Here is a 1,136,338-nt window from a genome sequence, read left to right on the forward strand (position 1 = left end):
GACTGGATGGCCCTTGTGGTCTCTTCCAACTCTATGATTCTATGATTCTATGAAGGCACACATTACATGCGCACACACACAGGAGGCAAAAGGCTGACAAGCAGCCAAAATGGGGAATTGGGATGACAGCAGAGGACTCTTCTTTTCTAACCGGTTTAAAGAGCTGCTATGGCTGCCGGGGCTCTGCCCTTGGCCCAGTCCCCTCCCTGGCAACTTGCTTTTCTTCGGCTTGAAGAGACCTGCATGGAGCTCCTCCTTCTTCCCAGCCTTGCAAAGGAGGTTTGGGATGTAACTTGCAAGGCTCATCTCTCCCCATTTCTCTTTCTCCCTGCCTTCCTCCCGATCCCTCCTTCTTCCCTCCCTTCCCTCCCTCCTCCTTTCCCCCCTCTCTCTCTCACACACACCCCTTCCCTCACTGCAGTCGCTCGCCTGCCTGCTTCACTGCCTCCCTGCCTGTCATTCTTTCAGCCAATCAGGAGACGGAGGCGGCCTTGGTGGAATATGTTCTCGGAACGGTTTCAGGAATCGCTGTGCGGTAAAATGCAGTTCTGATCACGTTCTGATCACGTTCTAGTTTACTAATGCAGTAATATCTGTTCCAGGAACGTTCTCATCACGTGATGATAGGAACGTTCTCAGAACACAGTGCGATAATCTCCATATTCATAACTGTATAAGTTAGAGAGAACCAGTGATTGCAAGAAACATTTTAATGGCATAAGGGCTTATATTAAGGAGCCCCCTCTATTTATTTATTTGTTTGTTTGTTTGTTTATTTTTGGTCTACTTATAAATTTTCTTTGTTTTAGTTAGGATGTGTAGCATGTCTCCTAGAAAGGAGAGAGAAATCCATGTTTTTCTGTTCTTTGCCTGCACCCAGAGGGACAGGATCTGTCATTTCACAGCTGAAACCCAGGATATGTGAGGCTAAGCCACATCATTAATGAGAAAAAACATACACATTAACGAGAAAAAAACATACAAGCTAGAACAGGCTGCAGCAGTTTGCTTTTGCCTGAGCCAACTGGAAAGAGAAAGATTTCACCCCCTGCTGTCCTCTCCCTCCTCCTGATTTAATTGCGTGCAAATTATTTTTGTATTTTGAACTCAGTTTACAGTAAGTGAAGAAAGTCAAGGAAAAGGAGGAAAGTGGAAAGGGGGGGGGAGAGAAAAAACTACAGCAACAGAAAAAAAATCAAAGTAGTTGAAACAGTGGGACAACAGTGGGATTACATGGGACTGTCCTTGCCAAATTGGGACAATTGAAGGATGTGCCATTGAGAGGCCTGAGTCTTCCTAAAGCTGTGATTCTACGTAAACTGTATTTTTCTATATTCTTTATTCTACCTAAGTCCTGTTTTATCAGAAAGTTTCTCTCAAACCCCACAGATACCTTGATTTTTCATCATCTGAACTGATTTTAGAACATAAGAACAGATATGTAGACCAGACCAAGGGCCCATCTACTCAAAATATTCTGTGCACACACTGGCCAATTAGTTGGCTATGGAAATCTCACAAGATGGACATAAATCTAACAGCACTCTCAGATTTCTTAGCAACTAATAAACAGAAGAATATTTTCTCTGATAGTGTAGGTGATATATAGCCATTTTAGGAGCCCCCGTTATCTATGAATTTACTCAATTCACTTTTAAAACTGTACAAGTTGGCAGCTCTCACTACATCTTATGGCAGTAAATGCCACAGTTTAACTGCACATTGTGTCCTGAATCTTTACCATTAACTTCAGTGAATGACTCTGGATTCTATGATTATGAGAAATGTACACTTTATATTCTCTATCACCCTTATTCATCCTTCCTAAGCTAAGAAGCCTTTTAGGCACATTGCTCCAACCCTTGATAATTTTTATTGCCCTCTTTCACGCCTTTTCTATCCTTCTCTCTGTGTATGTGCCTTCAAGTCACCTGCCCAGTTACGGTAACCCCCGGAGGGGTCATTAGGGAGATGCAGGGAATGAGAACTGCACTGGTTGATGCCTTAGAGGAGAGGTACACCTGGTTGGGCTCTCTATCTGCTGCAGGTGGTGGTAGTGTGCAGTATGCCTGCCAGTAACCGCCACTTCTCACATGGCTCTCTCTACTAATAGAGCTAAGGCAGTTGAGCAGGAAGTGCAGTACATGCCCTTTCCAGCTTCTCCATTGCCCTGGCTTTCTCTACTGAGGAAGCAAAAGCACCGGATAAGGAGGGGATAATGTGTGCCTCTTCCCTCCTGTTTGCCCTCCTGGCAGCACTTTCCAGGTCTGGCTGGATTGAGGGTGGTGAACAGCAGGTGGGCAAGCAAGTGAGACAGTGGGAGGGGGAACACCATCTAAGATTAGGAAACTCTATACCAGCATTTCACACAATGGTGGACTACAAGCAATCAAAAATACCATTCTGAACGAGGCTACAGCAGATGTAGTCACCATACGCTACAAATTTGTATGTACTCATAACTACTTCAATTTTGGGGGGAAGTCAGTGACACTGCCATGAGTACCTGCATAGCACCACAGTGTGCAAACATCTTCATGGATAAGCTATAACAACACACTGACTGCTAGACATATTTGCATGCCTCCATGCAAGTTGGTTACAGCATGACCCTCTGATACAACCACATCTGCTCAGGCACACAGGACTCAAAATTCTTGGATTTACAACAGGCATTTCGCAAACTACAATACTCACCTAAGAAGGTGAAAAAAACAAATTTACAAGACAAATTAATTTTTCTAGAAATCATTTACTACAAGACAGACTAAAAACACAAAATGACAGAACATTCCTAGTTGTCACCTATAGTTCCCAGCTAAGAGCAGTTAAAACACATCATCACTGAGCTCAAACCCATTCTGGAGAATAATACAGCCTTCTCACAAATTCTGGGAGACAGGCGTTTATTGGCTACAGACAGCCTTCAGAACTTCAACAACTACTCACTTACAACAGGATACAGGATGGTAATACAGGGACAAGACCCTGCCACAAAATCAGATGTTAACTTTGTTCCCACAAGCACTCTGGGAACAGTATTACAGGGGCCGATAACATAACTCACAATATCAGACTTATTCCGCAGTGTGATATATGTCATCCTATGCCAGCAGATGCTTGGTAATGCAGAAAACAGTAAGAAAAGAGGAAGACTGCAGTCCAGATGGATGGATTCAATTAAGGAAGCCATGACCCTGAGACCACAAGACCTGAGTAGGGCTGCTGATGATAGAGGTCTCACATTCATGGAGTCACCATAAGTCAAAGTTGTCTTGATAGCAGTTAACTACAAAAATATAAGCAATGCCCCTCTGTACTCTACAATGGGCAAACAGGACAGTCCCTATGCAGGCAGACTGACACAAACTGGCATTAGAAATATCAGTGCTTTAAAACCAGTTGCAGAACATTTCCATTTTCCTGGACACACAGTAAGGGACTTACAGGTTGTAGTCCTTGAACAAGGAAATTACAAAGGAAGACTGGAAAGAAAAACAGCTAAATTGAATTATATTCACAAATTACAATCCATTAGTAGAGGTATGAACTTCCGTCACACTAAATATACTAATGTAAGAATCCTCACTACTGCACATATAACTAAAGGAATCTTCTCAGAGTTTTGAACCCAGGGAAACTGACTTTTTGGTAAGCAGATGTATTGCTTTCATACATCAACACTAACTGAGCACTGTAAACGTCTGGAGGATCTGTATCACCTCACTGGGCCCTTGGAAAATTTAAGGCAATGATCATGATTTACATCTTTCTGGAGCCTGTTACATTATCAGTTTTGTGGAGGATTTCAGTCTTCTTTTGAGGATTGGGACAGAATTTTGCTTACACTGGATTAAAACAATGTGGTGAAGTAATACATGTTATTTTGTTTTTTATTCTGTGTGGGATGGAAACATGGTATCAAGACATGTGCTGGAGTGTCAAAACGGCGCATGTGCAAAACAATGAATTCCAATGTACTATTCATTAATGGATGTGAGAAGAACATAATCGTAATATTATATGGTAATGTCACAATAATTGCGTGATTGCGTGACTGTGTAAAAATGTTTAGTGCTATAGTGCTACTGTTGTGCTAGCTTTCATTACTGCGATTATTGCTGAATTGGCCCTGGTGGGATAACCTCCTAGGAAAGCTCCTACTACCAACTTCTTTCTTTGAGTCTCAATGGTGCCACAAGAGCCCTTAGCACACTGATTTTCCAGACTCACACAGCCAAGTTTTTGACGCTTAGTTACTGCAATGCTTGAAATTTGGGGGGGTGGAGGGGAGCGCTGAAGAACAATTTCATTCAGGGGGCAAAACCCTTACAAGGGATGAGCCCTGCTTCATTTTGCCACCCAGTTGTACCCATTTCGACCCCACCTGACTCTTCCTCTCCCAGGCTGCATCCATACTGCAGAAACAATCCAGTTTGACACTACTTTAACTGCCATGGCTCAGTGCTGTGGACTGGTAGTTTGTTGTGGCACCAGAGCTCCCTGACTAGGGTTGCCATAACCAGGCTGCAACCAGGATTTTCCCAGTTTTGGCAGCACCGGGCCCCTCCCGTCCCAGGTGATGCCAAAAACAGGGACAATCCCGGTTGCAGCCGGGTTGGCTGCGGCCCGCGGGGCCTCGCTGCCCTCCTCCTCCTCCACTGCGCATGGCCGCGCGGAGGAGGTGGAGGAAGAGGAGGGCAGCGAGGCCTGGGGCGGAGGAGGCGAGGTGGGGGCGGCACCTCCTGCGCGCGGCTGTGCCACCCTCCCTGCCTCCCCCTCCCTCCTTTCCAGCCTCTGAGGAGGCCTCGGCCCCCTTAGAGGCCAGGAAGGAGGAGGAGGCTGCCCGTGCGCGCCCCCTCGGGCTCCTTCTCGACTTCCTCAGAGGCAGGGAAGGAGGAGGAGGCCGCCCGTGTGTGCCCCTGCGGGCTCCTTCTCGGCCTCCTCAGAGGCAGGGAAGGAGGAGGAGGCTGCCTGTGTGTGCCCCTGCGGGCTCCTTCTCGGCCTCCTTGGAGGCCAGGAAGGAGGGATATGGCCACCCGCGATCGTGGCGATCGTGGGCGGCCCCGTGGGCTCCTTCCTGGCCTCTAAGGAGGCTTGGCCCCCTCAGAGGCCAGGAAGGAGTATGGGGGGGGGTGTCCTGCTTTTTTTTCTAAAAAAAAAAGCCCTACATTTTAAAATGTTGTCCTACATTTGTCCTGGTTTGGAGGTCCTGACTTATGGCAACCCTATCCCTGACAGAGAAGGCCAAATAGCTCCCAAAACTAAAAATGCCTGAACCCCACAGCACTGAGCAATGGCAGTTAAAGTGGTGTCAAAAAGTGGGCTATTTCTGCAGCCTCAAGGCAGCCCCAGAGGCTGACTCCTCAGCTGGTTTGCCTTCCCTTCCCTGCCATGAGGGGTCACAGGTCCTCCTTTTCCAGGACAGCAGGTCCTCCATTTCAATCCAGGAGGCACTCCCAAAGCTCCTCCTCCCTTTGGAGCATGAATTTGTATGTCTATGAGTTGTTGTTGAGCTTTTCTTGGGCCCCCATTTTGCAGCGCCTTGTCCTCCTGGACAGAAATGGAGGAGCCCTGGCTCAGCAGCAGCCTCCTGAGGAGGAAGAGGAGCAAGGAGGCCTTCCTCCCGCTAGGCGTCCCTCAGCAGCTCCTGGCCCCAAAGGAGCCCCGTTGCTCCAAAGAGTTAAACATATTACTGAAGCAGCTGCTGCTGCTGCTGCTGCTGCTGCAAGAACCGGGAACTGGGAGGGGTTTCTCTGGCCCTGGGAGGAGGAGATAGAAGCCAGAGCAGCCTTTTGCTTCGCAGCCTCTGCTTCTTAGCCTTGCCAGGCAGACCCCAAGCCCAGGAGGAGAAGGTAGGCACTGGGCACCTCAGGGGCACCCTGCCAGGGCTGGGGGAGCCCTGGGGGGCAGGCAGAGGAAGGATAGGGGGGCTCCCTGGAGGAGAGGCCACAAAGGAAGGCGGGAGATTTGGCTGGGAGCAGGTCCAGAGCCACCCTCCCTGGCCAGGACCCATCCTCCATTTCCCCCTTCTGCCCAGGAGAGGAACTCCCAAATGCCCTCCTCCCTTGGGTTTAGATTTCTATGAGTGTTTTGGACCTTTCCTTTGGTCATTCAGGAGGGTCCTCCATTTGGGGGCGGTGAGGACATCTCTGGGGCCCCTGCTCAAGTCTGACAAAGTGGGGTCTTTTTTGCCCCTTGGGGGAGGCAACAGTCGCTCCAAAGCACACTAATCCAGAGAAGGCGAAATGTCTCACAGAACTACCGTTCCCAGAACTCCCTAGCACTGAGCCAGAGCAGTTAAAGCGGCCTCAAACTGGATGATTTCTGCAGTGTGTTTTGGATTTTCATCAGGCGCCCCCCAGTTTAGGGAAAGTGTGTGTGTGTGTGTGTGTGTCTTTTGGAGTGGCAGTGTGGAGGAGCCTGGCAGGTTTTCCTCCTGGCCAAGGGCCCCAGAGGTCCCCATCACTGCAAAAGGAGGACAAGGCAAGGGCAAAGTGGAGGGCCCTCAAGGAAAAGGGAGGGCCTGACTAAAACAACCACAACAACTTAATATCACTCTGAATGCATGCTTCCTGCTCAAAATGGAAGGCATTTGGGAATTCCTCCTGGACAGAAAGTGGAAAAGGAGGACAAGTCTTGGAAAAGGAGGGCCTCTGGTCCCCCTGCCTATTACCAGAGTGCTTAGGAACTGGCCATGTGTATGTGTGCTGTGTGCCTTCATGTTGTTTTCCAACCAGTGGCAACCCTAAGGAGAAGCTAGAAATGTAAGACCTCAGATATATTAGTCTGTGGAATCGGTGTAGAGAGATCTTGGAGCACCTTTGAGACTACCTGAAAGACAAAAGCTGAAAGCATGAGCTTTCCTAGACTTGGGTCTACTTCCTCAGCCTCAAAGGTACTACAAGACCTCACTATAAATGTAAATTCATGCTTCTTAGCCCTTCATTAGTCAAAATGAAGGACTTTTGGGAATTTCTCCTGGGCAGAAGGTTGAAATGTAGGATGTGTCCTGGAAAAGAAGGATGGCTGGTCACCCTGTTCTTGGATTCCTCACCAAAGGCACTTGTGGGTTCATCCGGGCGGAGAGGTGACTGGAAGGTGCATAGAGGCACATCTGGGTACGTCAAGGTGGCTTTGTAAGGCCCAGGAGTGGGGGGCGGAGAGGGCAGTGGAAAGGAAGCCCCTTCGCTTTGAGTGTGCTTTAAAAGCTAGTGATGGGGAAGGCAAGACAGGTTGATGAGGGCTTCATCTGCACTCCAGAAATAATCCAGTTTGACACCACTTTTATTGCCATAGCTGAACATTATCGAATTCTTTGATTTGTAGCTTGTTACGACACCAGATCTCTCTGTCAGAGAAGGCTCACAAAACTAGACTTTCATAGCACTGAGCCATGGCAGTTAAAGTGATGTCAAACTGGAATATTTATGTAGTGCGGACACAGCAGTGGTTTTCATCACCATGGAGGAAATTGATTAGACTTGCACCATGTGGATGCAGAAAGCTTGATTTGAGAATCCACTGGGGTGCCTTTGGGGAACGTTTGGTAGGGTGTGCCTTTGGTAAAGTTTTTCTCCCCTCTCCTTGAAAAGTTATGGTTGGCTAACATATCTTGTTTTATTTTAAAATTTTCAAAGCCCATTTTTCTCTGTGAACAGCCAGGCAACTTTAATAAGTAGAAAAATATACTGTATATATAAACTTGGAGGTATCAATATTCAGTATAGTATTTTGCCCCATGATAAGAGTAGTCTCATCCTGCTTGTAGATGACATGGAAATGGTGGTGGTATAGTTTCTAAAATTACATAGACTCATGAGAGCCAGTGTTTGAGTGTTGGACTGCCATTCTGGAGAACAGGATTCAATTCTTAGCTCAGCCATGAAACCCACTGGGTGACCATGAGCAAGTCACATGCTCTCAGCCTAAGGGAAAGGCAGTGGCAATCCTCCTCTGTACAAATCTTGCCAAGAAAATCCCATGATAGGTTTGCCTTTCGGTTGGGATAAGTCAGAAAAAACTTGCAGGCATACAACAACTACAAACATAGAATCAAGGGAGTTTATCAAACGGGAGAAATTTCTCTTAAATTCGAATGAAAAGAAAGTGGGGCCAGAACGCATTCACTTAAAGTTGCTAATTTAGCGCAATTATGTGAATGTGCATTGCGTTCCAACTGGCTTCCCATTGCCCGAAAATAGCATGCCATTGCCCGAATTTGCGTGTGGCAGTCTATCATGCAATAATGTGAAACCACATGATTGCGTTCTGACTGACTTCCCATTGCCTGAATTTGCGTGTAGTGGGTTATCATGCAATAATGTTAAACCCCATTATTGCGTTCAGATTGCTATTGGATTATACTTACAGATTCCCTTGTTTGATAAACTCAATAGAAAGTTGAAGGCTTTCATGGCTGGCATCCATAGTTTTTTGTGGGTTTTTCGGGCTATGTGGCCATGTTCTAGCAGAGTTTCTTTCTGACATTTCGCCAGCATCTGTGGCTGGCATCTGTATTCTCTGAAGATGCCAGCCACAGATGCTGGCAAAACGTCAGAAAGAAACTCTGCTAGAACATGGCCACATAGCCCAAAAAACCCACAAAAAACTCAATAGAGTTGGAAGAGACCCCAAGAGTTATCCAGTTCAACCCCAATTGCCAGATCTGGTGCATATGACTGCACATGGACACCATTCAAATTCCCCCACCACTTCTAGTGTTGTTGAGCCAGTAAGAATCATAGAATCATAAAGTTGAAAGAGACCACAAGGGCCATCCAGTCCAACCCCCTGCCATGCAGGAATACACAGTCAAAGCACTCCTGACAGATGGCCATCCAGCCTCTGTTTAAAAACCTCCAAAGAAGGAGACTCCTCTACTCTGAGAGAGTGTGTTCCACTGTCTAACAGCTCTTAGGAGTTTATCACACGGTGAAAATGTGGTGTTTAAATAATGATTAACCCATGAAAATTGCGCAATTGACATTAAAATGTGATTAAAATGAGATTAACACAAGAGCCATTATCCCGGGAATAACCAGGCAATAAACAGCAAAAAGTCATTCATGGGAAAATCCTGTCAATTATTTTCTACTGTTTCTTGCCTGGTTATTCACGGATTAATGGCACTTTAATCACGTTTCACCTTGACATCATTCAAAAACCATTAGCACAATTGAGGGATTATCACAGGTTATTCACGGGATAATAGTGCTTTGAACAAGATGTCGTGTGAAAACCATTAGCACAATTGCAGGATTATCACAGTTAATGACCGTTTATACTTCAGTTGTCTCTCGTGTGATAAACTCCATACTGTCAGGAAGTTCTTCCTAATGATGAGGTGGGATCCCTTTTCCATGGACACTGTGTGGAGACATATTTCCTTATCCAGCTCTTAGGCTTGTCTTCATGGGCTGTTTTCCAGAAGTTAATTGCTTGCCTTCTTCTATTCATTCAGTGTTGGGATTAAGAGCTCAACCATCTGGGACCCAATTTTTAATTCAGAAAGGTTGAGGCAAAAAATTAGCTGTAAATGGGATTTGCTTAAGTGATATACAGCTGTATGTATATGATATGGCACCAGTTTGGCATAATGGGTTGAGTGTTGGACTATGACTCTGAAGACCAGGGTTCAAATCCCCACCTGTCCATGGAAATCACTAGGAGACCTTGGGCAAGTAACACATTCAGTCTCAGAAAACCTCTTGATAGGTTTGCCTTAAGGTCATCATAAATTGAAAATGGCGTGAAGGCACACAGCAACAACAAATGATACATTTCAAGAGACTTGAAGGTGGTGTGACAGAGACATTGTTATCCACAGTACATATATTTGGCAGCTTTTTAATAGTATTTCAAGTACTTATAGTATCTGTTGGACCAAAGTACATAGTGTAGAAGGTCAGGAGACAAAAAGGGCTTTAATAAGAGATGGACCTATTCTTGTTGTGTGTCTTCAAGTCATTTCCAACTTATGGCGACCTTAAGGCAAACCTATCATGAGGTTTTTTTGGCAAGATTTGTTGATAGGGGGTTTGCATTTGATTTCCTCTGAGGCTGAGAGAGTGTGACTTGCCCAAGGTCACCTAGTAGTTTCCATTGTTGAGCATGGATTTGAACCCTGGTCTCCAGAGTCCTAGTATCATATTTTCTCTCAAATTTTGATTGTGATCTATTTCATTATCAGTTATATTTATATCCCATGTTACTCCAAAGAGGTTCAAGGCAGACATGGGTCTGCTCTTGTTTTTCATCCTCAAAACAACCATTTGAGATAGCTTAAACTTAAGATAAGCTCCTCAACTGTAAAAAATATTATTAAGTGTTAAAGCCAGAATAATTTAGGCCATAGTATTCCTAATTTCTGTCTGTGGTTATGAAAGCAAGACAGCGAAGAAAACCAACAAGAAGAATATCAACTCATTTGAAATGTGTTGGAGAAGAGTTCTGTGGATACCATGGATTGCCAAAAAGACAAATAAATGGGTCATTGAAAGCCTTAATTTACACTAAAAGTGCAGGTGATTAAACTGAGGCTGTTACACTTTGGACATAACAGGAGAAGATGTAAAAAGTAATGCTTGGTAGTGTGGAAGGCAGTAGGAAAAGAGGGAGACCATGCTACTAATGGATTGATTCAATCAAGGAAGCTATGGGTCTTAGTTTGCAAGATCTGAGCAGGGCAGTATGACCAAGGATCTTGGAAGGCTCTCATTCATAATGTTGCCATGAGTCAAAATTGACTTGATGGCAAACAACAGCAGGAAAGGCTCAGAGATAGTTACTGGCCCAGTGAGCCTCATGACTAAGTATGCATTTGAAACTGAGGATGGATCCATACTGCAGAAATAAAGCAGTTTATGCCATTCTGTGGAATCCTGGGAGTTGTAGTTTGGTGAGGTATTTAGCCTAGTATGTTAGAGCTCTGGCACCTCATCAAACTACAAGTTCCAGGATTCTATGAAATAGTTATGGCAGTTAAAGCAGTGTCAAGACGCATTAATTCTGCAGTGTGGCCACACACTGGTCCTTTCTAGTCCTAGCTGAAGACTCTTAACCACTACACCACTTCAGCTTCCACTAGAACAGAGGTGGCTTCATTTGTTGATCTTTACTTTAGCTAATGGGGTTCACACTTCCTAATTTCTTTTTTAAAACATATGTTGACTTTTGAAATGTAAAATTGAAAACCAACATCTTTGACATATAGATGTTCCCAGTGCTGTTGTGCTTTGTTCATGTGAAAACAGCCTCAGTAAAGGTACTGTAATAAAAACTGTTGTACAAGCAGCATGGAGCCAGTGTGATGCAGTGGTTTGACGATGACTCTGGAGAACAGGCTCGATTCCCTGCTCAGCCATGAAAACCCATTGGATGACTTTGGGTGGGTCACACATTCTCAGCCCCAGAAAACCCCACGATAGGTTGCCATAAGTTGGAAATGACTTGAAGGCACACAATGGCTGCATTCCCACTTACAAATAAATCGCTCTGCAATCCGAATCAATGGATCAGTTCAACAGCAGAGCGTGGTTCAAAGTACATTTGCCCCAATCACATTTTCTTGCTGGAAAATAAAATAACCCACAGCTGGCCAAAGGGCAAATTTAAATTGATTCTGATCCACATCTGGTTCACATTTGTGCAGAATCGATTTATCCAAAAAGATGCAGAATAAATGGGTCTAGCGCATGGCCCCCCTCTCCAAATTGCTTTTGCGATTTGGTTTAGGTGCAAACCAGGGTCATTTAAAATGCTTCAAACTGATTTGTGAACCAGTTTAAAATGTAGGGGGAATATGTCCAACAAGAACTTACAATATTTCATTGCACAAGACTGTCAAGTTGGCTAATAAGATTGTAGCTAAGAAGTAGCACCTCTTTATTGTGTATCTCATGCAGACATCCTGAAAAGTGTGCTTTCCGGGTAGGTTAGGCACCAGCTTCCACATCTGTGAACACTGGGCGTGGTGGCTGGAGCTGATGAAAATTGTTTTCCAAAATATCTGGAGAGCATCATGTTGAAGAAGGCTGGTTTGATACAGTGTAAACATTTACACTGTTTCCAGTAAGGCACAGCTGTACTTTTTGCTGTTGTTTAATTTGTTTATATCCTCAGTTGAGGATGGAATGTTATTTTGGGTGTAGACGTGTGCGTGCATGCCAGGATGGAGAAAAGCAAAGGATGGTGGCCTAGCAAGAGAAGAGGAAAGTGAATCTGGTTTAAAGCATGAGGGGGAACTTCCCTGCACATGAAGAACTACAAAGGGCACTGAGACCTGTAGGCAGTTCTGGACAACTGTATCCTAGGATCTTGGGAACAAACAAAGCTGAAAGCAGGGTGCAGTGGAATTTGCTGGCACTGGTTGTAAAGGGCTGGAACCAAGACTTAAAGGAGCAAAGTCCATTTTTAACCTTGCAGACTATAGCAGAGTATCATTTACTAGTGTATAGTTTGAAGTAGTTATGAACATTTAGAAACTCAAATTTAATGAGGGTTTGATGGTGGGAAATATCTCCTGAACATGTTTGTTTCTAGGCTTCAATAAAAAACTTTTTGTGGTAGAGCTTTGAAGATGTGCTGCTTCTGTGAGTTGTGGGCAGTTATAGAGACATTGCTGTGCCTAAAGCATTAGATTGTATTAGATTAACTAGTCTTAAACTTGTCTAGGACAGTTTTAATGCACAAAATTTATGATTTTGTTTTAAAACTTAGAGGTAAGTATAATTTAAATGGGACTTTCCCCTAAACACATCTGTGTAAGATTGCAAAGGTTTACCCCTGACTGACCATTCTCCATCATAAATGTGGATTATGACACTTGGACAGGGCACTTTCATTGGATGGACCAAAACTAGCTGGAAGACTGTGCCACTGATATCAGATAGGAGGTTCAATTGAGGGAGATACTTTTTTTTCCAAATGTGCCATTCTCATGACCTTGCTTCTGTGGATTCAGCTTCTTCTAACAACAGCAGAAGATGGTTTGGTGGGGGGATACAAAATAGTGATTGCTGTACAGACTTCAAATATGTAAATAACCCCACAAAAAAGTTTGGGTCAGATATTTTTGCAAGATGAATACATACCTCTTTATATCTGTTGCTGCAGTGGCAGTTAGTGTCTGTGTGTGTGTGTGTGTGAAAATCTCATTTGTTTTAATCTTCATGTTTGATCACATGCAAGTGCTACTGAGTTGCAAGAGGTAAGTGGAAATTCAAAATGCTTCATACACCCTTTATGCTGATATTGGTCAAGATTCTGCATTGCCCACCTTAGTGTAAGGATTCTACAGGTGGAACTCTATTTTGGCTCCCCACTCCCAGGTATCATGGTTTTTCTGCAGTAACCACCCCGAGCAGCCATTGGTTGGTGGATGCTATGGGAGGAGTAGGTGAAGCATCTGGCTATATCTCATAGCCTGACACAGACCAGTGACATCATCCACTGAGTTCTGCTGGGCTCCTCTGCAGGATATCATCCATTGAGATCTCTAATCTTCTCAATCTCCTACACTCTGCACCTGCCACAGAATAACCATTCGGGGGGATACCTTACAAAACATGAGTACTGAGATGGGGCCTTTGGTTGTTGCAGAGAGTAGAAGAGCACACCAGTGTCTGCACTGAATTTTGCTCCTACCTAGAGGGACAGAAAATTGATCTCCAGGTTCATCAAAGATGGCCACCCTCTACTGTGTTATTCTGTTGCAGCCAAAAATAGGAAAAGGAGACTAGCAGTACCTTTAAGACTGACTAGTCAATTTTAGCATTGCATTTTTAATCCACTTCTTCAGATGTATTTGATGGAGTGATATTAAAGCCACAGAGTTTCAAGCATAGTTACACAAATTTGTGAGTGAGCTAGAACATGGTCGGATACAGAAAGATGCAGATTGTGGCTCTGGACGTATATATTCAAGGAGCTGTGTGAGATGGTACAGATCTTTCAAGTGGCTGGTAGTCAGTAATCTTTAAATGGTTATGATTAAATTATCAATCTTGATTAACAGATGAAAGCAATAGAGGCTTATCAGAAGTCAGTTCTCTTAGGGTCATAACCTTGTCTGAAGAGAATTCTTTTATGTGTGCAGCTGTTGGGACATTTTTAGGCAATTAAAAAAGAATCACAAATTTTTGTTTTGACCCGTGGGGGGGGGGGTCAAAGAAGCTTCAAACTTGGAAATGCCCTTTCTACCCTAAAGATAATTTTTGGGTATTTTTGAACCCCCAAATTTTGAGGGGCCCTGGGGAACCATAAAATTCATCCTGGGAGGTTGCATGCAGCCTACAAGTTGCTCTTTGTCCACCCCTGCCTTAAACTTTAGCTTAGATTCTGAGAGACACCTGTCATATCATAACTCATATCCTACAGAGGTTTTGTCAGCATTTCATCTGGTCTCATTTAAACATGCTGGAAAAATAATAGAGCAGCAGCATTACCTGGATGTAAATAGGGGGCATCTCTGTGGTGTTTCAAAATCTTCATCCACACCAAACTGAATGTGTTTTAACAAGAAAGAACTGCGTGCCATTTGGACATTCTAGCTGCCTTCACCTATAAATAAGCAATGAATAGATGGCATTTGGTGTTAAAAAAGTGAAGTGGTGAAAAGAAGTTCAGTTGTCTTAAACATTTCAGCCAGAAGACTGTGTACTTCTTTTAGTCTGAGGCCTGTAGTGTAGAAAAGAACTAGGCTTTGAAGTAAACACGTACCTGGTGCCAATGTTTCCAGGCTGCCATTGCCAAGTTGCATCCTTGAAATGTTTGGTGGTGGGGGAGGGAAGAGAAGGGAAAGTCTCGTGAGTTGAAGGCCTGTTTCTCATCTTTGTTTCCAAGACTAGCCTTATTTTTAGTTGGTCAGTTTACATATGGTAATGTCCTCCAATCCTTCTCTAAATGAAAATTTCCCCCCTTTTTAATGGTGCACAGTGGATGAGGCAGGAGAGGGAGAATATTAGAAGTAGGCAGGATAATTTGCTTTGTAGTCTGATACCTTACACTGTCTTTATCACATTCCTCAGTAATTAAAGCCAATGCTGCTCTGTGCAATAAGCCCCAGGAGGATTTGTTTTTCCATTCCACCCTTCCCAGACACCTTGTCCTCTCACCCATTAATTTTGTTCACCTTTGTTCCTCAAGGAAACATACTGCCTTAGAATTGTACAATCCAGCTCCCACAGACTTGCCTAAAATAGCATTTGGGCCTCCTACAATGAAAACAATGCCTCTATTAATTGTTGTTCGGGAGAGTCCCTCCTGTGGAGCAGAGCTGACTTTGCTGCAGCTGTGTTGTGTGAATTTCAAAAATCCCTTGCAAAGAGACAAAGGTAGGAGGTACCATTTGATTCCACTGTTTCCTGTAATAACCCCAGACATACAACCTGTTGTGAGACTCACACCTGCAGCATTTCTCCTTAGCGGTAGCTTGCTTTCCCTCCAGGGCATAAAAAAGGTTTTTTTTACTGCTCCTTCTGTGTTTTTTTTACACCAGTACTTATCTTACACTAGTACACTTTGTATGATCTGTCAAAGTTTATACCACTGTAGTTTGTTTCTGTGCCCCTCTCTTATCAGAATGACTGGTGCTCCTTTATTACACATACCCTCTTCTTACTCTGAGAGCCCAGAGGCATTGTTGGCTTTTACATCTGCTTTCACTAGACGCTTGTCCTTTCTGTGTTGAGCACATCTGCAATTCTTTTGCTGCACTTTGGATCCTGTTCCTTGATTTATAGCACTTAGAGTTAGTTGCTATTACAAAAGGAACAGCCACTGGTGATCTTACATGATTATACCAAGAAAATTCTCTTTGGTGCAAACAAGGGATTTTTTCTCTCCATTTCACCTCAACCACTAGAAATAAGCAAAAACTAAGAATTTTAAAGAAGTTATCAAACACATTGGGATTTTTCCTGTGACATAATTCTGTGGTATGACATAATTCTGTGTATTTCTTTAGTATGACATAATTTACAAACATAGCTTTCTCCAGCATTATCTTTCTAAGAAATTAATATCATTCCACCCACTTGTGCAGCCACAGGATTATTTAAACACAGTGGAAGAAAGCATGCTTGTATTCTTGGAGGATTTGTATTCAGTGATCCCTGGAAAGACTGAGTTTATTTTAAATTGTGTATTCAAGTGGCAGAGTTTTTTGACACTATATGATGAAACTGTCATAGTTCATTGAGTAATACTTTGCTTCTGTCATGAGAAAGTTACTCTTTGATATTAAAGAGAAGCAAAATATATTTAAAATCCAATTCAAAATATATTTTAATGTTACTAAATGTGAGAGAGCCAGAGTGCTGTGGTGGTTGAAGTACTAGCCCAGGACTCCAGGAGACCAGGTTTTAAATTCTTGCTCAGCAAGAGAAACCCATTGGGTGATTTTGGGAAAGTTACATACATGCTCAACCCCAGGGGAAGGCAAACCTCCTCTGAATAAATCTGCCAAGAAAGCCCTTGGAGAGGGTCATCATAAGTCAAAGTTGACTTGAAGGCCCACAACAACTACTAAATGTGACCAGGGAAAATCAGTGTTCTTACAAATGGAATGAACATGGGTGGGGGGAGGAATTGGCCAGGGTACCTCCCTATTTGCATTGGTCCCCTTGTAATTAATCTTAGTAGTTTTCAAAGAAGAAGCCCCATTAGCCTCTTGCAGCATAAAAAGGAGGAAAGACAAGAACAACAACAAAAAAAGTAATGTTGCAGCATCTTTAAGATTAATTATTTTTTATTTTTGCATAAGTTTTTGTGGATATAAACCCACTTCTTCAGATACTTACAGGTTCTCTGTAGGCAAAAATAAAATGATGCTAAAATAAAACCCAATTAATCTCAAAAGTGCTGCTACATTCCCGTTTTCCCTCCCTGTCTTTTCCTCCTTTTTGTTTTGTATTTAATCTGTCAGTCAAAAGGTGATATCTGGTGAAACTCCCCCTGATGGAATGGCTTCCAGTATTGCAAAAGAAGAAAGGACACTCCCACCACATAGACTGTGGCATAGACTGTTACAGCGTGAGGAGATGAGGAGAAAAGTCTTCTAACACAAACTTACACCTGTGACACTATTTTGCCCCCAGATATGAAACTTTACACTATGGAGTTTATCATACCTGAGTGGAACCGCCATGCTCCCGTCGCCCCAGCGTCATCCATCCGCGATGGGAGCCTCCTGTTGGAATCGCTCCTAGCGCTACTAAAGGGGTACGCTTCTGTTTTCATCATGGAAGCATTCTCTTAATTGTTTTAAAAGCGGAGCATTTTAAATAACGGACAAGAACACCCATGACAAAAATGGAAGCATTCCCCTTTCATAGCGCCAGGAGCAATCCCAACAGGAGGCTCCCATCGCGGATGGATGATGCTGGGGCGACGGGAGCATGGTGGTTCCGCTCAGATATGATAAACTCCTATGCCTCACTTGAAGGTTTTGAAGGGGAAATGAATTGCTTCTTAATGTCTTCCTAACAGATGTCAAGATAGATTATTTCTCCCCTTTTATCAATGTTTGTAAATCCCAAAGAAATTATTTTTCACAACAGTGGGACCATTTGAAGAAAATTTCTGATCATACCGTTGTTAGGAGTGGATTTATTTTCAAAGATATATAGGTCAAGGTACATCATTGTTGTACACCACACATCTCTGCATATTTATATAGAGTTATGCATTGACTATGCTGTGCAGCCCTTGCACTGAATGGCAGTGTTGTGCAAGCCAGTACCCATTTGCATGCACAGTGTTTTATGCACAGGTCCACTTGAATTGAATGTGGCTATTTTGCCAATGTCCAACTGTTTACATAGGAGAAATTACACACTTGTAAGATTACAACAGGACACTGTGCTATGTCTTATTATCGAGAGTCTTTTGAAGGCAGATAGCTCTAAAGAATGACCAGAAGGGATTTGAACAGAGACGTTATGGGAGAAGGCAATGAATGCATATTTTCCAGTCTTTGTGATCCTTTATCCATTCTTTGAGTTTGAGGGATATTCACTACTGGCCACTGTATACTATACTGTATATACTTGACTATAAGTCGACCTCACATATAACTCAAGGGCATGTTTTGGGCCAAAATTATGGATTTTGCTATGACCCATAGATAAGTCAAGGTTAAAACTTAGGGGTATATAGCAAAGGATCTGAAGCAAAGCAAAACAATGTCGAAGAACTTTCAAAATTCCAGCAGACATACTGTAACTCTTTGTGCTTAGTCTTAAGACTGGATGGAAGAGAGAGTAGAGGGGGTCAGTGCTTCCAGGACAGATTATACTCTTGCTTTTCACCAGGGGATGGTTTCTTCTATTAAATAAGAGTTGAGATACTTACATTGACTCATGGATAAGTCGACTCAGGTTTTCAGGGCCAATTTTTTTTACCGAATTTCTAGACTTATACATGAGTATATACAGTACAGTAAGCCTGCGCCATACGCGGGTTCATTATAGGCAGTTTCCAGTTTACATGGAAGCCACCAGGAGAACAGGAGAATGGCGACCACACCTGTGGTGCATGCCTACAACGAACATGAGCCCCATTATATGTAATGCATACACACTTTTTGCCTTACGTGGGAGGGTCCAGAACAGATTCCTGCATAAGGCAGGGGCGGACTGTATTTCAGTCTTTTCTAACATGGTTCCCTCACATTACAAGCCTACACTCCAAAGCCTACATTGCCCATGTTCACTATGTGATGGGTATTGTAGTCCAACATGTCTAGAAGGCAGCAGATTAAGGAAGATGCTGGATCCGACAGCACACTAGGGAAGAGACGGCTGTCTATGTTGCTTGATATGCCGGCTGAACTATGGCAGAACAAGTTTCATTTTCCCCCAGCTCAAGCTTTATTGCATTGTTTACTGTGGATACACTGCTACAACCCAGCAACTGAACATTTGTTTTTCTAGTACTGCATCAACCACCAAATGCTATTTAAAAACTTGCTGCAAATCAAGGATGAGGATGAAAAGAAGAGGTGCTGGCTCTGTGGAAATAGATTTTGTAAAAATGTAACTTTGTCAGAGGCTTTAACTGAGGTATGCTTGTATTGTGCACTACAGTCCTTATGCTGCAAAAACAGAATGTCAGACATAAGATTTTTATTAAGCTTTAATCACTTTGTGTAAGGATTTTGGTGGAGTGATAAATGTGCAATCCCCTTGTGTGTATGCTACCTCTTGGTTGCTGATTTGCCAGGGGGAAATATTTTGGAGAAATATATTTTTCATAGGGTCTGAATATGTATTCCCAGAGATAACACTGGATGTGTATTCTCAGAACTACTAAAAAGGTGGGAAGCTCCTGGTGTTTTTAGCAACAGGCCTGTTAATTTTGCTTCTCAGGAGAATTAGTTTTCAGGATCTGGTTTAGTTGGTAATGTTGCTGCTGTAGCAACAGAGCAAGGAAGTGAAGCTCAGGTGTTTTTGTGGGGGAGGAGACCACTAGCCTTGCATTCCTACATATCACAAGTCTTGCTGCATTCAGTACTGTTTACTCCCAAGTAACTGCAATGGAATGGCAACCATAGGATTAGGATAGTTATAATTCTGTTTTGTGTCTGAACACTTCCTTGCCCCCTTTGTCTGATCTGAAAGCAAGGAAACTTGAATGAAGGGGAGGTGAAGGAGCAGAAGTGTTAAGCTGAAGCTCTGAAAAAGGAAACCTGTAGCTGTCCTCACTGCAGTATGTGTTACAGTATATCTTAAAATTGTGTCTAAAACATTTTCTGGTGCACATAAATAATGGATAATCATATTCACTACTGTGGATAATGTCTCTACCTGGTATCTTTTAAAAAAATCTCTTTATTTATTATTGATTTATTTAATATCCTGGCTTTTTTGCCAGTACTGAGAGACAAAGTGGGTTACAAAAATTAAAATACTTACTGACAAAATATATGTCAGTAAAGATATGCAAAAAGTTTTTAAAAAAAACTATCAATAGCACTAAAAGCTATGTAAAATATCCTCATAAATAAAAACAGTACAGCACACTATTAAAAATAATCTTTATGGGATGTAACCAAGGCATGTGTCACTGTGAGCAATGCAGAACACTCTAGGAATCCACACAGAAATCCAGGTTTGGGATTGAATCAAGTAACCTAAACTGCAAAAGTGACTTCAGAGGAACTGTAACCCATTCCAGCATGGCTGAACCCATTCTCTGATCTGTCTTGCAACTGACCAGGAACCCCCCTGTCTTAACAATTGAATTTCATTTTAATTGCCACTTTTTAATTGTACAGTACCGTGTTTTTAGGCTAAGTCACTTTGAGTCCCAATTTTTTGGGGAAAGTGGGGTGATGATGATGATGATGATGATGATGATGATAGTCCAGGGGTGGAGCAATCTGTGGCTCATAGGTCACATGCTGTTTTTGTGACCCTCCACTAATGTGCAATTTTTTTTTGTTTCAAAATGCCAAACAATTATCTTTAGGGTGTGCAGAGGAGATTTCCATATGTTTAGATACCCCTGCTTGTCCAGGGGTCAAAATGAAATGTTGTAAAAATTTTCAAAAATTTTTTTTGCCTTAAAATGTCCCCAAATGCCCTCAAGGGGTGCAGGAAGGCCCCAGACAATGGCGGGCTACAGACGGGCAGGGGAAGACGTCTTGAAGGTGTCTTCCCCTGAATACGGAGCCTCCAGACCGCCCGCCCCGGGGGCGTGGCTAAGGTGGATGGGGCTTCCACACTGGGGGTAGTGAAGACGCCTCACCTGGGGCCGCTTCTTACCCGCAGCTTCCATACTGCCGCCTTGCAGGACGCTGCAAAGAGAGAGGCAGCTTCCGCACGGGCGGCCAAAAACGCGGCTTTTTTTTCTTTTGCCGGCTGGTGGATGCGCAGCTGCGCAGCTGTGGCGGTCAGCACCGGCGGCAGAAAGCGTATGTGCACATTTAAAGCGCCCAGGCCCCTTTAAACTTTTTCCCCCGCCCTACCCAAGAACAAAGGTGGCCTCCTGCCAGCTGGTGATGGCATCCTTGTCTGCTTGCACGTTGCCAGTCTCACTGGCATCATGGATGCCTCCTCTCCTTTGCTCCCCGTGCTCTTGCTGAATCTGCAATGCACAGCCACAGCTGTCGCCGCTGCCACCGCTGCCACTGCTGTCCCCCTGCCATCCCCCATCACCTCCCTTGTACATATGTAAATATTTAAAGCTTTAGTGTTTTTTTATTGTTAGGTGAAAATGGCGCAGGAATGTGTGTAGGGGTTCACTTTAAATTCCAAACTTTCCACAATTCTAGCAGCGCATGTGTACATGTTGCTCTAGGGCAGGGGTAGGCAACCTGCGGCCCGCGGGCCGGATGCGGCCCGGTGAGGCCTTGGGACTGGCCCCAGCCTGGTCCTGCCGCCGATTGCCGCCGGGGTCTTTGGGGGGCAATTGTCTATGAAGCCTCAGAAACATGCATTTATATTAACATTTTTTTAAAAAATCAGCAATTTTTTTTTGCGTGTCCTCCATTTTTTTAAAAAAGTGTCTTCCATTTGAAAATTTTGTCCTACATTTGTCCTGGTTTATTTATATATTTAATTTTTTAAAAAATTATTTAATTATTTATGTTTTGGCTTCAGCCCCCCAGTTGTCTGAGGGACAGCAACCCGGCCCCCGGCTCAAAAAGGTTGCCTACCCCTGCTCTAGGGTTAGGGTTACGAGCATTAAAATAGAGTGCAGCTGTGCCGCAGCTTCCACAGCTGCCTGGCATCTGACGCTACAATTAAAGCCTGACTGCAAACCGTGCATGTCCCGGGACCCCAACTCATTATGTGACGCAGCAGACATGGAGCTTTTAAATGGGCAACTTAAATTAGCAGCGTAACAATTCTGGCGTATCGGTGCAGCAGCTTACATACGGAGATGCGCACGTACACCGCTTATCAAAAAGAAGCGGGAAAAAGCAGCACCTTTTTAATGCCGCTTCTTCCCGCTTGGGGCGTGCGGGCGGCGCGTTCATGACGGCATTCAGGTAAGGGCCGTCTAAAGGCTACACCTTCATGACGTCATGAACACACCCCTTTTTGCCCGTCTGTAACCCGCCAATGTTTGGTGGGCATTTTTTTAAAAAGGTTTTTTCAGGGACAGGTACAAAGTCTTTTGCAGGGCTAATGCAGCCCCTTAGTCTTCCACAGTTGCCATTCTTGGTCTCGCCCATTAGTGTCAGCAGATTCTGGCGCAGAACTGAAACAGCTTTCTTGGATTTAGGTGGAAAGGAAAAATAGATTGGGATGTCATTAGCATGCAGATGATACTAATCTATCTCAATAAATATGTGGCTCTGTCACTGTCCTGTAGGACTTGGATGGGCCCAGAATTTCAAGATGTTTCTGCCACATTTATTTAGAATATTTTACATCCTGTCTTTCTGTCAGTTGATGCTTTATCTAAAAACACTGTGGCTTAAGCAAAATTATCCAATAGTTTAATTCATTTACTTTTTAAAAAAATATGTATTTAAATCAACTAGCATAATGATTAGAGTCAAACAGCTCAAAGAAAGGGCGCAATTAGATTTTAGTGATCAGAAAAGGCCCAAGAGAGAAAATGTATTTTTGTTTTCTTGGTTTCTAAATGGTACCAAATTTACCTAGGCAGGGCTTTTGAGAGCCTGCCAGAAACTAAACAGTTCTTGTTACCAACTTCTTCAGGTCTGAATGTGGAGCTACTTGGACCAAAAAGGCTTCTGTCAGTGACCTCCATGGATGGGAAAATTTGTATGAGAGAGAAGATACTCAGAGATTGTGGTCCTAAGCTATCTAGGGTTTGTCTTAAAAGACCAGGCTCCCTGTTCAGTGCTGTGTTTGTGAAGACTGAAGCTGTGTCCTTACGGATTATGGAAAGAATATCTCCAGCCTTGTCAAAGGAATCCCATTTGCACAACAAGTGTGGTCAGAAGCAAAACTGCAGTATCCTGTTCTTAAAATTTGAGTCACTTTCTAATTCATTATCCTTTTCTGTGCTCAACCACCAATCCTGTTTTCATTTCCAAGATATTCATTTTTCTTCTTCTCCATGTCTATGGCTGTCCATTTAACCCGGTGATCACCTACCTTTCCCTCTCTTCCTGTGATACCTCTCTCATTCTATTCATCAGTGTTTCCAGGAAGTGTTTAAAGACTTTTGCCAGGTGTGACTTTTGTGAATCGCACTCACACTCTCTATTCTTATCCTTTCTTGTGTGGTATAAATTCTTGGATTGCAGTCGGGTTTATAGTGTTTTAATGTGATTTTAAACTGTTTTTAAAACTTTTTTGTAAACATTTTTAATTTGTTGTTTTGGAAGCCTCCTGACCTGGGAGAAAGGCAACATATACATACACACAGCGGGCCTCCCACATTCTCTGGAGTTAGGGGCAAAGAACCCCTATAAAAGGGGGGAAAGCATAAATTTAAAAAATTTAAAACCTGAGAGAACACTTCTATAGGAATCTCTTGGTTCTCCAGGGCAACTCTGTGGTTAACATCTGCTGGAACCTGACCATAGAACTGAGCGGGAGGACCTACAAATGCCTAAAAAAGTGTTCTCTCTACGAATCTCTATGTCTTCCAGTGTGATATTTGGCAGACATTGGCCACAGAGTTGTGCTGGAGGATCTAGAGATGCCTAGATAGAACATATTAATCAAATCTGCAAAAGTCAAAGCAACTAATATGGAAGGCCGACTGTAAATAAATCTTGCTAGCAGCCATGTGAAGTGCTCTATAGTAGGCTAGTAGCAATGCATTAGCTTTATTTAATGAAAGTGACTGCAGTTGGATTGGGTTTGGCAAAGTTACCAGACTGAAAAGAATAACTGTTGTAGGTCTCTAGTCTTGATGCTTCAATGAAGGATGCTAGTTCAGTCTTATTGTTATATTAACCTTTATTTATATAGCGCTGTAAATTTACACAGCACTGTACATACAATCTGTCTTCTCTCTTTTTTCTGTTCACCCCATTCATCTTAGTAGCTGCTGTGAAGTGGTTCTGCATTTCACTGGTGTAAAGTGCTTTTAGAATGAAAAGGGCTTTATTTAATACGAGGATGTTCTGTGCAGTGAAGCTTCCACCATTCACCCTGTTAGAGCTGCCTCAGAGTCTGCCTTCCCAATATAAACACAACGGAGCTGACTATCTCTTTATGTTCTGCTGCTCTCACTGTAAGATGATATTATTTGAGTGTATTTGACTTACAGGCAAAGAGAGTACTGTGGGAGTGTATCTGGGAAGGCAGACTCTGCCTCGAATTTTATTGCTCTGCAGCACATAGAAAGCACATTTTAAAAGTGTTTTGTTTGAAATTCTCCTTAAAATTGTTTTCTTTTTGTTGGCTGAACAGTTCCTTAGAATGGTGCCTAGTTCAGAGGGAGATGTATGTCTAAAAGATATCTGTAGAATGTGAAATAAAATATTTGCTGTTTGCTGAATCATACTCTGAGCTATGTGTTTAAAATAGAGGTCAAACAACTGGAGTCTTCAGGACCAAATCTGTGGTGCTGAGGTGGCACATTACGGCTACATTGCCAGCCTAGTAGTGAGAGAGGAGATACTATATCTGCTAACAGGATTTGCTAGGTGGCCATATTTGGTGGCAGGGTTTGAGCTTTTGCTGATTTTATTAACCAAGGAGCTCTCCAAGAAATGTAGCTGCTTAGAACAAGAAGTGATGTCTGTACAACAAGATCCTATAATATGGAGGATGTCAAGTGGTAGCCCAAGTCCTCCTCCTCTTCTTCCTGAGGTGGGAAGAGATGTTTGATATTGAACCTGCCTTTGCAGCAGCCATTGCCATCATAACCATGGAGTCCATCGGCTGCCACCACTTCTGCCTTAATGTAAGGAAGAGGACCAGCTTCATGGTGGCTATCCATAAAGATAAGCTGTTTGTTTTGCATTGCTGGCGCCTTTCAAAAATAAAAACTAAAACCATAAATATAACCAATTATTAAAATTGCAAGAAGAAGACACTAAAGTTGTGGTAAAGAAAACAACTACAAAGTCCAATGACAGCACTAAACTTTTATTTTTTTGTGTAGAGACTTATTAAAACTGATAATATCTAGTGATCGTGGCTGTCCCGGTATAAGGCACAGATAGACAGAAGAGTGTTCCTCTTCTCTCTCCCTCTCTTTTTATTCCTCTGTTTTGTGACGGAGAGAGGAAAGGACCATTTCTCCATAGCAAAGCACATATTTTGCATGCAGAAGATTTCCAGTATAATCATCAGCACTGCCAAAGCTTGGAATTCCCTTTACTTGAGATCTTGGGATAGTTATGAATATACAGAAGTGGGCTAGATTGACAAATGATTTTTATTCTCTATATGACATATTTTATGTTCTAAGTTGAACAGATTATCTGTAACAATTTTCAGAGGGGTAGCCATCTTAGCCAGTTGCAGCAAAAACGACAGAGCTTTGTATCACATTAAGAACTAACATGTTTATTGTATAAGCTTTCACTCACAACATGTATCTGATGAAGAGGACTATAGTCTAAAAACCTATGCCTGAGTACCTCTGTGAATGATCATAAAATCATAGAATCATAGAGTTGGAAGAGACCACAAGGGCTATTCAATCCAACCCCCTGTGATGCAGGAACACAAATCAAATCACCCCTGACAGATGGCCATCCAGCCAATGTTTAAAGACCTCCAAAGAAGGAGAAACCACCACTTTCCAAGGCAGTGTGTTCCACTGTTGAACAGCTCTTACTGTCAGGAAGTTCTTCCTAATGTTGAGGTGGAATCTCTTTTTCTATAATTTTCTTATTATTTCGTTCTCTTGTGGTGTAATTTCTCTCCCTAGTCATTGTGAAATTGGAATGTTTGGGAGGGGCAAGCACAAGTGAAGAGCCATAAAGATAAGTGATCTAATTCCACACCCGGGCTTCAACCTGCAGATCTTTGCAGATACTATCTTCTAGGACAGTGCTTTTCAGGCTGTCTGGTTATTTTTTCCCTAGTATGTGCCAGGGATGGGTATCATATTCGTGCCCACCAACAACATTTTTTTTCTTTCTTCCTTGGAAATTTGCCAGGGACCAGCAGGCAATGCCTCAGGGACTGGCACCAGTCTAGGGACCATCTCTTTGAGAAGCACTGTTACAGAATTTTATCCAAATGAGAAACTCTCTGCATTTTGATCTGAGTCCAGCAAAAGAGAGAACATTGGAGTCCTTTGCAGATGTCAATCTGCTGTTTTGACCATATAGGCAATGTACTGAGACTGGAAGAACAAGACTTCCACCTCTTAGGAGCAGGAGATTAGAAGATACAGCTTTGACTTTTTAACAATATTTGGTTAGTAAAGTATGTGTTCTGTTTTTGTTCTGCCTTGTCTTCTGAATGCCCACTGAAACAAAATTTCCTTAGCCTTTGTTTCTTAAGCTTCTGATTCTTTGTGTTTAGATCTAACCTCAAGGTAGGTTAAGAAGAAATAGCTTTAGGACCTGCTTTCTTTGTTGCTGAACAAGTAGAGGCAAGTGTGCGAGGCAAGGTGTGTGTGTGATTAAACAAATGTATACAGTCTATAATTATATGATTATGTGAACATGTGAGCCTGCAGAGTAGGTGCATGCTTGCCAGTAATTGCCAACGGTCCTCAAAGTTGGCGCAACATGCGGCTCTCAAGTCTTCATGCAGTCCAACTGAGAGAGGACCAAGTCCAAAATTTGTCCTGCCTCTACAATGACCTCTTTATGGGTGGTTGTGGGCAAATCACTTGTTCTTTGCCTCTGCCCCCATTTCTCATGCTCAAGATAAATGACAGTATGTTTTGGAAAAGCCTGTACAAATATGCTGTGTAAAATACAAAACAATAAATAAATAAATTTTCACTGATACATTTAGAAGAGGAATGTGTGCTTTTGTGTTTCTCCTGTTAGCTAGTGTCTGGTCTATTACTTTTCACCTCTATAAGTTTAGGGATGCAATCCTCCCATTTTTTTCAACCTTTTTACTGCAACTTTATATGCTCTGCATCAAATTTTGATTACATTGTATCATTGCTTGGAAAGGTTATACAGTCAGCCCTCCTTAACTACAGATTCAACTATCCATGGTTTGAAACTATTTTTAAAATATATAAATTCCAAACAGCAAACCTTGATTTTGCCGTTTTATATCAGGGACACCATTTTGCTACACTGTTGTATTTAATGGGATTTAAGCATCCATGGATTTTAGTGTGTGTGTGTGTGTGTGTCCTAGAACCAAACTTGAGTGAATAACAAGGGCCCACTCTAATTTTTTTGAACTACAACTCCCAGAGCTCCTCAGCCACATTGTTTGCTTTCTAGCTGAGGCTGGCTGAAGTATGATAAAGGTGAGGAGGAACAAGCCTCTTATCTTCTGCAGCAAACAAAAAAGTAAAGTGGGGAAACCCTTTAGGTCTGTGGATGCTAGAAATGGGGTTGTTGCTTCCAAAAACCTGAAGAGCCTCACTTGGGGTGCTCTCTTCAGGCCTGCCATTTTCTCTTTTAGTCTTTGCTCAGTTGCTGATTGAAAAGCCCCAAAGACTTACATTTCTTTCTGGCAGGAGAGCTGTTCACGAGTAGCTGGAATTGGCTTAGTTAGTGATCTCTTCCATGACTTCTGTGAACATATTTCTCAATAACGCTGATGTTGCCTGCAGGTCTTTTATAGTCTTGCTAATAATGCACATCTTGTGATACATATAAACAGCTCGGGAGAATTCTGCATGTTGTGCTTTGCATAATCTTGTGCTGCTGAATTGATAACTCAGCCCTTGTACACCAAATGAGAACATAATGAAATACATGCTGAACAGGTGGGGCGCATTCCAGAACACCCAAAATCTTCAGGAACTTCATGAGCCATCTGGAGTTATTGGTATCTATTTTTTTTTCCACATGGAGGTAGTGTTGTGGTTTGGAATGAGTGTGTTGACTGGTTTGGTGGATGGCTGAGTCCTCAACCTCAGCATAGGGTTGAAGCAGCTGCCCATGGTGATCTGTCTCAGATCTGTGATTTCATTTCCTCCCTATTCCTAAAGCTGCGAGCAGAGAGAATTACTCAGTGTTGAGGCTATGCTGGGACTTGCTTGCTCAGGAAACTTGCATTCTATGTTCTTCTTTGTGGTCTAGAAAACATCCAGGGGTCATACAGCAAAGTATAGTAACAGTACAGTAACGAAATCTGCAAAACAGCCATACCTTTATGGGGCCAACAAAATGCACAAAATACATGATGCAAGCTTTTGAAGTTCCACTGGCTTCTTCATCAGGCATTGGGAATCAAAGAGTTGCTAATAAAGTTTAAATTTTATTTCCTGGACATTACAACTCTTTGTCTCCCAGACCATCTGAACTGAGTACAACAATAACAACATCTTGTCAAAATGTAGGCTTGTGGCTCCAACATCGGAATTTTTTTCTTCTATATGATTTTTAACACATTTGTCTGATGAAGAAGCCAGTGGAGCTTCAAAAGCTTGCATTATGTATTTTGTACATTTTGGTTGGCCCCATAAAGGTATTTCTGTTTTGTGGATTTTGGATGTTATTACACTTTGTGGTCTCTGTGACTTGCACATAGGACTAACTCACCCTGCATAAGATCAGAGGCCCTTATCCTGCTGTTGACAGCACCATTCTCAGTTTTTTCACCCTGTAAGCAAGCAGAGGGGCACTGGGAAAAGAGTTTTCTCCCTGTTCATTCTGACTTATATTTAAACCCTCTCCCCACCCTTTACATATGGAAAAGTATCTGTTGGTTGAAAGGATCTATGCAAAGTCCAACATGTGGTTTAAGAGCTATGTAATCATTTCATTTAACTTAACTGACAACTCAATCCACAAGTGAACCACTATTTATTCTTTCTTTCTACAGTCCCAACCTCTAGTAGTGAAGTCAGTGTAGGTTGAGTAGAGATTTGGGCCTAGACTCAGTGATCATACTCTTTCTGAGCCTAGTGCTGTGTGGGGATCCATTCTATGTACACTTTCAGCTTTCAATTTTGATATGTTAAGTGGGCATAATGGCCTTGATAAAAGGTATTTCATTTAAGAAGGAAAAATTGTCTTGGTGGTATTTAACATGTAGTTTGCTCTACTTGTGCTGTGGCAGTGTGCCTAAAGTGAAGAGCCTTCTTGCTATGTTTCTTTTGATATTCTGTAATTTGCAATATTTACTAATGTTTCCTCTATTTTGGGTCAGTAGTGAAAGTGTTACCCTACAGTAGAATTTCCTGTTGAGTGAAGTATTCAGCATCCCAAGAACCCCTTTCAAAGGGAAATTTCCAGTCCTCATGAATATGAAGACCAATTTAAGATTGTGTGTGAAATAACTTGCTGAATCTCAAAAACCTGAGGAGGCAAACATTAGGATTTCCATGAGACTAAGTGCAAGGCATTTCTGCTTTCTTCTCTTGTAGAAGCAGAGTGAAATATGCTAAACAAACAAAATAATATTTTCCTAAATTGTCATATAGGTTTTTTTAATTGAAGAACCCAGATTTCCTTGGCTGGTTTAAGTTTATTGTAAAATTTTAGCAGGTTGACCTTAGGCACTATGCTAGTTGGGGAATTTGTAGTCCAAAAAGTAACTTTTCCAAGCTTCTATACAGCTTTAGTGTTGGGCTGTGCATAAGAGAGGCACTTGCTCCTCCACAGTACTATGGGGAAAATCTTCCTTATCTTACTGATGGCAAAGAAGAAGAAGAAGAAGAAGAAGAAGAAGAAGAAGAGGAAGAAAGCAGTGAGACATTGTTGCTTACATAGTATGTTTATTTTCCAACAGCTCTCCTCTCATTTTGCCAATTTAAATGCAAGGGCAGCCTTGTTATACTAAGAGATGCTGTTTCTGTCTAGGACAGCTGGAGACAGCAGTGTTTGTTCTGTGATTCATTGGCTATCAGCCCTGCATAAATCAACATGGTTCATAAACCTCCTGCTGCTCTCTGTCTACAACTCTTAAACCAATGAGAGCTCTCTTTCTTCCTCCCCCTTTACTTTCTTTAACTACCTCTTCACTATTCTCCTTCTTTAACAAACAGAACTTCATTGAATGATCAGAAGATTCTAGTCTGATGTAGTCTGATGCTTTGGGAAACTGGTGTTAGAGAGGATGTCACACAATGGGGTTGTTCTCACTAGGTGAAACCCCGCGTTCTGAATCGAATCCAAGGAGTGGCGTTCCTATCAGGATCCGATTTAAACCTAGAACGGTTCTAGAGCAACCCGCAATCGTCCCCACTACAAATCGAATTGTAGAGCGGAATAACATTTTGAATCAAGTTTTCCTCATTTAACGCGTGTTAAAAAAACACTAGGGTCTGACCTACGTTTTTCCATTGATTCGATTTAGGAACCGGAGCATTTAAATAGGAACGACAGCCTTTGAAATTGCGTTAGATGAATGGGAGGAGCGGAGTGCGATGGGGCTGTCCTTGGGGGAGTTGCCCTTTCTGTCCCCATCCGTCTGGCTGTCGCCATTTTTGCTTCCCTCACCCCTTTGTCCGCTGTGGTCTTTCAATAAGAGATAAGGATTATTTTTATTTTTTATTTTAATGGTTTACAGGCGCTTAATCTCTTCAGCGCTTTAAACACCTGAAGTCCCGGCTGCTCAAGGCTTCCCCCGGTGGATTGCAACCTCCCCTCTGTGTGGGGAGAGCCCATTTCTAATGGAGGAGAGGCAGGAAGGGAAGGCTCCTCTCAAAGAGGCATTCCCTGCCCGCTTGGGCACTGATCTCACCCAGGCAGGGAAGGGAAGGCTCCTCGCGAGGAGGCATCTGATCTCACCCAGGCAGGGAAGGGAAGGCTCCTCGCGAGGAGGCATCTGATCTCGCCCAGGCAAGGAAGGGCTCTGATCAATGGGGGGGGGGGATAGAGCCTTTCTCTCTCCCTTTTTCAAATGGAATCTGCCTTCTCCTCCAACCCTGGAAAGAGAATCTTTGGGAAGAGTGCTCCCTCCCTGCTTTTCCAGCAGCCTCCTTCATTGATCTCTGGGCTCTCTGAAGGGATTCTCCCATAGTTCCTCTGGAAAGAGCTTCACTTTGCCAGAAGCCTCTCCCATTGATCTCTGTGCTCTCTGAAGGGATTCTCCCTGGCTGTCAATGAAATGGAAATGATGCCAAAAGATAAATCGCTTCCAAATATTCCGGATTAACGTTACGTCATTCTGACGTACTATTGATTGACAGCTCCAAATAAGGTATGGAGGAGAAGAATCGCTTTATTTAAACACCGATTTCATGCCAAGTAGGAACGCTTGCAGGTAAAAACTTCGATTTAAATAACCAGATGGGAACGATGAACAAAGCGATTCGGATAGCGGGATAAGAACAGTGTTATTTTGAATCGATTTTATTAAAAACGTTGTATTTTAAATCGTTTCAAATCTTAAGTGAGAACAACCCCAATATCCTGCATAGTTCTGAGACATTGTTAGGTGATTGCAGATCAAGGAAACTACCCAGTAAATTAATGTGCATTAGCTGGATGTAGCATCTTCAAAGTACAGCTACTATGTATCTGTGCATCTCAAGCTATCTGATGTGTGGGACAAAAGTCCCCACCCCACCCCACCCTGTCGTGTGCCAGGATCTGGTACCATATTTGTGGCCATTGGCTACAATTGTTTGTTTCTTTCCTTAAAACTTGCCAGGCATTGGCAGACAATGATTGTGGACTAGTATTGTTCTGTAGACCATGACTTTGATTATGAAGGTCTAGCCAATTTGTCTATGTCTGGTAAGCTATTTGGATTAGATCCATGTTTATCTAACACAGTTGGCCCTCTGTATCCATGATTCAACCATCAATGGCTTGAATTTTTTTTAAATTCACAAAAGCAAACCTTGCTGTTTGCCTTGTTATATAAGATACCATTTTACTACCCCATTGTATATAACAGAACTTGAGCATCCACAGATTTTGGTATCCATAGGGGGTCCTGAAACTCCAGCAGATACCAAGGACCCACTGTATAAGAGTGGCCATATACACCCTGTGGGCTACTTGTGTAACCCAATTTTGAACTCCTCTTGGATGCTGTATTGCTGTCTGTGGATGCTGTATCTCTGGAGGGGGGATTGTTTTTTTTTAAAATCCCATTGAATTTTTTACAGCAGAGTGCTCATCAATACAGTGAAAAATGTCATGCGGGGAGAGGGGAATTCTAATGTTAATTTCTTTTTTTTTAAAAAACTTGGAAGTTAACTTTTAAACACTTCTGGATTAAAGAAGATATGTTTATGGGGGTGGGATGCATCCTATCTTGGGTTTTGTGATAGCCAAAATTGGCTTCTGGACCCTCTTAAGTGGTGTCCATACCTGACTTAATAGTTGCCCCCAGAAGAAAAAATGACAGAACATTGTTAATTTGTTAGTTTTCTTAAATGGGTGAAGTTTTAAAATGATAATATAATGTAATATAATGGGGTGGCATATACCTTTGGGGATCCTTTATTATGAACTCTGCTAATTAGGATGCCCCCAGCCAACTTCTTCTGGTCCTAGGAAATCTAGTTAGTGGTGAAATATGATGAGTTGTACTCTTAAGGATTTGGAGAGAAACAAGTTCCTTGCCCTGTTGTACCCTATAGATGTAGCATCAACCCAGCTATTCACCTTCTTAGCATGGCACACAGGAGAGAAGAACTAGACTCAACTCATTATAGAAGAGGAGTGGTTAGCACCACTGGAAAACTGGATAGCAGACTTTTGTGAAAAATCTTTTCAGGTTTGCATAAAACGTTTTTTGATGTTACATCCGATATTAACAAGAAGGTAGCCACAAAAGTTCAATAATGTGACATATTTTATAGCAGAAATGCTCAAAAAGTTGATCTGGATCTCTTTAACTGTTTTGGACCAAGTATTTTTGATGTCCATTTATGTTATAATAGCAACTAAATTACCTTTCCCCAAATTATAATGCTGAATGGAGAAAGCTTGAAGAGTAGATTTAGTTTTGTTACTCAAAATTCCTAGGCTCAGAATCATTTAATTCTGAGTTTGTGTTTTGCACCTGGCTCAAGCAGGTGGATGCTGGAGTTCTTGAAAGAACAAGTCTGAAATCTTCCCACCATTCTTGTATGTAATGATGACACTCTGCCATAAGACAAGTCTTACCTCCCCAAGATAGTTCTGCATGTTCTTTTTTGTATCTTGATGTGGGGCATTGACAGAAGTTAATATTGGCATTACATATGATAAAAATCTGTTTACAGTTGAATTTTATAGTAGTCTTGCTGCAGGATTAATCTTGCAATTGCTTTTCTTGATAATGAAATATTGTTGAAATTGAGCCCTTTTAATTAAAAAGTAAGTTTTTCCTTATTAAGAAATGCTTGTCTTAGTGGAGTACATAAAACGAAGTTCTAGGGAAACTATCAGTATTTAAACTTGTTGTCTCTTCTGATTTTTTTGTGCCGCCTGAAGGTTATTTCAGACTTACTCTCACATGTTCTGACTGGCCTTATCTATTGGTTGCATATGTGTAGGAAACTATGCACAGTTCTCAGAGCAAGATTTCTGGCCTAGTTTCCACCATTCCTCCTGTAGCCCCTTGCAAGGGGTGGGTGCTGGGAATCTTCAGAGCTAAAGAAAGTTACTTGTTTGGTCTACAACTCCAAGAATCCACCCGACTCCAGACTCAGGTTCTGGGTATTAACAGAAAATGCTTAGAATCTTTAAAACAAATAAGAACCAAAAGCTATAATTCTCAGTTTTCTATGTAGCCATGAAAGTCAAATCAGTCTATTTTCTTAACACAGATGCCTCCTTTTAGTGGCTGATATGACTGAATTATCTGTTCTCTAGATAAACGTGTTTCTGTTCCAGGTACAGTAAATCTCTCATCTTTTATAGACAGTAAATCTATATGGGTAAAATAGATTGCAGACGGATGTTTGAGAGCACCAAGGCACCTGTGTACAATGGAAATTTTTCATGATGACTGGGTTGTCAGGAAGCCAAGAATGGAGCCTTGTTGTTTTCTCCCAGATACTATCTTAGATGTATGCTGTCAGTTCTGAGCCTCTCCCATTGCTTGTAGACACAGCCTGCTGCCAACTCTGCTATGTCAGTGTGTGTGTAATGGGCCACAGAGACAGACTGAGATGGACCAGCTCTGGCGATGGACAGAGCTTGGGAAAATGATCCTTTAGTCTACAACTCCCAGAATCACCTGGCCAACATGGCTACTGGCCATGCTGGCTGAGGAATTTTGGGAATTGTAGTCTAAAGGATTTTTACCAAGCTCTGGACTCATTCATCTCATGGCGTTTCTTCCAGTATAATGTTCCAGTCTCAGGAAGTTGGCATAACCTCCGGATGGGAGGAATGCAAAATAAAGTACTTGTGTGGAGCAGTCTCCTGATTTCATTGTAAATGCAGGGATCAATTGTTCTTTCTCATTGTCCATTACCAGTAGAAAACATTACCAGGGCACATTTTTACATATTAATTCTAGCTTTTAGGTCATAATTCAAAGTGCTGACAGGACTGGCCCAGAATTTTTTTTTTGCCTGAAGGAAAACACAAAATATCACCCTCCCTACTTCACTTATACAACTGGAAGGTGCTAGAACGCTATGCTTCACCTCAGCTCAGCACTGCAGGCTGGCATATGGCAAGTCATGAGAAATACACAGCTCTGTCTGTCAGCAAAAGGGAGCAGCCAGGCGATTGCCACTGCTGCGTTTTTCATAGTTCTTTTTAGGTGCCCTCCTCATTCTGCCTAATTGGTGGGGCTGGTGATAATTTATAAAACTTTACATCACCTCAGTCTAGTATACTCTGAGGAATTCGTTTGAAATCCCATACCCATTAATGCCAGTGGGGGAAGCTTCTCTTTGCCTACCATTAAGTTGGCATCATACTGTAAATACTGGAGAAGTAGATTAGACCCTTCCTATCATGGGGAACTTTTAAACCCAGAGCTTGGAAAAGTTACATTTTTTGCAGAATAACGTACACAACCCCACAGTTGGCATGACCAGGGAAGGGGTTTGAGGATTATAGTCCAAAAATGATGTTTCTAAGCTCTGATCAGACCTAGCCTGGATCTGATGCTTCCTATTTGTATCCATGTGGGCCTGTGGTATTACTATAATTTTCTTTGCAGATATTTTCTCCTCAGCAGTAACTATTCAGAGGCCACTTAATACAGGGGAAAGATAGCAAAAGAATGGGGGGATTGTTGCACTTTGGCTAACAAATGGGTGGTATTCTAATATAATTTCATCTTCTTTTCTCTGTCAATGTTAGTTTTCTCACAGTTTTGATCAGTTGTGACAATGCGTGAATACAGTGAAAACAAGGAAACATGTGGGACCATCTGTCTCAAATACCTGCTGTTCATCTTCAACTTCTTTTTCTGGGTAAGGAGCCACCTGCAATCATTTTGTGTACCTCGCTGTTTCATGCTATGAGTTTGGGGTATCCTGTATCTTGTAGCATGGGGGTAAGTAGAACAGATTTGTTGGTCTTCTATATTATTTTAAAGGCAACAATAAATCTCCCTACCATCTGCCTCAAAATAAGTAGATGTAAATTCAACATCATTCAGACCATTTAGAGCCAATTTATAATTTCATGAAATAAACAAACCTCCTAGTACACTTTGACTTTAGAGTGCAGGTTGGGAGTAGCATGTTTGAATGCTGTCTCCATAAGAGAAATTCCTTACACACATAAAACTATTGCAGTAACTTGGAACTCTACTTTCTAATATGCTGGCTTTCAGAGTTGTTGATTGACATAGACGATAATAGGGCAGTTTTCAAATACATTCTCAAGCGATAGAGTTCTGGAGGGCTTCCCCAATTTTTCTCATGGCTCCCTTTAGGAGTGACAAGCAAACTTTCCTGCTATAGCCTTTGAACATGTGTAGCACTTGCTAGAGGTGACGCAAAAACAAATAATCAATTGAAGGTGGGAGAAATTAGTTTCTGACCCTTCATTTTTACCTAAGAGTCTTTTTATAAGCTACCTGCTTGTTTCTCATTACTGCTTGTGTCAAATTACTTGTGATGCCTACTGCCAGTATTTGGAAGCCAATGGTTTGTGGACTGGCATCAGTCTAGGGACCACCATTTTGAGTAGCACTGATCTAAAGAACTTTCTGAGGTGATTAGAGATTCTGACACAGGAGCTGAAACAAATGTTGTTGTCATTCATTGCAAATGGATTGGACATCTTTTAAGAGATTCTAGAAACATGTAAAGTCAAAGGCTTTCATGGCCGGCATCCATAGTTTTTTGTGGGTTTTTTGGGCTATGCGGCCATGTTCTAGCAGAGTTTCTTTCTGACATTTCGCTAGCATCTGTGGCTGGCATCTTCAGAGAATTCTTTGCCTGGAAAAATTGGGTGCATATATACTTTGTGAACCTGGGAATGCAGGAGTGATTTGTATGTGTATTGTTCTGTGTTGATGGCTGGCCTCAGCCTGGGAGGCTAATGCAAAAGACCGCAGCTGCAGGAGTTTACCGCATACCATGCAGCTGCGGACAAGTCTACATAGGGACCACCAAATGCAGTGTGCAAACAAGAATCAAGGAACATGAGAGACACTGCAGACTGGGCCAGCCAGAAAAATCAGCAGTAGCAGAACATGCCACAAACCATCCTGGGCATAAAATACTGTTTGAAAACACCAAAGTTCTGGACCATGCCAACCACTACCATGTCAGGATGCACAGGGAAGCCATTGAAATCCACAAACATCTGGACAATTTCAACCGGAAAGAAGAAACCCTTAAAGTGAACAAAATTTGGCTACCAGTCCTGAGGAATAGCAAAATTAAGACTCAGCAGATGCAAATGCGAAGCCATTCAGAGTCAGGGGCTTTCCCAGCAGATAATGATCACCAATTAGCAGACATTAATCCTCGTTTGCATTAGCCTCCCAGGCTGAGGCCAGCCATCAACACAGAACAAAACACATGCAAATCACTCCTGCATTCCCAGGCTCACACTGTATATATGCACCCAATTTTTCCAGGCAAAGCATTCTCTGAAGATGCCAGCCACAGATGCTGGCGAAACATCAGAAAGAAACTGCTAGAACATGGCCACATAGCCTGAAAAACCCACAAAAACTATAGTCTAAAAACAGCTTGGCTAGACTATGGGCCCGAACAGACAGGCCAAAATAAAGCTGCTTTGGGCTACTTTGGAGGTATGCTGTTTAAATGATGCATTCATCCTAAGAGGCCAGAAGCTGCGCCAAAACCATGCTCCAATCCTAAGGAGCTGCACAGCTGCACAGCTTTGGTGCAGTTTCTGGCCTCTTAAGATGTGTGTGTCATTTAAACAGCATACCTCCAAAGTGACCCGAATTAGCTTTATTTTGGCCTGTCTGTTCAGGCCCTATGTACCACACAATACCAAATAATGCAGACGTGGTTCTGTCAGAGATCACATATCTTTCCATGTTGTTGTTCTGGTCCTAATAAAGACTTGTGTGGTAGTCAAGGATTAGGAGTGGAAATGCTACTTCACTTGGGTGTCACCAAAATCTGTAAGAGCCTCTTTATCATGGGATCCTATAGGGTAATGCTACTGAAAGTGGTGGTTCATGGACTAGTATCAGTCTGTGAATGATTAGCTGCTGGTCACTGGAGAGTTTCTAGGAAAGAAAGAGAACTCTAGCCAATAGGTTCAAATATGGTACTGTTTTTGTCATACTGGGGAAAAGGTTTCTAATCTCACACATCAGATCACTTAAAAAGCACTGCTACAGGAGAGCTTGGTGAATGCAATGAGTAAGCCTGAGGGCAGGGAACCGTCTAACTAAAAGTTTGTATGTACAGCGCTGTGTAAATTTACAGCGCTTTATAAATAAAGGTTAATAATAATAATAATAATAATAATAGTGATGTTTCATTTTTTTGTTTTTTAGGGAAATGTCTGTTCTATGAACTTGCATTCTACTCACATTTTCTTTCTGTCTTAGCTGGCAGGTGGAGCTGTAATGGCAGTGGGCATCTGGACTCTGGCTGAGAAGAGTGATTACATTAGCCTCCTGCAGTCCAATACATACATGGCAACAGCCTACATCTTGGTTGTGGCAGGTGTTGTTGTCATGATCACTGGCATCTTGGGTTGCTGTGCTACATTCAGAGAGCAGCGGAGCCTGCTGAGAGTGGTGGGTTTTCTTTGACTGTACAGAAAGGCTTTGGGCTTGGAATGGCAGAGTGAACATCATCACTGTGCCAACTAAATAGTTGAGGCTGTGGATGTCAGGGAAGAGCAGACTTTTCTGATGGAGAAAAGGGGGGGGGGGGGAAGCAGTGCTTGAAGTTTGGTTTTGCTGTGTGCATGACAAAGGCCACTATCCTGGAAGGACAAAGACATCTTGATGGTATTTCTGAAGTGCTTCTCATGGCTTGTGAGGATAGCAGAGCTGGCATAGCCTCTAGACCATACTGTTCCATTTTACATGCATACAATAGCCCACTGTACTAAAGAGTTCCCTCCTCCCCCCCCCCCCCCCCGGCCACCCTGACACACCCTTGCTTTTTTTAAATTTAAGTTCCTCCAAGGCAGAAATCACAAGTGAAAATTTTGGTACAGTGATTTTTGTTGTTTTGCCACAGAAAACTAATAATCATCTCTTGGGAACAAAAAGTCCTTTTGTTCCCATCTTCCCTTCTTTGAGTGGCTGGTTGTGACAGATCTATTGTCTGCTGTCAGTTGGCTTCCAGTTCAGTTGGCCTTAAGCAAATATGCACAACAAACACTTTGTGACCAGCCAGACTGTTAGCCAGAAGGTTTCTGCCAACACTGAGCTCAGTTCATTTCTCAAGTGTATTCACAGCAAGGGTGAAGGCCTATGTACCATCAAATCCCATTTTCTTGTTGTACTGAGCTATACTATGGCACAGAGTAGGTGAGAAAAGTTTGTGGATAATCATGATGAATGAAATGCAAAGAGGCTACATCTTCTTTGTATTTCTAGTCATTCAGAGAAAATGGCCTTATTTGAGTGGGTCGTTTAGTTCAAAAAGGGGGTGACTCTATCTCTCAGTGTACGATTTATTACATTCTCTCCACTTCTCTAAGAGCCTCCCCTCCACCATTGCTACCTCAGGTGCAAGAGAAAGGATATTAGACAGGGACATATTTCTGGGCACTACTGAACTTTTCCTTTACATGACTTTTGCTTCATACTGGAGATGCTTTTATTATACCTATCACCCTGACTCCATTATATAACTTAGCAGGGGGTCCAGATGATGTGATTTTCCATTTGCAGACTTCCCACATTTAGTTGCTATTACTTCTCCTCCACCTCTTCCAAAAGGAAAATTCTGTTAAGGAGGGAAAGACAGAACATCTACATAATATTTTTTTTACTACAATGCCAGAAGGCCTCTGTCCAGAATTGATCTTCCACAACAAAGAAGGAATACCACTCACCCAATTCCTTTTGGTTCATAGTAACTGAGGTGAATCCTTCCTCCTCCTCATCTCTAGTGTGGTGTGGCTTGATAATGTACTTGAGTCATCAGCACTCTGTTTTGAAGACACTTCAGTATGATGTATCTTTCCCCCCCTGCTTGTGTTTGAGTGATAAATGAGTTGTAGGCTTAGCTAGGTACCTAGTGGTTCTGTTACCTGAATCCTAAATGCAGCCAATTTTCTCTTGGATTGCAGAATTACAGATGGGGGGAAAATGAAAGGCTGTGGTGAGGGATATGTGACATGGTAGTTATTCAGTGTCCTAAAGCTGTGCTGATTCAAACTGGGACTTGTCTCTAAGTCCTGATAATTCTATTGGCGTGGAGTGTGGTGGTGTGAGATATAATCTCAAATGAGGTAATAACAGAACAGAAGCCAGAAAAGAAGAGCTTTCCATCTCAGTGGTTGCTTGCTTCCTCTCCTGTAATGTCTCAGACTGACAGAGGGATGATGTCAGTGGCAGCATTTATTAGCCTGTCTGTCCCAACAAAAGAAAATGTAATACTTTGGGTCTAAGACATGTTTCTGTTCTGTTTCAGACTCCCATTAATGTTGAGTCCAGCCTTTGGCTAGCCAGCTCACTATTAGGTTACTCATTCTGATGGTATGAAAGAATATCTTGTCCAAGCATGCAGATGAAGTGATGCTTCCATAGACATTGGGTGTAGGTGGGCATGGCTGAGGTTATCAGCCAGACTTTAGCCTAAGAGCACAAAAAATATTTCAAGTGTTATTGTTTAAATAACTAAACAGGATGTATTTGCAGAGGTAGTTAGCAAGAGTGTGTCTTTCTGTCTACCTCACCCCCTTCTCTTACTAAGTCACTCATACCCAAAGACACACACCCCTAAAATTTTGAAGGTTGAAACAAAAAGATAAACAGAACACTTAAAAAATTAATGAAATATGTTATAACTATTACAGAATACACTGAGGCCTGGGGAAATTAAAAGGGTTTAACCTGGTGCAGGAAAGTTATTGGGAAAGCTTGCTTAGAGGAGAGCATTCTGAAGACAGAACACCATAGCTGATAAGAGATTTGCCTCGGTCACCAACTGCTTTATGCTCAGGGTGGTGGTGGTGATATAGAAGAGGCCATATTGGAAGTGATCTTTGAATTCAGGCAGTGTGATTTGAAAGGAGGTTGTCTAATCTTGTAATGTGGACCAGTCCTAAAGTCTGTAGTTAATGGTGTGTGCAAATCTACAGTTCAGTACAGCTTATGTAAATTGACTGGCACAAGGCAGGGCACTGGAAAATCTGGAAGACTTAGACTACTGGTTGAGTTCCAGTACAGAGGTGTTTGTTGACTGAATTATCTGCTCTGAGAGATCTCTTAATAGGTTTCATTCATTGCCCCTGCCTCAGATGCAACTGCCTGACAATTCAGCTCAAAGTTCCTGAAGCAGTTCCTGTGCTGCTTCAGGCACTTTATGGACTTTTGTCTACTTGGTAGCTCCAAGAATCCCAACGATTCCAATATCCTTTCTGCCTCAAGTAATTAAGCATTCCAGGGCCGCCTAACAAGTGTGTGATGAGTTTCTAATGATGTCAGTTAGAAGGGTTGCATTTCAAGACAAGTGGCATTGGCAAGAGAGAAGCAGGAATCACAGCTGTGGAAATCATCAGGGAGGGGTCATAAGCTTAGTGGTAGAACACATGCTTTGCATGCAGAAGGTTCAGTCCCCAGGCTCTCCAGTTCTAAAAGGATCTTGGGCAGAATGACAGGGAAAGACATCTTGCCTCTCCTTCTGGAGACTCATCGCCACAGAGAATAGACAATATTTTGCTACATGAACCTGAATCAGCATCATGATAGGGAAGTAAATCTTTACTTGCTTCACTCTCACATGCAAAAATGAATTATTTCAAACCCTGCCCCAACTTCTGGGTAAGATTAGAAGAGTTTTTGTGTATTTTAATAATGCTTTTTCACTTCTTGGTACTTTTTAATGACAAGATGAAAGTTGCATAGAAAGTTTTTGCAATTTGCCTCTTATGCACAAACTTTTTTTTACACAAAAACCTAAGGGTTTGCAGTCATACATCAACAGAAAAGTTCTAAAATGTCACAGGGAGTTGGCAATTTTCTCAACACAGCATTGTAATGTGTTGAAACTCTTTCTTGTTGTGGGTGATAAAATTTGCAATCATTTTGCAAATCATTGTTTTTGTTGTTGTTGCTGTTATGCTCCAATGACATTTCTCTATTTTTAGTTAATGAAAGGCTGTATCTACAATAAGACCTGTTCTGTGCTGCTCAATAAATTAGGGCTTAGGGCACTAAGGTAAGTCCAGTGCAAAATGTTCCAGAGGAGAACTAGACTTTCAAGTCAAGGGGGAGACTACTTTGCATCATACATAAAATGAAATGGTTGTCGACTAATCAGGTTTCCTTGAGGTAATTTCAATATTGCAACAGTACCCCATATTTTATGAGAAGCCACAGTTTCTGTTTCTTCTTTTCCTCTTGGCTTCAGTTGCACTGCAGAAATAATGCAGTGCTTTAATTGCTATGGCTCCAATCATAGTCCTTTAATTGCCATGGCTCCATCTTATTGAATTTTGGGATTTGTAGTTTGTTCTGGTACCAGAGCTCTCTGACAGAAGGCTAAATATTTCACAAAACTAAAAATCGCAGAATTCTATAGCACTGACCCATGGCAGTTAAAGCAGTACCAAACTGCATTATTTCTGCAGTGCCGATTCAGCCTTAATATATGAACAAAACTAACATATCAAGTTGAGAAACAGAAAGAGAAATATCAATCAGTTCTTCCGAGCAAGACGAACAAAGAATTCCCACAATACCTCCTATATCATTTGCCAGTAATTTTCAGCAATATGGCAGCAACAACAAGAATAAAAACTAAGCATTATACAAAGCATTTGTTAAACCATTCAATGAGGCACTTCCTCATTAAAATGAAATGTGCAGGGAGTGTGCTCTAGTTTTTGAAGCCAGTTAGTATTCCTGGAAGCACTAACTGAGTGCAAAGGAAGGCTTGTGCTCCAAGTGTCTTGTTTTAAAATAGAAGTATCTTATTCAAATGAAGTATCTGTCTTCTGTACTACTCATAGCTGTAATTCTGTTTTATCAGTAGGATATTTTTATGGGAAAGGTGAGCCTAACTGTTAGAACTGAACATCTCCCTATAGTTCTATATAAAGATTCCAGGACTGTCTTTTACCTGTAACCTTATGCTCTACTTTTTATTTTGTTTTTGCAGTATTTTATATTGCTGCTGTGCATCTTCTTGCTGGAGATAATTGCTGGAATCTTAGCCTATATCTATTACCAGCAGGTAAGGAATTATTATTAACAACTGGCAGAGAGTTCATCAGTATGACAGGCTTAAAGCTCTTGGTTCTATATTGTATCACAATCCCCTTTCACTCTCTGCAGCCTTCTCCCAGTGCTCTCGGTTGTGGTCTGAGCACATTCTGGCCCAATATGTAATGCAAACCAGCACTACTGTTACTATGGAAGTGGCAGCAGTGTTGCAGGTGACTGGACGCTATAACAAGAGAAGGCTTTCCCTTACTAAACCTCACTGTCACTTTAATCATATGTGTTGCAGATGAAACCCCCTGTAGAGTAGAGTAGCACGTTACACCAGAAACCCACTTTGACCAAGAGGTTGAGATTATAAAGAAATTGTGTGTGTGTGTATGGCGCAGAGAGAGAGAGAGAATATTGAAGAGGGCAGAGTTGTTGAGTTGGAAGTAATTTTGGATGGAGTCGAAGTTGGTAGAAATGTACTGACTCTGACTCCAGCGCTGAAGTAAAAACATATATTGTAATATTAAATACCTAGTTTTGTTGCATATTTCTTTAAATAGGAATTTAGGAAAGGTTTTGTGTTCAGAATTTTAATCAATTAAATATATTTTATGTTCTAAGTAGACTGAAGGTCATGACATGCCTTGTGCTACCATTTTATGATGGTAAATTTGTTAATGTTATTTAATACAGCAGTAGCTATAGCATGTACATTTCTGTACTGCTTATCAGTGCACACAGCACTCCCTAAGCAGTTCACAATCTATAAGCTAATTGCTCCCAACAAGCTGGGTACAGGTTTTACCAATCTATGAAAGGATGGAAGGCTGCCTCATAATGTTCGGTGTTTGCCTGTTTTACTATAACATGTAATTGTTCATCACTGAGCTAATCCAGAACCAGTTTCATGATCTGTGAAAATACCAGCTAACAAAGCATCTGGCTAACATCATGTGTGCTTGGAATACAAAATTTTTCCTATGTTGCTTTTCTCTCTTTCTGCTTGACAAAGTAATATTATATGGAATGACTAGCCAATGCATTGCTTCTTCTACAGAATAGTAGCCTAACAATTCTTTTTTTTACTATTGTTAGTGCATACTTTGCACTATATAGATCTATATATCTATCTTCTACTGAGGACAGTAAGCATCCTGGGGCTGGAAAGGGGGAGTGGGGTGTTATCTAGAAAAGATGATACAGGCCCTTCTTTGGGGGTATTCAGTGTTTAATTTTGTGGTTGTGATCTCAGCGTGGAACTACAAGTATACCATATTTACACAGTGTCCATTGATCTAGTCAGTTTGCTCTTTTGCCTCTGCTGTCAATCATGTCACAATGTGATGGGTCTACTGCTTACTGTGTAAGCTATATATACAGGGGAACTGATTTGGGTATTGTGATAAATCATGATTACCAGGAGCCGGATAATGAATGATATATTGAAAGAGGGGATAGAGACAAGTGAGCCTGTAAAATGTTCCTGATAGCCAAGTAACGGTTTAGCTGTGACCTTTGAACTGACAGAGGAGTCAAGTGTATGCTGTACACACAGGGTACATCAGTGTTAGAGAGTGGTTGTATACTAGGGAGGTATACATGATATATATTAGTGGGATTAAACACAGTGCCATTATTATTTTAATGCCACAGGATTCTGCTTCTGAAAACTATGTGGTAGAATGTGATGCTTGATTTTTACCAGAGAATAGACCAACAAATTGAATCAAGGCTAAAGAAATGCATGGCATCAGTTTTAATGACTGGGGGGGGGGGGGACAGAAGGCATGTCATGCCGAAATATGTGGCTCTTAGGAGAGAGATGCATGACTGCATGGATCTAACTTGTGTTACTATGGCTCCATTTCTTTGCACGCTAACCATGACTTGCATGTCTCCTTTCCCCTGATTCCTAAGGCTCAAGGTGTTGTCTTTTGCTAAAATGCCTCTTTTATTTCTCCCTTTTGCTGCTATGTTACCCAGTATGCATTTATAAAACTGTGTGTGTTTTTGCTGCTTTTGTTCCATGCTGCAGTTCTTCCCTGTGAACCCACAGGTAATTCGTTTTTCTTTTTCCCTGTTGGGAACTTGCTAATTGAGAAGTCCTTTTCTAAACTTTACATTGGATACCAGCAAGGCCTCCCCTTTTGTGTATAGGCCAATGGTTCTTTGGGACTCAAACAAATGCTGTTTGAGTCACTCCTGTGACAGGTTACCTTTGTACATTTACTGCAAAATGTTGGCTTTGTTTTGCTGTGGCAGCTGTTCCTCCTTCTGTGAACCTCTGTGATAGAACATTTTCTTTAGATATGAAAGGTTCCAGGTGGATTCTGTGACTCCTGCAGAAGGTACAACTGAGACCTTGAGCGGGCAGAGCTCCACTGTAACCTATCCATGTTGGCAGCTAAATTTATATTTTTATATTTGTGTTTATATTTATTTAATTTAATTTAAATAGCATGTTGACCTTTCATTGAATGAGGCAACTTCTTGTTTCCACAGGCGTTTTAGTGGAAAGTGTATTCACTAATGCAATGATGCACTTAATTCAGTAGTGGTGAAGTATATACCTGGGAGCAAAGTTGTAGCTGATGGTGTCCACACAAGAACTTTATTTCCAAAAGCACCAGGGCTACTTAAAAACCTATGCCAGAAATCCAGTCATTCCAGAGTCTTTGCCCTGAAACATTTTAGGCAGACTCCAAGCACGCGTGAATTCAAGTACTTTGTCTTTCTGGTTTGCAAAATATACTACCTGTTTCTTATGTAAATTGATATGAAGGAGACCCAAGACAGTCTTGCCTTAGGTTTTTATAAAAAGGAGGGTGAGGTGGAGAAAATGCAGATAACCTCTGCTCAATTTATGTCTTACAAATTGGGCTAGGGATCTGTTGAACCACTATGTGTTTTTGTTTTTTGTTTTTTGCACTGAAGTAAAAGTCCTGTTGAGAAAAATTGGCAGCAGTCATTATAGAGGGAGCTTTGCTAAAGAAGAGTATCCCAGTATTTTCTTTCTATTCCTTTTATATGTAGCTGAATGCAGAGCTCAAGCAAAATCTGAAGGAGACAATGACTAAGAAGTACCAGAAGGAGGGAGAAGAGGGCGTGACCAGTGCAGTGGACAAACTGCAGCAGGAGGTATGTCTAGGAAATGAGAGATTTCAGTGGAGCACAAGATTTCTTTCTTTCTTCCTTTCTTTCTTTGGTTCATGGAACCACGCCACAGAAAATGCAGGAGTATTTCTCCATTTGACTACTATGGACAGTGACATCAGTGACTGCAATTCTTTGACCCATATTCGTCTTCACAGTGTTGCTTGACTTTCCAAATTGGACTGAAGAGATGCATGCTGGTAGAGAAAATGTACTCGGTCCCTTAAATCTTGCTTTAGTTTCTCAGAAGGTATAATACTGATGTTACCAATGTAGAGACTGGATGGCCATCTGTCGGGAGTGCTTTGATTATGTATTTCTGCATGGCAGGGAGTTGAACTGGATGGCCCTCATGATCTCTTCCAATTATATGATTCTGTGTTTGTTGTTGTGTCATGTCTATGATTCAGTCACACATTTTAGGAGAAAATGTATGTAGTATCCATTCTTGATACAGCAAGGGGGAGCCAGCCCCACAGAGGCCTTATGCATGAACAGAGAATTTGCCCTTGTGTATGGAGTGCATATGGACTCTGTGCACCCTTTCCCCCAATATAGTCCCTGTCTACAATCCCATCCTCCCTAGTTTGTGTATTTTCCTCTGAGCATGCTTAGAAGCCTCCATGTAATTAGGAATACAGTCAGCTCAATGTATGAAGAAGCTTTCTTCAGTCTTTCCTGTTAAATCTGGGAAGGTCTAGGTAAGAACAATGTGTGTTACTCTATGCATGTCAGAACTCCCAGCGTAGGCTTTTGTGTGCTGAAAAACTGAGGGAAAACACAGGAGCCAGTTTGTGCTGTGCTCTGGCATGTAAGTTTAAAAGATGAAGAGGAGAGGCTAAGGATGAATCTATACTACATAATTAGAACAGTTTGATACCCCTTTAAATCCCATGGCTCCATCCTGCAGATTCTTGGTTTTTGTTGTTGTTGTTGTTTAGTTTGGTGGCGGGATTAGACTTCTACTAGAGAAATCGACTATACTCTCCTGATCTGCAGTTCCAAAATACAGTGGTTTAATCTTGAGTTCCTCTCTTCTCATGGGAATTGTAGTTCTTGGGAGTGAAACCGTGGAGTGTAGATATAGAAGATTTTCACACGGCATCGTTATATCATTCCTTTATTGTCCCAAAGTGTAGTGGAATCGTCTCAACAGATAGACGATTCCAAAAGATTTTCACATGAGGCTGTTAATGTTCTTAAATCGTTGCTAAATCATTCTTAAATCATTGCTGTGTCCAGTGTGTGAATGTAACTGTTTTGAAATCGTTTTGTAATCATTTATTGCTGAATTCTGATATATCAATGATTTAAGAACACTAACAACCTCATGTGAAAATCTTCTGGAATCGTCTATCTGTTAAGACGATTCCACTACACTTTGGGACAATAAAGGAACGATATAATGATGCCGTTTGAAAAATCTTCATACTTTCACTCTCAAGTAGTTACCCCTGTTCTCCCTGTGAGGTGTACATGGGGACATTTTGTGTGCAACGAGGCTTCTCTGTTACTCTGTGTATAATAAAAACATGATAGGTCTATACTTATTTATTCCATCTGTCACTTTCTTTGGCAGGTGAATTATATAAACAACATCATTAAGAGATCTGAGTACCAGAGACAGCAATCTGAATTTATTTCCTGTTTACAGAACATTTAGCTTTACAGAAGAGTTCCATGGCTGCCCTGTTTGCACTGTTGATAGGTCAGGCAAATATAATTTTCCCATGCCTTCCACTTTGGTTTGACCTCCTTAGAATAGCAGTCAAGAGGCATTGGATAGGGCATGCATATTTTTAGCATTATTGGCCTCATTCCTGAAGCAGAAAATTCCAGAAGTGAAGCACAAGTGGAATCTGGTTAAAAGGAAGAGGCAGCCGTATTTGGTGACTGAGAAGCTGAAGCACCTTTCTGTTTTTCCCCTTCTCCCACCCCAGATACCATGACCTCCATGCAAGAGAAAAGTAGAGCAGAAGATGAATCTTTAGATGATAATGATATAAAAAATGTTTTTGCATTTTTTATGGCCAATAAGTAAACTTGATAATGTTTCTGAATGTGGAAGGTTACTTTCTTTAAGGCACTTGCATTTTTCTTGAAGCCGCTAGCAGCCAGCAACAGAGAAGCATGATAAGAAACATAATTTACAAAGTAGCATAGACCTTCAAGGGAGAAGCAGCTGGGTTTTTATCTTACTTCTTAGTTCTTTTATCTTACTTGAACTGCATTTCAAGTCTATCCATCATACAATACTTGGGCTAGGTCACCATGTAGGACTACCTAGATTTTTCAGTTTTGAAAAAAGGGAAAGACATGGTCTGGTTCTGGAGCATATGTAGGGTAATTCTTACAGAAGAGCAAGTGAGGAATAATGATTAGCTGTATTGCTCAAAGTTGAAACTTTTCTTATATCAGTAATAAAACAAGACTTTATAGCAGACAATGATAGGGGGAATTGTCAGTTTTTAAAATTTGTTTCTGTTTTTCTGTTAGTGCACCTTACAGCTGTGGCTTTTTAAAAAAATATATATGTTCAATGACTTTTGTAAAAGTCTTTGTAATAGTATTGGTAGTATGACTCTATAAATATACACCATCTTAAGAAAAGTGCTCCAACACAATTGGTCTTTGGAAGCCTTACGGCACTCCGTGTACACTGCCTGAATGGAATGCCTGCTGGACAACATGGCAGATGGTATGGAAATTAAGCGAGTCCCCTCTTACATGCAGGGAAAGAAGAAATGTAAGTCTGCTAATATTACTCCACTGATTTGTGTGTAGCGATAACCAGAATCCACATATCTTCACTCAGAAAATCAGTCCAGTTTGGGATTTGACTTCCAAGTGTGTGCATACAATTACAGGCTGATGGTACAGATTTTGTGCATGCTTATTAAGAATGTGTTCCATTGAAAATAGAGGATAAACATGCATAGATTTGGGTTGAATTAACTGGAAACAGGATAATTCTACACAGACATGACACAAGATGGAACAGAAGAGAGGAAGGGAGGAAACGTCTTTGGACTGCAATGGAGAGGAAGAATATGAGCGTGCAAGATCTTTACAACAAATGAGCTCACTGTAGCTATGACTGTTAAATTCTTCTGTGCTATGCAGCATATTTGATTGCTTCTAGAGAATGTGGATTCACAGAGTAAGAATGTCCAGAAGTGTCTTTTTTTATTTTGGAAAGAGTATAACCTAGCTGTCATACATCCTATGTATTTATAATAAATAGCAATGATGACTGTCTTCATTCAAATACTGCTTTAAGTCTATACAGTTGGCCTTCTGTTTTTGTGGGGGATTCGTTCTGCCCCACCATTGAAAATGGAGGCTCGCGCTTATTCAAGCCCCATAGGCTTGAATGGAGCACGCCCTGTACATGCAGCAAGGGCGCATGGGCCGGACGTGCATACCATCACAAATAGCAGAGGTTGCCCCTCCATATACATTCAAGGTCGCAGATCGGCGATCTGTGCATTAGGAGGGGTGACAGTACTTCCATTAACCGTTGGTCTCAATTATACCACTAGAGCATTGGAAAAAAATGGTCATAAACCTTTTGTGTTAGTATTCTGCAGCTCTGTAGTCAACATGTTCCTTAACTACAATGACATAGAAATTGGTCCCACCTAAGTTTAGAGATTTTGGGTTCAGTTCTGTCTCTGTTGGCGTGACTGTGGGAAGTGACTTTGCATAATGCTTTTTAAAATTTATCAGTTATAGTTGATGGATACAGATGCTTAGCCCAGAATCTGTTCTCTTCATATATTGTGAGAAAGGAACCTTGAAAGTGTTGAAACAATATAGTGCCTATTTAGAAAATCAATAAATTACTCATTGTTCTTAATATCATTATGAATGAGATAAGGAGTCATTATGTTTTTAAAAAATCCCTTTAAAAACATACTTTAAAACCTTTAAAACCTACATACTTCTAATTCTCCACTGTCCAATAGAATCTTCCCTATGTCACAGAAAAATTATCTTTTCATGATAGTTTGTGTTGAGAAGTACTGTACTTGCTCATTTCTGGGGGTCATTTTGAACTCGGTTGTATCTGAAAATATTTGCCTACAACTTCAGGAAGTGGTATAACTTTATGGTAACTCTCTGTTAACAATCCTTCTGTTTAAAGATTTCTGAAGGAAATTCATTTTTATGAAATGCATTTCATTCTCCCTACCCCCCCCCCCCCAATACTATACTGATATAGTACATGTTTCTCTTGACAGGATGAGGGAACACGTCCTAAAACCTTTGTTGTTGTTGTATGCCTTCAAGTCATTTTCAGTTTATGCGATCTGAAAGTGAACCTGTCATGGGGTTTTCTTGGCAAGATTTGTTAAGATTTGTTTGCCTTTGTCTTCCTCTGAGGTTGAGAGTGTGTGACTTGCCCAAGGTCACTGGTTTTCCATGGACAAGTGGGGATTGAAATCTGGTCTCTAGAGTTGTAATCCAATTCTCAAACCCTTACAATGCATTGGATAAAACCATAAACAGTCCTAATTCTTGCCTGATAGAAATTCCAGGAGAGCTTTGGGAAGTGATACTCTCAGTCCCCTAACCATATATGGCAGGTGCTGTTCTCTACCAGGCAGTCTTTGTTGTTCACTAGGCGGGTTATATTCTCCTTAGGGAAATGTGTCTCAGGTTGTGCAGGTGAGACATGCATGCACTCCAAAGTATGATTCAGTCATAGACATCTGAGTGCTGTAATTCCTTCTAGAAAAACTCTGTGCTAATGGCTCCCTCATATTATGTTTTTCTTTGTGTCTTTAGTTTAAATGCTGTGGCAGCCATAATTATACAGACTGGAGTGACAGCGATTGGATCAAATCTCCTGAAGGTAAAGGGAGGAAGGTCCCGGATAGCTGCTGCAAGACAATAACGAACAATTGTGGTGAAAGAGATCATCCTTCAAACATCTATAAAGAGGTAAAGATAAACCCAAATCCAAATATGAACCATCACCCTTGTTCACAGTCTAAACTGATTCCAGATGGTCTGAGACCACTTTTCTCAGTTGTAATTACACACAAGTCACCAGGTTAAAAAGTCATTTAGGAAAACAAAAACAAATTCCAGCAGATACCAAGGATCCACTGTACTTCATGATAAGGCTAGTGCAATCTTTTGAATGTAATTTATTCTGTTGTCTGCTTGTTCTTTTGGAGTTTTGAGTGTGCAGCAGAAGAAACACATCCTAGCATACAACATTTGGACCTCGTGTCCCTAGAGCATTTTAAAAGTTCTTCTTTCTACTCAAAATGCCTCAAAGTTTATTTAATCATGAAATCCAATTTCTGACCTATCAGTCTGTAGAGTGTTCTTCCAGAAGAGGATGATGACAAAGCAGTCATTTTTCAGTGGGGCTCACAGGGGGATTAAATGATATGAAGAGCATGAATAACTTCTGCAACTAAGCTTGTTTTGATCAGGCAGAGGCAGACTAAATCCTGTGCCTTAGGACATGACTGCTGGTTGCTGAGAACAAGTGATTTCCCTGCTCCCCTCTCCATCTGCTTTTCTAAAGTGTTTTGTTAAAGAAGAGTAGAAGAGGAAAAGGGGATATCTTGAAGGAAGCAAGAGTTCTCCACTTTTATTTTCCCACTCTGTTTTCCCTTTAGTTTTTATCCCCTTTCTCTCCATGGTCTCTTTTTAAATATGTAATCTCCTTGGGAATGGTTCTCCTAAAGTGGCATTTAGATGGAGGGTGCTGTAAAAATAAATATTTCCAGAGAGCTGGGATGAACTGTAAAGCATTTATCTGATGTGTTTTTTACTCTGCTTTTGTGACTGACCTCCTACGTATAACAGGTTGTAAAGGGTGCATAGTTCTAAGACATTGCGGATTGTGGATCAAGGAAACTGCCCAATAAATTAATGCACATTAGTTGGATGTAGCATCTTCAGAGTACAGCTACTATGTATCTGTGCATCTCAAGCTATATGATGTGTGGGACAAAAGTCCCCACCCCACCCCACCCTGTCATGTGCCAGGATCTGGTACCATATTTGTGGCCATTGGCTACAATTGTTTGTTTCTTTCCTGAAAACTTGCCAGACATTGGCAGACAATGATTGTGGACTAGTATTGTTCTGTAGACCATGGCTTTGATTATGAAGTCTAGCCAATTTGTCTATGCCTGGTAAGAATTTTGGATTAGATCCATGTTTATCTAGCATAGTTGGCCCTCTGTATCCATGATTCAACCATCCATGTGTTGTTTTTTTTAATTCCCAAAAGCAAACCTTGTTGTTTGCCTTGTTATATAAGGGATATCATTTTAGTGCCCCATTGTATATAATGGAACTTGAGCATCCACAAATTTTGGTATGTACAGGGGATCCTGGAACCAAACCTCAGTGGATACCAAGGACCCCCTGTATAAGAGTGGCCATACACAATCTGTGGACTACATGCATAACCCAATTTTGAACTTCTCTCTGATGCTGTATTGCTGTATGTGGATGCTATAAAAATCCCGTGGAATGTAGAATCTCCTTTACAGCACAGTGCTCATCAATACAGTAAAAAATGTCATGTGGGGGAGGAGGGGAGGGCTAATGTTAATTTCTTTTTTTAAAAACGTGGAAGTTAACACTTCTGGATTAAATAGGTTACAGTTTTGGGGGCTGGAGTACATCCCATTTTGGGTTTTGTGATGGTTAAAATTGGCTTCTGGACCCTCTTAAATTGTGTCTATACCTGACTTAACTTGTGTGGGGAAATACAGGGCTCCTGAAGACTATAAAACAAAATCCAAAGTACACGTTGCAGTGCTACCTTTATTAAGCCAACCAGAAGGCGTGCAGTGCATCTCACAAGCTTTCAAAGGCCACTGGTTCCTTTATCAGGCAAATGGGATGCCCCAAATACTGTATTTGAGAGTAGGTGCCAGTTGTGCTCTCACCAGACCAACCCCTGAGTATTTGGTATGCAATAGACTGGCCTGTTGTGCATCCAATGCCAGAGCTCGGTTGGATTCAGGCTTATTTGATGCCATGCTTCCTCCTCTCCTGTCTGGCCAGGCCAATCAACAAACTGAAATTGCTATCTTATAACGATAGATACTGTTTTTGGATTCCCATGAGATTTGATATCTCATCAGAGCCTGGAGATCTTATCAGAGATTTGAAGTCGTCTTATATAGACCTGCCTCGTGTGACATACCATTCTTCATCTGGCATCCAATTCTTTCCCATATGACAAGCAAACCTGTGGTTGCTTGAGATATTACAGAGAGAAGGTCTGTGCAGATGGAAAGTTCAGACCATTATAGTTTTAAATGTCTTCCAGAACAGTCATTCTCTCTCCCTAAGGAATCATGAGAGCTTTAGTGTAATTGCTCTACATTTGTGGAACTTCCTTCCTGAAACCCTGAGGAAAATTCCATCTCCAGTGCTTAAAAAAAAACGATTGGAGGGTGCACACACTTTTTCCATTAGGCTTTTTGGTCAACAGTGTTGCTTTTAGTTGCTGTTTTTGTAGCACTGTTTTTAAAGTTTATTTTCGTTGCAGCACTGAATTTTTCAGAAAAAGTAATATGCAAATATTTTAATAGATAAATCTGCTGTCAACAAGATGGTGTACCCCACAGTTCATCTAAAATTAGAGATGTATAAAAAATCTCTCAGGTGGCAAGATTTGGGTGAGACTGGCTATTTGGGCATGGCTAGACAGCCTCCAGTTCCATAAAGGTTCTTGCCTCTAGAACAGGAATGAAATACAGAATAGCATTTTCTTCCAGTTGAGTTTTCCACAATTTGGATAGAAAGTATCTGCAAAAAACCAATGTCTTCCCTTTATGTAGCTAAGCGCACACAGCAAGCACACAGGCACATACTTCATGGATCAAAAAGATGCCAATAATTCCCTCCAATTATATTTTTTTATAACTAGTCCTTACATTTATTGCAGTTTTGAATTTTGTGCCTTTACAGAAATGTCAAAAATTTATCTTGAAAATGTATAAAATGGTTCCCATATAACAATAAAATCACTGTGACATAATCATGGAGAATCCTTCCCCCCATTTTCTTGTTTACCTCACAAGAATAAACCAAGTCAGGATTTACATCTCTATCTAGAATGTATAGAATTCCACAGGGGCGATAGTGGTGTTCCTCTGCTTCAAAAGAAAGATTATAAAGCTGGCATATGATCTTTGCTTCTGCAGCCACTGTTTTTACAAAAAGATAAAGTGAGCAACGCAACATACTGAGAATCTGTAGGAGCTAGGAGGAGATTTCTGTGTTGTTGGAGAATCAAGGGTGGGTGGGAAGTGTGGGGATGCATCCATCTATTTTCCTGTAGCTGGAAATACTGCGAGAGGCAGCTACATGGTCTTCAGGAGGCCTGTGCAGATGACATCCTTGTATCACCTCCAACTATAGGAAAATAGCTGGATACATTCCCACTCATCTCCTCCATCCAACAACACAGAAATGCCTGAGGTGTGGGGTCTCTGATGCTTACAAAGTGAGTTGTGGAAGATTTTGATCAGTGCATGGGTGAAACAGAATTCTGACTTCTGCAGCACCTAAAAATGATTTGTGATGGCACACGTCTGACTTGCACCATCATAATTTACCAATAGGATGCCAGCCAAATGCTTCTATTCCCACTGTCACAAAGATATCACTCCTTATCAAGCAGCCTTCTCTTCCTGCCAGCATTTGCATCACTATCCAGCTAATCCTGTTACATCTTCTGTATCTGCAATAATTTGGCAGGGATGAGGAAGGAGCAGGCAGAAGGCCAAAGGCAACATGTTCAAGATGGAGCAGGCAGTAACTGATCTCCTGAGACCCTGGGTGTTGCTTCATCTCTTTGTGGTGCCAGCTGCTGTAGGTCTAAAGGCTGCTGGTGTTGTAGAGACTGAGGGTATTAAGCCTGGCCTTTTGCTCATTTACAGCCCAGTTTTTTGTTTGCTTGCTGTGTATCTTGAAAGATCTGACTATCAATACAGCTAAAAAGAAAAAAGACAAAAAAGAAAGAAATATAACATAAGAACACATTATTTAATTTTAAAATTATGTTATCCCTTTTTTCCAGGGTGGCTGCATCACTAAACTGGAAAATTTCATACAGGAACACCTGAAAATTATTGGAGCAGTGGGGCTTGGCATTGCATTTGTACAGGTATGAAAGATTAAATTAGGTGAACTCAAGGCTTGAGAGATATATAGTAAGGGAAGTACTTCCCTAAATTTACTCATATGGGAAAGCGATTGATCAAAAGATAACATTTGAACAAAATTTGGCTCTTGGATGTTCATCATTAAGTTTACCACTAAATTGAAAGATGTCAAATGACAACATTTGCAGAAGACATCTGGATAAGTAATCACAACATGGATGGTTAGCATCTCTTTTCTCCATAATATAGGAATACCCTGAAAGGTGCATATTTTCTCCAGAACTGGCTGGAGAGGAGGTTGTTCATATTCTTCTGCCTGGTAGTTGTCCTAGATTGACCTTATGCCAGTTAGTCTGCTGCTGGAGAAAAAAGAAGTCAGGTTTTTTAAAATACCATTAGAGGTACTGATAGGCCCCTGAGTGAACATTTTAGTCATGCAAAAGTTGTCCTATTTGAGTACCTGTGCAATATCCTAGAATTCTGAGCGCTTCAGGGGCTTTCTCTGAACATGGGTGAAAGCTATCTAAACAAGGAGATTTCACAGATTTGAGGGTTTTGAGGCTAGAATTGGTTTGTGTGGGGTTTCCCTCCTAATATTTTAGACCTTCTGAATTCAGATCTATCTGTATTTAAGTGAGACACTTAAGCACTTTTTGGCCTTACAAGTGAAGTTGACAGCCAAGATGTCTGAAGCCAACTCTACGACGGCTTACAGTAGTTGCATCCTGAACTACAGTACACTATTTATTTAATCAGCTTTGAAGGCAAGCTAATACTCCGTTTAGAACTGATCTCAAAAGCTTTTAAAACCAAATGCTGAGAAATTACAAAATAGAGAGCAGGTAAAATTTCTCTCGACTAGCCCAATACCTGTCATGAGACTACAGTATTAGTCATAGAGTATTTAATGACATGTGGTTCAATGTATAGACCAGCCTTCTGTAACACTGTAATGCAGAAAAAATGGAAAGGTAAACAAACAATGGTTGACAAAAATCACTATATCTCAATTAAAATGGACATAAATGCAATACATAGTTTACAACTACAAAAATCACACCTGATACTACCTTAGGGGAAATATTTAGAACTTTCACTTGTTCTTCTTTCAAGATCCCATAACCATTTCACTGAAGTTATTCTACAACTGTTAATTTGATAGAATCCAAATCAGCAAAAGAAAAAAAAGTATAATTTTTATGAGATATATTTTTGTGTGCAAAACTTTGTGCAAATAAGCATTGAAGCATTTGACTTAAAGCAGAATCCTGTAAAACTGGGGTATTTTGGCCATTTCTTAGCCATACTGTTAACATTTGGGCTATCATATGCCTTACAAAGAAAGCCTGTGTATGACAATTCAAAGGTATTAGCCCAATTCAGATAGTTCTTCCCCACCCACCCATTAACTTGCTGACAGGTTGGAAGAGGATGAGTCAAAAGGGACAACTTCATGAGGGTTCATCTCACATGGAGTGTGTCTATACATACCATAGCATATTTATTTATTCATTTATTTCATTTCTGTGCCACCTTTCTCCCAGGTATCCAAAGTGGCTCACAAATAAGCATACCTGTGGCAGAGAGGTGAAAGATTACCATATGCCCATCCTTCCATATTTAGTTAGCCTCAAAGACAATGTCTGAATAGAGCTATTGTCTTAGTTATAATTAGAACATTTGTTTATTTAAATATTTATATCTCAACCAATTATCACTTGATCTCAGAGGTAGCATAGAAGTAACATCAATTTTAGCAGTTTGGAACAAGTTGAAATTTAAAATAATAAATGATAGTTTAAACAGACTAAAACAAATTGAAAATTTACTAAAATAAATCAGATTAAAAGGTTAAAACTGTTTACCTTGATGTACACATGTGTTTTGGAAGAAATTAGTTGGGAACAAAGGTTTAATAAAGTCTTGTTTTTATTAATGAATGGAGCCAGCTTTAGCAGGAGTCAGGCCCCCATGTACAGACATTTCCCAGTTGCAGTTCCACAATAGAGAAGCCTCTCTCATTTTCTCCTGTAAAGTGTTGATCTCACTGATGAGAGATAAGAGCCCCCCTGCCCCCATCAGTCCTCCGTTCTTGGGTAGACATAAATAAGCAGAGGCACTCTTTTAGTGTCAAAGTCCCAAACTGTTTATGACTTTGAATGTCATCATCAGCACCTTGAATTTTGACCAGAAGTGTATTATCAGCCAGTGCAGTTCCTTTAAGATTTTAAAGATGTATAAGGCTATCTGTTTTGACAAGCAGTGGTATAAAACCCAGGATTCCACCAACTGAAGCTTAAATAGCAGAGAATTTTCCTTCAGAAAAGCATGTGGCCACTGCTTTCAAAAATCATGTTGTATTGATCTTACAAATCAAAATATCACAGAAGGCTGGTCTGTAGTTCAACAGCAATTGTTTTAATGTTCTGCAAATATTACATTTAATTTCATTACTTATTTTGTCTGGATTTGGTATTGCATATAATACATCTCAGTTGACCACCATTTTGTAATTTTATTTCAGCTTGGGTTTCCATAACCTTTGGGTTAAATTTAAGGCCTAATATGTTCCCTCACAGTGTTTTTTAAACTTTAGTTAATCATTGTGAGTAAGTAGGAGTCTAGATCATAGAAATAGGGATTAGCTCTGACCTTGTTTTTCCTGTGATGCACTAATAGTTGTAGCTTAAATCTCATCTCAAATTGCACCATACCTGTTTGAATATTCTGGCCGATAAATATTGCCTTTGGGAAATGGTATTTATGTATGCACATGGTATTTGTTATCTATTCCCAGAGTTAATATTTTGGTCCAGTGCAACAAAAATAGCAGCTTGCCTGCCTTCATTTGCTTTAATTAATCACTTGGGATACACACTGATGGCTTCAAAACTTGACTCTGTGTAAAACCTTCCCTACCTGGAGAGGGTTGCTACTTAGTAGATGCAACCATGTGAGGAATTGTGTATAAGTGTGATAGAAACCATAAAGTCATTAAAAAGCTATAATGTAAGCATATATTGTTGTTGCTTTTATATATAGGTCATTGTCTGCCCATAATTCTAGATTTCCCTATGAAATTGAGAGACTCTTGCTTCCCAGTTGCAGTAAGCATGTAAACAGAAGGCCCAATAACTCATGTGTTTCAAAGAAAAAAATTAAGGATTGGAGTGGGTGGAGACATGTCTGTGTTTTTATAATTGCCAAGATAGAGATGACTCAGGAAAATTACTGCACTGTTTATGGAGAGACGGGATGTGAACACAGATCTGTTTGTAGTGCAGTCAGAAAGCAGCCTCTAGTGGTGTTGCATTACAACAGCAGCTGGATTAAACACTGCCATTAGAAAGGGCTATTTTTAAATAGCTTTTTAAAAATTTCCCAGCAAAACTGATGTATTTTGTAGCAACTGTCACACCATGAGAGTTTGGACAATAATATATTAAGTTTCCTTAATTAGATGTGCCTCTCCCTTTGTTACCCATTTCAAATAATTTTAGAATGTTTCATTTCTTCTTCTGCCACAAATGAAATGTGATTTAGTCTTAATTCCAAAGAGGTAACTCCAGAGACAGAGCATACCTTCTATTCAGAACTTGTTGTAAAAGTCAGTTCCCTCAGGATTGGCTTTTTTCAATGTGTATTTATGCACAAGGAATCTTTCTCTTCTCTCTCTCTCTTTTTAATTGTGGAAAATCCCAAAATAAGAAGGAATGCCTTTACTGGTGTTGTCTCTTGTCTCTTACTTCAGACAAAATGCCGTCCTGCTCAAGTCTTCCTTTCATTCAAATGAATCAGGAGTAGGACACCTTTAATACCGCAGATGTGTTGGTCTATAATTCCAGCCAGCCTCTTCCATAATAACAAATTGTAAGGAATTCTGGGAATTGTGGTCACCAATATCTGGAGGGTAAACAGTGCTCCACCATCCAATCAGTTATGGGCCAAAAAGATTTTTCAAACTCTGCCTAGAATGCTCCACACTTCTGCCTATCAAACACTGTGTTATTCAAAATGCAGGGCAGGGGAAGCAGACATGAAGACATTGCAAGCAAAAGTTGGTTCCCTAGTGCACAAACCCTTTACCAATCTGTCCCAACAAATAAAATGACAGTTTTTGGAAATTGTCCAGGCATTTTATGAAGTATGGGCTCTTGTTTCTCCTTTGGCTTTGTAAAAGTGCAAGAGGTGAAAGTTCCTTTTTGTGTGTTCAGATCAGTATGTTGACTTGATGCAGAAACTCTTCCCATGTATTTCCTACCACTTACCCTTGTTGTATCTACCTTCCAGATATTTGGGATGATCTTCACTTGCTGTTTGTACAGGAGCTTGAAATCAGAACCTTACTAGGAGCTTAAAGTCCACCCACCTGCTCAACTCCAACACGTTCCATCCCATCACCCTACCCTTCATCCAGCAGCGTGGAAGAATCAACCTCACAAGGACTTTTGCTGCTTATTGAAACTTATTCTTGGATCACCCAGTGCCTCTGCCAGAGATAACAGCCCCCTTCCATTTTGCAGCAGTAAGGGGAGGTTAAGTGCTTCTTCATCCAGCTGTGTTTCTTTGTGGTCCAAAATAATGTTGTAAAATTTTGCCTGCAAGAAACTGTTACAAGTCAAGCTGAGTATACAATCTGAAAGAGACGTCATCCAAACCACCAAGGATCCAGTGCCACCTTGTTTCATCTTCAGTCTTTTTAATCAATATCTTGGATATTTCCTGAGGGATGAGAACTGGCCATGATGCAAAAAGCATACGCAGGTTGCAGGCTTCAATACTTTCTTCCTGTACTCAGATGAAATGCCATACAGAAGTCTGATGACAGCTTCATTTCATCCAAGGAAGACATTGCCCTTGCTAGCTGCCACCCCTGCTGGGCTATCTTTCACCTTGATTTTCTGGAGGATTTGCCCAAGAGATGGATGAACTAGCTTACCCAACCAAGCCAACAGTTCTTTTCTCAAGGACTCACTCCCTCCTGCTTGTGCAGAAGGTCCCTCTAAAAAGAGAGAGAAATGTTGTGCCTTTCAAACCATGTGTTGGAGGACATTCTTTTGTTCTCTTAATTAGAAGCCTTAGTCTATTTATAAAAGAAAGAAAAAAACCATACCGCTCTGGAGATTTCAGTTAAAGTGGTTTCATGCCATTACAAAACTGTCAAGGTGCTGTCAAGATAAGCCCACTTTGTGGAATAAAACATGCCCTGACTTAGATCCTTCCCCAGAATGACACTTCATTTAGTTAGAGAGAAAATGAATTAGAAGAAAATAGCATTACTAGCTTTTATATCAATCTTAAAGGTTTCATTAGCCAGCCAGGTATTATCTGACTGGACTTGAGATCCAGAACTCATCTCTCTTGTTCCCCTCTCATTAATTTACTAAGTGTGCTACATTTTTTTAAAAGTTGACTTGGGGTATCTTTTTTAAAAATGACAGTGACGCATGAACCAAATTGAATTACATGATACAAAGGAGAAGAGTGCCTGGTATCTTCTGTAACCATAGTGCCTACTTCCTCTTTCATGGGGGAAGTTGACTTAGGAATGACTTCCACCACTGGATTTGCTAGATTTCTCAAGAGTTCATCTGTACCAAAGGTTGTCACTAATAGTTGTTTTCTAAGTACCCTTTATATGTCCTGGTTCTATGGCCAATGCCACAATATTACCCATCCTTAGCTTTTCCTATTGTACTATTGCCTCATGCCTTGGTTTCAATACTGGAACATTTTGGTTATCCTCTGTTTCCACACTACATTTATGTGTCTAATTCTGCAGCAACAACATCCAAGAGAATATACTTCACATAACATTGAGAAGCTGCTAAGTAGATAATCGTGGCAGCTTGTGTATTGACATCATTAGCTTCTTTTCAAATAGTTGCATTGCAGGTCCACAGCAGATTTTCATCCCTGTCTTCCCAGGCATAGTAGCAAGAAAAATCAAATAGTCTAAAGGCATTTAGTTTTTCCTTTTGCAAGTTAATGACTTCAGACCTGGCCATCCTTCTTCCCTAACCAATGAGTTTCCTGTGTGAATTTCTTCCATGAATTCTAAGTGGCTGATGGCCATGTGTAGCCCTGGCAGGCCAGCACTTCACATAAGCATGCTTTCCTGTAACTAATTTTTTTGTAGCCTATTGCACCTTCACAGAGGAGTGTCCCCTTGACTTTGTCAAGAGATTCCAACCTGATAGAGTATTCAGTAGGCAGCTAGGGAGGTGAAAATGAATCTTTCCATCATCATTATGTGCAAATGTAACACAATGGACAGATTTTCTGCCATTCCCATTGTCAAAAAGAACAAATATCTATATTGTAGGATAAAATTACTAAATTATTTCTTGACATCTGCATAGTGTTTTTGCTTTGAGAAATTGATGACTAACTAAAATGGAAACTACTGACTACAGTTGCTTGAAACAGTATTTGACTACTGAAGTGTCTATGTATATTGCTAGCCTTCTTTTCCCCCATCCTCCTATGAACTGTATTGTGCTATAAGGAGAGAGCACCAGGTGTGTCAGTTGATAGTTTGTCTCTGGTCTTCTCTTTTCCTCATACAATAACCATGCTTTAAATGCAATTTTATGTTGCTGGTCAATAAAGCTAATGTGTTATATTTTGTCCTATTCAATGGTGGAATGAAAACACAAGCAACAATGGAGTAGCAGAACATATGCTCATTGGAAGGATGAACATTAGGGTACAGGGCAGATTGTCACCCATAAGTTAATTTTTCCCCAGCTTTCCCAACTCTTCCCGCTCTGCAGCTCAGATGCAATTACTGTAATGAGAGTGGGATATAGTGCCACCCAAGCATTAGAAATGCTTGCATTCTAGAAATCAACTTTCATGAATGAGCACAATCTCTCATCTTTGGATCAGCTAGGTATTGCTAAAAGTAGAGATACAGCCCAACACTATATTGACAATGCAATGAACAAGAAACACCCAAAGCTTTTATACATGTGCAGTCAAACCAACCAGGCCATAGTTTTCAATTATTATTTTATAATTTTATTAGATGGAGTTATTTGTCTCTTCCAAATTCATTGCAGTTCATACCCCAAAAGGTGATGAAATGGCAGAAAGACAAGATAGTGTAGTTATGCAAGGTGGATTGGAAGGTAACACTGACTATTGCACTACATTCATTCATTCATTTGATTTTTTTAACTTGTCAGATCAATCATAAAAGGCATCTGATATTCCTGAAGATACCTTTTTTTCCTTTTCTTCCCTCTCATAACTCACAAGTCTAGCATCTATTGTACCCAGCATTATATGGTTGGCCCTCTTTATCCATGGATTCTTTATCCACAAATTAAACCAGTCTTGGCTTAAAACATTCCAAAAAATTGTAAACTCCAAACAGCAAACCTTGTTTTTTGCTGTTTATATGAAAATCAAGTGAATTTTGCATGTCTGTGCAAAGAATAACTGTGGAGCAATACAAAAGCGGAATCCTCTCTCGCAATTAATTGCTATTTATTATAAGACCGCTGGGTGGTGTCTGGCTTTACAGCATGCTACAGGCAAAGAGGCAGGAGAAATGTTTCTGTCCTTAACAGCAAAATTGTATTTCTGCTTTGAGTTATATAGTGCAGGGTAACACAGCCACCTTGACCCAAGTAGAATTACTTTCTTTCCTCTAGTTCCCAAGCTAGGATCTCAGACGTTGGACTTCACCTCGACAAATTCCTGGGCATTTATGCTGCTGTTGAGAGCCTCTGAAAATTGGAAGTACGACAGCATATGATGACCTGAAGTTGGTAACCACAGTTCCAGCTGAAAGTGATTTGGTTACCCCTCTGCTTCTCCTCAGATGCTAAGATGTGTGTGTATGGTCAGGACAGTGATAAGTGAAAGGGTACATTTTCTTAAAGATCCCACTCCACCCTAGTAGATTGTCAACACAGAATGTCTCCATCCAGTTCAGCCCAGCTGCCATTACTAAATTAAACCATTGTAGTGTCACATGATATAGAAACACTGAACCTCTTCACCAAAATTAGATCCCTGGCTTTGGCTGAGTACATTGGGGTTTGTGAGCAAAGCAAATGTAATATATAGCTTTTTATTTTTATCTGGCATAGTAGAATTATAAAATGATCGAGTTGGAAGAGACCACAAGGGTCATCCAGTCCAAATCCCTGCCATGAAGGAATCAACAATCACAGCACTCCTAACAAATGACCATCCAGCCTCTGTGGATGTACTTAGCAGTCTATATCTTTGTCATGCACTAGGTCAGAATTGTTTTCATTTCACTGGGTTGAAGCTGGAAAAACAGCAGCAAGAACATTTGTTGCTGAAAAGACAAAATTGAGCTCTGTTTTTTTGCAGTCCAAAAGCTCCTCCCAGAGTTCCATGCTCTCACTGATTACAAATGTCAAGAGACAAATTTTCACTGAAAATCATGAAGAAGAGCTAAATCTATCCAAAGGAATCCTGCACATATTAAGTGGATGCTCCTACTCTGGTTCTAGTCAATCTTCATTACCTCTTCACTGGGTAGAGGCCATCTGCAGCAGCCTACAACCTTGAAAACCAGCATGGTGTGGTGGTTTGAGTGTTGAACTATGACTCTGAAGACCAGGGTTTGATTCCCAGCTTGGCCATGGAAACCCACTGGGTGATCATGGGCAAGTCACACTTTCAGCCTTAGAGGAAGGCAATGGCAAGCCAGATCTGAACAATCTTGCCAAGAAACCCCCATGAGGTCATCATAAGTCAGAAATGACTTGAAAGTACGCAGTAACAACAAAACCTGCAACCTTCATGACCTTCATCCTAGTATCAAAAGCCCACTGCAACTGATTAACTCCCAGTATATTACATGGTACTGGTAATGGGAGGAGTGCAGCTACAGTGGGGAAAATGAGCGTATTGCCCCCCAATAAAAATTCTGACCCCCCCCCCAGTGAAATTTTCCTGCAGTCTTCCTCCTGAAATGTCTAGCATTTCTGAATGAGACAGAAAATTGTTCACATACATGACTCATATAGTTGTTTAGTTCATATTCCTTTGGTCATTTTGCCTGCTCCTTTTCTCTGGATGCCTAAACTGTATTTCTAAATGCTCACCTGAAGTTTTAGGTTACTGCAATGCTACAAAATTGGGACACTGAAGAAAAACAATGGGGGGGGGGGGAACCAGAATTCTTATTTGAAGGGAGCAATGTCCCCATTTTGCCTCCCTGTATCTTTACCCTGGGCAGAAAGAGAGAAGGTGAAGTGCAGAAACCAAAGAGAGGTGGGCTCCCTTACTTTTGGCTCTAACCCCACCCATGGCCAACCCAACCCCATATTGATGTCACTCCTAAGAGTGAAAAAAGTTGTCCTTCCCTTAAATGCCCGTTGAATTTAATGCTGCCGTGGGCTCAATTGAACTCATGTTACAGTTGGCCCTCCACATTTGTGGCTTTGACTTTTATGGATTTGATTATTTGTGGTTTTGAATAATATGTTCTCTCTAGGACTCTCTAGATCCTCCAGTGCAGCTCTGTCAGAAGTTGATCATAGAGTTGTGTTGGAGAACCTAGAAGTTCCCAGAGAAAACACTTTTTCAGGCATTTGTAGGTTCTCTGGCATGATTCTATGATCAACCTATGGCAGATGCTGATCAGAGAGTTGCACTGGAGGACCTGGACACCTTTAATTAAGGTGTTCTCTTAAGTAAAAAGAATATTTTTTTCTTTGCATTTTTTGCACATCCAAGGAGGTCCTTCACCCCCTAACACCAGTGAATGTGGAGGGACCACTGTACTGCTTTCCCACAAGCATTAGAAGTTTTACAGATGACTTTCCCCTCAAAATGGCTTCCCGTTGTCTCCAGTTTTGAATTCGGGCCCCGTAAGTCTCTTCGACTGCCATTTTTTCCAAATCAGATGCTTCAGAATTGGAAAAAATGGCTGCTGAAGCAACTGACGAGGTCTGAATTCAACACTGGAGGCAATGGGAAGCCATTTTGAGAGGAAAGTCAGTGCAATAAAATCAGCCTAACTCCTGAATTTGGCTCAAATTCAGAAGAGGTAAGTCGAGCACCAGAGGTGGTGCAATAAAGTCCAAGATCTTAGGTGTTGTTACTGCTGTCATGGTGATGTATCATCCCTTATGCCACTCCTAATAAAGGAATAAGTCTCAGTGGTGGATTTCCCTTCCAGTTCCCAACTGATTGTAGAAACACTTTCAGCAACATTTTCCCTTCAATCAAGTGATAACTACCCTCCCATAATTCTGGTTAATTACTCCAATGCTCTTCCACTTGTAGTAATTAACAAAACTGACTGTCAAGACAACTCATTTTGTTGGATTTGCTGTTATTGGCTGTCCGAGGCCAGTGAAATATGACTGTTGCTCCCCCCACCCAACAGATGCACTGTTTCTTTTCTTTTCTTTTCAAAAACAGGCAGGTAGTCAACACTTGCAGCTCTACTTGGCATGGAGATTGTATTTATTTATTTCATTTCATTTCATTTCCACACTGCCTTTCTCCTGGAGTGGGATCCAAGGCAGACTGAAAGAAAAGAGTGTACAACAGCAACAGCTGCACAACAAAACAAGCCATGGGCTGCATGGGCTATTAGTGTGTTCCAGCACAATATTATCCCTGTATATTATCCCACAATGAGAGAGAGTCTGCTCCTCCAAATCCTCTGAGGCATAAAGGTTCCAAGAGACTGAAAGCAGACACAAGCATCTCTCACATGACTATACATTAGTGAGTGCCAAGCACAAATTGAAAAGATGGGGAGTAGACACAGTGGGCTGGATGCTGCGCTCTGAGGAGGATCTAGGCCCTGCTCAAAGAAAGACCATGTTGATGGGGAGCCTTCAAAGATCTTCAGTACAAGTGCATCAGCCTCCACACCTTAGCAATTGATCTGATCTAGGGGTAGCGTACGCTTCCAAGGCCTATTTCTTAGCAAGCATGGCTATGGTAGTCAGGAAGCCTCTCACTTCCAAGCAAGGTATAATTGGCCCCCAGAATTTAAGAGGAAAGAAGATAGCTGTCTGTCTAGTTTCAGGAAGGACCATCTTAAACCCATAGGTGTATTGTTCCAACTTTATCAGCATGAGCTCAATCAGCCCCGTAAGTTTCTCTGTATAAAAATACCCTCATTGGAAATTATCTATCCACCTACATTATGGCTTTTATCAGGTTGCTTGTACTCACATAAAACATTAGCATAATCACTGGAAAACAAAGTACTAAAATTATACTCTCTCATATATTCACTCAGACACCTCTATCTACATCCACACCTCCACCTCTGGTGGTGGCTTGTCCTTTTAACACTGGAGAGTCAGAACTGTAAAATGGTCTGTTTTTCAAATGCAAAAAGGTTGTTAGGAAGGATCAAATTAGGGGAATTTTAATTAGCTCAAATATTACGAGAGGTGAGTCCTAACAACGCACGCAGCGGGGTCGTGTCCCTACGTGTATACCAGAGGTCATCTAGTCCAACCCCAAGAAACAGAGACTCGGATGCCAAACGAGGTGCAATTAAAATATGAACATTTATTAAAGCCACACAACAAACGCACACACACATTCAATGCTAAAGCAAGGGAGGGGTGAGTTCGGGAGTGAAGGAAAAGGATAGAGGCACCGTTGGGATATTTACGTTCGAAGTCTTCTCCAAGGCGACGGATTGAGGGATGGTGGATGGTGAGACACGGCCGCGGGAAAAGAAAGCGGCGGCTGTGGTGGCTAGGAGCTGAGTTCCAGCGGGCAAAGCTAACTAGAGGCCCGGTGAAAGTGAGCTTGGCATTGCTCAAGTGATTTCAGCAGAGCAAAATGCTCAGGGAATGCAAGCTCAGAGCAGGATGCTCTACAAGCAAGGAACTCAGGCTCGGAACTGAATTGACAAGCCCAAGGAAGGGCTGGAAACGAGTTCCTTATATACTGCTAAACATAACCTCAGGCTATGGCAGCCTGGCGGACAAAAGGCTTGATGACTTATCTTTGTCTAAGCTGAAACTTACACAATGGATACACAAAGCATAGGTCTTCCATTTATTCAGGAGGGGACAAATATCTAGATGGCTGAGCTGTTAAGTCAATCACTGGCTCATTAAGGAGGGAGCCATGGTTACTGTCCTCCTTGTCTCAGGTAGCTTGCGAATCTGGTATAGCAACTCCCAGAACTGCTGCTGAAAGGTTTAAATCTACCTTTTTCCTGTGACCATGCCTAGCAAGGCCTGCTGGCTACATGGTCTGCTCGCTTTTGGGATAATGGCAGCTAGCGATAGGGTCAGTCAGGGGTCATGGCTTCAGACCACATGGCACCCAAAATTTATATAAAACCATACTTGATAACAAGGTGCAATAATTTTACTGCCCTTTACATTCAACAGATCTTATCTAGCACAGTATAAGAAAACTACCTTCCTGTCTCCCTTCCTTGAAGCCCAGACCCAAAACTGATCAGCCACAAGTTCAAGAACTTCTCGTTACAATCTTTTAAGAACAGCTTATAGCTTCTGGAGAAATTTGCCATTTGTGGCAGTTTTTCATCACCTTTACCTCTTGAGGAGAGTGGAACTTTCTCATATTAATGAGTCCTTGGGTTGCATTGGAAACCTTAGTGTCTTGTTTCCTGACCAAGGCTTTTCTATTTTCTATTTCCAAACTGTCCGAGTTGTCACTGAACAGTCAAGGCTGTTAATGCAATCTGAAATAAAATGAAGGCTGATAGAACACTCTAGAAATCAAGAAAAAAATCAGACCAACACAGTTCCTTCTCCTTGCTTCTACTAAGGTCAGAACAACTGCCAATCTTTAAATCAATATCAATATCAATCATATGTACCACATCCAACTCCTTGTAATTAAAATAGCTTAACAGGAATTATCTCTTTTAAAAATGTAATCATGGTTAAGCATTTGAATGTTACATTACAATAATCAGATCCTATTATCTCATGGGCTCAACTGTCTGCAGAGGAACAGCTCCAGGACATCACTGACAATATATATTCAGAAGACATTTTTCTTTTGGGAGGTCTTTCAAATAGACCAGGAGGCTTGGACTACAGTAGGCCCTTAATATCCTCTGGGGTTTGGTTCTAGAACCCCCCATGGGTAACTGTGGATGTTCAAGTCCTATTAAATAAAATCTGTGGATGTTCAAGTCCTATTAAATACAATGGATAGTAAAATGACGTCCCTTGTATAAAATGGACAAATCAAGGCTTACTTTTTGGAATATATATATATATAGTGTGTGTGTGTGTGTGTGTGTGTGTATTGAATATTTACAAGCCATGGATGCATGAATCCATGCATCAGGAATCTATGGCTACAGACTGCTGACTGTATATGATGCCACTGTATAGATAGTCAGCCCTCTGTATCCACGAATTCTTCATGCACAGATTCAGCTACCCATGGCTTGAAAAAAAAAAAAAATTAAATCCAAAAGCAAACTTTGATGTTGCCATTTGATGTAAGGGGCAGCATTTTACTACACTATTGTATTTGATGGAACTTGAACATCCTCAGATTTTGATATACAAGAGAGGGCCTGGAACCAAACACCAGTGGATACCATGGGCCAGTAGGCAAAATTCCTCCACTCAGTATCTCCAGGGACATGGTGGGTTTTTCCAGTTAATTCTGTTTTCAAATTGTGGTGTGTAGGAGTGGGGCACACTGGGGACCCCAAGAAGTCGGACGTGGCCCATAGGCAACTCATCCCCCAGCCCTGGTCTGAGGTGGAAGGAAGTGAAGCTCTATAAGAAATGAAAGTAGCATAAGCAGAGGAAGTTGTTCCTGATAGCCAAAGATACTCCTGGGAGGCTAGTTTCCTGGAGAACCATTGGCTCTAAGGAACAACTAGTTTTCCTCCTCTACTTGTCCTCAGTCTTATGGCACAGGCTAATTTCCATCCCAGCCTTCCCAGAATGCCTTTAGCTTTGAGTACCCATCTGCTTGATGCTGGCAGCCTCCTTCTCTCAGTAATGATGGAAACATAGGCTGAGATCCTCTGGCTGGGCCAGCATAGTTATGCAGATGTCTGAGATGAAGGCAGCAGTGGTGGCAGGAAGAAGAAAACACTTGCCAGCAGAAAGGAAAAGTAAAAACACTCAGTAGCAATGGCAATAAGATGGGATGAGGCATTGTGGAGGAGTAGCTTGGAAAGTCACCTGTGCCATATATTGCTCACTCCTCTATTAGGGTAATATCAACAAAACTGACATGTGAAAGCACCATGACTTTGCTTTTCAAAAGTCCATTTTTTAAACAAGAGCAACCTGACTGGGAAGGATTTTGGCAGCCTTCCTAGGCATCTACTCTAGCTGTATGTGGCTGTCAGCTGTACTCCTGCAATTCGGTGCAATCACTCAGCGGTGCTCCAAAGAGGCCATGCATGAATTTGGTCCTATTCATTTCTTTCCTTGGAAGAAGGCCAAGGCACTGAGCATTTTACTGAAGTGTAGCTGCTCTTTAATAGCCATGTCATGAAGAGAAGGCAGGGATGTGTTGGTGGCATCTTGTGACTTAACAGTGGGGTGGAGGAATAAGCAAAGATAGATAGAGTATCCATGAAGTCCAAAAGGAAAGGTCATTTGGGAGGGGACAGGCGGAAAGGTCATTTTCTCAAATTCACTAAAATCATACAAATAACAGGGACGGCCAGTCCCCAGCACAGAAATTCACTTAATCATATTGTTACACAGGCCTGTGTAGCCAGCACAGAGTTTAAATCACACACCTCTTTCCCCTAATTTGTTGAAAAAGAAACACATTCCCCTTAATCTTGCTGTAGTTTCCCCCACACATACACACAGAGGCCATTAGGGCCTGCAGCTTTCATTCCCTGGCTTTTATAATCACTCCTATTGCAGACAAAAAGGCTTTTTGAGAGCAGGGCACTTTGGAGCAGCAAGAAGCACATTCTTAGCAATAAAAGAATCTTGCTTGGCTGAGATAATGATCTCTCCAATTTAAAGAATCTCCCCAGCATTGCCACCACAACCAGCTACCACCATTCTGCCAGGTCTCCATAGGAGAGGAACATTTCCCCTGTGCCTTGAGAAAAACAAGTCATCCCTCGCCCCTTCTTTTCAGTGGAAAATGTTAAGTGAGAAAACTAACACTGCCACCTGCTCCTGCTGACATGATGTGCTATTAAAGGAAGTTTAAAATGAGGAGCTCCTAGAAGCACATTTATGGAGTCATTTGGCTTTCCCAAGATCAACAGGAGCTTTACTTTGAGTTTCATAACTCCATGGCCTTCTGCTGTGTGCAGCTCATGTTTTGTTTCATGCAACTGAACTTTACAATGCCCATTGGTTTGTTTGTGAGGAAGGTTTGTATCCACAAGCATTCAAAAGTCTGTGTGGCCCTTTAGATACTGTTGGGCAGCAGCTCCCAACAGTCAGATCAGAATGCACAGGGAAGACATTGAAATCCTTCTCCCATATCCTCCCACCCTGAGTCCTTGCCATTCAACAACAGACCTACACACAGATTAACATGTAAATCACTTCCACTCAACCAAGGGTCACACAGTATATATACCCCACTCTCTTCCATGCCAGCATTCTCTGATGATGCCAGCCACAGATACTCATGAAACACCAGAAATAAACTCTTACAGAACATGGCCACAAGCCCGAAAAACCTACAAAAAACTATGCTGCAACTTCTCTTAGCTTGCATGTTCTTCTTCCTTAATAATTTTTGCCATTTTGACCATATTCTGATATTGCTCGGCCATATGTATCCTGGTTTTCATCTGTAAAATGTTGGAAGATTTGATGCATACCAGATCTGATGGGGAAAAGATCTGTGATTCCCACCAGCAAATTGTTGAGTGAAAATGTTGTTGTTGTTGTTATGTGCCTTCCTGTTTAAAGCCTTAGCTTAGAAGAGCATTCACTCCAATAGCACCTCAAGTAGAGGCAAGTTTTTACACTTGCCCAGTTTTCCCTCCCTTTATGTCTTTTTGAGGAGTCAGTTAACATCAACATTTCAGCAAATCACTTAAGACTTTGCTTCACAACAGGCTTCATCTGCACCAAGTCATTTCATTCCATTTAAGCTATACGATATACCTGAAGCTGCACTGTTATATTCACATGCCACAGAGGTTTGTAAATAGTTGTCAATGAAAGCATAATCATATTAGAAATGAGTCAGAAAGGTAGGTAGGGTGAATGTAAAAATAAGAAATGCTTAACGTACAGCATCTCTATTACAAAAAGGATGCAGAGTTTACATACTCAGTTCCCATATTTTCGCCCAGCCACCTGTAGTGAAGGGGCTGAGGTGCGCTCTTTGCTATAGGTAGAAATACTAAACAGCTTTTTATGCTCTGTCAAACTTTTTGGGTTCTGCTTTTTGTGTGGGGAAAATGCAGTGTGTGGGTCACATATGCTCCCCTTTCCCTGCATTTAGTGGCCTCCTCACCCCTCTAATATATGTGTGTGTGTGTGTGTGAAAAAAATCACCCTGCAATAGCCAAACTGCAGGAAAATGGCTTTAACATAGAGCAATTCTATCTTGTTTGCCACCTCAAACCTCCCAAACACACATACACACCCTTCTCAATATGGCTTTCAGTTGAAAATGGAACTGGAATAAAACAAGCAAGAAACTAGAAATGAGGTCACTGGAAATGTCTGGAAGTAACATGATGTCAATTCTGGTCCACCAGAGAGATGCCATGTAGTATGCCACAGGAGATATGTTTCCAAATTCTCTGTATAAGGTTTTCATTTTTTACTTTGATACAAGCCCATTAATTTTTTTTTTATTTTGATACAGGGGCTTGTATCCAAATAAAAAATAAACACCATCTATAGAACACTTTGAGATATATCTCACCTTTTCTTTTCTTGTGGGTTCCATTGTGTGCTCTTCAGTATTTGTCTCTTCCATCCATCTTCGATGTCCTACGATACTGCTGGGCCCTGTCCTTTGCAGCTATCAGCATGTTGTCTTCCATTCCCACCCAATCCTTTTTCTGTTCTTTTCTAAAGAGAAGGTAATGCTCTTTCATTATGCATCCCCATGCTGGGTGCTATTATAGAGTACTTTACATTTACTGTATCTAAATTAAATCTCATCCCATTTCAACTCATCCATTTGGCTGAGGTCTCTCCGTCACTAAGTGATTCCATTTATCTGCTGTTTTTGCAAGCCCTCCTTGTTTGATCCGCAAATGTAATCAATATTGCAATGTGTTTTCACCTCCAAAACCACTAATGAAGATTTCAGAGAGTAGCCAGCTTCAGACTGACTGTGTGCTTCCTGCCCCTAATATATCATGCTTGGTTTCAGAAGTGTTCTGCATAATTGATTGTGGATGAATTGTCAGCTCACTCTCTAGTTGCACCCAACGATAGTCCCAAAGGGAACACTTCAGTAATGTGTCACAATTTCAGAGTTGCCAATCTTGAGTAAAGCAGAATTAAGTCTTTAAAAAACAAACAAATAAAATTATAATCATATCTAAGTCTGAATCCTATCAGTTACAGCTAGAGTAGAACCAAAGAATCAAGGGGATTTACCTGTATGTTGAGTCACAGTTCAACAGTTTGTTAAATGGGTCTATTGTGGTTGACACTTAACAAAGGACCGACATCCTTTGATTGCCCAACATACACAGCAGGTGTCCTTTCACACTGTATATTTATAGCCCTATGATTCCACTATAACTGCCATGCCAACATCCTATGGAATCTTAGGATTTGAAGTTCTGAGAGGTATATTGAGAATTCTCTACCTGAGGGCTCTAGTGCCTCCCCAAACTACAAGTCCCAAACTACAAGCCCCAGGACACTATAAAATGAAGTTAAGGTGGCAGTTAAGGTGGAATCATTGTGTTGTGATTGTGTAAAGGGCCCCAGCTATTATCGGTGGTAAATATTATGAAGATTAGCAGATACAGTTTTTGTCACATGATTACTTTTTATGGCATTTTCAGGTTGGTTTGCGTTAAGCTAATGAGTTCTGTCTTCAAAAGAAGTGCTGGACCGAAGTTTGGAAAATAAGTAATCATGCTGCCTGGGAGATTCTAGGCAACTATACTGCTGTAACTCCATTTTAATGGCCACGGCTGTAGCCTATGGAATACTGGGCTTTGTAGTTTAGTGTGGCACCAAAGGAGATCTCTGCCTGAGAAACGAACATAGCCCTCCCTAAACTACAAAATCCACAATTTTGTATGATGTTGTCATGATGGTTAAAGTGCAATCATAGCACTATAACTGAGCAGTAGGAAAGGACTCCAGGAGTTACAGTCCGCAACAACATCATTTCAAAGCTGTGGGTCAGACAAAATGCCCATACAGCTGAGGCCCTGTGAATTGAAAAGAACTGTCACAAGCTATAGTGAAAGAGAATAGGAGACCACAGCAATTTTTTTCATTTAGCTGTTTCCTCGAAAGTGTTACATTCCCTTTGGAAGACTTTTTATAAGACCTGCTCTTATAAAATGGTAAACCTTGCATTTGAAGTTTTTCAACTCCATGTGTGTGTTGCATTAATATTTATCTTCATGACACTTTGGTAAGGAAAACTTAGGTACTTTCTGATTAGAAAAAGATGTTCTGTGAGAAATGCTGCCTAAAGCCATTCGGTATCTAGCAATATTAAATTCCCTTTGTCAGCTAAATCTGCAATTTTCTCAGAGGAGGCTGTTGGGTCTAGCTGGCACTATCTGTTCTTTATGAACACAAGTTGCTTATCACTCACTGTGTTGTTCTTTCATAAGGGCTGCTGACATATTGATTCCCATTCTACATTAGCCTGCCTTGGAAATTGTGGCTTACCACGAGTGAGTAGAATTGACAATATGCGGGAGCAGAAGCCCAGTTTTTCCAAGCAGATTAAAGGAAAGGCTCTTATTGCTGAACCCACCTTCCCCAGAAGGGCCTTCTTAGTGACCTAGGCCTTCCAGAGCAAATTAATATCAGCTATCTCTGTATATGTGGTGGGTTCACATGCAAATGTGTATATACTGTAGTAAAGATGGAGACAGTGTAGTCCACAGATAATCCTAAAATCATTTTTGTGGCCTTGACCCTACAGTGATATATAGGAATTACGATGAATGGGTAACATTAGTACAAAAAATGACTAAGGATTCTGTATGGTGTGGTATGGGAGGAGATCAATGGGGTAAAACAGGGGCAATTCTTACAAAAAGCAAGAATTCTGACACACAACTGAAACGTTCTTTCAGTCCTCAAATTTATAGCATTGCAGAGAGTGAGACATGGAAAATTATTAACAGCTACAACTCATATATTTGCTATGTTCACATTACCTTGGTAGCTTTGCTTGCCACTTTTCTTTTGACACCTAAACTGTATTTCTAAATGCTCAACTGAAGTTATAAGTCACTGCAGTGCCAGAAATTTGGGCCTGAAAGAACATTTCATTGAGGAGCAGAAATCTTATTGAATGAGGAAATGCTCTTCTTTTGCCCACCTCTGTGCCCATCCCTGCTTATATGGCAATTAAGATGAGAAGAAGCTATTCTGTTGGCATCAATGGACACTCAGTGCTGTGGAGAATAAATCCATTGCTCTGGAGAAAATCCATTGCTCAGTTAGAACAGAAGAGTCAACTGTATACTGAGGTAGATGAGTGCTCTATCTGCACCAGTATTTTCTACATTGGTGGGCAGTGGTTTTCCAGGATTCAGGCAAGGATCTGACTCTTCGCCAGCCCTACCCGAAGATGCTTGAAGAACCCCTACCTGGGGTTCTTGGGATGAGATTCTACATAATCTCATCATTGTTGACTTATCCACCAGCAAAACTATGCTATGCTAGCACTACCCAATACACATTGTACTAGGTACCACCATAGTGCAATGTATGAGAAACAGTGAATATGCCTAGCTGTCACCTCACTGCACAAGGCAAAGAGATGTTGTGCAAGGCACAGTGCACAATGCACATTGACACACTACTCTAGGTGAATTGTTGTGCATATGCAATGGTTCTGCATGCTTAACATAATGAAAACATAGGCTAGTTGGAATTTGGATCCATGATTTTAACTTTACAATATGTAAGTATAATTTATTTTTGTTGTAAGTTTTCATCATTATGGATTCTGGCAGATTTAAAGAGTTTTGTATGTTATGTAGCATATAATTCAACAGAGGTTTGCATTGGTGAAACGGATAGAATAACTCCTGGGATCTGCACATTGAACATTACTCCCAACACCATCAACTGGCTATGTTCATTCCACATTGTTGTTGTTTTTAAATCATTCCACATGCCTAGCAGAACTTACACTTATGTATGCCACCAACAAGATTCTGGTTAAGGTGTGCAAAGTTATGGCCCATTTCTAGCAATGTCTCAGATTGCCCCAGTCATCCATGTGCTGGCAATTGTTATGAGATGAATGAGACCTCTTTGCCAAACTAAACACCATTTGCCTCATGGCATGCCTTGTGGAAAACATGTGCAGCTTGATGCCAACTTTCTATCTTCTGTTAGAGCCGAGGGATCTGTACATCATCTGCACAGTATTCTTTAAACCCCATTTTCCTTTTGCAGTCTTCCAAATGACTGTGGAACAGTGATTAAGTTTCTGAAGGATTTCCCACATAATTCCCATAATGCCCAAGAAAGCAGAGAGCAAGCTATTTCTTTATCTGTCAGCAAACCAACAACAGAGCTTTGAAAGGTTCCTTTTTTGGATTATAGTTCCCCGAACCTCCCAGACTGGGAGGAATCTAAAATCTGTAGTCCAACAAAGTAACTTTTCCTGAATTCTGACAAGCAGAATATTAAAAGAAAATGCCAATAGATCACTGGACAGTTTTTCAGCAACACCACAGGGAGCTTTTTGCTGCTGGTTTGAGACGATGAGCTTAAACAAGATTGCCGAAAACAACTTTAGACTGATTGTGTCTTCCGCAGTTAAGCTTTGGCTCAGCATGATGCACACTGCAAAACTATGTGATTTCCCCCTTTTAAGTCACCACATCTAATGTCCAACTAAATCTATGCCTTTGGATTAAAGCACTTTGGGGAAAACCCTAAATCTCTGTGTCTGGAGCTCCTGGAACCTTCTTGACTGTCTTGCTTTTCAAATACACATACACATTTTCTGTTAGACAACCCTGAGCTATGGTTTACAGTTGAGTTGTGGCTCCACAAACAGGGTGATAATGTAAGTGGCCTGTCTAGGACCCATTATACATCATTCCCTACTAGGTTCCTTTGTTGCCTTTATGGTTTATATGAGGATGTCAACAGCTAATCCTCTCCCTTTGTCTCTTTTCCCCATTCTCTAGCCCTTTGGTGCTGACTCTGTCATTGTTTCTGTATCCCATTTCCAGTATAAATGCTTCTGATGTAGAAGACTCATTTTCCTTCCTTGTATCTCCTCTGCTATGTTGAACAACAACTTTACGAAAACTCACAGGCAATTACGTTAAATTGAGAGCTATAACAGTTACACTAGACTGGTCCCACTTCTCAAGAAATACAGAGCAAATACATACATATGTCTTTAGCTGAATATCTCATGTTCACAAGGCTGAAAGCAATATTATACATGTATGTGTTTCACAAAATGATCAACTTTTTCAGAATGGCAGAGGAGGGGGAACTGTGCAGGTGCTGAGCCTTGTAATGTTTTATCAGGGCTTCGTGAGGACATCAGCAGAGGCACTGCAGAGCAATCATTCAACCTCTAAAAGGTTTTTAAATGTTAAGGTTATAAGAGAACATAGTACAAAGAGCAGAAATCTCTTGTTTATCAACAGTGATGTCACAAACACTATCCAATAGGTACTAAGAGGTACCTTATTCTAAGGAGATTTATTAGTAATGGTCCCCTTCATTCTAAGGAGCTTTACTAATCAAAATAATCAGTGTTTTTCTTCACAGAACTGGTCAGGCCCAAATGCCTGGCTCCATGGAGAAATAATGCAGTTAGACACCACATTAAGTGTCGCAGCTCCTGGGATTTGTAGTTTATCAAGGTATTTAGCCTTTTTTGCCAAATAGTGCTGGTGCCTCACAAAACTACAAAACCCAGGATTCTGTAAGATGGAGCCATGGCAGTTAAATTGGTATCAAACTGCATTATTTATATGGTAGAGATGCACCCTCAGGTCCCTGCATTTGGACCTGGTGAGTTCTCTGAGAAGCAGTGCCAGCCACCACTTATTATCTATTTCACTCTTCTAAATGCAAGGCCAAAGGAATGTGGACTCTGTGTGTGGCTGGTGTTGCTTGCCATGGAGCCCACATTCCTTCTGTCTTGTATTCAGAAGAGTGAGATGTAGAACAGGGGGTGGCAAGAGCCACTTCCCCTCTTGCTTCAGGTGACAGGAGGGCCCAAAATGCCTCTGTCCAGATCTCTAAAAGGCAACACGAAACCCAATTTTGATAAAGAGCAACATCTGGAGTTTTGAGTTCCAAGCAAATGATCCATTCCTGTAACAGCTGGGCTATTTCTGGGAAAGAGTCCTGGATCTGTCACAAGGTTGGATGAATAACAATATTGAGTCAACTGTGCAATAATAACACTTATCTGAGGAAACTGTAACCCATAATAGTCAGGACACCATATCATTCCATGCTTCCTAGCATCACAAGCCAGATTTTCAAGAACAAATCACCTTCTGCCCAAATTCCTGAGTGTGTGTGTCTACCAAAATTTGGCAGCGCTTGCAGAATTCCTGTAGGAAACGTGTGTCCTCAAGCCATGCTGTGTGTCCTCAAGGCGTGCATAAACAAATTACATTTTAAATTTCCCAGGTCTCTCCAGGTCTCTCATATTGTCCCCACAATATGCATGTCCAATTGTTTAATTTTTCTCATGATCTCTGTAATGTGCATAGCCTTATTTTCTAGCTCTGTGTGGGTGTGGGTGTGTGCATGCATAGAGCCTACTCTCCCATCGGCCCTGAAGAGAAGCAAGAGGAACTGTTTACTGCAAGAGGAGCAATGGTTAGCATGCATCTCTGAGTGTGTTTATTCCAAGGAAGTGGGAAATGAGTGACCCCTAGATCATTCCAATTAAATAGTCTCTTTTCTAAGGAGCATAATTCAAATTAAAAACAAAAAAGAAAACAGCTGCCTTTTTCATTGTGCACCATCTCAATCACATTAAGAAGTTTTTGAGTTGTTTTGCAGAGATATTTGAAATATCTTGTTGCCAAAAAGAAAAAGAAAAGAGAAAGATCAGGCTAGGAACAACAAATGCATTTTTTTTGCATTACTTGTGAAGGCAAGCTGAAGCTCAGCAGATGTTAACAATCAGGAAGATCAATTAGGCATAAACCCCACATCTGCCTCTAGACTTCCATAACTATCTGCAACCAGGGTTGCGATGCTGCTGCTGCTGCTAAACAGGTCCCCCCGTCTAGTTGATGTTTTGCTAGTGATGCAGATTTGTAGTGCAGTGTCCCTAAGGAGTGATGGTGATTTTCTATCATTGCTTGCTTCTCCCAAGGTTATGCTTATTTTTATTTAAATGTGAGGTGAGAAACTTAATTTAGGTAGTTGCACAAACCAAGGTTGATGAAGCAGCAAAAGAAATCATTCCACTCTGGAAGAACTGCAGTGATGGCTGAGAACTTGGTCTTCCTTCTGCTGTACAGTGAAGTAAGTTATGTCACTAGTTATCTCCATCTATATGTACAGTGGGTTCTCCACATTCACTGGGGTTAGGGGCACAGGACCCTGTGAAAGTGAAAAAAACCACACAAATAAAAACCACATTTTTTTAACCTGAGAGACCACTTCTTTAAGAATCTTTAGGTCCTCAAGTGCAACTTTATGATCAACATCTGCCAGGAGGTGACTATGGCACTGGAGGACCTATAAATGCCTAGATAAGTTTTTCTCTAAAAATGTCTAAGTCCTTCAGCATGACTGTATGTTAAACGTTGGGCAGAGTCACCCTGGAGAAACTAGAGAGTCGTAGAGAACATATTAATCAATTTTGTAAATAATCAAAGCCACAAAACTCAAAGCCACCAACATGGAAGGCTAACTAGTTGCTACACCCACTTTCACCAAGGAATAGTTCTTAACGCAGTTTATTACAAGTTAGTAAAACTGTTTATTGTAAAGTTAAAGATCGCCTCACAACACAACATTCTAAAGTTGGCTGATAATAACAACACAGTAGTAAAATGCTTTACAAAGTATAATGACACTCACTCATTTTCTTCCCCCCCCCGACTTTTTAAAAATTTTATTTCATATTTTAAACATATACAATCCACTATATATATATATATATATATATATATATATATATATATATTCTATATATATATTCTTACATTCTAATACATTATATCTAAATATATTTTATTTACAACCTCAGTGTTCCCCTTCCCCGGAGCCATTGCCATCGTTTTATTTCATCTTGTGAAGGTAATTTTCCATCTTCTTTCCTTAATGCTTTTTCAATAAATTTTCTCCATATCTCATCAAAATCATTTCTTTTCCTTATTCCTTTCCTTACTTTCAATTTGCATGTTAGTTTGTCATTAATTGCTAATTTCAATACTTCTTTATACTAGTCCTCCAGTTCTACCTTTATTTTTGTATTTCAAAGTCTTGCAATGATTAATCTTGCAGCAGTAAGTAAATTTGTTACCAATTCCTTTTCCTCTTTTTTCCATTCTTCAACATTATGTAACGATAACAAAACTATATTGCATTTTCTATCTATTTTTATATTCGTAATATTTTCTATTTCTAAAATCTCATTTCCCTCCATTTCTCTTCCTTTCTGAATTATTTGTTCAAATTGTGTGTATTTTTTCTTTTCTACATTTCTTTTCTTCAAATGTTTAAACCATTGTTCTATTTGCATATAGTGAAACCAAGACATTTTTATTCCCTTAAGTTTTTCTTTTATATTTTCTTTATCTACCTTTATATGTATCCAATTTTCTATTCTATCTATTTTCCTTTCCTTTAATTCCTCATCTAGCAAACCTCTCAAATTCTTTGGGGATTTTCTTTCCATTATTATTGGTATTATCATTGAATCTTCATTGATTAATACTTTTTTACATTTACTCCATATGACTAGTATATTTTTCATAAGTGGGTTTCCAATTTCCTTAATTTCTTTCCTAGTAAACTCCCTATTAAAAATATTCTGTATTTTCATATCTATTATCTTTCTATTTAATTCGAGCCATTCCAAATCTGATATTTCTGACACAGCTTCAACCACATACCTCAATTTATTAGCTACGTAATATCCTCTTAAATTGGGAAGGCCTAACCCTCCCTTTTTTGTGATGTATAGCAAAATTGTTCATTTAATCTATTTCTTTATCCTCCATTACAATATATCTTAAGTGATTGTTGCCATTTGTTTAATTTGTTTTCTGACACTTTTAATGGTATCATTCTAAATAAAAAATTTAATTTTGGTAATATTTTCATCTTAATCAATGCTATTCTTCCGAACCATGATAACTGGATTTTCCTATATTCTATCAGTTTTTTCTCTACTTCCTTTCTTAATACTGCTAAATTTTTCTCTTCCAAATCTTTTAAATCTTTCATTATATTTATTCCTAAGTATTTTATACTACTTTTTATTCTTATCTCTAAATCTCTTTGTTTAGCAAATTCCAATTCCTCTTTTTTTGTAATTAAATAACATCATTTCTGATTTATTCCAATTAATTTGAAGTCCTGCTATTTCTCCAAATATTTTTAAATGTTCTTTCATTCTTCTCTTTATCCATTAAATCTTTAATAGTTAATAATGTATCATCTGCAAATAAACTAATTTTATGTTTTTCCCTCAATCCTATTCCTTCTATACTATTATCTTTCCTTATAACATTTGCTAACATCTCTATAACCATTGTGAATAATATCAGTGATAATGGCATACTTGTCTTATACCTCTCGTTACTTTTATTTCATTTGTTATTCCATCATTTATTATTACTCTTATTGAATTATTAGAATATAATTGATCTATTAATCCCCTTATTCCCCCCCCCATTCCAAACCTTTTCATAACTATTTTTAATGTTGGCCATTCCACACAATCAAATGCTTTGAATATATCTAATGCCAATATCCCTGCTTTTAAATTTGTTTTCCCCATCACATATATTTTATTCAAAACTCTTCCTACCAAATTAGACATTTGTCTTCCTTTCACAAATCCACATTGATCTTTTCCCTATATATTTATACATACATTTATTCATTCTATTTGCTATTATTGCTGTTAAAATCTTTGCATCTTGATTTATTAGTGATATAGGTCTATATGACCCTGGATCCGTTAAGTCTTTATCTGTCTTTGGTATTAATATTACTAATGATTGATGCCATGATGCTGGAATCTTCTCCCCATTTATTATTCCATTATATATAACTCTAACCATTTTGGAATTAGTATCTTTTCAAACACTTCATAATATTCAGTTCCCAATCCATCCATTCCTGGAGTTTCCCCATTTTTCAATTTCTTAATTACCTCTGCTATCTCTACTTTCTCAATGGGTTGTTCCAGTAGTTCTTTATCTTCTTCCTTCATTTTTTGTCCCCAGTTTTCTTCCACATACTTCTCTATTTTGTCCAATGAGTTTTCTCCTGCTTTATATAATTCCTTATAAAGTTCTTCAAAATTTTTTATTTTTTCTTTCATCAATCTACATATTCTACCAGACTTATCTTTGACCATTTTTATCATACTTTCCATTTTCCTTTTCTGTGTGGATCTTGCCAACATTTTTGAATTTTTATTACTACACTCAAAAAAATTCCCTTCTTAAATAGATCAAATTTTCTTGTACCTCATTTATTTCCATTTTATCCAATTCTTCCCTTTTTGCCCTTAGTTCCACATATACCTGTTTATCTCTATTTAGTATATATCTATTTTCCAATTGTTCTATATCATTTTCTAGTAGAACTGTTTATTGTAAAGTTAAAGATCGCCTCACAACTATAACACACATTCTAAAGTTGGCTGATAATAACAGCACAGTAGTAAAGTGCTTTACAAAGTATAATGACACTCATTCATTTTCACAATGCTGGAGTCACTCCTGATAAGACTTTGCTCTTAGTTCTCAGCTACTTCCCCACAACAGTAGAGACAACCTCAGGCATATTTCCAACCTTCCTGGACTTTAAATATCAAACCAAGTGTCACAACTTTCCATGCAAACACATTGATCCCTAAAGTAGATCAAAATCCGTCACTTTCATTATATACATTGCGCATGCTAGATTGTCACACTTTAAATCAGCTGAAGGTTATGAATTGTACTCAAGAGAAGACCTGTTTTATAGTAGTCAAATTAAGAAGTTGCTGGAACACATATATCACCAGTCACCATACTATTTTTTAATCTATTTTTAACCTGTTCTGCAGTGCCGTGATAATGAGCAGAAAAAAATTACAACAAAAACCCTGAAGTGAAGATTTGCATTAAATCCAGCAGCACTAACCTGTTGCAAATCTATCATGCAGCCACAACCAGAGTGCCAGAAACCAAACTCTAGAAAGTAGCACCTGCCCTCAGACCCTTCCATTCTAGAGAACATTCAGTATTTTAATCTTGGTCCTGTGAACACCTTTGTGCAAACAGTAAATCTACAGTTTCACAATAAAGTAATACAAAGTACTACGCAATAAAGTAACAGTAAGGCATCAAGCATTAGAAAAGACAATAATGTTAGGAAAGGTGGAGGGATGTAGAAAGAAAGGAAGGAAGACCACATGCTAGATGGATGGACTCAGTTAAGGAGGTCATGGATATGAATTTTGGAGAATAGGGAGCCTTGGAGATGTCCCATCCACAGGGTTGCCATGAGTCAAGATCAAGTAGAGGGTGGTTAACAACAACAACAAACCCTGCATGCTAAACGCACCAGAGCCTGTCTGATCTTGGAAGCTAAACGGGGTCAACCCTGGTTAGTACTTTGATAGGAGATTGCCAACAAATACCAGGCTATATTTTGGAGGAAGGAACTGGTCCCTGAGTATTCGTTGCTTAAGAAAACCCTATGAATCTATGAAGTCACCATGAGTCAACAGGTGACTTGAAGACACACACACACACTTACATAGGCCTGTTACAGACTGCCAAAATAAAGCTGCTTCAGGTCTCTTTGGAGGTATGCTATTTAAATGATGCATGGGTCCTAAGAGTCCGGAGGTCGCGCCAAAGCCACACTCCATTCCTAAGCACTGGAGTGCAGCTTTGCTACAGCTTCTGGATTCTTAGGATGCATGCATCATTTAAACAGCATACCTCCAAAGAGACCCGAAGCAGCTTTATTTTGGCAGTCTGTAACAGGCCATAGACTAATGAAATAAAGGCTTTTTTGGCATAATATATTCTGTTCTCAGTTTTGACTGGCTGATTGTTGAATTAGATAGTTTAGTTCAGCGGTTCCCAACCTTTGTTGGGCCGCGACCCCCATTGGGGATGAAAGTCCCACCCGTGGCCCCCCCTGATAGGTTGGGAGGCCAGGAAGGGGCAGGGTTTTCGGCTGCATACAAGCCCCAGCAGGCTTTGCGGCTGGAGGTCCCACCCCTTCCCAGCCTCCCAACCAATTAGGGAGGCCACCAGGGGAGAAGGGGAGGGACTTCCAGCTGCCAAGGCCTCTGGGGCTTGTAGTCCTGTCCCCTTTTCCCCGTGGTTGCCTGGCAGCCGCGGGGAGAAGAGGAAGAGGCAGCCCCCACTGTCCCTTCCTCCCCGCAGCTGTCTGGCAGCCACGGGAAGGGAGGTAAAGAGGAGGAGGGACCCCCGCCCCTTCCCTGCCTCCCCGTGGGTGCCTGCACCCGCAGGAAGGCAGGGAGAGGAGGAAGCAGCCCTGCCTCCATTCCCTTCCTCCTTGCATGTGCCTGTGCCTGTGCCAGCGCGGGCACTCGCAGGGAGAAGGGAAAGGAGGGAGCCCTGTCCCCTTCCCCTTCTCCCCGCGCAATGCTTGCTCCAGCGCCGGCACCCGCGGAGAGAAGGGGAGGAATTCCCAACCTGGCAACCCCCCAGAAAGGGTCGTGACCCCCAGGTTGGGAACCCCTGGTTTAGTTGTATAAGGCAGCTGCACAATGCTAAAAAAAATTCCACAGTGACGGGAGGACAACTGGGTTTGTGTGTGAAATGTTAGTTAATCATGTTTTTTTTTAATCCTTAGAAACTGAGAAATCTCTTCAATAACTGAATTCTATCAATGTCCCATGGGGCAGGTGAAATATAACCATCATTCACTGATGTGGAATCTCTGCTGGAAATAAATTGCATGGCTTCCCTAAGGACAAGGGACACTTGGAAAGCAAAACCTGGCTTATAGGGGGAAATCCAGTGCTTAAAATATTTTGCCTCTTCTCATGGTCAACTTGACAGCTGGCAACACAAACATCTATTTAAAGCTGTAAAGGACTGTGAGAAAATGTACAGAGGTTCCATCTACTTGGTTTTAGGGAGCTGGACCAGAGTTTTAATCTCAAAGGAGGTGGAATAGAAGGATAAGCCAAGAGCAGTGGAGAACCCCCAAATGTATTATGTCTGTGTCTTCTGTAACTGCTTTGGATTTTCTGCTAGGCATGAACTCTTTGAGGACACCTTGCAATTAGACCCCATTTTGTTATTTTACCCTATGTTGTCCTAATAGTTTATCAATGCTGTATTTTTCATATATTGGATTCTCTTGAGTCTTCCCTTAGCTAGCAACCAACACAGGCCTAAATATTCTGAAGACATCAGCTCCCATTTACCTTGTAAGCAACATAAGGTCAGGCCTAGTTAGTACCTAGGTGGGGATTGCCACTACATACTAGGTGTTGTAGACTATATTCAAAGGTGGACAATGTCAAGCCATCTCTCAGTAATTCTTGCTCACAAAAACCTTATGAAATTAATGAGATCACCATAAATCAACAGGTGACTTGAAGGCGCGCACACACCCACACACACACACACACACACACACACACAGAGCGCTAGCAATTCTTCGAAGGGAGGCATCTTACTTTCTTGTCACCTGGCCCAGACATTCTCAAGGATTAACTCCCATCACTATTTCATTCTCCCATCTGTGATGGAAGGATGCAGGGATCAGCTTATTTTCAGAGTAGTGTCTCCTACTGACACTGTAATTTGGTCAATGACATGACTTTAATACGACTCTTTTAAGTATGCATTTGTTTCTTGTAAGCTCTTGAGTATGGCGGAGTCCTTTTTATATTGAAATTCAAGAACTTCAATAACATTTTATTATGAGGTTTGCTATTTTTGGGCCCACTGTCACTTTGTTATGAGCAAAGTACATAACATTTCATGATATGAAATCATTATGGGTACTACCGAGTTCATTATGAGGGCATTTCACTGTATTAAGAAGAAATCAATAGCACATACTAATATGGCAGTGTGATACCAAGCTGGAGGTATGAATAGCAATCTAGAAATAGACTCAGTACTCCCTGGGCCTTTCTCTCCTTCTTTTTTCCAATATGTCATGGCATTGTTTTCTCCCCAATGCTGGGATGGGCTTATGTCTCACTGTGATATAATGATTTGTTTCATGTTATATGAACCTTGTATCTTGATGTTATTTTCTTTTTCCACTACTTGTGCTGGCTGGGGAATTCTAAGAGTTGTAGTCCAAAATGGCATCTTTTTCAATCTCTAACCAAAATTATGTGTTTAGGATGAAATCTCAATACTACAAATACATTTTGCCCCAGCCTTCTCTCCAGCTGTGTTTGACTACAACTTCTATAATTGGTAAAGATGATGGGAGTTGTATTACAACACATCTGAAGGGCATGACATTGGGGAAGGTTGTTCTACACAGAGTTTAATTGCTGTGCAGGTGTCCAAACCTATTCTACTTGTTGTTGTTGTGTGCCTTCTAGTTGTTTCTGACTTCTGAATCTTTCATGGGGGATTTGGGGGTTGAGTGTGTGTAACTCATACAACGTCACCCAGTGGATTTCCATAGCTTAGCAGAGATTCAGACCCTGATTTCCAGAGTTGTAACCCAGTGCTCATGCGGCTACACTGTGCAAGCTCTTGTCTACTCTAGTATGTGTCATTAAATACAATATATTAAAAATATATTAAATGAAAGTATTTCTTGGAAATTTCTTATACCAAGGTTAGATTGAGTGACTGCAATTTTGTAGCACTTTTCAGTCAGTAATAGTTTCTGAGTAGTGTTACCAGGTCAACAGCCTCCCATGGCCAGGAAGCATAACAGTTCTGTGAGAATTCAGTCAATATCCTGTGAGCTGGGTTCAATTCAAAGGTTTGAGGTCTAGCTTCCCCAAAACTAGAAAGACAATCAGCACCAATGAAATTAAAGGAGGGAGTTAAGCAGTTTAAAAATTCATAAAAATTTTGAGTGAACAAAAGGACGTGTCTCTGCTACAAAAAAGATGGTACATTAGGTATGAGATGAGCTTCCAGGCCTGGGGAAGGATTTCCACAAACAGGGAACTACCACTTAAGAGGCCTTTCCCCATCATCCACAACATTTAAGATGGCAGAAACACTTGGAGTAGAGTTTCTACTGAATATCAGAGCTTGTGGACAGGTTGATGTGGAAATAAGCTTTCCTTCAGGTTCAGTTCTTTCCTTCAGTTCTTGGCCATGCAGGCATTTTAATGTAAAGATCAAATTGCGCTCAGAAGTCAACATAAAAACAGCATGGCAATTTTCAAAGATTTATTTATTTATTTATTTATTTATTTATTTATTTAAAGGATTTATATCCCGCCTTTCTCCCACAATGGGATTCAAGGCAGGTTACAATGCAATGTGCCCGCATCATATGTGGGCATGCGATATGCGGATTTGAGCATACGCTGAAACCTGTGTAGAGCCATGCAGGAGCATGCGGGGTACAAGGGGCAGGACGTCCCATTGGAATGAATGGGGTCCGCGCCGCCACATGCACGAGCCCCATTCATTCCAATGGGGCTTGAGCATGCACGGAATTTGGCTTACATGGGGGGGGGGCAGAATGAATCCCCCGCGTAAGTTGAGGGCATGCTGTAATTTAAAAAGACAGAAGTAAAAGCGTTAATTTACAAAAGTTAAAAAATTATTTAAACATTACTAATATTAAAACATATGTTAAAACCAGCACAAATAAAATTCAGCCACCAAACACCTGCCTAAATAAACATATCTTCAGCTGCCAGCAAAAAGAAAGCAGGGAGGAGGCTGACCTGACCTCCCATGGCAGGGAGTTCCACAGTCTGGGGGCAGCCACTGAGAAGGCTCTCTCCCAAGTCCTCATCAAGCACACCTGCAAAGGTGGTGGGACTGAGAGAAAGCCCTCTCCTGCTGATCTTAGTGCTTGAACTGGCTTGTATATACAGTCATTCAGATAGTCTGGACCCAAGCCAGTCAAAACCAGCACCTTAAAGGTCAAAACCAGCACTTTGAATTCTGCCCGGAAATGGACCATCAGTCAGTGCAGCTGTTTCAATAAGGGAGTGACATGATCCCTGTAGCCAGCTACAGTAAACAGCCCGGCCTTAGCATTTTGCATTTGCTGCAGTTTCCAAACAGTTTCCAAGGGCAGCCCCACGTAGAGCACATTATAATAGGAATGGGCACAACTGGGACACTAGTTTTAACTATGCACTCCTGGCCACAGCTGAAACCTGGGCATCCAGATTCAGGCTGTCCAGTTCCTGCATAGACCATCCACCAAGGCAACCAAAGCTGTCTCCATCCCATAGCCAGGTCTGAAGCCAAATTGAAATGAATCTAGACAATCCATTTCATCCAGAAACCCTAGGAGCTGGGAGGTCACCACTTGCTTCAGAACCTTGCCCATGAAAGGGACATTAAAAGCAATAATAAAAAATAACAATTAAAACAAATAAGATATTTTGTAGCAGGGTCCAAATAGGATAGAGATGAGGACGGAAAAAAGAGGGAAAAGGTGTGTGGGGAGGGGCAGGTAAGCAGGGGTAGTCTAGTCTGGAAAGGTCTAAGAGCAACAGCAGGGTCACACTTCCCCTATCGATGCCCAGACGGAGATCATCGACTAAGGCGACCAAGGCCATCTCAACTCTGTAGCCTGCCCTAAATCCGGTTTCTTGAACTGCACTGCCGAGAACTGGACATAGTTTAGAGAGGGGCATTTCAAATTCTCATCCAGAGAGGTCCTTGGATGTCTCTGACCAAATTAGAAACCCTAGGAATACATGACATATTGCCATGCCAGTTAAACTAGAATCATACTACAGTTGACCCTCTGTTTTCACGGGGGATCCATTCTGCCCCCTCCCCCGTGCAAATGAAGGCTTGTGCATATTCAAGCCTCATAGGCTTGAATGGGGTGCTCCCATGTGGCCTGGGTGTGCGCCAAGCACACACACCATTGGAGATAGCAGAAGTTGTCCCTCCACTGGTATTCAGGGGTGCGGATCCCAGATCTGCAAGTTAGGAAGCATGATTATACTTCAGCTTTGTACTATGAAAGGACTCCAGTATTCACTGTAAACTGCAATCTCTCCATTGTGCACCTCATTGACAGGGCCAAGATGAACACTTACATGGGGTGTTGTGGTTACATGCAAACACATGTGTGTTGATGTAACATGTGCTGTAGAGCCAGAACATGTATACTGTATTTATAGTTATATATTGAGTTAAAAAGGTGCTCTTACATTCACTCTGCGTCATGTGACTTTGGTAGAAGTCTTTTCTTGAGCACCTTACCTGTTCAGTTCTAAAGCCTGTGTTTCTGTTCTTATTGGCAAAGTGGGTTTTTAAGAGCCTTTGACCTATGTTTTGGTTTGCATGGGATGCTGCATAAGGAAGTTGCATGACAGGGAGAGCTGTTTGGGACTGAAACATTGGAGATTATCAGACAGGGGGAAATCAGGGAAGAAAAAGGCATACTCCTGGGATAATTCTGCAATCACATTGAAGATTTTCAGATGACATTGGGCTTATCCAGGACTTATCCCAGGAAGAACCAGGTATGCTCCAGCAACAAACCATTTCTGGGACTTCCCCTTGAATGATTTGTTGCTGGAGCATTCCTGGATCTTCATGGAAGAAGTTCTAGATAATAATAATTATAATTATAATAATTATTTATATCCTGCCTCTCTACAAAAAGCAATCAGGGCAGCTTACAAAGTTAGATAAGTGCAATGTGTGTGAAAATCTCTTCAGCACGATTGCTCAACTTTGGTGGGAGTATGCTTTTTACTCCTGGCTTTTTTTCCAGGTCTGAAAATCTGCACAGTTTAACATCTTATAAAAAGGGGTCTTGGGTTTAAAATGTGTCAAAGAAAGCTGATTTTGGCCTGGTACAATCAGGCCAAAAGCGATGTGGTGCCAATTCTAGGGTTTAGGAGCACGCAGCAACCGCATGCTCCCAAACCCTAGTATGTACAGGTGCCACCATTTTGGTGCGTGTGCGTTTAAACAGTGGACCAGTGCCGGGGGTCCATGGTTGTCATCTGCTTGGGCCTTACAGTGCTACTGTTATTCTGGGAGGAAAGAAATGTTCCTTGTGTTGGAAGCAAAGAGACATCAACACTTATATAAAATGAATAGTGGGAGAGGGCAGTCTAGATAGCACCACTTTTTTAACCTTTATCTTTTTTTTTGGTATATGTACTTAAGCCTTTTGCTATCTTCTTACTTGCTGAAGTCATTTTTTCTTTTTTCAAGAAGTTAGTCTCTATGGGCCCAAAGATGCTCCCTTCCCAGACAAAGGAAACAAAGGGCCCGAACAGACAGGCCAAAATAAAGCTGCTTCGGGTCACTTTGGAGGTATGCTGTTTAAATGACATGCACATCTTAACAAGCCAGAAGCTGCGCCAAAGCCGCGCTCCAGTCCTGCTTTGGCACAGCTTCCGACCTCTTAGGATGTAAGCATGATTTAAACAGCATACCGCCAAAGTGACCCGAAGCAGCTTTATTTTAGCTTTGTTTCCTTTGTCTGGGAAGGGAGCATCTTTGGGGATCCAACCCCAATAAGTTGCTAGCTTACACCCACACATGAGAGCCATCTTTTAGGGGTTATTATTGTGGTTTGAGTGTTGGACTATGACTCTTGAGGCCAGGGTTCAATTCTCCACTTGGCTGTGAAACCCACTGAGTGATCTTGAGCAAATCACATGCTTTCAGCCTCGAGGGAAGGCAATGGCAAACCTCCTCTGAACAAATCTTGCCAAGAAACCCCATGATAGGGTCACCTTAGGGTTGCCATAAGTCAGAAACAACTTGAAGGCATACATCACCAACAACAATAGCCAAGAATAGGTCAACATTTTTTGCCTATCTTCTTTCCTGTCCAAAGATGGTCTTCTTGAGGCAATAAATGTTAAAAAAAAATTACCCTACAACAGCATCCAGAGTACAGTTGGTCCTCTGTTTGTGTGGGGGATCTGTTCACCCATCCTGTGAAAATGGAGGCTCATGCGTATTCAAGTCTCATAGGCTTGAATAGAATGCGCCCCCGTGTATGTGGCTCGGGCGCAAACACCAGGTGCATACGCCATTAGAAATAACGGAGATCACCCCTCCACGCATAATCGAGGTTGTGGATCTCAGATCCACCATTTAGGAAGGGCAACTGTTTCTACCACAAACTCATATTGCACTAGCCCTGGTGTATTCTGCCTCCAAAGTGACCTGAAGCAGCTTTATTTTGGCCTGTCTGTTTGGGCCCATAGATACCAAATATTTCTACATCTTCCACCCCCGCATCTACTCAGGGGCACTTTAGTTGAATAGCACATTGTATTAAAAGGTGTGACCCATGGAGAGCTGTGTTAGCGGTCTTTTTGGAAGCCTGCCCTACATCATGGTGGAGGGTTGGGGTGGACTTGGATTGAGATCACAGCCCCCATGGTTGCCTATTCTTAGTTTATGGAAATTGTGCCTAAGTTGAACTTTTCTTTATTTAAAAGATAGTCTACACTTCTATTCCTTCCTCAAGTCCTAGTTTTGTTGCAAACAATATTGGGGAATATGAAGATCTTAAAATGGGCTTCTGGTATTGAAGATGCCAGTTTGTGTTATTACTGCCTGGCATATTCTCATTAGTTAAGTTCTATGTGACATAAGTAAGAAGCCATTTACTTGCACAACTCCTTTCAGAGGTAATATCCACCCTTCTAACCAACTGGGTGGAACAATCTCAGAGATGTAGGTAAAAGCATTATTACAGGTATACTTTATTTTTCCACCTTTCACTTCAGGAATCACAGCAGAGCAGTCCTCTTAGGGCTTAGGCTATAGTCCTATACCTATTTATCAAACCTATTGAACTCAATGGCATCTACTTCTGAGGAGACAGACATAGGATCATATTGTGAGTCTAGTCCAGACCAATCCAGAAATTACTATTCCTTGATATACATGCTGTTTATTCTGGAAACTAAAGTTGAGCATAACTTACAAATTCAGAACGCTTTCTTTTCCCATGAATCTCATTGATGTGTGTTTTGAGATAGATTTCTCACTGGTATTGTGGCTTGAAACACAAACACACATACCTTCTATCAAACATATTTTTTCTCATCCCTCCATTTCTTTTCTTTTCACATGCTTGAATTCAGTTTTCTATCAGCAGTAATGTTGATACCATAAGAAAACAAGCCCACAAGATTATTTTATTGTTTGTTCATTTTGCTTTGCTTGGTTTTGTTCAAAGAACAATAATTTAGCACTAGAAGTTAATTATGATAGTCCTGGAATTTATGCACTGTGACGGAGAGGATCCATTTATCAAGGTTGCATTTACTGAAGCTATGGTGTGTGCATGTGTGTGTGTGTTTTTCTTACTCAGCTGACAATAAGAAAAAATAAAGTTAGTGATGACCTGAGCCGTGGGCCTTTTCTGGTAATAATGTGAAGCACTCAAGCCATTATTAGCTTAATGGTTTAATTTAATAGATCTTTCCTGGAGGTAGAATTTATAGTGCACACAGACAGAGTTAGAAAAAGTATAGTTAATAATAGCTTGAACTGCACAGATCTTTATGGGAATTGGCCTTCAGCACTAATTACGTTTTGATTTTTTGAATTTTAAGCAACACCTTGCGCTTGATGATTTCATATTGCCAACTTGGATGTTTGGTATTTCATTATCATTTGTTACACTCTCTGAAATGTATTAAAGTGGTATGGAGCTTCAGGCCCCTCAGGTTAGAATTTACCTGTTTCCCAATTATGTTTGAGGCCCATTGTGTAATGTGCCGTCATGGTAACCAGTCAGGGAAGAAATAAAAGTCATGATAATTTTATTAGAGCTCACTTATGACTTATTCATATAAAGAAGGGGGGAAAAACTTGTCCTAGATTTTTCTGGTCAATAAAGCTACCAACTTTTTCAATAGTTTTGCACATCTTGCTACTATGCCTTCCTAAAGGATTCATAAGAAGTTGTATATAAGCTTGGCTATGATGGCAACTAGATATCCAGCGTGGTGTCATAATTTGAACATTGGACTGCGATTCTGGAGAACAGGTCATGGAAACCCACTGAGTGACCTTGGGTGAGTCACACATTTTCAGCCCCAGAAAACCCTGTACTGTAATAGGTTCATCTTAGGGTCACCATAAGTTGAAAACAACTTGAAGGCACACAATGACACGATAGCAACAAAGAGGATTTGATCTTTCTTTGAAAGAAACTGATCCCGCACATACCTTCAGGCACAGCCCAATGCAGAGACATATATTACCAAAAGCTGGGATACAGAGCCCTCTGGGTGTTGCTAGATTGAAAGACCAAGCAACCCCAAACTGTATACAGTTGGCTCTCCATATCCATGGATTCCTCATCCACAGATTCAACCATCCATACCTTGAAAATATTTTTAAAAATATATAAATTCTCCAAAGCAAACCTTGATCTTGCCATTTTATATAATGAACACCATTTTACTACACTATTGTATATAATAGGACTTGAGCATCTATGGATTTTAGTATCCATAGTGTGTGTGTGTGTGTGTGTGTGTGTGTGTGTGTGTGTGTGTGTGTGTGTTCTGGAACCAAACCCCAGCAGAGACCAAGGGGCCACTGTAGTGTGGTGAGGAATATAGGAGTTGCTGTCCAACAAAATCTGAAGTGTGTGCTTTGCCCATTGCTCACCTAAAGCTTCATCTAATTAGCATCAGTGACTAGGGGAGCATTCACACTAGTGTTTTTGTGCCAAGTAGATCTGGGGAGATTCGATGATGCAATACCAAATCAAAGTTCCCTCTGCATTTACTCCAATCTAGTCTCTCTGTGGCAATTTAACCCTATTGATGTTCACATTATCATTTATATTGATTTAAAATGGAGCCAACATTTTGCTCATTCTTGCTTTTTAAAAAAACTGTCAATCAAATGATGTACATCTACGTCACCCCTGTCAGACTTGGAGGATGGCAATGGTAAGCTTCTCTGAACACCTTTCCCAAGAATCCCCCTTGATAGGTTCACCTTGGGGGGATTCACACTCTCTCAGACTCAAAGGATGGTGATGGCAAGCCCCTCTGAACAACCCTTGCCATGAATCCCGCTCAATAGGTTTGTTTTGGGGGAAATCACACTCTCTTAGCCAAGAAACCCTAGTTGGTTTAAATGTGGAGTATGAATGCAATATAATATGTGTGCAAGAGCTTTGTTTGCACCAGCTTGGGAGCAGAGTCTGTTGTGATTTTATTTCTTGGGAAAGAGGAAAAAACGACCCCTAAACCCCAGCTCCACTGATAGTTTTTTTTTAAAATGTCAATCAAATCATGTGCATCTTTCTAAACAGTATTTAAAGGTACTATCTACTGCGGCCATGCAATAGCAAAGATTTGCATAAGCTGTCAAATTTTACTTTTTAAAAAAGTACACTATCTAATGATGTTCCCAGGAGAAACCCCTCCCTGGCTTTGGCTTTGGCTGGCAAGGAGAGAACAAAAGGGTGGGCGTGATCCGCTCCTGCACATTAACTCCTCCTTTCCTGTGCTCCGAATTGAATCAACACTAAGTTCCCATTAGCAGCTGGTAAAAAAAAGACTTTTAAAAAAAAGACATGCTAAAATCTCCGGTTCCAATAGAACTGGGTTAAATGGGTTTTTTTGCCAGCCCCCCCTCCCCCCCACTGCATCGAGTCTATTCAGTGCCAGTGTGACCAACTCTGAAATAACCCAGTTCCCACATTGGGTTATTTTGTAGTGTGAAGGTGCCCTAGGTAAATTTAATAGTCTCAGGGTGTTGCACTTGGGAGCAGAGCACAGGGGGAGGACAACTGACCTACTGGTTAGTATGTATGGTAGTCACATGAAAAAGAGGACAGAGGAAAGGGAATATTATCAGATGAGTTTCCAGGTCAAAGTGTACCAGATGAGAGGTCCTATCACAGGCAAGGTACAAAAATTGTGTCCTCTTTGTCACGTGGCCACTGTATTATTATCCTAGTCACACCTGTCTGTCTCACTGTTCTGTTTCTCTGTATTGTCAGTCAAGTTTTAATTTTTGGAGGAGACTCTGGGGAAAGTTATAATGTCAAAAGGAGTATGTCCACACTGCAGCATACAGTACGTCACTGGGCATATTAGCTCTTAACCAGAAGTGCAGAACAGAAATTTCCTCGCTGAAGTAGATTCCTTAGGGAGTAGACCTTTACACTGGCAAACAAACAGAGGAAAATGTATACAGACTCTGAACCAATTTCAGAACAGAGTGGCCACCTACTTATTTATCACCAAAAAGAGAGACGAAAAACAAGGATTTAAATTTGCACAAAATGTGCATATCTTAATTAATATGTATGGATGTAAGTTCAAAATAATTGTTACTAATAAACGTCTCTCCATAGTACAGGAAAAAATGTCACCTGGCATTGTGTGTCTGCTCAGTAGGACACATGGCCATTCTTCCTAGAACTGTTGCCTGAGTTTATGACCATCCACAGGCTGAAGCACCCAAGGAAATAAATATATTTAGTAAGGGAGCAAGGGGGACAGAAAGTGCACATTTGACCCTTCACCTTCTAGGCTTTATCCTGAGATGAGAGCCTAGCTGTAGTGAAGCCAAAAGGGGTGCACTAACTCCTTCTCCTTTGCCGCTGCTGTGACTTCATCCTAAGGAGGAAGCCTGGTGGCAGGGAAGCCAGGAGGGGTGCACTTGCCCCTTCTCCTTCTCCACTGCCAGGCTTCCCCCTTCTGCTCCTCTCGTCTGCCCCCCAGAAAGGGCTGCTGGGTGTCCATGGCCTACTTTGCCCTCACTCCATCCTCTCACTTTGCCTTACATGCTCACCTGGCTGTTAGAGTACCATGGCCATGTGAGACAGCAGGAGGGAACATAAATGGCACACACTATCCTTCCTCCTCTTTCATTGCCTTGGCTTTCTCCTCTTGGAAAGGGCAAGAGCATTGGAGAAGAAGGAGCAGGTGCAGCAGAAGCACCGCATCCCACAGCAGGAAGGTCCAACTGGGTGTCACACCTCTTCTGAGGTATCATCCAGTGCAGGCTGCCCCGTTGCGCAGGCCACAACATAGTGACACCATTGAATGCTGCCATTACTGGCATAGCACCAGCTCCCCAACATGGTAGCTTCTAACTGGAACTAATAAGAAATAATGACTTAAGAGGCAAGCAAGTGCAACTAGTCTTGATTTCCTAAATTTATATTATGCTTTTTCTCCAATGAGCCCAAGATGGCATACATGGCTCTCATCCTCTCCCCCTTTAAGACAAATCACAATGAGAAAGAGTGACTGGCTAAAGGGCACCTTGTGAATTTCATGGCTTGATCAGGATTATAACCTGGATTTCTCAAGTCCCTTTCCAGCAACACTCTAACCATGACACTATCCCACTAAATTGTTGTTTATACTTTGTTATGAAATAATGTTAGTTGTATAAGTGGTGCTGCCAGTAGATGCTGCCTATATGGGTCACTCCAATGTGAATTGTTTCCTTCCAACATTTTGAACATTTGGGAACTTCTGGTTTTTGTCTTAAAAGGCCACCTCCCAACCACCTGTAGAAGCTATACTCACTGAAACAGAATCATGCCATTCCAGTCAAAAGCCCCCCTCCCATTTCATTCCCAAAAGAATCTACTTCTGGGAGTGCAAGTGCTTGCCGTCTGTAAAATTACTGCTATTGAAAGCCCACCCCAGGCTAGAATGGCCTTGAATGAGTTCATCCAGTCCGGTAAATGAAAGCCTCTTGCAGACACTTCAGCAGAGTCAAGAGGAGGATTAATGAAGCTGGCTGCTGTGCACTTGCTGGTTGATGATGACCCACAGTTCTTTGACTCCCTCATGTGCTGCTGACCTTGCATACATTCCTTCATTGTCAGGGAAATCCTACTTTTGTTTCCATTTTTAAACCTTATCCTGCTCTCCTTTGTTGACTTTGCTGATCAGGGACAGGGTAGTGGCTGGGCTCTGCTTTGCTAAAAATGGGCTATTTGGAAGGTTTAGGCATGCACTACCCTCCTGAAACTTAACCTGAATTTCTTGTCTTACCTGGACCTGTCAGTTTGCATCAGTGTTTGAGGGCTGGAAGAACGTTGGAGCAATGATTGCATGGGGCTTGGGAAGTGAAATTTCTAAAAGTAATTAATTTTGTTACTCAATGCAAATTTTATCCTCCCTTTATCACTTGTTACTGTTAAGATTACAAAGACATTTTAGCAACATATTACATTGCTCCTGGCATGCTTGTTACATTTTTCATTAAGGGAAGGCATACTTTAAGACTAAGAAGACAACAGCACAGAATTTGAGAAATCCCACTTAAGATTTCTCTTAATGTCCATAAAAAGTAGCTATACAATATCCTCTCTCCTTCAGTCTCCTTCCTCTCTAATGGTCACTTACTCATTCACTTTGTTCCCACTCATCATGTGACTTTTAGAATGTAAATTGGTTACACTCTCACATAGTAAAAAGCAACTTGCTACATTTAGCTACACCACCTGTCACCCATTCCTTTCAATTCTGTGAAGGCAACCATTTAGCTTATTGCAAGCCACTTCCCTAGCCAGAGGGCACTGTGGTTTTGTCGAAATCTACGTCCTCAGAAGCACAGTTTAGCACATTATCACAAACATAACCCAAATTGGTTGAATTGTTGTGCAAAGTCAGCCCAAGCAGTTGAACATTGTGTAATATTGGTGGACAAATAACTCGCTAGATACTGACTGGCCATATGGTTGCCAAATGCTTGGCTCTGACCCTACTCCCCTGTCTGTTACATAGCATCCACCGAGGAAGTGGACAAGATCCTTGGAAGTGTTAGGAAGACAACTTGCTCTCTCGATCCCTGTCCCTCGTGGCTAGCGGCTCAGGGGGGAACGGTTGTGACTTCTATGTTACACCGTATAATTAATACATCATTGAGGGATGGGCAATTTCCATCTAGCTTAAAATTGGCCACTGTAAAACCATTGCTAAAAAAGCCCTCCCTCGACCCCCTGATGCATAATAATTATCAGCCAGTTTCGCTATTGCCATTTTTAGGGAAGGTGATTGAGAGGGCGGTTGCAATCCAGCTTCAATCGATCTTGGATGAGACGGATTATCTAGATCCATTTCAAACCGGCTTTCGGGCGGGCTACGGGGTTGAGACTGCCATGGTCTCCTTGGTCGATGATCTCCATCTGAGCATTGACGGGGGTAGCGTGTCTCTGTTGGTGCTCTTGGACATCTCGGCGGCTTTCGATACCATTGACCATGGTATCCTTCTGGAGCGCCTGAGAGAGTTAGGAATTGGGGGCACTGCGCTCCAGTGGTTCCGTTCCTACCTCTCGGGAAGATTCCAGATGGTGTAGCTGGGTGATGTCTGCTCCGATAAGAGGGCCCTTACATCTGGTGTCCCTCAAGGAGCCATCCTGTCCCCCATGCTTTTTAACATTTACATGAAACCGCTGGGAGAGATCATCCGGAGACATGGGGCGCGGGGTTATCAGTACGCTGATGACACTCAAATAATCTTCTCTATGTCCCCGACTGATTCAGTGCCTAAGGATGGCATCTCTCCTCTCGTTGCCTGTCTGGAGTCGGTAATGGACTGGATGAGGGAAAACAGACTCAGTTTGAATCCAGAGAAAACGGAAGTGCTAGTGATAGGTTCTCCAGGCCCAGGGATGGCGGTGTTTCCACCTGTCCTGAACGGGATCACGCTTCCCGTGAAGGACTCCGTACGCAGTCTGGGGGTGCTCCTCGACTCGTCGCTCCACCTTACATCTCAGGTGGATGTGACGGTCAGGAGCACATGTTATCAGCTTCGGTTGATACGCCAGCTGCATCCCTACCTGGGCCGGGAGGACCTTGAAACGGTAGTACATGCTCTGGTAACCTCTCGTTTGGATTTCTGCAACGCGCTCTACATGGGGCAACCCTTGTACCATACCCGGAAGCTGCAATTGGTGCAGAATATGGCAGCAAGACTGGTCACTGGTACTTCCAGGACCAATCATATAACACCGGTCCTTAAAGATGTTCATTGGCTGCCTATTCGCTTCCGGGCGCAATACAAGGTGTTGGTTATTACCTATAAAGCCCTAAATGGCTTGGGCCCAGGGTACTTGGAGGACCGCCTCTCTCCATACAATCCGCCTCGCACGCTCAGGTCAGCCGGGAAGCAATTGTTAAGGGTTCCAGAAGCTAGATATACCACTACCACCCAGAGGGCCTTTTCTATCTCGGCCCCTAAGCTCTGGAACTCGCTTCCCAGCAAGCTCCGCTCGGTCGCCTCACTAGACCAATTCAAAAAGGGGTTGAAGACATATTTATTCCAGCAGGCATACCCCTGACCCCTGAAGTACTCCCCCCCACCTCTCAACAGCATTGGAAGCTGGTTTGAGATTTTTATTTCTTGGGGGGAAATGTAATCTTTTGTTTCACCCTGTTTTTATTGTTGGGTTTTTATTGTATTATGGATGTTTTTAATGATGTTGTAAAACCGCCTTAATCTTTGGAAAGGCGGTATATAAATAAAATTTTATTATTATTATTATTATTATTATTATTATTATTATTATGCATGGCAAGGATGCTTTGCATGGCAGCAGGATCAGGTAGTAATGTGGAAAAATTGTTGTTGTTAACTGCTATCAAATCGACTTTGACTTACAGTGACCCTTTGAATGAGAGACCTCCAAGTCACCCTATTATCAACTGTTCTGCTCAGTTCTTGCAGACTCAGGGCCATGGCTTCCTTGATTGCATCTTGTTGTTAACTGCTGTCAAGTCAACTTTGACTTATGGTGACCCCATGAATGAAAGACCTTTAAGTCACCTCATCCTCAACAGCCCTGGGGTATGTTTGCTCAAGTCTTGCAGACTCAAGGCCATGGCTTCCTTGACTGAGTCTATCCACTCAGAGTACAGCCTTCCTCTTTTCCTACTGTCTTCTACTTTGCACTATTGTGTTTTCAAGGTAGTCATTATATATACAACAATCATAGAATCATAGAGTTGGAAGAGACTACTAGGGCCATCCAGTCCAACCCCCTGCCATGCAGGAAATCCAAATCAAAGCATCCCCGACAGATGGTCATCCAGCCTCTGTTTAAAGACCTCCAAGGAAGGAGACTCTATCACCCTCTGAGGGAGTGTGTTCCACTGTCGAACAGCCCTTACTGTCAGGAAGTTCCTCCTAATGTTGAGGTGGAATCTCTTTTCCTGGAGCTTGCATCCATTGTTCCGGGTTCTGTTCTCTGGAGCAGCAGAAAATAAGTTTGCTCCCTCCTCCTCCTAAACAATCTCGGTTTAGTCATCTTGGTTTCTAGAGACAGTGACCTTTTTAGCAGTCCACGGTATCCGTAGAATTATTCTTCAGCACCACATTTCAGATAAGCTAATTTTCTTCCTATCAGTTTTCTTCACTGTTCAGCTTTCATAACCATACATAGAAAATGGAAATATGATGGTATGAACAATCCTTAGAATTCAATTATAAATATTTACACTTCAGAATCTTGCCTAGTTCCTTCCCAGCTGCCTTCCCAGCCCTAGTCTTCTGATTTCTGGATTGCAGTCTCCATCCTGATTAAGCTATGGAATATCTTGAATTATTTCAATGTGTTTCTCATCTCCTTTAAAGTTATGTAAGCCATCTGTGGTCCAAGTTTATTCTATATGTTAGGCCCGTTAAAGGTACAAAAGCAAGAAAAGATTGACATCTGTATGCATAGGGACTCTGGACGTTATCAGACAAGGGAAATTGGAAGTATAATCCAATGGCAACCCGAACGCAATCATGGGGTTTAACATTATTGCTTGATAGACTACCACACGCAATTTCGGGCAATGGGAAGTCAGTCCGAACGCAATCATGGGGTTTCATGTTATTGCGTGATAGACTACCACACACAATTTCGGGCAATGGGAAGTGATTCCAAATGCAATCATGTGGTTTCATGTTATTGCATGAGAGGTGATCACATGCACTTTGCGGCGATGGTAAGCTATTTTCAGGCAATAGGAAGTCAGTCTGAACGCAATTCGAATTAACCTAAATTTGATGAACTAGTGAAATAATAATAATAATAATAATAATAATAATAATAATAGAGTATATTTATATCTTCCCACCTCTCCCAATTGGATCAAGGCGGGATCACAGCAGAGTTTAGAAAATACAACTAAAACATTACAATATTATTACCACACGTTAAAACCACAGTTAAAAACATAAAATCAACAATGATGGGGTCAGATGCTCTCGTTCCATACAGAAACAGTCTGTAATTCATAGAAGGTCAGGTGGGTATGCATGTCGAAAAAGCTCTGTCTTAACTGCCTTCCTGAAAGTTTCCAGGGATGTAGCAAGGCGGATCTCCTCTGGGAGTCCATTCCATAGTCTGGGGGCAACTATACTAAATGTTTTTTGGGAAGTAGAAGCATATTTAGATGCTGGTACCTCTAACAATTTCTTCCCATTTGTTCTAAGAGTGTGGACAGATTGTATAGGGAGATGTGTTCCCGTAAGTAACTCAGGCCCAAGCCATGTAGGGCTTTAAAGGTAATAACCAACACCTTGTATTGTGCCCGGAAGCTAATTGGAAGCCAGAGTAGATCTTTCAGAATAGGTGTTATGTGGTCAAATCTCGAGGATCCGGTGACAAACCTGGCTGGCACATTTTGCACTAATTGGAGCTTCCAAACTTGATACAAGGGTAGCCCCATGTAGAGCGCATTGCAGAAAAGACAAGAGATTACCAGAGCATGTACTACAGCTTCAAGGTCCTTTCAGTCGAGGTAATTGATACCAAGCACTTTTGGCCGTTGCATCTACCTGAGATGACAAACATAGAGACGGATCCAGAAGTACTCCCAAACTGCGAACTTGGTCCTTCAGGGGAAGTGTGACCCTGTCTAGGAGTGGTTGACAAATTTCTTTCCCTGGGCCTAAGGAGCCTATGGCAAGTACCTCCGTTTTCTCTGGATTCAGCCTGAGTTTGTTTTTCCTCATCCAGCCCATTACCAACTCAAGGCAGGGATTCAGAGGAGAGATGTCATCCTTAGTCACTGTAACAGTCGGGGACACAGAGAAGCACATTTGGGTGTCATCAGCGTACTGATAACCCCGCCCCATGTCTCCGGATGATCTTTCCCAGCAGTTTCATGTAAATGTTGAACAGCATGGGGGACAAGATGGCGCCTTGGGGGACACCAGATGTTAGCTCTTTTCTAGAAGAGCAACTGTCCCCCAGCTTCACCATCTAGAACCTGCCTGAGAGGTAGGATGGGCACCACTGTAGCGCAGTGCCCTCTATACCCAACTCCCTCAGGCGTTCCAGAAGGATACCATGGTAGATGGTATTGAAAGCCACTGAGATGTCCAAGAGCACTAACAGGGTCACACTTCCCCTGTCTGTGCCCAGACGGAGATCATCGATTAAGGCGACCATGGCTGTCTCCACTCCGCATCCCGCCCCAAAGCCAGTTTGAAATGGGTCCAGATAATCGGTTTCATCCAAGACAGCTTGGAGTTGGAAGGCCACTGCTCTCTCGATCACCTTGCCCAAGAATGGTAATAGGGAGACCGATCTGTAGTTATTTCTCTCCAGGGGATCTAGGGAGGGATTTTTTTAGAAGTGGTTTAACCACTGCCAATTTTAACTGAGATGGAAATTTGCCCTCCCTAAAGGATGCATTAATTATGGATTGCAATAGTGCAATCATAGCATTCCCTCTCTGGGCGGTCAACCAAGATGGGCAAGGATTGAGAGCGCATGTTGTCTTCCTTACAGTTCCAAGGAGCTTGTCCACTTCATTGGTACTTACAAACTCAAAGTGATCCAGTATAACATGGTCCACGGAGTCTCTGGACACCTCTCTTATTGTTTCTGTTATAATGCTGGCATCAAGATCAGCTCTTATCTGAGAGATTTTGTCTGCGAAAAAGCAGGCTCTGATTGGTTGAAGTAAAGGGTTCAGGGTGGGAGGCAGTTGGGTTAGCTCTCTAACCACCCTGAACAGCTCTACTGGATGGGACTCTGCGGACGCGATACGTGCAGCATAGAAAGAATTCTTTGCTGCACTAATCGCCACTCCATAAGACTTCAATAAGTTCTCAAGGAGTGTCTTGTTGGATAAACGCTGATGTTTCTGCCAGCAGAGCTCTAGTTGTTGCGCAACCCGCTTCATCCGTCGAAGATCTTCCATATACCAGGGTTTTTTATTCGAAGCGGGCCGGAAAGGACACTCGGGAGCGATACTGTCTATAGCCCTGGTAATGTCGTTGTTCCAGGTATCGACCAGGGTGTCGACAGAGTTGCCGTCAGTCCCAATCATAAACCCTCTAGAGCTTCTTGGAACCTTTTGGGTTCCATCAGCTTTCGAGGCTGGACCATTTTAATAGGTCCTCCACCCCCGGGGAGGATCTGGGTAATCGCCTTCAGTCCCACCTTGACTAGAAAATGGTCCGTCCATGACAGAGCAGAGGTTTGAGTTACCTCTGCCCACGACTGTTCCTGCTCCATACTAAAAACCACATCAAGTGTATTACCAGCGCAATGTGTCGGACCCGAGACTAGTTGGGACAGGCCCATGGCTGTCATGGAAGCCATGAACTCCCGTGCTGCACCTGATAGATTGTTAAGCCGGCCTCAAAGGGGATGTTGAGGTCCCCCAGAATAAGGAGTCTTGGGGACTCCAGCACCAGCTCCGAGACCAGTTGTGTCAGTTCAGTCAGGGAGTCTGTTAGGCTATGGGGTGGACGGTAGACCAACAGAATCCCCAGACTGTCCCTGGCCTTCAGGGTCAGGTAAATACACTCGATGTGGCTAGTTTTCCGGACAGGTCTTCTAGCCAAGAATTCACGTGAATGCATTCTGGCCTCACTTTCTTTTCATTCAAAATTAAGAGAAATTCCTCCCGTGTGATAAACTCCCCTGACATAACTGATGGGGCATCTGTGGATAAGAATTTCTAGCCTTGAAACTGAGGAGTCACAATTCTCCATCCCTCCCTCTCCAACTGTCCTTCTAATTCAAGCTGCCTCTATGGTTGCTTCCCTGAGAGATGATTAACTGTCTAGGAGAACTGCTTGGAAGCAAGAAAGCAGCTCGTATAGCCTGCAAGGGAGTTGTTGGCTGTTGTGTCAAGGTGACTGATAATGCAATAAAAATAATCCTGAGGAAAGATACTGGAAGAATGTCTGGCATGAACAACATGGGCTCAAGCCTTTCAGGTGGGAGAATGTTGCACCTATAGTTTGTACAGTGTCAGGAGATGGATAAACAAGTGTTCCATGAGGGGAAACACTTGGTACATTTTCCTGCTTACACGTAAGGAAAAGATGGGATTGGTTAAGTGACAAGCTCCCTCAGCAGAGATGCTGCTGTCAGAAGTGAGCCTGGTTCAGTTACCGCAATAGACAGCTGTGAAGTAAGGCTGAGGAAAGCAGGTCCAGAGTATGGATAAATTATATTTGTGGGATTATATATTCCAGAATCACTCAATCTGGATGACCAGTGCTGTTCAAAACCCTAAATTTTCCAAGCTCTGAGAGTACCACTTCCCTCTTAAATGTGAATAAGGCAGGTATATGAATAAATTTTGTAGGGTAATGCCTGGTCTTTTTTTCCAGTTTCAGAATTGTAGACAGATTCTGCCCAAGTACCCCATCCTCTTCTGTTGCTGTGGCTGCATATGCTGGCTCTGTGACACTGACCACTATGTGCCTCTGGAAAGGCAGGGATTGCAAAAGGAGGTACTGAATACTTTCTTGCAAAATAAATATAAGAGTGCATATGCTCATGTAAACCCAAGTTATGCAAGGGTACATCACCAACAATATTCCAGGCTCACACAGTATATATACACCCAACTTTTTCCAGGCAAAGCATTCTCTGAAGATGCCAGCCACAGATGCTGGCGAAACGTCAGGAAGAAACTTTTCCGGAATATGGCCACATAGCCCGAAAAGCCCACAAAAATATTCCAGTCACTAAAGTAAAAGGGACAGACATCTTTTTAAAAATTATTCTGTCTCAAAATCTATCACAGCAGGTATCAAAAACAGTATGTATTTGTTAACTGTGTATGTTGGTATTCAGAATTTAAGAGCAACACAAATCTATGAATTACCAGTCATTGTGACCTGCCAAATGCTGCTGGGTTTCAGAAACATTGTGAGGGGCCACTGCCCTGAAGCCCGGCACACAATAAAGTCATGGACAGCCATGGCACTGGTTCTGATCTAAATGGAGGCTGGTAATTTTTGACCCACCAGATATTGTTGAACTGCAACTCCGATCTGCACTCATTTGTGTGGGTAATAGTGAGGGATGATGGAAGTTGTAATGCAACTACATTTGGAAGGCTGCATGTTCCCCATCTCTGGTTTAGTGTAATGAAATTGACAAGTAATTTCATAGAATCATAGAATCATAGAGTTGGAAGAGACCACAAGGACCATCCAGTCCAACTCCCTGCCATGCAGGAACTCTCAATCAAAGCACCCCCAACAGATGGCCATCCTGCCTCTGCTTAAAGACCTCCAAGGAAGGAGACTCCACCGCACTCCGAGGGAGTTTGTTCCATTGTCGAACAGCCCTTACTGTCAGGAAGTTCCTCCTAATGTTGAGGTGGAATCTCTTTTCCTGGAGCTTGCATCCATTGTTCAGGGTCCTGTTCTCTGGAGCAGCCGAAAACAAGCTTGCTCCCTCCTCAATATGACATCCCTTCAAATATTTAAACAGGGCTATTATCTCACCTCTTAACCTTCTCTTCTCCAGACTAAACATACCCAGCTCCCTAAGGTGTTACTCATAGGGCATGGCTTCCAGACCCTTCACCATTTTAGTTGTCCTCCTTTGGACACACTCCAGTTTCTCGATGTCGTTTTTGAATTGTGGTGCCCAGAACTGGACACAATATTCCAGGTGAGGCCTGACCAAAGCAGAATAGAGTGGCACTATTACTTCCTTTGATCTAGACACTATACTTCTATTGATGCAGCCTAAAAGCGCATTGGCCTTGTTAGCTGCCGCTGGCACTGTTGATTCATGTTCAATTTGTGGTCTACTTGGACTCCCAGATCCCTTTCACATGTAGTTTCATTCAGCCAGGTGTCACCCATCCTATATCTGTGCATTTCATTTTTGCGCCCTAAGTGCAGTGCCTTACATTTCTCCCTGTTGAATTTCATTTTTTTAGCTTTGGCCCACCTTTCTAGTCTATTCGGGTCATTTTGAATTTTGATCCTGTCCTCTGGAGTATTAGCTACTCCCCCTAATTTGGTGTCATCGGCAAATTTGATAAGTATGCCCCCAATTCTGTCATCCAAGTCATTGATAAAGATGTTGAACAGCACTGGGCCCAGGACAGAGCCCTGTGGGACCCCAATGGTCACTTCTCTCCAGGATGAAAAGGAGCCATTGTTGAGCACCCTTTGGGTTCGGCCGGTCAACCAATTACAGATCCATTTAACAGTTACTTTGTCTAGCCCACATTTTACAAGCTTGCTTGCAAGAATATCATGGGGAACTTTGTCAAAGACTTTACTGAAATCAAGATATACTATATCCACAGCATTCCCTTCATCTAACAAGCTGGTAATTTTATCAAAAAAAAAAAAAAAAAAAAAGAGATCAGGCTTAGGTTTTCACAGTAAAAGGCGGGGGGAAGGTCTGCTATTTCCACTTGTGAAATTACTTCTTCCTATTCTCAAACCTATACATATTTGCTAGTATGATGATCAAGGCCATGCATTAGTGCATGCTATAGATCCATGCTATCTTTGCAATATTCACTGAGTCAGCATGTCAACCTAATTTTCAGAGACATAGCCCCATTAGTCTATCTGAGTATTAAAAAGAGGATTCTTATGATATCTTAAAGACAAATTGATTGATTTCAGCATATGCTTTTGTGGATTGTAACCCAGAAACCTAAGGCGCTGCATGTGCTCTTTTGTAAATGTACATATGTAGGTAGAACCATGACAATACTTGTTCAACCTCCATAGCTAAATTGGAGAAATTAAAAATAAATAGGAGAAATATGGCTGGCGAGGCAATTGATCTGCAATGGATACCCAAGGAAATGCTGCAGTCCACTGGCAGAAGATGCTTAGCTGAGTTGTTCTTTTCCAAAAGGGAAAGCTGGCTACTTTACTAAAATACTTGTCCTTGCTTTTGGGGTGGGGATAAACACAGGATTTGTTTGCATATATATCTCTAATTCAGCTTTGAGAAAGCATTATGATGATATCCAACACTTTGCTAGTGAGAGTGGGTGGAGGAAAAATGGGTCAGGCAGTGGAAATCTGTGTGCTTCTGTGCTAAGACAGAATGAGACTTTACCAGGACACTATTACACAGTACCTGTTGTTAAAAGAGGCTTCTGATCACCTGACAGAAGCTCTTGCTGATTTAGTATTGGTGGGGATGAAGGGAAGGACTGCATGGTATTTAGCAAAGGTGATTCTGTGTAGGCTTAATGCCCATGTAAATATGTTAAAAAATTAGAAAACCTGTTTATGTTAAATGGAGATCTGGTTCTTTTTCCATATATTGGAGCTAACATATAAATAATTCTGCTTAGTGCTTGCAGTTCTGGTAGAAATCATGTGGCCCTCCAGATAGTGTTGGGTTGCAAATCCCAGCAGCCCTAACCAGCACAGGCAAGAGTGGAGCATATTTGGAGCTGCAATCCAACATCATCTGGGGGGCACATAATTCCCACCTCTTGTCTACTACCTTGTGCCACATTTCGTTACATCAGTATTTTGTGACTGAAAATTTCCACTCTGTTGCTTTTTTCCTCGGGGGGTGGGGGTGGAGTGGTATGGGAAGGGGAAAGACTTGAATGAGGTCTAATCCTTTCCCCCCATACCAGAGCCCTGATCAAAATCACCCTCAGCTCCAAATTGCTAGTTGGTGTAGATGGAGAAACCATCTGTCAGGTCTGGTAATCCCCTTAGATCACAAATCCAAGCTTCAGTAGTAAAACTTAGAAAACCTTTATTCAGTAACTAGAGATGTACACCAGAGATGGTTGCTGACAGAACTAGCAAGTGTTAGTAAAGTATAATTAAAGTACATGCAGTTTCAAATCTTTGGTGAACTACGTTGCCATTTGTTACAAAAGCAAAACAGTATTTTTCCTTTCTATTCCCATGAAGCCCTCCCCCCTTCTTTTACTTCTTCTGCCTGACTTCCCAGGAAAGTGACCTTAGGGATTCTGAAGCCAATCTCAACTCCCCTCTGCCCATTCACCACAAAGGAATGTGATCAACAATCCCTAGCAATAAACACCCCACTGAATGATTTGCATAGAATCACAGTTCCATTATTCCTCACCCCATTACTGTAGAATACAGTAACACAATTTAACATCAAGAATATGAAGCTATCCCTTTCTAGGTTAACACTTCAAACCATGGCAGGGAAACTGCAACTCCTGAAAAAACGGCAGGTATTCTGTGATGTGACTTGGATCAGGGCAAAGGTTCGGGGGGGGGGGGGAGATCCAGCCCCCCCCACACTTTTCTTCTGAGTCATACTGGCCACTCTGGTATGTTTTATAAAAACAATTCTGATCTAAACATCTAATTTGGCCCTTATCCCCCTAGATAAGGGCAGAAGCTCAAATAAAATGGATACAACTGATTTATTTGTACTTATTTGACATAGAGTGAGCCTGTGTAATGAACTGTGGCTTGTTTCAAACCTTTTGGCACACATTACTTCAAGCTTTCTCTGACTCTCCAGGGGCTGCAGGGAACTGAAACAGAACTGGTTGGTAACTTGCTCAATAGGCATGTATTTTAAATGAGCTAAGGGTGCTATGTGGCAATTATTTTGGGAACAGCCTACCTTCAACAATATAATCCCTCACCTGTTATCAAGCAGCAAAAATCCCTTTTGAGGCTACAGTAGGTTGCTGGGGTTTGGTTCCAGCACCCCATGGATATCAAAATCTGTGGATATTCAAGTTCCATTAAATACCATGACATAATAAAATGACATCCCTTATGTAAAATGGCAAAATCATGGTTTGCTTTTTAGATTTATCTTATTTTATTTACATTTTGAAGCCATGGGTGGCTGAATCCATGAATAAAGAATCTGTGGATACAGACGACCAACTGTATATGGAAAAAATATGCCTCAACATAGAAGCATGGAAATCATTGTTGTCATAATACTGATGAGTCTAGTGCAATGGTTCTCAACTTTTCTAATGCCACGACCCTTTAATACAGTTCCTCATGTTGTGGTGACCTCCAATCATAACATTGTGGTGTCTCAGTTCCTAAGCATCAGAAACATGTGTTTTCCAATGGTCTTAGGTGACCCCTGTTGTTCGACCCCCAAAAGGGTCATGAGCCACAGGTTTAGAACCATTGTAAGGAAGAAGCCCTCCCTGAAAAAGTATGTGAAAAGGCAATTAGTTCTTTGAGTCTTTTGCCTGTCACTAGGAACAGCACAGGTAAGTTTTAAGTTAATATTTCTCAGCCTAGCTGATGGTGGGAAACCATCAATTTTCCATCCTAATGTGCCAGGGACTGGTACCATATTTCTGCCCATTGGCTACAATTGCTTCTTTGCTGGAAACTCCCCAGGTACTGTGGACCACCAGTCCATGGATTACCAATTCGAGCAGCGTTGATCTAGATAACACAAGAACAGTGTGAAGAAAACGCAATATCTAAAAGCAGAAATTGCTCTGGATCAGGTGCTGTTAGTTTGCTTCTGTAAGGAAGGGAAGAATGATTTGCATAGCTATAGAACCACAAAGCTGAAAGATATTTTGGAGGTCACCTATTCCAACCCCCTGCTCATTGCAAGGGGAAAATAGAGAAGTTGTGACAGAGAGCTATCCAAGCTCTGTTCTCCGGCAAAGGATAGCCCACCACCTCCTGGAGCAGGCTGTTCCAATGTTGAAGTTTCTTCTCATGTTAAAATGAAATCCTTCCCTACAATTGCTACCCACTGGTTTTTGTCCTGTACTACAGGGCTTCATTGACCTAGTCTGTTGCATCTTCTGCATGATAACACTTCAGCTATTACATCTCTCTTTCATCTTTTCTTCAGGATAAACATAATCAGCTCTTCTAAATCTGTTGCTGCTATAGGACTCAGGAATTTGGTAGATGTGATGAACTGAGTAGCTTGCTCCCATCAAATCTAGGCTAAGGTGATTCTCAGTAGAAGTGATTGGTTGGGATACAATGAATTCAGGTATCTCTCCTAGTTCATCAGGAAGATGTTGTTCCTTCCCTTGGTTCAACAATAAATTAGTACATTGAGAATCTTAAAATGAGGTCCCATGTGGATTTCCCCTAAAGGACAAACTAGACAGGAGTTAGTCTACTTATTGTATCTCTTGCAGTCTTTTTAAATGTTATAGCAGCTTCATATGACCAATCTTATCTACCACAGATTTATATCAAAAGAGGGTAATGGATTGTTAATTGTGGCTGTATGGTATTGGGCCTGATTTGGTTTGGAGCCATGAGGCAGCCTTTCACTCACCATCCAAAACTATTTGAGTGTGTAGGGCAAAACACACAAGTCTTATATTGGTAGATAGTTCAGTGTGAAAGGGCTAACAGTTGTGCTATTGCAGCCCCCAGTCTGATCCCCCTTCAACTATATTTAACACATTTTAACCGTGAGAGATTCATGCAGTCTCCTGCATCATCATAGAAAACATCTACAGTTTACCATATATAATATCCCAGATTCACAGTAATCACAGGTCTGGTCTGAAGAAAGTGTCTGATGTCTTGATCTAGATTATGATTCAATTATATATAGGGTTGCCATAATTGTCCACTTTTACCAGGGACAAAATGTGGAACAAATTCAAGACCAAACTGTAGGACAACTGCAGGACAAAACTCAGCCCAAAATGTAGGACATTGAAGAAAAATGGTGGACCTTAAATGTCCTACATTTTGAGCTGAGTTTTGTCCTGCAGTTGCCCTACAGTTTGGTCTTGAATTTGTCCTACATTTTGTCCCTGGTAAAAGTGGACAATTATGGCAGCCCTAAATATATTTAAAAACAAAACTCTACCAACAACCTACCATCATAAAGCCCAGATTAAAGCTATATCATGTTGGTAGCATCAGGTAACATATCAGAGGCTAAGATGATGGCTTAACAGATTCCCTTATGATCTGGGATGATGTTGTATAATGTTCCCAAAATTTTCCTGGTCTTTTAAGCAACAATCCATATTCCCAAACTTTTCCTGGTCTTGTAAACAATAAAAGGAGCCCAGTGGCACAGTGGTTAAATGCTGGTACTGCAGCCACAACATTGTACATTTGATCCTACAGGAGGTCTCCAAGGTCCACTCAGCCTTCCATCCTTTCGTAGGTTGGTAAAATAAGTACCCAGCTTGTTGGGGGCAGTTGGCTTACATGTTGTAAACTGCTTAGGGAGTGCTAGTTCACTGATAAGCAGTATAGAAATGTACTTGCTATTGCTATTACAATCCAGATCAGGAGGACAAAGTACTTGAGAGCAATAAAGATGCCCCAGCTTGTCCTCATCCTGTGTTGCCTTATGAAGCATGGAGATTTATTTACTGTATAGCTAGCGGAACCCTTTGGTGTGTAGTGTAGTTATCTATTTTTTAAAAAATCATTCCCTCATCAAATACACTACCACAGAATTTTGAAAGCTGAATAAAATTCCTAATGGAAGCTGGTCTTTCAAGCTGTTTCTGACTTATGGCCACCCTATGGTGAATCTATAACTGGATTTTTTTGACTAGATTAATTCAATGGGGTGGGGTGGGGTTGCCCTTGCCTTCCTTTGAGGCTGAGACAGTATGACTAGCCTAAGGTCACCTAGTGGGTTTCCATGGTCAAGCAGGGATTTGAACCCTGGTCTCCAGAGTCTTGGTTTCCAGAGTCCAACCCTCAAACTATTACACTGTGCTGGCTCTCTTCAATGAGAGTTACATGCATTTATTTAACAAGGGTATAGAAAAAGGGAAGGACACTAGAGAAAAAATAGGGTTTCTTCTTTCAGGTTAAAGAGTCCTGGGCTAGGAGGCAACTGTAGGACCCAAATTGTCAATCTCTGATTTCAAAGTGCTGCCAGTTGAATGCTGTGTGAGAGCATTTGGCTGCAGTTCTCTCCTTTACGACACTGATGCTTTCACTTACTCCCCCAGTGGTAAAGTTCCTCTCTCAGATTTTCCATCCTTTCTTAGAATGAGAAGCAGACATTGGACAGAATGCACTAGATTGCAACATAAAATCCCTCAGAAAACATTGCGATACTGGGAGCATTTCACTTCCAGATGAAATTGAGCAGCTGCAGCCATCGACGTTAATGGGGCAGGAAGAACTTAATAACTTCTGAACTGCTTCTCAGAACTGAAGGACTGCCTTCCTCAAGAAGCCTGGATATCCTTGGAATCCTTAGTTTTCAAAATTAGAAAGAAATACTTGGAGAACCTTTTGGAACTACAAATTCTGGGCATTGTAGTCTGACCAAAATCTAGGATGTGTGGCAATTGTCAGCATAAACTTCCTGGTCTGTGGCAGTTTTTATCTGCTCGCTTTGAAATTCAACACAATAGGCTGCATTATCAATTTGTAACTTGACACAAATATAGACCTTGTCAAGTAGATCATGGATGTTTCCTTTTATCTAGTCAATAGGGATAATTTTATATTTGCCTTCACTAATGGAGTATCACTGAGCAACCTTGGGCAAGTCACACTCTCTCAGACAGAGGCAGGCAATGGCAACCCGCCTCTGAACAAACCTTGCCAAGAATACCATATTATAGGTTTGCCTTAGGGTTGTCATAAGTTGGGAACAACTTGAAGGGAGCCAACAACAAAAGGGCATGCTGCCATCCCCTTAAATTTGTTTCTGAGAAAGCTTCAAAACATATATTTTATTTTACGACAAAGAATTGGTTGTGGTATTAGATGTTGCATTGCATCTTCCTCTAGCGGTGGTTCCCAACCTTTGGTCTTCCATTTGTTTTGGACTTCATCTCCCAGAAGCCCCAGTGAACTTGGCCAACAGTCAGGAATTATGGGACCTGAAATGCAAATCATCTGGAGGACCAAAGGTTGCAAAATACTGATTGTGTTTTCCAGCAAGGCAGGAGGGGGTTGGACTGGATGGCCCTTGTGGTCTCTTCCAACCGTATGATTCTGTGATTCTATGCAGAATTATTTCTGGGCATTTGTAGCAGACATACAGTTAGCTGAAGACTGGCTGCTTGAAAAAGAGTGTTGTTGATAAAGAACCATATCCCAAGACCTTCATAAAGCATCAGATTACACTAGTAATCCTCAGGATAATCTCTCTCAAATCTTTAGAAAGTTTAACCATAAAGAACACCTTTGATCATAGACCTCCAAGATGTGAGGCTGAAGAATTTCATCAGATCAGAGATGCTTGCTTTTATATAAGTGGTTTGCAAGCTTCTCAATATATCTAATCACCTTCTGACCTTCCCATTGAAAAGCATCAAAGGATGGGTGGAGAAGTTCAATACGGTCATCTCTGCACAGTACTTCCCTTGATGCACATCAGTGGGGTGCATGCGTGTGTGCGTTTGTGTTAAAAACCACTGCCTTGATTATATGGCTAAAGTGTTCAGGAAAGCATTTATCAGGAGGTGGCCTTGGTTGCTTTATTGTGAGCTGTCAACAGTATGTCAGAGAGCATCTTATGAGTATGAGCTGGGTAATCGTAACCTAGGAACAACTCAGAAGGAGTTTATTTTGTATAGGTTTTTTTCTGCACTGTTATTAAATAGTATTAATCCTTTGAAAAGGGCTCCCAGTGTTCCTATGGTCTTTGTGAGACAGGTCTGTTCCCTCTGAGAGAAAAAATGCATTCTAAGGACTGAATCCTATTGTTAGTCCCAACTAGGTCAGATCCATTAAATCAAGGTAAGTTTCATAAGTATTGATTTAACAAGTTACTATTGATTTAGTGATTCTAATTGAGAAAGGGAGCCAATGTGGTTTAGTAGTCTGTTGGATTATGATTCCCCGCTCATGAAAACCCATTGGGTGACCTTGAGCAAGTCACATGCTCTTAGCTTTAGAGGATGGCAATGGCAACTTCCTCTGAAGAAACTTGCCAAGAAAACCCTATGATAGTTTCTCGTTAGGGTCGCTATAGTTGTGAAACCCCATGTCTTTGAGTACATTCCATAGCTTTTCATGATCTATACAGTCAAATGCTTTGCTGTAGTCTCTGCAATATCTAGTAATTATTACCTCTGTAATAACTAGTGAAAATTAAGGACATTGGTATGTAGTGCTGTTTCCCTTATTCCAAAGCCTTTATGTTGCAAGAAACAAAAGATTTCTGGTAAAATGGCACCCCCATGTTAACCTTTCTTCCTCCTCCACTACCATCCCCCTAATATTATTTCAAATTTAATTTTTTTCAAGGATTTATATACCACCTTTCTCCCACGATGGGATTTAAGGCAGGACATATATAGTACCTTATGCCCAAAGCCTCCCAGAGAAATTTTGCAAGGTGGAATAAGACTGTTTTCAGGCCCCGTGGAGGGGGTGTGGTTCCCTCAAAATTGAAGATTTAAGTATTTTCAATAAAGATAATGGTTTAGCATTAAATTTTAATGCTGTAGTTATTCATTCTTTGTAGAAAAATATTGTTATGATAAAACATGAACCAAGTAGGAAGCTTTTTGGTGTATGATTATGAAAGTATAATTGAACATGACGGCCAATCTCGGGCTATCTGAGTATGACCCTTGGTAAACCTTTGTAAATGCTTTTATTCCCTATGCACAAGAAAGACTGGATAACAATATATGTTATATATTGCTTTAGACAAAACAACAGTAAGCCTAATCAGCTAATGAAATGAGCTTTTCTGGCTTATTTGTCTGCAAAATTTCTAACACTATCAAAACCAATTTCTCTGGCAATGCTTGATTCAAAACTCCATCTTGCTAAATCAACAAGTTGAGTTTGAGACATGGTAAACCTTAAAATATTTTTGATATGCTTGAGTTGGCTAAAGGATATTTTTTATTAAGGGAGGGGGCTGTCAGATATTCGCAGGCTTCTCTTTGGCTCTCTGGGCTCTGGACCATCGTTCTGGCTGCCCCCTGCCCATCCCCTGCCCTGCTTATGTCCCAAATCATTAGGATGTGAAATTCCCTGTGCTCCAGATGGCAGCAGCCGGAGGAATAGCACTTCCAACCCTTGGGCTCCTGTCACTCAACTTGCTCTTCCTCTCTGTTCCTTGGGCCTCAAGGTGGTCAGTGGCTGTGTTGATCAGTGGGTTCAGTGCAGTAAAGCATGGCCAGGTGTCCTTGTTAATTATTAAATTAAAACATTCAGGCATGTAGAAAATAAAAATAGTAAAGATTTATTATGTAACAAATAAAATAAACTTCCAGCTTGTAGGCTAGTTCCACTTGGTGTACACAGCAACACCTGAGTTTCTCCCTGAACTCTCTTCACATTCTCAGTTCCCATCAAACCCTGTTCAAATCTCCTCCACCCCCTCTTTCTAAGTGGCCCTCAACTATTTCTAACTAGCCTTACCTTTATCTCCCACTGGTGCCATCTAATCCTTCAACAGACAAGCCTCTAGTTTTTTGTGGGTTTTTCAGGCTATGTGGCCATGTTCTAGAAGAGTTTATTCCTGACATTTCGCTAGCATCTGTGGCTGGCATCTTCAGAGACAAGCCTCTGTTTTTCCTGTTTATCCCTCCCTCCCCACATCATTTCATGAACTGTGATTGACTGAATCTAGTCTTGCCTAGCTGCTAGCTTCACATATGAATATATATGAAATGTGTCATGGCTGTGAAGACTGGGGAGGATGGATTAGGCCCCATCCTAATCTCAAACCCCAAAGGTTTTGGGATTTAGGATTGCTCCATAAAACATGAGTAGCCTAAAGTGGTTTCAGATTAGACTTTATTCTGCATCATTCTGTCTCATTCACTGCGGATTCACAGGATGTCCTTTCCCACTCACAATCCTCTCCTGTTATTCCACTGTTGTCATGTCTTTTTCCTTAACACACACACACACACACACCTCTTAGGAATTTAAGAAACAGAATAGCTGCATAGTGCCTTCCAATTGCTGGCACGAAGAGTCATCCATCTGGATGGTTCTACTCCATAGGTTTCTGTGTGTGCATGTTTTCATTCATGTTTGGAGGGTCTTCTTGTTGTTTTTATGTGCCTGAAAGTCATGATTTATGGCGAACCTATCATGGGCAAAATTTGTTCAGAGAAGGTTTGCCATTGCCCTCCCCTGAGGTTGAGAGCATGCGACTTTCCCAAGGTCACCCAGTGGGTTTCATGGCCGAATGGGAGCAGAAGGAGTGAAATTGCCAGAAGCTTCGAATTTTGAAAAAAGGTAGTAATGGCTGTCCAGGAGGAAGAGCAGAATCCATAAACTTGTCATAGTTTCCATAGTACTAAGAAAAGGAATATTTGATATAGACAGCAAAAATGTAGATGATCAGATAACAAAGCTGGCAGGAAGGGCAAACTCATACTATGAAATGTTCCCAACTGTCAGCTAAAAAAGTAGTCCTCATAAAATATTACCTACCATTGTACTGAGTATTTCCTGCATTTCATCTGACCAGCCTCTCCCACCTACTCTATCAAGACTATTCAGGCTCTAGATCCTTAATTTAAATTGGTAATTTTAAGGTAGATAACTTTTTATTCTATTTATACATTGTATAATGAGTTTCCATGGTTATTGGCTTTCTGATATTTTCTGGAGCTAATTTTGGGATATACAGACAGCTGTCAGACTATATGTCCAGTATCTTTTCAAACTGGAATTTGCAACCAATATCATTGGGCTGAATCCAAAAATTGTTTGGCTTTGGTTGTTTGCCCAATTAGTAATAGAATCCTTCTGCGGCAACATGTTTCTTCAAGATATTCAGAGGAGGAGAATAGTGGGTGCTTCCATACAGTGGTTATAGGGCTACAAACTGGAAAGCATTGTGGACTTGCTCCATACTTTTCTGCTTAATATATTTTACCATATTTTTCTGCTTAATAGAATTAATGCATTAAGGCAAACATATGAAAGTGTGGTGGAAAAGCAAGGGAGGGCTTAATTGTCTACTCCTCCCTCCAAAGAAATGTTGTGAGGGAAGGAAGATTAAAGTACAATAAAAGTCTTCACTGGCATTCAGTATCACCGTTACAGATACACAACCTGGTGTTTCACATCCATAAATGATGTATTCATGGTTCCTACATAGTAGTGATTGTGGAATTGCTGCCATGATCGTAACTGTTTCCCCAAGCCTACTTTTTCAGGCATCAGTCTCAGAGAAGAAGGTCCATTCTGCTGGCAATTGGGGCATAGGTGGATATTTTTCACCCCATGTCCACCAGTGAGCAAGGCTGCAACAATCAGAAGCAGGCCCCTTGCTACACTTCCATGTTGCAGCCTCACTGGATAGTGAGGTGCACTTGATGGAAACGTCATTCACCTGCCCCCCAATTCCCAGCACGATGGACCATCTTCTCTCAGTGCAGTTGATGTCCAGTACAGTAGGTTAGGATGGTTAGGAACATCCATAATTAAGTAGTCTAGGGTAGAATTCTGGCCAATCTCTGAAAGGATCTGGAGTCCTGAGTGAGAAATATTCCTTTCATTGTTGCATTTTGTCCTCTCTTCCCTCTAGTGACCAAGAGAAAGACTTGGATACAGGGGGGAAATTAGGATCCTTCCTCTTCATATTGAACTCTAGCTCCTCGTTTCAATAAATATGACTGGACAGTGGCGTAAGGTGATACTGGCAGAAATTGGCAGGACACTTGTAGATCTCTCCATCCAATCACCTCATTCAAATGAGACCATATGTCCTTTTGTGCTGTTTAAAGTTTCATAAATCTGGTTTCTTAGAAAAGGTTTTCTTGTTTCACTTCTTACTGATTTCCTTTATTCATATGTAGTATTTTATCTTACCTACCCATGTACTATTGGGGTGATGTAGTTAGGTAGCTCAGAGCAATGTATCCTATTTTATTTTCTCAACAACATGGTGAAGGCCCAATAAACTGAGAACAATTGACTTGCCCAAGGCTACAGTCTGGGCGCATGGAGGGATTTCATGTGGTTGCCCGTAAGCTTTAGAAGTCTTTCCATTAACATTCTGTTTCCAGACTTTGTATTGGATAGTTGTGCCTTCAGCCCAGACACAATGTCAAAGCTGCTTGATACACTAAAAACTGAACACTTATCTGGTAGCAGTACAGTCTCTGCAATTTGGAAGAGCTGCACTCACAGTTTCTATGCTGTGTACACATGGTAGAGAGCCCTGACAATGCAGAGTACACACAATGTGGTGAGCTTTTATTTGCTTGGTCAACTACTCCCCTGAAAAGGCAGGGAACTGTAGAGAGGATGACATTTCTTGAATGTGTGAAGGCAGCAGCCCTTCATCATGGTATGAAAAGGCTGCCTATGGTGGGAGATACAGATAAGATTTTTTTTCCTTTTAAGAGAGGGGTGAAATTTCATTTTACACTAATTTTTTCACTTACCAGATAACATTCACTCTCTGGAAGAAAAGCACCTTCATTTTGAAGTATTTTGAAGTAAAATATTAACTCGAGATGTATCTTTATACATTTTAGTGGTTTACAATTTAAAATCCTAACATCCTATATAAGTGGGCGAGTAAACAGCTGCTGCACATGCTTAATGACAATTCTTGTTCCCCTTTAAAAAGAAACAAGAGCATGTCCTCCACACTAATTACTTTCTGAGCATAACTGCTGGAATGGAAGCACTTTTCTATTCCTATTAACATATTTAAAATGCACAGGGTCAAATTCTCAGAAGGGAATTATAACTAAACGTGGAAGGATTTATCACACTTCATTTCTCAGGTGCCCACTATTAGATGTGTTAATTTTACAGCCCACACATATACACAGAAAAGTCTATTTCACCACCCTGGAGGCCAGTTCCCTCCTGTTGCTATAAAACAGGTTTAGTTCTATTGACTTCAATAAAAATGTAAATGCCAGCAGAGATGGTGATGCCGTTGTCAGTGGCTCACGTTCAAAAGCTATTGCTTCCTGTCCTCTGATGTCTCGGAATTTGTTTGCTGTTTGCATTCCCAGCTCTCTGTCTTTTGTTAGGACACTTCAATTTTACCCTAGCTCTCTCAAAGCTAGAGCAGAGGACAACTATAAGTAGCACAGTGGCTAATGATGTAACTTGTCTCAAGCTGAAATGACATTCAGCTGTTGACGCACTCAGAGGTGAAAGGAAAATCCAAGGCTGCACAAGACATATTACAGGAACACGGAATGTGACAAGCATGAACCAGGGGAAGCTAGACATAGTAAAACAAGAAATGGAACATATAAACATTGCAATAGTTGTGATGAGTGAGCTAGAGTGGACAGGAATGGGACATTTTGAGTCAAATAATCACATAGCTTTAGTCGAAGGCTTTCATGGCCGGCATCCATAGTTTTTTGTGTTTTTTTGGGGTTATGTGGTCATGTTCTAGAAGAGTTTCTTCCTGACGTTTCACCAGCATCTGTGGCTGGCATCTTCAGAGAATGCTTGCCTGGAAAAAGTTGTGTGTGTGTGTGTATGCAGGAGTGATTTGCATGTGTATTGTTCTGTGCTGATGGCCGGCCTGGGAGGCTAATGCAAAAGAGGATTAGTGTCTGCTAACTGGTGATCATTATCTGCTGGGAAAGCCCCGACTCTGAGTGGTTTCCCATTTGCATTTGCTGAGTCCTCATTTTGCTATTCCTCAGGACTAGTAGCCAAATTTGTGGATTTCAATGGCTTCCCGACATGGTAGTGGTTGGCATGGTCAGAATTTCAGTGTTTTCAAACAGTATCCACAAACATCTGGATAATTTCAACCAGAAAGAAGAAACCCTTAAAGTGAACAAAGAAACCCCAGACTCACACAGTGTGTGTGTGTGTGTGTGTGTGTGTGTGTGTATACATACACACACACACATACACCCAACTTTTTCCAGGCAAGCATTCTCTGAAGATGCCAGCCACAGATGCTGGCGAAACGTCAGGAAGAAACTCTTCTTGAACATGTCCACATAACCCAAAAAACCCACAAAAAACTATACATAGCTTTACTCAGGAAATGAAAATCTAAGAAAAAATGGGGTGGCATTAATAGAAAGAAGAGATGTAGCAAGAGCAGTCAAAAGATATAATGCAAAGTCTGAAAGAATAATATAAATAAGAATTCAGGGAAACCACATGAAGCTTTATGCTCCAACTATAGAGGCAAAAGAAGAAATTGAATGATTCTGTGCTGGAGCCCAGAAGGAAGTTGATCACACATCAAAACAGGCCTTGTTGTTAATCATAGGTGACTGGAATGCAAAAGAAGGAAGCATATAATAGAAGATTATAGGAAAATTTGGCCCAGGATGAAGAAATGAAGCAGGAGAGCAAATGAAGCAAGGCCAACAATTTGTTCATCGCAAAAACAGTCTTCAAGCAAACCAAGACACAGTTGTATATTGTATATGGACATCACCTGACAACCAATATAGAAATAAAAAAGACTGCATAATTGGAAACAGAAGATGGACAAGCTCCATTGTTTCTGCAAAAACAAGACCAGGAGCAAATTGTGGCAGAGACCACGAACTGCTAAGATAAAAAATTAGAGTAAAACTAAAGAATATTAAACCAACCATTGTGCCAAAACAGAACTTGAAGAAAATTCTTATAGAATTCAAAGATAATATAAAAAACAGATTTGCACTATTAATTGACTGAAGAGCTGTGGACTGAAGCCAGGGACATTGTCAGGGAAGTATGCAAAAAGACACTCTCTGCAGTCAAAAGGAAAGAGAAATCTCAATGAATGACAAATGAAACTCTTCAAGCAATGAAGGACAAATGAGAAGCAAAAGTAAAAGGTGGCAGAATCCTGGATGAAATTGTTTAATAACTTGTGTGCAAGGGACAAGGTGAACTACTATAATAATCACTGCAGAAAAAGAGAAGATGACAACAAATGAGGGATAACAGGAGACTCCCTCCCAAAAGATTCAAGAATAAAGGGAATTTTCAAGAGTGGGGATGCCCTATGATTAGCAGGGTAACACATTACTTGACCAGTTGGAAATAAATAGCCAATGGAAATGATACACTGAAGAACTATATAAGAGATAAACGGATGAGAGATTAATTTGAGGAAGAACCATATGAAGATGAACCTACAATTTTAGACAGTGAAGTGGAAGTTGAACTTGGGGCACTGGGGAGAAATAAATCACCAGGAACAAATGGTATACCAATAGAGGTGTTTCAAGATGCAGAGACAGAATCTACTCTAGTTCTAACTAAAATATGTCAACAACTAAGGAAAAGAAAAGAATGGTCCACAGATTGGAAACGTTCAATAATGCTCAATATGTATACCACTCCTCAAGAAAGGTGACACCAGGTATTGCAGCAACCACAGGACCATTGCATTAATTTCTGATGCAAGCAAAGTGATACTCAAAATGCTACAACAAAGGCTTTTATCATGTAGAGAGTGAGAAATGCCAGATGTCCAAGAGGAAGAGGCAGTAGGGATCATATTGCAAGCCTATGTTGGATAATGGAGTGCACCAAAGTATTTCAGAAAAAAATCATCCTGTGCTTTATAGCAAAGCTTTTGATTGTGTAGATCATGTAAAAGTATGGCTCACTCTTAATGAAATGGGTGTGCCACAACATTTAATTGTCCTGATGAGTAACCAGTACTCAGGACCAGATGCAGTCAGAGAAGCCATGGTCCTATGTCTGCAAGACATGATCAGGGCAATTAATAGGGTGACTTGGAAGCCTCTCATTCATAGATCAGTCTAGCATGACTTGTTTCTCAGAAACCCATGTTGCCATTATCACAAAAAGTCAACATGGGTTTCTCAGAAACACATCATGCTTGTCATGACCACCAACGAGGAGGACTCGGAGGACAACAAGGAGGAACCTGAGAGAGTGCTAGACCCCAGCCCTGCCTTGCCAGGTCCTAGTTCTGCCCTACCAGATCCTGGGGTTGTTGAGTCTCCTTCAGGGGACACTGGATCAGCCTTGTTTCAGCAGAGCTGCCAGGCCTGGGAGATGAAGAACAACAGCCAGGTATTGAAGTTCCCAACTTCAGCCAAAGGAGGGCAGAAAGGGAGGGCTTGCGAAGGTCGAGAAGGATAGCTGAGAGGCGCGCATTAATCACTCAACAGCTGCGATAAGGAAGCGGCTCAAGACAAATGTGAGAAGCTGACTCCCTTTATCAGAGATTATTGCGCTTTTCATTTAGTGAATGCTGCTGGCTCTGGTTTTCCTGGACTCTTGGCTCTCTAGACCTTTGGCTGCTCTTGAACCTACGACCTTGGAACGGACTCAGCAACCAAACTCTCTGGCATCCTCAACCTTGGACTGAACTGGTATTTGTGACTTCTGAATTTGGACTGGCTTGTGGCTCACCCTATTTGGACAGAGGACAGGGCTGTTGTTCATAAACTGTCTGTTGGCTGCCCAGCCTTGCTTCCTTTGCTGAGCTGCTTATCAATGTGTGTGTGTGTGCTTTCCCGGACAATGCCAGATTAATCTGATTTTTTCTGATAAAATTACCAGCTTGGTAGACAAAGGGAATGCTGTAGATATAGCATATCTCGATTTCAGTAAGGCTTTTGACAAGGTTCCCCATGACATTCTTGCAAACAAGCTTCTAAAATGTGGGCTAGACAAAGTAACTGTTGCATGGATTTGTAACTGGTTGACCGTCCGAACCCAAATACGCATTCCGTGTATTCATGCTGACCACACGATTGGCTCCTTTTCATCCTGGAAAGAGGTGACCAGTGGAGTCCCCCAGGGCTCTGTTTTGGGCCCAGTGCTATTCAACATCTTTATCAATGACTTGGATGACAGAATTGGAGGCATCCTCGTCAAATTTGTAGATGACACCAAACTAGGAGGAGGAGCTAATACCCCAGAAGACAGGATTAAAATTCAAAATGACCTGAATAGACTAGAAAACTGGGCCAAAGCTAACAAAATGAAATTCAATATGGAGAAATGTTAAGGCACTGCACTTAGGGCAGAAAAATGAAATACATGGATATAGGATGGGGGACACCTGGCTGAACGAGACTACGAGCGAAAGGGATCTGGGAGTCCAAGTAGACCACAAATTGAATATGAGTCAGCAGTGTGAGGTGGCAGCTAAAAAGGCCAGTGTGATTGTAGGCTTAAACAGGGTGGGGTTAAACCATTGCAAAAAAAGCCTTCCCTTTACCCCCTGGACAGAAACAATTACAGGCCGGTCTCCATTTTACCATTCTTAGATAAGGTAATTAAGAGGGCAGCTGTCATTCAACTCCAAGCAGTCTTGGAAGAAACGGATTTTCTAGATCCATTTCAAACCGGATTTGGGATGGGATACGGAGTTGAGACCACCATGGTCACCTTAGTCAATGATCTCCGTCTGGGCATCGACAGGGGAAATGTGACCCTGCTGGTGCTCTTGGACCTCTCAGCAGCCCTCAATGACCATGGTATCCTTCTGGAACGTCTAAGAGTTGGGAATTGGGGGTACTTTACTCCAGTGGCTCCGGTCCTACCTCTTGGGCAGATTCCAGATGGTGTTGTTTGGGGATAGTTGTTCAGCCAAGAGGGAGCTCAAGTCGGGCATCCAAGGCGCAATTCTGTCCCCAATGCTGTTCAACATTTACATGAAGCTGCTGGGTGAGATCATCCAGAGACATGGGGCGAGGTGTTATCAGTATGCTGATGACATCCAAATATATTTCTCTATGTCTCAGACTGATGCAGTGACTAAGGCTGGCATCTCTCCTCTGAATGCCTGTCTTAATTTGGTAATGGACTGGATGAGGGAAAACAAACTCAAGTTGAATCTAGGTAAGATGTAGGTACTTACAATAGAGACCCATAATCCGGGAATGGAGTTATGTCAGCCAGTTCTGGATGGGGTCACACTTCCCCTGAAGGGCTCTGTCCGCAGCTTGGGGTGCTCCTAGACTCGTCATGTCAACTGACGGCTCAGTCAATGATGGCGAATCTATGGCACGTGTGCCAGAGGTGGCACTCAGAGTCCTCTCTGTGGGCACACATGCTGTCGCCCTAGCACAGAGTTTGCCAGAGGTTCTTACTAGAAAGCTAGAGGGACGTGGTACTTTGCAATAAATAAGTGGGGTGTGGGTTGCAGTTTGGGCACTCGGTCTGTAAAAGGTTCACCATCACTGGCTCAGGTGGATGCAACGTACTTGCTATAAGCTTTGGCTGATACGCCAGTTGCACCCCATCCTGGAGCAGGGAGACCTTGAAACATTAGTACATGTGCTGGTAACCTCTCAACTCGACTTCTGCAACACACACTACGTAGGGCTACCATTGTTCCAAGTTCAGAAATTCTAACTGGTACAAAACATGGCAGTCAGGATGGTTACAGGCACATCTAGAACTGCCCATATTACACCTGTTCTAAAATCTCTCCATTGGCTGCTTATCAGTTTCCGGGCAAGGTACATGGTGCTGGTTCTAACCTTTAAAGCCCTATATGACTTGGGTCCTGACTACTTGCGGGAGCACCTCCTTCCATACAATCCTCCCCGCACACTTCGGTCCACTGGGAAGAATCTGCTACAACCTAAGAAGACCAGACTCTCTGCAATGACCCAGAGGACCTTCTCATCAGCTGCTCCCAGGTTCTGGAATGACCTGCCAGATGAGATCTGCCATATTACCACCCTGTAGGCCTTTAAAAACGCTATTAAGACGGATCTCTTCCGGCAGGCCTTCCCAGACTAGGTTAGATCCATTAGACTTGCCTCCCCCCTCTATTGATACTGACACCAAAATTGATTGAAACTATCACCCCCCCCCCCCCGATTCCTCCAGAGGAAGAATAATTTCTCATGCTAATCTGCCCAAAATTTTTAATGTATTCCTATTGGATAGTTTTAAATTTTTTGATGTTTAATCTTTTTTTATAGCTTGATTACTGTTTTTATCACTGGTGGGAGGGTTGGGGTTTTGGGATTTTAAACTGTAATTTTTAATTGTTTGATGTTTTATTTATACTGTTGGAATCTGCTTTGATTCCTTCTGAAAGAGCGGAATACAAATAAATATTATTATTATTATTTGCTGAGTATGATTACTTCATGGTATGATCATGGTGAAATACAGTCCCCCTCTAAATCTACCTAAATTTTTGTGAGTTCTGTCACTGAAGAATAATTGCTAGCTCAATATGTTCATGCAGTATAGTTTTTGTTATCTTCTTACTTTTTTACAAATATGGAATATTACATGACCTCATCCTGTTTTTGCCATCCCAATTCCCATTTTTGTCTCAAGGATATATGATCAACCTAGCAACACTGGAGCTGTGGCCACTGAGCAACCACATGAGAATGAAAGACTCCCATTCCATTGTGATCCTTGTTCTGGGCTCAATACTGGAACATGGTCAGCAATATTGACGGGCAGATGTAACACCTCTGCTGTGCCAGGGTAGAGGCATGAGAGGGTACAATCTGAGACATGGGCCATACCTATTATGGGCAGAGAGACTTAAGTTTGCTGTATCTTACACAATCTCCATAATTTTGTCTCTGTTCCTCTTCCCTGTGTTGTATTTATGCTGCTTGCCCATTTTTCGGGATTTTCCACTACCGTGGTGCTATTCCTTTTCTTTCTCATGAATCTTATGTTCACCAGCCTTAGAGTGGGTGTGGCAGCCACAATGCTTGTAGTTGTTAACAGTGGTGTCCTCTTGTGTTACTTCCATGGACTCACATAGAAATGAGACTGACTGGCTTGAGGAGGTGCACGTTGTGATCCATCGGGGGCCATCTTAGTGGTTGGCTGGGGGGGGGGGGAAGTAATAACCAGTGTAGCTACTAAACATAAGTGAACAAAAGGATGAAAATGTTATAAAAGCTTCTTGCTTCAACTAAGCTGGCATCTACAAGTTGTCACATTATTCCCAAAAGATGTGACTTTGACTAGACCAAAAAGCAAATAAGGTAACTTCAGAAACATATAGGCTGAAACAGAATGTTGTTTTTCCAAGCATTTTCCTAGATAATGTGGCAGGCGTACAAAACATAAGCTCTCCAACCAACTGTGAAACACAAATGCCAGAATTAATCACTTAATGCCCTTTGCATTAGGATAAAGCATGCAGTTTAAAATACAACAGAGCACTTTTAAATGAGGAACTGCTGAATGCTGGGGGGAAAAATAGCAATCTCCTACATCCCAGCAATAAACGAAAAAGAACGCTTAACTTGTAAAGATTTGTAGATCTGATGAGAATAATAATGGCTAGCAGTTTAATAATGTTCTGAGATCAGGATTTTTTTTAAAAGAAGCAAATTGATAAAAACTCCATTAAAAGAGTCTTGGCAAATGTGGGCCCCTATAAGAGAGAAACTCTGTACAGCTAGCAGTACCAGTAACTAAAACTTACCTTGTCATCCCTATGATTTCTCTTCACCTTCACTGTGCAGAGACAAACATAATAAAATTACTTACAATGACAGTGAACAAAAGTATTTTTGAGAGTAAAATTGAGAGTAAAATACATTCTCCCCCAGTTTAGGGGAGAATGCCCATGTATTATGTTATAGCATTTACAATTATAACCACTTTTCTTGCACAAGATAGAATAAGGTGACATATAGGGCATCCCCAAGTCTCTTATTCAGACACTGCTCAAAGCCCAGATGCTTCCATTTCATTTAAAGATTTATTTTCCAACTTGACCCAGATGAAAATCAACTGAACCCAATACTAGCAGTGGAGCATACCAAATAGATAATACCTTTTATTAGATGCAAGATTTTTGAGTTTGTGTGGAGATTTAAACGACAGCAAACAATTGACATAGGAAGATATTACTTGAAAGCATGAACTTATTTTTGTCTCTTATTCACCACATGGTTCTGAGTGATATGGCACAAGAACAAAGCATTTAAGGAACTCATCTCTTGATGGACATAAGGATTCCTAGAAAGTGCAGAGACAAGAAGGCAGTTCTCTCAACTGCTCTGAATTTCTAAAGCTGCTCTCTGCTTTTGGAGTTTATACCACAACTCAGGCAAATGGACTGCCAGTTTTGCAATATGACATTTGAGAGAAATGGAAGAAGATTGTATTGGCAATATACACTGCTAGCTTTGAGGATGTTTCTTCCATGTGAGCATGAGAGATTCAGTGTGATTGATAATGCCCTTTCCCCCATTTTTAAAACCCACAGATATTTTTCTTAGCAAGCAAAATCCATCTTCCATTTTTATTATTAGTTTTTCACATCACAACCCATGGCACTTGACACTCAGCTGAAATCTCCAGTATTTAAGATAATGTCATATCATGCAACAGTGTGGAACAATATTGCAAAGGTGATTCCCAGCCCTCCACCCTCACCCCTTAATACTATCAGATGCCAAAAGTGAACAATCTGAAATTCAGAGGTTAGTATGCAATTAGCTTTCTCCAGTTTTTTGTATGAGATGTTGAGTAGCAGGAGCAACACAAGGAAAGAAAGAAGGGGGAGGGGAAGACAATCATTACATCATAAGCAGACTATATTTAAACGTATGATTAAAACAGCTGCCAGTAACTAAAAGTACAATTTTTAAAAAATTCACCAGTTTCAAAATCCATGGGATTCTGATGAACTTCCATCCCTCTTTTAATTAAAACTACAGTCCCCAACTGTGTGTAAATGGATTTCAGCTTTCAGCAATTTCATTTGAAGAGGTTAGTGGCTGGGGCAGCAGTGTGCCCAGAAAGTAAAATCCTTCACTGAACACAATCTGCATTTGTAACCCCAGAAGGTTGGCTTTAGGATTTCTAACAGCACTCTGGTCCATGTGTGAGTCTGGGAACATGTGTACAAGTTTATTATCACACATTTCTCCTGCCATTTATTTCTCCAGAGGAGCATAATTCAGGAGCTTCTCAATCAGATCAACATGGGCAAGCAGCATTCGCCGGCAGCAGTATCTCTTCAGGCCCAGAGCATCCAAAGCATCACTAAAAACAAACAGAAACAGGAGAGGTTTTTTTTTTTAAAAAAAGGACAGCAGCACACTAAAACCAGACCTTATCCATGGACAAGGACAAAATGCAAGGTCTTGTTCATGAAGTAGAAAGAAGAAACATAGAATTGATGCTAGGGGAAGAGGGCTCTATATGGACCTTCAGTGGAAGGTGCCTATGATTTCCCCTCCACCTCCCCCACCCCCAGGTTATGTCCTGAGAACCAAATGAATAAAGTTATTTTCTCTGGAGAGCTCTCATGAGAAAAGCATAAGCCTTAAGAAAAAGGATATGAGGCTGAAAATACTCAGGGGATGAAGTGGTACCCAAAAGTACACACATGCTGGTGTGATAGTGACAGTGGTAAAGTCTTAAAATACAACAAGATTACAAAGCACTCTAAAGCAGTGGCTTTCCCTATGGGAAAAGAAAGATGCCATCTTCCTTCTGAAGCCTGGCATAGGGAGGAGCTATGTTCTGTTTATATGGTGTTTCTTTAATGTGGCTAATATATGAATCAATCTAATGATGCAGTGATTCTGACCTAATGCGCTCAGTATGGCAAAGGGGCTCAACTGATGGGCAGCTCCGCGCCGCCAATCTTTGCCCTGAGTCAGTGCTGCAACAGCCTCACGCTGCAGCACTGACATGCTGCCAAAAAAGAAGCTGCCTAGAGCAGCTTCTTTTTTGCGGCGCCGCAAACAGGAAAGGGCGCTGCCATGATGCCACTTCCTGCCAGTGATGCCTAGACGCTACGTGGCGCTTGCATCATCATGGTGGCCCCCGTGTGGACAGGAGGCCACCATGATGGTGCAAGTATTCCATATTAGGGTTCGAGATTCCATATTAGGGTTCGGAAGTGTGTGGTTGCTGTGTGCTCCCAAACCCTAATTTTGGCCCAAGGACAGCGCTTTCCACCCGTCTGTACAGGGCCAAACCTAGGGCTACTACCCCAAAGTTAGGGTTGTGATGTAATGCCATGACCGGTGGATAAGTCGAGGGAGGCTCCTTCAGTGTGTGTGCGTGTGCGCGTATAGCAAGAGGGATTCTAATTGAGGCTTTTTGCTTCAGTGTTTCAACTTTGGTTTCACCCTTGACTCCCCAGACAGCAGCAGCCAGTGCCTTCGCCAGTGGGAGAAGGACTCTGCTTGTTGTTTAACATCTATCAGCCACCAAGGACTCATTCTGCTTGGCTCAAGAGAAAAAGAAACTCTCTCCCGACTGCATGGGGAAATCTGAAAGAGCTGCTATGACATCACCATACTGACTCATAAAGAAGTTGACCTGGAATTCTCAGGTCAGTTTTTGGGCATACATTTTTAGACTTAACTCTCTCCTAAGATTTGATTTCTAGCAGTTAAGAGCTTTAAGTTAAAGTATATTGTTGGATCTACCCTTTTGCCTTCAGTCCCACCATCACTGGAATACTGTCTCCAAGAATTTTTCTGAAACTGAATTTGGACCTTGGGCTAAAAGAGGTTCTTTGCCCTTGCTGTAAGTGAACCCTACACTACAGATCCTGCATAACAGAGGGTTGGAGTAGATGGCCTCCCAAATCCTTGAAAACCCTGATTCTGTTTCATGCCTACTTTACAGCCTCTTTCAAGACTCAGTACTTCAAATAAATAGATATAATCTCATTTTATAACATAAAAAGAGGATAAAACAAACACATCTCTGACCCAAAGCAGCTTGCAGTCTAAAAATAGAGAAGAGACCAAAGGAATCTGCAAATGAAACAAGAATATGCAACTGATATACAAATCAAGAACAGAATTGCAGAAACTAAGGCTAAAAAGAGAATTGGAAGGATGCATGAGTATCCAGAACAAACAGCAGAAACACAGAATAAAGATCTTGGTTCTTTAATACAAGAAAATCATAAGACATTTTAATTCAGGGTAGTTGCTGTAGAACAATGGGAACAAATACCAAATTCAAAAGGTCAGGATGAATTAGCACTAAATATGCACAATAGCAGGAAAGAACATAACTTATCAGGAATCTAGAAGTAAAGCAAAGAAAAGAAAGTAGTTGATAACTAAAATGACAAAATATAGAATCACAGAATTGGAAGACACCACAAGGGCCATCCAGTCCAACCCCTGCCATATAGGAACTCTCAGTCAAAGCATCCCCGACAGATGACCATCCAGCCTCTGCTTAAAGACCTCCAAGGAAAGAGACTCCACTACACTCCAAGGGAGTTTGTTCCACTGTTGAACAGCCCTTACTGTCAGGAAGTTCCTCCTAATGTTGAGGTGGAATCTCTTTTCCTGCTGTTTGCATCCATTGTTCCGGGTCCTGTTTTCTGGAGCAGCAGAAAACAAGCTTGCTCCCTCCTCAATATGACATCCCTTCAAGTATTTAAACAGGGCTATCATATCACCTCTTAACCTTCTCTTCTCCAGACTAAACATCCCCAGCTCCTTGAGTCTTTCCTCATAGGGTATGGTTTCAAGACCCTTCATCATTATAGTCACCCTCCTTTGAATAATAATAATAATAATAATAAATAATATTTTATTTATATACTGCTTTTCCAAAAGATCAAAGCGGTTTACATAGAGTTTAAAACCAATTACAAAACACATCATAAAACAGATAAAACCAAGAGCACTAAATACAATATACAAATCTAAAAACAATCAATCAATCAATCAATCAATCAATCAATAGGGTGAGGTAAAGAGTCAATGGGATCAGAGTACATGACTTCATTTTCCAGGGGGGAAGCCCACTGGGTAGCTTTGGGCAAGTCACACTTTCTCAGCCCCAAAGGAAGCAATGACAAACCCGCCCTGAAGAAACTTGCCAAGAAAACCCCATGCCTTAGGATCACCATAAGATGGAAATGACTTGAAAGCACACAACAACAAAAGAAGCAATAGAAGCAATGGTTTCTTGTACCACTACAGGAAGTGGACATTAACATATCAAAACTGCAATACTGTCATGGTCCCAATTGCTTATCTTAATCCTCACAGAGAACCACAGGACATGCTCCAAAAGTGGTAACAGCTTCTTTGTAATGCATTCGCTGTCCCTTACCAGCTGACCTTATCCTCTTTTCCAAAAGCCATTCAGTTCACAGTGGCCACAGAGCATGCAATTGTGCGGTCTTTCTCCACCTGCTATCTTTAGGAGTTTGGGTTGGGGGGAATGTTTGTTTATTCCTTTGGCTTGGTACTTCTGCAAACTCTGGTGTTGCTCCAAGCCCCCTCATGCTTTTTTTGGACATGGAAGCTGTCATATGTGAAGAATGGACTCAGAAAATGAGTTTTCTATTAGTATTCAAAGACACAGCGGTGTTAGCCTGTTTCAGCATTTAAAAAGATACAGAGGAACTGTGTGGCATCTTTCAGACTAAGCAAAAGACATTTCTGGCATGAGTTTTCCAAAACTCCAATCCACTTGCATCTGTCGAGGTGGACGGAAGTCCACAAAAGCATATGCTAGAAATTTATTTTTCTCAGTTACTACACGATTCTTTTGATAGTGAGTCTGGTCATGCTTACCATAGCAAACCCACAACACATCCGCTGGTCCATATAAGGATGCCCTTGAGGTCCAAGTAGCAGATCCATGGAGGGCTCTTGCAGGGGCAAAGGGAGTGACAGGAGGCCTAGCGTTGGAACTGCAGGGCCAGCCTGGAGAGGGGATCCAGCACAGTAAGACCATCACAGTACGTATCACACTTTTGTAATATGTAAGACTATCACGGGATTTGGGTGTTGCCTATTGAATACTGTTGAGCCTCATTTTTCCCTTTCCTGTGGCCACATATATTTATATATCTGAACACGCTTCAGTTTCTCCACATCCTTTTTGAATTGTGGTGCCCAGAACTTGACGCAATATTCCAAGTGGGGCCTGACCAAAGCAGAATAGAATGGCACTATTACTTCCCTTGATCTAGACACTATACTTCTATTGATGCAGCCTAAAATCGCATTTGGCTTTTTAGCTGCCGCATCGCACTGTTGACTCATGTTCAACTTCTGGTCTACTTGGACTCCTAGATCCCTTTCACACGTAGTTTCATTCAGCCAGGTGTCCCACATCCTATATCTATGCATTTTGTTCTTCCACCCTAAGATGGGTCTAAATTTACTGCTTGCTCCTGGAGTTTGCTCTTACATGTCTATGTCAGCCTGCAGTCTGCTTCTTGGTCACTCTAGAGTAGGGGTGAGCAATGATAGGAACTAGGGGGTTGCCAACAAATATGGAAAACACAAGAATAGCCCACAGATTTGAAAGGAGGTCAGGGATAGTAGTAAGTATTGGACTATTTCATTATTTTCTCAATGCTCATGATCTACAAGATCATGAATGTGTGGAGTGAGAAATAGCAGCTGTGTAAGCTGGGTTCAGAAAAAGAAGGGCCACTAGGGATCATAGTGAAAACACACTGAACAATGGAATGTACCAAAGGCTTTCTGGAGAAAATCAACCTGTACTTTATAGATTACTGCAAAATGTTTGACTGTGTAGATCATGAGAAAATAAAGTTTCTAAAAGAAATGGGAGTGCCATAACATCTGACGGTCCTGATACTTAACCTATACTGTGGAAACAGACCAATGTCAGGACACAATATGGAGAAAAAAGATGGCAGCTGATTGATGAGGTATCAAACAAGGCTGCATTTTATCAGCCTGTTTAATTTATATGTAGAACATATCACATGGAAAGCAGGATTAGACTCGGAGGAAGCAGGTGTAAAAACTGGGGGAAGGAATATTAATAAGTTTAAGATATGCAGATGACACCATATTACTCACAGAAAATAGAGTTGGAACGACTACTGATGAAAGTTAAGGAAGAATGTGCAAAAGCAGGGTTATAGCTGAACGTTAAGAAAAAAACATGACTAAATGTTAAATAATGACTAAAGTTACATAACTTTAAAGTAAGTATGGAAGACACTGAAATAGTTCAAGATTTCCTATACCCTGGCTCAGTCATTAACCAAAACTGATACCGTAGTCAAGAAATCAGAAGAAGAATAAGACTTAAAAAGGCACCTATGGAGGAACTAAAAGACAAACAGGCTTTAGAACAAATCAAGCCTGAACTCTCACTAGAAGTGAAGACTATAAAGAAGTGAAGTGACTAAAATGATTTTGGACATATCATGTGATGATGTGATCAATTATGACAATTAATGCTTGGTAAAGTGGAAAGTAGCAGGAAAAGAGGGAGACTGAACTGCAAGTAGATCGATTCAAACAAGAAAGCTACAGTCATGACTCTGCAAGATCTAGGTTGCGAAGCTGATGACCCAGGATCTTGGGGGTCTATAGTTCATAGGATCACCATAGGTTGATGTTGACGTGACTGTGAACAACAACAAAGGATGCTGCATTGGCTTCCCAGGGGATATGGGAAGGCTATACCCCATAAAAAAATTCAAGTTTTTTTGCACTATGAGGAGCTTGTTGTTGTTGTGTGCCTCCAAGTCATTTATGACTTGTAGTGACCCCAAGATGTTTTCATAGGGTTTTCTTGGCAAGTTTCTTCAGAAGGGGTTTGCCATTGCCATCCTCTGAATTTGAGAGTATGTGACTTGCCCAAAGTCATCCAGTGAGTTTTTATGCTTGAGCACAGACTTGAACCCTGATCTCCAGAATCACAGTCCAACATTCAGATCACTACACCATGCTGGCTCTCTCCTGTGAGGAGCATGGGTGGCCAATATCACCATGTCTTTGGACTGCTGGGGGCCATTTTAGCCTGAAGAATTTTCTTTTTTTTTTTCAATAAGAAGTTGGGAAAGGACATTCTTTCTGTCTAAAAGGGCCTTTGGATGGGAAATGTGTCAAAACTGTCTCTTATATCCCATGGGGGACACTCTTGGACAAAAATATTTTTGAAAGATTTTTTAAAAAATTCTTTGGCCCCTGGGAACCACAAAAGTAGTTCTGTGGGTTGCATTTCCCCTGATCTATAACAGTTAGGTTGGGTGATGGTTTTGGAGAGATTCTCTCATAAGGACACAATCATTTCCAAGATCAGGCCTTGCTATTCACCCTCTAGCTGAGACAAGCAGCTTCTCTGGCCTCAGCTCTGACCTTTTGGGTCAGAATTCCATTAGTTTCTGTCCCCTGGATTTCAGCTGGGATTAATTAGATAGAATTCATACCGCTGGGTTGCTGGCCTGTTCGAGCAGATGACATTTAAAATAAGGCAAGATTTTCCAAAGTTGATTAAAGTCTACTTTGACACATAAGAAAAGAATACATTCCACATCTGAAAATTCTGCTCATGATCTCTTCCACAATGGTAGACATGGGGAGAGTGGGTTTCAATGTTCATGATGAGTCTAAAATAATTAACATTCAGTCTGAGATGTGAACCTCTTATAGATCAAGTAGCCAAAATTATAAAACAGAAATAGTGAGATGATGAATGTATGATAGTGCCTCTTGACTAAGAGGACTCTAGCATAAGAACTCGATTCCCAAACAGTATGTATGACCTCACAGGTCATTCAAATGGTTTTATATATGTTAAAGGCTGTAAGAACAGCTCATTTTTTATTAATTTTCCAAATATATATTTCACAGGTTGTAATCCTATATATACTTGCATAGGAGTAAATTCCATAGAAATCCAAGAAGCTTACTTCTGAGTCCACATACCACTGCACTATTCATCTCCACAAAAATGGCAAAAAAGGTTTAACAATGAAACAGGTTTAAAAATAAAATCCTCAAACACTGATTTTCAACAGGTCGTTTTTAAAACCTCACAGGAGGTACATATATAGCTCACATAGGCTCTTAAGCAGAAACAAACGCCTGTTACAGACAGCCAAAATAAAGCTGCTTTGAGTCACTTTGGAGGCATGGTATTTCAATGATACATGCGTCCTAAGAGTCCAAAGGCCGCACCAAAGCCACGCTCCAGTCCTAAGGACTGGAGTGCAGCTTTGGTGAAGCTTCCAGACTCTTAGGACTCATGCATCATTGAAATACCATACCTCCAAAGTGACTCGAAGCAGCTTTATTTTGGCTGTCTGTAACAGGCCAAAGGTACTGCTGAATAGTTTCTCCTCCTCAAATATTCTAAATAGTAGTCTGAAGAAACTCAATCTATGTGAGAAGCAGTATTTCCAAATGCTGCAGAAGCTCTGCATACACAGACAAGCAGATTATTCAGTTTACCTACCCCATTTTTTTTTTTTTTTGCTACAAATGATTTTAACAATACCTGACATATGAATCTACCCTAAAAATTGTCACAAGGCAGTTAGCTAACGCAGTCAGCTTTGCTGCTAGGAAGAACTCAAATATGTATTTGTCTGCCCACTTGGTTAATGTAAAAATAATAATAATAATCATACTATAAACTAGTATCAGATTTATGTCAAAAACATGCATGCATCCAGGTACATTTTTTCATGCAACTAATACTAAAATACCGCTTCATCTCTCAATTTAGATTCATAAACCCCAATTCTGTATCTGCAGTTAAAAATCAACAAAGCCATGAAAATCCACTGGGTGACCTTGGGCAAGTCACACACTCTCAACTCCAGAAAACTCCATGCTAGGGTTGCCTTAGGGTTGCCATAATTCAGAAATGACTTGAAGACACCCAACAACATTACCATATCAACTACAAAGGCTAGGGAAAATGTGGAAACTGGAATACACATTAGAGTCTAACTGTTCTTACAATACTCTAACTTTGTTTGATATTTACATTTCACTTTTGTCTGTATGTCTCATTTGTGAAAAGGCACCTGAAGTTCAGCAATGTGAGACTGAGGGCCCATACAGACAGGCCAAAATAAAGCTACATCGGGTCACATTGGAGGTTTGCTATTTAAATGATACATGCGTCCTAAGAGTCCGGAAGCCGTGCCAAAGCCATGCTCAAGTCCTTAGGATTAGAGTGTGGCTTTGGCGTGGCTTCCGGCCTCTTAGGGCGCATGCATCATTTAAACAGGATACCTCCAAAGTGACCCGAAGCAGCTTTATTTTGGCCTGTCTGTATGGGGCTTGAGATAAAAAAAATCTCTCTGTCATCCTACGAACTGCAAGTTGAATAATATGGGAAAATAAATGATTCTCCTGAATAAGCTATATGTAGAATATGGCAACCAAGGCACTGTTTCAGTTATAACTACCTCACAAATCTTGGTTTCCAATCTTGGATCCCCTGATTCTACAACTCCCAGAATTCCTGAATATGCTGGCTGGGGCTTCTGGGAATTTAAGTAAAATAAGGCTTGATGGTCATCTGTCAGCAGTGCTGCACGGTAAGGGATTGGAGTGGATGTCCCTTGTCAGCTCTTCCAGCTCTATGATCTGGGAACCCAGTGTTGGGAACTATTGTTCTAGAAAGGCCGTGATGATGACAGAGACTTTATCAATAACTACACCCTTACTGTAGATCTATGTCTCAAAAGACTAATCAAGCAATGTGTTTTTAGATGGAAAACACAATCTTTTTATTCCAAAGAGATATCTGACATTCTTGCCTCCTGTTGTTTTAATCACATGGTGATTTAGAGGTGGGTGTGCAATACATTTCTTGAACTGTATCTTTTCTCATGGATGGTGTTATGTTGATAGTTTTGTAATTTATATAATTTTCTAAGCTGTTTTGCACTTAACACTGGTCTCAAAAGATAGGATTAAAACTAAAACACCACATAAAGCATTGTTCTAATCTAATATTAACAAACAAAAACGAGTGCAGGATAAAAGTACATACCTTTTCAGGAATGAGCCTTTGGCTTTCCCTGCAGCAAAAATGTTAATGGATACTTAAGAAAACAACTATGAAAATGCAAGAGTAAGAAAGGAAAGGTTCCTACCCTTCAGTATATTCTGCTTGCAGAAGGCCAAGATATGCTTCCCATTTGTTTCCAACTATTTTGCCACAAGTGAAGCATCTCACAGGAATAATCATTTTACACCTAAGGAAACAATAAAAACAGAAAGATTAAATAGCACATAAAAATCAAGCGATCCAGCATGCCATAGTGGTTTGAGCATTGGACTAGGACCCTGGAGACCAGGGTCTGATTCCCAGCTCATCCATGAAACTCACTAGGTGATTTTGGGCAAGTCACACTCTCTCAGCCTCAGGGGAAAGCAAAGGGAAACCTCCTCAGGCCAATTTTTGCCAACAAAAGCCCTGTGATAGGGTTGCCGTAAGATGGAAATGACTTGAAGGCTAACAACAACAAAGAAATTTAGAATTTAGTTTACCAAGCACCCAAAGGTAAGTATTTATGTCATCTTCATTTCAGAGGAATTCAGAAGCACAACTGTGTTACTCTGAGTTATCAGTAGGCAAAGGGATTGGGCAGCCCCTTTGATACTAACTGTGTGAAAGATGTTTTAGCATAAGCTATTGCAGACTTGGTCTAGTTCTTCAGATGTATCCACACACAGCCATGAACTTTTCCAATTTCCCCTGATCTCCATCAGCTATGGAATGACAGTGGGGAAAAATGTCTGTTTAACTGTTACTCCAGGTTATTGAATGGCCAACTGTAGCTTATTTCCACATGCGGAAGTATTGTGTTGTGTGGTGCCACAAAAGATGCTAGCCTACATTTGTTAATGGGCTTACCTAGTGCCAAGATGTTTGTGTCAGGAACTATTTTGTGAACAGCCACTGTAGAAAAATATAACTGTCGTGGTCAGTACTTCTTCCAGCATTTAGGTGTCCAATTACCTGTATTCTCCAGCTGTAGCTATAACTGAAATTCTGAATAATACTTCCTGCCCCTGATGATGAGGGCTACAGTTCACAAAAGCTTATTCCATTATAAATTTGTTTGTCTTAAGGTGCCACAGGACTGTTGTCGATAACCGAGATGAGGTCACATTACAAATAAAATCACCAAAGACGTGAAGAAAGCCAGCACTGGCTTAATGACAGATGTTCAAAATACTGATAAAACATCTCACCCTTTTAGGAGAGTTCAGATTTCAATGGAAGTTCAGTAGTTTTGTTTACTTTGGGCTGGGTTGTAAAATGATAATTTATACCACCAGGATGTCTGTGTACTCTTTAACAAGTGAGTATTACTAAAATTATGAAACACGCAGCATTCTTTAAGAGTACTCATTGCCATTTTACATAGGGACACACCATTTTACCATGCCACTGTATTTAATGGGATTTGAGCATACAAGGATTTTGATATCCAAGAACCAAAGCCCAGTAGGGCCCACTGTACAACAACATGGGTTCTCACTCTTTGCACATTAACCTGTGTGCGAGTGTTGCCTTCAAGTCACTTCTGACTAAAGCGAACTTATCATCTGGTTTCCTTGGCAAGATTTGTTCAGAGGGGGTTTGCCATGGCCATCCTTTGAGGCTGAGAGAGTGTGACTCCATGGGTTTCATGGCTCAGCTGGGAATCAAACCCTGGTCTCCAGAGCTGTAGTCCAACACTCAAACCACTACGCCACACTGGCGACAGTTCACAAAAGATGACAAATTCTAGCAGGTTAGCTTCATTTTTCTCTTACAGAAAACACACAGAAGAACTTGGTGGCAAATCTCTTGATCTTTTGAGGTGCCACAAAGCTCTTGCTTTTCAAAAACTAAGAGGCGCTAACATAGGAGCCAGTGTAGTGTGGTGGTTTGCGCAATGGACTACAACTCTGGAGACCAGGGCTCAAATCCCACTCAGTCTGGGAAACCCGCTGGGTGAATCTGTCCAAGTCACACACTCTCAGCCTCAGAAAACCCTGCAACCTGTTTGTGTTCAGAGGAGGTTTGCCATTGCCTTCCTCTGAGGAGGCTGAGAGAGTGTGACTTGCCCCAAGGTCGCCCACTGGGGTTTCTATGGCAGAGCAGGGATTCCAACCCTGGTCTCCAGAGTCATAGAGTCCAGCACTCAAACACCCCTATGGCTTTGAGATGAGCATTTTCTTCAGAGAGAAAATTCAGGGTTGCCCTTGCCTTCCTCTGACGAGGCTGAGAGAGTGTGGCTCCCTTAAGGCCGGCCAGTGGATTAACACGACCGAGACCGGGATTCGAACCCGGCTCCCCAGAGTCCTAGCCCAGCGCTCTAACCACTACGCCACGCGGGCTCCCTTTGCATACCTTCGCTGTGGAACCTTCCGAACCGAACTCTCAAGCCTTTCGAACAATGCCGCCGCCAACGTTCCACGCTTTGCATACGCCACGCCCCCTCTCTTTCCCTCTCCCCCTCCCCTCCGGGCTCTACCACTCTAACCCCAAAATAGGGGCGGATGTATAAAGAAAGCAAGAATTGTCTCCCTTCCGGATCTTGCCTGTTGTTTAGGAGGCAACGACGAGAAGTCTTCACGCGATGAGAAACTCTTGTTCTTCCTTTCGGGGTGTGTGGGTGGTTTTTTAAAATAGAGAGTGGTACATCCCAAAGGCTACGGCAAGGGGGTTGGCTCAAAAGAGTTGGGCGTCCCGGGGAAAAAAGGCTTTCGCTATCCTCGTGCCTCCTTGAGTGGCAGGCAGCCGGGCTGTGTGAGCGCGAGGCAGAGCGCGCGCGCTGCAGAAGAACCCTGGCGGCAGGCGGTTCCTTGGAAGCAGCCTCTCAGGTTAGGAAAGCGCTGCTGCTGTTTGCTTTCTTTGCACGCAGCGCTTGCAACTCTGGAGTTTCATTGCATGGAGAGGGGCTTCCCTTTGCAGTTTGTGCTTCCCTCCAAGGCTGGGGTCTGCTTGCTGGGCTGGAAAGTGAGCAACTGGTGGGCTTTATTGTTATGGTGATTATGATGATTATTCTGGGCAGGGGAGAAGTTTCTTTCCCTCGTCCCTAGTTGCTCTGCGAAGGGGCCCAGGCAGAATGAATGAAAGTGGGGATGACATAATACAATTAAATATATTTAAACAAAGTGATACCGCTTTGGAAGGAAAAGGTGCTGCGCGGAGCCTCTCTGTCCTGAGGATGCTAACACCCATCATCCACAAAAAGATCCCCTTGGATTTTGGGGTAGGGCTTTGCTGTTATTGTGGTGGTTTTTGTTGTTGTTTGCCTTCAAGTCGTGTTCTTGAAGCGGGGATTTGTCCAGAGAGGCTGAGAGAGTGTGGCTGCTTCCAGGGCTGAGCGCAGGATTCGAACCCAAGTCTCCAGAGCCAGGAATCTCAGTTCGATGCTCTGTCGATGGATAGGTTTCCATTTCGAGGAGGAGAAGCAGACTGTTAGCCCCCATTGAATGCCTTCCTTCCTTCCTTCCTTTTTTCTCTACCCCAATCCTTCCCTCCCAGCTTTCCCCAATTTGGATCCGGTGGTTGCTGTCACGCCAAAACTTGCCCCGCAGAATCCCCCAAGAGCTGGAAGGGACCCCAAAGGCCATCCAGCCCCACCCTCCCTTCTGCCATGTTGCAGGAATACAGAGACCCCCAGAGCTGAAAGGGCCATTCAGTCTAACCTTCCTCCTGCCATGCAGGGATGTGGGCGGGGGGGGGCATCCTAGGGTGAGGCGTCCTCCTTTTCCAGGACATGCCCTTCATTCCCACCTTCTGCCCAGGAAGAATCCCAGAACGTCCTCCATTTGGAGCAGGACGGAGATTTGCCAATTTATATGAGTGTTTTGAGCTTTGGTTTGGGCATGTCTTCTTTCTTTCTGGAGTGTCCAACATTTTTTGTCCTCCTTTGGGCTGCTCCCTCCATCCCTGCCTCCTTCTCCCCACAGGTTTCGGAGCCTGATCCCTTTTGGTGTGTTTGGAGGGCGATCCTCAAGGGAGGCGTTGGAGAGAAATCAGCAGCCCAGTCTTCGGATCCTTCTCTAAACAGGCGAAACCCATCTGCCTTAAGCCCTTTGGGCTCACCCTCTGAACACATCAGACAGTCCAAAACCTGGGCACATTTTTGGAGAGGTTTGGCTCCATTCTTTGCTTTGAGCGTTGGACTGTGACTCTGGAGACCAGGGTTCCAATCCTGACTCAGCCATGGAAACCCATAGGGTGACACTCTCTCAGCCTCAGGGGAAGGCAATGGCAAACCCCCTCTGAACAAACCTTGCCAAGAACCCCCATGATAAGTTTGCCATAAGTCAAAAATGACTTGAAGATGCACAACAACAATACCAGTAAATAAGATAAGCAGTCCAAGTTTTTGTCTATTAAAGTTGTTGTTGTGTGCCTTCAAGTCATTTCCGACATCTGGCAACCCCAAGGAAAACCCATCACAGCCTCAGGGGAAAGCAAAGACCAAACCTCCTCTGAACCAACCTTGCCAAAAAAACCCAAGATAGGTTCACCTTAGGATGACTTGAAGGTACACTACAACAGGGAGTATAGGGTTGTTTCCCCTTTTAAACAATGTGCCCAACAGTCTTGTGAGGTTGATCGTTTTTAGGAGACGCAGAGTGGCCCATTCTCAACCAATGGAAATCTCAGATGGGGACTGGGTCAGCTCCCTAAAATGGTATGCCCACATCCTGGACCCTATGCATTCCTGCATGGCAGAAAGAGGGTTAGATTGAATGGCCGGGGGGGGGGGGGTCCTTTCCAGGTCTGGGATTCTCTGTATTCCTGCATGGCAGAAGGGCAGGTTGGACTGGATGACCTTTGGGGGTGCCTTCCATCTCTTGTAGGATTCTGTGGAGGTCAGCTCCTTAAAATGATATGCCCAAGTACATCTCTGTGTTTTTGGAAGTGGAATGAATGCAGGTTGAGCAGATGTCCTAACCACAAAGGAGGACAAAGCACCACAAAATGTGGGGCATTTGAGAAAAAGGGAGGACATGACCACATCAAAGCTCAAAACACTCATAGAAATGTAAATCCATGCTTCTTAGCCATGTGCAAAATGGAGGGGATGTTGGAATTCCTCCTGGACAGAAAGTGGAAATGGGGGAGATGTCTTGGAAAAGGAGGATTTCCGGTCACCCTGGGTGAATGGCCCACTAGGGAAAATAGACATGTGGGAGGAAAGATATGCAGCTTGTGTTTCTAGGACTCATTGGTGGAGTGTAACGTGAGGATTGTCGTCTCCTTGTTCCCTCTGGGGACATAGCAGGACTTTTCCAGCCATTTGGCCGAAGCGCATGGGTGTGTCCAGTTGGACTCCTCCAGTGACTGATCTCTGGCCACATCTGTAGACTCAACTTTGGAGCCTCCTTTCAGAGCGGTGAGATTTATTGGTAAGCAGACTTCAGAGGGACAAAATGTTCCCGCTTCAGTCAGGATTAGCATGTAAGGTCTGCAGGATTGTGTCCAATGGCCACATTTTTTGGGGGTGTGGGGTGTGTGGGGGAGTTGTAAATCATGGGAAGGAGAAGGGGGGGGACAGAAAGAAGCAGCAAAACAAATGAAGCTGTGAGGCTCTGTCCTTCAGCAAGTTATTTCTGTGCCTTGAGGCAAAGACTAAAAGAAAGGCTATCGTGTTTCTCGATCTCTTCCTGTTGCGTCTCATGAGTGCGCTTTATATATTTGCAACCAGTGGGATTGTTGTTGGTGGTGGTGTGCATTCGGCAAATGTTTATTTGAGGCTGCAGTCATGCCGACATTTGCTTTGGGAGTAATTCCCCTTGTATTCAAGGGGGGCTGCTTTTGAGTAAGAGAGCCAGTGTGGTGTAGTGATTTGAGCATTGAACTATAACTCAGGAGACCAGGGTTTGGATCCTCGCTCGGCTATGGAAACCCACTGGATGGCCTTAGGCAAGTCACACACTCTCAGCCTCAGAAACCCCTGTGATAGAGTCTCTACAGCCTCGGGAAGGCAAGGACAAACCTCCTCTGAACAAATGTTGCCAAGAAAACCCTGTGATGGGCTTTCCTTAGGCTTGCCATAAGGCAGAAATGACTTAAAGGCACACAACTTTAATAGGGAAAGACTTGGACTGCTCATCTTATTTACTGTTAGTGTTGTTGTGCATCTTCAAGTCGTTTCTGATTTATGGCAAACTTATCATGGGGTTTCCTTGGCAAGATTTGTTCAGAGGGGGTTTGCCATTGCCTTCCCCTGTGGCTGAAAGATTGTGACTTGCCCAAGGTCACCCTGTGGGTTTCATGGCTGAGTCAGGATTGGAACCCAGGTCTCCACAGTCCAGCATCAAACCACTATGCCACAGTATCCTCCTTGTGAACTGTAGACTTCATTAAAGTGGAGTAATGTTGGACTAGGAGCCTGGGAGATCAGGGTTTGAATCTTCACTCAAGCCATGGAAACCCACTGAATGACTTTGGACAAGTCATGCTCTCTCAGCCTCAGAGGAAGGCTTGTTGATGCCTGTTGATTAGTTCAAAATGTAGGGTGCCTTTGAGGAAGGCAAAAGGAAATTTTCTCTGTATAAATCTTGCCAAGAAAAACCTAAGAATTGAAGGATAACAACAACAGTCATTTTCTGAAAGGGAAGGTTGGGTGAGAGGAGCTATGTGTATAGAGGGGGTGGTGGCTCAACAATATTTCTGTATAATCACACCCCCCCCCCCAAATGCTCTAGGAAACAACTACTGAAGTTTGTTTGCCACTTTGGTCTCTGTTACATTAAATGTCTGGTGTAGCTAGAGAACTTGGGAGCTTGCATGGGAGCTATTCCCTGCCAGCTGCCTGATGTGTGTCTCTAGGAGGCATTGTGAAGAAGGTTTTGGATGAAAGCATGAGTGAGAGCCTTTCACCTTAGAGCAGGGGTGGAAAACCTGTGTCTTGTAGAAGTTACTGGACTCCACTGTTCATCAGCCCCCATGGTGATGGATTGGGGTGATTAGATTTGCAGTCCAGCAACATCTGGAAGCCAACAGGTTCTTCACTCCTACCTTATAGCCTAACGTGGGCCAAATTTGATCCTCCAGATGTCATTGGACTGCAGTTTCCAGCAGCCCCAGCCATAATAACTGATGTGAGGATGGCTGGCAGTTGCAAACCAACAAGATCTATGGGATTCTACTTTGCATATGCCTGCTATGACTCATTTGTCAGTCTGTCAGGAAACAAGACTTCCTTCAGTTTTCCATCCAGTGCAGTGGAGGCCACTTACATAGGAGAAAGAGGATGGAGTCTCTCTCAACATCTCCCTCTTGAGATTGTGAGCACCATTCCTTGTGTGGACAGATACAGGATCGAAGGCAGTGATTTTCATGAGGCCTTCCGCCCTGACTGTTTCCCCTTTCCAATCCTGTTTAAGGGACATTGTACTAGTTATGCATCCTTGGTGGACAGGGAATCCCAAGAGAATATATGCAATCATACCTCAGTTAACAAAGCCTTTGACAAAGAAGCTCCGTTTCACAAAGTTTTGATATGCCCACCCAACTTCCCCTTTCATTCACTGTGTTGCAGGACTATGTCTGTGGTAAACAATTCAGTAATGCTTAAGCTGGGAAAGTTTGGGATTTTTCTCTAGCCAGTCTCACTGTAGCTTTATGTGTCTGCCTACACCAGATGTAGTAAACAGCAGCTGCCTCCAGATCCCTTACTGAACATATATGAACAACAAAACAGAAAGACAAAGAGAAAGTGACCCACAGCATGTTAAAAAAAACACAACAACCTAGAAGTTTAGCCATCAAAATGGAAATCATAAGAAAAGTGGAGGCTGGTGGAAGAAAAGGTCATCCCTGGATTCATTTTGGAAGAAGTCTTCACCTCTCTAGAAGGTTCAGAATGTTTCCATTTACTTATGCAAGGCTTCCCTGACTCATTTGTTCCATTTTACATGTGCGTATTGTTAATTTTGAATAAAAGACTTGCTGAAACATGTTGAACTGCTCTTCTTTTTTGTGATGTAGGAATTTCCCCCTCTCATTCTATGTCATTTCTGCCTGTAGTACAAAATTTTCTTTTAAAGAAGTAATGCCCAGGAACAAATAGACTTTGTTAAATAAGATATACCTGCACCTTCTTTTTTCTATAGTAGTAACAATATCTGGTGACTTTTAAGCTGGCCACTTTGAGAGAGAGGAAGTTGGATTTGATAGATCATTGATCCTGGTAGGATTCTTATTTTCTTACCTAGAAAAGTCTGGCTTGTTTGACCAAAATCTTCAATATTAACCCATCTGTTGCCATCTGTTTTTGTGGACTAGTCAAATACATGAACATTTATTTGTCTTAGTAACCAGGTATATAAATATATGTGGGCACAGGAAAGGGAAAAATGAGGCTCAACAGTATTCAATAGGCAACACCCAAAGCCCATGATAGTCTTACATATTACAAAAGTGTGATACGTACTGTGATGGTCTTACTGTGCTGGATCCCCTCTCCAGGCTGGCCCTGCGTTTCCAACGCTAGGCCTCCTGTCACTCCCTTTGCCCCTGCAAGAGCCCTCCATGGATCTGCTACTTGGACATCAAGGGCATCCTTATATGGACCAGCGGATGTGTTGTGGGTTTGCTATGGTAAGCATGACCAGACTCACTATCAAAAGAATCGTGTAGTAACTGAGAAAAATAAATTTCTAGCATATGCTTTTGTGGACTTCCGTCCACCTCGACAGATGCAAGTGGATTGGAGTTTTGGAAAACTCATGCCAGAAATGTCTTTTGCTTAGTCTGAAAGATGCCACACAGTTCCTCTGTATCTTTTTAAATGCTGAAACAGGCTAACACCGCTGTGTCTTTGAATACTAACAGAAAACTCATTTTCTGAGTCCATTCTTCACATATGACAGCTTCCATGTCCAAAAAAAGCATGAGGGGGCTTGGAGCAACACCAGAGTTTGCAGAAGTACCAAGCCAAAGGAATAAACAAACATTCCCCCCAACCCAAACTCCTAAAGATAGCAGGTGGAGAAAGACCGCAAAATAGCATGCTCTGTGGCCACTGTGAACTGAATGGCTTTTGGAAAAGAGGATAAGGTCAGCTGGTAAGGGACAGCGAATGCACTACAAAGAAGCTGTTACCACTTTTGGAGCATGTCCTGTGGTTCTCTGTGAGGATTAAGATAAGCAATTGGGACCATGACAGTATTGAAGTTTTGATATGTTAATGTCCACTTCCTGTAGTGGTACAAGAAACCATTGCTCCTTTTGTTGTTGTGTGCTTTCAAGTCATTTCCACCTTATGGTGATCCTAAAGCATGGGGTTTTCTTGGCAAATTTCTTCAGGGCGGGTTTGTCACTGCTTCCCTTGGGGCTGAGAAAGTGTGACTTGCCCAAAGCTACCCAATGGGCTTCCCCCCTGGAAAATGAAGTCATGTACTCTGATCTCATTGACTCTTTACCTCACCCTATTGTTTGATTGATTGATTGAATGATTGTTTTTAGATTTGTATATTGTATTTAGTGATCTTGGTTTTATCTGTTTTATGATGTGTTTTGTAATTGGTTTTAAACTCTATGTAAACCGCTTTGATCTTTTGGAAAAGCAGTATATAAATAAATTATTATTATTATTATTATTATTATTATTATTAATGACCAAGGTGGGAATTGAACCCAGAGCCATAGGCTCTGGGTTCATACCCCTATGCCATGCTCTATTCAATTCTAAAAACTCGTAACAAAAAAATAAATAAATCTAATTTTGCTGTTTCACACTTGTGTCTTCCCTTTAAAAGCCATTTGTTGAAGAATGGCAAGATTTGGGACAGAAGCAAAATATGCCAGAAGATGAAATGCTCTTCCTCTGGTTTCCAAATACTGATATTGTGGATTATTTTGAAGTTTCTGCAAATAACTAAACTCTAAGTCAGCAGTTCTTAAATATTTTTTCCAGACCATTTGAGAATTGCTGGGGTTGGAAGACCACTTAATAATATTTTTCTTTGGTTGTATGGAGGGAAGTATACATATCACTCACGTTTTAAAAATATTTTTTTCAGCACCAACTTTCTTGACAAAACTAATGCCTTGACTGGCATTGTAAACTGAGCAGTAATATGTTTGGCCACTATTGACTGGATCACAGCATTGCTTCATTTTTGTCCCTGTTCTTTCATCGCAGAGACTGCCTCTGCACTTGACTGTCTTTTGCTGTTGGGTCAGGCTTAGTTTCTATTGGCAATGGCAAAAATTGTTCATGAATTCAAAGACAAGTCGGCATTAAAATGACAGTGCACCTGGCTGTAGATTTCAGTAGCTATTTCTATTGTCCTGAACAGAAAGAGTTAGGTACTGAGGCTTTTCTTGTTTTCTAAAATACAGCCTTTTTGTAATCCCTTATTCATAGGATAGCTGCAATGTTTATCTCAGCATGAAGTATGCATTAGGAACAAACCAGGGGGAAAATAAGAGAAGTTAAAAGGAAGATGTGTGAGGAGTACTGCTGATGTCCAGTAGTTTGCTGAAATTTACTGAAGGAACAAAAACTGAAGTAAAGAAAGACATGTAAACACCATCCTGTCTAGCCCAATTTATCTGTTGATCTGATTTGTTAAAACAATGTTAAATGTTATATGTTGTACATGAAAGTTGCCCATACACAATTATGTTTGAGTAAATCCACAGAACTTCAAGAGATTTGCTTCTGAGTAGACAACACTAGGATTGTATATCAGCTCAGTGAAGCGATTTGTAGAAGCCTATCTATATACGTATGTTAATGAGAGGAAGCCAGCAGTTCTCAATTTTACAAACACTTTTCTGTCTGGATTCTTTGCAAGTCAGGAATGTAGCTATTTAGAACACTGCATGGAGCTCCTTTAAAAGCAGTATTGGCTAGTTATTCACATGGGCCAGAGCTGGTGTTCACCTTCATTTTCTTTGTCTTCTCCCAAACTCTGTCAAGTTTTGATCAAGTATGGTAAAACCTGAATATAAAGGGAATAAAATGGCTGGAGAAACAGATCTCCCATGGTTTCTGCATGTCTCCTTCATAACTGTCAAACCTTTCTTGTCAGACGATGTTGAAATTACATGTATTTATTAACATTATTTATTAATATTTTTCTTTTCCTTTTTGTTCACCAGGCCCTCCAAAGGGATGTGAAATAAAATACTTTAAAAACTTCAAATGCAAGATATAATAGTGTAGTTTTGCTCACCTGCCTGATATCTGGGAGGGATGGAGCCACCCTGACTTTGCTTGGGAGGGATTTCTGCAGCTGAGGTGATGCTCCAGTGAAAGTCCTCTCTCATGTACTCACCAACCTAGCCTCTCAGGATGATGGGACATGCATGGGGGAACATCTCAAATTCTGGCTAGGTTCCTGACCCCCCATGCTGGTCAGAGCTTTACAAGTGAAAACAAACGCTTTTCAGACAAATTCCCAAATTTGCCCTGCTTTTGTGCTTTTAATCCCAGAAATTTAGGAAAGGATGCCTTGGTCAGTACACTCAGCACTCAGTATCCATGAACTCTGCATCCACCAATTCATTCATGTATGGTATGAAAATATTCAGTAAAATAAAATTCTAAAAAGCAAAGTTTGATTTTGCCATTTTCTGTAAGGGACACCATTTTAATATGCCACTGTGTATAATGAGACTTGAGCCTTCATAGATTTTGTTGGAGCCAAACCTTACTGGATACCAAGGGCCCACTGTAATGTCTTTCCTTCCATGATGCTGATTATGCAGTTTTCTGCATTTTGAGCTGCTACAGACATAACTGAGAGAAGGAGGCTCCCCCTCCCCTTTTTTTTTAAAGTTGAAGGTTGACATCCATACTGGAAAAGTGGGTAGGTTATTCTGCAAACTATACTTCAGTTCTTTGGATCACTGTCTAGAGCAGCTCCTAGAATACAAACGCTGATTATCCCTATTTTGAAGTGGCAGGATTGTGTAAATGAGCTGGGTAAAAATTTTGATCCCCCCCTCCCAGTGGGTGCATTAGTTACACATTCTAAAGTTAGCTGCATATTCAATCTGAGTGCCTTTTTAAGGTCACCTCCTAACAATTATTCATGTTTGTTCTCAAGTAAAGCACCCAGCCATTAACATTCAAGACTTGCACACACAAGTCTTGATTCATTTCCTTGTGTCTAGTCAGTCTAGTTAATGTTGGGCTATTGTATTGATAAAAAGGTCCTGCAGCACCTAGGGCAAATGTCTAGGAATAAAGATTTCTCATCTCACTGTTTTTTAAGGAGTTGGAATAAAGCAAGGCAAGAAACTCCTTCTCGTCAGGGTGGTGTTTGTTGTGTTCCTGCAAAAAAATGCTTGGGCACAGATTCATCTTTGCTATCAGATTTCCTCTGGGATGGAGAGAGGAAGAGAGCGGCCACATCCACTCAAAATGCAAATACACTGATATATGTGGAGTAAAGCATGGGAAACTTTTTTTCCGCACCAAATCCCAGAATCCCTCAGCCAGGATGGTCTGAGGAATTCTGCTAGTTATCAGAAGACAAAAAGAGAGAGAGAGAATAAAAAGGAAACCTTTCCCAAGCTCAGGTCTTGAGATATAGCTGGATAGATGACTAGCATCAGAGTTAAGCAAAACTAGGCCCCAGCAGTTTGGAAAGGTTTAATGTTGTGCTTGCCACCATTCGGCTGTCTGTGTGGCACTGCTGTTATTTGATGCCACCACGGTATACCATTAGTATAGTGTAGTGAATCCAGGGTTCTCAAGCTCCAAGGCCCAGACTTTTTAATTAGCAGACTTCATATAGAGCCAGCCTGGCATAGTGGCTTGAGTGTTAGACTACAACTCTGGAGACCAGGGTTCAAATCCAACCTTGGCTATGAAACCCAAGGTGACCTTGGGCAAGTCACACTCTCAGCAGGAAGGCAAACCACCTTGGAATAACTTGCCAAGAAAACCTTATTATAGGTTTATGTTAGGGTCAGCATAAGTTGGAAACAACTTGAAAGCACACACCACCACCAAAATGGTATCATATACCACTCTGCCCCACCCTGACCTCCTTGTTTCCACTCAGCAAAATTGCAATACTCACACTAACTGGAGAGGAAAATAGATTTTCCTAGCAATGATGTATTGTTAGTGACTATCCTTGTCAGAATCTAAAGCAGTTGGGGTTGGCTTTAGAAAAAACTAAACAAAACAAAAAACAAGAAGGGATTAAAAAATCCTTGGGCCATCAAAGCAAGGCAGATCATGACATCCACATCTTTACATTGTTGTTTATGAAAGAGAATTTCAGGTGCAGTGGTTCTTTCACCTGACAAAGAAATTCCTTTTCAGATTCCAAATTACTTGTGTATTCTACTGACTTAAGTGGGATTTCTCTGAATTCCAGTCCTGTGGAAAGTTATATGCAAAACAGACTTCTGGTGTTTGTAGATAAAAAATATGCCTGGAAAACAGAACTCTTGCAGTGCCATGTTATTCTATATTGTTGCTAGCTAAACTTGTTGACCAGTGTATTTCTTATTGTTGTACAATCTGTATTGGCATCAGAAAAAGAATGTGTTCTTTGGTTATCCTTGTTGCTATGTCTATTAGTATTATATATCTTTCGAATGCTAGTTTTTCTGAAAATAGAATTTCACGAGAACTAAGACAAGCCATTACTGCCCTGTGTATAAATAATTGTGCCTTAATGCACAGCTTATGTTAATGCGTCTTTCGTGACTATTTTTTGAAAACATGGATTATTGACCTGATGTGGTGAAACTCCAGCCTCAACATGAACTGTAGAGGAGTACACGCTCCTAATATAGTCAATGGGTTTTTGAGATAGCTGAAAGATTATTTTTATGACTTTTGGAGCTAATGAAGATAGAAGGTCCTTTTCTTAGCCTTTTCAGGAGAGTGATTATCTTATGATGTGAACAGGGCACATGGAATTGGCTCTGAGCCTAGAAGCAACTGTTGTGTTCTTGTAGAAATTAATGTTATTTCTTTTTGAAGTTTTCACAAACTTAAATTTTGAACTGTGACATGTGTCAAACCTGTACCTCTCTTTAAAGCAAATATTGGCGCATTATAGACGGGCCCTTAATACGCCCTGTCACGTGCTAGGGGTTGGCCGAGGATCTAGCGTCCATACTGGCCTCACCCCTAGCACGTAACGGGGGCATAAAGATGGCGGTGCCCTATACACATGGGCGCCGCCATCTTTACGTGCTAGATGTGTTGCGTCCGCACGTGTCGTCCCAGAAATGACGCCGCAAATGTGCCCCTTGTGCTTTGCGGCGCCTCTTCCGGGGCCTGAGAAGGAGCGCGATTTCCGCGCTCCTTCTTGGCAGCGTCTGGGAGCTGCGCCGTTTAAAGGCTGCGGCTCCCGGACAGTGCAAGCGGCGGCGGCAGCAGACCGCTGCAATCCGGCGGTCTGCAACGTGCCATTGTCCTGCAATGCTATTTGAAGGCAGTGTAAAAAAGGGAGACATCACTCAAGGCTGCAGTCCTAAACACACTAAATGGAAATTCAGTTTCATTGAGTATACAGAAGGATTAGGTAGTTCCAAGTTGGCAAGTATAGAATTGGGCTGTAAGACAGCATTGTGCACTCCTTCTTTTCTAAATGGTGTAAAATTGAGAGCAACACTATAGGATTTATTTAACTATATATAGCAAGTGCGCTCATGGCACGCTTGTAATAAGTGTTTGCTTACAGGTGTACAAACAGAACTGGTGGAAGTAAATTGACTCCTACTAATCATGCATCAGGTGCCAAAGAGCACAAGATGTTTTTACCTTCTGCCAGCTTGCAGCTCACATTCCATGTGTCCACATTCAAACTATAAAAACTCCTTCTGATTTCCCTTCCTAAAACTCAACTTAATAGAAATTTAGAGATAGTTGCTTGAAAGAAATAATAACCTAAAGTCATAATGCTGTGAGGTCTAGATGTGGCTACAAGTTGCAGACTTTAATATGGAGAGAGGGAGCCCTTGACTTTGGGAGGGGTTTTTCGGACTTTGACTCCAGTCATCTCTACCCACCATGGACAAGGATGAAGGATTAAGGGAGTTGAATTCCAAACTGTCTAGAAAACAAAAAACAGTCCATACCTATCAATTTCCCCCACGGTCTGGTTCATATTATATTCTAAGTCTAGAATCATTGAAGAACATTCAGCCTTTCTTGTAAAGTTCCCAATCACTTAACAGGTTTGTTAGGCAAAACTATATACTTCTTTGCCTTGATCAATGTATTTAAAAACAACAGTTCTGACCTGTCCTAGTAATGTAGTGCAGCCATGCCACTTGAGATTGGTCAGGATTTTACTTATTATCAGAACCATGTAGATACTTACTGTTATAGTCTGGCTCAGTTGAAAGTAAATCCTACTGAATTCACTGGAACTAAAACGAAAAATTCATAGAAAAGTGAGATCATTAAAAAGTATCTTTACCACAAATAATGAGTGTTCCTGGTATACACACATTTTAAACATCAAATCAGAAGCTCTACACATGGCCTGAGGTGAACAACGATAAGTTTTAGCTTGTGTGATCTTGGAAATGTACCTGCTCTTACAATGTATGAAATGGCAAGATGGTAAAATGTGATTATATGTTGAGTCCCTTGTTATTAGGGTATCTGTTCCTCTGTCTTGTAGTCTTGTAGGACTTGAGTCAAGATGACTCTGTTGACTGCTCTCTGTTGCCCTAGTAATGTAGGTGCAGCTAGATGGTGCTGGGAAGTGTCCACAAATTTTCCTCTGTGAATACTGACCCCCATCTAAGTTGCTGAAAATGTAGAACCCCTGACAATCTCTTGAAGAACCCTAGGAGTCCCTGGAACACAGCTTGCAAACAATGATCTTAAAAGTTATCACCAAGAGCCCAAAGGTTTACCTGCAGCATTCCTATTGTTCAAAGTTATCTGACCTACCCAAAAAACTATGACTGCATCTCCAGTGTCTGGATTCCATTTTTTTCTCTTTCATTGTAGTCAGTCCCTTACTAAATTGGGAAGTAGCCCTGCATTTTCATGCCAAGTTGTTTTTCTGAAACCTAACACCTAGGTTTCAGAAAAACAACTTGGCGTGAAAATTAAATAAAAGTGGTGGATGGAGGCTTCTGCAAGGATCAAGGAATAATTATTTATTTAATAATGAACCATCCAGGGTGTTCAACTTCTTGTCAGCAGACAAAGTTATCAAGGTGTTCAGTTGTGGGGTTTGTGGACTTCAGTTGTGCAGGAAGTGGGACAGACTAATGATCAGGAAGATGGACAATGTGAACCCTGGAGTCACACTGGCAGTGTAAAGTGCCCATCCTTTTAAAATGAGTACATGGCTTGAACTCCCATTTGTCAATTTCCTGTCCTCAAATAGTTGACACATTAGGGCATCTGTTCAGATCCAGGAGATGGGCACTCAGAACTCATGGAGTTCCACCAGTCATTTGTTTAACTACACTGTCCACTCAATGAGGCAGGAGGGAAATTGGGAAGGGAAAACTAATAGCTAAAATGATCCACTGCAGAACAGACTCAAACCATCAGCAGACAGAAAATCATTGGTTGTCCCTTGCAGTGCCCAGTTGAGACCACACAAAAGCATCATCAGTAAGCTGCAACCCATTCTAGAGAAATATACTATTTTCTCATGGAAGTCCATATGCCAGTTGGCGTGACTCAGTCAGGAAGGTCACAGGCCTGAATAGCAGGACCTAAGCATAACAGTGCAAGGTAGCGGGGTTGGAGGTACCTCATCCACAGACTTGCCATGAGTTGAGGCCAACTCGAACACAGGTAACAACAAACAGCTCATGGGCTTTGGGTGGCAGACTTATTCTTGCTTACAGACTACTCCCCAGCTTTAAACAGCTACTTAACTACAACAGACGACATAACTTGGATAGAAACATAGGCTTTAAAAGACAGATGCCAACCCACTTTCCTCATTTTCTTCTCTGTCCCTGGCTTATCTCTGTCCTAGTAATTCCATCCACAACATCAGGGGTATATTTACCTTTGTCTTTCAGTATCATATATCTTGTCTTTTGCCAGCAGTTCCATTCTGCATTCTTCATAGTACAAAGAGTAAAGGGTCACAAATTTGATATAAGTGGCAATACACAAAAACAGTATCCTCACGTTTCAATCTCTGAGGGTTGTTCCAATCTCAAAGTAGCTGTTGTGGAACAAAGGAATTTGAAGGGAAAGGGAATTTCACTGGAAAGTGAGACAACTGAATTGGGATATATTTGTGAATTTCAGTCTTTTAGCAGAGTTTTGAACAGAGGCAGTGACATCTTAGCACATTACACAGACTGATCCTCTGGTGTTAATTACAATTCTGTGAACAACATAAAATATTCTTCAAAAAAGATCTCTATATTTTCTAAAAGCAGTATCTACATGCTGATATCACACTTCAGAGACAGAGCATAGCAGTTTAGCAGACCTGCCATTTGTCTACAGAAGCCAGATTGTTATGTTGAACCAACCCTTTCAAGGTTGATGACAGTGTTAGCAAGTGTCTTTTCCCTGTATCTCATTACCATCACAGTTGCATGTTTTATGTTACTATTTGGATAATTTCCCCCCTAATTGTAACTTTTGTATCCATCTGCAGCTTTGTATACATCTGTATATATATATATATCTGTCCCCCCCCCCCCCCCCGGTTTTAAACAAATGCTTTTCAGTACCATATGTTTTATACGCTTATTTGTACTTGGATGTACTTGTGACCATCTCTTAGCAGCTCTTAAGCGCCACCATTAAAATGTGAACTTGGCACCCCTTCACCAAGCTGTCATGGTTTGCACTTTTATTTAGGTTTCACACACTGGCCCTGCATATGTATGAATGAACGTGTCTCTGTCTGCTGAGGCTGTTCTCCGTGCATCTGAAGAGGTGGTCCATGAAACCTGTGCTATAATTAATTGGTTTGTTTTAAAGGTACAACAAAAGTGCAAGTAAGGAGCAGTGGTTTGAATGTTGGACTAGGATGCCAGGAGGCCAGTGTTTGAATCTTTGCACCATTTCTAGTGGCAAGTCACACACTCTCAGCCTTAAGCAAAGGTAGTGGCAAACCACCTCTGAATAAATCCTGCTGATAAAAGCCTTGGAGTAGTGGTGCACAAGTCAGAGGTAACTTGAAGACAGACAACAAAAATGCCGCAAGACTGCTTTTTCTTTTTATACTGAAACAGATTAACATAGCTCTCTCAAAATCGCTGGATTATGGTGCATTTTACACCCAAACTGTTGACCCAATACAGACCACTTTTAGAGGGAGAGATCAGGCAGACCCAGCAACATCAGGGACTGCCTGAAAGAAGAGGCCCCTCCCTCCTCAACTGTCATCTTGGCCTCAGAGGGAGTCATCAGGCAGACCCAGCAACATCAGGGACTGCCTGAAGGAAGAGGCCCCTCCCTCCTAAACTGACATCTTGGCCTCAGAGGGAGCGATCAGGCAGACCCAGCAACATCAGGGACTGCCTGAAGGAAGAGGCCCCTCCCTCCTCAACTGTCATCTTGGCCTCAGAGGGAGAGATCAGGCAGACCCAGCAACATCAGGGACTGCCTGAAGGAAGAGGCCCCTCCCTCCTCAACTGTCATCTTGGCCTCAGAGGGAGTCATCAGGCAGACCCAGCAACATCAGGGACTGCCTGAAGGAAGAGGCCCCTCCCTCCTCAACTGTCATCTTGGCCTCAGAGGGAGCGATCAGGCAGACCCAGTAACATCAGGGACTGCCTGAAGGACGAGACTTCTCCCTCCTTTGTCACCTTGTATTTTGTATTGCATTATGATTTTTACTGTACACCGCTATGATCATTGTGGAATAGCGGTCTATAAATAAAACATATTATTATTATTATTATTATTATTATTATTATTATTATTATCCTATGTAGTAGCAAATCACTTAACAAAGCCTCTGAGAAAGAAGCTCCTTTTTACACCTACCCAGCCCCCTCTTTCTTCCTTCTCTTCTGTTTCTCTGGACGTTTGTTAGTAGCATTAGCAATGGGAAGATAGTGAAGAAGGGCCGGAGAAACAGATACTTTCAGTGTCGGGCCACAGTAGTGTCTCTGCAATAAACAGTGCAGTCACGCTTGAGATGGAAAGGGTGGGATTCTGCTGTTGTCTTGTGTGATTGTCTACAATGGGCAAGGTAAACAGCTGCTTTTTTCAGAATCGTTTACCAAACAATGTGAACAGCAAAACAGAGAGAAAAGGGAGAGCGGACAAGCCTTCCTCACCATTCCCAGAGCACATTTAAAAAACATAGGTCTATGCATTTGGCCACTGAAATGGTTACTGTAAGAAAACCAGATGCTGGTGAAGGAAAAAGGCAACCTGGATGCATTTTGGAAGAAGTTTTCAAAGTGGCCACTAGAAGGTTCAAAATGTTTTTGTCTTCTTATTCATAGAATCAGATAAATTGAAGGAGACCCTAAGGGCAATCCAGTCCAACCCCCTACCATGCAGGAGGACACAAAGCACTCCTGACAAATGACAATCCAGCCTCTAGTTTAAAACCTCCAAAGAAGTTGACTCCGCTACTCTCCAACGGAGTGTGTTTGACTGGCAAACAGCTCTTACTGTCAGGAAATTTCTCCTAATGTTAGGTGGAATCTCTTTTCCTGTAGCTTGCATCTATTGCTCTGAGCCTCTGGAGCAGCAGAAAACAACTTTGCTCCTTCTTCACTATGACATCCTTTCAAATATTTAAACATGGCTATCATGTTCAAGGCTTACCTGACATGGTTGTTTACTTTCACATGTGCATGTTGTTCATTTTGAAACAAGTTTGCTGAAGCATGTTGCCCTTCTCTTCTTTTTTGTAGTTTAGGAACCTATCTCTGTTCTTTCTATGTCATTCTGCATGTTGTATCAAATCTTCTGTTAAAGAAGTCATGCCCATGAACACAATGATTTGGTTGATGAGGTATATCTGTATTTTCCATGATATGTGAGAGACTAGTCTCCTCCATAGTGGGTAACAGTCGGTAGCATATATGCTCCCCCTGCTGGCAGTTAGCAGTGGGGCTGCTTTCCACATTCCACTTCACCTTCCTTAGATTGCAATGAGGACTCATCTACAACATAAAATTAATGCAGTTTGACATTGCTTTAACTACCACGGCTCAATACTGTGAAATTCTGTGATTTGTAGTTTTGTGAGATATTTCACCTTCTCTGTCAGAGAGCTCTGGTGCCACAACAAACTACAAATCCCACGATTCCATAAGATGGAGCCATGACAGTTAAAGTGGGGTCAAGCTGTATTAGCCAGGAATATATGTTTGTATGTTCAGTACAGCTGTAAACCTCTTATTGAACCCCACCCCCCGTTTACCTATTTACTATCCATTTACTACTATTTAAGTCACCAGCCATAACATTGGTGTGTGTGTTCTTTCACTTGTGGGGAAAGAGCACTGATGAGTAGAAGTTCAAAATCGTCTTCTCCTTGTTTAGGCTATCTGACTTTACTGTCCCTTGTATTTTCACACACGATGGCTTTCTATCTTAGCCCTCCAAGGGAAAGCAGGCAATCACTTGAGGATTTGAGACCATCTTTATAGCACTTAGGTTGGGTGCAAGTGAAGACAAGTGGGCTATTTTCAAACCTGGCTCTCTGTGCTCACTACTGCATCTTTAATTAACTAGAAAGGTGGAAGGGAGTAGGGAGAGAAAAAGAATCCCCTATGGATCCATGCATGCCAGAGAAGAATCCCCCCATGGCACCCATGGATCCATGCATGCCAGAGAAGAATCCCTCCATGGCACCCATGGATCCATGCATGCCAGGGAAAAATCCCCCAATTGCACCCATGCTCCTCATGCAAACCCACACAAATGCAACAGTGCACAGAAGCTGTCAAAGTTAAAAAAAATGCTGCACCATGCCCCACCAAGGAACTCTCTCCCGACTTCCCTGATCTCTGGCCAACAGGGAAAAGGGAACCAATTTACCGGCAGAAGTGGAAAACAGTTGCATGGTGATTTAAAGGGACCCCTTGACAGTGTGAGAAATTTGAATCAAAAAGAGCCCCAGAAAACCATGAGTGCTGAGAGGAGAAAAAGAATAGTGGTTTGGCAAGACTTATGGGATGGGTATGTTCCACCCCTCTGCCCATTACCTCTCCCTCCTGGGTACTGACTCCGTTCACCATTTTCATTTGGTTAGAAATTTAAATGTGAGATTTAATGTGAAAACAGACAGCTTCAGTCGTGGCAAGCATAGTGTGAACATCTATTCGGTGTCGAATTGATCATGTGATCCGAACTGATCCAGCGCAAAAACGTGAGTGTGAAGGAGGCCTGAATGTCTGTTTGTCTCCCAGCATACCTGCTGATATTTCTCCTGAGAAAAGGCATAAAAGCTTAAAGTGAAGCTCCTTCTGCCTTTCTTAGATGAATCTTGCTTTGCATTATCCTTTAATATCCAAGCAGGTAAAAATCAGAACAAAAGAATGAGCTGAAGGAGGATGGCATGAATAACCTGTACTGCTGAGATGGCAAATGCATTTTAAAAAGAGCTGAACAATGTGGGTGTTCCCTTTCTCCCTCTTACTTTTTAGGTACCTTAGTTCAAGCTGGAGACGGAGAGTTTTTGCTTTTGTTTAAGAGACTTTTACTGTAGGCTTTGCTACTTGTGGTATGCATGTTCACCGCATTCTCATATCTCTGGGAAAGCTTTTTTTAAAATGTTTTTAAGAACTGCCTGATCAGTGGTGACAGTGGGACAAAAATTAAATGGCAAAAGTAGTTAACTCCCATTTTCTTAAGTTAACTCCCATTTTCTTAAAAATGAATGCCCCAGCTCTTAAAATATCAGTGGGACAGAATTCTACTTATGAGATATTCTCACTTGTGGGGATGTGAGTTTTGCTGAATCCGTCTGCAGAAGAGCAACTCAGGAGCCAAAAGAATTTCTAATGGAGAGATGGAAAAGGGCAAAATCGAAATAATCAAGGAGAAAAGAGCAACCCTCATATGGAACATGAGATTATAGTGTCTGGGCCTTTTTAGGTTAGAAAAATACCAAGTTGAAGGAGACATAATAGAAGTATATAAAAATATTCATGGGGTAGAGAAAGTGAAAGGGAGCAGCTTTCCCCCCTCTGTCAAAATATTGCAGTTCCCATAGCTGAAACTGAGTGGTGGGTGATTTATCTGTCATGAAAAGAACAACTTCTTCACACACCACATAGATGAACTATGGAATTTGCTGCCACAGGATTTGTGATGGCTGCCAGCTTTGGACAGCTTTAAAAGTTGACTGAACAGATTCATGGAGGGTTGTGCTGTCTGTGGCAGTTAGGCACCATCAGAGATGTGGGGTGGAAAGTTTTCCAAAACTGAGGGAACCTCCCTCCCTCCCCCATTTATCCACAGGTGTCTGACTGTTGTACTGAAACAAGTCCTTCAGTGAAATAAAATTCAAGGACCTAGTGGTGTTAATCTGGAAAATGTGCAAAGGAATCTTGTAGCACCTTTGAGACTAACTAGAAGAGAGAAGCTGATAGCATGAACTTTTGTAGACATCAGTCTACTTCATTAGAGGCATGGTAGACTCAGGGGCTCTGCACACCTGCCATAAAGGCCGGCCTGGGGGCAGAGTCAGGGCGTGATATCCACATGACGCATGGCCCGATTCTGCCCCCAGGGTGGTGTGATGCTGTGCACCATTCCAAATGGCGCGTGGCAACACAGCACTCCTCTGGCACTGCATCCACATGACGCAGCACCAAAGGAGCATCTTAAAGCCATGGTGACACAGCTATCATGCCCTTTCCAGGACACAAAAAGAAACCGCTTTTTGTGTCTTCTTTTTGCGCCCTGGAAAAGCCAGATTGGGGCCGCAGCATGTGGTTGCTGTGGCCCCGATCAGCTCACAGAGATGTTCTGCACAGCCTCTCACTCTATGAAAGCTTATGCTACCAGCATCTTTCTTTCAATTAGTCTCAAAGATGCTACAAGATCCCAGTGAAATAAAATGTTAAACTAGTTGTACTGAAGCCGATTTTTCTCAATTTTAAATGGAACTAATAAGGTGACCAGAGAGAGAGAGAGAGAGAGAGAGAGAGAGAGAGAGAGAGAGAGAGAGAGTTAGATTGCAGGTACTATAGTTATACCTCACCAAAAGAAAGTGAAACTGTTGGCATTACATATATCAGATATGGTTCTCTTTACGTGTATATCCTAAAACAAATACAGCTGGCTATCAATGGATGGTCCTGCCCCATTACCACCAGTGGTGGCACATGCACACAGCCGTGCTGCTGCAGCCATGTACACATCATTGTCCATTGATGGTAATGGGACTTCAGGTCTTGTGGTCTTTTTTGGTATTTGCAGAGGTGGTGGTGGTCCAGAATCAAACCTCCACCAATACAGAAGACCGGCTGTAGTATTCTTTCAAATTTAGCTTTTTTTGTTGTTAAATATAAATGATGCATATGCTATTCTCTTTACATTATTAAAATATTCCAATAAAATTGTCTAAGTGCCCCTTATATGTGTTTTCCTGTTAACTCATAGCCTAAGCAGGTTTGAACATTTTGTTGTTGTTGTTGATTTAGTACTCTTTGTGGAACTGAAATAAATAAAAGTTTTAAAAAATAGTTCCCACAGATAACTTTAAACATGCTGGAACTAAACATGTTAAATAAGATAACATTATTTTAGAGCACTGGAAAAATTTCAGGTTCTATTTTTTCAGGAAAATTTTCCATACTTGTGACAACTGATTTATATTCCTGTCAATAACACCAGAAGCAATGTGCCCCTTTCTGCAAGTTGCTAAGGGGTACAGCTAGAGGATGTGTGTTATTGCACTCATGTTCTCTTTGTATGCTTCTTGTTGGCCACTGCTTGGCTGCTTGGTCAACCGAATGCTAGACTAGGGGCACTTTCACACTACACAGTCAAAGCACTACGATTCCACCTGTATCCTGTTGAATCCTGGGATTTGTAAGTTTGCTAAGGCACCATAGGAAGTCCTCTGTCTGAAAACTCTAAATGCCCTTTGCTAAACTCCAAATCCCAGGATTCCATGGGATGTTACTATGGCAGTTCAAGTGGAACCATAGTGCTATAATTGTGTTGTGTGAAAGGACTCCAGATAAACCTTCAATCTCATCCGGAAGTGTTGTTTTTATATGTCACTCTGTGGAAAATAGCTGAAACATTGCAAATTAAGCTGGAGTGTGGCTGGAGATGTCACAGTTAATACTTGCTAACTTCATACCACTGATTTCATTAAAGGCAGTGCTTGCAATTTGCTCCTGGAGAAAAAAAAGTGAAGTTTTTGGTAAGCTTGTTATGTTGGGTGCAATGAAGAACAGCTGTGGAATAAATGCATACATAATATCCATTGCCAATTTGGAAAGCTGTGCCAAGACCTTGACTTGTTTGAAAGCGGGAAGGGGGACTGTTAAGGCAGGTGGCAGGCTGTTTATTTTACACCTTTTTAATTGCTGGTGATAATTTAGTTTCAGTGTTAGGCTAGATAATAAGGAAAGAATCACCTCAAGTTTTTACTTGCACCAGCTTTATTAGTGAGGTCCAACAGAAGCTCTTGGCATATTTCCACTGGGCTTTAAGAGCTTCTTCCTGCAAAGTTAATTTGCTTCTGCCACCATTACAAAAACCATTGAGGGTGGTAGAATTTGATATAAACCTGCCATGTTCCTCAGTTTGCTTTTTCTTGCCAGAATACATACAAAGTGAAGAAGAAGAAGAAGAAGAAGAAGAAGAAGAAGAAGAAGAAGAAGAAGAAGATCAGAACTTTAGTTTTAGTTCTACTTTGGTACACATTGACAAAGAATCCCCCCCCTCCATGGAAGTAAAGATGTGTCCTGGACACTGAACACTGTATCAACATTTGCAAGCAAAATGTCTAAATTCCTTTTTAATGTTGTTCAAAACACCCACAGTCATATTTAACAGTGGTCAAGAACTGTACTGCTTTTCATCCAGAAGTTGATTGAGTGTTGTTCTGCCTGCAAAGTCATGGTGATTCTTCTTGACTTTATTGTTGCTTTCTTGAACAGAGATTCTAAACTGAGTTGTAGCCCACACTCAAAGGTGCTTGAGTATGTGTCCTTGTTATATAAAAACCTGTTTTCACAAAGTTTTCTTAATATGTGCACTGCAACCCAGTTTAGGGTCTCCACTTTTGCATCTGGAGTGTTCAGGTAGTCAGAGAATGCTTTGGTACCATTTTTTTCCTTCAGTTGTGGCAGCTGATGCTTCAATTTCAGCCAGAGATAGGACTACAAATTCACATTTGGGGTCCAGTGCCATTACAAAAAAACCATTAAGGTGGTGGCTTTTTCAGCCCTGTTGAACGGCAGCATGTTCAAGGAACAAGTAAGAATACAGGTCACTGTGGACCCACTTTGCAGCACTAGGGTGATCACTGCAACTTGGGTCTATCTATCAGGATGGCATAAATCAGCTGCCTCTAGGGATGTATATCATCATAAATTCCATTTTAGTGGGCAAAAATGAATAACTTTACCATTTTTCTCTTCACTGAGAGACAGTTGATGGAAGCTGTACAGTTTTCAACACCTATTAGCACTTTGGGACTTATTTAGTGGGGGAAAAGAGCACTTATTTATGGAATATTCTTTCCATCCTAGCCTGGAGTTTTGGGTAGCACGATTAGCATTCCAGCATATGACTATGAAGATGGATGTGTTAGTTCTCACATACAACATTGGCACAAACAGTCACATCCCTTATGTCATAACTCACCTGCTAGAGTCAGACGGTGAGGAGGAGGCAGATTGCCAGGAATCTGTAGGTCCTGGTAATGATGCTCTATCTGAGGAACTGGGGATGAAGGCAGAGAGGTATCTTACTCCCCAGCAGGAGGCTACAGATGTTGAAGATCAATTGCTGTCATTCATCAAGTGGCAACTAGACAAAGAAAGATTGCACCACACCCAAAGGTTATCAAGTAGGAGACACTGACCTAATTAGGCACCTGGGATCTTGAAACAGCTGCCTATAAATCTTCCAGCCACTCCCTGGCAGCTTGCTACTTTGAACCCTCCTTTCTTGGCAGCTAGCACTTTCTGGTGGTCTTGTTTTTGACCTTGTACTTGCTGCAATGTATGACCTTGTTTCACTTCTTGCTGGCTTTATCTGAACTACCACCTTGGTGTACCATCTCTGAACTGACTGACAACCACCCTCTTATTTCTTCCTTCATCCTGCTGGATACTCTGTGACTGTTCTGGACTGAATTACTTGCTCAACTGCTTTTGTATTCTAACCACCTGACTCCTGGGACACTTGTGGACTGGAGCATTGGACACTTTGCCAGAGTGGGACTTCATCTTGATCCTTAGTGAAGGCAGCAGTCTTGCTATTCTCATGGGCAGTGATGGACCTTCAGATTGAAAAGTCCCAGATTTTGTTTCTGTTGTTTCTTATTTTATACTGGACTAAAATAAACTGATTTGGGGAGTTGGTATAAAAAATCTCTGAGCATATTTGGAGCTGACAGAAAATATTGCATATAAACAGAACATGTGTGGATCTCTAAAATAAAATCAGAAGGAACAGAAAATCTGGGACTTTCTGGTCTTTTAAATCAATCTAGATATGTCTTTTACAGCCCAGTATGTGAGAGGTTTGTTCAACCCACCATTGTATTGACTCAGCAGGGAGAATATGGACCTGGAGAAGGGGACCTTTATTCTTAAGTGCTTGAACTAGTGAGGAAGGAAATGGTTCAGCCTGTTGGCCTGTTTGCCTCTCTAGTCAACTGTGAGTTGCTAAGATTCATGTCAATATTCCAGAGCCAGGCTGATATTAGATTGGACCCAGGGGCTGCATTAAACAGCAAAGGGTTAAAACAGCAAGGAGAAACTCCAGTGCACTGTTACTTTCTTTATTTTACATAAAAACCAGATTGGACTGGAAGCTTTAAACTTCTCGCAGTCATATTGGTTTCAACCCATATCAGGGTACATGTGCTTTGTATAAAAAAAGTTGGAAAACTGAATAATAATAATAACAACAATAATAATAGTAATAATAACTAAGAGACCCCCTTAGGAATAAGAAAGATAGAAAACCCAGACATGTTCTGGAAAGTCTTACATCTTTGTGGTTCTGTTCAGGCAAACAGCAAAGTACTCCCTCCCTGATTTTCCCCCTGAAAATGTTCTTCATCATAGTCACCAGAAGACTGGAAGTAAATTAGTCTGCAATCTGGATCTCCTCTATGACCAAGGCATGGATGTATCATATGCAGTGCAGAGCAATTTTGTCTTATCTTGTTTAAAAGCAACACTCCAGTCCCAGGAATACTATAATGTTCTGTGTGGAGCTGCTTTTGATAAGTGTTCAGGATCTTCTGTTGGTCCAAAGAGCTGTAGCCAGATTGTTAACTGGCTAAAACCAGGAAAACACAACTCTCTTGTTGTGGCAGCTGAACTGCTGCCCATTTGTTTCTGAATACTATTAAAAATGCTGGTGAGGAAAGGCCCTATACAGCTCAAGTCGAAGTTATCTTCTGTCTTCTGTGGCTGCCTTTCTCTCGGTCCTTCCTCCCACAAAGTTACTTTGAAACCAAATGCCAGTGAATACAAAGTTTTTAAAGAAGGGATGAGGGTGCGGTACTGTTTTCTATTGAATTGTATTTAATTTTAAAAATCTTTTGAATAGTATGTTTCTCTATTTACATGTAGTTTTAAATCATATTGATAGTAGTTTAATTCTATTTTAATGTTCACCCTTTTATATGTTTTAGTAGTATTGCTTTTTAAAACTGAAAGCTGCCTTGAGTCAGAATTTTGGGAGGAAAATATAAGAGTAAGTGGATGCTCCACTGGGACAGTTGCAAAGTGGCTGAAATGTAGATGTCCTAATTCCATGACATTTGTGTGCTCTACTTTGTCCAGTCCACATAATGCGGAGATGGGCAAAGGTATGGAGCGTCTGAGTGTGACTTTTCTGCCCCTCAGACCCTCCAGGGCCTGCATGGCTTCCCCGACAAAGAAAAACAAAACAATACTGGAGGTAGCTGGAAGTTCAGTTCTTGATTTGAAAACGTGTAATTTTTTTTTAATGTTGAAGAGTGGAGGGACACACTGAAGTCACTTAAAAAACTGAGTTGCCCCTCATAGAGGCTTTTAAGAGAGGTAATTTTCTCCTTTTTGTCAAAAAAAGAAAGAAAAAAGAGTAGTCCATGGAGTCTGGAGAGACTTACAGTTGCAAACACATCTATCTGGGGGCTCATAGATCCTCCAGCATAATAGATGGGGGTGAGGATGGGGACAACAGGGAACCTTTCTATAGGCATAGTTTTACTGCTGTCTCTTGTCATACTGCTCTAAAAGAGATGAAGAATTCTGAACAGGGTGATATTTCCATGCTGCATAAATCCTGAAGATCTTTGCAAACAAAACCATAAATGTACAAAACAATCAAATAAAATGCAATAATCCAGCATGTAAAAGTCCCATCTAATGGCTGGGAGAAACCCAAGGGGGGAAAATAATAGTTTTCAATAAATGCCTGAAACATATCAGCATTGGGGTGTTATGTGCTACAGAAGGGAAATCATATGAGCCTCATCACAGACAAGATTTTCTCCATTGTGCTGTTTCATAGAAATCCATGGGCTGCAGCAGCACAAACAACAAGCCCTCCCTCAATGCTTGTAGTGGCCTGGGAGGTTGGTCTACTAGGAGAACATGATGCTAATGTTTTCTCTATATGGTCTTTGTCCAGTGTGCTTATGCTGGTATGGTGTAGTGAGGGAATGGTCAGCTTCTAAATTAGTTTTAAATAAAGAATAATAAAAAGAAAAATAGGAAGGACCTGAGTTTTCCCACTTGTCATAGCTGCAGTGCTGTTTGAGCATTTTGAAAAAGGCAGCATCCTGCCTATAGAAGTGCAATAGTGAAAGAAGATGTATTGGTGCAGTAGTGCCATTATTTCAGGGCAGTTCTCTAGCACAACACTACTCAAAGTGGTTGTCCAGGTGCTGGTGTTGGTCCCTGAGCCTTTGGTTACTGGTCTCTGGTGAGTTTCCAGGAGAGAATCAATTGTAGCCAGTGAGTATGAATATAGTACCAGTTCTTGGCACATAGTGGTGGGGGATTTCTAGTCCATGCACATCACATAGCATGAGATGCACTGCTTTAGACGTTTTTGGCAGAAAATTCTAAGTAATGTACTCTGCCAAACTATAAATTCCAGGGTTCCATAGGATGGAAACTATGGCGCTTTCCAGATGGGCAAGAAGTACATACCAGATATATACTAGGGTTAGGAAAGGGCGTCCTTTCCGGACGCCCTAACCCTAGTATGTACCTAGTACGTACAAAATAGCGGTGCCCATTCTACATGATCTACATTCTAGATGTCATGATCGCACCACCTCCAAACGGAGCGGTGCAGAAGTGACGTCCTGGTGCCGCGCAAGGGGCCCTTTCCGTGGTGCCGGAAGGAGCTCCAAAATGGAGCCCCTTCCAGGTTTGTGTCACTGGCACAGCCTTTACATGGCTGCGCCAGCAACACAAATGAGTGGCCCTTTTCTCTTCGTCCCTGCTGCTGTCGGGTGTCCTTGGGGCATGAAGCCCCACGGACACCCCTTTCCAGACCATGGGGAAGCGGCCTTTTGCCACTTCCCCGCGCCTGTAAAGTGGCGGATCGGGGCTTCCGAGGCTGCCGCTGTGGCAGCTGAGGCCCCGATCCGGCAGAGAAAGGGGCGGGAACAGGCCGCCCCAAAAGGGCGGTCTGTAAACCGCCATAGAGAGTTAAAGAAGTATCAAAATGCTGTAACTGTGTAGTACAGTGATGGCAAACATTTTAGAGACTGAATGCCCAAACTGCAACCCAAAACCCACTTATTTATTGCAAAGTGCCATGTCCCTCTGACTTTCTAGTAACAAACTCTGGCAAACTCTGTGCTGAAGTGATGGTGTGTGTGCCCACAAAGAGGGCTCTGAGTGCCAATTCTGGCACTCGTGCCATAGGTTCGCCACCACTGGTGTAGTACATACATGTTGTTGTTGTTGTTGTTGTTGTTGTTGTTGTTGTTGTTGTGTGTCTTCAAGTCACACTCTCAGCCCCAGAAGACCACATGATAGGTTCACTGATGGTCACCATAAGGTCTCCCAGTGGGTTTCCATGGCTGAGTGGGAAATCAAATCCTGGTCTCCAAGGTCATAGTCCAAAACTCAAACCACTACATCATGCTGGCTCTCAATACACGCACACGCACACGCACACACGCACACACACACTCTTATGCCTTATAGATACAATTCAGATATGCTGAGTGGGTTGATGTTATAGGGGCTGCAGTGACCTTCAAGCTGTTTGAATGAGAAATCTATCTCCCTGAAGCTTCTGGTTTTTATTTTGGGCCTTCTCCTGAATCTAGCTTCGTAAACAGAGGCTCCAATAGATGCAGTAATATGGAATGCCTTGTGCCAAGTTTTGCTATTTTGTTGGTTGTCCCTACTTTGAACAGGTTAATCTGTGGTCACAGTTATTCCTACTTATTCTCTAGGGTGATGTACAGTATGTAGCCCTCTTACCTCTCATTGTATCATCACATTGGAGCCCCTGCTGAGAAAAAGGTGGGATACAAATAAAATAAACAAATATATGAATAAAATCACAACAGTCCTATGTGTGAGACATTGTGACTGGCCCAAGATCACTCTGTGATTTGATGTCTTGGTGGAGATTTGAACTTGAATCTCCCAAGTCCCAGTCCAGTGCTATAACGATTACACTGCACTGATTCTTAGTCATGTCCTTATAATCTCTGAAGGGTGTTTACATGTGGAGTTGCCTTTAAAGCCAATTTGTAACTTTCAGATGGTTCAGAATACATCTTGGCACATCTCTTAGGAATTATAGTGGGCCCCTTGGTATCTGCTGGTATTTGGTTCTCCAGGGGATCCCACTGTATATCAAAATCTATGGATGCTCAATTTCCATCAAATACAGCAGTAGCAATAGCACTTACATTTCTATACTGCTTTACAGTGCTAAGCACTTTCTAAGTGGTTTAGAATCTGTAAGCCAATTGCCCCCAACAAACTAGGTACTCCTTTTACCAACCTATGAAAGGATGGAAAGCTGAGTCAGTCTTGGAGCCCTGCATAATTGAACTCACAACCGTTTGTCTGCAGTGGCATAGTAAAATGGTGTCCCTTTATAAAAAATGGCAAAATCAAGGTTTGCTTTGGGGGATTTATATTTTTTAAAAAATATATATTCTCAACCCATGGATGTTTGAATCAATGGATGAAGAACTCATGTATACATGTAACTGTATCTTATTTAAAAAAGCTCCACCAGCTCCTTATCCACTTCCAGCGCCCGTTCAGAGTACTAGAATGGATGTAGAGCCCTAAACAACTTGAGACACAGCAGCTTAAAGGAATATTTCTTCAAGCCTCTGATTAGGGTGAAGAAGAGAGAATGCCTTCTCAGCTGTGCTCCCATCTGTGGAACTTCATCCTCAAGGAAGTTTCCATGACATCAACAGTGCTTTCTTTTACGCTTCAGGCACCACCCTCCTTTTAATTTTTCCCTATTTTATTAGACATTTTAATGGGTTGATTATTTGCTGTTTGATTCTGCTGGTTTAAAAACATACAGATATAGTATGAAGTAATCTTATTGTTTTGATGTTTTAATTGTTATCCCTTAATTGTTACCCCCTGGTCCCTTCCCTAATTGTTCCCCTTTCTCTCATAAGCCTGGTGATTCATTCTACTCTTGTAACTGAAGCTGGCATGTATTGCCTAAGCACCTAATGTCTGTGGTTTGTTTGTTTCAGCTTACCTATTAAATCTTTTTGTTGCTCATTAGCTGGTCTGCTGGTTATTTTAATTGTGAAAACTGCCCTGGAACCAATAACAGTGAAGGGTGTCATATAAATATTTTACATAAATAAGCCTCTCCTGCAGAGTTAGAGAAATCTTTTGTTTGTTTTTTTGAAAATAGGAAAACTGCATCTTTGATACATGCATACCTTCTGGCAAAATTTGCTAAGCCAACAGCAGAGAACCAGTGTCCTTCCCTCATGGAACAACTGCCAATGACCCAAAGCTTTGTGTAATCTCTTTCATGTTCTGCCCTTCTGCAAAGGAATGTAGAGTGGGGAACATGCCTTGCCATTAGGTTTAGTTTTGTGTTTAGGCTCCATTGGTGCTATCCAGTTCAAATTGGCAAGGGGAGGTGGTAAGGGAGGAACATATGGGTTGTAGGGTTGGCACCAAACTTGGCTGTCCTCAGCATAAATTGTTGGGGTCCTCCTGGACAGAACTTGAAAATGTTACTTCTTTGGACTATGTGGCCAATGGCTTTGCTGGCTATGGGAATCTAGAAGTTATAACCCCAGTATGTAACTTTTCGAAGCAGTGCTCCTGCAGTTTTGGTCAGCTTGGCTCTGGCAGTAATGGCATTTCAGTCAGCTGCGCAGGAACTGAATAGTCTCTCCTCTCCTTTTAGAATTGGGCTGCTACCTTTTAAAAATACTGTGCACTGCACCATGCCACCTATGTAAAACATGGCGCTGTGGATTATAAAAAATGGCAGCTATCCACCTCTGGTTAGAGCTAAGCAGCTACTTACACTGTCAGCTCCCATTTGACCATTATGTTGATGCACTGATATTTGCCCAGAAGATGGGGAGGATGGTGACAACTACAGCAGTGTTGTGGCTGGAGGGCCAAGTGGTAACAACCCAGTCATATTCAGAAACATTCATGTTGTCTTAAGTCACAGATGGGGAACAAAAAATTGCAGGATGAGTTCACATGTTCTGGGGTTGAATTGAAACGTGAGGTGCACACACAGCTGATGGCTTCCATTTTGGTGAGGCTCTGAATCTGTGCTGGATTTTGTTCCAGATTTGGAAGGAGCACCTTGGATAGCTCCTTGAAAGTCCAGACTAAACCCCAGAGCAGACTCACCTTACCCTTCATGTGGGAACCACTGGCTGTCATTGGTGAGGTGGCAGTGACAACATCACATCTGCCCTGTTTCCCACTCTGTACTCTTAGAAGGGAAAAGAAGAGGGGGCATTGGTGAAATGGAGCCCACCCAGTCATTTAATCTAGTGATAATTTAGGAGCCCAGGGAGATTGGCAGCCCAAAAGCTTAAGGCTATGTGTTAAAATGCACATGTTGGAAGTGTGTTGGCAATTGTATTTGTACAGCTTGATTTGTTTTGATGCGGGGGAGAAGATATAATCTTCACAAGAGCGCTGAAGACTGCCTAATGACAGCTTTTACAGATATGTTTGATCTTTGTTTTAAATCAAAGCTGCCATTCTGACTTGTCTTTGGCTAAATTATAATTTGCTGTCTGACATGCCCTTTGTAGCTAAAAGGCTGCTATTACGCCAATATGTTGCAGGCTAATTGTGGCCATAGTGTGGGGACACACAAATTCTTGAAGAAGAAGACAAGGAGGCCCTCTGAGGCACCCTTTGAATCAATAATCAAGAGCCCTGGACTGCTGCCTCTTTCCTACTTTATGTTGTTGTACCTCTGCTAGATCCTCCTAGGAGTTAGCTAAAAAGAAGATAGCTAAGCATCCCTGTTGTATTGTTCCATGCAAAGGGGGATAAATATGCTCAGGAAAATCTATCCTCTTTCCTGTTGTTTGATGAATGTGCAAAATGTTGTCTTCAAAGCTCGAGGCAACTCCTTAACTTCTGTGTGGATCGGAAAGCATTTGTTAGGTCTAAATGGGGGGAAATGTGGTGTGAAGAGGTTACAACCAAATCTGTCTTTAGGAATTCTTACAGACAGAGAAAGCTTTCTCTGAATTTCTTAAACAGACTGGATCACTAATCATCCTGCTTCATGCCAATGTTCCCCTCCCCAAAATCCGAGAACTGTTGTTCAGTGATAAGGCTCTCTAGCAGGGTTTCCCCCCCCTCTAGCACCCTCCCCAGATGACAGCTCCCAAGAGGGAGACCATGACAGGTAAACTTGTAAACAGTTGTCTACAGTTATGCCTAGAAAATGCACAGAGAAATGGAGAGGATATCCTGTTAATGCTGTGGGAATAATTTTTCCTCTTTCAGAACTATAGTAGACATTGAAAATACAATGAAGAGCTCAATCCTCCACGCTCCATCCCTTGTTTTACTCTAGGACTGGGAAGGAACTCAAGCTACCCTGCAGTGTTGTTGGATTGCAGCTCCCAGCATTCCTCACTGTTGGCTAATGGGAGTTGCAGTCGGACATCATGAATGCTACCCTGCTGTAAGATAACATCAGTCTTTCTGGTCTGGACTGGGATCCTTATGGGGTAGGTAAGGGGGATTTAATATGACTCTTTTAGCCTACTGTGATTACAAATTATATTGCAAAATAGTGATCCAAATGGATAGCTGGTGTCAATATAAACTGCAGGCACAGTGTACCTAGTCTGAATCATGGCCATAGCCTACACCATCACTCTCACTAGGATTCTAGTATGAATTGGGTCCCTTTAAGAAAAGGAATAAAAACCTTCACCTTACAGAACTGTAGCATCCTAAAGGTTTTCAGTCAAGAGAATCAGGCTAGGGAATATGTAGCCCTTGAGATATTGTTGGACTTATTACCATCATCATCCTGAGCTAGCACATGGATGATGAGCATTGCAATCTACCCACAAGTTCTTCAGCTCTGTTGAGAGAGAAAGTAAAAAGCCAATGGGAAAGAGTAGAGGATCTCTGAAATAGACCCATAAACCTTTCATGGATTGCTGAACATCTCTCTCCTGCTACATTTCTCAGAATAAGAGAGATGCTGGGAGTTACTTTTGTCCTGAGCCATCTTCTGAGGTGGACTGTGTTTTGGTACTATCTTTTGGCAAGGGTAGTTGTGCCTGATCCTTTGGCATGCCACTGTGACAAGAGCAAAGCCCTGAAAGGAACAAGACTGCCTGGTTTCTTTCTGTGATAAATGAGTTGACTGGTTCTGATCTGCAAGTTATAGTCTTGTCTTTCCTTAGTAATAGACAAGTCTTTCCTTAGTAATAAACAAGATTTTTCCTGGACATGTTCCAAGCATCTCACTCAAATGTTACAACACCACTTGCCCCCCTTTCATCTGGGGAAGGATTTCATTTTCCTGCCCACCATATGAATGTACTGGGTCTACCTGGTTCATACTTTGCATGAAGGAATGTACAGTTGGCCCTCCACATTTGTGGCTTCGACTTTTCCGGATTTGATTATTCCTGGATTTGATTAAGATGTTCTCTCTAGTTATCTATAGGTCCTCCAGCATGACTCTCTTTTCAACTCCTGCCAAAAGTTACACTGAAGAACCTAAAAATTCCTAGAAAGAACACTTTTCAAGGCATTTCTAGGTCCTCCAGCACAATTTCATGGTCAAGATCTGGCAGATCTTGAAAACAGAATTGCCCTAGAGATTCTTAGAGAGTTGTTGTCTCAGGTAAAAAAAATAGTGTTTTTTTATTTCTGTTTTTTTCACTTTCATGGGGTTCCTGTGCCCCTAACCACAGCGAATGTGGAGGGTCCACTGTATAAACAGTTGAACTAATAGACAGGTTTGAACTTAACCTTGGTCTGTGTTATTGTTGTGCCTTCAGGTTGTTTGCTGCAACATATGGTGACTTAAAGCCGATCCTATCATGGATTTTCTTGGCAATTATTTTTTGTTCAGAGGGGGTTGCCTTTGCCCTCCTTCTGAGGTGGAGAGTGTGTGACTTGCCTAAGGTCACTCAGTACTTTCCATGGCCGAGCAGGAATTCGTACCCTGTTCTCTAGTCCAACACCCAAGCCACTACAACATACTGGTTCACAGACCTGCTGTCTGTCTGTGCATGGGCGGAAACTGTGCTTGAAACTCTACTAGCTTTGATCCTTCTAATGGCTGGTTTTTGTTTTTGTTTTCATTCAAGAACTACAGTAATAAACAAAATGCAAAAACCTAAATATTTCATGCAGTATTAATGGCCATGGCATTGGATTCTCTTGACAAATTAAGCGTGTCACTTTGAGTGCCCTTAGGGTGACAGGCACTGCTCAGCATGGTGTTTCTCTCACCTTAGGTGCACATTAAGGCGACATGCTCAGCCTCACAAGCCATAGTGAAGCTATTGCTCTGCAAATCCTGTAACCATAGGGGTCCTATGCTTAAAGCTGTAGTCTTAAAATTACCCTTTCTCACTTCTCCCTTCTCTATTTTGCAGTGGGGGCACTCTGTTGAATAGCAAATTGCTTTTTGTTGTGTTCTATTTAAAATGAACTTTTCAGGTCTTAAAGCATCTACTATGCCTGCACAGTAACTGAATGGAAAAGGTTTTTTATTACAGTGTTTAGGCATGAGTAGAAATGATTATGTTCTGATGGGCAAATAGGAGAGAAGCCCTTAAGCCTGTCCATTGCCTTTATATAAATATGGATTTCAGTTCTTTTGTTCTCTTGCATATGTATTTCATGAATGTAACATTGCTGTAATTTACTGATGCTCTACTGAAAGAGCAGATGTGTACAAGTAAGAAAGGAAGTATGCTAGGAAGATTGGTGTTATGTCATGTACATACACTCCAAAGCTATTAGTGAAACAGGTTTGTGAGGTACAGTATCTAGAAATATTGGGATGTTTGGGACCTGGGCATATTTTACCATGGGGTGATATTCATTGCCAAAGGTTTTATAAAGATTTTGACAATTGAAAGAATTACTGACAAGCACCACAGACACTAAAATTTAAAACTAGGCTGTATAGGGAGTTCGGCAAAATTATAGACTTTAACATGGCTACTTCACTTAACCCCATCCCGCTGCTGCCTGCATCACACTTCCCTCACCTATCTCAAGAAGAGGGAGGGAAAGTGCCTCGTTGGGGGGGGGGGGGGGCTGACATAAAATGACAAATCTTGAAAGCTGGGGTGGGTAAAGATAGACTTCCGGATACTCTTCTAGATACTTTTAATGTGGTTGCCTTTGAAAAGTGTTCAGAAATGTCAGTTAGCCCAAAGAGCTGCGATCATGTTAACTGGGGCTGACTACAAGGAGCACACAACTCCCTTGTTGCAACATCTCCATTCGCTGCCAGTCTGTTTCCAGGAACAATTCTGGTGTTGACATATAAAGCCCTACATGTCTTGGGTCTAAATTGTTTGAAGGACCATACTTCCATTTATGAGCCAATTCGAGCTCTAAGATCATCCAGAGAGGCCTTCCTCTATGTCTCACCACCCTCTCAGGTGCATTTGTGGGAACAAGGAAGAGTTCCTTCTTAGTGGCTACTCCAAGACTTTGGTACCCCTTCTCTAGGGAGGGCAGGATGGCTCTGTCCTTGCTCTCCTTCTATCAGCAAGTCAAAACATTTTCATGCCATCAGGTTTTTACAAACTGACTAGGGTTAAGCTTTTAATGGCCTGTTACAGACAGCCAAAATAAAGCTGCTTCGAGTCACAGTGGAGGTATGGTATTTCAATGATGCATGCGTCCTAAGAATCCAGAAGTCGTACCAAAGCCACGCTCCAGCCTGGAGCGTGGCTTTGGTGCGGCTTCTGGACTCTTAGGACATATGCATCATTGAAATACCATACCTCCACTATGACTCGAAGCAGCTTTATTTTGGCTGTCTGTAACAGGCCAATGCTATGTGGTGCTAGTTTAAAGGTTTATGTCCAGTATAATCTTTTAATTAATTGTAATAACTTTAATGTTTAATTTTTTCCACTTTTCCCACAATGGATCTCACACAGATACGAAGGTCCAACTGTATTAGTACTGTATTAGTTGTATTATTATTGGCTTACAGCACCCATAGACCTAGCCAGTAGTGAGGGATTGGTGGGGGGGGAGTTAAGTAACATCTGGAGTATCATAGCTGCCCACTCCTCCCAAAATGATATCCTCTATGAGTTCTGGACTACAAATCCCACCATAGCACATAATGTCCAAGACATTTTACTCCTTGTCACATGTCTAGGTGCATGGTATCCCAAATATCAGTTTATTTAGTGCATGAGATAGAAAAACCCTTAAGTTCCTTTCCCCATTTCCAGTACTAGAAATACATAAATAATACAGTAACTAACAATTTGTGTTTTATGGACCCCTAAATTTGCTACCTAAAGCAGCTGCTTCAGTTTGTTTACTGATAGGGTCAACCTTGTCCTAACTTATCTCAGGGACACCACAGTTAGGAAACAGGACAAGATTTACTTAAAGCATTGTGGCTTGTTCTGTGTAGTACAGCAGGCTGTCCAATAGCTGGCAACTAAATCTATGTGTCTTTCAGTTTAACACACTGGAGAGGGAAGGTAAGAAGTCAAAAGGGCTGTGTATGAAATCTTACTTGGATGATAACACTGGACACTGGATGGACAAAAACATGAAGGCTACATTGCTAAGCTTACTTGCTTAGACTCATGGCTCATGGAACTTAATAAATCTTGCTTCCAAGTGAGTATACCTAGGAGCAGCCATTTTAAAGCCCTTTGTGTTACCTACTGCTAGTAAAGTTTAACATGTAATTTCTTCTCTTTTGACAGGGTGTGCCATCCCTCTAAGCACAGTTAAATAGTGGTATGTGTGGTGTGTTAGAACTGTGGTGCTCCTGGGGTGAATGATTAAATCACATTGCCTCGCACATCAGGGAATAGTTATTTAGGCATTTGTTCTGAAGGGCAGCGGCTCTTTTTCCTGATCTGATAGGCAGCTGTGGTGAGGCTTTTCTGTGGAGAGTGGGAATAATAAAATAATGTTCTGATCAGGAGGTCATATGATAAAAAGTTTTGCAATGATTGAGAACTCCTTTGATAGATTGATGGTTATGAACAGCTATGCACAGGAAAATGATTATTTTGCAATCATTGCTTTTTCTTTTTTGTGTGGCTGTGAAAGGTGTGTGTGTTTATGGGTTTCTTTTTTTAAAAAATTACTAAAATTTTTATTTAATCATTAAAGTCATTACAAAAAAGAAAAAAACCCCTCACACATCAGTGTGTATGGGTTTCTGTGTAAAAAATCCATTTGATCAGAGTTTTCAATTCTGCATACCTGCCTTCCTTGTCATGGACTGCCTGGATTGGTACCCAAGCTTTCTCCCTCTTTGCCACCACAAGTACCTTCCCAGTCATTTAGGGGTGTACATATGAGATGAAAAATTTCTTCCAGTTTTATGGCAGCACAAAAGTAGCACTTTTAATGGTTTCCAGAATTTCTTCAATGTCTTACAAATGTATTCATACCCTATGGGATATTTGCATGCTGATTGGTGTTATCACTTAATAACCTGAATTTGTGAAATTGGTATCATCAGTCATCCCATGATAAGTCTGTCATTGGAGCCCAGGCCATGGAGGAGAGACGCCGCAAGTGGTGTTGAGGAGACGTGGAGAGCAGAGAGAGTTTGACAGGTGATGCCATCCCCTTCCTTTTCACATCATTATTCTGCAGATGGTTTAAGAGACAGGCCAGGACATTGTGTTGTCCCTTGCAGTCCCCACCACCTCTCTTTCAGTTTGCCACTTCCTTTTCTTAACCAGTGAGCGGTCTGAGTTGTCATTGCTGCTGACAGGGCATCAACCTCACCCTGTCAGTGGGAGTCTGTGTCAGCTTTGCGTCAGTCACTGTGCAGAGTGAGCCTTCTCTTTAGCCACAGCTTGCAAATTCTTCTTTCTCCCTGTGAATTCTCTGGATCATATTATGAGTCTCTTATTTTAGGGATCATGCACTGGAGAAGAAGAATCATCTCTGGCCAAACGATTAGGCATAGTGAACTGCTCACCTCAAGTAGTAGATTTGGGGTGTCCTGAAAAGGTGGTTGTTTTCATTGCTGTTGTGTGCATTCAAGTCATTTCCAACTTGTGACCCTAAGATGACATTGGCATGGAGTTTCCTTGGCACTATTTGTTCAGAGCAGGGAGTTGCCATTACCTTCCTCTGAGGCAGAGAGAGTATTTCTTGCCCCAGGTCACCTTGTGTCTGAGTGGGGATTCAAACCTTGGTTTCCCAGAGTCCTAGTTCAGCACTCAGATCACCGCACCATATTGATTCTACCCGGAAAGGAAAGGAAGTAGTTATTTAATTGACTAGGGGGCTGTACAGAAAGGGCAAAATAAAGCCGCTTCGGGCCACTTTGAAGGTCTGCTGTTTAAATGATGCATACGTCCTAAGAGGCCAGAAGCCGTGCCAAAGCCATGCTCCAGTCCTAAGGACTGGAGCGCTGCTTTGGTGCAGGTTCTGGGCTCTTAAGATGCATGTGTCATTTAAACAGCATACCCCCAAAGTGACTTGAAGCAGCTTTATTTTGGCCTGTCTGTATGGGCCCTAGGACTGTATTTCCAAGATGGGAGGGAGGCACTTGCAAGGTTGTCAGCCTCAGCAGCTACTATGACTTGACTGGCCCAGGGTACTTGATTGGGGGTGGGGAGAAGACGTCAGCAGTCACCGCTTTGTTTCAGGCAGCAAAATGCCTTGAATCAGCCATGAGGAACAGTCCTGAGGAGAACAATGAGGAACAGTGCTGTGATGGTGGAGAGAAAGACATTGAAAGTGTGGTAATTGTATCTTAGGCCATGTCTACATGGAGGAAAAGAAACATTCCCAGTCTGTTCCTACACTGATGCACAGAGCCAAAATGTGCGAAACATGTGTCCACCTTGCACACCAGGGTGATTCTCTGGAGTAAAAAGAGAATCACCTCTTTGCTCTGAATTAGGCCAGAAACTCTGGGGAATCCCCTGAGCATATGGACTGTGTGGTGGTGCAGGGATGAGGGACGTAGGGATCTGGGCCAGGTGACCCACTGATTTCTTCCTGCCTGAAAATTCATGCTACAACACTATCACTAGTTTGCATGGTTCCTCTGACACATACTGCGTTTTAACAGGACTGAGACCAGAACAGAAGAGGAATGGTGCAGAAAGGGTTGCTGGTATCAGCTGATTGTGAGTGCCAGTTATTCAGGCAGCTTTTCCTCCCTGCGAATACGGAAGCCCTTATGGTAAGCCAGGTTTTCCATCATTGTGGACACATCCCTAGAATATGTCACCTCCCTGACTTCCCAAGTCTTGGGAAGTTTTAGGATGGTTTACCCCTGGGAGAGTTTCCATTGTAAGGAGGGATCACCAGGTAATTATGATGCTTTGGGGAGAGAAAGGATGCATTTACAAATATAGGACTTTAGCTGAGGCCATTTAACTAATGCTTCACATCACTTCTCCTGAGAGACAGCCTAGCATTTCCAAGGGGGCCCTTTCCACTCGAGTTTGGAAATAATTTGTTAAACATTAATTAATCAACCCTAATTTGTTAAAAAAATTCAACAATAATAAAAATCATTTTTTGGTCACTAAACTCGAACTACATTACAGTACTATTTTTAAAAAGTACTGATTAATCATTCTTGTCACTTTCATTTGTTATTGGCCAATTGTAGTCATTTTAAAGATTTCCTAATTTAATGAAATATCAAAGTAATGAACTTGCCAATTTCATTTCCTCATATTTTAACATTAACAGATTATATACCTTTGGTGGTTTAACACTAAAGTAAGGAGGTGCCATGATTTTTGGGGATTGTAGTGAAACCTCCAAATGTCCACATGTGGCCCAGAGGCCACATGATTACTACCCCTGTTTTAAATAAATTTAAAAAACCCCACACATGCCTTTTTTCTGTTCTGGCAAAGATCTTGTTTATCTCTTCTTTAGTTGCATGGGAGTCACTTATTTCAAACTTGCCCATTTAGAAGAGAAGAGAACTCCTATCACTGGAATCCAATTAGGTGCAGCTGCACCTAATTTTAAGAACCAAAGGCCAATTGAAATAACAACATCTTAGCTGTCTTCAGAAACTCAAGAGGAGATGGAGCCAGACTAATCTTCTTCAGGTGGGACTTATACAGTCAGGGTTCTGCTACAGAAGTCTTGTCATGTTTCTATCGACCATCAGCTCTAGTATTGCTAGGTTTTCAAAACAGCAGTTAGGGACAATAGAATTATATGACATGCAGTATTGACAGTCAGGAAGCTGCCATTAATAAGTTTGCATTCTGCTCAAAAACCAGATAAAAGTATTGATTTCCATTAACTTAGCCATATGTTTACCTGTAAAATTAACATATTGTCCACATTCATAAATTGCACAATGCACACATTTCTGTCTTTGTGAAGGGCCCATACCTCAAAATACAGGAGTGTTTTGGCATCTTCATCAGATCTATGTAAAAGGGAAAGCTTTCCAACCCTCAAATAGGGGACATAACTTATCAGAAGGCATATCTGCCAGTCCCCTAAGGTACAGGCTTCCTGACCTTCAGATAAGGGCTAACCTTTATAATAAGGGACATCTGGCAGCTCTAATCAGTTTCCATTTTGTTGGCCATTTGGTGTTAATACCCAGACACCTATTGAAACGGTCTGTCTGGGCTAATTTTATTTTATTCTCTCTCTCTCTCTCTCTCTCTCTCTCACACACACACACACACGTCGTGTGCTTTCAAGTCATTTCCAAAGTATGGCGACCCTAAGGCAAATCTGTCATGTGGGTTTATTGCAAAATTTGTTCAGAGGAGTCTTCCTTTGAGGCTGACTTGTCCAAAGTCACTTGGTGGGTTTCTATGGACGAGGAGAGATTTGAACACCGTCCTAGTCTAACAGGCAAACCAATGCTAGCTTTCAGAGAGAGAAAGATATTTCACAACTGGCAACGACAGCCATCCCTCCACAAGCTTGACCTCTCTCCTTCCTCTCGCTCTCCCAGGATTAGGTTCTTTATAAACCTAATGGATCTTCATTGCTGATTTAAGATCAAGCCACTGCCCAGTTTGGATTAGCTGATAACAAAATACACTCTTGCTGAGAAAATCTATTTCCTCTCCAGCTACTCTGCAGACTTCAGGAAAACTGAGTGAGGTGCAGGGAGTTTGAGAGGGATGAGTGGCAGACGTGGTTGGCATCTCTGCTAATCAAAAAGGCCTCGGACTAATAACCTAGGAGCCCTAACTTCACTACACAACTGAACATAATATATGTTTCCAGCCCAGTTCATCTAAAGGCTGTGATTCTCCCATATGAATCTGCCCTTTTTTCAGATGTTCTGGGGAGGCCCTGCTCTCTATCCCACCATCTTCTGGTAGGAACATGGAAGAGGGCCTTCACCATGGTTGCTTCCAGTTCTGGAACTTCCTTCTCAGAAAATTTAGATGGGTATCTTCCTTGCTCTCCTTCCACAGGCAGGTGGAAACCTTTTTGTTTTGGCAGGCGTTTTGCTCATTGGTTGCTTTGGGGGAATTTGTTGTTGCATGTCTTCAAATCATTTCTGACTTATGGCAACCCTAAGGCCATGGTGTTGTCATGGCGTTTTCTTACCAAATTTCTTCAGAGGAGGTTTGACATTGCCCTCCTCTGAAGCCGAGAGAGCGTGACTTGTCCAAGGTCACTCAATGGGTTGCATGGCTGAGCTGGGAATTGAACCCTGGTCTCCAGAGGCAGAGTCCAACATTCAAACCACTATGCCTCACTGGCCTTGTATAATATGCTAGATCAGGGATCGGCAACCCCTGGCCCGCGGGCCGGAGGCGGCAGGACCGGCCCCAGCCCGGTCCTGCCGCCTCCTCCTCCACCTCCTCCTCTGCCTCAGGCCGCGCGGCCCTCCTCCTCCTCCACCGCGTGGTGGAAGCTTCGTCCCCGGTGTGCGGCTCCGCCCCCAGAGGGTGGAAGCTCCGCCCCCGGCATGCGCCCCCGCCCCCGGAGGGTGGAAGCTCCACCCCTGGCTTCGGCCCCCCGAGTTGTCTGAGGGACAGCAACCCGGCCCCCGGCTCAAAAAGGTTGCCTACCCCTGTGCTAGATTTTTCAATCCCCCCTTTCTTTTTATTAGTTTATAGTTTTTATATAGTTAAACGTTTGTATGCCGTACATTTTTAATTATGATGTTTATCACACTATACTCTTAAAGTGCTACTATTCCACTTTGACTGCTCTAGCTGCCTCCTGCTGCATTCTGGGATTGACAGTTTTAAGGAGGGGTATTTAGAATTCTCAGGCAGAGAACTTCTGTGCCTGAGAATTCTAAATACCCCTCCTTAAAACTGCAAATCCCAGAATGCAACAGGAGGCAGCTAGAGGAGTCAAAGTGGAATAGTAGCACTTTAAGAGCATAGTGTGATAAACATCTATGTTTGTTTTAAAAATTCTAAGCTGGTTTGAATCTTGAACCAATAAGAAGGTGGTATATAAATAAATTGTTATGGGAAGACAGGAGGGAAAACACATTGTCTTTTTCCAGACATGAACAAAGGTGGAAGATAAGAGGATGCATTCATGTTCTTAGTGGGGTTTTTCATATAGTTAGCCATATTGAGTGTACAGTGTCTTTATTAGGTGGCCATTTTGTGTGTCTTAAATAAGTGGCTATTTTTTCTCATAATTAACTGGTGGTCTACCCATGGCTCCTAATAAGGGTAAGAGAGGTGCTAAAGGCAAGAGGCCAGCACCACCACCTAAAAGGCCTTCTGTGGTGGTTATTCATCTAGTGAGGAATCGGATGATTCCCATCTTGATATAATGGAGGCAAGGGTTAGGGCCTGAGAAGAGTCTTATGGTGTTGTGGCCTCAGTGCCTCAGGCTACCCCTTTCCAATGACTGCCTAAACGTGAGAATAAGGCCAGATGATATGATGCCATTAATGCTAGTCTTTTTGCTCTAGAACAGGCTAAGGTGAGACCAGATATCGGATCAACACAGCCAGTCCAGAGGGTTAAGGGCCAGGTTTCAGAAACGATACCAGACGCTGAAGAGGCAGTTCAACTTGTTAATGTTCCTGCAGCTTCAGGTGGGTTGTTTGCGCAGTTCAGTGACCCTTCGCCTGGTTATCCTTGGCCCTGGGGGTTCCTTATACAGCCTCAGCCTTCAGGTTGTCAAAGGACTAGTGTGTGTGGGGGGGGGTCTGATAAAAAGGTTGATGCCCAGGTTACTTTTCCCAGAGGACATGGGTGTTGTCCTAGACAACAACTTCAATGGGGCCAGTGGGATGGTTCTGGATGCCCACAGCCCCTTCTTGTTGGCTGGGCTTCAACCCTCGTTGGCTTGGGCCTGTTCCTATGGTTGGATTTACGGGGGTGGCCCCTTTTGGGGACATATCTTTGCCCCTTGGGGATCATTTACCCTAGTCCACTTTGGATAAAATTTATAGGGATAATGTTTAGATATCTTTTCCCTCCTCTATCATGAATTCACAAAGACAAAAGAAGAGGAGCTGGATGATAAATAAAAGGAGAAGTGCGGAAACGTAAATTTGATCATAATTTCACCAACTGGCTTAATAGTTTCCTGATTTATGACAGCATTATTGTAAGGCACAGCCTGTTCGGGGTGGGGCATTGTTTCAGTATATTGATATAATTCATAAGCCCTATACAGATTATTCTGGGCCAGCCTGGCTGTTATATGATGAGGCTTTTAGGATGGGAGCTTCCCTCTATCCTACAATGCGATGGAACATGTTGCATTCGCAGTTGTGGATGCAGCTGATACCCTAGCTTGGCTTATGCGGGGTGAGTGCACTCACAGTGGTCACCTGGTTAAGAAGTCTCCCAATCGAAATCTATCTCAGACACAGGCTCAGTCTACTTCCTCCCAACCGGACCCCATTCCTTTCAGAACTGTAACAAGGGGAGGCCCCAGTCCAGACCAGGCAAGGACAGACACAACAAGCAATCAGGGCCAGCTCCCCAAGCTGGAAAGGGGTTCCACCCCTGTCAAGCTTAAAGCTGTGGATGAGTTTAGAATGAGCTATCACTTGTCTTATCCCCATGGCCAGTCTAATGAATTATGTACTGTACACTATGCTTCCTTTGACACAGCTGTTAAGTGGGACAGGACTTTTGGTTTTGGGGCTGAACTGGCTAAATGTTCAGCCTAAGTCAGTCTTCCAGCTGTTGCCTCTTCACCCCTTTAGATTTTGAACTGTTGGTTTTCAAGTACAAGGGTAAGTTTTACATGGATCATGCAATCATAGAATTAAAAAAGACCACAAGGGCCATCCAGTCCAACTCTCCTGCCATGTAGGAACTCTCATAACCCTTCACTATTCCTTTTCTGTTTCTGTCGACGACACTTCTATTCAACCGGTTCATCAAGCCTGCAGTCTTGGCTTCATTTTTGAAGCTATTCTTCTCTGTCATTTATTTCCCAGATCCAGGCCACCGCCAAGACCTGTAGATTCTTTCTCCACAACATTGCCATTCCTCTCAGCCTCTACTGCCAAGACTCTGGTCCATGCCCTAGTGGTTTCGCGACTAGATTATTGTAACCTCCTTCTGACAGGGCTTCCTCTTTCACACCTCCATCCTTTAATCTCTGTCCAGTATTCAGCTGCCCGTATTGTCTGAATGGGTATAAACTTGCAGTGAAAAGGTGTGGCTGGAAGTTTTGGATTATTCTCTTTGGTTGGATAAATGCTCTATTTAGTTGCAAATTGTTGAGCTTTAATCGTTAACAACCAGTTGGCAGACATGCTTTTTCAGGAAATCCATGCATTTATAAATGGAAAAAAAGATGATGTGTTTTCAATCAGTTATTTAAATCTGTCTCTTTTCTTGATTATTTAAATTGCCTTGATTTTAAATGAGTCTGCACTTAACTCTTGAACATATGGAAAATCAAGACCATTTTCTATAGATCCAGCAGAACTGAAGGGCACCAAGATGGGGAAGCCTGCTCTAGAAAAGAGATGGAGAACTTTGGGTCTATGGCAGAGGGCAGTCCTGTTGGTAAACATTTGCTATTATCTCTTATCGGTGATGGGAGACAACAAATAAAAATATATTGAAACTTGGGAAGGTTTTACATGGAACTTAGCTCTGCTTTGCATGCCTAAAAGTTCTCACAGCCCCCAAGCATAAAACTGAGTTGTACTTTGTATGTTTACTTGGAAAATGCCTTAGTCGGTAAGAGTTGGAACTGGCCTTAACCATTTTCTTTGGCTTTTCCCTTTGGCCTCATGCTCCATGTGCAGTGGAAGGCAGTCTCCAAGGCTCTTTTCCAATAAGAATTCAAGAGGCATTAGCTCCTCATAACATCACTGATCATTGCCACTCATGCCATTAATATGCCCTCCAACTGTCCCAGTTAAGTACAGTTTATGCTAGCACTTTAAGATTTTGGGAATACTATACTTTAAAAAGAGAAGACATACTTATCTGAGGCCCGTTACAGACGGGCTCTTGAGGCGCCCCCGTCACGTGCTAGGGGTTGGCCGGGGACCTAGCGTCCACACTGGCCTCACCCCTAGCACGTGATGGGGGCGTAATAATGGCGGCGCCCTATACACACAGGCGCTGCCATTACATTCCGGACGCATAGCGTCCGCACGTTGTGCAGCGCTTATGATGTCGCAAGTGCGCCATTGGCACCTCGCGGCGTCATAACCGCACCGTGGGAAGAAGCGCCATTTTGGGGCTTCTTTCTTGCTCCGCGCGGGAACCGTGCGGTTTGGCTGTTGCGGCTCCCGCACGGAGCAACCAGCAGCGCCGGCAGACCGCCGCTTTTAGGTGGTCTGTAACGCGCCTAGGTCTCCAGAGCTGATGCAAAAGGATCTTGTAGCACCATTGAGACCAGCTGTGTGAAAGTAGTTGTAGTGTAAGCTTTTGGAATCCCCCTCTTCAGTCTCAAAGGTGCTACAAGGTCCTTTTGCATATTGATATTTCAGACTAACGTGGCTTTGTATCTACATCCAGAGCCAATGGTGAGTGTAGACATAGAAGAGATCTATGACTGGCCAATTGTCTATAGCATTATGAAATTTGAACGTTTATTGACCAAATTTCCTACCCAGCTTCCTTCATCCTCCCTCCCCTGCTGTCTGCAAAGGTCTGTGTGGATTCAAAAACACTATCCAGGAAATCCTAACTAGCAATAAATGAGGCTTTCTGTTGTGAAAAATCTCTCTCTCTCTCTTTCTCTTTTGCAATAGTTTGGACAGGCCCCAAGGAGGATAATTCATTCTTAGCACTGGGACAAAAATCCTGGCCACCACCATCTGTTCTAGCAAGTTTCTTTTGATCCATGCAGCATGGCAGGATCACAGTTGCCTTCAGTTAAAGAAGGTACTGCTGTTTCCCAGCACTATTAATGGCAAATGATGGAAAATTCTGCACATATGCTTCTCTGGCCCAGAGACATTTTGAATCCTGCCAACTCTGTCTCTTTAAATCTGTTTTTGATCACTTTGGTTTCAAAGAAAATATCTATTTCTCTGATTTAACGAGGAATTAAAAAATAATAATAAAACAATTTTTTTTACCAAGGTTGTTCTGCCAAATACATACATATTTTAAAAACAGGTTTGCTGACGTGATATTGAAAGCAGCTTTTGCTGCATACCCTTTTCCTGTTCCTATTGAATTATATTAGTAGTCATGGAAAAGAGCAGTGAGCAGTAAATCTCTTAATTAATGTGCAGGACTTCTAGGAGAAGGCTTTAGAGGTGATAGTGGGTCATATTTTAGATACTGCAGCATGAAACCGCAGGATCTCTTAAGTTGCCCTGCAAAGAACTCTGGCTAAAATTGCACACACATTCTGAAGCATTTAATTAATGATGGAGGATATTTTTCCTCCATTTCATTTAGCGTGCATTCTCAAGCTGTTCATAAGTGATACTTTCCCCTGTGTGTGTCACTACATTTTTCACATACCCCCTCCAACTACTGTGGAAGTTGGTACTTGCCTACCCAAAATGCAAAACATGGAAGAGTTTATTTTTTGGTGAAATTTGTGCCCATGCTGGTTGGGGTATGTGTGTGGAAGTTGCAGTCTTAACAACAATAAGTGGTGCTTAAATGCTGATTTCTGCTTCATTACAACCTGAAGTCACACAGTATCAGTCTAGCTTGCTTTGCTGCTGTGTTTTTTCACACCACCATTTTGCTTTCCAGGCTAAAGAAAGCCTTTGTCAGTTTTTCTTTTTCTCTCCGCTCTTTCAGAAGCAGAAATGGCTGAAGCAGCAGGAGGGGAAAGAAAATGGTGGGTTAAGTAAAGTTAGTTCCTGATCATTTTGGTTTTTATGAGAGCGCAGGGAGGGAGAAAATGAAGAGAAAATGAATCACTGAAATAGCTGAGGTGGTTTCAGGTGGAAAGGAAGCAAAAACTTTGAAAGCCAGGATTGTGCTATCACTGGTATAATCTTCCTTTCAAAATTGTATCAGGAAGCAGAGAGAAGACCATCCCATAGCTGGACACTGTGGATGGAAGAAATGAATGTGTGTGTGTGTAGGATATATCTGTTTGAAGGAGGGAGGAGACTTGGCCTAAATTTCTTGCCCTGTGTTGCCTTCCTCTTGATACGATAGGGCTCTATTCTCTGGAAGAGTTTTAGGCAGAGGCTTAAATATACATGTGTGTGTGTGTGTGTGTGTGTTGTATGCCTTCAAGTCATTTCTGACTTATAGTGACCCTAAGGTGAGCCTATCATGGGGTTTTCTTGGCAAGATTTATTCAGAAGATGTTTCCCATCACCTTCTGAGGCTGAGAGAGTGTGACTTGCCCAGTGGGTTTCATGGCTGAGCTGGGAATTGATTCCTGGTCTCTAGAGTTGCAGTCGAGTTTTGTGATAGGCTTGTCTTGGGTTCGACATAAGTCAGAAATGACTTGAAGCCACACAACTTAGATCATGCATACTTAAACCTGAACTGTGATGATTAGTCTGAACTATAGTTGACATACTGAATCCATTGCTGACTGGTGAGTCACTGTGTAGGTAAATCTTATTGATCCAATAGTTCTACTCTAATAGCTCTATTTTAATTGGAAAGATTAAAATGCTGTGTTTGTGTTCAGTAAGTTGACACCATTCAACCATTAGCACTACAACAACACAGCTGGTCGGGAGATTTTAACAGTTTTGAAAAGGATCTGGCATGTGCAGCACCAGCACATTCTCTTATGGACAGAGGTAGCATGTATAGCAGGGATGAAAGTACAGTATGAAATTCTTTATTATGGTCAAAGACCAGCAGGTATACAGCAGGTATAGCAGGGATGGCCAAGAGCAGCACTCCAGATGTGTTTGGACTATAATGACTGTCAACACTAGCCACTGTACCGGTAGAGAAGAATGCTGAGAGTTGCAGTCCAACAATATCTGTGAGGATACACTTTGGTAAGCCCTGCTTTAGTATCTATAACACCTTCTTCAGTTGAAACAAGTTTTGCAAGATGTGAAGTTACCCATTGTGTTTATAGCACTGCCTCCACCCTTTGGTGGACTTCTGCTGTTTCTTGGTATGTGGAGTCCTTCTTTCCAGGACTGTATTTTCCAAGGAAAGAAATGAGTACCCAGTGGAAGAGAACCTTGCCAGGGTCAGGCTCTGACCTGCCAAAATAGACAATGAGAAACTTTCCCCATCTATATCTAATATTGCAAAAATATATATTTTTTTAAAAGTTGAATGCACTTTGCAAGCTCATGATTTACACTTAACAAGCAACAAGGGGGTCATTCCTACTATGAAAAATATGAATTGGCAAATGAGTTATATGACCCTTGTCCCCAATTGAAACCGTTTCAACCCTGGTGTGGTTGGTTGCAATTGTGATGATGCAAGGCAAATGGGAAAAAAAACCCTTCATTATTCAAAGGGCAGTGCCCTGGCAGTCTTTTTTTAGAAAAAACAATTCTGCAACGGGTATAACAAGGGGGAACAATGGATCAGAATCACATCATTTGGGGAGTGGGAGGTACAAATGACAGAGGGGTGGTAAATGTCACACACCCCCAGTGCTGCCTTTTTACTTTAAAAAAACAAGAAAAGAAATTAATCGATTAATTGATCGTGATTTCACAACTGTGGAATTGGTACAGTGTGAAATCGTTCTATCAGTTTCACAATCAATTAAAAAAAACCAACGGTTTGCCTTGCCTTCAATTCCTCCTCCTCCTTAATGATAGCCTGGCACCATCCTGCTTCCCCTGCCTCTGCCTGTCTCTCCTGGCCCCTCTCCGACCGGACCCCTCTCCTCCTTCTTCCCGCTTCATGCTGTGGGCCCCACCAAGGGTTGGGGACGGCGGAGGAGAAGGGCACCTTGACAAGCGTGGGAGTGTTTTCCTTCTGCCTCCTCTGCCTCTTTTTGGTTGAGGCTCCTTTCTCACTCCCAGCCACCAGGAGGTGAGCTTGGGGGGGGGGTCACACTCTCTCAGCCACAGGGGAAGAGAAGGGCAAACCTCCTCTGAGGATATCCCCCTCCCATTAGTCCCAAGCCGGGCTGCTGTTTGCATCACTGATGATTGTTGGGCAGAATGAAGCGGCACAGTTCTAGTGGGGACGACAGCCAGGGCAGAAATAAAATGATTGCAAGGGGGCTTATAAAAGATCCGTTTTCATAGTGGGTATTACGCCAGAGGCAAATAGATTCCCCAAAGCAAAGCAGAAGCACATCACTGATCAAATTATAAGGTGAGTGGGAATGACCCCCAAGACTGTTGTGGCCACAAGCTTTCTTGGACCCCACCTCACTTCATCAGATCTTATCTGACACACTGAAGCAAGGAGCAACCACTTATACCTCATGTACTCCCTTTCCTTTCCCTCAAATTGTGAAAGATAGCCTGAAACATGACAATGTGAGCCTTAAGGAACATCTGTTTTCTAGCTGCAATGAAAGTTTATGCAAGCATAACAAATACATAGAGAGTTTGTATTCAGCTACATTCTTCCATTCATCTTACATCTAGTTGCAAATTAGAAGTACTGTATTTGCAACTCTCCTCCTCCTCCTCCTCTTTTCTCTCTCTCTCTCTCTCACACTATTCCAAAGGAAATTGGAATATAAATATAAGCACAGGTACATTTTAAGTTCATTGTTATAAATAAGGCAAAGAGTTACTTTAAAATAGTTCATTAGGAATAGTAACAAACTAGTCATTTTCCCAATACAGGTCTCTGAATGGATGCTAATAACTATCCTGCATGGCAGGGGGTTAGTCTGGAGGGCCCAACTCTATGATTCTGTGCATATTTAAAAAGATTTAAACTGCCATCCAAAGTATTTTAGGCTCTCTTTTGTTACTGATAAAGCTGTGCAAAGGACAAAGTATAGCCTTCAATGCACTTGACCAGATTTCTAGAGGCCTGTTATTGCTATTAGCCATTAAAGAAGATAGAATTACAATTACAAGCCAGCCTTTGTTCATTTAGAGAAGGTCATTTAGAAAGAAATTTATTCTCACTCAAGCCCATTTTCATACCCTCCAGCATTTCAAAGAATTGTAGACTTGGAAGAGGCCTCAAGGGCCATCTAGTCCAACCCTCTGCCATGAAGGAAGACAATATCAAAACACTCCCAACAGATGGCCATCAAGTCTCTGTTTAAAAACCTCCAAAGAAGGAGACTCCACCACACTTGGAGGCAGCGTATTCTACTGTCAAACAGCTCTTATGTCAGGAAGTTTTAGGTACTGTGGGTGTTCAAAAGGACTTCCTAAAGTTTGCTCACTGCATCAACACCAAAAGATTACTTTGTATACTCATGAATAAGTCTAGACATTTTAATTTAAAAAAATGAACCCAGTCAATCAGTCAAACAATATTCCCACATATTCCCACATATACATATATGAGAACCATCTCCTGGTGAAAGGCAAGAGAATAATCTATCCTGGAAGCACTGACCCCCCCCCCCCCACTCCCTCATCCATCCAGCCTTTAGTATGAAAACAAATAGTGATGCCTTCTGGAATTTCGTAAGTTCTTTGACATTGTTTTCCTTTGCTTCATCGTTTAGATCTTTTGTTGTATGCCCTTAAGTCGTATCCTCAACTTATCCAAGGATCATATAAAAATCCATAAATATCGCCCCTGAACCTACTCTCGATTTATAATCAAGTATATAATCTCATGCAGCACACTGGGACTCTATGGAAGAAGGGTTATGTGTGCGTGGTAGAAGTTGGCCAGCTTCTTGTGGAACAGGTTTGCTGATTATGGGTTCTTTGAGTAGAAAGGAAAGAGAGAGTCCAAACAGAGAGGCCAAGATAAAGCTGCTTCAGTCCTAAGGACTGGAGCACAACTTTGGTGCAGCTTCTGGCCTCTTAAGATGCATGTGTCATTTAAAAAGCATACCTCCAAAGTGACTCGAAGCAGCTTTATTTTGGCCTGTCTGTATGGGCCCAGAGTTGTAAACATGAATGAGAGAATCTGGGGCTTTCTTTAAGTGAAATGAGAAAAAGGGAGCATCAATTTTTGCAGAAACTGGGGGGAAGCAGAAGAGGGATCTAGAAGGGGGGGGGGATGAGTTTTTGAAATGAGAAATGAATAAAAGGGAGAGGCCAGGAAGAGAAATAAATGGGGAAAGAAGGAAAATATTTTCAGTGGGCAATGATTTATTTAAAGCTTTCCTGTGCGGCCTTTCTGTCCTAAAAAAGGTCCCCCAAAGTGGATTCCAAGACATGTATATGTTTCAAAATTACAAAAATACAGTCAACCATTTCAAACAAATAATAGTAGAAAGTGTTAAATAACATCAATTAAAACAGCAGCAAGTGGAGAACATAAAACTGGGTGAGTTACAAACGAAATCAACCAACAGCAGGAGGATAAAAACTCGAGGCAAATTAATAGCTTGGCAAAATAAAAAATGTTTCTGTAGCCTGCCCACAACACAGAAGAGAGAAGGAGCCAGCAGAATCTTTCATACCAGGGCAGAGGAATGTAATTAGGCTCAGAGACGATTCCAGTTCAATCATCATGAAGGACCCCATGGCCTGTTACAGACAGTCAAAATAAAGCTGCTTCGAGTCACAGTGGAGGTATGGTGTTTCAATGATGCATGCGTCCTAAGAGTCCAGAACCCACACCAAAGCCATGCTCCAGTCCTTAGGGCTGGTTCATGGCTTTGGTGCGACTTCTGGACTCTTAGGACACATGCATCATTGAAACACCATACCTCCACTGTGACTCGAAGCAGCTTTATTTTGGCTGTCTGTAACAGGCCCTAGTTTAGTTTGGAACCACACTGTCACACACTTGTAGAAGCTCATGTGAAGACGGCAGCCTAATACAAGGGCAGAGAACATGTGGCCTTCTGATGTATTAGACTGCAGCTTCCATCATCCCTCACTATTGGCTATGCTACCTAGATCGGGTGGGAATTGCAGTCCAATTACATCTACACTACCACACATGTTCCCCAATCCTGGTCTAGCATCTGATATTTTAGAGGCAGTGTTATCTTCCGTTTTGTTCTCAAGATTGACAAATTTTCTACCAGAGCCTATGAGGCTGCCTTATACAAATGCATTTTATTGGTCTGTCTAACTCAGTGCTTCTCAATTATTTTCTGTCATGCCCCCCCTAGGAAGAAGAAAACATTTCGCGCCCCCCGTGCGACTGTAAATAGTATCATTTGTCTATAAAATTGTTATAAGTACACCTCTGCATAACAGAGCCTCGCGCCCCCCCTGGGGGGCCCGCCCCACTATTTGAGAAAGCCTGGTCTAACTCAGCATTAACTACTCCACCCCTTGGCAACCTTGGTACTTGCTGAAGTTTTGTCTTGCATGTCCCATCAGCTCCAGCCAGCATGGTCAGTAGTCAAGGATTATGAGAGCAGTAGGTCAAAACTTCTGGAAGTATCCAGGTTGGGGAAGGCAAGTCTGTGTTGGCTAGCAGCAGATCTCCAGAGTTTCACACAGAAATCTTTCCTAGCCTTACCAGGAGATGCAAGGAATTGAATTTAGGACTGTTTGCACTCAGAACCTGATGGCACAGTGGTTAAATGCCTGTACTGCAGCCATAAGGTTGTGAGTACAGTACCAGCCAGAGGCTCCAGCTTGACTCAGGCTTGCATCCTTCCCATGTCACTAAAATGAACACCCAGCTTGTTGGAGGCAGTTAGCTTACATGTTGTAAACTGCTTAGGGGGTGCTAAAGTGCACTGATAAGCAGTACAGAAATGTACTTGCTATTGCTATTGTTGTTACTATTGCTATTAATAAACTCCATAAATATAATTATTGGCTATGTGAAGAAGTATTGTACCATTGTAGGGATTGCCCAGATCTGGATTCCCACCCTCCAATTAGCCTCCATCGTTATCTTTTACGCTACCGGGACTCTGCTTGAAATTTTTTTACTTCATTTTAATTTTTATTGTACACTAATTTTTTTTTAACTTTTCTTCTTGGTTTAATCTCGTTTTAGTGTTTAATTGTGTTTTTATGATGAGGGGAGGGATGGGGACCTTGGAATTTTTAATGCATTTCTCTTTTAACTATATCTTGTTTTACTGCTGCAATCCACTTGGATTCCTTGAGATTAAGCAGAATACAAATTATTATTATTATTATTATTATTATTATTATTATTTCATCTTGGTAGACACAAGGAGTGATGAGGGAAAACTGTTCAGAACATAGAATTTGCAACATGATGAAGATGGTGTTTCATAGAATCATAGAATTGTAGAGTTGGAAGAGACTGCAAGGGCCATCCAGTCCAACCCCCTGCCATGCAGGAAATCTAAATCAAAGCATCCCCGACAGATGGCCATCCAGCCTCTGTTTGAAGACCTCTAAGGAAGGAGACTCCACCACACTTCGAGGGAGTTTGTTCCACTTTTGAACATCCCTTACTGTCAGGAAGTTCCTCCTAATGTTGAGGTGGAATCTCTTTTCCTGCAGCTTGCATCCAATGCTCCGGGTCCTAGTCTCTGGAGCAGCAGAAAACAAGCTTGCTCCCTCCTAAACATACCCAGTTCCCTAAGTCATTTCTCATAGGACATGGTTTCCAGACCCTTCACCATTTTAGTCGCCCTCTTTTGGACACGCTCCAGTTTCTCAATGTCCTTTTTGAATTGTGGCACCCAGAACTGGACACAATATTCCATGTGGGGCCTGACCAGAGCAGAATATAGTGGCACTATTACTTCCTTTGATCTAGACACTATACTTCTATTGATGCAGCCTAAAATCGCATTGGCCTTGTTAGCTGCCGCATCGCACTGTTGACTCATGTTCAACTTGTGGTCTACTTAGACTCCTAGATCCCTTTCACATGTTATCTCCTTAAGCCAAGTGTCCCCCATCCTATATCTGTGCATTTCATTTTTTCGCCCTAAGTGCAGTACCTTACATTTACATTACAATCAGCCAAAAGTCAGCTCAAATGGCACAGTAAGGGACAACATATCATTTCCTGTGCAATGAAATCTCTTTTTGTGCTCCCTGGGCAGATGCAGGGGAAAGGAAAACAAAATGCCTCCCTCCCACACACATACAGTTGCTCACCCTTGGACTAAGAGGGTAGTCTTTGGAAGCTAACAAGCTGAGTGTGTGGTATATCTCTTCCCTATTCTTTGTCCCGAGCAGAACTTGGAAAAATTACTTGGGTGGATGACAACTCCCAGAATCTCCTATCTATTATGGCCAGTGAAAGGTATGCTGTACCTGAACATGGGGGTTCCATTTGGCTCTTGTGGCTGAACATGAGTGATGAAGGTACGAGGAAATTGGGATAGATGGGTAGCTTTGGGTTCTCTTTTAACCCCATCTTCCACATACTAGACTTGTTTTCTGCGAGGCTGTTGTGTCCTCCCCCCCGGCCAATTCATTTGCTTGCATTTAGAGCAGGGGTAGGCAACCTTTTTGAGCCGGGGGCCGGGTTGCTGTCCCTCAGACAACTGGGGGGGGGGGGGGGGCGAAGCCAAAAAATAAATAAGTAAATATATTTTTTTAAAAAATAATTAAATAAATAAACCGGGATAAATCTAGGACAAAATTTTCAAATGGAGGACATTTTTATAAAGACTGGAGGACACGCAAAAAAATTTGCTGATTTTAAAAAAAATGTTAATATAAATGCATGTTTTGGTGGCTTCTATAGACAATTGCCTCCCTTGCCCGCCACTTGCCCCCCCCTTGCCCCCCTCCTCCTGATAGGCCAAAGGCCCCACGCACTCACATGAGAGGCCAAAGGCTCCGGCGGCAGTCGGCGGCAGGACCAGGCTGGGGCCGGTCCCAAGGCCTTGCCGGGCCGCATCTGGCCCGCGGGCCGCAGGTTGCCTACCCCTGATTTAGAGGAATAAGTTAATTGATCTTGGAACACTGTTCTGAAATCGTTGGCTGGATGTGCAGTTCTTCAAAACGTAAACATGCTTACTTTGGACTATGGAAACATTCTTGCCCGCTTAGTTTCTTATTCTTTTGTATTGCAAACTTAACTGTGCTATAGATGTGATGTGGTGATTTGAGGTCTACTGCCTTACTTAGTTTAACATAAGTGGAACGTAAATGGAAACACCTCTATCAGAGAGGACTACAACAAGGCCACATTTTTACAACCTCTTTTGCTTGTTTGTTTTGTTTATTCAGATGTTAGTCATTTGCTGCTCTGTAGTTGTGGTTTCTGAAAAGGCTCCTTCCTTGGGGAACTGATGGTCTCTTGTGACAAAATGCTGACCTGCTTGTTTTCAGGTTTGTTTGCTTTCGCCTCTGGGTACATAGCATTGTTTTAAATCGGAAGAAAAGTGTCATGGAAATGCTCAAACTTAAGAATTAATGGTGTACTTTCTTTTGTCTGAAATATTTGTGTGTGTGTGTAACTTGAAAGCTGGTATGTTATATATATATATATAAATCACGCAATGGCCCTTTCAAGAAAATGTATTTTATATTACTGCATATGCCTAGTCTACATTTACATATCTCTTCTCTTTTTCTTCTTATTTTCTTCTCTTTTGCTATGTGTATTTTCTTTGTCATCATATTTTAAAAAGCCATTTAAAAACACCTACTAGTTGACCCAATAAAATATCTCTTCACACTGTTTGGGCATCTCTCAATGTGGTTTTATTTTCTATGTAGACGAAGAAAGCAGAAAATAGCTACTCCACTGTGTTTGGATGTTAGCATTTCCATGTTTCCAAACACATTTTATTCTTGATTGTATGTGCCCTGTGATGGGCAAACTGATATTTGAAACATAAAAAAGAGTAAACAAAGCAATGATACTTAATTTGCATAATTAGCCTCCAATCTTTTGGAATGAGCTAGTTTACAGAGGAATGAGAAAGCATGGAATTACAAGACTGGCTGGTTACTGGGGATAAAAGGAACAGCATCAGGTGACTGAAACCTTTCTTTCTTAGTGCTGGAGACCTCACACAGAGCCAACCCCTGAACATTCATGTTTCAAATCTTCACTAGCTACCATCTGTACATTTTCTCTTTAAGAAAGAAAAGGGGAAAGAAAGAAGAAACACCTTCTTGCTTCTTAAAAAGGATGACTTCAGATGCTAAATCTTATATACCAAATACTTTAGTCATGCTGTGCACAGAGCTGTTTAGAGTACCAATAACCTCTGTTTTGTTTCCAAAGCATCTGCTTTTTTCATTGTCCCTTCAATCTGTGAAATTCTCTTTCTAAAATTAAGGCTTGGATCAGAGATTTTCTTCTGTAAGGAATGACGTTTGAAGGGATGATGATGATGGAGAGAGACCTGTGGGGATCATTCCTTTGGCAGAGGACTGGTTGCTTCCGTTAGGCAGAGTGAGGTAGGGAACACTGGTAGCAGATGTTCAGAGGGCAGCACCTGGCAGCAAAAATGGATCTCTCTCTCTGTGTGACATAACCTGCCCTGTGCCCCCTAAGTCTGCCTATTGATGTAGTGAGTTTGCCACCCTCTTGGCAGTGTTGAAATAAGACTGAGTTGCCAGGTTGGTTGTGGAACGTGGGGGGAAGATGCCATTTTGTCCTTTGCCTGAGCCATCAGATTGTGTTGGCTTGCCTTGCTTTAGACTCATGTGAATTTCTCAGGAAAGGGCCCTGAACAGTACATCAGATTCCTGCTGGCTGATGTTTGCACTTCTTTTTCAGGAAAAAAAAAACCCCTCCACCCCCTTGCTTGCTCTTCTGTGCAGCTCCAGACTGAGAAGGACAGTTGCAGGGATATATCCTGACACATGGTTCAGCTGACTTCATTGGATTTTCTTGATCACCAGGAAGAGAATGTGGTTGGTTCATTTTACCGCTGGCGGAGTGGCCTGGTGTGCAGGCATCTTATCCTCTTCCTTTTAAAAGCATCACAGTGGAGGGTAATGCTTTCATTTGACAATGCCTCACTGAGTTCTGTGCATTTAAGGCCAAAGCTCCCGTGTACTGGACTGTGTCTAATGTCTAATTAAAGAAGAAAGGGCCAAACCGCAGAGGATAGAAGTTCTGGCTTCTAACCTGTCCTGTTTTGTACCTCCTGAAATATTTTCACAAGGAGGTGTGAATCTCTGACACCTAACGGTTTTTGATTTCTGTTTAGAGAGGCCAATTTTGGAGGCAGGTGTTCATTTTGGCATTATATGTTCATAGAAGAAGCAGTGTGGTTTCTACTGGCTCCTGTACAATGGTTCTTTTCACCCAAAAGAAACAGTTCCCCAGGGCTGTGCTAGTAAATCCTGTGTTTCTGTACTGCAGGTGCTACTACAATAAAGCTGCTACACAGGTATAGTGTATGCATGGTGTGGGTGGGTGGGAATAGGGGCATGGGAGTTACATAAGGGAATATGTAAAACAACAGTGACAAGGGTAGGAATGGCATTGAAAGACTTAAGAAATTTATTGTGGTGCAGATTTAAAGAAATATTTTGGTTTAAAGCATTTTATACTGTAAAACTACATATAAAGGAATATATAATACAAAAAGAAAAGAATAGAAACATTGCTATTGTTAACTGTCTTCAACTTTGACCTATGGCGATCCTATGAATGAGAGACCTCCAGCACAGTATCCTCATCTGCCCTGCTCAGGTCTTGCAGACTCAGGGATGGGGTTTCTCTGATTCAGTCTATTCATCTGGAATGTGGTCTTCCTCTTTTCCTATTAACCCCCCCCCCCCCCACACACACACACTTTATCAAGCATTATTGTCTTTTCCAGTGAGTCATGTCTTCTCATGATATGAGCAAAGTACAACAGTCTCAGTTTAGTCATCTTGGCATTTAGGGAGAGTTCAGGCTTGCTTTTCTCTAGCACCTAATATTTTGTCCTGTTAGCAGCCCTTGGCATCCATAGGAACTCTTCTCCAGTACCACATATCAAATGAGTTGATTTTCTTCCTATCAGCTTTTCTCACTGTCCAGCTTTCAGAACCATACATAGATAGAGATGGGGAATATTATGGTGTGGGCCATTCTAACCTTAGGGCTCAGTTATATGTCTCAACACTACAGGATCTGTCTAGTTCCTTCATAGCTGCCCTTCCAAGTCCAACTCTTCTTCTGATTTCTTGACTACAATCTCTGCTCCGATTGATTATTGGACCCAAGTATGGAAAATCTTGAACTATTTCCATGTCTTCATCAACTGTTTTAAAATTATATCTATCATCTGTGGTCATTATTTTAGTTTCCTTAATGTTTGCTGTAAACTTGCCTTTGCACTTTCTTCATTGACTTTCTTCACTAATCTTTCTAAATCTTTGCTATTTTCTTCTAGTAGTATAGTATCATCTGCATATCTTAGATACTTGATGTTCCTTCTTCCAATTTTTATGCCTCCTTCTTCCAAGTCTGGTCCTGCTTTATATATGATGTTTTTGACACACAAGTGATAAAATCTAGCCTTGCCTGACCCCCTTCCCATTTGGAAACCATTCCGTTTCTCCACATTCTGTCCTAACAGTAGCCTCTTGTCCTGAGAACAGGTTATGCATCAGGACAATCAAATGTTGTATCAAACCCATTTCTTTAAGAGTAAGCCATAGCTTTTAATGATTTATACAATTAAATGTTTTGCTTTAGTCTATAAAGCATAAGCTGATTTTCTTTTGACATTCCTTAATATGTTCCATTATGCATTGTATGTTTGCAATATGATCCTTAGTGTCTTTTCCTCTCCTGAGCACAACTTGGGCATCTGGCATACTTTGCTCCATAAATGGCAAGAGTCTTTATTGTAGAATTTTGAGCATCATTTTGCTTGCATGGAAAATTAGTGCAGTGGTCCCGTGGTTGCTGCAATCCCAGCTGTCCTTTTTCTTGGGGATTGAAATGTATATTGAGCATTTTCAATGTGTAGGGCATTCCCCCCCCCCCAATTTTGTTGAAAGATTTTAGTGAGAACTAGTGGGTTCTCGCACTGTAGCTTGAGGAAAGCCCTCTTGCTAGACTGTCTATTCTTGGTGGTATTTCTCTCAAGTACTTTGAGTGGAGCTCTCACTTTACTTTTTAAAAATAGGGGTACACATCATATGGTTCTTTAAATAAATCTGTCATCCATCCATCACTTTTATATATGGTCATTTGTAAGTGTATTGTTTCCTTTTAACAAAAAAATTCTATTTGGTTATGTAATGTGTTCCCCTGCTGGTTGTAGAGCATCCCCTCTTGGTTTAAGACTTCCTTTGATTTCTTGGATGTTGTTGAAGAGGTCTCTTGTTCTTCCTTTTTGTTGCCAATATTTCACAGGTGAAAACTGAGGCAGGTATGGCCCAGTAATATCAGTGTGGTCAAGATGTCAAGTTATTAAAGAGGAAGATCATACAAGATAGAAGATCACACAAGATTGCTGGCATCAGTTTGCTGGCTGAGTCTACAGAAAACAGCAAGATTCTGCCTTGCCTCTCCTTTCTCCCTGCTGTGCTAATTGGGTGCAAATGAATTCAGTTTGTAGCAAGTGAAGTAAACCAGGAACAAAGGGCGAAAGGGGGATGTGGAGAGAGAAACTGAGACATTTTAAAAACGACTGAAACAATGGCGCAACAGACGAATAATAAAGACTGTCCCTGCCAATTTGGGACAGTTGTAAGGTACTGTATGGATATACTCCAGCTTTGTCTTCTTTCTTGCTCTTGCTGTGACCAGCCCTATATTTTGGTCCATCAGGTGCTTGCCAATACTCTGATTTTTCCTGCTATCCTGGGGCTACAAAATCTGGAAGAAGTTCATTCATTATTTGACCTTGACACATTGCGGGACTATCATAGAAATGCAACTCTGGTATCAGTGGGTTGTTCTTGCAGGAAAAAACCCAATTAACATGGTGTAGAAACATTATATATATTTCCAGTTGCATTTCAGGTTTATTCCTCTAGCAAACCATTTTGGATGAAGATATATTTCAGATTTGGCTATGCTTGCCTTCCTTTATAGGCACTCAAGTCATGCAGTTGCATGGAGCAATAGTACTAGAAGCAAGAACAGCAACAGCAACCTGTTCCTATTCAGTTTCAGCACTCAAGATTACTTCCACTATTCATTCTCAATTTGTACTTATTATTTCCTTCCCCTTGGTGGAACACTTTATTTTGATTAGTGTTATGTTCACTGATGTTGAGCCAATGTGTCTTGTTAGACAAACCTTTCCCCAACTAATAACATTATTTGTTCATACAAAAGCATGAGGGTAAGCTCATTAAAATGTTTGGTTAATAGATGGTAACACTGTAATGTAGAAATCCAGCAATCTGTTTCTGCCTGTTATTCTGCCAGGGTCTTATAGAGATGGCAAAGTATTGCAGGTGATCACATGAATGCAAATCTATACAGACATTATTTTGTTGCATGGCCTTCAAGTTACAGAAAAAAGAAGGTGAATGGTTATATATTTAGAGATCTATAGATAGCCAGCATGGTGTAGTGGTCTGTGTTGTACTAGATTACTGGAAGACCAGGGTTTAAATCCCTGCTCATTTGACATCTGATGTATAAGAGCATTTTGTTTTATAGTAAATATTGAGTATTATACAGCTGGCATGCAATTTTATGTTTAGTAGCTGGCACAGTTCAATAGGAAATGTGCCCCCAAATGATCATAGTTTGATGCCTGACATCAAATTTTGAATCCTAATTTGACTAATTAGGTTTATTTAAAAAACCTAATAGATTTCAAAACTTTTTATGGTAGAATGCTTCTGGAAGAAGTTGGAAGCAGGCAGAAGAACAAAATCTTATGTGAGAAGATACCATGCGTCTTCCCACTATGGCACTATCTTTCCATGATGGTGGAATTACATTCTCCTGTCAGGCAAGAGGCTATGCTGACAGCAGCAGTGTTGTTGGTAGGGTCTCTTATGTCAAACAGTTTTTTCCTCCTGAGGAGCTCCCCTGAGGAGCCAGAATAAATGTGCCAAACATCTACTGGATAGCAGCAGTAGTAGTGGGGGTGGCATTTATGGAAGATCTCTCAGTGACAACAGCAGTTAGTACTGCACACAAGGAGGCACGTTAAACCCCTTTTGAATATCTTTTACAATGAAAATCCTATGATGAGACAGTCCAATATGAAAAAAGTGTTAGTGCGTGATGATGAGACTCCCAGGTCGGAAGGCACTCAACAAGCTTCTGGGGTACAGCAGAGGGCAACCTCAAATAGCTTTGTGGTCAGTGAGGCAATTGGACTCATACTAAAGGGCATTCAGCAGCTGACATGCTCAGCGGTGAAAGGAAAGTCTGAAGCTACACAATACATATTATAGGAAAGTGGAATGTGAGAAGCTTGAAATGAGCCGTTATAAAACAAGAAACAGAACATATAAACATTGCAAGATTTGGGGTGAGTGAGCTAAAGTGGAAAAAATGGGACCTTTTGAGTCAGAAAATTACACAGTGTTTTACTCAGGAAATTAAAATCTAAGCAGCAATAGGGTGGGATTAATAGTGAGGACGGTTGTAGCAAAAGGGTCAAAGGATATAATGCAAACTCTGGATAATATAAATTAGACTTCTGGGAAAACCCATCAGTATAAACATAATTCAAGTTTATTTTCCAACTACAGAGGTAGAAGAAGAAAAAATGGAAAAATTCTGTGCTGGAGTCCAGGAGGAAATTGATCACACACCAAAACAGGACTTGTTAATAGTAGATGAATGGAATACAAAAGTAGGAAACAGAGCAATATCAAAGATTACAGGAGCATTTGGGCAAGGAACAAGAAATGAACCAGGAGAGCAACTTGAATTTTGTGAGGCCAACAGTTTGTTTATCACCAACACATTTTTCAAATATTGGACATCATCTGATGGCCAATATAGAAATAGGGGAAAAAAACACTACATAATTGGGAGCAGAAGATGGAGAAGCCCCATTCTCTCTAAAAACAAGACCAGGACCAGGTTGTGGCACAGAGAATGATGAACTAATAGACAATATCTATATCCAAAAAGAAAGAGAGGTTTCAGTGGGTGAAGCTAAAACTCTACAAGTAGTCAAGGACAGAAGAGATGCAAAATTTAAAGGTGACAGAAATAGAATCGGAACTATTAATGCAACTATTCAGCTACTTGTGTGTGGAATAAAGAGAACTACTGTAATAATCAATGTAGTGAAATAGAAGCTGACAGCAAACAACAAGAGATCTCTTCCACAGGATCTCAAGATCTGAGAAATCGAAGGGACATGTAAACCAAGAGTGGGGATAATATACGACCAAGAGAGGAACACATTATTTGACCAAGTAGAAATAAAAATATGATGAAAACAGTACTTTGAAGAACAGTATCAAAGAGATGAAAGGATGACAGATTCATTCAAGGAAGAACCATTTAAAAGTGAACCTACAGTTGTTAGAAATTGAAGTGGAAGCAGAACTTGGAAGAAATAAACCAGGAACAGGTGATGTACCAAAACAGCTGCTTCAGGTGACAGAGACATAATCTATTCTGGTTTTAATTAAAACCCTTCAACAAATAGGGAAACAAAAGAAGGCCCAGATTGGAAATGCTTGATTTTTGTTACATTTTGCCCTAAAGGGGATACCAGGGATTGCATTAAAGTCTGAAGCAAACAAGGTTGTTGTTGTTGTTGTTGTTGTTATGCTTTATTTATATACCGCTGTACATTTACACAGCACTGTACATACAAACAATAAAATAGATAAAGTAAATCTGCCCATGGCGTACAATCTAAGAAATAATAGCATAATACATAACAATACAGGAAAGAGTTCAATAAAGTAAAGCAGACAACAAATTAAAAAAGTCAAATAACAAATAATAGTCACACAATGTCTGGGAATGCTTCCCTGAATAATACAGTCTTCACTTCAGTTTTGAAACTGGTTAACGAAGTGATGAGCTGTGTTCATGGGGGAAGGAGATTCTAGGAGTCAGGGGCAGCAAGTGAAAAGGGACAAATCCGGGATGGGGCAGTGGAAATCCTAGGCTGAGACAGCAGACCTTGACTACTAGAATGGAGGGCATGAGTGAGAAGGTGAGGAGAAAGAAGGTTAGATAAATATGGAGGGGCCAGCCCATGCAGGGCTTTAAAAGTCAACAACAGGAGCTTATACTGAATACGGAAGGGGAGGGGGAGCCAGTGAAGGGATAAAGGAGAGATATGGTTGGAGTGGTGGGCGGCTGTAATAATGCGTGCAGCTGAATGTTGGACAGAAATTAAAGGACGGAGGTGAGAAAGAGGAAGCCCTGCCAGAAGGATGTTACAGAAATCAAGTCGCAACACCACTAGGGCATAGACCAGAATCTTGGCAGTAGAGACAGAGAGAAATGGCTGGATTTTGGCAATATTGTAAAAAAAAAAGAATCTACATGCCTTAGCTATGGTCTGGATCTGAGGGATACACGACAGAGAAGAGTCAAAAATAAAACCAAGACTACATGGTGCTCAAAATTTTACAACAAAGACTTTTACCATATATGGAGCAAGAAATGCTAGATGCCCAGGCTTCAGGAAAGGAAGAAGAACCAGGGATCATATTGGTTGCATATGATTGCAAATGCATGTTGGATAGTGGAGCACCAAAAAATTCAGAAGAAAATTGGCCCATTCTTTATAAATTATAGCAAAGCCTTTGATTTTGTCGATTGTGAAAAATGATGCATTGCTCTTAAAGAAATGAGTGTGCCCCAACACTGATTTGCACTATTATGCCTAATTGACCTGGAACCAGAAGGTGTGTGACCCTGATGTATAACCTGCGCTCAGGACAGGAGGCTATTCATAGAACAAAAACCAGAAACAGAATGCTTCCAATTGGGAAGTGGGTGAGGCAAGGATGCATTATATTACCCTATCTGTTTAACCTGTTTGCCAAAAATATCATGCATAAAGCAGGATTAAACTCAGAAGAAAGATTCATGATGTCATGGCCAGCCAAGATCAGCTCTCAGAGGATGAGGAGGAGGAGCCTCCTCCAGAGCAAGAGCTAATTGAGGCTACACCAGGTGATAATCCTGCTCTGCCAGGTCCCAGCTGTGCTCTCCCAGCCCCAGAGGAGGAGGCCCAACCAGGTCCTAGTGCTAGGGAGATGCCTCCTGTGGTGCAACAGCCTAGTGGTGACTCTGGGGAGGAATCATGCCTGGATGTGCCTACCTATAAACAAAGAAGGGCTGAAAGTGTTTGCAGGCGCAGATCCAGGAGAATTGCGGAGAGGCAATTAGCAAACCAGCCTCAGGTGGCACGGGGGAGAGTTTCCCTTACTTAAGCTGTAGGGAGGCCTCCACTCAGTGTCAGAGTTTATTGCATGATCGTTTGGTGTGATTGCTGCCGGCACTGGCTCCTTGTATCTTGACTCCTTGTTGCTTTGACCTCGGAACGAACTGGATCCTTGTTATCTTCTGGCTGCTTTGACCCTGGACTGATTTGACTACTCTGACTCCCGGTATCTTGACTTCGGCTTGGCTTTTGGACTGCTCTGACTTCTGGTATCCTGATTTCGGTTTGGCTGTTTGGACTGCTCTCATGCTTACTCCTTGCAAGATCTGTGTTCTGCTTTCACTTGCTGTGCTAAGCCATTCTTATTGGTGTATGTCTGTGTGTGCTGGCTGCAGTCCAGGTCACATGAAAATTGGAGGAAGAAATATCAACCATCTAAGATATGCAGATGTCACCATACCTCTAGCAGAAAATAGCAGAGTTTTGGAATGAAAGTCAAGAAAGTTGAGGTAAAAAGTGCAAAGGGAGGTTTAGAGCTGAATATTAAAAAAACAAAAATAGTGACCACAGATGATTTACATAACTTTAAACTATGCAGACCACATTGTAGTTGGATAGACTCAATCAAGGAAGCCACAGCCCTACGTTAGGTAGGACCTCAGCAGCGCTGTTCAAGGTCTCTCATTTATAGAGTGGACATCTTGAAGTTAACCAGACAGTAGATAATAACACATTTATTTATATCCTGCCCTTTCCCCAATATATAAGACACAAGATGGTTCTCAATATAGGTTAAAACAAAAGATAAGGCCATTCATAATAGTAACAAATAGGTTTAAAACCATTGACGAAATGATTCTATTAAAAACAACAGTAATTTAAATTAATCTGAAATCCTTTCAAGCCTAATAACATGTGCAAATGCCCAGGACTCTGGCAAAAGACCCTTAAAAGACCCTTCCACAGCCACCACTTAAAGGTCTTTGTCTTTTGGCAGAAGGAAAATAAAGAGGAGGCCAGGCTGGACTCCTATAGGAGGGCATTCCAAAGTGCAGGAACAGCCAGTGTGGGAGAATGTAAAGTTGAAGGCTTTCATGGCCCGCATCCATAGCTTTTTGTGGGTTTTTCGGGCTATGTGGCCATGTTCTAGAAGAGTTTATTCACGTTTTGCCAGCATCTGTGGCTGGCATCTTCAGACATGCTTCTCTGAAGATGCCAGCCACAGATGCTGGTGAAATGTCAGGAATAAATTCTTCTAGAACATGGCCACATAGCCTGAAAAAACCACAAAAAATTATAGTGTGGTAGAAGGTTCCCATGTCCATACCAAATGTGCTGGTGATCATGATCAGATGATGGGATGGCTTGAACTGGCCTAGTGTTGGCTTCTAAGGCATATCAGTTAATGCTGGAATAAAAGCAATGGCTTTACATACAGCAGGTTCCTTTTTGCTTCTGCTCAAGTCTTTCCATGCTTCCTAGATCAAATAAATAATGTGTCTAAACAGCACGGAAATAAATCGACAGCTTTCAACCACAGGCTTATGTAAAGTGCACTGCAGATTTTGGACCTAGACCTCTTGACTTGAAGACTGTTGAATCAACAAAGCTTGGATCAGCCTCAAGGCATCTGCTCTTTAAAGTTCCCAGAGGGCTGGCCTTTCTTGTTGAAACCATCTATGGCAGATGAAGGAAATACTCTGGTAATGGTTAGCAAATACAACATTGAAGCACAGAATGGAGCCATTCTGGTGTTTTAGTTTAATTGGATGGTGTTAACAGATGCCACCCTGAAGTCAAGAACTGTTTGTTTCATCATCACACACTCCAGGAGCAGGGAAAATCTCCAAAAAGGATACCTTAGGGCTCCTCCAAATGAACCAATAATATCCGGCTGTTCTATTCTTGGTTTCCCATTTTGTAACGCCTGGTAACAGCTGTTCTTGCTTCTATATCTAGTCATGTTCTGAGTATACTGAGGTTTTGCCACTTTTGTTTTTCTGCTGGAAGTGTGCTTAACTATGGTATGGGCAGGGTGTTCATCCCTCTCAGTCCTTCCCCTTCCCCATCATCATTGGGACACCCAGAAGTGCAGAAACTCCTGGGGCAGGGAAAAAACACCCCATTACCTTTGTATTAAGTCATGGCCTGTTCCAGAAATTAACATGAAATAGATGGGGGCAGAAGATGTATCGTCTGGATATTGAAAAAAAATCCTAAAACATACCTCTGCTTCTGCCAGATCTAAGGCTTTTGCCCAACCTGGTTGATTCCTGAGATAGAAAGGAACTCTTTTTTTTTTTTTTAAAGAACATAGTCCCTGTTATAGAGTTCCTGTTTTATTTAGACAACTAAGCATTTTATTTTCATCCTTTATATGAAGGACCAAAAAAGAGAGACTTTTTAGCATTATGAGTGGTGTTTGGTTTATCTCTGGTAGCTGTGGTTTATGCTTTCAGCGATTGTTGTATCCAAGAAAAGGTTATTACAGTAAGCAAAATAAAGAATGGAATTTGCCCATGTTATCTAGCTAGATAAGACACACTGAGGATAGAACTCTGCCTGACTGCAGTTCTTAGATTTGTTATTTACCCACTGGTTTATACAGCATCCCAGAAAGACATATAAGGTTGTGGTACGAGGGATAACAGTAAAATGAACAGCTCTTCTCTCGTGGGGGAATGACTGGCTAGTTAGCTTGTTGCTTGTGGATAATCCTTGCCCAGTTGTGACAGTCTGCTTGCATAGCAGAATGATCCATGAAAATGTCAGAGAATTTATGATGTAGAACAGAGTGAAAATAAATAAGACTATAAAGTAGTCTTTGCTTGCCTTTTCACAATCTGGGATTTCATCCATCAAACTTGATGACATTCCTTGTGAGGAAAGCTGGGAAGAGCAGTGTTTATAAATGTCCTGTGATGTCCTCAACAAGAGAAAGCTGTAAGATTAGCTGAGGTTAAAGGAGGTCTTTGTAGCCTTATTTTTTATGCATTGTGGGACCTTATTAATCTTGACTTTTGAAAGAGCATGTGGATGTTAGCATACACCTTACTTAGATGGAGAAAATGGTGGTCAGTGTATATTTATGTGTAAATATCTAGCCTACATATCATGTCTATTTCTCTTCACCCCCTTTCCTCTTTATTTTAACCCCTTTTCTTCTTTTATCATTTATATTTATAAGAGTCCTAATAACATTGTAAATTTAGGAAAAAAAGATAGAGAAACTAGGATAAACCAACAAAGACTTTTTCTCGTTTGTTTAATTATGGCCATTTTCTCTGAAAAAATAACAGACTTGAAATGTGTCATGCATTGAGCCACTCAGTCCAATTTGACCAGTGGCGTAGCATGTGAGTTTTCATGTGGTTTAGCTCCCTGCAAGATTTTGTTTTATGAATAGATTGTGTCCTGAATTCATCGTCAACTAGCTTTCAATATGTGGCTTAAAAAATAAATCCATATAATTGAAGAAAGGGTGCTGTGCTATAACATCCTAAGCTGTGCTTGTGCTATTTTTGTTTGCACGGCATTATAAAATCCACATGTGATAAAATGGAGGGAATTTGTTACTTTCCCCCCTCTTGTCAAGTTTTCAGAGTGAGCAAGCATTAGCATAGTGGTTTGAGTGTTGGACTACGACTCTGGAGACCAAGGTTTGATTTCCACTCGGCCATGAAACCCACTAGGTGACTCTGGGCAAGTCACATGCTCTCAGCCTCAGGGTAAGGTAGTGGGAAAGCGCTTAACAAATCTTGCCAAGAAAACCCCTTAGGTTCACCATAAATTGAAAATGCACATAACACCCACACATGGAAAGTTTTCAGAAGCAGTGGCTTTCTATTACTTAGACTTTCCTCACACTAACAATGTTTTTCACAAAAAAGTTTTGGTTTTTTTTAGCTTTAGGGATATATAACCCAGACAATGCCAATTGGAAGTTGCATTTCTAATCTGTGCTGCCTTGAACCAGGTAAAGGTTTCTTGCTGCAAGCTGCCAGGCATTGCCTTCCTATTTTCAGAGATTGTTTTCACGCTTTCTAGATGAGAAACTGATGCATATTCAGGTGAGTTCTTGGGTCAAGTAGGATTTTAAATAGAACTTTAGGATTCAATCATGTAGAGATCATAAAGCCCTTTTTCTCTCTTTGAGAGGGACTGGGAGCCAAGTTTTGAAAAGAGCTTTGCTTCCTAACAAGGCATCTGGCTGGGTGGCTGGATTTCAGAATAACCAATTAGGCAATATTTTTTAAAAATCTGGTGCATTTTTAAAATGCAGTGGCTTATTGGTGGTGTATCACTTAGGCCTTTTTCAACGGGATCCTTCCCAATGTGTTAGATCACATCTTCTGTTGTCCCTAGTTAAGATGGACATTGGTACAAGGAAGGGAAAGGCTGCTTTAGTATATATACATTTTTATCTCTAACTACTAAAGAAAAGAGGGAGACAGAAGAGATACTTTTAAATTACTAAGATGTTTGTGTTTTGAGGAGGAGACATTGCAAGTGCTGCTAAGTAGGGGGGTGGTAATTTTTAGGAACATGCTACCTAGGTTCTATATGATATGACTGTAAATTATAAAAAGCTTTTATAATTTTCTGTGTCCTCACTGAATGTTCCGGTGGTGGTGGTGGGACCAAGAGAGGGCCCTCCTCCAAGGATCTTAAAACTTAGGCAGGCTTATACAGGGAGATAAGTATTTCAAAGAGTCTGAGGTCTGTTTCACTTTACTTAATTATAGCATTTTATAGCATACCAGTTTAATTCCCATGGCTGCAATCTGTGGAATCCTTGGATTTGTAGTTTGGTGAAGCACTAGAGCTCTCTTGCAGAAAATTCCAAATATTTTAAGAAAACTACAAATTTCAAAATTCCATAGAATGGGGCTATGGCAGTTAAAGTGGCATCAAAATGCTATCATTGTGTAGTGTGAACAAGGACGTAGCCAAGGGGGGGTTCTTGGGGTCCGGACCCCCCCTTCCATTAGAAAAACAAATGGTGCGTGCTGCTGTGCCGCTGCGCCCAAGCCCCATTATAATGGTGGCACTTAGTCTTAGTCCCCCCCCCCCCCCCCCCTTTCATAAAATCCTGGCTACATCCCTGGTGTGAAAGAGGCCTAATTTGGAAGATTCTTTAGAATTATTTTCAATGAGATGTCTCTAAACCTGTTGGGTGGTGGTGGTGGTAAAGTCTGTTTTGGACAGCCTTAGAAATGAGTTTACTAACATTCCCATTACTCCCACCTGCCCATACTAGCACATTATACTTATATAATTCAGGGGTGGAAATCATGGGGCCCTCCTAGGGGTGCCATAACCCGGTGGCCCCCGTGACAATCCCGCTTTTGGGGGGGCCCCTCCCCGTCCCGGTACGGTTTGGGGCCCCCCATGCCTTGTTCCCGGTTCGGGGCCGCTCCTCCTGCGGCCATTGCCGCTGCCGCGGCGCCAACCCACCTCCTCCTCCTTGTGGTGGGCAGCGCCAACCCAACTCCTCCTCCGGCTCCACCTTCCTCCTCCTCCTCCTCGGAGGCAGAAGCGCCGCTGCCACCGCGTCAGGGCTTGCCCACCCGCATGGGATCATGCCGCCAAAAACCAGGCGGAAACAGCCATCCCTGCATGGCATAGCCTAAAGAGCAGGTCTTCAGGACACCTGCCACTCAGAGCTTTTGCCCGCCCACGTTGGTATATATGCCCTGCAAGAGGCATTACTTTCCAGGTTACAGTGAGAAAAAAAAGGCCACAAATGGTTCCTGTTTCCCTGGGAGTCTAAATGCCTCATCTTTTAAATGTATACCGTGTCAGTATTCTTGTAATTCTTTATCACAGGATCGTTTTTGAGGCCCTAAACACCTTTACTTGTAATATGCAAATTTCTCCCGAAGCTGACCAATGGGAAAGAAGCAATCAGCCCTCTATTTGGGTTGGTTTTCAATGGCTTGGTGAAGGAAGAGATTTTGCCTTGCAAGTTGCTGGTAAATAATAGAAGGCTTTGGGGTAGCAAAAGGCTGCAGAAATTGTTTGACCCCTCCTTAAATATCCATGGCTCAGTGCTATGGGATTCTGGGAATTGTAGTTTCTTGTGGCACCAGAGCTCTCTTGACAAAAGGAGGCTGGATGGTCCACAGAGCTACAGTTCCCAGGATTCCATAGCCTTGAGGAGGAGGAGGAGGAGGAGGAAGGAGCCGGAGGAAGGGTGCCTTGAAGGGCAGAATTGGGGAGGAGGAGGAGGAGGAGGAGGAGGAAAGCTGAGTCAGTGGTCATTAGGTCTGCCTTGGTTTTTTGGGGTTTTTAAATTATTTTTAAAAATATAAAATACTTATTAATTTTTATTATTGCTTTTTATTTTTTATTTTATTAATTTTTATTATTGCTTTTTATTTTTTATTTTATTAATTTTTATTATTGCTTGTTTTATTTTATTTTATTAATTTTTATTATTGCTTGATTTTATTTTATTTTATTAATTTTTATTATTGCTTGTTTTTATTTTATTACATTAATTTTTATTATTAAATATATGCACCCCTGCCTTGTTTTTTATTTTTTTTCCATTATTTTTTATTATTAAATATATGCAAGTGCATTTTCTGTGTATTTATGGCGCTTTGAATGCTAACAAGTCTGCCTTTCCTGGACAATTAAAGTGATGATGATGATGGTGGTGATATTGATATCAACAAGCCTCTGAAGCACGGCCAATGTAACTTGCTGTGATTTTTACAAACTCATGCGCAGTGAAGAAAAACCACAGTCCCTTGACCAAGTACACACTTCTGAGAAGTAAAGTTGAGCCCGAGGGCAAGTACATTTCTGCCATCTGTCTAGGAATAATGCCAAAATGTCCTCCATTTTGATCATGCCTAAAAAACATGCATTTATATTAACATTTTGAAAAAACCCTCAATTTTTTGCGTGTCCTCCATTTTAAAAAAAATGTGTCCTACATTTGAAAATCTTGCCCTACATTTGTCCCGGTTTCGAGGTCCTGACTTATGGCAACCCTAGGCCCTCCAGATATTGTTGAACTAGCAGTTCCCAGCAACTTAGTCCACATAGTGGACAGTGATGAGGAATTCTGGAAGTTGCAATCAAATAAACATCTGGAGGATCATGTGACATCCCCTTGCCCCCACCCCCATCATTTAAAATTGCATTGAAATTCTAAACGCAAAAGTATGTGTGCTTTCTCCCTCTACCTCTGAGGCTACTTGCCTTGATTGTTTTGGAGGCAATTCAAGCCACCAGTGACCATGTGAGTAGCTATTTAAAAAATGAATTTAGGAACAGACTTGTTTAGAAGGTAGACTTCCCTCTCTTCCCCCAGATCTCTCATCTATTATCTGGACTGGTTTTTTGGGTCCAGGATGGTACTCCGTTTCAATAAAATAAAATAATGCAACTGAACAATTTTCCATTACATTAATTGAATGCAGGGACAACAACAGACAACTTCATGGGTCCTTTCTACCTGGTTCTGGGGTGGTGGGGAACAACTGTGGCTGTAATGGAAAGCCTACAGGACCAGAAGGAAGCATGTATTCACTGATATTAGGAGAATGCCACTGGAACTCAGTTGCTCAGGTTGCAGGAACTGGATGAAGAAAGAAGAATCTCTGTTCTGTTGCTCACTGGAAAGGCAAACAGGATGTGATATGTTCAAGACTATTTAAGGACACACAAAATAAACTTGTGCCTCTAGGTATCCCTTTGAAAGTTAACCAGCTATAATGGTTGCAATTCTGAAAGGGAAAAAAGCAAAACAAAATTGGAAATATATAAGTTGAGTTATAGCCAAATGTGTAGAATATGCTGATTTGCTATTCCTGCCTCATGCATGAGAGCCAGAGTGATATCACAAAGACATGCTTACTCCTCTGTGACTTGAGAGTGTGTTAATCAGCCATTGGAGACCAAATGTTACAGAATTTGCTCCACCTCATAAGGAATATTTATAGTGAAAACTGTGCGCATCTGATTTCATGGAACAATGGGAAATGTTAAGTAATGCACTGACACATGTGAATCAGACCTCAGTTTTGTTCAGGACATTTTCATAAACTGAATTTGGAAGAGTAATGTTCATTAAAACATAAACAAACAAAAAAACAAAAATAACAAAAAAGGAAAATGACATACATGATCAACCAGGGAAAGGAAAATGCATGACGGATAATCATAATCAAGTGGCAGATGTACCCCAAGTACCTGGGAGGTAGTGCCAAAACACACTGCTAGTCCCACAGCATCTTTACAGGCAATGATGTGCATCCTCTCATTTCTGACAAACCACTCCTTTGGATGCACAGAAAGAGAGAGAGCAGGAAAGAAGAGGGAGTGGTACCATCTGTGTTAGGCCTAAATATCCTAAAGCACCAGATCCCATCTGATCTTGGAAGCCAAGCAGGGTCAGTCCTGGTTAGTATTTAGATGGGAGATCACCAATGAATGCCAGATGCAGTAGGCTATAATTCAAAGGAAGGAACTGGCAAAACCACCTCTGAACATTTCTTGCCCTGGAAAACCCAATGAAATTCATGGAGTGGCCATAAGCCGACAGGTGTGTGTGTCTGTATATACACACTCACACACACTATCTGAGTGCTTACATGAGCCAGTGTTTACACCTTAGCCTCTCTTTCTTCCCAGTGAAGAGAAGAGGAAGGCAGCAGTTCCCTCTTACCAAGAAGCTAACATACCAAGAAAATAGGGTTTCAGCCTGAGGAGTCTTAGCATTCTTCTGGAAACCAGAACAGAGACAGGAAACAGTTGGAAATGCTCGCATTTTGTACAGTGTGCTTTCTTTTTATTTCCAGCACTCTTCTCATGAGCTGTGCATCACCATGGTATTGGGGGGGGGGGCAGAGACACATACACACAGGTCATGCACTCAAGTATTGGTCATCTGGTCTTTCTGTCTCTTGATTATATACTGGAAGTGCACTATGTGTATCTGTGCTTTCACTTTGCCTGTCCACTTATAGTGACCCCATGGATTTCACAGGGTTTTCTTAGACAAGGAATGCTCATGGGTGGTTTTGCCAGGTCCTTCCCTTGAAACATAGCCCACATCACCTAATATTCATTGGTAGTCTCCCACCAAGTACTAACCTGAGATGACCCTGCTTAGCTTCCAAGATCAGAGCTAAATATCTAAATAGTGGTACATTTTGAAAGAGTAGAGCTCATGATGACGCCTCCAAGTACAGTCCAAAAACCAGCAACTGTATTAGTCCTGCTGTTTGCATGTGCATATTTCTCTCTGAAAGCAGCAGCACATGGTATAATACCCAATATATTAGGGCAAGCTTTAAAAAGTGGCAGCGCTCCACTTCTCCATGGTCCTGCTCCACTCTACCACTGATTACTCTGTACTGGGCCTTGTTGATGTAGGTGGGACTGCTGTCAGTGCAGGGTTTGGTTTGGCTGTTTTAATTTTCCCCCCCTTCCTCTGAAGTCTGTGGATGGCAAAACCCTTTCATCAGAACCAGGGCCGGCAGCAGTGCAGGTGTCACTGTGGAGTATCCAATACAGTGCAGGTATGCTACTTCCACCATGCTCAGGCCCTGCCTTGCTTCAACCATTTTGGCAGGATATTTTGTGAGGTATTTCCCCACCTTTATTTGTCACATTGACAAAAATAACCTGCATACTGACAGGACAGTGAGGCCAAACCTTATAGCCCTTCTGCCACTGGGTTTTGGATTTTGAATTAATATATATGTGTCTATATCTATTTATCTGAGAGAGAGATGGCAAATGAGGACACATACATGGAATTTGAATAGCCTAATCCCCCATGATGCCTGTTGACTTTGCATCTGTATGGAGTAGTGTGGCCATCTTAATCTAGTGCTGTCTGGCATCAATTGCAGTTCCTGAACAGGAAGATTATTCAAGACATAAGAGGAACCTGTTACCTTTGAGGCTTAAGGAGATGGTGACATGCAGAGAAGGAACTGAGGATGCTTAAAATTTTTGTCATGCATCAAACTGTCTACTTTTAAGACTGGTAGAAAATCAATGGTATATGATACTCAATTGAATCATGATTGGCTTACTTATTGAGTTTCAGTAGCAGGAAAGCAAGGCGTTGGCATCTGACCTGCACACTATGAGGAAGGAAAGGAATTATTGTTTTATTTATGTTAGTAAACTTTGCGGTGCATGTTTTTGCAACATTCTTGTCACTCTGGGTAATACTTGTCATATTCCTGTTCAGTTTCACCAACTGTAGTCCTCTTCCTCTACCTCTTCCTCCTCCTCTTATTGAAAGTACAAAATTCAGCAGAACAAGGTAAAATTTACAACCTGATAGCATTCCTGAGCAAAACACATCATGCACAAATACATACACATGTTTTTCTAGCTTTCAAGTTAAGATGCTGTTCCAAAGAGTGACAGGAAAACTGAGTGGATCAAGATGATCACTGTTTCTATTAAGGAAAGAAATGAATAGAAACCAATCTGTAATAAAGGAGTCATCATGGTGTCCATTTGTGGAGTTGCAAACCTGTTTTGTCCATTTTCCCTGCTCGTTCTTAGCCAATTACAATTGAGTTAAGGGCGTGCAAATCTGTAATAGACCTCATGAGCATAACTGTGTGCAATTATAGTCTGAGTCATGGAAACGGGAGCTCCTCTTCAACAATGTGTCTGCATGTATGATACTCATTTTTTGCTGTTGTGTCTATGTCTCTATATGTTAATCATTTTTCCCCCGGCTGATGTCCTCCCCCTCCATCAGCTAATTTGTTAGTTGGTCAGGTACCATAAGAGCTTTCTGTTTTTGCTGCAAGAAACTAACACAGCTCCCCTTCTGGCAATTATAACCTGTGGCAAATTACCAACTGATTTGTTCTTTCTGCTGAATGCTTTCCCCCCTTGATCTGCAGGCTTACCATAACAGCTCAAATCAGCCTGCGGTAATGGAGCTACTCCTTGATTAAGTGAACTGTTGTCTGATGTGCACGGAGGGGGTAGTTAAATCTTGTAAGAAGGTAGGCGTCTTTCCCCCTCCTTAATGCAGGTGCCATGTCCTTGCCCTCTGTTTTATCATCTGGCTTTTTAAAAACAGCCCTAACCTTGCAGGACATGGAAGTCAATTTTTCATGGTGCTGGCAGGCCCGCTACATTCCCCACCCCACATTTCCTCCCACACTCACACTTTCAATTCCCTACAAAACTGCAAAGGTGGGTTAAAAGGCTTGTTTTCTAAAGCCCTGGTCACACTGGGAAGATTTCAAAACTGTCTTTCTCTTTCCGTCTCCCTGACAGTTTGCCTTGAAACTCTTAGCTTGTTGGCCTCAGCTGGTGCTTGAGCTTTGTGTGTCTTGTATTATTATTATTATTATTATTTAAAAAAACAGTTTTCAAGGCTGCTCAAATGAGAAATTTAGTGTCTCACAGCTGGCAGATAAAAAGCTTGGAGGAAAGATGATCAGTAACTATTTGTCTTTAGAATGTCTGGCAATGGGATATCCTCACTGGGGCATATGCTCTTCTTAAAACAATATGTCAGGTTCCGCAATATCAGATTTAAAAAATGTATGTTTTTCAATCGTGTTTGTTCCCAGAGTGATTCTGAAGATGGCAGAAAATAAAACTGTTGGGATACTGAAAGCTTTCTTCCATTTCAAATGAAACTTGTTCTTTCACTGCTTTTGTTTAAGATGCTTTTGTTGTTGTTACTGGGTTGTTAGATGCCTTTAAGTCTCCAATTTACGGTGACCCGGGCCTAAAACAAACCTGTTATGGGATTTTCTTGATAAGATTTATTTAGAGGAGGTTTCTCACTGCCTTCTTCCAAGGCTGGGAGAGTATGACTTCCCCAGGGTCACCCAGTGGATTTCTATGGCTGAATGGGATTCAAACACTGGCTGCTGTAGTCCCAGTCCAGCACTTAAACCACTATACTACACAGGTTCTCATTTAGGTTATATTTGTTCTTAATGCAGCTCAACAGGGCATGTACTTAGAGTATACCATTCTTACATTGAAAATCTACAAGTCCTCACAATCCCCCCACACACTATTGCCAGAGACCATGAATCCATAGAATGTTGCAATGGTGGTTAAAGTAGAATCATTGTGCTACAACTGAGTAGTGTGAAAGAGCCCATGGTCTCAAGTTTAGTGGCTATGATGAGAATGATTGTATCTCTGATTAAATTACATCAATTATTTCTGTGTTTGTATGTCTACCAATTAGCAAATGGAAGTATATCTGAATGTTAGGGATATTTGAATCTGGAAATACAGTGGTCCCTCTACATTCCCTGGGGTTAGGGGTGAAGGACCCCCATGGATGTGGAAAACCCACAAATAAAAAACACTTCTTTTTACTTAAGAGAACACCTCTCTAGAATCTCCAGGTCCACCAGTTCAAATCTATGGTCAACAATTGCTAGAAGCTGCCCACAGAATCATGTTAGAGGGCCTACAAATGCCTAGGGAAGTGTTTTCTCTAGGAACCTTTAGGTTCTCCAGCATAACTCTATGGTCAACTTCCAGCAGAATTACGCTCGAGGACTTAGAGATTCCCAAAGAGATTCCTTATTAACCAAAACTGCAAATAATCAAATCTGCAAAAGTCAAAGCTGCAAATGTGGAGAGCCAACTGTACTTCATCTAGGGATAGTTCTGTATTATTTCATCAAGGATCCACAAAAGTGATGGGCGATGGTTATTGTGAATTTATTTCTGGCACTCAAGTCTTGCATGGGCAACAGAAAACCCAGGACTACTTCCTTCTCTTCAGTTCCATCCTTATCACTAAAGGGGGATGTGGCATCTCTCCCAAATCTCTTCCCAGTCCTCTGTTTATCTGAGAGAATTCAAGGGTCAGTTAAGGTCACTAGCGACTACAAATATTAGCTGTCTACTATAAAATGCCAGTATTTACAGACTGCAGTCCTCCATACTTCTGTGTGTATGTGTGTGTTGTGTGTCATTTCTGACTTACAGAAACCTTGAGGAGACCATATAATGAAGTTTTCTTGACAATATTTGCTCAGAGCAGATTTGCCATTGCCTTTTCCTGAGGCTGAGAGCATGTAACTTGCCCAAGGTCACCTAGTGGATTTAATGGCCAAGTGGGGGGAAATGAACTCCGGTCTCCAGAGTTGACGTCCAACACTCTAACCACTACGCCACGCTGGCTCACTGTGAAATTTATTGTAGGAGCATTATGGCAACGAATTGTGATGTGTATGTCTGTTCAAGGGACTTGTGTACATAGCCACAGTTTTCCCCTGCTTACTTTGTAAAGGACCAGCTGCTAAAGGACCAACTGGTTTAAAACAATGGTGGGTTTTTGGTTCTGAAACGGATAGTGTTGAAAAAGGTGGACAAAACATCAGTGACCATCCCAATACATTGAGTAGGCAGACTGGTGCCTTGTTATATAACCCCTTAAACCCTAGCCAGCACAACCAGTTATCATGAGTTACAGAAGTCATAGTCCCAAAGATCTGGATGGCATCAAGTTAGTTCTCTGTGTCTTATGCTGAGCTGGTTGCAGTGATACTGTTGATGGTGTGGATATAGGGTGACCAATTTAATCTTCTGAACAAGAGGTGATGGATTAGGCAGGGAATTGATGTTTGTGAAGGCCCATCATGATTATTCTCCGTGATCTTTAAGCCTTCCATGAAATGATAGAAAGATCTGTTGAGCAAATCCATTGTGTGACTTTCTCCTGTAGTACTTGGCTACCATAAGGAAATGGCTTGCTCAGTAATAACAGCTTTTCCCTTACAAGACAATTAATTCTTTATAGAAGTAGCTGCTGCTGTCACCACAGATTTTTTAAATAGTAGGACATAATGTTATGTTTAAACATTTTTAATAATCTTAAAAGTCTATTTTGGATGAAAAAATGAATGTCATCTGCATTGCATCAATGGGGAACAGAGGCTCATAGAAGCAAAGTGGCTCAGAGCAATACAGGTGATGAGACTCAGAGCTAATGTATATATTTTAGCCTGTATCTTATGCCAGCATCCCTGGAATGACTTTCCTATGCTCACAACCTCCCACTGTGCAAATTGCCTGTGTCACAGTGCAAAAAAGTCCCCAGTCCCATTATGTGTTTTTGGTGACCACTTGTAGGGGGTACAAGTTGTCTAAAAAAGATAACAGACACACACATGATAACAGCTTCTATCTAAATGGAGGTGGCGATTGTATAAAGAGTACTGTAGGATGCTGCTTTCAGATGCAAGAGTAGCCTGTGCAGCAGCTGCTCTGAAAACAAGAACTAGTAAAAGCTAATAAAATATACATTGCTTTCTGGAAGTGTATATACATGTCCCTGGCTTCACTGGAATTTTTTTCCCAGAGATCTGAGGGTCCAGTGGAACTCCCATCTCCCAGAGTGAATGTGCAAATCCACAGGCTAGCTGTGCCCACTAGATGCAATCCTTCCATCAGCATAAATCTGAAGGGGATTGCATGCACACCACTAAATCGGGGCGAGGATCATGTGGCCTTCCAGATGAAGTTGGATGGCAAATATCAGTGGTTCTAGCCAGCCTAACCAATCGTGAGGAATGTTGGATATTGCAGTTCAGTAGCATTTCGAAGACTGTATGATTCCTACCCTTGCTCTAAATCCTGATGTCAGTCACATGTGGACCATATAACTGCAATGTCATATGTGCATCTTGGAGTGCTCTGTGATGAGGTTCTGGCTTCTAATATGAGTTATAATCTCAACTATTGTATAGTTTCCTAATATTACCAGTTGGATGGGTAGATCTCTCTCTGTGTGTCTCCCCCAACCTTTCCTCTCCAATATGAGGACCATAGGATAAGTTATAAGACTTTGTTGTAATAATCATTATCCTGGGCTGCATGTGTACCAGATCTCATGGGTCTAGATTGAAGGGGAATAACCTAACAATCTTTGAGAAACTTCTAATGAATGCAGATGAGTCTTCAAGACTGCTCATTGACCTGTACCCCAAGCAGAGATGCTCACTCTCTCTTGTATATCCACACTTAAATACTATATTTGTTTGACTGAATGGTCTTGCAAACCTGCCTGTGGAAATCATGTAATGCTCCTAAATGTGGGGAGGATTGTAAGTACATTCAAGCCAAAGTGCTTACATTCTCCGCTCCAAAGATCTAAGAGCAGCTGGATGAACTGAGAGTTTGTGGCCAGTGCTTTTGCATTTGGCCAAACACTCTTCGAATTTCTAACCCTCACATGGTACAAACATAAACATACATAGATCTCCAACTTTGTATAAAAGTGGCAAACTGTAGTTTGCACCCATCATTGTTTACCTCAAACCAGAATTCCTTGCTAAGGTTTGAGATGGTGGCTTGATGCCAAAATAGGGTTTGCTTCATGTTAGCAATGGAAGTGTTCCATCAGTTCTGCCTGACATGAAGGAAGCATGTGGGTCTGAGGCTTGTTTCTTGCTCTTCCAAAAGGCAACACACCATGCTATGTTGTTACATTAGAACCAAGCCTAAGGTTGAACTGTGCTGAATTCTTTTGGGTTGAGATTCAAGTTGCATATAATGGCTGCCCATCCATTTACTTAAAGCAGGATCTGCTCCAATAAAAACATAGGGAAAACAATGTTTGTCTCATTTGTTTATTTATTTATTTGAATGAATGGTTAGTGCTTCCAAAAGCTTATAATTTTTTTTAAAGACATATAAAGCACTGGGAAGCTTTTCTGCCAGGTTATTTCAATTTAGTTTGATGCCTTTTGTTGAAACAGGTAAGAAATAATATTTACTGGCTGTGATCTCCAAAGGTGTCATTTGGGAGTTGCATGTATGACAGATTTTCTTTCTGCTTCCATTGTTGGGCTGTTTATCATCTGTCCCACTTATTTTCTTAAAGATGGCAAGGCACCAGCTTTATTCTAAAGTTTCACTGGTCCATTAATTCATTTCGTGCTTTTCTAAATTGTAAATGAATTGAAGTTTTGAATGGCATTAGAATTACATCCCTCAAGAGATTCTATTTTCCAGTTCCATAGTAGAAGCTTAGCATGGGCAAGAGCCATGTCAATTCTCTAGTGTGGCTCTTTTGGAAATCTTTGTAAACTAACTGAATGCGTATTTGCTTTGGTGCCAGCTCCAGATATCTTGTGCTCCCACTTCGCTTGTTGAAATTGAAGGGGGAGAATTTTTTTTAAAAAGAGAAACAACCAGACTCAAATGAACCCTATGGGTTTAGGCCTGAATTTGAACTTTGAGGACCTCACAGAGGAAGCAAGCGTGCTAAGACTGCCCCCAGCAACATGGGAGCAACCAACTGCCATTGGTTATTTATTTGTTACATTTGTGTCCTTCATTCTACCTTTTTTGAATTCTGAGCAAGGGATTTTCATGCAGCTTTGCAGCCCAGCTCAAAGCTGATTCAGACCTACTTAGTGTCTGAGATGTGGTTCCGTCAGATACGTTCCTTCCATCTTCTGGGCTCTTGACAGAGGTGAACACCCTTGGCTGTTGTGGCTGGAGGGGGCTTCCTTTGTGCCTAATGGGAGAGACCATCATTTTGCTAACCCAAATCCTTGTGCAGGCAGATTCCGAGGTAAAATGGTGGCTCCTTCACCTCTCAAACATCAACTGAAAGACCTGGAAGTTGATTTATCTAATTTCCTTCTCTTTCTAAGTTGTCAGTGTTGAAATGACATTTCCATTTAAGTTGAGATTGTGTCAGTCTTGACAAAGGAAAAGTACTTTCAGAGAGAGAGAGAGAGTTAATGCAGTACCGCAGGCTAGAGAAAAGAAAATATTCTTTGTTCTAAATGAACTCCCAAGCAAATCTGTCTTCTTTAATGTATGCAGAGGAAAGGAAATATTCTTTGTTCTAAGTAAACTCCCAAGTGAAGCTGTCCCATCCTAATGTATTGCATTCAAAGGCTACTTTGATCAATGACAATGGCTTGTTTTGATTTAACCCCAATGACTAAATACTCTTCTGGTAGTTAATTTTCTTTAGACTGGTCTTTTCCAGCAATGGTTGAAGAAAACTTTCCTCTTCCTTGACCTTCCAGCATAGCAGCTACTGTATGATCACTGTGTGTTTGTGCATGTGTCTGGGATCTCTCCATTGTTCCACATGACAGCTGGGAATGATGCAAGGGGTTCATCCATTTCTCAGTGTTTTACCATGTGGAAAGGACCATTCTTTCAATGTAACAGTAGTTCCAAATTTTTAAAAAAAGCTGTGGTGTTTGGAGAACATTGCCTAATTCTACTGGAAGCCAGTGCTCATGAAGAGCTAAGAACAGAAGAAAATTCCATATACACATCCAGACTGTTGGATCATTTAGTTTGGCATTGTCTTCACTGACTGGCAATGATGGAGTTTCAAACTAAGCCTCCCCTCCCCACCATGCACAGCCTTGCTTTAAGATGCTGGGGACTGAATTTAGGAATTTCTACATGCAAAACATGTATTCTGTTTCCTTCCCCTCCAAGGGATGATGATGTGGAATGTCTGAGAGAACAGTGTGTGCATGTGGCAGTTGTAATGTGTAAAATATCCTAGCTGTGTGAGACATGTGAAGTCAGGTCTAGCAACACTATACATACCCTAGTAAAATCAAGATTGGATTATAGCAGCAGAGATTTCTGAAACTGTACTTGATCCAGAATCGTGCAGCAGTGGTGTTGTTGAGTATGTACTTATGGGACTGTGGCCCCTTTCACACTGCAGTTATGGCACTATGATTCCACTTTAACTGTGATGGTTCAATTTTATGGAATTTGCAGGTCTGCAGGATAGGGATGGGTATTTAGAATTTTCTCCCAGAGAGTCATCTGTTGCCTCCACAAACTACAAATCCCAGGATTCCATAGGATAGGTTCATGGTGGAATATAATGCTATAATATAATATAAAGCTATAATTGTGTAGTGTGAATGGTCCCTGTGTCAAACTCAGCCTGCACAACTGGCAGAGCTTGAAAAGTTACTTTCAAAATCAGTTAATTATTGTAACTATAGTTATTGCTATAGTTTTGTTTTTATATTTTTTATATTTTTTTTAAAAACTTCTAATTTCCCTGTTTTTTAAAAGAATAATCAAAATACTTCATGTTTAACTACATCCTCCCTTTTTGAATTCTTTTCCCTACTGGCTGGTGTCACAAACACATTCCCTCCCTACCACTTTTTCGACACACAAAAAAGAGCACAAGGATTCACCATAAGACACAGTACAAACTAGCTCTTGAACTATCTAACAATATTCTTCCTCCAGCATTTAGTGAGGCCACACCCCTATAACTGTAAAAGTAATTGAAAGTTATGGAGCAAAGAAAGGGAAACCTCATCCCTCATGAGGTTATAATAGTAATGTTGTAGCCCTGGCAAAATGCTCATTTGCCAACATTCTAGAACATCTTTCCCCCTGTACCATGTATGGCTCCTCTCTAGGTGAATATGTTTTTATTTGGAAAGGCATTGGGCTTGCAAAATACCTGCAGCTTTCTCTTAAGGTTGTGTTTCATCCATTTTCACTGAAAGTACTGTATTGTTTCGTGATGTAATGATTTTGAATGAGTGTAAGTTGCCATGGAAGTACATAGCTACCAGAAGGGCAAAACAGAAATGTCTATATTAAACAAACTAATAAATATGAAGACTTGACTCTGTTGGACATGTAACCACATATATATAACCTGACAGATTAGGAATATATGGTGGTACAAGCTGGTTATATCTTGCTTTGTTTTTGCATCTGGTTTGAAATGTCCTGAATATACTTAATGAAATTTTCTATTTTTATTACACACACACACACACGCACACGCACGCACACGCACGCACACTCCAGTTTGGGAATCAACACAGGGGTGTCATTGGGAGGTGCAGTGGGTGACACAACCAGTGGGGTGGTTGCTCCCATCCATCTCAAGATCTCCTCTGATCCCCTGCACATGCCAGGGCTCTTCTGCCATCCATTGGCTGTGGCTGTTGGTGGCTGTTGGGTGCCTGGCAGCTCCTTCCAGGTCTGGTGGGACTGCTGCCAAGTGGGGAAAAAGACTGCTATTGATAGTAGTAGCAGCCCACCCCCACCAGCAACTCTGAGTTGCCTCCCTTTCCTGCTTGCCCAGCTGCCCTGCCATATCTGAAAAAGGCTGCTGGGTGGCAGCATCACCCAACCCTCACCATGGCAGAGGTGTCCTGGTTATTGGAGGGGGCAGTTGGGGCATGTGCAATCAAACAATTAAGCTATCAAAAATTGCACCCAGTTAAAAACATTAACTGGTTTTTATATAGGGCATGTGTTTTATTTACATTTTTAAAAAACTTTTGTATGTTTTATACAACTTTACATGGCTATTATTGAAATTACTTTAATTGTTTTTTAAAAAAATATTGTAAAGCATTTAACCTGTGTTTTTATCTGTGAGCAGCCTTGTGCCCATTTCTGGGAGAAAGGTGGCATATAAATGACATAAATAACATAACGTAAACCGTTACATACAACAGGAACGAATAAAAGTCCAATGTATTCATTTTTAACCCCCCCCCCCCCCTTGCATGATGTGTTTTGTGCATTTTGGTTGGCCAATCAAGGTATTGTTCTTTTGTGCATTTTGTATTTTGTTTTATTTTACTGTATGGCCAACATGGCTACAATTGCAGTTTCTGAAGGCTGTTATTTGACTCCATAATGACTGTGGCAAATTCTCTTCCCAGTTGTTTGCTATGGATGCTTTCCAGCGGGATTTTCACAGATGTAAGAAGTCATGACAGGATGATAGTAGAGGAGGAGGAAGAAAGGGGCATTATCTGTTTTCTCTCTATTAACAGCTTGGAGTTTTTAAAATCCCTTTGCTCCTGTTTGCTTATGTTCAGCCTCCCACAATCAGGATTGCAGAATCATAACCTGCAACTCATAAGGTGGATGGTGATATTCCTCTTTTAAAGCAACAATTTTAAACTCCCTTGCCCTCCTCAGCAGTTATGAATGGTATACTTTACTATGTAGTTATGTCTTTCTTCCTCCTAAATATTTGTTTAGTAAATGGCCATAGAAGAGATCTGTGTGGTCCATTGCACTGAACCACACTACGCACCTCATCAAACTATAAATACCAGGATTCCATAGAATGGACCTATACTTTTTATGACACTAGACTTCTTTCCAACAAAAAATGTACATGGAGGAAATAACACAATTTTACAGTTTCTGAGTTCTTGCTAGAATTTTGTGCATCACTTGATAACTTTTGGCCATCTCATAAATGTTAACTTCTATTTTTATTATTAACACTTATTAAAATACTATTTATTTCTGAATCTGCGCTGCTATTCCAGAAAAGATTTCTGATATACTAATCACTGCAAACCAAAGAGTAAATAGCTTTACTTTTTCTCTTTCTACTTCTCTTATAGTGAGGTTGGTGATTTTACTTAATTTAAGAGAGCTGTGGAATCTGTTTCTTCTTGGCCTTAGACCTTGTTTTTCAAGGCATCATTTTTGTGGAGAAGTTCTTGCTTTCAGAGTAGGCCTTCAAAGAAAGGAAAGCCTTCACAGGGGTGCTGAAAGCGGGCTTCCTTGGGACAGGTTCCCTTTGCCCCTGTCTTAAGATATCTTTGACGCTATCCAGTGCATAGAAGCTACATTTCAGATGTGTACAAAAAACATACCTTGGTTCAAATATTGATCCGAATGGAAACTGCAGTCAAGAAACCAGAAGAAGACTAGGAATGGTAAGGGCAACCATGAAAGAAATTAGATGGGATCCTAAAGTCAGAATTGTCCAAGCCATTGTATCCCCCATTACCATGTATGGATGTGAGGGTTGGACAGTAAAGAAAGCCGATAGAAAGAAAATCAACTCATTTGAGATGTGGTGCATGAGCAGAGTGTTGAGGATAATGTGTATGGCCAAGAAGACAAATTAATGGATTCTAGAACAAGTCAAGCCTTAACTCTCCCTGGAAGCCAGGATGACTAAATTTGAGATTGATATTATTTTGGCCATAGCATGAGATGGCATGATTCATTGGAAATCTGTGAAAGGGAGGAGGTAATGGAAAGAGGAAGACCACACGGCAGATGGCTGGACTCAGTCAGGGAGTTCACAGGTCTGAACCGGCAGGTCCTGAGCAGAGACTGAGGACATGGGGGTTTTGGAGATATTTTGTCCACAAGATCTCCATGAATCAGGGTTGACTCGAAGGCAGTTATCAACAACAACAATGACAAAATAAGCATTTCCAACAACATCACAAACCTTGAAAGTGCATAGCCTACATTTGAATAACGTGAATGCATTTGCACATTCCTACTTTATGTAATTTATCTTTTTGATTTTGAGATGATTTGTTATGAAACATTTGGAGAAAGAGCCCTGAGTGTTACGCCAATGAAACTGTCCAAGGTGCTGAAGCCTAAACCGTTCAGTTCTTGGACAGTTCCATTACACTTAAACCCAGTTAAAGACCAACTAACACCCAGAGCAGATTCACTGCCCTCTGACATGGAAGCCTCCAGCTGCCTCTACTAATCTAGGTAGGTGTATTGTAGGGGAAAGAATAAGGACTGCCATGGGGTGGGTGGGACACCTCTTTGGGGCACTGAAGACACATCCTGACTACAAGAAGCTTCCATTTCTCTCTCCCTTAAAAAAAATGTTCTGCCCCCATACTTTAGAGATTTTCTCTTTACCCATAAGAACTAGAAGCAACACTCCCAGTTCTTCACAAGGATGCTCAGCATCTCTAGTGCTGAATTTGATCACCTGCCAGTTAGGAAGCATTGTGTGTGCATGCTGGGCTCTGCACTGTTGCTCCTGGAGCAGGAAGGGAGCAAAGGCAGCCAGAAATAGATGCAGCTTCTCAGCATTCAGGAGGCAAATTGGTGCAGATGTCGCTTCTCCCTTAAGGGTGACAAAAGAGGTGTATGGCCTGTCAGACTGACACCACTGTGCAGGTGATATAGTATGGTTTTGGGAATATGAGCTTTCTCGGGGCAGCATGAAGATGCATAGTGTTGGCTGCATAGTTAAAAACGGTTGCTGCATGTACTTATACTGAAGGGTTATCTCCTGTTTTCCTCAGCTACTGATGGATTCTGCTTGGTCAAGTGCAGCCAAGGAAACAAAGACAGTTAAATGTAGTGCTATTTTAGAATGTGTGTGTGTGTGTGTGTGTGTTGATTTACAAGCAACCCATGAAAGCTACAAAAGAAGTATTAACTACAAGGCCAGCCCTACTATTAGGCAGAGTAAGGTGGCTTCCTTGGGCAGTAGTTTTGATTGTCACCAAAGGAAAACAAATTCTTGGCTATCTCCTCTGTTATTACTGCAAGAGATGAGGGATTGTTTGGCTCACATATGAAAATAACTTGGCTGGCTTTAGGTACTGTGTATCTGGATTGCTCTCAGTCTCACTCTCTTCCCCTTCTCTTTCTGTGATTTGATGTTCTCCCCCTAAATGTAAAATATATGCCCTGCTTGCATACCTGCAAAATTGTTGGGACTATTTTTTTAATATGTTTTTTTTTTTTGGGGGGGGGGTGAAATGTTATTTTGAGCCAGGGATCATCATTATCACAGGATATAATTTAGTGTTCTGGTAAGCTGCTTATTAAAGACTGGATCACATCTTGGAGCTGTGTGGTCTGCCACTTTGGTTTATTTCCCTGAAGACAATGTGGCCACTTTTTTCTCTTGTAGACCATTAGTGAGGCAAACTGGCACATGAGTTGGGCATAAATGGCAGGTTTTGCCAAAGATAAGTGTGTCTTATCAGTATTTGATGAAAAGCTGATTTGGAAGAAGTTATTTTCATGGCCTGCCATGCAAACACATATCACAAGGCTGGAGTTCAGCATAGGGAGATGCTGCAATCTTGTGTGTATGTGTGTGTGTGTGTGTGTGTGTGTGTGTGGGGAATTCTCCAGAAAAGTAATGTTTCTTCCTTTCTTGCATTATTTTTGTTTCTCTTTTCCCAGCCTTCACCACCAGTGCCACTTTGCTTCCATCTTGTCAGAGAACACACCTATTCTCTCTCTTTCTCACTCATCCTGTGCAAACAGGCATATGGTAGTGTATCTGAAAGGTCATTGTTTTATCACTGGTACAGAACCCAAGGCTGGGAGGTCAAAAGCTTATATTGCTAGCTTTATAACTGTGATCTCTCTAGACAGGCTGCTGACAAAATAACCCATGAATACATCACATACATGGTGTGTGTGTGACATAAAAGTAGAAAAAATGTGCCACTAGCATGTAACTGTGCATAGTGGGGATGTCTGGTATATTAGGTTTAGCACATTCAGTGATGTTTGTGTTGGTGTGTGTGTGGCAAAGGGTAGAATCAGATGAGTTCTACAAAAATATTTTCCAACCCACCAGGGATTCTAGTCCAGGCCATGTCATTTAAAAATAAAGTGCCCCCGCACCATGCACGGAAGCATTTTACATGGCTTCCAGCTTACATGGAAGCCGCTTGGGGAGGGAAGCAATGGCACGCCGCTCTGCCACATGCACAAGCCCCATTATTTCCAATGGGGCTTGAGCATAGGTGGATTTTCCCTTATGCAGGGGGATCTGGAATGGATCCCCCACGTAAGGAGAGGGCCCACTGTAACAACAACCAGAAGCGGCTGATGAGAGGCCCTCTGTCCATGTTCCGACTGCCACTGCCATAGACTGTGAGGCACAGAAGAGCAGCTCAGCCCAGCTCCATCATGCCTGGGCCCCAATGACTGGTGAGAGTTTCTCTCCCCATCTTCCATCACTGTGGCTTCTGAGGAGGAAGCAGAGGACAACTTAATTCTCACCCCACCATCCATTTTTCCTTATTTAGTTTGTAAGCTTGAGGGCAAGGAACTGTTAAACTTAAATTATAAGCTGTTTTGGATGCCTTTGTGATTGAAAGATGGGGTATAAATACTCAAATTAATACATAAATAGTGTACCCCAAGGTGAGAACCAGTGTGATGTAGTGGTTTAAGCATTGGACTGCTTCTCTGGAGGACAGGGTTTGAATCCTCACTAACTCATAGAAACTCATTGGGTGACCTTGGGCAAGTCACATACACTCAGCCTTAGGGGAAGGCAATGGCAAACTTCCTTTGAACAAACCTTGTCAAGAAACACCACAATAGGTTCTCCTTTGGGTCAGCGTAATATGGAAATGACTTGATGGCACACAACAACAACAAACTCCAAGATGATTCAGAATGGTGACCCAGGAAGGGCTCAGTTTGTTCACCTGTGGAGGTGGGGAAGACATTAGTGTGTGTGTGTGTGTGTGTGTGTGTGTGTGTGTGTATATATATATATATATATATATATATATTCTGCTAAATTGCTAAACCTGAATAGGAGGAGCAAGAAAGCTCTGCCTGTTGTTACTGGAAATCCTGCTATTGTGTCTTTCATCTTCTTTCTGTTACCTTACTAAAGATGATATTGGCATTCAAATATACTTTCAGAGGTTCCTTCACAAGTGCAATTGCTAGAAACATTTCCCCCCACAAATGTGGACTGAAGAGTCTCAAGGTGCCAAGGTCCCTGCTTATGTGACTCAATTCCAGTAGCACACTATCTTGCTTTAAACGTAGGATGCCTGCAAGCAGCAAGGCTTTTTATCATTCTACCATCACCCTGTCCCCTGCCAAGGCTCTTTCCCAACAGTATCTATTAGACTGATATTTTAAAAAACCCTTGATAAAACTTAAGTTTGTCCTTCCTTCCTTCCTTTCCTCCCTATTTTCTGAATTAGACCTCGTCATGTTAATCTGTTTAGTCATAAAGAGCTACATAAAAAGAGGAACTGTGCTTGATATTTTAGAAAGTTTGCAGGGGGTAGCTGTGTTGGCCATTTAGTAAATTCAAACAAAAATCCACCAAAAAGTGATACCTTTATTGGCCAACTGAAATGCACAATATACTGTTGCAAGCTTTCGAAGCTCCACTGGCTTCTTCATCAGGCAAGATGTTACACACCAAACAGGAGAAAAATTAGAGATGTTAGAAAGATGCCTGAATTTTGTTGCTTCTGACCTTAGTTAAGATGGTATGGGAAGGGCATCTTTAGCAGGCTGGCCCCTCCTCCTCTGGCCATGTAGCAATTGGGCAATGTCCAGAAAATTTGCATATCAACCAGGACTCCTCTTTTGAAATCCAATATGTCTCTATTCCTGTGAGGCCATAGGCCTCTTTATAGGCAGAAGACAATGGATTCCTCAAGAAGCCACCATGTTTTTGCATCAGGAACATTTTGGTAGGTGTAGAGGTAAAACATGCCAATCCGGTCCAAATGTGAAAAGAAAAAAATTGTTTTACCTTGGCTGAAGGTCCCAGTCCACTGGTTCTCGTCAAGGTTCTCCTGTTCCAGCTACAATGTGGTATCTCACAATCCAGAAAACAGGGGGGCAGCTGTGTTGGCCATTTAGTAAATTCAAACAAAATCCACCAAACAGTAATACCTTCATTGGCCAAATTCTCAATTTATTTTGATATTTTCAATGCTTTTTCGTCAATATGAAGACTGTCACCTACATCATCTCCAACGATGTAGAAACTGAGATACTGAAGGCCTTTTCTGAACTTTACTTACTCAAAACAGCAGTGGCCAGTTTGGCATGGATAATACAACTAGACTGGAGGAGTGAAAGAGGAGGAAGAGGCCACACACAATCACAGTCTGGTTCTGAAACAATGGGCCCCTTGACCCAGTGCTAGAAACCAATAGGTTCCTCATGTTAATTGGAAAAGTCCAACAGAAAATATCCAGTGAGGTGGATTCCGTCCTTCCCTTCAGATATGCTGTGAACCATCAATATTTGGTCTGGAATGCTGGTAAATCAGGGATGGGCAAAGTATGGCCCACAAGGTGCATGCAGCCTGTGGGAGTATAAAGTGTGACCCTTGAACCCCCACAAAGCCCCCATTCCCATTTCTTTAAAAAACTGCTCCAGTTTCTAGATAATTTCTCACCACAAATTTGATTGTTTCCTCTCCCTCAAATTAAAACAAAATGGCCAAAGATTGGCTAAAATGGCAGCCAGAAATGACATGACATGACTCTGATGTGCTGAAACGTGAAAGTGTGGTGATAGTGGGGAAACTACCACTCACACAGTAATCCCCCCTCCCCCTGAAGCAGTTTTTCAAATGATGAGGTAGGTTGGAAGGGAAGGACATTGCCTCTTCCAAGATCTGCTGATGGCCCTCTTCCATCCATGGGTAAGCAGAAGAACCCTGGTTCCCTCCAGGAACCCACTTAAAAGAATAAAGAACCAACAAGGCAAATAAATAAGGAATGGATTAGAAATTTAAAAAATATCTACTTCATACACGGTTTTGGGACCAAAATTATGGATTTTGATATGACCCATGGATAAGTCGAGGGTAAAATTTAGGGGCATCTAACAAATGATGTAAAGGATGAAGCAAGGGAAAACAATGCCAAAGAACTTACAAAATTCTAGCTATCATTACTGTTTGTGCTCATACTAAAGGCTGGATGAATGAGACAATAGAGGGGGGGTCAGTGCTTCCAGTACAAATTATATTCTTGTCTTTCACCAGCAGATGGTTCATTTTTTAAAATAAGAGTTAAAGTACAGTACTCACATTGACCCGTGGATAAGTTGATTCAAGTTTTTTGGATCAATTTTTTGACTTAAATTTCTAGACATATACAGCGCGCCCGTGCCATACGCGGGCGCGCCATACGCGGCCTTGAGCATATGCGCTCAAGCCGCGGGGCGCGCGCGGGGCGGCGCGTCCCATTCAATTGAATGGGCGCATGCGCCCGTTGGGCCCTGCACGCGCCCACACCGCCGCGCACGAGCCCCATTGTTTCCAATGGGGCTCGAGCATAGGCGGAATTTGCCTTACGCGTAGGGATTCGGAATGGATCCCCCGCGTAAGGCGAGGACGGACTGTACATGAGTATATACAGTAGGTAAGTCTTAGAGTTCTTTAACAAGAAAACCTTAACAGACAAATATGGTAACATATTTAATAATGGATATTTAATAAATAACACATTTAATAATATATTAGAAGCACTGTTGCTGTGTGCCTAGAGATTGTTTCTGACTTACAGTAACCCTAAGGCAAAGCTATTATGGGGTTTTCTTGGCTGAATTTGTTCTGAGGGTTTTTTTCTATTGCTTTCCTATGAGGCTGAGAGACTGTGTGACTTCATGAAGGTCACCCAGGGGTTTTCCATGGCAGAGAGGGGATTTGAACCTTTGTCTCTAGAGTCGTAGTGTAGTGCTCAAATACTACCTGGCACGTACAAATCGTTAAAAGTTTAAAAGTAATACTAATTATTATAATATCATAAATATAATATTTATAATAGGTTAAATACAATATCTTCAACGATGCCAGCATGAACAGTACTAATCAAGAGATAATAGCTGAAAGTACACACACAGCCTCTGAGTTATTATTCAGCAAGCAATATATGTTTTGACCCTAAGGTCTTTGCATTGGCTGTTATAGCAGCTGTAACATAGCAGTTCATCAGCAATAGGTCAGTAAATACTGTATATATCTTGACTGCTCTTCTTTATTTAGCACTATTTTGAACCATAAGTCTCACTTGCAAATTTTAAAAATGTATTTCAATAATACAGTACTAACAAACCAACCACTGTCTCTGTCCCCACAAGAGAACAAAGATAACACATAATATTTATAAAAAGCCTCTCAGGCCCTGGACAGATGGGCCCTTTAGCACGTCCTGGCAACACTCTAGGGTTGCCTTGGGGCGCCATTTCCAGACGCCCCGCAACCCTGGCATGTCACCAGGATGTCATTGCTGCGTGGCGCCATATACACGGCGCGCGTAGTGATGATGTCACTGCTGCACAGGGCCCAGATGGACCCGCATAGCAGTGATGTGCTTGCGCCGCCACAGGCAGTTTGTGGTGACGCTAACAGGAGCCGCTTTTTAGCGCTCCTTTGCTTTCCCGTGTAGCCGCACCGCACAATTTGGTTGCTACGGTGCAGCTACGTGGAAAAGACCACCTCTTTCTGGCGGTCTGTACCCCGCCTTAATTTCAGTATTCCTTCTAAGCAGCCCTGCTTTCATTGCCTTTTGCAACCCATGACTATGCTTACCACTTACTTATGTGCTTAATGCAAGTCTGGTAGATGCTTCTTTGAGTCTCTCAAAATTGTTGGTAACTGCCCTCAAGTTGTCCCTGACTCAAGGCAACCCTGTGGATGAGACATCTGCAAGACTCCCCCTATCCTGTACTGCTCTGCGCAGGTCTTGTAGATTCAGGCCCGTGACCATCTGGCATGTGGTCTTCCCTTCTTTCTATTGCCTTCTACCTTTTTAGCATTATCGCCTTTTCTGATGAATCATGCCTTCTCAAGATGTTGCCAAATATGACAGCCTCAATTTGATAATCTTGGCTTCTAGGGAGATTTCTAGGTTTATCTGCTCAAGGGCCCATTTGTTTGTTTGTTTTGGTTGCCCAGCCTGTCACTCTTTTCCAGCACCACATCTCAGATGAGTTGAATTTCTTCTTATCTGCTTTCTTCACTGTATGTATATGGTGTTGGGGAATAAAATGATCTTGTCTAGTTCCTTCATAGCTGCCCTTCCCATGCCCAGTCTTCATCCGCATTCTCCATTCTGATCAATGTTTGATCCAAGTTATGGGAACTCTTTAACTATTTCAGTTTCCACAATGCCAAATATAATGTAATAAAAGTTGATCTTTTTCAGGCTTACCACAGTCAAAAGTATTTTGTTCATTCAAGTTAATACAATGAACTAAACACAATTACTAAAAACAATAGCAAGGAATTATGCTTAATACACCCTCCTTGTAACAACCTCCTTATCTACTATCACCCAATCAGTGTCCCCATTGAGTCTGTAGAGGGTGAAAGATTTCAAACTATGAATACAATAGATCTCCTCCCATTAAATATAGTTTGTAATTCCTTTCTGTTTGTATGCACTTTTAAAATGCTTCAATAGCTCTGAACCTGCTCAATGCATCATGGCTCCAAAAAGTTTAACATCTCCCTGGAAGGAGGTAAACCCTCCCTGATATAACATTTATATTTGCAAATCTTCATCTGTACTTTTCTTGTAATTCCCACATATATCAACCAGCTTGGACATCCTGTCACATATAACACCCACCCTATTATTGTATAGAACTGCTTCAAATCACAAGATACCATCTCATCTGAACTTGTAAAATTTCTGTTAGCCTTCTAACAATTAACACAAATGTTGCCTTGACCACAAGGGAACTGCTTTGTTTTCCTGACATCTCTAATGCATTATTCTAGATACTTGTGTTTTCCTTCAGCTTACTATTCACCAGCAGGTCTTTAATATTCTGCTGTCATTAACAGGAGAACATGGGGTTCTCCATACACATATGGATGTCTTCTACTAAATATCAATAATTACACGCAGTGTCTTTGACATGGTGATTGGAATAATTATTTTATTGCACTATTTGTTTAACACGTTAGCTTCCAGTATTGTTTCAATACCTTTAGACAAAAACCTCTTTCTTTAAATTGCTGAGGGAATGTAACAGCATGTATTTTAAAGTTAGACATTTTGCTACAGTTCCTACATACTGTCAAAAACTGAGTGTACAGGATGGAAGTTAATGTAAAAAGAATTAGCATCTGTAAATGAAATATGCAGGAACTAAGCAGGCCACTGAGGATAGGGTGTCTTGGAAATGCCTCATTCACGAGGTTGCCAGAGGTTGAAGTTGACTTGAGGGAAGTTAACAACAACAAATCTACACCTCTGTAGTCAACTCACTATTAATGTGTCTAATCTTTTTATCTGAAAAGTAAATGCTGTTTCTATCATATTTATGTTCAGATTTAATAGTTTCATGTTTCTCATTTAGAAATATACTAAACAGGTTGAGGGACTTTTATTCCATATTGAAAATATATATTCATATGCATACAATATGAGAGAGTGCTGAACACTTCTTGACCAAACCCACGTCCCAAAATCTGAGAGCAATTTTGTCATTGTAGCTTGAAAGTGTGTTTGTATTATAAACTACAAATTTGCAGGATTGTAGCTCTAATTTCTGAATTTTTTCAGATCATTAATAGAATGACATCAACGAAAGCGTGGAATTTTCAAGTGCTGAACTCCAAGCTTTCATGATGTTCTTGTTCCTGCAAAAAAAAAACTCCAAAGGAAATCCATAAGTATATGAATCAAACATGGAATGACAAGTGCACGTCATACTCAACTATGAGGAAGTGGTGTGCCAATTTCAGCATGAAGATTTTGAGACTGAAGATGCAGCAAGGTCTGGGAGTCCATCAACACTGTCAACACCTGAAATGGTTGAGCATTAAGAATTTCAGGGGATCAGCAGATCAGCGAATCTCAGCTAAAACAATTGCTGAGCCACTATAGATATATTGGGAAAGTGCTGGGTTTATAATTCATGAGCAGGTGGCTCTGCAGAAGCTGTCAGCCAAGTAGATGTGAAAATGTTTGAATGCTGACCAGAAACAAAATGGAGTGGATACCTCTAAGCTGATTTAGCTGCATTTTGAGTGATCTAGTGATATGTTTTTGGAACAACTCACCACTGTTGATGAAACATGTTCCTCACACTGTCGGCACTTCAGTTCTCCACAGCTGAAGAAATTCAAGTCTCAAAGCTCAGCAGGAAACATCATGGCCACAGTTTATTGGAATAAAGAAGGTATTTTGATGATTGACTATCTTCAGAAGAACCAAGCAGCTAATGCAGAATACTACTCTAACTTGCTGTGCCAATTAAAGGAGACATTGATGGGAAAGGCAGAGGGAAGTTGCAGAAAGGTGTTGTCTTCTTACAGGACAATATAACTGCTCACAGGGCAGGTAAGACGATGGACCTTTGGAAGAATTTTGGGTTTGAGTGCGTAGACTAGCTACCCCATTCAACAGATCTTGCTCCATCTATTTCCTGTTTCCAAACCTTAAAAAAAGGTTGAAAGGAATGAAATTTTTGAAATTTCAGTGACCAGACTTCAGAAGTTTTTTGAGAAGAGTAAAAGAAACTATGTGCCAAGTGCATGGAATTTTGAAGTGAATATGTGGAATATTATGCATGTTTCCTGGCTCTGGGTCATTTTCTCTTTGGTCAGGCTGATACCTTTTCAGCACGCCCTCATAGAAATGTATATTCACATGTACCCATAAAAATATTGGTCAATTTTAGAGTGAATCTGCATCTCATAGCTCTTTCTAAAATCCTACAGAAGAATTAACCTTGAAATTGGGGCACAAAATCCAGCTCGTTAATGCTAATTCAGTTAAGGCATGTAGAAAATGAATCAGGGGACAATATGTTGATCCAAGGCAACAGATTCAATCTGTAGTTATGCTGATGTACAACAATGTCCCGTCCATGGCCACTTACCAATTACAATGAAAATCCATGCAGAGGTTTAAGAACAAGCAGGTAGTGGCTCCCAAACAAATCCACAGCCAGAAATTGGTTGACTTGGTCCTGGGCATTTTCTTTTTGTAGTTTGGGAGGGACATGAAATTGTGGAATTCTTTCATACGTCTATGTTCAAAAGAGGTTTAGAAATGTCTGCGAATCCATTCCCTATACACATGTTAAAAACACCTAATGTACTGTCTGAAGGGCATACTTGCTAATATTCAGTATTATTTAACTGTCAGTGTGTGTCCATAATATATTCCATCTTATCCTGAATAACGAATTCTCCATCCATATCCAACATCCTTCCTTAGCCTCAGGGTATCTATGGTGTATTTCTCTCAGGTTCTTAAATTGGATCAAATCCACACACTATCCTGCTGTGGTTTCTGAATCTCCATGGTGATCAGTTTCTGGAAAACTTTCAACAGTTGGTTACTAGAGGGGTGATTAAATATAGGCTTGTTGTTGTGGTGGGCTATCATGACTCCAAGGTGAACCTATCATAGGTTTTCTTGGCACAATTTGTTCAGTGAGTATTTGCCTATGCCCTGCAGTTTAGGATGAAACAATTTAACACCTGTGATGGGCACCATTGTTGCTGCTGCTGTTAAGTGCCTTCAAAACAACTCTGATTTATGGTGGCTCTTTCCTTGGGCTTTGTCAGCAAGATTTATTCAGAGGGGCTTACCGTTGCCTTCCTTTGAAGTGGAGAGTGTGTGACTTTTCTAGGTTACACAGTTAGGTTCCCTGGTTGAATGGGGATTTGAATGCCAGTATCCAAAGTCCTTGTCCAGCACTCAAACCACTACCCACACTGGCACTGTGTCTGCCCACCATATCTCCAACTTAAAACTTAAAATTGATCTTGGATGATACTGATTATCTAGACCCATTTCAAACTGGGTTCCGGGCGGGCTATGGGGTTGAGACTGCCATGGTCGCCTTGGTCGATGATCTTCGTCTGGGCATGGACAGGGGTAGCGTGTCCCTGTTAGTGCTCTTGGACATCTCGGCAGCTTTCGATACCATCGACCATGGTATCCTTCTGGACCGCCTGAGAGAGTTAGGAATTGGGCCACTGAGCTCCAGTGGTTCCGTTCCTACCTCTCGGGCAGGTTCCAGATGGTGCAGCTGGGAGACGTGTGCTCCGATAAGAGGGCACTTACATCTGGTGTCCCTCAAGGAGCCATTCTGTTTCCCATGCTATTCAACATTTACATGAAACCGCTGGGAGAGATCATCCGGAGACACGGGGCGCGGTGTTATCAGTACGCTGATGACACCCAAATAGTCTTCTCTGTGTCACCGATTGATGCAGTGACCAGGGAAGGCATCTCTCCTCTAGATGCCTGTCTGGAGTCAGTAATGGGCTGGATGAGGGAAAACAGACTCAGACTGAATCCAGAGAAAATGGAAGTACTTGTGATAGGTTCCCCAGGTCCGGGTTTGGAGATTTGTCCACCTGTCCTAGACGGGGTCACTCTTCCCCTGAAGGACTCTGTTCGCAGTCTGGGAGTGCTCCTGGACTCGTCACTCCACCTCACATCTCTGGTGGATGCGACGGTCAGGAGCGCCTGTTATCAGCTTCGGTTGATACGCCAGCTGCGACCCTTCCTTGTCCGGGGGGACCTTGAAACAGTGGTACATGCTCTGGTAACCTCTCGTTTGGATTTCTGTAATGCGCTTTACATGGGGCAACCCTTGTACCAAACCTGGAAGCTGCAATTGGTTCAGAATATGGCAGCAAGACTGGTCACTGGATCCTCCAGGGCCAGCCATATAACACCGGTACTTAAAGATCTATACTGGCTGCCTATTCGCTTCCAGGCGCAATACAAGGTGTTGGTTGTTACCTATAAAGCCCTAAATGGCTTGGGCCCAGGGTACTTAGAGGACCGCCTCTCTCCATATAATCCGCCCCGCACTCTCAGATCGGGTGAAAGACATCTTTTAAGAGTTCCAGATGCAAGACGAGCCATCACTACACAAAGGGCCTTTTCCACCTCGGCCCCTAAGCTCTGGAACTCGCTCCCCGACGAGCTCCGCTTGACCCCCTCCCTAGACCAATTTAAAAGAAGGTTGAAAACACATCTTTTCCAACAGGCATACCCCCAATAGCCTTGTTGTGATTCCTCTCCCCCTCACCGTTGTTATAACTGTTGTTATATTGATATTACATCCGGCTAGCTTGGAATTGTTATTGTTATAGTCATTTTTATACTGTGTATTTGTGATTTAGTGATTAATGTTTTTATTGTAATTGTGTGTTGTTGGATTGTAAAATTCACCACTGTAACCCGCCTTGATCTCTGGAAAGGCGGGCTAGAAATAAAGCTTTTATTATTTATTTATTAAAACAAACATGTCCAAAATTCTGCTTTAATCCAGTATAAATTTGTAAAGAGTTATTTTGGGAAACTAATATACGTTCTAGTCTGTGGTCTAAAATACAGTTGGCCCTCCTTATCCATGGATTCCTTATCCACGAATTCAACTATCCATGGCTTGAAATATTTTAAAAATACATAAATTACAAATGGCAAACCTTGATTTTGTCATTTTATATCAGAGATACCATTTTACCACACCATTACATTTAATGGGATTTGAGTATCTGCAGATTTCAGTATCCATGGAGAGTGCCCAGTGGACACCAAGGGCCCACTGTATTAGAATAAACTGCTCCCTCCACATTTGCTGGGGTTAGGGGCATAGGACCCCATGAAAGTGAAAGAAAACACAAATAAATAAACAGTACTTTTTAACCTCACAGAACACCTCTCTAGGAATTTCTAGGTCCTCCGGCAGAACTTTCTGGTCAACATCTGCCATAATTTGACCATAGAATCATGTTGCAGGACCTAGAAATGCCCAGGCAAGTGTTTTCTTTAGGAATCTTTAGATCCTCCAGTGCAACTCTGTGGTCAACCTCCAGCAGAATTTCTCTGCAGGACCTAAAGATTCCTAGGGAGAGAGCACATTAATCAAATCTGCAAATAATTAAATCCACAAAAGTCAGAGCTGCAAGTGTGGAGGGACAAGTGTAATTAATTAAAACAAATTTAATTTTAATTTGGTAAATGTATACTGAGAAAAATTTACTACTAATTTCTTTGGGATATTTTTCTTCTATGGATCATCTGAGACTCCTTAGGATTCTCCCTTTTGCCAAGTCCTCTTGAGTTGATCCTAAAAAAAAAAAAAATCTGCCTATACTGATTAAGGAAGCCTGTCTTGCAGTCCTTGTCTCAATGTGAATTATCACTTGTATAACCAGAATATGTAAAGAACAGAATCTATTCTCTATCTTAACTATTATTGCAGTAAGATTAATGAATATGGAGCAAAGAGACTTTCACTCTTAACCCATGGCTTTTCAATTATACACTTGTGTATCTTATTTTCTTTATAACCTTTAATGTCTCTTTGAAATTTGTATTCTTTCAGTTCATATGCACTGTCCCAAAAGCTTTATTCATCCAATGAGGTCTTCATTGCAGGACTCTTCTGCTTGTACTGCCCAGTAGTACAGGCTGAATTTCTCTCATCTGAAATTCTGGGGATCAGAAGTGCTTTAGATTTCAGATTTATTTAGATTTTTGAATATATTTACATATATGTGTATAATGAGATATCTTGGAGATGGGACACAAGTGAATGCTTTCTCTCTTAATTTCTTTTTTGGCCACATGAAAATGGAAGATTTGGAGAGAGAGCGAGAGATAGAGAGAGAGAGAGAGAAACACAGACAAACAAGACAGACAGATAGACAGACAGACAGCATTAGACTTCTGTAGAATATACAGTAGTCCTGTCCTTGTGAAGTGTTGTTTCAGACTTCCCTTTTGGTTTGAAACCTGTACCAAAAACTGTGCAGGGCTTCCCACTAATTCTCTGTGGTTCCATGCCTAAAAATATGTTTCTCATTATTAAATGGAATTGTCAGGTTGTGCCTTTAAGGTAGGGATGTTGATCATATAGTATAACATCTCCCAATATTTCAAAACATTGGTGGTTTTGGCTAGGACTGATGGGAGTTAGAGTCTAAAAGTGTATGGTGGCCTGCATGATTCCCACTCCTGCTTTATGGTCACATTTTACGTTACAGCAATTTGAAATGTGTCAGCTAGCAAGAAAAGATTTCATTCTGATGTGCATCAAACAGTCTTATTTAAACAAAGATATCCTGAAGGGTTTTGGCCACAGCAACTTCATGGAGTGCTGATTCACTTGGGCTGGTAACTTAATTACATACTTGCTGTCCTGTGGCAGTAAACCTCAGTGAACACAATAGGGGGTAATAAATATGCACAGGATTGCAGCATGTGCCAATTAGCCAGCTAGCTTCTTAGTTATTACCATAATGCATAAAATAAAAATAGCAAAGAAATTATTAATTATTATCAGCTTATCATGCACTCATTTCATATGCCAGTCAGAAATTCTAGGAAGGAAGGGTTTTGTCTCATTCAACAAGTACATTATCAGCCAGTGTTAGCATTTAGTGCTTGGAACTGTTGTTTCTTTATACTGCAGTTCTTAAAATGGATGGATCTACATGCACTACAAAAAAATGAATTTTATTTCCTTTACATTCCACTCCTGCAGTGGCACATTTCTCATTTTAATAACATTTTAAAACTGCCTGGCTTAAGGATTTTCACTTGAAAGATCAGCTGAAAATCCTGGCTTACATGGAAAATCTATTACAAGAAGATATGATCTAAAATTTCATCAAACTCTTAAGATTTATTGTATCTCATCTGACTCAAAGCATGGCTGCGAAGGTAAGAATGATGAGACATGGAGTCCTGAAGCAAGTTGGATTTTTTTTAAAAGAGTGTATGTGTGGAGATTTGTGAGCAAGAAAAATATCTATGTTTACTGGTACAAGAACTCTTTTTTTTAAAGTTCTTAATATCCTATTGACCAAATTGTTTGCCTAAGGGAATGTACAAAACAGAGAATCCAAAGGATTTCCTTCTATTTTCCCATCTTTGCAGTCAATTAAAGTGCTCAGGATGAGAAATTATTCCTTTTGGGCAAGCAGATTGCCAGATTTGCAGCCTTGTTAGGCAGGTGGGTGGGTAAAACCTGTGGGCAGAATTGCAAGTGTTATCACTATTTTTTTTTTTTACTGGTTGGTTGTGCTTCTATTAAGGAAGTGAAGCTTTTTTGGGGGGGGGGGCATGTAAATAAAGTGTTGGGAGGGGGGAACCTGCCAGCTTAAATTCTGTGTGACTGCGTACTGTTTAAAGGTACAGAACAAGAACAAGAAAAACAACAATACCTGGGCCGGGGTGTGTGTGTTAAGATCTAGCAACCTTATTGGCTTGCTGGTCAGTTTTTGCACTTCCTTGTACAATTGCATTATATGTACAGTTTCAAAAACACACATCCAGAGTACAGTGTGGGAGGATGTTCTTAAGAGTTCTGGCAAAGTTGAGTAACTGTTTCTGTTCTGTCGTGCTTTGGGTTGGCATGAGACAGCGAGATAAAGTCTGATTGCAATTAATCATACTGTACAGTTCTGTCAGTGATATTTTATGTGTTGCCATTCAGTTGACATTAATATACCCTCCAACATTTCCAGACAGAAGCAGAGACACTTGTATACTTGGAGTGTTTCGTGCTTGAAATTCAACTGTTCCTGGTGGGAGAAAACGGGATACTAGGAGCAGTCAAGTCTTCCTGACCAGTCCATTGCTATCTTCTCCTGTCTTGGCCCTGGTCCAGAGGACAAGTGTTTCTGGAAAGGTGGGTTGTTTGTTATCTCACTGCCAAAGGCAAAGACAATCAGAACTGATGCTAGAATTCAGAGACAGACGAATTTGTCTGAAATAACAGTATACAAAATAATCTTGTAGCAATGTTTGAGGCGAACTGGATGAAAGAGGTTGTAGCATAAACTTTCATAAACCTGGTCTAGTTCCTCAGAAGCTGACATTGGCAAGGAAGGAGAGTAGCATGATTAAGGAGATTATCACAGAACCCCCCTCTTGCTGTGATCAAATTAATGGAAGGAAGTGCATACATACCAGTTTGGGAGCACTCCCTACCACACATCTCTTCAGTAGTGTGACTAAGCTGTTGTTGATCACACATGCACTGTTCTACCCTTGACCCTTCTACCCTTAACCTTGCCTCCCTGCCCGATGTCCGACACAGCGTGTCTTTAATTTTTGTGCATGTGTGTGTGTTTTTTTTTAAAAAATACAATTCTGGAGTTATGCTAATATGTTTTAAGAAACAGACAAACAAACAAGTTTTTTTTTTTTTTTTAAAAACAGGCTGTTCTTTAAAAAAAACAGACTTGCTATCTGCTTTGGCTGATATGCCAACTGCATCCTTTCCTGGAACCAGGGAACCCAGAAATCATGGTACATGCATTGGTAACCTCATGGCTCGACTTCTGCAATGCGCTCTACATGGGGCTACCCTTGTGCCTAGTCTGGAAACTTCAGTTAGTTCAAAATATGGTGGCCAGATTAGACACCGGAAAAACTAGAGTTGACCACATAATACCTATCTTAAAATCTCTCCACTGGCTGCCCATTAGTTTTCGGGAACAGTACAGGATGTTGGTAATGACCTTTAAAGCCCTTCATGGCCTGGGTCCAACTTATTTGCGGGATCGCCTTCTTCTGTATAATCCACCCCGCGCACTGGGAAAAATTTACTGCAGCCTACAAAGACCAGGCTGGCTGCAGTTACCTGGAGGACCTTTTCATTGGCTGCTCCCAGATTATGGAATGGCCTGTTGGAGGAGATCCATCATATCACCAATCTTGACAACTTTAAAAAGGCTGTCCAGACAGATCTCTTCCGACAGGCCTTCCCCTGAGTAACTAACTTGATCACCCACTAAAATGAACCATCATATTGAATATCGTGAAGAAACCCGTATTCCTGTCTCTAATTATTTTAATGATTATTTTAATGTTTTAAATATTAATTATTATTGTTTTGTAGGGATTATGTGTTTAAGGGAGGGAGGGGATAATGGGATTATTTTGAAATATGTGAATTTCTGTTTGTAAGACGCCTCGATCCTGATGGAAAGGTGGGATAAAAATGACAATTAATTAATTAATTAATTAATTATGATCTGGACTAGCAAAGGGTCTGTCTTCAATTATTAATTTAAATAATACATTTGTATTTTTTAAACAAAATATTTATTGTTTTTTTTGTGGGGTTTTCGGGCTATGTCGCCATGTTGTAGAAGAGTTTATTCCTGACGTTTCGCCAGCATCTGTGGCTGACATCTTCAGAGAATGTCAGCCTAGAAAAGAGTGGGTGCGCACACACACACACACACACACACACACACACACACACACACACTGTGTGACCCTGTGTAAGGAAGAGGGATCACACAGTATATACAGTATATACCCACTCTTTTCTAGGTAGGCATTCTCTGAAGATGCAAGCCACAGATCCTGGCAAAACGCCAGGAATAAACTCTTCTAGAACATGGCCACATAGCTTGAAAAACCCACAAAAAACCATGGATACCAGCCATAAAAGCCTTCGACTTCACAAAACTTTTATTTTTAAATACATGGGCTATTTTTCTTGGCAGCCCCTTCCCACTTGTTTCTCATGATGGTGATTGAGAAGATATTTAGTGTGGCCTGGATTTTCAAGACACAAAACTTCTTCCACTGTGAAACTGACAAGTAAATCCAAGATAGTACATAGTCCACAGGACTTAAAGAGGGCAAAAGTGTAGTTATCTTCTTAAAATGAATTGAGAAGTGGAGCATAGGTAATCCTTTATAACCTAATAAAATATCAGAGCTGGCCAAAATTACACTGTCAGTCTTCCTGTGCTTCTATCTAAATTGGCATCTAATCTTAGTCACTGGGAGAACGAACAGTCAGGGATGTTGTTTATAGTGATGTTTTTGTCTTTATTGTTCAAGCAAAAGGTGATATTTGAAAATCTTCATGATCTCTAATCAAAGAAGGCAATTTGGGATGTAAAATTTGTTTGTAGATGTCCAACTGTTGTGGCTATTTCTTTTAAAAGACAAAAGTTATTTATGCATTGGACAGGAGATGGAAAAGCAATGGTGCCACATGGTGGTATCCACACAGGTTTAACTTATCCAGCAGAAATGCAAGGAACGGGCAGCTTGCTTTTAATCTGGCTCTGGAAGCATGAAGGCTGATCTTTAGCCATTTTCTAGAACAAGGTTGTTGCTTGCAGCAGTAAGGGTGGCTTGCCCTCAGGCTGTACACTTCTCAGTGCTTTTCAAGCTTATGTAAACATAAACACATTACGAAATAGTATGGTCCCCTTCCAAAAACAGTAGTTTTGTGGTGTATTTTCTTTCACATACACAAGGTGTAGAAAGACTTCCTGCACCCTTTTACACAGTAAATCTTGCTATTGGGCTGTGGATGTTTGAATCCATGGATTCAGAATCAATGGATATGGTGGGCTGACTGTAAAATCATTTAAAAGACATAACAATAAAGATTAAAATGTGGTGCACATACTGCGGTAACAAACTGTTCTATGTCAGCACTCTAATCATAGCATTTGGGATCCGTTGAAATTTCCAGACAGTTTCCAAAGTCAATACCACTTAGGGTGCTATACCATAATCAAAACAGGATGTAATAAGGGTATGTGACATTGTAGCTACATTTCACATTTCCATGAATAGGTCCATGTTACACTCTCCTTTTACCTCTGCAAATGCACATGTGGCTGCAGCTGATATCTGGACATACAGGGATATACCCAAGCTATGAACTTGAAGTTTGAGTGAGAGTATTACCCCATCCAGCACAGGCTAAATCCCCTGATCTGCCTCTTGATTGATCAGAAGCACCTCTGTCTTTTCTGGATTGTGGTAAGCTTCAATTTGTTTGTCTGCATCCAATCTATTACTGGCACTAGACACTGGCTTAGTCCTCATATAGACTCTGGAATTAGATGGAAAGGGTAAATAGAGTTTGGTGTCATCAGCATACTAATGACACTGAATTCCCAAATTCTGCATAGCTTTTCCATTTATGTATAGCTAGAAAAACTTGCAGACCAGAACTGAGCTCTCAGGGCCTTAGGAGGCAACTGCCAGGATAATGAACAGTATGTCTAAGTCCCATTTCAGAGAGGTGACCAAGAAATATACTATAGGCAATGATATGAAGGCCACTCAGAAGTCCAGCAGAACCAATAGGGGCACAATTGTCATGCTCAGTTCCTGGTCTAGATCATCCATCAAGGAATGTACAGCTGTCTCCAGTCCATAACCAGGCCTGAATCCAATGGAGCTAGAGAATGTGTACATCCAGGAATCTCTGGAGCTGGGAGGCCAGCAGAAGCTCTAGAATTTTGTTCAAGAATGGGATATTGGACACTGACCACTCATTCTCTAATAGGATGGAGTTCAGGGAGTGTTTTTGCAGTAATAGCCACATAGCCTCTTTTAGACATGACTTGAACCTGTCTTGCCACTATGAGGCATTAACCACTGCCTGTATCTTAGTTGCCTTCTGGTTGTTTTACTAAGCTTGGAAAGATCTGGACCCACTTCTCCAAGGATTCTGTCTACCTCCTCAGGCTGCAGAAACTGAAACATGTTCAGTAACACAGGCAAGCAGGAGCCAAGATTACATCTACTGTGCCTATTTCAACTAGAGTAGAGCCTCCAAGTCAGAATACATCTGAGGGATTTCACCTGTGAAGTGCTGTGCAAATTCTTCACAGTGGGATGTTGAGTTCACAGCATTCCCTTCTTGTTGGGTAGAGCATAGAAGGCTCCTAACCACACAGGACATTGTTGTTATGATCTTTATCTGTAGAAACATGTACTATACTTGTGATTAAATGTATCACTTAAAAAGCAAAAGGAAGGTGTTGTCCAGGCTCAGGTAATGATTGATCATGGTGTCTTTATTAGTATCTGTTGTGGGGAGAAAAGCACCACCTGCACATATGTCAGTGTCCTCACATTGTAAAACATGACTCCCTTCTCAAGTGTTTTTCAGGCCTTTGTTCATACCAAATACCTTGCTTTGAGTGTAGTCTCAGTATGCATCCATATTGATTAATAGGGGTTATTACAGTTGCTGAAATCTATTGGCTGTCTTTTATTTTCTTTAAAAGACTGCTTGAATTATTGGAAGCAAGTCATTGATGAAAGAATGTTCTTGTTTTTGCAAAAAGGCTAGTGGACAGCTCAATATGTCCTAGCTGCCGCTCTGCTGCAAGCTACAATACTTTTGTGTTTACCTTTCTTGATCAGTGGCTGTTCAAGTTTAGGTAAATATATTTGAATGATTATTAATCTTAAAATACAGTAATGCATAATGAAATTAAGCTCAATATGAACAAGCCTTAGTAGTTACTTAGTGATGCTAGAATCTGTGTAATTGAGTTGGTTCCTAGTCCCTTCCCTTCTCATTTCTTGCACTTGGTCTAAATTGACTGGACAGGCAAAATGCACTCTTTTACCATATATATATATATATATATATATATATACACACACTCATTTAGTCTGAGAAAAAGCTTTTAGCATGACTTGAAAGATCGCATAGTATTTCATGAATATTCATGTGCTCTAAATAAAGGTGGGGGTTTATTGCCCCCTTGGCTCATTGTGCTGAATATGTAAGGAAGCAATGCAAAAAATAATGTACATGAGCATTATCTGTGCTGATCATTTTTCTTGTTATTATTTCATGTAAGAAAGGCTGGTCCTTTTGCTTTACAAGTCAGATCCATCATCTTTTGTTTTTTTGTTGCATAAGCAGCCTATGACTTTGTTTAACTGGAGCTGTTATACCAGAAATGGTAGTAATTTCCTAATAAGTTAAATGGAACTGATAGAATGTTAGTAGAGTGATAACATAAGAGAGCCTTTGTTTATGGGCATGTAGATGGCATGCTGACAAACCAAAGGAAGATCCTATGAAAGTCAAAGTTGGAGAAGAGCTATGTTAAAAACTACTTTTTCTTTTCTTTGATGGAAAATGTCATGGGCCAGGATCTGAACCTAGAGGAGGTTCTTGCCACAGAGGATGCTGAAGAAGGGACTCAGGAGAGTTTGTGTATCTTTTAAATGTTTTTTCCACACACTTTGTAACTTTTTGGTGAAACTTCCACCATGCTTTTTTTGTTTGAAAGAGTTATAATTTACGTGGTGGAAAAAAAACTTTTTTGTTGTTGTTGCTGCATGAAAAACAAAACAAAGTGCTGGCCTTTTGGGTGTTAACACAGGCATGAGAAATCTTATGGTGGTTGACAGTCTTTCTGCAGGGCTTACTTGCTGGAGGATGAGAAAAATGTGTGATTTAATGTCCCTAACACACACACACACACACAGAGAGAGAGAGAGAGAGAGAGAGAGAGAGAGAGAGAGCGCAAGCAGTGATCATCTTTTTTCTTGGAAGGAATTAAAGAGCCTTCAAACTCCACTCCTCAAGCAGGAAAAGAGCAATTTGTATGAAGATCTCTCCATGAAGGAATGAAAAACCTCATCTCTACCACCTCCTCTAGCAATCCTGATAAAATAATAATTTTCTCACTGCTAGCAGCCTAAACATCCTAAAGGTGCCAGATCCTGTCTGATCTTGGAAGGTAAGCAGGGTTAGCTCCAGTAAGTACTTGGATGCGAGACCACCAATGAATACCAGGTGTGGTTGACTATATTTCAGAGGAGGGAACTGCCTAAGAAAACCCTGTGAAATTCATGGGGTCATCATAAGTTGACTGGTGACTTGAAGGCACACACACACAGCAGCCTCAGGGAAAGAAGGGGTGAGTAGGAACTGGAAGTGTGCTTGCTCTAAGGAGCTGCAGACTGTCCACTCCCATTGAAGATAAAATGATGTCAGCAAAGCTGCATAGTTTTGAATCCTGATCTTATTGTTCAGCAGACCTTTTACCTCCCTCAAACAGAGGGCCCATTCACATTACAAAAAAAATCGGTTCTGAAACCGATTCAATCACGTGAAGTTCCTACTCACCCCGAATCTCACACAAGCGAATCCGGGGCTTGCACACCCGTTCCGTGTTAAATGGCCCCTAGCGCGGTGTTTTTGAAATCGGCGCAAATACCGTTTCTTTTGGAAAACCCCGGGTCCTGGGAATGAGAACTTGGCCTCGATCACGATCGAGGCAAATTGAGGGAGGGATTTAGGTCAGAGGGTGGGCAAAGGGCAAGGCATTTCCTCCCCTCATCGGAGGGGAGGGGGAGGAGGAAAGAGCCCTGGGAAGAAGGGAGCAAGGGAAGGCATTCTTTAGGAGCCTCTTTTCCCTGCATCCCCTGCCCAAAGCCCTCTGTCACTGGGCATTCCTTCCCTTGCAGGAGGAAAAAATTCAGGTCACGAACGGAGCTCATGTCAGGCAAACCCCCCCCCCTTTTCAAATTCAAACAATTTTTTGGAGCAAATATGCGCATTGTTTGTATTCCAGAGGCAGATGGAGCCGGGCTTGCACTTTATATCCTTGGATCTCCTTGCCTTCTGCAGAGGGGGAAGCTACAAATGTTGCAAACAATCAATGTTACATTTTTAACAATTTTTTTGGAGCAAATATGCGCATTGAATACATTATGTTTGTATTCCAGAGGCAGATGGAGCTGGGCTTGCACTTTATATCCTTGGATCTCCTTGCCTTCTGCAGAGGGGGAAGCTACAAATGTTGCAAACAATCAATGTTACATTTTTAACAATTTTTTTTGGAGCAAATATGCGCATTGAATACATTATGTTTGTATTCCAGAGGCAGATGGAGCTGGGCTTGCACTTTATATCCTTGGATCTCCTTGCCTTCTGCAGAGGGGGAAGCTACAAATGTTGCAAACAATCAATGTTACATTTTTAACAATTTTTTTGGAGCAAATATGCGCATTGAATACATTATGTTTGTATTCCAGAGGCAGATGGAGCTGGGCTTGCACTTTATATCCTTGGATCTCCTTGCTTCTGCAGAGGGGGAAGCTACAAATGTTGCAAACAATCAATGTTACATTTTTAACAATTTTTTTGGAGCGAATATGCGCATGGTTTGTCTTCTTGAGCAGATACAGCAAGGGAAGCAAAGGGAACGCTAATGTTGCTTTTAAAAGCATAAAAAAAATGCATGGCAATCCCATCCTTTGCCTGGGACAGGGGCAGATCTGACCCAAAAGCCCACAGGTTTATAAAAAGAGAGAGAGAGAGAGAGGCATCTCTCTCCCTGCTTCAGCCGCTGAAACCCCTGTGCCTGGCTCTTTAAAAAGGGAGGACACTTTCCCCGATGCCCTGCAAACGTCACCATGACGATAGCTTGATTGGCAGCAGCCACCTCGCCAGCAGACACAGAATGCATTCGATTTCTAATTTGCAGGTCAAAATGCATTCGATTTCAAATTTGTAGTGGGCACTTGCTAACGGAGCGATTCGGGGGAGGGGCATCCGGATCAGCCCAGTTCCTTCCAGGTCTTTTAGACCAGTATGAATGGGGCCAGAGACTACTCATCTTGTGAGTAAATTTGCATGATTACATTTTTATTGGTAACAAACCCATCCAACTTGGGATATCCATCTAATGTAGCTTTCCAAAGAAGCTTTGCAGGACTGGCTAGCCAAATCCCATCACCAATAATATTATTTTCACAGCCATTGCATATGGCACTGTGGAATCTCTTCAAATATAGCATGTCCAAGTAGCAAAAACTTTAAAAAAAACAAGTGTTTTTTAAAGATGAGATTTCCCCCCCCCCCCCATTGATAGCTCCTACAGAAGTGAGAAGCTTAAACAGATTTTAAGAAACATTTTTTTTAAAAAAAACCCTTGGACTGTGTATACATATTATAATTAAGCAACTCCTACCCTTAGGTTATTGCTCCTGATCAAACTTGTATAAGGTTGTATTTTAGAACTTCAGTCTGGAGATGTCATAAGACCAAAAGTGCTGGCCAAATAGGATCCCAGGCATTTCTGTTTCCAGCATTCTGTTAATGTTATGTTTAGTTATGTTTTTAACTTTTGTTATGTTTATGTGTTAACTTTATACTGTTTTAAACTAGATGGTTTGTTTTTAAATTTTTATTGTAAAGTTTTAAAAAATGTTTTTATCTTGTGAGCCACCTTGGGTTCCTTTCCGGGAGAAAGGCGGCATAGAAATGAAACAGACAAACAGGCTTGGCATTTTCTTTGGCCTAATGGCTAGGGGAAAGGGTGGGTCTTCAGCCATGTGTGGCTTTCAGATTAAAAATTATGTGCAGTTGACCCTCCATATCTACAGATTCTTTTATCTACAGATTCACCATCAATGGTTTGAAAATATTAAAGAAATACATAAATTCTAAAAAGCAAGCCTTGTTTTTATGTAAGGGGCACCATTTTACCATGCCATTATATTTAATGGGACAAACATCCATGGATTTTGGTATCCATGGGGAGTCCTGGAACCAAACCCCAGTGGATGCCAAGGGCCCACTGTATGTACACACCTCCTAGTTACTGTTGGTCCCAGGTAGGAAACTATTTACAGTCCCTCCTCGTTTCAAAACAAACAGTGTATGGGATATGTCAATGTGTGCATGATATTGATGAGAAAATATCACAGGAAAAGGATTAAAGACCCCTTTCCCCACCACTGCTCTGCTGAAATTACCACTAATTCCTGCCCCTTTTCACATATTTCAGTTAAAAAGTGTTAGTAGACATTATCAGTGCTGTCCTATATAATATATAGTTTGCTTCTGAACTTCCATCCTTAAATGTGTGATTGTTGTTGGAGTGTTTTCAAATAGACAGTGAATCTTTTTTAACCAGTTGAAGTAGAGTCAGGAAGACAGTTTATACATTTCCAACCCTCTTTCTCTGTCTGATAAATTCCAAGGACATCCTGTCCTGTAGCCTTTTCTGTTTGTAGTATCTTGCCATTTTGATGTGGAACAGTAACCCTATTTATGTGTCCAGTTTGTTGGCCAAAATAGTGCTGGCTCTGAGGCTCATTGGATGTCACAGCCATCTTATTATTATTATTATTATTATTACGCTTTATTTATATAGCGCTGTAAATTTACACAGCACTGTGCATACAATCTTTTGATTAGACGGTTCCCTGCCCTCAGGCTTACAATCTAAGAAGACAAAACATAAAAGGAGAAGGGAATGATTGTGGGGAAGGGGATCAGGTTCTGGAGTTCATATTTCCCTCTGAGGCCATCTTACACATGGATTCATTGTTTTTCGTACATGAAACTGCTTACCATGTTGAGAAAACGTGTAATATGTGAAAAGACAAAATATATGGCCACCCAAATGCTTTAAAATGTCAATTTATCCAAATGATTTATCTCTTTTAGCACACCACACTGTTTATGGCTTTCTATAAATACGGTTCCTTTTTCTAGCTGTCTGAATATACAAATGTTTTTGTGCTCCCTTTCTATCTAGTTGCCTTAGCAGTGTGAGAGGAACTTGGGTTTAGCAAAGAATTGTCTCTCTTTTGCTGTTTGTTTTTCAACTCACCTGAGAAAGCTGGGTCTCTCTCTGTGTTTATGTCTGATGAAGATTTAGATCAATAGATGTCCAGATCTTTCCACTTACTATGCTTACCAGTTGTTAGAAAGCTTATTTCCATTCTCTCGTGGGCAGCAAATTGTACCACAGCCGGAGTCAACTGTCGACTCTGTTTTTTTCCTCGAGAGACCTGTTACTAATGTGTGTTTGTTTTCAAGCCTCCTTCAGTTTGATTAATAACACTCACAAAGCTCTTTTTTCTCAAAAGCCTGCATGAGAAATAATAAGTTATACACATTTCTAATACTACCCTTCGAACCCATGAGAGAAATGAAGTGAGAACTATCGAGCTGTTGGGGAAAATGAGACTATGAGAGATCGTAGGAGGGTGGTCTGGGAGGTGGAGAATAATTCATTCACTGACCCTCAAGGTATACTAAACTGGCAGGGATCATGGCACTTTTAAAGAAGTTTAACATTTGGAATATGACGTACACTTGTGGTCACCCCATATTAGCATAGTTATTGTGACACCCAATCCTCCTGGTGCTTTTGACTTATAAAGCTGGAAACAAATTGGATATGGAATATCTGAATATGTACTTCCTCCATAGCATTGCTCCATGACCCAGTTAGCTGGTGTGTATGTGTGTTTTATAAGTTCTAGCCATGATTTCATGGCTTGCTTTGCCATCATTGTTTTTTATTTAAAAAAGGAAGTCCATAACCTAGTGAAACTGAGATGTGTTGCAAAATGTGCAAGCCATGTTCTTCTGTCCAATCATTTTTGTAAGAAATGACCTGACCTGCCTTTTTCCATTGCCAGTAACCAATGAAGGAAATCACAGCAAGAAAGAGAAAAAAGTGGTATATCCAGGAGCAAAACAGCAAATAAATAAATAAAAGGTGAAAGTAACATACCCGTTGTCTGAAAAAGAGTCTTCATGGTTCAATTTGAAGCCAAGCTTTTGATCTTACCTGGGGGCTTGGTGCTAAAGTTGTATCTGCCCTTAGAAAATAGTAAAGAAGTCCAGGTTGTTAGTGGTGGTGTAGGAAGGACAAGAATCCCTGTGGTCTTTCTAGCCTGCATTTTTCTTTTATGTGGAAAATGTGGTTTGTTTTATATTTTCTGATTTTCTAAATATTAAGAAAATTTTCTGGCAATAGCAATAAAAATAAACAGTGTGATGCAGCAGCTTAAAAAGCAAATGCAATTCTAGGCTGCAGCAATAGGAGTATTATGTTGAGCTCGAGGGAAGTAATGGTGCCACTCGATTTTGTTTTGGTCAGACCTCACCTGGAATATTGTGTCCAGTTCTGGGCACCACAATTCAAGAAGGATGTTGACAAACTGGAACATATCCAGGGGATGGAGACCAAAATGATAAAAGCTCTGGAAACCATGCCTTATGGAGGGCAGCTTAGGGAGTTGGGTAGGTTTAGCCTGGAGAAGGGGAGGTTAAGAGGTGATATGATCACCATGTTTAAATATTTGAAAGTATGTCATATTGAAGAAGGAATAAAGTTGTTTTCTGCTGCTTCAGAGAGTAGGATGTGGAGCAATGGATTCAAACTACAGGAAGTGTAGCGGAGGTCTTTAAACAGAAGCTGGATGGCCATCAGTTTGAAGGCTGTTCCCAACTCGGTATTCAGAAAGACTGGCCTGGCATGTATGGAGTTGCCAAATGGAAAGCATGGCAAGGATTATTGCATTACCTTTTGTTTTGGGAAGCTTTTTTGTTCACCATGATTTCTAATATAACTGGCCTGAAACAAAACATTCATTGGCTTCTGTAAAGTGCTGGTGCAGTTCACTGCTGTGAGTCTGCTTATCACTCCGTCTTTGTCTACTACTCCTTGGAAAGTCTCTCTGGTTGTCATGACAACAAGAGATAGGAACAGAGGAAGTTGTAAGCTAGTTTTTGCTCCAGTGTGATGTTGCCAGTAGATTGAAGAGCTTCCCAGTCCAGTCTTCTCACATGGACAGGAGGTTTTTAATAATTTGGTCTTGGGGTTGCTAGGAAGCAGCATCCATTTACTGTAATTGATGTTAGAAGAACTTGATGAACATGCTTGGGGGTATTGGAGAAGAACAATGGTCTGAGAAGATCCACGTGGACCATCTGTGGTTGCCCTTCTGTGGGACAGGACCACAGTTCAGTCAAAATCACATGTGCTGATGTCCTACATAGAATGCTCTTCCCAGGACTGGAATCAGAAGTTGACAAGCTGAGAGCTCAGATGCTCAAAAGGGATTGCTGCCATACCCTCCAACATTTCTCAGATGAAAACCAGAACACACATGGCCAAGCTACATTGGAGTGTGGTCAGGATAGCAGAAGTTATTAGTGAGGAAAAACACACAAGTTGAGAGAGGCTGCAGCAGTTTGTTTTTGCTTGAGTCTACAGGAAAGGCAAAGATTCCACCCTTTCTTCTCCCCTTGCAGAATTAATTGATTGCAAAGAACATGTACACTTGGAACTCAGTTTGCAGTAACTGAAATAAGTTGAGAACAAAGGAGGGAAGTGGGAGGAGGAGGAATGAATCAGGGTCATTTAAAAGCAGCTGAAAAAGTGGGAGGACAGAGGATTAATTGGAATTGTTCTTGCAAAATCAGGACAGCTGAATGGTATGTGCTGTTAATCTTGCTGACATAGCCCTGTTACCTTGATATCTTCAAAACTATGATGGTTTCTGCTTGCCAACACCAGTCACTCATTTTCCTGGCCACTGGATGTGTTTATTTATTTGTATAATTAAAAGTATTTCCATCTGCCTGAATAAATGTTTTACCCGTTACTTAAATGAGTCAGGCGTTCGAAGACAGAATTCCCCTGTGAAGTCGAAGGCTTTCATGGCTGGCATCCATAGTTTGTTCTGGGTTTTTTGGGCCATGTGGCCATGTTCTAGAAGAGTTTATTCCTGCTGTTTCGCCAGCATCTGTGGCTGGCATCTGTAGAGAATGTTGGCATAGAAGAGAGCTGGATATATATATACTATGTGACTCTGGGTAGGGAGAAATTTCATGTTAATCTGTGTATTGTTCTGTTGTTGATGGCAGGGCCTCAGGGTGGGAGGATATGCAAAGAGGATTAGTGTCTGCTAATTGGTGATTAATATCTGAACCTATCTGGTTTCTCATTTGCATTTGCTGAGTCTTCACTGCTGTTTTTCAGGACTGGTAGCCAAACTTTGTTCACTTTAAGGGTTTCTTCTTTCTGGTTGAAATTATCCAGATGTTTATGGATTTCAATGGCTTTCCTGTGTATTCTGACCTGATAGTTGTTGGCATGGTCCAGAATTTCAGTGTTATCAAACAGTATTTTATGCCCAGGATGGTTAGGTTTATAACATGTTCTGCTACTGCTGATTTTTCTGGCTGACTCAGTCTGCAGCATCTCCCATGTTCCTTGATTCATGTTTGTACACTGCGTTTGGTGGTCCCAATGTAGACTTGTCCACAGCTGCATGGTATGCAGTAAACTCCTGCGGCTGTGAGAGGGTCTCTTTTGTCCTTCGCTGAGTGAAGCATTTGCTGGATTTTCTTGGTTGGTTTGTAAACCATTTGGAGGTTGTGTTTCCTCACCAGTTTCCCTATTCTGTCTGTGACTCCTTTGATGTATGGCAAAAATACCTTCCCTTTGGGTGGTTGCTTGTCTTCACTCCTCTGTGTTTTTCTGGGTCTGGCAGCCCTTCTGATGTCTGAGCTGGAATAAACCATTAGCCTGTAGAACCCAGTCTAGGTGGTTCAATTCATCTTCCAAGAAGTTGGGTTCACAGATTTGTTTTGCCCAGTCTACCAGTGTTTTGACTGTGCTTCTTTTTTGTCCTGGGTGATGGTTGGAGTTCTTATGCAGGTATTTGTCTGTGTGTGTAGGTTTTCTGTACAGTGTGTGGCCCAAACATTGATTCGGTTTGTGGATGACTAAGACATCCAAGAATGGCAGTGTTCCTCCTTTTTCTTTTTCTATTGTGAATTAACAGACACTAATCCTCTTTGCATATCCTCGCACCCTGAGGCCCTGCCATCAACAACAGAATAATATACAGATTAACATGAAATTTCTCTCTATTCAGGGTCACACACACACACACACACACTATATATATATATATATATATATATATATATATATATATATCTCCAGTTCTCTTCTATGCCAACATTCTCTGCAGATACCAGCCATAGATGCTGGCGAAACATCAGGAATAAACTCTTCTAGAACATGACCACATAGCCCGAAAAACCCACAAGAAACTATAGAAAATCCCCCTGCAGGTAGTCCTACCTGCCCTTTCCCATCTCTCCACATGATGTTCTATTCCTAGTAATGTGACACAGAGCTCTCCTTTTGTGACAGGTCTTCATGATTAAACAGCTGTTTGCAAGGAGAGGTGATCCCTCAATTATCCAAGTCCAAAAGCTGGGCCGAAGTTTACTTAGTTATTTACTTAGTCATTTATGGGGTTGGAGTCTCCACAAAGATGAGCTTATATCTGAAGCAGTGTTTTAACCTAGTGCCAGAATGGGACCAGTGCTGATGCTACTTGGGCCTGCAATGTGTAATACAGCCCCAGAGATTAGGTTTCCCCCATGTATAATGCCCAGTAATACTAGTGTGCTATATCTTGGAGAAGCTAATGTGCTATCCAGCCACTATGAAGCTGAGCAAATGTTTCACACCCAGAATAAACACATCTAGTGGTGGAGGCAGCAAGTGACTGAGAGCAGCAACCTTACTCCAGACCAGACATGTTCATTGGATGATTTATGATTCTGTTCTTTTATTGGCATCCCACTTGCTATTAATCCAGGTGTTGCACTTTAGGTCATATAACTTATTGGGAGATGAGCATCTGCTTGGCTTTCAATGTGAAATGATGTCATGGGAGACTACATATTGTGCATTATGTGTTGGAGATGAGTGATGGGTGAAAGTGCACAGGAGTAAAGTAGGCAGGAGAATGAGGACCAGGAAGGAGAGACCCAGTGTTCACCAACTGACTGTAAGCTTTTGAAGGGCCATTTTGAACCATCGGGCCCTCAGCAGTTGCCCAACCATGCTGACCACTGGTGCCAGGCCTGGGAAAATGGCATGGTGTATAGAAGTTGCCAGATGCTACTAATAGTGAAAGGTTTCATACCACAGCCCAAGTATATTAACATTTAGGAAATGCTGCAAAGCATTTCTGCTTACCCAGCTAGTTGACATTTAATTGATTTTTATGAACCATTTGACTGGCGTTATGGGCTTTTATAGTATAGGTATGTTTTTATATTGAACTGGGCTGTTAACTTTGTTATAAACCACCACGAGCTCATGTAGAATGGGTCATAAAAACATTAATGAATTTGCATTGCTTGCTCACTTTGCCTCTCTTCTGTTCGCTTTGTTACCTCATTTCTCTCCATACCTTTTAGTGGTGTGGCGGCTGCTGCATTTAAGACCATAGACCTTTTAGGTAAGTGCATGCCATGTTTTCAGAAGGCTGCCACTTAAGTCTCTGGTTCTTTCTTTGAGCTAGACTGGGGATTGTCTCTAGAATGTTAATCCTTCACTGAGCTCAGGGAAATGAACTTTGAGTACATGTACACTGACCTGGACTTTGAAGGCATTAAGGGGAATAACTCAGTGGTATAGGCAGTGCATGCTTTGCATGCAGAAGGCTTTAAGTTCAATCACTAGCATCACCAAACAAGGCTGGAAAATGCCCCTGTCTTAAGCGCTGGGGAGTCACTGTAAGTCAGCATTGATAACAGCAAACCAGGTGAACTAAAGGCCACTGGCCAGGAAAGACAGCAGTTTCTACACCATGCCAGGGGCTGGTGGAGTAGACACAGACTTCCCATATCACACTATGAAGACTGCAGTCCCAAGGAGTGAATCAGAACTTGGAAAAGGTATTTTTGGACTGAAGCTCCCAGAATCCTCCAGCCTAGTTGAAGGAGTCTGGGAGCTGTAGCCCAAAACTACAACTTTTCCAAAATAAAATAAGAGTACCCTTGCCTTACTACCTTTAAGAAACTGGAAAAATTCCCATGGTCAAAGACACAGGTGGCATGAATTGAATTTATTTAAAAACCAGCTGCAGGAGGAGGATGACATCAATGTCTCTTATGACCAACTGCTCATGCTTTCCAGTGCTATTAAAGGATGTTTTCTGCAATGTGGTCACTCATGTGTGACACTCATGTTCCACATCAGGGGCAAAAAGCAGAGATGCTATAAAATTGATAGATCCTGTTGTGGTGGCAGAGTAGCTGAAGTGTAAGTTCTGAAACCTTTACACAGCATCCTGTATTGACAGATTTGATTTAAACATTACCTAAAAGACATGGTGGCCAGTGTTCCATGGTTGTTCTATAATGTGCAAAGCTTTTAAAAATGCTTACACTTTCTTCTGTCTTGAGGATATAAGGATAGGCAGCCTGGTGCCCTCCAGCCATTGTACTCATCAGTTTCCATAAGCTCAACCAGGGGCCAGAGATAATAGTTATTATACTTCAAAATATCTGGAGGGGATCAGGTCTCCTATTTTGATTTTCTAGACTAAAGCATTGTGGGGCAACATGCAAGATCTCTGTCTCTGTGTGTGTGTGTGTAAATAGGCCCTCATAAGATAATATATGATATTGTCAATAATTCTTTTTCAATTTGGCTTTCAAAGAGCAACCAACAGACAAGAGCTCCCATGATATGGATGGCTCCTCCCCTCAAAATATTTAATGTGCTCCATAAGTAAGCCTTTCGTTGTAAACTGATATTATATTTTCAAGCATACAAAGACTAAAATAGAATTAAATAACATAGCTGCAAGCAAGAGTCATTTCCCAACCACTCCCTGTCTCCTACAATTTACAGCATTCATCTGTGCTTTCTTGCCATAGGAGACTCTGTGTTTAGAACTGTGCTGTGAACCTGAATTTATTGTAATAATCAGCTTGTATAAAATAACAGGAACCATAGAAATCAAACATAAGAAGTTAGGAAGTTTCTGTGTTTCTTACTGCATCTTTTCCTCAGTTTTTGAGATGATTATTTTCTTTTAAGTAACTGTTTTGTTGGTTTATGATGCAGAATTATTAGCTTTTATGAAATAATAATTAAATATTGATTTTTAAACCAACAACTAGTCCTTTTCCTTTCAATTGAATTACTTCCAGCTTCTAGAGTAGGAAAAGAAATCTTTATTATTTCCATTAACATTTTTTGAAGCATAAAACAAACACCTTATAGTGAATGGTGATATTTTAGTATACAGTATTTGTTAATAGGATTGGTTCATTGCCAAAGGCCTGTTAGTTTTGTTAGCGATATCTTACATTTTATGAGACTAAAAAGTACTGCAATAGAAACATGCAGTAGATTTGTTTGGACAATATTTGAGCCAACTGTTTTTTGCTGTTCAAAAAAAGCAACAACAAAACGCTATGGTGGGTGGCTGAAACTTTGAGACGTTGTTTAAAACTCTTTAGGTGACAAGCACTTACATTGCAGATCTCTGTGTGGATTCTGCAGCCAAAACTGCCTCTACAGTAATAAAGTCTTCTGTCTGGTAGGATGAGTTGTTAAATATAAGATCAAAAAGTCCTGTGAATTAGATCTTGAAGTAAATTAAGGAAGTTCATGTGGAATATTGGCCATCCTGTTATCCTGCCTCAATGCCTCCTGTGCCTCTAAAATGATTTTCAGAGGGCTAGCCACCATCCCTATAAAAATATGAGTGGTGATAGTAATCTGTTTTCCTTCCTCAAACCTTCCTTAGTTAATTTTCTATACAATCCAGGCTTTCAAACTCATTTTGAGAATCACTGTAGACCTCATCAGGTGGCCCTCCAGATGGTGTTGGGCTGCATCTCCCAACATCTGATTCTGCTGGCTAGGGCTTCTGGGAATTGCAGTGCAAGTATATGTGGGGTGCTGGTGGGCAATCAAGGCAAGAAATATGCTTATTCTTATTTTGTGGTGATGAATTTTATACCAATGTGTTTAGTTTGGTGTATTGGGAAGAGCTGGAAGATTATAAGAACTATAATATTTGCCACTGAAGAAGACAATAAAGGTTGAAATGGGCTGGCCTTTGGTTTATTGAAAGCTTGTTAAGACCATGATCATCTGTCTTCCTCCAGTTACAGATTCATGCCTAACCAACCATCACATCTATTGCTACTGTTTTATGTATGGACTACAGGTATACCTCAGTTAACTATTAGATCTGTTCCTGGGAATTACTTCTTTAATAGAAAGTTTGGTACTAGAGACAGAAATAACATGGGAAGAATAGGGATAGCTTCCTACACCACAAGAAAAGAAGAGCAGATTAATAAGTGTTAAACAACTCTTTTACACAAAATTAACACTATGGGCTCCTAATAGGCAAAAGGGTCAGGCAAGGCTGCATCCCATTAACCTAAATGTTTAACCTATATGCTGAAGAATTAAAATCAGAAAAAGGAGGAGTGAAGATAGAAGGAAGCACCATTAACAACTGAAGATATGCGGATGACACCATAATATTAGTAGAAGACATTCAGGAACTGGAACAGTTAATAAGGAAGGTCAAAGATGAAAGTGCAAAGGCAGGTCTGATGCTGAACATAAAGAAAACAAAGATAATGACCATGGAGGAAATACACAACTTCCATCTAGACAATGAGAAAATTGAAATAGTTAAAGAATTCCCATATCTAGGATCAAACATTGACCAGAATGGAGACTGCAGTCAAGAAATAAGAAGAAGACTATTGAGAATGGGAAGGGCAGCCATGAAATAACTGGAAAGATACTGGAGAGCAAAGACATACAGCTGAGCACTAAAGTCAGAATCATTCAGGCCATTATATTCCCAATTACCATGTATGGATGCGAGAGCTGGACAGTGAAGGAAGCAGACAGAAAGAAAATCAACTCCTTCAGAGTGTGGTGCTAGAGAAGAAGACAACCAAGAAGACAAATGGGTTGTTGAATAGACCAGGCCAGAGCTCTCCTTGGAAGCTAAGTTGACCAAGTTGAGACTATTATACTTTAGCTACATAATGAGAAGGAATGGATCACTAAAAAAACAATAATGCTAGAGGGTAAGGAAAGAGAGGAAGACCACAAACCAGATGGATAGACTCAATCATGGGGGTTATGGGCAAGGGCTTGCAGGATCTGGGCAAGGCAGTAGAAGATAGGGATTTTTGGAGATGTCTCATCTATAGGGTCGCTATGAGTCAGAGCTGTCTCAAGGGCAGTTAACAACAACAACAACAAACATGTGAAATGAAACAGCCAGGTCATGTAAGCTTTGCGTAAGTAAAAACAATTAAAGTCTGTTTAGAGACCACTTGAAAGCTTTTTCCCAAATGCAATTTTTTTCCATTTTAGGGCAATTTTTTTCCACCAGCCTCTGCCTTTTTATGATTTCTATTTTGATGGCCAGACTTATAGATACTATACTCTTTTAAAAATATACCAGGGAGAGCTGGTACGGCAAGCTTATCTCTTCTCCCCTTTTTGCTTTTCAGGCATGCTCAGTAAGACATTCTCAAGAGAGCTGCTCTTTACCTTCTCTGTTGTAGGCAGGCACACACAGCCATGTTAGAATTGGCTACAATACTATCTCTTCTCACTCTACTTTAAGCTTCATTACATATTGTTTACTACAGACACATTGCAGTAACTGGATAATGAAAAGCTGTGTTTCTCTAGGCCTCTTTCAAGGACCCCCAATGCCTATGCTGCTACAAATCTTTCAGATAGATAGAGGGTAAGGAAAAAAGGAGATGGGCATGTGGGGAAAACAGACTTTGTAGGAACTTCTTTGTCAGAGGCTTTGTTAACTGAGGTGCCCCGTGTTATTTGATTATGGCTGTCTAATATTTGTTTATTTAAGATATTTTTATTTCCTTGCTCTCTCTGTTTGGGTTTGTTTTGGGTACTGTATCACTTTCTTTCTTTTGTTGTGTAGCAGAAAACTTTGCACATTTTGTTAATTGTGTTACACAGCCCTTGCTCTAAAATGAGTAGCTGGGCAAGCCTGGGAAGAGCCAAACTGTCATAGACTTCATAATGCTGTGAGGGGGATCTTATGGAGGAAAGGATATAACTTCTAGAGCAGGGGGTCCCAGTCTGTGGTGCCTACACTCCCAGGGGATGCCACATAGAATTTCAGGGAGTATGACAAAGAGTAGCTTGTGTCCTTGAGTGATGAGCCATTCAGTTTTTTTTTCCTGACTAAATTAGAATCTAACTGCTCAATTTTGATTTGCATTTTATGCACTAAGTTAAAAGCTTTTTTAAAAAGTTCAATTTGTTCAGCCGCAGTATTGCATGTGGTTCAGTTTGTGGTGCAAAAATTAGAGATTAGACTTCTCCAGCTTCAAATGTGATATTACTTTTGTAAGGGATGCAAACATTAATCAAACATTTCCTATGGGTTTGGGGCAGAGAAAAGGTTGGTAACCACTGCCCTGGATAATTGTCTGATGAGCAGTTAGTTAGGGCAGGCAGGAAGAGAGTTAAGGCTCTTAGGAAGAGAGGAATTGATAAGATCTGAAAATAATTTTGGGAGCTGAGAGTATGGAAAGAGTTCAGGGTGAAGTATTACATACTTGCTTTAAAACTGAAGTGTTACTGCGTATTGTGTATGGAACCAGCCTGGAGATAGAGACTAGTTTTATTTGTTATGTGATAAATCCTTAATGTTTTTTGTTTTTGTTTTTGCATTCTACATCTGTCTGCATGTTTTAATTTAATAATTGACAACAACAACTGGTCACTACTGAACCCACTGATGAACACAGCCACTTGGCCAGGGCTGCATCTGCACTGCATAAACAATGCAGTTTGACACTGGTTTTACTGTCGTAACTCAATGCTATGAGATTCTGGGAGTTGCAGTTTTGTGAGATATTTAATCTCTGTCAAAGAGCTCTGGTGCTACAACAAACTACAAATTCCAGGATTCCATAGCATTGAGCCATGACAGTTAAAGTGCAATGCAGCTTCAGCCCAGGCCTGAGCATAAGACCCAGGGTGATATTCTAAAAGAGCACGATGAGTGACAAGGACCCAAGGGTTGGAACTGTGGAATCAATATGGAAGAGGGGTTCCATCCCACTGTTGCTGAATGGCAATATTGAACAACTGAATGCACAACTGAAGGGGTACTGCAACTGGTTTCATCAGGGGCAGAGGGATATCCTTTGGCTGAGAATGCACATCTGAATGCACAGTGGTGCAGTATGTGGTTGAACTGAATGTGGACATGGCACATGGCAGAAAAGTGTCCATCTACTCCTGTAAGGGAACTTACACATACCTAAGACACTAACAGAATTCCAGCCAACTGATTTGTTCTAGTAGAACTCCCTGTTGAATTCAGGCCATCATTTGGCAAAATTTGTCTTTTCTTTAACATTTTCAATTTCATGTACAGCTGACATGAGAATTGGGACCATGGCATTTGGGGGAGAAAGGGTAACTCTTCCATTTATGTGGTGATCCCAACAGATCATAGAATCATAGAATTGTAGAGTTGGAAGAGATCACAAGGGCCATCCAGTCCAACCCTCTGCCATGCAGGAAATCTCAATCAAAGCATCCCCGACAGATGGCCATACAGCCGCTGCTTAAAGAAAAGTAGGAGACTCCACTACACTCTGAGGAAGGAGTGTGTTCCACTGTTGAACAGCCCTCACTGTCAGGAAGTTCCTCCTAATGTTCACCTGCAAATTTGATGTATGACACACAAGATAAGATACACTATATGGCCGCAGAAGAAATGTGAGACAAAAAGCACAAAGTGCCTCTTCTGGTTTGTTTTTTGTGGCCTAATGAGCCTAACATTTTTAAAGCCTCGTTTTTCTTCCAGAGTCACTAGCACTGGTACAAATGATCTATCTCTGCACCCACACTACTGCTGCTTCTGCAACTCCTTAACACTGTTCTCTTCTGAGTGGCCCCCAATATGCTTTCTAAGGCTTTAAAAACAAGCAGACATCACCAGGCTGTATGTTTAACGTCTTGAGTACTGCAGTGGTATCACTAAGGTTGGTATCACTCAGTGCGGTAACTCATGGTGCCATCCCCTCTTGACCTCCTCCCATTTCATACCATATTATAGAATCCTTAGTAATGAAATGTTGTACTCGTAAATCGTAATTCCCATATACCACTGAATGTAATGCTAATAGTTCTGACATAAATAACTAGCAAAATTAAAATTATACCTTCAAATTACAGTATCATATGCACAACTTAAATGTATTTACATATACACAGTGAAGATTTGGTTAAAATGTGATGTTGTTAAAGAAAATGTAAAAAGAATAAACATTTCAAAAATTTCAATTTTGTTTAAAAAATTAAAAATTTTAAAATTAAAAATTAATTTTTGGGGGGCACTCCTTTCTCCTTACACTGAGATCCCCCCACTCCCACCATCCCTTAAAGCATTTAAAGGGAAGCAGATGAATGCCACAACCTGTTTCTGCCAAAAGGTAGGTGTTTCAGGAGCAGTGGTGTCACCCCCCCCTTAGGGTGTCACCTGGTGCAGTCCGCAACCCCCCCCCCCCCAGTGGGGGGTACTGTCTCTTCTCATTGACCCGTCATGCAAATAGGAGCTCAGAAGTGCTCTTGGGCTTTTCCACAGTCTCAGTGCTGCAGCTCCTGGTTTGATCATCCCTTTATTCCTCCCCCTCTAATTTCCAACCTTTTGTTATATTTCTGTGATGTTTATTTTAATTGAATGCTTCCTCCCTTCTGAATTCTTGAATGACTGACTGGTTACTTTTTTCTTCCATCTTGAGAGTGCAAGATCGGTAATATTGTTTCTGTAGTGTGTCCGTCTTTGAAAGATTGCTTGACAGCACATTATGATTATCAGTTAATGTTTCCCCACTGAGCTGTCATTCTGCCTTCTTCCACACTTCGGTGCGTTGCCTTATCCAGCTTCTTTCATATATTTATTTCATTCAGATGGCTGGATAAAATTGATCTAGACATCTTGTTCACAGAGGAAGCATTGTACCTGTGGAAAATGCAGGGTTTCTCCACATTTTGGCTTTCAATATATAATAATTCAATGTATTATAGAATAATATAATAATTGGCTATATCTGCATTTCTGCCTATTTATCCGAACACGTCTGTGTATGTTATGTCTGCCAGTATTGATTTATAATATGCTACAGAGATTCTGTATAGTGTCTTCCACATCCTCCTTTTTGGCATCCTATCCTCATGCAGATGCAGATATCACCACTGGTGTATGGTGTCACAGATGAGTTCACAAAGCTTCACAAAATTCCACATGCAAACTCTCATTTTCCTGAGTGTAAGATAGATATACAGATGTGTACAAATGAGGTATGTGAGCACCCGTCCCCCTAATGTTTTTCCCCATTTTTAAAACTCAAAATAAAGAACGCTAAAGAGGATTTTAAAAAAATGTGGCATGAGCCCATTTCAGGTACCATAAAGGTGTGCATTTGCTACATCTGGAAGTCTGAGGGCTTCAGAGTTCTGCAGAGAGACCTGAAAAGAACAAGAGGAGAAGCAGTGGTAGAAAAGTTGTAGAGCTTTATCTTTCTCATCTTACCTTGGTACAAGAGACTTCCAGAGTGAGAAATTAAAACAACAACAACAACACTGAAGCCTTTGTTTGCAGGGTATCCAGTGGGGGAGTTGGGGCTGTAGTTAGGTCAGGTACAATTATTAGGATACTGTCTCTTTAACCTGTTTTGGATGGGGTTACATTCCCACCCCACAAAGATTGGGAAGTTATCTTTAGTTTGAGGGCTCCGTTTTCTCTTCCAGGGGACCAGGGCAAACTAAGGATGTGGTGAAAGCCACAAGCACACATGTCCCATTCACATATATCTGTATATGCTAGCCCCTCCACCCTCATTTTTCTGTGAGGAGGAAAACATTCAGTGTGACTAGAACTTTTGTTAACTGGATCTTAAAGGTGCTATAATCTCCCACCCTTCTTTTTAAAGAACTGCACAAGGCACCCTTGCTTATCCCCCACTTCATAAAACTTTTTCAAGGCAAATTTGACACCTGGCCTTGAACAAATCTAGGGAAAATTGTTTTCCCCTTGGATTATTGTTCCTGGGATGCTTTACTAGTATGATATATAGGAGGTTGAGAATTTTAGTCCCCCAAACAAACAAACAAACAAACAAACAGTGATTGAGAGATGTTTACTTTATGTGTATATGTGTACAAGGGCAGAGTTCAGAAAAATTACCTTTTCCATTTTATTTGAACAGGGCTATTTGGGGTGTCCATACATTGTTCAGTTTTTAGAAAAGATGTCCAAAGAAAATGAACTGTTGCAGGGTAGAATGAAAGGGGAGTTTTTCAAATCTCAGAAAGATATTGGAAGGGAATTCATACATGGCATGGAGACCAGGATTCAATTCCCTGCTCAGCCATGAAATCCTTGGACAAGTCACATGCTCTCAGCCTCAGAAGAAGGCAATGGCAAACCTCCTCTGAACAAATCTTGCCAGGAAAACCCCACAATAGGTTCACTTTAGAGTTGCCATAAGTCAGAAATGATTTGAAGGCATACAACAACAACAACTGGGTCTCTGATGCCTTCATGTCGGGTACATTACTTGCAAAGAGAGGAAAGGTTTTATTCAGCAGTTTTATGCTGTTTTATTTATTTATTTATTAAAACAGTCTTATTTCAGTGCCTCCTGAACACTTCTCAGTATGAACACTGAAGGACCTGCTGCAGTCACCTGCAATACTTGTGGGATGTTTGTCTTCTTAGCTAGGGATGTGGGGAACTTCATCTGCACCAAGTGCAGGTTGGTAACCCTCCTAGAAGAGAAAGTACAGCAGCTGGAGGCCCAGGTAGCTACACTTCAGCATCATGTCAGCTGTGCCCTTGATAGAACAGACCAAAGGATCTTGGATGGGAAACACACAGAGGAGGTTGATGGGGAGGAGGAAGTCATTTCACATACAACAGAAGTAGATGATTGGAGGAATGTCAAACACAGAAGTAGGGAAACCAGGGAATGTTCTGTGAGCTTGCAGCTACAGAATCAATTTGAATCTTTCTCTCTATTATCAAGGATGATGGGGAACAGCAGCAGGGACAGGCTTCAGGGACAGAGCAGGGGACCCTGGGAGTACCACCAAAGGGAACAGTCGCTGCTAAGTCTTGGAGGAGGCGTATGGTGGTCATGGGGGACTCCTTGCTGAGAGGCACTGAACCAGTGATTTGCAGGCCTGACAAGATGTCTCGGGGGGTGCTGTCTCCCTGGGGTAAAGATCTGAGATGTGACAGAGAGGCTGACAAGACTTGCTGAGCCTACTGACCGTTATCATTTTCTTTTGGTTCATGTGGGAACTAATGACACTGCAAGGCACAGCCTTCAGAATATCATAAGGGATTATGAGGCTTTGGGTAGGAAGTTGAAAGAGATGGATGCACAGGTTGTCATCTCATCTCTTCTCCCAGTCAAAGGGCATGGTCCAGGAAGGGAGAGGAAAATAGTAGAGGTGAATAACTGGCTCCGCAGATGGTGCCGCCAAGAACAATTTGGATTTTTGGATCATGGTCTGAGGTTCCATGAGGAGGGACTTCTGGCAAGGGATGGGTTGCATCTCACGCCAGTTGGCAAAAATGTTTTTTCCAATAGTCTCAAAAATTTGATCAGGAGGGCTTTAAACTGAATTATGAGGAGGAGGGAGACAGTATTCTGGAAGGCAAAAGTGCTGGAGAAAATAGTCATTGAGGGAACAAGGCAAAGAGTACAAGGACCCAACAGTGGGAGGCAAAAAAACTTGCACAGGCAGCAAGTAGGGGGGACCCATGGTCTAAGATGTCTCTACACTAATGCACAGAGAATGGGGAATAAGCAAGATGAACTTCAACTCCTAGCACTACAAAGCAAATATGATATAACAGGCATTACTGAAACCTGGTGGGATGAGTCTCATGATTGGAATGTAGGAATATAGGGGTATAACCTTTTCAAGAGAAATAGGCCAAACAGGAAAGGAGGAAGAATAGGATTATATGTCAGGGATATTTACACCTGTGAAAAGATCCATGACATTGATCCTGGAAGCCGGGTGCAGAGCATCTGGATAAAAATTAAAGGGGGGAGGGACAACAGGGATGTTACTGTGGGAGTCTGCTACAGACCCTCAACTCAGATGGAGGAATTGGATGATATCTTTCTAGAACAGATGACCACACACTCAGAAAGAAGAGATGTAGTAGTGATGAGTGATTCCAACCATCCTGATATTTGCTGGAAGTTAAACTCAGCCAAATCCTCAAGGTCTAGCAAATTCCTCATTTGCCTTGGAGACAATTTCATTGTCCAAAAGGTGGAAGAGGCAACAAGGGGATCAGCTATTTTGAATCTGATCCTAACCAACAGGGATGACCTAATTAATGGAGGGCAAGTGGTAAGATCCTTAGGTGGGAGTGATCATGCACTCCTGGACTTTGTTATACAATGGAAAGGAGAAGCCAGGCATAGTCAGACACGCATTCTAGACTTTAGGAAAGCTGATTTTAGTCAACTTAAGGAAATACTGGGGGTGATCCCATGGTCAGGAATACTAAAAGATAAGGGAGTTCAAGCTGGATGGGAGTTTCTTAAAAGGGAGATACTGAAGGCACAATTTCAAACAGTTCCAATGAGGTAGAAAAATAGGAGATGTCTCAAGAAACCAGGATGGATGACTAAGGTGGGATACAGACTGCCCATTTAGGGTGACCTGCAGCTGCCCCTTTGTGCCACATATTGGGGCCAGGGCAGCCACAGCGGCAGCCCAGAGGCCCCAATCTGGTGCTTTTCGGGACCAGGGAGAAGTGCAAAATGCCACTTCTTCCTGGTCCCGAAAAGGGGTGTCCTTGGGGCTTCATGCCCCAGGACAACCCGGGGAGCCACTCTCAGGAGAGAAAGGGGCTGCTTGGACTCTTTCCCCCAGCTTCATTCCTGCAGCTGTTTGTGGCTGTGGGAACGAGGTGCTCCCCAAGAAGCTCCACTTCAGAGCTCCTTCCGGTGCCGCTGAAAGGGCGTCCCAAGCACCCTGCAGCGTTGCGGGGACATCATGCCCACGCTGCGCTGTTTGGCTGCAGCGCGGCTGTGACATCATAATGGTGGCACCGTGTATACAGGATGCTGCCATTATCATGCTGCCGCGACGACCTTGGGCAGCCTCAGGAGTTTACCGCATACCATGCAGCTGCGGACAAGTCTACATAGGGACCACCAAACGCAGTGTGCAAACAAGAATCAAGGAACACGAGAGGCACTGCAGACTGGGCCAGCCAGAAAAAATCAGAAGTAGCAGAACATGCCACAAACCATCCTGGGCATAAAATATTGTTTGATAACACTGAAGTTCTGGACCATGCTAACCACTACCATGTCAGGATGCACAGGGAAGCCACTGTAATCCACAAACACCTGGACAATTTCAACCAGAAAGAAGAAACCCTTAAAGTCAACAAAATTTGGCTACCACTCCTGAGGAATAGCAAAATAAGGACTCAGAAAATGCAAATGGAAAACCATTCAGAGTCAGGGGCTTTCTCAGCAGATAATGATCACCAGTTAGCAGACATTAATCCTCTTTTGCATTAGCCTCCCAGCCTGAGGCCGGCCATCAGCACAGAACAATACACATGCAAATCACTCCTGCATTCCCAGGCTCACACAGTATATATGCACCCAACTTTTTCCAGGCAAAGCATTCTCTGAAGATGTCAGCCACAGATGCTGGCAAAACGTCAGGAAGAAACTTTTCTGGAACATGGCCACATAGCCTGAAAAACCCACAAAAAACTATGGATGCCAGCCATGAAAGCCTTCGACTTTACAATCAAATGGAGTTTGTCTCTAATTTCAGGGGAAAATATGGGGAAAAAGAGAAAAGAATTGGTCCAATGAGGGTGAATTATAAAATATGGGAGAAGTGGAGTAAAAACCTGGGTATAAAAAATAGGAAGTGGCTACCAATTGAATATTTAAATAAAAGTAACAATGAAGATCTTGGAAATATAATTAAAAAATAAGGGATTTAAAATAATTGGAGATTTGTATGAACAGGGGCACGATTACAGGAAGAAAAATTAACTATTTAAATAGGTAAGCAATATTGGATTCAAATAAAAGGGATAATAAAATTACTAGATGAAACACAATTAAATATTGATGACCAAAATGAATTATTAGAAGAAATAATTAAAAAAAAATTAGAAGGGGGTAAAGGACTAATAGGAAAAAATATAAGAATATGTTAATAACCCAATTTAGAATGATAGAGGGATTGATAATGAACTGGGAAAAAGATTTATTGATTGATATAGATAAAATTAAAATTTGACTACAATAAATTGTTAAAATTAAAAACACATGTAAAAGAACAACAAATGAAAATTATCAGAAAATGGTATAGGACACCACACCAATTAGCATTTACAAATGACAAATTTCAATTCAAATGTTGGCATGGATGTGGCGTTAAAGGAATATATATACATATGTGGTGGGAATGTCCATTTGTACAAAAATTTTGGACTGAGGTTAAGCAACAGATAAATACAATTATAGGGATAAAAATACAATTAAGTAAAGAAAATGGCTTGACTCTCAATTTAGGGGAATTAGGATTGAATAATAATCAAAAATATGTAACAAAACAATTTCTAAAAACTGCTCATGCAGTGATTGCTGATGGATGGAGAAACAAACTAAATTGGAACAAGGCTTACTTATTTAAATATATAAAAGTATATATACTATTCGACTTCCTTAGGGAAAGAAGATTAAAATATATTGGGGAAAGCAATAAAGAACCATGGGAAGACAAATGGGAAATAGTAATTAAGAACGTGAAAGGTAAAATGGGGTATGAAGAAGTTAATAATATAATCAATAATATTTCCATATCTCCAAAACCGATTGTTAATTTGATTGGATTGTAAATTTCTCTATGCTGTTTTCTTATTATTATTTTTTTTTGGGGGGGGGAGAAAATTATAATATGAAACATGATTGTATAATATGTATTATATACAGTCTAATAAAAAAAATTGGAAAAATTAAAATATTTAAAAAAAAACATAGCCTGAAAAACCCACAAAAAACTCTAGACCTAGGTTTAATGCATTGTAACCAGCATTTTCAGTTGTGCCCAGAAATGAACCAGTAGCCAGTTGTAGTTATTTTGGCAAGAGAGTTAGAAATCTTTTGACCTCTTTCAACTCTGCTGTATGTATTACAAACAGATCTTGGAAAATTCCTTTTCTGGATGATAGCTCCCAGAACCCATGATCAGTCATGCTGGTTGGGGGATTCTGAAAGTTATAGTCCCAAAAGTAACTTTGAAAGCGCTATTATAAACTTATTAAGAGCCTCTGAGGATTCTTTGAAGACTGAAGAATGAAGTACCAAATAATACGCTCAATAAATGTAAGATGCTCTGTGTTGAGTTTCTACAGCTGCCAGGTCTTAAGTTCACAAAGTAACATAAAATACCAGGAGAGAATGTATTCAGTGTTCATTGTTTTGCTCAAGATGCATGTACCATGGTTTGAAGTATTGTGCACTTGGCATTCTGAAAGGTCATCCTTTCAGATGAAAATGGTGGATGGGTAATTACCCAATTGAGCACTCTGGTTTAATGACATCTAAAATAAAAAGCCAGCCTTTTTTCAAAGAGCATTTTGAAGAACCGGTAAGAGTAGATACCTTGGGTCCTAGATTTTGCAGGATGGTGAAATGTAGACCTCAATTGTTCTCTGACAAGTAATAAAAAACTAACACATACAGGTTTGTTGGTAATTGTATTTGTTTGTAAAGGCATTTTTGTACCACCTTTTGGGCCTGAAAAAGCACCCATTTGGAGAATGTACAAACTAAAAATACCACAGAACCAAACAATGACAATGTTAAAATAGAACTAAAACACATTTTGGTTTAGCAAGAGACCATGCATTTCTTTCAGTGGAAGAAGGCTATTTCTCCGTGTATTAATTTACATGAATATAAATATTTCCATTAGTGGGCAATTGAAGACAATTTGACAAGTGCAGTCTATGAATCACTCAACCACCTCATGACATTCAAAATCACATGTCATAAGAGGAAGGTTGGGAGGAACTCATTTTCCCTCCAGTAACAGCATAACGTTACTTGGCTGGAGAAGCTATCTAGCAGCAGCAGCAGACCTCTGTCTCTTTAAGACAGAGCGGTGGGAATTCTGTGGCTGTCGAGATTATGTTGGACAGCAACTCCCAGCATTTTTCACCACTAATCAAGCTATTCTGGGGCTGTTGAGAGTTGCATTCCAACATCATCTAGAGCAGTGGTTCTCAAAACTAGGTCCTCCAGATACTTTGGACTCAGGGTAACCAGATGTCCAAACTGCAAAGGAGGACAAGGCACTGCAAAATGTAGGGCATTCAAAGCAAATGCAGTACTAAAATAAAAGCTAAAATCCCTCATAGAAATATAAATGTATGCTTCTTAGTCATGCTCAAAATGAAGGGCATTTTGAAATTCCTCCTGTACAGAACTCTGAAATGTGGGACATGTCCTGGAAAAGGAGGATGCCTGTTTACACTGTTTGGACTTCCGTTTCCCTAGGTCCTGGCCAAGATGGCCAACACTCAGGAATTCTGGGAGCTGATATCTGGGAGCTGATGTCTCAAACATCTGAAGGATTTAGAGGGCCACAAAATTTCCACCTCTGCTTTTACAAGATTTAAAACGGGTAAAGTATAGTGGGCCCTTGGTATCTGCCAGAGTTTGGTTCCAGAACACTCCCATGGATACCAAAATCCATGGATGCTCAAGTCCCAATGGCATGGTAAAATGGTGTCTCATAAAATGGCAAAGTCAAGGTTTGCTTTTTGGAATAATATATATTCAGTATTTTCAAACTGTGGATGTTTGAATCCATGTGAATGAAGAATCTGTGGATATAGAGGTCCAACTGTATTGAGCATGTGTGGCTTTTCTCAGTGTGATGTTAATTTTATACTGTTTTAATTAGATGATTTTACCTTATTTTAAATTGTTATTATAAAGTTTTTAAAAATGTTTTTATCTTTTGAGACGCCTTGGGTACTTTTGGGAGAAAGGCAGAAATAAAATTACATAAATACTGAAAATAAAAAAAAATTAGGTCAAGAGAAGCAACATCTGTGGTATTTGTCTTCCTCAGACCTCATAGGACATAAGCCCTGAACAGGCTCACATCAGTTTTCAGACATTTTATTAAGGTATATGTCTGTTTTTAAATAGAGATAATAGAAAAGCAAGTAAGAATTTGAGTTTTTAGAGGGGGCGACACATGAGTGAATACACTAAGCTTGCATTCACAAGCTCCCTTTCAAACTGGTTTTTCATTCTATATTTCCCAAACTTGCACAATGATTGCCTGTATTATGCATGTTAAAATGTCAGTGTTTTAATGCTCTTAGACATCGTGCAGCCATTAAATTTTAATACGTGTGAAGCCATATCTTCAGCTGAAGGCTCTGGAAATGGCTTTCTCTGTATTAAAAACTGGCCCATGCTATTGCTCATTAAGGTCCAGGTTCACTCTTACGAACAAGGAAACATATCTGTTGTATCCTTCTGGTTAAATAGCCATGCTTTCAGGGAGTATCCTTTGAATTAAATGTGACTCTTGTTGGTTTCAATTGGCAAGCAAGCCTTTCTCCAGACACATGTTACATGGAAAGCCTCAGTCTAATTCTGAGGGTTTGACTAGTAGAAGTTGTAGTCCTGTGTTCACTTGTCTGAGACTGAAGCTGCTTTGAACTTGTGAAATGTGCAGTGGAGTCAATAGGGGCGTGCAAAGAGTGGACCAGGTGACATGCTAAGGTAGGGTGACACCACTGTTCCTTAAACATCTGCCTTTGGGCAGAAATGGGCTGTGGCTTTTGCCAGTATCCCATTAAAATGCTGAAGAGATGGATTGCATGGGGGTGAGGCCTAGTGGGAGGAGAAAGGAGAGAAAGAAAAAAGTTCTTTCAAGACATCATGTTTTACCAAATTTTCACTTCAGCCACATGAAACGATGCATATGTAAACACACTGAGGCTGCGCATATTATATTGTAATTTAAAGATATAATTTTAATTTTCTTAGATGTTTATTACCAACTATTACCAAGACATTCAGTAATTTATGGGAATTACGATTAATGAGAAACATGAGTACAAAAAACATGACTAAGGATTCTGTAGGGTGTGTTAGGGGAGGAGATCAATGAAGAGGGGTGACACCCCATGAGTTACTGCACTGGGTGATGCCAGACCTAGTGACACAACTGAATTTGTGTAGGATTGTGTTGTGTGTTGGTGAAACTGGTTTATTTCAAACGGTTGGTGGAACCAGACCTATGAGCAGCAGATACCTCTAGATTCTTAAAAGATGTCAGGGCAATTGCCTCTGAAGTGATGTTTACTGTCAGTCCAGAGTTATAATGTACGTAAAGATGGCTGTGTTGCTGGGCTTGTTCCTTGTGTTAGGGTAGCTTGCTACACTGTTGGCTGTGCTGTTTGGCAGCTAAACAGGAAGTAACATGACAAGGAAATGGAATATGATTGTGTGTGATAATCCTTCTACACTCTGTAGTTCTGGCTCTGCCTCCTAGCTTGATGTTTAAAATCCCAAATGCCACTGTTTTAGAGTACCTTAAGGAAGGGCACAGCCCACTGGCAAGGAGTGGACTGCTATGGAGGATCCTGCTTTAGGGTTGCTATCAAAAACAGCTTGAAGGTACACCACAACAAACAACAGTATCCTCAAGGGCCTTTGACTTTGGACAATATCCAAAGTGATGGGGAAAGTCACATTGGTATGTGATTTCTTTAACATATTTTTAGACCTATGATTCCACTGTACCTGCTATTGCTCCAAACTGTGGGCTCCTGGAATTACAGATGAGGGAGGGATATACAGAATTCTTAGCCAGAGAGCTCTAGTGCCTCTCCAAACTACAAATCCTAGCTGCCATGACAGTTAAAGTGGAATCAGAACACTAGAACTGTTTAGGGTGAAAGAGGCCTTTCTGAACAATGCTGGTGATCAGTAAAATAAGATGTAGCCCCAACCTCCTTACTTTAGCCATGAGTTGTGTCCCTGGGGGCCTTTAGAGGCATAACACTGTTCATTTCTTAAATATGTATTCATATGATAGGAGAGATTTGGGGGCTTCTGCACCGGTAGTGTGTTCTGGGGCCAAAGAAAAGTTTCTTGTGGGATGCATGGCCCCCAGCCACAGTTATATGAAAAGTGCTTGACTTGTTCTGTACATGATATGACAGGACACTTTAGTCTAACACAATTGAATACTACACACACACACACACACTTTTAGATTGTCTGTTAATATGTCCTACTTCCCCACCGTATTTACACATGTGTACATTCTGGTGTAAGATATTCAGTTGTGAAGGTAGAAAGGTGTGTGGAATGGCCCATATGATGCACTGGATTGTGTTGATTGTGTTGTGATAATATGTGAGATATCCTTGATCTATAAGTAACTGTAGAATTGATACCTCTCTCTCTCTCTCTCTCTCTCTGTGTGTGTGTGTGTGTAGGGAGAAACTGCACAGCCTTGCCTTTCTTCTAAGTGGATGTGTTATTGTTAGTAATGTGTATATAATAATAACAACAATAATGCAATATTAATTTCATTATCAGTTAATAGAATAATCATAGTAAACTGGCTGTAAAGAATTACATTGGATTTGTTTGTTCTGAAGTAGTATTATTAGAAGCCACACATACTGCAGTTAAATTAATTGGCTGTAGAAAATAACACACCATTTGCTATCTTTTGGGTTTTGGCATAGCTTTGACAACAATATCTTTTAAAAAATCCTTTTGGTACTTACAAGCTTGATGGCCATATATAAAGAAAACAGTTATTGGACCTGTCCATTGAGACCTTGCAAAAGATAAAGCGACTGAAAGGAAATAATTTCCGTTGAAATTTGTACCATTAGTTAGTGATATTGTTCCTGACATTTTCTCTATCGTATCGTTCTTGTCAGAGTGAAATTAAAATCTTTCTGCCAACAACTAAAAATGAATACTTGGCTTGTCCAGAGTATGCATCACATAATTAAAGGAAGACAAGTCTTTTGTGGGAGCTGAATTCAGTGACATTCTAATCTTTGTGTGTATTGAGAGGTTTTTTTTCTTCTTCATTTATTTACTCAGTTTTAAGCAAGGCACCATTGCACTTTCTGTTGCCAACATCCTCTTAGACATACACTTTTTCAATTAATAGACAGACACAGTAATATCTTTCTATATCTTCCTAAATGAATGCTACATGGGTTTGGATGTTTAAGGCTATCCTTCAGCCATAATGAAAACAGGTGGAGTGTGCTTGATCCGGAGTAATCCCAAACATACCTTATTTGACCCAGGTAGTTGTTTGAGGATCCAGAATGCTGTTAGTTTTACAAATTCAAACCAATACTTACTTGGTCATTGATTGTATGGGTTGGAGACTGCTTGAGATCCCTCTTAGTACCATAACAAACTGGGGAGAAATGTAAATTATATATGTGCAAGAGCCAGCATGGTGTAGTAGTCTGAGCATTGGGCTACAACTCTGTAGATCAGGGTTCAAATTCCCACTCAGACATGGAAACCCACTGGATGGCCTTTGGTAAGTGATACTCTCTCAACCTCAGAAGAAGGCCAGGACAAAGCTCCCTCTGAGCAAGTCTTGCCAAGAAATCCTTGTGATAGGTTTGCCTTAGGGTCACCGTACATCGGAAATAACTGGAAGGCATATAACAACATACAGTGGGCCCTTGATATCCGCTGCGCTTTGGTTACAGGACCCTCCATGGATACCAAAATCCATTGATGCTTAAGTCCATGGATAAGGAAGATTGACTGTATATATTTGTACCTCACTAAGTCACTTTAGTTAAATTGTTAAGAATATTCTTATGCTAGCAGCCTTCTTTAGATTTGGTAGTCTTTCTAGGCTCAGTGTCTACTGTGAGGATTATTTAAATAGGGAAAGCAAAACCCATATATAGCACTTAGAGCATCTTTTTAAACACAGAACCCAATGGGAGTAATGACCTGCTCAGTACAACCCTGAACCAGGTTTGTATTAAATCACAGGCCTGATCTTCCTCAACCCAGTAACTCTGACTGGGTTTTTGTTCTAATTCCTAGTCCTATCTGCTGTTGCCAGCATTTGGTAACCTTTTCGGTGTTCTGTTTAGTATAAAGATATAAAGTTAATTTCCTCATCACAACTCAACAAGGCTTTGTATTTTGTAGGCAGGGACAATTTCCTCAGAAAGAGGTCTTTTAAAATGAAGGTTTTCTGACCAGCCCTATCCATTGAGATAACAGCCTGACTCAATGGTGATTGCTACTTTTCTTGTTAGTGGGGCACTGAATCAGAGGCTGGATAGCCATCTGTCAGGGATGCTTTGATTTGGATTTCCTGCATGGCAGGGGCTTGGACTGGATGGCTCTTGCGGTCTCTTCCAACTCTATGATTCTATGAATCCACTCCAGATTTTAGCCTCAAACTTTAAGGTGCTATCCTAAGTGCTGAACTTGAGGGTCCTTTAAATGCACTAGCTTGGAAGCTACCAGCTGACACTGAAGTAGGCCCAGTGCTACCAGCAGATTGCCTTCTTATCATGGCACACATGGGCAAAGTTTTAAGAAAGAAAAGAAATGAAAAATGCTTAGTTGAACTATAGCTCCCAGAATCCTACAGCCAGCCTGGTGACTATATACCTTGTAGGATGCTGGGAGTAGCAGTCAGAGAGAGTAATTTTTATACAGTCAGGTGGGAGGTGGGAATGAATGTGTCAGGGCCATTATGTGCTTGCAAAGAGCCATTATGGTGTAGTGGTTTGCCATTGGACAAGGACTCTGGAGATCAGGGTTCAAATCCCTGCTTAGCCACTGGATGACCTTGGGCAAGTCACATACTCTCAACCTCAGAGGAAGAAAAAGATATCAGCGCAACTGCTGGGGTCCAACAACACTTGTCAGCAACTCAAACGAGTCCTGGGGTTAAATCAGACCCTTGGAGCAGAGCTGGCAAATTTCCAGAAGCCGAAGCGTGGCTCCCAGAGTCCAATTGGGATGACAGCAAACTGGATGTCTTCCAGGAACTGCAGCAATGCAGGAACCTCCAGGGACACACAGCAAACCGATGCTGTAGCTTCTTCTGATAAACCACCAGAGAAACAAAAGTCCCCAAAGTGCTCTTTATTAGTGCTATAATACAAAACTAGATCTCTCAAACTCCACAACATACCAATCCAAACTCCTACTTCAAACCTACACCACACCCGTGCAACCCCTGGGTTTATATAGACTCCAGACCATGTGGTCTCCCAAACCCAGTGAGTTCAGGTGTGTAGCCATGTCATGTGTCTCCTGTGCAATCCAGACACATGTTTCATCATCCATGGCTACGTGCACTTGGACATTGAAGTGTCCTTGGCCCAATGAGCATCAGCTGTGGATGATCAACCTTGCCACTGTGCTGAATGCTCATGGCCAAACACACACACATCAAGCATTTCCCTGTGTGCTGTGTTTTAACCCTTCAAATCCTGACAAAAGACACACACACACCCCTTCAGCGAAGAAATTCTGCAAGGAAAACCCATGCTAGGTTCACCTTAGGGTTGCCAATATTGCAATGTCTTCATCATCTATTTTTATGTTATGTAAAACATCTGTGTTCATTATTTTGCTTTCTTCAGTAATTGTTCCAAGCCTTTGCTATTTTCTGCTAGTAGTATGCTGTCATCAGCATATCTTCAGCTGTTGGTGTTTATTCCTCCAATGTTTATGCCTCCTTCTTTCAAGTCTAATCCTGCTTTATGTATGATATGTTCAGCATACAAGTTAAACAGAGAGTGATAACATGCAGCATTATCTGAGCCCCTTTCCAATTGGAAAACATTCTGTTTCTCCACATTCATTCTTAACCCCTGTCCTGAGTACAGGTTACACATGAGAATGATCAAATGTTGTGGCACACCCATTTCTCTAAAAGCAATCCATAGTTTTTCATGATATATACAATCAGTTTAAGTTTTTATATTAGCAGATCATGGTATGTGCCATGATCTTGTTTTTGCAGAGAGAATGGAAGTTCTCCATCTTCTGCTTCCAATTATGTAGTCTGTTTGATTTCTACATTGGGCATCAAGTGATGTCCATATATATAGTTGCCTCTGAAGTGACTAGAAGAATGTGTTTGCAATGAACAAACTATTGGCCTTGCAAAATTCAGTCACTTGCTCTCCTGCTTCATTTTCTTATACTAGGCCAAATTTTACCACAATCTTAGATTCTGCTCTGTTTCCTATTTTTTTGTATTCTAATTCCCTATGATTAACAAGAAGTCCTGTTTTAGTGTGTGATCCATTTTGTCCTGGATTCCAGCACAGAATATTTCAATTTCTTCTGTTTCTGCCTCTATAGTTGGAGCATAAACTTGGATTATAGTTATATTGATGGGTTTTCCTGAAGTCTTATTGACATGATTTGCTTGGCGTTTGCAATATATCCTTTGACTTGTTACATCTCTTCTCACTATTAATGCCACTTAATTTCTTCTTAGATTTTCATTTCCTGAGTAAAACACTGCGTAATTATCTGACTCATAATGTCCCATTGCTGTCCACTTCAGCTCACTCACTCCAATTATTGCAGTATTTACACATTCTATTTCTTGTTTTACGATATCTAGCTTCTGTTGATTCACACTTTTTGCATCCATGTTACTATAATATGTGTTGTTTAGCTTCGGATTTTCCTTTTGTCTCTGAGCATTTCAACACCTGCATGTCCTTTTGGCTTGAGTTCAATTGCATCATTGCTACTTGTAACTGACCTCTATTCTACCCCAATAGCAATGCAATCTGACCTGGGAGTCTCACCTTCTGGCACTTGTTTTGTTTTGGATTGTCTCATCATAGGATTTTTATGGTAAAAGATCTTCAATAGGAGGTTGCCATGCCTCCCTCTGTGGAGTACTTATAAATGTTAGCTATTTTGCCACTGCTGTTGTCTCTAAAGGATCCTTCACCAGTTTCACTGTCCATTACTACTGCTGCCCAGTACCTTTTTGGCATGTTTAGTTTGGCTCCTCAGCAAAAACCTGTGTGACATGGGAGACCCTATCAGCCAGGACTACTATCAGCATAGCCTCTTGCCTCACAGGAACACACAATCCTACCATTGCAGAAAGTGCCATTGGTGGGAAATCTGATACAGTGCACCCGCATCATACGCAGGCGCACTATACGTGGCTTCCAGCATACAGAGGAAGCCGCGCTGGAAAGGCTTCTCCCACGCCCTGGAAGAAACAATGGGGTGCGTGCCCATGACATATGCCGCAGGAACAAGCCCTATTGTTTTGAATGGGGCTTTAGTTTATGTGGTATTTCCCTTACGCGGTGGAGTCCGGAATGGATCCCCTGCATAAGGGAAGGTCCAACTTCCCAAAGATGTCTAAATGCTTTACTAAAGTTTGTGCTCACTCTGGTGACTACAAAACCTTTATTGGCATTAGAACATGTATATACTGCCAGAATTCACTGCCATGTGGAAGAATTAGGCTTAAGCAGTCAAGTCTACTTTCTCTGCCAATGTACGTCAATTATGTGTGACTCAGTTAACTTCACATCTGGTGCTACATACTTCCAAGACAGGAGAATCTTATTCTGTGAAGGATGTGCAAGAAGAGCTAAGGAATGTGAGTCTTTGTATGCTTGGCTATGCTACACTTTGGAAGAGGGCCTTGCTCTTCTTCCTAGAATTTATCCTTGGAGGACTAAACTTGGATGTACTTCATTCAGGCAGGTGACATCTGCTATTGATAATCAAGCAAAAAGGTACTGCATTCCACTGCCATTTCTTTTTTTAAAGTGATGTTCTGTTTGAGGTTTTCTTTTGTGAAGCTTTCTGTTTACAGGCATTGTTTTTCCTGAGACTGAACATAAAAACATAAGAGTCCTGCTGTATTAGACCGAGCATCTGTCTGGTCTGGCATTTTCTTCCCACACAGGCCATCTCCGTAGATGCCTTTGAAAGCCCACAAGCCAGATAGGTTAGGGTAATGTTTTCCCCCTTGTATTCCCCAGCAACTGGTACTGAGAGGATATTACTGTATAATTTAACTGTGTGCTGTGTAGAGACGTACTAGTTAAAATCTGAATTGCTGGATTCAGAAACAGGAGTCACTGAATCTTTGCATATGAATCAGTTATTGCTCTGAATCAGTATTACCCCACTCCTTCTGGTTGCGTTTTGCTCCTTATTTAGTACCAATCCTATTCCTCTCTTGCTTTTTGTCACAGCACAGAGGAGGAGGGAGCATGACAAATTGCTTCTAATGTTTACTAAGACAGTTTATAAAAGTATAAGATTTGTTTATTTCTGGTGGCTGAAGTTAAAGAAAACCACACAGCACTTTAAGGCCCCCGAGGCTCGGTACCCCAGTCTCATCTCAGATTTCTCCCTCTGCACACTTTTAGTGCTCTAATGCGGCTAATTTAGTGTTTTTGGGGGTAGAAGGGGGGAATGTCTTACGAAGGGAAAATGTGCAAATCTAATACCCATTCACTAAGTTACAAAAGTGAAATTAAATTATATATTATAAAAATTCTTGTCTGGTCAAAACTTTAGTTATTGCTGTAATACAGATAATGAATAGTGATAAGCTAGCTGGGTAAGCATCATTCAGAAAAGTAGACAATGCCAGTTTTATCCCGGGGTAGTATTCTCAAATCTTATCTATAAACTAACAGAAAGGAGAAGACTAATAATAAGATTCAGCTGTGTTCCTGAACTGTTATAAAATTTTATATTAATTCTCAAAACCCTATGTAAAAGCATTAAATAATTTTGTTGTTGTTGCATGCTTTCAAGTTGTTTCCAACTTACAAAGCCCCTAAGGCAACCTTATCACTGGGGCTTCTTGGCGGCATTAGTTCACAAGAGGTTTGCCTTTGCCTTCTTCCTATAAGGCTATAGCTTGCTCAAGGCCACCCAGTAGGTTTCCACAGCTGATCTGGGATTCAAACCCTGGTCTCCACAGTTGTAACCAAATGCTCAAACTACTATATGATGCTGGCTCTTCCTCGCATATTTTTGCCTGTCTTTTTGTGTGGTTTTGTTCTTGTTTACTGTAAGATACAGCTGAACACATAATATCCAAATCATGCTTTATTAGGGCTGCTGAACAGTTGTATTTATATTTCCTTCTGAGCTGTTAGATCTCCAAAACAATTGAGAAACATGTGGAGCTTATTAAAGATTTCTCAATAGGTCAGCACCATGAGGGGCTTCAAGGATAGGGAATACATCAAGATGACTTCCAGAACTGAACAGCTGGCAACATGGGAGTTGGCCACCTCTGGATTAATACTTTAAGGTTTGCTTTTATAAAAGGAAAGAATACTCAGTGTAGTGCCTTTAAAAGCATTTTTATAGTGATTTAGTGAATAAAATAATTGAATTTTCCACAACCAAATGGGATATAATAATTGTATAACAAAATGTTTTAAAGCTCTGATTCATGGTGTTTATTTCACTTGGTTATGAATGCTGAATCTCAGATATACTCCTTTCCTAAAATACTTTCAGCTTTAGCTTAGCAGTGTGGAAGAGTGCATGGATAAGGAAATAGCTGAAGAAATGTCTAAATTAATTTTTGAAAGTACCAGAGAAATATGTAGTTTAGGCAGTTGCTGTAGCCCCAGTCTTGGAGGGGGAGTTAGAGTTGGCCAAGTCTAAGGCTGCTATCTGGCTGTGGTACTGTGCTGGGCTTCCACCATAAATCCTAAGGCTGATGGTCATGAGTCCACAGAAAATGAGGCTGACAAGCAGGTGACTACAGAACTGGAGCCAGGACTCTCACAAGGGCCTTCTTTAGAGTCTGAAACTGTATCTGCACTGCAGAAATAATCCGGTTTGACGCCACTCTAACTGCCATGGCTCAATGCTATAGAATTCTGTAGTTTGTTGTGGCAACAAAGTGGAGCTGTGGTTCCCAGAATTCCACAGCATTGAGCCATGGCAGTTAAAGTGGTGTCAAACCAGATTATTTCTGCAGTGTGGATGCAGCCTAAAAAGCATAGTGTCTCTTGCAGAACCATGGCTGCTCAAAGGATTTGGGAGGATGTTGTGTGGAAGGCCATAGCGGACAGAGAAGAAATGTCTGTTACTTTCAGACTAAAAGGGATTGGCACTTTAAGAATCTGTATTTGATTTCAGTATGGGTACGGCTATAAAGGTCTTCACAGACTTGCTCTGATAATCATCTCATATATCTGGAGTTGATCCAGTATTTTTTACCCTGCGTGAAAAGAAATAGCATCAAGTGTCTCTATTGTAGGGGATATATAACATTGGTTTGGTTGAACCTTACAACAGAAATATTAACATGTTGCACAGACAGTTTTTAACTTGCCTGATGTAAACCTGGAAAGATTTTGAATGAGCAAGAAATGGAACTGAAATCTCTTGACACATTCTGTGAGAGATTAGAAATATGACAGACACCAGCTTTCTCTGACCAATGTGCAAAGAGGATTTGTGATGAAGAGACCAACACATCTATCTTCTTTGCAAGATGAGATAGATGAGAGGTGCCTTTTGTGTTTACTTGTGAGTAGGGCTGCTACCCCATGTTGTTACTGTTTGTTTGAACATAAATGAATTCATGCCTGATGGATCTTTGAGGGGAGGAGACCAACTTGAATCATCTCCCTTCAGAGATAGTTTAGACCATGTAGGCAGCCTGTAGGTGAGATTATGTGTGAGTCAAGTCTTTAGTCAACTTCAGCCTTCAAATTAAAAATATGTATTAAATGATTCAGTTTTAAAAAGTAAAAGAGATCAGAGCTTGCATTAAAAAAGAAAGAAAAATCAGTGATTTCTAGCTAATTATTATACTGGCACAGCTCCTCGTTTTCAGTTTCAACATAAAGGAAGAAAAAAACAATACAAACTCTTGTGATACCATAAAAGTTACAACTTCTTTCTAACATGAGCTTTCTTTTTGGGGCGATAGCTCACTTCAGATATATGAAGCTTTATCCAGAGGTTCTGGCATAAAAACAGTACATGTTTCAAGGTGGGCATGTTGACAGTTAAATTCTTTGCAATAAAGAAAGCACAGCATCATGCCAAGGTACCTGCCTTGTTTTAGACGGGAGCACAGCAGATATTCCTCAAATGGAGATGTCAAGGAAAGGAAAATGAAAACAAAGGAAAATAGAAATGCTGTTTGCTTTACAGGAGTGGCAATGATTGACAAGGGGAGAACAAATATCCAATCAAAAGTTGAAAAGGGGTGCACAACAAGCTTGTTTTCTAAGCTGTACATTTCAGAGATTGGTGCTTAACATTTGTAGGAAATTGAGAAGGAGGCAAGAATTGAGGTACTCTTTGCCTTGATCATAGCTAGATGGGACATCTGATGTTGATCAGGCCTACATGTGTGGTTGGTTTCTCTCTTGATGGAAAAGAGATTCTGAAGGGGACAGAAGATTGTTATCTGTTGTTGTGGTTGCTGGTGGTGTTATGTGCCATCAAATCAACCCTCAGAGAAAGGTTACAATTCCCTTCCTCTGAATACCTCCCTCCTTTTGAAACAGGGGTGAGGCATTTTGTTTAATGGATGTTTTTCTTTGTCAAAAGGGAAGGATGGTAACCAACACAAACATATTCCTCTCCAGAGGTTTGTAACACACCTCTCAATAGTTATTAGTTGGTACATTAATGTTTCATTCCATAGGGAAATCCTATACAAGAATTAATGGCTGGCATCAATATTAATGTCCCATGAGACATCCAAGACTAACATTATTACGATATAGGCTTGAAGAATTAATCATGATTAAAATGTTATTTTATAATCATCACTGAATATAAGCAAATTATTGATGCTGATAATGAGCAGACTGTGAAAAGCCAGAATTCCACCTGCTTATTTAAGCATCACAAAGTTGTTCAGGTTGTTGTACTAATCCCCATTTTTTTTTATATGAAACTTTTTTCTTGAAAACTCTTTTTAAAAGTGGGTACAAGATTGAGTTACTTGCCATTTAAAACGTGGGTACAAGATTGAGTTACTTGCCAAAGATCACTATTCCCTCCCCCCCAATTAATGCATAATTTTAGAATGTCATTCACAATGTTGAGTTTAATCCAGGAAAGTATGAGGATTTCTAGCCGTAGAGATGAAATACAGATCCAATTTGCTAGCAGTGTGGGCAGCCAGCATCCAGACACATTCAAATGTGTAGAAACCAGATATAATTTAGCACATATGGTTAAAAAAATGGTGTGGTGTTCTAGTGCACACTATCAGAGAAAAATAAATAGGTTGGAAAGCTGAAACAAAAGCATGGCATACTTGCATCATTTTTGAAACTGATTACAGAAATTGTGCACAAACATTTGGGAGGCAATTAAAACAACACTAGATACAACCATTTTGCATAAAGACAAACAGAAATGCAATTCCCACCCCTTCCAGATTTTGATTTGGCCATAATAACAGTTGCAATTGAGGTCCAAAACATACTGCCGAAATAATCCAGTTTGAGACCAAACCTGGCTCAGTGCTTTGGAATTCTGGGAATTGTAGTTAATTGTGGCACCAGAGCTCTATGACGGAGAAGGCTAAATGTCTCCCAAACCTACAGATCTTAGAATTCCCTAGCAGTGAGCCAGGGCAGTTAATGTGGTCTCAAACTGGAGTATTTCTGCAGTGTGTTTTGGATTTGAGATTATTATCCCACCGATTTTCTTGGTATTTGCTCCTCTTCTCAGCAGTGCCACCTTAAATTTTGCCAGTTAACACAATTTTTATTCACTATGCATGATGGCATGTGTCAGTGGTGCTCCATCATTTCACTTCTTTTAACAGGATAAACAAAAGTTCAGTAGAATTAAGTATTATGAACACAACCCTGTTAAAAATGTTAGGAGTTTCCCAATTTTTCCAAGAGTATTCCAGGATTTTAATTATATAAACATGAGTATATGTAAATGCATAATGTAAAGTCTTAAATGCTACATAAGTACACAACACCATGCAGATGCCCTAAGTATTTAGCCAACAAGCTTGAAATTGACAAAAACCACACAGGACACATCTTTTCTCTGCAACCCATTTGAACATCTCCTGGGAAATAGAGACTGCTGGCTTTTTACACATTTTGCTGCTGATGACCAACAGATTTATATTGTAATACAGTAGAAATCTGAGAACCACCTGTGCTTCTAAAATGGCTTCTAAAGATAAAATCTATTATGCCTCTTGAAAGGCCATTTTGGTCTCCAGAGGAAAAAAGGCAATTTTGACTTGACTGGGACCTCATGTATTGATCTTGCACAGGAGGTCTTAAAGAGCAGAAAGAGATTAATCTGAGAAAGGCGATGTTCTCTCTGTTTCATGGAAGATGCCCCAGAATGGTTCCAAAGAAGTGAAAAAGCTGAATACAATACTAATTCTGTGTATGTGTGTGAAAAAAAAAAAAGACAGAGGAAGCAGCCAGTGGTTGGTGGGTGGGAGGAATGTGCACTTCATTTTTAAACCTTTCAACACTTCAGGTATTAGACTTTTGCAGGTCACAAAGCATTTGGCTGGCAGTGTTAAAATAGTTTAAAACAAATGTGGGCAGCTTGTATATCACCAGTGGCCTTCAGCCTCCTTTTATGTAGGCTGAAATAGCAAAATAGTGGTGGAGTTTGAGTGGTCCAGGTTTTGTAATCCACATCTAAGGTTTTTAAAATAGACTGAGCTAAGTGGCAGCAAAAACAGGCCTATTCCAGGGGAGAACCTAAGCACCATAACCGTTTGGTACATAGGGTACCTTTGATCCCTGCAGCCCCCAACACATTCAGAATCATATTTGTTCCAGTCCAACAGCACCCCTTTTCTGATTTGCTTGACTAGGAGGAGAGCTAGGGTTTGGGGAGTGAAGGAGTCAATCCCCAAATCTATCTGTATGAAGTTTTTGGATGTTTGGAGGGAGAGATACATGGCGCTCCCATATAAAATGAGATGATCAAAATTGTCAGCCACAGTGCTCTGCTGAAAGGGCCATAAACTGTAATAAACATTAGTTGTTGCATACAGAATACTGATACCTGTGCATCCTAGAGGTTGGTTGATAATCAAGTATTGAATGTGGGACCTTGGCAATTACAAATGTGCTTTGTCACTGAAGTCTATTCCTCCCCTTAGATCATGGCTTTCTGCATTCCACAGAGAGACTGATAGGGCTTTTCTGACAGGGTTGTGCTGCCAGAAAGCTGGGTATGAGTAAATATGCCCATTATGTCCTAGGCAGTCTGGGTCTGTGGGTTCTATAAACTGATCTGGTGCCAGGTAATTTCCTGAGTGCCAAGGTGTGAACATGTATGTTAGATCATGGGCTTAGAACCTCACCCTCTGTAGGTGATGTATGATATAAGGTTTGTGTGATAGCCATCTTGTCACAGTTCTTAAATATGATTATATTGCATCAGTCCGCAGTATGGTTTACAGTCTACAATCCTTCCCATTTTATGATTATGTGAAATCCTTGTTCTTTCGAATGCTCTGTTTTGGCTTTTGTTCTCTCTACCCCATTATGGCAATCTTGCTCCCCAGTTTTTCTTTATTATCATATCCTTTTGTTTTTTTCCTGTGCTTGTTGATGAATTGGTGATTACATTTTTCACTATATGATGTAAGCAGAATATCATAGAGAGAAGTAGCTGAAAGGTATTATTCCTCTCCTCTCACTGCAATACTTGAATTTGTATCGTGATAAAAATACAAAATTGCCAGCTACTACAATCTTTGATACATCGGATCCAACTATTGTTTACTGCGAATTAAATTTCAGAATTTACCAGGTCTCAATAACATGCATAACATTGTCGGCTTGCTGTTTGCATGCATGACACATTTCTAAAAGTGGCTTTGAGCCACCTCCTTGCTATTTACGTTGCTTCACTTTCTTTGTTCAGACAGAAAGCAAAAGAGTGATTGTGAAACCTACATCACAGTCAATCTCATTAAAGAATGTAGGAATGCAAATAGCAATTCAGTGTCATTTTAAAAGATAAAGGGAGCTATCCATCTTAACAATATCCCCCCATGTTCCTTTGCTGAAACATTCTTAAGGCAAAAATTGTACACTTGTGTCCTAGTGCTTGATGTAACAAGCATTTTCCAGCCAAAAATGTGCCAATGATTACCATCATCTACTTTGGTCATTCTTAAACTTTGGACCTTCAGACATTTTGGACTTCAACTCCCAGAACCTCTAGTCAGTAGGGCCAATAGTCTCAAATTCTGCAAACTGAAGTCCAAAACATCTGAAAGGACTGAAATTGACAACCACTGAGCCTAGTCCATTGCTGAGGAATACCATCATCCCCAGGCTTACTCAGTTCTGCCTCTCCTGATATGAATGAAATCACCTGCCAAGTGTGGAAAGGACTATATCCAAAAAGAGACCGCTGAGAAGCAAGAAGGAGCTATCAATATGTTTGAGGGAACTCCACCATTTGCAGAAGTACTGCTGTAGATAGTCAACCAAAAGTGGACCTCATGTATAAGTGGAGGGTACTTTTGAGGGCCAAAATTATGAATTTTGTTATGATCTGTGGATAGATCAAGGGTAAATTTTAGGGGCATGTAACAAAGGATGTGAAGGACCAAACAAATAAAAACGACACCAAAGAACTTACAAAATTCCAGCAAATAGTAATTTTTTGTGCTCACTCTAAAGGCTGTATAGATGAGGAAGGAAGTACAGTAATTCATGGTCGCGTGACGTGTGTGGGAGATAACCAGGTACAGGCAGGGCTAAGACCACACACACACACACACACACATGATGAAAAGGCAAGGCAAAGAAAATGATGGCCCAGTACAGAACGCGGAAAAAGGGCGGTAAGCAGATGTCCCTTTCCACACCGGGTTGGGGGCAGGGCAGCCTCACCAGCAGCCCAGAGAAGCGGCAAAATTCGAAGAGGAGAAAGGGGCTGCCTGGCCCCTTTCTCCTTTGCATCATTGGCGTGGCCATGTAGAAGCTGCACCAGTGATGCGTGCACGCAAAAGGACCTCCATTTTGGAGTTCCTTCCCACAACACTGAAAGGGTGCCCCAAATGCCCTGCAGCGTTGCGGTGACATCACACATGCACTGGTCCGTGTGGAGGCAATACATGCGTGATGCCATTGTCCTGTGCTTTGTAAGGACGGCACACTTCTAAAATGGCACCGTCCATACGAACTAGGGCTGGGGAGCGTGTGGTTGCTGTGTGCTCCCCAGCCCTAGTTTTGGCCCAAGGATGGCGCTTCTGTGCCATCTGTATTGGGCCTATGTTAGCAGTGTGATTATAGCCTTCAGCTTTACTGTGATAACTTTGCCTGATTTTAACTCAAAAAATCTGACAAACATACACAAATGTCTTATTCAAATCCTTCAGAGCCCAATTGCTCTTGGTGAGGGGAAGCACCAAAGAGCTTCCACAACTGCCATTTTCCATCCCAGGCATTTAGAAAGCAAGATATGGCACTGGGTCAAAGAGGGCAGAGGGTGCTTCTTTTAGGTGCTCCCAGGAGTACATCACTATGTACGGATGCGAGAGCTGAAAAAAGTGGATATAAAGAAGACCAACTTAAATTTGAGATGCAGTGCTGGAGAACAGTGCTGAGGATACCATGTATGGCCAAAAAGACAAACAAATTGGTTCTTGAACAGATCAGGCCTGAAATAACCATCTATGATCAAATTGAGGCTGTCATACTTTGGCCACATCATGAGAAGGCACTACTGATTAGAAAAAACAATCATGGCCTCAAGCAGATGGGTGGCTCTGGCTGCTCCAGCAGTGAGCCTGTCCTGAGCAGAGTGGGACTGTGGTGACCTGACACCATGGTTCCAAGGCCAGCTGCTGCTGCAGTCTGCAATGGACCGCCAGCAATGAGAACTTTTTTGCACTCCTTTTGTGGCTGGGTTTAGTCCAACCTAGGTGGCCATGGTGCTGCTTTGGCCTGATCCAGGGGCATGTGTCATCTGAATGCCATGCCCCTGGATCAGCCTGAAGGCAGCACTTCTGGCTTGTCTGTTTTGAGCCAATACTAGGAAAGGTGGAGGGTAGTAGAGAGGAAGACTACATGTCAGATGGCTAGACTCAATTAAGGCAGTCATGGGCATGATCTGCAGGGCTAAAGAAGAGCAGTGGAAGACAGGATGGAAATGTCTGATTGGCAGAGTTGCCCAGAGTCTAGGTCAACTTGAGGGCAGTTAATAAACCAGCTACAGAAGGCAGACAACCTGATGCCTTGCAGAGGTTTTGAACCAAACAACTAAAATCAGGAATACAAAACTGGGTCAACATACAAAAAAAAATCTTGTTTAGAAGCATATTCTTTTATTCAACAACTATTTCCATTGCACACAACAGAAAAGTAAATCAACAATTAATATAGAAATAATTTGTCCAAGGAGTTAGTTTTACTGCAAAAGCAGTGGGAATATTTTTCATTAGGTTACAATACTTAGGCAGTGTACTTATACATTTGTTGCTAAAAGTAATTCAGTAAAATAACTAATTCTTTGTAGTTGCTTGTAATCTACGAGGTACCAAACGTGAAGTGATTAGTTCTCTATTTCACAGTTTATTTTGCTATTTCTTTTACTGTTCCTTAGCAATACAGTACTTCTATTTTAGTGCCCCAGCATGGGGAAATTTTTAAAAACGTTCTTACTTCCAAATTAGTAGGAGTTCAGAATGGACTTAATATCAAGTTATGCCAGTCTAGGGTGACATAAGTAGAATCAAAGGCACTTGATTCTTTAAGTGGAATTTCCTATATAAAAATGGCTTCATATGTTCTGGAGTTTAATTATATGCTGATTTTTCTCTCTCTCTAGATTTTGTGACAGATACCGAGCAATGCAGAGCCACATGACATTATGCTTTTTATGGTCATTTTGAAAAGCACACCCTGTCCTTGTAAAAGACTGAATGGCATTTTGTTTTCATTAGCCTTGTGTAAGTAGGTTTTAACAGGCAAGTATTAACCAAGCAATTTGTAGATAGGTTTGAAATGCAGAAGACTAGTTGAATTGCACATTTAATAGCAGCAGTTGTCTCCCCCACCCCCGCAAAAAAATCTTGGAGATGTTTCAGTATGCAAAAGGAGAAATAAAAGTGACTATGACAGAACAGGAGAAGTGCTTCTGTGAAAAGTTAAGATGTGCTGCTGCTGTTCCATCTTACCATAGGGAAGTGGAGGAAGAGGGGAGATGATTCAGACCACGAAGATCCAGCTGCTCTGAGCTGCTGGGGGAAGGGCAAATATACTAAACTGAAAGTATATTCTCATTTCATTCCCCCCAACCAAGCTGAGACCAATAGCTTCTCTATAGTCTGAATTGCTTCCTTTCTTTCTACACTATAGCAGAGACCCCTCCTGGGACTTGATAGGTGCCAGCTGGCGAGAGGAAGCATAGCACACATATGTAGAATCTCGACCAGTATCTGTTTTTCCTTGTGCACCATTTCTTGACCAAAACCTTTCACTATGAATGATATGTTTTCATCCTGGTGTGCTTTAAGTAAACCTTGTTGACCTTGAGTAGTGCCAACTCATTAGCCAAGTATTGCCTTTCAAGCTCATTATAAAATGTTTTGTGTCTTCCCTAAAGAATCAATGCCCTCATTATTCCTTCATTCACTTACATTTTCTAATTCTTAGTTACAGTATTTATCACAAATTATTTCCATCTTCTTTCAACTTGGTATTTCATTCCATTTTTTGTCTCTGTGAATGAGGTAAATTAGTAATTCCCTGAGCCACTTTCCCCATCCATAACTCAGAATATTTTCTCCATAATTTGTAGCAAAAGCAGCAACAACCAAAAGCCAGTTGCTACTCCCTACTAAATTAGATCTATTATTGGTGGGAGGCTGATAAATCAACAATTATGGATTCAGGTCAGTTTGGGGAGTCTGAGATGGTAGTCCAAGGATCTCACCCAAGCATGATACCATATCTAATCTTTAAAGAGATTTCCTATTAATTTAGATCATAGAATCATAGAATCATAGAGTTGGAAGAGACTGCAGGGGCCATCCAGTCCAACCCCCTGCCATGCAGGAAATCCAATCAAAGCATCCCCAATAGATGGCCATTCAGCCTCTGCTTAAAGACCTCCAAGGAAGGAGACTCCACTACACTCCGAGGGAGTGTGTTCCACTATCGAATAGCCCTTACTGTCAGGAAGTTCCTCCTAATGTTGAGGTGGAATCTCTTTTCCTGGAGCTTGCATCCATTGTTCCGGGTTCTGTTTTCTGGAGCAGCAGAAAACAAGCTTGCTCCCTCCTCAATATGACATCCCTTCAAGTATTTAAACAGGGCTGTCATATCACCTCTTAACCTTCTTTTCTCCAAGCTAAACATCCCCAGCTCCCTGAGTCGTTCCTCATAGGGCAAGGTTTCCAGACCTTTCACCATTTTAGTCGCCCTCCTTTGGACACGCTCCAGTTTCTCAATGTCCTTTTTGAATTGTGGTGCCCAGAACTGGACACAATATTCCAGGTGGGGCCTGACCAGAGCAGAATATAGTGGCACTATTTCTTCTCTTGATCTAGACCAGGGGTAGGCAACCTTTTTGAGCTGGGGACCTGGTTGCTGTCCCTCAGACAACTGGGGGGCTGAAGCCCGGGGGGTGGAGATTCCACCCCCAGGGGCGGGGCTGAGTGCCAGGGTGGAGCCTCCACCCTCGGGGGTGGAGCTTCCACCACCCAGGGGCCAGGCCACCTCCTCTTTGCTGCCCCTGACGGGGCCCCAGGCCCTGTCAGAGGCCGGGAAAGAGCCGGCGGGGACCGCCAGTGCTGGAGGCCTCCCCTTCTTTGCCAGCCCCTGACTCCAGAGGCCCGCTGTCGCCGCCGGAGCCCTCCTGGAGGACCCCAGCGAAGGCAACGGGCCTCCGGGAGGCCCGCTGCTGTCGCAGGAGCCCTCCTGGAGGGCCCCTGTGATGGCAACTGGCCTCCCAGGGGCCCACTGCCGTTGCCGGAGCCCTCCTGGAGGACCCCAGCGAAGGCAACGGGCCTCTGGGAGGCTCGCTGCAGTCGCAAGAGCCCTCCTGGAGGGCCCCAGCAATGGCAACTGGCCTCCCAGGGGCCCGCTGCCTCTGTCAGAGCCCTCCTGGAGGGCCCCTGCGATGGCAACTGGCCTCCCAGGGGCCTGCTGCCGCCGTCAGAGCCCTCCTGGAGGGCCCCTGCGATGGCAACTGGCCTCCCAGGGGCCCGCTGCAGCCTTCAGAGCCCTCCTGGAGGGCTCCTGCGACGGCAACTGGCCTCTGGGAGGGTCGCTGCAGTCGCAAGAGCCCTCCTGGAGGGCCCCTGCGATGGCAATTGGCCTCCCAGTGGCCCGCTGCCGCCGTCAGAGCCCTCCTGAAGGGCCCCTGCGACGGCCACTGGCCTCCCAGGGGCCCGCTGCCACCGTCGAAGCCCTCCTGGAGGACCCCAACGAAGGAAACGGGCCTCTGGGAGGCTCGCTGCAGTCGCAGGAGCCCTCCTGGAGGGCCCCTGTGATGGCAACTGGCCTCCTAGGGGCCCGCTGCCGCCGTCAGAGCCCTCCTGGAGGACCCCAACAAAGGCAACGGGCCTCCGGGAGGCTCTCTGCAGTCGCAGGAGCCCTCCTGGAGGGCCCCTGCAACGGCAACTGGCCTCCCAGGGGCCCGCTGCTGCTGTCGGAGCCCTCCTGGAGGGCCCCTGCGATGGCAACTGGCCTCCCAGGGGCCCGCTGCAGCTGTCAGAGCCCTCCTGGAGGGCTCCTGCAATGGCAACTGGCCTCTGGGAGGGTCGCTGCAGTCGCAAGAGCCCTCCTGGAGGGCCCCTGCAATGGCAATTGGCCTCCCAGGGACCCGCTGCCTCCGTCGGAGCCCTCCTGGAGGGCCCTTGCGACGGCAACTGGCCTCCCAGTGGCCCGCTGCCGCCGTCGGAGCCCTCCTGAAGGGCCCCTGCGACGGCCACTGGCCTCCCAGGGGCCCGCTGCCACCATCGAAGCCCTCCTGGAGGACCCCAACGAAGGAAACGGGCCTCTGGGAGGCTCGCTGCAGTCGCAGGAGCCCTCCTGGAGGGCCCCTGTGATGGCAACTGGCCTCCCAGGGGCCCGCTGCCGCCGTCGGAGCCCTCCTGGAGGACCCCAACAAAGGCAACGGGCCTCCGGGAGGCTCTCTGCAGTCGCAGGAGCCCTCCTGGAGGGCCCCTGCAACGGCAACTGGCCTCCCAGGGGCCCACTGCCGCCATCGGAGCCCTCCCGGAGGGTGCCAGCGACGGCAACTGGCCTCCCAGGGGCCCGCTGCCGTTGCCGGAGCCCTCCTGGAGGACCCCAGCGAATGCAACGGGCCTCTGGGAGGCTCGCTGCAGTCGCAAGAGCCCTCCTGGAGGACCCCAGCGAAGGCAACGGGCCTCTGGGAGGCTCGCTGCAGTCGCAAGAGCCCTCCTGGAGGGCCCCAGCGACGGCAACTGGCCTCCCAGGGGCCCGCTGCTGCTGTCGGAGCCCTCCTGGAGGGCCCCTGCGACGGCAACTGGCCTCCCAGGGGCCCGCCGCCGCCGTCGGAGCCCTCCTAGAGGGCCCCTGCAATGGCAACTGGCCTCCCAGGAGGTCGCGCGAGACTTCGCCGCCATTTTTTCGCCCAAAATGGCGGCGCCCAGAGCGGCAAAAAGCCACAACCATCGGCGACGGTTTCGGCGGCAGGAGCAGCCAGGGGCCAGCTGAAAGGCCTCCGCGAGCAGCCTCCGGCCTGCGGGCCGGAGGTTGCCAACCCCTGATCTAGACACTATACTTTTATTGATGCAGCCTAAAATTGCATTGGCCTTTTTAGGTGCCGCATCGCACTGTTGACTCATGTTCAACTTGTGGTCTACTTGGACTCCCAGATCCCTTTCACATGTAGTTTCATTCAGCCAGGTGTCCCCCATCCTATATCTGTGCATTTCATTTTTCTGCCCTAAGTGCAGTACCTTACATTTCTCTGTGTTGAATTTCATTTTGTTAGCTTTGGCCCAGCTTTCTAGTCTATTCAGATCATTTTGAATGTTGATCCTGTCCTCTGGAGTATTAGCTATTCCTCCTAATTTGGTGTCATCTGCAAATTTGATAAGTATGCTCCCAATTCTGTCATCCTCAAAGAGCCAGATTAAAAAAGTAGGCTGCTTCTGTAGAAGCAATCCCTCACTGTCTGATACCTCTATCATTGTTGCTCTTGACTGTGGCTGCATTGACATTGCAGAATTAATGCAGTTCGATACCACTTTAACTGCCATGACTCAGTGCTATGGAATTTTGAAATTTATAGTTTTGTGAGAAATTTAGCCTTCTCTGTCAGAGAGTGCTGGTGCCACAACAAACTACAAATACCAAGATTCATAGAATTAATCCATGACAGTTAAAGCAGTGTCTTTCAGTCTACAGTGTGCCTTTACTTTGGTCCCTCTGTTATTTTACCCAGTGTCAAAAATCAGATTGCAAGTCTCAGAATAGGGATCCTTTTTTTGCTTATTTTACCCCATAAAGTGTTCACTGATCTGTAAAATAATGACACCAGCAGTTTTTATGTAACACAACCACATTGTTATCATTCAAATATTCTCCCATAGGCCATAGATGGGAAGAGCTTGGGATGTGATTTTTTTAAACAGTAATTTCCAACTTGCTCCACTTTACTTTTCCAAGGTTCAAGAGGACTAATTACTTGTTATTAAAAGAGGAACATATATTAATACATTACTTTTTAGTTATTTTGGTTTTCTTTTAAAGTACTCTTTAAAATGGCACCACTTCACACAATGATCCCCCAAGCAGCAAATTTTGAAAGAGTCATTGAGTAAACATTAATTTAAAAATAATGCTACTACTAGTAATTTTGTTATTTTTGCAAGAAGACCCTTATTATGTCCTTGTTACCTCCCTTTCAATAATGTGTTAAGGCAATGGCATTAATTATATTACAATACAATACTTCCAAGTTCAATTGTTGACTATAGACTAGGTAATACATACTAGGGCAATTTGCTTTGTAAATATTCATGGAAAGGTTAAAATTAGTAATGCCTCCAGTATATACACAAATGACCAAATCATTTGCTAAATTGTGGCTGAATATATTAGTTGGGTTTTTTTGTTTTGTTTTGTTTTGTTTTTGCTTAAAATTTATAATATGATCCCCTTTTTACTCTTAGTATCTTATCTCTTTGGCTTGGGCTTTGCGTAGCTGTAAAGTGTGTTCAGCAAGCTTTGGAAATTAAAAAGCAAATGGAAAAAGAAATCCAATATGTTATTTACTTGTTAAACTGAATTGTTTGAAAGGGAAAGGCTGCTTTCCTTCCACAGGCATTTTGCTTTCATTATTGTTGATGCTTTTTTGCACTTTGGAATTCCCCAAGAAGAACCCTTCTTGTCAACATATCCACTTAAAACAGAGAGGGTTTTCCCCCATTTCCTTGCCACTACTAATTTTTCACTACTGTAATAGTAATGGAACACACCAGATTAAATCAGTATGTTTGCTCAGAGCTGTCCTTAAATGTAATATGACAGTTCTCTTTACCAGTAGCCTAAAAGGCAAGCTCCTTCTCTTACTTTGTGAACTTCCTGGTATTAATACAAGCAGAGAATAGTGATTTGTTAGTCCTTAACTAGAACTTGGCCCTTCAAGAGAAAATGTTTTTCCTACTTATTTTGCAAACCGTACTGTATTTCAATACTGGCAACAGCAATGTCTGTAAGTACACCATGTTGCAGGCAGCCCTCGAGTACCATATTTCAAGTAAGCCTTTGGATCAACAAATGTACTTTTAACTATTTCGACTATATAAAATGCACAGTAAGTGACATTGTAATAGTGAAGTGGAAGTAAAAGAGTATGTTTTTGTGAACTTCAAAAGAGAGAAAAAGTAATTTAAAGAACAATTGTGTGCCAGATTTTCCACATTTTCATTCTCCATACTTATCAAGGTGGTTTGCCATTGCCCCTCTGGGCCGCAACTGCTGGGAGTATCCTCACCCATCTCTGCAGCTCCAAGATTCAAGAAGAGGCTGAGAGGAATTTGGAGTTTCAGCTTTCAGCTGGAATGTGAGATAATGACATAGTAATTTACTGTGGCAGGAGGTATTTCAACATTTGCATAGCCACCCATCATGACTGAGATGTTGAGTGAGAAAGGTTCTTCTTTGGTATTAACAGAAATAGGGATGTTAGAGGGGAAAGTGCTACTAAAGTGCATTTAGGATAAAATGTTTTTAAAATATGTTTTAATTTGTTTTAATTTGCTATTTAAACATTTGTTTGTTGTTAACTTCTGTCAAACTGAGTTCAGTGTATGGTGACCCTGTGAATAAGAGACCTCTAAATCACTCTATCATCAACCGCCCTGCTCAAGTCTTGCAGATTCAGGGCCATGGTTTCCTTTATTGAGTGTATCCATCTGGAATTTGATCTTCCTCTTCTCCTACTGGCTTCTACTTTTCCAAGCATTATTGTCTTTTCTATAGAGTCATCTGTTCTCATAATATGGCCAAAGTATGACAGCTTCACTTTAGCCATCTTGGCTTCTAGGAAGAGTTCAAGCTTGATTTGCTCTGTTGTTGTTGTTGTTGTTGTTGTTGTTGTGTGCCTAGGTGACCCTAAGTCAAACCTGTCATAGGGTTTTCTTGGCAAGTTCCTCCAGAGGGGGCTTTTCATTGCCATCCACTAAGGCTGAGAGAGTGTGATTGTCTCAAGGTCACTCAGTGGGTTTTTATGTTCGACTGGGGATTTGAATCTTGTTCTCCAGAGTCATAGTCCTACATTTATTTGTCTTTTCAGCAATCCATGGTATCTGCAGAACTCCAGCACCACATTTCAAATGAATTGCTTTCCCCCGCATCACTTTTCATCACTGCTCAGCTTTCACAACCATACATAGGAATCGGAAATACATTGGCACGGACAGTGCTAACTTTAATATTCAATTATATTTTTTTACACTTCAGGCTCTTGTCTAGTTCCTTCATAGGTGCTCTCCTAAGTCCTATTCTTCTTCTGATTTCTTGACTGCTGCTTCCCTTTTGATTAATGACCAAGGGTTTGTCTACACTGACCAAAAAACCTGGCCTCATCTCACATTTTCCTGGTCTTCCACGACTTCACATCAACCTGTTAACATCACACACTGAAAGTTACAGAGAGGTGACATTAGACTTAACTGGCCACACATTTCCCCTGGTGAACTCCCTTCACTTCACTGTTGTTTGCCTTTTCAGTCTGCATCAACCTATCAATCAATAGCTATTATGGTTGGCCTGTCAGTCTGGACCATCTTGCACTCTGGTTCAATGCCTCCCCATCCAATTCCCTTTCTCCCTTTGCTACCCCAGTGAGTGAATGAGTGAATTTTAAATGTACACACACAGACATATGACACACACAGATAAAAACTGCATTGTATTTATATTTTATTTATTAAATATTTAGGATTGAGATCAGCAGTGAGATCAGACTATTTCCCTCCCTCTTCCTTCCTCTGCCTGAATGTCACATTTATTTGAATTGTTACTACTCTCCTCCCCTCTGGTCCCCCAGACCCTGAACAGTGTTATGTTGTCCCCTTGCTCAGTGTCTGAACAGCAATATCAAGAACATAACCTGGAAGAAGATAGATAAGCCAATTAATTTTTCAGTTAAAATCCATGTATTTCTAACAATTCTAGCTATGTATTAAAATAAACAGATTTTTCTACCCCATTGCATTTATTAAAATCACCAGTGCTGAAATCCTGTTGCTGACATTTAGAGTTATACCTCTTCTTTTGGGTAGAATGAAAGCCTCCCTCCTCCTAAATGGTTTTCAAGCTCTGTAGGGATGTTGCTGTATTTGTATGTTGAAGTATTTGTTGGCACTCTTCCATCAAACTATTAACCATAGCTGACCCTGCTTAGCTTCCAAGATCAGACAGGATCTGGTGGGTTGCTGTTGTTGTTGTTATTGTGTGCCTTGAAGCTTATGGTGACCCTAAGACAAACCTATCATGGGGTTTTCTTGGCATGATTTGTTCAGCAGAGGTTTGTCATTGCCTTCCTCTCAGGCTGAGAGCACGTGACTTCCGCAAGGTCACCCAGTGAGTTTCATGGCCAAGCTGGGTATTAAACCCTGGTCTCTAGAGTAATAGTTTAACACTCAAAGCACTACACCATGCTGGCTTGTGTATCTGGTGCCCAAATATATTTATTTAAAATTTTTTCCTTCTGTCTCCTTCTCTCAGTCTTACCAAGTGACTCTGATCTCTTTGTCTCTGAATTCCCCCATCCTCATCTGTTGTTTCACTCTTTTGTCTCCAGTCCATTCCCCACCTCTTCTCTGCCTTTCATTCTGCAGCATCTTTCCTATGTACACAAGTTGTACCAAGTGCCATGAGCTTCCATTTCTTACTTCTTTGCTTTTAGGCACACCACTCCTGCTTGCCATCAAAACTGTGGTGAGGGAAGAAAATTAGGTGGGCTTTAAGGAAAAAACAAACCCCCCCCCCCCCAATTTGTCAAGCAAATATCCTTCAAGGAAAATGCCCTCAACATTGCATTGAATCTCACTGTAAAAACAAGATAGTGTGTATTTTAGTGTTAGTTTTGTAAGAAGTAATTAACACAGTTGATGCCAATACATTTGCTACAGTGTCTTGAATATTAGTAAGTAGAGATGCTCTGAATAGCCTGATTTTCACTGTGACCTTGAATAACTTGCTTGCTATCAGGCAGATCCACCTGGAACCAAAGTAATTTCTCTAATCATAAGAAGCAATGTTAGCTGCTGGCTTCCATCTCCTGGTATGTATGTGTGTTTGAATCTTCTCTGGGTTTTGGTCTGAGCTTAAGGGGGTATCTTCAGTGCTGAGTTCTCTCTCCAAAATAGATTCAGCACCTTGGATAATTCCCTCACAGATTCAGCACCTTGGATAATTCCCTCACAGTTCAACCAGGGACTAGGCTACACATAAATGTACAATGTGAATTTGTGTTGATTTTCACACATTCACATTGATAATTTATTGTCTTTACTTTCCTGCACAAATTTGTGTCTATTTGCATTATTCACTTTCCCTCTGCTGAAAATGCACAGCGAATACATGCAAAGCAGACGGATAGCTACATGTGCGATAGTGCACATTTCTGCAGATTTCAACTGATACTCCAGTAAAAACCATGAAGTCTTTTTCAGTGAAGTTTAAGGAGTTTGTCAGGGGAACCCTCACAGAAAGGCCAACCTTCTGCAAATTGTGGATGGATGGATCACATTTATTTGACTGGAATGAAGAGTATTTTAATCATGTCCTAGATCCAAGAGTGGATTAGTTATCCCGCTGACATGGAAGCTATCCGGCACCTCTGTTTGGAAGTTTTGGCAAAAGCAATCTGAGTGCTAGAATATCATAAGGTGAACCTGGAAAAATCTATCCCTTTCTCCACAAAGCAAACTAAAAATGGGATGTTTAAAAAAATCATCTTCAGTAAAAATGAAGAGTGTCTCTAGCTCTTGCTTGGTAGCGGTGATTCCTAGGGATAAATAGCATTTCTGGCATTTCTAGCTAAATTTTGATAAAATCTGTCCCCCTGTGATGCAGAAGAAAATTTCCAAAATTCCCAACACCTTGCAAATAATGCACCACAAACAAAGTTTAAGTTTGAAAATTATGCTCATATTTTATGAGATAGAGGTACAACATGGAGCTGTTAATTAAAATAGCAAGATTTAAGGCAAACAAGAGGGTTATAACTATGTGGTACAGTGCAAGCTCAAGATTTTTGACATTTCTATTTACAGAGTTGTTGACAAGAGGTCCAGGGGAGGCCTTAGCTGAACAAACCCTGCAGAGTTGGTTTTGATATCTACTGGCATTTTGGGTTTGTAACTGTTCAAGTTTTTTCCCTAGGAAAAACACAATCTAATTATTGTCAGTACTCTGTTCTACAGCAGTGTATTACAAGCCTAGAAACACATCAAGTTGGACTTTAAGTGAGTGTCTCAGCAGCATGATGTAAAATCATCCTTGAAAAATTACCATGGAAATGTACAAGTTAGTATAAGTAATCTACTTATTTATCCTTGCAGTTCTCCTCAAACCATATAGCCTCAAATAGGGGAAAACTTCTTGTAGCAAATGGGCTTTAGATAAGTCCTGTTGAAAGTGATTGACTGTGAGGCATGTGAAGTCGCAGAGTGTTCAGAGTGAATAAAATCAGGAGATATGAAGCTGTTTTGAAGTGTGTGGATGTGCTGGACATGCATGATTCCCTTTGTATATTTCTCCCCTGATCTGTAAGGTGTATTCATCCTTCTGGGCCTAAATACCATAAAGACACAGATCTTGTCTAAATCTTGGACACTAAGCAGGGTCAGCTCAGTTTGGACTAGACCACCAACACCAGGTACTGCAGACTATATTTCAGAGGTCAGAACTGGGAAAATCACCTCTTGAGTATCCCTTGCCTAAGAAAACCCTATGAAATTCATAGGATTGTAATAAGTTGACAGGCAATTTGAAGGCATATATACATGCAAACTGATATTCTTTCTACCTTGCATCCTTCCATTAATCAGTGAAAGTGTCCTTTGCTGATTTTTCCCCCAGGTTCTCTATTCTGTTACAAATTAGTATTTGAAAAAAATCCAGATTTTGAGTAGTTTCTTCCTTTCTGCAGAGAAAAATGGGTGGTGTTGTGGGTGGAGGAATCCTCTCTCTCTCTCATTCAGTTCCAAAGGAAGAAAGCAGGAGTAGTGCTCTTTTCCAGTTGTGCAATTACTGATTAGTCTTTGATAGAAAGAACTAGTCCAAAGGTATGTAGCACTTCTGTAATCATGGCTTGTTCACAGGGGAAAAAAGGGATAGATATTCTGTCTGGATAGTAGCTTTTATGGTAAATCATAGGCATACACTTTGGCCACTGAAGGGGGTCACACTTGATAGAGTGTGTGCAGCGGTTAGATATTCTGATTTAAGGAGCAAAGACATGAGTAACTTAGAGAAACAAATTGAAGACTGCATTATAGGAAGTCAATTCTAACGATAGGAAAGTTACTCAGGGGGCTAATCTAATCTATCTGTATTCTAGGGAAGAGCTGAGAGGGATCTGGGGAGGCAAAGAGGTGGTACCACTCCTAAAAGTATTAGTTTACATCACAGAGGAAGTAGGATAGGTAGGCAAGGAGGAGGACTGGATCACTCAGACTAACCCTATTACTATTGCCAGCTGTGAGACACTCTTGATTCTTCAGTGCTGAGTGTTTAGGGTTGCCATAAGTCTGGACCTCCAAACCAGGACAAATGTAGGACAACATTTTCAAATGTAGGGCACATTTTTTAAAAATGGAGGACACACAAAAATTGATGATTTTTAAAAAATGTAAATATAAATGCATGTTTCTTAGGCATGATCAAAATACACTTTAAAAATACACTTAATAAAAATAAATATTGCAAAAAATACACTTTAAAAATACACTTAATAAAAATACATACTGGAAAAAATACACTTTAAAAATACACTTAATAAAATAAATACTGGAAAAAATACACTTTAAAAATACATTTAATTAAAATAAATACTGGAAAAATACACTTTAAAAACAGCACACTTAACCAAAATAAATACTGTAAATGGGCACCCACCTCCTCCTCTCCTCTTCCTCCTCCTCCTCGGTGCCAAAAAAGGGCAAAGGAAATGGCCCTTTCCTTCCCCTCTGGCTGCAGCCTGGCCCAACAGAGGTGGAGCGCTCACAGGCTCTGGCCTGGAGAAGGGGCAGGCTGTGCAGCCCCAGATTCAGAGGAGGAAGTCCTCCTCATTAACCCTGCAAATGCAGAAGGCTCGTCTTGAAGGGAGGGTAGGGCAAGAGAAAGAGCCCTTTCCCCTCCCTCTGGCCCAGAGTCCTCCTCCGTTCTGCCTCCTCCTCCTCCTCCTCCTTTTCTGAGGCTCTGCCTCCTTTAGGGGCCAGCTCCTATTTTAGGCCGGCGCGCGGCCAGGGCCAGGGTCGCCGAGGAGGAAGAGGAGGCAGAGGAGGAGGAGGCAGAGGAGGAGGAGGAGGAGGGTGGCCAGCCAGCCATGCGTGGCCCTGAAAGGCAGGGCGGAGGCGGGTGGCTGGCTGGCTGGCCGGCCGGCCGGCTGGCTGGCTGCATGGGCGGCCGCAGCCAGAGGGAGCACGCAGGGGGCGGAGGAGAAGGAGGAGGCAGAGGAGGAGGAGGCGGACGCGGAAGTGGGTGGCCAGCCGGCTGCATGAGCAGCTGCGGCCATAAAGAAGATGTGCATGGGGGTGGAGGTGGCCGCAGGCGGGGCAGTCCCGGTTTTGGCACGAAACCGGACCGTGACCGTGCCAGCACCCCCAAAAGTGTGATTGCCCTGCCTACAGCCGGGTTATGGCATCCCTATGAGTGTTGTTGCACTTCCAACAATGTAAGAAGCTGATATGACATAATGGTGTAAAACTGAAATTAGGTAGCAAGACGATTGCTGAAGAAGTATGTGAGTGCCTGTGAAAGCTGTAGTGAATCTTGCTGTAAAACTGCTTGTGAGCTGTGAGCCTTCCCTTTGGAAAATATTAATCATACCTTGGTGGCTATGCTGTATGTTTTTAAATGTACTTTTGTCCTATGTGCTGTACCATTGCCAGCAGTTTGCTGGAAATTAATAAAGGCCTAGTACTTGGCTCTAACAAAATGTGGGAGCAGCTGTCGACAGACACAATACTCTTGTGGGTTCTGGCTGTCAGTAGGCTTATTTTCCTGAACACAGATGCTAACAAAGCAAAGACAAAGAAAATGTCAGTTCTGAGTACTGGTTTATGCACAAGCCTGAGCACAGCCACCACTGAGCTAAAGGTTTTATATGGTAACAACAGTGGGTAGAAATGCACAACATCCAAGACTGTGATGTGGATATATTTTTCAGTCTAGATAGCAGTAATGTTGTTATTGTTACGTGCCTTCAAATAATTTCTGATTTATGGGGAACCTATCATGGTGTTTTCTTGGCAAGATTTGTTCAGAGAAGGATGCCTTTGCCTCCCCCTGAGGCTGAGAGTATGCAACTTGCTGAAGGTCCCCCAGTGGGTTTCCATGGTGGGGATCCTTGTGCAATGCTCAAACCACTGTACTGCACTGGCTTTCAGAAGCAGCAGTATTAAAAAAGTTGTAAATAACATCTTGAAAGACAAATGATTTGTTATGCCACTCCTAGTACAGATTGAAGCTATGCGGTGCATTCCGACTTCCATGTACACACACACACACACAGAGAGAGAGAGAGAGAGAGAGAGATTCAACTGCAAGTTCTGAATCGGTACACCCACTTACACAATTATGAGTTTGTCTCAGAATCTTCTTGAGCTATCATGTACTCAAGTGGTTCCCAAATTTGGAGTCGAAGGCGTTCATGGCCGGCATCCATAGTTTTTTGTGGGGTTTTCGGGCTGTGTGGCCATGTTCTAGAAGAGTTTTCTTCCTGACGTTTCCCCAGCATCTGTGGCTGGCATCTTCAGAGAACATATACCCAACTCCTTTCCAGGTAAGTATTCTCTGAAGATGCCAAAGCCACATCATCCTTGTGTGTTTGTTGTCACAAGAATTGATGTGAGACATCTGCCCAATGCAGTTGTTCTCCAAATGTGTTATTTTACTGTATAAAGATGGGACCACACTCTGTCTTTGGTTTTGTTTCTCTCCATATGTGGAGAGTCAGGAGTCTGAAAGGGAGTGCTTCCTGTGAACATTTTGTATGTGGCTATTACCCATGTGACGGGTTGGGCAAAAGAACTGGACCAGGATTCCCAGTTGCATGGAGAGTATCCACGCATAAGAGAAAACTCTCCTTTTCAGACTCATATGAAGTGGGAATGGAGGAAGATAGAGCTAATCCCTTCCTTTCATTGTGTTTTGACTGAACACACCTAATCACTGCATTGGGCTATCTTCTATATGTAATGACAAAATCTTGTACAATCTTCATCAAACTGTGGTTGTAGAAGAACAGAAAACCTAAACAGATGTTTATATTGTAGTCATTACACCATGCCAATATAGACTGTTACCGCTCAGTGTTGTCATCAGAATATTCTAGGACATTAAATCTAATGTGAATAGGCCCTTGGAGCTGAATCTCCAAGACATACTGCTAGTGAAGAGATAAATAGAACTGAGAGATTCTCTGGTTCCTGTTGTGAGTGTGAAATGAATAAGAAAAAGGGTATTGGAAGGGACCAGTTCTAGAAGGCAAGTTCATAGCCAGCATCACAAACAGAAGGTAGAACACATAGATAATTTATGAACTTATAGAGCTAGCTGTCTGTAAGTTTAGACATGTTGCTTTATTTGTAGTCAAAGTCAATAGTGAAGTCTCCTCTGTTCGCAATGATGCAGCACATATTGATGGGTTATATTAAAGCCCCAGACATACTGAATGTTTTAACCTTTTGCCGTAAGATGAAATGGGAGACTGCTGGAGATGATCACACTTGCACTCATTGAATGGCCACTTCATAGTAGTTTATTTTAATAAGGATAGACCTGGTCTAGATGAGTACGATAGGGCGCCCTCATCATGTGCAAGGGTGCTTCTAGAAGCCCCTTGCATGTGATGAGGGCATCAAAATGGCAACACCCTGTAGAGATGGACGCCACTATCATTACGTGATGGACGCCTAGTGTCTGCATGTCACAGCGCCATTGTGATGTCGCAAGTGCGCCATTGGCGCTCTGCTGCGTCATAATGGCACCACAAGAAGAACCCGCTTTTTGTGGGATCTTTTTGGTCCGTGGGCAAGTCCCGCGGTCTGGAGGCTGTGGCTTCCCCATGGACCAAAGCTGGGCGCTGGAAGACCGTCCTTTTTAGACAGTGTGTCCTGCGCCATTGATAGGTAGAAAGGGAGTATATGTTCACTGGACGTGAGTGCATGCCTGTGTATTCACTCTGTCTCCAGGGCAGAGGGCAACCTGGCAAATTTAACACTGGCACTTGCATTCTAGGTCTGATCTGATCAAGGAGTCTTTTAGGGAGACTTCCTAGTTAGATGGTAGTGTGTGAATTATTCAGTACTTTCCTGAGTGTTCTCCAAATACTAGAAGGAATTTCCTTCATTATTGCTTTTTCTGAAACATGTACAGTGAAGGAGTAGTAGGCAGAGTCTGGAAAAGCTACTTTTGGGGGCAACAATGCCCAATACATGTTGTAGTGGCAAATTTTGGGAGATATGGTCCCCAAAAATAACTTTCGCAAGTTTTAGCAATAAGCTAATATGTGCACCTCACAGTCTATTCTGCTTTCACGTACATGAATGGATATCTGTTAGAAGTGGACTGAGATCAACAAGCTGGGGGGGGGGGGGCACAGGGTTATTTCCTCATCTAGTCTTGAGACAACATCCTGCCATGGCATCATAGAATCATAGAGCTGGAAAAGACCATCCATCTGGAAGAGACCATCCAGTCCAAACCCAATCTGCCATGCAGAAACACACAAAACACGATCAACAGATTGAAAGAAACTAGGATAAGCCAGTCATGACCCTTTAGAGACCATTTTTCATAACTTTGTGCTCTTCTATAAGAGAATGAGTAGTAATGACAATGAAATTATGGATTGGCGGGGACCCTGTAGGTTGTACTGGAGAAGGAAAAAGAGATAGCTCAAATATAGGCAGTGCTAAAGGTTGTGCTAAGAGGCTATGCTAATATTTTTAGAGGAAGAAAAAAAACCAGGCAAGATTTAGCAGTTTCTTATTCCCCCCCCCCCTCCCCTAATCTATGGAGATCTGTGTTGCCAGTGACAACTCTGTAATTAGGCTTCTAAAATTCAAGGGCCAATCAGCCAGTTGTTTTCCTGGACAGACACCAAGAATGAATTAGTGTGTTGGCTGAAATAACAATCATCACCAGATAGCGAGATAAGTTGCAGTAATTTGCCTAAAATTGTTGAGGCTAAAGGTTTCCTCATTATGTTAGAGAGAAAATAAGAAACATAATTTTATTGGAGAATGACAGGGAAGAGGAGGACATGGTGGCAGTTGTGCTCAGTCTTTCTAACACCATAGGAAGAGGAAAAGGAGGAAGGCCATGATAGCATAGACCTCTGCATTCAGCGCCACCACAGAAAGATGAAAAGGTACCAGTGGCAGTGTCCATGGAGCTTCATCAGTGTAGAAAAAAGAAGGCAGTCCTGCAGAAAGGACAGACATTACCATTTTATCCCACATCTGTAACAGGGGCTAGCTATACTACCAGGTAGTCAGTTTTCCAGGTCTGGCTTAGAGGAACCCCTCAGAACCAGGTACTCATGAAATAGGTGGCTGTGTAGCTGAACCAGCCTCTGGTGTGGTGCAGGTACATGGCAGCCATGGTTGTGTCCTAAAATTCAGGGGCCAATCACCCAGTTGTTTTAATGGGCAGACACTAAGAATTCTTTGGAGAAGGTACTTTCATGGACTCTAGACAGGGGCATGGGGATGGTAGAACCCCCTCTAAGACTAGATTGGAGGTGGGTGGGGACTGAACCCACCTTGAATGATATCCCAAAATGAGACCACCAAGATTAGACATCCTCTGCTATTGACCCTCCTCGGGAAATATCAGAGGTATAAATGACCAAGCAGTAAGAAATATTAAGATAGTCTTGGAGTTTCCTGCCTGATAGACAAACAGTATCTATTGTTGGTGATGATGATAAAATATTTTTGAGGTGGGAGGCAGGAATACATTCTAAAAATAGTTTTATACAGGAAATTTACTACTGAAATGCCAGCTGTGATAGAATTATGTAAATATTTATGTGGGTAAGTTAATAGGACCATAACCATTACCGTTTCAAAATAAAATAATATTTTGTTTCAGGCTGAGTTGCATGGTGAAGTAAACCAGTGGCCAAAATTTGGAATAAACATATTACAAGTAATGATGTTACCTCTGTTCTGTTGCTTTTGAGGACAAGGGTATAATGAGTATTACTAAAAAGTTACAATTTGTTGGTGACTTTTTCCTTATACTTTTGGAGGCATTTTGAGTCTTTCCTTACTGAAGTTTTAAGCTGTTTTCTTACTTGTTAGAATGGACCCCCCCCCCAAAAAAAAAAACAACGAATTCACTAAAAGTCAATGGAAATGTAAAGAATAATGGTAGTGGTTAAGTAACAAGTAATGATCCCTTTGACAAAGTAATTTACTTAACTCTGCCAGTGGTTTTACATTGGACACTTGTCCATTCATTGCCCGTGTCAGCTATACACAAATTTATTGCAGCACGAGCTTTGATGAGAGACTCCAGTGGGACAAGAAAATATGAATATCTTATTTCCAGGTAATAATGATAACTCTATAACTCCAAGTACAGGAGTCCGGAAGGTTATTGTCTATGCATATGTTAAAAGAAACCGGAAAAAGGCTGTTTTATCCATTGTGGTGGTGGTAAGATTGATTAATTGTGTATGCACATCCTACTTTTCAACTGGAATCCTCAAAGCAGCTCACAATGGATACAATGGATTACATTAAAAGGCTTACATTAAAAGCTATATAAAACCAGGAGCTTGAAAAGGTTCTGCTATGTTCTTTTGGCTGGCTTGTCCCCCTCCCCTGGGTTTGCCATTACAGAGCTCTTGGTGTTAGATCAGGATGGCCCTATGGTGTGGGAGGAGGTGGCATCTTATGTTCTGGGTAGATGGAAGAGATTAAAGATGCAAAGATAAATTCACTTAAGTATATTCAGTAACTGAGAGAACATTCATTGTGTTCCCTGGCACCCGATAGATTTAAAAAAATACATCAAATCAAACGTCACTTGGCACTTTACATCCAATTCTTTTTCTTTACACAGCATCCATTGCAGGTATGTGGAAATCAAAGCTTGTAGAGAACAAGGGGGCTGTGGTACTTCTAGTAGTCATTCTTGGGATGACTTGGGCTGTTCAGCCTCCTCTTTATTATGTGTGTGTATTTGCCCCGTGCTGTTCATTGTATATTTTTACTGGGCTGTTCAGTCTCCTCTCTTCAGTACCAGGGAAGTCAGGTTTTGGAAGGAGGTGAGCGTTTTTGTCCTGTTGCATTTCAAAACAAACCATGTGGCTTTTACCTCCTGTTGGCCTCGACAACAATGAGCATCTTCACTGTCCATACAATTTCCCTTGGAACAGGGATTTTAGTGTGTGGCAGCAGCAGTATGAGCAAGCCTGGCTTGGCATGGACCAACGCCTTTTCCTATGTGAAATCGTTATGTGAATAAACCCCTAACATCTGTTCAGTTGGCTTCAGCATGCATTTATTACAGAATTTACATTAATACACGAGAAGAATAATCTGTTCTTGGGCCTAACAGGGCTTTAATAGGGCAGGGTGAGACCACCTCTCAGTTCTCTAGTGCCAGAGCTTTTTCAGTCTGGTCTGCTTTTGATCCAAATCAGCTGTTTACACTAGCAAGCTGCCGTTGGTGGCATTGGGATGTGTCTGTGTGTGGCAGCAGAAAGGTCTGCTTGTGTTTCCATCACCTGAATATTTCTCCTTCCTTCAGCCAATTTGTTTTCACAATGTTACTTCTGTGTTATGATGAGTCACATGTATTTAAAACTGAGCTTTGGTTTCAGTGGACTCTTGCCTTAAAAGGTGATTCTGTTCATAGTATTTGACTGTAAGATTGCCCTTTCTTCCCAAAGGGGCTTTAAAATTTCTGAGACAAGTATGTCCTCCCAGGGAACACTTCATGTTTACTTCATTAATTTTCTACCTAAAATAAGAGGCTTTATGAGACATTTTACCAAATTTCCTTATTACTAGTTTGATTGGTGGGCTGGCAAAATATCAGAGAGGAAAAACACAGATTCACATAATTGAGGTCTGGAAACCTTCTGTTTCCTGATTCCTGTCATGGTTTTCTGAAAAAGGTTATAGTTTTAACACCTGAAATGACTATTACCAAAATAAGGCCCAACTAGAATGTAGAGTTATCTGTGAGGTTTTTCAGAGCTGTATTTTTAAGTGTATTTCTTTATTTAATAGAATTTTTTTAAAATGCAGCTCAACATAGGAAAGTGAATTACAATTTCAAACATGACAAATTCTGCATTGGGATTCCAAAATAAAATAGCAATAAATAATTAAAATAGGAGCAGCAGATAACCAATTGCTCTAGTTGCACACACCCAATTTTTTTTTTTTTGAGTCTGTAAAGCACTCTGAAAAGACAGTTTTATAATTTCAGCATATCACTGAAAATGATGTTGGTGGAATTTTTACAAGCAAAAGAATATAAACTCCTGAACATTTGGAAAAACATCTAGTCAGTGTGTGTGTTATAAAGCAACACATCTCTATAGTAATTCGAACTGTTGCATCATTATAAAACTCTTTCCCCACCCGTGACTTGTTGCTGGTTTAGAGACTAGTCTTGAAGCACTTGATGAGACAGGGATTACATCTGTATTATTTTTTATAACTGGGTACCAGCGATATTACCCCAACATGTTTGGTTGTGCCCATGGTGTGCAAGAACCATTTGGCTTGATTTCTAGCATAAGAGATTCCAAAGCAGAAGGTTATTTTCAGTGCTAGGCCATAAACAGCCAAGCACGCAGCCTGTTAGAAGCACATGAATTGGCAAGGTTTTGTTCTGAGTTAGAATGAAGAGCTGGGTGTATATTCCACAGGAAGGAGCAGGGATAAATGTAGCTCAGGAGGGCCAGGGGCACTGCAACAGCCATTTGGAAGAATGGCAAGCAGGAGTACAGGCTGGCAGACAAGGAAACTAGAAATCTGCAAGGGTAGCAGGCCGGGAGATTGCAGTGTATCATATTTTGCAGGTCCCCTTTCTTTAAGACAAAAATAACACCCAATGCTTGTGTTCCTACTTGTATGCTATGAGCAGACTTTCCTACAAGAAGAGGCTTTTATCCTGAGGGATGGTGTCAATAGTTTGGTTGTATTTTGAAACTACAGCAGTTTAGGCTGTCTTTATACATTCTGTAGTTGTGAAAGTGGTGAGTTTATCTGCATTTCATTCTTTTGAAGTAATGATGATTTCCTATCCAAAAAATACAAACAAATAATAATGCCTAAAGTAGGTGCAAAAATTGCATGTGCATGTATTGCCTGTAATGTGTACAGCCATCCTTCCTTTGCAATTTTTCCCCAGCACACATATTGGAATTTCAATTAGGGTATAGATGCAGAATGGGAAAAAAGATTGGGAGATGTGTGAAATGCTGAATGCATTAAATTGTTGTATTAGAGAAGTGGCTGCATTACAAATTTTAATCAATTTCCATGACCCTCCCCCATCTCACCCCTTCTCTCTTTTAAACAGTTGCAGAAGAAAGAACCATTACTGTTTTTAATGACAGAGAGCTGTGTCCAACAACATCAGCAAACAAACTTGTCCCAGTAAGTTTATTTCTCTTATTAATCAACAAGGCAGCTGGATTATTTTTAAAAGGGGTTTTTTTGCTCTTTTTTGCTCATTTCTTATTTGTTCTCCAAAACCCACCCACTTAAGCTTTAATCAAACTGTCTGGAAGGATCAGTCTTGAAAATTCAGTTTTCTGCCTTGAATGTCCTAGTTGTGGTCTGTTCTTTTGGGTTTTAAATTGGGACCATTTATGTATGGATGTGTTTGATCTTTCTTTGAACAAAGCCTGTGTTCATAATGATACCTTTAATCTGAGATGCTGCTGTCATTCTTCACATGTGATTATTATTCATCTGCATAATATGGGGGGGGGGGGAACTAAAGAGGTGGAACCTGTGTGTGCATTGTAAGAAATCTTATCTGTAGTAGATGTTACAACAAAACTGGGCAAAGCAAAAAGAGCAAAACAGTGGGGGAGTAGTTATGTGATGACCCTTAGTATAGTAGACACTTAACAGATTTTTCTGTCTATCATTCTGTTCTATGAAATTGTCTTCAAAAATGTAATACTTTGAATCCTGCCCCACCTTTCAAAGCCACTTACAGAGTCCGTAGGTTTAGACATCCAATTTATCTTATTTGCCATCTTTGAAAATGCTAAGGAAATACTGGTGCTTTCTTCAGCCCTTATGAAGTCATTTACTGACCTCTGTCAGTCTTCTGATCTCTCCCAACCAATAAATCAATGGAACATGCACAGCTATTGTAAAGTATTAAACCTTTGAAATACTGTTTAATGGTGATATTTTCCTCTAGTGTGCCTATCACAAACCTGTCCTCTACATTATGTTTCCTTCCATCCTTTGGTCAGTTTTCAAAAACTTATATGAGTTATCATGTTCTTGAATCTAAACCCACTATACATTCATCTTCCTAACATCCCTATAAAGAAAAGATGAGGCATTTTCATCTTATCTCTCGGATTAGAACCATGGGATGTCAACTTCATAAGATCAGCTACCAATTCTGGAGGAATGAGCACATTAATCTGTGGAGCCTAAATGGGTACCTTAGGTATGGTGTTTGGTGTTACCCTGCAATGTTTGCAACACAGTGATTTCTGTTTGTACATGAAAATGCTTGTGGGCTATAAATACATGAGGTGGCATATAACTTACATACCTATTCCCATCTAACAACAATATCATAGTAATATATATTTTTTCTGCACTGGTAGCAGTTTGAAATCAATTATAGGTATAATCAGCTTTTCATTTGTTAACCGAGTTTGGACAGATGTTTAGAAGTTGTATATGGCTGTGGCTCCTATATAAATAGTGGCTCTCTGTATTTTACATATTCTTTATCCACAGATTCAACTATCCAAGGCTTGAAAATATTCAAAACAAATAAAAGTTCCAAGAAGCAAACTTTGATTTTACCTTTTTGTACAAGGGACATTATTTTATTATGCCATTGTATTTAATGGGACATGAGCATCCACAGATATTTGCTTCCATAGAGGGTCCTGGAATCAAATGCCAGCAGATACCACAGGCCCACTTTAATCCCAGGTGGTTGAGGACTGTACATAATCTTGAGAATAGATGTTTATTGATTTGGGGGAATGTCCATAATTTAATATGTGCAGACTTTACTGACAACAGTTGTGTACAAACTTGCTTAGACCAATTGTTTCTAATTGTAATTCAGCATTAATAGTAGCCTCTCTTGAATATGATATTATATCTCTAATCCAGAAAATGTAATTTTGAGGCATAAAACACAAAATTGGTTGGTCTAAGGGAATACGTTCCAAAATCCACATTAATTAGTACCTTTGTTAGGCAAAAATGTAAAAGAAATTGTGCAAGACCCTTAGGCCTTTTCATCAGGCAAATATGTTACAAAAACGGGGGAAAGAATGGCATGTGAATATTCAGAGCTAAGGAAATGCTTTTGTCGTGTGAACATTTCTTTTCATCAGTTAATAGCACTCTGTATATAGACTAGAACAGTCACATCGATTGTTTGATTTAGACATGCTCTTCCATCTTCAGAAATTATGAGCCACTTGTAGAAGTTTTCCAGCCAATTTCTGCTCTCTTCAACTTAGAGAGCTCGATTCTTTTACCTTCAACAATATGTTTGCATAATGGTGTCCAGAAAACATTCTTTGGGATTTGGTCAGATTGGTCATAGCTGGTGTGGGATGTTTCTTCATTTATTTGTGCATGGTGTATGCATTGCATGCACTTTCTCCCTTGCCATTGGTAAGCTGCTTTAATACTTGGCAGAGCAATGCTTGCCATGGTGGTCTAAAGGGCGTAGGGTATGACCTGGCACTGGAAGTAAAACTGTGGTTTCCCATTGCAGAAAAGAACAATATATATGCTTCTATCCACATCTGTCTGTCTTATCTCGGGGAGAGGGGCATTAACAGTGGAAGCGAAAGGACAAAGGATATAATTTTCAATGTCATGTAGAAAGACGTCAAATAAGACCAAAAGTTCAAAATGTACATTTGACTCAATCATTGTTAAGTGTTAAATTGCAAGTCCTATTTGGAATAAGGAAACAATGCAAAAGAAATGAATCACTTCACATTTGAGGAAGACAACATTGTACTTCTTATGAAATTTATAGGAATGGAAACCAGAAGAAGGCAAACTGAATACAGCTCTATTGCTGGCAGGATCCTTTAAAATGCCCAGGCAAGAAACCTCAAAATACTGAATTATAAAGCTTTCTTGGAACACAAAGAGCCAAAAAATATGGATGGCTCATTTTCTGTTTCATTTGAAGTGAGACAGTTGTGCTTTCCTTGAGCATGTATTGAACAGAAATTAATTGCCTTGATTCAGGAGAAATGTGAAAAGGCACCTGCCTTTTCAGGCAGAAAAAAACAAAGGTTAGAGCCTTTTGTTACACATGCTCTTCTAGTTGGCTTTGCCTGTGTGGAATCTTGTGTGAATCACACTTTTCATGCTTTCCTATTAATCTCTTCCAAACTGTCTTTTTTGTTGTTGTTGCAGAGATATCATTCCTTAAAGTACAGAAATTACCTGATCCCATGATCTACAGAGCTGGTCCCTGTTATATATAGCACCATATATATATATATATATATATATATATATATATATATATATATATATTTTTTTTTTGCAGGATACCATTTTCAATATTCTTATTCAATATTCAACTCTCCTTCCTAAGTTGCTCTGGGTAAAGGCTTATGATCACAGCTTGTTTAATTTATATGTACATGAGACTCTCATCCATAAATCCATAAAGAGGATGTATTTTCTCAATATACTTTGCATGCAAACTTTTTTTTTTAATTTCCCACATTTCAGTTATGGAAATTTGGTAACTTTATCTAAATCAGCTTAAAGATCAAGCTTTTCCTATTCTTGTGGTTAGAATATTTAATGCAAAGCTGAAATTGAAAACATTGATAATGGTAGCAAGCAGGGTAGTTGTGCACCTTTTTTATGTTTTGTGCTGCATGTAACATGTATCCTGTTATGCGCTGTAGAAGTTTACTAACGTCCTGATGCCATGATTTCCTCTCATTTGCCAAATGTTGAGAATTTGCCCATCACTTGTGCATCTCAGAAAATGAGGTCAGTTTTAGAATCCCAAACAGAATTTTATACAAAGGTGCCAAGGCCATCTGGGGGTTATCAAAACTGTTGCAACACTTCAGTGCATGTAAAGTAGAAATTTAGTGTTAATATAATCCAAGGCAGGCTAACTGACAACTTGTTTACTATAAAAATATTGAGAGAGAAAAAAATATTGAGAGAGAAGAGAGAGATTTTTTAATGCCTCTGACTCAAAACACCCTAGCAATGAGAAAGAAAAACCACATGGACTGGAGGAGTCTACACTTTTACTGTTCGTTCAAGATTGTGGGAAGAGGTACTTCAGGTGGCATCCAGGAGTTACTTTGGGGCCATTCACATTACAATTTACCCCAGTTCTGAAATCGATTCTTGCACGTGAAGTTCATATTCACCCCGAATCCCCCACAAGCGAATCAGAGGCTTGCACACCAGTTCCATGGCAAATGCCTCTTAGAGCGGGTTAAAAGAAATCGGCGCAAATAGCATTTCTTTTGAGAAACCCCGGGTTCTGTGGAATATGAACTTGTCCCCGATCATGACCGGGGCAAATTGAGGGAGGGATTTAGGTCAGAGGGTGGGCAAAGGGCAGGGCATTCCCTCCCATCATCAGAGGGGAGGGGGGAGGATGAGGAGGAGGAGGAAAGAGCCGAAAAAAGGGGAATCTGGATGCAAAGGAGTGACTTTTGGGCTGCAGAGAGCTGTCAGAGAGATGTGGGCGGGGGTGGAGAAAGTGATGAAGGAGGAGGAGGAAGAGGAGGAGGAGGATGAAGGAGTTGGGGGGAAAGAGTCAGTGGGCATCCCCGAGGAAGGAGAGGGTCTGAAGGAAGGAGGAGGAGGAGGAGGATTTCCAGGGGGAATTGGGTTGCGGGGCTACACTGGGGCATGTAGGGAAATCCAGCTTCAGCAGAAGCAGCCTCTTCTATTTCTGATAATTTCCCTTTGATGTGTATTTTTAAAATTATTTTTGGCAAAAAATGTGCATGTTCTTGGCAATATATAGATATATAGATAGATGGTGAGCAGGAGCAAGGGTCATTTCAGGGCAGGTGGGGGGGGGACAGAGTAAGACAAGCCTCTCCTATCCATTAGGGACCTTTTCCCTTTGATGTGTATTCTTTTAAATGTATTTTTCTCTGTCTATTCTATGCGCATAGTCTTTCCTTTGGAATGACAGCTGGATTGTGAATGAATGTTAGAAACCGAATGTAATGTTGCAACTTGGCAAATTGATACAGGTTTTGCTAGGGCAGGCTATTATTTCCTTTGGAATGACTGCTGGATGAATGTTACCAATTGAATGTAATGCTTCTCTTTCCAATTATGTAAATTGACAAATTGATACAGCTTTTGCTAGGAATTCAGGGGTAGCCTAGGGAGAGCCAAAAAAAGCATCCCTTTCTGGCATTCCGAGGTGAGGAATTAGTATTATTGATATTATTATTATTATTATTATTATTATTATTACCTGTGTATGAGGCATTCTGGAGTGGCAAGGAATGGGGGATACTGGATGCATTAACTCGCATTTTGGAGAAAATGGGGCCAGGGGGAGATCATAACCTGCACCCCCCCACACACACAAAGAGGTTTATTTGACAAAAGGTGCGCACTTTGGGGCATTTTGTGCCTGGCTCTTTAAAAAAAAGGAGGGGGGGAGGACACTTCTGATGCCCCTGCAAACTGTCACCTATGACGATTGCTTGATTGACAGCAGGCGCCCTCAAGTTAAACCCGATAAGGCATTCAGGTTAAAATGCCCCTCAATCATAGTGGGCACTTGCTAATGGAGAGATTCGGGGGAGGGGCATCCGGATCTACCCAGTTCCTCCCACGTTAACTGGGCCAGTGGGAATGGGGCCTTAGTTGTCAAATGAAAGAATGTGTATTCTAGTGTTCCACAGAATTGCAGGATATGCTTCCCAGTCCTGCTTACCTAGGAACCAAGGAGTCCTCATCAAAGCAATACACTTTCAAATAAATATATAAAGCTAATGTTTTAAAACAGCCAAACTATTTTCCCTACTTTAGTCCCATAAATGTCTTCTTGTTCTTGACTCTGCCCTATTACTTAATGTAGTTCCTTTTTGTAACCATTCCTCCTTTTGTGCTGGCTGAGGCAATTTTTATATTCAGCAAACTTTCCTTTGTCATAGCCAGTATAGTCAGCCCACTGTAGTACTGCTTTGTAATGTTAACCTTCTTGAAACTCACTAGTTTGTATTTTCTTTCTATCATTTATTGTAGCAGAATGATAGCCTTTTTTGTTCAGTCCCCTTATCTGTACACATACTTCAAATTAATTTCTCTTAATTTTGGATTTTATGGCAAGATAAAATCCAAAAGGGTACATCATTGGTGTACCCTTTTTTTGCCCCTCTACATTTCAGTTAAAAATATGGTTACAGAAAGAGAGAAAGATCATTAGCAACAAAAGAATGAAATAATATGGATACATTGGGGGGTTGGGGTTGAAAACTCCGTGATCTTATTCATAAATGTGTGTACACAATATATTGGTCAAGCAGTAATATTCTAAAAACATAACAATACAGTAGATGTTCTGGGAAGCATCTGATCAAAGGATGCATAACTGTACTGTTTTGTTATTATCAGATCCATCCCCTGAGGTGCTCTGTAAGAGGAGGCTATTTCTGTCTTACAACAGAAATCAATTGTTTATAGGTAGGTTTCTCCTATGCTTATTTGAAACAACAGTAGCGACAAAAGAAAGTGAATGGTAAAGAGGAAACAACAAGAAGGGAAGCATGGCCTTCCAGCTCATTCTGGCATTCCTCACCAGCCTTACACAAGTATCCATGTGCCATATTATCACAACATCTAAGTTGAGTCAGCATGAGCAGAGTTTTTTTTAGGATGTGTGTGCATTTGTGGGTGCGGTTGGATAAAAAAATGCAACTGAAAATAAAAATTGTGCAGATTGGAAACAAATATTGTGCAGTTGGAAAAATGGGAGAAAACTAGGCACATTAAACATTTATTGTGCATTTAAATGACAGTATTAAGCAATCTTGGTGAAAACAGGAAAAGCCCAGTTTTGGAGAGGAACTGATTCTGGCCATACATATTTAATGAGGCAGCAGGAATGGCTCTTCCACTGGTTTAAGTGTCATTGAGTTGGGATTTATGTTGGAGAATTGAGACATTGGGTTATCCAGTTAGGTAATAAACTCAGACAGATACATATAAATGACTTGTTTCTTTAAGAGAGGATAAGAACTACTGAATTTGTGGGGAAATCTGCTATGGATATAGAGTTGTGATAATGGGTCCTCCCATTATCTGTGTAGCACATCTGAGGGGGTATAGTCTCCCCTCCAGGTAAATTAATGATGTGTTAATGATTATTATTAATAATGATTATTATTGGGATCAACATAATGGAGGAGTCACAGAGAACATGAGAGATGATGAAGATGATCAGTGCCAAACTTTGAAATCCTTCCAGAAAAGGTTATAAAAACCTGAGGGGGACCACAAGGCTGTCATGCCCAGCCTGGAGGATGGCTTGGAGGACTCAGAGGATGAGCTAGAGCCCCTGGGACCTGAACCTGTAATGGAGGAGCCAGAGCCCCTGGGGCTTGAACCTGTAACGGAGGAGCCAGAGGCTGGCCCTAGTTCTGCTGGAGCAGAGTCTATGGCCCCTCCAGAGATTCAGCAGTCAAGTTTGCCTGGTGCCGAGGCTGTGGACACGGAGGAGGATCTGGGCAGTGTGCCTACCTTCAATGAGCGTCGAGCAGAAAGAGAGGGCCTTCGAAGATCTCGGAGGCTTTATCAGAAGCGTCTTCGTAATCAGACACAGCTGAAGGCCGGCTCCTTGCCTTCTTAAGCACCTAGAGCATGTGTGGTTCTTTGCCAGTGGATATCTGACTCTTTTAGAGGAAAGACTCTGTCTCTGGCTCCTTTGGCTTCTTGTCTTGACTACCCGGAAACCTTGACCTTGGACTGCTTTATCGACCTGCCTATCTGTTGCCCTGAACCTCGGACCGTCTGACAATTCTCTTGGTAATCCCTTTTGGTAGAACTACTGTGAATCTCCAGGACTGTGTAGCTTACACTGACTTTGCTGTGCTGGGAGGGGGTTTGTTTGTTTGGGAACTAGCTGCCTTATCAGCCCTTTGGCTGCTTTCCCGGACAAAGGCAGAGAGAAGAACAAAGATGGACAAAGGAGCTGGGTACCTGCCACACATATGAACACTTGGTTGAGGCTGAACCATATGGTTCAGATTTCCAGCTTGTCCCAGGGACATCCAAGACCCCAGAATATCTGTTCTATTCCTAGAATAGGAAAATGTGTAGCTAGACACATTAGGGCTTATGTTTATTTTTGTGATATTGTCTGAATATGACCTAGACTATTCCGTAACTTTGTAACTTCTTCTAAGTATGTCTCAAGGGAGGTACCTTTCATGTCTGGAATACCCTTTTGCTAATGTACTGTACCTTGTTTCTTAGAATAAAGCTTCCTTGAGCTTTATTCTAAAGGAGGTGGAAAGTGCAGGTTTAACCCACAGTAACTTCCCATTGGGTTAGTGGGAGATGTGGGCTAACATCAGTGGGTTGTAGTAGCTTAGATGATGTCTAGAGATCCCATCCTACTCAGCAGTAGCAGGTGGGGACCCTTGACTTTATGGCAAGATTTTAAGCAAGGAAAGTAGCCTGTTTATGTTTGTTTATTGTTGTTTTTAATCCACTGGGAAGTTTGTGCAGTTGGAATATCTACTTTAAAAACAATCTGCTGCTGAGAATGTCTCTGAAGGGATGAACCCTAGATGTAGTGAGTACATGGATTTTCCTATCTATTATGTTTTGGCCATTCAAACGTTGCTAATTATCACATACCAACCATCACTTTGGGAAGCAATTATGTATACAGAAACAAAACCTTAATTGTCATATTTAACAAAATTTCACTTGGATTAGGTCTTCTAAGTGTGAATACAGATATGCGAAAGTGGTCAAAGCATAATAAACATCCATAAAACGTTCTATATCAGAAGTAACAAAATATTTTATGAACATTTTCCTAATGTTTGCAATCTGAAACCCCTTTCAGCTTTTTATCACATAACATTAGCTACATGTATATCCAAAGTATACAAGTGTACTCATGCACCTCACCATGTATGTACTGAAGGTTGCTGTGTTTGGTGCCTTCAACTCATTTCCAGTGTACTGCAACCCTAAGGTGAACCTATCATGGATTTTTCTTAGCAGGATTTTTTCAGAGGGAGCTTGCCTTCCTCTGAGGCTGAGAGAGTGTGACTTGCCTAGGGTCACCCAGTGGGTTACCATGGCAGAGTGGATATTCAGAGTGATCTCCAGAGTAATATTCCAGTGCTTAAACCACTACACCAGGCTGGCTCTCATGCTGAATGTAGGCGGCCTGTTCCCGCCCCTTTCCCTGCCAGATCAGCTCCTCAGCTGCCACAGTGGCAGCCTCTGAGGCCCCGATCCGCCGCTTTCCAGGCCGCGGGGAATCGGCAAAAGGCCACTTCCCCATGCCCTAGAAAGGGGTGTCCTTGGGGCTTCATGCCCCAAGGACACCTGACAGTGGCGGGGACCAAGAGAAAGGGGCCACTTGGCCCCTTTCTCTTTTGTGTTGCTAGCACAGCCGTCTAAAGGCTGCGCTAGCAACACAAATTAAGGAAGGAGCTCCGTTTCAGAGCTCCTTCCGGCACTGCGGAAAGGGCGCCCCAGGCACCCTCGTGCAGTGCCAGGACATCACTTCCGTGCCGCTCCGTTTGGAGATGGTGCAGTTGTGACGTCCCAATCGCGGCACCCATGTAGAATGGGTGACGCCATTTTGTACATACTAGGTACGAACTAGGGTTAGGGCGTCCGGAAAGGACGCCCTTTCCTAACCCTAGTACGTACCTAGTACGTACTTTTTGTGCATCTGGAACGTGCCGTAGATTGCCTAAATTGCTGACAAAATGATAAATGTGGATGTAGAGACAGAGACTGAGGAATGATGTTAGGAAATACAGAAGGGGGTGGGATGGAAGAAAGCAAAGCTAACTGCAGGAAGAGTGCTGTGAGATCAAGGCACAACTCCAGATTTGCCAAGACATTTTGGTACCTGATGCAGAAGAGCAGTTGGTACCTCCTCCCTAATTGAGATACACAGTAGTCAGAGCTGACCATGTTATTTGGCAGCTGAGGCACAAATCCCCACCGCCTTGTATGTCAGTAAAAGTACACTAGTGATAAATTACTCTGAAACCAATGCATACTAAGTGTACTAAGGGCTCTACCAGTCTTTCCTGTAGTTCTGGTAAATGTTGAGGTATTCTCTTTTGGGATTTCACACTTTATAATGGCTTACTGTCAAGAATCTCTCCCCACCCCCACCAAGTTTAGTGAGCCAGCCTTCTGTATGTAAAACAGCAAGAACTTTTTCCATTAACAGTCAATGTTAGCAGGAAGACATTTGCAGGCAGAACTACCATCATCCACAAACATTGGCATAAAATTAACAGTGTCCTTTCCTAACATTTTGTGAGCTTTATTTTGATTTGGTAACAAATTAAAACATACCTGCCCTTCCCACCATGTTTATCCAACCCACCCACCCCCTTATACTCTTTCAGTCTTGTCTCTGCTTTCCATTTCCCACAAGAAGGTCCTGATGAAAGAAAACCTCTCCCAGACAGCTACACATTCTTGTGCTAGGCAACAATCTTCCCTTTGAACTGCTGCTAAATGTTTACACCACCTTTTTGCCTCCCATCATTTCCTAGCAACATAAGTTATACACCAGTGATAGCGAACCTATGGCATGCATGCCAGAGGTGGCACTCAGAGCCCTCTCTGTGGGCACACGCACCATCGTCCCAACACAGACTTCACTAGAGTTTGTCATTAGAAATCCAGAGGGACGTGGCACTTTGCAATAAATAAGTGGGGTTTGGGTTGCAGTTTGGGCACTCGGTCTCTAAAAGGTTCTCCACCGCTGTTATACACTCTAATACTCCTACAATAATATATTAACCAATATAACAAATTAACACAGTACATACAATGTATGGCAGATTCAATTGGATTCTGACACTTACAATGGTTGTTTCTGTTACCATATTTATTTTTTGTTTCATTTTTTTAAAAAAGTGTCTGTTACCATATCTAGTCATGCCCTAAATATATTGGAAGGGGCTTGTCCCTGACTTGTTGCTGTTCGCAGAGGATTTTCTTGATCAGTGCATTTCTTTTCAACTGCACTTTCCTCCCACTGGAGATGTGGTTAAGTGGTGTGGGCATGGTTTTCCTCCATCCCTACCATCCTTTCCATGAACCCAACAAACTACCTGCCCACATGCTCCTCACCTGTATTTTTCCCACACATGGTGTTATGGACTGCCCTGGGCCTGACTTACTGCTTTTTCACACTAAGGGGCAAACAGGAATTAAATGAGAGTTAAACAGAAAATGTTGTATGAAGTATGATAAACATCAGGCATTTCCTGTTTAACTCTCATTTAACTCTTGTTTAAATCCTGTTTGCCCCCTAGTGTGATAAAGCAGTCAGAGGCACAGTCAGATTCTCAAGAAATGGAGGCAGATGAGATAGAGGCAGATCTGGGGCTGCCTGGATCAGCAGTCCCAGAGCAGGCTCAGGAAGCTGCAGAGGTATAAACAGACTCTATGGACTCTAGGCTGCAAGTGCTAGGACCTGTGGAGAGAAGTCAGGTCAAGGAGTCCTTGAGGAGGTCTTCCAGGCTAGAAGCCAAGAGGAGAGCTAATAGGTTTCAGCTGAGAACAGCAGAGGCCTTTTAATAGAGATTCTTTGCAGCCAACAACCAGTCTTGCAGCCTTGTTCCTGTATTTCTTTCTCTTGGATTCAAGTTATTTGACCTCTGGGCTTGCCTTGTGTCTATATCTGTGATGGTGAACCTATGGCACACATGCCACGGTTGGCATGCGATGCCATTTTGCCAGGCACGGGGTAAGGGAGAAGGCGTAAGAGGCATGTGCATGACCGTTCCACCTCCTAACTGCCTTTTTCAGGCCTCCCACTGTTGCGGTGTAACAGAAATTTCAGGAAACTTAAAGATCTAGGCCTGGCATAACAATGATTGACAAGAGGACCTAGTAAATTGAAAATCCATAAGTTTATTTCCAGTTGTCGACAAAGGAAAACATTGAACTCAGTGGAATTCAAGTTCCAAAAAGTTGAGATCCCGAACAAGACAAAATGGCTCTTTTTATATTATTGAAGACAAAGAAGCTTCTTCAATACACCTGCTTGGCTAATTACAATTTAAACATACAGAATTCTTACAATCAGAACAGAAATACATGCATACATTAAAACTGCATCATCACTCCTTATCCCCTCCTTTAGGAATTTAGTAGCTTTCCTCCTAACCTTGCTCCTGAACATCAACAATGTATCCTTATCTTAAATTGTGTATATTATGTCTAATTTTGTTGGTGCCAGCTTCTTACGGGTCATGATGCTCTTTTTACTCCTTTGCTCTAATTTTCTCTAAATTCCAAGCCTCTATTTTAAAAACCTATTTTTCTTTAACCAAAGCGACTCCATGTTTCTATGGCTTTTTATTTCAACAAGGAATTTCCACCACATTGGGAAGCCAGAAAATGGCACTCGGAAGAAGGAGCCAGAGTTGTGGGCGTCTGGCTCCTTGTCCCAGCCCTCTTCCCTCCCGGCTTCCCTTTCCTCTGTTCGCTCGGAGGAAAGGGCTGAGGAGAAGGGGCCTGGGACGCGTGCCCAGTCCCTTTCTCCTCGGACTCCCTTTCCTCAGAGCGAAAGGGTCCCTTGGAGCCCGTTCGCTCCAAGGAAAGGGCCGAGGAGGAGAGGGTGGGCGGATGCCTCCTCCTCCCCTTGGGGCTTTGCTAGACCTGAGGTGTCCTTCGGAGGACACCTCAGGTCTGACGAAGCCCCTCATAGAGGAGCAGGGACCGCATGCCTCTTCCTCCTTCTCCCCCCCACGGGCCCTTCCTGGTCCCCAGCTGTCTCTGAGAGGGGCTGTCAGCCTCCCCCAATCCCCCCGACTTCTAGCTGTCTCTCAAAGACAGCTGGAGGCCATGAAAGGGTGTGGGGGAAAGCCCCGCCCCAGAGGCCCCACCCCCAGAAGGTGGAAGCCCCACCTCTGGAATCCAGCCCCACCCCCGGAGCATGAAAAGCCCGCCCCCAGCATGACAAACCAAAAAGGTTCACCATCACTGGTCTATACTCTTGCCTCTGCCCTTTGCTGTGACTGACTGGTATTGTGTGACCTTTGGACTGGACTACTCCTTGGCATATTCCCCTGCTGTGCTGCCCTCAGTAGAGGTAAGCAGGACACATCCCCCCCTATAGTCATAGTGCTATATAAAGAGAATGCTATACAGTCTGCTCTTGCTTTACGTGGGGGATCCGTTGTGGACACCCCTCTGTGTAAAGCAAAAAGCACATATGCTCAAGCCTCATTGGATAGAATGGGGCTTGGGCTTGCTGCGTTGCCGTGCATGCGCGCCATTGCTTTTAATGACAGGTGGCTTCAGCGTAAGCTGAAAGCCATCTATAATGAGCCCACATATAGCTTGGGCTCACTGTACCACTTTTGAGGGGTAGGGAGAAGATGTTTAGTCTGGTAACAAAAAAAGCAACGAGAGAAGGTCAGTGTTGTATACCACTGATCTTGACAATCTACTGTGAAGAATTTGCATGGCACTTTGCAGATAATGTTGGTCAGATCATATTGTATTTGATACAGTGGATATAAGTTTGGGTCTTGCATGTCTTCTGTTATTGGATACCTTTCAGTCAGTTTGTGCAGCCTGAGGATGTGGACAGGATCTTTGGAGAAGTGAGAGCCACCACATCTGTTTTGCTCTTCCTGGATAATGAAACATTAAAAACACAAAAACCTGAAACAGTGATAAAGCAGGTTGCAAGAAAAGCAGGATAAAATCAGTGGCATGGAGTAAGAATGATGTGACCCATAAACACCAAAATAAAATCACTACTAAAACCAGAACAAAACAAATCAGTGCAAAGATCTGAAAGCCCCAAGTGAATTTCCCCCAGTCTCTTCTGCCTTCTCCTGGGGCTATAGAACTAGCCAAGTGTTTTGGACTAGCTTCCTCAGTTTCAGAGGGAGACTGAAATTGACAGCTGCTTTTTGCATATCCCAGTCTAGTCAGGTACCTGAGAAAGCACCATTCCACTTCTGTGATCACATTGGGCTTATATGTTGTGCATGCCAGTGGAACTTAATGAAGCTCTTGCAATTGATCAGAATTCAGCTGGCTTCAGGGTTGTCAAGTGTATTGATCCTCCAAGTGAGGAGGAAGTGCTGTGAGAAAGCAGGGTTGGGGAAATGTGAAAAAGTTTATTTATTTGGTGCCATTTTAGACTACCCAATATCTGGAGTTCTCTGGGTAAATTAAAAACTCAAATACAAAACTGAAATAGTGATAAGGCAGGGTTGACAAAATGTGAAAAGATTTGTTAACTTGGTAAAATCTTTAGGCATTTGAGATCTTTACACTTTGGTTTTTGTGAGTGGATCTACTTTGGTTTTATGGGTGACATTGTCCATACTTCTTGCTGCTGCTTTTATATAGCTATTATTATGACTTTTTATCATTGATTTAGTTATTGGGATAACTAGAGTTATGTAGGTAAATTAAAAACAAATACATCACTGAATCAGTGACAAAACAAGTCACAATAATAGCTAGATAAAAGCAGCAGCAAGAAGTATGAACAATGCCAACCATAAAACCAAAGTGGCTCTGAGTGTTTGGAGCTAGCTTTCTACCAGCCATTGCCTTTCCTAGATACGGATAACTGCCACAGTAGTCCATGCACCTGTAACTTCCCAAATAGACTACTGCAATGCACTCTATTAATACTATTATTACTATTACTATTATTATTAATCTACATGGAACTCTCCTTGAAGACAACTTGGAAACTGAAGCTGGTACAAAATGTAGCGGCTAGGTGTTATATTCCGAAACCTGTTTTGAAACCATGTTAAATGGAACTAGAAAATTAGCTTCATCCAAGAGTGCCTGACATTAATCAAGTTAATTTTATCAGGCACCTTTTTAAAAAATACCCATTAATTGAAAAACAACAACAAGGAGAAGAGTCAGAAGTTTTGAAAACTTCTTGATATGGCAGCCAGAGAAGAGTGGTATTCAATATGACTAGCAAAATAATCCCTATGAACAAATTCCATTTAAATGTAAATTACATAAAGTGATGGTTTCTGGAGGTGTTGTCTAGAAAAGCAGAATCATTTCCCCTTTTCTGCTCAGATGTGTGATTCATGCACCTGCATACAGCTAAAACTGTCTCCCCAGTTCCCTACTACCTACTATGAAGATCTTTGCACTGGACTTCTCCAGGATCTTCCCTGCAGCAATGCCTCCAGGTGCTGACAGTAGCGACGTGTGCTTCAGTTGCCAGAGCCCTGTTGGTGCCAATTAGAATCTCAATGACTGGCATATACCATATTGACAGTGCTCTGTGCTTTCTCACTGGGCACCCAGCTGCTTGGAGCCCTTCTCATCCCCCCTCCCCAATGTGACCTCCCTCAGTTCTCTAAACGTCACAAAAAGGTGTCAGGACACAGAGGAAAGCATTAGATTTCCTGCATTTCATTTTCTATAAAAATCCCACACAGAAATGAGCTTCCTTCAGCCTGAGTAACCAAAAGAGAGCTGTACGGGGAAGAGCGGAGAAAAAAATTCTTACATAGTTTGAGTGATAGTTAATAATGATTCAGTTGGTTACTTATTCTGTTTGTGAGAATGGGTGCAATTCCATTTCATTTCAGTGCCAATCACCTCATGTGTAACATTTTACTCACACAATTTGTGATGGTCTCATTGTAATGAGAAATCTACACCTCCCTATTAGTTGCTTTAAAATATAATTTACGCTCTTAATTGCTGCTTGTTGTTTCTGGTTGTGTGCCTTCAAGTCATTTCCGACTTATGGTGACCCTAAGGCACCCTATCATAGGGTTTTCTTGGTAAGATTTGTTCATAGCTGTTCATTTCTCTGAAGATGACAGTCACAGATGCTGGTGAAATGTCAGGAATAAACTCTTCCAGAACACGGTCACATATCCCGAAAAACCCACAAAAACTGTTCATAGGTGGCTTGCCATTGGCTTCCTCTGAGGCTGAGAGCATGGTGGAGCCTCCTCCTTTGGAGGTTTTAAAACAGACTAGATGACATCTGTTGGGGATGCTTTGATTGTGTGTTCCTGCATAGCAGATTGGGGTTGGATTGGATGACCCTTGTGATATCTTCCAACTCTTGTGATTCTATGTAACTTGCCCAAAGTCACCCAACGGTTTCATGGCAAAGCTGGAAATTAAACCCTGGCCTCCGGCATCGTAGCCCAACCCTCAAACCACCACACCACAGTGGCTACTATTTGGGGTTTTAAAATATATTTAGTTGGATCCAAACTAAATTAGTTTTGTTTTAATTCAGTGAGAATTAGGTTAGTCCTTCCTAACTTGGATGATTGATTTGAATTTTTCTAAAGCATAACCAATTTACTCTGCTTCCATCCCATTAATCTGTAGTTAATTTCTTAGAAGTCACAACTATCTTGCTGGCATTTTCAAATATTATTCACTAAGTTGTTGTGACTGGAATTTGCATCCAAGCATACACGTGATCAATGCATGATCCTTTCTTTTCCTTAACATTGCAAGAAGCTATATAACTGCAACATGGCCTTACTCAGTTAACAGCTTGATGTATTTTAAGTAAACAAATACCCTCTTGTTAAATTTTCATTTTAACTTTGCTTGATCGAATCAATTTGCTTGTTGAATTTACATCTCCAGTTGTTCACCCACATAACTCACTCATTAAAGTAGCTGGCGTCTAGCACATTTAAATGATTTTCTGTTGCTTTTGTTAAATGATACCATTTCGTGGAGGATAACATTCTAGGTAGGATGTTAGAGAGAATCATTTTTTGTATGTGGTGAATTTCCTTTGTTAAAGTGTATACTGTTTGTTTTCTGCAAATTTTCCACTTTGAGTATGTTTCTTTAAACATATACCTGGAGAAAGGAAATTTGGGTTTTATTTCAGAGGTTAAATCCAGTTTTCTTTGTTTGTAGATCCTGAAGCATAAAGATCTTACATTAGCTGAGAGCTAGGAGGGAGTTATTGAAAAGTGACATGATACATTCACTACCTGCAGAAAAGCCCTAATAACTATAAAACAACAATTGATTGAGAAATGGAAGCTCTTAAAGGTTCCTGCTATAGTTTCCTAAACTTGTCCATCATAAGTAATGTTCTTGGTAGGTCTGATGGTTGAACCTGAGGCAGATCAAAGATATGGTGAAGTGTTAAGAATATTAAGCACAAATTATTTAAAAACAACCACAAATCTTGTAGTACCACAAGGCCTAACCATTTATAACAGCACAACATCTTATGGATTATAGCTTACTTCATAAATGTATTAGCCTTTAATAGGGCAGCCTTATCCTTGTCTACTGTAAAGCAAGACATAGAAAAATAGTATAAGGAAATTACCTTATACTGGGTCATCTCATTGGCTATCTATGCCAGTATTGTCAACTCTGACTGGCAGCAACAGTGCTTCAAGGTTTCAGGCAGAATGGTTTCTTAGCCTTATTTGGGGGCCATGGTATTCCCTGGTGATGTTCATCAAAGTACTAATTGGATCAGACCCAGTGTAGCTTCTGAAATCTGATGAAATCAGTTATTTTGAAGAAGTATGTTGAACACACCAGAATGAGACACCGTGAAGTCACATTGACGTAGATGGGGCTTACTCCAGGGAAAATATAGGTGATCCAGTGTGGTGTAGTGGTTTGCACATTGGACTAGAACTCTGGAGATGAAGGTTCAAATCCCCATTCAGCCATGGAAACCCACTTTCTGTCTAAGAGGAAGGCAAAGGCAAAAACTCCTCTGAACAAATCTTGCCAATAAAACCCCATGGTAGAGTCACCTTAGGGTCAGCATAGGTGAGAATTGATTTTGAGACACACAACAAGAAAGCTTGTGAAGCCAAAAGACTACCCTCATTCTTTTTTAAAGCAACCAGCTAGCACATCTTCCCCAATTGGATATTATTGAAGAAGACACTAATTGTACAGGATAATTTTGCTTCTTTTTTGATATTAAATATAAATGTAAGTGAATAGCTCTCAGTTTGTCCAAAATGACAAACAAAAATAAAACAAAGTTAAAGGGTTGTAAAAACACCAAGCTATCTTACAAAGCACACTACAGAGATAAAGAGACCCATCTTGTTGATATTCAAACTCTCAAGATATTTTGACTAGCCATAAGATAAATCTCTTTATGTCTGTAATTTTTCTCAAAAGATAGCTTGATGTTCTTTCAACCCCTTAACTTTCATTTGCTGAGACTAAGTGTGCCAGCTCAATGATATAGTGGAATAATTATTCTTGCCTTTCATCATTCAGTTCCTAAGTATGCTTTTACTGATAAAAGATTTTGGTTAGATGGTTGTAAAAATTCTTGGTATTTCTTGATAGAGTATCAAAAGCTGAATTACTCTTTAAGCACACAAGTAATCCCCCCCCCCCCAATTACTTGGTCCTCAAATGCCTCCTTTGTATAAAAAGAATCTTGGGAAGCTAAGTTCTCATTGATGTCAGATCAGCTCTCAGCTTTAACACAGGAGATTCTGACTTGGAAGTACAAATTTGAGTGTCTCCACAAATAATTAAATACTATAATTATACTAGCTAGCCAGTGACTTGGTCAAGGATCCTGACAGCATTCTCCTCATGTCCTGGCTATGCATAGAATTCTAGAGGAGTAGACCTGGGGTGTGTGTGTGTGGTTGTAATTCCATTGGATATGATCTAGCACATCCCTGTGCTCTTTTGTAGTGATGATATCTTGCAGTCTCTTCTATTATGCAGTGGTTGGAAATTGGGTGGAGTCTGAAACTGGATCAAGACAAAATTGAAGAATTTATGTTTGCTTCATTTTGTGGACCTGCAGTAGTCTGTTTTAGACTTTGCTGACCACTGAAGAACACATCTTTCAATCAATGCTGGGTTCCAAATGTGGCAGGGACTTTTATAATCAAGTCCTTCTAGAGAAACTGTGCCTCTGTCTTTTGGCTAAATGTGGGTGTTTCCAGAAAAGGCTGTTGTTTTCCATTGGTCTGTCTCTTTCACATACTCTTATAGATTATAAAATATTGTTATCTCCCACTAGTAACTCTCTAATGTTTTCTCACGTATCTACCTTCCCAGTTCCCACCATACCAGCATTGCACAGATGGAGGCAGGGACGTATATGTACCATTGTAAAAGTGCGACCTAGCATAGGAGGGAAGGGAGATCACCACCAAGTTTTGATTTGTTTTTATTGAGGGGAAGTTCTTACAGGGCAACCCCAGCCATGAGAGGGAAGGGGGACCCAGCACTCTCCTCTGCCTCCTGCCCAATTTCCAACAAGGACCAGCTGGAGGAACTTGGACCCCTTTAGAGTTTGTTTTAATTATTTAATTTATCTCAATCTGTAATGAATGTTTATTGTTAGTTTTTTTACTTGTGTTGCTTTGTTAATTGCTATGTACAGTGAGCCTGTGCCATATGCAGACTCGTTATAGGCAATTTTCAGCTTATGCTGGGAAAGGGGAGAATGTGTGGTGCGCATGCATAGTTGTGCGACGAGCATGAGCCCCATTATATCCAATGGGGCTTGTGAGAGGCACATGTGGCCGTAGGGTGGGTACACGGGCATGGGGCGAGGGCTAGCCCCATTGGATATAATGGGGCTTAAGCATATGTGCATTTTGCTTTACGTGGGGGGGGGGGGTCCAGAACGGATCCCTGCATAAAGCAGGGGCCCACTGTATTTGCTTTGTTAATTTTTTTACTGCTGTTGACTTGCTATGTTGTATATTTTTGGTTTTGTTATTTACTGCTATTGTTAATTGTTATGCTATTTTATTGCTATTGTTTAATATACTGCTATGTTACATCTGTTTTTTTTATTTCATGTTTATTGTTATTGCTTTGTATTATCCCTTCTGTTGTAAGCCGCCTGGATTCCCAGTGATTGGGCGGCATATAAATAAATCTTCTTCTTCTTCTTCTTCTTCTTCTTCTTCTTATTATTATTATTATTATTATTATTATTATTATTTTAAAGCAAAACCCTTCTAATAATTTTTCCTCATGTTTTCTGCAACTTTCAAGCTATAAGATAACTTTGCATTCCTCTGATGGCAGGGATTTGTGTGTAATCCTTGCCTAAGAAAGCTATATGAAATTTATGTGGTCACTGTGAAAATCTACAGCGCTATATAAATAAACTATAATGATAATGATAATAATAATAATAATAATAGACAACTTGAAAGCACATACATATGCATATAGATTCAAATGATGACATTGTGTGGTCACGAGGAGCCAATTGCACCCTCTCTATCTGCTTCATAGGATAGTTATTATGATAAAAATTAAGATGGGGAAAAATAATGTGAAACATCTTCATCTCCAGTAAATGAATGGAATGAAATTAGTAAAAATATAAATAGTTACAAAACACAAGAAATGTGTATTTCCAGCAGCCTTCAAAGAAGTCTCAGTTAGGCTACCTGGGAGGAAATCCCACTGATATGTATGTAGCTGCACCATTAAGTTAAATGAAAAATTGTTCTTGTAGAGGCAAACTCCGGTTCCGCTCACCACAGATATGCAGACATTCCTGTATTTCTTTGAGTCTCACATAGATACTCCCCATTTCTCTCTCTCTAAATCTGTGCTCATACAGACGGATGCTTCATGCTTCTCTCTCACATGTGCACGCGCGTGCACGCACACGCACACGCACACGCACACGCACACACACACACACACCACTTCTTTCATCTCTGTCTCTTCTCAGTTTCATGCATACATCCCCCCCTCCTCACATACACACAGAGGCACCTATGCACAGATAAACAAAAACTCACCATCTTCCATCTACATCTGGGCTCTCAGAGATCCTCCAGTGAGTGCCTGGCTTGGCTGGCTCCTGCAACCAAGGTGACCAGATGTCCTCCTTTTTCAGGACATATCCTACATTTCAACCTTCTATCCAGAAGGAATCCTGAAGTGTCCTCCACTTTGAACACAACTAAGAAGCCCATCGAATAACACCACATTTGCTGCTCCCCTTTGAGAAGATCATCTACTTGGCAGCTGGTCCTTCCTGCAAATAGGGGGATAGGATGGATCCTTCTAAAGTTCTTTTTCCTCCTAGAAGCAGCAGCAGATAAGACTCACACCCAGAGCTTGGGGTGTGTTTATTTCTAGGAGGGGAAAATGACAGCTAGTGTGTTAAACTTGAGGGGACAATGCAAATGTTGAAAGGCTTTCCCTCCTTAATTTCAGCACAAAGGACAAATGAAAGGAATAATTTAAATGTAGATTCAGTCAAGGGATGTTGCTAGTAAAGTAGAATTTTAAACATTTGCCATGCTCAGAGTTCTAGAAGTATATTGCAAGCCAGCAAAGCATTTTAACAAAGTTTGTCAGAAAAATACAGTTGAGTACATAATAAAATACAGACTATCTAATATAGCTGTAAATAAACCATATGAAATGAATGTATATTTATATTAGTATTTTTAGGTTTTATTTTTATTGAAGGTCCTACATTTTGTGGTCCCTTTTTCTCCTTTCCGTTTAGGACATTGGGTCACCCTGCCTGCAACTCGACCTCTTAAAGGGATACAGTGGGTTTCTTATTACATGTCCCACTTATCACGTGTCCCAATTTGCTCTGAATTAGTGTTCTTTTTCTATTTTGACAGATAAATGTTTATTGCTGATTGAAAGACCCTTACGGCATCTTACTTCTCCATATCTGACTGGGATTTGCAAAGGTGACAGAACCCCATTGGTACAATTACAAATTCCTAAGCATATACCTAAATAATTAATGTGGTTATTCCACTCACTTCAAAACATATTGAAGCACTTCTTAAAGGTTTAATTTGACCTGCCATTATCATTTGAATCAGACTATTGGAAAGTTACTTCAGTTCGCACAATCTTTTACTTGTATTTTAATATCTCCCAACTCCCCTCCCTCCCGAAAAAAAATATGGTTCTGAATGCTGCATGGTTTGAGTGTTCTAGTTGTTCAAATAAATGAATGAATTGGTAGTGTCAGCACTCTGATAACTTTGTATAGCTAATGGCAGGAAGCCTAAATTATATACATTGCTGTTCAATAAATCAAACACAGTATAGTTATTGTTAAGATTTAGTACACTGCATAATCTATTCTTCTATGCTGCTCTGGAGGTTCTGAATATGGAAAGCAAAGGGAATTTTTGCCCAATGTGAAAAAGTTTTATGCCTTCTTAGGGCACATTGGCATTGCAAATGATTATGCAAAAGACTGTAAATAAATATTTTTGGAGTATATTTTTCATGCAGCACAGATTTTTAGTTAAATGATAAATTGCCTGAAACTGGAAAGTGAACTGTGTCTCAGTGTCAAGATGGATTATAATCTTAAAGGTGACCTGCTAAAGATAAAGTGTATTGGGTGTATGCCTTTCTTCTCATATTTTGTGTTGTATAAGCACAGTCTATTAATTTATTTGCCTAAAAAATACGAATCATTCCATATCTTCAGAGCTCTGCAGAAGGCTAATTCAAGTGAAAGCAAACTTGAACATGTGGTAAGGATAATTCAAATATTCCTGAAATGTTGGTCCCAAATATATTTTTTCCTCCTCTTTGCAGAGGTTTGTTAGCTGTTCTTGGAGTGTGTGCATGAGAGTTGTATCCTTTCCAAATCATTTCTGACTGATGATGACCCTAAGACAAAACCTATTGGTTTTTTTTTTTTTTTAAAGCAAGATTTGTTCAGAGGAAGTTTGCCCTTGCCTTCCTCTGAGGCGGAGAACGTTTGACTTGCCCAGGGTCACTCACTAAGTTTCATGGCTGAGCTATGAACTGAACCCTGAGTTGTAGTCTCCAGAGTTATAGTCCAACACACAAACCATTATGCCACACTGAGACTCACAATATTTTGAGAGAGATAAAACGGAGGACAAATGACCATGATGTATGAGTTCATTTGTTTGAAACCCACCTCGGCTATCTTTGGTCAATTTAGTTTACAGATTTTTGGACCACTACCTAGCTGCCTTTAACATGTCCTAGATTCTCTCTCTCCCTCTTCCTTTTTCTCCCTTTGTCCTCAGCTTATTTCATTTCCTGCAAACTGAGCTCAAGGTACAAAAGGAGTTTCAAATTAACTCAGGGCAGAATCTTACTTTTCCCAGTAGGCTCAGGTAAAGCAAACTACTGCAGTCTCTCCTAGCTCATTGGTTCATTGCCATTAATGCTTTTGCCATTTTGATCATGCTGTGATGTTGCATGGCTCCACCTGCTCTGGTTTTTGTCTGTGAAATCTTGCAAACTATGCATAATTCCTTTGCAACAAATGGCACTATTTAAGCTGGAGGAGGGGCTAATGGTACCAGATCTCATGCGCTCTTGGAAGTTAAGCAAGCCTGGTTACTACTTGGATGCAAGGGCATCTCTAGTGGGGTGTGTGCACAGGGATGGGGATTGCTCCAGGTGACACCCCAGAGTCTGTTGCCCCCCATGCATTCCTTTGCAGGCACTTGCACTGGGTGACACCAACCCTAGTGACACCACTGCTTGGATGGAGGACCACCGAGGAATATCAGATGGTCTAGGCTCTGTTTCAGAGGAAGGCACTGGCAGATGTGAATATTTGGATATGCACACACAGATACACACACACACAAAGCATGAAACTATCTTCACTTGAATGGATATGTATGTTTTCATAAGTCCTCAATCTTGGAGGCTGGGTTTGGGCATGGGAGTGATGCTTGCATCCTAAAAGAGCATTTATTACACCCCTAAACCGAACTATTATTTTTGAGGTATTTATTTTTATAATATACAGTGGACCCTTGCTTTATGCGGGGGATCCATTCCGGAACCCCTGCGTAAAGCAAATTCTGCGCATGCTGAAGCCCCATTTAGATTGATAGGGCACACTCCTGTGGGCAGCACTGCCACTGATTTAAAAGGGGCTTCCCATCCACGTGACCTCAAGTCCACGTATGGGAAGCCTGTGTATGGGCGAGTCGACTGTATATAAATCACTTTAGAATAAATCTCATATACTAAAAATTGTCATTCAGAGGAAGCTTGTTGCAAACTCTGTTTATTCAATAAGCACCTACTTAAATTGTACAAATACAGGGTTCCAGAAAGTGGGCACTTGGATATAATGGCCTATATTATCAGCCACTACAAGCCAGGATAGTTCTGATACCTTTGGTATCACCAGAAAGCATTACACTAATTAGGCAAATAGGGATTAGGCGATCTCTTAAATATTTCACCTTGCACAAACTGCAAGTCAGGAATATTAGTTTTGTCCCAGAAAGCTGGCACAAAATGAGCATGAAGTAGAAAAACTACAATTTACTTAAATATACAAGTTAGTATACAAAGAATGGGTCAACTCTGGAGCCTGATTGGGTTGCCATAATTCTCTACTATAAACCAGGATAAAATGTAGGACAAAATTTAGACCAAAATATAGGACATTTAAGAAAAATGGAGGACCTTAAATGTCCTACATTTTAGGCTACATTTTATCCTATATTTTGGTCTAAATTTTGTCCTTCATTTTGTCCTGGTTTATAGTAGAGAATTATGGCAACCCTACGCAAATGATTGCTGAGCCACAACTCCATATCCTCCAATTGTCCCAGTTTGGAAGGGACAGTCCCAGACTCCAGTTCATCCTTTGTTATTCCCTCTCCCTTTTCAGCTGCTTTCAAATTGTCTTGGTTTCTCTTTCCTTCTCTCAGTTTCCCCCTTTGCCTTAAGTTTACTTCAGTTGCTGAAAACTGACCTCAAACTGCAAAAGTTGTTTATATTCAATTTGAGGGAGGGGAGAGAACAGAAGGGACAGAATCTTGCCCTTCCCTGCCACACAGGCAAAAGCAAACTGTTGCAACCTCTCCAAGCTTGTCCATTCATCCTCATTAATAACTTTAAAAATGGTCTGTAAAGGGTGGGGGGGGGGAAGGAGGGAGAGAGAGAGAGAGAGAGAGAGAGAGAGAGAGGCCAATTCCACTGTTCTGGTTAACCATTTCCTTTTCCCAGCATTAATTGCATGTGGTCATTTTTTCCATATTTTGCTTACAAAGCATTTTCTCAGGTTCTCATTATTTTTGGTAAGGTCTCTGTTGACATAAATAGTCGTTGGATTGGGTCCAGAAATGATTATATGTAGGTGTATAATTACACAACAGACACAGTATAGGTGCTTGAGGCCCTCTAGTGTTTGGATTGTGTCAGAAGCATCATTTCCTAGAGAAGATAGTCTCCTGTCCTGTCCTGAGACTTAGAGTGAGTGACAGCACTGTGAGGCATGATTGCTTGCAACTGAGCAAGAAATTACTTCCTAATAAAAATATGTCCCTGCCTTAATGGGTTAGTTGTGCTTGCCTTTCTTTGTAGGCATGTATGTATTATGAGCACGCCCTAAAAATTCAAAGTAACCTTCCCATGCTGTAGCTAGTTTTCTTCGCAAAGCACATGTTACTCATTTCATGTTTCTGTCAGAGACTTCATGATGAAGGATAAGAGGAGTATTTTCTAGTGTTTTTGGTAGAGGAGAATGACTTCAGGTCTGTAAATATTCATATACAGTATACAGCTCAGCTTTAATTTCTTTAGCTGAGTGGTTGATGAAAAAAAGCGTAATACCTTCAGAGAAGCAAAGCATTTATTGGAAATGAACATTAAAAAGCAATGTTGTGGACAATGCATAAAACTTCATTTGTACGTCCGAGGCAGAAGAAGCTGGAGGAGATCCCTGCATTTGATATAAGCTGCAAAATTGAAGGAATTGAAATTGAAGACTTTGTTTGGTGTTATCTACCTGTCTCTTTGTTTAGTCATGTGATAATATAGTGGTTTATGTTGCTTGTCTTCAACGTATTACAGTCAGCCCTTCTTATACACAGATTTGTTTATACATGGTTTGAAAATTTTCAAAAAAAGTATAAATTTCAAATATCAAACCTTGATTTTCCATTTTTTGTAAGGGACACCATTTTGCTGTGTCATTCTATTTCTTGGGACTTGCACATACACAGATTTGTTATACTTGGGGGATCTTGGAACCAAACCCCAGCGTATAACAAGGATCCACTGTACTTCTTTTGTTTTGTTTTTTGGACGAGAAGGTAAGCATTCTGGGAATGCCATGTTTTCTCTGTAGGAAATTAGGCCATTAGGGAAGCTGCACTTTTCACAGATCTGACTAATAGAATTTAGAGTCTAGAAAAACTAATGGGAATGTCACTACTTACTTAATTTGACTTTCATCAGGTCCTTTCCACTGGGTATTTTGCCAAGGGATTCTTTTTGCTTAGGTAGTGTGCGCATTGTGAAATTTCTAAGTTTATCTTGCACATGTTTAAACATGTGGTAACTATCCCTTACCACGTGGAAGTAGCAACATGTTGCATTTCCATTTAACTTCTTGCCTTTTAAATGTAGGCAAATTGGATAGCAATTATGTCTGTAATTTCACAACTTAGTACTTTAAGCATATTTATGGATGTGTTTGAAAAAGGAAAATTCATAAAGCTGTTCTGAGGAGAAGATTGAGTTCTCCACAGCATCATAATTGTACAGTATATACAAGACCGGTCTCCCTACTACCATTCTTGGGCAAGGTGATTGAGAGGACAGTCGCCTTTCAACTCCAAGCAGTTTTGGATGAAGCCGATTATCTAGACCCATTTCAAACTGGCTTCAGAGTGGGACACGGAGTGGAGACTGCCATGGTCGCCTTAGTTGATGATCTCCGTCTGAGCATTGACAGGGGACAAGTGACCCTGTTAGTGCTCTTGGGCATCTCAGCGGCCTTCAATACCATCGACCATGGTATCCTTCTGGAACTCCTGGGAGAGTTGGGTATTGGGGGCACTGCGCTCCAGTGGTTCCGATCCTACCTCTTGGGAAGGTTCCAGTCGGTGGGGCTGGGGGATAGTTGCTCTTGTAAAAGGGAGCTGACATCTGGCGTTCCTCAGGGCTCCATTCTATCCCCCACGCTGTTTAACATTTACATGAAGCCGCTGGGAGAGATCATCCGGAAGCATGGAGCATGGTGTTATCAGTATGCTGATGACACCCAGATCTATCTCTCCATGTCTCCGACTAATACAGTGACTAAGGATGGCACCTCCCCTCTGGATGCCTGCCTGGGGTCAGTAATGGGCTGGATGAGGGAAAACAAACTCAGGTTGAATCCAGAGAAAACAGAGGTACTTGTGATAGGTACCCCAAGCCCAGACAGAGATATTTGCCACCCTATCCTGGATGGGGTTACACTTCCCCTAAAGGATAAAGTTCGCAGTTTGGGGATACTCCTGGACTCATCTCTACAATAATCATCTCAAGTAGATGCGATGGCCAAGAGTGCTTGGTACCAGCTGCGGCTGATATGCCAACTGCGTCCCTGTCTGGACAGAAAGGACCTAGAAACTATAGTACATGCACTGGTAACCTCTCGCTTGGATTTCTGTAATGCGCTCTACATGGGGCTACCTTTGTACCAGGTTCGGAAGCCACAACTAGTTCAGAATGCTGCAGCCAGATTGATTATAGGTACCTCAAGATCGGACCATATAACACCTATATTAAAATCTCTCCACTGGCTACCTATCAGCTTCCGGGCGCAATACAAAGTGTTGGTCGTCACCTATAAAGCCCTATATGGTTTGGGCCCGAGTTACTTAAGGGAGCACCTCTCCCTACATAATCCGCCCCGCACCCTCAGAACAACTGGTAAACTTTTACTTGATTGCTCCAAGGTAAAACTAGCAGCTACCCATCGGAGGGCCTATATGGCGACAGGCCCCACCCTCTGGAATGCACTCCCAGAAAAGATCCGACTCTGTTCCACAGTAGAAGCCTTTAAGAGGGCATTAAAAACCCACCTCTTTCAAGCAGCTTTTCCTTCCGACTCTGATTAGATGAGGAAGTCCCCCCCCCCCCCCATAACTGATGGTTTTAATGGTCTGCACATGGCTCAGGTTTTTATGCAATCTGTATGAAATTGTGATTTGTAATTAACGGAATTTTTACTGTCTTGTACTGTGACATGTGTCACATAACTGTTGTACTGTAAACAGCTTTGATCTACAGGAAAGGCAGTATATAAATAAAGTTTTTATTATTATTATTATTATTATTATTATTATTAAGTGCTTCTTAAACCTGTTTTGAAGGAAACTTTCCCATATTATCGTATCTCCTATGGCACCCTTGCAGAAGATTCTGGTCATGTGGGACTAATCCAGTTGTTAGTCCCATTTGAAACATTGGTAACTTGGAATATCAGCATGTATCCATTTTCTCTCCTTATGATTAACCATTGGGCCATTCCTCATTGGGATTGACTATTAGGGAAGAGAAAGAAAGGCCGGACTTGTTGATCCTTATGCCTTCCTGCTGTGTAATTAATATTTGGTAGTCCTAGAGTTATAGAACTTAATTCCATCTAGACCCTACAGTATGGGTGGCTAGGAGGGCATGAAGACGTTCCCTTCACAGCTGCTTATAAGACCGTAATTGGTCAGTGTGAGTCACAACCGCTGTGCCATAGTTATATATGTTTCTCATGTGCTTGCTGTAATACCTGTTATTCTACTTGTATACATTGCTTTGAAACAGAGGAATAATAGTGTGTCTAACACTGTACTGTGACTGTAGATTGCAGAAGCAGAGTAGTATCAGTGAGCAAGTTTCCTTTCCTGAATGTATTGAAGAGGGCCATTTAGCTTTCAACAACTCCAGTAGTTTTTTCAGTGTTTTTGAAATAGAGCTGGTACCCACCTGGAAAAATAGTTCCATTTCTCAAATGCCTCTGCGCACCCATTTCTTCTTTCTGCCTGTTTTGCTTTTTGTTCTTTGGCCTCTTTCCTTCCAATTCATAAATCTGCCAAATGCATTGTATTATCATGACTACCTTTCTCCAATGAATAAATGGTTAATTGCTTAAAATTCATAACTGGGAATCTGCATCTTCCAGTCCCCCCCCCCCCCCCCCGGCAGTTTAAAACTATTTTGTCATATCTTTTCCTTTGATGAAAACTAACCTCAAAGTTAAGTCTGAAAGGTTTCTGCCTTTTCTTATACTAATGACAGTTTCACAAATTTGAACTCTGTGTTTAAAACAAACAGCTCCCCAAAACTAGCACGCAAGTCTTTATTAGAATGTTTACCAAGAGAGAAAAAGCGCCAATTCTCATGAGCATGTTATGCCTGGCCAACTTTTCCTCTCCCCAGTCCTATAATTTTTTCATGTAACAAACATGTTGCTAAATCAACATAAACACATGTTCCAATTTGGTATGTTGCCATAAGCCTCTGTAATGTGCGCTGAGCCAGTGCGATGCCAAATGATGATTGTTTTGCTTGTGATGAATGAGTCAAATTGCCACATGCATGCTGCAAGACCAAGCTGGAGTGGAGAGGGAAGTGTAATGGACGTCTCACAGAATAATCAAGCTTTAAAATTTCTAGAATCATAACAAATTTTCTTTATGTAAAATGGTTAGCTTCTGCTTCAGTTCCTTAGTTAAAACCAGAGTCACAATGCTGTGGGAAACCAATGCAGATGAATACAGTAGTGGCAGTAGTAGTACCCACAGCTGCTGCTTTTTATTTGTCTTGTAAATTGTGAACATGTGTTATATTAATAGTAAGTTGATTTGAAGCTTCTTTACTCTGGTCATCTTCCTGCAGGGCTCTCATAGTTTTTGAAGCAGTGTGTTCAGCTTTCCAAGAGAGCAGAGCATCCTTATACATAAAACTGCAAATATTACATAGCCTGTGCAGATTTATGGAGACTAACCAACTGAAAGTGAAAGAGAGAGAATCTGATGGTACACTACATATTTTTGACTCCTGTTGTTATGCTATTTTGAAAAAATATTGCATTTTGAACTTAGTATGCAGAATATTCAATACTTTATGATAATCTTTTAAGTGAAGATGTGGAAAGGGATGTAAGTGCTTCAGGGGAAGAATGAACACACATACACACACATGTACATTTTGACATGAATTCTGTTGGCAGCCCCAGTTAGAGTAAATGGGTTGGATTCGTGGAATTTACCTATATGTTGACTTTTACCATTCAACAGCTGTTTACTATCCAACAGTGGGTTGCTATAGTTGGGAATAATCAATAGGTTTCACACACGATGCACTCACACATATACACTCACGGCTCCCTACAACTATTGTAGACAGTTTTCTGTTCACAGCAGAATTTTTTTTAAAAAATTATTTGGTTGGACTAAAACTCCAATGTGTTCTTTAAAAGCAGCTCTTGCAAAGGTATTAAGAACAGAGCTGGAAAAAGAGTGTTTTTCCCCTCATAATTCAAAGGAGAGCTCGGAAAACTGAATTTCCTACTGAGAAATATTTTCTCATTTGCTAGATTTTGTGTTGCCTGTTTGGATGACATTCTCTGGACAAGAGTGGTCGATGCTTAATGAAATCCCCAAGGCCTGCCACTTTTTCTATCACCAGGGAATTCACAGCTGGCCAACTCTAGTATGCATCCTCCAACCATCCCAATTTGGTAGGAACGTTCCTGATTAATCCTTTGTTATCCCACCTTTTCAGCTGCTTTTAAAATGCCCCCTCCCCAATATTGTCAGTTTCCTTCAGTTGCTTCAAACTGAGTTCAAGGTGCAAAAGTAAAGAAGAGGAGGTGTAGAGTCAAGCAAAAGCAAACTACTGCAGCAGCTTCTGGCTTGTCTGTTCTTCCTCTTTAATAATGTCTTCCATCTTGAACACACTCTGATGTTGAAGGTTACCGCACTGGGGATAAAACGTTCCCTGATGCGTTACAAAGGGCACGAGCGGGGCCATGCACGGAACGTGATGGGAACCCGATGGGGCCCAGAACGCTAGTTTACCGCACAGGGAACGCTGCTGCCGCCGCGCATTCCCATCGCGTTCCCATCGGGTTCCAGAGGATGCCATTTCTGGGGATGGTTTCGAAACAGTTCCCAGAAATGGCGTACCCTGGAACCTGATGGGAACGTGATGGGAATGTGCGGCAGCGGCAGCGGCATTCCCTGTGCGGTAAACTAGCGTTCTGGGCCCCATCGGGTTCCCATCACACTCCGTGTGTGGCCCTGCTCGTGCCCGTTGTAACACATCAGGGAATGTTTTATCCCCAGTGCGGTAACCTTTGTTGTTTGGCCATATACATGTCCTGATTTTCATCTGTGAAATGTTGGAATATATGCTAAGATTGGTTGCTTTCTTGCTGTTAGGCCAGATTTAGTTAGTATATAAAGCCCTAAACAATTTGGAAGCTGGTTAGCTGAGAGACCACCTTCTTCCTTATGAGCCTATGGACTTTTCTGGTGGTGTTACATATTCTTGGGACTCTCTCGACAATAATTCAGAGCAGGGCATTCAGCATATAGAGCCCACTGCATAAAATGTTTTTCCTTAGAAAATGATATGCTTCCAACAGTTTTTATTTTTAGATGTTGAGTACTTACCTATTTTTCCTAGCCTCCTCTGTGTAGTCCAGTCTATCATTTGCTTACTGGACAATGCAAATAGTTTATTTTACTTCTCTGTAACATTTGATGTATTTCATTCATTTCAGGATTGACAGGGTAGACATTCTATTGGTCCACTGGTGAACGAATGGTCTGCTTTCAGTGGAACATCTCATCCCTGCTGGTTTTCAGCATATTTACAGCAAATGCTGGATTAGTTAGAACTTATTGTGACAGGCTAATGAGGAGGAGCAAGAATGTATAACTGAGACCACTTAACAGAGTGATGTTTGCTTAAGGGACAACATATGTACCAAGCAAACTCTGTCAGAAATGAGATAGAAGTAGTCCCGGTCATGTACTGGAGCTTAACAACCAGTTACAGTTCTCAGAGTCCAGGCAGTCCAGGTCAGTAAGGTACAGCAATAAACCCAAGGCATGAGTCCAAGGGCATGCCCAGTAGCATTATGATGCAGGGTCCAATGTTTTTTGGAAACATGAGTTACAAATCAAGAGACAAAAGTGTTGCTTCCTCAGGAATGGTTAGTTGTTAGCAACAACCTGTTGAGGGAGTTGTTGGAATATTGATTGTTGTTTTAAAATGTTTTAAATACTTTTATCTTTTTAAACTGTATTTTATTCTTTTAACATACAATCTGTTTTAATATAGTAAGAATTTAATTCTATTTTAATGAAGTACTTTTGCATGTTTTTAGTTGTACTGTTTTTTTAATATAGTAAGCTGCTCTAAGTCCCACTTTTGGGAAAAGGCAGGATGATGATGATGATGATGATGATGATGATGATGATGATGATGATGATGATTTATGGCCTGGCAGCCTCCCACATCTCTTGCCTGATTAATGAGCATTTCATGTCCTGAGTATCGCAGGCCCTTCCTTTCTTTGGCTGAGGTAGATACTGTTGCATCCATGAAGATTTTCACACGACATCGTTATATCATTCCTTTATCGTCCCAAAGTGTAGTGGAATCGTCATAACAGACAGACGATTCCAAAAGATTTTCACATGAGGCTGTTAAGTGTTCTTAAAACGTTGATATATCAGAATTCAGCAATTCAATTGTTTTGAAATCGTTTTGTAATCATTTATTGCTGAATTCTGATATATCAATGTTTTAAGAACACTAACAGCCTCATGTGAAAATCTTTTGGAATTGTCTATCTGTTATGATAATTCCACTACACTTTGGGATGATAAAGGAATGATATAACGATGTCGTGTGAAAATATTCTATGTGCTGTGACTGCTGGGGAGTGCCACTGCCTGTCTCAAACCTTAACATATCCCCTTTTCCTTCTGCTTCCCTGTCTGTGTCATAGTTTGAACCTGGGTCACAGATTCTAGACAGGAACTAGCCATGACACCGTGTCCTCCTCCTTCATTGTGTCATAATCCCAATAGGTCCTGGGAATGAGGTATGACAAAATGTCTTAGTTTACAATCTTGTTTTTCAAACTGAAAATTTATCACCATGAGGTTGCTAGTGCTCTTTTTTTTTTTTCTTTTAATGATATTGGTCATTTAAGGCTGATCTGCATAATCCTGCATCAGAAGAAATTTATTGTGAAACAGAAAGTTTTTCTGTTTGGGGTTCTTTGTACAACTTTACTGTGTTTGGTCAGATCTTTCTAATGCACATAGAAGGCTTGGGTTTGGACTTTCCCCTTCCTGCTTGTTATTTTGACAAAATTTTTCCTCAGTAGGTCCACTTTGCCTTGGTATGAAGTAAACCAAGATGCAGAAAAGGGAATTGCCACTAGTTGTCGCTCAGCTACCATTTAAAAGATGAAATACCTTTGAGAAAGAGTGCAGGCAGCGACATTTGCCAGCAGCATCAACCAGCTTTTCATGTTCAGAATTTATAATGATGTGTGTCTGGAATCAATGTCAATGAGGTTGACGTACATTGATAAATGTGTGGAAAAGTCCTCTACTCTTTTTGTTAATGTAGGTAGCATTGTGGCTATGATACTTATGATACATTGCTGTTGTGTGCCTTCAAGTTGTTTCTGGCTTATGGCAACCTTAAGGCAAATCTATAATGGGGTTTTCTTGGCAAGATATGTTCAGAAGAAGTTTGCCATTGCCTTCCCCTGTTGCTGAGAGTACGTGACTTGCCCAAGATCACCCAGTGGGTTTCATGACCAAGCTGGAAATCAAACCCTGGTCTTCAGAGGTGTAGTCCAATACTCAAACCACTATGCCAAGCGGCCTCTCATGATACATATGGCATATCAGAAAACCTAGATACAGATTCTTATGGGCAAGTTCAAAATTGTTCAGCATATTTTTTTTAAAAAAAATATTTTGAATTGATATGGTTATGTTATAAGAATCATATAGAGGATGAACAAAAGGATGAGGATGATGGTGAAATGTAAGGGTTAAGTGATGACAGAGAGCCAGACAATATAGGACTTTGAAGATGGATTTGAGACACGTTTGAAAGGAAGCTTGACTTAAGGAAATACGTTTGAAATGGTAAATGTGTTAAGAAAAATATAATAGGATGCTGCTCAAGCTTCAGCATGTTAAGCTTATGATCCCAGCCAGCTGCTATAGTGGATCTTTTTCAGCTCTGTGAAAGGCATAACATTGAAATCTTGATGAAGGCTTCATTACTTAAATCACGGGTTCTCAATCTTTGGTTCTCCAGATGTTTTGGATTTCAGCTCCCAGAATCTCTCACCATGGGCCATGCTGTCTAGTATTTCTGGGAACTGAAATCCAAAGCAGCTGGGGGAGCAGAGAGTGAGAACTGCTGACTTAAATGCTCAGTATGAAATGCTCAGTGTAACTTTTATTTCAGCAGCTGCTTGAGGGAAGGTGTTTAAGTGTACACCAGGGGGGCCAAAGTGCAGCTTTGTGGCGCCTGTCCCAAATGTCTGACCACCATTTTCTGCTAAGAAAGGGGGAATTTCCATTTCTGCAAAATTCAGTTAGCAGTGATTCACCTTCTAAATGCATTGGGTGAAGGGCTACACTGTTTAATGTTTAAAAACACACAACCTTGCTTGAAAACAGCAGTGTGAAAAATTGAGCAGTTTGAAAAATTAACCATATAAATAAACCAGGGAAAGAAAGACACACACACGCACACACCCTTTGTGTGTATGCTAGAGATATTGCTTAAGGCAGTCCAACGGTGATGAGAGTCCCTGAACAGTTTTTTAGAAATGAAGTACCATTCATCTCGAGGCAAGGAAACTGGGTTGCAGAGTTAGCCTTGATGTGCTTGCTAAAGTGTGTGCTAATGGAAGCGACTGTCAGATCATTACATTGGGTGGACAGTATTTATTATTAGTGTTATATATTTCTAGAGTGTTTACATTACCAAGTCACCGTATATAAATCAAGTAAGAGTTACAAGCCTTGTCCTTAAGGCTGTAATCTGAAGATAAGAGGACATGTAAGGAAAGGGGAAATGGAAGGAAGGGTTGAAAAGAGGAAAGGTATCATTTTGACAGTGCTGAAAACAAAAGTAAAGTTTAAAAATGTTACTTTTTTGGGATGGCAATTCATAGAGGCCCAGTGGACATTCTGGATGGAGGATGCTGGGAGATAGAATCCAAAAATTTAACTTTTCCAAGCTCTAAAATAGGGTGCATCTACACTGTAGAAATGATACAGTTTAGAATCATAGAATATTCATAGAGTTGGAAGAGACCGCAAGGGCCATCCAGTCCAACCCCCTGCCATGCAGGAATTTTCAATCAAAGCATCCCTGACAGATGTCCATCCAGCCTCTGTTTAAAGACCTCCAAGGAAGGAGACTCCACTACACTCCGAGGGAGTTTGTTCCACTGTCGAACGGCCCTTACTGTCAGGAAGTTCCTCTTAATGTTGAGATGGAATCCCTTTTCCTGTAGCTTGCATCCATTGTTCCAGGTCCTGTTCTCTGGAGCAGCAGAAAACAAGCTTGCTTCCTCCTCAATATGACATCATTTCAAATATTTAAACAGGGCTATCGTATCACCTCTTAGCCTTCTCTTTTCCAGGCTAAACATCCCCAGCTCCCAGTTGACACCACTATAAGTGCTTCAGCTCCAGCCTATACATTCTCAGGATTTGTAGTTTCACTTTAGCCTTCTCTGCCAAGGTGTACTCATGCCTGACAAAACTAGAAATACCAGGATTATGTGGGATGGAGCCCACAGTGTCAAACTGCATTATTTCTACAGTGTAGATGGACCCTGAGAGGTGAGCTGTTAAGTGGTATTTGCACCTAACTAAAGCCCTTATGATATTGGTAGTGGGATTATTATTATTATTATTATTATTATTATTATTATTATTAAGCTTTATTTATAAAGCGCTGTAAATTTACACAGCACTGTACATACAATCTTTTTAATTGGACGGTTCCCTGCCCTCGGGCTTACAATCTACAATGCTCGTCACACAGTTATTCAATGACTTTTGTACTTCTGTCCAGAGCGAGGAGCCAGAATGTGCTTCCTCTGCATGTGGAGGCATTGATTGCAGGTATAATAATCCTTGCAGTGAGTGAACAGGAGTGCTGAGCTCAGAGGGGAAAAACGTCCTGCTATGGTATGATGGTCAGATCATTGGGCTGGAATGGGGGACAATTGGCATTCAGATTGCTGCTCAGCCACCATTCAGGTCTCCAGTGAATTATCAGGTGCTGCTTGTGTCAGTCTATGACTGACACCTCTCAGGTAGGCTGTGAGGAGAGAAGGAGGTGGCAAAATATGTACACCAGGTAAAGTTCTTCAGAGAAAGAATAGATTAAAAAGTGTATAATAATAAAAAGAGTGTTTATGGGTATATCTAGGCCAGTGGTACTCAAGACATTTTACCATTGCGACCTCCCTCCCCCTTTAGTATATGTAGTATATGAATAAAAATTTATTTATTTAGTATATATATTTTCATTAGCACATTCCTGTACATTGATATTTTACCATTTTATAAGGAAATAGTGCTGTTCAAATTAGAACTGTTTTATTTAAAGAAATTCAATATATAACTAAACATATTTGTAAATTTTACACATTAAAAATTTAGGAAGAGGAGGAGGATGGGGGATCATAGCCTCTAAATCTCACCCCTCCCCTTGAGCAACTCTCATGCCCCCCCCCCCTTGGGGTCCTGTCCCACCATTTGAGAACCACTAATCTAGGTGATAGGACGTTTGAGACCAACTGAGAGAAAGAACTTTGTTGAATAAGCTTTTTTAGACTAAGCCTACTTCATTAGATACAACTGATGAAGTAGATTCAGTCTGCAAAAGCTTATGCTGCCAAATTATTTCTCTTTGTTAGTATCAGAACTTGTCTATAACACCCAGAAAACTCTCGGCTGCTCCTGGAGTATTCTGGCCCTGGATTCTCCCCATTTCCTCTGCATTCTGGAGCAATATTGGGCAGCTTTGTATCCACACATCCCACTGTGCCAGTCGGTGGTGCTGGTGGTGGTAGTCATAGCTTAGTCCTATGGAATCTTAGGATCTGGAGTTAGGGGCATTTTGAAATCTCAGCCAGAGCACTCAAACTACATATCACAGGATTCTATAGGAAGTTGCCATGTCAATTAAAGTGGAATATAATGCCATAATCATGCAGTGTGAATGAGCCTGGAATATTGTGCCAGGTACCTCAAAAAGTAGGGGGAGGGGAGGGATCTTGAAAAACAATAGATCTCATTAATTCCTTTTTTCGTATTAGCTACTAACCGACTATGTACAAAAGAAGATATTTCTCTGAGACAGTGCTGCTAACATTTCTGAAAGCAGGAAATGGCTAAAGCATTGCTTGGTAAGATCCCTCAAGTTTAAAATGCCCAGGAAAAAAATGTGGAGGCTCTGAGGTACTCCTGGAAAGATTCCTGAGCTTTTTTTTTTAAAGGTGGAGTATCATGAACCCCTTTGTGGTTTTAAGTGCAGATCTAGGCAGTGCTGGATACTCTTTGGATAATCACATAAATAAAAAGAAACGTAGTGCAAGGCAAAGCAAGGCAAGAGCAAAGTGAAACAAAACAGAATATAAAGTGAAAGGGCTGTGTGGGTGTTGTGTATAAAGTGTGTGTATGTATGAAAGACAGAAGAGGAACATGTAAGCTCATGGAGTAAGCTGCAAAATGGAAATGTGGTCCCTTTGATCAGTTCAAAGGGCTTGGCTGACACAGCAAGTGGTTGTAGGGCTAAAAGGAGATTATAAAGCCAATTTGAGCAAATCTGTCATAAGGACATGCTCTGGAAGAGTCTGGCTTCCTACTTACTCATCAGGTGCCAGTACCTTTGCACAGGCTCACGAAGGCTGAGGATGCTGACAACCTTGAAGTGGCTCACAACAAATAAAATGCAATGGATATGACAAAAGCTATACGCTTAGAACCAGACTAGCAGAGGAAGAGGCCTGAAATTGTATCCCCTGACATCTTGTTCCTTTTCACAGGGCAGGTGGTATAAGATAGTCTGCAGTGCAGACTATCTTATAGTACACAGCTGCTTTAAAAGATTTTTAGTACATGATTTGGCTCATATACATATGCATCTTTGTGTCTGGCCCTTGCTTTATTGCATGCAAAGTATCCTTTACAGTGCAGGATAGCTAAGAGCTTTTTGATGGTACTCCCCACAGAAGATGGCCATCTGAATATATTCCTGGTTCAAAAATTGTTGTATGTATAGGGCAGGAGTGAGTGCCACCCTCCAGAAGACCATACCAACTTGCCTGACATGGTTTTATTTTTGGTAAATTTTGGGGCATGTTTTGTTTTTCATGGTTCTAACATATTTGTGTGGGATTGTGGGGGCCAAACTGCTACTTTTTGTCATTGGTTGATGAGTGGATAATAAAATGACTGGAAATTTAAATAAGGGGCATCTTTGAGGGGCCAGAAATTGGAGCGTTGTAGCCTACATATGGCCCACAGACCACAATTCCCCTTCCCATAGTCTGCCGTGTGCCAGCTTCTCAGTCTTCTGTTTCTTTCCTGAGTAAAGACTGCTATTGTGCGAAACTTCATTGGCTCTGGAAACTTGATAGCTAAGGCACGGGACAGACCATCCAAAAAGGATGGTCTCCCAGCGCCCAGCTTTGGTCCGCGGGGAAGCCACAGCCTCCAGACCGCAGGACTTCCCCGCAGACCAAGAAGAACCTGCAAGTGATGAGGGTGCCCTATCGCGCCTGTCTGGACCAGGCCTAACTCAGTTAAGAGTCCCGGATTTTTTTGTTTATTTGTTTTATTAATTTATGTACTGCCCTTTTCCCATAATGGTACTCAAAGTGGCTTACAACTTTTTTTAAAAAAACACAGATTAAAAACTACACAAAAATGTCATTAAAAAGTATAAAGGTTTTCTTTTAAAAACGCAAGCAAACATTAAACTTTATCAAAAGATTGTATACAAATCAAGAGAACAGTGTAGCACACCCTTAAAGGCCCATTCTAGTCAGTCTCTAAGGCTGATGCTGTATCCTGGCTCTGCTGTGTGGAATCTGCTTTGACCCCTTTACTGCCACACACACTTGCTTTAATCCAAACATTTTGGAAAGCCATACCTCACCATCATGTGTGGGGTGTTTCTACTGTGTGCACATGTTCCCTGTTATCGGTTTATGTGCATTCATATGACTGCAGCAACAGTTGTTGGATTTGTGTTCTTACCATGCATGCGCATATTCGCATAATCAAGAGACTTTCTCTGTTTTCTGTACTCCCATTGGATGTGGTACATAACTGACATCTGTTGCCTTTGCCCCCTCTAATTTGCTACCTCATTTAAAGAAATAAAGATTCCTGGGAAATTGGGCATAGGATTGATGGCATATGGTACAAACATATACAAGTCTACTCAGACATAAGTCCTACTGAATTCAGAAAAGTGTTTTATAGTGCTTGCCCCATGAGTCTTCCCTTTTATCACCTACTCAAAAGAAGATCTAAAGGCAAGCAGATATTCAAAAATCAAACATTCAAAGTTTCTCATATGTTTAGATTGGAAAGAAGAAAAAAGGAAAAGAAAAAAAATTGTGCTGACTTTTTCCACCCTTTGTAGGTGAGGAAGAGCCCAGGAAACACATCTGTGGGGACTCTGGTGTGCCCACCACCCACTACCAACCTGGCACTCCCCCCACTTCCCCACCCCTCAATTCCAACCAAATCCCAATTTGGAGATCAAACGACACATTTTTTTTTTTAAACGGTTCATTCTCATTTCTAAAAATTGCCTTAAAGCCATTATTTTCACATCAGAATGAGGGGGACCCTATGTGTTCCAACAGAACTGAGGTTAAAGTAAGGGCATTTTAATTCACCTGTGTAGATCCAGACCCAAAGCCTAATGGATTAAGAATGTTTTTATTTACTGGCAGAAAGAGAACAAGAAGAGAGGCATCTCAAACTCCCTATAGAACAAGGAAGGAGCAGTCACCGAGAAGGCCTTCTCCTTTGTTCCCACTGAGCAAGCCCAAGAAGGTAGTAGAACAAAGAGAAGGCCACTCCTGAAGCTCTTAGAACTCTAATGGGTTTTATAAAGGGAGGTATGATTTTTAACTAGTCAGGTCCTTGAAATTATGTTTCTCCAGCAGGAGTGAGAAACTGTAGTGGGTCCAAGGGTCACATTTCTGCTACTAGGACCTACTAGGGGCCACATGTACTGCTAAAATTGGACCACTTCTGGTTTTGAAAAATTGATACAGGTATTATTTTGTTGATGTTAGGTAGTGTGGACTCCTGCAACCTATTTAAAAGCTGAATGAAAAGCTGCTCCTTTGATAGTGGTGGGAGAAAAGGGAAATCTGCAGTCTAGAGGGGCCAATGGCTTCCAAAAAGTAAAAGCTTGGAGGGGCACATTTCACCCTCTTCTGTTACAAGCTGAATCTATTTTTCTGTACATAGTTATTTGCTTGGCTGTACATACATTGATTTTCTGAGCTCAGCTGTGGAAAGGAGGAGCACTGAGGCAGATGGCTTTCTCATGGTTCATACAGCTTGTCTTCCACATTGGTGTGAAAAAATGTGTGTTTGCAAAGCTAAGCACTTAACAGAATTCAGCTGAAAACCAATGAGAAGGGAGTTTTCTTCTGCTCTTTTAAGGTTTGTTTTGTGTTTAAAATGTGTGCTTCCTCACTCACTCATAAATCTGTCATAGCATTCCTTTGTTTGCTCTCTCCAATGGCAGTTTTTATTGCATGCCATTTATGGCTCAAGCACTGTTTTTTGTTTTGTTTTTGCAGTTTCAGAGAAAATTAGAGTGAAGAGTCCCAATGGGAAATTAAAGGAACATAAAAATCTAAAATAACTTTTAAGAAAAGAAAAAGCTAGAGGCTCTGACTCTTAATTGTCTTTAAATGTTGAGCACATAATTAAACCCATATATATATATATATATATATATATATATATATATATATGAGAGAGAGAGAGAGAGCTTGTTCCACCAGGGATTTTGATTTGCAAATAGTATCCACTGCTCTGATAAAGCAGTTTTGCTGGATAAGTGAATGTTGTTTGCAGCAATGTGTCCTGGGGCTAGTGATTGTCTGTGTATGTATGCGTTTTTAAGTTGCTTGTCAACTTAGGCCACCCCATGAATTTCACAGCAATTTTCTTACACAAAGAATACTCAGAGGTGGTTTTGCCAGTTCCTTCCTAAAATATAGCCTACAGCACCTGGTATTCCCTAGAGGTCTCCCATCCAAGTCCTAATCAGGGCTGACCCTGCTTAGCTCACACGATCAGACAGTGTCTGGTGCCATTAGGATATTTACGCCCACCAGTGGTTGTACTAGGCCTCTATTGCTGGTGCTATCACTGGAAATGCTTTATAGTACATTTTGTACTGTTTTATGGTAACATTATGTCAAAACTGCCTTCCCTATTAAATCTCCACCTGTTTTTAATAAATACTGTAATAGATGTTTATCCCACCATTCAAATAAATTTATCAAGGTGGCTCTCATCTATGATAAATACCATAGATGCTATGAAATCTAAGAATAATGTAATAACAAAAAATATAAATAGCAGGTAAACGTAATGTAAAAGCAATACGTAAGACTAAGTCTTGAAGAGACAGAAAGTTCTACATCTGGTATTGAAAAGCTGCACAAGCAACAGGTGAATTGGGCAGAGCATTCAAATGGCATGGTGCTGCCACTGAGAAGTCTGTCCCTTCAACTATCACCAGTGCCTTTTGTTTGGTGATGCCCTCTGGTGATGCCTTCCTGATGTTTTGAACAGCAACTCCTGTGAGCCTCAGCCAATATGACCAATAGTGAGGGTTCATGGGTTTTCAAGTCCAAACTACCTGGAGGGCACCAGGATGGGGACCACCTACTTAGCAGAACAAGTACATTGATAGGCTGTCTCTCTGATGGTATTGACAATTTAGGGGAAAGAACTTTATGCAAAATGATCCACTTTCTGTTTAGACATCCCTTTGTCAGTACATTTCATGATTTGTTCTTCTGCCAGAAATCCTCTTTTCTTTTTAAACATTATCTGAAGGAAACAAATTATCTTAAATAGTGCATAGTTTCTCATCAGGTTCCAGTAAATGCTGTGTAGTGCTATGTTTACCCTCAGGAATTAGCAAATGATTGATTATGTCTCATAATTATGTTTGCAACCATCTTAAAGCACAGGGAATTATTTGGAGTCTATGACTGGAGTTATTTAAAGCAACTGTGTTTAAAACACCAAGCCTTTAGGGACTGTGTTGATTAAGAGAGGGATGCCAGATGTCTCAGGTACACTAGGTGTCAAGAAAGGATTAATTAATATTTTGAATAAATATGTAATTTTCTTTACACAAGCTCAAGACTTTGCCTAACATAAATGTGAGAAGCCATTGCCAACATTTTTTACAAGCCACCAGCAGGAAAAAAATGACCTTTCTTTTATTTATTTTTTGCTCCTTATGTGAACATTTCATAATCCTGCAGTTCAAATGGGACTGCCAAACACATTCTTTAACCTGTTACATGGAAATGTTTTTCTTAGCAACCCTCTTGCATCTACAAATCATATCACCTGCACACATGTATGCCTACCTACCTATATATATATAAGTGTGCATGCATGCAATTTTTGAAATAATCCACAATTCTAGTCTCCATATCACAGCTGTTGGATAGAATGTTGAATATGAGAGTTAATCTTCTTGCCTAAACTATCAAATGCAAAGACAACATTTTACTCAGTGATGCTTCTTTTGAAGTCCCCCCTATTTTTTCTATTTTTTTTTTTTTTAAAAATGTAAATCACATTAGCAGAACTCTGGAATTGCACTAAAAAGTAAAAAAAAAAAATAAACCTGAAAAGCATGCTGGGGAGGGCACAAGTCAGGGAGGCACAAGGAAGAAAGTGCAATGGCAAAAGTACCCCCAGTTACATGATTATGAAGACATGTGACAATGGCTGCTCTCAAATTGGCGTGTTTCTTTTTTCATTCATTAGCACAATTGTAGTGAGAATGGGACCCATGTGATAATAATGTCCATACTGCTGCTTTCAGGTTTCAGACTGGGACAGACAATGAACTTTTGGCAAGGAACAGTTGCTCAACCATTTGCACTAATTTTCCATGCAAGCAAAGTCATGCTCAAAATTCTGCATCTAAGACTCCTACTATATATGGAGCCTGAAATCCCAGAGGATCAAGCTGGATTCAGGAAAGAAAAAGGCACTAGGGATCACATTGCAAACAAACATTGGATACTGGAGCTAACCAGGGAATTCGAGAAGAAAATCTTTCTGTGCTTTATTGACTGCATAGGTAATGAAAATCTATGACACACTTAAAGGAATGGGAGTGCCACAATGTCTGATTGTCCTACTGTGTAATCTGTATTCAGAATGAGAGGTTGCTATCAGAGGAATATACGGAGAAACATAATGGGGATCCTATGTATTCAGCCTGTATGCAGAAAATAATGTATGCAGGGCAGGCTAAAACTCAGAGGAAGGAGGAATGAAGATAGGAGGAAAGGTCATTAACAATTTAAAATATGCAGATGACACAATACTACTAGCAGAAACAAAGAACTGGAATAATGAATAAGGAAGGTGAAGGAGGAAAGTGCCAAGAATAGATTCATGCTGTATATTAAAAAACACAAAAATAATGACCATGTCACATCTTGCAAGAATTCACACTAGACAATGAGACAATTCAAATAATTGAAGAGTTCTCATATCTTGGGTCAAATATTGATCAGAACAGAAACTGCAGCCAAGAAATCAGAAGAAGACTAGGACTGGGAAGGGCAGCTATGAAAGAAATGGACAAGATCATAAAGTGTAAAAGCATAACTCTGAACACAAAAGTAAGGATAGTCCAAGCCTGTACTCCCCATCACAATGTATGGATGTGAGATCTGGACAGTGAAAAAAGCCAATAGAAAGAAAATACAGTCGTCACTTAGTTTTTGCAGGGGATCCACCTCCCCCCTGCAAAAATGGAAACTCGCATATATTTAAGTCCCATTGGCTTGAATGGCCGTGCACTCCTGCATGTGCCACTTTAGCCAATGGGGCTCAGCCCTCTGTGAATAATTGAGACCATGGACTTCAAGGGGCAACTGTAAACTTATTTGAGACATGGTGCTGGAGAAGAGTACTGAGCATATTGTGGATGGTCAAGAATACAAACAAATAGATGCTAGAAGAGATCAAGCCCAAATTATCCCTTTAAGCCAGAATGATTAAACTGAGGCTGTTGTACTTTAGCCACATCATAAGGAAAAATGAATCATTAGAAAAGGCAATGATGCTAGGAAAGGTGGAAGGCTGTAGAAAGAGAGGAAGATCACATGTCAAATGGCTCAACTCGATCCGGGAAGCATGGGCCTGGGCCTACAGGACCTGAGCAGAGAGGTTGAGAACAGAAGGTCTCAGAGATGTCTCATCCACAGGGTCTCCATGAGTCGAAGTCAACTCAAGGGCAATTAACAACAAGAGTTGCTGAGCAAGGAGAAATAGACAGGCAGGACAATACAGTGAGACTGGCTGCATATTGCATGTAAGGACTGCAAGGCAGAGAATAGCAGAAGGCAGTCTAGGTGGCATAGGTCACACTCCCTGATCTTGGAGATTTGGGTATGAGACTTTGCTAAGATGCTGATGATATATGTCCAAAGTTATCTGCAGGTGTAAAAGTGGAAATAGTTAGGTAATTATTTGGATGTGTGGCCTCAGGCCCTGCTAATGAGAGTTGTACATGGAGCGCACAGAATTTCTTTCTGTTGCATTATATTTTGTGTTGGAGTCTAGGGATAAAGGAAACTAATAAGGTAAAGCAAATACTCCCCCATTTTAAATCACTCTTTTTGTATAGAGAAGCAGTTCATTACCCATATTTTAAATGAGTCTGTGTAGACTATCGTAACATGTTTCACACATATATATAATTGTTGACACTACTTTTAACACATCATCAAAGGAACTCAACCATTCAGGTCTCTCATTTTTTTCTAGTTGTGCTTTTGCAGTCTACCACCATGAAGCTCAACAGGCTGAATACAGGTACATCAAAAGCTGCAACAACAAACTCACAATGAAGAAACAAGGATTACATATATGAGTATGCTGTCTCTACCACTAATCTGGTGGTTCAGTTTATAGACTTGTCTTTCTTTTAAGTTTTTAAAAATCATATTTTCGGCAGTGCATCTTGGGTTTAATTCATTTGAAAAAGTCTATAGTTGACTAGATATGCTAAATCCTGGGAGGAGAGAGTATGTTAAATCAAAATAGGCTGAAGAGTGTATCAGGGAAATAGAGTATCACAGGGAGATAATTTCCCTGTTGATAAATAAAGGCTGTAATAAATTCTCAAAAGCTTTTATATTATATTGGGCGTGTTGAGCCTGTGGAAATGTTTTTACCAAGGTTTTATTTCTATTATACTAAACGACAGGTTACGTTTTTATTCAATTCATCTCATGAATAGGAGTGCTCACCAGGAGGCTGCAAGAGATATCTGATTTGCTGTATCTTGGCGAATGCTGAAAACAAACTTTTTCACAGAGTTGCAGACTAATCTTGTAAAAGTTCATTTATCAGCACTTGTTTGAAATACTGCCAGATGGGAACGCAACCAGTCATGACAGGAATGGTTTATAACTAGTGTTGTTCACATATATTACCTTATGAATAGCAAGGGAATAGTACAATACATGCATCCAGTTACTGTTGGCATTTCACTGTCTCTTGCATTAGTTAGGAAAGTGCACACTGGTTCAGCTAAAACAATAACAGCCCTGATCTAGGGTGTATTCACAATGCAGAAATAAAGCAATTTGACACTATTTTAACTGTCATGGCTCTATCCTGTCAAAATCCTGGGATTAGTAGTTTGGTGAGACACCAGTGCTCTCTGACAGACCAGGTTGTACAATATATCTCACCAAACTAAAAATCCCAGGATTCCACAGGATGGAGCCATCATAGTTAAAGCTGTGTCAAACTGCTTTATTTCTGCAGAGTGGCAAAAGGCCTAACCTCTAAATTCAATGTCTAGAGTCAGCAAACTTTGTAAGCTCCTTGAGCAAAGAATGTCAAAGAACTGGGCCCATCCCTAGGAAGCTCTTGCTATGGACCATATATAGATTGGACACTATGCACAGATGGGCACCAGGACCCTCAGCCAGGGCAAGACTTTCACTAGTGGCCAGTATTTGTAACTGGTGCACAGTGGATAAATATTTTCACTCCAGCCATATAAGAAAATGTGGCATCATATATTACATCTTCTTCTGCTTCTAACTACACTGTGATGAAAGAATGGTCCAAAAAGGTAGTACGCACTGTCATAGGGTTACAAGAAGATGTGTTGTTAATTGTTGCTAAGCTACCTTCCACTTATGATGACTTTGTGAAAGAGGGATCTCCAAGAACTCTAGTCATCAACAGCTCAGCTCAGATCCTACAAATTCAGGGCGGTGGCATTCTTGATTGAGTCTACCCATCTGTAATGCAGTGTTCCTCTTTTCCTATTTCCTCCCACTTTACCAAGCATTATTGTCTTTGTAAATTAGTCATATAAGTCTTAATGTAAGAAACAGATTTGTGCTATTAAGCATAATTGACTGGGAGCCAGAGGAACTATGATCAGAAGCAAAGGACATAGTCAAGTAAGAATGCAGAAAGTGACTAACAGTGGCCAAAAGAAAGAGAAGAAACAACGGATAACTGAGGAAATGCTTTAAGCAGGAAAGGAAAGAAGAGAAGCAAAATAAAAGGGCGATACGAACAAAATCAGAACCATGAACACAACTGTACAATGACCAGTGCACAAGGGTAAAGAAACTACTATAATAACCACTGCAAATAAATAAAAGTGAACAACAAAAAAGGAAGAACAAGAGACGTCTTCCTCAAGATCCAGTTCAAACCAAAGTTGGGGATGCTCTATGATCAGAAGAGGGACATACTACTAGATCAAGAAGAAATAAAAAGGCAATAGAAGTAATACACAGGAAAGCTAGCTAAAAGAGAAGAAAAAATGAACAACACATGAAAATAACCATACAAAGATGACCCCCAAATTCTTCAGATCAAGGTGAAAGCTGAAATAAGAGATATTGGGAAGAATAAATAATCAGGAACAGATGATATTCCACTAGAATTGCTACAATCCACACAGACAGAATCAGCTCTAGTGATAACTAAAATATGCCAACAAATATGGAAAACAAAATAGTGGCCATAAGACTGGAAATGATCAATATACATAACACTCCACAAAAAAAGGAGACATAAAAGACTGAAGCAACTATAATAATAAATAAATAATACAGTTTATATTTCCTGCCTCTTCCAGTTGGATCATATATAGGACCATAGTGTTAATTTCCCACACAAGCAAAATATGCTGAAAATTCTGCAGCATAGACTCCCACCATATATGGAGAGATAAATCCCAGAGGTGCAAGTGGGGTTCAGAAAACGAAAAGGCACTAGGGATCACATTGCAACCATACAATGGATAATAGAGCAAGCCAAGGAATTCCAGGAAAAACAATCAGCATTGTGTTTCATAGACTATAGCAAAGCCTTTGACTGCATAGATCACAAAAACAAACAAAAAGTACAACTATGGAACACTCTCAATGACATGGGAGTCCCACTACATTTGACAGTCCTGATGAGAAAAGTGTACTTAAGGCAAGAGGCTACTGTTTGAACAGAATATGGAAAAACAGAATGGTTCCCGATTGGCAAAGGGGTTGGGCAAGGGGGCATTCTGTCACCCTGCTTGTTCAACATGTACACAGGAAATATCACATGAAGAACAAGTTTAGACCCTGAAGAAGGAAGAGTGAACATAGGAGGAAGGAACATCAATAATCTAAGATATGCAGATGACACCACACTACTTGTGGAAAACATCATATATTTGGAACAATTACAAAGGAAAGTCAAGGAAGAAAGTGCAAAATCATGATTACTGCTGAACATAAAGAAAACAAAAATGACCACAGAGAATGTACATAAATTGAATGTAGATAATGAAAAAACTGAAACAGTTAAATATTTCCCTTACATTGGATCAAACACTGAACAGAACAGAGACTGCCATCAAGAAATCAGAAGAAGACTAGGAATGGCAAGGGCAGCTATGAAAGAACTAGACAAAATCCTAAGGAGTAAATATAGATAACTGAGCACTAAAGTTCTAATCATAGAAGGCATTGTATTCCCCATTACCATTTATGGATGTGGGAGCTGCACAGTGAAGAAAGCTGACAGAGAGAAAAGTAACTCATTTGAGATGTCATGGTGGAGAAGAGTGCTGAGGATCCTTGGAACAGATTAAGCCTGAAGTCTCCCTGGAATCCAAGATGTTGAAACTCAGGCTGTCGTACTTTGGCCACATCATGAGAAGGCAAAAAAAGAAAAAAGAAAAGAAAAAAAAGATAAAAATGCTGGGAAAGGTAGAAGACAGTAGAAAGATGGGAAGACTGCACACTAGATGGATAGACTCAATAGGGGAGGTCATGGTCCTGAATTTACAAGACCTAAGCAAAGCAGTGGAAGATAGGGGGGTCCTGTAGATGTCTTATCTACAGGGTCGTCATGAGTCGAGGCTAACTTGAGGGAAGTTAACAACAACATAGTCTTATGATATGTCTGAAGATTGGTCATTTTGGCATCTAGGGAGAGTTCAGGCTTGATTTACTCTAGAATCCATTTATTGGTGATTTTGCCAGTCCGTGGTATTTTCAGAGCTCTCCTCCAGCACCACATGTCAGATGTTCCTGACAGTTTTCTTCACTGGACAAAAACATAGGTGATTATTAATAAGATAGTTGTATTCAGAGCAGGCACTGGATAGTGACAAGATGCAATTGAGAGGAGGCATGCCTACATGCAGATGCTACTTGCATGCCTGGGTGTATTTGGTAGTCTAAATGTGTTTTACCAGAGTTGGGAAACCGCTCATTAGATAATCCAGGGTCCCTGAACCATAAGGGTCTTTCCACCTTGTTTAGATTCTGGGCCTTACCACATGAGAAATGAAAGCTGAAACAGAGTGGGAGAGTAGTGGCTTTTTCTGCGCCTCTCCACATGCTGTTGTAGCACTTCTGTTCTCTATCAGAGGGTGATGATCATAAAAGCATGCCTTTTGTTGTGTTGGAAAAATCTGTTTGGCAAAAGGCACACCTTTAAAACTATCTTCTTCAAGAAGGAGAACAGACGAGTTACACTGTCATGTGGAGAGGCACGAAGAAAGCTGCTATTCTCCCACTCCAATTCCAACTTCTTTCTTCATGCCATGAGGCCGTGTCTTTTCAAGCCATTAATCTCCAGCCATTTTATGAAATTGATGAAACACTGGTTAAGTAAAGTTCACTAATAAAGGGGGGGGGGGGAATAGAGCTAAATGTCAATGCTGTGCAGATAATATTGCATGACAAAGCCCCAGTTCCAACAATCTCATACCAAAGATTAAAGAGAATGCAAGAGGGAAAACTTTGTAGGACATTGCAAAGTAAGACATTTTAAGTTAGAACATGCCCAAAACTTTATAGTAAATTATCCTTGATGCTGTTCTTTTTACTTATATCATCTTTATTTAAGAAGGTACTTGCCTATTTATATCAGCTTTTCTGCTAGAAGCCTCAAATTTGTATCTGTCTGATTACTTTCCTCACTAAATCAAGCAGAGGTAACATTGAATATGATTTATATGTAAATTACAAGTCAGGTGATGTATATATTAAGGGAAGTCCTTACTGGCTTTTTTTCCTATTCTGGAACATATTATATATTTTTGTTACTGATTTTAATCCCACTTTAAAATTCAGTTTTGAACTTCACCTTTTAAAACTCTTCTCATCAAGTACACCTTCCATTCCCACATTCTCTACTCCACATCCCTGTATTTTTCCCAATCAGTGTATGCTTTTTCCCCCTGCCAAATTTGATAGTCATTTTCTACACTTTTGATTTGTTTGGTTCAAAATCTAATAAGGGGGTGTAAAATGGTGATCAGAAATTATTATAGGAAAAGTATAATAATAAAGTCCTGTAGCACCTGAAAGACCTGTACTACAAGGTTTCTTTGGACTAGTTTCATCGGCTGCATTAAATGCTTTCCTCAACTGGCAGCTACGGTATGTAACTATACACATGGTTGTGGGGCAGGTTTGGAGCAGAAGTAAACAGTGGAGAAACAAAAAGTATAGTCTGTGACCACTCTACTAAAATTGAAATGTTCTCAAAATATTGTGGTAATTCACAATATTATTTGATGATAACACAACCATCTTCACTTTGCTGAACTAATTGACACCTGTAGTGGTACTGGAAACCATACTTCTTACATATCCTCAAATGAATAAAATAAAATTAAATACCCACATAAATTCTAATTCTATAATTTATTCTTGAATTTACTTTGGTAGGGCAATTGGAGCTCTGGAAATAAGCTTGCAGTGGACAGTTAGATCTTGATGGTTGCAGAACTGTTCAGTATAAGACATTTTACTGCAACACGAGTATACAGTAATGTTTCTGTTTGTCTATTTCCTGCTCGTTTGCTGAAAATTTGTATTCATTGCCTTTTAAATAACTGGAAATGACACTGTAGGTTGAACATTCCTGACACAAATATTTTAGAGTTAATTTGATATAAACTAGTAAAAATATGTATAAAATAACTTTCTCTGTCACATTTCCTTCATAACCTTGAATGAAGTCCTTGAGGCAACTTTCCATAAAATAATTAATCTGGGTATATTCATGCTGAAGGTGGTTTTAATCACACTGATTTTTATTTTATTTTTTTAATGTTTGGCCCTTTGCTTTGTGAATCAGGCCAAGTATTGCTCAGTGTCTCATTTTCCCATCCATGAAGTGGTAGAGATGTTTTTTAACAGGTGTATTGTGAGGATTAATGAATGTATGTGAAGCGCTTGGACGCTGTCATGTGGTGGCCATCTGTGCATCTAGATGGTTGGAGTGAAGCTCTCATATCAATAATCCAGGCTTGGCAGGAAAAACAGCAACCCTATATTGGTTGTTGCCAAAGAGTAAGAGAAATAGCTCCCCAAGTCAAGGAAGTTAAAAGGTGCAGCACTTGATCCATCATCATTTTTGAGTTCACACATGCACTCTTTGATATTGTACTGAAATTTGAAACACGTTATGTTTCAGTGCCTGACAAGAATGGGTGCCTCACCTGATATTAGGCTGAGAAATTAGCTAAACCTGACCCTGACCCCAGCAAGAAAGGTCAAACAGAATGTTGGTGGAATGAGGCCAACAAAATCACCATTGTCAGTGCAGTCTTGCGATACCCAGGCCAGCTAAACATCCCTTTACAGCATGGTTGGGCAACTGCCAGGGGTTGAGGGGCCATGTTGTGCCCCATGTTGGACTTGGAAAGCCAGAGTCAACACACATCATTCCTCATCATAAAAATAAAACATCTTTTAAACTAAACATGTTTGTGGCTTTCCTTGGGATGTTTTAATTCCAGAATGAAGCCTGCCCCCCCCCCCCCGCCGTTGGTAAAGAGAGGGCAAAAACATGGCACAATTGCCTCCAACCTCATTAGGGGCAATGAGGGCATTTGAAATCCAGAAACCTGGGGAAGAGGAAGGCCAAGGTTTTTTGGGGGGATATCAAAAATGGCTTTGGGGGCCTTAAACAAACTGGGTGCCTCACAGTGCCCACCCCTGCTTCACAAGCTGTATCTAACGTGCCTCAAAGGAAAGCAATCCAGTATTTAATTTCAAGGAAAAGAGTTGGAACTACTGCATGTATATCATGCCACCAGTGTATATGGTGCTTTATGAACTAGTGTAGAAATGTGTGTGTGGGGGGGTGGGGGGTGGGAATCTCTGCTTTTGCCCTGGGAAACTTACAGTATGAATTTTGGCAATGTAAGAGCCAACAGAATGCAAGGAAAGAAAATTAAATTTGGTTCACAATGTAGAGAAATGCCTTATAGGAGATCACACATGTGAGGACTCTGAAGTCTTAAGGTATATATATATATATATATATATATATATCTTTTCTCAAGAGAAATGACATTACAAGTTTGAGGCACATAATCTCATTGCAACAGTATATTGGTGTCAAAAGCATTTCATAAGTAGTAGTGTTTCCTCACAAGCATGCCCAGTTACACACACAGAACTTTCTCACTTTTTTAACTTGGTGGGTGGAGAATTAATTGACTTTTCCCCTCAACAAGTAATCTCATGCACCCATTAATGGCCATAGTTGCACAACAGTGGAGTCTGGTTTACTATGTTGGCATATATGTATGCACTGTAAAGGTGTATAGGATGTTGACCTAATCCTTAGGCCAGGGCTAGTGTACACCTATTTGGGGGGGGGGGGGATACCTAGTAGGACTGGCATACAGTTTACCTTATCTGTTTAAGTTGTATGCTGAACATATCATACGCCAAGCAGGATTAGACTCAGAGGAAGGAGGACTGAAAATTGGAGGAACATCAGCAGTTGAAGATATGCATATTACATCATACTACTAGCAGAAAATAGCAAAGACTTGGGAAGATTACTGAGAGTACAGGTTTGCAGCTGAACATGAAGAAAACAAAAATAAGGACCATGGATTACTTACATAACTTTAAGTAGATCATGAAGGTATTGAAATCGTTCAAGACTTTCCATACTTGGGCTCAATCATCAATCAGAGCAGAGACTGGAAATCAGAAGATGGATATACAGTGGTACCCCGGGTTACGAAATTAATTCGTTCCGCCGCCGCTTTCGTAACCCGGAAACTTTCGCTAGCCGAAAAGCCCATAGGCGCTAATAGCGAAAGCCGCGATTCCGTGTGAAATCGCGCCGAAAAGCACCAAATTTTTGTTCGTAACCTGAAATAACCTTCGTAACCCGGAAATGTTTTTTTCAATGGATTTTTTTCGTAACCCGGAAATTTCGTAAGGCAGCGCATTCGTATCCCGGGGTACCACTGTAATCTGAAAACAGAAGAAGGATAGAACCTGAAAGTTGGCTTGCTGGCTGTTGACAACAAACTACACCAAATAAGATTTTAGTCCTTACTTTTAAATCTGGAAGTGCACTCATTACAGGGTTTGCCTATTACTGTATATACTCATGTATAAATCTAGAAATTTTAGTCAAAAAATTGACCCAGCAAACCTGAGTTGATTTATCCACGGGTAAATGTAATACTGCATTTTAACCCATAAAAAAGGGAACCACTCCCTGGTGAAAGGCAAGCGTGTAATCTGCCCTGGAAGCACTGATCCTCTCTCTACTCTCATCCACCCAGGCTTTCGTGTGCTGGAATTTTAAATTTCTTTTGCATGGTTTTCTTTGCTTCATCCTTTAGGTCCTTTGTTACATGCCCCTAGGTTTTACCCCTTGACTTATCTATGAGTCATATCAAAATCCATAATTTTGGCCCCCAAACCTGCTCTCAATTTATACATGAGGTCAACTTATAGTCAAGTATATGCAGCAGCTTCCTTGTTATCTCACTGCTGTTTGAGGTATAACCTTCCTTGTCTGCCACTTCCTCCTCCGGTTTCTTTTTTATTAAATCATACTACCAGACTGGATGGCTATTGCTTATTCATCAGCAGTCTTGGGCTGTGCTGACTAGTGAATCAACAGTGACCCTTGGTGGTTAAATGTGTTCAGTGCTGCTTCTTAGCTGGCACAGACTTGCTTTTCTTTGGCCTCTTCCTCCTGTTGTATGACTTGGGTTTTTTTTTTTGGGGGGGGGGGGGTTGGTTCTGAAAACAAAAATATTTTCTCAAATTGGCCAGCATCTCATTTTAAGAAGGGCATAGACAGGTTTGATCATGTTCAGAGAAAAGCAACTAGGATAATAAGAGTTATGGAGAATATAACATATGAGGAAAGGTTGAAGGAGCCAGACTTGCTTAGCCTGGTGAAGAAAAGACTGACATGTTACAAGATCACACTTTTTAAGTATCTCAAGGACTGTCATAGAGAAGAGGGTAGGGCCAGGTCTAATGATTTAAAGTTATAGGAGAGTAGATTTTGACTGAACATTAGAACGAATTTCTTAACAGTAATAACAGTTTGGTAATGAAACCAATTACCTAGAAAGATGGTGTGGTCTCCTTCTCTGAATGTCTTCAAAAAGAGTCTGGACAGCTACCTGCCTGGGATGCTTTAGCAGGTTGGACTCAATGCACCATGAGACCCCTCCCAATTCTATTATTATGAACGAAACACGAGAAGGCCCCTTTTCAGTAAAATATAAAGGTACAGTTTGGTCTTCTTTGCTTTGTCTGCAACTCACATTACTACCTAAAATCATTGTTTTATTATTATTATTATTTGGTTGCAAATTATCTTGTGAATCCATAGGATTGAAAAAAATAGATTAAAAATAGGGTGGGAATTGTACAGTTATAGAAGCCCTAGTTAGCATAACAGTGGTGAGTTGCAGTTCAGTGACATCTGGAGCACTGTGCAATTACCAATCCATCTATTTTTAAAAAAAATGTACAGATCTTTCTGTCCTGTAATCGATTATCCCATTCTGCCTTCTCCCATCTTCACAGGCTTCCTTGCCTTCTTTTATCTCATTAGAACCTGATCCTTAAATAAACTCCAATGCATCGTTTCCATTAGAGCGCGCATTCGACCCACATTGCTCCGCTATCGTTTTCATTAAGATTCAAATCTGAAACGAATTATCCTGAAAACTCCAAATTTTAGGTCAATAAACCAGTTTAAAAAAATAGTGGTTTTTCAGTGAATTTTCCTGTTCCTCTGGAGTCTGATTCGGGACAAATGAATGGGAACAGAAGGGTGTCTGATTCGGGAACCTGGGGAAGGAGGAGCAGTGCTCAAGGGGCTGGCCTGGGGGTGTCACCCTCTTTGTTCTCTTTCTGCATCGCCGGCGCCATTTTCTTCCGTTCGCATAGCCTTTCCCCCAGTGGATTGGAAAGCAGGGTAAGGCAATCGCGCTACATTGAGCTCCAAACGCAGTTAACACATTACTCCCCCTGCAACCTCCCCTCTGCTCCACATTCATAGACCGATGTGTGAGGAGACCCATTGAAACAATTTTAAACTATTATTTTTTATTTTTTATTTTTTTGCTTCTGCCTGAGCGCCTGAGCAGCAGATGGGCTTTGCAGTACATGCCCTTGATCCAATTTGCCAAGCCTGGGCTTTGGATGCAGAGTCTCTCCCCACTGAAGCCCACTGCATTCTCCCTCTTGATCTGATTTGGCAATCTCTCTCTCTATACACACACACACACACACGTTTATATATGAATACTCACACACACATATGCATACACACACACACACACACACACACAAACATATAGGTATATACACACATACATATTTGTGTGTGTGTGCACACATGTATAAAGACACATATGAATGTATATTTGTGTGTGTGTGTGTGTGTGTATTTCTAAAGTAAATTATAAAGTAACAACTTTTTTAATTTATGAAAAAAACTCATCTGTAGTTCAAAACTCACTGTAGAAATAATACAGTTTGAGACCCCTTAATCTGCCCTGGCTCAGTACTAAGCAATTATGGGAACTGTTGTATTTGTGAGACATTTATCCTCCTCTGCCAGAGAGTGCTGGTACCATAATAAACTACCATTCCCAGGATTCTCTAGCACTGAGTTATGGCAGTTAATATGGGGAGACACAGAAGAGCCTCGGATGCAAGGGGTTTAGGAAGAATAGAGGCTCCTTCTAGTCTGGGGAGACACAACAGAAGAGCCTCGGATGCAGCCGATTTTCATTGGCTGCCCCCCCCCCCAAAAAAAAAACCCTCAAGACTTGTGACGTCTGAAGCCTACGCACTTGATTGACAGCTTGCAGACACAAATGGGACTGGGGAGCAAATTACTCTGCTTTAAAATACAGCGATTCAAAATAAATGGGAACGAAAACAGGGTCTAAATAAATCAAGGTAATTTGCCCCCTTTCGTAATGGAAACAATGGAAAAAATTCGAATTAGACTCAGAAAATAATCTGAATCATATTCGCGCCAATATAATCTGTTTTATCTGCCAAGTGGGAATGGGGCCCAACTATCATAGAGAGCACACAACTATAGAGATTAGAATATGACAAAATTTGAGCAGTTGTAATCTCCCACTTCATGTTTTTAGTTGTTATTAAGAGCTTCAGGGTGTATCTAACATATTTATGTGTAAATAAAGGATGCTTTACATACTACTTTCAGTTTCATAAGCATTAGCATTTGTGTTAGAAAAAGCATATACCTAGGAACTGGTGAATGACAAAAAAAAAGTACCTCTTTAAGGCAGATTCTTCAGAAAGCTGACAAAGCTTCAAGGACTGCATTGAAACTGAAATCCTGTGATTTAAGTGGCACTTGCTGAGCTTATCATTGGCATGTCCCACACCTATGTCACATGTTGTCTTTTTAGACTTATGTTCCTGGCTCACAAATAACTATAAATAACCTGCCCACAAATCAAAGTGTGGAAGTATTGCAGCCTAACTGGGCACCATTATAAATGATATTGGGAACTCAGTAATAGATAGACCAGGCCCAGATGCCTGACAACTTGTTCATCTAAGTAGTTTTTCTCCAGAAGTGATATGAGCATTATTATACATGCAAATTATCACTTCAGTTAATATCAGTTGAGGAGTATGCATGTATGAATATGCCTTTTACCTAACATGCAGTCAAATATAATATCCATAGTAGAAATAGGTATGTCATGACCTCACCTTAAATTGACAAATGAATTGAAGGCACATAAACACGTACATTGTTAGGCTGATACTCAAGGTTTGACAACAAGGACTTTAACCATACATAGAGTAAGAAATACCTTGTGTCCAAATGGGGTTCAAAACAATGAAAGCCTGAACGATCCCAAGAAGTCAAATTGATTATTGTTCTTTATCATACTTCAGAAATATCATGAGATAACATGCTTATTGAGAAGATGTTAGTGCAAGGCAAAGTGGAAGGAAAAGTAGGAAAAAATGAAGAACACATTACATATGGTTAAACTCAATCAAGGAAGCTATGTCCACAAGTTTGCAAGATCAGAGCAAGGCTGTTAATGACAGAGTGTTTTTAGGTCTCCACAAGTCAAAGCTAATCTGACTGCAATTAATAACAACAACAGATTGTTAGAATGGATATAGGAGTCAGCTGTCCATTGATTTGTCACTAACTCTGTAATTACCAATCTATTTAATTAGTGATCCATGGGGACAGCCAGGTAAAACAATATCATTATTATTATTTGAATGCAGTATAAGTGGTCATTTATTAGTTAAAAACTACGAGTAAGCTAAAAACATCAGAAACATTTTTCTTTCACTAAAAAGACATGCATCTTGAGATCTTGGAATGATTCTGTGTTTGACTGTTTCAGTGGAGCTAAGTACATCACCTCCTGTGCCACATTTAGGTGATATGTAGCTTTTTTCTCCCACCTTTCCCCAGTTTGATATTCAGGCAGAAGCACCAACATCTAGTGCTCCATTGTGAGCCTGTCTCCAGCATGGATCTGCTGCAGCCACTGCACCAATAATGTAATCGCACAGTTAGTCAGATTTGGCTGTGTGACCTCACTAAGAGCAAATGAACAACAATGCTAGTTTAACAGTGCTGGTAGCTCCTGCTCAGGAAAAGGCAACTGCTCTCGCTGTGAGTTAGCTTTGTTTGTACTCAGTGACATGATGTGTAGCCAGATTTGATGGACTGTGTGATAACATCACTGTTACAAAGAAGGAGCACTGTCTCACACCTTTTTCATATCAAAAATATTTCAAGAGTATTTGGCTTGGTCTTAGCAAAACCAGAGAGAAGCAAGTCTTGCTTCATGTTTTACTTCTAAACAGTGACAAAGCACAGAACATTTCTGAAGATTAAATCCACAGCATGGTCGTGCAACATAAAACCTAACTGATTTCAGTGATTTTTAGTGGCAAGTGTGTGTGTAGGGGGGACTTTTGGATTATGTTCTGAATGGAAAAAGCCCTTGTTTCAGCTTTGTTGTTTGAGGAATTGTTATATCTACATAATCACTGGCAGAAAGTTTCTTTTGTGTTTGCTAGTTTTTTGTCTTGATCCCTGGCTTTAAAAAAACCCTGAAAGAAGGGATTTCAGAAGTCATGGAAGGTTGCACAGCATTTAATTCATGTGAATTCCCTACAGTAGCATTAGATTTATTGTTGCTGGATTCTCACGGAGCGGGTGTAAGTCAGAGCAAGGTTGCAGAAGACAAATAAATCAACTGCTGATGCTAGAATTTATGGTCCACTACAGAAAACAGAATGGGAACCATGATTTATATATTTATTTACTTTAATAAATTTTAAAAAATAAAATGTGAAGTTATTTATGGTGGGAGGGGGAGGCTATGGCAGTGAACAATGACAGTTCAATTTGTTTTTGTCTGTGTAGTAGATAAGTCTTTCTCTGGGAGAAGGTCCTGAGCAGTGAGTGGGCAGTAGTTTATGAATACAAAGGATTTGTAGACCCTGAGTATTCTGTCTGTGAAAGCTCAGGAACAGCATACCAAGACTGAGATTTGTATACAGGATCAGACTCTATCCAAAAGCATAGATTAGATAAGCAAATTTGTATTCTTTCTGTCCCCCAATGTTTCCCACCACAAATATTCACATCTAAATCTATATCCACATCTATGTGAATATAGATTTAGGAGGGTCTAATATGTGTTATGTATCCTTCTCTTTTCAAAAATTGATGCTTCCATGTAGGAACCATATTCAGGCTGCTGCAATTTGTGTATATTTAAATTTGAAATTCATTTTTTCAATTTAAAATTCATAATTTCCATTGTTTATCTCTTTCTACATTTTCATCTCCCAGTATTAAACTGAGACTGTACGACCTTCGAAGTAGAGACCTGTCTTCTTGTACCTGGGTAGAACACCATGCACATTAATAGACTACAGATAGATAATGGTGAAAAGTGTCAGCCAGGTGTTTAAATTAAAGGCGACAGTTATTTTTCTTTGAGCGCACTGTACTCAGATGTACTAAAAAGAGAAAATCCCTTCCTGAGGTTGTTCTGTATTTCTTTTCATTACCTGTTATAGGCATTTCTCCTTGGAGTGCCTTTATGGAAGGATTATAAAGTGCAACACATGTAGAGACCTTGCAAGCCTCCAAATGCTAATACTAGCTCAGTTGACATGGTTCAGTGGTTAGTAGTGCTGATATAATTTTAAGGCTTGCCTTTCATTGAGAAGATGCAACAGGGGAACCATAGCTGTTAATTAGCAATCAAAAGAGCAGGATTAATGCCTGGAGACTATGCAAGGTTTCTGGAAGTGCCTTACTTTGAATGTGACTCAAGTTTAATGCCTATGATTTGGACCTCTTTTCATACATTTTGGGCAATTCTGTGCTGCCTATGTTCTCATGGCCATTTTCTACAAGAATAAAAGTGTTTAAAAATGCACACAATAAAACAATTCAAACAGTAAATATTTGCTGTCCACACAGAGTGCCTCTGCCGTTTTCTGCAAGCCTTCCTTCCTTTCTCCTATCATACTTCATTTTATTTCAGTGACTCTGGCCAGAAAGTGAGTCCTGCTTTTCTTGGCAAAGTTTTGATGACAGAAACATAACCAGCAGATATATTTATTTATTCATTAAAATATTTATATCCACCCTCTATCAGGAGATCTCAAGACAGCATTCAATGAACCCAAAGCTGAGAAATTTGAAACAGTATAGATGAATAACAATAAAGGCTGTAAAAGGCTAAAACACATTAAACAATGTACAAGTTAAAAACAAATAAAAGCCAGTTGAACTAGTTAAAATGTTGTTGTTGTGTGCCTTTAAGTAGTTTCTGACATATGGCAACCCTAAGGTAATCTAGCATGGAAATTTCTTGGCAAGATTTATTCAGAGGGTTTTTTGTGTTTCCCTTACTCTGAGTTGGAGAGAGTGTTAATTTGCGCAAAGTCACCTAGAGGATTTCCATGGCTGAATGGGAATTCAAACCCTGGTTTCCAGCATCCTAGTCCAGTGCTCAAACCACTACACCACACTGGCTCTTTTAAATAATAAAAAGCTATTCAAAAGCGAGGGTTTGTGTAAGACCATTTTGGTCCCAAAGTTTCAGTGAATAACCATGTTTTCACTTTCTATTTGAATGACAACATTATTGATGCCATTTGGGCCTCCAAGGGGTGGATGTTTCATAATTGGGGTGCCACTGCACAGCAGGTCCTTTTTCACATCATCACACAGTGTATTGTCCTGACTGATGAGAAACAGAAGAGGGTCCCTGCAGAAGGAGTTAAACCTTAGGCAGGTTTAAGATGAAGAAAGCTGATGGAAAGAAAACCACAAATTTGACATACATTTCTTGCAATATAGTTGAGTAATAAAGGAGAAACTTGCTGTATTTTTTTTGTTGTTGTTGTTAAATCCATTTGGCAAAGCTTTCCCGGTTGCAATCTAATTTTGTCTTCAGAGTATATATGCAATAATTGTGCTCATATAATACAGCAAGCTTGGGTTATTCCTGCTGTGGATCAACTAGACTATAAAAGCATGCAGGTGAATATTACATGTCAAGTGAAACTTTGTTTTTTTTCCTCCTTTCATCCTAATCCTGTGTATTTTAAGTGGGAAACAAGCCCCAAGGAATCCAGTGTAAACTTTTCCCAAATAAGTTTATCCAGAATTGCCAGCTCACTTCCATGTAATGTGTTAATCTGGCAGTTTATTCAGTTTGTTCTACTTCTTGAGAGGTGTCATGTCAAAGTTCAGTGCTGCTCAAATACTTTGAAGCTATATTTCCCCCATGTAGAACATTTGCTGCTGGAGTAGTTTTCCTTTCACTTCCTAAGATGATCTGTTATCAGTGCAACTTTTGTCTTTGTAAAGTGATGCCAGTGACAACTGAACACACACTGGAGTGACATTCTGTTAATCTTTCTTCTGGAGGCAGATACTCCTTTGAGTAAAGAAAAAATGATAATAGCATTTGTCTGGCAGGAAAAAAAACCCAGAATTTCATGCTTGTTCAGGTTTCTTCTGGTAATCTGTTTCCCTGCCTGTTTGGACTATGAATCTGAACAAATCCTCAAGAAGGGGTTGGATTCAAACCCTCCCTTATTTCATTTCTTCCCAAAATGTTTAAGTAGTGGTTGACATCTCAGATGCACATCTTGACCATATCAAGAAACAGAGTAATAGCATCAAGAGAGTAGACACGGTCAACACTAGGGTCTAGGTTACCCAAGGCAGAATGTACAAAGTACAGAAACCAGATTAAGATACATCCATCTTCTTCAGGGTGTAGCAAACACAACAGCATAAGAAAATTGACTAGTCTGCTAGTGAGGGTGCTGGAGAAGCTCCTGGAGGGCAGCCAGTGGGCAGCAGCAATAGTGGGATGTGATGCTAGTAGACCTCTTAAAGACAACACCAGCGGCACTTTAGCTAATTCTTATTAGTACTGTGCAGAGGAATGTACCGGAAAACCACTTCTATATGCCTTTTACTTTGAAAGTGCTATGATGAGACAATCTACAGTGAAACAAGAGATATGAAGTTGAAGGAATTTACAGCATAAGGCATATAAAAAAGATAAAAGTTGTGTCCGATTGTAGGGGGCAGTGCTCATCTCCATTACTAAGCCAAGGGAGCCAGTGTTGTCGAAGACAATTTCTGTGGTCATGTGGCCAGCATGACTGCACAGAATGCTATTACCTTCCCACCAAAGCGGTATCTATTTATCTACTTGCACTTTTACATGCTTTTGAATTGCAAGATTGGCAGAAGCTGGGACTAGTGATGGGAGCTCATTGGCACGTGGCGTTTGGGTCTTGAATTGCCAACCTGCTTGTGATCATCAAAGTCAGCATTTATCCACTAGGCCACCAGGTCCCCCAATATACAGTGTGAGAAACTTCAAACTTGATTTGAAAAAAGGAAGAGGCACCAGCAATCATATTGCAAATATATGTTGGGCAATGGAATGTTCCAAACAATTTCAGGAGAAACCTAGAAAGCATATTCAGGGGTAGCTGTATTGGCCATACAGTAAAATAAATCAGAATCCAAAATCCATAAAAGAGTGATACATTTATTGGCCAACTAAAAAGCACAAACTAGCTCTTGCAAGCTTTTAAAGCTCCCCTGGCTTCTTCATCAGGCAAAAGATGTTTAAACAATCATACAGGAGGAAAAAAGTGATAGACTGAAACACAATTGATACAAAATGTAGGTCTGTGACACTTACAACCATCACTTTTCTTTTTCTGTGTGATTTTTAAAGATATTTTGCCTGATGAAGAAGCCCAAGAAGAAACTCAGACTGTGTTTTAAAGATTATAGCAAAGCTGTTGATTGTGTGGACCATGAAAATCTATGCATTGCTCTAAGAATATGGTAGTGCTCCACAGTCTATTCTGCATACAAGAGGCTACTATCAGGACAGAATATGGAGAAACAGAATGGTTTTTAGTTGTCAAGGATGTCAGACAAAGGTGCATTTTATCACTTTAGTTTTAAAAATTTACACACAGAACATATATGGAAAAGTGGGATTAGATTTGAAGGGTGGAATGTGCAAAATGGGGGAAGGAATATCAATAACTGAAGATAGCAAATGATGCCATATTACTTGCAGAAAACAGGAAAGACTTCAAAAAATCATTGATGAAATTTAAGAAAGAAAGTGGAAAACCAGGGTTACAGTTGAATACAGTGGGCCTGCCATATCATCAGATTAACCATCTACAGCAGCAGTTCCCAACCTTTGTTGGGCCACGCCCCCCATTGGCGATGAAAGTCCCACCTGTGGCCTCCCTGATTGGTTGGGAGGCCGGGAAGGGGCGGGACCTTTGGCCGGCTACAAGCCCCAGCGGCCTTTGCAGCCGGAAGTCCCGCCCCTTCCCAGCCTCCCAGCCAATTAGGGAGGCCACTGGGGGGAGGGGCGGGACTTCCGGTGCAAAGGCCACTGGGGCTTGCAGTCCTGTCCCCTTTCCCCTCTCCCCACGGTTGCCTGGCAGCCACGGGGAGGAGGAGGGAGGCCCGTCCCCTTCTCTCCGCGGCTGCCAGGCAGCTACGGAGAGAAGGGGAGGAGGAGGGAGGCCCGACCCGTGCCCTTCTCTCTGTGGCTGCCAGGCAGCTAAGGAGAGAAGGGGAGGAGGAAGGGGCCCCGACCCCGTCCCCCTCTCCCCATGGGCGCCTGGCAGTTGTGGAGAGAAGGGGACGGGGTTGGGCCTCCCTCCTCCTCCCCTTCTCCCTGCGAGTGCCTGCGCCAGCACCAGCACCTGCGGGGAGAAGGGGAACAGAAGGCAGACACGTCCCCGTCCCCTTTTCTCTGCGCGGTGCCTGCGCCAGCACCCACACCTGCAGGGAGAAGGGGAGGGGGAGGGATTCCCAACCTGGTGACCCCTGAGAAAGGGTCAAGCAACCCCCAGGTTGGGAACCCCTGATCTACAGACTGGAGCTCCTGCAGATCACCCTGCCCCATATTAGCCAATGACAGTGTGCCCATTGACTATGTGGGCTTGAGTTCCCACATTTTTCCCCATTTGTGGGTGGAGGGGGCTGAACTGAACCACTGTGGATGGAAAGGGCACAGTGTATTAAGAAAACAAAAATAACGAGCACAAGAGATATACATTAAAAGTGGATGATGGAGAAACTGAAATATTAAAGTTTTTCTATACCTTGCTCAGTCATTAACTGAAAAGGAGACCGAAGTCAAGAAATCAGAAAATGACTAAGGGGTGAAACAAACTAAAACAGCTTCCAGCCTCTTTGAGGGTGGGATGTTTATATGACACAAGCCCTGTGCTCCAGCGCTAAAAACAAGCAAAAATAAGCCAGGATACTCTGGCTTAGCAGAGAAAATGTGCATGCCTGCATATAAACATCTTGATGGCAGTGTGGGGCTGTGGCAGAGCAAAAAAAGAAAAAAGAAAAAAAAAAGAAAGAAAGAAAGAAGAAAGAAAGAAAGTGCAGCAACTCCAGTGGATGTAATGACAACATACACAAACCAGACAATCCAACAGGAGGGCATGGAATGAAAGGAGGATGTATGGTGGGCCTTCGTGATGGTGATTTTCCAGTGTATCACTTGCACTCTGATGTCCTGATGCTCTGTACTGATGGAGCATTGCATGTGAGACTGTGTGGCCTATTGAAGGGGCAGCTTTGCAGTGGGATGGCATCTGGGGAGATGAGGGTGATACTTGGAGGCTGCAGGAGGTATGTTTGTGCAATGGTGTGCATCCATAGTGGGGAGGCAACAACAACAAAATTACCCAGCTGTGTGGCTTGATGCCACACTCTGTGATCAGGTCATGCTTATTTGGCCCACTTTGGGAGTGGGCAGCAGAGTTTTGACCCTTTTTTTGGAAAAAGCAGAATTGAGCCACTTTTTCCTGCCCATCTATTCTGGCCCTAAGACTTGGGAGGTCAGCAATGAAGGAACTAGAGGAACTCCTTAAGAGTAAAGGTACATTATCAAATACCAAAATTAGGGTCATCCATGCCATAGTATTTTCTGATATATGTGTTGTGCAGTTGTGAAAACTGAACAGTGAAGAAACCTGAGAGGAAGAAAATCAACTCATTTGAAATGTGTTGTTGCAAGATACCTCTACAGATACGATGGAATACCAAAAAGACAAATAAATGACTTTGAGAGCAAGTTAATCCTGAGCTCTAACTAGAAGAGAATGACTAAACTGAAGCTATTATATTTTGGAGATATAACGAGAAAACACAATTAACTGGAAAAGGCACTAAGCCCATGTTACAGATCAATTTAGTCAATAAAGGAAGGCACACCTCTGAGTTTGTAAGACCTGAGCAGGGCTGCTGATGATTTGGACTCTTGGTGGTCTCTCATTCATAGGGTCACCATAAGATCAAGCAGCTTTGATAGGAAATAACAACAAGAGACACTGGTTGGATAACCGATAATTGCTCCTGCTAATGTTTTCCTGAGTTGTTGCTCCATGTAAGGTCTATTTTTAAATTGTAACAAAGCTGCTTCCTGTGCTTTATAACCCAATGTGAAAATGGTTTATTCTATGTAAGCTTGCATGCTCACTAGAGAGTATCTAGTAACAGAAGAATTGGATCAAAGCGTGTGGACATAATGAACAACATTGAGAAGACAGATCAGAAATGTCGATTGCAGGGCCAGTGAAACGGAAAGGTTATATTTGAAATGGATAAGAACTTGTTTCCCTGCGTACTGGAAAGTCAGTCCTGCAGTGGGGAAATTATTGTGTAATTGCTTAATTGGATTTTAAGAATACAAATCTTTAAGACTGGCTAGAATCATAATTATAATCACTAATTACTGCCTGTTGTTCATGTGATGAATTCAGTTTCTTTGTGTTTTGTGTTGCATATAAATTTGGTACAAAAGTTTTCTTTAATTTTTACTTGTGATACATCAGTGCTTCTATCTGGGAGATTTATTTTCTGGTTTACAAGCCAGTCTTAACCACTCTTGGCTGGTTACCTTGATGTCAGTGAAATTACATACAAACATACACACACACACACACACACACACACACACACACACACACACACACTTCTTTACTTTTCTTTGCACATATTTCTTTACTTTTTAAAAATCCATTGTGTCATTTTAATCACATCCAGTTTTACTTTAGATTTCTCATAGAGACTTCTAAAAAATATTACTTACTTGATTTTCTAAATGTGAACCAGCATGGTGTAATGGTTTGAATATTGACCTAGACTCTGAAGATCAGGGTTTGATTCCCAAGTTAGCCATAGAAAGCCACTGTATTGAGTCACCCATTATCAGCCCTAGAAAAAACCATGATAGGTCCACCTTAGGGTTGCAGTGAGTTGGGAAACAACTTGAAGGACAGGACAACAACACCAGTTTTATAAATAAACTTTTTTAAAAATTGAGTATCAACATTTATGTGATAGTTTTTCAGTTGGCTGAAGAGAACCATTAGTGTCATTTATGTTTAACGTAAATTGTTATTGATATCATATAGTCTTAGTAACTTGACACCTTATTCACTCATCCATCTTACACATTTAATACTGCTAAGGAACTCTATTTATTTCCCCAGAAATTTATTATATATTTCCAATCATTTCTGTGTTGATTTAGTGTTTTATTACTTAATAAGTCCATTTCATCTTGAACTTTAGGGGAGCTGTCCACAGTGCTGACTCCTACGTCACAAATAGGTTCAGGATCTTAGATTAATCCTCAAGCCTGAGATTAAAATTCTCTTGTCATTCAGCAATAAGAATTGGCCAAGGGCTTACTTGACTTTCAAGTTCAATAATCATGATCTTTCCCCAGCTACTCTCTTAGCTCTACTCTGGTGCCTAGACTATTTTCTGGGTCGAGTGTTTAAAACACCTGACCCCCATTATTTATTTTACTTTGAAATAAAGTTGTTTAAAAAAAAACGACCACCACATATAACAATGCCCCAAAAACATCACAGAAATTATCTTTGCTGGATATAATTAGTCCCAAACACATAGCATTCCTTCATTTCTCTTCATGACAGACAGCTTTTCCTTTGGCTATTTTACTCTAAGGAGTTTATCACACTAGGGGGATTCTGAAGAAAAATGGGATTTAAACTAGATATAAATTTTAAAAAATCCCACAAATGCCTGAAGTTTATCAGATGACGTCACTGTTAAAGTGAAATAATGCAAAGTCAAATTGAACGTAAAGTGGAGAAAACTGGCAGTGTTTTACTTTTGGAACTTCCTGAAAGTAAAAAGCTGCCGTTTTTTTCTGCTTTACATTCAATTTAACTTCGTGTTATTTCACTTTGGGGGTAATTTCATGTGATAAACTTCCCACATTTGCAAGTTTTCTTTAAATCTAAATCTCTTTTAAATCCCATTTTTCTTCAGGATCTCCCTAGTATGATAAACTTCTAAGTGTTACATAGACATATCTATGGTCCAAAACACACTGCAGAAATACCACTTTAACTGCTCTGACTCAGGGCTAGGGAATTCTGGGAACTGTAGTTTTGTGAGACATTTAGCCTTCTCTGTCAGAAAGCCCCAGTGCCACAATAAACTACAATTCCCAGGGTTTCCTAGCCCTGAGCGGGGGCAGTTAAAGTGATCTCAAACTGGATTATTTGTGCAGTATGTTTTGGACCATAGATATGTGTATGGAACACTTAGAGTAAAATAGCCAAAGGAAAAGCTGTCTGCCATTAAGAGAAATGAATGAATGAAGTCACTGTCGCTTATGACTTAAGGTGACCCCATTAATTTCATAGCATTTTCCTAAGCAAGCAATACTCAGAGGCAGTTTTGCCCGTTCCTTCCTCTGAAATATAGTCTGCAGCACCTGGTATTTGTTGGCAGTTACCCATCCAAGTACTGACCAGGTTCCTGCTTAGATTCCAAGATCATATGGAATTTGATGCCTTTTGGGTATTTAAGACCATACAAATTAATGTATCAGACCATGTGATAGTGGCTGGTTATACTAATGAAGCAGCCTTCCTTTCAGTAGAGTGTTTATGGGTTAAAATAAAATTGGCATTGTTCATTCTTAATAATTGCCCTCAAGCTAATTTTGCTCCAGTTCTGAAGAAGCTATTTCCCCAATGCACAATCTGCTATATACATGCTGTGTCTCCAGTGTATGTGTGTGGTGGGGGCTCTTCATTTCTTTGTTTATCGTGATATACATGTACACATATGATGTTGTATATATGTAAACATATCCAGGGGTAAGTACAATAGTAGCAAAGTACAATAATGTCCAAAATCCCCCAAACAGTGATATCTTTAAGTGCACAAAATACATAATGCAAATTTTCAAAGCTCCACTGGCTTCTTCATTAGGCAAAGGTGTTAAGCATCATCGAGGAGAAAAATAAAATAAAATAAAAGGATGATGTTAGTGACAAGCTTCTATTTTTTTAAGGAGTGGTTGGTGTTCTTTGCAGGGATATCTGTGCAAGCAGGTCCCTCTGGCCTTGTGGCACTGGGAACAAAGCATTCCAAAGCCCAGGAGATAAAATGTGAATTCCTTAGTGATATGAAAAGGGATTTCTGTTTTGTGGATTTTGGATAATAATAATAATAATAATAATAATAATAATAATAATGATTTATGTATATACCGCCCAATCACTGGGAATCTGAGCAGTTTACAACAAAGGGATAACAGATAGTTCCCTGCCCTCAGGCTAACAATCTAAAAGTCATGACACAAAAGGAGAAGGGAATGGTGATGGGGGGGGGGGGGATCAGGTCCAGCAGTTCTTCTCTCCCTCTGAGGCCTGGACCAAGGCAGATGGACCGGAGGGAGGGCTCTCTATCTTCAGGCTGGCCCTGATGGAGCTGAGCCAGCCTATTCTCTCCCTCACAGGCCGAAAGATGACAGTTATGGAGGGAGGGCGCTTTATCTTCAGGCTGGCCCTTGATGGAGTTGAGCCAGCCTATTCTCTCCCTCACAGGCCAAAGGATGAGTTATGGAGGGAGGGTGCTCAATAATAATAATAATAATAATAATAATAATAATAATAATATATTAATTATGTTATTATTAATTATATTAAATTAATTATATAAATAATAATATATACATAATAAGGTATGATGTTATTGCACTTTGTATCTATGTGTGAATGAGGGAATACTGTTTACACAGAATTCAGCTCCTTTGTGTTCAGTAAGGCTTGCGCAGCAGATTGCAGGCTTTAATCTGACTTTTCAGGCTCTGTAAAATGATTTCAATTTCAATTCTGAAAGATGGGCATTGTTTTTTCCTTCACTAAAATGTGGGTAATAGTACAACTTGCTGCTATTAATGAGGTTGTGATGGTAGTCCACTTTGTATTTGTAACAGTGCCATCTCTTTTCTAAAGCAGCAGGGATAGCTCCCACTGCAGACAAATCTGGTCTGTTTCAAAAAATGTTAATTAATGTGGCAACATACCAATAAAAGTTGAATTTTTTTGGCCATTATTTTGCATTGTAGTGCATAAAATAATAAAAAAAGATCTGTCTGCTTTGTATAATACAGTGAAATCTTTGACAGTATAAATACATCTTGGTCAATATGTGTGTGTGTGTGTGTGTGTGTATCCTGCCTTTCTCCCCATATAGGAACTCAAGACAGCTTCATTCACTCCATGACAGAACATTTAATGGTGATCCATGTAATTAGTTTTACAACACATTGCCCTCCTCTAGTGAGCTGCTAGGACGATTTCTGTGGAGATGGAGAAGGGCAAGATTTATATCACTTCAGGAGTATGTATAATGATTGCAGACCCAGCAGTGAAGAGGAAGGCACAGGGCAAGGGGGAACATAAAGCAAAACACACAGGCCCATTTCTGGAGCTAAAATGGCTATGGCTTTTATTGCTAACAACTGTTAGAGACTTGATGTGGGGCAGAACAAACTCTGTCCCATGTTGGAGCCCTACCCCTGGGACTGCTTGCAAAGAGGAACCTTGAGGATGAGACTGCATGTTTCTGCCTACCACCAGGACTGAAGTGAGACAAACAGTCTCCAAACAACATATCCTTGAAGGCTTTCATCCCTAAGATGAAATCTCCAAAGATCAGAAGATTCCCACAAAGTGGGGGAGATGGGCCTGCAGGTTGCATTTCATTCCAAATAGACTAAGGTGAGTGCAAGGGTCCCTTTCACATTGCAAAATTACAGTGCTATGATTCTGTGTTAATTGGTATGCTATGTATATGTGTGTGCACGTAAATGTATGCATGCATTTTCTCATGCCAGGGAATGGTGGGCGCCTGTTGCGCATTGGAATTCCAAACCAGCCACCCAACTGCTGCAAATGGATGATCCTGTTCTGACTATGCTGGCAGTGATGAATTGAAGCCCTTGAGATAGAAGGCTGAGTAGATGCAAGTGACCTTAACTGACATAAAAACTAAGCCTTATCTATTTGAGATGAGACACTCAGCTTGTCAACCTCCATTGTGTGGTACAAGAAAATGACAGTATGAACAGTTTGCTCAGGCGCAAGTTTGCATGCTGAAAAACAGCTATGAAAATACCCAGCCAAGCATCTATTTATAATCTGCAGCCTTAAAAAAAAAAATAGGGGAAATAATCTATAGCTTCTAGATGAAGGCATTATTAGTTGCCTCTCCAGGTCTAGTTACTTTTCTGTGGACAGTATTTACATGTATAGCTAATGTCTGACTGCTGTTTTACCACTAAATTTCTGTGCAGAAATTGGAAATCTATTTGTAAATCACGAAATCAAAACTGGCTTGTTTTAGGAGAGAGTTAAATAGCAAAATCCATCTTGCTGAGGGTTTTGGTAGTGCCATTTATGGTTCCCATGTTCCCAGAGAAATTATGGCAATGTACATTGCTTAGCTAATTTTGACTCCACATTTTTGTGTGTCTGTGTGGATTAAAAAAAAACCTCATGAAGTTTGCAGGACATCTACTAAGGATGTACAATATATATCAAAATTTCTCTTTAAAAAGCTCAGTGTACATAAAAGAAAGTATTGCAGGACATATTCAAAATTATGTCCCATAATAACCTTAGATTCCTTCAGGGCAGATAGCACATTTAGTCTGATGTGCAGGGATGGTGTTCCAGAAATCACATGATGATGTCATGGTCAAATCTAGCCATTGATAGGCAGTTTCAGATTGCGTATTGATCTTTAGATGGGCCATTTAGTGGTGCACTGAGTAGGCTGCAGTTTGATTTCTATGAGTAAAATGATTTTCTAGCTTCATCGTAGAGATTCTTAAATCAGAATTAGTGTATATCCTGCTTCCATATCTGTTAGTCAGTGACACTCAGCTCTTTTCTCCTTGAGACATCTCCTTTACATCTACATGCATGGAATGGAGGGGTTCCATGTAGTATATGATTTTTTTTGTTTATTTAGTGTGTGTATGTTCATTCACACTTTCATGTATATTCATATTTTAACATTTTATAAGGAAATAACATTCAAATTGGAAGAGTTTTATTTATGGAAATTCAGTATTAAACTCAACATATGTGTTCATTTTATACTTTAAAAGGTTTTGGAAGAAGTGGAGGAGAGGAATCAGAGCCTCCTAGTCTTGTAGCCCTACCTGGGGTCCTACTCTATTGAGAACCACTGATCTAGCCGACATTGTAGCTCCTTTGAGACCAACTGAGAGAAAGATGTTTGTAGAATAAGCTTGTAGTTTGTAACAAATTTGTAGAATGGTGGCAGGGGAAGGGTGAATGCTTGCCCCTCAAGGCTCCTCCACTGCCTGGCTTTCTCTCAAGGAAGAAACTGGGCAGTGGAGGAGGAGGAGGGGTGATTGTGTCCCTTCCATCCCCTCCCGCTGACTCACTTGCCCGGATATTCTTTGACCACCCTGGGTAGGCTGCCAGGCAAGTGAAAGAGTGACTGAGACAGAGGGAGGGGAGAAGAGGGAGGGGAACCCACTGTTGTTGCTGCCAGCAACCCTTACAAGATCTGGTTGGATGATGGGCAGTCAGGGAGGGGGCAAAGCAGCGAGATGGGGAGATAGGCCACTGGCATCCCCCAGCAGGCTCCTCGCACCAGGTGACACCAAGGGTAGTGAGGCCACTGGCATATAGTACCATTTTTCATTGGTATGGATGAGTGCATGTTCCTGTGAAAGGGTTTGGAGTCCTATGCCTTCTGTTCACTGGGTACTGTGTCCTCAGCTGACATCTGTGACTGCCTTAATTGGTTTGTAGGAGGAATAAGAAATTGAGGGCAATAAAAGTGTCACTATGCTGTGTCACAGAGGATTGCTGGATAATTTGGACTAAAAGGACAGCATATCTCTGTGATTTGTTTTGGACATACTACTGAAGACTTACCTTTTTTCTTCTCTTCTTACTTATTCTACCTACAGAACTTTATTCCAATTAAGTAAAGGTCAAGTGATCATACAACTCATGGCAACTAGAGCAAAGTGTATGGAATGTAGAGCCATGCAACAGAAAAAAAAATCAAATTTGTAGAACTCACTAGAATTTCTGTTTAAAATTATTGCCCCCCTCCCATGCTGTAAATTCCATGCATGCAGTTGTTATCCAGGAATAAACTATTTTTTCATCAGGACTAGATGCAATGTGTTCCCATGTGCTAAAAACAGAATGTAGTCATCTCCCCCTTATTGTCTGCTCCTAGTGAATTGCCCCTAGCCAGTGATTAAATACGAGCTTGCAATAAACTACATAAATTGAGCATTTCCCTCTCTGTAAATAAAACTAAGATACATAAAACATCATATCAATTTTGGGATATATAGATGTAGAACACAAGTGAGAATTGTGTGGCCTGCCAGATGTGATTGAATTGCAACTCCCAGCAGTCCTATCTAGTACAGTGGGCCCTTGGTATCCACTGGGGCTTATTTTCAGGACACCCTATGTATACCAAAATCTGTGGATGCTCTAGACCCATTAAATTCAATGGCACAATAAAATTGTCGCTTATGTAAAATGGCAAAATCAAGGTTTGTTTTTTGGAATTTATATTTTTTCGAATATCTTCGAGCCATGGATGGTTGAATCCATGGATAAAGAATCTGTAGATATGGAAGGCCAACTATATAGCCAATAGTGAAGAATGCTGGGAGTTGCATTTCAACATTTGGAGAGCACATGATTTCTTCCCCTGCCCTAGATTGAAAAATCACTATGCCTTCCCAAGGCTTTGGTATGTTAATGATTTATTTTTAGAGGTGTCAGTTATTTGAATGTTAGATCACTTAACTGTGATTTATATAGGTACTGAGTTGGTTGATTTAATTGATTTAAAAACTCAATGGTAATTTAAAATACTACACAAACACAGCTAGCTTTCACTAGATTATGTGCACTTGAAGCAGTGCAAAAATACTGGGAATGGTCTGTGATGGTAAAACTAAAAGCATTCTTTAAATTCTATAGAAATATGCTTACTAAAATGACTTTTCAAAGTGGCTCACAAGATTATATTAACACACAAGATAGTAAGATTAATAACATGTTATTTATGCCTAACTGGTTCATGTGTTTGTGCATTACCAGGGAATTCCCTAAAATATTCTGCAAATGCATGATAATCTTTTTTGTGAGTTATTCAACTTTGTATCATTCTGTATTCAGTATATTTATATCAGGTTACACAGTGATGTAATTTTGGATTTTATTCTTCTAGATTGTTTGCTTGCAATCTGTAGACTAGTTCATCTCCTTTTATATGTTAAGATACTAAATGGAGGCATGAAGAATTGTTGGTTAACAAATAGCCATTATATCCTGCAGCGGAAATACCCAGATGGCAGTTTATGATTAATAAATGCACTAATTATAATGTCTGATTGAGCTCTTTATCTGCTTGTTCTGTCTATTAATTGGGTGAATGGTGTCAGCTTTACTTGATTTATTTTCTGAGAATGACTTGCTTTTAATGCAGAGGAAATGCACCAAGTATTTATTTATTTAAAATATTTTTTATTGCCTCCCAGCCGAAAAAAGATTCTGGAGGTGATGAACAAATAAAAACTGATTAAAACAATACAGAGATATTTTTTCTAAAAAAATAAAAAATAAAATACTCATTTAAAACCCAGTTTTAAAACAGTTTAAACATCAATTTCAGACAGTGGATGCTATGCAGAACATTATACTCCCCCCCCCCCCCCCCCCAAATAACCCAAGTGGCATTGCAAGAACAACTTTTGTTTCTATCACTGGATCACAATATAGTGGAAAGCAGTATAGAGTGGACTTTTGACAGGACAAGCCTTTTCAAAAGAAGTACTGGTCAGAAGGTGAAAAAACAATTCACAAAGTGATATTTATTTCTGAAAAGAGCATTGGTTTTTATGTAATACATATCACTCCATAGCACTTGGAGACTTGTGTCTTTCATACATGGAGTACACTGCCCTGATGGCAGGAGCTTATGGGAGATGCAATAAGAATGAATATTCCCTGCTTTTGTGCAGGTTCTTGAAAAAACAGAGATCTAGTGTGGTAAAAAGTATGTGTGCAGTTTTATGGCAGAATTGTTCAGTAGTCACACTTAGCTTCTGTTAAAAGGAATTAGTGAATAACAAATGGGGACAATGATGCTGGTTTTGCATAAAAAGGGAATCCAGTTTAAAGTGAAAAGGGACAATGACAGGCTTGCCCAGACAGTCAGGGTGAGGATTATTTGTCCCTTTAGTTTTATTGTAAGAGGACCCACAAATGATATGCTGAATAGTGACCAATTTCAGGATTCAATCACTTAGTCGTGTGACATTTTGTAGCAGATAATGCAAAAGGCAACCAATTTTTATACAATTACAGTATCTGGGAGCACAAATGAGGTGGCTATAGGTTAATTGGTAATGACTTTATCAATCAAGTCAAAATTTGTATTAAGTGCTTATGGTCAAGAAGAAGATAATGTGAGGAAAAAGAATTCAGCTTGTGTAGGATGGGATAGTAATGTCCTTGAAGAATGCGGTTCTTACTTAGCGGTGCTGATGCATTGAGCTTAGTACTTAGCTGTTCACATGGCAGTTGTAGCTAGAACTGCCTTTGTCGAGCTGAGGCTTTGTGTGCTGACTGTAGCTGTACCTGATGCAGCCAGATGTAGACATAACAGAATGTGGTTAAGACCTCATTCTGACAATTGCAAGATCAGCAAGTCAGCAGTTTGAGGCCCAGGCACCATGGGATGGAGTGAACTTCTGCCACCAGTCTCAGCTTCTGTGAATCTAGCAGTTTGAAAGCATGTAAAAGTGGAAGTAGATAAATAGGTACCACTTTGGTGGGAAGGTAATAGCATTCTGTGCAGTCATGTTGGCCACATAATCACAGAGCTGTATTTGGCAATGCTGGTTCTTAGTAGCAGAGATGAGCACCACCCCTAAATTTCAATACGACTAGACAATCTTGTCAAAGGAAAACCTTTACATTGACCTATACTTTCCCCCCCTCCCAAATAACTTAAAATCTTCCAGAACTCCCTAACAAGGTAACAGTTTTCTGCCCCAATTGCCCGGATACCTAAACCACTCCAAAACAGAGCAAAAGAAGGAAAATAAGGAGAAAGAAAGTGCACAAAAGTCATCTAAAATGTGGCCAGAAGTGACATTGCATCCCTTCAGGAATGCTGAAATACACTGCTGCAGCCTACCAGGCAGGCACTGGAAGGAAGAATGGTCCATGCCATGTTTGCAGTTGCCCAACCCTGTTTTACACTTTATTCAACAATTTCTTTGCTGCTGGGTAGACTGTTATTTCAGTCAAAGTGATTGCACCATGCCAGTAGTGTGTGTATTCTCAACAAGATGGAAAAGTTTTGTTTTGTTTTATTTTGTTTGCAATTTCTTTATCAACCAAGCAGTTTTTTTATCAGGATTCTTTTGCTGTAGTGTGCTGGTTTTTGCTGCTAACCCATATTATTCGTGTTTGTGGATAATCAATACCTTTTGTTATAGGCCTTTCTTTTTTGCTGGTGGGTCTTTCTGACATGGACAATAAAGCTGGAACAGTTGTATCAGTTGGTTTTGAAATGTTAGAGAGTGTTAATGACCCTGAATGTGGTGACGGGCTGCAACAAATTATTCTAGAATTGTCAGCCATGGTTTTAATCTGGAAAGCAAATTCCAGTCCTATCCCAAACACAGAAAAATATCCCTTCCAGGAACTTCTGACTAGAGTTTTCATTCCTCACATGCCTGCACTTTAACAAAAAAATGGCCAATATAATACTATTGGTGAGAGGAAAAGCCAACTACAGGTACAGTCTGGGGACAAACCAGCCCAGATGCAGCCAAACAATATTGTAGCAGTGGAAAAAGCAGAAACCACAAAAGTAAAACACCAGCTGTCAATATAGGCAATGCTGTGACACACTTTTCACACACCAAATAAGACTCACAGGTGTAGTGGCTCATCCAAAGTTCTGGAGGCTTTACCTTCAGTTATGATGTACAGTACATCATATATACACACTCCAAGTTCTCTCCATCAACTTCCAACCAACTACTATACAATGTTATTCTAACCACAACTCCAACTATAATGCCGCATGATCAGTCTCTTGGCCCACTTTTATAGGAGGGTGGTTCTGAGTCATTACTCTGCATTACATAGCATGATTCAAGCTTGCTGCAACTTTTCCTCATGCCACGAGCCAGTGACTCAGTTCTCTGTGTCTGTCACATAGAATACATGCCACTCCATGTCACCTGCCACTCAAAATATTTTTCCTTTGTTGAAGACACAATTACTCCAACACATACTCGCATGCAAAAGTGTTTGCGTTGCAGACAGATGAGAGGAGAACTGAATCTGTATAATGTAATTCTAAATTTGAAGTGTAGTGTTGTGGAACACTGGCTCCACAGCTTAAACAGAATATGAGAACCAAAATGTTAAAATACAAAGTGTGTGTGTGTGTGGGGGGGGTGTCAATTGGGCTGAGGTGCTTGAAATACCATCGGTCTAATGCTGCTATTTCATATTGTATTGTTTTTTTCAAGGAACTCTCAACAAGAGCACATATGGAGGAGAATAACCTAAGGGATCTCTAAATAGGATGGATTTTGCCAAAGCCTTTCAACCAAATATAAGAATTCAGATGGTGAAGGGCGCTACTCCAAAGCTATGGTCAAGACAGTCCCTGAGAAAAACAAAATGATAAAATACACAACATTTCTGGATATTCAGGCATACTCCCTTCACTTTTCATAATAATGAGGTTTCATTTGGGCAACAAGCCTTTGCATTTCTTTGTTGTACTGTTTACATTTTGTGCACATGCCTGTTTTACCCACTGCAGGTACAGAAATAAAATATTTATGATATGTATTTTAGACATGATTGCCTGTATGGAGATTTTTGGTTGTAATCCCGCTTCGATCTGTTGGGAGAAGTGGGAAAATACAAATAAACATTATTATTATTACTAACTTATTATTTCCAAATAGAGTCTTTTTAAAAATAACCTGATGTTGCTGTAATAAGTCTTCCCCTTGTACCACACATGCAGCAGAAGTTTCCTTTGGTGCCAAGACTGCAGCAATATGTTCTATTCAGTGTTTCACTTTGTCTTTGTCCTAAATTATGGTGGAGGCAAAATTATGGGGACAAGAAAAAAACCTTCTCTATTGCTGCACCTGAGCTGGAGTTCCTTGTCCAAAGAAGCTAGTCTGACATTCTGTTTGGCTATGTTTTGTCAGATTTCAAAAAACCTTTCTGTTCAGTCCAAGTGCTTGCTTCATGACTTTTATCAGTGGTTCAGTTTGGATTACTAATCTGTTTTATTATTTTGCAACTTCATTATATTTTATGGTTGTTGTTGTTGTTGTGTGCCTTTAAGTAGTTTCTGACTTACAGTGATCCTAAGGCAAACCTGTCACGGGTTTTCTTGGCAAGATATATTCAGAGAGGGTTTGCCCTTGTCTTCCTCTGAGGATTTTCCTGTAAATGATTTGTTGCCTGCTTATTTCTGGGATAATGGCACTTTAATCGCAACGTCATGTGAAAATGTTAATCGCAATTCTGTGATTTTTGCTGTTTAAACCCCCAATTTTCCCCATGTGATATATTGAGAGTGTATGACTTGCCCAAGGACACCCAGTGGGTTTTCATGGCTGAGTAGGGATTTAACCCCAGTCTCTAGAATCATAGTCCAGTATTCAAACCACTATACAGTATTACAATGGCTCTTTCATAGCATTTACTGTTTGTTTTAAACTTCTTTTAGCCACTCCAAATGATACATAAACTCTAGAAGGGTGCGATATGAGTTTTTGTATGAATAAGTAAATAAATACTGGTTCAGCCCTAAACACAATAGAATCTTCCTGTCACTCATGGTTTCCAGACAAAGTCTTTTGAAATACTCCCTATTGTTATGGACGCCCTAATTCTTTTTCTTGAAAGGATAAAATGTCTCTGTTTCCAAGCAGAAAATAAATGAAACAAACAAACTCTGGCAGTTCTAAAAATCAGTTTGCTGTAGTTATTCAGTTGTGCACAGAAAGGCTGTAGGAGCTCATTTATATATCCATACACTCCAAATTTTAGACATTTCATTATTTCTCTGTGTGCACAGGTAATGCTGTGATAGACACATGAAAATAATATGAGATGTGGGCCGCAAAAGAAAGAAAAAAACCTCTCCCTGTTGAAAATCCATGCCTTAAACATTTTATACACTGTTTATTCAGAACAAAGTGAATCCATTGCCTTTAGGTGTGTTGTTTACTTTTTTAAAAAAAGGGCCAAAAAAACCCAACCCTTCTCCAAAGGCCATTGTACCTCTCTAAAGTATATCTGATCTGGACTACACATTCCAGTTCTGGAAAAGAAATAGTTTGACTTGAAATGCTAGGGTAATCAGCATGGGGCTGACTTATTCTGAGAGAGTGTTTGGCAGTGGAGTAAAATTGTACTAGGTTCCTTTTGACCTCTTTGTCCCATCTGCCAAGGTTGCTAAGTGTGTGTTGAAGTGTGCTGTCATTCTAACTAATCCTATGGGCTGATGTCAGCTGGAAAAGACAGCAAGGGTTGGCTAATATAGTTGGTCCTTGAGGTCAGGGGCTGGGGATGGCCAAAATTTTGTGAATTTGTTTTTGTCCCCAGAAGCCCCCCAAACACCCCCTACTATTTGTGGGAGTCAATTTTGGCATGTTTTAGTCCCCCAGAGAAGCCTTTTTTGGCACAGAAAGTGATTCAAAAGTTCTAGGTTATTTCCTATACAAAAAAGCACCCTCTCCTGGATTTAAAATAGCAAAGAGAAGACCAAAAGAGTATTGCATTTGCTCCCGCACCCTCCAGGATGCAGGAAGGAAGGACAGTCAACCAAAAAAGTGGTTCTCTTAATGTCTCAAAGTAGCTTACTTACTAGTAAGGACCTTTTCACATGGAGGGACTTACGTTGCCAAAACGTTGCCGAACTGTTGCAGAAGCACAAATGTGGGATCGTCCGTTGTGCCTCTAAAACGTAATTGAGGCTTCCTGCTTTCCTTCCGTCGACGAAGCATTCATGGAGAAGCCATTTTTTAAAATAATGGGATATCCCATTATTAAAAAATGGCTTCTCCATACGCGCTTTGTTGATGGAAGGAAAGCGGGAAGCCTCAATTATGTTTTAGAAGTGCAATGGATGATCCCACCTTCGGCACTTCTGCAACAGTTCAGCAACATTTGGCAACATAAGTCCCTCTGTGTGATAAGGGCCTATGTGTCCATAAAATTTGGAAAAAAACTTCTGAAAATGTATAAAGCTTGCTATCATTTAATATGTTGTCATACCTCTGTCTAAAACTGATTAGGAACCAGTGGCTGCTTGGGCATAATAATAATAATAATAATAATAATAATAATAATAATAATAATAATAATAATAAATTTTATTTATATACCGCCCTGTGGCGAACCAATCTGGGTGGTTTACAACATTAAAATAAGATACAGCGTAAAAACAATATATTTCCCTCCAACCTTAAAAAGTTATTAACTGCATATCAAAATTAAAACCACAATAACTAGTTAGAACAACAATAAATTAAACAAAATAATACCAACCGATAAACCACTGCAAAATATCAAACACCCTCTATAGAAATCTTGCCAAGAAAAGCTTCACTTTAGGATTGCCATAAAGTGGAAACAACTTGAAGGCACACAACAATACAACTGAAGTCTCATCTTTAGATAAAACCTTGGCCCTACAAGGCAATTAAATGTATTAAATGTTCTTTGCTGGTTCAGAATAAACAGTGTGCAGTTTTGCCTTGAATTGTTTGTTTGTTTGGGGGCACAATATGCATTGTATTGTTTCGGCTATCTCAGAGCATCAGTGTGGAACCCTTGCTTTAATTCAGTTTCCAGATACTAAGGCCCGTTACAGACAGGCCTAAAAGTACGCGCTCCACGCATACTAGGGTTAGAAAGGAGCGTCCTTTCCGGATGCTCCCAACCCTAGCACGCGTGGAGCGCGCACAAAATGGCGGCGGCTGTTCCACACGGCTGCCGCCATTACAATGTCACGACCGTGCCGCCTCTATACGGGGCGGCGCGGATGTGACGTCTTCATGCCGTGCCAGGGCACATAGTGCTCCCTTTCCCCGGCCGCAGAAGGAGCTCCAAAACGGAGCTCCTTTTGCCGTTTGCATTGCTGGGCGCAGCCTTTACATGGCTGCGCCCAGTGACGCAGAGGAGAAAGGGGCCAAGCGGCCCCTTTCTCCTCCTCCCTGCCATTGCCAGGTGTCCTTGGGGCTTGAAGCCCCAAGGACACCCCTTTCCAGGCCATGGGGAAGCGGCCTTTTGCCGTTTCCCCGCGGCCTGAAAAGCGGCGGATTGGGGCCTCAGAGGCTGCCGTTCTGGCAGCTGAGGCCCCGATACACCGGGGAAAGGGGAGGGTGCAGGCCACCCCAAATGGGCGGTCTGTAACCCGCCTTAGTTCCTTGAACATTAATTGCCACTTAGAACAAATGCTTAACACAGATATGCTAAGTGCTTAACACAGATTAAATGTATTAAATATGTGAAAGTATATTCAGTAGAAAACATATGACATTTTTATTTTGTTGCTGGTGTATTGGGCATTGAGGTAGTATATTGCTTCTTACATTGCCTCGTAGGGCCAAGGTTTTATCTAAAGTTGATTAGGAACTTCTTGGCAAGATTTCTATAGGTGTTTGCCAGTGCTTTCTTCTTGGGCTAGGAGAATATAACTTCCTCATGGTCACTAGGCAGGATTCCATAGCAGTGCAGGGATTTGGATCTTGGCTTCCCGAAGTCCTTGTACAAAACTCAAACCACTACACAACGCTGGCTCTGATATTTCAGATATCAGCTATGAATGTTGTATTATACTGTGTATATGTCACTTCCAATATGTCCTGGTTCCCAAGAACATCACTGTTTAAAACATGGGTGAGACAACAAAGGGAAGGGAAGACTAAGAAGAATAGCGAGAGTGGGTAAATGCTGTTAAAAGCATTTAATGCTTAGCTACATCTGGAGATGTAGGATTAATCTGATCTTAGAAACGTTGTTGAAAGGCATGTGACACGTTGTGTCAAGTGGAGTGAAATATTAGTGAATGCAGAAAGCCACTCCTGTTCTCAGAAAGATTGACATCTCAGAAAGACTTTGTTTCCATTTGTCAGGAGTTGCTCAGGCATCTTTCCTGCCATGATGTATTTAGTAGCTGGAGTGATGGATTATGTAGTAGTTTAGCATTATAGAACAATGGTGATCTTATTTGCAGATAGTCAGATAACAACGAAAAGGAGACTAGCTTCTAGCTGGAATATTTCAAGTCGTTCCACTGTGAGAATGGAACAGTAACAAGAATGCAAAGAGATGGTGTGGGAATGAAAATAGAAAACCTGTTTATTCATTGGGAATGAATGAAGAATATTCCCACCATGATTTTGAAATTGTGTCTGGTTTAAGTAGTCTGATGTAAATGGTTGCTGGTCAGTTCTAACAATAAAAGTCACGAGACTGGATCTATAGTTTCTTAATAAAGGTTTCTCAATTTTTACTACTGAGTTTCAGTTTCTGAACTTTGGTTTTCTTGTTGGACTTCACACTATTGTTCTATGCTAGAAAGGCATCTTAGAGCCTTATTGAATGAAAAAGGAAAGCTAAAACAGAGTAGGAGAGTAGCAGCTTTTTATGTGCCTCTCAGCATGTCATTGTAACACTTCTTTTCTCTTCCCAAGGGAGATGAGTGTAAAAGCGTGTCTTTTGTCAAACTGGAAAAATCCATTTGACAAAAGGCACACTTTTATGATTGTCTCCTCTGGGAAGAGAATGGAAGTGCTCCAATGACATGTGGAGAGGCACAGAGAAAGCTGCTACTCTATACCGCTGTGTTTCAGCTTTCTTTTTTCATGCAATAAAGCTCTTAGACCTTACTGTATGAGAAAATATAATGGTTTGTGGCCTTTTGAATAGCTGTGTGTTGAAGCTATAAGAAATATAGATGTGATGCATAAAAATGGATTTATGCACATTTATTTAATATGAATTGCAAAGGGGAACTGTATGGGAAACTCACTCTAACTCTGGGTGGAAGCTTGTATGAAACCACAGGGCAAGGCCTCTCCATCCAAACTGAGCAGTGACTCTATATATCATTACATTTCTGGGCTACACTGCTCATAGTGTAAGACAGCTGTATGTGACTGTGCAAGTTTGAGGTATGTATTATCCCCAGGGCACGTCAAAGAGCTGCTCTCATGCATTTCCTGACTCTGAATTTCCCCCCCAGTATATCTTGCCTGCAATTGTTTTAAAACCCAGATTCCAAGATGCAAACATCCTATGTTACTATCTATTGAAAAAGGCCTCTCCTAGACTTTATAAAATTACTACTGTAGACCCAAAATGTGGCAAAATTTCTCTCATGCACTCATGGGCAAAAATTATTTCCCTAAAAATTGTGAGTGAAGTGGGGACTCAAAATGGCCTGTGGGCCAAATGTAGACAATAGGTTACTCTTTCTCCTCCCCTAGTTTAGGGGAACCTTCCCATCTCACTGCCTCCAAGGGCTTCACAACTCCAATTAGATGAGTAAAATGAATCCTCAAAATGATCCCTCTTCTGCCCATAGATTCAGGTTCTTTAACTGCAAGATTTGGAAGCCACTAGTTACCACAGAAGTGCCTATGAGTGCTTATCAACCCTGTTCTTCAACATAATTCTCACAGAAGCCTGCTGTGGCTGAGCAAATGTGACCAAATTAATCTGAAAACTATCCAAACTAGATTGTAAAATAATAGACCAGATGTGACCAAATTAACTTGTAAATCAGCAAAACTATATTAGAAATAATTACAAATAAAACCAAATCACCCTGAATGGCATATACCCTCCAGCAACACAACTAGCTCCCTAATAGCTCACTATGGGGTATAGAAACAGAACCTCCACAACAATTGGGCAAGGCAAAAATGACTGTTTGGTCCTGAAGTGGCCAGCAGAGTCTTCACTCAATACATGGAGAATGGTTGGGTGCTTGGGGGGGGGGGGGGGAATCAAACTGACTAAGGCAGGGTCTGGCAGACCTATAATCTTGTTGGTCACATTCCTGCCAGTGGGGGAGAGAATGCACCTGCACAAAGGTGTGACTCCTCCCCCCCTCTCTCCAGCAGTTAGTTCAGATGTGTGCTGGACAGTGGAGGCTGATTCATAAGAACAAGATGGCCATGACTCTTTCCTGCCTTCTCACTAGAAAAGATGGTAGAGGCCGTGCCCCGCTCCACCATAGAGAAGCAAGTACTGTACAGCTGGCCCTCTGTATCCACAGATTATTTTTCAATGGATTCAAGCATCCACAGCTTGAAAGTATTCAGAAAATATATAAATTCCAAAAATTTTATATAAGGGACCCCATTCTACTATACCATTGTATTTAATGTGTCTTGAACACACATAGATTTTGGTGTCCATGGTGGGACCTGGAACCAAACCCCAGTAGATAAGGGCCCACTGTATAGTCTGAAACCAAGATTAAAAAGAGTATTCTTCGGTTCAGTTAGAGATTAACTGTTAAGGATGTCCACTGCAGTGTCATTGCAAGGGACGAGGAAGGGGATAAAACCAAAATTGTAAAGTTGAAAGTTTTCATGGCCAGTATCCATAGTTTTCAGGCTATGTGGCCATGTTCTGGAAGAATTTATTCCTGACATTTTGCCTGCATCTGTGGCTGGTATCTTTAGAGGTTAAAATTAATTAGTCCCACCTAATCTTTACTTTGCAGAGAGTCAGAGTGGCATAGCAGTTTAAGTGTTAGACTATGACTCTGAGATCAGGGTTCAAATCCTGCTTGGTCAAGGAAAAACACTGGGTGACCTTGGGCAAGTTATACTCTCTCCGCCTCTGAGGAAGGCAAATGCAAAACCCTCTGAACAAATTTTGCCATGAAAGCCCTGTGATATATCAGCTTTAAGGTTGATATAAGTTGGAAATGACTTGAAGGCACACAACAACAACATCAATAACAAAAGCAACAAAAGGACCTTAGTATGGCCTTCATTCCATTGGCCATCTTACCATTTCAGTCTGTGTGGGCACCAGTGGCTACTGGTGCCAGAAGAATCTGGCATCAGGCCTTCCTTCCTAAATAATGTGGGCCTGAAAAACCAGTGTGACAGAACATATCTCCCTCTATGAGTCTGTCTGGACCCTGAGATCCACAGGAGATCTATCCCTCCACCTTCACAGGTATGATTGATAGGTAGTAGGTTCGACTTGGTTGGTCTTGATGGTTGGTGGTTGTCCCTAGACTTTGGCACTCCCTCCCTATGGAGTCTACAATGGCCCCTTCTCTGCAGTCCTTCCATCAGCTGGCAAATACTTTTTTTTCCAGACAGACTTTTAGAATGGAAAGCTTTTAATGAAAGAGCTGTAAGAGAGTGTTGTATTGTTTTAAATTATGTTTAAATGGTTTCTTTTTTTAAAAAAATATGTTTAAAAGTGTTATGTTATAAATTGTTTTGCTATCCTTAATAGTTTAACTGTATTTTAATGTAGACTTTTTTGTATGTTTTAATTATATTGTAATGGTTTTAACTTGTAAGGTGCCTTGAGTCCAAATTGTGGGGCAAAGGTGATCTATAAATAAAGATGATGATAATGATAATGAGCATAATAATAATGTGTCAGCTTAGCTGGAAACTACAGAAACATTGTATGTGAGAGCTACCCATTTTTAAAAACATTTAGACTTTATGTGAACAGGAAGGTTGCACACATACCTAAACCGTGCTCCTGATAAATTAGTGAGACTGAAAAGTGTTTTACTCTGGCTGGATTGTGCTGTGAACACACACACACACACACACACACACACACACACACACACACACAGAGAGAGAGAGAGAGAGAGAGAGAGAGAGAGAGAGAGAGAGAGAGCAGTGTTGATCAGTGAGTAATTACAGGTAACCACTTTACTGTGTATTCTATGGTAAACCCTTTCTTGAAAACATACAGAGGAGTGAACCACCCAGAGTAATTGAACTCTTTCACAAGTACCGAATGTACTGGATGCAGGATTAGGAACTAATAGCAGAAAAACAAATGTAGTGCTTTTTTTCTATTATAAGCAAGCCCTTGGTGCCAACAGGTCTTTCAGTGAGAAATATCCCTTGTGTAGCAGATTTTCGTTTCGATTTTCTAGAACTGCTCCTGCCACATGCTTCAGAGAGAGAGAGAATTAATATATTTGCTATATCAACTGGCACAGATTATTTTAAGTGGTTACGGCTTCTTAAAGCCCTTGGTTAACTGAATGTCAGGAAGAGTTACAGAGGTTGATCAGTCACATGCAAGCAATTTAATAGTTTATATTTATTTCACTGGTTCAAATGTCAGTATTCAGGCCAAGTTTACCAGTATAGTAGCTAGTATAATTTTAAACTTCCTGTTGTTTTCCTTCACTACTCTTGATTATGAAGGAGACAGATGCAATTTTTAAATGAGTTACCCTTTTACTGCCTCCCTCCTTCACTATAAAGCTTTTTAGTCACAGTGACAGAGAGTGCTGCAGAGAGCATGTATGATATAGAAGACTACAGCTGCCTCTCTTAGGTTTCAGACTCCAGGATCCCAAGAGATTTAGAAGAACATCCCAGTAGTTTTTAACATAACTCTTTCTAAACACGTAAGCTGGTCATTATGCCCCCCCAGCCACAAAAAACATCCAGCATCTGGAATGTATTTCTGTACTTGGTTAGGTACAGGCTTGTAATTCATAATGGTCTGACATTTGAGCAAGAAAACCTATGTATGTGTATGTGTTCCTGCTCTTGTACTTCCATTTAATACTGAAATGATGTTGGGAAATATGGCAACTTTTTTTTGTTTGTTTTTTTAGTGCTCAGTGGAGACCGACAAAGAATAGTGGGAATTCATTGTAACGCGGTACTCCGCATCCATCATTCATGGCTTGACTTGAAATTTCATACATAATGTAAAAAGTACATGTAAGAGAACAAACTCCAATAGTAACATCAGCTTTTTCTCATGATAAATCATCCCATCTCACATTCCTGTTTGAGACCCAGGTTCTTCATGCTGGGTTATACAGGTGAGGTTTTTTTCTGGTTATATTTGTAGGGATGGGGAAACAAGTCTACCTGTACAGAAAAGCACATGGAAAGGTTAGCATTTGGCAGGCCCAGAAAGCTTATTGAAGATGTTGCGTTTGAGTGATTGGGTTGTCCCTTGGGACATGTAATGCATGCTTTTTCTGACAACGTTCTGGGTCTACCCATTCTCTGATCAAATTGTACAGTTCAGAAAAAAAGCAAAGGGTGATCCTCTTGCTGTTGTTTTAGAATAGGATTGGAGGGAAGCAGAACCAAAGAAATATATGACTATTTTGCTGGGCATAAATGTAACTTCATTTTGCATTATTTAACATATATGTGGTTTAAAATTTTGAAGATATTCTGTGTTTTTTTTTTTATATAAAGGATTCTGTGCTTTGCATGATAAGCAGAAATTCAGCAGGGAAAACCTTTTCTATCACTGCATCCCATTCCTGGGAAAAGCTTTACTTACTGAATTTATTCCTAGTTTGCAACTACTAAAGGCAGCTCTTAGTCCTTTAATAACTCTAATCAGATATGTGGAGGAGCAGATGGCCAAGAATGGGGGAGAAGGGAGGCAGAAGAGATATATAGGTATTTACTGTCCAGGATTATTGTTGGGGAGGGGCAGAGGTACACACATTACTGTGTGTGCGCAGCGTGTGAGAGAGGGAGAAAGAGACAGAGAATGTATGTAGATTTGCTTCCTAGAAGCTGTGCATGAACTCTGTCCAGCAAGACTAATGTGCAAAAGGAAAGATAAAAATGAAAGATAAAAATGAGAATAATTTTTAAAAACAATATCTGTCAATATATTTCACTCTAGACAGCTACCAAGCAAACAACATATGAAGCCTTACTTGAAAGGGAGTTGCAAAATCTGCCCTCATTTGGGATGGCAATTAAGAGATCAGTATTTAGCTATAGGGAGTTGGATTTGAGGGCTGATCTCCATCTGGGATCCTTATGTTAGGTCCCAGTGCTTCAAAATACCCAGCAGGGGAGTGCCACTAAATGTATGGGGAGGGACGTGTTACATGGCAGGGTCCAGCTGTTGAATCAGGGCACAGCTTCTTTGGTGTCTTTTTCTTAGGCCTCAGAGGGCAAGTGAAGGTGATCTTGCAGGGAAAGGATGCTCAAGGACTTTAGAATTCTCACTGTCCCTATTAAATGCCATGTTTAACTTCATTTATGTGAATTTCATTTATAGCCTGCAGTGTGAAGGATGTTGATAGTTTATTTAGTTCTGCTGAATGAGTTCTTTATGAGGTTGACAATCCCTGTCAGTGTGTAATTGCAGATTAATGGGATGTAGTATATCTTTATGCCATTCAGTTTTACTAGGAGGAGAAGCTGCACACACATGTAAGGATGTGTTTGTCAGTCGGATGCATTTCTTGTCCCACTCAATTGTTTATGAGTAAACCAACAAACAATTATTGGTCATCACAATGCAAATTGTTCAAACATATAAGATAAAGATATCTTCCATAAGAATACTTTAAAAATAAAAAAATTGTATAAACAATTCTCTCATGAAAACAAATATAATTATCTTAAATTAATTAATCAGCTTTACTGTTACACTTTGAAGAAATGTATACCGTAATGATATTTTTCCTAACTGTTGTTGTGGAAGGGTCATAATTTCTGTAGATAGTGAACATATTGGACAATACATTATTCAGCCCCTGTAAAGAAAAAACACAGAAAAAGGAGACCGATAAAAAAGGATCAGTATTAAACAAAGGGTATTGTACCCAAGGAACATGTACTACAACACAGAAGAGATTTGTGATAGCTGGATATGCTGTCTGAATTTAAAACAGTATTAAAAACCAATCTCTTCTGGCAGGCTCATCCAGATGGTTTTCAAATTATGAATTTATTGTCGTTAATATGTATGATTTTTAGCTGATGTTAATGCTCTTTTAACTGATTATGTATTTTTAATTGGTATTCATATTTTAGCTATGTTACGTTTTTATTTGTTGCTGCATTTTAATCTGTGTTCGCTGTCTTGATCCATAGGGAGATGCAGTTATGGATGATGATGATGATGATGATGATGATGATGATGATAATCTGCTTTTGAATGCTTTAACATCTATCATCATCAGTTGGAATTTGGAAACTTAAGCTTGAGGGAGGGGAAGGTTTTTTTAAATAAATAAATAAAACAAAATAGGAAAACACCTGACAGTGATGGTCACATCTGAAAGCAGGATACCATTTTGAAGCCTACAAAGATCCAGGTCTAGACTACCAATGTCATATTGTGCGATATTCCCTGGCTGAACATCATGTTACCATATTCTGCAAAACACAACTTTAGAGAACAACTGTCAAACAGATTATACATTAGTTGTATATAACTGGCAAAAAACCTAAACACCCTGAAGGTACCAGATCTCATCTGATCTTGGAAGCTAAGCAGGGTAGGCCTGGTTAGTACTGGAAAGGGTGACTACCAAGGAATACCAGATGCTACAGGCTATATTACAGATTAAGACAGTGGCACTTCATTCCTTGCCTGAAAAAACCCTGTGAAATTCATGGGGTTACCGTGGGTCAGCATGTGATTTGAAGATGTGAAGACCCATCTACCTACTCAGCATATATGACTGGCCATTTCTGGATTTTGATCATACCTTAGGGGGTCCCCCAACTGTCCTCCATATGGATGCAGTACCTTGAGACAAAATCAATAAGACTAACAATGATTTTTTGTAGAGTCTCCAATATCTGAGTGCCTTCTACCTCCTAAAGTCTGCCACCATTTAATATTTATACCTGTTATTACTGAGTTCACAAAGTTTTCTGTCCTCTCCTTTGTAGAATCCAGAGGAAATCAAATAAGGCCAGTGAGAATTTTTGCTAGTAGTAGTTTTGTTAGGGAAACATTCCCAACAGTTTAACAGAAAAGAGATAGATTTCCAGAAGCTGGGTTGATGAAAATGTACAAGTGTGTAACTGAAAAAATCTACTTGTTCCATTTGATGGCCATTCTTTGACCATTTTCAAGTTCCCAAGTGCCTATGAAAAATCACTACTTTAGTTTGGAGTAATTAATACTAAGATGCTCTTGAGAGCAATAAGCCCCAAACTTTCAAAATTACCTTTGGAGACCAACCTAGATACCTGAAAGTAGTGCTATATTGGTATGTAGGACAGTTTATTGCTTTATAATTTTGAAGGGAAAAGGAGGATTGGGGACTAAGGCATTATTATACCATAGAACTGGCATAGATGTTTAAAAAGAAAGGGAGCCAAAAGTTGGACAGGCTTAATAATGTTTAATGAATCATTAATGCTGCTTTTAATTTTTCCCCCTATCTGTTTTTGGATTTTTTGGCGTGGGGGCCAGAGAGTGGCTTTATCAGTGTTTTTAAATTGCCTTGAGAAATAAGATTGAGATGCAGAATATGAATATAAAATATAAATATGTTTTTAATGTAACCATATATGCAATACTGTCAGACTTGTACTGAAATATAAAACAGGTATTAAAATCAGTAAATCTGCATCATTGTTGGGCTGCAGTACTATATATGCTAGGAACTAGTCCCACTAAACACCATGGAACTTATTTTCAAGTTAAGTCTCACTGTGATTTGGCTTGCACTATGTATTGCAGTTTGTTCCTATCTATAAGATCAGAGAGGCTGGTGCATAATCAACAAATGCAAAGAACAAGTTCTTTCAAAAGCTTTTGGAGATTTTGGTTATAGAATGGGCCACAATAAAGTGGAGTGTCTCCTGTTCTGAAAACCACTCTTTTTGGTAATAAATATTTCATTGTAGTTAACAAATAAGCCCAGATTTTAATTGAGATGTCCAGTAGACTAATGGTCCTTCACTTCTTGAGATTTAATATGTTTCCATTGTTTTGTATTGGAATTGTTATGTTAGATGTTTATCCATTAGTGAGCAAGACCATAGAACTAATAGTTTGCAAATAATTTCATCCAGAGGATACCATGCACATTTCCATGTGTTATTCTTTATAATCTCTGAATTTGCCCCTGCAGACTTATTTAGCTAACAACCTATTTCAACTTGTCAACCAGTGCTCAGTGAAGACATATGGAGGTTAAAGTGAGAGCAAAGGATAACAGCAGCATAATAAAAAGACTTTGAGGTTCGAGGCGAGGATTATCTCCCTCTCTTTTCATGGAGGGAATTTAAAACAAAATGGAAGAAAATGAAACCAGTCTTCTTGACATTAGCTGTGTAGTTACTGTTTTGAAGAGAAAGTTCTATAATACTTCTGACACTTTGATGTAGGTTCTTAGTATTTTTTCTTCCTCATTTATTTCCAGGTGGTGACAGTATATAGAAATAGTTTAGGGTGCTAAAATATGCAAATCCTGGATTGGGGCGTTTTGCTCATTGGGTAACCCAACAAATCTTGTTCATTTGTTTGTTTGATATCCTGTGTTTCTTACAACATGAGACTCAAAGTGTCTTACAACAGGTTAAAATAAGATACAGTGGAAACCCAATAACAAAAATGATTTTAAAAAGCAATTAAATTAGTGACCATATTAAAATACCAATATTTTAAAAAGTATAAAAATCTTTTTAAAACATTACAAAACCCAGTAAGGATAAAAGTTTTTTTTTTTTTAAAAAAAACCCTTTTGTCCAACACATTTCTCACCAAATGTCTGTTTAGAAGGCTCTTTGTCTTCCAGCCTAGCCTCCCATCATGGAAAGAAATTCCATAGCCTGGGAACAGTCACTGAAAATGTCCTTTTTCATGGACTTACCATATAGGCTTGTGACAATTTTAGGACTGAGAGAAAGCCTTCCCCTGAGGATCTTTAGGGCGGGACCATATAGGGAGATACAGCCTTTCAGTCAGATTGGACTAAGCCATTGATGTGAAGATAAAATGAAGGCTGGGGCAGAACTGTCCATACTGTTCCAAGATCTTTTGATGAGAAAGAATTATATAAATATAAGCGACACCAGTTGCTCCTGATTTTGTACCATCTGTAATTGTTTTGTTCTTTTAAAAAATATGTATAGTTTGTGAATTAGCACCAGAGTTTGTTTTTGATAATTAAATCTATTATAAACAGCTCCATGTTTTGTTTTGCCATTTTGCTCCTTTCTTATTCTTCTGCTTTTTTTTTTGGGGGGGGGGGATCTTCTTATGACAGAATAGAAAACAAATGCTACAGAACATGCTGGTCCATTTCTGAAAATGTGTATGTTCCATCTTGTGTTTTATTTCCTTAGGATTAAAATGGTGTAATACACTGCACTGTCAAAACTGTCACCTTATCATCCTTTCAATGAAAGTGTGCAGTCTCCTGTCTTCAAACTATTGATCCTTGGCTGATTTGTGTTGTCTGCCTTCAAGTCATTTCTGACTTATGGTGACTCTGGCAAAACCTACCAGGGGTTTTCTTGGCAAGATTTCTTCAGAGGGAGTTTGCCTTTGTCTTCCTCTGAGGTGACTTACTCAAGGTCAGCCCATGGGTTTCCATGGCCAAGCAGTGATTCTAACCCTGGTCTCCAGAGTTGTAGTCTAGTGTTCAAATCACTACACTGTACTAGCTCTCAGGTACAGTAAATGCATTCAATTAATTGTTGAATGGTGAATCCACCACCATCCACCCACCATGATCCAGCTTCAGAGGGAGAGAAAGGCAGGCCAGCTCCATTGTGCCAAGCCAGAGTAAAAACAAAGGCCCTCCCTCCAGTCCATCTGCCGTGGTCCAGGCCCCAGAGGGAGAGAAGATCTGCTGGACCTATTCCCCTTCCCTATTGCCATTCCCTTCTCCTTTTGTGTCTTGTCTTTTTGGATTGTAGGCCTGAGGGCAGGAATATGTCTAATTAACAATCTGTAAGCCAATCTGAGAGCCTTTATACTGTAAATAAATAAAATAAACAAACTTGTAGTCTGAATAGTTTTACTATGGTTGGGACTAAGAACAGAATTTAGCCTCATATCTCCATACGTTATCATAGTCTATCCCCCCATTTTTTGTGGGGGAGATAATGTTTACAGTTAGTTTACATATTCTCTGCAGTTATACCATTTGTCATTATTTGAAAATTTTATGTTCTGACTGAAGGAAACTGATGTTTCAAGGGAGTATGACTGTGCTGCACTGCTTTCTCATTTTCCTGGCTTGAAATAATGTTGGCTAAGTGTAGGTAATGGTCAGTAGGACAAAATAACAACAGAATTCATGCCGGAGAATTATGTCAATCCAATGTATCAGAAATAAAGAATGGGAGTATAAGAATGCCTTTATCATTGCTATCTTCATGCAGTAAGCTGCCAGTTGGAATTGAAAAAGATGTATTGATAAAATAGATTTGCAATCAAAGCAGCATTTTTAATGCTGTAGTGTTGGGAAAAAACCCTGTAGCAATAACAGATGGAATACAGAAAGTATTTTTGCAACAAAGGCTGCTGCTGCTATCATCACCCACCATGTTTTTCTTGAGAACAGAAATTTGAGTTCTATGGGATTCGAAGGCATTTTGAATGGTTCTTATGAGGAAATGCTTATTAAGAAAGCAAACACTTGTGCTTGTGGTTGTTTTTCAGTGCTACTGCTACCACCAAACTTTGTTGCAACCACTTTTCGAACCATATCTCTGTTTGTCACATTTTGCTGCTGTTATGGTTAATTTCACCTAAAGTTCTGCAGACTGTATTTTTCAGCTTCTCCTAAATATACAACATTATTGGCCACAATTAAAACCAACAAGAAAGGTTTGTAAGAAATATGCAATTAGAGCAAAGCAAAATTTCTGGCACATGTTCAAGCGTTTCGCATGTTAAGTGAAGATAAATGTGACAGTTTAATCATGATGCATGCAACATTGCTTGTTTATGTAATACTGTTACACAGTGCATAATATGCTATAATAGACTGTTCAAAGATTTAGGTAAAATTATAGTTCTTGCTCAGTCAGGGTGAATTTACTAAATAAAGTATAGTAAACTGGCTAGATTGCTAACTTAGATTTCTTCAGCCACTAGCATGTATCGCCAAAATTAGCATTAGAGGCAGGTATGGAAACATGTTGGCCGGTTACAGACCGGCACTTTAGTGTGTGCTCGTCACGCACTAAACGGCGGCGGCCCTTCCATACGGCCGCCGCCGTGAGGACGTCATGGCCGTGCCGCCTCTAGACGGGGCGGCGCGGACGTGACGCCCTTGCTCCGCGCCAGGGCGCTTAGTGCGCCCTGAACATGGAGCAGGAAGGAGCTCCGTTTCGGAGCTTCTTCCTGGTTTAGTCCGCTGGGCGCAGCCTTCAGACGGCTGCGCCCAGCAGACTAAAAGAGAAAGGGGCCAAGTGGCCCCTTTCTCTTCTCCCCGCCATCGCGGGGTGTCCTTGGGGCTTGAAGCCCCAGGGACACCCCTTTTCAGGCTGCGGGGAAGCGGCGTTTTGCTGCTTCCTCGCAGCCTGAAAAGCGGCGGATCGGGGCCTCAGCGGCTGCCGCTCTACACGCTGAGGCCCCGATACACTGGGGAAAGGGGCGGGTGCAGCCCGCCCCAAATTGGCAGTCTATAACCCGCCATAGTTTTTGGTGGATTGTTGTTGTTAACTGCTGTCAAATCAACCCGAATTTATGTGAGACCTTCAAGTCACTGTTTCATCAACCACCCTGCTCTGGGCTTGCAGACTGAGGCCATGGCTTCGTTGAATGAGTCTATCCATCTGGAATTCAGTCTTCCTCTTTTCCTATTGTCTACTACTTTACCAAGCATTATGGTCTTTGGTAGGGAGTCATGTCTTCTCATGATATGTACAAAGTACAATGGCTTCCGTTCAGTCATCTTGGCATTTAAGAGAAGTTATGTCTAATGATTTCTTGTTTCACCTGTTTCATGCTTCTTGCATTCCATGTCTCCATAATATGTGTTGTGAAGCTTTGGAGTTTCCTTTTACCTCTGAACAAGTCAACAGTCGAACTTCCTTTCAGCTTGAGTCCAGTTGTGTCATTAGCCACAGTGCTACTCACAGTTTTCTCTACCCTATATCTTGTTTCATTTTGGATTTTCTGCATGATAGTTTTCATGGTATAAGACTTTCAAAAGGGGTTTATTGTGCCTCCTTTTGCACAGTACCAACAAGTGTAGGCTATGTTAGTTGTCCCAGAGAGATCCTCTGCCATTGTCACCTATCATTATCCTTGCTGCCCAGTAGCTGTTTGACATATTTAGTCTGGCTCCTCAGCAAAAACCTGTCTGACATGGGAGACCCAACTAGGAGTACTGCTGCTGTTAACATAGTGTCTTATCTCACAGGAGCAGACAATCCCACTACTGCAGAAAGGTAGTGCCATTGGTCAGTTTTACTGGATACCCCTGTACTAATAACAAGTGTTGCTATATGGCCTGGATAGGCATGATAACTGGAGCTAGTTTAGGCATCACTTCTTCAGATTTTAATTCCAGCCAAATGAACAACTTCCCTTACTCTCATAAAGGCTGGTGCATAAACAGTTCTAAGATCCCTGAACAACTGAACAGTTATAGTTATTGTTCCTAGATGAGCCAGTCAGTGAAGGTTTTCCACTGTTACAAACCTAATGAACAACAATACTCTGTAGCTGCAAACTGGGATGCAAAGAGAAAACCATGTGTAGAATGATTTCATACCCCCAACTGCTCTGATTTTGCAGGAACAGTCCAATTAATCCTCTGTCATCCCAGTTTTTCAGCAGCTTAAAAAATGTCCCAGGTTCCCCTTTGTTCTCAGCTTGTTTGGTTGCAGCAAAGTGAGTTCCATGTACAGTGTTTGTACTCAGTTAAATAATCAGTTTGGAATTTTTTGTTTTTTGTTTAAACATTTTCAGAGAAGAAAAAACAGATGGGACAGGCAAAAAGAAAAACTCTTTAATGGTAACCATGATGGTCATATGAGAGAAAAGCTGTTTTGCTCCTTGTTCCCCAGCTTATTGTGATCCTTCAGAGGAACACACAGAAAAGCAATTGATGAGTAGGCTTCATTTTCATACTCATAAATTAAGTTGTACCATACACCACCTGGATTTGAGGGAGCTGAGACATCACAGCTTTTATGCTTCATAGGCTGTATCTGTACTACAGAAATAATCCAGTTTGACACTACTTTAAGTGTCATGGCTCTGTGCTATGGAACTCTGGGAATTGTAGTTTTGGGAGGTGTTTAGTCTTCTCTGTCAGAGATATCTGGCACCACAACAAACTACAATTCCAAGTATTCTGTGGCATGGAGCCATGGCAGTTAAAATGGTGTCAAATTGGATTATGTCTGCAGTTTGGATGCAACCTGAGTAGCGTAATACACATAAATTTAGTAGGTGTTGCATTTTCCTGGCTCATGAAGATAAGCTGTAGTAAAAAAAAAATACCTTCTTGACTTTGGTATGTCCAGGAATCGTTTAAAGCCAAGGAGGAAGGACCATAATAATGGCAACCCTACTTATGACTGCAGTGCAATCACAAACCAAACAAAGTCCCTGTAACAAAAGAACCACAAAACAGACAACCAACCAAAACCAAAGGTTCTGAAGAAAATATGACCCCGAGAACGAAAATGTTGTCTATAAGGGTAGTTTTACCCCACAAAGATATGTAAAAATTTAATCAAATGAACTAGCACAGTAAAATTCTCCTAATCAGGGGAAATAGCCCTGGTTCAATATCAAATAGACAATACAAGGGTGAGAAATAACCCAGTAGTATATATGGGCAATTATAAAAAGGTTTAAAAATGGGAAAATCGAGGCCAAATGCGTTTCGGCCGAAGCCTTCCTCAGTGGCCTATCAATGTAAATAAAAATTATTAGTATAAACTATTCCTCAGCCCACAAAATGTGCTCTCTCTAAATGCAAAAGCTGCAATCACATTTATATACAATAGAATTTGAAGCATGTATGTGGCAGGGGAAGCAGCTTCTAAAATAACACCCTCTGCAAACTTTAGCACACTCTCCAGAGAATCTATTGTTAAAATTATTCTTTTTTATACAAATTTTGATAATTAATCATGCTTTGGCAGTGTGGTGCAGATGATGTTTCTAATGGCTTTGTTTATATTTACATTCATCCCCTCATGGGTTTCTTGTTCATCCTCATTTCTACATTAGAGAAATGTCAATTCGAGTTAACAGTAGTATTTTGCTTTGCTGTTACAGTAGTACCATCTTTGCATGGAAGAAAGTCCCTTTGCATTCAATGAGGCTTATTTCCTAGTAATGGTGTGTGTACGATCATTGCTTTGATGATAGAAGCCAGGACAGTTTTAGCTTGACCCTTTTAATTGAAGAAGGCACTTGGAATTGACAGTGTCAGTGTGTCTTTGGTGTTTACTGCCCTATTTGAAAAGCACAGCTGTCTTGTCTTCCAGTATCAGTGCTCCATGGCTGTCACTGCTGTTGTCTTTCTCAGAGCAGTATCTAATAGCCAAGGCCTTGGGATCAGCTTCCATATGAATGGAAATCAATATGTAGTGTGCACATTAGAAATGTTGTTTCTAATGATTGCCTTTCTTTAACACTTTTGTTTCTGGCTCAGTGTACTGAAACAGGCGTGGTTCCTCACTTCTGTCTGTTTAGAATGAGGGACTGAGAATCTGTTGCCATTTGTCAGCTAATCTGGATTTTGTCTGGGATGCTGTTATCACCTTCTGGCCACCTAGGTGTCCATCTCATGGCGGTGGTGAAAACCAGATGGGCAGAGTTAACATCAACACTACACATAAACACTCTTATTAGAATCTCAGCATATTTACATGGGAAAATGACTAGGCTCTTTAGTAATCTTTTAGTCCATTTAGGTAATCATACATAGTCCCCTTAGGGACTATGTAGGAAGAAATGTCTTATGTCATTAGGGAGAAACACAGACATATCAATGTCTGGATGTTTTGCTTACCTTCCTTTCCATTGCACGTAAGCCATTATACATATGTTTATGTTATCCAATCAGAACAGAGATCTTACTCCAGGTCTAGTTGGAGTCTTGGGCTGCCTGCCATCCTGATTATATCAACTAGTGCACTTGCTAGGAGGGTTTATTAGTAGTCCCATTTATTCATAACTCAGTATTGATAGAAATGTAGGTATTCGCATCTCTTTGTTCACCTTTCAGTAGGTGTTCTGCTTGACATTAGCCTGTCTTTGTTCCCAATAACACACACTATTATTAATGCACACACCGCATTATATATTATACTCTGTATGTTATACTTTCTATGTATGTTTACAGGCAATCAAAATAACCCTGGCCTATAACACTATGTGCCTGAAAACATTTGAAAATTGACAGAACATATCTCCCTTTATGCACCCACTAGAGTTCCGAGATCTTCACGACAGGCTCTTCTTTCCGTCCTACCACCTTTTGAGGCTCATTTGGAGGGAACAAGGGAGAGGGAGACCAGGATGGTCCCCTCCTTGCCGTCTTCCACTGGCAAATCAAATATTCTTATGTCATTAGGCTTCTTGAAACTTTAGCCCAAAATGCACAGGCCAAATAAGGCGGCATCTGGCTGCTTTGGGGGTGTGGCATTCAAACAGTGCACAACCCCAAAGTGGCTGGAAGTTGCTCTGGTGCTGCAATCTGGTTCTTTGGTCTGATCTGGTCCTGAGCAGATTAAATCTGACTCCTGGCAGTGCTGCTTTGGGACCACAATGGCAGCCTGCTTTGGGAGTGGGCCATGCAGTCTGCACAGTCCCAGCCTGATCGTGACTGATCCTTCCAGGCCGTCTGTTTTGGGTCTAACTTGAATGGGTTTTTAATGATGTAGTGTGCCATTTTGTAGTTTGCATATTGGCTTTTAATGAATTTTAATGGTTTTAATGTTATAAATTATTTAATTGTTCTTAAAGAATGTTTATGTTTATACTTTCCCACCACATTCCTATAACCATTTTGTTTGTACTGTAAATCCCAAACATCATATTATTTCACAAAGACTGTTTCCCCTGTTCTCACCTCCCTGAGTCAGACTAGTCTCCAGATGTCTAGAACTATGAACAGATCCCTCTTCTCACAGCAATAGCATCCCACCTGGCTGGTTCACAAATGATTCCCCCCTTTCCCAGGGTTTTGCCTGGGTTAACTGTCATATTGGCTTAGGACACATCATCCCTTTATTTAGACTCTATAACACACTCTAACATTGATCTGCTAATAACTATTATCATAACATATATCCAATCAACTTCTCTTATATATAACCAGGCATCCTAATGGATAAATATCATAACAACAAATAATCTATAACAAGTATAACAGCAGTTTAACATGTGAGCATTTATAAAAGAAATAACCACTTGTCCCAACTACAATTCTTTGTCAATATATAGATTCCATATACTCCCAATTATATTCCCAGAGTTCTCTTAACTCTGACTCATGGCATGGACCATAACAATATGGGATCAGCAATCCTAACATCTACAACCACATATAACTACCTTTCATATCAATGGCAGGGGACCTTTAAGGACACCTGACACTATTAATCTTATGTTGTCTCCCCTTTTCAGCTACTTTAAAAATATTCCAGTTTCTCTCTCCTCCTTCCACTTTCTCCTTTTATCTTCATTTGATATACACTGAGTTCCAAGTGCAAAAGTAGTTTGCTCGCAACTCAGTAGTGAAGAAAGGAGAAGAGGGGTTGGAGTAATGCTCTAACCAGTAGCATCAGGCAAAAGCAGACTGCTGCAGTCTCTCCTACTGATGTGTTCTTCCTCAGTGATGATTTTTGTCATGTTACCCACAGACTGATGTTACATGGCCATCTGTGTCCTGGCTTTCATCTGTGAAATATCGGAGCAGGTGCAGTACTGCTGGTGGTGATAACTTAGGTCTTATCTGCACAAGCCGGGATACACTCAAGGGCAGCCCAGAGTATCCTGGCTCTATCGCTGCCCCAACCTGCTTCTGTTACCTGGCCTTTTGTTCCTGTGCCATGGCAGATTTTTGCATGGATGTCTCCACTGGGCCACCTGGAGCATCTGCCACTGCCATAGGCAGGTTAAAACGCACCCAGCATGTGACCCTCACTGGGTACCTCATTCTGACTGCAGAAGTGAGTGACCCATGGCAGTGGCAGATACAGTATGCTGGGTGTGAAGCTCACATGCAGACAATGGTGTGGGAACGGAGGATTCTGGATCTTTCCCGAAGATCTGGGGCAACAAGTATGTCATTTAATTTATTTTAACATAGTTATATCCTTGTTCTGGTGTGGAAAATATCCCTGTTCTGGTGTGGAACATGCTGGATATAATCTGGATTGCTCATTCCAGAACTGGGATTTGGGCCATGCGTTGTCCAAATAGGACAATGCCAGAAGGGGAGGGAGGCTTTAGCCCGTGCAGCCAAAGCCTTAGTGTTCAAAGTGGATCCTCATTCTTTTCAGGCAGACCTCAGATTGATTTGCTCCTTTGAGCCTGTAACTGAGAGTCAAACAACACAATCATTTCAAGAAGTTGCTAGCAGCTGCAGCATTTTTCTTGTTTATACTAGAGCAAGCCAGGGAAGGGCTCTAGCATAAAACTGAGACCCCAACCACGGGACTTTGTGGGCTTTAATCCTTTGTCTCCACTATTGTCCCAATTCATATGGGGCACACCCCAGTTTCTGTTGGGGAAAAGTATAGAATTGAACTTCTTTACTTGTTTAGCACAGTGGAAGACAAAGATTTAAAGCTTGCCAAGTCTAGGGTCTTAATCTGAACTGGTCCTGTAATATGGGAGGGAAAAAACATAATTGAATTTGACCCTGAATCTGAACTAATACAGAGCACATTCATTTCACTTTCTTTTTTTCTATCACTAGATAAATGAACATCGATTCAGGTTGTTTTTTTTAATGCTTTCATTTGCTCACCACATTTTCAAATTAAGTTTGCCCCCTGGATGTCTGCATTTTTGTGCATATGGAATTTATAGATTTTATGGAAAAGTCACAACTGTGGGGGACTTGAGACCTACTGGTATTTGGTTTTTATGGTACAACAGATCAAATACTGCCTTTTGCAAGCTTCTTTTGCTAGTTGCCATTTCAGTCCTCTCATCTCACAGTCAAATTTAACTTCTTGACTATTTTGGTTTAAAAGCTGAATGGATATTTTACTTCTAGTTTGGGGAAAGTGAACTCAGAGGGCTGTAATTTTTCTTCTCCTGGAAACTATGGCTCAATCTACATGAGGGCTATTCCCAGCTCTACTGCATAGTATCCCTGCTCCCATTTGACCTCTTTCCTGCCACATACCTGTTTTAATCCAAAATGAAATCAGTTTGGAAAGCCACATAGGAGCCCCATTTCATAGCCACATTAGTGCAAGTGTGTGCTTTTACTGTGTGCTTATGTTGCTAAATTGGTTTATGTCTAGTCACATAACCACAGCAGCTGTGTTTTTTTGGGGGGGATTCCCACCATGGTTGCACATATTCGCATATTCACTTAATCAAATACCCTTTGTCTGTTTTCCTGTCATTCTGATTGTCTGCCTGGGCTTCTTAAAAAATTAAGCTGATAGAGCAAGGGGAGGTGAAATACAGGCCTGTGAATATGTGTGACATTGCGAACATTCACATCCAAACACCAAATCCAAATAAATACAAAATAAAATGCCATTGCCTTTTCCAGACACCAATACAAACTAGAGAGCTATTATTCTGGCAGGAAAAATCAGGGGGCCTAGGTGACCCCTTTAGTCCTCTTGGTCCTCCACTATGGATGGTATCTAATCCATGTTGATGTGATAAAAAGAGAATAGTTGGGAGAAAGACACAAGAGACTGAAATTTGACTTCTGTGCTTGTAAAGGCCAGGGCCACAGTTGGCCCTCCATATCCATGGATTCTTTATCCATGGATTAAACTGTCCACAGCTTGAAAATATTTTTAAAAATATATAAATTCCAAAAAGAAAGCCTTGATTTTGCCATTTCATATAAGGGACACCATTTTGCTATGCCATTGTATATAATGGGACTTGAGCATCCACGGATGTTGGTATCTGTGTGTGTGTATGTGTGTGTCCTGGAACCAACCCCCCACGGCCTGAGGCATGTGCCTTGAATTTAGCAACAGACATTATATTCATTTTCTGGACTGCAGAGATACCAACTTTATTTTTGTAGTAATTTCCCCCTCCCATTCTCTAGACTGGAACAGATATGGTTTCCCCACTCCATCTATTAGTTCAGGGTTTAAAGGTTCTTTGCCATTTGTTTACCATTTTGTTCACCTACAGAGCTTGTAAACAGCACTTTTGTTCTTCAGCACTCCTCTTAAGACTCCCTTGAGTTTTGGAATTTCCAGATATTTAATGGTGGGAAAATAGTGAGGCAGAGTTATAATCTTTCAGAATACCTATTAAAGCAAAATGATTAAGTTTATACATATACCTGCTCCCTTTGGTAAGATTCATCACTTCATGACTCTACATTGTCTAGGCACAGTCTTATAATGATATAACTTTGTTTAAACACAATCTAATTTAGATGTTACATAGTCTAGATATTCTTATATTGGTGTTGCATTCTTATAAAGATTATAAAGCAGTGTATTTGACACCGAATCTCTTAGCGGTTCTTTTTTCAAGAACTGCAACGATATAAATCTCCGATAGTGGGAATACACTATCGGATCGATTCAGATCACATGGAATCCCCAAGTACAGTCCTCTCTTCTCCTCCCTCCACCGCCACCGTCCCCTTCCTTCCTCCTTCTCCTTCTCCTCTTCTCCCCTTCACTGCTTCTGCGCTGCCACCCATTCCCCCCCCTCCACCTATTCTTCCTTCTCTTCCTCTCCCATTGCTACCACTGCCCCCTACCACCTCCTCCTCTTCTTCCTGTTCCTCTCCTGCCACCACCCACCTCCTCCTCCTTCTTTAGGAACCACACATCCTCCTTTTCTAGGGAGTGTCGTCCATTTCCAGCCTCTGGTCCAGGAGGGATGCCAAAACATGCTCCCTTTTGAGCATCCCTCAGAAGCGCCCCCCCCCCCCCCCATCATTGTGAACGAGAAAGAGGAGCAAATGGCCATGGAGAGATTCAATCACCAAAATAACCTGGTTTCTACATCAGGTTATTTAGTACTGTGAATGAGTCCACTCACGCCCACACACACTGTTTTCCAGCATTTCAGAGTATGGTAGAGGATGAGTCTCCAAAATCCTTGGGACCAGAAGTGTTTCAGATTTCTGATTTTGGAATATTTGCATATATATAATGATATATCTTGGAAATATGACCCACGTCTAAACGTGAAATTCATTTATGTGTCATATACAACTTATACACATAGCCTGAATGTAATTTTATACATAATATTTTAAAAGGCGAAAGATTTATATGTTCTGATTTATACATAATATTTTCAGTAATTTTGTGCATGAAACAAAGTTTGTGTACACTGAACCATCAGAAAGCAAAGGTATCACTGTCTCAGCCACCCATGTGGTCAGTTTTAGATTTTGGAGTATTGCAGATTTTAGAATTCCTGCTATGGGATATTCAACCTGTACTCAGCCTAGCAACAGCATAAGAAGCAGACATATTAAAAAGCTGTTAGAAGCAGTCATGGAACTGTTTGTCGCTATCTGATCTGTGGTTACATTTATAGCCATGTTTGCTCTCTCTATCTGATCATCAACTACTAAACAGATAAGGTTATTGCTTGTCAAAACAGCTAGGAATTAAAAATCACTAACTCTTAATCTGGCTACCTGCCATCACACTTGACTAAGCCTCATTACAATGATGGGTTACTCTGGCTGGGTTCTCACTTTTCCCCCATATAATATTGAGCTGCTTTTGTTGATATTTATGGGTATAGTGCCCAAACAGCTGTGCTACATACTTTTCCCAATTAGAATTAACTCGCCTAACCCTATACATTCACAATTCATTAAATGCACAATTAATTCTAACTTTAACACATTTTAATGTTAATATCTAATCTACGGGGCCTTAAATTGGCTACATATACCAGCTGGCTACATACCAGCAAGCTATAACAAGGCCTAGATCCTGGGGATTTCACACACAACGGCGGGATACAAACCGCCGCTTTGCGGCGCTTCCCCGCCGCCGCCGTTTGCTCTGCGTGGGAGCTGCAGCAGCCAAACCGCGCGGATCGCGCGCGGAGCAAAAAAGAAGCTCCAAAATGGAGCTTCTTATGCAGTCGCGTTTGCGACGTAGCGAGGCGCCAGGGGCGCACTCGCTACGTCACAAAGGACGCGACACGTCTGGACGCTATGCGTCCAGTACGTAAAGATGGCGGCGCCCATGTGGAAGGGGCGCCGCCATCTTGTACGTATAGGATACATACTAGGGTTGGGGTGCGGAAGCACTGCCCCTTCCTAACCCTAGTACGTATCCTATACGTACTATATGGCGGTTTGTATCCCGCCAGCCTTCTGCTTTTCTTCAGCCCTGTTAAAGGCATCTTGTGAATTGTTTGATTTGTCTCTTAGGGAGATCAGATGTGAGACCAGCAAGTTTGCTTGTCGTAAGAGTACAAGGTGTGTGTGTTCCCTTTATGCTTAACATCCATACACACTCACACACACACACACACACACACACATGCAGCCTTAATTGAATCAGGTATTACAAAATGCTTTAAGTCTGCAGTGATTCCATTGGAAACCAAACTTGTTAAGTTGTTATCTCTGGAGCTGTTTGTCACTTCAGAAACTGAGCAGTTTGCAACAATGCTTTTATTAATACATTCATCTTCTTTTTTACACTGGTTTTCATTCAGGTTATGCATATAATACTTTTCTCTTCTAAAACAGAGAAGAAACAGCAAATAGTTCTGAATCAGGAAGCAAAACAAATATATTAGAGTTAGAGAGACACAACTGTTTTAAGTGCAGGAACAAGCTGTGAACTGAATTTATGCCTACGGCATGAAGAACAAGCATAGAAAAGGTGGCACTTGGTTGCTTCCCCAGGCTTCACATAAATTTCAAAGTGGTGTCTACCCTTTTTTAGTATCCTGTAAAATGCAACTTTGGGACCATTAGATGTTGTGCTGCTAAAGGTGATAGGAAATGAGAGAAGAAATTTCTGGGAGCTGGATGTTTAATGATTTGTCAGTCAATTAACTGGAGGTCAAATGCACACTATTAGTGTTACACTCCAGTGGACCATGTTATCAAATCCTTCCAGTTTGTATTATAGGAGATGCAGATAGTAGGATATTTTGTGTGCATGAATAGTGCTGCATTTGAATAATTAACTTCCAGCTTGCATCTCCATCCAGTGCTACCTTGGCACTTTTTTTCAATATAAGAATAAATAGAGATTTGGTGTAGCTTTTCTTAAATATGCTGTGTGATTGTAGAGTGTCTCTTGAGAGGTGTGTGTGTATGTGTTTAAGGAGCTGGTTTAGCACTGAGTACTGTATAACCATTGACTGCCCAGCTAGTGAGCCATGAAAAGTGCTTATTTTGCTAATCACAATGTTCTTATTGCCATAGTGTTCTTATTGCACTGATTGCTGTCCCATTTTTCTTACTCTACACATTGAGAATCCTGCTTATTGTAGCACATAGAAGAGAAGAGCAGTCAAATGGACTACTGAGCACCAGAGTGAAAGCTGCTTCTGGACTTTCTTGCCACTTTGAAGCAATTAAAACTACACACATAATACTAACAGCCAATCCTACACCAGCAAACTTTATCTCTGAGTGTTTCAGTTATCATTAATTCTACAACATGGGGTTAGAAAGGGTACAATTAGGGACTCATCAAGTCAAATGTAGCCCTATAGCCCACTAGGGGCTCTCTTCACATTTTACATGCTTTGTCAGACAGCAGAAATTGGGGAGAAGAATTATCAAGAATTGGCAGACCAGAATACATGACTAATGGTATACATTCAATTTGGTGGGCTGTTAGTATTGCAAGCCCAGTTTGTATTTTTACTGCTTAGTTTAAGGAGACAATTACATGTGGAAGACATGTTCAAGAGTTGTGAGTAATTGTGTACAGTAGATAGGTAGGTTTTGCTGATGCTTGCAGTTCAAAAGGGGGCTGCTTAGAAGCTGCTAGAACTCTTCTTCTGGACTGGTACTAATTTAAGCATACAGCCTCTGTACTAAATACACTGATATCAAAAGAAAAAAAACATTAACAAAAAGAGACAGTTATAGGGATTAATTACTTTTGCATTGGACAAAGAGCTGCCTCATTAAGCTGACATGCAATCATCTCAATGCAACTACTGAAGTTTGGTTGAAGTATTCATTCTCCAAACAAGCAATTCCAAATCATGGTTTTAAGACCTTAACTTGTTTAGGTAAGTAATAGTTTAAAACAAAGGTGGGCAAAATACTGGCCTTGAACCACATGTGGTCTGCTTGGCTATTTCTGCATGCTTTCCCCACAGGATTGTTGCCAGAAATAATTTCACAAGGATATATAGCACATAGAGAGGGCAAACTTCATTTTGTAACACAATTACACTTCCAACAGGCTGTCAGAAGGTGAAGGGGTTTGGCTTCCCATGTGCCATGTTTTCCAATAGAAATACTTTTGAGATTTTGGTGGTGGCAAAAATGACAGTGGTGATATGTTTTTGATGGAAACATTGGAAGGATTCGCAAAAGTTGATGTGGGAGGGCATTGTGCTCCTCCAACACTGGAAAATTGCCCATCCTTGGTATAACTGCAGTTTTTGGTATGGATGTTAAAATACACTGCCTGATGTGGTTGAAAATGGAAGTAAGTGCTTCAGATCCGTTCCTTGCAGCCACTCTGAAGAAGAATAATGGAGGGGGAAGCAGGCTCATACATATAAAGCTACACTGTTGTTAAACCTTGTATCCAAACTTGGTCAAGGGCAGATGAAACTGAAATACTATGGACAGCAAACTACACCAGTTTGGGATAGCAGCAGCTTGCTGGGGGGAGGGGGGAAGCACTATAAGAAATCGTTAAACCGATTGTGGAAAAGCCTTTAGTCTGTACAATCCACTTCCTGGCCTTCAATCTGTTTCTGATCTGTGGATTTCCCCTAGCAAAAATCCCAGTTGACACTTTCCATCATGTCATGTTTGTTCTTAAGTATAATCTCTTCTAATTTGCTTAATAATGAAATGTGGATTATTAACTCATATCACTGAAGGTCATCCATTGGATTCTTTTAAAAGTTATGATATAATTTTATGGTACTCTATAGTTTACCACAACAAAATGCTTGTTTTTTATTGAGATTTCTATATACTATAATAAATGTTAATGATGTCTGTTGAAATATGAGTGCCTCAGCATTTCATCCAGCTCATTTAATGTAGGCCTGATTAGTCTCTTCTGATTACTCTCTAGTGGTGTAAACTCTATAGCTTTGGCTAGTGGTTTTGTGTTTAGATTCTTAATAGTTTAGTAATTAGGTTTTGCAAAATTCATCAGGCAATTTATCAAGTTACAACTCAAAATGTCTTTACCAAAGTATACTGGTGAGCAGCAATCATTACTAATTACATTATGGCTTCCATTAAGCTCAGTGTAATTAATGAGACTTTTGAAATTGCTTCAGAGAGGAAAGTCTACAGTTTAATATTTTTGCAGGCATGAATGAATTTTTCAGTTTGATTGCTGGATGAAAATTTAAAATGTGTTTGATTTCTCAGATACTTTTCAAAGTAGCGGTGATTGTCTTATCTCTGATAGCTTGTATCACTCATAAACAGTACAGCTTGTGTTATTGCCAATGAGAATATATTGATTCATTGCCAAAATGTGTGCAACTTCTAAAGTTGGTCTGTGACATGACTTCAGTGGACAATATTAAGGTGTACTTCTACTATAAGTGTCTTTTATAGTTTTACAGGGAGGGAAATGTTCACAGCTGTCTTCAGACTCATCCATGTGGTTCCACCATGGATGCTTTATATTAATGAATTAATTTGCACAAATGGTGAAATGAGCATTCAACAATCCACTATTAAAAGTTATTTATAAATGATACTGATATCCATTTAAACCAGTGGTCCCCAAACTCTCCCCCACCTCTTTTCTCTTGGAAGACAACCCTAGCAGCCCTCCAATGACTATTCCTTGATATTAAGTCTACTGTTCTACTGGAAATTTAAAACAACTACTTTTGGGTGCTCCTGGCTTTGCACCCAGATACCTTGGTGTGCCGAACACTTGCATTTGTAATGCTTGGGAACAGCAACTGAGCAGCTGGCTGAGTAACAACCAAGACACTTGCCTGTGCCAGCCTTACGGTAAAGGCTGGTACAGGCAAGAGGCTTCTTAGTCACTGCTAGATTGGCTTCTTGGCCGCTACTCCCTTTGCTGCTAGTCACTCTCGTAGCAGCAACCGTGCAGCTGGTGGAACAGTGAAAGAGAAGCCTCTCACCCATTCTGGCCTTGTGGCAAAGGCCACTGTGGGCCAGTTTTTGGTCCCTGCTCAGCCAGCTGCTTGATTGCTGCTCCCAAGATGACTAAGGGGCAAAACAGATGGCCCCTTTGCGGCAGCTTCCTGGAGGCTCAGGGGGATGTAGTTTAGACAATGAACGCCCCCAAGCTGGCAGGAAGCTGCCATGAAGGTACCCACACAACCACATGGTGGGTAGCTTTGCAGTGCTCCAGCAGTGCGGTGTTCATACGCTGCATGCCACAGGAGCGTTGCAAAGCTGCTGTGGCAGCAGAAAAGCCAGCTTTTTACCAGCTCAAAAAGAAGTGGCTTTATGCCACTTCTTTTTGCACTGGCAAAAAGCTGGATTGGGGCTGTGATGTGTGGTTGTCGGGCCCCCAATCTGGCGATCAAAGGGGAGGCATCAAGCTGCCCCTTCCGGGCTGTCTGTTTTCACCCTAAGCCAAAAGGAAAAGCTTCTTCCTAGTGAGGAAGGACTCTCAATCCTTCTTTATTGGGGCAAAGAGAGGAGCAGCCAGTGTGTGTATAGTGGGTTTACAGAGGCTACATGCTCTAAATTGGAGAGCTCTTCTCTCAGTCTGTCCCACGAAAGAATGTAAGAGCAGGCTGGAACATGCAAAGCTTAAGCAGGATCTCAAACTTGATAGCTTCTTTTTGTTGCTGCTGTTTCCCCACTGCCGCAAACTCTAACTCCTTGCTCCAATCAGTCAGTCTGTCCCAAAATGGTGCTGCTCCAAGCAACAGAAATGATGCCTTGAACCCAATCTTCATAACAGTTTCCCAAAATTACTAGTGAAAGATGTGGCTAAAAGAGTGAGCTTGCATGGGCAGGTGAAGAGCAGCAGATATCATTACATGGAGAGAGACTTCATGATGGTTTTAAGGGACTTTGAAAAGAAAGAAGTTTCATGGAACTTTCATCCCTACCATGCTCCTAAAGACCACTGGTTCCCCTTGTCTTTCTTGCACATCAATACTTTAACTGAAGGCCCACAGCACCCCCTTTTTCCTTCACCGTCCCCTTATTGCTCCTTTTCCCCTTCACTGCCCCCCTGGATCTTTCTATCACCGCCGGGATATGTGTGTGTTGCCCACTTTTGGAACCACTGATTTAAACTGACATAAAATTAAAAAGGATGTTTCAAAGCTATGCTGGAAAGGATCCTAGTAACACATGTGGCTAATGAGTGTTCAAATTGCAAATTTGCAGGAGAAAATATTAAATTTTATAAGTATAATATTAGCTCAAACAATATACTATAGAGGGGCTTTATTGCTCATACTGTATTCAAAAATTGAAATGAAAGGGCCTGAACAGACAGGCCAAAATAAAGCTGCTTTGGGTCACATTTAAGATATGCTGTTTAAATGACACACACATCTTAAGAGGCCAGAATCTGGACCAAAGCAGCACTCCAGTCCTTAGGACTGGAGTGTGGCTTTGGCGCAGCTTCCAGCCTCTTAGGATGCATGTATCATTTAAGCAGCATACATCCAAAGTGACCCGAAGCAGTTTGATTTTGGCCTGTCTGTTCAGGCCCAAAGATTGCCAAAGAAAGACCTTCCTTATAGTACTTTTATTAAGTGCTGTAAGGTTTGATATGGTGAAATTATGGAAAATACTTGAATGTCTAGGACAACTCGAGTATGGTCCACTGTTAGAAAAGTTATCATACACAGTTTGATTAGCAAGAGGAGAAATCAAGGAGGACATACATGAAGAAATTTGGAAGGCTTTTATTATCAGTGTTAGTCATGTAAACTCGACTCAAACTATACTTTGGTCTCTCAATTCAAAAGCATACTTTTAGAAAACTGTATTTTGAATGTAACCCACTAGTCAGTACTTTGAAGAAGATTTATGCATATAGTGACTCATAGTGATCTAGATTCAAGTTCATTATTTAAGATGCAGGATTGAAAGGGAGAGGGGGAGAGAAAGAAGGAGTTGACTTATTTTATCTCATATTTATAAGGTAAGGAAAATTGTAATTGAAAAATCAAATAAAAATAAAAATTAAACAACCAGTATTCCCTCAACATTTAAGGAGAATACAATCTTTAATCTTAAAAAAGGCCAGGATTTGCAGTTATGTGTGCAGCATCTGCAACACACTTGTTTCCTGTCACTTTGAGAGTGTTTAGATAGATAGTATGTTGCAGCTCTTTGAACCACTGAAAAGATCAAGAGTGCCTGGACGATTTGTATACCAGGTCCCTAAGTTACAATGAGGAGTGAGTGTGGTGTAGTTGTTTCAGTGTTGGACTATGACTCTGGAGACCAGGGTTCGAATCCCCAGTTGGCCATGGAAACCCAATATGTGATGTTGGGCAAGTCACACTCTCTCAGCCTCATGGGAAGGCAAGGGCAACCCTCTGAATAAATCTTGCCAAGAAAAACCCATGATAGGTTTTCCTTATGGTCACCATAAGATTTCAAGACACACAACAACAAACTGAGGTTGAAATGTCAAGAGAGATTTTGTACTGACAAGATGTGCTAGTCAAAGGAATCTTGAAACATTTTGGGGGCATCCCTTGGACAGGAACATTATTCCCACACTCCTTTTGAGAGATACATCTCTCAGGTCTGTGTATCTGTGATCGATATGCTCCTTGCTGGCATGGCTCTCTTTTGACAGAAGGGCATATCTGCCCTAAATTGACTTTGGACAGTTTTCAGGGTAGTTGTGGTAAAGAGTTGTACTCTCATTTCCCCCAGAAACAAGCCCTCTCAAAGGAGTTTGTAACTGACAGTGTATTCTCTAAAAGTGAGCTTGTGTTTCCTTTTGTGGTGCTTCTGAGACACTGTGAATTCCTTACATGGTTACAATGTGAAGGAAATTATTCAGTGTGATTTCCTCCATGCTTTGTAAAGATCTCTTCAGTCTATTAGTCTTCCTTTCATATCAATCATCTCCCTAATGGATTTCTTCCTCTGTCTTCATTCATCCTAATCTGAGAATATTCATAGCTGCCATTATTTCTTGATCTAATACTATTATTGAGACCTTCATAGGACCAGCTCAGTAGGAACTCTTTTGCAAAAGGTAGAAATGACAGCACTTCTGGAATATTTTCTTTGTTGTGTCGAGGTTATGGATTTGAATGCAACACACTGCAAGCAATCTAAATTTATTGGTTGAAACTCAGATTTGAAGTTATCCTTTTAGACTGCTTTTTGAGCTGAATTCTGTGAAGTTTGAAGCAACACAATGTTTTGTTGAGGCACTCTGTCCTGAAAGAGTTAAGCCACTTTAGTGGAGCTTCAGACAGGCCCTTAGCCTTTAAGTATCTTGTCTTTGAGGATTAGATGGAACTCTAATAGTCCATTATTGATGACTTCAATCACACTAGCTTAATTCTCTAAACAGCAATGTGAATGCTAGCATACAATGTACTGGACAGTGTACCAGATTATTTTTATATATATTTGGTTAAAATGTATTTCCTATCTGCATTAGCAATGTATTCAGGTAGATAGGCCAGGAGATACCTCACTTATTCTGCTGCGATTAAAGGAAATGTTTCCATGGTATCATGGCATTTTTTTTTACAGTACAATGATCCATATTATTCAATTTTCTTATGATTTAATTCCTAAACAAGATTGGTACATCTTTCTAAGATGCACTGGCAATACCACCACCACCACCACCAGCACTACTACTATATGTCTTTTGTATTGCTGAATTATCAGTATGATTGTCTTTGCATCATCTTATGAGGTAGGTGCCCAGGACTTTCATGAGATAGTTGAGCAAGTGAAGCTGAGCAATTACCTCTTGCATATGGCCATGCAAATAATCTGTGGCAGAGGTAAGGCAAACTCATATCAATCACAGGCATGACCCTCTGGCATTAAGGACTCTGGAGCACTTCAAACAAAACACAGTTTGGAGTCCTATAGTCCTTTCTGCCTTCTGCAGTTCCTTCAGCAGAACATATATAGCTGCTCAAAGAATGAGTGTATTTTCTGAACTCTGAAGAAATGAGAGCACCTTAAATCTCCTCCAGGCTGTGGCACTATTTCCAAACCAATGCACAACTAATCTGCACATGAGACTCCTTGGTAAATGTTTGGTTCCAAATGCTTGGAGGTGTGGTATCCAGTTGCTCATCCCCAACCTCCCAGGACTGAGGGTGCATCTACACTATAGAAATAATGCAGGTTGACACCACTTTAACTGCCATGGCTCCATCCTACAGAACCCTGGGATTTGTAGTTTTGTCAGGCATCAGTACTCTTTGGCAGAGAAGGCTAAAAACACTTTTAAAATCCACAATTCCATAGCATGGAGCTACAGCCCTAAAAGTGGTGTCAAACTGAATTGTTTCAACAGTGTAGATACACTCTGACATTCAACTGGAATGCTTGCATGTCTCCTAGATGTGCTTTGGGGTCAGATAGAGAATGGTCTAAGATCCTCCTTTGGTGCACCCCCAGCCCCAGTCATTTAGGAAGAGTGAAAGCTCCTCAGTGGATGACTGGGTTTGGTGAAATAGGTAATAATGAAGGGGGAAGAGTTTAGCCTCCTGTGCTACCAAAGATCTGGGTGCTCAGCTTGGCAGGATTCCCTACTTTGTAGCTGAGCATCAGGTTCTGTCTTTGCCTATGCACATTTTTAATTGAACCACACACAATACTGTGGGTGAACAAAACTAAACTTACAAGATTCTAATTTATTCAGAAACAACTGAGTGATGACTCGTGAGTTGACATACAAGGACACAAGGCACTCTTTGTTGTGCATCCTGAAATTCCATCTCACATCCCATGGGGGGGCACCCCAGGTTGGGAACCCCTGTTCTAGAAGAATCAAAGTAACACCCTTCTACTTAGAAATGCCTGTAGTGTCTCAGTAGTTGCTTTCTCTCCAACATTAGTTTGTTTTCATAGGCACTTGCTTTGCCCCTTTCTTGTGCTTGAAAGGAACTCTACAGAGTCACTCTCTCTTTTTTATTGTCATTTCCCAACTTAGTACAACGTTTATATGATTCTACTCAGTTGATTTTATTCATTTTTTTAAAAAAGCCTAGTGCAAAGCTAAAAGTTCATAAATGTTATTGAAGGGGGCAACAGTGACAACAGTAGTCAGTGGTGGCTGGGGAATTTTGAAGAATGTGAGATTTGTAACAGATCTCAATAAATGTTATATATGTCTTGTTTTATTGATGTGCATAGCATTAAGCATGAAATAACACTTGTGGAACTTGCTTATACTTTCATTTCCCTCATGCCTTTGAATACACAATTTTCCAAATAGTGAAAAAATCACACTCATCCATTCCCACTACCAAATTCTTAGCTACATTTGAATTGTCAGAAATTTTGAAGGCAAAAAGTGTAATCAAAATACATTTCCTTTAACTATTGCACAACCAAGACATGTGCACTTCACCCCCAACAGTGTAGCATTTATATATTGTTGATGCAAATGAGCAGAATTATTTCTCTTTAACTCTTCCATCTGTAAGTTGAAAATGTGGTTAACTGATAAACTTCTACCACTAATACAAAATGGATCAGAGGTCTCAAGAACAGCACAACCTCCCTCCTCCCCAAAAGAAAACCTCATCAAGGACAAGGATAGTAAAATAATAACTTTAACAGGATAAAAGTTCACAGCATGAAATGTGGGGCTTTGAGATACAGAGAATTATTTTTCCTCAGACTGGACATAATTAAAAAGAGGGAAATGTATGTTTCTGAGAGAGAGGGCACAACCTTTAAGCCAGTGGCAATCTGTTCCAATTTTAAGATGACAGCAGAAAAAATTATTTCAGAATAATTAGGAACTGTGTCTTATTTATTTATTTATTTATTTATTTATTTATTTATTTATGGAAAATCTCTACAGCTCTTTGTCAGAGTCTCTCTCCAAAGGTGTGCAATAACATTGTAAGCGTAGCTAGTATGTTATTCACTTAACATGGTTGGAGCAGGCTCAGAGAAGGGCAACAAGGATGGTAAGAAGCATATGAGAAAGGGTTCAGGGAGATGGACATGAACAGCCTAGTGAAGAGAAGACTGAGGAGAGGTAGAGTTGTATTCCTTAAATATCTCAAGGGCTGTCACAGAGAGGAGGGTGCAGGTTTTCTATTGCCCTAGAGGGTAGGATCAGGTCTAATGGTATGAAGTTAAAGGAAGATAGGTGTGTTACAGACCGCCTGAAAGCGGCGGTCTGCCGCTGGTGTCATTAACGGTGCCGAGGAGCCCCAGCGGCCAAACTGTGAGGCTCCCCGGTGCCGCAAAAAAGAAGCGCCAAAATGGTGCTTCTTTTTGCGCCTGGAAATGGCACCGTGAGTCGCTAGTCGCGCACTCGCGGTGTCACTTCCGCTGCATGACGTCAAGATGGCAGCGCCCGTGGAGAACAGGCACCGACATTTTGTATGTCCTCAGGACGTACTAGGGTTAGGGCCGTGCGTAAAGCACGCCCTTTCCTAACCCTAGTACATCCTGAGGATGTCCTTTACGCCCGTTTGTAACGGGCCATATATTTCAAGTTTGGCAATGGAAACCAATTACCTAAAGAGGTGGTGGGGCCTCTTTCTCTGGATATCTTTAAAAAGAGGCTGGACAACTACCTGCTGGGGGATAATCCAGTTCTTGCACTGAGCAGGGAGTCGAACTCAGTGGCCTATGTGGTTCCTTCCAACTCTATGAATCTAAATTCAAGTTCTAATCCCTGGCTCAGATTAAAGATCCCTTGATTTATTCAGAAAAATCAATGGTGATAACTTTTAGGTGTTTATATTTGGAATTATGAATCTCAGAATACACTTACCTAGAAATAAATGTTAATGAGATTACTGAAATTTATATTTGAGTTGTCTGGCATATGGTCACATGGAAGATGTTCTTTGGGTTAACATACCTCAGTGTCATAACAATTTGAAGTATGAGTGAATAACATTCTTGTTATGCTGATAGACATACTTTCTAATTAGCAGGTCAATGAATTTGGATTCTATTTTCTTTTTCAGACTTCTTGAACCCAGCAGACTCTGTCAGCTCCTGAGTAGCATTGATCTAGTTTGGCATAACCACAAATCAGGTATTTACTTAATTATTAAAGTTATATCAATGCTATAAAAAAGCTTTATTATATTATTTTGCCGCCATAACAGTGTTTCTTAAGAAGGTGGAGAAAGCTATTCTCTGTCTGTGTGATGTTCTGGTATGGGCTTCTGTTATGAATTCTTTGGGAATTGTTGAGGAATCACTAGAGACAAGCCAGATACTTTTCCTGTATGTTTCCAGTGGGAGTTTGTTGTCCAGATCTACTCATAAAAGAAGTGCAAAGCTATTCTAACATGTGATTTTAGGTCATAGCCTGGAAACAGAATATGGTAGAGTAGTTGTTTAAAAGAAAGGGACTTTTGTCATCATCACTGGAAAAGAAAGTCAAGCAAGGAAATAGGCTGCAGGAAGAAATGTTATCATTATTTTATTTACTGTTCACTATGAAAAGAAGTGAGAAAAAGCATGGAAGAAAAACAGCTGGACAGCATTTTCCTGGACAGGGTAGAACTTTTTTGTAGTATGCATAACTTAGAAATACAGCTGTGCTCTTATATCACTTATATCACTTGTAAGAGCGCTAGTAAATTCACTGCGACAAATGCTCAAATACCACATTTCATAGAATCATAGAATCATAGAATTGGAAGAGACCACGAGGACCATGCAGTTTCCAGGGGTCCTCTCAATTTTGTAAGGAGTTTGATTTTCTTTTACTATCTTATGAGTTAAGACCACCTTACAGGTTGTTCAAGGCAGGAATTGTTAGGTTGTTTTTTTTAAAAAAATAGTTCCTTGGCTTTTTAGTGTTTAAAGTGTTTAAATGTTATATTTCAAATTTATGCCTCAACATTACACTTAATAGAGGCTTATTTTGGTTTTGTCTTTTAAAATAACAATGCTTTTGCCTTCCACAAAAGTGTGAGATCCAAGGACCAAAATGCTTAAACAGCTGATCACCACTCTATTAAATAGGGGGAAAGAAGAAGGTGCCTTGGTTCTCACCAAGTTACAGGATGCAAGAAAGCCTAGCTCAGTGGGTCTCAAACTGTGGAGCAGAACCTCCAGGAAGGGGGAGGCATGAGAGTTGCTCAAGGGGGAGTTGGAGACCCTGATCCCTCTTCTGCCTCCACACTTTTTAATGTGTAAAATTTATGCATACATGTTAAATGAACCAGCCTGAGCTCTAAGGTCTTCAGGAGAGGCCCTTTTCTCAGTTCCATCACCATAGCAAGCTTGGCTGGTGGAGACATGAGAGAGGGCCTTCTTGGTGGCTGCCCCTAGACTCTGGAACTCTAGTCCTAAGGAGGTGAGAATGGTCTCCTCTTCGTTATCCTTCCACCGGCAGGCTAAGGCTTTTTTTTAGATAGGCATTTAAAAGAGAAAGTTTTTAAAGAACATCATGGGGGTGGTGTATAGTTTTAATGTGTATGGTTTTGAATAATAATAATAATAATAATAATAATAATAATAAATTTTCTTAAATAAACCTGTTCTAATTTGAATGATATAATTTCATTATAAAATGTTAAAACATGAATATAGATGAATGTGTGAATGAAAATACATACTAAGTAAACAAAATGTTTGTATTCATATACTATGACCAGTGGTGGCATGTGATGTACTCAGGTAAATGTAAAGCATGGGCAGGGGGTCCCAAGAGTAAAAAATATGAGTACCACTGATCTAGCTCATGTCATGACACCTTTCTCAAGGGTCCCAAACAGACAGCTTGGGTCACTCCAAACCCACTCAAAGGTAACATCCTTCTCCTTCTATTTGATCAAGGCCTCTGGTCCTCACCATTGCTCAGTAGTAACATGGTACAGTATGTCTCTCAATTCCAAGTCTTGGAGGATTTATTCTTTTGTGGGTATAACGTGGTAAATTTGTCATAATAGTCAAATAGAGGAGGGTACCTTATTTGGGAACAGAAGATTTTCCTTTACCTCAACTTTGGATTGGATGTTTTTCCTCCTTACATTATCTTGTCCCACTCCTTTGTTAGGTGTTCTTGTTATCACTCTCTAGATCTTGTGCCAGCCTCTGCAGTATAGATTAAACACTTGGCAGTGATTCAACCATTGCTTTATGTCTTCCATGTATCCTTCCTGTCACAAAAAAAGAAGCCTTCCTGAATGGCTGTGTCTGCTTGCATTGGTGCTTTGTAACCTTGTATAAATTGTGCTTCCAGACTTGCTGCTAACACAGCAAATCTTTCCTATAGCCCAGGTTGTACATAACCCCTGAGAGAGTATCCACTGCTGCAGTCAAGCAGTTTGCCTTTTACATACCTTTCCAGGGGGCGACATGGATGAATTAGCTAATGTTTGTAAAGTACACAAAAGAAGAAAGGTCTCTGCAAGTGCTAAGCATGCTTATTACATAACACACACTTTAAATCTGGCTGTGTCTTACAAAGTCCACTTCATGTGAAGTGCTATGTATTTCAAATTAATGCAATCCAGAAGAGCCGCATTACATTCAGTATGTTGTAAAGCAGTCTGTGTTTGGGAGTAGAAAATCTCCTGTGTTTTCCCTTGTTGCATTGAATTGCTGTTAATTGCCATATTTGCAATTTAAATTCTTAGTTATTAGAAAGCCAGCGCTGCTAGGTAGGACACAGACATTGTGTCAAACACTCAGCTCATAAACATATTAACATCTCATGAAGATTTGATCACTTCTGAGGAATTTTTTGTGGGTGCAACTTACAAAAGGTGAGAAGGTGAAAGGAGCTGCAGATGAAAAACCAAGAGTTAGCTTTATATTTTGTGTGTGCCAGGTCACAGCCTGGAAAATGCTTCTTTACTAGCCCTGTGGCTGCCAAGGTTGATACAATCACACCATTTTCTGCATAGCTTCTTCCCTGATCACACTACTCTCCCTCTCCTCCAGCCTATGTGGATGAAATGGGAATCCCATGCTGTTTCATAGCATGCAAGGGAAGAGATTGGGTGAAGGCATCAACAGGAGTGGAGCAACTATAATGCCTCTCTTGGCTGACAAAGGTTGTAGGGAAAATCCATCTAGATGATGAAAATTCCCAGCCTTGCCTTAGAGGCTATTGTTTCAATGAGTACTTGAGTATGTGTGATAAATATATGGGTTAAATATTTGATGCCTGCAGAATCATTCCTATATAGGGATGAATTCAAGGGATGCAGAGGATTCAAGGATGCAAAGTCAAATATGTGGCTGAGAAAGCCTATGTCCAATAATAGATTGCTGCTTGCAGATTTTGGTGTCCTCTCTATTCAGTATTTCACCTTCAGAACTGAGGTTTCTGTTGCTTATGTAGCCAGGAAGAAAAGCAACTTTCTGGTGAGGATTTCACTACTTATTGATCGCTGCTGTCAAGTGAGATTGTAGATCCCTCCATCCTGTCATTCATTACATGCTTAGTGTACAGAATGTGAACTGGGCTGTCAACAAGAAAGGGAGAAGAGACACATGGGGGTGGGGATGGTTATAGGCATGCATGCTGAAGGAATCCATGGGGAGGATTGTGTGTGTGTGTGTGTGTGCGCGCACACACACACACACACACACACAAAGAGTCACCATTATATCTCTGTTCCTGTATAGGGTCTCTGATATTTTCAGGAAGATGGATCTGCAAGGTGAAATAAGTTTGATGCTGTTTTATGGATCACTTCTGTCATGAGTATCTCTGGGACTTCCATTCCTGGGGCAAGGGGAAATTGTCTAATGGTCAAGGGAAGAAACCACAATGTTATCTGAGTGTTGGTTAATCACTGTGTTGGAATGAAAAATGGTAGAAAGCTTCAGGCTTTTACTATACTTGTGCTGTGCTGGGTGCAAACACGTTTGCTACTATATTATGGTGATGATGGTAATAATTAGTATTTCTACCTGCACCCAGTGAGTGCCTACCCTGTCATCCCTGTCCATTCATAACTTGACAGCTCAACCAGAAGATTGCTGGGGTAATAGTGGTTGTGACCAGACCCTACTGGTAGCTACTTCTGGAAACGGTTACCTAAGGGACTACTAAATGATGTACTCTTTAGGGCTAATCATCACTGTAGTGTTGTGCCACTGACCTTCTGGCACAAGTCCATAGAGCTACTTTGAAGAAGAATGAGATGGTGCTGCTGGTAAGTGTAATGGCTCAACCCTAGGAACCTCCAAGGCTAAGGGTGGAGGAGCATGATTCTGAGATCCTGTCATGAGCAGAGTCCATGGTACCAGCTCACAAGAAGAACAGTTGAGGAAAACAAGTCAGAAATATCCTGCAAGGAAATGGGAGAGGAGAAACATTCTGCCTTCTGCAGCTATTTGAATAAGGCTTTAGCTAGCAGGTGGTATGATGGGTTGAAGTTTCACCTGCAACTTATCTCTAGGATTTCTGAGAACAATAAGTGCCAAATAAAATAAAAGTTTTATTCCTCCATATTTGAAAATGTGAAACCCAGCACTTACTCAGAAATTTGTTCCATCCATGTGCACAATAACTTCATTAGTGGTAAGATATTATTATTGTCAGGGCTAATTTAAAGTCCGGTATTTTTTCACAGAAGATAGGAATAATAGCTTTGATTATGAGAAGGATGGAGTTAAAATTTCCCTTGCTCCTGTTTAATCAAGAGCAGAGGCTTTCCATGTAGAACTGGAATTTGTTCCACTTTATGATAAAAACAGTGCATTATTTACAAAAGCCAGTAAAAGATTTTAACATTAGAACTAATGGTTTTGTGTTAAGAATGCATTGCTTCATGCTTTCCTGTTTTGCATTATAATAAATGCACTATTGGTTGTTTAATAAAGGGCCAGTTCAGTTGGTTTGCCACTGCTTGTGCAGTGGGCTGTGACTAGGTTTACACCTGTTACTGAGTATATGATTCAATTTGTGCTGTGACTCTACAGGCATATGTCCAATTTGGGTGGATATACCACCCATTAATCACCTATTAAGGGTGATTCCATGCTGAAGGTTTCCTGTGCAATCCATTTGTCACTATGCCAGTTTCAAATGCTGTGCACAGATGGTTCCCTGCCCAACCATAGTAGCGCCTTTCCTCTTCTCCACCTCCTTTTTCTATCTTCTTTACACTCTGTAAGTAAGCCACATGCCAAAGCCCAATCAAAGATGCTGCCCAGTTCAGCCCAGTTTGCAATTTTAAAACAAAAACTGGAAATACTGCATTCTGGAAAGTGATTTCACAAACATGTAAAATATGTCAGGTATACAAGCTGATATGTAGATTAAATAATGGAACTGCAGCCCTGAGTTTGTGACATCTTAGTTAATAGTAGGACCTTTTTTAGGTCTGTCATTCATACAGTTGCTACACGGTGAAGTCAGCTTTATGGCATGTGGCAACAACAGCAACAATTTATTATTATTATTATTATTATTATTATTAACCTTTATTTATAAAGCGCTGTAAATTTACACAGCGCTGTACATACAATCTTTATAATTAGACAGTTCCCTGCCCTCAGGCTTACAATCTAAAAAGACATGATACAAAAGGAGAAGGGAGTGGTGGTGGGGAAGGGGATGAGGGCCAGCAGTTCTACTCTACCTTCGAGGTCTGGACCAAGGGAGATGGACTGGAGGGAAGACTTGGCTTCTTAATGGATGGTTAATCTTCTACCAGGGAGGCCTGATGGAGCTAGCCTGCCTCTCTAGTAGGATAATACATATAAATACATAGCAATACAGGAAATGATTAAAAAAAAACAGAAAACAAAAGAACATCAAATAGCAAGTGACAATTATGCAATGCCTGGGAACGCTTCTCTGAACAGGATGGTCTTCAACTCCGTTTTGAAGCTGGTTAAAGAAGTGATGGCCCTTGCTCGCAGGGGAAGAAGGTTCCAGGAGTGAGGGGCAGCGAGTGAAAAGGGACGAATCTGAGATGGGGCAGAGGAAACCCTGGGCTGGGACAGCAGACCTTGACTACCAGAACGGAGGGCCCTAGTGGGAAGGTGAGGAGAAATAAGGTCTGATAAGTAAGGAGGGGCCAGCCCATGGAAGGCTTTAAACATCGACAGCAGGAGCTTATACTGAATGCGGAAAGGGAGAGGGAGCCAGTGAAGAGATGCCAACACAGGAGAGAGGTGGTCAGAGTGGTGGGCGGATGTGATAATGCAAGCAGCTGAATGCTGGACAGAAATTAAAGGACGGAGGTGAGAAAGAGGAAGCCCAGTCAGGAGGACGTTACAGTAATCAAGTCGTGAGATCACTAGGGCATGGACCAGGATCTTGGCAGTAGAGGTGGAAAGATATGGTTGGATTTTTGCAATATTGTACAAAAAGAATCTACAAGCCTTGGCTGTGGTCTGGATCTGAGGGATACACAACAGAGAAGAATCAAAGATAAAACCAAGACTGCGGGCTTGCTGGACTGGTTGAATAGAAATGTTGTCCACAGAGATAGAAAAGGAGTGTTGAAGGGTGGACTTAGGAGGAAAGACAAGAAGCTCCGTCTTGGACATGTTGAGCCTCAAAGCCGATGGCACATCCACTGCCAGATAGCTGTGAGGCAAAACGAAACTTGCTGTTCAAGCCTTGGAGAAAGGTCAGGGGCGGAAAGATACAACTGGATGTCATCGACATACAGATGGTAGGAAAAACCAAAAGAGCTAATGAGTTTTCCTAAGGACAGTGTGTAGAGAGAAAACAGAAGGGGGCCCAGAACAGAGCCCTGGGGAACTCCAACAGATAAGGGAACAGAGGATGAAGTCTGACCACCTGTGACCACTGCAAAAGATCTGCCTGACAAATAAGATCTAAACCAGTAGAGAACAGAGTCTGAAAACCCAAGGTCAGAAAGTATATCAATTAGAAGGCAATGATCAACGGTGTCAAAGGCTGCAGACAGATCTAGAAGGATGAGAACAGAGTAAAGGCCATTAGCCTTGGCCTGTAAAAGGTCATTCGAGATCTCAGTGAGAGCTGTCTCTGTAGAATGCCTTGGGCGGAAACCAGACTGAAAGGGATCGAGGATGGAGTTGGCTTCAAGAAACTCAAGACAGCGAGAATAAATACTTTAGAAAGAAAGGGAAGAAGATAAATCGGGCGATAGCTAGACAAAGGGGAGGGGTTAAGAGAAGTTTTTTTCAGAATTGGGGAAATGAGAGCATGTTTGAAGTCCGACGGGAAGGAGCCTGTAGAGAGAGAGAGATTGAAGATATGGAGAAGCGAGGGCAGAAGAGAGGGAGCTATGGAAATTAGAAGACAAGTAGGAATTGGATCAAGAGAACAAGTTGCAAGTTTGGAAGAGTTCAGAAGTGTAGAGTTCATCCAGAAAAGCAGGAGGAAACACAGAAAATTGTTTAGGTGAGGGCGATAGAAGATTATGAGCAGAAGAAGAATCAGGAGGGACTATCTCAGAATGAATAGTGATGATCTTTGAGACGAAATAATTAGTAAAGTAATTTGGAGAGAATGAAGAAGAGACAGGAGGAGAGGGAGGTTTAAGCAAAGTGTTGAAGGTGGAGAACAAATGCTGAGGGCACTTCTCATTGGCGGAGATCAGTGATTTGTAGTAATTTGCAAGGTGATGGTAATATCTTGTGTAAACTGGGTGCAAAAAAGAACAAAATAATAGCAGCCATAAAATTTTCTTCCTCTGTAAAAGAACTACAAAAACCAAAGTTGTACATCTACCATGTTATGTTGTACTTTCAGCAGATGGTCTTACTGTGATCTGTGTCATGTTTCACATGCAGGCTGGCATTCTGTTAGTAACATATGCATGCAAAAGTTGGGCTGTGCACATAGGGTGAATTATTTGCCATTGTGCAACAAAAATATTCTGCTGAGAGTGGCAGAAGTGGAGTTGTGCATAGAGCAGCATTGCACATTGTGTTTATGAATTGCATTTTGTACATTGTGGGTGCATATTACACAATGCTCGTTTCACAACAGCACCCAGTCATTGACATGTGTTGTGTAGTGTTGCTATTCTGCCTGGGGTTTGCCTAGTGCTCATGCAGCATATCTCTATTTGCAGATATTTACATTATGCTGAAGGAAGACTGGATTGTAGTCATAGTGCTTCTAAACACTATGATGTATCTGTCCATCTAATGTCCCATCTTTCTCCCAGTATGAAGCCCAAGGCACCTTACATCACTGGTTTAAACAAATACAGCTAGCATAAAATATGAATGGCTAAAAAACAAAATCTGGTCTAGTCCTACCTGCCCCATCTATCTGTCATAAATTCCCTGTGACTTTAGGTAATCCCCTCTATCTGAGCTCTGGGCCACTTGTTGTGTATATGTAATAACATTAATTTGTCTATAAGTATACAAATACTGCTGTTGGCTTCCTGAACAGGTGAACTTATTCTCATGTCATCTATATTTAGCATTTGTTTTAAGTGGTTAACTGAATGTATATGAGATCTGTGCCAATATAAGAACGTAAAGGGGGCCATATTCATTTCATGATTGTTGATTTTATGCTTTTAATTCTGGTTTTTAACTTGTGTGGTAATAATATTGTAATGCTGTAATTGTATTTTTAAACTCTACTGTGATCCCGCCTCGATCCAATCGGGAGAGGCGGGAAGATACAAATAAATTTGTTGTTGTTGTTGTTGTTGTTGTTGTTGTTATTATTCTATTTATTCAGGCTAAAAGCTTGTCTGCTCCAGGATTCCATTCACCCCATGTCCATCCAGGTGCCCATAGGGGACCAACAAACAGAGTTATAAGTGCAATGCCACCCTCACTAGTTTATTCTGTGAAAACTGTTGTTCCAAATAATTAAGCTTCTAGCATTGGAAATAGTAAAACAACCATCTTGGTAAGTAACTATTAGACATCCTTCATGAATTTGTTTAATCCATCTTAAAACTATCCAACTGGTGATCATCACTACATTTTGTGTTAATGAATTTCATATTGAAACTACAGTATGTGTACTGTGGGGTGGGGTGGGGAGGCTCTAATTCAGCTTTATACACATTATACACATAAGGCCTTTACTTGACTTTCTCTTCTACACCAAAGAGTTCTAGACATTATAATACTTCCGCCAATCTCTTCATCACCTTTTCTATACCTTTCCAATTCAACAGTATCTCTTTTGAGGCTCAGTGACCAGAACTGTCCATGCAGAATATTCCAACTTGTCAACATCATACATTTTTATAAAGGTCTTATGATACTGATAGCTTATTTCAATTTCTTTCCTTAATGACTTCTAATAAGAAATTGATGTGCACTTGATCAGCATTGCAACTCTGCACATAGATTCAACCAATAGGAATGAATGGTTGTCTTATGTTTTGTACATGCTAGATTGATTCCAAATACAAAATACAAAAAGTATTTGTATAGTTGCCTCATCCTTAGAGCAGTTGTACCAGATACTAGGCAAGTAATCATACCAGGTGCTAGGGCTGTCCAGTGTATATGTGCATTCATCCATGTTTAATCTGCCCACTTCCATGCTTGAAGTAAGAAGTGAGCCCCTCTAGTGTGCTTCATATTGCAGACCAAGTAGCAAAGACCCATGAGATTTATGTTTGTTTCCACAAGGAGCTTATTATTAGTGTGCTACATTATTATTGGATTTATCTGCTTTGGTATACAGGCTTTGTTTTACTGCTGCCCTAAAGAGTGAAATATTATAAGTGAGAAGTACTGTTGGGTCTTGTCATTTGATTTGTTTCAATTAACTACGAATAACTTGTAAAATCTCCATTAGAGAAAAAAAAAATATGTTGGACAGGAATAGGTCTTGGCTATGGTAGGCTTCATGCTTTGCAGTTCTCAACACAGAATACCAGAGGACCAGCTAATCTTGAGGTATTTAGATTGTAATTCTAAATTCCTTGGAGGGGACTCCACTGAGCATGCTGAGTCAAACATCCAATTAAATATGCATAAGATTGTGCTCTTGAAATGCTGGGAGACAGCAACTCTCTAACAGTCAAGTTTCCTGTCCCATTTTGAGCAAAGAAGTATACTCTTGTACTTCTAGCATTTTAAAATGTTGCCAATACTTGTGATGACAATATATAGGGAAAGAAAGAATCAGATTAAGTAAGACTTGTCAGGTTAACACATGTATCTAATGTGCATTTGCCACCATGGAGCAATCAAAGTTGAGAGAGATGAAAGTTCTAAAATAGTAACAGCTTTTCTTGTTTGCTTTTTATTTTCCCTGCATAGGTGACTAAAAAAAATCTATGAAAAAACAGCAAGATCCATGCATCATGCCTAAGGATGTATGAGAAAAAGTTGTTGAGTTCACATTTCAAGCCAAATTTACCAATTTGTACTTTACAAACTTAAGCCCAAACTGGAACACAGTTTACCCTTGAGAGAGCCTTAACGTTGCTGAAGTTTTGTGATGAAGTTTGCAGAAAAGTTCACACAATAATACTTTAGCCAGCGATGGAATGGAGAAAATGTACATGTCTTAAAAATGCACATGAAAATGTGTGCATGCAGACCCTCCCCTCTCCAAGTCCTCAGCCTAGCAATGGATAAATTAGAAACTGAGTGAATCTGAGCTCTGCAGAATTGTTCATCTTTGGGCATGAACAGTTTGTATAAAGGCATTATGACACTGGCGGTTTATTTTCAGTTTACATTGGCACAGGTACTCCTACTTTATGGTCATTCCCTGACTGATTTGGATTCATGTAATAGATTCCACACCAGTGGAATCCTAGGGGCGTAAGCTTTTTCATATATCCAGAATAGATCATACAGGAACAATCCTAGAAACAGCCATAACCAAATCAGTTCAGAAACATGCAAAAGGAGTCTCATATTTATATATTACTTTCCAGACCTGATTATCACATATTTGACAATTTTCACTTAGTTATACATTCAGGTCTTAAAACTTTTGGGGGGATTTCTGGATATCCCTCCTCCTAGTCTTACCTTTACTTATTGCAGGTTAACAAACTGATTGGCTTTTTGTAGTGCCATCAGATCCTAAGGCATCAAGGAAATGGGAAAAAGTTGCTACTGTTTTTACCATCATCTGGAAATATATTTTCCACTCATCTGTGCTATAAAACAAAATAAGAAAGCAAATTACATTGACCTGACCTATGTGAGGGACATCCAGGGAAAAGCTGTTACGCCAGTGGTTTTTAACTTTCATTTTAGACAAGTGAAGATACAGCTAGCACTGCCTTGAATGCATGCCTGAGCCTTGGAAGTTTCATCCTGCCTTCTGTGTCAGGATGAAGATACATTGGCATAGGAGAGTTCATGTTGAAACAATCTTATTGCAGAATGGGTAAGCAGAACAGTGTTTTTTTTTAAAATGAAGTTTTAAACAAACACAGCCAGGATCTCCTTCAGAAATATTTTTGTCATGTATGTGGATACAGCATAAACAAGAAGAACAAAAAGTAATGGTACTGTATATACACCATTGCCCCAGAGGGAAAAACACCTGGTTTTGCATAGATATGTCTGAAAAAGTATTGGGTCATGGACCAGATTGTGTAGCTATATGAATGACATTTTTCGACTGACCGCATGTTATGGCTGTGGGGTGGGTCAAGTGCCATTTTCCTTGCCATTGACTGTCTTCTTTTCTGGAATATCTGTACAGTTTCACTGGCTAAGGGAAAGAGAAGGAGAGGCAGCCAATCTGGAGTGTCTGAATGGCTGGTGGGTAGGACCAGAGGCAACCTGTGCATAGGCTTCACTTTGGTCCACTCCCAGAACTGTTCCACATCATTCACAGAGCCAGATTTCTTTTGGACTTCACCCATACACACCTGATCTATTATGTGAATGTTTACTGTGTAAACATTTATTAAAGAATTTCCAAACTTTGTCACAGCTGTGGGTGGTTTTAACATGGTACCCAGATCCAGTTGGAAGGAGGATGGGCAGATGTGCCTTGTCATATGCTTTTGGGAGTTCCCTTATGGGGGTGAGACCTACAGAGTCATGCCCAGCTAGGGGGCAGGTTGCTCCATCCACTCCTAGGTGATAGCAGAACCATGCAGTGACTTCTGCCCATGTGGCACCCCACACATGTCATTCCAGGTATCTCAAGTTAGGTTTTATCAGTTGGCCGACAAATCAACTGATGCTTGGCTCCAGACTCATGCTGGAGCAAAGACTTTTCAACTGTATCCAATAAAGTTGTGGCTTTATTTATTCCAACACATTGCTGTCAATGTGATTATTTGATAAAGCAAGTCCCCAGTCCCTACTGATCGTTCATGTTCTCATAAAAGAACTGGCTCCATTCATTGTTATGCATTTTTGTGTGTAAGATTTTACCCTATTTCAACATCTATTCCTTTTCTGTTTTGGAGTTTTATACCACCAGGCATTTCTCCTCCTAAAATAGCATTGATTCTAAAAACACTGTACGATCAGGATTGCTCTCTTTCCTTTCATACCTTTCCCAAAATACAAGCTTCATTTATACTAAATGCTTGTCACACACAAGACTTGAAATTGCCCACCCAGTACTTCCTCCAAGGCATTATCCCTGTTCCTTTTTCTAGTTTTGCAGTCACACACACACTCATGCCCTGCCTGTGATATAAATGAAAAGAGTCTTACATTTTAAAATGACCTGCTTTCTTGTTTTTCCTCTCTCTCTCTCTCTCTCTCTCTCTCTCTCTCTGTGTGTGTGTGTGTGTGTGTGTGTGTGTGTGTGTGTGTGAGCTTTCTGATTCAAGACAGTTCAGACTAAATTAGCTGCTGGTTTTCATCTGTGAGTGATTAATCAAGTCTGAAGTTCTAAACAACAAAAAGTAATAGTTCCACTCTGTTCTGCTTTGGTCAGACCTCATCTGAAATACTGTATTCAGTTCTGGCACCACAATTTAAGAAGGATATTGACAAGCTGTCACATGTCCAGAGGAGGGGGACCAAAATGGTAAAAGAAACCATTCCCTATGAAGAGCGGATTAGGGACTTGGGTATGTTTAGCTTGGAGAAGAGACGGTTAAGAGGTGATATGATAGCCCTGTTTAAGTATTTGAAGAGGGTCACATTGAGGATGGAGCAAGCTTGTTTTCTGCTGCTCCAGAGAATAGGACCTTGAACAGTGGATGCAAGCCACAAGAAAAGAGATTCCACCTCAACATTAGGAAGAAGTTTCTGGCAATAAGAGCTCTTTGACAGTGGAACACACTTCCTCGGAGAGTGGTGGAGTCTCCTTCTTTGGAGTTTTTTAAACAGAGGCTGGATGGCCATATGTTGGAAGTGCTTTGATAATGTATTCCTGTATGGCAAAAGAGGATTTGGACTGGATATTCTTTTGGATCTTCCAATTCTTTGGAATTGGAATCTATGAAATACAGGTAGAATAGGGCTAATGAAATAAATGTGGTTTTTTTAACTGTAAAACTTTTTTCTCTTTTTCACTTACATTTCCAGGTGTGTGTGTGTGTGTGTGTGTGTGTGTGAGAGAGAGAGAGAGAGAGAGAGAGAGAGAGAGAGAGAGAGAGAGACTCTGGAACTGAGCTATTCTATTGGGGGCAGTGATCAAAATTTTGCCTTCTCAGCTTCTTTCACAAGCCCCAATTGGAAGGGGCAATCATTTGCCATTTTTTTTCTACAGAGAAAAAAAGTCTAAAAAATTCTCAGTTACTTTGCCAATTGAAAGGAAATCAAATTGAAATTTCTGCCCCTTCTCCTTCTTAGCTGATCGCCAGGGCACCTAAGCCATTCCCAAAGCATGCCCACTGATTGCCCAAAATCAGCATTAAAACAGAATTGAATTATCGCACTGAAAGTGTTAGCAGAACAGTAGCGAGAAAGGAGGTCATTTTAATGGATTTTTGCATTAATGAAAAGAAACACTTTCCAAACTGTCTCCCACCAGGTGAACAACAGAAGAGGACAACATCATGTGATAAGCCCCACCTGAAGATACTATTATCCAGATGTAATTGCTATTTACCTGTTGAGCTTGATAAAGCCCTTGGGCTATTACATTTTCCCCCCTCCTAATTTCTGTTGCTGTCTTCCTCCTCCTCTTTTCCACTGGATATATGTTAGCATATTAAATGTTTCTTCAAGTAACAATGTGCTTTTTCTCTTCTGTTTACGAAACCTACAATTTCTTGTCTGATTCTGTATTTTGATTCTGAATCGTGAAAGAAATACAGGTTGAGTCCGCCTTATCTGGAATTCTAAAATCAAAAATATTCCAAAAAACAAAACTTTTAAAATGAGTGACTGAGATTCTGACACCATTGCTTCCTTATGGTTTGAATGTACACAAACTTTGTTTCATGCATAAAATTATTTTAAAATATTGTAAAAAAATTACCTTTAGACTGTGTGTAGATGTATATGAAATATAAATTGGTTTTGTGTTTAGACTTGGGTCCCATCTGCAAGATCTCCTTATAAATGCAAATACAGGTATTCCAAAATCCATGATGATGATGATGATGATGATGATGATCCAAAATCTAAAACACCTCTAGTCCCAAGCATTTTGGATAAGGGAGACCCAACCTATACAAAAAATGGATGTAGTAGAAATGGATTTGTGTTCAATTATTTGTTAATTTTGAAGGTGAAGACTTTCATGGCCAGCATCCATAGTTTTTTGTGGGTTTTTCGGACTATGCGGCCACATAGCCCGAAAAACCCACAAAAAACCATTTGTTAGTTCTTTCCAATATAGATAAAGGTATAGATATAGATGCAGATACATACACATCTTTTAGGGTCTAAACAGCCCTCTTAAGGTGGATCATAGCATAAATATATCACAGAACAGGTTAAATGTAAATAAACAAAAAAGCAAAATAGTAGCTATCTAGAAAGAGTTCATTCTCAACAGTAAAGTAACTGTCAGTTAAAATCACAATTACTGTTTAAGAGTAAAGATCAAAATCATGATCAGTTGAAAATGGGTGTAAACGAACAGTTCTGTAGATCCCATTTTAAAATAAGTCAGTCAGGGAGCCAAATGCACATTGTATGAGAGGCAGTGCCATAGTAACAGACATCACCAAGAAAGAACCGGTCTTGTATTTTATAAAAATAAAAATAGTTTTCATGTATACAGCAAGCAAGCATGCAAACTAAAACTCCTCAGTTGTTGGAGTGAAACTAGTAGTAGAAGTAACTTATTCTTGCAGTGTCTGCATGCATATGTGTGGGCAAGGGGAGAGGCTGACCTTTTGCTACATTACCTTCCTTGCCTCCTTCTTTGGATTTGTCTATGAAACCAGAAGGTTTTTGGGAACTGGTCTATGTCTTCATTTTTAAATGGCATAGACTGAGGTTTGTTGGGTTTTATGGCTGAGTAAAATTTCAGGGAATACAGCATAGGAAAAACTATAAAGGTATCTGATGAGATGGAATGTGCATTTTATTATTTGCTTAATACGAAAGTACAGAGAGAGAAGAGAATCTCCACAGGAATTGGAGCACAAGGAGTAACAAGGGAAATAAATAACAGAGCTTTAGGAACAGACTTGTTATGGCTTGAAAAGAAAAGAGTGTATTTGGAAGCTTGGCCCCATAAGCTAGGAGGCCTGTGTTATACACAGAGGTGAACAGGGCTAGCTGGATTTTCTCAGCAGAATGGGAAATATCATACATACTCGTGTATAAGTTGAGACATTTTAGTCAGAAAATCAACCCCCAAAACCTGGGTCAGGTTATCCATGGGTCAATGTAAGTACTTTATCATAATTCTTATTTTAAAAAGGAACCATCCCCTTCTCTAAGTAGAGTGGTGATAGGTGAGAGTTTAGTCGGCCCCAGAAGAGCGTAAAAGAAGTACTGACACCCCCCCCTTTTTTTTTTTTTAACTGCAGCACTAATTCTGACCTTTTGAATGTTTGGGCTGGAAAATGGTGGCGACTGTGGCTCTTTGACACTTCTTCTCAAAAGAATACTAAATGAGTAGAGGGGCTTGGTGCTTCTTTTATATTCTCCCAGGATTGACCGCTTTGAATAAGACATTTGTGTCTGTTGGTCAGCTTTTCTGGGTTAAAATCAGTCAGACTTACCACGTTAATTTAAAGGCTGTAAACACTGCTAATGTAATCACTTGGCTTTGTCTTTACATCCCTTTTGACATGTGTACATGTTTTTAGCCTCACCCATGGCTGGTCACCTCTCCATACATCATACAGCCACCATTTACCAAAGGTCCTTCCTCATCCATCCAGCCTGCCAGAATTTGTAAGTTCCTTGGCATTGTTTTCCTTTGCTTCATCTTTTAAATCCTTTCCCCCATGCCCTTAAATTTTACCCTCAACCTATCCATGGGTCATATCAAAATCCACAATTTTGGCTCCCTAACCTGCCTTTATACATGAGATCGACTTATATGTGAATATAAATTGTACCTGTCTCATGGAAGTGGCTTAAATTTAGCCATAGAATCTGTGCTGCTGATTTGAAGGGAAACCTTTTCCTTTCTTTTTAATAGTAACGTTCCAGTTTTAAATCTGAAAAATGGAGAGCTTTGAGAGATACACCATAGAAACTAAGCTTTTGGAGTCTGAAAGCCTGAGGTTATCTGCCTAATTTAAGGGTAAACTGACTGACTGGACTAACTCCCTTCTTCCACACCTTCTCATTTCCTATGACAGTCTTCCTCAGTGTGATGAAAACTTTTTTCTCTTTCTTTCCCCCTGGGCTTTCACTTATACACAACTTTAATAGATTACTTTTACATCAAAATAACTAATGATGCAAGAATATCTTCCCCATCACCATGGAAATTCAATTCCCAGTTTTCTAATGAGTTCTCCAAATGAACTTGAAATTTGTTCTACAGTGATGTTAGATGGAATAGAGAGTGTACTGACCAAAGTTTCTGATGCAGAAGTCTCCCGAGGGCTTTGTAGAAGAAACATCTGATCTGCCCTTGTTGTCAATATGTCAGTTCTTCCTCAGTTCTTTCTGCTTCACTGCTTCACTAAATTTAAGAGCCACAAAAGGCTGCCATAACGTCTCTATGTAGCCAGAAGTGTAGAAAAGCAAAGGCCAGGTTTGGTGATACCAGCTTTATGACTTCTTTTGATGCTATTCCACCACATTAGCTGTTGAACTTTCTGTTGGGTGTACGCACATCCATCACAATGTGTCTGAAACATCCGACTTTATCAACTTGCCTGTCAAGGAAGTCCTGCATGCTTACCTCAAGGAGTCCCTGGTATAGACTTTGATAAGCAAAGATCTAGTGAGATGAAGAAGCATTAATATTAAGCACAGTGGGTGTTTGAAAATGGCTTGTAAACCAGGTAGCCAGTATTGACCTCTAAGAGTGAATCGTGTATTGAAAACCTCAATCTTTTCTGAGAAGCACAAAAATCAGGATTTTTTTAAAAAGTATTTTTAAAAAAAACATTTGATTAGTAGGTACACCCCACCAAAAAAACTCCCTTCAAGATTAGAGTTACAGTTTAAATCAAAACATCTTGTTATCACCTGGTTTCAATACATCTAAACCCTAAATGTAGTAGACACTATGCCACTCCATAGTCAAGTGACCCTGACTTATAATAGTTCTAAAAAGATTTTTTCTAGCCATGTATCACATTTTAAAGAACTTATGCTTTTCCCACTTTAATCTATTAAATTCAGAGGTCAGATAAAAAGGTTTTTCCGATGCTAGCAGATGGGGAAAAGATATGGGCCTCAAGGTGTTATAGCACAATGTGGAGTAAGAATCAGCAATCTTCTCCCTTCACCAGCTTCTCATTTAATGTCAAAGAACTCAAAGAACCTAAAGGTTCAGCAACCAGGCACTTAGACATTCCCTACTGTCTGAATTTTAACTACTTTCCAATCTGCTAGCATTAATCTGAGGCTGAAGGACAGCTTCTCCATATCTGGTGACTGCCCTTAAATCTTCTCATTTGAGTCTTGGATTTTAGAGTGTATCAAATCCATTACAGGCTGTGCTATTATGTTATGATGTCTGAGAGTTCTGTTAGATTACTTTTAACCATCTATATTTACCAGCTCTAAACAGGGAGCTGCCAGTTTATGTACTTATAGTGGCAACAGTTTTGATCAGTACAAAATGGAATACTATTAACCCTGTCTCTTCAGTAGCCTTGGTCTCTTTTACCCTATACAATTATAGCACTTTGATGCTTCTTTAACTGCCATGGTTCCATCCTGTGGAATCCTGGGATTTGTAAATTTGTGGGGGTATTTAGAATGGCAGTTACAGTGGTATGGAAGTACTTTACTTGCACGTATGAAGGAGACCTAACTAGTTCAAAAGGGTGTGGGAAGTTCTTTTATTTGACTGAATTTATTTAATTAAGGGCAGCATGGATTCAAATTACATGGACACCATTTTAGAAATACTACAGCCTTTCATTACCTATCTTGAAACAAAGAGAATAGACATACCACGCCTGAAAAGTTTAGTAGTATCTTTATGATGTTTAGTTGACAGAACATATTTATGTTTTTAATGCTCTCACTTTGTAACATGCTTGACATCTGGTGTTGATTTCCCCTGAACTGGATTTCTTGTACAAGTTGATTTTGATACCTTCACTTGTGTTCTCCACATCCGTCAAGAATATAGTAAGTCTACAGCGCTATATAAAAAAAGTATTATAATAATAATAATAATAATAATAATAAGTGTTCAGGTAATATATTTCTGTCATTTTTGCCTCTATGCTGTATATTACTCTAACCAAGGACACATTTGCACACCCTGCATATGCTCTTTTTTGTTGTTGTTCAAGAAGGAAAGAGAAAAGAGGAGAAAGATACTTGTTTGCAGTTAGCATAATGAAAATGAAGACACAAGGCAGTCTTTGCCAGCCTAGTGCACTCCTGGTAGTTATAGAATTAGAGGAGTTGTAGAAGAAAGCGGAGAGAAAGAAAATAAACTAATTTGAGATGTGGTGCTGGAGAAAAGTGTTGAGGATACCCTGGACAGCCAAAAAGACAAACAAATGGATCCTAGAAAAGCTCGAGTCTGAACTCTCCCTGGAAGCCAAGATGATGAAACTGAGGCTGTTGTATTTTGGCCACATTATGAGATGAGCACACACCAGATGGATAGACCAAATCAAGGAGGTCATGGCCTGAAATTACACAACCTAAGCAGAGCAGTGGAGGATCTTGGAGATGTCTTATCCACAGGGTCTCAATACGTCAGTGCCAACTCAAAGGCAGTTAATACAAAAATTCAGGGCATCAAGAGGCTCCCTGTTGGGAAGGTTATGAAAGAGCTATAATCTCATGCATTGTCTTTTATAGTTACGTTGTATGTATATGTGTGTATATGTATTTATGATGACCCCATGAATTACGTAGTGTCTTCTTAGGCAAGGAATACTCAGAGCTGGTTTTGCCAGTTGCTTCCTCTGAAATATAGCCTACAGCACCTCATATTTGTTGGTGGTCTCCCATCCAAGTACAGACAGGGCTGTTCCTGCTTAGCTTTCAAGATCAGATGGGATCTGGCCCCTTTAGATTTTTTAGGCCATACAGACAAACAATCAAAGAGATGAGGTGATGTATATGGATGTGCTCATATGGAACAAGGAACTTTAGATAGTTTCTCCAAAATGGTTGTTGATATATTGAGTCTACATTTTGCACTATCCAGCATAAAATGGCTTTTGTTTGTTTTTGTTTTTGTTTCAGATCAAGGACAAATAACATTTCACCCCAGTATCTGTGGGCTTAAAATGATTGTATTAAACAAGCTTCATCATCTAAAGTCTCTAGCTGTTTTTGAAGATTTAGGCCTCACTGACTTTAATGAAAGATAGCATCAGCTTTCATTACCAGGGCAATCAATCCAAGTTCAGCTCTTGGTTGAGTTAATGAAGATATAAACCGTCTGAATTTATAAAATAGAGACCATCACCCATGACTATTATTGCAGTGCTATAATTCTTGTTTGCATACCTTTCTTGAAAACTAAAGGGAACATTTGACACATCTACAACTTAAAATACTTGTGAAAGAAAGAGTTCTTAATCAGATATCCAATTATTCTCACTTTCATCTGTGCTTGAAATTGTATTTCTTTTCAGATGTCTCAAAATTTACATTTGAAGGGTCTAAATGTTCTGTTTTGTATCCACATTTGTGCAACTACACAAGGTTAAAATAACAATTTGTCAAATTAATGACTTGACTGAATAACATTGGCATTTTAAAGAACTATTTCTCCTGTTAATATTTACTTGGTTTTGTATCCCATCATATCTAGATTAGCTCAGGTCACATTGTTGTTGTTCTGTGCCTTCAAGTAGTTTCAGACTTATAATGACTCAAAAGGAAACCTATCAGGGTTTTCTTGGCAAGTTTTGTTCAGAGGGGTTTTGTCTTTCCTTTCTTCTAAATCTGAGAAAGTGTGACTTGCTCAAGGTTCCCCAGTGTGTTTCCATGGCTGAGCAGGAATTTAAATCCTGGTCTCCTGAGTTGTAGCCTAGTACTCAAACCACTATACCACATTGACTCTCTCCTCAGTTCATATTACCTGTCCTGTGTTCTCATAGCATCAGAAGCAGTAACTGCATGATGCACTCTCTTTGTTGTCAACCCAGTATAGTGAAACCTGCAGGCTCTGTATAACCATGGTGGGTAATAAAAACAAACTAATATAGATTGATCTGGTGAGGCCAAATGAGTAGAAGTGGGAGATATATGTTTTAAAAAAAAGGAGGGGGAAGACACCCTAGTTAAAATCTCAGCTGAAGCACAAACCCATTTAGTGGACGTAGATGGACAACTGTCAGCCCACTCCCCTCTGGCCCCATATAAACTATGTTGGTATCAATTATGTTAGCATACCTGAAAGATATAGTATAGTGTGATGAAGTCTGAGATAATATTTTCAAGAAGATAGCTATGTTGATCTGTTTCAGTGTAAAAAAGAAATGGGAGAGTACAAGAAAGGAACAGCACCTTCAAGACTAGTTGATTTATTTCAGCATGATCTTTCATGGGTTTTAATCCACTTTTCAAGACATGCTGATATAATATTAAGCCACAGATTTTAAACAGTCATTATATAGTGGTGGGGTAAGATCAGAGTGTCATGGGATTTAGAATTATGCAAATTGTGTCACTCAGCAAATAATACAGATCTGTCAAGTGGTTGGCCCTTTAGACCTGAGTTGTGAAAGTAAAGAAAGATCTACCTATTCTTTTTAACAGGTTCTTAAATCCATCTGCTTCGATTATTCTGTCAGAAGAACTATCCTTTTCTACATCTAGTTCTGGGGAAACATCCACATCGCTGTCCATTTCTGAGTTCCCTAATATTTTATCTAGATGTAGTATGCCAAGAAACCATTGTCTCTGTTCATATCTCTGCTAATGGACTGGAACTTGTGAATATATCTTTCTCTTTCCAATTCTCCTTTGAAATGTCTTTGTTCCAGAATAAATGTCATTTGTTGCTTGAAGGTCATTTACTGTATGCCCAAAAAGATTAAAATGTTCTGCCTTTGGTTTGGGAGGGACTATTGCTATTTCTGTTAGTAAATTTGTGCCCATTTATTCTCTTGCATAGAGATTGTCCTATTTGTCCAATGAAGAGTGCAGAGGTGCTTTGCTGATAGAGAGTGGCATATATCATATTTAAGGATGAGCAAGTAAAATCAACTTCGATGTTAGGGGGATCTGTAATGTTGCTGCCAGAGTAGATACAGGGACAGATGCTACATCAGGGTCTGTAGCAGGATCTTGTCCCTATAATTCTATCCATGTTATGTGTCTTGTTGTAGTAAATAGTTGCTTAAAGTTTGGACGTTGTCTATAAGCAGGTAAGGTCTGCCACCCAGCTCCTATGAGAAGGCAGTATTATTCTCTAGTACTGTTTGCATCTTGTTGGTGATGCATTTGAATGATCTCAGTTGCAAAGTGCATAGGACAATCAGTGGTGTTCTTTTCTCTCATTTCCTTTTTTTAAAAAAAATAATCTGTCTTGTAATTAGGGTGCGGGACAGACCGTCCAAAAAAGATGGTCTCCCGGCACCTTGCTTTGCTCCATGGGGAAGCCGCAGCCTCCAGACCGTGGAACTTCCCTGCGGAGCAAAAAGAACCTGCAAAAGGGCATCACCATTTTGACACCCTCATCATGTGTGAAGGGCGAGGGGTGTCTGGAAGCGCCGCCCCTCGCAAGTGATGAGGGCGCACTATAGCGCCTGTCTGTATAGCGCCAAGGATTCCCAATTCAAACTCATTCCAAGCTTAAAGGTTTCTGGGTCTGATGCCCAAAGATGGCTCTTGTTGATGTTATTAAGTTTTGTGCATCACGTACCAACTACAGTTGATCACAGCTTCTCTCTCTCTCTCTCTCTCTCTCTCTCTCTCTTTTACACACACACACTCACACAGTAAAAACATATTTTTCTGTTTAGAAATTAAGACTCAGCCGAAGGCTTAGTCTCAATCTGTATATCTCAATAATCTAAGAAATGCAGACAATGCTATACTACTAGCAGAAAATACCACAGACCTAGAACAACTACTAAGAAAATCAAAGAAGAAAGTGTAAAGGCAGGCTTATTGCTTAACATAAAGAAAACAAAAATTCAGCCTAGACAATGAGGAAACTGAAATAGTAAAAGAGTTCCTGTACCTTGGGTCAAACATTGATCAGAATGGGGACTGCAGTCAAGAAATAAGAAGACTAGGAATGTGGAAGGCAGCTATGAAAGAATTAGAAAACATCCTAAAATGTAAAGATGTACAACAAAGCACAAAAGTTAGACTTGTAGAAGCCATTGTTTACCCTATTACCATGTACAGTTGCAAGAGTGGACAGTGAGGAAAGCGGATAGGAGGAAAATGAATCCATTTGTGGTGCTGCAGAAGAGTTCTGACCATGGACAGCCAAAAAGACAAACAAATGGATCCTAGAACAAATCTGATTCTGAATTGGGAAAGTGGTAATGGACTGGATAAGAAAAAACAGACTGAAACTGAATTCAGATAAAATGGAGGTACTTGCTATAGGGACTCCTAATGAGAAGGTGATGCAGAGTGGAGTGGAAGCCCTGGTATCATGACAACTGGGAGGGGAGGAAGAAGCTGACTAAGTAAGTACACAGACTGTCTGTAGATTCTTATGCAAGTTGAAGCTAAAAATCAATTAAGACTTAGAAAGAAGACTTGCACACAATACTATCCTCTTGCCCGGAACTGAGTCCACCAAAACTTTGCAGCCTTGTTTCCCACCTGGAGTTAAGCCATGAAAACTTGAAACTGAGGGCTAGGTCCTGAGGTCTGGCAAATATGCTTGTAAATTGATCTTGAGTATCAGTTTTGTCTTTTGATTTTTGTGCTCACCACTAGAATTTACATTTACATAACACGAATCAACAAAGGCATACATTAAAAAACCCTAGACTGAAAAAAGCCATGGGACATATTTATCTAAATTCTTGATGGGGAACCCTGCATGAAAACCCCTTTAATTTATAATATTGTCATGTTTATTATCTTTCGATACTTCATCATATAACACTGGTGGAACCAAAGGAACAAAAACAATATGAATGGCACAGGAATATCAAGTTGTTTTGTGGTGGTTAATTGTGCCTAAACCTTACTCACTGGTATTAACCACTACAAAACAACTTGATATTCCTGTGCCATTCATATTGTTTTGGTTCTTTTTTTTATGAAAGTTACTACCGAGCAACAGCTGCTAGATGAAAATTTAAAAAGTCACAGAAAACTAATACCAGTGGGAGTGAATGTTATCTGTCATTGCAACTTCACAATTCTGTTGACTGAGTTTGTTTGTTGGAAGCTAATTCTGATAATGGTATAGCTGGATGGCAGAATCAATATTCCCCATGGACTATAGCTACACATTATTGTTGTCCTGACACTGTTTGGATTAAGTCAAGTGAAACATGGCAAGTAAAAAAAAAGACATTAATAGCCTTAGAGAACCTCTATGGGAATATCATCACCTCCAGACTCTTAAGGTCTTTCTTTCAGGTAGCTGCTAAGATATAAAGCTCCACAAATTGTTTTCTATTTTTTTTAGGGGGGTTGTGCAAACTTGTCCATTAAGAATTTTGATAAATTTGTTCCAGGGCTTTTTCAGTCTAATGGTGAATACAAAAACAAAACAAAACACTATACCAAAACAAATACAAACAATAATTGTAGTTATGTTAGTCTTTATTATGTCTAATTCCCCCCACCCCAATAATCCTTTATATATTACATCAAAGTTCATATAAGCTAGACCAGATACTTCATAATTTTCTAATTTTGTTGTTTTCTAGTGTTTTTGAGATGGGTTCTGGGGTTTATCCCTTCTGGAAACCACTACCTTTCTGTGATGCTGAGATTGTGTGTCCCAGTGAGGAAAGAGGCTATGCTGCTGATAGCATGGCTGCTGGTAGGTTCAAAGCTGCACAATGTATGCAGTAGGAACATGTGCAAAGCATGAATCAGGAAAAGCTAGAAATCATACAACAAGAAATGGAACACATAGAGCCATACTTGACAAATGTAATGGTCCTTGAGCAAATCAGATGTAACTGCCCTTAGGTGCCAAGATAACTGAACTGAGGCAGTCATATTTTGGATATATCATGAGATGATGGGACTCATTGGAAAAGACAATAATACTTGGCAAAGTGGAAGCCTGTAGGAAAAGATGAAGACCACATTCGAGATGGATAGACTCAATCAATAAAGCTACGGCCCTGAGTTAGCATGTCGTGATGACAGGGTGACTTGGAGGTTACCATAAGTTAAAGATGACTTGAGAGCAAATAACAACAATAAATTGTTTTCTGGATGGAAGCTGGAGGCATGTAATTATGTGTGAGCAGAAGCTTAAGGTAGAAGGAAAAGAAATCTGGAATTGGGTGGCCTTATGTGTTTGTTTGCAACAAAACATGGTTAAAACAAATCTTGAATTAGTGTTATGTATACTTATAACACTGTATTTGTATTGGGATTTTACCTGAGTTTAGATCATGCCCTATGAATGAACAGGAACTTTGCAGGAAATACTATATTTACAATTCAAATAGCTATGTTAGAAGAAATCAAGTTGCATAAGCACATATCACCTTCATAGGATTGTGATTGGACAACGAAAAAGGGACAGACCAGACAGAGTGTAAGGAAAGGATATTCAGTGCAGATAAGAGATTTTTTTTTTAATATAAGTGTTCTGAATGTTATATTTAAATTGCTTTTTCAAAGCTCTTTCAATTGTGGAAATGTTCCACCTTACAAGATGTATCTCTGTGCTTGTCTGTTAAAGGGTAGCTTTTTACATTTATCACTGATGTAATCTGTAGGTTATAATGATAGAATTCTTTAGTTACAGTAAAGTATTGGCAATTTTAGTGTCTTGGTGTTGTATTCTCCTCATGTCCTGTAGTGCTCAATACACTCGATGGTATAGAAACTGCAGTATAAATCCTTGATTTGGCAAGAGAAATTCCATCCAATTATCTTACTGACTGGTCTTTATTACACTTCATCTGGTTTTCTGATTTCATTTCAGATCTGCTGACATCTGGTCTGCAAGCGACAGTGGCAGGCATAGGTATTTAAAGATACACAGATAAATGCACATGTATGTATGCATAATAAATTATACACCAGTATGATCAAATGTGACTTACAATACCACCTATTATTGCATGAGAAATAAGCTGCCATGGTTGCTCCCCTTGTAGCATCAACTCTTTAAGATGGCTAAAATAAATGAGAGAAAGTGAAACAAATTAATCCAGAGAGCATGCTTTCCTGCAGTAATTCAAAAGTAAACGGGTTGACTTGACAAGCTCAATTTTGAAAGCAATCTCTCTCAAGGTACAGAAAGGTAAGAAGTGAGGAATCCTACAAGAAGACTCAATTTACCACATGTCAGGCAGGCCATGTTAATTTTTAGCAAGGAGATTGCATTTTCCAGCACTAGAGGAAGGAACTGGCAAAATCATCTGCATGTATTGCTTGTCTAAGAAAGCCCTATGAAATTCATGGGGTCACCATAAATCAACAGTAGACTTGAAGCCCTTCTTCTACTGAGAGAGAGAGGGACTGAAATTTCATGGAAGCTGTGACTTGACTTACATGTGTTGTGAAGATAGAAGGGAGACGTTCTGTGAATTGTGGCCTGTGTCTCTTTTTCCCTTTCTGGACATGTTTCTTCATAAAATGATTAGCCTCTCAGTAGTAATTCAACCTGGAGGAACACCAACAAGATTGTTCCAAATTGATGTGATTTTAATGCAACTTGCTGCTTTTCTAGAGGTGAGGAACTATGGTTCAGCTTTGATGTAAATGTAATGCTGTGGTTTTGAAAGTGGCATCTTAGCTCCAGTCCAGTTTGGATGAATGAAAAATATATTTTTGGCAGATGACATAATCTGGTTTTGCATTTGAAACTCAGTTCTAATATAACTTCTTTTGTTCACAGGATAGTGAGAGAATTTTCTCAGAATTACTCATTTAGAAATAACCACTTAAAATATTGGAAACAGCCATTATTTAATTTTATTTCTTTTTAAAATGAAAAGAAACCCTCTTAGTGTAAATGGATGCCTCTGGTTTCCATTCTCTCTACTTGTAGAAGAAGCTTGTATCTCAAAACCTCTGTTGTTGGTTAGGAGATTCGGATTACTGATGAGGCAAATTCCAAAAGAGTGTGCGTGTGTATGCGCGTGCATGCATGCACATTAGAAACTAGATGTGAATGGAACCAAGGGGTACTGCGGGTCAAACCATGATATGATAACTGGCCACTGTCATGTCAGAATTTGACCAGTGTGTTCACTCTCATTGTTCTTTCCAACTTTCGGTAAGGTGTCAGAGCTTTCAGGCTACAGGAATATAGTTATATCAAATAAATATTTAGGGACTTCTGTGAGACAGTTATATATTACTGTACTGGCCACATATCACTATTCCAATGGAAACTACAGAAAGAGGAGCAAAAACAAATTACTAGTAAATTTATTCCGTTAAAGAAAGCAGTGGCTAAAATATTCATTCCATCATCATCATCATCATCATCATCATCATCATCTTCTTCTTCTTCTTCTTCCAATAACCCTAAGCAGAACATAAGCAATAATGTTTGCTCACTGTGTTGCTTTAAGATGAGTGGGTGAGCTTCTAGTGCAAGTCTAAAATGGAATATGAAGAAGGACTGAACAGATTTAGGTAAAAATAATTCAGAGCACCTTTTGTTACCATAGCTAAAGTAGTTGAATTTCAGGTCAGAGCAGTTCACAATTGCAAAGAAGAAAATTTAATTATCAGATTATTAAATAAAGCTAGTCAAGACCCACATTCAGAATAAATTCAGAGAAAAAGCATGATGATTTTCTAACAAGGAAGATGTCTCTGTGCCTTCTAAATACCAAGGACCCTTGTTATACACTGGGGTTTGGTTCCAAGATCCCCCGTGGATAACAAAATCCATGGAAGCTGAAGTCCCATTAAATATAATGACATAGCAAAATGGCATCTCTTATAAAAAATGGAAAATCAAGGTTTGATATTTAAAATTTATACTTTTTTGAACATCTTCAAACCGTGGATGCTTGAATCCATGTATAAAAAAATCAATGTATAAGAAGGACCGACTGTAACTATGGAAAATATTCATGGGGGAAACCCAATTGGAACAAAAGATAAGGCGATTATATGGTTGTGGAGGAGTTATACAGGCTGAATCTCCCTTATCCAAAATGCTTAAAGACCAGATTTTGGATTTTTTCAGATTTTTGAATATTTGCCATACGCAGGATTCTCTTCCACAGCTTTCCTCATACGCTGAAGCCATGGTACAATGTTATGAATGGCGCAAGCACCCACACCCTATTATTTTCAATGGGGTGTGAGCATACACGATTTCCCCCTTATGCCGGGGGGGGGGCATCTGGAACAGATCCCATAAAGTTCAATCTGAAACCTGGAATGGACTGACCACTCCACTGACATGGCGGCTACTCACCATTGCTGGCTTTTTGTACATCCCATCCCTACATTAGCTGTACTAGTGGTACAGGTCAAACTCTACATAGTCCTCCAGTTCTTCTGAGACATGCCCACTTGTACCTGTACTGCTGCACACCAAAATGATGATGATGATCATAGAATCATAGAGTTGGAAGAGACCACAATGGCCATCCAGTCCAACCCCCTGCCATACAGGAAATTTCAATCAAAGCATCCCTGACAGATGGCCATCCAGCCTCTACTTAAAGACCTCCAAAGAAGGAGACTCAACCACACTCCAAGGGAGTGTGTTCCACGGTCGAACAGCCCTTACTGTCCGGAAGTTCCTCCTAATGTTGAGGTGGAATCTCTTTCCCTGCAGCTTGCATCCATTGCTCTGGGTCCTAGTCTCTGGAGCAGCAGAAAATGTTGATGATGATGATGATGATGATTTCTTATCAGCCTCTCCCCATGGATCAAGGTGGGAAACAAAAACAATGTTTATTTATATTTTCCCACCTCTCCCAGGTGGATCAAGGCAGGATTACAACCATTAAAATGTATACAAACATATTGATAAAATATAATACAATGATAATTCCATTAAAACTTACAATATCACCTATTTACAATAACAATACAATAGTCAAGGAGGTGGAACAGCAGTAGTCAAAGAGGTGGAACAATATACCTTAGGCAAGGTCAGGTGAAGAAGCTCGTTGAAAGAGATCCGTCTTAACCGCCCTCTTAAATGCCTCCAAGGAGGCAATAAGATATATCTTCTCTGGAAGACTGTTCCACAATATAGGAACAGCTAGAGTGAAGGCTCTTTGGGAAGTTGTTGCCAATCTAGACATTTGTTGTTCTGACAAATTCTTCCCGGATGCTCTGAGAGTGCAGGGCAGATTGTGTAGGGAAAGTCATTCCCGCAGGTAACTTGGACCCAAGCCATGTAGGGCTTTAAAGGTAATAACCAACACCTTGTATTGCGCCTGGAAGCTGATAGACAGCCAGTGAAGTGATTTTAAAACTTGTATTATGTGGTCAAACCTGAAAGAACCGGCGACCAATGTGGCTGCCACATTTTGAACCAATTGAAGCTTCCGAACTTGGTACAAAGGTAGCCCCATGTAGATGCAATCAGTTAAAATACACATCATTTTAAAAGGACAAATACCAAAACACTTGTTAAAACAGTTCACATTTAAAAATCATCTGGATAATCCTGTTGGAAGAGACTGGTCTTTAATGCTGTTTTAAATTCAGACAGCATATTCAGCTATCTAATATTTTCCAGCAGGACGTTCCGTAGTCTAAGGGCAGCTGAAGAAAAAAGTAATTTTAGAGACTGCATGTTAGGATTGTTTCCTCTAGTTAATATTTAAGCACAGAGGGGCCTTGGCTGATGGAGATGGTGAGGGCTTTTCTTAATTGTATCTCAAGGCTGTAGTATAAGACCTAGCACCAGATTCAGAAAGCAGACCCATCCTGGTGAGCTACCTGTAATATAATCAATTCCATTTGTACTACTTTCATCAGATTCTTCAGTTAAAGTCTGAAGTAAGCTGTTGTGCCCTGTCGTTCCCGTTCTCTATATTTTAATATCCTTTCCCAGCTTACAGCCCATTGCTTGCTCAGGCCTTATACCACAGCTCTCCATAAAAACAAATGATTTAATGTGGCAGGAGAGGTGAAGGAAGAGCTGCATAAGCTGACAGAGCTAGGCGGATATATAAAAACACCTCTATGCCTCATAAACTTAAGCTTATTATTAGCAGGCTGAGTTAGATCACATGGAGTCAGGTGGTGAATTTGACAGTCATTACACTTTAATTCCTCTCTTCTTTTCACACAGGACAAAATGCTCTGAAAGCAAGTTTTTAATTGTAAAAAAGAGGGGGAGAACTTCATCTTTTTAGGATTGTTGATGAAAGCAAATATTAATTTACACATTTTAAGCACCTACAGGCAAGGAGACTTCCAGCACAGAATTCAAAATAGTTTAGTAAAAGAGGGTTGTAAAAAGAGTTTCCATTTCTTCTCCCATCCCCAGCTGGGGTATGTGTGCTTTTAATAGTTGTGTCAGGAATAGGGTTGCCATAATTTGCTACCACCAAACCGGGACAAAACGTAGAAAAAATGTAGGACACAATTTGCCCCAAAGTGTAGGACATTCAAGAAAAATGGAGGACACAACCAACTAAAAGCCAGAAACATTAATATTTTTTTTAAAAAAATTAAATCATTATTTACAAAAAAATATCAAGGAGACTTTAACACTGGACAGAAGGTACACAACAAGAGATATAATGAAAAATACATCTGTACCAACCTGTGAGATGCGTCTGCTGCTGCTGGAGGAGGCTGCTGGAGGACTAGGCATCCTTCTCTGGGGCCTAGCTGGCCGGCTAAATCCCTCGGCTCCATCGCGGGCGGCAGAGCCGCTGAACTCTGAAGGAGGCCTTGGGTTTTGGCTGCCGCTGTTGCCCACCACCTCCTGCAAGGGAACTGCAGCAAGACCTCCTTCTTTGGGACTAGCCGGCTGGCTAGGCCCCTCTCTGTGGCTTCCTTGTGGGTGGCAGCAGGGGTGGCCAAAACCCAGGAGATTTCAAAAACTGGGATGGGACCTTCCCAAATGCCGAAAAAACCAGGTAAGTCCCACCCAAAAGCGGAAAATGGCAACCCTAGTCAGGAAGGAGAAATGAAAGAAATAGGGGCGGGTTACAGATGGCCCTCTAGGGGCCGTTTTCCCGCCGCCGCCATTCGCTGCGGAGGGAAGCCCCAGCAGCCAGACCACGAGGCTTACCTCCGCAGCGAAAAAGGAGCACCGAAATGGCGCTCCTTTTTAAAACGCGGAAGTGGCGCCACGAGGGGAGGAGCGCACCCTCGCGGCGTCACTTCCGCCGCAACACATCTGGATGCACAGCGTCCAAGACGTCAAAATGGCGGCACCCATGTGGATGGGTGCCGCCATTTACGACGCGCTCCGCGCATGTTGGAACCAGGGCGGGTTAGGAAGGGGCAACTCTTCCTAACCCTAGGAGTGTGTCGGAAGTGGCGGTGTGTAACCCGCTATTGTTTTTAAAGCACTAATTGGAGAGAGCTTCATCTGTTGAAGTTTGGCCTGTCAGACAGCTGGTAAACTGTGCCAGAAGAAAACTCTGCTAGAAGAAAACCTGGAAATCTTTGATGCTACTATATACAAACCTACTTTGTTTATATTAGCAGTGGGAAAAGTGCAACTCTCCAGATGTGCTGGATTGCAGCTCTCAGTAGTGATGGTGCTGGATTGCAGATCCCAGCAGCAACTCATGGTGCTGGATTGCAGCTCCCAGCAGCACCATTGGCTATGTTGGTTTAGTGTGCTGGGAGTCCAACAGCATCCGAAGGAGTGACACTTTGCTCACTTTAGCTTGCAAAATTTAAGATGAAGAAGTTTTCAAACTTTTCAGGTAGTGCTGGTGATGCATTACAATTTTGACATAGCATCATGAAATAAACCTTATAAGCCTCCAACCTTGATTCAACATAGAGGGAAAGAGCTTCCCTGATTTATTGAAGGAAAAGCCTTAAGCTGTTGGTGACATTAGCAGTGAAAATGTCAAGCTCTGTAGTATGTAGTACATAAGCGTGCTGCAATTTCTCTGTACTTAATGTTATGGAACAATAACCAAGGCTTGTACGCTGCTTCTCAGTTATTTTATAACACTGAGGGCTGGCCTACATGTCATGTTTGCCATACAGAGCCATCTTGAAACAGCCTCTGCATATTGAGCTAGACTGCTGCTGTGATGCGTACAGCCCAAAATCATCCAATGGATTTCAGTGATGGGGCGGGGGGATTCAAACCCTGGTCTCCATAGTTCTTGTCCAACACCCAAACCAGTCTGGGGATGGCCTAAACCATTTGTGATGTTATCCCATACACTACTGGCTTGCCACTGCAGTGTGCTTGCCTTGAGACAACACAAGCAACAATGACAACAATAGGTTTCCTTCCTTTGCAATATAACAGCAGCAGCGTAAAGTATAAGAATTCAAGGAGAATTAATGCTAGAGAGCATGTCTCTCCCAAAACTTCCCAGTATCTTGAATGTCCACATAGGCCCTATACAGACTGGCCTGAAAGGGCAGCCTGGGGGCAGAGTCAAGGCATCGCGTCCAGATGACTCATGCCCTGACTCTGCACCCATGGTGCCATGATGCCGCATGCCACTCCACATGGCATGCGACATCATGATGCTCCTCCTGCACTGCATCCATACGACGCAGTGCCACAGCAGTGCCATATAGCCACGCTGCCTTGACTATGCTGCCCCTCCAATGGCGCAAAAAGGAGCTGCAAAAAAGTGGCCCTTGAGAGGCCAGATCAGGGCCACGGCATGGGGTTGCTGTGGCCCTGATCCGGCTATGAAAGGGGTGGAATCCTGTTGCCCCTTTGGGGCGGCCTGTTGAACCCTTAAATCACTGTAACTCCAACTTCCCTTGCATTCTCTCTCCTCCCTGAAAGTGAGCCACATTTGCTACTACTCTTCTACTCCCTCTTTCCTGGCCATTCTCACATAATGTTCACTATAAAATCCAAACATGGAATTGTTTTAAGCACATTTAGGGAAAGGCCTTATGATATCTACAGCCTAAAATATACTGCCCATTTTCTAATCAGTCTTTTGAACCATTTCTAAACTGAAGTGCATTCCCTTTCCTCCTCTCGTCTTTGTAGTATAATGGTATAATGTAACTCATCCAACAGGGCCATTCCTGAGGCCCGATAATGAGCCATGAAAAGTGATCTGAGAAAGATAATTGCATAGCTGGGTTCTAACTGAAATTCCACCTGGCTGTAGTTTATGTGCATATGTATGTGTGCACACACACATGTACACACACACACAATGATAGAGAGATGACATTGGAGAGAGAGAGAGAGAGAGAGTGATGTGAGACTAGCACAGTAATGTCCTCTCCAGTTTCAAAAAATGTCTACAAGAGTAATTGCCCCTTCCCCAGATGCTTACTAGAAGAGAAAGAAGAGGGATGGGGAAGAGAGAGAGAGATGGGCGCGGAGTGAGGGAGGCAGGGAGGAGTGGGATTTGCCTGCTTCTGGTCCACTCCACTACCATGTTGATCCCCCTACAGATTACCCTTGAGAGAGTGTTGGAGGGAATTACTCTTGAATGTTATCCTCAACACCAAATTCTGTTCTCATCTTGGTACAGAATAACATTGGATTAATTGAATGTATATTGAATTTGTGTCTCAGTCCAATCGCAATAGATTTCCAGTCATTACTCATTCATATGAATCGTATAGGGACATGTAGAACCAAATTATATCAAACTGTGTGAAAAACCCAAATGGAGGGATCTGTGGATTAATCTGCATAGCCTGCATTAATCTTCCAGGAAGAGTAAAAACCCATCCCCAGAGTGGTAATTCTCCCTTCCTGTCATGTTTGCTATTACCTGTCTCACCTTTGGAAATAATCCCTAGAAGTACCACAATTGAGGCTGCCTCTGTCCCCCTGCCATCTGTATATTGAGCTACATTGCAACATGCCAAGGCAATTCATGTGGCTGTGTTTAGTTAATACCAAAAGATGTTTTCATCTTTTCTGTTTGTATTTGTATATTCTCCTTCAAACTGGCTGGCAAAATCTTATCTTCCCTATCTTAATTATGATATACATGGTTGCAAGAAACTTTTATCAGTTACAGCTGTTAATTACTTGTAGTTAATTGAAGTTAGTTAAAAGGGGACCTTTTATTTTTTTTTTAAACTGATGGATGTTGTCCCTTCCCTCCCATTGGAAGAAGCCAGTATGCTGAAAAGAATCCCAAAACAGTTCCTTTGGTCACTTCAATTTTTTAAAAAAGGAACATTTTTAATAGCAGTTCTGATAAATGTGGCAGCTTCAGACAAACACAGTGGTATGTGGAGGTTGCAGACTGCAAAGGAAAGAGATTGCATCACTATATTTCTGCCTACTGACAATGGGCTTAGAACCAAATGTAAGACACGTGCAGGATATAAATAAAATGATTAATTGGTTCAAATAAAAACCATGAAGTCTGACAAAGGAGAAAATATTTCTCTGTAGGGAAATGTAAATTTGCCAAGCTCTATACTGGATAGACAAAACAAATAAACAAATCTGAGTATAGGAAAACAAATGAGCAGCTGCATTCACGTGAAACCATCCTGGCTTACATATATACCTCATATATTATTATTATATGAGGTATATATATGTGTATGTGTGTGTGTGAGCAAGCTATTTGTTGGCGTGCACTTGTCCACCCCTGCTTGACCCCTTATGCTGGTGTGGCTGGATAACCAAACCAGGAGAGGTTTGCTTAACATGTAATTTGAACCCAGAGTCTTGCTTTCCTAGCCAGGATCACAAACCAGATAGTTCGCTTAACTTAAGAATCCTTATTTCTTTCAGCAAGCAGGCAGAGAGAACAGAGTAACCAGATGTCCTCCTTTTCCAGGACATGTTCTACATTTCAACCTTCTGTCCAGGAGACATTTCCAAATATTCTCTGTTTTGAGCATCACTAAGAAGCCCATTGAGAAGCACCATGTTTGCTGTTTACCTTTGAGAAATTTGTCTACTTGGCAGCCTGTCCTTGCTGCCAATAGGTGGGTAGGATGCAAAGGTATACAACTGAACACAAAAGTCAGAATCGTACAAGCCATTGTTTTCCCTATTATCATGTATGTATTTGAGAGCCACACATTTATGAAAGAAGCAGGGAAACCAATTCATTTGAGATGTAGTGCTAGAGAAAGGTGCTGAGGATACCATGGACAGCCAGAAAGATGAACAAATGGGTCCTTGAACAGATCAAGTCTGAACTCTTCCTAGAAGCTAAGATTACAAAACTGAGGCTGTCATACTTCGGATACATCACGAGGAGGCACGACTCATTGGAAAAAACAATAACGCTAGGAAAGGTGGAGGGAAGTAGGAAGAGAGGAAGGCTGCATGCTAGATGGATGGACTCTATTAAGGGTCATGGGTATGAGTTTGTGGGCACTAAGCAGAACAGTGGAGAACAGGGAAACTTGGAGATGTTTCTGACCATGGGTCAAGATCAACTCAAGGGCAGTTAACAACAACAAATGGGTTTTTCTAAAGTTCTTTTTTCCTAGGAATAGCAGCAGACCAGACTTGGCCCCAGAGCTGGGACACATTTATTTCTTGGAGGGGAAAAGGACTGCAAAGGCATTAGGCTGCTTGAGGACATGATGCAAATATTGAAAGGGCTCCCCCCCCCATCATTTCAGTACAATTGACTGATGAAAGGAATGATTTAAATGTAGATTAAATAATAGGTTTGTTGCTAGTAAAGTACAATTCTAAGCATTTGTCTTGCTCAGAGTTCTATATGTATATTGCAAGCCAACAAGGCATTTTAACAAAGATACGTTTATCAGAAAAATACAGCTGAATATATAATAAAATACATTATGTGCAATATAGCTGTCAATAAACCATATGAAATGAAGCTATATTTATATTAGTGTTTTGGTTCATATTTTGTAATATCCTCCGTTTTTTTGAATGTCCTACATTTTGTGGTTCTCCTTTCTGGTTATGACATCTGGTCACCTGGAGAGAGAGGCATCCTGCTGGACTATGACTGCATCTGCACTGCAGAAATAATCCATTTTGACGCCACTTTAACTGCTATGGCTCAATGCTGTGGAATTCTGGGCACTGTAGTTAGAAACAACAAACTACAAAGCCCAGAATTTCATAGCATTGAGCCATGGCAATTAAAGTGGTGTCAAACTGGATTATTTCTGCAGTGCGGATGCAGCCATAGTCCAGCAAGTGTGCCTAGGCAGTATGTTGGTCTGCCCTCCTGCATCACATTTCTCTGACTGGACAGTGGGAACCTGCCAGGTGAAGTAGCAGCTGAGTAGCAGCATGGTTTTGGTGGACACCTTAAAACATGCGATGCAACCTTCTCTTTGCCTGCAAAACTAGCCTACTTCCCTTCTGTGCAGTGATGAATATTGTCCTGTCAGCACTCTTACACTGAGTTTCAGCTGCCCGTCCAGCAGTACTGGAGAGCAATCCTCATTTTGTCATTTGCCTCAGGCAGGTAAATGTCTTGGGCTGGCTCGGGATGAGCTTGACTGGAATTGAGATGTTGCAGTGGCCCACACTACTCAGATGCATGAATTGTTCATTATGTGAAATGAAGTGTGTCTGTTCACCCCAGCGAAACTGGGTTTGTAGAAGGATAAAGGCCTTTCTGGCTGAACTGCTATATCCTTTCTCATATGAGGAGGCAGCCTGAATTATCTGATTTCAAAGTGTACAGAGGAGAGAGCTATTTTTTCCCTTAGCCTCTTTGCTTGGTCCAGATTATGCAGTACAGCCTGTAAAAATATGTAGAACAACAGAAGCCCTGTTTGGAGGCTGGTGGGAGGTGGGTTGAAGAGAAAGATTTGGAAGATTTTGTGGCAAATGAAATACACTATTTTCAGCCAGCTCTGCATAAGCTGTAAAAGAAGACATAAAGAAGTTTTCAGTGTGAGGCAGGATCATAATATAAAAACAAACCATCAAATTTTAGTGGCAGCTAAAATAAAGACTGCAGTATTGGAGGTGAGGGGAGAGGAGGACAGATTCATGGAAGCAGCTTTAACGAAAGCATCTTCAATACACATATGAGTGCATATGTGTTGAAGATGTTTTTGTTATAGAAAACTCAAACTTTAGCTGAATATGAATAGCATGCTTTTCCCCCTGAAATAGTGTTATTAAATTACAGGTGAGTATGACACCGAAGTAAATGATTAAACAAGAGCTCTGTAATATTGGCGTTGATCAGGAGCAAAGTGTGGCTCTTGGGCCATGTGTGGCCCCTAGGACTCTTAGTTGTGACCCCTGAAAACACCAAGGACCTCAGCCCCTGTAATTTAAAAAAAACTGGGCTGATTTACAAACAGTTTTTCCCCAAGAGCCACCCCAAGTCTGCCAAAGCTCTTTGAAAATGTGGTTGTTTGCTCCTTCTAATGAACAAGAGTCCTCCCATCACCCTGCAAAAAATCAATTAAAAAGGCCATTAATAATAAACATCATCATCATCATCATCATCATCATCATCATCATCATCATCATCATCATCATCATCATCCAAAATAGCAGCCAGAAATGATGACACATCACTTCAGGCATCCTGAAACACATTGATATGGTGGGCCAGACAAGGATAGGGGACAGACACACACAGTTTGGAGTAAGGAGATAAAAATAAATAAATAAATATTGATATTACATTTCTGGAAACATAATACATTCCCATTAAAATGTTGAAAAAAAGAGTAAAAGTGTAAATGGTTCCAAATGGCAGCTGCCCCAAACAATGAAATAAATCAACACCAAACATTGACAGTTACTTATAAAATAATGCCATGGGTATTTCATTATTGTGATAACAAATCTTAATTGGATAATCTTGAAATCACTTCTGAATATTTTATTCAATGATCTGTTGTCGATTAAAGCAGAAAACAAGTGATGAATAAACATTTTATAAAACAGATAACTGTTGTAATAGATGAGAAAATGGAAGAATTTTTTAGTTTAAAGATTAGTAAATGTTACCTACAACCCCCCCCCCAATTGTGTACATATTTTAATTATGAAAAAATGTATATATAGTAATGTTTTTGAAAATAATAAAAGAACATTTTATTGAATAGGGTTAATACATTTATTTTAAAAGAATTGTTTTCATGATTTAGATAAAATTCCCAATCATGGCCCCAATCTGACTCATACTTTTATCTTTTAAAACAAATGTATGACTGTATATTTTCTTGTTTTCTTGTGAAGTTTTCTTGTAGAACCATAGAGTTGGAATGGGTTGGATAGAGTTGATTGAATCCAACCTCCTGCTCAGTGTGGGATCTCCAGCTAAAGCATCCTCAGCATACAGCCCTTTTTTTTCAATGATCTTTATTTAGAATAAACAACAGATACAAACACAGAATACACCTTATAAACAAGCAAACAAAAATATTTTACCATCCAAAATAACATAAAAGTCCCATAAATCAGTGGTTCTACCTACATTTACAATCTAATCATAATTAAAATAGTTATAATAAAATCATAATGATTATAGTAACTGCTATGAAAGTGGAGTGACTTCACATTCATCCAACCAATTTATACAGAGAGAGAATAACCTCCTTTATATCTGCTCCCTATTTCCATATTTCATTCTTCTTTTACCCCCTTCTTCCCTTCTCTTCCATTCAGTTCCTCTTACCCTCTATTATACATCTTCTCATTCCCTCATTTCCATACATCCTTCCCTTCCCTTCGTAGCCAGCCTGCTCTTTCTTCATCTCTCCACCCTTTTCTCCACCCTTGAGTACATACTCATACCCTCACTCACTTCCCCTAGATCAACCGTACATCTACCATTCATACACTGACTTCCTCCCTTGCCTTCTCCGGTTATTCCTTATATGTAACATCCAGCCTTTTGTTGTTGTTGTTGTTGTTGTTTGTATAGTATAGGCAATTGTGTACATTGCCAAACTGCTCTCACTGTCAAGCAATTCCTTCTAATGCTTAGTTGAAATCTAGCTTTCTCTAACTTCAAACCATCAGACTTGGTCCTGTCCTCTGGGGCAGCAAAGGACAGGCCTGCTTCCTCCTCTCTGTGATAATTCTTGAGGTATTTAAAGAATGCAGTCATATCATCTCTCGATCTTTTCTTCACCAAGCTGTACAAACCTAGTTCCTTAAACCTATCCTCATATGTTTTGTTCTCTATACCTATCATTATCCTTATTGCCCTTCTCTGAACTCGCTCCAGCTTGTCAACAAGTATGTCCTTCTTAAAATGAGGCTCCCAGAACTGAATGCAGTACTCCCAATGAGAACTGACCAGCACAGAACATAATACTGTCCTTGTATTAATGCAAGTTAAGATAGCATTTGCCTTCTTTGCTGCAGCACCACAGTGCTGGCTGATGTTCAGTTTACAATCAACAATAAACCCAAAGTCCTTTTCACATGCAGCAGTACTACATGTTGAAGTGGCCTAAATGTAGAAGTTTGCATTTGTCTCTGTATAATTTCATTTGATTAATTTCAGCTCAGTTTTCTAGTTTATCAAAATCCTTTTGAATTCTGTTTCTATCTTCCAATGTGTTAACTACCCCTCCCAGTTTTGTATCATATGCAAATTGGATAAGGATCAGATTTTATATCATCTGCAAATCTGATGAGGTTCTCCCAACACTGGATTGAGTTTGGCAATGACACTTGCATAGTGAAAGATAACTATAAAATAAAATAAAATAAAAACATGGGATATGAAAATTAGAAGCCAGTGCTTTTTTACCCACTGTTTCACACATTATGTGGCCACAAGCCTGGGCTTGCCTCAGAAAGCAGATCTGATAGTTAGTCACCATTCTGAGATGTCTGAACCCGTATGGGTTTGTATCATATTCATACTTTTCAAGTTTTGCACTTAAAAATCATATTGAACACCTTTGAAAAAAACATGTCACCACTCTATAAAAGGGCTTGACTTGGCCTTGTAGCAATTTTTTTTATTTAATGGTGAATATTGAAAAGACAATATTGCTTGTCAATGAAGAAGACAGTAGTGAAAGAGGAAAGCCACATTACAGGTGAATAGGCTCACCTAGGAAGCCAAGGCCTTGAATTTGCAAGACCTGACCAAGTAGGTCTGTTGAAGGTAGGGTGACTTGGAGGTCTCTCATTCATAGGGTCGCCATAAATTGAAGCTGACTGGATGGCAGTTAACAACAACAACAACAAGCTGTAGCATGTTAACACTGCTAAATGAAGAGGCTGATGAAATTAATGAGAGCAGAGTTCCTGGCCATGGAAAATAGATTGTTTACCGTTTCTCCCCGGTGTAATTTTTCTCTCAGGTTGTTTACAGACTGAAGGGTTGTTCATACATTATCTGTGACTGCTGCTACATGCATTTTAATAGCTGGTATGAGGTCTCAAGATGGCCAACAACAGCTTATGAAACAAATTATTATGATCCCTAAAAACATGGAGAAACAGCAGAAAAAAGCAATAAACAGGCAGCCACAACAAAGCAGGATTTCCATTTTAGAAGGGAACTATATATGTGTATGAAGTGGCATTCAAAATTAGAGAGAGCAGCACAGACATCCCCTTGAATCTAAAGTATAGTAAGGAAGGAGTGAGGCAAACATGGGTCAGGATGCTTCTGAAATGGTTCATGAAATAGTATGTCACGCTGGCACCAAAGAGCAGGCTAATCATTCCAACTTCTAGAGAGAGGGGTGGGGGAGACAAGCTATATGCCACCAGCCTAAGCATGAGCATTATGCTTTTGAGCTGCTACTTTACACCTCCCCATGGCTTCTCAATTTTAATTAAGTAAAGGTTCCGGCTGTTTTAATTGCAACTTGGAGATGACAGTTGTCTTCCCCAGCTGGCAGCAGAGTCCATCAATTGGAAATCAAATGCAATTTGATCTCAGTCTCACCTGTAACTTTTGAAAAAACGTAAAGTATGGGATGGCATCTCATGCTTATTCTTTCCCCACCCCCACTCCCCACCCAGGCAGCCTGGATTCAGAATGTGGGGATGGCATATTTTTTAAATAGGTCTTATTTTGAGATATGTAGGTAAGAATTTGCTGTGAATAAAAAGCACCACGCCCATATATTCTGTACACTTTGACTGATTGCAGAATACATACTTTGGTTGCAGAAAACACCTTTGGGTTGGTTGTAGAAACCTGCTATGGCTATGTTAATTCATTTCATTTGTCTTTGACCAGAAAATGGATGTGTTCGTATGTCACACTAATTCAAGAGAATTATAATATGTTGTGGCCAAGCAATTATGTTAGTACTTGTTGGCTAACTGATCCTTCTTGCAGTGGAAGCAGCAAAACAGTCTCAAACATTTCCCCCTCTTTTAAATGACATGCAAACAATTGGCTTTCTAGATTTTTTTTCTTTCCCAACAAACTAGAGAAATAACTGTGGATTTGACTAGACCTATATTGCAATATAGGTCAAAAGACAAAGTTGTGCCTCTTCCTTCCATATAAAGCCAACCTCACTGATATTTAATCTTATTTCAGCATTGGCAATGGAGAGGCAGCAGACAAGCAAGTCTGTTAGTCCTTGTTGGCTAATTGATCTTTCTTGTAGTAATTCATGGGTTGGCATACACAGTTTGGTCCTTCAAGAAACATGGGTGAGGAACTAAGGAAGAGATAAAGGAAAGTCCCTTGTGCTGTTGATGGAGTTATTAGAAGGAAGCGCATACTCAGAGTCCATTTTGTTGAGAGTGCAGACTTCAACTCCTGAAATCTCTGGTAATAGCCCCTGAAGAAGGCCAATTTGTGACAAGGCCAAAACATGTTGGTCTCTTTAAGGTAATAAAGTTCATGGACCATCAACAGCACATGGAACTTCGTTTCCTTTATCTCTATGTTGTGCTTTTCAAACAAAACCAAGGCGGGATACAGACGGGCAAAAAGGGGTGTGTTCATGACGTCATGAAGGTAGAGCCTTCAGACAGCCCTTACCTGAATGCCGCCATGAACACGCCTCCCGCACGCCCCAAGCGGGAAGAAGCGGCATTAAAAAGGTGCTGCTTTTCCCCGCTTCTTTTCTGTATGATGCGCAGCAGCGCAGCTCCGTATGTAAGCTGCTGCACCGGTACGCCAGAATTGTTACGCTGCTAATTTAAGTTGCCCATTTAAAAGCTCCGTGTCTGCTGCGTCACATAATGAGTCGGGGTCCTGGAACATGCGCAGTTTGCAGTCAGGCTTTAATTGCAGCATCAGCTGCCATGCAGGTGTGGAAGATGCAGCACAGCTGCAGCGCATTTTAAGACTCGTAACCCTAACCCTAACCCTAGAGCAACATGTACGCATGCGCTGCTAGAATCAGGGAAAGTTTGGAATTTAAAGTGAACCCCTACACACATTCCTGTGCCATTTTCACCTAACAATAAAAACCCCTAAAACTTTAAATATTTACATATGTACAAGGGAGGTGATGGGGGATGGCAGGGGGACAGCGGTGGCAGCGGCGACAGCTGTGGCTGTGCATTGCAGATTCAGCAAGAGCGCGGGGACCAAAGGAGAGGAGGCATCCATGATGCTGGTGACATTGGCAAAGTGCAAGCGGACAAGGATGCCAACACCAGCTGATCACCAGCTGGAAGGAGACCACTATTGTTCTTGGGCAGGGCGAGGGAAAAAGTTTTAAAGGGGCTTGGGCGCTTTAAATGTGCACATAGGCTTTCTGCCGCCGCTGCTGAGCGCTGCAGCTGCGCATCCGCCAGCCGGCAAAAGAAAAAAAAAGCCCCGTTTTTGGCCGCCCGTGAGGAAGCTGCCTCTCTCTTTGCAGCGTCCTCCGAGGCGGCGGTTTGGAAACTGCGGGTCAGAAACGGCCCCAGGTGAGGCGTCTTCACTGCCCCCCATGTGGAAGCCCCATCACCTGAGCCACGCCCCCGGGGCGGGCGGTCTGGAGGCTCCGTATTCAGCAGAATACACCTCCAAGACATCTTCCCCTGCCCGTCTGTATCCCGCCCAAGCTTCATTTATTAACTGCTTTATACCGCCTAAGCAGTATCTAAGCGGTTTACAAGTGTTTTTTACAATTTTTTGTTCTGTTCCTGTCTAACATACAAAGAACTAAGGAACAATACGAAGAGAGTTCACATTGCTGGTTCCCAGTGTCTGTAAACTGAGGCAACTTCCCCTTACCCTAGATTAATTCTCCAACTTGTCAGGGCCCTCTGTTTTTGCTGCCTTTCCTTATTGTCTTTTCTATTGAGTCATGCCTTCTCATGATGTGGCCAAAATATGACAGCCTCAATTTTGTCATCCTGGCTTCCAGGAGAAGTTTGGGTGTCATTTCTTCTAGAACCCATTTGTCTCTCTTCTTGGCTGTCCAGGGCAGGGGTCGGCAACCTCCGGCCCGTGGGCCGGATCCGGCCCGCGGGCGCCTTTCCGCCGGCCCCTGGTCCCTCCCGCCGCCGAAATCGCCGCCAATTTCGGCGGCTTCAGCCGCCATTTTGAAGGGCAAAATGGCGGCCCCCATTCCGAGGCCCGCTGCGGCCTCCGGAGCCCCGAAACGGGGCTCCAGCAGCCGCAACGGGCCTCTTGGAGGCCCGCTGCGACCTCTGGAGCCTCGAAACGGGGCTCCAGCAGCCGCAACGGGCCTCTGGGAGGCCCGCTGCGTCCTCCGGAGTTCCGAAATGGGGCTCCAGCAGCCGCAACGGGTCCCTGGGAGGCCTGTTGCCGCCGCTGGGGCCCTCCAGGAGGGCTCCTGCGGCGGCAGCGGGCCCCTGGGAGGCCAGTTGCCGCCGCTGGGGCCCTCCAGGAGGGCTCCTGCGACGGCAGCGTGCCCCTGGGAGGCCAGTTGCCGCCGCTGGGGCCCTCCAGGAGGGCTCCTGCGACGGCAGCGTGCCCCTGGGAGGCCAGTTGCCGTCGCTGGGGCCCTCCAGGAGGGCTCCTGCGACGGCAGCGGGCCCCTGGGAGGCCGGTTGCTGTCCCTTGGGCCCTCCAGGAGGGCTCCTGCGATGGCAGAGGGCCTCCCAGAGGCCCGTTGCCTGCACCGGGGTCCTCCAGGAGGGCTCCAATGGTGGCAGCGGGCCCCTGGGAGGCCCATTGCCGTCGCAAGTTCCCTGCAGGAGGGCTCCTGTGACTTTGGGGTCGACGCCAGCCGTTGCTGGTTCCTTGGCCCAGAGCTCCACTACCGAGCCAGTTGCCACCAATGTTGATACAGATAGGAGTACCGCTGCTCCAAAGGGCTCAGTTCTACTGACGTGAACCCTAAGAGGTCCAATGAATCTGAAGAGTCGCACCGCACCGTTCCACTTCGAGGTCCAAATCCTCTAAGGGGACCAAGGCTAAGTCCAAGGATTTGGCCTCCACCAAGGTTCCGGTACAGGCCAAGGAGGGCACCTCCCATGTGGACCTGGTTCCTGAACCCTCCTCTAAGAAGAGGTCTAAGTCCTCGGAGCCAAGGGAGACATCTCCACAGGCCACTAAGAAACAGAAGACCCTTGACCCCATAGAGGCTTCTGTGAGTGGTTCCTTATATAAGAAGTCCCATTCTAAGGCTTCGGAAGGCTCTTATCACAAAAAGACCCATCCCAAGACCACAGAGGCCCTTGGCTCTTCTTCAAAGGATCGTTCCACACCAGCCGTACCGATGCTTGATGACTCCATGGTTACTGAATCCAGCTGTCCTCGGGCCCGACCCGTACTGCGTCTTCTCTGCCGGCCACTTTGCCCTTCCATCAACTTTCTGACGACGATGGCGCCCTCACCTCTCAGTCACCTCGTCGCCGATCGCCAACTCCGGTTCCTCAAGTTCAAGTCCACGATTTTGGGATCCACCACGGTGACGACTGGTTATTTTTATGACAGGTACTATCATACTACACTCGGGACGTCGTCCAGGATCGCTTTGGGCCGGCGTCCATTGTGTCTTCAAAGTTCAACCCAGCCTTGTCTTCCCATGCTCAGTCGGCTCCGCTCACCACTGTCTCACTGACGCACAGGACCACTTTTCCACCAACGGAATCATCCTCGGTCCCAACCACTAAACCCTGTTCGGTTGTAGCGACTGCCACACAGACCTGGCACTCCTCCCAAATTCTCTTGCATTCCAACTCTGAATCCGATGTCATCGGCTCCCACCATGGCGAACCCCAGTTGTCCCAAGCTGATTTGAGTTCCTTGAATGAGGTGGCTCCACAATCACCACAGGAACTGTTTCAGCAAGGTTCGTCTTCGCCCACGGATGATGTCCGAACCTTTGCCGAACATGTCATCAAAATGGCCAATACCCTTGATCTTCAGATCACCCATACTGAAGATGACTCAGCTGACCCCGTGGAGAGGAGAGTTCATGACAAAGTCCCCACACCACCAACTATTTCTTTGTTGCTGTCGTTGGAGAGGATTGTCCGGTTCACCTGGGATTCACCTGCATCCCTGGCTTCAACGTCCCGAAAAATAGAGTCCCTCTACAGAGTTTCTCCCTCCAATGCTTCTTGGTTGTTAGCACACCCGATACAAAATTCTGCGATTGTTGAGGGCTCTCAGCAATCGTTTACCCGCAAAATGCCCACTTCAACTGACTGATGGCCTTGCTAGGAAGACTTATTCTTCATCGGTCCTAGGCCTTCAGGTGGCTAATTACAACGCCTGCATGGGGGCGTATGTGCAGTGTCTAATGGAGAAGATTTCACCTATAATTCCAGACATGCCGGACGACTGCCAGCATGTCCTGACCGAGATTCATGACGAGGCCCACTCCATTGGGAGCTGGATTATCACCTCCGCTTGCTACGCTACCGACTGTTCCGCGAGGTCGATGGCGGCTGCCATCACCCTCAGGAGGCATGCCTTGCTTCGATCCTCGGACCTCAACCAGGGCATGAAGGCAGCTGTTGAAGACATGCCATTTGATTGTTGATATTTAAGTGATGAACCTTGCCTGCGATTCCGGTCTGGTGCCAACTGGATGAAGATGGCAATTATCTCTCCAACACAGGAACAGAACAGAACTCTATATACAAGCTTTCAGCTTGCTGGAACAATGCCTGGAGAAAAAGCTGCTAAATCAAAGAATCACTCTCCAGTAGTTCACTCCTAAGAAGGCTTTATTACTTTGTTTCAAATAAACACGAGCTAGTCACTACTATACAAAAACTCTTACCGACACACCATACTATCTCCAAACTCCCACAATCCACCAGAACAGCGTTTTCCTTATATACAGAATTACCATGAGGAGACCACTAAGTCCAGCCTCTGCATATACAAGTTGCTATGCACCACAGACACCAATCCCTCTTGAGACTGAAGACATAACATATTTACATTTAGTTCTGTTCAGTTGACCTTGAACATCTGGCTGCTGCTCTGGACTCCAGCTGTAGCCAATTTAGGCTTCTGCAGCCATTGCCACATCTGAACATTTTCACCTTCAATATACTAACATTGATGAGGCTGGCCTCTTCAATAAAGAAACCGATGAACGGCTGAACTTGAAATACAGGATGAAGGCGGCAGCCAAGAAACATGGTATGTCAGCCCCTTCCCAGACTCCATTTAAGAAGTGCCAATGCCAGTGGTATGGACAGGGCCAGGGACAACGGTTCTTCTAGCAGGACCGTCCCTACCATCAGGAGCACCCATGCCAACACTACCCCTCTCAGTCTTCTTCTGGCTGTTGCCAGGCCCCTGCTCAGAACCGCCGACAGGATACCAACCAGGGAAAGAAGAGATCCTGAAGGGTTCCAGCGTGCTCCGTCGGGCCGGCCTCCTCCTCCTCCTCCTCCTCCTCCACTTTTTTTTTTTTTGACATCCTGAGGCCTTTCTTTAACACCTGGGCCTTGGTGACTTCCGACTCATGGGTCCTTGACATTGTCTGTAGGGGTTATGCCCTTGAGTTTGAAGAGCTCCCCCCAACTAGAGCTGTTCTTCCTACCCCCCCCCCCCGACACCCTTCTTGACGAAGTGTGCATTCTGCTGTCTAAAGGTGTGATCTCGCCCGTTGACCCTTCTGAAGTTCCCAGATGCTTCTTCTCCAGATATTTCACCGTACCCAAGCTGATGGGGGTATTAGGCCTATCCTAGTCTTGAGGTCCCTCAACTTCTATTTGGCCTATCACCGATTTTGCATGCTAACCCTTGCCTCTATTTTGCCCTTGTTGCACCAGGGCCTGTGGTTTGCGACAACTGACTTGAAAGACACCTACTTTGACGTGGGGATCTGAGAGACTCATCGGAGGTTCCTCGCCTTTGCCGTCAGTCCCGACATGTACCATTACAATGTTCTCCCCTTCGGCCTCTCCACAGCTCCGAGGGTCTTCACCAAGTGCATGGCTCCGATCGTGGCCTTTCTCCACCAGTGAGGTTCCAGAGTCTTCCCATACCTGGACGACTGGCTCCTTGCAGCCCCCTCAGTGGAGGAACTCCAGAAGGATGTTGAATTCACCCTGTCTCTCCTGGCATCCCTCGGGCTCGTAGTGAACTTGGAAAAGTCTCACCTGGTCCCATCCAGACAAATCAAATTCATAGGCACCACCCTTGACTCTGAAGATTGCGTCTTCTATCTGGCTCAGGGTGGTTTCTGTGCTCTCTGTTCCTCTGTCCGCACCTGCCTCGCACACAGACGAGTAAAAGCCAGAGATGTTAGTGGCCTTGGGACACACGGCGTCCATGACGTACGTGACCCCGTGGGCAAGACTTCATTTTTGACTCTTCCAGTCTTGGTTCCTGTTGGCCTTCAACCCGCTGACAGACCTGCCATCCAGGTAGCTCACCTTTCCAAGGCCAGTAGCCCTCTTGCTTCAATGGTGGCTCGACTCCCACAACGTCTGCGTCAGTATGCCTTTTTCTCCTCCTCCTCCATCTCAGGCCACACTGACCACGGACGCTTCTATGGAAGGATGAGGCGCCCACATGTCAGGACTGTTAGTCATGGACGAATGGTCCCCATCCGAGGGAAACCTCCACATCAACGCCCTTGAGATGCTTGCTGAGGAAAAGGCCCTGAGAGCGTTTGAGACGAGCCTCTCCGACAAGGTAGTGCTGCTGTTGACAGACAACACCAATGTCACGTACTACCTCAACCAACAAGGCAGCACCAAATCACAGACTCTCCTGGACATCACCCTCCGGTCTGGAACTGGTGCATCCCAAGCAATTCTGCTCCAAGCAATCCACTTGCCAGGAGAAGAAAACAACTTGGCCGACCGGCTCAACAGGTCTTCCACCGCCTGCCACGAATGGAGGCTCCGCCCTGCGACCTCTTCAGTCGGTGGGGAACACCCCGGATAGACTTCTTCATGACCGCTCGCAACAGCCACTGTCCCCAGTTCTGCTCCCGGGTGCATAGCGAGAACTCCTTCAGAGATGCGTTCGGCTTCACTTGGTCAGGAGAAATGCTCTACGCTTTTCCTCCATTCCCATAGATCACCAGGGTGGTGTCCAGGATGACAGAGGACCGCTTGAATGCGATCCTGATCACTCCTTGGTGGCCAAGACAGCCGTGGTTCCCGTCCCTATTTCCCCTTTCCAAGAGAGACTTCCTCCGGCTCGAGTTCCATCCCAATCTCCTCACCCTCCAGAATGGCCAGGTTCGGCATCCAGACATCGAGAGCTTGCCGATGGTATGTTCCCATTTCCAATTTGATGGCAAACCTTCTTTTTTCAGGGACCCTCTTGTGAAGAGTTTCCTGAAAGGTTGTTGCAACCTTCACCCTCCTGTCTTGGTTCTGGCACCGACTTGGAGCTTGAACGCTGTGCTGTCTGCTCTTCAGTCCAAGCCCTTTGAACTTATGGCCACAATGGACTTGAGACTATTAACTTGGAAGACTGCCTTCCTTGTGGTCATCACCTCTGCCCGCCGTGCGGGTGAACTCTGTGCCCTGCGGAGGGACCAGCCTTTCTTTAGGTTCCATAAGGACAAAGTTTTCCTCCGAACCGACATTACCTTCTTGCCTAAGGTGGTGTCTGCCTTTCACAGGTGTCAGGACATTGTTTTGCTGACCCTGGCCTCGAACCTGACCACTGAGGTCGAACGCAGTTTGCACACCTTGGACGTTTGGAGGGCTTTGGCCTTCTATTTGAACAGAACTGCGGGCTCGAGCCGTTCCGAGAGACTTTTCCAATGCTACTCGGAACCGAAAAAGGGACTGCCTGTGACTGCACAGAGTCTTTCCAAATGGGTAGCTGGTACCATTCACCTCTGCTATGAACTGTTGGGCAGACCTCTCCCGGCCAGGGTACAGTCCCATGCAACTAGAGCGGTAACAGCATCCTCCGCATTCTTGACTGGAGTCCCCTTGGAGGATGTCTGTAAAGCTGCTGTTTGGTCCCAGCCCTTGACTTTCATCAAACATTACAGGCTGGATATCAGGGCCAAACGGGAGGCAGCCTTTGGGAGGGCAGTGTTGGTCTCAGGTTTATATTGATTGCACTGTACCATTTGTTTACATGTTTTAAAGAATGTCTTCGCCAGAATTGGCTTGTTTACCACATTCTTATGGTTTACATAGGTCTTGCATGACCTAAGGTGCCTTTGCTTCAACAGGTTTAAGTACTGAATTTAGGTACAAAATGCACTTGAAACATTTTTTGGGTTCAATGTTTATTGTATAATAAACACAGCTTTATTTTAACCTTACTTTGGTGTCAGGACACTCCCTCCACCACTGACCTAAGCTCGTCAGTCTCAACCCATTTGTATGATTCGCAGAGACCATGAAGAAGGAGGACAGGTTGCATACCTGTAATGGTATTTCTTCGAGTGGTCATCTGTGAATACATACAAATCCCGCCCGTTCTCCCCTCAGTATCCTGCTCTTCATTGGCTCATTCTCATGTCGCTCATGCGGCATAAATTTTGGAACGGGGGAAAGAGCAGGAATGCAGGGGGCTTATAAGGGATGGGTGTAGCTACTGCCAAAAAGTTGCTAAAAGTTGCAAAGTTAACTTTGCCCAGTGATTCCAGAAGTTTCCAAGCAGCACTGCGCAGGCGCATTACAACCCATTTGTATGTATTTGCAGATTACCACTCGAAGAAATACCATTACAGGTATGCAACCTGTCCTTCAGCCTGATACTGTTTCTGGAAGCAAGACTAGTCTATCATTTAAAGTAATACAACAAAGGGAAAGTGCCTGTTAGAGTGTTTTTATTATACAGTGGCAGGCTCAGCCATAGTTACATCAATTTGCTTACCTAGCATATCATCATCATTACAGAGACTGAAAGTTCACTTTATCATAAACAATGCTTCTGGTTGTGCATAAAACATTGCTGTATGTGGTTGTATATAATGTTTGGCGCAAAACCTTTGTGGTGAGTGCTACAATCTGAGCAAATCTGATGTTCTGATAAGTCTGAACAATGGCTTGATTGTTTTGATTCATTGGATTTCCTTCCTTAAAAATACCAAGGTAATTCTAGGTTACAAATGTCAGGGATGATGGGAGTTGTAGCTCTTCACCTCTGGCTCGAACTCACCACCTTGTTACGCACCGGCGCTGACCAGTTTTGGCCAGTGGTTAAAGCTTTGGTCTAAAGCAGCAGAGTTACAGAGAACAGGCTGAAGACCCTGACAAACTCTCCAAGCCTTCTCACTCTTGCTTCCACAGAAGTCTTCACACTTCTTCAGGATCCAGCTGGCTCTTGTATCTTCACCCAAGACACCAGACAACTCAGTAGTCTTATATAAAAGATCTACTTTATTCTACTATATACAGCTCCAAAACTATCCAATACTCCACTACTACCCACAAAATACATTGGGATTCATAGCCATTATTATAGCCCTTGGAAAACACCACCCACTCTTGTCAATTTCCACCCAATGGGCGTGTACATACACTCTCATTGGTTCTCTTGTTTCTACCCAGAATTAATGATTTCATCATCTCAGCCTTGACCACTTAACAATTCTCAGGTGTGTTCAATTATCCACTTTGCATTTTTGTCCTTGGCATTCAGGACTTGTTAATTCCATTACCTTCTACACCTGTGTGGCTCTTAATTTGCTTCTGCTGAGTCACCCTGACTCTCACATACATGTTTTATTTCTTTCACTGTATATCCCATGTTGCATTTTCCTTAACAACAAAACCTTCAGTTTAGATATTAAAGCAATTACACATTCACTGGTATGCCAAAAAAATATCTAATTTCTCTGCCAGGCAGACAGTAGATATGGTGGGAGCTCTATGGCCTTCTATATGTTCTTAGACCATAACTCCCGGCAAACTGACCCAGTATAATGTGGAGCTGTTGTACTGTTGTACTGGGGATGTCATACTGTTTTAAAGTGTGTGGTTTTTAAGTGCTTTTATCTTTTTTAACTGTATTCTGTTTTTAAACAAATGATTGCTTTAATATAGTGATAGTTTAATTCCAATTTATTGTCACTTTGGTAAGTCTTTAGTTGTGCTATGCTTTTAGACTGTAAGACACTTTGAGTCCCAGTTTTGGGAAGAAAGTGGGATTCAAATAATAATAATAATAATAATGATAATACTTCCAGATGCCCTTTTTTTCCAGGACATGTCCTCCATTTCTCCCTCCTGTCCAGGAGGAATGCCAAAATGTCCTCTCTCTGCCATCTCCCAGCAGCTGATCCCTTAATTAGAAGCTGCAGGAGGAAGGAGAAGTGTGTGTGTGTCCCTTTAAGAACAAGGCTTACTCCCTCTCCCTGGCACAGCAAGGGACCCTGGGAAATCTGGAAACATGAGGCATCTGGAAGCTTGGTTTTCAGACAGCTGCCATTATGTGAAGAAAGTGAATTTGCAAGCAAAATGGAAATGTAAATATGGTAGTTTTGCGAATTTGCTTATTACCTGATTCACCTCACATTATGTTTGGAGTCTGCCCTGATTGCGTTCAGTGTCATGTGAAAAGCAGCTGTGAACCTGTCCCTAAAGCCATGGATGATCCTACATTGGCACCAGTACATTGGGACCTTGTTATCCGCTGGGGTTTGGTTCCAGGATCCCCCGTGGATAACAAAATCTGTGGATGCTCAAGTCCCATTAAATATAATAGTAGAGCAAAATGGTGCCCCTTAAATAAAATGGAAAATCAAGGTTTGCTATTTGGAAATTTACTTTTTTTGAATATTTTCAAGCCGTGAATGCTTGAATCCATGGATAAAAAATCCGTAGATAAGGAGGGCCAACTGTATATCCTTCCAATTTTCCCCGTGTGAAAAAGTCGTATGATTATTCATTACAGTTTAGCATATCAGCTAAGGTGAAAACAGGCACAGTATGTGAAACTGCACAATTTGTTTATTGTTCACGTAGTGTGAAAAAGAAGGCAAATGCTTTAATTTGCAATTTCCATGGTTTTTAATGTGTGAGTAAATCTGTAAATTCCTTACTACCTCTTCTAAATCAAAGGGTATATATTTTTAATGCACAATACTTTTACAATGTGTTTGACTCTTAGCGTGGAGATTACTAATATGAATGATATTATGCTAGATTGTAAGGTCTATCATATTACATCTGAAACCATCCCAGCATCCTTTCCATTAAAGATGTGTCAGAGCACAGTCCATTAATATATTTTTCATGTTGCCTGGAAGGCTTTGAGTTATTGTTGTGTTCTGCATCTCCTACTGTGTTGTACAATGGGCTTCTGGATGACTTTCCAATGGCTTTTCAGAGACTATGCATTTTAAAGCAAGAAATGGTGTCTTCATACATTGCCTAATGGAGGCTGAGTATGATAATGTAATACATCTAAGTGGGGCTACTTCAGAGTTTCTCAGCAAAGTTTTATTTGAGTACTCTGGGATTTAAAATGTAAATGGGACATCTTTTCATAAAGTGTTGTATGCTATTATTAAGTGATGCTGCTTTACATCAGGAGATGGAGGATTGATTTGGCCCTTTTACAGTGGTACTGGAATAAGCCTAATGCAAGTGTGTGGTGCCTTCTGCCTCGCAGTTCAACTGTGCAACATTAGCCATATACTGATAGATGGAATGTGGGGCTGGAAATGTACACATGAGTCCTGGGGTTAACGAAGGGTGAGCCTGGAGTATTGCTGATGTCACCCTTCAAGTATCATGCACAGTGCCTTCTGAATTGCTGTGAATGTCACATGCAGCTAACCCAGCTGGGAGCAATTCCATCCCTTTCTGGTAGCTGAGGCATGTGTTACTCCCTGAAGAGAGAATGCTTGCTGTGCATCCCTGGTGGAGAACATATGCTCTTGATATTTTCCACAGTCAGCCTTCAGCTTTCCTCTTTATAATTCCTCTCTTCAATGCAAGTTTCTTCACTTAACCGAAAGTTTCCCTTCTCTCTCTCTCTCTCTCTCTCTCATTTTTCCTGGTTTTCATTTTAGCTCTTATCCTAGGTTGTCCACCGGCATTGCAGTTTCCTAATAGATTCAACCACATTTGTGTATTAGAACCAACTGAAGAATCAGCACACAGTGCTACTGCTGAGAGCCTGTTGAAATTATATTAAAATAAGAACGCCTTTAGCTAATTGGCATTTCTCTTTTACCAAATGGACAATGGTAATGGACTGTCCTCAAAAGGTGCTGGATGAAAATGAAACAAGTGCTTCCTTTACCCAAAAGTTGGTGCAAAAGCACATTCACTGAATTCTCTTGTTGTGCATCCTATTAGCTTGGATGGGAATAAGCTGCTCTCACACATACCTCTCCTAGGCAAGTGATTGGAACACAACGTGCTCTCTAGCTTCTGGGTGTTACAGACCCTTATCTTCAATTTCCATATTGATGGTGCAGAAAGAAAAGCAAGCTGTAGAGACAAATCCATGTCTCTTCCTTCCCTCCTCCCTGTTTCAGCTTGATGCAGCTCCTGTCCCCTCCTTTATAATAAGGGAATAATGGAAATGCTATATTTTTCAGCCTACTGAGAAGGGAGAATATATTGCTGCAGAGTGATATGGGTGCATCCTACGTTTTATTATCTGATGTGGAAGGTCTGTTGGATCAAACACCCTGGAAATACCAGATATCGCCTGCCATCTCTTTTGGGCTGGAATATGACCCCTGCTATACAGGAGACTTGGAGGAATTAGGCTGTGTTTTAAAAATACTGTATATTCTAGAGTTCTCAATAAATTAGAGACACATAGAACAAAAACTGTAGCTCAGTATTTAAATCTACTAAAAAGAGTTCTAACGACACTCAAAATTATGGTCTTTTTACTATTGCTGAGGTGTTGGGTAGTGTTTTTTTTTTTTTTTTTTTAAAGATGGTGATTTAAAAGTGAGCCTGTGTCAGAATTTTCATTTGGTCCATATTACAGATTAATTCATTTTTTGAGAAGAAAAGTAATCCTTATGCAAAGTTCTGGGTTCTGAAAGATCCTAACCCAGTTTCTTCAAATTCTGAAACTAAACTGCCCTTCTAATTTATAAACTTCAGTGTTCCACAACTTTGAAGACTGTCTGTCAGACTGTTTTGTTTTTGGTTTTTTGGTTTTCATCCACATCTTGCCTCTCTCATTCTTAAAGTGTTGTATGTATTGTGAAGCCCTGCACTAAACATTTTGCTTCTTCATCTGCAATCATTCCCACTGGCCTCGCTTTCTTCCTACTGACATTGCTACTGTCATCATGACGATGATTTCCTCAAATATTATTGGCTGCCCAGCATTGGCCTATCTCATTCAGCACACAGTGCGCAGCACTGTAGTGTCCCTGCTGTGCCAAGATCAGTAATGATGCAATGATAGTTGGATCGAGTTTTAGTGATATTTTATAAAAGGAGTGAAGTTAGCTTTAAAGGGGGGGGGGGGAATGAAATAAATATTCCTAAGTATTTGATATTCCTTCACTAGTCAATCTTTAAAATATTGCTCATAGGCCAGTTGGTTGTCGCTATAACATGAAGGAGGAGTTTTATATTATTGGTTTGTTGATGTAGCATGATGTAGTGGCTTGAGCATTGGATTAGGACTCTGGGAGCCCTGGGTTTGAATCTTCACTCAGCCATCGAAACCTCTAGGTGACCTAGGGCAAGTCACACTCTCTCACTCTCAGTGGAGGGTGATGGCAAACCTCCTTTGAACAAGAAACCCCCATGATGGATTCATTTTAGGATTGCCATAGGTGAGAAACGGCTTAATAGCTCACAACAACAGTTGTTTTATATATTGTTATGTATCATTTTAGTGTTGTTGTTGTTTGAAATAAAACTTCTGTATATTTTAATGGTAAAATGTCTTCGCTCTTTCTTAGAAGAAATAATTTAAGAAATTTAAAACAACAAGAAAAATTGTTCCTGTTTCAAGGGTTCTAGATTTTTAGATTTGTGGATAATATCCAAATCATTGATGATCAAAAACTCCAGTCAGCAACATCTGGTAGACTGTAAAACCAAATGTAAAACAAACAAACAAACACAACTGGAGCTTACTTCATCACAGCCTAATGCAGGCTCCTATTCTCAACCTCTCTGATACTGATACTATTTCAGTTTTGGATGTGTGCTGACATAACTTGAATATTTCAGTGTTTTGCAAATGTTCCTCTGACACCATCATATTCTAATTCAGTGCTAGAGCAGGACAGACTCTGGTATTCTGTCCAGTGTTGCAGAGTGCTTGCAGCTCTCAGTGACAGACTTCCCAATTACAGCCTCTCTTTCTCATGTGCTAGTGTTTGGTGACAAGGTGAGGTGTTTTCTCCTCAACTCCGCAGCATTTCAGAGCGTTTCCAAGGCTCCCCATTTGCAGCTCTTTGAATCTTCCTTGTCCGTTTCCCTAAAGTTAAGGCTCAAGCCCACCCACAATTATACATCTGTCCATTTTCACAAGTGTTGTGTTTATCCAAATTAGAAATTTTAAAAGCATCTTTTAACTTCCGTAGCCCTTCTGCCAGTCTTTGTGGAAAATAGCAATATTGTCAGTTATACATTGCCAACGATATCCACAGTTCATTATTTTGGGTTCATGGTATCAAAGTAAATATTATTACAGTATATCATTATCTGGATCTCTCCCCAAAACAGCTGTAGGATAGATGCATCACAAGATGAAGATCCACAGAATCTGTTCTCTTCTTTTCCAGGAGTCCTGTATTATTTTCAGCTTGTTTGAAATTTCTGTTTTGAGAAGCCCATTTCAATATCCATTTGCAAGGGTGAGTCTCTGAAGTAAATCTTCAGTTGTGATTTTATAGAAAATATAACAAGACTTGAAATTCAGAATTCAGAGACATAGCAATGTCAGTATGCAAAAGGATCTTGTAACAAATTTGAGACTAATTGAGCAAAAGAAGTTGTAGCATAAGCTTTTGTAGACCTGTAAGCTTATCGCACGGCATTTGCAGGAATGGGAATGGAATGGAACAGGGGGAAATGGGTGTTAACGCATGGCAGAATGCTGCCAATGCTGCCGAGAGTCCCCAAGCTGTTCCCCAGCCATTCCTGGCAGCCAATTTTGAAGGACGATTTTGAACTGTTCTTCAAAATCTGCTGTCATGGAACAGCTGTGGAAGGGCTTGGGAACTCCTGGCTGCATTAGTGGCATTCTGCCATGCGGTAACACCCGTTTCCCCCGTTCTGTTCCCATTCCCGCAAGTGTAGTGCAATAAGCTTATTGGTCTACTTGTATTTGAGGAAGTAAACCAAGTGTACGAATGCTTATGCTACAGCTTCTTTCATTCAGTTAGTATCAAAGATGCTGTAATATTTGGAGTACCTTGATGAGATTGCAGGATGCATTTGGAAACCAAGAAACTTCTTCTCTGCCTAAGATTGCTCCAGGTCTTCATATTTCCCCTGTTAGCCTACATCTTTCCTGTTTTCTTTCACTGCTTGAAGAAATTATGAATCTCCCTCCCACCCACCCCCAAAAGGTTGTAATATGCTACAGGTCAGTTTCTGCAAGGACCAGGATGTGTATGCTTTCTAGGAAAGGTAAAGCCAGATCTTGCAAGAGGTCAAAATGGCTATGGTAGCAGGTGTGTTCTGTCATGAATGATTAGAACAGGTGGCCTAGTAAATCAGAAAGCAGACAGATAGAATTTGAAAGCCAGAATGATAGGAGTGTTCACTTGGCCAATGTGACTTTCTCCTTCTTTTCTATCCCGGCCCTTTCTCTTACATCCCTGAGTGCTGACAAGGATTGGGTCCCCAGTGTTTGCAGAGAAAGGCCAGACCTCTGGCCTAAAAATGGTTACATTTCAAATCTTTCTTTCATATCTGAGGCCAGCTTTTTCACCTGAGGCTATTTTTACCCCAGCCCACCTGGCAGGCTATGCCGATGCATTTTGGCACATAGGAAGTAACATAAATTTTGCTGCTGGCTACCAATTTGATTTTCAGCTGGGTTGTTTTTTCTTGAGGGACTTTTGGGGGCCTCAGGGGCCACATTTTGGGATACCAAGAGATATGTGTGGCCTGGGGACCGCAATTTCCTCACTTCTGGTTTGTAAGCTACCTCTCCAAAGTTATTTTGCAGTGGTTACAAGAGTTGTGTGTGTTTCTTGAAAATAATCATATCCAATCTGAAAAGCAATAGAGTACATAGCCTTCCTAAGCTCCCTAAATGGCACTCTTGGTGAAAACTCTCTCAGAGGCAGTTCACATGCTTTTATGGATCAGTTTTAAACATTAATTGCATTAGATTTAAATTCAAGACTAGCAGGAACGCATCCCCTGTGTTTCTGTGCCCACTGCATCATGATTTTTTAAAATGCTTATCTGTCTGTAGGATATATTATTATTGTTTGTAGGATAGCAATAGTTTTTAATAATTTTAGTTTCTGACTTCTAAAATGCTGATCTTTTAAATTTGGGCTGGATGTGACCTTTTTTATACATCAAGCAATTTTCAGAATGATTAGCATAGTGAAGATGCTAGAGACATTTACTCTCCCAGGAACCTGATACCAGTGGATATTTTTAGGCATATCAAACAAATTATAGATTACAACCTTCTTCCCTCTTGAGGAAAACTCCTTTTATGGCCAGTTGCCAAGGTGTGGGTCCACACTACAGCTGGTCAGTGCTGATCTAATCATTTCTTTTGCCCTTGGCCAGCTCAAATGTTAAACATTTTTACCATCTGCTTTGTAAGTTTTGCCACCCCGTGCTAAATATCTATGCTTTTCACTTTATTTAGTTGACTGAAGCTCAATAAAATATTTCTCCACTCAGCCCTCCATGGTTTCTCCTACAGCATCTTAATGAATGTCTCTGAATTATGATTACTCACAATGCAAGCAAGGAGAGGTGCGACCCTATATGTGGCTGCTAAAAGACATGCACATGACTTTACTTATACAGAAATCAGCAAGGGAGAAACCTTTGGAGGCAAACAATACCACCCAGAGGTATGTGTAAAATGGATGTCACAACAGAGCAGGACATATCACTGGCCAATTAAAAGCCCATTAATGTGTTAATTTCCCCTTTCCCTAGTTCCTTCTATATCTGAAAAGGGCCATGAGTGTTCTAATTAAAAGTTCTTCAAAATTTGCATTACATTTCCACGTTTTTCTTGGGGAAAATGATTGGATCACCATGAGCAAATCAGGTGCTTTTGGACAGACAAGATTAATGAACCAATAATTACTGAGGACCAAAGATTCATCTCTTTGGCGGGTTATAGACCGCCATTTCGGACGTCCTTAGGACATCCCATTTTTAAAAAGGGGCGTCTCTTCTAGACGCCCCTTTCCCTATCATGGACTCAGTCCGTGACAAATGGCAGCGGCCGTTCCACACGGCCATCGCCATGTTTACGTCTTGGATGCATAGCGTCCAGACGGGTCGCAGCGGTTATGACGTCGCGGGTGCGCTATGGGTGCCTCGCGACATCATAATGGCGCCGCAGGAAGAAGCTCCATTTTGGAGCTTCGTTTTTGCTCCGCAAAGGAGTCGCGCGGTTTGTATGCTGCGACTCCCTCGTGGAGCAAAGAGCAGCGCCGGCAGACCACTGCAAAGCGGCGGTTTGTAACGCCTCTTTAATTGCTTTTACTGTTCTTTATGACCTTATCACAAACAAGAATGATATGTACATGGAAAGATGCTGGGAATCTGAATCATCTTTCCCAAAAGGAAAACTTTCCCACTACGTGGGGAATGTGTACCAGGATTAATATCATTTTACAGAATTAATTAAGTAGCAAGGATGGCTTAACTGAAAACATTTGTCCTTACTGAAGGTTATAGGCTTCAATAAAACCGGTCCCAATGATTTAACAAAATTGGCTGTTAAGAAAGGACTGTTCTAAGCTTTTTCAGAGATGACACTTTTCCTAATGGCTAAGCACTGATGATGAGCATGCAGAGCTTAGTCATTCACGAGCTGCATACACAGTTCATGATGTCTTGGATGGGAGTTCTCAGTTAGCAAACATTGTACACCTGAGGAAGCATCTCATTTGTCTAAGCAAAAAGAATTATTTATCGGACCATACCTCTTGCTGACATGTGCTGCCTAGAGAAAAACTGCTAGTCTAATAAAGAATGAAATCTTGGTACCAGGATATACATCTATTCATCTTGGAAACATATGTTGCATCTGTGATCCCACTATGGGATGATTGTTCTTTCATCTGCAGTTCTTTTAAACAATGAGCTTTAGAGATTTCTTCAAAACTCTGACTGACACTTTAAACCAGGAGTGTGGAAAGTGTGAGCCAGCGTGGTGCAGTAGTGTTTTGAGTGTTGGACTACGGCTCTGGAAAACAGGGTTTAAAAACAGGTTCCCCAGTGGGAACCCACTGGGTGACCTTGGAGAAGTCATACTCTCAGCCTCAGGAAGACAAAGCAAACCTCCCTCTGAACAAATCCTGCCAAGAAATCCTGTAATAGGTTTGCCTTAGGGTTGCCATAGGTCAGAAGCAACTTGAAAGCATGCAGCAGCAACAGGGCAGAGTGTAGCTCATGCAGCATGCAATTCCCAACCCCTTTTTGTGCCCTCCAAGCCCTGTCTGAACCTTCCCAATTTTAAAGAGATTCAAGTGAAAAGTCAACCCAACATGCCTCATGTTGCATCAAAAGATCCTTACAATTTAGTAAAACGGCAAAACTGGAAGTGACCTCTGGGATCCTTTCACATGACAAGTTTAGCAGCATGATCCTGCTTTAACTGCCAAGGCTACACCCCATGGAAACCTGGGGTTTTGTAGTTTTCTCAGAGGCACTAGAGGAGCTCAGGCTAAGACTTTTAATGTCCCTCAACTGTAAATTCCAGCAGTCATGGCTGTTAGAGTAGAAACATAGTGCTATAATTGTGTAATGTGACTGGCCCTTGGTCACATTTTAGTCTTGGAGTTGTAGTTTTTTAAAAAAAATTCTTCAGTCTTTTAAAGTTTAATTTTATTTATTTAGTTTATATCCTGTCTTTCCTCCAATTTGAAACCCAGAAGGACTTACAACAAGGTAACCCTTTCCTACCATGCAAATAAAAATGGTGTGTTGCATTATTTCATTGTTACAGAAATTGGTAGTTAATACTGAAGTCAAATCTATGGATCATAGGAAGATGGGTTGGTCAGTTCTGACTTGTGTTTCTTCAAGGGATGGACAGATCTGTAAAATAATGACAGAAGTGGAAGGCAGAGAAGGTCTTAGAAAAAAATTGTGTGGCAACTACCATACATGCATTCGAACATTTAACAGAAAGCAGGAACATATGTGGTCAAACAACATCAGATTGTGGTTAAGATGACAACAGTTATTAATGAGGAGGAACACACAAGCTAGGTAAGGCTGCAGCAGTTTGCTTTTGCCTGAGCCTACTGGGAAGGGCAAGATTACACCTCCTCTTCTTCCCCTTTGTGAGTTAACTGAGGGCCTAAACAGACAGGCCAAAATAAAGCTGCTTTGTATCACTTTGGAGGTATGCTGTTTAAATGATGCATGAGTCTTAAGAGTCCAAAAGCCACGTGAAAGCCACGCTCCAGTCCTAAGGATTTGGTGCAGCCTCTGGCCTCTTAAGATGCATTAGTTATTTAAACAGCATACCTCCAAAGTGACCCAAAGCAGCTTTATTTTGACCTGTCTGTTTGGGCCCTGAGTGGAACTACTTTTGTATTTTGAACTTACTTTTCAGCAGTATAAGGAAGTTGAGGACGGAAGGGGAAATCAGGCAAAGGACAGAGAAATTGGGATATTTTAAAAGCAGGCAAAAAAGTGGAAGATAAAAGGTTAATTGGGCTGTCTCTACCAAATTGGAAGACAATTGGAGGGAATGCTCATAGTCTTCGATTTGCTCGTCCTCATTGTATAATTTAAAGTTAAACAATTTCATGGCCTCAGACTTTTATAAAAGTAGAATTAACTTGCAGAGAAGTTGTATCTTCAGTTGTTTGTGTTCTTGTTCTTCTTTTATGCAGAATCTCTTCAAAGTTTAGACAAAGTTTGAGTTTTCTTCTGTGACTGTAACTTTTTGCATTTGATAAATAATTGTAAACTGATAAATAAGTCAATTTCTGGGAAGAAATGACAAAGAAAAGCCACACAACACAGCAACACAATACATGTCTTCTCCATGAGACAAATAGTTTGCCAAATATAAAGAAACAGAATCAGCAGGGAAATGTGGCTTTTGTTCTACTCTATTGAGAAAGTAATAAAATGAAACTTTAAAAAATAATTGAGAATGTCCCTTTAGTATTTGTGCAGTAGGAAGTTAACAGGCAGGGATGAGAATCTTTCTGTAGTGTGCTTTTGTGTGTTTGTGAAAGAAGAAGATGCTCATGATAAAATTGAGAAGATGATGATGGATGAATGTATGTAGCATAAAAAGAGATAGATGAACGTTAGCAGACTACACAGGCAATAGTGGTATATTCTCTTTTCATTATGTTGGTTCTGAGATGATAAGTGTAATCTCTTCTACTTTACTGATGCTCTTCTCCCTGGAGTTCCATAATGAAACTCATTTCATTTCTTTCTTTCTTTTTTCCTTTTTCTTTATACAAGGCTGTGAAAGAAGAGATGTGGATTAATGTGGATTACTGCTGGTTTAATGTGGCTGAATGTGTTACATGTGCAAGTGAGGTTGAGATGTATGCTGTATTGTATAATGTTTTTTTGAAAACTTGTGCTGTATATAAAGTGTTTTACAGTATTGTTTGGGCTAGCCTATGATGGGATGCTGGTGCTAATAACAACCTCTGAATCTTATTTCAGCCACTGAAATTTTAAATCCAAGTCGAAATGAGTCAAAAAGAAGGTAAAAAGAAGGAAGGTAAAGAGCCCATGACAAGATCAAGTCTTCTTGATTCACTTATCTTTCATCCTAAGAATAAGTCATCTTGTAAACAATAGCAGTGTTTATTCAGTGTCCTGTAAAATGGTGGAACATATACCACAATAGGGTGAAATTATTTCTTTATATAGGAATAACAACTGTGGGTTGGTGAGGTTGTCTTTTAAGCACAATCTCAAGACCCTTCTATTTTCCCAGGCTTTTTTTTAAAGTGAAGACATTTTAGTCTAATCAGTTTAGTTTATCAGATTTATGTGTTGCTTCTCACAATAAAAGGAAGCCTAAAAGCAATACTCCCCTCAAAATTAAATAAAATCCCAAATACAAAACCCACATATACAACCCATACAAATTGACTAGGAGGGTCCTTCAGTAGACCACTTTAAATAATTTGATGAAGTCTGAACAAATACAGCAATAATGGAGTGTACTTTATATTTTAGAGAGCTACTGTGGTACAGTGGGTCCTTGTTATCCATTGTGGTTTGGTTCCAGGGCCACACATGGATATTAAAATCTGTGGATGTTCATATCCCATTAACTACAATGGCATAGTCAACTGATGTCTCTTATATAAAATTGCAAAATCAGGGTTTGCTTATTGGAATTTATATATTTTTTTGGGAATATTTTCAAGCCATGGATGTTTGAATCCATGGGTACAAAATCCGTGGATATGGAGGACTAACTATATAGTGGTTTGTGTGTTGGACTATGGCTCTGGAGACCAGTGTTCAAATTTCCACTCAGCCATGGAAACCCACTGAGTGACCATGGGCAAGTTATATTCTGTTAGCCTCACAGGAAGGCAAGGGCAACAGCCCTCTGAACAAACCTTGCTGACAAAATGCCATGATAGGTTCCCCTTAGGGTCACTATAAGTCAGAAATGACTTAAAGACGCACAATAATAACAACAAACTCTATATTTTGTTGCTTTCCATTTGTGTGTGTGTGATTCATTTGTGGTAGGCTGTGGCAAGAAAGGTGGTATATCAAGAAATAAATATCCCCAAGGCTAGGTCATTGCATTATGTAAATAGTATAAGAAGAACATAAAAATGATGTCAAGGATAGGGCTCGGAGAGCTTTGCTGGGGAGAACAATACATTACGATATTGGTGGAGAGATCAGCTTTAGTGCTGATCTGATATGAGTGCTGAGCTTTGCTGTATTCACGTTGTATTCCCATTGTTTTCATGTTGTATTCATGCTGTATTCATGTTTGCCATATTCATGTTGTGTTGATGGCAGTTCTATTTGTTTTAATTTACGTTGTGGTTTTTTGTTCTATTTAGTGTATTCAGTTGTTTAAACCTTTATGTATTTCAATCCTGTAAACTAACTACTTAAAGAACAGCATCTCCTGCTACTGGAGTAAGCCAAAGGCCTCTCTGGTTCAGCACTCTTTCCCCCCCACAGTGTCCAAGTAGAGGGCTGTGGGAAGCACTCACCTCACCCTTTGCTCAGGATGACCCAATGTCATAACCGCAAAGGAGGACAAGACACAGCAAAATGTAAAACATTTAATAAAAATGTAGGGCATTACTAAATAAAAGTGAAAAACACTAATATAAATATAAATTCATTTATTATGTACTGAACCAGATTTTTCTGATGAACTTATCTTCATTAAAATGCCTTATTGAGGAGAAACCAGCCTTTGCCAAGTATTTCACAGAAACTAATACAGTGGTGCCTCGGGTTACGAAATTAATTCGTTCCGCTGTCAATTTCGTAACCCGAAAGGCTTTCGCAAGCCGAATTCCCATAGGCGCTAATGGGGAAAAGCCGCGATTCCGTGTGAAATCGCACAGAAAAGCACCAAAAGTTTTTTCGTAACCCGAAAAAACTTTCGCAACCCGGAACAATAATTTCCTATGGGTTTTTTTCGTATCCTGAAAATTTCGTAACCTGGGTATTTCGTATCCCGAGGTACCACTGTATACAGAGGCATTTCTTCTGATACTGGAGGAGATATATGCACTAATAATCAAGTGCTCTTGATTAGTAACTGCTGCTAGTCATAATTTATAGAACTTGGAGCAAAACAAATGCTTAAAATTGTACTTTACTAGCAACAAATCCTTAACTCAGGCAGGATACAGACCATCCCTTTGGGGTGGCCTGCACCCACCCCTTTCCCCGATGGATCGGGGCCTGAGCTGCCACAGCGGCAGCGCCGGAGGCTCCAATCAGCTGCTTTTACAGGCCTCGGGGAAGCGGCAAAATACTGCTTTCCCGCAGCTTGGAAAGGGGTGTCCTTGGGGCTTCATTCCCCAAGGACACCCCAACAGCAGCGGGGAGACAGAGAAAGGGGCCGCTTGGCCCCTTTCTCTTCAGTGATACGCAGTGTGAAAGGAGCTCCATTTCGGAGCGCCTTTTGGTGCCGCTGAAAGGGCGCCCTGTAGCGGCGCCAGTATGTAATGGCTGCACCTCGACTTGGATGCGACGTGGCCATCACATCAAAATGGCGGCGCTCATGTAGACAGGGCACCACCATTTTGACGTACGGAATATGTGCTAGGGTTAGGGAGAGTCTGTAAAGGACACTCCCAGGCAACCCTAGCACGTACTCAGTATGTGCAAAAAGGCCCATCTGTACAGGGCCTCAGTGATTCCCAAATTCTGGTCTTCCAGATGTTTTGGACTTCAGCGCCCAGAATCCCAGACTATTGGTTGAAGCTCCTGGGAACTGAAGTCAAAAACACCTGGAGATCCAGGGCTTGGAAATCACTGCTTAACTCAATCTACATTTAAATTACTACTTTTATTTTTCCATTGGCTATCTCAGCCTTCTACTTCATCCTCATCCCAAATTTCACACTTTTGGCACACTTCATCCTAAACACAAATTGCATGCTTTCCCTCTTCCCCTTAGTGCTTCTTATCTGCTTCAACAACCCAGATCCTCCTTTCCTTTCCACACTTCCATCAGAAAAAACAAGCAAAACCACCATATGGTTAGCGACAGTCTTCTCTGCAGCCTTTTGCAGCAGCTGGGTAGTAATAAATCTGTTGAGCTAGAGATTTTAGTGCTTAGAATAGAGGATGTTTTGCAGTTCTTCCCGGACCCCAGACATAAGGTTGCAATATAGAACAAGTCTCAGAAAAGGAGGATCCCTGTTCACCCTTCCTTTGCCAAGTGTTTCATAGGAATTAATATTTATATAATTATTATTATTATTATTATTATTATTATTTATATGCCGCCCAATCACTGGGAATCCGGGCGGCTTACAACAGAGGGGATAATAGAAGGGTTCCCTGCCCTCAGGCTTACAATCTAAAAAGACACAACACAAAAGGAGAAGGGAATGGTGGGGGGAAGGGGATCAGGTCCAGCATTCTTCTCTCCCTCTGAGGCCTGGACCAAGGCAGATGGACTGGAGGGAGGGCTCTTCTTCTTCAGGCTAGCCCTGGTGGAGCTGTGCCAGCCTATTCTCTCCCTCATAGGCCGAAGGATGGCAGTTATGGAGGGAGGAGTCTCTTCTTCCAGGCTAGCCCTGATGGAGCTGGGCCTGCCTGGTCAACTCCCTCATAGGCCGGAGGATGGCAGTTATGGAGGGAGGAGTCTCTTCTTCCAGGCTAGCCCTGATGGAGCTGGGCCTACCTAGTCAACTCCCTCATAGGCCGGAGGATGGCAGTTATGGAGGGAGGAGTCTCTTCTTCCAGGCTAGCCCTGATGGAGCTGGGCCTGCCTGGTCAACTCCATCATGGGCCGGAGAATGGCAGTTATGAAGGGAGGAGTCTCTTCTTCCAGGCTAGCCCTGATGAAGCTGAGCCTGCCTGGTCAACTCCCTCATAGGCCAGAGGATGGCAGTTATGGAGGGAGGAGTCTCTTCTTCCAGGCTAGCCCTGATGGAGCTGGGTCTGCCTGGTCAACTCCCTCATAGGCCAGAAGATGACAGTTATGGAGGGAGGAGTGTCTTCTTACTGGATAGCCCTGGTGGATCTGGGCCTGCCTGGTCAACTCCCTCATAGGCCGGAAGATGACAGTTATGGAGGGAGGTTTCTATGCCTCCTTTCTCCCTAGAATAGAACCCAAGGTGACTCACAAATAATATACTGAGACACTGTATACAGAGATACTATAGGAAATATATAGTCCTCTTGATTAGTAACTGCCGATAGTCATAACCTCCATTATGTTATCAAATCCCCATTGGAATCTGTCCAAGATGATACCCATCACCACATTTGATTGCATTGTATTATGAAATACTCCTTTTTTAGCTACCCTGAATATCCCACTATTTAGGTCCAATGGATAACGCAAGTTTCTAGTATAAAAAGGGGTAAAGCTTTTTTCTGCAGATTTTTCCCAGACTATCCACAATTTTATATACTATTACTTACTTTATCCCTCGTGGCCTGATAAATTAAGGTATTTAAAATGTATTAATCATAGCAGAGAATCAAGGTTAGGTCTTCAGGTATATTGGCATACTGTTGTCCTTTGATCCCAGATCATTTTGCCTTTCCTGAACAGTAGCAAAAGAACACCTCTTGAGCTGCTGTATTGGCAAAAGTTGACTAATGTATTGGTGCAGACTAGTCAATGACTGCTGGCTTGGCAACCTACAGTTAGCTTTTGGGATTGCACAGTACATCAGCTGCCAATTTCTGAATACTTTATCATGTCTTCTTTTGAATTTCTTTCTTAGGGCCCGTACAGACAGGCCAAAATAAAGCTGCTTCAGGTCACTTTGGAGGTATGCTGTTTAAATGATGCATGCCTCCTAAGAGTCCGGAAGTTGCGCCAAAGCTGTGCTCCAGTCCTTAGGACTCTCTGTGCCCCAGGATGCCTCGTTTTAACTATCTATTAAGAAGCGAAGCCCTCCCTCCAATCCATCTCCCTTGGTCCAGGCGTCGGAGGTAGAGAAGAACTGCTGGACCTGATCCCCTTCCCCACCACCATTCCCTTCTCCTTTTGTGTTGTGTCTTCTTAGATTGTAAGCCTGAGGGCAGGGAACCACCTAATTAAAAAGATTGTATGTACAGCACTGTATAAATTTACAGTACTTTATAAATAAGGTTAATAATGATAATGATAATAATAATAATAATAATAATAATACTTAACTGAGAGGAACAACTACAATAACAACATCTTGACAGAATACAGGCCTGACTAATAAATGCAAGCAAGACTAATATCATCATATTTTTCTTTCTTTGGTATGATTTTCAACACCCTTGATTGGTGAAGAAGCCAGTGGATTGTTGAAAGCTTGCAACATGTATTTTGTACATTTTGATTGGTACAATAATACTATCACTGTTTGGTAGATTTCGAATGTTATTGTAGTATAATTTCATATTAATTTCCTCTACTAACCATGTTACAGATAACAAATACAAATATAGACACTTATTCATCAGTCATCTATGTGCAGTTGTGTAATTTTTAGCTAAGGCCTTTAAAATGATAGCTAAACCCATACTAAAAGTTAATTGTCATATCAGGAAGGCAGCTATACAAGGGAGCTACACTAAATCCTTCCAGATGAGAAGGCTATCCTGTTAATGTGGGAGAACTGGCAGATACAAGCAGCATTAGAAGTCAGCATTGGACAAAAATAAATTGCAAGTTACCCCAAATGAATACAGGAGCTGTAAGCATGTACCCATTGTATGGTTGTCATTTGCTGCCTGGCATCCAGGCTTAGTCTGAATGATTTGGGAAACTGAAGCTTTTCAGAAATATTCAGGTTAGCAGTCCATACACAATAATAGGATTGAGGAACATAAGGAGCAACCTCTATTTCATGGAAAAATTGAAGTGATTTTTTTCCCCCATAAAACTGTTGAAAGTCCAGGAGCAAAGGAGGTCTGCCACCAAAACAGAACAAAAATGAGATTCCATGTTACCTACTAAAAGCTCTTTTTGTGCCTAAGATAAATGTTGCATGTCACAAACTCTTATAGAGCTCTTCCCTTTCAATTTGCTTTGGAAGTCTTATTTATCCTCCTAGTTTCCATTTGTATCTGAAGTCATCTGTAGGTATGCTTTGCGCTGCACTATTTGGGACTGAAGGCATGAGTGGATATGTCACTCCTGATAACCTTACCACTAAATCAATGTGCAGAAACTCTAAAAGCTGTCCTGAAATTTAGGGGTTCCCAAAGGGTGAAAAAAAATCTGTCAATATTGCCTTCTCAGAATGGGCACTGTTTAGACAATAGAGACTATTGCATGGCAAAAACCTGACTTACCACTGCCGAAATACAGTCGCTTATGGGATACAGTCAGGAACTATCTCATTAAAAATGCTACCGATGCCTCCAGGCGACTGCATCCCACCTGCATCTTGGCTGCCAGCCATACTCAATTGGCAGATTTGCAAACATGGGAGCTTCCTGTGTTTAAAAATTGGCTGGGTAAGTGCGGCTGGGAGCCGGGATGCAGTCACCTGGTGGCATCAGCGGCACTTATAATTTGATAATTCCTGACTGCATTCCGTAAGCGACTGTTTCCCGGCAGGGGTAAGTCGCTTTTTTTTGCCATGTGACAATCTCCAATGTAAGATTACATAAAATTAATGATGGTTTGATGTAATGTGTGAATTAATAAGGCCTAAATGCCACTGCTGTTTCAAAACTTGAAGCAAGTCTCCATGATGCTAAAAGATAGAAGAAGAAAACAAATAAGTTGCTTTAAGTTATGGTGTGGTTTCTAAGCTATAGTTAGCAAAGACCATGTTTGAAAAGATGAACAATTAATGCCATTGTCTCCACTGGTCTTGGTTTGATAAGAAATATTTTGGGGTAATCTGTCACAAATTGTAGCAATAATCTTGTTTCATCATGTTAAATAGTCTGTGTAGTAGGATAGCCAACATGATGTAGTGGTTTGAGCATTTGACTGTGACTCTGGAGAGAATGGTTTGATTCCTCACTTGGCCATGAAAATCCACTGGGCAACCTTGAGCAAATCACACAGTTTCAGTCCAGAAAACCCTGCAATAAGTTCACCTTAGGTTCACCATTAGTTGAACACAACTTGAAGGCATGCAACAACAGGATAAAGTGCATATAATGTAGTAAATATCTCATAAAGTAAAAACAGCTAACCACAAAAGGCACTTAACTTTCCTTGTTCCTTTATTCCAGTATGTGAAATCTACTTTGATCAATTTGATGTCCCATCACTCAGATTAATATTTTGGCTTTCTTTCCTTCTGTGTTCCAAGGCCTTATATTATATAGATGTGTATCTGATTTTGTCATCTTAGTAGCTTCAGGAGAAAATCATGAAAATGATCACCCTCTTCACTCTTATGTCACTGGGATTGTTTACCCTTCAGCAGATAGAGGAGCTGCCCTGCCATTGTTCATAAATTCATATGGTTCATGGAAGTGAAGACATTAATATGTCAGCTTCTTTACGTTGCAGAATTTAAGCCATCAGTTCTGAAGCCAGTTTTCCCCCAAAAAAATCAAGTGTAAAAGAAAACAAAATTAAGTGTTATCATGTAGAATTTCTTAACAAAATGCTGTAATTCTGTAAATAAGGTGGTGCAGATTGGTAAACAATCCTTTCATTTGTCTAAAATCTCCCAACTGGAACAAAGCAGAACCACTGAGATGTTTTCTTCAGCTAAATGGTATTTCAGCTGGTTTGAGATCCTGATTAAAACAGATCCAGTCTACAGATGCTATAATATTAATTACTGTGGCAGCTTCTGTGAAAATAGCTGTTAAATGGGAAGGAAAAAGCTTTCTACATTGCCAAAAGTATAATAAAAACAGAACTGTCAAGTATATAATGTTGCTGGCCAGAATGATTGTGACTGTACAATTTTCCAATGCATTGAGTTTACTTGATGCACGAGATAAGAGTGTTGTAAGAGGTTAATGTGGAGCCTTGACTGGGAGAATTAGAAAGTGATAGAGCACAAGATGGAAGGTTTTTACTCATTCTATAAACAAGATATTTCTTGAGTCAGTGTGGGTCCGCAACTTAAACTTTGGCCTTGTAGTGTGATAATAGTGATCCTTTTGTATACAAATATCTGTGGGGATAATTGGCACCTGATGAACATATGTATGTTGATATGCATAAATGAAAAATCTGTACTGTTAGCTTGTCAAGTATGAATTAGTCCTTACCTTAGGTTAGCTGAATCATTTATGTACCTTTAAAAAATGTGATACAGTAGACAGTGCACCCACGTTATACGTGGGCACGCTTTATGCGGACTTGAGCGTACATGCTGTTCCTGCGCCGCCACGCCACCACGCATGAGCCCCATTCAAATGAATGGGGCTTGAGCATAAGTGGCATTTGCCTTACGCGGGGGGGGGGGTCCGGAATGGATCCCCCGTGTAAGGCAAGGGCCCACTGTATATGTGTGTGTGTGTGTGTATAGTATTATGTTGTATTATTTTAATAACTATCTGTTTTAATATTGTAATAATTGTATTCCCTTTTAATGTCCCTTTTCCATATTTTTAAATGTACTGTTTTGAATGTTGTGAAGTTGCTCTGAGTCCCAGTTCTGGGAAAAGAGCAGGATACTAATACTAATTGTTATTATCATTTATGTAATAATGTGAAAAATAGTAGATGTTAACCTTATCAGTTAAAGTCTGGCCCACAACAAACTGTGATCATACCATAAAATAAAAATAGGTTTCTGGGGTTTCAAAGTGATGCTTGTGATCACTTGAAAGGGATCCACATATGTGGACAAATTATTAGTGTGAACATTTCTCTGCATGATATTCTACCTTTGGGCACAAGCACTGGTAAGAGTACATGCTTACTCAGTCTGAGAGTACTGTCAGTTCAAAAACTTTGGATTGTTTCTGGAAACTAAATTATGAATTAATTTATAAGCTAGAGCTTTGAGGTAATATGCATCTGTTTTGATAATTCTTCCTTTTAGATGTGGTAGGAATGTCCATGAGACACAATTTAGCCCTTAAGGACCCAGAATTGATATTTAAAATCTTATTGAAAGACATCAGTAACAGAAAAATGAAAAATGAAAATGGTGCTCACTCTTGTGTTATAATGACTTGGAGGATGACTTGGATGATAATGATGATGTTGATGGTGCCTTTCCCCCAGATTGGGACTCTAAGTGGCTTAAAATGATTAAAAACATTTTTACAATTCACAAGATAAAAAAGTTAAAACACAATTAAACAATCAGAAAAATTAAATCCAGGTTAAAACATGTCATTAAAACACACCCACCCACACATTAGCACAACAATTAGCAATATCCAGTGCATTGTGTAAGATGGGCATTATATAATCACTCCTCCAGTGCCAGTTGGAATAGAAAGGTATTTGCTTGTCTGTAAAAAGAAAGTAGAAAGGATTCCAGTATAATATCTCTGGGAAGGGAAGGTAGTTGGGTAAGGCACTGAGAAGTTCCCCTTGCATGTTCCCACCAGATGTACCTGTGAGGGTGGTAAGACAGAGCACAGTCTGGTTCGTAAGGGAGAATACGTTCCTTCAAATAACCTAGATCTGAGCCCTATAGTGTTTCAGAGGGGTCGTTTACACTATATGTTTTAAACCGTTTTGCAAGCTGGCTTAAATTGGGGTAATTCACACTTGCGCCCAGTTTTCCTGCCCCAAGTTCAAGGGATCCTGATGCAAACCCGTCTTAAATTGGGGTTTTGTTTTTTTTGAAACGGGGATTTTAGTGGTTCTTTTGAAAAGAACCGGTCTTTTTCTACCAGCCACAAATGGGAACTTGCTGGCGATTCAATTTGGTGCCAAGAAAGAGAGGGGTTAATGCACAGGGGGCAGATCATGGCCACACATTTGTTCTGTCCCTGCCAGCCAAAGCCGAAGTCTCAGAGGCTGCTTCTCCCCCCCCCCCCCCATTCTTTCAGGTGGAGGGACTTATGTCCATCAGGTCCTTGTCTTCCAGGCCTCGGTGGGCTGGGGGAGATCCCCCCCCTTGGGCTGCCCAGGAGGTCTGAAGGAAGAATTTTGGGGAACCAATACTTTCTGGTACTGGAGCCTGGCTACCCAGCAGCTTTCTATGATGACTGTGCAACAATTTCTGCCAACTGAACAATGATGCTGCACACATCATTTTAATATCCCACCCTATCTCCCTGCTCATCTATGGAAATTAGTTGTTTTACTTTGTGTCAGATTGTAAGAAGTGTTAAAAGAGCTGATTTTTTTTAAAAAAATCACCAAATATCTTTTGGTGTAAATAACCTTAGGGATATTTGTAAAATTAATTGAAGTGGGTGAAGGGTATTATGGTGGCAATCCTGCCCATATGCACGTGGGACTGTCCCACTAAATTCAATAAGGTTTATTTCCAAGTTTAAAAATACTCAGAACTATGTCAGAATGTTACTGCTGAATTTAAATAAAAGGCCTTAATATTGATGTCATTTTGGCTGACACTTTAATTTTTGCTGACAGAACATCTGTTTGAGGTGTCCATCTTCTCACATTGTACCTGGACATGTTTTCATTAGCAGCTAATGTGACAAGACAGAGGTTAAGACCAGGTGTCCTTTAAATGTACAGTGGAGATGCAAATAGAAATTTCCTAATTCTGGCATATATCCAGGGAGGTACTTAAGGGACTATCCATTAAAGAATATTATGCATTCAAGGAGTAGGAAGGGTTGTAGCAAAGTAATAACAGAGGAATTATATGATTGATTTAAAATTGGCAAGGGGGTAGTTAAACAAAAGTCCCTAAAGAATGACACAATTTATAGATAACTCCATAAGCAGACTCTCAGATTGGCATTTCTGCAAACATAGAATTGACTTTGGCTACTTCTGCAGAACACCCTTTAAGCACTTGATGAGGCACTGATGTTCCACAATCACCAGAAGAGCAGTAAAATTGAGGTTACCCAAAAGTACATAATATAGTGCTATACAGTCAGTTCTCAGTTTCCATGGATTTTTTTTTATCCATGGATTCAAACACCTACTGTTTGAAAATATTTTAAAACTATGTAAATTCCAAAAAGCAAACCTTTATTCTGCAATTTTATATAAGGGACACAATTTTACTACCAAATTGTATATAATGGGACTTGAACATCCGTGGAGTTTGGCATCCACAGCAGGTCCTGGAACCAAACCCCAATGGATACCAAGGGCCTACTGTATTCTCAAGCAATGCCTTCCACCTGACTAGCAAGAACACAGAAAATTTTGTTTCTAATGTGGGTGTGGGTGCCTTCAAGTGACCTGTTGGCTTATGGCAATCCCATGAATTTTATAGGGGTTTTCTTAGGCAAGGAGTAGTCAGAGATGGTTTTGCTAGTTCCTTCTTCAAAAATATAGTCCACAGTTCCTGGCATTCATTGGTGGTCTCCTCGCCAAGTAGCAACCAGGGCTGACCCTGCTTAGCTTCCAAGATCAGATGGGATCTGGTGCCTTTAGTGATAAATGAAAAAAGTTCCTATTGATAGGGTCAGGTTGTTTTATTGCTGCCTTGCTCAACTCAGTTGCAGGATTAATCCTGAATTGCTCCTGACTGGTCCCATATTTAGGGCCTTATCACATGGGGCCCTCTCCCGCTGCAACTCCATTGCCTGCAAAAACTGGAATGGCATTTTTATCAGACATAAGCTGCCATATTTTATTAGTTTGTATGTCCATCTTATAGGGTCTTCCTGATTTCTTTTCAATTCCTTAAATGGACAACTTGTTTGAAATTACTTTTTATTTGAATGTTAAGTGTTATAATAAGAAAGATGCATGATACAGTGTAAGAGTCAAAAAGCTTTGCTTTTAAATACACCTCTCAACACGTAATTGAAAGGTCTGTGGAAGTGAAGGAGATTTGTTTTACTAGCCTGCTTGGCACTTCCATTTTAGAGAAGGTAAAACCTTGAAACATCTATATTACAGACTAGTGGAGACAGGCAGCAACCCCCACACTGCAGTTCCCCTGTTTCTACCAGTTTATCAACTGTTGGGAATTTGCACATTAATAGACGGGGATGTGGGAGACTGCTTCCTTCAATAGCTACCATTGTATGATTTATTTATTCTCCTTGGTGGAGGCTGAGGCTGCTGCCATTTTTAACTACCCACACTACAGGCAGAAATAAATTTCCACTTTGCACTAGTGGCACAGGAGTGATTCTCAGAAGGAAGGATTAAGGATGGACCCCTTTGAAATACACCACACAGAAGATTGAATAGGAGTGATTCATTTCCAAGCATGTAGCACGGAACACTGCACAACTAGAAGACAAAAAGGGAAGGTGCACCCCAGAGACTTAACTAAGTTAGTTCCAGTGTAGAATTTTGTAGGCAGCAGCCTGCTTTGCCAAATGTGGGAAACAAGACTGCTGCTGGGGTAGGAAGTGCCTGTGACCCACACAAAGCATGACTAGCCTCTCCCTTCTCATGTGAAAAGGAATCAAGGTTTTAGTTTGTGAGTGAAAACCATGTGGCCTCCACCAGTAGCATCACTGGGGGTGGCACTGCACTGGGTACACTCCAGAAGGGGGCGTGACACCCGGTCATCTCTCTGCCCCCTGTGGGCTCCCCCCAGGTTCACGTTGATGTTGATTGTGGCTACAGGGGTGTGGCTGTGGCCCTCGCGGACGTCCTTCCGGCCCTGGATTTTTGGAAACCACACCGGAAATCTGGGGCCAGAAACCACCCCAGAAGTCCTGCCCCCTGCACCAGGTGTCACCACTGTCACCCACACACCAGTTTTGCATCCTCAGTCCCTCCCGCTGAACCAAAATGGTGAAAAGACAGATTACTGTTCCTGGATGCCTCCAGGAGCAGTCATTTTTCTTTCTGAATAAAGTTCACTATCCCACACACTTTCAGAAAGTTTTTTGTTTTAAGTACTTTTTTTTAGAAATGCAGTAGTTTAGTGGTTTAGACACCAAATCTGGTTATTGGAAGATCAGAAGTTTGGCAGCTTGAGGCCCAAGTGCTGCATGATGGGGTGAGCTCCTGTCACTAGTCCCAGTTTCTGCCAACCTAGCAGTTCGAAAGCATATAAAAGTGCAAGTAGAAAAAAAGGTACAGTACTTCTTTGGTGGTAAGGTAACAGTGTTTGGTGCAGTCATGCTGGCTTCATGATCACAGATTTGTCTTCGGACTCTTTGGCTTAGGAAATTATCGCACAGCTAAATAAAGCTTCTTAACATTGCCAAATTCAATCCTCATTTGCGCTGTACATTGATGTTATAGCATGGCTTTTCTCCTCAAAACTGCCGTCCAGGTACAGCCCGGCTCCAATGCTGGTCCCTGAAATGAGTTCGGTGGCCATTTTTCAAAGTCGGGAGCTTTTCACCTTTGAAAAATAGCCGCCAAAGTGAGTTCAGGGACCAGCATTGGAGCTGGGCTGTACATTGATGGCGGGTTTGAGGAGAAAAGCCATGTGATAACACCGGTGTGCAGCCCAAATAAAGATGGAATTTGGCAGTGATAAGAAGCTTTATTGAGTTGTGCGATAATCTCCTTAGTAACAGAGATGAGCACTGCCCCTTACAGTCGGTTATGACTTCTTTTACCTTTACCTTTATTACTTTTTACCAGAGTGGAAATAAGCTTTGGACACTTCCATTTTCATTTTTCCATTTCCTTTTCCATTTCCCCATCAGCTGTTTTATTTGTGCTTGTAAATGATATATGTCTTTTAAATAATTTTATATTGTTTTATATGATAATTTTAATTCTTTTAAAAATCATTGTTCTGGTTTTTAGTGACTTTCTGGGAGCTACTTTGGGTCCCACTTTGAGAAAAGTGACATACAAATGAAATAAAAATAAATAGTATAAACATGTGTCTGTGTGAATTGGGGTGCGATGTTGGCTCCTAGACCCTGGAGCTTGCCTATAAGGGCTTAAGTAATGCCCTCCTCTTGTTGACTAGAGTTGTGTTCCTGAGAATCTCTACCATGATGGCATTAATTCATGATTTTTCTGACACATTCCTAGCTGAAATAGCCACTTTAGATGGCATTACCTTAGCCAAAGAATCCATTTGGTTCTGGATGATTATGGGATAAAGATGCTTTCAGGCAAGGGTGGCAGAAATAAGAATCTTGGGATAGTAATATATCTGATGTATTTAGCACCGAAATGTATTTAATGTTTGTGACTTTTGTGTCCTCTTCTTTAACTGGAAATATAGGGGTTGTCCTCATGCAGCATCAGGAATTCTAAATAAATGCAAACGCCTTCCTGAACTTTTAGTCGTTTCACTTTAGTCAAAGAACAGTTGTCCTGTCTAAAGTCCTGCCAGCATATATTGAACAATCTTCAATGTAACTTAAATAATGGTGGACAGTGTTTGGAATGAAAGTATATACCGGAGATACAGGAGATAGTTGGAAGGTACCTAGATAAAATCCCTGGGAGACCAGTTGCCTGTTGGTAGTGTGGGCAATCATAGATCATGCACAGATCTTGGAAAGATAGTTTTTGGATTACAACTTCTAGAAACCGTGGGACAGCATAGCTGAGGATTCTGGTAGTGGTAGTCCATAAAGACTATGGTTATGTAGTGCTAATTGCATCACCTCCAACTTCCCCATTTTGGAAAGGACAGCCCTATTTAGCCTACTGTCCATCTACCTTTTCATCTGCTTTTAAAACATCCCAATTTATGTTTCCATCTCCCCCTTTCCCCCTTTGTCCTCAGCTTGTTTCTGAATATTTTGCACTCATTTAACTCAGCAGCGTGGAGAGGAGAGGAAGAGATGGGACCTTGTCTTTCTCAGTGTGTACATATATGTTGAGTGCCTTCAAGCATTTCTGAATTATAAAGACCCCAAGGTGAACCTATCATGGGGTTTTCTTGGCAGATTTGTTCAGAGGAGGTTTGCCATTGTCTTCCCCTGAGGATTAGAGCATGTGACTTACCCAAGGTCAACCACCTGGAATCGAACCCTGGTCTCCAGAGTTGCAGTCCAACACTCAAATCACTATGCCACTCTAGGTTCTGGCAAATGCAGACTGCTGCAGCCTCTCCTAGCTTATGTGTTCATCCTCATTAATAATTTTTATCATCTTGACCATACTCTGATGTTTGGCTACATGTGCCCCTGTTTTCATCTCTGTAATGTTGAAAGGTAGAGAGCCAGCACAGTGTAGTGGTTTGAGTGCTGGACTACAACTTTGAAGATCTGGATTCAAATCTCCACTAGGCCATGGAACCCCAATGGATGAAGTCACACTCTCCCAGCCTAAGAGGAAGGCAAAGGCAAAACGCCTCTGAACAAATTTTGCCAAGAAAACCCTGTGATAGAATTTAGTGCTGCCATAGGTCGGAAAGGACTTGAAGGCACACAACAACAACAGCAACAACAACAACATGGTAGGTTATGTAATTAAAGGCCAGGAAACAAGTAAAAAAAAATTAAGAAGAAAAATAATCTAGTTTATAGAAAAACTTTCCTGTCTGAGACTGTGGGAGTATCAAGCAAGATCACTAAGCAGGGGTGTCTACATTTGTATATAAAATTCCATTAAGTATTGAATATTTTTGTCCCTGGAAAGTGTGGTGTAGTGGTTTGAGCATTGGACTACAACCCTGGAGGTCAGGATTTGAATCCTGAGTTGACCATGTAAACTCACTGGGTGATCTTGGGCAAATCACTCTCTCTCTCAACTTCAGAGGATGGCAGTGGCAACCCTCCTCTGAAGAAACCTGTCAGAAAAAAAGCCCATGATGGGTTTGCTTTATGATCACCATAAGTCAGAAATGTCTCGAAGGCACACAAAAACAGCAATGACATTATAATTTTAGTGATTTGATATAGAACGCTTAAAAATAGCATTCTACAATGTAAGCATTTTGGATTTCCCATGATACAAGAGATGTTTGGCATTAGCTTTCTGGCATTTAGTGTTATTGAATATTTCCTACTGAAAGAGAATTACTGGGGATGTTGCCAGCTTGTTCAGTAGCAGCAAACATTTTGGTATATGTGGAGGGAAATACTATCATCTTTTTGCTTGGTTGCACAAGGCTATTAGGAGCACTCATAAACTTTTGCTGCTTTTGTTTCCACTGATAGTATGTCCAGGTTAGATATCTGTGGTCATTGACCAGTCTTGCTGGGAATGATGAAAGCAACAAACTACAGCTGCTTTGATCCCATAGAGAATTCTAGCTGAATCAGATGAATTTTATGTTCAGTGAAGACAACCCGAGTTTCTGTTTTGTTATCATCAAGGTAGCAAAAATGCATCTTTGGTATAGCATACATTTTCTGTTTTCTTGGTGATACTATACACACGGCCTCTTCAAATAATACATTGAAGCAGAGGATTTGAATATTTTGATACATTTCTTCACAATTTGCACCTGTTATTTTTTGTTTGTAAATAAAACAAATATTTTAGGATTATATTTCACCCTTAAGGACTGTGGGAATCAGGGAGCTAATTGTAGATATTGGGCTGGGGAACTACCTTCTTATGAAAAAGTGGGGCAGGGACTGTTAAGTGATGAGGGCTCTGTGTTTCTGCATATGTGCAAAAGGAAAGTAGAAAACAATTAACTGGAAGAAGCAAAAATAACTTTACTGCTTTGGAATGTGCTCCTTTTTTGCTCTCTATCCCTTTTTTATTTATTCCCGAGACAGTGGGGATGGATGCAATTAAATATTCCTAACAGCTATATTGTAAATAGGTTTATTCACGCTGCATCTGCGCAGCAGAAATAGCACAGTTTGACATTGCTTTAATCATGGCTCAATGTGATAGAATTCTGGGTTCTGTAGTTTTGTGAGTGATTTAGTTTTCTCTGTCAGAGAGCTTTGGTGGCACAACAAACTACAAATACTGTATCAGGATTCCACAGCACTGGGCCAGGACAGTTAGAATAGTGTCAAACTGCACTATTTCTGTAGTGCAGATACAGCCTCAGTTTTCACAGTGGTCCCATGAGGATGTATAGGCTGCATTTTTTATTATGTCTGTGCAGAATCTCACTGTCATCCTAAAATTGTCTCAGGCTGCATCATGCCTGCTTATTGAATATGCCCACTTTTCTTATTGTTAATATTTTATTGAGAGATTTTCCTAGGAACCAATAAAACGGAACTGCTAGACTGCAACTAACGTTATAATTTTTATATACTGTGATTAATACAAATTAAAAAAACAAAACAAAAATAAATAGGCCTAAATGGGCGGGGGGTGATGGGTGTAAGGGCTTATAAGGGAAATATCACATACTAGTAAAACTGAATTACTACTAATAAATGATATCATTTGAGCCAACACAATTTTGACTCATCTAAATAAATAAGGGGGAGAAACAGTAGGGTGTGATGGAGAAATTATTGGGAAAAGATGATAGAACATTGGGCACAGACAGAATGAAAGAAGGAAAAAGAGAAGCAGATTTATTTGTTAATTTATTTAATATGCCACCTTGCTCCCAATACAGTGATTTACAAAAGCAAGTTAAGTTAAATATGTACCTGATAATAAAAAAGTTAAAACATAGCTAAACCATCACGCCTGCTTATCATCATGTTGAAACACCTGTAAATTGCAGAAAATATAAAATCATTTTTTAAAAAACAACAACAATGAAGTTAAAAATACAGCAACCTCCCCCCAAGGCTCACTGTAACCCAATCTTTAAAGCCTGTTTAAGAAGATATTTCTGTACCAGTGAAAGGAGAGCGGGGGGGGGGGGGACAATCTAGTTTCACATGAAAGGGAAGTCTACCGTCTGGGAGCAACCACTGAGAAGGTTCTCGCCCATGTCCTCACCAGATTAGCCTAGGAGGGTAGTGGGATGGAGACAAAGCCCGCCATTGGGGATCTTAATAATAATAATAATAATAATAATAATAATAATAGAGATTCAAATAGATTCTGCAGCTGCAAGCTCACAGAACGTTCCCTGGTTTCCCTACTTCTGTGTGTGACCTTCCTCCAACTATCTATTAAGGAGGCACTGAACAAGACTGTGGGCTTCCTTGTTAAACACCTGTGTAAAGAACCCCTGTGGGCCTGGCTTTTGTCCCCAAACTCTGTTAGCGAGCTCAATCAACTGGGACTCTAGTTATGTACAGAGCTCTTGGCTACTAGTTCCTTCCAGAGGCAAGTCTATGACTCACTTCCTCTGAGGAGGTCATTTCACACACAACAGAAGTAGATAGTTGGAGGAATGCCCCCTCCCCCTCATAGCAGTCCCTCAAATAATCATCTCCTTCTCTGTGTTCTCTCTAAGCATTTTAAAAAAGAGAGGAAAACATTTGCTTATTACATGCAACTAAGTTATCCATGGGTCATAGCAAAATCCATAATTTTGGTCTCAAAACCTGCCATCGATTAATGCATGTGGGTGACTTATACACCAGTATATATGATGAGTAATCCACATTTTTCAGCCTTGAAGTCTTCATTTCTGGCACCTCTGTTAAAATGGACAGTATTTGGTTCTCGTTTTATTTTTATTTTTTTTTAAAAAGGGCAATGTTTTGCCAACAATTTAAACAGAACTGTCTTGTCAACTGTAATTTGACCTGTATGTTCATGCCAAATTGACTTGATGAGGAAATCCAGATCTGAAAATGGGTAATGAGCCACTTTTATGGAAGGTACGGGTTGACAATGGTGTCATTACCTAAAATCAAATACTTGGTACTGATGATGGGTTTTTGCCTTTGTCAATTTTACAAGATCAGTTTTAATTACCTTGATCAGCTAAATGGCAATATCTACAACTGAAACATTTATTACAATCCAAATTTATCTTTAAGTGCATCCAAGGTTCCCTTAATAATAAAGACATTAACTGAGGCCAGCTATGTATCCAAACGAACAATGTGTGTGTGTGTGCATGCGTGCGTATTCTGTTATGTATAAATAAATATGACATACAAGGTTTACAGAAAGAATGGAATAGAGAATTAGAATATTGCAACGTCCTTTTTTTCTGCTATTGAAACTTATAGCGTTATGATACAGAATTGATAACAATACTGGGAGCCACTGACGGACTTAAAATATTTGAACCCTAAATAAAATACAATTTTTTGAGACTGGGCCAATTTCAGTAGCTTGCTTATATAGCATTGATTATATTCTACTCTTAAGATGTTGCTAATTGCTTGCATACTACATTTTGTATATTTATATTGTAAATTCACTGTATACAGTGGACCCTTTTATATACGTAGGGGATCTGTTCCAGAGCCTTCTCCTGCACGCACTCCATTTTAAGGGCCAGGGCTTACTGTCCGTGTGAGCTTGAATCTGCGGATGGCAAGCCTGCATATGGGGTGGATGCACTGTATTTACATGCCATTTTGTACTGTTTTTTATTGACGTTTTTGATTTGTTCTTTGCCTCTTGGTCTGTTGATTGTAATAAAGGCAGTGACCGAATTGGAATGTCCAGTTCTGACTAATCAGTGGCCACTGGTTTTAACATCTGTAGTATTGCTATAGAGCTCTCTCTACATCTCATACTGCAGAAATAGCTCTTTTGTTTATACTGGTCACTATAATGTCTTTTTGGGAAAGGGCTTTCTAAATCAGCAATTTGTTGGAGATATAATACTGCTAAGGCATCCTTAATGCATATGTTTTAAAGTTGTCCCAAAGTTGCTACATTTTCAGAGGAAGTAATCACAAAAGTAAATTCAGTTTTGGAAAGTTCCTTGACATTTGTGCATGCTCTTTTGAATAATTTGCCTGTTTCTTCAAAATTAACAAATGGTAATGGAAGTGGATTTTGGCACCCTTTTGACTGCTAAAAAGATGGATACTTCATTACTGGAAAGATCATTTTTCTTCACCTGTGATCCAAAGGATAGAAGATGTAATATGCTTGTAGCGTTTGAAAGAATGATGTGCAGATGAAATTTACAAATGACTTATTTGTATGTTTAGACAACATTTATAGAAACTTACGACTAATGTGGTTATTTTTCTATTTTCCTGCTTTTGTTATACCAGAACATAGTTGTATGTAACTGAGATCCCTTTTAAGGGGGAAAAAGGGAAGAAAAAAATTGCACTGGGAGTCCAGATGGGCAGAAAAGCAATTAATAAAGGCTCTAAGCAATTTAATATAATTTAATAATAGCCAGCTGAGCATAAGGGAGTAGGAGTGAGTCAATAAATAGAGTTCATCATCTTTTACCTGAAGCGCATTGATTGGAGATGATTCTTGATTTGGATTGGAAGCTGGAACCATCAATAAACAACCTAAGTTATCTTTCTCCTCTTCTCTTCTTCTAGGGTGCTTTTAAGAGACATAATATCTGCCTTTTTATTAAAATGAAGAGAGCTGTCTGAATTGGCCCATTAGTCTAACTCACTTCAGATCAGGCTGATTGGTCCCAATCTGCATTGGATTAATATGGTCTGATCTGGGTAGTTTGTTAGGGAGCTGGGCTTAATGTGTTTGCATATCCCTAGTTTTTATAATTTCATAATTGTAAGCATGCAAATAAAGAGTGAAAATTAGAGTATGGTGGGAGAGGAGAAGAATAGGGTACAGCATACCCCTGGGGGATTCCCTTGAGCAGGTTTTAAATCTATATATGAAATATATAAAGAATCTTGAACCATCTTAAAGACTATCAAGTTTATAGTCTTTGAAGGTCAACTAGATTCCCTTGTTTTTGTTGCAACAGACTAACACAGCTACCTCTTTCTCTGTCTGTCTGTCCTAAATTGAATTTCAGAAGTTGTTTAAATACTGTACATCCATTTATAATTTATTATTATTATTATTATTATTATTATTATTATTATTATTATTTGCGAAGGGGCCCTGACACTATGGAACCTTGAGGATCTTGCATAAATCTTTCTTTTAACAAATGCTACTGCTGCAGAGTTCACTTCCACTGTACAACTGCAAAGTCATGAATATTTGCTGGGTCCCTTGGATTTGGATACAGTCTGCTGCACAGAATGTGTGTATCTGGCTGATAAGAATTCATTATATTGGCTTTTCAGAAATGACAGTGCATTCTGAGGAGATTGCTTTGTTTCATGCCCTGTGCATTTTGTGAGCATGTCTTGTTCAAGGGTTGCAACATCCCACTTAGTTGTTCCTTTGTAAAATAGAAAGCTGCTGACTCTTTATTTGTTAAACTAATAGCCCAGGATGGCTTGCTAATGAATCATCACTGGAAATTAATGAGAAGCAGTGGTTTCCTGAGAGTTGAGGAAAGGTATAGGGTTCAGCTGGTTTTCATCAGACAATTAAAGGCCGCTGACATAACATGAATCTGCCTTTTCTTAAAAAAAGTGATATTTTCCATTTTTGGATGATTCTAGAGCTTGTATATTTGGTGCGTCCCTTCCAGTACACCATTCTATTTATCATAAATAAAGCTATTTTGGTCAGACAGCCAAGATCTTCAGTATCTGGAAATCAAGGGCATGATTTACACATAATGATCCTGGTTAATTCAACTATGGTATATAAGACCAAGAACAAGCATTGTACCCACAAACGTCCCTCTCTCCTTTTCCCCATAAGCCATAATATAAAGAAAGACCTCCAGGGTTTGTTAAACAACAATTTATAGCTGGACCATTAAACACTGGTTTAATCTCTGTTTGCAATCAGTGACAGAATCATAATAAAAGTGTTTAAACAAGGCATAAGTGAATGTAGGCACAAGGCTTCTCTCTGTCTAGTAAACCATGTTTCAGGAGGCATAAATCTCAATCTAATAAACCATGGTTTGGCCATGTTCTTCCCACTTGATACTGCATTTGTTGTTCCCCTCCCTTTTTCATGTCAATGAGGAAAAAGGTATCCCCCACACCCACCCACACACCAATGTGAACATGAAATGGATTTTCTTCTTAAAATGTGTCAAACATGTAAGTAAAATGGAAGAAATGTATTCCCTTTGTCTTTCTTCCTCCCCCCCCTTTTTTTTTTTTTTTGATAAGCATGAGTCAAACACCTGACTTTTGATTTCTTCTGATCATGCCAAAGGGTCAGGTCATTTTTTCCTGTAAGCAGCTGTGCATGATAAAAGCTACAGGGAATGCCAAAGGGACCATACATCCTTAAAACACACCCTTAACTAGCCTGGGATGGTTTTATCTTTAGAAGTCTTTATAGAACAGAGAGGCTGCGGCTGGTCAAGAGTAAAAATAGTTCAGAGTTTTCAATGGCTGCATTCCTGGCTGGAGACTGAAACCATGAATCAGGACTCAGTGCTCAGACTGTGCAAGACTTGAGCGAGGAAGCTGTGCTACAGAAGCCAGGAAGCGAACAAACGGCTAGCTGAGATGAGTCTCCCCAGAGCTTCACTAATTCTTTGGGATGGACCTGTCTTGGTCGTGCGGCCCCAACAAGGTACCGTAACTGTGATGTTATCTTGGGTCTGGTTGGCTCTTTCTTGTGCCATAGTGCTACAAAAATAATACTGCTGGGTTTTGAATTGTGTAAAAATGTTTCATTATGTTTTCCCACTTCATCCCACTCAGGGTCTTCATGGGCTCTGTAGGTGCACATGATAAGGCAGCCAGAACTTTAGAGCACGATGTAATGGCTGACATTTTAGATAAATCTCTTGCTCTGCTGGAGTAATAGTTTTGCATCCATTTGTGCGTCTGGTTCTACGCAGATTTTCCCATGCTACCACAACATTGTGTGTGTGTGTGTGTGTGTGTGTGTGTGTGTGTGTTTATGCATAGGAAGGTCCAGCTACTAGAATATAAAGATCCTGAGCAGTTCTCAAGATTAAAATTGGCAAAGGTCAGGTCAGAACAACAGAAGTTGCTGAAGATGTACAGTCCAGTTTTCACTATGTATCAGCAGAGTATAGAGGGTCAGTTTCAGTTTCCAAATTATGAGAAATGCTTCATGTACAAATTTAAGGTAGGAGATAAATGACCAAGTACTAAAATGACCAAGATAAATGAGAGAAGTACTGTCAAGAATGATTTGGTGGGATAAGAAAGGTGAACAGCATTTTAAGTTTCAGCATTGTAGCACAGACTGGGCCTCTCATATTTACTGTGCACTTAGGTCTGATAAGACCTGTTCTCGGTATTGTGTTGCCAAGTTGGGAAGAATCGGAAAAGTATAAGGAAAAGGGCAGTAGCAAAGAGTTACGGTGGAAGAGTAGTTATAGAAAACTTTCCTTTTATTGTTGGCCTTTAGCCAGGGAGAAAGAACCTGAATATGAATGCATATGTAACAGGCCCATAGAGGCTGGTGAAAAAAGACTTCTAAGTGACAGCATTTCTCTGTAGGCAAAGCAGTTCTATTTATTGTGTGGTTCATCTGGGTCATGCTAAGAGTCTCAGTGCTGATCCCCAACTGCTGCCAAGCCACGAGACGAGTGGTGTTCCCAATTCTGGTGTCACCCAGTCACAAGGAGACCGTCAGGACCATGGGGAAATAGGGCCAGGTATCCTCGGTCTTGTCCTGCTTTGTGGCAGCAACAGCCTCTCCATGAGGAGACCACTGCCACCATAGGGAAACAGGGCCAGGTGCCCTTGGTCTTCTGTTTTCCTGTGGTAGTAGGAGCCTCCTTATGAGGAGACCACTACCACCGCAGGGAAGCAGGGCCGGGTGCCCTCAGCCTTGTCCTTCCCTGCAGTGGGGACAGCTCCTTGTGAGGAACCACCATCAGTAAGGGGAAATGGTTGGGTGCACTTGTCTTTCTCCTTTGATGCAATAGCAATGGCTCTTCTTGAGGAGCTGCCACTGCCATGGGGAAGCAGGGCTGGGACCCTTGACCCTCCCCCCCAGCAGGAAGAGGGCCCAATTGGGTGTCACTCCTCTTCTGAGGTGTTACCCGGTGTGTGCCGCCTCCCCCCTGTCCCCCAGTGACAACATTGCCAGAGATAAAACTCTTGTAGAATAATCACTGCCCTTCACCAACCCAGTAAGGCTTCCCTTCTCATAAGTTGATAATTGCATACCCTGCCCATCTGACAATATGAACCATCAACAACCCACACAATATTTCACAGGTTGCCTCTGTCACTTGAGACCAAAGGCTACCAGATTGCCAAGGTTCTTTTAGAACATACCATTTGATGTTTTTGACTCTGCCCTTGCTGCGTTCCCTATCTGTTGGGAACGTAGGTTGAGCTCAGATTAAAAGGGATTGTGTGGTATGGATGAATGCATGATGCTATGCGCTGCTTGAATGATTTGGGAGTCCAAACAAACAAACACATTCCTTAGTTGTGAAGAGGGTAGCATTGAAGCAACCAAAATCAGAGAAGACTGATGGCCTACCCTAAAGATGGCACCTTCTTCATAAGAGTAGATATCTAATATGGGGTTCAGAGGGTCAGGTGCTTGGTGTTTCATGCATTTTTATTGTGAGTCATCATCTAGAGATAGTGCAGTCATAGCAACCATCTATGTTAGCATAGACCCACTGACACAAGATATTTCCATCACCGCCTTCTTTTAGAAGTAGGAATGTTACAGAGCATTAAAAAAATTAGGTCAAGCATTTCTAGTGAAGGGTGTGGGTTATAATGTGCTTTTCTCCCTGTTCCCCATAACACTCTGTGGTGATTTCAAAGAGTTTGCCCCCAGAATCTTGAAATAGTCTACTGTAGGACAGGCAAAATATTGGCGGTGACAGTATGTGTGTTTTCCTAGAGTAGTCCCAGAGTTTTCCTATTAATATCTAAAATGTAAAGAGGGCTCAGGGGTTGTGAGAGCCTTTGATAGTTTTCTATAGACAGTCAGTACTGTGTGCCATTAGTCTCTGTAGAAGCATGATCAGGCACCATCAACCTCATACTCTACTTATAAGACTGTGGTACTTCTAATCACCTCTTCAACTGATTGGAATCCTGCAGCTTACTGCCATTTATGCAAAATGCTGAAAACCAGCTTATCTTGAAGCACATGAGTGTGTTTTTATAATTATTTCACTTTGCATCCCCAGCATAAAAAAGATGTTTGAGATGCTTTGAATGATCAGCACACCTTGCTGGATCAGGGCTTAAGTAAAAGTACCAAGTTCTGTGGTACTGACAGCGCCAGAAGTACAACATTCAGCTGGATTTCTCTCCTGACCTATTATTGTCTAAAAATTTGTTAGCTTTTTCATTACACTCTGTTTTTTTTAATGTGTTAATAGCATTCTTTATGCATTGTAATTGCAAAAAGAAGAGGTTTTTCAGGTATGCTGTTGGTATGATTGCCAACAGCAGCAATAGAGAAGCAAATAGTTCATCAAAAGAAAGCTGAAATATGACACAACAAAGCTCACTGAAATCCATAGGTGTAAGTGCATTTAATTCCATGTTGCATGTTGGACAATATGTATAAAGCAAATTCTTTGGAAAATCTTTAGAGTGTGTACAAATGTTACATTATCAAGTTGTTGGAGATGTACAACAAGTAGGACATTATCTCCACATGTGGTGGGCTTGTTCAGTTGAGAAATTTTGGACAGAAGTAATGTTCCAGACAATCAGACAAATGCTATAATTAGAGATAACCAGAGAACCTGCTAAGTACCTTATTCGGTTTTTCTAAACATTTTGTCTCATATAAATATGATCAATTGGCACTTAATATTCTGATGGCACTTAAACTGCAAAATATTTGTGCTTATTGCACTGCTTCATGAACAAACCAATTTAGAACACTGTGAATATGTAATGATATGCTAATTACATTAAACTGCAAAAAGGTTAATAAAAAGTGATTTAGTGCAAAACAAACTGAAGTACTTCAATGAATATCTTTTGCAATTATGATGATTGCTATTCTAAGCAAATACTTTAAATCAGGTGTTAGTTTATTAATGTTGTGATATAGGTCCAAAGAGTTTCTCCTTAAATCTTTTAACATTTCTTTGAAAAGAAATGAAAAAATTATACATAACTTGTAAAACAGCAGTGCCAAAAAGAATCAGAAATCTTGGCCTTTTGAGCATCTCAAATGCTGGCATTATCTGGGCTAAGGTAGACCTGACAGAAGGGGTTACGTAGCCCTGGTGGCGCAAAGGAGCCCTGGTGGCGGAGTGGTTAAATTTTGGTACTGCAGTCAGAAGGTTATGAGTTTGATCCCAGGGCTCCAGCTTGGCCCATCCTTCCATTCTTTCATAGGTTGGTAAAACGAGTATCCAGCTTGTTGGGGGCAATTGGTTTACAGATTGTAAACCATTTGGAAAACGCTCAGCACTATAAAGCGGTATAGAACTGTAAATGCTAAAAAATGCTATAGCAACACCCACATTGTCCCTTCTATGGCTCATAGCTTCATTGGCAGTAAATGCTGTGACTTGAGTCGTGGTTATGGCACAGAGCAAATCATTAATGCTAATCCAGATCATTCAGTCATAGCTGTTTTTAACCAATCTCTCTGTACTTCCCTTGTTTTTCTCACATACACCTAAAGTTGCACTTAAAGGGTACAGGTATTATTGGACCAAAAAGGAGATTTCTTCCAGAACTTCAGCTATTAGAGGCTTTTTGCCCTGCATGAATCTTTGACCTCACATACTACGATTTCAGTAACTATGCTAAGGAGGGCTCTTTGTACTTCTTGCCTCTGTGACTCAAGATATCCCCTGAATAGCTTTATGCCTCTCAAAACCATATCTAGTCCTACACACTGCTTAGAAATATATTTAGAACAAGTTTGTTTAGCTTTGTAACATTTAATATTTGTAGTTTTAATGTCTAGTGTTGTTGCAGCCATATACGTTGGCAATCAGGACAAGCCTCTTCAGCTGTAGTCCAGAACATTCCACCCTCTTTTGGGTTTTTGATGATCTTGTATGTGCTGGTGAACCATAAAGATTTTGGGAGTCTGGGTACCTTTAGGCGCCGGGGGGGGGGGGGCAACACAGAGGCATATAAACACAATTGTTTGAAGTTGGAACTTATTGGGATAGATTTCTGTGAGGTTTTTTTCATTTTGACTGACAGAAGCTGCTTCTTAACATCTTGCTTTTCACCTTGTATGTGCCTTCAAATCACCTGTCAGTTTATGGCAACCTCATGAATTTCATAGGGTTTTCCTAGGCAAGGAATACACAGAGATGGCTTTGCCAGTTCCTTCCTCTGAAATGTAGCCTGCAGGTATTCATTGGTGGTCTCCCATCCAAGTACTAACAATAGCTGACCGTGTTTAGCTTCCCAGGTAAGACAGGATCTGGTCGATTTAGGGTATTTAGACCTCTACTAGTATACCTTGTTTGCTCCTCATCAAACAGCTGATCATAAAATGCACTAGATAAGCCTCTTGTTCTCTTATCGGAAAGAAACTAGGTTGTAATTTATCACCATTTAGGGTGAGACTGCATGTTAATGACAGAGGGTTAACTCCTTCTTCTTGGACTCCCTCCCTCATTCCCAGGAGCTATTTTCTCTAGTAGCAAAAACATACAGGCAGAAGGCAGAATGGTGGGGGGAAGCAACTGACACCCTTTCCCAGACTGTTGTTCCAGCCTGATCCAATGCAACTCCTATGGCTGCAGTTTGAGTGAAGAACACATGTGAATGCACTGATGCCTTAAACTTTATAATCCTTCAGCAGTGTGAAAAAATATAGAGCCTGATCAATCAGTTTTTATGAAATCCCTTGAACACCGGTCTCACCCCATCTTTGTAAAAGCAGGAAGGCGAAATCTTTTTTTAAGGTTACTGATGAGAGGTCTTAATGCAGAAAACTTTCAGAGGAAGGAAATGGCAAAACCACCCTTGAATATTCCTTGCCTAAGAAAACCTTAAAAATAATGGTGTAGGCAACTTGAAAGCACACACACATATACACACACATTGCTGGAGGGACCTATTTGGGAGCCAAGAGCATTATGAGACTTCATGTTTGCTAATGTATGCTGAGTACTTGCTTTTGGCATGCTTCAAACAAGAAAATAACCAAATGGGAGATAAGTTGTTTAACTAGCTTTAAGCATCGTCTGGGTCACTTTGGATTGGCCCTGACACTGTATTCCGAGACTAAATAAAGTTTTGTTTTATCTAAATTAGTGCACTTATTGTTAATGTTTGCTTTAATAAGAATGCAAAGAAGTACAGTTGCTCAGCACTTTCCCCACTTTGTCCTTGGATACTCACATGCCTTGCCAACATTGATTTAGTCTCGTAGGAGCCATTTCAGATAACATTCTGCTTCAACATGCAAAGTGCCCTTATATTCTTATCTTGTCTGAAACAAATTTGCAAGGTAGGTCTCTGGTATTTATAGAGAAGGATGGAGGGGTCCCTGGCTGACCAATTAGTGCTTATGGTAATCACTATCTTGATTAGTGCTTACAGCTAATGCTCTCTTGTAAGGCTGTGCCTCCTAACATTTCACAGATGAAAACAAGGTCACACACTTGTGTTTTGTAAGACCCATCTTCTTACAAAATCATCCCTCTTACACTCTGCTGATGGATTTCTCTACCTGATCTTCATTTACTGTGCCATAGCCTGCCCTATGGATCAGATATTTTAGGTGACTAGATGTAACATTTACCTTAATTTTTTAATATTCAGTATCTCTCCTCTCTTGCTTTCTATCTGCATTGTGGTCCTCTATGCTGTAGGAAGGAACAACTTGTGCGGCACAAGTTGTTGCTGGCAGCTGGACAGCAGAGAGTTCTCCTGTATGCTCTCAAGTATTGTCTCCTCTAGTTTGAACATATGTCACTTTGAACAAAGCATCTAACAATCTCTTACTCCAATTCACAGTTCTGTGCCATGTACTCTCCCATCTATTTCCAGCTAACATTTTCACCACAGAGTGTAAGACTCTGTTATGGATCATGAGCTAAGAAACCCATCATGTGAGATCTGTGTGCTCATCATTTCATTTTCTGCCTGTGAGGCTGTGTCACAGCTAATAGCTGAAGAGTTTTATTTTGGCAATGGGTAGAGTTGTTGTTGGGCTTTTTTTTAAAGCACTAAAATGTTCATTCTCATCATGGGCAGCTTTATCTGCTAGAGGGTAAGTTAATGGAATATTAAGCGTATAAGATGAGCTTTCCTTGAGAGTGAATAATGAGTGGGAATTGTGACAAAAAGTCTTATTTCATACCTAAAGTTGTAAGCACAACTGAAAGTTAATGCCATTTTGAGAAAAGTTCAGTTGGGAACCTATCAGACAGAGATGCTTGGTAATCATTTTAGCTTCAATTATAGAAGACCACATAAAGTATTTGCTCGGAAATCCTTGTGTCATAAATACAGATGGCAGGTACTAAAATAAATGGTCTTGTAAAGAAATGCTGTAAGGCAAAGAAATGAAACACAAAGCCCTGCACTTTGTGCTCCAATTGTGGGACTAGGGAAGGAGTAGTTACATCTCCCCAATTCCTTTCCCCACATTTTTCCCCAGTCGTATATAGCTTGCCTGGGGAAACCGCTAGTAGGAGGTAAAGCAGGAGAGATTGATGAAGCAGAATAATATTGTGAATATGCTGTCCAGTCACTGTGACAGTGTATTGTGATGCATCACTTCAATATCATATTGCAAAATGTGCATAAATTAGATATGGCGATTACACCAGCCCTAAAACTTTTTCTTTTTTCTGCCTCTACTCCTCCATTAAATGAGGCAAAATGAAAGTCATGAAGGAACACTATTTTTTTTTTTTTTGGGGGGGGGGGGAGGTGCATTTGCTGCCTGGTTCTGATGCACAGTCCAAGCCATTAGCACTTCAAGAAACAAAATCTGGTCATATTCCCACCTCCCAATAGTTTCATGACTGGCTTAGACTGCTTTTTACTACTTAAGCCCACTTACCTGGGCCTGGGTAAAAGCATTTACTCCAGCATGAAATCTGAACTGTCACCCTTTCAGATTTATATTTAGCTACGTGGAGGGTGGGCTTCTTTTATGCCAAATGTACTGAAGCCAGGAATTAGACTAATTGAAAGGGAGTACAAGTGGAACCTATGCAAGAAGCTCTTGCATCTTGTGGCTTGTGCACTCTGATCTTGGCCCCATGCTCTTTCCTCAACCCTTTACAGCAGAAAGCAGAAGGGCTTTGTTTTTTCTGAGCCTTTCTTTTTCACAGTAAGACTGTTGCTGCCATATGAATGGCTGGGCGGGAGGGGAGGGATCAAGCAATGGTTTATGCAATGGCAGGTTGGTCCGTGTGTGTGTGTGCCTTCAAGTTGCATTCCTGTCAACATATGGTGATCCCATGAATTTCATTGGGTTTTCTTAGGCAAGACATCTTCAGAGGTGGTTTTGCCAGTTCCTTCCTCTGAAATATAGCCTATAGCACCTGATGTTCATCAGCAGTCTCCCATCTGAGCCCTAACCAGAGCTTACCCTGCTTAGCTTCCAAGATCAGAGGGGATCTGGTGGTGCCTTCAGCGTACAGTAGAATATATTATTGCACCCCAGTGGTGGCTGGTGGCTTCCATGTCAATGGGCAAAGAATCTGTCCCAGATTACATTCTACATGCTAAGGGAACTGTCCAAGGTACTGAACCTGTTTTGGGACTAGGGTATGGCATCTTGAATAGCTCTTTTATTCAGACAAAAACCTGACATATATTCACTGCTGCTAGTGGCTGACTCTTTCATCAGATAGGCCTCATAGTTGATAAAACTCTGAAGCAGAATGAGTCATACAGAGATGGGTTAATGTTCAGCTTGCCTCCTTGTTACATAAGCCTGGTTGTGCAGCCATGTGGACTTCAACACATGGTGACTCTGTGAATGAGAGATCTCCAACACACATTGTCACCAACAGCCCTGCTCAGGTTTTGCAACTCAGGCTGTGGCTTCCTTTATTCAGTCTATCCATCTGAAATGCAGTCATTCTTTTTTTCCTACACCATCAATTTTACTAAACATTATTGTCTGTCCCAGTTTGTCCTCTCTTTGTGGCTACAGACCTGCATGGGTCAGTGTAGTGCAGTAGTTCCATAGTGCCTCTCTATTCTGCTTTGGCCAGACATTACCTGGAATATTGTATCCAGTTCTGGGCTTCACAATTCAAAAAGGATGTTGACAAGCTGGAGCATATCCAGAAGAGGGCAACCAAAAATGGTGAAAGATCTGGAGACCATGCACTATGAGGAGAATCTTAGAAAGCTGGGTATGTCTAGCCTGGAGAAAAAAAGATGAAGGGGCACCACAAAACTAGAGTTTTGCACCCCAAAATTAAAGAAGGATGTTGACAAGCTAGCGTATCCAGATGAGGGTCCCCAAAAGGTCTGGAAACCATGCCGTATGAGGAGTGGATTAGAGAACTGGGTGTGATTAGCCTTGAGAAGAGGAGGTTAAGAGGTGGCATGATAGCCATGCTTAAGTATCTGAAGGGATATCATGTTGAGGATGAAGCAAGATTGTTTTCTACTGCTCCTGAGACTAGAACACAGAGCAATGGATTTAAACTATTGGAAGAAAGAATCCACTTAAGCATTAGGAAGACATTCCTGAGGGTAAGAGCCATTTGACAGTGGAATACATTGCCTCAGAGTGTAGGAGGTTTTTAAGCAGAGGCTGGATGGCCATCTGTTGAGAATCCTTTGATTGTGTGTTCTTTTATGGCAGGAGGTTGAGCTGGATTGCCCTTGTGGTCTCCTCCAATTCCATGATTCTGTTCTTTTCTATGATACACACCTTATACACATAGCCTGGAGGGAAATTTTATGCAGTATTTTAATAACTTTTGCATAATGAACCATCAAAAAGCAAAACTGTAACTTTTTCAGCCAATCATGAAATAAAGTTTTGGAGTTTGGGGCATTTTGGATTTTGGATTTTCAGATAAGATACTCAACCTGTATTCTGTGTGTAAGATAGACATGTTCACTTCTTTCTACATCTTTAATTTTATTAAGCAGCTGGCAGATGGTTCCCTCATTCAGAAGTGAACCTCTGCTCCTGTCAGTCTATACCAGTGGCAGGGAAGACACCTTCCTATTCATATTTATTTCTCTCCAAGCAGAGTTCAAGGGTTCATCTTCTCTCTTCTTGTCAGGATGTTCTCTTCTTTTCTGACCTCCTCTACTCCATAGACACAGATGCATACATACACATTTGCTTCAGGCTCCATCTCCCCCATTCAAACTCACTTATGGCAACAATATAACAAGATGTCCTCTGTGCTCCTCAGAAATCACTCCAGCATTGTTCAGCTGTCTGGAAGTGGCACCTGGTGCTAAGGCTACAGATGTACAAGGTGAACTAAAAGGCATCTGTCTATGTAACAGACGGTACGGCCACAGATATACACTATAACAAGTCTTCTGCACTTCTCTTTCCATCTGTTAGCCTTTTTTCTGTAGAAGTTTTGTACTTTCAAGAAGTCTAGTGAAACTATCTTACCAAAATCTCATCTCATGATGAAATGGGAGCAGAAAAAGAAAATTTGCCTGTTTACTTAACATAAAAGTCAGCTTCCGTTATTAGGATTTGGATGGAAATTTACCACATGGCAAACAATATATTTTAACGCACATGAAAGACAAGTCATTTCACATCTCCCTGTTGCTTTTCAAAAAATGATGAGTAATTTCATATCTCCCTTTCTCTTTACAGACAGAAACCTTTTTTCCTCCTCAAAATAAGAAAGAGAAAGATGCCCCTGCAAGTATTAGGTATCAGTTTTTTTCTGTGTTACTTCTTTAGAGCAGAAGTCTTCAAAAGATCTGTACAGTGGAATACAGCATGTCCAGGGTTCACTGGGATACTCCAGCTGATCAATGTAATTGTGTCAGGGAAATCCACAAGCAGGCCTATCCTCCATGGATTTGTCCAATCCCACCATAAAGCTGTCCAAGCTTTAATGGAAGAGGATGCTTGTGGTAAGCTGTTTTGTCCCCAAGTCTCACCAAATGCCTTCCCAAACCTGAGCATCCTGCTACATCCATGAGGCTAGTATTATGTAAACCAATAGCTGGCAAAGATGTGTGTGTGTTTTTTTTTTTTTTAAAAACAACCTTGTCATGGCCCCGATCCAGCCGTAGCTTCTCTCTCCAAGTACATGTACGGCCTCTGATACTAAATGGGATATATCCATTATGATTAGTGGTAGCCTTGTCCTCCATAAATCTGTCCAATCCCACTTTAAACCATCATTACATTTTGTGGTAGCAAATTTCAGTTTCATTATGCATCCTGTGAAGAAGTACTTCCTTTTATCTCCCCTAAATGATCCACCATTATTAATCTTCAGCATATGACCAAAGTTCTGGTATTGTGAAAGAGAAAGAAAAGCATCTCCCTATCCACACCTCCACCTCCACAATTCAAAATTCCTTTCTTGCTCAGTCACTGCCAGCCAAGATGCCATTACTGTGGACTTTTTCACATGGAGGAGGCAAGCATCATTAAATCGTGATTAAATTCACAATTTAACGATGCTTGCCTACCATGTGAAAAAGTCCTGTTTGCATAAAGTTACAGTACCTTTTTTGCTTCAATATGCATCACCTCATATTGAAACACTTTTGCTTTCACTACAGATTTGTAGAAACTCCCTCTATACATCTCTCCATTATGTCATTTTATTCCTATCCTCAGTTCCTTTTTCTTTAACCAGTTTCCAATCTGTAAGAGGACATCCTCTCTTTTCCCCTGATTGCCAGATGTACTCTGGGGCATTTGGTCAGGAACTGAAACTTCCAGTTTTGTCCACTAAATTACCATTGTTTATGTGGTCATTTTCTCTGGTGTTTCCAAATGGACTGCTATTGGTGCCATTGATCGAAAGCTATGTGCATCTACTGAGAATGATTTCAGAGCAAGCTTTTATCATGTCACCCCCACATCAAATTGGGCTTCATGTGATTTTTTTTCTTCCTTTGTATTCCTTCCTACAGAACATTTGTTAAGAAGGAAAACGCACAATAATTACACAGTTTCTTCTGATTGCTAGCATGATGAATGGCCTGTCTGAAGATATCCTTACTATTTCCCATTTTAATTGATTTTGCAGTAAGAAAAAAAAGAAAAAGAAAGAAAAAGCAATAGGAAATACAGGAGGGCATATAAATAGACACCTCTCTCCAAACTTCAGTGAGTAAGTTTGTGTGATTGTTCAGTAAATGGCTTGTTTGGAAGCATACACTACCAAAAAACATCAAGAAAGCCATATTACCTTTTTAGGTTCTCTGTTTTATAATGCTTTGTTTAATGATGTTGCAGTATTCATTATCTGAGTTTGGGTTTGATGGCCTTAGAAATGAGCCAGTGGCTCATGAAAAAGGGGAGGAGAAACTGATTGTTGTGGGGGAGAAGGTAGAAAGCATTGTCTTCAGGATAATCTATCCTTAAGTGTGATACACAGGGTTACTTCCTAGGTTATGGACTGACAGTTATCTTAAACTGCCACAAATCACATCCTGTATTACCCTGTATACTCTAGCTACCTTTTTCTACTGTTTCTTAGATCAACTACCTCAAGCTGAAAAGCAGACCCATGTCCCTGGAAAGCAAGGCATGGGAGAGAATAACCATCTTTTGTTGTTTTATATAAGAATGTGGTAAACAGAAACATATTTTCTCACAAAATAGATTTTCCATTCTTAGCTTTCCTAGCTAAGAGCCCTTGGTGCATTTGTTCTCCATACATTTGTCTAATCTTTCTCTAAAGCCCATCTAAGCTAGCGACCATCATCACATCTTATAGCAACAAATTCCATAAATTCATTATGCATTGTGTAATGGAATGCTTCCTTTTGGTGTCATGAACCTGTTGGCTATCCATTTGTTGGATGAACAAAAGCCCTGGTGTTCTGAAAGAGAGGAGGTGTGTGTGTGTGTGTGTGTGTGTGTGTGTGTGTACAATTCCTTCTTCCACACAAAATTCCTTTTGGGGTGTTGGGGAGGGGAGAAGACAGATAGTATCTCAGTAATAGAGCCAGAGTTTGAAAAAGTTTCCTTTTGGTTACCAGAACCCAGTGCTTAGCACTACCGGTTGTTCTGCTGCATTTTCCAAACTTCCAAACTTTCAAAAAAGTCTATCCTGCTCCCACAAAGGGAGAGCCAGTGTGGTGGAGTGGTTTGAGAACTAGACTACTACTCTGGAAACCAGGGTTTGAATCCCCATGGAAACCTACTCAGTGACCTTGTGCAAGTCACACTCTCTCAGCCTCAGGGGAAGGCAAAGGCAAACTCCCTCTGAACAAATCTTCTCAATAAGCCCCTATAATAACCTTAGGGTTGCCATACATTTGAAATGACTTGAAGGCACACAACAGCAACAACAAAATGGAATTATCTTTCTAGAGGCCTCCAGAAGAGGTGAGTATCACCCTTCTTCTGTTTAATCAGGAAATTGCACCCTATGTGGCTATCCGCTAAGAGCCTTTCTGGAAGGCAGCAATTCCATTTCATCCACTCTAAACACATTCCCTCTTGTTACTAGAAAGTAAGAATTACTAAAGAAGCTATATGGAAGCAGTTTTTAATTTCTGATATATTCAGTTAGAACAACTGGGTTTTGTTTTTGTTTTTTTGCCATGCTGGGGAGAGAGGCTGAACAAAACAAGGGCAGCTAAGAGAGACACACACACTTAAAGAAGAGCTACAGAGTACTAAACTTAATTTTTGTGTAGGTCCACAAATAGCAAGAGCCAGAATGAGGTAGTGGTTTTGAGTGTTTCACTATGACTCTGTGGATGAGGGTTCAAATACCAGCTTGGCCATGTAAACCCACTTGGGAGTTTATCACACTAGTGAGATCCCACAGGGAAATGAGAATTAAACACAATATAATGCAAAGATAACCAGAAGATGCCCGAAGTTTATCACACGACGTCGCAGTTAACGTGAATTAATGCAAAGTCAATCCGCAGTTAAAGTGTAGGAAGCCTGCTTTTTAAATTAAGAACAAACCAATTTTAAAAAGCTGTTGGTTTCCTCAACTTTAACTGCGGATTAACTTCGTGTTATTTCGCTTTAGCAGCAATTACTGTGTTAAACTTTCTGAATTTGAAGGTCTGTTTAAATTCTCGTTTAACTCCTGTTTTCCTGAATGATCTCACTAGTGTGATAAACTCCTGGGTGACCTGGGGTAAGTCATACTCTTCAAGCCTCAGCGGAGGGCAATGGCAAACCCCCTCTGAAGAAACCTGCCAAGGAAACCCCAGTATGGGGGTCGCCTTAGGGTTGCCATAAGTCAGAAATGACTTGAAAGCACAGAGCAGCCAGAACCACAAACAGCACTGAAACCCAATGTGGTGCTGCAGAGAAACTGCTGAACTCAAACAAGTGATGCTGAGTTCAAATCCTTGCTCAAGCCATCATGTTCTTTGGATGAATCAATGTGATTCACTGTAAACCACCTCAAATACCAATTTTAATCATTTTAAAAATTATTATTAATGCAATTTTTATCTGGTTACGCTCTGTACCTAAGGGGTTTGTAAAAATAGGTCTTTGCCTTCTGTAGAGACTGGAGACCTCAGCAAAGGGGAAGGAAAGGGTAGATGATGAACTCAATGCAGAATGCAAGGATGAAGAAGGGAGTTTGTAATAAATGTTTAAAATTAGAAACCAAGGAAGCCATCCAGAGTTCAAGAGCTATAACATTCCAACAGCAGGGCATTGCAACAGGGAAAGGGCGCTATTGGAATGCTACGAATGTAATCTTCAATACAATGGGGGGACCCTGAAGGAAGAGCAAGGTATAAAGGATGAAATGAAAGCACTTCAATTGTACAGTAGTTTCTGTTTGTAAATAAAACACAGCTTGTGGGCTTGTCAGGATCTGTAAGACTGGCCTCTCTTTTGTTGAGAGATACTGTTGCATTATTCAGTTGTGAATAGTTGTGAAGGCCTGTCCATTTTGCCTGCATGCACACTCTTCAGCATTGCGCTTTGGATTTTGCAATAACAGTGACTGGCCTTTTATGAGAGCGTGGGTGCTGAGCCTGGCTATAGTGATATGAAGGTAGCAGATATTACTGTGAATTAAATCCAGTATTTAAATAACATGATTGAGGGAAGAGTAAAAAAAATTGACATGACAAATTATGTTGCAAAAGGGGTTGAGAAGAGGAGGAATAGGCAGCCATTAAAATGCCAATCTCTTCTCAGCCACTTGAAATTGCAGCTTAAATTTAGGGCCATTTCAGAGCTCAGAATAATCTTTTCTATGACTCTGAGCAGAAGCTAAGTTTTCTCTGTGGTTTTGGAGAGAATATTGCCATTTAAAGAGATGTCAGCATTTTTGAGCAACTGCAAATTGAGTTGTTTGGAAAGTATGGAGCCCAAGACGATAAAGGCTCTGTACATCACAAAGGTATAAAAAAGGGGGAAAGACGTTTTCCTCTTTTTTCTTCAAAGTTCTCTTTCCACTCGTTTCACTGAGTAATTCTTCAAAGGAACTTGTTGAATGATAGAGTTTGGGGGGCAATAAATTTGCTGTGATACAGTAGACTTAATCTACCAGTTGTCTTTCTCTTTTGCAAATGTTCTTCATTTAGTGAATATGTTTGGGGGGAGGATGTACCAGCTTGATCAGAACATATCACTCTCTAACTAAATTTGAACTACTTAAATTTAAGCTTCCTCTTAAATAACTTCAATGTCTTATGAAGTAAATGCACAAATTTGGGGCACTTCATTCAATTCATTGGGGTTAAAGTGGATTAAGCCCTGGTATTTCAGTTTAATTAAGTTGTAGCTCAGGGCTTATGTATTTTAAATTGAATGGACACTGAGGCTGAAAGCTGCACATGGCAGCCATCTTTCTTGTTCAAATCCTTAATAACCTTACACTGATGCTTTGCCATGTCTCAGAAGCATTTGGTTTTTTCCCCCTTCTTCTTTACATCTTAATTCCTCATATCTTAAACTTCTCAAAGTTTAAGGGCTGTGTCTGTATTTTGTGACTAAAAAAGATAGATAGAATCAAAATAGTAGAAGGTCTAAAACCCAAGTCTTGTTGAGAATTATTGAGAGATCTGGGTATGTGCAGCCTGAGAAAAGAAGATGGAGAATGCTATGACAGCTTTCATTTGTTTGCTGCTGCTACTGCAGAGGACAAGACCCAAGCAATGAATTCAAATGGCAAGAAAAGAGGTTCTGACCAAACATTAAGGAGAATTTCCTAATGGCAGAGGGTGTTGAACAATGAAATAGACCACCTTGGAAGGTAGTGGACTCCTCTTCATTGGAGGTTTTTAAACAGGTGCTGACCTGTTTAAAGTAAAGCTTTACTGATGGGTTCCTGCACTGGCAGGAGGTTAGACTGGATGAGCCGTGAGGTCTCTTCAGTTCTATTATTCTATGACACCAGTATAGCGAACTTGTGACAGTAGTTTTACTGAAGTGGGTAATTTCAGTAGTTTTACCGAAGCTGGGGATTCCAGCTGCGATGTGGCATCAAATAGTGTTTTCTATAGGGGAGCTAGAGGATAACAGTGTTAATAACTTCTGGCATACAGCAGGGATATAGATACCCTTGGATCCCCACCCTTCTGACTGCTTGTGGGACAATGATGCCAAGTGTTGTCCTGATAATCTCAGATGTCACTAGCTTCTTAGATGACTCATTGGCTGAGCCTTTTAGGAAACAGGCCATGGGTTACGAAGGATGGAACAAAGCTTGTAAAGCCAACTGACTCTCACCTTCAGGACTCTGGCAGCTCTCCAAATGCAGCCTGAGTGTTTTGTTTCCCCCTTGCTTTTCCTGCTTGGGAAACAAACTGGGAGTAAATGTGGGCTCCTTCAGCTGTCTTTGAGCCAGGAGAGTCCTGACCTTGGAATTCAGCCAGGTCTCTAATCACCAGCTGAGTAGGTCCCCTTTTCACTTGCTTTCTTGTCCCGAGGAAGGTGGGAAAAGAGTAAAAGCAGGCTGTCTCAGCTGGTGATTACTGTAATTCCTGAAATGATGGCTGAGAGCCAGAGAAGGAGCTCCCACTAATCTTGATCTCAAGTGACAGGGTTTCCTTTTCTCTAAATATCACATGGGAGAGGTGGGGCTTTGGGGAGAGGGCACAGTGGGTGCAGAACCTCTAGTGAGCCAAATTAGGCCTACAAGTAAGTGATTGCCTTCCCTGGAAGTTCAAGATATTTATATTAAATTGAAAGGGGTCTTGTACAGTTTTCATAGACTTCAGCCTACTTCCTCAGATGGATGGGGTAGAGTGGAAAGACCAAGGACAGACCTATAGGAATAAGTTGCTCCATTCTGCTAGATTGGGGGTGGGAATTGTGCAGCCTGATAGATATTGTTGGAATGCAGCTCCTAGTATCTCTGTTTTCAATAGGCTGGAAGGAAAATATGGGCAATACTGTATAGTCCAAAAACATTCAGAGGACCACACAATTCCTACCACCCTTACTAGATCTACCCTAAGCAGTGGAAACAGAAATTTATTTGTAAATTCCACTTTCCAACAGAGCTACCCCATTTAAAGAACAAATCAACTTGTTTCCCCCAAATGAGTGCCCTCCAATCTATTGGACTATAATCCCCCTCATCCTCAGCCAGCATAACCTTCTGGAGGGTAGCCATATTGTAAAGGCTAAAATGTTACACCCCATTGAATTCCTCCTTTAGAAGAGATATGCCTAAGATTGTATAGGTAGCTTTTTATATGTGTCTGAAGACAGCCCTATTATCAGTGAGCTCATTTGACATATTCAACTGAGAGCCACAAAATTATGCAAAGCTGCCTAAAAGGTGTGCTTTTAGTTTGGATTTTGCAAATTAAAAATTGCTTCTCTTTGCCATGCTTCCTCTACATCAAACCTAGTATCTTACTATATGGAATGAAAAAGACATGACCCATACCTTTGTCTCATATTTTTTCTCTCCATGCCTTCCACTTTTTTTAAAAAAAAAACCTTCCCCTTACAGCTCTATCTCTGCCCTTAGCAGCTGGTAGAGATCATAAAGCTTTGGAATGCAGGGGATATCACTCAGCTGATGAGCTGTCAAGATGCCTCTAAAATTCAGGCAGGGTCTTTCTCTCAAAGACAGAGACATGGATGAGGCAGCTGCCCCAGAATTTTGCCACACCATGTGATTGCCTGCGTCCCCTCCTTCGGTTGTACAAGCCCTGAAGAAATGTGTCTGCATCGGTGAACCAGCTCTGCTTGGGTAGTTTTCTCCCTGTGTATCTGCATCTGGGATGTTAAGTGCCCTTTCTGATACCACTGAGGCCCACTTCAGTCTCTGCAAATTCTGGGAATGTCATATACAAGTCTGAGGAATTCATCTTGTGGATCTTTCCAGTGAGGCAGTGCTTCAGCAATTTGTTTTAAAAAGATTCTTTGTGTGGGAACTGGCTCCGAGGTATTGCAGAACAAATGTACTGGAAAGTTTTTAATTCCTGCTATGCAGATTGGCAGTTTTCTTCAAAGCTTGGTGCTCAGTGGTTTTCAGCCAGTATCTGACAGACGTACAGCCTTTGTTTTAGGTATAAATGCCAGGAGATAGCAAAAAAGCAGAGACAAGGTGAGAAGGTTCCCCCTCCCTTGCTCTTCTCCTGCCAGCCTCCTGTTGCACATTTCCTTTGCTTGTCACATATATTTATGTTGGTGGCAGATGGGCTACTGCTCAAATGAGTTTGTTCCCCTTCCAGGATGAGGTGATCTCATTTGGAGTCTCCTGTGAAATGTTGCTGGTTGCATATGGCCAGATTGGTCTCTTGGCAGCAGACATCCAAGAACAGATTACTCTCTCCTTGTTCATCGTTCTGCTTGCCAAGACTCTTTCGGATTGTCAGGATGACATTGCATGAGGGAGATAACCTATCTTTACCTAGCCACAATTCAGAGTGCCATTGAGTGGGAAATACTCCAATGGAATTAGGAACCATGAGTACACCAATCTGGAAATGGTTCTAGTCTCTCTTTTTCTCATTTTCTTGCAGGTACTCTATACTGGATGTGGTCCCTCACCCATTCTTTCCTTTTCCTCTCCCATTCCTGGAACTTGGTGTCCTTGGGATTGGCAACCCATAATGACTCAACTTGCTGGGCTGTGTAACTTATTGGGGTTTAGTAGAGACTAAGAAAGAAACACCAAGAAATCAGAAGTCCACATAAAACAAGGTGTAGTCTTGGTGCCCCATGCTGTCCCCAACCTGTCCAGATTGCCTGGACTAACATTAATCCATCAAAACAAAAAAGAAGATGAATTGCTATCCCAGTAGTCTCCAAGAACAGCAATTTACTGCGAAGACAACACTCCTTCACCTTATTTCTTGTCCTTAAGATGGCAGTCCTATGGGGTTTTCTAATCCCACTGCTGCCACCAAATTATATGTGAGAGGCACAGCAAAGGCTTTAAAATAAACGTAGCATTGCTGGTTTTAAAATCACCACGAGCCAAGTGATGTTTGAAATAAAAACAAAGGTTTATTGTATAACAGAACGGAATAAATATAACTTGTTGTCAAAGCTTGCTATTGTAGTCTTTCTTGGTTACATCAATGCAATGGCTGTATTTAACTCCCCTTTTAATATTTAAGCCACCCAGGCTAACAATATCATTCAAGATTTTACACAACAGCAGCTCTCTCTCCTCTAGAGTTATATTTGTTATCTGAGTCCCTTCCTCTGGACTCCTAATGACCAAATTCCAGTCCCCTCAGGCCTATATTTCCATATAGACATTTATAGTCTTCCCAATCTAACTGTTGTACAGGCACCCTGACCCTATTGTTCTCCCAGAATTATGCTGTTTGAACCTCCTGGAGCTTTTCTGGGCAGACCCACTTAGAACTAAGGATAATGGATGCTTTGGTTTCCCCTTGCCTGTTTTTTGTTTACTTCTTTCACCAACAAGATTCAGGCAGATAATAAAGCTATTATAAGTTTAATCTAGAACACCAACTGGGGCCATTTCTGGACCAAAGTTAAGCCATGCTGTGATAATATATCTAGGACTGAGTACTGGGATGTGCCTTTGAAGACTGCTTGCAAATGGTGCTTGGTTCAACCAAACTGTCAGGCTGTCAGCTGGAACATATTTCAGTGGTATTGAAAGAACGTCAGTGGTTTCTGGTGTCTGAGTAGTGTTCAAAGTGCTTGTGATTACTTTTAGGTATCTGAAAGAAATGCCACTTCCAATATCAACCAGTGTATGGGTAAAATGCAATTTTTCTCATTCTCAACAAGAAAGCACTTTAAAAAAAAATCAGCAAAACCAAATTGTGGTTCTAAAAAGTCAAGGGGAAGGTCTTTTAATTTCACTCAATGAGGAGAAAATTTTTTGAAAAATTTCATTCTCGTATACATAACCAAATAAGTGAAAATTAACTTTTCTAGTGTTGAAGTAAACATTCAAACTTCTCCTGGTGCCTCAGGCAATTGGATAAAATGGATAGTATCTAGACAGAAAACTGTCTCAATGAGGTCACTCTGTTTATGGCATTCTTCTCCAGGAGTGGAGTGGTCTTCCTGGTGCCAACATTGTTCCCCTTTTTTTTCACCAAAGACATTCCTACTCAGTCAATTTACTCCATCATCCCACATATTGACATATATTATACATTTGTCTTAGTTTTGTATTTTATACCATATTTGTACATTGGCCCTGGGAGCTCTGCTAAAGGATGGTGAATAATTTTTGTGAATACCGAGTATCCTCATAAAGGTAGCACAGAACAGAACTGGTGCTGGATTTCTTAGAGAGCCTGGAGCAAGACACCCAAGGAGAAAGAGCAGCCTGCTTCCCTTCCAGTATGCTTGCCAGAAAGTGAAAAACACAGTCCCTTCTACTTTTATTTTGGAAAAAAAAAACCTTTTCTGGGGGTGGTGGGTGGGTGCATGGTTAAACACCAGCCAACACTGCATCTGCTTGACAACATCTTTGCCCAGCATGAAAGGGGTTCTAGGAAAATATAGAGAGTGGGCAGATGCAGACTCAGGCAGTGCTCCACAGCACAGCCACCCCCTATTAAAAATACCTAAAAAGTGATGGGATGTTCCCCCTTGCCTCCAAGGACTGCTGACTGTGAGCTGCGTTTGTTTGCCGGGCGGCTTCTGGGTTGTTAGAGGTGCGCAGTTGCACACCGGCCCAGGAGCCGCCTTCGGACTGCTTTTCTCCATCTGCTCTGGACTCCACCACCAGCATTTCCAGCCAGCGGACCAAGGGAGAAGCAGCAACATCTGGGGGAAGGCGGAGGGAGGAGCACGCCGGTGGCAGAGGCGTGTACAAAAGCCAGCTTGCTTGGCCCCCTCCTCCGTCCCGCCCCCCTTGCCTCCAAGGACTGCTGACTGAGCTGCGGCTCAGGGGGGGACGGTGGTAACTTCAATGTTACACCGTATAATTAATACATCCCTGAGGGATGGGCAATTTCCATCTAGCTTAAAATTGGCCATTGTAAAACCACTGCTAAAAAAGCCCTCCCTCGATCCCCTGATGCATAATAATTATCGGCCAGTATCGCTATTGCCATTTCTGGGGAAGGTGATCGAGAGGGCGGTTGCAATCCAGCTTCAATCGATCTTGGATGAAACGGATTATCTAGACCCATTTCAAACCGGCTTTCGGGCGGGCTACGGGGTTGAGACTGCCATGGTCTCCTTGGTCGATAATCTTCGTCTGGGCATGGACAGGGGTAGCGTGTCCTTGTTAGTGCTCTTGGACATCTCAGCGGCTTTCGATACCATTGACCATGGTATCCTTCTGGGGCGCCTGGGGGAGTTAGGAATCGGGGGCACTGAGCTCCAGTGGTTCCGATCCTACCTCTCGGGAAGGTTCCAGATGGTGCAGCTGGGGGACGTGTGCTCCGACAAGAGGGCGCTTACATCTGGTGTCCCTCAAGGAGCCATTCTGTCCCCCATGCTTTTCAACATTTACATGAAACCGCTGGGAGAGATCATCCAGAGGCACGGGGCTCGGGGTTATCAGTACGCTGATGACACCCAGATAGTCTTCTCTATGTCTCCGACTGATTCAGTGACCAAGGATGGCATCTCTCCTCTCGTTGCCTGTCTGGAGTTGGTAATGGGCTGGATGAGGAAAAACAGACTCAGCCTGAATCCAGAAAAAACGGAAGTGCTTGTGATAGGTTCTCCGGGCCTGGGAATGGTTGTGTCTCCACCTGTCCTGAATGGGGTCACGCTTCCCGTGAAGGACTCAGTGCGCAGTCTGGGGGTGCTCCTTGACTCGTCGCTCCACCTTACATCTCAGGTGGATGCGACAGTCAGGAGTACCTGTTATCAACTTCGGTTGATATGCCAGCTGCGCCCCTACCTGGGCCGGGGGGACCTTGAAACGGTAGTACATGCTCTGGTAACCTCTCGATTGGATTTCTGCAATGCGCTCTACATGGGGCAACCCTTGTACCATACCCGGAAGCTGCAGTTGGTGCAGAATATGGCGGCAAGACTGGTCACTGGTATTTCCAGGACCAGTCATATAACACCGGTCCTTAAAGACCTCCATTGGTTGCCTATTCGCTTCCGGGCGCAATACAAGGTGTTGGTTTTCACCTATAAAGCCCTAAATGGCTTGGGCCCAGGGTACTTGGAGGACCGCCTCTCTCCATACAATCTGCCTCGCACACTCAGATCTGCCGGGAAGCAATTGTTAAGGGTTCCAGAGGCTAGATATGTCACCACCACGCAGAGGGCCTTTTCCACCTCAGCCCCCAAGCTCTGGAACTCGCTTCCCGGCGAGCTCCGCTCGGCCGCCTCGCTGGAACAATTTAAAAAGGGGCTAAAACCACACCTATTCCAGCAGGCATATCCCTGACCCCTGATGACCCCTGATGTACCCCCTTCTTCTTCTCCCTCTTAGCAGCATTGTTGAGCTAGCGTGAGATTGTTTACTGTATGTTGTTATGATGTTTTTAATGGTTTTTATTGTTGATATGTGCTATGTTGTGAAACCGCCTTGATCCTTGGAAAGGCGGTATATAAATAAATTATTATTATTATTATTATTATTATTATTATTATTATTATGTTGGTGCATGGTGTCAGCCCCACTATAGTGAGGTCTTGGGATATAGGGTGAGAGAGAATTTTTTAAAAATAAACAGTGCCCCCATATGCCAGGATTTCTTCAAATTTGGGGAGCTTAGCTTGCCTCAGGGTGTTGTTAGGTATATATCATGCCAGATTTCATACCCTGTCATCATTTCCCCAATTCTTGCATGGTTGCATTCAAGTAGTAAGATGGGAGAATTTGGTTCCACTGCAGCAGTGTTAGGGATTGATTGTGATTGAAGGGATTTAAGTTTCCAATTTATGGTGACACTATCACTACCTGAGGTAATACTATCATGGGGTTTTCTTGGCAAGGTTTGTTCAGAGGAGGTTTGCCTATGCTTTCCTCAGAGGCTGGAACAATCACCAAGAGGATTTCCATGACTGAGCAGGGATTTAGACCCTGGTCCTCGGAGTTGTAGTCCAAGCATCAAACCACTACACCACACTGGCTCTCTCTAAAGGCATAGCAGTTGGCAATTCAGTGTTTGTTACTTTACATACAAGTTGTGGTGGTGGTGTGCATGAATATTGTTAAGAAATATGTCATTCAGACTGAAAGGCCAGAAGACATAAAAACAGAGCTGCCATTGCTAATTCTTGATAGAAACAGATGCAGTGGCAGCAAGCAAGGAGACAAAACAGTAGGAATACTGCAAGATAACAAAGGTCTGCCTTGTAGAACTTGCACATGCTGACAAATCCAAGCTGTCTTTGGGGTTCTGATCAATATCATATCAAAGAGTAATGTTTCAGTTCTCTTTTGAACATACTGAACTGACACATGCTAATGGCTGTTTGCCCCTTGTAAAGAAGTGAGCAGCGTATTGCTCTTGCCAAAAGGTCCTCTCCCCCACTTTCCAGATAGCACTTAAAAGAAAGCTATAATCAAATGGCAGATAACAATAGTGCAGGTTGGCTGAAATGCCAAATGCTGAGGCTCCCAAATGGCATATTTCTTACCATTTGCCAGGCTCCATCTGTGTTCTTTGTGAGCCCTTTCATCTCAGCTTCCGATCTCTTGGGTCAAGCAATCACTTTACAAGGAGCATGGCTCTGGAATCAACACTGAAAGACATTGAAAATGATACACCAATCCCATGGCAATGCTAAAGCATATAAAATAGCACAAGACATTTTCTGCCACTGCCTGGGTTGACATCAGCTGCGGATTGTACTCTCTATCTGATATTGTTCAAATAGCCCCCAATCGAGTCATGTATTACGCTGGATTAGTCATGAAGAGCCTCTGAAAGATTGTGAGGCCTGATATTCTGAAACACCTTAGCTTTAAAATCAGTATTCAGCTTGCATTTGATGTTAGAAACTCATTTGATTTCTGAGTGCTTCTGAAAAGTCAAACTTTCAAGTATTGTGAAATTGAAAGCTGAAGGACAGAGGCTTACAGAATGAGTCAGTTCTTTTCAGATGCTTGGACACAGGCCTCTTTCAACCCACCACACACCCACCATTGCACATTAGGTGTCGGAAGGAAAGTTTCTTGTTAGATTTGTAGGGACCATTTTCTATAGGAGAAGCAGTGGGTGGGAGCGAGGCCTATAGTTCAATGGTAGATCTTTTGCAGGCTTTGGAGATGCTCTGGGACTGAATGGTAATGTGAAGCCCTCTTCCTTCTTGCTGTACTATGTGTCAGTGATTTTTTGTTTGTTTGTTTCCACTGGGGGGGAAAAGAAATATAGACATGGACAAACATGTTGGGAGCTCATTACAGTTCTCAGCCTTTTTTTTTTTAGTTAACTATCCAACTAATGCTTCTGTTGTCCTACACTGTTTTCTTGCAACTGCTGGCATGAGCTGCAGTTTTATTCCTGCCATTTAGGTGAGTTTCTACAGAATATGGAAGGACTGTTGCAGGAATAATTATGTAACACAGCTGGAGATGTAAGCAACGTTCAGAATTTTTTTCTTGTCCTTGGTGAGAAAGGATGTCTTGACACATTGAGATACCCTGTCAGGGAAATGGCGATCCACCACAATTTTTCTCACATTTCAGGACAATTCTTTTTTAAAAAAGAAGTACAAAATATATTGTTGCCTGCACAAAATTAGTTTTTTCTCCCCACAAGATCCATTAAAAATCTCAAAACTGTGAAAAATCATCAAAATACGTACAGTTTCACTTAGTAGGGGGAAAAGCTTTTAAATTTATTTGTTCTTTCATGGAAGAATGAAACTAGTGAGGATATTCAGGAAAACTGACCACAGATTCCATCACAGTTTTTCGGTGTGTCCTATACACACTCTGGAATGAATCTACACAGGTGAAATAATGTGTCCTTAGACTGATCTTAGTCCCATTGAAACACAACATGTTCTCTCATTCTGACATGAAGACACTTCTTTTTGATGTCTGAAGGCTTTAAAGCATTTAAAAAAGAAAACCTCTAGTTTACTTTGCAGTTTTGGGGAAGACCTAGTTTTTAAAATGTGTGGTTTGACCCTCCAGTTGGGACAAGGGTGGAATCAGGTGGGGCCAGGTTAGTAGGTGCTGACTGGCTGGTGGGTGGGCAGCATAGAGTCTCCAGAGATGTGTTGCCTGGGCTATTGTTTGCCTACAAAAGGCCGGAAAGCTCTCTACAACATATTTTCTTTGTTTTTTCTTTGTATTCTGGATATATGTAAAGTTTTGAAGCTTTCAACTTTGAATATTTGGTTGCCTTTAGATGTCCTTTTGAGAATCAGAAGCATGGATTTGGAAAAGACAACAAGGGCCATCCAGTCCAACCCCCTGCCATGCAGGAACTCACAATCAAAGCACTTCCGACAGATGGCCATCAGCCTCTGTTTAAAAAAGTCCAAAAGGTTTTTAAACCTCTGAGTAAGGTGATTGGGGAGAGGTCTCATGGAGCAACCATTATAAGACACTGTCCAGTCCTATTGAATTAAGAAGGTGTTACTTTTGAGTAGATCTGTATAAGATTGTATTGTGTGTAGGCCATTCTGTACCCATTTTCCCAGGAATTAATTTTTTTTTAAAATGAGGCAGCATGTTAGAGGATGTGGAGGTAACTACCCAGGTATCTGATGGGAGTGCATGTGGGCAGTCTGAATGACAAAAAAAGAAAAGAAAAGAAAAGATAAAGGCTATTTGATTATGTGAATATGCACATGCATGGCAGAAGCAAAAAACAAAGCAAAGCAAAACAAAAAACCCTACAGCTTCTCCAGTCATGTGACCAGACATAAAGTGATATGGGGAACATGTGCACACAGCTGACACACAAAGATGGGCGTCCCATGTGGCTTTCCAAAGTAATTTCAGTTTGGATTAAAACAAGCGTGTGTGGCCATAAAGAGATCACACCAGGGCAAGATGCTACTCCGTATTTCTGCAATACAGCCCTTCTGTAGATTCAGTTCTGGATTTAGACTGAGTAATGCCTCCTCGGTTGCTTCTCTTCAGGTACTTGGGACCTAAACTCACAGACAGAGGCATATCCTCCAACTGTCTTGAATCTGGCAGGGATGGTCCTGATTAATCCTCTGTTGTTCTATTTTTTCAGCTGCTTTTAAAATGTCCTAGTTTATGGCTCCTCCTCCCACTTTTCTGCTTTGCCCTCAGCTTACTTTAGTTGTGGCAAACTGAATTAAAAGTGAAAAATAGTTTGCACTCATTTAATTCATTTGCAGTTGTCTTTCTCTGGAGATGCCAGCAAAAGCAATCTGCTGTAGTCTTTTTTAGCTTGTGTGTTCTTTCTCATTGATAACTCTCCTTCTTTTGTTGCCTGGCCTTTTGACCCCACACTCATGTTGCTTGGCCACTTGTGTCTCAATTTTCATTTGTGAAATGTTGGAGTGTATGCAGAGGCAACTAATAATGGCCGAGAGAATTCCAACCAGGAACCCAGCCAGCCAAAAGAAATTCATGCCAGAGTATATTAGGAGTGAAATTTCTTCAGTGAGCCATCTGGCCTGGGTACTGGCAAGAAGGGAAACAAGAGATGGAAGCATAGCTGATTCTCCTCCTGAAGATATATATTTTCCTGTGGTATGTTTAATTGAGCTAGCTTATGGCAATTAAACATTACCATGAGCATTTCAAACAAGAGTTTGATTGTTTCTTGCTATTTAATTTTATATGACTGCTGTATTGAGGTCTTTTCATTTTTGTCATTGTTGATCCCTTTTTTTGTAAGTGATTTTGAATCTGGGGGGCAAAAATAGGTTATAAAATAAAATGCCACAGTTTGGTTTGTATTTTCCCCTGTTAGGGTTATGGAGCAATAGTTAGTGGGCTTCTAGGACGGGGGTGAAGGTTGACCAGAGTCCAGCAGTGCCTCTCCAATGGGATTGGTTATGACTGTTGACATCCCTCCCCCCAATGGGTGAGACCTGGGACTTAATGTTCTTTTACAATTTTAGATTACTATACTTAATAATTTTAACCTATCCTTGTGTTCTCCTTTGGTTCCACTGGACTACAGACCGTGCCTTCCAATCATCATCATCATCATCATCATCATCATCATCATGATGGTGAGGCAGTTTTCTAGCTGTTGTTTCACTTGTGTGGTTTGCTACATGGAATTTTGAAGAAGATATTCTCCTGTTTCACTGAACACTTCTCGGCATGTTGCCAAAGTGGTACCCAAGTCCCTTAAGGTGCACAGATTCCAATGTTTGATGGTGCCAATTTCCTCCTCTTATTTTCTTGTCAGAAAGCACATGCCTTCCTACTGTTATGTTAATGGACACTGATTATAGGTCCTAAGTGATGTAATGATGAAGGTCAAGTTAATTTTCCTCAGCAAACAAGGTATGGTGTAAGTTTCCAGGGCAACCAACACTATCCCCACCATGCTGTGCAGAACACACTTTGAAATATAAATAAAAGGCACTTCATAAAAGATGTCAAAGCCTGTAGGATAAAAATGCAAATATCCCACATGTTTTTGACTGTTGCATGCAGGTGGGAATAAACTTATGCAGGGACTCTCAAACATGGCTACAGGAAGTCTAAAAAATAATAGTGTAAGTCTCCTCCAGTGGTAACCACAACAAAGCAAAGATGAATCATCTGACTGTGCATACTTTCATTTCAAGTGGAGGAGGGAGTAATAGGAATGCATGCATGGTCATTCAGTTGCAATTATGTTAACTGAACATGATTTAATGCCTTTATATATAGGGGCATAATGCAGGGTGTGTGGGCCACACAAGGTGACACTCTAAGGGGGGTTATACCACTGGTGCCCATACATCTCCCTTTAGGCAGAAACAGCCTGTGATGTTTGCCTGTGTCCCTTTAAATGGCTGACGAGATGGAGTAAGTGGGATGAGGATCAAGGGGAGGAGAAAAGAGAGGAGCCATGTTTAAAAACAAATAAATTATTAAAAAATATATTTTAAAAAATAATTTATTTTTAAAATTCTTTTAAAATTTTCTTTAAAGCCATCACATCTTAACAATCTGTCACTTTAAGCAAGTGAAACTGTTTAGATGTAAATACATTTAGGCTGTGCATATGATATTGTAATATAAAGGTATAATTTTAATTGTTTTATGTCACAGCTATCACCATTACATTCAGTGATATATGGTAATTAAGATTTATGAGTAACAATCATACAACAAACATTACTAAATATCCTGCATGGTGTGCTATGGTATGGTATGGAAGGAGGTCAATAGTTGTGTGACATAACGATTTACTGCACTGGATGACACCAACCCAAGTGACACCACTGCTCATATAAGACAGCAGGGGAAGCTGTAAAGCAGAGGTAGGCAACTGCAGAGGTGGCCGTTTACACTGCTGTGCCACTTCCAACAGGTTGATCAGCATCCTCCCTAACATAAATTTAAAAAATATTTTGTCAGCTATTTTTTCCTGTTCAAGACACCGAAAGTGGCTCAAAATCACTGCAAACTTCTGAAGATCACCACATGTCTCGAACCCACAATTCAGAAGCAAAACAGACAAACAAAAGCAGTGGCTGAAAACCAGCCAAATGGAAAGTATTGATGTTGGCACTATTTGACCTATTATGTGTGTGGCTTCTGGGTCCTGCCCTTGCCCCAGAGTATGGGGAGGGCATGTAGGGGTGGGAGTGCACATCCTCTGCATGTTGCAGTGGTTTTGAGTAGTTGGGGAGGATGTTAAAAAAAAAACCAGGATAAAATGAGGAGAGCTTATGCGGGTAGTTTACATGGCCACAAGTGCACCCCTACTCTAAAGGCTGACAAAAATGGTGTCTCGGTTACTCTGCTCCTAAACAACCAACACAAGGGAGGCAATGAGAAATAGCACTGGTTGGAAGGAGCATTGTGAAGACAGAAGGAGACTTTCCTCCCCGCCCTCACGCAATGCATGCTTGCACGCAATGCTTTCCTTAATTTACTGTTTGCTTATACTTAAGTTTTCTTGGCCCTTGTGGATGATGGAAGGAGATGAATCTTGCAAGGTAGAAGAAGGGCCAAGAAAATTTTGCTTGGACAAGGGGATTGGCCAGGCTCAGACATCTGTGGCTGATCAGAACTGTTTCATGGCAAACTCTCACTTTATAATTTCAGCCATCTTGAATCCCATTTTGGGAGAAAGGTGGGATAGAAATCCAATAAGTAAATAAATAAAAATGTTTGAAACATCTTGGTGTACTCACATATGTTATAATCATTGCTAACATAGGAATGTATGCAGTGGGTGCTTGTCTGCTCTGGGAATAGTAAAAGACAATTTATAATAAAAAAAGGGTAATAAACTCCATAGTTGGACTGCATCTTGCATTGAGGGGGGTTTGTGTGGTGATAGTAGCTGTTGAATGGTTCAGCTTCTGCACCTGGGCAAAAGTGTGTCTCTATATTTGCAGACTCTGCACTACAAAACTAAAATTCTCTCACTTGTTTATATAGGTTTATATAGTTGTGCTTACCATAATTCTGTGTTGCTACTTTTTAAAAAATCATTTGTTCAATATTGCATATGTGTATGTACTGTAATTCTGTGTCATAATGGGTTTTTGTGTCCATGATCCTTCTCTGTTGACCATAATTATCATATTTTACTGGCAAAGTAGAAAGCTGAGTATGTGTGGAAAGTAAGGGACAGGGTGTAAATCGTCTCACAGATGAGAGTTTTAAAAAAACAGAGATAAAGTAGCAGTTACTGTCACTACTGTTAACTGTCCTGATGGAAATCCATTTTCATCCACTAAACACAGTCAAATCTTGTGCCCTTTTGAACACTTTTAACACCTCATGTGAAAATAGACTCATATACGGAACTTGGGATACTACTTTTAAAACGGCACCATTACATTTTACAATTTTAACAACTTGTTACTATTCTTCATTTATTTTAAAAAGTTACTTGTTGATTTACTTGTTGCATTACTCCTTACTTTCCATTACATTTCCTGTATAAAAAACAACCAATAATTATGTAAAAAAATGATCTAAAACTCCCCCCAAAGTACTTTTTTGCCACCAAGCAAGAAATGGTGTAAATACTCATTATAATGTTTTTCTGTTGCATTCTTGTTACTTCAAAAAGTAATATTTTACAGATAATGCTATTACTTGTAATACGGTCAACCCTCCATATCCACTGATTCAATCGTCCATGGCTTGAAAATAATTTTTAAAAATTCCAAGAAGCAAACCTTGATTTTGTCAATTTTGCATAAGGGAAATTACACTTTGCCATTGTATATAATGAGATTTGAGCATTCATGAATTTTGTTATCCACGGGGGGTCCTGGAACCAAACCCCAATGAATACCAAGGGTCCACTCTATAGTTCTTTCAACCTCTAAATGTATAGGCCAAGAGTTTAAAAATATTTTAAAATAAAGCAGTTCTCTCCAACAAAAACTAAGAAAGAATAGCATCATTCCCTTTGTAGATACAAGTCATTCAATGAAACTTTAAAGACAGAAAAGGTACTATTGCTTTGTAGAATTTTGTGTTCTCTCACAGGAAGTTAGAAGGTCCTACTTTGTGTGTGTATTCTTTCAGGCTGACTTAATTGTTACGGCTGATTTTTAGATCTAGTTAGTTCTGCTCCAATACTTTAAAAATTGTACTCAGGAGAGCCAGAATTCCATTTACCTTTAGCACTGGGACTGGATTGATATGCCAAAAGGGAATAGTTATATTTAATGCAATAAGCATCTTTTTACGTGCATACCTAGCACATATGAACAACCTTTATGCCAAGGTATCTCTTGAGAGTGTTTGTACCGTGTGCCCCTACACCAGTAATTGCTACAGTGCTCTTTTCCTAACAGCTTTGGATTGATTTTTAGTGTATCATCCCCTTAGGGATACTTGATTTCTTTCCCCCAAAGTGCATTTATAAATATATTAGTGGAATTTTTTAAAAAGTGATCTCATCCTGCCTCTTCTTTGGTTTGTTACATGAAGAAGAGATCATTTTGTATAACCAAGCGCTATGATAGTTACTTAATGGGTAGCATTGGTATCCATGTGTAAAATGCCCATAGTCTCTTCCTAAGCTGCACATTTTGAGTTGCATTATTGATTGTCCACTGCCAGAAACGTAAGCATTGTAAAAACACAAACATCCTCCTTCCTCTCTGCTACCAAACACCATGGGGATCAGAGATTCTGGTTTGAGATATTGCTTGTTTTGAAGAGGCAGCTTGATTATATTCCCCCTGGAGATATACTGTGGCACAGACAAAGTCTTTGCTAGAAGCATCCAGTACACAACCCTACACACACCCACCTAAGATTGCCATCACTTCTCTACATACACATACCACTTAAGAATGCCACCACTTTTCAATTTACCCTATCCCCTGAGCAAGAGCAAGAGTGGCATCAAAATTTCCCATTGACTAGACCAATGTCAGCTAGCTCTCCAGTCACCGCTGAGCAAATTCAACCTATTTCACCTCCCCTTAATCAAAACCTATAGGGAGAAAAATACAGTCTGTCTTGTTAGGGAAGGATTCTTGGGTTGCCAAAAATATGTGCTCGAACCACAGTCTCCAAATTAAGAAACTCTATAACGATTAGGGATTAAGAGGCAAACGATGGGATAGAGGAAAACAGATAGGTAGCATACAAAGAACCAAAACAGTTTATTTTCTCAACAGCATAGATAAAGAATAGTCCCAAACTAGCCTTGCTAGAGCAAAGATAATTCTTAATGTTCATTAGGTGACTGATGTTTACAATGAATAGTCCCATTTTCTGAGCCTGTGGAACCAGAAGGGGATTGGTGGAGAGAAGGAAGAGGATCCTTCAGTCAGTTATAGCCATTGGGCTTGAACCCACCCCTGGAGTATAGTTTGGTATGTGAGACATGACATGTCCAACATAGGCCTGGTGAGAGGGGCCACTTTCAGCAACCCACACAGTAACAAGCGAGAACCCAAAAGGTTCAAAGAAGCTCTAGAGGGGCTTATGATTGGGAATAATAATAATAATAATAATATTTTATTTATATACCGCCTTTCCAAAGATCAAGGCGGTTTAACAACATGGTTAAAAACATCCACAATACAATAAAAACCAACAATAAAAACAGGATAAAACAGTTACATTTTCCCCCCCAAAATAAAAAATCTCAAGCCAGCTTCCAATGCTGTCGAGAGGGGAGGGGGGAGTACTTCAGGGGTCAGGGGTATGCCTGATGGAACAAGTATGTCTTCAACCCCTTCTTGAATTGGTCCAGCGAGGCGGCCTAGCGGAGCTCGCCGGGGAGCGAGTTCCAGAGCTTGGGGGCCGAGGTAGAAAAGGCCCTCTGGGTGGTGGTAGTGTATCTAGCTTCTGGAACCCTTAACAATTGCTTCCCGGCTGACCTGAGTGTGCGAGGCGGATTGTATGGAGAGAGGCGGTCCTCCAAGTACCCTGGGCCCAAACCATTTAGGGCTGTATAGGTAATAACCAACACCTTGTATTGCGCCCGGAAGCGAATAGGCAGCCAATAGAGGTCTTTAAGGACTGGTGTTATTTGACTGGTCCTGGAAGTACCAGTGACCAGTCTTGCTGCCATATTCTGCACCAATTGCAGCTTCCGGGTATGGTACAAGGGTTGCCCCATGTAGAGCGCATTGCAGAAATCCAAACGAGAGGTTACCAGAGCATGTACTACCGTTTCAAGGACCTCCTGGCCCAGGTAGGGAAGCAGCTGGCGTATCAACCGAAGCTGATAACATGTGCTCCTGACCGTCGCATCCACCTGTGGTGTAAGGTGGAGCGACGAGTCAAGGAGCACCCCCAGACTGCGAACAGAGTCTTTCACGGGAAGTGTGATCCCGTTCAGGACAGGTGGAAACACCGCCATCCCCGGGCCTGGAGAACCTATCACAAGCACTTCCGTTTTCTCTGGATTCAAACTGAGTCTGCTTTCCCTCATCCAGCCCATTACCGACTCCAGACAGGCAACGAGAGGAGAGATGCCATCTCTGATGGCGACTCTGTCGACGCCTTGGTTGATACCTGGAACAACGACATTACCAAGGCTATAGACAGTATCGCTCCCAAGCATCTTTTCCAAACCTCTTAAAAAAATATCTTGGTATACGGAAGATCTTCAACAGATGAAGTGGGCCGCGCAACAACTAGAGCACTGCTGGCGGAAACATCAGTGCTTATCCAACAAGACACTCCTTGAGAACTTATTGAAGTCTTACGGAGTGGCGATAGGTGCAGCAAAGAATTCCTCCTATGCTGCACATATAGTGTCTGCAGAGTCTCGTCCAGCAGTGCTGTTCAGGGTGGTTAGAGAGCTGACCCAACCGCCTCCCTCCCTGAACCCTTTGTTGCAACCAACTAAAACCTACTGTGACACTTTTAATTACTTCTATGCAGACAAAATCTCTCAGATAAGGGCTGATCTTGACGCCAGCATTATCACAGAAACAGTAAGAGAGGTGTCCAGAGATTCCGTGGACCATGTTAGACTGGATCACCTTGAGTTTGTAAGTACCGATGAAGTGGACAAGCTCCTTGGAAGTGTAAGGAAGACGACATGAGCTCTCGATCCCTGCCCATCGTGGCTGACTGTCCAGGGAGGGAATGCTATGATTACATTATTGCAATCTTTAATCAATGCATCCTTTAAGGAGGGCAAATTTCCATTGCAGTTAAAATTGGCAGCGGTCAAACTGCTCTTAAAAAAGCCCTCCCTAGATCCATAGACTCCTTAGGTTTGGGAAGGAAATTTGTCCACCACTCCTAGACGGGGTTACACTTCCCCTGAAGGATGGAGTTCGCGGTTTGGGAGCATTTCTGGATCCATCTCTACATTTGTCATCTCAAGTGGATGTGATGGCCAGAAGTGCCTGGTATCAACTTCGGTTGATATGCCAACTGTGACCCTACCTCAACCAAAAGGACCTTGAGGCTATAGTACATTCTCTGGTAATCTCTCGTCTTGATTTCTGTAATGCGCTCTACATGGGGCTTACCCTTGTACCAAGTTCGAAAGCTTCAACTAGTGCAAAATGCGGCAGCCAGGTTGGTCACTAGCTCTTCGAGACTTGACCATATAACACCTATCTTGAAAGATCTACACTGGCTCCCAATCAGCTTCCGGGCACAGTACAAGCTGTTGGTTATCACCTTTAAAGCCCTACATGGCTTGGGCCCGGGTTACTTACGGGAACGCATCTCCCTATACAATCTGCCCCGCACTCTTAGAACAAGTGGGAAGAACTTGCTAGAGATATCAGCATCCAGACAAGTTTCCACTTCTCAAAGAGCATTCAGTATAGCTGCCCCTATACTATGGAACGGACTCCCAGAGGAGATTCGCCTTGTCACATCTTTGGAAATTTTCAAGAAGGCAGTAAAGACAGAGCTCTTTCACTACGCATACCCTCCTGACCTCCTATGAAGACCATTGGAATGGAACAAGAGCATCTGACCCCGCAATTGACTGACGATGTTTGATGCCTGGAACATTTGATGTTTTATGTTTTTAGCTGTGGTTTTAATTGTGCGGTAACTAATGTTGGAAAACTGTAACTGTTTTTTAATTCTGTTGTGATCCCGCCTCGATCCATTGGGAGAGACGGGAAGATATAAATAAAAACTATTATTATTATTATTATTATTATTATTATTATTATTATTTCCCAACCATTCTTGGCAGATAAGAAAAAGGAGGAGGGGATTCTAGCTTTTGTGCATGAAGATTGCTTGAAACTACTATCTACTGTAGATATCTACTATCTACTGGGCAAGCTAGGCTACTGTGTACAATGGCACAGGTACACTGGATTTTGTTTTTTGTTTTTTAAAAAGATGGTCATTGAATTCTGAATCCTTTCTATACAGGCTGCTCCAACCTGTCAGATTCAGTGAGGAAAAAGAAAACGTACTTTAACTGCTTGACAGCGTAAGGCTGGGCCAACCTTGCAAAGTTTAGAGTGTCTTACAAGAAGGCAATGGCTTATGGGGTCTTCTTGTTTGTGTAGAAACCTATGGCTTCTGCTCTGGTGTAGACAATTGGGCCAGTAGCAGGAACCATGTTCCTGTTGGCTTAGCAACTCACTGCTGTTTATTGTGGCACTGTAGTGGTACTCTGGAGACAAGTGTTCTTCAAATCCCTGTTCAGCCATGGAAATCTACTGGGTGACCTTAGGCAGGCCACACTCTTTCAGCCTCAAAGGCAAGGACAAACTTCCTCTGAACAAATCTTCCCAAGAAAACCCTGTGATAGGTTCACCTTAGGATCGGCATAAGTCAGAAATTACATGAAGGCACACAACAGCAACAACTGTTCCTTGATGTATGTGTAAGAGCATATAGGGTGAGGCCCTATGTGTATGAGGAAAGGGTCTTCTACAAGAATTAGTAATACACAATACTGATTTGTTATTTACAAAAGATCAATAGGGTTCCTTTGTGAATAAGTGTTGAAAAGCTGCCCTTTAGTAAAACAATTTGCTAAAATGCTAGACATTTTCTAATCATCCGAGAATCGCCTGAAAACTGCAATATTGAAGGATTAAGAATATTAATGAAAAGAAGTCAAAATCTTACATTGATTGGGTACACTTTATGCTGTGCTTTGTAGATAAATAAAATATCTGAGAAATACACAGAGTGAAAGAGATAGCATGGGAACAACAGCAGCAGCAGCACTGTTAAACTTTGGGGATCTGCTTCCAGAATGGTGGTCATGCTCAAATATTTACACAAAAAACAACAGCAAGTTTTGCAACACCTTTGAAAGCTAGTGGATTTATTATACCTAAGTTTTCATGGACACGTGGCCAGTTCATCAGCTGCATGAGTTTAGGGTGGAAGTAATGCAAGGATTGGGTCCCAAATTTTGTATTCTAATATTCAGGACCAGGATTTTTGTGTTTAGAGAGAAATGGATAAAAAGGGAGATATGAATCTTAGTACAGTTCATCCAATGTACATTTCCATGGCAAGGCTCTTCCCTCATTTGTCCTTCATTACTAGCAAGTTGGGACACATTAAATTATAATTTTTTTTAGACTTCTTAAAATTTCATCCAAAGTTGAAATTTTCCATTATACTCAAGTCAAGAAATAGTGAACAAAAATGCTGTATTGTGATTTGTGAAGGCTTGGAGGAAGGTTCATCTGCAGTTCTGACCTGCTCTTGATTGAGAAACTAGAACTCTGGTATCTCTTGGAGACTGTGCTGTGTGTGTTTGTGTGTGTATAAATTAAAAAAGAAATAGAATCTGGGCAGTATGAACTATAGACAGCATCCTCAAAAATTCTTTTTATCATCACTGCACCCTAATATCAAGTTTGCACAGAAACTGCCTATTTGCTTTTAGTGCTTAATGTTTGTTGGAAAAAGGCTTTTGGAAAACTGCTCTTTTGCCTTCAAGGATACACTCTGAAGCCATATGCACACAGTAATTATTGTGAAATGGTGACAGCAGCCAAGCTCTTATTGCCTGAGTCAATTGTGAAAAAAAGAATCCTTCAATCAAACCTTTTGAATGGCATAGGAGACTGAACTGGGTCTCCCCTCCCCCCCTTGCCAGCCAGGACTCAGTTTGAATAAGTGCTAGACAGGCAAATGTTGTGAAAGTCCACTGGAATTCTATTTAAACTGAACTTTACTTTGAGGAATAAAGTCATAAAGGTGTCTGATGAGTGGCTTTCTTCTCATTTCTTCAGCCTTATGCTTTTAATTCTTCCTTGTTCAGGTGTCTAGCTCTATCTGATCTCAGAAGCAGCAAGGTTACATTGAGATTCAGTCCAAAAACCAGTAACCTGAAACCAATATTGTAAATATTTGTTTGTTTTCAAGATGTTCCCCCTGTTTCAATACTGGAGGTCTTCCCCAATCAGCGTTTAAAGGATACATATGTAAATTCAACAAAAAATTCATTACAATTACAATTAGGAAATCTGAAAGACTGTATAAGCCTGCCTGGAAATTGAGGTCCTTAAAGTAAGCCCTCTGTGTCTCACTTCCCAAAGAGGGCAAGCTGGTACATGAGAGAGAGCTGCCAGAATGCTATATGACTTGTTATGCTAAATAACTGTATGTAGCGGAGCTGCTAAGAATCCCCTCAACTGAATTGCAAAGATGCATAACAGGACATAAGCATGAGTGCCCAATGCACAACAGGACTGATTCACTGCACATCAAGACCAATGTGATATGCATCAGAATTGATGCACATCGGTCCTGTTGTACATCAGGCTATTTCACTTTGCTGGATTTGCTACATAGTAATGTAACAGCAGCCCTCTACTGGATACAGACATTATACAACTTCACAATTCTAATTTCTGCATATGCAAGTCCACTCAAGATGTAAACCTCCAACAGGATTCTGTCTTTCTTTGTAATAGCAGCTTGATTGTGGAACTGCCCCCAAGGGGATGCCAGGTTGGTTCTGTTCCTGTTAAAATGTTGGTGGACTGCCAAAGCTGTATTGTTCCATATGGTCTTTGTTCTTTGAAGCTGGTTTTACAATTGGCAGTTGGCATTCTTTCTAATTTGTACTTGAATCATAGAACTATAGGGCCAGAAAGGACTGCAAGGGACATCCAGACCAAACCCCTACCAAGTAGGAATATACAACTAAAGCATTTCTAAGAGATGAATAATGTTTCATTTTTTAAATGGCTTTTTATTTTTTTTTTAAAAAATGTTTTAATCTGTTTTATTTCGTGTTGATCTGGGAGCCCCCACAAGCAGAAAACCAGTGAATAAATACTTCTAATGCATAGTATTTTTTTAAAAAAAATCTCTGAAACCTTTATATGACACTGAAAGACAACCAGCATAAAATCATAATTATTGTAAGAGCAAACTGAGCAACAGCAGTAATAAATTAAAGTATTTCAGTTTCCAAACTAATGGAAGTTTGGAGGTGCCAACTAAAAGAGAAAGGGGAAGAGGAAAACTGATAAGCTTTCTGAAATGAAGAATAAAGTGGAATCTCCTGTTCTACATACAGATGCCAAACAGGAGTGATAGTTAAATCTTACTTCAAGCTTGGTAATGGGACAGCATTCCCTGTTAACTTCTGAGGATAGCAGACTAGCTTAAGGGGCTTCAAAGCAGACTGTGTAGCACCCAGGACTCCTGTCCTGCAACACCTCACTTCCGTTTTCACCAGGATCTGTCAACTATGGATTTGCCTCATGCTGTCTAATGGTAGGGCTGGGCCTAGGAACGAGCCAAATGTCACTTTTAAGGGAGAAGAATTTAGAGGGTCACTGCTAGGAAGACCTTACAGTATCTTGTGTTCTGACTGCTATGATTGGTGAGTCCATGAGCAGCACCTCTGTAGCAAACCACAAGTCCTGGGCAGGCTCATATAAGTTCAGTGGGCCCTTGGTGTCTACTAGGGTTTGGTTCCAGGACCCCCTGTGGATACCCAAATCCATGGATGCACAAGCCCCATTCTATACAGTGACATTGTAAAATGGTGCCCCTATATTTGGCAAAATTGAGGTTTGCTTTTTGAATTATTTTTTTTTTAAATATTTTCAGGCTTTAATGATTGAACCCATGGATACAGAATCCATGGATAAGAAGGACTGACTATATAGGCAGCCCTGTATATAACCTTACCTGAAGGGTAAGGAACGTATGAACCAAGTGCTGTTTGTTGTGTGCCTTCAGGTTGCTTTTGACTTATGGCAACTCAACTTTCTATAATGTTGGATCAGTGTTTTGCATAGCTGGTGCATTTTTGCTAATGAAAAATGAATTGACTGATGTTTGACAGAAGGTGAGCTATTAGATCAAATTTCTGTGAATTCAGTATAGAAGGTGGGGCAAAGAAGAAGAAGATCTGCTGGACTTTCAAGAAACTATTGAAAGTTACAGCATGGTGACAATGTGATCTGTTCTAACACGATTAATCTTTACTTTGCCCAAGATTTTAAGAACCATTCACAGACTTGGGGTATATTTGCATTTAGAAAAACTGAGTTTCATTAATAACTTCTGGGCTAAATATCCAAAAATGATTAAAAGACTCCTAGAAATGCTGATAATCAATTTATTTCTAAGTCACCAAAGTATTCAATAGGTCATTAAATCTTGTGCTTTTCAGAAAGGAGTTATTTCTGAGATGGATTTCTTGTGAAAATATATTGTGTGAGTTATGCAAACATAGGAGATGGACTTCTTTGGTCAGGGGAATGGAGTGAGGTGACAAATTTCCTTCCCAGGATTGTTAGTGGACCGTTCCTATATCTGCCATGATTTGCACAATACATTATGATGGTACACCATAACAGCACAATTCTGCTCATATCATTATTGCAGAAAAGGTCTGTCGTGAACAATATGGTGAAGGACTCCTCACTGAAAAAGATGTCATCCCTTCCCAGGTGTCCATAATGAAATATGAGATTATTAAAACTTTTTCATATTTATTTCTATTGCCAAAGCCTTGCTGAGAAGTCATGACACAGTTCTATATTTTTGTAAGTAGGTTGCCTAGAGATATTGACAAGTCAGCTATGGCTATACTGCTGGGTATACTAAATATCTTTTGTGGGAATTGTATATAAGCTGTGGCCACCTGTACATACTAACTGGCTCCATGTGGGCCCTAGTTCTTGCATTGCCTTCCTATATAAATAATATTTGTGGCCTAGTGTGATTTGTGCTGTCATATGTGATTTGTGAATATGGTTTGACATACTAGAGGGAACAAAATGTTTCTAAAAGCCAGCTATTGATTTATAAATATCAGAAGCACACAAAATGCTGAAGGATGCAATTTAGTGGCTTCTCTTTTGTGCATACTTGATCTGCCATAACATCTACTGATGTAATCTGCTTTGCATCTGCGTTATAATTCACTCCATCCCTGTGGTGATTCACTGCTTTGAGTTTGTTGAAATGTGGAAGCCTTGTTAGTGAATATTGAACTACGTGGCCTCTTTCTGCTTTTTTTCTAACTTTGTGATAGGCAATACAGACCCTCTTAACTGAATCCAACTTGCCAATGCTTTCTCCACTAAAATAATTGGTTCTCAGGTATTTCTTCACAGAACAGCAACATAAAGATGTCAGGGCCAGGGAAAGAGCCTTGGCAAATTGGAGATGTCAGGAATAACTCTTCTGTTCTTCCCTGCCATGGAATAAAAGTTTGAAAAGAAATTTTAATTTCTTGATAAGTTTGCCAGATTTCTGGGCCTGTTCCCTCTTCTGCATCCCTCAAGACAAGGGGAAAGAATCTCAGGGTGAGGATGCTATCTGGAAAGTGCATTCATCTACATATATTGTTCATTTGTTAGACTTGGTGTTTTTTATTTGCATGGTCTTGATAGGTTTGCCAGATTTCTGGGCCTGTTCTCTCTCCTGCATTCGTCAGGACAAGAATGCAGGGGAAAGAATTTCAGGGTAAGAATGTTGCCTGTAATTGTGTGTTTATCAATATATATTGTTCATCTGTCTGACTTTATGTTTTTTTTTATTTGCATAGTGTATTCTGTGCAATTGCAGTTGATGCTTATAATTGTCAGGGCCTGCTTCCTGTGACATCACAAGATGCTATCTCCAGCTCTCAGGATTTGGCCTGCAATAGTCTCCCTGCCCTCATCCAGTTTTAAAAAATGGCTTTTTTTCCCTAGTGGAAAAAGGCCCATTGACCTAGGGGCCACTGGGGCAAATTTGCCATTCCCCACTTCTTTGAACTATTTGAGTCTGGGTAGGGGGGCATTTTTGAAATCATAATGATTTTAGGTAAAGTTTTAGGAATGATTGCAGATGTTAAGCCTCTTTTAATACTATTTTTAAACTTGATTTTAACTTGTATTTTTTACATAGAAATTTAGTTTGTGTTTTAGGCCCTGGACAGATGGGTCCTTTGTGGTGTCATGGCGACGTGCTAGGGTTGCCTTGGGGTGGCGCGTGCACATGCCTTGCAACCCTAGCACATCACCATAATGCCATAGCTGTGCGGCACTGTCCAGATGGCGTGCACCGCTATGACGTCACTGCTGCGCGCCTTCCAGATGGACCTGCGCAGCAGCAACGTGCTTGCACCGTGGCCAGAAATTTGCGGTGGCGCTAAAAGGAGCCGCTTTTCAGTGCTCCTTTGTTTTCTGTGTAGCTGCACCACACAATTTGGTTGCTGCAGCGTGGCTACGCAGAAAAGAGAGGTGGCTCCCAGCAGGCTCTTTCTGGTGGTCTGTGCCCCACCTTAGTTTCCATATTAGTTTTTTAATTGTATTGCACTTTTAAAATGTTTTAAGTCTAAATGCCCAAAGGCACCAGATCCCATCTGATTTTGGAAACCAAGCAGGGTCAGCCCTGGTTAGTTCTTGGATGGGAGACTGCCAATGAAAATCAGGTGCTGTGGGCTATATTTTAGAGGAAGAAAAAAAGGAAGAGAGAAAAATTGAATAAAATAACTGAAGAAATCAAAAGGAAAGAATTGGACTTGCAGGAGAGTAAAGAAAAAGAAAAGGAAAATAATTCTACAAGAAATCCAAATACTGCAAAGACAATACTCGCTAGAAAACATAGATGAAATGATTAAGACGATGAAGAAAGCAAAAGTTAAATATTTTCAAAATGCGAATAAAGTAGGTAAGTGGTTGTCTTGAAGAATTAGGAAGGAAAGGGACAAAAATCTGATTACAAAATTGGTGAAGGGAGATAAAGTGTTTACGGAGCAGAAAAAAATCAAAGAGATTTTTTTAATCACTTTAAAAAGATATATAAAGCAAATGTAGAGTTTGATGGATTGAAGGATTTTCTAGACAACTATCCTATTCCAAAAATTGATGAAGAAGCAAAACAAGAATTAGATCAACCAACCACAAAAGAAGAACTTTGTAAAGCAATAAACAACATGAAAAATGATAAAAGCCCGGGGCCTGATGGCTTTATAGCCAAATTTTATAAGATCTTTAGAGAAGAGATATGCAATCCTCTACTAGAAACAATGAATAATATTAAGAAAGGAAGTTTGCCCCCATCTTGGAGGGAAGCAAATGTGACTTTAATACTAAAAGAAGGGAAAAATAGAGAGGATCCCCATAGCTATAGACCGATTGCTCTTCTTAACGAAGACTATAAACTTTTTGCTAGCATTCTGTCGAATAGATTAAAAAACATTCTTCCTAAAATCATTTCGGAAGAACAATGTGGGTTCACTCCAGGCCGGAAATTAAGTGAAAACATAAGATATATTGTTAATTCAATCGAATACTTTGAGGCTCACAATGAAAAAGAGATGGCTTTACTCCTACTTGATCTGGAAAAAGCTTTTGACAGCTTGAATTGGTCTTTTATGAAAAATGCATTAAAATTGTTTGGAATAGGGGAGGAATTTATTGCATGGATAAATGAAATTTATAGTAAGCAGATGATAAAAATTATAATCAATGGCAGCAAAACAAAATCGGTAGATGTCAAAAAAGGAACCCAACAGGGATGTCCCTTATCCCCAATCTTATTTGTAATCTCTATGGACCTGTTGTTAAGAAAAATAAAAGAGAATGAAAGCATCTCAGGTATAAAAATAAAGAAAGAAAAATACAAAGTACGCGCTTTTGCAGATGACATTGCTGTAACTTTAGAGGACCCTATTGAGAGTGTTCCAATACTTCTACATTTACTAAAAGATTTTGAAAAAATCTCTGGTTTAAAATTAAATATTGAGAAAACAAAGGTCATTACAAAAATATGATAAAGGAAAGAGATAACCAATTTGAAAAAAAAAACAGGTTTAAAGATTACAAAGAAAGCCAGATATCTGGGAATTACTATAACAAATAAGAACTCTGACTTAATTAAAAATAATTATGATGTTAAATGGAAAGAAATTTTAAAGGATCTACAAAAATGGAAAGTACTTAATCTGTCTTTACTGGGTCGTATTGCAGCTATTAAAATGTATGTAATTCCTAAAATCCTATTTGTATTTCAAGCACTACCAATTATTTGTAAGGATAAAACATTGCATGATTGGCAGAAAAAACTAGCAGAATTCATATGGTTGGGGAAAAAACCAAGAATAAAACAACTTTATTTATTTGACAGTGTAGAAAGAGGAGGATTTGCAGTCCCCAACATCAAATTATATTTTGATGCAAGTGCCTTGTTGTGGTTGAAAGATTGGTTAAATCTTGAAAACAAAAAAACTATTAAAACTAGAAGGGCATGACCTTCGGTTCGGGTTTCATGCGTATTTATATTACAAAAAAATAAAAGCCCACCAGGGGTTTAAAAACCACTATATTAGAGCATCAATTTATAGAATCTGGACCAAGTATAGGAGATGGATTAGTATGAAAACCCCCTTATGGCTTTCCTCCCATGAAGCGATATTTGACCCTTTGAAAAATCTACCGGATGAACAGAAATGGATGACATATGAAGATATACTAGTTAAGAAAAAGGATGATTTTGTTTTAAAACCTTTGGAACAATTAAGGGAGGAGGGCCATAACTGTAATTGGTTTCTGTATCATCAAATCAAATCCAAATTTAGAGAAGATAAAAAAAACTCTAGGATTTACAGGGGAAACAACGGAATTAGAGAAAATTATGTTAAAGGGGAAAAAGTCGGGTGCTTTATCGGCTATATACAAGAAATTGTTAGAATACTGGTTGGAAAAGGAAATCATAAAAGATAATATGATAAAATGGGCGGTAGACTGTAAAAAAGCTTTGGACTTGTCACAGTGGGAAAAATCTTGGAAAGTAAGACTTAAATATTCTACCTGTCAAGATATTAGAGAAAACTATTATAAGATTATTTACAGATGGCATTTATCACCAGATAAATTGGTAAGAATATACGGAAATGGATCAAATTGGTGTTGGAAATGTAAAAATGAAAAGGGAACCTTCTTTCACATGTTGTGGGAGTGTGAAGAAGCTAAGAGATTTTGGATAATGATTAGAAATGGAATACAGGAAATTGGCAAGTTAAACTTAAGTCTCAAACCAGAAATCCTTCTGTTAAATATGATACCAGATGAAACCGAAAGGAAACACGGAAGAATAATTTTCTATATGTTGACTGCAGCACGATTAGTATATGCCAGATACTGGAAAGTTAGTAAAGAAATTGGTATGGAAGAATGGGTTTTAAAACTATTGGATTTGATGGAAACGGATTTGGCATCAAAAAAATTGGAGGACAGAGGAAACACTCGATATCACTCAGATCAGGGAAGGAAGGAAGGCAATATAGAAAAAGAAGATTGGGAAAGTATTATTGATTATGTTTCTGAGAAATGGCCAAATATCCAAAACAAAATTGACAAGGGCTTCTTGAAAGAGAATTGATTATGTATATCCAATTAAATTGATATAATAATTTCCTTAAAGGAAAATAAAATAAAATAAGAAAAGACAGTTTAGGTAAATATCACAATTAAGCTATTGGGCATTACGGATATACAAGTTATTGCGTCAAATAGATAATTGGAAATTACAGATATTTAAAATAAATAAAGAAGGAAAAGTAGAAATGAAACGGTTTGGGTTTGCTTTGGAAGTCTTTTTAATTTGTCGAATGATTGAAGGTATGGAAGGAAGAAGGAAGGTATGATTATGAGAATGATGGGGGCTGGTTATGGGGGGTGGGGGGATTGAATTGTTATTTGTTATATGTAATGCGAGTTGTTGTATAAATGTTGTATGTGTTTATATTGTTTGCTTAATAAAATAATTAATAATAAAAAGGAAGCTTTTTTTACTGCTCGTCCAGAAAGCACCAGCAAGACCAAATTAGAATCATAGAATCATAGAACCGTAGAGTTAGAAGAGACCACAAGGGTTATCCAGTACAACCCACTGCCATGCGGGAACTTACAATCAAAGCACCCCCCAACAGATGACCATCCAGCCTCTGTTTAAAGACCCCAAAGAAGGAGACTCTTTCACTCTCCAAGGGAGTGTGTTCCACTGTCAAACAGCTCTTACTGTCAGGAAGTTCCTCCTAATGTTGAGATGTAGATATAGATGTTTGGGGCTGCTTTAATAATGTCTTTACCAGTTCCCTGGACCCTTTCCAGTACTTCCCAAACCTTTGCTGGAAACATTTTCAAAGGGGCCATTCACATTACCTTTTACACCGGTTTTGAAATCGATTCTTCCACATGAAGTTCATATTGGGTCCGATTCTGTCACAATCCATGTCAAGGCTTGCACAAGGAAATGCCCCTTACCCCGGGGTATCCAAAATCGGGCTAAAGTCCGTCTTTTCTCAAAAGACCCGGGTTCTGCGAAATATGAACTTGCCCTCGATCATGATCGGGGCAAATTCTGGGAGGGATTAAGGTCTGAGGGAGGGCAGAGGGCAGAGCATTCCCTCCCCTCATCGGAGGGGAGGGGGAGGAGGAGGAGGAAAAAAGGGGAATCTGGAGGCAAAGGGTGACAGGAGGCAAAAAGGGGGTGACTGATGGGGTCAATTCAGGGCAGGTCGGGGGGGCAGAAGAGGCCAAGCTTCTGCTATCCATCAGGGACCATTTCCCTTTGATTTTTATTTTTTAAATTATTTTTGGCAAAAAATGTACATGTTTGTAGGTAAAGATATATAGATATATAGATAGATCGTGAGCAGGAGCAAGGGTCAATTCAGGGCAAGTCAGGGCACTACAGCAAGGGAAGCCTCTGCTATTCAGCAGAGACCTTTTTCCTTTGGATTTTTTTTTTTTTCTTAAATTATTTTTGGCAAAAAATGTGCATATTTTTTCCTTTGGAATGACTGCTGCAATGAGAATGAATGGCAATGAGAATGAATGGCCCCTTAGAATTCGAATGTATTGTTGCAACTTGACAAATTGATACAGCTGTTGCTACTGGCTTCAGGGGTAGCCTATTTTTTCTTTTGGAATGACTGCTGCAAAGCGAATGAATGTTAGAAATCGAATGTAATGCTTCTCTTTCCAATTAGGCAAACTGGCAAATTGATACAGCTTTTGCTACTGTCTCTAAGGAATTCAGGGGCAGCCTAGGGAAAGCCAAAAAATAAATAAAAATGCATCCTTTTCTGGCATTCCGAGGTGAGGAATTAATGTTGTTGTTGTTGTTGTTACCTGTGTATGAGGCATTCTGGGGTGCCAAGGGAGTAGGATACAGGCTACAGAGATGGCACTAGCTTTCATTTTGGGGTTGAAAATGGGGCCAAGGGCAGATCATAATCTACAACACTGACCCAAATGCCCACAACACACACCCCCCCCAGAGGTTTTTAAATTTGCCTGGTCCTTTAAAAAAAAGGGAGGGGTGGAAAGCACACTTCTGATGCCCCTATCAGTGCTGGAAACGTCACCCATGACCATCGCAGAACTAACTTTGATTGACAGCCAGGCACCTTCACCTTAAACCCAAATTCTCCAAGAGGGCATTCGTGTTAAAATGCCACTGATTGGTAGTCAGCACTTGCTTCTGGAGAGATTCGGGAGGGAGCCCCCCGAATTTGACCAGTTCGTTCCAGAGCAATGCCACCAGTGTGAATGAGGCCTAAATGTCACATGAAACGCAGACAACAAAATGAATGAGTGAAAAATCACTAATATTTTGCAATGTTACAAAATTTAAACAAACAAGTATTAAGATAGGATGGGTGCAAATAACAATGGGGTTGTTAGATGTTTGATACTTTAAAATGGTAATGGTATAGATTGAACTTGGGATCCCTGGTTCCTGCATACCAAACGCATTCTCTGTCACTAATCTTTGCAAAACATTTTTGTTGTTGTTGTTGTTAGTGGAGAGGTAGAAAGGATAAAGGAATTCAATGCACTGTTTGCTTTTTGCTCTCATTGTACAGAAAAGTCACTTTTCTGTTAAGTCACTCAAAATATTTCTGGTTAAGAGTTCTTGACCCTTGATTCACCGACTCATTTTTGTAGGCATCCACTTATCACTTCACTTCCAGTGACTCAATATCCAACCAAAATGAACACATCATTCCTTACTAATCTTTAACATAATTCTTTATTAACTTTTAGCAAACAGGGTTTAAGGCTGAATGTACATTTTGGGAAGGGGGAATGGATGGGTAAGGTGGCTGGAGATGGACAGGAGAGAAGACATAAACAGATAAGTGAAAAAAAATTAAATAGGTTGGAAGATGAGATCAAATACAATAGGACAGCCATTCACAATTTCCAGACATGGCAGATTTCCACCATCCCCAGCAACAATTTTTTCATGAGCATTCTTATCAATCTGAAAAAATTGCCAGATGCCATCTCCAAAATGACAAAAAGAGTGCTTTTGAAGGACCCAGTAACAAAATGGCCCCTGAGGGGGTTAACAGAGACAGTCTCCTTGCCATTTTATTATCCTGTGGTTCTCTTTGAAAACTAGTAATTCAAGCAACGAATCAGTCAGCATTAACTCAGCAGATTAAACAACTTCAATTATTGATTTTAATAGGAGCTAATTAATCGCATCTCTTGTCTTTGACATTAATTTTGAAGCCTAATGTTCCAAGCAAATAGCTGGGTTGTACAAAGGCATTTCTGCAACTTTGCAGATACTGTCTATGTATTCTACAACTTTGTTGATAGTTTTTTCCTATCATCAACCAGCACTGGTTTAGTAATCCAGTCAAACTTGGTAGGAAGGCTATTGATAGAAACCACAATCTTTCCAGGGGAGTAGCTCTATTAGTCTGCTTTGCCAAAAGCAGGCTTACTTTCAGCAACTAAGGATGGGACAGTAAATTTGATTTAGATTGAGTATTCAAGCAAGATAGTCTAATCCATACTTTCCCAGGACAATATGCTAATTAGAATGTAGCTGTCCTTGAAGTGCTCTTCTCTGAATGTTGTGGCACAGTTCTTACTTGTAACATGGTATACAGAAACAGGTATATTGGAAAAGGCTGCACACAAAAATATGTACAGTATATAGGGGGAAGTTGCATGCATAAATATGAACATGTCTCTCTCTCTCTCTCTCTCTCTCTCTCTATATATATATATATATATATATATAGAGAGAGAGAGAGAGAGAGAGAGAGAGAGAGAGAGATAATGTTTTATTATTAAAAATACTGTCTATATATTTTTTAAACTCAGATTGATATGGAAATTGGGCAGGAAAGTCTTAAATAAATAAATGTGAAACTGAAAAAAACAGATGTAGACAGATTTATCGCCAGTGACCATATTCCATGGCTGCCACAACCTCTCTGCACTGGGATATGCTATGTACTGTATGTATGTTGTTGTTGTTCACCTTCAAATTGTTTCTAATTTACAGTGGCCCTAAGACGAACCTATCATAGGGTTTCTTGGGAACGTTTATTCAGACGATGTTTACTTTTGTCTTCCTCTGAGACTGAGATATTGTGACTTGCCCGAGGTCACCCAGTGGGTTTCTTTGACCAAGTGGGGATTCAAACAATGATCTCCCCAGAGTTGTACATGTTGGCTGGCTCTCAACATGTCTGCTTGTGTGGGCATGTTTACTCTCCATACATGCATACATATTTACTGTCCATACTTCATACATATATGTACTGTATATACATACATGCAAACACATTAGTACATAATGATGTTACTATATGATAATTGGATTCTGACCCACCAGAGTTTCTGTCACAGTGAACTGATGCATCTTTAAGGTGTCACAAGACACTCTGTTTTTATTACTACATTTGACTCTTGGATCGAACAGATATACAGCAGCATGAATTGGCTGTAACAATATTCTTTTAAAACACTCTTTTAGAAGCTATTTCACTTACTGTTCTGACAAAGAAAATAATTCATAAGAGAATTTTTTCTGCTTCAGTTCCTTCAAGGTTTTCTGCTCATAAACCTTGCTTTTTTGATACTATTCACTTAGATTTAACAGGTGTTTTATTGTCTCTGAACCTGGCCACTTTGTACACATATTGTTCTATGTTGTTCACACTTGAAAGTATCTTACATATATCATATTTCTGGCAGTGTCTTTTCTGTGTGGGCAGATGTTTGTGAGTAATGCATGTACTCTTCCATAGAGGTGCATTTATTTTCACTGCTGTTAGAACTATCATAAAACTTGTGCAAATAGCTAACCAAGGCTGTAAAATGAGCTCTTTGTACAAAAAATTTGAAATCAAAGTCAACAAATGAACTTTGTGCAGTGCATGTGTGTGTAGGTGCTCCTGAACGAACAAGTGAAAAACCTTGGCATAGTGACTATGTACATTTTCTTGAAGATGAATGCAACATTTACCTTTTGCTATAGCAGTCAAGGACTAACAAGTACAAAGAAATGAAGGGACTGTTCTTTATTGGCTAACCAAAATGCACAAAATACATCATACCAGTTTTCAAAGCTTCACTGGCTTTTTCATCAGGCAAAGGTGTTTAAAATCATACAGAAGAGGAACAGTGATGATGTTAGAGTTACAGACTTCCCCTTCCTCTCAGCTGTTACGTCTGTTGTCAATTGAGATGGTCTGGAGGGATCTCGATGCAGGTAGAGACCTTCTTGGCCATGTGGGTACTAGGAACAGAGGGCAATGACAGACAGGTAATAACATTTCAACTTCATTAGCAACAGAAAAGTAACTTCTGTTATTGTTCTATGCAAAGCTGTCTGCCCCCCTTTTTACACAGAGAATATTGAATTTCTCAAAAAGTTCCTGTACTGTTACATTTGGAAAAACCTTTAGATGCTGTATAGGTAAAACTTGCCAATTGTAATCCAAATGAAAGAATTCTGGTTTTATTGGAGGTAAAAAAACTCAGAGTTAAGTCCCAGCCATTAGCTCCCTCTTGATCATATTTCCGCTGTTGTGGCAAAAATTGCTATCTAGGTGTGTTGGCCATGCAGCCAAGCACAACAAAATCCAAAATCTCTCATCCCTGTTATCTCTGTGACTCAATCAGAGAGAATTTAGGCTGGGATATTTCTTCTGCCTTGGCCAGTGCCCTGGCCAAATAGAAAATAATCAATGTTAAGGATGACTGTCAATATATAATTGCTGTTATAGTAAAGCCATAAAACACTGTAATTAAAGCAGTTAGTTGTTACAAGAGCAATTAACAGTAAAGCTGACCTTCCACTATGGAAAGCCATTTGTTGGCACCAGTTACTACAGTTGAAATGTGGCCAAGTGCCAGTCTCACATGGCAATTTGCCTTTTTTGAAGTTATGCTTATTCTACTCTGAAAATACTGAAATACTGGGCTCCTTTTTTGACATATTGGTTGTCTCTCTATTGTGGTAGCAGTTGGAGGCTTCGGTTGAGATCTGAACACTATTGTTATGTCTCCACAAGGTGCCTCTACATAGTGAGTGATGGAAGCTTCTTGCCCTGAAGGGTTTCAGCTGAAATTGGCCAAACACGATGGTGCAATTATTTCCTAAAGCCACGCTCAAGCTTGTTGATGGCAGATTGGAGCTGCCTGGGAATAGCAGCCAAATGCCTAGACTTGCAGCCCTGTAGGCTCTCTGTTTTTTCCTGCCTTGTGTAAACTTGGCAAGCAACTTTCATCTATTATAATCTAGTTTATCCAGTTGGCCTCAGAGAAATCTGAATGAGTAGGGCAAAGGCTATTTTTTCTATTCTATTCTTTCTTTCTTTCTGAATGTATTTTTTCAATGTATATTATTGTAGTTTTGATTGAAAATGAGATTGTTAGTGTTAAAGGAATAAATGCATACATTTTTAAAAATAGGGTAAAGGCTTAGCATAAATGAATTTCTTTTTGCAAAGAGATAGAGTGAGAATCATGCCACCTTCCAGTTGATGTGGGACTGCAACCCCCCCCCCCCCCCAATTCCTTGTTGGCAGAACCCATGGTGAGGAATGCTAGATTTGTAGTCCAACAACATCTGAAGAGCCAGCAGCATCTGGCATAGAGTTTTATGGACAGTACAAATAGATACACTAGTGTTTTTTAAAAAAAATTAGTGAATGAAAATGCCCATCCTCCTTGCCACTTCTTTCAGAAAGAGTGAAATTAGGGAGACAGTCACAAGTAGTGACTTTGAGGGGTAGCGTTTAGAAGCAGTATTAAGACTCAGCATGTTGAAGTGTGAAAGCTATTTGTGCTCCCTCCAACCTCCTCCTCTTTCAGACAGTAGCAAAGATCCTTTCAGTGCAAATGACCTTTCTTTAACATGCTTTTTTGTTAACTGCCATCAAGTCAACCTCAACCTCTGGCGACCCTATGAAGGATAGACCTCCAAGGCACTTTGTCATCAACAGCTCTACCCAGGTTTTGCAGACTCAGAGTTTGTAACTTCCTTGATTAGGTCTATCCACCTGTAATGCAATCTTCTTTTTTTTTCTACTGGCTTCTGCATTGCCAAACATAATTGCCTTTTCTAGTGAGTCATGTCTTCTCACTAGATTGCCAAAGTACAACAGTCTCAGTTTAGTTATCTTTGCTTCTAGGGAGAGATTGGGCTTGATTTGCTTTAGGACCCAAAGTGTGGTATGTGCACCACATTATGAATGAGTTGATTTTCTTCCTATCAGTTTTCTTTACTGTCCAGCTTTCACAACCATAGACAGAAATGGGAAATATGATTCTATGGGCAGTCCTAACTTTGGTATTTAATGGTATATTTTTATATTTGAGGATCTTTTATACTTTAGGATCTTGCGTCATAGCTGCCCTTCCCATTCTTAGCCTTCTTTTGATTTCGACCTGAACTATTTCAATGTCTTCATCATCTACTTTAAAATAATGTAAATCATTCTGTGGTCATTATTATTGTTCAGCTGAAAACCTGCTTTGAAACTTCCTTCCTTGACTTTCTTCATTAGGCATTCCAAGTCTTTTCTAATTTCTCCTAGTAGTGTGGTGTCATCTGCATATCTTACATTATTGATGTTCCTTCCTCCAGTTTTCATGCCTCCTTCCTCTGAGTCTAATATGATTTACATATGTTCAGCATACAAGTTAAACACATAGGGTGACAGAATACAGCCATGCCTGACCACCTTTCCAATTGAAAATCATTCTGTTTCTCTGTACTCTGTACTGATGAGACCCTTAAGAATCAGGACAATCAAATTCATTTCTTTAAGAGCAATCCAAAGTATTTTAATCAAAGGCTTTGGAATATTTTATAGAGCACAGGATGTTTTCTTCTGAAATCCAGTGTATGTTTTTAACACGATCTCTAGTGCCTCTTCCTGTCCTTAACCCATCTTGCCCTAACCATCTCATATTGCCTGTTTAGAATGATCCTACATAATACTGCAAGATCTGAAGGAGAAAGCTGGCAGGACGCAGTCACTGAAAGGAGATAGCTGCCCTGCAATATATGTAAGAAAGTGAGAGGGAATGAAGCTACTGTTGTAGATTCCCAGTAATCCCAGTAATCCCCCATCTCTGAAATGGATAGGCAGTAATTCACCATCTGAAACTGTTTACATACTTCTCCACCCTTACATTTTGAGCTGGAAGTTTTCAGAAGGACAAAATTTGGCTGTTCCAATTTATTTTTACTAATATATATATTAGCAACGGAAGCTGTAAGTGACTTACAGAAATACAAAGTATGTGTATTACTTTTGTATTGGTTGCTATAGTTATTATTTTCACTCACTATGTAAAAATAATGTCTACTAAAAGTGTATCAAATTTAAAAAAAATAGCTGCATGACATCTCAGCATGTAAAAGGTCAGAACACAAAATTGTACATTCAACACAAAAGTATCCCCATATGCAATGTATGGTATAGTCAGTATGAACGTAAAATAAAGTATAAGCATGATATTAATAAGTCCAGGTTTGCACAAAAAGAAAGAAAGAAAGAAAGAAGCACTTTTCAGTTACCAAACTTAGAAATGACCTGATTTCTAAACATTGTACTTACATATAGTTGAAGGACAGAGAAAACATATATCACAAGCTGTTACAAATGATGAACACTTTGAGTTCCCCAGAACAATTTCATAAAAAGTGTACATGTCATTTGCCAGACACTTTCCAGCTATGTAGCACTTCCACAAAGTTAAATTGGCTACTTCAGAATAGATCAAGAAGACACAGTATTTCCCTTGTTTATATTAGAGCATATGCACATACAGAACTCAAAATGTCAAACTGGACAGTGTTCAATAAATGCTCCCCAGTGTGTTTGTTAGTATAGTAGGTAGTTACAGTTATATCCCACCTTTCCTCCAATGAGCTCGCAGTAACATAGATTCCTTTCCTCCTTTCTGCTCTATCTGCTCACTACCTTTTGAAGTAGATCAGGCTGAGAAGAGTTGTTAGGATGTTGAAACAGGAATAATTAATTAAAATATCCTTCCACTTTCACGAAAATATATCCACTGCCCTAGGAAAGGATGGCAATACAGGCATATTTTTCTGTCGCTGGATGGCTCTTGACAAAATAGTTGAAGTCAGGTATCCATCTACAGTCTCTTCAGTTACAATAATATGCAGATTTTTTTATTATTTGGCCAGCTCTGGTAATTATTATATTTTATATATATCAGGATAATTTTTGCAGCAGACTTCAAATTTCAGAGATTATAGCCTGTAATTCTGCATCAGAGATCTGCCTTTATCCCAGTTTTTTTTCCAGCTATACAGATCTAGACATCTCCAGTCTTCTCACTGTGAACCACACTGCAGCCATAAAGCTTCAAGCAGATCTTTCCTACTGAGCTTTGATTAGCTAGGTGAGTGTTTATGCACCTCGGCATCCATTCAGTTATTCCATGTGTCTACTTGTTGTCCAGTAGATGTGCTACATGACCAACTTGGCTTTTACTCTAGGTACCTTGAACAATATGATGTATTGTTGCAATGTAAACAAAATACTTATCAAACTATCTGTTTCCAGGTGCTAGGAATTCTGCAGCAAGGAGAATACTAAATTGAACAACACTTTTCTCCCCCTCTTTCTTAAATTCCTTTATTACTTATCATGATAATTGTCCTTTGCTCGAGTCAGCAAGTGGCCCAGGAAGCAGGTGTGTAGTTGTTGGGTACCTGGAGTGCAGTTGTTGGGTAATTCAGTCCAGGTCAGTCACAGGTTAGCTAAACAAAATGAATGCAGAAGCAAGAGGGTGGTTGTCAGCTGGTCCTGAAGTTGCTACAGCAAGTCACTAATCGTGACACACAAAGCCCAACAAGGTTTAAATAGAGTCATCAATCATAACTAATCCAAGTTCAAGAAATCACAAATGAAGAAGAGTACTGCCAGTTATCTAGATAAGACAATTGCAAGCAACAAATATGCCAGGGAGCTGCTGGGAGATTTATGGGCAGCTCTCTCAAGACACCAGGTGTCTAATGGGAGTCAGTACCTCCCATTTAACATGGGAGTTATGTGAATCAGTGCCTCCCATTTAACAGTTGCTGGGATCATCATAATCATTCTTTCTCCCTTTGAGGATTTGCAAAGGATGGCAGTGTGTTTTCGGCATCTTTCACCTCCTGCTAGGTAGCATGAGCTGCCTTAGCCCTCAGCTCCTTGAACTTGGAGACACCACTGTCATAAGGAGCTGTAAATTCCTGGAAATCTGACTCCCATGAGTCTGAATTGTCTGACTCCAGAGCACGAGTTATGACAATAATTACTTACTTCAATATTCAATCATTACTTTTTCTGCTAGCAGTCTCAATATGATGCCCTCCCCTGCTTTATACTCATAACAGTGCTGCATGCTTGATTAAGCTGAGAGACACTGAGAAACTCAAGGTCACACAGTGAATTTCATAACTTAGTAAGGATTAGAACTCAGACCTCCTAGGTTCCATTTTCACACCCTCATCTGTCTGTAGATGTATCTGCTATAGGGAATGGTTGGGCCACATCAGATTTATTTGATGCAAGTTTCCTGCTACTTATTTTTTTGTAGCTCTCACTTCTATTTAAGGTTTATTTTCTACTACTGGAAAAGGGATTTGAGCAGGAATGTGAAAAACTGTCAGTTTCATTTTTTAAATTATATTTCTCCAAATCCCTTGAGCATTCTTACCTAGACCAAGTTTCATATCAGGCTGTGAGACCTGTAAACATTCTCACATGGAAATTCATGTGTGTTTTTGTGTGCTTTCTCTAATTTGAACAATTTCTGCATTTTTCTTAATATCCTTACACATTTCCCTCACTCAGTAAGGTGTAGTTCTGTGCATTAAAAAAAAGGAAAAGAAAGAAAGGGGGAATCTCATCTGACAATCACAGTTTCTTTCTGATGATAGAAAATCCAGTGATACCAGCAGCCTTTTGTTAATAGTTTCACAGGTTGAATGAATTCATTAAAAATACACCCTCAGTTTATATTGATTCCTTATATTGATTGCAGGGTACTCTTTTTTAAAAAAACATGCTCAGGTTTCATTCTTTTCTATAGCAGTGACCTACTTGCCTTGTTCTGAAGAGTCCTTTGCTACAAATTTGCAGGAAACTCTGCCCCCTTTTTGAGTGGGAATGGGGCAGAGATGGGAAGAACCGTGTCCCAATGTTATGCGGGATTCCTTCTATCCCTTGTCACAGAAAATATGAGGAACTGAAAACCAGCTTATAATGAAAAAGTCCTGACACAGTTCACAGTTGTGTTCAATGCACAATGAAGATGGTAATAAAACTGGCTTTGGCAGTAGTAGCCATTTAGTAACTGTTACTGCTCAGGAAGAAATAGTAAAACATAAAAGCACCTTTTCTTTCCCTAATGCAGTGAGCATGCACTCTGTGTATGGATTATAAACTGAAGATAACAGTGTGAGGTGACCTTTGAAACACCTTGGCTCCTTGCCTTCAGGAAGGAAGGGCCTGAACTTGGCTAGAGATGCTGCTGGGGAGGAGGAGAATAATTCACAGTCCAACTGTGGACCACCTGATATTATTTGGTATCCACTGTACCAGAATAATATGAGCTGCTGCTTTGAGGCTGGCCCAGAGCCAAAACCTGCTAGGCCAATAGACTGAGAGCCAGAATAACTTTGTCTGTTCCATCATAGTAACAGTTCAAGCGGCAGGATTCAGGCTTTAGCATAATGAAGCAAAACCTGCAGGAAGCTATGATCTGCAGTTAGTTGGTTGCTAATTTTTTTGGTAGAATGAAGGGTCAGAGTGGACTTGCATGTTTATGTGAGCAACCAAAATATTCATGTGTGCTTGTGCATGCAGTAAGAAGAGAGACTATCCAGTGCTGCCCACTGTATATACATGTATGTGTCATCAAATTACCTGTCAATTTATGGTAACCCCATGAATTTCATAAGATTGTCTTAGGCAAGAAATATTCAAGAAAAAATATTCAGGGGGAAAAAAGACATGGTTTTGCCGGTTACATACAGACAAGCAAAATTTGTCAGAGTTAGCTCTCATATTTGACATGGTTTCTTCATGTTTTATGTAGATTCTCTAGAGCAGTTAATGGAAAGAAACAACATTAATTTCTGTACACGTGTACTTGCATGCATGATGAAGAGGACCACACAAAGAAAATAATGAACACTTGTGAAAGCTACGGTTTCTGCAAGATTCTGTAAGATGTTGTAGTGCAAGCAAGGATGTACAATAAAGTATCAAAGCTCAGAATGCTGGAAATGAGCCCCCAGTATATGCAGTGGAGGCAGAGGTCCTGCTCGGGTTGTTCTCATTCTGGTCCATCTTGATTTATCTATTCCACCCCACCCTACCTCCACAGAGTGATGTTTGGTATTAACAGGGGGAGTCCCACCTCTGACCACAAACTGGAATGCTCTGGAGAGGTTTTGCTGCTGTGAAGTAGGATGGGGGCCATTATTCTTCATCCAGAATTAATCCAGCCTCCACATAAGGGTTGCTTGTCATGTTATTAGATTACAGCTCTGCACCTTTTTCTTGCAGACCAGTTTTTTTCTTTTGCTTGCAATTCCTGTTTCAGGAAAATGGCTCTCCACAGTCGATTTCTATTGAGGCGACCCCCCTCCCCTCAGGAAGGGGAATTTATCTCTTTAAAAAAAAGGCAACTCTCTGTTTATTATCCCAGCTGAAATGTTGGAATGTAATCCCAATCCTCGCCTGTTCTGATGTGGCCTGATACTCATAGGGTCAAATACAGCCCAGAAGCACTAGTCAGCTAAATAAAAAATCAGGACCATGGACAGTTACCAGTGGGCCCTGCTGACAATGCTGTCGCATCTGGAAGCTAAAGCTATATGAAGTGACTCCTGAAATAGTAAGGTGCTATGTTCCTTGAGGGGCATTTAGGGTCATTATTCCAAACACAATAAGGGGCATTATTCCAGATTCTTGGGCTTTTGTGGAATCTAGGATATGGATAGACTTCTGGACGCCCATCCTCTGCTGAGGATAGGAATAAGGCCTGATCTTTTGATCAGGAGGGTGTGGGAGATGACATGGAAGGTTTTTCCCCAGGAAAATTGATCTGCACTTCAGTGCTCCTTTCAGGACTTGGACCCCAAAATCAGATGCCAGGATAAGCCCTCAAGAGAAGGAATGTTGGTGGAGCTGGGAGTGCCTATTTTTGCTGTAACTTGTCTGAAGCATGTGTCTCCACTTTTGAACTGTGGGAAGTGGAGAATACAATGCTTCTGGAGTGACTTGGGAGACCTATGCATAGTGAGAATAGCAACTTCTTGAATGAATTCTCAAAGCCACAGTAGCACTGAATAATTTACAAGCTGGCTATGGGAAGGAATATTTGCGTTAAGCATTAATTAGATTGGTGGACATTTTCAAAGCACAAAGGACAAAGTGGTTTGTTACTCTGACTGAAAGCACTCAGAGTCTTGTGCTTAATTTCCATTTGAGGATTTGATGGAATTCCCCATTTGGTTAATCTAGATTTGTGTGACTCAGATATCATTTGCAGAGTTTTGAATATTGCAAAATGAACTAAAGAAACTGAAAAAAAATGATTGTGGAACTCAACCAATTGATAATATATGAAATGACACACTCTTTGTGGAAAGAAGTTAAATAACTGTTAAAGTACATACAATATGGTGATGATTTATCTAAATTGCTTATGTTTTGTTCAACTGCCAAAGAAATGTTACATCACAGATTTGCTGTGGTTGAGGAGATATGTGAAAAGGAGTTGGATTGAAGCTTTTGCATTTGGGATTTTATATGATTTCCTGAAACTAGAGTCACCTTTTGTTTGTTTTTAATTGCTTATGTGTTTTGTGGGTGGCTGTGTTGTATTAACAGTAAAGCAGAATCAGTACACACCAGCTTGAAGTATAAGTTTAGCCAGATGTTAGAAGATTTGCTATCATCCTCCTACTCTTGGGTAATGACTTCACTTCATCTCATTTTCATCACTCCTCTTCCCAAATGATTATACTGCTACTCAAATAATTCATGCTAAAATTTTGTTTGAAATATCCAGGCTGCCTGATCTTTCCCTTAATGTGTGACACCATGTACATGTAAAAATATTGTGACTATATAAATGTGGTTCTTCAAGAACTGTGAGTCAGAATACTGGGGGCAAAGAATATAATTAATACCAAAAAATCAGAAGATACTGAGCAAAATTCAGATAAGGAAAAAAATAATACATTTCCAAAGATCTGAGTTCTGAATATAGTATTGCTACAATATAAAGTTAGGTAATACCTTTACATATCTCTACAAATTCATTGCATGATTAGAAAAAGTTAGTGCCTAACATGCTGGAAAAGAATCACCTTTCATTAGTTTTCCTCCTCTGCTTTACCAAAGTGGGGTAAGTAGGGTGTGGAAAAGTTTGGTGGAGGTGATTGGAGAGCAAGGTCTCCATGTGCATAAATTAATAAAATAAAATATACTTTGGTTATTGCTAAAGATATTTGCCCAAAGTCCATTAGCTGCACCGTGAAAATTGTATCCCTGGTAGCAATTGCTGCTAATAGATATTGAGCAAAACAGCACAATCTAGTTTCTAGCAATGTGCTGGCTAGGGATTTTGGGTGTTGTATGAAACACAACTGTAGTTTAGTTGTGAGGGCATCAGGTTGAAGAAGGCTGTTCCCAGATAGCCTTTTGGCTGAAGAGCAGGATATAAGTAAATAATAATAATAATAATAATAATAATATTCCAATGAAATGACAGAAAGAAATGTTAGTGTGGTACCAACACAATCTTTAAAAAAAAGATTAGTGACCGAAAGGAGGATAAAATATTTTGCCATGCCAAAAGCCGAATCTATATAAACGTGTAAGCAAGATTAAGCTGTAGTAAAGAGAAACCCCATTGATATTAATGTGTGTAACCCAGAGTGAAATGGAGCTAAGCTTGCTGAAGGAATGCTTCTATTAATTTTGATTCAGTTGTGCATGTGAAGATTTAATTTGACCTTGTGAGAGAATTGCAGCTTCCTAAAGGGGAGGAAGGCTTGAGTGGTTTTATTAATTTCATCTCCCCTGGGATAGATTTTTATATGGCAAGTATCTGCAGTTTCCCCCCTTGAATTATATCCATTCACTACTCCATGCAGCATCTTTGAAGAAAGTTTATTCTCCACTATTTCAAGACTGAGTAAGACTACACCCACCCACCTCCCAAATAACAGATGTATGGTGTTTGCTCAGATGGGGTATGTTATGGATCATTCACCTTTTTGTGTGCTGTTGCCAACATTTTTTTCCTTATATGCTTGAGAAAGATAGAGTGCACAAGTGGCCATGTTCTACATTTTCTGTTTCTATTTTTTAAATAATAATAATGATAATACTGGTACCAGATGTGCATTCTTTGTAAAGTGATAATAGTCAGATGATTCCACTTTCCTTAATATGTTGAGATTTGATTTCATGAGGCATGGTTTTCTTGTCTTCTCATGTTTAGAGTGAGGAATAAATGTGCCAAATAAATAAATGTCCAGGAATAGCCTGTGGAACTAGTATGAAACTGTGATGTTGGGGGTTGATTTTAAAAAATACTTTTAATACACCAGTTGGCCCCGAATATCAAGGAGAGCCACAACTCTGGGTGGTATTTGGATGAGCGTGGCTTGGATGTGCTTTTTGAAAGCGTTAATGGAATCCTTATAATACCTTAAAGGAGATTTATATCCATTTTCCTTGGGTGGGGTTCTTCAAGACTGACTGACATCTTCAATATCAACTTCCATGTTATAGGTTGGAGTGATATTCAGCAAGAGGCTAGGTAATTCACATGTATTACAAATTTAACCAGAGGTGGCTCTTTTGAGGTGTGTGTGTGTGTGTGTGTGTTGAAACTGAGTTTGCAAATGTTAGATATGTCTAGATAAGACCTCAATATGCACTGGGTCAACAAAGTTGTCAGGTATCTAGTACACTGTGTTGTGGATGTGTATCAAAACACTCAGAGATCCATTCAATGTGGAAAAATCAGTCTGAAACTATCACCTAAGGAAAATGGGACATGAACCATAAGAACAATCATAGTAATTTGCAGCTCATATTTCCTCCCTACACATCTGCTCATTATCGCAGGCCACAACTAGTACACAATGTTTTCTTTTCCCAGCATCATCACTAGGATAACATACCCCATCATTCCCTTTTTACACACGTTCCCAAAAAACAGCAGTTAAGCATGGCAGGACTATGTCTGAATCCTGACCCTGACACTTACCTTAATTTACCAGGCCCAGAAAGGGTACTCATCAGTCTTAGATATGAGCCTAAATGTCCTGCACCACATTTTAGCACAATCTAACATCTTTAAAGTTGATGGATCATAAATTTCCAGCAGTATACTTACATGGAGGTTAGATTGCCAAAGAGGGAAGATGAAGACAGCCAGCCTGGTAGTAGTGTAAGATAGCTTTCTCAGCACATCTCAATACCCACTTAGTGGGCATTTGGATAGGGAGGAGAACTCCACCTGGCCTCTGTCCAGCAATTATTGCACTGCTGAGCTGAACTGTTCTCTAAGGAGGTACTGGGTAGCTCCCTATGTAACGTTGAAAGAAAGAAACCTGCTAGTGTCAACCCCAAGAAGATTCTGCCCTGGATCACTTGTACGACTTATGACTTGTCTTTGTGGGTGAGGAACAGAAGCACTCAAAAGAATTTCTTACATTCGGGAGAGAATAAAAGTGGGTTTTTGACCTCATGGAACAACATAAACACATTACTTCTAATTCCAGAGCTGTTGCCATCCAGGGTGCAGCCTTTCAAATTACATTTTTGTTGTTAAAGCTGTGTTATAGGGAATTAATGTTGACATGGAGTATATTTTATTTAATTTGTGATAAAAAGTAGTCTTTCAGGCCTCCTAAATGTTTGGCCACTATTGCTGCAGAGTGCTTTGCTTTTAGTGCCTGCTTACAGGCTAGCAGTATTTCAGTCTCTCCAGGGAACTGGATGCAACATTCCAATGAATGTATTTTTTTCACTATGGTTTTGTTTGCTGGACAAGAGCTTTAATGAGACAGATAAATAAAATAAAATGGTGTTTAGTGTGGCTTTTGTTGGTTTCCATTTGTGCCTGGCCTAAACAAATAAGAAGCAAATATTGAAGGCAAGATGTATTTTCCTTTCTTGGGAAGGAGAGTGCATGAGATGGAAGGTAAATAGAAGTAAAAAAAACATAGTTCACTTACTGTTTTACCTTATCATAATACCCAAGAGTATGCTCATTCCAAGAAATAGCTAAGACACTGTTTTGTTAATACACACACACACACACACACACCCCTTTTTAGTTAGAATAGCTCCCAAAGTGAAGCTTCTTTTAGTCAACCCTCCCTCAAACTCCTTCCATGGGCCCTGCCCCCTATATGCTATGAGGACAGGTGAAAGGAAACTGCAATGTAATCTCTACTCAGTGGCCAAGGGTATCACTTGGATGCCACTTTCCCTCCCAGGTGTAGAGGGGGAAGGAGTGGCACTCTGCAGCCAGCAGACAATACACTGAACCCTGTCCCTGGGGTTTGAATGCTGGCTTTGCTCCTGTTCCCAACAGGAAAAAGAGCGGGAAAGGTGGAGGACTCCCACATGCTGTCGTAGCACATGCAGAAACTGGATGGATTATGAAACTAGGGTTCAGTTGGCATATGCTAGCTGAGAATATAGCTGGCTTCACTTTATGTTCTCCTTCTTCTCTCACTAGCTGCAAGGAAGCACCAACTGAGAGCATGGAAGAGCATCCCAGCTATCTCCAGTGAATGACTGGGAGATAATGGGGCAACTGAGGGGGAGCCTGCAGGAGCTTGATGGGGAACCTCTATGGGTCAGATGAAGTCCATGGGATGGAGGTTGTGGTGGCTATAGTGGTTGCTATTGTTGTAGTTGCTTCTGTCCCCATTTATATCCAAATCCTGAAGGGCAATCCTGACATGGCTTTGCATGTGCTACCCCCCCCCCCCCAATACTTATATTTCTGTTTCTTATATATCCTAGTGCTAGGGAAATTCTTCCAAAAGAACAAGATGACACTGTAAAGGGTATATAGCATATTTTGTTCTCTACAAGAAATGTCAAGAAAATAGGTTAAGTGGGAAGGACTGAGAGAAGGTTGCTTGCCATCATATGACCAACTGATGCCAGAAAGTCAAAATTTGGTTAGCTTGATGGAATTTTTCCAGTGCATGCACTTTGCAGTAGTGACTTGGTAAATATACTAAACTATATTCAGGTGTAAGAACTCAGGGCTCCCATCCTTTTCATATTATGGGCGGTCGGGATGGAGCACAGAAATGCATTTCTTTCTTTGAATAAAGCTGGATCCTTGATTCAACAGCATGGCTGGGAAAAACAATGTTGTTGGGAGAAGCAGTTCCACTTCAGGAGTCAAACTGGCTAACTGTAGTTTTAAAAAAACACAGTTTAAAAGAATTTACAAAGACTATAAGTAAAAAACATAAAGTGTTGTTTTTAAAAAGCAATGAAACTATCCATAGAATTAAAACCATTTAAAAAAATATCAATTGAAGTAGAGATGATAAAAAATCAGCAAAGAAACACACCCTTAAAAGCTCCAGTAGTCAGTTCCTAAAAGTTTGTCAGAATAGAAAAGTTTTCACTTGCTATTGGAAGAACAGCAAGGAGGGAGCCAGTCTACAAGGGGGGCGGGGGGCTTTATAGGCCATAACAAGCCCCTTCAGTTGTGCTTCCAAACAGACTGCCAGCCAATGGAGTTGTAGCATCAAGCAAATGGTATGGCCCTGGCAGTCAGCCCAGGTTAATAATCTGGCAGCACCTCTATGGACACTGAAATATCTGAGCAATTTTCAAAGGCAGTAGCATATAAAGCACACTACGGTAATCCAAACAGGATGTAACCAAGAAATATGCCAAGTGTAAGCACTTGGTGACACTTTGGCCAGTCTAGGTGTTTCCAGGAATAAACACAGGCAACATAGTATCTTTAACTGTACAAATGTACTTCTGGCCACCGCAGAAGCCTGTGTCTCCAGGACTGAATCCAGGAGTATACTCAAACTATGAACCTGCATTTTCTGGGGAAGCGTGAAGCATTTTGAGCTTCGTTGGAGTTCTCTTCATTCTTGGAGATTCCTTGAAGTTCTCCTCTCAAGATTTATGCCTTTAAAGGCCAAAACTGGAATCTTTAATTGAGTGAAGAGATATATGGGTAGTCAGGGAAGATGGTTTAGGCCCCTCATGTCTTATATGGTTGTGGCCCACTAACAGTTTAGCAGCCAAATTTTGATACACACAGAATGTGTATAAGGTCAGCTTTTTGTAAAGCTAATTTTGGTAAAGCTGCTTCGAGTCATTTTGGAGGTATGCTGTTTAAATGATAAATGTGTCCTAAGAGTCCAGAAGCTGCACCAAAGGCGCACTCCAGTCCTAAGGACTGGAATGCAGCTTTGGTACAGCTTCCAGACTCTTAGGACGCATGCATCATTGAAACACCATACCTCCAAAGTGACTCGAAGCAGCTTTATTTTGGCTGTCTGTATAGGGCCATAGTCTAGAAATGACCAGCATCTAAATAACCCTAGTCAGATCTTTGTCTTTAAATAGTGGGTATAGCTAGCATTATCAGCCTAAATTATTGAAAATCATTCTGAGCCATAACCACAACTTTAAGCATTCAAGAGGAATGCAAGCCTGATCCCTAAAGTGGAATGTAACCCCATGAGGAGCAGCTAAACAGATGAAACTCATACCACCATTATCTCTACTTTGGCTTGATTGAACTTCAGATTGGTCACCCTTGTCCAGTCCACCAGTAACTCCAGGCACTGATTAGATGAGACCTATTACTTGGATCTTGATGAAAAGGAGAATAAAGCTTGGGGCATCACACTCCAAAGTCCAAGATAATTTTATCCAGCACTTCCACATAGGTGTTAAAGCAATATCAAGAACAATGCTGAATGAAAGTCAACAGGCTAGTTCTCATAGTCTACAATAATAGTCTTCCAGTGCCACATTTATTTACATATCATATTGAACATCTTTCTCTGTTAAAACATATAAAGCAGTTTACAATATTATGCTCAAACGTACCTTATTTTCATACAAACCTCATTTCCCTGATTTGCCTGCAGCCATGCATTCTGTATTTGGTACCCAGTGTTAGTCTGCTCCTGCATTCTTTGGCCTGTTACAGACTGCCAAAATAAAGCTGCTTCGGGTCTCTTTGGAAGTATGCTGTTTAAATGATGCATGCATCCAAAGAATCCTGAAGCTGCACCAAAGCTGCACTCCAGTGCTTAGGAATGGAGTGTGGCTTTGGCATGACCTACGGACTCTTAGGACGCATGCATCATTTAAATAGCATACCTCCAAAGAGATCCGAAGCAGCTTTATTTTGGCAGTCTGTAACAGGCCCTAGTTTACCATCATTCAACTCCCTCTGGAGTTTCTTACTGTGAGCATCTTTGATTTCAGTTTTGATGGATTATGTTTTATGCTGGGATTAGAGAGAATAAATTTGAGACTGCAGACACTTATGAATATCTGTCTAATGCTTTAAAAACCTTTTCTGTGCCTGGGGATATAGAGCCTGGGATATAAGGGCCAAAGTTCATACCTAGTCTATAATGAGCTGTTGGGAGATATCTCTTTTGAAGATATTAGGCAACAGGAGAGGGTCCAAAAATGTCTTTCTCTGTTTTTCAGGGACTATCTTTAAATACGGAGAATACAGAGAAACAGAATGTTTCCCAATTGACAAAAGGGTCAAGTAAGGCCCTGTTTATGCAATCTGTCTGCAGGAAATACCATATGCAAAGCAGGTTTGGACTCAAAGGCAGGAGATGATAGGTGAAAGGAATATTAAAAACCTAAAATATGCAGATGACACAATACTACTAGCAGAAATCAATAAAGACCTGGAACAATTATTGAAGAAAGTCAATAAGAAAAAAGTAGCAAAGAACAAAGAAAACAAACAAACAAACAAACAGACCACAGAAGAGCTACAAGAATTCAGTCTAGACAATGGAAAATGGAAATAATCAAAGAGTTCCTGGACATTGGTTCAAATATTGATCAGAACAGAGACTGCAGTCAAGAAATCAGAAGAAGATTAGGCTTGGGAAAGGCTGCTATGAAAGAACTGGACAAGATCATAAACTGTAAAGACATAACTCTGAACACTAAAGTGAGGGTCATCCAAGCAGTTGTATTGCACATCACAATGTACAGATGCAAGAGCTAGACAGTAAAAAATGCTGATAGGAAGAAAATCAACTCATTTGAGAGGTGGTGCTGGAGAAGAGTACTGAAAAAACCATGAATGGCCAAGAAGACAAATGGGTTGTAGAACAGGTCAAACTAGAACTCACTCTGGAAGCCAAGATGACTAAATTGAGGTGTTCATATTTTGGTCACAGCATGAAGAAAAATGAATAATTAGAAAATACAAAAGTGCTAGGAAAGGTGGAATATAGCTGGAAAAAAGGAAGACCACATGCTAGGTGGATCAATCAGGGAAGACACAGGCCTGAGCTTGCAGACCCTGAGCAGAGCAGTGGGGGACAGGGGGTCACGGAGATGTGTTATCCAGAGGGTTGCCATGAGTCAAGGTTGACCCAAGGGCAACTGACAACAGCAACCATCTTTTAAAAATGAGATTCAGTCTTTGCCTACCTATAGTTCTTTGCTTTTGTCCAGCATATGATTCCATGCTCCTTCCTGATAGATTTTCCACAGGTGGGCATTTTCATGATATAAAACTTTTTTGGATGCAAAAGGTATGCTTTTCTTGTTGTATGCATTCTTTTTGGCTATCCTATGCCAAGCAAAGGAATGATTCAGCTGCCACTTTAGTTACTGTAGTGCTTTTAACTGAAGCAGGCTGAAGTGCTGCATGACTCTCTTGGGGCTGCTGTCAGTTCCACATGGTTAGCAGACCAATAAACAGGACTCAAAACTCAGCTGCCATTGGAGCCATGCCTCTTCCTTCAGCTACTGAAAACAGCCATATCTGTCACAGGTGAGCTTAATCTTCTTCAAGTCCTGGGGAGGTCCTAGCTCCATGCACACTTTTATATGCACAAGAAATTGGATTACTATTTCTAACCAACCTTTTTGCAACAAAAGTGACCCACAGTGTGGCTTTGAACAGTTGAACTTGTTAGCTTAAAACTAAAAACTGCTGCAACCCATTGAACACTGTTTTTCTGTAATGGCCATTCATCTTGTTAGAAATTTTTTTCTTTATGTTTCACATCGATCTTTTTGAAAGAAGATATTTGCTGAGTTCTAGAGTATTTATGATTCAACATTTGTACTGAAGTAGTTACTCTTTGGAGACAGAAAAAAGACTATGAAATAGACTAGATAGATAGGTTAGGTAGGTAGGTAGATATCAAACTTACATATATGTATATATGTCTCTGTGTATTGAACATGTGTATTGTTAATTGTCTTAAAGACATATGTTAATTCGCAAAATGTTCTTTATGGAGATTATTAATCAAATGCATGAAGCTAATAAATTCTGTGATCTTCCTATCTGTGTTGCTGTGTCAGGGGGAAAATGCAGATGCCTCCCTTTATGCATGACATTTAAAACAAAATACACAGGAGACTGGATAAATACTTCTTTCTACTCAGACATTAATCCAAATTAATTCCCCTCTCTGGTGCCCTTTATACAGCAGGGCAGGGCATTTTAGTCTACCAGAGATGCATTTTGTTTCGGAATTCACATAAAACAAGACCTACAATGTACTATATTATACCACCTTATACCCATGAAGAGTTGCCGTGTTTACAACTTTCAGACACTTATCTTGTAGAGTGTTTGAACAGATAAATCCCAGTTGGTACAATCACTGTGAGAGCCAACATGGCATAGTGGTTTGAGTGTTGGCCTAGGATTCTTGAGACCAGAGTTCAAATCCCTACTCAGCCATGGAGATTCACTGGGTGACTTGGAGTAGTCACATTCTCTCAAACTCAGAGGAAGGCCAAAGCAAATCCCCTCCAAACAAATCTTACCAAGAAAACCCTGTGATAGATTCATCTTAGGGTCACCATAAGTTGGAAACAACTTGATAGAATGAGCAGCAGCAGCAGCAACAACAACAACAAAAACCAAATAACTGCCCTAACACATTGACAGGTTTATTGCACTCAAGGTCCTTTTTTGTTCAGACAGTGCAATGCCCTGGGATCAAAAAATAAAAGTCCCATGGCATTTGTTTTTTTAAAAAAGAGGAATCATGATGCCAAGGAGGAGAAGTAGCATATTTTGGTTGTTAGTAAATTGGTCTCATTAGAGTGGGGTGGCATTGGAATTATCATTGGTTTAGGAAATAGAACAAATCTATGTTAAACCATACCCCTACCTCTGACCCTAACTAAATTATACTCTCAGTACATTTGAACTCCAGTGGGGTTAGAAATAACCTACAGCTCCCTCAAGGCATTTAAAAGAAGATGATCTTGGTACATGTATTAATAAAAGTAATGTTCTGTATAGGTAACCAGCAGGCCAGAGATTGACCTGACCTAATATATACCTTACCATTTAAATTTCCAGTTTAAGAGTTTTAAAGGAAACCTTTTCTCATGCCACCAAACTGGTGGCAGTTAATGAGGTTCAGATATCATTTTACAGTGGGGCCTCCACATACGCGGACATTTTATAAGCAGCTTTGAGAGTACGCGCTCAAGCCGCTGGGCGCGCACGGGGTGGAAGGGGTGGCGCGTCCCATTCAGTTGAATGGGCGCACGCGCCTGTTGCGCCGTGCGCGTGCCCGTTGCGCACCTCCGCGCCGCCGTGCATGAGCCCCATTGTTTACAATGGGGCTCGAGCATAGGTGGAAATCGCCATACGCGGCAGGATCCAGAACGGATCCCCCGCGTATGGCGAGGTTCCACTGTACTTTATTCGCTTTTGTATTTCATTAGGAAGTGTTCCATGGTTTTTCATCTAATAGTGACCTCTCCTTTTGACTGGAAGATGCAGGAGCCAACAGCCGTATGATACCTTGCCATTAGCCCATACAAAATGAAGGGTTATTAATAAATAATTATTGAAAATAAGTGTATCTCAATCCAAGCACATGATGAAGTATTTCCTCAAACAAACCATCAGGTATTCTAATTAAAGATTAATAGGCTTACAATTATAAAACACTTTAGGACCATTTCAGAAGTAGTACAAGACTGATTTAATCTCATTTTTATAAAGTAGCATAGAGTGATTGTATGGCATATTTTATCCTATATAGATACAGTACCTGCTTCTTTCTTACAGAATAGCAGGGGAGCTGAATGAAGCTGCTATCCTTGAATTCTAATAATCTTCCAGATAACCGAGGACAGTCCTTCCCTTTACAACTTGTCACCCACCAAGTCTACAAGGTATCAGCAGCCTGTAAGATGAATGACCATCTTTTTCTGCTGCCTGCCTGGAGCTTAATGAACAGAGGGCCTGTTAAGCATGTAACTGATGGACAACATTAGTGTTGATCAGAGATAGGAAAGTTAGTGAAAAATTGCCACTGTGTTATATTTACACTACCACCCTGTTTACTTCAAAAATTGTTGTTGTTCTGTGCCTTCAAGTCATTTTTGATTTATGGCAACCCTAAAGCAAACCTATCATGCGGGTTTCTTTGCAAGATGTGTTTAGAGGAGGTTTGCCTTTGTTTTCCACCTGAGGCTGAGAGAGTGTTACTTCCCTAAGGTCACCCAGTGGGTTTCCATGGCTGAGTGAGATTCAAACCCTGATCTCCAGAGTAGTGGTGTCACTAGGGTTGGTGTCACCCAGTGCAGTAAATCATGGTGTCACCCCTTCATTGACCACTTTCCCTACCACACCATACAGAATCTTTTGTAATGTTATTTATATTTTATACTAATGTTACTCATAAATCTTAGTTGTCACATATCGTTGAATGTAATGGTAATAGTTGTGACATAACAAAAAGTAAAATTATACTTTTAAATTACAATATCAAACACACAACCTAAATGTATTGACAAGTTTGTTTATAGTTTCTTGTTGTCAATTTATATTTTCTTGTGGTTAAAGTGAAAATTTGGTAAGATGTGATGGTTTTAAAGAAAATTTTAAAAGAATATATTTAAAATAAATAAATAATTAAAAAAAAAAAAAAAACCTGGGGCCTCTCCTTTCTTCTCCCACTAAGACTAACCCCACTCACCCCATCTCTTCAGTGTTTTAAAGGGTACACAGACAAAAAACACAGCTTGTTTCTGCCCAAAGGCAGGTGTTTGAGGAGCAGTGGTGTCACTCCCCTTTAGGGTGTCACCTGGTGCAGCCTAAACCCTCTGTACCCCTAGTGACACCCCTTCTCCAGAGTCATAGGCCAGTGCTCAAACCATTACATCATGATGGTTCAAAAAGAGGACACTTATTTTAAATATATTAATTCGAACCTTCTGTTTTAATTTGCATTAAATCCTTACCCAAATGCTAGGGGAAACCCCACCTATGATTTTATGCACACAGGCACCCTGTTCCTGTTCTGAGTTCGATGGACAAGGATATAGCTGAAGGAAACAGAGTTTTTGTTTTGGAAACGACATTTCTCACCCACCCACTCATTGAAAGGGAATGAGAGAAGGTAACAAGAAACGATCTTCAGGAAGGATGCAGGAAACAATAAAAACTTTATATATAAAAATAAACTGTAAGCCATACTAACCACACTCTTCACCTCTATCATCAATATTCAGATCCATCGTTCACCAACAAGCCAGAAGTGGGTTGTTTTTTGTTGTTTTTTTTAAAAACTGGAAATGGATAATTATGAAACCTGATGCTCCTCCAGCTCTCCATGTTATTCTTTAATGGCAGTGATGTAATGGCGGTAGCAGCTAAATAGCAAGAGATAACTTATTTTTCAACTTAAATCTATTTTTAAAAATGAATCCATGACAATCAAAACTTAAGCAATACTTTAATAAGTAATGCTTATTAAATGCAGTAGCTTCATACCACTTTAACTGGGATGACTATTCTATGGAATTCTGGGACTTGTAGTTTAGTGAGATGCTTAGCCTTCTTGTGGGGGATCTAATCCACTCCCTTGGACTACAGCAAATAATTCTAGGTCCTCATCAAATTACAAATTTGTAGGATGGAGACAAGACATTTAAAGTGGGATCAAACTGCTGGAAATATATATGGGTATACTATATATCCAGTCTGTCTAAAAAGTTGTATCTCCCTATATGTGAGAGATCTTCTGGGGAGTGCTTTCTCTCAGTCCCGCCACCATCACAGGCACATTTGATAAGGACAGGGGAGAAAGCCTTCTCACTGGCTTCTCCCAGGCTGTGAGATTCCCTTCCATGAGAGGCTCAGTTGCCCTGTTTGCACCAGCAGGCAAAGACGTTTTTATTTAGGCAGAATAAATTATTTCAAATTATCTATCAGAAGGGTATTTTGAATGTGTGGTTAGCTTTTATCTTTTAATTATGTTTTAAATGTGTTGTTTTAACAATGTGCTTTGTTTAATTGGTTTTTAACTTTTTACAAATAAGATGTTTAGACTTTTTTTAGTTTTTGTAAGTTGCTTTGATTTTCTTGTTGGGAATTCCTCAGTGTGTGTGTGAGAGAGAGAGAGAGAGAGAGAGGGAGGGAGAGAAAGAGAGAGAGAGAGAGATTTAAAAAATAATGTAGATATATTGGGGGAGCAGCTTGGAGGAGGCTGCTATGAAAACAGAAGGTGAAATTGAAGTCCCACAATAACAGAGCTACTGCCCATGTTTGATCCAACCACTCAGTTTTATATTTTTCCTCTTCTGAGTGGAAAATTGTCCTCTCCCTCTCCATTCTTCCATGTGTTTCTCGTCTTCTGAGACTTTCTGCTTTCTCTTTTTATGCGTATTTCTCTCTTTCTCCCTCCCTTCTGTCTCTCTCTGCTATTATCTTACCATCCACTCCCTCCATGCTCCTCTTTTTTCTCAGTCATCAGCTTCCTTTCATACCTCTGCCTCTGCATCATGAGGCATTGCCTCCTTTTTCCTTGCTGCTCCTTGCTCAGTCCATTGAACTTGCCACCTCCCTGTTGTAGCTGCCACTTACCACAGAAAGAAAAACTCAGATGAGGAGGGCAGGGACATCAGTAGAGATGGGGGAACAGACAGGGTAGTTAAGAAACCACAATCACCGAGCCATATAGTTCCCTCAAAAAGCCCTTAAAATTGCACAAAGTTTGTTTGGAGGAAAGATATTTCAGATGCCACAGCATGAGATTTTTGCTTTCAACCTGAGATACATCTGTGAACAAGTGAAAAACTATCTAGAGTGATCTGAGAGATGAAGGATGAATAGGGAAAACAAGAATTAAAAGAATTCAGTTGACAGGTCTACTCAAGCTGGAAGTAACAATTGGATTTTGCCTGGAGTGGGCATGCAAGGAGAAAAGCTGAGGTAGGGATGGCTTCAGAAAGGAAAAGGAGGAATCTTGGTTGCCAAAGCAAACCATTTGGAGAAGATATGAAACCTGTTATACTCTGCTCTGTTATGCAGAAAACGAAGATCAATTCCAGCAGAGGAAAGGGTTGGAGATGAGAAAGAGTAGTGTGTGTGTTTCGTTTAACTGTTTCCCCACCACCTCTCTGTTCTGACCATTTCTATGTTCCAGATTTTAGTGCTCAGGCCTCTTGCAAGTTCTATTTGCATATTCACACTTTTTCTGCTTGGGACCCAAGCAATAATTCTCCCCCATCTAGCCAGGCCTGCTTAACTGTTTCTAGCTACCATATATACTCGGCTATAAGTCGACCTCACCAATAAGTTAAGGGCAAGTTTTGGGGCCAAACTTAGGGATTTTGATATGACTCATGGATAAGTCAAGTGTTAAACTTAGGGGCATTTAGAAAAGGGTCTAAAGGATGAAGCAAAGCAGAACAATGTCAAAAACTTACAAAATTACAGCAGACATAGATCTTTGTGCTCACGCTCAAGGCTGGATGGATGATAGAGTAGAGGGGATCAATGTTTCCAAGACACATTATACTCTTCCTTTTCACCAGAGAATGTTTCCTTCCTTTTAATAAGAGTTAAGATGCAATACTTTGACCTGTGGATAAGTTGACTCAAGTTTTTTTGGGGTCAATTTTGTAACCTAAATTTCTAAACTCATACATGAGTATATACAGTACTCCTTTTTTATATTTTTGAAGAAAATACAAAACAGTCAAACTAGAAGTAAAGTTAGCATGGGTTGAAATACTTACTTGTGCATTTCAGATGAAATGCTTTCTTATAAAGCATTTTTATAAGCAAACAAAAAAAAAACATGTTTGTTCCATGCAAATAGAGCACTTATAATGTGATTTGTGCTGTAATATAACAAATGAGATTTACCAGAGTAGTGGTGGTGGTGGTGACCAATTTATGCATAGCCTTTCTTGAACTAAATCTTCTAGAAAGAGTGAACCTTGGCACTGTCTTCTGAAACCATATATACCCATAACAGCATGAAAAACCAAAGAAGGCCTGCATATAGAGGCTTGTGCCCCTTATTCCACCAAAACAAATAAGCAAAGAAAAATGTTCTTCCAGAGGAGAACTTCATTTCTTTCATATGAGCAGCTTCAGTGATGTCAGGGAAAAACAGAACTCCTGCTGTGTTCTGAAGGTGTTTTGGATGAGAGATAAGCTACCTCCAGAAGAGAAATTGCTGACTGTATTCTAGGAGACTGGTTTTGTTTTGTTTTTATTCTCCAGTTCTTTGATTCAGATGCATTTCTGCGTTAATCTTTAATGATAATTTTATTGACCCCCCACTTTATTCTTACTAAAACACTGGATTGTTACATATTTCCATTAAAAATGATCTGCTGATGTTTATTTAGAACTATTAACCTAGATTTATTTAGTTTGGCACACTTACAATAGGATGGTATGCTTTACCATCAAAATCAGATTTTATTTTTTTATTTTTTTAGTTTACTGTCAAAGGGTCTCTACTGCTCAGTGGAATAACATATCAAAAGACAGAAAAGAATGCACAGGGAGGGCGAAACCATGTGTTAATGAGAGCTAATTTTAAAAAGGTTATTTCCCAGACTAGGATCTTCTACAAGGAAGCTAAAAGGCTATTCAGCTTAACCACAATTCTGTTCAATGGAATGTCATTATATACCATGATCAAGATCGATCAATCCCTGTGGGATCTGGTGTGTTTTTGCTGTCATTGTTAACTTTTCCTTTTGGGGTTTATGCCCCATTTGATTTAGGCATTTTGCAGACAGCATTAAACTTCGGGCTGCAATCTTATGTGCAGGTACACAGAACTATGCTCTGCTGAACACAGTACTTGAAACTAAACTTACCGATTTATTTTTTGTTTATTTATTAAAATATGTGTCTATTGTTTCCCAGAACCCCAGAAGCAATGTACATTAGGGATTTTTTTTTCTTTAAGTACTATCAAAACAGTGATTTTAAAATCTGCTTTAAAACACACATAACTAAAACAGTACAAAAAAATAAACCTGATTTTGGGGACAAAAGATTATACAAAACACTGTGTTTTTGGCTGTCTGCCTAAAGCTCTGTAGGGATAGAGGCACCCTGACATTCATTGGGAGGGAGTTCTACAACTGATGTGGTTCCAGAGAGGAAATCCTGTGTCCTGTATTTGTCAACCTAACCTCTCAAGGTGGTGTGACACACAACAGGGCATAGGATTGCTCTGTATGTGTTACATATGCATACACACAGACACATATACACATTGAGGATCAGTCTGGAGCCAGGTTACCTTTCCATACATCCAAGCTGTCTCTTTCACTTCATAGCAGAGTTTGGAGAGCTCTTTTAAAAAAAATAATAATAATTTTGACAGTTTTCTGGTTGCTTATCTTTTTGATGTTATTTTATCAATTTGAAGGCAGGCAAGCATTTCTTTTAATGTCATTTGTGAAAATATCCTACATTGGCTTAAAATAACCGCCTTCTCGTCTTTTAAACACACTCCACTTGAAATCTAAGCACTGTGTTAGCTTTCTTTCATATCTCCCTCACACCTTAGTTTATAAGAGACAGAGTTCAATTTGAATCAAACTGTTTTAAAGGCAAACTGAGATATTCAGTAAAAAATAGTAGCAATGACACTATAGTGCCATTACTTTTACTGACTACCATAGTATTGTTTGAATTGCACGCTTTCCTCCCCCTGTTCTCTGCTTTTTCAGTTGTCTTGAAAATGGCTGCCATCTCAAGATACCATACCTGTAGGGAGCTAATACTGATGTTTGTGCTCGATTGAATGCTTTGTATGAGAGATGGGGAACATTGTATTGTACATGTGTATGTGAATGGCTGATTCTTTGAACCTCAGCTGGCTACTGTGTTAAAAGATATACCAGCATGCGTGGTAAAACAGCATATAAATTGCATTGGTGTTGTAACTGGTTACTGAAGAAATGTAGAAATATCTAACAAAGGGGCTCACTTGAGCAGAAATTGGTTTTTACAATATGTTAAGTGTGATGTGCATTTCAAAATGCTTTGCTGTTTTAATGATTGAAATTTCAAAGAGGACAAGATCTTTATGTCTTAAAGGGATAATTTACAAGGGCTAAATATTACTCGTTAGAAATAATAATTCTCTCTGTCCATGACTTAAACAATATTTGTGAAGAAAACAGTAAGTACTGTCAGCTTAAATATGTAATATCAGAGTAACCAGATGACTGAAATGTGCAAGGAGTGATTCTCTGTAAGTGAAAATATCCAAACAGTGGGGAACCTTTTCAGTATTTAATTTACAGTCTAATACTAGTGTGAATTGATTTTATGGTGATGGCATATAATGGCATAGAAAAGGGCCTGCTCTGATATGACACCCCCCTCAAATTGCGGTTGGCATTGGTTTCATTCCAGTGCCAAGTTTATTTCATTAAATCCTTTGTGGCATTACTGATTTTTTTCCTAAGTGGAACTGTACATAGTTGTAAACTGTTTTAATCTTTTAAGACATTTTAGCTTACTGTTTTGTTTAGTGTGCTTTTTATCTGTTTACATTATTTTTATTGTTGTAAGCTATTTACAGTTTTTTTTCTCCATCCTGAAGTTTCATTATTTAGGGTGGTGTGTGTGTGTGTGTGTGTGTGTGTGTATACACACACAACATTAAGCCCATATAGAAGCAGAGCAGTTACTGCCCTACAAAAATGGTTAATCTGCTATATTATGATTTTAAACTACCAATCTACACTTGCCACATATTGCGTAGACAAGTATAAATGGCCATTTGCTTGAGTCTATCTTTCTGTTGAGAACCTATGTGATTTCCTCATCCTTTACTTCTACTGCCTCCTGATTTTACAACTGTTGTCATCAGTCTTGATTTTGCTTCTCTGTTTCTATTCCAGAATTGATTCTTGGAAAACTGATTGTCCACTGCTGAGGCACCACTAGCCTCTGCTTCTTCCAGCTTGTTTCTTGGTTTTTCCATTGTTTTTCCCCCTTATAAGTCCTTATTTTCATAGAATTTCCATATCCCTTCCAGAGAACCTCATTTTTCCCAATCTATATGCTACAGTCCTATGTCCACTTACCTAAAAGAAAGTCCTACTGAACTCACTGGACTTACTTCTCTATGCTGTCATTGTGGTGGTAAGGGGAGAATATTGTGAATATGTGTTTCCCTCCACCTTTGCCACTTTGACTTTTGCGGATTTGATTCTTCACGGATGTTATTAATATGTTCTCTCTAGCAATATCTAGGTCCTCCAATTAAACTCTGTGGTCAACTTTAACTAAAAGTCACACTGAAGGACCTAGAGATTCCTAAAGTGAACATTCCACTAGGCATTTGTAGCTCCTCCAGCTCAATTCTATGGTCAATGTCTGGCAGATGCTGACCACAGAGTTGCACTGGAGGACCCAGAAATTCCTAGAGAGGTGTTATCTCAGGTAAAGGCATAGTGGTTTTATTATTTACAATTTTTCCACATTCACGGGGGTCCTGTGCCCCTAACCCTAGTGAATGTGGAGGGATGAGTGTATTTACAGGTTAAATTTTTAAACTGTATTGTATTTAATCCTGTTTTAATAATAATAATAATAATAATAATAATAATAATAATAAAAGTTTTATTTATATTGCCCCACCTCTCCCTTCGGATCGAGGTGGGTTTACAACCTGATAAAACCATAAATGCAATCATAAAATGCAATACTGTAAAATACAATCACAATCCAGGAACAGTAAAAATTCAAAACATGCTACAGTGGTCAATTACAGGGAATCAATCTGACAGATAACATGGTGTCTTAATCAGGATCAGGAGGGTATGCCCGCCGGAAGAGTTTTAAAGTGGGGGGGGGGTCAATTTATTTATTGAGAGCATATATTATTCCAATATATTCCAGTCATGTAAACCGCCTTGATTGCTGCAGCAGAAAGGCGGGGTATAAGAATAAAGTTTATTATTATTTATTTTTATTATATGTTACAAAACAAAAGTGGACAACCACATAGGACTGGAGTGGGGGACATGTGTAGCTGGATTCCTGCAGGCTGCACCTTCCCCATTTACTGAATGCAGAGGTAACTGGAAATTACCAGAAGGCCATTTCTGATATGCTGCATAATTCCTACCTTGATTATAAAAGGATGTTCAATATGGAAAATGGGATATACATCAGAAAGGGGCTAAGACATGTGTGGAATTTCTGTTGTAATGTTAAGATAGCCTACCAGTAATTAAGCATCAGGTGTAGACAAAGTGTTTTTGAGTCTATGAAACCAAATGTATGCAATGCTATCATTTAGCTGTCATGATAAAGCAGAGCTTATCACAGCAGTAGGCAACTTTGCCCAGTGTTTTCTTCCTCCCTCTCTGTGTGTGCCACACAGAGCATAAAAAAATGAACAAAGTTATGTGATATCACTTCCAGTTCAATGTTTCAGCCACGTTTGGGCTGATGGGGGCTTTTGAGGTACTAGGATAGTAAAATACCTCAGGTCTGTGGCCATTTTAACTATAGTAGTGCAGTTTGAGGGCAAAAAAAATCTAGACTTTTTATTTTTTTTTAAAGTGGGTGACCTGTGGCTTAGAGATGATCCTGGGTTCATATGCCACAAAAAGAGACTGGGGGGCACATACATCCCACATGCTACACTTTCTGCATCACTTATTTATCAGGACAGGAGCAAGCTGAAGTAAACCTCCCCCTCCCATTGCTTTTCTCTCCCTGTGTAACTATGAGAACATCCAAAGATCCCCCTCATTTTCTTTTTTTATTAGCGAGAGATAGTGTTCTGTCTGCATCCTGAATTATGGCTGATCAACTGTGGTTTGCTTGAAACAAGTTGCTTCATAATCAATGCTCTGAAGCTGCACTGTTTTGTCAAAACATGGGATAAGATTGACCCCCGCTTGTTGGATACAAACAAAATGAGAAGCCACAGTTAATCCAAACCAGAAAGGAAAGTTTATGAGCTTATATCTTCCCAGGAGGAAGACAGAGAGTCTGAAGCTCACTGTACTTCATTCCTGTCATGGTAAACGGTATTTATCAAGTGAGTGGGCACCAAAAATAATATATAAAAATGAGCGCACACACGCACACATTATTTTTGTGCCAGGGACGTAGCCAAGGGGGGGTTCTTGGGGTCCTGACCACCCTTCCATTAGAAAAATGAATGGTGTGTGCTGCTGCGCCGCCGCACCCAAGCCCCATTATAATGGTGGCACTTAGTCTGGACCCCCCCTTCCTAAAATCCTAGCTACATCCCTGTTTGTGCCTCCTGCAGACCCTCATTGATCAACACAACTGTTGATACCAGCACACGTTAGATATTTGTACTGCAAAGAACCTTTTCCTGTCCCTCCAAGATACTCTTCCCTGCCAGATTGGAGGGCTCTGTGGTATGGAAGACTGCAGTTGCATCCTCCTACAGCATAGTAAGCCAATGCAAGAACTTATGCTTTTTGAAAAATCTGAGCTGTCAAAGTCACAGTGCAGAATATTGTGCGCAAACTGGGCCTGGATTCCTTTGTAGGGCAATGTTTTGCTTAGAGATTGGTGAACAAACTATAGAAACTTTGGGACTTTGTGAACCTTCCTTAACTCAGGGGCCAGACTCCTGTGGGTGCACTTCTAGAGTTGCACAATGATGGGAAAACAGCCAAATTCTGCCAGCTCCAGGCAGCCAGTTTCTCCAATGCCTGAGTTCCTTTGTGCTGCATCCACAACCTGTATACTCCTGCTACTACCACCTCTGCAGCTGCAGTTTGCACTAGTTTAGTGCATCAACAGGAATCTGGCCCCAACTCATAGAACCAAGCTAAACCCAGCCATGTCAGAGGGCAGGTTTTTTTACCCTTAGGGAAACAGATATGTCTAATCAGTAACTTTCTCTTTGCTCTACAAGATATTTCTATCTAGAATAGTCATCACAGGATAGCATAAGTACTGGAATCACTATGTAGTAGTGTGTGTCTGCTTCCCCATATGCATTCAAGAAAGAGAGAGCAGATGATTGCCTGTCATTTTTATAACATTTTTGCAGTTCAAGAGAGTGGATGGTTTATTGGGATGACCTTGAAACAGTGGTTTGTAATAACATCCATTCTACTTTCTCAATTTTGCTGTTCAACTGAATAGAGTTCTCTGAGTAGGTTTCCCCAAGAAAGATGATTCAGGCAAGAGATCTGCTCTCATCTTGTGTATTTTCTTTCTCCTGCAAGGTGTTTAAATTGCTAACTCATTACTTGTTCCTTCTGCCTCATGATATATTTCATGTACTGGGTATACTATGAAAGTGATTCCTTATCCTAAGGAATATTGGTGTGCCACTGGACTATGAGCTGTGCCAATCACTGGCAGATCCCTACATTTGAAATCCAACCCAGGGCACTCTCTTGCAGGAACAAGCGGGTCTCTGCCAAGCATAGAGTCATTGCTTCCCTTATGAAGGTAATGGGCTTGCATAAACTTGGGTAGAAAAATACTACTCAAGGTGCACATGCACACAGCATTAGTGAAATGTCCTGAAGTGAACAGTTTGACTTTAAACTAGGCAAAGCCAGGCTTGGGGAGTGGGGAATATTGATCACCATTCTGTCCATATTGTTAAGATGGGAAGTCCTCACAGAACATTGCTTTAGCATAGCAACCTCCAGAAATTTAAGAAGAAAAAGAGATCTTGCATAGCTTTAGAGAAATTAGTGTTTGTGGGTTTCCCTGTTCATAATGGTATATCCATATCCACAAACCCCCAAATATTGCTTCCTAACAATCTTCCCTACAAATAAAACAATTCTGAATGTGCATTACATTCTGAATGGAGATCCAAAGGGTGAGCAAACTGGCCCACAGGCTGCATGCAGTCCTTGGAGCTCCCTCATGCAGCTCTGAAGCCCCCACAAAGCCTCCCAAAGCCTGCAGACCCCCCCCCCCAATTTGAGGCTGAGTTTTTGGGTGTTCCCCCAGCCCTAAAATTATCTTTAATTTGTCCAAACTACCTAAAACTGTATGCAAAGGGATCTTGTAGCACCTTTGAGACTGCCTGAAAGAAAGAAGCTGGTAGCATGAGCTTTCGTAGTCTACAAAAGCTCATGCTATCAGCTTCTTTCTTTCAGGCAGTCTCAAAGATGCTACAAGTTCCTTATGCATACTGATTTTCCAGACTGACATGACTACTATGTCTTTGAAGTCTACCCAAACCTGTATTGGTTTAGTTCCCCTAACTGCTTAGAGCCTCTCAAATCTTGAGAGCCTTGAAACAAACAAACAAAAATGGCCCCAAAGAAGTAAAAAATTGTAGCTGAAAGTAATGTTGCATTACTTTGAGTACAGCAAAATAGCATTTAACGACAACATTTGCATTCCTATATTGCTAATCAGTGAACTCAGCACTCTCTAAGCAGTTTACAATCTGTAAACCAATTGCAAACACAGTGGTGTGACCTGTAGGGCTGGTGTGGGGCGGGGGGTGGCCCTGCAGTTGCCCACCCTGTCCTAAGGAATATAACCAACAGTAGCAATGTTTGCTATGAAATGAAAGATAATCTGCAATACATGGTGCCATGCTGTGCTGTGGAACATTTTCCAATCTGCTGCCCAGAGATGTTTTCTTGCTCTGGTCCCAGTCAGCATAAAACACATTCTGGGTGCTGAGTCTGGTGGTAGATGAGACCTCTCTCATAGACCCATGTTCAGTTTGACTGTATGGATGGCAGTTCCTTGATCTGGAAGTTAGAAGGCTTCACATGTAGTCTCAAGTAGCAACATCCCCTCTTAGGTCTTCAAGAGAGGGACTATATCCACATCTTAGTTTGTCAGCCCTTCACAATGCATTCGCTGGAAATAAGCACAACCCATTCATGAGCCCAGTAAGGATCAACTTGATTGCATGGATCGTACTTAGATCTCAGCTTTCATCCAAGGAGGTCAAGGTGGCCCCCATAGTTCTCTCCCTGTTATCTTACTACTATACATTTTATCCTTACACGTACATTAGTTGGTTACCAGCCCAAGGTCATCCAGTGAGGATGATGGGTGGATCCACATCCAAACATTTAACCCTTGTGCTCTCCCATGCCCAACACCTATACACCATCTTTCAGCAAGGGGTGTCCCAGGTGAGAAGAGGACAAAAGTAATTTTCTTCACCCTTGATAATGTCCTATGCCACTGAATTGGGAAGGCTAGGAACATGCTGTCTGGGGTTCAGAGACTGGGGGGGAGAGGGCAGAGTGGTCAAAATAGTTAAGGGAATGACATGTCAGATTAGTAAAATGAAAAAGTGATCTACTGTATAGGAGACTCCCATAGCAGGGGATCACAGCAAGAGCATCCCAGAGATGTTAGATGAGATGAGTGGGGAAGCAGCATCTCAAAACTCTGCAGAAAGAATGCAGTTTGACACTGCTTTAACTGTTGTGGCTCAATGCTATAGAATCCTGGGAATTGTAGCTTTGTGAGATATTTAGCCTCTTCAGTCAGAGAGCTTTGGTGCCACAACAAACTACAAGTCCCAGAATTCCATACCATGGAGCCATGGCAGTTAAAACAGTGTCAAATTGCATTATTTCTTTAGTGCAGATGAGACCAAAGAGAGCTTAGGGGTTTTTGTTTCGCCATCAGCAAACATACAAGTGTAATACACTCTTGCTTGTTTGTTTTTAAGAGCGATTACACTTGAAACATCTGTAAATCCCACGGCTCCTCCCAAAGGGATGATAACTCCAAGGACCATTTGGGATGCTTTAAAAAATGCAAATAAAAACTCAAACCTTGCCTGTGGAAAATGAAAGAGGATGACAGTGACCTGGAGAAACAACTCTGGTGATACCTCCTGCAAAGGGATCTTGTAGCACCTTTGAGGCTAACTGAAAGGGAGATGTGGGGAGCGTGAGCTTTCGTAGACTTGAGCCTGAATCCTCAGATGCAAGGGCTCAAGTGGAAAGTTCAGGGACAGACTTATAGCAGGGACTTTCCTAGCATGAGCCTCCTTCCTCAGATGTATGGTGCAGAGTGGCAAGTTCAGGGAGAGCTCTATAGCAGGAGCTTTCATAGACTTGAGTCTACTTCCTCAGACCTAAGTCTGAGTCCAGGGTCAGACTTATAGCAAGAGTGGAAAGTCCAAGGACAAACCTATAGGTTCAGCTCTCCCAAAACTCCTGCTATAGAGCTCTCCCTGGACTTTCCAATTGTGCAATAGGTCTGTCCCTGGACTCAGACCTAAGTCTGAGGAAGTTGGTAGCTTGAGCTTTCTTAGACCTGAGCCTCCTTCCTCAGATGCATGGGGCAGAGGGGAAAGTCCAGGGACAGACCTATAGGTTCAGGTCTCCCTGCTATAGGCTTGTCCCTGGACTTTTCCTTCTGCCCAAAGACCTCGTTCTTGAGCTTCCCTAGATCTGAGCCTCCTTCCTCAGATGCATGGGGCAGAGGGGAAAGCCTAGGGGCAGACCTATAGCAGGAGCCTGCAGAGGGATCTTGGACTCGGAAAGTGATCTTGCAGCAGCAGCACCTTGGAGCCTCATGGAGAGGCAGAAGTTGGCAGCAGGAGCTTTCCTAGACATGAGTCTCCCATAGGGCTAGATCTGGGCTCCTCAGCATCAGGGGAAGCAGCAAACTCATCCTAGGACCGAGAAGGCAGCCAGGCACTGCTGCACCTGGAGGCGGAGGGCTTCCCAGCATCAGCATCCTCCGCCTCGGCTCCTCTTGGCTCGGAGGGCGGGCAGGAGGAGGAGGAGGAGGAGGAGGGGGCTGCCATTGGCTGCGGCCGGGGCTGAGTGCTGAGCCTCCGCTGGTCCAGGGCTCCAGTCCGCGGCGGCGAGCGGAGAGGGCTGGGGATGAAGCCTCGGCGGAGCAGCCTCTTCCTCCTCCTCCTTCCTGCTGCTGGTTGCCTTGGGCATCCTCTGGGCAAAGGAGCCGCGGGAAGGATCGCATGCACTTGAGCCGAGAGCGCCATGTGGGCAAGGCAGGGCGCCTGGCAGGGGGGCACCCTGGCCCCTCGTTTCCCCCTCCTGGCTCTGAAGCACCAGCCCTAAGCGATTGGCACACTACTACTATTTTGGGGGGAAGGGTTGCAATGTGGAGTCAAGGCTTCCTAGGGCACTTGGGATGACAAGCAGAGCCCCAGTCCTAGCCATCCAAAGAAAGAAAGAAGGCACCTTGCAAAATAAAGAAGCAGGCTCTTGAACGAAAAGGAAAAGGAACATCGTTTTGGGGGGCAGAGTAGCAGCAGCAGCAGCAGCAATATCTACTTTTTTGTGTTCTTTGCCCTCTTCTTTTTTCTCTCTCTTCCTCAGTTTCTCCTCCTCCTCCTCCTTTTTTTAGGACCAAGGGGAGGGAGAGAGTGGGGCACCAAAGGGCATGTGTTTCTGGGCAGCCTTGACGTTTCAACAAGTGAGCCCCTAGTGTTGGCCAACTCTAAGCCTGGCAGGCTCCTGCTCCTAGGTCCCCTGGCAGCCTTGGCACCCCACTGCATCCCTTGACAGGATGGCAGGCCAAAGAACCAAGCAATAGTTGGGGGAAGCCGCAACCTCCCAGGCAAAGAAAGCCACCCCTTTTGTTGTCGGTCATAACTGTGGAAGGCTTTTTTATGGACATCACGATGCGCAGGTCCAGCACGGATGAATCGACGTACCACAGGAGCCCGTCTCTGGACAGCAAGGATTACAGTTTCCCCAATGGCGCCTTCCCACGCTACAGCAGCATGTATGGCGGCCAGTTTGGGGCGGCCAGCAACTCTTTCTTTGGATTCCACACCAACCCAGGCCCTAAGGCCACCAAGGCCAAGTACACCTCTCCCAAGGGGAACAAGTATGTGGTCTTTTACTTGGATCTCTCCTTTATCTTCCTTCTAGAACTGAAGCGGTGCAGTATGGCTCACAACTGCCTCCAGTGCATTAAGTACCTCATGTTTGTCTTCAACCTTCTCTTCTGGGTGAGTAGTTCTATCCGTCCGGGGGTTTCCCCCTTCTCTGTTCTCTCAAAAAGTTTTTTTTTAAAGTATTCTTTTTCCCCCTTCTTTCAAACTTTGGGCCTGTGAGTAGTGGTACAAATGGAAAACTGGCATTGGATCCATACTGCAGAAGTAATCCAGTTTGACACCACTTCAACTGCCATGGCTTAAGGCTATGGGATACTGGGAATAGTAGTTTGTTGTGGCACCTCAAACAACAAACTACCATTTCCAGTATTCAATAGCCTTGAGCTGTGGCAGTTGAAGTGATGTCAAACTGGATTACTTCTGCAGTATGGATGCAGCCTGGGAGTGTTTTACACATGCTGCAGAGTAACATGTTATACTTGAGGTGACACCACTTGAGGCTGCACCACTTTGTGCTGTAGAGTGGGAGGGCATGTACTATGTATTTCATTACTCCACCAGATTTGGGGGCAAAAGACCTCTCTCTACATAGAATCACAATATGAGAGAAGAGTTTAACATACTCCACTCTCTAGTCTGGTAGTTTACTACACGCTTTTTCTGCAAGGGAAGGGATTACACATGTGGAAGTGCCACCCTCCAATTCATATGCTACAATCCAGAGAGTTGCTGCCTCCGTCTGCCACCTCATTATGCATAATTCTGAGTTAGTCTTTTACTGCCTAACCTACTTGATGAGTTACTGTGGAGCAATCTGCTTCCCCCTCTTCTTCCTCTGTTTTGTTAAAATGCATGCCTGTTTAAATGTTATCACAGAAACTGGGAACTCGTTGTTTTGCCCAAACGTGTGCATGGGTAATTTATTAAAGTATGTCTTGGCATGGATAGTTGCTATTTGTCCGTGGGTAATTTATTAAATTACCTCATGGCATGGCTATTTGTTCCATGGGATCTCAAACCAGATGAATTCTGTTTGAAAGGTGTTTCTTCAGTGCTAATGGACTTGTTTGTTCTGTGACCTGGAATTAGCTGATCAATGTGTGTGTTGTTGACACGCACGTGATGAAGTGGCCACCTATGCTGGGCAGTGCCATCAATAATGGTGATACTGCAGCCGAAATAAAGTAGGTTAGCAGGCTAGCACTGGGTTGTCTGCAGCGAGGAGAGCCGTAACAGTGAAGAGCATCGCTTGTACATCCCACGTGGGAGCTCCTTGCCCTGTCATAAGCAGTCTTACCACTTTCAGTCCTCTATGAGTATCTGCAAATCTTGAATGAAACAGAATATTGCTTCTGTTTAAAGTGGACCCACGCAAGTCCTTTTGGGGAAAAGCGGTGTAGCTGGATAATCATTGCATTGTCTCGAGAAGCATTTGTCTTGAAAGAACATTGCAAGTTTTCAAGAGGAAGTGGATTGGTCTTGTTCTTGCTTCAGGATTTTGTTAGCACATTGTGGCTGAGGGAAGCATGGTTCAGTTTGTTCATTACTTTCCTGTAGAATGTTTGCTTTTGCCTAGATGGGCGTTGTGGCAGGTGCAACTGCATGTAACATTCTTACCTGCAGTATCTTTTGGGGGCAGTGATCACTAAGATAAAATACATTCACTTGCTTCTGCTTCTCCTTACAAAAATAACCAGAATGTAAGTTTTCTTTTTAAACAAACTGAAAAGTTGGGCACAGCAACTGGCACTGTCTGGATGCAATCTGCCGTGGCGTCTGGGTGGCATTTCAGTTATCAACCCAAACTCTCTTAAACCTTTCTCTCCCATGGACACAAACAGACATTTCAGACAGAGAGGCGTGAGATTAAGGATAATGATGGGAACAAAGCAACAGCTGTGGCTCTGTTGGCTGGGGAGGTGAGGAGGATTGGGAGCACTTTAAAATGGCCTGAATTGGCTTGACCCACTAACTCTTCCTTCTCAAAATTCTTCCTGCTTCTATTTTTTAGCCATTTCTGACTAAGGCTGTGTGTATTTGAGACCAGCTGGTCTTCTGAGGGAAGTTCTGAAACTCAAGGAGGGGAACTCCACTTAAGCTCTGGATAAGCTGATAGAAAATATCAGACTAGTCTGCCTTCTAGCTCCTGATTCTCTCCCACTGCTGGGGTCCCCTGGTGTTTATCCCAGCTTACCTCAAAGCTTCCTGAAAAGACAAGCACCATGGTTGGCTTGTCCTTTTAAGCTGCCCACTTCTCTTAGGCTTATGCTCATCCCAGTTTATAGCTCAGTCAGCAGTAGCAGTTAGTGGCTTCCCTGTCACCAGGGTAGTGAACTGGCTCTGGGCTTGAATCTGAATGTTAAAGGAACAGAACCTATTTTGGGAATACAGTTCAGCACCTGGAATAGTTGATTTAATGTTCAGACCAAACACCAGATTCACCACCCCCAGTAATATGGAAGCCACCAGCTGCTGGTTTCATTCAACTGAACAGTATATGTAGAAGAATATCTAGAGGGCTGGCATGAAAAGTCTTCCTTTAAAAATGATGCACACAAGAGCTGTAAAGGACATTTTCTCTGCAAACTATTTCAGTTCATCCGGCAGTGTCACATGTGCATATCTTTAAAATGGAATTGCATCTTGTAACATGCATGTACTTACAATGGGAATATACCTTGGCATATTCACAGTGGAAGTTGCTGCATTCTTTCTGAAAGTGAGGTTTGCTGTGTCCTTTTCCCCCTCAAGGTCTTAGCTAGTAGGTGCAGGGATTCTGAACTGCTTATGTCCCAAGAGTATATCAAGAGAATGGAAACATTGTGCATGTTTCTACTAAATGATTGAAGTATATAATGTACCTGAAATGATAAAACATATTGATTTACTTTTGTTGGTATAAATATATCTGGCCTTTTGCTGTTCAGTGTTGAAAAGGTGAATTATCATGTTTAACAATCAAGATATGTCCTGTATTCTTAACTGTAATTGATGAGTTAATGAATTTTTCATGTTAGCCAAAACCAACTTAAATTTCCATAAAATTTTCTTGCACTCAACCAAACAGGTCATCTAGGTTCGAAAAGAAATGGCTCCAGTCTGACAGGCTGCTTCCTCCCGATACATGATATGTATTCTTTTGGTCATTGCCTTCATTTAGAGGAGGGGCTACATTAGTGATGGGAAACTTTAGAGGCTCTGGTGCCCAGTTCTCTGGCCCCTCCACTGAAAACCACATCAGATCCTGTTATTAGCCATATACTGGAAGTGAGCATAAGTCCACTTCTGATTTTGGGAGTTATGGGGAAGGGCTTAGAATGGCTGAGTTGGGAGGGGGGCTGTGACCTGTTTAAGTGCTAAGCTTAAACTAGAGGCTTCTAGTGGAAAACCTTTTTTTTTTTTTTTTTTTTGCAAAATGCTTCCAAGAGAGCACTGGGGAAGGAGATTCAGGGGTGCAAAAATGCCCTTAAAGGGTAGGCATCTGCCCTCCAGGCTATCTTTCATTCATGCATGGGCCACATCTTCCATATTTCATCTGACATTGTTGTTATTATTATTGTTTTTGTTTTTGTTAGTTGTTGTTGTGGAGCTTCAATCTGTTTCTGTTTTATGGTTACTCTAAGGCAGTGGTCCCCAAACTGTGCTCTTTAAGGGATTTTGGATTTCAGCTACCAAAATACCAGACTATTGGCCAACGTGGCTGATGCTTTTGGGAGCTGAAGTCCAGAATTTCTTAAAGGGCACAGTTTGGGGACCACTGCCCTAAGGCAACTCTGTTATGGGGTTTTCTTGGCAAGATTTGTTCAGAGGAGGCTTGCCATTGCCTTCCTGTTACATTGAGAGACTGTGACGTACCTAAGGTGAACCATTGGTTTTCCATGGCCAAGCAGGGATTTGAACTCTGGTCTCCAAGATTCCTTGTCCAACACTCAAACCACTACACCACTGTGGTTCTCAAGCAGATTATTGCTTAAGAACATGTGTATGGTGGTGCAGAAGTGAGCCCTGGTGGCACAGTGGTTAAATGTTGTTACTGCAGCCACAAGGTTGTGAGTTTGATTCCAGGGGCTTCAAGGTTGACTCAGCCTTCCATTCCTTTGTAGGTCGGTATAATGAGTACCCAGCTTTTGGGGGGCAATTTACAGACTGTAAACCACTTAGAGATTGCTGAGTTCACTGATAAGTGTTATAGAAATGTACATGCTATTGCTATTGCTATTGCCATGTATTTAACTAGCATGCTAGTTCTGTCCACTGTGATAAAATTAACTTATTCTTAAAATGTGCATACCAAAAGAAGAATTTTTTTTGCTTTTTTTTAAAAAGATGATTTAGGATTATTTGTTAAATATAGAAAAGCAGTCTCAACATGTGAGAGAATGAGAGGAAAGTTTTACTGTAGGAACAGCATACTGATGGCAGCCAAAGACAATACAGCTTTTTCAAAACAAAAGTTTTTTAACAAGATAGTGATGGTGACTAATTTTTTACAGCAAATATTCAGCACATACACACACAAAAATGCGAAATCTGGAAAATGACAGCCACCTCAGAAGGGGAGCAAGTTGCTGAAGAGCGATTTTCCTTAAATATCCCAATAGCTTGGCTGTAGGAACACCAACAATACACTGTCCTGACTAAGATGCTTCTCTTTCAAAGGTTATGTGACTAAGGAATAGGACCATAGTTGGAAATGGTCCTGATTTGCCATTTAGTGTCTAGGTCCTCTCCAGCTTCTTTCCTTAATACTGTACTGTTTGACAGCATTTGGCAAACATTCAACTTTCCAGTCTTAGTTTTACCTGTCTTGAATTTCCCTTGAGAAATCCACAAGAACATTTCAGTAGTATTTGCATCAGAATTAGTACTGCTTTGTTTTAGTGATGCATTGTTCTGTGGGATTTATAGTGTTTATGATGTGGAATGGATTACTTGGTTATATATGCATATACTGAAATAGATATAGATATCTCTGAGCTACATGGGATTGGTAGACTCTTTTGGATTTCCAGCTGGGGAGGCATCGAGTCTCCAAACAGTAAGGAACATTGGTGAAATAAAATAAAATATGTATACTATGCTTTGTTAATGTTGGTTTGTGGGTATCTCAAGGACAGAGTTATAATAAAGAGCTTCAGCAGCAGCTGGCATGAAGGTCAATGCATCTTCTGCTAAGAGAAATTGTAAGCAAAGGTCTTTGCTGGCCCACGCCAGTGTGCATATTGACTCCATGGTGTTGGCAGAAGACTAGAAAACAACTAAGCTAAAATTAATTTGGACTGCTAACTTTCAGATTTCACCACCCAGCATGCCTTTCCCCAAGTACCCTTTCCAAGCTGTGAGTAAAATGCAGCACTAGAAGATGGAGCCAGTCAGGCAAGGCCAAATAAATTTTGCTCCAAGGAGGGGAATAAAAAGAACTACTTTAATCTAGAAGTATTCAAAGCTACACTGATTCAAAGAAGACTAACAGTGGTGGGTGGATGTTTGAAGCTGGAGAGGCTCTTTTTACTCAGTTTCCCAACTCAGGAGTAACTTACTACCACCAGATATATCTTTACTTTTTATTACAAAGGTTTGTTTCCTCATGCTTAAGTCTAAGAGACTTTGAGTTGCTGAATCTTGCTGGTTTTGTCTCACCCACACAACAGTACAAAGATGTGGTATTGCACTGTGATATAATACAGGAATTGTTGTGTGTCTTCAAATCATTTCTGATTTATGGCAAACCTAGCATTGGTGGTTTCTTGGCACATTTCTTCAGAGCGGGTTTGTCATTGGCATCCTCTGAGGCTGAGAGAGTGTGACTTGCCCCAGCTCCCCCACTGGGTTTCATGGCCGAGCTGGAATTTGAACCCTGGTCTCCAGAGTCATAGTCTAGCACTCAAACCACTACACCATGCTGGCCCTTAGTGCACCATTACAGCAGATTGATAACCACATAAACTGTAAAGGCTCCATTCTACAGATACCTGGGATTTGTAGTCTGCTGAAGTATTTCTCTGCTAGAAGATTCTAATAGTGCAATAGTTCAGGGGAGTGAACTTATGTTAGATAATTGTTAACAGAGACATTTCACCTGTGTCGAGGGGAATTACAGCGATGTGCATCATTCAGATGAGGGACAGGCAAATATTTTGCTTGGTTGTCATACCTCATACTGAACACTGATATCTTTAGCCCTTTGCATTTTAAAAACTTGATAATTTAAGATGATGCCACTCTCCTCAGGGCAGGAGGATATGGAAGTGTGATCTTTATTACCAATCCCAAATTCTTTCAGCACCTGAACTGAACAGTGGCACATCCTAGAGCTGTAAAAATGGTTTTATCTTTTATTTTCGGGTGCTCACTCTTTGAAACAGCCATTTGGACCAGTGAAATGTGTTACTTTGTATATTTGCTACTTATATAACAGATACCACATCTGAACCACTCCATATGGATTATGGAAAAGATCCAAACAACTAGGCTGTAGATCTGCAAGGCATTAATATAACCCTGTTCACAATGAAGTGAGCAAGACTAAATACACTGTTTTTAGTATCTGTGGTATCTTTCCTCAAGAATATAGCAATATAAAAGTAAAGGAAAATTATCATAAATACTTGACTATAAATTGGGGCCAAAATTATAGATTTTGATATGACCTGTGGATAAGTCAAGGGTAAAAAGTAGAGCATTTAACAAAGGATATAAAGGATGAAGCAAAGGAGAATAATACTAAAGATATTTAAAATTTTTGTCAGGCATAACTATTTGTGCTCACCCTGAAGGCTGGATGGATGATATAGTAGAGGGGCTGATGTTTCTTTTAGGTGCTCCAAAAGAGATTAAGCTCTCGCCTTGCACCAGGGCATGGTTCCCTTTTTGGTAAGAGTTAAAGTGTAGTACTTACATTGACTTCTGGATAAGTTGACCCAATTTTTTGGGTCAATTTTTGGACTAAAATTTCTAGACTTACACATGAGTACATACAGTAGATATCTGTCTAAATCTCAGGCTGCATTTTCACTTCAGATGTAATGCAGATCCACACTGCTTTAACAGCCATCCCTTCATGCTGTGAAATTCTGGGGTTTATAAGGATTTTTTTTTTGTTAGGTTTAGGGTTTTTTAATTTAACCGTCTCTGTCAAAGAACTCTGGTACCATAGCAAAGTGCAGATCCCAAAAATACAAAGCATTGAGCCACGGTTGTTAAAGTGTTGTTAAACTACATGAATTCTGCAGTGCAGATACAGTCTGAGGGAGAACATCCGTAAATAGAGGAGACACTTTGGTTTTCTGTTGCAGACATATAGATGGCAACAAGAATGTTGAATGTAGGAGTCAGGGAGCTAGTTTTTATCTCAGCATTTTATTTAAATATAAATATAGGACAGGTGAAAACTTTAAAGTATGTTTCAAGAAGAGATATTTAAAAATGTAAGTGTTGTGTATTTTTACTGACAGGACAATCAGGTTTGACAGCAGCTTTTTGGTCAGTGAATACTTGGTGGCAAAGCTGATTTGGGTATTATGTCAAACATGAAAGTGCTCTGGACCATAAGTTTGAGAATCTGAATCCTCTTCTCCCTGATTCAGTATAGTGCCTATGATGTTCTGAATCTTACATAGCACCACCTGCTGTCCATTTAAAGGTTGTGGTGAGCAAGTGAGAAGCCTTGCTTTTGACCCATTGCTTTTCAGAAAAAATCATTTTAGTTGTACATAAATCTCCCTCTGCCCCTCTTAATTTTGTGGTGAAAATAGTGTTTAATTCCAACAACATGTTATACAATAATATATTAACTACAACAATATTTACATTTTAAGCAGCATGAAATGCTTAAAATGCACACTGCTATTTTTCTGATTCCCAGAAGGAACAGTGTAGCAGTTTTTATAGTCTAACTCAGCAAATATGAATGATAAGCCCTAAACAATGATGTGCAACACCACTGAATAATGCATTGCTGAATTGGGAGGAAGAGATTATATCTTTAATGAAAACAATCAAAATCTTTCAGCTGATACCATGAAACAAGCTGCAATAATAAACAGTACAGCTTTACTTTTGGTAAATAGGATTACCTCTGATTGATATATCTTTTTTTTTAATCCTCTCCACCCAGCCCTGATTATTCATTCTAGAGCTGGGATGAGCAACTTGATGGTTTGGGAACCATTTTCACATTTCCTTCAGGCTTCAATGGGGCCATAGCTGCTCATTTATTCCCCAGAATGGACCTCTGTATATTCCCATGCCCGTGTAGAAAACAGCTATTTTCATTTTAAAAGTGAATTTGGGGTTAAACAGACTTCAGAAATAATCTCGCTTGAGACCACTTTAACTGCTCTGGCTCAGTGCTAAGGAATTTCGGGAACTGTAGTTTGTTGTGGTAACAGATCTCTCTAACAGAGAGGGATCAATGTCTCACAAAATGACACTTCCCAGAATTCTAGCATTGAGCCAAGGCAAATAGGTGGTGTCAAAATGGATTATTTCTTCAGTCTGTTTTGGCCCTTTGAGTCTAAACTAGTCTTAGAGAGCTGAAATAACCTTAAACGGCAAGTCAGAATCCCCCTGAAGGCTTCTGGAACAGTCATTGGACATTTTTTACACTAGATTTCTTTCTTTTTCTTCGCCACATGTGCAGGTGTCTGAAGTGTTGGAAGGCCACATTGGGGCTGGGTGCAGGGACCCACAGACCAGACTTTCCCCACACATTTGTACTGTATTGTGACAGAGAAACCAAAAGAACCAAGGGGTATAACTACAGAAATGAGGAAGCCTTGACTTCTTAACAGCTTTGAAACATTGTGGGTATGGAACAGGTTCAGCACCCTCCCCTGTGGTATATAGAAGGCATCCCTTGACTTTCTTCCACATCTACATCTATGAGGAGAATAATGTGCTGCACTTAGAAATCCACTTGCAGTGAAATCACAACTTAGCACTGACACCTAACACTGCCTAGTCTCACTTGCCAGGCAACCCACAAAGAAGGTGGGATGGGATGAGTTTCCATAGTTTGAGTGCAAATAGGTTGCACAAGGATGCCTGTAGAAGTGCATTGCTTCTCTCTGACATAGACAGGGGAGCAAATAACCTTCCTAACTGTGATTAGCAGGTACATTTAAAAAGGATGCCTTGGACATGCCAAGCTATAATGTACAGGCTTCCCTTACATATGTAACTGGCCACCACAATAATTACTTGCTCCTGTATCCTGGCTCTCAGTGGATACTGATTTATGCCACACCAGTTTATTAGTGAAGCTGACAATTGTAGTATTGACTTTGTAGCTTCCCAGAAAAGGAAACAATATAAACTTCACTACCTGAAAGCTGCTATACACAGCCAGCAATGTAATGGCACCACACAAATGTTGCCTTACCTTTCCCCTAGAAGAAATGCATGAGATTGTGCAGACAACTCATATCTAGATCTCTGTGCCTTAAGAAGTGCAGCTTGTTTCATCTGTCTCCCCCCCAAACCCCCCCCCCCCCGTTTCTAGTGACAGTGGGATTTCTTCTTCTTCTTCTTCTTCTTCTTCTTCTTCTTCTTCTTCTTCTTCTTCTTCTTCTTGCATCTCTAAAGATGGCATGCCAGTCTGCAGCCCTTATTAGGATTTGTGTTGAAATGTCACAGTCGAGCTCTTTAATCCCTGGAAGAGGAAAAGCCTTCAAAAGTAGAGGCAATCCAATGTGTGCTGAACTGTAGGGGCAGTTTTATCCTAAAACCAATAACTGGTTGGCTGCTGAAAGGGTAAAGAATTCCGTTGTTGATGTGCTCAGTCTCCACCCCCTGAACATAACCGCTGGGTGGTAGTAGAGAGACATCATTTATGTCCTGAGAGACCTCCAGTGGGAGGAAAACCAGTTGTCAATATTTAATTAGAGGAAAAATTTCTCTAGAGAGCCTGTTGCTGCTATATGCATTTGGAGGTATTTCACTTTATATGTATAGATGCATGCCTGTGTTAGGGATGGAAATAATTTTCAAAGACATTCATAACACAGTCAAAAACCGTGTTTCCTGAGTGTCTTAAAGTCCTGAAGAGTAGAATTCTGGAAAAAGGGGAATTTACACAGTTTCGGACTTATTATTCACACTCCACAGAAAAAGAAGTATGACTTTTGCACAGACTAAGCCCCAGAAAGCAGCATTTTTTTTCTGTGCAGAAAACAATGTCTGCACAGAAATATTATTTTATGTGCAGACAAATGCTGTTCTGTGCAGAAAAAGGCCATATGCAATTTTGGGTCAGAAAACGTCCTGCATTGTAAATAGTTTTCAGAATTGTGCAATTTTCAATATCCTTCTTGCATTAGCAAGAAAACTGCTAAAATTACTCACTGTGTCATTCATGAGTGAAATTAGTGAAGAAGTACATTATCTCTATGTGTAAGGTGCATGTGTTTTTAAAAATCTGATAAAAATAATACTGACACAAATGCCCACAGAGCTTCAGGGCTCATGGAGGTCCTTCATCCATATGGCTGACATAAGTCAAAGCCAACTTGATAGCAAATAGTAACATAATGCACACAGCACTACAAATTATTTTCTAAGGTGTGATGCATCAAACCCAAAAGTAATAAACAGTTGTCACGGGGAAAATTGCTGGGACCTTTAGTCATATAAAGTTCCATGCCCCTTGTGACATGATTTTCAGTTAAGTTTATTTACTTTCCAAGGATACAGGGAGCAATAACAAAGAATGGGGAGAAAGCTTTGAAATTCCTTATGAATCATTATTTCAGTACCACCACTGCCCCAGAATGAATCAGTCTCTGGGGCCCAAGTTGAGAGAAAGCGATTTGGCCATGAGACTGAGAAATGGGAAATGATATGTCTCTTTACTGAAAAGGAGATATTAATGTATCTCTCTTCCAAACAGTCAAAGTACTTCTTCATCTGCTGACTGCTAGCAAAGTTTGGAAATGGGACATTATGCTTTAGAGTACAAATTCTGCTTCAGAACCCAGAGCTGCGGATAAGGGAGATTTCTCAGGATCTATACTTTGAAAGGCAAAGAAATGTGAAAATATTGTTCTGAGATTAAATACTGGAAATGATTGTACAGTATGAGCGTTGCTGGTTTTTGTCTGACTGTCTGTTTGTTTTGAAAATTTATCCTGCTTCAAATGAGTGATTACAGTACAAGTTTGTATTCAGTTCACACAAGGGCTTGCTTCTATATGTGGGTAAACCTGATCTGGCTTTAAAAATCCTCAAAAGACCCTTATATGAGTACTGGTGATGATGATGGTAATGGTAATGGTTGTGGTGGAGATGATGGATGGTTGCTGTTGATGATAACAGAAAAACTAAGGTGGTAAATGGTAAATATTCAAATATATCCAGTGCAATTCCTCAAACTTTGGTCCCACAACCAAAACTTGGAAATTTTCTTTTTAAAAGTATCCCCCTCCCCCATTACTTGTTATGCTGTTTAAAATGTAATTTGTCCTTATTGTGTGTTATAGTGTTTAGCAAGTAACTTGCTGCTTAATTCATTCTACTGGTTTGCTGTTAAAAAGGTAAAGGTAAACCCTTGACATGAATGTCTAGTCCTAACCAACTGTAGGGGGCTTTGCTCATTTCCATTACTAAGCCAAAGAGGCAGCGTTGTCTGAGGACTGCGCTGGTGATCATGTGGCCAGCATGACTTCCCACCAAAGTGGTACCTATCTATCTACTTCATTTGCATGCTTTCGAACTGCCAGGTTGGCAGAAGATGGGACATGTGACAGGAGCTCACCCCATCATGCCGCACTCAGGCCTCAAACTGCCAACCTTCAGATCTTACAATCATCACAATTGGCATCTTAACCACTAAGCGGCTGCATCCCGCTTTGCTGTTACTCTGTTAATGTGTGTATGCAGAAAACATTAGAATAGATGCAAATGAAGCCATGAGAAATCTCTGTCAAAATGACTCTAAATATAAGGTTGAAAACTAATTAGAAAACATGACTTATTAAACCAGTGAAATAATTGCATCCTTGGCATCACAGTGGAACCTTGGTATACATTGGGGTTTGGTTCCAGGACCCCACGTTGACACCAACATCTGTAGATGCCCAAGTCCCATTATATAATAGAGGCATTATAAAATGGAATCCCTTATATAAAATAGCAAAATCAAGATTTGCTTTTTGGAATTTATGTACTGTATTTTTGGAATATTTTCAAACTGTGAACAGTTGAATCCATGGATAAAGGATCTGTGGATATGGAAGGCCAACTATACTTTTGAAATGCATTTTTGTTCCATCCTTGTGCCAACTATATCTTTCCATTGCCCCATTCATATTTTGCATTCCTTTGTTGAAGTTACCTATGTCAGACTGTGACTACTTTCATATAGAAAAAATTGCTTGTATGCACTGGGTTGGATATCTCTTCTCCTTTTATTCATAAAGCTTTCCAAAAGGGAGGGAGTTAATTCCGGTGTCCTGCATATTATTTATTCAGCAGCAGTAGATGGCACCGTGAACTGAGGCAGTGGTACATAAGCATTTCCAAGCCAGTGTCTGAAAAGCAGGCCGTCTTTTCTCCTGGGGAAGATAGTGGTTGACAACCAAGGCAAAATAAGGTAACAGTTCTAAAAACAGCCAAAAAAGTTTCTTTTTAATGCTAGGGACATGTCAGTAAGATAGAAATGAGCTGGAGGAAAAGCAATGTTATTTTACAATGTTGTTTTACATGGCATGGAAGAGATAATGCCTAAAATGGCTCCAGGCAGATCCATTGCACAAAACCAATTTGCATTGTTGGCTAAACCACAAAACATCCCAAGTATTCTACCTTGGGGGCTAAATGTGAAAATTACTGACATTTCCTGAACAAGCACTTTCTGTTTTTGAATATTCTGTTAAAAATTTTTTACTGGAACAAATGTAGTGGTTTCTTTTTTAAACTGATAAGATTTTTTAAAAAATCAAAAATGACGCATCACAGTCTGAGAGAAAGGGGGCATATAAATAAAATAAAATTTAAAATAAATGAGATAACTGTAGATAAATAGGTCAGAAAGACCTGCAGCCAAGCAAATGTGACATTTGCCCTCAAGCAAAGAGATCTTGTTTGTTGCCTTGAGGAGTACTTTCTCCCCTGTTGGTTTTATGGTACTTACTTCTATGACTTGTACTTGGCAATGACCCAGGGGGGGAGATGACTTACTGACAGAAACAGTTATTAAAAATAGCAGTCTAGCTACCTTTGCCAATGTAAATGCTATTTTCTATAAAGAGGACATACCTGATTCATATTTTCCCAGCAGTTTAGTTAATGGATGAACTGATGAATGCAAACTCAATACATAAGCAACTGCCTGTGTAAAAATGCTACCACGGCATTTGCAAGAACATGGCATATTTTCAAGGTCTGCTGCTTTTTAAGAATCTGACCCTAATTTTCTGAAAATCTTTAGAAGAGCTATTGAGCTCATAATCATGGGCTTGTAATTGTGGAGGCTGGTGTGGGGTGTGAGCTTTTCTTGTCCTGCAGCCTTGGAGGATTTGAAGATGGGATGTAGCTTAGAATATCCTTTCTGCATTTAAAATATGTACTTCAGATGCAGAAGGGGATATTCTTTAATTCAAAACATGTGCTCTTCCTCTGGATAACAGTCCTTCTCCAAATTCACAGCAACTTATTACTCTTACTGTACAGGTTCAGTCTGTCTCTAGTTTATAAATAAAAGATAAGATAGCAGGTGGTCTGAAAGACTGCTGACCATGGCTCTGAAAAGATGCTGCCAGGCAGAGCAGGCAACATTGAATTAGATGCACAAATAGTTCAACTTAGTATAACCATAATGTACAAATGTGAAGGTCCACTGCTCCCTTAATGGAGGCTTCCTTTGCACCTAAGGGATGGTGTTTACCCATGATAGTTAATAATAGGCAGTTATAAAAAGGCTGGATGTGTGTTTCTGCCTAGTTATGCAAAAATGATAATAAATACAGTAGGCCCTCGGTATACGCAGTGGATCCGTTCTGGGCATACCCCCGAGCATACCCAAATCCGAATATGCTCAAGTCTCATTGTTCCCAGTGATGGCGTGCATGGACACGTGCCGCCATTGGGGGCAAAAGTCCCTAGCCTCCCCTCCTCTCCTCCCTTCCTCTTTCCCTCCCTTCTTCCTTCCTTTCCTCCCTGGCTCCTTCCTTCCCTCCCTCGCCCCTCCTTATGTCCTGCTGCTGCTGCCACGGAAGAGACATAACACATGGGATATGGCACAGGGAAGAATATCCACATGGTTTCTTCCTCTCTGAACTGTTTCAGTGCAATGCTAGGAACTACTGTCTGTGTTTGCTTGTTTTTCTTATCCCTTCTCATTCCATTTCCCCCTTTTTTGTGGTCTTTGAGAGCTTAAGCCCGAGGGTAGGGACTGTCTTGTTGACTAGTAATCTTATGTGAACCACTCTTGGGAACAGCAGGATAAAAATGCTTAAAATAATAAAGAAATACATTAAAATATGAAAATGGCAGTACATTCTTGCAAGGCTACAGCCTTGTGGCTGGACACATATGCCTTACTCTTTGAAACCAACCAGACTCACACAGTATATGCCAAACTAGGCACAGAACAACTGCAAAGGCATTTTGATTGCCATGTTGATCCATCAGTCCATAAGCTGATCTCACCTAAACTATAAAGTACTAACCTGAACATACAGATCACTATTCAATGCTCTGTTAGCTTTAGCTGACATTTCCACTTCAGGTTGTCTGTTGATTTATACTGACCCCATGAATTTCTTAGTGTTTTCTTAGACGAGGAATACTCAGAGGTAGTTTGCCATTGATCTCCTCTGAAATGTAACCTGCAGCACTGAGATTCCTTAGTGGTCTCCTACTCAAGTAGTAGCCAGGCTTGACCCTGCTTAGCTTCCAGGTTCAGATGGGATTTGGTACCCTCAAGGTTGTTAGGATCTATGTACTGCACTGTGGCATTTTTGGGACATGCACAGTTGAACAAATGCCACACATGTCTTATTCAGTCATCCCCCTCTCACGTCTGTTCAGGATATCTTTTGGTCTCTTGCTCAAAGCCAGGTTAAACAGTGGAGGCTGCGCCCAGTGGTGATGCTGAGGTTGCAAAGAACATTGGTGTGATTAGAGCAGGAGGAGGAGAGATAGATACACAGCTCTGGGGCTTGTCTCAGGGCAGGAGCAATGACCTCTGCCAACATACTGGGTTGAATAGGCATATGATTTGATTGACTTCAGTAGCAGAAAGCTAAGCATTTGCTTAAGTTTTTCATTGCACGGTGTACAGCTTAAAGTTAAAAAAAATACTAAATTTTGTCAAAAGAACACACTCATAGAGTCTGAAAAAAGACCATCGGGGGTTTAAAAACATGAATTTCTTTGAACAAGAAGAGAAGAATACATTTTGCATAGAAGAAGCTGCTCCAAAGCTGCACTCCAGTCCTAAGGACTGAAGTGTGGCTTTGGCATGGCTTCCAGCCTCTTAGGATGCATGCATCATTTAAACAGCATATCTCCAAAGTGACCTGAAGCAGCTATATTTTGGCCTGTCTGTTCAGGCCTTTTGTCTCTGAGCATTGATTGTGAAATACCAGATGGCTAAAATGATATTTGTGGTACTAAATACTGGAACTCCTTATGACAGGAGAATATAGATTTTTTCATGGTGAGGTAACTTTCTGCAGAAAGTGCTTTACTCTATCTGGGGTAAATTCCACAGTCTCAGCCAAAATTACTGTTAGTGTTCCATTGTTCATGTAATGACTGTAAAGACAAGAGAGGGAGAGAGAATAATCTCCTGCATTATGAGCACTAGTTATTACAACTCTGTGACACGCTCTTGCTTAATGCAGTCTCTCACCTCTGAAATGAGACGCTCTACTGCTTTGAGGAGCCAGAGCTAGGATTTGAGAGAAGTGGGAAAGGATGTCATTATAGAGATGTGAGAAGACTTTATAATCTTTAAGCAGCCTCCAGAAGGGTCAGAGACAACTCATTATCATATATACCACTTCCAAGATATCATTTCAGCACTATATACATGGATTTACTAAATACATTAAATTGGGATGGGAGTGGTGTGGCCCTCCAGATGTTATTGAACTATGACTCCCAACAATCCTACCCAGGATTGCAAATGTTGAAGCATACTAGGAGTTGTAATTAAACAACTTCCAAAGGGCCACACAATTCCACCTCTGAATTAAATAAATATACTAAGAGAGAATTCAGATATTGAGTAATGATAGGTATGTAATCAGAAACAGAAATGAGAGATGAGGGCTAAATCTACACTTCAAGATTAATACAGTTTGACACTGATTTAACTGCCATGGCTCAATGCCTTGGATTCTGGGATTTGTAGTTTTGTGAGATATTTAGCCTTCACTGTTAGAGCTCTACTTCCACAACAAACTACATATCCCAGGATTCCTTGGCACTGAGCTATGGCAGTTAAAGTAATGTCAAACTGCATTAATTCTGCAGTACAGATTCAGCCCTCAGCCTGCTTGGGTGAAGCTGGGATTTTCAGGAGAAAAATAATTTGGAGGAGGAGCACTTTAAAGTGGTCCAGTTAACACTAAGCATGAACAGTGGCTGCTGAATTCTGGGTGTGGATGATATGAGAAAGCAGTGAAAAAAGAAAAAAAGCCCAAGGAAAAAGTCTCTTCTTCATACCCCAAAGCACTCATTGCTTTACAATCTATATGGACATCTATAGTTTTTCAGTCTTCATCTCCTCCGCTATTTTTTTCCTACTCCCCTGGCTGTATTTTCTTTAGGTTCATATCTCTCATTTTATGACCTGATTTGTCCACTTTTTTCAGATGTCCTGCCTCTGGGCAAGCTGTCCTTGCTTTGCTTTGCAATCTTTGTGGGTTTCTTCTTTCTTAATTCTCACTTGGTTGTGATGAGTGGTTTTCATGACAGCAGGGTAGTAAAACTACGCTGGCTTTTAGTCCTGACATTAAAAAAAAAACTATATACAATGTCTTGAGACCTATTCTTAAAATATTTCCAGCACTTGGATACTTCTCTGAAGTTCAGAGTGAATTTCAGAATGGATTCACTGCTCTGCTGATATGAAAGCCACCAGCCAGAGTTGTCATATGCATCTCTTTCAGTCTGTGGATCTACATGAAAATTCAGCACTAACAGCACTGAATTGTTGCTACTGCTGCTGCTGTTGCTAATATTATATATCCCATTCAGGACTCAAAGAAGTTTGTAATTAAAAAAAATCACATAGTTAAAAATTCACAAAATACAAAAGTTAAAAAGAGATTAAATGAACAAAAATTAAAACCAGATTAAAACATACACTATTAAACACACACACCGCACGCAGCACAGCTATTACAAAACCTGAGAACATTGTTGTGCTGGGACAGGCCTTATTCAGTGAGTCACCAAATGCCTCTCTTAACTTGTGTGCAAAAGGAAAGTAGAGAGCGTGCCATTCTAGTTCTCTGGGAATCCACTGAGAAGACCCTCTCCCATCAGGGACGTAGCCAAGGGGGGTCCATGGGGTCCGTACCCCCCCTTCCGTTAGATACAATGAATGGTGTGCACTGCTGTGCCGCCGCATCCAAGCCCCATTATAATGGTGGCACTTAGTATGTGTGACCCCCCTCCCAAAATCGTAGCTACGTCCCTGCTCCCATGTTTTCAACAGATGTACCTGTGAAGATTGTGGGACAGAAAAAAGGGCCTCCCCAGCAGATCTCAGGTGATGGGCTGGTTTGTAAGAGAATACGGCTCTTCAAGTAATTTTGACCTGAGCAGTGTAGGGCTTACTAGCACTTTGAAATGTGCTGAGAAACAAACCAGCAGCTAGTAGAGCTGTTGCAGCAAGGAGGTTGTATACTCCCTGTACCCACCCCAGTTAGCAATCTGTCTGCAGTGAAGCAGTTGAAGTTTCCAAACACTTTTCAAAGGTAGAATTCAAAGATATAGCTGTGTTAGTCTGTAGAATCAATATCTAGAGAGATCTTGTTGCACCTTTGAGACTAAATGAAAGAAAGAAATTGGTAGCATGAGCTTTCGTAGACTTTAGTCTACTTCCTCAGATGCCAGTGGTGGAGTGGAAGCCGGGGACATATATATGCCATAGGTATGTGAGAATGTCAATTCAAATTCACTTTTCAAACATATACAGCATGTTACAGTAATCCAGCTGGAATGTAACTAAAGCATGTGTCACCACGGACAGATCTAAAAAACTTCTTACATCCACATTGTTAAGTAGGACTAATAAAGCTTAATTTACTTACTGGTTGGAATGTTCATGAATATTCATTGACATCACATCTGTTCAAGCATCACATGCTTACAGTTTTATATAGCAGCAGTTTTATATAGCAACTTTATATCACACTTAGAATAAATTTTAAAACTTTTTTTGTTTTGGGATGTGTGTGTGTGTGCCTTCAAATTGCCTGTTGATTCATGGTGACCCCATGAATTTCATTGGGTCCATGGGCACGGAATACTTAAAGGTGGCTTGGCCAGTTTTTTCCTCTGAAATAAAGTCTTCCCTAAATTGCATCTTTCTTTGGCAATGTTTCATAGTCTGAAATCCAGTGCACTCAAGTGAGGCTTATTCTATGCACAGGATTGCACAGTTAGTGTTGCACGAGGAGTAAACTACTCAGTCTTCCAAGTAAGACAAGGATTGGTGACACTTACACACTAGTTACTGTATCTATAAAAACTGAACTTGACTGTGTCCTCTGTCATGACACAGGGAAAGTAATGTAATCAAGGCATGAACATCTAGTTTTAGGAGATTATTCCATGCCAAATCTGTGCCAGGATAGATGTGGGTTGTAACTGTCACTGACGGATCTTATTGCACTGCCCTGTACCCAGGCAGTAAGAGTCTGTATCCAACTTGGGCTTCTCCGGCAGCTTTTCAAGAACAGGAAAATCCATGGGAGGGAATTCCATAGCCTGGAAGTAGCTGGTGCGGAAAGCCCTTTCATATCCTCACTAAAGGAGGCTCATAGCACTCAGACTTTCAAATAGTTTGGATCCAAACGTTTGTACATCAGCCATTGGATTTGTACATGGAAACAGACCAGTGGCCAGGAAGCTTCTTAGATCTCAAGGCCTGGATTCTTTCCTTTAGTTCTCAGGACAAAGAGGAAGACTGTCAGGGGAAAGGTGCTGCCTAGAAAAATGTGTGTTTACATGCACATACCTCATTTGTTTTTTGTTTGTTTGTTTGTTTGTTTCAGTGGCATATTCTGTGCAGTTGTGGCCAGTGTTCAATATATTATACTTAATAATCTCATCAGGGCCCATGGCAAGGGGTCATCCCTAGGACTCATGTTTTGGTGCTGTATCTCAGGACCTGTGATGGTCCTGACCTGACAACTCTAGAAGTCATTGAGGCTGTTGTAACCCACAGACATTTCCAAACCATTTCCAAAGGCAGCCTTCCATGGGGTGCATCACAGTGATCCAAAGAGAGTGGAGTCAAGGCAAACATCACTGTGGTCAGATCACACATTTCCAGGTACAGGCATAACTGGCACACTAGTTTAACTCTGCAAATTCACTCTTGGTTACTACAGAAATCTGGGCATTCAGGCGCAGGGTGGAATGCAATAACCCAAGAGCTGAATCCAAGAATATGTAAACCTGAGATTTCAGCAGGATTGTAACCTCATCCACAACAGGTTGAATTCCCATTCCCTGATCCACTTTTCAATTGACCAGGAGCTCATCTGCCTTACTTGGATTAAGCTCAGATTTGTTCACTCTCATCTCATCTAGCACCAGACACCGGTTAAGCACTGAAACAGCTTCCCTTGAATTAAATGGAAAGGGGAAAAATAGTGTCATTAGCTTACTGGTGACATTGAACCTCAGTAAGTAAGCCATTTTGTTTGCATTTCCCAGAATGTTGCAATACAGTGCTCCATAGGAGAGATATGTCTGTGTGCATATTATTAGAAAGCAGACATGAAAAGTGTGTATTACAAAAAATATTATACAAAAAGCATGATATAGTGAAAAATGTCTTGTAAATACTGGATATATTAAGAGAAATGAATACAAACTTTTGTGGGGTCTTTTTATTTTAAGTTGATGCAAAAATAGACACAAGAAATGGAAAAATGAAAAATGTAGTGAAACAAATTGACAGGATCTTTCATCTCCAGTCTTGATCAGACCTATTGCATTCCTTTATTGCTACTTTGCTATATCTTTTAGGTCCAAAACACACTGAAAAATAATCCAGTTGGAGACCACTTTAACTGCTCTGGCTCAGTGCTAGGGAATCCTGGAAATTGTAGTTTATTGTGGCACCAGAGCTCTCTGACAGAGAAGGTTAAATGTCTCAAAAATGGCAGTTCCCAGAATTCCCTACCATTGAGCCAAGACAATTAAAGCAGTCTCAGACTGGATTATTTCTGCAGTGTGTTTTGAACCTTAGAATCATAGAAACAGAGTTGGAAGGGACTGCAAGGGCCATCCAGTCCAACTTCATGCCATGCAGGAAATCTCAATTAAAGCATCCCCGACAGATGGCCATTCAGCCTCTGTTAAAAGGAAGGAGACTCCACCACCCTCCGAGGGAGTGTGTTCCACTGTCGAACAGCCCTTACTGTCAGGAAGTTCCTCCTAATGTTGTGGTGGAATCTCTTTTGCTGTAGCTTGCATCCATTGCTCCGGGTCCTAGTCTCTGGCGCAGCAGAAAACAAGCTTGCTCCCTCCTCAATATGGCATCCCTTCAAGTATTTAAACAGTGCTATCATATCACCTTAATTATCTTAATCTATGTTTGTGTTGAAAATTATGTTTCTTAATGAATTCTGGTAGTTTCATGCGAGAGTTCGCAGTTCACAATTCTCATTTAACCAAGAGTTTAATTTCTCTGTCAAGTGTTTCTAAGCAAGCAGGTAAAACAGCTTTCTCATTTCAGTTGATCTAGTTTAAAGACACTGAATTACTGAGTCCATTCTTGGCATCTCTCTCCCACCCCCATTTGTTTCTTGTGCCATGGTGGGTCGCTCTCTGTATCCTGGCTTCATGGCTTATAGGTTGCTTGTTAAAATTCAGAGGACCACAATTTGCCAGCTTTAATTGGTACAGAGATTATATGGCAGCAGAATATTCTAAAGGCTGGAGAACCAGAAAGCAGATAAACAGAACACCAGTTTTATTATGCTTTAAAATGTAATGTTCTTTAAAGCACTCTCTTGAGGGACAGCTTTATGACTTGAACCTGGAGAGGTAGTAGTTGCAGTGCTTTTCAGTTACCCATCTGGATTAGAAGAATTTTGAAGTGGGGGGTGGGGTGGGGAGGAAGTGGGTTTGTTAAACTTTGTACCAGTGTAAGAACTTTTTGTAGTAGTCACAAGTACAATTACAAACTAGTTGTGAGTTCCTCCCTCTATCTTCAGATGTAGAATTGTAAATAGATTGTTGTTGACCCAGCTTCCAGCAGAAAAATAAAACAGTGGAATTTTTTTATCTTGCTGAAAAGTCAGCAATGCCCTTGTTATCAGGAAGAGATTAGAGTGTCATTGAAAGAGAAGTCATGCCTCCAGACATTTGGTCTCTTGCAGGCTGCCCACCTGAAACAGGTTATGTCAACCCTCAATTTCACCTTGACAAGTTCAAACTGCTTAGCTTTCTCTGGTTACTTGTTACAGGTAATCTTACTAAATTCAAGTGGGACATTGCCTTTATGAGTGGTAAAGTAACTGACATTTTAGATGCCTGTGAATATTCTGATTTGATTCCCTCTCCCCTTTTTTGGACTTCTGATATTATCTTTTTCTCAACACAACACACACACACACACACACACACAGTGGAATGTTGCAGTCAGGTTGCAGTATAACAGCCTAAGGAGCTGTAATGATGCTTTCACATTAAATATGATTTTGGTTCTTTTGTAAATTGATTGCACACTAAGCGCTAATAATTATTCTCTGATAGTGTGGAAAAAAGCTTCCAGGCTGATCTAGTAGAAGTTTTTCTCAACTTTCCCCAGAAGAATAATAGTCTGTTTCTGTCATCTCAGAAAATTTCATTATTTCCTCACTGCAAGTATAGAGAGATTTCTGAGATTGATTATCTTTCTACACTTTTTTGCAGCATCATATAACACCTATAACTTTATATATGATTGCTTCTCACTGGAAGGGGGGGACATATATACAGAGGAGTTTATAATACGAATAAGTAGGGTAGAGTAAGAGAATGCATATATATATATATATATATATATATATATATATATATATATCCACCTTACATTTTAATGGAAACATCCCTAAATTGCATGTCCTGAACCAATATGCAACCCAAAATACAATTATACTTCAATAGTCACATTTTTCCTAAGTTTGTGATGCAGTCTCACAAATATCTCACAAAACTACAATTCTGAGAATTACATATCATTGATCATGGCAGTTAAAGCAGTATCAATCTGGAGTAATTCTGAAGTACAGATGCAGCCTTACACAACATTCACATGGAACTGGAACAAAATGAACTTAAGTCTGAAAGAATTAGAAACTAAATGAAACTGATACACTCCTCCCCCCACCTTGCCAAATTTTCAAACTTTGGAAATTTTGGAAATAAACATTGCCATGTGATAGGTATTTGTTTTGCTTTCCCAGTTGACTATTGACCTCTCTCAGAACCTTCAAGTTCTATAATGGTGTATTAGGAAGTCTTGATTAATAGACACATGAAATATTTCATCTGCCACATGTTAAAGAAGTAAGATCCACTGCTCAAATATGTGAAACATGACCTGAGAATATCTCAACAGATGCCTTCTGTGTTAAATAAGGAGCTTGCACCATGCATTTCAATCCTGGATCACGCTCAGTCTTTTATGGTCTATGGTGCATTATGTTCATCTTATGTTTTGTAATTAGAAGGTGGAACAGATGGGGAAGTCTCTTTGCAATGTTATGCACCATTAAAGTAAACTACAGTATTCTTGCTATGTACATTGCAGCACAGGGTGGTTGTGACGTTGAGAATAGTGGCGCTGCTGTGGTGATCATTGTAGTCAGTGGTGTTACTGTTTCCCCACACAGAGGGTTTCCATAAATATGTAGTTCTGATCTATAAGAATCAACAAAGCATTATCTAGATCAGTGATGGGATGTATGTGACTTGTAGGCCAAATGTGACTCACCAGGCCCTTTTTTCTAGCTGCTCCTGTCTTTGTCAGTGTCCCCCAAAAACTTCAGTTCAAAAGGAGCAATTAGATTCCAGACAATGGGTGCCAAAGGTAATTATCCAAAGCTCTGCTTAAGCCACCTCTACCATGTTTTTCCTGATCCCTCTGGTACCTACTGCTGCTTCCCCCTTACTCTATGCATCAAAGGCTGATTGAATAAATAACTTATATGTATGTATTTTAAATGCTTTTATGGTTATCATGGCTTACAGCAACAACTATAACAATAAGAGAAAAATGATATCAGAATTAACTAGTAAGAGGCAAAATTAAAAATCACTTCCCCAAATCCTATTAAGTTCAACAACAAGCTGTGAAAGGATGTGATTTGGCTCAAAAGATCTGTAAGACATAACCACTAAGAATGAATATGTTTTGAGAACTCAAAGGAGTGAAACAGCTCTAGCAGGTGGGCAAAGGTCAGCATTCATGTAAATGTTTGTAGCACTAAAAATGTTTGAACTCCACCTTTCATTTTATGTATTGTGAGGATCATGTGGGAACCTGTCCCAAAGATCAGAAGGAGTTGGACCTTTGTGGAAGGGAGGAATATCATACTTGCACAAGATGACAAGATAGTCTGAGAGCTTCTCTCCCCCCCCCCCCTTCTCCTTGTTTAGGTAGTGTAAGAATGGTCCTCTGGCTTTCTCACGGAAGGAAAATGAAAGCAGGAAGGAGTATTTCCACAATCCTCTTTCCAACTCTAAAGGAGATTAAGTTTTTTGGAGGTTCCACAACTCCTCTTTTTTTACACTTTCATTAGCCAGTGAAGGAGGCATGTGTTGTGCATATTTATCAAAACAATTCCTCTCCAAATTCCTGGAGAACTTCCTTTTCCCCTTCCCTCAATTGGAAAGCAATGGTACTTAGGCAAAGCATGGGACAAGGTTTTTTCCCCCCTATATAAAGCATGAGGATAGTTCATTTATTACTCAAACATGGTAAAGTTACAGTAACATCCTTGGAAATGTTATGGCACTGGAGCCACTTCTTGGGATATTTAGCTTAAGTTAGCAATCAGCAATTGCCAGTGTCTTATCAGTTACAGTGAGAACAAAATATGGCTTCGAAAAATTCCCAATGGGCTAAATACATTTTTGAATGCACCCACCATAGCTTCAAGACACAGGGGACACAGTTCCCTGTAAGCTTCTCCTCTGAGATCTGAAAGGAATGACTCTTACTTTCTACCAAGGTGCCAGATTGGACTCCTCAGTGCTTGTTATTGTAGTTCTTTTTGGTGAGTGATCTCATATCTGTTGACTCTCTGTCCCATTGTGCTAACCCTTTTCTTGTTCTGCTATCTGGCCAATTTGTAATGAAGGATGTGTAAGGTTGTAACTTAGGATGTAACATCAATTCTGGCATAATGCTACTGTGTGAGCCATCTTGGGCCCCACTCTGGGAGAAAGGCAGCATATAAAATGAAATATAAATAAATATCTAAATACTAGCTGCTAGTATCACAAATAATTTGAAATCAAAGCTGTAAAGCTTGATAATTAAAAATTCTAAAGCAGGGGTAGGCAACCTTTTTGAGACGGGGGCCGGGTTGCTGTCCTTCAGACAACTGGGGGGCCGAAGCCAAAAAAAAAGTAATTAAATAATTTAAAAAATAAATAAATAAATAAATAAACCGGGACAAATGTAGGACAAAATTTTCAAATGGAGGACACTTTTTAAAAAATGTAGGACGTGTGAAAAAAATTTCTGATTTTTAAAAAAATGTTAATATAAATGCATGTTTCTGAGGCTTCTATAGACAATTGCCCCCCTTGCCCACCGCTTGCCCGCCTCCTCCTGATAGGCCAAAGGCCCCAGTGGCAATCAGCAGCAGGACCAGGCTGGGGCTGGTCCCAAGGCCTCGCCGGGCCGGATCTGGCCCTCGGGCCGTAGGTTGCCTACCCCTGATCAAAAGTTTGAAATGAAGGCTTAGTTGGAACAGAATGCCCACTAGTGCCACTACTATCACCACACACTACACCACACCACACTGTCTGAAATAAGGAGCATGGCACTAATGCTCCTTGGAAGATGGGACAGTTATCAACCCCCCCCCCCCCACACACACACACACCACAATATCCCTGGAGAGGTGTCACTTTGAAAATTAGACTATGCTGTTGGAAGACACAAAGAGCCAGGCAAAATTCTTCTTCCCGAACACACACACACACACACCACGTACATTTCTCTGTATAGCCTTTTTAAGGGAGTAAGTTCATACAAAAGTGAGCAAAGAACTTCATGTCACTCGTGTCATTCCTTCTGTTCCTCCTGTTCTCTTACTGTGAAGCTGAGTTCATTGCATGAGGGTGAAATTAGCCCTGATGTTGAATACAATTTTCACACATGTTTTTGTTGGGAAAATACAGCCACAGGCGAGCCTAAACAGTTTCTGTAACCAGTCAAAATGTAGGACTAAAGCTGGGAGTGGAACTATCTTGCTATTCTTTCTATGATGCCAACAAAAATTGCCCCCTGAAGCTGTGATGTTGTGGAAGCTTCAAGCAACAAGAGGCTTTTCCCAAAATATGAATAGCCACTTGAAGAGGACAATATTTTCTGGCTGTTATTTAGATAAATAATGAGCACTCAGGGGCATTCACACGCATTTTTAGGTCCTGAGGAGATGCAGATCACTGTGCTGATAGCAATAGCAAGTACATTACCATGTATGCTTACTGATGTACTAAGCAGGGTACAAAGTGTTAGCTAATTGCCCCCAACAAGCTGGGTACTATTTTAGCAATCTATGGCCCGTTACAGACGGGCTTAAAAGTACGCGCGGAGCGCGTACTAGGGTTAAGATGGGGCGGTGCTTCTGCACCGCCCTAACCCTAGTGTGCGCTGCGCGTGCACAAAATGACGGCAGCCGTTCCACACGGCCGCCATCATCGATACATGACGACCGCGCTGCCTCCAAACGAGGCGACGCGGTTGTGACGTATTGGGGTCGCAGCAGGGCGCCTAGGGCGCCCTTTCCGCAACCCCGGAAGGAGCTCCGTTTCGGAGCTCCTTCCTGGTTTGGTCCGCTGGGCGCAGCATTCAGACGGCTGCGCCCAGTGGAACAAAGGAGAAAGGGGCCAAACGGCCCCTTTCTCCTTCTCCCTGCCACCGCGGGGTGTCCTTGGGGCTTGAAGCCCCAAGGACACCCCTTTCCAGGCTGCGGGGAAGGGGCCTTTTGCCGCTTCCCCGCAGCCCGGAAAGCGGCGGATCAGGGCTTCAGCGGCTGCCGCTCTGGCCACTGAGGCCCCGATCCGGCGGGGAAAGGTGCGCCTACAGGCCGCCCCAAAGGGGCGGTCTGTAACGCGCCTATGGAAGAATGCCAGGCTGAGTTACACCAGAGCCCCTGGCTGATATTGAACTCACAACCTTGTGGTTTGTGAGTGAGTGGCTGCAGTACAGGCATTTGACCACTGCACCACCTGAGCTCCTATGAGCTCTTAACGCATATTGGGTGTGTTGTCCCCATTTTGCTTTGTGTTCATGAATCTCTCAGAGTCATTTTAACCTTAGTGTTATTCACACATGCCATTGTTTCAGGTTAAAATGGAGCAGCCTCCCTTCGAAGGAACGAAGCAATCTGTTCTTTGCTCATTTTTTAAAAAAGAGTGCTTTCCCCCATTCTGTTGCACTCTAGACCAAAAAAAAAACCCCAACTCACCTTTGACAATATATAGAGAGGGCAGTTCACGACTGGTACTTTATACATACCGAGAGCTTATTTTCTGATTTTTCAATCCATCTGCTAAGTCTTGGAAAGCCAATAGCTTATAACCAGTCTCATTGTTGGCTGCTTCTCAAGTATAAAACACTCCCACCTTCTTCAATATGTTAAGGAGCCTAATGCTGGGTGCTAATTGTCCCAGAATGATCTCAGTCATATGTACTTTCAAAGTAGTACCCTACTTGGGTTTATCTTCTTTATCACTTTTCATCCATTGATTAGGAATTGATCTTCCCAAATTCAATCAATGTTCTGGCTTCTTTCTTTTTATCCTTGCACTACAAGAAGAAAGTCTTCATTTATATGTCATCATCTGTCTTTACGTACTAATTGGGTTTATCAAGAGACTGCTATTATGACTAGATTTTAATGCTGCAATAATTGAAGATTGAGTCTCTCATTCCCTTTATGTAAATTTAAGTGTTTGGATGGTGAGAAGTCCAGTACTCTAACTCTCTTTGTATGTGTGTATGTGTGTAAAGGAGTTCTATACACCAAGGAGAAAGGAAATAACCTGTGACTTACCCAGTGTGAGTTCTGTGCATAGCACAGGCTCTTGGTATAAATTGGATTTGTTGAAAAGAAATGTATATGCCTGTGCCTGCAGAAGCAATTTAAGACAGGTGTGGGTAGGAACTGACAAATTTAGAAACTAAGATGCAGCACTGGGTGTTTATATGAATGTGTATGGGAGATAAGCACCACTGTAACATGAGGAAAACATCAGACTGTAGCATTCAACCATTTTGGTGAACTGCATTACTATCCCTATGCAGTGCTCAATTTCTAAAAAGGATATCATAGGACCAGCTGGCATGGAAGACCTATTTCTTTGCTTTGCTTAAGCATTTGGGTACAGGCTGCAGATACTCAGTAGAAAGAGGAAGGTACTCCTGCGTCCTTTTATTATTTCATGTATTCCAGGCTGCTGGCCATGGTGCTGAAAACAGATTCCAGACTTGAGCATTAACAGAAATGAAAGGGCTGTTCAGTGGCATCACTAGGGTTGGCATCACCCAGTGGGGTAACTCATGATGTCACCCTCCCATTGATTTCTTCCCATATCACACCATACAAAAACCTTTGTAATGTTTTTGTACTAATGTTACTCATAAATTGTAATTCCCATACATCACTGGGTGTGGTGACATAAACAGCTAACAAAATTTAAATTATACCTTTAAATGCCAATATCATGTGCAGATACTAAATATATTTACATGTACATAGTTCCATGTAGTTAAAGTGAACATTTGGCAGTTAAAGTGAACGTTTGGTAAGATTTTATGTTTTTAAAGAAAATTTAAAAGGAATAAAAAATTTCAATTTTGAAAACTTTTTAAAAATACAATTTAAAAATTTTTAATTTTTTTTTTAAAAAAATCCTAGCACTTCTCCTTTCTTCTCCCACTGAGCTTTATTGCACTCACACCATCTCTTCAGTGTTGTAAAGGGACACAGGTGAATGCCACAGCCCATTTCTGCCCAAAGGCAGATGTTTGAGGAACAGTGGGGTATGACCCACATACCCCTGTTATGCCACTGGGCCTGTTTCAGGGGCTAGAGAATTCTGTCTCTTTCCTACATAATGAAAAGTACATAGTGTGTCCATGAGGGAAGAAAATCATTCCTTGCCAGTCGTTGTCAGGCAATTTGATGGCAGACACAGAAGCATATTTTGTTTTATGCTTCCCTGTTCTTCTGAATAACATGCATTAAACATGAATGACAAGTATGAAATGCTATTGAAATATTATTAATGACCATGTTCACACTTGTCTTTTCAATCTGCAATAGTTTGCTTCTGCAGTAGGAGTAACTCTGTTTCTATGCTATTCACACTATTGCTTCAGGAAGGAATAAGTTTCTGCCATTTCTCCCTGCTTTGGCCTGAGATGAAAAATAGTGAGTGACAACTCCATACTTCTCCTTTGCACAGAATAAAGGGATCCAAAAGCTGTTATGGGGAACACTCCTGTTTCTGGCAGAAATAAAAAAAGTAGTTACCATCCCAGTTTACCTTTTCTCTTTCAGTCATCCTTGGAATCATAAGAATAAGCATAATAACCATAAAGGGGGAAATGCCATTTTCTTCACTGTGGGTTCCCCTCTGATTTTTTTTTAAACACACATACAAAAACAAAGGTACTTTATATGTGTTAGTTAGAGCATAACACATAATTAGCCCCATACTGACCAAACAAAAGATGAAACAAAGGAGTAGGGCTCAGGGGAGCTATTAGGAAAATCAGTGGGAAGGGTTGGTAGCTGTTGCCCAGGGATAGAAATGTTAGATCCTATTAAAAGGTTGCAAAATTCTTGGAAGGGATGAGAAGCTGTGATAAGGAGAAGTGATGCCTATTCTATTCTATACTGGGTTTTGTTTTTCTCTGGACCTTTTGTTTTATAGAAACTGCTAGAAGAGGTGCTGCTGTAATTCCTCCTTGCTTGGTTATTTTGCAATAGAGTGGTTTTATATTATTTCATTTGCCCCATTGGTGTCTGTATCTTCTCCCAAGTAAACTCTGGGGGCAACTTGTTCATTTTATTTTTGCTTTGAACTTGTGAGGTAGTTTAGCTTGAAAGAGTGTCTGACTCAAGGCCACCAAATGAATTTCATGATTGATTGGGGACTACAACTCAAGTCTCGCTTGTCTAAGATTAACACTAAATCCACAACCTCACATTTGCTAGCTAGCTAGTTGATATGACTGGATCGCTGGCTGGTCAAAATAGGGCTTCATCAAATGGGAGAAGTGAATTGTTATAGCCCTTGTTGTTGTAAGAAAATAAGCAGTCCTGAGTTGGAAACTATTATTGGATCAGGGCACATGAGCTTGCTTTAATTGTGGGATAGGGAGGTATATTGGTCTCAAGGGCCAGATTGTTCCTTGGGCTCAGTGGTGGTGTGGATGATGTCAAGGCTGGGGCCCTGCCCAAGTACCCTCTGCCGATGTCATCAAGCCCTTCACCTCTCAGCTAACCATTTTCCTTCCTCTTGTTCTTAATTGGAAACTTGAGTGTGTTTATGGGGTCTTGATGGAATCCAGGGGTTATCTCAGGTTGAAGATAGCAGTAGGATTTTCACAAGCTCAATGGGATTTCCTATCACCCTATTTATATTCCCTGTTTGAAAGGAATCAGAAATCTCTAGTCTTAAACTGAAAACTGCAGTGATATTCCAAATGCACCCTAGTTGCATCCCCATTGTGAATGTGAATGAAATACCGTGTGGAATCCCATTGTCATCTCTGACCTGCATTTCCTAGCACATGCAGGGGCTGTCTTCAGACTCTTTGTGGGGCAAAGATCCACCGACAGGCTCGATAAATTGGCTCAATAGCCCTTTGATGGTTGTATTAGTCTGCTTGTCTTCCCCTTTGGTCATTTGGCCAAAATTAGTGGTGGCACATAGATGACACATAGTCCTTACTGACATCTACCATGTCCTAGGACCTACTACAGGCTTGAGTTCTGACTATGTGTTGTCTAAAGATGGCTTTTGCATAGTCTTCCATTCATGTTCTCTCCTATTGAAATGCAACAGCATCCCTGTGGTGGGCCCATTGCTATTAAAATTGTTGTGTAACCCTCTGTGTCCTTGCTGGTAAGCTGCATGCTTCACAGGGTGATACTGCTGCTCTAACATCAGAATTATTAGAGAGGGTGAGATTGATGGTTGACAGCAAGCCTGCTTGAAGATAAGCTCAGATTGTTCCAGAAAGCTACTCTCTGTGATGTCCATGTTTGATCTTTATTTTTAACAGAAGTCATCCCTGTTTCCAAAATTCCTCACAACAGGGCTTGCACACATAGAAGGGATTGAAGATGTGATCTTAATTAATTCATTTGATCTGGGTAGGCTGTGACCATCTAGGTTTCTCTGTTTTTTCTTTTTGTTCCTGCATGAAACCAGTTCATGGGCATAGCAATCAAAACAGCCTGCTATGCAAGGTTTGCATGTACCCAAATGCAGTCTATTTGGCTGCGTTAAAAGATACAGTTCTGTGCCTCATTAATTCATTAAATTCCTCTGCAGGCCACTAGCGGCTATGGTAATGCTAGAATCAATACTCCTCTGTACTTCCTTTGCCAAGATTCATTTTCTTTGGCTCCAGTTCAAGCAAAGTGTAATGTTGACCTAGTCTGAAGGGGAAAGATATATAATTAATCTTCAAGTGTGCTTCCCCACCTTGCAGCCTCTTGTGATGTTCTGAGCTTTTCATGAAAGCAAACTGCATCTGGGTTAAGAATCAAATGTAAAAGCTATTTCACTTGGGAGCTCTATCTGCTGGAAACTTGGAAAGGGGAGATGGATTTTGTTTAATGACAGCACCCATCTTGAATAGAACAAGGGTCCCCCATGAACTGACAGCAGTGTTAATACCTCATTAATTGCAATACTCTCCTACCCTCTGCCTTCTTAATTGGAAACTTCCTTGCTGCTGCCATTAAAAAGACTGGCCAGAGGTGCCCACTCCCTAATCTCTTAGTGCTGCTGACAGAATCACTGCCCTCAAAATCCATGGTTGGTATTCTCAGCTTTCTCCCAGTGGAAGTACTATGGAATACCAGTGGTATGGGATAATGGTAGGATTATTCTGAGTGGGGGGAGCTTCAACAGATTTGTAGAAATGGTTGTGTATTGAGTTCAGTGCTCACCTAGAAAGGAATGGAATTGGAAAAAGTGAGTGCATGGAACTTCAAGTTTTAATGTCCATGATATCAAATTTTAAAGTAATTCATCTAGTATGAATTTGCACATAGCATTCTATGTGAAAGAAGATTTCTGAAGAAATTCTATTGCTGGCAAGAGTTTAAAGGCCAGTTCTCCATGTTAAAAGTAAATAATGCATTCTAAAATATTTACATTCTTCCCCACCAGACTACTGAAAACATAAATATCAAAACACTCTAAGTAGTCAATGAATTTCTCTTTGACAAAAGCTTCTCTTTTCCTGTTAACAACATTTGTGTTACCAGAAAAGGAAAACCACCACAATGTCTTAATCTCAATATGTAGTGCTAGATATAATTTGATATCTGCACACTTATTTGTGATTCATGCATCCTGTAACCTCCACTTTGGGACTTAATTATACTGTGCACCTCATGAAAAAACATGTAATCTCCTTTTTGGACTTTTCTTTCCTCCCTCAATCCCCAAATTTTTAGGTCACCCAACCTGATGAAGGTTTCTGAAGAACTTGTAAGCTTGCACGCTTTATTAGGACTAACAAAAACTGCATGATTGTGTTCCTTAGGTTCTGTTACTCTAATTGTCCTGCAGGCTGGCTCACAATGAATGAGGGAGTGTAATCAAAACTTCTTGTCTTGTTGTGCATGTTTTGGGCTGTTGTTTGCAAATTTAAACTTTGTTTTAAAATACTGTATAATGTTTTAAAGAAAAATTTTAAGGAGAGTCTGAATCATTTGTTGTTGTTGTTGTGTACCTTCAAGTCATTTTTCATTTATGGTGACCTGAAAGTGATCCTATCATGAGGTTTACATGGCAAGATTTGTTTAGAAGAGGTCATTACTTTTTTCTTTGGCTGAGAGAATATGATTTGCCTAAGGTCACCCAGTGGGTTTCCATGGCTCAGCATGGGATCCCAACACTGGTCTTCCAGAGTCCTAGTCCAACATTCAGACCATTACACCATGGTGGCTCTTGCTTAAAGCATTTATGTAGGCCACTATGGTGTAGTGGTTTGGGTTCTGGATTAGGACCCTGGATACCAGGGTTCAAATCCGTACTCAGCCATGGAAACCCACTGGGTGACTTTGAGCAAGTCACACTGTCTCAGCCTGAGAAGAAGGCAAAACCCTGCTCTAAATGAATCTTGCCAAGAAAACTCCATGATATGTTCTAGGGTCACCATAAGTTAGAAATGACTTGACAACATATAATAACAGTTAAGCACTTTGAAGATGTTGGTGTTTTCTCAGTACTGTTAATTTAAAAAAAAGAAACACTGACCTTTCTCAGCTATCAGACATTTTAAACAAACAAACAAACAATGCCATATAAACACCCAGATATTCATCCTACTTTGTGTGCCAACTGTGAATGAGTCAATATGCCCATTTTCTAGGTAATCTCTTAAGTTGCTGCTTCATTCTTCCCATCTTCAACTCTAAATAGATGATCTTCCCATGCCCTTTGGCTATACGTAGACCTTACTATAAGGTCTATTTATATGCACTAAGAGATTGCATATAGATTAATTATTTGGTACATGCTGAGCATTATTAGCATTATTTGATATATCTTTACAACTGTCCTTTTGGTTCACAGACCCTTTAGTCTCCTCTGACACACAGAAACAAACATGAATTCATAGACCTTATGAATTCATAGACACACCAGAAACAATATTGTGGCCTTTATTTGTTTCCAGGAAGATGCATAATGTATATTCTGCTTTCTTTGGAACGAAGGCTGATTTACCTTTCACTTGTCTATTAAACCCAAGCTTGACTTTGCAAATAACCTTATTACTTGTAACTTTGCGTGCTTTTCTGCCTGCATAAAAATACATAACTAGGACATTATTCCACAATGATGTGTGGCATACTGTTCTGTGCTTTTTGATTCAAAGTAATTTTCTGCAAGTTCAGGTAAGCAGTATGGTATAGTATGAACCTCTAGGTTGAAAGGAAATGAGAATGCCCTGTTGTAACATAAGGCTTGGTACAAAAATAAAGAATTCCACTTCAATTGTGAAGTCTCTGTTTCTACTGCTCCCTTATTCTGGGAGTGAATCAAAACATGTGAATGTTTATATTTAACTTTCAAGAAACCATTGTTCGTATGACCTGATCACAGGGCTAGTATAGATCAATGTTTTGGGCTGGTGCTGAAGAAAGTTCCTCCAAGGATGAATATGTTAGCTTCAGGGTTAGGTAACTCGGGTGCTAATTTTTGCTGCCTACCACTGCTTGGTATTTGGCCAAAACAGTTAGCCGTTCTACATGTATCCTTCCTCTGAGATCATGTGTGGTATAGTGAGAATGGAAAGACCTGTGTTCATATCATACTCTCTGTGTTGAGTTTGGGCTGGTCATTCTCTCTCAGATTAATGTATCATACAGAGTCCTTCTGAGGAAATAAAGGAGGTGTTGCTGGACTTTGCACTCCTTAGAAAGAGGATGGGATAAAAAATGGCTTAATAAATCTATAAGTAAAAAGCAGCTCAGGTTTCAAATATTATTCAGTTGTCCTGCTAATGGGGGAACACTGACTTCTGTTAATAAGTGTTTTCAGTTCAAAAGCTGAACAAGAGGATCAGGCAACGGTAGGTGGTAAGGAAATTATATTCAGCCTTGGTAGTCAGAGCTTTTCTGGTTAATGGCCTTCCAAGTGCAGTACTGTTCCTTGAGAAATTTTCTTTGAAAGCTACAATTTAGTGTGAAGGAAGCCAATTGCTTGTTATCCTATTGCTATTCCTATTCCAGAGGGAAGCCTAGCCTCACTTAAAAATTCCATCTCCCATTCTGCTTTGGTTGACAGAAATTTACTCTATTATCCTGCCACCTCAAATAATAATAATAATAATAATAATAATAATAATAATAATATCCCCAACATCTTGTCAGCTCTGCAAAGGCCATTTGTAGGTAGGCTGCTAAATGAAAAGAAGCAAAGGGGGGTGGGGGACAAAACCCACTAAGCCATACATACGTTGAGGGAAAATCAAGACTGCAACTTCATTACCAAATCCGAAGATTATCTGTTATAATAAATTCATTCAAAAAGGAAAGCAGAGTCCATCCCTTCCAAGCTTCTGTCATTTTCAAAGGAAATTAGAACTGGAGATGATGGACCTATTTGAGCTGATGGGCCTGTCAGCTCCAGCTGATACCCTAGCAGCCTCACTGTCTTATAAAGGGAACCCTTTGGGGCAATGGAACTAGATGCTCACCTTAAGTTCTGTTAACTACAAAGGTAAAGGTAAAGGTTTCCCCTTGACAAGATTGTCTAGTCATAACCGACTGTAGGGGGCAGTGCTCATCTCTGTTACTAAGCCGAAGAGCCAGCATTGTCTGAAGATGATTGTGGTGGTCATGTGGCAAGCATGACTGCACTGAATGCTGTTACCTTCCTACCAAAGTAGTGCCTATTTATCTACTTGCATTTGCATGTTCTTGAACTGATAGGTTGGCAGAAGCTGGGATTAGTGATGGGAGCTCATCCCATCTTGTAGCACTTGGGCCTCGAACTGCCAACCTTCTGACCTTATGATCATCAGAATTGGCATCTTAACCACTAAGGCACCACACCGCTGTTAGTTTTGTGAGACATTTTGCCTTCTCTGTCAGAGAGCTCTGGTGTCACTGGAAACTGCAATTCCCAGAATTGTACTATGGACAATTGTACCAAGTAGACAAATAAATGGATTCTAGAACAGATTAAGCCTCAACTATCCTTCAAAGCCAGGATGACTAAACTGAGGCTCCCATCCTTTGGCCACATCATAGCAATAGCAGCTTCATTTATATACAGCTTCATACCACCTAAGCAGTCTCTAAGTGGTTTACAACTATAAGCTAATTGCCCCCAACAAGCTGGGTACTCATTTTAGTGACCTCGGAAGGATGCAAGTCTGAGTCGAGCCTGAGCCCTGGCTGGCATTGAACTCACAACCTTATATTTCATGAGAAGGCATGGATTGTCAGAAAAGACAATGATGCTAGGAAAGGTAGAGACCAGCAGAAAGAAAGGAAGATCTCATGCCAAATGGTTAGACTCAATCAGGGAGGCCACAGGTCTGAAACTGCGGAAACTGAGCAGAGCAGTTGAGGTTAGGGAGACCTGGAGGTGTCTCATCCAGAAGGTCATTATGAGTCAAAGAACTTTCCCACACGGGCCCAGGAACAGGCCCGTTGCATTCCAAAAAGGTTGTGTTCTGGGAATGTAATGGTTCAAAGATGACTCAAGGGCAGTTAACAACAACAACAACCACCACAACCACCAACTTGAGATTTTAAATATGGGAGAATATTTGTGGAAAAGATCAGACCCCCAGTTTGAATTGTGCTGTCTAATTTTGAAGACTTCCCAGGCTAATTGTAAGTGAAAGGCATAAATAAGAGCGTGTATATGAAAAATGCAGTCTAGTCTCCTAATAGAATACACTTCCTACCAAAAGTAAATGAAACAGATGTTGTGGGTAGGCAGGATATTTTTCATTTAAAGGAAGCTCCTTTGAGAGAGAACAAACTCAATGATAGAATCTAATTAACTAAGGCATGAGAGAGAAGTGCAAACTCTTCTTAAGTGGAATCATTTACTGGCAATTTGATTTGAAATCATGTTATTGGCAACTGCTGATTGGTTTTTTAATATATATATATATATATATATATATATATATATATTCCTGCTGTCTTAAAAAATTGCTGAACAACAAAATGCATTTTGTAGTTTTTCCAGGATCATTAGCAATTCTCTTGGATTTGTTTTCCCTGTCACTCTATAATGAGCAATGAACTAGACTGATATTAAGCTGGGTTTAATGAGTGTTGCTTTTAAAACTGCACTTGCCTTCGACTTTCAGAACTCTTGCTATTACCTTTCCTTTTCATGTGAGAGTTGTTGTAGGCAGGAGGAATGCCCATATAGGTATGAAGTAATCCACAAAAACAAAATACAACAGTAATACAGTGTGTGTGTGTGTGCGTGCGTGCGTGCGCGCTAAAAGTACTTTACACATATGTATATATGTGTATGTAAAAAATATCAGATGACATTCATAACCTGCACAGATATAAAACTACTTTACAAACCTGTATTTCCCTTCCTCCCTTCAGTTCTCTTTGTTTCACCAATAATCAATATGGAATCACAATATAAAAATATAATAGTTTCAGATTTAGATCTAGAGACTATTTTTAAAGTGTTTATTACAGGCTGAGTCTCCTTATGCAACATGATTGGGATCGGAAATGTTAGGATTTTGGAGTTTTGGGGGATTTTGGAATATTTTCATATGCGTAATGTGATATCTTGGAGATGGGGCCGAAGCTTCAATATGAAATTCATTTATGGTTCATATACACCTTATAAACCTGAAGGTAATTTTATACACAATATTTTTAATAATTTTGTGCATGAAACTATGGACCTAAACAGACTGGCTTGAAGCGGCAGTGTGGGGGTGTGGTGTTTGAACGATGCATGCCCCAACGCCACCTCACACTGACTGCATGGTGGGTGACATCATGGTGCTCCTTTGGCACAGTGTTTATAAGCCGCATCAAAAAAGTTCCGCTGTGGCGGCAAAGGCATCTTTTTACTGATGCTAAAAGGAGCAGCATTTTGCTGCCTCTTTTTGAGCCAGGAAACTGCCTGATCAGGGCAGTGTTGTGCGGTTGCCGTGGCCCTGATCTGGCGCTGAAAGGGGTGGCGGGACGCTGCTCTATCGGGATCTTGTGTTTTGCCCCTAAGTCTTGTGTACACTGAACCATCAGAAAGCAAAGGTGTCATTATCTCAGCCACTCATGGATTTTGGAATATTTTGGATTTTGGAATTCCAGATAAGTGAAACTCAAGCTGTACCATAAATTCTGCCCAACTTGGCTCCCAAAATGATGTTCAATAAAATGTATTTTAAATGTACTTGAACACTTTTTTAAAAAAACAAAACCCTATAGCACTTGTATTCATGTACCTCTTATGGCAGGGGTGAGAACAGTGTAGTCTGCAGGCTTCATGCAGGCTGTGAATCCCCACAAGTCCCTCAAAGCCCTGAACCCATCCATTTTTTTTAAACAATGGGAAGGGTGTGATTTTGGGGTGAAAAGTATCCTCAAAAATACCCAATGCCTTGAAGAAATGCAACCACATAAGAAACCCTCCCTCATTGAGTCAACTGCCCTCAGAATCCTCTGTCCCTCCAAATAATTTCTCTTCTCTCCATTTCCCCTTCAAAACTGTGATGGGAAATGATGTTTGAACAGGAATGAGTGTAAGATACTACATCTGGGCAAGGAAAATGAAATGCACAGATTTGACACCTTGCGTGAAAGCAATACATGTGAAAAGGATTTAGGAGTCTTAATAGAGCATAAACTAAGCCTCAGTCAACAGTGTGATGTAGTGGTCAAAAAAGCAGTTCTGGGCTGCATTAACAGAAATATAGTATCCAAATCAAGGGAAGTAATAGTGCCACTGTATTCTGCTTTGGTCAGAGCTCACTTGAAACGTTTTGCCCACTTCTGGGCACCACAGCTGAAGAAGGATTTTAACATTCTGGGACATGTTCAGAGAAGAGCAACCAAAACTATCAAAAGTCTGGAAGCAAGCCATATAGACGATGGAGCATACTTGTTGTCTGCTGCTGCAGAGACTAGGACATGAACAAATGGATTCAAATTAGAAGAAATTCTGTACATTTGCAGCCCCTTCCAACTGGTTGCCTTCACCATTTTATGGGTTTCAGTGTGTATTTTATTATTTCTACTTATTTACTTATTTCTACTAGTTTAGGATTATGCTCCTAAACCAGGACAGCTAGAGGTGACCACATTACCCCTATATTAAAAGCTCTTCACTGGTTGCCTATTAGTTTCCGGGCACAGTACAAAGTGTTGGTGATGACCTTTAAAGCCCTATATGCCTTGGATCCAACCTATTTGTGGGATTGCCTTCTTCCATACAATCCGCCCTGCACGCTCAGGTCCTCTGGAAAGAACCTCCTTCAACCAATAAAGACCTTTTTATCGGCTGCTCCCAAATTGTGGAATGGCCTGTCAGAAGCGATCCAGAACATTACCAATTGTGACAGCATTAAAAGGGCTGTCAAGAAGGAGCTCTTTCAATAGGCCTTCCCTGAATAACCCACTCGGTCTCCCATGGACACAGATCATCACAGAGAACACCCAAACTGCCCGTCCCCTTGTCTTTGACTGGCTTGATTGTTGATTATTGTAATTCTTTTAAGCCTTAATTCTTTTAATTCTTGGATTGTTTAATGATGTTTTATTGTAGTATGGATGGGGGGAGGGAATTAATGACGTGTATTTTAATTGAATGTTGTATTTTATACTGTGTTTTACCCAATGTTGTAACCCGCCTTGATCCTACGGGGACAGGTAGCATATAAATTATTATTATTATTATTATTATTATTATTATTCTCAGTTGGTGCTGCTAATCTGAGGAACAGAACATTTCTGCAATTAAGGAAATAGAAGGAAGATTATTGATTTGGCCTAGGTTTTGAAGGTATCTTTTCTGTTGCTGAATAACCAAAGCCTAGACAAGGACATAGATGTCACTGAGTGGGGGAATATCTCCATCTGCTTTTTTGAGTCGGCTCTTGATTTTCCGCCTCCCTCCCCATTTCTTGAGGGGCCAATTATGGTGACAGGTATTCCTGCAGTCAAATTGGTTCTTGAGCACTGACTGTGAAAGGCTAAATGGCAGCAGCAACAGGTCACTGAATAAGGTGCAGTCTGCATGACAACACTGAGTGTGACGAAAGTACATTATCATCGTAATGGCACACAATTCAGACACTAGAATTTGTTGCCCTGCTGTGTTGTTGTTTGCTCTTAGATTCTACAGTGGTTGTTGATCAGTATGTTTGGTACTGATTATATTTTATTAAAATACCTTGCTTCAAGTGAGGAAATTGAATGCGAGGACATGAATCTCAATAACACTTAGTGGGTGGTGGGGATTTATTTCATGTACATCCATAGCCAAGCTGGATTTCTATACCAGTTTTCAAATTATGGAGCCTCTAACACTTATTGTACAATGTGTTATCTTTCTTGACATAATTAAAATTCAGTGTTGGTGTTTATTTATTCAAGACAGAAAGCTGCACTGGAAGTGTATCAACAAAGTGAGGATCACAACTAACTTGCATTTTCTATTTGTACAAAGTGGGCATAATGTCCAGTTTAAATTAAGGTTTCCTCCTGTCTAGGATTCAGATTTGTATGCATACCAATTAACAATCAAGTTCAGATGTTCATTTTGAGGATATGTATTTTAGAACTCAGAAATTGTGAACTTTTTATATACTTGCTGGTTCCTACTGGATTGTTAAAGATTGGACATTGAGAAGCGCTATAACTCAGTGGTAGAGCACTCATGCTTTCAAAACAAAAAGTTGCTGATTCACTTCTTAGCACCTCTGCTTGAAAGGATCTCCAAGGACTAGGACAAAAAGCAACTAGCATAGATTGCTGGACTCAGAAGAGTAACCTTTGTTGGCTAAGAGTTCCCAGAATCCCTTGGCCAGCCAATGGCCATTCTGCCAAGGGGATCTGGGCAGTTGTAGTCCATAAAGTGATTTTTCCAAGCTCTGGTACATAATAGAAACTTCATAGTTTTTATATAGCGTTATTCACTGTTCACCTCCCAACCTGTACATGAGTTACAAAATAATTGTACACAATAGACCATTCTTTTTACAATTTTACAATTTAGTTCAGTCAGCTAAAAAAAAACATGCAAAATACACATGTTAAGGAATGTTGGACACAAAAATGAAGAGAAAATAGGCAAGCAAAGATGTGCATTCAGGGGACATTCCTTGCAAAAACAAGGAACAGTACATACAAAAATGTGAAAAGTAGAAGAGATGCACAAATTAATACATTTTGATTTTTGGGTAGACTTTTTTTAAAACAGAATTTACAAACTGACGTTGAAGCAGGCCAAAACAAATGTGTGGCTGGAAGAATGAGAAATTGAATAAAACCAAGTGTCAGAGTAATCCTTTAAAAATATATTAATAGTTTTCAAAGTAAACATTTGCACATGTAGACTTTGACATAAACATAATAAAAAACAGAAGAAACATAAAACCTACTGACATATACTACATTTCCTACCCCTACTCCTACTTTAAAAATGATTTCTCAATCTTTCCCCACTTCCATTTAACCATATGTTCTAGTAGTTTCTCCTCTCTTCATTGTCTTATCGTTATCTACTCTTCACTAATTATCTATCATATATCAACTTCTCTTTCCTGAGTCTGGTCATTTTAATTTTACTCCCTAGATATTGAATCCCATAATACAGTCAGCCTATCTGTGATACCCCCTCCCCACGCAGATGCCAAAAATTGTGGGATCTCAAGTCTCATGATTTTTAATGGCAGTGGAAGTGCTGCCATGGCCATGTGCACACACCAGCATTAAGGATAATGCTGTGGATGGCAAGCCTTACAGTTAGTGTGGGCAGACTGTAATAATGTTCCCCCTTTTGTTTTTGTACATGTTTTCCATCTTTTTAAAAAGACCTCATCTGAATTCCCACTTACATAGTTAATTTACTGAATTCCTCCATGGCCATTACCTTCTCTAACTGTTCCATATTATTTAGTATTTTTTAACTTACCAATATCTTGTGTACACTAATCTTGCCACAGTAAACATTTAACTGATTAAATCACTATTCTCTCTCCCTCTCTCTCGTATTCCTTAAATTTCTCATATTTAACAAATATAACTCCATTTACTTATTTTAAGCCAATATCCAATTACTTATTTTAAGCCAAGATTACTTTACTGTTTTGTACTTCTACTATACACAACTGAAAGATTCAAATTGTTTGTTATATTTTAACAAATATTTTCATATTCCAACAAATGTTGTCAAGAATATTTCTTGATCATATTTGAGAGTAACATGTCTATTGTAGACGGTACTAAATAAATGCCCAGACTATCTGCATTTCTTTTCAACCCTTCTGTGGTCTAGTGTATTACAATGACAGAGTGCTTGTTTGGCCTGTAAAAAATCCAAGCTCAAATCCCTAAGGAGCCTAGAAGTCCACATTCATAGTCCTGGGGGGGGGGGGGAGGAATTGTCAGCACCCCACTTATATTACATTGCACAAATGAATGCTACATTGACTATGTTTTAGATATACAGTACTTAATACCTTTTTTAAAAAAGAAATGAAAAGCAACATATTAATGGATCCACCAAGAACCTCTAGGCCATATTTACCCATCTACTGTATGTTTGGTGGTTAAAATTTCTTGTTTGTGTCCTTTAGAAACCTAAGGCTTTTGAAGCTATTGTCTATATCTGGCTTAAATCTGTTTAGCTCCAGTTGTGGGTCTGTCATGAAGTTCTTATTATCTTTCACAAACTCCCAACTGTTTAATTGGATTTTACCAGTTCTGTTTTGGGTTAGTTTGGTTTTCTAATTTGAGATAAAGGCTGCACAGTTGTTATGCATATGCTTTTGGGATCTCTACTAATCATACGAATTTCATACTTCAACAGAAGTATAAACACTGTTGTTTTTCATCTTCATGGAATTTGACCTGTAACCAAATTCTAATCATTGTTAGGGTTACCAGATCTCAGGTCACCAAGTGAGGCCTCAGAGAATTGTGTTTTGTTTTTTTCAGGTTTTCAAGCAGGGAGAGAAATCACAGAACTAGTGGCACTGGGGGAATGAAGTTTTATTTTTGTGTATGAAGTGGATTTAAAAACTAGGTACACATCTCCACACTTTCCCTGTTGGCAGCAGGACTCTCTGGGTCAGTACAAAGGTGTTTGTGAGTGTTTTGTACTAATGCAATGGAAGGGCACCAGGAGGTCAAAGGAAAGGAAGTGGGAGGTAGGAGATGCTGAGTATATAGATGCATGGCTATTATTAGGGACCCCAGAACTGTTTGGGGAGGGTACAATACTGACAGGTTTTTAATAATTTTGACTACTTGAAGGTGTGCAGGAAAAGGGTAAATTACTTTTGCCATCTATTATAATGGAAGCATCCTTAAATCTTTAAGGGTACTTAAAGAATTTGCAGTGTAATTTCAGTACCCCTGTCGGTAAACTTTGAGGATTTTTGGAGAACAGGGGAGGTTCCAACAAACTGGAGGATGGCAAATGTTGTCTCATTTTTCAAAAGGTATTGGGGGGGGGGGGGCACAAACAATTATTGTCCAATGAGCCTGATGTCCATACTAGGAAAGATTCCAGAGCAGATCACTAAACAGACAGTCTGTGAGCAGTTAGAAAGGTATGTTGTGATGATTAAAAGTCAGCATGGATTGTTCAAAAACAAGTCATGCCAGACTAATCTTAATTCTTTTCTTTTGATAAGAATTACAAGCTTGGTTGATCAGGAGAATGCCATGGATGTAGCATATCTTGGTTTCAGTAAAGCTTTGACAAAGTCTCAAATGATAGACAAGCTGGTCAAATGTGGGCTACCCAGTGCTATTGTTAGGTCAATTTGTAACTGATTGAAGGACCAAATCCAAAGAGTATTCCTGAATGGTTCATCTTCATTCTGGAAAGAAGTGATTAGAGGTATGTCACAGGACCTGGTCCTGGGCCCACTGTTGTTTAACATATTCATTAATTAATTCAATGATGGAATGAAGGGCATACTTATTAAATTTGCAGATGACACCAAGTTCAGTGGGATAGCTAATACCCTAGAGGACAGGATCAGAATTCGAATAGACCTTAATAGATTGGAGAACTGTGCAAAACCTAAGAGAATCAATTTCAACAAGGAAAAATGTTAGGCAGGAAAAATGAAATGCAGAAACATACGATGCATTGTATGTGGCTTGACAACAGTATATGTTAAAAGGATCTAGGGTCTTAGTAGACCACAAGCTTAACATAGGTCAACAGTGTTACCTATGTTAGGTAACAGCTGTTAAAAAGGCCAGTGAAGTTCTGGGGTACTTTAACAGAAATATAGGTCCAAAACACATTGCAGAAAAAAAATCTAGTTCGAGACCACTTTAACTGCCCTGGCTCAATTCTAGGGAATTCTGGGAAGTGTTGTTTTCTGAGACATTTAGCCTTCTCTGTCAAAGAGCTCTGGTGCCACAATTAAATACAGTTCCTAGGATTCCCTAGCATTGAGCCAGGGCAGTTAAAGTGGTCTCAAACTGGATTATTTCTGCAGTGTGTTTGGACCATAGTGTCAAAATCAAGGAATGTAATAGTACTACTCTATTCAGCTTTGGTCAGACCTAATATTGAGTACTTTGCCCAGTTATGGGCACTACAGTTCAAAAAAGATGTTGACAAGCTGGAACATGCTCAGAGGAGAGAAGTCAAGATGGTAAGGTGCCTGGAAACCGTGTCCTGTGCAGAACAGCTTAGAGAACTGGGACTGTTTAGCTTGGAGAAGAGAAGACTGAGTGGTGGCATGATAGCCATTTTAAAATATTTGAAGAGATACCATGTGGAAGCTTGTTTTCAGCTGCGTTGGAGACTAAACATGAACCAATGGATTCAAATGGCAAAAAGGAGATGCCACCTAAACATTAAGAATAACTTTCTGACAGGAACCTGTTCCTCAGTGGAACAGACAGTCTCAGAGGGTAGTAGATTCTCTTTCTTTGGAGATCTTTAAAAAAGAGGCTGGATGACTGACTATCTCTCAGGAATTCTTTGACAGTGTGCCTGCATGGCAAGGGTTAGATTAGATGGCCCTTGGGATCCCTACCAACCGTATGATTCTGTGATTTTATGAAATAGGAATACTCTTATGAACATAGTGTGTACAGAGAAGTGCTCTCCATTTGCTCAATGAAACCCAAGTAAATGTGCATAGGATAGATTATAGGCAGCCTTTATTATTCCCAGCAGGGCTGAGCAACAATGCCTATCTTAGTTTTTCTTAGTGCTTGATCATTTAGCACACTTCTGGTTGATGATTCCTGAGATAGTTCATCTTCATAGGAGTCTTGCTGTTCCATTTGGAGGGATGGATTTTCATTTGGCAGTGGAGATGCCAGGTGAGGGGATGCCAGCAGCAGCATAGAGCCTGGGGAAGAAACTCCATATTTGTCATGTCTGCTGACTAGGTATTATCACATATACTTGACTATAAGTCAATCTCATGTCTACGACAGGTTTTGGAGCCAAAATTATGGATTTTGATATGGCCTGTGGATAAGTCAAGATAAAATTTAGGGACCTGTAATAAAGGATGTAAAGGATGCTGCAAAAGAAAATGATGCCAAGGAACTTAGAAAATCCCTACAGGCCTAACTGTTTGTGTTCATCCTAAAGGCTGGATGGATGAGGAGGGAATTACAATGGTTGTATGGGAGAATCGACCAGGCACAGGCAGGACTAAGAACACATGCACATGTCAAAAAGGATGAAAAGGAAAAGCAAAGCAAATGGTGAAAACATTATTAGTGATGATAGGTCTTTAACTTTAATGTGGTAACTTTGCCTGATTTTTAACCAGAAAAGTTGATAAAAACACACAAATGTCTTATTCACATTCTTGAAAGCCAGATTCCTCTCAGTACTCCTTTGAGGGGACGTGCCAAAGAGCTGCCACCACTGTCATTTTCCTGCTGAGATATTCAAAAAGGTCAGAAGCAGTGCCACGATGGAGAGAGTAGAGGGGGCCAGTGCTTCATTTAGATGCTCCCAGAATGGACTAAGCTCTTGCCTTTCACCATTCTACTCGGAGAAGGGGATGGTTATTTTTTCATACAACAAAGTACCATACTTACATTGGCTTGTGGATAAATCCACCCAGGTTTTTTCAGACATGTTTTTGACTAAAATTTCAAGACTAATGTATGTATACATGCAGTACTTATAAAGGCTTTAGTAGCTATGGATTGCACGTTCAAAGCACTGTCTCCTCTCATGCAAGTCTCATTATCCATTCAGATCTTCAAGAGAGACCAACTTGTATCTCACCACCATCATAAGTACTATCGGTGAGAAGAGTGGAGATAATTGTTTTAGTTTTGATGTTTTCCTGTTTTCCATCAGTATTCCTGTTTCTAAATATTCTTCTTGCCCTTCCTTTTGCTTTTTTTTAGTGTTGAGCCCACACTTACCTGTTCTGCCAGATCTTAGGCCTAGCTAGCCTACAAATTGTCATTCCCTGAGCTTTTCACTGTTGCATAAAAACAAGCAAACTCTGTTATACTGCCTGCAGTTTGCTTTTAAAGAGAATCTCTGAATTTGCTGAAACCGTTTTGGGCATCTCTGAAATAAGACAGAAAGGTTGAAAAGAAATGTTAAATAAATAAATAAATTATATTAATATGTAAGTCTGAGTTCATTAAGCTATTCTGTTTTACCAGGTGTACCTTCTGTTAATACCAAGATAAGTTCAAAGCTGTCTTTTCCCTTGACTCTCCACTGTATGGAATCAAAATGCAAAATTATAATTGCAGTTGTTTAAGCTACATCCATTTTACATGTGAAGTTTTAAATTACGTTCCCTTTACAGATTTCTGAAATTATCTGAAGGGGCATTAGACTTAAAGAGCAGGCACATAAAGAAAGTGATAAGTCAGCCAAATTCTGTACTTATAGATATGCTACCTACTATGTTCAGGCATTCTCCCCTGCTTTGCACTGAATGCCACTTACAATTGGGTGTTTCATCTTCCTCTCTATTTAGTTCTCTGGCTTTTACCTCAGGCATTCACTAGGAATAGATACACATGAAGTAACTTTATAGAAAACTCATAAAATAAAAGAGTGTGAGAAAAATCCAGTTCTATTCCCACATAAAATAGACCAACTGGATCAGTAAGATTTACATAATGGTTAATGTGTTGTTATTGTTATGTACTTTCAAGTCATTTTCAATTTATGGTGACTTTAAAGCAAACCTGTCATGGGGTTTTCTGGGGCTGAAAGTATCAGACTTGCCCAGAGTCACCCACTCAGTTTCCATGGCTGAATAGTGAATCGAACCCTGATCTCCAGAGTTGTAGTCCAAACAGTCACCTACCTTGTAGTTGCTGTTTTGTTTCTCAGGTCTGTGTTACCTGAGAATGGATTCCTAAAAAAATTATTAATTGTCACCTAGTCAGCCTCAACATTTGGTGACCCTATGAATGAGAGACCTCCAAGTCACCCTATCATCCACTGCCATGCCTTGGTCCTGCAAACTCAGGACTGTGGCTTCCTTGATTGGGTCTATCCACCTATTTCTATTTCCTGTTGCCTTCCACTTTAACAAGGACTTTATCATATGTGGATTTTAAACCACAATATTAGCAAGAGAGTAGCATCTTTGGCAGTACGTACCACACAACATCAGCTCTCTCCTGTTGCTGCTGTACCCCTGAAGCGTTGTTAGAGTGCATCTTTTCACTGAGGGAAAAACCCATCAATAAGCAGCCAATCGTGATGCCACCCCATTATTTCACAGATGCAATAACAATAGCAAGTACATTTCCATACCACTTATCGGTGAACTAGCACTCTTTAAGCGGTTTATACTGATTGCCCCCAACAAGCAGGATAATCATTTTACTGACTTATGAAAGGATGGACAGCTGAGTGGATCTTAGAGCCCTCTTCTAGGATCAAATTAACAACATTGTGGCTGCAGTACTGGCATTTAACTACTGCACCACAAGGGTGATACGTTGCTCCTGGCAATCCCAATATTGGGCACTCATGTGGTATCAGTCTCCTCATTTCCCCCTCTCCCCCTCGCTATTCCCAAGCAGCCTGTTTTCTTTTTCTCTCCACTTTTTCCATTTTGTTTTCTTTCTTTTTTTTCTTTTCTTTTTGAAAAAAACTAAATTGCATTCCCATAATTCCAGAACTGGGTTACAAATAAAATACAAATAAATAAATAAAAGGCTTGCTGTGCAGGGCGAAGGGGGAGTTAAGGAGGAATATGAAAGAGACAGCACAGGACAATCAATGTCACAAAAAGCCTCAGCTGCACTATTGAACAAACATGTGATAATAAAAGCTCCAAACCTGGTATGTTTCCATTCTCTTTAAATAACACAATAGCATGAAACAGAGGTGAGACTGAAGCTCATGCCATAAAAGTTCCAAGCCTTTGTGTCCAAAGTATAATAGCCTCAGGCCTGTTACAGACAGCCAAAATAAAGCTGCTTCGAGTCACAGTGGAGGTATGGTGTTTCAATGATGCATGCGTCCTAAGAGTCCAGAAGCCACACCAAAGCCACGCCCCAGTCCTTAGGGCTGGAACGTGCCTTTGGTGCGATTTCTGGACTCTTAGGATGCATGCATCATTGAAACATCATACCTCCACTGTGACTCGAAGCAGCTTTATTTTGGCTGTCTGTAACAGGCCTCAGTTTGATCATTTTTAATTCCAGAGAGTTTACAGATTTGCTTTCCTTAGGGCTCATTCATTGGTCATTTTGGCAGTCCATGGTATTTTTTTGATAGCCAGCATGGTATTGTGGTTTAAACATTAGACTATGACTCTGGAAACTAGGATTTGAATCTCTATTTGGTCATGGAAACCCACTGGATAAGCTTGGACAAAGTCACACTCTTTCATCTTCACAGGCAAGTGAAAGCAAACCACCTCTGAACAAATCTTGTCAAGAAACCCCCATGATAGATTTGCTTTACGGTCATAATAAGTTGACTTGAAAGCACACAACAACAATTGCATTTGTGAAACTTTGTTCCCACATCACATTTTAAATTAGTTGATTCTCTTCCAGTTATGAAGTCAAAGGCTTTCATGGCCGGCATCCATAGAACATGGCCACATAGCCCGAAAAACCCACAAAAAACTCTTCCAGTTAGCTTTCTACATTACCCAACATTGCCAATCATATATAGAAATCAGAAGTATTATGGTATTCTAAAAAATACAAATATATGAATCTCCTGTGTGCATTTAAGTGTAAAACCCATTTAATGCAGTAAGGCATATTCCTGAGTAAACCATTCAAAGGGTCATACCATATAATCTAAGCCAAGGAAATGTGGAAATAACCCATTTCCAAGGGATTTTATTATCTCTTATTTGAAAATGCTTTGTGGAAATCTAAGATCCACAGTAAATATTTGTCTACCTCAAGAAGCTTTTATCTGTTTATCTGTTTATGCATCTATCCTTGCCTTTCCCCAACTCTCCTTTTCCTCTTGATAGTATCCAGCTAGCCTGCAGGGGAAGCCGGTGGAAGATAAATTGGAACTTGCACATTTCAGGAAGCCTAGTAAAGATGAATAATGCTACCAGATCAGGTCTTTTGCGCGGGGGGGGGGGGGGGGGATCCATGGCATCTTAAATATTAAGAACTTATGGCATTACAGCATTACAGCATTTTACCCTGTTTTGCCCTGTTACTTTGTTTCCTTGCATTTTCTTATTATTAATTTCTATGGCTCTGTGCCTTTGCTTTCTTTACCATCTATTGGAAAAACAAAACAGACCTCCGCTCTCTGCAAACAGACTATACCTCCTTCTCCCAGCTGAAAAAATTACTTGCCAGACTGGGAGAGTATACATCTTTATGAAGCAAGGCATGACACTTTACTCGTTCACTAAACACTGTAAGGAGCACTATAGTTTAGTGGTTTGAGTGGTGGATTATGACTCTGGAGATTGGGGTTTGAATCTCCACTCAGTCATGGAAACCCATTGGCTGACCTTGTGCAAGTCACTTCTCTCAGCCTTAAAAGGAGGCTATAGCAAACTCCCTCTGAACTAACCTTGCCAAAAAAACTCTGTGATAGGGCCACCATAAGTCAGAAAATATTTGATGGCACAAAGCAACATTTTCTCTGCTAAAATGTGCTAGTGCCTCACAAAACTACAAACCCAGGATTCTGTGGGATGGAACTTTGGCAGTTAAGATGGTGCCATTAATTTTGTATAGGTGTTGATACTGAACACTGAATTTTTTTTAGGTTGTTCAATCAATTTAGCTTTTGAGTTATTATTTGTTATTGAACATTTGATCAGAAATGTTCACAGAAAGTTACCATGTGATGCTTAAGCAACTAGAAGTATGTTTGTCTCTGTTTTTAGAAGTAAGGACATTTTAAGTTTCCTTTTTTTAAAAAAAAAATATTGTAACTGTTGAGTTTGCAGACTGAGGTAGCTTAATCAACATAGATCATGGGTTTTGTTTTTGACAGGAAAATGAGCCTAATAATTTTCTTGTGGCTGCTGAAAGGTTTTTTTACAGGCATTAAGTAATAGTAAATGTTACAGCTATGCGCTTTTGGACACGTTAGCTCTTATATCCTGAGAAGGGGTTCAGGCAGTCTGGGATTTAGTTACTTACAACTTGATTATGATATGAGTCCAAAGGGTTCATAAGAACTTCAGCCTGAAAAACATTGTCTGTTTATATCCCTGTTTAGAAAGACATTTGGTTAAGCAACTAGGGGTGCATATGCATTATAGAATTAACAGTACAGTTTGGGACCACTTCAACTGCCATGGTTCCATCCTACGGAATCCTGAGATTTGTAGTTTTGTAAAGCAATAGCACTCTTCGGCAGAGAAGGCTAAAGACGTTATAAAACTACAAATCCCAGCATTCCATAGGATGGTGCTGCAGCACTTAAAGCGGTTTCAAACTACATTAATTCTATAGTGTAGATGTGCCCTAAGTATGGACTTAGACTACTACTCTTCTGCCACTGTGTAGAATAATTTTGGAATGACCCATTGATTATCTTTTTAAAGTCTGAACTTGTAAAATTTGTAAAAACTGGTCCAACATACACACGCTTCCAAACAACACAGAAATAGCAATCATAACAAATATTGAATTTTAACTTGTTTCATATGATTGTGTTTTTTTTTACTCTTATGCCATCTTGTATTTTCTGACTTTCATTGTTTGAGTGGAACACACTTGATTCTGTAAACACAAATATTTCTTTGGACAGGGGACATTTTTTGAACCCTGAGATGCATTAGCATCAGAAAATATTGATAGTAAACACAAATATTCCTTTGGATAAGGGCATTTTTGAACTCTGATATACATTATTAGGATCAGAAAATATTTCACAACTTATGCAGTGCCAGTTGTTTCACTCTAGTGAGTGAATGTTAAGATGTGTTTCCAGATTATGTGCCTTCATTCCACAGCCTTTCATGCCCTCAGACCAGTAAACACAAGACTTGGTCAATAAAAGTCCTTGGCTGGGTTTCCACACATGTCCCCAGTCATGTGTTTTTTCTTTCGAATCTGTGCTGTTTGCCACAGGGACATGTGATAGACGTGTTACAGACACTATTATTTCCCCATCTTGATTGTGAAATAACCTTTAGTTGCTGTTCATGAGACATTCTTCAATCATAATTGCTCTGGTGTGCATCTGTTATAAATTGAATTCATCTTTCTTCAGCATGAATAAGGAAAATTGGTATCCTAGTATAGTGTTCAGTAGCAATCATAGCTTGCGGTAGTTTGTAATGAGCCGCCTTTACACAATCAACTTGAGCACACAAAACTACAGCAGTCCTTGATCATCAACTTTCCTCTCTAGCTGCTATATAGACAGGGAAAAAAAGTAAAAAGATGAAACTTAGCACATGTCTAAATACAATAGGCTGCATTAACATGTTAAATGGTGGAAGGCATATCCTACCCCCATATGTAGCAAATAAAGGTGTATGCTTTGGGTTTAGTCTTCTCTTTCTTGTTTAAATATCACACTCCAAGGTCATTTTTGCCTGCGAGCTGAGACATTATTAAAAACCAGTCAGATATAAATAAATCACAGTGAGCCAAGGATTTCCTGGTTCAGCTAACAATGTGCCCTGGTTCTTGCTCTTACCAACAGCTGTCCTTTTCATTTTTAATTAAAATTCCTACCCACCCCATCCCCTTTGTAGATTTCATTTAATTTCAACACCACATTGCCACACTTTCTGGGCTGGGAAAGGAAAAGAGTGTCATTTGTTGACTCTTTGTGAATCCCAGTGGCCTCAATGAACTGCTGTCAAGGTCTTCTATGTACTCTACAAAGTTTTCCAAGTTTTGTGCATCCTGAAACTATTGCATCATTGTAAAGATCAAGAAATAGCTAGTGAAATTGCTTGTAACTTAAAGGTAACATTTGAGAATTAAAATGATGCTTTGTGGTTTGCTCTTTCTACCTAAATGAGTGCTAATGTTTGTGTGTGTGTTTTAAGGGGCTATACAGACCACCCCTAAGGGGCAGCATGCAGCCACCCCTTTCCAGGCCGGATCGGGGTCACGGCAACTTCACGCCATGCCCCTGATCCAGCCTCTGGAGGGCACAAAAAGCAGCCACAAAAAGGTTCCTTTTTTGTGCCCTCCAAAGGGTCCCATAGCTGTGGCAGCACGTCTGGAATGGCATGCAGTATCATGATGCCCTGGGGTAGAGTTAAGGTGTCCAGCATCAGGACATTGCACCCTGACTCCGCCCACAGGCCAGCACAAAATGCCAGTCTGTACAGGGCCTAAATTAAAAACGCTGTCATCACCCGCTGCTAAATCATATATACTATGAGTTTGAATTAGTGTAGCTCTAGTGTTTGGATAAACTTTTGTCTGTCCTAAAATCAGAGCCATATAATGAATGGATGGATTATTTTAGCAACAACTGTGTGTTGTAGTACAAAGACTTGTGACAGAATGCTTTTTCTGTGGGTATTTCACACTGCGACATTGCACAGTGAAAATGACTTTTTAAATGCTATATTGAGATTCTGCACTACTTAGAAGTAAATCTGAGTGAAATTCAGGGTTATGGACTATTTTACCACTTTGTGATCTGATTATTAGCCATGTGATGATGTACTGTTTCCTTAGCTCTTAAGCATAGTTAAGATATTGGGAGTATGATTCAGTTCTTGCCTCATCCTCCTCACTCAAGCTTTCATATTGTTCTCCTTCACCTCTCAAATTTCTCTTCCCTTGTCTTCCAAGTTTAGATTATGGATTATATTAGGTTTGCCATGAGCTGAAGACCAATCATGGTTAGCTTTAACCAAATGGCATTGGTGTAGCACAATTTCCATGAAATGAGCTGTAGGACATTTTCGTACTTCAGCGAGAATCACATTGTATTTAGGAGCATTAACACTAGGTTTAGCATTGTGGTTACAGTACGTGGAATAGGACTTTAAAAAGAGTTTTATGTGTACAGTTGGCCCTCCGTATTTGTGGTGGATCCGTTCTTGACCCCCCCCCCCCGGTAAAAATGGAGGTTTGTGCATATCCAAGCCCCATAGGCTTGAATGGGGTGTGTGCTGCAGGGGCATGCCCCATTGGAAACAACAGAGATTGCCTCTCTGTGAGTATTCAAGACTGCAGGTCCCAGATCCACATGTTAGGAGGGACGAATGTATTTCTTGAATTGCCTGATCCTAAGGAGAATTGTATTGTTCACCCTTCCCTGAACGGGACCAATTGATGAAATCTACTGAATAACCAGTGTATGTCATCTCTGCTTCTCAGGAGTATGGTGTGCAAAAATAAACAAGGCATTACTTGGCTCAAAGAAAAAAGTACCTTTGTGGCCAGAATCACTAGATTTTGTATATGGCAGGTGGATGATACTTTGGAGTGTTGTTTATAGTTCTTCATATAGCAGTGGTGTAAAATTCTTGCCTTACAGGTCTAGTTTCATGTGTATTCTGCAACAAAATGTGGGTCCAGGAAAATAACATATTACATTCTGGTGTATGGAAGGTTGAGACAGAATCTGAAACTTATTTTTAACTTTATTGTTCAAATTACAATGTAAAGACAATTATGGTTGCTACTTCAGCTTAGAACTATGGTAATGCTATCAGATGTAGCAAGTAGGTATATAGATTGGGTTCAACATTTATTTACTGAGCATATATACTCGACTATAAGTCGATCTCATGTGGAGGTCGAGGACACGTTTTGGGGCCAAAGTTATGGATTTTTGTATGACCCTTGGTTAAGTTGAAGGTAAAACTTTGAGGCTCCTCAGGTCCATGGTGGCTCTTCAACATTTCCCTGGCAGTGGACAGAGGCTGTTTCTCTACTGCAGCGAGGAAGCACCAAAGAGTCCCAGTTGCAGCCATTTTTTCCTTGGAGTGGGGTTTAACAGTTACAGGTGCCCTCTGCCCCTTCAATCCCATCAAGAACCTACTTTTACAGTAGGCTCCCCCCAGAATGGAAGCTCTTTACTGCTGGCCCATCCACAGTTGTCTGGAGCGGCTGGTATGCCTTTTCATAGAAAGTAAGGAAGAGGCGGGGATGAAGAGTCAGTTGGGGGGGAGCCAAACACTGGATTAGGACTCTGGGAGACCAGGGTTCAAATCCCCACTCGGACATGGAAACCTATTGGGTGACCTTGAACAAATCATGTTCTCTTCGCGTCAGAGATAGGTATTGGCAAACCTTCCCTGAATAAATCTGTCCAAGAAATCTGTATGAAAAAGTTGTCATAAAATGGAGTCAGTCCAAAGGCATGTAACAGCAAGACCAACAACAAATTTCTATCCAGCTCCTCAGCCAGAAAGCCTTCCAAAGTGGCATACATATAACCAACAAACAATAGTCCTTTTCCATCCTCAGACTTGCATTTAAAACACTGTGGAGGAATGAGGGGGAAAATGGGCAGGTTTCTTTCTGTGGGACCAGTGGCATAGTGAAGCTTCCCATCACCTCCTCCTGCTGCAGTGTACAGGAATGGCTGTTGGTGGTAACAGTGTAGCATGGGGATCAAAATATGAATTGACCCCCCCCCCCCCACACACACACACACAAACTAATGTGCAATGTGCTTTATTTATGTTGAGAAACAAAAGAAAATTCAGTCTGGAAAAATTTTGTAATGTTTAATTGTTTCAACTATAGAATAGTTATTTCCTTGCATGTAGGGAAGAGGAAATGGATATCTGAGTGAATTTTCACAAACTTAGAGAGTATAGGGCTTGGGAAGTCCCAGGTGCATTGTAAGGGATTATGGATAAACTGGATTTCAATGTATAATCTGAAATTACCAGATATATGATTGTCTGCACATCTCCAGTATATCAGCATATATTTTCTTGTTCAGTATTTATTTTCCTGTCCTTTTAAAAAGGTTTTTCCTCAGCCTGTGTAGTGATGTATATTAATCCTTGGTGTGAAATACACAATGTATTCAAACACAATGCCATTCTTTTGCTGCTCTGCAAATGAAAAAAACAGCAGTGTGGGCAGAGTAACTTCCTCTGAAATCATTTCTGCAAGTCTAATGAGCAGAGAATGACTTTGCTTCCTCTCATCATGCTTCTGTTATAAACAAGTAGTAACAAGTTGGCTATGAGGCATATGGAAATGTCAGAATATTATTACCTTAAATAGTTTTCTTCGCAGTGAAATGATCTTTCTCTTCCACATCATTTGAGAGGAAGGAAGGTTCACATTATGTTGACAGTCCATATTTTCTTGTTCTCATATATTTGAGAGTTGAGGCAATGATGTGAAAGGCCTGGAGAGAAAGAACTGGATGTCACTTTTGAACCAGCACCAATATGTTCTCAGCCAGTTTGTTTAATGTGTCTATGCCTTAGTGTCCCTAGGAGAGAACTATCGGTAGGAAATAATGATTTCCAATTCTATTGTCATGGGACAACCACTTTTAAAAAAATAATCCCTCACAAACTGATGAATGTTTCTCCTCCTTAACCCAAATTTAATAGAAACACTTGCTTTGATCTCTGGTTGGATTGTTTGCGTATATTTCATTCTGCCTTCTCCGTTCCTTCAATGAGGTATAGTTGTGGCTCTTAGATCATCAGTCTTCTGGGCCAAAAAATTTCTTCCCAACTTTTGAAGATAACTGTTGCTGGCTAACACTTGATATATGTCATCAGTTGATACCTTAAATAGATATGAGAATTTGAAAAGACTGATTAGATAACAGCCGCTAGACTAGATGAAGGAAACCCCCAAAGAAGCTCCAATGTGGCAGCAATTAATGGGTAGAGTCAGAAGAGTGCAACTTGGATGCAACAGACCAAGGCTGTCATATGTGTGTGTGTGTGTGTGTGTGTGTGTGTGTGTGTATAATTTCAGGGCTCTTAATGAATACATGGCTATGGCCATTTACCTTATTGCTCTTGGGGAAAAAACTTCTGAAATAACCCAGTCAAACTACATGTATGTATTCCTAACTGGAGTCTTGAGCCCTATGTCCCAGCATAGAAACAGAAAAAAATGAGATACTTAGAAATTGGAAGTCATTTGCCTTTCAATTTCTGAGCCTTGGACATGTTTTGCCCTGATTTTTAAAAACTTGTCTTGAAAACTATTATTTCTAATTCATTAAAGTACACACACGTTGTTGTGTGCCTTCAAGTTGTTTTTGATTTATGGCTATCCTAATGCAAACCTATTGCAGGGATTTCTTGGCATGATTTGTTCAGAGGGGGGTTGTCTTCGCCTTGCTCTGAGACTGCCACACTGCAGAAATAAAACAGTTTGAACACCATTTAACTGTTATGACTCAATGATACAGAAAACTGGGATTTGTAGCTTTGTGAGATATTTAGCCTTTCCTGGCAGTGAACTCTGGCTCCACCAAACTAGTCGCTCATCAACTAAAATTCAACCCATATGCTGCAACTAAAATAACTTTTTGAGATAATCCACATTTGAAAATGCAGAGACAGGTTTTTTTTAATGGAAGGAGTGGGTTGAGTGTGGGCTTTATATGGTAGACAAGCTAATAGAGCCAGATGGAGAATGTCTACTATTACCAATATTTGAAACTTAAATATAATTTACCTGTTAATGCTGAATGGCAGTATTTGCAATTATAATACCTTTTTGGTACCTATCTATGGACCATCGACTTTGAATGCTTTGACATCTTACATTCTTAGGGGAATTAATTGGATTTTCACAGAAACCTAAACCATCGATAGCTATTTATAAATACTTATTGGAAAGAAATAACACTGACATTTAAGAGCTTAGAGCTAAGTGGAAGAAGGAGCTAAAATGTCTCTGCAATATAATCAGTAGAAAAGCTGTTTTAGCCTCTATTTCCCTAGATTTAAAACTAAGTTGTTCAGGAAAAAAATAGTTTTTTTGGCAGAGCAACTTTTTAGGAAGAAGTTGGCTAGCTCAGGTAGATGTTAGTAATATAGTACAGGTAATGCCTATTCAAGGCGTATTATGTGATGGTGGTTGTCTGTGGTGGTTTGTTTCCATTTGGAAGTTACAGCTCAGGTTAATCCTGTTTTGGGGAAAAAACGTATCATATTTCCAAATGCTGAAATGCATGGATCAGGATAGCATGGGCCAAAAAGCCTCTACTGACATTGTAGCCTCTGACATGGAAACGGGATGCCTGGCCATGTGGGTGTAGCTAGGGGCCCCCTTTCCACATCAGGTCTACTGAATATTGTTGCAGAGTTTCATAGAAATTCCATGGCAAACAGTGGGATTTTTGGACTACACTACGGCCCTTTTGAGCTGGGATCAGACCAGAACCACCGAATCAGCATCTGGTATGCTCCATCTCAGCCCAGGGATATTGGCCTATGTCAGCAGAACAGGACAACACAAGACTATGGGGGAACACTTGCCTTTTGGCCTGTGCATACAGCCCCTATGAAATGGATAGCTTAAGTGGATCTTTCAAATCTTTATACTTGCAAAGGTGTCTCAGACATGGAAATGTGCATTTAAACTTTAGTTGGTAGTCAGAAGTACTTAGTGTTCTATATACATTTGAATGTGAATCATAGATTTGGAAATAAATGACAAGCTTTTAATGACCACTCACTAGCATTTCAGATATTTAAAGTGCCATCCCCTTGCTGCTGAGTGAATGAAGGAAAACCTGGTGAATGATGAATCTTCACTTCAAAACAAACAGAAAAAAAACTGAATAATCCCTGGTTAAATCTGTTATTATTCTGTTTGAATAATAATGAGATGAGAGACAGAGTTCTCCCAGAATTTCCTTGTTGCTTTTGTCATCCAGGGGGAAAATGCATATTAAATAAAAAAAATTTCCTACATGCTTGCAGAGTGGGAAAATATTTAATTTTATTTAATGGGGCCGATATAAGGGCTCCATAGGGCTGGGCATCCATATGCAACCAGCCCTTCTAGCAGAGCCTGTGCCCCACACGGGGCATGCAACGATAACGCACAGGCGCCTGTGTGCCCAAATGTCTCTGGAAAGAAGAGGTGCGATAATGACACACAAGCGTCATTATCACACCCCTTCCAGGAAGCTGCTTTTGGCAGCTTCTTTTTCCTCCCGAGAGGGAGCACATCGTTGCCTCGCCATTTGGTTGCTGTGGCAATGATGCAGGGCAAAAACGGGCGGCACGGAGCTGCCCGTCCGTCGAGCCCCTTTCTTCCCACAGCAAGAAAACTTCAAAAACCATGCAGTTTTTGAAGACTATTCATAATAGTCTGGGACGTATTCTGCACAAAATTCACACATGGTGGTTTTACACAGAAAACCTTTTCCTATTTTCTGTGCAAATCACATACATGTGAATTTTGTGCAGAATAAACCCACAAGGACAGCATTTTTCTGTGCAGAAAACAGCATATTCTGCACAGAAAATAATATTTCTGCATATAAGTACGATTTTCTTTGCAGAAAATGCTTCTTCCTGTGCAGGAAATGTTGTTTTCTGATCAAAACAACTACCCACTGTATAAGTCCAGAACTGCTAAAAATAACAGCAGTCGAGGATTCTTCTCATCACGGTTTCTCATCACTTGAAAAACATATTTTTTGATAATTTTTGAACAGTTCTCTAATATTCTTTCCATTCCTTCTTTTCTCACAAGTTAATCTGATGGCGGGTCTCCTTCTAACCTTACCCTCTGAACTGTCAGACTACCGTGCCCCCCCCCCCATGGCCCATTGCTCTTGCATTCTTGATTATCACAATAAACATTCCACATAAACTTCCCACATCAATCTACTTTGGAATATAAGAAATGGAAATACTTGTACTGTTGTTTAACTTTCAGATCTAGTTCCTCTGAAAAATACCAGTCTTTCCTGTTGATGCAATGCATATGTGTATCCATGTTCCAGCATTCTAATAGATGAGTTCCTCATGCCTTCCTTTCCAAATTATGTTTTATTTTAAATTAGCCTTTAAACAACAAAAGATCCCTGTTTTTATCTCTTTGAACTCCTCTTTCATGTTTGTGTATGTACTCTTTATCATATAGCAAATTCTGAATCTAGCTATCTTCTCATAAAACAAAGTTGTTTTCTTAACAGTGATGTTTCCAGTGTACTTCCCCTCCAATCTGGTATGCCCAGGTTGTTTTAGAGTTGCTCTTGATCCCCAGCAGAATGGCTAAATCCCTGAAATTCATTAAAGCAAATTAATCCTTCAGATTAACAACATGCCTCATTGCTTTTTGTCCTGCCCTGACTAACAACTTTTGACAAGCAAATTATTGAGTCGGTAGCCCTTGCAAGAGGGAATGAATGTAGGAAATTGGCAACAGCTTCAAAGCGCAAACAGCTTATTGTCATGAGAAACATGGCAGATTTGCAGGGATGCTGAACCCAATTATCCGTACCCTCCATGGGTAATGCCAAGCTGTTGGAGGCTAATTGCATAAAGTTTGGGCCAATTTATCAAGACATTTTGTGTATTTCTAAACAAAGCTCCTCCCCAATGGCTTTTCTCTCCTCAAATGCTGTTCTGTGTTTGAAATTACAGTGTGGCTTATTGTTCTAATCACTCTATTCCAAAAGAATTGGCTGGCTTGGGACTGAGGAATTAATAGCTTTGGTATTGCATATTAGCACTTTCATTTAATTGAGGGAGATGATATTTAATTGAGGGAGATGGTATGAAGATGTGCCAAATAGCTGGCTTCCACATTGTTCTCCCAAGAGAGATGTCATCTGTACTGATCCATTGCTTTAGCCACAACACGTTGACAAGATGCAGATTCAGTGTACAATTCCTATTGCTCTAATAATGGTGACCTTGTTTAGACTATTGCTATATTGAGATCTCTAGAGAAAGTCTCATAATCTGAGGCTAAAGCAGAGCCTCATGACCTACCAAGCGCTGAATGTGGCCAGACCTCAGAGACTTCTTCAGGACTACAAGAAGACTAGGATGTCAAACATGAAATGGCTGCATTTATCAATCAGTACGAAGCAGATTCATCAACCAGGCCTCGTAGGAATCTATCCATTGCCCTTGCTTGGCAAACAGATCACTGCCTTGCCTTCTGCTGTTCTTCAGGTTACCTTTTCTGAGGTAAGGTATCAGAATTGGGAGGATGTATTCAGCAACCAATTCAGTTCATATTACTATATATACACTCGTGTATAAGTCTAGAAATCTAGCTCAAAATTTGACCCAAAAAACCTGAGTCGATTTATCCACAGGTCAGTGTAAGCACTGTACTTTAACTCTTTTTTAAAAAAGGAACCATTCCCTGATAAAAGGCAAGAATATAATCTGTCCTGGAAAAATTGACCCTGCTCTATTCTCACATCCATCAACCCTTTAGGGTGAGAAGCAGTTATCCCTGCTTCAATTTTTTAAGTTCTTTGGCATTGTTTTCCTTTGCTTCATTCTTTACATCTTTTGTAATGTTCCCCAAAGTTATACTCTTGCATGAATTGTATCAAAATCCATATAATTTTGGCCCCAAAAACCTGACCTCGATTTATACATGAGGTTGACTTTATTGTAGAGTACAGTTGCCCCTCCATTTGTGCGGACTTCAGATCCACGACCCTTGCTTACTCACGAGGAGCAAACAGAGGGGTGAAACAGAATGGGGTGCGTGCCTGAGGCATGCATCTGCAGCAGGTCACGGGCATGTGCCCCCATTCAAGCCTATGGGGCTTGAATATCTGTGAGTTTCGGTTTTCATCGAGGAGGGTCAGGAACGGAGGCTGAGTGTATATATGTTAAGTCCTAAACTCAGGCATTCTGCTGGAGTCTTACAATTTGTCTATTAAGAGTAGAAACCTCAGGCATATATTTAGATGCTATTTCAGGACACTTGATATTCTGTGGGCCTTCTGTATCCACTCTGGTTTGGTTCCAGACCGGGGGGGGGGGGAGGGGCTCTGGAGGGGGGGTCCTTGAATACCAAAATCCATGGATGCTTAAGTCTCATTACAGTGGGCCCTTGGTTTCTGCTGGAGTTTGTTCCAGGTGGACAGTTACCAGCAGCTGGGTTGCTGCATTAACCCCCTCCCCATGGGACCTGAGCGGGTTCCACCCCCACCCCATTTTTTTTTGTCTGATCAAAAAATCATTACAAGTCCTGCACACTCCTAATGGGTGGTTATTCAGCAATTTTACCTAGTTATGGCTTGACATTAAAAGAAATAATTTTCATGTTCATCACATAGTCCTGTTTTTAATTAAGACTGACCCAAAAGTACCCTACAAATTTACCAAAAATGCATCCAGTCATTTTTGTTTGATATTGTAAGAAATGTACGCACAGAATCTTACTTTTATATATAGACATATTGGAATTATGTGGTGTCTGATTCATTTTAATGTAATCACTTGGATATTTTTCATTTGTTCCCATCTCTTTGATCACTCAGAAAACTTCCTTCAATGTTTGCAGGTCTCCACTAATTAAGTAATCCTTAGAAAAAGGCTTCCTTAAACAAAATCTTGCTTAAACCCCTTCTCGTATAATTGTGTGTAGATGCTATTTCATATGTGTTTTTATATGCATGTGAGTTTCATGCACACATTGCCTTTTTTATACTTGTAAACCATAAATCACCTATCCATAATACAAAGTGCAGAAAAAATCATAGTGTTGGAAGCAGTCCAACAGGCCATTGAGTCCAGTCCCCTGATCAGTGTAGGAACTCCAGCTGAAACATCTCCAGCAAGTAGCTGTCCAGAGACCCCACCTCCTCTCTAGGCTATTGGTTTCATTGCCAAACCACTCTTACTGTCAAAAAGTTCCTTCTGATCAATCAAAATCTACCCTCCTGTAACTTAAAACTTTTAGACCTGGTCCTACTCTCTAAGATAGCAGAGGACAAACCTCCACCCTCCTCCCTATAACAGCCCTTTAGATATTTAGAGTTCAGTCATGTCACCCCTCAGTTTTCTCTACATCAAGTTGAACATGCCCAACTCATTCAACTGTTTTTCATATGTCTTGTTTTCCACATCTCTTGTCATCCATATTGTCCGTCTCTGAATCCACTCTAACCTGTATATGTCCTTCTTAAAATGAAACACCTAGAATTGAATGCAATACTCAAAATGAGGCCTGACTAACTCAGAATATATTGCAATTATTATTTCCCTTGACTTGGAAATTGTTCCATTAATGCAGTCTAAAATTGTGTTTGCCTTCTTTGCTGTACCCTCACAGTGCAGGGTCATGTTCAATTTATGATCAACAACAATCCTGAGGTCCTTTTCACATGTATTGCTGCTAAGACAAATAGTTCCCCATCCTTTAAGTCTGCATTTGGTTTTTGTGGCCTAAATGTAGAAATTTGCATTTGTCTCTGTTGAATTTCATTCTGTTAGTTTCATGTTTTTTCCCCCCAAATTTGGAAGTGAATCAACCTTACCAAACTAGTATGCAGATGGCATACTCCTTGCAACCTCACACTCCTCTGAAATTTGCAATGTCGTTTTCAACTTTTAAAACTGTACCACATGCATTTTAAAACATTTATTTTATGTTGAATGGCATGTAAAATGTGTATTTTACAATAAAATGTGCTGAAATGTATGTTTCACAATAAAATATGTTCAAATTTTTCTATCATTTTTTAAAAATTTTTGGGATTAAGAAGAGCCCTAGCAATGACAGATGTGAAAATAGAATTGAACCAAAAATGGAACAATTTGTGCATCCCTTAAGAGGGCTGTTGAACTTGTAGACTATTGACTTGTGTTATTTATGACTCCTAGAAAAAACAAACCAAAACAGGATAAGATTAAAATACTTTCTAGCGTGCCAAAATGGAACCATCACAGTTTTCACATCATGTCAGCTGTCACATCATTTCAAACTCAGTGTGTTTCAGTGGAGTTCATCAATTCAGGTACCAGTCAGCATGTGTTCAATCACTGAATAAAGTCAAGTTGTACACTTGTATGAGTAAATTGTCACCAGTCCCTTATCTTGGCATTTTACTGATGTGTTAATTCCAAAAGTGAATAGTTGAAGATTGATGTTATCTCTTGTAAGTGATTCTCCTATTGAGCTTTTCCCTTTGCTTTTCATTTACCAGTAATCTATAAATGTTAATAATCCACTTCCATCAGATCAGGCTAGGTAAGATAAAGATAAAGGTTTCCCCTTGACATGAATGTCTAGTCATAACCAGCTACAATACATTAAAAAGCAAGTATAAAATACTGCATTAACATTCCATTTTATGTACTCAGAATCATAGGAGATACCAACATCATCACTCAAATTGCTATAACTGCATCCATCAAGCTAAGCAGGATATTTGAAAGTGAGTTTCACAACTGAAAATAGAAGATAGATTAATGTTAATCAAAAACTAATCCAATGCTTCAGTTTTAGTTGTGTATAACAAGCTTGCCCAGTCATATTTTACAGAACATTTCATGTTATTTCTTTTTCCATTTTATATTAGAAATAATCTCATTTCTGTGAATTACTGTATGTAGTTTTACACTCTTGATTGTGTTTAAGAACCACAATAGAGACTCTGATGCACTTGTTTTTGGTTAAGAACACTTTCAGTGAATGACCCTACAATACAGGTCTTTTCAATTACACCTTTTCTCAGCCCGCAGTTTTGTTTGCTCCAATAATTATCTTCATGGTTTTTCTGCTGAGTTCTTGAACCATGGGAAGAATTTTTGGAGGGAGACTGTTCCCCCTCCCCCCCCCCCCCCCCAGTAATGGCAAATAACAGCAACACAATTGTCTTCATCTGAAATGAAGACTAAGGCCTGTTACAGACAGGCCAAAATAAAGCTGCTTCGAGTCACTTTGGAGGTATGGTATTTCAATGATACATGAGTCCTAAGAGTCCGGAAGCCGCACCAAAGCTGCACTCCAGTCTTTAGGACTGGAGCGTGGCTTTGGTGCGGCTTTTGGACTCTTAGGACGCATGCATCATTGAAATACCATACCTCCAAAGTGACTCGAAGCAGCTTTATTTTGGCCTGTCTGTAACAGGCCAATGAGAACCTAAAATGGTATGACAATAGGTTTTACAATGTAAGTGAGTTGGAAAATATGATCAAGAGCAAAGATGGAGTCATTTTTTTAAGTCAATCTCATGGGGAACACACATCAATAAACCTTTGAATAGAATATTAAAACAGGGTTGCTTTAAAGGACAGCATTCCACTCCTGGCACATCAAAGTCCCATGTTGTTGCTATAACTGTAACCAAGAAGTATCTTTTTGTAGTAGATAGTATTCTGAAACATCAAAGAAGTCACTTAAAAGGGTGAACTACAGGAAGTCCCATTAACACTAGGCTCCTTTTACAGCCTTAATGTGTTACAATCCACATTCTTGCTTAAGGACAAGTTCATAAATTGAACCATGAATCAATAATATTGGAAGGGAGCCTGACTGGCACTCTGAGCTCAGCCTCTGATAGGGAGTCACATGCACCTACCATGCCAGAAATTGACAACTTCTCAACTACAGTTTTTTCCTCTTCCAATTTAATAGGTGTCTGGTGGGAGTATTCTCTTTCCCTTTCCGTTTTCTTGACATAAATCCTATGGTTGGATTGATTACTTGTTTATATCTTGATACTCACTACTTAATGTAAAAGAAATATAGATAGACACCTTCACATTCTCAGGTCGTGTGCTGATATCTATTGTCTGTGGCTCTAGGTGAGCCTCAAAGATACACTCACACATGACATAGATCAGTGATTAAACAACACACTGATATTGGTTTATATTGAAACACTGAACAAGTTACTCTTTGGCATTATAAGTGGAGTACTAAATTGAAGCAGTCTTAAAAGAAGTCCTGAAAAGAAATTTCTGTTTAAAGAAATAATGCTCCAAAAATGGCAATGGCAACCCTCCTCTGAACAATCTGAATAAGAAAATCCCATGACCCTTAAGGCCGCCATAAGTTGTAAATGACTTGAAGGCACACAACAACAAGTTTCTATAAAAACAACACACAAAATTTAATAATAAAAAGATTAACTGGGAATTTAAAGGAAAACAGTTGACTTTAAAGTCCATATAAGGGGGGGGGGCACACTTCTTTGGCATATTTTAAGAGATGATGTTACAGATTTGGAAAATATAAGCCATTGCCTAGAAAAAAAATACTATTTTAAATGTTGCAAAGTGTTATTCAAAGTAGTGTAAAAGTATAAATATGCCATTTGTCTATTTCTGCCTCAAGTGAAACAGAGTATAAACAATTTATTTTAACAAATTAAGTAAATTGGCCTAATTTCAATTGTGAATCCCATCTGGAGTAGATCCACTAAATCAGTTGGAACCTGTTAAGCTTTATGCAAGTTCTGTTGATTCAGTGCATCTGCTCTAGTTGGGAGTAACATTTGGATCTAGGCCTTTGATACAAGATCCCAGTCACTGAGTCCCATTAAATCAAATCAAATTATTAAATAAATTCAAGCACTGAGATAAAAGAAATAATCATAAAACTTCAATAAGGTAAAATGCCTGGTATTGGTGGTTGTACCATTGAATTTGATAAATGCTTTTGAAGACACAGTGATTTTGTATCTCAGTATATTGTTTACAATATATACTAGGAGGCAGAGTCCTGAAACAAAACAAGCCTAGTGCTTATTAAGATTTGCTTAAGGAGAACTGCCGTGCTAGAGGTGCTAAATCTGTGCTATACTAGCAAACAGAAAAGGGTAGCTATGAACTCCCCAGTATGAGCCTGTATCATTCTAACAAAGCAATTAAAGCCCATTATTGTTATTTTTCTAAAACCATGAGTCCTTAGAGCAAACTAACTGTGGGACAACTCCCATTCCACACTCACAAATTCACTGTTCCTGACTCTGACAATCCTTCTGAAATGGCCAAAGATGACAACAGTTTTATGAAGACACTAGGAGGATGTTGAGGCCTTCAAGCCATAGTGGTGTAACAGCTGCTAGCCAGGATTCCATGGGTGCTGGCCACTATTGCAATAGCCAGAGGTCTTAGCAGATGTACATTTAACAGGCTTGCATATGAAGGTCTTTTTATGCAAGCAATTCCCCATAGCTCTTTGTTGGCAAACAGTCTACAGAACTCCTGATTGGATGTTTAGGCACTGCTTTTCCCTTATCCCCCCTAGCAGCCACCTCCATCTTGCTTGCAGTCTTGCGGAGTTATGCCACTGGTATCTCTCAAAATAGTTTTCAGCCTTTAGATCAGGGATGGCAAAGTTCACCCAGTTCCTAGGGCTGTTTTCTGGCCCTCAGGGAGTCAAAATATAATTTTGCAAAAAAATATAAAAAATTGTTCCAAAATGTCCTCCAAAGCAATCTGGTGTGTGTGTGTGTGTGTGTGTGTGTGTGTGTGTGTGTGTGTAGAAGGCATTTCAACGAGGTTTGGGTGGCCTCTTGCCTTCCCCCCCCCCCCCGAGTCAAACAAACATGTTACATTTTTTGGCAAAAATGTTCAAAAATGTTTTGCTCTAAAATGCCTAGAGATAGAAGGGGCATTTCCACCACATTTTGGACCCAACCTGAGCCCATTTAAGGGAGGCCTTTTTTGAAGCAAGAAGTGAACAGCCCACTCTTTTCCTATTGTTAAAAAAAGGCCTCTTCCAAATCTGTGGTCCAACACAGTGAAAATGTTGCCTTCTCTCTTCATAGAAGGCATTTGGGGCAAAAAGTTGATGTTTTGTGTGAGAGCAGGTGTATCAGGAAGCTGCAGCCCTCCAAGATCTCTTGCAAAGTTGCCCACTACTGCTCTAGACCTTCCTTGCAGTCACTTCCCTTCAGTGGTTTCCCTCCTTGTGCCTTGTTTTGCCAAGTACATTAAAGGTCACATGTATCAAATGCATTAGGCTTTGTGTAAGAAAGCCATGAGAGGGTAACATCCCACACTGCACAGTCATTCATTCCTTTTTGACCTGCATCTTCCTCTTTCTGTGTAAGTAGGGCAGTTCTTTGTTTAAAGACGTTACATCAGGCTTGGTCCAAATATTACTCATAACATGTCAAGCCTCAGTTTTAGGTATGGGTAGTTTGTTACCGGAAAAAATAAGACTATATCAGCTGGCCCCAAGCTCTTATGAGTCACCTTGAATCTCACTTTGAGAGAAAGGCAGGATATAAATCCTTTAAATAAATAAATAAAATAAATATGGGATAAGCAGTGTCTGAATATACCAAAAAGCTGCTGGAGGTTACCTGTTGCTAGTGTTAGCTGTATGAGAAAATGAGCTCTTTTCTTACTCAGAGGAAGGGTGCGTCTGCAGTGTAGAAATAATGCAGGCTGGCACCACTTTAGCTGCTGTGGCTCCATCCTACAGAATTTTGGGATCTGTAGTTTTGTGAGGCACCAGCACTCTTTGGCAGAGAAGGCTAAAGACCTTGCAAAACTCTAAATCCCAGGATTCCATAGGAGGGAGCTACAGCACTGTCAAACTGCATTATTTCTGTAGTGGAGATGCATCCAAGGTGTGTGCGTCTACACAGTAGCCAAGGTCACATTTTGTAGAAGTTATCCTATTCCTGAAGTATATATCAAAATTAGATCTTAACCAATCATATTGTCAGTAATGGTGACAAAAGAGAAGCTACTTTTTCATAGCTTTGTGACCCGAGTAAAAAATTCTAGGAAAGAGTGTGAACCTTTTAATTTTCAAAGTGATGTTTGGAGCTAGACTACTTGACATTTTCCTTCACATATCATAATTATAACACTGTGAATGAGTAACGGCGCTTGATGGCACTAACAATCTAATCATCTAAGTTTTGGCACAGGATGCTGTTACAGTACAATAATGACTTTGCACTGGCTTGCTTTGTGTGACATTGATTGAATGTTGCAGATGACAATTTAGCATTTATATTGATTTTCCCCACAAACATGATTTAATGCTGCATAGCAGAATCATTTCAAATCGGAACTATGAAAGAACCTAGAATTTAAAAGTGGTACAAAGAGGCAGTGGTCTCGGAGAACGTCTTGATAAGAAATTGTCTGTTCGGAATGAAAAGTTTCTATACTAGAATAGTTATCAGTTTATTTTTAATTTAATGAATACTTACAATAATTCTGAAGTAGTGGTCAACAGAATGGGACTGACTGCTTAGTCAGAGGATCTGTCCTTATTGGAAACAGAGTAACTGGGGTTCTGACATATTTGTAAATGAAGGAAGTTGTTGAGCAGAAAAGGGTGAAACTGCCATGTTGCCAGGGACCTAGGCAATTAATACACTGCTTGACCATATGGATGCAAAAATCTATAGCCTCAGTTTTAATTATAGGGATGCTTAAGATGTATGGTCTTTGTGAATTCCAGTGTAAACTTGACTTGACTAATGTGCAGATCGAAAACTCAGCTATTGCATTTTCCAAATGTTCTGGTTTTATTTTATTTATTTATATATAGAGAGTATTTATATTTCACCCTTTGGTCAAAAAAGCTCCCCGCATGGCTTACAAATTAATTTAACAGTTTCCTTTTTCTGGTCTTACAGACTAAAGATGGGACATGCAAGGAAAAGGGGCAGTGAGGGAAATGGATTAAGTCAAGCAGGTGTGGGCTGCTCTTCTCTCCCCAGAAGCCAAAGCAATGGCAGGTGGAACATGGAACTTCTTACCATCCACTGGGGCAAAATCACAATAGGGCTATGCCTGGCTGCTGTTCTCTGTCTAGAGGCAAGAGCAATGACAGTTGGAATATGGGCGAAGTGCCTCTCACCATCCATTGGGGCCAAAACACAATCGGGCTGTGCCTGGTTGCTTGTCTCTCTCTCAGGACTTTATCTCATGAGAAAAGAAAGGAGAAATCAATTTGGCAAAGTGTACCTTTTGATGAATAGATTTTTCCATTCAGCAAAAGGCATGCTTTGATTAGCATCTCTCCTTGGGAAGAGAATGGAAGGGCATGCAGGGTGGCATGGAGAAGGCACTACTCTCCTGATCGGTTCCACCTTTTTTTTCTTGTGCAGTAAAGTCTTGAGAGGCCAGAACAATGGATATTGGAACATGGAGGAAGAGCCTCTCAGTAGCCAGTGGGACAAAGGCATGGTGGAGGTTTGCTCTTCTATTCCACAGAGGCTATGACAATGACAGTTGGAATGGAAAGAGGGCCTTTTGGACTGTAAAATATATAATGTCCTGAATCTTTTTGATAATGTCCACTAGTGCAAACCCATTGAATCAGTTGTTGATTATGAGTCAACACTTATGTGCATCCCATTGATTCAATGGATCCACTCTAGTTAGGACTACAATGACAGTTGGAATCCAGAGGGGACGACCTCTTACCAGCCTTTGGCACAACATGATGGAGCTATGCTAGGCTGATCTGTCCCTCAAAAGGAGAAAGAAGTGGCAGTTCTTGATGCATTTCTTGGCTACAAAAATAACAAGATGTTTTCAAGCACTCACATGTTGAAAGAGAATACATTTAGAAACGTGAGTTTTGAAAGAAAGCTCACTCAGAAATGCAAGTTTTTGGTAGGGGGGATAGTTTTAAAAATTGCATTTAAATTGATATATGAGTGTATATTTAAATGCCTATTTTGCTTGGAGTTTGAAAAGAATAATGTAGAAATGGGATGGAATGGAATTGTAAGTGAATATAGAATGTCTCCTCAGAGAGGAGACTGCCTTAGTACCTAATGTATAGTCCTCTTGGTGCTAAGTGAAATCCCTTTTATTTCCTAAGACATCTTAATATTGAGAGAGTTTTTTTGAGAGCTTTTAGTTATGCTGTATTAATTTGCTACTACTGCAGTCGGTTTCATTGATTTTACTTTTCTAATGTTTGGTTTGGTTTTTATCTTCTTTGATTTTTTTTTTTTGTTTCATTTTACTTTTTTATGGTTTCTTTTAATTGTACAGAGAACATTTATTACTGGGCAGTTTGCAAATATTGCGAATAGATTAATATAGTCACACAGCCTGGAAAGAGGCCGATTTGGCCATCTCTAAGGATAAAGACATTTCCATTCCCATTGTAAATTGTCTGAGTTTTGTCTTAGTTTCAAAAGGACATAACTAATTGGTGCAGGTGCCCAGACCTTTTCATTCCTTCTGCTCAGATGCTGAAAGCTGATTTTTTTTAAATTGCTCTTGACATGTTTTCATGCACCATTTTAAAAGGCAGGGTCATACTGCTGGAGGACTACACTCTTCGGTAAATGCAAGAGGAGGAAGAGGAAGGAAATGCAAATTCTCTTGCATTTATGAGTAGTAAAATAGCACAGAGCACAAGGTCAGTTCTGAAGCTGTACAGAGACTATTCACTTTTTAAAAGACTTTACATTTAATTTGTGGGTCTATTGGAACTTGGTATTTGAGCATTTGAGCCAAATAACAGTAGGAACCAGAAGAAATGTAACACAAGAACTTTAAGTTTATAGTTTGAATTTGAATTAATTTGTGGAACAGCTTCAGTGAGAAGACATTACTGTCACCTCTGCCAGATAAAATATATATATGGAATATGGATTGTGTGCCTTTGAAGGAAGTACTTTGTCTTGATTCATGGAAGTTGGTGAGGGTAGTTTTTGGTTTATATCATTGGCATTTGTCTGAAGATCCTGGAACTGGATTCAACACTGACTGGATTTTTATTTTTATTCTATTTCAGGAAACTTTGGGAGATTAATATCAATCTTCCTTCATCAATAGGTCACACTTGTTCAAGGTTACACAAGATAACAAAATGATGTTGAAATCCATTGAATTACCTGCCTAGTGGTCTTTTGATAAAGGTTAAGAATGATAAGAAGAATAATGGAATTTAGTAGAGAAGCAACCTGAAGTGGATTATTTCTGTCAGAACTGTCTTTACAAAACAACTAGTTGAACTGCTCTTTTCTATTTAACCATGCATATTTGTGTCTGTGTGGGGCATTGTAAAAATTTACAAACTGAAATAAGTTTGTTGTTTGTTCCTGTGTGTGTTCAGGTCATTTCTGACTTAAAAGGACCCTAAGGCAAACCTATTTGGGGTTTTCTTGGCAAGTTTCTTCACAGGAAGTTTGTCATTGCCATCCTCTGAGTCTGAGAGAGTGTGACTTGCCCAAGGTCACCCAGTGGGTTTACATGACCAAGATGAGATTCGAACCCTGTATTCAGAATTGTAGTCCAACATTCAAACCACTACACCAAAAAATATAAAACTAATATAGGGCTGCACCTTACTGCTCCAAAATATGTTCATAATTGTGGGATCCTTGAAATAACATTAAAACAGGCATGGAAGACTACAGGAAAAGGAGAGAATTTGTAAAATTGTCTCTTTAGGGGAGCCTCTTTTAGATAATTTATCTGAAAACCATTCCCTAACATAGACATATTTCCCTCAAGAAATGCATCATTATTGGTAAATTGGTACACCCGTTTGGTAAAACCTCATTACATATTTTAGAACCAACTTTAAAATAGTCAGAGAGATAACTGGTCAGACAAAATGCAAAGTGCTTTTTTTTCTCTGGTGAGTCCATGAACATTGGAACAACCATTAAGAAACTTCATCTAGTGTCAGATGTCACAGTGTGAGTTTTCAACAGAGCTAATTATCCCTCCTTTTTGTTATTGTTGTAAAATGTAGAAGCTAAGTATTAGACATTCAGGAAGTACTTTGGTATCTTCTAGCTGAATTCTAAACTTGGAAAACATCCCACCACAGCCAATGAGTCTAACATCCAAATAATGTTTTAAGCATTGTAGGACTAAGGTTACCAACAAGCCATCAACAAAATTGCTTGCTCTTGGCTGATCCCTTGAGTAAATAGTTGAGAAGTGCTTCAAACTGCCCGTAAGATATTCTCTCCAGTTCTTTCAGTGGCTTCACTAAGAGATAGTTAAACTCAGAAATGAGTAATAGGATGTAACTTTCCATGGCACCTTTTCAAGAGCTGCTGTAATATATAATTAATTAGATTCATTAAGTAATGGAGTGCTGCTGATGCATCCGGGACTAAAAAAAAAATCTTTCCAGCTTTTTTTGTTTTGTTTTTTGAGACCTGAAATACAACTAGAGCAGAACCAAAAGATTCCCCCCATTCCAGTAGAACTTCTTTTCAACTCTCAAAACTAAGATGCTACAATGCCATAATGTGAAATTTGTTTACTATGTTCCTGCTGATTTCTATGAGTTATACTCTCAATCAATTGCAATTTGTGTTTAGGTCTAAGAGTATATCCATACTGCACATTTATATAGTAGATTGAAACTGCTTTAACTGCTATGCCTCCATTCTCTTTAATGAATCTGTAGTTTGGTGAGGCATCAGAATTGTTTGCTAGAGAGTTCAAGTCCATTTTCCTGGATTACAGCACTGGAACCAAACTACAAAACCCAGGATTCCATAGCATGGAGCCATGGCATTTAAAGAGGCAACAAACAGCAGTGGGGCCTTGGTATCCACTGGGCTTTGGTTCCAGGAACCCCCGTAGATACAAAAAACTGCAGATGTTCAAGTCCCATTAAATACAGTGGCATAGTAAAATGGCGCCACTTATATAAAATGGTAAAATTATCAAGGCTTGCTTTTTGGAATATATACATATATGTATATATAATATTTTCAAGCCATGGCTGCTTGAATCCATGGTTGGAAGATAAGATAAGGAGGTCCAATTGTACTTACTGTAAGTAAGTGATCATCTTTTGATAGTGCTTTCAAAAATGTCAATAATGGTTGTTTAAAATACCAGTGTTTTTCTCTGATAAGTGAGATATAGCAAAAATGTTGAAATACCACAGGATTTTATGGTACATTGTTTCCCTTTTTCATGCATAGCTGCCCTTGAATCCAGAGGACTTTGGTACTTTAAAATATCCACCTCCAGATTCTGTTTTGCAGTGGAAGGGACTTCTCTGTTTTGAAACAGGATTTCAAGAGCTTTGGAAGGTCATGTCTGAGCAAGGCTTAGATGAACTTCCCAGAAATCCCTAAGAAGAACACAAGCCCTGCTGAATCAGAAGAAGGCTCCCTCTAATTTAGCATCCTGTTTCCATGTGTCCAAGGAAACTGTTCTGATATGACCAGGGCATTAAGATTCTGCTACTAGCCAGAAACTGGAAATCTGCACTATGTAGAGAAAGTAGACTGGGAAAAGTTATTCTCCTTCTCTCCTAATGCTAGAACTCAAGGCCATCCCCTGAAGAGATTCAGTACTGATAAAAGGAAGTACGTTTTTCACACAGTGTATGGTTATACTGTATAATTCATTTCCACCTGATGTAGTGGTGGCTCCCAACTTGACTGACCTTCAAAAAAGTTTGCTTAAAGTCATGGAGGATGGGTCCATCAATGGTTACTGATCTTGATGGTAACTGATCTTACATCCAATACTGGAGACAATAGGCATGGAAAGAATATTCTCTGTTATTCATTTCCTAATTCTCCAAAGTAATTTTTTTTTAAAAAAAAAATGAAAGACTGATAAAGCAGCAAAAGATTTTCATGTAGTTTCTCCTCCAGGATTTAAAAAAATCCCAAAATTTTCTGTGCAGGAAGATACTCCTCTTCTCTCTCTCTCTCTCTCTCTCTCTCTCTGCACAAATAACATGTTTTCTAGACATAAAATGTTGGCTTTGCACCAAAAACATGGTGCTGAATGTTTTGCACCAAAAACGCTTTTCTTTCTGAACAGAAAGAAACTTCTGAAGCACTTCAGGACAACCTAATATGGAGCAATTGCTATACAAAAATATTTGGGTTTCTTCCACAACAAGGAGAAAACACTGATTATTTATCTTTGCATGCAAGGAGGAGACAGTCAAGGATTCATATTCCTAGGAAGCAATATATCTCTGTCTGTCAATTGCTGGAGGACACAAGAAGAAAGGTGCTGTTTGCATCTGTCCCATGCTGATAGAATCATAGAATCGTAGAATCATAGAGTTGGAAGAGACCACAAGGGCCATCCAGTCCAACCCCTGCCATGCAGGAACAAATTATAATTATTATTATTATTATTATTATTATTATTATTATTAGGCCATCCAGCCTCTGTTTAAAAACCACCAAAGAAGGAGACTCCACCACTATCCAAGGGAGTATGTTATACTGTCAAACAGCTTTCACTGTCAGGAAGTTCCTCCTAATATTTAGGTGGAATCTCTTTTTCAGTAGCTTGCATCCATTGTTCCATGCCCTATCCTCTGGAGCAGCACAAAACGAATTTGCTCCACTCTTAATATGACACCCTTTTAAATATTTAAACAGGGTTATCAGCTCCCTAAGTCTCTTCTCATGAAGAGTGCATCCCATAAGGAGATGTTGGGCCACTAGGTGAACAGAATACTGGGTTAGGTAGGTTTTTGGCCTCAGCTAGCATAGCTGCCCATAATGTTCATATATCATGACCAGGCCAGCTCAAGACATTTTGCTGGTTAAATAAAAGGTGGTGGCTCAGCCATACCATGTGCTGAAACCAACTGGTCTAGCATTTAAATCTTACCAGTACTAACAACAGGATAGCATCTTCCACTGTACTGAAGGCCAACAGGTTACCTAGGAGGCTCAGAGCAAGTCTACATAGTGCACAAACTACAATACCTTAGTACTGTGCAATCCCTACTCTGCCTGCTCTGTGCCCACCCAAACAAGTGCTGCGGGATATCAGTAGTAATGTTAGTGTAGTTTGTATTAGCAGAGCAGTACACACATATGCATGGTGCCTGGCCTGGGATGATTGTTTCTATTTGCCTGCTTGCTTGGTCAGGATCTTTTTCTGATGTGTAGTACCTAACTGCTATACACTGCCCAAGAGTACAGCTGGCTCTGAACCATTGGTAAGGCCATTAATTGGTCGAATTCTTATCTAGAGTCATTCAGCTGATGGTTATTGTTATACTTTATGACAGAAAATTCTGAAAATTAATTATATTAAGAAAGTGGCCTAATACCCCAAAGGCGAAGCAGGGTCAACAATTGTGAAGTCGAAGGCTTTCATGGCTGGCATCCAAAGTTTTTTGTGGGTTTTTCGGGCTATGTGGCTATGTTCTAAAATATTTTCTTCCTGATGTTTCGCTAGCATCTGTGGCTGGCATCTTCAGAGAATGCTTGCCTGGAAAAAAAGTGTGTGTGTGTATACACACACACACACACACACTATGTGAGCCTGGGAATGCAGGAGTGATTTTCATGTGTATTGTTCTGTTGCTGATGGCAGGCCTCAGGCTGGGAGGCTAATACAAAAGAGGATTAGTGCCTGCTAATTGGTGATTATTATCTGCTGGGAAAGCCCCTGACTCTGAATGGTTTCCCATTTGTATTTGCTGAGTCCTTATTTTGCTATTCCTCAGGACTGGTAGCCAAATTTTGTTCACTTGAAGGGTTTCTTCTTTCTGGCTGAAATTATCCAGATGTTTATGGATTTCAATGGCTTCCCTGTGCATCCTGACATGGTAGTGGTTGGCATGGTACAGAATTTCATTGTTTTCAAACAGTATTTTATGCCCAGGATGGTTGTGGCATGTTCTGCTACTGCTCATTTTTCTGGCTGGCCCAGTCTGCAATGTCTCTCATGTTCCTTGATTCTTGTTTGCACACTGCGTTTGGTGGTCCCTATGTAGACTTGTCCACAGCTGCATGGTATGTGGTAAACTCCTGCGGCTGTGAGAGGGTCTCTCTGGTCCTTGGCTGTGGGTCAACCATGTTTGGTACTTGGATAAGAGACTACCAACAAATACCAGGCGATGTAGGCTATATTTCAGAGGAAGGAGACCAGGGTTCAATTCCCATCTCAGCCATGGAAGCCCACTGGGTGATCTTAGGCAAGTCTTGCTCTTTTAGCCTCAGGGGATGGCAAAGGCAAGCCTGCTCTGAACAAATCTTGCCAAGAAAACCCCATGATAGGTTTGCCTTAGGGTCTCCATAATTTCGAAGTGACTTGAAGGCACACAACTACAACTGACAGAACCACCTTTGAGTACTCCTTGCCTAAGAAAACCCTATGAAATTCATGGGGTCACCATAAGTTGACAGGCAGTTCGAAGGGGCATACACAGAGAGAGAGATTAAGAAGTGTTCCTTTAATATCAGGAAGCATTTGCTTACATTTAGAATTCCATGAAAAGTCCAAGAGTTGTTCTAAAAATGAGGGAGGGGAACTGTTTTCAATGGATTCAACTTCAAAATCAAATTAGTCTGGGGCTACAAAATGGGGTGAGGTGAAGATAACAAATGATTTTGAAGTAAGAAAAAGTTAATAGTATTAACTTGAACACTATTAGAAGGCTAGTCAGAGAAATGTCAGCGCACCTAGAAAAGTATTTAGGAGGCGAGAACATGAGGAATATTGTCCAGTTGAGACCTATGGCCCTCATTGGAAAGAAAAATCATAGTCTCCCTTTAGAAATACTGGAACCTAGCTGGCTTGCTCTTACTGCTGGAAACTTGAATTTTACGCTGAAGAGGTTTGTGCTATTAGTGGTGTGAAGAGTGGAAAAGATACATTGGTGACTTTTGGGAGCTGCCGTCTCCTCTTCACTCAGCTGTGAGGAACACATAATGTCATTTTCATCCCTGCAATCAGCATTTAAATGTTTCATTAGGAACAGACAAGGCTTGTCATGTGCTCAGCAGCTCCTCAGCAACTACTTTCCATTCCCTAACCATTTGGGCTTTACTGCTTGCCACTGTGAAAGACGTATTCAGACATGGACAGGGTGGCTGGCTGACTATGGTAATGCGGAATGAAATTACATTGGCAGGTGATATATAGGGCAATAATAGCAATAGCATGCACATTTCTATGCTGCTTATCAGTGTACTCAGCACTCCCTAAGTGGTTTACAATCTGTAAGCTAATTGCCCCCAACAAGCTGGGCACTTATTTTACCAACCTGTGAAAGGATGGAAAACTGTCAACCGTGGAACCTCTGGGATTAAACTCAAAGCCTTGTGGCTGCAATAGCAGCATTTAACCACTGCCCCACCAGGGCTCCTAATAAGATAAGAGCCACCGGGCATTAATGTGCCAATTGGCTATCAACTATACCCTTTAACTGTAAATCAATATGCAAAGGGATCTTGTAGCACCTTTGAGACTAACTGAAAAATACAAGTTGGTAGCATGCGTTGCCCCTCCTCCTCTTCCACTGCCCTGCCTTCCTTCTCATGGAGAGAGCCAGGGCAGTGCAGAAGAAGAGGCAGGTACAGCAGCAGTGCACCCTCCAGTGGAAAGAAGGCCTGACTGGGTGTCACCCCTCTTCTGAGGTGTCACCTGGTGCAGACCACACCCCACACTCACTAGTGACGCCACTGCTTAAGCTGTTCGGAAAAGGCTTGGATATATGGTTTGACCTTCAGTCTCATTTATTTATACAAGGGAAAGGTTTATCTTGCCCTGCAGCAAAATATGAAGTAAATTATGAAGTAAACTTTAAATGTATCTGCCAAGAGGTAGCTGACTCAGTCAATATTCAGTAATTACTGTATATACTAGACTGTAAATCGAGAAATTTATGCCCCAAAATGGACTCCACAGGTCAATATGGTAATATGGTAATGCAATAGGGATCTGCTGGGGATCTGTTAGGATCCCCGCCATCCCCCGATACCCCAAACAGTGAGACCTCAAATCCCATTGTTTTTAATGGCCACATGGAGGCTCAAAGAGGCTCACAGTTAAAAATACCGATTGGAGGGTTTGAAGGAATTGGGAGGGGAGGGTAAGCAAAATACTCACAACAAGTAAAATAAGCCCTGAACAGACCACTGCTTTGCGGTGGCCTGGGGCCAAAATTAGAGTTCGGGAGAACGGAGCAACTGCACACTCCTGATCCCTAGCGCATGGCGGCAGCACCATCATGGTGGCTTCCCATCCACACAGGGACCGTCATGATAATGCAAGCGTGGTGCAGCGGCCACATGTCATGGTGCTGTACTTGCAGCATCAACGCGCCACAGTGCGCCAATAGTGCACTCATGGTGTTCGCCACGGGAACCAAAAAGAACCCGCTTTTAGCAGGTTCTTTTTGGTGCAGAGGGACACTGCGCCGTTTTGCTGCTGCAGCTTCTCTCAGCAGGAAAAATGGGTGCCTCCAGCCCGCCCTATTGAGCCCCATAGACTCACAGCAGGCGAGTGGAGTCCTCCTTCGTTCCCGGGCTCCACGTGCAAGCCCCAGGCCCATTGGACTTGGATCCCCACAGGTCTCCGAAAGTATGCTGCTGCTGCCCCCACCTGTGGAGGCTTCCTTGGGGCTGAGTTTACATGAGTCTGGGAGGGGCCTGTTTCCAGGCCGAGCTATAATCTCAGCACGGCACCAGTGAGCATGCAGTGGAGCTGCATAGCCTCTCATCCTCTGCCACGTTATTCACTTCCAAGTGGCCAAGGGAATGCGGGCAGCTGGGCGGCCGTCCTCATCTCTCCTGCATTGTTCACTTTCTAGCAGCCTGGGGGCTTTGCTGCTCGAAAGTGAAGGACATGGCAGAGGGGTTTCACTCTTTCGCCTGTCCTCCTCCTTGCAGTGTTGTCCACCTGGCAAACCTCCAGGCTCCTTGAAGGTGAACGATGTGAAAGAGTATGAGGACAGCACGGTGGGTGGGTTGTCTTGTCTCTTTCGCCCATCCTCCTCCTCCTCCTCCTCCTCTGCTGCTTTGTTCACTTTCAAGCAGCCTAGGGACTGCCATTGTCCCAATGACTGAGGTGATGGAGGAGGAAGAGGAGGACACAGCAAAGAGACACGGCTGCCCACCCACCTGACCAAACCTCCCCGGCTGCTTGGAAGTGAACAATGCAGTGGAGAAGGAGAGGCTATGCTTGCTAGCACCGGCTGCATGCTTGCTAGCACTCAACTGAGATTGTAGCCTGGCCCGGGAATAGGCCCAGGCCCCTTCCAACTCCTGTAAACTCAGGCCTGAGGAGGCCTCCACAGGCGGTGGCGATGGCGCGCTCTGGAGGACTTGTGGTGGGCCAGGAGCAATGGGACCAGGGCTCACACGTGGAGCCACGGAATGAAGGAGGACTTTGTGGGGGGACTCCACTTGCCTGTTGTGAGTCTATTTTACTTATTTTACTTGTTGTATTTTGCTTATCTTCCCCTCTCAATTCCTCCAAGACCTCATATTTGATTTCCATTGGTATTTTAAATTGTGAGCTGCTTTGAGCCTGTTGCAGCTGCCATATTTTACCCTCAATGTATCCACTAAAATCCCCAATTTTGGCCCCAAAATGTATACATGAGGTTGACTTGTAGTCAAGTATGTGTGGTAGTCAGACTAATTTTCATAACAGTGGAAATCATTAGCTGGGTTCAGCAGCTCCAGCAGTCATACTTGGAATCTGTAGATGTTTGATCCTTTGAGGATAGACAGATAACTTTATATGTTCGTATATGTGTTTGTGTGTGTGTTTTATACTGTGAATAATTAGAGTAACTCTGCAGACTAAGCCATCCCAGCATGGGTGTGTGTTGCTAGTAGGATTGCACTACCAGAATAGGAAGTGAGAACAAAGGTAGAGGCCTGCAATTTAAATCCCAGTACTAACAATTAGAAAGAATGAGGTCCAGTTTATTCAATGGGGTTTATTTTCAAACAAATGTTCTTAGAGCTGCTTTGAACGTTAAATCTTTGTAATGACAAAGCTAGTTGCAAAATGGCTCTTTCAGCATACTACTCATACATTGCCACACTTCTTGCCTCCAGAAGAAGAATACAATGCATCTTTTCCCTTTCCGAACATTGTCTTAGTTTCCTAGAGGGACAGAAGTGGTTGTTCAGGTGCTGGGTTTGTTACTCCAACACAATTCAGCACTTTGGTGGGTCTGTAACTCTGACACAATTCAGTCCTTTGAGCTTGGTACAGGAATGATCTCCACTTCAGTGCCTCTCATACTATAAAGGTAACATCAGAAGGTACTTCTAATTTCATCTCTCTGTTAAGTGCCAATACCTGATGTTCACATTACACTCCAGGTCTAAAAATCTCTAATCTTTAACAATATTGTAATTGTGTCATGGCAGAACTTCAGAACAACGTAGGAATGCTCTGTAGTCACTATTACATTAATGAGTGGCCTAAGATATGAAATACATATTTAAAAAAAAAAAGAGACACAAAGCATAGCCAATTGAGAAGCTGTGGGCATTGAAAACATACTAGAATATAACACAAACAGATAAACTGAACCCATCAACTTGATATTAAGGGTTTGGAAACTTTTAAATTAGAGTGTCATTTAACATTTTTCAAAGTAAGGAAACATAAGCCTCAAGGGGCTCTCTGTATCATGGTCCAAGTCATTAGTGAAAATGATAAATAGCACTACAGCCAAGTCCTACCCCTGTGGAACCCCATTAGGAATTCAGTTCAGTCTGGCTTGATTTGTTGTTAATGAATCCATGCCAGCCAATGCTAATCATTATGTTTTCCTGTAAAAGTTTACAAATTTGTGCAAAGAACTTCCCTGGCACTGAATTTAAACAAACCATTCTTTTTTCTTTCTTTTTTTTTACTTTCATAAATGAGAATTACAATTTGCTCTCCAAATTCTCCCCTCCCCTTCTTAGAACTGTTTTCATCATGAGCTCCCCCATGATGATGATTTTTCAAATGTGTCATCTTAGCGCATTCAAGATAGTGGGTGAATTCCATACTCATTATGCCCATCAGTCCCATAGTCCAAATTCAGCAGGGGTTTTACTCCAAAGTCAGCATCCATAAAGTACATCCATGGACAAACAGTAAAATGTGTGGAGAACAATGTGTGATCATACTTCTATATGTCAGGCATTTGGGGAGAGAATTTCTATTTAAGGCATTTTAAAAGTCTGCTGTCTTTAAAAATCTGAATTGGCCTGCTTTCTCTCTCTGTACAAATCTTCTAGTACTGTCTTTATGAGTACACTAGTGTAAATATTTCAGGTAGCTGTATAACATTCAGATGTTGGGCTTCAGTTACAGCTACGTACACACACTAAATCTCAAGAACACTAAGGGAAAGCAGTAGAGTCTAAGAGGTGGAACAAATGGGCCAAAAAAGCATTTCCAACAGCTTTGAAGGTGGGGCATTTAGACGACAGAAACAAAAAACTAAACCGAAGCCATGCTCCGGGACTAAAAGCTGGAGTAAACAGAATCTGGGATAGTACAGCCTAGCAGAAGATGCACTTCTTCACTCCTGCACATAAATGCCCCAACATGAGTGCGGGGCTACAGGCAAGCAAAGAAATGAAAGTGCCCCAACTTCAATGGATGTAATTACAATACACACAAACCAGACAGTCCAACGGGGGGGGGGGGGGTGGAGTGAAGGGGGGTGAAGGGGGTATGTATGGGGAGCATTCATGATTGTGCTTTCATAGAATCATAGAATCGTAGAGTTGGAAGAGACCACTAGGGCCATCCAGTCCAACCCCCTGCCATGCAGGAAATCCAAATCAAAGCATCCCTGACAGATGGCCATCCAGCCTCTGTTTAAAGACCTCCAAGGAAGGAGACTCTATCACCCTCCGAGGGAGTGCATTCCATTGTCGAACAGCCCTTACTGTCAGGAAGTTCCTCCTAATGTTCAGGTGGAATCTCTTTTCCTGTAGCTTGCATCCATTGTTCCGGGTCCTGTTTTCTGGAGCAGCAGAAAACAAGCTTGCTCCCTCTTCATATGACATCCTTTCAAATATTTAAACAGGGCTATCATATCACCTCTTAACCTTCTTTTCTCCAGGCTAAACATCCCCAGCTCCCCAAGTCGTTCCTCATAGGGCATGGTTTCCAGACCCTTCACCATTTTTGTCGCCCTCCTTTGGACACGCTCCAGTTTCTCAATGTCCTTTCTGAATTGTGGTGCCCAGAACTGGACACAATATTCTAGGTGGGGCCTGACCAGAGCAGAATACAGTGGCACTATTACTTCTCTTGATCTAGACACTATACTTCTATTGATGCAGCCTAAAATAGCATTGGCCTTTTTAGCTGCCGCATCACACTGTTCACTCATGTTCAACTTGTGGTCTACTTGGACTCCTAGATCCCTTTCACACGTAGTTTCATTCAGCCAGGTGTCACCCATCCTATATCTGTGCATTTTATTTTTCCGCCCTAAGTGCAATACCTTACATTTTTCTCTGTTGAATTTCATTTTGTTAGCTTTGGCCCAGCTTTCTAGTCTATTGAGGTCATTTTGAATCTTGATCCTGTCCTCTGGGGTATTAGCTATTCCCCCTAATTTGGTGCCATCTGCAAATTTGATAAGTATGCTCCCAATTCTGTCATCCAGGTCATTGATAAAGATGTTGAATAGCACTGGGCCCAGGACAGAGCCCTGTGGGACCCCACTGGTCACTTCTCTCCAGGATGAAAAGGAGCCATTGTTGAGCACCCTTTGGGTTCGGCCGGTTAACCAATTACAGATCCATGTAACAGTTCCTTTGTCTAGCCCACATTTTACAAGCTTGTTTGCAAGTATGTCATGGGAAACCTTGTCAAAGGCCTTACTGAAATCAAGATATACTATATCCACAGCATTCCCTTCATCTACCAAGCTGGTAATTTTATCAAAGAAAGAGATTAGGTTTGCCCATGTATCACTTGCATACTAATGAGTTGATGCCCTGTATAGGCAGAGCATAGCACATGCAACTGTGTGGCCAATCAAAGGGGTAGCCATGCAATGCCATGGCATCTAGGTGCGTAGTGGGAGGTATTTGGGGGTCACCATCAGCATGTTTTTGCAACAGTGTGCATGGTGGGGAGGCAACAAAAAATTATCTAGTGGCGTGGCTTGATGTTGCACCATGCAGTCAAGCCATGCACATTAGGCTTGCCTTGGGAGTGGGCTGTTTGGACGATGGGATTTCAACTCACTTTGAGAAAAAGCAGGATCAAGCCATTTTTTTCTTGCCCATTTGCTCCAGCCCATAGATATATTTCTAGGAAGTCTTGACCTTTTCATGAGATAATTGCAACTCTTCCATGATCCTGTGATTCTGTGCTATCAGAGACCTTTCATTGTAAAAGCAACAATATAATAAAACAATTTGTTCTGTTTGGTTGGTTGATTACTGTTTTCTAGCGGGCTCATGGTGCTGAAAAGAATTAAGACCACCATGTTGGTTGTTGATGACAGAGGTTGTTTGGCTTTGCTTTTTCTATGAGTACCTGTATCTCTGTGTGTTTGGTATTTATTGGCCCTAATCTTATTCTTTAATACTGTATTTCACTGTGAACCAGTGTAGATGTATTGCTTCCAATCTCATAACATGATTTAAAAAGCAGGACAGATTTTATGCTTCCCTTCCTGCTCATATTTGGCTGCTCTCCATACTTCCTTCACAACTTTTAGCGATGGTTAATGCCAAGCAGGAGTCATTCTTAATCAGAGATTAAAACTGATTTAAAATTCATTAAAAAAAAGAAATCATTTTAAATGTAAATATCTATTGGGGAGGCTTTGGGAACAGGATGGAACAGATGGCGTTGGAGGTGCTTTGTCAGGGAATGCCTCACAGGTCAAGCCCGAACTCTTCCTGGAAGCCAAGATGACAAAACTGAGGCCATCATACAATGGCCGCATCATGAGAAGGCATAGCTTATTAGAAAAGACAACAATGCTAGGAAAGATAGAAGGTAGTAGAAAGAGGGGAAGACTGCACACCAGTTGGCTAGATGCAATTAGGGAGATCAATGACCTGAATCAGCAAAACCTAAAGAGAGCAGAGGATGGTTAGGGATGTTCAGAGAAGTCTCAAACACAGGGTGATCATGAATTGGGGCTGGCTTGAGGGCAGTTAAAAACAAGAAGCCAAAGCAATCAGGAGGTCTACACACATTAATGTAAAAATACAGAGATTTAAAGTGTGTTGAAAACTGCATCAGTCTGCAACAGGTTCACATTTATAAGCTTTCATGGAAGTGAGTAGTTCTACTGTTTTTACAAGATTAGGAGCTTGTGATATAATATGGCAGTGTTGATGATGAAAGTAGGCCATGAGCTCTACTTTCTCAGCCAATTTGTTCTTTTCTTTTTTCATTTTTCAAAAGTTGAGCATTGAGTTACTTGCTCTGAGCTTCCCTGATGTGGTATAATCCGAAATAAACAAATATATTTAACATCTGACTGCTGAAATCAGGGGAGATCTATATATTGCCAGAAATGTTGTGAACAAGGAAATAGGAGGCCAGCCATGTACCAGGTTTTCACATCCCTACCCCACAATGTGCTATTTCATTTCCTTTTGTAGTTCTGCAGATATCACAACCTCTGTGTTTTCCTGTCACAGGAAGCTACTGGTGTGAAGCAAGGGAATCCTACCCTCCAGCTTTTTCAATTTGTCCATGACAGTCCTGGTTAATTCTCTGTTGTCCTAGGCCCAGTACAGACTGGTGCTTTGAGCCGGCCTGGGGCCAATTTTAGGGCTCGGGAGAACGAAGCATCTGCGCACTCCTGAGCCCTACCGCAAGCCATGGATGCCATCATGGCTCGTCCCCGTCCACATGGGGGCCACCGTGATAATGTATGCACGGCGCAGCATCCAAATGACGCTGCACCATGCAGACATCATCAGCATGCATGAGGGCAACAATGGCACCCTGCATGCCCTAAAAAGGACCCACCGGGAGTGGGTTCTTTTTAGGGCTACCGGAGGCCACGCCATTTGGTTGTTGCAGCCTCCATTGGGGGCAGAAAGGGGCTGCCCCTTTCTCCCCATTTGTCAAGCACCCTGGTTTTTCATTGCATTAAAAATGTCCTGGTTTTTCTCTCCTCCTCCTGCTTTCCCTCTTTCTCCTAAGCTTACTTCAGTTGCTGCAAATTGAATTCAAAACCCAGCAGTGAGAAGAGGAGGGGGTCCAATAAGCTCAGGCAAAAGCAAACTGCTGGTGCCTTTCCTGGCTTTTATGTTGTGCCTTATTAATAATTTTGGGTATCTTGATCACATGTTGATGTTGCTTGACCATATGTGTCCCAATTTTCATCTGTGAAATGTTGGAGGGTATAATGATGTCAGAATATAGGCTGAATTTTACTGTATATTATGGAGGGGAAGAAGATTGCTTAGCACAAGACCCCATGTTTGGTGTGGTCTCCTTGTGGTACTGTATAATTCTCCCCTGAGAAGCAGTGTTCCAGTGACCATTTATAGTGCCTTCTTCTTTTGCTCTTATGTAGTGAAGGTTCAATTTTCATCTCCCTTACTGTATTAGTGCTCCAAACCACAACTGCTTAAAGAGGAACATTTTGTTGGGAGATTCAGTTGAGGAATATAATGTCAAGTTTATGGTCTTTGCGGGACCCAGGGTCCCACGCCTATAGAAGCAGGAATGACCAAAGGAGAAACAAGTAGGTAATGAGTCATGACAGTACTCATTAACCACAGGTTAATTAGAAAATACAAAAGTTCTAGAATTATTAATTTAAATGGTATAGATATCTGGCATTTAATGCCTTATGTTAATTTATCATTGCTACCAAGACAATTGTACACTGAATTTAAATATGTAATTTTGTAGTTTTCCCATGCATTTCTCATCTCATAGGAAGATAAAAATCTTTTTGTTCTGCTAGAGAATTCTGACCTTGCATCATGAAATATTTGTAGATTATATTGGGAACATAGGCACCAGAAAATCTCATTGGGACTCCAATCCTATCTTGTTTTGCTCCATCCCCTCTATCAAGCATGAGTAACTTATCACAAGTCAATATATAGTTGTCACGGATGCAGTCCCTTTGCAGTTTAAATGATGTATTATGGCTTGCAAGTATATTATCAGACAATGGGGCTGAGAATATTTCTGACTGTTTTCTTGTCTTGCCCTGTGTGCAATTATATGTGCATGAGAGAAGAGCATTACATCCTGGAAAGGTGTTCCACACTATAGGCTGACTGAATGAAGCACTTTCAGCTTGAAACAAGTATGCCTATCATGCAGATTACTTGTAATTTATATAATAGTATACCCTAATTATAATTCCTCCGAAGGTGGAATTTAAAAGAAGCTGTCTATTGTTATGATGCAGAGTAACCCTCAACCATTTGGTAGAAATGATTTCTCATTCACTTTCCATATTTATCAGTCTTCTTATTTTGAGAATATTCTTCTTCTGAAATCAGGTTTGAATGGATTGGAATTCCTTGGCGATTTATCACTTACCTGTACATTAAATTTGTCAGCACTGGGCTCACACTTTAGAAACAGTTCAGTACACTTACTGTACATCTTGGACCAGGTCCTGGGTGCCATTATGTTCAGAGTTGTTTCCATCTAGTTGGTCTCATGACTTGCTGATTCAGGGCACAAAGGTTTATGGTAGAGGTGGACAGTTGTGTCTGTCTGCCCTTGAGTCCCTCTAGGAACCACTTGGATTGCCAGAAATGCTAAAAAGCAAAAACAGCAAAGTTGGGAGTAGCCAGAAAAACACTTCTGGGTCCAAAAAAGGAGGTTTTTAAATATGTTAAACAGTTCAGGTGGGGGCCTGTATCCATTTTAGCATATGATTTTCCCTTCCTAGGACCTTATCGGTCACATTTCCCCCCCGTTATGGGCATGGGAAGGGGCAGCTTGGGGCCGTGTGACTCATTTGGAAGACTTCCGTTCAAGCCAAAGGATGTGCCTCAGTCCTGAATGGGAACGGCTTGGCGCTGGGTGACAGAACGGGGCCATTTTGAGGACACTTTGGTGTGCGGTAAAATGCATTTTTTTCTCGGTCTCGTGTGGCCCTGAGTGGCCCCTTCCCGTGCCTATAATGAGGGGAAAATGTGTTCGATACGGTCCCTGGAGGCTTCCAGGAGAGCAGTTCAGTCTTTTAGGAGGGGCAGTTTGGAGAATCTGGTTAGGCTGAAATACATGGTGACCATCCATGATTTAAAATATGTAGAGATTTGTTGTGATTTTAACTTGCATTTATCCATTCTGTGTGACTGAAGGCAACAATTAGTACTACACTTTCTCCTTTGGATAGCTCCCTGATTTCATTCTCCACTTCAAGATCAACCAGGTCAGTGCAGCAGGATGAGAACAGCTGGGATGCTGTTAGCCACTTTATGTCAATGTGGCTGCGTCCACACTGCAGAAATAACCCAGTTTACAATTCCCAGAATTCCATGGTGAAGATGAAGTGTGCTTGGCATCATTGTAGATGGTTGAGGTTGTTTTCCCTTACACAGGCTTCTACTAGGAGGGAGCAGGAAAACCAAACTATAGGAAGCAGCATAATCAACTGTTGGGTGAGACAGGAGATTGTTGCAAGCCACAGTTTTCACTCAGGTCAGAGCTTTGCCTATATATGCAATCCTGCAACCCTCTCCTTTCCAGTTTTCATTGGGGATTCATCCCAACCTTCCCTCCATCTATTACATTCACAGTCATTTGCTTCTCTCCCTTTCCGTTCTTGAGGAGGCATTTAGATAGGAGGCTCAAGTTTAAATAAGAAGATACGACAAGAAAAAAGTAAAACAACAAACAGTAACCCCAAAAGAGTGAATTTAGAAGTATAAGTTCAGCAAAAAAGGCAGCTTGGTTTAGTTAGTTTGTTTATTTGATTGTTTTGTAAAATATTTTTTATTAAACCAACCACAAACATACAAACAAGTACAAACTAGTTTTCCACATCTAAAAAACATACAAGGAAAAATACATCTAACTACAAAAATAAAAATCTAAAATTAAAAACACATAAATACACTAAACTGGGAAACAATGCTTTCCAGCATATCTGACTTTGGTTCTTCTACATTACTTATCAAACTCCCCTTAGTTTCTTCAAAAATCGATATAATGATTAAAATAATCTTTAAATATGTTGTGTATGTGTATGTTGTGTATGTGTGTGTGTATTGCTTGCCTTGAAGTTGTTTCCATAATAGGCAAACCTATTATGGGGTTTTCTTGGCAAGAATCGTTCAGAGGAGGTTTGCCTTTGCTGAGCTGGGAATCGAACCATAGTCCCTAGAGTCATAGTGCAACCCTCAGACATAGCCTACTACAAATAAAAGTACTTACCAAGGACTTAATAGAAGTATAAAGCAATTTTTATTTTTTTAATTTTTATTTTTAACAAATTCTCTACTTGTGTATCACTCTTCTAAAAGCCCAAGTTTGTGGTAGGTTTCAGTCTGACTTCATCATAACCTTTGGAGCAGGTTTGGCATGGGACCTAAATCCAGGCAGAGGTAGAAAGAAGGGTAACTGAGTCCCTGTATGGGACCTTGGGAATATGGGTAGCAAGGGTCATGCTCACTTTCTGGATGTCTCGCTTTGCCCCGCTTCCAGATGGCATGGGAACAACACATTGCTTTTGCCCATGTAGAATCTCATATCTATCATCTCAGATGGATGCCTGGCAAGTGTGCTTAGCTATATAGTTCATAGGCCAGCAGGCAGGTTGGCTCTGGACTCATGCAAGTACCAAGCCTATTTCAGCTGTAACCCATCCAATAAAGTAGTGGCCTGTTTTACCCCAAGCAGAGCAGAGTAGTGATTATCACTAAACACACTAAACACACGATTGAAAATTAATTCACCCCCCCCCCCGCTTTGTTGGTAAAGGCAGAATTTCTGTGCCTAAATGAATTTCATTTTGTGACCTACAGCTTGAAAACTGTGTTTGCAAGGTGGGGGGGGGGGGCTTTTGAGGTGTCAAAAACACATCACATGCCCATTACCTTTTCTTTTTAAAAAATAACCTAATGAAGTTCTTTGTTTTATAGAAACAAAATTTGTCAATGCTGTAACTTTTTAAAGTTACAAAGCGAGATAATAAGGAATTTTGGACAGCCATTAGTCGGACAGGCATTAGTCATTTTATCCAGCTCTATTCTGAATGTAATGTGGATGGACACCTCTGATTATAACTGCTGCTGCAAAGAGCCCCAGGTACCTGCTTATATTTCCCATGGACACCATTGTGGCTGGACTGTCTGCAATTTGCAGTGTTAAAAGGCTGTAACCCTGCCCCAGTTCATGGAGAAACAGATGCATAATGCATGCATGAAACACAAAGGTAATAACGAAAGGGGAAAATACTTGCATGTAGGGATCAAGCCTCTGAGTTAAGGCAATGACCTTCACCTCGCCCTTGCCAGATTATGATAATAAACATAAAGATCACATGTGCCTTGAACTTTGTTGTAAAATTCAATCGGTCTTGGAATTAGTCATTTTATATTGAAGGACTCCCGAGGAGTAGAAGCGCATTTAAAATTAATGACGTAGTTCAGCACATTAATTCTCAGTTTTATGAGAAATACATTTTCTAGTTTTGCCTTTGCTGTCTCTTACTAGAGTGCTATGAAAGTACCATTTGCTTTCTGGTTTACTTTTTACTGTTAAAATAACACCTGCTTGGTCAGATGAAACTGCCATTTCCATGGTTCCCGAAGTGCTTGATCTGTAGTGGCTTACTAATAGGAAAGACCTCTGGACCCACTCATCCCATTATTGACCTTCATTTCAGTGGTTTAGGAAACAGAAACAAGTGCCAGAGAGTACTTCAGTGAGTACAGGGAGCCAAAATGCATCCATTCAGGATCTGTCAAGACTCTGGCGAAATAGAGATATGTACCATTCGAATGGATCTCAGGAATAAACCAATGATGTTCGGTATAATAAACCTTCAGGGTTTTAAAATGTAATTACTTGTTGCTCCAATTACAAGGCAAACTTCCCTCAGTGAATTACTATCATAGTTGCAATTTCTGAAATTTGAAATTGATAAGTAATTCATTCATGTTTTGCAAAAGTGAATAAATAGTTACCTTTAGTGTTGTTTTTTTTAAAACTGAAATGCTAAAAGTTGATGGTACAAAACATGCTCTCCTCCCAACCATCTTGTTTCCTCAAAACCTAGAACAGAACATCAGGCACAGTACAAACCAGTGCTTGAACCATGTGACACTTTTGTTCTTCACTGCTGAGTGAAGCTATAATCCTGTAACTATAAAAGCAAATAGACACCATATTCTGTCAAAGATGTGAAATTTTAATTACAATTGTAATTAATGTAATATAGTTATTGGGGAAAGCAACTAATATAATTTAGCTATATCATCAAAGTTGGGAAAGGAACTAATTACAAGCAACTTGTTATTTATAACAAGCTTATTCCAAGCTCAGTAAACTTTGAATTTTTGTTTTTATTATGTGTTTTTACTGCTCATATGCTTTTTCTCCACTTTTCCAAGGTGGTTGACTTGCTATTCTGAGCAGTGCTAGCATTTTGTTTGTTGTTAATGTTGTGTGCCTTCAAGTCATTTCCAACTGATGGTGACCCTAAGGCAAAGGTGACCCTAAGCCGTTGCTTTCCTCAGGGAATGAGAGAGTGGGACTTGCCCAAGATCACCCAGTGGGTTTTATGGCTGAGCACAATTTTGATCCATGGTCTCCCAGAGTCCTGGTCGAACCCTCAAACCACTACACCACGCTGGCTCTCATTTTCTTTGTGGATAATACTAAAATATTTGTCATTATTACTATAAAACACAAACAAGTCCTTTATGGAAAGAGCCAGTTTGATCTGAGGAAGTATTCCCATCATTGATCTGAGGAAGTATTCCCATCATGGGAATATTGTGAGGCCTGATTTCATATATGTACATCATACACTGTGTCATCACTTGCCCTAGAATATGTGTATATATGAACTGCCTCATAGGTAAGTATTGCCTTTGTTTTTACCTTCTTGCCTGTTTTAAAAAAAGGTTCATATGCTGCCAAACATGGTGAAACAGTCTGTAGTGCTTGCAGAGGCTTGAGGGGAGTGCTGTCTATTTTAAAACAGTATCTCTCTTTGTGCACATAGGCACCTCCATTTTGGGGGTTTGGAGCATGGGACTGGGGAATGAGGGGGGGGGGGGAATTGGCCTTGGAGGATCCATGCTAGGAGAGAAAGAGGGGGAGTTATGTCATTTTTCATTCATGACATCTACTGATCAATCAGAGGCTCAGTCTCCCCCATTTCAAAAGCTCAAAAGTAACATCTAAGAGCAATCTTAGCTAATAATAGCCAGAATTATAAATAGTGACAATAATGGCTTTTAATGATGATTATTAATTCATCTACTTCTTGGCAGCTCCTTGTTCTCCATCAATTAGCTTATTGTTAATGTGTTTTTATTCTGTTTAATGAAATGAGCTTTTTTTTCTAATGAAGGTAATTTAAATTGCCTCATATTAAAACTACTGCTTCAAACTTTCCAGATTGTTTCGCTTTCAGTGCATGGACTGGATTGTTGAGACTTTCTAGAATGGCTTGTGTCACTGTGTACTGTTTTTCAAAAGCACACACATTTACATTTAGTGTTTCTAAAATACAGTCAGCCCTTCTTATACACGGATTTTTTATACATGGATTTAAGCATACACGGTTTGAAAATGTTCCAAAAAAGTATAAATTCACTTTGATTTTCCATTTTTTATAAGGGACACCATTTTGCTATGTCATTATATGTAATGGGACTTGAGCATACACGGATTTTGTTATACACGGGGGATCTTGGAACCAAACCCCATCGTATAACAAGGGTCCACTGTAACTCTATTACAACTTATGTCTAAGAGAAGTATTGAGTTTAACAGGATTTGCTTCGTCTCTTTGAACACATATTCTATGGCCCTATACAGACAGCCAAAATAAAGCTGCTTCGAGTCACTTTGGAGGTATGGTGTTTCAATGATGCATGAGTCCTAAGAGTCTGGAAGCTGCACAAAAGCTGCACTCCAGTCCTTAGGACTGGAGCATGGCTTTGGTGCAGCTTCTGGACTCTTAGGATGCATGTAACATTGAAACAGCATACCTCCAAAGTGACTTGCAGCAGCTTTATTTTGGCTGTCTCTATCAGGCCTATGATTCTATGATTTCAAATATGTTAATGGGGAAAGGGCAGTTTAATGTCTTGCCAGTAAGGGTTCTTTCCTTTTAGATTACTCCGAAGGTATTCTTGAAAGGCAGTCAGGAGTACAGAGACATGGCTTTTCACAAGGCTTAAGCAAAAGGAAATAGCATCTAATTCAACATTTGCGGTTGGAGATGTTTTTTAAAATTTCCTTTTATTCTCTACTCCACCTTGTCTAGAGAATAGCCAGTCCCCCCTCCAATCATTGGCCAAATTGATAGGATGTTGCTAGATGTTGAAGAGGGATTTCACATAGGGCATAGCTGGATGCTGTTGGTAGGAGGGGATGTTGAGTTTGGACTATAAATTGTACCCATGGCAGCTTATATTATTAGGAGAGGACACCAGACTGGTTTCTGTTTGGAGGGAGGCTTTAGCTATTCCCACTATTGAATAAGGCTATACAGTTGCTTTTTCTTGTTAGAAGTTAATATAATTGGTAGTTTATATATTAAGCAGAACAGCACCGTGCCCCCAAAGGTAGATATAGTTGAGCTTTTGGTAATAAACAGAATACTCTTGTAAGGTTAAAAAAAATATGACTTACTTTACTGTTACAAAGAATCCATCTAGCATCTAAGAAAATAGGCAGCCGGTAGAAAAAATATCTATACTTTGGTATAAGAGTCCCTAAAACTGACTCTCATGAATGGAAATAAGAAGAAAGAAAGGCATCCTTGAGGCAAAGCCAGCTGCATCCATCTCGGACTTAGGGCAGAATAGAGTCATAGACAACTCTTAAGCTTTAGTAGAGAAAGGAAGGGGATAGTCACACTTACCAAAGGAGCATAGAAAGATAAACAAGACAGGCAACAAGGAAGTTAATGCTCTGCTCCCAGTTCCATAGAGACAAGCATTGATGCAAATCTCCACTTCAACATTTCTTGTGTTGAGGTTGTGTGATACCTAAAATGATATTTAGACCTGACTGCTGTGAGTTCTTTTGCTTAATTTGTTTTCAAAATTCAGAGTAGAACATGGATATTTTATGATGTGTATGTAATCAGTGTAGAGCAGTGGTGAGGCACTTGTAATCCTCCAGGTTATAGCTCCCATCATTCCTCACCTTTGGCCAGGTTGCTAGGCCTGATAGAAATGACAGTCCAGCCATATCTGAGAGGGCCATAGGTTCCCCGGCTATAGTGTAAGGACTTGGCTGCCAGGAAGGGAGAAGAGGCAAGTCCCAGTGGATCAGATGCTAACCAGCAAGAGTCTTGTAGCCTGCATCTTCTCTAGATAATTCAAACATTTCAATTTTTGTATTATTTTATTTTAAAAATGTGAACAGAGATGGTTTGTAACATTTCATGTTATGAGATTAAAATATTCATTTTAAAAGAGGCAAGTACTGTAATACATTTGTGCAGCAAAAAGAACATTTAATATACCTTTTTAAATCTTGATAGCTCCTTTAGCAGGTGAGAAGCTTTTGTGTTAAGTGGGGATTTTTTTTTTTTTTGGTTGAGTCACTTTAATGATAAAATGACTTTTCAACAAAGAAAGAAGAACTAAGTGCCTCAACTCTGAAAATCAATAGCAAATCTTGAATCCCATCAGCAAACACGCAAGGGTCTTCTGTAGCTCAAATCCCTTTTATTTTCACCTTTAATGAGGTAGAAAGGTTTTCATTTGACATACTGTGCCCTGGCCTTTTCACAATAATTGACCCAGACCACTGGGCCATGCCTTAATATATCTCTTGTTTAAGAGGATGGGAAGAGAAAGAATAATTTATTTGTTCTAGAACTTGTTAAATTTGATTCTCTTGTTAAAATTTCACAGTTCTCATTTTGCATTTTTGCTTCTTTGCCTGAGTTGGATTGCCAGTACAGTACAAAAACATGACCAAGATATGTGTGTGTATGAATGTGCATGCACCTACCTCTATATGTGTGTATCTTCAATGTGTCACTTGGCTTTCATTCTCTCAAAGGATTGAGCATTTATTGTGTACATAAAAGAAAGGATAAATAAATCTGTCAATTTTATGTTTCTCTATATTTCTCTCCCCCCTCATTTCATTTCATTACATGCTGTTTCAGTATCACTTTGTTTTATTTTTCAAGATTCACATGAAAAGTGAGATGCATTTTGTTTACATTTTTCTATTATATGCAATATTGTAATTAAGTATACCAAATAAACATTCTTTTATATGCTGGTTTGCCTGTTATGCACATATTTGCATGTACTTTCCGTTACTATGCTCTTTTCTGCGTACATTTCTTTATTTGGAGATCTACATAAAAATCCTGAAGAGTGTGAACCCCAAAGGATAAGTGCATTCTGGTTTGTATATTTGCCCAGGAACAGCAATTTGGTAAGTAGTTACTCTACTGCAAAATGAATGAAAGTATCTTCCATTTCTGCCTTGAAGCTTGAAACCAAGAAAACCAAATTAATTTCAGGAACGATTTAGATTTTTAAAATCTTCAACCACCTCGGTGCCTGCTACAGTCTTCATTGGAATATTTGGGCTTTCCCCCAAACCTCTCAACTTGAAGGAAGCTACCACTGTGTCAGGTATGACACTAATGAAGAAGTAAAAGCCAGGTGGGAGATGCATTCACTTGGGATTTCACATTTTATCTCGTGCCAAAAAAGCAAAGCAAAGAACAAGGACAGTTCTAACACAACAGCCATACATTGTCAGAAAGAAAGAAAAAAATACATCATCTGCAGGACACTGAATTACCTGTTACACAAGACGTCTCTCTTTCATCTTGAAGACTGGTGTCTATTGAAACTATTGAATCATTTCACACACACACACACACACACACACTATAAAATGCAGTTGCAGTATTTTTTTATTGTCTGCAGGTATGATTCTCTTTAGCACTCATAGCCTTCTCATCAGATGTAGGTGTAAAATGGTAGGCAAGGATGTTGGGTATTGCAGTTGGACCCAAGAAGATATAGAGGGAGACTAGGTACCTTGTAAAGTTACCTTGTAAAGAGCTATGTGGACAAAGGTGCTTTATCATTAAAACAAGTCTGTTTCAGCTTTGATAATAGTCCTGTTCATGTGTGGTGGTCAAAGTGAACACATGAAGAAGAGGAACACTTTAGTCCTGCCTGCTCTGTCATTGTCTTCCGTGTAAAGAGTGAATCTGTGAACAGCAGAGTGTCCTCATCATGAAAAGGCTTTCCACAGAAATAGAAACCCTAGAAAACCAGTCTTACTTTTGTAGACTGCCATGTTCTGTATGCTGACAGAGTAGGTAGGTCTAGTATATCCCTTTCCTACAGTCACTCATGGTTGTGGTTTTGTCCTACTTGGGAAAACTGGAGCAGTTTTATTTGCACTATTCTGAACTTTACACCACATTAACCAGAGAAAATAGAGATATATCAGTGAACATTGTATTGCCTTTCAAGCTTTAGTCAAGCATTTATTATTTATTTATTTATTTGCAAAGTAGAAAGGATGAGAATATAATCATGGCTTAAGGCCCAAGCTTTATGTTGACCTCTGTTGGGGCAGTGCACTTTATCCCTGATCTACAATAAATGTATAGTAGAGTAATAAGAAGTTAGAACTGTCCTAGAAGGGAAATTAAGCTAGTGATTCATGGACTAGATAGAACTTGGAAAGGCAGCTATGATGGAACTAGGTAAGATCCTCAAGTCAGAATCATCCATGATATAGTATTTGCTATTTCTGAATATGGTTGTGAAAGCTGAACACTGAAGAAAGCTGACAGGAAGATGAACTCATTTGAAATCTGGTGCTGGAGGGGGATTCTGTGGTTGTCATTGACCACTAAAAAGACAAATAAATTGGTCTGGGAGAAAATCAACCCTGAAGTCTCACTAGAAGCCAAAATGATCAAATAGAGTTTATACTTTGGCCACATAGTGGGACAGCAACACTCACTGGAAAAGACAATGCTCAGTAAAGTGGAAGGCAGTAATAAAGAAGGAAGACTGTATTACACATGAGTTGATTCAATCAAGGAAGCCACAACCCTGCATTTGTAAGACCTACACTGGGCTCATGAAGGGCTCTCATTCATAGGGTCACTGGCCCAAAATACGCAGGCAGATGGGGGCAGCTTCTGGCTGCTCCGGAGGCATGGTGTTTACATCATACACTTTCCTGGAGTGTCCATAAGCCACCCTGGGGCTGTCTAAGGTGGCCCAAAACCAGTACAAGAAGGTACGGATCTTTTCTACTCCTTTTGAGACTGCGGCAGGAGGTGCGTGTGTTCTCTGCAACCCTGGCGATCAGGCTGGGAGCAGCTTTTGGCTGTTCCTTCCTGCTCACTTGCTTCATCCCTGTTAGTCAAAGACTTAACAGCAAATAACTAGACAATTTGGCACAGAAAGAAGGTGAAGGAGAAAGGGGTTAAGGAAGATGAGGTATGGTGATGATATGTTTGAATAGTGTTACACAATAAAAGCCACTTTCCCTTTTAACTTTGTAGCTTGATATAGCATAGTTGGTCTTGAGCATGCCATCTACAAATCTGTTTTCAGCATTGGTTCCTTGGGTTCATTGACTTGGTGAGACAAGACAGGTTTTAGGTAAAGGACAAGTCTGTCCATTTCTAAGGCTAAGTATCACATTGCCCTTTTACAGAAAGTCATCATTTTAGCTTTAGTTATTTCTTTGTTTCCAGAGAAATCAGCTGTTAGTCTGAAAGACTGAAGGTCTCACAGAGGGCATGTGAAGTCTGTCCTGAATTAAAAGACAATACTTTGACCTAAGCGTGCTATTCACAGTGAAGTTAGAGGGACTGCAGCAGAAAGTAAAACAACAGGGGGGAAATTATAACTTTCTTTTTTTTTAAAAAAAAAAACCTTCAAGTATTTTTCTTCCCTGCTCTGATAAAAGCAGGGTCTCTCTCTCTCTCCCCACACACACACACACACACTCACACACACACACGTATATATATTGAAAATATATTTTCTCTATATAAGTAATATATATAGAAAACCTTGTAAATGTTGTTTTCCTTATTTTTTTTTTGGTGTCTGCATCTTTTCAGACACCAGCAGTGACTTGTCTCAGTACATTGGGACAATCCACTCGGGGAAAAAGTGAACCATTATGAGATTTTCCAAGTTTTCTTTGAGAGTGAAAAGCAACATCAGCAGCAAAAGGGGGGGAAGAGGGGCTGGGGGACAAAAATGTATTTTGCACCCAGCCCTGTCTTTTGTGCAAACAATTCACACTTTACTATGAATTTTTCACACAGATGTCCCAAATGCAAAACAATAATTGGAAATGTATAATAATTTTAATAATCTTGTCCAGCAAGGAGAAGACTTTAATTCTTTTGTATGTACATGCAATCATTTTTTAAAAGTAAAATCAGTAGGACATTTTTATTTGCTGCTGAGTGTCCATTCTGCCATTCAAAAGGTTCATGCCTAGAAGATTCTTCACTACATACAAGGCTGACATTTAGATTGTGTTGTAAGTGATTTTTAAAAAAGAAAAAAGGAAAGAAAAAAGAAATAGAGCAAGTCAATACAGAGGTTCAGAATCATTTACACACATATCCTAGCAATTTTCATTATCCTGTCTACCACCAGGAAATATTTGAATTAAAAAGAAAAATCCCTAAAACTCTTACCAATACTTAGGGAAAAAATGGCTTTAAAACTACAACTGATCTTTGATTGCAAAAGATGTGTGTTTGCAGATTATTTTTATTCTTTGCTTGCAGTTATTTGCAAAAGGCTTTGCAACAAGGGTAGGGAGCATGCAGATCGCTGGTTAAATTGTATGTATCCACTGGGTGTCTAGAATCCAGAACTGGTAATCTATTCAGAAACATAATTGCAGTTGTAAAAACGTCTTGCTGATCAGCAATGTCTGCAATAGAAAGGCCATGCTCCATTAATTCATATGTGTAAGAATCAACCATTTGTTGATTACTGACAAACATAAATTCTTCCTGATCCCTAGGACTTTAAAAACATCTTCCAAGCCTTGACACAGAAAGTGACATGATGCCTCCAACCAGATATGCCAAAAACAGCTTGGGACTTGTTTTGACTCTTATTCTTTGTAAAAATGCAGCAGGCAAAAATTGAACTCAAGAGCAAAATTTCCCTCTAATGAGGCCACAGTGGCACTTTGCAATGCATATTTTAAAGCATATAATTTGGAAAAGCCTCAAAATGAACCCATGCCTACCATATTTCCAATTTAACACTGCAAATGATGCATAGTTCAGATGCTCTTATAGTCCCCTGAAAGTTACTCAATGGCATTTTTATACTGCTTTGGAAATAACTTTGTGAACATTTAATCTCTTTTGCAAACTTTCAGAGCCCCTTGGGTACTCGGAAAAGGTTGTCCATGAGAAAGGGAGGGAGTTCCATATTTAGAAATCTGATAACATGCATTCAAAAAGAAACACAAAAATATTGCTGCCTGGAGCTCTTGATATATTTGCTGAGTATAGTGTTAGTCCTTCTGAATCTGATTTTTAGTTTTGGATTTGCTTTCTTTCCATTTTTAATAAGAGACTGAGCATTTTTCTCCTTGCCTGTACTCAAGATTGCTCAAACCTAAAGAAGAAGCAAAATGAAAAAGAGGAAAAATAATTTACCAGCATTCATTAAAAATAATCAGTCCCCTGAGTCAAAAGAATGCTGAATTCAGATTCACATTGCATACTGCTGTTTGAAATGACTTCCATCTACATTGAGTTTAAAATTTAGGTGTTTAGTATTTAATCAGAAATCTTCCCTACTTTTTAGTAGTTGGTTTTGATGTGCTTGCTCTGTGTCTTAGGGGTTCTGTGTCTTTCCATTTTGTAGTCTAGATATTTGGGAAGCAGTTGGGCAAGGAAAGAGGGCCAGATTCTCTGTGTATTGCTTCTGGGCTCCCATCCAGTTGGAAGTGCCTTGCAGGGATTATTGCAATGCTGAATAATGGCATTTAGACTGTGAGGAGAACGGAAGGTGGTTTTATTGGTCCTGGCTCCCGTGAAGGTTGTGCCTCTGCATTTTAGACAGGTCATTAACATCTTGTGTGCTTAGTTTTGTTCTTTGTAGTAAATATATTGTTTGTGTGTATTTCAACAACCTTGACATGTTGGGAAATGAATATGTAGTGGCAGTGTCACTGAGGTGAACGTGAAAAGGCTGCATCCCCTGAGGCAAGAATTGACTGGGCTCTGGCAGTATTGAGAAGGGAGATGAAGGATCATGGTGCATTGTAATCAACGTCGCAAAAAGCTGCCAGATGCTATGTAGGCATAATGCTAGGATGGGGCAGAGGAGAGGGAAACAGTTGATCCAAGCATAATTTCCAGTTGCTTTCACAAAAGCATTGCTTGTAGTACATGAGAGGCCATTCTAGCTATTACTACTGGCCAGGTCTTGGCTTAACCTGGACTACTTTGTTTAGTTCTGGTCAAGAACAATAAAAATAGAAGATTCGCCAGAAGGATATAAAATTTCATTTATTTTATTCTTGCACCTGAAAATGAAGCATTTAAATTGTTTTCTCTGCAGGATGAGAAGAGTACATATGAATTTTTGCATTTTTAAAAATGGTACATTGCCATTTTATTTAAAGCATTGCTGAAAACTGCTTATGAAAAAAAAGTTTTATACAAAATGCAACATTTTTGCACTAAATACTGTTTTTTGCAATTTCTGAATTGCAATTTCTGAATTGCAAAACATCACAGGAAAACATCTTTGTTGCTGCAGATGATAATAGCTGTGAATGGTGACACAGTAGTTAAATGCTTGTACTGCAGCCACTCAGGTTTGTGAGTTCAATACCAGCCCAGGGGCTCATGCTCGACTCAGGTTTGAATCTTTCCAAGGTTGCTAAAATGAATACCCAGGTTGTTGGGGGCAATTAGCTCACACTTTGAAGTTTATCACACGCCCCTAAAATGGGCCCAGTGTGTTCTAAATGTCAACGTGCACACGCGTGCACAGAACAGGATGGGGCAAAAAACCCATTTTATCGCACACTGGAACGCCGCCTTTGCTGCCAGGCATTACAGTTGCGTCCTCGTTCTGTTCCAGAGGGCGCCATTTCTGGGAACTGTTTCTAAGCATCCCCAGAAATGGCACCCTCTGGAATGGAAGGGTGAGGGAGCTGTGCGGTTTGTCCGCTGCAGCTTCCTGGCAGAGCAAACCAGGGCGCCAGCAGGCCACCCTTTTTGGGTGCTGTGTTGAGTAGGTGAAATGGTCTCTTGCCATTCTCAGGGAAAAAGAACATGAAATACAGTAAGTTTATAGATAAGAAAGATGTTTCCTGGCTTCTTCCTAAACTAGCCACTGTATAATGAAGCCATTTACCCACCAATGCTTTGGTATATCCCTCACTAAAATAATTTTCAAAGTGCAGAGCTGTTGCATATGCTTAGCTGTCCCCTGCCATTAAGCAACACCCATTTACCCACAGTAGCTAAAAGGAGCTCTGGTAATGCAGTGGTCAAATGCTGGTACTGCAGGCACAAGGTTGTGAGTTCAATCCCTGGGCTCTAAGGTTGACTCAGCCTTCCGTCCTTTTGTAGGTCAGTAAAATGAGTACTTAGCTTGTTGGGAACAATTGGCTTACAGATTGTAAACTGCCTAGAGAGTGCTGAGTTCACTGATAAGCAGTATAGAAATGTAAATGCTATTACTATATGGCATCCTCTGAGTAAGGTACTTTTATTTATAAATAATGGGGAATGATTTACTATGTACCAGCCAATTTTTTAAAGGGTGTTGTTATGGGTGTTTTGAGATACATTATTACCAGTGGGGTGTTTCCCAAAGCAATTAGTTCATGTGCTTTGCTTGCCCTTTGCCTTTTCATTAGCCCTAATATTGATTAGATGCAATACAGACCTTAAGAGTAAATTACTACTTTGAAAGCTTTGCTGATTGTGGCTTGTTTATTAAAAAACAACAGTCCTGCTCTCTTAGATTAGAAGTAATTTTCTCCATTTAGGTTGACTCTGAAAGTGAATTAATTAAATAGAAAAATTAATTAAATTTTAGCCATGATCATGTAGCATTATGAGTGAAAAATGCAGCATTAGTTATAACAAGGATACTGCAGTGACATTTAACTTGAATAGTACTGTGTGAGAAAGCAAATAAATAGCCATTTTGGAGCCAGGTGTTTCCCTTTTTTGACTCTTAACATTATTGGGATGCATGCCAGTTTTAAAAACTGCCCTGAGCCATCTCTTTGAGAAGAGTTTCTGGTCTCAGCAGATTAACATATCAGTGTCTTATTTAGGCTGATGATACCTTCTCTCAGGCCTCTTTTGGCTCTGCACACCATCCCTTAAATTATCATAAACACTTAAAACATAATTAAAAATATAAAAACATTGTGCATCCCAGAAAGATAGAGGCCAGAAGAAGATGCCAAAACTTCACATATGCTAATTTATATGAGTAGATGCCAATTTATAAATGATTACTAGTTTAGGAATATAATACAACTCATCATAGCGGGGATGACTTTGAAATGGAAACACATGAACTGCTAACACAAATACATATGCTGTGTACACACATACAAACACACAGACAGCACTTTCACCAGCCAACAGAAGCAAGCAAGGAAGAAAAATCTTGCTTAGAGGGATAATAAGAATAGAGGTGGGAAAGCAATAGAGAGTCATGTGTTTTAATTACCTCTGCAATATTGTTCCCTTTATATATTTTAAATATTAATATATATTTAGTAAAATAGCACAATAATTCTGCAGTGCTAATTTTAAGAAAATAAATCCCTCTCCATTCCCTGTCATTTTAGTAATGTACAGTTCACCCACTGCATTGATGGGCTTGTGATCCACAGGTTGGATTGTTCACAGATCACCATGCCCCATGTTATCCATTGGTGGTGCACACCCGCAGTCATACTAACACAAGCACACACACATCACCACTCATTAAATAATATAAGGCTTAGGTGTCATTTTTTTCTCCATTCAGCCTGGAGGGGGCTGAAACCAAACCCCTGTGGATGGGAAGGGTCCAGTGTATTTCTAAATAGTTCCCACTTATACTTCCAAGCCATTAAAAATCATAATAAATATTAGCATAATATTTAAATAAAAATATTGCTAAGCTGTAGTGTTAATGAAAAGACCAACATATCACCCCTGCCCCCGCCCCTTTTGATGAATACTATTGGGCAATCACGCTTAATTGATTAAGTACCTAACACAAAATAAAATATTTTGTTATTTTAAAAATCTCAAAATTGTTGTTCTTTTTGTTGTAGTTAAATGGCCACGCAAGTGACTTGTACCTTCTTCTTCCTTACTCATAGCAGCTACTCTCATCCTCACTAAAAATAGTGAAAACATACACATCTTGACAATGTGGAAAGCTCTTGCTTTGTAATTATATGTTAATGCTAGGAGCTATCTGTCTTGAAGTAGCTAAAGAGAATCTCTGGACCCTTTAGCCCATTTGGGTTAAGGAGCATAATCACATAAGCTTACTCACTTCACCTCTGATTCAAAGGTCTTCAAATGAAGGGTGTTCACATGGAATATATCCACAATACACCATTATAGCTGTTGGGCACTAATTTAATGACCATGATTCTATTCTGGAATATGTGGCCAAGAGAGATACTTAATGTTCTCTCCTGAACTTCCACATTAGAGTTATCTGGCACATAATTTTTAGTAAGTCCCTAAACTATAAATTTCAGGAGTCCACAGGAAGGGACCATGGCAGTTAGTGGTATCAAACTACATAATGTGAATATAACCACAGTTAGGCAAAAACTGACATTCAGTGACACCAAATGAGCTTTCTATGGTTATGAATTAGCCAGTAACTTCTTAAACTGTTTTTTAAATTTCCATTTTTTGAGAGAGGGCAATGTGCAGGAAGTTCTGAAGAGAATGTGTTTCCATTTCAAAGCATAACCATTCTACACCTAAACTGTTCCTGATTTATTTCTTTGATCGACTTATATTACTGTGGCAGACTGTCAAAATGACATTCAGGAAGAAACTCATATCCTTTTCCGAGGTTGAAACGTGCTTTGCTTAGGACTGAGGGTGAATTTCTGCTCCTCAACACTTTCTAGCTCCACCCAGAACTTCAAGAAGTGCTGTTGTGAAAGAAACCCCAAATGCCTCTGTGGGAAAGGGATGGCACATTAATAGAACCAGATCAGCAGTTTAAGTGCATTAGTATTTTATTGGTCTGTATCACAAAGTAAGTGCATTAGTACCTATCAGCACTTCTAGTTTATACTGGAATTTTATAGGGGTTATCAACTATGCAAGGTGTTAAAAGCCCTGTTGGTCAGGATCAGCATGTTAGTGCATTAGTGGTTCATGTAAATGCTCAGATGATGTAAATGCTTAGATGGAAGATTTCAACTATCCTGATATTTGTTGGAAGTCCAACTCTGCCAAGAATATAAAGTCCAAAAATTTGTCACTTGCCTTGCAGACAATTTCATTGTCCAAAATGTGGAAGAAGCAACAAGGGGACCAGCTCTTTTAGATCTGATTGTAACCAGTGGCAGGAGGCTTAGGTGGGAGTGATTATGTTCTCCTGGAGTTTGTTATACAGTGGAAAGAGGAAGCCAAGCATAGGTCCAAAACACACTGCAGAGTCAGTCATATATCCTAGACTTTAAGAAAGCTGATTTCAGTAAACTTAGGGAAATATTGAAGCTGATTCTGTAGTCAAAAATACTTAAACAGAAGGAAGTTCATGGAAGTGGCTGACATAATATCATAATCACTGGTAATAATCTTTGAGAATTCCCGAAGAAGAGTAGAAGTCCCAGCAGATTGGAGGAGGGCCAATGCTGTTCCGATCTTTAAAAAGGAGGGGGAGAGGACCCAAACAATCACCACCCAGTGAGGCTGACATTAGTATCAAGAAAGATTCTAGAGCAGATCATTAGAGAAACAATGTGAAGTCGAAGGCTTTCTCCAGGCAAGCATTCTCTGAAGATGCCAGCCACAGATGTTGGTGAAACATCAGGAAGAAACTCTTGTAAAACATGGCCACATAGCCCAAAAAATCCACAAAAAAGTATTAGAGAAACAGTCTCTAAGTAAACACTTAGAAAGGAATGCTGTAATCACTAACAGTCAGCATGGGTTTCACAAAAACAAGTTGTGCCATACTAATCTTATCTCTCTCTCTCTTTTATACACAATCTTGGTAGATGTGGGGAATGCTGTGAATGCGGTGTATCTTGATTCCATTGAGGCCTTTGACAAGGTCGCCCTTGATACTCTTGCAAAAAAGCTAGTAAAATGTGGGCTAGACAATGATACTGTTAAGTGGATCTGTAGTAGGTTGACAGAATGAACCCAATGAGTAATCACCACTGGCTACTCTTCATCCTGGAGAGAAGTAACTAGTGAGGTGCCACCAAACTCAGTCTTGGGTTCACTGTTGATTAACATATTTGTTTATGATGTGGATGATGGAATCGAGGAAATACTAAATTTGCAGATTACACTAAATTAGTGGGGTAACTACCAACCTAGAGGACGGGTCTCCTCCTTTGTTGGGTTTTAAACAGAGGCTGGATGGTTATCCATCTGGAATGCTTTGATTATGTATTCCTGCACAGCAGGGTTCTTGTGGTCTTTTCCAGATCTATGATTCTACAAATCTACAATAGAATCATGTAAGACTCTTGAAGTGTTCCTATGTTTCATTAATCTCTAACCCCCTTTTCCCTTTAGCTTTGAAGTGGATATGTAAACCTGATGCATCTTTTCAAAGGCATTGCTCTTCTGTGTACTTGAAGAGTACCACAGAAAGTAGGGACTAAGTTCTATTCTCCTTCTCCCTTTGTTTACATAAAATGTGAATGTAACATTTTTATTTTTAAAATCATTTAAGTATTTCACAGTTATTGATAAATACGTTTAATAAAAAAAAGGCTGTTAGGGCAGCTTCACTAGCTTTCAGTTATAGGGTGAAACCTCACATTGCATCAACAAACATAGGACCATCGAGTACTATTGCTTTGCTATTCGGAAAGTTCCCCACAAGTGTTGGCTGACCACATTTATTTTGTTATTGTTGTTTCCTGAAAAAAACCTTTTTTTTTGCAAGGAGGTGTTATTGGAGCAAATCTAACAACAGGAGAAATATTCACATTTTAAAACCTTCATTAATTTCTTAGGCCTTGTTCCCACTTACTGGAAAATCTGTTTCCTGAACTGATTCTCGAAACCAATTCTGAAAAAACGTGGTTCCCACTATGTTTGCGTTGGTTTCAGGAATCAGTTCAGCTTGATGGCCCGTCCTATCTCTGGCCTCTCCTGGTCCCCAAATCCCCGGCCCAGCCTCCTTATCAGCTTCTTTGGCTGTTGACTGGGTTCTCTGGGCTTTTTTAAAAAAATTCCCACAGCCGGGGAGGCCGGAAGGAGGTCGCAGAAAAGCCAGGGGAAAGGCAGGAAGGAGGTTGCAAGGCTTCCAGCATCTCTGCGACCTCTTTCCAGGCTCCCTGGCTACGGGAATTTTTTTAAAAAGCCCAGGGAACCTGGTCAGCGGCCAAAGAAGCCAGTAAGGAGGCTGGGCTGGGGATTTTGGGGTCAGGAGAGGCCGATCCATACCAGCTGCCCCCTGGGCTGGGCTGCCATTGGGAACCAGGGTAGATTTGATTCTGATTTGAATCCTCCTGGTTCCCACCTGGGCTGAATCAATTTATTTCTAAAAAAAATTGATTCAGCCCAAAAAACAGCCCAGTTTCCCAGTATTGACATGGGTTAAATGAGCAAAAATGGGCAAAAAACATGCCCCCCTTTCTGAATCAGTTTCTGAAATCGGATTCAATGGGAACCATGGCCGTTTAACCTGGATCCCGATTTAAACATAGTAGGAACAAGGCCCCAGTATTAAAAACTGAAGTGCCCCCCATACCACGTTACTGACAGTTAGTCAATTTTTTTTGTTTCTTTTCAACTTGTTATTTCTTAGTATTAAAACCAACCCCAATCCCACTCAGATTTATTATAATTAAATTTGTTATTATTAAAAAAGTAAAATCTCCATAACTATATAACATTCATTGCAGATTACATGACTTAATTACAAGCTGAAGCTGCCTTATCTGAAATGCTTGAGACCAGAAGTCTTTTAGACTTTCTTTTTGAATTTGTATATTTGCGCATTCATAATGATATATCTTGGTGATAGCACCCAAGTGTAAATATGGCATTCCTGTAAGGCACTATATATACACCTGAAAGTAATTTTATACACATTTTAAAAAAATAATCTTGTACATAAAACAATATGCAGTGAGATCTTGTAGCATCTTTGAGACGAACTGAAATAAAGAGGTTGGCAGCATGAGCTTTTGTAGACTTCAGTCTACTTCCTCAATTGCATATACTATATGCATATAGTATATGCAACCGAGGTAGTGGACTGAAGTCTACGAAAGCTTATGCTGCCAACTTTTTTATTAAGGTGCTACAAGATCTCTCTACATACTGATTCTACAGACTAACATGGCTATATCTTCGAATTCCAAATGAAACAATGTTTGTGTACACTGAACAATCACAAAACAAAGATCTCACTATCTCAGCCAAAACTCTTTGAGAAGATTCCTTCAATTATAAGTGCAGTAGCAAAGATTCTTATATTAATATATGCAGTGTGCATGTAAAGCTATTGTCTTCATACCTCTGCTAATGGATTGGAATTTGTGGATATAGTTCAGTTCAGCTGTTTCTTTTTCAAGTTTTCCTTTTCTTATTCAAGGACTGTGACCTGTAAACCTCTTACTGTGTGTCCAGGAAGGTTGAAATGCTCTTAAACTGGTTTTGGGGTATTGCTACTTCTAATGTCCAATTTGTGTCCATTTATCCTTTTGCATAGAAACTGTCCTGTTTTTCCAATCCAGAGTACAGAGGGGCATTGCTGGCAGAGGATGGCATATATCATATTGGAAGAAGAGCAAATAAATGCACCTCTGATGTTGTGAGAGATGTTATTGGCCCCTGTAATAGTGTTCCCATTTACCTTTCATAGGCTACTGATGCTAAAAATCTTTCCCAGAAGTTGGCACTATGTATATCCTGTATGTGCACTGCTCCAAAATGCATCATTACTGAGAATATTAAAGATTTTTGCACTTGCTGTCTTGTTGTATCCTCTCACACCACCTTCGTAAAAGATGTATTTGCATGCTTTACTGGCCTGTGGTGATCGTTGCATTATGCTTTTGAAGAGGGTTGCCTATTGTATTTTAAAATTGCATTTTAACATAAGCCTGGAAGGATTTCCACCCTCATAGAAAATGAAATCCTTATGTACAAGCAGAGAAATATAAAAATACTGTTGCTTTGGGCTGATTTTCTTTCCCAACATTTTCAATTCTGTCACTTTAAAAACAACAACACAAAAGCAAAATACAAAAGAGAATGTGCATCCACCTGTAGAAGCTGTTTGTCTCTTTTGTTTTGTTTTTGCCTACTTGTGCTTCCTCCATCCTTTTTAAAATAAGATACATATATTTCCCTTAAAGTTTTTATTTTAAACCATGGAATCTGTATGATTTTCATCTTGAAACACTGAAGTTCTGGACTGCCAGCCTCCAGGGAATGAACCTGAATCTTTTCTAATCACACACTTCCTGCATCCCAAACAATTGTTAGAGGCTGCATGTCTTGAGAGAAACTGTTGTCTGGTTTCCTTATTGTCATTTCTCAGTAAATTGACCTTTAGAACCAGAGCAGGCAGGCAGAGACATTGTTATATGGCTTTTAAAGAATTGAGCTTTAGCACCAGGTTGCCTCTGAATTTCTCCAAGTCTCTTCACTTGAAAGAAATCTACTTTGAGATAGAAGCTTTTTTAAAATCATATTATAAAGAAAGGATTTTATTAAGCAGATTAAATAAGATGTGAAAGAATCAAGAGACTGCTGTTATATGGAATATTCTGTTGATATCTATGTATGTGTTTTCTTTAATTACCATTAGTTAAAATTAGGAGGTAAAAAACAAAAAAAGTATGAATGGGTCCTTCAAACAAATTTGCATCTGTGTACTGATTACAGATATATTTTTTCAAGATTAAAATGAGTGTAGATATTGAAAATGCACTTTTCATTTGTGCCAACATTTAGATTTTAAAGTTTAAGTTTCCTCCAGTATAATTTTGTGTAACTGATGTGTATGCTCAGCCAGAATGATTGAAGTTCATATTCCAATTCAGCTTTGAATCTTACATATGGTAAGATATGGCTCTTGCAAAGCTTGTCCACAGCGAACAAGCACATAAACTCCCAGTTGCTCAAACCAGTGTGTAAACCAGATCCTAAAAGTTTCATATGTCTCAAAAAAAAAAAAAAAGTTATTTAGGGTTTCCTGGTTAGGATCATCCCAGGCCATCAGGTGTCCAGGCCAAAACCTGCAACCTAGGATTGCCCCTTGATAATGTCATGGGTGTGGGCCCTGGTGATGTTGTTAAGCATTATGCATTAAGCAATAGCCACAGTGGTTCATAGCTTGTCATTCAAGCACACAGAGAAGATTTTCATACCAGTGTTCACTGTGGGTTAATCGCTGATAAATCAGCTCTCAAACGTTGAGGAAGCATGCATGTGTGAAAGCCTGGCATGCTTCCTCATCGACAGGGAATTGTCGGCTCACCTCTAGTGTCACCGAATCATTTGGGGAGAAGGAATTTTCTGAAACTTTGTGTTCAGAGCAAATCGCCTCTCCCCAAACGATTCAGTGACGCTAGAGGGGAGCCAACGATTCCCTGTCAATGAGGAAGCATGCCAGGCTTTTACACACACGTGCTTCCTCAACGTTTGAGAGCCGATTTACCAGTGCTTAAGAGCTGGTATGAAAATCTTCAGATATATATATAGAGAGAACGTACTTTCCTGCTTGGACATCAAGACAGAAATCCTATCTAAAGAAGCTATCCCTTGATCAAATTGAAGTGAGGGTATTCTTTCTTGCCCTCATAGGGAGATTAGATAAGGATCACTTTATTTTTATCACTACAGCAATGATTCCCAAACTTTGATTTTCCAGATGTTTTTCACTTCAGCATCTAGAATTCCTGACTTTTGATCAAGATGGCTGGGCCTTCTAGGAGCTGTTGTTCAAAACAGCTGGAGGACCAAAGTTCACTCCTGTCTATTCCTAGCCCCATCCAATTGATGCATCTTTGAGTTAAGGTTGCACGGAAAGAGTCAGTGTGTTTACAGTGCATTGAGTTCCTTGGAGGTAGGTGAACAAATTCCTTTTGAACGTAATAATAGGCAATCAGAATTCTGTTTGGCTTCAACATTCACCTTTCTGGCAGGAAATGATGAATGTAAACAAGCAGTCTGAGTTGTGACCGAGTTAGTTTTTCCTAGCTGTGCAGAAGAAATGACTCATAAAGTATAGCACAGGTGTATACTGAATCTGTGGGGGAATTGTGCTTATTCAAAATACATGAATGCAATAATAAACACGGAATCTATTTCTGCATTTTATGCTTCCAACTTTTAAAGCTTCAGTCAGACAAACTAGTCCAGTGTTATAAAAATAAATGACTGTTTGTGGAATCTTTCAGCCGTAAAACTTATATTTGTAGGGCTTTTAATTTTGCAACTCCAGTAGGAAAATCTCTGCTGGATTACTCAGTATCAAAAAATTACACAAGGGACACATATCTACTAAATGGGATATTTCTAAAAACAGTAATGCAAGGTAGAAATATTCCCTCAGTGTTTTAGATTAGTCTCTCTTCTCCCCACGTTAAAAGCCATATAACATGAAATCTTATAAGAAGAGGGTTTAATTTTTTTTCACTACCAGGACACATAGGTCTCAAGAAAGTTTGAATTTTGTTCATATTAATTAAGCAAATCTTTGAGTTCCAGATTGCAGACAGAACTGATAGCATTTTTATATGCCAGTCCAAAATTCTTATTACTCTGCCCTACAGTTTTGCAGGCTTTTAAACCATTTGTCCATAAATCAATATAACTTTGTGTACCACCCTTCTTAACCAAGTTGTGCAGCCCCCCTTTATTATTTTTGATTTATGCCCAATAGTACTCTTCTGTGGGAAACAGCCTCTCCCACACATGGGTACATTCCTCAGTCAGACAATTATCTGTAACAAGGTACCAACCAGGGTCTGGGTTATTATCACGACACCTCCCATCATTCAGATGCACATGTATATCCAGCAACATGATATTTATAACTATTACAATTACTTATCCACATTAACCATTAAAAATTAACCAAAATCAATAATACATGACAGAGTCAATGAGATTCTAACAGGTTGCAGCAGTCTTAACAGCACAGTTCTACAGTATATATGCCTACTCAAAAATAAGCCCCTAGAGAAGTCAACAAGGCTGATAACTGTATATAGGCTTACAAGTGAAAGGTCAGATTAGACATGATGGGAAGATCAAAACCTCCTGCTGGCTGTTTGTTTACTAACAAGCAACTCGACATGGCTTTTTTGACATTTGGAGAAATGAGGTGGCAGGAGAGCCAGTGTGGTGTAATGATTTGAGTATTGGACTATGACTTTGGAAATCACAGTTCAAATCCCCTCTCAGCTATGGAAACCCATTGAGTGACCTTGGGCAAGTCACAGCCTCTTAGCCTCAGATGATGGCAGAGGCAATCCCCCACCAGAACAAGCCTTCTCAAGAAAACTCCATGATAGGTTCACCTTAGGGGTGCTATAAGTTGGAAATTACTAGAAGGCACACAAAAAAAACAACACAAAAGCAAGAACAAGAAGGCACACAACAAGAAAAAGAATAACAACAAGAAGAATAACAAAAACAAGAACAAAAAAAAAAACAAGAGAGAGGGATAGGGCATTAGTTATTTCTAACATAATACTGCCACAGTTAAGTCCCAAAATTTCTATTAGTTCTGTTGCAAAAAGAAACAACAACAAAAAGTGCCACACATGCATCCATCATCATGAGGTTGGTAATAGTGGGATTTTAGTTGCATAAGAAAACTCATTTTAATCTTTCTTCTGATGTCTTTTCCGCCTACCTGTTCCTCAAGGCACTGCACTGTGATGTCAAATGGCACATCATCCCAGAATCATTCCAGTGGTTTAAGAGTATTTTTGTGGTGGTGTTGATTTGGTCCAATATTTGGAGATTTTTTGTACCTGTAAAAATGAGATAGCATTTCTTTCTTTTACAATTGTCTTAAGAAGCTAAATAACGTTGCATTGCAAGCTGATAACAGAGCAGCAACAGCAAAACTGTTTCCATAGAAGGCAGAACAAAAGCATGTCTCATAAACAACTTAGATGAAGAAGCTGATGTTAATCTATGCCAGCCATACTATCTCTCTTTTTAAAAGTTTGCCCTCCAACTCAATATTTGCATTGTGTGAATAACAGTACATTGAGAATTCAGTGCTTTGGAAGTAGAACAGTGTAGTCCTTTGGGGTAATAATTATAGAAAACAATGCAAACACCTGTTTGCCATTATATAAATGCCCTGTGAAGTTCATTCTGTTGTCTCATTTGCACATAATTGTAAACAGCATTTGTATGCTTTTGGCAACCAAATTGCCCTTTCTGATCAAGCATCCCAATAATGTTAGGACTGTTCACCAGGAGAAATAATTAGCAAAAAATAATTTGCTGTAAGTAGCAGGATAGGTGAGAGAGTTGATTTCATTTAAAGAGTCTTCCATGGCTTGACCTCCCAAGAAGACACGTACTTTTCTTTGAACCCAATCATCGGATGCCTTTTCAAGTTAAATTGGAGAATTAGAAACCTGCCTTTCTGTGGCTAGCAGCATCTGGATGCCAATATACAACAGAAGGGTTGAACCAGACTGTCATTCAGTGCATCCCAGTTTGCATAGCAGATGGAAATATTTAGCCATTTTGTACTACCTCATTTTGTACCTACCATTGCCAAGTGATCAATTTTTCCCTTCCCTTTAGCATGATTTTTTCCCAGAGTTACACCTTACTTGGAGAGATATGCTGCGGAATGTTATAAACATGAGCAAAAAGCAATAATGTGATGTATCTGTACTACATTGTAGTCATTAGCCATCTGTGGATACAGTGCTAATTGGGAATAGCAGAATGAACAGGCACAAGACTGTACTTGCTGTCCTAGAGGGTTGCCAAGGATCCATAAGTGCAACAATTACTCTAAATCTTTATGACCTTTCACTATCTCAGTTTTACACATACATTTTTTGGCCACGTAACAGTAGCAGTAGTAATATTGCTAACATTTCTAAACACTGTTGAAAGATTTTATAATTAAATAGTCTATCTATTAAGGAGCCCTGGTGGCGCAATGGTTAAATGCTGGTACTGCAGCCACAGCGTTGCAAGTTCAGTCCTAGAGGAGGGCCCCAAGGTTCACTCAGCCTTCCTTCTTTTCGTAGGTCGGTAAAATGAGTGCCCACTTTTTGGGGGGCATTTGCCTTACATATTGTAAACTGCTTGGGGAGTGCTAGTTCACTGACAAGCTGTATAGAAACGTACTTGCTATTGTTATATATCTATTAAGGTTTACGGTCAAAGATACCCAATACAAAAAGAAAAGAAATATGGGGAGAAAAGAGGGAAGACAAGGAAATGCAGCTATCAAGATATTCCACATACCTTGTGAAATACAAGGTTAGGTCTGCATCCTCACTACAGAAATAATCCAGTTTGACACCACTTCATCTGCCACAGCTCAGTGCTATGGAATTCTGGGAACTGTAGTTTTGTGAGACATTTAGCCACCACTGTCAGAGAGCTCTGGTGCCACAACAAACCAAAATTCCATAGAGTTCCCAGAATTCCATAGGATGAAGTCATAGCAGTTAAAGTGGTGTCCTACTGGATTAATTCTGCAGTGCAGATGCAGCCTGAGTAGACCATTCTGGGAATGGAGCTAAGCTGGAAAAGTAGTTTTTTTATCTCTCTCATCTTCTGAACTACAGCCAGAGAGATTGGCTTCTGGGAGAGTTTGGAGATAGGAGGAGTCAAATGCAGCTGATCCCAGTGTTTGATCCATCCTTTTTTAATAACTATATTAATATTTAATTTTATTCTCATTATAGAAAGGTTAAGTTCTGTGCCAATTGACAGAATGATAGTAAAGGGCTTTACTGGTGCGAGCTTTGATTCAGAACTTGCAAATGCTGTCACAAAAGCCAACACATGGAAGAACAGGGTCTAAGGTCAGTTACCTTTGTTGTGACTGGAAAAGAGGCAAGCTTTTAATATGGGATGGGGAGAAACACCCACCCTTTGAAGGGAGTGGTGTTCTCAAAAGTCAGTTGAATATCAAAGGTTTTGGCGACACTGCATGATGTACAGTATTTGTTTCTAATGGGCTGACTGATTATTTGTCTGTCTGTCTGTCTATCTATCTATCCATCCATCCATCCATCCATCCATCCCTTCCCGGAATAAATGCTCGGCCACAAATAAGACTTCCCATCCAGTGAACTCTGCCCATGATGATTTTTATTTAGCTTAGTCGGTTTTAATATGTAGTTTTTAATCTTACATTGTTTAATCTTGTTTTAAGGGGGGCATTATGTATATATGGCTATATTTTAACCTGTTGTAAGCCGCTTTGATTGCCTAGCAAAAAACAGGATAGAAATAAAAATATTATCTATCTATCTATCTATCTATCTATCTATCTATCTATCTATCATCTATCTATCTATTTATTTATTTGATTTATATCCGCCTTTTCTCCTGAATGGGACTCAAAGCAATATTGTTCAGATGAACATGCCAGAGTCAAGCCAAGGGAGCCAAAATCAAAAGACATTTTCAGCAAGTTATTTGGAGTTATATACCATCTGTACATCATCTTATACATGTTTTCTATTAAAGTAGTACACAAAGAGAATTTTATATCTTTGTCTTCAAAACTATTTTCATTCATATCACTTGTATCATAATTCTGCCTTCTTTGCTGTTGGAATATATATGAATTTACTGGTTGGTGTTGGACCAAAAACCTTAAGGTTTGTGACATGCAACGAGTGTAGAGAGACAACAGGAAAGTGGGACGGAGGGAGGGAGAGAGGGAGAAGCTGGAAGCACCAGTAGATTTCTTCACTTGCTACAGATTTCCCAGCTCTTGGTTCTGTGCATAACCTGTTTTGGTGCCTTTTTGTCTTGTTCCGTACCACACAAGTAGTTCGAAGCATGTAAGCTTTTGTTTTTGTTTGTTTTTGTGTGCATTCTCTTCATTCATTTGAAATATTGATTGTTGCAGGGGTTTAATGAAGCAAATGGCTCAGTATCAAAGGAGATCCTTTTTTGCATGTTGTATCCAGAAAATCAAATGTAACCTACTCAAGGCCCTTGGTTCCTTACAGTTACTTTACAAACAAGAAGCAATTTGCAAATAAGGGGTATTAAGAACAGAAATGTTGAGATAATCATAGTCATCATGTAACTTTTCAGCATGGATGACTATACATTAGTAAGTGGTTATGCTACCAATAACTTTATTACCTTTCATGAGAGAGAGAGAGAGAGAGAGAGAGAGAGAGAGAACATTGCTTTAGAAGCAATGCTAATATTGTCAAAGCTGCCTGCTCCTGATTGTTTGTTTTAGGGATCCATACCATGTTCTTCAATACAATTCTGAGTGTTGCTTGCAAAATATAAGGTCATAATAAAGCAGACCAAGAATAGAACAACCATCATAGCCTTTCAGAATATTTTCATTCTACAGTTGCTACATAGTGCTCTAGAGCAGGTATTCCCCACCTTGGTTGCCTAAGATGTTGCTCCTCTACAATTATCCTTCTTAATATTACCAGTGGTAAAGAACACTGGACACTGCAGTCCATTGTAGTCTTAGGGCTCTTGGTTAGGAAGCACTTCTCTAGAGACGAGATGGCAGATGTGCACTGATAGTCTCAGTTCATCCATTTAAAGGAAGCTGAAGAATGTAATGCTTCTTGAATGATCCACCCAAGAAGTCAATTATCTGTGGTTTGGTTTTGTTTTCGCCATTCACTGGCGAATAGGGGCAATTATATAGCTCTGAGCACAGTTTTGCCATAAGATAACGTCATGTCAATTTACCTTGAGACTATGTGTATGAAGTACATGTGCAAGTTTGGTCTTTTCATTACAAGTAAAACTTTGGGCATTTTAATGACTTTTTAAAATAAAACAAAACTGGGTCTTCATTTGGCTGTCCCTGTTCTAGAGGAATAAGTCTAAGCTAACACTTTGAAAAAAGCATTTGAGGGCTGCCTTATTTGATTATTATTATTATTATTATTATTATTATTTATATAGTGCTATAGATTTACACAGCGCTGGACATACAAACAATAAAATCGATAAAAATGAAACCCGCCAATGGCATACATTCTACAAAATACATATAAAACAACAGATAATATAAGATAGAATTAGATAAATAAGCAAGTTTGATGAAGGCTATATGATTATGCAGTGACCTGGAGGAGAGATTTGACAACATACTGCCCAGACATTCTATAATATAATATTTTATTTATAAGGCTGAGTGTTTTCCCCCCCTTAGCAATGTATTGAAATATTTTAAAACAGTCTAGAATAGAAACAAACTGTTGGCAACATTAAGGCAATTCATTATAACATTATGGAAAGAGTTGCATACCTTTTCAGTTGTGACTTAAATATATAAATTCAACTGTTACTGTAAATTACTTCAGCAAACATTACCATAAAAAGTGAGCAACACTCAGTGCTACTACTGTTGACAAACACAGTTTGATGAAGTGCAGAATTTCAAAACATAGAAACATATTATTCAAATACAATCAAAATGGCAGACTCTGTGCCACCTGTCCATAGACATTCCTGCCACTTTGTTTGACTCTTGTAAGCATAGGCCCAGGCCTGTGTTATTGCTGAATGTGGCAGGAGGAAAGGTCTTGAACTAGTGGAAGGTAGTGAACAGGAAAAGGTGGCAAAGCTGTCTACATAAGGAAGCCCAGCTTCTCTCTCTTATCCAAAAAATGCAAAGCAGAAAATCCTAGGTATCTTACAGTCTGAAGCATCAATACTATGTTGGAGGCATCTGGCAGTATGAACTCAATTTTAGATCAAATGCTACCAGTGTTCCAAGTTGCGTAGGGGATGCCATTGACGTTCTGAGGAAACTACAGCCCATTAACCATCTTCCAGAGAATAATGTACTTGTCACTGTCAACTATTTTTTGCATTTATTGTTTGTCTGATCTTGTTGTATGTATGCTATATGCTTTATTTGATGGTGTCCAGATAATAGTGTTTGGAATGAGAATATTTAGTCAACAATGCATGTTTTGAATCCCTGTCTTTTGTATAGCATCCACTTGTTCATTCACTGCCACATTAGAGACAAGGAGCTGGTGCAGATTTAGCCGTTGACATTCATAATGGGAATCTTGTCCACTTCCACAGGTGTGCAGTGTTGAAATACCCATAAATATTTAGGTCATGGTTAAAGTATTTCTTTCATTTGGGGCTTGTAACTCAGTTGACAGTAAATTACTCCTGTTTTAAACCTTGAGTGTTAAAGGGAGCTATCCAGGGAACTAAGGCCTGTTACAGACAGCCAAAATAAAGCTGCTTCAAGTCACAGTGGAGGTATGGTGTTTCAATGATGCATGCGTCCTAAGAGTCCAGAAGCCACACAAAAGCCACACTCCAGTCCTTAGGGCTGGAGCGTGGCTTTGGTACGAGTTCTGAACTCTTAGGACGCATGCATCATTGAAACACCATACCTCCACTTTGACGCGAAGCAGCTTTATTTTGGCTGTCTGTGACAGGCCTAAATTTATTTCTATGAATAGGGTTCAACAGCTTGGATACCTCTTAGGGCTAAAAGTTAGGACTAAAACCCATTGTGGATTCTCTGCCTTATTAGCATCAAAGCTACCAGCCTTCACTGCAATCTGAAATAATTATGAGTAGTTTAAAACTATCCTCAACCAAGGAAAAAATTATAAGGTACTGAATTATTAGCTATTAGGAATATAGAATCATAGAAACTTAGAGTTAGAAGAGACCACAAGGGCAATTAGTCCATTATCCGCAATGCTAGAGTGCACAGCTACAGCACTCCTGAAAGATGCCCAACTGACCTCTGTTTAAAAACCTCCAAAGATGGAGAGTCTACCACACTCTGAGGAACGGTCAAAGAGCTCTTCCTTTAAAAAAAAAAAAAAAAGTTCTTACTAATGTTTAGGTGGAATCTCTTTTCATGTCATTTGAAACCACTGGTTTGTGGTCTAGTCTCTGGAATAGCAGAAAACAGGAAAAGCAAAGAAAAATCTCAAGGGAAAGTGGGTTAAGTATTTCCAGAGCACTCTGGCCAACTATCAATTAACTAGCACTTTCTACCAGTAACAATAATAATCAGGAATGTAAAGGAAGTGTTCTAAAGGATTAGTTTTCACTTTATGCTTGCTCAGTAATTTTCCATTATGGCTTAATGACTGTTGTTTAGTGATGGCTAAAGCACATCTTGTGTACTCAGTTGTTTTGCTATATGTTGTGTGGTCTTGCTGGATAGATAAATAGAAAAGTGCATGTTTGCTTTGGTGTCAGATTTCTCAGTTTGAATACCGACATCTGTACCATCATATTGCTAAACAAACCGTCTTTAATGCCTCAGTTTTTGAACTCATCTTTACAGCTGCCACTTCTAGCATCCTCTGCAACAGTGAAATGGATCGTGCAGCATACATTTTCCTTTATTTGCTGCCTGTGCCCTACTTAAAAGAGTACCATTCTCAGGGTGACCAGATGTCCTAACCGCAAAGGTGGATGAGGAACCAGTATAACCATTTAAAAAAGGACACTCAAGAAAATGTAGGACATTGCCAAATAAAAGCTAAAAACACTCATAGAAATGTAGATTCATGTTTCTTCATCATGTGCAAAATGGAGGACTTTTTGGAATTCCTCCTAGACAGAAGAGTGAAATGTAGGACATATTTGGGGAAAAGGAGGGCATCTGGTCACTCTGACCATTCCAGACACCTGACTAGAACTCTTGTGTGGTTGTACTGATTCTGGAAAAGTCAATATTCCTACCCACCCCACAATAAATTACAAGGTCTAGCTCTGAGAGAATTAAATGGTTATACTGGTTACGTGGGGAAAACATTCAGAATTGGGCAGATCATTAAAAGCTGTGCTTCTTAATTCATTAGGATAGGTAATGTGTCCATTGCAGCCTTCAACTTGTACATGCCAGCACACTAGGAAGAAATAATTTGAACATTCTGTGATAGATAACCAGGTAGTAATAGCTTTGATACCCTGCTTAATAAAAATTGAGATACACTTTCAATATCCTCTTGATTAGCAACCCACTCTTCCATTTTGCTTAATGTATTGGGTGCTGTCCTTTGAAAATGGAAACACAATGTCTTTAATAGCTCCATAGATGGCTGAAATGAAGTGTGCAATAGGTTCTTATAATAATGTGAAGTCAGTCTTCTTCCCCCTAAAGCAAAAATAATTAAAATAATGCACAAGGCTGTGAGTGACTTTGCAGTGGCAGAGTACTCTGTAAGAATAATAGAAGGACAAAAATGATACTTAGCAGAGGCAATTGACTGGAGCAACACTTGACTTAAAACAACAGCATGGTAGATTTTATTAATACATGCACACCCAGAGCTGCAACCTATTTACACAATAGCAATAAAAATAAATAAATTGGTGATAGTGAAGAATAAACTGCCATGTGTAACCAATATGTGGATAAAAATAGACACATGCACCCAACTGTGGCCATAAGAAGGTTATCTTGAAAATTCTGTGGATGTATTCTATTTGAAAAGTATGAAAATTATTGCCATAAACTGCAAGTTGTAAATGTGTAGTCCAGTTGGAGTTCAAATATAAATATACAGTCAATCCTCTTTATCCATGGATTCTGCATCCAAAGATTCAACCATACACAGCTTAAATTAAAAAAAAAAATCCCAAAAGCAAACCTTAATTTTACCATTTTATACAAGAGACAACATTTTACTATTCCGTTGTATATTATGGGACTTGAGCATCCATGAATTTTGGTATCCATGGGTGGGGAGGGGTCCTCAATTCCAAGGGCCCACTGCATATTTCTCAGCCTGAAAAATGGTACAAGCAGTTATATTGGAATAAAATGGTTCTTGCAGATTAATTATCAGTATATTAGTCATCAGTAAGAAAGTAAATTGGCCTAATACCCTAAATGCACCAGATGCTGTCTGATTATGAAAGCTAAGCAGGGTCACATCTGGTTAGTATTTGGATGGGAGACTGCCAAGGCATACAGAATTACTGTTGTTGCTGTGTGTCCTCAAGTCATTTCTGACTTGTGGCAAGCCTAAGGTGCACCTATCACAGTGTTTTCTTGGCAAGATTCGTCCAGAGGTGGGGTTGCCTTTGTCTTCCTTTGAGGCTGAGAGAATGTGACTTGCAGAAGATCACCCAGGTTTCCATGGCTGAGTGGAGATTTGAACTGTTGTTTCCAGAGTGCCTACAGCACTCAGAATAAAGATGCTGTAGACGATATTTCAGAAGAAGGAACAGGCAGAACTACCTCTGAGTATTCCTTGTCTAAGAAAACCCTATGAAAGTCATGGGGTCACTATAAACTGACCGACAACTTGAAAGCACAAATACATATTTATTGCTGTTGTTTCAAATAGTTCAACGTCTCTGATGGAGATTTTGTTTATTTAAAATGAATTATCCTTTGTTTCTCCCAAGACTGGAATACACGGTTGCTCAGAATAAGGTTAAAATAAACAGGGATAAAAAGAAGAGAAAGTGGGTACTGTATATATCAAAATAAGTCATTCTGCTTCTTTACTGTAAGACAGTGGCTCATATCACCCTTAAGCAAATTTTACAACAGTGGTGGAAGTAATATTGGATCCAGTGGAAAAAAAAGAGGTAAAGCTTGGAAACTTCCTCAGGTGGTTTCCATCTAAATTAATCTGCAACAGAACAAGGTTTTGCAAATATGTTGGTTATTGAACAATAAAGAAAAGTTAATTTACTGCAGCCATCTTGGAAACCAGGATGGCAGACATCATGAAATTATTACCATCAACAATCCCAACATTTTAAGACAGAGATGTGCAAAGGTTTGTATGACTTGTGGGGACCTGGTGCCCCCCTGCTGATCCAACCCTTCACATATTTTCAGCTTCTGAAAGCCTTCAGGAGCAGCAGTTGTGCGTTATTAAAGGATGCCCCCAGCCACATTAGTTTTTTTAAAAGGAAACCAGAAGAGACTTCTGATCTTACTCATCTTTGTTTTCTTTTTGTGATTTCATACCCTTTAACATTTCACAGATAAAAGTTGGGACACACATGGCCAAGAAGAATATGGTCACGATGGCAAAAGTTATTAATAAAAGAGAACATTTCCCATTACTCCCCAATTTTTCATTCTATTTCTTGCCTAGTGTTTTCCTTTTACACTAGAAAAGCAAAGTGTTTTTTATTCAGAATATAATCTTCCTCATTATATTATTATTTGCCTAATAAACTTACACAAACCTTTCCTTATTGTATATTGAGGAAGGATACCCAGTTACTTATGATGAATGACTTGCAGTTCAAATGCTTTGTTGTACAACGGAATTGTATAACCTCCAGTCACAATCCTAGTCCTCCATTTTTAAAATGGGGATAATAGCTATTCCTTGTTTTATGTAATTGTGCAAAAAGTACAGATTGTAAAGTGATGAAAATCTGTGGAAATGGCTCCAAAGTCAGTTGCTTTAAAGTAATACCACTGAAAGCAACCAGCCTACTTCAGATAATGCAATCTTCTAGTTTATGATTCATCTTTTTATAGAGGCCATATGAATAACACTTCATAGAATTACAGACCAGTTGCAATCATTGAAGTTGAAAGTAAATGCACAAAGTGAAGTGGATTTTGAATTGCATGTCTTGGAAGGTAACATAAATAAATGGAATGCCATAGAGGTTTACGCACTGAGTTGACATTGAAAAGTATTTTGTTTTTAACATGTCCATTTTCTGAGGTTCTAAATCTTTGCTACCTTTGTTGAACTACATTTTTTATTTGACTGGAGACTGAAACTAACTTTAGCCAATATGCTATGTTTTTCAATTTATTTATTTTTTTACCCTGCAGAACAGAACCAAATAAACTGTTCCTAGAATGGTAATGTTGCTCTAACACTGTTAAATAAGATCTAATTCTTATAAGAATATGGGTTTCTCTTTACATTTATTATGTTTCTATGCTGATTTTTTAAACAGTTCTCAAATCATCTTAATGGATTTAAAATACAATTTTAACTCAATTGTATTGTATATACAGCACTGTTTGTATGTACAGTGCTGTATAGATTACAGCACTATATAAATAAAGTATAGTAATAATAAAAACACATATAGACATATCCGTCTTTTAATTAACCCTCTATATTATAATTATCTTATAATTATCCCTTATAATTATAGCCAGTTAAAGAAAGCCCACTATTATTCACTCATTTCTTAACTAATCATAAATCAGAAGTAGTTAGCTGGCTGGTGGGCCACATCAGTGAGTTTTTTCACACCTGAAGTGACATGAAGGCTGTGTCCACAATCCAAAAATAATCTGATTTGACATGACTTTAACTGCCCTGGCTCAATGCTATGGACTTCTGGGAAAGGTAATTTGGCACCAGAGCTTTATCAATGTTTTATCAATGACTTGGATGAAAGAATAGAGAGCATACTTACACAAATTGCATTTTATCAATTACTTGGATATATAGAGGGCATGCTTATAAAATTTGCAGATGACACCAAATTAGGATGAGTAGCTGATACCCCAGGGGAGAGGATCAAAATTCAAAATGACCTTAATAGATTAGAAAGCTGGGCCAAAACTAACAAAGGATCCGAACAGACAAGCCAAAATAAAGCTGCTTTGGGTCACTTTGGAGGTATGCTTTTTAAATGACACATGCATCTTAAGAGGCCAGAAGCTGCACCAAAGCTGCACCGTAGTCCTTAAGAATGGAGCATGGCTTTGGCACAGCTTCTGACCTCTTAGGGCACATGCAGCATTTAAACAGCATATCTCCCAAGAGACCTGAAGCAGCTTTATTTTAGCCTGTCTGTTTCGGCCCAAAATGAATTTCACCAGGGAGAAATGTAAGCTACTACACACAAAAAAATGAAACCCATAGATGTAGTATGGGGGATGCCTGGCTTGACAGCAGTACATACCAGTGAAGTAGACAAGCTTCTTGGAAGTGTAAGGAGGACAACGTGCCCTCTCGATTCTTGCCCATCATGGCTGACCGTCCAGGGAGGGGATGTAATAAAAATATTGTTACAACTCATAATCAATGCATCCTTCAGGGAGGGAATATTTCCATCAAAACTAAAACAAGCAATAGTTAGACCGCTTTTGAAAAAACCCTCCATAGACCCCCGGTGAGAAATAATTATAGACCGGTCTCCCTTCTATCATTCTTGGGCAAAGTGATTGAGAGGGCAGTTGCCTTCCAACTCTAAGCTGTCTTGGATGAAGCTGATTATCTGGACCCATTTCAAACTGGCTTCAGGGTGGGATACGGAGTTGAGACGGTCGCCTTAGTCGATGATCTCCATCTGGGTATTGACAGGGGAAGTGTGACCCTGCTGGTGCTCTTAGATGTCTCAACAGCCTTCGATACCATGGTATCCTTCTGGAATGCCTGAGGGAGTTAGGGATTGTGGGTACTGCGCTCCAATGGCTCTGTTCCTACCTCTCGGAGAGATTCCAGATGGTGATGCTGGGGGACAGCTGCTCTTCTAAGAGAGAGCTGACATTCTGTCCCCCATGATGTTTAACATTTACATGAAGCCGCTGGGAGAGATAATTCGGAGACATGGGACATGGTGTTATCAGTACGCTGATGACACCCAAATCTATTTCTCTATTTCTCTATGTCTCCAACTGCTGCAGTGACTAAGGATGGCATCTCTCCTCTGGATGCCTGCCTTGGGTTGGTAATGGGATGGATGAGGGAAAACAAATTCAAGCTTAATCCAGAGAAAACAGAAGTACTTGCGATATGTTCCCCAAGTCCAGGAATGGAGATTTGTCAACCAGTCCTGGATGGGGACACACTTCCCCTAAAGGATGAAGTTCACAATTTGGGATTACTCCTGGATTCATCTCTACAGTTATCATCTCAAATGGATGAGATGGCCAGGAGTGCTTGGCAGACCTTGAAGCAGTGGTACTAGCACTGGTAATCTCTCATTTAGATTTCAGTAATGTGCTCTAGATGGGGCTACCTTTGTACCAAGTTTGGAAGCTTCAATTGGTTCAAAATACGACAGCCAGACTGGTCATTGGAACACCTAGATTGAATCACATAACACCTATGTTGAAATCTGTTCACTGGCTGCCAATTAGCTTCCGGGCACAGTACAAAGTGTTGGTTATTACCTTTAAACCCTACATGGCTTGGGCCCAAGTTGCTTGAGGGAATGCCTCTTCCTACACAATCCATCCCACAGTCTCAGAACATCTGGGAAGAATTTAATAGAGTATCCAAAGACCAGGTTAATAACAACCCCACAGAGAATTCACTGCCGCAGCCCCCAGATTGTGGAACAGTTAACCGGAGGAAATCTGTCTTATTGCCACCTTAGATGCCTTTAAGAATGCACTTAAGACGGATCTCTTCCAGTGGGCCTATCCACTCAATCTTTCATAAGAGATCTTAAGAAAATACTCCACTTCTGATTATGAGTGTATGAATTTTAGATGATGACTTAGCCATTTTATTGAATTAATAGTAATGTCACTATTTTATTTATTGTATTCTTATATGATATTGTATTTTTTACTGATGTAATCCCGCCTCGATCTGCAGGGAGAGGCGGGAAATATAAATAAAAATTGTTGTTGTTGTTGTTGTTGTTGTTATTATTATTATATGTGAAAGGGATCTAGGAGTCCTAGTAGACCACAAGTTGAACATGAATCAACAGTGATGCTGCAGCTAAAAAGACCGATACGATTCTAGGCTGCATCAATACAAGTATAGTGTCTAGATCAAGGGAAGTAATAATGCCACTCTGGCTCAGGACATACCACTCCCAAAGAGTGGCCTGGAGGCCAGTTTCCCTCCAGAGGAACATTGCAGCCGCCAAACCACGCAGCGTCCCTCCAGAGTAAAAAGAACCCAGAGTAAAAAGAACTGGGTTCTTTTTCTGTTGCCAGGCGGACATCATAAATGCGCCATTGGCTAATATTTAACAGATTTCTTGTGCTTGCCATGGCCCCAATCTGGTTTTGGCAGGGGTGGCTTGAAGCCGCCCCTTTAGGGTGGTCTGTTTCAACCCAGTATTTCTGAAAAAGAAATACCAGGGCTGCAAATGTGTAGTCTGTCATGAGCAGGGTGTGACAGCGGAATGATCAATAACACACTAGCTCAGACACCATGTCCCTCTCCCCCATGGGAAGAATTCCTTTCCAAGTGTATCAACAACACAGCCTCTCAAGAGAAACTTCTGTATTGGAGTATCCTCAACAGTGGTTTCAATGACATTACACTGAAGTTCTTCAGTTGTCAGAGGGAGTAAGGCAAGTGCCTCGTAAGAATCTTGGTAAGATGATCAGGGTGCGTCTATGATTATTGACTCAAGTACCTCTTACTACAAAAATTAATGTAGCAAAGGCATTCAGCCAGCAAAACAGAAACAACTGAAAAGGCTACTTTGTAAATACATATTTGTATTTCTTCTCAGGGCACATCTGCACTGCAGAAGAAATGCAGTTTGACACCACTTTAAATACTATAGCGCTATCCTATGGAATCCTTGGATTTGTAGTTTTACATCACTGTTAGCTTTCTCTGCCAAAGCATGCTGGTGCTTCACAAAACTACAACTCCTAGGATTCTGTAGGATGGAGCCATGGCAATTGTGAGGTGAAACTGCATTATTTCTACAGTGTAGCTGCACCTGGAGTGATCCAATATGTACGTGAATATGCTAATATTTACTAGATCTGTTGAACATTCTTATACAGATCTTCTTGCTTCTGAAAAAGAGGAAAACTTTCACTAGTTAAAGAATAAAACTTTTTGTAACTAAACTTAAGCTGACTTGTTCTCCATCATCCTTTTCGCCTTTCCTGACACCACAGCTACAGATTGTCTTGGGAGCGATAGAAGAGAACAAATGCATCTGCTATATTATATTGTTCTCTAGTGCTGGACAGGTACAAGGAGAGGCAGAAAGAAACTAGAGACTTCTGTGGAAGAGCTGTTATTCTGGTTTTATAAACTCACAAATATCAGCATTGTGTGAACCTCTTTGTCTATTGTGTCTGTAAATATAGATCTGTTTTGACTGAATGCTTAAGCTTTTTCCTCCATCCATAGATACCTGCAACCGGTCTTTTTTGTGTGTGCATATATATGAGAGTTGTTCCTCTCACTGGGAGGGGGAGTCTTTTCTTTATTGCTAATTTGGCCCTCTGAGAATGGCAGAGGCATTATCTATGTGCCTTCAAAGATTTGCAAAAAGGGATTTCCCTCCCCTACTTTAGTGAACTGTGACATGATTAAGAAAAAAGAGGCAACTTTTAAACTGTCACTAAGACAGATTTCAGCTGTACAGCAACTCCAACTAAGCATTTCACACTAAAGGAATTTTTAGAGCTTATTGAAGATGAGAGAGGCACCTCAGAAATAGGAATCACAAAATGGCTAGCATACAATATGTTATGGTCCCTCTTGGCAGCCCCTTTGTAGCATATTTCATTCTCACTGCAGAGTTTCTTGCTACTAAATCTTTTAAAAACCTGTACTGGCTGCTGGAAATTAGTGCTTGCCTGAATACAATTAGGCAAATGAGAATTCATTTCTGAATGAGAAACAAGGTGAATTTTAAAGGCATCGCTAAGTGAAAGCAGCATCTTAACTTTGATCTGGCAGCTTTGGTGCATTTATGTGAGCTCTGATGTATACAAAAGTTTTGTGTCAGGAGGCTTCACTGATTCCAAAGAGTGGCAGGGGGAGTGTTACCAATGCCCCAAAGCCCAGCAGAGAGCCCACTGCTTGTCTTGGTGCTACTATTTTCTGAGCATTCAAGATGAGATGCAGTGTAAGATAATTCTCACATGCACATCTCATCTTCCTGAGTGCCTTATGGGGGAGAGGGTCTTCCAAAACTCGTCCTCCCAGTTGTTCTAATTTTGCCGGAACAGTCCTGATTAAACCTCTGTCATCCTACTTTTTCAGCTTATTTTAAAATGTCCCAGTTTCTCTCTTCTCCTCCCACCTTCCTTGTTGTCCTCAGCTTACTTCCATTGCTGTGCACAGAGTTGAAAGTGCAAAATTAGTTTGCACTCAACTCAGTGGGGGGGGGGGGGCAGGAAAAGAGGAGCTGAATGTTAACCTTCCTAGTAGGCTTGTGCAAAAGCTAACTACTGCAGTCTCTCCTGGCTTGTTTGTTATTCCTTGTTAATAGCTTTTGCTATCTTGACCACACTCTGATGTTGGCTGGCTACATATGACCTGCTTTTCATCTGTGACTTGTTGGAGGGTATGGAAATCCTGGAGCCCTCACTCACAGAAATCCTGTGCACATCACAAGAATTCATGTACAGTATAGTTAGTCTCCATAACAGAAGGCAAAAAGGTACCTCCTATTTGTTTGCTTTTGAGTGGAATTTTAGATCTGAATGAATGCATTATTTTGGTGGGTTGATACACGATGAATTTCCTCTGGATAAGCATAGAGCTGAATAACCTTTTGAATTACTTTGCCCTTCAGTATTGCCAGGAATGATCCCTGTGTGATCATTTTTGAGTGAAGTGTAGCGAACCCATGCTTATCTTGCTACATTTGTTGGCACACATTGCTGATAATATATATTATATTAAAAAAAGTATACAGACTGTTTGGCACTAAAGTGGGAGAGATTAGGATTGTCTATAAATTTATAAATTCAAGGACAAAAAATTCACTAATGAAAAAGTAAGGTCATAGTACTTCTTCCCTTCATAAGTTACAAAGCTTGGAATCAAGAAATTCACCTAACTCATACATTAAGACTCAGGTGCCACACAGACCACTGCAGCTCCATCCTGTGAAATAAACTAGGAAAGGGCTTCATAAATGTCTACATGTGTCTGGTCATTATTTGACAGGGATGTCAGGGATGATGGGAGTTGTTGCTCTACACCTCAGGCTGTAACTCACCACCTTGTTAATGAAGCTGAGCTGACCAGCTTTGGTCAGTGGTTATTGCTTTCTCCCAAAGCAGCAGAGTTTTCTGAGAATAGGCTGAAGACCCTGACAATCTTCTCCAAGCCTTCTCACTCTTCTTCTTCAGATGTCTCCAAACACCATCAGGATTCTGCTGGTTCTTGTATCTTCACTCAAGACACCAACACAACTCAGTAGTCTTAGATAAAAGATCTACTTTATTCTACTATATACAGTTACTATCTCTATATGCCCAACAATTCACAATATCTCTACACTCTACCAATACTCCACAACTACCCACAAGTTACATTAGCAAAACCGGCAATTATTATAGCAAATGTTTGTTACCACCCACTAGACAATTACCACCCAGTGGGTGTGTACATTCACAATGATTGGTTGACTTTTGTTCATCCCATACTCAAGTCCAACCCATGAACACCATCTGATCACCTTGTACAAGTAACAAATCTCAGGTGTTACCAATGTACATTCCTTAATTTTGTCCTTGGCTCCCAAGACTTCTAAATTATATCATCCTTTACACCTGTGTGATTTCTTAATTGTTCATGCTTAGTCATTCTGACTCTCACATACATATTTTATTTCTATAACTGCATGTCCCATGTTGCATTTCCTTGACACTTATTAGGTATTTGTGTTATTACAGGTATATCTGTAAATGAAGTGGGTGTATTCCTGCACATTACTTCTTCAATTGAAAATTTGGTACTAGAGGCAGAAATAATGTGGAGAGAATGGGGATAGCAGCACAAAAAGAAAAATTATTTCAGTATGTTACAGCAACATTTCTATCCAAATCTAACTAAGCCCGTGTGAAATGAAACATGCAAGTCAAGTAATACTTGTGTAATGAACAAAAACCTTTTGAATGTTTTGGAGAGCACTTAAGTCTTTCACGAGATTCCACTTTTCTTATGATTTTCATTTTGACAGCCAAACTTATCTGAAAGATCTAATTTTTTAAAACATGTTGGGGGTAGCTGGTAGCAGTTTTATCTGCTCTCCTCTTTTCTCTTTGGCCCTAAGCAGATAGGCAGGATAGCACAGCCCAAGCCTGTACCATCCTGACCTAGGCCCTGACCTGGATTAGTTCCTGCACCGGTGCATTGACAGGTATGGGTTTACACCTCTGCCCATTACTGTGCTATCAACTCACTGCCACCATGCACCCCATATGTGCCTTCACCATCACATCTGGTGAGAAGAACCCCATCACCACCGGCAAGGGTGGAAGCAAGGCACCTAGCTATACCTATGCAGCCAGACACGCCCTTTCCATGTCAGAGATGTTGCAAACATGGATATGCAAGTGGATAAATAGGTTCCAGGTGTGAATGCCCCTACCTTAAGATAGCTACAGGAGGCTTTACTGACCAAAGATATCCACCTGAGCTTTGGGTTAGACTCTCTAAATTCACACACTTAAAAGGTTTTGGTGGAGATAATTGGATGTGAAGTCCTCATACTATCACAGCCTTGCTTGAACATAGAAAGTCTTCAAAAGAGGGGAACTGTTAATAGCATTGGGGCCTTAAAATCCTTAGTGTGGATGGCATTTCTTCTCATGACCCTATGCAGAGTGCCTGATGGGATAGATGATGTTGGAGTCCTCCATAGATGCAAGGCTAAGGCATCACGTACACTATTGGAACATAGATCAAAAGGCCAAGATAGGAGTTGCCATCAGGGGAGTCATTCACACCTTTGGGCAGATTTATGGCCTGGGATGTTTTGCCAGGCCAGAACCATCGGTTTGGAGACTGTCTATATAGCAAACAATCTTTAATATGTAGGTTGGTTTTTGCTTTGAAATAGGATAAACAACTCTGCTTGAGGCTATATTTTGCTTTATTTAAGGTCCCTCAAATCCTTTGTTCAGTGTTCTGTGTTAAAATCCCATCAAACTCCTCGTCTGTCTGGGTTCTGATATAGTTCCAGTCCTCTAACCGCTTCCCCCCTTCCCCTCCATGCGGCAGAGTCTTCATCAATCCAGACCCTGGAGCATCGTGCCACACAGGTGAATATTACCATCAGAAGGCCTCTTGTCCTCTGTCCAATGCTAACTTACTATATTCTTGAAATCTTGGGTGATTGGATGAGTGTATGATTGTTTTAAGTGTGTATGAATAATAAACAGTAGTCAGTTTTCATAAAACTTGTCTCTGTTGACCTAATATTACCTTGGCTACCTTCGTAAACATAGGACTAGAGACTGCTCCTCTCTTTGAGCTAAGGACAATTCCCCAGATTGGGCATGTATTGTGCTATAACCACATGGCCCAGGGCTAATAACCTATGCCATCTAGATAGGTTTAAGCAAGGCTGGGGGGAGCATGGGCCTTTTGACCCATGAGTTCTGGCTCTTTGTCTTCCTGTTTACACATGGTGGATAAGGGACTCTGGAGACAGTTGCTGTTTCCATTGCCTGTGGTAGGCAGCCACACACAGCTAGAGTAGGATCAGCTAGACTAAAGTTCCATTATTTTTCATCTCAAGCCTTATTGTATTATTTACAGCAGACAAGTCATTAGAATCTGACACCAGAAATCTGTACTTCCTCACAGTGTTGATGCTACTAAAAATATCCAGCTAGGTGGAGGACAAGGAAGGATCGGGGGGGGGGGGGGGGGGCTGAGTTAAAAAATACTTTGTAAAAAGAGCTTCATTGTCAGAGATTTTTTTAAGCCTGTATTTTCCTACATTTACATTAAAGATTAGAGTTAAGGATGCCTAGGTAGCTGTTTAGTGGAGCTATCAACGTCTCCTAGCCATGATTCAAAATTACTGCTTCATATATTTGTTTATTAAGATAATGTACATCATGTCCTTCCACTAAAAATATATATACAGCTGAAGGCAACTAAAAATAAATTCATAAAAAATAATTCAAACATAAAAAACATAAAAGTGACACTGTGGCAGGTAATTAAAATGGCATAAAAAGAATATTTTTGCTTTAGTTCCACATGAATAAAGCATTTTACCACCAAATGGCTTAGATTCAAATGTTTTCTTGCAACTAGCATAGACCCACTGAATGAGGAATCAATGGGAATTTGGTAAATCAATGTTTACTTTCTAAATTAGCTGTTGCTAGGCATAAACTTTGAAGCACTCTTTTTAAAGTCCCTGCAGGTTAATTTTGAAGTCGTAATCCCCTGATGTAATACCACAACATTTCCAGGCCAAACATATTGGGCTGTTTTCAGTAATAAAATTATTTTTCTTTTCAACTTTCTAAGGCTTTAACTCTTTTTGACATCATGCCATTTTAAAGGAGCAAGATTTTAGCTTTACTGATAACCTTAGCAGTGATATGGGAAGAGAAGGTCTTAAAGCCTATTTTCACAACAGCCTCTCTGCTTACTGAGACCTGCTTGTACCATGGACAGAGCTGGTTATATGATGGCCAGTAATGTGTGCAGAACTGCATGTATTGCATCTGCAAAACACACCACTGATGAATGGCACCACCAATCAAATTAGTGTAAACCATAAGAAGTAGTATGTTAAGGAAACAACTGTGTTATATGCATGCCATGTGTATAGTTCTTCAGTTACTATCTGAAGACCATCAGGGCTTAAACTCTTGTCTTTTCTGAAAGTGCTTATAATCTGTGTGTGTGTGTGGGGGGGGGTGTTCATAATCAGTAAAGTACTGAGTCCACTCTGGATTTTAGTCCAGACATTAAAGGATCTATCACTGAACTCTCCTCCAAATAATCTAGCACATTGGGATTCACCATCTCACTAACACTGGAACCATTCAGCTCTACTGCTTATGATCATCAGTTCCTCTATACTTTCTATGTGATTTTCTCATCTTATCAATAGCCTGATTTCTAAACTCTTTCCTCATAGGCTGTAATCCTGAATATTAAGTAGGCAGGGACGTAGCCAAGGGGGGGGGGGTTCTTCCATTAGAAAAATTATTGGTGCATGCTGCTGCGCTGCTGCGCCCAAGCCCCATTATAATGGTGGCACTTAGTCTGGACCCCCCCCCCCCCTTCCTAAAATCCTGGCTAGGCATGTATAGCATTGTGTTGTAGATGGTTCATTCAGGATTTATTACATGTCTGGGGAACTTGTGGTCTTCCACATGTGTTGAATTGAAGTTTCCTTTAGCTGTAGCCAGCATAGCCAATGGTGGAGCATCACGGGAGTGACAATCTGGCAACATTGGGTGTGTGTGTCAGGAGTTGAACATTAGAAGACTGAAGTTGGATGAGAATAAAGGTCAATCTAATCCAGTATTCTGTTCCCACAGTGCTAACCAGATGCCTACAGAAAACCCACAAGTAAGGCATAAGTGGAATGTCATCCAAATCCCCCAGTGACTGGTATAAAGAGGCATTTTGCCTCTGATATTGATGATAATATATAGCCATTGTGACTATTGAATAGCCTAATCATCCATGAATTTATCCAGTCCTCTTTTGAAAGCAATGAAGTTTGTGGCCAAGGTATTTGTGGCCAACTATGGCCTGAATGAAGAAGTAGTTACTTTATCCTGGAACCACCTACCATGCAGTTTTAGTAGATGACCCAGGTTCTAGTATTATGAGAAAGGCTTTCCTCCCACGCAATGCACATCTTTATACACTTCTGTTTTGTCTCACCTTCAGGGTTGCCAGGTAATCAGCATCCCTTTCCCTGAGATTTCAGGACCAAACCTAGATGAGGGGTGAGTCCTCAGGATATCATGGGGCTGGGTCCTTGTGATGTCTTAGAATTGGGTCCTTGCGATGTCAAGCAAGGGTTAGGAGGCAGCTGGAACTATTTCTCAATCAGCTGGCTATGGAAGTAGGCAACAGGACAGTGAACTGAGAATCTGGAAAAGCCCAGCTAAATAGGAGATGTGGCAACACAGAGCTGGGGGGGGCATTTTTTGACAGGTGAACAGATGATAAAATCCATCTGGTGGCTTCAGCAGGTGCCATCATTCCCGCAACATCTCACACTGCCTTATTTACAGCACACATGACGCAAGGGAGGGGTTCCCAGGCTCCATGCTGCTGCTGAGACTTGGGGAAAGCTTGGATGTAGCCCTGAAGGACTTTTTCCCCCCTCCCAAGACTTGCACCACTGCTGCCAGGGCTTGCACAGCAAAAAGGCTTGGGAGATGCAATACTGGCACGTCACTCCTCACCTTCCTCCAAATGGCATGATAGGCCCAAATGCATGCAGCCACCATCTTCTCACCCACCCCCATTTCCTTCTCCTTGTGCTCCTCCTAGCTTGTTGGTGCAGTGACATTGCATTAGTACATCTCATACACAAAACACATTTGCACCAAACAAGAGCATGCTAAAATAAGCTGGAAACAGATGGAGATGGGTACCCAGCTTAATAACTACTAACATGTTACTTTGGGGGGTGGGTGGGGTGTTATTCAAATTTAGGCCATTTTTAGAAGATTTGTTTAAATGAAAAAGTAGTGAACAATAACAAGTAATGTGGTAATTTAACAAAGCATCAAAATGTTTTATGGAATGCAAATAGGAATGAATTGCTTTGAAGAGTTCTTAAACAACTTCCATAACAAATTTGTATAAAATAGTTTTGAAGCTCTGGCCATATTTCATTAGGCCTTTGGTGTCTTTGCAACTTGTCATGTTTGCAGTTTATCCTGTTAAGGACACCTCTGTTTAAGGTGAAAGGCCTTTGGAAACGGGAGAGGATGCACTGAAATTAGCTTGGTTTTTCAAAGACCTTCTCACCATGTGACCTATTGTACATTTAAAGGAGCACAAACGTTGGATTGGTTACCAGATAGAAGAAAGTGCTTGTCTTCTAAAAGTTGTGCTGTCTTAATTTGTGAAGGCAAAAAGCCAATTCAAATTGACAAGTTAAGTACCTACAGAATAACAAATGAAATTTGGGGGTTTGGGTGTGGTGTGTGTGTGTGTGTGTGTGTGTGACTAGTTGCTCTTTTCCTTTCAGTCCCTGTTGGGCATAACATTCAAACGTCCTTGTTGCATTTGACTTTCTTGTAAAATGTTGGAGAGTGTCCAACTTTTTAAATTACCTCGGCATTAATTAATTCAACTTTTTGATGTTCTTTCCCAGCATATATCTTATGCTCTTTGGGGTTTTTTTTTTCCTCCCTTTGCTCTTTGCATCTGTAATTTACCTAGCAAAATATTTTAAAAGCAACCCAAACTTCCCTTTAAAATTAGTTGTCATTTTATTATCCATATGAATAAAGTATGATGTGTGGTAATTTATGGAGAGGAGGTCGGCAGGGGAAAGTGACTCATTTCACAAGCATTTCCAGTAATTTAAAATTGTTACAGAAGCAATTTTTCCCCCATCTGTGTTCAGAACAATTTAAATTGAAAGACAGACTGTCAGAAGGGCACCAACGATTTATTGGATCATAACAAATGGCAAAAATGAATTACAAAAATATCTACAGTTCCAGCATGATTTGAAATAAGATGGTAATGGTGAAAATGGCCATTGGCTAGGGACCTCAGACTCTTCTGAAATTTAGCCACTTTTCAGAGCAATTACATCAGGGTTGATCATGGTTACAAGTTAGCTGCACCCTTCTTCAAACTCCAGGTGTGTTTAGAATTTGGTTGGGTTTAGCTTCATGTGATTGCATGAAGCACGTGATCGCATACAGTAGCTTGGTCTTGAAGCTGGTTGCTTTTGGTTAATCTTGCAGCTAGTTGATCTTGCCTTTTCAGCTAGTTCCTAGAATCCTATAGTTGTAAGAGACCATAAGGGCCATCCAGTTCAGTCCCCTGACATACAGGAATACATAATCAAAGCATTTACAGATAGCCATCCAATCTCTGTTTAAAAACTATCCACAGATGGAGACTCCACCACAAGGCAGCGTGTTACACTGTTGGACAGCACTTACTGTCACGAAGTTCTTCCTAATGTGCAGGTGGAATTTCTTTTCTTTTTGTTTCACTCCATTGCTCTGTGCCCTAGTCTCTGGAGGAGCAGAAAATAATCTTGCTCCATCTTCAATATGACTTCCTTTCAAATATTTAAATATGGCTATCATGTTTCTCCTTAAACCTCTTAAGGCTGAAATACCCAGCTCCCTAAGTCATGCTTCATAGAGCATGGCTTTCAAACCTTTCACCATTTTGGTTGCCCTCCTCTGGACACACTCCAGCTTATCCACATACTTCTTGAATTATGGTGCCCAGACCTGTATACAATATTCCAAGTGAGGTCTAGCCAACACAGAATAGAGTGGTACTATTATTTCCCTCTATCTAGATACTATATTCCTATTGATTTAGCCTAGAACTGCATTGGCTTTCTTAGCTGCTGCATCACATTTCTGACTCATGTTCAGCCTGTGGTCCACTAAGACTCCTAGATCCCTTACACATGTACTGTTGTGAAGCCATATTTCACCCACCTGTGTAATCTGTGCATTTTTATTTTTACTGTCTGAGTATGGTACCCTACATTTCTCCCTGATGAAATTCATTTTGTTAGTTTTGATAGTTTAGTCAGTTGGGCCCTGTCCAGACTAGCCCTTCAGGCTGGTCTAGGGGCAGAGTCGGGGCATAGCATCCTGACAACTCCACCCACCCCCCACACCTGGACACCCTGACACCACATGCTGCTCCAGATGGCGATGATCTATATGACGCAGCACTGAAGGGGTGCCATATAGCTGTGCTGCCATGGCTATGGAGCCCTTTCAACCTCGGAAGGGCAGATTGGGGCTGTGACATGAGGTTGCCATGGCCCTGATTCGGCTGAAGAAGGGGTGGCTGGAGGCCACCCCTTCAGGATTGTTTGTATAGCCCCTTGGTTAATTTGATTTTAGTTCAGGTTTGGATCATCCATGGACATGCTTTGCTGTGGAATCATTTTTAGGCTGGCAGAAGACTTAATAAGAGACAGCAAATATATTGTTTTTGTGGGTTTTTGGGGCTATGTAGCCATGTTCTAGAAGTGTTTGTTCCCGACGTTTTGCCAGCATCTGTGGCTGGCATCTTCAGTAAAGATGCCAGCTCACATTCTCTGAAGATGCCAGCCACAGATGCTGGCAAAACGTCAGGAACAAACTTTTCTAGAACACGGCCACATAGCCCAAAAAAACCACCAAAAACTATGGATGCCGGCCATGAAAGCCTTAGACTTCACATAGCAAATGTATTCTTAGGAGTCCTAATATTTGACTCTACTTCTCTGTATTTCTTTCCATGCACTTTTTTTCTAGTCTAGGACAGCTGCACTCCAATGCTAGGCATGCCTTAGCCTGTTGATGGCTTGGCTTCTCTCTCTCTCTCTCTGGTTTATTGTGGTACATTGAGGCATCCAGTTCTGCCCCTCTTTATCCTACAAAAAAATCAGGTGTCATATTCATTTTTCACGAGAAGCCTGATTTTTATGGCTAAATTTTATGTTGTGAAATGGACTGTAGAGAGGAGCTGTGCACGTTAAGGAGCACAATGAATTATGCATGAGGCACAGCAGTCAGGCATCAGCCCTGCCTTTTTACGAGGGGAAGAGAGCACTATTAACAATTTACACCATGCTCTGGCTCTTCTTTTTGCAGAGGGAAGCAATAGTGGCTGTAGTGCTGGAAATGAGCACTGTGTGGCTCCTCCTTCCCCTCCTCCTCCAGGCCTCCAGGGACTCTCCAGAGAGATTCAGCAGTAGGAAACAGAAGACCGCTTTGAGCATCACACATGGGTGGAGTACAGCAGGAGGGGAAGGATACCACCGTTTTGTAAGCCATTTGGCAGCACTCCATGAGAGTGCTGGGCCTGAAGCCAGGCTGACAGATCTGTGCATTTATGCAATCTGTATAATGGGGCTATAAGGTCACTGCACAAATCAGCACATAGATGTGGTTAGTTCAGGACTGCCTATCAGACCCATGAGAGAAAACACTGAGAGTAGGACATGAAGAGCAGGAGTGTGCAGTGCTGCTGGTAATCAGCCTCATTGAGCTGATTGTGATGCTTAAAGCAGAAAAGAGAGTGGCAAAGAACTCCCAAACAGTTTCCTTTCATGTAGGAGTGTGTGTCCATTTGCCAACTGCTCCTGGCCACTTAATTTTACGCTGAGGGAAAGGTAGCATGCTGTTCTCTCCCAGCAATAGAGAAAAGATGAAAGGTTGTGAAATCTATTACTAGAATAAGTGACCCAAGAGGTCTCTGGCGGTCATGAAATTTCAGTGTGTTTACTTCTCATCTATTCACTGATATATTGCTTGGTGTTTCCTACTTATGCAACAGTTCTGGCACAACAAAGGGTTTTTGCCATGCCAATCAATAAAAGATTTAGGGCAAGTGTCCTCCAGATGACTGAGAGGGAGTTCTGCAATCATTTGGGCAATTTTAGTCCCAGGAATGACATTTCTTCCACTCAGAAATTGATATTTGTGGCATTTAAGGAGGGGATTAAAATTATGACATCTGATCATCTGGAACACTTGGAAATAATTGTGGTGTGGTAAAGCCAGTGTCATGTAGTGGTTTGAGCATTGACTCTGGAAACCAGGGTTCAAATTCTTGTTTGGTCATGGAAACTGACTGTATAGTTATACACTTTCAGCCACAGATGAAGGCTTCATCTGAAGCTGAGAGAGTGTGGCTACTCAGTGGGTTCCCATGGCAGTCCCCCTCTGACTGAATCTTGCCAAGAAAACCCTGTGATGGGGTTGCCTTAGGGTCACAACTTGAAGGCACACAACAACAAGAACATGGATAACAATTCTAAATTCGCCTTTTCTCCATTTCTTTACAATTTACTTTTCTTCAGGAAAAAAGTATTTGGCTAGATGTGCATCTGAATACACAGCTGTGCTTTAAGCTAGGTTTGAGTTTGTGGTAGTGTAGTAATTTGTGTTTAGATGGGGTGGACATCTGGAAGTACTTCCCATTTAAAGCTTTTGGATACTTGTTCCATAGAAAGTAAGGCGGGTTATAGACCGCTGCTTTGAGGCGGTCTGCCGCCGCCGCCGTTTGCTCCGTGCGGGAGCCGTAGCAGCCACACCGCGCGGCTCCCGCGCGGAGTAAAAAAAGGAGCTCCAAAATGGAGCTCCTTCTTGCGGCGCCTCTGTGACATCGCGAGGCGCCGCTGGCGCATTCGCGACATCATAGGCGCCGCGACACGTCTGACGCTATGCATCCGATATGTAAACATGGCGGCCCCCATGTGGAAGGGGCGCCGCCATGTTGTACGTATGGAATATGTACTAGGGTTAGGGGGTGCGGAAGCACCGCCCCTTCCTAACCCTAATACGTATTCCATACGTATTTTTTGGCGGTCTGTAACCCGCCTAAGAGACAGTGCTTACATTTGAATGTACATTCAGATGCAGTCGCTTCATGTTTTTAGTATAACCATATCTGACACAGACTGTGACATTTCTGTTGATATTTACAATAATGAGGCCAGAAAAATGGAATACTCTTCAGAAATGCAGTAGACAGATTTCCATCGATTGCCAGTTCAGGGTCATCCCATGGCATGAGGTTTTCAGGGCAAAATCTGAGGCCTGGGGATATCCCCTGATGATATCTATTAAGTGTTACACATTAAGTACCAGCCACAGTTGCTCACAGCTTGTCATTCAAACTCTCTCTCTCTCTCTCTCTCTCTCTCTCTCTCACTCACTCACTCACACACACCACAAATGAAACATATTTTCCTGTTTGGAAATCAAGAAAGAAATATTATTTAAAGTGGCTGTCCTCAAATCAATATGAAATGAGAGGATTCTTCCTTCTTATTTACACAATTAAAATATTCCTCATTTCAGTTAAATTGAATTTGATCTCGCAACACATGATGTGCAGGAGTTAGGGCTTTTTCCTGGGGAGGGACTGAAAAACTCCTTAAACTCAGTAGAAAACGATATTGTGGTTTTTACCAGAGTAGCTGCTGATATCTGCAGAAATACACATTATCGCACATGTTGCCATCTGTCTGCTTTGCATACATTTGTAAGGCTACACATTTTCTGCAGAGGGAAGGTGAATAGATACAAATAAATGTGAATTTTTACAGGAAAACAAAGACAACTTTTGATGTGAATGTGCAAAATTTCAGCAATTTGCATAATACATTCACGTGTAAACAAGCGCTTAGTTGAGGTGACAAGTTAAGGAACATTTAGTGTAACCTACTTGCTCCTGGCAGGAGGTGGACACAGAGCAAAGCAGAAGGAGAGTCTGAGTTCCACAAAGGCTGGATGCAAAGAAGGAAGTAAAGTAAATACATAAACCCACTCTTCTGGAGTGTCTTTGCAAGTTGTAGCAAAGAATCAGGTGTCCCTCACAGATTGCACCAAGCTGCTACTCTGCTAGCAGAGCTGGAGATTTGCACAAAGTCCTTTACTCTTAACCTGGAGCTGAGTGGAGAATTTGCATCAGTGTCTTGATGCCCCATAAAAACCAGAGAGTAATGACTGAGTCCTGAGATCTGGAAACCCCAGATTTATGCCTAGAATTCATGCTTCTCCTCTTTAAGGTCTTTCCTTTCAAAATTTCAAAGAAGAGTGATTTTTGCAGTACAAAATATTAATATATTTATGGGTGTGGGATTAGAGGCTGTTGTCTTATTTTGGAGGACTCATTCATGAAATCTTTTCTTTCCCATTCCCCATTAAGATCTAAGCTCTATTGAGAATAGATGTAGGTAACAGCATCTATGCATTCTCCATTGTACTACTCTCCAGATATTACCATAACACTTTCCATTTCTGGCTGAGGTTGATACTACAGTGCACCTGCGGTTTATGCGGGCATGTTTTACATGGCTTCAGCATGTGCTGGAACCTGCACCAGAAGGATGGGAGCCACACGCCAGAGGAAAACAATGGCGTGTGCTCCCATGGTGTGCACCCTGTGCGCCGCTGCCACACCGCCGCAGGCACGAGCCCCATTCATTTGTATGGGACTTGAGCATCTGCGTATTTTCCCTTACGCGGGGGGAGGTCCGGAAGAGATCCCCACGTAAGGGAAGGGACGACTGTATTTGTGCAGGAACCATGAAACAGAACCTTTGTTGTGATGGCTCCAAGACAGCTAGTACCGGTACATCTACACTGTAAAACAATGCAGTTTGACACCACTTTAAGTGTTGTAACTCCATCCTATAGAATCCTGGGATTTGTAGGTTTACAATGTCATTAGCCTTCTCTGTTAAAGAGTGCTGGTGCTTCACAAAACTACAAATCCCAGGATTCTGTAGGATGGAGCCATTACAGTTAAAGCTGTGTCAAACTGCATTATTTCTACAGTGTAGATGCACCCAGCTAAGCAATATTCCAGAGGAAATGTGTTTAACTCCTGTTCTCGCTTTCAGCAAGGATTGAAAACTCTCTGTAAATTATTTGACTTAGTTTTCAGCAGCTAGGTTAATGAGTGGATTTTCTGTTGTAATGTATTTAAAATTTAAAAAACATTTTGAAAGGATTTGTTTTAAAATGTTTATCTGGATTTGTTGACTAGATACCTTATAAATATTTTAAATAATAAAAACCATTATTTTTAGGCCCAATATATAGAAATGCTATGGACACAGTTTCATTTCACAGAAATAGTGAGGAGTTTAGAAGGGGAGGTGAAAGCATGAAGACAACCCATTTCCATCATCTCCTTGTACTTATATTGGACCTGCTCTCTGGTCTCTTGGCAAAACAGGAAATGGGAGAATGAACCTTATTCTCATTAAGTAATCTTATACCTGTACCAAAAACACCGCAAACACAAACTGTATTTTTCAGGCTCAGATTATTTATATGTGCCTGGCATTTGCATCTGTTCTGAGTTTTCCCCGTTTTAACATTTTATATTACTATAAATTTTTGCAATTGCTTTAATGCTTGTGGTGTTTTCTTTGGTATAAAAGCTACTTTGATGGGAATTTATTTTAAATGCAGTGTATAATTTGAGGGGGGAAATGTATAAAAACAACTCCTACACACATTAGCTATCTCTGCCATATTACTTACAATTTGGATTTTTGGAAATGTTATTCTGCCCTGTCTTTAATTCCTTGGTCATAAAGAAAAAGTTGTCAACAATTCTGTAAATACAGAAATACATCTACGAAATCAGAAAGAATATATATGCTGAAGTTGGCTTACATGTACATGATCAGTTGTCTCTGGTATTACAAATAGATGAAGCATCGGTTTCTTTCCAAGATGTTCCCAAATGTCCCCATGTATATTCCCCCAGGATTACAATCTGAAGAAGACAGAACACCCAAGAAAAAGGGGATGGCACTGGGCAAGAGGATAAAGTCAAGCAGATATTGTTTCTTCTCCCCCTGCCTGGCCTGCCTCTTCTTCTGTCCCTGGGAGGCCAGGGCAGTGGCTGTTGGGATAGAAGGAGACTTTTCATCTTCTCCTGGGCTCAGGCACGATGGAGCTGTGTCTCTTTCTTCTCTCCCTATGAGACTAGAGTAGTGGCAGTTGAGATGGAGGGAGGACGTTTCATCTGTTCTTGGGCCTAGACATGGTGGAGCTATGCCAGCCTCTTCTGCTCTCTCTGCGAGGCCAAGGCAGGGGAAGCTGGGAAGGAGAGAGGGTCTTTGATCTTCTAGGGCCATCCAGTCCAACCCCCGGCTATGTAGAAACACACAAGGCACATGGCAATCCATCCTCTGTTTAAAAACTTCCAAAGAAGGAGACTCCACTACTATCCGAGGGAGTATGTTCCACTGTCGAACAGCTTTTACTATCAGGAAGTTCCTCCTAATATTTCAGTGGAATCTCTTTTTCAGTACCTTGCCTCCATTGTTCCAGAAACCAAGCTTGCTCCACCCTCAATATGACATCCCTTCAAATATTTAAACAAGGCTATGAAATAACCTCTTAATTGTCTCTTCTCCAAGCTAAACATACCCAGCTCCCTAAGCCTCTCCTTGTAGGGCATGCTTTCCCATTTTGGTCACCCTCTTCTGGACACTCTGCAGCTTCTCAACATACTTTTTAAATTGTGGTGCCCAGAACTGGACACAGTATTCTACGTGAGGCATGACCAAGGCAGAATACTGTGGCACTATTACTTTCCTTGATCTAGACACTATACTTGTATTGATGCAACCTAGAATCCCATTGGCCTTTTTAGCTGCATCACACTGTTGACATATGTTCAACTTGTGTTCTACTAGGACTCCTAGGCCTGTTACAGACTGCCAAAATAAAGCTGCTTCGGGTCTCTTTGGAGGTATACTATTTAAATGATGCATGGGTCCTAAGAGTCTGGAGGTCGCGCCAAAGCCACACTCCATTCCTAGCACCGGAGTGCAGCTTTTGGTGCAGCTTCCGGATTCTTGGGACGCATGCATCATTTAAATAGCATACCTTCAAAGAGACCCGAAGCAGCTTTATTTTGGTAGTCTATAACAGGCCCCTGATCCCTTTCACACATAGTCACATTCAGCCAGGTGTCCCCCATCCTATATCTCTGCATTTCACTTTTTAGCCCTAAGTGCAGTACACTGCCCCCCCCCCCACACACACACATAAGGAGAATTCCTTATATTCTCGAGCCCCATTAAAAATAATTGGGCTTGTGCCTGCGGCGCAGCACGAGTGCCATGGGTGCATGTGCCATTAGCCCTTCCAGGGCACACTGAGACTTCTTCCAGCGTGGTTTTCAGTGTATGCTGAAAGTCGCGTGTATTGCATGATACGGGTGCACTGTACCTTACATTTCTCTGTGTTGAAATTCATTTTGTTAGGCTCAGCAATCTAATCTATTAAGGTCATTTTGAATTTTGATTCTGTCCTCTAGGATATTAGCTATTCCTCCTAATTTGGTGTCATCTGCAAATTTGATAAGCATACCCCCTATTCTTTCATCTAAGCCATTGATAAAAATGTTGAATAGCACTGGGCCCAGGACAGAACCCTGTGGCACCCTGCCACTTCTCTCCAGGATGAAGAGGAGCCATTGGTGAGCACACTTTGGGGTCAGCAGGTCAGCCAATTACAAATCCATTTAACAGTTGTATTGTCTAACCCACATTTTACTAGCTTGTTTGCAAGAATGTCATAGGGGACCTTGTCAAAGGCCTAATTGAAATGAATATATGCTATATCTACAGTGTTCCTGTCATCTACCAAACTGGTGATTTTATTTTATTTTTTTTTATAAAGAGTGATCAGATTAGTTTGGTATGACTTGTTTTTCAGAAACCCATGTTGACTTTTTGTGATTATGGTATTCTAAATGATCACAGACTCTCTGTTTAATGATCTGCTCTAGAACTTTCCTGGTATTGATGTCAGGAGGCATGGAGTCATGCCTACCATTTCTTCTTTCCTCTGAGTCCAGGGCAGTAGCAGCTGGAATAGACTGAGGGCCTTTCATCTGTTCCTGGCCTAGTCATGCCTATTTGCTGTTTAGGAGGGGAAATGAACCAAGTGCTATGTATACATCAAGACGTTCAGTTTTATTAATCTCTCCTGCACATCTAGCATGGCACCCTATTAAAACACTTAGAATTATTGTCAAACCTTTATGAATCTTCACCTAATTACAGTGCTTTATTGACTGTGCATTGCAAAACCATTGGCTGAGGAGATAAAACACCCCCTACACACTTAACATAAAAGTATATCATCACTATATTTCTATCACAAATGCAGTGGAATGTTCCAGTTTATGTTTATTGCAGCCTGTATGTGAAGAATTAAGTCACCCTTCATATATGCAAACAATAAATCACAGATTTGTTTCCTAATTGTTTTCTTTTTGGTAAAATGTATTCACAGTGTAGTTACACTTGTGCCCGGGGGCAAATGGAAATGAATTACCAAGTCTGCCCTCAGTTTTCACTTCTTCTCAAGTGACTCATAACTCAGTTACACATATTTCTCTGGGGATAATGCAATTGCATAAGTAAGGCAGCAAGAGAGCTACCTCCAGAGTTTACACCATTTGCAAGGCTGCTTAATTCCATTTCTTAAGTATTTTTATATTCCCTTTGATCTCGCATGGATTTGAAGAAAGTTCAAATGCTGTAAACTTTAAAAATAAAGACAGATATATTAACCAACCACTTGTCAAATGCCCAGGTCAAATGGTGGAAGAAATGTTAGAATTCCCTGTAATCTTAACTCATTTATCTTCCAGTGGCAAGTGTGCTCCTGGTTCTGCTGTGCTGCTTTTTTGGCATCTTCATTGTCCAGCATTCTGGAATTGTAGCTACATGTGCTGCATGTAAGGATAAAGCCAGTGTAGAAAAAAGATACACTGCTGTCTCCTCACTTCTGGCCTTTTGGTGTCTGGTGTTGTTAGGAAAGAGATGTCTTCTCATCATTTTCCCCCACTGACTTTGCCAACTACTTCATCACAAAAGTCACTACTATTCGATCTGAAATAGTTCCTCCCGACTTGCCCCATACCACTAACCTCCTGGTACCTTCTACTAATAAACTCTCTGGGTTTCCCCCTGTTTCTCTGGATGAACTCTCTAAGCTGCTAAATTCTTCCAAACCTACTACCTGTTCTCTTGATCCTATTCCCTCCCATCTCCTAATCTCTATAGCCCCTTCTCTTCTGCCCTCGCTCCTCTATATCTTTAATCTCTCTCTCTCTCTCTATGGGTTCCTTCCCTTCTGACTTCAAACATGCTCTCGTTTCCCCAATTCTGAAGAAACCCTCTCTCGACCCCTCTTCTTTGTCTAGCTATCGTCCAATTTCTCTTCTTCCTTTTCTTTCTAAGGTCCTAGAACGGGTCATTTATTCTCGCTGTATTAAGTTTCTTGAAGCCAACTCCATCCTGGACCCTTTCCAGTCTGGCTTCCGCCCACGGCACTCTACAGAGACAGCCCTCACCAAGATCTCAAACGATCTCTTGCGGGCCAAGGCAAACGGCCTCTACTCTATTCTTATTCTTCTTGATTTGTCTGCGGCCTTTGACATTGTTGATCACTGGCTCCTGGTTGATTTACTTTCTGACCTTCGGTTCTCCGGCTCTGCTCTCGACTGGTTTAAATCTTACTTGTCAGACAGATCTTTTGCAGTGGTCATGGGTGGTCAGACTTCATCCTCTGTTCCCCTATCTGTTGGAGTTCCCCAGGGATCTGTCTTGGGTCCCCTTCTGTTCTCTCTATATACACTGTCCCTAGGTAAACTCATCAGTTCTTTTGGTTTCTCCTATCATCTGTACGCCAACGACACTCAGCTGTATCTGTCCACCCCTGACCTTTCGACGGGGCTTGAACAGCAAGTTTCTTCTTCTCTGACTGCCATCTCTCAGTGGATGCGGCTTCAGCGCTTGAAGCTCAACATGTCTAAGACTGAGCTTCTTGTCTTTCCACCTAAACCCACCCTTCACTATTCCTTTTCTGTTTCTGTCGATGACACTTCTATTCAACCGGTTCATCAAGCCCACAGTCTTGGCTTCATTTTTTACTCTTCTCTGTCATTTATTCCCCAGATCCAGGCCACCGCCAAGGCCTGTAGATTCTTTCTCCACAACATTGCCAAGATCCGTCCATTCCTCTCAGCCTCTACTGCCAAGACTCTGGTCCATGCCCTAGTGGTTTCGAGACTAGATTATTGTAACCTCCTTCTGACAGGGCTTCCTCTTTCACACCCCCATCCTTTAATCTCTGTCCAGTATTCAGCTGCCCGTATTGTCACAGTTGCTCGCCGCTTTGACGATGTTTCTCCTCTTTTATCCTCCCTTCATTGGCTCCCCTTCCCCTTCCGCATCCGGTACAAGCTTTTGTTATTGACTTTCAAAGCCCTCCATGGATTGGCCCCTCCTTACTTATCTGACCTTCTTTCTCCTTACATTCCTATTCGCACCCTCCGCTCTGGTAGTCAAGGTCTCCTGTCACAGTGTAGGACTACCACTGCCCCCTCCCAAATTCGTCCCTTCTCGCTTGCTGCCCCTTACTCCTTGAACCTTCTTCCCCCACATGCACACCTCATCATTTCTCTACCCAGTTTCAAAACTGAGTTAAAAACTATATTGTTTAGAGAAACATTCCCAGAGGTGAGCCCCTCTCTGATCCAGGAAGCCTCCTTTTAAGCATCCATTAAGAAGCCAAGCCCTTCCTCCAGTCGATCTGCCTTGGTCTAGGCCTCAGAGGTGGAGAAGATCTGCTGGACCTGATCCCATTCCCCACCACCACTCCCTTCTCCTTTTGTGTGTGTCTTCCTAGATTGTAAGCCTGAGGGCAGGGAACCGTCTAACTAAAAGATTGTATGTACAGCGCTGTGTAAATTTACGGCGCTATATAAATAAAGGATGATGATGATGATAATAATAATAATAATAATAATAATAATAATGCAGTAGCTTTGCAATAGCTGCAGGGATACTGGAATTCCTGGGATCTACAGCTAATAAAACAACTTGAATGATGGCTAGACAATAAATGGTGTAAGACTGTGAAGCTGACTGAATAAGTGCTAAGAGCACATAATTGTACCAATTAAGTGGCAGTGAGGGCAGCAAAAGGACCTTATTTTTCTGTTCTACATTGCATCCTCAAGTAGTTGTCCAGTAGAGCTGTTCAGTAGAATGTAGAGAACTATTAACAGCTACTCTATAGGGAAAGAGTCCTGGATCTTTTAGAGGCCCACTGTGACCTGGATCCTTTTTGAGGATAAAATCACTTGCCCCCATGATGTGTTTGACAGTTTTCTGGCACATACAGACAAAGGCATCCAAAGCTGCATTTAGCCTAGTTGTTCTGGATCAGTTTCAGCTAATAGTGAAGAATGCTGGTAGTTGGAGTCCAACAATACCTGGAGGGCCACATATTTCCTTCTTCTACATTAAAAATATGGTCACAATATGCCAGGATTTCAATAAGTAAAGATTTCGAAGGCCACGCACATCTAATACTCAAAACACCTTGTGTTCCTTTTTGTTTTTTGTAGGCCACTCACTAATGCTCAAAACATGTTGTGTTTTTTTATTGTTTACCATCTCTTATTCAATTTTAAACTCCATTACCCTTTAATAACAAGTTAATAACATATAATACTCCCCCAGTACCTCTGATATCCAAGCCCCTTTTGTTACTTATATATTTAATAATAATACTATAACATCTTATTTTATATTTGGGTTTTCTACCCAGCTCCCTCAGGCCCAACCCCCAAATACTGATTTTTTTAATGCTTTTTAAAAATCATGTCAAATTCTCCTCTCCTCTTTATTATCTACCCCTTAACTCCATCTTGATTGACAAAATTCCTTGACCAGGAACCAATCTTCCTCTACAGTTTGAACATCCCTCTGATTTAATCTGCTTGTTAACTTGTCCATTTTCATCATTTCAGCCAGTTTCAGCAACCATTCATCAGATGATGGCACTTCCTTATTTTTCCAAAATTGGGCTAATAGTAACCTTGCCGCTGATACCATGTACAGCAAAGTTTGCACAAAAATACTCAAAAACACCTAGTGTTCTTCTTTTGAAGGTGAAAACTTCTTAAGCACCAAAGGAAAAGAAAAGATTTTTATTTTTCATAGTTTAGGGCATAGTGATGTGGTGTGCAGATGATCATATATAGACCTATACATCACTGTAAGAGCTGCTTTCTAGAGCCATTAGCAAAAAGCACTTTCAATACATGGGGTAACACAACGTTTGCATGCAGAAGTTTCTTCTCTTTCTCTCAATTTCTCCCTCTCTTGGCCTCTCCTGGCTTCCCATCTGAGTGCTAATTACCATCAGTAGTCGTCCCCCCCCCCCCCCCGGAAAAGCACATTCAGACAAGAGATCATCTTCCCACATTAATAAGCACTATCTCTAATTCCTCAATTGCTACTTAATTAAATTCCAACCTCTTGTTTTCTTTCTGATTTAGATTGATAGCTGCTTTGCTGTACACTCAGGCAAGTAATAAAGCATTTTACACTGCAGGCCATACTAAAAATACCAAACAGAACATGAAAATTACAGTAGTTTCCTAAGTCAGCCAAAGTGAACTAATATTATATTCCATATCAAAAAGAAATTTTTCTTAATGAAGTTCATTTTCATCACTTTAGGCAAAGCATAATCTCTGCTTTGAGGGGGTATTTCACAGGACAGAAGAACTATCCAACCTTTCACAGTTGCCATAGAATTAAGGCTCAGTCCTAAGATTTATCAGGCATCTTCCAATGACTTTCACTGGTGCAGGATTAGATCCTTAATCTCCACTAACAGTGCCAAGCAGTCTTACAATGAAATGAAGAGAGAGCCAAGCTGCCATCTGCCCATTATTTTGCCTGTCTGGGTCTGGGCAAATTGTCATTCCAATCCAGAGTCTTACTCCTGTCAGTAGTCTATTATATATGCCACAGTGGAGGTTTATCATGGAAGAGGGCAGTAATGAACAATAGCATACTTTTCAGTAACATGTTTTCCATGCTTCTGGCAGGCTTAGATTTAAAGTTTACAGCTGTACAATAGAGTATTATATTACTTTTCAGCACCAAATATCATGGAAATTGGTGGCACTGCTAAACTTTTCTAAAAATTCTATTGCATTTCTTGCATAATATCTGGAATAGTATAGATGAGAAGTCCTAAAATAAAATAAATAGTTTGTGGAATGCTCTCTGCAGCTAGTATTACAGGAAAATAGAGGGGAATTCACATTCATGCTTAAGAATTGCAGATCCTGGCTTGTGAGGGAAGGTGTGTCCAAATGAAGACAATAGCGGGACTGCACCACAAAAATTTGTACCTGTATGGATTCTTCCCTTTTGCCAAGTGGTAAAGAGGCTGCTTGTAGGAAAGGAGAATGGGGAAAATAAAAAGAATTGCAGATCCCAATTTGAATTTGTGAAAGTTTTTGTGCATTTACTGTATCTTTGTGCATTTATTGTGAGCTTCCTGAAGCTGAATTGAAGAGTGTCCATGGAGCACTTGGAAAGAAATGCTAAATTATTCCCTTTTCTCATCACTAATCATATTGGGCTGACTGAACGCATGGGGAGAGCTTCATAGTTTTGGCAGCTTCTCCCTCCCCCCCCCCCCACCACCACTACCACACACCTCTTGGTTTTTCATGATGTATGTTCCATTTTAATTTCATTTTATATATATCCTACCCTTTTTCAGAAGACTTCAGGGTGTCTAGTTAAAATTATTGTTTGAATCAGTAACATTACACTGTTTAAGGTAATTAAGACTGATACTCTATACCTAGCTTATCCCAGTGGCATCACAGTTGTAAGGGTACATCTTGGTTTCAAAAGGTCATGGTGGCCTAGCTTGCTGAGGCCAAGATCTTATTTGAAGCTGGTAGAGCATCAAGCTTAACCAATGTATTTAAGTGGAGATCTGGGAAAGTGAAGGCACTTCAGCAGTGTGAAGCAGTGGCATCAATAGGGGAGTGTGGGGTGTGTGGATCGCACAGGTGACACCCTAAGGGGTGGGGGGGAACAGTACTGCTCTTCAAACATCTGACTTTTGGCTGAAAGTGGCATTCACCTGTGTCCTGTTAAAATGCTGAAGAGATGGTGTGAGTAGAGTGAGGTTCAGTGGGAGGAGAATGAAGAGGACCTATTTTAAAAAAAATAAATTGAATTGTTTTAAAAAATATTTAAAACATTATATATATTATATATACCAAATTTTCACTTTAAGCAGATGAAACTATGTATATGTAAATACATTTAGGCTGTGTGTATAATATTGTAATTTAAAGGTATATTTCTAATTGTGCTAGTTGTTTATGTCAAAACTATTACCATTACATTCAGTGATATATGGGAATTACCATTTATGAGTAACATTAGTACAAACACACATTTTCCTACCTGACAAAACAGTTGTACATAGAGGTGCTGTTACCTCCTGGGACAGTATTTGAAAAAGTAGTTATAGTAGCGTAACCAGTTGTATGCTTGCATAAACCTATAAGAGGCTTCTGGCCAGCATCTGCCACCACAACCTATGCTTATCAAGTGTCAGGATAGATTAGGATTTGAAGGGTACCAAGACGGACTGGTCAACACAACAGGTTACTTGAAGTGGGTGCTGGACTTGGTAGCCTGACAAATGCTACTATGGTGCTCCTACAAATAACAGCTTTCCATATGCAGAAATGAAGCAGTTTGACACTATTTTAACTGTCATGGCTCCATCTTGCAGAATCCTGGGATTTTTAGTTTGGTGAGATATTCTGCCTGGTCTGTCAGAGAGCTCGAGTGCCTGATCAAACTACAAATGCCCATATTCTGTAGGATAAAGTCATGGCAGTTAAAGTTGTGTCAGACTGCCTTATTTCTGCAGTGTGGATATGCCCGAAGCCTTCAACAGAAATTTGTCCTCTTTGAGTCTGGTTGTCCTAATGACTTGTGTTGCTAAAGGTTTTGTCTCTTAAAGGGAAACTAACTGTTCTATCTCTGGCAAGGGTGGCTGGAGCAGATCACAGAACTCCTCAGCAATAACTTCTAGGCTCTGGAAATCTGGCCTCATTTCTTAGATAACTGGATCAAAGGGAGTCTCACAAGGTTACTCCAGAATTGGATCTTCTGGAATGCTGCGATTCCTTCTCTGAGGATCAAAAATAAGGAAAACATCATGTTGTAGTGGTCTCAGTTTTGGACTATGATTCCAGGAGACCAGACTTCGAATCCCTCCTCAGTCATGTAAACCCACTGGGTGAGCAAACTCTTTCAGCCTAAGAGCAAAACAGCAACAAACCTTCTCTGAATATTGCCAAGAAAACCCCATTATAATGGCTGCCAAAAACTGGAGTTGACTTGAAGGCACATAGGAATAGCAGAGATAACAAATGCAGATATAACTATGAAGTATCTTCTGGATTCATAATGAATAATTCACTTGCAGAAATATCTGCAAAGTGTATGCATGTACCACCAGCTCACCCCAAAATTTTCTGTGTGACAGTGGATGTGACACCATAGTGAGGGCATAGGAAGAGTGAAAATGATTATGCGAACTGATCCCCAGTGAGCAGATATTATACATGGGATGTTGCTAGATGGAAAATAGAAAGGAGATAAGCTCCACATGCTAATAGATGATTAACTGTTTATTCTTTTAAAAAGACCTACGTGTTTTGGCCTGTATAGAAATCTTCTTCATAGTCATTCAATAGAAATTATTAGTTATCAACAACATTCTTCAAAGGGCTGGGTCATTAAACATTAGGCTAATACATGCTTTTTAGTATTTTCTTTCCACAACTGTTGTTAGACAACAAGACTTACTTCTTGGGCCTGCTACTGTTAATTTTTGACATATCCCAAAAAGGTGCAGCACTTACAGAAATCTCTGCTGCTTGATCCCAGACTCATCCCCAGAAAGTATGATCTCTCTAAAACTTAAGAGGCCTGATTTGTAGATAAGTTTTATAGATCGGTGAATTATTGTTTTAGCATACAGTCATCTTCCTTCATCTTATTATCATCATCCATGAAGCAGAAACCTTTGTGCTGTCTTGCCATTTTCTAACCTTGCATGGTTTTTTTCTTCTGATAAGGCACTCCGAGGTCTTCAGAGAAAGCTTGCCTCATAAGTGTTCAGTACACAAACTTGGCATAAGCCTAAAAAGTTATTCTTTGGGCTCTTTAGTGCATGGGCAAGAGCAGAATCCTGTTCCTTTTACTTTAGCATTTTGTTTACGTGATGTTCTGACACAACACAGAAGCTTCCTAATAAGTATGGAATCATTCATATTTGTATCCTCTAGATCACTGAGTGCCTTAAACATCTTGTTGTCATTGCCGTGCCTTCTACTGCTGTGCTGACATTATGATTTTGGCAGCAGGGTTGGCTCCTTGAGCAACTGAGGTTTGCAAAACTTGGAATCAGGTCACAGAGCTCTAGCTTTCTGGCTTTTATATGCTGAAATATTAAGGTAACAGAAAAATGCTATAAGCATTTCAGAGACTTTTTATTGTGAACAGACACACACACATACTGTGCATCTAAACAAACACATCTGTCTCTCCCTCTCCTTACTCATGAATATCCCTAACTCAGAAGAAAAAGAATACTGCCTTCTTGGGAGGAATGATTGTGTTGATCTGTTATGATGTTCTCCTAACTATAAAAAGGTCTTCTGAACAAATACATCCTGCAACTCTGTGCTGGATATCTAACTGAATGGCTGTGGAGCAATAACAACATTATATTTAGAAATAAGAGCATTGCAAATAGGTTTGAAAATAGTACCCTAGGGCAGCAGCCCTGAGATAATTAAGGCAAGCCTACTTTTGACTTCGGAAGTTGCTTAAATTATTTGCTTCAGCTGAATACGTTGTGCACAGAACACACTTTTGCTTTCTGGAATCTTTTGGTATGAGACATAAGATTGCATCCACTCTGCATAAATAATCAAGGTTGATACCACTTTAATGCATTTAGCCTTCTCTGCCAGAGAGCTCTAGTGCCACAACAAACTACAATTTCTAGAATTCCATAGCACTGAGCCATGGCACTTAAGGTGGTGTCAACCTGGATTATTTCCGCAATGCAGATGCATCTGGGAGAATGTTGAAATGGTCTTCCCACCCCACCCCCACCAACCCTAGGCCCCATATTCCACATTAAACCTGGCTCCCAAAAAGCTAAAAACTGACCTGCTATGAAAATTGGATGGAGGGATCTGGACATAGTTAACAAAGTTATACAGATAACAGATAACAAACATCAATGCTGAACACTGGAAGTTGATCTCTCCTGCTTCCTATTCCCCACAGTGAGTTTTTATTAGCCTTTGCACTGGGTATGAATGGGCTACTTTTCCCCCTATCTCTCCAGAACTTTGTGAAAGTTACATTTTTGGACTATAAGTAACTTTTCTAGACTGCATCTCCTTTGCACTGTCATGGCAAATTCATTACCACCACTTTGAAAGGCAAGGATACCAGAAGCATTCTTGGTATTTTCTTTTCTTCACTGTGAAAATGTGAAAACTACATTATAGATTCAAAGAATCATAAGGTTGATCTCTACACTCACGGGACGATTGTCTCTGTGTGATGTGTAATCTGCTCCATCATGCATATCAGGTAATTTCTAGCTCAGATAGTCTATGCATACATTTGAATCACTATATTTTTACTTCTTTTTTATCTTTCTTTTAATCTCTTCTTTAAGTGGGTGGATTCTACAAACAGGGTGCTAAGACTCATCTTTGCATAGCTTTTCTGTGTCAGACCTGGGATGAAGTAAGAAAATATTTGAATCTCCTTGGAGCAGTTCAGTGTGCTTTTTTCCTCATGCAGACCCCTGTGTCATGTATTATTTGTGGCGGCAGATAGCACACACTGAGCCAGTGTGGTATAGTCCTTTGAGCATTGGGCCATGACTCTGGTGACCAGGGTTTCAATCCCCGCTCAGCAATGGAAACCCACTGGGTGACCTTGAGAAAGTCACTCTCTCTCAGAGCATATCCAAAAACCCCTCTGAACAAAACCTGCCAAGAAAACACTGTGATAGGTCACCTTAGGATCACCATAAGTCAGAAACAACATGAAGACACTCAATAACAACAGCAACAAAGGTACACACCTGCTTCAATTTGGCTATGTAAACGTATGAGTGGGTGTATTTTTTCCCATTTCTCTAATTGCAGCTTTCACCTCCGTTTTTAGAATTTGGGGTTCATCGTCATATGACTCTTCAATCCATATGTCCTTCATTTTGTTATCCCTTTTATATAGCTCTTCTGTGTTACACCATTAAATCAGGACAGTCAAGCCATCAAAGGAAATCAAGGCTAACTTTGAAAATGTAAGCCAGGAAGCCAGGTTTCACCATCCACAAATCTCTTAAAAGTATGCCATGATTTTTAATTTCCTTCCACCAGGTAGGGTACTGTCAAATACTAACATATGAGAGGGAGCATCTCCAGCTGTGCATCATACTCTTGCAGAGAATGAGACTGCAGTCTGTTCAGCTAGTGATCTGCAGTCCTTATCCAATTATCATTGTCAGCACTGCTGTTGTTTTGATTTCCACTTGAGTGAGATGCACCTGTTGCAGTCTTAATTTCCATTGGGCCAAAATTATTGAGACCCTTAGGTGTGAGATTAACCTTTGCCTTCTCTATAATTATATGAGCAAATGGAAGGATCCCCCTCCTCCTTAGAAGAGCATTGGCATGAAACTGAAAACAGCCAGCCTGTCTCACAGAGGAGAGAGCACACATTTCCTTGCAAGCAAGCAAGCTGGTCTTCAATAAAGCAATCAAGCAAATAAGGCCATTTGCTCACAAACAGCAGGCATGCACCCCAGGTGGGAAAAGATGGCTGTGGCATGGAATGGCATGTTGAGCTTGATGTGCATACCTTCCATGCTCAGCTATTTGAGCAGCAGTCACAGTTCTCCTTGGAATGCTGCTTTAATGTATTGACTTTTAGCTGCCTCATACAGCCATTAACTAGGAAACAGGAATAGGAGGAAATGAAGAGTTGGGATATGTGGAGGTGCTGTGTGCCTTCAAATCATTTCTGACCTATGGTAACCCTAAGGTGAACCTATCATGGGGTTTTTTTTTGGGGGGGGGGATGCCATTGCCTTCTGCCAAGGTTGAGAGAGTGTGACTTGCCCAAGGTCACCCACTGGGTTTCATGGCCAAACAGGGAATTAAACCACACAAACTTTCAGTCCAAAGCAGTCTAGCCTTCCAAATTTAAATCCAATTGTCAGCCCCAAGGAAAGTAGATCCAGTAAATCAGCTGTTGAATGGCAAATCAAACTTGGGTAGATCCCATTGACTTAATGGGTCTACTCTGGTTATGATTAACAACTGGGTTTAAATATTTGTGATTGAACAGCAAAGCTTGTTTATTTATTTATTTCCTCCCAAGGTTAAATAGCAGGTAGCTCACAATATATTTAAAGCTAGCTCACAATATATTTAAACCATAACAAGTTATAAGAATAGGAATTAATTTAAAACATCCATTAAAACTATTTTAATGGATTAATGTGCAGCACATTCTTTCAAACCTGAATTGTACGTATACAGAGGTCTGAAGGAAAGCATATAGGGTTGTCTCATTTTGCAGTGGGGCTGCATGTCATGCCAATCCATCTTGGAGTAAGCCTGGAGCATTAATGCTGTGGTTAGAGAACCTGCACTATTTCTGGTTTCTGCCACCATTTCCTCACTTTCCATGTCCTCAGGCACAGAGAGGTAGAAGAATGTTGCAAGCAAATAAGCCAAAAGAAATGTGGCACAGGAGATGGTGGAGTGGGGAGTTTGAAGAGAGGAGGATTTAAACTCAGGCTGAGCTCACCAGTATTTACCTAGGCAGGTTTTAATGCTAGGATGCAGGCCTATAACACGGAAGATTTAAAAAAGAAGGGAGGACCTGTTGTGTGTGCATGTGTATGGTACACATGCAGCATTTAAATTAAGGAAGCTGGGTTCCAAGCTCAAGGAATGTAGCTTCTGTGTGCACTTGAGCCCTGGAAGTTCTCTCCCTGGAAGCAAATAAGCAAGAAGAGCTTTCAGTGAATAAATACTACAGGCTGGATAATGGCCATGTGGTATGTCTGTACTGTGTTTATATCTCTGTATAAATGTCACAGTGTTGGCAGTTTATTGCTTAATTTTATCAGAAAATATTGTATGGTTCCCAAAAAAATCCAGTGGAAAAAATTGTCTGTGAAAAATCAAAGGAAGGGAGGAAGAATGAGCCTTCTCCTCAAATATAACATGAAACTACTGCAGTATGAATGACACTCATGTAAATACTATACAATTACAATATACATACACCTGATTGAAGGAAGTTTGTATGCTAGCACTTCTTTTCTCATCCCTGCCAACAAGTCAGTTGGATTTCATGTCAGAAAACTGGTTTCTGTCTTCTTTGGAGAAAGTGTGTGTGTGTATCTTTTTTACAATTTTTGAACACTTCTAAAAGTCAGCATAATAATAATAATAATTAATTAATAATTTGTTTTATTTATATACCGCTATTCCAAAGATCAAAGCGGTGAACAGCAAGTAAGCTAATTAGCAAGTAAGCTAATTTGCCCCCAACAGTCTGGGTACTCATTTTAGCGACCTCGGAAGGATGCAAGCCTGAGTCGAGCTTGGGCCCTTTTGCTGGTCTTGAACTCGCAACCTTGTGGTTTCGAGTGAATGGCTGCAGTACAAGCATTTAACCACTGCGCCACCAGGGATAACTTTGATAACTTTTTGCTGAAAAGATTTTCTGAAATAAAATTTATTCCCACAGCATGCTTTAGAGTTTATTAAAGAAACATTTGAGAAATGAAGAGTGGCTGTGAATGCATCCAAGTGAAGAATTTTTGTGATGCATAAATTTACTTTTATTTATTTATTTATTTTAGAGTTGAGGCCCACAACACATAATGTAATTTCTGCCTTTCTTCCTTTGAACTGGATGACTTTTTCCCTTTAAAAAGAATTTTTAAAAAAGAATCAAAGACTGGAATGTACTGCTTAAGTTGCTCCAGAGACTAGGACCCGGAGCAATGGATGCAAACCGCAGTAAAAGAGATTCCACCTCAATATTAGGAGGAACTTCCTGACAGTAAGGGCTGTTCGACAGTGGAACAAACTCCCTCAGAATGTAGTGGAATCTCCTTCCTTAGAGGTCTTTAAACAGAGGCTGGATGGCCATCTGTCAGGGATGCTTTGATTTGGATTTCCTGCATGGCAAGGGTTGGGCTGGATGGCCCTTGCAGTCTCTTCCAACTCTATGATTCTATGACTTAGGACAAGAAAGACCTGTTAATGTGCTTATGCTTAGCAAGGCGGGAAGGTAATTTATGTCCAAATTTAAGGAACCTCTGTGATGTAAGTGACTGACTCAACTCAGGAACACCCGAGACTGCCTTCTACTATGGTAACAGGGAAACTACACAGTAGAATTCACCCATTTTTCTTGCTTCATGTCCTCACAGCAAGCAGGCTGTGTGAACATGTTAGTATCAGTTTATCGTTCCTGGATCAGGGCCCAAACTGTTCCAAGCCTCTTCAGCTGTAACAAATAAAACTGTGACCTTTTTCTTTGCACGTATGTTTGCGTTTTTTCACTGACCAGAAATGTTCCTTCTCTTTTCTTGGATCACAAATTTATCATCACCCATAGGGTTCATATATATTCTTTTTTCTTCTTTGGCAAGATGATCTTTAACCAGCACACCCTTTCACTGAATACTTACTTGTCAAAGCAATAGGTTAGCTTTTAATCACTTGGGAGAGATTGGAGGACAAATACTAAAGGTCAAAAGGTAAGGAAATTATAAAATATCTTGCTTGGAGTGCAGTGTTGAAGGAGATAATAGATATGTAAGAAAAGCAGTTCTCTTGGGGTGAAAATGTATCAAGCAATAGAGAAATGGCTTGTGGGCTGAGAGTAAATCAAACAACAGAAGAAGTATAAATTAAAACCATATTTTGCTCTAATATGCATGACAAATCATTACAAGATAATTTAATGTGTTTGGATTTACCTTGATCTTACATTTGTCATTGTAGTAGGCAATAAATAAAAGGTAATTTTGCAAAAACTTGTTATCTTGCTGTCTACTTTCTTGTAGACAAAAGACATTAGTCAATTTAAACATGTCTGCAGGTTCCAAACCATGTAGTGCCACTCTCCCCCCCCCCCCCCCGTGGTAAGTTAATGATACCTATGCTGCTATTGATACCATTTGTGATATTTTCTTATGTAAATAAGAACCAGCTATATATGTAATCTATTCATTTATACATGGAGTATAAACTTCTGAGATGATTATTTGGTGTTCTTGATAAACAGGAAAGTGCTTGGTCTCAAGACAAGTCAAATAATAATAATAATAATAATAGTACAATTTATTTGTATCCTGCCTCTCTGTGCAACTCTACTAGGGTGGCTTACACGTTAAAACAATACAATCCCATCTCAAAATCCCACCCACCCCTAAAATACAATTAAACAACATACAATTTAAAACATACCTTAAGATAATAAACAAAGCAAACACTGGCTGTAGCAGAATTCAGGGGCATAACAGATTTGAATTGTTGATGGCGAGTTATGTACTGCCAGAAAAGATCCATCTTAACAGCTTTTTTAAAGCTGTTTAAAATGGTAATGTCCTCCGGCAGTCTGTTCCATAATCCATAAAAAGGCCCTCTTTGCAGTTGCAGACAACCTAGTTTTCATAGGTTGCAATAAATTCCTCCCAGAGGACCTGAGTGGATTATACGGGAGGATGTGGTCCCAAAGATAGGTTGGACCCAATCCATTTAGGGCTTTAAAGGTGATAACTAACACCTTGTACTGTGCCCGGAAACTAATGGGCAGCCAGTGGAGCGATCTTAAAATCGGTGTTATGTGCTCTCTTCTGGTTTTATCTGAGACCAGCCTGGCTGCCATGTTCTGCACTAATTGAAGTTTCCGAACTAAGCACAAGGGTAGTTCCATGTAGAGTGCATGACAGAAATTGAGACGAGAGGTTACCAGCGCATGCAACACAGTTTCTAGGAAAGGACTCAGCTGGCGTATCAGCTGAGGCTGGTAACAGGCGCTCCTGAACATCACATTTACTCGATTAGTTATCTGGAGTGATGGATCTAGGAGCACCCTCACACTGCAAACACAGTTCTTGGAGGAGAATGTGAACCCATCTAGGACTAGAAGTTGTATCACAGTACCTAGATTAGGGGTCCCTACTGTAAGTACTTCCATTTTGTCTGGATTCAGTTTCAATCTGTTTTTCCTCATCTAGTCCATTACTGCTTTAAGATATTCATTGAGAGGAGAGATGCCATTTGAAGTCAGAGTTGAAGACTGAGACATGGAGAAATATATCTGGGTGTCATCAGTGTACTGATAACAGCCCGCCCCATGCCCCCAAATAATCTCTCCCAGTGGCTTCATATATATATATATATATATATATATATATATATATATAATTAACATCGGAGACAGGATGGCGCCTTGAGGAATGCCACAAATAAGCTCCTTTTTTGCTGAGCAACTGTTCCCAAGCATCACCCTCTGGAATCTGCCCGAGAGGAAGGAATGGAACCATTGCAATACAATGCCTCCAATTCCTAACTCTCTCAGGCATTCCAAGAGGATGTCGTGGTTATAAATAATAATAAATAAAACTTTAATTTTTATCCGCTTTTTGTTACCACAATCAAAGTGGCGTACAACCTTTAAAAAATACAATATATACAATTTCCACACACACCCTTAAAAAGGATTAAACAATTCTATCCATTGATTGCGTCGAAAGCCGCTGAGAGGTCCAGCAACACCAGCAGGGTCACACTATCCCTGTTGATGCCCAGATGAAGGTCATCAGCTAAGGCAATCATGGCAGTCTGAACTCCATATCCTGTCCTAAAGCCACTTTAAAATAAATATTTCACAGTGATGGCTAAGGTTAACAATGGTATTTGATCTATTCCATTAAATATACAGTGGGCCCTTCCCTTATGCGGGGATCCGTAATGCCTGCCCCCTGTGTGTAAGAGGAATTCCACGTACACTCAAGCCCCATTAAAAAGAATGGGACTTCTGCGTGTGGTGTGGTGTGCACGCCACAGGCGCACATGCCATTATCCCTTCCAGGATGTGCCAAACCTTCTTCTGCTGTGACTTTCAGCGTATGCTGAAAGCTGTGTATGTCACGCCCACGTATGATGTGGGCACACTATAATATATTGTCCACAACAAACCTTTATATATTTGTACACCAGAGGTGGAAGACCTTTTGCTTTTCTTTTTTTGCAGGCCAGATCTGGCCCATAGTTGTTTATCACACAGACCACCAGCCTCTCTCCCAGTGTTTTCCCTGTCAGTTCTAGACAAGAGATCACTAGTCTTGACAATGTTTCTCTAGCCCTAACAAGGGGAACTGCAACTGGAAATAAGAGTAAATTTCACCTTGTTGGTGGTAGTCTTTTCTCTAGTGTTGAGAAGGGAGACTTGCTCTTATCTCTGACTCAGAGAGTTAGCAGTAGGATCGGGTGACTTTTCTCTCGCACGAAGGTAGGTCTGTGGTCTGGGCAAAGAGAATGCTTTATCCTGGAATGGTGGTATAAAACCCCTCCTCCTTCAACCACAAAACACGAACGTCAAACACAAGGGAAAGCCTATTCTTATCTATGATTAGTGATCGGAAATAAGAGCTGTGTTTCCCTTGGGGTGAAACAGATGGGCAGGAAAAAATGGCTTGAAGCTGCCTTTTCTGAAGCCACATTGAAACCCCACCAACTGCACCGCCGACTCCCAAGGCAACTGGAATGCTCATGTCATGACCACATGATGTGGCTTCAAGCCAGGAAGAAGTGGAAAAAAGCTCCTCCTTTTTGAAACGGCTTTTCTCTCCATAAGACGTCTAGAGGGCACTTTCCTGCTGGCTTCCTTAGTCCCCTTGTCAACTTTAGAGAAGGCAACTTTTCCTTACCGCTGATGGACAAATGAAAGAGAGCTCTGCACTCCTCTTTCTCCTGGAGGAAGAATGCCCTGAATTGGCTTGAGTTCATGAGGCAAGGCCTGGGGAAAGGGAAAGACACTTGAGGAGATGGGTTTTCCCCTGGCATCATCTGGCCTTTGGAGCTGGAACGGTTGTCTGTAGCTATTGTACCCTGTTTGCAATTTGCATTTTAATGTCAAATATGCAAACATCTGTTCTTGATCTTCATCTCTTGTTATAGCTTTAACAGAGTATTGTTATATCATTAACAAACTGGTGGTAATAATAGTTTCCTATTTCTTTTCTTGTCTCCTATTTCCCTCCTCCTCAGTCATGGAGTAACTTTGGGCTGGATGGATTATTGCTATTTACACTATTGAAAATGTGATGAATTTTAATTAATTCTTTATGCACACACACACACACACACACACACACACACACACACACCTGTGCTTAAAATAGCACTCACATATTGAGTAATATGATCACTGAAGGTAATTCTAAATATTACAGCAGAGATGGCAGTGTGATTGAAAACTCCCCAAAGTGATTTCACTTTTGGTATTGTCCTCATGGAAAATTGATTGGTGCATTGGATCTGTCATCTCATCCTTCATATACATATGTAAAGGCAAAATACATTTGTGTTCCCTGAAGCATACATTGCTACGGCCTCAGGTTAGCACTCAAAAGTGTCATCATTCAAGTTAATAGTAATAACCGTCAAAGATAAACATTCTGCCAACCACTGAAACTATCTTGTTATATCCTGGAGTGGTCCAAATTAATTTGTAGGGTGGGAAGATTCCTGGGTATTGGTCTTGACATGGATATTCATCAAGATCTGGTTATCTCTGCCTTTAAAAGAGCAATTCTTCACCAAGCCTCAGGTGGGATTAGAGAATGGCATTGCCTAAGTGCCAATACTTTCAGTACCAGAGTTTAGAAAAGGTACTGTTACTCTTTTGGATGAAACCACCCAGAGTACTGGATATGTAATCCAAAAAAGTAACCTTTCCAATAACTGATTTGGTTGGAAAGTCTCTCTTACTTTTTGCTACTTGCCCTGTGAGGAAGATGCAGAAATTGAGTGATGATCTTATAAAATCCATGCTCAGATGGCTTTTCAGATGTTGTTGCTTGCTTGGTTGTTGGTTCAGAAAATATACTAGCTACAAAGTGAGTAGTAGCCAAATTGGATAGTATTATCTAGAAGGTGGAGGGCTGGATATTATTCTTCCTTGGATGTTTTATTACTAACATGGATTAGTAACTTTAAATAAATATTGACATTTTGACATTTGCTGTTATTTTTCTTTCTAATTTCTTCCTCTTTCTGTCTACCTCTCTGCTTCTGTCTGTCTTTAAATTTTGATTTTGCTTCCCTTTTGGATCATTTCCATTAATGCCTTTAAAACTATTTTATCAGTTATCTGTAACTGCTGAATTAATTAAATTTTCTACAGTGTATTATTGTTTTTAATATGCATTTATGTAATATTACCAAAGGCTGCACTGTTTGATACAGGTATTATAGAACAATGATAAATTTATCTTGAGGAAAAATCATGAATAACAAATAAAGAAAACTAACTAGAAAGGGCTTAAAAATCCCAGAAATCTGGCTAAATGGATTGACTAAGAAAGGTATTCTATGATAATGGTTTAGGGGAAAGATGGGATTTTGTTGTTAACTGCCCTCAAGTCGATTTTGACCCATTGCGAGGCGACCCTCTAGATGAGGCATCTCCAAGACTCCCTATCTTCCACTGTTCTGCTTAGTTCAAACACATACCCATGATCTCCCTAATAGTCCATCCATCTAGAATGCAGCCTTTCTTTCTTTCTGCTTTCCTCCACCTTTCCAATGAGTTGTGCCTTCTCATCATGTGTCTGAAGTATGACAGCCTCAGTTTTTTCATCTTGGCTTCCATGGAGATTTCTGGCTTGATCTGCTCCAGGACCCATCTGTTTGTCTCTTTGGCTGTCTATGGGATCCTCAGTCCTCTTCTCCATCACCATATCTCAGATGATTTTCTTCCTATATTCTTTCTTCACTGTCCAGCTCTCGCATCCATGCATAGTAGTAGGGAAAACAGTGGCTTGTATGATTCTAAGCTTTGTGTTCAGTTGTATATCTTTGCATTTTAGAATATTTTCTGATTCTTTCAAAGCCACCATCCCCATTCTTAATTTCCTTCTGATTTCCTGACTGCAGTGCCTGTTTCTATCAATGTTCAATCTCAAGTATTTTACTTCTTCTATTTCTTAATTGTCTAGGTTGAGTTTGTCTAGAATCTCCTTGGTCATTATTGTTATTTTCTTTATGTTCAATGGTAGTCGTGCCTTTGCACTTTCTTCCTTGATTTTCCTTTGTTGTTGTTCCAGATCTGAGAGGTTTTCTGCTAGTATTATGGTGTTGTCTGTGTATCTTAGATTATTGATATTCCTTCCTCCTATTTTCATTCCTCTTAATTAATATTATATCAATATAATATTAATTAAGATATTAATTAATTAATCCCTTGATGAAATTGATGACCCAGTCTTCAGCTGATGTTACAAAAGAAAATTCTGTTTTTATTTTCATTCCATTTCTTTCATTTGTATGCTACCTTTCTTCCAGAGTAGGACGCAAGGCAGCTCCTAGAGAATCAGTTGAAAATCCTTAACAATAATTTTTAAAAACAATTTAAAATCCCCACATGAAACAATATATAATCATTGAAAAGAACACTAAGTAATATAAAATAAAAATAAAGCACACATCCCACTAAGAAACTCCCCTGCTAACACATTAAAAGCTTTCTTAAATAAAAGTATATTTATTTGCTAGAGAAAGGAAAGCAAGGAGGAGGCCATGTATCCTCTTGCATTCTCATCAAGTGAGCCTGAGGTGGTGGCAAGTCCAAGAGAAAGACTTCTCCTGTAGATCTTAGAACTCTGGCAGGTTCATAAGTCTTGCATAACACCCCTTCTTTCTGTTTACATGGTTAACAACACTCAATATCTTTTCTGTTAGGATATAACAGTGTTCACTGTTCTCCAGATCTGCTTGTCGGAATTAAATTTTTTCTTATTTGTTTCCTCTGTGGTAGTTATGAACTTTTTTTGTCAGTTTACCGGTGGAAGAAGTAAGATTCTTTGTAAAACAATGGATGAACCAATACCAGGAATCCTAGGAAACCTCACGTTGAGAAAATAAGTATGCAAAGAGATCTTGCAGCACCTTTGAGACTTAGGACCCGAGCAGGCCAAAATAAAGCTTCAGGTCACTTTGGAGGTATGCTGTTTAAATGATGCATGTGTCCTAAGAGGCCAGAAGCCACGCTCCATTCCTAAGGACTGGAGCGCAGCTTTGGCACAGCTTCTGGCCTCTTAGGATGCATGCATCATTTAAACAGCATACCTCCAAAGTGACCCAAAGCAGCTTTTTTTGGCCTGTCTGTTCGGGCTTTGTGTAAAAAAAAAAGTTGTAACATGAGCTTTCCTAGGCTCAGTTTACTTCCTCAGGTGCAAGTACATCATGTCTACAAACACTTATGCTACAACCTCTTTTGCTTAGTTAGTCTCAAATGTGCTACAAGGTCCCTTTGCATACCACTATTTCAGATTAACATGGCTGTCGCTGAATTCTACCCCTGTGAGAAAGTAAATTACCAACGGTGGCTGCTGGCTCTCATATCAGTAGGGCAATGGATTTTTAGTCTGAACATGAAAGGAACTATCCAAGATACTAGACCCTGACCCCAAAACAGTTCCTTTAAAGTCCATCCTAAAACTCAGAGCAGATTCATTCAGTGTACTACTGACATAGGAGACCACAAGCTGCCACTGGCTTTTACATCACTAACATTTTTGGATCCTTTTTATTTTTCGACATATTATTCCCTACTGAATGTTAGTGCATGGTCATTAAGAAACAACCAGCAAAACAGGGTAGTGGTGAGATTTCAAACAGCATAGCATGCTGTAAGGAAATGTTCCAGCAGGTATTGAGATGCTAAATTCTCTCTTTTTTCTGTCGTCTAAACTAGTCCCACTTCAGGCATACCACAGCTTTATAAAACTGCCCACGTTTTACAAGTCATGGCAATTCTGCTTCTGGCATATGTCTTTCACATTTTCCAACACTCTGAGGAGGATCCTGTAATCATTTATACTGAAAGCTTGGGAAGAAATTGGCTTTGAGGGAGGCTAAATGTTATGTTGACTTTTGATCAGTGTTCCTCAGAGGTCCCTTTCAGGAATGTTGATCTTTCATTGACCATATTTTCAGTTATGTAACTTTAAAGATGTCGGTTTGTATTGCCTTATAGTGTATTTATTTTGTTATAAAGTTATTTCTGAGTCACCTTGCCAGCCAAAAAAGGGCCCCCAAGGAGACTTACTGTTAAAACCTTTAAAACAACAAGATAACAAAGCAGATTAAGAAAAGGCAACCAGTCTAAACAGACTTTTAAAAGCAGGGAGTGGAATAATGCATTTAAAACTACTCACAGAACAAAAAAGCCTTCTTGTGGAGAGCTAGCTTTGTGCTCTAAAGATTATTAGTTGTGGTTACTCATTCCATTGTTTTGGAAAGTAACTTGTTGCATTGCTTGGTATTTTCCCCTAGTTTCTATTATTTTAAAAACAAAACCATGGCTTAAATCCAGTGGCTACTTCTAATTAGAATAGGCTCATTAAATCCATTTCTTACTTTAAGTCAGCACTTAATTCAGTGAGTGGGGAATAGATTTAAGCTCTTAGGAATATGAGAATCAAACAAAACTTGAACCGTCTTTGAAAAATGTCTTTTAAATACCCTTGACAAGTAACCATTAAAGTGACTTCATTCCCACTTATTATCTTGATTTGAAAAGTGATTCTTGGTAGTGAGATGCACAGAAAGGCCTCTGAAGAAGAACATTGATTCTGTGATCAGCCCCACATGAGACAAATTTGGCCCCAGATTCATAGAACTTTATAGGTAAGAACATTATAGGTAAGAATAAGCCATTGAGAGAGCCAAAGAATTTGCCTGTTGTGCACCATAGTCCATTGGGTAAAGGGCAGAGTTTGAATTGGTCATACACCCCTTTTAAAGGAGGGGATGTAGAAAATGTACTGCGGAAACAGACATTTCTGTCAAATCTTAAAAGTGATGTGGACTCAATAAAACTAGGTCAATTTGTGTTATTTGATGGAGTTGTCCACTCAGGACTTGCTCATCTTTTTTCAGAAAGATTTAACTTTTGAATAGTATTGAGCTTGAAAAATCAGGTCAGGATGAGCATTAAGGAATTGGTTGTGCAGAACTGAGCAAAGCTGGTGAGGCTTCTCCAGGCTGAATGTACACCATACTTTCCTTTGTCAACAGAGAGGAGTTGGCCATCTGTAAGACCCAAACCAATGTGCACCGGATATATTACTGTGCCAGTTCACTGGGAGGTCTTTTTGCTTCAGTACAGTAGGGTCTCTTTTAGGTTAACAAACAACAAAGGCATTCTGCGAAGCAGTAAAAAAAAAATCCCTTACGATTTTTCATGTCAAAATTAGCATAGTGGTGGAGGTAAGCTGTCAGAGCAGTGAAACAGGAAAATGTAATATGCCCTTTGTGTAATGTGGCATTTCCACCCATTCTCTTTGCTTGTGTGTGATTTGCATTTTGCATTTAAAGTTCTATTACTCCCACCTTGTAAAAGAACTAACCTCTATTTTGAATAGATTTTGTGCACTATCCTTTCTTTTTTAAAATGGTAAGGGGTCAGTGAAAGCTGGATGGTTACATGCTTGTGTAAAATTATCCTTTTACCTTACAGCACTGTGTTTAGCTTTGCAGTGCCAAGCATTCTTTCCTGGGTGCAAGGCTTGCTTCTGGGACTCATTCTTTACTCAGCCTGAAGACAGCTGGTCTGTAAGAACTTACATTACGTTGACAAGGCCTGAACTAATCAATTTCCTCTAGGCATTTTTCCTGCAGTTCGTGGTAGATTTGCTATGCTGGCAGGTAACACTAGTACACAACATGATGCAGATGTCATTGTATCAAGCTCTTAGATACATAGAGAGAGAGGAGAGAAAGACAGAGAGAGAGAAGGGGGGAGGGGCTTAAAAAGCAACTTGGGACCAACTTGTCTAAAAAACATCCTAAAACTATTTGATGCAGTGCCCCTGATGATGCAGCATTCATGCATCTTGCTAAAATAACCTTGCTCCACATGTCTTAAACGTGGTTCCATTTGCAGTTGTGGTGGTGCATACCAATGGCTCAGTATACTAAATGTTGAGGTTGTATGATCCCTTGTTACCCAGGATGTCTTGAGCATACAAAGGAGCATCAAAGATCTGTCTACAACTTTAAGTATAATATAGTCCCTCTCTGTTAAATCCCCCAACTCCTCCAGTGCAAAAGAGAATAGAGAGAGATTGAGTCTTGCCAGGAATAGAACTGGGAGCCTGCTAGGTTTCATCAAGCATTTGGTGATACTGTGCATACAAGGAGCCTAAAGATCTGAATTTAATTAATCCAGAATAAATTAGATTACTTTGGACACTACCAGCAGACATCTGGGGTACCTTGGGGTGTGTGTGCTTATTTTAGCAATTGATTGCCAAGAATAAAAATGAGATTGTGGACAATATTTGCCCATTACTATTGCAGATATACAGATGCAGGGTTTTTTTTAATCTACAATTCATGTAGTTTGTACTGTCAAAACAAAAACAAAAGCCCCAAGCTATATAAGCTAATTCACACATAAGGCAGTGATTGCATCAGAAATGCAACAGTGTTTGCAAACATGCAAGCTGGGGAGCTGGATAGTGGAACCTGGTGGCTCCCATGCCAGTGGAATAGTGAATCTGCTTTCAGTTTAATCTGAATGTTAAAGGAGCAATCCAAGGTATAAAAGAGGGTTTTCAACCGCTGGGATAGTTCCTTTAACCTCAGATTAAAACCAGGAATAGATTTTCCACGCCATTGGTATGTAATACACCAGCTTCCACAGAAATAGGAGCTTGGCCGCAACTGTGTAATGTATATCCAGTGGGTATTGAAAGGTGCCCATCTCCTTTCCCCACTTTACATGTCACGTTGGTATAACCCTGGCAGATATAATTTCTGTGTGAAGACTTGAGAATCAGCCTATGGTGCTTACAAATGCAAGTCCAGGCACATAATATGTTTGAAAGCTTGGAAGTGAGTATCTGGAGAATTGGGCTTCTTGTTTTTGATGGGCAGGTGGATCAGAATAATTAGGATGGGGAAAGCCAGTGTATGGGCCCGTACAGAAAAGCCAAAATAAAGCTGCTTCGGATCACTTTGGAGGTATGCTATTTAAATTACACATGCATCATAAGAGGTCAGAAGCTGCACCAAAGCTGTGCTTTGGCACGACTTCTGGCGTCTTAGGACTCACGCATCATTTAAACAGCATACCCTCAAAGTGACCCGAAGCAACTTTATTTTGGCCTATCTGTATAGGCTCCATATTTCCTAATGGAGGCACACTGTTTTTTGCTCCTGCCATGCTAGCAAGCTTTTTCTTTTATCCCTCAATATGTTTTGGAATGCCTGCTAACAGTTGTATAGCCTTTACCCAGGGTCATCAAAAAAATTTCTCCTTCTACCCTCTGATAGACCTAGACAAAATATCGAAACAGTTACCCCTCAGGGGACTCCAAGTCATCTAAAGGTGAGCTATTAGAAGGAGGTTGGGGTAGTAACAGCTTTCTAGGCCCTTTGCAGTCTTTCACCTGTTAAATAGTTAATGTGCTCAGAACGGAGCTCTCAAATGATTCCTCCTCTCTCCAATATCCTCTTGCTCCAGGCACTTACCATTCACTTTCACTGCGCATTAGGTTCTTAAGGGGTCATTAATTAGAAGCAGTTTTTTTATGGCGAGGTTACAGATTTAACGTTGCCTCAAGGAGCACATATTGTTGAATTAAGAGGGATGCCTGGCTTACTTTTTCATGGAGTCTTTGTTCCTATGTTGATTGTGGAAAAGGGATTCCTGCAGGCTCACTTGAGGATTCTGTGTGAATTTCATAATCATTGGTGGCCATGCAGTAGTAACTGTTGTGAGGCCTCTAATACAGTGTTTTGGGGGATAGCATGTATGCAAACATCTTAGCCAGTGAGGAAGTCTCTAATTCATTATCACACCAGAGACCTAGAACAAATGAGGGAAAGGCAGTGACTGACAAGGAACATCTGTCTCTGTTGCTGTTGTCGTGTGCCTTCTAATAATTCCATTTGAAATGTGTTGGTGGAATTCTATGAATATCATGGATTGCTAAAAAGATAAACAGGTATTAGAGCATATCAAGCCTGAACTATCCCTAGAAGCCAAGATGAAACTATCATACTTTGGCCATAGCATGAGAAGACATGACTCACTAGAAAAGACAATAATGCTTGGTGAGGTGGTAGACAGTGGAAAAAGAGGAAGATGACATTATATATGGATAGACTCAATCAAGGAAGTCATGGCCCTAAGTCTGCAAGACCCAAACAGGGCCATTGATGACAAGGTGACTTGGCAGTCCTCCATAAATAAATAAATCTATATTATTATTATTATTATTATTATTATTATTATTATTCATAGAGTCACCATATGTCATAGTCAACTTGGTGGCAGTTAACAACAACAACAACAAATTCGCTGTCTCTCTCCCTCACACACACACACTATCCTCCCTAGGTCCAAACAAGACCAGAGGCAGAAGAAAGACCATTACCTCTGCTTCACACAGAGAACAGAGCTTTCCATTAGTTAGTACATCTGGCATTCAAACTGACTGAAGCAGGTAATGATTCGGTTCTCTCTGCATCCCGCTGTGGTTATTCAAATTTATTTTATTTATTATATTAATTTGTATCCTGCTTTTCTCCCAAAATTGGGACCCAAATGAGACAGGATCAGCCAAAGTTAGTAGAAACAGGAGATAGTGATGGTGGCGGTGGTGATTATCCCTCATACATACATCATTTCCCATCACTACACCAGCATAATAGAAATAACATTATGAGTAGACCTTAGAAAAGGATTGTGTTGACTACAGCCTCTGACATCTGCCAGAGAGAATGACCACCAACTGTAGTGGCTAAGGACCTCTTGCAGTCATAGTCCAGAAAAATGCCTTTTCTGAATGTTGCTTATGAACTAGGTGTTTCATGTAGATCTATGTGAATGTGGCTTTCATGCAGTCTTCCATATTTTTGCAGAGAAAAACCATGAGGGCCTTCACGTGTTCATGTGTCTAGGTACAGTTAAATGGATTTCCTAGTTCCTAACTTGCTTATTCACTTCTTGTGGTAATGTTTGCATCATGTAAGAGGATTTGAATTATACAACCAGAACATTAACTCATCCACATCTTCCCTATTCTTTTTTTCTGATGACATCAGCAATTCATTGTAGAATCAAACAATTTGGAACTAAGATAATTCTAAATTGCTTTGAATCATAAAATCATAGAGTTGGAAGAGACCGCAAGGGCCATCCAGTCCAACCCCCTGCCATGCAGGAAATCTAAATCAAAGCATCCCCGACAAATGGCCATCCAGCCTCTGCTTAAAGACCTCCAAGGAAGGAGAGTCCACTACACTCCAAGGGAGTTTGTTCCACTGTCGAAAAGCCCTTACTGTCAGGAAGTTCCTCCTAGTGTTGAGGTGGAATCTCTTTTCCTGTAGCTTGCATCCATTGTTCCAGGTCCTGTTCTCTGGAGCAGCAGAAAACAAGTTAGCTCCCTCCTCAATATGACATCCCTTCAAGTATTTAAACAGGGCTATCATATCATCTCTTAACCTTCTCTTCTCCAGGCTAAACATCCCCAGCTCTCTAAGTCATTCCTCATAGGGCATGATTTCCAGACCCTTCAACATTTTAGTCGCCCTCCTTTGGACACACTCTGGTTTTTCAAAACCAAAGACTAGTGCATTAGAGATTCAATATTATTTCCAGGAATTATAGCAATATCAATAGCAAGTACATTTCTATACTGCCTATCACTATACTTAAGCACTCCCAAAGCGGTTTACACTGTGTAAGCTAATTGCCCCCAACAAACTGGGTACTCATTTTAGCAACCTCAGAAAGATGCCAGTCTGAGTTGACCCTGAGCTCCTGGCTGCTATTGAACTCAGGACCTTGTGGTTTATGAGTGAGTGGCTGCAGTACAGGCATTTAACCACTGTACCACCATGGCTCTGATACAGCTCTATAAATAATACAACATATTTATTCATTATACTTGAATCCCTCCTGGATACTCAGTAACAATGACTACAAAAAAGTATTCTATAAGAAGGGCCACATCTGCGCTTCTGCCTTCATCATCTGGGAAATATGTTTATTTATTTTAAAAAGACATACTTATTTAAAGGTGCTTTATCAAGGAATAAATTATTCTGAAGAAACCCTGAAAAGTTTATATAATATTTATTTCTCCTAAGGATACTATTTCCAACAGGGAAATATCACTCCATGTTAGAGAAGAAGCATCTCTCAATATTGAAATCTGTAGAAACCCAGCTTTCCTTCTACCTTTCTACCTCCTCCAACAGCAACTGAGAGTATGTAAATAAAATTGGCAGGCATAAAACTGCAAAAAGTGCAGCTACTCCATGAATTTGTAATATCAAGAAGTAATAAAAATGTATAAATTTATTATCAGTCATGGCTGTTTATCAGTATGTATATGCAGTGTGTACATCAAGCAACGTAAGCAAAGGCATCATGTAAAGTCACTGCATGGAGAATATGGTGAAGTTTCCTCTCAGAAGTTCATGTAATAAGACCAGAATCAAGATTTACTAACTCATAAAAATCATACAGTAGTAGCCAGTAGGGACATGGTGGCTTAGTGGTTAAGACACTGACTCTGACGATCACAAGGCAACAGGTTGAGATCCAAGTGCCACACGAGGGAGTGAGCTCCTGTTGCTAGTCCCAACTTTTGGCAGCCTAGCAGTTTGAAAGCATGTAAATGTGCAAGTAGAGAAACAGGTACCTCTTCAGTGGGAAGATAACAGGGTTCCATGAAGTCATGCTACCCACATCACCACAGAGTCATCTTTAAGGAGCCCTGGTGGCCCAGTAGTTAAATGCCTGTACTGCAGCCACTCACTCAAAAAGCATAAGGTTGTGAGTTCAAGACCAGCAAAAGGGCTCAAGCTTGACTCAGGCTTGCATCCTTCCAAGGAGGTGGCTAAAATGAGTACCCAGACTGTTGGGCGTAAATTAGCTTACAGTTGTAAACTGCTTAGACACTGCTTAGGCGGTATGAAGTGGTATATAAATGAAGCTGTTTTAACAATGCTGGCTCCCTTGGCTTAGTAACGGAGATGAGCACCGTCCTCTACAGTTGGTAACAACTAGACGACCACATCTAAGGGGAAACCTTTACCTTTTTAGTAGCCATGGTAGCAGTAGTAGTAGTAGCCAATCTAGCCACTCTAGATTTTTCTGGGTCTCAGGGCAGATAATGTCATTAGATCTCTGGTATTCATACTCCACAATTCCCTTTGACAGTGGTGATGTGGTATATTCTGAGACTAGATCTCATTTTAAAGGGTCCTTACCCTCACATAAAAGAAAAGTATACTTCATAATTTACTGTGGTTTCACTTTCGTGAGACCACAAGTTAAACAGGGTCATGGTAAACATAATAAAACGAGAGTCAAACTAGATGCTAATGGAAATGCATATTCCCTATGATATACCTTTTTCCCTCCAAATTAGACATGTGTTGGAGTTTCCTCAAACATAGGCGCGTTACAGACGGGCCTAAGAGGCGCCGTCCTCATGCCGTGATTACGCGTGAGGGGCGGCGCTTCCAGACACGCCTTGCCCCTCGCACGTAACCTATACGTCAAGATAGCAGCGCCCTATACATAAGGGCGTCGCCATCTTGACGTAGCGGACACTCTGCGTCCGCACGTCCAAACCCAGAAGAGACGTCGCGAGTGCGCGCTTTGGCACTCGCGGCGTCTCTTCCGGGTTCCTGGAAGGAGCGCAATTTGCACGCTCCTTTTTTGCTCTGTGAGGGAGTCACGCAGTTTGGCTGCTGCGGCTCCCTCACGGAGCAAACAGCTGTGGCCCAAGACCGCCCCTTTTGGGCGGTCTGTAACGGGCCATAATCCAGTAGACAGACTGGCAAAATAAGTCTGATTTTTACCTTCCAGTGACCATTCACAAAAGAAAACATGCTAAAAGCAAAATATGCAGATGAAGACAATCCTGTGCTATAACATGCAGATATTTTTCATCACTTGAAAAACTGTACGTATTGTCTAGTTTGACCCTTTAAATTCTGTGTCCTTTTCCCCCCTTTGTATTTAAATTTATATTTTGTTTTTCTAAATAATACAGTTGTTCAGTCAGCTTATTTCATTGGCTCTGGGTTCAAGCTGTGGGACATCCAGAATTTTTAATATCTAGGAAATGCATTAATTTATTATCTTCAAGAAAAAATATTTTGGATACAACTCTGTGTACATAAGCAAGGTGTGTCTAGTACCCATTGCAATTGAAATTTTGGTTTTCTCTGAGCTCTTGAAGATTTTGCTGACATGGATGTAAAGGAAGTAGTTAGATAATGGTAGTTACTAGACTCAGGCTTTAATATGAAAACAGATTGATCTGGACTTGCTTGTGAGTGTTACCAAAACATCAGGCACTTCTGGTATTGTGTTCCCCATAATAGCCTCTGAAATGTGACTGTTTCTGTGACAGCAAATAGAAGTTCAGGTTAAGGCATGGCATAGATTATAACATCATAGAATCTAAACCTACAGGTACAGGATTAGAATAGATATGTAAGGTCAAGACCGACAATTTATTACAACAAATTAGACATGTTTTTATCTAATATAACTGGAAAGATCAGTTTTGGAATTTTATTTTTAATATATTGGTATATAATATCAAATACAAATTGTAATGCAAGATGCGAATTTGTATAATTTTCATTCATCTCATTTGTTCTTTCTTAAAAGTATTTTTATATATGTAACATTTTGGCATGCGTTTCCGTAGCTGACGTTCTAAAATAATATTAAAATTTTAGTCTCTTCAATCTAATTTGATCTGGGTTGAGTATGGTTGTTTTGTTGTTTTGTCTGTCAAGACTTGTTTTAATTTTTTGTGTAGTGGGGTGATGGTGCAAAAGGCATGATTTTTTTTTGTATAACCATAACACACCAACCACACACACATTTTGTATAAAACATTGTACAGTATTGAATATTCCCACATGGGTTTCTAGAAACTTTTTTTTTACAAAGTGAGATATGTTTTTTTTCCAAAAAGCCCCACAATTTTCATTCAAAACCCTCCCCTTTTTCCAGGAACCCATATGGAGGGTGTTTTGTGCAAAATTGCTGGGATTTATGCAAAAATTCAGTAATTTTGCATGCACACACAGAAAAACATGGGTGTCCAAAAAAAGGAGATTTTCTGCAAAGAATGTTGTTTTGCACAACAAAAAACCAACAATTTTCATAAAGCAAACAAACAAACAAAAAACATGCATTGCTTTGCAGAATAATCTCCCAAAATACTTTGGGATGTTTGAATACTGGATTAAAATCCTCATCTATATGTTATTCTTTCCATTGAGTTTTCTCAGTTTAGAGTTCCATTTTTTGTCTGCAGAATGAATAACAGCGAATATTACTTCTGTCACTAGCATAGCCATACTGAATAACTGTGAGCATGTCACATTCTACTCACCTTACTTCTTAGGATGGTTGGAAAAAATAACAAGTGGGCTCCATTTACATTTTCCCAAGTTCCTTGGAAGACAGGTGTAATGAAGATGTGACCAATAAGGTAGCTACTACATAGTAACATTTTTTGTTCTTTACTACCAATAAATCATTTGGCTTTCCCCATACACTCAGTTCTTGATAAATTAAAAAGAAAGTTGGAAATGATTCTGAACTCTTCTCAGCTTTTGAGTGACTTTCAAACAATGCCTTTACTTTATAAAATGTCACCTCTTCTTATTACTGTGTGATTATTGTCTACAAGACTGCTATTGATCAAGTCAATCAATTCCAAATGCTGGAGGGGCATTTCTTGCCACAAGCTGGGAAAGTTGTACATTGTTTGAAAAGTGTGCTTTTAAAGCTCGTACTTTAAAGAACATACTCATCCTTCTTCAGTGACTTGTTGCAGAGAGCAGTTCCTATCAGCAGCTTTATTTTCCAGACTTCATTAATATTATTCATGCTTCGGGGGACACAAGAATTTCATGTTTCTGCATCTTAAGTTATCTGCAGTAATAAAGAAAATGTGTTTGCATGTTTGGAATCGAGTGCATACCATTTCATGCCTGAAATGTTAGTTAAATGTAATCCTTTGCTTTCATAAGAAATTCTGAGTATTCCTATTGTCAGAAGAGAAAAAGTTTAAAATGGAAGGAAGATTTTGTTACATATTTTTAGCTAATCTTTTCCTCTTGCAACATTTTTCATGCATCTTAAGAGCAGGATACAAACCTATCCCTGTTGAAGTAGGACAGGCAGCACATCCTGACAGAATTTCTTCATGGGCTGAATGAGAGGCCTTGGTTGTCAGAACTCAAAGTTGTTTGCTACAGCTATGATGTTACTATTACTATGTTATTATGATGTTACTGAAGTTACTATAATTGCTACAGACTGTGTTGTTGTTGAGCTATTTTGTGGGATGATACTAAACACCATATGGCTTGTAATGGATCTTTGGCCTCAGTGTGTCAATTATTGGATGAATACACTCATCCCTTCATATTTGTGACTTTTATATTTGCGGATCTGATTATTCACAGACTTGATTAGGAATATCTAGGTCCTCTGGTGCAACTCAGTGGTCAACTTGAACTAAACTTGGCCCTGAAAGACCTAGAGATTCCTAGAGATAATACTCCACTAGGCATTTGTATCTCCTCCAGTGCATTCTATGGTCAGTGTCTGTTGGACATTGACCACAGAGTTGCCCTGGAGAACCTAGAGATTCCTTAGAGAGGTGTCCTCTCGGGTAAAAACATGGTGTTTTTGTTATTTGCAGTTTTTCCATATTCACGGGGGTCTTGTGCCCCTAACACTAGCGAATATGGAGGGACAAGTGTACTTTCCTGACATTTGATGACAAACCAGATATTCTAGTAATGCTTCACAACTCCTTGTAAAATGCTGTATTGTGTGTTAAATCTGGGAAGGAATGGGGTGAATGTTCAGTGAGCTGGTTTATTACTCAATGCACAGTTTTGTGTGGGTGGTATTAAAGATGATGAATTAGGTTGCCTATCAGTTAGGAGGAAGGAAGAACCACTTCTTTTCCTCAGCTAGAGCTATATTATCTTCGAATACAAATGAACTACTTTGGAGAACTTAAGCAGGACTGAGCAGAGTTCAGAAATGGAAACTCCAGCACACAGACTACATTGATGGCATTCTATAAGTGGCTTCAATCTGAACTTTTTGCTCTATGCATGGAAGGAGCTGCCACTCAGGAAGGTAGAGGTAATCATAGAAAGGAACCATTTAGTGTATGAAAAATTAAGGTCCAAACCAGTTACAGTAATAATTTGTGTTCCTAAATAATGTGCAGGAAACATGTTAGCAAGGATACTCTTACCTAGCTCTTCTGCCCTTTCTGCATTTTATAGTTCTGTAAAACTGTTTGGACTCAGGTTGTCTTAGACCTCCAGAACAGACTTCCTAGTATATAATGCTACAAGACAAGCTGCTAAACAGAATTGTGCTTTAACAACTCATAAAATACTTTGCCACACCTTGAAAGCCGTCTTGCAAAGATCATTTAACTTTCTTTTCACCTGAATATGTTCAAGCAGCATAAATTAAACTAAAAACATGAACTAGCTTGGTAGAGGGGGAAATCTGATCTTGAAAGCCATCTGCAAGCTATTAAATCACAAATTAAGGGCAGCAATACATCATCTGTCAAAACCCATATTTCAGCACCAAGGACAACAGCACAGACGCTTGTCTTGCAAGCAAGTCTTTCATTCCATTGTGTGTGGCTTCTATTGGGAAGATGGGGGTGTTAAATCCACCCTGATTTCATTAAGTGCATGACCTCACACAGTGTTCCATGTTCAAAGTTGCTTTATTTAAATCCCCACAGTAACACCACTGGGATTCATCCCTAAATATTATCTCTCAGGAGACTAAATATTATCTCCCAAGAGACTAAATATTTTCTCTCCACTGGATCTCTACTAGTCTGTGTCTTCCTTTATTATGACCAGTACTGGGTGTCTTTTTAGTGGCCCCTCACTGTGGATTCTGGAATCCTCTGTCACTTCCATGCTTTCTCATTCAAATGTGAATGCTGATAGCTCCCTCCTTCCTGTGGTCTATGAGGATAGGCTGGTGACTTGTCTAGTTTTAACACATTCCAGGAATAATCCTCACTGGCTGGAGCAAGGGAGGAATGGGTGGAGAAAAGTGTGCCAGCTATGAATTTGCCTGGGTTATTAAAGGTTCTGTCAGTCCTCCCAGGTAGCTGAGGTTGCCTGGATGGCAGTCTGGCCAGATGATTGTTGTCTGGCTTTGTCAGCATGTTGCTGGCTTGTCATACCAGATGTGTGGTAGAGTTGTTGGGCAGAGTAACCCTTCCTTGGCATGCATGGGCTTCAAAAAAAATCTCCATTCCTCCTGAACTGATCCTCCTCTATCTCTCTCATTTGGCACCTTGGCCAGTTCTTAAAGCAAGTAAGGGTATTATACAGCCCATGAGACATATATAGCCTTTACAGGAGTTCACTGCAGCCCAGGGAACCTCCCTTATCGCCTAACAACCTCCCAAAGATGGCAATCCAACCAAAAAGTGTTTATACTGAGGGAGAACTTTAAAGGGCAAAAACAAACAAACAAAAAAACTCCTTCTGGGGCCATTACAAGTTCTTTTCAGGAGCTCCCCACCCCAAAACAGGGCAGGGGGCAGAAAACACTTGATGCCTTGGGAAAGAACTGGATGTGAAGCCTCCTTCCTTCCAGTCACCCCAAATGGGGGCTGTGACCCTCATGTGCCCTGGAGAGGCCACAAACCAGGCACTCAGTGCTATCCCCACCTATGGGGACTCCTGGGAGGTCTACCAGGTGTTAGGGCCCAAAGATTGCAATCACCCTTGTCCTCTGCAGCAGTAGTGGCCTCCTGTTGATGAGGAAGCCACTGCCAAGGTGAAACAGAGAGGGGTGCACTGCCTTTCTCTTTTACCACTGAGGTGGCCTGCTCTTGAGGAGGGAGCCACTGCAGTGGCAAAACCAGGTGGAGCATGCTTGCCCTTCTGCTTTGCTTCAATGGTGGCCTTTTCTTTAGGAGAAAGCTGCTGCCACAACAAAACCAGGAGGGGCATGCTTGCATCTGCTCACCCCACAGTGGGAGGAGTGTGTACTGTACTCCCTGCACCCCCCCCCCTAATGATGCCACTGTGGGCCATGTGGCCCTCTATCTCCAAAAACATACCTGCCCTTGTCTTAAGGGGTTGTTGGCGGAAAGGGCACCTTGTTTCTGTGCCTGGGTTATCAGGTATGTAAACTGCTTAGCTGGCATTGCTGACTATTCCTGCTCCCAGTACAGATCCTCCTTGTCAGCTGTTGGGCTAGTAGCTGATGAGTCCCTCCAGTGCCTCACGTTCAATTTTTGACTATATATATATGTCTTCAATTATTACACCACTGGATATCTCTCTGCACTCACTCCACCCTTAAAATGTCAACTCAGGCTAACTTAACAAACTGTCCAAGGTCACATGGGGCTGCGGACCATCTTGGTGATTTTGCTGTGTTTTTGTTTAACAGTGGAATTCCCCTCCCACACACACACACACACACCTTTCTGTGTTAGAATTTATTTCAGTGTTTTTACATGTTATCTCTGCTGTCAAGCCATTCTGTCAAGTGCATACTATCAGATTTTATAAGCAGATCAATGGCCTGATTTGTATGCTAGACAAATATTTCCTTGTTCTACCAGAACTGCCTTGGAAAACATCAAATCATTTTGTGTTTAGGGAATTTTGATCACTTCAGTTACTTGTAAGCTCATTATTTAAAAACCACCCCTCATCAGAAACCATATTTCAGTTTCAATTTCTTTAATTTTTATGTGGATGGGTTTACCTCAGTTAACAAAGCAGATATGTTCCTGGGCTTTATTTCTTTAACAGAAACATTGGTACCAGATGTAGAAATAACATGGAAAAGATAGGAATAGGATAGGGATACACCACAAAACAGAAGAGCAGTTCAAGTTTCAGCAAAGTTTTTATTCAAAATTAAGGTCATGCTAATATGAAATGAAACAATCAGGTCAGGTAAGCCTTGCATAAGTGAACAAAAAAAAAATGAACTTTCTAGGGCCCACTTGGAAACTTCTTCCAAAATGCATCCTTGGATGACTTTTTCTTTCTTTCCACATTCTCTGCTTTTCTTATGATTTCCATTTTGATGGGAAAACTTAGATGTATGTTTTCTCAACATGCCAGGGTAGATGGTGAGGCCAACTAATCTGCTTTCTCCTTTACTTTCTGGTTTGCTTTTCACTCTTGTTCAGTAAGTGGTTATGAAGGCAACTGTTGTACGTTGTTGCCAGTTGTATGTAAGCACTCATAGCTACTGTAATGTACTTTGCTATGTGGCCAACACAGCTATCCCTGAATATGTCAGCTACAGTAGGATCATCTGGAATAGAATCCCATTTGTTTCTAGGTCCAGCTTTACTGCTTGTTCCCTGCAGCCATGCTGTAACACTGAAAATCTGTCTTTCTCCAGCCCTCCTTCACCATTTTCTGGCTGCCAGTGGTGGAAAAAACAAACAAACAAACTTCCTTCCAGCAAGGCAGAAGACAAAGCAAAGGGAGGACCTGGGCTGAGCTCCTGCAAAAAGACTTTGTAGAAAGGAGCTTCTTTGTCAGTGGCTCTATTCACTCAGATACACCTTGCAGTTGCTGGCCCTGTTCCTTTTATTGTTGTTGCTGTTGTTTGAAGGTGAAATGATATGGCCGGTTGTAAAGTTGTAAATGGAGACTGAAGTCAAGAAATAATAAGAAGGCTAGGAATGGAAAGGGCAGCCATGAAAGAACTATACAAGATCCTAAAAAGTAAATATATATAACTGAGCACTAAGATTAGAATTGTTCAAGCCATTATATTTCCCATCACTGTATATGGATGTGAGAGTTGGACAGTTAAGAAAGCCAGCAGAAAGAAAATAAACTCATTTGAGATGTGGTGCTGGAGAAGAGTCTTGAGGATACTGTGGACGGCCAAAACCTACACTCTCCTTGGAAATCCAAGATGATGAAACTGAGACTGTAATATTTTGGTCAAATCATGACAAGGCATAACTTACAAGAAAAGACAATAATGGTGGGAAAGGTAGAGGTCAGCAGAAAAAGAGGAAGACCACATGCCAGATGGATAGACTCAATCAGCGATGTCACAGGCATGAATTTGCAGGAGCTAAGCAGAATAGTAGAAGATAGGGAAGCTTGGAGATGTCTCATCCGTGGAGTTGCCATGAGTTTGGGCCAACTCAAGGGCAGTCAGCAACAGCAAAAGTTGCGAAATTATGTTACAATTGTAAAATATTACTTTTGGTTGAAACTATGGCACATCTTTGTGCCACATAAAAGACAGCTAACTTTTTTTTTAAAGAAGCGGTGAGAATCATGCAGCTTTCCAGATGTGGCTGGATTGCAGCTCACAACGCTACTCATTGTTGGCTATGCTGGCTAGAGCTGCTGGGAGTTTCTCAGCACTGTTTTAAAAGCAACTTATCTGCCTGTATTTTAAAGTAAGATAAGCTGGTACCTTTGGTTTGTTTTTAGCTGTTTGGTTTTAGAGTACATCCAGTAACCTGCCATTTTTGATTGTCGTTTCAATAGATTGAATTTGACTAGCTCAGCTTTAGAGCTCATAAACCAAACCTTCCCCATGAGCATATTGATTTAATTCATGGCCAATCCCAGCTGCTTCCTATAAATTACATTTGAAGAATAGATGACTAAGTTTTAACATTTTCAGTTTGCCATAGTTTCAAACTAGAACCTGAAGCAGATGCATAATTTCCCTTCACTTTATATTCCACTCTCTTTCCCTCTTGGATATGCATTCACTGTGCATTTTCTGAAACTAATACTCTTCTCAAAATCCCACCTTCATTTTAATTAAACTTTGAGAATATGCAAGTTTAGATGCTGTGACATTGTTAATCATTGGTTTCAGAGTATGCTGTTCCAGAGGGATTAATGTGTTAGTCTGCTACTGCAAAAGCAACCCTAAGTCTTGAAGAAACGTAAAGACTAACAGATATAGTGTAGGATAGGTTTTTGCAGCTTTAGGCTTCTGACATGAAGTGGCATTTAGGCCATGAAAGATTATGCTATAGTAACCCCTAAGTCCTTAGGATTCCACAAAGAAATTGCTTGTTTTTCACAACATTCTGTTCCCACCCCTTGATCACATTGGGCTCAAACAGACAGGCCAAAATAAAGCTGCTTCGGGTCACTTTGGAGGTATGCTGTTTAAATGCTGCATGAGTCCTAAGAGGCTGGAAGCCATGCCAAAGCCATGCTCCATTCCTAAGGTCTAGAGCGTAGTTTTGGCACAGCTTCTGGCCTCTTAAGATGTCTGTGTTATTTAAACAGCATGGCTCCAAAGTGACCCAAAGCAGCTTTATTTTGGCCTGTCTGTTCGGGCCCATTATTCTTCAGTTGTAAAAGTTGAAGTTACACTACTGCAAAACAATGAAGTTAGAGTCTTAATTTAATGTACAATAATTATGCTTTCTTTACTAGGGAAAAGGAATTAATTGTTCTCAAGGCTTTGCTCAAGACCAAGCACCACACCAACATTAACCAATCTCTGTGCTGGCTACCTGTCTCCTCCACCATTCTCTCCATCTTTTGCATGCATGTAAGGTAATTGACAAATGCAGTGATGGATCACATTTGCACTGGTGCATAGGAAGGTAAAACATACTCCTACTCTTTCCCAGCCTTAATTGATCATTCTCCCAAGCTCAACTCTACTTGCTGAAGTGTAATACAAGTTTCTCCTCTTATTTCCATTAGAGTTTGGAGAAGGTGAAGTAGCAGTCTGTTTTTCTGTTTAGATTCTTTATTCTGTCCATTACAGATAACTCAGACAAATCCTCTCTATCTCTTCCAGCCACACAGGGTGAGGGGGGACATATACATAGCAGAACTCTTTGCTGCTACGGGGTATGTGGTTTGAGTGTTGGACCATGACTATGGAAACCAGGTTTTGAATCCCTGCCTAGCCATGTAAACCCACTGGGTGACCTTGGTCAAATCACACTCTCAGTGTCAGACAATAGCAATGGCAAATCCCCTCTGAACACATCTTGCCAAGAAAACCCCATGATAGGTTGCCCTTATGGTTGCATCCACACTTGAGGGCACGCAGCAGCCGCAGCTGCAACAACACATTTAAACTTTGAAGTAAAACCTGGAATGGATTCACCAAGTCCACTGACATGAAAGGAATCAGCCACCACTGGTCTCAACTTAACATTAGAATCGGGAGTAGCATCTGAGAATGCAAGCATTGTATTTAGTTGACCAAGATAACTTCATTTTGTTTTTTGTCTTTCCATTCAACTAAAACGCACATAGATGTACTTTGGTAGACCATCTAGACCTCCTGGCTGGGGGGAAATGGAGGTGAAGGAGCATACTGGAGATGGATGAGGCATGATAGCAATTCTTCAGTAATGTAAGCAAACTTAACCAACAGCTGAGTGTGCTAAAGTGTGTGGAGATGGCTTGCTCTTCTTGTTGTTCTTGTGTGTCTTCAAATCATTTCTGACATATGGTGACTCTAAAGCAAACCAATCACAGGATTTTCTTGGCAAGTTGCCAAAAGGGGGTTTGCCATTGCTGTCCCCTGAAGCTGAGAGCATGTGACTTGCCCAAGGTAACCCAGGGAGTTTCATGGCCAAGCCAGGATTGGAACCCTGGTCTCCAGAATCATAGTCCAATGCTCAAACCACTGCACAGTGCTGGCTAAGCTGGTTTAAAGGCTCAAGAGCTGCATCAGTCCTGCAGCTTGTAGCTTTGTGTCTAAAACTAATTTTTCAAGCAGATAACAAGGATGTGGGATGGCAGGCTGAACAATTACTTTCAAAGAGCTTTTAAATTTTAATCACTGCACACTGTTTATCATCTTCAGAGGTGCAAGGAGTGGCAGCTGTAATTCTCTGTGATTTGCTTAGTCCCATACATCTGAATCTCATTCAGTTCCTCAGGGTTGTAGCAAATCTTGATGCAATGGGACAAAGGAGGAATAAATGACACCAGGACAAAATGAAAAGAAATTACAGCAGGCAATAGATTTTGTTGTAAACGAATGCCTTGAGACTCGTCCTGAAGAAGCAGCTGTTGTGTGATGTGTTATTACTTATGGCAGTGCCAGGAGGACTTGCCATTAGTTTGGAAAGGCAGTTCAGTGTGGTTTGGAAGCAACGCACACAGAAGAAAAAGCACAGTTGGTGAGGGATGGATTATTTTGTTTTAGTTTGGCGCAGCATATCCTAGCAGCTTGCAAGTGACTTCTCTGTAGTTTGGGCAAAAATTACTACCATTTATTTGCTTCTTTAATTAACTGAAATATTTATATCCCACCTTTCCCACTGTGAAATAGAGTTTACATAAAAAATTGAAAACAGTGCAGACAACTTATATGAAATTCCACTGAAAACCAAAAATTAGAGAAGCATTGGATTGAAAATTCTATCTGCGGGATAGCCTCCAGACTTTTAACCATCTTTTTATTCAAAGGCCTTTATGAACAGTTAGATCTCAGTGGGAAAAAAGTTCTTTTTCTTTTTGGGTGCATCCACACTTTAGAAATAATGCAGTTTGACACCACTTTTAATTGCTGCAGTTCCATTCTACAGAATCTTGGGATTAGTAATTTTACAAGGTCTTTAGCCTTCTGTGCAAAAGAGTGCTGATGCATCACAAAACTACAAATCCAAGGATTCTGTAGGATGGAGCCATGGCAGCTAAAGTGGTGTCAGACTGCATCCATAGACATTTTGCCTTTATGAAATACAAAAAAAAAGCAACAACAACAACAACAACAACAAAACCAAGGAAGAACACTTGACAATTATCAGCAAGTGGATGCGAAGCCTAGACAAAAACCAAATGGAATTACTCATGTTCTACTATATATGTGACACAGAGCAAGTACAAAATATGAGACCCTTTTCCTTTTACCTATACAGGGACCAGTGTGGTGTAGTCGTTTGGGTGTTGGTCTAGACCCTTGGGAGACCAGATTTCAAATTTTTGCTCAACTCAGCAAACCCACTAGGTGATCTCAGACAAGTCACGGTCTCTCAAAAAGGCAACAGGAAAACTCCTCTGACTAAATCTTGATAAGAAAATCCTACGATAGGGTTACCATAAATTGGGGTCCACTTGAAGAGACATAGCAGTGTACAGGGGTATAGCTATAAGGGGGAGGCAATGTGGGCATTGTCCTCTAAATAAAAATTCTGCTCCCCAAGATTTTTTCTTTCTGGCCCCAATTTCACATAGCATTGCAGAGAATGAGACATTGAGAAGTGTATGCACCTAGAACTCTTATAGTTGCTGTGTTCACACCCCTTGATATCTTTGCCTACCTCCCCCCCAATAATGCAACCTCATTAATTATACAGCATAGATGCACCCTATGTTGCCACTTCGGATGCCTAAACTGTTTATTTAAATGTTCAGCTGAAGTTTTAAGGTATTGAAATTCTAGAAATTTGGGAACTAAATGAAAATTTTGAGGGGGGAGGTTTAGAACTCTTACTGTGAGGGAAATGCCCAGCTCCCCAGTAGCTACATCTCTGATGCTATAATACCTACGAAAGTAGTGTACTTCCCACCATACCTGTCCCTAGCTTGGAATGTATTTGCCTCTAAACAGCAGATGGTAGAAGGTGGCAGAAATACAGCAACTGAACTAGTAGGAAAGAATGTAGTTGTTAAAAGAAATACTTTCTCCCTGCTTGGAATTCGTTTGCCATTACTTGAGATTTCCTGCTTTAAAAAAAAAGTCTCTCTAAAGATGCTCTAAAAGGAATAGGGAAAGAAGCTCCTGGCAGGCTGTTTAAGAGTGCCTTCTTAATGCTTCATGGCTGTGCCTTGTGCCTGCTTTCAGACTCCTTCATCTTGTCCAGCCCAACCGCTCCATGAATCTTGTACATTGGCTCTTAGCTTTTCTTCTGTATCTTTTATCTCTGTGTATCTGGTTATATAATCGGAAGCAAAAGATAGAGAAGCACCATTTTGGTGTTAGACCAGGCACTGACTGTGGCACAGACCACAAATTATTTATTTCAATAATAAAAGTAAAACTTAAGAAAAGAACAAAACCAGTCACCATACCAAAATTTGATCTAAACAATATTTCAACAGAATTTATTGTCAATGCAGGGATGTAGCCAGGATTTTAGGAAGGGGGGGTCCAGACTAAGTGCCACCATTATAATGGGGCTTGGGCGCTGCGGCGCAGCAGCATGCACCATTCATTTTTCTAATGGAAGGGGGGGTCCGGACCCCAAGAACCCTCCCCCCCTTGGCTACGTCCCTGGTCAATATGAGGAATAGATTTGAATTACTAAGCACAATAGACTGGGAACCAGAAGAACTATGGCCAGAAGCCAGGGACATAATAAAAATAGAATGCAGACAGAGACTTACAATAGTCAAAAAGAAAGAGAAGAAACCATGGATATCAGATAAAATGCTACAAGCAGTAAAAAATAAAAATTAAAAATAAAGAAGAAATGCAAAACAAAAGGGAGACAGGAACAAACTCAGGACCATGAATGCTACAGTTCAACGAATGGTGCGAATAGATAAAGACAAATACTACAATGATCAATGCAGAAAGATAGAGGAAAAGAACAAAAAGGGAAGAACAAGACATCTATTCCATAAGATTCGGGAAATAAAAGGGAAATTCAAACCAAGGGTCGGGACACTGTATGACAATAAAAATAACATAATTCAAGATCAGGAAGGAATAAAAATACACTGGATACAGTACACAGAAGAGCTATATAAAAGGAATAACAAAATAAAGGACATATGGATTGAAGAGTCATATGAAGATTAACCCCAAATTCTAAAAACAGAGGTGGAAGCTGCAATTAGAGAAATGGAAAGAAGTAAATCACCAAGAACATATGATATTCAGAATTGCTGCAATCCACACTAACAGAATCAACACCAGTGCTAGCCAACATATGTCAACAGATAGGGAAACCAAAATGATGGCCAACAGATTAGAAATGATCAATATACATCCCTATCCACAAAAAGGAGATAGAAAAGACTGCAGCAGCTATAGGACCATAGCTCTAATCTCTCATGCAAGCAAAATCATGCTCAAAATTCTGCAACACAGACTCCAACCATACACGGAGAGAGAAATCTCAGAAGTACAAGCAGGATTCAGAAAAGAAAGAGGCACTAGGCAAACATACAGTGGCTAATGGAGGGCACCAAAGAATTTCAAAAGAAAATCAACATGTACTTTATAGACTATAGCAAGGTCTTGGACTGCATAGATCAGGAAAGACTATGGAACGCCCTTAAAGACATGGGAACATGGAGAAACAGAATGGTTCCCATTTGGCAAATGGGTTAAACAAGGCTGCATCCTCTCACCATCTCTGTTCGATTTGTATGCAGAACATACTATACGAAAAGCAGAATTGAAAACAGAAGAAGGAGGAGTAAAAATAGGAGGAAGGAATATCAACAATCTAAGTGTTATTCAACATCTTTATCAATGACTTGGATGACAGAATTGGGAGCATACTTATCAAATTTGCAGATGACACCAAATTAGGAGGAATAGCTAATACTCCAGAGGACAGGATCAAAATTCAAAATGACCTGAATAGACTTGAAAGCTAGGCCAAAGCTAACAAAATGAACTTCAACACAGAGAAATGTAAGGTACTGCACTTAGGGCAGAAAAATAAAATGCACAGCTATAGGATGGGGGACACCTGGCTGAATGAGACTATATGGCGGGCTACAGACGGGCAAAAAGGGGTGTATTCATGACGTCATGAAGGTAGAGCCTTCAGACGGCCCTTACCTGAATGCCGTCATGAACGCACCGCCCACACGCCCCAAGCGGGAAGAAGCGGCATTAAAAAGGTGCTGCTTTTTTCTGCTTCTTTTTGATTTGCGGCATACGTGCGCAGCTCCGTCTGTAAGCTGCTGCACCGGTACGCCAGAATTGCTATGCCGCAAATATAAGTTGCCCGTTTAAAAGCTCCGTGTCAGCTGCGTCGCATAATGGGTCGGGGTCCGGGACATGCGTGGTTTGCAGTCAAGCTTTAATTGCAACGTCCGCTGCCATGCAGCTGTGGAAGCTGCGGCACAGCTGCGGCGCATTTTAAGTCTCGTAACCCTAACCCTAGAGCCACTTGTGCGCATGCGTTGCTAGAATCGCGGGAAGTTGTAAGTTTTGCCGGCGGATGTTTTGGTTGTACAAAGTGATAAGGGAAAGTTTGGAATTTAAAGTGACCCCCTACACACATTCCTGCGCCATTTTCACCTGGGAACGGGCACAGTTCGGCTGCTCCTGGCACAGCTGTGTGGCGGCTCCCCTCTGCCACCAGGCAGGATGGCTCAGCCATCCACCAGCACCCCGAAAAAAGGCAGGGGGACGTCTTCGTCTCATGCGGAGATGGCTGACCTCATAGCTATATGGTCCCAGCCAAACATTTTGCAGAAACTGGAGCAGTCCTACCTGAATGCTGACACATATCGAGAAGTGGAAGAAGCCATGAGAGCTGCTGCACCGGTACACCAGAATTGCTACGCCGCTAATTTAAGTTGCCCATTTAAAAGCTCCGTGTCTGCTGCATCGCATAATGAGTTAGGGTCTTGGAACATGCGCAGTTTGCAGTCAGGCTTTAATTGCAGCGTCCGCTGCCATGCAGCTGTGGAAGCTGCAGCACAGCTGCAGCGCATTTTAAGACTCGTAACCCTAACCCTAACCCTAACCCTAACCCTAGAGCAACATGTATGCATGCGCTGCGTGGAAAGTTTGGACTTTAAAGTGAGCCCCTACACACATTCCTGTGCCATTTTCACCTAACAATAAAAAACCCCTAAAACTGTAAATATTTACATATGTACAAGGGAGGTGATGGGGGATGGCAGGGGGACAGCGGTGGCAGCGGCGACAGCTGTGGCTGTGCATTGCAGATTCAGCAAGAGCGCGGGGACCAAAGGAGAGGAGGCATCTATGATGCTGGTGACACTGGCAAAGTGCAAGCGAACAAGGATGCCAACACCAGCTGATCACCAGCTGGCAGGAGACCACCTTTGTTGTTGGGCAGAGCGGGGGGAAAAGTTTTAAAGGGGCTTGGGCACTTTAAATGTGCCCATAGGCTTTCTGCCGCCGCCGCTTAGCGCTGCAGCTGCGCAGCTGCGCACCCGCCAACCGGCAAAGGAAAAAAAAAAGCCCTGGTTTTGGCCGCCTGTGAGGAGGGGCAGACAGTCCCGCAGGGAGCTCATGGAAAGGTCACTGGGATTTCAAGAGACGGCACTAGGATTTCAAGAGAGGACACTGGGAGTTCATGAGAGGAACCTAGAAGTTAATGTGAGGGCACTGGGATTTCAAGAGAGGAACCTAGAAGTGCAAGTGAGGGCAGTGGAAGTTCAAGAGAGGGCCGTTCAGAACCAGGAGAGATCAATAGACAGTTCAGACCAGGAGCAGAGGCGACTCAACACCACCTTGGAAGCCCAGACTGTTCTGATGGGGCAAATGCTGGAGATCATGAGGGGAGGGCAGGGTGGCCCGAGACGCAGAAGGGTACGTAGGGAGCAGGGTGGAAGAGGCAGGGCTGCTGTCCCCAGGGTCGTGGACGAAGGGGTTGAGCAGCAGGAGCCCCCAGCAAGAGCTGGAAGAGCCAGGGCTGTCCCCAGGGTCGTGGAGGAAGAAGTAGGGCAGCAGGAGCCCCCAGCAAGAGCAATCCTTCCAGCTGAGGAGCAGGGAGTTGCCATGGAGGTGGAACCGGCTCAGCAGCCTCTTGCTGGGCCATCCTCCAGCCTCTTCAGTGACTCTGTGGCAGTCCCACCGCCCACACCCCGCCCCCAAAGGCAAAGGGCAACTAGAGGGGGCCTGGGATCAAGGGGCAGGGAGCACTGACAAGGCACTAGGTCCCATGATGTCCCATAAAGACATCATTTCGCCTCCCAGGGCATGTGTTCCCTCCCAGCCCTATCTAATCTATTCTACCCTTCCTGTTCTCTCCTCCCACCATGCCTGGCTCACTGGTCCCCAAACCAGCAATGTCCAAACTCTGTCCTTCCAGGCATTTGGACTTCATCTCCCAGAATCCCCAGCCACCTTGCCCTGTGGTCTGGGATTCTGGGAGATGAAGTCCAAACGCCTGGAAGGACAGAGTTTGGACATTGCTACCTCCCAGCACTCCTGCCTAGCTTTAGACTGCACAGTTGCGCCTAAGCTGTCACATTCACACTCACAGCCACACTGCCGCAGTTGCGCATAATGAACCACGCAAAGTTTTTTTAAAAATAAACTTTTTTATTTACAATAACAAAACATTTTTTATTTACATATGTACAATATTTACAAAGGGAAGGGGGAGGGTGAAGGGGGTGGTGGTGAAGGGGGATGGCACAGGGGGCAGGGGAGGGAAGCTGCTTCAGGGAGGGGGAGGAGGCGGTGGGGCGGGAAGCCGGCGGAGGAGTTCCCGGAGGGTCTCTTCCATGGAGGAGACTCTCTCCGCCAGCTTGTCCACCTTCTCCTCCAGGGCAGCGAACCTCCTCTCCGTCCGGTTCTATGTGGGGGGAAAAGAAAGAGGATGGTTAGGGTCAGCCTGTGGAGCCCATCACCCACTCCCACAGGCAGGGTTTCTGGGTGCCCCCGCTCCCTTCCCTGGGTTCACCTCCACACTTACCTTGCTGCCGGGCTTGGAGGACTCGATCCAGGGTCCTGGCATCCAGGGCCAAGTCCCCTGGCTCCCCTGGCAGGCGGCGGCTCGGGCCAGGCTCCTCAGCGGCGGCGGCAGCAGCAAGGACATGAAGCCCTGCAAAAGAGGAAGAAAAGGCCCAAGTTACCATGCTGGCATGGCAGACGAGGGCACAAGTGTCATGGGGGCTGCAGTCAGGCAACCCCCACCCCTCACCCTGGGGACCTACCTGCCACCAGAGGAGCCTGCTCTGGCTGCGGAGGGGCCACAGCAGCTGGTCCTGGCTGTGGCCCACCCTCGGGGACATCCTCGTCCCCCGAGGATGGTGGAGAGGGCGACCTGGCACGGTGCCCTCCCTCCCTCCGCCTCCGCCTCAGCCGTACGCCTGCAGAAGGGAAGAGGAGGGATGGCATTGGCACCATGCAGGAAGGAGAGGAGGGCAAGGGAAGGGTCAAGGAGGGTAGGACAGGGCATGGCAAGAGCTCTGGCTTACCTGGAGGACGGCGATCTTCCGATCTGGGCCTATCTCCCCTGATCCACAGGTCCTTCAGCCGCTCAAAGAATGGTGGCCGCCTGTCAACCGGGGGGTGCTCCCCGAAGTCTTCAAGGGTTTCGAAGAAAGATGCCTTCAGAGTTTTAAACTTTACTCTGCACTGATGCATCTTTCTTCGAAACCCTCGCTCTTCGAGGGCACGGGACGCCTGGAGAAAATACCCCCGGTTCGGCTTGTTGGTGCTGGCCATCACCCTTCGAGCGGCTGCCTGCGGCATCAGGGAGTCCAGGAGGATCCCGACCTCCTCATCGGTCCAGTAGGCCATGCGGACCGGGACCCTCCTGCGTGGCTCTGCCATGTTGATCGCCGTCCTGGGGTCTTGCACAGTTGCGCACGGGTATATATGGGCACCTGTGGCTCAGGGCCGTTAGGCCAAGGTGGTCCTAGGCCAATGATAGCTTTCAGAGGAGCAGTTTGAATCTGTCCCCCAATAGATGCCCTCTGGGTGCCCTATTGATACATTCAAATGGGCCATTAGGAAAGCTTGAATTTGAGGGGGATTGATACATTGTCAAAGGGGCAATTGGCAGTTGGAGCTGATGTATCTTTTTCACCCAGGAAAACAGGCGCCAGGAGACCTTTTGTGTGTGTGTGGTTGTGTGTGTCCCCCTCAGGCACATGGCAAAACATGCCCACAGCACAGATCAGGAATGATAGGCAGACTCAAACTGTGGATAATGGGATACATTTATTCATGTGCTTATGCTATTACAGAACATTGCACTCTGACATCACAGATGATGGCATAGGAGCCATCCTTCAGATTCTCCTTGTCAGAAAAAAATCTGCCAGGGCATTCCTCACATCCTCCCCTGCTGCCTTCTTGGCATCCTCTTCATCCGCCGTGATTGCTCCCAGGGTGGGCAGCACAAAACGGCACCTATATCGCATGCCCTCATCCAGGACCCTGCCCTTGGTCTCACAGATGTTGTGCAGAATGACGCATGATACCAGGATGGGCACCACGTTCTCCTCTGCCACCTTTGTTGTTGGGCAGGGCGGGGAAAAAAGTTTTAAAGGGGCTTGGGCGCTTTAAATGTGCCCATATGCTTTCTGCCACCGCTGCTTAGCGCTGCAGCTGCGCAGCTGCGCATCCGCCAACCGGCAAAAGAAAAAAAAAAGCCGCGGTTTGGGCCGCCCGTGCGGAAGCTGCCCCTTTCTTTGCGGCATCCTCCAAGGCGGCGGTATAGAAGCTACGGGTCCGAAACGGACCCAGGTGAGGCGTCTTCACTGCCCCCCGTGTGGAAGCCCTGACACCTGAAGCACGTCCCCGGGGCGAGCGGTCTGGAGGCTCCGTATTCAGCAGAATACACCTCCAAGACGTCTTCTCCTGCCTGTCTGTAGCCCGCCAATGTGAAAGGGATCTGGGAGTCCAAGTAGATCACAAGTTGAACATGAGTCAACAGTGCGATGCGGCAGCTAACAAGGACAATGCGATTTTAGGCTGCATCAATAGGCATATAGGCCCGTTACAGACGGGCGTAAAGTACGTCCTGGGGACGTACTAGGGTTAGGGAAAGTGCATGCCTTACGCACACACCTAACCCTAATATGTCCCCAGGATGTACAAAATGGCAGTGCCCATTCCAAACGGGGCGGTGCGAACGGGGCATCTTTGCGCCATGTGAGGGCACATAGAGCGCCCTTTCCGCGGCGCTAGAAGGAGCTCCAAAATGGAGCTCCTTCCTCAATTTGCATTGCTGGTGCAGCCTTTAGATGGCTGCGCCAGCGACGCAAGAGAGAAAGGGGCCGAGCGGCCCCTTTCTCCTGCTCCCCACCGCAGCTGGGTGTCCTTGGGGCATGAAGCCCCAAGGACGCCCCTTTCCAGGCTGCGGGGAAGCGGCCTTTTGCCGCTTCCCCGCGGCCTGGAAAGCGGTGGATTGGGGCCCCAGAGGCTGCCGTTCTGGCAGCTGAGGCCCTGATCCAGCGGGAAAAGGAGTGCTTACAGGCCGCTAGTAACGCGCCATAGTGTCTAGATCAAGGGAAGTAATAGTGACACTCTATTCTGCTCTAGTCAAGCCTCACCTGGAATATTGTGTCCAGTTCTGGGCACCACAATTCAAAAAGGACGTTGAGAAACTGGAGTGTGTCCAAAGGAGGGCGACTAAAATGGTGAAGGGTCTGGAAATCATGCCCTATGAGGAATGACTTAGAGAGCTGGGGATGTTTAGCCTGGAGAAGAGAAGGTTAAGAGATGATATGATAGCCCTGTTTAAATACTTGAAGGGATGTCATATTGAGGAGGGAGCTAACTTGTTTTCTGCTGCTCCAGAGAACAGGACCCGGAACAATGGATGCAAGCTACAGGAAAAGAGATTCCACCTCAACACTAGGAGGAACTTCCTGACAGTAAGGGCTTTTCGACAGTGGAACAAACTCCCTTGGAGTGTAGTGGACTCTCCTTCCTTGGAGGTCTTTAAGCAGAGGCTGGATGGCCATTTGTCGGGGATGCTTTGATTTAGATTTCCTGCATGGCAGGGGGTTGGACTGGATGGCCCTTGCGGTCTCTTCCAACTCTATGATTCTATGAAGATACACAGATGACACCATACTACTGGCTGAAAACATCACAGCCTTGGAACAACTACTAGGGTAGATCAAAGATGAAAATGCAAAGGCAGACTTATTGTTGAACATAAAGAAAACAAAAATATAGTGCCCCCTTCCCTTATGCAGGAATCCATTCTGGACCCTTCTGCGTAAGGGAAAAATGTGTATTCTCGAGCCCCATTACAAATAATGGGACTCATGCCCATGATGCAATGCAGTACCATTACCTCTTCCTGGCATGCCAAGGCTTCTTCCAGTGCTGGCCTACAGCATATGCTGAAACCCATGTAAGCCCGCCCATGTATAACGCAGGCGCACTGAGGACCACACAGAATTTACACAGATTCAAACTAGACAATGAGGAAAAGTAAAAGAATTTTCATTCCTGCAATCAAATATTCATCAGAGTGGGAGCTGCAGTCAAGAAATCATAAGAAGACTAAGAATGGGAGGGGGGCAACTATGAGAGAATTAGAAAATATCGTAAAATGTAAAGACATATAACTGAACATGAAAGTTAGAATTATACAAACCATTGTATTCCCTATTACCATGTATGGATGTGAGATCTGGACAGTTAAGAAAGCGGATAGGAAGAGAATGAATTCATTTGAGATGTGGTGCTGGAGAAGAGTGCTGATGTTACCATGTACAGGCAAGAAGTCAAACAAATGGGTCTTAGAGCAGATCAGACCAGAAATCTCTGTGGAAGCCAAGATGACAAGACTGAGGCTGTCATACTTTGGCCACATCATGAGGAGGCACGACTCACTGGAAAAAGCAATAATGCTGAGAAAAGTGGAAGGGAGCAGAAAGAGAGGAAGGCCACATGCTAGATGGATGGACTCTACTACGAAGGTTATGGGTATGAATTTGCAGGACCTGAGCAGAGCAGTGGAGCACAGGGAGTCTTGGAGATGTCTCATCTACAGGGTTGCCATGGGTCGAGATCAACTTGAGGGTGGATAACAAAAACAATCTGATTATACTTCCAGATGAGTATGTTGTTGTAAGGCCTATGGGTGCATTTACACTGTAGAAATAATACTGTTTGATGTCACTTGAGCTGCCATGGCTCCATCCTACAGAATCCTGGGATCTGCAGTTTTGTGAGGCACCAGAACTCTTTGGTAGAGAAGGCTAAACAACTTGTAAAACTACAAACCACAGGATTCTGTAAGGTGGAGGTGCAACCTCTAAAGCAGGGGTAGGCAACCTGCGGCCTGGCGAGGCCTCAGGACCGGCCCCAACCCAGTCCTGCTGCCGATTGCCACCGGGGCCTTTGGCCACTCTCGCGAGGGGGCATGGTGGGGAAATTGTCTATAGAAGGCTCAGAAACATGCATTTATCTTAACATTTTTTAAAAAAATCAGAAAAAGTGTCCTTCATTTAAAATTTTTGTCCTACATTTGTCCCGGTTTATTTATTTATTTAAAAATTATTTAATTATTTATTTTTTGGCTTCAGCCCCCCAGTTGTCTGAGGGACAGCAACCTGGCCCCCAGCTCAAAAAGGTTGCCTACCCCTGCCCTAAAGTGATGTCAAACTGCATTATTTATACAGCTTAGATACACTCTATGTTGCCAATTTTTCCACTATGGCAAATAGTTTGACCTACATTCCTGGCTCCCGCTCCAAGAATCAGTAGACTAGAGCCAAAATTTGCTGTCTTATATTTTAACCTTGGCTTGCGACATAGTTGCCTAAAAGAAAAAGCAGAAAAGATTCCACCCCCAATCAGTTGGTCTGGTTTTCTCTTTGTCACATGGAGTGCATTTGTGGGTTAGAATGACTGGGGTCAGTGTCTAGTTCTGAGAGAATCTCAAGAGCCATGGATAGGAAGTCAGTTGTTTAATAATCTTTAGCTTTGGCAAAACTTCTACTTGTACTGTCAAACTTTACTATTAACACATAAAGCCTGTAAAAACCCACTTACCTTTGAGTAGTATGAAGTCAGGCAAGTTTGAATGAGGCCGTATGGCCACTTTAAAAACTCCATCTGGCTTAGATCTCTAATGCCTCTGAGAGGGACACATGCAAACACTTTTTCATCTTAGCTAATGACAGGGAGGATTTAACTATTGTAACTTAAGGGATTTGTTCTCTTGTGTGTACAATATCAGGCACTGAGTTTTATCTGGATGAGATGAATAAAACAACTGTTTGCTTAATTTGTCCCTATCTCTGCACTTCCCCTCCTTCGAGAACTGGCTGTCATCAAACAGTTTTTGCAATGAGAAAAAGTGTATTTAAAGTTTGCTTGTAAAATCTCCCATTGTGACTTCTCTCTTAAATGCAAACGAGATGAAAGCATTTATCACTAGTACTGAGTTATTGTAAAATGAAGGTATGAATTTTATTCTCCCCCTCCCCATTCCTGCACCCACTCCCAATGTTTTAATGCAGTTGCCCTAAAGCTGAATATCCTCGTCATTGCATCCAGTGGGATTTACTTAGGAACAAGTGCTGACGCTCATAATGCTTTCAATTGTTCCAATATTCTTTTCCCCTGCTTAAAACTCATGTTTCAAAAAGTCTCTCAAAACCTCTTCCTAATTTTTTTTTTATTATTTTATCTCTTCCGTAGTGGATACATATCCCCCAAAAGGTATGTCTGAGAATTAAGGCTATAGACCTGTGCGTGTTCCCACACATCCACAAGCCAAATGCGGAGGAACCATTGACAGTAAGAGCTGTAAGAGTGGAAGTCCTGGCTTGGGCTCCCTTTTATCCTCCCCTTTCCCTCCGCTTTCATCCAGTCCACTTTCTTTCCTGCTATAGCTTCCTGGCATGTGGGGTCAAGGGAGGTTCTCCTGGCTTTTCACTTCATTTCAATTACAACTGGGAACATTTGTCATAATGCACCCTGCAGAAGGTTCAGGGAAAAAAGGCCTGTGACTCTACATGATGGCTCTCCTCCCTGAATCTGAGAAGCTAGAGAGAGATGTAGCTGATGAATAACTTCAGCAGGATGGGCCCCCAACTCAGCTGGAACTGAGAGACATTAAAGAGATACCCCCATTATTAGTGGAGCATCATCAGGAAAAGGAATAATGCCAAAGCATCCAAGGCCTCTTAAATAAGAAACTGTGCACACAGTCAGGGATCTGGCATGTCAGGGTTAGGCAGCTATAAATTCCACAGCAGCTGCTGAGAGGGTGTTTTTGTTTGTTTGCAGCCATTTACTCTCCCTACCTTTTGTGCACTTCCTGTTGCTGGATTGATTTGGAGTCTTGACCTCTGGACTAGCTTAAGTTTTATGTCTCTTTGTCTTTTCCTCTTGATTCTCAATACCCTGTCTCCTGGCTTCTCCTAATGGAAGAACTGATACCCCTTTTACTATGGTGAACTCGGTTGATTACCTGTGTATGACCTGGACTGCTTTGACTCATTTAGAACAGCTTCTCGCTGCTACAACCTGCCTATCCTGGCACTTCCTGCCTGTAGGCACAGGACAAAATGAGGACTCTGAACAGAAATATCAGACTGATGACTTTCATGTCAGTGGGATGGTGAATTTGCTTTGGGTTTAAGTCTGAACTTTAAAGGAGCCATCCAAGGGTACAGCACCTTGGATATCTCTTTAAAGTTAAACTAAAACCCAGAATAGATTTACCACTCCACTGACATGGATACCACCAGCTGTTGTTGAAAATTATCTCTCCTCCTTCCAGAAGGACTTCTTCATCCAAGCCCTCATTGCTGTCACTATGAGACCACAGCTTGCATGGTGAGAAGAGGAGTGTGTCATATTTCAGGGAAGAAAGTGGGATGCTTTCTGTTCCCTCTTCTTGTCTGCAGAATCCCTGTCCACACAGGAGACTATGCTTTTATAAATACAGTACTCTCCTCAGGTGTATATCTGGCTGTTGTTTTTTAATCTCTTGTTGTTGTTGTTGTTGTTGTTTTTATTGTTTTGCTTTGCGAAGACCTCTGCTTATGCATCCTTTGCATGTAAAAGAATTCAGGACATTTCAGGAATTTTCAGGTCAGCCTTAGAAAGAATTCTGCCTGCATCTAGTTAGTGTAGACAGTAATGAATTAATTTATTATTGTTGTTAAACTTTATTTATAAAGTGCTGTAAGTTTAGGAATCTAAAAATAAAAGTAAACCCCATAGCTTGCTATATTCCTCTTGACCCAAATATGTTTTGAATTTTTTTCTACATATTCAAATATTTAAGGTGATCCCGAACAGGAAATGGTATGTGTGAGAGTAAAATAGTATTAAATTACTTTTGAAATAAAGTGATTTCTCAGTATCCTTGGGGTAACTGTTCTGGACACCCTCACAGGTACCAAAATCCATGGGACCTCAGGTCCCATTGGTGGCTGTGTCATGCAGCCATGCCATGCAGCCACACCACCATTAGGGACAACAGGACTTCAGGTGAAAAAGCCCTGGTGGTGCAGTGGTTAAATGCCTGTACAGCCTGTGCAGCCACTCCCTCACAAACCACAAGGTTGTGAGTTTAATACCAGCCAGGGGCTCAGGGTTGACTCAGCCTGGCATCCTTCTGAGATCACTAAAATGAGTACCCAGCTTGTTGGAGGCAATTAGCTTACACATTGTAAACTGCTTAGGGAGTGCTTAATCACACTGATAAATGGTATGGAAATGCACTTGCTGTTGCTATTGTTCCTAATGGCAGCACAGCCACATGCAGATGCCATGACTGGCGACAACAGGGACTGTCTCTAATGGTGGTGCACTCACATGCGTGCACTGTAATTGGGGACAATGGATGGCTTGCCGTCCACGAAAGCTTAAATCCATGGAGGGCAAGTCCGTGGATACCGAGGTCTAACTAACTTCAGCTTTGGCACAGTGAAAGCCAATGTGGTGTAGTGATTTGAGAATGGGACTATGACTCTGGAGCATTGGACTATGACTAGAGTTCCATTCCTTGCTCAACTACTGGATGACCGTGGGTGAATCATACACTCTCAGCCCCAGAAAACCCTGTGATATATTCACCTCAGGGTTGCCAAAAGTTGGAAAATAAAAACAACAACAACTTGCACTTCAGGCCTCTTCTTGGTAGACAGATACCATTGACTTGGGTACTCATCATGTGTTTCTGGGTTGCAGGATTGCATTTTGAATATTGGCTTGGGTAATTGGCTTGGTTTTACACCAACCTTCCCTAGTCTCAGGCCCTCTACATTTTTGGTAATACAACCTCCATCATCATCCCTAGTCTCTATAGTCAATGCTGAGGAATGGTAAGAGTTGTAATACAAAGCGCACAGCTTGGGAAAGTAACATTTTCAACAATATCTGGAGGGAACCAGGTTGGAAATAGTCTTATATTCTCATGCACTGACAGTTACTTAGGGCCCATGTATATTTGATATTTGTAGAAGTGTAAAGGGGTTATCTGGAAGGTAAGAAGACAATATGAATTGTGCTATATCTAATCAAGGGTTCTTCTGTTCTAACAGTGGTGGCTGGTGGTTCCAATGTCAGTGGGATAGTGCAGTTGCTCTGAGTTTCAATGAGCTGTCCATGGTTCTGAAGCCATGTGGAGACCACAAGAAAACACCATAGACAGTCCATGGACAGTATGAACTAAAACTTAGCAATGGACTTTAACACACACACACTCACCACATTGATATTTGATTCACCAGCTGCCACCACAGACTTATTTCTGCTTTGCAGCTATCTAGTTAGATAGGAGTCTCTGGGAAGCTCATTAACAGAGCATGAGAAGACGCATCTCTCTTCTGTTTTATGCTGCCAGGTTCTAGTATTCTGAAGCAGAGTTTGGAAATCTTGTTTTGGATTAGGCCTCCCAGTGGTCTTAGTGGTGGGAGGGAATCTGAGAAATGTAACCCAAAGAAATAGTTTTCCCATCCTCTGCTCTGAGATGTGTTCTCTCTGAACACGGAGGTTCTATGTAGCTACTAATGCTAATTGCTATTCATATACTTAGTAATTTGTCTAACCTTTTAAGAAATCATCTAATGACTAACAGGCAACTGCCTAGTCCACCAGCTAAACCCATCTGCAAAATAATAGTTCAGATGGGTAGATATATGCTAAGTGGTGTATGCCTCTCAGTGCTTGTTCTGTCCAGGAATTTCTGCATGGTAGCAAAACACAGCTTCTTCCTCATCCAGTCCTACTTTTCTGCAAGGCTTTTTTGTTCTGCCATCAATTTTTATTTTTATTTTTAGCAGCAACCTAATTTAGAGGAGATTGAATTTTTTAGTGGTTGCTATTGTTAGACAATTGGGATTGAAAAACCAATCTCCTTCAGTTCACTCAGAGATCTACCATTAGATCCAGCCCCAGATAATGGAAAGATAAAGAAATGACAGCTTTAAGGCCTCCGATTATGGGCCACCTCTAAATACAGACATGAACAACCCAACCACCTCCACAATTACTGCCACCCAGAGTTCTGTTACAATAAAATATTTGCCTGGGGTGATAGGAAGTCATCTTTTAGGGCTTTTTCAAACTGACTTCAGCATATTTTAGTGAGGCCATCTCTAGATCTGATCTACCTTCTGTCCCCCCCACTCCAACTTCCTTCTAATAAACAGAAGGTGCTTTTTGTAGCTTTGATTGCTATATACCCTTCAGATCCTTTTGAGATTTGACTTGAGAACATTGTCACTATGGCTTTAGTCCAGTGTAGGGGAAATGCTGTGTTCCCTAAATCACCCAATGGTTCCCTTGTCCATGATACAACAGTTGCCTTTTACTGATGGGAAGCTTTTAAGGATCCAGAAATTAAAGACAATGGATAGCTAACAGCATGACTAGAAATCTGTCTCAGGCTTACGTAGATGGAACTTTGCATGTAGCTTTCTGCTTTGTTCCTCCCCCTTCCACGCTTTGAATAAAATTCTCTTCAGTATTTTCAAGGGAGATTTTTTTGTTATTGTGGCAATTCAATGCTTTAGAATGAGCAGGCTCTAATTTCTTTTTAAAAGCTGTCAGTGCATGCGGTGAACTTGAGAGGTTGGGAGAATAACAATTTAGACTCATGAGCAGCAGAATGAGGCCAGCTACTGCTGTTACAAATCTTATTAATGCAATTGAAATAATATTATAGTGGTAAAAACTCCAAACCTTTATTTCACTTGATAGTTAAAATTGTAGTGGAGTATGATCACAGAAAATTGACAAACATTTTTCCGAAAGCTTAGTATTCTCTGACCAGAGCCTATAAGTAGATGTAAAATACAATTCAATAGAAGCACACAGCATCTTATGTATAATACATGGCCAGGATTAACTTAGGTATTTTTGTATTGCTAGACAGTTTAGTTATAGATAAATGTACAGATTCTGCAGAGGCAGAGGAAGTGTGTGTGTGTGTGTCCATCCTAATTTGATAGCATAAGAGCTGTTGATGAGATGTATTTTCTAGGTAATCAAAGCAATAAAAGTCGTTTAGGGGCACCAAGACCATTAGGATGAACAATGAGGCAATTTCTGGCATCGTATTATAAAATGTATACAACACTAAAGCCTCATATTGAATGCTTATAATTAGAAGCTGCTTTGGATTATTTTGTTTACAAAGGTGAAGGAACAATTGAAGCATATGCATTCTAGGTCTGAATACTTTACTTTCTAACCTACTTGAATAACCAAGAAGCTCTAATTCTGCAACCCTTATTATACATGCATGTGTGTACATGTTTGTCAGGGAGTGAGTTCATGGCTTGATGACTCTATAGCAAAGGTAGGAATTGTGTGGCCTAGGCAGGAATTGGCAAACCACCTCTGAGGATTCATTGCCTAAGAAAACCCTATGAAATTTGTGGGGTCGCCATAAGCCAACAGATAACTTGAAGGCACACAGAGAACTGCTAGAGGTTGCAGTCCAACAAAATCTGAAAGGTTGTATAGTTCTTCCACCCTAACCTATATGTTAAAAACATCACTTTCTAGATTTGTAACCATGTTTTCTCCTTCCTTGGGTCAGAATACAAACCTTGGCACCTCGGAGCACTTTTCTTCAAAATGAACTGAGCATTATAATTCCTAATGTTTTTCTCTGGCTTGCATTTTGTTTTCATACACATGAGAGTCCTGTTTGTCTGGTGACTGCTTCAGCTGCATGACTGATGAAGGATGGAGAGAAGGGACCCTTTTACCCCCCCTAGGAGGAGAGAAAAGGGATTGAATTTGACCTTCCTGCTGTCACAGCTACAACCAGCTTTCCCAGGATAGAATGAGAAGGAAAGGAGAGAGACAGAACCACAACCAAAAGAGGATGACTGCAGACTCAAGAATACACACAATTACAAATAAATTTAGAATTTGTAGGAGAATTGTTTTCTCTAATTCTAGTTCCTACTCTAAACCAAGCCTTCACCTTCTCTGTTATGACACTTCACATGAATTAGTGTTTCAAGGCCCTGAAGTCAATGCTGTGAATGAAACATGTCCAAGCCCCCCTGTTTCCAACTGCTCTGTTCAGGCTACAGGCTCAGACCTCAGATTGTGTCTAACCATCAGGCATGTGATCTTCTCTTTCAGTTGCCCTCTACCTAGCATTATTGTATTTTCCAATATCCATACATGGAAATGGGGAAAAAGATGGGTTGGGCAATCCTCACTTTGGTGTTCAGATTTGTATCTGAATCTGACTGATATATGGCTGATAGACTGATGCTCTTATATTTCTTGAAATTTCAGTCCAGAGGGAGGTGCGGAACAAGTCACATCATACTGAAGCACTACATTTTAACACCATAATCCTTCTATTTAGGCTGTAATCTGCTTGTTGAGCAAACACATGGGAGGCGCATGAGGTAGAACTTCAGAAACCCAACATGTTTCACCTCATACCTGTAGCCATGTTTCCTGATTGCACCCAACATACAAGTGTACTTGCACTGCAGACTTGTAATGGAACATTTACATGGTGTCTGGGGGGAACATCCCTCCTCACCCCTTCAAATCATAATCTGTCTTCAGCCATTCCATTCAGCCCAGTAATTTCTGAGAGAATTATAATCTAGAGAGTCTAGCACCACTAATTAAAAAAATGGTAAAGATGATAAACACGACTCTATGGTCTATAAGAACATGAGAAACACTCTGCTGGATCAGACCAAAGGTCAATATAGGTGCTTTACAGATGACCCCTAAGGGGCAGCGGGACACCACTCCTTTCCCTGTCAGATTGGGGGTGTGGCAGCAGCACACCATGCTCCCAACCCGGCAGGTCAGCAGGGCAAAAAGAAGCCACAAAAAGCAGTTTATTTTTGCACTGTGGAAAGGGCACCATAGCTGCCGGTACCACGGGTTTTCGGTGCGACTTTGGTGCAGTGTGTATACACGCTGTGCCAAGGGAGTGCCATGAGGCCTCCCATCATGTGGTGGGGCGTGCGGCATCACGCCGGCATGGGAGTGGAGTCGGGCACACGGTGTGCAGTTGCCATGCCCCCACTCTGCCTTGATGCCAGCTTTTATCACCAGCCTGTTCAGGGCCATAGTCTGCATTCTGCTTGCATAATAGCCAAATAACTGTTAATGAGAAGCCCAAAGTATAGCATGGGTACCACACTAGCCTCCCAATCAGATTCAACAGCTGGTATGCTACGGATACACTATCTGTAAATATTGGAGTCTGCCTGTAAGTTTAGTGACTACTATATATTGATGGCCATATTGTCTATGAGTTTGCCTAATCCCCTTTAAAGGTGTCCTATTTAGTATCTGTGACTACAGCTACATCTACACTCTAGAAACAATGCAGTTTGACACCACTTTAAGTGTTGTAGCTCCATCCTGTGGAATCACATGATTTTAAATTTTGTAAGGTCTTAAAGCCTTCTCTGCCAAAGAATGCTGGTACCTCACAAAACTACAAATCCCAGGGTTCTGTAGCCTGGAGCCACATCAGTTAAAGTGGTGTGAAACTGCATTATTTCTATAGTGCAGATGCCCTCTTTTTCCTGTACTAGCAAATTCATTACTTTATGCCCTATGTGGAGCAGTATTTCCTTTATTCTTCATTGTCTTCTATTTAGGTTGATCAAATAACCCTGGGTTCTAGTATTGTGAGAGACAGAAAAGAGCTTAAGTTGCTCCACATTTTCCGTATCATGCTTAATTTTTACACCTATATAATGTGTCCCCTCTTTCTTGCCTTTTTTCCTATGCTAAAACAAGCCCAAACATATCCTTGCTTCAAAGATGTGCTAGTCAAGTTGCATTATCAAACAGTAAGCCCATTAAAGTTTGAAAATGTAGAAGAGGGGAAAAAGAGGTTGTCCTTTAGACATGCATACAATACCTGTTAAGACATACATCCTAGACCTCACCTCCCCCCAAAAAGGTGTCTTTAAACTCAAGACACTCTACTAAGGAAACAGGTAAAAGCTATAAGATTCTTTGGCTGGGTGAGATTAGAAGGTTTCTGCACATGTTTACTACTATTTGCACCTCAGGACTCTTTTCAGGAAAATTTGTTTGCATATACACAAACACAGACACAGAGAAACACAAATAATTGTTATTTTGCACACACAAAAATTCCTAAACAAAAGTATTGCTTTTTATTTCTTGTCTTTTTTGCTTTCTGCCCTGAAACCATGTTTTCTGTGCAGAAAAAAAGCATGGGTACTTTTTTGCAAACAAATTTGCAAATAAATTTTCCTAAAAAGAGTCATGAAGTCCAGTCTGTGGCTGAAAATGGCATGGGTGGTTGGGTTTTGCAGAAATTATTCATTCCTGCATGTAAGGATGACATAAGAAAAAAAAATCACATGCTTTTTTTCTACACCTGCAAGTATATTTGTAAAACGAAACCCAACACAGTTAACTTTGTAAAATGAAGGTCAACCTGGCTGGTGCTGGTTTTCTTGTCAAAGGGGCAAGTAATCCACTCTGTATTTTAGGTCAGACTCCAAAGTGCTGTACTTCATCCCTCACCCCAAATAGGCTAAGTATCTTGGATAGGTACTAAGAAGTTTGGACTAAGATCCTCACTGATGTGGAAGCTCCCGGCTGCTCCTGTCCTCAAGGCAACTCTGAGGGAATAAGAATGGCTTTGTTCACATAAATATCCTTGGTATGTTATCCAGTGGTAGGCTAGCCAGAGAATACAGATTAGGAAGAAAGGTGGCAGTGGCACTGTATCTGTTGTAATTGTGGAGGATAGAGAAGGTGTCAAAAATAATTACTCGGTACCAGCATTCAGACCATGCTGCATTTTAATTCAAGGTGGGATAAATGCTGCCATCATCAGGAAGCTAGCTGAAGATGTCATCTTTGATAAACAGAACCTGCTTCACACATTTCCTGCAAAAATCAATACAGGCCTGGTACTTATTTGCTAATATATCATGCCATCTGCAGTCTCTCTCTTTCTCTTGTCACTACTTTGTTTCAGCAATGAGTGTCTCTTTTCACTGTGACAATTTGGGGGCCTTCAAAAAACAGTAAAGCTGTCAAAAATAGTCCTGTTGGTAGTTTTGTTTTTGTTTTATTTGTCATAGCAGCAAGCTCCGAAAATTGCCAGGCATTACCATCTCATCACTCTTCTGCAAAATGTTTGGCACTACAAACAAAGAATGGTGGGGTACCAAGGAGGGTGGAAGCACACATCATCAATAACCAAGTACACAATTATCCATAAATCACAGGTCCTTAGATGTCAATTGGAAACAATCAACACAGTCAAGTGGCAGCCAACAGTGAAAACAACTTTTCTTTTGACTGGTGCTTGTCAGTGTCTGCTTCAAATTTCAGGTTGTTTCCTCCTCCTCGGCTGCATCCACGCTGCAGAAATAATCCAGGTGGACACCACTTTAACTGTTATGACTCAATACTAGGGAATTCTGTGAAACATTTATCCTTCTCTGTCAGAGAGCCCTGGTGCTCCAATAAATTACAATTCCCAGAATTCCATAGCATCACTAGGATTGGCATCACCCAGTGTGGTAACTCATGGTGTCACCCCAGCCATTCACCTCCTCCCATAGCACACCATACAAAATCCTTAGTAATGTTTTTTGTACTAATGCTACTCATAAATTGTAATTCCTGTATATCACTGAATGACAAAAATTGCAATAGCTTGGACATAAACAACTAACCAAATTAAAATTATACCTTTAAATTGCAATATCACACACACAACTGAAATGTATTTACATGTACATAGTTTCACGTGGTTAGTGTGAAAATTTGGTAAGATGTGATGTTTTTAAAGAAAATTTAAAAATAATTCAAAAGTATAAAATATCTAACGCTTATCCTTTTTCCTCCTACTGAGCCAAGCCCCATTCATACCATCTCTTCCTCTGAGCTCCAGCATTTTAAAGGGAAGCAGGCAAACAACACAACTCATTTCTGCCCAAAGGCAGATGTTTGGGAAACAGTTCCCCCCCCCCCCAGGGTGTCACCTGGTGCTCTCCCCCACCGCACCCCTGGCCTCCTAATGATACCCTCTTCCAAAGACAGACTAGACACATTACAATATAAGTAGGAAATGCATACAATCTGTCATGTTTAGGTATGCCTTCTATTCAGGAGAACACCTACAGTGGTCTATAGTCTGTAGCTGACATTAGTTACTGCTATTCATTGATTATGTCATAGTTATTTGTTTTTACTGTTTTATGTTGTTTGAAAACACTGAAAGAATATTGTAGAACTGAGCAAGTGCATAGGTGTAGTAATAGTTGCTATGAATCAGTTCCGTCATTTGCTTTTTCTCATTTGTAGAATGTTCTGGAGCCAAACACTGCTTGTTTGTACAGCAGTCATAGCCTTCTGGGTTAACAGCTGTCTGATCCCTGTATCTTGCTGTTTACATTGGCAGAGAGGGATCGTGGGGACATTAGGAGAGAGAGATCACCTTCTGAGCATCTTGTAACTGTACACAGACTTCATGTTTTTAGTTTCCTTGTGCCAGAACTAGCCAGTGGGCCATATCTGCCCTTTTTTTCTGAGCTCTTTCCCACTCAGGATTGGGAATGCATGCTCTGGCACCGCTTCTTGTCTTGGTACCTAATTTCTGGGATGGGTTATCTGCAATGCAAGGTTATCTGCACCTTGCACACATAGTGAGCCAAGTAAGGACAGTGGAAGCTAGGAGACATGCACAGGCCTTCTTCCTTACAGACACACCTACTCTGAAAGAGGAGATGGGCAGTGTCTGATGGTTCCTTCCATATCAAGTGAAAGGAGAATCTCTTTCAGGTTTAAGTCTGAACTTCAAAAACAAACAAAAGCTTTCCAAGTCCTCTTTATACCCAAATTAGATTCAGCACCTTGGATAGCCCCTTTATGGTTCAGACTTCAAACTGGAGTTGCTTCAACCCTCCACAGACATGGAAGCCACCCGCCATCACTGGAGGTGGAGGAAATGTATCTGTAGGTGAAGTGTCTGCCAGTAGTATTGAAATGGACTACAGCTGATGCTGACTCCACATTACAAATCTGAGATTTGCTGAAGTTATTTTGTGGGTTACTTTCTATCCAGATACTCCATCTAGCCTTCAGTGTGTAAATGCTTCAAGAGACAATGTCAATTTGACCAAAGGCACTCTGCTGAAATCCTTGAGCTTAATGCCCCATCTCAGTTGTGTGGCAGATTTTCTTTGTGAGTCTGGACCATAATTGCTGCCGTTTTTGTCCCTGTGGAGGGCAGATCACAGGACTTCTGTACTTTTTTGCTCCTTCCGCCAGCTGTCACTTTCAGGGGAAGGCTTCAGGGATCAGAGAAACTCATTCTCTATGTTTGTGTTAAATGTATCCAGCATAGCTGTGCATCAGTTTGAGGTGGCGAGCCCTTGCTCAGTTATGTACACTGAATAAAAACATACATCATTCTGAGAATAATTTCATCCTCATGGAGAATTCCCTGGATATTGCTGCTTCTACTAATGATGATGATAACAGATAGCAGTGGGGATGATGAGGATGATAGCTTTCTTTGCTGTGTGGCTAAGTTATTTTGCTTTTCTTTTTTCCTAGCTGGGAGGCTGTGGTATCCTTGGAGTCGGCATATGGCTAGCTGTTACTCAAGGGAACTTTGCCACTCTCTCCTCTTCCTTCCCTTCACTGTCAGCTGCCAACCTGCTGATCATCACGGGGACTTTTGTAATGATCATTGGCTTTGTGGGGTGCATAGGAGCCATCAAAGAAAACAAGTGCCTCCTGCTCAGTGTGAGTATAAAACTACGTCTACCTGTTGTCTACTGGCATGCTCTCTTCTGACTTCTGAATGTTTTAGCATATTAATATGTTAATGCCCAGTATAGTCTTAACTTTAAAAAGTGTACTTAATTAATGATATTTATTGTATATATTAGTGACTAGCCCATACAATGACTATGCGGCAGTGTGTGTTGAAAATGGCTGTTTTCATCTGGGTAGTACAGGAAGCAAAACTTTAATGCACTAATGATATGTGGTGCTACATATGAATCAAAGATGGGTAATGCAGTATACAGAGAGAATGTGGTGTAGTGGTTTGAATGTGGGACAAGGATTCTGGAATACAAAGATTTGAATTCCTGTTCAGCTATGGAAACCTACTGGTGACCTTTGACAAGTAACACTCACTTAGCCTCAGAGGAAGGCAATGATAAAACCCCCTATGAACAAATCTTGTCAAGAAAACACCATGATAGTTGCCCCTTAGAATTGCCATGAGTTGGAAATAACTTGAAATCATACAGCAGCAACAACAGCAATGTAGTATATGCTAATAAGCATCTAGACTAGCCACCAGGAAGACAAGAAAGCAACTTAAACCGAGGCCATTGCACCTTGGGTGAGATAATCCGATACTTACAGATTCGTGTCTTTAAAGATATGCATAGGAACACATTGATACAATCAGAGAGTTATATAGTCCCTTATTAATAGTACATTATTTTTGATAAACCCTAGCCATTAACAGTAGAAATATAAAAATAGAAACCACATTATTTTGTTCTTACTATTTAGCAATGAAATGCTTTTAGTTAATGTATCTGTGGTATGATTTAATAATTCATCTGTAATTGTTGTGAGAGAAAATGATATGTACAGCAAACATAGTTCAGGTTCAGAACTAAACAAATTTAAAGCTATGTCTTGAATTTTAGGCCCCATACAGACAGGCCAAAATAAAGCTGCTTCAAGTCACTTTGGAGGTATGCTGTTTAAATGATGCATGTGTATTAAGAGTCCAGAAGCCATGCCAAAGCCACAATCCAGTCTTAAGGACTGGAGCACAGCTTTGGCGCAGCTTCCGAACTCTTAGGACACATGCATCATGGAAACAGCAAACCTCCAAAGTGACGCGAAGCAGTTTTATTTTGGTCTGTTTGTAAGAGGCCTTAGTTTGAGTCTCTAAGGCGTGTTACAGACGGGCCCATGAGGCGCCATCATCGCGCTGTCATTACGCGCGAGGGGCGGCGCTTCCTGATGCACCTTGCTCCTCGTACGTAATGAGTGCGTCAAAATGGCGGCGCCCTATACAGATGAGTGCCGCCATTTTGATGTCGCGCAGATGTTTATCACACTATACTCTTAAAGTGCTACTATTCCACTTTGACTCCTCTAGCTGCCTCCTGTTGCATTCTGGGATTGGCAGTTTTAAGGAGGAGTATTTAGAATTCTCAGGCAGAGAACTTCTCTGCCTGAGAATTCTAAATACCCCTCCTTAAAACTGCAAATCCCACAATGCAACAGGAGGCAGCTAGAGGAGTCAAAGTGGAATAGTAGCACTTTAAGAGCATAGTGTGATAAACATGGCAGACACGCAGCGTCCTGATGTCACACACCGGAAGTGGAACCGCGAGTGCGTGCTTCGGCACTTGCAGCGTCTCTTCCGGGGCCCAGGAAGAAGCGCCATTTTGGCGCTTCTTTGTTGCTGCGCCTGGGAACCACGCGGTTTGGCTGCTGCGGTTCCCGGACGCAGCAACAAGCAGCGGCGCGAGACCGCCCGTTTTGGGTGGTCTGTAACGTGCCACAGTTATTGCTAATTACATATGAGAGTGGCTTCTTTTCCAAATGTTATCTTTGATCCTTCATCCCACATTTTTTTCCCTGGGGAATCAAAGGTGACATTCTTCCCATGCCAGGAGGTACATAAGCTGGGTTAATACCATGGTTTTTCAGCATATATATATCACCCTATCTCCAATCTGGATGACAGCCAGATAGAAAGAAAGCAGATCATTTGCCCAGCATTTTGAAAAATTATGATTTTGGACTAGGATATCCAGAATACTCCAATGTATGGCCATTGGCTGATCTTCTAGGGCCTTTCCCTCTTACACTATGATCCCACTTTAACTGCTCTGGCTGCACCCTGGAGATTCAGCACCTTTCAGCACCCTGGATTCACCATGGACAACTCAACTCTCCCCAAAATACCCACTTCTGTTTCTATAAAATCTGTTTTGGGAAGTGGGTCAAACGTACAAAGAAGCCTTGGTTGCGTTCTAAGTAAAATATTGGAACAACCATTTCCCACCCTTTTGCCAACTGGGTATATTCAGCGATGGGGGGGGGGGGGTTGTTCTAATGGTGGGTTAAGGAGGGCTTCATGGATTTTCTATTAACCTTGTTTGACTTGTAATGTTCTTATGTTTTCCTATTGATTGTCACTGTATTGATATTGCTTATTGTTATTTTCTGTTTTATATGGCTGGGGGGCTGGGCTGGGATTAGTTTGTTTTTTATTGTATTTTTATTGTACTTCCACTGTTGTTAGCCACCCAGATTCCTCATTGATTAGGTGGGATACAAATAAATTATTATTATTATTATTATTATTATTATTACTATTACTATTACTATTACATGGTTTATAGGCAATTGGATCCCTTTTCCTGCCCCATACTCTGTGGCTTGCCTGCCTGAACTGCCAGCATTATCCATTCTAATAGAAATGGATTCTGAATTTCCCCCCTGTTGCTATCATATCCCAGCATGATGCAATGGCTTGAGTGTTGAACTGTGATTCTGGAGATCAAGGTTCAAATCCCCACTCAGCCATGGAAATCCACTGGGTGACCTTGGCTGAGTCACATTCTCTCAACTTCAGAAGGAGGCAAAGCCAAACCCCCTCTAAATAATTTTTGCCAAGCTAAACCCCACAATAGGTGTGCCTTAAGATCACCATAAATCAGAAACAACTTGAAGGCATACAGCAATCCTATCCCACAGCTGATTGATTTTTGGCACCTCTTTGTGAGTGCAACATGACCCCATTTTTCTCCTGCAACTTTTAGAGGTGTTAGATGATAGCATCCAGTATTTCTGGAGGGTGGGTGGGATCTCCCACTGCTATCACAAGTAGCCTGGAATCTGTCATTATGTGACTTACTTTGCCATTGGGATTAATTTAAAGACTGTAAGGAGATAGGGTGATATTTAGATGCTGAAAAAAAGCAAGCCCAGGAAACAGCACCAAAAAAGCCCACAACTTGGTTCCGATACATGGATGACACTTTCACCATTTGGATCCATGGAGAAGAAGATCTGTCTGTGTTCCTGAACCATCTGGACAACATCCACCCCAACATCCAATTCACTATGGAAAAATAAAAGAAAGGAACACTGCCATTCTTGGATGTCCTAGTCATCTGCAAACCAAACCAACGTTTGGGAAGCACAATCAAAACACTGGTAGACTGGGCAAAAGGCATCTGCGAACCCCACTTCTTGGAAGATGAACTGAAACACTTGGACCGGGCTCTACAAGCTAATGGTTACTCCAGCTTAGACATCAGAAGGGCTGCCAGGCCCAGAAAAACCCAGAGGAGGGAAGACCCCAAAAGGAAAGTATTTTTATCATACATCAAAGGAGTCACAAACAGAATAGGCAAATTGGTGAGGAAGCACAACCTTCAAATGGTTTACAAACTGACAAAGAAAATCCAGCAAATGCTTTGCTCAGCCAAGGACCAGAAAGACCCTCTCACAGCCGCAGGAGTTTACCGCATACCATGCAGCTGCGGACAAGTCTACATAGGGACCACCAAACGCAGTGTACAAACCAGAATCAAGGAACACAAGAGACACTGCAGACTGGGCCAGCCAGAAAAATCAGCAGTAGCAGAACATGCCACAAACCATCCTGGGCATAAAATACTGTTTGAAAACACTGAAGTTCTGGACCATGGCAACCACTACTATGTCAGCATGCAAAGGGAAGCCATTAAGATCCACAAACACCTGGACAATTTCAACCGGAAAGAAGAAACCCTTAAAGTGAACAAAATTTGGCTACCAGTCCTGGGGAATAGCAAGATGAAGAATCAACAAATGCGAATGAGAAATCTCTTAGGGTCAGGGGTTTCCCAGCACTAATCCTCTTTTGCAGACCCTCCTACCCTGAGGCCTGCCATTAGCAACAGAACAATCCACATGCAAATCACTCCTGCCTTCCCAGGGTCTCACACACACACACACAATTCCTTTCCAGGCAAGCATTCTCTGAAAATGCCAGCCACAGATGCTGGTGAAACGTCAGGAAGAAACTCTTCAAGAACATGGCCACATAGCCTGAAAAACCCACAAAAAAACAATTAGTATATTGTTGAAGACAATATTTAAATAAATTTTATACCAATGGCTCTTCTTTCTGTTACTAACGCATACAGTTCAGATTTGGCCCAGTTAAGGCCATTCAGTACTTTTGTTGTTGTGTGCCTTCAAGTTGTTTCCAATGTATGACAATCCTATCATGGGGTTTGCTTGGTAAATTTCTTCAGAGAGGGTTTGCCATTGCCTTCCCCTGAGCATGAGAGAGTGTGACTTGCCCAAGGTCACCCAGTTAGTCTCTAGCCAAGCCAGGATTCCAACCCTGGATTCCAGAGTCCTAGTCTAACACTACTTACCTCTCAATATAACTGAGTCCAACATTTCATTTAAGAGATTGGTCCTAGATCAGTGGCATCACTATGGGGGTGCGGGGGGTTCAGACCGCATGAAATGACACTCTAAGGGGGGGGGGTGATACCACTGCTCCTCAGACATCTGCATTTTGGCAGAAATGAGCTTTGGCATTCACCTGTATCTCTTTAAAATGCTAAAAAGATGGTGTGAGTGGGGTGAGGCACAGTGGAACGGAAAGGAGAGGCCCCAGTGGTTTTTTTAAATTAAACTTTCAAATTGTAATTTTTATTTTTTTAAAAAAATTAAAATTCCTTTAAAAACATCACATTTTACCAAATTTTCACTGTAACTACATGAAACTATGTGTATGTAAACACATTTATTCTGTGCGTATGGCACCATAATTTAAAGGTATAAATTTAATTTTGCTAGTTATTTATGTCACAACTATTGCCATTACGTTCAGTGTTATGTGGGAATCACGATGTATAAGCAAATTAATACCAAAAAACATTACTAAGGATTGCGTATAGTATGGTATGGGAGGAAGTCAATGGGGGAGGTGACACCATGAGTTACCGCATGGGTGACACCAACCCTAGTGACTCCACTGCCTTAGAATTTTTTTTAATCCCTTTGTTGTAAGATGCCTTGAGTTCTGAATTTAGGAAAAGGCAGGATGTTACTACTTGGAAGGCTTTGGAAAGGAAGGATAGATCTTTTCTGTGACTAGATTATCTCTACCAATAAAATTGGTAATATTGTTGAGACTGGTTTTGTTGTTGTGTGCCGCATGAGTCAACAGTGTTATGCAGCAGCTAAAAAGGCAGATGAAATTTTAGGCTGCATCAATAAAAGTATAGTGTCTAGATCAAGAGAAGTAATAGTGCCACTATATTCTGCTTTGGTCAGGCCCCACCTGGAATATTGTGTCCAGTTCTGGGCACCACAATTCAAAAAGGACGTTGAGAAACTGGAGCGTGTCCAAAGGAGGGTGACTATAATGGTGAAAGGTCTGGAAACCATGCCCTATGAGGAACGCCTTAGGGAGCTGGGGATGTTTAGCCTGGAGAAGAGAAGGTTAAGAGGTGATATGATAGCCCTGTTTAAATACTTGAAGGGATGTCATATTGAGGAGGGAGCAAGCTTGTTTTCTGCTGCTCCAGAGACTAGGACCCAGAGCAATGGCTGCAAGCTACAGGAAAAGATATTCCACCTCAACATTAGGAGGAACTTCCTAACAGTAAGGGCTGTTCAACAGTGGAACACACTCCCTCGGAGTGTAGTGGAGTCTCCTTCTTTGGAGGTCTTTAAGCAGAGGCTGGATGGCCAGCTGTTAGGGATGCTTGAATTGAGACTTCCTGCATGGCAGGGGGTTGGACTGGATGGCCCTTGTGGTGTCTTCCAACTTTACGATTCTGTAATTCTAAGGATTTCCAAATTATTGTGACCCTATCATGGGGTTTATTTGTTTAGAGGAGGTTTGCTGTTGCCTTCCCCTAAAGCTGAGAGCATGTGGCTTGCCCAAGGTCACCCAGTTGGTTTCATGTCCAAGTGGGGAATTGAACCCTGATTTCCAGTCTCATAGTCCAATGCCCAAACCATTATGTCATGCTGGTTCTCTGATGCTGGTAATGTTATCAATTTATCTATTGGTTTATTGGCTGATTGTTGTATTTCTATACTGGCCAGTAGCCTATGCTCTCTGGGCATTTCACAAAGCCAGGATTAAAAACAGTAACTCCATAAATATGATGAAAGAATGTAAAATCTAGAACATATCAAACAGCCTCAGAATGGTGGTAAAACAAACTGTGCAAGGATCTAAAATGGGGAGAGAGATAGCAGTCCATGGGCTCCATGAAACTCCTCAGGATGATTTTGTAGCTCCTCCAGCTCTTCCAAGACCTTACACTTCCCAAACACCAACACTGGCAAAACATCATTTACAAAGGCTTCCAGAAATAATAGACAGCTAATATATATCCTTCCCATCCAGCCCCCAACCTTTCAGGAAACAAGAACAGCAGGCCAAAAATCTGTGGAAATGAAAACTACATGTTATTTTCAGTTTTGTTTTCAGCCAGTTTGGGTGTGTGTATGGTATAGAGGGACAATAGATGCTAAAGTCACCAGATCCTGTCTGATCTTGAAAGCTAAGCAGGGTTATCCCCAGTTAGTACTTGGATGGGAGTCCACCTGTAAATTCCACGTGTTGTAGGAAATAACTATCAAAACCACCTCTGAGTAGTCCTTGCTTAAGAAAACCATTTGAAATGCACGGGGTTGCCATAAGCCAACAATCAACCTGAAGGCACAAAACATACGCAATGTTTTGGGAAGACTACTGCCATGACATATACATGGTGCTGCCCTTGAAGATGATGGAGAGACTGCAGACAGTGTAATACACAGCAGCTAGATTGCTGACAGGAGTACTTTATAGGAACCACATGATAGCAGTTTAGAAAGAACTTCACCGGTTGTCAATTCCAACTAGCACTGATAATATCTAAAATTAAGTTGGTTAATAAAACTTCTGGAATGCTAGGAAATTTGGGGGTCTGGTGTTCATAAAGTTTTGTGCCAGTGCACATGTTTTTTTTTTATTTTTAATTTTTAAAAAAACAAAAAACTATTTATATTGTCTGTGCCTTGCCCTGTGCTCTCTTCATGCAACATTTTAATTTATGAATAGATAGCCTAGTGAAAATTAAAATAATTCATAAATATGTGCATGTCTACATATATTGTTCAAGGAAGTGCAATAGCTTAGTTGGCTGCTTCTACATTTATTTTGCCATTTTATAGTACAGTTGAAATCAGTGATGCCTGACTTAGCCATGATTAATTTGCCTCTTTGCTACGAATGGGAATAATGAATGGCTAGCTTAGCCTGATGCAACTCAGACTGTTTTTCAAGAAAACTTAAAAACTCTTTCTCTCTTGCCAAGAATGATGTGTCTCACAATGAAAATGGAAGCACTGAAATCAGATTTCAGTAGAATATAGCTTTTCAACTAACCAGCTTCAGCAGTTTGCAGCTATTTTGTCATGCTGGGTTTAAAGGACAAGAGGTTTATTCTGGGGAATGGGAAAAAATGACACAGGTTTCTGCTAAGGGTCACTTTTCTTTGTTCTGCTGTGTGCTTTATGAGATTGTGTTCATAATTCATCGCAACAACACTTTGGGTCTTCAGAAAGTGGTTTTCTAGTAACATATAATAAATAAAACCCTTTTCTGATTTGGGTCCAATTCCAGCAGATAGCAAGAGGACTGAATCACTCCCTTTCTACTCTGGGTGAATGTCATGTCTTACGTGTTTGAAATAGCTGCATAACACTCCCTGCCTCTCTTTAAGAAGTAGGGAAGGAAACAGAACCGAATGCTACTTTTTATTCCAGAACAGTCATTCACATTAAATCATTCCAGTCAGCACAATTTAGAGCAGTCTAAAAGCTAAAGATGAGAGGCTGAAGAAAGTTGGCTTTCAGGCAATTTTGTTTCCATTGTTTCTTGATTTTCTTGAAGTATGGCACACCTTAAATTGAACCTTGCCATGTCTGAGAGGAAAACTGTCATCTTGTCCTGCTGTGCTTGGTATGGTATGCACTGCATTTATATATGAATAGTGTCTGCTTTTTCTTCCTTTCGCGTCTGTATGGTGCATGTGATTGTTAGACAGTAAAAATAATTTCACATTGTTCCTAGGGATAGATTTAAACACATCTCTGAAATCCAGCTGTACAGATATTATAATGCAGTATGGGGCTTCAGTACAGGATATAAACCTCCTGTTGCAAGGTATAAAAGCTTCACAAAAGTAATCTTGAATGATGGGATAAGGGAATCAATTACAATGTGGGGGTGTAGATTTAGAAGGCTGAGGTTAGTTCAATTGGCTATTTCATGTTCATTGGCCATGCTGACTGAAGCTGAGATTTTTATCCCATCTTCTTCCAAATATCTCATACTGACATACATGGGATGGGGTATCTTCTTTATCCTTGCAACAATTCTGAGTTCAGTAGGACTGAGAGCTACTCACCTACCCATGTTCTCATAGTAAACATAGTTAAATGAGGGTTTGACCCCAAGCCTAAAGTAAAGGCCAGGATGAGATGTAGTTTGTGTCCTACTGGCAGTGTTCTTTAGCTAACAGCATCTATCCTTTGATAGCTAAGGGGTATCTGACTCATTCACTACTAGCAGGTGAGTCCCAGTTTTCACAGAATCATAGAGCTAGAGGAAGATCAAGATCAAGTCTGATCTTGTTCTTAGCTCAGGAAACCCAGAGGCAAAGCTTCCTCAAAAGATAGGTGTCCAGACTCTGCTTGAAAACTCCCAAAATAGGAGACTTCTTCCTCTCAGCCAGTAATTGATTCCTTTGTTCATTCACTCTTTTCTTCCTCACTTCAAACCAGCTTGATATGTTTTGAGTATAATGCACAACTTCATCTCCTTTTCCTTCTGTTCACAATAAGCAAGGAGATTCAATGACTTAAGTGTTAAGAAACTCATCAAGTTTACCAGTCACATGAATTCACTTATCATCATAGACTCATCTGTGGCAAGCACAGAGAGAGAAAAGAAAAAAGAAAAAGAGAATATTGCTTGGAAAAGGTTTTTGAAAAATGTTCTCTTTCTATTATTGCACTTTATTGAAGAGCTGACATTTGAGACTCTACCAGGAACAGGGAACTTGTCTAGTAAGGTGTTAAAATGTATGTGAAGATTGATAAGGAGTGGTCCCATAAATGATTCTCTCACAAGTGATTTTTTTTCCAACAAAGACATAGATAATGATTACCATCATCATTCTTCAGCCTCTTGTCTTGATGGCTTAAGGCAGAAGCCGATAAATGGAGGAAGACAATCTCTTCATGGCCGGCATGAAGCATCCTTTGGGGAAAGGCTGTAACTCAGTGGTGGAACACATGCAGAAAGTCCTCAGTTCAGAACCCTGGAAAACCGTTGGTAGTTGGTAGACAGTAGTATTTACTTTTTGGACCAAAGGTATGATCCTGCATAAGGCCACTTCCATGTTCCTTTGTACCTGAATGACATTACTTCTTGCTGCCATTTTGAGAAGAACTACAGAGGAAAACAGAAGTGTTTGGGTGTAGTATGGGGTCCTGGGGTGGGTGTTGTGAGATGTTTTCATGTGTCCTCATGCATTTAGGGAATTTTCTGCACAACCTTCAGACAAAAACAACATGAAAATTACACATTTTTTTTAAAAAAAATAAAGTGGGAGGCTTTAGGATACTGCTGGGGGTTTCATGGGCACAAAATTGGGCCCCAGGGGATGCATGTCTACTATGGACCACACTCTGCCTACCCTTGCTCAGAAAATACCATAAAGACAGCACCGGCTCAGTAGAAGTTGAGTCTCCCTTATCCTAAATTCTAAAATCTGACATGTTCCAGAATTCTAAAAGTTTAGGAACCAAAACAAATGTAGTATATTATATATATTTGCAAGGATGGAGATGGATGCAAGGCTGGAGATAGACATGAACCAATGACCAAGAGCCCCATCGAAGATAGAAGTGGGTGGCTAGAAGGCTCCTCAGAGATCTCCTGAATAGTTATCAGGTCCCTTATATAAAACAAAATGGTGCAGTATTTGCAGGCTGCAGAAAGACAGAATTGAAGAGAGCAAGTGGGATAAAAAGACCCATTGTGCTGCCATCAGAAAAAATAGTTGTGTGAGAGACTCATCATCACAAAGTGGTGGCAGCGGTGAGATATAGTAAAAAGGAGTGAAGGATTTTGAGAGATTTTGGCAATGCCACGTTGTCACCTTCACAGGCCTGTTCATGTTTCTTTATTGCAATATATGAATTACAGAGAATGAGAGACAGAGAGAGAGAGAGAGAGAGGTCCATCCTGATCTTCCTTCTCTCTTCCTTTAGCAGTTTATGAAGGCAGTTATTTGATGTTCATTTTTCAGAGCACAGACAAAGCATTTGTTTTAATTAGTAGACAGTGTCATTGTTGAAGGCTCAGACAAGGGGATATAAATTAAGATGTAAAACCCAAGAGTTCATGGTTGTTTTTTCCCCAGTTCCATTTCCTGCAGCCTATTTTCTCTGACCTGAATAATATCAAGGGACCTTAGACTTTTTGCTTAGGACAAGAAGAACAAGTGTAATTGTCTTGCATGTTGTTAGAAGATGACAGAAGTCAGTAGTTAGCATCTTGTACAATGCCTGATTAAGACCAACTGTTCGTTACTTCAGAGAGGACTGCAAAAAGAAATTCTAAGTGGAAAAATAAATCCTAAGTGAGTGTTCCTAATAACTGTATCCAGTTGCTGGTATCTAATTACTACTATCTTGACAATTTGTAAGAGGAACACATTTGACTGCAAGAAAAACCCATGCTTGAAGTAAGGCCAGATTGATAAATAATTTGCTTGATTGCATGACCTGGCAGAAGACTCCACTGGTCAAAGCTGCAGAATCTGGCAGCGGCATGCATCCTTGCAAAACGGTCAGCTCCTTGGTCAAAATAATTTTCTATTCCAGGACTAGAAAATCTTGCAGAAGGGGCAGGTGTCCAGTGAGAATTGTCATCTGCCTATTCTTAAGGACATGCTTTTCTTTCTTTCTTTCTTCAACCATAATAATAATAATAATAATAATAATAATAATAATAATAATAATAGAATTTATTTATATCTTCCCGCCTCTCCCAATTGGATCAAGGCGGGATCACAACAGAGTTTAAAAAATACAATTAAAACATTACAATATTATTATCACACAAATTAAAGCCACAGTTAAAAACATAAAATCAACAATGATGGGGTCAGATGCTCTCGTTCCATACAGAAACAGTCTGTAATTCATAGAAGGTCAAGTGGGTATGCATGTCAAAAAAGCTCTGTTTTAACTGCCTTCCTGAAAGTTTCCAGGGATGTAGCAAGGCGGATCTCCTCTGGGAGTCCATTCCATAGTGTGGGGGAGCTATACTAAATGCTTTTTGGGAAGTAGAAACATATTTAGATGCTGGTCTCTCTAACAATTTCTTCCCATTTGTTCTAAGAGTGTGGGCGGATTGTATAGGGAGATACGTTCCCATAAGTAACTCGGGTCCAAGCCATATAGGGCTTTAAAGGTAATAACCAACACCTTGTATTGTGCCCGGAAGCTAATTGGAAGCCAGTGTAGATCTTTCAGAATAGGTGTTATGTGGTCAAATCCCGAGGATCCGGTGACCAACCTGGCTGCCGCATTTTGCACTAATTGGAGCTTCCAAACTTGATACAAGGGTAGCCCCATGTAGAGTGCACTACAGAAATGAAGATGAGAGATTACCAGAGCATGTACTACAGCTTCAAGGTCCTTTTGGTCGAGGTAGGGTCGCAGTTGGCGTATCAACCGAAGTTGATACCAAGCACTTCTGGCTGTCTCATCTACTTGAGATGACAAACATAGAGATGGATCCAGAAGTACTCCCAAACTGTGAACTTCATCCTTCAGGGGAAGTGTGACCTCGTCTAGGAGTGGTTGACAAATTTCCTTTCCTGGACCTAAGGATCTTATGGCAAGTAGCTCCGTTTTCTCTGGATTCAGCCTGAGTTTGTTTTTCCTCATCCAGCCCATTACCAACTCAAGGCAGGGATTCAGAGGGGAGATGTCATCCTTAGTCACTGTAACAGTCGGGGACACAGAGAAGCATATTTGGGTGACCCATGTCTCCGGATGATCTCTCCCAGCGGTTTCATGTACATGTTAAACAGCATGGGGGACAAGATGGCACCTTGGGGGACGCCAGATGTTAGCTCTTTTGTAGAAGAGCAACTGTTCCCCAGCTTCACCATCTGGAACCTGCCGGAGAGGTAGGATGGGCGTCACTGGAGCGCAGTGCCCTCTATACCCAACTCCCTCAGGCGTTCCAGAAGGATACCATGGTCGATGGTATCGAAAGCCACTGAGATGTCCAAGAGCACTAACAGGGTCACACTTCCCCTGTCTGTGCCCAGATGGAGATGGTCGAGTAAGGCGACCATGGCTGTCTCCACTCCGTATCCCACCCTAAAGCCGGTTTGAAATGAGTCCAGATAATCAGTTTCATCCAAGACAGCTTGGAGTTGGAAGGCCACTGCTCTCTCAATCACCTTGCCCAAGAATGGTTAAAGGGAGACCGGTCTGTAGTTATTTCTCTCCAGGGGATCTATGGAGGGTTTTTTTAGAAGTGGTTTAACCATTGCCAATTTTAACTGAGATGGAAATTTGCCCTCCCTAAAGGATGCATTAATTATGGATTGCAATAGTGCAATCATAGCATTCCCTCCCTGGGCGGTCAACCAAGATGGGCAAGGCTTGAGAGCGCATGTCGTCTTCCTTACACTTCCAAGGAGCTTGTCCACTTCATTGGTACTTACAAACTCAAAGTGATCCAGTCTGACATGGTCCACGGAGTCTCTGGACACTTCTTTTATTGTTTCTGTTATAATGCTGGCATCGAGATAGCCCTTATCTGAGAGATTTTGTCTGCGAAGGCATCAAGCTTATCAAATTTGCAGGGGGCACCAAATTAGGAGGGGTAGCTAATGCCCCCGAGGATAGGATCAAGATTCAAAATGACCTTAATAGATTAGAAAGCTTGGCCAAAACTAACATAAGGAATTTCTCTTTCTTTTTTTCTTTCTTTCTTTCTTTCTTTTTTGCAAATTTTATTTTTATTATTATTATATTCATTCAATCGACCCTTCCAACAATTTTTTCAAGTATATTTACATTTTGTTTACATTTTTTACATATAATAATGTTTATATATTCTAATACATAACCTTCTCCTAGTTCGTACTTGCATTTCTGTATGGGATTTCTTCCTTTAGCTTTTTATATTCCTTCTTTCTTCACTTCTCTTCTTACTTGTATTCCCATTTCTTTCAGGTCTTCTTTACCTCTCGATTTCCTTCTAATTCTTCCTGTACTATTACCTAACAATGTAAACATTTTATGATTGTTATTTTCAATATTTTTATATATTTAAAAAAGTCATCCTCCCCTTTGAAAAGGAAAAACAACAGCAACAACAATCAAAACATATCCTCTTTCTATCCCTTAACCCACTAGTACCTCTGCCCCACTTATCTATTAGTTTGGTTTTTAATTCTTTTATATCTTTTGTTGCATCTTTTCTTCATTCTCCTTAATCTTGCTGTTAGATAGTCTCTATTAATAGTAATAACAATGACACTAAAATAAAATAAGTAAAAAGTAAATCAATAAATAAATAAGTGACAAAAAGGAATTCTTACCCCTATCTTCCCCATACTTTATACATACCTCTATTAATAAATAGATGATAACATAATCGTTCTTCATTGTCTTAATCACAAAAGGAATTTCAACTGGGAGAAATGTAAGGCACTGCACTTAGGCAGAAAAAAATGGAATGCATAGATATAGGATGGGGGACACCTGCCTTAACAGAACTACATGTGAAATGGATCTAGGAGTCCTAGTAGACCACATGAGTCAACAGTGTGATGTAGCAGCTTAAAAAGCTGATGTGATTATAGGCTGCATCAATAGAAGTATAGTGTCTAGATCAAGGGAAGTAATAGTGCCACACTATTCTGCTCTGGTCTGGCCCCACCTGGAATACTGTGTCCAGTTCTGGGCACCACAATTCAAAAAGGATGTCAACAAGCTGGTGTGTGTCCAGAGGAGGGGGACCAAAATGATGAAAGGTGTGCAAACCATGCCTTTGGAGAAGAGACTTGGGGAGCTGGGTACATTTAGCCTGGAGAAGAGCAGTTAAGAGGTGATATGACAGCCCTGTTTAAATATTTGAAGGGATGTCATATTCAGGATGAAGCAAAAAAAAAATTCTGACGCTCCACAGAATAGGACCTGGACCAATGGGTTCAAATTAGAGGAAAAGAGATTCCACCTCAACATTGGGAGGAACATCCTGACAGTAAGAGCTGTTCAACAGTGGAGCACACTCCCTTGTAGTGCGGTGGAGTCTCCATCTTTGGATGGTTTTTAAACAGAGGCTGGATGGCCGTCTGTCCGGGGTGCTTTGATTGTGTGTTGTGCATGGCAGGGGTTGGACTGGATGGCGCTTGTGGTCTTTCCCAACTCTACGATTCTATGATTCTAATTCAGAGGAGATTAGGTGCAAATTATTCTATGTATATCCCCCTGCAACGTTTTCTTTCATATATTGGAGGAAGGAAGTGTGGGGGGAGAGAAATGTGGGTGCACCTTTAAGATTAACTGTTTTTTATTATTATTATTTTCACATGAGCTTACATGGATACAAACCAAGTGACTCTGTACTGTGTCTGAAGAAGTGAGTTTATACGCACAAAGGCTTATGTGAATACAACAACCAGTTAGTCTTAAAGGTGCTCCCACTTCCTTCCTCCTTTTTATGCTGCAAGAGACTGAAATGGCTACTTCTTTTAAAACTCTTTCATCTACTGTGATTCCTGTGAGGTGTTTATTAGTAGAATTCAAGACTGGAACTTTTGCTGACTTCAGATTGCTTCAGACCTATATATTTGGTATTTTCATGAAAAAGCATTTAGAATACCTTGCTGCTGAGAGTCCTTGAAGCACTCATTAAAGTGTAGGAAATATGCTAGCTGTCTCTTGCTTAGCATCTGCTCCACTAAATCTTATTTGTTGTTGTTTTTCGGAAGCAAAGATGCCTACCTTTTCAACATTTGGTGAAGCAGAAGGTTTAGAGCAGATAATACTGAATTGTTGCTGTACTGGAATCTAAGAATGAAGATTTCCAAGAAGCACATTAAAACTGAGCATCAGAAGTACCTGCAACTAGAGGCTTTTCAATTAGACATATTAGCAAATCCCAATCCAAAATTTTTGAGATAGTAGGCAAATGTACAAGCAGATGGTACAAAATCTTGTGTAATCATTGAGCTCAAGCCTTATCATATAGATCTACCCATAGATCCTTTCCAACCTGGAGGGGTAGTCCTAAAGTGTGATTTTATTATCCCTTAGGCAGGAGCTCACTTTTTAAAAATTAATCTCTGCTATTTTGTGTCCACAGTTAACTAGAAAAAGCTACATTTAGCATGTGCATGGAGTGTGACGCAGATCTGTGGCTTTGGTATTTTATGACATTTTATTGATGAGTGTTCTGTTTTCTTCCAAAAGCCATATAACACTGAAAATGCCATAAAATGCCAATTAAATTTTCTGTCTGACATACAATACAGTCCATAGGACCATTTCCCCACTCTGTGGTTGCTAAACTAATAATGTGAAATGATTCATGCTAGAAGCTCAAGTGAAAAAGGCATGGATTTACCCACTAAAAAGCTCAGACCATGATACAGGAACCTCTTGCATTTTAGAAAGCCCGATTTACCTTTCCAAACTAGTAATGAGTGGTACAGACTTTACCCCATAACATCTTCTCCAGTATGTACACTTTCAAAGCCACATTACACATTCCTAAACTGCACACAACCCTTAAGTCACTTGTTTGCAGCTGCCTGCTGTTTTCTAATCTTAGACCACCAGCCAGGCTGCCTTACTTTTTGGTACGTTCAAAAATACTCCATGTTGTTCTCAGAGAAAAAACAAACAAACATGGATTGCTCTCACTGAATAATTGTGGTTTCAGACTAACATTCAGTATACCTGATGTGGCAAATCTGTCTGGACTCTACCACTGTAGGTTGAAATTCTACTGGTGCAGTATGCCAGCCTAACTACTCCAGTGCTGGCAAGAGGAACCAGTGCTGGTCAGGAGCATGAGCTGGAAGGGACGTAAGACAAGAGGCAAATACATTGGTCAGAGATGGCAGATTTTGTGTTTTTCCCTCAGCAGTGCTGCTCAACCCTGGGAAAAGTCCAAGAGCTAGTCTAGTGCAGCAATAGCATTCTGGCCATAGTCTGCAGGTGGAGACTACCTTAATGAGTGACTATTCCACCACTACCATCACCATCATCAATCATCACCATCATCATCTCTATGCATAAGCAGGATGCCAAGAAGAAGAAAATACTGAAAGTTAGTATTTTTCTCCCTCTCATCTAGCTTTGTATGTGCAGAGCTTTGTTTCTTAGCTGAGTAATTAGTGTGGCAGTTAAGAGATGTACAGAAGATAAAAATTTTAGTTTGTTTTGATGCTTGTTTTACTTTAGACATTTACAGTTTACTTTTCATTTTCAATGTTGGGTTTGTTTGTAAATTCTCTGTGGAGAAAATTAAAACTTTCTAAATGGTTCTCGGGTACTTTCCTATCCCCAAACAGTGACTGCCATTCAGTCAGCCTTCTGTATCCATGGATTATGCATCCAAGGATTCCACCACCCATGGCTTTAAAATATTAAAAAGAATAAATAAAAAGCAAACCTTGATTTTGCCATTTTGTATAAGGGGCACCATTATACTGACTCATTGTATTTAATGGGACTTGATCATCCACAGATTTTGCTATCCCGGGGGTAGGGGGTGTCCTGGAATCAAACCCCAGAAGATACCAAGGGCCCACTGTAATAGACTGGAAGGCAAAAGAGTGATGCTTCTACTCATAGGCAGTTACTCATGCATGGGTGGACAGTGGTCCCCACATGCCTACTTAAGAGGTGAAACACAGATTTGAAAGATGGGAGATCAACATGTGGACATGTAGACCAATTTCTTTTCCCTTTACTTGGCAGCAAGAAACATCTGCATGAAGTCAATAACCCGTCAGCCCTCTCTTTTGTTGAAACTGGAAACATGTGTCTGGGGTTGTGTTCAAATTACTGCTTCCCAGCTTAAACCTGAGACCCAAGTGCTTCGTCTTTATATCAGCCTTTTCTTTCCTGGTGTGCTGTGATAAGGCAACAAGTCTTCAACTGACCATAGTTCCTATTATATCGAAACCAAGAAACCACTTAGGGATAGTCAAGCATGATTTAATATTAATTCAAGATTAGGGGAAGGCAAAGACAAACCTCCTTTGAATAAATCTTGCCAAGGAAACCATGGTTAGGGTCGCCATAAATCAGAAACAATTTGAAGGCACACAACCACAAAATTGCTTGGTCTGCATGCCATGTGAAAACAGGACTATGAAAACTTTTATGAGTTCTTTTATTTTATACTAGAACACTGAGATTTATTTAGGTACAAAATAAGTGACTCAGATAGTGAAGAGAGTGGGACTTGACCAATGTGGGTTTTCATGGTTGAGCAAGGATGTGAACCCTGGTCTCCAGAGTCATAGTCCAGTGCTCAAACCACTACACTATTCTGGTTTATCCAGGCCAGGCCATTACATTCAACAAAATGAAATATTTATTTGTAGTGAGGAGAGGAGGACAGAGAAAGTTATGCTCCAATTCAAGGGTACTATATGGTAGTGGTAATAGTAAGTTACAGAATTAGCTACTCTCTTTTTCTCTCCTTGCTCCTGCTGAGTCCTAGCACATAAGGCCCTTTAAAAAAAACAGCAGTGCAGTGATTCTTACCTTATAGTCACTCCCTCCACAACCTCCTCCGATACCATCTTTGCTCCCAAAAACTTATGTGTTGAAATATGTCCCACTGCAAAGTAAGATTAATTTTCTTTATGATGTTCTGTTTGAACGCTTTGCATTGGGATTGTGTTGTCTCAAGGCATAAATCTTTCTTAAAACAGCAGCCTGCAGTCTCACCAAACCACAGCAAAGCTCATTTTATTCTCCCTCTTATTTATCATTTGGTTTGGGAAGCTCACTTAGAAGCAAGCTGTAAGAATTTTTAGGGATCTGTGCCTTGTGCTTGTATAGTCTTCATTCACCTTTGGTCAACTCTGGTTAGTAGCCTGTATATCACAGATGTTGGGACTCTGTGATTCCATGTTACATTGTAAGAAAGACAGGACTGTTGCCTAAAAGTACATAAACATAAGCAGAAATGCCTGCATGCATGGTTTGGATTTAGTTTGCCAGCACATACGAAGCTGGCTTATCTGACTTGGGTTTTTTATCTAAGCCTCAAGCCACTTTTATTTTTTGCCTTTTAATGATTTCCAAGTGATTTTAATTGTACAGGTTGGACTTCTCTTAGGAACATATGCATATGTAAACCACACTATGTTTGCAGGGTCAAAAAGTCACCATTGTGCAACAAATGTATTCTGCTGATAGCAGCAGAAGCAGATTTGTGTAGAGAGGATGCTGATTTTGTCCGTTGTCTTTCCAAGTTGTACATTATATATTACATGTTGTGACTGTGCATCTTTTACTTTGCATTATGTGTGGCACAATGGCACCTAGTCATTAACATGTATTGTGTCATGTTGCTATACTGCATAGGGGTTGGGTAGGACTCACATAGGGTAGCTCCATGTGTGGATATTCACACTATGCTGAAGGGATCTTGAATTGCAGCCATAGATTGCTTGACTGAATTTTTAAAATAACTTTCATATGTTTCCACGGATACCTCTTCTAGATACATTTGTTACATATTTGGTATATAACTGGTACCTTGTCTTTGGTGTTCTGTAAACTGGCTATGTCCTTGTATTGTGTAAATCATTTTATTTTGTCCAAGGGAAGTAGTGTGCCTTGGCAAACATCTGTGGATAAATTTGTAGGTATTTAATATCTTTATTTGTTTTTATGTTTGTAAGACTCCGTGGAAATTATCGCACAGCCATTTTTGCCCTGGCTGTGCATGAGACGGGATTTGGCTGGAATGGTGGGAAAGCAGGTGTTACCGCACAGTAAATTGCTGCAGTGCTGCCACCCGACCATCACCTGTCCCCTGGATGTGCTGTGCCAGACAATTTTGGTGGTACAGAAATCAGCCAGCAGAGTGCACCCGGGGGATGGGGGATGGTTGGGTGGCAGGACAGCAGCATTTTACTGTGCAATAAGTTTCCCCCCATTCCGGCCCGATCTTTCCTAGTGCATGGGCAGGGCAAACATGGCCGTGCGATAATCTCTTTAGAGTCCCAATGTTGGGAAACAGGGTCGTGGTGGTGGTGGTGATGATGATGATGATATCATTCTCATTCATGGTCTCAACAAGAGTAGATCCTGTGAATTGATTCAAGAGGGTCTGCTGTAGTTGGGATTTAGGCACTGGTCTAGTATTTTGTTTTGCAGCAGCAGGAGCAGCAGCAGCATTTCCCTTCCCTGGACTTATATGCCTGGATATTTGGGATCTTTGTCATAGAAAGTATGTACTCTGAGAAGCTGCAACAACTCTAGTTAGGTATAATTTGTATAATCATATTCTGTTATCAGAGCATAAAAGTAGCAAATTACCATATTAAGTTCCATGTCACCAGTTAGTTTTCGGATAACACAAATGCAACATAATCACACTACCATACAGGCCTGGTGGGTAGGAATGTGACATGGGACCTTTTTGGTGGCTTCCCCTTGACTCTAGACCTCCCTTTCCAGGGAAGCCAGAAGGCCCCCATCTTTACTGTCCTTTTGTTAGCAGGAAAATACTTTTTTTATTCCAACAGAGTTTTAAAGTTCTGTCTTGTTTAATTTAAAACTGTTTTTATTTGCTTTTCATCTCTGTAATTGCATTTTATCTTGTTAAGTGTAGGTTTAATGTTCACTTTTCATGTTTTGTTGTGAAGAATGCTCCGTCAAGTTTCTCAAACAGATAAATACATTTTATTCAAAAGTCAGTATCTTCTGAAAAGCTGGCGCTTCAGAATACTCACACACATAGTCGGTCTCCATCCAAACAACTCCCACCACTCCCAAGATCACATAATGATTTATAGGAACACAGTAACACAGAACAGGTGAATGAAGAGAGAGGATGTAAGACTTAAAGTAACATACAACATATATCACATCCCTCTTCTTTCAGAAAAAGAAGAATTACAAACAACTACAATATTAAGATCATTAAAAATTCATAGGAATCATACGTTAGTAATAAAATTGCAATCTTCACAACATCATTAAAAAGGAAATTTCACTCATGATGGTACATATCTCTCAGGTAAGAATACCTTTCTCCCATAGGATGTTACATGTATGGGGGACCTTCCTTTTATCTGAGAAACACTTGTACTTTGACAATTATCTTGGTCACCTTGGTAAACATCCTGACTCACTTCCACGTGACTATCAGCAACCCTTCCCCGGCGTCGCAATTTACGCCTATTGCGTCTATACTTATGTCCATCCTCAGTCGCAACCCAATATGTCCGGGGCTGCCTACACTTTTCTATGACAATTGCAGCAGACCACCCTTCCTTCTCTTCAACCCATACATGATCTCCTTCTTGCAGAGGCTTAAGGGACTTTGCAGTTTGATCATAATAATATTTCTGTTTCTCCTGACCTCTTTTGAGACAATCTCCTACACCACTAGGACTTCTGGAGATAACACATCCGTAGTTACTGGGAGTTGTCCTTAATACTCTGTTCATCAGCATTTGTGCTGGTGAATATAACATTTCAGTAACAGGAGAGTTTCGATATTCTAACAGTGCCAAGTATGGATCTCTTTTTGAGTCTTCTGCCTTCTTAATCAGTTGTTTAATAGACTGTATCGTTCTTTCTGCCATTCCATTAAATTGGGGGTATCCTGGACTACTAAAACACTGCTGAAAAACCCATTCCCGAGCAAACTGTTGAAACTCATGGCTAGCGAAAGGCATATTATAACTCATTACGATTTTAGGAATGCCATGTCGCGCAAATATCGCTTTTAATCTTGATATTACTGTCCGTGCTGTCTTATCTGGAATGCTTACAACTTCTGGATATTTTGAATAATAATCCACCACCAGAAGGAATGCACACGATTTATGCTCAAAAATATCCATACCCACTTTTTCCCAGGGTAGCTCAGGTATCTCATGAGGTATAAGAGGTTCTTTTTGATTTCTTGATGCATAATATGCACAAACAGAACAATTCCCAATACATACTTCAATATCCTTGCCCATACCAGGCCAAATACATAAGGCCTTTTGCTCTTGCTTTAGTCCTCTGAATACCTTGATGGGATTCATGCAACTAAGATAGCATTTCTTGCCTTTGGGCAAATGGAATAACAACCCTTTCTCCTTCATAGAGAATACCCTCTTCATATCGGAGGGAATCTCTCACTGACCAGAATGGCTTCACTGTTGAGGGTACCTCTCTGTAATATTGTGGCCAGTCCTGTGTTGTAAAAGTGACCACTACCTGAAGCTGTTCATCCTTCGCAGTTGCCTCTTTTATAGCTGCAAACCCTGCTGGATGCATTACTATCGTACTCAACTCATGTATCATTCTTTCCCCCTTCTACTTGTTGTTCATCATTGCTAGGAGGATCTACGGTAGCCCTAGACAATGTGTCAGCTAAATACATATACTTCCCTGGAGTATAAACTACGTTGAGTTGGTACCTTTGAAGTTGTAATAACATACGCTGTAAACGAGCAGGAGCACCACCAATTGGCTTTTTCAAAGTTACTTCCAGTGGTTTATGATCAGACTGAACTAATACTTCCTTACCAAAGACATATTGATGGAATTTCTTCATTGCATACAACACAGCTAACAATTCCTTCTCTATTTGAGCATAATTTTGTTCTGCCTGACTAAGAGATCTGGATGCATAAAATATTGGCTTATCATCTTGCATCAAACAAGCACCTAATCCATTTTTTTTACGCATCGGCTTGAACAATTACTGGCTTTTCAACATCAAAATATTGAAGCACTGGTGCCTGACATAGTTGTTGTTTGACCCTTTCAAATGCAGCCTGATGTTCAGGCATCCACTGAAAAATTACATTCTTCTTCAGGAACGCCCTTAAAGGTGCTGTAAGCTCTGACTCTCGTGGAATAAATTTTGCCAAATATTGAACAATCCCTAAAAATCTAAGAACACCCTGTCTATCTTGCGAAGGGGGCATTTCTCGAATTGCTTATATGTTTTCATCATCAGCCTTAACACCTTCAGCTGTCACTATATGTCCCATGTATTTCACAGAATCAATTTTAAACTGAATCTTTTCCTTGTTGAACCTGATGTTTTTGGCCCTTGCTGTCTCCATTACCTGCTGTAAAATCTGATCATGTTCTTCAGAAGTTTTTCCTGCTATTATCATATCATCAGCAATCATATACACTAATTTTATATGCCCAAAAGTTTCTTCATTCTTTTGCTGGAATACCTCACTAGAAGACTTAAGCCTAAATGGTAGACGATTAAAACAATATCTTCCCCATGGTGTATTGAATGTACACAAACGGGCTGAGGCTTCATCTAACTTCACCTGCCAATAACCATCTTTTTCGTCTATGATAGTAAAAAATCTCATTCCTGCTAACCTAGCTAATACCTCCTCTATTGTAGGAATGGTATAATTTTGCCTACAAACTGCTTTATTTAAATCACGAGAATCAAGGCGTATACGTAACTTTCCATTTTTCTTTTCTGTCACACGCAAACTGTTCACTCAGTCTGTGGGACCTTCAACTCTAGACACCACTCCTGTTGCTTGCATTTGACCTAGAGCCTCCTTTAACCTATCCAAGATTGCAATAGGTATCTTTCTACAGCCATGTATCACAGGAGGGACAGTTTGATCAATGTGTATATGATGAGGACCTTCAAATTCCCCAAGTTCATCAAAAACATCTGAATATGCTGTAACTAACTGGTCACATGATGTAAAATTAACCGGGCCTATATCATCAACCTGACGCACTAAATTTAAAGTCTCACACGCCACCCTGCCCAACAATGGAAGTGTTGACTTATCTGTTACATAAAACAACAAATTGGCTTTTCCAGTTTTAGTGCGCCCTTCCAGGACAATCGTACTAAGAGGCTTTATCTGAGCTCCGCCATAAGCTACAAGAACTACTTCACTTTTAACTAATTAGTTTTTTCCTGGCAGAGCATTTAGTATTTTTGATGGCAGAACATTTGCCTCAGCCCCTGTATCTAGTTTAAACTTTACTGCTAACCCTTTCAAGGTTACATCTGCATACCATCCTGGGGTTTGATTTGCCAGCACAGGTTCAGTAATATCATGAGACAGAAGTCCTATAAATAAAGTTTGTAAGTCCAAATTATGAATTTGATGTCCTTCTTGTCTTCCACTTTCATTTGTCCTCATAAGCCTACACAGCTTAGCAAAATGATTTTTCTTTCCACACTTATGACATAGTTTCCCAAATGCAGGACACTTGTATGGTCTATGTTCAGTTCCACATCTTCCACATAATATACATCCAACAGGAGCCTGTTTCTTATCAGAGGCAAACTTTTTATGTCCAAGAGTTTGAACTGGTATTTCTTCAAAATCTTGATGTGTTCCACACACTTCCTGTTGTTGTTTGCCAGAACATACCATGGTCTGCAACCAAGCTGTGGTCACTTCAGTCAAACAGCATAATTCCAATGCCTTCTCTAATGTAAGGTCAGACTGCTTTAAAAGGCTTTCCTTCATCTGCTCCGGTGCACTGAAAACAATTTTGTCTCTTATCATCTCATTTGTCATAGAACCAAAATCACAGTTTTTTGCTTTGCCTCGTATGTCTGTGACAAAAGAATCAACAGAATCTTCGCTTTTCCATAAGCAACTCCAAAACAAATAACAATCAAATATAACATTTGTCCAAGGAGGAAAATAGTCTCTAAAGTTCTTAAGTACGTCATCAACATCTTTTGGCTCCGTATCAGAAAAAACAAACATATTATAGACTTCAACAGCATCCTGGCCAACACAACTCAGGAGTATAGCTATTTGTCTTGTCCTTGAATATTTATCTGCTCTGACTGCTATAAGATAATTTTGAAAGGCTTGTTCCCACTGCTTCCAACTCACCGCCAAATTACCCTGCAAAACCAGGGGAGGTGGCGGTCGAAGAAAATCCCACTTCTGACACCATATAATGTTGTGAAGAATGCTCCATCAAGTTTCTCAAACAGATAAATACATTTTATTCAAAAGTCAGTATCTTCTGGAAAGCTGGAGCTTCAGAATACTCACACACATAAGCAATCTCCATCCAAACAACTCCCAAGATCACATAATGATTTATAGTAACACAGAACAGGTGAATGAAGAGAGAGGATGTAAGACTTAAAGAAACATACAACATATATCACAGCTTTATCATTCTTTTTTAAATTGTAAGTTGCCTTGAGTCCCAATTTTGGGAGAAAGGTGGGATATTTTTCATTGTTGTTGTTGCTGTTGTTGTTGAAAAGCAAAATAGAGTACAGATGATATTTCATTATTGTAATGTGTAACAGTTTCTACTCATGTACAAAAGTTACTTTTGAGGGAAATGTTTATAGAAATCTTGATAGACATTTTTGAAACTTAAGGAGCCAGTGTGGTGTAGTGATTTGAGCATTGGACTAGAGACCAGGGTTCAAATCCCCGTTCAGCTTTGTAAACCGACTGGGTGACCTTGGGCAAGTCACAGTCTCTCAGCCTCATAGGATGGCAATGGCAAACCAAGAAAATTGCATGATAGGTTCACTTTAGGGTTGTCATACATTGGAAATGACTTGAAGGCACACAACAACAGCAATGACAACAATAATAACAACAAGGATTTTCTACAGAAAATTTCACAGAAAGTAATAGAAAATAGTCAGCAGCAGAAGAAATATAAGTTACTGTTCTCAGGTAATGGAAAGGGGTTGCTTTTTAAACACTCCAATGTGTAATGGGAATGAGTTCCTTCTCAAATGTAGCTTTCGAGAGCTGAACTTAATTGTGTTTGTTCTGCACTGAATTGCATTAAAGAGCTTGGAGAAAGCTCGATGGCCAAATGCATTTTTTATTAACATGTTAAAAAAATAGGTGAGAGGTGTAAGCAAAAGATAACACCAGTGATTGATCTGCATATCCGTTTGCATAGATGATTCTTCAGTTTGTGTGTTAGTAGTTTCTCTCATATTTTGCTTTGGCCCAGTTCCTCCTCTTGTAGCAAGGAGAGAAATGAACTTCTTTCATCAGAAAAAAGTGAAAGTAGTTCAGGAAGGCAAGAAGTGAAAAATTATAGGGAAAGGTCCATATATGATTTTTACATCTGCATCCAAGTAGTTTTTCCAAAACAGATCAAAAGAAATCAATATGGCTGTTACTAAGTAATGTGGCTTTAAAATTTAACCTTGGAATTAGCCTAGATGTAACCTTTACGATGCCTCACTTGTGATATGTTTTCAGTCCCTCCAGCACAATCAGTTGCCATATGATGTTCCATCCCCCCCCCCCACATCATTGGAAGTCACTAACAGCAACAATGAATCTCACTAGGTGTTACACACATAGTGTGAAGGTGCAAGCATAATTGTCATATATAGATGCATATGCATCATGAGGAACTGACTCATATATGGTAGAGCAATAGTAGACTACAACTTGGGAAAGTTACTATTTTTGGACTCCAGAACCCAGGCTGTAATCTCCTAGGTGACTTATTAAGTACTTTTACAGGCTTTACTCAATGTCCAATAAATGTCCCTGTGTGATATTTTTGCCCAGGCTGTGGAAATGGCAGCCAGGCAACTCTAGGCACAGATCCAGCCCTAATCCAAATAGCCATGGACTGGCCAGGGAATTTACCAGGAGATCTCAACTATGCAGCTGCTCAACTTGCAGCCATCAACTTCAGAACCTGTTCTATATAAGCATGCTGGTGGAGCCCTTCACTTTGCCAGTATTAAGTAGAATCGCAGCCCCAGAAAACCAGCATGGCCAGTTGAACACAAAGGTCACTTTTCTAAGCTCTGGTCTTGACTGAATCTAAGACAGAAGTAACCCATGTGCTGTGGCTTCTGAACTTAGAGCGCTATTGAATATCTCATCTGGAGATAATTCATAACAGAATGTGGAAATCAGATTCAGATACTTTTATAGATGTAGCCAAATTTGTTCAGGGTTGGGTAGGTGACTAAAGACTGATGGTTGTTCTCCAAAATCAGCCAAGTACAAGGTGGGGGGGGGGGATATCATGAGTGTCTAGCAGTGTTCCCTCCCTTTTCCAGTCACTTGCATAGCCAACTCTATAAACAATGGTTCTATTTAAAATTGGCTGCTTGTTCAGCTCTTTAGGTGGCTTAAGTAGAAACCTTGAATCTGCTTCAAGACACATAGTGTTCTCTTCCCCAAACACACAGGCTCATGAGATCTTAGAATTAGTTCCAGCCCCACAGAAAGCAAATATTAATGCTCCCCAGTAAGCAAATGTTACTGCTCTATTGTGCTCTTCCCCCACCATGTCCTTTTCCTGATTTACACCACATGTGAATTGGGCCCTCCTGATTTCAGTGGCACTGCAGAATGTTTGAGAAATGAGATTCACATTTCCTTTCTCACTTTTAAAGGATCTCTTTTCCAGAAGCTGCACAAAATAGCCGGTGGTTACAAATGCATTTGCTTATTCTTGTTTTATTACCATCCCTCCCCCACCTTCCTTTTTGACAGAATAGTGAGGGGGAAAAGAGCAATGCTATTTTAACTGCTGCTTAGTTGTCTGAAACTGCATTGAGGTTCGTCATCAAGTATTATTTTCGTGCCAGCAAAATTGGTTTGCTTAGCAAAAGAAGCCCCCTAGAGAACAAGCAAAAAGACTGGGGAGGCAACAAAAGAGCAAGAGAGCACTCCCCACAACACCAGGGTGGGAGGTGCACCAGGATGAGCAGAAGTCAGCAAGAGCCCGATATTAAATTGCTTTGGATTTTCAAAGTAAATTGCTAAATTAAAAATTTGATTATGTCACCTTTATGTGTAACCCCTTATTGCTAAATGCAGCAGAAAAATCCTACCCATTTCATTACACATGTCCCTCTTGAGCAGTCTAGGGGGATAATTAGAACTATGAAAGGGAAAATAAACTCATGGCTCTTTTCCTAGTTATTTGCTCCCCACATCTTTTTACAGCAGGATCAGCTTTCCTACAGATTACATTCTCAGAATAACCTTAGCAAAATAAATAAATAAATAAATAAAAATCTAAGAGATACCTTTTGTATGCCAGAAACATCATGAAGAAAACAAGATGTGACCATGTGCCCCAGTGGTTCATGTTGCATTGTTGAACCAGGAAGACTTGGGTTCAGATCCTCTATTCAGATGTGAAGTTCACAGAATGGGCTGAGTCAGTTGCTAGCTCACAGCCAGACCTAGGCTCTGTCTGCACACATGCCCAATCAGCTCAGTGGGGAATCCAGTCCCTGAGTCTAGTGCAAACAGTCTGGACAACATCAAACTTGAGATATGTGACTCTTAAAATGGAGTAAGGGAAAAACTTACTATCTGTTCCGGATCTTCCTGGAAGATCCAGAGTCCTCAGTTGTGATGTTGGGTGACTATTTGCATGCATGCTCTGCTGTGCTGCCTGGTGTAGCCTCCACCACAGCATTTCACTTTATCTGACATGGATAGCTTGTTCTGTCCTCAAAGCAAGTGATACACTGCAGTGACAGCAGCACCAAGGGGCATAGTGGGACTTGCATGCAAACAGCTGCCCAGCATTGCAACACAGGGCATTGCAACACAGGTTATGCACAGAGGTCAGAGCAACTCCAGAGCCAGGATGCTGCAAGTACCCTGGCCCATGCAGACACCACTCTACCCCACAGGTTGTTTCAAGGATGAAAAATAGATTGCAGATACTGGGTGCCGCCCAGGACACACACAATGCACTATTATTATTATTATTAAACTTTAATTCTATAGCGCTGTAATTATACACAGCGCTGTACAAAGTCGATAAAATTAGGAGTAAATAAAAGCCTGCCCAAGGCGTACATTCTAAGATAATAACAATTAAAAGAGGAATAGATAAAATTACCATATAGAAAGGGGGAAAAAACAGATTAAAAACATCAAATATCAAACAAATCACATCACATCAAATATTGTCAGACAGCCAGATAACAATCACAAATTCCCTGAGAACGCTTCCCTAAACAATATGGTTTTCAGCTCAGCTTTAAAGCTGGTTAGGGAAGTGATGAGCCGTGCATGCAGAGGAAGAAGGTTCCAGGAATGAGGGGCAGCTAGAGAGAAGGGACGGATCCGGGACGGGGCAGAGAAGATCCTGGGTTGAGAGAGGAGATTTTGGCTACCAGAGCGGAGAGTGCGAGTAGGGATGTAGGGAGAGAGAAGATCAGTTAAATAAAGAGGGGCCAGCCCATGCAGGGCTTTAAAGGTGAGTAGCAAAAGTTTGTACCTGATGCGGAAAGGAAGAGGGAGCCAGTGAAGGGAAGACAACAGAGGGGAGACATGATCATAACGGTGAGCGAGTGAAATAATGCGTGCAGCTGAATGCTGAACAGAAATTAATGGGTGGAGGTGAGAGAGAGGAAGCCCTGCCAGGAGGAGGTTACAGTAGTCTAATCGTGAGACAACTAGGGCATGGACCAGTATCTTTGCGGTAGAAGCTGAGAGATATGGACGGATTTTGGCGATATTATAGAGAAAAAATCTACAGACTTTGGCTGTAGTCTGGATCTGTGGGATAAATGACAAAGAGGAGTCAAAGATGAAACCGAGACTGCGGGCTTCCTGGACCGGCTGGATCGAGATGTTATTGACGGAAATAGAAAAGGAATAGTGAAGTGTGGGCTTAGGAGGGAAAACAAGAAGCTCAGTCTTGGACATATTGAGCTTCAGACGCCGATGGTGCATCCAGTGGGAGACAGCTGTTAAACAGGATGACACTTGCTGCTCTAACTCTGGTGAAAGATTAGGGGTGGAAAGGTACAGCTGGGTATCATCAGCGTAAAGATGGTAGGAGAAACCAAAAGAACTGATAAGTTTGCCAAGGGAGAGTGTGTATAAAGAGAACAGAAGGGGACCCAAAACAGAGCCCTGAGGAACTCCAACAGATAAGGGGACAGAAGACGAGGTCTGACCACCAGAGACCACTGAAAAGGATCGATCTGACAAGTAAGATGTGAACCAGTCGAGAACAAGGCCCGAGAAACCAAGGTGAGAGAGTACATCTATTAGGAGAGAGTGGTCCACGGTGTCGAAGGCCGCAGACAGATCGAGTAGGACAAGGATAGAATAAAGGCCATTCGCCTTGGCCCGCAAAAGATCATTTGAGATCTTAGTAAGGGCCGTCTCTGTGGAGTGCCGTGGGCGAAAACCAGACTGGAAGGGATCCAGAATGGAGTTGGTTTCACTAGAGTTTGGGCTTTTTGGAGGGTGGTGAAAAACTCCTTAAACTCGCAAAAAAAGGCTCCACGGTTTTTACCAGAGTGTCCATGGAAATCTGTAGAAATGTGCATTATTGTACATGTGGCTATCTGTTTGCTTCTCATGCATTTGGATTGCTTTTCGGCAGAGGGAGGGTGAAGAGATGCAGATAGATGCAATTTGAGCATTGAGCAGATAGATGCAAAGTGAAGACAATTAACCCTCAATGCAAATGTGTGATAATACACAAAAATTCACATAATACACTTACATGTAGATTAGTCCTTAGAGGAAGGATTTTTAAAACTGTACTAATATAATACAGGGTCATTCTTCCTTACCCAGAATTTTGGAATCCAAGACATTCCAAAATCCAAAAGTTTTCTACATGGCCAGCTGAGATTGTGACACCTTTTGCCTTTTGATGATTCAGTGTATACAAACTTTGTTTCATGCACAAACATATTTTGAAACATTGCATATAAAATTGCTTTCAGGCTATGTGTGTAAGGTATATATGAAACACAAATGAATATGTTTAGACTTGGATCCCATCTCCAAGATATCGCATTATGTATATGCCAATATTCCAACATCTGAAAAACTCTGAAATCCAAAATACATCTGGTCTAAGCATTTTGGATAAGAGATACTCAACCTATATACATATGTAGCAATATTTTATATTTCCATACAATATAAATCAAATAAGACAGACTGGTTCAGCTCCATATATTTAAACTATGGCAGCTTCTTATCTACACAGAGACGGTAGTCTTACTGTCAGGAAGCTCATAAATGCAGTCTTGAGAAAGCTGAGGTGCAGCTTACCACAGAAGGCCTTTGACCAGAATTACAGTTGGAAACCATCTACTAGAGAAAAATCCATCGTCAGTCTCTGATTTTGAGCATTGGCTTCCCTGTAGGTCAGAGAAGTGAACATGTGTCCCTGAAGGGAAACCCTCACTATGGGGAAGCTTTAACTAGAATCTGAAACATTTCTTTTAATTTCTACCGTACCACATTGCTGCCCTTGTCCTGGGGAGTGTTACCATTATACTTGAAAAAGGCTGAGCTGAAAAAAGTACAGGATGTGTCTTGTTTGCTGTAATCATCATTATGTTATGGATAATGTTTACCTGCAGTTAAGAAAGGAGTGGGAAAAGAGGGACCCATGGGCTTCTCTCAACCCCCTGCTCCATTTTTTTGGCCCTTATAGCCTCTTGGGCCCCTTTTTGCTATCAAAAAAGGTGGCAATAATCACCCCCAAATAGCCCAAACTGAAATTTGGACAATGCTGACTCTTCACCACAGTAACAGAGATGAGCACTGCTCCCTACAATCAGACACAACTTGACAACCTCATTAAAGGGGTAACCTTTACATTTTCTTTTTAATGTCCTTATACAAATCTGCAGAGCAACCATGTTCAGGATACTATCACTCTTGACAAAAGATATTTTACTGGTGGGCAAGGTGCAGAAAAGAGCAAATGATCAGGGGGCCAAATGGTCATGAGGCCGGAACAGCTCCTCTGGGAACAAAGGTCATAGCATTTGGGGCTTTTTACCTTCACAACAAAGGAAGACATGCAAAGGTGTACAATAATTGTGCCTAGTATTGAGAAAGTGGATCAGAGAACTATGTCTCCCTTGCTTATAATATTAGAATGTAGGATTAACCAAAGAAGATGAGTGGTGGGAGATCTGAGACATGTCAAAGGATGTACAGCACATAGTTAAGCAATGGAATTTGGTGCTTCAAGATGTATTGATGGCTACCAACATGTGTGGCTTTCAAAGGGGACAAGTTGGAAAAGAAAAGACCAATAGCTGCTAGTTGTGACTGGCTATATATCACTTCCAGTATCAGAGGCTTTAACATGGCCATCTACCTGGCTACTGTAGAAGCAGAATACAGTGTGCCCACACCTTATGTGGGCTTGCCATACGCAGACTTGAAGTCACGCGGATGGCGAGCCCTAATATGGTGTATGGGGGGCATGTCACGGGCAGCGCTGCATGCCACAGGGGCACACCCCATTAAAACAAATGGTGTTTGAGCATATGTGCAATTTGCCTTACACTAGGTGTGTGTGTGTCTGGAACAGATCCCCCTGTATAAGGCAAAGGTGAACTGTAATTCAACAGATGGATCTTTAGAGTTATCCAGTATGACACTTCTTAATGTTCTAGATATAAACATCTCTCTTAGCTGAGGCTGTACAAGTAATTTCCATATTTGGTACCTTGGTTTTCCTCCTTAGATCTTTGGCCTATTTCCATATGTACATTACCGACCAGACTAAGTGGTAGTGACAATAAATATTGTCTGTCATATAATGACTTGGGCATGTCTCCTCCTGAGGTCAACTGCACTATATTATATCAGATTACAGATGGGGCTCACATTCCTTAATACATGCCCATTCAGAAACATCCTCCAAAATAAAAAGTGAACATGAATAGTACAGACAATTTTCTGATGTATTATTTTACTATGTGTATTGTTGATTATTTTGGTATGGAGGAACATGAGCCTCCATCTGCATGGTAAATGGTATCATCCAGGTGCAGGTTTACATCTTTGTGGAAGATGAAACTGTTGTACAGCATCAGGAAGATGAAACAGATTTTTGATGTTTCTGGGCTTTTGTTTCCTCTCCCATCCCTCTTCTCTTGACAGTTTTTTATCATGCTGTTAATTATATTTGTGCTGGAGCTCACCGTGGTGATTCTCTTCTTCGTTTACACCGACAAGGTATGTCAAAAGATCCCTCCCCCTTTTCTCCCCTTCAGCAAATCTGTATACTCCTTCTCTCATAAATAAATCAGGAAACCTTTGTCTTGGCATGCAGATCATGTTTTCTCAAGACCCCCTTTCAGGCAAAGTGCACTCAGAATACATAACTACTCTTCTTACATGGGTTTCCTCTCTGTGTGTGTCTCTAGTTCACTTCCAGTCCAAGGTCAGACACATTAGCAACACAATGACTATTTAAATACAGAGAACACTAATCAGGAAAGGCTGATGAAAGCTCATGCTCTAAAGACAGATAATAATCATGTTAAAATGTTCATTAGTAAGGGCATATATGTTCCTATCTAAATTCCGAAGTGGACAATGCAGACATTCAACCAGAAATGTGAAACTGGAGATTGTTGATATGTACACCAATCAGTGCTGACAATTTGTGACATCTGGTATTGTTAATATTAGATGACATTAATATTTCCCCAACAACTCAGATTTGGGGATATGACCAGCAGGAGGTGCTTTCACCATCTTCTTTTTGCCCTCCAGCCTTATCTAAATAGCTTAACCATGATTTAGATGAAGCAGCCTATGTAGCTGTAAGTCATAACACTTGTCTTCTTTTTAAAAACAACATTATCAGGTTTTTCTTTCTTTTCTCTCCCCCCCCCCCCCCTTTTTTCCAGGCAAGTAGTCAAGACCAGAGGTTTAGCAAACATCATGTCCTTCACCTTCTCCTCCTTTAATTTATTAATTTATTGATGTCTTGAGTATTCATATTATTGGTGTGTGTGGACAAATAATAATCAGGACAAGGAAAAGGTGACTTATTTGAGGAGACAGGAGTACTTTGGCTGCAATCTGTACCCCTACTTGGTTTGCTTCATGTTGTGAGAAGATAACAATGATTATATTTCATCTATTGATTTTTTTTAAAGTCTTATTTTCCCTCAAGTAGCTCAGTATGGCATTCTGGTTTAACTTGTGAGATGGGTTAAGCTGAATTGCAGTGATTTAGCCAAGGTTTTCCCCATCCAAACTGAGTAGTGTGCCTACTACACAACACTGGTTCTTTTGCTGAACCAAGAATTATTTATATTTGTTAAAGTGCCAAAGCTTTTACTGCCCTGGTATCTATTAGGATGAAGCATGGTTTAAAACTTCTGCTATGGCAATACATGAAACTTGTGCCAAAATGATCTTTAAAAGGTAGGCTATAAAAATTCAGAGTTGTATTCCAGATGATTTACATTGCCAATGATAATTTTAAATTACTCATATGCTGTAATGGCATATGAATTAGCTGTGGCCCCTTATGAGAGAGGTTTATGCATAATGGAAGACAGATTAATGAAAGGAACTGAACAGTGTGCAATAGTAATTCTTTAAAAAAAATCTAATACCACACTTGGCATGCTAAGAAGGGGGGAAGTATGGGGACTATTCAGTATCAGGGGGTAATATAATGGGAATAGAGCATGATGCCAGCCTACTTCACTCCTGCTCATCCTCACCCTGGTCTTTGCAGAAGAGTATGAATATCAGCAGAAGACTTGGCTAGAGAGGTATCACAATATCATTTAAATGATCTGAGAAAACAAAACATTAAGAGAAATATACTTGTGAGTAACCTCAGTGATCAGCCACACATAAGAGACACCAAAGTGAAGTGGGGGGGTGGGAGGCAGAGCAGAGAAGTCTTTTAAAATTGTCATGTATGGTTAGTCTATTCAAGAATTTGGTAGATGGCATCACAGAGATTATCATTTTTCCTGTATGGTAGGGTGCTTGTGACTGAGGGATCATTCACACATTGTTGTTTTTAGTGCAACTATGCAAATAATCTCACTCACTCATTCCAGGTTTGTCATTTACATTATGAAGCCACATCTATGCACATCTCTGTGAGTTTGGTTGCTCACACATGTCAGCATTCAAATAAAGATGGAGTTGATGATACGAGTGTATTCAAAGCACGTTCAAAGCATGCAGACATTTATCCCTGTTCTTCTGGGTCTGTTCGCATCAGTTCTTCACACAGCCAAGAATGCAAATCTTTTAGAAAAACTGGGAAGAAAACCCAGCGTTGATTATCCCAGGTTAAGTGGGGTTTTGGCAGCCCTCCTCCCCCAAAAATCTTAATCACATGCATTCAAAATACATGTGAACAACAAAGGTTCAATCCAGATCCTATGTGGATTATTTCCACCATTTTAATAATCTCTGGGAGGCATTGACTCATGTGCGTTTGGGAGGGAGGAAGAGGAGATAAAGATTCAACAGGCCACCTCCCCATGTTTGCCTGGCTGGCTCACTGAGTAATTGGGGCTGGTCTTCCAGTCTTAATAGAGCTGCACTGGTTGACAGCACATCTGCCTGTTTCCAGTGGCAGTCCCGCACTAGTTGACAACTGGCGCAGAGGGCGGGACTTCATGTGGGGTGGGACTTCTGGTCCCAGACGTCCGGCACTGGGACTTCCTATTTCCAGGGCCAGAGGAGCACCCACATGAGCCGAAGGTGCCCACGTGTCCCGAGGGGCAGCTGGTTGGGCCACAATGGCGCTCACACAGCCCTGTGGAGTGCTCGCGCAAGTGCAGAGTGCACACACAGGCCCAAGAAGTGCCCCGGCGGGTGGGAGTGGGCCAAATGGGTGTCACCCCCCCTTCTGGAGTGTAAACCCCATATTTGGGTGTCAACCAATGCACACACTCCCGGGACACTACTGCCTGTTTTTCTTCCTTTGTCACTGCAGCAGATGATCAGGAGGAGGAAGTTCACCTGGAGAAATGCTCCCCTTTTTTTAAAAAAAAGTATTTTGTCTTAAATACTTTTCCTGTAAATGTCAGGCTAGAACATTTCATCTTATGTGATACATCTGTGGTCCTTTGGAGAATCCAGCTTGGCTAAATTGGCATCTAGTTTGTATGGGATCCATCCTATTGTACAGTATATCACTCTGTCACAACCAACTGCCTCCTACTGAATTATAAAGCAGTAGGATTTATCATTATGGAGTGAAAAAATATAATTGAAATAGTAACTCACCATCCTGACAGTCCTCAGTACCTAGGCATAAGACTTCATTTTCCCTCTTTGTCTTCACCTTACATCAGTTGCTTCAAACTGAATTCAGAGTACAAAGATACTTTGCACCCAAGATGGTGGGAGAAGAGAGGAGAGGAATGGAAAGTCTTGCCCTTCTCAGTAGGCTCAGGCAAAAGCAAGCTGCTGCAGCCTCTCCTAGCTTATACGGTTGGCCCTTCTTATACATGGATTTTTTATACACGGATTCAAGCATCCACAGTTTGAAAATGTTCTTAAAAAGTATAAATTTCAAATATCAAACCTTGATTTTCCATTTTTTATAAGGGACACCATTTTGCTATGTCATATTTAATGGGACTTGAGCATCCACAGATTTTGATATCCATGGGGGATCTTGGAACCAAACTCCAGCTTATAACAAGGGTCCACTGTATCTTCTTCTTCATTCATTCATTCATAAATTTTACCATGTTTATCACACTCTTGCATTTCTTGACTACTGTGGGCGGGGTTCCCATGCCCGCCGACGTCACCTCTGGGGCTGGCTCCATCCTACTCTGGAGTAGTGGCACAAAACACTCCGCAAAGTCCAAATGATGCTTACAACAGGAACACAACTTTATTAACTCTTCAACTTTCTATAAACAGGAACCAAAAGACTTGCCGACCCAGTTTCTTCACTGAGGCTGGTTCTCTGCCGCTCCTCTCCCAGGCACTCTCGCAGACGTTCACAGGGTATGAAACCGGGCCAGGCAGTAGTCCCACGCCGAGGTCTCTCTCCCAACTCTGGCCTTGGGTCTAGAGCTAGCATCGGGAAGCTGTCACCTTTCCCGCAAGGACCACCACAACTCCTCCCCTTCTCTAGCACCTTCTCTTTCCTGGCCTATTTCCGGGTTCCACGGCTGGGCTCTGGCAGCTTCCCCTCTCCACAGACAGGCTGGGTGGGTCGTGAGGACTGGGCCCACCCACACTCAACCCCCTGGGGTAATGTCTTCCCGGGTTCTCCCCTCAACCCCGCTGAAGTTGTGCTCCTCTCCTGTCCCTCCTCCATACCTCTCCACGCCCAAGTCTTCCACCAACTCTCCTCCCCCTGAGTGCCTCTCCCTTCCTCCTTATTAAGCCCTCTGAGGTTTTTCCCCGCCCCCAGGGTGGAGTCTCTAATTTCTCACTTGGCCCCAGCTGGGCCTCTCCCTCCCATCTCCTTGCCCCCCTTTCTCCTGGGTCCTCAAGCTCCTCTCTCGCCCACTCAACCCGACCTTCCTCCCTCTTCTCTCTACAACTACATATGTCCTACTTTTCATCTGTGAAATGTTGGAAGGTACAACATCAGCCTAGTTATGCCAGGTAATAAAAATGCAGTCTTTGGAATATTTTGAAATGCCTAGAATATTAACAGCACATATCCACTGTAAATGACATTCAGTTTGTCACTCAGATAAACCAGCCTTTGGGCCCACTGAGATATTAGCTGAATACCTCACATGCAACCTCACTTATTTTTCTTTTAATAGTTATGTGGCAGGAGAAGTGGTAGCACTTACTGGGAAATCATCAGGTGAGGAGAGGATACTTGATGCTATATTTCCTCACTGCCCTCAGAACAAAAATCCCTGGAAACCCCCCTCCCCCAGTGCTGATGGAGTTTTAGTTTTAAAAAGGAGAGGATGAGAACAAAAGAGAGAAAAGTTCACATTGGGGTCAATAGGAATTATGGCTCCTAGCAGCATGTGATTTCCTAGCTGAAAACATCACAGACCTAGAGCAACTACTAAGGAAGATAAAGGAAGAAAGTGCAAAGAAAACAAAAATAAAGACCATGGAGAATTTACACAAACGCAACCTAGACAATGAGGAAATAGAAATAGCAAAAGCGTTCTCATACCTGGGATCAAACATTGATCAGAGCGTAGACTGCAGTCAGGTAATAATAATAATCATAGAATCATAGAATAATAGAGTTGGAAGAGACCACAAGGGCCATCCAGTCCAACCCCCTGCCATGCAGGAACTAAGAATGAGGAGGGCAGCTATGAAAGAACTAGAGAAGATCCTAAAATGTGAAGATATATAAGTGAGCATGAAATTTAGAATTGTACAAGTAAGAACTGAATGGTTAAGAAAGTGGGAAGGAAGAAAATAAATTCATTTGTGATGTGATGCTGGAGAAGAGTGCTGAGGATTCCACTGACAGCCAAAAAGTTAAAAAAAACCTGGGTCCTAGAACAGATCAAACCAGAAATCTCTCTGGAAGTCAAGATGACTAGATTGAGGCTGACATATTTTGGCCACATCATGAGAAGGCATAACTCACCTGAAAAAACAATAATGTTAAGAAAGGTGGAGGGCAGTAGAAAGAGAGGAAGGCTGCATGCAAGATGGATGGACTCTATTAAAGAGGTCATGGGTATGAGTTTACAGGAACTAAGCAGGGCAGAGGAGGACAGGGAGTCTTGGAGATGTCTCATCTGCAGGGTTGCCATGGGTCAAGATCAACCCAAGGATAGTTAACAACAACAAGCAACATGTGGGGGAGTGGTGCATTTTAATCAGATTATGTCGGAGAGGTGCACAGATAAACCACCACCACCCCAGTGTGCTGCTTCCCCATATGACCTTCCACATGTCTGTCTGTGTTTTATAGAAAAATGAGAAAGCTGCAGATTACATGGTATGCAAACATCTCAGCATCTCTTTATTTCATCCTCAGTGAACTCCTGTCTAGTTGACATATAAAGAAATAGCCATGTATCTGCAGCAGAGAGAAAAAAAGAGGCCCTCATGATTAGATTTCTCATGTGAACTCTTTTATATAAAACAGAGAAATGATGATGGCTTTTTCTTTGGCATTTTGGAAAGATAAACAGAGCATTCACCTTTTCCCCAGTCCTCCCTTATCCTCAATAAAATGAATTTGATAATTTGGTCCTACGTTGAAAGAGAATTGACATATTACCAATTGACATTTCTCAGGTGGAAGAAAAATTTGAAAGGTTTGTCTCCATATAGATGTGGATCATTTCTAACTTTCAAATAGAGCAGTAAGACAAAGTTCTTGCCAGACTTTGACCCAAGGTTAATAGACATGGGGCTTTACACACAGAGTGTGAAAACAAAACTATTTCACAAACAAGGAAAGTGGGCGTGGTTCAGTAGAAGTCATGTCACCTATGGTTGATCTGGCTTCTTACTCCGTTCATGAGGACTTTATATTAATACCACTAGCAGGGTGCAGGGTGAGCACACCACACTGGGTGATACCCAATACAGGGGGTGGCATTCCCGGGAAGGCAACAATGGGGTCTCTGATACCTCAAGGAAACCTCATCCTGGTTGTCAGGGACAGCAGTGGCAGAGCCTGCGGACAGTGCTGAGGGACTTCTATGCTGACCTCCACTCCCTTTGTCCGACCAGCTCTTGGTGTAGCTCTTTTTGCTCAGGATGAGGGGAAGAGGAAGAGAATCTGACATACCCACCCTCCTTGCCCTAGCTGGGCCAGCCATGTATTCCCAAGGGCAGTACCTGTTCATAGAATCATAGAGTTGAAAGAGACCACAAGGGCCATCCAGTCCAACCCCATTCTGTCATGCAGGAAATCTAAATCAAAGCATCCCCGACAGATGTCCATCCAGCCTCTGTTTAAAGACCTCTAAGGAAGGAGACTCCACTACACTCCGAGGGATAAGATTATATTGTTATAAGATTTATTACGATCAACTGATCAAACATTTTATTTATTTATTTATTTATTTGAGTACTTATACCCCGCCCTCCAGCTCTAAAGGCTATCAGAGCGGCTTACAATTATTATTTTTAATTAGATGGTTCCCTGCCCTCAGGCTTACAGTCTAAAGACACAAAAGGAGAAGGGAATGATGGTGGAGAAGGGGATCGGGTCCAGCAGTTCTTCTCTCCCTCTGAGGCCTGGACCAAGGAAGATGGACTGGAGGGAGGGCTCTGTTTATTAAGCTAGGCTAGGGCCGATGGAGCTGGCAGGCCTCACTCTCCCTCTGATGATGTAGATGGCAAAGGGGGGGGGGGGGCTCATCCACTTACAACATCACAAACATCAATCAACAAACATCACAATAAATCATCAAATTGTAAAAATAAATAATAGTTAAAATTTCACGTATACAATTATTTTAAAAATAAAAATAAAAATCAAAAGTATAAAATCATTATAAATGTATGAAATTATAAAATTTTCACAGACTAAAAATATTATGAACTTTTAAGAAACCATCTCACGCCGACAGACCATTGCTGCTGCGCAAAAACTGGCCACCCTTGTTGTTATTACTGGGCACTGGTCTGCCAGCAAATAAGATACATAAAATTCATCAGTTTTTGCAGAAAAACTACTAGGAATTGGATGAATAAAAATATGGCAATAGCCATAGTAAAAAAGACAACAATATATGACCTATAGTCTCCACTGTACCAGTTCCACAGGGGCATATGCGTAGATCATAGGGAATATTAATGTATCTCCCTTCCCATAAGATCATTTAAATTTTGCTAAAGTGAATGCTATCCTATGTTTTGGAAGGGTTAGAAGACTCAAATAGTTAGCTAACAAAAAAGCATTGCCATTGTCTTTGAAAGTTGCAACTCATTATCTATAATTCGTTGGTGTATTTCCCGTTTTGCTTTCTCATAGCCCATTGCCAAAATGGTGGTGTGTGAAAAACTCAATTTAACTAGTTTCTCATTCAGAGTCTTATTCCATCTGGAGAGAAACCCATCAGACAATATCAAAGGGGCTAATCCTGCTGGGATGAACAACATTCTGAGCCAAAAGTTAAACTTAAATACCCAGGCCCGTGATTCAACTGTCATTTGACCTATCCCCAAATATAGTATTGCATTAGGCACCTGTTGAGTAGTGGTGTCCCGGCAAGTCAGGAATGGTGAGGAGAGTATGGAAGGGCCTGCATGCATTCTTGCACACAGAGAAGCCAAGCATTGGTGGTGGGGTGGGTGCATTGTGGCATTGCTTGTGTGCCTGTGGGCTCCCCAGTTCCCATGATGGCTGCCCCCCAGCTTCTGGCTGGCAAGGAGTATGGCCAAGGGGGTGACACCATGAGCTGCACTGGGGTGACCTAACCCTATTGATGTCATTGGTGTATTTGTTACAAAGCAGACCATTTCTATGTGAATTACTGTGACACATGCTTCAGCACTGGCACTGTGATTGTCAAGCAAGAAGAACAAGATATGGTATGTTACAGAACTTGGGAGAGTTACTCTTTTAGAACGAATTCTACAGAATCCCCCACATAATGGGGAGATGGGGTGGACTTGCTATGATAGCCATGTGATTCTGGGAGTTGTACTCCAAAAATATAACTTTACCACATGATGGTATGTTTTTAGAGCTGAGTTTTTTGTTCTGTTTTTTACTTTATAAGAAAGACATGCCGTGCCAAGGAATATGAAAAACTCTGTTTGACCCTTCTGAAAAAAACTGTTCCTCTTGCATCAGTTTCTTTTTATTCATTTATTTTTATTTAGGGAATTTTCTAGAGTTATTTTAATGTTTACTAAAGTACGAGGACAGCTTTTACACAGAATCAGATCAATGTTCTAACATGTCAAGTACTGTCAATCATTGGAGCTCTTCTGGGTCACAGATTGGTCTCTCTTCCTTAAAATCCATTAGCAAGAAATTCTAGGAATCAGACTAGGGACTACATACTACCAAGTCTCTGTGCTGCCTCTGAGCTAACGCTTGGTTTAAAAATAAATAATTGTCAGTGTCAGTGCATTTAGGCTAGTTTCTTTAGAACTTTGTTATGCATCTGTGTATACAGTGGGTCCTTGTTATACGCGGGGGATCCGTTCTGCCCCCCCGCGTATAACAAAATCTGCGTATGCTCAAGTCCCATTTGTCCCAATGGCGGCACATGTGCACGCGCGCCGCCATTGGGACAAAAGTTCCTTCTCCCTCCCTTCCCTCGCTTCACTCCTCCCTTCCCTCCCTGCCTTCCTCCCTTCCCTTCCCCTTACTTACCTTTCTCTCTCGTCGCAGCGGCTTGGCCTCCGCCGCCGCCGCTGCGGGGGAAGCTGGGTGGCAGCGGCGGCGGCGGAGGCCAAGCCTCGGTTTCCTCGCCACCGCCGAGAAAGGGCGCCTTTTTTTTTGAAGAGGAGGCGCGGAGGGCAGCAACGCGGGAGGCCTTCAAGGCCTCCAGCGCCAGCACCCGGCTTCCGCCGCCGCGGAAGGGCCGGGTAGAGGTGTTGGAGGCCAAGAGGCCCCAGCACCGATACCTGGTCCTTCTGTGGCCGCGGAGGCCTGGAGGAGGCCAGGTGCTGGCACTGGAGGCCTTGAAGGCCTCCCGCGCTGCTGCCCTCCGCGCCTCCTCTTCCAAACAAAAGACGCGGAGGTGGGGAAGAGGAGGCGCGGAGGGCAGCAGCGCCAGAGGCCTTCAAGGCCTCCAGTGCCAGCACCCGGCCTCCTCCAGGCCTCCGCGGCCACGGAAGGGGCGGGTGTCAGTGCTGGGGTCTCTTGGCCTCCAGCACCGGTATCCAGCCCTTCGGCAGCGGCAGAGGCCTTGAGGAGGCCGGATGCCGGCGCGGGAGGCCTTGAAGGCCTCCAGCGCGGCAGCCCTGCTTCCTCGCCGCCACCGCAGGAAAGGCCCGGTGGCAGTGCTGTTGGGGGCCAAGAGGCCTCCAGCACCGCCATCGCGCCCTTTCTCGGCGGTGGCGAGGAAACCGAGGCTTGGCCTCTGCCACCGCCGCTGCCACCCGGCTTCCCCCGCAGCGGTGGCGGCGGAGGCCAAGCCGCTGCGACGAGAGAGAAAGGTAAGTAAGGGGAAGGGAAGGGAGGGAGGCAGGGAGGGAAGGGAGGAGGGAAGCAAGGGAAGGGAGGGAGGAGAAGGAAATTGTCCCCAATGGCGATGCACGTGCACGCGCGCCGCCATTGGGGACAATTTCCCGATTTGCCATCTGCGGATGCTCAAATCCGTGGATGGCAAATCCGCATATAAGGAGGGCCAACTGTATTTCACAAGCAGATAGTTATGTTATGTTCCATCAATTTCTTGAAATCTTGAATTCTTAGTTTCTAAGCCAATCCTTAGGGATAATCAATAAATCGATATAAAAGCACTACAGCAACTCCTCTCTTTAAGGCAGGAGTAGTCAGTTTTGATTCTCCAAATGTTACTGGATTGCAACTCTGAGTCATAGATAGCATAGCCAGTGCTAAGGGATGCTGGCAGCTGCAGTCTGACAATATCTGGAAGGTTTCATATTCCTCTCTCCAGCTTTATATTCTTCATCCCTGTCAAGGCCCATATTATACTTCTTCCAGTGTTGGGTCCATGCAGCTGGAATTAATAAACTGTTAAAGGATATAGTTAAAATATGAAAGAAAATAACATAACACCATTGGAGAGGATCCTCAAAAAGATGCTAAATGAAGGCAAAGATATTATTGAATTTATATATAGAGTAATATTAGAGCATCAGTTTAAAATCGTAGACATTTTGAAAGGAGTTTGGGAAAGAGATCCAAATTTAACAAGCAAAGATATACAATTTTGGATTCAAGAGGTTAAGAGAAACAAGCACACTAAAATAAAAGGAGCCCTGGTGGCGCAGTGGTTAAATGCCTGTACTGCAGCCATTCACTCGAAACCACAAGGTTGCGAGTTCAAGACCAGCAAAAGAGCCCAAGCTCGACTCAGGCTTGCATCCTTCCGAGGTCGCTAAAATGAGTACCCAGACTGTTGGGGGCAAATTAGCTTGCTTGCTAATTAGCTTACTTGCTGTTCACCGCTATGATCTTTGGAATAGCGGTATATAAATAAAAAAAAACAACAAAAACAACAAAAGAGCAACAGATGAAATTAATAGGGCGATGGTACAGGATCCCTTCTCAGCACTTTTCAATAAAAAATCTAATAGCTGACTGTTGGCACTGTGGTTCCAAGGGTTTTTACATGCATATGTGGTAGGATTGTCCGTGTGTTCAGAAGTTTTGGGGTGAAGTGATAAGAGAGATTAATAAAATTATAGGCAAGGATGTTCATTTGAGCAAAGAGAATTGTATAACTTTAAATTTTAAAAATAAGAGACTGAAGAACAATGAAGAGAAAGCAATAAAGAATATATTAAAAGCAACACAAGGTGATAGCATCAGGATAGAAAGAAAGTAAAAATTGAAACTTCACCGAGGTAGATAAGTATTTGGCAGATAACCTATTGATTGATATTATTAGAGAGAGAAGATTAAAATATACTGGAGAAAGGAAAGTAGAAGCTTGGAATTTGGGTTAGGAAATCCTGCTTGAGAAGGTTAAAGTGAATACAGAGTACAATGAAGTCAATATTGAATGTTAAGTATTAATTGTAAACAGTGTATTGATCCTAAACTCTTTCAAGCCATGCAGGAGGGGAAAGTAGAGAATGGGGTATATGCAACATTGTATATATGTTAAAATAATTTAATAGACTTATTTAAAAAAATACTTCCTCCTTTTTATAAAATTTTCTACCTCCCTGTTCTGTACTCCATTATTCTCCTGTCTTCCTATTGTCTCCCATTGCCTCTGTGATTCCTCTCCTTTCCTAGACTGCCTTCCTGTCAGGACAAGCAAACTCAGTTCCCAATAACAAGGAAAACATCTCATTGTGACAGAATACAAAATACTTTTTTCCCCACGTATTGAGACAGTAGTCACTAGGGATGTAAAGAATATTCTCCAAAATTTGAAAATTAGTAGAAATATGTCTAATTCGAAAATTTCGAAAGCATTTTATAGAGAAGAAATTCTGATCACTTCTCGATCATGAGTAAGAATTTTGATTTTTAATCATTTCCAAATGAAGCGAAGAGATGAAACTTTCAGCTGACAATTGGATGGTCAGGATTTGGGTATTTTGCTTAAGAAAAGCTACCATTCATCCTGGGTTTTACCAGAGGCTATTTCCTTTGTTAGGGTGATTCCCCCCCTAACTTTGCTCACTCACAGCTTTGCTTTGAAAAACAAAAGAGAACAAAAGGGGAGGCCTTCTGCCCTTTATGCCATGCTCTGCCATTCAAATTCTCACAGAAGAGAAGAAGGGTGAAATCTTAGCATTGGATCATCTCATCCAACCCCATTTTTGGATACATCACATTCTCTTATTCATGGATATTTTGAACTTTCCTTGCCATATATATATATATATATATATATGTAAAATAAAAGTAGGTTTGCCTTAGCATCACCTTGGGAGAGCTGGAGAGAGAGGTTTGTTATGCCCTGCCTCTGAGGCTGACAGAATGTGCACTCTCCTTGCCAATTATTATTATTATTGCATGACCTTAGCATCACCATGGGAGAGGTGCAGAGAGAGAGGGCAGGGAAATGTCTAACAATTTGTAAGCTGCTCTGATAGGCTTTTGGCTGAAGAGCTGGGCAATAATAATAATAATAATAATAATAATGCTAATCCCAGCTCAGCCACGTAAATCCCTGGGTAAGTCATATTGTCTCAGCCTCAGGGACATTCTTAACCATCCTTGCCCAAAAGCAAACCAATCATAGAATAAATAAATAAATAAATTGTAACTTTATTATTTAAAGAGGCTTTCTTGAAATGAAACAAAACCAAAGGGCAGAACCATAAGCATTTATATGGCTGAGCTGGGATCAGGACTCTAGCCTCCCAGTTCACCATAGAAATTCACTGGCTGACCTTGGACAAGTCACATGCTCTCAGCTTCAACTCCAACTCCTAGGTATTCCTTCATGGTAGAAGAGGGGTGGTGGTTGGATGACCTCTTGGAATCCTTTCGAATGCTAGGTTTTATCCATCATGGCAGAATTCCTGCCATTGCACTCCACCCTGCCCCTTCTTCTCTTTTGTGAGGGTCACACTCTCTCAGCCTCAGAGGCAGGGCATGACCAACTCTCTCTCTCTCTCTGCACTTCTCCCATGGTGATGCTAAGGTCATGCAATAATAATAATAATAATAATAATAATAATAATAATAATTGGCAAGGAAAGTGCACAATATCCATGAATGAGAGAGTGTGACTTACCCAATGTCATCCTGTGGAGTTAGATGGCTGAGCTGGGATTACACTCTAGCCTCCCAGTTCACCATAGAAATTCACTGGCTGACCTTGGTCAAGTCACAGGCTCTCAGCTTCAACTCCAACTCCTAGGTATTCCTTCATGGTAGAAGGGGAGGGTTGGATGACCCCTGGCAATCCCTTTGAATGCTAGGTTTTATCCATGGCAGAATTCCTGCCATTGCACCCCACTCCGCTCCTTTTTGCGGATTCCTGCTTGGCAGAAGAGCATTGCCATTTGACACACCACCCTTCCCTTCTCATCTGTGAGGGTCACACTGTCTCAGCATCAGGGGCAGCCCATGGCAAAACTCCTCTTTATGCCAAGAAAACCCTTGGTTTGTCCCATCTTCCAGTGCCATCCTGATGTTGAACAGGGCTCAGACTACATGTCCTTTAGGATCCCATGTATTCCTATGTATTACTTCATAGCAGAAGGGGGTTGGACTGGATGGTCCTTGAGGCTCCCCTCAACTCTAGCATTTCTTGTTGGGGCTTCAAGCACAGTTTATTTGTTGAGACTGGGCTTTTTTCCCCCTTTTGTGTGTGTGTGCCTTCAGGTTTTTTTAAGCATAGGAATGTTCTTTAAACCTCTGCCAAACTTCCTTTTGACATGGTAATTGAGTTTGAAATGCAAAGTAATTAGCGTCATTATTCGACTTGTCTTTTATTGTCATTCAAGAAATCTGTGAACAATATTTCGCTAGCTTCTGAAAGGGAGAGAAGAAATCACCTTTTGAAAGGGGGACTTGTGGAACGAATATTTTTTAAAAAAATTCTCATCAAGTTCTCAGTGAACAAGAAGAAAAACATGGGTTTCTCAAATCACTAGTAGTCACCCATCCAAGGTTTTTGTCCCCTCTGACCTTAACATAAGAATTCCCACCATCCAGCCCTCCTCCCTGGCCATGATCTCCAGCCTGTGATCCAGATCAAAGCAACCTTTCATGTTCCCTCTTCCCCTTGTATTATCATTCAGTTGCACTTAAGGAAGGAGAGCATCCCTTGTTTACAGCCCAGATCCGGTTCAGGAAGAGTAGGGTCATAAAAGCACAGTTCTTCTCATTGCTGGCCATCTGTCCCCTTCCATCGTTTCCCAGACTTGGATTCCAACATGATTAGTATCACCCTCTCAATAAATCAGCGTATTATCATAATGTTATATCATCATACTATCATATCATCATGACAGAACCGTGCATGTGGGTCTGACACTTCCTCCTGAAACAGGCTCCTTCTGTCTTCACTGAGCAATTTGCCTGTCCAGCCTCATGTCCCTCTTTAATTCTCTTAAGATGAAGTTTTAACCTTCCCCTTCATCATACTGACTTTTCCACTACCATTTAACTCTCTCTTAGTTGAACTTCTTATTCCCCATGTTGGATTATCCCATCTATTATAAATTGCAATTCATTTGGACTGAGATCACATCATAACTATGTTTTGTACAACTCAACAGGGAACAGACATTGTATTCTAATACCTGTTTTTCCAAGCTGAATTGCAGATGGGAGATTCACAGTTGGCTCTCATTCATTTTACATAATTCTCTTTCACAACTTCATTTGTTCCTCATGATGTGAATGCCCAAGTATGCTTAACTGAAATAAGGCATATCCTTATCCTGTTTATCCCCTTTCATTCTGTTCTTTTCCTCTGCTGTCTATTCACCTCCAGATTACAGATTTTAAACCCATGGATTACAATTCTCGGAATCCTTGACCATCAGCCATATTGGCTGGAGCTTCGAAGAATTCAAATCCAAGAATATCTGGGAAAGCAAAGTTGGGAGCCATGGTATGGAACATATAATTGGTGGAATGAGTGGGTGTTACTATTCATAATTACTGTACATGCAAAAAATGTTTTCTTAAATTCAAATATTACATTTGTCCAGCTTTAACAAAGATGAAACCAATTTAACTGAGGTTTTAAATGCTTTATTGTTCAGATAATTGTAATAACTGGACTTTGGAAAACAGCATCTCCTAGTACGTTAGTGAGTCTCTTATGAGCCTATGTGAATTTAACTAACTGCCCTGAATCTAATCCCCATCTCTCTCTCTCTCTCTCTTTCTGACAATACATTACTTACTTTAGTATGTTATTCATAATATAAAAGTCCTTTGTACATATACATTTCCATATCATTATATAGCATTACTTTGATATTATATAGTTCATGTTTACAGTGGGACCTTGGTATCCACGGGGAATCCATTCCGGACTCTCCTCCCACAGATACCAAAAACCACGAGACCTCATTCTGTTGTTCCCAGTGGTGGTTCATACATGCAGCTGCACAGTCATTAGGGACAATGGGACTTCAAGTAAGCCCCCGTTGTCCCCAAACAACAGAGATTTAACTGAAATCCCATTATCAATATTGGTGGCACGGCCACAAGCATGCACTGCCATTGGGGACATTGGGGGCTGTTCTTAATGGTGGCGCAGCCATGTACATGTGATGACATTGGGGACAACGGAGGCTTGCTGTCCACTGATGCTTAAATCCATCAGGCCCTATCATATTTTTTGACCACAACACAGTTTTGAACCTAGTCCCACCCTCTTGGTCCTGTTGTTTACAGGGGGTGAGTGCTAGTGTGTTTCTTTCTTTTTTGTTATCTTACACACCTGCCTTTTTAACATTCCATCCAGACATTCTGCCAATCATCAGTTAAACTCAACAGGACATGCTCCTACTCCCTCCCAACAGATTCTTATCTTACTACATATACTGTACCTCAGACGCATAACCATATTTTAGCTTAATTTCTCAATAAACACAATAACCTTTTCTTTTTCCAAAAGTCCATGACATCACAGGATCTAAGCTCATTCATACCTAGGTGAAAATCCATGAAATTTTAAGAGCACCCATCTCTCCCTCTACAAGTTGTCACAAACTTCCTTTCCCTTCCTCCAGGCTTGAAGGGCAAACATAAATGTAACATTTTCAAAGCAACCACAAGGATTCATAGGCACATTGTTGTCAGAGTGTTGACTCTGTAAATAACATGTCAATAATAACTTATTCTGCTCTTCCAATTTTAACTCTGTATTTCTATTTCTATTATGGATGCTCTCCCAAAGGCAAAAGTAAAGGCCAGATTTACTTTCTTTTGCAATATAATATATCATTCCCCAATAGACTTATTTGTTCAGGTGTTCCCCATTCTAATGATTTATACGGAGAAGTTTGGTAGTGTTATTTAATACCCGCAAACTGGGAATGATAAAGTCAGGAAGGATGGTTTTTATGTCTAAAAGGTCAAATGAAGTTTCTTGTACAAATAGAAAGGAAACTAGAAAGTATTATACAGTGTTATTACATATTTATTGGGCCTGGCTTGTGGTCTCAAAACTAAAATTTGCAAAGGCACCTGAGAAGGTTGGAAGTCCAATAAAAGGATTATTTAGGGCAGGAATAGATACTATTTTAGCCAGTATATATTCCTGTAAGATAAAATGAGATTGTTTCACCCTTTCTGTATCAACAAAATATCACCAGTAAATGGCTCCATTCTTGGGGATCCTTTTCCTTCATCTCAGCTTATTTCTACATTCATAACCCTGCTAGGAAATATCAAAATTGTCAAGGACTTTATTGTTGTTGTTAATTAGTTACAATTGCTCAGGACTTGCAAATTCAGGACCATGGCTTCCTCGAGTGATTCTAACCATCTGGAACATGGTCTTCTTCTTCTCCTATCGCCCTCTGCCTTACCAAGCATTATTGTCTTTTCTAGGGAGCCATGTTGTCTCATAATATGGCCAAAGCATGACCATCTCAGTTTAATCATCTCATGGGCTTTATACTTTGGCATAATTCTTGTAATGGTGACATGAGCAATGGCTTAGGGAGCTAAGTGTATTTAGTTCAGGGAAGAGAAGGTTAAGAGGTGACATGACAGCCATTTTTAAACATTTGAAGGGATGTCATATTGAAGATAGAGCAAGCTTGTTTTCTGCTGCTCCAGGACATGAAGCAATGGATTAAAACTACAGGAAAAAAGATTCCACCTAAACATTAGGAAGAACATTCCTTTTGGTAAGAGCTATTTGACAGTGGAATACCCTGCCTCAGAGTGTGCTGGAGTCTTCTTCTTTGGAGGTTTTTAAATAGAGGCTGGATGGTCATCTGTCAAAAGTTCTTGTTCTTTATTGTGTGTTCCTGCATGGCAGGGTTCAAGACTGAATGTCTCTTGTGATCTCTTCCATCTCTATGGTTCTACGATTCTATTACTCTAAAACAGTAGTGCATTAGATAATCTCTGTTATCAAAGCTATCTGCATTATTTTCTCAAAACTCAAGTAATTTCTGTTTGGTTTATGAAGAAATTTGCAAAATTTTGTATGTTCTTATAAAAAAGGAACTGAACAAAATTCTCACCAGTAAAAGCCAGCTTCAACAGGTACAGCTATTCCCAGACTGTACTGTTTTGTCATGTAGCAACTTAAGGTGAGGATCCTTTCTGAATAAAAAGGTGACAATCCTAATTTTTGTTTGTACCACAAACATATTTAAATATACATGGCTTCAAAGACAGGTTTTTAAAGAACTACGTACCCCAGTTCCTGGACAAATCTGTTATTTTTGTTACTTCCACTTTCAGGTTTGTTTGTTTGTTTGTTTTTTAAAAAAACAACTTTTTTTCTGACTCATTTTTGTAATTTCTGTAATTCTAACCAACCCACCTACTGAACTAAACAAAAATTTTCAGCTATCTCTAAAGGTAGTTCTCTCATTTGGATCTTTCTTCAGATATTGTACTTTGAGAGTTGCAGTACCTGAATCCTTGATCTGTTTATGAGGGATAATAGTAATCTGTTTAGTGTTTGAAGCTATAGAGGCATGTGGTCAGAGTACATTCAGTGTCACCGTTGTCTGGCCAGTGACTGTGGCTATGATGTGAGGAAGGTCTTGAAGCAGTCTGATGACCTTGAGAGTGGGATGCTGAAAACAGGAGCTGAAATTATTCGGGACTGCATTTTCATCATCCACTCTTTACAATGGATTTGGAACCAGAACAGAATCTGGGACTCCTGTGATACAATGGACACGCTTGTCCCCTGAGGCTTAAAGCGTAGTCAAGTATCATTTAGTTTACCAAGTAACATTCTTGGTCTAAAAGGTGTTTGACAGGCTACTACTCTGCCACTCTGAACTTCATTTTAGGGTTATTCTAAGCCAACTTTTTTTGTATTCTCTCTCTCTCTCTCTCTCTCTCTCTCACACACACACACACACACTTTCTAATGTTATATATTTTCTTAAAGGAATGAATGACTCAATAAAACAAATATTTTTTTAAAAAAATAATATTTGAAATTCAGTATTCCACCAAAGTGTAAGTAAACCTGAAATGCAGAATCAATGTTGTTTCCCTAATTTATTAGACCAATGTTAGACATGATACACTTAAAGGCTCAATAGTTTGTGAAATGCTGTTTGGATTCCAAAACTCTGGTGTTACTTAAATACAACAAAAATGAAATAGATGTATAAAATGCTTCCCCTTGAAATGCCGCACTTTTGATACTTGGAGATGAATGGCCTTGTGATAAAGCACTAAGGCTGGAATCTACTTGGTGACAAGCCACTATAATGCAGGGTTACATACATAATGGCACTTTCTGAAACTGCACAAAGAGGTGACCAGTACCTCTTTACACAATTGATTTTTCTCAGGCAATGTACTGGTAGCCCAGCAATGCTCAGGTGTTGCTCTCACCAAAACAGCCGTTGACTGGCCACAGGAGCACGCCAAGGCAGCACCTTCATGCCATTACCTAACTGGCAGCCATCAACTCCCAGACCTCCTGGTAAGTATGAAAGTTAAACTCTGCCCATTGGATTGGATCTCAGCTTAATGCAGTAATAGGACTCCAGTAAACAAAGGTTCAGTCCCTGATCAAAGTTGTATTATTATGGCGTCAGAATCAACAGATAGGCTAATTTGTCCTAGACACCTAAATAGCCCATGTTCATGCTTTTTACTACCTAAAGCCTTCAGCTACCTCTGAGAAATGATCTCTCAACTATTTTTGTTTTTGAATTTAATTTTAATCCAGTGCAGGTTTTGCAACCCTGCTATGGATATTTACTACGTTCACTGAGAATTTCCCATCCTAAATCCCCAGCTCCCATTTATGGCTATGGGAAATTATGCAGAAGATGGGGGATCCTATTTTCTTTCCTGTGCTGACCTAGACCTGGAAATCTTTGTGAGTTTGTACTTTGAATATTCTTGCAAAGTGAGATATGACAGGTGGCTATAGGTGAAAAAAGACCTTTTTAGTGGTGGCCCCTGGTTTTGTAATGCTCTCCTCAGAGAGGGCCACATAGTGCCTACTTTCGTGTCTTTTTGGAACCAGGCAAAAAACCTTCTGCTTTTCTGAGCTTCTCTTGTAGCTTTTAACATTTTGGATGTGTTGATATTATTGCTGTTGTCTCCATTTGTTTTTATCTGCTTTTGATTTTAATTTGTGGTTTAGAGGATGTTTTATTGTATTTTTGTTATCATCATTCTTTAAGCCACTAAAATAACTTCTTATTCTGGGGAGGGAGGCATATAAATAATGCAAATAAACACTTTTTAAAAATGGTCAGCTGTAGTATACACACCCATATTTAAGATTTTTCCCTCCCATGAACTGCTTCAGGATACTTAAATCTGAAGAGTTAGCAGGGCATAGTGCTTGTTGAGTCAGATATGTTTGGAGGCTTGAGACCTTGTCTGAAAAGGGTCAAGGTGATAATATTTCTGGGCAATACTTAAGGCCTAGGAAGAAATTCTTCTAATAAGCACTGTTTTCCCTCCTTGCTTATGAGTGCCTATGTTTCTAAATCATATAAGGTCATGGCCAGTCCTATTACAGAACTCTGAAGAACTATGTGCAAGCCTGTAGCTTTCCAAATTTGAGTAGCTGTGGCTTTAATTAAGATTTCAGTTCTTGTCTTCACCTCCTTCCTTCCTTCTGCTGTTTGCTTTTCTGGGGACAGAGGCAGCCTCAGGTAACAAGCCAGTGAGACAACACACACAAATTATCTGCTGCGAACCACTCATCAATGGACAAGTGCCCATTTACCATTGGCATCTATCTGAATGTAACACATAATCTGGGTGTATCGACAGTTATAGCAGCTTGAAACCAATTTTTATCACCATGTCTCCATTCCATGAAATTCAAGATTTTGTAGTTTATTGAGATGCTCAGAGGTCTCGGTAGGACTGCTGTGCTAGCACAGAATTTTAAATACTTCCCTAAATTACAGATCCCAGAATTCCCTAGAAAGGAAGATCAGGTGAAGGAAGTCTGTTCAGATGGCAATTAGGGCACAAGGAGGATAGTGTTTCCAATCTGCCTGAGTGAAACTGCAACAATCAGAAGCAAGACCTCTGTCACAAGTCCTTGTCCCAGCCTCTCTTGCTAGTGGGAGGGGGTTGGAAACTGCACCCTCCTTGTGCCGTCTTTGAGGACAGACTTCCCCATCTGGCTGTTGACTGCAAAGGTGGACTGAAGTGGGGGCATTTATGTGGTTTTTACAGTAAGATTATGTAACCTTACAGAATGCAGAACAGTTATGGATCTGTAATGCTAGGTTATGAATCTATAACTAGGTTATGAATCTATAACATAACCAAGGTGTTGATTATGGCCTTTAAAGCTGTTCATGGCTTGGGTCCAGTTTATCTATGGGATTGTCTTCTTCCATATAATCCGCCTTGCACACATAGGTCCTCTGGGCAAAATTTACTGCAGCCATCAAAAACTAAGCTGGCTGCAGTTACCCAGAGTATCTTCTCTTCTGCCACCCCCAAATTATGGAATGGCCTGTCAGAGGAGACCTGCCATATTACCAATCTTGACAGCTTTAAAAAGACAGCCAAGACTGATATCTTCTGACAGGCCTTCCCAGATTAGCATCTCAGTTGCCCCCATTGAAATGTTAATAATTTTAATGGTATTGTTTTATTGTTATTGTTTATAATTATGATTTATTGGCTATGGTGGGTGGGTTTTTGGGACACTGTATTTTATTGTACAGTATTTTAATATTTTAATGTTGTTAGCTGCTTCGATCTTAATAGAGGGGTGGGGTATACCCCACCCCTCTATTAATCTCATAAAATCCACAAACTCAGTGTTGCATTAACGTGATCAAGTAGTTTCATCATGTAGTTCCAAGCACCTGATAGAAGTCCCATCAAGACAAATGGAATATAGTACCATGAAAAAAATTCTACCCCAACACAGAAGGCACATACACTTTGAATTCTGTAACAATCCAAGCTGGAGAAGACTCTCCTGACACAGAAATGATATGAGATGCAGTGTGAATTCTAGCAACATCAGTACTCATCGTAACACAGATGGGTTTGGAAGCTACACCCAGTGTCACACAACAGCTGGAGGAAAACATTGTGCAAGCAGCTACATGATATGTCCGTTACAATGCCTGAAGAACTTACTGTAGGCTGATTCCACAAACAAGTGACCAACAGGATCACAGCCACAATTCTCTAAACTGAGCTTTTCATTTTCTGGTCAGGGATTTGTTACTGGTATTTATTTAATACTGTGAAATCTCACATTTCTTGAAGAGATGTAACAAGTACAGGAAGATGTAAGGAAGGAACACCCTACAAGAGTCTGAGAATTCCAGGAGTCAGGATCACTGGCTGAGAAGTGTACTAGAGGAAGCTGTCACTCAGCATAGGTGGAAGACATTGCCATACAGAGGACCTAATGAAGAGGCCAGTTCTTGAGCAGCAGCGGGCAGCAGGGAGCAAAAGAGGCTGTGTCCGTATTGCACAATTTACAGCAGTTTGATACCAGCTTAATTGCCATCCTACTTGTGCCCTGATTGCCAGCTGAACAGACTTCATTCTCCTGATCTGGTTGCTGATTATTAAGGTAGAGGGCCAAGTTTAGGTCAAGAGATGTTACATAATTTTGTAACTAAGTAGTTGATGTAGAATATTGGTGCATATTCTTAAGAGGTTTTGCAAATTAGAAGGAAGCAGAAAGCCTACATGCAACTTATGCATTCTAAGAAATAAATATTCCTATTAAAATGAAACACTGTGTAAAGATGTGTAGATACTGACATCCAGACTGATCTAGCTTTTTGCCCTTCTTTTCTTCAGGTTGATATGCCTCTTTTAAACTCACACTTTTGCTACCAGCACTGCTACTACTTACTTGGTACTATTACTCTTATTATTATTTTAAAAAAAGTTTCTCAGGTATTTGGGATTTAAAGAGTGTGTTACACAACATTGTGTTTTATCTGTGTAGTGTCTCTCACATCTTCCTGTCTGATATGTACTCATGCCTATACTTTCAGAATTAGGTAGTGAAACCCCAAAGCACAAAGCAGCTAACATGAAAACAAATTTTCACAGCCTGGTGAAATAAATGAATAACGGAGGATGAACCAGTCATGGAGAGTGGGGGAGGCAGGAGGAGAGGGAGAGATGCAACAAATGAAGAGGAATGATTAGGAGTGTGTATTGAACCAGACAGCACATTTTTTATTCATTCCAAGAACATTTTTGAAGTGTCACTATGTATTTAAACCAACAGTATGTGTTGACAGTAAGCTAACTGTTTAACAGTTTTACATATACAAAACAGAGTACAAAATGAATGTTCATGTTTTGTGACTCCATAAAGGTCAGTGCATAACAATCATCATCTTCACACTTGGCAACTGGCAATAAAAATACATTACCAGCAATACTATTTTGGCTCTTCCCACATAATTATGCTGCTGTCAAAAGCGAAGGTGGTAACTGCAGTGGTGGCAGGTTTTGAAAGGCCATAGCTATGTGGCAGAGTTGCTTCACTTGTGCGGCAAAACAAGTGACTATGTCAGCTGACTATCCTATGTGCTTTTCTTCAGGTGGGCTATATAATAATAAAGCAAATGTAGGCCATAGTGGTGGTTCTGTAGCACTTGTAACCACCTTAGTTGCATAGTTAAGTAGTGTCTCCCAACCTGATCTCCCCAGTCCTCACTTATCCGGTAGCAGCCACTGTGAGTGACGGTGGTCTGTTTGCTTGTCAAATGAGGAAGAGCATAACTAACATCTTCCCTTCCTCCCATGAGCAATCTCCTAAGCAATAGTTGGAAGCAGAGTCCCTGCTGTAATTACCCCTGCACTACAGATTGTTCGATGGGTGGAAGGTTCAATCAGTTGATTCCTGATCAACAGGGGAATCCCTATCACTCACAGCTACTGTCCAGTAAGTGAGATGGAGGGTGGGGAGCTTTCATGGTCCCTACATGTATTTCAGAGGAAGGAACTGGCAAAACCACGGAGATGATCACACTGACAAATCAACCGTGTCGAAAAAGGACTGACTGCATTAGGAAATTTTTGAAAATTTGCTAAGATCGGGCGTTATCACACACCTCCACGGTCAGACCAGAGGCACTGCATCCTGATCTTAGCCATCCTGACCCCAATCCATCCTTCTCCCATTGTAAAGGACGGGAGAAGAATGGATTGGGGTCGTGATGACTGAAACTGGGACGTGATACCTCCAGTCTGAGCATGGAGGTGTGTGATAACACCCGATCTTAGCAAATTTTCAAAAATTTTCTAATGGGCTCAGTCTGTTCTCAGCACAGTTGATTTGCTAATGTGATAATCTCCCACTTCTGAGTATTCCTTTCCTAAGAAAACTCTATAAAATTCATGGGGGATGGCATAATTTGACAGGTGACTTGAAAGTTCATACACACGTTTACGTGTTGCCTAAACTAGAGTATCCATAGGAATCATGAATATAAACCAGTCACAAGTGTGTAACTCTTGGTTATTGATTGACAACTGCCTTAGTTAATTCCAGCCCATCTTCTTAGGAACTGTACACCATATTTCCTTTTTTCCATCCAGGAAAGAGAGGAAGAACAATTTTGTCCATTTGGGTGAATTTCTGTTTCACCTGGAGATCTGTTAGATCTTTCCTTCAAAGAGGAGTTTGAGGACCACTGTTATAGCCTGTTCTCTCTCATAAGAAATGTGGGAAGGTGCCTCCAATTGCAAGCCCACTTAGTAAAATGCTGCTTTAACTTCCTTTCTTATAACGATTTTGTTAATGAAAGAAGCCTATCAGTGAATCTGCATTGTAGAAATAATGCAATTTGACACCATTGTAACTACCTTGGCTCCATCTGAAAGAATCCTGAGATTTGTAGTTCTGTATGGCACTAGCATACTTTAGCAGAGAAAGCTAAATATTTGTAAAACTATAAATCCCAGGATTCTATAGGATGGAGCCATGGCAGTTTAAAGTGGAGTCAAATTGCATTATTCCTATAGTGTAGATGCACCCAACAAGGTGATATGTCAGCCTTCTTGAAATATTTGAAGGGTCACCATGTAGAGGAAGGAACAAACCTATTTTCTGCTGTTCTAGAGATTGAACCCAAGTCAATGAATTTAAACTACAAGAAAAGCAATTTCAACCAAATATTAAGAACTTGGCAGCAAGAACAGTTTGTCTCTGGAAATGGCTGTATTGGAAAATGAAGACAAATATTGGACAGCAGTCTGACAGGGATGCTTCAGCTCTGCTTTTCTGCCCTGATAGTGGGTTGGATTAAATGACCCTTGTGGTCCCCTCCAATTCTACCATTCTACAGTTCAGCTGAAGAGCTCTTCTATATTTTGATGTAAAAGAAAATGTCAGGCAGATTTCACCTGAAGGCCAGACCGTAGTAAAGGAATGATTAGCAGTGCTTATAAGGTCATGATACTGGGGAGAAGAAAAAGTTGTTTATCAAGACAATAAAGAGTGGGTTCAAGAGTATATGGGGAATGGGAATGGGAATGAATCCAAGTTAGTTTAATGACATTACCTGAAAGGCCTAAAGATGCTTTATGGTTAAAAGCTAAAGCGGAAGACAAATTTTAAAAACCTTTCTAAACTGCAACTCCTTTTCAGGAAAAGCCATACACTTTTATCATGTGAAAAAAAAGAGACTTAGTTTTGACTAACCTGGCCTACTAACTCACCGAAACACTGTTTAAACTAGCTTTCCTGCCGTGATTTGTAGATGATGGTTTTTAGATAAATAATTTCACGGTTTTTACTCTAGTTTTCTTTTTGTTGTCAGTTCTTCCTTAGCAGGGAGATGCACTGTTTGTCTCTAAACTTCGGAGTTTATCGCATGCACTTTTTGGTCCATTCTGAGCATGGGTTGGGGGTGAATGTGAGTGAGGGGAAACATATTTTATCGCACGCTAAACTGTCTGCAAGCCATCAACATGCCATTGCCCAACCATCACCAATCAAGAGAACCAGGCTCAGCCGCCCAATTTTCCTCTGATGGAAGCTTTCTGACAGAGAAAAATCAGGTGGCTGTGCCTGGCTCAGGGATGGGTGATGGTCAGATGATGGCATGGCAACAGCTTGCTCACAGTTTAGCATGCGATAAAATCCATTTCCCCTCATTCACGTGCATCCCCACCTCATGCTTGGAACAGACCAAAAAGTACATGTGATAAACCCTTTCATCTTGCATTCTGTTGTTATAAGGAATGAATATCCTCTAGCCACCATATCTATTGTAGTTTGACAACAAAGCAGAATGAAAGAGAGACAAAAGTTTAAAAGAAAACCAAATATGTGGTCATATGAGCAGTTGTATGTTCCATTTTGAGCTCCATAACATTCTTTTGTGCCAATAGACTGAAGACCAAATGTAGTAACAGCCCTTGTAATATATTTTTGCTTGTTTTTGTGGGGGGAAGCCAATTAATAAGCTAATATATTTGTCCAGTCTGCTAAAGCTTCTTAAACAAAGCTCCCCTCTGAACTTCATATAATTTGCAGAATATCAAATAATGGAATTGCTGTATTAGCTCTACTGAATTACAAATACATACCTGATTTTCATAGCAAATCATGCTGGAAACAATTGGGTATCCACTTAACTTGGGAGTAAGCCTATTGGACTCAGTTCCATTATGACTTTACTTATTTGAGATTGTACTGAATCCTATAAAGTAGTGATTGATTGCAGTCTCAAAAGATACAAAAGTAAATCATAGAAGAATAATATTTATTTATAATGCCCTTTTCACCAAAAGGATATACAGCAGAACATATACAGTGGGGCCTTGCTATCCATAGGCTTGCCATCTACTGATTTAAGTACCCACGGATGGCAAGCCCCATTGTGCCCAATGGCGGTGCACATCATGCTGCCATTAGGACAATAGGATTTGAAGTCCTGTGTTTTGGGGATTTTTTAAAAATCTGCAGCAAGGCCTGGAATGAATCTCCCACAGACACCAAGTTCTGACTGTATACAATAAAAAATGAAAGATAAAACACAACACTATAATATGCTAAAATACTAAAATAATATGCTAAAAACGAAAATAAGAAGGTAGTCCCTGCCAGTGCTGGGGATTGCCAAGTAATTATTTCAGTTATCATTTAATTGTGAATGTGTGGAATTCAGTTTTCTGACTCTAAATATGAACTGGAATACATATCTTTCTGAAGCTGTAATAGAGATTGTAAAGGAAAACATGGAAAGAATGTGGCCATTTGAAAATTGTTCACAAAAATGCACATGTTTGAAACAGTTGCTGGAGTCCTGTTGGTTAGTTCCAACTAGAGTAAACCCACTGAATCAGAAGTTTAGTGGAGTGTCAACACATAGGTAACTTTCATTGATTCAATGGTTCTACTGTAGTTAGGACTATCAATAGGACTTGGCCAATATGTACAGAAAGTGTGTGTTATACAATCCATAGAGTTGGAAGGGGCCCTATGGATCACCAGGTCCAATCTCCTGGTCAGTGCAGGATCATCAGCTAAAATATCCCCAGCAAGGAGCTGTCCAGCCTTTTTTTTTAAAGATGTCCATACCTCTTATCATCCTTGTTGTTCTTCTTTGCACTTGTTCCAATTTCTCTTTATCCTTAATATGAGGTGTCCAGAACTGAACACAATACTCTAGATGAGACCTGACCAGTACAGAATATAGTGAGACTATCACCTCCCTCAACTTGGAAATTATGCTTTTAGTAATGCAGACTAAAATAGCATTCACCTTCTTTGCTGCTGGGTTATGTTCAGTTTATAATAACAATACTCCCAAGATCCTTTTCACATGTAGCATATGTATGGTTCATGGTTTGGTTTGTGTGGCCTAAATGTAGAATTTTGTATTTATCTCTATTGAATTTCAATTATTAATGTCTGCACAATTTTCTAGTTTATATAGGTCCTTTTGAATTCTGTGGTTCTCCTCCAACCCACCAAATTATTTTTAAGCCCAAGAAACATTTGTATCACATTAACATTGACTCCCAAGCAGTTTTTTTTGGCCCAAAAACATTTTTTAAAGATATATCAAAAACAGCAGCAACAAAAAGCAGAAAGTCACTTCTGGTTAGCCAAAGTATCACTTCCAGTCACCTCAGAGTGGCCAGGGCAGACTACCAAGGATCTGGAGAAACTGAATATGGCTGTCTGATCCTTAAATGTTGTGCATACCTTTGCCACTGCAGTGTCTCCAAGCTATTAGAGGACACTCAATCAACTTTTATTAAATCCTGTTTCTGGACTTGTAAATCACTTTGAGATTCTCAGTTGGAAGATCCTACACAAGTACAAATTGGAGGATTAAAGTAGTATAACCTGAGACATTATTTAAATTAGGAGGAAATGGTGAAAAATTAAAGCACTTCATTCTCTCAAGAGGAAAAAAAATGAATTGATTTTCCACCCTCCAGCAATTAATGACAAAAAGAAGTAATGAAACATGCCAGTGCAGAAGATCTTGTGACATGGAAACAGCGGTTTGCTCAGTCTTCTATTCAGCACGTTAGCTTTTTCCTTCATAAACATTTTTAAAAGCTATAGTAGGACTTGAATTAGCCAAAAATAGTTGTTGAAAGATCTATTTAAATGCAGGCCTTCATATGGGAGCCTTGGCAAGAGTAATGCTGTTCTCTGACAGCACCAAAGGAAAGAGCATGCTGTGGTTTCCTTCCTCGACTGTCGCCTTGATGAATATTGTAGTCGGCAGCAAAGGAGCATCTGATATGTTTAACAAAGCCAAGTAAAAGACTTTGCAAGGTCAGAGCAATCTGTCGAGGGGGGGGAAGCAGAAGAACAAATTGTTTCTCTTTCGGGGGGGGGGGGAAACTGAGGATAAAGCAGCAAGAAGAAGATGTGTCGTGAACCACCAAATATATTGAAAAGCTCACTTAGCATTTAAGTAAATGTCAGCTGAAACTCTCCCGCTGCTTGCCAGCAACAGTACAAACCATTCAGCAATCAGATTCCAATACAGTTGGTGGGATGCACTCGGTGGAAAGCAGCCCCGTTTTTGTTGGAGGTTGTGGCTCGGTTTGACGCTGAATTATATACAAGCAGCAGAGGCAACCTTTTCATAATGACTTCTGTTATCTCAGATGGTATGGGGTGGCAGCTTAAAAAAAAAAAGAATGATCATGTTCCCTCTTACACAAGATGTCAGTTTTGTACATATAAGATAATTATGTGACTGAAACTGGGGTGATGGATTGTTTCCAGTTCCTCAGAAATGGTAAACAGCATCTGCATGGCATCCATTTTAGGTTGTTTCTTGGGTACCAAACCATATCTCTCACTATATGTCAGTTGTCAGTTGCTATGTCTGGCACTTTGCACAGTAACTTTTGCAGGATTTCCCATGCACAAAGAACACTTCTGATTGCAGATTTTATCCATCTCATAAAATAAACAATATTTATTTAGTTTTAGGTATGCATTGCTTGCTTTTTAGTGGTTTACAGAAGTTAGTTATTCTGACAGCATCCTGTCAGTTGAGCTGTGAATCTGCTGTTGATTTATAGCTGAAGTTTATTTAAAAAAAAGTTATTTAACATACCCTGTCCACAAAATAAATTCAGCTCATAGGCCTAGACTAAAACCCAGAGTGGATTCACTGCATTATTGACATGGAAGCCACTACAGGTATTGAGAAAAGGATATCCAGTACTAGAAGGTGGGGAACACAGTGTCCCACAAAACTGTCCATTTGTCCATTAGATGTGACAGTCGCTTCTCTGATATCAGCATTTATAGTCAAAAAGAAGACAGAGTTTTAGACTCCTAGACAGAAATACTGCAGTTTGTCACCACTTTAACTGTCATGGCTCAATGTTTTGGAACTCTGGGAACTGTAGTTTGTTGTGCTACCAGAGCTCTCTGACAGAGAAGGCTAAATGTCTCACAAAACTACAAATCCCAGAATTCCAGAGCACTGAGCCATGGCAGTTAAAGCAGTGTCAAACTGGGCTGTTTCTGCAGTGAAAATGTTACTTTAAGAGATCAGAACTGTATTGGATTGAACAGTGAGGGAGGTCCTTTACTATGTGTGGAAGAGGCAAAGGATGGCAATGACTTGTTTGCTGACCTGGAGGACAGTGATAGATTTAATAGGCTTAAGATACAGGAGGTTAATTTAACCACAACACCTCCATTGAAGAGTAGGGAAACCTCTTGACCATATGAACAGCTTAACATTGGAATCAATGATCTACAGAGACAGTGGATTTTCTTCCACTGGAGATCATCAAGCAGAACCTAAAGAGTCATCCTATGAGGAAGCTCTGTCTCTGGATTTCTCTCACTGAGGAACGGAGGGCTGACAGAAGGTTAGCTGGATGGAGAAAATGAGTCAGAGTTGTAATTTATACAGATACATAGGTTAAATAATTAAATGAGTCTTATCGTTGCACACATCATATGAAAACACAGTCCAACTGAAGTTCCAAATGGGTGGCTAAGTTAGTCTGTTACTGCAAAAATAACAGAATCCTGTGGCACCTCAGTGGTGAAGGTATTTCATGTAAAAACAGTGTGTGTTCTGTCCTACAAAAGTCACAATAAGACCTTAATCTTCCAGGTGCCACAGGAACCAGCCCTACCCAATGAGGTATTATTATTATTATTATTAAACTTTATTTCTATAGCGCTGTAATTATACACAGCGCTGTACAAAGTCGGTAAAATTAGGAGTAAATAAAAGCCTGCCCAAGGCGTACATTCTAAGATAATAACAATTAAAAGAGGAATAGATAAAATTACCATATAGAAAGGAAAAAACAGATTAAAAACATCAAATATCAAACAAATCACATCACATCAAATATTGTCAGACAGCCAGATAACAATCACAAATTCCCTGAGAACACAAGAGTTCCTTCTAATTCAAGTCCTAAGTCAGTACCTAAGAAAATAACCCTTCATTTTTAATTTTCTGGAGTATTTTTGTCTTTTCGGCAAAGACAATTCCACATCTTCACATATTTCCATGTCTTCACATCTTTCCTGCTCATAGGAACCCATCTGATTTCACTGCCCTCCCAGGCAAATCATAATGTGATTGAGCCCCAAGAGAAGACTGATATGTGTCCACTGGGGAAAAACTGGAAACAAGAATTGAGGTTCACTTGGACCGTGGTGGAACTTAATGTTTTGCCAGTATATTTAACATAAAAGATCCAAGAGGGCAATGGTTTCTAGTTGGACAACATCATAAGGGGGCTGTTCCATTGTGTGACTGACCTGTCAGTGATTATTCGGGTCAGGAGGCGAAACTGAACCTTGTGCCTTCCAACAGCCCTTGCGCAACCAGATGCGGAAACAGTGTGGCAGGAGATACTAGAAACTCTTTGTATAACTTCTGCAAAAGTTGTTGCACTAATATTATCCCAGTTGACTTACACTAATGTAAATCCAAAGGCACATGCTTTGCACCAGGAGTGTGATTATAGTTTTATGCTTAAGATGGAATGGCAAGTTTGAACCTCTTGTGGCAGTAGTAGAATCTATGGTTAGAACTTTACAGAAATGACTAGCTGTCTTCGTATCATCTTTAATGTGCAGCAAAAGAGAGAGAGAGAGAGAGAGAGAGAGTCTTTTCTCAATCCACAATGCTCATTTTCTGCATTAGTATCCTATACACACCACTCTACACACCAATAGCAACATGAGCTGACAAGCAGAAATGATGGTGTGTGATTGAAAGCTGGGCTCTCCTGGGAGAGTCCCACTGAGGGTTTTCTACTTATTCCTCATTAGTCCTGAGCAGGTCTGCTCATGAATCCTGTCACCTTGGCAGCAAAAGATCTTCTTCTTGCTTTGCTGTTGATGAGAAAATGAATTGCATGAGCATTGAAATTCATGAAGGAAAACTATTGCAATTAATTTTCTTAAAGTCTCTCTTTATATATTTAGCTTGGAGACAGGAGGGATGGAGCATGGAGGAGGCTTTTAAGAGTTGTGAATTAAAAAGTGCAGTTTTATGCAGTCTTAATTTTGTGGGGGAGATGAAAAATTATTGTTAAAAAAGAATCACCCCCAAATTTAATTTATTTTGCATTTTTAGAATAGCAATGAGGTGGGGAAGGCAGCAGTATAAAGTGGTATTAGTATCAAGATTTCTGTATTAGATTTGTGTGACACAGAGAAAAACATGAGAACTATTTAAAATGTAGTAGGCACAAACAAAACATAGAGAAACAGGTCTCTGTTCTGATAATCACTTATGTTGTAAGACCTTGAAAAAGGTTTCCTCTGAAATCCTTTGGAGTTATCAGTACTGCAAGGCATTCTGAGAACTGGTGCTGTCTAGTTTTCAGTTGTATGAACTGGGCATCCACCTTGGTATAGCAGCCTTCCCCAATGGCACACTCCAAATAATTTTGCACTCTTATGAGCCAGTGTGTCTTAGTGGTTTGAGTGTTGGATTATGACTCTGGAGAATGGGGTTTGAATCCCCACTTGGCCATGAAACTCACCTGGTGACCCTGGACAAGTCATACACTCTCAGCCTCCGAGGATGACAATGGCAAACCCCTTCTGAAGAAATTTACCAAAATAAATAAATAAATAAAAATTGATAAGTATTCCATAAGTCAGAAATGACTTGAAGACACACAACAACAAACTTGCTATTGGCTAGAGTTCTGTCGATGTCTTATGCATGTGTAAGTTCTATAAAAGCATTCAGAGACTTTTGCCCAATGAAGAATGGCAGTAATCATTTCAAGGTTGAAGCAGCATTGTACATATGATGCAGTGGCTCTTGGCTCATGCCTGATGCTGCTCACAGCACTGCTGCTGTGCATCATCTCCATCAGTCACAATTGTCAAGGCTTGCTAAGAGGAAGGGGGCAGCTACAGAGCCCTTTGGCCAAAGCCTCCTTATACCCTGAGACAACTTTAGTGTTAATAACACGAGCTGCCATTTTTCATAGAAACAAGTAGCTAATTGGCTGTCAGGAGCATCTCTCTTTTCGATGTCACTCAATTCTATCCTACAATTGGTTATGTCCTGTTCACCTCTTCTGAGGACAGCACAGCAGGGGAGTATACGAGGAGTAGTCCAGAGTCTGGTCCAAAGGTCACACGATAACAGTCAGTCACAGCAATAGGCAGGAGTGTAGTCGCAAGGCAAATCCAGAGGTCAGATAACAAGGATCGTAATAGCAAGGAACACGGGAACAATGTGGTTGCAAGATGGATTGTCAGCTGCAAAGAATGTCTGCAGCTGGAGTCTTTTAAAAGGTCTCCGTGGCCTGTTACAGACAGCCAAAATAAAGCTGCTTCGAGTCACAGTGGAGGTATGGTGTTTCAATGATGCATGCGTCCTAAGAGTCCAGAAGCCACACCAAAGCCACGCTCCAGTCCTTAGGGCTGGAGCATGGCTTTGGTGCGACTTCTGGACTCTTAGGACGCATGCATCATTGAAACACCATACCTCCACTGTGACTCGAAGCAGCTTTATTTTGGCTGTCTGTAACAGGCCCATGTCTCTCAGTTCTAATCTATTAGCTCTCCTCTTTGCTTCTAGCCTGGAAGACTGCCTCAAAGACTCCTTGGCCTGTCTTCTCTCCACAGGTCCTAGCACCTGCAGCCTAGAGTCTATAGAGTCTGTTTCTCCCTCTGCAGCTTCCTGAACTGCAACTTCCTCAGCCTTCTCTGGGACTGCAGATCCAGGCAGCTCCAGGTCTGCCCTGCCTCAGACCCCCCCCCCCCCCACATCTTCAGAGTCCGAATCTGACTGTACCTCTAAGTCAGGCCCAAGGCAGTCTGTGAGCTCCCTAAGGGGTCACCCTGGTTCACATGTCTGCCTTCCAGATAGGTATCAGAGATAGCTCCTCAGAGATTATCAGGAATACTCATGTGTAAGTAATCATTCTTGAGTGGCTAGTGCTATGCATCTCTACACTTCCCTCACCTTTAAGAGCATGCATTTCCTCTGACTAAGTATTTTATTTGTTCACCTCACCTCACAACAAAAGCAGGGAAAGGGGATCTTAGATTACAGTTTGGTGCAGGGGTGGAAATCATGTGGCCCTGGTGACGTTGTTGGACTACATCTTTCAGCATTCCTCATCATTGGCTGTGATTGGTTTGGGCTGCTGGGGGTTACAGACAACCACATCAGGAGTGCCTAATCTCTCCCCTTCAGTCTAGTGCACATAGTACATCTCACTCTGTCCATCACTGGTGACAGCTTGTTAATGAGAAGTTTAAGGGTATCTGCTCTTTTACCTGATACTAAAAGAGCTCCTGGATGTGTGATGGTGGGAGGGATGGGGGCTTTCATGGTCGCTCTGTATGTATATTGTACAAAACATTTGCAGCAGCATAAGGACATCAATATGGAATCAGACCATTGTTTCATTTACTTCAGTATCATCGATATCTGAGTTATGTCCATACTGAAACTGTATGGTAACAACTCTACAGGGTTTCAAGTAGGGATAGCTTGGAGATGAGGGCTCTGAAACAGACATGTTCTTCATGAAACCACTAATCTATGGCCTAGTCACCCCTTGAGCATATTAGGAGCACTAGCCCTTCTTCTGGCCTTATTGTCTGGTAAGGCTTTGGTGAAGGAGGTTGTGGGGATGCAATAGTACAGTAATTCCCAGCATTCTTCATCACTGGCTGTTCTAGCTAAAGCTGATGGTCACTGCAGTCCTATAACACCTGGAGGACTGTATTTTACCCACCCATTCATTGAGAATTTTTAGAATTTACAGCATTGTTGCTTTTTCAAAGCTAAATTTTTAAATGGCTTGTTCAGATATTCCTTCTCTGTACTTTCAGAGCTCTGCCAATGTATTTTTTTTGCAAAAGTTCAAAAGGAGCTTGAGTTAAGCTCACTTGCAATACTTGAGACGAGTTTAGTAGTTTATCCACACAGGAGATCCCATTCCTTTTCATCCTTTCCTCTTCCTTTCTGCCTCAGTTCCAAATTCTGTGTTCCAGTTTCTTTCATAGAAACAGCACTGCCAAGTTCTCCAAGTTGTGTTTTCTGATAGAAGCATAGAGTTGGAAGTTACACCAAAGGTCATTGATTCCACCCTTGCCGGTATAGGAATTGACATCTAAAGCATCTCTTACAGAAGACCATCCATGCCTTTTAAAAACTTACAGTGAAGGGCAGTTCATCATCTTCCAAGGTAGTCTGCTCAGCCTCTAAAAGATCACTGATAGCCTGTCTGTTTCTCACAGTGTGATTGTATGCCATTAAATCTGTATGTATCAGAACAAAGGCTATTTAAGATACAAACCAGTCTTTATTTCACTGTAATCTCACCTATACATTTAATGGAAAGTGGGGCAGATCCTACTGTCACATGAATCCTCCCCCCTTCACACCACAGTCCCATTCTTGGGGAAAAGGTGGGATATAAATAAATTGATAGATTGCATGTAGTGTGGGTTATGCAACAGTTATGCCTATAGTCACTGAACTCTTTGCAAGACAGATGACCATAAATTCTGGTTCCAGCTTGCGTGGGTAGCCTCCTAAGTTGTCATCCTTAATGGGTGAATCTGGGACTAGGAAACCCATAAGAGGCCAGCGGTGCAGCCAGCAGTGCACCTCTACCTTCTTTTAATCATGTGGAGATGGCTTGTATCTCTGCCTTTGCTAAAAGTGTTTTATAATTTGTGGGTGAATGGTTCCTATGTCTGAATAATTTCAGCTTTTCAATGTTCAGGCTGCAATGCACACACGCACAGTTATGGAATGTGATAGCCATGTGCAGGGTTCAGGGGATTTCCATATAGGAGTTAATGATGTATGTAGCAGTGCTAATTTGTTGGGTTCGTATGAACTATGTTTTCCACCTGAGGACTGCAGTTATCACATGAGAGTTGGATCTTCTGGAACCTTCTCTCTTCTTCCACAACTTGCGTCACAGGCCTTTCTCTGGAAATGTGAGGAAACCATGTGCTCAGAGGGAAGAGAAGCTTCCCCAGTAAGCAACCGATAAGTTATCTGGTCACTGCTGTTCTGTGGCTAGCATTTACTTATTTTGTTTATGCCAATGGTTGGGATGGGGCACCTGGGCTCCCTGACTGACCCAAAGAAGGAGCAATTGTTGCTCCCTGGGAAAAATCTGGCATGTCTTTTCCAGGTATCCAATGGCAGCAAGAAAACACCTGGGTGGAACAGCCAATGGCGAGGTGGAGGGGGGTGTCAGAAGGCTTTAGGTTTTTTTTAAGGCAATTGTTATCAAGATGTGATGTTTTATAAGTTCTATTTATTAATTAAAATATGTATATCCTTCTTTTCCACCTCAGTAGGACTACTGCTGAGGACAACAAGCATTTAAGAACAGTTCAACCTTTAAAAGAATGAAATGCATACAAGAACAGCAGATTCAAAATTTTAAGGAAGGAAAACCAAGGCAATAAAAAGTTATCACATACTGACAGGCCTAAAACTGGCCACAATAAATGTTTCCAGCTCCAGCACTTTAATGTTATCAAGGTGAATCCAAGTGCTATTGTAGGAACAGCCCTTCTCCCTGACTATCAGTCTAGGTACACTGGTGGACAAAATGGCTTACATGGGAGATTTTGAGACCTGTTGTCCAAAAACGTATTTTTCCAAGGTCTGTAATACACATGCACACACACAGTGCACACATACAAACATTTTAAGCATGAAAAAGTAAATGCAGTCAGCCCCCAGTATCCACATATTTTTTATTCACAGATTCAAGTATCCATGGTTTGAAAATATTTTTAAAATATGTAAATTCTAAAAAGGAAAACCTTGAGTTTGCTAATTTGTATAAGGACCACCTCCTTACTATGACATTGTATATAATGGGATTTGAGCTTCCACAGATTTTGGTATCCACAGGGGGCCCTGGAACCAAACCCCAGCAGATACCAAGCTCCCACTGTAGCAGCAACAGAAGAATAGTAGCAAAATAGCTAATTGTTTAATTAATAGGAAATTGTCTTCTTATCCGTCTGCATGTATATTACATACCAGTTCTGGGTACCACAATTCAAAAAGGATGTTGAGAAGCTGGAATATGTCTAGAGGAAGGTGACCAAAATGGTCAAGGGTCTGGAAACCATGCCTTTGGAGAAGAGTCTTAGGGAGCTGGGTATGTTTAGCCTGCAGAAGAGATGGTTAAGGGGTGATATGATAGACCTGTTTAAGTACACTGGTGCCTCGGGATACGAAATGATCGGGTTACGAAATTTCCGGGATACGAAAAAGTTGGATTGGCAAAAACTGTTTCGGGTTACGAAATATTTTTCGGGTTACGAAATTCATTTCGGCGCGAAATTCAAATGCTGCAAAGTGCAGCTATAGGCTTTCCAGTGCTAACGGATTATTTTTCGGGTTACGAAATTTTCGGGTTACGAAAGGAATGGCGGAACGAATTAATTTCGTAACCCGAGGCACCAGTGTATTTGAAGGGGTATCACATTGAGGATGTGGCAAGCTTGTTTTCTGCTGCTCCAGAGAATAGGACATAGATCAATGGATGGAAGCTACAGAAAAAGAGATTCCACCTAAACGTTAGGAGGAACTTCCTGACAGTCAGAGCTGTTTGACAGTGGAACACACTCCCTCAAAGCGTGATGCAACCAGACATAAGCTGAATGGCCAGCTCTCAGGGATCCTTGGATTGTTTTTTCCTGCATGATGGGGTTGGACTGGATGGGCCTTGGGGCCTCTTCCAACTCTATGATTTTATGATCCAGGTGCACAATGACTGTCAGATGGACCAAATGCAGACCCCTACCCAAAGTCAATGATACTTGGGGAGGTGGAGGTATGACACTGTAAAGCCTGGTAACCATTGGACAACCAGGACAGATGCATTGCACAAGGAGGTTTACTTTCTTGCATAATACCCACCCCTACCGCCCTTATATTTTTTATGCCAGCAGAAGTGATCAAAACAGGATTCTGACCATAGAGAGCTTTACTCCAAAAAATGTAATTGTTCTCAAGTTCTGATGTTTCAGTGGTTGTGTTTATTCATTAAAATATTTATACCCTACCTTTCCACCTCAGTAGGAATGGCAAGGTGATTGACTAAAAACATTTATGAATAATTCAACCTTGAAAGAATAAAATGCAGGCAAGAGCAACAGATTTAAACTTTCAAGGAAGGAAACCAGACAATTAAAAATCGTTGTATACTGACCAGACCTAAAGCCGGCTACAGTAAATGTTTTCAGCCAGCACTGTAATATCATCAGAGTGAATGCCAGACCCAGATGATTCCCTCAAGAATCCCCACTACCCACGCCTCAGACTGGGGTGGGATTCACAACTGGGTGTTTTTTGTGTAAGACAGGCAGAACCAAGTGGCTCTAAGCAGTTTAAAGAATTTAATGGTGGTTAGCCAGCACTTTGAAGTGAGCCTGGAAACAGCCTGAATGCCAATAAAGCTGATATGCCCCAATAAAATAGCTTCAGTACAAACTTTTAACAGCAATGTTTTGTAATGGCCCTGGCCAGCCCTACCAGTAGGTGGAACAAAACCACCAACCCAGGCAGCAGATGCTTAGGGGCAGCAACACCAGACCCCCCAACCAGTTGTCTTTAGTCCTCCACCTTTCCCCCCTGTTAGGATATAGAATTGTGTTCGCCACACAACCTGTCCTGTACTTCTTAAACTAGCTTTTTGTGATAAGGAATATAGTTCCATTAGCAGTGTTGAAGTTAAATTCAACTACCAATCAAATTTTATTTTGGTGGGGAAAAGAGAGGAAAGGAGCACCTTCTCATCTGCTCAGACAACAAAGTGTTTTGGATGCTATTCCAAAGTTTCCAAAGCAAAGTTTTTCAATAGCATTCTAAGGCCTCTGAGAAAATGTTGTGTGTCACCTGGAACTGTGGCAAGGGTTGTATCTAGACTGTAGAAATAAAAATAATACAGAATTGTAAGTGGGAAGGAACCCCAAGGACATCTAGTGCAACTCCCTGCCAGTGCAGGAGTCCATACTTAATACAGCCTTTCTGACAGGTGGCCATACATATTAGTGAGCTAGTGATGTTACGTTACAAAAGGAAGAATATAATTCTTCTTTATTTATACAGAATATGGAGAGATACATTTAAAATTAGTTTAAAGCTTTGTGTGTTTATGCATCTATGGAATACCTATTTGCAAGCATATAGGGCAAGGGCAGGCAACTGCAGAGAGGGTGAAGGCTGGTTTTTGTCCCTGCACCTCCTCTCCAGTGTGCTGCACTGGAACCCCAAAGTCCCCAAACCCAATAAAACATTTAAAATATATATATTCCAGGTTTGGGTTGCTTTTTTATTTTTATTTTTGTTGTTGTTTTATTTGTTTGTTTGTTTTTTTCCCTGCAAAACACAATAATTTTGCCCTCACATACTTTACAAACCTACCAGAAATCAAACAAATCCAGTTAAAAATGGCCAAAATGGAAACAGGAAGTGAACAATATCCCTTTGGCTTTGATTTTGGCTGTTTCAAAGCAATTTCAGGTTTCTGGCAGGTTTTTAAGGTATATTGGGGGCTTGGGACAAAGAGCAGCCCTTCTATGCAATGGTTTTGAGCCTGTGGGAGGAGTTGAGTCAAACATCACCCACATCTTGTTTTATTTTTCAGGTGGCCTGGAGGCTTTGGGATGGGAGCTCCAGGAGCTGTGTTTTGTGGCCCTAAGGGCCACATGTGGCCCATTGGCCAGACTTTGTCCACCTCTGACATAGTGCTTCCTTTAGTGTCAGCTGAAAAGCCTGAGGCCCTGGGCATGATAGTCTCTACAGGAAGATGTCAGTGAGGAAAGAGGGAGACCCCTTTGCATCCACCCTTGTTCCTTATTTCATCCTGAGTCACACTCCATTACTGTTCTAATGTTTCTATCAATAAATGATGGATTTGCCGACAGTGGCTTAAGTTTAAAATTACTTGCGAAAGTTTAATGAAGCCAGCAAATCAGGAATTATATTTCAAAGAAATTGCCTGTGACAGTTAAAAACTACAGGGCCAAAGTAATTTCAAGGGTGGCACTTTCTTAATCTTCCCTCCTCTTGCAGCCTGTTATGAATTGGGTAAAACCAGAGGTGGCTCTGCAGGTATTGCTCTTAACCTTTGTAAAGAGTTCTGAAATCATTTCTTGCTGCAGGAACTCTCCTGTGTTCTGGATTTACTCTCAGTGTGACGGAGGAGGTAACTCTTTCTCTCGAGGAAAAAAGGAAATTCAAGCTTGCATCTGGCATCTGAGAAGGATTTCATCCTGCTGCTTAATAGACTTCCAATTTGTGCACAATGTGGACAAAAGGGACAGAGAAGTGGGTGCCCAGCTGGCTGTTTACTTGGTGTGAGTCTGGCTAGAAAGTGACATTGTGGCAGGTCTTTTCTTCCCCCAGGCATCTGTGGAGGAGATGTGTTCTCCTTTTATCCTGCAAATCAAGCACTTTTGCTACCATCAAAGCATGACAGAGTTGATTGTTTCATGCCATACATTCCGGATGAGTCAGCACCATCCCAATTGGTGCAATATCCCAGATATTCTGTTTGTTATTTTTGTTTTAAAGTTATTATAATAGGCACTTTGGAATTTGCTTTTGGAATTTGCCCAAGATATCTTTGCATGACACCATACTCACAAAGTTTCATCTCCTATCATAAGCTGATTGAACAGTCCTTGTAAGAGGTGTATGAGAGCATTGAAAAGTTTACCGTACCATTTCAGAAATCCATCAGAGCCAGCTAGGTGATTTTTGTGTTTTAGGGTTGTTCGGTTTTTTGTTTTAAAGTAGTCTACTCCTTTTTAAGGAGGCAAATAATTCAGGAAAGGCTTTATTTGGTTAATGGGCAGATGTGTGTAAGTCTTGCTGATGTTTGGAGAATACCAAATAGATCGCTAGTATGTGAAGTCAAAGGCTTTCATGGCTGGTATTCATATTTTTTTGTGGGTTTTTTTGGGCTATGTGGCCATGTTCTAGAAGAGGTTATTCCTGACATTTCACCAGCATCTGTGGCTTCAAAGAATTCTTTGAAGATGCCAGCCACAGATGTTGGTGAAATGTGAGGAATAAACTCTTCTAGAACATGGCCCCATAGCCCGAAAAAAACACTAAAAAAAAACCTATAGATCTCTAGTAGTAAGAGAGTTTGATGGGATTCTGAGACCATCACTCCTCTTTACTTTAAATACAGTACCTTTCAGTTTCCATCTGGGCTTTGCAACTGCTTCGGAGAAAGCATATGGGATCAGCCCAGCATCGCTCTGAAGCAAATAAGGCTGAAGCAATTTTGACTAATTTAGACCAACGCAGGTAGTGAGCCAGACAGTGTGTCTCTAATGACACATCACCATGTCAAGAGGCGATCTGGACTTTGTGCAGTGACATAGAAGTAACATCCAATATGCGGCAAGAATCTTAGCAGCACTTTCCAGTCACAGAACTTGGGGGCACCAGGGAAAGATGGTACAGGGGCAGAACTAAAAGTATTCATTTTTTTCCAACTGGTTTGTGGTCTTTTTCTAGATGTACCTGGCAGCAGTAGCTATCTGCCCAGGGCCTACCACACAGACTCTCGTTGCAGTTTTTAAATTTTGACCATTACTTCTGGTCTTTAGCTGTGTTCTTCACTGGAGCAGCAGTTGAACTCTAAACCCTGGGGTCTTTTTAGGCATTAGACCCACTGGGCATTACTTTTTTCTTTCTCTTCAGTTTTACCTTGTCTGTGTTGTCTATATGTGTGCCAACTACACACACACACAACAGCAACAGACATTAGGCAGCAGAAAGCAGCATGAACTAGTCGAAATGGGCACTGACTGTTGCTATTATTGTTGTTTTGTGCCTTCAAGTTGTTTCCAACTTATGGTGACCCTAAGGTGACACTATCATGGGGTTTTCCTGGCAAGATTTGTTCAGAGGGACTTTGCTATTGCCTCCCTCTAAGACTAAGAGAGTGTGACTTGCCCAAGGTCATCCAGTGGATTTCCATGGTTGAGAGGAGATTTAAATCATGTTCTCTCAGAGTCCCAGTCCACCTCTCAGAGTATTACACCATGTTGACTCTTTGTACATGCTTTAGAAACGTATTTCATTTTAAAGCAAATTTGAAGATGACTAGCAAGCAAGCAAAAACAGGAGCTACCTACCTTCAGTTTAGTGGGGATTATTTGCTTTGAAGGGGCTACCATGTTTCCAAATTACAGTAGCTCCTCTGTTTTCACAGGGGATCTATTTGCGACACACACAGCAAAAACAGAAAATTATCAGTATACAAGCCCCATTGGCTTGAATGGCAGCACTTGCACTATTTTGTCCCCCTCCATTTGCAGCCCATGAACAGGAGAGGGACACAGGTTCAAAGTCCATGAAAACAGAGGGGTGACCTTATTGGTCAATGACCGAATAAAAACTTTGCTTACTTACTTTACTAGAGGGGTGACTGTACATATATTTGCCTTTAAAAAAAAAAAAAAAGCTGAAATTTTATAGCTATTTTGGTTTCTCATTGCTGGCCATACGAGACCAAAGGTTTGGATTTGGGAATCTTGGTTTGGTTTCAGGATATGCAGTGAAGCCAAACTGAAATTCCAAAATTGGGCTCTGAAACAAATTGGGAGATGCTTATGCAACTCTCCTTTCTATACTAGAGGCCTCCTCCTCCTCTTGTTACCTTGCTTGGCATACTCTTGGTAGGAGTGCTTTGTAGACACTTTGGGTTTCCAGCAAATGGCACTGTTGTGAATTGTGTATATATTTTGCTTGAATCACTTCTCTGATGTTTTCGTTCCTAGATACAGTAGGTAATTCAAGAGGGATTTCAGAATACATAAGACGTGCCTTTTCTTCATGAGGTAGCTTCCAGCCAAATATTTGAATTCATCCAAACTAATGGGAGGGTTCAGGATGAGAATTCACAGGGAAGTATCAGGGGATTTCTTTATTGATATGATCTGTTAGAAAGTGATTTTGTAGGAAAAGCATATCTAGTTTCTACATCCAATTAAGCTTTGCTGAGTATGGAGAGCATAAGGTAGCTGAAGTCAGGATAGGCAATGGCACTTTTAAGTCTACTTAAAAGATCTCTTATAGCAGGGGTGGGCAAAGTATGGACCACAGGCCTCTTATATCTCTGGGCACCACCTTTGTGGCCTTATAGCCCCCCACCTATTCCCCAAATTCCTCAGTACTCCCAATAATAAAAATAGCACATTTTCAGAGAAATATTGTATACAGAAATATTACTATTACTACTACTACTACTATTTACTTATATCTTGCCTTTCTCCCAGTATTGAGGCTCAAGGTAGCTAAGAGCAAATTTAAAACAGTACAATTTAAAGAGCAATACAAAAGCATTAAAAAGTATAAAGTTTAAAAAACAATTAAACAATTAGAATGTATTAAAACACTATACAAACTTTGATCTGACTTGCACAGCATGTAAAAGCCCAACATTTAAATAGACTGTTGGCATAAAAATATTTTTACCGACTGCCAAAAGGAGAGTAGGGCTGAGGCATCTTGGTCTCTCTAGGGAGGGAATTCCAAAGACTGGGAGCAGCCACAAAGAAGGCCCTCTCCTTTGTTCTCACGAAATGAGCCCAAGAGGGTGGTGGGACAGAGAGAAGAGCCTCTTGGACAATATCAATGCTCTACTGGGCTCATAAAGGAAGATAAAGTCCTTCAAATAACCAGGAGCCAAGCCGTATAGGGTTCCAAATGTATAAGAACATGCAAAAATATATCCCACCCCCACGAGCACCCAGAAATCTGTATCTCAGAGAAATACTGTTTTTTGACTTAAGTGCCTGGTGATGTCATGCCTCCAGCTTTATCTGTGCTGGAAACATCACTGAGTATTTGACTACCTTCTTCAAATGCTGTCAGCTGAAGGAATGTGAGGCCTTGAATTTTCCTGTGCAGACTTCCCGACTGTAGCATTTTAACATTTTTGTCTGATCCAGAATATTCACATTCAGTCCAATATTTCAGAATCAGAGTTGCAGATATGATGCCATTGTGCATTCAGTTGTGCATTAGGTTGCACATGGGGAAGAGTGTTCAGTTGGAAATGTTGCCATTCATATACAAGGGTTTGCCATACAATGAATGCATACCTCTTCATGCAGAGATTTATGCTCGCTGACTCCATTGTAAAATCTTGGCCTATATCAAAAGAACTGGGTTTACTTCTAGTGGGATACTAAATATTTGCAATGACTCATATTTTGCAATCCAAGGGACTCTTGAATAGGACACAAAATCATCCTCATCTTCCACTGGAGAGTTTTGTATATGGAGAAAAAGTACGAAGGCAAGTATTTCAGCCTCTCTACATTTCTTTGCTATTTCAGAGGCAATTATTATTTTTACCAAAAGATGGTCTCTGACTGGATCTGAAACATAAGGATATGTTTCAGGAGATTAGGGTGCCCCCTTACCTAAAGATCTGGAAATATTTGGCAGGATTTTCAAAGGTGTGTAATGCTGCAGGAGAATATTTTAGACTGTGCCGTTTACTATATGCAGCATAGGGGGAAGCTGAACATCGCATGTGCTTTTTATTCTGGCCTCTTATATTTACAAAGAATTGCTTCAGTCAGCAGAGACACCTGTGAAGCTTCTGCCTTTAAAGTCCACGCAGGAATTCTATTTTTGAAGAGAGGACAGACAAAAACAAAGGAAAGCAGAGTAAGTCAGAGATTGCCTTGTTCAGCCCAGTCCATGGAGATTTCCCTAACTCTTTTATCATTCATGCCAGATCTACACTTTTGTGGGAGTCTCTCCTCATTCTAGTGAATGATGAGATAACTCACCAGTTGTGACAGAGGCCTTTTCTAGATAGCCATGATCATAATTGACAATGGTTTGGTTTGCCTGAATTACCATCAAGATTACATGCAGTTTCTCTTGTGTGGTGCCTTGGACAAGTAAGTGGACAAAACAACTGACATTACCTGCGTTAAAGTGAACCATGACTACTCCTTTCCCTGCTTTGTCATGTAGCATGCCTATATTTTATCATAGAGAATTGACAGACCATGGTCCAAAACACACTGTGGAAATAATCCAGTTTGGGACTGCTTTAATTGCCCTGGCTCAATGCTAAGGAGTTCTGGGAACTGTAGTTTTGTGAGACATTTAGAGAGCTCTAGTGCCACAATAAAGTACAATTCCCAGGATTCCCTAGCACTGAGCCAAGTCAGTTAACACAGTCTCAAACTGCATTATTTATGTAGTGTGTTTGGGACCCTTGTAGAGAAGCTGGGATTTGAACAGCTCTATAAAGAGCATTGAACGTAAGTAGGCATTTGAATACAGTGTTCATTTAGTGATATAATAATGTAATTTGGGGAAGTTCTGATCAGACCTGTGTAATATATTATATATTAATATATTTATTGTTAATCATCCACACACAGAAGAGTATTGTATTTATTATCCTCCCCCCGTTTTCCCCCCCTGGCTTTCCTAAACTCAGTACATAGATTCCAAGATTGCTCTGCTTAGAATAGTATTTGTGTGTGTTTTCTATATTAATAACATTTGCCCTCTTGTTGCATGGCCACACCCTTTGAGCACATTCTGATGTTGCTGGGCCATAGATGTCCATGTTTCCATCTGTGAAAAGTTGGAGAGTGTTGAGATGGGCAAAGTCCACCTTATGGGCATCTCCAACCCCCCACCCCATGCTGAAAAAAGTTCAGCAAAAAACATTCTTGCCCCTGTGGGCCTTGAGGAATTACAGTTTTGACATACAATAAGGTGCCGGACCCAACATTAGGGTTGCAGTAAAAGACAGTCAAGACTAGCTGTGATGTAAGGCAGACCTATATGAGGCCCAGCTCATGCCTTATGACAGGTAGGACTCTTGTGAAGAGTTCCAGGCTCCTGTGAAATCTCAGATTTCATAGGAATCCTAAATCCCTGGATATCTTGTGATAGCAGATATCTCAAGGAGAGGAATTTTACTGCCAAGCAGGTTGAGTGTGCAGCTTGGCCAGGAGTGGAAAGAGTGGATGCTGGCCACACTCACCATAGTCCCCACCCCATTTGGCGTGTAATCTTAGGGCAGTGGGTTTAGCTAATGTATGAGAAATACAGAATGTTAGCCATCTTATTTATTACTCACATGGGATGAGCTTTCTGAACCTTAAATAAGGAGCACTTGGCAACCCCAATCCCCATCCCCACCTTCACAATATGCGTAATCATCAGTTGACTAACAACCACAGTCAAACCTCGACTTTTGTGGATTTAACTTTCACAGATTTGATTATTCACAAGTTTGCCATCAATAATTATATGGGAATTTTGCAGCCTACTGTGGGAAATCTCAGATGACATGTATAGACTAAGAAATGTAAAGAAAACTTTTAAAAGGTCAGTAAGTCATAAATAGAGCCAGAGTGGTGTGGTGGTTTTAGTACTGGTCTAGGACTCTGGAAACAAGGATTTGAATCCCCGCTCAGCCATGGAAACCCACTGACTGACCTTGGGCAAGTCATATTCTTTTGGCCTCAGAGGAAGGCAAAGGTAACCCCTCTGACTAAATTTTGCCAAGAAAACCCTGTGATAGTTTGACCTTAAGGTCACCAGGTCAGAAATGACTTGAAGGTACAGAGCAACAACAACAACAAATTTGAATTACGAAGTTGTGCAAGACATTGGCAAGACTGTCCTGATATGCATTGGGCTTTACTGATGGATATCAGCACTCCTTAGCCAGTGACCCAATGCTCAACAGGACTGATGTACAATGAGCATGATGCATATTGATCCTGATGTGCATCAATTGCCCTGTGTGTGCCTTGATCCCAGTGCACATTGTCACTTTCCTGTTTCCCTTCGGTAATAGTGTAAAAGCAGCCCATTGCTGGATATGGATATTACAGATCTGCCCATTTCTAATTCCCACAGACCTTGTTAGTCCACTTACAAAGTATAAAGTAAGTCCACTTACAAAGACATAAGCCCTCAACAGAATTCTCGTCATAATAATCTAACTGAAAGTGTTTACCTAGTACATTTACATTTAACTGTTAATTTTATTTTAATCTGTTACAGAGAACATGTACTGTGTAATATGTAGCCCTGTTTAACTCCCATAATTCCTCAGCCTTGACACTTTTAACTAAAACTGATGGTAATTGTATTCCAGCAAAATCTGGAGTGCCACCCATTCTCCACCCATTCTTGTATGTAATTGTGATGTTTTTGTTTCACTATTACTGTTATACATAGTTCTCACTGCTCATAGAGTATCTGCCACTTTTGCCCACAGAGTATCTTGGGGAGTATCTGCACTGTAGAAGTTATGCACTTTGACACAACTTGAACTGTCATGGCTCCATCCTACAGAATCTTGGGATTTGTAGGTTTGTGAAACATTAGCCCCCTAGCAGAGAAGGCTTATGACCTTGTAAAACTACAAACCCCAGGATTCCATAGGATGGAGCTACAGCACTTGAAATAGTGTCAACCTATATTATTTCTGCAGTATCGATGCACTCCTAGTTTGCTTATTTATATTGCTATATGTATAAAATTCAAATATATTTTGGATATGGTTGTGTCACCTATAAAATAAGAACAAGGCCTGCAGCTTCTGTCAGTATTGCCAATAGTGGTGGATGGGCAAAGCTGAGCTCCAATGTCATCTGGAAGTCTACATGTTCCTCACCTATGCTGTAAAATAGTCTTTCATAAAAGAATGTTTTTATAACCTTTTTTAGATTATCAAAGTTTATATTATCAGCTGATCAGTCTGATTAACCAATTAAAAATCTTTCAGATGACTAAAAATTTCCCAACCAAAACATTAGAAGATACTATAAAGGTAAATACTGTACTAGGGGGTTAAATTATCGTACGATTGAGTAAATAGCTAAAGATGTGGAGGAGAAAAAAAAAGAGTTGGACACTTTTGCAAGATATTAAATTTGCAACCTGATTCATAAGGTCTGTAAAGATTGAAGGTCATTTAAAAAAAAAAATCCCTCCACACATTTTGGCAGAGGAAAAGGAAAGAGGCACTCTGAACATGGTAAAAAAATCTGACCATTTATTTTTGTTTCAACAGCGAATACTTTGATGCATACATTGGTGATATCATGTCTGAATTATGGCAACTCATTGCTAGTGGGTCTTCCTATTTCCCATCTTAGCCCCCTAATCTCTGTGCAATGCTCAGTGGCCAGGATCATCTTCCCTGCCCGTCACTTTGATCATGTTACCCACTTGTTGCTTTCCCTCCTTTGGCTCCCCATTCCTTTCAGAATCCGATATAAAATTCTTCTACTGACCTTTAAAGCCATTCATGGCTTGGTTCCTCTTACATATTTATCAGTGCTCATCTCTCCTTACCACCCTCCATGCACATTGAGATCCTATGATACTGGTCTCCTCACCCCGCCAAGGGTCTCCTCCTCCCCTGCTTAAATCCACCCCTTCTCCTCTGCTGCTCCTCATGCCTGGAATCTCCTCCCCACACAATTAAGAACTATTACCTTGGCTAATTTTAAGGCTGAATTGAAGACACTCTTGGAACAGTTTATCCCCATAGAGATTTCCAATGTGAAGTTGAAGATACTCTTGTTTAGGGAGGCATTCCAAATTACTGGTTGTTAATCTGCTGCTTACTTTGTCTTTATTGTATACTAGTTAGTATTCCTTTAGAGATATTTTAATCATGCAATAGTGTTGTTTTAGATTGTATTCTGCTTGGTAGGTTTTTATTTTTTATTATTATTATTATTATTATTATTATTATTATTATTATGAACCTTACTATGTAAAGTGCTGTGCAAACTTTACAGCACTCGTAAATAAATGTTAATAATAATAATAATAATAATAATAATAATAATAATAATATAACCTAAATTGCAGCCTTCTTGTTGGAACTCTGTTTGGCATGATACTGTGATAGATGTGCCTTTCTAGTTGATAATCCAAAATCTAGAAGGTGTTCTTCCCTATTGCTGGGCAATTGCAGCTACGCCTCATGTCTTTCCTTCCTTGCCAGCTTTTCTGGCTTTCCCAGATGGTGCTCATGATTTCCAATCTGCTAATGCTGGTGCTAATTACACAGAGAGATCTGTTTGCCAACTGGCCCAGTACATGGCTTGGTTTTTCTGTTGAGCCTTGGCATCCTCACACAAAGAGCAGAAGAGGCTTTCAGAATGACCCAGAAACAATTCAAATTGATTTTTTATTTTTGCTGAACAGAAATCTTTCAAAGGGCACAGTTAAAGAAACAGTGAGAAATTCTCATTTTGATTGAACAATGGCTTGTTCTCTGCACAGTGGCTCTCAAACCATGGAAGTCAAATATATCCATTTTCAGTCTCCTCCCTTCTTGTAATCATAAATTTTGGTGACAAGACAAGTTATTTGGTAACACACTCTGTTGGCATAAATTAGCTGTATTCTGTTTATCCCTGCTTTATAGGCAGGAATCCAAGGCACAAGAAGATGGCATTGATAGCCTAAGAAGTACAAGGCCAGAATCCTGTTGAATGCTTATGTTGGTCTTGGTTTATGCCAGCTTAAGTATTTTTGAGGGCATTGCACAGGAGGAGGTATTCAGGACCTCCTTGCATAACACCTTTTTTCTATGTGCATGAGCAGCCGATGGCTCCTTGGTGGCATTCTGCACCCCCTCCATAGCCACTGATTTGCCTTGGGGATGTACCAGGATGTCATCTGGCCATCCTTACACTCACAAGGATGCAGCATTTTCAACCCTAAGCACCAGCATTAAATATATTGGGGAAAATTTGTGTTTGATAAGGGCCCAAACAGATAGGCCAAAATAAAGTTGCTTTGGGTCACTTTGGAGATATGTCGTTCAAATGATTCATGTGTCCTAAGAGGCTAGCAGCTACACCAAAGCTGCACTCCAGTCCTTAGGACTAGAGTGTGGCTTTGGCACAGCTTCTGGCCTCTTAGGATGCATGAATCATTTAAACAGCATACCTCCAAAGTGACCCAAAGCAGCTTATTTTGGCCTGTCTCATCGGGCCCTAAGTCAGCCAGTTGTTCTCCTTTGAATGTACATAGGCCTTGAACATACAGTTCCCCTTTAATTATTTCAGCCCCAAGCACTCATTTTCTCTTTGTCTAGCTATCGTCCGATTTCTCTTCTCCCCTTTCTTTCTAAGGTTCTGGAACGGGTTGTTTATTCGCGCTGTCTTAAGTTTCTTGAAACCAACTCCATCCTCGATCCCTTTCAGTCTGGTTTCCACCCAAGGCATTCCACAGAGACAGCTCTCACTAAGATCTCGAATGACCTTTTACAGGCCAAGGCTAATGGCCTTTACTCTGTTCTCATCCTTCTCGATTTGCCTGCAGCCTTCGACACCGTTGATCACTGTCTCCTAATTGACATACTCTCTGACCTTGGGTTCTCAGACTCTGTTCTCGACTGGTTTAGATCTTACTTGTCTGGCAGATCTTTTGCAGTAGTTGCAGGGGGTCAGACTTCTTCTCCTGTTCCCTTATCTGTTGGAGTTCCCCAGGGCTCTGTTCTGGGTCCCCTTCTGTTTTCTCTCTACACACTGTCCTTAGGAAAACTCATCAGCTCTTTTGGTTTTCCCTACCATCTGTATGCTGATGACACCCAGCTGTATCTTTCTGCCCCTGACCTTTCTCCAAGGCTTGAACAGCAAGTCTCATCTTGCCTTACAGCTGTCTCGCAGTGGATGCGCCATCGGCGTTTGAAGCTCAACATGTCCAAGACGGAGCTTCTTGTCTTTCCTCCTAAGCCCACCCTTCAACACTCCTTTTCTGTCTCTGTGGACAACATTTCTATTCAACCAGTCCAGCAAGCCCGCAGTCTTGGTTTTTTCTTTGATTCTTCTCTGTCGTGTATCCCTCAGATCCAGACCACAGCCAAGGCTTGTAGATCCTTTTTGTACAATATTGCCAAAATCCGACCATATCTCTCCGCCTCTACTGCCAAGATCCTGGTCCATGCCCTAGTGATCTCACGACTGGATTACTGTAACGTCCTCCTGGCTGGGCTTCCTCTTTCTCACCTCCGTCCTTTAATCTCTGTCCAGCATTCAGCTGCACACATTATCACTTCCACCCACCGCTCTGACCATATCTCTCCTGTGTTGGCATCCCTTCACTGGCTCCCCCTCCCTTTCTGCATTCAGTATAAGCTCCTGCTGTCGACATTTAAAGCCCTCCATGGACTGGCCCCTCCCTACTTATCAGACCTTCTTTCTCCTCACCTTCCCACTTGGGCCCTCCGTTCTGGTAGTCAAGGCCTACTGTCTCAGCCCAGGATTTCCTCTGCCCCATCCCGGATTCGCCCCTTTTCACTTGCTGCCCCTCACTCCTGGAACCTTCTTCCCCCACAAGCAAGAGCCATCACTTCTTTAACTAGCTTCAAAACGGAGTTGAAAACCATCCTGTTCAGAGAAGCCTTCCCAGGCATTGCATAATTGTCGCTTACTATCTGATGTTCTTTTGGTGCCTGTTTATCGAACCATTTCCTGTATTGCTATGTATTGTATATGTATTATCCTACTTGAGAGTATGTATTTTCCCTGGATGAAGATTAACCTTCCATTATGAAGCCAAGCCCTCCCTCCAGTCCATCTACCTTGGTCCAGGCCTCGGAGGTAGAGAGGAACTGCTGGACCTCTTACCCTTTCCCGCCACCACTCCCTTCTCCTTCTGTGTCATGTCTTTTTAGATTGTAAGCCCGAGGGCAGGGAACCGTCTAACTAAAAGATTGCATGTACAGCGCTGTGTAAATTTACAGCGCTTCATTAATAATAATAATAATAATAATAATAATAATAATAGCAAGTACAACCATAATTCTCGATCAGCTACCTGGCTACCTTAGTTATGTATCTAAGTAGTTCCTCCCAGCCAAGCCCCCCGATCCTGACTTACCAAGCTGCAGCATTTATCAGCAACAAAGGTCTATTCTACAGGGCACAGCTGATCAGTGTTTCCATCCCACTCCCAGCAGTGACTTGCCATGCAATACTCAGAGTCACAATCCCTGTCATAATTCCCCCTAGCACCAGAGATCATTGGTGGGAAGATGGTGGAAGCATCAGTCAGTGTGTCCTGATCAGCATGACAACAGGCCCCTTTAGCTGCCCAATAAGCCCAAATTGGGGAAGTTTTATGCTCCCACCATACTCTTTACACTACTGAATAAATAGGGATCATAAATATGAAACAGTCACAAATGTGTAACTCTAAGTTATACATTCTGACCTACAATTGTAAATTCCAAGTCCTCACTTTTACATTTTTTGTCTCAGCTAACCAGCGTGCCTAGTTCTTGCTTGCAACTTAGAGGAAGGACTAGCAAAGAAAGCACAAAGTACAATCCAGCTGCCAGATACCCAGATGTCAGGTAGCCTGGCCCCATTTTGCTACAGTGCAAGAGGCTATCCAGTACTCACAGGGGTGGTCATGAGACCAGTTTTACAGAAGACCTCTCCTCGAAGGACACTCTTCTGTTTGAAGTCATCCTCTGAATTAGAGGTGGGCAAGTGTGAAGAGCTGAGGGCCAGTTTTCTACTCTATGACAGTTAAGGAGATGCATAGATCTTCCCTAATTCCAACAACAGCAAAAGTCCAGCAGTCACTGGAAATCCAATGCTGCTTTTGAAAAGTTAGGCTGTTTTGTTTTGGATGCTAATAGTACAAGGTGGTCTTGCAACATTTTTAAAAGTTGAATTGCTACTGTTGGACGTTTTTGGAGAGGCAATATACCTGAGGGGAGGGCCAGAAAAAAGGCAATCTGTGGAGTCTGGAGGGACCTGAAGGATGCAAAAAGTCTTGGGAGCAAGGTGGCCCTAAGGTCCCACTTTGCTCATTCCTGCTCTGAAGATAAAAAACCATTAGAGGGTGAGCAGGAGTCATGAAGTTGCCCATCAGCAGGTAGCATCACGTGCAGCCTTCCTGTTATGGGGAGATGTACTTCTGCTTAAACTGAAATTATTATTTGCACATTTACACATATGTTTATAGATCAGCATTTTACAAATGTTATGTAAATCCATTCCCACTTTTGTCATTTTTCCTTTTCTTTGGGGACACGTAAGTGGCCCTCTGCACTCAAGGCACTTCTATATTAGAAAGACAGGAGGCTGCAAATCCTTTTTTACTCATGAATTAATTAGCATTGCTGTTGACATGTTGTAGCCTTAGATCCTCACCACCAACAAGAAGAGGGGAGGAATAAAGATAAAGAAATTGCATTGATTTTTTTTTTTAAATGGTGAGGTGGGTTTTTGCCATTAAGATGTCAGATTGGTATATATCCTGTGAAAGATCCTACAAATGGTTGTTGCAGGTGGTTTGTGACTCATGATTTTATATTTGTTCCTTGCTTTTAGATGAGATCTGTAAACACTCATGCCATCTCTCACATTATGAACATGAACTCCCACTTGTCTCTGTGTACGATCCCTTGTGAAAGAGAGATCTGAACTTTTAAGTCTGTGACAAATGCTGACTTTGATAACTGATCTCATGGGCTGTTTGTGTACATTGATGCTCTGATGGAATTACAAGTGGAGTTGGCACCTCCTTGCCTTGTTTGTGCATTCAAGCTGCACTTTGCTTCCCATTCTGAGATGCTTTGGGGAAAGAAGCCAGCATTTAAGAAAACTCAGGGGCTATACAGATTGGGGAAAAGGGGCAGCCAGACAGTTGTTGCAGGCATTGGTGCACTGGCCTTCAGAGTGCCCATTCAGGGCCTGGACTGGCTTCTCACACAGCAGCCGTGCCAGACTCTGAAGGCACCACCTCCTCCAGTAGTGGCCATTGCTGAGGGGGGCAGTGCTGCAGCCTCTGGAGGGCCCATTTGGGGTCAGGCACAGCCACTGTGTGAGCAAGAAAGGGACAGCTTCCTTCCTTGCTTGCCTAGTAGCAGCACAAATCCCTCTGGGTGTACTGCCCTACCAAGCAAACACCATTCTCTGAGGTGTCACCCGGTGTGGTACGCACCCCTAAGCCTCTCAGTCTCTTCAATTAACCCATATATTCTTACCCACTTACAGTGGACTTATTTCCACAGGCTGGTATCCTTCTTGGTACCCTATACTGGAATAATTGTCCTGTCTGGACAGTTACTAGAGTAACTGTCCTGACAGTGCCAAAGAAAAAAGGGCCCAGGTAAAGGAACTGTGAAGGATGCAAGGCACTGGAGAGATAGACTGCTTAGAGCCAGCAAATTATGTTGGCCTTCTCCTGCCACCATTATGCGACCCTGAAAAAAGTTCACATCCTTGAATAGGCCTGAACCCTAGTAGTTAGACTCAAATAGAATAGACCCACTGAATCAATTGTTGAATGTTGAGTCAACACATTGGAAAAATAATATTAATCCTACGAGATTAACAAAAGGATTCAGTCTGTAGTGTACCAGAAAAAAATCATGAGCTTAGTACAGTCAACCCTCCATATCTACAATGCAACCATCCATGGCTTGGAAATATTCACCACCACCACCCCAAAAAATCCAAAAAGCAAACCTTGATTTTGCCATTTTATATAAGGGACATCATTGTACTACACCATTGAATATAATGGCACATGAGTATCCACATTTTTTGGTCTCCATGGGGGTCCTAGAACTAAACCCCAGAGGATACCAAGGGCCCGTTGTGCATTCTTTGTTTCCTCTCCTGTTATCTTCATAGTCTTTGCTACTTATGATGGTACTATCTATCGTCTGTCTGTCTGTCTGTCTGTCTATGAGGAATTCCCATTTGCCTTATTTCACAGAATTTGCAGTGTGCCAACACTGAGAGAGCAGCACTACATACAGAGAGGTTGTGAATCTATCCATTGTGCTGCACTGTATGCTTGTGCTCATGTACACGTCTACATGTACATACACCAGGAATCTTTCCTGTATTGATACTGAAATTTTTGCCTCAATTGAAAATCTGAACAAGATGGCTGGCATCCTGTATGAGCCCACTAGTGTCTTGAGATCATCTGGAGAGGCCCCCCTCTCTGTCCCACCTCCCTCTCAGGCATGTTTGGTGGGAACAAGAGAAAGGGTCTTCTCAGTGGCTGCTCTCAAGCTTTGGAACTCCCTCTCTAGAAAAGCTAGGATGCACCATCCCTACTATCCTTCCGGTGCCAGGTAAAAACGTGTTTGTGCAGTCAGGTCTTTTCAGTTGACAAGGGCTGGGTTTTAAATGTTATGCAATATACATTTTAAGGTTTGTATTTTAACATGTTACATTTTAATTTATAACTTTTAACTCCTGAAATTGTTTAATTGGTTTTTTTACATTTATATTTATATATTTTGATGTTGTTGTACTGCTTTTAAATTGTATTGTTTTATATTTGTTGTCCACTGCTTTGAATCCCTATATTGGGAGAAAGGCAGGATATAAGAAAATTAAACAAGAAGAAGAAGAAGAAGAAGAAGAAGAAGAAGAAGAAGAAGAAGTAGTAATATTAATCAGAGTCTGAATGCGAACATGGTGGAGTGGTTTGAGTGCTGGGCTAGGATTCTGGAGACCAGGGTTCAAGTCCCCCCTTGTCTATGGAGACCTACTAGGTGACCTTAGGCAAATCACAGTCTTTCAGGCTTGGGGGAAGGCAATGGCAAACCTCCTCTGAACAAATCTTGCCAAGAAAACCCCATGATAGGTTTGCCTTAGGATTGCCGTAAGTCAGGAATTTGAAGGTACACAACAAAATTCAGACTTAGGCCACTGCAACTTACTTTTATGTTTGTGATGTAAGTCAGAAGTCCACATCCTCTACAAACCCACCTCATATGCAGCACTCCCTTCTCCAAAAAACAACCATTTCCATGTTGCTGGAGAACCAGGTGATGAGCAAGAACATTTTCCAGGTATCTCCTTGTTCCAGATATGAACTGTTCTCACTTAAGGAAAGTATCTTCTAGATAGTGGGATTTTTAGTTTCAGCTGCATTTTAAGTACTTTTCCTTTGCTACAACCATCTCTTGTTCACTTTTCCCAACAGGAAGCTTAGGGGAAAGAGTAAATGAGGTAGGTTACAAGCATTTTAGCTCAAGATACAAACTGCACTCGTTTTCCTTTTTTTTCCCCTTTTCTTTTGTTTTTGGTGCCACATCGCTTAGAAGAATTTCCTGAAGCTCTGTCATTTTGAAGCAGCTGCTAACTTTTCCAGTCACCTTATTGTACCCAATCATATTTAAACAGCATTCATCCCTTTCTTGTTTCATGTTTAATGTACAGCTACAAAAGCAATTTAAAGTTTTTGTTAGTTTGTTTCCCACATATTTGTTTGCCTATTCTTTGCAATACTGTAGAGGTACACAAAATGCATCTTGCATATGAGGCATTGTCTCTGAGCTGTTGCTTATTCATATCAATAACTACATCAGAAAAGTGATGAGGGCAAGCAATTCTGTAGTAACAGAGACAGTTTGAATAACCCCACAAACCCTATGCTTACCCAGGGATTTCCTCACTACAGTATTCAAGAGAAAAATATTTGTCTTGCCCTAACCTCATAAAATCAGATATAAAACTAAGTCACTTTCTGCTGAAACTACCGATGGTATATCTGTTAAATTTCCCCTCTATTTTCTGTTTTTGGATCAGACACATAGATTGCATGATAGAGATAAATTGTTCTTTCTATAGCAATAGGAAACATTTCAATAGTTCTCCCCCTTGATTTGATTCTTTTCGCAATGAGCAAAAACTGAATTGTTCCTTGAACATGAAGAATATTTTATATCCATTGTATTAAAGAGTCTTTTTCATTTCAATTTGGGTATTCACAAACTTAAATGTGAGTACAGAAAAACAGCAGTGATGGTGGCCCCAACCTATCCATATCTGTATCCTATCTAATTGTGGTTACACTTGCAGGGAGAGGCATTTCATCCAGGCTGGAGATGCTGTTATTATTCTTCATATGTCCTAAGAGCAAAGGTGCATCTACACTTAGAAATAATGCAGTTTGACACCACTTGCTCCAGTCTGTGGAATCTTGGGATTTGTAATTTTACTAGGTCTTTGCCTTCTCTGCCAGAGAGTGCTAATGTCTCACAAAACTTGAAATCCCAGCATTCCACAGTGTTGAGACAGCAGTTAAAGTGATGTCAAACTGCATTAATTCTGCAGTGTAGATGCATCCCAATTTGGGTATTAAAACCATTTTAGGGATTTTACTTTGATGAGCCTGGAAGGAGGAGAAGAGAAGAGGATACATATGCAACGTTTATATGGCATAGTACAGTTGGCCCTCCCTATAGATGGGTTTGCCTTCGGTGGCTTTGAGCTTATGCAGAAGGCATGCCTTCACAGAAGTAATGGGTTACGTACATGCGCTGCACACCCCGCACCATTCCGCAAGCACGCACCCCATTGTTTTCTATGGGGCTTGAGCATATGCTCTTTCCCCCATATGCGGGGTGGCAGTCCGGAATAGATCCCCCACATATGAGGAAGGCAGATTGTATTCTCAAAGTGTGTTACAATTTCATATGCACTCCCAATGCAAATTTCATCTTGAACCCACTTTGTGTGGCTTGATTTTTATTCACATTCCAGCACTTATACTTGAGTCAATCCTATGGATCTAGCTTATCCTGAACATGTCTGATGAGCTCTTATTTGTCTGTTGTCTTTTTTTTTTAATGCATTGTCCAATGTATACTATCATGATCTGACCCTCAGACAGTCTTACTATTCAGCACTCAGTCCTTCCCATCTTGCCTTCTTCCAGACTCTGATCTTATCTGGCTCTGCTCCTCTTCCTCCTCCTCCTCTCCTCCTCACTCTTGTCACTTCATCCTTATAGCACCTCCCACTCACTTGACAACCATAGGCAAATTCATCCCACATTTTACTACTCTCACACAAGCTTCATACTCTTTTCCAAGCCATATTGACCAACTAACATAATATAATGCAACAGAGAAATAAACCTTGGTACAGGTTACATAATGTCCACAGTGTTGTCCAGGGTGTGGTGTTTGGTCAGTCAGTCAGTAAGCCACCATCTTCATGTGCTGCCCGATAATGTAGTTCTGCTTCCATGGCTTGAGGAACATGCACATAGCTTTCACCACACAAGGTTGGCAGTAGAAATGAGGCTGTTGGTGAAATCTATGGGGCTATATACAGACAGCCTGGTAAAAGACAGCTTTATGCCACCACTGGAAGTGCTGGATCGGGGCCACAGTAACAGCACGTGCAGCCCTGTGGCCCCAATCTGGCAAAATGCCGCTTCCCTTTAGCCTGGAAAAGGAGTGCCCTTTTGGCTTCATGCCGCCTGGCACCCTGACCCTACATAGGAGAAAGTGGCAGTCCCTTTCTCCTCTGGATCATTGGTGGGGCCATGTAGTGGCTGCACCAATGCTCCGCTGCCAGGAAGTAGCTGCCTTGAACAGCTTCTTATTTGCGGCATCATAAGGGCTGTGATGCAGCCTTATGATGCCACTTCCTCTGCATGACGTGTGGATGCTGCACATTACACATGTCATCATGGCGCCCCCTGTGTGGACGGGAGACTGCCATGATAATGGCAGCAGCACGTTCTAAAGTTCCGGACCGTGCGGCTGCTGCACGATCCGGAACTCTAGAATTGTCACACTGCTTCGTGCCCGTCTGTATCGGGCCTATGTTAAGGACAGTAACTGAGATAGAAGCCTAAGCAGAAATCTGCAAATTCCACTATGTACACTAATCACTGTAGAAGTAGGTCAGTTTGCAGGGTCTGGAGATCTATGGTAGGCTAGAAGAGAGTGCTACATTTTTAGTTTTCAAACTGTATAATTTTTGTATTCATATATTTTCCTCATTTGCTTTTAAATGAGCTAAATGAATTATACAAATAATTGACACAAAGGTTATTCTCTTGAGATTGCTCCATCGAGTGGCTCCATGGGCATATGGCCAAGTCTTTCATCTCCACATAAACCAACAGTTCTTCCTTTGCCGACTGACAATTTCTTCAAGGGATTATATACTCAGTATTTTCCTTCTGCTCAATTTAAAATTGTACAGTGGTCATTAGGGTTTAACAATGGAAATGATGACTTTCCCTGTTGATTTCCTTCTGCCTCAAGTATCCTTTGTGGTGGCTAATTGGAATTTTATCTCTAGTGACATGTTCATCCTAGGTTGTGGGTGTTTTTATTAGGGTTTTTTCCCCCCACAGCAAGTTAAGGCTTGGTTTCTTAACAGGCAGGTTGAGTGACTGGTGTCTTCAGTTTCTTACAGGATCTGATGTGCCAGTGTCAACAGTGGACTGTTGCTCACATATGGATGCAAAAAGTGTTTCTTCTCTAGAATCGTACATTTCTAGGAATAGTGGTGTTGGTCCCTAACTTAGCCTTCTGTGAACTGAGATGTTTTTCCATTCATGGAAAGCTTTTGATCCATCAGAGGAACTTGCTGACAGAAATGGGGGATGCAGCCTTTACAGATTCCCATGAACCCAGCAGTCCCCTCTTCTGGAGGAACTGCCAGACCTTCAGAGCAAATTTTGGAGTGTAGCTGCATTGAAAGATTTCAGTATAGGTTCAGTAGTTAATTGGATATCTTCCAAAGCCTTCAACAACTGGTCCAAAATTGACCTCTCCCTTGACAGGTATTAATTTGGAATATTTTCATGTCCAAAACTTGGTACAGCCTCCCTCTTAAAATAAGGCACTGGATATTTCACCTTCATGGCAAGTCCATATACTGAATAATGTCCCACCTCAATATTAAGCTGTCCTCCTCCAGTAGAACAATCAATCACATCTTTTTACCCAGAAGGAATCTGGGCTCCTGCAAATGACCTTATAGATTAGGTGTTCTCTATTTACATTCAATTTCCAACTCCGCGCTATCTGTGGAGAATGATTATCAAGGCATGAAATTAGAAGTTTCACCCAGTGGGAAACAATTGGATATTTTGTCATTTCTTTACAGCTTCTTCTCCCTTGTTAGTGGGAGGAGGGAAGCAATCATCAGAAAGGTCAGAAATATTTACTTACCAGTATTGAGACACTGCCTAGGCAGCCACTTTCAGAATAAAATAATTGCTGCTTGGGATCCCAGTAATTGGAGAATGGGTGAGCAAAAGTGACGCTGTAGAGAGCAGCGGGGCCTGAAATTAACATTACTGTCTACAGGTGAGAATTTGTGGGAAAGCTGCTGGTGAACTCAGCAAAAAGAAAAGAAAATATTTTTAAAAATCATTTTGGCTGGTTTAGCCCTGGGCTGGACAATAGTAATAATACTATTAAGGAGACAAATGTGTGCACTGGAATATGTGGGGAGGGGTCCTTGAAGAGTCTTGTGATGCTAAGGGCTAAGGAACCAGATTCTGATACAGGATCTCATTCAAACAAGACCCCCATTGCTTTTGGAGATAAACAGCAGCTCTAACAAACCTTTGATGTGGGAGAGATGACATGTAACTCAGTATCACATGTTCAGTATAGGGCTCTAAGAGTGTTCTGTGCTAGTTTAATTGCTATTTTTTAAAAAAAAAAACTTAAAAGTGTATGTTTTAAATTGGTCAGTCGTTTAATTCTGTCTTAATGTTCACTGCATGTTTTTAATTATATTGTCATGATTTTAAATTTGTAAGCCACATTGAGTCCCAGTTTTGGGGAAGATAGAGGCAGGATACAAATAAAGATAACAACAAAAACGTGTTAATTATTCTTAGATGCCACTTCAGTAACTGGTATGTGTCCTCTTTCTTGAATAGGAAAGAAAGAGTCCATTCAACACACACATACATCTTTTCCTAGTTTATATTATGAATATAATGGGGAAAAGAGCAGCTGGATAGTTCCACAGTACTGCACATTGATATGCATTGAATGTGTTGCTAAAGTATCTTCAGCCCATCAGGAGTGGCTCTTAAGGCTCCTGTCCTAGGCAGTGGTAAAGGTCTCCCAGAGTGTCTTCCAGATACTGTCACCTGCTGCTACTGGTTTTGTTTTGTACAAGTTGCACATGAGTGGTTCTCTTACATGGCACAGTGTTGAGCAGAAATGCACGGTTAAGCAATCTGTTACGGTAAAATGAGAAAACGTGTTCTGGCGCACCTGAGCTAACAAATATATTTCTGTGGACCTTTCAGGCATTTTATAAATGTTGACTTGGGGTTATTAAAAATTATTGATCTGAAACACAGCACACAGATTACATTAAGTAGGGCAACATCTGAATTCTAGTCAGAGGGATTATTATGCTGTCTGGCTGTGTGTGTCAAATGGTTTGCAGAATGGACTGAAGAAAAGCAATCTTGGCATTTTGAATTTCCTTACATTTGCTGCTTACACACTTTTGTGTCTTTGAGCCAAGGCATGCAGCCTCTTCCATGTTATTCTGCAGAGAAAACATAGGCTGATATAGTGCCTTCCTATAACAAAGCCATTTTCTTAAACATTAAGAACTGTCTCCAAGCTGCTTTTATTCCCAGGCTAGCACAACTTGTCAGATGCCCTCAATTTCATGGTTGTTTTGAAACCCTTTCCTTTTATTTTAAATTCCACAGTTCATTTTCCAAATGAGATTTACTTTGCAGTCAATTAACTGGATTCCTAAACAATAGATATCCCTCTTCATCCAGGGAGTTCTTAGATTCTTCATGTATTGGCTTTCTACTCTGTCTTTTTTTAAAAAACACAAAATGGGACTCAAGGTGGATAACAATAAAATGAATGAAAGAAGTGCAGTTCAAAAACAAGAGAATAGTCATGTCTGGGTGGTGGAGGGTGAGCGGAAGCAGAAGCAAGAATCCTCTGGTTGACTCACACTTGTCTAACCAGGGCCCCATTCACACTACGAAATAACCCAGTGTGGAACCCAGGTTATTTCAGTGGAGTTCATGTTAGCCCCAACTGCACTCAGTACAGTTTGTGGGGGGCATGCAAAAACACCCATTTAACCTGGGGCATACCGGTTCTTTTGGGGTTCCTGCAATGATCCAGATCTTTAGTAGTGAGTATGCAGTACTGGATCAATCTAGATGATGTGAACTGTTTCCTCCCTCCTTTTCCTTCTCCCTGCTCTTCCTCGGCCCCCTCGCCCCCGCTGCAGCTGCCATGTCCCTGCTCTACCGCCTTTCTCCTCCTCTTCCTTGCCCCCTCACTGCTGCCACTGCCGCATCTCTCCTCTTCCTCCTTCCTGCTTTTCCTCTACCTCCTCTTCCTTGCCTCCATCACTTCTGCCACCAATGCTGCATCCCTCCTCTTCCTCTTTTCCTCCTCTTTATTACCCCCTCACTTCTGCCACTGCCACCACCATATCCCACTCTTCCTTGCCCCCTCTCACCACCACCACCACCTTATCCCTCCCGTTCCAGTGTGAATGGCAAGGAGCAATTCAATCAGGGTAAACATAGTGGGAAATATGAACCTGATTGATTCAGGGTGGCATCGCCAAGGAGGCCCAGGGATCCATGATGCAAAAATGTAAATGTGAATGGGCCCCAGGATTTAAGCAGGTCTTAAGAGCCTTTTATAATGTTGTGCAAGAAAGAATCCAACACCACCTTTCACAATGATTTTTCCAGGGTCTACAATGGCAGCCAGATACCCGCTGACCACAGTTGTCTTCTCCACTCAGACAGCCACTGACTGGCCATGGAGAGTGCCAGGAAAGCTCCCTCCTGGTAGTAAATTAACAATTAAGTCCAACTTACACCATCTTCCCACATGCACAGACTCCACCCATAACCTTTTTGGATTGAGTGGGAAGTTCTGAAGGAGGGTTACATTTGACTTCCGATACCCATAGTCCACCTGACAGTGTCCCTTGAAACTGCACATAAATGTAGTGTAGTATAAGGGGATTGGGCACGTCTCCATCAGCTCTAGCCAGCATAGCCAATAGTGAGAAATGTTGGAAGTTGTAGGCCAACAGCATCTGGAGAGACTCATAGTTTCCACCCCTGCCATACTATGTAATTTCAATCCTATCAATTTTAAACATTGTACTATTTGGACATTACAAATACCAATCTGTGGAGGTCACACATGTCTGCACTGAGGTATATCTGTAGTCTAGAAGATTTCATGTTATAGTAAATTATTGAACAGTGCAACACACTCTTATATTTGGACATTCTTTCTCCTTATACAATGTGAAGTAAAACTGCACAAATGAAAAAGGCAAGTATTATCTCTGCAAAACTGCCTTTAAACAAAACAGTAAAAAAGCCAGAGATGAACCCATGCATCTGAAATATAAAGAATCAGATTGTGATGGTTGTGAGTGAATGTGTGGAAGAACTGATTAACTGAAGACAACAGAGAGCTTTGTGTGACTTTGAAGATTAAGAAGACTCTGTATTGTATTTGCTGGAACAGATTAACAGCACTATCCCTCCGGAAATTGTTACAATATTTACTTCAAGTTACTTTCCCATTAGGTATGTCTTACACTGGGCAATAGTTCCAAGATCAGAAAAAAAGTGTTTCTCTGATGCATAAGTTTTCATTATTTGCGACAATTATGCACACCTCACTTTCAATGCAGTCATCATCGTGGTTTCCTAGGGAAATCTCAGCTGAAAATATCATATTTTGGCGATTTCAAGTTTTGCATACTTATATGCAACTGTATGTGCTTTGTTTCCAGATTGATAAGTATGCTCAGCGGGACCTGAAGAAAGGGCTTCATTTGTATGGAACTGATGGAAACATTGGCCTCACTAATGCATGGAGCATCATACAAACAGATGTAAGCTTACACTTTCATTGTTCTTTTAATCTTTTATCCATCGCCGTAAGTACATCTGTCTGGCTTAGAACTACAGCATAGTAGGAAGGATTTCATTCTGGAATCAGTCCTTGGGGCTGCTTAGTGCCACTTACATCATGGTGGTAGATGCCTCCCATAGCAATAGCAATTGCAAGTACATTTCTATACCATTTATCAGTGCACTTAAGCACTCCCTATGTTTACAATGTGTAAGATGATTGTCCCCAACAAGCTGGGTACTCATTTTAGCGACCTTGGAAGGATGCCAGGCTGAGTTGACCCTGAGCCCTTGGCTCATATTGAACTCGCAACCTTGTGGTTTGTGTGTGAGTGGCTGCAGTACAGGCACTTAACCACTGCACCACCATGTCATGTGGGTAGCAAATTCACTCCACGTTTTAGCATTTTTACTAAAACTTGAAGTGGATCCATCACTCCAGTGACATGAGAGCCACTAGTTGCCATTGACTCTACTCACAGACCAGCTCCTATGTCTTAACAGTCCTCCCCCTTAGCTGCACTGGAAATGGCTTACAGCTTTGTCTTTAAATTAATCTACATGAAATCTGCTCTTCTTCGTGTAGACAGACTGCAGATATACTAAATCTGTGCTGCTCAAGCTATCTGATGTGGATGACTGCCAGTTTTTGTTCCAGTGTGTCAGGGACAGGCACCATATTTGAGCCCACTGACTCCACTTGTTTCTTACTTTCTTGGAAAATTGCCAGCGGCTGGCAGTTGGTGGACTGGCACTGGTCCGTGAACCATCACGTTGAGTAGCACTGGGCTACAAATTTTAGTAAAAGAAAAATTGTTTAAGCAAAGAAAACTAAACTGCTCCATCTAGAGAGTGATTAGAAACATGTAAGGCTATTTGCATTATAATTTGGGGGAGGATAGTGGGATGCTAAATGGAATGTCCAGCATTTTTGTCTGGAATTTTTATACAGTTGACACTTTGAGATTCCTTACTTCTCTGCTGTGCATTCTGGCATATTGAAAGATGCCTCAAGTAAAGGAAAATGATTTATTTCATATACTGCCAGACATCCAGAGCAAAAAAGTAAAGGGGGGGGGTGTCATTTCTTGCTTTTTCAACATTTCTCATAGCCCACAAGTCCTTGTCTGCATCACAGACAAATCATATCATTATAAAAATAAAAAAAATGCTGTGGAGGGAAGCCACTGCTGGAATAATCACAACACACAGCAATTAGAAGGAAAAAGGCCACAACTTTATTTATAAACAACTATAACATAGGACTGGCCTCAGAGCATGAGGTCTGGATCTGTCATCCATCAATACCTCATTGATCGATGAACCCATTTGCGTGGTCATGGCCAGACTTCGGGATGACAAAGGGGCTGACCGGTTAAGCACCCATCTGAAACTCTGAATAACTGGTTGTTCAATTATTCCCATCTCTGCCCCTTGTCACTGGGAGAAGCTGAATCAATGTTGCCCCACAGTGGCAACACCGCATTGCTCTCAACATCCCCATGTCCCCTTCAGATTCCCAATCCAGTGCTACACAGCCCTGGAAATCACGCCCACCAGATCCAAGATCTATGATACCACCCATGAAGTTGTGACAGCAAACCTTGCTCCAAATATAGGCAGAGTGGGTGGAGAGAGCCAAGCTGCAATGGTGCTGTTCAGGAGCACCACATGGCCTTAAATAGGCCTCCTACTCAATGAGAGGCTGGAATGAGGGAGAAGTCCTGCCTCCCGGCCTCTCAGCCCATCCTGGGCAGTGACTGGCTCTGACACCGCCCAATCAGGAGGTACTTCTGGCTCCCAGCGCCTTCTGGAATTTGAAGTCCCTGATGCTGGGAGGAAGTACTCCCCTCCCCTGGCCAGTGGCCAATCCTGGACCATGAAGCCCCGTGCTCAGCATTCTGGAGCTGCTCTGTGCCGGGAGGAACAGCCAGCAAGCCGCGGTTCCCCTGTCAATGGCAATCAGGCCAGCCCAGTACTGTAAGTCAGGCGACCTTATTTCTGGCGATGCAACTAAACTGCAGAATTTGGGAGCCCAAGCTTTTAATTTTTCATTTTGAATATCTCGCTTATATCTTCTCCTTCTCCCCCCAAATCTGCTTCAGATGCCCTCCAGTTCTCTGGCATAGATTCTGAAAGCATTTCGAGGAAACCACCCACTTTCTATTTACTTAAGAGAAACAGATCTATTATCAGAGTTTAAATTATTACTATCCTTAGATTCCCACACCCAGGGATAGCTTCTAGTTATTCTGCTGCTTACATGCCTTGCACTGAAGAATGTTCTGGAGGTGCAGTCACTAACATTATTTACTGCCTCCAGGTGGAAGCTCAAAACAACGGGGGCTCATTTTGTTTGCATATAGCTGCCTGCTTTTACTGATTTCAGTTTTTTTCTGTCTTTTAACAAATGTACAGACACACATCTTCAAAATACTGAATCTAGTCATCAGAAGCTGAACACCCTTCCATGCCCTAGATTCTCCCCACTGCATGAGCACATCCCGGTTTCTCTCAGAGCCTGCTATTTAAAATTAGAGCCCCACATCCAATTATTATTATTATTATTATTATTAACCTTTATTTATAAAGCGCTGTAAATTTACACAGCGCTGTACATACAGTCTTTTTAATTGGACGGTTCCCTGCCCTCAGGCTTACAATCTAAAAAGACACGACACAGAAGGAGAAGGGAGTGGTGGTGGGGAAGGGGCCTGTCTAGTAAGATAATACATATAAAATACATAGCAATACAGGAAATGATTCAATAAAACAGACAACAAAAGAACATCAAATAGCAAGTGACAATTATGCAATGCCTGGGAATGCTTCTCTGAACAGGATGGTCTTCAGCTCCGTTTTGAAGCTGGTTAAAGAAGTGATGGCTCTTGCTCGTGGGGGAAGAAGGTTCCAGGAGTGAGGGGCAGCAAGTGAAAAGGGGCGAATCCGAGATGGGGCAGAGGAAATCCTGGGCTGGGACAGCAGACCTTGACTACCAGAACGGAGGGCCCTAGTGGGAAGGTGAGGGGAAATAAGGTCTGATAAGTAAGGAGAGGACAGCCCATGGAGGGCTTTAAACGTTGACAGTAATTAGCTCAAAGCCTAGCACCCAGAAAAATAATGGTCTGAATCCTATTGGTTAATTCCAACTAGAAGAGACTCATTGAATCACTTTGTTGAATGAAGAGACAACATATAAGTAAATCTCATTAATCTGATGGGCCTACCCTAGCTGGGACTAACAGCAGGATTCAGGTTAATTATCTTGGGTTTTTGTGGGGAAGAGAGGAAAGCATACACCAGGATCCTGCATCCCACTGTTCTGTGCTACAAATCATGCCTAGGTATTGAGACCATACATGTAGGAATTGTGTTACCTTCTGGTCACCTACATGTTTTTTTTAAAAAAAAAATGAGTGCAGCTTGTAGACGTCCTGGAGATGGAAATTGGGGTAGAGGCAGCCCCTGGATCCTTCACGTGTACCCACACAAACTTATTAAAGGAACTAAAAACAGTTGTAGTTAGGGTGCAAAAGGATGACATTATTCTTTGTTGCAATTGTAATCTAATTTATTTAGCCACTGCCAAACTAACTTATTTGCTACTAGCTGCTTCCAAGTACTTAGGTTTCTCTCATTCTCCCTGAAAAACCTAACACTGATAATAATAAAAACAAGATCAACAAGCATTTCTTGCAGTAGGCGCTGCACTTTCTCATCTGCTTGAATTCTTCTGGGCCCTCCCTTGATGTTTGTAATTGGTCCAGATTTACTACAATTAATCACAGAAATCCTTGTGTTTAAAAATTCTTTTTGTCCTCAGCACAATAGGAGAGGCTTGTCATAATCCCAATGGATTGTTCGCTTTCCAGCTTGAGTAGATAAATTGTCTGCCAAATTTCTTCTTGCACATTTGCATGGATGTGCATTTCTAGTCCTGAACTGCTGTGACATATTGCTTTGGACTAATAGGAGGTGGCATTAATTGTATGAATCTTGGGAGAGAAAGGAAGGGAAAATGACAGAGTGTGCATATTAATCCACTTGGAAGAAAGTCAGTACAAAAATCAGTAACCTACTCAGTATGAGTTATAGAGACAGTAGAATACAGAACCCCCTAAAATTTAGAGTAGTCATTGTAAGACATTGATTTGGCAGACTGAGTATTTTTCTATCCCAATTATAAAGTGATTTTTGAGCCTGTCGGAGGCATCTTTTTGTTGGTACAGTAGGCTTTCATGAGGACTACAGGAAACATGTAACACAGTAAAAAATGTACTGCCTCCAGCCTTTTAAAAGAGATTTTATTGTAAGGTGGTACATACAACACACAATACTATTATGAATTAGCTTACCAGTATTCCCATTTTTCTCTTCTCTGTGTGTATTTTTAAACAAGCCTGCTTGAAGAAGAATTATGTGGGAATCAAAAGCATGCACTTGCAATGTTTGTTCTTTTCTGCTTTGACACAAGTTCCAAGGCATACATTTTCACCCCAAATGGCCAAACCCCATATGACCAACAGCAATGTTGGTCAAAGGTGATAGGCAAAATACCACCAATTTCCTCCTGTTCTTCCACCAATCTGCATTTCAAGTTTGAGAATCTTTCACACTACAGTTATATCACTGTGATTCCACTTTAACTGTCTTGGTTGCATTCCATGGAATCCTGCAATTTGTTGGTTGGTGAGGCACTCCAACAATCTGAATCCTAAAGGCCCCTCTCTAAACTGCAAATCCCAGAATTGCATTGGCTGTTGCTATGGCAGTTAAAGTGGATTTATAGTGCTGTAATTGTGTGGTATGAAAGAGTCTTCAGTCTTCAAATATATGTATCACAAATTGTGATGCCCCCCTCATATATCTTAAATAGCTTCAGTATAAGATGAGGTATTTTCTCCCATGCTCCATAACTGGAAATACCTTGTTCCAAGTGAGATCAAACTTGATGACTGTCATACGAGTCCAATCCCTCCATTCTTCTGAGTCTTATAACAAGGTGGGCAAATTGCAGCCTGCAGCCCTTGGACCTCAGTTTTGCAGCTCTTGACTCTCACCACCAGTCACTCCAATTTTTTTAAAATTACCTTTTCGTCTCCAAACCACACTGAACGTCACCTAACATGAGAAACTATATGGGGGGGGGGGGGGGACATCCACATAAGCACCCAAGAACTTCATACTGTCCCCCAATACTTCCATAATTCTCTGAAGTCCTTGTCAAAATGTAACAGGAAGGGATGCGATATCACTTTTTGAGAGGGCCTACAGAGGAGAATAAAAGTATTTGGCTTTGCTCTCCTGAGGTGTGGCCCGCCAGGAAAAACGGGCCCTTGGCCCCATGTAGTTGTCTGTCTGCCTTTAGAATCTATGGCCTCTCACTCTCTCCTATATGTGAGCCCCCAGTTGCCTCTCTCTCCCATCCTGGCATCTCTCAGAAGCCCTGAGAAAACTGAGTCTTCCTTGTTGCCTGGCTTCCTGCCATAGCTATGCCAGATACCAGGGAAGGAGAAGGAAGGAGGTGCAGCAGCAAATAAAAAAAGATTTGGAAACCTGTCAGTGTGTGCAGATTGAGTTCTTGGATTAAAATCCCAGACTTCAGAAGAACAGGGGATGGGTTGGGTAGGTAATATTTGCTTCACATTTGAGATAAGCGTTATGAAATATTATTCTTCAAATTACAAGCCAACCAACAATGAAACCTGGCAACCCGTCCTCTGCCTTTTGTGAAGTTATCCTTCTCAACATACATTTGGAAGTTCTGTCAGTGACTTGATCCCCTTCCTAGCTAACCACAGAGTCACAACCGGTCCTGGAAAGAGGATTCAGGCATATCAGTGATGCACCCTCTTTGTCTGAAGCTGTTTCAGGAGGTGATGGAGGGCATAATTTGGTTTACTAAGTTTTCTCTGCATTAGCAAAGACATTTCAGAATTATAAGATAGAACCATTCCAAAACGTAATTTGTCCTTCATTTAATCAATCTTAAATGTAGTAAATATTGGGCGTCTTGGAATATGAGGAAGCTAGATCCATCAATAATGCATTATTTAATGATTCTGGGCATGCTGTAGCATGGGAGTTGCAGCAGCCGAACTGGAAAGTAACTCATCCAAGCAAGTCCAGTGGATACTGCTAATCAGATGAAAACTGTTTGGCCCCAAGGCTAGGATTTCATGAGAGGAATGAATGGATTTACTTGCCCAAACTGCACAGTGTTAGGAGCAGTATTACAGCTTTACAGTGGCATATGTAAAGAGGGGAAATACTTTCAACTCCTCCAGCAAATATTCTGACTGTTTAACTGGAACTATAAATCATTCACCTTCACAAAGCACTAAAATTTTCATCCACATGCAGAGTAGGTACAATGGAAGAGATACAAATCAAAGTTTACTACTGTGCTACTCAGAAAAAGTTTTTTGGCTGCAGCCTCAGCTCCCAGATCATGAATATCTATATTACTAAACGCCAAAGACAATTTCAAGGCAGAGCCTCTACGACTCAAAAGCCACACATCTTTACCAAGATGTAATAAAACATGTTTCATTGCTGTAACCATTTCATTTGCTGCTCATTTTTCCTGTGGTAATAGCATACTTGCAAAATACTATCATTGCACTCTGTAGTGCTGACAACCCAGTGTTTGATGACAAACCATTTGCTGAGTCATGGATTTTATTTTAAAAAATTAAATCACAAGCACAAAACATGCTGAAAAAAATTATTTCCCTTGTTATTTTTTCCACTGATATAATTGTAGTTCTCTTGTCTGTTGTTAGAACATGCAGAGAGCAAAACAACTACGGTACACTATCACGGGCTTTTGTTTATACCGGAGGGTTAGCCCTTGTACTTTGTGAACTACAGGGCTGGACTCTTCTACCTCTTATGGAATGAGTTTGTTCTTGCCTAGTACAATCCTAACTCAAAGATGCACCACCTCTGGGGAGTTAGGATTAGGCAGAAGACTCTTCTGAAGGCACATCTTGTAGATGATCAAAGACATTTTCTTGCAGAGCAACCCACTAACAGAACTACTCTGCTAAGGGTGCATTTACACTGTAGAAATAAAGCAGCTTGACACCACTTTGTAGCTCCATCCTAGGGAATCCTGGGTTTTGTAGTTTTACAAGTTATTTTGCCTTCTCTGCCAAAGAGTGCTGGTGCCTCACAAAGCTACAAATCCCAGGATTCCCTAAGATGGAGCTACAAAGTGATGTCAAACTGCATTATTTGTACAGTGTGGATGCATGCCAAGATCTTCTGGCAGAAGAGCCCAGAAGGAAGCAGAGATAGAAAGGGCTAAGAGAACAGGACAGTTACACTAGCTCTAAATCTCCTCCAGTCCATGCCAGAACAAGTTAAGCCAGAGGGTGGGTAGTCCTAATGAGCGTCCTGTGACTGGGAGAGATTTGGATTCAATGTAGCTTCTGATGGCCTAGCATTGGCTCAGCAGGTCCTTGGCTGCCTTTTCAGGTAGAATTGCACTCTAACTTTCCAAACCCTGTTGAGAGACTGGAAGCACTACTAGGAGTTTGGCTCCTGATAAAAGCTTAATTTTATAAACTTTATTTACAATTCGTTCCCATACCCATTATCTGAAGAGGAGGAGGATCTCTGCAAGTAAATTCCTCTTTTTGCATCCTACAAATGTCAAATGTCATTCATCATTGATGTCACAATCAATAGGGCCTTCTCACTGACACTTAGCTGCAAAAGGGAGTCAGACAACTGTGAAGAGGGGGCAGGTTTGGGAAACAATAGACATCTAAGGTCAACCAGGTCAAATTTTGTAAAATTAAGACACATTTTATCCGAAGCCATATCAGCATCTTAAATAAACACAAATTAATTAGACAAATTCCCCCATCAAATGTTGGTGGACTATTCTAAGAACGGAAGATCCAGAAGAGGAACTTGCTGGAATCCACTTAGCTCCTTCTTGTGTGCAAGGCTTACTGGATCTGCCCATTGATTGGCCTTTATAACCTTGCATGCTTTTATTGTCAAAATGTCTTGTTCTTTCTCCCCTTTCCAGTTCAGATGCTGTGGCGTGTCAAATTACACTGACTGGTTTGAAGTGTACAATACCACACGTGTGCCGGATTCATGCTGCTTGGAATTCAGTGAGAATTGTGGTCTCCATTCCCCAGGGACCTGGTGGAAAGCTGTGAGTAGTTAAACTTAAACCTTATGCCAAACCAGGCTGCCCTAAAATTGGAGTTTCCACTTGGCAAAGGAACAAAAGTTGTAGTCTTGCCAGATCCTGGTTGTTTCATCTTAGGGCATGACCTAGCATCTGTTCAAAAGATATTTTGACACATTCATCATAAATGTGTACGATGGCTTGACAAATAATCAAAAGGAAAAGCCTTTTGGCTAACAAGATGGGAAATAAGCAGTTCACCTTTAAAGGGTGGAAAGGGCAGAGAAAACACAGAAAGAGCACACAAACATGAGCTAAGGTCAGGGCATAGGGTTAATGTAAGATTTCTGCTTCTGTCCATCATGACTCTTTCACCATTTCCTTCATATGATCTGTAATAGCAACAATAGACCTTCAACCAGCTGCAGCTTTCTGAAAAGGAAAAAGGAAAGAAAAAGAAAGCCTGGAAATTTATTCCTTATATAGCATTTAACGTGCTGAACTAAATGTTCTACAAATTAGATAACTGCCTTGACTTTTGTAACTGGGGAAGGAACCCCTTCCCCTAATCATACTCCTTTTACTATGGACCTTATCACATGGGAGGGAAGTGCCCAAATCCCATGGATAAATGGGATTTAAATCTAGGAATATCCCACAAAAGCAGGATTGTTTTCAGACAACACCAGGCTAATTGAGCATTAACCTGACATTAACCCAAGCAGAAAGTGAATAAAATCAGCTGCTTTTTACTTTTGGCATTTTCCAAAATAATCACACCCTCTATCTTCTAACATTATTAAAGACAAAGGAAGAAACAAGACCCTAAACAACTTACTCTAAGTTGTGGTGTCAGTTGTTTGGTTCTCCAGATGTTGCTGGACTGCAAATCCCAACATTGTTAGGCAATGCCCAAAAACATATGGAGAGTCAACTAAATCTGATCCCTGCTTTGGTGCCTAACTGTTGTTAGTTCAAAGTAGAATAGACCCACTGAATCAATGAGAATTTAGTAAGTCAACTTTTGTTGAAGTTTCATCAATCTAAAGGGTCTAAGGTAATTGCAACTAACAAATGGATTTAGGGTGAGGATAAAATAATTTCTTAGCTACTTGCAACAATTCCTGAAAAATTACCCAGTCAGGATGATGCTTTTAAAATTCTGATTTAAATGTTCAAGGATACTGCCCATTTCACCTCAGTGTTAATCTAAAGTGGAAAATCAAACTGTCTGAGGATCTGCTTAAAGGTACAATGATTTAAGCATGCTGGAAAAGTAAGAATGCAATACAGATTTTGTACAATGGTCCCTAGTCGAACCTCTGTTAGCAGTGCAATCCTGTATGTGCCAATGAGGCTTAGTTCCCAGTAGGTGAGGAGAGGGCAGCAGTTAAACCATTTCAAGCTCTCCAAAAGTCAGCTGCTACTGTATAACCACAACAAGAAACTGGCCTGTATGGTGTTGACTACTAATCTGCTTGTGTATAATGCAGGAGTGACCTAAGTACAAATCACAGGCTATATTTTGAGATGCAGAGTGCACTTCCCTGTAACAGATTTCTTTTTGTTTTTGTTTTTGTTTTAAAACTCTGAAAAAGCCCTCTCCATAACATTTGTGAGCCAAGATACTTTGGGGCTCCCTAACCTGTCCTCTTGTTTGGAGGAGGTCCATGACTGCTACTACTAGTAGCATCTGTTGTTCTCTGCTTTCTACTTGAATCCGCTTGTAGCAACCTTATCCTAGGGGTTTATTGGCATCATTTTGGCAGAGGAAGTTTGCCACTGCCTTCCTCTAAGGCTTAGCAAGGGTGACTTATCCAGTATCACCTAAAGGGTTTCCATGGCTGAGGAGGTATTAAGCCGTGGTCTCTCAGAGTCCTGGTCTGGCACTCATAGAATCATAGAATCATAGAGTTGGAAGAAACCACAAGGGCTATCCAGTCCAGCCCCCTTACATTTCTCAAGCCATTACACCATGCTGGCACATGATCCCTAGAGGAGCAAGCAGTTTTCTAGCAACTAAAAAATGGGGGGGGGGGGGGAATTGGGAGAAATGCAGTCCTCCCAGTCTAACAGGTGGACGTGCAGGTTCTGAATGAAGTTTTCAGAACTAGAGTAGTTGCCTACTATTGGTTTACTAGATTATTTCATGTATGGATTGGCTTGCTTTGATTTGCTGAAAATTTTCCTTCAGATATTGACAACAGGCTGAGAAAAATTATACAAAGAGTTATATAGGGTTAGAACCAGAGTTGCTCTACCCCCACAAAGTTTTCCAGTGATTGTGGGCAAAGGAACTGGGATCTGGTGCAGGTCCCTTGCAGAAGGAAAGAAGTTGGGTGGCAATCTTTTTAATTCCGTTTTTCTAGTCCCTGGTGCCACCTCTTACACTGGTCTGGAAAGTCCCCCAACTCTTTAGGAAAGATTTCCAGAGCCATGGCAACAGCAAGGAGGAAGAAATTTCATGTTTCCATGCACAAGAGTCATCATAGAATCATAGAATCGTACAGTTGGAAGAGACCACAAGGGCCATCCAGTCCAACCCCCTGCCATGCAGGAAATCACAATCAAAGCATCCCCGACAGATGGCCATCCAGCCTCTGCTTGAAGACCTCCAAGGAAGGAGACTCTACTACACTCCGGGGGAGTTTGTTCCACTGTCGAACAGCCCTTACTGTCAGGACGTTCCTCCTAATGTTGAGGTGGAATCTCTTTTCCTGCAGTTTGCATCCATTGCTCCGGGTCCTAGTCTCTGGAGCAGCAGAAAACAAGCTTGCTCCCTCCTCAATATGACATCCCTTCAAATATTTAAACAGGGCTATCATATCACCTCTTAACCTTCTCTTCTCCAGGCTAAACATCCCCAGCTCCTTAAGTCGTTCCTCGTAGGGCATGGTTTCCAGACCTTTCACCATTTTAGTTACTCTCCTTTGGACACGCTCCAGTTTCTCAATGTCCTTTTTTAATTGTGTCGCCCAGAACTGGACACAATATTCCAGGTGGGGCCTGACCAGAGCAGAATATAGTGGCACTATGACTTCCCTTGATCTAGACACTATTCTTCTATTGATGCAGCCTAAAATCGCATTGGCCTTGTTAGCTGCCGCATCGCATTGTTGACTCAAGTTCAACTTATGGTCTACTTGGACTTCTAGATCCCTTTCACACGTAGTTTCATTCAGCCGGGTGTCCTCCATCCTATATCTGTGCTTTTCATTTTTCCGCCCTAAGTGCAGTTCTCCGTGTTGAATTTATATGAATCTATGGATTCATTTCACAATTTTTTTGCTATGCAACACCATCCATCATGAGACCATCCACCAAGCAGAGGCCATGACACCAGGGCTAGGTGTAAAGGTCTCACATGCCATTTTGCGAATTCTGGAGATTGGCTATACTTATTCATGACATATAGTCTACTTTGCAGAGGGAAGCCTCTGGTTTATGGGCCTAATCTAGCCTACAGAAGAGCCAAATCTTCCCCAAATTTCCCTCATATTTACATAAGGTCTCCCTCAAGCGCACTCCAGGTTAATACTGAGGGAAAAGATGTCTTCATGTTCTCTGATAAGATAATGGAGATAACAGTGAGATTGTGCTATTGGTATGCTAGAAAATCCCTCTGTGGATCCATCTCTGACCAGAAATAGTGGGAACTCCCTCTCTATCTTTTATTTTATGCCTTAAGGGAAGACAAGGAATAAGCAAACTTAAGATTCAATAGGCCCCCAAAGCCCCAACTGAGGGAACAAGACTTCTCCCTGGGAAAGATGAACAGAGGGCAAAGCTATGGAGCCAGTGCTAGCTTTATTCCACACCCTGCCCAACTTCCACAAAGCAACTCAGCAGGCACTTAGAAAGCTAAGTCCTGGACTCAGAATTCAGTCAGTTGATTGGACAGAGTTTTGCTCCTGATCATTTGACATATGTGGGTAAAGCAAGAGGGAAACAAAGCTGGCTTTTGAGCAGTGCATCCACAAGAATCTCCTCTCAGTGCTTCAGACAGAAAACCTATCAAATGCCCATGTCCTGTGATGACATCCAGCCCACAAGAGAATGTACAGTTGGAAGGGCAAGGATGAATCCTGGCACTCCTAAGTGTTTTTCTACTCTTGGTCTGTCTAGCTAGGGCTGGGGAAACCTTCAAAGCTGACAGGAAGCCTTACAGAACCAGCACTAGTGGTATAGTTAGCACATGGCAAGTTTCTATTTTGGGTTTGGACTGTATTACGGAACAGAACTCTCCATCTTCTTGGGGAAATACTGTCACAGGACCAGATGAGAGTATAGGTGCTGGCTCTGTCTTGTGTGTGGCTAGGGTACTGGATCTGCAAAGACCAGGCCAAAATTAACATGCTGCCAAGAAACTCAATGGATGACCCTGATTTGCAAGATGGTATTTTGCCAAAGAGTAAGTCACAGGATTCCCACCCCTCCCCCAAGGTAAAACAAAGTCTGATGTTGTAAAAGTAGCAAATAATTAACTGTTTTCTTAAAGTGCTGGCATGGCAAATCCTACTCGGAGAAAATCAATTTGACATAGTCAACAGTGGGCCCAGTGCATCATCATAGAATGTAATGTTATTTTGTTCTGTATGGATGCTCTGATGGCAATGCAAGCTGCTCTGTCAATGACACTGTTTTCACTTGCACAGCCAAGAGGCTTTCCACATCTTCCCTTGCAGTTGTGCTTGAAAAATATACAACTGACTGTTCAATTGACTTGTACAGGTACTTGATTTGTAGTGGCTAAAGTAGGGTAGCAGCAGCAGAGAGCACTTTATATTCTTTTTGATTATTGCATCTTGCACATAGCATCCATCCACTTGATCTTCAGGTGTAGAGTCTTTCTGAGCCTTTGAGAGCAGACTTCACTGCCAGCTAGCCCCCAGGCATATTTTGTACCTTTAGTGGAAGGCTGAAATGGACATCTCAGATTGCCCAGTTTGGTCTGACTTTACAGTGTCTCCTTTTGCCTCATGACTTTCAACACATCAACATGTTCCAGAGTAAATCTCTCTCTCTCTCTCTCTCTCTCTCTCTCTCTCCCTTCCTCCCTCTCTTTCTCTTTCAGCCTTGCTATGAAACAGTGAAAATATGGCTCCAAGAAAATCTGTTAGCAGTGGGAATTTTTGGATTGTGTACAGCCTTGGTTCAGGTAGAATTTTATCACATTATCAGAGTCCTTTCTATGTTGTTATTACCTACAGATGCAGTGAAGCATTAAATGTAACTGAGTTTTTGTTTCTCTCTCAGATGCTATTATTTAGCCTGATAATATCACAATCCTGCATTTCTTAAAGATTCTCAGAAATTAATCTCGAAGTGGCTTACATCCAAAATGTCAAAACCATATTGTCCTAGTAAATGCCACATTGGAATTTATATTAAAACATAATCAATATTGAATGTTTTCACCCTGTTTATATGCATATATGTTTGCAAACATCAGCTATTTATGTCTCAGATTTAAAGGAATAAAAATCTTATTTCAACTGTGTAAAGCACCTAGGACTCTATGGTCAGAATCCGACTCTATGGCCTGAATCCTATTCGTTAGTCTCAGTTAAAATAGATTTATTGAGTTGGTGAGTCAACAACATGAATGCAAAGAAGAGTCTTACCAGCTTAATATAAAAGAGAGTTATCTGAAAGCTGCTGATAAACACCCATTTCCAAAAACCCTAAAAATGGGTGATTCTGAGGAATGGCTTGGTGATTATAATCCTTTTATTTGGAAGACAATTGATTCCAACATTTTAATAGACCAGTTGTCTGTCTATTAAAATTTCAATACATGTGCTTATCACTAAACTTCAAGAAGATAACTTCTTGAATGAAGTGTGAGATCTTTTACAATGGAATGAGTAAAGACTAGTATTTATTGTTAACAAGGTGGGATCACTATGCTTGTCCTATTTGCATTACAATAATACATCCAAACCAAAACAGCCTCAGAAATAAATACCTATAAAATAAATATTGTGTAATAGCTGAAGTAATTAAAATTTGCCATCACTGATAATATTGATCCATAATAAGCTATGGTGCCACAGTGATTTTTCTGCAATAGCCAGTCCAGAAACAATTTAAATGCTATTTCTTTAGAAATAAATGCCCTGCAACACACTCATTGATGCTACACTTTGCAAAACACAAACACCATTTTAATAGTTAGCCATATGTCAGTAGTAAAGGGTCTTCCAAACCAAGGCAGATCCTTTGGAGAGAAAGGGTGGGTTTCAAGGAGGAGGAAGCAACAATGCTCTCCAGCAGCACACAAAACTACCCACCTGCCCAAAGAAAGTTTTCCAATTATATATATATATATATATATATATATATATATATATATCCCGCCTCTCCCTATGGATCAAGGCAGGAGAACAACACAGATATAAAATTATAAATAGTTAAAATACATTCTCATTGTACAAACAAAAACTTAAAAACACCTCAAACCTGTACATGTGCGATATCAATGTCTGATTCCTCATTGTAGTTCCGAGTGGAGTATCGTCTTAAGCTGTTATAGCAGGTCTGGGGGATAGGCTCACCGAAAGAGATCCGTCTTAATTGCCTTCTTAAAGGCATCTAAGGTGGTAATAAGATGGATCTCCTAGGGCAAGCCATTCCACAATTTGGGAGCCATCACTGTGAATGCCCTATGGGAAGTAGATCTTAATCTGGTTTTAGGACAATCCAATAGATTCTTCCCAGTTGTTCTGAGAGTGCAGGGCGGATTGTGTAGCGAGAGGCGTTCCTTCAAGTAACTCGGGCCCAAGACATGTAGGGCTTTAAAGGTAATAACCAACACTTTGTACCGCGCTCAGAAACTAATCGGCAGCCAGTGAAGAGATCTTAAGACAAGTGTTATATGGTCAGTCCTAGATGTACCGGTGACCAATCTGGCTGACACATTTTGTACCAACTGAAGTTTCCAAACGTGATACAAAGGTAGCCCCATGTAGAGTGCATTACAGAAATCTAAGCGAGAGATTACCAGTGCAAGTACCACTGCTTCCTTTTGGTCCAGGTAGGGACACAGTTGGCATATCAACCGAAGTTGGTACCAGGCAGAATGCACAGTCTAAAGGGACAATAGCACCATTGAGGACATGGCATAGAGGATTCATCAATCTCAAGATGACTTATGTATTGCCTGCAAATTTCCAATAAAGCTGAGGTTGAGTGATAACCCTAGACTGGTTTCCACCTCTTTATTGCTGACCACAAAGCAATTCATCACTGTAGCTGTTCCAAAGCTTTTAGGTTGCCATAGGCAAAACACATTCTGGAAATTATGGCATAACATTTTGTTTGAATTTGGAAACCATCTGCTGGGCTAGAGAATTTCTTTTGTGTGACTATACTGTATTTTCTATATTGGCTATATTACCTACTGTGGTGTGACAAGATGCAAAATAGGTGGTAAACAGAGCTTGATTTGTATGTTACTTTAACTTGATTATGTTTTATGTATCTACAGATTCTTGGATTGACATTTGCAATGACAATGTACTGTCAGGTTGTCAAGACAGATACCTACTGTGCATAAAAAATTTCATAATTGGAGTCCATCTGCCATGGCTCACCCTCTCTACAGGATAAAAGAGGACTCTTCTTCATGCTCAACCTATTTCTTTCCCCTATGTAAAATAAACTGTATAATCCTCTTTGAAAATTTTGTGAATCACCCTCGTTTGTCACCACCATCCAAATAGAAATGTCAAGGAACTCAAGACTTGCTTAGACAAAAGAAAATATTCTCTCTAGGAAAAGAGAAAGCTATTGAGGAAAGAAGAAATTGCTCCTTTTGCACAGACCACGGCACGGGTGAAAAGGCTGACTGAAATATATAATCCAGCAGGCTGCTGACAAATAGAAGTTTTCCAGTGTGGTGAATCCAGCAAATTCCAGGAAATACAGAGCCAAGTTATATTTGTCAGGAGTGTCAAGGATATGCCCTTTTATTGCAGTTTGTCTTTACAGACATTTGGGAGCTCAGCTCAACAAGAATGTTTTTGAACTCACATGATTCCACCATGGAGTGTATGTTCTGGAAACTTTTTTGCTTAAAATGGTATCAATGGCAACCTTTCCAACTTCAGAGCAGATAAGGAAAGCCAGACTTATAATGGACTTGAGTTTAGGTCTGACAGTAGATACAAGTGGGGCATTCTAAAGAAAGTAAAGATGTGTGGCTCCTTGCAGAAGCAGGGAAGGAGCTTTCCCTGCTCTATGCGTGCAGAGACCATGCATTCAAAAGGACATAATGTTTGGAGAAAAGCAGGATATAAAATAAAATAAAATAAAGGCGGGGTGGGGGAAGGGGAATATAGACTACTGCAAAACAAGTAACTATTTCCAGTAAAGTTCTTTTTCAGTAGAGAAGAAGCAGTAGCTGTCTTTCTATCACTGACCTTTGGGTTTTGTTTTAAATCTCATTGTTTCACCTTTTCCATGCATTTCCCAGAGTGAAACCCCATAAAGTGGTGGTGGCTACTTTTCTCCAGTATACCATTTCATTAACCATTCAGTGATACTTTCATCTCCAAATATGTTGGGCTCACCAGGCATAGGAGAAAATCCATCAGGTAGACATATTTAAGTTTGCTTGTTTTTTTAAAAAAATCTTGCAGCTGCTGTTTCAGTGATTCTTCGATGAGTAAGGCAGTAATAAAGAAACACACTCAATAAATAATGACTATAGTTATTGGCATATTTTTAGGTATTGTATTTTGACAATATTCTACTTGATTATACTCAGATTCTCTTTTGAAAATTTAATTATTAAGTGTGTTTTCTTTATTAGCAAAGTCCTGTTCTATTGGTGTTCTTAATGATTCAAGACCCTTCTCTCACTTTGGTGATTGTTACATAATTTCTCCACTAACATCGTTTAAATTTTGCATAGGCAGTCATTTTCCTCTTTCTCTTGTCTGAGGCAAAAGTAGTGTTTTCAGGCTGGAGCACATCCATATCATCTTTTTCCTTTTACAGGTACAGGCTAGCAGAATAGCCAGAGTTGCCTACAACATTTTAAGAATAAGTTATCATATGGATTTTGAGACTGGCTAGACAGATCAGAATGTAACAAGCAAATTCTGAGAGAAAAAAATTGCTGTTGAATCTGTGGACACATTTTAACCCACACTGTTCGGCTAGATGGCCATTTCCAACTCTAAGATTTTGTTCTATGACTGTTAGTTCATGTCATGTTCTGGTCACACATAATATCACAGAAAGCTTTGGAGGCCAGCTTGTAAACACTGGTACTCAGATCCAACAGGTGCAATTTCCCTGTCTGTTTTCTTCCTCCTTGAATAGTTGATGGGCTTTAAGCCATTCTTTCCATTTCTCCCTATCCTCTCACACAGCTCATTGGTGCTATTCTGTCCCTAATGAGTGATTATCGACATGCAGCTCTGTCTTGCAGCCTAAAAGTTATGCAAATTAATTTCACCTAGCTATAAATATTGGGTAGGGGAGAATCTTATAAGCTAGGTTCAAGTGGAATTATTGCTTATTTTTATTCCTAATGAACACTTTGGAAATAAACTTTTGAATGATCCATGGAGCATTTACATTTTCTGAGGTGCTTTCAGGACCCAAAATGGACCTTTGCCATTGGGTGAGAAGCCCCTATGAGCAACTCAAGGTTTCCTATATCCCGAAGGGCTACTTAACTACTGTAAGAAGGCACAAACAACTTCCTGACTGAAACAGGTAGATGCTCATAGGGTCTGTTGGTGAGAGATACAAAATAATAGAAAGGTGCATGTCAGAGGATGGCAAGCAGGGGCAAGACAGTTCAGTTATTTCATACCTCTCCCCACAGTAATTCTTACAGCAGATATATTACTTACTGCTTCTAGTAGAAGAGTAGAATATATGTACAAAATCTACTGTTAGAGTCTGTTTTCTACCAAGTTAAACTGTCATGCATTTCATCCCAAAATTCAAAGAATTTAGATTCTCCTAATCTCAAATAATAGTTCCCATGATTCACAGGGATAATGAAAAACTTATAAAATTTTGCGAAGATCTGAAAACATCTAGACACTGACAAGGGAGTCTATAACATTCTTACATTCCTCTACATACATAAGTTATTGATCACATCGCAGCTGGGAGACCATTCAGTGCAACATGAAGTATAGGTTTGGATCTGAATCTTTGCCGAATAGATGGCCTTTGTCCAAGAACATAAGTATTAAGCCAAAATATCTTTCTTTCTTTCTTTCTTTCTTTATTTCTTTCTTTCTTTTTTTTTTTTTTTTTTTGAAAAGTGAGCAAAGAGCCATAGGCAAGTCAAGAAGAAGTCTTAGTTATGGGGAAATGCCCAAATTGCACAGGAAGAACTAGGAACTGAATCTACCCTAATTCCCCATCATGCATCCTAATACCCCTCATTACCCATTGTCCTTATTATCTGTGCAAGCTTTGAAAAATTATGTCTTTAAGCAATAGTTTATATGCTATTTCCTGTCTCTTTCTGTGGTATTTGCTCTTTCCCCCCACCTTTTCTTTACACATTGAACAGACTGCAACTTGGGGGTTCCATTGCTGTTAGTTGTCATGGTTCATTACTCTTGTTGTACTCACAAGCATTCCCATTGACAGCTTGTGGATTCCCATCTCTGAAGAGCAGAATAATGGAGTGATGAACACATTAATAAAACATTGGTTCTAAAAAGATTAAAGACAGATGAAATCTATTTGTGGAGACCCCCCCCCCTTCATTAAAAATTAACACAGCAATCCTGGTGGCTCAGCAGATAAGAGCAAAGAAGTTGTGCTGTAGAAGTAAACGGAATGGGAGGGTCCCACGAGAGAACTCAGTTAATCATTTTACCATTTTGTCTCCAAAGAGGAGCGAATGAGCACAGTTAAACAGCTTGCATTGTAATGTTCTCTTTTTCTGAATTCTACTGCTCCACTGAATGGATGCTGCTGTACAAGTGTCCTGTCATTTGGAAATCTAAATGAGCATCTTTGTATTTCTTTCCATTGCTCTCTGCTGTCCATCACAGAGATGTAGGGAGGGGCATTTAACACCAGCTGCAAACCTGTCTTCAGGGCTCAATGCGTTTATGATTTAAATCCCAAGCACCATCAGTCAAAGTCCTGGGCAAAAGATACACACACAGAATTAAAGGACAAGGTACCACTGGATACCATCTGCCCACAGGAGGCTGTTTTCAGTGCTCACCTTTCACACAATAGTCCAAACTTGATTATACCAGGGTTTCTCAACTAGATCTCACAAGAATTAATAATGTCATTGTTGTTTTTGTTCTAATAGCCGAAAGCCCTTATTTGTCCTGTTGCAACTCATTCAGAAATCTATCAGCAGATTCGAAGCTACTTTCTATCCACCCCAATGCAAGCAATGCCATACTCCTAGAGCAGTCCTGCCCTTAAAGCACATTGATCAGTTAGCAACTCAGAATGTTCTCTTCCACTCAAGAAGCATTATATTAATTGGAATGGATGTTGATGCTCTATTCATTGCTTGAGGGGGCTACACCATACTACTAGGCTGTGCTGAATGGATACAGATAGAGGGTCCAATTGCTCTGACCTTTGCCATATAGTGAGCATCTCTGAAATAATCGACTCTCTAAAAGCTGATGGAGAAAGTAGATCAAGCCATTCAGTGTGCTTCACTTTAAAAACCAAAGGACCAAAACCTGACATGTGACAGGCTGACCAACATCAATGCAGTTATTTTCCTAAAAGAAGTTCTCCTAATACAACACTGCCAATCTTGGTGCTAAAGCAAATACTTGGTTGTCTGTAATGGAGAGACCAACTGAGTTAGAGAGAGAAAAAGCCAATCCAACACCAGCCACCAAAGCTACATAGGTATAGCTTAAACAACCTGGAACATACTCTTGCAATAGTCATAATATGTTCCATTAGTCACACAAGCTTGCTTCAGTATTTACTTTTTGTGTATGGAGAAAATAATGTAGCTCCTAAATATGAACCTGTCTTGTTGATAAATCCCCAGTAAGCAGCACAGAGCTTCTTTCACCTTCTTTATCCTGTCCCACTCTACAAGATTGTTAGCTAAATGTATTCAAAGCAGCATGGAAGTAGCCAGTGCCAATGCTTTTCTTTGGTAAAGCACAGGGCTTTAAAAAGGTACAAAATGACCAAAGCCATTTAGGGTTCAGGAGCTGAGCCTGCCCCTAAATATATAGGTTTGTGCCCTTGGTGCTTAGTTTCTGATACATAGCCCAAGGGTGTATTGTAATTCTATTGAAATCAATGCAAATTAGAATGTGGGTTTACATTTCCATCTATCGTTCGTTGGGGCCGTGTTGTCTTGTGTCTACTATGAGTATACCTAATACAATGTGTGCTGTATACAATATACTGTAAAATAATGATTGATAGCTGCCAAGTTTTGTTATCTGTGTCGGATGGGGGGATTATTCAGCACAGTTAACACATAATTCTGATCTATGAGTACTTCCTGTAATACTGGTTTGTCTTTCTTTTCATTTTATTGCTACCACAATAATTGTACAGAATTGCAACAGAATAGAATTTGCCACAGATGCTATGGAAGAATATGCACCTTATCATTAGAAGTATAAACATTGTTTCAGAGGATCATGCAATGAGGTTTCGCAGGTTCTCACACTGAGGTTGGGATCTGTAAGTTTAGAGCCATCAATATATAATTGGATGGGAATCTAAGTGCAAAAGATGATACTGCTGCATACTTCAGTTCGCTAGCTGTGAAATAACTGTAATACAAATAGGAAGGCAGGAGCAGAACTGGTTGTGTGTTAAGCTCAATGTTTCCTCCAAACCCCAAATGACCTGCAGGTTGGTTTTATGCACACTAGTTTAAAGTTAAGTCCCACTGAACTCAGAGGAATCCCCCCCCCCCAGGTGATTGTATACTTTGGTAGTCCTAGGAGCCTAAGTGCAATTTTGCATATTATGGGAAGCATATTACTAATGACATGAGTTTGCCACCAGTTGTAACACTGAACAAAACATCTGCACTAGATGTGACATACTGTTACCTGCATTAGTCTCCAATGGTTATGACTACCACCGCTGCTGCTATCACCCACCACCATTACCACAGTTATTGGTCAGAATCCTGTTGGTGCAGCACACCAGCATAATATGCCAGCATAGGTAATGGTAGCAAAAGGAAAAAAGGTCATGGGCAGAGAAATCCTGAAGGCCAATATTGGAAAAGCAGGTTTTCGTGGAGCCTGCAGATTTGGTCTGCCTTCCCTCACCACTTCTGCGTGATCCTGGAAAAAATGCAACCACAGCAGAGTTCACCAACAGGATCCTAGCCATTACCATCATCTGTGATAATAGTAACAATGCTAATAATAGAATTCAAAGATATAGCCATGTTAGTCTGTAGAATCAGTATGTAGAGAGATCCTGTAGCATCTTCTTTCAGTTAGACTCAAAGGTGCTACAAGATCTCTCTAAATAATAATACCAATAATAATGGAGGAACAACAGGGCAATGGACAAGGGAAAAAAGGTGCTTTCATTTTCCTTGGCTATTCTCTCTCTCAAAATTACTTGCCTACAGTGAAAACTGTGTATTCTGTATCATGGGGGGGGGGGGGGGGACAGCTTCAGTAGTCAGGATTAAACAGAAAAACCACCTGTGCAGAAAGGTTTAATCGGAGTGCCTCCTGTGATTTCTTTCATTAAACTCACACTCTCAAGGCTGTTTTACATTTTGAAAAACCAGCCGTGCACACAACTCTATGTCATATCCAGTTTGGGCGAGAGATTTGCAGCAGCCCCAATAAAACAAACAATAAAACAAGTTTGTCATGTTCACACGTTTAGATGTGCACTTAAAACATATCTAAAAACTTAATGTGTGAAAAGACCTCTGTTCTGTTGGTAATGTGAGAGATTTGAGCTCCTTGGCACCTATATTCTACACTTGTAAATGTTGCCCTCTCTTTTGCAAAACATTTAGAACTAACTCGATATTTCATTTCATGGCACCATTCTTAATCTCCCCCCCCCCCCCCCCCCCCCAGTGTTAATCTGTTCCCTATCCTTGTAGCTTTCCTCAGTTTCTTGGATATTCTTGCTGCAACAAAAAGGAATGGTATATTTTCATGCACCTCATAGGAAGAAAAAAACCTATACATTATTTTTTAAGAAACTTATTAAACATTCTTTAAAGTTTACAGTGGAATGAGTTTTGTATTATTTAATATGCATGTATAAAGTAATATTATATACTGTCATTTTAAAAAAATATCAAGTTATGTATGGAAAAATACATTGCCCATTTTCTCTGCTTCACAGTTTTTATTCCTGTTGGGAGAGGGATAACAGGGGAAGGGGATAGAAAAATAGGAATTATTCTGCATGACACCAAAAATTTCATGAAATACAACCTGCATTTCAATTTCATGACTTAAAAAGAATTATGTAACCTGTATTATTGTTGCAGAAAATACATTGTATAGGTAACTAACCTATTTAAGAATTAGTTAACATGCTACGAATCAAATTAATTTATCACTCCTTTACCCTAGGCCCAGTGCTAATTATTATTATTATTAATTATTATTATTATTATTATTATTATTATTATTAACCTTTATTTATAAAGCGCTGTAAATTTACACTAATGTTGATATGATTGCCATGTATTAGGAGACTAGTTTCAACCGAATCTTAAAATGATAATTTGCTAAAATATTTCAGGAAAGTACTATAATTAATATTTCTAGTGACTGGAAAAGTGTCACATCTGGAAGGTGCAACACAAAAACCAAAAGATCAGTCTTAAAGAGATACACACATTCAAGAAATATGCAGCATTTTAAACCACCATAGTCTCATCCAAGCAACTATTGCTCTAAAATGGAGTGGGACTGTGCTGCCCACCCAGGGTGACCAGGTGTCATAATCACAAAGGAAGAAAGGGCACCATAAAATGTATATTCAACAAAAATGTAGGACATTCCAAAATAAAAGCTAAAAACACTAATATAAATATAAATACCTGCTTCTCAATCATGCTCAAAATGGAGGACATTTTAGAATTCCTCCTGGACAGAAGGTTGAAATGTAGATATGTCCTGGAAAAGTTGGACATCTGGTCATCCTGTACCCACCAGCTACATCCATCCCTTTGGATGATCCAGTGTGGCCCTTGAGACCTCCACCAAAGTCTCTGAAACCCATCAAATCTGCAACAAAAAACGTTGACACCCCCCTCACACACACATTTTAGAGGTGAACAACCCATCTGTAGGGTCATTCCATGTTGTTTTGGGAGTCTTGCCCTGAAAGTCAACCCCTAATTTGCAGCCATGATGCTACAGCCTCAACCCACCACTTCTGGATTGAGAAGTTCTCTGTCACAGAGTTTCACAATCTGGATGTATTGCCTTCCAGGCTCAGGAACATGCCCACCCAGCTCTAAGGAATTTTCCACAATACAAGTACAGTTGGCCCTCCACATTTGCAGATTTGATTTTTTGCAGATTTGATTATTCACATATTTGATTAATGTGTTCTCTCTAGGAATCCCCCACTACAACTCCATCAGAACTTGACCATGGAGCCCCACTGGAGCGCCTACGGATTCCTAGGGAAAACACTTTTCTAGGCCTTTGTAGGTCTTCCATTACAATCTATGGTCAATATCTGCCAGAATTTGGCCACATAGTTGTGCTGGAGGACTTAGAGATTCCTAAAGAAGTGTTCTCTCAGTTTTTTTTTTTAAAAAAAGGGGTTGTTTTTTTAATTTGCATTTTTTTCACTTTCACAAGGGTCCTGTACCTCTAACCCCAGCGAAGTGATATATATACAGAGTGCCATTCTCTAAAACTGGTCCAATAATCCCAGTGAAAGTGAATAATCACTGAAGTTTACATATGACAATTCTACTCACAGGAAGGCTATTTCTGGGGGGGGGGGGGGGAAACAATCCATGCTGTTATTTGCAAATTATTAACAGAATATGTTTAGCACTGTAGGCTCCGATGAGCCTGACTCTAGCTGGAAGTGGACAAGCAGACATGGAAGCAGCAGCTGCAAAACCTATTTCAGAGTCTTGTTTCCTCAAGCTGAGGAACATATCAGAGTCAACATAATCAGAGTCAGTATGTCAACGTACAGGCTATCTGTTTGGCACTGAAGGTTGTTGGTAGCAGTGAGGTCATGAATCCACTTTGGGTTTTATCATGAACTATAAAGGGAGCTATCTAAGGAGCTAAATCTGATTCAAGGGCAAGGTTGTGAACCTTGGGAAACCACATTAAAATTCATAATCAAAACCAGAGTCGATTTACCACCCAAATGACATCAGCCACCAGCTTCTACTGTTATTGCCAGTACAGTTGGCGATATCTAGACATCTCTGCAATCAGGATGTGAGGTTGGTTTGCTTCCCTGCTCCCCATGTCTTTAAAAATGCTAATTTCAATGAAAAACATTGGAACATTTAGTGTCAAGAGCACCCCTAAACACTCTTATCACTTACCTATAACACTGAAAAGGCTGCATTAATAGAATATTAGATTAACAGACTGTAGAGTAATGGCATTGGTATACAGACAAGGGTTTCCATCTGAAAAGAGTTTTTCTACTGAAAAACCAGTAGACAACACTACTGGTTTTTCCACCATGTTACTTCATACCAGCAGCATTATTTTTCATAGAATGAACTCCTGAGTTACTGCTGTGTGTGTATGTGCCTTCACCATCGCCTGTTGATTTATGGTGACTCCATGAACTTCTTAGGCAAGGTACTCAGAGGTAATTTGCCAGTTCCTTCTTCTGAAATATAGCCTACAGCAGGTGATATTTTTGGAGGTTAGCTTCTAATATCAGATGGGGCCTGGTGCCATTAGAGCATCTAGGCTTGTGACCTTGGGTGAGCCACAAACTCTCAGCTGCAGAAAACCTTCTGATAGGTTCACTTTAGGATTGCCATAAGTCAGAAACAACTTGAAGGCACACGAAAACCAATCACTACTATGTCTAATGCTATGTCTAATAAGGAAAAATATTTGTAATTGCTGAAACATGAAACATTATAAATTAGTATTTAAGATCACTCAGATTTAAGCCCAGTGTAGTAGCACAGAGTTTAATATTTTATGTATACCAACATCACAGTCTCACTGCATGTGAACTGGCAAGTGATAACCTAAACCAATAAGGTACAGAAGTAGAGCTGCCAATAAGATCAACTTCACATTTTATAATTTATATGCAACACATTGCTCTTGTAATGTTCTTTCATAATATCATTGACTGTGAATTTGATAAACACACCAGTAGATTTTTTAGCAACAAAAAGTTTCTGATGTAGGCCATGGTCATAAGTATTCATATACAATTTCAGTGAAATTCTGAAATATTGAGTCAGGTGCTGGAAATTAGCAGAGCTCTTAGAGGATCAGACTTTTGTATCCATAATTATATATCAGCCAAGATCTACACTGCCCTAATCATGACAGAAATAAGAATTTAACAATGATTGTGTTGTAATTGCCTTATCCCCAAAATACATTATTTTAAGCATAAAAAGGCAACAAATTAATAGGCTTTCTCTAGTGGGTCATCGCTGCTCTGTGAGAAACTGATCAACAGCAGTAATACAAGCAACAGACAATATTAAAAATGATAGACTATGTAAAACATAAAAGCAGTTCCCTAATTGTTAGCTTGGTTTACACTGTAGGGCTTGATTCTGTTCTGTAACTTTACCTAATCAATTATATGCAATAGTTTAGAAACCTATCAGCAACAGTTCAAAATCTACAAGTATCTTTGGGATATATATAGTTCCATTAAATAAGGCTGTAACTTGGTCAGGAGTCAGGAATGTTGAGCCTTGCAGATGTTCTAGGTTACAACTGTGAAAAATGTATCACCGTCTATGTTGGATGAGGCTTCTGGGAATTAGTCCAGACATCTGGAGAGCAAAGGTTCCCCATCCTTGTATTAGCTGTCTTTCGATCTGTGACCGAACCCAAATGGAATCCTTTAAAATGCATATAACTATCTTTTAAAGCTATTTTTGCCCAAAATTGTTAGTATGTACGTTCATTCAATGATCACCAAACCACTAAGTTAAAATGGTGATGGTTATGGTGTGCAAAGTACAGTATAAAAGAAATGTTAAACTGTATCATATTTATTTCCCTATACATGTAGTGATGGTTTAGTTTAGGTCCTCAATGAAAACACACTAAAGAAATGCAGAAATGATACTAGATATATTTATATTTCTGATGTTTTAAAAGGTTCCATTTTATGAGAATCTAACTCTAATGCTCTTCCCTTCTGCTTCTCCAATCAAAAGTAACTGTCTCAAAACTGCTAATTCTACTTTTTAATGAACCCATAGTTACTAACTTAAACATAAAACTTTTTTTTAAGTTGCAAGATGTTTTAATTTCATCGTAAAAACTGCTGAGGGATATCATTAAAATGATCAAAACTCACTCTTGCAGTGGGAAGGTAATATGAAAGTTCTCTTTCCTAGGATTTCACACCACTGCTAGTCAGATGAGATTACCCATCCTTGCATGTTTCATAAAGTCAATAGCCCACAACCTTTTAAAAAATAAACTTACTTGCCAATGCACATATATGCACTTTTGGCACTATAAAAGACTGAACAAATAAGGGAGCAAAGAATAAACTCTTTTCCAGTTTTCCAAAACAACCTGCCTGCTCACTCAGAAACAATTATCCCTCAGTACTGCCTTTGATTCTGTAGATCATTAAAAACTATAGATTGTTCTTTAAGAAAATATTTGATTATCCTGATGCGTAATGTTTACTCAGGAGAAGATGCCACCATTAAGACAGAAAAACAGAGTTGTTTTCAGTTGGCAAGAGAACCAGGCAAGGTTGTATTTTATCACCAAATCTCTTTAACTTGTATGCTGAATATATCATACGCAATGCTAGATTAGACTCAGAGGGGGAAGGTGTGAAAATTGGAGGAACATCAACAATTTAAGATATGCCAATGACACCAGACTACTAGCAGAAAATAGCAAAAACTTGGAATCACTACTGGAGAAAGTTAAACCAAAAAGTGAAAAACCCAGGTTTACGTTTGCATATTAAGAAACAAAAATAACGACCACAGATGATTTACATAACTTTAAAGTAGACAATGAAGACATTGAGATAGTGAAAGAGTTTCTGTACTCTTCACGAGTTCAAGAGTTGGCTCAGTCATTAATCAAAATGGAGACTGCAGTGAAGAAATGACTAGAACCTGGAAGCAGTTTATCATTAATTAATTTGGGGAACACTCAGGTTGGCTTTGTGAGAAGGAGTAATGTATGCAGGAACCCAGCATCAACTTTACTGTTGATAACTGATAAGAGACTCCAGGCATGGGGAACTAAAGTATTTTTATTGGAAAGAAATATGAAAAAGCACACACACAATGATAACTCACTTGAACAACCAACATACAGAGCTAACCAAAATGGAAAAGGGAAAGAGGACAGGAGATTCTGAGAGTTGGAAAAGGGAGTACATTTACCTACCCTGAGGAAATTGTCCATGGAAATCAGGAAGACTCAAGCAGCAATGCTTAAAAATGCAGGTTTCAGGAGGTAGATGAAATGGACAAAGGAATGGTGACTCAGACTAGAGCCCAAGGGCAACAGTCACCACGGATGGGGTGGGAAGTGAGTGCAGCAAAAAGGTTTTGTTTTGGGGTGATATTTATATCCATAACCACCCCCCATGAGTTTTCACATTTAATGGACAGGTTGCATAGCTGTAATTGTACTCTGTGTAGACAGCTGCTGACGACACATAGACTCTTGCAGTTTCAAGGCCTACTTGTACAGAAGAGTTTTAAGACAGGACTCTCTATTGTGTCTGCCTTGCAATGGGAATACCGCACAGTGCACACATGAGACAATGATATGGGACTCACCAAACACTGAAGGCATCTCAAATGCCTATTTCAATCTGGAATCTTAGTGCCACATTCAACATGCTTCTTAAAAGAAACCAGCGACACCAAGAAAGCCCCAAGGGCTAATGGGGCTCAAAGTCCATGTCAGTGATAATCCTCAGAAGACATATTTCAATCCAAGCACATGAACACTATTTCTGACAGGCAGCTGCAACGGCAGACAAAAAGGAACTGGCAGGTTTCGTTGGGATTCCCTTATACAGGGCTGGCAAAGGTGGACAAGGCTACTATAAAAACTCTTTAAAACGCTATAGAATGCTCTGAAAGAGGCACTGTGCAGGTGTAGGATAACCCACTTGTGTGAGTTCACAGATGACCATTTGAAGAACTGCACTTTTAAAATCAGTTTTTAGAACAAACATGCTAATGATCTGAATGATTTTTCCATTTAAAGCAGGTGTGCAGTTTCTTGAGGTCTCTGAGCTGCATCCATCTCCCCAGACTGAAGGGCTGCTGTATCCCCAATGCTTTCCACCAAATTTGTGTTCCCAAATGGCCAGTCACACTTTCTAGTGGGTATGAGTGGGCAATCTCTATGTCTCAACTAATGCAGTGACTAGGGATGGCATCTCTCCTCTGGATGCCTGTCTTGGGTCAGTAATGGGCTGGATGAGGGAAAACAAACTCAGATTGAATCCAGAGAAAAGGGAGGTGCTTGCAATAGGTACCCCAAGTCCAGGGATGGAGATTTGTCAACCAGCGGATGGGGTTACACTTCCCCTAAAGGATGAGGTCCGCAGTTTGGGAGTACTCCTTGATCTGTCTCTGCAGCTGTCATCTCATATAAATGCGACGGCCAGGAGTGCTTGGTATCAGCTTCAGTTGATACGCCAACTGCGTCCCTACCTGGGCCAAAAGGACCTTGAAGCAGTGGTCCTTGCACTGGTAATCTCTCATTTAGATTTCTGTAATGCGCTGTACTTGGGGCTACCCTTATACCAAGTTCAGAAGCTTCAGTTGGTTCAAAATGTGGCAGCCAGATTGGTCACCAGGACACCTAGGTTTGACCATATAACACAAGTATTGAAATCTCTTCACTGGCTGCCAATTAGCTTCTGGGCGCATTACAAGGTGTTGGTTATTACCTTTAAAGCCCTACATGGCTCGGGCCCGAGTTACTTGTGGGAACACCTCTCTCTACATAATCCTCCCGCACTCTTAGAACATCTGGGAAGTTTTTATTAGAACATCATAATACCAGGTTAATGACAACCTCCCATAGGGCATTCACTGCTGTGGTCCCAAAATTATGGAATAGCCTACCAGAAGAGATCCGTCTTATCACTACCTTAGAGGCCTTTAAGAAGGCACTCAAGATGGATCTCTTCCTGTGGGCTTATCCACCGGACTCCATATAAAAGGTTATGACAATCGCCCCACTCTTGACTATGATTGTTGGCTAATTGTTGAATTGCTATTTTAGAGAACTAACAGGAATGTTGGTGAATTCAGTATTAGTTTTTTATTGATTGTATTTTGTACTATGTATCATTTTAATGATGTACACCTGCCTCGATCCATGGGAGAGGTGGGAAATATAAATAAACATCATGATGATGATGATGATGATGACGATGACGACGACCCAGTTATTATACTGCCCTATTTTAGACCTGCAAGGCTGTTTCAAGTGACCAGACAGGATGGAGATGCATACTTCTGTTGACAGCTGCCAATTTTTCAGATCTCTCCCCCTCCCCCAGGCTTTTCCCACCTGCTGCCACTGCCAATATTGGCACAGCACATCAGTCAGTGGTGTACAGCATCAATAAAATTCTTACAATAATTGTATTTTATTATTTTGCAAGTGATGACATATTTTAAGGGTTTGTCCAATTTCAAAGTAACTATTTGGGCCTTTGATAACTATTTTATGCAGTTATTTTATGTCAGGAAGTTCCTCCTAATGTTGTGGTGGAATCTCTTTTCCTGTAGCTTGCATCCATTGCTCTGGGTCCTAGTTTCTGCTGCTCCAGAGACTAGGACCCAGAGCAATGGATGCAAGCTACAGGAAAAGACAATCTACCTCAATATTAGGAGGAACTTCCTGACAGTAAGGGCTGTTCGACAGTGGAACACACCCCTTGAAGAGTGGTGGAGTCTCCTTCTTTGGAGGTCTTTAAGCAGAGGCTGGATGGCCATCTGTCGGGGATGCTTTGATTGTGATCTCCTGTATGGCAGGGGTTGGACTGGATGGCCCTTGTCTCTTCCAACTCTACGATTCTATGATTCTATGATTCTCTGTTTTTATTTCATCTGCTTCAAATCCTGTCCTGAGAAATTATGCCATTACTTGACTCATGGCTTGAGTTGCATTTCAGGCCAGGTTTGCCAACTTGTATATGCCAGTATTTCAGTCCAATTGTTTTCTTTGGCTGTGTGGACACAGCTTATTCGCTTCAGTGAATGGAATGAGTTGATGGAACATGCCTTTCATAATTAAAATTTTGTTGAAAACTATCACAAATCCTTGAGCTTTAGAGCCACCTTCTGGTAAATTAAACAATGTTAGAATCTTCTTCTTACAAAGCACATGGACCGTCTAAAAGTAGCACTTTTGAAACAACATTTCCTTCAACTTAAGAATTCCCTCAAATCTGACTTTGCAGGAGGCGGGGATGGAAAAGACATACAAACTATACCACATTTTCCTATTAACATATGAAGGGTGCACAAGGCATTAGTGGAGTGATTGTCTGGATATACTACAGTAAAATCCTGCAAGTTAGTATCTTCTGAAAAGAAAACACAACTTCATGAAAACATGGTGTGGTGAAAAGGGAGCCCAGTGCATGGTTGGGTTTTGTCCAGACTTGCCCACCTCTTCCCAGTGGAAGAGGAGTAGAAGCACCGCCACCAAGCCCTTTCTCCAAGATTCAATCTCTCTACCCTTCCTCAGGTTCCTGGAGATGCAAGGGCCCAAGACCTTCCCCCTCAGGTTTACTGGGAGCAAAAAGTAGTATTTACAGAGTTCCTGGCAGACCTTGACAAAGAGATGTGTGACCACAGCTCCCCTTCCACTCCCTCAAAAACAAAGTGTTTTTTTAATGTGAAAATTCTTTAATAATAATAAAGAAATTGCATGCTAAGACGTAACTGAAAGAATATCAAACAACTCCACCAGCTTAAGGCACAGGGCTTTCGCTACTCTTCCCTATGGTTGTAAGAGAAGAACCAAGCTCAACAGACATAGGCATAAAAACAAGTGATTCTTCAACTTCATGTGTTGCCATTCCCAGCCTTCCAACCCCTTTCAAAAGAACTGAAACTCAAATGTTAATCCCCTCCTCAGACATCTTCATTTAATTTTGCAGGTTTACTCTTAAAGAATTTGCCTGCATCTTAGAAATTAACCTCGGATTAAAAGAAATGGACTCTCCATGTTGTTTCAATGTCTAGAAGACTTTTAGATACTATAGACAGATGTCCATCCTCTATTACTGAATGGACAGAGAAACTCGCAACTCTTTCAGCATTTGAATGTGTGAAATAACTCACATAGGCGTGTTACAATACGGAGCGCGTATTAGGGTTAGGAAGGGGTGTCACTTCCTGACGCCCCTAACCCTAATACGCACTCTGCGTGTAGAAAATGGCGGTGCCCTATGTACATGGGCGCCGCCATGACTATGTCACAACCGCTTCACCTCCAAACGGGGCAGCGCAGAAGTGATGTAGTGGGGCCGCGCCAGGGCAGCCCCGGAAGGAGGGGCTGCCCTCCTTCTGTGATTTTCGTCGCTGGCTCGGCCTTTAGACGGCTGCGCCAGCGACGCAAGGGAGAAAGGGGCCGAGCGGCCCCTTTCTCCGCGTCCCAAGGACACCCCTTTCCTGGAGAGCAGAGGATCGGGGCCTCAGAGGCTGCCATTGTGGCAGCTGAGGCTCCGATCTGGTGGGGAAAGGGCCAGTTACAGGCTGCCCCAAACGGGCGGTCTGTAACCCACCATAGATACTTATTTGGATGTTGCTTTTTCAATACACTTATGCATAAATTGATTTTTGCTGTAATATTTCCAGTTTCTAATAAGCATTTTCTTTATTTTCCCATCTTCAATATTGATTTTAACCAATAAAATAAATTTAAAAATATTTCACCATTAGGCATATTAACTATGGTTGCAACTATAACAGGCAAAATTGACACAAGTATCTGCAACTGCAATCACACAAACTGACCCTGAAAAAGCCAGAGATAGGCAATACAGCCAGGACAAGGAAGGCAACAAAGTAAATGAAATTCAAAAGGTTTTGTTTTGTTTTTTTAATTTAAAGTAAACATAAAATGGTCCAAACCAATATAGCAAAGCATGGCATCTCAACATGCAAGACAATCTGGAAATGCCAAGTAAACAGGGAAATGGCTCAGGATGCCATGTAGACTACTGCTTTCACACACAAACAGCAGAAATCAGAGCAGAGGCAGACTCCTTCACTGCAGGTTGGGTAGTGCTTATGCTACTGGCATATAGAGACACCAATACACACACACACACACTACCACCACATCTTACAAAACCTACTCTAAGAATGGCCAATCTGCTCTATTGATTAATTGAATGCTCCTGTACCTTGTTTATAGGAAGAGATATGGCTGCATATAAATAGAAATAATAGATGACACTTCTATTGTTATTGCTGATGGTGCACAAGGCTTTTTCATTTTAATTTAGTTGGCTCTCCCACATCCCTTCAATGCTTTACAGTGCATTAAACGCAAAATTGAAACTTAAATTGAAAGTGCCAGCACTCCACATAAATGTATGCACGGTAATCTTGTGGCAACATAGCAGAGAATTTACATTTAATTGTTCCTAGAACTATATTGGCAATTTTAAGTTCACTTATTCTAGAATGCATCATTTACTATTTGTTGGCATCACAGGCAAAACCTACTACTTAAAGAAATACAAAGATATATAACCTAGAAATTGAAAATTAGGTTTTAACAGACAGAAAGGAAAACTCTTTGTGTAAGGATTTAAACTGATTTGTGTCCACTCTGTCCCCCAAAGCTCTCTAGACCTATACCAGCTTTTGTATCAGACATCATGTTCTTGTGTTACTGCCACCAGATGAGTGGTCTTGCTAATTTTAACATGTCAGAAACACCTTTAATCAACTTCACCTCATTCTTTTCTGTCTCGTTGACACTGTCTTCATGATACTACATAATACAAGTCCAGATTCTAGAGGTTGAAGGATTAGTTTTCATATACGCCAGGCGTGAATGGATGCTCCCAGCCAGGCATCAATGAATGCCCCCAGCCAGGTAAAGATACCTAGGAATTGCAAGTGCAATTTATATTCATAAAACAGAAGGAGAAAAGGATTCCCTAGAGGTGCTACAGAATAACAGAGCCTAAGCATATTTACAGATTATCACTGGAGGCTTTTAAACCCCGCTGTACGCTTCCATTAATCCAAAGAGCTGCTAGCCCAATTTCACATTGGCACGCTCTCCATGTAACAATAGAATGCTTATTAAATATTAAGGCTTTAATCTTAACTACTGCTATGTGATGAAGGAGTCCTAAACATTGCAAAGACAGGCAACATTTTCCAAGTACAAAACAGTTAACTTCCAGAGAAAGGCTAAAAGCAAGCAGCTAAGGAATACATCAAAACAAGTCCACTCATATTAACTGGTGTCAACTGCAGCACCCAAGATGCATTAGCTTCATGATCAGCAATAAATTGGTAATCTGTGGCTGCCCAATAAGGCCAGAAACCTATATTCCTTCTTCCTCAAATGCCAAACTAGCTATCTCCGCTCTGCATGTCCCTGCCTGAGATCATGATTGTAGAGGGTAGACCAATTATAAATTTCTTGTCTTCCTTGAGTCCTACCAGTGAATGATTATCAGCTGCAGATAACCTTTTCAAGGATTAACAGACTTTATTTACAGGGGGGTTCTATATAGAGATGGATGGATCCTGCTCAGTCCTGGCTTCCCGATTCATCTCTATTCATTCACAAGTCCATTCTGTTCCTATATTTTTAAAAGACATGTTAAAATTATATTTAAATATGTATCGGTGGATATAAGGAAAAATGTCTAAATGCACCGACTTAACAAGGTCTTTTTGTATCAGAATTAACACAGAACAGATGTCACAAGTATCCTATTGCCAGTGAGAAACACAATAAAGAAAAGTTTTTTACTGCATGGAGTACATGACCCCACTCTCCTCTATCATGCATTTTCAGTTCAGGTTTTTTTTTCCAAATACTGCCCATTAGATGAGCCTCGGGGATATGTATTGGACTACTGCCTTTTAATTTATTCATAAATGATCTGGAGTTTGGAGTAAGTAACAAGGTATCCAGATTTGCCAATGAAACTAAATTATTTAGGGTGGTGAGAACAACAATGAATTTCAAAGAGCTTTAAAAGGATCTCAACATACTGAGAGAATTTCAGTGAAGTGGCAAATGAGATTCGATGTAAGTAAGTGTAAACTGATGCCTATTAGGGCAACTCCTCCTCAACTTTTTTATATACTCTGCTGGGATCTGAGCTGGCAGTGAATGACCAAGAAAGGTGGCTTGTGGTTGTATGTTCATTGCAATGAACTGTATGTGACAGTTCATTGCAAATGTCAACCCCAGGCTGCTGTAACACATAATTAGAAAGGGAATTAAAACTGCCAATATCATACTACCTTTATACAAAACTACACTGAAATCACATCCTGAATACCGTGCACAGTTCTGATCACTGCATTTTTGGAGCCAATATAAAATATTAGCTCTAATAGAGCTGACAAAGATGAAGAAAAAAACCACCACAATAATTATCAAGGGATTGGAGCAACTTACCCTTGGAAAATAGTAGGAACTGTTTAGCTTACAAAAATAAGCTAAAGTAAAGGAAGATATGCAAAAGACAAATAGCATTATAAATGGTGCAATGAAAGCAGACAAAGATAAGCCTTTTCTCTCTCTGGAATCCAAGATCATCCACTGATGCTGAATGGTAGAAGATGAAAAGGAACTTATTCATACAGTGAAGGATTGCATTGTAGAACTCACTGACACAGTATGTAGGGAATAATGGCTGCCCACCTGGATAGCTTTAAAAGGGGGGGGGTGAAGAAATTAATGGAGGATGAGCTATCCAGTCAGGATAGCTATGTCATCTCTGGTTAGAGCTGCCTCTGTGTACCAGTAGCTGGGGACCATGAAATGGTGCAATTCCACTCATGTCCCACTGGCAGGTTTCCTGTGGAATGGAGCATTTGCTGTGTGAACAGAATGTTGGACCAGGTAGGCCTTTTGGGTCTGCTCCAGCATGGCCCTTCTTCCAGTCTCCTGTTTTAATCTCCGGAGATAAACATACCAACACCTTGAAGTTGTGGGTAAATCTCTCTCCATTTTATATCAGAACACTGAAAGCATGGGGGAGCGGGGGAGGGGGAGAAAAACACATTCTTCATTTCTTGCCCCATTCTTTGATTTGTCTCTTTGTTATTGCTTTGAAAGAATCACAATGCTTCTAAGAAGCTGTCACAGAGGTCACAGCCGCCATTGGAAGGGCTATTTCAAACCTTGTAGCTTGGATACCCATTCAGTCAAGCTCAGTACTGAGTTTCTAAGGAGTATAGCTTTTATTTTGAGTTTAGAAAGTTGCTTCAGGATGAAGATTGTGGCATGCAGATAAGTGATCTCAGGATAAGGACCTTGATAAGACACAGGTATGTGGCTGCACAATAAGAAGCTGAGGAGGGGATAGACTGGGAGTCTTAAGAATCCCAGAGAGCAAGCAAAAAAACACAGATGAAACAATAGATGTTGTTTTGTGCCTTCAAGTCATTTCCGACTTATGGGGACCCTAAGATGAATCTATCATGGGGTTGTCTTGGCAAGATTTGTTCGAAGGAGGTTTGCCATTGCCTTCACCTGAAGCGGAGAATATGTGACTTGCCCAAGATCATCCACTGGGTTTCATGGCCGAGCTGGGAATCAAACCCTGGTCTCCAGAATCATAGGCCAACACTCAAACCACTACGCCAAGGTGCCTCCATTAACCAAAAGAGGAAAAATTAAAACCTGGTTAAAACACATACAAAACACACACACACCTATACCAGCACAGCTATTAGCAATATCCAGTGCATTGTGTAAGAGAGCCTTGTTTCATCACTCAGCTAATGCCTGTCAGAATAGAAACATCTTTGCTTGTCAGTGAAAATTAAGTAGGGAAGGTGCCAATCTAATTTCTCTGGGAATGGAGTTCCAGAGCCTTGGGGCAGCCACTGAAAAGTCCAAGCTATCTGGGAGACCAAAAGACTACTGTCCCAGCAGACATTCTGGCAACCACCAACATAATTCCTTGTCTATTTGAGCCAACTCAAGGTGACAGTGCTACTTCTCCAGATAGTAAAAATGATGGAACTGACAACATGCCTTTGTTCCTTCTCCAGTCTCTTGTTGCTCACTACAATTGAGATATTTTAGTGATTCAATAAAGGTATTACTGTACTCAATTGTACAGTAACAACCCACCTATGTTTCTATTGTACAAAACTCCTAGTCATTGGTGTTAATGCCAATATTTGATTTATCCAAAATCTTAGTCAGGCTGTACCAGAGCACAAAAGCAACAAAATAATAATTACATTACCTTACAGCAGTAACTTAAGAATGATTCACTTTGTTATGTAGCTTTAAGTCACTTTTAGAGTCGTGGGTATATGGTCTTACTAAATGCTAGAGGAAAGATAAGGCTTGTGTTCTGCTGTAGATGTCACATAAGATATACAAAAGAGCAGTGTATTTTGCACCAGGTACACAGGTGAAATTGTTCAGATTAACCTGGAGCATTCCGATGTGGCTTTTTAGTGAAGTAAATAATTTTTCATTATTATTATTATTTTCAAGAAACAGGAGAAAGAAAAAATAAAAAGAAGAAAGCTAAGTTTTAACAACTGCATCTATAATAGTAACTAATAGGGAGTGGTAGTCTTCAATTATAACTCCAGCTAACTGCTTTTCAAAAGCAATTTTCCAGTCTCTGGGCTACAATCATTCTTTCACTAGTTCATTTATATTTTCTAATTTTTATATTTCTTAAGCAATCCACAAGAGATTCTGTAATATAATGGCACAGGCCAGAAGCTAGGCTTTGCTACTGTGCTCTGTAGTGGCAATAAATCAATTGTAAATATCTTTGTTACAAGTTGCTATGGAAGGATACCTTCAAACCGACACTAAAAATGATTAGTAGGAAGAGAACCTATCTTTGTCCATATGGTTTAGAAGTTCATCAAATGTGATTGCCAATTAGAAAATCTATGTGTGAGCACACACATACACACGTGCACCTTTACATTGTCTGTAGACTTATGGCAACCTGATGAGTTTCATGCTGTTTTCTTAGGCAAGGAATACTCAGAGGTAGTTTTCTCAGTTATTTTCTCTGAAATACAGCCTAACAGCACCTGGTATTCATTGGCAACGTCCCATCCAACCAGGGCTGACTTTACTTAGCTTCCAAGATCAGACAGGGTTTGGTGCCTTTAGGGTATTTAAGGACATAATTGGAGAGTCTTTTAAAAAGCAGTTAGTATGAAGGAACTCAAATGGAACATATGAAGACCACATCTGGTTACTCAGAGGCAGAAAGTAATGCTGCAAAGAAAATTTGAGGAGGCCATGGAATCATAGAATCATAGAGTTGGAAGAGACTACAAGGGCCATCCAGTCCAAACCCTGTCATGCAGGAACTCACAATCAAAGCACTGCCATCAAATGGCCATCCAGCCTCTGTTGAAAAAACTCCAAGGAAGGAGACTCCATCACTCTCTGATGGAGTGTGTTCCACTGTTGAACAGCTCTCACTGTTGGGAAGTTCCTCCTAATGTTTAGATGTAACCTCTTTTCCTGTAGTATAAATCCATTGTTCCGGGTCCTGTTCTCTGGAGCAGCAGAAAACAAGCTTGCTCCATCCTCAATGTGACACCCCTTCAAATACTTAATCAGGGCTATCACATCACCTCTTAACCTTCTCTTCTTCAGGCTAAGCATACCCAGCTCCCTAAGTCTCTCCTCGTAAGGCATGGAGGTCAGACCCAGGAGAAGATGGTGAAATGCTAATAATGGAAGAGAAAAGGGAGAACTATTCAGCACTTTCTTTGCCTCAGTCTTCTCACAAAAGGAAAAGGGTGCACAACCTGAGTAAAATGGAGCAGATGGTACAGTAGGAGAAATGCGACACAGAGTAAGTAAGGAAGAGTACAAAAATATCTGGTTAATCTAAACAAATTCAAGTTTCAAGGCTAGATGAACTACATCCAAGGCTATTAAAAGAACTGGAAGAAGTAATCCCAGAGCCACTGGCAATAATCTTTGAGAATTTCTGGAGAACAGGAGAAGTCCCAGTGGACTGGAGGAAGACAAATGTTGGCCTCATCTTCAAAGAGAGAGAAAAGGACCCAAACAATTACTGCCCAGGTAGCCTGATGCCAATACCAGGAAAGATTCTAGAGCAGCTCATTAAAGAGATTCTGTGAGCATTTAGAAGGGAATGTCATATTTGCAAAAACTCAACATGGGTCTCTCAAAAACAAGTCATATTAAACTACTGCTGGCGCACCCCTTATGCGGGCTTGTTTTCTGCGGACTTGAGCTCACACGGAAGGCAAGCCCCAATTAAAACAATGGGGTGCGCGCACCATGCCGTGCCACAGGAGCGCACCCCATTATACTGAATGGGATTTGAGCATATGCTCAATTCCCCTTAAGTGGGAGGGTCTGGAATGGATCCACTGTGTAAGGGGTGGGGAAACTGTAATCTCATCTTTTTTTTTTTCATTCAATTACCAGCATGATAGGTGAAGGGAATGCTATGGATGTACAATATCTTGATTTCAGTAAGGCCTTTAACAAGGTTCCCCATGGCATTCTTGCAAACAAGCTAGTGAAATGTGGGCTAGACAATGCAACTGTTAGGTGGATTTGTAATTGGTTGACCGGCCAAACCCAAAGAGTGCTCAGCAGTGGCTCTTCTTCAGCTTGGAGAGAAAGGACCAGTGGGGTGCCATAGGGTTCAGTCCTGGGCCCAGTGCTATTCAACATCTTTATCAATCACTTGGATGAAGGAATAGAGAACATGCTTATGAAATTTGCAGATCACACCAAATTAGGAGGAATAGCTAATACCCCAGAGGAGAGGATCAAAATTCAAAATGACCTTAATAAAGCTGGGTCAAAACTAACAAAATGAACTTCAACAGGGAGAAACTGTAACGAGCTGACTACAAACCAGCCAATCAGAAGCCAGAGGCCCTAAGTCAATCAGGTGCTGGCTTGGGAATTTGAAGATTCCGTTTGGCAGTTGGGTTGAGTCAGATGGGGCCAGAATGTTGAGAGATGAAGCTGGATATTTAGAGTCCTGAGGGCTGAAGCGGGAGTGGAGTTGAGGAGACAGTTAGAGGAAGAGTCTGTTCCAGAGGGGAACTTGGTTGTAGTCTAGAGAGAGGGACTTTTAACCAGTTAGGGACTCTTAATTAAAGAAGGATTATAGTAAGCCTTTGAGGCAATACTGTGGTGTTTAAGCTTAGGAAAGTAGGCAATAGGGACAGTGTCAGTGTCCTTAACAGCTGGTCATAGAAATACTCTGTAGCAAGTTGAACTGTGGTAATAAAGTAACCATTGAGAAGTAACACGTGCCTGAACTAATAGTTGTGTAATATCATTTAGTTCAAGAAATATCTGTTCAAACCTCTTGTTAAAAAAAGTTCTTATTTTGTTTTATCAGAAGGCTGGTCTGGCATATATATTTTATCCACGCTACTATATTATATAATACTGTGAACCTGCCACATAAGAAAGGGGGTTCGTTATATGAATTAGTTGGCAGCGGGGTGGGAGTAGAAAACCCCCATAGGACTACCATAAGGAGAAGGAATGTGTGGTTGTTACAGAAATGTAACATAGTACACTAATGGAGAAAAAATGAAATGCATATAGGATGGGGGAACACCTGGCTTGACAATACACGTGAAAGGGATCTAGGAGTCCTAGTAGTCCACAATCATGAGTCAGCAGTGTGATATGGCAGCTAAGAAAGCCAATGCAATTCTAGGCTGCATCAATAAAAGTATAGCGTCTAAGGTCGAAAACACACTGCAGAAATAATCTAGTTTGAAACCACTTTAACTACCCTGACGGATTGCTAGGAAATTCTGGGAACTGTAATTTTGTGAGACATTTAGCCTTCTCTGTCAGAGAGCTTTGGTGCCACAATAAACTACAATTCCCTAGCACTGAGCAAGGGCAGTTAAAGGGGTCTCAAAGTGGATTATTTCTGCAGTGTGTTTTGGACCTAGATCAAGGAAAGTAATAATGTCATTCTATTCTGCCTTGGTCAGGCCTCCCCTGGAATACTGTGTCCAGTTCTGGGCAACACAATTCAAAAAGGATGTTGACAAGATGGAGCTTGCCTAGAGGGTGACTAAAATTGTGAAGTGTCTGGAAACCATGCTCTATGAGGAGAGACTTAGAGAGCTGGTTATGTTTAGCCAGAAGAAGAGATAGCCCTGTTTAAATATTTGAAGGGATATCATACTGAAGATGGAGCAGGCTTGTTTTTTGCTGCTCCAAAGATAAGGACATGGAGTAATGGAGGCAAACTACAGGAAAAGATTCCACCTAAACATTAGGAAGAACTTCGTGACAGTAAGAGCTGTTTGACAGTGGAATACACTCCCTCAGAGTAGAGTCTCCTTTTTTTTAGGGTTTTTAAACAGAGGCTGGATGGCCATCTGTCAGGAGTGGCTTGATTGTGACTTGCTGCATGGCAGGGGGCTGGACTGGATGGCCCCTGTGGTCTCTTCCAACTCTATGATTCTAAGGTTTTGAGAAGAAGTTTAAGACAGGGAATTCACAATACTCCTTGTAATGGAATCACCTTTGAAACCAGCAACAGGAGGAGCTGGAGACAGAGAAAGGCAATTCCCCCCACAGAGAGAGAGAGAGGTTGACCCAGAAAATTGACCACCATTGAGTTGAGGAGTGAGAGTTTATACCATTTTTTTTTTTTTACACAATTCAGATAATCTCATTTTGATTCCCATTTAGTGGTGATGTCAGTCCCATGGTTAAACCATAGGAACTGGCCTACTGGCTTTCTATAAGGTGGAGATGTTTTTGGTGGCATGGGTTAAAAGTTTAGAAATGGTACAGCTTTGTGACCAGGAGTTCAATTGACACAATTCTCAATGTTTAAAATATATATATACAGGCAGGATAATCTTTGGGAATTTCCATGTCTCAGATAGTCTACATTTAGTGGTAGAAACTGATGTATTTTCACATCTCATAAAGGTTTATTGTAGACTTTTTCTGTGATGAATTCCTTCCTCATATTATTCTGCAAAGGCACCAGATTTTCAGACAAAATGCTGTAAAGCTCAGTGTTTTCAGCACAAAACAAAATACCATTAAAGAATGGTAACCACAATCAAGCTAGCATTATCTACAAAGATTGTTAAGATTTAACAGTCTTTGTAGATAATGCTAGCTTGATTGCTCCTATTGCCACAATTTTTGTGACGATTATAGTTTTATGTAAAATAGTATGGAAATTTTCCATCATGAGAATGCAAAAGGGTATTGTAGCACTTTTGAGATTGACAGAAAGAAAGAAGTTGGTAGCATAAACTTTTGCAGACTTCAGTCTTCCTCAGTTGTATCTGAAGAAGTAGACTGAACTCTACAAAAGCTTATGCTACCAACTTCTTTCTTTTTCTCAGTTAGTTTCAAAGGTGCTACAATACCCCTCTGCATACTAATCTAAACTGATAGGGTTATGTCTTTGAATTCTACCATCATTAGTATGTATTATAATTAACATTAAAGGGTATATTAAAACAGCTTTAGCTTTTTTAAAAGTTTTTAAACTCCTTTCCAAATTACTTTCACAGAGTAATGCTTTTGTGACACATATTGACAGAATCGTATGTTCCCTATATAAGCCAAAAAAGATAATTACTTTGATAACCCAACACTGTGAAAGATCCAATATACATTAAGTGAAATGAGATAATGTTTCAATCAACCATTGAACTCTTTTATAATCTACATTCAACAGACAAGTCAAATTTACTCTACCTTGCCTCTGTTTGTCTCTGTACAAGGTTTGAGAGACCTTTTTTTTTGGTCATAATGAAATTCCTTTTCCTTATCATTTTATATCTTGATGTCTAACTTCACCCTGGCAGGAACAAATTGGAAGTGCTCTGCTCAAATCCAAGTAGGCAGCATTTATCAAAAAGATAAACACCTAAAGTTTCAACACCTTTGACAGCTTCAGGGAGCAGGACGAAAACTAGAATTAACCCTTAAAGACAAATCTCATTGTAATCAAGGACATATTCCTCAACTTGCAAAGGGCCCAGCACGGTCCCATGTGTAAACAAATCTATTCCAAATAAATGTGAAACAACCACAGCAAAAGTTGTAAATGTTCAACATCAGCAACATTAACCTGTTATACCTGGGGGGAATCAACACAGTGGAAGATGTAGGGTGGGGCTAACCGATTTTGAGGGGCTGGGAGACTTACAGCCCCTGAAACCCACCAGGAGTCATACTGCCAGTGGTGTGAAAATTTGGCAGTTACTGTTAGCATTCGTGTCACTAAAATATAGCAGAAACAGAGATGGGAAGGTTCAGTGCAGTGTGTGTGCCTCCCTTCAGAAAAGGAAGGAAAGATTTCAGAATTGCAGTTTGATGAAGGAGGCAATGGGTGGGTGAGAGACATGTGAAGTTTTGTGTTGTCAATTCCTGATATAGGGCAGCTAGTTTCCATGAACTATGGCTATGGAATTAAAGTGATTTTGATCCTTGTATGAAATATAGTGCACAAAGGGATAGACAATTAAAGCTCATACTACAAATGCATGACACTTCACAGAGGAGGCTCACCAGGCTGGGGTGTAGCTACTGAGGGGGGAAATGAAGGCATTGACCCACATTATAAATTCTGTATTATGTGCTATGATCTTTTTTTAATCAACATCTAGTTAAAAGGTTTCCTGTAGGTTGTTTATAGACCACAAAACCCTATGGCTTGCTGTTAAAGAAATGGGCGTGCCATCACATTTGATTGTCCCGATGCATAACCTGTACTCAAGAGACTACCATTAGAACAGAACACAGAGAAACAGAATGGTTCCCAACCAGAAAGGGGGTAGCAACACTGCATTCTATCACCCTCTTTCTTCAACATGTATGCAGAATATATCATACACAAAGCAGGTTTAGATTCAGAGGAAAGAACACTGAAAATCACAGGAATATCAACAATATAAGATTTGCAGCTAACACCACACTACTAGCAGAAAACAAACACTTGGAACAATTACTAAAGAAAGTTAAAGAAGACACTGCAAATGCAGGTTTACCTCTGAACATTAAGAAAACAAAAACAATGACAATGAAGGGACTACATAAATTCAAACTAGATGACAAGGAAATTGAAACAGTTAAAGACTTCCCATAACTTGAATCAATCATTGATCAGAATGGAGACTGCAGCCAAAAAATCAGAAGAAGGCTAAGATTGGGAAGGACAGTAAAGAAAGAACTAGACAAAATTCTAAAGTGCAAAGATATACAACTGAACACAACAGTTAGGATTGTCCAAGCCATAGTATTTCCCATCATCATGTATGGATGTGAGAAACAAACAGTGAAGAAAGCTGATAGGAAAATGAACTTATTTGAGATGTGGTGCTGGAAAAGAGTGCTGAGGATTCCATGGACAGCCAAAAAGACAAGCAAATTGGACTTAGAAAAGATATGGCAAGAACTCTCTCTGGAAGCCAAGATGACTAAATTGAGGGCCTATTCCCACTTACCTGTAGATTCAATTCCTGAATCGAATCCTAAAACCAATTCATCAAACACAGTGGTTTCCACTATGTTTGCGCTGGTTTCAGGATTCCTTTCAGGAATTGAAATGCCTGTTTTCACAGGTTTCTTTTGACATGGCAGGAGAGGCTTCCCCAGCCTCTCCTGCTATGCCTCCCTCCCTCCGTCCTCCCATCCATACCTCCTTCCTTCCTTCCCCCCTACTACCTTAATCCCTCTCCTCCTCCTCCTCCTTCCTTCCTTCCCATCTCCTCTTTCCTCCCTCCCTCCCTCCCTTCCCTCCTTCCTCCCTGTCCTCATCCTTCCTTCCTTCCCTCCTTTTTCTTCTGCCTGGGAGCCCTGGCAGTGGTGATGGCAGCAGGGGCTGTCTGGCCCTCTCCTCCTCCTCGCTGCCCCGGCCTCCCTCTCCTTCTCAGCCGAGGTGGAAGGAGAGAGGCAGCAGGTCTGGAGGACACAACCCGATTTAAACAATAGTGGGAATGGGCCCTGAGACTGTTGTACTTCAGCCATATTACAAGAAGGCAGGATTCACTAGAAAAAAACAATAATGCTAGGAAAGGTGGAGGGCAGTGAAAGAGAAGCACACCTAATAACATGTGGAAAAACACAATCAAGAGGGCCACAGCCCTGGGTATGCAGGAACTGAACACAGCAGTGGAAGACAAGGTGTCTTGAATGTGTCTCATTCATGGGATTGCCATGAATCAGAGTCAACTCAAGGGCAGTTAACAAGATACTATATGGTGAAACATACATGCAAATAAATCAATTAAATCTCCTGTTTAGTAGTACAAAATCCACCCCATCCCCCAGCTTGTTGCAATCGATTTTCATGGAAGTTAAAACAATGTCTAAAATCTACATTTTAATAGGCTGTTATATTGATGTTGAACAGTCTGCTTCCTTAACATACAATGAGGTGAATAGCTTGGCTCCAGGCAGTGAAACAACACTATAAATATGATGCAAAAGGAAAGATGCTGTATCTTTTGAGCATGACACCAATCAGCTAAACCTCTCATGCATGAGTCTTAATTATATTATGCCAAGGCACACCAACATAAGTGTTATTATGGGCCAATTATTCTGCAGTTTTTGGAGCAGTTATGATCTTTGACTTCATGACTTCGTGCAGCAGTTAATTTCTCTGGTTGATTGCACACTCTGCACAGAAACTATTTCCAGTTTGTTTTCTCCGTTTCTAAATTCACTTGCTACAATTTCCACAAGACAGTTCATTTCTTTCTTATACGACGTAGGATGAGGGAATGATCATTTTTATTATCTAACATTCAGCATCCCTGGCCCCCATTTCAAACCATAAGAACATCTCTGCTAGACCAGACCAAAGGCCTATATAGTCACACATAGAATCATAGAATCATAGAATCATAGAATAATAGAGTTGGAAGAGACCGCTAGGGCCATCTAGTCCAACCCCCTGCCATGCAGGAATCCAAATCAAATCATCTCCGACAGATGGCCATCTAGCCTCTGTTTAAAGACCTCCAAGGAAGGAGACTCCACTACACTCCAAGGGAGTGTGTTCCACTGTCGGACAGCCTTTACTGTCAGGAAGTTCTTCCTAATGTTGAGGTGGAATCTCTTTTCTTGTAGCTTGTATCCATTGTTCTGGGTCCTAGTCTCTGGAACAAGTGAAAACAAGTCAGCTCCCTCCTCAGTATGGCATCCCTTCAAGTATTTAAACAGGGCTATCATATCACCTCTTAACCTTCTCTTCTCCAGGCTAAACATCCCCAGCTCCTTAAGTAATTCCTCATAGGACATGGTTTCTAGACCTTTCACCATGTTACTTGCCCTCCTTTGGACACGTTCCAGTTTTTCAACATCCTTTTTGAATTGTGGAGCCCAGAACTGGACACAATATTCCAGGTGGGGCCTGACCAAAGCAGAATAGAGTGGCACTATTACTTCCCTTGATCTAGATACGATACTTTTACTGATGCAGCCTAAAACTGCATTGGCCTTTTTAGCTGCCGCATCACACTGTTCACTCATGTTCAGCTTGTGGTCTACTTGGACTCCCAGATCCCTTTCACACGTAGTCTCGTTCAGCCATGTGTCTCCTATCCTATATCTGTGCATTTTATTTTTCCGCCCTAAGTGCAGGACCTTGCATTTCTCCCTGTTGAAGTTCATTTTGTTAGCTGTGGCCCAACTTTCTGGTTTATTCAGGTCATCTTGAATGTTGACCCTGTCCTCTGGAGTGTTAGCTTCTTCTCCTAATTTGGTGTCATCTGCAAATTTGATAAGAATGCTTCCAATTCTGTCATCCAAGTCGTTGATAAAGATGTTGAATAGCACTGGGCCCAGGACAGAGCCCTGTGGGACCCCACTGGTCACTTCTCTCCAGGATGAAAAGGAGCCATTGTTCAGCACCCTTTGCGTTTGGTCAGTCAACCAATTACAAATCCATGTAACAGTTGCCTTGTCTATCCCATACACACAATGGTCAACTAATTACTATAGGAAAACCACAAGCAAGACATGAGTGCCATAGTGTCTTCCCACTTACTTTCACCATCCATCACTACATTTTGTGGTGGTACATTAGTTTGACTATGTGCTGACCCAGTTATAATTCCTCCCCACTCCCACATTGATCCTCTCAGCATTACTGAAGGCCCTGGATTCCAATATTATGACGGATATCCTCATCTGTTTCTCCACAACATGCACAATTCATACATTTCTTTCACATCTTCACATCATTAATTTTTTTCAAGCCTAACAACCGCAAATGTAAGTTTCCCTCACAGGGGAGTTATTATAGTAAGTTCTTCAAAATAATTTTGGTTGCAGTTTCCAGAATATGTTCCATTTCTTCAGTATATACTTCAAGCGTGGATATTAGTATTTCAGATGGGGAATCACTATGGATTTGTATAAGAGCAAAATGATATTGGCAGTTTTATTCTCAGTTCCATTTCTAATTATTGCCAAAGGGAAAATTTGTCCTTTTACTGCACATCACACTGAGTTGACATTTTCATTGAGCCATTCAACAAAACCATGCACCTTTTTCATGGCTGGCAGCTCCCAGCTCATTCTCCTTCAGCATACAAGTGAAGCTGGTACTTTTCCTCCAGCATGCATTACTTTACACTTGTTTTCATTGACTCTTATTGCAAACATATGTTGAATAATAGAGTGCACCAAAGAAGAAAACCAACCTGTTCTTTATAGATTATAGCAAAGATTTTGTGTAGATCATGACAAACTATGGCTTGCTCTTAAAGAAACATGTGTGCTACAATATTTGCTTGTCCTGATGCATAACCTGTACTCAGGACAAGAGGCTACCCTCTGGACAGAATACAGAGAAACAGAATGGTTTCCAGTTGGTAGGAGGTCAGGCAAGGCAGCATTTTATCACTCTACCTCTTTAACTTGTATGCTGAATGTATAATATGTAAAGCAAGAGTAGACTCAGAGAAAGGAGGTGTGAAAGTTGGAGGAAGGAACATGAAAAATGTACGATATGCAGATGAAACCATACTACTAGCAGAAAATAGCAAAGACTTAGAACTATTACTGAAGTAAATCAAGGAAAGAAGTGCAAAGATAGGCTTACCATTAACATTACGGAAACAAAAGTAATGATCACAGATTATTTCTGTAAGTTCAAAGCCGATAATGAAGGTATTGAATTAGTTCAAATTTTTCCATACCCCTTGACCCCCTTGCCAACTGGAAACTATTCTATTTCTCCTCTGAAATTCTTTGGTGCACTCCAGTATCCAACATATGTTTGGAATATGATTTTTCATGTCTCTTTCTTTCCTGCCCCTGCCCCCCTTTGGACATCTAGCATTTCTTGCTCCATATATGATAAAAGGCTTTCTTGTAGAATTTTGAGCATCACTTTGTTTGCATGTTACATTAATGCAATTATCCTGTTGTTGCTGCAATCTTTGATGTCCCCTTTCTTGGGGACTGAAATGTATATTGAACATTTTCAATCTGTTGTCCATTCTTTTATTTTCTGAATTTATTGACAGATGTTAGAACTGGAGTAGATTCTGTCTCTGTAACTTGAAGCAGCTCCATTGGTATGACATCTTTTCCTGGCGATTTTTTTCTCTGAAGTGCTCTGAGTGCAGCTTCCTCTTCAATTTATAAAACTGGAGGTTCATCTTCATAAAGTTGCTCTTTGAATGAATATGGCATCCTTTCATTTCTATTATGTGGTTCTTCTGTGTATTGTTTCAATCATCTTTTTATTTCTTCTTTGTCATGTAATGTGTTCTTCTGCTGATCATACGACATACCTACCATTGGTTTAAATTTCCCTCTGAATTCTTAGATCTTGTGGAAGAGTTCACTTGTAACTTTTTACCATCATATATTATCCTCCTCTCCTTACACATGCAGCATCATTGGACTAAAATAATTATAACAGCTGAACACATTTTTCACTACTAAACGTTGAGTCTCTTTTATCTGGAATTCCAAAATCCAAAATATTCCATAATCCAAAATTGTTCAAATAGGTGGCTGAGATAGTGATAACTTTTCTTTCTGATGGTTCAATGTACACAAACTTTGTTTCATGCACAAAATTATTAAAATATTGTGTATAAAATTACCTTCAGGCTATGTGTATATAAGGTGTATATGAAAATAAATGTTGTGTTTAGATCTTCAGGATATTTCATTATGTACATATATGCAAATACAGGTACTCCGAAATAAAATAAAAAATTCAATATCCAAACCACCTCTGATCTCAAGCATTTCAGATAAGGGAATTTAAGCTGTAAAACAAATATTCTGCTAGACCAAAACAGAGGCTGCATCTGTACTGAAACAATGAAGTTTGACACTATGTTAACTGCAATGGCTCAATGCTATGGAATTCTGGGAATTTGTGGTTTGTTGTGGGCCCAGATATCTCTGATCTAGAAGACTAAATATCTCACAAAACTACACATCCCAGAATTCTATAGCATTGAACCATGGCAGTGAAAGCAATATCAAACTGAATTATTTCTGCAGTCCAGATGCAGCCCGAGACCTGTCATGATTTAAGTGTTCTAATACTAATGCTATAGTATTATGCTCCACATAATACTATAGCATTCTCAGTGATAATTCCTTCTGCAAGACTGCATAGTATCTATAAATAAAATAAAACTTTTATTTATATCCAGCTTTTTGTTACCACAATCAAAGCGGCGTACAAGCTTTAAAAAATACAACACTATATACAATTCCACCCCCTTAAAAAATGATTAAACAATTCTATCCATTAAAATTATAGACAATTAAATCTAAAAACAATGGTACAATGATAAAATAATGGTGGGCAGAATCTTCACTTATATATGTCTCGGGGAGGGGGGTCTTTACGTGGCCGGGTTCTATTCCGGGAAGGCCTGCCGGAAGAGATCCGTCTTGACAGCTTTCTTGAAGCTCTCTAGATTGGTAAATTGACAGATCTTGTCCAGCAGGCCATTCCATAAAGTGGGAGTGATCGCGGAAAAAGCCCTCTGGGAGGTTGCTGTCAATCTGGTCTTTGTGGACCGCAACAAATTCCTCCCAGAAGATCTGAGTGCACGGGGCGGATTATACAGAAGGAGGCGAGCCCTTAAATAGGTTGGGCCCAAGCCATGGGGGCTTTAAAGGTAATGACCAACACCTTGTACTGTGCCCAGAAACTAATAGGCAGCCAGTGGAGTGATTTCAATATTGGCGTAATATGGTCACTCCTAGTTGTTCCTGTGATCAATCTGGCATCTATATTCTGTACCAGTTGAAGTTTCTGGACTAGGCACAAGGGTAGCCCCATGTAAAGTGCATTGCAAAAATCAAGTCTTGAAGTTACCAATGCATGTACTACAGTTTCGAAGTCACCCGACTCCAGGAAAGGGCGCAGCTGGTGTATCAGCCGGAGCTGATAACAGGCCCTCTTGACCGTCGCGTTCACCTGATTTCTCATCTGAAGAGATGAGTTGAGAAGCACCCCTAAGCTGCAAACACAGTTCTTTGAGGGGTGCGTGAGCCTCTGTAGGACTGGAGGTTGCAGCCTGGTTTGGGGGGGGCCTTACTGTAAGTACATCCATTTTGTCTGGATTCAGCTTGAGTTTGTTTTCCCTCATCCAGTCCATTACTGCTGCAAGACATTGACTGAAGGAAGAAATGCTATCTGTCATTGTTGCTGATGACTGAGACACGGACAAGTATATTTGGGTGTCTATACTGAAAGAATGAAGAGTTCACAATTAAAAGTCCTTCCAGCTAGTCACAGGGTACATTACCTATGGCAAGCTGAAAATACAAACAGCTTCCTTGTTTGCCTTACTGAGCAACTTGGCAAGAAACATGAATATCAGGGAACAGAGGTAAGCTCAGTAGCAGAGGACATGATCTGCATGCACCAAGTCCCAGGATCCACTCCCTGCACCTCCATATAGGACTGAGAAAGATTCCTGCCAGAAACTCTGGAAACTTGCAGCTTGTTAGAGGTGAGGAAATTTCATCTCAATGTCCTACTCCCAAATTTGAATTTTTTTTAAAAAAACCCAAATACCCCATGGCCTGTAGGGGTCATGGGGGCAATTGATCCATGTTTTTGCTCCTTCCTAGCTCTTTTAGCATTTTATCACTTGTTCAATGTGTAAACAGAAAATACCATATGAAAAGGAGTTTTAGACTGAGGAGGAGGAGGAGGAGGAGGAGGAAAGAGCATCAACCATCTATGACAGGGGTCGGCAACCTCCAGCCCGCGGGCCAGATGCGGTCCGCAGAGGCCTGGCGACCGGCCCCTGGCTGCTGTTGCCGCCGCCGCCGCCACTCGTCACGGCTTTTCACCGCTCTGGGCGCCGCCATTTTGGGTGGCAAAATGGCGGCGAGGTCGCACGCGACCTTCCCCGAGGTCACGCAAGACTTCGCCGCCATTTTGCTGCCCAGAGGGGCGAAAAGCCGCAATGGGGGGCGTGCTGCCGTCGCTGGGGCCCTTCAGGAGCGCTCCGAGGGCGGCAGGGAGCCTCTGGGGGGCCCGCTGCCGTCGCTGGGGCCCTCCAGGAGGGCTCCGAGGGTGGCAGGGGGCCTCTGGGGGGCTCGCTGCCGTCTCTGGGGCCCTCCAGGAGGGCTCCGAGGGCGGCAGGGGGCCTCTGGGAGGCCCAGTGCCGTCGCTGGGGCCCTCCAGGAGGGCTCCGAGGGCGGCAGGGGGCCTCTGGGAGGCCCGGTGCCGTCGCTGGGGCCCTCCAGGGGGCCTTCCAGCGCTGGCGGCCCCCCCAGCTTTTTTGCTGGTCTCTGACGGGGCCTTCAGGCTCACTGGCCAATGGCAGAGGGGCGGGGCGGGGCGGGGCTGTTTCCATGTGATGATGTGATTTGAGTCAGCTTCTGAAGTTGAGAGAGTGTCACCTTCCAAAGTGTGGTTTTGGTGTATTTTTTGTGCTTTTAATGCTAACAAGTCTCCCTTGTTGTGACAATGATGATGATGATGGTGATGGTGATATTGATATCAGCAAGCCTCTCAGGCATGGCCAATGTTAGCTGCTCTGATTTTTACAAACTCATGTGCAGTGAAAAAAAATCAAAGTCCCTTGACTAAGTACACACTTCTGAGAAGTAGAGTTGGTGCAAGAAACCTGAAACGGCAAATCCACTTCTTGTGAAACCACCTTGACATGTTCAATATGCATAGCCATGTTAAACCATGCTAAGTGTTAAACTCAAGGGGTTTGATTATGGAATAAGCCTCTGAACTATGCAAGAGGCCATGTTAAGTAAAGCCACGGGAAGTGCCCAAATGTGCTGTTGTGTGTGTTTTGGAATGGAGGGGGGTGGTTTGGGCAGAAAAGGAAGTCCATTTCTGCCATCTGACTAGGAATAATGCCCAAATGTCCTCCATTTTGATCATGCCTAAGAAACATGCATTTATATTAACATTTTTAAAAAGCATCAATTTTTTCCGCATGTCCTCCATTTTTATAAAATGTGCCCTACATTTGAAAAGGTTGTCCTACATTTGCCCTACATTTGTCCCGGTTTGGAGGTCCTGACTTATGGCAACCCTAGTCGCAGGCCTGAATCTGCAGGACCTAAGCAGAGCAGTGGGAAATAGGGGAGATTGGAGATATCTCATCCACAGGGTTACCACGAGTCAGGATTGACTTGAATGCAATTAACAACAACCAACAACAAACTCTTTTAGGCCTCCACTTTTTTCAAAGCTGGAAGTGATTTCCAGTTTATTTCCTGTTTCAAAAAGAGCCTCTCCTGGACCTAAAACATGTTGGGGAGGTGGCCATGGCAAAATTGTCTTTCTGCTTTCAAGAGGGCAGCATTTTGAGTTTTAAAAATAATTTAAAAGAACTGTTTAAAAAATGGAGAATAAAGGCAGTGGGGCAGGGGGAAGTAAGGTCCTCTGTATGTGGTCTCCACACCTTGGGTCAGTACTTATCAATAATGAAATGGTTCTCAGCTAACAGGTTTACAGCTTGACTTGGTAAAAAAACAGCTTCTTTCAGTTATGAAAAGATGAAAACATCAAGACATTTTTGTGGTTCTGAGACTTTCCACCCTCCCAAACACCCACTTCTTCTATTGTTTGCATCATGCTAATCTCATGCATCAAAACTGACACATTCACTAGGCCCTTCTACATACCTGTTCCGCTGAGACTCTGCTGTGTTGCCTAATCCTATACTCGGATTTTTGACAGTCACCAAACACATAACAGCTTTTCTTCAACACCCCATTGAAATTCATCACCCAACTGCAATAAGCCTTGGTAGTCAAAGCAAAGTGTCAAAACTGACCCAATGCTAATGAAGATAGTAATGTGATTTTATAGGCAAACTTACTCATTAATGATCTTGTCATTTTGCTTAGTTGCAAAGCAGCTGGTGAAGGTGACATGATTAAGAAGTATCAATCCATCACACTTCAGCCTTCCTTGATACTCGTATTTCATTACTTGTATTCTATTACGCAAGCTACTGTAAAATTCGTGGCTTTGTGCTGACAGTTTTGTCACAAAGGCCAGCAGAGGAGGCTCAAAATTGTCAAAGGAAGATTTGGAATATGGCAACTGTTGCCATCCTATGATTCCCATCTGGACCTACTCACGAAGGTAGAAAATAAAATATACAGCTGCAGAAAATGCTAAATTGTTAAGCTAGTGGTTTGACACTGAAAGAGTAGCATGAAATTCACATGGCTTGGAAGGAGAGGCAGACTTCCCACTCACCAAATGCTCAAACACTATACACACATATTTACTCGAAAAATAAATAGAGTGAGCCCTCCCCTTACGCGGGGATCTGTTCCGGATCCCTCCGCCTAAGGGGAAATCAGTGTATGCTGGAGCCCCATAGGAAATAATGGGGCTCACGCACCCCCATTACTTCTTCTGTGGCGCATGAGGGGCTCTTCTGGTGTAGCTTTCAGCATATGCTGAAAGCCGCGTAAACTGTGGGTGCACTGTAACTAGATCTGATGAAAAAAGAAAGCAATAACACAAGCAGAGCTTACTTTATAAAACTATAGTTACAAGTCCCATTCTATCACCACCTAGTGGTGTGAAAAAAATCTCATTTTACCTGATCACCAATACCTCCGTTCCACTCTCTCTCCTAAATCTGACCTTCCTTTACATGTGGCTTCTTGTTTTCTAAGGTTGCCATATATCATAGCCACTTAATAGACATTGGTGCCTAGTCAGGGTTGGCCTCACTAGTCAGGGTTGGCCTCACCATTAGGCAGAGTGAGATGACCCTTTCAGATGACAAATACCAATGTGGAGGAGCAGGTATCTTCAATGAGGTATTAGTTCAAAGAACCATGTGTGTTCTGTGCTTGCAGCCCTCAGGCGCAAAAGAAGATATAGTCTTATAATCAGTGAATAACTTTATTTCAGCTTCACCTATGAGTGAAGGCACCACCTCAGGCAGCAAAGTGTCTTGGCCTGGCCCTGATTACCTGTTATCCAAAAATTCCTATTCTTCACTAACAGATCATTGCTGCTTCTCTCATTCTGTACCACTTCACCCTCTGAAATAAAGACAAAGTGTCACCAGATTCCATCTGATCTTGGAAGCTAAGTAGGGTCAGCTTTAGTTAATACTTGGATGGAAGACTGCCAGTGAATATCAGGTCCAGAAGAAAGTACTGGCAAAACCACCTCTGAGTATTCCTTGCCTAAGAAAATCCTATGAAATGCATGGGGTCACCAAGTCAACGGGCAACGTGAAGACATACACACATATACATTCCACATTTCTTGCCATTTGTGATGCTAACTGAAATGAGGAAAACAGCGAGCACTTGTTCCTCTCCCTTGTCCATGCATTTACTCTACCTGGAGGCTAGTGTGTGTGGAAGGATAGGCTTTCAAGCTCTCTACTACTTCTCTTGTAACAGAACCTGTTATAGCTGTTCCAGCACATGTATCTACAGCAGCAGTTGCTGACAGGGTCAGACTATAATCAATGGCTTCTTATACACAGGGTGTGTGTGGGTATATGTGGATAGAGATTTATGACTTATTTTAATGTCTGTTTGTATAGGGGCCCTATCAGCACAGTTCCCAATGCCTAAAGAGATATCTATTAGACACTGTGTGTAGGATTCCAAAGGAATGAGCCATTAATTCTGTATAGATAAGGTTGAAAAGAAAAGAAAAGAAAAGATGAAGAGCCACAATAAACATTTCAAAAGCTTTTATCTGTTCTTACCCAAGCCCTAAGGCTGCAAATAAGCCATTGCAGCTTATATAAAAACTGCTTAAATTTAAAATGTGGCTGAAAGGCCTTTTTTCATAGCATACTTCATGTAACATTCACCCTTCTGTTTCTCTGTTGCATAAGAAACATCAACATCCATTTTTTCTTTGTCACTAGGAAACATATCAACAACTCCTCAGTTTGATTGGTTGGCCACCAATGCTAGAGGCTGAGCCCTTCCTACATAAATGTAAAAGAAATCATAATATAAACTTCCCATTGGCATGAGCCTTGTTGTAAACAAGTTAAAATAATAAATAAAATTTTTATTTGTATACCGCCCTTCCAACAGATCAGGGCGGTTTACAGCAGATTAAAAAACAATACAATAAATCCATACAATACATACAATATATCCATAAAAACAAAGACAAAAAAGCCCCGGATTAGCCGATCCCTTTGCCAGTGCGGAGGAAGGAGGCCTAGAGGACTTTAATCAGGGAATGCAATCCCAAACAGGAAGGTCTTTAAATCCCGTCTAAATTGGGCCAGGGAGGTGGCTGAGCGGAGCTCTATGGGCAGCGTGTTCCAAAGGGCCGGGGCGGCGATGGAAAATGTCCTCCTAGTAGTGGAGACAAACCTCGCCCCGGGAACCCTAAGTAATTGCTGCCCTGATGTTCTGAGGGTGCGGGGCGGAATGTATGGGGAGAGGCGGTCCTTCAGGTATCCTGGGCCCAAGCCATTTAGGGCTTTATAGGTCATTACCAACTCCTTATATTGCGCCCGGAAGCGAATGGGCAGCCAATGGAGATCTTTTAGCACCGGTGTTATATGGCTGGCCCTGGAAGTACCAGTGACCAGCCTGGCTGCCATGTTCTGCACCATTTGTAGCTTCCGGGTTTGGTATAAGGGTTGCCCCATGTAGAGTACATTGCAGAAATCCAGTCTCGAGGTTACCAGGGCATGTACCACAGTTTCAAGGTCCCTCTGGGCCAGGTATGGGCGCAGCTGGCGAATAAGCCAAAGCTGATGACAGGTGCTCTTGACCGTCGCATTCACCTGAGTAGTCAGGCGAAGGGACGAGTCAAGAAGCACCCCCAGACTGCGCACGGAGTCCCTCACAGGGAGCGTGACCCCGTTCAGGACAGGTGGAACCACCGCCATTCCTGGACCAGGGGAACCTATCACGAGTACCTCCATTTTCTCTGGATTCAGCTTGAGTTGGTTTTCCCTCATCCAACCCATTACTGACTCCAGACAGGCCACGAGAGGAGAGACGCCATCCTCAGTCACTGCATCAGTCGGAGACATAGAGAAGATTATTTGGGTGTCATCAGCGTACTGATAACCCCGCGCCCCATGTCTCCGGATAATCTCTCCCAGCGGTTTCATGTAAATGTTAAATAGCATGGGAGACAGAATGGCTCCTTGAGGGACCCCAGTTCTAAGGGCCCTCTCATCGGAGCACACGTCTCCCAGGAGCGGAACCACTGGAGCGCAGTGCCACCGACTCCTACCTCTGCTAGACGTCCCAGAAGGATACCATGGTCTATGGTATCGAAAGCCGCTGAGATGTCCAAATGCACGAGCAGGGACACGCTTCCCCTGTCGATGCCCAGACGGAGATCATCGACCAAGGCGACCATGGCCGTCTCAACCCCATAACCCGCCCGAAAGCCAGTTTGAAATGGGTCCAGATAATCCGTATCATCCAAGACCGCCTGAAGCTGGAGTGCAACCGCCCTCTCGATCACCTTTCCCAAAAATGGCAGCAGTGAAACTGGCCGATAATTATTATGTACCAGGGGGTTGAGGGAGGGCTTTTTTAATAAAGGTTTTACGATGGCCAATTTAAGATCAGATGGAAATTGCCCATCCCTCAAAGATGTATTAATAATCCGGCGTAACAATGAAGTCACAGCCGGTCCCCCCTGGGCTGCTAGCCACGAGGGACAGGGATCGAGAGAACAGGTTGTCTTCCGAACACTTCCGAGGATCTTGTCCACATCATCGGTACTTACCAACTCAAACCGATCCAGTTTAATAAAGTCCACGGAGGCCCTGGATGCCTCTACCCTAGGTTCTGCTTGAATGTCGGCGTTAAGACCTTCGCTTATCCGAGAAGTTTTATCCGCGAAGAAGTTATTAAATTGGTTGCAGCAGGCCTTAGAAGGTTCAAGGATCTGGTTCAGGGCTGGAGGGTGCTGAGTTAGCTCCCTGACTACCCTGAACAACTCTGCTGGACGCGACTCCGCGGACGCGATACGAGCACCATAGAACGAATTCTTTGCTGCTTGTATCGCCTCTCCATAGTCCTCTAACAGTTGGGCTAGGAGAGTCTTGTCGTCTAAGCGAAGGTGTTTCCGCCAACGGTACTCTAGCCGTCGCAGCTCCCGCTTCCTTGCCCGGAGATCTTCCGTATACCAGGGCTTACGTTTGGAAGCGGGTCTGAGAGGGCGCTTGGGAGCGATACTGTGTATAGCCCTCGAGAGACTGGTATTCCAAATACCAGTCAGGGCATCAACAGAATCGCCGTCACTTCCAACCATGTGTCCCTCCAGGGCTTCCTGGAACTTTTTGGGTTCCATTAGCCTTCGAGGGTGGACCATCCTAATAGGTCCACCACCCCCGGGAGGGATCTGGGTAGAGACCTTGATTTTCACCTCAACCAGGAAATGATCCGTCCATGGCAGGGGGGAAATATTAGTTATTTCCACCCACGGATTTTCCGCATCCGAACAAAAGACCAAATCGAGAGTATTACCCGCACAATGCGTAGGACCCAAAATCAGCTGGGACAGGCCCATGGCCGCCATGGTATCCATGAATTCGCGAGCTGCACCGGGTGGAACATAGCTGGCCGTGAGGGAGATGTTGAAGTCGCCCAGGACAAGTAGCCTGGGCGTCTCCAGCATCAGTTCAGCGACCAGCTGTGTCAGCTCGTTAAGGGAGTCCGTTAGCGCACGGGGTGGCCGATACACCAACAGAATCCCTAGACTGTCCCTCGCTTTTAGGGTCAGGTAAATACACTCGATATAGGACGTCTGTCGGATGTGGTTCCTAGTGAGGGACACGGTGTTCCTATGTATCAAGGCCACACACACACCCCGCCCACCTAACCTGGGCTGGTCCTTCACCGAGAACCCGGCAGGCACGGCCTGAGCCCACACAGCATCCCCTTCAGGCCCAAGCCAGGTCTCGGTAATGCAAGCCAGATCGCAACTTTGGTCCTCCAACAGATCGTGGAGGATGTGGGACTTGTTGGTGATCGATCTGGCATTGCACAGGAGCAGCGACAGGGTTTGTGGCACGGCTGGAGTGACCCTCAGGTCCCTTAGGTTGGGAGAGGGACAGGAAGGGGAGATAGATATGAGTTCCCATAAGGCCATATGCTCTGCTACTGATTTATGTGCTTTCTACTACATGGTCAGACTAACTTTTTAACTGCAGGGCTCAGCCCCAATATTTGAGATGTTTTTCAGAGCAAGTCCAGTTCACAAACAATTACAAATAAAAGAGTATCCACTGGTAAAGGCTAGCCCTCCTTTCTTTATGTTATTCTCCTCATAAGCCTCATTCCCCAAATCCCAAAAATGTTTTGTGGTGACACTGAAACATCTACACTTGGGATGTAGATCATGCAGCACTACAGATGTTGTTGAACTGCAGGTCCTAAGGCTGTTGAGAGCTGTGCAATTCCCATCACTGGTTTACATAGCATCTAGATATCATAGCATGGGATATTAGCAGTCTTCATCTTACACCTTACTTGAAGGCACAGCATTTTGAGGTAGATGTAAATTATGTCTGATGAACTGAAGAAGAAAAATCACCGCCCTATTTTGGGGCTACTCATATGTATTGCAGCAAGAACTGGGCTAAATCACTCATCCTAATCCTCCTGTCACATCCTCCAGAAGGCTAGCTCTCACCCAAGATCACATGTTCAACACAGCAATCTGAAAAGGAAACCCTATGCGTGAACAATTTATTCATAAGAATTCCACTCCACTGGGACGCCCACACAATTAGATGTCCTGAGTGAAATCCGTATGTATGAGCAGCTGCTCACTCTTAAGGTTTCTGTCTGACATACTGAAATCATCCATGCTGAAACATCTCAATGTCCAACACATGCGTGAAATGTGAACAGAGCTTGCAGTCCACTTCTTTTGTTTGGAGACTCTCTGGAATATAATATCTGCTTCATCAAATTAAATTTAAAGGTTGCATACTGTAATAATATTTGCCATTTAGAATGTAATATTTTATCATTCATTGTACATGTCATATGTTATCTGAACAATCCTTACAACAGACCTGTAAGGTAGGTTATTATTGTCTTGAGAATGCCGACAAACAGATTGTTCAAAGAAAATTGTTTATCAAAGGATATTTATTGAAAAGAAGAGGAAAGATTGGATCAAGGACATTCTTGTTTACAGCTCCATATTTCAGATACTTGTATGTCTACCAATATGAGTTGAATATTGATCAGTTTAGCCTTTGATGTAAGCTGTAATGCAACTGGTGTAGGACTACTTTGCTCAAGACAGTAGTTTATAAGACCTTAGTTCAGATTAAGAATGAGGAACAGCTCTATGTTCTATCCCTGGAATCTCCAGAAAGTCTGAGATATATCCAAGACCTTGTAGAGAGTCATGTCAGACCAAGCAAACTAGACAGAACAATCGTCTAACTCATTATAATGCAGTTTCATATACGTATTTGATTCCTTTTATAGTCCTTTCTGCTTCTGTCCTTTGGGTTTTTTTTTTAGGGGGGGCAGGTTGTTTGTTTGTTTGACCTTCTTAATTAAGATTCTCATCCTGCCAAAGGTTTATTTTGTTTCTACAGCTGTTTTTTTCCTCCTTAAATGCTTTACTGCTAACACAGGCAATTTGGAACAGCCTAATAGCAGTATTGAGCAAAACTATAAGCTTGCAATGAATTTTGCCAGAGAGATAATGCTTATACAATTTATATTAACACAACAAAATGCTTTATCATCTCAGATTTACTGCTGGTATCAAACATTTTAATTATTTCGGCAAACAGTACAAGATCCCTATATTCTTCTACCATACCACTGATAGCTTTGTAATTTTAAATGCAGTAGGGATAATGAAAGACCATATAGCTTTCTTCTTCTCTGGTATGTTATTTATCACTTCCTCTAGCAGTGAAAGGTGGCTTGAGGAGCTATCACCTTTGTGCTAAAAAGGGATACTTTAAAATGAGATAGTGGTAGCAGAAGCATATAGATTCAAAGAAATACCTAACGTGTGTAATTAAAAAACAAAACAAAAGAGAGGTCTAAAGGGCTGGGAGTTTGAGATCAAATGAGTTTTATCTTGTCTGAAAACTGCAGCAGAGGAGCACAGCAATCTTATATCCTGTACCCAAGAAGAGTACACTCCATTATGGGACAGATATCCTTTCCTACCAAGTGCAAAGCTTCACAAAGGGTGTACATGGACCAGTCAGGAAGGAAAGAGACATTCACATAGCCAGCCACATCAGCTGATGTGATCAAGAGGGTGACACATGTCTTAATCAGATAGATCAAGAGGGTGATGATCAAGAGGGTGACACATGTCTTAATCAGACTAGCAAAGTCCATTAATCTAATACATGAATAAGACCATGAATGTAAGAGTAATAAATAAAAATAATGTTAGGGTAGGAGCTGAAAACTCAACACTGCAACTTCCAATCACACATAAAGAACTACAGAACAAATCAGTTGTAGATTTGGAGATAGTTTCTATAACTCAAATTCACAAACTGAATTTCTAGCATTGCATTGTTAAATTTTAGTTGGTCAGCTGTGTTGCAAATTAGTCTCCATATGCTGCCACTATTCATTTTTATGAGATCTTCTGAATCAGGATCAAGAAGTCCAGATACATCTTTTTAAATGCAGATGTTGAATACACAATATTAACAGGTTCCTTGCACAAATAAATCTTTGTAACTATGGTTCTGTCACCAACATAAACTCTCTTTGCAGGCACGCTTGAGAACTCAAATAAACAGATGCAAATATTGATAGATGAACACTTCATCAAATGCACTGAAAATGAAATTCAGGTACACTTATCAGATGCAAAAACTGCAGAGGGAAAGAAATGAACACCAATAGCCAACAGTGACAGAAAAATCAGCACACAGTCAACACTCAGTCTGCAAACTGTCAAATTAAAAATAGAAAAAAAAATCCTATCTGATGCACAGATGTAAATTCAGAATGTATATGAAGTGATCATCCAGACTGGAAATAATAAAATTTCATATAGAGTAACAGTAAACATTCCCTAAAATGGGATTACTCATGCAGTAAAGGACACTGCAGAAGTACATATCACATCTATCTTTTGATTGAAATAATAACAACAACAAATCAAAATGTGGGAAAAGGCAGAACCATGTAGTGTTCAGTGGCTACAGAACACTTAATTTATTGGGGGAAGTGTGAAACAGACAGTAGGAGCTAGGGGAGGTACATGTATAGCTGGTTGGAAACAATCAGTTTGCACTGCAACATATTGTTGCAGGCTCCACTTGCCAATTCCATATACTGTACAAACAAAAACCTAGATTCATACAGAACTAAAAAAACTTAACTGTAACCATTTTTGAAGACAGCCATGATCCTAAAAATGAGGAAATCCAGGAGGAAGTGCAAGACAAAAAAGGCATGACATGCAACTTTTAGCCCAACAAGCCAATGTATGATTTGCCAGCCATGAAAAAAAAAACTATTCAGGCTTATAGTATGTAGTAGATATTTTCTTTTTCTTCACTGACCTATATTCTATTTTGTGTTTCCTTTTCTCTGCATATTAAGTGGACCTCTCATTCTATACCTGTCCCAAAATAAACTTCACGAAATACAAAGCAATGTACATACCAAATTGTTCTATTTAATTGAATCTCCCAGCAAATAGCCATGCTTCACAAGAGAGTGGAAAAAATAGTGGTCTTACTGGGGACAAACTTTAGGGGACAGTTACTCTCACCACTTTCACCACATGTTCCTTGGGAGGTCCTCAAAGTATTAAGCCAGATACTATAAGAAAGAGAATGTTGGTTCAAAAAAGTGCAGGGTACTGAATATGGATCAACATAATGAAGACCAACATAGCAAATTACACTTGTATTGATATAGCAAGGAGAAATTGGGGTTGGTGGGTGGGTGGGGGCTGATTAGGAAAGATGTTGGCTATTTTACAATGCAAGGAATCAAGAGGCTCCAGAAGTGAATCAGAAAGTTGAAAAATCAATGGGACTTTAATCAACAGTGGATGGCAAAGGGTTTGTCTGAAGACAGCTGATGCAGACACATTCCCTGCTGAGATTAATTAGTGGGGAGGGGACAAAGTAGAGCTATTATCTTGGTGAGAGCTGCAAGTGGCAAGAGAACAACAGCAGATCTTTAGCACAGATGTTTCTGTTGGCATACAATATTCCTCTTTCAACAAGGTTCATATTCCCAACACTTCTGCTCAGCTGCCTCTGAGGTAACACATGCTAGGCCTTTTTTTAGTTAATAGTGCTTTAAAGACTGAATACATGCAGCAAAATAAAAAAAATTAATAAAAAAATAGGTAAAGCACTAAATGAATCTGGCTTACAGCAGAATATTTAAGCATTCAAATATTTTAAGATTTGTTCATAACCTACACACCTCTCAAATCATAGAATCATAGAATCGTAGAGTTGGAAGAGACCGCAAGGGCCATCCAGTCCAACTCCCTGCCATGTAGGAAATCTCAATCAAAGCATTCCCAACAGATGGCCATCCAGCCTCTGCTTAAAGACCTCCAAAGAAGGAGACTCCACCACACTCCGAGGGAGTGTGTTCCACTGTCGAACAGCCGTTACTGCTAAATCCCACAGTCTTTGACACTCTCCTTTTCTCTGAGTTTTGGCTGCCTTACTAAGGTCATTTCCTTGATGAAGTCAACTCTAAGCAGAAGTGAATGAGTCTGGATAAGCTGTCTCCTCCAAGAAAGCCTGGACCATCCATCCAACTTCCTTACTGAAGGACAAATCTGTCCACAGCTGTTTCTTAGATCTTCTGCTTCTATTTGATTGCTGTAAAGGGTCTGAACAGGAATGGATTAATGGGGCCAGAATTTCTGCTTAAAGGCCATTAATAAACAAGAAGGCTGCTTCCATGGAAATCTAGTAATTTATTGTTACAGAGATGAGAAGGAGCAGAAAACTCGTTTTGAGCTCCAGACAGTAGTGAGTTATTCTTTAGGGAACCACACATGAAGAATGAATTGGCTAAAAGGAGAACTATTTTCATTACTCCCCAGTGCTCAACATATATCTTTATGAAACAAATATCAATGTGACATGAACACTTTAGGACTCCAATAATAATTTCTTCTAAAGAAACCAAACCCAAGCAAATGCTGTCCCTGGAATGCCACACCCTTCAGGAAAATGGGGACAACCAGGAGAAAGCAACAGTAACAGGGATTGGGTAAATGTGTTTTTAGAACCATTTGCTGAGTTCTAGAAATTAATCTGGTAACTTTATACAGTGAATAGGTATAGCTTTTTAGGGTAATCAGGCATCTGTGACTTTACAGAGGAATATAACTACTTAGGTTTCATATGTATTCTGTTTTGCTTTATTGAGAGAACCTGAGTATGTTTTTAGTCTATTATTTGCTACAGTGAAGGAGTGCAGAGATGGGACTGTCTTATGTTGTTATGAGTTTCTGGGAACTGCAAAATATAACCCTTTCCTTGTCTACCGTGCCAGTGAAACACTGTCTTGGAGAGATCAGTCAGCTGCAAGTGTCCTGGTTTGGAGTTTTCTCTATATGCATCAAAGAAAGAAGCTGAAACCCTAAGGGATTTGGATGCTCAATACTTTTTTAGTATTGCTAATACGATGTATATGAATTGGAATGAATGGAAAATATGTTGAGCAGTTTATACTGGATTTGAGAAATAAAGCTGTTTTATGTTTCTAAGGTCTTTATTAACCTACACATTTCCCCCTTTATGTTGGAAAATGTAGTTTGATGGCTCAGTTTCACTGAGGATGGTCACATTATACTTAGAAGAATTGTTTCAGTTTGACAATGAATAGCCCAAGATCTAAATCTTGTTGGTTAGTCCTGTAATTGTTCATTTGCCATTCAGCTACTAATTCAATGGATCTACTCTACCTGGGACCAGCAACTGGAGACTGAGGCTAATGACTCCTGATTTGGACAGATAAAGTTAAATGGTTTCAGACTGACTGCTTTAAATTCTATATATAGGTCAAGAACATGGCCACATACTGTTCACTGTTAGGGAAATCAGAAGTAATGAGCCAGAATAGGTAGGGATTAGTTGCACTCACCTCTGAATGTTGTGACTCAGTTCAGAGGAATCACCTCTTTCTATCCCTCTGTGTATGTGCCTTCAAATCACCTGTTCACTTATAGCAACCCCATGGATTTCACAGGGTTTTATCTGGCAAGGAATACTCAAAAGTGGTTTTACCTTTTCCTTCCTTTGAAAAACAGCCTACAGCACCTGTTATTTGTTAGCAGCCTCTCATCCAAGTACTAACTAGGATTACTGCTGCAATGTATTATGGAACAATAAAGGAAGTATCTGTGAAACAAAGAAGCAGTTGTGGAGTTTTGAGCTTTGGAAACTACCCAAAGTATATCTGGGGGATATAGGTGGGGGTTGTACATTTGCTGGCACCAGTGTTAAACCGTGTACCACCATCTAATCCCAATTTGAAGATAAACTCAAATGTTACAAAATGTCAAAATTATCCAGTGATTCCTGCTTTTAAGGAAGCTTCTTAGTGTTGAAGAAAATGGGGTGCATGTAACAATTTCACTCCACCTCCTTCCCCTACCAATGTTTGAGTGTATTATTAAGCTAAATACAATAAAATCCAAAATCCACTAGACAGCGATACTTTTCTTCTGCCAAAGGTATCACTGTTTTGTGATACCCTAGGCAGAATAAAGCTACCACTGTTTTGTGATACCATCTAAAATCCACAAAACAGCAGAACAGTACTTTGTTATATGGCCAACATAGCTGAATATGTACCCCTGGATATGTTAACATGCTATAGTTCATTTTTTGAAACTCAACAAAACCAAAGGTCTCTTAGTAAAGCTCTACACATATCCCCACACATCCCCACACACAAACACACTGCAGGAAAAACTAGCTTAGGAGACAGTTTTAAACCATTAATGGGGTAGTCAGTCTCAGACATTCAACTTTTGAACACTGCAAGTGAGTGCATGCTTACTTGGATTCAAGTCTGAACTAAGGTAGTTTAGGCCCTGCAGCAGTATACCTTGTAGGGCTGACTTCATACTGCAGAAGTCAGGCTTGCTAGTGGTGCCAGGCCAAGAGAAGTCTTCCCTGGGACTGAAGCCAGCTCACTTCAGATCCAAGAGAGGAGATGGTTCTGATGGCCAGAACCCCAGAGACAGCAAACCACAATGGCACTACCCACTTATTCAATTGCTAATGGAAAAGGGGCAAAGTTGGGCAATAAATATTACCAACCCTTGCAAGGGACAAGGAAGAGAGATTTCCTTGACAGCATTACAGAATTAGATTATGGGGGTGAGGGGCATCATATGCAACATGAGGCTTCTAGCACCTGAGAGTTCTGAAGCACTTGCTTCATTTGTATCATTGATTATCCGGTTTTAATTGGAAGAACATCTCACTGAACTCATATGAAAACCATAGAATTGGCTTGCACAAGTTGCTCCTTAAGTTAACATATGCAAGAAGTCTGAGGCTTCTTACCTCCTCTTGCTGTAGTTAACTCTCTGGTAACTTTGTTGGAACATTGGTATTTGCAGCTCTCCTTGCTTTCTACACATTACATGAAGCATAATAAAACAAGAGTCTTTATTGGGAAAATTTGAAACTGATTCCATATAAATTACATTCTCAGTAAATAATTTTTTCTGACTGCAACTCCCGCCCCATTTCCAGTCTATTGAGGATAAAATGTCAACAAAGAAAAGAACACGTATTATTTTAAAGCAAGTCATAAAAATAATCCAAGCCTTGACCCAGCTCCCAGATGGCTATTCCTGTGCCTAGTTCCTTTGCAAGCTCTAACCGCAGTTGGATAGACTGCAAAACAAAAGAGAAACACAATGGATAATTAACATAAGCCCATGTTTTCAGAGTAACCTATTAAAATGAGGTTAGGCTTTTGGCCACATTATTTAGTTTCCAAAACAGAAGTACACGTACCTTTAAGCTTGGGTAGAAGACTGCATGCTTGCCTCCTTTATTTCTGTAAAGCACAAGAAAAGAAAAGAAAAAAGAGACAGAACACAACCTTGGAAACAGATAATACTGTGAGAGACATGCCTATTTTTTAATCCAGATTGCTTTGTTTCTAGAGAATAGGTATGCAGGGCAGAGATGAGGTCTGCTGTTAATAAGGCTGTCGAGTTGGAGTCAGAAGCAATTTTAAGTGGAGTAGGAACTGGGAGTTACAGGCAGACTCTGACTAGTTTCAAAATAAAAACTTATAATCTTATAACAATGCATATATTTTGTTATTCTTAATTTTATCTTTTATTCAGTTTTTTAATTTAAAGTATATTTTAGATTTCTGTTAAAAGCCTATCAAAATGTATTAAATGCATAGATTGTTGCATATTTACTTTCATAGAAATTTAGGAAAGTTTTCTTGTTCAGAAATGCTAATAAAATAACTGTATTTTAAATTCTATCACTCTAAATGGCCTGATGACTCAATTGGTGGTGATGACATGCCTTGTGCTATCGATTTATTACAGTAAATTTGTTATTACTAATTGATATACATTTGCCATTTACAAAGGAGTTAAAGGTTTGATCTGCTGACTCCACAGTCCTAGCTTGTATAATAAAATACTGAATGTCAACTGAGAGAAAAAGAATGAACTCTGATGCCTGAAACAATATATGTATAGCAAAAATATCCAATAACAGTTACATGGTTTATAAAAACAAATGTTCATTGAACAAAACATTTCAAATAAAAGTGCATACCAAACATATCAACAGGTATAGCTGTCTAATTTCCACGAAATATCAAATAAAGCACAATAGTTTTTTGTCATTGTGAGAATTCTAACCAGATTGCTGTTAATATTAATATTTCCATAATAATTTATTATTAAATATGCATATTTTTGTTAAAGAACAGCACTTGTCTAATACTGGATAATTGGTTTAAGAGACCTCAGTTTTCACATAGAATGTTTCTATATATATATATATATATATATATTACTCTACACTGAGAAAGCGCTTTTAAAAACCCTGGAGCCATGAATTCAGCTAATTTAAAAGCAGTTCTCCTTGTGTTAAATAAAGAAGGAAAGAAGTAGTGGTTGCAACTCACTTTTTGTATTCAAAATAATGTTCAGCTATTTGTTCATCCCAAACCAGTTTAGGCTTATGTTCCTTCAAGATGTCTATATACCTAAAAATAGTTTAAAGAAAGAGGGGGGGGGGACATTACTCTCCAGAATACAAGCATATTGTGCATGCAATAGTAATGTTACACTTAACAACTAAATCTTCTAGGCGTGAAGTGACATACCTGTATGGTTGGCATTGTCACACAGTATTAACCCTGCTGCCTAGCTCCTAAGCACAGAGTAATTTGCTCAACATTTTTTAAAAACAATCTTACTGTAGCCAAGCACACCTTAGCATGACTAATATTTATTCCTTTAATTTAATTTGACACTCTCTAATGCTTTCAGCATTTAAAAGGGTTTTTTTTGGGGGGGGGGGATCCTTTTCATTTCCATAATTTATCTCAAGCCAATCAAATTTTATATATATTTTAATAATATTCCTTTCTTGGCCCTTGCCATTCAAAATGGAAAAGTCTTACGCTAGGTTAGGGCTAGTTCTTATACTGCGCTCTAATACAAGCAGCATGTATTTCCTCAAGTGCTAGAAAAGAAACATAGGACTTATTTTGATGTTGCACTTCCAAAGCATTTGGAGAGCTACAGAAGTACATTTTAAATAAAATAAAAATTGAGCTACATTTCTATTTGCTTCCATTTTCAGTTCAATAGGAGGTCATATATTATTCGAAGTTAAATGAACAGTTTGTCCAGTTACACTAAAACCTAATGGAGGGCCTCTTCTTTTAAATTCCATATTGAAAGGACCTCAATCCATCACATTGTTCTTCTAAGTGGCTGACTTTGATACTCTGCTTTCTATCCTGTAAAATACACACACACACCACATTTGGCTACAGGTGAAATTTCCCACAACAAAGGTTCATTTTTCTTTCTTTCTTTGAAATCTTATGCACAGCTTTCTTTTCAGTTTGACTGCCCCCTATCTGGGAGTATTAATTTGGTTTTAGTGTCACAATATCCCAAATTTAACAAGGGAAAGTCTAGATTTTAATGTACAGTATGTTCAAGACCTAGTTGTAAACTTCCTATCTGTGCATTGGTCACTGCAAAATGCGAAAAGTACCAGAAAACACTAGAAGGTGGTAATTTCTCTTTGACTCTTGTTGCCCTAGCAATTCCGATGAACCACAGCTTTCTTCCTTGTCTCAGAGATAGTGTGGGCAGCAAGGATAGTTTCCACTGCTGAGTTGCACTTTGGAGATGCTGATCACTCTTGCAAGCACAGCACAGCTATAGGAATGGTTCCTTCTCCACTTCCAAAATTCAGAGAACGGCTAGGGCTAGTTTTTATACTGCTCTAATAAAAGCAGCACCCTTCCCCTCAGGTGCTAGAAGAGAAGTTTGGGACTTATTTTGATGCCATGCTTTAAAAGAATTGGAAGAGCAACTGAAGTGCATTTTTAATAAAATAAAGAAACCTCAGCTTTTCTGTAGAGATTGGTTTTACACTGGACATTTATGATTTTTCAAGCACCTTAACAATGAATTCCTGTCTTTCTCTCCAAACCACAGCTAGAGAAGTCAGGATTCACCATCATCTGTAGCTGAGATGGTCTTCTGAGGCCCTCTCTCCGAGAGTCATCACAACTGTATTGCAACTCCCCCCTTGCAGCTCCAAACTGGGCAATTGTTTCTGTGTGCACTTCCAAGGCATCTGAAATGCCATGACAGCAGGGGGTTATTCTTAGCCTCAAATAAATAATGTTTCAAAAGCACAGCCTGAGGTCAAGGACAAACCCTATCACTTATGGGAGAGGTAATAACTCATGCCTGCAAGTGTCCAACGCCAGCCAAAATATGTTGACATCTCTTTTTGCTGTACTACTACTATTATCTACTATAGTCAGCACTTCATATCCATTGATCCCTTATCCATGGATTCAAACATCCATGGTTTGAATATATATATATAGATATTTCAAAAAAGAAAACCCTGATTTTGTCATTTCATATAAGGGGCACCATTTCTATGCCACTGTATTTAATGAGTTTTGAGCATCCATAGATTTTTGTCCCCATGGGAGGTCCTGGAACAAAACCCCAGAAGACACTAAGAACTCTTAGTTCAAAATAATAACTTTAAAAAGAACTAACACGACAAGACTGACACCATCTTCCTGCATGGATTTCTGGAAAAAACCCAATAATCAAGATGGTGCACACATCCTTGCTCACATTATTCATGACAGAAAGACACAAATCAATATGTACCAACGTCTATCATATGTCACCTTGTTGTTTATACAACTGAAAGGGGAAGACATTGTTTCATGCACACATTATTTTATTGTAACTGTACAAATCTTGCCAAGAAAAACCCATGATAGGTTCACCTTAGGATTGCCATAAGCTGGAAAAAACTTGAAGGAACACAACAATATTCTTGATTTGTGTATTATGAACTCCTTCCTCCTTTCACCCAGCATTTCACTTAAAGGCTAGAGAGAAATTGCAGAATGACTACTATCTTTTCCTTTGACTTAGATGTTGACAATACCTTTGCCATGGCCCTGAACTTTCCATCTCCATGTTTCTCTTAGGAAGAAACAGATGTGAAAATATAATCCACCCAACCCATCTTCAATGTCTTCCTAGTCTAAGGATATAGCACTTCCACCTTCATCAGGTTTTAAGATCAAGTCCTCAGTAGCATCTCCATCCCCTCCTCCTTGTAGAAGCCAGCAGTTAAAGGAGTGGAAAGGAATTCATTAAGGAATATAGACAGCTGTTCCAGGAGGAAAGGGCAAAGTGTAGATCAGCTCTTCAACTCTGGCTAAAAAAATATCCCTCTGTTATCTGCCACAGGGGAACAGCCACCTGTCAAAGACCTCAGTGGAAATTCTTCTTGTTCCTGACAAGGCTTCCTTTAATCTAAGCATTACTTGTACACTGAAACTACATTCTCTTTAATTTGATTTTATCTGATGTGGCCCTGTTTACTAAGACTATTCTTGATATGTCCTTATTAGAGCAAGGCTACATTAGAGAAAGGCTACATCTACACTACAGTAATAATTCAGTTTGACACAACTTTACTGGCCATGGCTCAATGCTATAGAATTTGGGAATTGCAGTTTTGTGAGACATTTAGCCTTCTCTGTCAGAGAGCTCTGGTGCCATGACAAACTACAAATCCCAGGGTTCTATAGGATGGGGCATGGCAATTAAAGCAGTGTCAAACTGGACTGTTTATGCTGTCCAGACGCAGCCTAAGTCTTTCACCTCTTTTCCTGCTAGTTCCACTCTCCCGCTTGGTTCTCAAATAAGTCTGGAGGTAAACACTTTGAGGTGGCTTTACCAGTTTTGCGATCATCACTGCCAAGATAAAGCACATTTGACAAGGGAAATACCGATTTACCGTCAGGGCATCTGAGTGGTCTGTATCTGGGTAAATTTTTGCTAAGTCGGTGAAAGAACTAGGAAGATAGCGGCTGTATATAAGGAAGGTATAAATAGCTGGCTAAGAGCGGGAATATTGTAAAAGGACATGGAATAAAAAAAAAAAACTAAGGGCCAAAACAGACTGGCAAAAAGCGCTGGCCTTGGGGTCATGTGGGGGCATGGCGCATGTATGGCACATGCCCTGATGCCACCCCCAAGCCAGCATCACACTGCCCCACTAATCACAAAGTGAGTAGTGTCATGCTGTTTCTGCAGCTAGGCGTTTACACAAGTAGCTCCACAGAAATGTCGAAAAGAAGCTGCCTCAGTGGAAAGAACATGGCATTTTGCAGCTTCTTTTTGGGCTGGAAAAACACCAGATTGGGCCTGTGGCATGCTCAAGTGCTCAAAGGGGTGACATACAGCTGCCCCTTTAGGGCCATTTGTTTTGGCCCTAAGACTGCTATGGGTATCTCTTTCTGCACTTACATCCAAGCCTTCTGCACTTAATCCACATGATTCTGTGTTGATTTCATACTGGTGAATACCAGGTCTTTTTTTTTTTAAGGATCAGTCTTGACATATGGGAAACCCCTCTTTTGATATCCCTCTTCAGATATTGACAGACTACAACTCCCAGTACCCACAATCAGCACAGCAAATGGCAAGGAATGCTAGTTGCTAGGGAACAACAATGCTTATCTTAAATGGAGGAGAATGTTCTCTGTAATCAGGAGGGAGAGAAATATTAGTGATTAAATTTCCTTATATGCACCAGTGGTAGAGGGAGAGAGGGAGAGAGAATGTGTGAATGCATGCTTGATGAACAAATGAACATCCCAATAATTGTCATCACTATTAATTAGTCTTAAGTGTATCCCATATCATTCATACACTAACCATTATGAATTGAGTTCTGACCACATACTGTTTCTTTGCTGCAAATTCACCTCATTTTAGTTTTGATCTCACATAGACATTGATAGACATTGATTTATTTTTGCTTTTATCAAAAACAAAATACAGAAAGGACAGAACTAGTAGAGATTGAGCACTTTTACTTAAATACGTGTTGTGGATGAAAAGAAAAACACTAATCTAGCCTGTAAAGTGGTATACACTGTAAAGTGGTATACACTCATGCATTTAACCATGAAAGGTAGGGTCCCCAAGAGAAAACATCTATGATTTATGGCAGACACTGTTTGTAGAAGAAGCATTTTTTGCCGGCATGTGAAAAATGTATGGTTTTGCAACAATCTAGAAAGGAGTGATCTATAACTGTGCAAGAAGGAATTTATCTACTGCATAGGACTTCAATTCTCTGCCACAATTCTGAAGAAAAATCTTTCAATACATTTTTTTACAACCAATATGAAGGGCAGAACATGCAGGCCCATATTTTAAATGTTGAAATCAGGATTTTGTTCTTTTAAGCTGCCAGCTTCTCCATCTACTTCAAAGGAGAAAACTGGTGATGTGATATAGTAGAAAGACACTGATACGAGATTGCCAGTGACAGATTCATGGCAAATGTCCATGGATTCCCTTAAGGAATCATACAATTGTAGTTTAAAGCACAAACCAATATAGAACATTTTCCTAAACTACTTCGCAAACAGAAGTGAGTTATATCAGGAACTACTTTAATATCACAGTATTTGACTTCTGTACTATGTCGGTTGTTCTTTCTTGGAGACAAAAAAATTGTTTCTTTCACTTTGGATAGGTTACTATACCTACCAAACCTAAGCACTTTAGTGCAAAACTATAGCTGTGAACATACAGGAAAGTCTCAATTTATGTTCTTCCTGGCCTTGTAATATAAACTAAAGCTGACATAGGCGCCGGGGGGGGGGGGGGCATTTCCAGAGGAAATTATTGAAGTCCACTGGAATGGATGAACCTGAAGTATCTACAAAAGATGTATCCATACTGCAGAAATAATGGCGTTCGACACCACTCAAAGAACATCAATTACAGGTAACCAACCTAATAACATTAAGAATCCACCAAACATTCATACCCTTATTGAACCAACCAAAATGCACAAAACAAATGATGCAAGCTTTCAAAGCTCCACTGGCTTCTTCATCAAGCATACAAGAGAACAAATTGAAGATGTTAGAGGCCTGCATTTTGCTGTTTTTGTTCTCAGTTAAGATGGTATCGAGTGGTATCAGTCAGGACAAAGGTGCTTTTTAATCTTATCAGCACTGACTGGTAATTTGACACAGGCCCTGCTTCTAAAGAAAATTGTCCCTCGAGTACATAGGTTATTTCGCACATGTACAGCTTTTCTCTTGTAAGAGAAGGAGAGAAAAACTCGAAAACAAACAAACACCTGTAGACTTACTTCTGAACCCTTTTCAATTGTAGCTACAACCTCTTCAACACTCACCATGTGAGAAAAACAGAGAGAACATTGAATGAAAGTATTGCATGGCTTGCTCAATAATTTGAAGTTAGAATGGAATGGGCAACTTTCAACCTGATGTTTTAACTTGATGATGCCGCTAAGGTGTTTTTTTGAAACTGGACTAAATTCACTTGTGAGTCCCAATCAAAGCAAGCCACCTGGAATCAATACATGTCAACAAATGTGATTCATAGTCAATGGGTCTACTCTGCTCGGGACTAATGATTAGATTTAAGACTAAGAAAATAACAAGGATTAAGGACTAATTTATTGGATTTTGGTCTCAGGAAATACTTTGCTTAACCAAACTTTCTTGTAAAATGGCATTTATTTTTCAAAACAAATGATAAAATGAACTTGGAGATATTTATGTACATTTTATATCATTTGGGGATTGCATAGGTAAATTGACTACATGTATTCATTTGCTGTTTTCCATCTTAAGTTATTTTTCTGCAGCTGAAATTTAAATTGCAGTTTCCCATTCTTGCTACAGTTATTTGTGACAATTGTTCATTAAGTGCTGTTTTGTCATCTAAGGTATTTTGGTATTTTTATATAATATGAAGGATTTATGTTCAATGGACTAAAACCCAAGACCAAACTTTTTTTTCTTCCTAGTATTTGCTAGAAACAAAACATTTTTTTTTCTTTTCAGTTTCTCCAAAATAGGTAGCACATCACATATCACTCTTTAAACCAAGTCTAGCTTTGATATTTCAATCCACCTTGCCATCATCTAGCCTGGATGTCTTTGCTGCAAGCCATAAAAAATACCTTCCCTTTAGGTGACCAACAAATTAATGGTAGAATAATTTACTTTTGCTAAGCAACTCAGATCTCAAAATCTCCTAAAGGAAGTTTTGGCACCTGAAAAATGAACATATTCTCTGTGAGGACAAGGTTTGTTTACAATACTTTACAGTGAAAGTGACTTTTCATTAGTGAGTGCACTCTTTGCTAGCGTAATGACAAAGGCTATCCTCATGTGCAGAAATTCTTTCTATCAGAGTGTCCATTTCATTTTTCCGCCAAAGTTCACTTCAATCTCAGTTGGATCAATGTACTGCACTCCATGCGGGGCTATCTTTGAAGAGCATTCTGGGCACAATTTAAAGTGCTGATTGCAAACTGTAAAGTCCTACATAGATCAGGTCCAGGTTATTTGAAGGATTGTATTCCCTCTCATGAACCAGCCCATGCTCTGAGATCTGCAGGGGAGGCTTTTTTTTAATCCGTCCCACATCCTTGACAAGTACACATCTGCTGGCAATACAGGACAGGGCCTTCTCAGTAGCTGGTCCCAGGCCTCTGGAACTCCCTTCCCAGAGAGGTTAGATTGACACTCTTCCTACTTTCTTCTCACACACAATAGGCATTGCAGGAATGATAAAACCCACCTTACACAATGCACTGGATATTGCTAATTGGTTCTGCTGGTGTGTGTGTGTTTTAATTACTGTATATATATTTTAACCTGGTTTTGTTTTTTCTGATTGTTTAATTGTGTTTTAACTTTTGCATTTTGTTGATTTTTAACAATGTTTTTTTGAGTATACAAAGGGATCTTGTAGCACCTTTGAGACTAACTTGTTACTTGAACACCCCAAGGAGAGATTGGTAGCAATTCACCAAAGAGCTTATACAGCAATAGCTCCAACTCTGTAGAACGCACTCCCGGAAGAGATTTGTCTCAGTGGTACACTGGAAGCCTTTAAAAAGGCAGTAAAAACCTATCTCTTCTGGCAAGCTTATCCTCCTGATTCTCTCTAAAAAAGTATTCCCCAATCAGATTAAGATGTTTTTAAATTCTATAGTCTTGATTGTTTTAATATGTTGTTTTTAAACATGTTTTACCAGATTGTTGTAACCGTTTTTATACTGTAATATGACATATGTCATATAATTTTACCGTATGTGAACCGCTTTGATCTCGAGGAAAAGCGGTATAGAAATAAAAAATTATTATTATTATTATTATTATTATTATTATTATTATTAACTGAAAGAGAGAAGGTGGTAACATGGCCTTTTGTAGACTTGAGTCTACTTCCTCAGTTGCATGTTTGTTTGTTTGTTTGTTTGTTTAATTGTCAAGCCGCTTTGATTCCCAATCTGGGAAAAAGGAGGGATGATGATGATGACTGATGATGATGATGACAACTAGGAGAAGGGTACTCCAGCTCAAGTAATATTCTATTTAAATTTTAGAATGCCTGCAACAGAAGTAATACGCTAGGCTAATTCTCTGAGGGGGGTGGGTGGGGTGGGAAATTCAGGCTATTTGTATTCTGAACATTTCAATGATCAACAGGTTGACAACCAGAAGCATAACTATATAGCCAGTCAACCTGCCAAATGATAATTGGTAAAGTAAGTTTAACTCACTTAATCCTCAAAATACACTCAAACCATATGGGAAAACCGATGAGAAACTTGCCCTGAATTACTTGTTGGAAACATATATAAAATTAGAATCAGCCAATCATTTAGGAAGTCTGGTTGTTGGACTTATTAATAAAGGCGCTCCTTCTTGACTATATAATTTTGCAAGAGATGTTTATATTAATTTTCAGAAGCCTTCGGCATTTCTAAAAGATTTCACCAATACTGTATGTTTGTTTCGTTATTGGCAAGTTATTGACTGTGACCTACACCCTCAAATTTTTCCTCAAGTGGGAGGCTAGATAGTCTCCACTCTGAGGAGAGAAGATTTTAGGATGTGGAGAGCAGATAGTTGGGCTCTACTGTTGAAAGCAGCAGCAGCCCCACGCTCTTCCCTGGATGGGTATAAAGCAGTGTTTCCCAAACTTTGGTCCTCCAGATGGTTTGGACTTCCGTTCCCAGAATTCTTCATAGATGATAAACTGGGTAGGGTTTCTGGGAATTGAAGTCCTAAGCATCTTGAGTACCAAAGTTTAGGAAACACTGGTATAAAGAAATGTGAGTACAGGGCAGGGGTACAGCTATGGAGGGGACACAATCAGGGCATTGTCTCTCATTAGAATGCTTTCCCCCAAATGAAATTTTTGTTCAGTCCTCAAAGTTCTAGCACTGTAGAGAAAGAGACGCTGAAAATCCTTCCTAACTGGAACTGTTATATTTGTGTTATTCACTTGAGTAATTTTGCCTGTTCCTTTTCTTTCAGTGTTTAAACTGTACAGGCATACTTCAATCAACAAAGTCTCTGATATTGAAGCTCATTTTTAAAAATCTTTTTAAGCATGCCAAGCCTCCCTCCTTTCCTCTTCATCTGTCTAGTGGGGATTTTTAAAGCAGCATCAACATTAGGAAGATGGTGAAGGATGGCCAGAGAAATAGACAGGGGCCAGAGGGAAATGGGCAGACCAGACAGTCAGAAATTGATCTTTTCTTTATGTCAGTGGCCTGAGAGTAAAAGGTTCTCCATTCCTTAAAAATAGAATGGGTGGTAAAATAAAAAAAGCTTTAAAGCTGCATAAATGACTGACAGTATACCAAGAAACTGATTCATTACATATGCTGTAGTGACTGACAGATGGAAACTTTTTACATCTTAACAGAACATATAGTTTTACTCAGGCAGAAGAAACGTGTTTTTGTAAAAATTTGAAACATTAAACTGAAAAAGATATAATCTTCAGTTGTGAAAAGCAAGAAAGGGCCGCCTGGTACCTACTTTAACATCTTCCAAGCCCCAGGACTTTCATATCATATTATGGTTTTACACTGCTTTAGCTCTATGGATTTTCTTCCTCTGCCCCCAGCTTTATTGATTTATAGCTGCAAAGTTTTTTCTTTGGTTTATAGTGATTTGTAATTTTTAAACAATGTTTTGCAGGCTTTATGATGCTATTTTGTTGTTGCAGGCATAGTATTTTGCTGTTGTGTTGCTGTTGTTTTTGTTGTGTACTTTCAAGTCATTTCTGACTTATGGCAATTCAAAGGTGAACCTATTGAAAGGTTTTCTGGGACTGAGTGTGTTTCATTCGCTCAAGGTCACCCAGTGGATATCCATGGAAGAGCAGCTAACAAACCCTGATCTCCTGAGTCACAGTCCAACACTCAAACCACTGTACCACATTGGCTTTCTGTTGTTGCTTACTGCTGCTTATTCTAACCTCTCTAGGTCACCCAAGAAACTTTGGTAGTAAAGTGGCTCTATCTATCTATTGCCTGCCTTCTGTATTGGTGGGGGTTTGGTTCTGGTCCTAAAAATTGCAGAACTTTAAGTCGCATTATCATCAATGGTTACACTGACACCACTGGATGCATACGCTGCCATTAACAATAGTGTGATGGGGCCATCCAAGGATGCTCCACTCCATGGATAGCTAACCCACTAATATGGAGGGTCGATTGTATGTATGTATGTATGTATCTGCAAAACTGTTCATATTTGCACTGTATGCATTTTACAAAGAATAAAGGGCTAAAGATAAGAAAGTGTAGGAAAGGAGCTGCACTATAGAGGTGATACAAATTAGATCACAAAAAATGCTAAATTTTATGTCAACGTGCTAACTGCTATAAAAGGATAAGTTTCAAACTAAGAATGTGGAAGTGGAAGGAAAGAATGAAGAGATGTGAAGGTATGTAGGAGTTTATGTTGTTATTTTGTTATGTTGTTGTAGGAGTGAAGACTTCAAGGAAGTTCTGCATGGAGGAATGCTTAATGACTGACAACTCAAGGACTATGGTTTCTGCAATACAACTAAAGAAACTATGGAATTAAAGGACTAAATTTAAAGGACTGAACTAAATTTGTCATGGACGCACATAAGAAAAACAGACTATATCAGCATTGCATATGTACCGAATACATGTTGCTCTGCTATTGCTACCTGTGAAGTAAATATACTCTTCAAATCTGGTATAAGAAGTCTGCTTCAGCACATACCGTATGTACTCGACTATAAGTCAAAACATTTATGCCCCAAAATGGACTCCAAAATCATGGGTAGACTTATAGATGGGGCAATGAGTTTATGCTTATAAATTTCCTGAAATAATAAGTGCCCACCTTCCTCTGTAGCCTTGTAACGGCTCCCTGTTTGAAGCCCCGGCACCCGCTCTCCTCCTCTCTCCCTGTGTGTGTGTATGTCTTTGTTTTCCCTCTCAGCCTTCCCGCGCAGCCAGAGCTAACAAGCTGCTGCTGAGTCAAAGGACACAAACACATTGTATGCCCTGGCTTGTCCCCCCGTTTGCCTGGAAATCCTGGGGTTGAAAGGCAAAGAGAGAGAAAGGCCTGTCCTCCTTTTTTGCAAGCCCTGATCCTTTGGGGGTCCTTGGGGTGGAGAGCAGAGAAAGAGTGGAGTCCGTCCTCCTTTTATGCAAGCCCTGATCCTTGGGGATCCTTGGGGTGGAGAGCAAAGAGTGGGGTTTGTCTTCGTTTTTTGCAAGCCCTGATCCTTGGGGGTCCTTGGGGTGGAAAGCAGAGAAAGAGTGGGGTCTGTCCTCCTTTTTTTGCAAGCCCTGATCCTTGGGAGTCCTTGGGGTGGAGAGCAGAAAAAGAGTGGGGTCTGTCCTCCTTTTTTTGCAAGCCCTGATCCTTGGGAGTCCTTGGGGTGGAGAGCAGAAAAAGAGTGGGGTCTGTCCTCCTTTTCTGCAAGCCCTGATTCTTGGGAGTCCTTGGGGTGGAGAGCAGAGAAAGAGTGGGGTCTGTCCTCCTTTTTTTGCAAGCCCTGATCCTTGGGAGTCCTTGGGGTGGAGAGCAGAGAAAGAGTGGGGTCTGTCCTCCTTTTTTTGCAAGCCCTGATCCTTGGGAGTCCTTGGGGTGGAGAGCAGAGAAAGAGTGGGGTCTGTCCTCCTTTTTTTTTTTTTTTTTGCAAGCCCTGATCCTTGGGAGTCCTTGGGGTGGAGAGCAGAAAAAGAGTGGGGTCTGTCCTCCTTTTCTGCAAGCCCTGATTCTTGGGAGTCCTTGGGGTGGAGAGCAGAGAAAGAGTGGGGTCTGTCCTCCTTTTTTTGCAAGCCCTGATCCTTGGGAGTCCTTGGGGTGGAGAGCAGAGAAAGAGTGGGGTCTGTCCTCCTTTTTTTGCAAGCCCTGATCCTTGGGAGTCCTTGGGGTGGAGAGCAGAGAAAGAGGGGGTCTGTCCTCCTTTTTTGTAAAGGGAAGAGTGTTTGTGTGTGCCGAGGTTTGTTTCCCCTTTTCCATGCCAAGACTGATGCTTGGGAGATGTTCAGAGAGGGAGATATAGGGAGGGAAGTGGTGCTTTGTTTCCTCTTTAGATCTTTTTTAACAGCCTCCAGTGTTTAACCTTCGACTTATCCATGGGTCATATCAAAATCCATGATTTTGGATCCAAAAACTGCCCTCAACTTATACATGATGTCGACTTATACATGAGTATATATGGTAGGTTTGAAGGTGAATCTGCTGTGTAACTCAAACAATCCCCTGTGTAACTTAAAGTACTTGTACAAACAAATGGATGTACACTGAATACTACAACTGTCTTTATAAATGAAGAGACAAGCCATTTAAGATGCTTGCTTTTTCTAGTCCACGCAATGTCTGACTCTGTTCATGACTTTCCCTTGCCAAGATGGCTATGCAGGCCATATTGAACTGTTAATACCTGTACTACTTTCAAATAAAGAATAGGTTCATATTAAGAACTGATTACGATTAGTTGGACATGAATGGATGTTTGGACATTACTCTCTTCCCTACCGCAAAAAAGGTCACCGACAACCAATCTGCCTTAACATTAGAACTCTGCCTACAAAGAGGTCTGTGACCTCACTGGAATGGAGACATATTGGGTTGCAAAAGAGGCGTCTCTGTTGAGGTGCAAATGGACTTTACATTTCCTGGAACTTGAAAATCTCCCTATTGCTGTATGGCCAGGAGGAGGAGAAGCCTGTCTGAAAAAGATGTCCTCCCCCCCACAACATCTTTACTAATGAGTGAAACAACATGCAGGCATCTGACTACCATCTCCAATTGTTTTTTGTCCTTCTCCTGTTTGGTTTGTAACATCTTGTCTGAGGAAGAAGCCCATGGACCTCCGAAAGCTTTGAACAAGTATATTGTGCATTTTGGTTGGCCAATAAAGATATCACTAATGGATTTTTGTTTATTAAATGGCCAACACAGCTATCTCTGCATGTTTATTAGAACTATGAGTTATTTTTTTAAAAAAACGGTATCCAGTAAAAAGGTAAGAGAAAAGGACATGACAGATAGAAAGAAGTGCAGCTTCATACAGTGTCTAGTTAAATAAATGGTGGAACTTCGTCCGAAAATATAGTGACGAATGCCAACTTGGGCACCTTTAACAGAGCATGGATATGAGTTACGATGGCTAGATAGTTTTTCCACTTCCACAATCCATATTCCTGTGCATATCAGGGACTGGAAGAGGATTGTTGCTGTTACACCGATGTCCTGCTTTTCAGACTTCTCAAAGAGAACTACCTGGACACTGTTGGGATAGAATGCTGGAATAGACAGGACTTTGGTTTAATATGGTATTACTTTTGTAATGTACACTGTTACTATATTTGAAATATCAGCTTCTTTTGCCCAGTTTGTACTGCCCAAAACAAGCACTGTTTCTCTAAGTTCTTCTATTGCTCATAACATGAAATGAAATTCTGCACACATTCCTATCCGTAAACAAGAGTGCTTTATAAGAACATCTACCAAAAATAAAATAAAATAAAATAAAATAAAGGCGGGTTACAGATGGGCAAAAAGGGAAGTGTTCATGACGTCATGAAGGTATAGCCTTCAGACGGCCCTTACCTGAATGCCGCCATGAACACGCCGCCCGCACGCCCCAAGCGGGAAGAAGCGGCATTAAAAAGGTGCTGCTTTTCCCCGCTTCTTTTCTATATACTGCGCAGCTGCGCATCTCCGTCTGTAAGCTGCTGCACCGGTACACCAGAATTGTTACGCCGCTAATTTAAGTTGCCCATTTAAAAGCTCCGTGTCTGCTGCATCGCATAATGAGTCGGGGTCCTGGAACATGCGCAGTTTGCACCGAGGCTCTAATTAGAGCGTCAGATGCCATGCAAATGTGGAAGCTGTAGCACAGCTGCACTCTATTTTAATGCTCGTAACCCTAACCCTAACCCTAACCCTAGAGCAACATGTACGCATGCGCTGCTAGAATTGGGGAAAGTTTGGAATTTAAAGTGAGCCCCTACACACATTCCTCTGCCATTTTCACCTAACAATAAAAAACTCCTAAAACTTTAAATATTTACATATGTACAAGGGAGGTGATGGGGGATGGCAGGGGGACAGCGGTGGCAGCGGCGACAGCTGTGGCTGTGCATTGCAGATTCAGCAAGAGCGCGGGGACCAAAGGAGAGGAGGCATCCATGATGCTGGTGACACTACCAACGTGCAAGCGGATAAGGATGCCAACACCAGCTGATCATCAGCTGGCAGGAGACCACCATTGTTCTTGGGCAGGGCGAGGGAAAAAGTTTAAAGGGGCCTGGGCGCTTTAAATGTGCACATAGGCTTTCTGCCGCCAGTGCTGAGCGCCGCAGCTGCGCAGCTGCGCATCCGCCAGCCAGCAAAAGAAAAAAAAAAAGCCCCGTTTTTGGCCGCCCATGCAGAAGCTGCCTCTCTCTTTGCAGCGTCCTCCGAGGCAGCGGTATGGAAACTGCGGGTCAGAAACGGCCCCAGGTGAGGCGTCTTCACTGCCCCCCATGTGGAAGCCCCATACACCTGAGCCACGCCCCCGGGGCGGGCGGTCTGGAGGCTCCGTATTCAGCAGAATACACCTGTAACCCGCCATTGTAAAGTAAAATAAATGTTTCATGCGGGGAGGCTCTTTCACTGAACTAATCAGATTGCACACAAAAAAAATAGCATTTTTTCAGATTTATTTTATGTCTACTTTTATCCAAGCCTTTCTGAAATCAGAATTAGGACAGAGCTATACACTGTAAACATGTCCCAAAGGAGCTTTTTGAGATGCTAAAAAAAAAAAGCTTTTTGGGAGCATAAGAGCTCTTTAATGCTGAGAATGTCTGACCAAGTGCAAAAAATGACCCAGCTTAAATAAACTACAGTTTAGGCAGAAGTCCCTGTAATCTCTTTAAACCCAGTATTTTCTAGATGCTATCACCATCTTATGGTGAGGCTGAAAATAATAATTAATGATCACAGAACGTTTAGTGAATTAAGCATTAAATGGGCAAAAATAAATTCCTTTAAATGAATATGCCAACTCTCCCAATTTTCCTCTTTAAAACTAGGTAGATCCTCTATTAAAAATGAAGATTTATTTCACTGTTAGCTGGTGTTGTTCTGTACCTTCAAGTCATTTTTGACTTATGATGATGACCCTAAGGTGAACATGATGTTTTTATGGCATGTTTCATTGAGGGTGGTGGGGCTGACATTGGCATCCTCTGAGACTGAGAGAGTGTGACCTGCTCAATGTCATTCAATAAGTTTCCATGGCTAAGCAGGGATTCAGTCCCTACTCTCTAGAGCCATAGTCCAAAACTCAAACCAGTACACCACTCTGTCTCTCACCGTTACTGTTAGACAGTTTCATAATTCCCTTCTCCCCATGATTTAGAACCATCCCTTAGCTTATCTTTAATTTCCTAGTAAGGAAGAAAAAGATTTTCAAAAATCCTACATCCAAAGTTGACACCTGGTACATCCATATGTTAACAACCTGCTTTGTTATTGGAGGGAATGATAGGACTGTTTTGCAAAAGGAAAGATGACTTTAAAACAGTCCAAGGTAAGCACTGTTGATTTCAAAGGCAAGGTTATACCTATTTTATTCCCACGAATTCAAAAGTCTGGGATGTGAAATTCAAACTGGGTCTGGATCATACACAATTTTCACTCTATGAAATAGCATTCTAGCTGAAACCTAATGCAACACAGATATTTAATAAATTCACATTGGCAATACTAGCTCAGCAGGTATTTTCTTCCCTTATGAATCAATTCTAAATCAGCATGGTAGATACAGGGAAAATCCCTTTCATTATATGGTTCTGTGGAAAACTGCAGGTAGCTCCAAAAATGAAGAGAATTCCACTTGGTTAATTCATGTGTAAATAAAGATTCAAAAAAGATGAGACACAGGACAGCGCTTATCAAATTTCAAAATGTTCTTACTCAAAATGTAAGACAAATTACCTTGATTCCAACTGTGTTTGCTAGGGGGGAAATCTGAAATGCCTAAACATCTTTTTAACATATAGGTGAATAAAGCTGCTGCGAGAAGTCAGTCAACAATATGGAGTATGCTGAAGACATTCAATTCTTTATTCTCCTTCTTGACTGAGCTGGTGAGAATGCAAAAGTGCTAAACTGATGCTTGAATGCAGATTAATTAATTAATTTGTGTCCCGCCTTTCTCCCTTTAAGGGACCCAAAGAGGCAATGAAGACTAATAAACTGAAACTGAATCTGAAAGATGACTTGGTAGAAGCACTACAAACAGGCCCAATAGATATTATCACTTTATGGATTATGAATTTTAATAGTAAATGATTGCAATTAAAAAGAAAACATTTGGCGGGGATGTTAAGTTCACTATGGGGAGTTGATGAAAGCTGATGGGAATTCCCCCCCAGCCTTCATATGTTTAAAGAAAATGCCATGGGTACATAGACACAAGGAGCAAGAAGCAGATTGTAAAGAAGATGAATATTCCTTTCTCTATAAGAACAGGTTACTTATCTTAACTATGGTTCTTCAAGTGGTCATCTGTGAACTTACACAAATAAGTTACCAGAGCCTGAGCAGTACATTGTTTGGAAACTCTTACAGCATTACATAAACATTTTGGTGGTAACTCCTCCCATTCTTCATCCACTTGACATGTATACTTCCCCACTAAACACTCAGTTCTCTGGATATTGGAGAAGCAGCCAAGAAGCTAAGAAGAGCAGGACATAAAAAGGGGAGTATGAGCAGGGTTGGGTGAGGACAGAGATCATGAAGACAAACCATAGTTACAGGGAAGCAACCTGTTACTTTTCTTCTTCTTCCTCCTCCTCATCTTCTTCATGATCTCTGTGACTCACACAAATGGGAAACAAGAAAGCTACTCACCATAGTAGGAGGGAGTGTCATGTCATGCAGGAAAACAAGCAACCTTCCCAAATGCAACCTTGGCCCTTGACCCAAGTCTGTTACAAAGTGTGTTACAATGGTTGTGGGCAGAGATCAGACTTCTTCCCTGCAGATGTCATGCAGCAAGATGCCCCTCAGGAATGTAGTTCTCATCACCTGGAGGTGAGATGGATGCTACTGAGGTCAATACTTGAGGACTCTGACTTGGTACCATGCTAGTTGGTACCAGTATTGATAAAGAATGCTGACATTGATAGTGAGAGAGACAGCGGAGGTAGAAGTCATCTCTATATTCATACACATAGTTGTAATCAACATAGTAATAATAATCCCTCAATGGAGACATGTCCTCACAGTAGGGGCCTGAGTGACCATAACAGTATAAAGTCTGATTCTACAAGTACCCAATCTACCATATTAGGTTCTTTGGCCCTGGTACCTAAGAGGTTCCCTTCAGGGATACAAGTGTGTCTGATGTGGAGATAGAGAGCATCAAGACCACAAATTACAAGCTTGAGAGTGGTAAGACACTGAATGGGAGCAAGAAGTAAACGTAGCTGTGCATGGTCTCCTACAGAGGCAGTGGTGATGCAGAGTCTCCAGGACTGGGGAAGATGGAGAAGGAACCAGAGACTGGCCCTAAGGTGGAGATGGAAGGCATCTTCAAGTATGATTTGAAGGCAACGTATGAGGTAGTATCTGTGGAGGCAAATCAAGAATCTTAACATCCAATGTCATGCCAACCAGAAGCAGCTGTGGAGACTGCACCTGTAAGGATGTGGGAGTGCCTCCCTCCACTTGCATTGAAGACAGCCTGGAGCCGATCAAAATGGAAACAAGGGCACTTTGGTGAGGGGATCTGTTTGGGCCAGAGACTGAGGAGACAGAATAGGATGTTCTGGTACCAGTAGCTGATGGCAAGACTGACTTTCTTCTTCTTATACCTTCTACGGAGTGTACGCCTCTCCCCGTACACTCCGCCTCGCACCCTCAGAACTTCCGGGCAGCAGCTACTGAAGGTGCCTGGGGCTAGGTTAGCCTCCACTTCGCGGAGGACGTTCTCCATAGCTGCCCCAGCCCTTTGGAATGCGCTGCCCACAGAGCTCCGCTCGTCTACTACCCTGGCCCAATTTAGGAAGGATCTTAAAACCTTCCTATTCCAACAGGCATTCCCCGAATAGATATCCTGTGGGCCTCCCTCCTCTTTCGTGGCCAAGAGGTTGGGCTTTGGGGCTTTTTATTGTTGGTTTGTTTGATGCAGAGAGGGAGCGATCAGGCAGAGAGGGAGCGATCAGGCAGACCCAGCAACATCTTGGACTGCCTGAAGGAAGAGGCCCCTCCCTCCTCAACTGTCATCTCGGCCTCAGAGGGAGCCATCAGGCAGACCCAGCAACATCAAGGTCTGCCTGAATGAAGAGGCCCCTCCCTCCTCAACTGTCATCTCGGCCTCAGAGGGAGCGATCAGGCAGACCCAGCAACATCTTGGACTGCCTGAAGGAAGAGGCCCCTCCCTCCTCAACTGTCATCTCGGCCTCAGAGGGAGCCATCAGGCAGACCCAGCAACATCGGGGACTGCCTGAAGGAAGAGGCCCCTCCCTCTTCAACTGTCATCTCGGCCTCAGAGGGAGCCATCAGGCAGACCCAGCAACATCGGGGACTGCCTGAAGGAAGAGGCCCCTCCCTCTTCAACTGTCATCTCGGCCTCAGAGGGAGCCATCAGGCAGACCCAGCAACATCGGGGACTGCCTGAAGGAAGAGGCCCCTCCCTCTTCAACTGTCATCTCGGCCTCAGAGGGAGCCATCAGGCAGACCCAGCAACATCAAGGTCTGCCTGAAGGAAGAGGCCCCTCCCTCTTCAACTGTCATCTCGGTCTCAGAGGGAGCCATCAGGCAGACCAGCAACATCAGGGACTGCCTGAAGGAAGAGGCCCCTCCCTCCTCAACTGTCATCTCGGCCTCAGAGGGAGCCATCAGGCAGACCCAGCAACATCAAGGTCTGCCTGAAGGAAGAGGCCCCTCCCTCCTCAACTGTCATCTCGGCCTCAGAGGGAGCGATCAGGCAGACCCAGCAACATCTTGGACTGCCTGAAGGAAGAGGCCCCTCCCTCTTCAACTGTCATCTCGGCCTCAGAGGGAGCCATCAGGCAGACCCAGCAACATCAAGGTCTGCCTGAAGGAAGAGGCCCCTCCCTCCTCAACTGTCATCTCGGCCTCAGAGGGAGCCATCAGGCAGACCCAGCAACATCAAGGTCTGCCTGAAGGAAGAGGCCCCTCCCTCCTCAACTGTCATCTCGGCCTCAGAGGGAGCGATCAGGCAGACCCAGCAACATCTTGGACTGCCTGAAGGAAGAGGCCCCTCCCTCCTCAACTGTCATCTCGGCCTCAGAGGGAGCCATCAGGCAGACCCAGCAACATCAAGGTCTGCCTGAAGGAAGAGGCCCCTCCCTCCTCAACTGTCATCTCGGCCTCAGAGGGAGCGATCAGGCAGTCCCAGCAACATCTTGGACTGCCTGAAGGAAGAGGCCCCTCCCTCCTCAACTGTCATCTCGGCCTCAGAGGGAGCCATCAGGCAGACCCAGCAACATCGGGGACTGCCTGAAGGAAGAGGCCCCTCCCTCTTCAACTGTCATCTCGGCCTCAGAGGGAGCCATCAGGCAGACCCAGCAACATCGGGGACTGCCTGAAGGAAGAGGCCCCTCCCTCTTCAACTGTCATCTCGGCCTCAGAGGGAGCCATCAGGCAGACCCAGCAACATCGGGGACTGCCTGAAGGAAGAGGCCCCTCCCTCTTCAACTGTCATCTTGGCCTCAGAGGGAGCCATCAGGCAGACCCAGCAACATCAAGGTCTGCCTGAAGGAAGAGGCCCCTCCCTCTTCAACTGTCATCTCGGCCTCAGAGGGAGCCATCAGGCAGACCCAGCAACATCAAGGTCTGCCTGAAGGAAGAGGCCCCTCCCTCTTCAACTGTCATCTCGGCCTCAGAGGGAGCCATCAGGCAGACCAGCAACATCAGGGACTGCCTGAAGGAAGAGGCCCCTCCCTCCTCAACTGTCATCTCGGCCTCAGAGGGAGCCATCAGGCAGACCCAGCAACATCAAGGTCTGCCTGAAGGAAGAGGCCCCTCCCTCCTCAACTGTCATCTCGGCCTCAGAGGGAGCCATCAGGCAGACCCAGCAACATCAAGGTCTGCCTGAAGGAAGAGGCCCCTCCCTCTTCAACTGTCATCTCGGCCTCAGAGGGAGCCATCAGGCAGACCCAGCAACATCAGGGACTGCCTGAAGGAAGAGGCCCCTCCCTCCTCAACTGTCATCTCGGCCTCAGAGGGAGCCATCAGGCAGACCCAGCAACATCAGGGACTGTCTGAAGGACGAGACTTCTCCCTGCTTTAATTGTCACATTGTATTTGTATTGTATTCAATTTTCACTGTACACCGCTATGATCATTGCGGAATAGCGGTCTATAAATAAAACGTATTATTATTATTATTATTATGTGTATTTTTAATTTAAAGTGTATTTTAACTTGTTGTATTTTATTGTATTGTATTTTATTGTGTTGTAAGCCGCCCTGATCGAAGGAAGGGCGGCATATAAATAAACATTTTATTTATTTTATTTACAGTGGCTTCTGGTGGAATAGCTATCCATAGATTAGAGCATCATGGCTTGCCATGTCCCATATTATTCAATGGTGGTGCATATTTGTGGACACAGGCAAGTTGCCACCCACTGAATAATATGGGGCTTGACCATCAGCATTTTTTCCCAACCATGGAACTTAATCCCTGAAGATGTAAATGGTCCACTATAGAATTTCAGTCAAAGGAACTTCTTTGGTTGGCAGTGAACTTCCCAGAGTGGAAGGGACTTGAAATTGTGTGGTTCTCAGGATCTAACAGCTGGTTCCAGTATGGGCCTGTCCATACTAGCTTGAGACCTCCACAGCCTAGACAGCGACTCCTGAAGGGACCTTTTTAGAACAACTCTAATAGATGAGCCCACAGAGGTCGGAACTGAGGTCAATCAGGGAGTTGTGAAAAAGATGTTTAGAAAAAACCCTAACAAAGTCCAAATACACTGGCCTGTTCTCAGCTGCCTGATTCACTGCTTTCACAGCAGAGGAAGAGAGTCTTAAGTAGAGATGAGCAATTCTGATGTGCCTGAGAGGTGAACGTCTGACAATATGCAAAGATCCCTACATTATGTTCTTCTTCCAGAGACAACAGGCACTTTAAAGGGCCATCCTTCTCAGGGATTTTTCCCCTGTAAGAAGTGCACTTTGTGAATGAGCAGGTGGAGGCTATAAACCCCTAAAGGCATGTGCAGCTGAAACCACAGACAGAGGTCAAACCATCAAGATCACAAGAAAGATCACAGATAGGGAGGTAAATCCGTAAACCCCTCAAAATGCTGGACAAGAAGAGGGGTCAAGTAAATCTAGAATCTGTATTTGTTAATAGAAAAAAAATCCATCATGAGAGTTCTGATAACAGTTGCTATCAATGCTGCTGTGGTGACAAATGAAAAGTAACTGAGGGCTTAAGTGAGAAGTGCACCGGTCATATGCACAGAGGACGGGAGAGTCTACTGCCAAAATGTGTATTCCTGAGGTCTTGAAGGTTCCAAATGACGCACTGAACAGGCAACACATTTCTATGAGTCACAAAGACCACTAAGTAGTATATAATGTCTACATTATATACATCTATAAATACATGGTTAGTTTTCTATATATGATGCAGGAACAACAAATAGAAAATAACACCTGAATTGGTGCAGTAGGAATATAATAGCCTGAACGTTTGTCGGAACACTAGGTACAAGCAGCAGAACAGGGGGATTAAACATATTATGAATATAATGAATCACCTGTTATAGCCTGCCTGTTAAAGTATTATACTAATTCATTTTTAAAACAAAACACAATTCCTTTAAAAAAAGAGAGAATTCTATAGCCTTTCAAACTATCGGGTCTAGGATTGCCTTTACACGCTTTTGAAATGGCATGCCATTAGCAGCAGGTGGGGAAGGAGGAGTCATTGGAAAGAGAAAAACTGTGTTAGGCATTTCCTTTGCAGAAAACCTAAAACTAGGTAGAGCACAGCAAAGAGTTGGCAAAGAACTAGTTAGCAAGATGGTGACCGCTATGATGCTGACCTAGTAGTTCTACTTAACTGGAAAACCTGGACAATGTGAAGAATGAATCAACAATGCTACTGTCCTCCAGAAAAAAAAGTGGGTTGGACCAAACATGTTTGTGTAACGAGAAAACACTTCTGCCCATCTGCTAATCCCCTTCTCCCAATTTCTGTTGATTCCTTCCTTGCATTGTAGCTGTGCAATCCACATAGGATGCCACTTCTTTTCTTCAAACTTCCATGTTTTCTTAACTAATCCAGCTAAGATCTATACCCAGAATCAGTGTTTGCACATGTACTGCTGCTGAAAAATGGCCCTAAATCAGATAACCTACCCAATGCATACAGTATCTGGGTCTGGATACTGCCAATCTGAACTACTGTATACTTCTTTCCACAGAATACATACTTTAATGCATGACCTGAAAGGGATGTCCCTGTGGATACCCATCCAATTGCCTACTGAAAATAATGCCGTATGGGTAGACCTCATTTCCTCCTGGTGTTTAAAAGGGTTAAAGAGTAAGGGGAAGCAAAGTTGACAGTGCAATGGAGAAGAAAGAGGGAGCAGATCTTTTAAGCAACAGAATTTTCCTGCACACCACATATCTTTCATCTGTAGCGACAATGTCTCTGTCCCTAGTTTGGTCTACAGGTGGGATGCACATTTTAGAAGTAACGGAAGTTATTATTCTGTTTTAAAAAGAGCTTGTGTGTGTTCTGTATTTTAAAATGAAATTCTAGCTCCATCATTGAGAGAATAGCTCCCTCTGGTGCACAAGTGCTGCAAGCTACTGAGAAACCAAGAGACTCTGAATACACATAAAAGACATATATGAACAGTTTAGTAGGAGCTACATCTTTTATAGTTTATCTCTAGTAAACAAAGTCTAGACCAGCTTGTTCCAAACCCCCTGTGAATGGAAACCCCACACTGATAACAAAACAAACAGAATATCGAGGACACCACTACTGGTGGTGTTTCCGCTAAAAGAATAATAATGCTGCATTAACAATAAAACATTGCTGCACTGATAATAACTGGTTTATGACTGTTGAGAGATGTCAGCCTTGATTACCAATCTGTTATGGAACTATGCAATGTAATAACTATTTATAATTGGTCTATGAGTAAAGATGTTCTGCATCTATAAATACATGGTTAGTTTTCTATATATGATGCAGGAAAATCTCAGAGTACCCCAATATTCAATAATTTAACTGCATCATTCCTTTATACAAGCTTGCTTGCAAGACTCAAAGCATTCTAATTTATCATTAGAAATGAAACCTAAGAAGAGCCATGCTGGATTGAACCAAAAGCTTATCCAGCATTTGGTCCACAGAGTGGCCAAACATTTGCCTACAGAAAATACACAGATAAGAGTGCAACATCTTGCCTTTCATGCTCCCCAACAACTGATATTCAGAAGCATATTACCTTTGAATCTGAAAGGTGTATATCCATAATCATTAGTAGCCACTGATAGGATGTAAATTGTCCGCTATAACTACCTCTTGTGGCAGTATCTAGTTTGACTATGTGCTGTGTGAAGTAGTATTTCCTTTTTCTGTCCTGGTTCTCCCTTAGCATCAGTGAATGGCTCAGGGCTATAATATTATGAAAGTATGGCTATCCACTTTACCCACACTATGCATAATTTTGTACAACTCTAGCACATCTCCACTCTTTTGCCTTTCTTCTCTAAGCTAAACAGCTGCAAATGTAATGTTTCTTAATGAGAGAGTTGTTGCACTGCTTCATCATTTTGGCAGTATTTTTCTGCACATTTTCCAGTTCTACAATCCTTTTTCAATTTCAAAGACCAAAATGATATAAAGGATTTTAAGTGCAGTCAGGCTATAAATTGTATAAGGGAAGTGTGATATTGGCAGCTTGATATTCCATGTCTTTTTCAATTATGCCCAATATGGATTTTTTTTCTTTGCAATACAGTAAGTGCTGGCATAATGCAATAGTTGTGTTCTTTAAAAGGTATGTGTTAAAGAAATCCATGCACTAAAAATAATGGCATTTATGGGAAAACAGGGTTAGGAGGCAATCTCAAAAATATTAGTGGTAGCTAAGATATTTTGTAACCAATTTTAATGAATAAGTTTTAAATCTAAGCATAAATGGTAACTCTTAATATTGAAAAACATCTCTGGATTTCCCCTGAAAAAAAGAGAGACTCCCAATACTTTAAAGAGTTAATATTACTTGTTGTGCCTTGTCCTCAGCTTGCTATGGCAGTCAAATGTTGTGCAAAAGCTCCCTCTTTCCCTCTCCCAGATTAAAATTTCATCCCTTGAAAACACTCCCACCCCTTTTTCATCCATCCCTCTCAATCATGTCCCATCTTAAAATCTCATCCCTGGCTTCCAAATTCCTGCTTCCATCCCCCTAACTTTAGTCCTCCACTTTCCAAACCCACATGGCTAAAATGAAGGGAGAAGGGCATGCTGCATAACATGGAGAGGTGGCAAGATGGAATCACGCTATAGCCAATTAAGAGTTTGCATTTTGCAAACAGTATCCCTTGTGTTATTGCCAATTCACATTGTAAAAAACATGCATTATAGCACTGGGCTGACATTTTTCCTGGTATCTGTATCACAACCTCCAGATCTTCTTTCCTTCCAGTTCCATCAATGCATACATAAAATTGTGTTCCGCCCCAATAAGTATCATACAGTATCACACTTGCTTATAATGAATTACATGTAATTTAATTCCCATCCCTCCAGTTCTGAGAGACCCTTTTAGAACACTTTAAAATACTGTTTCTACTGCACTAAATACTGTAATTTAATGCCCTCAACACACCTCACGACTCACCCTTACCGATGGATTATTTATGAAAATGTTAAACTGCACTGGTCCCAGCACAGACCCCAAGAGACATCCTCCTTTACCTTCATTGTGAGAAATAACCATTTATTGTATTAACTGTCACTCAAGCAACATGATATTTAAGATTTTGCAACTTTTGCCATATATGAAACAAAAAATGCCAGACTTCGAAGATGAGGTCAGGAAGAGGCACTAGAGAACACATTGCAAATATACATGGACTAATGAAGAGCAACAAAAACTTTTAGAAGAAAATTAACTAGTGTTTTATAGATAATAGGAAAGCCTCTGATTGTGTACATCAGTGGTTCCCAAACTGTGCCCTTTAAGAGATTTTGGACTTCAGCTCCCAGAAGCCTCAGACATGTTGGCCAATAGTCTGGGATTTTGGGAGCTGCAGCCCAAAATCCCTTAAAGAGCACAGTTTGGGCACCATTGGTGTAGACTATGGGATACTATGGGTGATTTTAAAAAATAAGCATGCAACAACATTTGATTGTCCTGATATGCAACCAATAATCTGGACAACATGCCACTGCCAGAAAGAATATGCAGATAAAGAATAGTTTTCAATTGACATGGGGTTCAGATTAGGCTGCATTTTATCATTTTATGCATTATACTTATAAGCAGAACATATATAGAAAGTATTATTACATTCAGAAGGAGGTGTGGATATTGGGGGGATTAACACCAACAGCTGACATGATATTACTAGCAGAATATAGCAAAGATGTGGAATGACCTTGATAAAAGTTAAACAAGACAGTATAAAAGCAGGGCTGCAACAGAATATGAAGAAAACAAATTAATGACAAACTAATGAGAGAGCCTTCTTGGTGACTGCCCCCATCTTCTGGAATGCCCTTCTGCAGGAGGTTAGCCTGGCCCCTTTCCTAGGGCCTTTCACCAACAAGTGAAAATGTTTTTATTTAGGCAAGCTCTTTAAAAATCACAACAGGTTGTCTTATTTGGGGTGTGTGTCAGTTTTAACTTTTGTATGTTTTTATGTTAACTCATATTGTTGTATGTAGATTCTTTTAATAGTTTAAAATTTTTTTTACTGTGATGTTATGAAATGTTTTTATCTTGGAAGCCACCTTGGGTCCTTTCCTAGGTGAAAGGTGGCATAGAAATAAAATAAATAAATAAATAAACCACAGACGATTTACATAACTTTAAAGTTGGGCAAAGAAATGGCTGAATCACTACGGTAAAGAAATTAGAAGAAAGTTAAAACCTGGAAAAGCAGTCCAAGATCCTCAAGTTTAACATCACTGAATACCAGAGTCAGAATCAACTTTGTAATAATATTTCTGATTTCTATGTATGGCTGTAAAAGCTAGATGAGGAAGGAAGCTGACAGGAAGAAAATAATCTGAAATGTGGTGCTGGGGGAGATATCTACTGATACCACGAACTCCCATAAAACCAAACCAAATCAAATCAAACCTGAACTCCCCCTAAAAGCCATAAAAGCTAAGGCTAAACTTTAGATGCATGATGAAATGGCAAGACTCACTGGAAAAGACAATAATGCTTAATAAAGTGGAAGGAAGCAGAAAAAGGGGAAGGCTGCATTACAGATGGATTGATTCAATACAGAAAGCCTCAGCCCTGAATTTGCAAGTCCTGAGTAAGGGTTGTCATAACTTGCAGCTGATTTGTAGGCAAAACATTAGCTGCTGTTGCTCCGGAATTTTTCCTGCTCCAAATGCCTAATTGTTACCAGCTCTTCATACTATAATTTCAATAGACCTTGCTAAGTGGAGCAATAAACAATACCAAGGAACGCATGAGAAGGTTGTTTGTTCAGTCTGCTTCTCTTTACAATACAAGAATAGCTTCTTAGCATTACAATGCAAAAGTTGTGAAGACATTTGACACCTAGGATATATCCCATGGCTTCAAATCTAAATATATACACAACCAGTGCTTCACTACTTTACACATAATCCATTTTTTTCAGTTGGCTTTCCAAATTAAAACACAAAATACAGTTACCATTAAGTACACAGTAGGACAAAAAATTAACTACAGATCCATCTTTAAAACAGGCACAAAATTGAGCAATACAGGAATGTAAGGGCATGAACATACAGACAGAAAGACAATTAAGGAACCAATGTAAGAAACTGCTTTGAATGTTACTGAGTATTGGAATTCTGCAATGATTTTCTTACATGTGGAGAAAGCACTTGACAATATAGGTAGTAGAAACAGTGGATTTGGGGGAGAATTTCAACTGGGCTATAAAGACAATATATTCAACTCAAAAAGCTAAGATTTTAATAAATGGCATTGCCAACATAGCATAATAGTTTGAGCCTTGAAGTGGAACTCTGGAGACCAGGGTTCAATTCAGCATTCCACCATGAAACCCACTGGGTGACTTTGGGCAAGTCAGGGATAGGCAATGGCAAACCCCCCCCCCCAAAAAAAAAAAAATCTTGCCAAGAAAACCCTATGATAGGTTCATGCCAGGGTCACCATAAGTTGGAAATGACTTGAAGGCAAAGGACAAGAACAACAAAGGACATGAGAGTAGGTTTCCTGCATCAGACTGAGACCCAGCATCTAGCATCTAACATGAGCTGACAGGATGTTCATGGATATTTCATAAGGGCAGCTGGTAATAAAGACAGCCAGCCACTGCCAATTTTTCATATTGAACTCAGAGTTACACTGGCTTTAAATACAGATGCTCCATTTATAGCTCCCATCTTGGTTAGCAGCCACCGGTAAACGAATGTTACCCTTTCCAAGGGTTTTGCGCTAGCAATTACCATAATATCTTGTGACATTCCAAGATACTACAACAATTCTAATGTAAAAGATGAAATGCTAACATTGTGCCCCTCCAGCTAATACACAGTTATCTTTCTTCTTTTCTTATCTGTGCATGTTAAAAGCATATGTGTTTGGCTTAAATAGTTCTCATACTTCAATGGAGTTGGAAGGCCGTATTAAATAATGCTAGTGTTATTTATCTACTGTCCTTTTGAGTGAAGATTTCTCTAAGTTGGTTTGTATCTTTACTACAGAAAGCTACATTTACCACTGTAGGTGTGGCCATACACTGTCATTCAGAATATAGGACATGTCTCTCTCATCCACCTAGATTGGAAGATACAACACAAGGTGGGGGATTAGGCCTACACTCACCAGGTGAACCAGTTCAAAGCTATATTTTATTTATTTTGTCCCCAAATGCCCCCTCAGGGCATACAAAGATAATTTAACAACATTATAGCAGGGATGTAGCCGGGGGGGGGGGTGTTCTTGGGGTCCGGACCCCCCCCTCCATTAGAAAAATGAATGATGTGTGCTGCTGCACCGCCGCACCCAAGCCCCATTATAATGGTGGCACTTAGTCTGGACCCCCCCCCCCCTTCCTAAAATCCTGGCTACATCCCTGATTATAGGCCTAGGAGAGGCCCATTGTTTGAACAGTAAGTGGCCCAAGTTAACTTCTGGGTCACTGGGAAAAGAGGCTTCTTTTAAATATAAAATGGCTTTGGGGACAAAAATAGTATATACATATGCCATGTATACTCACAGAAGCATTTTGGAGAATAAATAAAAACTGGAGGGGGAAAATAGAAAACTAGGGGGACAGGTGCAAACCATGGCACTGCACGCATTCTGCAGACCACTTTTCTCCCACCCCAGACCTAGATAGACTGTGTAACACTCCAGCGCTATCCTTTGTCAGGATATGATTAGGGTATACATGAAACAGGCATAGTTTCTCAATCTATCTCTTTAGAACAGAGGTGAGCAACTTTAAAATAAAGGCTGAAAACACAAATAGCAAAAAAGTAAAAATAAAAAAAATGCCTGTACCTTAGCTCAATCATTAATGAGAATGAAGACTACAGACAAGAAATTGAAAAAGACTAGGGTTTGGAAGAGTAATTATGATGGAAGTAGGCAAGATTCAGAAGTGCAATGGTATATCGTAGAATACTAAAGTTAGGATTGTCCATCATATTCCCCATTTTTATGTATCATTGTGAAAACTGGACAGTAAAGAAAGGTGACAGGAAGAAAATCAACTCATTTCAAATGTGGTGCTGGAGAAAGAGTTCTATGGATACCATGGACTTATAAAAAGCAAATCAAACTGAGTCCTCCCTAGAAGTCAAGATAACAAAACTGAGACTGTAGTACTTTGGACATGTCATAAGAAGACATTACTCACTAGAAAAGATTATAATGCTTGGTAAGGTGGAAGGCAGTACGAAAAGAGGAAAACTACATTCCAGATAAATAGACTTAATTGAGGAAGGGCCCTGAGCATGCAAAACCTGAGCAGAGCTGTTGATGATAGAGTGATCTGGAAGTCTCTCATTCATAGGGTCATGAGAAGTTGAAGCTGGCTTGAAAGGAGTTAACAACAACAAATGATATTACAAGAGAAAAATGGCCAAAAATAAAAAAAAATACAAAACAGGAAGGGGAAAATGTTGTCATTTAAGCTGGTATGATTTGAACTTTAGTCCCAAGTATTTTTATTGCAGAAAATAAATTCACAATACACAATTGAGACGTGCATCTGATTAACAATAACGTAAGAGTAAAAAGCATGGAAATATGACAGTGTAGACAGCGTATTAGCAATTCTTGAGTTTCATGCCTATCTATCTCATGATCCTCCATACATAATGTAATGGTATTTCTATTTCAGGATATTTCTCAAGGAAACTTCCCTCTGAAACTATACTTGTTTCACCTTATCTGCTCTTCATCCAAATCTCCCTTAATCAATTTCCACTACTTACTGCAAATTATTCATTGCACAAGGACCCATGCACTTTATCTTTGACACATCATTTAGCCTGCTTTTGGCACTACAAATGTTAATGGCTAAAAACATCCAGCTGGCCATGTTAATCTGATGTGTATTTGATAACTACTGGCCATTTTCCAATATTTCATTTTTGGGCAAAGTTTTGGAACTCCAAGGTTCCTGTATCTACGTCCATTTCAATGTGGCTTCTGGCCTGAATACAGGGTGGAGATAGTTTTGGTCTCCTTGCTGGATGCCCCACACCAGAAAGCAGACAGTTGCTCTGGATACCATAAACAGTGGTATTCTTCTAGAGTGGCTTGCTGGGACGGTATATGGGGTCCCTATTATTATTATTGTTATTATTATTTATATAGTTCTGTAGATTTGCACAGCGCTGTACATACAAACAATAAATAGATAAGAGTAAACCTGCCTATGGCGTACAATCTAGGAAATAATAGGATACGACATATAAAATGCATAGCAATACAGGAAAGGGTTCAATAAAACAAGCAACAAAAAAGAACATCAAATAGCAAATGATAATCACACAATGCCTGGGAATGCTTCTCTGAATAGGATGGTCTTCAACTCCGTTTTGAAGCTGGTTAAAGAGGTGATGACTCTTGCTCGTGGGGGAAGAAGGTTCCAGGAATGAGGGGCAGCGAGTGAAAAGGGGCGAATCTGAGATGGGGCAGAGGAAATCCTGGGCTGGGATAGCAGACCTTGACTATCAGAACAGAGGGCCCTAGTGGGAAGGTGAGGAGAAATAAGGTCTGATAAGTAAGGGGGGGGCAGCCCATGGAGGGCTTTAAACGTTGACAGCAGGAGCTTATACTGAATATGGAAAGGGAGGGGGAGCCGGTGAAGGGATGCCAACAAAGGAGAGATATGGTCAGAGCGGTGAGCAGATGTGATAATGCGTGCAGCTGAATGCTGGACAGAAATTAAAGGACGGAGGTGAGAAAGAGGAAGCCCAGCAAGGAGGATGTTACATAAATCAAGTACAGTGGTACCCCGGGTTACAAAATTAATTCGTTCCGCCGCCGCTTTCGTAACCCGGAAACTTTCGCTAGCCGAAAAGCCCATAGGCGCTAATAGCGAAAGCCGCGATTTCGTGCGAAATCGCGCCGAAAAGCACCAAAAATTTTCTTCGTAACCCGGAATAACCTTCGTAACCCGGAACTATTTAATTGAATGGATTTTTTTCGTAACCCGGAAATTTCGTAAGGCGGCGCATTCGTATCCCGGGGTACCACTGTAGTGATACAACTAGGGCATGGACCAGAATCTTGGCAATAGAGGCAGAGAGATATGGTCAGAGTTTGGCAATGTTGTATAAAAAGAATCTACAAGCCTTGGCTGTGGTCTGGATCTGAGGGATACTTCCATTCTTTCTTTTATGTGCTAGGGGGACTCCTGTATGATTATTGGCCTTTGGTATTTGCAGTCCCTTGGGGTTCATTTTGTTCCCAATGCTTTTGTTTGTTAACAGATGCATGCAACTGCTGAGAGAGGTGCAGAATACCGGGGTCCAGTGCCACTTGTATAGCTTATGACAGCCAAGACTATTTTTTCTTTCCACCTAATTTCAAGGAAGCTATTTTGGTTCTAAACAAGTGTGTTCCCACCAATAATGAATAGGATGAGAGCAAAAAATCTGAAGCTTAATCCAGTCAAGACAGAGGTGCTCCTAGCCAATCAAAGGGCAAATTATGGAATATGGATTCAGTCTGTATTGGATGGGATTACATTACTCCTGAAGATACTGCTTTGCAACTTTGCCTGGAAGCTCAACTTTCAGTAGTATCCAGGAGGGCATCTGTATAGTTAAAGATTGTGCACCAGCTATGTCCATTCCTAGAGACATATAGTGATGACATGTGCCTTATTTACATTCTGTTTGCATTGCTTCCTTACACTCTACATGCCTTTTAAGAGTGTTCGAAAACATCAGTTAGATTAGCTAGATCAAAAGGCTGCAGCTAGACTGTTGACTGGGGCTATACAACTCTCTTGTTATAACAGCTACACTGGCTACTGGTCTGTTTCTGGATGCACTTCAAAGTGCTGCTTATGATCTAGAGCCCTATATGGCTTGGATTTAGATTACCTAAAGGACATATTCTTCCACAAGAACCTGCTCTGAAATCTTAAGAGGAAACTCTTCTCTCCATCCCATCACCCTCATAGGCACATCTGGTGGTTATGCAGGAGAGGGTCATCTTGGTGTCTGCTCCAATGCCTTAAAACTCTTCTCCTAGTAAGGCTAGGTTGCTCCCACCATGATGTCCTTCAATCTGCAGGTGAAGACTTTAAAAAATTAAACCTTTTGAGGAAAAGACTTTTAACAGTGTTTTATATTGTTGCCATTTCTTACTTTTTGAAGGATATTAATTGGTTTTAATTTTATTGATAATTTAATTATATTTTAATTCTTTGTATGTTTTTACACATCTAAGCTTTTATCTGCACCATTATATAGATCAGGGGGTACTATACACACTATATACAGAGACACTAGGGACCACATAGCTAATGGAGTACACCAAAAAATCTCAAAAGAAAATCAGCATGTGCTTTACAAACTAAAGCAAAGACTTTGACTATACAGACCACAGAAAGCTATGTAACACTCTTAAAGACATGAGAGTGCCACTACATCTAATAGTTCTCATGAGAAATCTGTACTTAGGACAAGAGGTTACTGTTAGAACAGAATATGGAGAAACAGAATGGTTCCCAAATAGGTCAGGCACGGCTGTATATTATCACACTACTTGTTCAACTTTTATGCAGAAAATATCATACAAAGAGCAGGTTTAGACTTAGAAGGAGGAGTAAAGATAGGAGGAAGGAACATCAACAATCTAAGATATGTAGATGACACCATAGTACTAGCTGAAACACTATGGACTTGGAACAATTACTAAGGAAGGTCAAGGAAGAAAGTGCAAAGGTAGGCTTGCTGCTGAACATAAAGACAACAAAAATAATGACCAGGATGTACATAAATTTAACTTAGACAGTGAGGAAATCAAAATAATTATAGATTTCCTATACCTTGGATCAAACATTTATCAGAACAGAGACTGCAATTAAGAAATAAAAAGACTAGGAGTGGAAAGGACAGCGATGAAAGAACTAGACAATATCCTAAAGAGTAAAGATATACAACTGAGCACTAAAATTAGAATAATTCAATCCATTGTATTCCCCATCACCACGTAGAAAGCCGATAGAAGAAAAAAATCAACTCGGGGGCTACAGGCAGGAAGAAAGGAGCGCCGAGACTGTCATCAGTGTGTGTGGCGTGCAGACACACACACCCAAAATGGCGCCAGGAGAGCGCAGAGCATCTGCACGCTCTGCGCTCCTCAGCCCTAATTTCACCCCTAGGCTGCCACAAAGCAGTGGTCTGTACTGGGCCTCATTTGAGATGTGGTGCCAAAGAAGAGTGCAGAGAATAGCATGGATAGTCAAAAAGACAAACAAATGGATCCTAGAGCAGATCAACTTGAACTCTGCCTGGAAGCCAAGATGATCAAACTGAGGCTGTCATTCTTTGGCCATATCATGAGAAGGTGTGACTCATTAGAAAACACAATAATGCTAGGAAAGGCAGAAGGCAGCAGAAAGAGAGGAAGATTGTATGCCAGATTAGGAATGTCACAGGTCTGATTCTACAAGATCTAAGCAGAGCAGTGAAGGATAGAGGGTCTTGGAGATGTCTCATCTACAGGGGCAACATGAGTTGATGTCAATTCGAGAGCAGCTCACAACAACGAGAGAGAGAGAGAGAATTATCTTGAGTGTGCTGGATAAAAAACAGAAAATATACATGTTCTAAACTCATAGAAACAGAGAGAGAATAAGTCTCCATTACGCTCTGGGATTCACAAACTTTATTTGCTTTCCAAAACACATCCTTAGGAATACATTAATAAGTATGAAGCTTATTATTGTCTATTCACACGAATGTTCTCACACAGATCCTTCCAAAAAAAGAGAAGCTTTTTATAAAGCAAAGACATAGCCATCAGTGGTGCCCCAAGAAAGAAACATGGTTTGAATTATAAGATCAATGAACATACAAAATCTATGAAAGAAATATTTTTTGCCCCCTGCCCATGTCTTCTTCAATCACTTATGTCCCATTTTATTTTTTCCTAGGCATCTTGTCGACCCATGGTAACCCTATGAGTGAGACATCCTGGTTTTAGCCTGTGGTTAACAGCCTTGTGTCCCATGTTGCAATGAAGGCAACTTATAAATTGAATAAGATCAATGATTTTTTTTTAAAAGAATGTGAATATGTGCACAACTAATTTGTTTCTGTTTGGGAGAAATACTGAAACCCAAGAGGCAACTCAATTTGGTTTCCCATGTTTTCAAAATACCAAACATATGAACAGGAAACAGTTCTAATGCTTTCTTTTGGTCTTCTAACAAACTAAATACATTAGTGGATAATTTATAATCAAATGCAAATTAGTATCATTAACTGTACTGTAAATTAAGCCAACCTAAACAAGTCAACCAAACTCTTCTCAACAGGAGAGCTAACCCTAGTTATAGCTCACAATATAATCTCACATGCTATTAGAGCATCACAAAAGCTTACCAGTTAGCTTTTAATCATGGCCATTAAAGCTATTTTGGCAGGTGAGATTTCAAAAATCATCAGAAGTTCTCAGACCAGAAAGCTAATATGGCCCAGAGTTCTCTCAGCTCAATTAACCACCCGCAGTCCTTTTCTAAAACTCTGTTTCCTTCTTTCAGACTTTTTTTTTTAATCTGCCTGATGCTGGAAACCAATTCACTCAAATAGTGCAAATGAACACATACTGAGAATCACTGCACTTTTCTTTTTCACTTTAAAGCCACGCAAATGGACACAATTCAAGAGGGAGAGAGATTAACTGGGGGGGGGGGGGGCGTGGGGGGACACTGAAGACCTGTTTTTGCTAGAGGCAATAACTATGGCTCTAGGTAAAGCAAGAAAATTTGGCCTTACCTTTTTTTAAAATCCGTGTTCTTTACACAACTAATGGAAGTTAAGTCAAGAGCTCACTAATCTACTTCATCCGCCCGCCCACACACATGCCTTTGATCCAGGTGAAGTTAATTGTGACTAAGCCTCACTGAAACTAATTAGTTGCACCAGTGAGCCTCACTGCTTTAAATGAGACTTAAGAGATTTCTCCATTCATTCACAGCTGGTTTATGATGCCATGGACAAGCAATATGTCTGCATGCTCTTCCCTCACCATCTCTACTCTCTGAGTAGAGTCTATGGTGCAGTTTGAGGCCTTCATTTGTGTGAACCAGGGAATTCTGGCTTCATATTTGTTAACAAACCAGAAAGGGAGAATCTGATCCTGGATTGTTAGCCTTGTTTGTTAAGTCTTCTTATTGAAAGGAAGCGCTGACTTAATAAAAACCAAACTCTCCAGACAGAAGTTCATGCATGGGGGGGACGAGAAACACACATATATGGCTTCATTGTTGCCTTAGTGCCATCTTATGATGGCACTAAGGCAACCCTTATCACAGGGTTTTCTCTGCAAGAATTGTTCACAGTTGGCGTTTGTGGTTGCCCTCCTCTAAAACTGAAATAATGTGAATAAGCCAAGGCACCCAATGGGTTCCCATGGCCAAGGAGGGATTTGAATTACCAGATTCCAATCCACCATTCAAACCACTACACTACACGGGCTCTCTGGCTTCAAAAACCATGGGGTTGTGGATAAATATTCAAACATGACCTAACAGGAAGATTAGCTCTGGTTGGACTGGAGCAACAATCTAAATCTTTTTTCAGCACTACATTTCTTGTTTTTGTGCCTCTTCAAAGGAAAGAGATCAAGACAGATCTCTTCCGGCAAGCCTTTCCTGAATAAAAGTGTCCAGCCACAGAATGACTGCCCCTCACATCAAGTATTAGCCCACTGCTCTGTCCTCATTATATTTTTTTTATTGTGTTAATAGATATTTTAATCTTCAATTTTGATTGTATCATGTTTAATCCTGTTTTGGGGGGGGGAGGATTTGGGACATAATGTTGAATGTGGATATTTTAATGTGTTGTGAGCCGCTTTGATTGTCTCGTCACAGAAAAGCTGGATAAAAATAAAAGTTTTATTATTTTATTTATTATTTTAAAACTATGTAGAGAGAGAAAGTAGAATGCCTTTAGAAAGATTTTTTTCTATTTAGAAGAGGGGGGAAAATCATCACTATATTATGGCTGTACAACTGATTGAGGGAGGGAAACAGGATAAAGTGATCCATGATTCATGAGATGATCCATGAATTGGGTACACTGCCTTGTGCCAATCCACCACAAAGCAAATTTTAATATAGTGGCAGTAAATGAGTTTCCAGGAGAAAGAAACAGAGCACCTTTCATTAGCAGAAGTGAACTCAGGATAATTTAACTCTGGCACCTCTTGAACTGAACTAATTGGTTGCTCAAGTTACTATACAGTACTTCCAAATACATTTTAATAAAAGTATGCAATCAACATGTGTGATAAGCACTAATAATTCTCATGGATGCCAGAGAAACTGCAGAGGCTAATGAAACTTGTGGTTGATTTATCATATAAGCTAGGTTAAGTCCAAAACTTAAGTCACTAGGAATTGATTATTGCTTAATGAATACAAAACACCACAAAGATATTGTTGGTGATAAAAGTGAAACAAACTGCATGTTGCCTAGAATTTATGTATTAATTTACTGAAGACTGTTCCAGGACGAATAACATTAGTAAAAAAAACAAGCATGTTCCTTCTTACGTTTCTATGGTGTGTTACAGACTGCCCCTTTGGGTCGGCCTGTAAGTGGCCCTTTCCCCGCTGTATCAGGGCCTCAGCTGCTACAACGGCAGCCTCCAAGGCCCTGATCTGCCGCTTTCCAGGCCGCGGGGAAGCGGCAAAAGGCCGCTTCCCCACGGCCTGGAAAGGGGTGTCCTTGGGGCTTCATGCCCCAAGGACACCCAGTGGCGGTGGGGAGGAGGAGAAAGGGGCCGCTCGGCCCCTTTCTCCCTTGCGTCCCTGGCGCAGCCGTCTAAAGGCTGCGCCAGGGAGGCAAACCTCAGAAGGAGCTCCGTTTCGGAGCTCCTTCTCGCGCCGTGGAAAGGGCGCTCTAGGCGCCCTCGCGCGGTGAGGCGGCACATTTGTGATGTCATAATGGCAGCGCCCGTGTGCATAGGGCACCGCCGTTTTGTGTGCGCTCCAGGCGTGCTAGGGTTGGGGGCGTCCGGAAAGGTCGCCCCTTTCTAACCCTAGTATGCGCAGAGCATGTACTTTTAGGCCCATGTGTAATGGGCCTTTGTACCCTATTTAGAGTTAGATGGAATAAGGTCCTTAATCATGTGTTCTAGCAGCCTCAAAGTGCTCTATAAGCATTGTCTATTTAATGATCTCTAAACTCACATTTTCCTGATGAGAAAATAGGACAAGGTCCTTAATTATTTGCTCAAGGTTACGAGGGAGTTACCAATTAGCATCTGCAATGGATCTCTCCTAGGAATTTCATTGTTTTAATCAAAGTACAGGGATATTTGCATCTCCTGTGTCTTTTGATCTCAACATAATTCTCCCTTTTAGTTTTGATTTTGTAGGTAGGAAAAGAATTACATTCACTTCATCATAATGAACTGTAATGACAAATGCTGTGATCACATATTAATGATAAGTAAATATGCTTTTAAAATATATCAGGGGGAGCAATATCCCATAGCAAAACAATCACTTTGCACAAATCACACTTTGTTTTTTAAAATTATTAGACTTTGTTATATTATTTACATTTTATCTGTGTGTTTCTTTTTATGTTAAGATGATATTCAAATAACAGATGTTGTAACCAGTGAAAGTATTAAGTTTAAGATAGGGCTGTGCAACTGTTTCATCTAAATTCCAAATAATGAAACAACCTGTCCTGATGAGACTTCTGAGAATACTGGATTGGCCCAATTCAGTTCCAGAGCTTGAAACTCATCTCGAAATATAACTCATCTCCAAAGACATTAAAATGGGGGGAGGGTTAAGCATGTAGACAATATGAACATATGAGGAAGATGTGTGGTATTATGCAAAACAGAAGTGGGGGGAGGTAGGCTGTGATCACTGGCAGCTCTAGCTGTGGCATGAATCTTATCAGCAATTCCAACTATAGTACTTATGGGCTGGAATTATGTTACATCACTGAAGTAATATACATCCACACTCCTCTACCATGTCTCCATTCTATTTTAGTAGCACATTGTGAAAGAGGTAAGGTGAAGGGTGCCCAGTTGTTGGCGTCACTGAGGGTTTTTTAAAATGCTTTTGTGTTGCTGAATAACTTAGTTTACTCTTCTTGATGCCTTCCTGACTAATTTGTCAATTTAACTAGTCTTTATGTGTGTTTTAAGTAGTAAAACACACAATGAAACCTCTTATTCCACCCACATTCCAATTGCTTCTCGTTGCTACTTACCAATAGTATAAAATAGACAGTCTGAGTTAACACAGAAAACATAAACCATTTGGAGTTGGAAAGCATCCCAAGGTTGCTACCCATCATCACTGTTGGCAGCAAATGAGCATTAGTAAATAATATTACATTACCATCCTGCTGCAACATCTTAAGAAACAGTACCAAAAGGTCTTAGACAATTTAGAGGCAGAAGGGGAAAAAAGTCAAAGCATCCAGGCAGGAAGTAAAACTCCTCATATGGCAGGAAAAGCACCAGCTCTTCTCACCTCTTCCCACTGTGGAAGAGATGTGAAAGAAGAGTACAGGACCATAAACACCCACCACCACCCCAGACCACCAAATGCCTTACAGAAGAGAAGGGGATTGTGAGAGAGATATGCCTTCACACATCCTTACACTTCATCACTGAATCACATAATTTGGCTTGCTAGAAAAATACAAGAAAGGGCCCTCCCTTAAACTATGGCGGGTTACAGACCGCCAAAAAATACGTAGTGACTACGTATTAGGGTTAGGAAGGTGCGGTGCTTCACCAAAGCTGCACTCCAGTGCTTAGGAATGGAGTGTGGCTTTGGTGCGACCTCCGGACTCTTAGGGCCCATGCATCATTTAAACAGCATACCTCCAAAGAGACCCGAAGCAGCTTTATTTTGGCAGTCTGTAACAGGTCTTTGTGTTCACTTGAAAATACCATAGTTTAATCTGTCATCAGTTGCACTACTGGGACTGTATTCACCTTTTTCTAAGCTCCCTTAGGTCATCAATACTTTTGAAAATACCACGCATAAATGTTATTGCTCAACTTACAAGGTAAATAATGTAGGATATGGCTGAAGGAAACAAAAGTTGGTTTTTCCTTAATTTATGTTGATTAATTGCTTTCCTTTGTATTCATTTTATGTTTCTAGCCTGTCAAGAAACTCAATAAAAACATCTGCTCACAGACACAAAATTGCAAGGGCCATGGAAACAAATTACAAATCTGGGTTAAACAATACCAGTGAGCAAGAGGCAAAAAATAAACTATGAACTATACCATTGGCCCTTCGTATCCACAGATTCTTTAACCACAAATTCAACCACCCACTGCTTGAATACACATACTACACACACACACAGAGTGAGCCCTCAGTATCCATTGGGGTTTGGTTCCAGGAATCCCTGTGGATATCAAAATCTGCAGATGCTCAAGTCCTAATAAACACAATGGCACAGTAAAATGGCATCCCTTATACAGTATAAAATAGCAAAATCAAGGTTTGTTTTTTGGAATTTATACATTTTTAAAATATTTTCAAAGTGTGGATGCTTGAATCCCTGGATAAAAAAATCCATGGATATGGAGGACTGACTGTAGTCCAAAAAGCAAGCCTTGATTTTGCCATTTTATATAAGTGACACAATTTTACTACACCATTGTACTTAATGGGACTTGAGCATTTGCAGATTTTGGTATCCATAGGGGAACCTGGAACCAAATCCCAGTGGATACCAAGCGCTTACTGTACTAAGGAACCCTGGGAAACTATATCCTCTTCTTCCAAGCATATGGTAAGGAGGAGACTAACTTGGTTCCATCCATTAGCCAGCTCAGGAGCCACTGCTTCAATACTTATTATCTTTCCCCTACTATTATTTTATTCTTTTAAGCACTTTGTAAACATTAAATAATGCTCCTCCATATGCAGTTATAATAAATAATAATAATAAATGCTTTATTTATATCCCACTTCTCTGTTACAAAAACAACCGAAGCGGAAGTTATGATTTCTACTCCTTTAAAAACTAGGCAGGAGAGCAGGAAGGGATACAGAAAAAGGTCAGCCAAAATCACCTTTTCGGATACACCAACTCTCCTATTAGGAAAGGTGCCTTTTGTAACTACTGGGTTGTGGGTGGAGAGACCAGTAATGAGGTGCTCTTAGAACACGATAGAAGTTGATAAAATTACAAATATGTTAAAAACACTGTATAGTGAGAAGAGTTTTTTCCCCTGGCTCCCAGTGCTAGGACACATCCTGTAAAGCTGGATAGTAGGAAATTCAGAACAGACAAAAGGAAGCATGTCTTCCTTGACTCCAATTGAAGAGCCCTGGTGGCACAGTGGTTAAATGCCTGTACTGCAGCCACTCACTCACAAGCCATAAGGTTGCGAATTCAATACTAGCAAATGGGCTCAAGCTTGACTCAGGCTTGCATCCTTCCAAGGTTGCTAAAATGAATACCCAGATTGTTGGGGGCAATTAGCTTACACTTTGTAAACCGCTTAGGGAGTGCTTAAGTGCACTGATAAGCAATATACAAATGTACTTGCTATTGCTATTGCTATTAAATTGAGATGTTATGATTTGAACAGCTTTAAAAAGGGATTAAACAAATTCATGAAGGAGATTATTTTCAGTGGCTACAATTCATAAAGGCTGTATTTTGACTAGGTATTGGGGAATATGGGCGAGAAGCTGTGTCCTGACTGTGGGCATCCTGTAGGCATTTTATTAGTTTATGATAGGAGTGGTCAACTGTATGGTAGCCAGGGGCCAATCCCCGCACCACCATCACTACCCCACACACAGACCAAGCCCAAATACCTTAGTTTTCCTCTGCAGTTCCTTTGAAAATGGCAACAGGAATGTGACATCTGGGTTCTGAAGTTCTTGTGGGGTTGGGATGAGGGGTTTTTTGTAAAAAAAATTATCATCTTGGGGGTCTCTGTGTGATATGGGGCAAAAAATTGCCCCCTCCCAATTTATGCTAATCGTTTCTTTTTCTAAAAATATTGGGGGGGGGGGTTAAGATTTTGCGAGACTGGTGTGGGGCTTCAGAGTCCACAAATGCGCCATACCCACTCTTGGTTTACAGGAACAGAATGGTATACCAGATAAGTCCAAACATGTAGGATTCCCTGCAACGGTCTTAATGAAGACAATGCTAGTGTAACTGCTTCTCTTGCAAAGGGAAGTTAAAGTCTCATATTTTTACCTGAAAAGCAAATGGTTGAACACACCACATAGCCTGGTCTTCCTCTCAGATATAACATTAAAGCACTTTGTTAACATCCCTTGTTACATATTCATCTGACAATTGAATTCATAGCCCTGAGGAAGACGACCAGTAATTGATAATATACTAGTGTGTGAAAAATTTGACTCAGCCACATGATTGAATGATTAGAGGAGTAACTGGAGGGGGGGGGGCAGCAATGAAATCCAAAAGAAGAAACATATCAAGGCCAGAGATCTTTAAATCTAACCACATGATGCTCTTTATAATGATCAATGTGTTTATATTAGCAAGTCATAAAAACCAACACACCACTCACTTTGAAGAACATCACACGTTTAGAGACATATTTTAAATGTGCTCTCATTCAACAGTTTTATTGAGCTCTGCAGGAACTGTTTCTTTCAATACAATATTTTGCTTCACCTATTTGATGTGTATTTACATATAATTAATCTTACAGAAAACACTGTCATCATCATGTGTTCATATTTCTGCAGAAGAATGCATAAGAGTGCTTAAATTCTCAATGATACAAAATCCCTCTCAAACCCTTTCCAGGCAATGTGTCTCATTTAACAAATGAAGCTTCCAACTCAAAATCTCAAATACAATTTACCATAATCGGTACTGCATCTGAAAAAGTGGGTTTGTATCCATGAAAGCACATGCAAAAATAAGAAGCAGTTAGTCTTAAGGTGCTGCTGCACTTCCTTTCCCCCTTTTCTCCCCACTTTCCTCCTTTTTACGCTGCTACTTCTTTTTTTTACTACACACACACAATCACAATTTAAAAAAATAAGGAAAAGGAACATTTTTTCTGTACTCTAACAAACATATGATTGATACTGTAGGGGATATAAGGGTAAAATATAATATACATAGGTTGGAGAAGAAGAAAGACAGAATATGTGGCTACTTCTTTGAAAACCACCAGTAAAGCTGGAAATCCCAAAGTAGGTCTGTTTTAACAGTTAAAAATGGAAATGCTGCTAAACACATACACACCACATTCAGGGTGCGTAATCTTTTTTTCAGACTTGTGATCAGCGTGACAAACAACACTTTTGACTTCCAAAATTCTATGATATAGCAACACTAAAAAGCAATAGCAGGCAGCTTAGTAGGAAAGAAAACATTTAATTGTTGTTTCCATTTCTATGAACAGAGATGATGTCTCAGATAAGTGTGACTGTAAAGCAACTTGGGGAAATGTGCATTCTCACATATAAGGTGAGTATATGTATTAAGCAATTTATGTGGAATTGATGGTCTGTAACAACACTGACATTAATGAGATCTAAGGAGGACAGAGGCATTTCAAGGTCTAGTAACAAGTAAGAATGAGAAAGCACATACACATAAAATCATTTATGATTATTTAGATTACATTAGATTATTTAAGAATTTACAGGTGAAATCTTTTACTTCACATACTCACAGTTATACTGAATTTCAATGATACTTACTCTGTTGCAAGCCGCCCAGATTCCCAATGATTAGGTGGCATATAAATAAATCCTATTATTATTATTATTATTATTATTATTATTATTATTATTATTATTTTGCAATAATGGGCTGCAATCAATTAGTTATTAACAGCTATTAACAGCTAATACATGAAACAAAGTGTGAGTGTGATAGCACCATCAAGTCAGTCCATGGGTTCATCTACCCCAGAATTGTCCACAAAATGGTTCTCCTGGGTTTCAGGCTGGAGTCTTTCCCAGTCCCACCAGCATTCAACAGAACCTGAGCCTTTGTGCACACAAACCATCAGCTCAATCCTGGACAACTGTTCTTTCTCTTACCTCACACTGTTCCAATTTATTAGAAGCCTGGCTATGCTATATACACAAGCAACTAAAACCCGAAGAACCCCCAAACCATTTTGGTGGGAAATGGGGAAAAGGTTCCTTAAAAGAAAATATCCAAATAATTTAATTAGTTCTGGTATTGATCTTTAAAGCCCTTAAATATCTTAGATCGGTCTACACATGTGTATTTTATGCAAACTGCTGCAGATTTGCACACCTTCAAATCAATGCCCATTGTCTAAACTTCTCTGAGTTCATTCCATGTCTATTCGCATGTATGAAATTTCTGTCGGCCACATGCTGCACCATTTTTTGAGGAGGGGCTGTCAATCAAAGGATATGGACAAACACATTTCCGCTTCTGTTGTCATGTCTCCCTCCCCTCCCTACAGGTATAAAAACAGCACTGTGTTTTGTCCAGTCACCTTTTGAATATTGTATACTTCAAAGTTTCCTGTAAACAGGGGCTTAACTCATCTTTTCCCACCCCACCCTCACTTGAAATGTGACAGGCTTTTAATATAATTAGCTCTTCCTTCTACAGGGCAATGAATGAGAAGAGAAAAAATTAATAACTGAAGGAGGAGGAGAGGTAAATGCCACTGGGAGAGCTCCAGTCCCCTTCCTCACAACTGGGGGAGGAAAAGCCTTTTGCATATTTCCTCCAATGAACCTTTAACTATTTAAATGCCCATCACCTTCAGGTGAATGTGGAAACTGAATGCCAGTTTCAAATGGCCAGTCCCAATCTGAAAATAAATAAATAAATAATCCTGTAAAATGCAAAGGAGATTAAACAAACCCTATATGTACCTAAAACCAAATAATCTGTTAGCAATAATGTCAATCTGACCAGCCATCCACCTGTCCTGTCACACAAAGGCATATGAAAAAGAGAAGAGGATGTCTACATAATGATAATGCAGATCCTTCAGGATATAACATTAAAAAAGGGAATGCAACAGAGAGTGCATTCTCTCAAATGTTTCCTTAAAAGAGTACATCCACTCAAGAATGATGCTAAAGTCATTCTTGAATGTTCTTCAGTCAGCTACTGCCCACAGAAGAACAACATGCAGCTGCTAGGGACAGACCCTTGCCGTCCATTAGGCTCTCCCCAGAAAGATCTGTCTGCCATCTTCATTATATACATTCAGAAGTGAAAAAGAAGAAACTAAGATCATTGTCTTCCATCAAGCACTTCACCTTCAATTTGCTAATTTTATCATTAGGTCTCCTGCTGTTTTTAATATGTTAATGTTTAAAACTTAATAATGAAACTGACAACACAGTTGATCTGGTTGTTATTATACTGATGTTTTAGGATTTTATGATGACATAGTACCCTATAAAATACTGTATTCCAGTATGGCTATATACAGTCCTCCCGTCCCTTACGTGGGGGATCCATTCCGGACCCCCCTCTCACGTGTAAGGGAAAAACACACATTCATTAAATTGTACCATTCATTATTAGATTGTACCTCAGCTTCAGCATATGCTGAAGGGAAGCCCGTGTATGGCATGGGCTGACAGTACACTCGTCCCCCGGGTTACGAAATTAATTCGTTCCGGCGCCATTTTCGTAACCCGGGGGACTTTCGTTAGCCGAATCCCCATAGGCGCTAATGGGGGAAAAGCCGCGGCTCCGCCGCGGCTCCATTTAAAACAGCGCCGGCTTTTTTTCGCAAGCCGGGGAAACCTTCGTAACCCGGAAATAATTAATTAATTTTTTTTTTTTCGTATCCCGGGATTTTCGTATCGCGGCGCGTTCGTATCCCGGGGTACCAGTGTATTCTAAAGACAGCAGATCCTGTATGATCTTGAAAGGTAAGCAGGGTCAACTGGCCAAGTACTTAGTATTTGGAACTTATTGTTGTACTTGTAGTACTTGGATGGGGAATGGCCAACAATTAACAGATGCTGTAGGCAGTATTTCAGAGGAAGGAACTGGTAAAACCACCCCTGATTATTCCTTGCTTAAGAAAATCCTATGAAATTAATGCTGTGAATTGACAAGTAACTTGAAGGCACACACAGATACTCAAGATGGGAGAGTAGACTGCTCATATGTTTAGTTAGAGAAAATGCATTTCAAGCAAACTAATAAATTATTGCTAGCAATCTAGGACATGCTAATGATTTACAGAGACTTGAGAAACAGGTCAGTTGAAAAATATAGTTGTAATTTAAAACCAGTGCTCCAAGGCACCAGGAATAATAATAATAATAATAATAACAACAATAATAACAATAATAATAACAATAATAATAATAATAATAGGTTTTATTTATATACCACCCAATCACTGGGAATCCGAGCGGTTTACAATAGAGGGGATAACAGACAGTTCCCTGCCCACAGGCTTACAATCTAAAAGACACAAAAGGAGAAGGGAATGGTGAGGGAGGGAATCAGGTCCAGCATTCTTCTCTCCCTCTGAGGCCTGGACCAAGGCAGATGGACCGGAGGGAGGGCTCTTCTTCTTCAGGCTAGCCCCTGGTGGAACTGGGCCAGCCTTCTCTCTCCCTCAGAGGCCAAAAGATGACAGTTAGGGAGGGAGGAGCCTCCTTCTTCAGGCTAGCCCCTGATGGTACTGGGCCAGCCTTCTCTCCCCCTCAGAGGCCAAAAGATGACAGTTAGGGAGGGAGTAGCCTCTTTCTTCAGGCTAGCCCCTGATGGTACTGGGCCAGCCTTCTCTCTCCCTCAGAGGCCAAAAGATGACAGTTAGGGAGGGAGGAGCCTCTTTCTTCAGGCTAGCCCCTGGTGGAACTGGGCCAGCCTTCTCTCTCCCTCAGAGGCCAAAAGATGACAGTTAGGGAGGGAGGAGCCTCCTTCTTCAGGCTAGCCCCTGATGGTACTGGGCCAGCCTTCTCTCCCCCTCAGAGGCCAAAAGATGACAGTTAGGGAGGGAGTAGCCTCTTTCTTCAGGCTAGCCCCTGATGGTACTGGGCCAGCCTTCTCTCTCCCTCAGAGGCCAAAAGATGACAGTTAGGGAGGGAGTAGCCTCTTTCTTCAGGCTAGCCCCTGATGGTACTGGGCCAGCCTTCTCTCTCCCTCAGAGGCCAAAAGATGACAGTTAGGGAGGGAGGAGCCTCTTTCTTCAGACCAGCCCCTGATGGTACTGGGCCAGCTTTCTCTCTCCCTCAGAGGCCGAAAGATGACAGTTAGGGAGGGAGGAGCCTCTTTCTTCAGGCTAGCCCCTGATGGTACTGGGCCAGCCTTCTCTCTCCCTCAGAGGCCGAAAGATGACAGTTGGGGAGGGAGGAGCCCCTTTCTTCAGGCTAGCCCCTGATGGTACTGGGCCAGCCTTCTCTCTCCCTCAGAGGCCAAAAGATGACAGTTGGGGAGGGAGGAGCCTCGTTCTTCAGGCTAGCCCCTGATGGTACTGGGCCAGCCTTCTCTCTCCCTCAGAGGCCAAAAGATGACAGTTGGGGAGGGAGGAGCCTCCTACTTCAGGCTAGCCCCTGATGGTTACTGGGCCAGCCTTCTCTCTCCCTCAGAGGCCGAAAGATGACAGTTGGGGAGGGAGGAGCCTCTTTCTTCAGGCTAGCCCCTGATGGTACTGGGCCAGCCTTCTCTCTCCCTCAGAGGCCAAAAGATGACAGTTAGGGAGGGAGGAGCCTCCTTCTTCAGGCTAGCTCCTGATGGTACTGGGCCAGCCTTCTCTCTCCCTCAGAGGCCGAAAGATGACAGTTAGGGAGGGAGAAGCCTCTTTCTTCAGGCTAGCCCCTGATGGTACTGGGCCAGCCTTCTCTCTCCCTCAGAGGCCGAAAGATGACAGTTAGGGAGGGAGAAGCCTCTTTCTTCAGGCTAGCCCCTGATGGTACTGGGCCAGCTTTCTCTCTCCCTCAGAGGCCGAAAGATGACAGTTAGGGAGGGAGAAGCCTCTTTCTTCAGGCTAGCCCCTGATGGTACTGGGCCAGCCTTCTCTCTCCCTCAGAGGCCGAAAGATGACAGTTAGGGAGGGAGGAGCCTCCTTCTTCAGGCTAGCCCCTGATGGTACTGGGGCCAGCCTTCTCTCTCTCTCAGAGGCCAAAAGATGACAGTTAGGGAGGGAGGAGCCTCTTTCTTCAGGCTAGCCCCTGATGGTACTGGGCCAGCCTTCTCTCTCCCTCAGAGGCCAAAAGATGACAGTTAGGGAGGGAGGTGCCTCTTTCTTCAGGCTAGCCCCTGATGGTACTGGGCCAGCCTTCTCTCTCCCTCAGAGGCCGAAAGATGACAGTTAGGGAGGGAGGAGCCTCTTTCTTCAGGCTAGCCCCTGATGGTACTGGGCCAGCCTTCTCTCTCCCTCAGAGGCCGAAAGATGACAGTTGGGGAGGGAGGAGCCTCTTTCTTCAGGCTAGCCCCTGATGGTACTGGGCCAGCCTTCTCTCTCCTCAGAGGCCGAAAGATGACAGTTAGGGAGGGAGGAGCCTCCTTCTTCAGGCTAGCCCCTGATGGTACTGGGCCCAGCCTTCTCTCTCCCTCAGAGGCCGAAAGATGACAGTTAGGGAGGGAGGAGCCTCTTTCTTCAGGCTAGCCCCTGATGGTACTGGGCCAGCCTTCTCTCTCCCTCAGAGGCCGAAAGATGACAGTTGGGGAGGGAGGAGCCTCTTTCTTCAGGCTAGCCCCTGATGGTACTGGGCCAGCCTTCTCTCTCCCTCAGAGGCCGAAAGATGACAGTTAGGGAGGGAGGAGCCTCCTTCTTCAGGCTAGCCCCTGATGGTACTGGGCCAGCCTTCTCTCTCTCTCAGAGGCCAAAAGATGACAGTTAGGGAGGGAGGAGCCTCCTTCTTCAGGCTAGCCCCTGATGGTACTGGGCCAGCCTTCTCTCTCCCTCAGAGGCCAAAAGAAGGAATGAGTTGCATGGAAGAATAATATGTGCATTTTAAAAATAATAATGGATTGCTATAAAACATGTGAGTACTCAATTGACTGAGACAACAGAAAACCACAAGAGCAACTCTGAAAGAATAGTATGAAAGAAAGAGAGATAGGGAAATCTAGTTACTAGCTGTTACGAAGGGGCTCTATTGGCCTATTTAAGATAAATGGGGCACATGAGCAATTCTGTTGCAGTCATTTGTGCTGAAGTTGACCAACCTCCTTGACCATACAGAATATGTCCCACATTGACTTTTAACTTGATAAAACTCTGTCATGGGCAGGATATCTGGCAGGAAAAGAATGGGAATATTTACCTGTAAACACACTTAATCTTGATGTTGGTAGCAACACAACTTCTAACAAAGGCTCTTCTACAATACAGGCACTGTGTATTTATGGGACAGGAGAAGGGAGCATGATGCAATAGTCGAACATATGTCTTGCTTTCCAAAGTTCCTAATTCTCTCCCCTACATCTACAGGTAACAGAATAAGTTAGCAGATATTGGGAAAAACCCTGAGAAGATCCACAGCCAATCAGATTAGATCATTCTGGGCAAAATTAACCATTATGTTGGATCAGTATAAAATACATTTGTGTGTTCAATTTTTTTTTCTGTAATTGGAAATGGTGATGGTAATGCAGCCTAAATACTCAACCGAATATTGAGTGAATCTATGAAAAACTGATTTAATTTTTTAAATAAAGTTTATACCTCTAGGTTTTAAATGCTTTTGAAAACAACCAAGCCATTGCCATGACTCTTGCTTCACATTTTAGATCCTTATTAACTTTTGTAATATTTTATTTGATATCTGATCGGAGCCAGTGTGGTGTAGTGGTTTGCGTGCTGGGCTACAACTCTGGAGACCAGGGTTCAATCCCCCGCTCAGCCATGAAACCCACTAGGTGACCATGGGCAGATCACGTGCTCTCAGCCTTGGGAGAAACCAATGACAAACATCTTTTGAACAAATCTTACCAAGAAAACACCGTGATAGGTTCACCTTAGGGGCACACAACACACACAAGCTTGATGAACATGCATTAATTACTTTGCTTGCTTACTGTGCATGCCATATTAAGATTGTCAATGCATAAATGGCACTCATCAGTCCTTATTTATTTATTCTTTTATTTGATGTGTATACTGCCCAACTGGCAAATGCCACTGGGGTATTGTGTGTGCATGTGCTGTTGACTTCTGGCTACCCAATGAATAGCATATATCACCAGATATTCATTGCTAGTCTTCCATCCAAGTACGAGTCAGGGCTGACTCTGATTAGCCAACCAGTGACAGTCCCCCTGGGTTGAAAATGCTGCTGCCGAATACTAGATCAGTTAATAGAAAAACAGGTGCTATTCAGGACTTCATCCTGGATGAACAAACTGACCTGGCCTGTATTACAGAGACCTGGTTAGATGAGGTGTGTGTGTGTGTGTGTGTGTGTGTGTGTGTGTGTGTGTGTCCCAGCTTTGCTCACCAGGCTTCTCTGTGCAGCAGCAAGCAAGACCTGGGGGGGGGGGGGGGAGGAATCTATCATGATTCCCCTGACCAGGTGCCACCTCATACAGTCTACAGGTTTTGCATATGTATACCTAAAGATGGGTAGCCGGGACAGAATAGGGATTCTGTTGGTGTACTGCCCCGCCCCCACAACAGCCTCCCTTCCTGAGCTAGCCAAGGTAGTCGCGGGGTTGGTATTGGAGTTCCTACAACTATTAGTGCTGGGCGACTTCAACATCCATGCTGAGATTGCCCTTTCAGGAGTGGCTCATGACTTAATGGTCTCCATGACATTTGTCCCAGGTGGTATCTGGCCCTACTCATGCAGGCCAGAGGGGGGCTGGCTGAGTGGGTGAAGGGGGTAGTCAATGTCTTCCTGCAATAAGACAGTGTTCCATCTTGCCCAAAGGAGGCAGTTGTGAGGCCTTTGCTGAAAAGGTCATCCCTGGATGCCACTATAATGAATAATTATTGGCCAGTGTCCAACCTACCATTTCTGGGCAAGGTGTTGGAATGTGTGGTGGCTTCCCAACTCCAGGGATTTCTGGATGAAACGGATTATCTAGATTCATTTCATTCTGGTTTCAGGCCTGGCTATGGAACAGAGACATCCTTGGTGGATGACCTACGCAGGGAACTGGACAGGGGGAATGTGTCACAATTAGTTCTGCTGGACCTCTCAGTGACTTTCGATACCATCAACCATGATATCCTTCTTGCCCACCTCTCTGAGATGGGACTTGGAGGTACTGTTTTACAGTGACTCCGCTCCTTCCTAGAGGGACCAACCCAGAAGGTGGTGCTAGAGGACTTCTGCTTGGCTTTCTGGTCATTGACCTGTAGGATAACTCAGGGTGCTATTCAACATCTATATGAATCCGCAGGGAGAGGTCGGCCAGAGTTTTGGGGTGTAGTGCCATCAATATGCAGATAACACTCAACGCTACTACTCCTTTCCACCTCAATCCAAGGAGGCTGTCCTGGTTCTAAACTGGTGTCTGACATCAGTAATGGACTGTATGAGAGCAAAGAAACTGAAACTTAATCCATACAAGACAGAGGTGCTCCTGGTCAATCAGGAGGCAAATCAAGGAATAGGGATACAGCCTGTGTTAGATGGGATTACACTCCCACTGAAGATGCAGATCCGCAGTTTGGGAGTATTCCTGGATTCAGCTTTGATCCTGGAGGCCCAGGTCACTGCAGTGACCAGGAATGCTTTTGCACATTTAAAACCTCTGCACCAGCTGCACCCATTCCTTGAGCTGCCGGATCTGGCCTTGGTGGTACATGCCTTGGTTACATCCCATTTGCTCTCCCTTTGAAGAGTGTTCAGAAACTTCAGCTGCTCCAAACAGTTGCAGCCAACTTGTTAATAGGGGCAGGTTACAGAGACCATACAACACCACTGTTGAGACAGCTCCACTAGCTGCCAATTTGTTTCTGGGCACAATTGGAAGTGCTGGTTATTACCTGTAAAGCCCCATATGGCTTAGGTCCAAGCTACTTGGTAGACCATATCTCCCTATATGAGATGGCCTGGGTTCTGAGATCTTCTGGAGAGGCCCCTCTCTCAGTCCCCATCACAAGCACCATTGGTGGGAACACAAGAGACAGCCTTTTCCATGGCTGCCCCTAGACTATGGAACTCCCTTCCCAGGAACTCCTCCTTGTTGGCCTTTCACCGGTAGGCTAAGACCTATCTGTTCAGACAGGCTTTTAAAACAATTTTTTTTTAAAGGACCACCTTGGGGTGTTGTAGTGTTATAATGTTTTTAAAACATTTTTTAGCTTTTAAAACTGTATTTGATATTTTAACATGCAACTTGTTTTGATATTGTAGTAATTTAATTCTGTTTTAATGCACTATTTTTGTATATTTTAATTGCACTGTTTTTTAATATTGTAAGCTGACCTGAGTCCCAACTTTGGGAGAAGGGTGGGATATTAATATAATATAATATAACATAATATAATATAATATAATATAACACAGTGGGCTCTTGTTATCTGCTGGGGTTTGGTTCCAGGACTCCTCATGGAAAATAAAATCTGTGGATGCTCAAGTCCCATTAAGTTGAATGGCATAACAAAATGGTGTCTCTAATATAAAATGGAAAATCAAGGTTTGCTATTTGAATTTATAATTTTTCTGAATATTTTCAAGCTATGGATGCTTGAATCCATGGGGGGGGGGGGGGGAATGTGTGGATAATGAGGGCCGACTGTATAATATAATAATAGCAGCTTCTAAGATCAGATAGGATTTGGTATTTTTAGAGGTATTCAGGCCTTCCCATTTCCTATACTCCCAAAAATAAGTTAGTGAGATCCTGATGCTTGCTGGTTATGATTCAGCCTACTAATATCCAAATTGATCCATGGGGTGTTTTACATCTTGTTAAAGTTGATTAGCCATCACAGATTATCAGTATAAACTGTTTAATTAGCTAATTACTACAGCTGCTGCTGTTAGTGATGCTTGAGATTCTTGCAGCACACACAGTGGAATCAATTCCTGAAATCCTCTTATCAGGGAGATGAACTATTGCTTTTGCATGGGATGTTATTCAGCCATTTCAAGTTTAATGAATTATTAAATTAAAAGAGAGACATGAGAGAGAGAAGCGGAAGAGAGTTGGCCAAACCTACAGCCATGTTGGCCATCTATGTCTTTCACAAGACAGATTGCTTGGCAAAGGCTCAAATGGTTTATATTCTTTCATGAGTTAATAAACAGATGCATTTCCCCTGAAAGTACTGAATGGAAGAAATCTGTCTGACCAGCATATCTCTTCTCCAGTTAAGGAAGATATATTCTGATGTGTGCACAGCTACAATGCACAGTCATGACTGCCATTAAGAAAACATGTTCCTGGGGAAAGTCTTCCAAAGATAATGCACCTACTAGTTCAAACAGTAATATACAGTCGACCCTCCTTATCCACTGATTTTTCATCCATGGATTCAAGCATCCACAGTTTGAAAATATTTTTTAAAAAGTATACATTCCAAATAGCCAACCTTGATTTTCGATTTTATATAAGGGACATCATTTTACTACTCAATTGTTTTTAATGGGACTTGAATATCCATGGATTTTGGTATCCATGGGGGGTCCTGGAACCAAACCCCAGCAGATAACAAGGGACCACTGTAGTTAACTATGACAATGCTACTGAACTACTCTATAATGGCAATTCAGTTTGAACTGGGGGATATAAGATTGAACACCTCTTAAGAAATCATAGGTAGTGAGAACAGAGATACCACCAAGTAGAATTTAATTGAAAAGAAGGAAAGTCCTTTGTCTAACAGGGTTATCAAAAAGAAGAACGCTTCAAATAAAGAGCAACGAGAAGGACTGAACTGGTTTACACTAGCATATTTGCAAAAGAATGCCCACTTAAGCCTATATCATCTATATCACGTACGCCTTCCATCAAATGAAAGGCTTCCTTGCTTCATTTAAAATTTTTGATATACTGGCACAGATTTGATCCCTCAAATTCTTTATAATTTGATTAAGAACCCATACATTGATATGTAAGATGGATGTGTTGTTTCTTGAGATCATATCTTTTCACAGGAAAATCTCTAATACAGTCGGCCCTTCTTATACGCGGATTTTTTATACACGGATTTAAGCATACACGGTTTGAAAATGTTCCAAAAAAGTATAAATTTACCTTGATGTTCCATTTTTTATTAGGGACACCATTTTGCTATGTCATTATACTTAATGGGACTTGAGCATACACAGATTTTGTTATACACGGGGGATCTTGGAACCAAACCCCAGCGTATAACAAGGATCCACTGTATTTCCCCTGTAATATTAATGGTAGGGGTAGAGGGAGCCATACCTATTGAAGCTGTCATTGATAATGTCAAGAATGCAAGCGTATTCTGTCCCTTCTGATTTTTACCAATATCTTCATCAGCAGAGGAAAGAGTGGGAACAGGCAAAGAAATAAATTGGTCAAATGAAACAGGAATGCTTCTGTTAGGGACCCCTGCCTCGTGCCATGATACTACAGTATAGTGGGAGCTGTATTGTGGCACAAGATGCCAATATATTTATCAGTGGTTATCCCACATTACATACACCCAGTGGTTTGGATGACTCTAAAGATGAGGGTTCAATTCCCCATTCAGCCATCAAACCCACTGGGTGACTTTGCGCAAGTCACATGCTCTCAACCTCAGGAACAGGCAATGGCAAACCTCCTCTGATCAAATCTTGCCAAGAAAAGCTCATAGCTGAGCAGAGTTTTGAAATCTGTTCTCTCTAATCCAACACTCAAACCACTACACTGTGCTGTGCTTTCATCATATGCCTAAAAAAAGATTTGAGGAGCTGCTTCCAAAAAAAATGAGCATTTTCACAAGCAAAAATAAAATCAGTTTAAGTCTAAATTCAGAGTTAAGACTAAATTCAGACTTGCAAATATCTTGTTTTAAAAGAGCAGTTAAATATCACACTCCTGTTTTTCTTCAAAATTAAGCCTTGTGGAGGATAACATCAATGAGCCATAAGATCTTGATGATTATTAATTTCAGTAATGAAAATAGTTGGTTCATTGTATTTTGCTAAATCAATGTCTTTTTCCTGAACCCATGTAAAATCTCACTTATGTGACTTTTTTTCTGGCTACAAAATAAAAATACAAATGATTTTAAAGCACATCTTTTGTAAGCATTGTACTAATATGAAGAGTAGCAATACATGTAATTACTCAAGAGGAAAAAGTGGTAAGGAGAAGAAGCGAACAGCACCTTTTAGACATTTATTTTAGCATGAACTTTCATGGAAGAAGTTTGAGTCAATGGAATGAGGGGATCTGCTAAGGCTAAGTGGTCCACTGGGCGTTTGGGAGACATGTACATTAGAGGGATCAGATCATCCTCCTCCTCACCAATGCGCCTTTTAAGTCCATTTTTAGGTTTTAACAGAGGATCAGGTAAGGAGCAGCTAGTGGATAATAAATCCTTAATAGTCATAGTTGCAGTTGTTACTGACATCAGCATAGATTTAACAGCATCGAGTCTGTTTAGTATTTGCTTTTGTTCCTCACCAGAAAGGGAGCCAAACATCTCAGCCATTTTCCCATCATCTTCAAGGAGACTCTCAGGGATTGAGACTGTCCTCCTGCCGTCCTCATTGGAGTTCACTTTCTGGGGAGGAGCTTCACATCTTAAGTTGAACTTAAACAAAGGCTGGATATTGGTATTCCGGAAAACACATACTGGCGTGATTGAATATTCCTTAAATGAACTCCAATTTTTCAAAATCAGGGAAGGTATTATGGACTTCGCTTCCCTCCCACAATATGCCATGTACAGTGTTCAAGCTTTGGTCCCCTCCCCAGCTCCATATCTGTTCCATGTCACCCTCCAGAAGTTTAGAAGGGCTTTAACTCTGGCACGTTTCAATGTGTTGCCCACAGCCATGTTGGAAGGTAGATTCAAAAAAACACCTTTTGAACTTCGTTTTTGCCCATGTGGCTCGGGCGCTGTTGAAACCAATGAGCATGTTCTCCTTTATTGTCAATTCTATAGAGACATTTGTCACCAACTGATTAGCCCACTACTGAGTAAATTCCCAGGTAAAACTGACTCCTTCTATTTACGCCTCCTTTTGGATAACAATGATTCTATAGTATCCCATAAGGTGGCTAAATTTTGTTACACTGTTTGTACAAACTGCGCCCTCAACTGACAAATGGTCATTTTATTACCGTGTAGAAAGATCTGTTTGGATATTGTATATGTATAGTCTACTATCAGTTTATATTTTAACCTGTTACTGTTATACTGATACGCTGTTTGTGTGGTTTTGTTTTTATACTGGTCAAAGACCGAATAAATTTTATTACTATTACTATTACTTTCATGGATTATCAATCCACTTCTTCAGATGCATTAATGGAGTGATATTCATGCCAGAGGAATGTAAGCACAGTTACACTGTTGCTGGAATGGGACAGAATGTAACAGGATACAGAACGATGCAAAATGTGACCCTGGTCATTAATCTTAATGTATAAAATGATCTGTTAGTATTGAAATGGAAAAGCAATAATTCAAAGATGCTCTTCTTGTTTCTTATGATGAAAGAGACTAGCATGACTATCTCTTTGAAAACTGCTACAATATCAGAAATAGATTCCTTGATCTGAAATGGATTAACAGCTGAAGGTGTAGAAAAGCATCCCTTCAAAAGATGGAAGTTATGGTAAAACAGATCCAAACTAGAAAGAGTGGAGACTATTATCTGAATTAATCTGATATCTTTCTAATTCTCTTGCTTTATAACAGGTTAAAATATATTTGCCTTCCTTCACCTACATATGTTGATGGCAAATATCTTCTGCATGTTTTTAAGAAATACAAACCTCTTTGAACATTCTTTGAGCATTAAAAAAAATTTGCAATACCATTCAGTATGTGACAGTATCAAGACAGTTAGCATTTGACTTAGAGCAGGGGTCAGCAACCCCAGCCCACAGCCCGCATCCGGCCTGCGAAGGCGGCAGGACCGGCCCCAGCCCGGTCCTGGTGCCGGTTGCCGCAGGCGGTACCGCGCCGCCGCCGCCGCCAAGGAGGGCGCACCGCAGACAGTGTGCCGCCGCCACTGCCCACACCTGACTGTAGCCCTGTGCGTGCCTGCAGGGCCGCGCGCAGGGCTAAATAGGAGGAGTTTCTCCTCCTGGGGCTGGCTGGCCAATTGCTGCTGGCAGGGGGCGGGCTGTTGGAGTTCCAGCCTGCCCCCATTGGCCAGCCAGCCTCAAGAGGAGGAGCTCCTCCTCAGGCAGGGCAGGAAGGGGGCGGGGGAAGAGGAGGAGGAAGAGGAGGAGGAAGGAGGAAGGAAGGAGCAGGAGGTGGAGGGAGGAAGGAAGGAAGGAGGAGGAGGGAGGAAGGAAGGAGGAGGAAGGAGGAAGAAGGAGGAGGAGGAGGGAGGAAGGAAGGAGCAGGAGGAGGAGGAGGAAGAAGAAGGAGTAGCAGGAGGAGGAGGAGGATTTCCATTCCATTTGTACAGGTCTGCTTTGTTTTAACAATGATAGTGGTGATGATGATGATATCAGTCAGTTTCTGAGACATGCACTCACTCTTTCTGAAGGTGAGACAGTGTGACTTTCCAAAGTGCATTTCTGTGTATTTTTGGTGCTTTTAATGCTAAAAGGTCTGCTTTAACAATTATAGTGATGATGATGATGATGATTTCAGCCAGCTTCTGAGGCCCAAATGTCTTCCATTTTGATCATGCCTAAGAAACATGCATTTATATTAACATTTTAAAAAAAATCTTCAATTTTTTGCGCATGTCCTCCATTTTAAAAAATGTGTCCTACATTTGAAAATGTTGTCCTATTTTATTTATTTATTTATTTATTTATTTATTGGCTTCAGCCCCCCAGTTGTCTGAGGGACAGCAACCCGGCCCCCGGCTCAAAAAGGTTGCCTACCCCTGACTTAGAGGCTAGCCTGCACTAAAGGTACACCTTTGACAAGATCAGTCATAGAGCCACAATCACTATTTTACTACTGATTTTCAACTTCCATTTAGCAAATCTCAATTTCATTCAGACACCCAAACAGAAAAATTTCAACTGCGATGTCAAACTTTGATCTAGCTATATGAAGTTTAATTTTTAAAATCAATGTCTGCCCTCCTGAATCATAGGATGTGAACATTTAACAGATAATCAACATTGTGAGGTTTCATTTCAACAACACTAGCATTAAATTATAAGTAGCAGGAAAACTTAAGTCTCCAATAGTAATTGCAAAAAACAATACAATTTTAAAGAATTTCTTATAAAAGGTATTCTTAAAATGTTCTTACCTTTGTTATTACTTGCTAATTAAGAAATAGCAAACGGTCTGTTTAATACAGAGTGTAACTATTAATTTTTTGTTGATTAGTTGAATTGTATCACATGGCACCTAATTTGTGTACGGTACATAGTTACAGGGATAGCAATTGCGCCTGCAAATACAATCAAATTTATCCCTCATCTGTATGCATGAAAATTAAGGGCTGTAAATTTCTATGTTGAGTAGTACTTGGTGATCAGGCTTCACAGACTGATGAACATAATTTCCATAATGAATCAGAGGCAAACATAAAATCAAACAGAACAAGACTTACAAATAAGAAAAAAAAATAACAGACCTACTCTACAAATCTCAAGAGATTTTCAAAGTTTTGTTTTGCCCCCAAAAAAAAAAGGAAAAAAAAAAGCAAAAGAATAATTTAGACTATGTACTAGGAGCGATTTTCACAATTCCAAACATTATGAGTCGTATTAATATGCAACATATATACACAGAAGGAAAGCTACTACTAAAACTGTGGGACTGGGATCTGCAGGTTAGTCTATATCAAAATATCTTCCAACATGGGATATTTAAAGGGTGGTTGGGTGGGGGAAGCTGACATTATTTGAAAAAGGGAAAAAAACTTTTGACTCTTCCCTACCAGTCTTAAGTCAGAATATATTAAGCAGCAAAATTATATTCCTTTTGGAACAAGTGCATGCAGGTGGGGGGTGAGGGAAGAAGGGGAGAGCCAAGAGTAAAGGACAGAAGACTGAAAACTTTGCCCAAAAAGAACCCTACCGATTTGAACAATACATAGCCATGTCCACCCAACTGCAGTTATTATTATGAGGAATTTTTTTAAACTTCAGGAGCTTATAAGGTTGTACTATAGATAGCATCCTATTTTAAAGAAATGGGTAGAGATATAATAGAATAAAATAATAATAAAACTTTAATTTATATCCCGCTTTTTGTTTCCACAATCAAAGCGGCGTACAACCTTTTAAAAATTACAATATATACAATTCCCCCCCCCCCCCCAAAAAGGATTAAACAATTCCATCCTTTAAAATTACAGATGATAAAAATCTAAAAATAGTACTACAATAATAAAATAATGGTGGGCAGAGTCTTCACTTATATATGTCTGTGGGGGGAGCGTTACATGGCCGGGATCTATTCTGGGAAGGCCTGCCGGAAGAGATTAGTCTTGACAGCTTTCTTCAAGCTCTCAAGGTTGGCAATTTGACAGATCTCGTCCGGCAGGCCATTCCATAAAGTGGGAGCAATCGCGGAAAAAGTCCTCTGGGAAGTCGCCATCAATCTGGCATGTTATTAACCAGTGAATAATTATTTACTGACTGATTCTGCCTTATCCAGAATTTCAAAATCCAAAATATCCTAAAATCCAAAAATGTCCACACAGGTGGTGGATATAGTGAGACTTTTGCTTTCTGATGGTTCAGAGTACATAAACCTTTGCTTAAGGTCCAAAATTCTTTTTTAAATATTGTGTATAACATTACCTTCAGGCTATGTACATATGGTGTATACAAAATATACTGGTAAATAGATTTCATGTTTAGATTTGGGCCCCAGCTCCAAGATATCTCAGTACAGTATGTATATGAAAATATTCCAAAATCAAAAAAACGCTGAAATTCCAAGCACTTCTGGTCCCAAGCATATCAGATAAGGGAGACACAACCTGTACTGTTGATTAAATTAAGACAGGACAAGGGGAGGAGAAAGAAGCCACTCTATTCATAAGTGATTCACTGCAATGTATGTTATTTCATTTCAGCTCCAGGTGTTCCTGCATGAGATCGACTATCTAGATCCATTTCATTCTGTTTTCAGGCCTGGCTATGTGACAGACACAGCTTTTGTCACTTAGGTACAAAACACACTGCAGAAATAATGAAGTTTGAGACTGCCTAGGCTCAATGCTAGGGAATCTTGTGAATTTTAGTTCTGTGAGACATTTAGCCTTCCCTGTCACAGAGCTGTGGTGCAACAACAAACTACAATTCCCAGAATTCCACAGCACTGAATCATGGCAGTTAAAGTGATGTCAACCTGGATTATTTCTGCAGTGTCCATGCAGCCTAAAATAGCCCACTCATGTCTGGCAGTGTCTTAATTTTGTATCCCTGAGGAAGTAACAAAGAAAAGGTTTACTGACCTCTCAGTCCACATGCATTACATAGTTTGTTAACTTCACTCAAATTGGTGGGCTGCTAGCTATGTAGGGCAGTATTAAATCCATCAGGAGCCCTACTAAATTTGCTGAATGATCTTAAAATAGCTTGAATACAAAACACCAATAGAGGTGTGCAGCATATTGAAGGGACCTCAGGGCTACTAGTCCTATCCTGCAGTGGAGCATGATCCTTGGCTGATAAGACAATAAGCATCAGGTATTCTGGAGAAAAGTAAACAGTGTTTAGAATGGAAGTACATACATTTCTCTCTCTCTGGCTTTGCTTCACTAACGAAGATTCAGGAAGGACTCATCCCGCGCTTTGTACATGCGCGTTGGTGACTAAAAAGGCCAATCTGGGACAAACAGGTCCAGTTGCAGAAAGCACAGCGGAAAGTCTTTACACTGAGCAGAAAAGACCAACAGACAGACTTCCCTAGACTATCACAGCCATACCTAGATACATGCTTTCCATACATTAAAATACAGTTCATAGAAATTATCTTCTTGGGAATGCAATTAATACAACAAGAATAAACCTTGCTATATAATTTCTACCAACACTCACTTTAATTTACTCAATAGTCGCAACCTCATTACTGCCAGATTTGTGCATCTCATTATGATGCTGACACTGGCATTTGTGTGTGATTAGCACTGAAATTACAGATTCATTCTGATTTAGCATGGTCTTTATTGCTCTTAATTAAGCAGTGAAACATGAAAACTGTTATGACATTTTAATTATCTGAATGCAATACTATTTGTATATTTTCTTTAAAAATGTACTCATCTACTTGGAGGAGTCGCAAGCAATTGATTAATCTATGCTGCAAGCTAAATTTCCTCAGCTGCATCCACTAAATCCATTACCTCTGGTTAACCATCAGGAAAGCAAGTTAAAATATATTAATTCTTAAAGAAATAGGCTTCTAAAAAATCTTAACGACTTTCTTGAAAAATCTGGCCTATTTTTATTCTTCAGCATCCTAGATTTTCTCCACGACAGCAAGACCTCAAAATTCTGATGTCCGTTTAAAAAGAGAAAAATATCTCAAGCTGGGAGACTCAAACAGAATGTTCTTGCTCAGAGATTTATCAGATTACACAATCAAGTACCTAAAATACCATATTTTCCGGCGTACAAGATGACTTTTTGACCCTCTAAGATTGGGTCAAAAGTTGGGGGCCTGGGTAGCTGGCAGCCTCGCGCCGGCTTCTAAGGGGCCTCTGGAGGCCTCTTAGAAGCCGGCGCGCACGCACGCACAGCCAGCTGCCGCCTTCTCAGAAAGAGGGGTAGCCTTATACGGTGAGTATATCCTAAACTATATTTTTTTATTATCAAAGTTGGGGGTCATCTTATATGCCCAGTCGTCTTATACGCTGGAAAATACGGTAGTTCCTTACTCACTCAAAGTTTCTTAAACTGCTTGGTTAGTAAGTCAGAGAAGTAACTGCCATGCTATTATTCTACAGCATTCACTCCCTGTTTCGGCCATAAAGTTCTAGCTTGTCAAGAAATGTTGAATGTAGAGTTTGTACATCCTTCAAAAAAAATACCAGACATCAGGACTAGTGGCAGCAAAAAACAAACCAACACAAACCAACAGCCATTCACAGACTTGTATGCCATACAGAGCCTGGAAAATTACTTTTAAAAGATAATTAGTTGCAGTTATAATTCTAAGACACAAACCCTAGGAAACTAGGTACTTACCAATATATTATAAATACCATTTTAATAAGCTCCTCTATTTTCTCATTTATCAAGAGTAACTAAATTAGTAATCTTGAGTTACTATTTACAAGTTAACAATTTTGTTTCAGATATTTTTTTAAAAAAAAATCTAGTATACCACCTACATTTATAGTGTAGCATAGCTGCTACTCTATACCTCTATTCTAAGCCAACTCAGGAGACATATAGACATTTTTATTCAAAATTCATCAATTACTTAACTGAAACCTCCATTTTAGGAGTGAATTTAGCTTTAGATTGAAGTCACAACATCCACTCAGATTTTTTCTCCATTCCCTAATCTGTTCTAATGAAGAATTCTGGAGAATAGCTTGCACATCTCTGAGACACTTTGATTTGTACTAACAAGATATCACTCAACCCTGATTTTGTTATCATTGGGAAAAATCTTATACAGTTGGCCCTTCTTATACACAGATTTTTTATACACGGATTCAAGCATGCGTGGTTTGAAAATGTTCAAAAAAAGTATAGATTTCAAATATCAAACCTTGATTTTCCATTTTTTTTATAAGAGACACCATTTTGCTATGCCATTATATTTAATGGGACTTGAGCATACACGGATTTTGTTATCCATGGGGGATCTTGGAAGCAAACCCCAGTGTATAACAAGGGTCCACTGTACACTTGTAATATAGTAATGTTATATTTGCCAGCAATGTTATGATGGAACCTGCAGTGTACAACCAAGGTCTTGAGCCATTCCACAATGGCCAAATGGATCTGCACCGACCAAGTCAAATGTGAGAGTGAACACTATGTGCCCTTGCAGAATGATTGGGGGCACTAGGGGCAACACTTACATAGCCTCTGAAACAGTACAACCATTTGCACAATTATTTTTATGTTAGCATAGCCAAACAGAACACCAGTTAGAATGTTTAAGGACATTTCCTTTCCCTCTCCAGACAAACAGGATGTATTGGGGACAATACCAGATGTATTGGGGACTGTAACAACAATCACTGCCGATACAAAAGCTTTATAAGATTGTACCTATATACGTCTACAATAATCAGGTTGCTAATCTCATACACGTTCGTGTTCTAGCCTACAAGGAAATAGAAAGCCTAACAAAACAAGTCTTCCTCTACTAAATGATACAATTTGAAAGAACTGCTCCTTCTTTTAAGATATACCAATCTAATACTCTAGGTTTAAACTTCATCTACAGGATGATTCATAGATTAAAAGGAAAACACACTACCAGAAGAAATACTCTTCTACAGAGAATGGGAATTGTGTAATTTTTTAGGAAGCTATATCTATATACAGCATGAGACACAGATTTCAAGAGTTATTACAAAGATGCTTAACATTGCTAGACACCATACTAGGTTTAAGAGCTTGGTCGATAGAAGAATGAGACATAGATACTGCTACATGTGTATAGACGTTAACATATACATAATTATGCAATGGAGAACAATGGTCACATCCTGTCAATATATTTATAAAAGCATGCTATTAAGACTGTATAGGATAATGCAAAACGTCACTAGGGGGGTGCAGACCACACCGGGTGTCACTCTAAGGTGACACCACTGCTCCTCAAAAATCTACCTTTTGGCTGAAATGAGCTGGGCCATTCATCTATGTCCCTTTAAAATGCTTTAAGAGATGGTGGGAGTAGGGTGAAGATCAGTGGAAGGAGAAAGGGGAGGCTCCAGAATTTTTGAAAATTAAATTTCAAATTTCAAAAGAATTAAATTTTAAAAGAATTTTAAAACATTGTTCTTTTAACATTTTCTTTTAAAATCACATTTTAACCAAATCTTCACTGTATGTATATGTGTATGTGTGTGTGTATATACACACACACACACACACACACACATTTAGATTGTGCATATGATATTGTAATTTGAAGGTATAATTTTAATTTTGTTAGTTGTTTATGGCACAATTATTAAAATTACATTCAGTGGTACGTGGGAATTACGATTTACGATTAACACTAGTGCCCAAAAGCATTACTAAGAGTCTGTATGGTGTGAAATGGGAGGGTGACACCATGAGTAAATGGGGGGGGGGGGCAGGTGATAGTCAGATGGCACCAACTCTACTGACATCACTGATCCAAACATATCTGTAAGAACCTCTCTATAGTGCTGTTAGAAAGTTTCCTACCGCAACAGCAATTTGAAGAGCAACTGGTGTTCGCTTTCCCCCTAGCACTGAATTGGGGCTAGTGACTGCCTCTCTAGGGCTCTAAGTAATATCATGCTACAAAAAAAAATCTTTTGTCTTAATCTTTAATTTTTAACTCAACTCCAACCATACAGAGATTTTTCACAAATGTAAACAATGTATATACAGATCTGCCTCTTTAGAGATTCATTTTAGAAAGTTGATTATTTTAAAACCATGAAGATCTGAACAGCATATTGAGGGCTAAACATATACAAAAATCATAATCAGGTATATTATTTAGGTGTGTGTGTGTGTGTGTGTGTGTGTGTGTGTGTGTGTGTGTGTGTGTGTCTGTGTACTGGTTTCCAATTCCTTTTACAAATATTAAATGGTAAGAGAAAAAAGTCTGTCCCTGTAGCAAAACAGATGCAAACCAAATATACTCACTGTCGGACAAGATGAAAGCTCATATAAGAAAACCTGAAGGAGAAATATCAAGTGCTACAAGTCTGAATAGAAGATTCATTTTCAGCTTGTGATTGCATTTGTTTTTATTTGTGCAGGAAAGATAGGGAACAATAAAGATAGAGTGACAAGAAGACATATGACTGAATGCAGACCTGAGTAAGAACGGATCCTTAACATCTGTCTCTACAAACCAGAAGCACAGTATTACAGAAAATAGTATCCTCTACCAAGAATTCTGCCACACTGTGTTGAACCATTCTGCTGCGGCCCTCCCACTGTTGTTGGATTCAGGGAAAAGATGCCCAGTTTCTCATAATCCTCCCTCAGAAAAGGAATCTCTGTGAAGCAATAAAAACAGGCAAGAGATATCTGCAACCCTTCATTCCAACACTGTAAGAGCTATAGACAGTACAAAGATATGGAGCTGCTTTGTTTTGCTCACTACATCATTTAGGGGTATGCCCACACCAAAGGCAAATTGCCATGAAAGGGAAAACAACATACCTCACACAAATGCAATATTGGATGGGCACAGAGTATCAGGAATGACTGCAGTAATGTAGTTGTTGCCCAATTCACCTGATTGGGGGACTGGGGAAAGAGGAAGAAACATTAACACTGTATATGTACTGTTCATTCCAAAGGTTCAAATAACATGTAACCCTCTAACATGGATACTCAGATTGCTGATACCAATGCAATATTAGGGAACAAAATAAAATATTCTGCTACCTGTGAATAATTGAGAAGGACAAAAGCTGCCTTTACCCAGACATTGAGGCTAGTAGAGCCAGATTTAGGCCTTCATCCTAAGAATGTTTAAAATAAATTAAAAATGCATGCCTTTACCTTCTCTCATAAAAATGAATACACAGTATTCCCCCTCCACCAAAGAAGTAATGCAGTTGAAGACACTGTCACAACAATGTCAAAATACATCAACCATATCTGATAACTGTGGGCCTAACTTCTACCAGTGGATATGTAGCTATAATTGCTGAACCAATATATTGTACCTTTCTCTTCCTTAGACACACCCCACCCATTATAATGATGATATTTTATTAATTCAATAGTGACAATATAGTGTATCAAAATTATTCACTTCCTCAATATAAATAATTCTTTTTCCTAAAAGAAATATTATGTATTCAGCACATATACCCCTTAACTTGAGATTTCTTCTTTTTCACAAAAAGTATAGACAAGTATTAAGAAAACATTAGTATTTTTCAAAGTTTAAAGTATGGGGAAAGCATACCTGAGAACAAATTTGATTTACAGCCTTTTAAATTTACTCAGAAAGTATGTGTGTGCACATATTACCACAACTTTAAAACTCCATGGCTTTTAGGCTTACACAATGCCACAGTGACTGGGAGATTTCAAGGGTGATGCAGCTGTGAATAGCTATGAAGGATAAAATAGTCTATAAAGTTCCTGACAGTTCCTTGTGTTGAAGAATTATACCAGTAAAAACCATCCAATATTTTAAAGCAATGGATTCTTTTCACCGACACTCTTCATCTGATGTGCCAAGCTTGTGTCTCCACAATACTCATTTAATCTTATTGTAGAAATCTATATATAATGACATTCCAATATTATTATCCTGTATTTTTCACTGGTGTACGCTCTGAAAAATATGAAAATGTCACTTTATAAAGCACAGGCAGCAAAACAATACTCAAAGTCTAGTTCTTATATTAAATGGTTCAGAAAGATATTCTCTAATCTTTTGGTTTGAATTTTCAAATGCAGTTTTCAATCAATCCTCTTTAAGTATTATAAAAGGGAAAAGGGGAAATAGTTGACACAACTTCATTTCAAAATCTTACCTATTTCAAAGTCTAACATTTCAAAAGTTACTTGAACAATATTAGTTAACACACACACCCATCCCCCCATTAGAATGTAAACTACGTACATTTGAAGCTATGATATCTCTTAAGGGAAACTATTATTGTTTGGAGGAATTTTGAGAGAGAAAACAGAGCAACTGGGTTTATTCATTTCCCAAATTCAACATTGAGCCATAAAAATACATTGTTCTTACATTATATAAGAGAATACATTACTGTGGAATAGTTCTTTTCTAACAGCATATTGGTCATTTCTATCTCATGTGTACCAGAGCAGGGCTAGTTGATTTAGCCCTGTTTCCTCTTCACACCTCCTCCAATGTGCAAGCTTCTTAACAGAGCTATGTCTGATGGCCATTTAATCAGTGTGGTGCTCTCTAAACAGGAAAATAGGCTAGGCTAAATATTTGCTTCACTCAGATGCACCAAGAAAAGCAGCATGTGTCCTTCAAAATGCTCCAGTAGCACACTGAAACCAACTTCAGTTTCATAACAACTCCTGGATAACTTCTTCCTCCTCCGAATTCCTGAAGTTGGAGGTTGCTGTCTCCAATTCATACAAGACTCCAGCTTTTGAAGTGGGGTGCAGGAAGAATCCAGGGCTTCCTCCTTCTTCCAGGAGGCTGGTGTGTCAAGGAGAGACAGCATTCTCCAGAGTCATGAGTAAGGTGCAGAAGGAATCCAAGGATTTTGCTTCTGCACCCTAATCCAGAACCCACAGCTTCTCCTCCGTTGAGCTCCTCATGTCTTACAAGGTACACTTGTATACTATACCCATTTCTTCTAAAAGGCAGACATATAAGAAGCAACAGTGACATTGCTAGGGTGGTGGTCGTGGTATCACCCCATTTATGGTGTCACCCACTGCGGGTTGTAGACACCCCATAGCCCCTTGTGAAGCCTCTGCAACATCTTGGCTGAAGCTGTGAGCCAAACAACCCCTTTAAGTGTATACATTTCAAGAAATGGTGCACACTGAGGATATATTTGAAAACATACTGAAAGAATATTAATTCCGCCACCTCATGTCTTACAGTCTACTTCTAGGTAGGCAACCATGAAACTGAAATGTCTGTTCTGCTAAGAACTGTAATAACATTTCAGAACTTTGCAGTAAGCTTAACAGATTCACAGTATCGGCGTGAACATCAGATGTATCCGGAATCCAAAACATACATTTAATTAATTAATTATATGCCACCTTTCTCCCTGGAGGAACTCATGGCAGCTCACAGATAAAACATTTAACATTGCATAAAATTCAAAACAATTAAAACATCTATATCCAATATGAAATCACATAAAATATACAAATGTTAAAAACATAATCTAAAACAACCCCCTTCAAATAAAACCAGGCCTGCATGATTTAAAAAAGCTTGCTTGAATAAAAATGTTTTTGTTTGCCTGTGAAAGGTCAGCAGGGAAATAGATATGTGCACACACATACTTTTAAGGATGTAAATCAAATTTGTTCTCATAGAATTATGCTTTGGGAATAGACAGCAAGATCATTCTGATACTGCACAAGAGAGACACTGAATTACAAACAGAATAGGAAAATTGAAACTACCAGCCAAGTCATCCCAAAGTACACCATGCTGTGTAGCCCATATTTCACATTATGTTCATTTCAGCAAATGGAAATAAATACCACAAGATCCATGCCTAAAACTGGATTGTGCCTTTGTTATCTCTCTCCAGGAAGCATGTCTGATCCCTGTTCTTTTGCTCCAACCTGACTTGCCTTGAGCAACAGAAGTTGTGTTCCCACTGACACTACATAGTTAATTACTGGGTCTATTGATCAGAAGTAAAGATTAGACAGCAGACTCAATAACAAGAAGGAAAATCTTTAAACAGTCATGTTCAACTCACAGAAATTCTGATGGTGCTAGCCAGCAACATAATGTAAATGCTCTTCTTTAGGTCCATAAAAGCAACAAATAGCATGCCTTGCACTTTGCAGAGGTCTGCAATATATCTCAGCAAGGTGAGAGAGGATCAGACTATGATCAAATGTTGAAAAATTCTCTCTAAATGCAGTTTATCCATCAGTAAGAATTAATAATGAATAATGAAGAAATGAATAAACTTGCATTTAGAGAGAATGTTTAAACATAGAAAATGTGCATATAACTTTCCTATTATTGATTGCAGACTACTAGGTTTGTAATTCCCTAGATCAGTGGCTTGACCTTTTTTATAAAGTGGCACTATAATTGCTTGCTTCCAACTAGCAGAGATTTTCCAAAACTGTTAGCCGTGGTAAAGATGGAAGCCAGCAGTGGTGCCTTCCAATGTTGATTAGTTCAGCAGGGATATAGTCAATGCCTGGTGCCTTTCCTTTTTTAAGATGTAGAATTAAGTGTCAGATATTTCTTCTACAATTACCAAGTTCCAAGCAAAAACAACTATGAGAATGACTTCATGGGCATTGTCAAGGACTGGTTCAAAACTATAAAAGATGGATCTAAAATGATCCTTCCAAAGCTGACCTTGAATACCACAATTTGGGATTTGAGAATGAGACCACAGAGTTCCTGAGACAAGCTACCAAAAAGTTTTTGCATCATTATTCAGTTAGGCACTCAGCAACAGTGAATATGAGTTAAGTAGCATCTTGTACATCTTTTAAAATGAAAGTAACTGGAAGGCAAATGGCTTGACCCTCATTTCCTATATTCAGTATAGGGGTTTTTTAAGGGTGTTTTTTTCTTCAATTGGCACTTCTTGTCAAACCAGCTGCATTCTTGGTATTGGTAGGGTCTGCACTAGGGTGACAAAGATTTACTGTGTTAAGTTATATCTTTCTGGAAAAAAAATGAATCAGATCTTTGTATGCCTCAATGGTAGTTATGGTACACTACTTCAATATTATTACAGATATTAAGAAAACTGCTGGATCAGAAGACGACCTAGATCAGCTGACTATTTAGATCTTATCTTCCATCCCTCAAAAACAAAATTAATTAGATACTTTTGAGTTAACTGTACCTTTCTCTCTGGGACATGTATGGTAAGAGCTAGAGGTTGATGGTCACTATCCTGGTATCCATGCAAAAGGAATAGACTAACTGAAAAGCATTTCTAGAAACTAAACAATAATCAAACGTATCAGACCCACATAAATTTGAGAAAGTAAATTCACTCATACAATCTAAAATAAATAGATCTGCCCTAAGTTGCAGTGGCAACAAACAGAAAGAAGCAAAATTCAACCTTAGCTGAATTTCACATAAAGAAAACAAAAATAATGACCATGGAGGATCTACATAAATTCAACTTACATAATGAATAAATTGAAATAGTCCAAGATTTGCCATACGTTGGATCAAATAAGAATAGGAAACAGAAACTGCAGTTAAGAAATCAGAAGATGATTAGGAATGGGAAGAGCAACTATAAAAGAACTAGACAAGATACAAAAATGCAAAGACAGCTGAACACTAAAGTAGGGATTGTCCAAGTTATCGTAGTGGCCAGGATACTTTCTTTTTTCTCTTTTCTTTTCTTCGCCCCCTTTTCTTTCTTTCTTTCTTTCTTTCTTTCTTTTGGCAGCAGGAGACATTTCAAAGTGAAATGCTTGACTCTGCCACTTACCATTTTAATTTTATACATATGCCTCTAGACCGGTATGGAGTTAAAAAGCATTCTAGGGAAATACAAATAGCAGGTAACTGGAGCCCAGTTCTTTCCTGAGAAACAATCCTGCCTATCTAGTTAAGCCTGAGCATCAACTGTGTGCCCCCCAACTTCTACTGAACCACAACATCAAACACTCCTCAATATTAACTATGATTGCTGAGAGTTGTACAACAACAATATATGGAGGGCCATGCAATGCCCATCATCGTTCTAAATGACAGGGCAGTTTCAAAGGTGATGAATAGCCATAGGAAAATGAGCCCATAGCAGAAATGATTACAATTTTCTAGTTTTTCTTCACAATAATCAGAGAAAGAAATGATTTCAGTCACACACTTTGGAGAAAATGCAGGGTATAAACTAACTAGAAAACAAATAAATCGAGTAGAATTTATGTGTTTTCTAGTTAGTTTATGTCCTGCTTTTTCTCCAGTATGTGACTGTGCTTACTGTTCTTTTTGTGGCATGAAGAGCATTGACCACAGAACTCGGAAAACAACAGAGAGAAAAAGTAGACTATTTAGGGTTCATTTGTGTATCTGCCTTTATTGGATGTCTGGAAATCAAGGGAGACATCTGGAAAAGGATATCTAGAAAATCAGTGAAAGTATATATAGTCAACATGTATAATAATAATAATAATAATAATAATAATAATAATAATAATAATTTATATCCCACTCTTCAGCCAAAAGGCTATCAGAGTGGCTTACAAATTGTTAATTAGACATATATTTGCAGTTTTGAATTTTGCAGGTTTCATTATTAATGGATTAGAGTAGTAGGTTCTCTCTAGGACTCTCTAGCTCGTCCAACATGGACTACTGGAAGTTGACCATAGAGTCACAGTAGACGATGTAGAGATTCCTAGGGAAAATACTTCTCTGGTCATTTGTAGGTCCTCCAGCATGATTCTGTGGTCAATTTGTAGTGAATGTTGACCATAGATTTGCATAGAGGACCTAGAGATTCCTAGATAAGTGTTCTCTTAGGTAAACATATAGTGTTTTTTATTTGTAGCTTTTCCTTTTTGATAGTGGTCCTATACCCCTAATCCTAGTGAATGTGAAGGGCCCACCATATACAGTTTTCCATTAGATATCCATATTAGTCAGTTGCCATATAAAAAGAAGAGGGGGACAGATGTGTTTAGTGGCACTTTTAAGGATATTTGTTTTAGCATGTTCTTTTGTGGATTTCAGTCTGCTTCTTCTGATGGATTAATAGAACACATTGAAGGCACAGGCATTAAAGCATAGTGCACCAAAAAGAAAGATTGGACTGGACTAAAAAGCATATCTAAATACTTAAAAGACACTATGGCTGTCAGCTAGCTAGCTTGTATGCTACACTGCTGCAGAAGCGCATTTCCATGATCAGCAGCAGCTTCAAAAGACATTAAAAGAAATCAGACAGATCATGGTTGTGAGGATACCTTGCACCACAGGCAAGCTTTTAAGGAAGAGCATGGCATGTTGCACAGGAGAAATGAGAGCTGCACCCCTGAACAGAATAAGATTGTTGAAAGAAGACAGAGCGGGGGCTTGAAGACATTTATATTATCAACAGATTCTGGGATGATGCTATCAGGACTGCAGCATATCACCAGAACAGATTGCCAAACAAAGACACCACACAATGAACTGTTTCATGTCCATACAGTTTTCTTTAAGACTTCTAATAACATTTCAGCCATAGTGTTGAGTGTGAGACAGTAAATGCTATTTTGTTCCTTATGTCAGCTGTCTTCATTATTCCTTGGTGCTGCAGCCTCCAGCCAGGGACGTAGCTAGGATTTTGGGAAGGGCGGGGTCCAGACTAAGTGCCACCATTATAAGGGGGCTTGAGTGCAGCGGCACAGCAGCACACACCATTCATTTTTCTAATGGAAGGGGGGGTCCGGACCCCAAGAACACCCCCCTTGGCTACGTCCCTGCTCCAGCCTTTTATTATCTGTCATTTTACCTGTCCCACTCCACTCCCTTTAAAAAACAGTTCAAGGTGACATCTAAACTCATGGCCTCCAGCATTTGCTTACCAATTAGGCATCTTTGACTTTTCCTGCATTTGCATGCTAGATTGCTCTGGATTTGACCACATAGCCTCTCCTCTTTTTTCTTTTTTCTTTCTTTTTTGACATCTTCATTTATGATCACTTCTAATAATAAATGATGGCTCAATCTGACTAATTTTAATTGCTGCATTAATAGCATAGTTGTAATGGAAAGCAAGGTTTATGAGGCTTACAAGGACTGAAAAGCTAAGCATATTAAATTTAGTTTCATGTTAAAAGTTATAATTGGATACTGTTACTTCAGAAGGATTTATAATGTTTCTGAATTGTCTTAATGCTTATTTTAATGTTTGTTCATTTGTGCACAACTTATTTTAAATTTGGTGTTCTCAGTTTAGCAAAACCTCTTCAGACACATATATTGAATGGACTTATACAGCCTGCAGCCCTGCCCCCCCCCCCTCTTTCTGTGTGCTACACCAGAAGCTATTTTTCAAGTCAAAGGGATTCTTAAAACATGTCATGATGTATATATTTGATTGATTGATTGATATCCTGATTTCTCTTTGTTCAGGACTCAAGGCAACTATGGTGTAGCACTGACAGTAGACAGGAGTACTGAAGTTTTGGGAAATAAAAGTGAACTGAACTCAAATGCACACATATTTAGTCCCCCGTTTGGCATCTGCAGGCAAGCCCCAACACCACCTTTGAAACTGCCCTGTCATTTAGAACGATGATGGGCATTGCATGGCCCTCCATATATTGTTGTTGTACAACTCTCAGCAATCATAGTTAATGTTGAGGAGTGTTTGATGTTGTGGTTCAGTAGAAGTCATCACATGACTACAATATCAGGCGATGGCTTTTGCATGTGAATGAGCCATAATCACAGACAGAATTTTGCTTTTCCGCACACAGCCATAAGTGCAAAGCTTTCCCCAAGTTCACATTTTTTTCAAATGTAGTGAAGTGCTGAAAATAAAGTGTGAATGCATAATTTGGTTCAGAAGGCCTTTTACTTTTTGGTTGTGAACTGTTATCAGAAGCATGAATTTGCTAAAGACAAACACTGTGTCTGTAGTATGAGATAGAAGCCATATTTAGTACAGATGCAAACTTTGACAATGGTAAGAGTTTTTGTCATTTTAAGTTAGTTGCTCTTTAGAGAATAAACAAGAAATCGGTGAAATAAAATATTGTTCTCTGTAACTTTACTGACTTCAAGATACAGTTTATCTACTGTTATCTACTATTATGAAACATAACAAAGCTCTGGTGGGGAGGTTTCTTTGTTGTGAATAAAATCAATTTTGGTACTTTTAAAATCTCTTTTATAATGCAAATTAAAACAGATTACAGTTCGGCAAATAAAAATGAAGGCAGAGGAGAAATCTAACCTTTAATACTAAACAACTTACTCAGTGTGAACTTATGTGAATTTCAATCATCTTCTTCAGATGTTCTCTGTGGAATGTGGAAGCATGTGAGTATGTATAGGGATCAGTGGGCTTTCAATATAGTGTGGTGCACAGACATCCTACTGTGTAGGTGCACAGTGATGTCAAAAACATGAAATTCTTGTATGGATTTTTCCAGGTTTAAGCTGATTATAGGATGGAAGTTGGTAAATTTCTGATTATCCTTCTCAAGTGATTTCTTTCCATTTTCTTTCCATTTATGACAAAGATGTTATCAGCTAAAAGAGGTATTTTATTGAAGAAGCATTGTTCCATGTCAACCATGGAGATATTTGCATACTGTTGAGCCATACAGATATCAACAGCTGTGACATTAATCCGAAGTTAATGATGTTATTTCCCAAAGTGAAGTATTTATGAGTAAGTACAAAGTGAAAAGGTTTAGTGGCTATTTTGGTCAAAGGCCCATACAAAATAGTACTGTTGATGACTTGTAGTCTATCTTGTGCAGGATGTTGGTGTACAGTGATTTTTTTCAAATATAGTGACTAGGATGGTGTTTTCAGTTGCAATGAGGACTGACAGTAGCTTCTTCAAAAAATTAGCTGTATCTTCCACATAGCTTGTAGTACTGGTGGCCTATAATCTGAGAATTGAGTTTATGTATCCATATATCCCCCCCCCCCCCCAGTAAGGATTCTAAACCTTTAGACAATGCACTAACCTGGGTTTCTGGTTTATATATTATGAGCAGTAGATAGAAGATGTCTGGCTAAGGCTCCTGGGTGTGCATCCATTTATATATGGTTCTTTGTAGCAACAGAAAATTCTGACTAATTTGAATAGTTGCCATTGACACTGTTCAGCAGAATCTGTAGACAGAATTTTGTAAATTGGGGTGTTGAGCAATTGTATTTTTTGTAGTGTAAATTCATGATTACTGTGACTCTTCCCTGGTTAGCCTCCTTAACAACAATGTTGGAAGATAATTTTTTAAGACTTGTTTCGGCTGTTGTTGTGTGCCATCAAGTTATTTCTGACTCATGTCAACACTATCGGGAGTTTTCTTGGCAAGATTTAAAGAGGTTTGCATGCCTTTGTCTGAGGCTGAGAGGAGTATGGCTTGTTCAATGTCACCCAGTGGGTTTCCATGGGAGGGCAGGGGTTCAAGCCCAACAATCAAACCACTAAATCACCCTGGTATCAGTTGACCAAATGCAGAATTATTATTTTTATTCTTAAAAGGCAGAAAGGCTTTTTTTCTTGCTGATGCAAAGATAACATATATGGCTATTAAAATAATAATAAATAATAATATGTTTTATTTATATTTCCCACTTCTCCCAAGATTGAAGCGGGATTACAACATAATATAAAACAACAGAGCAATATAAACAATTACAATTTAAAATATGATACCATAATATAACAATAACTTCTTAAAAACAATCTATCAAAACATTATCAATCTAGTAGCATACAATGTCAGTCATATCATATTTGGGTCTTGATTTAGTTTCTATAGTGTATACTTTATAAAGAATTAGGAGGGTATGCCAATTGAAAAAGGTAGGTTTTTAGCATCTTAAAAGTTTCCAATGCAGGGATACACCGTATCTCCTCTGGGAGATTATTCCAATGTGAAGGGGCCATAACCAAAAAAGATCTTTGGTAGGTAGATTTTAGTCTCACTCTGGGAAACTCTAGTAGATATTTCCCTGTAGTTCTGAGAGTGCGGGGCGGATTGTGTAGGGAGAGGCATTCCTTCAGGTAACTCGGGCCTAAGCCATGTAGGGCTTTAAAGGTAATGACCAACACTTTGTATTGGGCCTGAAAGCTAATTGGTAGTCAGTGAAGAGATTTTAATACCGGCGTTATGTGATCTTGCCTTGAAGATCCAGCGACCAGTCTGGCTGCAGCATTTTGGACTAGCTGAAGCTTCCGGACTTGGTACAAAGGTAGCCCCATGTAGAGCGCATTACAGAAATCCAAACGAGAGGTTACCAATGCATGTACTACTGTTTCAAGGTCCTTTCGGTCCAGACAGGGACGTAGCTGGAGTATCAGCCGAAGCTGGTACCAAGCACTCTTGGCCATCACATCAACTTGGGATGATAACTGTAGGGATGAGTCCAAGAGAACTCCCAAACTATGAACTTTGTCCTTTAGGGGAAGTGTGACCCCGTCCAGGACTGGATGACAAATTTCTCTGTTTGGACTTGGGGTACCTATCGCGAGTACCTGTTTTCTCTGGATTCAGCTTGAGTTTGTTTTCCCTCATCCAGAGGAGAGATGCCTTCCTTAGTCACTGTATCAGTCAGAGACATGGAGAGATAGATCTGGGTGTCATCAGCATACTGATAACACCGAGCTCCATGTTTCTGGATGATCTGTCCCAGCGTCTTCATGTAAATGTTAAATAGCCTGGGGGGCAGAATGGCGCCCTGAGGGACGCCTGATGTCAGCTCCCTTTTACGGGAGCAGCTATCCCCCAGCTGCACCATCTGGAAGCGACCCAAGAGGTAGGACCGGAGCCACTGGAGTGCAGTGCCACCGATACCCAGCTCTCTTAGGCGTTCCAGAAGGATACCATGATTGATGGTATCGAAAGCCGCTGAGATGTCCAAAAGCACCAACAGGGTCACACTACCCCTGTCGATGCCCAGACGAAGATCATCGACTAAGGCGACCATGGCAGTCTCAACTCCGTATCCCGCTCTGAAGCCAGTTTGAAATGGGTCCAGATAATCGGTTTCATCCAAGACGGCTTGGAGTTGAAAGGCGACTGCCTTCTCGATCACCTTGCCCAAGAATGGTAATAAGGAGACTGGTCTATAATTACACATCAACAGGGGATCAAGGGAGGGTTTCTTTAAAAGTGGTTTCACTATTGCCTGTTTTATATGAAAGGGAGTGCACCAGACTGACACTATGGCCAACATCCTATCAAAAGCTGGCAGAGTTGCAAGCCATACTAACATAGTAACACAAAATTGCTAGTTTCTGCATTGCACACCCACCATTTCTACTGAACAATACAATATCTCAAAGAATTCAGGGTATGTCTGACAATGTTGAGGCGACAGGAATAGGTAGAATTAAAAATAGTAAATTCTTTGCTATACAAGTTAATGAAAGCACAGATATTGCTTATTTCAATGTTTTGCTTGCTATTAGAAGGTATTTGAAAGTCAATGAAATTGAAAAATCCCTTTTGCTCTGTCAGATCACACCAGAGGTGAGGATGTACTTAATACTATTGATTGTTAAAGAAGAGGGCATTAATTGGCCTAATTGTTACAGGCTATGCACTGACGGGGGCAAATATATGCCAGGTTTTTACTCTAGTCTTCGTGGTCAGGTCATGTCATGAAGTAGGCCCACTATAACCTGGAATTACTGGTCTATCCATAGACAAATGACAGCATCCGAGCACCCCCTCTGGTGAATTACAAGTCGCTTTTGCTGAAATTGGTAAACCAGTGAAAAACCACATTCTTGAGGATTTTCAAAGCACTGTGTGAGGAGATCATGAATCTTCACTCCATCCTGCTTCTTCATGCAGACTTTTGGTAAAGTCCTTACCTAGCTGTTCAAATGTAGTCATGAGGTCCAGATTTTTTTTGAAGACCATTCTTTCCAACTTGATTCCAAGTTACATGACTGTGACTGACTTCAGGCTCTTGCATATTTATCAGATATTTTTCAACAAATAAACAATCTAAATTAGGCACTCCAGAATACTTCAATAACAATCTTCCAAGTTTCAGACAAAATTGAATCTTTTGGAAGTTCTGTATTGAAAAAGGCCAACCTGGGGTATTCAAAACTTTACAGAATTTCCTATCTGAGAACAAGCTACAGCTCTCCCAAGAAATGAGTGAGAAAATAACTGAATACTTGAAAGGGCTAAAATCATCTTTTGAGAAGTATTTTTCAAACCTGGAGAACAACTTGCTTGCACGTCCTTTGAAGAAGAATAGTTCCAAGCTGTCAGATTATCAGTCAAGAAAAAAGAGGGTGATCGAATTTTTGAGTGATACTACTTAATGCAAAGAAAAATCCCTTATTAATTTTTGGGTAGACTTCAGCAGAGAATATGAACAGCTTTCTGACAAGACGCTTAAGTTTGTTTACACAGAGAAAGCAGAGGGCTTTCTCTTCTAGTGCATTTATAAAAAAATAAATATTTTAGTAAACTGACTGCAGTTCCAAATTTAAGACTCTATCTTACATCAGCTGAACCTGATTTCAAAAACTATGTGCCTCAAAACAAGCTCAAGGATTGCACTGAACATCTATTGTGTATACATTTTGCGTGTTTTTATGCACTGTCTAATCACTTTATTATTCCATTTTATAAAAATCACATTATTGCGCTATTTATTTACAGTTAGAAAGTGTGCTGCATTGGTTTGAATGTTCGACTATGACTCTGAAGACTAGTATCCAATTTCCAGCTCAACCACGAAGCCCACTGGGTGATCTTGGGTCAGTCACACACTCTCAGCCTCAGGGGAAGGCAATGGCAAACCTATTCTGAATACATTTGGCCAAGAAAACCTTGTGATAGGTTCACCTTAGGGTCACTATAAGTCAGGAATGACTTGAAGGCACACAACCATGACCATTACAACATATAAATTTGAAATAACAGCAATCACATTAATTACAAACATTTTGCTAATATGAAGGGTACACTTTATGGAAATGGGTTGCCAAGGGGTAGGAAAGTGAAAAAATGTTGGGATCCAATGCATTAGAAATTTTCCCAGAAGTGGTTTAAACTAGGGATAGTGGACAGTGAATTGGTAGTGAATTCAAATCACAGTGTTAACATTGTATCTTAATCTGGCCTATGTAAAACAATTAGCTGGTTTCCTACCAATGCGGAAAAGGATTTGCTCAGAAAAGTTTCCTCATTTTTCAGATTTGATCAAAATGTGAAAACTGCTTGTGAACACAGTTGCTACAGCTACCATTTACAACATCGCAAACTCACAGCCTATAAATACAGAGCCATTTATGACAATTTAGTTAGTAAATCTACTGTGTAACAACAGTAGTAGCAATTTTGTGAACACATTTTTGTTTTTTCCAGTGGTCCATTAATTCGATGCTCATTTTCACACATCTCTCAGGTAAACAGTAGAAGAGCTCTGCATTAAGACTTCTTAGAAGATTTACAATCTTATAAAACTGACACCATACTTGGGCTAAGAGTATAGAGAACACTACAAGAAGCAATTATTCACAACAACTTCATTTTGAACTAAACATGAGTAGAAACAGCTAGCAACACCAGAATCACCAATTAACTCACTCCTACAAACACACACACAGGGAGAGAGAGGAAAAGACGAATCCAGTCCCCTCCCCACACATCATACAGGACTGTGATAATGGGCTCTCTTAATCTGGCCTATGTAAAACAATCATTTAGTTTCGTACCAATGGGAAAATGGATTGTCCAGCTGTATCTGGGCAACACAGCTGGGGGAGTATAGTCTCTACTCCAGGTAAACCAATGGTAGTTACCTTTATTGGGCGTCAACATCATGGAGGAGCAACAGAGATCACAAGAAATACAGTAACTGCTCAATGAGGATGATAAGTTGGGGAGAAGAGTTAAAGCATTGAGATGCTTCCAAGTGAGAGTTTATAAAACCTCGGGGTGCCATGAGGCAAAGTGAGGGAGACTGTGAATCTGGAGCTGAGGCTACCTGCCTCACCTAATCTTGACAAGCTCGGTTGTACGCTGGACCAAGGAGATCCAGACCCCAAACTTCTTATAATATCCAAGATCCAGAACATCTGTATTGTGAGTAGACTAGGAATGTTCAACTAGTCAAGCTAGGACTTGTGTTTCTTTTACCCTAGGATGAATATGATTTAGGGCAATACTTCTCAAACCTTGGGATAGGACCCAGCTCCCTCAGGAGGGTGCAAGAGTTGCTCAAGGAGGTGTAAGACTTGAAGGTCCTAATTCCCCCTCCTCCTGTACTTCCCAAACTGGAGCGGAAGAGATAGGCGACGAGAGTGAGTGCATCAGGCCCCTCTGCCTGAGGGTGGAGGATGAGGAGAAGGGAAAGATTACTGGATCATGGCCTCTAGCGGGGGCCATCCCGACTCACCTCTTCTTCTTCCCCCACCTGTCCCATCACTGCTCTGATTCTTGGGATGAGACACTTCGGCAGCTACATAACCACTGCACCTATTCTAGGCATCAGTACCCTAGGTGCACGGCAGCCAAAGGAGAGCCAGAATCAGCTATGGCCCCTTAGGGGCATTATCCACACCTGGTTCTGGATGTGCCCCCTGGAAGGCAGAGGAGAAGCAGCCTCGGTGGCTCCACTCTCCAAAAACAGCACGTTGAACCAGCCAGATGAAGAGATGTAGTGCAAGCGCACTGCTTCTTGTGAGCCACTGCAGCAAAGTGTATGCCTGGGCTGCAACCTCCACCTTCCTGGCTAGACAGCCAGGGACTACCCGGTGCATGGTCTGGTAAGGTGGGTGGGACATGGGCTGATTGGGACCCAAGGAGAGGAGAAATGAACAAAGAAGCCTTTGGGCAGCCACTGGAGGCATTGGGGATAGTGGAAGATTTGGGGGCCTAGCAGAACCAGCTTTGAAAAGGTCCCATTTCTCTGCCCCCAAGCACAATCACATGTACACTAAGTCACACTGTTTCTCTTGCATTTTTTTCTTTCACACTTTCACTCACTCTTCCAGGGATTCATTCACACTAATTCTCTGACCCTCTGACTTGTTTCTCTGAGAGTAATTTCTATCAGGATTAAACGGTGCTGCACAGGATTCCTTTATCTCTGTGTTTGTGGTGCACAGCAGTCTCTCTCTCTTTCATTCACATTCACATGTTCAGCTGAATGCTTTTTCTTGTTTGCTTTTTCCATTCTCAGACAATTAATTCTTATACACACACATTCAAGTCATGATCACTCTCCCTCCCTCACAAACACTGATTCACACACATTCTCTAACTCCTTATTTGCTAATTCTCACTCACTCACTCGCTCTCTCACTCACTCACTCTCTCTCTCTCTCACACACACACACACACACACACGCACAGTGACACTCTTTCTCTCTCACTGTCACATATATGTTAATTCTTTCACAGACCCTTGGTAACTCCATCAGTGTGTGATTTTCTCTCACTCACTAATTCTTCTGCACACACACTCAGTAATCCTCTTTTTCAGACTGTCTTCTCCAGATACATTCATTCACACATAGTCTCACATACAGTCACACTCATCTCTTTTTTACATACTCACAAATGCACTTGTGTATATAAGCATATATACAAGAGAATGTATGAGTGTGAGAGAAAGCAAATGAGTATATGTGGTGAGTAAAAGAATGAAAGAGCATGACTGGGTGTGTACATATCTATGAGCACTGGTGTATGTGAGTGTGTCTGTGTCTGAAGCAGTATGTATAAATTTACAGGTGTGTTAACTATTGAATTTAATTAAATAAAATTGTTCTAATTTGAACCATGTTATTTTCGTACAAAATGCTAAAATTGGAATATATATAAATGCGGGAACTTAAATACACACACTAAATAAACAAAACATTTTTATTCACATACTATGCTGAGCAAGTGGGGGGGGGGGGATAGCCACATGTCGATATAAAGGAGGTCACAAGGGTAAAAAGTTTGAGAAGCACCGACCTAGACTATCCTTAAGTAATAACTAAAGGAAGGTGCCTTCGTGTATAAGAGACATTTTGCTAATGTTAGACTGCTTGCTTGTAATAAAAGATTTCCTTTAAAGATCTCCTCTTTTCCATGCTCTTTTCACATATTTTTGCTCAGTGTGTGGGCATGTGTATGTGTCTAGGATTCTCAACTCCCAAAAGTGGGGGAAGGAAAGTCTCTGCAGAGTCAGAGATAGAGAAAGTGCAAATTAAATTCCTCAATAATTGTACACTGCCTTGCTGAATCATGTGGGATAAATCAGTGTGTGGTGGTAGCTAAATGATCTTCAAGGACCCCCTCTCCTACTTAGGAGAAGGACTGTTACAAGCACTAACAAACCTTCTAATAGAATTCTCTCCCTATGAACTCAGCTGCAATATTACACAAGATCGACTGACTACATGCAGATGTGAGCAAAAGGCTGAGGTATATGCAGTCAGCCCTTTGTATCCACAGATTCTTTATCCACAGATTTAATCAACCACAGCTTGAAAATATTCAAGAAAGATTAAATTCCAGAAAGCAAATCTTGATTTTGCTATTTTATATGATGGTCAACATTTCTTTATGCCACTGGATATAATGGGACTTGAGCATCCACGGATTTTGGTATCCACCGGGGGGGGGGGGGGGGCTGGAACCAAACCCCAGCAGATACCAAGGGCCCACTGTAGGATGGACAAGTCTCATGATGCTTCTTTTGCTATTCATTCAAGAAAGGAGGGGAGCTCACAAGCCCTTTGTGTCTTGATATGTGTATAGAAGACAAAAGCTGAGAAATAGAGAAGGTGGTCCCACATTGTGGGTCAAATGGAAATTTCTAAGAACTGGATTAAGCTACAAATTGCAGATAGAAAAGTGGGCAAGGATTGGGGAGGTTCAATTTCAAATTGTCAAAGTGTCACTCAGCTCCAAGGCTCACTGAGTAACCACGAGATAGTCATTCTCTCCCTGTCTACCCTGCCTGACAAGAGTAGATGTGAATGCTGCCATAACATGTTACATAGACTTGAGAGAGATGAAAATTCAGAGAATGGATATTTCAAATGATGGGAAATGATGAGATATAATCAAAATAGAAAAAAATGAAGTTTATCTGATTATTGTTGGACCTACGTTTTCACAGGGATCCATTCCGGACCCCCATGAAAACGGAGAGTTACCAATATTTAAGCTCCATAGGCTTCAATGGGATGCATGCCTGTGAGGGTGTGCGAGGCATGTGCCGCGGGGGGGGGGGGGGCAACCCATTTAAAATATCAGAGGTCACCCTCCGTGAATATTGAAGACCGTGGACTTCAAGTCCGTGAGAAAGGAGGGGCGACTGTAATTCAATATATATATATATATAATTCACCTGTTTTCTCTGAACAAGAAAAACTAGAACTATAATAATTTTGTCTCCCTACTCCTGCCCACTCAGAGATTAATGACAAATATCTTCTATTTTTAGATTATGCATGCATCTATGATATTTTTTGAGGATGTTCTCCATTTCATAAAGATTTGCCATAAGAATCAATATTTGACAAGATTCTGTAGCTTGCTCAGAGTAGTGGTCAGGATTAGAAAGTAGGCTGACTTGCAGCATACATTTAGTAAATCTCACAACTGCTATCTAACCTCCCAAAGGACTGCTTGACATCACTTGAGCCATCTTTTCATACCTTCTTGCATTCCACAGAACAGTTAAATGCCTAGTGAAGTTCTCTGGAGTACCCACATAAGCTCTGAGAAATCCTTGCAGACAAGGTAGTTCACAGGCCATCTGCAGTCCCACTGTATCACTGTGATTAGTATAAGAAGTTTTTAGAGTTCTAAGCAACTTTAAACAGCATTTGTGACAGCAAAGTTGCAATAATACAGATAGACTCCATGGCCATCCCACAGACAATACATTGCTTCAAGGAAAGATCACTTCAGATTGAAGCATGGGCAAAAACTACACAGTATGGATTCACTAATGTGCCACCTTCCTCCCTGGTAGTGATGTGATGGAGAAGAAGAGGGATGGCCTTTGGCCTCATAATATGTGACCTCTTCTGCCAGCCCTGCTGAAGAGAGTAAAGAATGTCACACCTTTAAGATACTGCTACTGAAATTTCCAATTCTCACTGTCAACATAAGACTTTTCCTGTGATGTGCTATTGATGCAATAGTCGTGTGAAGAATTGTCATCCTGTTGTCTATTTAATGAACTGTAACAATACCCTATAGGCATCAGATCCCATCTGATTTTGGAAGGTAAGCAGGGTCAGCCCTAGTTAGTACTTGGATGGAAGACCAACCAACAAATACCAGGTATCGTAGGCTATATTTCAAAGGAAAGAATTGATAAAATCATTTCTTGAGTATTCATTGTCTTAAAAAAAAACCTATAAAATTTATGGAACAGGCAACTTGAAGCACCTGCAAGTGCATGCACACACAAATATAAAAATAGTCTTCACCAGTGGTACTCAAACATTGTACCCTTGGAACTCCCCTTTACATCGACATGCAGATGTCAGCACACCCCACTCAACAGAGTATATGAATAAAAATACATTGTTTATTTAGTATGTGTATTTTCGTTTGCATATTCATGTATATTCATATTTTAACATTTTATAAGGAAATAAATAATTCTTCAAATTAGATCAGTTTTATTTAACTGAATTTAATATTCAACTCAACACAATATATGTATAAATGTTACACAGAAAACGTTTGGGAAAAAGAGAAAGAAATGGAGGAGGAGGAGGGGGGGGAACAACAGCCTCCAAATCTTGCGTGCGCGCGCACGCACGCACGCACGCACACACACACACACACACACACACACACACACACCCTTTAGCAACTCTCACACACATACCTCGGGATCCTGCCCCACCGTTTGAGAATCATTGGTCAACATTGTACTCCTGTTTGCAAAAATAGTAAATGATTGTACCAAACGTCTGCTAGCTGCTGCTTCTGAACACAAAATCAATATCAAGATGGGACAACATCACTTTTGCACAGCTATATGCTTCAAAGCCTCTTCTAAAGTTCTAAATCTTTCTACTCAAAATTAAGCCCCATGGAACTCATTGGGGCTTATTATCTATGGCTTTAGAAAAGAACCTCAACAAGTCCACTTAATTCAAAGAAATCATTATATAGCTCAATACTGTTTTAATACATTTGGATACATTACATTACCTAACAGATATTATCTGTTTCCCTGTCCAGGTGGCATCTTGGACACACACTTTATTTCCCCACACATACGCTGATGCAAATAAGCCATATCCAGTAACTCTCCAAGTACATCCTATCACCCTCCCAATATCTCTTTTCAAGTATCGCTGCAGCCACCCATTTAATGTGCTTCATTGCCATAATTTTTGGAGAAGCTCTCACCTCTAGCTGTTGTAAGTATCACTTTTTATTGCCTGCTATTTACAACATGATAGGCAGCCAATCTAGCTCTCTATGGAATTCTACAACCTCACACAGTCTGCAAGGAATCTTCTTTTGTCTTTGAAAAACACCGTTCAATGTCAAATCTCTTACATTTTTCTACTAGCAATTTATTATATCAAACCATCAATGTGTAAAATAACAAAAGACAACCTCACTCAAGATTATTTTTCAAATATTTAAGAGCATGCAACCTATCCTTGTAAGTCTTAAAGATATTTCAAATGTACTTGTTGACAAAAAAGTAACTGGAAGCTTGGAGCTATGGAAGTTTCACTTGCTTCCTTTTTAGGTGTACAAGGCAAGTATTCACACTTTGTCCTACTTAACAGTTCTTAAGGAGTTAACAGGAAGACATGAATCAAACCTGCAAGAAAAAAAAATTCTCAGAAATTCTGAAAAACAGGAGCTGAAGCAGGAAGGTGGGAGACACGCCGCCATGTCAAATGTGTACCTAGACATCCAACAACATATTGAGGGCTACCAATTGCCTATCATTGGCAAAGAGTTATTTGGAAATACAAAAGACACTTTCAAACACACATATGTTGTGGTATTCTGGGCTGCTATAAGAGAGCTACAGCTCCCAAACCCATTTTTACCAATAAAATATAATCTAGTCAATGAATTTCAGTATGAAAGTATCCTAATAATTTTGTATATGCCACTGGATATATCTTAAAACTTCATTTCATGCATTGCAGAAATGAACTCTCAATATTATGTTTTTCTCTTGTGGGGAAAAGAAAAAATATTTTCACAGCATTTTGACCACATTATTACAAAGCTAGTCATGGCCATTTGCTAGCTGACTTACTGCCAGGTCTTAATTTAATTTGCTTCTTAAATTACCAGAACAATTGTTCTATATTAAAAAGGCAAACATGGCAAAGGTGCAATGGCCATTTCTCGGCCAAGGAGATGCACTGAAAAGAACTGTTTAAAAACAGGAAGCCTGAAAGCAGGATATTGGATGAAAAAGGAAAAGAATACAAGTAGGCTTGGAAAGTACAGATGTGATGGAAGAAAAGTGGAAAGTGCAGAGTCCTGTGTGGGTAGGGTTGCCATAAGCCAGGACCTCCAAACCGGGACAAATGTAGGACAACATCTTCAAATGTAGGACACATTTTATAAAAATGGAGGGCACGCGAAAAAAATTGATGATTTTTTTTAAAATGTTAATCTAAATGCATGTTTCTAAGGCATGATCAAAATGGAGGACATTTTGGCATTATTCCTAGACAAAAAAATAAAAATCAAGACAGGGGTGTATATATTTAAAAATAAAAATAATGAAAAAATAAATAAAAAACGAGACAGGGGTGTATATATTTAATAATAAAAATAATGAAAAAATAAAAAGCAATAATAAAAATTAATAAAATAAAAAACACGAAATAATAAAAATTAATAAAATAAAACCAAGAAATAATAAAAAATTAATAAAATAAAATAAAATAAGTATTTTATATTTTTAAAAAATAATTTTTAAAAAAAAAAAACAAGGCAGACCTAATGGCCACTGACTCAGCTTTCCTCCTCCTCCTCCTCTGCCCCTATTCTGCCCTTCAAGGAACCCTTCCTCTGGCTCCTTCCTCCTCCTCCTCCTCTTCCCCCCTCCTTCTGCTCCCCCTCCTCCTCCTCCTTTTTATCAGGCTGGCACACACGCGCGCACGGTGGGAAGCGGGCCAAGCACGCATGCGCGGAGGGAAGCGGGTCAGGCAGAGCTGGAGGAGGAGGTGGGTTGGCGCTGCCCATAGTCCCCCACCACTCCAGGAAGAGCAGGAGGAGGTGGGTTGGCGCTGCGGCCGGCCGCATTAGCGGCAGTGGCAACGGCCGCAGGAGCGGACCCCAAACCGGGACCAAGGCATGGCTGGGGGCCAAACCGGTCTGGGACCGGGAGGGGCCCCCAAAAGCAGGTTTTTCCCAGCAGCCACCGGGTTATGGCATCCCTATGTGTGGGGCAAATGAAATGTGTTGAGTAGGCAGCAAAACGTTAACTAGCTAGGACAAAGAAGAAATAAGTGTTAAGGAAATCCTCATACACAATATATGGGTGGAAAGACAACATGTAGGTAGTCAGCAAAGACATGAACTAATGAAGAGTTAAGGAGCTATGGATTAAAGAGGACAACAAAGCCCAAAGTACCATCTGTGGGTGGGGAGAAACAAACCAACTTTCATTTAACTTAAAACAAAGCAACAAAATCTTTCTTTTAAGGGCCAAATAGAAACAAAGATGGCAAAAAAAAAAATCTTTCCATTCACCTGCAGTCTTCACACACTTAAGGTAAGAGTAAGTAGAGTACAGTGGTACCCCGGGTTACGAAATTAATTGGTTCCGCTGCCGCTTTCGTAACCCGGAAACTTTCGTTAGCCGAATAGCCCATAGGCGCTAATAGCGAAAGCCGCGATTTCGTGTGAAATCGCGCCGAAAAGCACCAAACATTTTTTTCGTAACCCGAAAAAAAACCCGTAACCCGGAACAGTTTTTTTCTTTGGAATTTTTTCGTATCCCGGGAATTTCGTAAGGCGGTGCTTTCGTATCCCGGGGTACCACTGTACATGGGAGAGAGGAAAGAAAATGAACCGCTGTCTTTTCTGCATCTTAATACAGGAAGAGGGAAAATCCTTTAACCTTTCCCTTTGCTTTTGGTGCGAACTGATTGCTCTGCCCAGGACTCTAGTATTAAACAAGCATGTCAATCAATGAATTCAAAACAGTAAAGACAGTGCTTTTATAAATCTGAGTATCTAGAAACCTTGCCTGTTACCAAATATTGGTTCCCCAGAAGCACTCAGTGCAGAGTAGTCCATGCCATAAAAGTTCAGTCCCAGAAGAATTTTATTTCTCCATTTAGATTCTGGATCCAGCATCTGAACACATGCTTGCATCCAAGGTAATGGAGAATTAGGGCCAGGCCTGTAGAAAAAGTAAATAAATAGGTAAATGGTAGACTTCTCAAAGAAGCAGCAGCTTTCTTATATTTGCCTTTTCTATGGAGACAATGGCCTAAATCAGTTACTAGTCCTACTTTGCAAAGAGTCATTAAAACAAACTGACTGAATTGGTCTACATTAGTTATCTACCTATAATTCCCAGAACAAACTGCACTGTTATCGTCAGAAAAATGAGACATTTCTAACACATATATCCTGGACAGACAAAACATGGCACTCCATTACGTTTCTTAGTTAGTTTTAGATCTTCTTTGCTATTTTTATTGCTGCTAGTTGATTACTTGATTATATTTTGTCTTGTTTTTGTCAGCTTGTTTTGTATCAATATATTGTAACCCAACTTTATGGGGCATTTATCCCAGACAGAGAAAATATGAATTTTAATATAAATCAGTAAAAATGCTTCGTAGACATCAAGATCTCAATTTTTAAAAATCCAGAAAATTATTCACAAACATATTTCTTTCAAATTGCTAGCTGTCATTTAATATACACATATAGATAGATGAACCTATACCATTTTTCATACATTTTTAAAACAAATCCAACTATGTCTTTTTGTATTGAATTTTTCCAGCAAACATCCTTTAAGCATTTCAAATAAAGTAGCTTCTACTTTTCAAAGTCTCTTTCTGCAACCCTGATGGTTTACTTTCATTGTAACATTTTCCTTTCTGTTTTCAATATGCCCCATATGACATCTGAAATTTGAAAAGCCCTAAGGAAAAAAGTACCTCCTATGTAATATGGAATTCTGTTTGTACTCTTCTTGGACAAGCTACTGAATGATTTCCTTTACCTTGTGTGCACACTTCAAACTGACAGCTGAGATAGCAAGATACAAATATTTAAGACAGAGTTTGATAAAGTGGGGAGAAAATATTATTTTGTGTGTACCAAGGACTTGTCAGAACTGCTTCAAAGCAAAGAGGGAGAAAAGTAAAGGCAGGGTTACTTTCTTAGTTGCCTATCTTCACACACCATGTCAGACAGGGATTTTAGATGCCTGCCGACCAAGGTGAAACAGGAGGGAAATGTTAATATATGCAAATCAAAAGGAATAACAGCTAATAAATTTATTGTGAATTCTTAAATTGCTAAGTCACAAATCAAGATAGCAAGAAAGTTATTTATGTATACTGCTCTAACATAAAAATGCTAATTGATCACTTAGTGTACATACTCGACTATAAGTCAATCTCTTGTATAAGTCGAGGGCAGGTTTTGGAGCCAAAATTATGGATTTTGCCATGACCCGTGGATAAGTTGAGGCTCCTTCAGTGTGTGTATGTGTGTGCACAGCAATACAGATGCTAACTGAGGCTTTTTGCTTCAGCATTTCAATTTTGGTTTCACCCTTCTCTCCCCAGACAACGAGAGGAAGAGGGAATCTGTTTGCTTGTTCATCAGCAATCACCCAGGGCTCTTTCTGCTTGACTCAAGAGAAAAATAAACTCTTTCTCCACCTCATGGGGAAATCTGACCAGTGTTGCCAATCACCCTCAAAAGAAATTCCCTGATTGGCTTCCTTGAATGCCCCCCCCCCCAAAATTTCCAAGAATGGGGGCGGGACTTCTGGATCGGGTGCACGCAAGGCACTATGGGAAGGTGGGAAGGTATTTTTGGCTGGGTTTTTTGGGCAAGAAGCTTGAATTTCCCTGAAGGCTGAATTTCCCAGAATCTTCCCAGAAATTTGGCAATCCCAGAAGTGACTCAGAAAAACTTTAAAATTCCCAATTTCTGGGGAAATCTCAGAAATTGGCCACACTGAATCTGAAAGAGCTGCTATCACATTACCATAGTAACCCATAAATAAATCAATCTGAGATTTTTGGGTCAATTTTTGAGCATAAATCTTTAGAATTATAGACAAGTATATATGGTAGTATTTATGTATAATCATTTGCATTCTACCATTTCACAATCCATCACACTTTACAATAAAAATAAGCCTCACAAACTAAATTTGATTATGTTACAAAAACATAAAATGATATAATTAATAAAAATATAGCAGCATATGGAAGGAAAACACTCAATTGTGGTTTTAGCATTAATTTATTCTTCATAGCGGCAAAAACTTTTTCCATATTTCCAGAGTAAATCACTTTGAGCTTTAGTTCCTAATAAACATGCTTAGAATAGAGCTGTAAATCATCAGTTTAAACCCCATAAAGGACAGCATTCAAATGTCCTAGAAATTCTGACAGGCTGACATTTTATACCTGAATTCACCCAGGTTTTTAAGCTATGGCCCATAATCATCCTGATCCCAGCATGTCCAAACACCCTTTCATGGAAAAAGTTGAGGAAGGAATGAAGTCACAGCTTGCCTTTCAACTGCATCATAGGGGAGCATCAGCATAATTTAACATTAAAATCCCCCCAAACAAGCCCTGTTACCCCGAAGTGATCTTCCAGGCATTTATGGTTTTCTGTCTATGTAGATCTAGAGAGTCCTGGGGTTGAAAACAGGTCCTCAGATGTGCCAGTGTTACTCATCCTTGTTCTAGAGCTGTAATGGCGAACCTATGCCATATGTGCCAAAAGTGGCATGTGACACAATTTCGCCAGGCACAGGCAGTGAGGGAGAAAGCAGAAGAGGCACTTGCGTGCCCATTCCGCCTCCTCCCTGCCATTTTTGGGCCTCCCGCTGCCTCGGGAGACAGCAGGAAGCCAGAAAATGGCACTCAGGAGAAGGAGCCAGAGGCGCACATGTCTGGCTCCTCCTCCCAGCCCTCTGTCGGCCTCTCCCAGACAGTTGGAGGCCGAGAAAAGGGCAAAGGGAGGCTCCTCCCCAGAGACCTTTTCCGGCCTCCAACTATCTCCAGAGAGATAGCTGGGAGCCGGGACAGATCTGTGCCGAAGAGGGATGGGCTACGTGCCCAAGCCTTTCCCCCCCGGCTTCCCTTTCTTCTGCCTGAAAGGGCCCCTCAGAGCCCGTTCAGGCGAAGGAAAGGCCTGGAAAGGAGAGGCCTGGGTTGCATGCCTAGGCCTCTCCCCTCCAGCTTACCTTTCCTCTGCCCAAAAGGGTTCCGAGGAGTTCTTACAGGCAGAGGAAAGGCCCAGGAAGGAGAGGGCAGGCCTCCTCCTCCCCATGGGTCCTTCCAAGGACACCTCAGGACTAGAAAAGCCCTGAGGAGAGGAGCAAGGGCCGCGGGCCTCCTCCTCCCCCTCCCCACAGGGCTTTGCCAGACCTGAGGTGTCCTTCCAAGGACACCTAAGGACTGGCAAAGCCCCTTAGAGAGGAGCAGTGGCTGCGGTCCCATTACTCCTCTCCCCCATGGGCCCTTACTGGTCCTCAGCTGTCTCTGAGAGACAGCTGGAGTCCAAGGGAACAGCAAGAGGAGCAGATGCGTGCCCATCACCCCCCTTCCCCAATTTCCCCCAACTTCTAGCTGTCGCTCAGAGACAGCTGGAGGACGGGAAAGGGTGAGGGGCAGTCTCGCCCTCGGAGGGCGGATGCCCCACCCCCCAAGAGGGTGCACACCCCACCTCTGGCATGCAGCCCCACCCCTGGAGGGCAGAACCTCCACCCCCGGCATGGCGAACCAAAAAGGTTCACCATCACTGTTCTAGAGGATAATAATTCGGACTGGTATGAGTTCCATATATATTTGTTCATATGACAGCTGCAGTTCTGTGTGTCATGTTCAGCGTGCAATTGTTTTCTCCATTTATTGCCTTACCGCTGTGGTGTTGAATAGTCATATGTCATGAGGCTGAAGCTGTCCACAACTGGTGCTAGGAGATCAAATTCTTTCTTTGTGAATGTTCCCAACTGATTAGATCTTTAAAAAACACAGAGAGAATTATTTTAATATATTGTACTTTATAAAGATAAACAGTGGCATAAAGAGCTTGCAATTTGAATTTTGCCAGAAAATATGGAAGGGTGGCAATCAAAGAAGCATTATATCAGTCCTTAATTTCCAGAAGCTATGGTTTGAGCTATAGGAGAGCATGGGAACTAGGATATTACACACACAGAACTTCACAGAAGTGGTGTGCTTTGAGGAAAGAGCCCTTTGCATCTGTAACATGCTCCTGTCATCCCAGTATGTCTGGATCCAAAATATCTGACCTCTAATTACCTTGACTAGGTGATGCTAGACTACGCTCGGGGGGGGGGGGGGGGGGGATGGGTCTGAAAGTAAATTGCCTTTCATGTAAGTGGAAATCTGACATTGTTTCACTGAAGGAAGGAAAAAAGCCAGAGAACCTTTTTCCAGCTTCTGAAGATTTTTTTTACATCTTAGTCCTAAATATGTGTACTTGGTGTATCTGGGTGTGGTGAAATCATAACTCCCTTATAGTAATGTTAAAGCCTCCTCTGCTTCTGAATTGATCTCAGCACTAGTACTTTCATGTAACCGGAGACTTAAGATTACACTGTTGTTGTGTGCCTTCAAGTCATTTTCGACTTACAGCGACCCTAAGGAGAACCTACCAAAGGGGTTTCTCCAGCTGAGTGTGTGTGACTTGCCCAAGGTCAACTAATGGATTTCCATGTCTAAGCATGGATTGTGCCCCGATTTCCAGGGTCATAGACCAAAGCTCAAGCCATTGTACCATGCTGGCTCTCTAAGATCACATTATACAAGCATATTAATAAATAATTTTCTATGCCTTGTAAACTTTTATGAATGGTTAACTATACATTTGAATGTTAATAAATTCCATTACAGGAGCATATTAACATTTAAATACATAGTTAACAATTCACAGAAGTTTACAAAGCATAGAAATTATTCATTATTATTCATCATGTATGTTTAGCCTGTATGCAAATGGCCTTTGGTCAAAGTATTAATAAATGATTGATTGATTGACTGACTGACTGATTGATTGTATATTTAGTCCAAATTAATGTTTCTGTTATCTCTGAACTGAATTTGCATTTAGCTTTTAAATTGCAATGAATCTATCCAAAGATTCAGGATTAATCAATACTTTCAAGTCCAATCTCTTCCTTACATTATAATGCTAGAATCGTATCCAAGTGTGTCCAATGCAGCGTGCAAACAAGAATCAAGGAACACAAGAGACACTGCAGACTGGGTCAACCAGAAAAATCAGCAGTAGCAGAACATGCCACAAACCATCCTGGGCATAAAATACTGTTTGAAAACACTGACATTCCGGACCATGCCAACCATTACCATGTCAGGATGCACAGGGAAGCCACTGAAATCCACAAACACCTGGATAATTTCAACAGAAAAGAGGAAACCCTTAAAGTAAACAAGGTTTGGCTACCAGTCCTGAAAAAACATCAAGAAGAAGACTCAACAAATGCAAATGAGAAATCTCCTAGGGTCAGGGGTTTCCCTGAGCATTAATCCAGCAGACACTAATCCTCCTTTGCAGACCCTCCCACCCTGAGGCCTGCCATTAGCAACAGAACAAGACACATGCAAATCACTCCTGCCTTCCCAGGTCACACAGTATATATATCCAACTCCTTTCCAGGCAAGCATTCTCTGAAGATGCCAGCCACAGATGCTGGTGAAATGTCAGGAAGAAACTCTTCTAGAACATTGCCACATAGCCCGAAAAACCCACAAAAACAACCAAAGATTCTCATTCAATTTTTCCCATCCAAGCCAAGACAAACAGGCTTGAATATTAGTTTTGTATGTGCAACCAAAACTCAACAATGACGTAAGTAGTATCTCTTTGAAAAGCTGCAGTTGATGTAATCAGCAAAGTTTATGAACTGTAGTCCAAACATTTAGATGTGTAATTTGTATTTTCTCTTTTAGGCACTAAATACTTGGGCTAGCTCTGTGCTCACTCTAAGTGAAATGTATGGAGTACATTGGAAGTTATTTCAAAATAAGCACATAGCAATTCATAGTTTTTTGTGGGTTTTTCGGGCTATGTGGCCATGTTCTAGAAGAGTTTCTTCCTGATGTTTTGCCAGCATCTGTGGCTGGCATCTTCAGAGAATGCTGGCAATTCATTTCTTGTACTGTAGTCCTAACTAGATTTCCTAGGAAATAAGTCTTATTTAGTTTCTCACATTGTTGCTAAACAATCAAAATATAATTTGAATCAAAAGATATATGATGCCATTCATATCATTAACAATTGTGTGAATGATGGGAAACATCCGGCGAGAAATAGCTGGTGGGAAAGCCAAGCTATATTATGGTTTACTAATACTGTAACCCAAGCAACCCAAGCAGTAGGCACAAGGTACAGATTGGGACCTCAGCATGGCTAAAAAGATTAAAACACACACACACCTTCTCTAGAGTATCAAATTTGGATTTTCCCTCTACCATTAACCTTTTCAAAATGAATTCACACCACTTTTTAATTTCTGTTGTGTGCAATCAAGTCGTTTCAACTTGTGGCAACACTAACATGACCCTTTCACAAGGCTTTTGGGGCTGAGAATGTGTGTGATGTGCCCCAGGTCACCCAGCAGATTTCCATGGCTAAGTGGAGAATCAAACTATGATCTCCAGAGTCGTAGTCAAACCACTACATCTTACTTATTAATACTATGTAACATTATTTTACGTATTAGAAAGCTTGATCAACCATGTTTTAATGCATTCTAGCATTAATAATCCAAAGTTATTAAGATTTGATATGATTTACATCTTTCAATAAAACACCAATGTTAACTGATTATTCCTATTAAATCTGAATATATGTAAACTATACATAATAAAACATACAAATGCACTGTCAGAGATAGATGAAAATTAATAAATTAATGTTACACATCAGTCCTATTATTACTTATAATCAAATCTGAACAAACAATAATACTAAAATGCAAAATTACTTTTCAGAGAAACACATAAAAGTAGAAGTTAAGCATTAACACTGCTATTTAACATTTTGAATAAAAGCACTAGTCTACAGGCCTTTCGGATGTTATGGCCACTAGCTCAAATAATAAATGTTCTTTAGAAAGTGCTCTTTTAAAGCAAGTTGCTTTGCTTGAACGGTTTGTTTTTAAATGGCATTTCTCACCCTATACAATAATTAAAAATAACCAACTGACTCTCAGTACTGGTCCAACAACGAATACAAAATGTTTAAATTCAGATATCATTGATGTTCCAGCAAGACGTTTTGAAAATACTAATAAATAGCCAGACATTTTTTTAAAAAAATATGAATAATCAGTTTTTTAAAAAAGAGTGGGTGTGAGTGTGGGTGTGGCGGGTTATAGACCGCCCATTTGGGGCGGGCTGCACCCGCCCCTTCCCCCGGTGTATCGGGGCCTCAGCGGCTAGAACGGCAGCCGCTGAGGCCCCGATCCGCCGCTTTTCAGGCTGCGGGGAAGCAGCAAAATGCCGCTTCCCCGCAGCCTGAAAAGGGGTGTCCCTGGGCTTCAAGCCCCAAGGACACCCCGCGGCGGCGGGGAGAAGTAGAAAGGGGCTGCTTGGCCCCTTTCTCCATTGCTTCGCTGGGCGCAGCCGTCTGAAAGCTGCGCCCAGCGAAGCAAAGCGCCGCCGCAAACCAGGAAGGAGCTCCGAAATGGAGCTCCTTCCTGGTCCGCGGAAAGGGCACCCTAGGCGCCCTGGCGCTGAGTGAGGACGTCATGTCCACGCCGCCCTGTGCAGAGGCGGTGCGGCCGTGACGTCCTCATGACGGCGGCCGTCTGGAACGGCCGCCATCATTTTTTACGCACAGAGCGCGTATTAGGGTTAGGGAGGTGAGGAAGCACCGCACTTCCCTAACCCTAGTACGCGCTCCACGCGTACCTTCATGGCGGTTTGTAACCCGCCTGTGTTTAAAATCATTTGTTTAAACCAGCCAACCCTGGTAAACATGCATAGGAATGCCCAGTACAGCTATCAGGTTTGTTTGTTTTTGCATAATACAATTGCAGTAGATGCACAGTCCACAATTACTACAACAAGCAACTGCATTAAAATGTTAAAATTAGAATACCAATAAAATTAGTACTAAGACTGGCTTTTGCTTTTTAATGTATTGGAGAAGTATGTATAACATGGGTAGGTAATCTGGTAAAGTAATCTGGTAAAATAATCCGATAACCTCCGTATGTTTCAGCCTACAGTTCCCATAAACCTCAAAGAACAAGGCCAATCAATGGTTTGGGATGGTGGAGGTTGCAATGCAAAATATATGGTGTGCAATAGTTTCCCTATTCTTGTTATAAAAAATCTACTGATGCTGTTTATAAAATGTTAGTATACAATTTACCTTTTTGTGTTATAGTTAGTGATACTGTCAAAATTAGTCGATTCAAGCTGAATCTTTTATGTTTGTAATTTGCAAATGTATAACAAGTCCTACCGTAGAGCAAAGAAACCTTGTATATATTCTTATAGTTTTTCTCATTCAAAGCAAATAACTTTGGTTTTACTCCTATCTACGTGGTTGTGGGAGAGGGCATTAGTAAATGCACTGAAACTTGAGATGTTTAATGGCTTTTTAAAGCATTTCCTTTGTTTTGCTTATACGGTGTGTGTGTGTGTGTGTGTGTGTGTGTGTGTGTGTGTGTGTGTATAGGTGTGGTTCCTTCCACATCCTTTCAAATAGGGCTGAAATTGGAATGGTGATATGAGATTATGAGATCAAAAAAGAAAGCTACTTTAAAAGAGACTCTTGAATAGGCTTGTAGTTCCATCTTTTGGAGAAAGGAGGAATTTGTTCTAAAGTATTCAATCCACTGTGTAGCACTGTATGTTTATATTCCAAATGGTTCTGAAATCAAATTCCTTAGCAGGACTACTCTATCTCTTTATTCTGTGTAATATGTCGTTTGGTGCTATCAAGTCATTTCTGACTTATGGCAACCTTAAGGTGTCCCTACCCTGGGGTTTTCTTGCCAAGTTCCTTTACAGGGGATTTGCCATTGTCATCCTCTGAGGTTGAGAGAGTGTGACTTGTTCAAGGTCACCAAGTGGATTTCATGGCTGAGCTGGGAATCGAAGCCTGGTCTCCAGAGCTGCAATCCTGCACTCAAACCACTATGCCACGCTGGCTCTCTGGAACTGCTTAGACTATCCTTTCCTGTCATTAATGGATATTTTTTGCCAACAGAGTTATGAAAAAGAGCATTTCAAAGATTCAGATCATCACAAGATAACTGCAATCACCACACTGTACAACACGGGCTGTACATTAAGGATTTCTTAAGCACTGGTAATTCATTTTCTTCTGTAGCATGTTTATAAATGGTCCAATAATGCTTTTTCGATGAAGTAATTTTAATGGTAATAATTATCAGCAGGTGCCTAGATGTTACCACAGTGATTTGCTCCATGGGAGTAAACAGCGGTTGCAGCAAGAAATTTTCAGTTGATAAAATGGCAGGTTTACCCTCCACTACCCACATGGCCAGCAACCATGATCCACTCCTCAGACCTTCAGGGCTCATTTGTTTCTATGGGGGAGGAAGGCTGAGATGGAACAGCAAATGATGCTTTCCCCACAACACTACATTGTATAGTACCAAAGGCCAACCAAGTTATTTTGGCAACTGTCATGAAATCCCACCAGCAAATCTCTTCCTTCATGATACAAGGATAAAAGGATATTACATTGCTAAATAACTATTTGCTGCCTTTACATGGGACCAAATGTTTGCGGACATTCTACCTAATGGTAGGCCACCCTGTAGTTTGGTACTCACTCCCACTAAAGAAGGAATATGGCTGGAAATGTAAATACTCAAAAATCAAAGTTATCAAAAGAAATCTGGTATGATGGCCATGTTAATCAACTGTAAACAAACAAGCCCTACATCTGCAGAAAAAACACCAACCATTTACAGTGGTATAAATTTCCATAGACTGGAAACCACTTTGTCAACACATGGTGCCTTTCCCAAGAGACTAAACATTGTACTGTATTAAAAAGATCACAACTATCACAAGGCAAAAAAATGCCAGACAGCAAAAGGAAATGCTTCACTTTGAGAAGCATTTTACTACCTATTCTAAAAATGTACTTTCCCCTCCAGAACTAGAAGAGAGCAAGAGTAGTGGGAGCACTTATTTAGTCCCTTCCTCTACTAGTTCAACATTGATGTAAATGAGTAATAGCCATTACTTGTCTTGTTATACCACACAGGGGGGGAAAACCTAAGCCAGTGCGTGGAAGTTGAATTAAAAATAACCACTAGTTACCCATAGAAAAGGAATAACTATATTATACTGTATTATTTTTAACTTTTTTTAAACTGCTGTCAAGCTGACTTCAACTTAAGGCAGTCCAGTGAATGAGAGACCTCCAAGTCATCCTGTCATCAACAGCTTTGCTCAGGTCTTGCAGATCCAGGGCCATGTCTTTCTAGATTGAATCTATCCATTTGGAATGCAGTCTTCCTCTCTGCCTACTGCTTTCAACCTTACTAAGTATTATTTTCTGTTCTAATGAATCATGTCTTCTCAGTTTAGTCATCTTAGCTTTTAGGGAGAGTTCAGACTTGATTTGCTTTAGTACACATCCATTGGTCTTTTTAGCAGCCTATGGTATCTGTAGAACTCTTCTCCAGCACCACATTTCAAATGAGTTTATATTCTTTCTATCAGCTTTCTTCACTGTCCAGCTTTCACAACCATACATAGAAACTGCAAAAATGATGGCATCATTATCTAGTTTCTTACTTAGTTCCTTCATAGCTGCTCTTGCATGTCCTAGTCTTCTTCTGTTTACTTGACTGGAATCTCCGTTTTGATTAATGACTGAACCAAGGTACAGAGAACTTTTACTATTTCAATGTCTTCATTGTCTGCTATGAAGTTATGTAAATCGCCTGTGGTCATTTGTTTTCTTTGCACATTCTCCCTTGACTTCCTTCAGTAGTCAATCCAAGTCTTTGCTATTTTCTCCTGGTGGTAATAGTTTCATCTGCTTATCTTAAATTGTTGATGTTCCTTCTTCTAATTTGCTTGCCTACTTCCTAATCTAGTTTTACATATAATGTGTTCAGCAGACAGAGTGATCAAATCAGTCTTGCCTGTTTCTCCATACTCTGTCCTTGATGGCTTCTTATCCTGAGTAGAGGTTATACATTGGGATAATCAAGGGTTGTGGTCCACCCATTTCTTTAAGGGTAACCAATTGTTTTTCATTATCTACACCAGTGATTCCCAAACGCTGGTCCTCTAGATGTTTTGGACTTCAGTTCCCAGAAGTCCTGACTGTTGACTAAGCTGAATGAGGCTTCTGGGAGCTGAAGTCCAAAATACTTGGAGGACCAAAGTTTGGGAATTCCCAATCTACACAATCAAAGTCTTTGCTATAATCAATAAAACAGCCTGATTTTCTTTTGAAATTCTATGCTCTGCACTATTATCCCTTACTGCTCATTCCTTTTCTGAACTCAGCTTGGACATCTGGTATTTCTTGCCCCATACATGGTAAAATTCGTCATTGCAGAATTTTGGGTATCACTTTGCTTGCATGGAAAACTAATGCAATGGTTCTGTGATTACTGCAATCCCTAGTGTCCCCTTTCTTGAAATTGAAATCGGATTGATCATTTCCAATATGTGAGCCATTCTTTTGTTTTTCCATATTTGTTGTAGAACTAGAGTAGATTCTATTTCTGAATCCTGAAGCAGCTCTATTGGCATGCCATCTGTTCCTAGTGAGTTATTTCTCCCATGCGCCCTGAGTTTAGCTCCCACTCCATTTTCTAAAACTAGCTTCATTTTCAAATTGTTCTTCCTTGAATTAATCTGTAATCTTTTCATCTCTTTTATATAATTTGGTGTATTGTTTTCATAGTGTTTTTTCTTCTTCTTGATCATGCAATGTGTTTCCCTTCTGGTCATACAGCATCCCCTCTCTTGGTTTAAATTGTCCTTTGATTTCTGGGATCTTATGGAAGAGTTCTCTTCTTCTACCTTTTCTGGGGGGGAGGGGGTCATCTTGTGTTTCTTTGGACTGATTCTTATAGCAGCTCTCTTTGTCCCTGTGCACAAGTCATTGAACAATTGCATTTTTCTAACCCTATTTCTGACACCTTTTACTTTTGCTCCTTGTTTGTCCTTAACAGTTTGAAGAGTTTTATCTGTCATCCAATGAACATTCTCTTTCTTTCTGGCTGTAGATATTGTCTTTTTGCATTCTTCCCTTACAGTATCTTTGGCTTCAGTCCAGAGCTCTTCTGGCTCCCCAGTCAATTTATAGTGCAAATCATTTTCTTCTTCTTTGTTTTTACATTATCATTAAAATCTACAGGGATGATCTTCAGGATGTATTTCAGAACAATTATTAATATTAGTAGGTCATGACCTGTGTCACAATCTCTTCCTGGTATTGTTTTTGCAGAGGGAATGGAGCTTCTCCACCTTTTGCTTCCAGTTATGTAATCTACATGATTTCTACATTTGTCATCAGGTGATGTCCATGTATACATTCACCTCTTTAGTTGCTTTAAGAATGTGTTTGTGATGAACAAACCGTTGGCATCACAAAATTAAATCAGTCATTTGCCTGCTTCATTTCTTGATCCTAGGGCAAATTCTCCTACAGTGTTTGGTTTCTGCTCTGCTTCCTACTTTTGTGTTCCAATAACCTAAGTTTACCAACATATTCTGTTTTGGAATAAATTTTTAAAATTCCTGAATAAATTTTCTCCCGGATTTGAATACAAAATCTTTCTGTTTGTTCCTGTTCTGCCTCTGCAGTTGGAGAATAAAGCTGCATTATGGTTATATGGATGGGTTTTCCCTGAAGTCTTATTATTCAGTCAGACTTTCACTATATCCTTTAACTGTTTTTGCTACATTCCTCCTCGTGATTAATGCCGCTGTTTCTTCTTAGATTTTAATTTCCTGAGTAATTATCTCACTGAAAATATCGATTCCTTGTTTTACAATGTCTACCTTCCCCTGATTCATGCTTCTCACATTCCATGCTCCTATGTGTTGTGCAGCATCAGACTTTCCTTTCATCTCTGAGTACATCAACAGCTGACCATCCTTTTTACTTAAGTTCAGTTGTTTTCATTAGTCACAGAGCTACTTGTATTTGTCTTCTGCATTTCAACCTGGGAGGCTTAAAGTCTGGCACTATCTTGTTTCATTTTGGATTGTCTCATCATTTGGTTTTCAAGCTAAAAGGTTTGAGGAGTGGTTTATCATGGCCTTCTTCTGCACAGTACTAAAAGGTGTTAGATATGATGCCACTGCCATTGTCTCCAAGAGATATTCTGTGTTACACCCACACACACACACATTACTACTGCTACCTAGTAGATTGTTTGGCAGACTTAGTCTGGGTCCTCAACAAAAGTCTGCCTGACTTGGGAGACCCTACCAGCAACTGCTGGCTGTCAGCATAGCCTCTTGCTTCACAGAAGCACACAATCCCAACACCACAGAATGGTAGTGCCATGGTGGGCACTTTGTAATTTACTGCGACATACATTTATAAGGATGCAGGAAATTCTTTTGTAGTGAATTACATGGCAGAAATGGAAGAGACCCCAAAAGTCAACTATTCCAGTCACTGCAGGAATCCACAACTAAAGCATTCATGTTAGATGACCATGTAAACCAGTGATTCCCAAAGTGGGTGGTACTGGAACAACTGTCCCTCTCAAAGAAGGCAAAAAGAGGGTGGCAAGGAGGCATTAGAGGGTATCAGAACTAAGTGGGGTTTTTTAGTTATAAATTCTCATGGGGGAGCTGTGTAGGTTCCACATGGCCACCTCTCAGGGGCCTTGGAAGATGTCATCCTGGCCCCAGTCCCTTCATCTGGACACTATATTTCTGTTAATATAGCCTAGAACAGCATTAGCTTTTCTTTTTTTGTTCTCTCTTTTTTTTTCTTTTACACCACAATGTTGATTTCAGATCTAGTTTGTGACCTGCTAAGACTCTCCAGATCTTTTTCACATGTTCTGCTGGGAAACCAGATGTCCTCTATTCTATATTTGGGCATTTGCTTTTTCCTACCCTAAATACAGAATCTTACATTTATGTCTGTTGAAATTCACATTTGTTATTTTGGCTCAGTTTTCTAGTCTGCTGAGATCATTTTGAACCTTGTTTTTGTTTTAATAACTCCCAGTTTCTTGTCATCCAGAAAACTGATGAGCATTCCATTTGTTCCTTCATCAAAATAATTCAGAAAGCTGTTGAACAAAACTGGTTCCAAGACAGAACACTGCACCATGTCATTTGTCACTTCTCTCTGGATGAAGAGGAGCCATAGGTGAGTACCTTTTGGGTTTGGTTTGTTACCTACTAAACAGTAGAATTATCTAGATCATACATCACTAGCTTTGTCTACAAGAATATCACATGGGACTCTACTGAAAGTCTTAGTGTAATATAAAAACTATATCCACAGCATTCTTGTAATTGGTCCCAAGACAGGAAAGGATCAGGTTAGTATGGCTTTCTAAGAAATCCTTCACTGCCGCTTAGGAAGCGTGGGATTTTCTAAGTGCTTACAGATTGATTGTTATTCATCTGTTCTAGAAACCTTCCTGAATGAGATCCTGTTTTTTTTAAGGATGGCATAAATACACACTAGCACAGTTACAGTGGATCCCATATTCACACAGGCAACTGGTGCTATAGCTCTGAGCTCACCTAATACATAATGGTCAATTTGCTCCATACTCTCAAGTCAAAAGGATTGGATGACTGACTGGGTGCAAATCCAATAATATCCAAACAATGATACCTTTATTCAGCCAACCAAAATGCACAACTACATGTTGAAAGCTTTTGAAGTTACGCTGGCTTCTTCATCATGCAAACAGGAGGAAAAAATTGAAAATGTTAGTCATAGGCCTGTATGTTCTGTTTCTGATCTTAGTTCAGATGGTAGGGGGGGCTGTCTGCAGGCTGGCACCTCCTCCTTTGGCCATGCGGTCACTGGTAAATTTTCAAACTGGGTGCAGTTAGGACCACGTTATGCAGCCTCTATGAAAATGATCCAAAGGGATTCTGGCCCTTTGTATCAACATCAAACTGGCCAGTATGTAACCATTTGGCCCTTCCCACCCCATCCTACACCTATCAGAAAATGGAGAAAATATCTGCCCACCTCAAGTCAGACCATTAATCCAACTAGCTCAGTACTATTGAACTCTGACTTGCAACAGCTTTGGGGGTTCAGGCAGGATTGTCTCCTACTCCTACCTGTAGTTCTTTTGCATCACCTTGTGTTATCAAGGAGCCCTGGTGGCGCAGTGGTTAAATGCCTGTACTGCAGCCATTTACTCAAAACCACAAGGTTGCGAGTTCAAGACCAGCAAAAGGGCCCAAGCTCGACTCAGGCTTGCATCCTTCCGAGGTCGCTAAAATGAGTACCCAGACTGTTGGGGGCAAATTAGCTTACTTGCTAATTAGCTTACTTGCTGTTCACCGCTATGATCTTTGGAATAGCGGTATATAAATAAAACAAATTAATTAATTAATTATTACAGTTGGAGTTATAGGGTGCACCCTCATTCAGAGATGGAAGAGGAATATCACACCATTAAAATAGAGTGTTGTTGATTTATGCTTTGCTGTGGGCATGGAGATGCTGACACATTGGATGGGAGGAAAATGTGCTTTGTACTACAGGCCAGTGGCTTGCAGAACTCCGCTTTTAAAAGTAACTGATAGTAACTTTCAAAGAGTAACTAAAATTAACCATGAGAAAATGGAAACATACCTATAAGGTTTATAAATATTGTTAAACAGCAAATAAGCAACTTCAGGCTCTGAAGCTAAGTATCAAAAGACTAAAGCACGAGGCATTTCCCACAGTTTAAAAACAATTTATGATAAAATGTTTTAATACTTACGATTTATACAGAAGAGCCCAAAATATTTTTTAAAATAGTTATTAGTTACCACAAATGAGAAATGTGAGAAATATCTGAACTTCCATCATTATCCTATAAACTAAAACCACTCACCTCCTTAATGGATTACTTAAATGCAATTTTGTCATGTCCTCTTATCAAGCTCAGCACGTATGTGCAATGATGCTGAACTATATATGTGAATGACATTTTTTTACTTTGGTCAGCAAGTTTTATACATAAAGAACATAATGGTAACAAAGACAATTTACCTCTGACAAGAGTTTAACATTCAAGTGGTTACTTTATTTTGATGTATGCTAGATCTACTTCATGTTCCAAGAACCAATAATTTAGTTGCCATATTAAGGATCAGCCCTTTCCCAACAGAAGTTCAAACATGAATTAAAAGCAATCATCCCTTCTGGCATTCATTTGCACCCATCAGTCTTCACAGCAGTTATATGGCATTTGTTGCACATTTAAATTGCCAGCACAATGTGAACCTATAAAATGAGGGGTATCTGTTATGATACATGAACTGAAATGCCTTAGGGCAAAACAATTTCTTTCCTCAATCACATCAACACACATTTGCAACAAATATATTGCCATTTCGGAGGGAGGGGAGACCAAAGGAGGAAAATACTTGCATTGTAATTTATTGTTCATTATATCACTTTCCACACATTAAAAGAGAATGGTACTTTAATACAATTGGGATGCAACTCTCTTTTGAGCCAAGCAAAATATTTTAATAAGCAGCTTATGACCTCAATAGCACTTCTGCACCTACTCAATTATGAATTACATTAATTACTTGGACTGCAAGTATAATTATCACAGATACTCCCCCCCCCCCCCCGGACAAAGAGAAAAACTATTTTCAGTAATGCTCATTAGATAAATCATATAAACAAAGACATTTTATAGTAACTCCCTAAACATGATTTACAGCTGCATGTAATCTGCTGCTAGGTAAACATTGGAAGAAGAAACTCCTTGGGCCTTTAGTCTTTCTTTGTAGACCTGAAGGAAGGCTAAATACAGACCTGGGTTCAGTTATGGTCCCTCCCAAGCTGGTTTAGTGGCCCTCAGTCCCTTTGGGCTACCTGGACCACCTTTCATTAGTAAAAGAGGATAAATTTCTTCCTAAAAACACCAGAAGTGGAAGTTCACTTTTTAAATAGGTTGCATCCCACATTTAATGGCTCAGGGGACCTTGAAACAGTAGTACATGCACTGGTAAGCTCTTGTTTAGATTTCTGTAATGCGCTCTACATGGGGCTACATTTGTACCAAGTTCAGAAGCTCCAACTGATTCAGAATGCTGCAGCCAGACTGATCACCAGGACATCGAGATCAGAGCACATTACACCAGTGTTGAAATCTCTACATTGGCTGCCAATTAGCTTCTGGGCGCAATACAACGTGTCGGTTATTACCTATAAAGCCCTACATGGCCTGGGCCCGAGTTACTTAAGCGAACGCCTCTCCCTACATAATCTGTCCCGCACTCTCAGAACATCTGGCACAAAAATATTAGAACACCTCAAAACCAGGTTGAAAACTACTTCTTGTAAAACAGTTTCTGCGATGGCCCCTAGACTTTGGAACAACTTAGCGGAACAGATCCGTCTTATACCTTCTTTGGAAGCCTTCAAGAGGGCATTGAAGACGGATCTCTTCCGGTGGGCCTATCCAACGGATCTCCTCTAATCTGATTTTGAATATCTGAATACGATGACTCAATTCTTACCATCTACCAAGCTGCTAATTTTATCAAAAAAAGAGATTAGATTTGTCTGGCATGACTTGTTTCTCTGAAACCCATGTTGACTTTTTGTGATTATGGAATTGCCTTCTAGATGTTCACAGACTCTCTGTTTAATGATCTGCTCTAGAATCTTTCCTGGTATTGATGTCAGACTAACTGGACGATAATTGTTGGGATCCTCTTTTTTTTCCCTTTTTGAAGATGGGGACAACATTTGCCCTCCTCCAGTCTGCTGGGATTTCTCCTGTTCTCTACGAGTTCTCAAAGATTATTGCCAATGGCTCCGATATTACATTTGCCAGTTCTTTTAATACCCTTGGATGCAGTTCATCTGGTCCTGGAAACTTATATTCATTTAGATTAACCAGGTATTCCTGTACTATCTCTTTACTTATTCTGTGTTGAAATTCCCCTATTCTGTCCTCTGCTCCATTATCCTTAGGTTGAGCACCCTTTCTTTACTTTTTCTGAGAAGACTGAGGCAAAGAATGTGTTGAGTAATTCTGCCTTTTCTCTGTCGTCTGTTAGCATTTTTGCCATCTTCTCCACGCAGTGGCCCTACCATTTCCTTCTTCTTCCTTTTCCTGCAGACATACCCAAAAAAAGCCCTTTTTGTTGTTCTTAACCTCTCTAACAAGCCTGAGATCATTCTGAACTTTAGCTTTTCTGACTTTATCCCTACACATGCAAGCTATTTGTTTGAATTCCTCTTTGGTGATTTCCCCATTTCTTCATTTCTTATACTTATTCAGTTTAAAACTTAGCTCCATTGAAAGTTCCTTAGTCATCCATCCTGGTTTCATGAGATATCTCACATTTTCTTCCTCATTGGAACTGTTTGAAATTGTGCCTTCAGTATCTCCCTTTTGAGAAAGTCCCATCCAGCCTGAACTCCCTTCTCTTTTAGTATTGCTGACCATGGGATTACCCCCACTATTTCTCTAAGTTTACTAAAATTCGCTCTCCTAAAATCTAGAATGCATGTCTGACTATACCTGGCTTCTCCTTTCCATTGTGTAACAAACTCCAGGAAACAAGGTCACTTCCACCTAAGGATCCCACCGGTTGCACCGCATTAACCAAGTCATCCTTATTGGTTAGGATTAGATCCAAAATAGCTGATCCCCTTGTTGCCTCTTCAACCTTTTGTACAATGAAATTGTCTCCAAGGCAAGTATGGAATTTGCTAGATCTTGAGGATTTGGCTGAGTTTGAATTCCAGCAAATATCAGGACAGTTGAAGTCACCCATCACTACTACATCTCTCCTTTCTAGAAAGACATCATCCAATTCCTCCATCTGACTTGGGGCCTGTAGTATTCTCCCACAATAACATCCTGATGTTTCCCTCCCCTTTAATTTTTATCCAGATGCTCTCCACCTGGCTTCCATGACAACCTGTGCATCCATCTCTTTCAACTTCCTACCCAAAGCCTCATAATCCCTTATGATATTCTGAAGGCTGTGCCTTGCAGTGTCATTAGTTCCCACATGAACCAAAAGAAAAGGGTAACGGTCAGTAGGCTTGGCAAGTCTTGTCAGTCTCTCTGTCACATTTCAGATCCTTGCTCCAGGGAGACAGCACCCCCCCCCCGCCCCGAGACATCTTGTCAGGCCCACAAACCACTGGTTCAGTGTCTCTCAGCAAGGAGTCCCCCACGACCACCACCACACGCCTCCTCCAAGGCTTAGCAGTAGCTGTTCCCTTTGGTGGTACTCCCAGGGTCCCCTGCTCTGTCCCTGAAGTCTGTCCCTGCTGCTGTTCCTCATCATCCTTGATAACAGGGAGAAAGATTCAAATTGATTCTGTAGCTGCAAGCTCACAGAACGTTCCCTGGTTTCCCTACTTCTGTGTGTGACATCCCTCCAATCATCTACTTCTGTTGTATGTGAAGTGACCTCCTCCTCCCCAGCAACTTCCTCTGTGTGTTTCCCGTTGAAGACCCTTTGGTCCGTTTTGTCAAGGAAAACCTCTTGCTCCCTAAGATGCTGAAATGTAGATACCTGTGCTTCCAGCTGCTGTACTTTCTCTTCCAAGAGGGCTACCAACTTGCACTTGGTGCAGGTGAAGTTCCCCACATCCATAGGCAAGAAGAGAAACATCCCACAAGTGTTGCAGTTGACTGCAGCAGGTTCCTCAGTGTCCATACTCTTAAGGAGGCACTGAATCAAGACTGTGGGCTTCCCCTGTTAAACACCAGTGTAAAGAACCCCTGCTGGCTTGGCCTTTGTCCCCAAGCTCTGTTAGCGAGCTTCATCAACTGAGACTATAGTTATGTAGAGAACTCCTGGCTATTAGCTCCTTCCAGAGGTAAGTCTCTGACTCACTTCCTCTAAATACGAGTCCCCACAAGCCCCTTAAGGAAAAAGGTTTAGTGCAAAATTGAAAATTTAAAGGAGCCCCTATCCCCACACTCTTCCCAGGTCACCTTCTCCTCTGTACTTTAAAAACTTCCTTGACATAAAAAATAGAAGGAAAATTTGTGCACCATTACGTGCACACCTCTGCTAGGAGCTATATAGAATTAGGCTTCTAGCTCCTCCTCACAGTAATGGCTCACAATTTCAAAAGTTTGAAAACTCACCCCAGGAAATGAACACAGAGATCCAACCTTCCCCTTTTGCAAGGGAATGGTCTAGAAATCCTCTGCTAGGAGCTATATATAATTAGGCTAATTGGGCTCTATAGGCTAATGGTTTATTCCAGCTCAGACATCAGAAGGGCTGCCAAATCCAGAAAAACCCAGAGGAGTGAAGACAAGCAACCACCCAAAGGGAAGGTATTTTTACCATACATCAAAGGAGTCACAGGCAGAATAAGAAAACTGATGAAGAAACACAACCTCCAAATAGTTTATAAACCAACCAAAAAAATCCAGCAAATGCTGTGCTTGGCGAAAGATAGGAGAGATCTTCTCACGGCCACCGAAGTTTACCATGCAGCTGTGGACAAGTCTACATAGGGACCACCAAAAGCAGTGTTCAAACATGAGTCAAGAACCATGAGAGACACTGCAGAGTGGGTCAGCTAGAAAAATCAGCAGTAGCAGAACACATTATAAACCATCCTGGGCATAAAATGTTATTTGAAAACACTGAAATTCTGGACCATGCCAACTCCTATCAGGTCAGAATTCACAGGAAGCCATTGAAATCCAGAAACAGCAAGACAATGTCAACAGGAAAGAAGAAACCATTCAAGTTTGCAAAGTTTGGCTAACAGTGCTGAAAAACTCTAAAATCAAGACCAAGGAAATACAAATGAAAATCTCCCAGGGTCAGGGGTTTCCCAGCAAACAATGGATCTCTAATTGAACAGACACTAATCTTCCTTGCATATCCTCCTACCCTGAGGCCTTGCCATTCAATAACAGAACAATACACAGATTAACATGGAAATCACTCCTCCGTACCCAGGATCACACAGTACATATATATACCCTACTCTCTTCCATACCAGCATACTCTGATGATGCCAGCAACAGGTGCTGGCAAAACGTCAGGAATAAACACTTCTAGAACATGGCCACATAGCCTGAAAAACTGGTGTCAAAACCTTTCAAATATTGCAGGATGAAGACTGGAAGCAAACAAATTTGAAGAGCCAGTAAGGGCTTGGGCTTCGGAACAGGTATCTGAAGCACTTCCTGCACCCATACGAACCTCATAAAATTAAAAATGTGCCTCAGGATCTTCTGCTCAAAGGCTGCCTAACAAGGTTCACCTGATACTAATCTCATTTCTCTAGAACCTTCTCCCAAAAGAAACTCAGGCGCGTTACAGACCACCCAAAAGCGGGCGGTCTGGCGCCAGCTCCATTAGCTACGCCGAGAAGCCCCAGCGGCCAGACCGCTTATATCAAATTGCAAATTCAAAGCTTGCTTTTTGGAATATTTAAGTGTGTGTGTGTGTGTGTGTGTGTGTGTGTGTCTATTCAAACCGTGGGTAATTGACTCCGTGAATAACGAATCTGTGGATATAGAGGGCTGACTGTACTGTAATTCATTGCCATTTTGTTGCCTATTCATCTTCTTTCCAGTCTTCTATGGTTTTCATGTCTTCAGCAACACACCTGCACACCTGACTGCTCAGCAATAATTTATGAACTCCAGTTCCTTAACAAAAAGATGAAATACTACTCTTCCCAATTCAGATCACTAGTGAACCACCATTCTTGTCTTCCTCCCTTGCAAGAATGCACTGCAAATTTTTCTAATCCCTGTTTCATGTTTAGCCTGATACTAATCTGTTTGAGTTTATTTTCTTATCTCAATAAACTATGAAGTTGATTCAAGAACCTAGGTTTTTTGGAAGTCCAAATATATAACATTTAAAAGATCACCTCTATCTACATTCTTGTTGACACTCTCAAAGAACTCCAAGAAGACTTGGGAGGCAGAAATTTCCTAAGCAGAACCCAAGCTGATTCTTCTACAGCAAGATGTGTTCTTCTAAATGCTTAATCATTCTGTCTTTACACAGGCTTTTCACCAAATTAACTGGAACATATGTTAAGCTCACTAGCCTGTAATTTCCTTGATGCCCTCTGGACTCTTTAAAAAAAATCCTTGGCTATTTTCCATCAATTTGTACAGCAGCTCATTTCGGACACACTGAACATATTGTATTAAGAAGACCTGCTACTTAGCACTTGGAATTCTTAAGAAATCTGGATGGATGCCATGTTGACATGTCAGCTACCTAATTTTTAAACAGATAAGCCCTAGGACACCTTATCACCTCTATGTGACTCAATTCTTCATACGTTCGCCTTTAAAAATATAATACAGGTGATGAGTTCCTCTGCAATTTCGCTGCTCTTCATCAGTACTTTTCAACGGTCATATAAATGCCAGGTGCCCTGTCCTACTTCTGATATACTTAAAGAAAGTATTATTGGTTTCAGTATTACATTATGTTATTTTTTTTAGTTTTTCTTATTTTATGTTCATAGTTCATGCTCATTTCACTTTCCATGGCTTCATTTTTTGAAGGAAAGTTACTTCTCTCAACTTTGTTAATTAATCATACTGGAACCCTTATGGAATAGGTACCATGTTTCCTAGTGTGTGCTGTACATTCTAGTTCAGCATTTATTATTGTTATTTTAAATGACCTCCAAGAGTCTTGTAGAGATTTGACACATTTGACTCTCTTTCAAAGTACACAGCATTTACATCTTGCACTGTAGGTCCTGGGCACCACTAACAGCTAAAGTTCAAAGAAACCTCAACTCTGGTCAGTTCTGTGACCAGATTTCTAAAACCTAAGACATATCCCAAGGTGCAAGTATTTTGCTTTTTCCTCATGACTCACAATGCATTGCCAAGAGAGATACAAACTTTATTATGTCAAGGACTTTCAGATTAGGAAAGAAAATAGCAATTAAAATAATGATGTAATTCTCTTAGTATTATCTTCAATCTTAATTTGCTTGACTTAGTATTTGGAGAAATTTCTGTATTCAATGAACCAAGAACAGGCCAGAGACCATTGTAGACAGGAGACATTATAATTTCTCAATTTTTTTCTAAAGTGGAAGGCTCCATAGATTCCACCCGTTCCTGCCTTCAAAACAGTGACTCCTTTAATGAATTATTTACCTTCATATTGGCTTTTTAAAAAATTGAATATAATATTCATTCTTTCATTCGTATTATCTGACCTAAAATATTGACTTGATTTTCCTTTTTGGCAAGAGCTACAAAACCAATTGTTTTTAAAGTTGTTTAATAAATAACTATGCATTTACAGCTGTAAAGATTTCCAAATGGATGTATAAAGAAGAAGATGAAGAGATCCTAACTTCAGAAAAGAAAACCAACACAAATTGCTCCACTGTGACTCATAAGAGACAGTGAAATCACTGAAAATGTGGTCATTTAGCAGAGAACATTAAAAGCATTTAGATATTTTGTGGTCACAGCAAATAGCACTAGATGCAGCTTATGAATGAATGTCAAGACTGTGCCATAATTCTGTTGTATAAGTAAGTATGAACGACTGGCATGCCCCTGGGAAAGGAAGCACTGCATCATGCTTCATGAAGCAGTAAGACTGCACTGACTTTCCACTGACATTTCCTGTAGTAAAAGAGTAAGTTGTCAATAACAGATGCATGCCACAAAGCTGTTAGAGTTGCAGGCTATGATTCTCATAAGAAACACAGATGGAGTAGAAAAATAATAATGCTGCATACCATTTCTTAATGAGCAAGTGGCTAAAAGAAAGACAAAGAAGTTATATCCTCATAATACTGCTGTGTATTTCCGCACAAAAAAGGTTGTTCTCAGATGATACAATATTTATATAAATGCTACAGAAGCAATTACATTGTGCATGGATATATCTAAACAATGGGGAAAGAAATGCTACTTTTAGCATGCACGCTGTGGTAGCTTCACAAGTCTCTTGTGAGAAATAAATAAGAACATAAACTCTTAACAGACATTGTTTTACTGACTGTCATACAGAATCATAGAATTGTAGAGTTGGAAGAGACCCTAAGGGCCATCCAGACCAAACTCCTGCCAAGCAGGAAATCACAATCAAAGCATGTCCATCCAGCCTCTGTTTAAAGACCTCCAAGGAAGGAAACCTCCAGCACACTCCAAAGGAGTGTATTCCACTGTCGAACAGCTCTTACTGTCAAGATGTTCCTCCTAATGTTGAGGTGGAATCTTTGTAAAGGAATCTCTATAAAAAGGTTATACTGCTGCATGTATAGTAGTCAGGAATCTAAAGCAGTCTACAGCAATTAGACTGAAGCTGCATATAATACAGTGTGCCCTTTCTTTACACGGGGGATCTGATCCAGACACCCCACGTAAGGGAAATATCGTGTTATGGTGGATCCCCATTGAAAACAATGGGGTCATCCCCCCGGTGCAGTGCATGCTGAAAACCATGTATAATGCTGAAAGCCACGTATGATGCCAGCACATGTATAGCATTCTAGAGACAAGACAATTAAAATATTTTGAGCTAGTAATTTAACTGGAACTCCCCTTCCCCCTACTTCTAAGCTATGAAGAAAGTGGAAAGTATTATATTGTGAATCCTTGGTTTAGCGGTAGTGGAATTATGTGCTCCTGTGAGGCAAGAGGCTATGCTGATGGTAGTAGTATAGCACACCTGCACTATACGCAGCTTTAACCTTACATTTAACCTTTAACCTTAAACCGCAAGAGATATACTGGTGTGTGCACCGCATGCAGGAGGGCTCCTCCATTAAAACAAATGGGGTTAGAGTGTACGCATTTTCCCCCATATGCAGGGGGGCAGAACAAATCCCCTGCGTATGGGGAGGACACACTGTACTGCTAGTAGAGTCTCCCAGGTCAGACAGGCTTTTGCTGACGAGCCAGACTAAATGTGCCAAACAGCTACTCGGCAGCAGCAGTAGTGGAGAGCTACACTGGCAGAGGGTGTCTTTGACACAATGGAAGTGGCACCACTACTAACACATGTTAGTGCTGCACAGAGGGAGACATGGTAGACAACCTTTTAAAGATCTTTTACACAGAAAACTCTATGATGAAGTAATCTAAAATGAAAGAAGAGTTAGTGCCAGAAGACAAAAATTCCAGATCAAATTGCACTCAGCGTACTACTGGGGTACAGCAGAGGACAGCAACAAGTAATGCTATGGCTAATGACACAACGGGACTCAAGCTGAATGGAAGTTCAGCTGTTGACATGCTCAGAGGTGAAAGCAATGTCTGAGGCTGCACAACAACAAATATTATAGGAACATGGAATGTGAGAAGCGTGAATCAAGGGAAGCTAGACATAGTAAAACAAGAAATGGAACCTATAAACATTGCAATACTTGGGATGAATGAGCTAAAGTGGACAGGAATGGGGCATTTTGAATCAGATAATAACACAGTGTTTTACTCAGGAAATGAAAATCTAAGAAGAAATGGGGTAGCATTAATAGTGAGGAGAAATTCTGTGAGTAGCATTAGGGAATATATCAGCTACCTGATATATGGGAAATAAACAAGATATACTTGAAGACAAAAAAGCAAAAATGATGTAATACGCATCACTGAAACCTGGTGGGATGAGTCTCATGATTGGAATGTAGGAATAGAGGGGTATAACCTTTTTAAGAGAAATAGACCAAACAGGAAAGGAGGAGGAATAGCACTATTAAGTCAGCAATGTTTACACCTGTGAACAGTTCCAGGACTTAAATCCTGTAAATCAGGGGGAGAGCATGTGGATAAAAATTAAAGTGGAAGGAAACAACAGACATGTTATTGTGGGAGTCTACTACAGACCCCCAAGCCAGACTGAGGAACTGGATGTTGACTTTCTAGAACAGATGACCATGCATACGGAAAGGAGAGGTGTAGTAGTGATGGGTGACTTCAACTATCCTGATATTTGCTGAAAGTCAAACTCAGCCAAAACCTCAAGGTCTAGCAAATTCCTCACTTGCCTTGAAGACAATTTCATTGTCCAAAAGGTGAAAGAGGCAATAAGGGGATCACTATTTTAGATCTGATACTAACCAACAGGGATGACTTGGTTAATGGGGAGCAAGTGGTGGGATCTTTAGGTGGGAGTGACCATGTTCTCCTAGAATTTGTTATACAATGGAAAGGAGAAGCCAAGCATAGTCAGACGTGCATTCTAGACTTTAGGATAGCTGACTTCAATAAACTAAGGGAAATACTGGGGGTGATCCCATGGTCAGCAATACTAAAAGAGAAGGGAGTTCAGGATGGATGGGAGTTTCTCAAAAAGGAGATACTGAAGGCACAATCTCAAACTGTTCCAATGAGGAGGAAAAATGGGAGGTGTCTCAAGAAACTGGGTCAGATGTCTAAAAAACCTTCAACTGAAGTAGGTTTTAAATGGGAGATGTATAAGAAATGGTGAAAGGGGGAAATCACTAAAGAGGAATTCAAACAAATAGCTAGTACCTGTATGGGTAAAGTCAGGAAAGCTAAAGCACAGAATGAACTCAGGCTTGCTAGAGAGGTTAAGAACAATAAAAAGGGTTTTTTTGGGGGGTATGTCTGCAACAAAAGGAAGAAGGAGGAAATGGTAGGGACACTGCATGGAGAAGATGAGAAATGCTAACAGGGGACAGAGAAAAGGAAGAATTACTCAACACCTTCTTTTCCTCAGTCTTCTCACAAAAAGAAAAGGGTGTTCAACCTGAGGAAAATGGAGCAGAGGACACAATAGGGGAAATGTTGCACAGAATAAGTAAAGGGGTAGTAAAAGAATACCTGGTTAATCTAAATGAATTTAAGTCTCCAGGACCAGATGAACTACATCCAAGAGTATTAAAAGAACTGGTAAATGTAATCTCAGAGCCACTGGCAATAATCTTTGAGAACTTCTACAGAACAGAAGTCCCAGCAGACTGGAGGAGAGCAAACATTGGCCCCATACAGACAAGCCAAAATAAAGCTGCTTCGAGTCACTTTGGAGGTATGCTGTTTAAATGATGCATGCGTACTAAGAGTCTGGAAGCCACGCCAAAGCCATGATCCAGTCTTAAGGACTATAGTGGAGCTTTGTAGCAGCTTCCAAACTCTTAGTATGCATGCATCATTTAAACAGCATACCTCCAAAGTGACTCGAAGCAGCTTTATTTTGGCCTGTCTGTATGGGGCCATTGTTTCCATCTTCAAAAAAGGGAAAAAAGAGAATCCCAACAACTATCTTCCAGTTAGTCTGACATCAATACCAGGAAAGATTCTAGAACAGATAATTAAACAGAGTCTGTGAACATTTACAAGGGAATGCCATAATCACTAAAAGTCAAGATGGGTTCCTCAAAAACAAGCCATGCCAGACTAATCTGATCTCTTTTTTAAAATAAAATTACTAGCTTTTTAGATTAAGGGAATTATTATTATTATTATTATTATTATTATTATTATTATTATTAAGCTTTATTTATATAGCGCTGTAAATTTACACAGCACTGTACCTAGGATCTTTTAATTAGACGGTTCCCTGCCCTCAGGCTTACAATCTAAGAAGACATGACACAAAAGAAGAGAATGGTTGTGGGGAAGGGGATGAGGTCCTGGAGTTTATCTCTCCCTCTGAGGCCTGGACCAAGGAAGATGGACTGGAGGGAGGGCTCTGTTTCTTAAGGGTAGGCCCGGTGGCATTGGGGAGGCTTGGTGGGACTGGCCTCCCTTCTCTTCCCTCAGAGGCCAGGATTGGAGACAGATGCCTTCTGGGAAGGGCTCAGTTCCTTTGGGGAGGCCAGGTGGGATATGTAATGCTGTGGATATAGTATATCTTGATTTCAATAAGGCTTTTGACAAAGTCCACAATGATATTCTTGCAAACAAGCTTGTAAAATGTGGGCTAGACAAGGTAACTGTTACATGGATTAGTAATTGGTTGACTGAAAGAACCGAAAGGGTGCTCAGCAATGGATCCTTTTCATCCTGGAGAGAAGTGACCAGTGGGGTCCCACAGGGTTCTATCCTGGGCCCAGTGCTATTCAACATCTTTATCAATGACTTGGATGACAGAATTGGGGGCATGGTTTTCAAATTTGCAGATGACACTAAATTAGGAGAAAGAGCTAATACCACAAAGGACAAGATCAAAATTCTAAATGACCTTAATAGATTAGAAAGCTGGGCCAAAGCTAACAAAATGAACTTCAACACAGAGCAATGTAAAGTACTCCATTTAGGGCAAAAAAAAAAATAAAAAAAAAATGAAATGCATAGAAACAGGATGGGGGATACCTGGCTTAACGAGACTACGTGTGAAAGGGATCTAGGAGTCCTAGTAGACCACAAGTTGAACATAAGTCAACAGTGTGATGCGGCAGCTAAAAAGCCCAATATGATTGTAGGCTGCATCAACAGATGTATAGTGTTTGATCAAGAGAAGTAATAGTGCTATTCTATTCTGCTTTAGTCAGGCCTCACCTGGACTACTGTGTCCACTTCTGGGCACCACAATTCAAAAAGGATGTTGAGGAACTGGAGTGTGTCCAAAAGAGGGTGACAAAAATGGTGAAGGGTCTGGAAATCATGCCCTATGAGGAAAGACTTAGGGAGCTGAGTATGTTTAGCCTGGAGAAGAGACAGTTAAGAGGTGATATGATATCCCTGTTTAGGTATTTGAAGGGGTGTCATATTGAGGATGGAGAAAGCTTATTTTCTGGTGCTGCAGAGAACAGGACATGGAGCAATGGGTGCAAACTGCAGGAAAAGAGATTCCACCTCAACATTAGGAGGAACTTCCTGGCAGTGAGAGCTGTTTGACAGTGGAATGCATGCCCTCCTTCTTTGGAGGTCTTTAAACAGGGGCTGGATCCATCTGTCGGGGATGCTTTGATTTTGAGTTCTTGCACACCAGGGGATTGGACTGGATGGCCCTTGTGGTCTCTTCAAGCTCTATGATTCTATGAGTCTACCTGTGTTAGGATTTTGTGCCCTTTTACTTTTATTTGGCTGGAAGAACCACCTCTGCTTGTATCTTGTGATCTCTAAAAGTGCCTGGGGGAAGGCATCCCTCACATAAGAGATATCCTTTTGTTATTAATAAATAAATAAAACTCGTTTTTAGAAAGTATTCCTTCTCTCACACCCCTCTTTCACATGTCTTTGCTCTGTTGCATCACCTCAGCAGGGTTCAGGCAGGGAGGAAGAAAGTCTCTGCAGCGTCAGAAATGGAATGTAACCCCAAAGTAACTTAGAATCATAAGACTTTATCATACAGGAAAAATTGGGGGTTAAGCAGCAAAAATCATGTGAAAATCATGCAATCGCAATTAATATTTTCATATGATGTCACGATTAAAGTGTCAATACCCTGGGAATGAACAGGCAATAAACAGCAACAAATCGTTCACAGGGGAATCCTGTGAATGATTTGTTGCTGTTTATTGTCTGTTTATTCCTGAGATAATGGCTCTTTAATCGCAATGTGTATGAAAATGTTAATTGTGATTGCGCACTTTTCACATGATTTTTGCTGTTTAACCCCTTCCCTTGATTTTCCCTGTGTGATAAAGTCCATAGAATCATAGTTAGAAGAGACCAGAGGGGCAATCAAGTAAAAACCCCTACTATGCAGGAATTCACAGTCAAAGCACCCCTGATAGATGGCAATCCAGCCTCTGTTTAAAGACCTCCAAAGAAGGAGATTCCACCACACTTCAAGGGAGTATATTCTACTGTCAAACAGCTCTTACTGTTAGGAAGACACAATCAAAACACCCCCAAGAGATGGCCATCCAGCCTCTGGCTGGTTGCATCATGCTTTGAGGGAGTGTTCTCCACTGTCAAACAACTCTAACTGTCAGGAAGTTCCTCCTAATGTTTAGGTGGAATCTCTTTTCCTGTAGCTTGCATCTATTCTTCCGGGTCCTGTTCTCTGAAGCAGCAGAAAACAAGTTTGCTCCATTGTCAGTATGACATCCCTTCAAATATTTGAACAGGGCTATCATATCACCTCTTAAACTTCTCTTCTCCAGGCTAAACATATCCAGTTTCTGAAGTCTCTCCTCATGGGGCATAGTTTCCAGAACTTTCCTACAAAGTTACTAGGAAAGGGGGTATCAATTCAATAGATAGTGGCAGATTAGTTCATATACAGTAAGATAGTCTCAAAGGTTCCTATCCAGCTTAGGGAGAAGTGGGAGGGGGACACAAGACATCCCTGTGAACATTGGACTAGGACTTTGGAAGACCTGGGTTCAAACATATAACCACTTTAAGTCTCAATGGTCATAGAAAAGCAAGATATAAATGAATAAAATAGTAATAACAATAACTCATCCTAAATACCCCAATATCCTAAATATCCTGATTGAGCTTGGAAAGCAGGATCAAGGCTGGTTAATACTTGGATGAGGACACGAAAGGGAATACCTGGTGTTGTTGTCTATATTCAGAGGAAGGCAGCGGGAAACTACCTCTGAGGACTGCTTGCTTAAGAAAACTTTATGAAATTCATGGAGCCACCATAAGGTCTAATATATACTCCAGAAATAATTCAGTTTGACACTGTTTTACCTGCCATTACGTCATGCCATGGAATCCTAGGATTTGTACTTTTGTGAGGTGGCAGAGCCATTAGACAGAGAAGGCTAAATATCTCACAAAACTACAAATCCCAAAAATTCATAGGATGGAGTCATGGCAGTTAAAGCAGCGTCAAACTGCATTATTTTTGAAATGCAGACTAGACTACAAGTCAACAGGAGGCCCGAAGGCACATAATATATACAACAATAAATCCTATCAACTCCTGTACAACACTTCTTCAAGACACTGTGCAAATACACAAATGCAGACAGTGTAACTTCTGCAGGAAGTCCATAATCCTCCAAATCCCAGATCACAAGTCCTACAAAATGAAGTGTTAGGAACTTCAACATTTGACGAGGTGTTGTTCCTAATTCCACAGCTCAAAAAGCCATAGGGAAAAATATAACACAAATGGTAGTCTGTACTTCAGATATTTCATGCCACAGCCCAGACAGAATCCTCCGGTGGATATCCTCCCAGCACAAATAAGCCAGTCCCACTGACCCAGAAACATTCATCCATGCCCTTTAGAAAAATCCTAACTGTAAAATTAAAATTGGAATACATACTTCCTTCTTTCAAAACACAAGAATGAAATCTGATAGCTGACTGATTTTAATACAAACTTTGTCTTCAAATGCCACGTATCTTTAGAAATATAATTGTTTAAAAACTATTGCAACCACATATAATTTATAAAAATATACTGAACTTATTTTGGTTGCCACCGTTAACTTGACAAGCCGACAAACAGAAGAGAAGTAAGCGCTGGCCAGAACAGCATATAAAGTAGTACAGATAAACAATCCACAGGCTTTGTTAATAATGGTTTTATTATGATAACATTCTCAATAAAAGAAAACCATATGCAGGACTTTCACCTCGACATTTTAAAGAGATAAAAAGCTAGCTATGGATGATGGAGGAGTTCAAATCTTTGCTAGATCGGCACTCATAAAAGCTTTTATCAGTCACTTAGGCCTGTGCTTATTCTCATGTTAGTCAACTAGCAGCTGCTGCCCTTTAACTAAATATTTTTCAAAACACTGCCTCCTTAGTGTCCCCCCCCCCCCCCCACACACACACACATTTTAAAACTCTTAGTCTGGAATCGTGTTAGTGACTTATGCCTCTTTGCACAAAGGGCTATTCTCTTGCCCTTGTTTTACAACCAAATCTTCCACTGCTCAGCAAGTATCAAGCCCTGAAAGGGGTCCATGCTGCCGTTTCCTACCAGTGGGAAAGGCAGAGGGAGGCAATTCAGACCATGAAGGTCCAGCTGCTTTGGGCTTCCAGGGGAAAGCAAAGGTGAATACACTCCGTTTGAAAGTGCACCCTCATTTCTCTCTCCCCACACACAAGCTGTGACCAGCTCCTTCTGCACTGTCAGAATTACCTCCCCTCTCCATCAATAAGAGACAGTTGCTGTATGATAGGAGGATATGGAACTGCCCGTGTGCAGTGATATGAAGGTAAAGGATCTCAGCCTTTAATTCCTAAGCTAAATATATATTTAAAATGGACTGCCCCTAAAAGAGGTCATTTAGGGTTGCAATCGTATGTATATTTACATGGAATTAAGTCTCATGGAAAATAGGCCAGCTTTGTTACCAGGTAGGCATATTCAGGAATATGGGACAAGCATGATTAACCACACAACAAATTTCCATGGATCATCTAGTATGGCAGCTTTGCCATTCAAGAAAGAATAGAATAGAGAAGAGATGCTATAGCTTAGGGAGAGACCGTATGTTAAATGCCTATCGTGGGATTTTCTTGGCAAGAGTTGTTCAGAGGGGGGTTGGCCCTTGCCTTCCTCTGAGGCTTACAGATTGCGATTTGCCAAATGGATCTCCATGGCAGATGAGGATTTGAACCCTGGTATCAGAATCTGGCAGTCTGTCATAAGAGAGATTTTGTTGTGATATTAAATTGGCCGTTGTACTATTACAGATACGTGGATATTATAGAGATGTATAAGAGTTACATAATTTCTATAGTGCTGAATCATGGAGGATACAGTGTTGTGCTGATGAGATACAGGTAGTTCAAAGGAGACATGGGGATGAAATAGACTGCGTGGAATGGCCAGCTTGTTGACGCCCCTGGGTTAGGGCTGTGACAACCACATGCTGCGGCCCCATGCTGCCTTTCTGCCAACACAAAAAGAAGCAGCAAATTGCCACTTCTTATTCAGCCAGCAAAAAGCCGGCTTTACCACTGCCACCATGACCTTGCAGCGCTCCTGCGGCATGTAGCATATAAACGCCGCACCACGAGAGCACCACAAAGCCAGCACCCATGTGGTCAGGCAGGTGATGTGACGCTGGCTTCAGGTCGTAGTCCGAGCATGCAGTGTCTAAACACTGTGTACAGACTCCGCCCTGAAGATGACTTAAAGGGGCAGTCTGCTTTGCCCCATAATTGCCTGGCTCAAGAATGCACAGCTGTCTGGGTACAGTTTTCTCAGGGATATCTCCTGGAAAAGAAATGGAAAAACAGAAATGAAAATAAGAGGGTGGAATGGACAAATGAAGCAAATAAGGATGAGGGGCTTGTATGTTTTAATTAAATATAAATTAAGATAAAGCCCACAAAAGTATAGTATATTGTTAATTTATGCCCGTGATTGTGGATGATGGTAGTTCTAACTTCAAGTGCCTAACTGTGAACTTTTCCACCTACTGCAATAAAACCATTACTGTTTGACTACAGAAGATGGGTTTACTGAACTCTAAGAAGTGGCAGTTCTTAACATCTGGTCTCCCAAGTCCTAGTCTAACATCTCAAACCACTACGCCATGTGGATGGGTACTCACTCTCTCTCTCAATACGCATAATATTCTTAAAGACATTGCAAAAGTGACTGACTGCTGATTTGTGAGATGTACGAGAGAAACAGAAAACCAGTCCTTAAACCAGTGGTTCCCAACCTGTGGGTCGGGACCTCTTTGGGGGTCGAATGACCCTTCCATGGGGGTCGCCTAAGACCATTGGAAAACACCTATTTAATTACAGTTATGAAGTAGCAATGAAAATAATTTCATGTGTTTGGGTCACCACAACATGAGGAACTGTATTAAAGGGTCGCAGCATTAGGAAGGTTGGGAACCACTGCCTTAAACCAACTCCTGTTACTGAGGAATACAAGGTATGCTTTCCCACATCACATACCAAATCAAAACTACTCAATAGCTAATCAAGATGGAAATCAGAAAGCCTCTGAAGCAGAGCTGCTAGACTATGAAATCTGCAGCACTAAGCATATTTACTTGTATGTTCAATTATGATTAGGATTTATTTCCAAGTACATGTGAATCAGACTGCAGGTTCTATTTGTGTATTAAAGACTAGCTGCTGAAGCCTTAAAAACACTGTCTTATAATAATGGTGAGAAATGGTTTGGGGGCAAGAAACTATAGTGGGGTGTTGGTATCCACTGGGGTTTGGTTCCAGGACACACACACCCATGGATACCAAAATCCATGGATGCTCAAGTCCCATTAAATACAGTGGCATAGAAAAATGGTGTCCCTTATATAAAATGGTTAAAATGTTTGCTTTTTGGAATTTATAAATTTTTAAAAGATTTTCAAGGCATGGATGCTTGAATCTGTGGATAAAGAACCTGTGAATATGGAGGGCTGACTGTATTACATTTATGTGAGCATTTCACGTTGAGAAATGTCTCTACTCCTTCATCAAGTGTGAAATGGTATTGTGGTCCAGTTTTGTATTATACAAGCCAAAGGTGGTATGCAAAGCAGATTATGTTGGTGGCCCCTTCCAGATAACAGGTAGGTCCCTATTTCACTGAAGATGCACACAATATGAGCCATACTGGAGCAAGTCCCACATTGATGTAATAATACGGGAATGAGCCCCCAGTGATATTTACTGCAGTTTCAATTCAGAGACAAGGAAAAAGGTGAGATATACATTTTAAAAAAATTAAATGCATTTTTTTTAAGATAACATCATTTCAAATATTAAAATAAGTATTTCTCCAGAAGGGTTAACCATTGTTTAATTTTCAGACTAGCTCCAAGGTTTTTCTCCCCTCCCCCCCCCCAAAAAAAATACTAGCTATTCAGAACTGTGAAGCTGAATCAAGCAACCAAAGACATATTTTAATGAGCCAATTCAGATTAACTACCTGATAAGTCTCAATGGCCTAAAACAGACACTGAAGCAATAACTAGAATGTGAAGCAATACACTTTGGGTTTTTGTAAAAGAAACTGCTGCTCATGGCACTTTCATTCTTGTGTTCCTTGGGGCCATGCGAACATTTCTCTGGACAAAATTTATTGAAAACAGTGACAGCAGCTGGAATTTACCAGAAGAGGGTCTATAAAACATTTATATACAGAATAGCACAGAAAGGGTTTTGTAAATCAATGGGGTTTAAATTGCACTGTCAGCCACAGATTAATTACAGTGGTACCCCGGGATACGAAAGCACCGGCTTACGAAATTCCCGGGTTACGAAAAAAAATAAATTAAAAAAACTGTTCCGCGTTACGAAAGTTTTTTCGGGTTACGAAAAAACTTTTGGTGCTTTTCGGCGCTATTTCGCACCAAAAAGCGGCTTTCGCTATTAGCGCCTATGGCAATTCGGCTTGCGAAAGTCTTCCGGGTTACGAAAAGGGCAGCGGAACGAATTAATTTCGTAACCCGGGGGACCACTGTAGTTATATTCAGAGATACTTTTTCACTTACAAGAGCCCTGGTGGCGCAGTAGTTACATGCTGGTATTGCAGCCATTCATAGCCAGTTCGATCCCAGGCAGGGCTCCAGGGTCTACTCAGCCTTGCATTCTTCTGTGGGTCGCTAAAATGAGCACCCAGCTTGTTGGGGGCAATTAGCTGGGGTGTTCACCAAACACCCACACAAGCTGTCTGGGAGGGAACTACCAACTGATAATGCAGGCAGAGGCAGTGAGTTACAAGCAACTAGAAAGCATCCTTGCCTGTGAGATTCCATTAAGAGAAAAGTGTTGGTCAAGCAGTCCGAATCAAGGGAGGCAACAAGAATCAAGGTCAGTGTGGTCCAAGGGAAGAAGCCAGAAAGTCTGAAGTAAGAAATGCAGGAGTCTGGAAATAGGTATCAGGAACAGGAATGCTGGCCAGGAAACAAACAAGTTGCTTCTAGCACTCATCTGAAGCAAACTCAGCTCTTAACTGAGTTAATGGAGCCCTGGTGGCGCAGTGGTTAAATGCCTGTACTGCAGCCATTCACTAAAGACCACAAGGTTGCGAGTTCAAGACCAGCAAAAGGGCCCAAGCTCGACTCAGGCTTGCATCCTTCTGAGGTCACTAAAATGAATACCCAGACTGTTGGGAGCAAATTAGCTTACTTGCTAATTAGCTTACTTGCTGTTCACAGCTATGATCTTTGGAATAGCGGTATATAAATAAAACAAATTAATTATTAATTATTAACTAGCCTAACACCAGCCAGTTCTAATCAGGGCTTGCTTGTTGCTGCTTGGCCTGCAACCTGGCTGAGTATCTTTGCTGTATCCTTTGTTTTATTCTTTTGTCCCTCCTCCTTGATTGAAGACTTAAGACCCCATCTGCCTCATCAGCAAGGGAGTCCTGCCCTTATCCTGCTGGCTAAGGCTGCAGTTCACCAGGATGAACTAGCTGAGGCTCTTCTGCAGGGAGAACTGGCTGCTCAGCAACAGGATGTTCCCTGTCTGGAAGTCTTGCCTGGGTCCCTTCCTCAGCCCCCTCATCAGACTCTTCCTCCAGGTCCCAGTCCTGCAGCTCCCAGCCCATGACATTAGATTACACATTGTAAGTCTCTTAGGGAGTGCATAAGTGCACTGATAAGCAGTATAGGAATGTACTTGCTATTGCTATTACCGCTTTTACATCTCATTCTACCTCCAAGAAGCTTGGAAATTGTACATTGTCTTCTTCCCATCCTTGACTTTTTATATTTACAATGACCCTTTAAGGTAGGTTGGGCTGAATTATACTGATTCAAAAAAGATTATCTCATAGGCTATAACCTCAGTGGGGATTAGAACTCCTGTCCTCTCAGATGAAACCTACCGTGCAATATTCCTTTTCTATTCTTATTGAAGATCTCTATTCAACCTGTGCAGGAAGCCTGCAGTCTTGATTTTATTTTTGATTTTTCCATCGTGTATCCCCCAGATTCAGGCCCTAGCCAAGGCATGCAGATTCTTTCTCTATAATATCGCTAAAATTTGACCGTTTCTCTCAGCCTCTACTGCCAAGATTCTGGACCATGCCCTAGTGGTCTCACAACTGAATTTTTGTAACCTCCTTCTGGTGGGGCTTCCTCATTCTCACCTCTGTCCTTTAATTTCTATCCAGCATTCAGCTGCACACATTATCATGTCTGCTCACTGCTTCAATCACATTTCTCCTTGTCATCCCTCCATTGACTCCCCCTCCCTTTCCATATTTGTTACAAACGTCTATTAATGACTTTTAAAACCCTGCATGGGCTGGCCCCTCCTTATTTATTAGAGCTTCTTTCTCCTTACCTCCCCACTCGTGCCCTTCATTCTGGTTGTCAAGGACTGCTGACCCAGTCAAGGATTTTCACTGCTCTGTCCCAGAGCCATCCCTTTTCACTTGCTGCCCTTCACTCCTGGAACCTCCTTCCCTCACGAGCACCTCTTTGACCATTATTTTAATCAGCACCTCTTTAACCAGCTTCAAAACTGAGTTAAAGACAATACTGTTCAGAGAAGCGTTCCCAGACATTACATGATCGGTATCCAATGTTAGTTTAATTTGTTGTCCTCTATATTTTATTGTTCGGATGTTAAGATGTATTAATATGTATTATGTTTAATTATTTTCATAGAATGTAAGCCATAAGCAGATTTATTTTATCTATTTTAATTGATTGTATGTACAGTGCTGTGTAAATGTACAGCACTTTATAAATAAAGCTTAATAATATTAAGTCTTTCATTACTGCATAAGACTGTGAGGCATTCTTCATAGAATATTATACAACTATCAAATAGTATGTTTAAAATGACATGGCACCATTTATTGCTTACTTAGTTATGGTAAAGCAGAGGTGGTCAACATCCTGTGAGTGAGGGGCTGCACTGAACCTCCCTACAATCCAAAAGATGTCATACTTCCACCACTGGTCCTGGCGTTGCCATAATTTGGTGCTGCTACCCAAGTTCTCACCGGCACTGCTGTTGTTATCAAAATTTTGTAGGAAGTACAGTCCGTCCTCGCCTTACACGGGGGATCCGTTCCGGATCCCTCCGTGTAAGGCGAATTCCGCCTATGCTCAAGCCCCATTGGAAACAATGGGGCTTGTGCGCGGTGGCGCGGCGGCGCAGGCGCGCGCGGGGCACAACAGGCGCACGTGCTCATTCAATTGAATGGGACGCGCCACCCCTTCCACCTCGCGGCTTGAGCGCGTATGCTCAAGGCCGCGTATGGTGCGGGCGCACTGTACACTGAATTGCTATGGCTGAAAAGTGTAGCAGAGCACCCTTCTATATCATAGATTCTTCCCATGTGCAGTGCAGTTTGCCAAAGGGGACAAAAGGAACATGTTTTGTGTCATAATTTTTTATCAATTTTCAGCAACAAATGGATGCTACAGATGAGACAATAAACTACCTGTGGATTGCACACACATCATGGATTTTATGCTGTCCATCCCTGCCATAACATATAATGCACTGATGTTCTTGAAAATTTTTATGCTCCTAGCTGCAGAGCAACACACAATAATCTAAAGTAGTGATTTTCAAACTGCATGCCAGGTTTCACTAGACAAGAAGGAATGCTCCCAGAAGAATTAAGCCAAAAATTAAAAACTCTGTACAAAAGACAGGAAGCACTATTATCATAATGCAGAGAAAACACAAGGACTCACTGATGAAGCTGAGTCTGTGTGGATTCTAATCCAGGAAGCATCTCTATTGTCTGAAAAGTATAGCCCTTGAAGTCTAACAAAGGAGAAGGGGAAATGGCAGAACACTTGTTGGAAGAGACCTGAGAATAAAAAGCCTATTACTCTAATGGAATGGCTTTCCTATTGCACAGCAATGGCCCCATACAAACAGGCCAAAATAAAGCTGCTTCGGGTCACTTTGGAGGTTTGCTGTTTAAATGATGCATGCGTCCTAAAAGTCCAGTGCCACACCAAAGCCATGATCCAGTCCTAAGGACTAGAGCACAGCTTTGGCCAGCTTCCGGACTGAGTACACATGCATCATTGAAACAGCATACCTCCAAATTGACCCGAAGCAGCCTTATTTTGGCCTGTCTGTATGGGGCCTACGTTATCTTTCATGTTTCAAGCATCCTGCAAGAGCAGAAATCAGATGTTCCCTTGATGGCTTTGTCTACCAGGAGATTATGGCCCATCTTTCTCTCTATTTAAAATTTTAAAAAAGATAAAATGCCCTAAAATGGTAATAACGGAAATCCCATAGTTGTATCGTTATAACTTTTGTGAATCAAAGTGAGTCTTTTTGTAAATATTCTATAGGCTTTATATTAGGCAATTCTGTGTTGTAAAAAAAATGAGTTAGAAAACTAGTGTGGTGTAGTGCTCTGAGCATAGGCCATGGTTTGAATCCCGACTTGGCCATGTAAACCTACTGGGTGACCTTGGGCAAGTCACATTCTGTCAGCCTTCAAGGATGGCAATGACAAACTCCCTCTGAAGAAACATGCCAAGAAAACCCTATAGTAAGTTTGCCTTAAGGTAGCTATAAATTTAAAATGACTTGAAGGCACACAACAACAAATGTAAAAGTAGGTGTAGGTATAAAAGTGAGTGAAGCCCTGTTTGTATCAGTTCAATTAAAGGAAATAATTAGATTCTGGTGCTTGATTAGGTGGGTGTGCAGGAGTAAATTTAGGAGGTCTAACCTATAAAAGAATTTTATAGATTTTGTAAGTATGGTCCTCACAATATGTTTGTGTAGAAAAATGCCACAATCATAAGATATCTCTGGGGACACGAGAAAAGCCATTTTGCTGTTCATCAAAGAATTACAAAACTACCGAATTTCTAAGGATTTAAGGGTCCACCAATCCCCACTGGAGAAAGTTCAAGATCATAATCACTCTACTCAGGATCTCTCCAAAAACAAACCAATGCATTATCAGGGATATCACTAAGAACTACTGTATGGAATAACGTTCATGGATCTGAAGACCACTCTCATCTGCTAATGTGAATATTTATGACCCAAACATTAGGAAAACATGAATAGTGTTCATAGGAGTGTAGCCAGAAAGAGACCACTTTTTACTAAAAAGATAATTGCTGTCCATATGAAGTTTGTTGAAAATCACACTCATCAGCTACAAAACTTCTAGAACAATGTTATCCAAAAGTAGAATGTTTAGCCACTATGAAACAAATTGATAGGTGAAAAACAACCAAATACCAAGTTCAAACAGAAGAACCTCACTCCAAATGTCAATCATGGTAGTGGACATATGTAGGTTTGGGCCTGTTTTGCCGCTTTAGAACCTGGAGGGCTTGCCACTATTGATACTATTTTGAATGCTACAAAATGTCAGAAGAGTCTAGAGGAGAATGTCAGACCATCTGTCCAACAGCCGAACCTGAACCAAAAATAGATCATGCAACATGACAATAATCCTAAATGCATATGCAAGTCTAGCATATAATTGTTGCAAATGAAATGTAATGTTTTAGAATGGTCCTGTCAAATTTAGACCTAAACAAATTTTGAGCAAAACAGAATGTTGTGGTATGACCAGAAGTGAGCTTTCTATACCAGGTAGCCCTCAAAGAAAGAACAGACATTGTGTACATGTGCCTTTAGGTAGCCAGTTGCCTTATGGTGACCACATGAATTTCATAGGGTTTTCTTCGGCAAGGAATGCTCACAGATGTTTTGCCAGTTCACTTCTCTGAAATATAGCCTACAGCCCCTGGTATTCCTTGGCAGTCCTCATGTTGTTGTTTGCCTTCAAGTCATTTTTTACTTATGGCAACCCTAAAGCAAAACTATCACAGGGTTTTCTAGGGCTGAGAATGTGTAACTCACCCAAGTTCACCAACTGGGTTTTCCATGGCCAAACAGGGAATCAAACCCTAAATCTCCAGAGTACCCATATTTAAAGACAAATTGTGCCCTGAAAGGTACTTTTTGCTCGAAAAGCTTTTAACAGCCAGTTTATTTCTGGAAAATTCTGGGTTATGGGAAACCTGAGGGAGTCCAAGGGTCATGTGGATTATCTAGGATGCATACAGCCTGCATGTCAAGCAATTCCTACCTCTGCTATACAAACTGGACACACTATGCCATAACTATCAACACATTTTCCCTAGAGAGTTGATATACAGAGTCAAAGAAAACTGCATTGACTGTTGTATTGCTAGCAGAAAAATCATGCCTGTCTTAACAATGACAACAAATTCAACTGTTAATCATCATATGCTTGACATCCAGTGATTGGAAAAAGTTAATCTTAAATGTTACCATCCTCTCTGATAATTTCTGTGCAACATATGGATCCTCTTGGATCCATTCTGATAATGAACCATATGATGTTACATTGTTCTGGTAACAGAAACACTGCATGGATAAACTAAGAATTATCTCATATTGATAACAGCAACTGATACTGACATGTTTGTTACATGATACTAGACTATTATATTAGAGAGCAAAATAGCTCCAAGTAGCTGTGTGAGTACCTAGCAGAACTGAAGACTGCCAGATAGTTGTGGTACAAGGATTTGCTTGTACCAAAGTTTGTTTTGGCCAACCTTATGCTCTAAATCAGTGATTCTCAGCCTTCAGTATATTTTGGACATCAGCCCCTAGAATTCCTGATCATTGGCCACACTGGCTAGGACTTCTGGGAGATGAAGCCCAAAACTTGTGGAAGAGCAAAAATTGAGAACTACTGCTCTAAATCAGTGCATCTAAAGTTATCTGATGAATGGAAATGGCATTTTTTTCTCATCACTGTGCCAAGAACTGGTGCCATATTTGTTCCCAATAGATTCAATTGTTTTATTTTCCTAGCAATTCAACAGGGACTGACAATCAATAGGTTGGGGACTGGCACCAGACCATGGGCCACCGTTTTGAGTAGCACTGATCCAAATGAGAGCTTCTGCTCATGCTATCATGGTTTTAAGTGTATATACCTAAAGGTGGATAGCCAGGACAGAACAGGGATTCTGTTGGGGTACTGCTAATTGTCTCCCTTCCTGAGCTAGCCTGGGTGATCTCAGAGTTGGTGTTGAAGTCTCCTTGGCTAGTACTGCTGGAAGACTTCAACATCCATTCTGAGACTGCCCTTTCAGGAGTGGCTCAGAAGTGTTAGATGGGGTTACACTCCCCCTGAAGATGCAGGTTCACAGTTTGGGGGTACTCCTGGACTCAGCTTTGAATCTGGAGGACGAGGTCTCTGAAGTGATCAGGTGTGCTTCTGCACATTTAAAACATGTGCACCACCTGCACCCAGCACTTAAGACATCAGATCTGGCCACAGTGGTACATGCCTTGGTTGCATCCCATTTGGAGTATTGTAATGTGCTCTACCTGGAGATGCCTTTGAAGAGTGTTCAGAAACTTCAGCTGCTCCAAAGAGCTGCAGCCAGAGATCACACAATGCCCCTGTAGAAACAGCTTCAATGGCTGCCAATTTGTTTCCGGGCACAATTCAAAGTGCTGGTTATGACTTATGGTCCAGGTCCAGGCTATTTGGCAGACCATATCTCCCTATATGAGGCGGCCTGGGTTCTGAGATCTTCTGGAGAGGCCCTCCTCTCAGTCCCATCCCCATCACAAGCACAGTTGGTGGGGACACGAGAGATGGCCATTTCCGTGGCTGCCCCTAGACTATGAACTCCCTTCCCAGGAAGACCAGGATGGCCTCCTCCTTGTTGGCCTTCTGCCAACAGGCTTAGATCTTCCTCTTCAGACAGGTTTTTAAAGAACGGGCTGTGGTGCTATATTGTTTTAATGTGTTTTAAACATGTTTATCTTTTTAAACTATTTGATATTTTAATATGCAATTTGTTTTAATTATTGTAGATTTATTTCTGTTTGAATGTATTATTTTTGTATGCTTTTAACTGTACTGTTTTTAATATTGTAAACCATCCTGAATCCTACTCTTGAGAGAAGGGCGGGATATAAATAAATATAATAGTAATAGTAATAATAATATCATCAATACTGTGAGAGAGAAATCCTCTGAAGGAAAACATATTTCTGGGTATTCAGTTAAATTTCAAAACTTAGACCACATTTAACCTGGCTCCATTCACACTAAAGTACACAACAATGGAAAGGGAACTTCTTCACACTCAGTGTATCTACTGATGTAACCACAATTTTCAGTTCTGTACCGATATAAGATAAAGATCTGAAGCAGTAGTTTTTCTGCAGCCAAAATGGCAGTCCCTCCCCACAACCTGGAGCCTTTCACATGCAAATCTGGGTAGTTCAACACTGATCTACAAGGAAAATCATGAACATTATACAGGAATAAAAATTGATACAAGGCTACAAAACAGATGTGCTCTTTAGTTACTTTCTTCTTCAAACTGCAAAGATACCTTATCCTGTGAGGGAGGGGAGAAAAAAGTGGTGGACAAATTTAGTAGGGTACTGATTAATATTCTCTATCTATGCTTTCTTTGAACCATGCTCATCAAGACCTGCTGGACATCAGGAACAATGGATACTTTATTCAATTATGACTAACAATATGCATATATTACCCTCTTCCCCCCCCCCCCCCCGTCACGCAAAAAAAAAAATCCTTCAATTTCTGAGAGGCAGAGTTCCCCCCCCCCTTCCTGCTTGTTTGTCTAACTTTCAAAAGCCATCAGGAAACAGCACTGCTGCTGTTCATCTCATTAAAATTGGGAGAAGCCCACAATCTGATAAGGATTATTTGCTGAGGCTGCACAGCTTTAATGTGCTTTTTTTCAAAGATGGAGGATGTACAAAAGGTAAAGATAAAAATAAGCTGCTGAATTGTAAGTTTCAACAACATTTGTCCTGGTCTTTTTTAAAAAAATCACAAAGATGGTTAATTATGTTGCTCAAAATCCTTTTCTAAATAGCACACAGCAGTATGTGTGCATGCACATATGTGCAGGCCTTCAAGTCATTTCTCGACTTATGGCAACCCTAAGGTGAACCTATCAGTTTCCTTGGCAAGATTTATTCAGAAGTTTGCCTTTGCCTTCCTCGGAGGTTGAGAGAACGTGACCTGATCAAGGTCACCCAGTGGCTTTTCATACGCAAGCATGGATTTGAACCTAGTTCTACAGAGTTCAACATGCAGAGATATGAGTAATGCAAAGTAAAGTCACTTTTCCCTTCCCCCAATCTGGAAAAAAAAAGAATCTGTGTATGTATGCCAAAGAAGCAAAAGCACTCCCAGACTGATTACTTATTCTATGTAATCAGGATTGAATCAGGTTTCTGGGTATCATATCTTGGAGCCTCCGTCTCCAGTCATAACTTAGAAAAGTGCAAAGCTACAGAAACAGATTACATTCCAAGGATACTTTATAACCCAACAATCAACTAGGGCAACTCAACCACAACCCTGACGTCCCTAATTTAAAATGATCCTTTGACACTTACAGAGTAAGCCTTCTGTTCTCAAGTTTTCCCATGGCTCAAGAAGGGGGAATATGACCTTTGGAAGATAAGCCTCTACCATTCTTCCTCATGCCAATGGTCAGCATCCCAAAGCTTGTTCTAGCTTGACAGCACTACTTGTATATTCATGCCACCTTGTAAACATTGCTGGAACCGAACACTGGATTCTGTGAACTATCAGCCAGTCCAGCAAGGGGTTTACAGTACCTAGAGAGTACTCAATCCTACCATTCCTCCACTGAGGCATGTAAAATGGAGGAGGGATAGAGCTCTTTTGAAACAGTGCAACTGTGTTAGTATTGTTCAACTGTAGTAATTCATAAATAATTCAGAATGTTCCACATACCATAAAGAGGGATGAAACAGTTCAAGACGTTGTAACAAATCATGATGAAATACACATAGAATTTCCTGAACTTGAATATTCCTATAGCACTTTTCAGAATATAAAGTTATTTATAATTCATGGTCTTATTTAAAATTGTAAAAATTGGATGTGGGAGGGGAAAGAAGGGACTTATTTTTTTTTCCATTTTTAGTTTCAGAAAATGAAGAAATGATACTCAGTGTCCCATGGTGACACTTTTTTTTATTTAAACATTATCATTTGTAATATTACATTTATATGAACTCTGATGATGATGGACAGTGATAAATGTATCAATGCATCAAGCAGAATGCATCACCATCATACTCAAAAGAAAACAGGTATATGCACATGGTTGATCATCACATATGATTATTATTCTAATATGGGCTTGTATTCTCTATCAGCTGGTTAAGTATACTTAACTAAGCAACCTTTCCTGGCCCATCCCCAACCCCTAACCTTACAGAAGCATAATTCACGTGTGCTCTGGTCATGGGCAGAATGGATTACCTCATCCATATGCAGCTGATGCCTGTAAAGGAGGAGTTAAGATCTAACTAAGTAGCAATCATGAATATCAAACAGTTACCTAAATGTACTCATTCATAACTGTTTTGCATTCACAATTACTACTTACTAATGCTTTCCTACCCTGTTCAAATTTTATCAGCATTATTTTTTCTATTGAGTTTTGTCATCTCATGATGTGTCCAAAGGATGATAGTCTCCATCTAGTCATTTTAGCTTCTAGGGTAGGTTTAGATTTGATTTGTTCCAGGTTGTATTTATTAGCCTTTTTTGCAACCCTTGGTAGCCATAGAACTCCTCTCTAGCACCACATTCCAAATTTCTTCCCATAAGCTTGCTTCCCTGTCCAATTTTCACAACCACACATAGAAAAACGTATCATGTCCCGTCTCGCACTTCCCTTCTATTGCTTCTTCAGCATCCCAGTTCACCTGTGTGCCTGTGGGGACTTTCCCAATGTGAGTACATCCACAGCTGCACTGAGAGTGCATGAATAATCTTTTGTTAAATTCCTAATTCCCACATGGAATCTTTCATGTAAACCCATATTGATAGACCCATTTGCTGTATGACTTATTTCCAAACGCCAGTCTTGATTTGGTGTAATTTGTATACCATTTTTCTTGTATTATTAAAATAGAAAATGTTTGGGCAGTTGAATGGAGAAAGGAATAGGTAACATTAAAGACATTGTAAATATTTATTTACTGTATTTTTTGTTTTATTACATATATACATTTATAATACCTTAATAAGTAGTCTGCTTACTTCTATTTAATATTTTTGTTTCTATCCTCCCATTTACCAAGTCCTGGGACTCAATATTGTATTATTTCTTTACAAACGAAACATACAATAAATATTCTCTTATTAAAACTTGTATTATATTCAGTGTATTGTTTCAGGCATCAATTAATGTTACGAAAAACTAAAATAACATGGCACAAAAATGGTGGTAGTCCCAGGCATATGGTAGGGCAACGAAATTCTTCCAGATCAGGTAGATGGAGAAGCACTGCCCTAGAGGTTGCTTAGGGGCAAAAGCAACAATAAAGCAACTCTTCTTTCTTTTTCTATGAACCACTTTAACAGTGGGTACAGTCCTCTAAATCTCCTACGGGGGACAATGCTGTCCTGACAATTGCCCACTCCTGGTCTAGACATACTGCTTCCTTATAAAGAATAGCTGTCATATGTAAAAAAGGAAATAATGCAACCCTGACATTCCTTTTAATACATTTCAGTATTTGGTAGCATTTCATACATTGCATTAATTCAGCACAGCTATTGTAAAAAACAGCAAAATCTTGTCTATTATGCTGGTAAACAGCAGTATGTGTCTTCTGCTCCAGACCTGGGGTGACTTATCCTGATCTGCTACCACCTCTTTGTTTTTATAGCAGTTGTTTTATTTCTTGGTTCACAGAACCTGGAAAGTGACAATAACAGAAGGTGTGGAGTCGAAGGCTTTCATGGCCGGCATCCATAATTTTTTGTGGGGTTTTCAGGCTATGTGGCCATGTTCTAGAAGAGTTTTTTCCTGATGTTTTGCCAGCATCTTTGGCTGGCATCTTCAGAGAATAACAGGAGGCCCACCTTGTCTGGTTTTGCTTATTTCTTGCCATCTTATATCGGCCACATTCACTTTTATCTTTACTTGAAGAAGAAAGGCATTCTGGCTGTTTTATGGCCAAACACTTGTCTGTTATAGTTCTCTGCGGTTCTTTTTTATCCACTATTTTGCGTTTTAGATGGCTTGAATTCTAGCAATCTAGAAGTCTCCACATTTAATCTTAATTTTTCCCAGTTAATTGCACAGTAATTTTTAGACTTATGATTTTTTGACATATTTTAACTCTTGAATTTGATATGCTGAGTACAAGTAGAGACAATTATTATTGTTCCTCACCCAGGAAAGCAACAGCTTGGATCTCAAGGGAAGTTAGGTTTTTTTGCTGCTAATGGAGTTTAAATTTTATTGCTTTGCTTGGATTTTAAGACTCTGTTTTCCAGAGCCCAAATGGACAAAGAGAGGAGTACCTTCTGCCTACTTGAATATCCCTCCTGGTAATCTCAACTGACAAAAAATATATTATTTTTTACAAAATGTAGGCCTGTTGTTCTCACATGGTCATTTTTTTCTTCTCTTTTATGATTTTAACACCTTTGCCTGATGAAGCAGCCAGCACAGCCTCAATGTCTGCATGCTTATGTTTTGTGCACTTTTGGTTGGCTGAATAATGATATCACTATTTTATGGATTTGGGATTTTATTTATATTGCTGACAAGAAATATATATTATTAGCTCAACCAACTTTTTTCAATACAGCACTTAATCTAGTTTGTGAATATGAAGTATATTATAACAAAATTTCATCATTTACCACAGGTAGTAATGTATGAGTCTAGACTAGACTGTCCCACCACTTTCAACAAAACATGCAGGAAAACTTAAGCAATCATCTTGAAAAAAGAAGTCTTCTAGATGGTTAATAAAAATCTGATTGCTGAGAAGCTTTTATGGGTACTTTAAAACAAAATAAACTTAAGTTCCTTTTGAAAAGTACACACTCCATCCCTTAACATAGGGATGTATATCAGAATACTTGAATAAGTACAGTAATTAGCCTTGTAGCATTTTGAGAATAGGGATGAGATATATCCCAGTCTACATTCGTTATGTAATTCAGGTAATAGTTGCTCATACACCACTGTCTAAGCAACCTGACATTGACTTAGGCTGTGTTCCTATATATGAGGGTGGGGAAAGTGTCTCCACAGTGCCATATGAGGGTCCTGAACATTGTCTCTGAGGCTTTCAGAGCACCTCTAGAAAAATTTGAACCAAAAAATTGTGAAGTTTTATTTTGGCCCGATTCCCTGGTTCATTTTCTGTTTACAAAAAATGCTCTCTTGGTCCTTAAACAGACAAGTGAAGGGGGTCTGAAAAGTAGCAAAATCATGGAGGGGGGATTTCGGAGCAAAAACTGCCAAAATTTAGAAGCTAGACACAAGACAGGGGCCATCAAGGTCCTCTGTGAGAGCCAAGGTATCCCTCAGCTCCTTACATTTGCCTTGCTATAAACACTTACAGTAAGCTCCATCAAATATAATAATACCTGGTTCTGAGAAAACAAACAAGACTGCACTGAAAGTTTCCTAAAATAATTGGTAGCATTAGTTTCTCTTGCATGCCTTGCTTTTCAGATTTAGGTAAGAAATCTGCATTTCAGGATATAGCTTTGAGTATGTTCACACTAGAGGAAGATTTGTCAGTGAATCAAGCCGCAGAAAGTTTTATTACAAAGTAGTGGGTATTTTCAGATAGACAAAAAAACAACAACAAAAAACACAGTATGTTACCCCATAACTTTTAATAGCTTGGCAAATATAACTATTTTACTGTTTGCTGACAAGTGGATTCTCCCTTAGGTGTAATAAAAATCCATATAAAAGGAATTCAGCTAACCTGTCTTTAACTGTGAAGTAATTCACAACACACATTTAAGTGAAAACAACCTTTAATGTCCTTGCTTTCTAAATAAACAGATCCCTACCACATGGTATAAATCCCCCAAAGTAAGTTCCCCTTCAGTAAATTGTAGGGCAAGTTCTGAACTTTCCCATATTTCCCTGTATTTCCCAGATATAGATACTACAAACAAATATTTCTATAGTTACAACAGCTAGATATTGATGATTTACACATGCATGTTAATCACTGACTGCCTGTTACCGTTGCATATTAATCATCAGAGTCAGAACTCAATTCAAAATCATATTTTTCAATGCAGAGGGGTCAAATGTTCAATTATCAAGTGCAGGCATCAGTCCATCAACCATCAGACAATAAATCATGAAGTAAAATTATTGATAGCTGAAGAATTAGAGATCTATGCTTACTCCTTTTTGCCTTCAGCAAAATGAGAACTTTATTTCCCAAACATAAAGTGAAATAAAATTATACAGATATCATTACAGGACATGCTCCAAGTGCCTTCAGAAGGTGCCTAAGATTTTCTGCATGCTGTACCACACAGTAAGTCTTACAAAAATATATTAGTGAAAGCTCAGTGATTATGTAGTTCACATGTTGTCTGCATTACAGTACATTATATGTACAGCACACATCTGTGTTTAACACTGATATCAAGAAAACAAACAGCATCAGAATGCACAAAGATTAAGGGATGAATGGACTTAGCAGCACTTTGACAAGATATTCTGTTTCTCTGATCCATTATCATCCAAAGGAAACTGTGAACAACAAAGCTGCTCAGTACTGGTCTAACAGATGTAAGCCAGCCAAACAAAGATAACCAAATTAAAATCAGGCACCATGGCTGCGCCCTTTCCTGGAAGTAAGGGATCTCGAGACTGTTGTGCATGCGCTGGTAACCTCACGTCTAGATTTCTGTAATGCGCTCTACATGGGGCTACCCTCGTACTTGGTCCGGAAACTGCAACTAGTACAGAATATGGCAGCCAGAGTAATTTCCGGAACATCTAGGAGAGACCATATTACTCTGGTTCTAAAGTCCCTCCACTGGCTGCCTATTAGTTTCCGGGCCCAGTACAAGGTGTTGGTTATCACCTTTAAAGCCCTAAATGGCTTGGGTCCAAACCATCTCCGGGACCGCCTTCTCCCCTACAATCCTCCCTGCGCACTCTGCTCCTCTGGGAGAGGCCTACTTCAGCCACAAACATCTAGGCTCTCGGCTACCTCCCAGAGGGCGTTTTCCACTGTCGCCCCCAGACTGTGGAATGGCCTGCCGGATGAGATCGGTCTTCTTACATCCTTAGACAGCTTTTAAAACACTGTTAAGACGGATCTCTTCCGGCAGGCCTTTCCAGAATAGCAAACCCGGCCTCAGCAAACTCCTATAAAGAGATACCGCTGCTCCCATTGATTATTGTTGTATTAATTATTGTTCTGTTGTTCTGTTGTATTGTTTTGTTGTTTGACCCTTCGGTCAGTTTTAACCTGTATGGTTTTAATTTTCTATTAGATTTAATACCTTTTTAAGGGGGGGAGGGTACCAGGGATTTGATATGTTGTATATTTTTAACTTGTTAGCCGCCCTGATTGTTCTCAGAGGGGCGGGACATAAATAAATTATTATCATCTTCTTCTTCTTCTTCTTCTTCTTCTTCTTCTTCTTCTTAGGGATCAGTGTTTAACTAGATAGAAAAAGAACTGACCATTGACAACCTGAAGCACCTTAATGAGATACAAAACTATTCTACTATGAAGTAGTCAGGGCCATTGTTATGCTAACAAGGACTGAATGGTTTGGATTTAAGACATCACACTACGGTGACACATCTAAGTAAAGAGAAGGCAACAGCAACACAGCCAAGAACAATGCACAGACATTGAGAAAAACTGAATCCTTTCTGATCTTGGAAGCGAAGACGAATCACCCTGGTTAGCACTTGGACAGAAGGCCGCCAACAAATACCAGGTGCTGTAGGCTTTCAGAGGAAGGAACAGGCAAAACAACCTCTGAGGATTCATTGCCTAAGGAAACACTATGAAATGCATGCAGTTGCCATAAGTCAACAGGCAACCTGAAGGGGTGTGTGTCCGTGCACACATGCACACACAGAAATTCTAGGGCACGGGGAAAGAACCTGATACCTTCCAGATGTTTTTGCCTACAACTTCCAGAAATCCACAACAATCAGAAAGGAAAGGTACATAAAGAAATCAATACAGAGGGTGGTGTGACTTTAACAGTAAAAAGGTTAATGGACTCAGATATCTAACAAATGAGGAAAAGTATGAAGGATCCATCCTTCTTTGCTTATTACTGACTTATTGTTCTGTTTTATTATTGACTGTGCTAACTGTTCATCTTTCTTTAAGTGTGACATAACCCAGTGGTGTCGTAAGGCCTGAGATATAACATGGATGGTAACAACAGAACACTGAGATTTGAGTCAAAATTTTACGATAAACTGAGTACTGTTTTCTTAGAGCTCAGAGGACTCTAGACAGGGGACAAGAACTGATAGATTGTGCTTTATGAAAGGATAAAGCTTTTCACAGCAAAGAATTCTACAAGGGAGTCTCAACAGGTGTTAAATTTCAGATTCCTTTAAAAAAAGGTCAAGTAGCTTCTTTTTTAATCAAAAATTACTGACTGGATTAAATAGTTACTTACAAAGTGTATCACTACTAAAATCTAATTGAATCTCTATTGACTCTTTTGTTATATTTGATTTTCTACTTTGATAGTAAGATGAAAAGAAAATCTGAATTAGTTTTAAAGGTTTTCACCCAGATAGGTATTTTTGCTTCCTGCACTTTGTATTAACAAATTTTATCCTTCTCCTCCTGCATTTTTATACTTACCTTCTGTCATGTCCTTTACTTTTTAAATCTTTTTTGAGGGAATAAATGTTCTGTTTTGCTCTTTATCTGTACTGAGTACAGAAGAGACACTGAGACAGAAGGGTTTTCTAAAAGCTTACAAAATATACAATAAGCTCATCAGTTGTCTATATTTGGCAGTTAAAGATAAAGAATTACTGCTAGTGCTGAAAGACTTCCCTTATGAACTATCTGCAGGAAATCTGAGGAAAACACATTTATCATGATGAACTTAGACTTGCCTCCTGATTCTGGTCACACGCAATAAGCAAAAAGGTAAATGTTTTTTCAAGCTCTTGTCTGCTTTACTCTAAGAAGTCTTGGCAAGAGTCATATCTGTCTCAGTTTTACACTAAATCATAGCATTTTATTCCACCACATCTAACCACCTGTCTTAGGGATTTTTCCACAATGAGCATATCTTTCAAGGCTACCCACCAATAGCTTTTTCTATGCCCTTTTCTATGAACACAACCATGCAGCTGTGGTCAGATCCAGCTTTTCTCTTTTTCTTTGGAAAGTTTGTATTTCACAATCACATTTATACTTCAGAGGAATGAACCATCAGCAAAAAAGACACCCTGTTTAAGACTATGCCTTGATTGATGAAACCAGAAGTGAGATACTGACTTGCCAGGGGAACTGTCTTTTTAGCCATAGGAAATATATATACCTAAGCCTTTTAGAACTCAACATTTTTCATTCTGAGAAGACATATAACACAGCAAGCTGGAATTTTAAGAGCTACCTATATGAACAAAGTATTCTATATTTCCTATAGAATAAGTGCAGTAAAGAGGGATTGGCAAGGGACAGGTACCTCTTTCTCTGATAATATACAATGACAGTCATAGCACCAGAAAACTGGCATTCAGAAGAAGTGTTCCAAAATAGTTTAAGCCCTCATCTAGACCATTATCACTTCTAGAGGGATCTTCAATATCTCCTCAGCCTCACCTATTTCGAATGACATTAAGAAAGAATTGTTATGCTTCAAAACTATACCATCACCAGATTTTAAATTACATCACATTCCAGCATTGTATAGGTGTTAAAAAGCATGAGAAAAGTGGATGAGACCATTCAGCTCAATATGTTGTGATGGAGAAATCTGGTAATACTACTTTCAAAAAACCAACACTGCAGGCATGACAGAAATCGGTTACCACCCATCCCCAAGCCCCAACTTTCACGGCCAGCCTAATAATCTACCACTGTTAATAGTTGCAAATGTGAAACACATCTCATTAAACTTTCACCATAGAGACAAACTTCTCCAGAAAAAAAACAGCCCAATGGAAAAGGCAAATTTATTTGGGGGGGGGGGGGGGTTGTTTGTTTGTTTTTTGTTTTTGCATACACAATTATCTAGAAAACTGGCATTCAGGAGGAAATGTTCTAACACAGATTTGTGATATATTAATTTCCTCTATCCAAGCCATGTGTCATGCTTTTTAGTGTGGAAGAACCTGCTTTGATCAGTGCTACAGCTGGGGAAAAATTGCCACATCCTTCATCTGATGTTCTTGAACAGTTAACCAACAAGTTACAGTGACATGGCTTTTATACATATAATACTATCGACTGTACATGCTCATGTACAAGTCTAGGGATTTTAGTTAAAAAAATTGACCCCAAAAAACTGAGGTAACTTATCCATGGGTCAATGTAAGTACTGTACTTTAACTCTTATATACAAAAAAGAAACATCCCCTGGTGAAAGGCAAGAGTGTAATCTGTCCTGAAAGCACTGACCCCTCCTCTATTCTCTCGCCCATTTAGCCTAGTGTGAGCGCAAACAGGTTATGCCTACTGGAATTTTTTAAGTTCTTTGACATTGTTTTCCTTTGCTTCATCCTTTAGATTCTTTGTTACATGCTTCTAAGTTTTAACATCGACTTATACATGGGTCATATCAAAATCCTTAATTTTTGTCCCCAAAATTTGTTTTTGACTATTACATGAGGTCGACTTATAGTAGAGTATATATCAGTGATGGTGAACCTTTTACAGACCGAGTGCCCAAACTGCAACCCAGACCCCACTAATTTATTGCAAAGTGCCATGTCTCTCTGGCTTTCTAGTAAGAAACTCTGGCAAAATCTGTGCTAGGACGACAGCATGTGTGCCCACAGAGAGGGCTCTGAGTGCCACCTCTGGCATGCGTGCCATAGGTTCGCCATCACTGGTATATATGGTAGTTCATAGATAGGCCTGGTTTGAGAGGAATTAATCTGTAACACATTCAACAACACAGTTGGCTAGTTTTCTATTTTACAGATTGAAAAACCAAGCTAAATGGAAGCAAGCTTCAGAGGGCCAGCCACACAATGAATTGCTTATTCAACATGGATTTGAATATGCATCTCTTATGCAGGAAGGCCAGCATGATATCCATTCTACCCATTGGTTGGTTTCTGTTATTGTGCTAATTAAGAATCAGTCTGATGTTGGGGTTAGAGCACTGGACTAGGGGGAACGAGATTGCATTTTAATCACCACTGAGCCATGGAACTCACTGGATGACCCTGGGACAGTTAACTCTCTTTCAGCCTCACCAATATCACAGGTTTGTTGTGAAGATAAAAATGGGGAGAGAGAAGCCATACATATCATACATACATATGTGACAAATACACAGACAGCTATAACTTTCACTCTCTGTGTGAAACCTCATGGAAGAATCTGCATGGGTAACTGAATTTGGCACTTCCATATCATACAATGCACGTTTAGTGGAATTTAACACGGTATTTCCCATTTTCCAGATAATGATTTTGTCCCTTAAGTGTTCAGTATCTCCAGTCAAGCACTATGTCAGTATGAGTTTTCTTTAACACAGCATTTTCCAGTAATTTGATTTTAACTGAACTAAAGAAGCATGACAGCAACTCATTAAAAGTAGCATTTAGCTGTATTATTCCTTTAGGTTTTAATCAGGCTAGAACATAAAAAGAGTGCTATTTTAGCCACTGGGGGTCCAGCTCAAAAGAGAGATATTTTTACAAAATTGGTCTACCTTATCAGACTTTCACCAGATACAGAGACTACAAATATTATTTGATTCTTCGTGGTATCTTTTTCCATGCCTTTTGCTGAATGGTTGATTAAATCTACTCCAAGTCGAACACATCAAGGATATTAGATTATGAAAAGTACACTTTCCATCATTTGTAAAGGTTAGACTCAAATTGACTCTAAAGTGACAATGAATAAAGATGACATAGTATTATATATACCAATGAAAAGCAGATTTCAGCAGGAGCTCAGTAATTCTATGAATTTAATTTACCACATATTGCCAGACTGGCACTTTTTAGAAAAATCAAAGCATTTTGATGGGTTCTGCCTAAGAGGCAAGAGGAAGTCATTTTAAACTAATCAGCTGAAACCTAGTTCAAAGCGCTGGATATGGTAAGAGTGTTTTCTTTGTATAAGTAGGAAATGTCTCTATATTGTATTTATATAGCATCTACGTCTGCCGAATAACATAAACAAGGCCTGCAGGCCTCTATTCCAAAGAGTTTATAATCAAGGCCAAAATTCTGTGACAAGAAAAATAAAAAAATATCAGCTCTTGGCTTTTGTTACAAGGAAGAAAAGGAAAGCATTATCTGAAAGTATTTGGAAATGATAACTTAGAGCAGTGGTCCTCCAGGTGTTTTGGACCTCAACTCCCCCAGGCCCCAGACAGAAATTCTGGGAGCTGAGATCCAAAACATCTGGAGGACCAAAGTTTGGGAACCACTGTCTTAGAGGAATGGGATGTAAACACTGGCAGGTAGGAAGGTAAGTGGCTTGCAACATTCCTTGCTCTCTCCCCATTACTACATTATAAAAATAAAAAAATAAGGTATACATGCTATACAAAATAAGAAAACATTTTCAGCAACACAGCTGATACCCACAACATATAAAGATTGCAACATTTTTTGTTGTTGTCGTTCTGTTTTGATAACCTGGGCACAGAATTTTCATTCCTTTTCTTGTCATTAGAGAGGGCATGTGCTCTCTAGCTGTCTGCATTTACTACACTGCTGCATTGCTGAAACCAGAAAATAGGCAATGGTGCAATTTGTCTGAGAGACACAGGTATCATTAGCTATTCTAGATTGATTGTTTTTCCTTCAGGGCTCTAGAGTCAAAGTCAGAAGCAATTTTGGGTGGAGTTGGTACAAATATAACTCCAATTCCAGCTACAAAATAAAAAATTACAATATCATAACAGTGTGTGGTAAACATATCATTTTATATTTATATTTCATATTTAATCAAATAAATATGTTATGTTCTATCATTATAAGTAAACTGATTATCCACATGGTGATGATGAAATAATTTATAACTAACAATATTCATTTGCCATTTATGAAGGTGTCAGATAGTCAAAAATAGAGGAGTCAGAATCGAAGATTTGGTGTACCAGCTGCATGGCCCTGCTTTCCTTTTTACCTATCCAGAAATCTTTTGCTGCCACAGTGAATAGGTCTAAAAGGGAGAGGCCATTAGTCCACAACCTAAGAGTTACTGCAAAGTTAGTCAACCAGAGAAAACTGAAGCAGATCAATACTCTTTCCTCCTCCATTTTCCTTCTCCCATTTGCAACTGACACTCTCAACACTGCACGGCTCTGCTGCTCTAAATGCTGTGTGGACTATGCAAGGAATTCAGTACAGGTCCTCCTCAAACTAACCTGGTGGCTTTGAAAACCCCAATAAACTTCCATTCACTGGGGAGTCCCTGAGCATATAGAATCTCTTCCAACATCTCAAGGTAGCACCATTTCAACTTCTGAACCAACCAGCTTGATGCCACTCTGAAGCATGTATCTCCAGCCACTAACAGGAGTGTTAGGTTTCATCTGCATCTGCTAAAAGTGCTTGTAGCACTGTTCAACAAGCCAGTATAGGCACCTCCCTGAACAGCCTGACCAAAATCCACTGTCCAGGATATGTTAAACTTGAGAAGGCCAGTTCACATCACCTCAGTGTTATTTATGGAGTGAGTCCGTTTTGTTTTTTAAATTACTACAATAGTATTCATGTTTTTATGAGAGGGGCTTATACTTGAGTCTAGCTGTGATAGAACTGAGGCAATGGAAGTCATTAGGCTTTCATTGACCTTACTCCAGCAACATTTTAAAAATGACAGCTTCCTCATCCCTCGTCCCCACCCATTCAGCGCAATGCCCTTAGGTGTGCTCAACATACATTTGAAATTCCAAAAAGGCAAGACTTTCTGCACACATAGGCACAGAATAAGATTCATCCTTTGTAACAATCACTTACTCAGGGGCAGCTAATTGTCTGTAAAAATTATTCCACCTGAGCAGGCTAGTCCACAATCATCCATTAGAAGATACACATATTAGCCAGGTATGGCATTCTACCTAATTCGAATGAGCAAGGGAGAAAGAGAGTATTTAGTTTGAAAGACTGCCTGCATTCTACTTAACATTCAAAATATATGAATGCATTTTACAATATCTATTGTTTGCTGCAATTATTCTAGATCTTGAAAAGAATGCATTAGTTTTATGAGAAGCTTAGTTATAATAATGACTGATAATGCAGAAACTGCAAATGTGCTCAACAGCACACATTTGCTTTCTGTAGCAGACTCTAATTAGCAAGCAAGAGCAATCTGCTTTAAATCTAAACTAAGCAGAGAAAAGGCCCAAGAAATGTGGAACACAGCACATCGTCTGTTCATGTTAACTGGGATTTACTGGCTCTCTTTATATTGTTGAACTCTTAGTTCAAACTGGCTGCAAAGCAATAAAAAAACTAAAATATTATACATTTCTATATGGACTTGGGCATTTTAAAAAAAACACCTGTAAATATATGATATAGGTATGTACAAATGCTCAGTGGTGAATCTCAAAAACATGAAGCATTTTCAAGCATCAACTATACCAATAAATAAAAATACCTAAATGTATAACTTACAAGGACCGATGCATCATGAACAGAACAGCACAAAGATTGCACACATGCAGAAATGAAGGCCAGTACAGCTATATTCTGTAGGCCTCTGACAACTAAGGTGGGAAACATACTATAACTATGCTTCTCAAACTTTGGTCCTCCAGGTGTTTTGGACTTCAGCTCGCAGAAGTCATAGCCAGTTTGGCCAACAATCAGGAATTGTGGAAGCTGAAGTCCAAAACATCTGGAGGACCAAAGTCTGGGAATCACTGCACTATATGATCAGGATTGGAACAGAGTGGCAATGCTATCCGTATGAGCAGGATGTGAGCATACCCTACCACTGAAACACTGACTCTAGCAAACAAGCCAAGGTGTTAGCAAAACACAACTGCAGACCTGGAAGACTGTGTCAGGCCTGCATCTACAAATCTGAGCTGCAGATCTATATTACTATGAAGGCCTGATAGATATTGTCATATTTTTAGTGATTGCTTCCAAGTATTGGGTGGCATCTCTGGTGATAACACAAAACGGTTACAGATCAGTAATCATTAGGTACAGGTATAGGTATATTTAGTTGTACACAGCTCAGTCTGAACAGGGAAATTTGAATAGCCATTTTAAAGTAGCATTTTAAAATTTTAGATTTACAGGGCACAGGAATAACAGAGCTTCTCCACAAGTGAAGTATAAACAGGCACTAACTATGTAACTATGTGTCGATGGCACGTTACAGACGGGCCCATGAGGCGCCGTCATCGCGCCATGATTACGCGCGAAGGGTGGCGCTTCCTGACGCGCCTTGCCCCTCACACGTAATGAGTGCATCAAAATGGCAGCGCCCTATACAGATGGGTGCCGCCATTTTGACATCGCAAACGCGCAGCGTCCTGATGTCGCACCCTGGAAATGGCGCCACAAGCGCGCGCCTCGCTCCTTGCGGTGCCTCTTCTGGAACCGCTGCTTCTCGGCAGTCTGTAACGGGCCATAGAAATGTTTAATATAGCTTGATTGGCACTAGGGTGATGAGTAATACATACACTTAATGCAAAGATATGTGGGTAATTTGGCAAATTCTCCTTTCAGAAGAGCTTAATACTAATGAGGACAGATCATTTGGCAAGTTATTATAAACAATTCACAGTGAAGTGACCACAAACAACATTGTCATGTTGTCAAACAGATAAATATGAACCTTTTTATATAGGAAGGTTGCTTTCTTAGACATGTCTTCCTCCTTAGATTTGTTTATTATAAATATACATTATGGTTTAGAAGAAGTTTTGCACTCCTCAACGATACTATCTTATTCAGAAAATCCATACTCCACATATCAACTGAAACATTCTAAGTGATGTTGTTTCTACACCATGCATCAATATATATTTCACTCACCAGTTCTTAAATGTCAATGTGCCATCTTCCACATTTCACAATTTATGTCATGCCCACAGAAATGAAATCCTAGCACAACCACACTTTCTAAGTCAACTCCAATAGAGATTCCCTTCTTTCTCCATGGTGTTGAGCTTGGCATATTCTCCTGGAATATAGTGGGGACATTTCCCTCACATTTTAGGTATATATGGTGGACATTCTGCAGCAATAAACCCAACATAGTTTGAACAAAGGAGAAAAGACTAATCTGGGATTTGAGAATAAGACACTCACCCTGGCATGACAGCAGGAGGGATGACAAGTATTAGCTTAAGTCGTGCCTGACGCAAAGCTTCTGAGAGGTGAGTGAGCAAGTGAATCAGGCCCCTGTAAAACAAGGAAAGCATAAGAACTACAAATAACAATAATGGAACAGCACTGTCTGTTTTGAAATTGACCTTTTAGAAGCTACATTTGAGTCAGGAAATACATTTTCCCAACATACCTCTTGGTCCTGAATTGATCCATCAACTCTTGAACATAGATACATCAACTCTTGAATTGATACATTTGTACTTGGGTACAAAGAGGCAAGTTTTTTATTTTAGGTTAACAAACCCATATTATCTTCTCCAATTGGCTCCTTGGGTAAGTGGAGTCAACCAGTCTGCTGCTTATTATTTGGGCACTCCATTCCTTCCATGGGATCCTAATGACTCCTCCATGTCTTGTCTTGAGGTTGTTTAAAACCAGGACTATTTGCAAGACTATCAACAGAAAAGGGAAAGCTCTGCTTCAATTCCCTTCTTCCTGTAGTTGCAACTTCCCCTTATAAAACTGCTAATGGTGGGGAAGTAATAAGGCTAGCAGGGGCAATCTTCTTTGTCTTCATTTCCTAATTGCCACCACTAAAAAAACCATAGTCCTACCATCACCTGCAGAATTATTTTGCATGTTATTGTTCACTATTCTAGTACTTAAGAATACGCCATTAATGACTGCTAGCAGTGTACTTGCTATAACTATCAAGTTATATCAAAAGAGCCAAGAGACAACTAAATTTAGAAGAAATCATTGTTCTATGGCCTTATGTCATCTTCAAAAGCATCTAAACTTGCAGTAGCTCCACTGATATGGTAGATTATCATGCATCTCAAAAAGCATTATGTACTGGACAGTGAAACAAGCTGACAGGAAGAAAGTCAATTAACTTAAAATGTGGTTCTGGAGAAGAACTCTATGGACACCACTAACTGCTAAAAAGATGAACAAATGGGTTTTAGAGCAAATTAAGCCTGAACTTTCAATAGAAATGAAGATGACTACACTGAGGCTGTCATGCTTTGGACATATCATAATGACTCATTGGAAAATATTTCAATATTTGGTAAAGCAGAGGCATAAGGAAAAGAGGGAGACCAAAATACAGATGATTTGATTCAATCTAGGAAGCCACAGAGGGGAGCTGATGATTAGAGATTCTAGAGGTCTCTCATTTATAGAACTGTAATATGTCAAAAGTCAACTTGATGGCAAGCACAAACAAGGGGAATTACCTTCAACAGTTGTGTATGGGGGGCTGAGCTAGAAAGGTTACTTTTAAGATATATGAATATGATGACACACTGAAGCTATCCATCACTGGGCAGTAGGTGGGTGACATCCCAAAGCATCATTCTAGCCACTGATTGGTTATGGACGGCTTCAACATATCGTTATGATCACTGTTCTTAAACTTTCGTGTAGCTCTGACACAAAGAATATAATGAATATTCAGATATCTACTAACAGGGGATACCTTGCAGACTTTTGACATTAAGTTGCTTGAAATGAGAAGTAGCTGTCTTTATCAAGGATTTAGTAGCTGCATTTTAATTTATTAACACAAGAACTATCTATCAAGCCAAGGGACCAATTCCTGTATCCTCAAGGGACAAAAACAGCCCTTCTACAATTGGATCTCCTGATTTTACGGTCTCTTCTAGCAACATCAAAACAAGCAGCACATGGTGTGTTGCAGAAATAAACAAGCAAGCACACAAGATAAGAGGAAAAAGTAGAATCAGCTGCCTTGACTTTTCTGCTACCATCTCGGCACTGTTTCGGGATCATTACAGAACTCAGCACTTTCTCCCTACCAGTATAAGCCACAAAAGGAGTTTACAGAGTGGAAGAGGGGAGAGAAGACTTTATACTCTTTTAGGACATAGTAGAATAGAATCACAGAACTGTATATGAGACAGTTTTGCTACTAAACTTGTATTATATAGTTTAACTTGATTTATGGCAAAGGTGGGAGAATGATGGCAGTTGCTTTTGTAAGATAAATAGCCAGGAAGATTTAAGTACTGGCAGACTAACTTGTCAAGCAATGTCTCTGCCCCAAGAGCACCTTGAGCCAATTGCAGGGATTAGTGGTTAATGCTCAGGCTTCATTTAAATGTGCTTCCATTTGTCAACCCAAACAGACTATGTAAATCAAGTGTGCCTGCACTCTGCTATCCCCAACAGCCCTGGCTGAATGCCCATTTACAAGCAACCTATAAATTATATCCCTTTTCCTCTCAACAATAGTTTTTCCTGTATGAGAACCATATTTTCCCCTATTATCACTGTCAACTTGGGAAGAATACACATACATACACTATCCTTTATTTTGTTCTGTTTTTAGGGGGGGAAGCATGATAAGTTGGCAGCAAACTCGTCTTCATGTCAAAACACTATTAAATATTCATTATGTACTTTGCCATTGTCAAATTTAACTTCAGAGCTTCTCTAAGGCAAATGCTGCTTTGAGAATTTCCCCTGGACAATTAAGATTTTCTTTAATAATAATTTAAAAAGCTTACTGGCCACAGTTCTAGATAATATTAGCTGTCTGCATACACAAAGCTGTATTTCCCTTTTTTGCCCCTTCACCCTCCACCTCATGCATTAAACATGTGTTCAGACACTTTGGGTATCATAGAACTGCTTTGTCCTACTTTAAGTTGCTAATGATGCTGACCTCATCAGAAAGTTTAACTCAGTACACATTATTTGTTGTGTGCCCTTAGAATCTCATTTTAATTATAACTAAGATTCAAGTTTGATGGTCACTCGCCTGCCCCTCCCCTCCCCCAAAAAATCAACAATTCTCCAGGGTGGAATTAAAAATAAATAAGAAGATCTACAAAATAAAGTCATAATTGTAGACAACTAGTAAAAAGTTAAAGTCTACAAATTTTAAAAAGCCATCTGAGTTCAGGAATGAGTTATTGCCAGTTGTCTTTTCACTGCCTTAGGCAATACTAAGGAAGGAAGCAACTTACTGTAAGCCTTTGATTAATAGATTAAATTTCCAAGGCTCAAACTAAAGTAATGATGTGCCAACAGGTTATGTTCTTTTATTCTCACAGTAGATACCTGAAGGTCAAATGCAGATGTTTTAGCCATATAGCTAACACAGCATATGCTGCAGATAACTTTGGAGTAGTAGCGCCATCTACAGTCTAATCTCAGCCTGAACAAAACAGTTAGTGTGCCTTTGCCTGCTCAGAATCTAACTAGTACCTGATCCAAGATCTCCTTAATGCACTGAATTTCAAAAGCAAGAAACTGTCTTCATGCACAACTAAATACTTGCAAGATAGATCTAGTAAGAATCAGGACCATCTCCCAACCTAAACATAGTTCAAAAAACATAATGTACTGTGAAAGCAAAGGAGAGATTAGTCAATACTGGCAGACAATGAACATAATCTAAATGGAACTTAATTCATACAACCCTCACCAAAGGCACTAAGGAAGCACAAGTGTAAAGGGAGGAACAGGAGATAGTAGCAGATCTAGGAACACTGGAAGCAGGCTAACCATTTAGCCCTGTACTGTCAATTCCGACCAGCAGCAATTGCTATCGGGGGCGGGTTATAGACCGCCACTTTGAGGCGGTCTGCCGCCGCCGCCGTTTGCTCCGTAAGGGAGCCGTCGCAGCCACACCGCGCGGCTCCCTTACAGAGCAAAAAAAAAGCTCCAAAATGGAGCTTCTTTCTGCGGCGCCTCTGTGACGTCGCGAGGCACCAGGGGTGCATTCGCGACGTCAAAGGCGCCGTGACACGTTCGGACGCACAGCGTCCGATACATAAAGATAGCGCCGGCCGTGTGGAACGGTCGGCACCATATTGTACGGACAGAGTCCGTATTAGAGCCAGGGGCGTCTAGAAGAGACGCCCCTTTTTTAAAATGGGACGTCCTGCGGACATCCCAAGTGCCGGTTTGTAACCGGCCCTGGGTTTCACATGGGATTTTTTCCTACCATCCTTAAAAATCCCTGCATTTCCTGGTGGTCTCCCAACCAGGCTGGATCCTTCTTAGCTTCCAAAAGGGCTTTGGAAAAGGGTGTTAACATACAGACCTAATTTAAGAAAGGAAAGCCCCTTTTTTGAAAGGAGAGGGAGGAAGAGATCCCACCTGCCAGGCTTGAAGCTTCCTATCCCTGCCCAAATCTCCCTTTTTTGTAACAAAAAGGTGCCATGGAGCGCACACAGCACCCTTCTTCACATGTAAGAAAAGGATACTTAAAACAGGTTTCTCAGGTTTGAAACAAAGTACAGCTTTCTGCTATGTCTGAACACAGGAAAATTATTTTTGCTTAATCAAACATATTCAAACCATGGTTTCATATCCTTGTTCTGTTTGGATGTAGTTCGAAAGTGTTAAAATTTTCCCCATATTTGGATATAAATGGAAAATACAATTTTGCTCTGAACAGTAAGTTACATTTCCTTCTCTTATGAATAAAGGAAAAAGGAAAAAGAAGAGGCATCATGAAAGTCTCCCTGCCACAACAAAACAACATAATGTTCCATGTGGATGAAATTTATCCATGTCAGAAAAGGCTCATGAGGTACAGAAAATGGAGAAGCAGAAGCACTTCCAATTTCTGCACTTCTGCTTTAATATGCCACAAGGGAGTCATGACTCTCACCTGCAAGCATTCCACAAGCTCCAACAGACCTTGGGGACATACTGTTGCTATGGACAAGATGCTCAATTCCCAGAATCAAAGAAAATAATAACTGTACCGAGATTTCACTGCATCCCTCTATATTATAGCAAACCATCATGGCCATATCAATTTGTCATGATCTGACTCCGAGAGGTTCCCCCCACCCCAGAGAAAAACAACTGTAATTTGTTCAGTACTTACAAGATTTTGGACAATTTCTATATAACATGATAGCAACCATATAACTGTCCTGAATGAAGGCTTAACCCTGTACTTATAAATTTCATTCTCTTCAACATAATTATTAAAGTATAGGAGCTGTATTTTCCTCTGAATTGTGCTACTCTATAGTACTGTTTTACACATTGTTGATAAAATATTATTCTGATCAGTAACCCCTAATTACCCTATTTGTTGGTCATTAGTGCTTGCTATGAAAGCAGAGCTCCACTCCCTTACCTTACTTCAAATAACAACTGTGTTTTAATTCATGCGAGCACTTCTATCAAATTAAAAGCAACAAATCATCAGAACCTAACTAATCAGGGTATCTTGTTCCCTTTCAAATCATTTCAGCTTGATTAAGATCATCAATATATAAATGTCATATACCAAGAAATAAAACAGCAGGATAGACCTACCAATGAATTTAGATCCTTGCTTGCCTAGGAAAAAGAAAAATTATATTCTTCTAAAAAGATGAGTGGATACTGCCACCATGTGGGAAGAGTGGAAACATCATGACAGATTTCAAGTAGCAATGCACACACACATTTCAAGCACTATGATTTTCTTCCAACCATAATTAAGACATGAACCAACAAGCCCAAGGTTAGAATTACATAAAAATATATTGTAATACAAGAAAATCTGTGTCTCATCATTCAACAAGAGCAGTTTTACAGACACTGCAGACTAGATCTAGAGACTGGCTGCAGACATGATTATGAAATTCTATATACCCAAAGATGTTAGTTTTTTTTTTTCTTCAAACAAAAAATACATACATCACCGCATTAGAAACTGTTTCTGAACAGCCCACACTACCAGTTTCCTAAGCAGTTTCCTAACCCACATTTGGGACTGAAAAACTCTCCCTGGTACTCTTAGGTGCAGTGAACCAGATGCACACACCTTTGGAAACTGGTCAATGACATTCAGGACTTTTTCACAGAGGAATGTATCACTGTCCCGAAAGAAGAAAGGAGAGGCAATCCAAAAATGCAAGAAATTACGTAGTAGCTTACCAGATGCACAGACAAACACAGTGTCCATCCAAAAGAGAAAGTAGGGTGAATGCGAATGAATTCATCATATGAGTATGTACCCATCAGCTTCTTGATTTCAAATTAGCTGTTTGTGCATGCGCAGGGAAGACAAAATCCCATGGCTGACAGTAATCCCATGGCCAAACTGGAGATGCATTTCATACTAATGCAAATTAACTGCGAATTTGCAGTGGAAAAGGATTTATAAATTCAATATTTTTCCAAAAATTCACCCATGGCCGAATTCGAGATGCATTTTATACTAACATAAATTGACTGTGAATTCACAGTGGGAAAGGATTTATAAATTCGATATTTTTCCAAATTCCCCTATTCCTATGATGTCTCACGAGTGCTTTTGGATTGTGTTCCATTTGATTGCAATGTCATTTGAAAATCTTTTGTGAAATTATGTGAAATACCTTGGATCATCCCGGATTAACCTTTGGTTAATCTTCCAATTTTCCCCATTTGATAAACTCCTCAGAGACATTACCACCGTAATGGCTCCAAATTCATGTTTCAAAAGAGATTTCAAACACATCATTTAAAATGCATTTAGATTCCAGGGACAAAGACTAACTAGTTGAAATTAAGCAAGTTACCAATTAAGATGGAAATTTTCAAAAATAAAGGGGCAATCAGATGTATTTTTAACTTAACTGTTTGACTGAAGCACAATTTTTAACATCAACAAATTCCAGTATTCAGTTATTAAGATATAAATTAATTGAATGAGACACAATGCAAAAGAGCTAACAAATTTTACATTTCTCAGGTGGTTCTCTAACCAGAGCTTAGTTCTTTTGGACCACTGCAAAACTACTTCTTACATTTTGTTTGTCCCTCAATTACAATATTTGTGGGGTGGTGGTGTTGTATGGACCTGTTTGGGGGAAATTACAATATTTAAGTCATAAAATCTAACCAAATTATTTTAGTTCAAAATTGGAGTATAATAGTTAATTCCAAGGTAAAAATATTTTAAACCAACAAGCAGTAAGGACATGTTAAAAGGGATGATCTTTGCATCGAGATGACCCTCCTGTATTCTACACCAGATGCCGAGAGAGAACAGATCTGCTGGACTTTTCCCCTTCCCACTGCCATTCCTTCTCCTTTTGTGTCTTGTCTTTTTTAGACTGTAAGCCTGAGGGCAGGGAAATGTCTAATTAACAAATTGTAAGCCGCTCTGATAGCCTTGGCTGAAGAACGGGGTATAAAGAGAGGGTCAGTTTCCATCTAAATTGAAAGTGGCAGTGGTTAAACCCTTGCTCAAGAAACCCTCCTTAGACCCCCTGATTCATAACAACTATCGGCCCATCTCGCTGCAGTGGTTCCGGTCCTACCTCTCGGGTAGATTCCAGATGGTGGAGCTGGGGGATTGTCGCTCCGATAAGAGGGCACTTACATCCGGTGTCCCTCAGGGAGCGATTTTATCCCCTATGCTTTTTAACATCTACATGAAACCGCTGGGAGAGATCATCTGGAGACACGGGGTGCGGTGTTATCAGTATGCTGATGACACCCAAATAATTTTCTCTGTGTCTCCGACTGATGCAGTAACTAAGGATGGCATCTCTCCTCTAGATGCCTGCTTGGCGTCGGTAATGGGCTGGATGAGGGAGAACAAACTCAGTGTGAATCCAGGGAAAACGGAAGTACTGGTGATAGGTCCCTCGGTTCCGGGTGGTGAGATTTGTCAGCCTGTCCTGAATGGGGTCACGCTCCCCTTGAGGGACTCGGTGCGCAGCTTGGGAGTACTCCTTGATTCGTCGCTTCATCTGACATCTCAGGTGGACGCGACGATCAGGAGTGCTTGTTATCAGCTTCGGCTGATACGCCAGCTGCGCCCCTACCTGGGCCGTCGGGACCTTGAAACTGTTGTACATGCTTTGGTAACCTCTCGATTGGATTTCTGCAATGCGCTCTACATAGGGCAACCCTTGTACCAAACCCGGAAGCTTCAATTGGTGCAGAATATGGCAGCCAGACTGGTCGCTGGTAGTTCCAGGACAGACCACATAACACCTATTTTAAAAGATCTCCACTGGCTACCCATTCGCTTCCGAGCTCAATACAAGGTGTTGGTTTTGACCTATAAAGCCCTAAATGGCTTGGGCCCAGGGTACTTGGAGGACCGCCTCTCCCCACACAATCCGCCCCGCACACTCAGAACATCTGGGACCAATTTGTTAGAGGTCCCTAAATCCCATTTGGTGAGGACCTCACAGAGGGCTTTCACTATCGCCGCCCCCTCATTGTGGAATAAGCTCCCTGTAGAGCTCCGTTCCTCTGCATCTTTAGTTTCTTTTAAGAAACAATTAAAAACGCATCTATTCCAGTTGGCTTTTTCACTTTAGGTAATAGTGTTTTTTCTCTGCTCCTTGCCCTCTGTTTTTCGACCCCGGATTAGTGCAATATATTGTCTTTTTCTTGCCCCTAGTGAATTGTGATTTGTATAGATTCCCATTCCTACCCCTAGTAATGATGTTTTTAAACTTTTTATATTGTGATGTTTTACTTGTATTTTATTGTTTCTTGTCTTGTAAGCCGCCTTGATCATGCAATTGGAAAGGCGGGATATAAATAAAAATTATTATTATTATTATTATTATAAATAAATAAGTATGTATATGTATAATAAACAAGACTGGGACCATTTTTGCATGCAAGAAGCGAGGGTAAATGTGTGGAAATATCACAGTGGAAAATATGGTGGGAACTAGATTTAGTCTTCATTACCCCCAAACCCTTTCCCTATGCCATCTGACTGATCCTGGGCCCCATGCTACCTGATACGTGATTTCACAGGTATTGCAAAATCAGTACCTACAAAGATTATTTTTGTGAACTCTGAGTTACTAGTTTGCATGAAGAAGTGTGGAAATTACTAGCACTTCTGGGTCCAACTTTAAAAGCATAGTGCCTCTATAAAATGTAATTCTCTCATGCTGTTGCAGAAACTTAGAAAGACTGGGGCCATGCAGAAAGAGCCCATGGCTCAGCATTCCAGAATCACTCTAATTCTGACAACAACAACAACTGTGGCCTGCTATGATATAGCCTGGAATATCCCAAGTCACTAAAGTGGTATAAAACCTAAAGAGTTCCCATAACTTTATGGAAATATCAAGAGATTCTTGGTGGTACCTATTCTGTCAACAAGATTCTTGGCCGTAATTTACATATAATCTGAAACCTGTTTAGGAATGAGCTCCACCAGCTTTAGTGAAACTAGATTCATCATAAATGGTATTTATGATCACAACTTTAAACAATTTAATAGGTATATGTCTACGAATGTAGAATTTAAAAATTTCTAGACTTACATTTGCTTTTGATTTCCTAGCTGACTCCAAACTTCAGCCACAAACCCATCAAAATTCTCACTCTAAGATAATGAAAACACAAGAGATTGTTCTAAATCAACAGATAGCACAATGGAATGTATTACTTTTGATGTCTTGTGAAAACCTACCTGTTTGGCTCTTAATCTTTTTATTAGAGAAAATTTTATAAATGCTTTTATTTTCTACACTGCTTTTTTATTATTTGACTTATGTATATCCTACCTTTCTTTCATGAATGAAACCCAAAACAGCTTAGAATAATAATACAGTACAAAAGCATGAAATAAATACAAGCACTAAAAAGGCAATTTAAGAAAACAAAAAAATAGACATTCAAGGTTATTGATTTTGTTTAGTTTTATCTGTAGGACCTTCACACTTGCAATATAGTCATTTATATATTTTACCAAATGTATTTCATTGAATTGTATACACAACCCATGCTACTTGCATGGAATGCACTACCATATCCGCTCTATATCACTGTATCTAAACTGATGACACATGAGATATGACCCACTGGAAAAGCAGAAGGTAATAAGAAAACAGGAACACCACATTACAAATAGATTGGCTCAAGCAAGCAAGCTACAGCCCTAATCTTGCAAGACCTAAGCAAGGCTTTTAATGTCCAGGATTACGTGGAAGTCTCTCATTCATAAGGGTTGTCACAAGTGAAAATTGACATGATAGAAAATCTAAAAAGTACAATGTTTTATCTGTAGACACAATTGAAAGCAACTGAGTTTTAAAATGCCAGAATTTAGATTAGCGTATTTTTTACTCACATGCTAAAGGAACTAATTCTACTGAGTACTAAGAACTCATTTGCAAATGTTTTTCCTTACTTAGGATTCAACATTCTCATGTATTCAGTTCTGCATGTGACACTGAGTACTAATCTGCACTGCAAAAATAATGCACTTTGATACTGCTTTAACTGCCATGGCTCAGTGCTATGGAATTTTGGGATTTGTAGTTTTTGAGATTTAGCCTTCTCTGTTAGCAAACTCTGGTGACACTAATACAAATCCCAGGATTCTATAGGATGGAGCCATGGTAGTTAAAGCAATGTCAAACTGCATTATTTCTGCAATGTAAATACAGCCTATGATTATCGATGCAATGTTATTTTACACATGTTACTTAAACAGTAAATGTGTTTGTTTTCATTTAACACAAATATTTATTCTTGTATCTTATTTATTTACCTACTTACTTACAATAGAGATGATTTTACCTTGGCTACTTGAACCATATTATTTGAAAGTTCTTCTATCTCATCTTCACTATTAAACACACTCTCAAAGTCCTGGTAACTCCAGCCTTCAAACAAAATTCTTGGTACTAAGGATTAAAAAAAAGGAAAATGAACACCATTGGGAAATATGTGATTAATAGCACTGACATGAAAGCATGTCCTCTTGATAGCTATATTCCATCTCTTCCCTCCCCTAATTTACTACAGCTTTTTTTAATTGAGAAAATTCCTAAAAAACAGAGGCAAACTTATACGATTGTGTATCATCCAGTCCAAAGTAGTCTCGAGACATCAATATTAAAAAGAGAAAAAGAACAACGAGGCAAGAAAAAAAAGCAATAGGATTTTTTTCTTTCAGATCCAAAGCTTCTTAATTTTCAACTATTTTCTCTCAAATTGCTGCTCTGATCTGTCATTTAACATCATTGTTAATTTATCCATAATCATTAAATCATATACTTTCACACTACAGCTTTTTCTGTGTTTTCAAATATGTTTCCAGTCTAATACTTCTTCATAAGTATAGGAAAATTCTGGTAAACTCCTTTCCATTGTAAGTATTATTTAAAGGGGGCTTTCATGTGGCATCTATGGCTCCTGAGCCATCAAATAATAATAATAATAATAATAATAATAATAATAATAATAATAATAATAATAATATATTTATAGCCCGCCCAATCACAAGAAATCCGGGCAGGTTGCAACAATAAAAATAAAGAGAATAAAATAAAATATAAAAAATAAATAAAATACAATAAAATTAAAGAGAGCGAAGTGAGTACATTCACAGTTAGGCCTGATGGAAATCGGGCCTCTCTTTTTCACTCCCTCCCAGGTCTGATGATGACAGTTCGAACGGAGGGAGGGCTCTTCTTCTTGAGGCAAGGATTTTATTTTAATTAATTTTAATTTAATTCTTTTCATTAAATTTAAGAGAAGAATTGATGGACAGAGTCACAGTAAATGGGGAGAGGAACTAGGTAGGGAAGACCTGCCAGAAGAGATCCGTCTTATGAGCCTTCTTAAAGGCTGTAAGAGTAGAAATGTCACATCAGTATCTCTATCAGATATGAATGAGGGGAAATATAACATTTATTTGTGCAGACTCAATCCATTTTTTCATCATGAGAACTGATTCTTTGGCCAAGATAAACATCTGAACCAGGCCTTCAAGAAGGGATGCATAGCTTTTAGACATCATTCAGCCTCCTAAGGTCATAAGCAAAGACCCCACAGTGCCCTGACACATACATCACCAAGACAGCTGAACCACTGATTTCCTATGACAAGAAAGAAAGAATAATTTCTGTCAGGGTTGTTGAGGAAGGGAAGGTGGAGAAAAGGCTCTCCATGTCCTTCCAGAAAAGAAAGAGGCTGTTGGGTTGTGTACATGCATAGCTCTTGAGAAGCTGTGCATCCCTATTTTAAAGGAGCATGGGGAAAATATGATGTATGACTTACTATAATAAAGTATGATTTTCAAGTTATGTGATGGGAGAGAGCTACAGGAGACCAAACCCTATTTTTAAAAAAATCTTCCAAGGAAGTGACTAACTACATCCTTGTTTCCTCCAATGTTCAGTAGATGGTCTCGGGTCTATCATTTGGGAAGCAGCAGTTCCAGTATGAAAGAAAAGGGAAGGAAAAAAATATTTTTCCTCTCCTAACATTTCCAAATCACTCTCCATCTCACCCCTGCAAATCCAGAATACTGCAGGACTCTTGTTCAAAGTTGACTGGACCAGATTTTGGATCTGATTTATCATTTACATTTTGCAGCTGGAAGGAGATCAATGAAATTTAGGCGCGTTACAGACCACCCTCAAGAGGCCGTTCTCCCGCCACTGCCATTAGCTGCGGCGGGAAGCCCCAGCGGCCAGACTGTGAGGCTTCCGGCCGCAGCGAAAAAGGAGTGCCGAAGTGGTGCTCCTTTTTGGCCCCCCGGAAGTGGTGCCGCGAGGCGCAAGGCGCACACTCGCGGCGTCACTTCCGCCGCGCCACGTCTGGACGCACAGCGTCCATGACGTAAAAATGGCAGCGCCCATGTGGATGGGCGCTGCCATTTAGGATGCGCTCTGCGCGTGTTGGGAATGGGGCCAGTTAGGAAGGGGCAACCCTTCCTAACCCTACCACGCCCCTTCCTAACCCTAGGACGCACAGAGCGCGTCCTAAATGGCGGTCTGTAACCCGCCTTAGTTAGACTATAATCCTATCTAGTCCGATACAGTCTGTCAACCAGATTAATACAGTAGGCCCAACAGCAGAACATGTGGGAACAGGGAAAGGTAGGTGGCATGGGGGTACTGCAGACTGAATGGAATGCAAATATAGAAAGTTCATTCCAAAGTTACCTATTTTGATGTTTTTGGCATTCTTCTTGACTTCCTTCATCCAGCCTGTTAAAAAATAAAACAAATGACAAGTAAATACAAAGATAACAAAATCAAGAAAGACTATTTTTTCAAACACAGTTAATTTTTAAAACTCTTACAACCTGTACCTACTAAATTAGGGCTAGGTGGATGCCTATGTAAAAACAAACTGGTTACACAAAACCAAAAAAAAATGTACCAACTGGCAAGCAATGGTTTAACACACAGTGAAGAGAATCTCATATGCACACATAATTCTTTTTTTTTTTTTTTTTTGGGGGGGGGGCTTTGTGTACCAGGAATGCACATACTAGCATACTGAAGCTCTGTAATCTTTCAAGGCAGCTAGCAAAAGGTTCTTAATTGTGCAGTGCCAATTAACAGACTTGTTCCATTAAATCATTACAACAGAAATTATCTCACATCATGTCAAGCAAATTGAGCCATTTCCTGAAATGTCTGGCTGTGGCTGTTTGAATCTATTTTGGTGATATGTTTATGTCTGTTATTTCTGTTTTCTAGATGTACTCTCATATCTTTAAAACCTTAGCTTACAAAACAGACTGTTAGGTGTTGTATATGAGTTGAGATGTTACCATGCATATTTGCAAACACTAAGAATCCCAGCCAAATGTTACGTTTACCATAGCATTCAAAGGCATGTGATGTCACCATTCACCAATTAATAGCTCTTAACAGCAGCTACTAACAGCAACCTCAGGTGGCTGAATGTTAACAGAAGCACAGTCATAATAGTACCACTGAGAAACTAGAGAAAAACATCAGCACACTTGGCCCAAGCCCAAGAGGGACAGAACATTTATATATTTTTTCAAAAGCGATGGAGGCATGACAGAATAAGGATTCTGTTGGTGCATGCCTCCCCACTTCTCAAGAATCTCCTTTCATGAACTGGCTCAATTGGCTGCATGAGGGGACTTCAACATCTATGCGGAGACTGCTCTATCAGGAGCAGCCGAGGACTTCATGGCCATCATGACAACCCTGGGTCTGTTCCAAGTAGTATCTAGTGCCACTCATACTGCAGGACATGCTGTGGACCTGTTTTTCTGTTCTGGACAGGATGATAGTGATCTGGGTATGGGGGAACTTCCTACAGTTCTGTTGCCATGTACAGGTCACTACTTGGTGAGGTTTAGACTCACTAGTTCTCTCAGGGTTAAGCACTGTCTACATGAAACTGCTGGGGAAGGCCTTCCAGAGTTTTGGGGTACAGTGTCACCAGTATGCTGATGACACCCAACTCCTATCTATCCTTCCCATCTGATTCCAAAGAAGAAGTCTCCGTACTGAACCAATGTCTCTTGTTAGTAATAGGGCAAAGTGAAGCTTAGTTCAGAAAAGACAGAGGTGCTCCTGGTCAGTTAAAAGGCTGGTCAGGGAATAGGGACTCTGGAGATTATCGCATGGAGAAATACTCCTGATATAGATATGGGATTGAAAACTTAAAACCAGGTATTATCGTATGTGCCGGCGGCCGAGCGAATGCAAACTGGACCCCAGCCACGCTTATCCAGCAGAATTTCAAAAATGGCAAGCTGCAGGATAAGCACGGCTGGGGTCCAGGCTGCATCTGGGTTGTGTTCACTTGGCCGCCGGAACATGCAATAAGACCAGGTTCTGAATTTTCAATCCCAAATTTATAGCAGGAATATTTCTCCATGCAATAATTTCCTCTGCTTGTGCTGAATGGAGTTACACTCCCTCTTAAATGTCAGGCTTACAGCTTGGGTATTCTCTTGCAGTCAGCTCTGAGCCTGGAAGCCCAGGTTTCAACAGTGGCCAGGAATGAATTTGCACAGTTAAAACAAGTGTGCCAGCTGTGCCCATTCCTTGAGATGTCAGAACTGGCTATGGTGATTTATGCCTTGATTATATCCCAGTTCGAATATAATCTGTAAAGTACTCTACACGGCTCTGGCTTTGGGAACTGTTCGGAAACTGCAGAACGCTGACTGGGGCCAATTATAGGGAGCATATAACCCCCATGTAAAAACAGCTTCACTGGCTAGTAGTTCATTTCCAGGAACAATTCAAAGTGCTGGTCATGAGCTATAAATCTCTATATGGCTTAGGTCCAGACTATCCGCACCTATCTGAATGACCATATCTCCCCTATGAATCTGCTAGTACCCCAGGCTCTTCAGGGGAAGGCTTTCTCTTGGTCCTGTCATTATCACAAGTTTGTTTGGTAAAGACATGAGACACAGCTTTCTCAGTGGCTGCTCCCCACTCTGGAACGCCCCTCCATGGGAGGCTAGGCTGGCCCCTCTCTGCTCTTTTCATGTAGGTTTTTAATTTGTAATTGTGCCCAGGGAGGCTTCTTACTAGGGTGTTTGCTTGGGTATGGCTTTAATGGTTTTACATTTTTAATTAAATTTTTTAAAAATGTCACACTGCTTACATGTTCTATTCATGTGGTGCTTTGTGTTTTAAATGTGTACAGTTTTATTGTTGTTGTTATTGTTTTTGAGTATCTATTGTGAGCCACCTCTGGTCCAATTTGGGAGAAAGGTGGCATATTAAATAAATAAATAAAATTGTACAGAATACACCTAATAACTCCAACTGCAGTCAAATTTGACATTACTCAAGATTTTGTAACTACCTACCATCTGCAAAGAAAAGCGTTTTACAGCAAAATTCAGCATACTGTATATACTCATGTATAAGTCTAGAAATTTAGGTCAAAAATTGACCCAAAAAACCTGAGTCGACTTATCCATGGGTCAATGTAAGTACTGTACCTTAACTCTTATTTAAAAGAAGAAACCATCCCCTGGTGAAAAGCAAGAGTATAATCTGTCCTGGAAGCACTGACCCCCTCTACTCTCTCATCCATCCAGCCTTAAGACTGAGGACAAAGAGTTATGTCTGCTGGAATTTTGTAAATTCTTTGACATTGTTTTGCTTTGCTTCATCCTTTAGCTCCTTTGCTATATGCCCCTAAGTCTTACCCTCGACTTTTCCACGGGTCATATCAAAATCCATAATTTTGCTCCCAAAACCTACCCTCGACTTATACATGAGGTCGACTTATAGTTGAGTATATACAGTATTTACATAATGCAAACCAAAACCAGAAAGAGAAACTGGTAAGGTAAAAGGCACAGAACACTTGCTGAATGACAACCTTGGTCAGCATCATGGAGCCCTGTCAACTGAAATCTCTCCTTGCCCCTTCTCTTCACCTGAAGCCAGACTGGTGATATCATGGTGAATTTGTTTCCAAAGCTTTTTGCAATGTCATAGCCATGGCTGTTCCACTAGCAAAGAAAACAAAGGGAATATATTAATGCAGGATCTGCTACACATAATGTTCCCATATACTTTCAAGTCATTTCATACTTATTATGGCAGACCTACATTGGAGTTTTCTTAGCAAGACTTTTTCAGATGGATTTGCTTTCCTCTGAGGCAGACAGTTTGTGACTTGCCCAAGGTCTCCTACCCTGGTCTCCTGGTAGTCCAATGATCAAACTACTATACCACTCTGATTCTCCTCACATACTCTATACTACATCATATATTAAACAACAAAAAATTGTTAATGTTCCCAAAACCAGATTCAGGCATAATTTTTTATTTGTAGCTAGAACCTACCCAGCATCCCTCCCACTGACTGCATCTCTAACAATTTATTTCTCAGTACTTACAGGTGTAATGTAGCCTAGAACATCTCCTGAGAAGTAGTTCTCCTGTGCTTTTTTAGCACAGTAGCTTTTGTGTTCCAGGACAATATCCTTCGCCTTCAAATCAGTAACTACCAGACCACGATCTTGCACCGTTTTTTCTGAATGGTGAGTCTGCCAACAATCAATTATCTTAGAATTACTAATTTCCATGAAGAAGATACAAAACAAAAAAACAAACAGCTTCATTTATGTACCGCTTCATACTGAACTAGCAGTGTCTAAGCAGTTTACAACTGTAAGCTAATTGCCCCCAACAAGCTGGGTACTCATTTTAGAGACCTCGGAAGGATGCAAGCCTGAGTCAAGGTTGAGCCCCCTTAGCTGGGATTGCACTCGCAACCTTATGGTTTTGAGTGAGTGGCTTCAGTACAGGCATTTAACCACTGTGCCACCAGTGACTGGCAATAGTTTTGATAGTTATTCAAAAGCACCCAAACTCACAAGCAAAGACAACTATTTAGGATTTCTTAACCATTATCGCTAAAGAAAGGAGTGGCATAGTTCTAAACATTAGCTACTCGGGGCAACTGGATCAAGAGAACTGTTGCCAGGGAAATAGAGTCCACTGTTTAAAATTATATAGCTAGCTATACAATGTGAAGAAAACTTTTGTCCTCCAGAAGTTTTGGACTACAACTCTCACAGTTACATAATGTTTGACGTGCTGGGTTGTTCATCGTTAGAAATCCAATGTGGGGCTAAACACACCTTTGATTCAATCCGGCAAATCTATTCACATACTCCTATGCCATTATTTTATAGCTGTTTGATTAGGTACTGAAACTATCAATTTTGAATTCTTCACATTGTAAAATACATACAAATGCAACTTAACAGGAAGGAATTCAACCACGCTAATTTTAATAGGCTCCCTATATTGCTTGTGTTGTTACGTGCCTTCAAGTCAACTCTAACTTATGAAGGCCCTAACTATCATAGGACTTTCTTAGCAAGATTTACTGAGAGAAGTTCTGCAACTACCTTCCTCTAAAGGTGAGGAGTGAGACTGCCCAAAGTCACCCAAAGTTTTCCACAGTTGAGCGTGGACTTGAACCCTTGCTTTCCAGAGTTTCCATGGCTTTCAGTGGCTGAGCAGGGAACACTAACCCTGGTCTCCAGAGTCATTCAGCACTCAGCCATGCTGACTGTCACCACAGTACAGTATTATCTGCTTAGAAATATAAGAAGCTATTGTGAAATTAGCTGCTCTATATACATGCAAAGACAACAGTACCATGTCAAAGTACAAAATTTTATAGTATCTGATAAGAATCTTTGCTCATCAGAGACAAATGCGGCTGAAACAGATCTCCTCTTCTGGCTTGATCCACAGTTCCAACCCTTGGGCTCCTGTCACTCCTCTTTCTCCTCTTAATCCCTCCCTGGATCAGGTACCTGGGCCACAAGGAGATTCCTATGTGGACCAGTGGATGTGTTGCTACTACAGTGGGTTCATATAGTAAGTGTGACCAGACTTTATCAAAAACTAACAGGAATAGCAAAATAAAGTGGTAAAAAAACACCAAAATAGAAGTTTATTAATACATACTTAAATCAGACATTAATCCCTGAACTATTTAATCATTTACAGCTTCCCAAAATCCTATATAATTCTTCATTCTGGCTATCCTGTTTCTACTACAGCTTTTCCCTAGCTCTACCTCATCTTTCCCCATCTTCCTGCAATCTTATCCTTGGAGTTTATTAGACAAGGGAAATTGGAAGTATAATTCAATGGCAATCTGACCGCATTCATGGGGTTTAACTAACGTTATTGCGTGATAGACCACCACACGCAATTTCAGGCAATGGGAAATCAGTCCAAACGCAATCATGGGGTTAAACGTTATTGCATGATAGACTACCACACACAATTTCGGGCAGTGGCAAGCTATTTTTGGGCAATGGGAAGTCAGTTCGAATGCAATTTGTATTCACGTAAATTTGCTGAACTAGTGAATTCACATGAATACGTTCTGGCCCCACTTTCATTTCATTTGAAATTAAGAGAAATTCCTCAGGTGTGATAAAGTCCCCTGTCTCTTGGCCATCTTTCCTCTACCTGCCTTCTGACAAGCTTCAAATTTTTATCCTTTCTCTCCCAAAGATTGCCCTTCACAGCATTCTCAGAACTGTGGAGGGCTGAAACCAACCAGATTTGTCTAACTCCTCCTCTTCATGCCAGGTAATGAAGCAGCCTGGCTTACCTTTTCCTCCTTTGTTTTGGAAGTGGCTTTCTTGCTGTCTGTCTTTGACAATGTAGCTTCAAGCACCTGAGAAGCCAGGGCAAGCACCACAAGTCCAGTGAAGACGCATCTCATGGCAGCACTAGGAATTCCAGCCGCCTCTAATTTCTGTGCAGAAGCAAGATTAAAAACAGAAGTTTAGTTTGTGGAATGAAATACTACTTTAAATTAATAAGATTAATTGTTGCCAACAGCATGGATAAATGTGTGTTAATCAGAGCTCACTGTTGCATTTACACAGCAGAGTTAATGCAGTCTGACACCGACACGGCTTTAACTGCCATGGCTCAATACTATGGAATTCTGGGATTTTTAGTTTTGTATTTAGCCTTTGCTGTCAGAGACTTCTGGTGGCACAGCAATCCCATAGGATGGAGCCATGACAGTTAAAGTGGTGTCAAACTGCAGCGTAGCAGAGGCCATTGTTTCAGTGGCAAACCACATGCTTACCATACTTGACAGGTTCTGTCCCTGGCATCTCAAAAGGACTAAGAAACAGATTAACGTGACTATCTCTTTGAAAATCCCTGGCAAGGCAGAGCCACAGCCTCAGTGTCACAGACACTACACTTGCAACGTGTCCCTTTCCCCTCTACCTTAAAGGTGCAAAGGGCGAGTATGTGTATGTGTGTGGCAAAATGAGGCTGCCACCTGTGTTACTCACTTCAGGGACTGAGACTACCACAATGAGGTGAGGCAGTTCCTGCGGACTAACTAACATGGAATACGATCTTGACTCTAAGGCAACAAAAGCACATGGGGAAAGATGTCGGGCATTTGCAGAGAGGGAAATATTCAAATGAGAACTGGACAAAAAAGGGGGGAATGCTTCCCTTTCTCTCAGGGCGACCAGATGGCATAACCACAAAGGACGACAAGGCACTACAAAATATGGGATATTCAAGAAAAATATAAGACATTACCAAATAAATTCATATATAATTTCATGCTTTTTAATCATGCTCAAAATAGAGGACATCTTTGGACTTCCTCTTGGACAAAAGGTTCCAATGTAGGACATGACCTGGAGGAGGAGGATGTCTGGCTACTCTGCTTCCTCTTCCACAGAACGCAAAGGGATCTCCAAGCACCTTTGAGACTAAATGAAAGAAAGATGCTGGTAGCATGGGCATTTGTAAATTTCAGCCTGCTTCCTCAGATTTTCCTGGCTGCAGGCCTTCACATTGTTTCTGACTTATGGTGACCCTAAGGCAAAGCTGCTTCTGGGCAAGAATTGTTCTGTGGGAGTTTGTTTTTGCCTTCCTCTGAGGCTGAAGCAGGTTTGCCTCTGAAGCCCTCTTGAACATGTTTACATGCATCTGAGGAAGGAGGCTCAACTCCAGGAAAGCGCCCGAATTAGTCTCAAAGGTGATACAAGATCCCTTTGCAAACTGAGTCCCCACACTAACAGCTTCTTTCTTCCAGTCAGTCTCCAAGATCCTTTTGCACATTGATGTTCCAGACGAATAGGTTCTTTCTTTGAGTCTCCAGGGTGCTACAAGGTCCCTTTGCACAGTGGTTTTCCAGAGTGACGTGGCTGTGAGCATTACCTTCCAGGGTGCCACCTGAAATCTAGCACACAACACACCTTTCACACAGACACACCCCAACCCTGGGGGGGGGGGGGATAAACCCAAGCGGCCCCCAGCTCCCTTCCCTGCCTCTGCCTCGTCGCCTGGCTTTTCGGCCCCAGGAGGGCCATGTGGGAAGGAGCCCAATGGGAAACCTTGGGGCCAGTCACACTCTCTCAGCCTCAGGGGAAGAGGGCCAAGGCAACCCCCTCTAAGGCACTGGACGAGGAAACCCCGCCAGAGACAGCCTCCAGAAGCCACCCGAAGGCAAACAACAACAACAACAACAAGAGCAGCAGCAGCAGCTCCCTGGGGACCTGGTTATTATTGTTTGCAGTGCTTTGGGGTGGCGCAGAAACCCCCCTCAGAAATGGCCGCTTGGGGAAGGAGGGAGGGAGGCTCGGGGGGCTCAGGTCTGCCTGCTTCCGAAGCCACCCCACCTGGGTCAGGGGCTTGTGTTCGAGTCCTCCTTTCTCCCTCCGCAACCCGGATCTTGCTCCTCTCGGAAGTGAAAGGCCCTCCTCGGCCCACGCCTTTTAAAGGGGCCTAGTCCCGCTCCTCAGGCCTCCTCCTCCTCCTCCTCCTCCTTCTCTTTCCTTTTCTCCTCCTCCTCCTCTCTTTCCTCCTCTCTTTTTCTTCTTCTTCTGTGTCGTCTTCTTGTTCTTCATCTCCTATTTCTTCTCCTATTTTTTATTCTTCTCTCTTCTTTTTCTTCTTCTTTTCCTCTTTCCCCTCTTCATCTCCTATTTCTTCTTCATCATCGCCTATTTCTTTTTCTTCTTCTCTTTCTTCTTCTTCATCATCTCTTTCTTCTTTTCTTCTTCATCTCCTATTTCTTCTTCTTCATGATCCTTTTCTTCTTCTTCTTTTCCTTCCTCTTCATTTCCTATTTCTTCATCTTCTTCTCCTCTTTCTTCATCTTCTCCTCTTTCTTTTTCTTCTTCCTCTCTTTCGTCTTCATCTCCTATTTCTTTTTCTTCTTTTTCTTCTTCATCTCCTATTTCTTCTTCATCATCATCTTTTTCTTCTTCTTCTCTTCTCTTTCTTCATCTTCTCCTCTTTCTTTTTCTTCTTCCTCTCTTTCTTCTTCTTCTCCTCTCAGGGGTGGCTAGGGAATGCTGGAAAGGCAAGGGCTGCATCCGCACTGCAGAACTAATCCGGGTTGACCCTCACTCTGGGTGACCAGTCATCCTCCTCTTCTTCTTCCCAGGACCTGCCCTCCATTTCCACCTTCTGCCCAGGAAGAAATGCCAAAATGCCTCCTTCCTCCATTTGGGAGCATCACTGAGGTCCACACACTGCAGAAATAATCCAGTCTGAGACTGCTTCAATGCTAAGGGAATCCTGGGAATTGTAGTGTATTGTGGCACCAGACAGAGAAGGATAAATGTCTCCCAAAACTACACTTCCCAGAATTCCGTAGCATTGAGCAAGGGCAGTTAAAGCAGTCTCAAACTGGATTTTTTCTGCATTGTGTTTTGGACCTAAGAAGTGTGGATTTATATTTACATGGGCATTCTTGGCTTTTATTTTTATGTCCTACATTTTCTCCAATGTCCTCCATTTTGTAGTGCCTTGCCCTCCTTTGCGGTGAAGACTTCTAGGCACCCTGGAGTTGATACCGCCTTAACTGCCCATGGCACCATGCTATGTAGTTCTGGGAATTGTAGTTTGTGGTGGCACCAGAGCACTCTTAATAAAGTGTGGGTCCACATGGCAGAAATAACCCAGTTTGACACCACTTCCGCTGTGGTGGCTCCATCCTGTGGAATCCTGGGATCTGTAGTTCATTGTGGCACCAGAGCTCTCTGACCAAGGTGACCAGACATCTTAATTTCGCAGGACACGTCCTACATTCCAGTTTTCTGTCCAGGAGGAATTTGAATATGTCCTCTATGTAGGATTAAGAAGCATGGATTTGTATTCCTATGAGTGTTTTTATTTTTTGGCTCATGCCCTACATTTTTCTTCAATGGCGTACATTTTGTGATGCCTGGACCTCCTTTGCGGTGAGGACATCTAGTCACCACTAACAGAGAAGGCTAAATGTCTCCCAAAACTACAAATCCCAGATTCCATAGCATTGAGACGTGGCAATTAATGTGACAACAAACTGGATTGTTTCTGCAGTAAGGATGCAGCCAAAGAAGGTGAAATGTCTACAAATCCCAGAATTCCATAGCATTGACCCATGGCAGTTAAAGTGGTGTCAACCTGGATTATTTCTGCACTGCAGATGCAGCCAAGGAGATTTCATGTTCTTAGGGTTGCCACACTCAGAACTGGCGAGGGCTCCTGTACTTTTCGTGGCTGTCCAGAAGAGGAAATGTTGGCAGGTGTTGTTACCTGGGGTGCATCTACACAGCAGCAATAAAACAGTTTGACACCACTTTAACTGGCATGACACTGTCCTACAGCATCCTAGGTTTTGTAGTTTGGTGAGGCATCTAACAGACCAGGCTGAATACCTCACCACGCTACATCAAAGTAGGATGGTTTCCCAGTCATCAGAATGAGGTATATGAAATTAGCTATATAATCAGGAATCAGGTATATAAATCTCAGGTTCACCAAGATCATATACATTGATATCCTCTGGGGTTTGGATCCAGGAACCCTCCTCCATGGATATCAAAATCTGTGAAGGGTCAAGTCAAAATCAAAGTTTGCTTTTTAGAATTAATATTTTTAAAAACATTTTCAAGCCGTGGATGGTTGAATCCATGGCCATGGGTTCAGAAGTCTGAAGACTGAAAGAAGGGAATCTCAGGTTATATCAACACTGCAGAATTAATGCAATTTAGCACCACTTTAACCGCCATGGTTCAGTGCTATGGAATTCTGGGATTTGTAGTTTTGTGAGAGTGAGCTCTCTCTGTCAGAGAGCTCTGGTGCCACAACAAATTACAAATCGCATTACTCCTTAGGATGGAGTCATGAAAGTTAAAGCGATGTCAAACTGCATTATTTCTGCAGTGTGGCTGCAGTGAAATCAGCAGCGGTTCTGCAAAAGGCTCTTGCTACCAGTAATTCCAGCACAAACTTCCTTCTTTCCTTCAAATAGCATTTATTGTTTAGGAATGCACCCAGACAGCTTAAGAGCTTGGTTCCATATTTAATAAGAATAGAAAGTGAATAAAAAGTTAATATGTAATCAATTTTGGCATTATCCAGTTGGCCACTGAGAAACCACAGGAAAGATCAGGAACACTCCCCCCAGTTAGAAAAGAGATCTCCACAGTCTTAGGGTGTCTACACTGCAGAAATAAAGCAGTGTGACACCACTGTAATTGCCATGACTCTATCCTGTAGAATCCTGGGGCTTGCCGTTTGATGAGGCACCAGAATGTTCTAACAGACCAGACTGAATACCTCATCAAACTACAAATCCCAGGATTCCTCAGGATGGAACCATGACAGTTAAAATGGTGTCGTACTGTTTTATTTCTGTAGTGTGGCAGGTCTCTGTGGCTGCATCTGCACTGCAGAAATAATGTGGTTTGAGACTTCGTTAACTGCCATGACTCTTCTTCTTGTGTGCCTTCAAGTCCTTCCTGACCTATAACGACCTTAAGGTGAGCCTATCATGGGGTTTTGATTTGTTCGGAGGAGGATTGCTATTGCCTTCCCCTGAGACTGAGAGCATGGGACTTGCCCGATCCTATGGAATTCTGTGATTTGCCATTTGGGCATTTATTTGGCCTTCTGTCAGAGTGCTCTGGTGCCACAATAAACTACAAATCCCAGAATTCCATAAGATGGAGCCATGGCAGTTAAAGTGATTCTACAGTGCAGATGCAGCCACAAGCCTGCATGCTTGGAAGGCTCCCTCTCTTCTCTCATAGAGGCTGAGTGCAGTCAATAACTGCCACTGAAAATAAAATAATGGACAAGTTGAAAAGGAAGCAGCCTAGGGTTAGGGCAGGGCTCTGCTCTCTGTCAAGAGCATGCCCTAAACAAAACACCAAACTTAAGATACTCACAGGACACGGTATAATGGATTCAAACACCATCGAAGTCCATGGCTGCCAGACAAACCTGACAAAAATATCTGTCCCCTTTCAAATTGACCTCAGCCATGTTTGAACCCTCCTCCCGCTTTGCTTTGCTGGACACTGTGTAAATCCCAAAACAACCACAAAGCAGCCACATCTTTGGGACAACACTCAGTCAAATCCCAAAGAATGATCAAATAGGAGTAGAAATTGGGTGGCATGGAGCAATTCCTCTCCCTCCATCTCAAGTTGCAAGACTTTGCACTCACCCACACCAGCCTACGCTACCCTGGCCCTGGGAAGAGGATAGATTGCACTTTGACACCACACACAGAAATGCAAGTGTAATCAGCCCTCCCTATCCACAGATTTTTTAATGCACAGATTAAAGCACCCACAGTTTTAAAATATTTTCAAAATATCTAAATTCTAACAAGCAAACATTGTTTTTGTTATTTTATATAAGGGACCCCATCTCACTCTGCCACTGTATTTAATGGGACTTGAGTATCCATGGATTTTGGTATACATGGGGGGCCCTGGAATGGAACCCCAAAGGATACCAAGGGCCCACTGTAGCTATTTCATAAACACATTTGCACTTGCAACATACATGTGCAATCCAACACACTGAGCTATAAGTAGCAGGAGTCTAATGCCCATGAAAGAGAAGGCAGCCCCAGAGTCAACTGGGTCCATAGTGAAGGTGGGAAGAAATAAATGCCATGTGCACGTGGCAAGGGCAAAAATGCATCAGCACAGCAGAGAACATACTCTGAGCAAATGGAGCAATACTGCTCTGGCCCTTAGAAACATGCATGCAAAGCAACACAGTAGAACCCTCCTACATGTTAATTGGGTGGTGACAGCCTCAAAATAACCACATTGAATATATTTTTTCCCCATACATATACAAACTTGCCAAAAGAAAAGAATTTTATGTAGCCTTCTTTCAATTATCATTCCCACCCAGTTGTTTAATGTGTAGAAGTTCCCAGGATTGCTGAGGACATGCAGTCAATTCCCCTTGAGATAAATTATTATCTGACAGGGAAACTCCATGTTCTTGATGTTCAAATGCAATATTGTGCCACTGAGACAAAAAATAATCCCTCTCTCTCCAGGTAAGTATTTCTATTACCAGCTGAATGGAATTTAGTTCTGCTTATACTCCCTTATAGCCAGGCCAGTTCTATGACATGCCTTGTAACCATGATACTGATTCCACTCCCATAGCAGGAGGAAAGGAGAGAGCATATGCAAAGTTACAGCTGTCCTACAGGAGGAGCATGTGTATCTCCTCAACCCCATATAGACATAATGGCTTCTTTCTAATGTTGAAGTGCAGAACCTGCCATTTCCCAAACAAACAAACAAACCCAAGTCTCTCCTCACCAGGCAGGCAGCACCAGCATGAAGCAACAATGGCCAGTCTCTTTTTCCCCTAGTGAGCATTTTACTCAATTCTTATTGAAGCAGCCAGCAGCATGAGGACACATTGTCATTCTGTATGCATTCAGACTGGCAGTATGGAACCACATGGTCGTCAGATATTTATTACTGAGGTGGATAGATGAATATGAATGCACTTGTGAGCATAACCTCTCTCTGTCTTGCAGAAATATGTAGACAAAATGGCCACTACTATCGAACCAGCATGGCATAGTGGATTGAGTGTTAAACTATGATTCTGGAGACCAAGTTTAATTCCCAGCTCAGCCATGAAACCCACTGGGTGACCTTGGGCAAGTCACATGCTCTCAGCCTCAGTGGAAAGCAAAGTCAAGCCTCTGAAGAAATCTTGCCAAGAAAAACCCATGATAGGTTCACCTTAGGGTTGCCATAAGTCAGACTCAACTAGAGGGTACACACCACCACAACTATCTCTTACTGAAAGAGGGAGTAGTGTCTGGATAGAGACTCATCCGGCAAAGAGAGGAGGAAACGTAGCAAGCAGGCAACCAGCCCATTGCAGATCTTTGGCTCACAAAATTTGTTAATTTTGTTTGTCATTTTAAGGTATGTTTTAAATTATGAATTGTTTAATTGTATTTTAGGGAGGGTGGGATTTTGGGATACAGGTCTGTATTGTTTTAATGTGTAAGCCACCCCGGTTGTGTTGCACAGAGAGAGACAGGATATTAATAAAAATTATTAGTAGTAGTAGTAGTATTAGTATTAGTATTATTAGTATTATTCATACAGATGGCTTGATACCAAAAGTGGTAGGGTTTATAGAGATGGGCTCAGGAATGCTGGTAGCACCACAGATATAACATCTTGCAACAGGTGCTGCAACTGAACACAATGTGGAAGATTGAACAGCAGGCTGCAGAGTCAAGTGGTGTTTAGGCTTGCCATATCCCGCCTGTGGGCGGGACTTTCCCGGTTTGGGGCGGGTCCACACGGTCCCGTCCCGGGTTGGCCCCGCCCCCGGGATTTCCCCCGCCCCCGGGCTTTGTTGCAAAGTCTGCAACAGCAGTGGCGGGGGAAAGAGAGAGAGGCCTCTGTAGGCCTCTCCTTTGGCGGGGGGGGCTTCCCTCCCCTCTTTGGCTCCGCTGGAGCCGAGGGAGGGAAAGAAGCCTCGCCTGCCGAGGCCAGACTTCTTTCCCTGCCTGAGCTCCGCCGGCAAAAACGGAGCCCAGGCGGGGAAAAAAAAGCCTCCCTAAGGGGAGGATTCCTTCTCCGCCTGGGCTCCGTCCTTGGTGAGAACGGAGCCCAAGTGGAGAAGGAATCCTCCCCTCAGCGAGGATTCTTTTCCCCCTGGGCTCCGTTGGCAAAAACGGAGCCCAGGAGGAAAAGAAAGCCTCCCTGGGAGTGGATTCCTTCTCTGCCTGGGCTGCTTCCAACGGAGCCCAGGCGGAGGAGGAATCCTCCCCTCAGAGAGGATCCTTTTCCCCCTGGGCTCCGTTGGCAAAAACGGAGCCCAGGGGGAAAAGAAAGCCTCCCTGGGGGCAGATTCCTTCTCCACTTGGGCTCCGTCCTTACTGAGAACGGAGCCCAGGCAGAGAAGGAATCCTCCCCTCAGCGAGGCTCTTTTTCAAATGCAGGACCCCCCCCCCCAAAAAAGGTCCTACATTTGAAAAAATTTGTCCTACATTTGTCCCGGTTTGGAGGTCCGGACTAATGGCAACCCTAGTGGTGTTTCAATTTTGAGTGGGCTCCCCCCCAAGAAGAGGGTGGATTATGAAGGCGTAAACAGCAATAAGCAGACACCAACTGAAGTAGCAGAGAGGGTCAGAGGAAAGCATTGCCAGACATCTAAGATATGGTTGGCATCAACTAGCAGTCCCCACACCAGCACTGTTGCAGTTTCTCTGTGCACATCACAGGCAGTATACTTAAATATCCCTGTAGGGATGTCAGTTTTTTGCTCTCCACCATCTACTCTCATAGCCTACCATTGGCCATGTTATCCTTCTGTACCATTCTTTCTGGAATGGAACTTGGGCAGTACTAGCTAAAACCCCAGAAGACAGGATCAAAATTTAAAATGACCTTAATAGATTAGAAAGCTGGGCCAAAGCTAACAAAATGAATTTTAACACAGAGAAATGCAAGGTGCTGCACTTAGGTGGAAAAATGAAATGCACAGATATAGGGGGACACTGGCTTAAGAAGACTATGGAGTATATCACACGGGGCTTTGGGGGGATTTTTGGAGCTCAGATCTGGGGTGACTGTGGGTCCACAATGCAAATTCATGTCATAACATGAATGTGTTATCAGACGCAATTCCTTTCTATGGGCGCTCCTTCCGTGGCGCTTCCTCAGTTATTCCAAAGTGACCCCTCATTTTGGTGAAATCGGAAAAGAAGTGAATTCACAGAATTCGCTTTCAAGCTCACTTTGAGTTCACTTCGAATTGGTCTGGTGTGTCACCCCCCCCCCCTTGGCCCCCTACGTCCTGCTCCTTCATCCCCCTCCTCCTCCTTCATGCCATCTCGTCCTCTCTGCCACCCTGCAACCTATCCCATCATCCCTGCCTTCTCCTGAATCTGAACCCTGGCCCCAGTGACCCCCTGCATCATCCCCTGCCTTCTCCTGAATCCAAACCCTGGCCCCAGTGACCCCCTGCATCATCCCCTGCCTTCTCCTGCATCCGAACCCTGGCCCCAGTGACCCCTTGCAACCTATCCCATCATCCCCTACCTTCTCCTGCATCCAAATCCTGGCTCCAGTGACCCCCTGCGACCTATCCCATCATCCCCTGACTGCTCCTTCAGTCCGATGAAGGATGACAGCTAAGGAGGGGGCAGAGAAGGAGGACAGCATCCATACCCCCACTGAGCATGTGCAAGGGTCCCAATTCAAATCGTTAAATCCACATGGTATGCACCGGTGTGGTAATACAATTTGCACTCACTCCGCTTTGCAGGAATCCACATCATGTGACTTGCCTTGGATTCGATTCCCCCTCGATTCGGAAGGGCAACAGAAGGGCAACAAGGTGTGATAAAACATTCATGATACGACGTGAATTCACATAGCTGAACCAGGAGTTACCCTGGATCTGAGCTCCAAAAAGCCCCGTGTAATATACTCCATAAAATCAATTCAGAATAATTGCTTAATGTGCATCTACCTTGGAATAAATCTTACATCACTAAATATGTATTAGACTTATATCAAATATCAAATGTACTTCCATTGTTTAGCTTGCTTTTTAAAAAGGCAAGTAAGTCGAGATGTGATACAGATGTAGAAAATTAGACATGATCAGGAAACAAATGGATAGAGACATCGCTCATAATATTAGAAGCCAGGGAAACTTGTGATCATTTTAAAGAGGAACTGGGTAAATTCATGGGGAGGAAGAGAAATAAACGTCTCAGAAATACTGTAACAGAGGCAGTATGTTTTTGTATGCCAGTTACTCAGGAATACTGAGCAGCAGGAAGCTATTGTATTAATGCCTATTTTGTGAGCTTTCCATAGGTCATTGGTTCAACACTGTGAACAGAATGCCTGAAATAGATAGGTCTTTGGTGGGGACCAACATGGCTCTTCTTCTGTTCTTATTGGAAGATATTGAGATCATGATATCTGCATGTAAAAGGTGTAGTTTATTAATTGGAAAACTGTTTGTTTCAAATACAAACATACAAAAAGACTTCTTAATATGATTAGAAAGAATTCACCATTCCATGCAAACTGTGCTGAGGATGAATTGCCTGATCCTCACCTTGAGAAACAGCTGAAAGTGCTAGAGAAAACGAAGCTAGCATGGTGTAGTGGTTTGAGTGTTGGACTATGACTCTGGAGATCAGGGTTTGAATCTCTGCTCAGCCATGGAAGTCCACTGGGTGACTTTGGGCAAGTCACACTCTCTCAGCCACAGAGAAATACAAAGGCAAAGTTGCTCTGAACAAATCTTGCCCAAACCCCCCCCCCCAACTCTCTCAATTGTTTTGTCTTAGAATTGCTGTAAGTTAAAAATGATTTGAAGACAGACAACAACTAGAGCAAAATATGTGCCTTGCAAAGAGCACCATGGAAACCTGCATTCATGAGAAAGACCCTAAAATTTCAGAGTTCAAACTCAGGATCTACAGGATAGGAAAAGATGTTTTGACAGAGTTAGGCCCCATACAGACAGGCCAAAATAAAGCTGCTTTGAGTCACTTTAGAGGTATGCTGTTTAAATGATGCATGCCTCCTAAGAGTCCGGAAGCTGCGCCAAAGTCTCCATTCAGTCCTTAGGACTGGAGTGTGGCTTTGGTGCGGCTTCTGGCCTCTTAGGACGCATGCGTAATTTAAACAGCACACCTCCAAAGTGGCCTGAAACAGCTTTATTTTGGCCTGTCTATACAGGGCCATAGTTATTTACCTTCAGTGTTTCCTGGTGGTGAAGCAGTCTGTGTGGATTTCCTGACCTACTAGCTTATAGGAAATGATTCAGAGGCTATCATAAACTTACTTTGTCATACATTCTCCTTTGCCATACATTCTACTTTGATGCAGCCAGAATAAAGTGTATATGTAACATTATAGTGTTCGACGAAGGACACATTTTTTGTTATCTCATTGGATTGGTCTGGAAAATGTTAAACCCTACGTTATTACTAAAGGCATTTTATCTAAGGCTTGTTTGATTTCTCATCTCTCCAATCTGTTATAAATAGTCATATTCAGTGTTTTATCTTTACTAGTAAAACTGAACCTTTATTGCATGGTCAATAGCTTTGTGAAAGCAGGTGTATTTTCTGAGTAAACGCTCACAGTTCTGAGTAGACAGCTATAGAGCTGTGCCATAATAGTACAGTCCAAAACTCTTGCTCAAGAGCGCAATGTGTGTTTACTCAAAAGTAAACCCCAAGGGCTTAAACTGAACTTCCAGTCACAGCTGCTCTAGATCCATTTAAGCACTTGCTCCGCAGGAAGCAACAGGTTGAACCCCATTGAGTCTAATGGATCTACTCTGTTGGGACTAGCAGTTGCATTAAGGCTGTCTACATCCTAAGGAGTAACATGGCTTGCACCCTGGGGGTGCATCTACACTGTAGGAAGAAAGCACTTTGACACCACTTTGAATGCTGTAGTGCCATCCTGTGGGGTCCTGGGATTTGTGGTTTTCCAAGGAACTTGGCCTTTCTCTGCTGAAGAATGCTGGTGCCTCAGAAGATAAGGAACTCCCTGGATTCTGTAGGATGGAGCCATGCCAATTGAAGTGGTGTCAAACTACAGCATGTAGATGCACCCAGGATAAGGACAGAAATCAGACAACCCTCCAGAGGTTGGACTACAACTCCCAACATCCCTAGCCAGTGGTGAGCAACGATGGGAGTTGCAGCCTAGACATCTGGGGCCCCATGATTCCCGCCCTTTCCTTAGTAGGAGCCTTGAGAGCTGCAACCTAAGGTTCATTAGATTATTATTAGGGAAGCCATACTTGCCCAGAGGGAAGCAGAGGGGGATGCACTGGGGAAGCATAGGGCAAGCGTTCCCCAAGGAGTCCCTATAGCAAGGCAAGCATGGTTTCTCTCTGGGCGAGCCCTGTGATTTGTTTTAGTCCTTCCCGTTATAGAACTGTGAAGTGGTGCTTCTTTTAGTCCTGCTCAAAATGGAGGGCGTCT

At 40.9% G+C, this 1,136,338-nt stretch overlaps 4 protein-coding genes across 20 annotated transcripts; 2 read left to right on the forward strand and 2 right to left on the reverse strand.

Moving 5' to 3' along the window:
- The first annotated feature begins 5,771 nt into the window (after nt 1-5,771).
- LOC149314347 (CD151 antigen-like) lies at nt 5,772-61,656 on the forward strand. Of its 2 annotated transcripts, XM_089520911.1 has the most exons (9): nt 5,772-5,855; nt 35,246-35,358; nt 37,935-38,126; nt 42,673-42,747; nt 44,761-44,781; nt 45,759-45,863; nt 50,670-50,825; nt 54,949-55,035; nt 59,324-61,656. In XM_089520911.1, exons 2-9 carry the CDS (start codon nt 35,275-35,277, stop codon nt 59,381-59,383), a joined length of 780 nt encoding a protein of 259 aa, XP_089377037.1. In that variant the 5' UTR covers nt 5,772-5,855; nt 35,246-35,274; the 3' UTR covers nt 59,384-61,656. The 2 variants fall into 2 exon arrangements, with proteins under 2 accessions (XP_089377037.1, XP_089377038.1); XM_089520912.1 differs by lacking the exon at nt 44,761-44,781.
- Nucleotides 61,657-126,741: 65,085 nt separating this feature from the next.
- On the reverse strand, nt 126,742-138,683 carry LOC149314348 (DNA-directed RNA polymerases I, II, and III subunit RPABC5). 4 transcript variants are annotated; one of them, XM_089523434.1, is made up of 3 exons: nt 138,609-138,683; nt 136,357-136,458; nt 126,742-127,520 (listed from the first exon to the last, which is right to left on the reverse strand). In XM_089523434.1, exons 2-3 carry the CDS (start codon nt 136,449-136,451, stop codon nt 127,412-127,414), a joined length of 204 nt encoding a protein of 67 aa, XP_089379560.1. In that variant the 5' UTR covers nt 136,452-136,458; nt 138,609-138,683; the 3' UTR covers nt 126,742-127,411. The 4 variants fall into 4 exon arrangements, with proteins under 4 accessions (XP_089379560.1, XP_089379563.1, XP_089379564.1 ...); XM_089523437.1 differs by lacking the exon at nt 138,609-138,683 and adding an exon at nt 138,465-138,541; XM_089523438.1 differs by lacking the exon at nt 138,609-138,683 and adding an exon at nt 137,121-137,274.
- Nucleotides 138,684-139,002: 319 nt separating this feature from the next.
- LOC149314349 (tetraspanin-4) lies at nt 139,003-910,148 on the forward strand. Of its 11 annotated transcripts, XM_089520920.1 has the most exons (11): nt 139,054-139,081; nt 180,888-181,008; nt 308,861-308,937; nt 423,113-423,183; nt 590,650-590,729; nt 795,845-796,036; nt 828,520-828,594; nt 891,612-891,713; nt 899,777-899,908; nt 904,959-905,042; nt 907,374-910,148. In XM_089520920.1, the coding sequence occupies exons 2-11, from the start codon at nt 180,991-180,993 to the stop codon at nt 907,440-907,442; spliced, it is 900 nt and encodes a 299-aa protein (XP_089377046.1). In that variant the 5' UTR covers nt 139,054-139,081; nt 180,888-180,990; the 3' UTR covers nt 907,443-910,148. The 11 variants fall into 11 exon arrangements, with proteins under 11 accessions (XP_089377047.1, XP_089377046.1, XP_089377048.1 ...); XM_089520921.1 differs by lacking the exon at nt 180,888-181,008 and having other exon boundaries at nt 139,003-139,081; XM_089520922.1 differs by lacking the exons at nt 139,054-139,081; nt 180,888-181,008 and adding an exon at nt 239,685-239,729.
- A 47,191-nt stretch (nt 910,149-957,339) lies between these two features.
- Nucleotides 957,340-1,125,896, reverse strand: LOC149314350 (chitinase domain-containing protein 1-like). 3 transcript variants are annotated; one of them, XM_089520915.1, is made up of 13 exons: nt 1,125,708-1,125,889; nt 1,123,658-1,123,804; nt 1,121,412-1,121,561; nt 1,120,889-1,121,021; nt 1,117,714-1,117,758; nt 1,115,339-1,115,445; nt 1,114,078-1,114,139; nt 1,104,785-1,104,877; nt 1,049,383-1,049,484; nt 1,045,500-1,045,655; nt 958,855-958,935; nt 957,711-957,753; nt 957,340-957,587 (listed from the first exon to the last, which is right to left on the reverse strand). In XM_089520915.1, the coding sequence occupies exons 2-13, from the start codon at nt 1,123,769-1,123,771 to the stop codon at nt 957,489-957,491; spliced, it is 1,185 nt and encodes a 394-aa protein (XP_089377041.1). In that variant the 5' UTR covers nt 1,123,772-1,123,804; nt 1,125,708-1,125,889; the 3' UTR covers nt 957,340-957,488. The 3 variants fall into 3 exon arrangements, with proteins under 3 accessions (XP_089377041.1, XP_089377042.1, XP_089377043.1); XM_089520916.1 differs by lacking the exon at nt 1,125,708-1,125,889 and adding an exon at nt 1,124,620-1,125,200; XM_089520917.1 differs by lacking the exons at nt 957,340-957,587; nt 957,711-957,753 and having other exon boundaries at nt 1,045,507-1,045,655; nt 1,125,708-1,125,896.
- Nucleotides 1,125,897-1,136,338: the final 10,442 nt, after the last annotated feature.

The sequence above is a fragment of the Sceloporus occidentalis genome, unplaced genomic scaffold (genome assembly GCF_023333645.1).
Source record: "Sceloporus occidentalis isolate IW3139 unplaced genomic scaffold, rSceOcc1.0.p SCAF_4, whole genome shotgun sequence".
NCBI lineage: Eukaryota > Metazoa > Chordata > Lepidosauria > Squamata > Phrynosomatidae > Sceloporus > Sceloporus occidentalis.

Excerpts from the sequence above, each read along its gene's own strand:
- LOC149314350 (XM_089520915.1), bottom strand. The coding sequence starts at position 1,123,771 with ATGAGATGCGTCTTCACTGGACTTGTGGTGCTTGCCCTGGCTTCTCAG. Across the intron at positions 1,121,022-1,121,411 it reads TTCTAGGCTACATTACACCT|TGGAACAGCCATGGCTATGA; the intron begins GTAAGTACTGAG and ends TTTCTTTGCTAG. Across the intron at positions 957,754-958,854 it reads CATTATTTTGAATACAAAAA|AAATAAAGGAGGCAAGCATG; the intron begins GTGAGTTGCAAC and ends TGTGCTTTACAG.
- LOC149314347 (XM_089520911.1), top strand. The coding sequence starts at position 35,275 with ATGCGTGAATACAGTGAAAACAAGGAAACATGTGGGACCATCTGTCTC. Across the intron at positions 42,748-44,760 it reads CCTATATCTATTACCAGCAG|TTCTTCCCTGTGAACCCACA; the intron begins GTAAGGAATTAT and ends TCCATGCTGCAG. Across the intron at positions 55,036-59,323 it reads TTGGCATTGCATTTGTACAG|ATATTTGGGATGATCTTCAC; the intron begins GTATGAAAGATT and ends TCTACCTTCCAG.
- LOC149314348 (XM_089523434.1), bottom strand. The coding sequence starts at position 136,451 with ATGATTATTCCTGTGAGATGCTTCACTTGTGGCAAAATAGTTGGAAAC. Across the intron at positions 127,521-136,356 it reads CAAGCAGAATATACTGAAGG|TGATGCTTTGGATGCTCTGG; the intron begins GTAGGAACCTTT and ends GTTTGTTTTTAG.
- LOC149314349 (XM_089520918.1), top strand. The coding sequence starts at position 590,385 with ATGGACATCACGATGCGCAGGTCCAGCACGGATGAATCGACGTACCAC. Across the intron at positions 891,714-899,776 it reads GGAGCATCATACAAACAGAT|TTCAGATGCTGTGGCGTGTC; the intron begins GTAAGCTTACAC and ends TCCCCTTTCCAG. Across the intron at positions 899,909-904,958 it reads CAGGGACCTGGTGGAAAGCT|CCTTGCTATGAAACAGTGAA; the intron begins GTGAGTAGTTAA and ends TTTCTCTTTCAG.